The sequence below is a fragment of the Staurois parvus genome, unplaced genomic scaffold (assembly GCF_062004578.1).
Source record: "Staurois parvus isolate SC_StPar_1 unplaced genomic scaffold, SC_StPar_1.0 ptg000019l, whole genome shotgun sequence".
In the NCBI taxonomy this organism is placed as follows: Eukaryota; Metazoa; Chordata; class Amphibia; order Anura; family Ranidae; genus Staurois; species Staurois parvus.
The window spans coordinates 30061589-31083414 of NW_028317815.1; the positions used below are offsets into that span (position 1 = coordinate 30061589).

A 1021826-nucleotide genomic window follows, 5' to 3' on the forward strand; every position below is an offset into this window, starting at 1 on the left:
GACCCCTGCAGAAACAGGAAGTGGAGAGGAGGAGACAGAGTTATAGGTAACACTAAAGGAGTGCTGTGACAGGTAGGAGGAGAACCAGGATAGAGCTGAATCTCATAAACCAAGGCAGGGGAGTTTATTGAGAAGGTGGTCAACAGTATCAAAGGTTGCAGAGAGAGGTCTAGTAGTAAGAGTATAGAGTAGTGGCCATTGGTTTTAGCAGTTAGTAAATCGTTAGTGAGTTTTAGTAGTTTTAGTAGGTCAGTTTCTGTGGAGTGCTGTGAATGAAAGCCAGACTGTAGAGGTCAAGAAGGTTGTTTGAGGTGAGGTAGGAGCTAAGACAGTTGTAGACTAAGCATTCTAGAAGTTTAGAGGTGAATGGGAGCAAGGAGATGGGTCTTACGTTGTTCAGGTTGGTGGGGTCCAGTGAGGGCTTTTTAGGTATGGGAGTGATCTGTGCATGATTTAGGGGGGAGGAGAAGGTTCCAGTAGAGAGGGAGAGATTGAAGATGTGAGTGGGAGATCATAGGATAGAAGAAGAGGGTGACTGTAGTAGTTTTGAGGGAACAGGATCCAGAGCACAATTGGTTAGGTGGACATCTGCCCTGATTTTTGTGTCAGCATGTAGGTTCAGTATCTGAAAGAGGTGATGGGTGCAGTAAAAGGGAGAGGGTAGGAGTGAGGGTGATATGTATAAACTGTGGGGTGGAAATGAGGGGTAAAGTAAGGACAATGTGAGGACAGTGTCAGGGAGCAAGGAGCCAGACACACAAGGAGGTGCAAGTAAAGGTAGGTTTATTATACAAAAACAAGACAGTCTATGCAAGTTCAACAGCAACAGCGGATGACTTGATAGGACAGTAGCCAGGAAGGATGGTCGCCAGAGCCGGGGTCAGAAGCCAGGAAGGATGATCTCCAGAGCCGGGGTCAGAAGCCAGGAAGGATGGTCGCCAGAGCCGGGGTCAGAAGCCAGGAACGGTGGTCGCCAGAGCCAAGGTCAGAACCCATGAAGGAGTCTTGCCAAAGCCGAGTTGGTATCCAGGAGAGCAAAGAAACTAAACAGGAGCTTGCTGCTGTGCAATGGACAGCTACAAACAGCAGACTTATATGTAATAAGCCGCCACCTCCTGGGGGAGGAGCCACAGAGGGCTGAAAGCATAAAGGATCCCACAATGCTTTGCAGACACCTAAGATGGATGCCAGCGCATGGAGCAGCACAAGCCCTGAGGAAAGGTAGGACCTTGACAGACATAAAACACTAATGTGAGAAGGCAGAGTAGAGGGAGCATATTAGTGTGAATCAGACGTCATAAGAAAGGAAATATCAAATGTTGATTTGTTTGCTGTTCTTCCAGAGTGGAGCAGAGTTTTTGTTGTATCTTCATAAAACTTTCATTATCCTGCTTTTGTTAACCTGCAGCGGTAAAACTGCAACAACACTCGTGAAAGAGACACTGAGGCAGTAAAACTGCGACAACACTCATGAAAGAGACACTAACTGCGGCGGTAAAACTGAGACAACACTCATGAAAGAGACACTAAGGAAAGAGATATGTTGTCTGCAACTAACCCCTGTCTGCAACTTCCCCATAATTAGAACAAATTTATAGGGAGTTGGGGCTGGCAAAATTTGTCAATTGATGAAATTAGGATCTGATTACAGACACTTGAAGAGGAGGGGGAGGGGGAGGGGGAGGGAAAGGAAAAAAAAATACAGACACAGGCCAAAGTCATAAAAGGTGATTGATTCTTTGATTACCAAGGGAAAAATGAGGTAGGATTCAAATAACCAAGTACAGTACATGGTGAAAGCATGCAGATCAGAAGTTTCAGCTTCTTTCTTACTTTAAGGATCTGCTTACTTTTTCAGGACAATTACTTAGACTATTGAAATCAATGGAAAGAGGTCTCCAAGCTTTTTTAGTTCAGCTTATCTCTAAATAGTTCCACTGGATGCATTGTAAAGCTAGCCACAGATGGATCGAAATTCGTCCACTTCAGCAACGACATACCGAATTTTGATCCATCTATGCCCAGTCCTGTTCAAGAGCAGTCAATCTACTGCTTGACTGCTCATGAATGGTCTTACTGGAAAACTTTGATACAGATATGTCACTACACAGGAAGGGTCAGGGCATCCCCCGAAGTGCTATTTAATGGAATTTTGCATTTTCAATGTTTCATTTTAAGCATTAATAAAGTTGCTGCCCCCCTAGCAAACAGAATTAAAAAAAATTCTTGCTTTGATACATGTCTCCCAGGACAGTGCCCAGCCTCAGATGCCATTAGTTTGGCAATATTTTTCCTATTAGCCTAAGAAAGCCACTATTGTTTTTTAAACATTTGGCTATTATTTACTTCAATGGGGTTCGGATTTGGCACCAAATCCTTAGTAATGTTCACCAAATCTGCCTCAAATCAAACCCAAGTTTGTTTGGTTCAACACTAATTACTGCAATGGGATAATCCTTTCACTGTGTAGAGGAAGGGTTTTACATAATGACACACATCACGCACATATAAGGGAAGCACAGTGGCTAAATGGTTAGCACTTCTGCTTGGCAGTACTAGGGTCATTGGTTGGAATCCCAGCCACAGCACCACCTGCCTGGAGTTTGCATGTTCTCCCTGTACCTGCGTGGGTTTCCTACGGGTACTCCGGTTTCCTCCCACACTCCAAAGACTGCTGGTAGGTTAATTGGCTCCTGTCTAAATTGGCCCTAGTATGTGTATGTATGAATGTGAGTTAGGGACCTTAGATTGTACACCCCTTGAGGGTTAGGGACTGATGTGATTGTACAATATGTATATGTGTAAAGTACTGCATAAATGGACACATAAGTACCTGAAATAAATACATAATAAATAAATATAAGATGATGGTAAAATCCCTTTCACATTTTTAAAATTATTGTGACGTTGTTGAATAACCAGAAGTGGAAAGTCTATAGTTTTGCTGACTTTTGCAAGGGTTGTCTATGAGGCATTCTGTGCCTTGATGTTGCAAAGAATTATTCAATATGGCCTTGTTGACAGTGAATATTATGTGGAATCATAAATGACTCTAGACAGTGTCATACTCCTCAAAGAGATATTACTTTTATTTGTGATTTTATGCACGATGGTTTATTTTTGTAATGTCTGGAATGATTGAACCAAATCATATTGCTGCTATTAAAAGTTTGCTATTAATCTTAAATGACAAAGCAAATAAATGTGTGTTGTCATGGTTGCTTTCAAAGGGTCTGTTTTGCAGCTACTCTAAGCTTTGCCATTTTTGTATTTGTTGAAAATACGTGATTACATTTTCTAATACTTTGCAGCTAAAACTAGGACAGCATCACGTTTTTCTTTGTCCGTTTTTAAATCTTGCATTAATGAAAGTGGAAGCTAAGAACAGCCAAAAGAGAAGGATTTGTATAAAATTCTGGCTGCCAACTTCAAAGCTATTTCACTCTGACTGGTTTTGTTTAGAATATTTTGCAGATATGAAATACCAAAGCGCTATTCTATTTTACCCCGGTGGCTATAAATGACCTTCAACCAAAATACTGTGAAAAGTTTAAACATTCATGTTCAAAGTGAATGATGATTCATAGTAAAATATGCTATTTAAACTCATGTTAAAGTGCTACACCAAATTTTCTTATGATGTTACAGTGTATCACCTAGGAGGTGTGCAATTGCTCCTGCTATAAAGATAATACAGTATATAGAAAAAAAAGGCAAAATGAAATGTATGTTTACTTACCCAGTATGTATTTTTATTACATTTTAAAGACAGCCCCGCATTTCTAGAAGTGTATTAGTTGCCCCTGTGGCTATGCTGTTTTCCAGTATGAATACAGATGAATCAAATCAACCTTCATCTCATTTTAAAACCAAAAGTACATTTTATCTCATCGCTTGATGAAATAAACAAAAACATTTGGCACCAACCTTTAGGGAATTGTTTAGGCAGTCATAGTTTCACATTCGAGTCTAAATAATATCCTCCTCTGTAATTTACATAACTTGAATCCACAAGAGAACTTAAGAATTGACTTAAAGGAAAGCTTTAATAGTTATGGATTACATTTATTTTCAAAATGTATACATTTTTAGATTTTTCCTTACTATTTATAGAAAAAATCTTAATTTTACAAAAACCATTGAACAGAAATTTAACAGAGATTGTAGACAGTGTTACTTAACATTTTTTAAAGCTAGGTTCAGCTTTAGATATTTGCTTTCAGATTCTCTCTTTCTAATTGAATCTTAGTATGGCTGTCCACGCAGAGCAATCAGGAGAAATAATGAGTCACACCACTGATTCATTTGGTTGCATGTATACATTTTGGCTTGAGCTACTGGACTCTGTAAGCAACAGTATTTTTTTTTAAAGGTAGGTAAAAGCCTGAAAACAGAATGCAAAATATTCATGTGCAGTATTTTCAACTTACCTGACCTGATGAAATAATTTTTAGTCCTTACCATGATAAAGTATACAAAAATATGCAATACATTCTCTTTTGCAAAAATAAAACAAAGGGAATGCCATGGGAAACAATCAAGTTTTATTTCACATTGTTTAACTAGCTCTAGAATTATTGGTCTCACTCTCTCATGCGGGGGTGTCGCTGTTTACATACACATGTGGGCTTTACATGCTTGTTTTCATTTGGGTGTGTGCATGAGCCAACAGGGTTTATGGTTATACATTCTTTATTTAGGTAAGAAACTCACAATAACTGCATCAGGCAGCAAAGCATTATATACATCTGTGAAACAGGTGACAAAAGTATGTTAAACGGGTTGTAAACAATGTGTTCTTAAAATAATAAACACGTTATACTTATCTGCTCTGTCCAGTAGTGCTGCACAGAGTGGCCTTGAACCTCCTCTTCTGGGCTCCCCTGCTGGAGCTCTTGGCTCCTCCTCTTCTATGTGCACCTCCATAGAAAGCCAATTCCTATGGGGTCGCATATGCAGACAGTCTCCTGAGCATGGCTGTATGAATCTATTGCCATGTAGCACAACTCGACTCTGCCCCCCAGGGTTCCTTCCTCACAGGATTTGATTGACAGCAGCAGAAGCCAATAGAAAGAGAGAGAGGAGAGCGCAGCTGCAGACAGGCTCAGCGCTGGAACGAAATAGGACTCAGGTAAGGGTTTAGGGAGGTGAAAGGGCAATACGACAGCTGGGACATTAACAATTAAGGATGCAGGATATTCAGCAAACACAGACATCGTGGCTCACACTAAGGCTAGGTTTGCATTACAGCGGGTGCGTGAGTGAGTGCACCCCAGGGGCGGACTGACCATTTGGGAACTCGGGCACTGCCGAGGGCCCAGGGTCAGAAGGGGGCCCCCTGAGATGACCCTGGTACCTTTCATAGGCTTTTTTGGGTGTGGTTTGAGTGTGGGCAAGGACACAGGGGCCCCATGATCCCCGATTGCCCAGGGGCCCCATGAGTTGTCAGTCCGCCCTTGGTGCACCCGCATGCATTCCTGCACGCAAAATGCACTGCTTGGAAGAAAACACGCAGAGGTGGCATTAACTCCTATGTCTTTTCTTTAAAGGCCTCATTTCTTTTTCTGAAAACAGTAAAATGATGGGCTTTAACAAAAAGCTGTAATTTTGTTTAATCTGTCCACAGCACATTCTCCCAAAAGGATTTTGGCTTCCTCAGGTAAGTTTTGGAAAACTCCAATCTGGCTTTTTTATGTTTCTGTGTCAGCAGAGGGGTCCTACTGGGTCTCCTACCATAGCATCCCTTTTCATTCAGATGACGACGTATAGTGCAAGCTGACACAGTTGTACTCTGTGCCTGAAGGTTAGCTTAAATTTGTCTGGAAGTTTTTTGTGATAGAATTGAATAAAAAACTAATATTCAAATTAATATATCATATATACTCAATAATAATAATAATACACTCAAAACATATAAAAAATATATTCCAAAAAATTGAAAAGAAAAAAATGGTCCAATGAAAAACGGTGTCCCAATAAAAAAAACAGTGTCCAAAAAAAATGTCCCAAATTTTCAAACTTTATGATCCAATAGGAAGGAATCCGATTTCATCCCGTGATACCTCAAAGAAAAAATAAATAGATACTCTAGTGCATTACTTTAAAACAATATATATTCACTCAGTGAAGAACACAAAAAAATTGTGCAAAAACTATATATATATATATCTCGTGCACATATAAATTAGCTGTGACCACTCCGTGAACACTGCAACACTGTGAATCCACCGACACCAATAGTATTACATACTATTACCCTCTGTATTTATATAATCAGCATTCAATCAGAGATCTTCTATTTCCTCTCCAAAGAAATTTTCCAAGGTCCTCAAAAGACAAGAAGGGTCTCAAGACTCATGTTCAAGGTATAGGTAAAAGATTTAATAGCAACTTACATTAAAATTCCACATATCCAGCTCCAAACAACATGTTTGGAGCTGGATATGTGGAATTTTAATGTAAGTTGCTATTAAATCTTTTACCTATACCTTGAACATGAGTCTTGAGACCCTTCTTGTCTTTTGAGGACCTTGGAAAATTTCTTTGGAGAGGAAATAGAAGATCTCTGATTGAATGCTGATTATATAAATACAGAGGGTAATAGTATGTAATACTATTGGTGTCGGTGGATTCACAGTGTTGCAGTGTTCACGGAGTGGTCACAGCTAATTTATATGTGCACGAGATATATATATATATAGTTTTTGCACAATTTTTTTGTGTTCTTCACTGAGTGAATATATATTGTTTTAAAGTAATGCACTAGAGTATCTATTTATTTTTTCTTTGAGGTATTACGGGATGAAATAGGATTCCTTCCTATTGGATCATAAAGTTTGAAAATTTGGGACATTTTTTTTGGACACTTTTTTTTATTGGGACACCGTTTTTCATTGGACCATTTTTTTCTTTTCAATTTTTTGGAATATATTTTTTATGTTTTGAGTGTATTATTATTATTATTGAGTATATATGATATATTAATTTGAATATTAGTTTTTTATTCAATTCTATCACAAAAAGGTTATAATACAGGATTACTGCACTTTCTAGGGAGAAAGTATGACTTTTTGAGAAACTTTGGGGTGGAGGAGGTTATACACTGATTTATTTATTTGTCTGGAAGTTGATCGAGGCTCTTTAGCCACCATTCAAACAATCCTTTGTTGCAATCTTTGATCAATATTTTTCTCTTTGGTTCATGTCCAGGGAGATTAGCTACAGTAGCATGGGATGTCATTCTTGACAATGTTGCACACAGTGAACACAGGAACATCAAGATCTCTGGACATGGACTTTAATAAATGTTAGGAAAACATAGTGCATATCAGGGGCGGACTGACAACTCATGGGGCCCCCAGGCAATAGGGGATCATGGGACTCCTGTGTCCTTGCCCAAACTCAAAAAAGCCTATGAAAAAGGTACCAGGGGCATCTCATGGGGCCCCCTACTGACCCCGGGCCCTCGGGCAGTGCCCATGTTTCCAAATGGTCAGTCCGCCCCTGGTGCATATATGTCCTGCAGTTCATGAAAAATATTGAGGTTGATTTACTAGCAGCAAATAGACTAAAGTGAAGATGCACTCTGCAAATGCAGTTTCTCCAGAAATTAGTAAATGAGATGAAGCTTCACTTTGCAAAGAATATTCACTTACATGCAAGGTGTTTGCAAAAAAAGGGTTTTCCAGGAGTTCCACTTTAAAAAATCAATTACACTTCCAAAATACGTGATGCCAGAATATGGTGCCATTGATGCTGTCCGTAACAATTATACTGTTCTGTTTATGCCTGAACTGCCTGCTAACTGCCAACCCGGATTGTCTGACCTTGCCTTTATCCTTCTCCCTGCACCTGAACCATCTGTGCCATGCCTGTCTCCAGCTCCTGCTCTTCTGCCAGTGTGCCATCTGACATCTGCTCCTGCGTATCCAGATACAGTTCAACCAGCATGCTGGCAGATTGTCATGAGAACCCCAGTCCAGACGCACATTATCATCCATCAACAGAAGTCTTATCAGGCACTCCACTCGTACCATTCTGTACTTTGGTGCTCCCTTTTACTTTACCTGGGTTCCTGAGCCACAGCTGTAAGAGAGGCCTTCATCTGCACTTCAGGCTCCATCACCAGGTATGTTACAGTACCAACTGTATCCGGAAGGAGTCTGTTTGGTGTGCCATGACCTCCCATGTCGGGATCCATAAGACTACTGACTTAGTCCAACGTCTGTGCTGGTGGCCTGATCTGGTCAAGGACTGTAAGGCATATGCCAGTTTCTGTGTCAAATGTACCTGTAACAAAAGCAGCAGGAACAAGGCTTGGGGGTTGCTCAGGCCCCTACTGATCCCCAATAGACCATGGAAGATGATTGCTATAGACTTTATCATGGAATTCCCACCTTCTGAAGGATAATCTGCTATCTTTGTTGTGATCGACCGATTTTCCAAGATGGCTCACTTTCTGCCCATGAAGGGTACACCCTCTGCACTAGAAACAGCAATGGTCTTCGTTAAGGAGATGTGGCTTCATGTACTCCTACTAACATTGTCTCGGATCGTGGAGTCCAATTCACATCCAGTTTCTGCAAAGCGCTCTGTGGGACCCTAAAGATTTCTTCTGCGTACCACCCACAGACCAATGGGCAGACTGAGAAAGCAAATCAAACCCTGGAACAGTATATTTGCTGCTTTACATCTTTCTCTCAAGATGACTGGGTATCCTTATTGCCCATGGCTGAGTTTGCATATAACAATGCCATACATTCTGCAACCAAGCAGTCCCCATTCTTAGCAAATTATGGGTTTCATCCATCTTTCCTGTCCAATGAGTTCCACTTTAAAAAATCAATTACACTTCCAAAATACGTGATGCCAGAATATGGTACCATTGATGCTTTCTGTAAAAATTATACTGTTCTGTTTATGCCTGATCTGCCTGCTAGCTGCCAGTGCACACTGTCTGACCCTGCCTTTATCCTTCTCCCTGCACCTCAACCAGCTGAGCCCTGCCTGTCTCCAGCTCCTGCTCTTCTTCCAACGTGCCATCTGCCAGCTGCTCCTGCATACCCAGACACAATTCAACCAGCATGCTGGCAGATTGTCATGAGAACCCCAGTCCAGGTGGAGATCAAGATTACAAAAATACAAAAGGACATACAATTCATACAATTGCAATTCATTGTGATAAAAAGGGAAAAAATGCTGAAATAAACTTTTACCATTTTGGGCAGTATGGATTATCCTGCTGGTTGAACAGAACAGATTCTGTATGAAATACCAAGATCTTATCTTATGCTTCTCAATTTATTGATATATGGATGTGGGCTGGACTCTAACCCTTGACCATATACCCTTTTAAGGTTCTCTCCTTAGCCCTGAGAATGATTTTGTCACCTGAAGTGATCATGGGTTTTATGGACCTGCCAGTTCTGATGTTGGAGTCAGGCACTTGATTTCCGACATCTGAGCCTTAGCCCCATCACAACATGGCTGTCACAGGCGGTAAGTGCGGAGCCCAATATTGACACATCTAAAGATTTCCTTTGAGCCTCAGTGGGGTGACAGTTCATTTATCCCTATCGATGGCTGAAAGGATGTCCAAACATTATTAGCATCTAGGTGCTAATTTTCCTTTTTAGCATCTAGGTGTTAAAGACCTGTCTATTCAAATTTTTAGATTGTGACCATTTGTCTGCTACAGACCACTAAATTAAGAGACTTTTTTATCTTTAATAATACTGAATTAAAAAAAAAGGCCTCTATTTGCTTTTGAATTCTGTCATTAAATTTAGCTGTAATATTAGCTCGCTCCCATATTTTATTGTCACATCTTCAATATTTGTAATATTACCCCATGTGAATGTTTACATGAATTTGCAATACTCTTCCACTTTTACATCTCAACTACATACACACCTCAGCTATCTGTAATATCATCCCATTTTGATGCTGTAACAGCATTCTAGGATTTCTTTTTATTAAATAATTGAAAGTAGCATATAACAAGAAAATGCCATGAAAGATATACATTTGGCTTCTGTATACTATGAATATTATAGTAATTCCTTTAAGAAAAACAGACAACAAAGGCAGTCCTGAAGTCCTGAGGTCCTCTTTGTCTTAGCCAATTTAAACATAAATGTTGGGACTCCTCTCTCCAGGCATGAATCAAATATATTGCTGTTAAAGCGTTGATTAAACCAGCAGGGGCTTTCTTTTATATGCTCTGCTTTTGACATTTGTGATAAATTATAACTCCCTGGATACCCTTCTCTTGGAACAGAATTTGTAGATCAAATAGGTGAAGCAAGAACAAGAAGACTGAGACTTTATCTTTCAATATTTCAATATAAGATTTTGCACATACCTTCCAATATTTGAATTAGACACCTGTAAAATTCTAAATATATATATATATATATATACTGTATTACCAAAAGTATAGGGACACCCCTCCAAATAATTGGATTCAGGTGTTCCAATCACATCCATGGCCACAGGTGAAAAAAGTCAAGCACCTTGGCATACAGACTTCTTCTACAAACATTTGTGAAAGAATGGGTCACCCTCAGGAGCTCAGTGAATTCAAGCATGGTACCGTGACCACCTTTGCAATTAGTCCATCTGTGAAATTTTCTTACTACTAAATATTCCATGGCCAAATGTTAGTGGTATTGTAACAAAGTAGAAGCAACTGGGAACAACAGCAACTCAGCCGTGAAATGGTAGTCCAAATAATGACAGAGCGGGGTCAGAGCATGCTGAAGCACACAGTGCATGCTCTGACTGCAGAGTCAATAGCTAAAGACCTCCAAACTTCATGTGGCCTTCAGATTATCACAAAAACAGTGCGTAGAGAGCTTCATGGAATAGGTTTCTGTGGTCGTGCAGCTGCATCCAAGCCTTACATCACCAAATGGAATGCAAAGCATCAGATGCAGTGGTGTAAAGCACGCCATCCTTGGACTCCAGAGCAGTGGAGATGTGTTCTCTGGAGCGACCAATCATGCTTCTCTGTCTGGCAATCCAATGGACGTGTCTGAGTTTGACGGTTGCCAGTAGAACGGTACTTGCCTGACTGCATTGTGCCAAGTGTAAAGTTTGGTGGAGGGGGGATTATGGTGTGGTGCTTTTTTTCAGGGGTTGGGTTTGGCCGCTTAGTTCCAGTGAAGGGAACTCGTAAGGCATCATCATGCCAAGACATTTTGGACAATGTTATGCTCCTATCTTTGTTGGAACAGTTTCGGGATGGCCCCTTCCTGTTCAAACATGTGTGAGCACCAGTGCACAAAGCAAGGTCCATAAAGACATGGATGAGTGAATTTGGGGTGGAGGAACTTGATTGGCTTGCACAGAGTCCTAATCTCAACCCAAAAGAACACCTTTGGGATGAATTAGTGCGGAGACTGCGAGCCAGGCCTTCTTGTCCGACATTAGTGCCTGACCTCACAAATGCGCTTCTGTAAGAATGATCAAAAATTCACATAGACACACTCCTAAACCTTGTGGAGAGCCTTCCTAGAAGAGTTAAGTTTGTTATAGCTGCAAAGGGTGGGTAAACTCAATATTAAACCCTACGGACTAAGAGTGGGATGCCATTCAAGTTCATGTGTGTGTAAAGGCAAGGGTCCCCAATACTTCTGGCAATATAGTGTGTGTGTGTATATATATATATATATATATATATATATATATATATATATATATATATATATATATATACTAGTGTCATCCAGCCCAGGTGGTTGTTTTGCAGTGCTACAGGGGCTGGTGAGGTCTATTTCTGTGCCATACAACTTGTAGCTGATGATCCACTTTTTTACCTACAATACAAACTAACTTTTACCTGCAACTCTTCTACATTCCAGATCACACATAACAATGAGTACCCCACACTACAGCCAACTTCATACTTAATACATGTTGCATTTCCACATAACACACCATCCAGCTGCACTGGGAAGTGAAAGGCCTTTTTCAGTTGGGGAGGACCCGGCAGTGGATCTGCTTGCTCAGTGGGGGATCTCTCTGCTGATACATGCTGAGCAAGTGGATGACAGGTCTTTGTGTGCACTTTGTGTGACACCCCTTTATGACTAAGTCCTGTATGTGACGAAAGTCAAGGGAAGTGACGTCGGACGCACAGGAGAGGAACCGGAAGTGGCATATCAGCCATTTTGGATATTGGAATTTCACATGTCAAACAATCTTGGAGGCTTCCAACTTTATAGGAACTGGCCAGGGTACGTTTATCTAATCTTCCTGTATTTGATTATACCATCTAAGGTTGCTATACATAGATGAGCTTTTGCAATCTGCTCCTACAAATATAATCATATATACAGTACATGCTCCTATAATATATATATATATATATACCGTATATGGTTACAACATATAGACTGGTTCAACCTCTGAGTCCCAAAGAAAGAATCCACCCAATGTGCTCCATTGATTATGCACAAGGCTGCTGCTAAATGTCTATCACACTGGGAAATGCTGGCAAGGCAATTATCATATAATTTATAATAAACACTGCTAAGTTATAAACACTTAAGAAATCTTGGACAGAGACACATGGTACTGAAACCCAATGACAATGTTTGCTCAATAGTTGTCTTGGCTCTTAGCAAAATAAGAAAGGACATGTTCATGAGAAATGCAAACAATGACAAAATTGGTCCACGTTTCATCGAAACATTGGATGGAATAAACTCCACTTCTTTGAAACACTCCTGCTCAAGACTTGCTCAAGAGTTGTGAGTGCCTCTACTACTTTCTATATATCTACTAATGTTAGTTTGCTGCAATGCAGCTGGACAGATACTCCTTGGACAGTGTGCAGTGACTTCCAAAGGATTATTTGACACATGACCACCATATCTGGCCATAACCATACAATTGTGAGGCCAGTAAAGCAATCATGTATTAAGAACTTTAAGGGTTGAATGTGAACCCTCTGACTCACCAAGGGAAGGTGTTAGCTCCTCCAGTCAAGGAAGCTAAGGGATATTCAATCTTTACTAGGAACCTACCCATGGACAGATGCATTTTACCTCATTATGCTCATTGGTCTTTGGGCTTCATTAATAACTGCAAATATGCAGACAGACCAACATACCACTTATATAAATAGAGGTACCTTGTATATACATAAAGATGAAAGTACTTAAAAGTTGACAGTTATTGCCTGGAAATACCTCTGCACTCTGTAGTACTGGAAAAAAGTACCGGTAATTGTTAAATGAATAGATAAATAACAGTGTATTTTATAGGCAACCTATTTGCACTTTGGTTCAGTTTCTTGTTTTATGGCCAGAGAAATTCATTTTTACTTTAATGTGTGCATCTCCTAAATTAGACAAAGACCATAATATAACAGCAATAAGAGGATAATTGCATTTTAGTCAGGTAACAGACTAAGCCAGAGTTATGCTCTGCTCTAGTGGTTTATTAAAGTGCCTATTTCCTTGCTCCAAGTAATTGTCATGGGAAAATATTATGTCTCTACAAATTAAGGTTGTATTGTCATGTTATTCATCTCTTTATATTACATACTGAATTACAAATCGAATAGAACACACAATCAAATCACAATTTCTTACTTTTGTGGCATCATGAAAAACAATGCCATAAATTACATTTTTAAAGACCTGTGTGACTATTTAATAAAAAAAATGAAAAGTAAATGACTGTGTACACAGTTCAGTAAACAGTACTCACCAAGTAAGTTTCAGTTGACTATAGTCAGAGTATTAATATGTGACATTTTATAGGGGTCAATGGGTTAGAGAACAGCCATGCATAGTCATCTAACTTCCCTTGCCTCATTACATAAACCTGTTAGTCTACACCTATATGTGCGGCATTTATCGGAAGAATAGACCTTGACAGTTTGAAAAGTGTAACCTTTCACGTTCTCTGTAGATTCTGATATGAACATCCTTGCAAGTGATGTGTATGTAGAGCTTTGGTGATAAGCTGACCTACCAGTACACATCCAAATTCACAGCTGAAATACATATATGGGAAATATTTTACCTGTCAAAGGATTTGTATTTCAGTCCATCAAGTTCAGAGATAAGTATTATTGCAGACACCAGAACCAGGCTAGTGAACCAACCTTTCCCTACTTTTGTAAGCAATACATCTTAAACATCTTTGCCCTGCGGCCTGTTTTGTCTAGTCAACTGATGAAGTCATCCCTCTAGTCTCTCCTCTTGTGAGGATGGTCCTTATCAGCATATGTGAATGTAGCATACCTGACTGAAGCTGTTACCAAGTCAGTTTGTGGTAATTACACTACTTACATTACTCATACATGAGATGGACATCATTAGATACCTGCATATCTAGGAACATTTGAAAATTAGTGGGTCTGAGAATGGGCATACGACTCCTGTAAACTAGACATAGAAATCAGTCTAAGAGGGATGAAATGTATTTATTAGGGCCAGAGACAGATACAATACCATATATAGTACATAGAGTAAGTTCTGCAAAGGGCATTCTTTCGAAAATTTAAATAACGTGAATACAACATTCCCCGAATATACTCCAGTTGGGCACAGCCATGTTTATCTAACATCTTGTTTGCTAATACAATTTTACATCACCTGAATATAATAGCATAATTGCCTAATGGGGTTATATTATAATTTTGGTAATAATTCTTCTCAGGAATCCTTTTTAGACGATGGTCCCATCTTCTCAAGTTTCTTGTTTGTAAATGATTCCTAAGGTGGAACATCTCACAAAGTATGCAGAACATAAATTTTGTGTTTCAGCACTCTTGTTCTTACCACATAAAGAGATCTTGTACTGCTATAGATAGAATGAGCAGTGTAATAAATTGCTGTTTTGTTTTTAACCACCGTTTTCCTACAGGACCGAGTATGGAGCAGGGGCTTGCTCATAGTGGTGTATATAGCACCCTGCACTAAGGTGCATTTAAGGGTTGCAGAATGCTCCAAAAGTGGCATTGATTGTAAATGCTGCTTGTGCTGGTGTTGTTTGGAAGAAAAAATGCCTGTGTTTTGGTGGTGTCAGTCTAAGAAGGGCTGCCTTGTATAGAGTCATGAGCTGGCTGTGTTAGAAAAAGCTGGCTATAAAGGTCTGACCCTTTTACCAATGTACACAGTGAAAGACCTTAGGGGGATAAGCGTAAGACCTTGAGAGCACAGCCCATACTGTACATCACCCCCAATGCACATGGAGGTAGTAGGGGGAGGCAGGTTCTGCAAGACAAAGCTCTGGTAAGGCGAGGAGGTAGGTGAGTGGCTGTCAAAGATTTCCTCTTCTTCCTCCTCCCAGGGGCAAAGCAGCCAGTTATCTAGCCTGCCAAACCTGTTCACAATGCAGATTCTCCTATACCAGCTTGTGGAAACAGTTTATGGCCTTTGCTACACCACAGACCATCCCTACCCTTCACCTGCATATAGAGCAAAATGTGTCTTTACCGTTGGACCATGTCAGCAACAGATATGTGGTCAAGTAAATCTAAGCAGGGATGCTCTATCTCCATACACTCAGTCAATCCTCTGGTGGCTGTTAAAGCAGAGCTCCACCCAAAAGGGGAAGTTCTGCTTTAAGACTTCGTCCCCCGCTTAGATGTCAGTGGCCAAATGGGGAGCTCCAGGACAGCACATCGCAGGAATGGAGGGGAGTATAGTTTTTCTTTAAGGATGTGGCAGGTGCCAGCACCCAACATGTCATTAGCAACCAGTGACATCATCTAGTCCCATTCATTTACTAGCCAGAAATCCCAGGCCAGGAAACGCTGTGGGGTTCCCTTCACTTGCCACAGTAGTAAGTGGCAAGTGTGTCCTATTACTGATAGGCAGCGCACATGTCGAGGACCAGTACAGAGACTGTTAATCAAGATGGCAGACAACAGTGTTAGTGCGTGCATGGAACAGCGTGTGGTAAAGAAGTTTCTTGTGAACGAAGGCGTAAAACCCAAGGATATCTACAGAAGACTTCAAGGTCAATACGGTGATGAGACGCTCAGCCACAGTAAGACATTTGAATAGTGTAAACATTTCAAAGATGGCTGTATGTCCATCAGTGATGATCCCAGACGTGGTGGTTCCCAGCCCACAGCAGTCATTCCTGTGAAGATTCAGTGTGTGGAACACCTGATCCTGGATAATCGACACATCTTTCTATGATCAGAATTTCAGCACTTATGACAAAGTGATGCAGGCTGTCCTAGGATGGTTCAGGCGTACTGACAAATCTTTCTATGCCGAAGCTTCCTATGTTGAAATGTGTAAATGTAGCAGGGAATATGTCGAAAAATAAATGCAGTTTCCACTCCTTCAAATTTGTTCTTTTATTATATAAACTCAAAAGTCCCAGGTTGACTTGAACGCCCTTCTTAGATCTGTAAGTTTGGTGTGATAGCTTAATGTTTATTTGAATATCTGATCAAGCACTATAAATATATATAAACAGTATTTCCTCTCAGCTTCCATTCTAGCAGTTTGGCTGATAGCTTTGTAAAGCCCTGTTAGTAATATCTGGTCAGTTTTGTTCTGCATAATTCCCTGCAGGTGGCAGCAGCTTGTCAAGTATTAAGCCCTGTAGTCACTTATTGCCACATAGGACACTTGTGTTCTTTCCAAGTAGACATGGTCACTTTGTTTGAGAATCTGCTCCGTTATTTTCTAAATAAGATATATCCATTTTACCCACATTAAATTGCTATTTACATACAGTGGACCTCTTGTGTTAGTTTAATTTCTTCCTTTTAGAGTAAATTATATTTTAGTACAGCCTTTATCTTTATTTTTACCCTAGAGTAAGCCTTAAGCTACATAGTTAGTCTGGCTGAAAAAGACAAAAGTCCATCCAGTTCAAACATAAAAAAAAGTTATAATCCTACACCCACAGTTGATCCAGAGGAAGGCAAAATAACCAGCAAAGCATGATCCAATTTGCTCCTGCAGGGGAAAACTTTCCCTCCTGATCCTCCGAGAGGCAATCGGATATTCCCTGGATCAACTTTACCTATAAATGTTAGTAACCAGTTATATTTTGTGTATCCAAGAAAGAATCCAGGGCTTTTATAAAACAATCCACTGAGCTGGCCAGAACCAACTCTTGAGGGAGTCTATTCCACATTTTCATAGCTCTTACTGTTAAGAAACTTTTCCGAGTTTGGAGATTAAATTTCTTTTCCTCCAGACGTAAAGAGTGCCCCCTTGTCCTCTGTGATGACCTCAAGGTGAATAGCTCTACACCGAGTTCACTATATGAACCACTGATGTATTTATACATGTTGATCATATCCCCCCTTAATCTCTTCTCAAGAGAGAATAAATTCAGTTTCTCTAATCTTTCCTGATAGCTGAGCTCCTCCATGCCTCTTATCAGTTTGGTTGCCCTTCTCTGTACTTTCTCCAGTTCCCCGATGTTTTTTTTGTGTATTGGTGCCCAAAATTGAACTGCATATTCCAGATGAGGTCTTACTAATGCTTTGTACACGGGTAAAATGATATCTCTCTCTCTGGAGTCTATATCTCTTTTAATACAAGAGAGGATTTTGGTCGCTTTAGAAACCGCAGCTTGGCATTGCATGCCATTATTCAGCTTGTAATCTACTAGAACTCTCAGATCCTTCTCCACCATTGATTCCCCCAGTTGTACCCCCCCCCAGTATGTATGATGCATGCATATTCTTAGCCCCCAAGTGCATAACCTTACATTTATCAACATTAAACCACATTTGCCACATAGTTGCCTAATGAAACAGTGCATTGAGGTCAGCTTGTAATTTGGAGACATTCTGTAAAGATGGCATTCTATGGCACAGCTTGGTGTCATCTGCAACGATTGAAATTGTATTGTTAATCCCAGGACCTATATCCTTTATAAATAGGTTAAAAAGTAAGGGTCCCAACACTGAACATTGGTGTACACCACTGACAATCCTAGACCATTCAGAGTATGAATCATTAACCACTACTCTCTGAATACAATATTTTAGCCAGTTTTTAGACTTTACCTTACACATTAGCTGTGTGTGGAGAACTGTGTCAAATGCTTTTGCAAAATCCAAGTATACCACGTCCACTGCCACCGCTCTGTCCAAGGTTTTGCTCACCTCCTCATAAAAAGAACTCAGATTTGTTTGACAACTTCTGTCTTTCATGAATCCATGCTGCCTGTTGCTTAAAATATTTTTTTCCAGCAAGAACTCATCTATGTGTTCTTTTATTACACTCTAGAAAACTAAGGAAAAAAGAAAGAAGGCTACACACCTAAAAGGCTAACCTCAAAACATATTTATTCATAGAAAACATACAAAGTAAAATCACATTGCATTGGGGACCTGGTGCTCACTCCCAATAAAGACTCCCCACCCCTGGCATGGAGGGAACTTCCCTCAAAGGACGCTCACTGATGGTGCAAAGAGTATCCCCTGTGTGCATACCACACTCACACCTCCCCGATGGAGACCCAACTCACCCCCCCAATCACAAATACCCCCAAAAAGACCTTCCAGGTACCCCAACTGCCCTCAACAACCCTCCTACCCCCAAAAAAAACACAAAACAAAAACAAATCCCTGAGAACACCTCCCAAGGTACCCCAATGCTCCTCCCACAATGGCCCTCCCAAACACACCCAACCAGTCACCCCCTCCCTAAAAGGGACAGAAGGGAGCTGAGGTATAACACTAGCCCACTATCAAACCCCCCTACCCCCCAGACCCCGCTAGATCAAATGTCCCATCCTCCAAAACACCTGGCAAACCATGGGATATACCTATGGATAGTTACAAACTACAACAGAACACAACCTCAAAACATGAGCAATATAATAACCACTGAAAACCTGAAATATATATGAAAAGGTATGAAGGGCTATAGCCTCTGAAGTCCAATCAAACAATCAGGTAATTAGTGCACTAGAAGCTCCTGCTGATAGTCCAGAAGTACAGAAGTAACTGCTGGCCGTGCATTATGGACAGGATGCTATATCCATGCTGGTAAAGGTCTGTAGGGTCCAGTAAAGACACCATGCGGTGTGGAGGTGGTGAGCGGGGAATGGAGGGAGGGGGCGATTGACCACTCTGAAGTGTTTCATCCTGCCTTCTTCCAGGACTTCTTCAGAGCCATGGCTCATGTGGAACTGTGTCAATACCATGCCCATTATGGACAAGATCTCCCCTATGCTCCTTTGTATACACAGAGCTGAAGTAGGTATTTAATAAATTTGCCTTCTCTTTGTCCCCAGTCAACCATCTCTAGGATATAGGTTGCACCCAGGGGCAGATTGATCATTTGGAAACTTGGGCACTGCCCGAGGGTCCGGGGTCAGTAGGGGGCCCCATGAGATGCCCCTGGTACCTTTTTAATAGGCTTTTTTGAGTTTGGGCAAGGACACAGGGGCCCCATGATCCCTTATTGCCCGGGGGCCCCATAGGTTGTCAGTCCACCCATGGTTGCCTCCCAATGAAAAGTCATCCCAGTGCTCTAGAAACTCAAATCCTTCCCTCTTATACCAGATCTTTAGCCATGCATTTAGTTCTCTAATGTCCCCCTGTCTTTCCTGAGTTGCACATGGCACCGGTAATATTTCAGAGAATATCATCTTGGAGGTCCTTCCCTTCAACTTGCAGCCTAGTTCTTTAAATTGATTCTTAAGAAGCCCCCACCTTCCATGTATTCTGTCATTGGTTCCAATATGGACCAAGGCAGCTGGGTCATGCCCAACCCCTCCCAGTAATTTATCAACCCGGTCCACCACATGCTGAACCCTGGCACCAGGAAAACAGCAAACCATTCGGTTGAGGTGATCCTGGAGACAAATTATTCTATCGGTCCTTCTGATTATAGAACCTTTCAGATCTCAGGGAACCCCTGCAATGAATTACTATATCTACAACTCATGGCACGATAGCGTGGTGGTCAGTGGGAAAAATTCTCATTACATTGGTGGCCTTTGGGAAGAATGTTCTTCTTACAGATTTTTTAAAATTATCTCTGGTGACAGTGGTTATATATCCGAGAGGCAGAAATTGTTCATTGTTCAAGGAACCCAGCAACCTCTGAAGGAGCCCTACGGGTTCCACTGAACCCTGGTTGAGAAAGGCTGATATATTATCCTGGGTTGGGATCCTTTAGTGTCAAACTCCTAGACTGTTTGATTGGTGAGTTGGTGAGCTCCTGTTTAACATGTGTATGTCCCAGAAACCCACACAAGGATCAGATATTGATCACATCTTTTATGGGTTTGCAGCCAGGTAAATTTTAGAGAACAGGTTCATGCTTTTCCTTGGTACCCTGAATTCTCTTATGAACACTTTGTATCCTATATCATACCTGTCAACTTTCTGTGATTAGATTTATCTTTAACCATTGTCACCAATGAAGTGGAAGCACCAATGTAAGGGGACACTACACAAGTGAAACCAATGTAGGGGGCACTAGCCTGACCACCATTATAAGGAGTGCACTACACCACTGACCACCAAAGTATGGAGGATTTCTCTACTGTCCACCAACATAAAGGGACACATTTTCACTGGCTTCTATTGTGTGGGTCACTAAATCTGCACAAGGCTTTCTTCAGACACGCTACCAAGCTTGCACTCTGTGTGCTATGTTTTACATAACAAAATCCTGAATGCTGCGCTTGTAAAGTTGTTGTTCTGTACATTACATATTCCTGATCAAAGCATTCATTGTTTCAGGAATTGCTCGTTGCTGAGTAGTCTCCAGCAAGTTAAAGTGATACTAAAGGTTCAGTTTTTTTAAAAAAAATAACAAACATGTCATACCTATCTGCTCTATGCAATGGTTTTGCAAAGAGCAGCCCTGGTCCTGTTCTTCTCGGGTCCCCCGCCAGTGCTCCTGGTCCCTCTTCCCTGCTGAGTTCCCCCAGAGCAAGCACCCATGCATGTTCACTCCTGAGCAGCATTTGTGTGTTTATAAGCCTCTGATTGGCTATCACAGTGATCAGTCGCTGTGTTTCCACCCCTGAATGGAGGAGAGAAACATTTGTTTTCTCTGTCATGCAGGGAGAATGTAAACCAAAATGTGTAGTAAAACAAGGAAAAAATTAAGTAAAAATACCTAGATCAATGTTAGATGTAGGTCAGTACTAGAGTTAGTGTTAGGGTCAATTAAAGTTAAAGGTCATGATTAGTAAATTTTGGACAGGATTAAAAAATAAATAAAATAGTGTCAGTGTCAGTTAGCAGCAGTGTCAGGGTGTTTTAGATAGAATGCAAAAATAAATTGGGCACTATTGTTTGTGGGCCTTTCTATAGGTGGAATCAACAAATATATGGTGTCGCTGTGATTGTCAGGAGCAGGATAAATTGTTTAGGGTTGTTTTTTGGTGGTAGGTTATGGTAGTTGCAAGAAATATACAGCTCAATTAAAAAAAATATATATTTTTTTACTATTTTGGGCCAGTTTTGTATTGATAATATAAAAAAATCAGGAGATACCTGTTACCATTTACCACCAAAAGAAAGCCCAATTTGACCTGAAAAAACAATGCATAATCAACCTGGATACACAACATAGTTTTACTAAAACATGTCAAAGTTGCAAACTTGTGTTTAGGCGTTAAGATTTTTTTGTACCCTTAGTCATTAAGGTGTTAATCTCTCTCTCTCTTTTTTTTTTTTTTAAATTGTTCTCTATTCTCTTTCTAGATTCTGTATGCAGATAAGCATATTCAATGGAAGAGCTTCTATTTTTATTTCACAAAGGATTTATTGAATTCTTCAAAGAGTTACAAATGAACAGAAAATAAAGGTAAATGATAAAGGAGTAAAGATTCAGGATGAGGCATACAACACAGAAGCATTGCTATTATCACAGCAGAAACAGGGTCGAACTGACAACTCATGGGGCCCCCAGGCAATATGGAATCATGGGGCCCCTTTGTCCTTGCCCACACTCAAAACACACCCAAAAAAGCCTATAAAAAGGCATTTCATAGGGCCCCCTACTGACCCCGGGCCCTCAGGCAGTGCCCGAGTGCTCGAATGGTCAGTCCGCCCCTGAGCAGAAATGAGCTACATAGTTCACCAAAGTAGAAGTGATATTATTTGTAAGGGAAAGATCAAATGTAGCTCACTGGCCTATAGGGATTGCTCTTCACTGGCAACAATGGGAGCCTAAATGGGTGGGGGAAGGGGATGATCCAATGACACTTGCGGAAGGTCCAAAACGAAAAGAGAAGATGGAGAAAAAGAAAAAAAGAGAGGGATAGATGCAACTGAAGTTTACAGAGAGGGCCAGGAGAGTAACAGGAGAAAAAGAAGCGCATCTGAATATATGGTAAGACACCACATGGCGTTTTTCAAAAAGGTTCTTTAAATTCACAAAAAAATGCTACACATGAGTTATTTTGGTACACATGCAGTAATTTGACACCAGCGGTAGCCGGCGTATTTATTTACAGAAGTAACTACTGAAGCGCCCTTAACAACAGATGAGTCATCAACTGTCCGCTGAATGTAAACTAGACAATTGCCGGCAATTAAAATTATTGAAAAAAAAGTGTGGGGTTCCCTCCAATCTATACCAAGCCCTCTGGATCTGGTATGGATTTTAAGGGGAACCCCCATGCCAAAAAAAAATGGTGTTGTGACGGGAGTCACTTTGAGTGGGGGCTCATAGAACCCAAATTACTTTGTAGAGGTTGGGAGACCCCTGCCTCAGCTCCCCATATCCCTCTTATGTGCAAGTCACCCTGTGTCTCTTAGGGGCACAGGGTGACTAATGGACGCTGAGAATGCGGTTGGAATTACTTAGATGGGACAGTAATATTTATCAGCCAGATGAAGACTATTCCTGGTTGTTGATTCTGAACTAGACATGTGAATTGAAGGAGCAGAACCCTCTGCTCTGTAGTGAGATCCTAATTCATCAAACCATTGTCTAGGTGTGAATTCCCATTCACCTTTTGTTTTGGTCATCCAGAGAACTAACCTAATTAACTTACTGTTTAGAGTGTTAAGTCTATTTCTGTATATAGCTGAGTTTGCATATGATCATGTGATCAGTCTCACTGTTTATTGTATAAAAAGCCCGTTTGAGTTTAAAATAAAGAGTTCCATGTTCAGACAGACTGGTGTCGTTTAGTCTTGTATGGTCGGCTGTGATGTCTGTTGTCGGTGTTCGGACGGGGAAGCGGTATTCTAACGGAAGTACTCAAGTGCAGTCTGGGTCGGTTCCGTTACAGGTGTGGGTTCCCACCCCCTAATCCAAACCAGTCCCTTAGGTCTGGTATGGATTTTGAGGGCAACCCCATGCCAAAATTTTAAATAAAATGGCATGGGGTTCCCCCTCAAAATCCATACCAGGCCCTTATCTGAGCATACAGCCTGGCAGGCCAGGTAAGGGGGGGATGACTGAGCGCCGCCTTCTCCTGAACCATACCAGGCCACATGCCCTCAACATGGTACTCTTACTCATTCACCAAGAAATAGTAAATACAATGGTTTTGACAAGTCCTTTATTAAAACATAAAAAAAAAGAATTGTCCCCTGATGTAGATCCAAAGTCAATCACGACGAACGCCAGCTTCCGACCTGAAAAAAAAGATAAAAAAAGGTCCTCTCCCGATGAAGGCAAATGACAGCACTTCTGCCTCCCACCGCTAAATAAGCTAAAGAGCGGGGCCACCCAGTGATATTGCCAGTTGGCTCTGCCCTTTGTGAAGTCATTGACCCAGCATGCCCTGGTCGGTGATGTCAAAAGGGGCAAGGCCACCCGGTGTTTCCACTGGGTTGCTCTCCCCCTTAGTTTATTAAGCAATGGGAGGCAGCAGAGCTGTTATTCAGCGGGAGCCTTCATTGGGAGAGGACCTTTTTTTTTCTCCCCTTTTTGGGTCGGTGGCTGCTGTTCATCGTGATTGACATTGGATCTACACTGGGGGACCCTTTTTTTTTTTTTATTATTAATGGACTTGTCAAAATCCGTTATTGCGTTTTTACTCTTTTTTACCACTTTTTTGGTAAATTGTAAAGGGTACCTTTGTTCTCATAGACATATGGGCAAGGTGCTTTGGGGGGGAGCACCCCAGTTAAAGAGACATATAGGTCCGAAACTAAGATTTTCGTGTGGGGGTCTTTTCAGCATCGATTTTTTAGAGTGGGATAAAAATTGGGGTTGCCCATTATGGCATTGGAACAGACTGCAGACATGGTAGTTAACTTGTATATGTACTTCCATTTTCAAATATATACTGAAGGTTATATGTGTCTGTAAGATTTAAAGGGTAACTCCACTTTTGTGGAGAAAAAAATAGCAAAAAAATATATATATATAGCATATACAATTGCGACACAAGTCATATTGTAATTTAATGTTATGATACATTACCTTTTGTTTTCAATACATAACTCTGTAATATTCTGTAAAATGCAATGCAATATGGCTACATGGAGGTGTTCTGAAACATAATTTCTTGCTTGTGTGATTGGCTCACTGATTCTCCTGGAAGTCTGCACTAGTCTGATACAAGTCAGATGTCACTTTTGGTGAAATACTCCCAATAGGAAATCACACCTAAAGGGATGCAGACCCTGCAACTTTCCTCAATAGAGCCCTGCAGGTGCAGCAGCTGATTGATAATTAAACCACTACCATACAGATTCACTCTGCACAGGGGCAAAGGCAAACAAAGAGCCATTTCTTCTTAATAACAAAAGGTAGGTATGCTGTCCTACTAACGGTAAGCCGACAGCTAGCTAACAAAACTGATAGAATCGGCATTGTGTTACATTCCAAATCAGAATTTACTTCTGTGAATAATTCTGTAAAACTGCAATACAATCACATAAACTGATATTACAACATGTTTGTTACATGTGTCTCACAAATAGATACAATTATTACATTTCTTGCAAACAGCCACCTACAAATCACTTTGAATACATTTAAATGTGATTTAGCTATGTATGCGACTTGTGTGAAACACAATGAAAGAACTTACAGACTTGCCAAAAGTATTGAGACGCCTGCCTGTGTTTGAGCATTCTTCCAGAAGCACATTTGTGAGGTCAGGCACTGATGTCAGTCAAGAAGGCCTGGCTCGCAGTTTCTGCTCTAATTTATCCCAAAGGTGTTCTATCAGGTTGAGGTCAGGACTCAGTGCAGGCCAGTTCCTCCATCCCAAACTTGCTCATCCATGTCTTTATGGATCTTGATTTGTGCACTGGTGCACAGTCAAGTTGGAACAGGAAGCGGCCATCCCCAAACTGTTCCCACAAAGTTGGGAGCATGAAATTGTCCAAAATGTCTTGGTGTGCTGATGCCTTAAGAGTTCCCTTTACTGGAACTAAGGGGCCAAGCCCAACCCCAAAACCTTAAATACGACCCCGTATATAATCCCCCCTCCACCAAACTTTACACTTGGCACAATGCAGTCAAGGAAGCACCATTCACCTGGCAACTGCCAAACTCAGACACGTCGATCGGATTGCCAGACAGAGAAGCATGATTCGTCACTCAAGAGAACACGTTTCCACTGTTCAAAGTCCAGTGGCAGCATGCTTTACACCACTGCATCCGATGCTTTGCATTGCACTTAGAGATGTAAGCTTGGATTCAGCTGCTCGGCCATGGAAACCCTTTCCATGAAGCTCTCTACACACTGTTGTTGTGCACACTGAAGACCACACGAAGTTTGGAGGTCTTAAGCTATTGACTCTGCAGACAGTTGACAACTTCTGCGTACTGTGTGCTTCAGCATGCGCTGATCCACTCTGTCATTTTACATGGTCTACCACTTTGTGGCCGAGTTGCTGTTGTTCCTAGTTGCTTTAACTTTGTTGTAATACCACTAACAGTTGACCTTGGAATATTTAGTAGCAAGGAAATTTCACGGATGGACTTATTGCACAGGTGGTAACCTATTATGGTACCGTGTTTGAATTCCTGAGAGCAACCCATAATTTCACAAATGTTTGTAGAAGCAGTCTGCATACCTAGGTGCTTGATTTTATACACATGTGGCCATGGAGGTGATTGGAACACCTGAAAAAGTAGAAACTGTCTTTTAAGGAGCACTGATGTCCCCTTTGGTGTACCTCCTCAGACCCCAGATGAAACTCTCCTCATCCACCCGGGTGTCCTGAGAGTATCCCTGGGCAAGGGATTCCAAGATCTGCAATTAAGTAGTCTTGGATGAGAATTAGTTGGGTATTGCACCTAACTGCCCTCTCCCTTCTCTGGCCCAGGGGGCATAAAAGTACTAACACTGTCCAGTCCTGTAGTTTGGTGAGTTGCAGCTGCTTTCAGACCTTATGCTGGGCTGGCTTCTTTCCTGTTGACAAGTTTTCCTCCCTAGGAGACTTGTGGCACAGTGATCCTACTATCTACCCCCAGCCTGTAGGTAGACTGCTCTTCCTGGGGCCTCCTTCCAGGCTCCACACTCTAGCACCTTCTCTCACTCTATCTTCCACCTGAACACCACTCAAACTTCTGCTACTGCAAAGGCTCTCAACATTTAAGGGTTGCTTTTAGCCACCATGCTCCCTTAAACATACAAATGTATTCTTCTTCCTCTCTTCTGCTTCTATTCTAGAAAGTTCTCAAATTTCTAGAAGGGTGGGATGCTCCAGAAACCCTAACCTGTAGAGCCTCTCAGCCGGTCCTGAGGTGACCCCTCTACCTCATTCACAGGCTGACTCATCCCAGCTTTCGAAACAAGCCTCTGACTCAGAAAAAACCTATCTAGCCAAACTAGAGGGCGCTACATATATAACATAAAATTTTTCATATTCTGAACAAGCACTTTCTAATATAGTATAGTGTGCACGTGTGTACGTGTGTGTGAACGTGTGCGTGTGTGCATCCATTACACATATCAAAATTTATTAAATAAAACAAAAATACAAATTCATGGGATTTCACTGCATAATAAAGTAAGGAGTCAGACTTTCGATTACGCATGAAGGCAGTTACCTTAGTAACTCACTGTATTTGATTAACCCCCTGGCGGTATTCCCGAGCGTAGCTCGGGGTAGAGTTTCAGTACCAAAAGCGGTAACTCCGAGCTACACTCGGGCTTACCATGCAGCATTGCACAAGGATTCCCTGCAGCGCTTACCTTGTCCTTCGCTCCCGCGATGCGTGCCCTGCAGCGTCTCCGGCCATCTCCTCAGGCTGCTCCATCCGGCTTCCGTGTTCCGGTCCCTGTGACGTCGGGACGTACGGGGGCCAGAACCGGCAGCAAATTTGAAAATTTTAAAAAATGACATTTTTTTAAAAACGATTATTACATAGTAAAACATTGCTGTTTCAAAGCATTTCACATACATTTTGTCCCTACTGCTTTGTCCTGTGCCCTGCCTGCATTTTGAGTGTTCTTTCTGCCTGGAAACTTAGAAAAGTCCATGGCGTCCAAAAAGTGTCCCTTTATGTCAAAATCGGTTTTAGACCGGCTAGAGAACAGCGATAGTAAATCAGAACCACTTACAGAATTGAGTGATAATGATTCGTGGAGAAATTCGTCATCAGACACTGAAAACGATTCTGTGACTTTGCTCAGCGATGTGCGAACTTGGCGCTATATTTCAAATTTCAGTGTTTTTGGTTTGATTATATTATTGAATTAAATTTATTATTATTATATTATTATTTTTTATGAGTATTTATTAAATTATAATTTATGATTTCGTGTTTCAAGTTTTATCATATCCAGAATGTTTACTAGACTCTGGTTTGGACAGATTTCAGTGAGTTATTCCTAAATTACAGGCCTACAATAAAAAAACTACATATTTCCATGCAAAAAAATAGTACCGCTTTCAGCACCAAAAATCTGAAATAATCATACCGCTAGGGAGGTGAATGCTCAGGCATCTTTTTGTTTTTTGATTTATAAAGAAAACAGTATGTATCGCTAAGACCTGTTTTACTTTAATTTGTCACCAGTCTGGGGAATATTACACTTCATACAAAGTGATTTCATGTTGCTGTCAAATATGTCATAGCCTTTAATCTCCAGAGAACCTCATGTGTTCTTCCTGCATTTTACAAACAGTAATAATAAAACTCACTCAACCCAGCTAACAAGGTTAGTTCTATGGCAGGTGATTTATACTTGGGTGAATGTAAATGGACACACCTTTAACGTTTCATGTCCGATGGCGGCTGGAAGTATAATCAATAAAATGGTGATGATATTTCATGTCATGTTGAATGACTAACATGTTCATCCAGTGCTAGAGGAGTAGATAATACTGCTGAACCTTCTTTTTATATTGAGTATGTCATACCAATTTTTGTAGACTGTGGTAAGAGCAACAGCTTTAGATGTAAGCAAAAAGCAACGAGGATGCACAAGAGACATTAAAAGAACCAACCAGTAACCAGCCCTTAATTGATCTAGGGATAGTAAACTGAAATCTGATGTAGTCGCTATTGGTTTTGCTTTTTTTACTAGTTACACTAGTTTTTGTGTTCAGTCCATGCATTTGCAGAGGGTTATATTCTTTCTTTCACTAAATAAAAATATGGTAAATGTATACTGACGTATCGGTTGAAACCACAGTGGGAAGAAGAGTGCAGGCATCCATCTCTTCCAGAACTGTAGGATGCTGAAATCTCCAGCTGTGCCCATAGCAATATAAGAAAGGAAAAACTATATACATTTTTTGGTTGTGAAAGTAGTTCTAAATGCAAAAGTTCAATCAAATCCTGTAAGGAAGGAGCGGGGGTGGGGCCGACCACGCATTGTGTGTCTATGGACACACACAGCCCAACTTGGGAGCACAAGTGCCCCCACAGCACACAACTTGTTATGTTGACACTCAGAGAAGAGGAGCTTATGCTGGCCAATGCTGGCAGGGGACCCCAGAAGAGGTGGTTAGGAGCCTCTCTGTGCAATACCATTGCACAGAGCTGGTAAGTGTAACATGTTTATTTTTATAAAATCAAATATGCCTTTACAATCACGTTAAATATAACACATATGTGTTTTTACAGGCTATTTTTTTTTCGATGGAGTTAATTCAAAGTTGATAGCAGAAGCAAGGCCTTTAGGTATTTTATTCATTGTAATTTTTTCTCAACAGCTTCTAGAAGAGAGATCAGACAATATTTCAGTCTGCATTACACATTTTATTACTGTCCTATCGCATACACATTCCTATTACACATTATATCTTATTACCATGCATATTACTTACAATGTACTTATGCTGACCATTGTGACCATCTTACTCAGCAGCTGTTTGTTGTTATTTCCTTTTGTGTCAGCAAAATTATACCTGTATGTATGCCCTTTGAAACAGTTCATTGATACAGATTAGACCCAAAATTCTCACAGGTTACCTACTATATACAGTGCTCAGCATAAGTGAGTACACGCCAATCTTTTCTTTCCAGAAAACCTTGCAAACAAGATTTGTTAATTTGCACACACAAAAAAGGATTTTTCCTAACAAATTCATTCAAGACCATGTTGCAAAAATGAATACACCCCAATGAAAGTATTAGGAGCATAGATACATTTTAGACAACAAAATCCTAATTAACAAGAATTCAACAAACAATTCAAACAATAATTAGACAAGAGTCTAATTATTAATTAAACAGGTGTCCAGCAGACACTTGATTATAAAAGGGCATTACATAACAAAGAAAGCCCCTTCCCATTTCATGCTGTCAGCAATGGCACCACATGGAAGAAAAATTTCAATTCTACCAGGATTCCTATCGTCCTTTGCTGATAATACCTGTTTGTACATTGGATGTATGTATTATTATTAATCTCTTCTTATATGAAGCTTGTGTTATTTCTATACTGATGTGCATCTATATAATTATGGCTCATGTTATCTGCAGGTTGCAATAGTTCTTCTGCTCTCAATTACTTTGATTAGATTACTGATTCATTTCCCAGGAAGGGGATCCTGTCTGTGCAGAGGCCCTGTCCTGGGCGGAGGCACTGCCAGCTTTATTATCAAACCTAATCTTCCACTTAGCAAAGTTATGTTTCTCTTATTTACCTACAAGTTTAACGCAATATCCTTTTTGGAGGGCTTTTTGTTATATTTCCCCCTAAACAATAGCTGCACTTGCATCTAAAGTACTTTTATTATTTGCCAAGGATTGGGCATTTAATACAGCAATTAGATCCTATTCTCTAACTCCCCTTCTTTCCTGGCCTGTTTTACTAAATGCAGCTGAAAAATTACAACATTGTAGGGAGAAAACAGGGGAGAACTAGAAGTTGCATTGTTTTGTGCAGTATTGGGTTCTGCTCCCTGGAAGTAAATGCAAATGTAGGAAAGCTGTAGAAATCCCAGATCACTTCTGAGCTGTGCAGCTAGCAGAGTTCAAACCAAGAGGTTATACAAAATCCTAAATCCTGCTGCTATGCCTGAAGAGCAGCTGGGAACCTTATTAAGAAAGTTAAAATACAAAAAGGTTTTCAAGTATGAACTCATGCCATATTTTCACTTTGCAAGTTCTGAGTTTTCACATTAAAAACAAAAAAATTAACTATTTATCTGGTAGATCCAAAAGCGAACAGGCAACACTACAATGACGAACCAACCCTACATGGCCATGTCTGTTACCACTGCCTGCTGCCTATACTGCCCTATTATTTATCATATTTAAAAACAGTGATAAAAAGCCACATTTCTATATTTTTCTAATTGTCATTAGCAAAAGCAGTCTCAGATATAACTTACACTAATTCCCTTTAAAAATTCATACTTTTTATTAACAGAACTGCTATTTACATGTGTGTTTAAGCTGGACAAAAAGGCAATATGTATTAGAGGTCACTGTCAAGCATTTTGCTTTTAATTTTCCACATACAAAACATTTTAACCTACAGTAGACAAATGGGAAAATATATAACTTGAAGTAGATTTTCACACCACAAACTGCTGTATGGAGAGGAATCAGATGAATTGTGAAGTAGATATTAAGAAATTAGTTCTTCTCTTGTTGGCACATCAAACGTACTGTAGAAAATAGTTGCTATGCCAATGCAGTGTGTGTTACACAGGAGGTTTGCCAAACAGCAGCAGCTGGTATGTTGAAAAGGTTTTTGCCTGTGAAAGCAACGCTTTTAGGGAAAAAGATGAATAAGACATTTGTCTTCAAACCTTGGCGGCTATCTAAGTCACAGGAATGGAAGGCAAAGGCTGGTTCCCATAAGTCTTCCTTTGTGATGTAAAGTTAAGGTAGAGCTGTCTTTCTGTCTTTCTCATGAAATATGCAGCTGTTAAGTTCACCTAAAACATCTCCACCATGCTTCAGGTATCCAAGTTATTTAGTATTTTAAATTTCACCAGGGATTTATTTTTGGCACTGGTGGTCTAAATTTATGTTTTGTTGAATTGTTTTTCATTCCGAATATTTCAAGCTAACCATTTTGGTCAGTTTTATTGAATAATATTTTTAAAAGTCAACAAATGTATAAACTGATGATTATTTTTGTGTAGTTTGTTTAAAATGTATTTTCTAACTTTGCTACTTGTGCTCTTTTTGAAAAATATTCTTTTTATGCCGCTTTTCCAAGTAACACTTTTTAATGTGAGCTATTTGATCTCTTTTAATTTCTTTCATTATGTTTGTCCAATCTACTTTTTCCCTGAAAATGTGAAAATTCAAGAAAAAATGATTGAATGAAAATTTCTATGCTAACATTTAATCAAGAGTACTTCCATGGTGCTCTCTTTTCAGAGCATGATGGACTTTCCATAAAGGAAGCCAAGCACTGCCTGCGCAGTTGCTGTTTCTTAAAATTGGAAATCCAGACTGCTCTTGTCTAAGCCAAGTGTGATGGTGTGAGTTTCAGGTGTGTATATGTAGTTTGATCTCCTGTTACTTAAGCTGGCCATACATGAAATTCATTCAGTTCAACAGGGACTGGATGAATTTCGATCCATGTATGGGTAAATGGTTGTACAGAAGTTGGTCTACCAATAGGCTTCTGTACAACCACCCTGTCGGATTTTCCCTGCTTTATAGCCTGCAGCACTGATCAGTGCATTATAATGTTTGGGAAGTCTCCCTGCTGTCAGAATAAAATATATTGGTGGAGGTTTCCCCATTCACCTTGAATGTGTGGAAGGAGGAATCGGGTCAGTGTTTTTTGCTGAACCTGCTGGTTGAATCTATGGGCTGTCTTAGGTCTATCACAATACAAGCTATTCTCAGTGTGTAGAAAAAGTGGCTGTAAAGGCTCAAGGTTTTCTACCTTCATGCATTCAATGCATGAAGTTAAAAAACATTCTTTGTGCAGCAGCCCCCCCCCCAGCCCCCCAATACTTACCTGAGCCCCATCGCAATCCAACAAAGTGCACAAGAGCCTTGGCTCTCCGGGAACGCTCCCTCCTCATTGGCTGACACAGCAGCAGGAGTCATTGGCTATGGCTGTTGTCAATCACAACCAGTGAGCCAATGAGGTGAAAGAGAGAGTATTTAGTAGTATAGTGTCCCATAAAAAATGTTGATTCTGAAAGGAAAGTAAAGGTTTTCTGACAAATCTGTTGGGGTGTACTCATTTATGCTGAGCACTGTAAGTATGATGTGTGTGTTTTAAACTTGCCTTTAATATCACATTAAGCCAGTCTGGTGAATACAACCTTTTGCGTGCTAGCAACAGGATGTGCTTGGTACCAATACAAAACCAACATCCATTTTTGTAATAGGAAGAACATGCACATGCTTTATTTAGGAAGCCTATAAAGAATAAAATATTGAATGTAAATCTGTGATCATGTGAAAAGACATTTTCCTACACACAGGTTCCAGTGCAAGTATCTAAGTGGAAAACACAAATGTTTATTCTCAGCTAAAATAGCTGACAGCATAAATTATATTTAAGCTTAGCTATACAGAAAATGAATACAGCCTGGGCTGGGTTGTAAGCTCCTGGGTCCATAAAGTCAAGAGGTCCAACTATGACTTGCACTTCTCTCAAATTCCAGTTGTGTGGTATCATTACTTCCTGTACAGATGAAAGCAGTATTTTCTAAGACAACCAAATTGCCTTCAGTTACCTCTGAGCCTCTTGCAGAAAATTGTAGAAATATGGTTAAACATGATCACCTCCAGAACTGAACAGAGCAGCTGTAGTATGTAGCCATGAGAATGCCCCAGAATAAATTTTGCACCAAAGTTTATAATGTTTTTAATTAAGCCTATGAGCATGAGATGCAGTATATTGTTGTGTTGTGACACTGTAGAAAAGAATCTTTGAAAAAGGATACTTGGGAAGTATAAAATAGAGGTTTACAGACCTGACAACATACTATGATCACAGATATATCAGTTTATTTGTACAGAACTAAATTGTACAGAACTAAACATAACATTAGGGAAGCATAGTGGCTTAGTTGCTAGCACTTATGCCTTGCTGCATGGAGTTGCATGCCCTACATGTGCTTGTGTGGGTTTTCTCCAGGTAAAGCTGGCCATAGATGGATCGTTTTTTTTCCCAGCCAGTGGGCTGATCGACGTTTCTCGAACAGGTATGACCATATATGGATCGCAATGGATCTCAATTCAACTATAGCCAGCTTCAGTCTCCCTTTATGTACATATGTATTGGCATTTATTGTGACTGACACTCCAGTGCACATACAGTATACCTTAAAACAAGAAACATACTTGTGCTCAGGGGTGGACTGACCATTTAGAAACTCGGGCGCTGCCTGAGGGCCCGGGGTCAGTAGGAGGCTCCATGAGATGCCCCTGGTGCCTTTTTCATAGGCTTTTGAGTTTGGGACACAGGGTCCCCATGATCCCCTATTACCCGGGGGCCTCATGAGTTGTCAGTCCGCCCCTGCTTGTGCTATAGTGTTGAGTACACAAAGATCAAAATTTGTCCTGTCCCTGCTGAACTGGCTGAATTTTGATATTTGTGTACCTTCCAGCTTAGACAGAAGCCAATTGTTTGATTGGTTTCCATCAAACGAGACTGCTGGAAAACCTTGTTTTGATCAGTGGCTTGCAACCAGTCCACTGCAGTGCTGATCAGTGTATTTTGACAGTGGAAAGGCCGCGCTGTCAGAATACAATGTCCCAACGAAGGGGATTCCTGCATTGTTCCTGTGGGTAGAGAGAAATCTGAAAATGTGTTCCCAGCTTAGGAGTACCTGAAAATTCCCAGCATCTGGTTTGATGCAGGTGCTGTTCCCCTGACACTTTTCTGCCTGGTTCCTTAAAATTTTCCATTAAAGCAAGTTGGGTGGGATTGTTTCTGCTGGGCCACCCACTAACAGAACTTCATCCAGTTCATTAGGAACCAGCCAATGTATGGCCAGCCTTAGAGATGACACAATCCTGCAATTCTTAGTGCATGTGAAGTTCATGGCTATATTTGCAATTGTCTGACACTGTTCAGCCCAAGTATACTGTTGTTGCATATTGATGCAGGCATAAAGGCACTAAAAAATCCACTTTAAATACAGTACGTGTTTAATCTATTAAATATTTAAATTATATGTGAACCCTCATCTTGTAAAACAACCCATTCAGCTTAAAATATAAATGCAAGGCAAAACCTTTGTGTGTGTGTGTGTTTTGAGAGGTGTGGGTGGATACTGCAGGGGGGCATGTCAACAGGAGGCAGAGAAAGAGCTCTTCCCAATGAACAGCTATGTGTGTGTGTGTGTGTGTGGGGGGGGGGGGGGGGGCAGTGTCAGCACGTCTTGGCCGTTGGAGGACAGGCAAGCTGTGCTCCCCTCACAGCCAGAAAACATCTGTGTCTAGTGTGGTCAGTTCGATATATGAAAGCAGGGGGACTGGCAGGATCACCAGGTTTTTCATGCAAAAGAAGAAATACAAATGAGAGCAGGATACTTTTTAATAGAAGTACACTGTACAACAGATGAAATTTAGGAACATGAAATTTTGGGGTAACATACACTTTAAAGTGTTAATATTCCATGTATTTATGTACATCCTTGTGTGAAAGTTCCCAGCCTATTTTTTTATTTGTCACAATATGCACCTTTAGCTGTTTGACCAATATATCAGCATGAAACCACTGCCCCTATAAGAGGTTTAAGAAACTCTGACCTTTTTAAATGTATTTGTAATAATGTGATCCTTCCACTTTATATACATGACTTCCCTGTATTGAAGGGATGTGGGTACAAAATAAATGTCAGTTTATAAATACTAGATATTGTAGTGTAGGTTCTTCCGCAGTTGCTCTTTATACCTCTTAAAGGTCAATTTTTGATCAATATTACTTGCGTGGAAGGAAAATCAATAGGACTGCAGAGTATGAAAGCAATCAACACAAAACTGAACTTCTGGCATGGCTGATAGCTATTCTGCAAAATAAACATGACTACTAAATAACTTTTCAAAGTTCAGTTGTCATTTTACATCTAAAACTCATTTAATCATTCCAGAAGCTCCTTACTGATTCTCTTTCCTGTTTTTACCTTAATTTGTGAAGGTCTTTATTTGTGTCTTCAAAGACAATTTTCTTGCTCTGTCACTTAAGTTTGGCAAGAGCCAATCACAAACTTACCAACTTGAAAATTGATTTTATAGTGTGCCCACCGTGAACAAATAAGTCACTGTGCGTAGCATGCATTGAGCCGCAAAATTGATGTTTAAATTAGCGTGTGCTGCAGAAATGCCTAATTATCATGCCTGAGAGTAAATAGAATATATAGAGGGTGCAGAATACATATTATAAAAAAAACATATTTGGTTGCATATGTAAGTATTGATAGGTGTAGTATAGAAATTCTTTTCATGATAAACAGCCAAGGTAAAAGGAGACAATGGAATTGTGAACCTGAAGATCTACCAAATTTAGCATGCACGTTCATGTGATTTTAGCATTAACACTTAAGTAGGGTACATACTATGAGAAAATTGAAAAAAATTCTGTACAAGGAATGATCGTTCTATTTTCTTATAGTGCGTACACAACTTTTGACATCCGATTCAGATTTCCTGAATGACAATTTCTGAAGGGACAAACTCCACATTTTTTCTTGTATGTGAACAGAACTAAAGATTTCCATCTAATGTGTGCTGTTTTCCTATGAGAAAAATCTGACACGAAAGACTGCACATGACCAGAAACAATAAAGAACAATAATCTACACTACAATGTTTCTACGTCAAACAAAAAATGCCTTTGTCATTTGAGAATTTTCGCACAATTAGTAGCATCCTGGGGTTCAAATTGCTGTTAAACATCGAAGTAAACCGGATGATCATTCGCCCGATTTTCTTATAGTGTGTACCCAGCTCTATACAATACTGTCGTGGTTTTAGGTCATGTATCCTAATGATGCCTAATCTTAAGTGTCAGCACAGTGTGGTAAAAATGTTTAAAAAGGAGTATTAAATGAAGAAACAATTGGAAAAGGCCAGAGGAGCAAGTCAATCAGTTAATAGTAACAAATGATCCAATACTGCAACTGTCATGTAGTTGTTAACATAGAGTCAGATAAGAGTTATTTCCTTCTATGTTCACCTGTTCCTGTGTAAAATCCATAAAATAGTTCTTCTATACACTTTCAGCTGTTTCTTTTGTCTTGTTTTATCAGAATCCACATGCTCCAGAGCAGGGGCGGACTGAAAACTCATGGGGCCCCTGGGCAATAGGGGATCATGGGGCCCCTGTGTCCTTGCCAAAACTCAAAAAAGCCTATGAAAAAGGTACCGGGGGCATCTCATGGGGCCTCCTACTGACCCCAGGCCCTCGGGCAGTGCCCGAGTTTCCAAATGGTCAGTCTGCCCCTGCTCCAGAGGTCCTGCAAAGATTGTGATGAGGTGCTAAGGTCTCTGGAGAAAGACAAAACATGGTATCAGAGCACCTGTCAACCACTGTGGGTTTGTCATGTACACTATACATTGCCTAAAATCTTATGAGCCCCTTATACTACTACAGCATTGTCACGATCGTGGCGTCAGACCCCAGACCTTCTCACCAAACTCGTAACCGAAGGGCTAACCGATCTACAACCGCGATGTGACGTGCGTAACAATGCCACACCCAGCTGCACCCTGCACAACGATTTTCCAGCTAATGGATACCGATCGATGTGCCAGCAGCCTGAATCAATTGTTACTGGGTCAGGTTAATTACACAATTAACCCCTTCACACTGCCACCACCTCCTTTTTGATCAGAGAAAAAGGAAACTCGGTGCTCAGCTATAACACTATAATGGTTGATATAATTGACGGCATAGCCTGGTCATAATACAGGCCTGTTATACAGAGGGTTAAAACAAACAGTAGCATCTCTTGAAAGGCAGGGATTCGTAAATTGCAATTAAGAACTATAGAAACAGTTCAACACTTTCAGAAAGAAAGATTCACTTTCAGAAAGAAAGACTTTAAAGTTTCCCAGCAGGGGGTGGTTCTGAAGTAAGAGACCAATCCCCTGTTTAGGGAGGGATCGTCGGGCGGAACCCTAAACTGGAGCCCGCATCTTTCATAATTCATATTCTGGTTCATAACTTCCCATCTGCACAAGCGACAGTCCACCCGCGGGTATATTATTATGCAGACAAGCCTGGGGATTATTTAGATATGAATTATGAAATTGTATGATACACGGTTCACGAGATCTATTTCTCTGCCTTCCCGTGTGCCCGAGATAAGGTGAGTGACCCATCAGATTGTTCGCCTGCTCATCGTCCATGCGATGAGATGTCCGGCTTTTATGTCGGTCTCTCATATTCCAAGATATGAGACATAGGGGAAAAATTGATTTCTTAAAAATGTTATCTGGTGTGGGCTTCTTGGGAATGCCTTGAACTCCTGAGATGGCTCTGTTATCTTTTTACGAGGCGTGAAATTACACAGGTTCTTTGGACAGTGTGGCACCACTTGGCTCCTTGCTGGGATCTGACCTGGACACTTTTAACACGCACACATCTGTCACTGTGCCTCTCAGAAGGGGAAGGGGAAGGAGAATGAGGGAATAACATGCTACTCTTAACAAAAATGGCAGACTGCGTCAGTCTCTGGCGCACGCATTTGCGGCAAGCATTGTTTAGGGTACATACCTATAATAATCTCTCTGGATTTACAGTGTAGCCAATGTAGTGCACAGGCAAGTTTGTTCTGGAAGTTTGGTCCTGGGTTCCATTTCTTGATAGGCGCACAACAACCAGGTGAACAACATTACCCACATACTTGAGTCAGTAAATGGGCTATGCAGCTCTTTCATTGTTTTGCTTTTCTTTTTGGGGGTAGAACTTGGATAGGGTGAAGGTGAGCCTATGGATACTTCCAGTAACTGCAAACTTCAAAATGAGAACACTAACTCTGCACTAAGACTTCAGGATGAAGGCACCCCCTTTGAAGTATATACATGAACAGCAACAAACAGGAATCCCAAAACAGGAATGCAGTCCTGAATGTATAGCGTAGTAGCTAACGTTCTCCCAGGAGTGCTAAGGAAAGCCTTTAGAGCCAAAAGGCTGGTACTCACTGTTTCCTGATTTCCAGGCAGCCATGTGCAGGTCAGTGGGTCAGTCAATTTCAAATGGAACTCCAGTGCCCATAACTATTTTTTTTAAAAAGCTCACCCGTTATTATTTCATCTTTCCATTAATAATTGAATAAAGGTATATGGGATATCCTGCTCGTTAGTTGATAATAAGTAATATTTTACCTCGATCTAGGAAGCAGGCAGGTACCGTGAAGAATTTTGGGCATCTGAAGCCCACAGGTCTATATTTCTGGGATTAGGGGCTGCTGGCTATCCCATCATGCACCTCCCTATCTCGTGCCTGTGCAGCAATGACACTGCACGACGATCGTCTTTCCTAACTAGGATTTGAAAGGACTTCTGGAATAGAAGACCTGATATCCCAGGAGACCTTGCAAAGCGCCTTATTACACCATCGCCTAGACGGCAGGGACCGGAAGCACCACCTTTACCCACTCTTTAAAGGTATTTACTAACTTTAAAAAAAATAAATAAATATATATATATATATATATATATATATATACAGTCATGGCCGAAATTGTTGGCACCCTTGATATTTCTCCAGGAAATCATGTATTTCTCACGAAACGTATTGCATTAACACATGTTTTGCTATACACATGTTTATTCCCTTTGTGTGTATTGGGACAAAACAAAAAAAGGGAGGAAAGAAAGCAAATTCGACATAATGTCACACAAACCTCCAAAAATGGGCTGGACAAAAGTATTGGCACCCTTTCACAACTGCGGATAAATAAGAATGTTACAAGCATGTGATGCTCCTGTAAACTCACCTGGGGCAAGTAACAGGTGTGGGCAATATAGAAATCACACCTGAAAGCAGATAAAAAGGAGAGACGTTCACTTAACCTTTGCATTGTGTGTCTGTCTGTGCCACACTAAGCATGGACAACAGAAAGAGGAGACGAGAACTGTCTGAGGACCTGAGAACCAAAATTGTGGCAAAATATCAACAATCTCAAGGTTACAAGTCCATCTCCAGAGAACTAGATTTGCCTTTGTCCACAGTGCGCAACATTATCAAGAAGTTTGCAACCCATGGCACTGTAGCTAATCTCCCTGGTCGTGGACGGATGAGGAAAATTGATGAAAGATTGCAACGCAGAATAGTCCGGATGGTGGATAAGCAGCCCCAAACATGTTCCAAAGACATTCAAGCTGTCCTGCAGGCTCAGGGAGCATCAGTGTCAGCGCGAACTATCCGTCGACATTTAAATGAAATGAAACGCTATGGCAGGAGACCCAGGAGGACCCCACTGCTGACACAGAGACATAAAAAAGCAAGACTACAGTTTGCCAAAATGTACTTGAGTAAGCCAAAAGCCTTCTGGGAAAACGTCTTGTGGACAGATGAGACCAAGATAGAGCTTTTCGGTAAAGCACATCATTCTACTGTTTACCGAAAACGGAATGAGGCCTACAAAGAACAAAACACAGTACCTACGGTAAAATATGGTGGAGGTTCAATGATGTTTTGGGGTTGTTTTGCTGCCTCTGGCACTGGGTGCCTTGACTGTGTGCAAGGCATCATGAAATCTGAGGATTACCAAAGGATTTTGGGTCGCACTGTAGGGCCCAGTGTCAGAAAGCTGGGTTTGCGTCCAAGATCCTGGGTCTTCCAGCAGGACAATGACCCCAAACATACGTCAAAAAGCACTCAGAAATGGATGGCAAAGAAGCGCTGGAGAGTTCTGAAGTGGCCAGCAATGAGCCCAGATCTAAATCCCATTGAACACCTGTGGAGAGATCTTAAAATTGCTGTTGGGAAAAGGTGTCCTTCCAATAAGAGAGACCTGGAGCTGTTTGCAAAGGAAGAGTGGTCCAAAATTCCGGGTGAGAGGTGTCAGAAGCTTATTGATGGTTATAGGAAGCGACTGATTTCAGTTATGTTTTCCAAAGGGTGTGCAACCAAATATTAAGTTAAGGGTGCCAATACTTTTGTCCAGCCCATTTTTGGGGTTTTGTGTGACATTATGTCATATTTGCTTTTCTGCCTCTGTTTTATATTTGTTCCAATACATACAAAGGGAATAAACATGTGTATAGCAAAACATGTGTTAATGCAATACCTTTTTTGTGTGAAATACTTGATTTTCAGGAAAAATATCAAGGGTGCCAACAATTTCGGCCATGACTGTATATACAGTTCCAACAGTACAACAAAGGGGCATTGCTAATAGAGGAAAAATGGGTGACACTCTTCTTTCAGTACTCTAGCAGCCTGTGTCTTGGATCTGGAGGTTTATGGAGAATGCTGCAGGAGAATAGGACAGGGATCCCCCAGCCAGACTGTAGCTGGAACCCCACAAAGTTCTGGCAGCTGCATGCTGATATCCCAGGATGCCACAGCCCTCAGGCTGGGTCTTACTCCCCCAGGAACAAGAGCTCCTTCTGCTTTGGACTCTGGCCTATTTATATCTCCCCCAATCTCCTGCTGGGCACCTGCCATATTGACCAGGATTTGGTTGGGGAGATATTAACATGCAGGCTGGAGTCATTCTCCCACTCACCATATCCCAGGATCCGCTGGGGGACGAGGAAGTAATTGAGCCCATACCTATAGAGCCCAGAACAGACCTAACAAAGCGAATATAGCTTTCTCTAGTTACAGGGAAGCCAAAAAACTAGATTTGGTAAAACAGTAGCTCTATGGGGTATTATAATAGGACAAGTCAAGTTAAATCTAGTCTTGTTAAAAAAATAGTCCAGAACATGTAGGAAAAATACCCTCCAGTTCAGAGCTGTCTTCTGCAGCAAATCCTTTCTGCCACTAGATGGCACTAGTCTTCTGTACATCTGTCATTTAACTCACTTCATCTGAGTCCAGGCTATTATAGACCCACCCACTTGTGGGATGAAATCAAGCAAGCCTGGGCTTAGTGCTGAAGCACAGGATGTCTCTAACAAGTGATTACATGAGCGACATTTTGTGCTGCAGTTAGGACTGCCTTCCGACAGAGGGAAGGATGGACCGGTGACATCACTGGACTTGCCAAAAGTCCTTTGGAAGAAAGGCTATGAATGTTTTTTTTAAACAACAGGGGTCCTCTGGGGGTAGGGGGGTGGGTGAATGGTCTACTCTACCACATTGAATTTCAGCTTACAAACGGCAACATATGATGATGCTAGACATTTATCTAAGAAGCCACTGATGAAAGCATCCACTTTCTGACTCACAGATGGAATTCCAGTTCTGTATTACTGTACTTGTTCTACTTAACTGAATGTAAACTCAAAACCTTGGAACTAGCATGCCGAATGGGAATCAGGAAATTTATTCTTCCATCTGAGGTTTCTGAGGCAGGTAACAAATTTTCCTTTATAAAAAAAAAATTACATTCTATGTTTTGCATAGCTATAGTTTTGTTGGGTATATGCAACTATGTAACTATATCAAATATAATCCAAAAAGTCCATGAAATCAATATTAAACAGAATCTGATACATTGTTTGATGTAGATTTTCACAGATGAATGCCATCAAAGTACTATGACCTTAATAAACACCACAAGACGTTTTTTGTCCGTTTGAGCCTTCTAATATACCATCATCATACCATATCATTATTACAACATTAGATGTCTGCTTGCAGTCTTTCTCTACATCCTGTGTTTTCTCTTCATAGACTGGCTTTGAAATCTCAATCACTCTGTGGTTTGACATTGACCGTGCAATTCAAAGAAACATGCTGGTGTTTCATTATTCTTTAATGGGCCCACTTTTTTCCTCATGATGCCTTAAAAGTATGTCTTGACTACAGGCTTTATTATAGAAAATGATCCCATCGTGACATCTGTACAGAGCTTTCAAGATGTAAGTGTGAATAGTAGTAAATAATCAGATATTCTTCACATTCACCTCAGGATTTTCACCACAGGGTGCACACATAGACCCTATTAATACCCTGACTTTGGCCTTTGTCCAATAAAACACATAGGTTATATTGTTCACAAAGCTTTGACATGTTAGTGCTTAGAGTATTATCATTTGTCCTACCTGACGATTTAGAACAAGATAAATCCAAAGTGAATATTCCCATGGTGCCATTCAGTACCTGTTGGTAAAGGAAAAAAAGAAAATGGTGACTTTGTTAATCAGTATGTCTTAATCTTCATCATGAAAAAACTGTATATACAGTATATATACTGTATATATTTTATATATACAGTATATCTATCTATATACAGTGCACCCAGAAAGTATTCACAGCGCTTAACTTTTGCCACATTTTGTTGTTACAGCCTTATTGCAAAATGGATTAAATACATTTTTTTCTTCAACATTCTACAAACAATACCTTCATAATGACAACGTGAAAAAAGTTTGTTTTGAAATCTTTGCAATTTATTAAAAATAAAAAACGAAAATGTACATAAATATTCACAGCCTTTGCTTAATACTTTGTTGAAGAACCTTTAGCCCCAATTACAGCCTCAAGTCATTTTGAGTATGATGCTACAAGCTTGGCACACCTATTTTTGGGCAATTTCTCCCATTCTTCTTTGCAGTACCTCTCAAGCTCCATCAGGTTGGATGGGGAGCATCAGTGCACAGCCATTTTCAGATCTCTCCAGAGATGTTCAATCGGGTCTGAGCTCTGGCTGGGTCACTCCAGGACATTCACAGAGTTGGCCTGTAGCCACTCCTTTGTTATGTGGGCTGTGTGTTTAGGGTCATTGTCCTGTTGAAGATGAACTGTCACCCCAGTCTAAGGTCAAGAGCACTCTGGAACAGGTTTTCATCAAGGATGTCTCTGTACATTGCTGCATTCATCTTTCCTTCGATCCTGACTAGTCTCTCAGTTCCTGCCGCTGCAAAACATCCCAACAGCATGATGCTGCCAGCATAATGCTTCACTGTAGGGATGGTGTTGGCCAGGAGGTGAGCGGTGCCTGGTTTCCTCCAGACATGACGCTTGACATTCAGGCCAAAGAGTTCAATCTTTGTTTCATCAGACCAGAGAGTTTTGTTTCTCATGGGCAGACAGTCCCTCAGGTGCCTTTTGGCCATCTCCAGGTGGGCTGACATTTGCCTTTGACTGAGGAGTGGCTTCTGTCTGGCCACTCTACCATACAGGCCTGATTGGTTGCTGCAGAGATGGTTGTTCTTCTGGAAGGTTCTCCTCTCTCCACAGAGAAACGCTGAAGCTCTTTCAGAGTGACCATCGGGTGCTTGGTTACCTCCCTGGCTAAAGCCCTACTCTCTAGCTGAGCTTACCTGTTTAATAGGCAGAGCTGTAGCAGAAGCAAATTGACCCTCTCTGAGCCCTGCCTTAGGCTGACTCTTCACATATCTACGCCCCCCATCTCCCATTCTGGGGGTCTACACACCTCTGACAAATTATCAACAGACACAGAAAGGGCATCCACATTTTGATGCACTGTCCTAGGTCTCTGTACCATCTATATAAACTTGAAATCCTTGAGAGTGAGAATTTACCTGGTGATCCTGGAGTTCCTGTCAATATTCTGTGCCATCTAAGTAAGGTGGACATGACCTAACACCAGTTTGGAGTTCATTGTAAACTCATTCTTCTGTAGGGTAACCAGGACTAACTAGATGAATTAAATTCATTTTGTCTATCTTGGACACTGGATACGCATCCAGTTTGGAGACTTCATTTATATTTTGAAAATCATTACAGAACCATCAAGCTACATTTGGCTTGGGCACTAGGACTACAGGGCTTTACCAACCACTGGAGGACTCCTCCATGATCTCAAGGTCCAACATATTTGTAAGCTCCGTTAATACAATTCTATGGTTTTAAGAATGCAATATGGCTCAACTTTAGAAGGAGAGTGTGCACTGTGCAAATGTGCAGTTTAAATGGCCTGTCCTGTTTCTGACAGGTACATAAATCTGTTGCAGATATCGACATTTGTTGGGACTGTCTTCTGCTGTAAACCAGCCAGCTTCTTAAAGGATAAGTTCACCTTTTGCACAAAAATAATAAATGCAGATTTTTTTGCAGGTAAATCCTTTAATGTTTTTGTTGCTAGGGCAGGTTAAATGAATGAAAGAAGATAATTAGTTGATAAAGTACTTGAAAAATAGTTATTCTAGCCTCATATTATATAAGGCCGTTTGCATTTTACTGACCTAATATGGAATGGCCACTACAATATTTTGCAAATATAGGTCATACTGTACTTTAACACTTTTTGAAATCTATACTAATTAGTTTTAAAGCATTTTGGTTCCCTTCATTTGTTGGCTATTTATACAGCTACACAGAACTTCTGAATATTTTACAAAGTAAGGTCTTTCTCAGTGTTTTGTTGACACACAGATTTGGCTGAATTCTGAATGACGCCATTCGTTCCACTAATCCGATTACATTTGACATGTATTGTTCTGTTTATAATTTTCTGGTTTAAATATCTATTTATATCAGCTTTTCAGTCAGGGTAGTATTTCACCTTCATTAGCAAAGAGAAGTTTTCACCTTCTAGCGCCTCATGTAGTTCATGCAAATTAGGCAACCTTTCTTTTACTGCAAAGAAAAAAAAATCTGTTACAAGGACACTGCTGCAAGTAGCTGTTCTGAACATTCAGTATATAAACCTTTCTAATCAAAGCAAATGGCTTTTCTTTGGAAGCAAAATTCTAGGCAAATGACTGTTTCTGCATTTCCCAGCTCTGTGTTTATTGGTCACATAGTACAAACATAAGACACAAGGGACCTTTCTTCAATTATTTTATCATGGTGATTTATAGCATGATAGGATTCAGACAAATAATAAAAACCTTATGCTAGAATATATGTGCATTCATAGTAACTAAACCCCTACTTTTATGAAGACCAGTTCACTTTGTGATTCTGGATCTGGTAACGGCAAACAGGTCAGAACCCAGGAAACACTGCTTTTTAAAATGGTATCACCAAGGAGGCATCAAAAGCCTTTGCCATGGTGGAAAATATGGTGTTTGGTGCCTGACAAGACAGGAATAGGTTAGCTGTCATGGATCACTTTGTTAATGTCATCCTTATCCTTGCTTTACTAAGCAGTAACCAAATTAAAAGTCAATATGGCTCTCATCCCTGTGTCAGAAGGGTGAACCTCAATGATCAAAGTTGGTATATTTAACTTTATCAGAAATATATTTATAGCTTGTAGAGGCACATAGCCAGCACATTTCAAGCAATTACATTTTCCCCATCACCAAGGACCTTTGCTTACAACTGTAGCTGAAATACTGCTACAGGGCGTCAGGGCTGCGCAAAATCAAATATATATGTGATTTTGTATGTCCAGGTAGCTGATGACCTCAGCTGTCGACCACTAGGTCCCAGGCAGTGATTCCCAGCTGGCACCGTCGATTGGCGAGTATCACTGACGGGGGAGAGGTCTGTATGTAAACAATACAGGTCTCTCCCCTGTCAGCTCCTGCACACTGCTTTATATTGCTCTGCATAGCAGAGCAGTGCAAATCAATGTGTGTAAATATCCTGATGTCATCAAAGGTCATCCAGGTCTGGACAGGAATGAAGTGAAACCCCTCAATGTATAAGCCTGGGTCCTTAAGCATCTGGTGTGTAATGGAAGGATACCAGAGGTCCCTTTAAGGGATGGACAGGTCAGCTCACCAGGTGTATAGGGCTCCCTCTCTGGGTCCTGGGAATCTGTAACGTAATCCTCCCCAGGGGAGTTTAAGGCAGAGAGAACTCCATAGTGTAGTATGATTGTTTTATTTGGTGAAAAAACATCCAGAGAATGACAGGTATCCAGGTGAAAAAGTAAGCATCTGTGTAACATGGACTAGCCATCCTGGCATAAATATGGCCGCCGGAGCTCCACGTTGCTCTGGCGGTGTGACGTCACGGCGTTATTAGCTCCTCCTATGCGTTTCATGCAATACGCACGTTGTCTGGGGGGAAACATTTGATGTTTTTACTTGGGAACTTGATTGTGAACGGATCAGCTTTCTGGATTTGGATATTGAGATTAAACAAGGAAAGATCATCACCAAGACATTTTTTAAGAGTGTCGATAGGAATGGGTACATTCCACAAGATAGTTGCCATCTTCCGTCTTGGCTACTTAATGTACCGATGGGTCAAGTGATTAGACTCAGGAGGAACTGTACCACACAAGAAGATTTTTTTCACTAGGCAAAAGACCTAGGTCAAAGGTTCATTGACAAAGGTTACTCACAACATGAAATTAAGAAGGTGATTGATGAAATAGGAAGTACAGATAGGGATCGTTTTCTTAAAGATAAGGAAAAAAATAAGGAAGATCGAGTGGATCAGTTGGCCGTTTTTCTAGATTTTAATATTCATTTTAAGAAAGTGGAGACTATTGATCAATATTGAAAGCTGATCCAGTTTTAAAAATGTGATATCAGAATTCCCGATTTTTTGGTATAGAAAAGCCCCATCATTAAGGAATAAAATAGTAAAGAGTGTTCCTGACCCTCCTGGTAAAAATAAAAAAGTTACTTTTTTGGATTTAAAGGGCTTCTTTCCATGTAGAGTATGTCATGCTTGTAAAGCTACAAAAGGAAAGGTTTTAAAAAGGAATGGTTTTATGTCATTTGCAAATAAGCAAGAATATACTATTGATGAATTTATTTCGTGTAGGACTGAGGGTGTCGTATACGCACTGCAATGCAGTTGTGGTTTACAATATGTAGGGAGAACTAAAAGACCCCTCTGGATGGGATTACGGGAACATATACAGAAGATAAGAAAGGGGTTCCCGAAACATAGTGTGTCGAAGCATTTTGCCAAATATCATAATAAGGACCCTAAGGATCTAATATCTTGGGGTATTACTAAATATAGAAAACACTGGAGGGGGAGTCATAAGGTGCGGTCCCTAAGTAAACTTGAATCCAAGTGGATTTATAATATGCAAACTTATGCCCCCAAAGGACTCAATATAGAATTTGATCTAAATTGCTTCATCTCTGATTATTGATGTAGCTGGAGTATGGTAATCTGCATTATTAGAGTATTTTGTGATGAGTAGGGATTGTGTTTTGAGATAGGTACTGTGTCTGCCCTTTTGACTGTATAGGATATATTTATAGGTATTTTTTTAATTTATTGACTGTATATGTATTGACTGCTTACTTGTGTTTTTGGATGGGATTTATATATTTTTGAGTATGGGTGGAGCTGGTATTTATTCCCCTTTTTAAAAATGTAATTTTAATTATCCATAATTGATTTTTCCATCGATTTTAGTTTACGCTTTTAATATATAAATAAATTCAATAATATTTATCAATATTTTTATTAATTAATATTTTTTATTTATTGATTTTTTTCAGTGGTTCAAATAATATAGGTTATCCATTCCCTGAGTATTTATATATTTTTATATATTTTTTATTTTAGTCTATGGGGGTGTCCTATTAATAAAATTGTTATTACCCCAGCTATGTCCATTTTTTATTTTTATTTTTGTGTATTTTTATAATTGCCCTATGTTTTTTCCTCAGTAAGAACTGGCCATCTTACTATGTGGCAGTCCTATCTATCTATGTTTGGACTCCATTCATTAGTTCGTACTATCCATCCCCGCTGGCGATATCTCTGTGTTTATTTGCTGACTGGGCGGGTCATACGTTCCTTGTGGTCTACGAGGAAATGGCCGCGGGAGATGCAGATAGATTCGCAAATACGGATATTGATGCGCCCATAGGGAGGTTCGTTTTGCCAAACCCGGTTATTTAAGGGATATGCGCCACTATGTACGCTAGCCCTGAGGAAGTCACATGGTATTGCGACGCAACGCTTCAGCCTGACGTAGTGACGCATTTCCGGCGTGGCGGCCATCTTGGTACTCCTTGGTACACCCATGGTCACTTTCACATCCAAAAGCATGGGTCTGGAGCTGCAAATTTGTACCTACTAATGTGAGTGCGCTATCTACTATGTACTGTTTAAGTATTAGCAATAAACATACTGCACAATGGAAGCTTGTGTTTTATGTTTTTGAATGAGATAATAGCGCAGTATTTGACCCTGCCTGGAGAGGAGCCATTATTGGTGTGCAAACTGGTGAGCGGTGGGAGCTGATCCAGTGGGAGTGACAGCAGACTGGGAGGATCTGTGAGTGGGATCCAATCGAGCTTTTTGACCTAAAAGGGTCGAAGTTTTGAGGTGAGAGGCTGATCTAGCCGGTGGTCGAATTATCGTCTGTCAACCACTCACCCACGTGTTCACACAAATATCAGCACGAGTGTTTTATCCGAATGTGGTCATCCATGTGTGTTTTTTTTTTTGGACATTAAGAGCACAGTAATAGAGTTTTTTGTTGGGTGCAGTTGCACTTTTGTTTCTTCACTATTGTACACATTTTATGTATTCAATATTTGATCACTTAATGGGGTATTTGTAGTTATATATGCGTATTAATATACACGTTTGCTCACATTTTATAGATTGTTTCATTAGTCAATTATTATTTGAATGTGATTATATATATTCCTACAACTGGAATTCATTTTCACTTTCACTGTTGAGTGTTTTTGTGTCCATATAGAGGAGTGTCACGTGGTATTTGTTACTTATTATCATTTTTGATTATGTGGCATGTTTTCACTTAATATTTTCACTATAATACATATTATAGGAATTTGTTCCCCACTTATATATTATATATTATTTTAATTTATATTTTTTATTTAGTAGTTTATGGGAATAGCGCTACATTCCTCCATGCAATTGTTGTGCATGATCATTGTTATATGATTCAATGTTAGCAGCAGCTCCCAATTAGGTTGCTTACACAAGTGTTTGAGCGCAGGAGGTTCACACCATTATATGTAGTAGAATACATTTTGGCCTAAATGTATGACAAAACTTGACTTTTACATTTTTGTTACTGGACATGTTTAATAGTAAAAAGTCAAAAATATATATATTTTTTTACAAAATTGTTGGTCTTTTTTGTTTATAGTGCAAAAAATAAAAAATGCAGAACTGATCAAATACCACCGAAAGAAAGCTCCATTTTTGGCAAAAAAAGGACATAAATTTAATTTATAATCCAGTGTTGCATGACCGCGCAATTGTCAGTTAAAGTAACCCAGCGCCAGTAACTATATAACACCTAATTAGCCTTAAAACCTTTCAGGTCATTCAGGTCCAGTCACATTAATTAGCTGCCATGTGTCAGCACGACTGAAGGGGAGAGGAGGGAGCACCAACAATGGATGGGCCAATGAAGTCTATGGGTGACGCCACTGCTCCAGGCATTCCTAGATGTCATTGGAGCACTTTCTCCTCACCTCTGAAGCTTCCACTGGCTGGCACAGAGAAGATCATGTGATTGTATTGGAGTAGCCAGAGAAGTACATCTTTCTTACAGAGGTCAGTTAGAATAGGTGTTAGGAGGGGGGATAGGAATATACAGTTGTAGCTCTAGTTAGGTGTAAGCTGGTATTTGACTTTAATACGTTGGAAAACAACACTGATGTCCATATGATGCAACCGTTCAAAATCACTGCAGTTTTGGTGAAGAGAAAGGAAAACTGTGCAGCTGTTGCCAATTTTGTCACACAGGAGAAAACAATTCCTATCTGATATTTTTTTTCAATTTCCATTATTGTCTTTAGCCATTACTACCTAATTTGGTAAAACATTCTACAACTAAACTGATCTTCTTGCAAAAAACTTTCCCTGATGGAAAAATCTTTCTTCCGTGCACAGCTGATGTTCCTTTTATTCTTTGTTAGGGTCCTTTGGATAGTAAACACATTTGTCAAATCTTTATAATGGTCATCGATATATTTGAACATATTAATTAACTTGCCTTTAAGGTGTATTTTTCTAAAAATGCTTATTTTAAAATCTTTCTTTGTAAGATTTTCCATTCCTTTTATTAATTTACATGGCTTTTATTAATTTTGTTGCATGTTTCTAAACTCTCTTGAAAGCTCATAGTTCTTTTTCACAATGTGATGCCAAAGAACAGATCCTATATTCTAGACGAGGCCTTACAAGCAGGACTTTTTTCAGCTGGAACTTGGTGGAACTCAGTTCCACCACCTCTGGCTCAGGCCCTTTGCTCCCTGCTGATCACTGTCAGTTGTAAACAGAGAAGTCAAGCTTCTGTGTTTACAAGTGGCAGCTTGTCTCCCAACGACTTTTACAGATCCGATCTCCTGAGTGGCTCCCATTGAGTGCAGGATGAGGACAAGGGTGCAGTGTGGATGCTGACACCCCCACTGGATGATCTCCCTGCAGGTGAGAGAGGTGAAACCACATACAGCGTGCAGGAAGATACTAGAACCGGCTGGGTGCTTCAGCTTAATTCAGCAACAAAACTAAAACATGTGGAAGATGGTGGAGCTTTTAAGGTGGGGGGGAGAGGAGGGGGGTTGTATGGAGAGGTCAGAGCTATTTTTTACTTTTCTGTAGGGATGAGCAATTTGCAGAATTTGTGGGTCTGGTACGTTAGGGTTTTAGGTAGCTGATTTACTGCCATGCTGTGAATACAGACCAGAATAGCAGGATCTCAGGTTACACATGAGTCGATTGAATGCCATGAAACTCTCTACCCCAGGGGCAACTGACCATTTGAAAACTCGGGCACTGCCCGAGGGCCCGGGGTCAGTAGAGGGCCCCATGAGATGCCCCTGGTACCTTTTTCATAGGCTTTTTTGAGTTTGGGCAAGGACACAGGGGCCCCATGATCCCCTATTGCCCGGGGGCCCCATGAGTTGTCAGTCCGCCCCTGCTCTACCCCCTTACTCATCTTCAAGTAGTGGCTGTGTCATCTAGATTTTCAGTCTACAGAAGCAGTCAACAATTTCTAATTAGAAAACTCAGCATACTACATACTTAAGCATCATTTATTACATTTTAATTTGTAAAACAAGAATACAATAAGAATTAGAAGAATAAAAATATATTAGCTATCCATTTTTATACCTTAAGAAAAAGAAATTAAGAAGTACCAAATATTATTATAAGGGTTAACCCTGCTTGTTATGGAATGCAGCATCCCTAGCTGGCTGATTATTGTGCATATAAATGGTTAGGTCTCTTGTGGCTTTCAATGTTTGGTTTGCCCAACAGATGTTTATATTAAAACAGCAAATAATTTGTCCAGACTGATGACAGTGCACCCTTATTAGTAATTCATCAGAATCAGCTGAACAAACAAAATATGTGATCAGAATTCAAAGTGACATTATACATCTGGTTTATATCACATACAGGTGTTCAAAAAAAAGTGCTAGTGGAAATAAAATCTTATGTAATAATGTATGAATTGGGGTATGTCTGCACTAGTAATAATACATTTTTCTATAGGATCAACTGGACTATTTTTCAATCAAGTAGATTGCTTTTGCATCCATAAGTCAGTACAGATCTGCACATTTTTATAGTATGTTCAGTGTCGTATTCCCATTGTGTCAGTAGGTGCAAAGTATACAGGCCCCAGGATGCACAGTTGGTCCAGTATGCACTCACTGCACTCATTGGGAATCTGATTTAGAAAACAGTCCTCTGCAGTCCCTTCAGCTGCAGAAGCACCTGTCACTTGCAGCTGCAGCCCAAAGAAGATCTGTGGTTTGGAAGCCACTCAACCTTGACATAGTGGCTGAGATACTGGTCCCCCCCCCCCAATGCTTGATTAGATTGCAATGCCAAAGAGAGCAGAGTGGGGAGGAAGCTGCAGTGTGATTAGCCACAATGGTGGCTGGGGCATTTAGCCCTGTCCTCTGGACTATTGTGACCAAGGAAAGGAGAGACAGAGTGGCCATCAACTACCCCTTCTGTACTGCCTGTCCCAAAACATTAACTACCTTCACTATTTTGACCTTTTGCTGTAAAGCCAGGCAGATTACTCTTATGATATTGTTAATGGTTTCATATTGTTTATACTGTTTAAATATTAATTTAAATGAGCCTGGACAAAGGAGGGGGGAGGGGGCTCAACTTAGAATCTTACACACATGTCCACTGCATTCAAAACCACCCCTGAGCAAGTTGCATATTAACATAGCTGTAAAAAAACCATAATTTCATTATGTTTTGTTTGTAAGGAACATATTGTTACGCTAATTACATCAATGCATTTCTTGGTTGATATACTGTTATATTTCAAATGGGTGAGTCCATTATAAATGTGCATTTAAAAATTATAAATACCTTATAATAGTTAATTTAACAGAATATTTCAGTTACCTTTTATCAAGGCTTAGAATAGATTAACAGTTTAAGCAACTTTATTCAACAGCAATAATAATGTAATGCAGGAATACATTACAACTAATCTGAAGATTGTAGTTCACTAGACTAGATCGGTGAAAGATGAATTCTTAATGGTTACTGTGTTTTATAAATGATTCTTTGTCTGTATAATCCTTTCCTAATGCATTATGTGGAAGAAAGAAAAGAACGTGTTTCCTGTCTAACTGGGTCAAGAATTTGGGAAAAGTCTGTAGCCAGTTGGTTCCTATAGAGCAAAATGATGACCATGGGATCTGGATATCACTTAACACCCTCCCACTTCCACGTCCTACTGCAACCCCCGCAACTTAGTATCTGTCTCCCTGCTCCCTAAAATCTCCCCCCCGTTTTCATGTGCACTCCTGAACGCCCGTTCGGTGTGCAACAAGCTTACCGCCATCCACGACCTCTTTGTTTCCCGCTCCCTCAACCTCCTGGCGATCACGGAAACCTGGATCCAGCTCACTGACTCTACCTCCCCTGCTGCACTCTCCTATGGAGGTCTCACCTGGACCCACTCACCCAGGCCTAACGGTCGTAAAGGTGGTGGGGTTGGTCTGCTCCTGTCACCGCAGAGCACCTTCCGAGTCCTCCCAAACCCCCCCTCCCTATCCTTCTCCTCCTTCGAGGCCCACTGCGTCCGACTATTCTCCCCAACCCCCCTGAAGATTGCTGTGATATACCGGCCTCCTGGATCCATACCCCGCTTCCTGGATGACTTCTCCTCCTGGCTACCCTTCTTCCTCTCCTCTGAGCTACCCACCATAATTCTTGGGGATTTTAACATCCCTGTCAACCTCGACAACCCGGACACAGCCCGTCTCCTCCACCTAACCTCCTCCTTTGCACTTGCACAGTGCATACAATCCACCACCCACTCCGACGGAAATATCCTTGATCTTGTCTTCTCCAACCGATGCGCTCCCCACAACCTCACTAACACCCCCTTCCCTCTCTCTGACCACAACCTGATCACCTTCTCTATCTCCTCGTCCTCCAACGCCTACCCCTCCAAATGTCACACTACTACCAGCCGTAACCTCCGCAACCTTAACCCTGCCTCCCTCCACTCTGCAGCTGATCAACTCCACGACCGCATCCTCCCCCTGTCCTGCCCCGACTTGGCTTTGACCGCCTACAACAATGCGCTCTCAACAGCCCTTGACCCACTAGCGCCTTTAACCACACGCAACACCAGACCCCGACCGCTCCAGCCCTGGCAGACTGATCACACCAAAACCCTCAAACGACAAAGTCGTGCCCTAGAACGACTATGGCTCAAAACCAAATCCAAACAAGCCTTCACCCGCTACAAATCTGCCTTCCGCACCTACACCTCCTCCCTCCATGCTGCCAAACAGGCCTACTTCTTGACCCTCATCAAGGCCCTCTCCTCCAATCCTCGCCGACTCTTCTCTGCCTTCAACTCTCTACTCTCTCCACCCCCACCTCCACCCAGCACCTCACTCACTGCCCTTGAGATTGCCAATCACTTCAAAAACAAAATTGACACAATTCGCAAGGACATTGCCGCAACTCACACGCCCTCTCAACCTGTCCCCTCTCACACAGCTACCCCCTTATCCCCCCTCCCCCTCGACATAACCCGCAGGGACTTCGTCGCTGCTCAAACTCTCTCCAACCCCCTTCACCCTCACTCAGCTACCCCCTCATCACCCCTCTCCCACGGCCCCACCACTGCTCTGACCTCCTCTTCCACCCCACCCTACATTCCTCATACTGAAGCTCCCCCAACACTCCACACCTTTGACCTTACTACCATCGAGGAAGTCTCCAAGACCCTCTCTGATGCCCGCCTCACCACCTGCCCCCTCGACCCTATCCCCTCACAACTCCTACGACCTTCCTCCTCCTCCATCCTACGCTCCCTCACCCACATCTTCAATCTCTCCCTCTCCTCAGGCACTTTCCCCTCCCCTCTGAAACATGCACACATCACCCCCATACTTAAAAAGCCCTCCCTGGACCCCAATGACCCAAACAACCTCAGACCCATCTCCCTGCTCCCATTTACATCTAAACTCCTCGAGCGCCTAGTCTACACCCGCCTATGCTCTCACCTCAACGACAACAACCTCCTCGATCCCCTACAGTCCGGCTTCCGTCCCCTACACTCCACCGAAACTGCCTTACTCAAACTCTCCAACGACCTGCTAACCGCCAAAGCTAATGGACACTATTCAGTGCTCCTACTCCTTGACCTCTCTGCGGCCTTCGACACAGTCGACCACCCCCTCCTCCTCAAAAAACTACACTCCCTCGGCCTCAGAGATTCTGCTCTCTCCTGGATCTCATCCTACCTGTCACAACGCTCTTTCAGCGTTACCTATAATGCTACCACCTCCCCCTCACTCCCCCTCTCTGTTGGGGTCCCTCAAGGCTGTGTCCTCGGGCCCCTTCTCTTCTCCATCTATACCTCCTCCCTTGGCCAACTCATACACTCTCACGGCTTCAACTACCACCTCTATGCCGACGACACACAAATCTATCTCTCAACCCCCCACCTCACCCCCTTGGTCTCAGCCCGAATCACACACCTACTGAGCGACATATCAGACTGGATGTCGCTCCACTTCCTTAAATTGAACCTCTCCAAAACCGAGTTTCTTGTCTTCCCCCCAGCCCGGACACCACCCCCCATTGATTTCTCCGTCACATCCAACAACGCTACCATCAAACCCGCCCTGCAGGCCAGAGTACTGGGTGTCATTCTGGACTCCAACCTATCCTTCCAGCCCCAAGTCCAATCTTTAACAAACTCGTGCAGACTCCACCTCCGCAACATCGCCAAAATCCGCACGTTCCTAACCCCAGAAACCACTAAACAGCTCATCCACTCCCTCATCATATCACGACTCGACTACTGCAACTCCCTCCTCACTGGCCTGCCTCGCCGCTGGCTATCCCCTCTTCAGTCCATCCTGAACACGGCTGCCAGACTCATTCACCTTTCCAACCGCTCTGTCTCCGCCACCCCCCTCTGCCAATCCCTCCACTGGCTTCCGATTGCGCAACGGATCAAATTCAAAATCCTAACGCTGACGTACAAAGCTGTCCACCATACTGCCCCGAACTACATCACTGACCTAATATCCAAGTACCGCCCAGCACGCACACTCCGCTCCTCACAAGACCTCCTTCTCTCTAGTTCCCTGGTCTCCTCCTCCCATGCCCGCCTCCAGGACTTCTCCAGGGTGTCACCCATCCTCTGGAACTCCCTGCCCCAACCCATCAGATTATCACCTACTCTCCTCTCCTTTAGGCGCACCCTGAAAACCCATCTCTTCAGGGAAGCCTACCCCACCCCCTGCTAACTTGCCTCCCTCCTCCACTCTTCCTACCACTCCATCCCCCACAGCTATCTCCTCCTGTGCCACCACCCCCTCCCTCCTAGATTGTAAGCTCGAAAGAGCAGGGCCCTTGATCCCCTCATGTTTTGCATTGTATTGGTATTGTTCTGTCACATGTTCTGTCTCCCTTTGTAATGTACAGCGCTGAGCGAACTATTGGCGCTTTATAAATACTGTATAATAATAATAATAATAATAATAACATTTAATTCAACAATGAAGCTTAACAGTTAAGGCTGAGTTTTCAATGTTGCAGTGCATTAGCACATGCACATTACATATGTTTTGCCACATGCTAACAGGCATCGCATAAAAGCACCAAGATAGGTCAATTCAGAGACAGCATACAGCAGAAATATTGCAACGATTATATAAGCACATCACATAATACTGTTTTACTAGGCCACTATTAAAGAGGAAGAGATGAGGCAGGTTATCTAAGGAAATAAAATTTAGAGTATATTATTTCTGAGCAAAGACCAGAAATATTGCAAAAACCCTTTACTAGACTGCAATTTCAGAGATAGGGACTGGGCAAGTTTTATCATAAAATAAAATATAGTGTAATGTTTCAGTGACAACAGACAGCAGACAAAAAATTTACAGAGTCCATTAACAGTATGCAAGCAATTCATAGTTTTACGCAAAAAATGTACAATAAGACTTAGACACATTTAGTAGATTGCATTTTGACTGGGAGATACCAGACAGCTTTTATTCAAGTAATCAATAGTAGAGTCTAATTGTTTCCACTGAAAAAAAGAAGCAAATACACAGTATTTAAGCACTTTTAGCATGACCTATTTTGAAAATGAGAGACACTTGGCAATTCTTAATATCAAAATACAAATGGATAGCTAAAATCAATATTAGAGTGTATTATTTCACAGGACTCATTGGACAATGTTAAAAAGAGACCTACTGCATAAACCCTTTCATTTTATAGTATCGCCTATGTAATTAAAATACAAACAAATGTTATTTTTGACAACTCAAGCTTACTTGAAAAATGTTCTTTCATGTTGTGAGTGCTGGCTATCTGCTAGCCATCTCTTTCCACATTTTCCCTGCATGCTTTACAGCTTTTTATTTGCTCATTCCATAGGTTTACTTTCAATTTCTAAGGACTTCATATCCAATGGTACCTTCCACCTGCACTCAGGGTGTGGTGTGTTTCCTATACTAACTTTGCTCTTGAAACTCCACTTTTCAGCAGTTCAGACAGCAGGATCTGTGAAATGTGTGAGATAGAAGTGCATATTCATAGGGTATATTGAATATGTGATACATAATTCAAGGAAGTAAATCTGTGGGATTCTTCACAAAGTAAGTTTAAAAACTTTAGGGTTGTTCAGAATAATAGGTGCAGACTAGAAATTTTTTAAATTCATTATGAAAATTAATATATTTTTTAAAATTTTGACCACAGATACACTTAAGCACTTTCACACTTTCAGTAGGCTGCATTTTGAAAAAGAGAGATACCAGATAGCCTATAATCATGAAATCAACCCAATAGTGTAATGATTTCACAGAAAAACAGCAAAATATTCTACTGACTCCATACATATTATTTAAGAATGTTTTGTAGGCTTTGAAAAGGAGGGACATTAGGCAGCTTTTAATTTCAAGAGAGTGTAATTATCTTACAGAAAAAGCAGCAAAATATTGTACTAACTCTGTAGACAATAGTTAAGCACTTTTAGTATGCAGCATTTAAAAAAAAGAGACACTAGGCGCCATTTAATGAGAGAGAGAGAGAGAGAGAGAGAGAGAGAGAGAGAGAGAGAGAGAGAGAGAGAGAGAGAGAGAGAGAGAGAGAGAGAGAGAGAGAGAGAGAGAGAGAGAGAGAGAGAGAGAGAGAGAGAGAGAGGGGGAGAGAGAGAGAGGGAGAGAGAGGGAGGGAGAGAGAGGGAGAGGGAGAGGGAGAGGGAGAGAGAGAGAGAGAGGAGAGAGAGAGAGAGAGAGAGAGAGAGAGAGAGAGAGAATTATCACAATTAAAGTACACTATTTCAGAGAGACAAAAGACACACTAGTTTTGATTTCTATATGTGTAAAACACTAATATTCCCAACTATTTTATAAGCACACTTCACCTCTACCCTTAGAGGTGTACAATTATAAATACAAATATGCTCAGTGATCAACAATAAAGTACTTTTCCTTATATAATCCCAAAAATCCAAAATCTGTAAATAAAGTCCAATTTTAAATTAGAGTCCAATAAAGAAAATACGTGTAGTCCAAAAGTTACTTCCAGTGTAAAAAACGAAAAAAACGTACAAACGACCGAAAACTCTCCACTGCTTGTAAACCTTTGATTACCTCAAAAAAACAGAAAATTCACATAGTGCATTATCCTTTATAAAAATCTCATTAGCCTGTAAAATTAATTCAATCTTATTCACCCAAGTGAAAACAAGTGTATATATCAAAAACGCATACACATGTGATATACTGTGCAAAACCATGCATGTGAAACACTCTGCTGTGCTACAAACTCATAACACAGTGCACACTTCTATTAGGGTAAGGAATATATACCCTTACCAATGTTCAAAGCAATATATGTTTTAAGATCTTAATCCACAGAAAATTTCTCTGGTGGTATAAATCTTTGTATGGATATCCTCTGGATTAGCTTTATATGGATCCTTCCCCCTAGTAGCTTGGGAGTGCTTCCACCATATACCTCCCTTTAAAGGGAGGTGACGTCAGACGCATACGAGAATTCCGGAAGTAGAGTGGCGGCCATCTTGGAGAGGGCAAAATCTCGGCTGTGAGTTACGATTGGGACTCTCCTGGATTCCGGATGGCAGACAGGTCTTTTTATGCTATGTGCGATTAAAGATGTTTTAATGTAAGCAGGATAATTAAAAGCTTTTGTTTTAAGTATGTGGCAGTATTACGCTATGATTTCTTCCTTGTATATGGATATCGGGCTGACGTATATGGTGGAAGCACTCCCAAGCTACTAGGGGGAAGGATCCATATAAAGCTAATCCAGAGGATATCCATACAAAGATTTATACCACCAGAGAAATTTTCTGTGGATTAAGATCTTAAAACATATATTGCTTTGAACATTGGTAAGGGTATATATTCCTTACCCTAATAGAAGTGTGCACTGTGTTATGAGTTTGTAGCACAGCAGAGTGTTTCACATGCATGGTTTTGCACAGTATATCACATGTGTATGCGTTTTTGATATATACACTTGTTTTCACTTGGGTGAATAAGATTGAATTAATTTTACAGGCTAATGAGATTTTTATAAAGGATAATGCACTATGTGAATTTTCTGTTTTTTTGAGGTAATCAAAGGTTTACAAGCAGTGGAGAGTTTTCGGTCGTTTGTACGTTTTTTTCGTTTTTTACACTGGAAGTAACTTTTGGACTACATGTATTTTCTTTATTGGACTCTAATTTAAAATTGGACTTTATTTACAGATTTTGGATTTTTGGGATTATATAAGGAAAAGTACTTTATTGTTGATCACTGAGCATATTTGTATTTATAGTTTTGATTTCTGCAGCTTTAAAATAGGCCACTACTGTGCCAGGGATCATGTAGAATTGTCTCTTTTTCATGAAACTGCCCTCTGCACTAAATTAAATCTCTGAGAGCAGGACAAGCCAACAGTTGCATAGCTTTCTGTGCAAAGTCCAACCATTGGTCCAGGCTGCACATCCAAGGTCCATGGAAGTTTGTCTATAACCTAGGCAATCTGTGACCACAGGTTTAGGTGCTGTCTGTGACTGCTGTCACCAACCAGGCCTGCCCAATGTGTTCTGAAAAACAACCTAAAAGCTTTACTGAGGCAGCCACAGCCACTAATGATCCTCTTTTCAGTGATCTGAGGATTGTTGCCTATGACAGTCGAACCTGACACTCTCTGGAAACGAGCCCAAGGTTTTTTTATTTGCCGCACCTTGTCCAAATGGCATATGTTTTGCTTCCTCTGAGGTAACAGCATGAAATGTGCCATTTTCAATATGTATTGGGGATCCAAATATGTGGGCAGCAAGTAATGGTCCCTTTCCTTTATCGTCTGAATCCTAGAGTCCTTTCACAGGTGTTACAGCATGAATGAACCCGTTCACCAAAAAAAATGCTGGCAGCAAAGGAGTTAAAGATCTCAAGCCTTTCAAGTACAAATCCAGGGGTTTAGGAGGAGTGAAATGTACCTTTGAAAGCCTGCCCCATGTCCTCCTCCTCAACACAGTCACCCCAATCATTCTCCTCATATTCCACCTCTGCCTGATGATATATTTGCTTCACAGGGATAGGGTCATTTGTAAAAGGCTCATGCTGGCCTAGAGACAACAGGAAGTTATCCTCTTCCTTCAGCAGCTGTGCCCCCAGTGCCCAGTCTATTACATCATGTAGTGTGTGCTCTAGCAGAAACACTGGAGGGATTGTGTCAGTAATCCCTGTCTCTTCACGGTTCACCATTTTGGTTATCTCTTTGAATAGTGACAGGATGGCACATGTGTCCTGAGCCAGGATCTACTGTCATGGTAAAAATACCCCCATATCCTCAGAGCCTGTCCTCATCCTGTATTTGCATATATACCTGTAGCAAGCGTACGAAGAGAGATGGACACGGTTCAACCATTTTGTTAAGCATTCTCCATGTTGCCCCATCATCCTACCTCCCTCTCGTTCAGTGACATGTGGCCTGAGTGATGAAAAAGTGTTACAGGAGGCCAAAACACAGCAGGAAGCTCCGAGCTATAACACCCCCAAGGGAGCTGGGGCCTCGCTGTCTAAAGAAGCTGAGCAATTTGGCACTTCGTAAAAAGATAACCCAAGCCTTCCCCTGAGTTCAAAGACATTCCAGAAGAGTAAGAGACTAGATAACACTTTTAAAATCCATTTTTCCCCTATGTCTCATATCTTGGAATATGAGAGACTTACATAAAAACAAGGCCTATCTTCAGGTGGACCACGATCGTTTGATAGGTCACACTCCCTGACTAGAATACCTAGGAAAGCAGAAAATTACATCTCTTGAACCCTTCAAATATGTATTTCATATTTCATATGTAACCATTCCTCAGATGCATCTGCATACTAATCTACCCCCGGGTGGAAAGGTACTTGTGCTTAGGAAAAGTTATGAGCCAAAATATGAGTTAGGAGAGATTTTGGTTCTATTTTGGGTCTCCGCCCAGACAATCCCTCCCTAAATGAAGCCTTGGCTTCAGAGACACCGCCTGCTGGGGGACTACAAAATGGGCTTTCAGGCCTAAGAGAAGTAAGTTGAAGAATTCTCCCTTTTATCATCAGAACCACCTTGGGAGACGGTGCCCTTTCACTCTGAAATTTGATCTGCAAACCCAAGGCTGATTGGCAAGTACTTTAACCCTTTAACCTCCTTTCTGTTACCTCTTTGCTGTGCTATTGTTCTCTGTATATTTATATATATTTATTGGTTACATCTTTTTTCTGTAAATATTCTTATTGCACCCTTTTGACCTTTTAGTAATAAATCTTTCTTTGTGAAAGTGTTGAACTGTTTCTATAGCTCGTTAATGCAACTTACGAATTCCTGCCTCTAAAAGAGCGCTACTGTGTGTGTTTAACCCTCTGTATAACCTGTCTGCGGTGACAGTGCTATACGGATGATTATCCCAACCATTATAGTGTTATTTCTGATATTGCCAAGTTTCTTCTTTCTCTGTACAAAAAGGAGGTGGTGGCAATGTGAAGGGTTAATTGCGTAATTAACCTGACCCAGTAACAATCGCATTCAGACTGCCGGTACATCGATTGGTGGTCTATTAGCTGGAAAATCGTTGTGCAGGGTGCAGCTGGGCGTGGTATTGTTACGCACGTGACATCGTGGCTTCAGATCGGCTAGTCCTTCGGTCACGAGTTTGGTGAGAAGGTCAGGGGTCTGACGCTACGATCGTCACAATACCCACTGATGTCCCTCTTCTTCAAGTGCAGATGTTGCAGCATGTCTAAAGTCAGATTTTGGTTTAGGTAGTTGGCGGGTAGCTTGTGTTTCTGCCTAGTTTCATCCAGCTGAATACTCACTGGCCACTGAGAAGGAGGAGATAAAGATAACAAACCTTTCACCATCACCATCCTGCATCCTTCTCAGCTGTCAGTAAATTTACCCAGTACACCATCAAGGAGATATAACATCCCCTTGCTTGCTGTGCCACATGACCCAGGAATATGGAGGCAGGCCACAAAGTCACAGAAGGGGGCAAACTCAACAAGCTAGAATGGGAGCAGCTGTAAAATCAGCAATTTGGCCAGTGTTTACTAATACCTGCACGACTCACTTTAAGTATTCGCACATATCTCCTATTTCTTACCTGCAGTCTACTGCGTTATCAAGAGAAGTCTGCAATTGGTAGCAATCTCTTCCTATAAAAATTGCTCTAGAGTTCATAAATGAGTCTCTATCAGTAGAAAAGTGGTTCACTTTTTCACTTATTGAAATCTCTTATCGCAATCTCAATTTTTCTTGGTGATAAATGTCAGATTCACATTAGACTATGTACAGTAAATTCGCTTATATAAAATGGTCTATCCAGGTTCAGTTTGTGGAGCAGGACAGAAAATTTGTGCAATATAAAAGGCAGCATTTTGCAGTCATGCAGTTTTGTGAAATAACTACTGGAATGGTCTTACATTTGCCTTAACATACAGTTTAGATACTGATGGTTGTAAAGAATACTGAATGACAACAAAATTACTCTAGCCTAAATTGTGAGTAAATGTCTACACTGATGCCAAAAAGCTTATATCTGAACTGAATTACTATGGAATAGAACATTGATCAATTAATCCCCAAATGAGGAACTTGTTTTCCTGTAATCCTAACCACAGTACATGTGTGTTTTGAGCTGCATAGACTTTAAAATTACCTGTCCACTATGTCTTGATCAATAGTGGTTTATTGATTTCTTTTAAATAGCAGCACAAAATAAAATGAACATGTTCATTAATTCCACAAGATTTTTCCTTTTACATACAGTTTAGGGAACTTGCAGTGGACACAAAGTCATTAAGCTAATGGGTAGGAATATGGCTAATTTAACAACCAGTTGACATAAATATGCCAGACAAAAGCTAATGTAAAATGTTGTAAGAATACCGTCTTTAGAACACCTTTGCTATATACTGTCACACGCAAAGTGCGCCAACTCAAATAACTGAAATAACCTTTAAGGGCACAGAAAGAAAGTTGCTAACTGGGTATTATAGGTTACTAAAATGTGTACATTGCAGTTCACGATCTTAAAAAACTCACTATTCTTCAGTCTCTTCTATTGAGATATGTGTGCACTATGTAATAAAACCAAATTTAAAATACAGAGTAAAAAATAAAAGCTATGCTATAATGCTATGCAGCACCTTACACTTTCTCTCCAGAAAACAAGGATAACTACTATGAGCAATTGGGTTACAAAACAAAACATGTTAACAGTCATGGGGTTATAAATGCAAAAAAGAAAAAAATAAGCAAAACAATGAGAATACAACAGGCTGAAATGGTTAAGGTTAGAACTTGACAAGGATAGATTCAAAAACCCCCCAAGGTTATATGAATATCAGTAAAATGAATACTAAAAACAAGTACACTACTTCACCAAAAGTTAAAGAAATAAAGGAAGTCATAGCTTAGAAAAAGCAGAGCTGACAGTGGTAGTAACCATCACCCTGCACTATATACTAAATTATAAACACCAAGTAACCAGCCAATAGTAAGACAAATATGATTGTTATATTAATGCTTTAGTTAATAAATAAATAATAAAATATGTAAGAACAAATGTGGCATTGGATAGGCCACATCCCCTGGAAGGGCAAATGTGGCCCCACGAGGCACATGTTTAATTGGAACCTCCAAGTCAAACAGCACATAGAGGTTTGGTTTGCATAATGTTAAATGAAGAGAAGATATGAAAGGAAGTGAAGGCATTTGTAATGCCCAATGCAGCCCAACACATGTGGTGCGAACAAGCCCTTAATGAAAATTGAACATCAATAACATATACTGTCTGATACCATCTTAAAATATGTACCATGACAGTTGACATTTCTCCAGCAGAGATTCTTTACCAATGTAGAAAAGGCTTAACTTTGTTACCCATGCTACTTACTAATTGCAGTATAAATTTTATCCTGGTCAGTGCATGACTATGATGGATTTTCTTTGCCTTCACTTTTGTTTTGGATTCAAACCAGTAGAAATACTGATATATAGAAAATCTGTTATAAAAAATGGGCAATAATTACTGTAATAATGGGTGTTTCCTTTGACTGTGAGTAATACCATAACAACTTAGGAACAAGCTCTGAGTGTTTTTTAGTTTTTCTTTTAGTGGTTAAGATAATGCTGATAAAACAAGAATAATAATTATTTTTAAAGCTTTCGCTTATTCTTAAGTATCCCACAGAGACACATTAAAGTCACTATTAGAAAAGGATGTGTTTCTTTGATGTTTTCTAAAAGGAATAATCTCTCTGTAGGGGCCTGGAAAGCACTGGACACTGCTATTTGTCATTATTGCACTATATTACCCACAGTAGGCTGAATTCTTTGTAAAAGTCTTTAGAATTTAAATCAAATATTTTACTGCAGTTGTGAAATCAAATATTAATAAAAGCACATTGTTTATGGCATGCTTCTGTAATAGATAAGTAATTTATCATAGTTCCCTCAAAATATAACTAGGCAGGATAAAAAATAGATTATAAAGGAATTCTGGTCAGATTTTTGTTATGACACTACTGTTCAAAGCATTCTGCGATAGCGGTAGCGTTTGTCGAAGCATTTCTGAAGTACTCATAAAGGCTGAAGCTGCCCTAGGCACACCTTTAATGTCAATCATCATGTGCACTTTAAATCTTTTTAAAGCCTGTTCCCTGTAATAGTACATATTTGTAACTTAGTTCTGTGCTTCTTCTGAAGGACAAAGAACAGCCACAATATTAAATAAAGTATCCCTTTACTAATTTTGTTTATAAAATAAGCCAAGCAGGGATATAAATTATATGTTTTTTGGAAAGTTAACGTGAAATTCCAGTCATACCCTAACCAAGCCTAAATCTACTCCCCCATTCTAAGATTATTCTATCTACCCTGTAAAAGAAAAGATGCCTATACTTACCTATTCTGAAGTCACTCTGGTCCAGTCACATGACCGGCTTCTAGCCCCAGCTTCAGTGTAAAGGAGGGATAGCCAACAACGGCTGCCCTTTAGCAAGCCTATGGATGACATCATCGCCCAGGCTCTTCAGCTGTTGTCGCTCCCTCTCCTCTACACGGAAGCCGGTCATGTGACCCGATCAAAGCGGCTTTAGAATAAGTAAGTATACACATCTTTTCTGTTACATGGTATATAGAATAGTCTTGGAAGTGGATATAAACTTAGGGTTTGATTGGGATGCCACTTTACTTAAAACAAACTGTTCACAGTATGGGGGACCAAATGTAATGAGAAAGTTCTTCATCTAAAGTACTGTAAAGTATTGTCTTAAAGCAGCATTATACCTAAAGCAAACATTTACTATACTGCAGCTTGCAAATTATTAGATGTGATAGCTGCACTAGTTTTCTTCTTTAGGTTTTCTTTTTTCTTCACCTGGTGGTCTGGCCAGTAAGTCTGCTGTTTTTCAAAAGGACAAGCTCTGTTGCAGATGGAGCAGTTACAGAGATTAGATAATCCATTTAGCATTAGCAAGGGGGCTTATAATGATAAGCTTTTGTTTATTTATGTAAAACCTTTATCCCCCCCCACCCCAAAGAAAAATAGCTGTAAGTGCTTATAAAGTATAAGCTGGAGTTTGACTTCAATTTGTTATTAGAGTGTAGGCACTCTAATACAGAAAATGTGTTACTGGCCGGATCACCAGGTGAAATCAGAGGGAAAAAGGCTAAAAAAAGGAAACAAATGCTGGCTCCACATCTAATGATTGTTAAGATGCAATATATTACATTTTGGGTTTGGGTTTAATACGGCTTTAAAACAGAAGATATTTAAATGACATCACTTTTATGAAGCCAAACTGTGTATATCAATTTCAAGCAAATTGATAGCAAATTTTTTTTTACCATAATCAGTGCAATAAGGCAAGACTATATAATATATGACTGGATTCCTTTTGGCCCACTTTAGCATAAGCTAACTAACTGGCTACAAATGTTTCTTAGGCCTTGCAAAGAAGATGACCTAATAGCCAAAAACCACTGTATGTGAGTTGGAATACATTATTTTATATTGTATCTGTGACATAAACTAGACCTCATGGAAAAAAATTAATTCTAGATGTCTTATGCTGTAATTAGTCTTACTTTAGTAATTTATCCTGAAGGGTGATAATACCATTTGTCTGATGTTCAGATTGCTATTAGAGAGAGATTGTAAAATATGTACTGTATGTTCAGAGTTGGACAGATATAATGACCTAAACAATGCAATTGGTGCTTAACTTTTTGGAGCCCCTTGGTCAATTGACGTGCATGTTTTATTGACTCCTTAAAAGTTGTTGCTAACTCAACATTCAAGAGTCCAGCTTCTTAATTGTACATGAATTTGTACATGACATAAGGAAAAAACAAATAAAGCACACAAACCACACAAAATGTAAAAGTCATCTGATATTTATTTCTACGTATAAAATATATATATGAACTGAAAACGTGGTATAGTTTTCCTTTAAGGTATGCAGACTGTGCAAGAAAATATTACCCCTGATAATCCAAATAGTGTTATAGTTATCTCTACTCAGACATCTAATGTGAAATTTAATGTTATTCATCTCAGTTGAATTTAATAGCTATATTCATGTTATTTTATTTTCACCCCTTATTTACTGCAGGAGGTCCTCTCTTCATTAAAACCACACAACTGTACTTTAATTTTGAACAGCTTATTTCTACACATAAGGTTTTACATATTTATGAGTGTATAAAGCAAGTCAAGCAATTCCCTCCTCCACCTCCTTCTTTGTAAATCTTAAAAATATTCTCCATGTACCATGGTGTGAAGAAAATGTAATGAGTCCAATGGTGGTCCAGGATGTTCCTTTGAAACCATTTTGGCCTAAATTGCTATAGAAGGGGCTGGATTCTTTGCTTAGTCCAGTTCTCCATCTGACATTATCATGAAGGTGAAAATCTCAACAGAGATAATAAACCTGCTGGTACTGGAACATCAAGCTATGGCAGCTGGAAACAGTTTCCACGGAAACCATGCTATGTGCCATTTTGGCTACAATATAAAGAGAATAAGCCCAGGTTATAATCAGACTGAAATAAATACTTTGCTATAATGAAGTTTAAAGATGTTTAAATTTTAGAACAGTTATTTAACATGCCTATAAAGATAAATAAGTATTTTTATGCCTGAATGAAGTTTTTTTTTTATCATACTATAGCAAAATATAATATTATCATAGGTAGTTAAAAATACATTTTTCTAGTATCAGCTAGTTGGAGTAAATGTTTAGAATAAGCAGGTCTTTATTAGGCTGTTCTATATGGCTAGACATCTAAAGAAACGTCATCATTAAACAGGAAGATATAGGGGTGGCTGGGTAACATGCATGCATCATTAACATAAGAATAAAACTCCCAAATGCTGTAACTCAGAAATGAAAAAGATACTTTTCTTTTAGGATCAGCACTTTTTTTTGGAAAGCCGAATTATACTCGGCTGACAATATACACAGATGACCTAATTTTTCAATATGCTACATAAGAACTGCCTGTTATGCTCACAGCCACCAACCTTAGTAATGAAACACTCATAGAGAAAAACACAGTTAAATGTGTGTATAAAGTATATCCAAAACAAAACTTTTTTTTTTAGAATGGGGAGGGGTTTAAACCCCTGTTTTTGCCTTCTGTTCTCCATTGGGGACAATTACTTTAATTTTCTGTACTGTAAACACAACAAAAAAAAAATCTGAGCAAATCTCTCCAAAATAAAGGAATTCCACTCTTAGACTACATTCATAATAGCTTTGTCAGCCGGCATCAGACAGGCATTTAGGAAGCGTTTTTAACGCTTCTCAAATGCCTATGAAAATTCTGCACATGGCAGCACACAGTGCTGTTCACACTGAAGCGTTAGCGTCGCGTCACATCGCAGCAAAACTGACGCCTCATGTCAAGTCAGGAGGAGTTGAAGCCTCCCATTCAAGCCTATGGTGATGGTCCACAAACGCCTGGGAGGCGTTTGCGGGGCATTTGCGCGGCGGTTGTGAGGCGTTTGCGGAGCGTTAATACCATTTAACTTCATTATAGGCTTTTACGATGCGGTTTTAATGCTTGGCAAACACCTCTCAAACGCCTCAAAAACGCACATAGGGCGTTTGGGGAGAGTTTGGGGAGCATTAAAAACGCTTCCCAAACACCTGTCTAACGCCTGTCAAACGCTATAGGCGCGTTTGGCAAGAGTTAGAAATAAGTCAAGTGTAAACGAGCCCTTAGACACCAGAAAGAGTGTCCCAGTTGAAAAATGTCTCCTCTATTACTGTTCTGGAAAACTGAAAATTTAGGACTTTCCCTCATTTGCGTGGTGAGTGGTAACCAAGACACATAAAGATGGTGAAGTTTTCAAAAAACTCAAAAAACATCTGACAGCAGTTCCAATCCTTTCCTACTTTGTCCAGAACAAAAAAAAAGACTTCAGATACAGTTTAATGGGTGTTAATACTCTCTAAATGTCTGTTAAACTCAAAGTGATCAGTGGATGTTTGTCTAAAGAGTAAAAACAAATGTCACTAATAGAAAGCTCTGTTATCCCCCATCATGTAGACAAGGCAATCATGAACACCTCCATTTAAGCTGGGAGTATAACGTTATATACAACAATCGAAAATAAACAAAAACCTTTTTGCGCTCAGTGTGTTCCAAGGCAGTCAGGATGCTCGCTCAGTGTATTCCAAGGCATTCAGGATGCTCGCTCAGTGTATTCCAAGGCATTCAGGATGCTCGCTCAGTGTGTTCATAGGCATTCAGGATGCTCGCTCAGTGTATTCCAAGGCATTCAGGATGCTCGCTCAGTGTGTTCCAAGGCATTCAGGATGCTCGCTCAGTGTATTCCAAGGCATTCAGGATGCTCGCTCAGTGTGTTCCAAGGCATTCAGGATGCTGCACACTAAATTATCCATATATCAGATAATTGTGAATCTGTATAAACTCATAGATGTGCTTATAATTAATATGAATTAAATAAAAATGCACATAAAAACAAATAACTACAAAACATGCTCAAACAGTGCAAAACATGCTGTTCCAATGTATGCACAAATTGTGAATCATAAATGCCCATGTAAATTGTCAAGTGTGAAAGTGAAGCCAGCAGGTGAGTGTTCTGATCAGGAGTCCTCTACCACCATTCACAAAGCCTCTTACCAGATCCCCATGATCTCTAGGTGAACAGAGATCATGGAACACTTGTTTAGATCACTGGAAAGGCAGCCTGAATCAGCACCAATTTCCAGGTGGTAGATCGCCAAAAGCAGAGGGAACCAAAACAAGAAATACCTATTCGAATATTCCTCCAAAACATCAAAGAAGAGAAGGAGCCCACATATTTAGAAGCATCATACTTCAATCCTCTGGCAGTGTCCCATGTCAATGAAACATGTTGGGTGGGGCTTATTTAGTGACATCATTATGTCCGCAGACTTCATACTTTACTTTGTTATATAAAATAACATGATATAAAATAATTCAGATGACAGTTAATATTTTGTGGACTTTAAGTATAATTACTTGGATCAGTTTCTAAGTTGCTTGTGCCTTAAAGTGGTTGTAAACCAATATGAACCAACTGATATGAACAATGCATATCCCCCTATAGTGTGTACTTGTCTCAATTAAGAGAACTAAGTGTCATTTCTGTTTGCTACTTCCTTCCTCTGCTATCAGCATGAATCACTTCTGACATGTTTTCCCAACACCAAGAGAAAAATGGTGACGGGGAGGGAGGTCCACCAGATTGACTGCCTCGGCTCTATTCCTGTGAGCTGTGTGGAGGGGGTGTGTCCATTCCTGCCAATCAGCTCTCAGAGATCTTCGCACTTCTTCAGCTCTCAGTTCTTTTTTCTAAACTCTCATTCAAACTTTCAAATTTAAAATTTAGAGAGAACTGCAGATAGATAGGTACAACTTATGTAGGACAATTTGTTTCATCTGTGTATTACCTGAGGCCATTCACTTCACTGGGTAAATGTAAAGGTTTAAAGCCACTTTAAAGCTGAACTCCAGGGAACAGAAAAATCTTCCCTTGCAATGGAGCTTTCCGCACAGCAAGGAATAGATGCTCATTTATTCCTAGGGTACCAATTGAAAGAAATTTTACTTACCTAATCCCTAGCCATTCTTTTCTCCTTGACAAAATCCCTTCTCCAGGTTTGAAAAAGAAATGCAATTGCCTAGTAGCTGTTATATAATTACATATAGTTGTTAAGGTTGATAAAGACATCAGTCCATCCAGTGGAAGCACACACTAGAGATCTGCCTGGGTCCCAGCAAGCTTAAGAGGAGGCAAAGCTGAAGACTTTTTGATAAATTTGGAACTGGGCGGCTTTCTGGTATTTACCTCTTTTTCATTTTCAGAGTTTTGTGATTGGGCAAGATGAGCCCTGAGAAGCTAGCACCCAGCAGTGTTGGACTTGAGTGATCTTGATGGAGCTTGGAACAGCACTTTGGGTTTATTTGGTGCCAGTCTATCCAGGTTCAAATACAAAATGCAGAATTTGTTCCTGCATTGTCCCCCACAGAAACTCTGTTCTACCCTTTTCCTGACTATGCTTTTTCAGGTGGAATGACACCCCCTGTCATTCAACCCACTTCCTGTGAGCCTAGAATTTCATGGACCCCATAGACGTGCCTCAGAACATAAGCCAGGGCTCACAGTACTGCTGCAAAGAAAAGCTCTCAGACGTTACTAAGGAACTGAGGAGTAGGGGAGTCCATAGGTGAAGGGGCAGTTGGGCTTAAAATTGATAATATGTATGTATGGTACAGGCAGTTCCCAAGTTATAAACATTTGAGTTACAAACAACTCGTATTTACGAAAGGAGGGAGAAACAGGAAGTGAGAGGAAAACTACCCCTAGGAAGGGAAATTCACTCCTGTAAGAATTATCATGGAAAAAAAGGTGTCTCCACTGAAGGTTTATCATTAGAGATGAGCGAATCGAACCAGGCGAACCGGAATTCGATACGAATTTCAGGAAAAATTCGATTCGCGTCGAATCCGAATATTTGCCTACTTCGGGTGCGCGAATCGGATTTTTCCCGATCAGCCGGCAAAAGTGTCCCTGCAGAGAGCTCCGCTATTTCTGACAGTTCTCTGACAGAAGGAACACATGTACAGCGGTTGAAACATTGTATCTATTTGTTTCCATTTAGGATACAGATGTTTTTATTCGGAAACAGATGTTTCAACCGCTGTACATGTGAAGGAGCTGTCAGAGAACTGTCAGAAATAGAGGAACTCTGCAGATACACTTTTTGCCGGTTTGGAATTCTTATTTTCATCCTACTTCTTCTTCTTCTTCCTCTTCCTCTTCATCCTCATCCTCATCCTCTTCTTCTGAGGATGAGGATGAAGAAGAAGAAGTAGGATGAAAATAAGAATAATTCCAAGCCGGCAAAAAGTGTATCTGCAGAGCTCCTCTATTCTGCAGATACACTTAGAGGAGCTCTGCAGATACACTTTTTGCCGGCTTGGAATTATTCTTATTTTCATCCTACTTCTTCTTCTTCTTCTTCATCCTCATCCTCATCCTCAGAAGAAGAAGAAGAGGATGAGGATGAAGAAGAAGAAGAAGAAGAAGTAGGATGAAAATAAGAAGAATTCCAAGCCGGCAAAAAGTGTATCTGCAGAGCTCCTCTAAGTGTATCTGCAGAATAGAGGAGCTCTGCAGATACACTTTTTGCCGGCTTGGAATTATTCTTATTTTCATCCTACTTCTTCTTCTTCTTCCTCTTCATCCTCATCCTCATCCTCTTCTTCTTCTTCTGAGGATGAGGATGAAGAAGAAGAAGACGAAGTAGGATGAAAATAAGAATAATTCCAAGCCGGCAAAAAGTGTATCTGCAGAGCTCCTCTATTCTGCAGATACACTTAGAGGAGCTCTGCAGATACACTATTTGCCGGCTTGGAATTAATCTTATTTTCATCCTACTTCTTCTTCTTCTTCTTCATCCTCATCCTCATCCTCAGAAGAAGAAGAAGAGGATGAGGATGAAGAAGAAGAAGAAGAAGAATAAGAAGTAGGATGAAAATAAGAATAATTCCAAGCCGGCAAAAAGTGTATCTGCAGAGCTCCGCTAAGTGTATCTGCAGAGCTCCGCTATTTCTGACAGTTCTGTGACATTCACTCCATACAGCGGTTGAAACATTGTATCTATTTGTTTCCATAAATGGATCCATTTATGGAAACAAATAGATACAATGTTTCAACCGCTGTATGGAGTGAATGTCCCAGAACTGTCAGAAATAGCCTATTTCTGACAGTTCTGGGACATTCCCTCCATACAGCGGTTGAAACATTGTATCTATTTGTTTCCATAAATGGATCCATTTATGGAATCAAATAGATACAATGTTTCAACCGCTGTATGGAGTGAATGTCACAGAACTGTCAGAAATAGGCTATTTCTGACAGTTCTGGGACATTCCCTCCATACAGCGGTTGAAACCGCTGTATGGAGTGAATGTCCCAGAACTGTCAGAAATAGCCTATTTCTGACAGTTCTGGGACATTCACTCCATACAGCGGTTGAAACATTGTATCTATTTGTTTCCATAAATGGATCCATTTATGGAAACAAATAGATACAATGTTTCAACCGCTGTATGGAGTAAATGTCACAGAACTGTCAGAAATAGCCTAAGAAATAGCGGAGCTCTGCAGATACACTTTTTGCCGGCTTGGAATTCTCCTTCTTCTCATCCTTCTTCTTCTTCTCATCCTTCTTCTTCTTCTCATCCTTCTCCTTCTTCTCATCCTTCTCCTTCTTCTCATCCTTCTTCTTCTTCTTCTCATCCTTCTCCTTCTTCTCATCCTTCTTCTTCTCATCCTTCTCCTTCTTCTCATCCTTCTTCTCATCCTTCTCCTTCTTCTCATCCTTCTTCTCATCCTACTTCTCATCCTTCTTCTCATCCTTCTCCTTCTTCTCATCCTTCTCCTTCTCCTTCTTCTCATCCTTCTCCTTCTCCTTCTTCTCATCCTTCTCCTTCTTCTCATCCTTCTCCTTCTCCATCTTCTCATCCTTCTCCTTCTCCTTCTTCTCATCCTTCTCCTTCTCCTTCTTCTTCTCCTTCTCCTTCTCCTTCTTCTCATCCTTCTCCTTGTTCTCATCCTTCTCCTTCTTCTCATCCTTCTCCTTCTCCTTCTTCTCATACTTCTCCTTCTCCTTCTTCTCATCCTTCTCCTTCTTCTCATCCTTCTCCTTCTCCTTCTTCTCATCCTTCTCCTTCTCCTTCTTCTCATCCTTCTCCTTCTCCATCTTCTCATCCTTCTCCTTCTCCTTCTTCTCATCCTTCTCCTTCTTCTCATCCTTCTCCTTCTCCTTCTTCTCATCCTTCTCCTTCTCCTTCTTCTCATCCTTCTCCTTCTCCATCTTCTCATCCTTCTCCTTCTCCTTCTTCTCATCCTTCTCCTTCTCCTTCTCCTTCTCCTTCTCCTTCTTCTCATCCTTCTCCTTCTTCTCATCCTTCTCCTTCTCCTTCTTCTCATCCTTCTCCTTCTCCTTCTTCTCATCCTTCTCCTTCTTCTCATCCTTCTCCTTCTCCTTCTCCTTCCTCATCTCCAAGGGCATTTAAATTAAAGGTACAGTGTTCTGCACTAATTTAAAGGCTCTCTGAAGCCTAGAAACCCTTTTTATAAGTTAACTTCGTAGCGAATAAATTCGCATCGAATCAAATTTCTTCCTGAAATTCGGCGAATTAGCCGAAACGAATTTTTGAATAATTCGCTCATCTCTATTTATCATCAATCCCTGTTTCCACAACAACCCAAAATTTTCAAAATCCAATTTTCACAGGGACAGAAAGTGAGATGAAATCCTCTGAACAGGGGTACAAACAGCAAAACAAACATTACAGGGGTGTTACCTCTTCACTATGCTATCCAAAAAAAGTATTATTGGGCTGGAGCTATACTTAAAATTTGCACCTGTTCTAACTTGCATCAAATTCGACTTACTTACAAACCTACAGACCCTTTCTTGTTCATAATCCGGGGACCGCTTGTAATGAACAAAAGAAACTCAATTAACTTTTCAGAAGTGCCTGATAACACAACCAAGTGATAACCTGGACCCTGCAGTATTTATCATAAATGTTACTATATACTCAATCACGGCCAGATTTTGGATAAGACTATAGATGTACAGTATATGTTGTAGGGGAAGAAATCAGGCTAAATGGTAATTATAGTAAAAAGGATCAGAGTTCTTAAAGCAGCGAATCAAATGCAATTCGTTATAGAAGATCAATGCAGGGACAGGAAACTTTCGAGTAAATCAAAAAGACACAGTGGAAAATCCACATTTCTCTTAGTTTGCAGACCTATTTGTGGAAACAGGAGTTTCTCGCCTCTGCAATAAACCATCTTAAATGGATTGGTTTCAGAACTGCACTTTTCTTAAATCCGGATTTTCTGATGACAAGTAAAATGCAAAGAACTATTAAAAATCCTAACCTCTTTTTCTATATTAGAATATTTTATGTAAATATGAAAAAAGTGTTGAGTATCATACCTAAAGTGAAAAGATTTAGTATTTTTAGATTTCAGAAACAATAGATAACATCTTACATTAGCTTATAATGGGAAGATATATATTTATAATGATGAAAATTTGAAGAAACTGAAATTCCTGAAATTTACTGGCCGTATTGCACTCTTAGACTGAGGAATTGGTCAGCACTGTGCTTATCACAACTGCTTTCATCGTAAATATTTTCCAGCAAGAGGCAAGATACCCATATGAGATTATATGGATTCATGCTGTTTTCATGTTTTTTTTTCCTGTTCGTTAATTCATACATTATTATTATTATACAGGATTTATATAGTGCCAACAGTGCTTTACAAAATGATTACATAGTTATTGCATGTGATGCTCTAACTCGTTTCATTGCATCAGAGTATATAACCAGATTTAAAGGATGCCTAAGGGGAGATTCACACTAGTGTTGCCAGGTACTGGCAGTATGCACTGCCACATGTTTTGTATTTTTTTTTGTTATTAAATAAAAAGAACAAGGAGGTTACAAATACATAGAACTTTAAAGGTGCCATCCATTAGAACAACTATGTTTGCTCAAAAACATTCTTTTCTAGAGGAATATTGTATAACTAAAACAATGTCACCATGGACTTACAAGTATAGTATGAATACAGCTTTAGCATTGACACACCCTATTGCAGATCAATACCATCTTATACATCCATATTATAATACATATAGATGTTATAATTGAAAATTGGTTCCGATCAATCTTTAACAAACACACAATTTCCTTTAAATGTAGTATCGTGGAGATGGTATATTGACCTATATATTTGAACTTCATCTAGAAGATACAAGTAATAAATCTGTCATAAACATGAGTACCAAAAAATTATAAAGCTTTTCAATTTTCAATAATAAAATTTTTTAAATGCATTAGGATGTGGATACAATAGATGGTATCAATTTGTAATAGGATGTGGTTATGATGTTTATGCAAGCACTATACTGATTATACTATTCTTGAAGTGGTTGTAAAAGCTAAAGGTTTTTTACCTTCATGCATTCTGTGCATGAAGGTAAAAGACCTTCTGTGTGCTGCTCCCCCATCAGCCCCTCTATACCTACCTAAGTCAGATTTTGAACCAGCAATGTGCACGGGAGCTTCGGCTCTCATGGGTCTCTCTCTCCTCATTGGCTGAGACACAGCAGAGCGAGGCAGAGCGAGGCTCAGGAGAGAGCACACACGAGCACCAGCAGAGGCCCTGAGAAGAGGAGGATTAGGGCTGCTCTGTGCAAAAGCATTGTACAGAGCAGGTAAGCATGACTTTTTTTTTGTATTTTTTTAAACCTGAGCCTTTAATATCACTTTAAATCCATGGTGACTGTTTATTCAACAATATTTCTCTGATAAAGAAACATAACTGTTCTATTGGATGGCACCTTAAAAGTCCCATGCATTTGAACGCCCCCTCCCCCTCTTTTTTTTAGTTCACTTTCTAATTGTGGATGCGGTGCCATGTGATCTCCCATCACTCCTCTACTTTTGATGTATTTTTTTTAAGACACATTCGTTTCTTTTTACCTAATGAGCACTGCGGTATGATAAAATGGTGTGAAGTGTCACAATGCAAAACAAAGCTTTTTGTTTGTCCATTAGGCTGGCAATACACTATACAATTTTATGTCCAATTTCTACCCAATTTCCTTTAGATATACCTTCAACTATGTAGTGCAAGAGCCTGCCTAATTGGATACAATGGAAAGTGTTGTTAGTTTTGATCTCCTTTTATATGGCTTTTGGTGAATCTGAACCAAAAATCTCAAGAAAATTGTATAATGTATGGCCAGCTTTAGTTAGGACTGTGCTGACCAATGCAGGAGGACGAACAAGCCCTATAGAATAGCTTATTTATTCATTGCAGCTGTCAGGTTTGAATCATTAAGAATACGTTCATAAAAAATTTCTGTTTGTAGATTGTCCTCCTAGTGTCTATGATGAACATACTAGGCCTGCTCACCACTGTGAAGGGAACTCTATCTTTACCCAGGTATCTACAATATATTTTCTGGTTTTGTGATAATCATCGCACGTGTGACCAAATAGAAAGGAAGGCTATGGGCATTATAAAAACCACACTGTAAATTATGCAGAGGGGTAATATAACGCTTGCCGTGATAACCAGGAATAGTAGCAAAAATGTAAATGCACATTGCTGGCCCCTCCACAAAGGGTGCTTAAAAGTATTCTTAGGCATCATCTCTGTTGCCCTATTGTATTCAAATCCAGCCATTCATCATTTTAATGATACATTTATTGTTGTGGTTTATAGTCCCTGGCTTCTGCACTCCGCACATCTTTTGTGTGTGTTAAGTCCTCTTCTCCACAGGGAATCCCAGCATGCTGTATGGTGAAGGCAAGGAGGGAATGTCTGTCTGCTGGGTGCCTGTTATATAGTCAGTATTGCCACAACTTGCTGTGTAATTACATGTATCACATAAGTGTGCCATCCCCAGAGGAATTTCAGCTTTCGACTCTATTTGGAGAATTTATGTGGGGACGGGGCAAAAGGTCACAATTTATCCCAGTTCTTGTACTGTTAGGATTCAGGATAATTGCTGCAGTGTTACATTTGCATGAGGTATAGGAACTATATTTTAGATTGAGGTGTTTCAATACATTCTTGGCTGGGTAAAGAATTGAGTATATGCAGATGGTACTTGGTATATGAAGGACAGAGTGGTCTGCCATGTTTATTCATCAACTTGCAGCAGAAATAAGTGGAAGTGGAAGTAGATTAAATTATGATTAAAATGCGATTTTCACAGTAAAATGAGCAATTACATTACACAAGATGGAGAACGTGCACATTAATGTTCCATTAAATTAGTAAAATGTGCACACTCTTTGCTGTCAAGTGGAATAGCAAGAGTCTCCTGTGTTCTCTTTTATGACAGTAGATAATAATCAACAAATAAAATAAAAAAGAATGTTTGGTGTAAAATGATTAAAGAGAAATAGCTCATGTACCTTAATCACAAATGTCCACCGAACTTTAGCGGGGAACATATTCAGCTTAAAATACTTTTTCAGCCCTGGGTGATGGGAATGTCAAACCACTCTTTGGCATTGCAAATGACCTCCAAGAACACAATGTCTAAAGCACATATACAAGGTTTGAAATAATAGTATAGTAAATTCTCTATTTGTTTTTATTCTTCAATTACATGCAGAATCTCATTTTACATGAATGGATCTAGGTACTCTTAAAACTGCTAGGTAATATGTTGACACCTTTATAAATACAGGAAACAGAAAGGGCAGCATGAAATTACAGTTACGGCTCCCTGTCTAGTTTGAATGGCTTTTATTCTACATTCTGATTTTATGTCTTATGCTGTGTTTCCTTCCACTCCATTAACTTGCTGAAATATTTCTAAATTATAGATTATGCCACTGGTGGTGACAGTATTGGATCACTAGATAATATAGGCATTCAGACTGCTGTCTGGAAGAAGACCATTTCACTTTAGTGCACAGTTTTGGTGTACATTCCTTAGTCAATCTAGCTTCTTGTTGACAGCCACCAAATGTTTATAGTTTCATAGTACTTATATATAACAGAGAGCAGAAAACACTATGAGCTCTCCATAATACTCACACCACAACCCATTCATAAAATACCCATTCATAAAATTGAGGTCATGATGTGCAGCCAATGGTGACCCTCAGTACTCTCTTTGTAAATTCTGTGATTGGAGGAGAGCTAGGTGACAAATCACATGACTAGGCCCTCCAGCCAGGTTTTTTTCTGAATTCAGTCATTCATGCATTTCGTTTGTGCTCCACCTTCTTTGGTCTCCCAAAGGCTACAGAATTTATTGCACATTTAAAAAACTATTATTATCTTATAAATGTGTGTATTTTCTTTAAAGCAGAAGCATAACTGCGGTAAGGCAATACCCCTTCTTTTTAAATGGACCCCTATATTTTTGTCATGGTAGATTTTTACCACTGGTATCACTGTGTTACATTTTATTAGCACATTAGTATAACTTTTTAGCTGGATACACACAGGCCGCAAATCATCTGAAAACAGTCGGTTCAACAGGAACCAGCCTACTTTCATCCTATGTGTACAGCTGTCTGTTCTACAGAAGCCAGACAAACATCCATGCTGGAAAACCAGTATTTGACTGGCATCTGATCAGCTGTTCTGGTGTCAGTGTGTTTTGGTGAGTGGTCAGTCTGCCTATCAGAACACAAAGGCACAGCGGGGAAGATTGATGCACTAACATTGCTTGTATTAGTACGGCAATCTCTCAGTTTTTTTTTTTTCGCTCAGCCCGCTGGGTTGAACAAAAAAAGACTTCTAGTGTGTACCCAGGTTTAGGGCTTAGATTCAGGTAAAGGGTTAGGTTTAGGGCCCATTCACATTAAAGCCTTCCATTGTGGTGTAATGTACCTGTGTTACTGTGTTTTATGGCTCATTCTTTATGAGCAGGTATATTGCCATGCATTGTGGAAACACATATTAACACCCCAACACATAAGTGTGAAGGGACTTTTAGTGTTCAGGTTTACAGTGTACAGGACAACAATACTTTTGCTTCACTTCTTTCTATCTCTTTTAGTGGAAGATCTTGCCCAAGATCTTTCTTGGTGTCTAGTTAAGGTTACTTTGTGTTATAAGCAAGGAAGCTTGGAACTCTGTGGTATATTACTGTGCTTTTACTAAACAAAAATTCTGTACATACAAACAACTACAAATATAGGAAAAACAGTACAAGACTGACATGTATATATATATATATATATAGTGAGGGATTACCCCAGTAGCGGGTTGTGCTTGACCCCCTGGATGAGTCAGGGCACCGTGAAAGAGGCTCAGCATGACAGCAGGATCTTGGTGGATAAAGTGGTGCTTTATTTACAAGTCTGGTGAACACACGGTGCATATAGTCAAAACAGCAAAAAAAAATACAAATAGAAAATAAAGCCTTGCCACACTGGGCGTCTAACTGCAGACACAGGTTCCTATCTAGCTGTCTGAATACAGCCTATTGCTGCTCAGACACAGAGGGGTTTATTTACTAAAGCTGGAGAGTCCAAAATCAGACTCCCTTCTGCATAGAAACCAATCAGCTTCTAACCTCAGCTTGTTCAATGAAGCTTTGGCAATGAAACCTGTAAGCTGATTGGTTTCTATGCAGAAGTGAGTCTGATTTTGCACTCTCCAGCTTTAGTAAATAAACCCCAGAGTGTTCACACAGTCTAAGATCACACAGATTTTCTCCCACCACAGGATGGTTTGGTTGCTCCCCAGTCTGTCCTGCACAGCAAACTGGTTCCAGGTTGGAGCATTCTCTCTATGCAGCCTGGGAATTTTATAGAGCCCAGAACCCTTAACTCACTACACCTGAACTCATTAAATCATCAGTGAGCCAGACAGGCTCACTACACAGCACCAAAGGAGAAACAGGCAGTGTAAAGCATGAACCTGTGACAAACTTACCTCCCATCCTGGACATATCCTTTAGTTCTTCCTGACCTCCTGTCACAATATATAGGAAACACGCAAAATGCTACCTACTTCCTATCAAATAAGCAAGTCTGTATACAATTGAAATATGCTAAAAGGTTACTTAACTCAGGTTAGAGCGGGTTCACAGTCTCTGTAGGCAATGAGGACCTAGGCTTACTCTACAGCAGTTGCAGGAGATCGGGCAAAAAAAAATGTCTTTTCCTTCAAGTTAAGTTTCTGATTCCTCTGTCAGAGATCGTCCTTGGTGTTAAGTCAGCTTAGAGTCCTCCTGGCAGCTTAACTGCAGACTTTTTATTTGAAACGTTTTTGGTAACCAATACCACATGGGCGTATCCTTTTGCAAAACTGTGTTTCAGTGGGGGAAACATTCTCCAGTTCAGTCTCTAGATTGCACTGATTTATCATACATGCCATAGGTCACATATGTCAAAAGGTCAAACTATTGTTAGCCATTGATTAACTTTACTTGTTGATTTCAGTTACAATGGTAACTAATGGTATCTAAGTTCTCATTGTTGTAGAAGACAGCTTGTATAATTGTTACCAAGGCATTTGTTTGAGAAGTCCACTCAAACATTCAAAAGTAAATTTCTGTTTCTAAGACAAATGAACAAACAGATCCTTTTCTATAAGTCTGAGAAAAAAAAAATCGTTAAACAGACATATAATTATATCAAGTGCAACACAACAAACAAAGTCCAGCTTTTGCACAATAAAGGGCTGGCCATGCCCAAATCCTATGACACATGCATGACCCTCACTCCATTAATTTCTCTGGCTTAAGCCATACTCCATTAAATAGCTGAAGCCACTATTAGTACGGGAATAAATTAATTGAATGCAGCAAGACATGCAAAGACTGTGCAGCACTGGGCATAGGCACAAAGTAAAAATCTCCAGAGCTGGGCTGAAGGTATTGAACTATGTGGTCTACATTGAGTAGGATGGGGAGAGGATTTAGAGGAGAAACTTATTAAAAGTGACTACATTTCCAACCTAAAATCAACCTTCTGTTTTATTAGAAGCTGAATACTACAGTACAAACCTGGGCAAATGGCTGCCTACATATTATGTATCACACCCGTTGAGGTGTTACTACTAGTTTATTTGCTATATATGATGTATTTAGCAGAGCATAGCATGTACATCTCTATTTCCAAACACGTTTAGTCTCTATATGAATCACTTGCATTTATGTTTGAGAACAAAAGAATAGGCATATGGGAGACATGGTACAGAACAAAGCTATAAGACAATAGTCAGGCATGATCTAGAAAAAAGCCCCCATGGTCCATTATAATATGCATATAAATGGCACCATAATACCACATTGCAGTGATTCTTTCATTAACTAGAAACATTTGTTAGACTGTAATTTTCAGGTTGTATAATTATCAAATCACATGAGTATAAACTGTAATAGACAAATTAAATGTGAAAGTTAATTAAATTTTATAGTATGCAGGAATTTTGTGGTGTAGATGACTTGATACTGAGAAGCCTTGCCTACTACAACCTTTATATTTGATCTGTGTTGCTCTATGTAAAATTAATTACAGAAAAAAATTTATTATGGTGCAGCACTGCGATGACTGTTGTATGTCTTTATTAATCCAATTATAAACTTATTTATGGCCTATAATGTCAAATATTTATGGTGTTATTTGTGTTATGTACAGACAGAGGCAAGTGGTGATACCAATAACAACACTGAATTATGTGTTCGATGAAAATTATGATATAACCAAATATCAGGCTATTTAAAATTATTACTAGCTTAAACTTCTGATCTGAAGTAATAAGTAACATTGGGGTTGGTTTACTAAAACTGGAGAGTGCAAAAACTGGTGCAATTGTGCATGGTAGCTAACCAGCTTCTAAATGTAGCTTGTTCCTTTAGGCTTTGACAAACAAAACCTGGACGTTGATTGTTTTTTTATGCAAAGCTGCACTACGACACCATGAGGGTCACACTGCAGCTAGATGTCCCCATGTACAAGGGGCTTAAGTCTTGTATTCAGTGCCGGGACAAGGGGTGGGCAGGAGGGATGACTGCCCTGGGAACTGTGGTATAATGTGAGGTGGGGGAGCTGTGAGGAGGTTGGTGGGGAGAGGAATTGTGTTGGGAGGGACCATTTGGGGGGTGGCAGAGGATAAGAATTATTCTAGGAGGGATACTTTGGGGGAGTGCACTAGGAGTGGTGATATGGAGGGATTTATGTTGGGAGGGGGGATGGGGGAAGATGATTTGTGCTAGGAGGGAGGATTTGAGGGTTTGTGCTAGAAGAGGTGACAAAGTAGGAGGGGGGATGGGGGGCAAATATTTGTGTTGGGAGGGGGATTTTAGGAGGGGGGTGCATTTTCACTGAGGGATGGAGATGTATGCTTAGGGGATAAGCATGCAGATTTGTGCTTAATTTATTGAGGGTATTGGGTAGACACATAATGCTCATACTTCTTGGGGGGGGGGGGGATGTTGCAGTTTGGCATGGGCTTTGGATAACCTTGTCCCAGCACTGCTTGTATTTCTATTTAATATAATGTGCTTCTTTGGTTCATCATTCAAGATGCATACAGCAAAAAGAGGCTACCAAATGGTGGGCTTCAAAGAGACAATGGATCCAATCCCTCTTGTGTTCCTGCTGGAGCCCACACTCCATGGCCTGACAGACTGGACACTGAAGACAAAACAGCAGGAGAAAGAGAAGTATTTACCACTGTCTCAAGGCCATCAGAACCCTTTACCTACTGCTTCCATCCCTGTGAGTTGTGAGGCAAAGGCAATAGGAGGCCAAGGACGAATACTAGGAGTAGAAGGAGGGTTGGGGTGCTGGTGGCAAAGAGTAGAAGTGGGGCAAGTTTCAAGTGGGGAGTGTCTGATTGAGCAACAGAGGCATTGAAGTGGGGAGTCCATGATTGTTCAGGTTTCATAATCTCTTTTGTATTATTTTGCAGTGTATGCATACCTTTCCTCAACCTGAACTTATTTTGCATTACTGCTTTTACCTTTTCACCTGTTTAGTGATCTGCAAATTACAGTTACTCACCATCTGATCAGTCAGCTATTTAGCTATTTAGATTGCACACCACTTGAAGGTCAGGGACTGATGTGAATGTGCAATATATATATGTAAAAGCGCTGCATAAATTGACAGCGCTATAATATAGCGCTATATAAGTACCTGAAATAAATAAATCACTGCAGTGCAAGGAAACTTTGGCTATTGAATTAACTTACAAAAAATTGTGAAAAAATTGAAAAATTCCATAACTCACAGAAACCAAACAATTGTTCAATAATGAAATCTGGGAAAATAAAGGATATTATTTTTGTTTTATTATATAAAATTTCACATAAATTAAATATCTTTAATGCCATTAAAGCTGAAATATCAGTTATTGGCTGAACAAAGCAAAATCATCTATTTTTCTTTTATTTATAGACAACACATTAAGATGAAGCGCTTTAGCACTTTACCCGAGGACCTATGTTGCCCATGACTGGCAGCTTTTGCCTCTTTGTCACTGTTTTTATGACCTTTTTGGCTTGTGAGTATGCATTTTTATAATAAATTTCTTACTATCACAGTAATGCACGAGGAGAGTACTCCCTGTTTTGTTCTTTTCTGCTAGTATCAAGATTCCCTGATCTATCAAGGGGCAGCACCTCAGCAAGTGCTGGATTTCATATTTTTGAGTGCCGCAAGAAGGATTTGAGAGCTGGTTTCTGGTTACTGTTGACATTAAGATCACAAACACCTATATGAGAATAATACAGAGCCCTTCAATCATTGAGGTTTGAGGCTGAGGGCAGAGAAAAAAGAATATTAAAGTATATCTAAAGCAAAAACTTGTTATAAATATATTTCCACAACTGCAGCCAAATTGGGATAACACCTATTTACAGGGGGGTTGGGGAGCTGTGTTAGTCATAATGAACCATGTCTGTACTGTGCTGGCATATCTTGTTATCAGTTGTAAACTAGATTTAAACACTGTCCCATCAAATGGTAAATGTTTAGAAGCTGGATTTCCTGCACTGTATGTTAATGAGAGGAATTTCAGCCAGTCCTAAACCTTTCTATTGGGAGGAGCCTCACCCTGAACTTGTTCAGAAATGCTTGCAATCTTCCATAGCATCTTCTGCTAAAGAACTTCTAAAAGGAAATAAATAATTTAGCAAAAATATTTTTTTTTTAGGAATGCTTTGTGAATAGGAGCGCATTGTAAACTTATAGTAGGCTTTTCTCAAATTTGCACACAAAAGTGGAAATACACTTTAAGCTTCCTGCAAATTCTCTTAAGGACAGTGCAATGCTGCTAAGATATATGAAGAGCAGATACCCAGAAGTGCCTGAACATAATTGCAGCAGATTTTGAAACCTGAATAATGGGGAAAATGTTGCGAATCTGGATTACTTTGATAATTTTTGACAACCGATTTTCACCCAAATCACATGGGAAGCCCCCACAGCTGTAGGAGACCTTGGCTAATGTGATTGGCTAATGTTTCTTCATCAACTGGTACTAGGACTGCTTTGACCCACAGAGGTAGCTTCCGCAAAGTAAATTTTTCTTTCTTATTTTACTGTTTAAGGGAATGTGCATAACAGGCCAACAGAGCAAACCAGAGTTTGATGGTGGCACCAATTGGCCAACAGAGCAAACCAGAGTTTGATGGTGGCACCAATTGGCCTGAACAATGAGACATTAGCAGCAAGCAGCTGTCTTCCACCCACAAAATTAGAGCTACAGATTTGGCTGGGTAAAAACTTGAAGCTTGAAATCACAGAAAGGTGTTTTGTAGGCTTTTTTTGTCAAGGGAAGGAACAGAGGAAGAAGAGGTGCTAGAACTGGTGACTCTGCCTTTAGGCCTGTCTGCCATTTGTGTATTTTTGCAGGTATATCCCTAAATGTTATTGGTTACTATGAGGTTAAGGGGTGTGGAGAACATAGGGTAATGGTGTGAAGTGTTTTTTTAATGCACACAGCTTTTTCTTAATTTTAAAAAACAGCATTGGATAGTTAGCAACAAGTGTCTGTTGGCCCCTTATAGAAAATAAAATTAAAAACAGCAGCTAAGAGATTAAGAGCTAGCTTGTTTGCTGACAGATATTAGTCCCTAAAAGGATCATTGGGTTCGGTAAAGCTCTGTGGACAGAGGTAGGCACAAAGAAGAGTATACCTCACCACTGCAATACAGAGGACTCAAACACAGTTCACAAAATTACCTTCATTAACCACTTCCGATTTGCCCTATAGCAGAAATATTGCTACAGAGCTGCAGGGGTGTGCAAAATCACGTATATATATGTGATTTTGTATTTACAGGTAGGGGGGCACCGCCATTGGCGGCCTCTGCTGTCAATCTGGTCCCGTCCAGTAATTACTCGTTGACACCCGGTGATCGCTGAGTGTTACCGATGAGGGAGAGACCTGTGTATAAACAACACAGATCTCTCCCCTGTCAGCTCCTGAACACTGCTTTGTATTATCTATTATTATTATTATACAGGATTTATATAGCGCTAACAGTTTGCGCAGCGCTTTACAATATAAGGGAGACAGTACAATTACAATATATTTCAGTGCAGAAGGAATAGGAGGGCCCTGCTCGTGGAGCTTACCATCTAAAGGAAGGAGGAGGTGATACAAAGGGTGATAGCTGCGGGGATGATCTGGCGGAGGTGATTCAAGTACAGTTCTTAGGTGGAGGTGGGGTAGGCTTCCCTGAAGAAGTGAATTTTCAAAGATCGCCTAAAGGCAGACAGGGTGGGGGCTGACCGGACATGCTGTGGTAGGGAGTTCCAGAGGATGGGAGAGGCTCTGGAGAAGTCCTGGAGGCAAGCGTGGGAGGAGGTGATGAGGGAGCTAGAGAGGAGGATATCATGGGAGGAGCGGAGTGGGCGATTTGGGCGGTATCTGTGGATGAGGTTGGTGATGTAGCTAGAGGCAGTGTTGTGGATGGCTTTGTAAGCTGTGGTTAGTATTTTGAATTTTATACGTTGGGTTAGTGGAAGCCAGTGGAGGGATTGACAGAGAGGGGCAGCAGTCGCAGATCGGCTGGTAAGGTATATGAGTCTAGCAACATTATTCATAATAGACTGAAGGGAGGATAGCCTGTGTAACGGTAGACCAGTGAGGAGGGAGTTGCAGTAATCGAGGCGGGATATAACCAAGGCGTGGATAAGTTGTTTGTGGTGTCATTGGTCAGGAAGGGGTGGATTTTGGAAATGTTCCAGAGGTTGAGGCGGCAGGATTTAGCCAGTGAGTGGATGTGGGGCCCAAAGGAGAGGTCAGAGTCTAGGATTACGCCTAGCACCCTGGCATGAGGGGAAGGACCAATGAGTGGGGGATCAGGGAGGAGGAAATATTACAAGCTCAGTTTTTGAAAGATTGAGTTTAAGGTAGTGATGTGACATCCATGCTGATATGTCGCTTAGTAGATTTGTGATACGTGAGGAGATTTAGGGGGTGAGCTGGGGAGTGGAGAGATAGATTTGGGTGTCATCAGCATAGAGGTGGTATTGGAAGCCATGGGAGGTTATCAGTTGGCCCAGGGAGGAGGTATATAGAGAGAAAAGGATGGGCCCAAGAACAGAACCTTGGGGTACCCCAAAAGAAAGAGGAAGTGGAGCGGAGGAGGAGGAGTTGTATGTGACACTGAAAGTGCGCTGAGAAAGGTAAGAGGAGAATCAGGAGAGAGCAGAGTCACGGAGGCCGATGGAGTGGAGTTTACTGAGGAGCGGGTGGTCGACTGTGTCAAAGGCAGAGGAAAGGTCGAGGAGTATGAGTATGGTGTAATGCAGTTGGTTTTAGCAGTTAGTAGGTCATTATTGAGTTTTAATAGGGCAGTTTCTGTGGAATGTTGTGGGCGGAAGCCAGACTGTCGGGGATCAAGAAGGTTGTTGTCGGTGAGGTAGCAGTTCATACGGTTGTGAACAAGGCGCTTGAGAAGCTTGGAGGCAAACGGGAGCAGGGAGATGGGTCTTAAGTTATTCAAACAGCGAGGGTTTTTTAGGATGGGGGTAACCAGTGCATGTTTGAGTGGAGAGGGAAAGGTGCCCATGGAGAGTGAGAGGTTAAAGATGTGGGTTAGAGAGTTTACGATACAGCAGGAAGGAGGTTGCAACAGTCGTGAGGGGACAGGATCCAGGGGACAGGTGGTGAAGTGGGCCTTGGAAAGGAGTTCGGTAACTTCCTTGGTGGTAACAGGGTCGAAGGAGGAGAGTGTAGAGTTTGGTGTTGGGCTGGGTATGTTGGTTAGAGGAGGAAGCTTGACACTGGAGATCTCATCACGAATTGTGTCGATCTTCTTCTTGATGTAACTGGCAATCTCCTGTGCAGTAAGTAAGTTGGTGGGTGGAAGCAATGGGGGGGGGGGGGTGGAGTAAGGAATTAAGGGTCGAGAAGAGTTGACAAGGATTGGATGAGAGGGTCTTGATGAGAGTGTTATAGTAGGTTTGCTTAGCAGCGTGGAGGCTGGAGTTGTATTTGAGAAGAGCGGGTTTGTAGAGGGTAAAGTTTTTCAGGGATTTATTTTTACGCCATGCTCACTCAAGAGTGCGGATGCATCTCTTGAGACTTCTGGTGTCATCTGTTTGCCAGGGTTGTCACAGGCAAGGCCTGGTTCTGCGTGTAGAAAGAGGAGCAAGAGCGTCCAGGGAGGATGATAGATAGTTGTTGATGTGGCCAGCTCTGGGCAGCACTGGGGTGCAATTTCATCATAGAGTCGCTCAGTAGCGGAGTGGAAAAGGTCAGGGCTGAGGTGATGGAGGTTTCTACAGGTAACAGTTTGCTGGTTGGAAGCATGGGAGGTAGGAGGCAGGGAGAGTGTGAAGCTGATAAAATTGTGATCAGAGAGAGGAAAAGGGGTGTTAGAGAGGTTACAGAGCCATGCAAAGCAGTGTGCAGACAGTGAAGCACACACACAGTCCAAGTAGTAAAACAGCACACAGTTAACCCTTTGATCGCCCCAGATGATAACCCCTTACTGCCCAGTGCCATTAGTACAGTGTCAGTGCTTTTTATTAGCACTGATCACTGTATTGGTGTCACTGGGGATGTCAGTGACACCAAGTCAGTTCCCCCCAGTGTCAGAATTCTCGCTGCAGTCCCGCAGTCCCGCTATAAGTCGCTGATCGCTGCCTTTACTAGTAAAAAAAAAGTGAAAAAAAATTCCAGTATGTATAACGCCATTTGTAAACGCTATAACTTTCACGTAAACCAATTAATTTGCATGTATTGGGATTTTTTTTTTAGCAAAGGCATGTAGCAGAATACATTTTGGCCTAAAGTTATGATGAAATTTGATTTTTAAAAATTTTTTTACTGGACAATTTTTCACAAAAGTGTCAACTTTTTTTGTTTATAGCGCAAGAAATTAAAAACGCACAGGCAATCAAATACCACCAAAAGAAAGCTCTATTTGGGAAAAAAAGGATGTAAATTTAATTTGGGTGCAGCTTTGCAGGACTGCGCAATTGTCAGTTAAAGTAACGCAGCGCCGTATCGCAGAAAATGTCTTGGTCAGAAAGGGGGATAAATCCTCTGGAGGGCAAGTGCTTAATTCCCTGTATTGAATTAGCTCTCCCTGTCCAGTCAATATCACCAGCTATAACACATTGACACAATGCCACAAACCTAAAGGGTTGCACTAAAGCAATGTCCATTTATTCAAATCAGCTAGCAAGCAGCGAAGCTCTGCCTAAAGCAGCTACCCTATAATATGTTTCACCCAGAAGAGCTTCATCTTTGATTATGTGGAGTTATGCTGTTTACTATTTGCCTTGAATAAACGGGCATACTGTGCCATTGGCATTGCTGGAGTGGAACCCTTTTTTTTGGTGTACACATGGAGCATGGACAGGCTCCTGGGGCTTGGCATCCAGCGCTAGCAGAGAAGGGAACAGGGAGTTCTGAGTTAGCGGTGGTTTGCTATGAAATCTCTTAACATTGCCACTATGGCTATACTAGGGCTCCCCTTAGTGTGAAGGGCTGGGTTATCCTGCTCACACACGTTATAGGCTATTTGAGTTTGTTGACCAGAGTCGAAGACTCAAAATAGTCACCAAAATATAATGACCTTGATGAACATGTAAAGGTTCTATTAAATATGAATTCTGGAATTCCTGTTTGAATCTGTGTTCAACTTTAAAGTTCTTGTAAAGGCTCAAGGTTTTTTACCTTCATGTATTCTATACATGAAGGTAAAAAACCTTCTCTGTGCAGCATCCCTCCCAGCCCCCCCAATACTCACCTAAGCCCCCTCTCAATCCAATGATGTGCACTGGAGTCTTGGCTATCCCTGGACTCCCTCTCCTCATTGGCTGATCACAGCCAGTGAGCCAATGAGAAGAGAGAGGGGGCAAGGCCGAGTTGCAGCTCTGTGAGTGAATGGACACACAGAGCAGTGGCTGGGGAGTGCATATGTTCAGGTGCCCCCACAGGAGCACCAGCAGGGTACCCCAGAAGAGGTGGGTCTGCTCTGTGCAAAAAAACTACACAGAGCAGGTAAGCATAGACATGTTTGTTACTTAAAAACAAAACAAATAAGCCTTCAGAATCACTTTAATTAGAATCTCAACACTGCACCGGAATGTCAGGCCATGCTGACAATGCCCTTTAGATTGTAAGCTCCACGAGGGGGGCCCACCTATTCCTTCTGCACTGAAATGTATTGTAATTGTACTGTCTCCCTTTCTATTGTAAAGCACTGTGCAAACTGTTGGTGCTATATAAATCCTGTATAATAAGAATAATATAATAATAATTCCTGGGTAGTGCTGAAGTGTGCCCAATTCCTCCTGCTCCCACATAAAACTCATGTCAAAACAGCCTGAAATTATGGAACAGCAGTGGAAATAGAAAGCTGTCTTGGGTGTGTATAGGCAATTTTTTGGCAACAATTTGTTATTTATTGTGTCAGAGTTTCTTTAAACCTGCCTCACATCTTATTTGCCCCTGGGCAACAAAAACATATTTTTTACACTCTAGAGCACTGTCTCATTTAAGAAATAATTTAGCACAGTAGATTTATGATATAATTGTTTAGGAAGGTAAGAAGGAGCTGTATTTGGTATTCATTCTTCTTCAACTGGAAGCACAACTATTGATTCAGGATTTGTGGCTAGGATCAGGATGGTGTGAGAAATGAGCTTTGCTGACATGATGAGTTTATCAAAGGAGCCCTAAAGGATTATAGGTCACTGATGTCTTACATGGTTAGCAAAGGTCAATCAAACGGAGCTTCATTTTGTGTCTTAATGCCAGACACACAGACTCAAAGGAATTTACTCCAGCAAATTGCCAGTACATCCTAAATTTGCCTTTAACAACTGACATTATGTCATATTTCATGTGCCACATGCCTTTCATTCATCTAAACTTGGCTCGTTTTATTAGGTGTTGTCACATTTTAAGACAATACAGTATGTTATTGCAACTTTCCAGTGATTGCCAGAAATGTTTAGGTAGTATGTATAATAATACATTATTATATATACTATTATTATTATATAATATATATAATTTATATATAATAACTAAATTGTAGACTTTTAATAGGACATTGATAGCAGGAAAAAAAGCATTAGTGGTCCACCTCGTCGATGATTTCAGTTCTATAGCTGGGTCTGCCATGGGATATCATGAACACTGCATGTCGCATCACATACAAATCATAGCAAGTGTTCGAAGCGTATTTAGGAAAACATGGTGCTGGAATAAATGCTACTCTTACAGTATGTACATATGCAATCGATGTAGAGGAATGCCTATTTACCCACCATGCTCAGAAGCTATTTAATACGATTTCTCACAACTCCCTGGGTTCCTGGACATGCCCATGGAAGATAGGTTTCTCAGCTCCTTCCCCTCAGCAACTCAGAAAGACCACACATGATAGGGCAGAGACAGCTGGGAAAGTGATCTGCAGCCAGATGGAAGGCCTCCTTTCAGATAGATCTGCAGCCAGAACCTAATAGTATGCAGCTTCTCCAGAAGGCCCAGCTGCTGTGGGGAGCAACCCTCCAACCTCAATTGCCATCAAAGTACCGGAGTTCCATTGAAGTGGTCCTTTTGTCCCTGGGTCTCTCCAGCTGTTCACCTTTGTTACCAGGGATACCCTGGACTTCAATGTGAGGGATGCTGTTTATGGGCTCATGTACATGAGACGTTTGGAAAACACTTCTGAACGATGGAAACTGACTGCTGGAAAATGTAGGTTAAAAAACGTCTGTTTAACCACGTTTGCATATCGCGTTTATGCGCGTTTGCGTTTAGAAGCGTTTTTTAAAGATAACATCAGGAGACCTTCCGAAATGCCCAGAATGCTCTGAAAAACAGTAAACAAATTAACTATTTCAGACATTTTGAGAGAAATAGAGAGAGCAGATGCAGGGAGAGCAGTATGTGTTGAGATTACCTGTCTTTTCTGGTTGTATTCACTATGGATCCTAACATGAGCATAATACGGCACGTTCGACTATTTTTTCCTTCATGCGAAACCTGGAACTGACTGCGCTTGTGTGCTAGGTCCATTTGAATACACGGAAAATGCTTTGCATGCATTTCTGCTGATGAAAAAAGGCTCTGGACAGCATCTGAAAATGTAAGAGTAAAAAAAAATTTTCAAACGCAAATGCTTATAAACACGGTTAACTGCGTTCACATGCGTTTACAGGCATTTGGCATTTGAAATGCTGATAAAATCTACTCCTGAACGCAAGTTTGGTGCATTCCAAAAAACGACTCAACTGCCTGTAAACTACTATAAACGACTATATGTACATGGACACATAGGAAAACATTAGGGAGAATTCCGGGGCTGCTGAAAAAAACACAGAAAAGCTCCTGAACGTCAGTTTAGCAGCTGCAGTGTACATGGACCCTATGAGGATAATCTCACGTAGCTGTTTGTGTTTATTTAAGGTATGTTTATAGCACAAACAAACTACACAATTTGTAGCTTACAGTCTAAGGTTTCTACTTCACATGCATACAAAGACATACTAGGGCATAATTCATCAATTAACCTATCAGCACTTCTTTAGAGTGGGGATGAAAACACACATGGGCACAGGGGCACATGCAAACTTCATGGGGGTAGTGTCCTGCTTGGCACTCAAACAAACCCTAGTGATACAAGGCAGAAGTGCTAGACCCTAAGCCATGGTGCTCTGTGTTATAAACTTTACTGAAATGTGATGTGTGATCCCCAGCATAATTGTCGGTTGTTATAGAGTTTATAGACACTTTGCTAAGCAGCCACATATTACGCTGTAAAGAGTCCATGTTTGTGCAGCTTTCATTATTCTGCAGTGTATGTGTGCTTTTTGCCATTCTGACCCTGGTTTGCATTACTGCTTCCAATTTTGCACTTGTTTTGTAAACTGTCTGATCACTCAGCCTATTGCCTATTATGTTACATAACATGTTCTGTCCCGCTTATATGTATGTATTTTTGTGTTGTTTAAATGTATCAGGTTATTATTGTTCATCAGCATGTTGACATTTAGTTATGGGCCACTACAACTTGTTTACTATTCGTTCTGCACTTGTCTTCCTCTCCTGTTTAGTGCTAGTTAGTAGCTCTAACACCTGACACCATGCCACCACTTCCAGTCTAGGAATTGGCAGCCATCTTAGTAAATTCACTTTAACATTGGTCATAATTGCATCTGGATGCAATTCTTAATGTGAACGTCAAGTTTCTTTTAACCACCGGCCATCATTTGACTATAGGCCAGGTGGGACATTCTCCATTCTGGGTGGATGTCATAGGACGTCCTCCTGGAATTCACCTTGCGTGTGCCCCACAGGCCCATGCTGCAGTGAGATCTGCCACCGACCGATCAGTGTACCCATCACAGTAGGTCACATGATAATTGTACACAATAGATGGAGTTCATTCATGCCTTCCATTATGGACTATTGTGTTGATCTCTGGGATTGGTCTGAGTAATCACATGGTACAGAGAAGGCCAATCACAGCCTATCTGTACCATGTGATTAGCTGTGGCCAATCACAGCTAACCACAATTGTAAACACTGAATTAATCAATTTCATTCAGTAAAAATGGTTGCTTATACCAATGAAATTCACTGGTATATGCAATCATAAGGTGTAAAAAAAATAAATCTTGATCACTTTCCCAGAGTAGCACAATGTTACTATGATAACATCATATTGCTCTGGTTACAGTGTGCTAAAAATATTTGTTTTTTTACATACTGTCACCAGCAAGTGCCCCTGATCATTGCCACACCAGTTATATGGTGAAGCTGTACTGCATTGGTGACAGTATGTAAAAAAAAAATGTGAAAAAAAGTCTTCATTTTCCAAAAAAATTGACACAAAGGTTACAACTTCAAAAAACTCGCCATGCCTCTTACTAAATACTTTGGACTGTCTACTTTCTAAATTGCTTACTTTTCTCAGCAATGAGATTGCACAGCATAGCATTTTGGAATTCAGATTTATCAGCAGCTTTTTAGAAAGGGTCGATGGCATGAGTTAATTTAAAGTAGCCCTGTCATAAGATATCACTGTGAAATGCCTGGATTTGCATAGGTTGGTTTGCTCATTTTTAATGCTATGCAAAGAGAAATGAGTTCCTATTTCCACTTTGCAGCAAAGGAATGCCAATCAGTATTAAAATAAATGATGTTACGTATATTTCAACAGAATATACCCAGCTATCTGTCTGACCATCTGTCCATCAATCTGTTTATCTATATATTTATCTAACTGCATGAAAGGATACAGAAACCTGCCAAAGAATGAAAACTATCTAGTTATATCAATAAAAAAGGACATCTTTACAAACATGACATGTTGACAGAAGCAAAATTTCACTCAGTTTTCATAACACAATGATACCCATCAAACCAACTTATATAGTAATACACTTGTACATCCCTTTAGTGCAGCATCCTACACTGCAAATGACATTTGCTTAGTCCAAAGAATATAAAATATTAAACACTGTACAGAGTAATTATTATGTATTCAATTATCATGCTCAATGAATTAGCGTTAACAAGAAAATAAATCCGTACACATCAGATCTTACTAATTATGACAGCTGTGTCCCTAATTGGTAGCTTGGGATCAGTTGAGGTTTTGGGTTGAACATTAGTTTGAGATAAACCCAAGTTATTCGCAGTTTGGGAAAATGGCATATTAATGTGGTTGTTCACTGCTATAAAAACCAATTACCAATGAAGCACTTTCTGTTTTTTTGAACAGTGGTCAGTAGGGGACAAGCAGGTTCTGCATCCTCAGAACAAAATGGGGATGGGCATTTCTACCTTTTCTATCTGGCAGTGGGTGAGCAATACAGTAGATTCAAATCATTTGTAGGAGATCATGGAGTGGCTCATCAAGCCTTCCTCAACCTCCTCCTTCAAGGCGCAGAGCAGTCTATTTTCCCTTGCAGCTGACCATACTCCTTTTCCTCCTCCTCTACATCTAATCCTGCCATAGTCCAACAAACATACAAGAAGGAGCCAGCTGAATTATTTTGATGCAACACCAGTAACTTGCTGCATCAGGATTCAAAAAGAATTTGTATTATCCACAACTGAGGAAGAGAGTACCAGGAACATAGAGGGATAGTACATCAGCCTGGGAGCAGAAATTGGCTGTGATGTTCCTGCAGATACAGCTAACTGCCACGTTAGCTTAAGTGATGAGTAGGGTGGGGATAATGAGGTGGCAGCCCAACTTTGGGTGCCAGAAATTGTAAAGGGGGAACATGAAGCAGATACAGAAAAGCAGTGAAGCAGAATTTCATTCAGGGGTAGGAACAGCTTGCAGCGGTATCAAGGGAGAATTCTTTTCCACTAGCTATCCACAGGGCTTTCAACAGCACCATTGTGGTTTGCACCCTCTGTCTGCGACATTTCAATCATAGCAAATCTACCAGTAATTTCAGTAACCACATGCATGTGCATGCAGAGACACATTAATCACAGAGCTCTCAACTCTCTCTATTAAACTTGTGACCTAACAAAGCTGCCTACCTGCTGCACATCAACTGTAGAATATTTCTGGCTATTGTCTGTAAAATAATTCGCTCTAGTTTGTTTTTATTTTCTTGATAAAGCTGTTTACATACTGATCATCGACGACATAATTTTCCTAGTTAGTGTCTAAATTATTACCTTTAAATGTTCTTGTTAAAACTGTTAAAAGTTCTTGATATAACCTGCCATGTCTCTTTCTCCTAAATTGTGACCTACTAAAGCTGTTAAGTACTGTGCATCAACTGTACAGTATTTGTGGGTATTACTTGTGAAAGAATACATTCTTATTTGCATTCCTTGATAAAATGTGTCTCATCTCTCCCTCTTAAATTGTAGCCTACTAAACCTGCCTACCTATTTATCAGTAACTGTACAATATTTGCAACTTTTGTCTCTGAAATAATATGTTCTATTTTTTATTTCATGTTAAACATTGCCCCTTCACTTCTTCTAATCAAGCTGGTTACACGCTGTGCAAGGAGTGTAAAATATTTGTGTCAATTCTTCCTGAAAATCAAATCTAATTTTTATTTCAGTGTAAAAACTGCCTTGTCCCTCCTTCTTACATTGCAGCTTAACCACTTCCCGTCCGGCCATTGTATATATGTCTATATATAGATGGCGTCCGGAGCAGCCGCATGAGACCGCCAGCTCAGGCGCCCCCGCACTCCATCCGCTGCCATCCGCCACTGAAAGTAGGTAGGTGGTCTTTTTCCTTTTCCTTGGGGGCCCCCTCAAGATACCAACGGTCACACCTGGACACAGCTACGAGATCTCGGAAAGTGAATGCACTCAAATCACCTCAGTTGCGATTGCAAACACTTCAGTTTTATTGGCATAACATCAGGGTTATTATACTGTAGTCTTTAGGCAAACACACCCTCAGACCTTCCAGTCAAATACATGTACATTGTTTTACCTTAACTCAACAATTATTTGTATGAGGTTTGCATTTTCACTCTTCTGCTTTATCTATCATACCATATCTGCTCTAAAGCCCAGACCATGGCTCTAATCTGACCTAACACCCAATTTGTGGTTAAAACTTTTCAGAAGTGAGAGTAAACCTTATCTGCTTTTTTGTACGGTTTGCAAAAACACTCATTTCTACATGAAGCTGAGATAGACAGTTTTGTTAGTGTGCACATATCTCATATATGTATATTAAACTAGCATCTTGTATTAGTGTATACAAAATGGATTCAGCTATATTCCACTTAATCCTTTCAGTCCCCTCTTTTATCACATAGTGATAACACTTTTCATTGACTTACTCTCCCTATCGTCTCAATCCCATGCATTTCCTCATATTGTTGAAGCAAAAACATTTCCTCCCTTTCCTTCTCATTAATTCTCATTTTGATACACATGATCATTCAGTTGTGATGAGGTACAATCCCCCACCCATCCTGAACTCCCAGAGGGTTTTTGAACCACTGGCCCCTTTCTATCATATGAATTCTCCAATAGAAACCAGAGTGGGACGATGATAATAGTCACTATTGATAAGATAATAATCAGGTTCATCCAGTCCTCACGGGGATCCAATAGGTTGGGTAGCAAAGTTCTTGGCTCCTTCTTCTGTTGGTTGATCAGCTTGCTTGTGTCTCTCATCTTGGGAAATCCTTTTTACTCTTGATGCATGGATCCAGGTGCCTGATCCTTCAGTAAGAACAGCTGTACGTGTAATGGCCACGATCACTGTAGGTTCTCCAAACCGGGGTCTCACCCTTGGATCCAGTCTACGGATCACCACTTGATCACCTACCTCGAAGGGGTGGGTTGGTTGATCTGCGGATAAAAGAAAAAAACAGCAGCATCATTTTGTTTGCTATTCAACTTTTCACACAATGCTTTTACATATTCTGCCTGTATCACCTCTAAATCTCCTTTCTACCACAGAGGGGGTTGCTGTCTAGTCCAAGGGGTAGGGAATGGTCTGCCCATTAGTATCTCAAAGGGAGACAACTTACTCCGTTTATGAGGTGTCATCCTTATTTCAGCTAGTATAGCAGGTAACACAGCTGGCCAATTCTTCAGAGTCCCTCCCGTGGCTTTCACTAATTTATCCTTAATTGTTCTATTCATTCTTTCCACTACTCCAGAACTCTGAGGGTGATAAGGAATATGGAGCTTCCATTGAATACTCAAAGCCTTTGAGACTCCCTGAGTCACTGCTGCAGTAAAAGCTGGTCCCTGATCACTTTCTATGAACAAAGGACAACCGCATCTAGGGATGATTTCCTTACACAAAACCTTGACCACTGTCTCTGCTGTTTCATTCCTACATGGGAAAGCTTCCGGCCAACCTGAAAATCTGTCTACTACCACCAACAGCTTATCTCCTTCTTTTGATTTAGGGAGATGTGTAAAATCTATCTGTAGATGTGTGAATGGTTCCTCAGGGGGTGTTAAATGTTCATGTTTCCCATGCTGGCCATGCCCAGGGTTGTTTTGTAAACAAGTAAGGCACCTTCCCAATGTTTCCTCCACCAAATCATGGAGAAACCATACACAAAACTGTTTGCGCATCTCTTTCTCCACTAACTGTTTTCCCTTATGACCTACACCATGAAAATTTTGAATGAATAATACAGCAGCTGCCTGTGGAAGTCCTACAATCCCCTCTTTTGACATAAGACCATGTTTGTCTTGTGTCAAACCTCTGCTAGCCCAAAAATCAACTTCACTCTCAGAGGCTTGTGTCTGCAGTGTACCTAAAAGCTCATTTGACAGTAGGGATGGAGTGGACAACATTACCATAGATAGATATGCTCGATTATGCAGTTGCCCTGCAGTTTTTGCAGCTGCATCTGCCATAGCATTGCCTTTTGTGACTGGGTCTTTGGCATTAGTATGTGCCCGCACTTTAATGACCACTATCCTTCTTGGAAGTTGGAGTGCAGCAAGCAAATCCTGGATCAAAGAATGATGGGATATTGACTTGCCATCGGCCGTAGTGAAACCACGGCGTTGCCAAATACAGCCAAAATCATGTACAACCCCAAAGACATATTTAGAATCTGTGTATATGTTAACATCTCAATCTTGATAAAGAGTGCAAGCTCGTGTTAGGGCCACTAATTCAGCTGCTTGTGCACTGGGGTAGGGGATGGAACCTGTTTCAATAATAAGAGGTGGTTCTACTACTGCATAGCCTGTGATGTATGTAGCATCACTAGGGCGTGTACAAGATCCATCGACAAACACATCAGGGGCTCCAGGAATCGGAGTCTCCAACATATCTAGTCGCAGAGAAGTGTCAGCTTGGATAACATCCAGGCAATTGTGTTCCTCCTGCAATTCTGGTGACCTTGTGTTGTGAAGATTAAGCAGGGAGGACAATAAAAGAGATGGTCCTGATGTAGATGGGCTGTATTTCACTGTGAGATTATTGGTGGATGTCAAAATTACTTCACATCCCGCCAGGCGTTGTGCTGACATGTGTTGAGTGTTAATGTTTTTCAGTACATGTAGGACATGATGAGATGTGTGTAATATCAATGGGTTTCCCAAAACTATGATAGATGCCATTTCCACAGCCAAGGCACACACAGACAAAGCTTGGAGACACCCCGGCATGCCCTGGACCGGGATGGGCATTGTTTTTGATAAATATGCTACCGGCCTCATGGCACCTCCGTGCTCTTGAGCTAGTACTGCAGCCATGGTTTTACATGCAGATTGACAATACAAATGAAAAGATTTAGTATATTCCGGTAACCCTAATGCGGGAGACGAGACCAGTGCTGTCTTCAAATATTCAAATGCCTGCACCAATGGCAGCGTCCATTCAATACGGTCTGGTTGATCTTTCAGTGTTACTTGATGTAATACATTGTCATAATAAGAACAGTCAGGATCCACTGTCTACAATAGTTTACCATACCTAGGAAGGATTGCATCTGAACCTTAGTTTCTGGTTTTGTTTGTTGACATATTGCTGCCACTCTCCTTCGGCTCAGCCCCCTCTGGCCCTCAGACAATACAAATCCTAGGTACTCAACTTGTGGTGCCACAAACTGCATCTTTTTGCGAGAGACTTTCTGTCCCTGATCAGCCAGAAACCGTAACAATGATAATGAATCAGCCTGACACGCCGTCTCGCTCACAGAACTAATCAGTAAATCATCCACGTATTGGATAAGTACTGAACCATGGGTGGGTACCCAGTCATTGAGCATGGATCTACTGGCCATGGTATATGCTGCCGGCGAGTAGCCCTGAGAGAGATGGGTCCAGGTTAGCCTCTCCCCTTGAAAACAAAAAGTAAACAATACCTGTGTCTCCGGGTCAACTGGGACACTAAAAAATGCATTTGACAGATCAATTACTGTAAAATGTGTGGCGTTGGCAGGTATTGCATTTACCAAAGTTGTTATATCTGGGACTACAGCGGCAATGCAGGAGCACATGAAATTTATGATACCAGACCTGTCCATCTTTTGCTTGTACCGGGAGGGGAGGTGTAATGCAAGTAGGGATTTCCTTGGATTAGGGCATCCCTGTACTATAGCATCCAGCTCCTTGGGATCTATTGCCTTTAAAATCAGCTGCTCCCCAATCATCATGAATGGAAAGGCTGAATTCATCATATCTAGCTCAGCTGTCTCATCTTTAACTTCCCCCTTGTTACTTTCTGCTGACCTAAGAAGTCTATCACTCTTTTCTACCTTCTTTATCTTCCTCTTTACTTTCCCTTTACCCCTCTCAGTATCCCTTTGACTAACACTCCCAGTTTCCCCATCTGAGCTAGATTCTTCTGACTCCCCTGTATATATCTGGGAAGCAGCAATAAGAATCTCTTCATCTTCATCTACTTGTTTTACCTGTGGGAGTGCTGGGTATAATGTGGCTGCATGTGGAGCTGTAGGGGCAGGACGTGCCTTGCTGTGTTTGTATGGCGGTGGTGGTGTGAAATCATTTGCTACAATTAGAGTCTTATAGCCTGGAGCATACTTCAACCAATTCTTACCCCCTTCATACATATAATTCTTGTCCCAATCTGGATTTCCAGTCCCCCAGATACCTACCTGAGGCTGTTCATGCAAACACATTCCTCTAATCATATCCATACACATAGTGTCATTTCCCCCTTCACAAGGAAAACTAGCTCCACCCAGTCTTTTTGACCATCCCACTAAATTATCCACCCAGGGATTAACATAATAAATATCATAAGGGGATACCCTTGCTACATATTCTTTACAAGTTTCATTTAAGGTAGATGTGTTCTTTCCCCTCAGCTTTCTAGTTTTTCTAAACAACTTAATCAACTTTTGTGGCGGCACATGACGAGGTCCTTCCTCCTTACCTGAGGAATTACCCATAGCAGTAAATTAGTAAACTAACAAACAAGACAAAAAAACAACAATAACACACTTTTTACAAATAATACAAAGTGCTGTGCCAGGTGTGTCCTGGTATTATTCCCCGAGCCGAGAATCCCTTAGTCTCGCTCCTAAAACTCCAACCACCAAATTTCCCTGAAGTTCAGAATAATTACCTCGGTAAAGAAAGCATTAAAAAATAAAACGCTCACTTACCTTGGCAATTATCCCACTTCTGACACCACTGAAAGTAGGTAGGTGGTCTTTTTCCTTTTCCTTGGGGGCCCCCTCAAGATACCAACGGTCACACCTGGACACAGCTACGAGATCTCGGAAAGTGAATGCACTCAAATCACCTCAGTTGCGATTGCAAACACTTCAGTTTTATTGGCATAACATCAGGGTTATTATACTGTAGTCTTTAGGCAAACACACCCTCAGACCTTCCAATCAAATACATGTACATTGTTTTACCTTAACTCAACAATTATTTGTATGAGGTTTGCATTTTCACTCTTCTGCTTTATCTATCATACCATATCTGCTCTAAAGCCCAGACCATGGCTCTAATCTGACCTAACACCCAATTTGTGGTTAAAACTTTTCAGAAGTGAGAGTAAACCTTATCTGCTTTTTTGTACGGTTTGCAAAAACACTCATTTCTACATGAAGCTGAGATAGACAGTTTTGTTAGTGTACACATATCTCATATATGTATATTAAACTAGCATCTTGTATTAGTGTATACAAAATGGATTCAGCTATATTCCACTTAATCCTTTCAGCCACCACCTTGGCCCCTGAGCTGCCACCAAGGTCCCCATCAACACCCTGAAGGGGCCCTGGACACTCCGTCCCTCTGGCGGAGCTCCGGCGGGCCGAGGCGGCTTGAGGCCTACCACGGCACCCGAAGCCGCGGTGTTTCCTGTCGGCCGTGGCCGGAATCGCGGCGAGGATCGCGGCCACGCGGGACGCCTCCGCTCCTCTGAGGAAGCTGTCACCATCCCCACCGGTCCTATTGACACCCAGGAGGGGTCCGCTGCCATCCTGACGTTCCGGGACACCAGGTACTCTATCAGGGGTACCCACTACCCCTCACACCGCTAGCCACCAGGGACACAAACAGGGGCACCCACTACCCACCAGGGACTGCAAACCACCAGGGACCTTAGGCTACTATCCCACTAGGGATCGCAAGCCCACCATCCCACCAGGGATCGCTAACCCACCACCCTTACCTGGGATCGCACGCCCACCACCCTGCCCTCCGGCGTGCTGTCCCTCCTGCGGAGATCTGGCGACTCGTGGCCTACCACGACCCCTGAAGCCGAGGCCTTTCCTACCGGCCGCGGCAGACCACAGAGGACCACGAACTGCGGAGGGCCGAGGATCGTCACTGAGACGCCCCGCCCCGGGCTCCATAGATACAAGGAAGCAGCAACCACCCCCACTGGCACGGAGAGGTCAAGTCGCCATCGGCCCTGAGTGGGTAAGCCACCGCTGCCACATCTGCTCCCCACCGTGCTCCACTCAGCTGTGCCTCTGCCACCGCACAGCCCTGAGCCCCGTTCCATCCGGCAGAGGCGCCCACCAACGCCTAGCCCATTCCACCTCCGGACATCAGCCCACACCACCTCCAGACGTCGGCCTACACCACCTCCTGCCGTCGGACCTCTAGCACCTCCTGCCACTGGGCCTCTAGCACCTCCTGACGCCGGGCCTTCAGCACCCCTGACGCCGGGCCCTCAGCACCCCCTGACACCGGGCCATCAGCACCCCCTGACGCCGGTCCATCAGCACCTCCTGACGCAGGGCCCTCAACACCTCCCGACGCCGGGCCCTCAACACCTCCCGACGCCGGGCCTCCAGCACCCCCTTGACGCCGGGCCTACAACACCTCCAAACACCACACCCCACGGCTCGTCCAGTCGCCGAACCACTGTACCCACCGATGCTGTGGCCATAACACCCACGGACGCTGGCCTACAGCACCCACAGACTGCAACCAGCCAGCTGCGGCCCCAGCCGCCCACCACTCCCACTCCCCCTCCTACGATTGGACACTGATGAACACTGATGATCTCCGACATGGCATAGCAGACTCTCCCCATCCTCACGTCCTGACTGAAACCTCCCTCCCCCCTGACCCAACCAGCACTCCGCTCACCCTAGCATGCCACCTGCACTCCTCCTCCTCGTTCTCCTCTCCTTCATTCCCAAACTTGCCTCCCTCTACCCCCCTACTCCCCCAAAACAGCTCTACATTGCACCCTCACTTCTTCCTTCTCCCCTTTATGGCTCTCACCACCTCCTCCTGATACTCCACTCCCCCACCGACCCACGCGCTACCACCAACAGACCCACACGCTCCTGCACATCCCGTTCCCACGCCACCTTCCTCACCCTTCTCCTAACTGCTGGAGACATCTCCCCGAACCCTGGCCCCCCACCTCCCCACTCCCCCTCTCGGCACCCCCCTACTCCCACCAGCCACCGCAACCCCCTCAACCTCATATCTGTCCCCCTCCTCCCCGCATCCACCCCTCCTCTCTCGGTTGCACTCCTGAACGCCCGCTCGGTTTGCAACAAGCTCACCGTCATCCACGACCTCTTTGTCTCCCAGTCCCTCAACCTCCTAGCAGTCACTGAAACCTGGATCCAAGCCACTGACTCCACCTCCCCTGCAGCACTCTCCTATGGAGGTCTCATCTGGACCCACTCACCCAGACCGAGTGGCCGCAGAGGCGGTGGGGTCGGTATGATCCTGCCACCGCTGAGCACCTTCCAGGTCCTCCCTAACCCCCTCTCCCTATCCTTCTCCTCCTTTGAGGCCCACTGCATCCAGCTCTTCTCTCCCACCCCCCTGAGGATTGCGGTAATCTATCGGCCTCCTGGTTCTTCATCCCTCTGCCTAGACGACTTTGCCGCCTGGCTTCCCTTCTTCCTCTCCTCCGAGCTACCGACCATCATCCTAGGGGACTTCAGCATCCCCATCAACGCCAATAGCCCGGCTACTTGCCAACTCCTCCTCCTAACCTCCTCCTTCGCTGTCAGGAATGGACTTGCCAATAGTGGTGGGACTCACCTGCCTTGTGGGCTGCAGTACCAGGGCTGGCCAGCGGGTGCTCTCAACAACCAGAGGTTCACTTCGGCAATTAGCCATCACCTGGGGATGATTGCAGGTGTATTTAAGGGATGGCCAGACCTGCAGTCTGGGCCTTGGTGTGTGTTTTTCCATGGGCCCCTGTATCTTGTAACCTGCATTCCTGTTCCTGTTCCTGTTTCTGCCTGACTTGTTGCCGACCCTGCCTGATCCTGACCTCTGCTGACTTCTCCTGTATGATCCCTGGCTTGTGACCCTGACCATTCTCTGCCTGATCCCCTGTACCTACCTGTCCGATAGTTATCGACCCGGCCTGCCTGACTACGTTGTGCTCTATATGTGTATGTACCTGTGTATCTATATCAGTTTAGGTTTGGGTTTGTTTCACCTTGTATGTATTTGTGTTAGCTTGGGGTATGGTGCACTGCGTTTATATTTGTATTGTTAGTCTCAATAAATTATATTATTTACTATATCTGAAGCTTACGTTTCCCTGTGTCAGTCCACACACTTCTGGTCACACCAGCATCCCTGACATTACACCAAGGCCATCCTGACCAGAAGTGGCTGCACAGGGAAGCCATCTTGGCTTATTGTTGCTGGGAAGGATGGATCTTGATGAGGTTGTGTATTTATCTCTGCTAGTGTTTGATGACAGGGATTATGCTTATCAGACTCTGAAGGAGTATCCCAGGGATCAACTACTAGAGTGCATAAGGATCGCTCATTGCCTAGTAGATCAGGGCACAGAATTCTCTGAGGTGCAGCCATTGATTCAGGTTTGTGCTGAGTTGGTTTCATCTGGTACCCCCGAATGCAGGGATGAATTTTTGCCGCCATTTAGTGCCGACCAGGTAGAGTCCCTGGTATGGTTATTAGAGGATGATGTGGATTACTTTCTGGAGCGTTATTCTGCATGTTCACAACAGGTATTAAGAGATTATATAAACGCAGTGCAGTCTTTGACCAGACAGGCTTTGTGTAAGCTGAGCTTTGTTCAACCCATACTGCAGACATGGTCAGATTTGTTGCACCCAGCCTCAGTCAGCTTACAACGTCATTCCTCCGCTCAAGGCACTCTTCCTGCATCCCCGACAGCACCCCCAGTGACGGCCCAGTATACTCTGCTAACTACTACATATCAGTCCTCTGCTCCCACTCGCTGCACCTATCCTTTCTTTAACCCTGTAAAGATGTCCTCTGTAGCAACTGCTCCCTCCTCTGTTCCATCCTCCAGCTCTTCTCTGTCCTCAGCTGCTCCATTCGTTTACAAACCTGCGCTTACTTACAGTGCTCCGTTAACTAAAACCAGGAAAAGGCGAAAATTCTTTCCAACCAATACCATCCTGCCAGTATCCAAACCGGTCAGCCTGCCATCTGAGAACCCGCCTTCCATGGTGCAGCCTGGTGCATCGGCGCCCACAATTCAGCCTGATGTCTCTACCCAGCCTGATGTCTTTAGCCAGCCTGATGTCTTTACCCAGCATGATGTCTCTATTCAGCCTGATGTCTCTACCCAGCCTGATGTCCTTACCCAGCCTGATGTCCTTACCCAGCATGATGTCTCTACCCAGCCTGATGAACTGATCCAGCCTGATGATCTTATTATGCCAGATGACTCGGAGCCCACAGTCTTGCCAGACGACTCGGTGCCCGCAGTCTTGCCAGATGACTTGGTGCCCGCAATCTTGCCAGACGACCCGGTGCCCGCCGCCCTGCCTGGGGGCCCAGTGCCCACCGCTCCTCCTGGGGGCCCGGTGCCTGCCGCCCTGCCTGGTTGCTTGGTGCCTGCCGCCCTGCCTGGTTGCCCGGTGCCCGCCGCTCCGCCTGGGGGCCCAGTGCCCGCCGCCCTGCCTGGGGGCCCGGTGCCTGCTGCCCTGCCTGGTGGCCCTGTGCCCGCTGCTCCGCCTGGTGATCCGGCGTCCAGCCTGATGTGCCTCCTTCCGGTGCCCAGCCCGACGTGCCTCTGTCCGGTGTTCAGCCCGAAGTGTCTCCGTCCGGTGTCCAGCCCGAAGTGCCTCCGTCCGGTGTCCAGCCCGAAGTGCCTCCGTCCAGTGTCCAGCCCGATGTGCCTCCGTCCGGTGCCCAGCCCGAAGTGCCTCCATCCGATGTCCAGCCCGAAGTGCCTCCGTCCGGTGTCCAGCCCGATGTGCCTCCGTCCGGTGCCCAGCCCGAAGTGCCTCCGTCCGGTGCCCAGCCCGAAGTGCCTCCGTCCAGTTCCCAGCCTGAAGTGCCTCCTTCTGGTGCCCAGCCCGAAGTGCCTCTGTCCGGTTCCCAGCTCGAAGTGCCTCCGTCTGGTGCCCAGCCCAATGTGCCAGTCTTAGATATCCCGCCAGTCACCGGACCCGGGCGGTGGAACATTTTGCCCAGCTAGGACTGTTTGGAGCGTCCTGAGGCTGCTCCTAGAGGGGGGGGGGGTACTGTCAGGAATGGACTTGCCAATAGTGGTGGGACTCACCTGCCTTGTGGGCTGCAGTACCAGGGCTGGCCAGCGGGTGCTCTCAACAACCAGAGGTTCACTTCGGCAATTAGCCATCACCTGGGGCTGATTGCAGGTGTATTTAAGGGATGGCCAGACCTGCAGTCTGGGCCTTGGTATGTGTTTTTCCATGGGCCCCTGTATCTTGTAACCTGCATTCCTGTTCCTGTTCCTGTTTCTGCCTGACTTGTTGCCGACCCTGCCTGATCCTGACCTCTGCTGACTTTGATCCCTGGCTTGTGACCCTGACCATTCTCTGCCTGATCCCCTGTACCTACCTGTCCGATAGTTATCGACCCGGCCTGCCTGACTACGTTGTGCTCTATATGTGTATGTACCTGTGTATCTATATCAGTTTAGGTTTGGGTTTGTTTCACCTTGTATGTATTTGTGTTAGCTTGGGGTTTGGTGCACTGCGTTTATATTTGTATTGTTAGTCTCAATAAATTATATTATTTACTATATCTGAAGCCTACATTTCCCTGTGTCAGTCCACACACTTCTGGTCACACCCGCATCCCTGACATTCGCGCTCACACAGCACACACAGTCCTCCACCCACACCAATGGAAACACCCTGGACCTCGTCTTCTCCCACCTCTGCACCCCCCGCAACTTCACTAACACCCCCTTCCCCCTCTCTGACCACCACCTCCTCACATTCTCCATCTCCCCCTCCCTGAACTCCCCCCCCCAAAGCATCTAACCATCACCCGCAACCTCCGCAATCTGAACCCGACCCATCTCCACCCGGCAGCTGACCGTCTGTATGACAGTATCCTCCCTCAGCCATGCCCTGACCTGGCCACTACTGTGTACAACGACTCACTGTCGGCTGCCCTCGACTCCCTGGCACCCCTAACCACGCGTAACACTAGACCCTGACCGCTTCAACCCTGGCAAAATGACCATACGAAACGTCTCAAACGACGCTGGAGCGCTTATGGCGCAAAACCAGATCCCCTCGTGCGTTCTCCCTCTACAAAGTCGCCTTCCTCACCTACACCACCTCCCTCCACTCCGCCAAGCAAGCCTATTTCGTAACCCTTATCAACACCCTCTCCACCTGTCCTTGCCGGCTCTTCTCCACCTTCAAATCTCTGCTCTCTCCCCCCCACCTCCACTCAGCACCTCTCTCACCGCCCACGAGATTGCCAATCATTTCCAAAACAAGATTGATGCAATCCGTAAGGACATTGTCAACTCACAATCTATCTCTCCACCCATCCCCCTGCCCTCCATTATCCCCTCAACCCTCCCCTGACATCATAGCCACACTACCCCCCACTATGCCCAACGCCCCGCACACTATCACCTCCCCAACGCTCCGCTCTTTCAGCCCAGCTACCCCTGAGGAGGTCTCTAAGGTCTTCACCGAAGCCCGCCTCACCACCTGCCCCCTGGACCCTATCCCCTCACAGCTCCTCCAGTCACCCCCCCTCCATCATTCGCTCCCTCACCCACATCTTCAATCTCTCCCTCTTTACTGGCACTTTCCCCTCCCCTCTAAAGCACGCACACATCACCCCCATACTCAAAAAACCCTCCCTTGACCCCACTGACCTGAACAACCTTAGACCCATCTCCCTGCTACCATTCACTTCCAAGCTCCTTGAGCGCCTGGCCTACAATCGCCTAAGCGCCCACCTCACTGATAACAACCTCCTTGATCCTTTACAGTCTGGCTTCCATCCCCTACACTCCACCGAAAGCGCCCTACTTAAAATCACCAACGACCTGCTAACTGCCAAAGCTAATGGCCACTACTCTGTCCTCCTGCTCCTTGACCTCTCCGCGGCTTTCAACACTGTCGACCACCTTCTCCTCCTTACTAAACTGCACTCCCTTGGCATCAGGGATGCTGCTCTCTCCTGGTTCTCCTCCTACCTATCCCAACGCTCCCTCAGCATCACCTATAACACTGCCACCTCCCCCTCTCTGTCGGAGTCCCCCAAGGCTCTGTCCTCGGGCCCCTTCTCTTCTCCATCTACACCTCCTCCCTTGGCAAACTAATACACTCCCATGGCTTCAATTGCTTCATGGCTTCAATTAACACCTCTATGCTGACGACACACAAATTTACCTCTCCACCCCCCCATCTCACCCCCTCTCCGCCCGCATCGCCCACCTCCTGAACGACATATCAAACTGGATGTCGCTCCATTTCCTCAAATTAAACCTGTCCAAAACCGAGCTCCTGGTCTTCCCCCCACCCCGCGCCCCCCCCCCATCCTCTCCATCACTACTAACAACGCCACCCCAGACACTACTAAACAACTCGTACACTCCCTCATCATCTCACGCCTGGACTACTGCAACTCCCTTCTCACTGGCCTACCCAAACAAACGCTATCCCCACTCCAGTCTATCCTGAACTAAGCGGCTAGACTCATCCACCTCACCAACAGCTCCACATCTGCCACCCTCCTCTGCCAATCCCTTCACTGGCTCCCGATTGCCCAGCGCATCAAATTCAAACTGCTAACTCTGACCTACAAAGCCATTCACAACGCCGCCCCAAACTACCTAACCGACCTGATACCCAAATGCTACCCCACCCGTGCCCTTCGCTCCTCACAGGACCTCCTACTCTCTAGCTCCCTGATCTCCACCTCCCACGCCCGATTGCAGGATTTCCCCAGGACTTCCCCCATCCTCTGGAACTCCCTACCCCAATCCATCAGACTGTCACCTACCCTCCTCACCTTGAGGCGCACCCTGAAAACCCACCTCTTTAGGGAAGCCTACCCCACCCTCACCTAACAACTGACCTCCTCCACTCCTCCCACCACTCCATCCCCCACAGCCATTTCCTCCTGTACCACTTTCCCCTCCCTCCTAGATTGTAAGCTCGAAAGAGCAGGGCCCTCGAACCCCTTTTGTATTGTATTGTTTCTGTCTTGTCTCATGTTCTGTCCCCTTTGCTATTGTACAGCGCTGAGCAAACCCTTTGGTGCTATATAAATATTGTATAATAATAATAATAATAATAATAATATATGCCTTTAATAAATGGCCTCCCCACCCCCTGCTTGTTCGCACTCCCTTGGAATGCACAGCACCGTGATACGGTGCCTGCTGTGTCCTCTGGATACAGTGGAGCACCGATCATTGTACGAGACCTCTGTGCGAGGTCCCGATCATGTGATCACTGATTGGCCAATCAGTGATCACATGAAGAGTAGTAAGCTAGATGTCACTTCTGACATCATTGCTTACTAAGTGTGAAATCTGTGAACGATCACAGAGGTCACATGGTACAAGGCTATTTACAACAGCTTTGTACCATGTGACAAGCTGTGACCAACCACAGCTCACACAGTATTTCTCAATGGCTGCAAGTGTAAAAAAAAAAAAAAAATCTTCATAACCCCCCGCAAGTAGTACAGTGTCACCATGTACTGCTAGGGTGACAGTGTTGTAAAAAAAAAAAAAACATAAGTAATAATATAAAAAAATAAAATAAAAATGTGAAAAGTTTTTTTTTAAAAATTATAATTTTTGGTTATAAACTATTTTGGGTTATATTTTTTACTAAAAGATAACTGAATAAATTTTGGCCAAGATTTATGAAGAAAAATTATTTATTTGTAAAATTTTATAAGAAAAACACTTTTTAAAAAAAAAATTTTGGACTTTTCCATTTATAGAGCAAAAAAAAATAAAAAGCCCAGTGGTGAATAAATACCACCAAAATAAAGCTTTATCTGTCTCAAAAAAAATTCATATGGGTACAGTGTTGCATGACCGTGCAATTGTCATTCAACGTGTGATAGCACTGAAAGCTGAAAATTGGCCTGGACAGGCAGGGGGTAAAAGTGTCCAGACTTGAAGTGGTTAATCAACATGGTAACTTACTGTGCAGCGATTGTACAATATTTGTGGCTATGTCTCTCCCATTTACAGTGCAGCCTATGTGTTTTTGCACTCTATATTGACATTAAACCTTTATGACAATACAATGAGGTACATTGAAACTGTTTTGCAATTTATGGCCTGTTGTTATGAAGCTGAATGCTTTACCTTTTTTTTTTTAAAGAGTACACTTTCCTAAAGCTACTTCCACCATTCAAGTCAGGCCACTGGAAAAAAAAACAGGTGTTGCAGCTAAAACTACCTAAAAAAAGCCTGGACTTGAAATAAATCACAATCACTCTTCAATGCCTGCCATGAATATTACAATGGTAACACATAGTGCTGTACACACAGGAGCAGTAGAATTGTGCTGTGATGAAAATTAAGCAGCATGCTGCTTTCATTATGGCATCAACGCTTGTCAGCTGTTCCTATTGATTTCAATGGTAATGCTCTATAACAGCTTCTTAACCCCTTCACGCCTAAGGGTCAAACAAATCTTAAAGCCTAAGTAAAATTTTACAACTTTGACATGTGTTAGTAAAACCGTACATATCACAACTACTTTGTACATCCTGTTATACCTTGTTTTTTTCAGGACAAATTGGGCTTTCATTTTGTGGTAAATGATAATGGATATATCCTGATTTTTTTTATTATCAAAAGATAACTGGCCCAAAATAGTAAAAAAAATATATTTTTTACATTTAGCTGTGTTTTTCTTGTTACTACCATACCATCGACCAAAAAAACCCCTAAATACATATTTCAGCTCTTGATTGCAGCAATACCATATATGTGTTTGTTATTTGTTGTTTGAACCAAAGTACAGCCCAGAAACAATAGTGCGCATTTTGTTTTTCTGTTTTTTTTTTTTTTACCTAAAACACACTGACACTAACTGACACTGATACCAATAATTAAAAAAATCCTGACCTTTGACCCTGACCTTGACCCAAGCACTAACTCTGGCACTGAACTAGATCAAACCTTGATTTAGGTATTTTTTCTTTATTTTTATTTTTTAATCATTTATTTATTCATTCTTTTTATTTTTTATTTTTTTTACAAACAGTTGGGTCTTTTTCCTCTCTGGAAGAGGAAACAGAGATACAATGTATCTCTCTCCTCCATTCAGAGAGAAAAAAAACAAGGCGGGGTGGGCTTCACAGTGACTGATCACTTTGAAAGCCAATCAGAGACTATCACAGCGATCATGTGACCTGGAATCAGGAGTCCTGGGTCACGATTGTTAGAACAGGACCCGGGGCTCTCAGTGTCACCCAGGTCTTTGTGCTGGGAGTGCGCTGTGCAGTGCGCTCCCAGCACAAAGTCAGGTACGCAAATATGTGGCCCCACAGAAAAAGCCCAGTTCTGTGAGGCCGCATATTTGGGTTGCGTGAAGGGGTTAACAGCACCTATAGCATTTATGCCACGTTAGTGAAGCATTTATAAAGTACCGTGGCGCCGCCCCCCCTCCTCCTCCAACGGACACTAAGTACAGGGGTGGACACAGGGGCTGCTGTACCTTACCTGGCTCCGGTCCCACGACGATCCGGTCCAGGAAGCGCGGCTGCTCCTTCTTTCAGTTCGGCCGCTCGATGGTCAAGCGGCCGCTCGACTCCGCCTCCTCACCGGTGATTGGGCGCCAGCACTGGAAAGGCACACAGGCGACCAATCACCAGCGAGGAGGCGGAGCCGAGCGGCCTCGCGAAAATCGAGCGGCCGCACTGGAAGAAGGAGCAGCCGCTCCTCTCCCCCACTGACACTAACGATGGGGCACTATTCGTCCTCCACACTGACACCAACGATGAGGCACTGTTCCTCCCCCACTGACACCAACGATGAGGCACTGTTCTCCCCACTGATACCAATGATGGGGCACTATTCCTCCTCCCCACTGACACCAATGATGGGGCACTATTCTCCCCACTGATACCAACGATGGGGCACTATTCCTCCCCCACTGACACCAACGATGGGGCACTATTCTCCCCACTGACACCAACGATGGGGCACTATTCTCCCCACTTACACCAATGATGGGGCACTATTCTCCCCACTGATACCAATGATGGGGCGCAATTCCTCCCACTGACACCAATGATGGGGCGCAATTCCTCCCACTGACACCAATGATGGGGCGCAATTCTTGCCACTGATACCAATGATGGGGCGCTATTCCTCCCACTGACACCAATGATGGGGCGCAATTCCTGCCATGATACCAATGATGGGGCGCTATTCCTTCCACTGACACCAATGATGGGGTGCTATTACTCCCACTGATACCAATGATGGGGTGCTATTCCTCCCACTGATACCAATGATGGGGTGCTATTCCTCCCACTGATACCAATGATGGGCCGCTATTCCTCCCACTGACACCAATGATGGAGCACTATTCCTCCCACTGACACCAATGATGGGACACTATTCCTCCCACTGACACCAATGATGGAGCACTATTCCTCCCACTGACAGCAATGATGGGGCACTATTCCTCCCACTGACTAATGATGGGGCACTATTCCTCACACACTGACACTAATGATGGGGCACCATCATTGGTGTCAGTGGGAGGAATAGTGTCCCATCATTGGTATCAGCGGGAGGAATAGTGCCCCATCATTGGTGTCAGTGGATGAAATAGTGCCCCATCATTGGTGTCAGTGGGAGGAGTAGTGCCTCATCATTGGTGTCAGTGGGAGGAATAGCACCCCATCATTGGCATACCATACTGAAATACCATACCATATTGAAATCAAATCTGATGTTTTTTCAGTTTTATTTGGTGTGCGTTGGAAGAGGGGTAGTCTTATACGGCGAGTATAGCTCAAACCCTATATTTTAACAGGAAAAGTAGGGGGTCGTCTTATACGCCCAGTCGTCTTATACGCCGGAAAATACGGTATTAGCTGGGCATTAGGAGAGAGATAGTGGAGGTTCCTGTATCCCAGAATGCACGGGGAAATAATAGAGAACTAGGACAGAGCATCTCCAGATACTTTACCGTTTTTACTTTGTGGTAACACCATTTGCTTCTGCGTGCATGCACATCAATCCAGCCAGTAATACTGACAGTGCCAGGTAGGATCAGAAGCACTGAGCATTACTGCCAGTGGCAAAGCTTTTTGTTTCAGAAAAGTGGAGCTGGACCAAGCCAAGTGTCAAAGAGATCAAAGTATATGAATCCATCTTTCAGAGGATTCACAAAATTGTCTGTTATCAAACCACAACCTGACCATGTCTCAAAGCAGAACATTTCTTCTACATAATTTCCCCTCTAAGTATTTCCCACTAGAATAACAACATAAACACAAAGAAAACACATCATAAATGCTATAGGTGCATTATTGAATATTGCTTTGTTCTTCATCATCAACACACATGTGAATGAACGCTAAGGGAGATGATTCTGTCATTCATCTGCCTCTCTTCTATTCACAGAAATAAGTTAAATCAATTTGGTTATCTTCCTTCAGATGTGTTGAAAAGTGAAGAAAATTAATCAAATTTATGATTCGGCACTTATATTGATGGCAAGCTTGCAACATATTTGGTTTTTATGATTAATCATAATTAATATTAAATTGTTTGAATGTTCGCCTTAATATTATTTAATTCTTCAGTAAAATAAGCTGAGATATAAGTTATAGCTGAGACAGAAAAATATGAGTTAGTTAAGCTGAGACTAGCTGAACCAGCTGAGGTTGAGTATTCTATATTAAGGCATGGCTGGTTAGAAGACACTGGTAGTATATGTCAAGGGTATCAGTAGTGACTCATTATTACATAATGTATTTTAATAGTATCTGTGTGTATTTAGTATGATTTATAAGTTGCTAATATTGATACATATATAGATTAGTGATTATACATTGATATGTTGTAAAGACACGTTCTTAAGTTATATTATCATTTAAATATGATAGTTGAGGTTACATCATCAACATATGTACCTGTCCATCAAAAACATCATGTGTGTGGCGTCCCCTCCCTTCTATGAAAATTGCTCTGCTAAGCAGTACTTAAGTATCCCAAGCTATGACGCGTACTTGCCTCATAAAAGACCATGAGACAACGGACACAGGGACACATTCATACACAATCACACACATACACACACGTCTGAGAACATTCTGAGATGCTGGAACAGGTGCTACAAGACAAGAATAGTCACTTCCGTTTACTTCCGGCTTCTTCCCAAAGTCTCGAGAAGGACAAGGAGAACATGGAAGGTGCACATGGTCAGACAGCCATGACAATAATGGGGACTTATCTTTAAACTTCTGCTTGATATTTCTGGTTTTATCTACATGGAACTGTTCATGATATGCTTTACATTGTTATTTTAAGCCATTGTGTGATAAAATAAAATCACACTTTATTTTTTTTATTTCAACGGCTTTTTCATTCATAATCGCCTCAATACACTAAAAGAAGTATTATATGTGTCTAAAATCCAACAAGAAGATTAATTTTCCTAATAAGGAGTTTATTCTTAATGTTTTAAATGCTGATCATGCCAGTTAGTTACTCCTTGTCATAGGATGACAACACTCCCTTAGACTGCATCTTTGCAGTAACAATGTTGTCACCCTAGTATGCATGCCTGCTGTGAACTCAATTCAATGTGTAGATGTACAATAATCCAGCAGCCTGCTAATATGGTTTCATGGGTGTCACCACCTGGATTCATTTGCAAGTAAGTATGTTATTTTTACTTAACTTAGCAATCATACGCATCTATTAGAGCTGAACTACACATTATGTTTTTTCTTGGGAACTGGGAAAACATTAATTTATTCCACTCAAGATTCTGTTTAATTTGTATTGGATTGTCCTTTGGAGAACAATTAGAGATAAGTAAAGTTCATATTAGACCACTAATGGACATTTTAAACTGGTATTCAATATTTGCGCAGGATTAGACAGAGTAAATCATGATTTGACAGTCACAATCAGTCCAACCTGTTGTCATAAAAATCAAATCTTCAAATTGTAAATGACAGAAATAATTTTCTTTTGGATAGAAGCAGCCTGCCTAACATTTTGAGAAGTTAACCATTTTTGCAAGGATGCTTTATGTTAATTTGCTGTGACTGAACAGAAATGATTTAAGTAGAACTCCAGGTTAGCAGCTAAATACACAATTAAAGGCCCTATATGAGAACTGTTTTACCTGCCAAATAATTCATAGTTCTACCTTTAATTATATTTCAAAGATTTTATTCAGTAAAATAAGCCAAGAGTACAGACATGTACAATGAGATCGCATATCAACTCTTAATGGCATTATAAAAATAAACACACAAAAAAAGGTATTGTGGTCTCTCATAGTGACCATGAGTAAAAACAGAGGGGGGGGAATCACATAAGACCAATGTTCAGTGGAACAAACAATCAAAATGGATTACAGAACACTCAATAGAGAATAAAGAACAGACCCTGCAACAGGTAATGATATGACAAGACAAGCAAAGTATACATGAATAAACCAGTAAAACTCTTTTGCATGAGTGGGCCCCAAATAGGGGAACTGTAGAGGTGAGGGAAAAGAAAAAAAAAAGAATTGGGGGGGGGGGGATTTTCTGGAAAATGGGATGGGAAAAGACCAGGAAGAACCTCCGCTTTCCCTTGGGAGAGAGAGAGGTTTACGATCCGGGGTCCAGATTTACTAAGTGTACTAGGTGCGTGTAGACTTGTCGTTCAGATAATCCGCTGAGTCTAGATAGTGGAACCAACAGGTCCATGTATGGGTGAATTTAGTTGGGGTGTCATGTGCTATGTGTATAAGTTCCTCCATTTCGGCTGTATGACTGATAGGTTGAAACCATTCCGCTATAGTCGGGGGATGTGTGGAGTTCCATTTCAATGGTATGCACCGTCTGGCAGCATTCACAAGGTGCATAGCTAAGGATCTGTGGTAAACAGAGTGGGGCAGAGATGAATGATGCAGGAGATATTGGGCAGGTGTGTAATCCGGATTATATGTAGTGATTTCAGCAATGAGTGCATGTACCGTAGACCAATATCATCGTAATTTGGGACATTCCCACCAAAAGAAAGCCTGGAGCGGAGCCACACCGTGAACAGAGAGGTGAAAGAGAGCTAGAAATTTTGTGGAGGAGTTCAGGGGGTTCTAGCTTTAGTTAGTTGTGACATGTAGGAACTGTTGCCAAATAAGCATGGCCATGCTAAGCCCTCACTTTTCTTTACTACACTTAGGAAATACAGCTTGGTTCAGGCTTCATTCTGCATGTTTATTGGATGATAGAGGTTTATCAGCATATCTATGTAGTCAATACATCTCTCTCACAGTTTAGGTTCATTTGTTAAGAGAATTAGATGAAGCTAAAGACATATTTATGTATGTTTGCTATTAGTATTTTAGCCGCTTTCTGATTCGCCACAGTACATATACTGCGGCAGGGTGGCTCCTACAGGCACAAAAATATGCCTGTACATCGCTGCCTGTTTCCAGGTTTCATGGCCAGGACCTGCTGACCGGCTGTGTCGGATCACAGCCCAGAGTCCTGCACTGACAAACAACATAGGGCTCTATATAGAGGGAATGATTACTATGTTACTTTTCCCTGCAAGGCAGGGAAAAGAAACAAATCGATCTGTAATACAAAACAGCACATATTACACACATTACACATTGTTAGGCACACAATTAACTCCTTGATTGCCCCTAAATTTTAACCCCTTCCTAGCCAGTGTCATTGGTACAGTTGCAATGTATATTATTTGCACTGATCATTGTTTTAGTGTCAATTTCAGTTAGTCAGTTTCCACAAAATGTCAGTTAGTTTCAAATTGTACTACCACAGTCCCAATATAAGTAGCTGATCGCCGCCATTACTAGTATAAAAAGAATTCCAGTATCTATACCATTGTTTGTAGACATTATAACTTTCAAGCAAACCAATTAATATACACTTATTGGGGTTTTTTTTTACCAAAAACGTAGCAAAATAAATTTTGGCCAAAATTTATGAAGAAATTATTTTTTTTTTAATTTTTATTGAATATGTTTTACAGTTGAAAGTAAAAGATATAGTTGTTTTTTTCAAAATTTTCATGCTTTTTTCATTTATAAAATAAAAGCACAGTGGAGACCAAAAAACACCAGAAGAAAGCTCTTTTTGTGTGAAAAAAATGATATAAATTCAAATTGGGTACAGTGTTGCACGACCGCACAATTGCCAGTTAAAATAGCAGCGAGCTGAATAGTGAAAAATAGCCTGGTCATAAAGGGGGTAAAATCTTTCAGAGTTAAAGTGGTTCAAGTACATTTTTAATAACCTCAGAACTTTTTTTAATATCTATGTGTAAATCTGCTTCAAGCTGTATTAGTAAAGTAAAAAATATTGTTGTTTTTTTTTTTAATTTTCGGTATTTTTTCATTTATAGAGCAAAAACTAAAAAACATCTAGAAAACTAGAAAATCATTTTTTGTTCCCAAGCCTTCAAAATGTCTGAAAATGTTAAATATCTAGCTATGACACACAGTGCTCAATGTTTTTTTTATTTTTAATAACTTCAGAACTTTTTTTAAATATCTATGTGTAGTTCTGCTTTAAGCTGTAAAAGGAAAAACAGTAAATAAAACAATATATACAAACAATCACATGGGTTATTTAGGTGTTCTATCTTCAAGAAAATCACAGATTTACTGAGGGAAAATGTCTTACAAAAGTAATATACATCGAAAGCATAAGTCAAGTGAATGTAATGATGTCATGATTATACAGTGTAGTTAAACGTACAAAAAGTAATTAAATGACAAGTTATGTGTATATGTAAAATTTACAATATTTGTAACTTAGCTGAAAGGTCTGCACTGAAAGTATTATAGAACCTACCACTTTGCTAATTTCCACCTGAAACTGCTGTTTGCAGGCAATGATACTTATTCAGCAGCTTCAATACCTTTGAGTCACTGACCCAGAACACACATGCAAATCAACAAGTCTGATTGAAGTCAGAACCCCTGGTCTGGTTCAGTAGGTACTGAACGCATTAAATCATCATTATAGCCAAGCAACTACCGTTTTCAGAAGAAGAGGGCAGTAAAGGCAGCTTCCACAATTCAGTAAAGGGTTTCTTTAAATTGAGTCTTCCTCCTTTAAACAGACTGCCTCCCCACCGAACATATTGTTCATCATATCTGGACAATGGCTCAGTCCTGGGATCGGAAGAGCCAAGGAGATTTGTTTTCAAGCATATCATTTTTAGGTCACTACTGTTCCTTCTGGTTTAAAGCATATTTCCACTTTACCTGTAAACAAATCCAATACCTTGTATTGCGTTAGCTAAAATGTAACACTTCCACATTCTGCAAAATGCAGCTAATAATGATGCATTATAGCCAGGGAGCAAATAACGTGTAATGTAGTTTTTATATTGTTTCTGCACATACACTATATTGCCAAAAGTATTGGGATGCCTGCCTTTACACGCACATGAATTTTAATGGCATCCCAGGCTTAGTCCGTAGGGTTTGATATTGAGTTGGCCCACCCATTGCAGCTATAACAGCTTCAACTTTTCTGGGAAGGCTGTCACAAGGTTTAGGAGTGTGTTTATGGCTGTGCTTCTCAACCTTTTTTCAGTCAAGACACCCTTTGAAATGATGGACAGTCCTGAGGTACCATTTAAAATTATGGAAAGTCTTGAGGCACCCCATTCTAAAATAGGGTGCTTCTAGATTGCCCATAATTTTAAAAGGACACCCCATTCTAAAATGTGGAAAACAATTCTATTAGTTTTTATATAACACAGCAACATCCACACACGTAGGACACCCAACGTTGGAGGGGATTTATTTTTCCAAAGCAAATACACTTTTGCACACTGGTACTGACTATAGTCCAATGTTTCGATTCTCCCTCAGTTTTTCTCCATCACTGAGCTAATGTGACCCCAGCACTGATAGAGAGGAGCAGGGGAAGGTCAAACAAGGATGCTGTGCAGGCAACCAACATCCTCCTTATCGACTGATGATGCCATTGATTGTCAGGATGCCGGCACCTAGAAGGTCCTAATGGCGCACAACGAAAACCTGTGGCTTTGTGTAAATAAAAGGCAGGCTTGTTCCATCTGCTGGCTTGTATACAAGTTTTGGGCAATTTTTAGACATTTTGCCAAAGCACCCCTGAAGAAACCTTAAGGCACCCTGGTTGAGAAAGCCTGGTCTATGGGAATGTTTGACCATTCTTCCAGAAGCGCATTTGTAAGGTCAGGCACTGATGTCAGATGAGAAGGCCTGACTCGCAGTCTCCGCTCTAATTCATACCAAAGGTGTTCTATTGGGTTGAGGTCCGGACTCTGTGCAGGCCAGTCAAGTTCCTCCACCCCAAACTCGCTCATCCATGTCTTTATGGACCTTGCTTTGTGCACTGGTGCGCAGTCATGTTGGAACAGGAAGGGGCCATCCCCAATCTGTTCCCACAAAGTTGGGAGCATGGAATGGTCCAAAATGTCTTGTATGCTGATGTCTTAAGAGTTCCCTTCAATAGAACTAAGGGGCTAAGCCCAACCCCTGTAAAACAACCCTACAGCATAATCCCCCCTCCACTTGGCACAATGCAGTCAGGCAAGTACCATTACCCTGGCAACTGCCAAACCCAGACACATCCATTGGATTGCCAGACAGAGAAGCGTGATTCATCACTCCAGAGAACACATCTCCTCTGTTCTAGAGTCCAGTGGTGGAGTGCTTTAAACCACTTCATCCGATGCTTTGCATGTGCACTTTATGATGTAAGGCTTGGATGCAGCTGCTCGGCCATGCTAAACTATTCCATTAAGCTCTCTACGCACTGTTGTTGTGCTAATCTGAAGGCCACACAAAGTTTGGATATCTTTAACTATTGACTCTGCAGACAGATGGCGACTTCTACCTAATACAAATACCACTAACAGTTGACTGTGGAATATTTAGTAGCAAGACAATTTCACAGATGGACTTATTGCACAGGTAGTAACCTATAACGGTACCAAACTTGAATTCACTGAGCTCCTGAGAGCGACCCATTCTTTCACAAATGTTTGTAAAATCAGTCTTCGTGCCTAGGTGCTTGATTTTATACACCTGTGGCCATGGAGGTGATTGGAACACCTGAATCCAATAATTTGAAGGGGTGTCCTGAAACTTTTGGCAATATAGTGTAAATAGGCGGGCAGCTCTTGTTCCAAGAGTAAACCAGGAAAGACACCCGGCCATCATTACATTACCTGTGATTTATCAGAACATAAATCTGTCTGCTATATAAGTGACTCATAGCTATAGAAAGGCCCATAAACATGGACAGCAGGGGGAGGTATGAAGAACATTACAAATGTGTCCTGGTGAGTAATTCTTATGTAGTTACTTCTTTATTGCAGAATTTTTCTTTTGCCTAATTTATAAAGAATTTCAAAGACCTTAATTTACATGTTTCCCTACATGTATTTATGAATGCAGTTCATTTAGTATGCTAATTCTTTGTAAAAAAAAATTCCATAGGGTAAATGGGAATAACATGCCATTTATATTAATTACTTCTGCCTGTTAGATTGTTCCTATTAAAATTGTATAAAATAACCCAACAAGCCACCTAAATAACAGCTGTGGAACATAATGCCCCTAACATTTACTGATGCCATTGTATAGTTTTCTTGTCACAGTATATGAACAAATATACATGAATACCAATAGTATTACAGTGGTAAATATGAAGCAGCCAATGTCAGTGCTATCTCAGGTTATGTTTACTAACATGGACATCCACACTATGAAAACATTATATTTGAGGAAATTATTGGCAAAATTATCCAGTGGCAGCATTCTTTTACAACACAACTGCCTTTTTTCATTTTTTTTAATACCAGCCAAACAGCCATGAAATTTAAAATGTCATGTTAGTGTTTTTGATCCAGCATTTTTAGAAATATCATCCCCCCCAAAAAATGAGGTTCTGTACTTTGGGTCGTGTCCTGAAATCTGTTTTCACAGCAATAAAAATTATTTCAATTCAAATATAACATTGTTTTGTGCATATTAATTTCACAAACACTATACAGCTATTAAAAGAACTTTCACAATGCCACCATTAGTTTAATGGCCATGACGTGAAGAGGGTTAAGTGCATTATAGTAGGTGTATGATATAAGAGCCATCTGCCTGTGCTAGGCAGCAGATGTATAATTGATAGCAGCCGCTGAGCTTCTATTGCAGTGCTGCCAAGTCAGAATAACTGAATTGTTTGTGCCATGGAATTATTTGTCACTTTTTAATGTTGCTGATTACTGTAAGGCAGGGTGTTTTAGATGGCCTTGCAATTCTATAAAAGTTATAAACTTAGAAATGCACTTGTAAACTGTATTTTCCAATGAAATAATAATAAACTACCATTCACAAAAGAATCTTTATGACATATTTGAATATTTGGTATTTAATTAGATTAAATAATTAAATTAAAATAATAAACAATTAGATGAAATTAAAGCTCATCTCCAGGCAAATACTAGCTGCAGAGGTATTATATAGTAAGAACTATATCTGGAATCAATGAAAACACCTTATGAAGGGTAACTTTTTACAGTATAACACAACACATTTTAATAAAAACAACTTTCCTGGAGTTCTGCTTAAATATTCTTATTCATTTGATGGTTGACTGTGGGCATAACGAAGTTGATTTGCTAAAGACATTAATAATTTTTACATTGCAAAGTGAACATTCACGTATCTTGATAGCCAGAGAGTCTTCAAATATCCAATTCTGTTTTTTACCTCTTGAAACATGATTTCAAATTCAAAGTGAACATAGGATGCATTTCCCTAGAATTTAAGGTCCATGGTTATCGCATATGAAATATGACAAGCATAGTAAACAGATGAAAAACTATATATTTCACAGATGAAAACTATAATTGTCTTGCTGCTTTTCCCCCTGCCCAGGCCACTGTGGAGTTTACTGGTTTCTGCTCACCTGCAGTGAGAGGACTTATAGGGAGTATATACGAGCATTTGTTGTATTAGATATACAGCTATGACTAAGGCAACCTGTGACCAAAACGCGTAAAAACGGAACCTTGTTTTTATCCTGTTACGATAAATCAATAAAGTATTTTTAGCACATGCATTGTCTCTAGAGTGCTGGCATTTCTAGACTCTGCTACTAAGTGCTTCTAAGGAATTCTCCATAACAGAAGCCCAGGAACTGCTCAATTCATCTCCTTAGCTTAGTGCTGGACCATGGCAGCCACAGACAACCAATGGTTCCAAACACTAATGCCACCTGGAGCCACTGGAGCCACTGTCATTCAGTTTACAGGCCCCAGATCTATTTAATGGAGCACAGTGGACTGCTTGTTGGGCAAAACATTTGTAAGCCAAAACCCAATTTCAGAGTGTCTGTTGTGATCTTTGAGAATTATTTGTGTGGGTTAGACTAAAAAACAGTACCACTCTAATGCTCTAGAACACTGGTGTCAAACTGGCGGCCCTCCAGCTGTTGTGAAACTACAAGTCCCATCATGCCTCTGCCTTTGGGACTCATGCTTGTAACTGTCAATCTTGCAATGCCTCATGGGACTTGTAGTTTGGCAACAGCTGGAGGACCGCCAGTTTGACACCTGTACTCTAGAAGATGAGTCCTGTGACTGGTGACATTTTATGCTGGTGCTGGTTAGGGGTTATTCTATGAGTGGGGAACTGAGCTGAAGCCAATTTCATGATCATTTATTATCTCAGCTTTACAGTCTACTGATCCTGTCTGTGACTGGTTGCCATTTTCCCGTAGTTTGATAATTATTTACTTCACAGTACAAGCTCTTCTACAGCTTGTTACAAGTATGTAAATCAGAAGCCCCGCTGTGGGGGGGGGGGGTTGGTGAGATATCAGGGGTCTAAACAGACCTCTGGTGTTGCACCTTTGAGACAGAGAAAGGAGATTGAGCCCTCAATCTCCATCTCTGCAACCTCAACTGCACAGAATGAATGGATAGGCATAGCTCTGTACAGAGCTTCCTGTTCAATCACACACTTAAGCATAGCGAACTGTGTTTACCATACTTCAGTTATGAATTAACAGAGTTGGTGATCAGTACCAATTACTGGCAGGGGCATATCTACCTCGAGGCAAACAAGGCGTTTGCCTAGGGCAGCAATTTTTAGGGAGGCAGCACTGCCCCTCCCCCACCCCCCGGAAGACGGGGACCTTTTGAGCAGCGGCAGACAGCAGGTAGATCGATGTGGTGGGGTGTGGGGGAGGGCAGTTGCAGAGCGACGGTCGTGTATCTCTCCCTCCAGCAGCTGACGAGCCAGGACCAGGGGACAGCCTGGAGCAGAGAGAGGAGAAGTGTTGGAGAGGAAAGAGCCTGGAGAAGGTGAGGTGTATTGTGTTCTGTGGGCTCTCCCTCCTGTCATCCATCCAGTACATTGCACACTGACAGATCATATGGGACTGTACACACCTCCTCCCCCCCTTCCTGCTGCCTGGAGATCAGCAGCCATTGGAGGGGGGGTGTGTGTGGTCCCATACGATCTGAGGAAGGGGGGGGGGGAGAGAGGGAAGAGAAAGAAATGAAAGAAAGAGAGAAAGGGAAGAGAGAGAGAGGGAAGAAATAGAGAGGGAAGAGAGAGGGGGAAGAGAGAGAGAAAGGGAAGAGAAGGAGAGAGAGGGGGTAGAGAGAAGAGAGAAAGAGAGGGAAGAGAGCGAGAAAGAGAAGAGAGAGAGGGGGAAGAGAGAGAAAGAAAGAGAGAGAGGGAGAAGAGAGAGAGGGAAGAGAGAGGGGGGGAAAGAGAGAGGGGTAAAGAGAGAAGAAGAGAGAGAGGGGGAAGGGAGAAAAAGAGAGAGGGAGAGAGGGAGGAGAGAAGGAGAGAGGGAAAAAGAGAGGAAGAGAGAGAGGGAAGAAAGAAGAGAGAGAGGGAAGAAAGAAAGCGAGAGAAAGGGAAGAAAGAAGAGAGAGAGAAGAAAGCAAGAGAAAGGGAAGAAAGAAGAGAGAGAGGGAATAAAGAAAGAGAGAGAGGGAAGAAAGAAAGAGAGGGGGGAGAGGGGGGGAGAAAGAGAGAGAGGGAGAAAGAGAGAGAGAGGAAGAGAAGGAGAAAGGGAGAGAGAGGGAGAAAGAGAGGGAGGGAGAGAGAGAGGGGGAGAAAGAGAGGGAGAAAAGAGGGAAGAGAGAGAAAGTGAAGAGAGAGAAGGGGGGAAGAGAGAGAAAATAGAAAGAAAGGGAGAGAGAGAATCATATATACATACACACACTTATTGAACTCTCTTGCTCTCTCATTGGGGAGGGGGGGCAAAATTTTGTGTTGCCTAGGGCAGCACAAAATCTAAATACACTATTGATTACTGGCTCTTTCATTCAGGAAAGGAAGAGACCGGTAAATTAAATATTTACCCGCCCCTTCCCTGCTCTCCATCCTGAAAGCATCCTCAGCAGCAGTCGGTGGAAAAGGGGAATGGGGAATCCGGCAGAGCACCGAAGGATGAGGAGGGGGGCAGGAAAGTATACAGGGGTTCGGGGCAGGGGCGGACTGACCATTTGGAAACTCGGGCACTGCCTGAGGGCCCGGGGTCAGTAGGGGGCCCCATGAGATGCCCCTGGTACCTTTTTCATAGGCTTTTTTGAGTTTGGGCAAGGACACAGGGGCCCCATGATCCCCTATTGCCCGGGGCCCCATGAGTTGTCAGTCCACCCCTGGTTCGGGGCCAATCATCTCTATTTTCTTCCTGCATCCACTGACTGCCCAAGGTAGGGAAAAGAGGAGAAGCAGACTTTCAGTGGCAGCAGGAGGAAATGGAGGGGATCAGTCACAATTGCAACCCCTGCAATCTCTATAGTTACACCTCTGATGTAAATATTTTAATGTCCATAGTCTGGGCACAGGTGCATTTAAAAACTGTGTGAAAACACACAATGCAAATGAACTCTTCCACGTTCTTTACTGCGCACACTGCTACATATACAGTTGTGTCCAAAATTATTCAACCCCCAATGCTGTAAAGGGGTTTAGGGACTATAGTGTACATTTGGAATTGTATTCAGAATCAAATCCTACAAGGACGTTGTAACTACCCAAATGCAACTAAAATGACATCAATTGTTTATGTAATACAGTAGTAAATGGTTCTTATGTGGTTTCTTCATTGCCACAATTATTCAACCCCTTAAAGACTACCACTCTGAAGAACAGAGGTTCATACAGGTGCTTTCCATCAGGTATTGAAAACACCTGTGGATGTCACCGAGCAGCAATCAAGCATAATAAGCACCAATTAGGCAGCTTTAAAATGACTGTGATACTCAGCTCCTTCTAGACATTTACTGGTGTGGTTACAAACATGGTGAAGGCAAGAGAATGGTCCAGGAAGACAAGAGAAGAGGTGATTTCTCTTCACAGGAAGGGCAATGGCTATAAGAAGATTGCAAAGATGTTAAACATACCAAGAGACACCTTAGGAAGCATCATTCGCAAATTCAAGGCAAAGGGCACTGTTGAAACGCTACCTGGTCGTGGCAGAAAGAAGATGCTGACTTCGACTGCTGTGCGCTACCTGAAGCGTAGAGTGGAGAGAAGTCCCCGTGTGACTGCTGAGGAACTGAGAAAAGATTTGTCAGATGTGGGTACAGAAGTTTCAGCCCAGACAATAAGACGCACACTGCGTAATGAAGGCCTCCGTGCCAGAACTCCCAGGCGTACCCCCTTGCTGTCTCCAAAGAATAAGAAGAGTCGACTGCAGTATGCCAAAAGCCATGTGGACAAACCACAAAAGTTGTGGGATAGTGTTCTGTGGACTGATGAAACAAAATTAGAACTGTTTGGGCCCATGGATCAACGCTATGTTTGGAGGAGGAAGAACAAGGCCTATGATGAAAAGAACACCTTGCCTACTGTGAAGCATGGTGGAGGGTCAATCATGCTTTGGGGCTGTTTTGCTTCTGCAGGTACAGGGAAGCTTCAGCGTGTGCAAGGTACCATGAATTCTCTTCAGTACCAGGAGATATTGGATGGAAACGTGATGCAGTCCGTCACACACCTGAGGCTTGGGAGACGTTGGACCTTTCAACAGGACAATGATCCCAAGCATACCTCCAAGTCCACTAGAGCATGGTTGCAGAGGAAAGGCTGGAACATTTTGGAGTGGCCATCGCAGTCACCAGACTTAAATCCGATTGAGAACCTCTGGTGGGACTTAAAGAAAGCAGTTGCAGTGCGCAAGCCTAAGAATGTGACTGAACTGGAGGCCTTTGCCCATGAAGAATGGGCGAAGATACCCGTAGATCGCTGCAAGACACTTGTGTCAAGCTATGCTTCACGTTTAAAAGCTGTTATAACTGTAAAAGGATGCTGTACTAAGTACTAAGATTGAATGTCACTTGGGGGTTGAATAAAACTGATAATGCTGTGAGCACAGAAAAGACATTTGTGGTTATTTCATTATAACTGTTATGTTATATTTGTCTGACCTACAAGTGCCTCTTTAATGTAATGTAAGCAAGATGACTGAATGATCAAAAGCAATGTCAAACTGGCCAAAACACTCAATTTCAGTGGGGGTTGAATAATTTTGGACACAACTGTAGATAAAACTCTGCTTGAACTCTTCACAAAATATTACCATAATCATAAATTCTAAATTTTATTGTATTCAAAAATAAGTTACCATGCAACGGAACATCTGGAAATCTACAACACTGTGATTACAAAATGTGCTCTACTGATATTACCATTAAACTAAATGATTTTTCTTTATGCAGGGCATATGTGAAATACTATATCATTTGATGCATTTCTGTTTGGGGAATAAAAGCCTAATAGAGTTACAGTAAGAGGCTCTCCTGACATACATAGCTTTTTACCAGCCACATTATGATATGTTAATAGGTGCTATGAGACACACCATTATGGTGTAATGATGTGATTTAACAACTACAATGTCTAGAATACCTAATACGGGAAATATTTGTTGTACTATGTTTTATATATATTATAGCTCATAGTTTTTCAGTTGCATATTGTTTCAAGCTAGGCAGACATATGATTTCCAGTTTCACCAACATTAAAGACTAGTTCAGACTAATGTGCTGTGGTAACCCATGAGCATTATGTGTGTTGGTGCGATGTGGCGCCATTGATTCTGACTAGCGTGGCTGTGTGCTGTGCTGCCGAAAATTCTGAATACATATTTTGGTGTCTTTTTCTGCATGGTCTGCTTTAACCCAGTGCATGTTAATGTATAGCTTAACAAGTGTTAACACAGCGCAACAGTTTGAATGGGCCATTAAAGAGACTGGCAAGTAATTCACATCTTGTATAACCCTAGGTTCATACATAAGCCTTTTCTGCAGCGTTTTGCAGAAACGCAGTACAGTCCATTTAACATGATTTTCAATGGGACATGTTTATATCTGTGCATTTTCACCCAGTGCGTTTTTTGGAAAGGGTCAGGGACTTTTTTTAACACAAATAGTTGTGTTTTTGGTTCTATAGACTTCAATAGAAATGCTGCAGAAAAGCATGTATTGCGTTTTTGCTGCATTTTTGCAAAACGCATCAAAAACGCTGCAAAAACTCATAAAACGCAAGTGCAAAAACGCAACGCACAACGCAATGCAGAAATGGCTCAAACCTGCATGGGCGTGAACCTAGCCTTAAAGTGTATTTAAAGCCAAACTAGAGTTTGCTAAAACAGTATGTATCATAAACAACTGCCATTCATGTTTGAATCTTAGTACTCCTGATAAACGATGAGCCTAGGCATGTTCAGATACAAAACTGAACCCGGCTGAGCTATTCCACCAGGAAGGTGCAACTGCTAACTGCCAATCATAAGTGGCTGAAGCATTCCCCCACCCCATGTCACTGCCAGATGAGGATTGCCTCAGCAGCTTATGATTGGCAGTCCACAGTAACAGCTTTCTTGCGGGATGAGTTTGGACTAGTATCTGAACACCTGAGTTCATCATTACTCTTGATCTCCTGCAGCCTCTGTGGAGCCAATTCCTATGTGTTGAAACACCCATATGTAGACTCTGGAAGTGTGTGTAACAATGTAACAAATGTGGGAACTCGCTTCAACGTGGTAGAGCTTCTTCAAAGCACACAGCAACTCGCTTCTTTTAAGGGCTTTTTTTGCCCACTTTTATTTACAAGAAAGTTCAAGAAACACAAATGCTTCCCACGCAGGGGTATCCAACATCAAGCAAATCAATAGTATTCAGCCTCCTGGCTTGCACGCAGTTTTAAGTCTGCCTCCTGCAGACTCTTCCCAAAATATGGCACCAGCACACAGCTAGTCTGGCTTCCACCTGACTCCAAGGCAGAGACCTCCCGTCTGCCGGGGTGGAGCCCTCCTGACTCCGTTTGCCGGGGTGGAGCCCAGAACCATGGCTAGGCCTCTATAAAAGGCCCGCACACACCTGTGCAATCAGTGTGCTGGGGGTTCTCAAAACACGGACCCCGGATTGGAGATTTCATCCCTCCCAGATCTCTTTGAAATCTCCAGGCTCCAGATCCAAAAACAGACTTAATGAATATATGAGGAAACTGAAAAGCCAGTTTCCTCTGCAATACATCAACTCTCTGGAGCCCCTCAACCTGCCTGGTTGAGAATCCAGGGTTTTCAGCTTTATTTTGACCGTGGCAGGACACCGCACTGCCACATATCCCCCCCCTTTGTTTTGACCCCGTAGGGGGCAGAACACACAAACCTAAAACCCTTGCTTTAGACCTTCTGTGCAGGCTATCACCTGTAGAGGTCCAATCCTGGCTGACTTCATTTTCATCAAAGGGAGACACTACTCCCTGCCCCAAGAGGTGACTTCCCCTGTCTTTCCTTACTTGGGCTCTACGACATCCCCGTGCCTTTTTACGAGTGTGCTTCCAAAAGCGCGGTCTTTCTAATTTCCTTAAGACTATGCTAGTCCTTTTACCACTAGGGGGTTTGCAAATCTCAGTACCCTTTGTAACCTGGGGTTGACTCCTAAGCTTTAAGTGCCTGGTACCTGTATTATTACAACGTGCTCCCTCAAATTCCTCTAGACCATCCCTTTTTGCTTCATTTACTTTTACAGGGGATATATTTTTAAACCCTTTAGTAACAGACATGGGCTCTTTTATTGTGGCATCAAACTCTTTTAACATCCCCTTGTTAAGCTTTGGGCCAGTTCCCTTAGACCTTTCATTCTTACAACTTGGGCGTTTACTGGACCTTTGGAAAACGTTTCCAGAGTGACCTTCCTGAACATGTAGGGGGCCTATTACTATACTCTTAACCTCTGTTGTGTCTGTTAAGCACTCATTACCTTTTCCAGGATGACCAGCTACCATGTCAACTTGACCACCAGGTCTACCATTCTTTTTGTTATCACACATAGTAATCAGACAATCCAAATTCATCAACACATTTCCCTTTTTATCATTAGCCAAAATACTCTTGTCAGAACCCAGTTCACTAGTAGTTGGCAGGGCAGTTTCTGGAGAGGAATTACACACAGCGGAGTGGGCATCTCCCATGGAAACATCACTATCCACCGACTTCACTGTCACAAAAGACTCTGCCAGCAACTGTCCTGATGCCAAACCATCCTTACATAATTCTGCATTTGGGTAGACGACCCCAACCCCATCACATATACATGTGTCTTCTGTCCTGTCCAACAGTACTCTGGTGTGCCTCTCATACAGATCACTGCTATGAAGCAACCCAGCAACGCACTGAAAGACAATTTTCACCATTATCAACAAGGATGGTATCACAGAATTCCTATATTGACCATCTTTGTTTTGTATAGCCTGTAATACCCAGCTCCAATTAGCGGGACTCCACTGTACCAGCTCTCCCGAACATGGAAGAGACAGCAAGGTATACACCGGCTGTACACTCCAGAAGGCTAACATTTCCTTCAGCAGGTCTGTTATAAAAAGACAGCCTGATTCCACACATAAGTCCTTCCTAGAGACATGGAGACACTCATTTACTGATGCCTCAGAGGTGGTGCTTCTTAATGAGGCTTCCTCTTGGCTCAAGGTACCCAACACAATACCCTGGGGCTCTCCCAGAGCGTAACCAGGTGTGGGATTCACCCAAATACTCCGAGGCTCAGTGTCAATGAGCTTTTCCACATCTTCTCTATGGATATCAATTTGGTATACCACACCATTAACTCCTTTATGGGCTGTGGGCAAAACTTCTACTGAGCGTTTATCCTCAATGGTGCCTTTTACCAGCGGTGGGTTAATTTTGGCAGCGACAGGAGCGCCCTGGACTAATAGCTGCTCCACAGTCCCTCTATTCAGCATAGCAGAAACCATGTCCACCCCATTGTTACCCACAGAGGCATCTTTTATTATTGCCAACAAGCTTGTTGCCCATCTGTCCCAGTCCATCGTCCCTGTGATCCCATCAGAGGTACTACGCAGTACCACTCCAGCCACTGAAGGAGACACAGAGGGACAGAGTGGCTCTGTATCAGATCCATTATCTATATCTTCATTATCCATATCACAATGGGAGACTCCTTTTCTAGGCACAGCCGGTTGCAATTTCCTACTCTCACCACCGTGCACTAGGTGCTTGCCATTCAATACAAAAACTTTTGCATTAGTGGATTGCATTAACCCATCATTATGAATACGTTCATACCTTTTAGATTCACCATTGCTAGACTGAAATAACAAATTTTCATCACTCAATTCAGATACACTCTGGTCCACCAGAGCAACACCATAGTTATCCTGGGTTACCTTAACCACCGTTGCTAGGGGAGATAACACATCCTTAGTGGTCACCCCTACTGCATTTAATTCAGCATTCTCTTTAGAGGACATTGGTGCAACGCCAATATCAGTACTCTTCACATTGACATTTTTAACCGTTGCCTCCCCACTAAACAGAGCATTATACAGAGGCAAGTCTCTCTCATGATCACCAGCAGTGGGTTTCCCAACTGGGAGTATCCCAAATTTATAGCAGAGAGTCTCAAAGTCAGTCTCAATCAGTGCATTAGTATCGATCACATTTCTCTCAAAAGTACCAGTCTTACCCACCACTGTAACAGGCTTCACCTTCACTTGAGTGCGTGGGATCTGGATCCTTTCTGTCATCTCCTCCGCTTGGCTTTGGCCAGCTAGTTCATCCATGCAGCTATAGGATGATACTGTGGCAGGCACTTCTGACTCCTTGGCACCCTCTGCCGGCACAACAGGTACTTTTTCACTGTTGCTAGCGGTGGCTGTTAACATTTTAAAACACGAATCTGGGCTTGCAGATGAAGACTTTTGCCCAGTAGCACCCTCATCAGTGGTATTCCATAATCTGGGGCAGGTAAAGATACCATGCCCAAACTGACCACATTCCAGGCAGGGTATGGTTCCACAGATAGCCTTCTTGGGATACAGAACCACATCTCCCTTGTAGCCCCTTCTCCTGGTTGGCAGGCTTTCTCCTGTTGCTATGGGAGATGGCAATCTCCCAGCTGAACTTTGTGGGTTCCTCCAGTTGTGCTGAACTCTCATCTCTGTGTTGCCACAATCCTCTGCAGACGACACTTCTCTCACAGGGTCCGCAGGCCTGAAGTAACATGTGTTGCTATGGGCAACCACATTTTTCTGAAACTTTTGGGCAGCCTGCTGCTCCTTCCTGGAACTCCAAGCAGGCTTCCCAATTGCATACCCAGACCTTTGTCTGGTTCTGTCACCTTGCACTGGAAGCTGGGATAAAGGGCATTTGGAGACAGTGTGCCCCCATTCACTGCACCGCAAACAGCGCTCTTGCGGCAGTATCTTAGCCGAACTTCCAACACTGCATCCTCTTTCAGGCTTAGTACTCTGCACACAGAAAACTGGTTTCCTTTCAGCAGCATTGCCAGGGACAACAGCATGCACTTCCCACTGTGGCAAACTTTGTGCAGCCATGTATGGGGCTTGTTCTGGTGGTAACAACCCCTCCAGCCACAGGGCTCTGTCTCTCATTTCAGAAAATCTTGCTTCTTTTTTGAGTTTTGACCGCCCCATCTTTGCAGTCACTCCACAACACTTTTGCACAGTCCAGCAACACAATGGAGCACTGTCTCTTTAAGGCAAGTTCCTTTTCTCCTGCAGGATCTCCTCACCTGCACACACAGATAGTGCAGAGTCATGCACCAAACATAGTTCAACACATGAACTTACTTCATTGCTGGGATCTCCAGTTCTGCCCGCATCCTCCACCATATGTGGGAACTCGCTTCAACGTGGTAGAGCTTCTTCAAAGCACACAGCAACTCGCTTCTTTTAAGGGCTTTTTTTGCCCACTTTTATTTACAAGAAAGTTCAAGAAACACAAATGCTTCCCACGCAGGGGTATCCAACATCAAGCAAATCAATAGTATTCAGCCTCCTGGCTTGCACGCAGTTTTAAGTCTGCCTCCTGCAGACTCTTCCCAAAATATGGCACCAGCACACAGCTAGTCTGGCTTCCACCTGACTCCAAGGCAGAGACCTCCCGTCTGCCGGCGTGGAGCCCTCCTGACTCCGTTTGCCGGGGTGGAGCCCAGAACCATGGCTAGGCCTCTATAAAAGGCCCGCACACACCTGTGCAATCAGTGTGCTGGGGGTTCTCAAAACACGGACCCCGGATTGGAGATTTCATCCCTCCCAGATCTCTTTGAAATCTCCAGGCTCCAGATCCAAAAACAGACTTAATGAATATATGAGGAAACTGAAAAGCCAGTTTCCTCTGCAATACATCAACTCTCTGGAGCCCCTCAACCTGCCTGGTTGAGAATCCAGGGTTTTCAGCTTTATTTTGACCGTGGCAGGACACCGCACTGCCACATAAATCAAAAGCATAATTGGGAGACAAGGACAGGGAACTGTAATGCTATAACAGGAAGTGTTTGAAAAAAGACCTTCAAGGCAGGATCACTAGGTGTTTTATTTTATTTTAAAAATATTGCATATTTCAAGATGTTAAAGCTAATATGAAATGTTAGTGTTTGGTGTAGCAATGGTACGTACAAATATGGACGCGAACATCCATTTTGGTAAAGGCACTCCATCTTGTATCATTTCTCACTCCAAATCAGCTCCCCCCTCCCTCTCTGTTGCGTGACATGTGATCCTTGTGTGCTGGGTTCAGGAGTGCACAGGACACAGTTGGATATCCTTCATGGTTGTAAACCCAATTAGCTGATGCCAGGGTGTCTGGCAAACTCTTACTCTGAAGCTGATCATAAAGCTATAAACCCATCAGTCATTGGACTTCAAATGCATTCCGAAATAGCAGTAAGACCTGCATCCCATATGAAAACACTTTTTCATGCAATTTCGTAATTTCTCGTTGGTAATAAAACCAGAATACAAAACATATATTCAGAGAGGTCACTTTAATACCAGTCACCTGGTACCTTGCACTCCTAGTTAAAGTCTATAGGAGAGTAGGAAACCATATAGTTCTAGCTGAAATAGTAAGATATGGCATATTTGATGTCTAGATGTTCAGGATATCATTCTGCATATTAATCTACTAGTGACCAGGCTGCTACAGGTACCTAGGGAAGGTTATTGCCTATGATATAAACTGCAAGGGATTTGGTCACAGCCTGAGTTGCCCGCCTAAAACACCCCTCCCCAAATGAGGCAATTGGTTCTCTGCTTTAAGGAGACACCCTGCTGGGTTCCTAGAAAAAGGCTGTCATGCTTGGAGCAGTAAGTTGAAGAGATCTCCCTTTTAACATCAGGAACCAACTTTGGGAGAAAAGGCACCCTTTTGCTCAGGACCCTTGAATCTGCTTAAACCAAGTACTCTGGCAAGTATTCTACCTCTCTAAACTTCTTTCTGTTATCTCTCTGCTGTGTTATTGCTCTCTGTATTTATATATATATTGGCTACATCTTTTTCTATAAATATTTTTATTGCACCATTTTGACCTTTTTAGTAATAAATCCTATTATCTGAAAAGTCTTGAACTGTTTCTAAAGCTCTTTAATGCAAACTAAGAATTCCTGTTTCTGAAGAGTGCTACTGTGTGTTTTATAAAAAAATTTTGCATACATCTGCCTGCGGTGACAGTGTGTATACAGACGCTTATTCAAACATCATAGTATTACTGCTAAGATTGGTGAGTTTCCTCTTTCTCTGTACAAAAAGGAGGTGGTGGCAGTGTGAAGGGTTAATTGTGTAATTAACCTGACCCAGTAACAATCGCTCTTGGGCTGCGGTACATAGATTGTGGTCCATTAGCTGGAAAATCTTTGTGCAGGGTGCAGCTGAGGGTGGTATTGTTATGCACGTGACAGCGCAGTTTTAGATTGGCTAGTCCTTTGGTCACCAGTTGGTGAGAAGGGCTGGGGGTCTGACGCCGCGTCCATCACATTTGGGTTTACATCTACTTTCATGTTGATATTCTAATATCATGTTGCCTAGTGTTTAAAATGAGCCAATACATTGGGCATTTCTAGTAAATAACTACAAGACATTTTTAAGAACACTTTAAACCATTATTTTTGAAAAAATCTGCATGAATCAATGCCACTATAAACCATCAAAATCCATTGCTCTTTGTTTTTTTCTCTACTTTGTTCACTTCACATGTCTCTGTATTATATTTTATTTGCTTCTCCGAGCCAGTAGCCACAACTTCTTATATATGAATTTCAATGAGACATGCACAGCTGTGTAAAGTGGTCATTGGTATGCTCAATCCCTTGCTTGAAATGGGTGGTTATTTTAGGTTAACAATATACTGCAAGTCTTGCTTGAATCCAGACTTTAAATTTTGTAATTTTTCTTCTAGATTTTATTTTTTGGCACTATACAATTTAATTAAATTGAGTTACTTTTTGCCCTTGAATTATCTCTTTGGCAAATCTATTTTTGATGATGACGATATTTTATGGAGCTGCTAAATGAACCTCTACTACCCTCCTAACCAATCTCTCAACATGAAAAATATGAATAATTTAGTGATGTTTGGCTAATCTCATACAGCTGTAATGACATAGATAAGATATGATCAACCCAGTCCACCTGTCTCCTGTCATTCAGCTGTGTGTGATGTGCACAGGCTTCATTCCTCTTGATGTTTTCAGCCTTTTCCATTATCACTCAATTTTAGTCATAAAGCAACCTCTGCCTATATTGTGTGCAGGGTGCAAGTGAGTAGACATGAAGCAATCATTGCAAGGACAATGATTTTTCACATATGCATGAAAACAGCAGAAAATTGAGTTTTATTATGCCACATATCTGCAAGCAGCCTTTTTATTTCAGTTACTTGTAGCTAAAATTGGATGTTGTAGAAAATAAGAAAGGATATAATTGTAGCTAAAGAAAAAGAAAATTTGCTAGATAAACCCAACACCAATTTAAGGTTCAACAGGCCATCATTCAGACATGGATAGATAATTGAAACTAAACTCTGAAGAAATAAAAAAAAAGTTAAAAAAAAACCCTTGAATTTGCCCCCCCCCCTCTACTGCAAGGGTTAAATGCTTGTTTTTGCCTAGAATACCATTACAAAGCATTTTCTCTTACCATATCTTAATGATCTCCCAGCAGTTAGTGCTTTCCTCTTCCCTCTGACGCCCCAGTTGTGGGCTGGCCCTTGGCATCCTTACAATGCAGAACTGTGATGACAGACAGAGCGCCAAAGAGAAGTAAATTTTAATGGTACTCAAGGCAAAAATGAGCATTTCACCCTTTCAATGCAGGGGGGACCCTCTGCAAATAATTTTTTTTTTCATTTAATATAATTACAAATAACAATGATGAGATGTGCGTTCAGAGCACACAGAAAACCCAGAATTATCTTCCCAAGTTATAATTAGCAAAAAGCACATGGTAAAGGGTAATTCAGTGACAGCATACCAAAGAATAAAATTGTGGTATTTAGGTAAGAGGTCAACGTTAAAACACATTTAAAATCGAAATAAAAGTACATTAAGAATACACAGACACATTACATACTAAAAAGAGGTCAATGGTTTGTCTTACATGTTTCCCGGCCTGCATATTGTAAGAACACTAGAAGGCAAGTCAAAAACAAACAAACGAAACCAGCGCTCAAATTTTCATGCAGACTGAAAGGAATTCAGTGTGCCAAACGAGGAGGTGCTGCCCTTCAAACGCTGATGCGTTTCGGGAGACAACCCCCCTTCCTCAGAGCTCTGAGGAAGGGGTTCATCTCCCGAAACGTGTCAGTTTATCCCTATTGAGGGCATAGCATTGTATTGACTGTCATTGTGGGCTACATATTCTGCTTTTAATTTCCTTCGGTTTGTGAGTATACATCTATTTGTTTACTCAATAAATACGTGGTGTACCACGGTAATGCACGATGAAAGTGCGCCCTTGTCTGCTTTTGACTAGAAGGCAAGTGCTTATGGAACCTATAGGTAATAAATAGCCAACCTAGATATTTCAGTAATAGCAATTGTCCTTTAATTTCGACTAGTAAAGTATGTCCATTCATTGAAAGTCTAATTCAGAGAAGTGTGGTTTATAAGTCAGTACTTTTATTTGTAACATCTTGGCTGCAATCTCTTTGGTTAGTCATGTGACATGGGCCCTCAGGCAGCTTAAAGCAGCGTTCCACCCAAAAGGGGAGTTCCGCTTTAAAGATTGGTCCCCCGCTCCCCATTAAGATTGGCACCTTTTGGGAGCGGGGGGTTCAGGTCAGGTACCCGAAATTGACATGTACCCACTCCCACTTCCACTGCGATCACCTAGGCCAGGGGTAGGCAACCTGCGGCTCTTCAGCTGTTGCAGGACTACAAGTTCCATCTTGCCTCTGCAAGTCATAGCTGTAACTGTCAATTTTGCAATGTCTCATAGGAAATGTAGTTCCACAACAGCTAGAGAGTCGCAGGTTGCCTACCCCTGGCCTAGGTAATCGGAAGCAGAAGTTGCCCTCCTACCCTTCCTCCTCGTAGCCTTGTGGGACACGTAACAGGTCCAAGAAGATGATGGGGCCATACAGGAAGTGCAGCGCTACTTGCGCATGCACAGTGTGCACCCAGCTGTGAGGCCACAAACTGTCACAGCCGGGTGCCCACACTGAAGATGCCAGCGCCTGGAATACAGGACGGCTGGTGAAACGGGCTGCGGCTGGGGCACCGTGGTATTGGGGGACAAGTGAGTGGCTGTTTTTTAAACGTCAGCAGCTACAGCTTTTGTAGCTGCTGACTGTTATTTTTTTACAGAGTGAGCGGAACTCCACTTTAACAGACATAGGGGTTGATTTGCTAAAGGCAAATAGGCTGTGCACTACAAGTGCACTGAGAGTGCAGTTACTCTAGATCTGAGGGGCTGCCTCTTTAGCTGCTGACTTTTAACATAAGGACACTTACCTGTCCAGGGATCCAGCGATGTCCTCACTCGAGCAGACTCTTCAATTGGCTTTGGGTGCAGGAATTTTGGGTAAGGGAAACAGGCAGTGAAGCCTACTGCACATGTGCAAGCCACACTGCAGTGTGTGACTGGTCCCGCAGTCTTCTTGTCCCAGGAGAAGGGGCCAAAAGATAGCTGTGGTGATCTTACCTGATAGTGGGAGTGGGAACCTGTCAAAACCAGGTACCCATTCCCCCCTGCCACCCAAAAAGTGCCTAATGTAGCAGTGGGGGATGCAAGCAAGTGGGGCTTCCCCTTTTTGGGGATTTTTATACTGCTTTAAAGATTTTTGATGTTGAGGCTTTTTACTACATCTTGTATATCAAGCATCGCTAAATTACGGACCACGGTCTGGACCTAGACCAAGTGACAGTCTTGTCTTGACCAACATAAGTGCACCATTCAGATGCTTGCATGTCCTCTCCTTCCCCTGCCACTGGTGTCATCTTTACAGCATGGCAGAGCGTGGGAAATGTGACAGGTCTGGATGGAGGGTGGAAGCTACCCACTCTTTAAGTTAACAAGCAGGTTAATATCTGCTGTGATGCTGAGCAGTCCTAGCAACCAATCGCCCACTTGTTAACAGGAAACATTGGAAAGCACCAGCCCTCCATTCAAAATTGTCACAGCTCCTGCCCTTTGCTGGAAAGAGGGAGGCTAATGACACTGATATAAATGAAGAGGGCGCTGTGCTGTTAAGTGGGACTTCAACATACAGGAGGGGCTGTGATGTAAAGAGGGGTGCTGTGATGTAAAGGGGTGCTGCGATGTAAAGGTGGGGCCATGATTGACTGTAATGTAAAGGAGTGCAGTATTGTACAAGGGGTGAATGTATTGTAAAAGAGGGGACTGTGATGTAAAGGGGAATGGAATATAAAAGGAGGGACTGTATTGTAGAGGGAGATGCTGCAATGTAAAGGATACAGCTATTTAAAGGGGGGCTGTGATGCAAAAAGGGGAGAAGGGGGCTGTAAACAGGGACTGTGATGTAGAGGGGAGCAGTAATGTAAAGGGGGGGACTGTTATCTAGAGGGGGGCTGCAATGTAAAGGGGAGACTGTGATGTAATTGGAGGACTGTGATGTAAATGGAGGAACTGTGATGCAAAGGGGGGCTGTGATGCAAAGGGGTGGACTGTGATGTAAAGGAGGGCACTGTAAAGTAAAGTGGGACTGTTTTGTAAAGGTAGGCTGTGATGTGAAGGGGGCGCTGCTATATAAAAGGAGGGGACTGTAATATAAAGGGGAACTTAGTAATAGCACTAACTTGAGATTTGGACCTCTATTGAAAGAACATTTTAATGACTGGACCTACATGCTCCTGCTGTATATTGTTCGACTGCTATTCGTCTCCAGTCTATATATATTCATTTGACTTTTTCCTGCAAACATTATGAAGGCACCTTTACGTTATAAGTTCAAACGGAAATGTCTTAACCTGGCAGAGAAAAATACCACATAGCAGATGTCACTATAGAGATAAGAAGTTTGCCTGAATAACCCTAATACTGCTCAGTGCATGCTTGTGATGCCAGAGTTATATAGACAGTCAGTCACTCTCCAGCTGATGGGATATTTAAATATTCAGACCAGATGTGTCAGTGTACAATGTTTACTTAAAGCACTCATAACTGCTGAGGCACTACTGCTCCGCCAGTCTGCTCAATATGTGAATTCAAACTATCTCATTAAGGATACATTTGGACAGATGCTTGGACAAGGGCTGAGGTGAAGAAAAAGCAAGTAAAATCATATAATGCATTATCGCATTCTTAACCATCCAACAAAAGCAACTCAGGTAACCAAGCTATGAGCACAATGGCCATTGCTATATAATCTACAAATGTGCTGCTTAAATTAACCACATATCCTTTCTTACATTGAGCTCTGTGTGTCATTGTTAGATATGTAACATTTTCAGAAATTTTAAAGGCTTGGGAAAAAACCTGATTTTTCTAGATTTCTAGATGGTTTTTAGTTTTTGTGCTATAAATGAAAAAATACTGAAAATTAAAATAAAACTGTCTTTTTTACTTTACTGATACAACTTAAAGCAGAACTACGCATAGATATTAAAAAAATGAAGGAATTGTGTATTTTTGGGAGGCGGTGGTTTGCAACACTTCCTTGAAGATGCTGTTTGTGAAGAAATGCTTTGTGATGAAGCAGCAGAAAGAGTGAGAACTCTGGAGGTACTCATCATTTCATTTCATAAAGTATTTTTAATGTCTTTAGGGCACCTCTGGCATGCCAGGATGTTTTTTGTCATCCTTGTAGCATTTGGAAGAGAATATTTCTTCTCACAATATTTGCAAGTTGCAGCTTAGCTCTGTGATGGTCGAGAACAGTAATAGGAATTTAAAGGTTATAAAGATAAACTCATTTGTCAGACGAATGTACCCTCTTGTCAACAAAGGCTTGAGAGGACATAAACTATCATCTACAGTAACCCAACAATAACCCAACTGTAGGAGGTACAAGATGGAGCCCACAAGCAAACTAAACTGGAGCTTTTTTCCTGCAGTGCCCCCTAGTAGCATAAATGCATATTTATCTTGTCTGAGAACTGCATTGAGATGTACAGTGTTACTTTAATTGTATTCCAGGATTTGCTTGTTTTGAGCTGAGATAACTTGCAACAATTTAAGACTTTACATACAGTCTCAGAAATCTTTCATGAAGGTCTTCGTGTTATATAGTTTGAATTCCATGTCATAGATATATTATTTCTCATTGTAAAAGAACATATTCCACATTTCTTTCTTTTTTCCCAATTTATCTGCTTTTTTTTCCAGGCCTTCCCATCTCTAGCCATAATGCAATTTTTTCGTTTTTTAAAATAAAATATTTGCTATCACATTTTTTATATTTTGTTGCATCTTAGTGCCTCTGACGTCCTGCAGCCTCTTTTCACTTCCTGTTTATCTGCATGTGTTCCAGAAATGGCTGCATAGTTTTTCTAAGGGAGGGTTTCCTGTTGAATACAACAATGGATCATGTCTGTGTAAAGTGTGTTTAAATAGACACTTGAGGGGTTATTTACTAAAAGTGGACAGTGCAAAATCTGGTGCAGCTCTGCATCAAAACCAATCATCTCCCATGTTTTATTGCATAGGCTTAATTGAAGAAGCTGAAGTTAGAAGCTGATTGGCTACCATACACAGCTGCACCAGATTCTGTGTGCACAAGTCTTAGTAAATCTCCCCCTTGTAGTCTACTTCAGGAACTCATGTGACAGGATAACAACGTGTAGGACCCTTGTAGGTGCAGTTCTACCTATCTGGATGCAGTATAACAAGCTTGTCATTCTAGGCTGCTGAATATAGAATGTAAATAGACAGGTGGGTGCTAATAAAAAGAGAATCTGTACCAAGTAGTGAGCAGCGGTGAGATCCTGTTTAGTTGGCAGACGTTTGGACATTGGAACATTATGTGAGTAACTCAATTACAGTCCCCTCTGTGGGAGCAGATATTCTCCGCAGCAGAAGGACTATTAGGAGCAGTGTACCCATTATGGAAATGTACTCCTTTGGAACTATAGGAGCACCAGATTTACCCAGTAAAGAGGAAAATATTTGCCACACTGGATGAACCTTGAAAAATCCAGCCTAAGGACTATGGAGACTTTACCTGAAGGAAGCTCTGAATTCTCAGATACAGTATAAACATCAACATAAAACAAATAGTCTCAATGCATGCAAACTGACATTTCAACAAATGCAAAATGCATTAAGGTAAAAGACCTTCTGTGTACAGATCCTCCAGCCCCCCTTGTTTTTGCCTGAGCCTGATCTCAATCCAAGCAGCGGCTCTCTCTTCTCACTGGCCATGGAGGCAGCAGCAGGAGCCATTGGCTCCAGATGCTGTCAGTCAACCCCTCTGAGAAGAGAGTGAGGGTGGGGCCGAGCTGCACTGTGTGGGTCTATGGACACACACAGTATGGCTCAGGATCAAGCCTGCATGAGTGCACCCATAGTTAGTGGCTTGCTATAGGGGCACTTGGCAGGGGGAGGAGCCAGGAGCACTGGCGAAGAACCCCAAAAAATAAGGATCAGATGGCTTCCTCGTGCAAAACCATTGCGCAAAGCAGGTAAGTATAATTTGTTTGTTAGTTTTAAAAAATACTTTTCCAATCACTTTAGTTGAGAAAGGATCTTAATATATGCTGCATGTCCAAGATTTTAAAAGTTAGTTATAAACAATGGATATTAACAGCATTGATTTTTCCAGTGTAATCCCTAAAAGAAGGGAGGAATTGGAGACATGGTGAACTTTTTTGTTATATTCTTGAGCAAAAGAAAGGGAGAGGGAAGGAGGAAGAAATAAACAAACAACATCACTGTAACACACAAAAATGTACCTAATAATAAAGTATCAGTTGTGCTGCAAGAATAGGTGGCATTAAAAGTCACAAAAAGCAGGAATGAAAACTAAGACTAGAGAAGTTTAGTGGGATTATTTTGGGGAAGAGCTGGAGGGCCTTGATTCCCCTCATTGGCTGTAGAATTACTTTATGTAAACTCTCCATTTTAGCATAAAGCAAGAAGGTGCTAAATGTGAATTTAAGCGTTTCATTGGAGTAAACATACCGAATAGAGGCTTTGACAGGTAGCAGCCTGAGAAGAGTTCCCTGTGTTGGTGAAAGAGCGCCTGGCAGCTAATAAGTTGAGGTGTATCCATTCAGAGTTTGAAAGTCATGGATTTGGGCAAGTGTTCTTAGGTCAGTCTTCATAGCCAAATAGGAGGAGATGAGGATTGTGTGGTGGTATAGTATTTATTACAGAAGATATGTACACTCTCACTTGGTTCCAGGTGCTAATGATAAAATGGCAAGTCCAGAAACAGTAAGCCAGCAAACGTTTTAGTAGGCCACATTTAGGGCATGCAGAGTTGGTATCTTCTTTACCAGAGTCCTTGTTAGTTAAGTAATGAACATGTGCTTGATGGAGTATTTTAAATTGTGTTACCTTCCATGATTCATTTGTGACCACTGATACAGTAGTATGATAGTCAAGTACTAGCTTGCTCCTAGTATTGTCAGTAGGAAAGACTTTTGCTCATTTAGCAACATTAGACCCCTCAAGGTTTTTAGCAAATATGTAGAAAAGGGAGATATAAATGGCTAAGATGGAGGTGGTGTCTCATCCAAGCAAGGTGTCTAGGAGGTTTGGTTGCAAGTTATTCGTAATATTGTTGGTATGTGCTTTACAATAGCTGGTAACTTGATGGAGATGAAGAACATGAGAAGAAGGAAGGTCATATTCCTGAGTTAAGGATTGGTAAATCTTAGGGGAGAAAGAGAAAGTATGGAAAGGAGACCTGCTCTATGCCATATATGAGAGGCTTGATGCTCTAGACCAGGAAGAAACATTGTGTTTTGTTGTATTGGGGTGAAATGCAATATGAATAGGGGAGAGATCTATTGCCTTTCTGATATCTCTACATGAAATAATGGTATCCTTCAGAATAACATTGTTGTGTAGCTCAGGGGACAAGATGCTGAGTTTGCAATGTAGAATCCCTGTGAGTGCCCAAGGAGTAACCACCAAAGAGGTATTTGAGTCCTGTATTGGTGATCCAGTCCAATGCATGCCTTATCAAACAAGCTAGGTTACAGTATATACTCTAAGATCTGGGAGGTCCACGCCCTGACTCTGCGCCAGGCATAGTTTTGTTAATGATATACAAGTACATCTGCATTGCCTAAAAAGTGACAAAAGCCTTTTACAAAGTTAAAACATGTTTGTTTTTCAAGAGTAAGGGAATGGTTTGTAGAGGATATCGCAGCTGAGCAAAGCAGGTCATTTTAAAAAGGTGAAACCCACACAGACATGGGAGAAACATGATGCCTTTACATACACACACTTACACAGACGACTGGGGACTATTTGACATTTGCTGATGTGGTATAGAGCAAAGAATTACAATATATGGCTATTTCAATCTGCTTTTTTTAAATATTGTAAATGGTAAAATTTAGAGATAACTGGACAGACAACAGTTTGCACCATCTCATCATGAAAGTCAGTGGGATATGCTCACTACTGGTTAGTCAAGAATTATAGTCAGTAGGCTTGTTTTAATCTCTGCATTATCATCCAATAGATTATGGTGTTATGCATTTTGACAAAAACACACCTGTCCAAAGGTTAATAGACCTACGAGGTGGTATCAAAAAGTTTTGAGACTAGTTTTGTAACACACCAACAGATGGCAATACAAGGCTGCACGCACAGTCACAGGGAGCACCGACCTTCATAAGTCCAAAAGCACATTGTCCTGTGTACATCGGAGAGCTGTGCAGCTGGTACTATTCTGACCACGTGTGTTACCATGCCTGCAATTTTATTATGGACAGCAAATCAAAAAACAAACGTGAAATTCTGCATGAAACTGGGCAAATCGCTGGATCTCCACAATGTTGTAAAAACAGCGACCTTTGATCTGGATCTTCATCTTCAGGAAAGGGCATTTTCAGGGGTTGAGCCCATTAAAGGTCTTATTGATCTCTCATCTTCCAGTGATGCCCTTCCGCTCTTGAAGCACACGTGCCACTTAAAACACCTCGAGTTTCATTGCAGCATCGGTGTAAACTTGCCGAATCATGTCAAACATCTCCACTGCAGATTTGACCTCTTTCACGCAGAATTTCAAATTTGCTGTTTGTTCTAAATTGCTGTCCATGATGAAATAGCAGAAGTGGTAGTGCACATGGTCAGAATAGCACCAGTTGCACAGCTCCCAATGTACACAGGATGATATATTTTGGCTCACTGACTTATGAAGATCGGTGCTCCCTGTGAGTGTGCATACAGCCTTGTGTTGCCATCTGTTGGCGTGTCACAAAACTAGCCTTAAACCCTTTTGATACCACCCTGTATGTTCAGGGTGCATGAAAAATGCATAGTGCATGTATTTACATGCATTTTAATATAAGAGGTACTCTCTGTACTCTCCACTGTAGTGCATGCAAAATTGACTGAAAACCATTTTTTCCACATCTTGAAGATCTTGAAATGTGAAAATGCGAACCAACCCCTAGGGGAGCAGTAAAATATAAAGATTGAAATGTAGAGATCTAAAATATATAGATACTGTATTATTACTGTAACATTAGTCATCTATATGACAAATATACAAATATGATTTTACTTCCTTTGTGTGCAGTTGTCCCCAAAGAGGGCAAAGTTGAAAATGTCCTTCCATTTTATAGTCAGCAGATAAAGTGTGCTGTATTTTATATTAGGTATCAGGTATCCATCCTGCTGTGTCAGATCCATTATCCAATTTGCCCTTAATTTGTTGCATAGCACAGAGTGTAAATCTGCCTAATGCTCCTGAAAGTCGGGACAGTATCAAGATAGAACTACCTATTAGTTACACATGATGTAACTGAATCTGGTCATTAAGGAAAATGACATATCCAGCTCTTTACCAGTTATTTCATTCTGCTAATTCATTACTGATGGAAATAATCCTTTTGTTTAGCTTAAATGCTGCTTAAAACAAAAATTATGCCTCTCTGATGCTGAGCTACATTGTCTGGACAAAAGACTGGTTGTAAAAAGCACAAGATTTTGCATTAGATAGTATTGGTCTTCTATTCTCATTATACAGGATAGACTAGCTAGCTGTTACTATAGGTGTTGAGATCCACATAAATTATCAAATTAAGTAAAAAGCAAATCCATGTTTATTTATTTCATGTGAGTATGACTGGGTAAAGTGAACACAACTACAACTTATTGAGTGAAGATTCTTAAATCCCATAGTAAATATGATTCTCTGTGTTAAACAAAACTTTTTTCCAGGCATTGGGTTTAATATAGTAGAGGACTAGCAGTATTTCACATTTAATTTAGTATAATGAGAAGCCATGTTCACTTTGAATACCCAACCATGTGCTCAGGAGATTACATATTTTTGCACACCGTTGGATGATTGTCATGAACATAGCTTTATCTTTTTTACTGACCTAAGTGAACTTTGAATTTGGAAAGTGAAAATTCTCCACTCCCTTAGAATATCAAACCAATTGTGTACTAAGGTGTGCTATTGTGTACTAAGATGCTGCTCATGTTTCGGCTATCCAATGATAGCAGAGGCAAGCTAGTACGCTCAGTACTAGAAGTAGTCAAGAAAGTTTTCCATTCTAAATGCTTCTATCCATATCCCTTTACTGTCATTGGCAGACTTTCGCAACCACACCTCAGTGTTCAGCCTTCAAAGCAAACCCCATGATAAATATAGATTACTTTTGGTTTATGACTTGTACCATCTTATAAAACAAAAGACATCTTAAAGCAATGACCCATAATTAAATATATTATGTTGTACAATAAATATAGTTCAATGGTGAGGATACGTGGTCACTAATTTACAATACCTATATGTAAAATCTATTGTAAATAAACAACCAGGTCCAGAAACCAGCAAGCTTTTATTTAAAATATCTGCAGGAAAACAACAGTAAACTATATAGTGTCAAGCTATGCTGACACTGCATACTGAAGTTATTCTGTAGTCATGCAAAATCTGAGGCCCATAGCTACTACAGGAGAAGCGAGTGTATCTGGTTTCCTCATGTGGCATCAGCCTTTACTATTAAGGTATAGTTAAAATCTCTAAAGATTTGGGAAAAAAACATATTTTTAAGCTAGCAGATAACCCTATGTATATGAATTCCATGTGTCATTTGAATGCTAACAGTTGTATTGTCCACTCTTTGCTGCCATGGAAGGTATTTTAGCCCATTTAGTGGATGTTTTATTATGAATGTCTAGAATTTATTGAATTTATTATTCTAGATTTTACTGAAATGTATGTTGACAGTGATTACCCAACTTTTTTTTCCACCCAGTCCTTGGTTTTTACTGAAAAGTATATTGGCATGCATAGTTTGTCAGATAGAAATCACGTTATGCGGCTGTTTTGTCCTCTCTTTAGTGCCTAAACAGAAAGATGATTACTTTGGTAGCCAATAGCTTATAACAAAGTATAATTGAGTTATCCTTTATAAGTCCACTTCCTTAGCAACCCCATACTCATCACAAGTCTAAATCTTACCTGTCCCTGATCTTAACTGAGTGGCCTAATAGTTGCTACACATTTTCTTCTCCAAAGATCTCCAAGCATTCATCTTTTTTAGGATATGAAGCCTCAATCGCTATGCATGCATTGGGAAAAGCCATCCACCCGTAAGTTATAGATAGCCCCTCATAGGAATGAATAGACATGTGCGGAAGAAACAAGTAACTGCCAGTTGTGACCATACCATGCCTCAGGAACCCTACAGTAAATCAAGGTACCCAAAACAAAATGAAGAATCTGTTCCATTTCAGACACTCAGCACAGACCCAAAGAACCATGTTATCTCCATCTTCTGATCTGTGCAAATTCCCAGGTGCCCTGAACTCACTCTTGTGCAAGGTCTTGCAATTTACTATGGTGGTTGCAGTTTAGGGCTGCATGGTCTAACAGAATGCCTAAGACCCAGAGAACATGGTGGAGTTACTGTATATTCACACAACCAGGAGGGTGACACCATTCTCCAACCACCGCCACCGCACATAAAAATGTATTATGGTGGCTGTATACATACTCACCTTTGCCTTAGAGGTGCATTGTGGGGTTTCGTGCACACATCTCTTGACTTAAAATAAATATTTAGTCAATCAAGAAGTACTACAGTATCAAAATAGCTTACAAATAAATAGAAGTAATGTGCTTTATTTATTGTGATTGGCAATGAATTCCAGCACACATGGTTATTTCAGTCCTAACAGGACTATAAGAAGTATAAAAGCCCTACTAAGCTGCTCATGAGGGGTTGGTGCAGAGTTCCTCTATTTTCAGTCCAATGTTTTTCTCTTTAGACTTTGGGCCTAGTGGCATTCCTTTTCCTCAGAGGGGGACGTGTTACCTCTCTGTCCTCTCTTCATTAATACATATGCTGCACACAGACCCTGAACTGTTTATCCTCCCTGTTTTTATATTGACAGGACAGGACCATAAAAAACCACACATGCCTGGAGAGGATGTGATTCTACCCTAGTCCCACCTGGAAGACTTTTAGCCACACAGCCAAAATTTCAATGGAGGAGTGGACAGGTAAATATAATAAATGGGGGAGGAATAACTATTGAATGTACAGTTATCTTTTAAACAATCTATTTTATTGAGTGAGAAATATATTATCCAGTTATTGGTTGTTATTAATTAATTAACCTATTTTGAATGTGACTACAAGCCAGATAGAATGTTCATTGAAATACATTAAAATGGCTTATTTTGCTTCCTTACTTTAGTACTGTAGAACCATTGACACATGTGATTTTGAATTTAGAAATGTTATAATTATAAGTATATAACAAGCATGTCCCTGTATATGCAGGTCTGTATGCAATACCTCATCTTCCTGACTCTAACTTGTCATGTCTTTATTGCAGCACCAAACATTGTCATTAAGAAAGATAATGGATTGAATTGTTGAGCTTGTTTCCCGCAAATCACTCAGTAACTCATTGCATTTTAGTATTCACTTGTGAATCATGACATTTTCGCTTTTAATACAATGCACCTGAATAGCTCAGTGTTATTTTAGATTATGCAAGTTAAGTCTCCTTGGCATTTTGCTGGCAGAAAGAGGCCGCAACATTTACTTTGACACTATAAATGTCAGATTTATAGGTTTATATTTCCACAATGGCATGTTTTATTGGGTCATTGAAAAAGAATTATATATGAATAAATCTGACACTGTGCATGAGAATCCACATGAAAGCAACTTTAACCTTTAAAATACTTTTACACAAGAGCAGTATAGTTCACCTATTATCTTAAATGTACAATGATATTTTTTCATAGCATTAGTTTACAATACCTATAAAGGACCATCATGTATTTGTTATATTTTAATTCATAATTACAACATACTTTCTTTTATAAAGATTTTTATTAATGGTCAGAGCCAGCAATAGGACAGTTACATTCAATATAAAATTAATGTGGGCATAGAAAGCACACAAATCAGTATACATAGGCATGTTATGTAAGGATCCAAAGTATAAGTTAATGCACATGTTTTGAGAACAAAGTGGTACTGTACTGTATTTGTGATAGTACATATGCATAAACTGTGGATTATTATGCAAGAAGCATAAATCGCTATTATAAATAGGGATTATACATGCTGTAACTGTCTAGTCCAGGAGGACGCCCGGTAGTCAGGCTTGGCTCTCCTTGGCTGATCAAAAAATAAGGATGCAAAGAAGAAAAGAAAAACGAAAGCTGGAAAAAAGAAAGGGGAAGAAAATAAAGAAGAGAAGGAGTCCCAGGGTTTCACAGCATGGGGTATTTAGATCGACAAAAGAGTATTTTCAAAGAGGGATAGCTGGGCTTGGGCAATCCAGTGGATCTCTAATAGCAATCTTGTGGATGTCTAATACTATAGCTGTTAATTTTTCATTGATCATAATATTGTTCATGAATATAACAATCGTGGTACCTCCTAATGGCAAAACATAGAATAATAATAGTGACTATGCTAACCTACTATTAACATTGGCTAATCTACAGTACATAATAGCCAGGGCCGTCCTTTAACACAGGGCAAAAGGGGCAGCTGACCGGGGCTCTGTCATTGTTGTGGGGCCTAAAGCAGCTACCCTTTGATCCTGCACTGCCAGAAAATAATTTTCCTATGCAGCCGATCCCCTGCTTGCTCTTGCAGCCGGGTTAATAGATGTAGCCAAACTGTGACAGGGTAGAGGCACAGTTGTGGGCTGCATGTGCTGGAGTCCGCTCATCATGCTTCTTCCTCTGTCTGGACTGGAGCGGCTGTAACAGGATGTGAGGCAGAGCAACTCTCTGTGTGCCCCATCCCCCCTTTTCCAGCCAGCAGTGCAGAGATCCAATTAATGAGCGGTAATAATGTGCAGTAACATCTAGCAGCCAATCAGTGAGTGGTAATAATGTGCAGTAACCTCTAGCAACCAATGGATAAGTGGTAATGATGTGCAGTAACCTCCAGCAACCAATGGGTGAGTGGTAATGATGTACGGTAATCTCTAGAAACCAATGGGTCAGCGGTAATACTGTGCAGTAACCTCTAGCAACCAAAGGGTCAGCGGTAATAATGTGCAGTAACCTCTAGCAACCAATGAGTGAGCAGTAATAATGTGCAGTTACCTCTGGTAACCAATGGGTGATCGGTAATGATATGCAGTTACCTCTAGCAACCAATGGGTGAGCAGTAATAATGTGCAGTTACCTCCGGCAACCAATGGGTGATCGGTAACAATGTGCAGTTACCTCTAGCAACCAATGCGTGAGCAGTAATAATATGCAGTTACCTCTAGAAACCAATGGATGAATGGTAATAAAGTGCAGTAACCTCTAGCAACCAATGGGTCAGCGGTAATAATGTGCAGTAACCTCTAGCAACCAATGAGTGAGCAGTAATAATGTACAGTTACCTCTGGCAACCAGTGGGTGATCGACAATGATGTGCAGTAACCTCTAGCAACCAATGAGTGAGCAGTAATAATGTGCAGTAACCTCTAGCAACCAATGAATGAGCAGTAATAATGTGCAGTTACCTCTGGCAACCAGTGGGTGATTGGTAATGAAGTGCAGTAACCTCTAGCAACCAGTGCTTGAGCGGTAATAATATGCAGTAACCTCTAGAAACCAATGGATGAGTGGTAATTATATGAAGTAACTTCAGCAACCAATGGGGGAGTGATAATGATATGCAGTAACCTCTAGCAACCAACAGATGAGCGGTAATAATGTGCAGTAATCTCTAGCAACCAATGGGTGAGCAGTAAGGATGTGCAGTAACCACTAGCAACCATTGCGTGAGCATGGACCAGTTCTATATGTTTACATTATTAAAGTCTATATGTGCATTTGTTTGTTTTTTGGGATGTTGAGGTGGAAAGCAAAATTGCATGGTTGGGGGGGGCCCAAGAAAATGTTTGCCCATGGTCCAATCAATATTAAAGATGGCCTTTATAATAGCAGCTGCCCCTAATAAGTGTATACACACACATCTGATAATAAAGGATAATAAGATAGGAGGCGCTTGCTTAACAAAACAAAAGTGTCAAAAGAGAGTCTAATAGGGTACATTAAGCCCACACCATAAGAGCAAATGAAAGTTCTAAACTGAGGATGCTGGATAGTGCCTAATGTTCCATACCAAACTTCTATACCACTGGTATTAGGAGTTCCACACTCACTAGAACATTTTGGAAAATTAGGCACTATCCAGCATCCTCCTTTTAGGACTTTCATTTGCTCTTATGGTGTGGGGTTAATGCACTATATTGGACTCTCTTTTGACACTTTTATTATGTTAAGCAAGCTCCTCCTATCTTAGTATCCTTTATAATATCGTTCATACGGTTTTTTACTGCTTCAAAACCAAGGATTGGGGTTTTCCCCAATATAAATATATTCTTCAGATTTGTTTTAACATATAAAAAAGTAATTTTAACATATATTTTTACATATATTTGTAAATGCATTCCAAAAATGTAGATTTGTATTTTTAAAGACATACAGTATATTTGAAATGTATTTTTAAAAATATTTTTCAGATATTTTGTAATAAAAATGCATTTCAACATGCAGTATATTTATATACAGTGGGGCAAAAAAGTATTTAGTCAGCCACCAATTGTGCAAGTTCTCCCACTTACAAAGATGAGAGAGGCCTGTAATTGGCATCATAGGTAGACCTCAACTATGAGAGACAAAATGAGAAAAAAAATCCAGACAATCACATTGGCTGATTTGGAAAGAATTTATTTGCAAATTATGGTGGAAAATAAGTATTTGGTCAATATCAAAAGTTCATCTCAATACTTTGTTAGATATCCTTTGTTGGCAATGACAGAGGTCAAACGTTTCCTGTAAGTCTTCACAAGGTTGGCACACACTGTTGCTGGTATGTTGGCCCATTCCTCCATGCAGATCTCCTCTAGAGCAGTGATGTTTTGGGGCTGTCGCTGGGCAACACAGACTTTCAATTCCCTCCAAAGATTTTCTATGGGGTTGAGATCTCGAGACTGGCTAGGCCACTCCAGGACCTTGAAATGCTTCTTACGAAGCCACTCCTTCGTTGCCCGTGCGGTATGTTTGGGATCATTGTCATGTTGGAAGACCCAGCCACGTTTCATCTTCAATGCCCTTGCTGATGGAAGGAGGTTTGCACTCAAAATCTCACGATACATGGCCCCATTCATTCTGTCCTGTACATGGATCAGTCGTCCTGGTCCCTTTGCGGAGAAACAGCCCCAAAGCATGATGTTGCCACCCCCATGCTTCACAGTAGGTATGGTGTTCTTTGGATGCAACTCAGCATTCTCTCTCCTCCAAACATGACGAGTTGTGTTTCTACCAAACAGTTCTATTTTGGTTTCATCTGACCATATGACATTCTCCCAATCCTCTTCTGGATCATCCAAATGCTCTCTAGCAAACTTCAGACGGGCCCGGACATGTACTGGCTTAAGCAGGGGGACACGTCTGGCACTGCAGGATGAGTCCCTGGCGGCATAGTGTGTTACTGATGGTAGCCTTTGTTACGTTGGTCCCAGCTCTCTGCAGGTCATTCACTAGGTCCCCCCGTGTGGTCCTGGGATTTTTGCTCACCGTTCTTGTGATCATTTTGACCCCACGGGGTGAGATCTTGTGTGGAGCCCCAGATCGTGGGAGATTATCAGTGGTCTTGTATGTCTTCCATTTTCTAATTATTGCTCCCACAGTTGATTTGTCGACACCAAGCTGCTTGCCTATTGCAGATTCAGTCTTCCCAGCCTGGTGCAGGTCTACAATTTTGTTTCTGGTGTCCTTCGACAGCTCTTCGGTCTTCACCATAGTGGAGTTTGGAGTGTGACTGTTTGAGGTTGTGGACAGGTGTCTTTTATACTGATAACAAATTCAAACAGGTGCCATTGATACAGGTAATGAGTGCAGGACAGAGGAGCCTCTTAAAGAAGAAGGTACAGGTCTGTGAGAGCCAGAAATCTTGCTTGTTTGTAGGTGACCAAATACTTATTTTCCACCATAATTTGCAAATAAATTCTTTCCAAATCAGCCAATGTGATTGTCTGGATTTTTTTTCTCATTTTGTCTCTCATAGTTGAGGTCTACCTATGATGCCAATTACAGGCCTCTCTCATCTTTTTAAGTGGGAGAACTTGCACAATTGGTAGCTGATAGAGATGAGCGAAGTATTCAAAAATTCGATTCGACTGATTCGGCGAATTCGTAGAAAAAATTCGATTCGAGTCGAATATATTCGCTGTGAATTTAACTTAAAAAAGGGTGTTTCTAGGCTTCAGAGAGACTTAATATTAGTGCTGAACACTGTACCTTTAATTTAAATGCCCTTGGAGTCTGCTGGGGAAGAGAAATAATACTGTCAGGCAGTATGACATGCAGATGAGTGCCGTCGATCTTAGAATCACCGCACACTTCACTCATTTGGCCAGTCACGGGGCCAAAACCAGAGTGTGGAGCCACAGTGTGGCGGTGGAGGCAGCAGCAATGGGAGGCCATGCAGCACCCTATGACAAAAATGGAAACCACCAGCAGTGTGAGGAGACCTGAAAGTGGCACATGGCAGAGTGTGGCGATAGAGACAGCAGCAATGGGAGGCCGTACAGGGACCCATGACACACTCTGGACCTGGCAGCAGCATGAGGAGGCGGTACAGGGGCCCATGGCAGATTACGGGCCTGGCAGCAGCATGAGGAGTCGGTAGGGGGGCCCATGGCAGATTACAGGCCTGGCAGCAGCAATGGGAGGCCGTACAGGGACCCATGACACAATCTGGACCTGGCAGCAGCATGGGGAGGTGGTACAGGGGCCCATGACAGATTACGGGCCTGGCAGCAGCATTTGGAGTCGGTACGGGGGCCCATGACACACTCTGGACCTGGCAGCAGCATGAGGAGGCGGTACAGGGGCGCATGACAGATTACAAGCCTGGCAGCAGCAACTTGGACAGGAGGACGTTCAGTTTCTGCACCGTCTGGTGCGTGCTCGCAAACTGTTGTCTCTTGGAAACGGATTCCAAGAAAGACTGCTGACGGAATCCGTGAAGAGGAGTAGCAGGAGAAGGAGCATCTGAACGAGCGGAATATGCCAACAAGCGACAACAGGGGCCCATGACAGATTACGGGCCTGGCAGCAGCATGAGGAGTCGGTACGGGGGCCCATGGCAGATTAGGGGCCTGGCAGCAGCTATGGGAGGCCCGTAATCTGCCAGCACCCTATGACAAAAAATGGAACCCACCAGCAGTGTGAGGAGACCTGAAAGTGGCACATGGCAGAGTGTGGCGATGGAGACAGCAGCAATGGGAGGCCGTACAGGGACCCATGACACACTCTGGACCTGGCAGCAGCATGAGGAGGCGGTATAGGGGCCCATGGCAGATTAGGGGCCTGGCAGCAGCTATGGGAGGCCCGTAATCTGCCAGCACCCTATGACAAAAAATGGAATACACCAGCAGTGTGAGGAGACCTGAAAGTGGCACATGGCAGAGTGTGGCGATGGAGACAGCAGCAATGGGAGGCCGTACAGGGACCCATGAGAGACTCTGGACTTGGCAGCAGCATGAGGAGGCGGTATAGGGGCCCATGGCAGATTAGGGGCCTGGCAGCAGCTATGGGAGGCCCGTAATCTGCCAGCACCCTATGACAAAAAATGGAACACACCAGCAGTGTGAGGAGACCTGAAAGTGGCACATGTTTGGGGCATGATTCATGGCGGATTTAGTCAGTTGTGTCAGGAACTGGTGGTTTGAAATCCAGACTAATCCACGCCTGATTCATTTTCACAAACGTCAGTCTCTCCACACTTTGGGTGGACAGTCGTGTCCTCCGCGGAGTTGCAATACCTCCTGCCGCACTAAACACGCGCTCCGATGCCACGCTACTGGCCGGGCATGACAGCCTTTCAAGGGCAAATTCAGCTAGTTGGGGCCAAAGGTCAAGTTTCGTTGCCCAGTAGTCAAGGGGATTGTCTACCTCGGTTGGCAGGGTGCTGTCCAAGTAGGCCTAAGCCTGTTGTTTGAGGTCCTGCTCCAGGTCCACCTGATGCTGCTGCTGCTGCTGCTGCTGCGGCTGGTTAGTAGTTTCCTCACTGCGCTGGTGAAGAAAGCTACTCATCATCGACTGCAGACTGAGGCAGCCGCTGCTGGTGGAGCTGCCACTGCTCCTACCACCCCACCCCTCCCCTGCTGCCATGGCAGCGGAACGCGAGCGCACAGGGCCCACAGTGTCTGAGGATGGACGTTGGCGCACAAAGGCAGAGACCAGCTGACTACATAGGTGGTTTTTATAGTACGTTATTTTGGCCTCCCTCTCAGCAGGTGTGAAAAAGGCCACCATTTTTGAACGGTAGCGAGGGTCCAACAAGGTGGACAGCCAAAAGTCATCCCTCTGTCTGATGGTTATTATTCGGCTGTCGCTACGCAAGCAACCGAGCATGCTATGGGCCATTTGTGCCAAGGAATGCGAGGGACTCCCTGCCTCCATCTCCACAGCATACTGCCACGGTGCGTCTGGGTCCTCTGTCTCCTCCTCCTCCTCCTCTACCAGATGCTCCTGCTCCTCCACTCCTGTCCGCTGAGTGGAAAAACCACCCATTTCACTCAATAATTCCTGAGCACCAATGTCCTCCTCTACCTCCTCCTCTTCTTCCTGTCCTGCCCCCACAGGGGTCATGTGGCGTTGAGATCTGTGCGCCACGTCTACCGCACCCTGACCAGCCATTGTTAACAGCATTTGTTCCAGGACGTGCAACAGAGGAATGACGTCGTTCATCCCATAGTCCTGCCGACTCACGAATAGCGTGGCCTCCTCAAAGGGCCTGAGCAAGCGCAGGTGTCACGCATGAGCTGCCAATGGCTGACATCTAAGTTACACAGGGAATACCTTTATCCGCTTTTAACATCAGGAAATCTGTGATGGCCTTTTGCTGTTCGTAAAGGCGGTCTAACATATGTAGGGTTGAATTCCACCTTGTTGCAACGTCACAGCATGAGGAGTCGGTATAGGGGCCCATGGCAGATTAGGGGCCTGGCAGCAGCTATGGGAGGCCCGTAATCTGCCAGCACCCTATGTCAAAAAATTATACACACCAGCAGTGTGTGAGGAGACCTGAAAGTGGCACATGGCAGAGTGTGGCGATGGAGACAGCAGCAATGGGAGGCCGTACAGGGACCCATGACAGACTCTGGACCTGGCAGCAGCATGAGGAGGCGGTATATAGGGGCCTATGGCAGATTAGGGGCCTGGCAGCAGCTATAGGAGGCCCATAATCTGCCAGCACCCTATGTCAAAAAAATTCTACACACCAGCAGTGTGAGGAGACCTGAAAGTGGCACATGGCATGAGAGACTCTGGACCTGGCAGCAGCATGAGGAAGCGGTATATAGGGGCCTATGGCAGATTAGGGGCCTGGCAGCAGCTATAGGAGGCCCATAATCTGCCAGCACCCTATGTCAAAAAATTCAACACACCAGCAGTGTGAGGAGACCTGAAAGTGGCACATGGCAGAGTGTGGCGATGGAGACAGCAGCAATGGGAGGCCGTACAGGGACCCATGACAGACTCTGGACCTGGCAGCAGCATGAGGAGGCGGTATATAGGGGCCTATGGCAGATTAGGGGCCTGGCAGCAGCTATGGGAGGCCCTTAATCTGCCAGCACCCTATGTCAAAAAATTCAACACACCAGCAGTGTGAGGAGACCTGAAAGTGGCACATGGCAGAGTGTGGCGATGGAGACAGCAGCAATGGGAGGCCGTACAGGGACCCATGACAGACTCTGGACCTGGCAGCAGCATGAGGAGGCGGTATATAGGGGCCTATGGCAGATTAGGGGCCTGGCAGCAGCTATGGGAGGCCCTTAATCTGCCAGCACCCTATGTCAAAAAATTCTACACACCAGCAGTGTGAGGAGACCTGAAAGTGGCACATGGCATGAGAGACTCTGGACCTGGCAGCAGCATGAGGAAGCGGTATATAGGGGCCTATGGCAGATTAGGGGCCTGGCAGCAGCAATGGGAGGCCCATAATCTGCCAGCACCCTATGTCAAAAAATTCTACACACCAGCAGTGTGTGAGGAGACCTGAAAGTGGCACATGGCAGAGTGTGGCGATGGAGACAGCAGCAATGGGAGGCCGTACAGGGACCCATGAGAGACTCTGGACCTGGCAGCAGCATGAGGAAGCGGTATATAGGGGCTTATGGCAGATTAGGGGCCTGGCAGCAGCTATGGGAGGCCCATAATCTGCCAGCACCCTATGTCAAAAAATTCTACACACCAGCAGTGTGTGAGGAGACCTGAAAGTGGCACATGGCAGAGTGTGGCGATGGAGACAGCAGCAATGGGAGGCCGTACAGGGACCCATGAGAGACTCTGGACCTGGCAGCAGCATGAGGAGGCGGTATATAGGGGCCTATGGCAGATTAGGGGCCTGGCAGCAGCTATGGGAGGCCCTTAATCTGCCAGCACCCTATGTCAAAAAATTCTACACACCAGCAGTGTGAGGAGACCTGAAAGTGGCACATGGCATGAGAGACTCTGGACCTGGCAGCAGCATGAGGAAGCGGTATATAGGGGCCTATGGCAGATTAGGGGCCTGGCAGCAGCTATGGGAGGCCCATAATCTGCCAGCACCCTATGTTAAAAAATTCTACACACCAGCAGTGTGTGAGGAGACCTGAAAGTGGCACATGGCAGAGTGTGGCGATGGAGACAGCAGCAATGGGAGGCCGTACAGGGACCCATGAGAGACTCTGGACCTGGCAGCAGCATGAGGAAGCGGTATATAGGGGCCTATGGCAGATTAGGGGCCTGGCAGCAGCTATGGGAGGCCCATAATCTGCCAGCACCCTATGTCAAAAAATTCTACACACCAGCAGTGTGTGAGGAGACCTGAAAGTGGCACATGGCAGAGTGTGGCGATGGAGACAGCAGCAATGGGAGGCCGTACAGGGACCCATGAGAGACTCTGGACCTGGCAGCAGCATGAGGAAGCGGTATATAGGGGCCTATGGCAGATTAGGGGCCTGGCAGCAGCTATGGGAGGCCCTTAATCTGCCAGCACCCTATGTCAAAAAATTCAACACACCAGCAGTGTGAGGAGACCTGAAAGTGGCACATGGCAGAGTGTGGCGATGGAGACAGCAGCAATGGGAGGCCGTACAGGGACCCATGAGAGACTCTGGACCTGGCAGCAGCATGAGGAAGCGGTATATAGGGGCCTATGGCAGATTAGGGGCCTGGCAGCAGCTATGGGAGGCCCATAATCTGCCAGCACCCTATGTTAAAAAATTCTACACACCAGCAGTGTGTGAGGAGACCTGAAAGTGGCACATGGCAGAGTGTGGCGATGGAGACAGCAGCAATGGGAGGCCGTACAGGGACCCATGAGAGACTCTGGACCTGGCAGCAGCATGAGGAAGCGGTATATAGGGGCCTATGGCAGATTAGGGGCCTGGCAGCAGCTATGGGAGGCCCATAATCTGCCAGCACCCTATGTCAAAAAATTCTACACACCAGCAGTGTGTGAGGAGACCTGAAAGTGGCACATGGCAGAGTGTGGCGATGGAGACAGCAGCAATGGGAGGCCGTACAGGGACCCATGAGAGACTCTGGACCTGGCAGCAGCATGAGGAGGCGGTATATAGGGGCCTATGGCAGATTAGGGGCCTGGCAGCAGCTATGGGAGGCCCTTAATCTGCCAGCACCCTATGTCAAAAAATTCTACACACCAGCAGTGTGAGGAGACCTGAAAGTGGCACATGGCATGAGAGACTCTGGACCTGGCAGCAGCATGAGGAAGCGGTATATAGGGGCCTATGGCAGATTAGGGGCCTGGCAGCAGCAATGGGAGGCCCATAATCTGCCAGCACCCTATGTCAAAAAATTCTACACACCAGCAGTGTGTGAGGAGACCTGAAAGTGGCACATGGCAGAGTGTGGCGATGGAGACAGCAGCAATGGGAGGCCGTACAGGGACCCATGAGAGACTCTGGACCTGGCAGCAGCATGAGGAAGCGGTATATAGGGGCCTATGGCAGATTAGGGGCCTGGCAGCAGCTATAGGAGGCCCATAATCTGCCAGCACCCTATGTCAAAAAAATCTACACACCAGCAGTGTGTGAGGAGACCTCAAAGTGGCACATGTTTGAGGCATGATTCATGGCGGATTTAGTCAGTTGTGTCAGGAACTGGTGGTTTGAAATCCAGACTAATCCACGCCTGATTCATTTTCACAAACGTGAGTCTCTCCACACTTTGGGTGGACAGTCGTGTCCTCCGCGGAGTTACAATACCTCCTGCCGCACTAAACACGCGCTCCGATGCCACGCTACTGGCTGGGCATGACAGCCTTTCAAGGGCAAATTCAGCTAGTTGGGGCCAAAGGTCAAGTTTCGTTGCCCAGTAGTCAAGGGGATTGTCTACCTCGGTTGGCAGGGTGCTGTCCAAGTAGGCCCAAGCCTGTTGTTTGAGGTCCTGCTCCAGGTCCACCTGATGCTGCTGCTGCTGCTGCGGCTGGTTAGTAGTTTCCTCACTGCGCTGGTGAAGAAAGCTACTCATCATCGACTGCAGACTGAGGCAGCTGCTGCTGGTGGAGCTGCCACTGCTCCTACCACCCCACCCCTCCCCTGCTGCCATGGCAGCGGAACGCGAGCGCACAGGGCCCACAGTGTCTGAGGATGGACGTTGGCGCACAAAGGCAGAGACCAACTGACTACATAGGTGGTTTTTATAGTACGTTATTTTGGCCTCCCTCTCAGCAGGTGTGAAAAAGGCCACCATTTTGGAACGGTAGCGAGGGTCCAACAAGGTGGACAGCCAAAAGTCATCCCTCTGTCTGATGGTTATTATTCGGCTGTCGCTACGCAAGCAACCGAGCATGCTATGGGCCATTTGTGCCAAGGAATGCGAGGGACTCCCTGCCTCCATCTCCACAGCATACTGCCACGGTGCGTCTGGGTCCTCTGTCTCCTCCTCCTCCTCCTCTACCAGATGCTCCTGCTCCTCCACTCCTGTCCGCTGAGTGGAAAAACCACCCATTTCACTCAATAATTCCTGAGCACAAATGTCCTCCTCTACCTCCTCCTCTTCTTCCTGTCCTGCCCCCACAGGGGTCATGTGGCGTTGAGATCTGTGCGCCACGTCTACCGCACCCTGACCAGCCATTGTTAACAGCATTTGTTCAAGGACGTGCAACAGAGGAATGACGTCGTTCATCCCATAGTCCTGCCGACTCACGAATAGCGTGGCCTCCTCAAAGGGCCTGAGCAAGCGGCAGGTGTCACGCATGAGCTGCCAATGGCTGACATCTAAGTTACACAGGGGAGTACCTTTATCCGCTTGTAACATCAGGAAATCGGTGATGGCCTTTCGCTGTTCGTAAAGGCGGTCTAACATGTGTAGTGTTGAATTCCACCTTGTTGCAACGTCACAGATCAGGCGATGCTGTGGAATTCCGTTCTGCCGCTGCAGCTCAATGAGGGTGTTCTTTGCGGTGTAGGAATGGCTGAAATGCATGCACAGTTTACGTGACATTTTAAGGATGTCTTGCAGTGGGATGGTGGATTTTAAGAACCGCTTGACAACCAGATTGAACACGTGAGCCATGCATGGCGCATGGCACAACCTTCCTTGACGCAGAGCAGACACCATGTTCTTTCCGTTGTCGGTCAACATGGTTCCGATTTTCAGTTTGCGCGGAGACAGCCATCTGTCGATTTCTCTGTTCATTACACTCAGAAGTTCCTCCCCTGTGTGACTACGTTCGCCAAGGCATACCAGGTGCAGAACAGCGTGACACCGTTGCGCCCTGCACATGTGATATGCCGGTCGGGTAATGGGACTTGGCACGGGGGTGGCGGCTGAGGACACGGCGGAAGAAGAGGTGGTAGAGGCGGACATCTTTGCCGGACCAAGGACGTGCAAACGTGGAGGCAAAAGCGGCGTGACCTGTCCAAGTTGCTGGTGCGGCTGTGACGGCACCACGTTCACCCAGTGGGCCGTAAATGACATGTACTGTCCCTGACCGTAGTTACAGCTCCACACGTCGGCGCTGCCGTGCACTTTGGCAGAGACCGACATGCTCAAAGACTGGCCCACCATGTCTTCTACATGTGAATGCAGGGCTGGCACTGCCTTTTTGGCGAAGAAATGACGGCTTGGCACTCTCCACCGCGGCGCGGCACAAGCCATCATTTCTCTGAAAGGTGCTGAGTCCACCACTTGGAAAGGGAGGGACTGCAGCACCAGCAACTTGGACAGGAGGACGTTCAGCTTTTGCACCGTCGGGTGCGTGCTCGCAAACTGTTGTCTCTTGGAAACGGATTCCAAGAAAGACTGCTGACGGAATCCGTGAAGAGGAGTAGCAGGAGAAGGAGCATCTGAACGAGCGGAAGATGCCAACGAGCGACAACTCCCCTCAGCAGAGGTGTTGGAGCCTTGACTGGCTGATGGAGGGCGATTGACGTCGGGTGACGGAGCAAGTAACGGAGCGGGTGATGGAGCGGGGGCTGGGGCGGGCAGAACCGCCGTATCTTTATCACGGTTTTCCCAGGCCACCAAATGGCGACGCTGCATATGCTGCCGCAACGCTGTAGTCCCAACATGGGCCCCCTGGCCACGCTTGACTTTCTGGCCACATAGTCGACATACGGCTACGTTTACTTCCTCGGGCGGCTTGACAAAAAATTGCCACACCGCCGAGTAGGAAACTTTGCCCCCGATACTCCTCACTGGCTGACTGCTGCTTCCTCCGTGCACACCGGCACCACTACTGGCCGTGGTGGTAGGCTGCAGTGGAGCTGGTGCTCTACTCCGTGGCCGTTTGGCTCCACTGACACTGCTGCGACCCTGCTGCTGCCTCCTGGGCAACCCACCGACTGTTTTGCTCGCTGCCAAGCTGCCACCCTCTTCTCCTGATGATGCGGAAGAAATTGCCTGATGACGACGAGGCTGCCAAGTGCGATCAACCTCCTCATCATCAAGTAGGGTCTCCGCCTCACTACTAGCCCCCTCGGCTGCGTCTGGGTCAGGAGACAGACCTGTCTCTAGACCGGCTACCGAGCCACTCTCCTCGCCACTACTTCTTCGCCTGGCTGCTGAAAAGGCGGATGTCTCCCCCCGTTCCTGACCGCCCTCTGTTAGCTCTTCCTCACTGTACAGTGGGGCTGAGCCCACAGCATGCGATACTTCGCTTGGTGAGGGAACACCAAAGGACAGGGGCAGGTAGAGGACACGTGATTTCAGTGGGCTTGGTCCCGGGCCATGCTAACTAACGGTTGTGTCTGACGTACCCACCGACCGTTGGCTGTAGGTGTCAGAGGTGACCTGGGAAGAGGAAGACGACCGAGCCAACCAATCGACGACGGCAGGGTTGTCGGTGGAGACACGACCGCTGGATGACACCGGGAGCACTGGCCTCTGGCTGCGAATAGTGCTGCCTCGACCCCTTCCTCTGCTGCCACGTCTGCTCGCTCCTAAAACATTGCCTCCTCTGCCACTCCTCTGCATGTTGTCTGACATACTCTTTAATTAAACGATTATGTGTCCCTGAGTAACAATTCTGTGTCCCTGAGTAACAATTCTGTGTCTGTGCGAGTAACAATTCTGTGGCCCTAAGTAACAGTTCTGTGGCCCTCAGTAACAATTCTGTGTCCCTGATTAACGTTTCTGTGGCCCCAAGTAACAGTTCTGTGGCCCTCAGTAACAATTCTGTGTCTGTGCGAGTAACAATTCTGTGTCTGTGCGAGAAACAATTCTGTGGCCCTAAGTAAAGTTTCTGTGGCCCTAAGTAACAATTCTCTGGCACTCAGTAACAATTCTGTCTGTCCCTGAGTAACAATTCTCTGGCACTCAGTAACAATTCTGTCTGTCCCTGAGTAAAAATTCTGTGGCCCTAAGTAAAGTTTCTGGGGCCCTGAGTAACAATTATCTGGCACTCCGTAACAAATCTGTCTGTCCCTGAGTAACAATTCTCTGGCACTCAGTAACAATTCTGTCTGTCCCTGAGTAAAAATTCTCTGGCCCTAAGTAAAGTTTCTGTGGCCCTGAGTAACAATTCTCTGGCACTCCGTAACAATTCTGTCTGTCCCTGAGTAACAATTCTCTGGCACTCAGTAACAATTCTGTCTGTCCCTGAGTAAAAATTCTGTGGCCCTAATTAAAGTTTCTGTGGCCCTAAGTAACAATTCTCTGGCACTCCGTAACAATTCTGTCTGTCCCTGAGTAACAATTCTCTGGCACTCAGTAACAATTCTGTCTGTCCCTGAGTAAAAATTCTCTGGCCCTAAGTAAAGTTTCTGTGGCCCTGAGTAACAATTCTCTGGCACTCCGTAACAATTCTGTCTGTCCCTGAGTAACAATTCTCTGGCACTCCGTAACAATTCTGTCTGTCCCTGAGTAAAAATTCTGTGGCCCTAATTAAAGTTTCTGTGGCCCTAAGTAACAATTCTCTGGCACTCAGTAACAATTCTGTCTGTCCCTGAGTAACAATTCTCTGGCACTCGGTAACAATTCTGTCTGTCCCTGAGTAACAATTCTCTGGCACTCAGTAACAATTCTGTCTGTCCCTGAGTAAAAATTCTGTGGCCCTAATTAAAGTTTCTGTGGCCCTAAGTAACAATTCTCTGGCACTCAGTAACAATTCTGTCTGTCCCTGAGTAACAATTCTCTGGCACTCCGTAACAATTCTGTCTGTCCCTGAGTAACAATTCTCTGGCACTCAGTAACAATTCTGTCTGTCCCTGAGTAAAAATTCTGTGGCCCTAATTCAAGTTTCTGTGGCCCTAAGTAACAATTCTCTGGCACTCAGTAACAATTCTGTCTGTCCCTGAGTAACAATTCTCTGGCACTCAGTAACAATTCTGTCTGTCCCTGAGTAAAAATTCTGTGGCCCTAAGTAAAGTTTCTGGGGCCCTGAGTAACAATTATCTGGCACTCCGTAACAATTCTGTCTGTCCCTGAGTAACAATTCTCTGGCACTCAGTAACAATTCTGTCTGTCCCTGAGTAAAAATTCTCTGGCCCTAAGTAAAGTTTCTGGGGCCCTGAGTAACAATTCTCTGGCACTCCGTAACAATTCTGTCTGTCCCTGAGTAACAATTCTCTGGCACTCAGTAACAATTCTGTCTGTCCCTGAGTAAAAATTCTGTGGCCCTAATTAAAGTTTCTGTGGCCCTAAGTAACAATTCTCTGGCACTCAGTAACAATTCTGTCTGTCCCTGAGTAACAATTCTCTGGCACTCGGTAACAATTCTGTCTGTCCCTGAGTAACAATTCTCTGGCACTCAGTAACAATTCTGTCTGTCCCTGAGTAAAAATTCTGTGGCCCTAATTAAAGTTTCTGTGGCCCTAAGTAACAATTCTCTGGCACTCAGTAACAATTCTGTCTGTCCCTGAGTAACAATTCTCTGGCACTCCGTAACAATTCTGTCTGTCCCTGAGTAACAATTCTCTGGCACTCAGTAACAATTCTGTCTGTCCCTGAGTAAAAATTCTCTGGCCCTAAGTAAAGTTTCTGTGGCCCTGAGTAACAATTCTCTGGCACTCCGTAACAATTCTGTCTGTCCCTGAGTAACAATTCTCTGGCACTCCGTAACAATTCTGTCTGTCCCTGAGTAAAAATTCTGTGGCCCTAATTAAAGTTTCTGTGGCCCTAAGTAACAATTCTCTGGCACTCAGTAACAATTCTGTCTGTCCCTGAGTAACAATTCTCTGGCACTCGGTAACAATTCTGTCTGTCCCTGAGTAACAATTCTCTGGCACTCAGTAACAATTCTGTCTGTCCCTGAGTAAAAATTCTGTGGGCCTAATTAAAGTTTCTGTGGCCCTAAGTAACAATTCTCTGGCACTCAGTAACAATTCTCTCTGTCCCTGAGTAACAATTCTCTGGCACTCAGTAACAATTCTGTCTGTCCCTGAGTAAAAATTCTGTGGCCCTAATGAAAGTTTCTGTGGCCCTAAGTAACAATTCTCTGGCACTCAGTAACAATTCTGTCTGTCCCTGAGTAACAATTCTCTGGCACTCGGTAACAATTCTGTCTGTCCCTGAGTAACAATTCTCTGGCACTCAGTAACAATTCTGTCTGTCCGTGAGTAAAAATTCTGTGGCCCTAATTAAAGTTTCTGTGGCCCTAAGTAACAATTCTCTGGCACTCATTAACAATTCTGTCTGTCCCTGAGTAACAATTCTCTGGCACTCGGTAACAATTCTGTCTGTCCCTGAGTAACAATTCTCTGGCACTCAGTAACAATTCTGTCTGTCCCTGAGTAAAAATTCTGTGGCCCTAATTAAAGTTTCTGTGGCCCTAAGTAACAATTCTCTGGCACTCAGTAACAATTCTGTCTGTCCCTGAGTAACAATTCTCTGGCACTCCGTAACAATTCTGTCTGTCCCTGAGTAACAATTCTCTGGCACTCCGTAACAATTCTGTCTGTCCCTGAGTATGAATTCTGTGGCCCTAACTAGCGTTTCTTTGTCCCTAAGTAACAGTTCTGTGGCCCTCAGTAACAGTTCTGTGTCTGTGCGAGTAACAATTCTGTGTCTGTGCGAGTAACAATTCTGTGGCCCTAAGTAACAGTTCTGTGGCCTTCAGTAACAATTCTGTGTCTGTGCGAGTAACAATTCTGTGTCTGTGCGAGTAACAATTCTGTGGCCCTAAGTAAAGTTTCTGTGGCCCTAAGTAACAATTCTCTGGCACTCAGTAACAATTCTGTCTGTCCCTGAGTAACAATTCTCTGGCACTCAGTAACAATTCTGTCTGTCCCTGAGTAAAAATTCTGTGGCCCTAAGTAAAGTTTCTGTGGCCCTGAGTAACAATTCTCTGGCACTCAGTAACAATTCTGTCTGTCCCTGAGTAACAATTCTCTGGCACTGAGTAACAATTCTGTCTGTCCCTGAGTAAAAATTCTGTGGCCCTAATTAAAGTTTCTGTGGCCCTAAGTAACAATTCTCTGGCACTCAGTAACAATTCTGTCTGTCCCTGAGTAACAATTCTCTGGCACTCAGTAACAATTCTGTCTGTCCCTGAGTAACAATTCTGTGGCCCTAACTAGCGTTTCTTTGTCCCTAAATAACAGTTCTGTGGCCCTCAGTAACAGTTCTGTGTCTGTGCGAGTAACAATTCTGTGTCTGTGCGAGTAACAATTCTGTGGCCCTAAGTAAAGTTTCTGTGGCCCTAAGTAACAATTCTCTGGCACTCAGTAACAATTCTGTCTGTCCCTGAGTAACAATTCTCTGGCACTCAGTAACAATTCTGTCTGTCCCTGAGTAAAAATTCTGTGGCCCTAAGTAAAGTTTCTGTGGCCCTGAGTAACAATTCTCTGGCACTCAGTAACAATTCTGTCTGTCCCTGAGTAACAATTCTCTGGCACTGAGTAACAATTCTGTCTGTCCCTGAGTAAAAATTCTGTGGCCCTAATTAAAGTTTCTGTGGCCCTAAGTAACAATTCTCTGGCACTCAGTAACAATTCTGTCTGTCCCTGAGTAACAATTCTCTGGCACTCAGTAACAATTCTGTCTGTCCCTGAGTAAGAATTCTGTGGCCCTAATAACGTTTCTTTGTCCCTAAGTAACAGTTCTGTGGCCCTCAGTAACAGTTCTGTGTCTGTGCGAGTAACAATTCTGTGTCTGTGCGAGTAACAATTCTGTGGCCCTAAGTAACAGTTCTGTGGCCTTCAGTAACAATTCTGTGTCTGTGCGAGTAACAATTCTGTGTCTGTGCGAGTAACAATTCTGTGGCCCTAAGTAAAGTTTCTGTGGCCCTAAGTAACAATTCTCTGGCACTCAGTAACAATTCTGTCTGTCCCTGAGTAACAATTCTCTGGCACTCAGTAACAATTCTGTCTGTCCCTGAGTAAAAATTCTGTGGCCCTAAGTAAAGTTTCTGTGGCCCTGAGTAACAATTCTCTGGCACTCAGTAACAATTCTGTCTGTCCCTGAGTAACAATTCTCTGGCACTGAGTAACAATTCTGTCTGTCCCTGAGTAAAAATTCTGTGGCCCTAATTAAAGTTTCTGTGGCCCTAAGTAACAATTCTCTGGCACTCAGTAACAATTCTGTCTGTCCCTGAGTAACAATTCTCTGGCACTCAGTAACAATTCTGTCTGTCCCTGAGTAAGAATTCTGTGGCCCTAATAACGTTTCTGTGGCCCTAAGTAACAATTCTCTGGCACTGAGTAACAATTCTGTCTGTCCCTGATTATGAATTCTGTGGCCCTAACTAGCGTTTCTTTGTCCCTAAATAACGATTCTGTGGCCCTCATTAACAAGTCTGTGTCCCTGAGTAATGGTTCTCTGTCCCTAAGTAACTTTTCTCTGTCCCCAATTATCGTTTCTGTGGCCCTAACTCTGTCCCTGTCCCTAGTACAGAGCGGTCTGCCTCTGTTCAATAACTGCAGGCAAATGAAGAATTCCAAAATGGCCGCTATTTATAGCTCGACCATTACACAGTGCTGGCTGGCTGGCTGCTGATAGGCTGATGCGATCACATGTAGTTGAGGCATGCATTATGGGTCAGCGCGCCTTGTCTGCGCGCCTTCCCAGACATCCCCGCTCCGTCGCCGCACATGTCAGCCGCCATTTTCTGAAAAATTTCGATTCGCGCGTCCGAATTAGGCTATTTTTCGGATTCGGCACGAATCGAAATTTTTCAGATATTCGACTCGAATTCCACTTCGGATACTTCGATTCGCTCATCTCTAGTAGCTGACTAAATATTTTTTTGCCCCACTGTATTTATTGAAATATATTTTGAAATATATTGAATATGGCCAAAACTGTAGTATTTCAAATATATGGCAATATATTTGGGAAGAATATTTTTAAAATATATTTCAAATATATTTTTCATCCATATGGGTAAGCAGATGCCTAAATGTTATGTTACAATATATTTGCACTTATTGGGGTAATGTTTGTTAGCTCAGGGGTTAAAAGTGTGCTGTGGTGTGCTTTCTTCCTGCTTGTACCCTGTCCTGTTGTGAAAGAATATATGCAGGATGTGGTAAGGTCTCGGGGTTCTTGGGAGTCGGGAGTAAGACAAAGAACTTAATATTTGCTATCCACTTGTCAGGAAACAAGCACAACTAGAAGATATGCACACCATAGCCACAGCATTTGAAATAGACAATGGATAACTGCTCTGTGATTAACAAATAAGGAACTGTTTGCACAAATTATTTACTTCAGTAAAAGAAGCTCTGGTAAAGTAACAATGTCTAGTCTAATTTTCTTGGTGAATAGATAGGATCTGCTTCTACAGTGAACTGGGAAACAGAAGTCAATTTTCAGTGTACCCCCTGGGTGATGGAAAGTAAAAAGTAGAGATGGGTAGAAAGATCAACCAGCTCGGGAGAGGGAGCGGTGGTGGCCATTGATGGAGGTTTCGGCAGGTTAGGGTGGTCTAGCACGTGGTTCACCCTACCAAATTGGTGGGTCCCTATTTTAGGGATGTCTTCTGAACAGAACCCTCCTAGGGACCTGGCTTAGAACAACAGAGTGCAAGGCCTTGCAGAGTATGTGCTGTGGCTCCCCTCTATGCCTTTAATATGAACAGGACAAAGTGTAAAATATGAGCTGGTGGAAGGAAATCAGTACTTACTATTCCCCTCAAAATTACTTGGCCGGTGCTGGGACAGGTGTTACTGGCAAGTGTAAAGGTCATTATCTTTCTGTATTTGGGGCTCAGTAAAGTAGTTTGGCTTCCAACCATGAAGGGGCTCTGAACCCATATGTGTAATAGTACAATTCTATCAGCATGCAGCTCCCCCACACTAACAGGTCTGCCTGTTTATTACATAGAAATCTTACTGAAGGCTATACAATTCAATTGCTGTGCAGCACTGCCCAGGGATACCAACAGAAATCCATCCAACACTGCACATTCAATGTGTCTGTCAGGTGAAAAAGTCACCAAACAAGGGAATTGTTTGCTAGTTGTAATCAATGTCCCCTTTTTATGACCAGCTCAACAAATAGCTCAGTTTATAGAGGTTTTACAGTGTAAATATAATTGCTTTCGTCAAAGGAGACTCAGCTCACAATGCTTATCTTATTTCACCCTGAGCAGGGGCTGCAGCCTACAAAGGTTTCATATACAATGACCCCTAGGAGCACTATTATGACCAAAATTCTGGAATGTAAACCTGGCACCAGGACATTTTTGCACAAACATTTGTACAGAATCTTTACTCAAATTCTCAGTACATTTGGCGGTATAACGAATGTCATTCGAAAGCATTTAACATTTTTGTTTTTAACATTCAATTTTTGGAAAAAATGGGCGTTACTGAATGAAAACCACATACACTTTAGAAATTAGTTTATTCAAGAAAACTTTTTCATCATGCTCCTTCGAATTTTCTCATCACTGTAGTCTAAAAGAATGTTGATTTGACCCCACTAATGATTAAAAAATGGAATAAATGTTTTTAAAAAGAAAAACTTCAAACAAAATTTTACTAGTTTATAGCCAGCTTTAGGGATGACAGTGTGTAAATGGTATTAAAGAGCTGAGGTATAATTTATAACCATATTCTGGTTTGTTCCTACCATATTAGTACAGTGAATTGTACAGATGTATACCCTTATATTTCCTTTTTATTAGAAAATACACTTGCATAAAGATTCTTTTTTTCAATTTAATATTATCATTTACATATATCTAAAGAATATTCCAAAATATTTTTAATTTTGGGTAAACTATTGTAGAATGTTGTCATTCATTAAAAACAGCTGGCAGAAAAGCAAATGCGGACCTATCTGATTAAAGAAATCAATAATGGTATATGGCGTCCGGTGACAAGTGTAAAACTGCACAGTTTGGGGCTGATAATGAAAAAAGGTCAAGAAAACAAAGACAGGGTAAGCATTCTTCAACTGTGCCCACAGCTAGATGCAGGCAAAGTAATCAGGACATGCCTGTGCTTTCACAATAAGTGCAATAACTCTGCAAAATATTGCAATCCATAGTTCACTGACCCCTGACTCTGCAATGATTACTATGCACCCTTCCATGTGTACAGCAATCTTCTTTATTCAGCAGAGCTTATCTACTATCACTCAGAAGCAATGAATGAAAACAAGATGAACAATTATATTAGTTTATTTTGTTTTTTTATTATATTTATATATATATTGTGCAAGTATATATGAAATTGTCTGAATGTCATATTGTGTATGCTTTTCCTTATGAGTATTATTGAATGTATGTCTGATAGCTCCAACTATATGCAATTAATGTATATAACAAATCAACAGATAGATCTATTAGTAATAACATAGTGCACACTGGGGAAAAAGAAGCACTGAAAGAAGACAGCATCCATATGAAAAGGTTGGAAAGCAGTCAAGAACTGTCATTACAGCATATTGGCGTTCAAGGATGAAGAGTGCCTTTTGAGAAATCATGATGCTTTTAAAATTGTCACACTTCTGTTGATAGAGCTGGGGCAAATGTATTATTTTCATGTGTGATGTGCACGTGTAAAATAATTTAAAAATGAGAGATTTCAAAATGTGTTCATATTTAGTCTTGGGTTTATTGTGTATTCAAATTTCTTATTAGAAATACAAAATTTTGAATACAAAAGTAGCAATGTAGAGAACAGTTAAAGCTAACGATAATTAAATATTGTCTAAATACAAGGTGTGTATATACACTTATTAGAATCTTGGTGTGCTTTGTTTATTTTTCCAGATCTGTGCAGTAATTCAGCATAAAATGTTGCATCTGTCCAGGAGCTTACTGTAGACCAATCACTGGTGCTCTTTCTCTCCTTGTGCAGGATGACTATTTGGTATCTGTGCCTACTGTAGTCTTCTGTTATGGGAGGACCTGCTGGGTCCCACTCAGCTTTTCCCTCTGCATCGGCTGTGTGCAGTAAAGTTATAATGATTGCTACTTTTACAAGCTAATAAGTTGTTTTGCCTGTCCTAATCTAAATTTATAAAGGGCGGCCCATATAAGTGATAAGGCTGGGAGGGTAGAGCCCTGCATTGCCACGTTTTTTAAAAGTTTTCATAGCTAGTGGGGAAAGAAGATCCCCTGCTAGCTTTCAAAGTGGGGGAGAAGGGCCGGTCTATTCATAACATGTTACATTTTACACCCTGAATATGGATGAAAGGTGAACTTATCCTTTAAAGCTGAAGTTTCATCTGCTCATATTTATCCTTCACTGGTTCCTACTTTCTCCTCCTCATCGACATGTTAATAATATTATTCAAATTAAGTTTTCCATTTTCAGTATATCCTATTTTAGAACCACTGAGGTCATCATTATGTCTTTGTTCTTCTCTATGCAATGCATTCAGATCATGGATGGTAGGAGGGGCCAGTAGGGTGCTATACATAGTTTTCTGAACCTGTGGTAACACCCGCATGTGATGCTAAGCCTCCATGATTTTAAGAACTGAAATTCAGAAACAAAAGAGGTAGGCCTGAAACAGCAAGGCTGTCTTCTGGCTCGGAAATTATGTGGGTTTTATCTGAGTTGCTGCAGGTTCTAATGCACACTGTAAGAGCAGGGGCGGACTGACAACTCATGGGGCCCCCGGGCAATAGGGGATCATGGGGCCCCTGTGTCCTTGCCCAAAATCAAAAAAGCCTAGGAAAAAGGAACCAGAGGCATCTCATGGGGCCCCCTACTGACCCCGGGCCCTCGGGCAGTGCCCTAGTTTCCAAATGGTCAGTCCGCCCCTGTGTAAGAGTAAGCTATTTCAGTACAGAAGAGGAGCCTGTGCAATTGTACAAGTCTGAAGGTAAGGCTGGAGTTCACCTTAATTTACCAGTTATATAATCTGTTTGATTCAGGTGAACCAAGCTTGTTTTAACTGAGGTTAAAACTTAGTAACTAAAATTGCTGCAGTTTTTACACCAACACATAGCAAAACTATTGGTTTTTACCATTCTGAAAAATTTAGGCTCTTATTTTTGTTACGAATCGTGACTATGAGTATAATTTGCAGGTAGAATGCCTGCTCAAAAACCATCATTATACCAATAAATGCTCTACTAGTATATCAGAACAATATTTTAAAAGATTAATGGGAGAGCATCACATGGATGCTTTGAGATAAGGTGTAAAGTTGATGGCGATTAATTTCCTTTATTGCTGTAGATTTGATTTAAAAAAACCTGATAGCAAAAAATGAGGATAAACAATATGTGTTTTAGTTGGCATGGACTTTATATAAGTCAATACAATATGATTTGGAAGTATTGATTTAGGGTCAGAATGTAGCTGAATGTAACTACCAATAGTGCTTTGGTTCTCAAAGCTGTTTCCACATTCTTGAAACTCAGTTAGTTTACTGATTAAATTACTATTTTTCATCAATACACAGTTCATAATACGCTAATTGAAGCCTCACCTTGTGCATGCAGCTGGGATTCTGTTGAATTTTGAATTCATTTTGTTGTAGTTTCTGAAATTTAAAAGTTTCCTTAAAGAAAACCTGTCTCTGGAATATTTATTTTTAATGTTTTCATTTAGTTTCAAGTACAAGATTTTTTTTGTAATAAGTAATGTAGAGTTGCATGTTAAAACATTGCAAAGACAAAGGTAACATAATGAGGATGAAAACGAACATGTTTTGCAACAGATAAAAATTCAATGCGAGCCATACATATTTGTATGTAAATCCAGGTAAAGTCTAGAGAAAGGGGGAAAGAGCAAGGAGAAGAGCAATGAAGGGCTTGGGTGTAAGGATTAGATCATAGCCCTAGACATACGTGGCAACAGAGTCAAAATCAGGTGTCCTGAATAACAGTGACAGGTGCTTCAGAGGATGTGGTCAATGTGATGGCGTACTACACATTTTGTGGTCCTGCTTAAGACCAATTGCATTTTGGCTCAGAATATTTGTGCTTTCATTGCGGGCTGCATTAGCATTATGGTTCCCCTAAAGGACAAGTTGCATCTGCAAGACTATACAAATGGATCTACTCTTTATCATAATAAATAATTGCCTCTGCCTTCAATTATTACTGGTTTTAGTAATAACTTAAGACTTAAGCAGTGAAGGACAGGTGCAGACCAGCACAGAGCCCACTCACACGCCTGGAGTAGAAACGAATCCTCAGAAAACACTCCAGCACTCAATCCAAGGTACTTCAGATTGAATAATGGTGTGTAATGCTTACTCGGGTGTGGCCCTCCACAAATCGGGGAAATTCCAGTAAACTGTAAAAATACACAAGAGGGCGCAAGCTCCTCGTGCATTACTTCCATAAAGTATCATCAAATCCTAAGAGACAAATACATACTCACAAATGAATAAAAACAGCAGGCATATAACAAGATTAATTCAGCCTTGGAAATTATGTCCCATCTTGGAACTGTCGGTAGGGAAGCTAATTCGTTTCGGATTTCGGAGTCGAGCTCCCCTTCTTCAGAGCTCACAGTCTGTAGCAGATGCTGCAAATCTGAAAAGAAGGATCACACACTGCTGGTATCATCCACAAGAAACTGTATTGGAGCCTGCTCAGACAAAACATGTTCTGCCATAGTGTTCTATCTGAGCAGACTCCATGACATTTCTTGTGGATGATTCCATCGGTGTGCAACCCTTTTTTTCAAATGGCATAGAATTATAGTATTCTCATAATATTTATAGGCAGATGTCCAGAGCCCCCACCGTCCCTTACATCACAATGCACCCCCCTTACCTTGTGCTGCTTTCGGGAAGAAGCTGGGGGCAGAGCTGCAGGAGAGGTGTGAGGGCCACATGAAATAGTCTGGAGGGCTGCATTCAGTCTGCAGGCCTTTTGTTTGACATATGTGACATACAAATACCAAAGTACCCACAGGTGGCCCTCCTCCACCATACGATTCCAGGTCTCTATTCCTTTGCTACTTATTTGTTTTTGGGTGCCAAACATACAATAGCCAAAGCCTGGAAGGGGTCTTCGAGGGGTTAAGGAGCACATGAAAACAATGCTGGTTAATGAGAAACTATCGAATATTCTCAATGATGCACAAGGCAGGGTTCTTGAAATATGGCTTACCTATGTCTTTCCATCTTTGAACTCTTCTTGCCTGAGTTAAGATAGCCATACATGATAGAACTTTGGCTGTTTCAGCAGGGGCAAATTTCAATCCATGCATGCACAGGCTGGTTGTACAGAAGTCAATCTACTGATTAACTTCTTCTGTACAACCAACTTATCAGATTTTCCCTGCTCTACCAGCACTGCCAGCTCCTCGCTGTCAAAATACAAAGGGAGGAGTCCCCATTCACATTGAGTGTGTGGATGGGGTAATCGAGTCATTTTTTTTAATTCAAACCTCTGGTTGAAAAAAACAATTACTCATCTAGGGACTGCTTTATTTATAGCTTTTTATCTGCCCCTTGGGCCCAAGTCTATGGAGATCATTTTGTGTGCCTATTCTTCTTTACCTATCCCCTTGTTTTCCAACTCATATTATTGTCCCCTATAGGCTACACTCTGTTTTTCCCCTTCTTCCCTTGTGGCTGTCTCTAACTTTAACAATTTCAAGGTTACATGCATGTAGATTGGGAAAGTCAGGGAAAAGTCAGAAGTCCTTATTCTGTTCTTGTTCCAGGTCAGTAATTATTATTATTATTATTATTATTATACAGGATTTATATAGCGCCAACAGTTTGCTCAGCGCTTTACAATATAGCGGGAGACAATACAGCAACAATACAGTTCAATACAAGAGGGAAAGGAGGGCCCTGCTCCTTAATATTTCACATTTCAATTTTAGAAATAGATTATTGACATCTACACACATATACCAGTAAAATATCTATTACCAGGGCTAAATGCATGGGCATCAGACTTGTAAAGGTAAAGTGGATTTTTACACATAGCTTCACAGCTGCCATTTTTCTAAAGCTTGTCCACTACATGTTCCTTTTAGCCTTCATTATGGTGGGTTGCCTCACTGGAAAATAGGAATATGCATGAGACAGGCTGAAATTGGCAACCTTAGACACATCGGCAAGTCATGAAGCTTCACTTGTCAGAATAGCCCATAATTTGGTAGTAACAGTGGGGAATTAAATGTAGAAATTTGTAGGTTTACAGCTCCTTATTTCACTGCAATCATTCAGCCTCTTAAAGAAAATTTTTAATAAGGAAGTTTAGATATATATTCTATTTGCTGAATTCACTTTCTAAAAATGCTGGTTGCTTGTTTCATTTTGGTGCTCAGAGGATATTGCATGAGCACAACTGTCAGGCATTTTAAGAAGAAGGTCAACAATGGCAGCCTCCATATTTCCCTTGGCAAAAAATTCCTAGTCAGTTTGAATATGTTCAGCATGCTCGGGCAACTGGAGCTGCTGAGAGGGTAAAGTTTGGATACAAATTTATTAGATTTTGGTGTATACAAAATTAGATGACCAAAGGAAATTGAGGAAAGTAGGCAGATACAGCATGAGACACACTGATCAGAAGGGGAGGCATTGTAACATTGTAACTTTCTTAGGCCTTGCTGAAACAGGCTTACGTAAGCATATTGATAGCTACTGTGATAGTGCTTTGGGGCCACATGCAAAATCATTTCTAATAAACATAGAAAAGTCCTTATTTTCTTTAACCACTTGCCGTCCACCTGCTGTTTATAAACGTCAGGACGGTGGCACTCCAGGGGCGGGTTGCCGTTCATAAACGGCACCCGCCATTTCTAGCTGTGCGCGCTCCCTGGGAGCGTGCAGCACCACGATCCGGTGCCCGCTGTGTCACACCGATCGGATGATTGGCCAATCAGTGATCACATGCAAATTAGTAAGCAAGGTGTCACTTGCTCAATCACAGCTCACTCAGTATTTCTCAATGGCTGCAAGAATGCAGACAGAGAGAAGGAGAAATGATTGCTTTTACATCCTATATGGGTGTAAAAGCAATCACTGTAAAAAAAATAAATAAATAAATCTTCATCACCCCCCACAAGTAGTACAGTGTCATCATGGTGACACTGTACTGCTAGGGTGACAGTATGTAAAAAACAAAAAAAAACAAATAATAATATAAAAAAAAGTAAAAATGTAAAAAAAAGTTTAAAAATTATAATTTTTGGTTATAAACTAATTTGGCTTATTTTGTTTTTACTAAAAAGATAACGGAATATATTTCGGCCAAGATATATGATGAAAGATTATTTATTTGCAAAATTTTATAAGAAAAACACTTTTTTTCAAAATGTTTGGACATTTTCATTTACATAGCAAAAAAAATAAAAATCCCAGTGGTGAATAAATACCACCAAAATAAAGCTTTATCTGTCTCAAAAAAATGGTAAAAAATTCATATTGGTACAGTGTTGCATGATCGCGCAATTGTCATTCAAAGTGTGATAGCGCTGAAAGCTGAAAATTGCCCTGCACAGGAAGGGGGTAAAAGTGTTCGGACAGGAAGTGGTTAAGGCAGACAAAAACAGTGCTTTCTGCAGCAAATGTAAATTGCTAAAGCCAGCAACAAGGAAACAACAAAAAGTCCACTTTTCTTTAGCACAAATGAAACACAGCAAGGTATCAGGCGGATCATGGATTTACCCACCAGCAAGACAGTCCAGACTGAACTGTTTTCAGCAGTTTCAGGCAGCCATGCAGCACTTAGACAGGTGTCTCCTCTCCAAACTCTCCCAAATCCCCACCTGCACTAGGAGCTTCCTGTCTTTTAAGTACTGCCTCCTGAAGGTGAGGCTAATCCCTTTGGGACTAGAGTGCCTGTAATCAGGGGTGGAGATTCTTTCCCACCTAAATATCTTTCTGAATCTCCAAAATTCTTGGTCCCATATAGGAAGTTTTTAATATGGAGAGAACTGTAAGCCAGTCCTCTCCTTTATGATTGAACTGTCCTGCAATCTCTCATCCTGCATGGATGAGAACCTCTGAGTATGCCAAAGCAACCCCCTTAAAGGGACAACAACCCAAATATAGTTGAAACATAGCACTCGTTCAGGACCCATGCTGGGCATCCTGTACAATAGAAGTCCCCAACCCCCTGACCGCGGGGCGGTGCTTGTCTGTGGCCTGTGGGGGGCCAGGTCAGGTGACGGGGGGTGGGTGACATCAGAGCAAGCCAGCAAAACCTACACTGCCACCCTCCCACCACTAGAGGGCGCCCACTTCCATTCTCCCAGCACCACTACTCCCTTCCCTCTCTGTGGTCACATTTTTCAAGCAATGAGCTATAGAGAGGAAGGAGGATAAGAAGTGTGCTGTCACAGGTGAGAGACTGCACCCCCCTTGAATGTGATAGGCTGCACACCCCCCCTTCCCAGAGGTAACAGAGGTGACATGCTGAACATGCAAACAGAGGTGACAGGCTGCAAACACCCCTGCCCCCCGGTCTGTAGAGGGGTTTTCTTCTGCGAGGCTGGTCCTGTCCCTTAAGCGGGAATCGCTTCTGAAGACGTCTGCACTGATTGGCGGACGAAACACGTCAACGTATTGACGTCATCACACCTGGAAGCGGTGACCCACATGGTCGACATCCCGGACTGGTGAGATCCTTCTCAGATGCTGGGTTACTTGTTATGCTTCCCGGCATATCTGGAGAGCATTGCACACTTTCCATATGAGACCCAGATAATACCCCGCTGTGGATCATGAGGGACACTATCCTGAGTTTACCACATGGCCAAAAGAGATATTGTTTCAGGAGAATCTATGTAATTGTGCATTGCCTGCGCTTCGGTGATCTGGAGGCGGTGAGTGTGGAGAGCATCCATCCATCAATCTACGATCTCAAGCTGACATACACCCTACCAGAAGCTATATCCACTGCCTCTCCTCTTTCTATACACGCTCTACCTGGCCTGTTAACATCAGAGATTAACATACATGGGACACTATGACAAACTTCAACACTGTATAATTCCATGGTTATGCTCTTTCTGGATATATATCTGGCTTTGACTGGCCCAACACTGAAGATGTTCTCCATTATCATACATTGGACAGTATGACATATCTTCAACACTGTATAATTCCATGTATACATCTTTACTCCTTTGGATACATATCCGGCCTTCATTTGGGACTCATTAATTCCCCTATACTCTACAAAGGGTTAATTTTTTGCTCTTTGCTGATCCAGGACGATTTAGTCTTTACAAGTCATGATATATATTTAGCTGCAGATTACAATTGCTTCATAATGAGCTTTGATTCCAGATTACTTGATCCATCTTGATGGCTATATGTTATGACCTGGTTGTTTAGCAACTGTTCCTTATGGAACATACCAGTGCTGTATAATCTCATTATTGTCCAATGCAACATTTCTATGGTAAACGCATTGCAATCCGGATTGCTTGTTTTGTGCTGTTTTAAATTTTATGTTCAGTGGTTGTGTGTTTCCATGTCAACAGATATCACTCTTTTTCCTTGCAATGGGATTAGTAAATATGTGGTTTTACACATGAGCTTCATTGCCTGGGTAATTATTACCTACTTTGGTAGTATGTGCTGTGCAACTACTACTTTTTGTTTCCTGCATTATGCTAGGTTTACACCCACACCTTTATTATTAGGTGAGTCTTTGAGCTTAATATAAGGCTACCCTTCCTTCCTCTGGTGGTATTCCCTCCTTTTTTTTGCACTTGATTTTATACACCTGTGGCCATGGAGGTGATTGGAACACCTGAAACCAATGATGTGGAGGGGTGTCCCAATACTTTTGGCAATATAGTGTATATATATCTATATATATATATATATATATATATATATATATATATATATATATATATATAGATATAATATATACACTCACCATCCACTTTATTAGGCACACCTGTTCAATTGCTTGGTAACACAAATTGCTAATCAGCCAATCACATTGCAGCAACTCAATACATTTAGGCATCTAGATGTGGTGAAGACGACTTGCTAAAGTTCAAAGCAAGCATCAGTATAGGGAAGAAAGGGGATTTAAGTGACTTTGAACATGGCATGGTTGTTGGTGCCAGACAGGCTGGTCTGAGTATTTTAATAACTGCTGATCTACTGTGATTTTCATGTACAACCCTCTCTAGCGTTTACAGAGAATTGTCCGAAAAAGAGAAAATATCCAGTGAGCAGCAGGTGTGTGGACAAAAATGCTTTGCTGATGTCAGACGTCAGAAAAGAATGGACATTCGATTTCAGCTGCAACATTTAGATCGTAGGGCCAGAATTTGGTGTAAACAGCATGAAACCATGGATCCATCCTGCCTTGTATCAATGGTCCAGGCTGGTGGTGGTGGTGGTGTAATGCTGCGGGAATATTTTCTTGGCACTAGCAGGGTGTACCTAGTAAAGTGGCCGCTGAATGCATATATATACAGTGCTCAGCATAAATGAGTACACCTCAACAGATTTGTCAGAAAACCTTTACTTTCCTTTTAGAGTATTATCATTTGTCCTACCTGATGATTTAGAACAAGATAAATCCAAAGTGAATAGTCCGATGGTGCCATTCAGTACCTGTTGGTAAAGGAAAAAAAGAAAATGGTGACTTTGTTCATCGGTATGTATCAATTTGCATCTTCAAAATATATAAATAAATAGGACTTTTGACAGTTCTTTTCTGATCCCCATGGCTCAGTATCTAGCCTAGTCAGTGCTTTCACATAAGAGCTAACAAACTCATTGACTATTTATACACGGACACTAATTGCAATTTAAAAAGCCACAGATGAGGGACATTAACCTCTAATTGGAATTTTAACCCGTGTGTGTTACCTTGTGTGTCTGCACCAAGACCAAACATTCCAGGGTATGTAAACTTTTGATCATGGCCATTTGGGTGATTTCTGTTATCATTATGATTTAAAAAGGAACCAAACAACTCTTTAATAATAAATGGCTTCATATGATCATCATCCTTCAATAAAAGATTATTTTTTGGCATGATCAGTCAGATTTACAATATCAATGCCAAAATATCACAATTTCTGCTAGGGTATGCAAACTTTTGAGCACAACTGTGTATATATATATATATATATATATATATATTACAGTGCTCAGCATAAATGATTTGTCAGAAAACCGTTACTTTCCTTTCAAAATCAAAATTTTTTATGGGACACTATATTACAAGATACTACCACAAATGTGGGCCATTGGTTGCAAACAAGATTTGTTCATTTGTACACACAACCTTTGATTCACTGGCCAAGTATGTCTCTTGGCCTGATCTGAACCCACTCGAACACCCATGGGGAATTCTGAAGGGACAGGTTGAGCATCACTCTCCATCCAGCATCCAGGCTCTAAAAGATGTCCTTCTTCATGAATGGAAAAAGATAGATGTTGCAATATGTCGCCAACTTGTTCATTCCATGCCTAGAAGACTTGGTGCTGTCCTTACAAATCATGGAGGTCCTACGAAATACTAGATGGAGAAATTTTTGTTGTGGGGTGTATTCATTTTTGCATCAACTAATTTGAGTAAAATTTAACATTTTGCAATCTAAGTTATATTATTAACTTTACTTTCATGTAACGAGCTAAACAAATGTTCTATAAAACTCAATTTTGTAAAAATTGTTCTTTTCTTCTTTGAGATATTGATTAAAATCTCACTTTTCAAAAGGGGTGTACTCATTTATTTTGAGCACTATATATATATATATATATATATATATATATATATATATATATACATACACACACTATATTGCTAAAAGTATTGGGACACCTGCCTTTACACGAGCATGAATTTTAATGGCATCCCAGTCGTATACAAGCTTCAACTCTTCTGGGAAGGCTGTCCACAAGGTTTAGGAGTGTGTCCATGGGAATGTTTGACCTTCTTCCAGAAGCGCATTTGTGAGGTTAGGTAGTGATGTCAGACAAGAAGTCCTGGCTCGCAGTCTCTGCTCTAATTTATCCCAAAGATGTTATATTGGGTTGAGGTCAGGACTCTGTGCAGACCAGTCAAATTCCTCAACTCCAAACTCGCTCATCCATGTCTTTATGGACCTTGCTTTGTGCACTGGTGCGCAGTCATGTTGGAACAGGAAGGGCCATCCCCAAACTGTTCCCACAAAGTTGGAAGCATGAAATTGTCCAAAATGTCATGGTATGCTGACGCCTTAAGAGTTTCCTTCACTGGAACTAAGGAGCCAAGCCCAACCCCTGTAAAACAACCCCACACCATAATACCCCCTCCACAAAACTTTTCACTTGGCACAATGCAGTCAGGTAAGTACCGTTCTCCTGGCAACCACAAAACCCAGACACTTTCATCGGATTGGCAGACAAACATGATTTGTCACTCCAGAGAACACATCTCCACTGCTCTAGAGTCTAATGGCGGTGTGCTTCACATTACTGCATTAGACGCTTTGCATTGCACTTGGTGATGGAAGGCTTGGATGCAGCTGCTTAGCCAGGGAAACCCAATCCATAAAGCTCTCTACACACAGTTGTTGTGCTATTCTTGCTGTTGTTCCCAGTTGCTTCCACTTTGTTATAATACCAGTAATAACTGGAAAATTTAGTAGCAAGGAAATTTCACTTAGTGCACAGGTGGCAATCTATCACATTACCACACCTAACTTCACTGAGCTCTTTCACAAAAATTTGTAGCAGCAGTCTGCATGTCTAGGTGTTTGATTTTATACACATATGGCCATGGAAGCCAATACGTTTGGCCATATAGTGTGTGTGTGTGTGTATGTGTATATATATATATATATATATATATATATATACATATACACACACACACACACACTATATGGCCAAAGTATTGGGACACCCCTCCAAATCATTGGATTCATTGGCCACAGGTGTATAAAATCAAGCACTTAGGCATGCAGACTGCTTCTACAAACATTGTCATTTTTTTTTTTTAAATAAAAATGCTGGGGGCGGCACAGTGGCTTAGTGGTTAGCACTTCTGCCTTGCAGAAATTGGGTCATAGGTTCAATTCCCAACCATGGTGCCTCCTGCATGGAGTTTGCATGTTCTCCCTGTGTTTGCGTGGGTTTCCTCTGGGTACTCCAGTTTCCTCCAACACTCCAAAGACATGCTGGTAGGTTAATTGGCTCCTGTCTAAATTGTCCTAGTTTCATCCCTGGCAATGGTAGGGGTTGGGGAAAGACCTGGCAACCTACCCTGTAAAATAATTGCTAAGAGAATTCATGGAAAAAGTCGCAAGTGACGGTCCATGCAATCGCCAAGGTCGGATACGACTGAATGGATAGACAGATAGAAAAATGCTGGATTGTGGATAGTAGGTTAAAACTATTTTCAGACTTACTTATTCTTTAGCATGATTTCTATTATCACAGAAACAGTGCAAACATTTTGCAATGCTCTCAATTGTTCTAAACCTCTAAGCAGCACCATTTTTAACTATAACATACCATAATAATGATTCATGTTTGCAAACTGCTTTGAATGAAAAGTCAGGGCTGAAAGCTCTGCAGCTGTTTGATGTCCACTCTTTAAAGGACATTGATGGCTGGAGGTTGTAACCTGCATGCTTATTAAACTGAATGTCATTTCTAATAAGCACAGCTGCAGACTATCATATAAATATAAGTGTAGTGGACATCCCGGTTAACAGGTCTAGTACTCATGGGATTATAGATGTTGTGTCAGAGGTGATCACTGAATTTATGCCTGATATGTGAAGAAAGAAAGATCTCTCTTGTGTCTAACTTGCTTTTTGCCTGTCAGCATTGTCATGTCAGGAATTCTACACTTACACAGTCCTACTCCCTACAGATTTTATTCCTTTCATATTGCTTGTTTGTATCTGTTGATTCATTTAGATGCTTAAGGGCTTTTGGAATATTATGATCATGCTAGCAGCTTTCGACTACCTAAAACATTAACTAATTTTGCATAATAGAAATTCAATATGTAAAGCAGAAATAAAACGTGCACATCATTTTCTGTTATATACATTTTTGTATACAATATGCGTTATATAACAGAAATATATTGAACTGTATTTTGGTTGTGCCATGGAGTTCAGATCTGATGTACAGAGTTGGACGATTTTGCTTTCTTGTGCCAAGCAGCGACTCCCAAAAAGTAGATGGAACTAAGTCAATTCTGTCCTTTCAGTTCATTGACCTTTATGGGAAAAGCAGCAAAATAATTATACATTCCATATTAGAAAGCAATAGAAGGTGTTTATGTACTTTTCATTCAGCACCAATCCAACCCATACACCCATCCATAATGTACCTCAAAACATTCCCAATACACTCAAAAAATATTAGAGTTTTGTGTTTAAAGAGATGCCTAGAAAATATTTCTTTTTACAATCCTGGCATTGCTCATGTGATTAGAGAAGCTAGGCCACCCATTTTGGGTCCATGCTCAGTTAGTACATTGGTGTGGTATGGTATTTTATGGTATGGCATTATCTACAGAACAGGTTCAGGTTAGATTTTTCAATAAAGTTTGTTATATGCTTGGAATATATATTGTTGATCTGGGGGGAAATTGTTTTTTCCCAACAAATCCAGCATTTCACTTCACAAAAAAACTCTACGTTGGACCTAAAGCCACATATAAGATGTGTGCTCTCCAATCTTCATTTTCATTTTTAGTGTACGTTCATATTGGATTGACTATGAGGCTACATAACTTACTTAAGATAAATGAGAATGATTGCGTTTATTATCAGGTCACAAGCAGTTTGATCACATTCTTGACCATCTAATGTGCCAGTAGCTTCCAGGTAAGGTTTCTCAAGATTAGCTCTACTTGATTAAATTTTCCGTCATCTCTTGTAAATATCTCTTTTTATTCACAGGCATTCAGTGGCAGCAAGGAAATGTATGCAGTTGCTATAGCAACCCTTGTAAATGCTATTACTCACGCTCTTATCTCTGAGAGGCAGCAGTTTTCGTATGCACAGAGCATTACAGTACTATCTGTTGGACTGGAACCTTGTAATACAACATGACAGATCTAGATTTCTTTAACATGGCAGATATGCAAGCAAATATGCTAACCACCAATTGCAGCATAGCAAGTCATTGCAATAAAGCTATTGATTTATGTCACATGTAATGGAAATTATGGTAATACTCCATAGGTAAAGCAGTTATACATTTAAAAATATGGACAGTACTATGAGGCAAAGAGAAATGGATGGCCAAAGTACACAGAGCTTACACAAAGCTATCAATAGACATAGTTGTACAACCTAATTTCCACTTGGTTATCATAACAAAGTACTGAAAATGTAATGCAGCATGACAAAGAAGGACTAAGATCCATTTCTTACTTCTAGTGCTATGACTGCTGTAAAGTAACAAGGGCTTGTTTTGATAACTAGCCGAGTATAAGAAAATTGGGACATTTTACTCCCGAGGAGGGAGATGCATCACCGATGAGCAACCCACTAACTTTCTAAAAGTTAAAAGTGCCCCAGATGGATAGTCTACCTGAGGATTGCTGTTTCACATCCAAGTGAACGAACATATTGCACATAAGTTCCTAAAAAGTGGCATAATGTATGTTCGGTATTGGTTTAGCAGTGAGCCTGCGTGCTTACAAGCCCTTTAGCTGTAGTGATTTACACCATAATGATTGTTTTCCAGCATGATGTTTGTTAGGTGACACACCTTTATTTAAAAGAAAACAAAAGGCTTAAATCTTTACTCGGCACAAAAACTTTCACATAAATATATACCAATCACCCATAACTAACCACCACTCACCTAAAATTGAGTAGGTCTCCCTTGTGCTTCATAAACAACCCTGACCCTTCAAGGCATGCGTGCCTCTAGACCTCTAAAGGTATGCTGTGGTATCTGGTACCAAGCTGTCAGCAGCAGATCCTTTAGGTCCTGTAAATTGAGAGGTGGGGTCACTATGGATCGGACTTGTTTTTCCAGCACATCCCATAAACACTCAATCGATTGAGATCTGGAGTCAACGCTTCAAACCTGTTGTTGTGTTCCTCAAACCATTCTTGAGCCATTGTGGCAGGGTGAATTATCCTGCTGAAAGAGTCCACTTCCATCAGGAAATACCATTTCCATGAAGGGCTGTGCTTGGTCATCAAAAATGTTTAGGTAGGTGGTAAGTGCAGGGCCAGTGCTATACTATTTTGTGCCCCAGGCAAGACCAGCTACTTGCGCCAGCCCCCTTCCCTAAAAAAATTAAAAAACTGTAGAAAATATTAAATCAACAAAACATGAAATTGCTAAATTTCTTTTATTTGCAAAAATAAGTGTCATAGGATGCCAACAGCACCAATATTAAAGACAAAATCAGTGTCATGGACGGACTGTATCTGTGGCTGGCAGTGGCAGGGTGACAGTTGCAGTAAGTAGAGGATGATGGATCCACACTCTGACAGATCCCAGTCTGGAATTCTCCAGGTAATGAGGGGAGATAAAATGCTGTGACAGCAGGCAGCCCAGCACACACACAGAGAACACCTGAACTGAGCGATCCCACATGGTGAGAGATCCAACACAATACACCACCACCAACAATGACACAGATGAGCAGGCACTAGAAGAGCAGGCTGTGGGATTGTGATTAGAGATGAGCAAATCGAACCAGGTGAACCGGAATTCGATACGAATTTCAGGAACAATTCGATTCGCGTTGAATCCGAATATTTGCCTACTTCGGGTGCGCGAATCGGATTTTTCCCGATCAGCCGGCAAAAGTGTCCCTGCAGAGAGCTCCGCTATTTCTGACAGTTCTCTGACAGAAGGAACACATGTACAGCGGTTGAAACATTGTATCTATTTGTTTCCATTTAGGATACAGATGTTTTTATTCGGAAACAGATGTTTCAACCGCTGTACATGTGAAGGAGCTGTCAGAGAACTGTCAGAAATAGAGGAACTCTGCAGATACACTTTTTGCCGGCTTGGAATTATTATTTTCATCCTACTACTTCTTCTTCTTCTTCATCCTCATCCTCATCCTCAGAAGAAGAAGAAGAGGATGAGGATGAAGAAGAAGAAGAAGTAGGATGAAAATAAGAATAATTCCAAGCCGGCAAAAAGTGTATCTGCAGAGCTCCTCTAAGTGTATCTGCAGAATAGAGGAGCTCTGCAGATACACTTTTTGCCGGCTTGGAATTATTCTTATTTTCATCCTACTTCTTCTTCTTCTTCTTCTTCTTCCTCTTCATCCTCATCCTCATCCTCTTCTTCTTCTTCTGAGGATGAGGATGAAGAAGAAGAAGAAGAAGTAGGATGAAAATAAGAATAATTCCAAGCCGGCAAAAAGTGTATCTGCAGAGCTCCTCTATTCTGCAGATACACTTAGAGGAGCTCTGCAGATACACTTTTTGCCGGCTTGGAATTAATCTTATTTTCATTCTACTTCTTCTTCTTCTTCTTCTTCATCCTCATCCTCAGAAGAAGAAGAAGAGGATGAGGATGAAGAAGAAGAAGAAGTAGGATGAAAATAAGAATAATTCCAAGCCGGCAAAAAGTGTATCTGCAGAGCTCCGCTAAGTGTATCTGCAGAGCTCCGCTATTTCTGACAGTTCTGTGACATTCACTCCATACAGCGGTTGAAACATTGTATCTATTTGTTTCCATAAATGGATCCATTTATGGAAACAAATAGATACAATGTTTCAACCGCTGTATGGAGTGAATGTCACAGAACTGTCAGAAATAGGCTATTTCTGACAGTTCTGTGACATTCCCTACATACAGCGGTTGAAACCGCTGCATGGAGTGAATGTCACAGAACTGTCAGAAATAGGCTATTTCTGACAGTTCTGGGACATTCACTCCATACAGCGGTTGAAACATTGTATCTATTTGTTTCCATAAATGGATCCATTTATGGAAACAAATAGATACAATGTTTCAACCGCTGTATGGAGTGAATGTCCCAGAACTGTCAGAAATAGCCTATTTCTGACAGTTCTGGGACATTCCCTCCATACAGCGGTTGAAACATTGTATCTATTTGTTTCCATAAATGGATCCATTTATGGAAACAAATAGATACAATGTTTCAACCGCTGTATGGAGTGAATGTCACAGAACTGTCAGAAATAGGCTATTTCTGACAGTTCTGGGACATTCCCTCCATACAGCGGTTGAAACCGCTGTATGGAGGGAATGTCACAGAACTGTCAGAAATAGGCTATTTCTGACAGTTCTGGGACATTCCCTCCATACAGCGGTTGAAACCGCTGTATGGAGTGAATGTCCCAGAACTGTCAGAAATAGCCTATTTCTGACAGTTCTGTGACATTCCCTCCATACAGCGGTTGAAACCGCTGTATGGAGTGAATGTCACAGAACTGTCAGAAATAGCCTATTTCTGACAGTTCTGGGACATTCACTCCATACAGCGGTTGAAACATTGTATCTATTTGTTTCCATAAATGGATCCATTTATGGAAACAAATAGATACAATGTTTCAACCGCTGTATGGAGTGAATGTCACAGAACTGTCAGAAATAGGCTATTTCTGACAGTTCTATTTCTGACAGTTGAAACCGCTGTATGGAGTGAATGTCCCAGAACTGTCAGAAATAGCCTATTTCTGACAGTTCTGTGACATTCCCTCCATACAGCGGTTGAAACCGCTGTATGGAGTGAATGTCACAGAACTGTCAGAAATAGCCTATTTCTGACAGTTCTGGGACATTCACTCCATACAGCGGTTGAAACATTGTATCTATTTGTTTCCATAAATGGATCCATTTATGGAAACAAATAGATACAATGTTTCAACCGCTGTATGGAGTGAATGTCACAGAACTGTCAGAAATAGGCTATTTCTGACAGTTCTGGGACATTCCCTCCATACAGCGGTTGAAACCGCTGTATGGAGTGAATGTCACAGAACTGTCAGAAATAGCCTATTTCTGACAGTTCTGGGACATTCCCTCCATACAGCGGTTGAAACCGCTGTATGGAGTGAATGTCACAGAACTGTCAGAAATAGCCTATTTCTGACAGTTCTGGGACATTCCCTCCATACAGCGGTTGAAACCGCTGTATGGAGTGAATGTCACAGAACTGTCAGAAATAGCCTATTTCTGACAGTTCTGGGACATTCACTCCATACAGCGGTTGAAACATTGTATCTATTTGTTTACATAAATGGATCCATTTATGGAAACAAATAGATACAATGTTTCAACCGCTGTATGGAGTGAATGTCACAGAACTGTCAGAAATAGGCTATTTCTGACAGTTCTGGGACATTCCCTCCATACAGCGGTTGAAACCACTGTATGGAGTGAATGTCACAGAACTGTCAGAAATAGGCTATTTCTGACAGTTCTGTGACATTCCCTCCATACAGCGGTTGAAACCGCTGTATGGAGTGAATGTCACAGAACTGTCAGAAATAGCCTATTTCTGACAGTTCTGGGACATTCACTCCATACAGCGGTTGAAACATTGTATCTATTTGTTTCCATAAATGGATCCATTTATGGAAACAAATAGATACAATGTTTCAACCGCTGTATGGAGTGAATGTCACAGAACTGTCAGAAATAGCCTATTTCTGACAGTTCTGGGACATTCACTCCATACAGCGGTTGAAACATTGTATCTATTTGTTTCCATAAATGGATCCATTTATGGAAACAAATAGATACAATGTTTCAACCGCTGTATGGAGTGAATGTCACAGAACTGTCAGAAATAGCCTATTTCTGACAGTTCTGTGACATTCACTCCATACAGCGGTTTCAACCGCTGTATGGAGTGAATGTCACAGAACTGTCAGAAATAGCCTAAGAAATAGCGGAGCTCTGCAGATACACTTTTTGCCGGCTTGGAATTCTCCTTCTTCTCATCCTTCTTCTTCTTCTCATCCTTCCTCTTCTTCTCATCCTTCTTCTTCTTCTCATCCTTCTCCTTCTTCTCATCCTTCTCCTTCTTCTCATCCTTCTTCTTCTTCTCATCCTTCTCCTTCTTCTCATCCTTCTTCTTCTCATCCTTCTCCTTCTTCTCATCCTTCTTCTCATCCTTCTCCTTCTTCTCATCCTTCTTCTCATCCTTCTTCTCATCCTTCTCCTTCTTCTCATCCTTCTCCTTCTTCTCATCCTTCTCCTTCTCCATCTCCTCATCCTTCTCCTTCTCCTTCTTCTCATCCTTCTCCTTCTTCTCATCCTTCTCCTTCTTCTCATCCTTCTCCTTCTCCTTCTTCTCATCCTTCTCCTTCTCCTTCTTCTCATCCTTCTCCTTCTCCTTCTTCTCATCCTTCTCCTTCTCCATCTTCTCATCCTTGTCCTTCTCCTTCTTCTCATCCTTCTCCTTCTTCTCATCCTTCTCCTTCTCCTTCTTCTCATCCTTCTCCTTCTCCTTCTTCTCATCCTTCTCCTTCTTCTCATCCTTCTTCTCATCCTTCTCCTTCTTCTCATCCTTCTTCTCATCCTTCTCCTTCTTCTCATCCTTCTCCTTCTTGTCATCCTTCTTCTCATCCTTCTCCTTCTTCTCATCCTTCTCCTTCTTGTCATCCTTCTTCTCATCCTTCTCCTTCTTCTCATCCTTCTTCTCATCCTTCTCCTTCTTCTCATCCTTCTCCTTCTTCTCATCCTTCTCCTTCTCCTTCTTCTCATCCTTCTCCTTCTTCTCATCCTTCTCCTTCTCCTTCTTCTCATCCTTCTCCTTCTCCTTCTTCTCATCCTTCTCCTTCTCCATCTTCTCATCCTTCTCCTTCTCCTTCTTCTCGGCCTTCTCCTTCTCCTTCTTCTCATCCTTCTCCTTCTCCTTCTTCTCATCCTTCTCCTTCTTCTCATCCTTCTCCTTCTCCTTCTTCTCATCCTTCTCCTTCTCATCCTTCTCCTTCTCCTTCTTCTCATCCTTCTCCTTCTCCTTCTTCTCATCCTTCTCCATCTTCTCATCCTTCTCCTTCTCCTTCTTCTCATCCTTCTCCTTCTCCTTCTCCTCCTTCTCCTTCTCCTTCTTCTCATCCTTCTCCTTCTTCTCATCCTTCTCCTGCTCCTTCTTCTCATCCTTCTCCTTCTCCTTCTTCTCATCCTTCTCCTTCTTCTCATCCTTCTCCTTCTCCTTGTCCTTCCTCATCTCCAAGGGCATTTAAATTAAAGGTACAGTGTTCTGCACTAATTTAAAGGCTCTCTGAAGCCTAGAAACCCTTTTAATAAGTTAACTTCGTAGCGAATTAATTTGCATCGAATCGAATTTCTTCCTGAAATTCGGCGAATCAGCCGAATCGAATTTTTGAATAATTCGCTCATCTCTAATTGTGATGATGTCATCACTCATTGCCACATTGCACATGTGAAGGATTGCCGATCGGCCGTGTCACACTCATACAGACACGAGACATCAGAGTCAGACATTACCTTCCTCCGCAGGTGCAGCTCTGCCTCCACTGATGAATGGGAAGAGAAGGGCTGGAACTCCACAGTGATCAGCAGTCACCAACCAGCAGCCGGCTTGCAGTAAGGGACTGAGTCTAAGAGTAGTTTGCCTAGTGGAAGCACTGACCCTGGGTGCATGTCAAGTAACATCCACATGACTGGCAGGACCCAAAGTTGTGCAACAAAATATTGCCTGAAGGATCACACTGCCTCCGCAGGCTTGCCTTCTTCCCATACTGCATCCTTCCACATCTCTTCTCTGGGTAAGCGATGCACAAGCACAAAACCATCCACATGATGTAAAAGAGAATGTGATTTATTAGACTGCGCCACCTTCTTCCATTGCTCCGTGTTCCAGTTCTGATGCTCTTGTAGGCCGTGTACCGGGGTGGGCTCCCCAGGATACAGTGAAGTCACGAACGAGGAAAGCAACCCCAACACCAGCTTTTGCAACAACAGAATTTTACTTAGATGTGGCAAATAAACACAACCACAAATGCTGGGAACATACAATAAATTTACATACGCCCAGCCCAAAGGCTGAGACCCTTGTGCTGCACAGCACGGCGCCTTCTGATGATGAAGGTAGAAAACGTAGTAATTAACCTACTGGCACACACAACTAAGCTACCACACCTTACCCGTTATTACCCTAAGAGAGCAGGAATCAGTGTATGGGTGGTTGGTATGGGCTAGCCTGCGGTGCAGCACAACAGCTTACAAACTTACACAAATCTACAGTATTCCCTCTCCCATAACTGGTCCTGTAGCACGTGCCTGAGTATTCCTTCTGAGCAAAATGCCAGTCTGGCTTGAGTTTGTAGGATTTTATCAGCTCTCCAATGTGAAATGTCACTTTAAATTGTGGAGTCCTTCCAATGATCAGTAATAACACTTGTGGCCTGACACAAACAGAGACCCTAACTAACTAACTATAGGCCTGGACTCAGTCTCTAGGCACCAACACTGAAATGAGGTGCGTGCACGATCTTACCGACCCGGGTCTGTTTTTCATCCGCTGGTGACTCTGAACAAAACAAAATGTCTCTCCAACAAGCATGCGGTCTCGCCGTATATGTTGCTTAGTTCCTCTGCTCTCATCAGCATTCCTGGCAGCAATCTCATCAGCATTACTGGCAGCAATCTCATCAGCTTCCTGGCAGCAATCTCATCAGCTTCACTTAGCTGCAGCTCTGGTTACGGAGGGATGCTCTCACACCTGGATGTCATCAGATTCTCAGCTCACACGGCCCCCCTCATTCACCATTCTCCAGAACATGGCTGCTCTCTCTTCATCCTGTTCTCTCTCATCTCTGTGTGAAAACTCCACCTCTTCATGAATATAGAAATATCTATGCAGTCTGAGGCTGTGTTAGAGAAACAGTGACATCTTGTGGCTAAACTGCAGAATGTCAGTCAAAACATTTAATTTACTCCACACAAGCAGTATTCAAACAATGAGAGCTCTTTCCCCATCTCACACTCTTGTGCCCATTTCAGGTGCTTTTGGCTTTGGACACAGGTCAGCATGGGCACCCTGACTGATCTGTGGCTATGCAGCCCCATAAACAACAAACTAAGATACCTACTTTTTCTGCTTTCAACACATCAAATTCAGGGACAACATGTTTACTTGCTGCCTAATATAACCCACAAACTTTCATATGTCATTGTAATGAGAAAATAAGCATTGTTCTTTAGCCTGTCGCTAGTCATAAAGTTATGGTCGATTGGTGCATGCATATAAACCTCTTGCCCTCCAGAGGATTTACCCCCCTTCCTGACCAGGCCATTTTTGGTGATAAGGCGCTGCGTTATTTTAACTGAAAATTGTGCAGTCATGCAATTCTGCAACCAAATGAAATTTGTGTCTTTTTTTCCCACAAATGGAGCTTTCTTTTGGTGGTATTTGTTCACCTCTGCAGTTTTTATTTTTTGCACTATAAACAAAAGAAGACCAACAATTTTGAAAAAAACCCCAATATTTTTGACTTTTTGCTATAAAACATATCCAGTAAAAACATTTTTTAAATCTAATTTCATCATAAATGTAGGCCAAAATGTATTCTGCTACATGTCTTTGCTAAAAAAAAGTCCCAATACTTGTAAATGAATTGGTTTATGTGAAAGTTATAGTGTCTACAAACGGCGGTATATGAACTGCAATTTTTTTTTTACATACTAGTAATGGCAGCGATCAGCGACTTATAGCAGGACTGCGGGTCTGTGGCGGGCATTTTGACAATGGGGGGAAACTGACTGACAGTGCTAATAAAAAGTACTAATGACACGGGGCAGGAAGGGGTTAACATCTAGGGGCTGTGTTAACTCTGTGCTGTGTGCTGTTTTACTACGTTGTCTGTGTGTGCTTTACTATGTAAGCACGCTGCTTTGTATTGCCCTGCTATGCAGAGCAATGCAAAGCAGCATGCTGGTGCTGACAGGGGAGAGATCTGTATTGTTTACATACAGACCTCTCCCCTGTCAGTATTCCTCGGCAATTGCTGGGTGCTGGCAGGGAATCTCAGGCCGGAACCTGGTGATCAACAGCTGTAGCGCAGTGATTTTGCGCAGCCCTGCCGCCCTGTAGCAATAGTTCTGCTATAGGGCAGTCGGGAAGTGGTTAAGAAACAAAAGTAAACATTTAATACCTATGAAAGATACAAATCCGCTTTGTACGCACCAAATGCCTTTACAAACCCTAGTATTGTCTCAAAAAAGTATCAGCAGCATCACCACTGTGCTTTACATAGCCTGTGCAAAGAACAGAGCTGTGGGAGGGACCCCGTAGGTTCCTTTCAGCTGTCAGGGAGGATTTTTAAAGACTTGCTCATCACTACCTTTTTCTATAAGGTTTTTTTTTTAGTCAGACACATAATTCCATGTAGAATCTGTTTCCCCATAGCAACGGGAATTATTTACAAGTTCTCAGTGGGTACAATGGATACTTCAAATGCATGAGGAACAAGCCAGTTCTGCAACAGGAAGGTGAATTTGAAAATGAAAACCCATTTATACTGTACTGCAGATAAATCTCTGTACTTCAATATTGTTTTTCTTTCCCTATAAGCTTTTAAAAATGGAAGATCACCTTTGGCAGTATTAAGGCACGTCATTTGAATGCCACGATTTGACATATGCATATGCTTGTCGATTTCAAAATGATTACTTATATTTTGTTAATTAATAACTTCAAGTAGATGTTGTAATATTTTAAAAACTTACAACTGCAGCACAATCTCACAACATTAAATGAGCATTTAATTTCTGTGTAATAGCAGATTAATTATGCTTGGCTCTAACTAGCAGGAATAAGTGGAACTCTCCTTTCACAGTTCATAAAAATAGGATTTTAATTTACCCATCTTGGAATAGATTCATATTTCACAACTTGAAATGATTCCTGGTATAAAAAAAATAATTAATATCAAGGCTGACTGCAGGACAGATGGTCATATTTCTACCCCAAAGTGCGATTTAGACTTCCTTGTAAAATGGAAAAGTGATAACAAAAACCAAATGCCGCATTTAGGAAAGCCATTCGGTCTGTTGAATGGGAGGCATTGTGTAAACAAAGCTGGCACCCATTAAATGTTTGGAAAGGGACATTGACAGTGAGCTGAAAATCAAACTATTGCTGGAGTGGTTTTATCTGGTTCATGAGTATCAGTAACCATCTGCCAAGACTTCAATTGCTTCCAGTTGCTGCTGTGAAATCTTATATTGTTGTCGAGCGTAAGGGACATTTCTGAAAATGAATAAGGTCATCACCCTAATAAAGTATATATAAAGCAAATCGCTAAAATATACCCTAAAGTGTAAAGTATTTAATCTGTTAATGCAATTTCATATTTTTAAACTTGCAGATGGCAATACTCTGTCCCTGTCTACCATTTAATGGGTAACTTCAACCAACTACAACCAAATTGATTTGTTTTTGTTTTTTTAGAGTAGAGAAGGAGTAACTGTCAGAGTTTTATTTCCTTTTTTGTCCTGTGCCAGCAGGAGGTGAAGTCTCTCAATGAAGACAGAGGATTTAATTCTACTCCATTATTTCCAAATAAAAAGTTTTGGTTAGAGTGCTATTTAGAATATAACTTCCTAGGCATTAAAATAATTTATAAGGACTCATTAAAAGTTATTGATAGAAAAAATGTCTATGTTACCCATCATAACTTGCCATCTTCTCTTTTGATTTGCAATTTCCTTGGGAATATAAAAAGCAAAAGTTAGATATTGCCAACATAAGGTGTAATAGGTGTATGATTGTAATTGATAGGAGGTAGTAATGACATTTCCAGCATGTGCTTAAAGCCCAATTGAAGTCTTGCTTTTTTTTTTAACAGAACAGTTTATTGAATGTTTATCAAAGTGAAATATAGCTCACATCAAAGCAGACAAAATCCAAGAAAGATGGTACAGTGTATACCTGTATACCTTAGAGGACAGTGTCAAGTGTTACACAGTATACTGTATTATTATTATTATACAGTATTTATATAGCTCCAACAGTTTGTGCAGTGCATATAGAACATTATATATTCTTAAGTTGTATAAAGAAATTTGCTAGCATAATCAATAGCAAGTATCACAAACGTATATTGAGGGATAAACTATAAAGGATCACCCAGTGCCCCCCAGGACCAAAACTAAAGCAAAGCTTTCTCGTCAACCCCACTTGGCCTCCAAATATCTAGGTGTATTGAGTCCTCATGACAGATCTAGAGATATAGAAAAAAAAAAGGAAAGAGAAGGAGGGAGGTGGGGAGCAGAGAGAAGGGGAAGGAAGGAGCAGAGCAGGAGAGGTAAGGTGGAAGGAAGAAGCAAGAGATTAGGGGTGGAAGAAGGGAATGAAAGGAAGGGAGGGAAATGGAAGAGGGAAATCATCAGGTAACATCTAGTATATCTTCCCTGGGCATCCTTACGTCCTGGGCATCAAAACATACATTATCTTGTGTAAGGGTAGAATGGAATCAATAGCCTTCTGCCAAGTAGACACAGTCGGAGGTGTAGGAGACTTCCGGTGCAGCAAGATCTCCCACCTTGCATAAAAAGTCACATAGGTAAAGAATAGCATGGTGTGCCTACCCACCTCTACATACTTCATTATATCTAACAATAGAAGAAGTGGATCCAGTCACAAGGCCAGATCTTATATGTCGTTGAGAGCACCAAACACTGATTCCCAGAAGGAGTGAAGGATAGGGCAGGACCAAACTATATGTATAAAGGTGCATGAGGAGACACCGCATCTTGTACATACAGAACTCGTCTGAGGATAAATACTGGCCAGGCATTGGTGGGTATAGTATGCTCCATGGATGAACTTCAGTTGTATGAATCTATCTCTGGAAGAAGTCTTGCCTGTAACTGTTGTTATCCAGTCAGGCTACATTACAAGGAACAAATATGGCATTTTTTAAAATTCTGTGTTTGGACAGCACAGGTGAGAAGCTGTTCTGTGCTGACAGCATGTTGGAAAGCCAGACTGCTGCTCTTACACAAAATGCAGCATTCTTGGTCTCAAACACTCCAACATGCCCCTGTACTGTGCTCCAATCAACAATGCTTCTAGGGAACATGAGCGAGGTTGAGTGCAGTACTGTACAGGAGGCACCTGTTAGTTGCTTGGTTGTAAAGCTGGTTCTTATGCTTAAACTTTTAGTTACTTACCTGAAATCAATATGTAGATTAGATGTCTTTACCTTACGCAGCTAGCAATTGCCTAAAAGGGGCAGCCATGGCAGCCCCCTATTTTTCTATATACAGGTATACTTCAATGCTAAGTAAGCAGACCCAATTAAATGAATAGTAAATTCACAAAAACACACGTATCATTTTTTAGGGCATCTAGTCTGACTGAATACATCTACATGGGTTTAAATTGGCCTGTAGTAAACCCAACAATTCATGCTTGGAGTGCTTGCCTGTTACTTCAATAGAAGAATCAAATTAGGATATGCAGGAAACCATAGACTGTAACTACTGAAAATCTGAGTCTATTTAAGCCTTCCCATGCAGGGTCAAAAAATTAATCCCTGCATGTTTGTAACTTTCTGTATTTTTTTTTTTTAAATAAACATTAAATAACTGCGGATTATTTAAAATTTGGTACATTGACTAATCTTAAAAAAATGAATGAATATTGGTGCAGCGCTAGAATTCAATAAAAATTTCCTTCTTATAAATGCATGTATGAGATAAATGCGTTATAAATGTATTATGTAATAAACATCAATATAAACAGTGGTAATCTAGGAGTGAACAAATAAATTGAAATGTAAATATTTATGAAAAATGACTATTTCAGATGACTATTGTAGAGTCCCCAAGTGTTAAATCTCCGTAGGTTGATGTGTTTAAACATACAGAGTGCGCACTTACCAGATGCGCTAATAAAATGCGCGTTGTATAATGTACTCCTGGTATACACGGATCCCTCAGGTGTGGTCAGGTATGCAGCCTGGGGATAGATGGTCTTCCTGGAGATGCTGAGATGTATTGGTCCATATAAGTAGCTCAAAGTGCGGAGACACTCACTGGAAATGGTGATCTGTGTTTAAGACATTCTGAGATTTTTGTTCTACCAGGACAATATGAGGGTTCAAGTTCTCCGGGATGTAGGTCAGATCAAGTCTGTAATACTCGAATATTCTCCTCAGTGATGGATCATCATATGCAGACAGCTGGCAGCAGAAGCTCCTTCTGTTCTAGAGTCTCAGCTGCTAACAGAAGTGTCTGGGTCAGATTTTCCAATTTCCAAAATGGCCGATTTGCCACTCCCAGTTCCTCCGTTGTGTCTGCCGTTACTTCACGTTCACATTATACAACACGCTTTTTATTAGTGCATCTGGTAAGTGCGCACTCTGTATGTTTAAACACATCAACCTAAGGAGATATAACACTTGGGGACTCTACAATAGTCATGCTGATGTTTTTCTTCATAAGATAATTCTTCCGTCTTGCCACTCTACCCATAGCCCAGACATATGAAGAATACGGGAGATTATTGTCAAATGTACCACACAGCCAGTACTTGCCAGATATTCCTTAAGCACCTTTAATGTTGCTGTAGACCTCTTTGCAGCCTCCCAGACCAGTTTTCTTCTCGTCTTTTTATCAGTTTTGGAGGGACGTCTAGTTCTTGGTAATGTCACTGTTGCACTATATCTTCCCCACTTGATGATGACTGTCTTCACTGTATTTCACTGTATTTCTTGGTATATCTAATGCCTTGGAAATTCTTTTGTACCCTTCTCTTGACTGATACATCATACCGGCCATGCCCCCTGATGCATTTCAAACTAAAAGAAAGAATAAATAATCAAAAAATTTGAGAGAAGAAGCAAGGAAAAAAGAGAGAGAGAAAGAAACAGTAGATGAAAATAAAAATAAATTAAAGTGAACAAAATAACTGCCACAAAAAAGGGGAAAGAAAAAAATAAGAATACATTGTTATTAAGGAATCCATAATAAACAAGAAAAAGGGAAAAGAAAATACAGAAAAAGTGTGGAAAAAATAGAAAGTATATGTGAATGTGTAAGAGTGTATGAAGTGAATAAAATGTGAGAAATTAAAAACAGAAAACAGAAAGAAGTGTAGGTGCATGGATTGTATGTGAAAGCATTTAAATGTGAAAGATAAGAGGTAAAAAGTAAAAGATGTGAAAAAATAAGAATGAAAAATAAGAATAAAAAACGATTCAATCTGTAGATATAAGGATATATATGCTAAAGCCTGTAACATATTGTCCTAATCAGGGACATCATGTAGGACTAGGAAAAAACAACAAGAGACCAACGAAAGCCCTAAAAAATCAATTAAAGGCTCCTGAAGGCTCTTGAATTAAAGGCTCTGGAAACAACAAACCCCCCTTCCATTCTTTTGTAGTCACACATAGATTTATTTTTTGGCGTGTTGCATATATGGACATGTGAAGCTATGGATTTGTCACAGGTGTTTCCAATTACTGTCAGGCTGTTGCAATTGAGGGATCTTAATGGTCACACCTAATAGTTGACTCTTTATTCCTCAGTAACTTTCTACCAATTTTTCTGCCATTTAGTGATTTATTAGTTGTATATTGTGAACTCCTAGTTGTTTTGATAGAGACAAAAAGATCTATACTATCTGGGTTTATTTTTTCACCTAGTGATCTACTTAATATTCATAATGGAGATAGTATTTTCCATGGGACACACTTACTATCATATGTATTATGCCACTCTTCACCTTGAGTTTGAACACACAAGGTGATATTTGCATGTATACAACTCTCACTCTGTGTATGTGTACTTTTTATTAAGAGTTTAAATATACATAGTGATCTTGTGCACGCGGCGACTTTGCACTCACACACTCAGCAATATGAGTCTAAATGCACATAGTGATCTGTGAAGTTTAAACACACATAGTGATCTTTGAAGTATATACAGCAAACCTGGACTGCTTCATACTTATTCATTGTCAAAAACAATTACTGGTAATATATGAAGCTCATTTATTAGATGTTGCAATACAATTGATTTTTGCATACAATACATTTCTCTTTGATTATATCTTTTTTTTTTGACTGATTGAGGACTTGTGATCACACCAGTGCATATCTATATATATCCATGAATACACAAGTATACAATTCATGTGAGGTTTACCAATCAGATAGTAGGATTGGTTCATGGTCTCTGAGTTCACTTAATTATTAATACATACATCCCTCCCCTTTTTTCTTGTGATTACTTAGAGATTGTGAGATATCCAATCTTCCCTTTCTAAAACATAGCTTTTGCACAGGACTTTTTCATTGGAAGGATTAACATACAGGATTACTACCTCTGTACACTTAGTATGCAGTCCTTTACTGATAAACCTCCTGGAAAATACCTTTAGTCACTGGTTCTGTGATCCTTTAGGATTAATACTGTTTTCTATGCAGATACTGGCACAATTCCCACACCAGTCATTTTTTAAGTATACAGTATGTCTTTTCCCACCATTAAAACCACTAGAGTTTGTGTTAAATGTAATCCCTCTTTATAATAAAGTCTATAAGAAGTTTAAAAAGATCTACTTCTTACACACAGGATATGTGATCCTCTTCATGACCCTTGGATAGTATTTCTCTACCATCCATTACTTTATTGCACTCTTTCACTATAGCACCTTACCTTGTTCTTTGGCCTCAATAAGCCCATCTTCATTGTTAGCACAACTAGGGGGGTCTTTCTATATTAGATCCTTACTCTTTAGTTATCTTAACCAGTTTGTAAAACGTAAAATGCATATATAAAATGTTGATAACAGGCAAAATGGTAATAAATTAAGTGACAATGGTAACAATACACAATGAAAAATGTATGTGAGGCACTCTGAATGTGGCACTATAGTGAATAATAGTTCATATGTGTCACGCTGAAAGACAGCAAAAAAGTGATCAAAAACACTGTTATTAGTGACAGTAGTGAATAGTCCAACATATATGCTGAATAAAATCATCCAAGCACAAATCTCAAATAAAAGGTCCAGTATATATCCTTTATAGAAGGTGAAGAGTGACTCCGTGATAAATTACTTCTCATGAATGCACTCACCGGAAGAGCATATTAAATGCGTATTGAAATACGACAGAAACTCCTCCACAGGTAAGAATCGTCCAATGAAATGCTCACAGTATGGAAATGAATAACACTGGTCTCACACTGTATTAAGGGATGACTCCAGCAGACCTTTCTACCGTAGGCAAAAAACACCAAACACAGCCCACCTTAAAGGGAATAGCTCGCAAAACAAGCCACAGAAAAGGAGCGCTTATGGTGCAGTAATTAATGTATGAAATTCATAGAAAACATACACGTGGGAACAAAATGGCAAAATTACACTCACAAAGAGGGCCGCAGGACCTCCATGAGGATGCAGCGGCGTGACGTCAGTGCGACAGGCTCCTCTCCGACGCATTTTGTGCGCATGCACTTTATCAAAGGGTTATCTTAACCAGGGTTGGGAGATTCAATCATCCCAGCAGAGGTTTGTTAACCTTTGTGTCATTATCCATGTTTAAAAATAGCAACCTGATTGCTAACAGTGAAGGTTCTATTTCAACAACACTTTTCATGTCCTGCGGACCTTGCTAGTTTTAGAACCAATTATGGCACAATCTCCTCCGTCGCCACATTTCAGGGACATGGTCAACAGAACAATGGAATGGAGCATGAAGAGCAAATCAGTTTCTCTGCTGATAACATGAATGATGGGGAAACCTTTGAAATTATGTTTAGGAAGTTACAACGGTTGCTGTCCACTGAGACCCATCTATGTGGGATGTCGCATCCTTTGAGGAATACCTAAAGGAAAATAGAATTCCAAGGGGATATAAGGATTAAAATGTTCCCCTATTTTCAGATAGAAGACAAAGCTTTTCGATCTAGATGGACTCAAATTCTGGATGAGTCTTCCTTCAAACTGATGGGACTCATCATGGAACACAAGAAGCAACGTCTTAATGCTCTAGCGAAGGAGATAGCACGGTGCAAGCAGAACTTGGAAAAATTCTGTAATCAACCTGACTTTCAGACTAGAGAAAATAAAATGACAAAATCTTTGAATATTCTAGAAGAGGAAATAACGTACACCAAACGGACCACATTTCTCAGAGACAAAGTCAGATTATGAGGAAGGCATTGTTTATAAATGGGTGACACCTGGACCTCAGAATAGATCACATTTTTTTAGGAAAATCCACACATTCCATCTTAAGGATATCTTCCACACCACACTCCTAAGAGAGTCAGATTTTCAGACATTGAGGGAGAGGCTACTGCTGCTTCCTCTTCTCCTTGTCTGGTACTAAGGACAGAAAGAGAAAATTTAAAGACATTTTCAGAAGACAGCGACTCATCCCAGCAAAAGAAAAATTATTCCCCCTAAAACAAGAGCAAAGGAGGTCACAAACTCTCAACCAAAATAAAAGAATAAGAAAGAGAAAAAGATATCAGAGACCAAAAAAGCCCCATCATTCCCTGGTCGATCTAGTTCTTAACTATTCTGATTACAGGTTATCAGCAGAAGAAGAAACCATTCTATCAAGAGGATTAAACTTTGCACCCTCAGAGGATTTCAATTTGTTTTCCACGATATTAGATTTTTTACGGCGTCTCACTTTAAATAAACATTTTTTTCACACTGAATCATCAATTTTTTATACAGGTTGCACATCAATACACTACTCATCATAATGAATTTGATTTTCAAGACTTTTTGATATGAGTTCTCTTGATGACCAAGGTTTTACAGAGATTTTGGTCTCTAATAGGAAAAAGATTTCAGAATGCTTAAACATCACCTTAACGCAACGGTCTGATTTCTATCCTGTACAGTCTAGAGAAGAAAATTTGGATATTTTCCAAAAACTAGCTGAACAAGATCTAGTTGCCCTAGCACTGGAAGTTGAATCCAAATAAGCAAGAAAGAAAAGTCCCACAGTCCTTGAAGAACAATAGGAATATTACCATAAAAGAAGCGGATAAAGGGAGAGCAGTGGCAGTCTTGAATGTGGTTGATGATCATCAGGAGGCTCTGTGACAGCTTTCTGATATCTTGGTGTATGAATCCCTTGTGACAGATCCCACTCCTCATTACCAACACCAATTAGAATGCATCATAGAAGAGGCCACCAGTTTGAATATTCAAAAACCGGAGGAAGCAAAGAAATTGGTACCAGGATCCCCAGTTATACCAGTTTTTCATCACCTACCAAAGGTGCAAAAAAGTGAGTCACCAATAAAAAGTAGGCCTATTGTCGCTAGTATAGGTTCTCTTAGAAAACCTCTAGGAAATCTTATGGACAGCCTACCACAACCAATGGTGACATGTTTACCCTCCTATGTCCCAGACATAAAACATATAATTCAAGCCCTAGAGGATTTTCCTTGGATCCCCAGCCTCTAATGGTTAACCTGCGACATTAAGTCCTTATACTCCTGTATCCCAGACAACCTAGGCTTGCAAGACCTTAGATATGACATGGACTTGTACACTGAATATGACCCTGAGATGAAGTGGTTCATTTTAGAAAGTGTTTCTTGCTTGTTAAATCACAACTTATTCCTATTCGATCAGAAGTATTACCTTCAAAAACAAGGAGCCTCAGTGGGCGTTAGATTCGTGCCCACATATGCTAACCTTTATATGAGTAGCTGGGAGGAACAGTATATCTATGGAACATCAAATCCTCACAGACATTTAATCAAAGCATATTTTCACTACATCGATGACTTGATTTTTATAGTAGATAGGGACCTGTTGTTTGATGATTTTATGAAGTGCCTGAACACCAAAACACTGAACTTCACCGGAGAAGAACAGCTGGATACCATCAATTACTTAGATATCACTTTGGGAGGCCCCTGTGAGTCACAGAGGGTCATTGTTTCTGCCTTTCGAAAACCCACATCAAAAAATGTGATAATACATGCTTCTAGTTGCCACCCCCAACGTGATTCAAGCCATCCCTAAAGGCCAACTCATTTGTTTGAAAAGAAATTGCTCTCTTCCAGAGGATTTTGAAGTTGAAACCAAAAGGATGGAAAACATGTTCCTTGAACAAGGTTACAATAAGCATAAGGTTAGCCAAGCATATCAAATGGTGATGATCTCTTCTAACAAATAGGGGTACCTCCAATGGGTTAATGTTATAGCAACTAATATTGAGAGATTGTACATATAATCTCCCAATATTTACCACTGCTACATGGGAATCCAGATTAGAAATATGGGGCAGCACAGTGGCTAAATGGTTAGCACTTCTGCCTTGCAGTACTAGGGTCGTTGGTTCGAATCCCAACCACGGCACCACCTGTTGCATGTTCTCACCTGTGCCTGTGTGGGTTTCCTCCGGGCACTCCGGTTTCCTCCCACACTCCAAAGACATGCTGGTAGGTGAATTGGACCCTGTCTAAATTGGCCCTAGTATGTGTATGTATGAATGTGAGTTAGGGACCTTAGATTGTACGCCCCTTGAGGGTTAGGGACTGATGTGAATGTACAATATATATGTAAAGCGCTGCTTAAATTGATGGCGCTATATAAGTACCTGAAATAAATAAATAAAATATAAGATCATTCTGTCAGATAAAGTGCAGTGTGTGGCCAGGAGAGCAAAAACGATTGGGAACATGATCTCTCCTAGTCTGTTTCTATCCAATCAACCAAGACATACCTGGTTACATACCACAGGTTTTTTTTAAATGTAGTGCAACTCGCTGCTCCAGCTGTCGGTTATTTGGGAATTCCCATGTTATAACATCATGCACCAATGACAAAACCTATAATATATAAAAGCTTACCAATTGTCAAACTCAATATGTTATTTATGCCATCACTTGGCTTAGGTGTGATTTACAATATGTGGGCAGTACTACAAGACGTCTATGTGACAGGATGCAAGGTCTTTGTCAACATCTTGAGACACTTTAGATTAGACTCTGAAATCAGCTTTCTCAGGGTCCAAGTGATAGAGCGCATAGACCTTCCAAAGAGAGGTGGCGATCGTTTCTCTATTCTCTGTAAGAGACGTTTTCTGGATTTTCAAGCTTGAGACACGGATACCAAAAGGGTTAAACTTTGAATGGGACGTCACTCATTATTACGATTGAATAACATTAGTTTTCCCTGTTTTACTGTTCTACTGGCTTTTTGCTCCTTTTAAGCTCTTTTTGCTCTCTTTGCCGTTTTCCAGAGCCTTTAATTCAAGAGCCTTCAGTTGCTCTGTTGTTTTTTCCTAGTCCTACATGATGTCCCTGATTAGGACAATATGTTACAGTCTTTAGCATATATATATCTCTTTATGCAATAGATTGAATTGTTTTTTATTCTTATTTTTCATTCTTATTTTTTAACATCTTTTTACCTCTTAATGTTCACGTTTACATTTTTTCACATATACGCCATGCATCTACACTTATTTCTGTTTTCTATTTTTAATTTCTCATATTTTATTCACTTCATACACTCTTACACATTCACATATATTTTCTATTTTTTCACACATGCATTTTACACTTTTCTGTATTTTCTTTTCCCTTTTTCTTGTTTGATATGGATTCCCTAATAAAGATTTATTCTTATTTTTTTCTTTTTATATGGCAGTTATTTTGTTCACTTTAGTTTATATTCATTTTTTATTTTGTATTTGTATCTACTGTTTCTTTTTCTCTCTTTTTTCCTTCCTTCTTCTCTTAAATTTTTTGATTATTTATTTCTTTTAGTTTTTTTATATTTTATTTATATTTTATTTTTTTCATTTTTTATTTTTTGCTTATTTTTTTTCTACTGTTTTAATCTCACCTTCATCTCCTCTCTTCACTATTTTCTGTTTTTTTTTTTTTTTTATTTTATATTTTATTTTTTAATTTTTAGTCTGCTATTCTTTCAATTTTTTTTCACTTTTTGTTTTTGATTATATATTCTTATTTTCTTGTTATCTGCATCATTATTTCTTTATTTCCATTTTTTATTCATTTATTTTTCTTTTTACTGTATCCTTTATTTTTCACTTCCTCTAGTATTCTTTTATTGGTTTTTCACATTTCTCTTATCCCTTTTTATTCTCATGACACCCTTTTCCACGATATCCTTTCATTACACACCTGTTTGATTCATGGCTGATGATGCAGATATAAGCTCAGAGCACCTGTTGTCCTGCACTCCTCTGTGATTAAGAACCAGAGGGCGGGGTTAAACTCATCAGAGGGGAGGCTAGCATGACAGCTGAGGCCATCCTCATCCACAGGATTACACGGGTGGTCAGAGCAGTGTCCTTTCTCCTCTTCCTATCGCAAGTTACTGGACTGTGGACACCGTTCCCCTATTTATGCTGGTGAGGTGACTTTTATTGATAATTCAGCTTCTGACTGGCACCAAGACACTTCATACATCTGTTATGCACCTGGGGGTTAAAAATTTACACGTATCATAAATACTAGGGGGGGGGGGTACAGCTTGGCTAATGAATGGTGGAGAAGGATCTGGGAGTTCTGGTAGATCATAAGCTTAATGGCATGCAGTGCCAAGCTGCAGTTTCCAAAGTGAGCAAAATCCTCTCTAGGATTAATAGAGGTATCTGTCCAGAGACAGAGATATCATTTTACCCCTGTACAAATCATTAGGAAAACCTCATCTGGAATTATGCAGTTCAGTTTTGGGCACCAATTTACAAAAAGGATATCGGGGAACTGGGAGAAGTGTAACTAAACTGATAAGAGGCATGGATGAGTTCATCTATAAGCAAATATTAGAGGAACTGAATGTATTCTCTCTCAAGAAGAGGAGATTAAGGGGAGATATGATCAACATATATAAATACATAGGTGGTCCTTATAGTGAGCTTCGTGTAGAGCAGAGGTGTCATACTGGCGGCCCTCCAGCTGTTTCAAAACTACAAGTCCCATCATGCCTCTGCCTTTGGGAGTCATGCTTGTAACTGTCAATCTTGCAATGCCTCATGGGATTCGCAGTTTGGCAACAGCTGGAGGGCCGCCAGTTTGACACATGTGGTCTAAAGTTATTCACTTTAACGTCATCACAGAGGACCAAGGGACACTCTTTAAGTCTGGAGAAAATGAGATTTAATCTCCAAATACAGAAAGGTTTTTCCACAGTAAGGGTTGTGAAAATGTGGAATAGACTCCCTCAAGAGCTGATTCTGGCCAGTTCAGTAGATTGCGTTAAAAAAGCCCTGGATTCTTTCCTAAATGCACATAATATAACTGGATTCTAACATTTATTGGCAAAGTTGATCTGGGAAATATCCGATTGCCTCTTGGGGGGATCAGGAAGGAATTTTTTCCCCTGCTGGAGAAAATTGGATCATGCTTTCATGGGGGTTTTTTTTGCCTTCCTCTGGATCATTTGTGTATATAGGATTGTGTATATAGGAGTGTATAATTTGTTTAATTTTTATTGGTTGAACTAGATGGACTTATGACTATGTATGGTAGGAACGCATTAGGTGCAAGGTAAGTATATTTTACACTAGAATGCCTTGTTAGGCTGAAACAAGGTGGCTGCTCTTGTAGGACGCTGAACATAAAGTAAAATGTAAATTTTTATATTTGTGTCTTCAGCATAGGTATGGAATTTTTATTAAAACAGATATAAAAGAATGGAAAATATTATTTGCCCAGACTTTTACAGATATTTTAGATTTTCCATGTTTTCAATGTCTCTCTGTATATCAGCTTTGAGACACAAGTATAACTATAGAATGAGAATGTGTTTATTAGGGCATTAATTTGATTATGTTTAATATATTCCAAAGTGAAGATGAAATCAGGTAAACCAAAATGCTGTTTCAGTGCTCCTCTCCCTGGAGTTCACCTCTTATGATCTGAGTGTGCGAATGTGTCATCAAGATGTTCCAAACCGAGTGCTTTGCTGCGCAATTTAACATGCTTGTAATGAAGTAAATTAATATGATAACATTTGTAAATTTTATTGATGAATTCTATTTGGATTTCAATGAGATCATGTCACTGGGGAATTCTGCTTTTTTACTCTGAGCACGCCAGAAGAAAAGGTTATTTACTGCTGGAAGCTGTTTATGCACTGCACTTTCAAATTTTCTATGGAACACATCACATTATTATGGAAAAGGCAAATTCATTTCAGTTTTCCCATTACTCTGTGAGGGGAGAAATCATAAATATCAAAGTCACAAAGTAGTGAAAAACATTTTGTTATGCAGAGGTGAACATAAAAATATAGCAAAGTGGTCTTTAAAGCTGAACTCAAAGCAGAAATCAAGACTACCATTCAGTTATGTAACTATTTAAATCCTTATAGGAGAATTCTACCTTTTGCAAAAAAAGGATAAATGCACCAATTTTGCAAAAAAAGAAAAAATGTGCATTATGTTTTGCATTTGAACTCACAATCAACTCACAGACTCTAGCCCCCTCAATACTGACCTTCAGTGATGTAGCTGAAGAAAATATCAGTCAACTACTTGTGCAGTGACTTCATCACACTTGTGCTTCATTGAAAACTATAGGTTCCACTGCTGTGGTGGCAAATGGGACTAGTTTTATTTACAACTTTATACAATTGACGCTGATTTAACATTTGAAAGGATATTGCAGGGAAAAGAACCCCTCAATCCTGTGAATGGTGGTGCAGTTTAGGGGTAAGGGGCTGTGCATCTGGGTCCATGTTACACCCTAAATATGGTTGTATCATGAAACAATGTAAAAAAATGGAGTTATAGTTCCATTTTTGAAAGAGTAGGAAAGAATTAGAACTTCTGTTGGATCTTCACTGCTATCCCAAGGTCTGTTAGATTTCCTGCTCGAAGAGGTTTGCCTCACTTTCTGTCCTGCTGACAACTTCACTACACCAGAAATGAAGGAACATTTGCAGCAGACAGAAATAAAAATCCGACGGGGTTTGTATCCTTCACCTTCTCTACTGAAAAAAAACTGTAGGGGTATTACCCTCACTTTGTGGGTGGTAAAATGTTGTCAGTAAAACATGACGTGGGGGTCACTCTCTCTAACAGGAGTTAGAAAAAACAGTTCATAAGGGAACCTTTAATTAATAAGATCTACTTGTAATTTATATCAATAAAACTCAAATCAAACAATGATCTACGAAATGTAATCATGGCAGGCCAACAATATGAAAATAGCAGGGGTGGACTGACCATTCGAGCACTTGGGCACTGTCTGAGGGCCCGGGGTCAGTAGGGGGCCCCATGAAATGCCCCTGGTACCTTTTTTATAGGCTTTTTTGAGTGTGGGCAAGGACACAGGGGCCCCATGATCCCCTATTGCCCGGGGGCCCCATGAGTTGTCAGTCTGCCCCTGGAAAATAGCCAAGGGTTTTGATGTATTTTAGCTTCTGAGCAGGAAACAACATTTATCCTAATTCTTTCGCAGATGGCTTATAATGTAATTGCTTCTGTAAAGGATTAACTCTAGAGATGAGCGAATTTCTCAAAAATTCGATTCGGCTGATTCGGCGAATTCCAGTGTGAAATTCGATTCGATGCGAATTTCTTCGCTACGAAGATGACATATAAAAAGGGTTTCTAGGCTTCAGAGAGCCTTTAAATTAGTGCAGAACACTGTACCTTTAATTTAAATGCCCTTGGAGATGAGGAAAGAGAAGGAGAAGGAGAAGGAGAAGGATGAGAAGAAGGAGAAGGAGAAGGATGAGAAGAAGGAGAAGGAGAAGGATGAGAAGAAGGAGAAGGATGAGAAGAAGGAGAAGGAGAAGGATGAGAAGAAGGAGAAGGATGAGAAGAAGGAGAAGGAGAAGGATGAGAAGAAGGAGAAGGAGAAGGATGAGGAGAAGGAGAAGGATGAGAAGAAGGAGAAGGATGAGAAGAAGGAGAAGGAGAAGGATGAGAAGAAGGAGAAGGATGAGAAGAAGGAGAAGGAGAAGGATGAGAAGATGGAGAAGGAGAAGGATGAGAAGAAGGAGAAGGAGAAGGATGAGAAGAAGGAGAAGGAGAAGGATGAGAAGAAGGAGAAGGATGAGAAGAAGGAGAAGGATGAGAAGAAGGAGAAGGAGAAGGAGAAGCAGAAGGAGAAGGATGAGAAGAAGGAAAAGGAGAAGGATGAGAAGATGGAGAAGGAGAAGGATGAGAAGAAGGAGAAGGAGAAGGATGAGAAGAAGGAGAAGGAGAAGGATGAGAAGATGGAGAAGGAGAAGGATGAGAAGAAGGAGAAGGAGAAGGATGAGAAGAAGGAGAAGGAGAAGGATGAGAAGAAGGAGAAGGAGAAGGATGAGAAGAAGGAGAAGGAGAAGGATGAGAAGAAGGAGAAGGATGAGAAGAAGGAGAAGGAGAAGGATGAGAAGAAGGAGAAGGAGAAGGATGAGAAGAAGGAGAAGGAGAAGGATGAGAAGAAGGAGAAGGATGAGAAGAAGGAGAAGGATGAGAAGAAGGATGAGAAGAAGGATGAGAAGAAGGAGAAGGATGAGAAGAAGGACAGTTCTGTGACAGTTTCTGTCTATTTCTGACAGTTCTGGGACATTCACTCCATACAGCTGTTTCAACCGCTGTATGGAGGGAATGTCATGGAACTGTCAGAAATAGTCTATTTCTGACAGTTCTGGGACATTCACTCCATACAGCTTGTTCAACCGCTGTATGGAGGGAATGTCATGGAACTGTCAGAAATAGACTATTAATGACAGTTCTGGGACTCTGACAGTTCCATGACATTCCCTTCATACAGCGGTTGAAACAGCTGTATGGAGTGAATGTCCCAGAACTGTCATTAATAGTCTATTTCTGACAGTTCCATGACATTCCCTCCATACAGCGGTTGAAACAGCTGTATGGAGTGATTGTCCCAGAACTGTCAGAAATAGTCTATTTCTGACAGTTCTGGGACATTCACTCCATACAGCTGTTTCAACCGCTGTATGGAGGGAATGTCATGGAACTGTCAGAGTCCCAGAACTGTCATTTATAGTCTATTTCTGACAGTTCCATGACATTCCCTCCATACAGCGGTTGAAACAGCTGTATGGAGTGAATGTCCCAGAACTGTCAGAAATAGACTATTTATGACAGTTCTGGGACATTCACTCCATACAGCGGTTGAAACATTGTATCTATTTTTTTCCATAAATGACATTCTGCAGATACACTTAGAGGAGCGCTGCAGATACACTTTTTGCCGGCTTGGAATTATTCTTATTTTCATCCTACTTCTTCTTTTTCTTCTTATGAGGATGAGGATGAAGAAGAAGAAGTAGGATGAAAATAAGATTAATTCCAAGCCGGCAAAAAGTGTATCTGCAGCGCTCCTCTAAGTGTATTTGCAGAATGTCATTTATGGAAAAAAATAGATACAATGTTTCAACCGCTGTATGGAAGGACAGTCCCAGAACTGTCATAAATAGTCTATTTCTGACAGTTCTGGGACATTCACTCCATACAGCTGTTTCAACCGCTGTATGGAGGGAATGTCATAGAACTGTCAGAAATAGACTATTAATGACAGTTCTGGGACTGTCCTTCCATACAGCGGTTGAAACATTGTATGTATTTGTTTCCATAAATGGATCCATTTATGGAAACAAATACATACAATGTTTCAACCGCTGTATGGAAGGACAGTCCCAGAACTGTCATAAATAGTCTATTTCTGACAGTTCTGGGACATTCACTCCATACAGCTGTTTCAACCGCTGTATGGAGGGAATGTCATAGAACTGTCAGAAATAGACTATTAATGACAGTTCTGGGACTGTCCTTCCATACAGCGGTTGAAACATTGTATCTATTTGTTTCCATAAATGGATCCATTTATGGAAACAAATAGATACAATGTTTCAACCGCTGTATGGAAGGACAGTCCCAGAACTGTCATTAATAGTCTATTTCTGACAGTTCTATGACATTCCCTCCATACAGCGGTTGAAACAGCTGTATGGAGTGAATGTCCCAGAACTGTCAGAAATAGACTATTTATGACAGTTCTGGGACATTCACTCCATACAGCGGTTGAAACATTGTATCTATTTTTTTCCATAAATGACATTCTGCAGATACACTTAGAGGAGCGCTGCAGATACACTTTTTGCCGGCTTGGAATTATTCTTATTTTCATCCTACTTCTTCTTTTTCTTCTTATGAGGATGAGGATGAAGAAGAAGAAGTAGGATGAAAATAAGATTAATTCCAAGCCGGCAAAAAGTGTATCTGCAGCGCTCCTCTAAGTGTATTTGCAGAATGTCATTTATGGAAAAAAATAGATACAATGTTTCAACCGCTGTATGGAGTGAATGTCCCAGAACTGCCATAAATAGTCTATTTCTGACAGTTCTGGGACATTCACTCCATACAGCTGTTTCAACCGCTGTATGGAGGGAATGTCATAGAACTGTCAGAAATAGACTATTAATGACAGTTCTGGGACTGTCCTTCCATACAGCGGTTGAAACATTGTATCTATTTGTTTCCATAAATGGATCCATTTATGGAAACAAATAGATACAATGTTTCAACCGCTGTATGGAAGGACAGTCCCAGAACTGTCATTAATAGTCTATTTCTGACAGTTCTATGACATTCCCTCCATACAGCGGTTGAAACAGCTGTATGGAGTGAATGTCCCAGAACTGTCAGAAATAGACTATTTATGACAGTTCTGGGACTGTCCTTCCATACAGCGGTTGAAACATTGTATGTATTTGTTTCCATAAATGGATCCATTTATGGAAACAAATACATACAATGTTTCAACCGCTGTATGGAAGGACAGTCCCAGAACTGTCATTAATAGTCTATTTCTGACAGTTCCATGACATTCCCTCCATACAGCGGTTGAAACAGCTGTATGGAGTGATTGTCCCAGAACTGTCAGAAATAGTCTATTTCTGACAGTTCTGGGACATTCACTCCATACAGCTGTTTCAACCGCTGTATGGAGGGAATGTCATGGAACTGTCAGAAATAGACTATTAATGACAGTTCTGGGACTGTCCTTCCATACAGCGGTTGAAACATTGTATGTATTTGTTTCCATAAATGGATCCATTTATGGAAACAAATACATACAATGTTTCAACCGCTGTATGGAAGGACAGTCCCAGAACTGTCATTAATAGTCTATTTCTGACAGTTCTATGACATTCCCTCCATACAGCGGTTGAAACAGCTGTATGGAGTGAATGTCCCAGAACTGTCAGAAATAGACTATTTATGACAGTTCTGGGACTGTCCTTCCATACAGCGGTTGAAACATTGTATCTATTTTTTTCCATAAATGACATTCTGCAAATACACTTAGAGGAGCGCTGCAGATACACTTTTTGCCGGCTTGGAATTAATCTTATTTTCATCCTACTTCTTCTTCTTCATCCTCATCCTCATAAGAAGAAAAAGAAGAAGTAGGATGAAAATAAGAATAATTCCAAGCCGGCAAAAAGTGTATCTGCAGCGCTCCTCTAAGTGTATCTGCAGAATGTCATTTATGGAAAAAAATAGATACAATGTTTCAACCGCTGTATGGAGTGAATGTCCCAGAACTGTCATAAATAGTCTATTTCTGACAGTTCTGGGACATTCACTCCATACAGCTGTTTCAACCGCTGTATGGAGGGAATGTCATAGAACTGTCAGAAATAGACTATTAATGACAGTTCTGGGACTGTCCTTCCATACAGCGGTTGAAACATTGTATCTATTTGTTTCCATAAATGGATCCATTTATGGAAACAAATAGATACAATGTTTCAACCGCTGTATGGAAGGACAGTCCCAGAACTGTCATTAATAGTCTATTTCTGACAGTTCTATGACATTCCCTCCATACAGCGGTTGAAACAGCTGTATGGAGTGAATGTCCCAGAACTGTCAGAAATAGACTATTTATGACAGTTCTGGGACTGTCCTTCCATACAGCGGTTGAAACATTGTATGTATTTGTTTCCATAAATGGATCCATTTATGGAAACAAATACATACAATGTTTCAACCGCTGTATGGAAGGACAGTCCCAGAACTGTCATTAATAGTCTATTTCTGACAGTTCTATGACATTCCCTCCATACAGCGGTTGAAACAGCTGTATGGAGTGAATGTCCCAGAACTGTCAGAAATAGACTATTTATGACAGTTCTGGGACTGTCCTTCCATACAGCGGTTGAAACATTGTATCTATTTTTTTCCATAAATGACATTCTGCAAATACACTTAGAGGAGCGCTGCAGATACACTTTTTGCCGGCTTGGAATTAATCTTATTTTCATCCTACTTCTTCTTCTTCATCCTCATCCTCATAAGAAGAAAAAGAAGAAGTAGGATGAAAATAAGAATAATTCCAAGCCGGCAAAAAGTGTATCTGCAGCGCTCCTCTAAGTGTATCTGCAGAATGTCATTTATGGAAAAAAATAGATACAATGTTTCAACCGCTGTATGGAGTGAATGTCCCAGAACTGTCATAAATAGTCTATTTCTGACAGTTCTGGGACATTCACTCCATACAGCTGTTTCAACCGCTGTATGGAGGGAATGTCATAGAACTGTCAGAAATAGACTATTAATGACAGTTCTGGGACTGTCCTTCCATACAGCGGTTGAAACATTGTATCTATTTGTTTCCATAAATTGATCCATTTATGGAAACAAATAGATACAATGTTTCAACCGCTGTATGGAAGGACAGTCCCAGAACTGTCATTAATAGTCTATTTCTGACAGTTCTATGACATTCCCTCCATACAGCGGTTGAAACAGCTGTATGGAGTGAATGTCCCAGAACTGTCAGAAATAGACTATTTATGACAGTTCTGGGACTGTCCTTCCATACAGCGGTTGAAACATTGTATGTATTTGTTTCCATAAATGGATCCATTTATGGAAACAAATACATACAATGTTTCAACCGCTGTATGGAAGGACAGTCCCAGAACTGTCATTAATAGTCTATTTCTGACAGTTCCATGACATTCCCTCCATACAGCGGTTGAAACAGCTGTATGGAGTGATTGTCCCAGAACTGTCAGAAATAGTCTATTTCTGACAGTTCTGGGACATTCACTCCATACAGCTGTTTCAACCGCTGTATGGAGGGAATGTCATGGAACTGTCAGAAATAGACTATTAATGACAGTTCTGGGACTGTCCTTCCATACAGCGGTTGAAACATTGTATGTATTTGTTTCCATAAATGGATCCATTTATGGAAACAAATACATACAATGTTTCAACCGCTGTATGGAAGGACAGTCCCAGAACTGTCATTAATAGTCTATTTCTGACAGTTCTATGACATTCCCTCCATACAGCGGTTGAAACAGCTGTATGGAGTGAATGTCCCAGAACTGTCAGAAATAGACTATTTATGACAGTTCTGGGACTGTCCTTCCATACAGCGGTTGAAACATTGTATCTATTTTTTTCCATAAATGACATTCTGCAAATACACTTAGAGGAGCGCTGCAGATACACTTTTTGCCGGCTTGGAATTAATCTTATTTTCATCCTACTTCTTCTTCTTCATCCTCATCCTCATAAGAAGAAAAAGAAGAAGTAGGATGAAAATAAGAATAATTCCAAGCCGGCAAAAAGTGTATCTGCAGCGCTCCTCTAAGTGTATCTGCAGAATGTCATTTATGGAAAAAAATAGATACAATGTTTCAACCGCTGTATGGAGTGAATGTCCCAGAACTGTCATAAATAGTCTATTTCTGACAGTTCTGGGACATTCACTCCATACAGCTGTTTCAACCGCTGTATGGAGGGAATGTCATAGAACTGTCAGAAATAGAATGTTTCAACCGTTGTATGGAAGGACAGTCCCAGAACTGTCATTAATAGTCTATTTCTGACAGTTCTATGACATTCCCTCCATACAGCGGTTGAAACAGCTGTATGGAGTGAATGTCCCAGAACTGTCAGAAATAGACTATTTCTGACAGTTCTGGGACATTCCCTCCATACAGCGGTTTCCGGCAAAAAGTGTATGTGCAGAGTTCCTCTATTCTGCAGATACACTTAGAGGAGCTCTGCAGATACACTTAGAGGAGCTCTGCACATACACTTTTTGCCGGCTTGGAATTATTCTTATTTTCATCCTACTTCTTCTTCTTCTTCTTCTTCTTCTTCTTCTTCTTCTTCATCCTCATCCTCATCCTCTTCTTCTTCTTCTGAGGATGAGGATGAGGATGAAGAAGAAGAAGAAGAAGTAGGATGAAAATAAGATTAATTCCAAGCCGGCAAAAAGTGTATGTGCAGAGCTCCTCTAAGTGTATCTGCAGAATAGAGGAACTCTGCACATACACTTTTTGCCGGCTTGCAATTATTCTTATTTTCATCCTACTTCTTCTTCTTCTTCTTCTTCATCCTCTTCTTCTTCTTCTGAGGATGAGGATAAAGAAGAAGAAGAAGAAGAAGAAGTAGGATGAAAATAAGATTAATTCCAAACAGGCAAAAAGTGTATGTGCAGAGCTCCTCTAAGTGTATCTGCAGAATAGAGGAACTCTGCACATACACTTTTTGCCGGCTTGGAATTATTCTTATTTTCATCCTACTGCTTCTTCTTCTTCTTCATCCTCATCCTCATCCTCAGAAGAAGAGGATGAGGATGAGGATGAAGAAGAAGAAGAAGAAGAAGAAGTAGGATGAAAAGAAGAATAATTCCAAGCCGGCAAAAAGTGTATGTGTAGAGTTCCTCTATTTCTGACAGTTCTCTCACAGCTTCTTCACATGTACAGCGGTTGAAACATCTGTATCCTAAATGGAAACTAATAGATACAAATTGTATCTATTAGTTTCCATTTAGGATACAGATGTTTCAACCGCTGTACATGTGAAGAAGCTGTGAGAGAACTGTCAGAAATAGAGGAACTCTGCACATACACTTTTTGCCGGCTTGGAATTATTCTTCTTTTCATCCTACTTCTTCTTCTTCTTCTTCATCCTCATCCTCATCCTCTTCTTCTGAGGATGAAGAAGAAGAAGAAGTAGGATGAAAAGAAGAATAATTCCAAGCCGGCAAAAAGTGTATGTGCAGAGTTCCTCTATTTCTGACAGTTCTCTCACAGCTTCTTCACATGAACAGTGGTTGAAACATCTGTATCCTAAATGTAAACTAATAGATACAATGTTTCAACCGCTAAACATGTGTTCCTTCTGTCAGAGAACTGTCAGAAATAGCGGAGCTCACTGCAGGGACACTTTTGCCGGCTGATCGGGAAATGTTCGATTCGCGCACCCGAAGTAGGCAAAATTTCGGTTTCGCCGCGAATCGAATATTTCCTGAAATTCGACTCGAATTCCGGTTCGCCTGGTTCGATTCGCTCATCTCTAATTATCTCTGTTGTGTCCAAGATCTAAAGTGTATGTCAAGCCAAAAACTTTTTATTCTAATTTTTGACAGAGTAGGAAACAATTAGAACTTCTATTGGATTGTTATCAAACATGTGAAAAAATACCCACATCTGAAAAAATACCCAAAATACTCAGATATTAGGTGGACATCCCCATAACTCTAGTGATTAAATATAATCAAATGTATATGTAATATAATATAACATATATAACCAAAATTGACAAAAATAACAAAAAGAGTCCAAAAGATAACAAAAAGACAACAAAAATAACAAAAAGAGTCCCAAAAAAGTCCTCCATGTAAGTGTGCTATATCACCATTAGTGTCCATATATTAGCCAGAGAATATCCATATTCATGCAGTGCTTGTGACAACCACTCCCACTGTGCCAAGTTAAATGACTCACCAGAAATCAATGCCTCACATCAGTGATGATCGGCATGCAATGCTCAAATGGTTATTATTAACTCCCAATGTATCCTATGGTACTCCTGCTCCAGGAAATGGGATCTTCTTAGACACTTTATTTCCAAGAGCCAACTAGCGACAGTTTACTGATTGGACAGTGAATGAGAATCAGTCCACTGCTGATGAAGTCATCAATCTGTTGTGGCCTCCACTCCAAGTTCCCAGTATTAGATAGACAGCGATCATGCTGCTGGCATTGTCTCTCCCAGTCTTCCTCATTGCTGCAGTGGTTCTGCTAGATCTGTTTCCATTCACATATGTTGGCTTCTCTGTTCACCTCAGTGAAATAATGGGGTTGATTTACTAAAGGCAAATAAGCTATGCACTGCAAGTGCAATTGCTTTAGATCTGAGGGGAAGCTCTGAAATGAGGAGAAGCTCTTCTGATTTCTTTCTTTTCAATCATATGCAAGCAACAATGCTGTCTTTTTTTATTTTCCTTGCATGTTCTCCTCAGATCTAGAGCAACTGCACTTTCAGTGCACTTGAGTGTACTTCCAAGTGCACTTGGAGAGCATTTGTGTTGCACAACCTATTTGCCTTTAATAAACCCCATTGCCTCCTCATCATCTGCCAAATGCCTCTGCAAGCAATCTTGCAGAGGCATTTGGCGCAGAGGAGCTGCAGTCCATGCAATGAGTCCTTAGTGTTGGAGGATGGTCAGGAAGAAGTCAAATTACCTGGCTGGTTAGTAGGAATTGCCTCCACTATCACATAAAATACCAACCACCTCCAACAATGAGGCATTAGAGGCAGGGCCATCTTATTGATTGGACCCTGGGCAAACATTTTCCTGGACCCCCCATGCAATTTTGCGCTCCACCTGCTCTACAGCATACAATATATAGCAGCTAGACTCAAAATCAGTTTACATATCATCACCACTCACTGACTGATTGTTGGAGGTTACAGCACACCTTACAGCTCACTGATTAGTTGCTAAAGGCTACAGCACATGATTTCTGTTTGCTTATTGGTTGCTAGAAGTTACTGCACATCCTTACCACTGACTGATTGGTTGCTAGAAGTTACTGCACATCATTACTGGTCACTGATTTGTTGCTACAGGTTACTGCACATCATTACCACTCACCCATTGGTTGCCAGAGGTTACTGCACATCATTACTGCTAACTGATTGGTTACTAGAGGTTATTACACATCACTATTGCTCATTGATTGGTTGCTAAAGATTACAGCAGTTCACTGATTGGTGGCTAGGGGTTACTGCACATCATTACCACTCACGAATTGGTTGCTAAAGGTTACTGCACATTATTACTGCTCACTGAATGGTTGTTATTGGTTACTGTGCATCATTACCACTTATTGATTATTAGAGGTTACAGCTCACCATTGCAGCTCACTGATTGGTTGCTAGATGCTACAGCACTTAATTACATCCCACTGATTGGTTGCTGAAGGATACAGCACATAATTTCCTCACTGCCTGCACACCACAGACTGAGAAAATGAGGGGAGCCACCAATAGACAGAAAACTTGGGATCCTGGGACTCCTGGGATCAGTGGCAATGCAGGGGGGAGGGTTTGATCAGTGGCAGTGCTGAGGGGGTTAATGGAATCACTGGTAGTGGTGGGGGGATGGGATCAGTGACAGTGGTGGGGGAAAGGGATAAGTGGCAGTGCTGGGGGGAATGGGATGAGTGACAGTGCTGGTGGGGATGGGATGAGTGACAGTGCTGGTGGGGGGGGGGGGGCTGATACCCAGTGTAATGGGAAATTTGAACTGACAACCAATGTAATGGGGGATTTTACACCAACAACCAATACATTTCTACACTGGTCACCAATGTAAGATGGAATTTACACTGACCACCAGTTTAAGCGGAGCTTCTACATGGACCACCATTGTAAGGGAGGATTCGACACTGGCCATTAATGTAACAGGAGAATTCACAGTGACTACCGATGTAATTGAGATTGTTAGCCTATGTTCACATTTGTGCGTGTCGGGAATGCATGCAAAATCACTTTCCTGGAACCACAGAAACGTGCTGCCCTTTAGCAGATACACAACCATTAATTGCTAATGACACCCTCACACATCTGCTGTCTCTTTTTTTACATGCACCAAAATTCACGGTGCTGTGGCACTGTGTGGTGGTGTGATTTTGAAAAAGGGACAGGGACTTTTTTTCTGCATTTCCAGCACATACAGCAGCCCATTGAAATGAATGGGCTGCCCTACACATGACCTACATCTTTATCCACCCCATCAGTACACCTTTGCATCCTAAATTTCCCTGCTAACCTCTGCACCCCAAACCTCCACCCAGGGGTGACAACTCATGGGGCCCCCGGGCAATAGGGGATCATGGGGCCCCTGTGTCCTTGCCCAAACTCAAAAAAGCCTATGAAAAAGGTACCAGGGGCATCTCATGGGGCCCCTACTGACCCCAGGCCCTCGAGCAGTGCCCAAGTTTCCAAATGGTCAGTCCGCCCCCGCCACCACCATCCTCTTCACGCCAGCCTCCCTCCCCACCTTAGCTCCACATGCCTCCTCTTCTCATCTCTGCACCCACCTTCCTTACCTCTATATATCCCCTCCTTGATCACCTAATTCCTTTTCTGCCTACCTCTGCACACCCCTTCCCCCCTGTTTTTCTTATGTTTGCAGAACAGGCTGATGGTAGGCCCAGTGACTACAGTCACAGGCAGGACTCAAGCATGCCCCTGTTTACCTCCCCAGTGGTGGCTGGAACCTCAGGGGGGCATAATATACATATGAATGCCGCAACTATTTACATATGAATACCGGTTATTTACATGTGACTGCTGACATGGTTGGCATGGGTGAATCATCTGTACATGGCAGTAGGGCAGAGCTGGCTAGCATAAGTGACAGCACTTCACACTGAGATATCAGTCGTGTTGCATCACCCATGCTCTGCGGAGCTTCAGTTGGCGGACAGATGGTCGTACGTTTTCCTGCAAAATGTCTTGATAAACTCTGGAATTAATTTTCCCATCAATGACAACAATCCGTCCAGGCCCTGAGGCAGCAAAGCAGCCCCAAACCATGATGCTCCCTCCGCCATGTTTTACAGTGGGGATGAGGTTTTGATGTTGGTGTGCTGTACCTTTTTTTCTCCACACATAGTGTTGTGTGTTCTGCCCAAACAACTCAATCTTGGTTTCATCTGTCCACAGTATATTTTGCCAGTATTGCTGTGGAACATCCAGGTGCTCTTTTGCAAACTTCAAACGTGCTGCAATATTCTTTTTGGACAGCAATGGCTTCCTCCGTGGTGTCCTCCCATGTACTCCATTCTTGTTTAATGTTTTTCTTATTGTAGATGTGTCAACAAAAATGTTAGCATGTGCCAGAGATTTCTGTAAGTCTTTAGCTGACACTCTGGGATTCTTCTTTACCTCATGCAGCATTCTGCGCTGTGCTCTTGCAGTCATTTTTACAGGACGACCACACCTAGGGAGAGTAGCAACAGTGCTAAACTTTCTCCATTTGTAGACAGTCTGTCTTACCGTGGACACATGAACATCAAGGCTTTTGGAGATACTTTTGTAACCCTTTCCAGCTTCATGCAAGTCAACAATTCTTGATCGTAGGTCTTCTGAGAGCTCTTCTCTGCGAGGCATGGTTCACATCAGACAGTGCTTCTTGAAACCAGTAAACCCAAAACAGGTGTGTGTTTTTTAAGGGCAGGACAGCTGTCAGCAGCACATCCAATATCATCACACTGATTGGAGTCAAGGTTGGCTCACTCCTGGCTCCAATTAGCTCTGGGAGAAGTCATTAAGCTAGGGCCTCACATACTTTTTCCTCCCTGCACTGTGAATGTTTACATGTTATGTGCAATTAAACCATGGCACATCTAATGTTTATGTAGTATTATGTTCAGCAGACTGTGTTCTTCTATTGTTGTGACTTAGATGATGTTCAGAGCACATTTTATGCCCAATTCATGCAAAACTCCACGTAATCCCAAGGGGTTCACATACTTTATCTTGCAACTGTAACAGTAAAGACTAATGATAAACAAGTACAACCTATTTTCTTTTTCCATAAGCTGACAATATAAAAATAACAACATGCAGTTTTACAGTTATATGATAATACAGGGCTTAAAATTTCAAGTCCTGAGCTACTAGCCAGGCCTTAGAGTTACTCATCACCAACAAACACCCAAAAACAGAGACACCTGTACACACACACAGACATGTACATACACATACACACACAGAAACATGTACACACACGCACAGAGACACATGTACACATACACACATACAGGCACATGTATACACACACAGGCACATACAGACACGCATACACACAGATACATGTACATACACCGAAATACACACGCACGGACACATGTACATACACACAGACACATGTACATACATACACAGACACATGTACATACAAACAGACATGTACATACACACACATGTACATACACACACAGACACATGTACATACACACACAGACACATGTACACACACACACACAGATACACACATGTACACACACACAGACACATGTACAATTGTACATGCATACACAGACACACACAAACACACACACACATGTACAGAGACATGGCAGAGAGCACAGCACACACTCGTTGTTTTGTTTTCACTGCGCTCAGCTATTGAACAGTCTGACAGCTCCCAGTGCCAATGATTGATCCGACCTGACCTCTGAGCCTTTTCAGCAAGACGGCCCTAGGGGGACACAATAGCCCCCACCATAATTTCCACTCGCCATTGGCGAGCAGGCGAGTGGAAATTTCAAGCCCTGTGATAATATTTGCTATATGATAATCACACAAGAAGACAATCAAAGCAAAGTAAACCCATCCATGTAACTGTTTCCAAAACAGTTGCATTCAAGGCATGTCATGTATGATAAATGACACAGCTGCTTGAGCTCTCAACTGAGGTGTCAAACTATCAAATGGCTGGTGTCATAACTGATCACATGTGCAGCACCATGGCAACTGCAGGTCAAATTGAGGCTAATATGGCAGCTTTCCAGCTGTAAAGAATAGGATGGTTAAGTTACACTTTAAAAAGCAGCCTAACCTCTCCTCTTCCAGCTGCAATGTGTTGGTATGCCATGACCCAAGATAGTTGTTTATGTGTACACATGGGCGGAATATCGACCAGTATCAGCTGGTTCAATAGAAACATTCCGTGTGTATACATCCCTGTCTGAATGGCCGGCTTCTGTCGAACGGGCATACTGGAAAACCAGCATCTGAATGGCATCCGGTCGATGCTGGCAGCCAATGGCTGCAATCGCTGACCAGTGTGTGTTCTAGTGGCAGGGGCAGTCCCCCTGTCAGAACACAATAGCTCAGCGGGGAGATCATTGTACTAACCTTGGATAGCTCCTCCTGAGCTCTTCAGTTTTTTTTTTTGTTCAGCATGTATACTACTGTGTACCCAGCATAAGAGGTTCTAGAACATCTGTAACTGGTGGTGGATGGTGATTATCCACTTTATTATAAGAAGTAATAAATAATTAGGAACAATTTTTGGAACTTGTGCTGTTATTACATAAATTATTTGTAGACCCAGCGCTAGCAAAGACCTGACCCTTAACCTAAGTAGGGTAAACCATAACTGCAGGCCCCTAAAGGCTTATTTTTTTCTAAGCTCTTTTTCCTTAAGATGAAAAAGGCTTACCAGTTTGAATGTCAGATCATAACATATTGCTATCAAAGGCAAAGAATATCTCTGGAACCTATTTCTATTTCCACAGCACAGGCCTTTTATTACTAAGACCTACTTGTAATAAGTTTATATCAGCGCAACTCAATGCACAATGTTCTACAAAATATAATTCTGACAGGCCAACGATATGAGAATAATAAAAACAGAAAAGGATTTTGATGTATTTTAGCTTCTAGGCAGGAAACAACATTTATCGTCACGCTTTCAGCAGATGGTTTATAATTTGATTGCTTCTGTAAATGATTATCTCTGTTGTGTCTAAGATGTATGATTGAATCCCTTTATTATCCCTGCTCACAATGTGCGCATCTCTAGGAACTGTACTTATTAATTGCGTGTGGCAATAAATTTATTTTATAGCTGTTATAATTTGAGCTAAAGTGGATGTGTCTAATACAGTAGCAAAGTTGCACAGTAAAACACTTTAGCAATATATTCAATATCTGTTTCACTATAATAGCTCTTAAAGAGCTGAGTGCATTAATCAGATCTATAGTTGAGTTAACCAGGTAATGAGTATTAAGCATTTCAAAAACCTGCTCAAAAGATTTGTAACTTTCATAAATGAATACACATTATTGTCCAATTCAGTTTGTGCTGTATTAGGAACTTTCTGGTGTTAATAAAACTTGCCAACATAAGATGCCTAATACAGTCAGGTCCATAAATATTGGGACATTGACACAATTCTAACATTTTTGGCTCTATACGCCACCACAATGGATTTGAAATGAAACTACCAAGATGTGCTTTAACTGCAGACTGTCAGCTTTAATTTGAGGGTATTTACATCCAAATCAGGTGAACAGTGTAGGAATTACAACAGTTTGCATATGTGCCTCCCACTTGTTAAGGGACCAAAAGTAATGGGACAGAATAATCATAAATCAAACTTTCACTTTTTAATACTTGGTTGCAAATCCTTTGCAGTCAATTACAGCCTGAAGTCTGGAACGCATAGACATCAGCAGATGCTGGGTTTCATCCCTGGTGATGCTCTGCCAGGCCTCTACTGCAACTGTCTTCAGTTCCTGCTTGTTCTTGGGGCATTTTCCCTTCAGTTTTGTCTTCAGCAAGTGAAATGCATGCCCAATCGGATTCAGGTCAGGTGATTGACTTGGCCATTGCATAACATTCCACTTCTTTCCCTTAAAAAACTCTTTGGTTGCTTTTGCAGTATGCTTTGGGTCATTGTCCATCTGTACTGTGAAGCGACGTCCAATGAGTTCTGAAGCATTTGGCTGAATATGAGCAGATAATATTGCCTGAAACACTTCAGAATTCATCCTGCTGCTTTTGTCAGCAGTCACATCATCAATCAATACAAGAGAACCAGTTTCATTGGCAGCCATACATGCCCACGCCATGACGCTACCACCACCATGCTTTACTGATGAGGTGATATGCTTAAGATCATGAGCAGCTCCTTTCCTTCTCCATACTCTTCTCTTCCCATCACTCTGGTACAAGTTGATCTTGGTCTCATCTGTCCATAGGATGTTGTTCCAGAACTGTGAAGGCCTTTTTAGATTTCGTTTGGCAAACTCTAATCTGGCCTTCCTGTTTTTGAGGCTCACCAATGGTTTCCATCTTGTGGCGAACCCTCTGTATTCACTCTGGTGAAGTCTTCTCTTGAATTTTGCCTTTGACACACATACACCTACCTCCTGGAGAGCGTTCTTGATATGGCCAACTGTTGTGAAGGGTGTTTTCTTCACCAGGGAAAGAATTCTTCGGTCATCCACCACAGTTGTTTTTCGTGGTCTTCCGGGTCTTTTGGTGTTGCTGAGCTCACCGGTGCGTTCCTTCTTTTTAAGAATGTTCCAAACAGTTGTTTTGGCCACACCTAATGTTTTTGCTATCTCTCTGATGGGTTTGTTTTGTTTTTTCAGCCTAATGATGGCTTGCTTCACTGATAGTGACAGCTCTTTGGATCTCATCTTGAGAGTTGACAGCAACAGATTCCTAATACAAATAGCACACTTGAAATGAACTCTGGACCTTTTATCTGCTCATTGTAATTGGGATAATGAGGGAATAACACACACCTGGCCATGGAACAGCTGAGAAGCCAATTGTCCCATTACTTTTGGTCCCTTAACAAGTGGGAGGCACATATGCAAACTGTTGTAATTCCTACACCGTTCACCTGATTTGGATGTAAATACCCTCAGTTAAAGCTGACAGTCTGCAGTTAAAGCACATCTTGTTCGTTTCATTTCAAATCCATTCTGGTGGTGTATAGAGCCAAAAATGTTAGAATTGTGTTGATGTCGCAATATTTATGAACCTGACTGTAAGTAACAGGACAACAAGGTTATTTTGTTCCTATTTAAAGGCTTTTGACCCTTAAAACAACAGCAATGCAGTGAAATGCGGAAGTAAATCTAAAATGTGTATCCTTTATTGCTCTCTTTAATAATAATTAAAGAGATTTAATCCTCTCTTTAATAATAATACATCACAATCTCCGAATTTACCAATGCACATATTATATACTATAGATGCTCGTAACATCACAAACCATGAAAATTCCATTAAAGCTGGTGTCCTTGATACAATTCATATGGGACATTTACCATGACAAATCAAACATTTACACTTTCCTTAAAGGGTAAATTCACCTTTTGGACAAAAATAAATGCACATTTTTGCAGGTATTTTTGTCCAAAGAAGCCTGTAAAGCATTGCACCAGCGATCAGAAGATCACTGATGCCATGCAGGTCCCCTGCAGACCTGTCAGAATATGTTCTAGCTGTACGGGATGTATGGTCAAGCAGATCTTTTGACAGGAAGCTTGAATGAACTACCATGGCGCTCCACAGTGCTGTGGTAGTTCATTGAAAACTGCAAGCCGACAGTCGCTAAGACTGTCGGGACTTGTAGGCACTCATTCACAGAACTCTGTGAATGAGTGACGCGGCCCTATCTGACAGTATGGGGAGGAGTCTCCCCCTACTATCTGTCATAGGGAGGGGAGGTGGCGGGCGCAGCTGCAGCTATGGGAACATGTTACATGTTCCACCCTAAAAAGGGGTAGAACATGTAACATGTTCCCAAAGGAGAACTTATCCTTTAAAGAAAAAAATAGGGTTTATGCACCTGCCAACATAAGTGGACAACATGTTTACCTTGTTCCTATGCAAAGGAATTTGACCCTTATAACAAAAGCTGTAGAGCAGGCATGTCCAAAGTCCGGCCCGCGGGCCATTTACGGCCCGAGGGTCGGTTTAATACGGCCCTCCATGTCAGTGTGTCAGTGTGTCTTATGGAGCGAATATGGAGCGGCCGGTCCGGTATTTCCACCGCGGCCGTGTCAGAATACCGGGCCGGCCGCTCAGCTCTGCAGCGGGACCTTACCTGTTCCTCTATCCAGCGGCGCGCTGTCTTCCCGGCTTCTGTAGTGTGGGCGCTGGGCATGACAGCCAGGTGCCAAGTGCGCATGCGCAAGAAGCGGTGCTTTTTGTGAATGGTAAGGCGGTACCTGGGACACATGACAGATCCCAGAAGCCGCCGGACCAATCACAAAGCGCAAGTGCTTCTCGCTCATGCGCACTGGGCACCCGGCTGTCATGCCGAGCGCCATTACAGAAGCCGGGAAGACAGCGCGCGGCTGGATCGAGGAACAGGTAAGATCAAAGAACAACTGCGGAAGTAAGAGCGGGTACCTGTCAAATTCAGGTACCCGCTCCCCACCTCCCCAAAGGTCAGCAGTCATCTGTACTGTCCGCAGTCTCTGGTCATCCCTGTGCTGTCCGCAGTCTCTGGTCATCCCTGTGCTGTCCGCAGTCTCTGGTCATCCCTGTGCTGTCCGCAGTCTCTGGTCATCTCCTGTACTGTGTCTGCAGTCCATTACTTCAGAATTTTTTTTTCCTGTTTTCTGCCTCTAAAACCTAGGTGCGTCTTATGGTCAGGTGCGTCTTATACGGCGAAAAATACAGTAACTTGGCATAAAATAATTTATTTGCATTTAATTGTAATGGTTCAAAGAATGTTTGGAAAAATGTTCGGCCCTCCACCATGTTCACTTCATCCAATCTGGCCCTCTTTGAAAAAAGTTTGGACACCCCTGCTGTAGAGTGTAAAGTGGAAGTAAAGCTAAAATGTATATTCTTCATTGTTCTCTTTAGATAATAATACTTTCTGAATTTTTCCAATACACATAGCATATACTGTAAGTTGACCATAGCATCATAAAGCATGAAAATTCCATCAAAGCTGTTGTCCTTAATACAAACCTGATGGAACACTTAGCATGACAAACCAAGCATTTAGGCTTTCCTTAAAGAAGCATATAGGGTTTCTGCACCTAAAGCGGGCCGTACACTAGTAGATGTCCTAACAAACATTCGTTCAAATATTCTTTTGAATAGTCTCAGTCGACTTATGAATGTCATTTGAAAGTATTTGGTTGGCTTTTAACATTTAATTTTGAATTGAATGGACTTTCCTGAATGAACACCACATAGATTGCCAGATGTTTGTTCATTCAAGAAAACATTTCCAACCTGCTTCAGGTGATTGTAGCCGTATTAGTGCACTTGTGACAGAAACAATTGAGTACTGTCCGTGATACTTTTTTTATTTGCACTAACATACAATATGTATTGTATGTTTTGCATGTATTGTATTATTGTATGTTAGTGCAAATAAAAAAGTATCACGGACTGTACTCAATTGTTTCAACCTGCTTCAAATTTTTCTACAGTCAAAAAAAGAACGTCAATTTGATCCCATTAGAAAATCAAATGAATGTTTTTATGTTCCAATAGTTTCTATTGAACAATTTTCAAATAACAGATAGAACAAATGAACAATAGTCCTGTCACAGTGAGTATATCTTAACACACGCAAAAAACATGGTTTATCAGACATAAGACACGCAACAGGAGACTAGCGACTCTGTATAGTAGTAATTGGATAATCCAAACAAAGGTCCACATCATTTATCTGGCCATATATAGGGGACAGACACAGTGGTGGAGGAAGGAAGATGGGAGGGAATCTGGGAAGGAAACTGGGATGGGGGGAGTTAGAGGATGTAGTGGGAGGGGAATGGAAGGAACCACTGTTCATGGACCTGACTGTACACACATAGTAAGTGTCGTTTGAGACATGGCAAATGTAGAACATATAGGGATTAGCCATAACCCACCCCAGAGGAGAGAAAAGAGAATGATAAAGAATAAATAAAAGAGAATAGAAAAAGAGAAGGAGAGGGTCAAGTTGTGGGACATTAAGGCACGGAAATATATTGAATCCATGAGTCCCATGTTTTGTCAAATTTTCTAGTATTGTTGTATAGGATACAGGTGAGATTGTCATTAATCATAGTCCAATTCAGTTTATTCTTAACATAGTCAAGCAAGATTGTTGACTATGTCTAGCTATAGTGATTCTCGCTGCCAACAGCATATAGGTGATCAATTTAAGGGACTGTCTGGGAACGTTATCCGGGAATTTATGAAAGAGGGCCATCTCTGGGGATCTGTGAATATTCACCCCCATCACCAAACAAAATTAAATTAAACATGTGGATCCAAAATCTGGTTGCTATCGGATGTGATGCATAGAATCCACCTGGCAACAGCACCAGAAGCACATCGGTGAAGCAGATGGATGCATCTTTGCAGCCCGTGTAGGGACCAAGTACCATCTTAATAATGTTTTTTAGTTTGCTTCAGTCAGAGTAGTGTTGATGGAAGCTTTAGATAATACAAGGGCAATATCTTGCCAATCAGATAGGTCATAATTGACATTCAGATCCTGTTCTGATTGATCCAGTTTAGGGAAGCTTACAATTCGGATCAGTGAGGAGAGCATACACTGTGGAGACACGGCCTCTGGGGAAATCGGTATTCTGACAGGAAAGTTCAAAACTGGTAAGTATTGGTAGTTCATCCAATAAACAAATGAATGTTTTTAAAGCAAATTGCCAGCTTAAGTTTCCAGCTCTTCCTCTTTCCTGAAGACATTTACAAAGTTACTACTCTAACAGACATGCTTTCAATTACACACAAATAACTCTCAGACACAGCATTCACCTGAAACATTAGACCCACATTTCTGAAGGTCGATAAATGCTTGTTTTACAGCCTTCAATTCTCCAGGTAATCACCCATAGAAGCATAAATCATCCCATGTTCTTTCTCCATGATCTTTAGTCATTCTCTAGTTCCGCTGCAGCACAGCTAAACAAGGTTCAAATCAACTTGGACTTTCACTTCTTCTTTTATATATATGGCAAAAATAAAACTGGCATAGTGTAAGTCTGATTTATTTAAAACAAAGTAAAAACATTCACAAACACCCTTCTTAACATGCCTGACATGTTTTGTCCTTTGTCTTCAGCAAAGGTGTAGTGCTAGCTAAAAAAACTACTTCCCTAGAACAGTGGTCTCCAAACTGTGGTCTGGGGGGCGGATGTGGCCCTTTGCTTACCTTTATCTGGTCCTTGGGGCACTATTCCTCCCACTTGCACCAATGATGGGGCAATTTTCCTTCCACTTGCACCAACAGCGGGGCACTATTCCTCCCACTGATACCAATGATGGGGCACTATTCCTCCCACTTGCACCAATGATGGGGCAATATTCCTTCCACTTGCACCAACAATGGGGCATTATTCCTCACATTTGCACCAATGATGGGAGACTATTCCTCCCATTTACACCAATGATGGGGTATTATTCCTCCCAGTGCCACCAATGATAGGGCACTATTCCTCCCACTTGCACCAATGATTGGGCGCTATTACTCCCACTTGCACCAATGATGGAGCACTATTCCTCCCACTTGCACCAATGATGGGGCAGTATTCCTCCTACTTTCACCAATGATAAGGCACTCTTCCTCCCACTGACACCAATGATGGGGCACGATTTCTCCCATTGATACCAATGATGGGGTACTATTCCTCTCACTTGCACCAATGATGGGGAACTACTCCTTCCACTGACACCAATGATGGTGCACTATTTCTCCCACTAAAGAGTTGGTGTTGCTTACTCTCACTGACACTGGAACATTTTCTATTCTCACTGGCCACAGTCTGGCCCCCGTAAAGTCTGAAGGACAGTAAACTGGCCCTTTGTTTAGAACGTTTGGAGACTCTTGCCCTAGAACAACTAAAAAATTAACCTTTTCATTACCAGATCCATGTACACATAAAAAAAACTACATTTAACATAATATCTAAACCCATATCTAACAAACTTACATTAAAACATCATGCAATATACATTATAGATAATCCCACATATAATAAATTATACAGTATCTCACAGAAGTGAGTACACCCCTCACATTTTTGTAAATATTTTATTCTATCTTTTCATGTGACAATGCTGAAGAAATGACACTTTGCTACAATGTAAAGTAGTGAGTGTACAGCTTGTATAACAGTGTAAATTTGCAGTCCCCTTAAAATAACCCAACACACAGCCACTAATGTCTAAACCGCTGGCAACAAAAGTGAGTACACCCCTAAGTGAAAATGTCCAAATTGGGCCCAACTAGCCATTTTCTCTCCCCGGTGTAATGTGCCTTGTTAGTGTTACAAGGTCTCAGGTGTGAATGGGGAGCAGGTGTGTTAAATTTGGTGTTATCGCTCTCACTCTCTCATACTGGTCACTGGATGTTCAACATGGCACGTCATGGCAAATAACTCTCTAAGGATCTGAAAAAAAAGAATTGTTGCTCTACATAAAGATGGCCTAGGCTATAAGAAGATTGCCAAGACCCTGAAACTGAGCTGCAGCATGGTGGCCAAGACCATACAGTGGTTTAACAGAACAGGTTCCACTCAGAACAGGCCTCGCCATGGTCGACCAAAGAAGTTGAGTGCACGTGCTCGGCGTCATATCCAGAGGTTGTTTTTGGGAAATAGACGTATGAGTGCTGCCAGCATTTCTGCAGAGGTTGAAGGGGTGGGGGGTCAGCCTGTCAGTGCTCAAACCATACGCTGCACACTGCATCAAATTTGTCTGCATGGCTGATGTCCCAGAAGGAAGCCTCTTCTAAAGATGATGCACAAGAAAGCCTGCAAACAGTTTGCTGAAGACAAGCAGACTAAGGACATGGATTACTGGAACCATGTCCTGTGGTCTGATGAGACCAAGATAAACTGATTTGGTTCAGATGGTGCAAGTGTGTGTGGCGGCAACCAGGTGAGGAGTACAAAGACAAGTGTGTCTTGCCTACAGTCAAGCATGGTGGTGGGAGTGTCATGGTCTGGGGCTGCATGAGTGCTGCTGGCACTGGGGAGCTACAGTTCATTGAGGGAACCATGAATGCCAACATGTACTGTGACATACTGATGCAGAGCATGATCCCCTCCCTTCAGAGACTGGGCCACAGGGCAGCATTCCAACATGATAATGACCCCAAACACACCTCTAAAATGACCACTGCCTTGCTAAAGGAGCTGACGGTAAAGGTCATGGACTGGCCAAGCATGTCTCCAGACCTAAACCCTATTGAGCATCTGTGGTGTATCCTAAAATGGAAGGTGGAGGAGCGCAAGGTCTCTACCATCCACCAGCTCCGTGATGTCATCATGGAGGAGTGGAAGAGGACTTCTGTGGCAACCTGTGAAGCTCTGGCGAACTCCATGCCCAAGAGGGTTAAGGCAATGCTGGAAAAAAATGGTGGCCAAACCAAATTATTGACACTTTGGGCCCAATTTGGACATTTTCACTTAGAGGTGTACTCACTTTTGCTGCCAGCGGTTTAGACATTAATGGCTGTGTGTTGAGTTATTTTGAGGGGACAGCAAATTTACACTGTTATACAAGCTTTACACTCACTACTTTACATTGTAGCAAAGTGTCATTTCTTCAGTGTTGTCACATGAAAAGATATTCTAAAATATTTACAAAAATGTGAGGGGTATACTCACTTCTGTGAGATACTGTATAATAAAAAACATCAAACAGACACATTCTGCCACAAGTATCGTAAGAATTTCCTATGATAATTAGCACCACGGTTTAATGTGGTATTCATGGTTTTAAAACCATGAAAACATTTGACCAACACAGGAAGTAGCTTAAGAACATTTATTTTTTTTTTTTGTCCGATTTACACAGAATGAATGTATATGCTCTTTCACTGTATGGATTACTAAGCAATTTTTGTTATAAATACACCCCCTGGTATTTTCAAGCAGTCTCCCATACAGACCCAGCTCATTTAGCCTGTAAGATCAAATAGGATTGAAGAGTTCTCAGTCAAGCAATTCAAGTCTATATCTACTGTATATTCATTCTATACAGCTTCCATGGCTTTAATTTATGAATCCAGAATGTATCCCTTTTTGAGACTTCCCTCTTTAAATTTGTCCCTGGCCAGAATTTTTCTCTTTTATCCTAACCCCCATATTTTCATACCCTTATGGTCTAAATTCTGACAAATTTACAAACAGATTTTATGTTCGCTGTTAAATTATGCTTTTATTTATCCCTTTTACATTTTTACAAAAAACGGAATGAGACTTTGCTTTGCAACACAAAATAAATGATTGAGATAGAATTAGTAATCCCCCAGAGATTAAAGTGATATTCACCCCTCTGTTTTTTTAGCTTTCAGTAGCTGATTTGTTCACTTACTGAGTATGCAGCTTCTTTATCTTTTAATCCTTGCCTATGTTCCTGTTTAAGCTGGTGCCATGACTGCTGCTGCCCCAGGTTTCCTATTTCTGGGTGGCTCCTTTCTCTTGCAGCATCCTATGAAGTCACCCTTGCATGCAGGGACTGGAGTTGGTGGAGAGAGAGAGAGGTGCCCGACATCTGACATCCGAGCAAGTGGGTGAAGAGATGCAGGGTAAATATTGTATTGCCCCCACAATATAATATATTACAATATTTATAGTTGCCCACCATCATCCTGTCTCCTCTATTCACCCACACCTCAACACTACCTATATACCATACCATATCAGCTCTGCAGTTCAATAGTTTTATATTATCACCTCCTCAAAACGGCTAAAACCTCCAACTTCCACATTACTCCTGTTTTTCCATTATGATATCAACTCGTGTACCAACTTCAATTTAAGGAGACATGTGATGAGAAGACAAGCCATATGAGGTATATGAGACCCTTAGGAATCCCTTCAAGAGGACATTAGAGGACACAATTACAGAGGAGGAACGCTCCTGGAGTGGAGTTCCAGCGTGGAGGGTGAGTGATGACCGTGGGACTTCCTGCAGGTCCTCTTTAACACTCAATAGACATTGGACTTGTATATCAGACTTATATACACATTGAGTTTCCGCACTAGATTCCTATGTGCCTATAATAAGACTTTGCATTAAAAATTTAATCTGAAGAAATAGGAGATTCCTAGAGAGGGTCTGAAGAGTGGGAGGTGTAAGAAAACAGGAGTTCCTTGAAATAAGAGTAAAAAGTTCTAAAAACAACATGAAAGGTAAAAATACCAAAGGGAGCGGGCCTAAGAACACCCAAACTGGTACGATTAAGAAGTATGTGTCACAAGGAAATGTTACCCCAGAAAGATCTCAAGGAGTAAGTGAAAAAAGTGATTTGGAAATAAGCTTGGATAATAGCCCAAGACTCTCCCTGGGCCCGGTATATAATAGTCAATTGGAAGGCATTGAACCGAGAGATCTTGAAAGAGATATGCAAATACCTAATAAAAAAGAAATGGCGGAAATGTTTAAAGGCTTGGAAAAATCAATAAAGCAAGAGATGGGGATGATCCGAGAAGACTTGGGACAATTGTTAACTAGGGTGGAGGAAATAGAGGAGAAGGTTCATGCCCAAGACCAGGCCATCCCTAAATTAGAGAAGTGGATAATGGAAGATAGAAAAGAACAAAAGAAATTGCTTTATATGATGGAAGAACAACAAAATAGAGAAAGGAGAAATAATCTTAGAGTAAGAGGAGTCCCGGAACTGACACAGGGGGAAGATTTAAAAGAACTAACTGCCAAAATTTTGATCTCTATAATGGATAAATCGGATGAGGAGATGCTTAAATTGGACGAAGTATACAGGATTGGGAAGTATCAACAAGAAAAAGGGGTAGAAAAACCAAGGGATATAATTGTTAAACTTCATAACTACGGAGATAGAGAAGAAATATGGAAAAAGATTAAAGGAAGAACAAATATTACATACGAAGGAAAGAGTATCCAAATTTTTGCAGATTTAACAGCAGAGACTCTGAGAAGGAAGAGATCACTGAAACCCCTCCTAGAAGTAATGAAAAAACATAATGTGAAATACAGATGGGGCCGGGACATAAGTTTAATTGGGTGGAGAGATGGAACTACAGCTATATTGAGATTTCCGGAAGATATGGAAGAATTTTGTGATAAATTGGGACTGCAGAGACAAGAGATACCTGGATGGGATGTGGGGGAGGGAGTGCTGGACAGTGGTGGGTCAAGAAAGTGGCAGCTGGTTGAAAGAGGAAATAGAGAAACAATAGATAAGGGGATACCGGGGAGGAGGGGGGGAAGGTGAGCGGTCATTGTCAGAGTCGAACCCTTATAGAGGGATCAGAGGTGGAAAATGATCCGAGGGCATAGGAGGCCTGGGGGGGATGGGGAGAGGGGAGGTTGGGTGGGAGGGAGATTTCAGGGGGGGAGGGATAGGGAGGATGGGGTTTTTAGGGGTAACACTCTGTATAATGGGCGAGAGAGAGATAGGAAAAGAAAGAAAGGATAAGACATGAAAGATGGAAGAACTCCGATTTATAACTTATAATGTAAAGGGATTGAATTGCCCTGGGAAGAGATTTAAATTATTTAAGGAGCTACAGTATAGGGAGGCTTCGGTGGTATTCCTGCAGGAGACACACCTAGAGATTAAGTCAAATATAAAGTTGTACTCTAGAAGTCACCCTACATGGTTTTATGCGGATTCCCCAATCAAGAGAGCTAAGGGAGTAGCAATAGGGTTTGAAAAAAATGTAAGGCTGGAGATAGATGAGAGAGAGGTTGATCCTGAGGGAAGATTTCTGTATTTAAAGGGTAGATTACAAGAGCAAGAATGTACAATTGTAAATATCTACTGCCCAAATAAAAGACCAGAAGTTTTTCTGAAGGGAGTCCTGAGAAAACTGATGGCCTTTAAGAAAGGACGTTTGATAGTGGCAGGCGATCTGAATTTTTGTATGGACCCACAAATGGATACGACATCTTCTGTGCAAAGAGAGGGAGGTAGAACTCTGAGAATCCTGAAGAGGGTGATCCACGAGTGTCAACTGGTGGATATTTGGAGAGTGATTCATGGAAAAGAGAGATTATACCTTCTTCTCCAAAGCACACGAGATGTACTCCAGATTGGATTATATATTAGTAGATCATCAGCTTATAGATTTGGTGGATAAAGTAGAAATTGAGGCGATGTCTTTTTCGGATCATGCCCCTGTTTCATTGAAAATGAGGTGGAGAAGACGAGTGACAGGAGGGATAGGTTGGAAGTTGAACGAGGCTCTCCTCCTGGATCAGGAAGTGGATTGAAAAATCAGAGAAGAGATTGAAAGATATTTTCGAGAGAATGAGACAGGGGAGGTATCGATGGCTACAGTGTGGGAGTCCCATAAGAGGTATCCTGATTGCGTCTGGGGCAAAAAAGAAAAGGGAAAGAAGAGAAAAATTTACTGGGCTGTTAAAAGAAATAGCTGAGTTAGAGCAAATACATAAAAATAAAAGATCAGAAAAGATAAAACAGAAGGTGATAAAAAAGAAAGAAGAACTAGAGCTATTGCTGGAGGAGGAGAAGAGAAGAGTCTTTAATAAAGTTGCAAGTGAGAGATATAAATGGGGAGATAAACCAGGAAAATATTTAATGAGAGCTTTGAGGAAAAAAAAAAATAGAAATTATATTGAGAAATTAAAAAACTCCAAGGGGGAAATGGTTTACTCTACTAAAGAGATCATCGAGGTGTTTAAAGAATATTACAGCAAGCTATATAATATCGCCTCCCAAGACCCAGTAAATACAGTTGTGTCCAAAATTATTCAACCCCCAATGCTGTAAAGGGGTTTAGGGACTATAGTGTACATTTGGAATTGTATTCAGAATCAAACCCTACAAGGACGTTGTAACTACCCAAATGCAACTAAAATGACATCAATTGTTTATGTAATACAGTAGTAAATGGTTCTTATGTGGTTTCTTCATTGCCACAATTATTCAACCCCTTAAAGACTACCACTCTGAAGAACAGAGGTTCATACAGGTGCTTTCCATCAGGTATTGAAAACACCTGTGGATGTCACCGAGCAGCAATCAAGCATAATAAGCACCAATTAGGCAGCTTTAAAATGACTGTGATACTCAGCTCCTTCTAGACATTTACTGGTGTGGTTACAAACATGGTGAAGGCAAGAGAATGGTCCAGGAAGACAAGAGAAGAGGTGATTTCTCTTCACAGGAAGGGCAATGGCTATAAGAAGATTGCAAAGATGTTAAACATACCAAGAGACACCTTAGGAAGCATCATTCGCAAATTCAAGGCAAAGGGCACTGTTGAAACGCTACCTGGTCGTGGCAGAAAGAAGATGCTGACTTCGACTGCTGTGCGCTACCTGAAGCGTAGAGTGGAGAGAAGTCCCCGTGTGACTGCTGAGGAACTGAGAAAAGATTTGTCAGATGTGGGTACAGAAGTTTCAGCCCAGACAATAAGACGCACACTGCGTAATGAAGGCCTCCGTGCCAGAACTCCCAGGCGTACCCCCTTGCTGTCTCCAAAGAATAAGAAGAGTCGACTGCAGTATGCCAAAAGCCATGTGGACAAACCACAAAAGTTGTGGGATAGTGTTCTGTGGACTGATGAAACAAAATTAGAACTGTTTGGGCCCATGGATCAACGCTATGTTTGGAGGAGGAAGAACAAGGCCTATGATGAAAAGAACACCTTGCCTACTGTGAAGCATGGTGGAGGGTCAATCATGCTTTGGGGCTGTTTTGCTTCTGCAGGTACAGGGAAGCTTCAGCGTGTGCAAGGTACCATGAATTCTCTTCAGTACCAGGAGATATTGGATGGAAACGTGATGCAGTCCGTCACACACCTGAGGCTTGGGAGACGTTGGACCTTTCAACAGGACAATGATCCCAAGCATACCTCCAAGTCCACTAGAGCATGGTTGCAGAGGAAAGGCTGGAACATTTTGGAGTGGCCATCGCAGTCACCAGACTTAAATCCGATTGAGAACCTCTGGTGGGACTTAAAGAAAGCAGTTGCAGTGCGCAAGCCTAAGAATGTGACTGAACTGGAGGCCTTTGCCCATGAAGAATGGGCGAAGATACCCGTAGATCGCTGCAAGACACTTGTGTCAAGCTATGCTTCACGTTTAAAAGCTGTTATAACTGTAAAAGGATGCTGTACTAAGTACTAAGATTGAATGTCACTTGGGGGTTGAATAAAACTGATAATGCTGTGAGCACAGAAAAGACATTTGTGGTTATTTCATTATAACTGTTATGTTATATTTGTCTGACCTACAAGTGCCTCTTTAATGTAAATGTAAGCAAGATGACTGAATGATCAAAAGCAATGTCAAACTGGCCAAAACACTCAATTTCAGTGGGGGTTGAATAATTTTGGACACAACTGTATAAACGGAAATGAGAGAAGAGAGAAAAGAAGGGAATATTTAAAAAATGCAGGTTTACCTAAGTTAAATTATGATCAACTGAATTCCCTTGACTTGGAAATTAGACAGGAAGAAATAATAAGAGCATTACAGGACACTCCGACGGGGAAAAGTCCGGGCCCAGATGGATATACAGTGAGATACTATAAAAAATACAGTGACCTGTTAATACCCAAACTGAAGAGATATATGAACGCCCTGGGAGGAGAGATGGAGGTGAGAAGGGAATCTTTACAGACTGCACTGTCCACTGTTAACCCTTTCCTGCAAAAATCAAAAATTCAAGCACTGAGGGGGCAGGATCCAACAGAATTTAAAGTTGTAAACTGCAAGTGGTGGAGTAAAAATTGCAACACATAATTTACTGAAGAATGTTTAATTTATTGTGCTCAATGTGTGAAGCTAAAAAATGCTGAGGGTCTAAAGGGATTGTAAAGGCAGACGTTTTTTACCTTCATGCGTTCTGCATGCAGCTCCCCCTTATTCCCCCCTTATACTCACCTGAGCTTGATCCCTATCTCGGCTCTCTCTCTTCTCATTGGCTTAGAAAGAGCAGCTTCGGCCATTGGCTCCTCATGCTGTCAAGCACAGCCAATGAGGAGGTAATGGGGGGGGGGGCTGGGCATGTTCAAATGTCCCCATAGCAAGCAGCTTGCTATGGGGGGGGTTGAGTCCAGGAGCGCCAAGGGGGTACCTGTGAAGAGGAGGGCTGCTCTGTGCAAAACCCTTGCATAGAGCAGCTAAGTATGACATTTTTGTTATTTTAAAAAACCAAAAACATTTAGGGTCACTTTAATACTACTTTAAGTGCTTTGGAATCACCCCAAAAATTAAAATACCATTTAAATGACTATCTTACTATCTAAGGCATAATATAAGGTTTTATTATAGAGTTGTTTAGCATGTCTTTTATAACTTAATAAATTATGTTTTGAATTGTTCCTTCTCCAGCCGTCTGTCTGATCTGTTTTGTGGATACCAACATATCCTCTATTACCGACTGGGAATATTACATAGTTTGCATTGACAAGCAGATTAGTGAATATGTAAATCAAGATTAAATATACTGTATGCTTGTTTATGGCTAGTGTAATTAGCGTAATTTGTTTGCTTAAAAGTTTGGGCTTAACAAATAGAGATGAGTTAACTTTTTCTAGGTCATGCAAGTTTCTTGTGAATATAAACATATTTATATTAATCCCTTTGCATTCGTAGAGGAGGGTGATGCGCTACACAGTGATGCCTTGCAGGCCACTTTGGAAAAAGGTTCACATGATAAGGCTTGCTCTGATACTGCATATAGGCTCTCCAATTCTCTAGGTACTCCAGGGAGCAAGAGATCCTTTGATGTGCAAAACTCAATTCCTCATCAGTAATGAAGCATTTTAAGTGAAACTTGCACAGATTATTATCCTTATAATTATTCTGCTTTGCTGATAAAGAACCCTGACAGGCTTTACAATCCTGAATTTGCAAGCATGACATTTTATATGCCAGAAACAAAGGACTTTAGTTTGCAGCAAAGATGCCCAATTTAGGTATAGATGTAAAGTTTCTAAATGTACTAACAAAATATTCAGAATATTAAATACTGTATGTATCAAGCTATATCATGAAACAGAGAAAAAGAAACATTTGCAGCTTAAAGTTTATCTGATTAAAATGTAAGCCATTGGCACAATTCGGATATTTCTACTCCTGAAGTTTGTAAACTAACTTTGTAAAGTTCCCCACACATTTACTTCCTTGAATTCTGTAACATGTATTCACTATGCCCTGTTGACAGGCACTGCTGTGTCACACATTTCACAGAGCCTGCATTGTGAACTGCAGAGGTGCTGGGAGGAGCAGAACATGAGTCACTGTTTGCAGGCAGCAAGATACCATGGTATATTAGTACTTAGAAATTGAAACTAAACAGCAGAAGGGAAGCTGCAAATCATGCAGGAATCCAAGAGGTTGTAGAAAGTGATGGCCAGCAGAAAAGCAGAACATCCAACATTTAAAGTCTGGTTCACACCAGATGCATTGGGCTGTGCTGGGCAGCCTAGCCCAATGCAGTTCCAACACATAGACATGGCAAAAAGCATGTTCCTATCATGACAGCTCATACCACTGGACTGCACTGTACTTTTTTTTCAGAGCAGTATGGTGCAACACAATCCAAGGCATCACACTATCACACACCAAGAGAACTGAATGAAATGTCACAAAGCTTTAACAAAAGAAATGGTGCAATAAACTGGTTCCAACACATCTCCTCTGTGACCAGTGCAGTTTGCTGTAAAACGTTTATTCTCACATTACTTTTCACTGATGTAAACTTCACCTTTGTGGGAACACACAGGAAGCACTCTCCTATGCTCTACAAGTCCATAGTTATATACAGGCCCAGACTTGAACAAAAAATAGGCCCGGGCATTTATACTGAGCAGACAACTTCTCCAGGGACTGGGGGAGGGGGGAATAGTGGTCAGGCATTCGTGGGGGCAGTTGGTGATAGAAAATTCACTGAGTCGGTCATCCACACTGTAATGTAGAGGAGCACTGTGATATAAAGGGGACTGCACTGTATAGGGGTACTGCATTGATTACAATGCCCCTTTATGGTGCCGTTCCCTTTATATCACAGTGCCCCTTTACATTACAGTGCCCCTAGCAATCACAGCCCCCTATCACAGTGCCATCTGCAGTCATGCCCACCCCCTTTCTTTCTAATCCCAATGCCTCCAATATATTCAACATAGAGATGACCCAATCCAGCAATGAGACATCCTCAGGTGGCAAAGAGACATCCCCATCTGGCAAAGATAGATCCCCATATAGCACAGAGATATCCCCATATAGCACAGATACATCCCCATCCAGCAAACAGACATCCTCAACCAGCGAAGATACTTCACAATCCAGCAAAGAGACTGCCCAGTCCAGCAAAGAGACAACCCCATCCAGCAATGAGACATACCCAATCCAGCAAATAGACAGCCCAATCCAGAAAAGAGACATCTGCATCCAGCAAAGAGACATCCCCATATAGCAAAGAGACATCCCCATCCAGAAAAAAGACATCCCCATCCAGCAAAGAGACATCCCCATCCAGCAAAGAGACATTCCCATCCAGCAAAGAGACATCCCCTTCCAGCAAAGAGACAGCCCAGTCCAGCAAAGAGATAGCCCAGTCCAGCAAAGAGATAGCCCAGTCCAGCAAAGAGATCGTCCCATCCAGCAAAGAGACAAGCCCAATCCAGAAAAGAGACAAGCCCAATCCAGAAAAGAGACAACCCTATCCAGCAAAGAGACAAGCCCAATCCAGAAAAGAGACAGCCCTATCCAGCAAAGAGACAAGCCCAATCCAGCAAAGAGACATCCCCATATAGCAAAGAGACTTCCCAAACCAACAAAGTGACAGTTCCATACAACAAAGAGACAGCCCCATCCAGTAAAGAGACAAGCCCAAACCAGCAAAGAGACATACCCATCCAGCAAAGAGACATACCCATATAGCAAAGAGACTGCCCAGTCCAGCAAAGAGACAGCCCCATCCAGCAAAGAGATATGTCCAGTCCAGCAAAGAGACAGCGCAGCCCAGCAAAGAAACAGCATAAACCAGCAAGAAGAAATCCCAATCCAGCAAAGAGACAGCCCAGTCCAGCAAGGAGACAGTGCAAACCAGCAAAGAGACAGTCCAGCCCAGCAAACAGACAGCCCAATCCAGCAAAGAGACATCCCAGTCCAGCAAAAAGACAGCACAAATCAGCAAAGGGACAGTCCAATATAGCAAAGAGATAGCCCAGTTGAGCAGAGACAGCCCTGCCCAGCAAAGAGACATCCCAATCTAGCAAAGAGACAGCTGAGTCCAGCAAAGAGACATCCCAATCCAGCAAAGAGACAGAGCAAACTAGCAAAGAGACAGCCCAATCCAGCAAAGAGACAGATCAATCCAGCAAAGAGACATCCCGATAGAGAAAATAGACTGCCTAGTTCAGCAAAGAGACAGCCTAATCCAGCAAAGAGACAGTCCCATCCAGCAAAGAGACAGTCCCATCCAGCAAAGAGGCATGCCCAATCCAGCAAAGAGACAGCCCAGTTCAGCAAAGAGTCAGCCTAATCCAGCAAAGAGACATCTTCATCCAGCAAAGAGACAAGCCCAAACCAGCAAAGAGACATCCCCATCCAGCAAAGAGATATCCTCATATAGCAAAGAGACTGCCCAGTCCAACAAAGAGACAAACCCAAACCAACAAAGAGACATCCCCATTCAACAAAGAGACATCCCCATATAGCAAAGAAACTGCCCAGTCCAGCAAAGAGACAGCCTAGTCCAGCAAAAAGACAGCCCCATCCAGTAAAAAGATATCTCCAGTCCAGCAAAGAGACAGCCCAATCCAGCAAAGAGACAACCCAGTGCAACAAAGAGACAGCCTAGCCCAGCAAAGACACAGTCCAGTCAAGCAAAGACATCCCAATCCAGAAAAGAGACAGCCCAGACCAGCAAAAAGACAGCACAAATCAGCAAAGAGACAGACCAGTTGAGCAAAGAGACAGCCTCGTTCAGCAAAGAGACAGCCCATTCCAGCAAAAAGACAGCCCATTCCAGCAAAGAGACAGTGCAAACCAGTAAACAGACAGCTCAGTGCAGCAAAGAAACAGCCCAGTTGAGCAAAGAGACATCCCAATCCAGCAAAGAGCCCAGTCCAGCAAAAAGACAGCACAAATCAGCAGACAGTCAAATATAGCAAAGAGACAGCCCAGTTGAGCAAAGAGACAGCCTTGTCCAGCAAAGAGACATCCCAATCCAGCAAAGAGACATCCAAATCCAGTAAAGAGACAGCCCAGTCCAGCAAGGAGACAGCACAAACCAGCAAAGAGACAATCCAGTCAAGCAAAGAGACACCCCAATCCAGCAAAGAGACAGCCCAATCCAGCAAAGAGACATCCCAATTCAGCAAAGAGAAATCCCAAACCAGCAAAACGACAGTCCAGTAAAGAGACAACGCAAACCAGCAAAGAGACAGCCCAGTCCAGCAAAGAGAAGCACAAACCAGCAAAGAGACAGCCCAATCCAGCAAAGAGACAGCCCAGTCAAGCAAGTCTATACAAATTGTCTTATAATTTGTTCTAACAGTAAGTGTTCATTGGCAATGGCAGGCAGGTACTCGCTCACTTTTTCTTCAGTCCTGACCAGCTCCTTGTGGTGTCTGTGGTGAAGGGCATCTCAGCTGCCACCTCTGCTTTGCATTTTGCCCCACATTAAGTACATGCGGCCTGGCAGCCCCAACCCAAAGTCCATCCCGTTCAACCAACAGAAAAAAACACACACAAATAGAAAACCCTCCATATATACTATCCAATACCCACAATTGATCCAGTGGAAGGCAAAAAAACCCCCAACAAAGCATAATTCTATTTGCTACAGCAGGGGGAAAACAATCCTTCCTGATCCCCCAAAAGGCAGTTGGATATTCCCTGGATCAACTTTTTCTATACCTATTGCCTCCAATGCACCAGATTTTCACTCTTACCCTCTACCCTCTGTTCATCCCACCCACCTGTTAGCTAGCTAATTAGCAAAATTGTGTCTGCTTACTGTCAGTATTGTTAGCTTGACCCAAAGGCCAGAGATGGGTGTATCTCTCTTCTATGAAACACTGGCGATGTAAAATGGCAAATGTGTGAATTACATGGGGGGCACATTGAATTAGGGGCACAGTGGAGCACATTATGTGGGGGGCACACTGTGAGAGTAAATTCTGTTTACTGTATGCTGTCCTTGTCCTCGCTGCAATATATACAGTCATGGCCGAAATTGTTGGCACCCTTGATATTTTTCCTGAAAATCAAGTATTTCACACAAAAAAGGTATTGCATTAACACATGTTTTGCTATACACATGTTTATTCCCTTTGTATGTATTGGAACAAATATAAAACAGAGGCAGAAAAGCAAATATGACATAATGTCACACAAAACCCCAAAAATGGGCTGGACAAAAGTATTGGCACCCTTAACTTAATATTTGGTTGCACACCCTTTGGAAAACATAACTGAAATCAGTCGCTTCCTATAACCATCAATAAGCTTCTGACACCTCTCACCCGGAATTTTGGACCACTCTTCCTTTGCAAACAGCTCCAGGTCTCTCTTATTGGAAGGACACCTTTTCCCAACAGCAATTTTAAGATCTCTCCACAGGTGTTCAATGGGATTTAGATCTGGGCTCATTGCTGGCCACTTCAGAACTCTCCAGCGCTTCTTTGCCATCCATTTCTGAGTGCTTTTTGACGTATGTTTGGGGTCATTGTCCTGCTGGAAGACCCAGGATCTTGGACGCAAACCCAGCTTTCTGACACTGGGCCCTACAGTGCGACCCAAAATCCTTTGGTAATCCTCAGATTTCATGATGCCTTGCACACAGTCAAGGCACCCAGTGCCAGAGGCAGCAAAACAACCCCAAAACATCATTGAACCTCCACCATATTTTACCGTAGGTACTGTGTTTTGTTCTTTGTAGGCCTCATTCCGTTTTCGGTAAACAGTAGAATGATGTGCTTTACCGAAAAGCTCTATCTTGGTCTCATCTGTCCACAAGACGTTTTCCCAGAAGGCTTTTGGCTTACTCAAGTACATTTTGGCAAACTGTAGTCTTGCTTTTTTATGTCTCTGTGTCAGCAGTGGGGTCCTCCTGGGTCTCCTGCCATAGCGTTTCATTTCATTTAAATGTCGACGGATAGTTCGCGCTGACACTGATGCTCCCTGAGCCTGCAGGACAGCTTGAATGTCTTTGGAACATGTTTGGGGCTGCTTATCCACCATCCGGACTATTCTGCGTTGCAATCTTTCATCAATTTTCCTCATCCGTCCACGACCAGGGAGATTAGCTACAGTGCCATGGGTTGCAAACTTCTTGATAATGTTGCGCACTGTGGACAAAGGCAAATCTAGTTCTCTGGAGATGGACTTGTAACCTTGAGATTGTTGATATTTTGCCACAATTTTGGTTCTCAGGTCCTCAGACAGTTCTCGTCTCCTCTTTCTGTTGTCCATGCTTAGTGTGGCACAGACAGACACACAATGCAAAGGTTAAGTGAACGTCTCTCCTTTTTATCTGCTTTCAGGTGTGATTTCTATATTGCCCACACCTGTTACTTGCCCCAGGTGAGTTTACAGGAGCATCACATGCTTGTAACATTCTTATTTATCCGCAGTTGTGAAAGGGTGCCAATACTTTTGTCCAGCCCATTTTTGGAGGTTTGTGTGACATTATGTCGAATTTGCTTTCTTTCCTCCCTTTTTTTGTTTTGTCCCAATACACACAAAGGGAATAAACATGTGTATAGCAAAACATGTGTTAATGCAATACGTTTCGTGAGAAATACATGATTTCCTGGAGAAATATCAAGGGTGCCAACAATTTCGGCCATGACTGTATATACAGTGTGTGCATGCATATATATATATATATATATATATATATATATATATACACACACACACACACACAGTGCTCAGCATAAATGAGTACACCCCAACAGATTTGTCAGAAAACCTTTACTTTACTTTCAGAACAACATTTTCTATGGGACATTATACTACTAAATCCTTCCACAAATGCAGGCCATTAATTTCAAACAAGATTTGTTAATTTTCACACACACAAAAATATTTTTCCTAACCAATTCATTCAAGACAATGTTGCAATAATGAATACACCCCAATGAAAGTCTTAGGAGCAAAGCTACATTTTAGACAACACAATGAGTGAGTCTAATTATTCATTAACCATGTGTCCTTCAGAGAGTTGATTATAAAAGAGCATTACTTATCAAAGAAAACCCCTTCCCATTTCATGCTGTCAGCAATGGCAACACATGGATCAGAAATGTCAAAAGGCCTGTGAAAGAAAATAATTTGATTACACAAGAAAGGTGAAGGTTACAAGATCACCAGAGCTTTATTTATCAGTCAGAATGCTGTAGCAAAAGTAATAAAAAAAATTTAACAAAGATGGAACTGCAACCATCTCATAGAGACATCCAGGCCATCCACAGAAGTTAACACCTCGACAGGAGCGTCTTCTGATGTGAAGGGTTGAAGAAAATCACCATTCAAGTTTACTGCAGTTGCTAAAGAAGTAGAAAGCCACACTGGGGTGATTGTTTCACATGACACAATATGATACACACTGCAGAGGAATGGCATGTGTGGGTGTCGCCCACGAAAGAAGTCTCTCCTAAAGCCCATGCACAAAAAAGTCCACCTAGAATTTGCCAGGGCCCATGCTGAAAAAGAAAAAGACTACTGGGACTCTGTACTCAACGAAGCATGGTGGTGGCAGTGTCCTTCTGTGGGCTGCATGAGTGCTGCTGATGTCGGGGAGCTGCATTTCATTGATAGTATCATGAATTCACAGGTGTACTAGTCTATATTGACCTTGGTCATCATGCACTTTTCCAACACGACAATGATCCAAAACACACATCTCAGGCCACTGCTGCATTTTTGAAGAAAATAGGATGAAAGTGATTCAGTGGCCAAGTATGTCTCCTGATCTGAACCCAATCGAACACATATGGGCAATTCTGAAGAGACAAGTTGAGTATCACTCTCCATCCAGGATCCAAGCTCCAAAAGACGTTGTTCTTGAAGAATAGAAAAAGATAAATGTTGCAATAAGTCACCAACTTGTTCTTTCCAAGCCTAAAAGACTTGGTGCTGTCGTTACAAATCATGGAGGTCCTACAAAATACTAGATGGAGTAATTTTTTTGTTGTGGGGTGTGTTCATTTTTGCATCAACTAATTTGAGTAAAATTGAACATTTTGCAATCTAAGTTATATTATTGACTTTACTTTCATGTAATGAGCTAAACAAATGTTCTATAAAACTCAGTTTTGTCAAAATTTTGGAAATTGTTCTTGTGTTCATTGAGATATTGATTAAAATCCTACTTTTCAAAAGGGGTGTACTCATTTGTACTGAGAACTGTATATAATATAATATATATATATATATAAAATATATATGTGTGTGTGCCCCCTGTACCTTTATATACACTGTATATGATGGCTTCTGTACTATATATATATATATATATATATTGTGACAGTATGAACGGCAAAGTGATGGATGGACGATATGTGTCACCTCGCATGAGGTCATACTGTGAGGTGTAAGGTAGAGTCCACTCCGGGTTTTCGGGGCCACAATGGCAGAGGTGGTTCCGGACCGGAGTTTGTGTCTTACTGATGACCACCAACAGGAGGTATAAATAAGACAGGGCTGGAGCAAGGAGTTGCGTGTGGCCTGGGACTCAGAGAGGTATTCTGAGAGAGCTGTGTATGTGTACTATACCTACAAGAAAAGGTTTGCGTTTGTTTTGTTTTTGGGTGACAGGGAGAAGCCCTTCACCTCTGAGAGAGGAAAGTTTCATGTTTAGTTAGTGCCTGGATGGCAAGGGTTTATTTTACTGTTTTGTTTATTTTGACGTTTTTGGCAAACCTGTAAATAAAGCTGACAACCAGTCAGATTTTAAGAAAGCCTGCTGTGCGGTCTACCTTTTTCCCTAGTGGGTCCAGTAGTAAAGTCTGCCCGGGGCCATCAGCACATACTAGTGATACTTGACTATGCCACCCGGTATCCTGAAGCCATCCCCTTGCGTAATACCTCCGCTAAAAATATCGCCAAAGAGCTTGTCCGGGTGTTTAGTCGTGTAGGTATTCCAAAGGAGATATTGACGGATCAGGGTACGCCATTTATGTCTAGAGTTATGAAAGAGTTATGCAAATTGTTCAAAATTTCCCATCTCCGTACCTCGGTCTACCACCCCCAAACCGATGGGCTTGTGGAGAGGTTTAACAAGACCCTTAAGAATATGTTAAAAAAGGTGGTGGACAAAGATGGGAGAAATTGGGATTTTTTGCTACCATATCTCATGTTTGCTATAAGAGAGGTACCTCAGGCATCTACAGGATATTCACCTTTTGAACTACTGTATGGTAGACATCCCAGGGGATTGCTAGATGTTGCAAAAGAAACCTGGGAGGGAGAGTCCACTCCCTATAGAAGTGTCATTGAGCATATTACACAGATGCAGGATAGAATCGCAGCTGTCATGCCACTTGTACGGGAACACATGGAGCAAGCCCAGGAGGTCCAGAGAAGGGTTTACAACCGGGGTGCCAGGATCCGTACCTTCAACCCTGGGGATCAAGTGCTGGTGCTAGTCCCCACCGCAAAATGGCAAGGTCCCTTTGAAATTAGGGAGAAAGTGGGGGAAGTAAATTATAAAGTTTACCAGCCAGGGAAAAGGAAACCCGAACAAATCTATCATGTTAATCTCTTAAAACCTTGGAAAGACAGGGAAAGTTTGTTGGCAGTACCAAACCCCCAAAAGGACGTGACCCCTCAGGTGTAACTGAAACCTTGTCAGTAGCCCAACAAAATGATGTTAAAGAGTTTGTGAGGAAAAATGGAGATTTCTTCTCTCACCTACCTGGACTGACGACGGTCATACAGCATGACATAGTTACCCAGCCAGGGGTCCGCGTAAATGTCAAGCCCTATAGAATACCCGAGGCCAGGCGGGAAGCGGTGGCAAAGGAAAAAAAGGACATGTTAGAGTTGGGAGTGATTGAGGAATCTCACAGTGAGTGGTCGAGTCCCATAGTGTTGGTCCCAAAACCAGATGGGACAATTCGGTTCTGTAATGATTTCAGGAAACTGAACAGTGTGTCTAAATTTGATGCGTACCCGATGCCTCGGGTGGATGAGCTCATTGACAGGTTGGGAACGGCTCGGTACATAACCACCTTAGATTTAACCAAAGGCTATTGGCAGATTCCTTTAACGGAAGCTGCAAAAGAAAAGACGGCATTCTCTACCCCCGTTTGGTTTACATAGTGCTCCAGCATCATTCCAACGAATGATGGACAAAACGCTAAGACCACATCGCCAATATGCAGCTGCCTATTTGGACGATGTCGTCATCCACAGTCCAGACTGGGAGTCTCATTTGTCCCGCTTGCAAGCAGTAGTAGATTCACTGAGGGAAGCAGGTCTTACCGCCAACCCCAAAAAGTGTGCCATAGGCTTGGAGGAAGCCAAATATCTTGGCTACATTATTGGTCGAGGTCTCATTAGGCCTCAGATAAATAAAATCGAGGCAATTCAAAAGTGGCCCCAACCGGTAAATAAAAAGCAAGTCCGGGCATTTCTTGGGATCACAGGATACTACAGGCGGTTTATCCCCAATTTTGCCACCATTGCAGCCCCACTGACAGATCTGACAAAAGGTAGGGGGTCGGTCATGATTAAGTGGAATCCTGAAGCGGAAACCACATTTCAAAGGCTGAAACAAGCTCTCTGTGCCCAACCTGTGCTTGTGACCCCAGATTTCACAACAGAGTTTGTGGTACAGACTGATGCCTCTGACGTGGGACTAGGTGCTGTGCTGTCCCAAATCAGAGATGGGGAGGAGCACCCTGTGGTCTTCCTAAGTAGAAAGCTCAACAAACATGAGAGAAACTATGCCATTGTGGAGAAGGAAGGTTTGGCCATCAAATGGACCTTGGAGGCCCTGAAATATTACCTGTTAGGAAGACAGTTCAAGCTGGTTACTGAACATGCCCCGCTCAAATGGATGTGCGATAACCAGGAGAAAAATAGCCGAGTGACAAGGTGGTTTCTGGCGCTACAAGCGTTCAGATTTACAGTGGAACACAGAGTGGGGAAACTGCAAAGCAATGTAGATGCCCTCTCCCGGGTCCATTGCCTGGTTGGGACAGTTGCTCAGCCACAGGGGCTTGAGCAGAGGGGGGGGATATGTGACAGTATGAACGGTAAAGTGATGGATGGACGATATGTGTCACCTCGCATGAGGTCATACTGTGAGGTGTAAGGTGGAGTCCACTCCGGGTTTTCGGGGCCACAATGGCAGAGGTGGTTCCGGACCAAAGTTTGTGTCTTACTGATGACCACCAACAGGTGGTATAAATAAGACAGGGCTGGAGCAAGGAGTTGCTCGTGGCCTGGGACTCAGAGAGGTATTCTGAGAGAACTGTGTGTGTACTATACCTACAAGAAAAGGTTTGCGTTAGTTTTGTTTTTGGGTGACAGGGAGAAGCCCTTCACCTCTGAGAGAGGAAAGTTTCATGTTTAGTTAGTGCCTGGATGGCAAGGGTTTATTTTACTGTTTTGTTTATTTTGACATTTTTGGCAAACCTGTAAATAAAGCTGACAACCAGTCAGATTTTAAGAAAGCCTGCTGTGCGGTCTACCTTTTTCCCAGGGAAGGTGATCCCCCCACCTGAGCTAACCCCACAATATATATATATATATATTATATATACATTGTATAATCATTGTTATCCTAGTGTCCTCTCCTCTCTGGGTACTAACAGTAATTGCAGTGACCATGGGGAAGGCAGGTTCCACCCCGACCACCCTTCCTATTACTGTCTTACTCCTATTGGCCAACACTGCTGCTTCTCAGTCTTGTTACTGCTTTGATTGGTTAGAAGAGATGTGGCAGGCTGTGTCCAGGGCTGCTGTTACAAACCACAGGGCCCCATACAGCCAACCTGACAGGCCCCCCTCCAGCCCCAAAAAAAAAACAAAACACAAAACTATGCTTCAGTTATGAATGCACACAGTGAGTGATTGGTACTGATCACCAATTGTGTTCATTCAGGAAAGGAAGGTGTGTGACGGGCGCGGCGTCAGAACCCCAGCCCTTCTCACCAACTTGTGACCAAAGGACTAGCCAATCTAAAACCGCGCTGCCACTTGCATAACAATGCCACTCTCAGCTGCACCCTGCACAAAGATTTTCCAGCTCACTGGACCCCAATCTAGGTGCCAACAGCCTGAGAGCGATTGTTACTGGGTCAGGTTAATTACGCAATTAACCCTTCACACTGCCACCACCACCTTTTTACAGAGAAGGCAGAAACTCACAAATCTTAGCATTAACACTATGAGGTTTGAATAAGTGTCTGTATACACACTGTCACCGCAGACAGATGTATCCAGAGGTTTTAAAACACACAGTAGCACTCTTCAGAGACAGGGATTCTTAGTTTGCATTAAAGAGCTTTAGAAACAGTCAGACACCCGCTTGTGGACATAGATGTAGGCCAGGTCTGCTGCAGCTTTGGAAGATGCGGGTTCTCTCTCCAAGACGAACTGTCTGACATCTGCCGAACAGAGATGCAGTAGTTGATCTCGTATCATGAGATCCTCCAGGGACTCAGCTTTCAGTCCTCTGGTCCACTGCCAGAATGTGGTGCATAAGCGACTTACCACATTCATGTAAGAGTCCTCAGGTCCCTTTTGCAAGGACCTAAACTGCTTGCGTAACATTTCCGGGGTTAGCTGGTACTCCCAGACAATGGCTTCTTTTAGAGCTTTATAATTGTTGTCCTGCTCCGTTGGCAACTAGAGAAACGCATCCAGGGCCTTGCCTCGCAGCCCTTTTGTCAGGTAAGGAGCCCATTGTGCTTGGGGCAGATGGTGCTGACGGCAAGATTTTTCAAATGACAGTAAATACATGTTAATGTCACTATCTTTTTCCATTGCTGGAAATTTAGCTCCTGGGACCATGGCCAGAGAGGCGTCCCTGCGCTTTAGGGACCTGAGGTTCTGAGCCTGTCACTGCTGCTGGAGCCTAGCTATCTCCAGTTCGTGCCGATGATCAGCTTCCCTCTGCACTGCCTCTCTCTCAGCCTCTGCCTGGCGTTCCGCTCTGTCAGCCTGGTGTTCCGCTGCTTCTCTCTCAGCTGCTGCCTGGCGTTCCACAGCCTCTCTGTCAGCCGCTGCCTGGCGTTCCGCAGCTTCACTCTTATCACTTAAATCACTTTTGTTCATTCTCTTGTATTCTGTCAAACCAGGCATAATTGCAAGCAAAGGTACAATAGAAAGCATAAAAAGGAAGGGGCTGTTGCTGTATGTCTCTTTTTTATATATATATATATATATATATATATATATATATAAATATGCACCGCTTGTCTCTAAGGACTTTTCCACAAAGGTTACAATCCTTCAGTGCAGAGCTAATTCCTAACAATGCACTGAATGCTCTGCTGCAAACTATCCCACCGCTGCCACCAATATGTGACGGGCGCGGCATCAGACCCCCAGCCCTTCTCACCAACTTGCAACCGAAGGACTAGCCAATCTAAAACTGCGCTGCCACTTGCGTAACAATGCAACTCTCAGCTGCACCCTGCACAAAGATTTTCCATCTCACTGGACCCCAATCTAGGTCCCAACAGCCTGAGAGCGATTCTTACTGGGTCAGGTTAATTACGCAATTCACCCTTCACACTGCCACCACAGAGAAGGAGGAAACTCACAAATCTTAGCAGTAACACTATGAGGTTTGAATAAGCGTCTGTATACACACTGTCACCGCAGACAGATGTATCCAGAGGTTTTAAAACACACAGTAGCACTCTTCAGAGACAGGGATTCTTAGTTTGCATTAAAGAGCTTTAGAAACAGTTCAACACTTTTCAGAAAGTAGGATTTATTACTAAAAAGGTCAAAATGGTGCAATAAAAATATTTACAGAAAAGATGTAACCAATATATATATATAAATAGAGAGATCAATAACACAACAGAGAGATAACAGAAAGAAGTTTAAGAAGGTAGAATACTTGCAGAAGTCCTGGTTTAAGCAGAGTTCAAGTGTCCTGAACAAAAGTGTACCTTTTCTCACGAAGTTGGTTCCTGATGTTAAAAGAGAGAATCTCTTCATCTTTCTCTCCAGGCATGACAGCCTGTTTTCTAGGAACCCAGCAGGGTGTTTCCTTAAAGCAGAGAACCAATCGCCTCATTTGGGGAGGGGTGTTTAGACGGGGACCCTGGCTATGACCAAATCCCTCACTCATTTATACCATGGTCAATAACCTTCCATAGGTGCATGCAGCAGCCTAGCCACTGGCAGGTTAATATGCAGAACCATATTCTGATCGTCCAGACATCAAATATGACATATCGGGCTGTGACGGTTAAAGAGATAATGCTTTCTGCTCTCTGGTAGACATTATCTAGGGGTGTAAGGTATCAGGTGACTCGTATTAAACTGACCTCTCTGAATATATGCTTTGTTTTATTGTGCCTTGTTCCTGCCGGGATTTCTAAAATTGTATGAAAAAGTGGTTTCGAGTGGGATGTATGTTTTACTGCCCCTCTGGAATGCTTTCATGTCCAGTGACTGACTGGTTTATAGCTTTACGACCCGGCCAAGGCAAGGGTCTGTCAGACATCATGGAACCAGCTAATTGGGTTTACAACCATGAAGCGTATCCAGCTGTGCCCGATGCCCTTAAGACCCCAGCAAACACACACACCACATGCCATTCAAAAAAAAAAGGGAGGGGGACTGATTTGGAGTGAGAATGACATTTGCAGAGTATGATTCAAATTATGGCTGTCATTGTCCATATCTGTGTGCACAATTATCACAGAAGGGGCTGATAAATGTGATATTTTTACCGGATCCTTCCTCCACTTTCCATCCTAAAGAGATCCTATTGTCTGCTTGAAGCTGCCATTGGGAAGGAGAGGAGGGAAGCCTGCAGCAATGCAGGGTTGAGGACACACCAGTGGAAATGTATGGTCCACAGGGAGGGTGATGGGTGGGAGGGACAATTACTGGAACTGATCCCCTGTATGGCTCTCTCTGCAGCAGCTGAAAGCCAGCAGGAGGGAGAGGTGATGAAGCCAGCTTTCAGATGGTCCAGAGAAAACCATACAGGGGATTGATTCCAGTGATTGCCCCTGCTGTGCCAATCATCCTTCCTGCCCACATGTGATTCACCCAGCTGCCTGGGCCCCGTACAGGAGGACTGGTTGTACCCCCTTATCCACAGCCCTGGCTGTGTCTGCAGTGTTTACCGGCAGGGGAAGTGGGACCTGGAGTGGCTTTGTGTGCTATGTGTTGGGAATTGATATGATACTGAGCCGCCTCAACAGGACGCAGCAGGCAGTCATAGGTGCAGCTGCAGAGGCTCCGATTTGTCACAGACAACTTCATGTGTGCAGTGTGGCTCAGCCCCACACACACTTCACACATGAATGATACGCCACTTATTTCACCCCTCTGGAGGGTGTCACCTGGGTGTGGTGCGCACCTCCATAGTGATGCCACTGCTGACCCATGAAGCAGCCATGACACATTTGGGTTGATTTGTTAAAGGCAAATATACGGTGCACATTCCAAGTGCAGTTGCTCCAGTGCTTAGTGAATGAGGGGAATTTCTGCTGACTTCCATCATCCAATCATGTGCAAGCAAAAATGCAGTGGTTTTTTTTTTTTTATTTTCCTTGTATGTGATTGGGTATTCTTTGTAAAGTGAAGCTTTAGCCTCTTTACTAAGTTCTGGAGCAACTGCACTTGCAAAGTACACAGTCTACTTGCTTTTAGTAAATCAAGCTCACTGAGTGCCCTGGGTTTAGGGGCTTTGGGTGCACTCTAAAAGGATAAAGGCAAGCACAGGCAGCTTTTAGTGTCTGCATTTATCTCTCAGTGTCAACTTGTAGGTTTAGGTTCACTGTAGGATTGCTTCTGCCATTTTCATTATCAATGTTTTTAGTCTCCTAGGCATTTTAAACCGCAGTTTCACTTTTCTTAAAATGCCAGGAAATTCAAAATTTTCCCCTTTCCAACCACTGTAAAAGTATTCTGTATGTGATTACAATATTATATTATTTACCAGTGCCTTTAAGCAGGGGTCCAGTCAAAATAAACAAAAATTAAAAGTCAGCAGCTACAAAAACTGTAGCTGCTGACTTTTAAAAGACAGACACTCACCTGTACCTTGGTCCCTGGGTGTCCACACACCTTCAGTGTGGGCACCCGGTTGTGAAAGCTTGCGGCTTCCCAACTGAGTGCCCACTTTGCATGTCCGAGTAGCTCTGCACTGTGTTAATGGTCCAGCAGAGGGGGTAATCACAGCGGAAGTGAGAATGGGTACCTGTCAAATTCAAGTACCCCCTCCCCACTCTCCAAAGGTAACAATCCTTAACGGGGAGCGGGGGATGAAGCCTTAAAGCAGAACTTCCCATTTTGGGCAGAGCTCCGATTTAATGACTTCCCTCAGAAACATGAATAAATAGTAAACAACACCTTCACCATAATAGTTTTTGCCACTATAATACCCCCCATCTTCCTCTCCATAATATAAACCAACACACAATCTCCCAGCATGAAAAGGGTACTTGTAAATGAAATACATTGTAACATTTGAAGTGCTATTCTATAAGGATCATTATTTCTGCCAGTCCATTTCAGTATTTCCATTAATACCTGGTGGATGGAACCCAAAAATATCATGGATCTTTGTATTGATGACACAAAATTGTGTAGGAACATTAAAACTCGGGAGGAAAGTAGCATATTGCAGATGAACATTAACAGAATGGAATCAGGGATTGGTAATGGAATATAATATTGATAAATGTAAGGTTATGCACCTTACCTGTTGCTAACTGCCTTGTTCCCATACATGAAAGAGAATTCAGACCTGGAGAGGGATTTTGGACTATCAGCAGTAAATTGTATGAAAAGGGATATGAAAAGATGCAAGCATAGTATCTCTCCTGCGTAAATAATATGTAATGCCACATATTGAATATGGAGTACAATTTTAGGCACCATACTCTAAACACAACATTGAGGATCTGAAGAGTGTACAAAGTCGGGCAGCTAAAATATTAAAAGGGATGGTAGGTCTGACTTATATTCAAAGGTTAGAAACACTGATTTTTTTTAACTTGGCAAAAAGATAACTTAGAGATGATCTACTCACTATAGATAGATAAACCCAATGTCAGTACACAGACATTTCAGATGAATACGTCATCCAAAGGGCAGTGCAAAGTGCAAGAGGACATCAAGTGCAGACAGAGGAAAGAAGATTCTACAACAAATATAGAAATACGTTTTTCATTACAGAAGTGGTAAAATTGTGGAATTCCCTACCATGGGTTATGGTTATGTTAAATTCAATAGTGTCATTAAAAAAAAAAAGTATGACTGATTTTGGTAAACCTAGTAGTTTTGAAAATGATTAGGAATGGCGTGATATTTTTATTGATCTAAGTAATCCAACTAAAAGCCAGGAGGATTTTTTGTTTCCCTTCTAATGGCAAGTTTGAATTTTTCCAAGTTTTTTTCTCCTTCATCTGGACTAAAGCTGCTAACTGACAAGATAAAATCTGCTGGGAGTCCCCAGATTTACCTCCTAATCTGCCCTCCTCCAGCAATGCAGGGTCCCTGCCTCCCTCGTCACTCCATCACCATCGCTGCCATCTTCTCCTGGTCTTCTTTCGGCCCAGCGTATTATTGCCACTGATGACATAACTCATGTGCATGCTCACTGGAATTACATTGTTCCAGCACCCATTCTTCATGTCTCTTCTGCCATAAAACGCTTCCAGCTAGCAATTTTTACAAATGTAACTTTAGTTCCACTTTAATAACTATTTAATGTATGTCACAGCTGTAAAGACAAATTTAGCAACATTCAGAAATGTTATTGTGTTACTCTAATGAACAGTTATTTTCCAACTTACGATGATACATGCTTTGTAAGAAAGAAAATAAAAGAGTTCCACAGCTGTAATAAGCAAACCTATAGCCGAGGAAATAAGATGTTGCTGAAAGCTTCTACCTCACATCTAATAAAATGCTAAACATAATTGTGGATTTTCTTAACAATTGCTGCCATTATTAATTGTCTACTTGCTATGGCAACCAACATGCACTAAAGTATGAGAAGGTTTTCTTTGTAATTCAATTAAACGATAACTTTTTGCAGCAATATTTAGCAATCTATTATTGAACTCTTTATGTCATTCACAGTGTATGTTAAATAAAATTGATTTAGCTGTTTCAAAATTCAATTTGAAATGTGCAGCATTTAAGCAAATTAGGATGCATGGTTTGAGTATTATTTTTGTTGAGTAAATGACCTAAATATAAAATAAGAATGTAGACACATTTTATCATAGGTGTGCACAGCCTATTGCATTCGGGTGTGCACCCCAAAGCTCAAATACATATGCATGTGTGTGTATCTATACATGCAGTGTATATGAATGGGGTGCCTCCCAGCTCATTGACGCCCTGCTCAGTGCTCTCCATACCTACTAAATGACAAGTCCTGGCCCCACTCCTCCTCTCTCAATACACACAGAGTGACAGTGTCTGGACCAACCCCCTCCTCTCCCCTTACAGGGTGAGTGAAAGTTGCTGTCCCTGCCCCATGCTAGGATTAGCTGCACTCTCCTTTGCCTGGCTGTCCTATTTTTCAAATAAAAATGAGTTGTATGATTGGGGAGAGAGAAGAGGACAGGTCAGGCAGAGAACAGACGGATCAGTGTGTGGAGGCTCTGTGTGTGCCTGGCTGGCTTCTGCTCCTTCCCCCTGGAGGACTATCTTCGGATTATAGTAGAACGTCTAGCCCACCTCACTCCACTTATTGGTTCCCCGGCACTGCTCTGTGCATTGCTCTATACTATCAAGATAGAAACGATGCTAAACAACTTCAGTCCATTCAATGGTTAGGGTGTGCCCAGACACATCCGGAACACCCTGTGTGCACACCTATGCATTTTATACTTTTTCCTCAACATAGGTAACCTGATAGATTTGGTTTGTTATAACAACTAAAGCTGTACAGCATAATGCCATGCAATGATATACACAGCTTAATTTCTACAAGTGATGTGTCCAGCACAACTTAAAGCTAAACTAATCAGGTATGGAATGGGTGGTATAGGGCTTCCCCACTGTGTGGTTTTACAAATAAAATTGTTCACTATTGCACACTAGGATTTTCCAATTTGTAGGAAAATGTCTGTGTAAATGTACACTTATTGATCACTTTTCTACTTTTGCAACATATCAATAGGTGGGTATGAAACACGAAACAGGAGGAAATCTCTACAAAAGGAAAGGAGTTTCCCTTTTAGGCAGTTATTGTCAGATCTGATGTCCCTAGTAAAAATGGCAACTCTAAAATTTTGGATTTTCCATTTCTTTCTGTCCCAGTGACAATTAACATGATAAATAAAGGCCATAAAGACCATGGATTTCCTCTGCAAACACAAAGACAGCAATAAAAACTTAATATGAGGTCTAACCCTTGCACATTCTATCCAAAACAAAATAAACATTTTAGCTATGCCTGCACAGAGGACAGCAGGGTGAACTGAGCTGCTGAGAGAATACTTTGATTGACTTTTGGGGATTATTATCTCCACAGTACCTTCACAAGTCAACAAGAGCTTGTTTTAAAGCTCATTTACTGCTTGTAAAGAATACTTAAATGTCTATAGCCTGGCCATGGGTTAACTTTAAACTGGAAATAAGGTTGAGATAAATATCTTTCAATTCAGACTTTCCATCCAAAATGGCTGACCATCTTATGTCTCTGTATCTGTAAAAAAGATTATGTACATGGTAATAATGGAGTAGGAAGGTTTTATAAACTTTGTCCCCAGTTGTCAAGGATCCTACTAGCCATGTGCTTCAGCATGACTGTGATGATGAGAGTCTAGTACTTCTGTACAGGCATGTATATGCCAGGCATGCATCACCTACACAATGTGGGATAGTGGAACAGAACTGTTCTCCTCCTGGAAGTAAGCCCAATGCTGTCTTTTTTTTCAACTGTATATGGCTCATATCTTCTGTTGCTCCAGGTGCTTATACCCCTGGACTCTGGTTCAGTTGGTTCTTTGGACACTGTTACTGTGCTGCTGACCCAACCTGATCTCCATCCTATGACAACGAATACTAGAAATAGCAGATTGAAAGGTTTCCCTTTACCATGGGCAAAGGGAGGTTTTCCTTAATTGCTAACAGACCTTTACCAATGTGTATGAGGAAAATCTTTGAAAGTGAAAAATGGCCCAGTTATAAGATCACAATAGTGATTACATGTAAAATTTTTCCACAAATTGGATAAATAAAAAAACAATTTGTACTGTGTTATATAACAATATACCAACAAATACAATTAAATACATAATTTGCCCACAAAATGAGAAATAGTGTCACTACCACACTTGCTCTTCTGTTTTGGTGGATTTCCTTGTTTGTTAAATACATCTTTCACCACAAATCAGAAACACATACCTGTCAAAATCAACATTCAAAACCTGGCTGACACCAAATAAGTCTGAGTTACAATTTGCTATAACAACAAGGTTAGGAAAGCCAGTTCTTATATTGAAGATTAATGCACTAGTATTATGCAATATGCTATAATGAACACTATGAATATGTCATGAAATAATGTTAGATCAATAGCATCACCCTGTAATGTACACTGGTAACAAATCTTCTTTTGTATTCAAAGACTTATGTCTGCCAAGAGCAGTAAACAGCACAACAAGGATGAACTGCTGTTTTGTACAAAGAAGATGTAATAAATAGGGAATGAACATTACTTGAAACATTCAGAATAGAAAGGGTGATATAAAATGTCAAACTTGGAGATATGGGAAGCTGAAGTTTGCAAATCTCAAATTTACCTGTAAATGCTGAACTTGCCCATTTCTTCCTACCTCTCAAGGCTCCCTGCAGGTTATTTATTGAGATGGATGGTTGCAAACACCAGTAGGGGTGCAGGTGACAGTGGTGAATGGCATTAGGTGCAATTTTTACAGGAAAAGTTGGCATTTGCATTAAACGTCAGCTGTGTATATTTTTGTATATTTCAACATATGATTTGCAAGTCTCTCTAAATGTAACCTTAGCTTCTGCATTTCTTATCAGTTTAAGTTGTTCACATTTGTAACAGATGTACCTTGAATGAATAGATTTTTCATTATCCCTTTTTCTAGCCAAGTTAAATAAATACCTAAACAGAAATAAGTTAAAAACACAAATGAAAAAAAAGGAGGTCAGTTAGCTGTTGGACTAGAAGGTAAGTACAAGAACTTGCATGAAAATAAATTTGGAATGTATATATGAGTGACATCCCAAGATTAGCAAGGAAACATTTAGGAGTGACAGACCAGGAACAGTCACCTGGTGACCTGATTCATCTTATCAGAAAATGTATGTCTCCAGGGCTGGATTTATTTTTTCTTCATCGCTGGTGGACATAAATTTTCTCTGCACACATATTATAAAGGTTTTAAAGATCAATAAGAACTTTTCCCATGCGTATCCTGTCAAATTCCCCTTAGCCAAAGGGGAAAAGGTACCAGGTTTACCAGAAGATACCAGTGAATACACGATATGGTACAGACAAGGGCTACTGTTTGCTGCACAGTATTTGACCAGTTCAGCCTTAAGTTGTGAAGAATAAATTCACCCAAAAGGGGTATATCTTGCTAAAAAAGTTAGGCAGTAATACATATAAAGTGCAGCGCTTACCAAAGCGAAAAATATTTGGTGAAAAAAACTGTGAAAAATATATAAAAACTTTTTCATCAAAAATAATCGAAAATAATCAGATAAAGGAAAGTTCCCAGAGGCCGTGATGAAACCAAGGAAATCCAAGGACAGCTGTTGTGTCACCAACCATTCATATCAAAGGCTTACCAGAAAAGCATTACCCGATTTTGGAAGTTGGAAAAGTTTGAATTTTGCCTATTTATGCTCAGTGATGTCAGCTTTTATGTGAGTGTAACCGTACTTAAAATAAATGTTGTTTTAATGGTTTTACACTATATGAAGCACTCTTTATTTGCATGTTTCTTACCACGAGTCTGAATTCCATTCGGAGTGGTATAGTTACCTTAATTAGGATCTATTGCTTGGAGGATCTTTGTTTTCTCTCTTGGTGGTCTGGAGGAGGATCCGGTTGTCCAGCTTACTGGGTTGTTTACAACAAAGCGTGATTGACCACTCTTAATAGGGAGTCATGCTTTTTCTGGTAAGCCTTTCATATGAGTGGTTGGTGACACAACAGCTATCCTTGGATTTCCTTGGTTTCATCATGGCCTCTGTGAACTTTCCTTTTTCTGATTATTTTCAATTATTTTTGATGGACAATTTTTTATATGATATATTTTTCACAGGTTTTTTCACCAATTATTTGTCCCTTTGTTAAGCACTGCACATTATATGTATTATTGTTTTACTGCCTGGTATCAGGGTTTTGGTGTTCAGCTGCTATATATTTGCACTTTACCATATATTATAATTTCTTTAGCACAGGTTTATATATACAGTCATGGCCGAAATTGTTGGCACCCTTGATATTTTTCCTGAAAATCAAGTATTTCACACAAAAAAGGTATTGCATTAACACATGTTTTGCTATACACATGTTTATTCCCTTTGTATGTATTGGAACAAATATAAAACAGAGGCAGAAAAGCAAATATGACATAATGTCACACAAAACCCCAAAAATGGGCTGGACAAAAGTATTGGCACCCTTAACTTAATATTTGGTTGCACACCCTTTGGAAAACATAACTGAAATCAGTCGCTTCCTATAACCATCAATAAGCTTCTGACACCTCTCACCCGGAATTTTGGACCACTCTTCCTTTGCAAACAGCTCCAGGTCTCTCTTATTGGAAGGACACCTTTTCCCAACAGCAATTTTAAGATCTCTCCACAGGTGTTCAATGGGATTTAGATCTGGGCTCATTGCTGGCCACTTCAGAACTCTCCAGCGCTTCTTTGCCATCCATTTCTGAGTGCTTTTTGACGTATGTTTGGGGTCATTGTCCTGCTGGAAGACCCAGGATCTTGGACGCAAACCCAGCTTTCTGACACTGGGCCCTACAGTGCGACCCAAAATCCTTTGGTAATCCTCAGATTTCATGATGCCTTGCACACAGTCAAGGCACCCAGTGCCAGAGGCAGCAAAACAACCCCAAAACATCATTGAACCTCCACCATATTTTACCGTAGGTACTGTGTTTTGTTCTTTGTAGGCCTCATTCCGTTTTCGGTAAACAGTAGAATGATGTGCTTTACCGAAAAGCTCTATCTTGGTCTCATCTGTCCACAAGACGTTTTCCCAGAAGGCTTTTGGCTTACTCAAGTACATTTTGGCAAACTGTAGTCTTGCTTTTTTATGTCTCTGTGTCAGCAGTGGGGTCCTCCTGGGTCTCCTGCCATAGCGTTTCATTTCATTTAAATGTCGACGGATAGTTCGCGCTGACACTGATGCTCCCTGAGCCTGCAGGACAGCTTGAATGTCTTTGGAACATGTTTGGGGCTGCTTATCCACCATCCGGACTATTCTGCGTTGCAATCTTTCATCAATTTTCCTCATCCGTCCACGACCAGGGAGATTAGCTACAGTGCCATGGGTTGCAAACTTCTTGATAATGTTGCGCACTGTGGACAAAGGCAAATCTAGTTCTCTGGAGATGGACTTGTAACCTTGAGATTGTTGATATTTTGCCACAATTTTGGTTCTCAGGTCCTCAGACAGTTCTCGTCTCCTCTTTCTGTTGTCCATGCTTAGTGTGGCACAGACAGACACACAATGCAAAGGTTAAGTGAACGTCTCTCCTTTTTATCTGCTTTCAGGTGTGATTTCTATATTGCCCACACCTGTTACTTGCCCCAGGTGAGTTTACAGGAGCATCACATGCTTGTAACATTCTTATTTATCCGCAGTTGTGAAAGGGTGCCAATACTTTTGTCCAGCCCATTTTTGGAGGTTTGTGTGACATTATGTCGAATTTGCTTTCTTTCCTCCCTTTTTTTGTTTTGTCCCAATACACACAAAGGGAATAAACATGTGTATAGCAAAACATGTGTTAATGCAATACGTTTCGTGAGAAATACATGATTTCCTGGAGAAATATCAAGGGTGCCAACAATTTCGGCCATGACTGTATATATGTTTTGTAAAAAAGTTAGGCACCTTATATATTTTGCAGACTGCAGCAGCAACATTTTGACCCTGCATTCCAGGGGCCACCCACATGACAGGGAGTGGTGGTAGTGTCCTTGATTATTAATATACCATAAATATTGGATTTTTTCTACATATTTACCAGTATAATCCAATTCTTGGAGTACATCACCGGACACAGAGCAGGCTATTCATGACTATGTGGGTTATATGCCACCCATAGGTGAATGGACACTGGCCTACCAGTCAGAGAGAAGTCTCCCCCATATAACCCCTCCTACACAGAAAGTACTTCAGTTTTTGTAGTGAGCAATGAAATTCCAGAAACTGACCAGAATGACCTTATCCGAAACAGAAAGATGTCCAGACTTATGTCTAGTGCCTTGAGATATTAAGATAGATCTCATGTCCCTGTTTGGTTTTGGGCCTGCAAATGTGTCCAGTGTTTTGAATCACCTCAGAGACTGCCCTAGCATCCTCTGTCCAAGATACTCCTCCACACACAGCAGCCTCAGACTAGAGGGGAAAAGCTTAGTTTCTGAGTTCAGACAAGATCAGGCGCTTTCCGGGTAATGCAGCAGCACTTACCAGAAATAGCTACAATTCCAGACCTATGCAGTGGCCTAGATACACCTGACCCCACTGGTCTCCCAGGAAATGTCAGCATCAACAAATTACCCCCGAGTCCACTGGACCTGAGGGTGGTGCACCTGCCTCCCCTTCTGGGACCTTTTAATCGTATAACAGGTAAATAATGTAGAAACTATATTTGCCAAAACCTAATTATGTAGTCCCACAGGGATGCCAGTCCATAGCCATGATAGTCTACAGCTACTCAATCAAGCAGGTATGCAAACCTGCAGACCTGCTGAATTATGCAGTTTATGTAAGTATGTATGTAAGTATGAAGAGCATTCAAATCTGAAGTTCATGCAAGCCTCAAAATGCAGTTCATGCAAGCACAATAACAGTTCATGCAAGCACAAGAACGCAGTTCATGCAAGCACAAAAATGCAATTCATGCAAGTGCAAGAATCAGTTTATGCAAGTGCAAGAATACAGTTCATGAATGTATAAGTATGCAGTTCAAGCAAGTACAAGAATGCAATTCATGCAAACACAAGAATGTAGTTCATGCAAGTATAATAATGCAGTTCATGAATGTATAAGTATGCAGTTAATGCAAGTACAAGAATGTAGTTCATGCAAGTATAATAATACAGTTCATGCATGTATCAGTATGCAGTTCAAGCAAGTACAAGAATGCAATTCATGCAAGCACAAGAATGTAGTTCATGCAAGTATAATAATGCAGTTCATGCATGCACATGTATGCAGTTGATGCATGCACATGTATGCAGTTCATACATGTATAAGGATGCAGTTCATGGAAGTATAATAATGCAGTTCATGAGTGTATAATAATTCAGTTCATGCATGTATAAGTATGTAGTTCATGCAAGTACAAGAATGCAGTTTGTTCAAGTATAATAATGCAGTTCATGCATGTATAAGTATGTAGTTCACACAAGCACAAGAATTCAGTTCCTGCAAGTATAATAATGCGGTTCATGAATGTATAAGAATGCAGCTCATGCATGTATATGTATGCAGTTCATGCATGTACAGTATATGTATGCAGTTCATGCAAGTATAAATCCAATATTTACGCAGCTATGCATGCAATAATGTAATACTATGCTGCACCTGCCCCGCTCCACTTTCTAGAAGCGTATAGTTTCATCCAACTGCGTCAAAATCAACTGCACTTGGCCCCATACTAGCTTTGCAGGACTAGCCAAGAACCTATGCATCAAACGCAGTTTGAATGCAGCCCTTTTTCTGCTTCAGTGCAGTCTAAATATAAGCTCCTATAGATCAGATGCAAGCTATTTTGGAGACACAAGTCCTACAAGTGCACTGATACTCGAGCAGGGGTGTATCAGAAAACAGCTGTACAAGCCCACCGAGAATATGCAGACAAATGGATTAATGCAGCTTATAATCGTGTCCTGTCTGGTCATGCAGCTCCCCCATAGTTAGTACTCACACCTCACTATCCAGCCATAAACTGCTGTGAGTCTCAACCTTCTCACAGGAGCCACATCCTTCAGCTCATGTGTGACTTCAATCATAAACAAATGGCTGCCCTTCTACTTTCTGCCTCTACTGCACAAGAGTAGGCTATACATAGCAGCCCTGCACCCTCTAGAGGCTGGAGGAGAAAACTGCAGTCCTTCTGAAACTTACAGAGTACGTCCTGGAAAATCCAAACAGCAGACTGCCACCAGTGGCCACCGAAAGAAATGATCATACAGTCATACTTCATTTTAAAGAAACACTGAAAATGTAAACTTACCATTCCCACCACAGGATTCTGAATAAAAGGAGTCCAACTTTCACCCATCAAGGTGGGTCCTGTAATGCAGACCTTCAAGGACTCGGTCCCGATAATGTGGGGCCAGTGCCTTGGACCCATACAGCACTCTGCTGGAAAGCACCTTGATCAGAACAAACTACACAGGGTTCCTATACACAGGTCCCAGCATCATATGGCTGCATTACAGATTATCCCCCATAGCTATCACCTTTTGTATCACCTCCCCCTTCTTTTAGATTGTAAGCTCCACAAGCAGGGCCCTCAAATTCCTTCTGTATTGAAATGTATTGTAATTGTACTGTCTCCCTTATATTGTAAAGCGCTGTGCAAACTGTTGGCGCTATATAAATCCTGTATAATAATAATAATTAGAGGCAAAACCCCGAGGATTCTTCTCCTATCCAGTGAGGCTTGGGAACCATCCATTTTGGCTAATAGCTTTTCGATTGAAGTGCTTGATTCTCAGTAGAACCATTTCAGACCTCCAAGTATGCCACATGCAGCACATGTTCAGTGACCATCCACCTTACAGACATTGGTGAAAAAACTGAAGTACTTCCTGTGTAGGAGTTGTTGTATAGTGGAGGACTTCCTCTTTGATTGGTTGGCCAGTGTCCATTCAACTATAGGTGGCGTATAACCCACATACTCCTGAAAAGCTGCTTTGTGTCCCGTGATGTACAATAAAGAAAAACAATAACCAAAGGTAGGTGCTACTCCTAAAATATGTAATGCCTATACCTCATAAATAAATTTACAAATATCAACAAAATCTCAGTATATAGTATCCAACCCAGATAATCATAAACTGTCCATGCAAATATGTGGTATCTAATCCAGATAATCATAAAGTATCCATGCAACAAATCCACAGAGAACCCAAACACTGTGTTCTCAGAAAATGATGGTACGTGTTCATTCCATGGTCCTAATCCAGTGATCCACTACATCTGGTAAGATTAATAACTTACTAGACCTCTATAACCAGTAAGCATATCACACCTCTCAGTTGAGACCATCAGCAAGAAGAGGAAATGGAGCAGGTAACACCACAGTCTTCTAATGAGCAATCTCTCCTAAGTCCTGAACTGGAAGTGATGACAATTGCCAAGCCTCTGGAAGTGACAATAAAGGCCAAGCCTCTTGGCCATTCTCGTCACTTCCTGTTTCCATTGTAACTCCAGGTTAGGGTGTCTTCAACCAAGACTTTTTAGATCAGACGCCGAGTCCGAATTGGTAAAGAAAGGTGCACTTATTACACTGCAGTAGAGATAATACAGCATACAAAAGTTCACCTCATGTGAGATGAACTAAGGTAATACAAAATCTATATCTGTCTCTTTAAGCTTACACTATTACATATATAGACATAACGTATAGGCGTGATCATACTGAGTTTCAGGTGTGGTCTTATGGTTTTAATCCAATCAAATTTCATATGCTTAACAGCAAACTCAGAGTTAAATGTAAGTTAATAGTTCAAAATAAGTCCAAGATAGACGGTTGCTGGTTCAAGCTGGTCTGATTATAAGAAGCTTTTCTTAAACTTGAAAGAGGAAGTTAACCTTTAAATCCAGCCATCTCAGACATACTTCAGATCACATTTCCTGAGAAGAAAAAAAGGAACTGCAATAAAAACTCTTATACATATTGAACATTAATTATCAGACCCCTATATTTCTACTCACCATCCATGTCACTTCCGGTAAACTTGTTCCGGCCCGTGGAACGCACACCAACTCGGGGATTGTGAGTGGCGGTGCATGGTGTTTGATCCTACCCTATGCATTGTGTGTTAGTGCCAATCAAGCACAACAAAATGTGAGTGAGTAATTTGTTTTATTGGCTTCTCTTTACTAAACAATGGAAGTTTTTTTCTCTCTGTGTGTATGTGTGTCACTTCCATGTGTGAGAGATTACTCATTAAAAGACTGTGATGTTACCTGCTCCATTTCCTCTTCTTGCTGCTGGTCTCAGTTGAGAGGTGTGATAGGCTTACTGGTTATAGAAGTCTGGAAAGTTATTAATCTTAACACATGGTGGATCACTGGATTTGGACCATGGAATGAACATGTACTATCACTTTCTGTGAACGCAGTGTTTGGTTTCTCTGCAGAGTTGTTGCATGGACACTGTATGATTATCTGGATTAGATACTATATAATGATTATTGCTCACAAATTTTATTGATATTTGCAATTTATTTATGAAGTTATTGGTATTTCAGGAGTAGCGTCTATCTTTGGTTATTGCGTTTTATATATAGTGTTTGTTTGCACTGAAGGGGCAACTTCTCTGTATTATTCTATACATATTAGGTTGGCGCCTCTTTGACATACATTTTTTCTATTAATATATCATACTTGAGGGAGATTTCAGTGAGAAGGATAAGACTTCGAGATATTTAATGGAGAGAGTCCGAAAGTCAAGAGGGAAGATTTAATCTTTGATCATATATGAAGTGAAATGGTGTTTCAACCCTCTATGGTCCAGCCACACCTGAAATATTAGTTTTGGGCTGATCAAAATTTTAATGCATTTGATTTTATTAACTCAGGTTTAAGTTTTGGCCATACAGGTACAGGTGATATTACTATCACCTTCCTTTAAAAGTTCCCATCGTTAACCTAAAAACTGTACTTTCATACAGAGCTTAATCAATTGTGAAAGTGGTGGGGTGCACACAGGGCACAGGGTTTACAACAAACGTGATTGATTAAAGAAAAAGGGAATTTTCATTATATCATTTTGAAATGTTCCCATTTGATTCTTGTCCTTCTCCACCCCCTCACCCCACACAGATGCAATATTTTCCTACTAAAACTGATGAGAACTATAGGTAGCGCTGGTTTAAATAAAGAGCCTGAATGATCTTGGAAGCATATATGTTAATATATATTTGTTATATAATAATGGCTTTCTTTTTGACCAGCAATTTATTTTTAATAGAAAAGTGTCTCTAAGGGAAATTCTAGTAAATTAATCTGATTATTTTTCTATGTAAATATAATCAAAACTAACATTACTCGAACTCAAGTTGATTTATTAATGATGAAGAAACATGGCATCGCCTAACTGAATCATTTAAAATAATGTCAGTTTATAACATACAGTAGCTGTAAATTATGATTGCAAAAGACTTAACAGTGCTTGCATTTTATTAGCCAGAGTTAAGCTCTGCTGCCATTTCATAGTATCTTGTTCTTCTAGTGCAACAACTAAATAATATATTTTTATGTCCTTTAAAGCATTATTGTAATACAAATGAAGGGCTAATATATACCTTAAATAAAACACCTTTTTCAGAAATAATAAAATATTCTTAGGCATGTTGTTTAAAACGGAACTCTGGACATAGCCTCCTATCCTTTGACAACCCCTGCCCCACCCCAACTAATCCCTTAATTAAAAAAAAAATGAATACAAATGCCCAGAATATTCACATAGATCTGTAGTCAGGTGATTTGCTGCGTCCTAAGTGTTCTATCTTCTTCCATGATAAGGAAGAGTGTCTATTTGATTCAATTTGATTGTCTATGTCACTTTCTCTTGGCTGTCCAACGGCGCGTCCTGTCGGGATCCAGAAGCCTATAGACATCTAGATAAGGACACTGGTTAATGCAGGCATAGTTTGAAGCACTGGATCCACTGGTTGTTGCTCCCAGAAGTGGTGTGGGCAAGGGACACAGGCAGTAGATTTATATGAGTATAGACAAGGCCTCATATGGTATTTCTTTTATTAACAACTGCTGAATGGGTGGGGAAGGAAGTGGGAAGGAGAGATGGGATGGAGTAGGACTTTGTCCATAGATGGGCAATTTGTTTTTATTTTATAAACTATAATATTTTCTTTCAAAGTAACATTTATTTAACCTTTAGGACCAGTGATTCTGAAGGTTGGAAACCTTTATTTAGTAAATTGTTGAAGGACCATAATATGTCTTCTAAATTCAGATCACATGATCTTACTTTCCTACCCACTGTTTAAAAAGATGCAGTCTAGGTGGAGGGATCTCTGCAGTTGATTAAGTTTGTAGCATGTTATACAGTCATTTGATATGGTTAGGATATGTGCTCTGCAAAGCACTCAGTAGGCTTAGCACAGAAAAGTATTAGGTTGCCAATCTGCCTTTGTGCTTGGGACAAGAGGTGTTCATATCAATGGAGCACTCTGCTTCCAGCACTCACTGTCAGCACTGGTGACACAAGGTGTTGCTTAATCACTTCTGTTTTATTGTGTTACACCAGGAAATATCACCCTATATTGGGACTAGGGTTAATGTCTTATATATTTGGAATACTGGTTGTAAAAAAAAATAATGCTCAAAAGTATCTCTGGTCCCATTTCTTCTGCCTCATGTTGTTAGCAAAAAAGGGAGATTAATGGTTCATTCAAATATGGGCTGATACAAAACTACAATTCACTTCTGTATTGATGTGTGTTTCCTCCCACCATAGTCACTAATCTATGATCAGAGAGTGAATGTGGGAATGGTAATTCTATTAGTTTAAAGGATGGACAATAGGCATTTGCCTAATATATAAGAATATTGGTGCATATTCTTATGCAAATGCACCAATATGGATCATAATAAATCACATGGGCTTTGTTTTGTCCAAATAAGGACAATTTGTTTTGATCATGATGCCCACTGATAACCTTACATGTCAGTTGAATGTCTATTGGTCCTCTTACTCATTGATTAAAGGTTCACAAACCCACAGATACATTCTACAGTGTTCACCAGGTGGTGTTAGAAAGTACAAAAAAACAGGTCAGGGTGAAATATTCAACTTCAGTCTAAAGATGTCCCCTACAGTATCTCTTCTCAGCAACAAAATGAACTCTGTCCAGTGCCACTCAACTAGGAAGATTAAGAACATACTATGAGTGCAGGACGTCATGGGCCTGTCTCCTGTGTAATGGTGCAGAGGGGTATCATGTGAGAGCCACCTTCTGTATCAGAGAGGATAGCCCAGCCTAGAGAAAAGCTGTAGGGGAAGAGGGCACTGTAGCATTACATGACCAGTCTAACGAAACCTTAATAAGAGGTTTATGAGCCCCAAAAGGTGAACGCAAAGGTGCCCAAATATGAAGGAGAAACTGAGAAATGGAGTCTTCATTGATTCAATATTTATTGCTCACAGAATAATATAAAACACTATATAAAAGGTGCAGCGCTAATATACAAATGAATAAAAATGATTTTACATAAAAGTTCAAGGTGACATAGTGCATATAGATAATAAACACTAATGATGTGTCTGGTAGACGTGAGGAAAGGATAATATCCAAACAGGAGTTCAATGTGAGGATGTGACTAAACTTTCAAACGTTCTGATACTTTCCAGGCAACACCGACTGTGTGCACGGTGAAAAATGGGGGTACAAATTGCGCACTCACCAAATGCGCAACCTTTGTGCGCTTTTCTCTCATATATAAGATCTCCAATCCCTCCTCCAGGGTCTGGTCAGATCTGGTCAGGTCCCCTTCTTAGTCCAAAACCTTGTAATCAGCCTCCTCCTTTGATTATCACCACTCTCCAAGATACCTGGCTCCCTCAGGAGCTCAGAAGAAAGCAAAGGAGGCCAATAGTGCAGTATGTCTCAAAGGTACATTTATTCCCACATATAGCAGATACAGGTATGGAAGAAGCAAAAAAGAATACTGACCCTGTGTGTAGTAACCGCCGGGCCCCTCGTGGTGCCGGCGGTGCATGCGTCAATCAGCTGAAGCCTGACCCAGACGCGTTTCGAGCAATAGCTCTTTGTCAACGGGTATTTGGCTATCAGCTGCCGACACCACTGTGTTGTTTAAATAGGGGGAGTGATGCATGCATGATTAACATGCGCCATCTTCCCAAGGTGAAATGTCCTCAAAACAGACGCCATATTGGCGTAGTCTCTGTAACCGCGCATGCGCGAGCATAGCGTCGGGACAGAGCGGACATCTATCCACCACACGCCATTTTCCCAAAGAGAAGTGTCCTCAAAAGTAGGCACCATTTTGGCGTAGTCCCCGTAACCGCACATGCGCAAGCATAGCGTCGGAACAGGGCGGACATCTGAATACGATCACCGAGGGGAAATTGTTGCCATGGGGACACAGTACACTGAGTACCAATATAAAGGGCATCATACGTCAGCAGTATATTGCATTGCCTCAATATTAGTATATGCACCAAAAAGCGGACTTTAATAAGCAGGTCCTTAAATTTCTCAAGCCATATCTCAACACATGGCAACTTGCACCCTAGATGATCCTCTATGCCTGATCTGGCAGCAATATTACTATGATCACATGTACAACAATGATAAGTCATCATGGATACATCTAAAATGCAATCCCACTCATCAAATGCTGAATGTTTTACATCCAATTATGATGTTACCCTCCGGTGACACCATATATGTAGTCATATGTAAAATTACATGGTAAAAATACCTGATACATAAATTAAAATTAAAATTAAAAACAATGTCTCTCAAATAAATCTAAAAATATGAATAAAACATATGGGAGAATACCATACAGAAATGGGCATTATCCCAAAAACTAGCCTAAAATTCATGAATTCATAAAAATACTTAAAAGAAAAGACCATGGACTTCGCCACAACCAGAAATCAAAAGAAAAGTGCCAAAATTGGCATATACATAAATACAGAAAAAGCACGACATCTGATCAAAATATGAATACAATGAGGCTCTACTACCACCTACCAATTAACTATTATCTATAAAGCAGTTCAAATCTAGCTCTATATTAAGCCCCTTGGGTCGCATAGAGTCCATTTGGAAAATCCACTTGGTTTCCATCTGTGACACCGCTCTCTTCCTATTGGTGCCCCTCCAATGCGGTTGAACTACATCTATGCCTACAAACATCAAAGATGATGGATCCCTATTATGATATGTTCTATAGTGCATAGAAAGTGAATGATCCTTAAAACCTTTCCTCACATTATTAACATGCTCCCTAAGTCTATCTTTAAGTTTCCTAGTCGTGCGTCCAATATATTGTTTTTTACAGGGGCACTGTAAAAGATAAACAACGTACCTACTGTTACAGGAAATAAAATTCCTGATCTTAAAGGTTTTTCCTGTAATAGTAGAGGTGAAATCCTCAACTTTTCGTTTCCTTTTACCATTGCAAGTGCATATGATACACTTATTACATGGAAAAAAACCTATTATTTCACCAAATAAAGATACAGACTGCGGAGGATTGATAATATTTGGGGCAATAAGACTTCTCAAAGACTGTGCCTTTCTATATATTATTTCCGGTTTATCTGGCAGAATCTTGGTTAGAATTGGATCTGCTTTAAGGATTTTCCAGTTCTGGTTTATTATTTTAGAAATCATTTTGTATTGTCTGGAAAATGTAGTTATGAAAGGACAGACTTTCTGTGGCTTCTTTAGAGTATTACCCGCTAATAGTGCCTCTCTATCCATATCTGCTACATTATGGATAATCTGGGTAAGGTGCGTTTCTTCATATCCCTTTTCTAAAAATCTATTCTTCAAAATCTCAGCCTGGGATAGGAAAGTATCTACCGAGGTACAATTTCGCCTTATTCTAAGGAATTGTCCTTTTGGTATATTTGAAAGCCACAGAGGATGGTGACAACTGTTAACAGGAATATACCCATTCCTATCTACTGATTTGAAAAAAGATGAGGTTACAATCTTATTGTCCAAATTCATTAATGTCAAATCCAAAAAGTTGATGTTGGTCCTGCTGTATTCAAATGTTAATCTGATATTCAAGGTGTTATTATTAAGTGTCCCAAAAAAATTAATTAATGCTTGTTCGTCTCCTTTCCATACCAGGAGGATGTCGTCAATATATCGTTTGTAAAAATATAACTCCGGCCAATCTCTGGCATACACGACATCCTCCTCCCATCTGGCCATAAATAGATTGGCCAGACTTGGAGCGAACTTAGCTCCCATAGCGACACCCCTTGTTTGTAGATAAAAGGAACCATCGAACCAGAAATAATTTCTGGTCATGGCGAAGTCCAACAATGTCAAGATAAAATTCTGGTGTGAACCTGTTAAAACCGACTCATCAAGATAAAATTTGACAGCCTGCATGCCCTCTGAATGGTCAATGCTGGTGTAGAGAGACGTAACATCAGCAGTGACCAGAAATGTATCATCATCTACAGAAAGGTCTTTTAAATCTTGCAGGACCTGTTTAGTATCCCTCAGATATGAGGGAGTTTTCCGTACCAGCGGCTGTAAAAAATAATCGATGTATTCACCGACTTTTGAGCACAAAGACCCAATTCCACTGATAATAGGTCTACCCGGGGGATTCTCAGGATTTTTTGTGCACCTTTGGGAGAATGTACATTATCGGTAATCTTGGGGCTAAAGGACATAGGAACTCTTTTTCCTTCTTATTTACTATATTATCCCGATAACCCCTGTCTATAATGTCTTTTAGAACTTTCTTATATACTCTCAAAGGGTTTTTTGACAAAGGACAATACGTATCCCTGTCTTCAAGAATATTATAGACTTCCTTAATATAGTTATCCTTGCTCAGAATTACAACCCCCCCTCCCTTATCGGCGGGTCTTATAACCAAATCTTTCCGACTTAGTAAGGAATCCATAGCTTTACTTGACTCAAAATTATTATAATTTTTTACCTTAACTGCCGCTAAATCTTTCAATGTAGTTTCTTTGAAAGCATTTATATAATGTTGTGACTGTGGAGGAGGATTAAACAAAGATGCATTATGCAAATTGGAATACGTAGTTGTATTTGAAGTATTTCTTGATATGGGGTTTAAGGAAAAATGTTTCTTTAATGATATCGTTCTAACAAATTTATGTAGATCGATATATGTGCGAAATTTATCCAACTTATTATCTGGTGCATATTTTAATCCCTTATCAAGGAGGTCCAATTCCTGTGGGGTCAAAACCTTACCACTCAGATTAAAAATCCCTTTACCCTTCAGAATTTCCTCTTTTTTGGGTCTATTGACCCTCTTTCCTCCCCTTTTTCCTCTGCTCGAATGCTTCTTTTGCGTGAGCTCCCCTCTCCTAAAAAATGAACCGGGGCAATATTCCGGTTATCATTTTGATACGACACATTATTTACCATAGGGGGGTGGTATACATTATTCCTATGTGGTGAGGTGTATTGTTGCCATCCACCATTATTCCTAGGTGTCCTAGGACCCTGTGCCATCCTGTTTTCTTGTCCATACGTTCCTCCTTGATTATTCTTAGGAATTTTCTTATTATTATTATGAGGCGGTTTATTAGGTTTTTTAAATTGGTTATTTCTGTATCCCTGATTGGGATACCATTCATAACCCCTGGACCCAACATTATCGTCTGCTACATGTCTCAAAGGTTCGAAATAATTAGAGACAGGTACATTGGAGTTATAGTTAATTCGTGTGTTAACAGGTGGCTGATGTTGGTTATAAAGTGCTTGTTGCTGTTTTTTAGGGCCCTGCCATCCCTTTTGTTTCCTCTTAGGTTTAGGTGTATATGGAGTGGTGTCCATAGGTACTGGAAAACCACCTCCTAATTCCTCTGCACTTGTTTGCCATTTAAAGATTTTATTATCTGCATAGTCTCGATGGACACGTGTGTACTTCTTACGTTTTTTAAGTTTCTGTTCTTTTTCTATATGATCAAGAAAAAGTTTAAGCTTATTTGACTCTAATTTGTATTCTTCCTTTTCCCTAAATGGCACCAATCTTTCTCTTATCTTATTAATTTCTATATCCAAAAAATTCAACTTTTTCTTCTTTCGTAAAATTAGAAATTTAAGCATATCCAGGCCTGCTAGATTAAAGTACTGAGACCATTCCGATACATCATTCACATCTCCTACTTCAGGGGAGATATTCCATCTAAGGGAATGGGGAACCATCTGTTCCTTGATGTACCTATCTAGAAAGGATATGTCCCAGAGGGTTCTGACCTCCGCTGAGGTTAGATTACGAAGCTGCATAAACATCCCTTTTATGTCATCAGCTTCCTCATTAATAGTGAATACATCATCAGGTATACAAGGTCTCATCGACCTCATTTCAAAAATGTCTGCCATTATGACCAAAAGAAGGCTGCTCAGCTAAAAATAGGTAAAAACACAGACTTGAAATATATAAATAAGCGAGCGCCTCATGAAAAAACACAGCAGCTGTACACCAAAGGCACCATATAAGACCTCCCAATAGACAGTATATAAAAGGTGCAGCGCTAATATACAAATGAATAAAAATGATTTTACATAAAAGTTCAAGGTGACATAGTGCATATAGATAATAAACACTAATGATGTGTCTGGTAGACGTGAGGAAAGGATAATATCCAAACAGGAGTTCAATGTGAGGATGTGACTAAACTTTCAAACGTTCTGATACTTTCCAGGCAACACCGACTGTGTGCACGGTGAAAAATGGGGGTACAAATTGCGCACTCACCAAATGCGCAACCTTTGTGCGCTTTTCTCTCATATATAAGATCTCCAATCCCTCCTCCAGGGTCTGGTCAGATCTGGTCAGGTCCCCTTCTTAGTCCAAAACCTTGTAATCAGCCTCCTCCTTTGATTATCACCACTCTCCAAGATACCTGGCTCCCTCAGGAGCTCAGAAGAAAGCAAAGGAGGCCAATAGTGCAGTATGTCTCAAAGGTACATTTATTCCCACATATAGCAGATACAGGTATGGAAGAAGCAAAAAAGAATACTGACCCTGTGTGTAGTAACCGCCGGGCCCCTCGTGGTGCCGGCGGTGCATGCGTCAATCAGCTGAAGCCTGACCCAGACGCGTTTCGAGCAATAGCTCTTTGTCAACGGGTATTTGGCTATCAGCTGCCGACGCCACTGTGTTGTTTAAATAGGGGGAGTGATGCATGCATGATTAACATGCGCCATCTTCCCAAGGTGAAATGTCCTCAAAACAGACGCCATATTGGCGTAGTCTCTGTAACCGCGCATGCGCGAGCATAGCGTCGGGACAGAGCGGACATCTATCCACCACACGCCATTTTCCCAAAGAGAAGTGTCCTCAAAAGTAGGCACCATTTTGGCGTAGTCCCCGTAACCGCGCATGCGCAAGCATAGCGTCGGAACAGGGCGGACATCTGAATACGATCACCGAGGGGAAATTGTTGCCATGGGGACACAGTACACTGAGTACCAATATAAAGGGCATCATACGTCAGCAGTATATTGCATTGCCTCAATATTAGTATATGCACCAAAAAGCGGACTTTAATAAGCAGGTCCTTAAATTTCTCAAGCCATATCTCAACACATGGCAACTTGCACCCTAGATGATCCTCTATGCCTGATCTGGCAGCTATATTACTATGATCACATGTACAACAATGATAAGTCATCATGGATACATCTAAAATGCAATCCCACTCATCAAATGCTGAATGTTTTACATCCAATTATGATGTTACCCTCCGGTGACACCATATATGTAGTCATATGTAAAATTACATGGTAAAAATACCTGATACATAAATTAAAATTAAAATTAAAAACAATGTCTCTCAAATAAATCTAAAAATATGAATAAAACATATGGGAGAATACCATACAGAAATGGGCATTATCCCAAAAACTAGCCTAAAATTCATGAATTCATAAAAATACTTAAAAGAAAAGACCATGGACTTCGCCACAACCAGAAATCAAAAGAAAAGTGCCAAAATTGGCATATACATAAATACAGAAAAAGCACGACATCTGATCAAAATATGAATACAATGAGGCTCTACTACCACCTACCAATTAACTATTATCTATAAAGCAGTTCAAATCTAGCTCTATATTAAGCCCCTTGGGTCGCATAGAGTCCATTTGGAAAATCCACTTGGTTTCCATCTGTGACACCGCTCTCTCCCCACAGGAATTGGACCTCCTTGATAAGGGATTAAAATATGCACCAGATAATAAGTTGGATAAATTTCGCACATATATCGATCTACATAAATTTGTTAGAAAGATATCATTAAAGAAACATTTTTCCTTAAACCCCATATCAAGAAATACTTCAAATACAACTACGTATTCCAATTTGCATAATGCATCTTTGTTTAATCCTCCTCCGCAGTCACAACATTATATAAATGCTTTCAAAGAAACTACATTGAAAGATTTAGCGGCAGTTAAGGTAAAAAATTATAATAATTTTGAGTCAAGTAAAGCTATGGATTCCTTACTAAGTCGGAAAGATTTGGTTATAAGACCCGCCGATAAGGGAGGGGGGGTTGTAATTCTGAGCAAGGATAACTATATTAAGGAAGTCTATAATATTCTTGAAGACAGGGATACGTATTGTCCTTTGTCAAAAAACCCTTTGAGAGTATATAAGAAAGTTCTAAAAGACATTATAGACAGGGGTTATCGGGATAATATAGTAAATAAGAAGGAAAAAGAGTTCCTATGTCCTTTAGCCCCAAGATTACCGATAATGTACATTCTCCCAAAGGTGCACAAAAAATCCTGAGAATCCCCCGGGTAGACCTATTATCAGTGGAATTGGGTCTTTGTGCTCAAAAGTCGGTGAATACATCGATTATTTTTTACAGCCGCTGGTACGGAAAACTCCCTCATATCTGAGGGATACTAAACAGGTCCTGCAAGATTTAAAAGACCTTTCTGTAGATGATGATACATTTCTGGTCACTGCTGATGTTACGTCTCTCTACACCAGCATTGACCATTCAGAGGGCATGCAGGCTGTCAAATTTTATCTTGATGAGTCGGTTTTAACAGGTTCACACCAGAATTTTATCTTGACATTGTTGGACTTCGCCATGACCAGAAATTATTTCTGGTTCGATGGTTCCTTTTATCTACAAACAAGGGGTGTCGCTATGGGAGCTAAGTTCGCTCCAAGTCTGGCCAATCTATTTATGGCCAGATGGGAGGAGGATGTCGTGTATGCCAGAGATTGGCCGGAGTTATATTTTTACAAACGATATATTGACGACATCCTCCTGGTATGGAAAGGAGACGAACAAGCATTAATTAATTTTTTTGGGACACTTAATAATAACACCTTGAATATCAGATTAACATTTGAATACAGCAGGACCAACATCAACTTTTTGGATTTGACATTAATGAATTTGGACAATAAGATTGTAACCTCATCTTTTTTCAAATCAGTAGATAGGAATGGGTATATTCCTGTTAACAGTTGTCACCATCCTCTGTGGCTTTCAAATATACCAAAAGGACAATTCCTTAGAATAAGGCGAAATTGTACCTCGGTAGATACTTTCCTATCCCAGGCTGAGATTTTGAAGAATAGATTTTTAGAAAAGGGATATGAAGAAACGCACCTTACCCAGATTATCCATAATGTAGCAGATATGGATAGAGAGGCACTATTAGCGGGTAATACTCTAAAGAAGCCACAGAAAGTCTGTCCTTTCATAACTACATTTTCCAGACAATACAAAATGATTTCTAAAATAATAAACCAGAACTGGAAAATCCTTAAAGCAGATCCAATTCTAACCAAGATTCTGCCAGATAAACCGGAAATAATATATAGAAAGGCACAGTCTTTGAGAAGTCTTATTGCCCCAAATATTATCAATCCTCCGCAGTCTGTATCTTTATTTGGTGAAATAAAAGGTTTTTTTCCATGTAATAAGTGTATCATATGCACTTGCAATGGTAAAAGGAAACGAAAAGTTGAGGATTTCACCTCTACTATTACAGGAAAAACCTTTAAGATCAAGAATTTTATTTCCTGTAACAGTAGGTACGTTGTTTATCTTTTACAGTGCCCCTGTAAAAAACAATATATTGGACGCACGACTAGGAAACTTAAAGATAGACTTAGGGAGCATGTTAATAATGTGAGGAAAGGTTTTAAGGATCATTCACTTTCTATGCACTATAGAACATATCATAATAGGGATCCATCATCTTTGATGTTTGTAGGCATAGATGTAGTTCAACCGCATTGGAGGGGCACCAATAGGAAGAGAGCGGTGTCACAGATGGAAACCAAGTGGATTTTCCAAATGGACTCTATGCGACCCAAGGGGCTTAATATAGAGCTAGATTTGAACTGCTTTATAGATAATAGTTAATTGGTAGGTGGTAGTAGAGCCTCATTGTATTCATATTTTGATCAGATGTCGTGCTTTTTCTGTAATTATGTATATGCCAATTTTGGCACTTTTCTTTTGATTTCTGGTTGTGGCGAAGTCCATGGTCTTTTCTTTTAAGTATTTTTATGAATTCATGAATTTTAGGCTAGTTTTTGGGATAATGCCCATTTCTGTATGGTATTCTCCCATACAGTCATGGCCGAAATTGTTGGCACCCTTGATATTTTTCCTGAAAATCAAGTATTTCACACAAAAAAGGTATTGCATTAACACATGTTTTGCTATACACATGTTTATTCCCTTTGTATGTATTGGAACAAATATAAAACAGAGGCAGAAAAGCAAATATGACATAATGTCACACAAAACCCCAAAAATGGGCTGGACAAAAGTATTGGCACCCTTAACTTAATATTTGGTTGCACACCCTTTGGAAAACATAACTGAAATCAGTCGCTTCCTATAACCATCAATAAGCTTCTGACACCTCTCACCCGGAATTTTGGACCACTCTTCCTTTGCAAACAGCTCCAGGTCTCTCTTATTGGAAGGACACCTTTTCCCAACAGCAATTTTAAGATCTCTCCACAGGTGTTCAATGGGATTTAGATCTGGGCTCATTGCTGGCCACTTCAGAACTCTCCAGCGCTTCTTTGCCATCCATTTCTGAGTGCTTTTTGACGTATGTTTGGGGTCATTGTCCTGCTGGAAGACCCAGGATCTTGGACGCAAACCCAGCTTTCTGACACTGGGCCCTACAGTGCGACCCAAAATCCTTTGGTAATCCTCAGATTTCATGATGCCTTGCACACAGTCAAGGCACCCAGTGCCAGAGGCAGCAAAACAACCCCAAAACATCATTGAACCTCCACCATATTTTACCGTAGGTACTGTGTTTTGTTCTTTGTAGGCCTCATTCCGTTTTCGGTAAACAGTAGAATGATGTGCTTTACCGAAAAGCTCTATCTTGGTCTCATCTGTCCACAAGACGTTTTCCCAGAAGGCTTTTGGCTTACTCAAGTACATTTTGGCAAACTGTAGTCTTGCTTTTTTATGTCTCTGTGTCAGCAGTGGGGTCCTCCTGGGTCTCCTGCCATAGCGTTTCATTTCATTTAAATGTCGACGGATAGTTCGCGCTGACACTGATGCTCCCTGAGCCTGCAGGACAGCTTGAATGTCTTTGGAACATGTTTGGGGCTGCTTATCCACCATCCGGACTATTCTGCGTTGCAATCTTTCATCAATTTTCCTCATCCGTCCACGACCAGGGAGATTAGCTACAGTGCCATGGGTTGCAAACTTCTTGATAATGTTGCGCACTGTGGACAAAGGCAAATCTAGTTCTCTGGAGATGGACTTGTAACCTTGAGATTGTTGATATTTTGCCACAATTTTGGTTCTCAGGTCCTCAGACAGTTCTCGTCTCCTCTTTCTGTTGTCCATGCTTAGTGTGGCACAGACAGACACACAATGCAAAGGTTAAGTGAACGTCTCTCCTTTTTATCTGCTTTCAGGTGTGATTTCTATATTGCCCACACCTGTTACTTGCCCCAGGTGAGTTTACAGGAGCATCACATGCTTGTAACATTCTTATTTATCCGCAGTTGTGAAAGGGTGCCAATACTTTTGTCCAGCCCATTTTTGGAGGTTTGTGTGACATTATGTCGAATTTGCTTTCTTTCCTCCCTTTTTTTGTTTTGTCCCAATACACACAAAGGGAATAAACATGTGTATAGCAAAACATGTGTTAATGCAATACGTTTCGTGAGAAATACATGATTTCCTGGAGAAATATCAAGGGTGCCAACAATTTCGGCCATGACTGTATGTTTTATTCATATTTTTAGATTTATTTGAGAGACATTGTTTTTAATTTTAATTTTAATTTATGTATCAGGTATTTTTACCATGTAATTTTACATATGACTACATATATGGTGTCACCGGAGGGTAACATCATAATTGGATGTAAAACATTCAGCATTTGATGAGTGGGATTGCATTTTAGATGTATCCATGATGACTTATCATTGTTGTACATGTGATCATAGTAATATTGCTGCCAGATCAGGCATAGAGGATCATCTAGGGTGCAAGTTGCCATGTGTTGAGATATGGCTTGAGAAATTTAAGGACCTGCTTATTAAAGTCCGCTTTTTGGTGCATATACTAATATTGAGGCAATGCAATATACTGCTGACGTATGATGCCCTTTATATTGGTACTCAGTGTACTGTGTCCCCATGGCAACAATTTCCCCTCGGTGATCGTATTCAGATGTCCGCCCTGTTCCGACGCTATGCTTGCGCATGCGCGGTTACGGGGACTACGCCAAAATGGTGCCTACTTTTGAGGACACTTCTCTTTGGGAAAATGGCGTGTGGTGGATAGATGTCCGCTCTGTCCCGACGCTATGCTCGCGCATGCGCGGTTACAGAGACTACGCCAATATGGCGTCTGTTTTGAGGACATTTCACCTTGGGAAGATGGCGCATGTTAATCATGCATGCATCACTCCCCCTATTTAAACAACACAGTGGCGTCGGCAGCTGATAGCCAAATACCCGTTGACAAAGAGCTATTGCTCGAAACGCGTCTGGGTCAGGCTTCAGCTGATTGACGCATGCACCGCCGGCACCACGAGGGGCCCGGCGGTTACTACACACAGGGTCAGTATTCTTTTTTGCTTCTTCCATACCTGTATCTGCTATATGTGGGAATAAATGTACCTTTGAGACATACTGCACTATTGGCCTCCTTTGCTTTCTTCTGAGCTCCTGAGGGAGCCAGGTATCTTGGAGAGTGGTGATAATCAAAGGAGGAGGCTGATTACAAGGTTTTGGACTAAGAAGGGGACCTGACCAGATCTGACCAGACCCTGGAGGAGGGATTGGAGATCTTATATATGAGAGAAAAGCGCACAAAGGTTGCGCATTTGGTGAGTGCGCAATTTGTACCCCCATTTTTCACCGTGCACACAGTCGGTGTTGCCTGGAAAGTATCAGAACGTTTGAAAGTTTAGTCACATCCTCACATTGAACTCCTGTTTGGATATTATCCTTTCCTCACGTCTACCAGACACATCATTAGTGTTTATTATCTATATGCACTATGTCACCTTGAACTTTTATGTAAAATCATTTTTATTCATTTGTATATTAGCGCTGCACCTTTTATATACTGTCTATTGGGAGGTCTTATATGGTGCCTTTGGTGTACAGCTGCTGTGTTTTTTCATGAGGCGCTCGCTTATTTATATATTTCTAATATAAAACACCGTCAACGCGTTTCATTGCACTACACTGGCCACATCCTCAGGATGGTGCATAAACCACTTAAAAACAGCTGTGATCTGTCTCTTGTGCTGTTTGTAAGTTGACACTGTACCCTGCAGGCTTTCACTCAAGGTTGTCTGATCCCCCATTAGAGAGCTCAGCAACTTACAGATGTAAGTACACCATTGCAATTTACCTTTTCATTGTTTATTTTATCCAATTATCTGTCAAACTACTACACCATAAGGAACTCTCCCACGCCCTCTGTCTCTTTTTTCCTTTTTTTCTACTTTTCTTTGGAGGTACTACAGATATAAAGAAACCTTGGAAAGGGGAGCATAAAAAAAATTATAAATAACACTGGGGAGACAAGAAGGGGAGGGGGGCAATTTTGAGGGTGGGCCCAAAGTATAGAGTTCAGCTTTAAGCAGTACAAATTTGGTTAGAGGTTAGAGCAAGTCAAGCTGCTCTTTACTAAATATCAATTAACATTTACAAAAAAGGAATGGTTTCCCAGAAATGTTATATGAAAAACTTCAAGTTAGTATTCCTTTTTCTTAGTTTCACCTGCTTCTGAAGCCCTTACAGGGACAGCACTGATGTTTAATCACCTACTGAGGAACATGAAGGCATTGTGAGCATTGTCATTAGTGAATTGTTTTTTTCATGTCTTCTCTCAAACAATACTTAGATTAAACTATGACTTGTAATGAACTGTCCTCAAATGTCTTAATCCTGTCATGAATGGAAATGAGTTAAATAGAAGAGCCTCTAGTGATTTCAAGGAATTACTACAGGAGGCAAAGAAATAAAATGCTGTGACAAACGAATGCACTGTTCACCATAAGCTAAGTCAGTTCAATTTTATAGGTCTGGATTCCTGAAAAATTGTATGTAATTGAAGTCATTGTATAGGCTGCAAAATTGTTTATGGCGATAGGTAAAATTAGAGTTACCTATTTCCTATGAATAGGAATAGGGATACCTATGACAAAGAATGGTAACCAGTCAGAGTCCAGTACACTGGGTTCTGTGCTCTTACAGTTTGCTTGAGGTGATTGTAGCCGTATTAGTGCACTTGCGACAGAAATGATGGGTTGTAACTCTTTGTTTATTTTCTTATTATGGAAATATTATGGAATAAGAAAAATAATCAAAGATTTACAACCCATCATAACAGAGGATGGAACTCTGAAAGAAATATTCCAGCAACCCCCAATACTGGCTTTCAGACAACCCCCCAACCTCAGAAATAAACTAATCAGTAGGAAACTGATGTCACAAATAATGGAAGCAAACCCTGCAATAAAAAACGCTGCAAACTGTGCAACCAAATCAATAAATCAAAAAGTGTGAGACACTCAAAAGGGATCTTCAATATTTCTGGATCATACAGCTGCACCTCCAGTAATGTTGTGTACCTTATCCAGTGCAGAAAATGCAGCAAAGGATCTTATGTTGGCGAAACAGGACTGAAGTTGCAAACAAGGATGAATTTGCACAGACATACCATCAAGGAACATAAAGAAGATGACTTTTGCACACCTGTGGGACACCATTTCGCACAACCGGACCACACAATGGGAGACCTCAATATTTTAGTTCTTAAAGGAAATTTAAAAACTATTCAGAAAAGGAAAACTTTTGAACTAAGAATGATAATTCTATTTGATACAAGAGATAACGGCCTTAATTTGGACTTGGGATTCCTCACTCATTATCCAACAGTTTTACGACCCCCTCTGTGAGTGTTGTCCCCCCCCCCCAGTCTTTGCTTTTGCTGTGTCTTATCTCTAATCTAATCCTAGTCTTATAACCATTGCTGTGTACATTTGTTTGTGTCTGTTTCTTTCTGGGGTTTTTTTTTCTCCTCCGTTCAACATCTCTTCTAACATTCTGCTAAAACTTTGTGAAATAGTACGGCCTGGACCTTGAAGAAGGGGACACTCCCTGAAAGCTTGTCCTCAAAATTGTATGTTAGTGCAAATAAAAAAAGTATCACGTCAGTACTCAATTGTTTCTGTGTTCTTACAGGACATTTACAATGGCACCATGATACAGACACAGCTCTTATCTTTATTGAACTGTATTTTGCATCCTGACCAAATGGCAGTGGAACTACATAATATCAACAAACTCTATTGTCATGAAAGGTTACTATGCCTGTTTTAAGAAAACCACATGCAGGGCAAACAAAAAGTTTCCTTTAAAGTAGGTATAAACCAAGGAACAAAAATTATATATATTGCAGCTTACCAGTCCTTAGATGTGGAGGCTGCAATTTTTTTACAAGCTATGAACATTTTCTGCGAATCCTGTGTCTTTATCACTTCATGTGCACTGGATTGAAATCCTAAACAATGTTATCAGTTTTCCTAGCTGTCTTCTGTGAACTATAAACCAGCTTCCTCTATGTAGTGGAGATCAGGAGAACAGACTCTGTTTGTAGTCCAAATAGGGAAAGCCACCTAGGTGACAATGCTGCTCACCCAAGGATATGGTGCAATGAGACAGCATTTTCACTCTAGGACATGAAATGTGTTACTGACTGGATAAAAATAAAGGGGAAAGGGCCTGAAAACAGAAACTGAAGCAGATACCACATCTAAAGATTAAAACGCTGTAATGTATTATATTTTTACTTATGGGTTTATATATGCTTTAATTTCTGATCCCCCAGCAGCACATAACCATCTTTCCTTTACTCCCCCTCCACTTCATGGAGCTGCACTAGAAATATGATCTCTTTTCTAATAACAGGGGGAAAAATCTTTATAATAAAGAGGATAAGTATAAATAAGCGATGAGCACTAATTATGTGGGGGACCTTTGCTCATGCAATGAAAAACCTGTAGGAGGCAGGGTCTTTTATATGACTTCATGTGCAACATGGAACATACACATCCTTTTAATTAAATGTTTTTCGGGAACCAGCCATAAGCTGGGGTGTCTCCATTCCAAAATCCTCTCTTGTGGTGGGTTGGGTTATCTGGTTTCTACACCTTTCTGACTGTTGTGAAGCTCTAACCAGGTTTAAAGACAGAGCAGGGCATTTGCGGCCAGTGCCAAAATTTGCACATTCGCATCTGATTTGAACCCTAGAAATACACTCCTAGTTTCAAGCCAAAGTGAATCTTTCCCTTTATAGTGCTTTTCTGATTATGTTACTGCAATTTTTCCTAGGTTTTCATCATGCTTTTAGGCTGTCCAAAACATTTATTAATTGAATTTGTATAATGCGTCTGATTATTAAACCTTCTGAATCCTATAGTGTTTTTTCCTATAATGCCTTACCTTACCATGTACTTTTCCTAGGTGAACATTTGATAGAAGTAGAATAATTTTCTTTTTCCTCAAACTGGTTCATCATTTTTCCCAATCTCATGTCTAAATGTTATAGTTACACCTACTTGCAGTCGAACATGTTTGAACATTTTAAATGTAACTTTGTTTAAAGAGAGGAACTCAAGCCTAGCCAAATTATAGTTAAAAAAAGGAAATGTCAGTAGTTTTCATATTCTGCTGGTTTATACACTCACTGGCCACTTTATTAGGTACACCTGTTCATATGCTTGGTAACACAAATTGCTAGTCAGCCAATCACATGGCAGCACTGAATGCATTTAGGCATCTAAGCATGGTGAAGACAACTTGCTGAAGTTTAAACCGAGCATCAGAATGGAGAAGAAAGGGGATTTAAAAGACTGAGCGTGGCATGGTTGTTGGTGCCTGGCTGATCTGGCTGATCTGAGTATTTCAAAAACTGCTGATCTACTGTGATTTTCACACACAACCATCTCTAGGGTTTACAGAGAATGGTCTGAAAAATAGAAAATATCAAGTGAGTAGTGTAGCAATTGTGCATACAGAGATGGACGCAGTCATCCACCTTGCTAAGGATCCTCTATCTTGTACCATTTTTACTCCCAAATCAGCTTCCCTCCAATTTCCCCCCTCCCTCAGGAATGTGGTCTGTATGATGCCAGAGATCACAGGCACAGTGGGAGAGCTGCATGCTTATTAATCCCACACTAGCTGGTGCCCGGGTGTCTGTTAGCTTCTCAATCTGAGATATCGTAAAACCATAAACCAGTCCTTCACTGAGCTTCAAAGACATTCCAGCTAGCTGTAAAACAGACTCGCATTTAAAAATCTCCTTTTCCATATAATTTTATATCTGGAGATATGGAAGACTTACAAGGAAACCAGGCATATATTCAGATTGGTCACTTTAATACAAGTCAGCTGATATATTACACCCCCTAGCTGAAATCTACAGGAGACAGAACATAATATCTCCTTAACCGTCCCAAGCAGGTATGTCATATTTAATACCTAGGTGTTCAGCAGATGCTTCTGCATATTAATCTACTAGTGGCAAGGCTGCTACATGCACTGTGGGTAAGTTATGGATCATGATATAAACTGGGAGGGATTTTGGTTCTAGCTTGGGTCTCCACCTGCAACACCCTCCCCAAATGAGGCAATTGGTTCTCTGCTTCAAGGAGACACCCTGCTGAGTTCCTAGAAAGGCTGTTATGCTTGGAGCAGAGAGTTAGGTTAAGTTGAGTAGGTCGTGTTGAAGTTGAAGAATCCTCCCTTTTAACATCGAAACCAACTTTGGGAGATAAGGCTCCCTTTTGGCTCAGGAAACTTGATCTGCTTAACCCAGGACTTTTGGCAAGTACTCTATCTCTCTAAACTTCTTTCTGTTATCTCTTTGCTGTGTTATTGCTCTCTGTGTATTTATAGATAGATAGATAGATAGATAGATAGATAGATAGATAGATAGATAGATAGATTGGCTACATCTTTTCCTGTAAATACTTTTATTGCACCATTTTGACCTTTTTACTAATAAATCTTATTTTCTGAAAAGTGTTGAACTGTTTCTAAAGCTCTTTAATGCAAACTAAGAATCCCTGTCTCTGAAGAGCGCTACTGTGTGTTTTAAACATCTGCATACATCTTTCTGTGGTGACATTGTGTACAGAAATGATTATTCAAACATCATAGTGTTATTGCTAATATTGCCGAGTTTCCTCTTTCTCTGTACAAAATGGAGGTGGTGGCAGTGTGAAGGGTTAATTGTGTAATTAACCTGACCCAGTAACAATAACTCCCAGGCTGCAGGTACACAGATTGTGGTCCATTAGCTGGAAAATCTTTGTGAATGGTGCAGCTGGGCATGGCATTGTTACACACGTGACAGCGCAGTTTTAGATTGGCTAGTCCTTCGGTCACAAGTTTTGTGAGAAGGGCTGGGGTCTGACGCCGCGATCGTCACAAGTGGCAGTTGTGTGGATGAAAATGCCTTCTTGATGTCAGAGGTCAGAAGAGAATGGGCAGACTGGTTCGAGATGATAGAAAGGCAACAGTAATTCATGTCAATATGGACCAAAATCTCTGAGAAATGTTTCCAACACCTTGTTGAATCTATGCCTTGAAGAATTAAGGCAGTTCTGAAGGCAAAAGGGGGTCCACCCCAGTACTAGCAAGGTGTACCTAATAAAGTGGTCGGTGAGCATGTCTAAAAGAGCCAGTTTACAGGAAGAGAAATTGTACAGGATTAGAAGATTTTAGTCATGAAGCTGAAAAAATTACAGAATGAGTTACATTTCTATCAGAGTTTTATGTAATGAAGCCAGTTGGATTGTTCTTAGCTAGCTTGCCTTGGCAAATAAAGCTAAAATAAGAGGAATGCTCAAGGATGATTTTTTATTTTTGCCCAAGTATATTGATACTTAAAAAAAAATTAATTGGGCAGCCTGTTTTTTTTATTTGGAAAGTAAAAAACAAATGGGACTATAGTTAATGGAAAGGTGATATAGGATTAAGAAGGTGCAATAAAGACAAGTTCTACTTATTGCACACAACACATTAGTATGTATTTTGTTTATAGACCTTCTAACTAATAAAGTGTTTCCTTAAATTTTAGTTATTAGTTTGCTGTATGAAAGATGTTAATAATATACAGTATCCTTGCAGGAGACTCAAGGTTCAATTCACAAAGCTGTATTTTCCTCTTTAAAATTTGCAGTAAAATACTTCTAAGCGTTTTTCAAAAGATTTTTATGCAATTCACAAAAAAAAGTTACTAAAATAAGGTATGCGGTATTTCATCAAGATTTGCAGTATTTATCTCATAAATCCATGCGGTATTTTATCTCATGTGGAATGGATACAGTGGAGAAGGATTAGAATCCCTCTCAGTTATTGCTAATAAAGAGCTAAAATGGTTTAAACTGTAGACTCAGTGTGGTCCCTGCAGCATATGTATTAATTAGAGATGAGCGAATTATTCAAAAATTCGATTCAGCTGATTCGGCGAATTCGCGGAATAAATTCGATTCGAGTCGAATATATTCGCTGCGAATTTAACTTATAAAAAGGGTGTTTCTAGGCTTCAGAGAGCCTTTATATTAGTGCAGAACACTGTACCTTTAATTTAAATGCCCTTGGAGTCTGCTGGGGAAGAGAAATAATACTGTCAGTCAGTATGACATGCAGATGAGTGCCGTCGATCTTAGAATCACCGCACACTTCACTCATTTGGGCAGTCACGGGGCCAAAACCAGAGTGTGGAGCCACAGTGTGGCGGTGGAGGCAGCAGCAATGGGAGGCCATACAGCACCCTATGAAAAAATGGAACCCACCAGCAGTGTGAGGAGACCTGAAAGTGGCACATGGCAGAGTGTGGCGATGGAGACAGCAGCAATGGGAGGCCGTACAGGGACCCATGACACACTCTGGACCTGGCAGCAGCATGAGGAGGCGGTACAGGGGCCCATGACAGCTTACGGGCCTGGCAGCAGCATGAGGAGTTGGTACGGGGGCCCATGGCAGATTACGGGCCTGGCAGCAGCAATGGGAGGCCCGTAATCTGCCAGCACCCTATGACAAAATGGAACCCACCAGCAGTGTGAGGAGACCTGAAAGTGGCACATGGCAGAGTGTGGCGATGGAGACAGCAGCAATGGGAGGCCGTACAGGGACCCATGACACACTCTGGACCTGGCAGCAGCATGAGGAGGCGGTACAGGGGCCCATGACAGATTAGGGGCCTGGCAGCAGCATGAGGAGTCGGTACGGGGGCCCATGGCAGATTACGGGCCTGGCAGCAGCAATGGGAGGCCGTACAGGGACCCATGACACACTCTGGACCTGGCAGCAGCATGAGGAGGCGGTACAGGGGCCCATGACAGATTATGGGCCTGGCAGCAGCATGAGGAGTCGGTACGGGGGCCCATGGCAGATTACGGGCCTGGCAGCAGCAATGGGAGGCCCGTAATCTGCCAGCACCCTATGACAAAATGGAACCCACCAGCAGTGTGAGGAGACCTGAAAGTGGCACATGGCAGAGTGTGGCGATGGAGACAGCAGCAATGGGAGGCCGTACAGGGACCTATGACACACTCTGGACCTGGCAGCAGCATGAGGAGTCAGTACGGGGGCCCATGGCAGATTACGGGCCTGGCAGATGACGACAAGGCTGCCAGGTGCGATCAGCCTCATCATCATCAATTAGGGTCTCCGCCTCACTACTAGCCCCCTCGGCTGCGTGTGGGTCAGGAGACAGACCTGTCTCTAGACCGGCTACCGAGCCACTCTCCTCGCCAGTACTTCTTCGCCTGGCTGCTGAAGAGGCGGATGTCTCCCCCCGTTCCTGACCGCCCTCTGTTAGCTCTTCCTCACTGTACAGTGGGGCTGAGCCCACAGCATGCGATACTTCGCTTGGTGAGGGAACACCAAAGGACAGGGGCAGGTAGAGGACACGTGATTTCAGTGGGCTTGCTCCCGGGCCATGCCAACTAACGGTTGTGTCTGACGTACCCACCGACCGTTGGCTGTAGGTGTCAGAGGTGACCTGGGAAGAGGAAGACGACCGAGCCAACCAATCGATGACGGCAGGGTTTTCGGTGGAGACACGACCGCTGGATGACACCGGGAGCACTGGCCTCTGGCTGCGACTAGTGCTGCCTCGACCCCTTCCTCTGCTGCCACGTCTGCTCGCTCCTGAAACATTGCCTCCTCTGCCACTCCTCTGCGTGTTGTCTGACATACTCTTTAATTCAACGATTCTGTGTCCCTGAGTAACGATTCTGTGTCCCTGAGTAACGATTCTGTGTCCCTCAGTAACGATTCTGTGTCCCTGAGTAACAATTCTGTGTCCCTGAGTAACAATTCTGTGTCCCTGAGTAAGGATTCTGTGTCCCTCAGTAACAATTCTGTGTCCCTGAGTAACAATTCTGTGTCCCTGAGTAACAATTCTGTGTCCCTGAGTAACAATTCTGTGTCTGTCCCTGAGTAACAATTCTGTGTCCCTGAGTAACAATTTTGTGTCCCTGAGTAACAATTCTGTGTCCCTCAGTAAGGATTCTGTGTCCCTGAGTAACAATTCTGTGTCCCTGAGTAACAATTCTGTGTCCCTCAGTAACGATTTTGTGTCCCTCAGTAACAATTCTGTGTCCCTGAGTAACAATTCTGTGTCCCTGAGTAACGATTCTGTGTCCCTGAGTAACAATTCTGTGTCCCTGAGTAACGATTCTGTGTCCCTGAGTAACAATTCTGTGTCCCTGAGTAACGATTCTGTGTCCCTGAGTAACAATTCTGTGTCCCTGAGTAACAATTCTGTGTCCCTCAGTAACGATTCTGTGTCCCTCAGTAACAATTCTGTGTCCCTGAGTAACAATTCTGTGTCCCTGAGTAACGATTCTGTGTCCCTGAGTAACAATTCTGTGTCCCTGAGTAACAATTCTGTGTCCCTGAGTAACAATTCTGTGTCCCTGAGTAACGATTCTGTGTCCCTGAGTAACAATTCTGTGTCCCTGAGTAACAATTCTGTGTCCCTGAGTAACGATTCTGTGTCCCTCAGTAACAATTCTGTGTCCCTGAGTAACAATTCTGTGTCCCTGAGTAACAATTCTGTGTCCCTGAGTAACAATTCTGTGTCCCTGAGTAACGATTCTGTGTCCCTGAGTAACGATTCTGTGTCCCTGAGTAACGATTCTGTGTCCCTCAGTAACAATTCTGTGTCCCTGAGTAACAATTCTGTGTCTGTCCCTGAGTAACGAATCTGTGTCCCTGAGTAACAATTCTGTGTCCCTGAGTAACAATTCTGTGTCCCTGAGTAACGATTCTGTGTCCCTAAGTAACGATTCTGTGTCCCTAAGTAACGATTCTGTGGCCCTAAAGTCTCTCTGGCCCTAACTCTGTCCCTAATACAGACAGGTCTGTCTCTCTTGAATGACCGGAGGCTAATGGAGAATTGTAAGATGGCCGCAATTTATAGCTCCACCATTACACAGTGCTGGCTGGCTGGCTGCTGATTGGCTAATGCGATCACATGTCATGAATGAATGCATTATGGGTCAGCGCGCCTTGTCTGCGCGCCTTCCCAGAGATCCCCGCTCCGTCGCCACACATGTCGCCGCCATTTTTGGGAAAATTCGATTCGTGCATCCGAAGTTTGCTAATTTTCGGATTCGGCGCGAATCGAATTTTTCCTGATCTTCGAAACGAATTCCACTTCGCCATGTTCGATTCGCTCATCTCTAGTATTAATACAAAAGTAAAAAGGTGACTGGAATACCAGTCAAAGGGAAGCTGCTTTCACAGGACACACGTAGTGTATCAAAAACAACTAAGTTAAATTAAGTAAACACAAAATATCTTTATCAATGTCAAATAATGAATGAAAATATTATCAAAAATCATATATATATATATATATATATATGTATATATATATATATATATACAGTGGAACCTCAACTTACGAGTTTAATTCGTTCCGTGGCCGAGCTCGTAACTCAAAATGCTCGCTCGTTAAATCAATTTTCCCCATAAGAAATAATGGAAACGGCCGTAATCCGTTCCAACCCTCAAAATGGCACCTCATATTTTTCATTTTTCTTGTTATTTCATAAGGAAAAAAGCTTTTTACATAACTAATATTATATAAAAACAAAATAGAAAGAAAATATGAAGATATAATAAGGTTGTATACAATTTACTTACCTTGGAGATGATTTTTGTTTTCGCTTAATTCTCATCACTCTCTTCACTTTCACTAGTTCTTGGCCTTTTTGCCACACTTTGCTCACTTCGAGCTGAAGGCCTTTTCTTAAGAAACATGTCTAAGGAAGTCTGTTTCATTCTCCCTTTGAGAATGTTTCTGAAACGACGTAGGCACGTGTCGTTGAAAAGCTCTGTCGCACGACTCGTTGCAATTTTTTCAGGATGGTTCTTTTCAACAAAACCTGCCACCCTCTCCCACATTGCCAAAATATCCTTGAGGTCTTTTGTACTGATTATCTCTGGCTCTGTCTCCTCTCCCTCCGAAGTAGCTTCAGTTAATGCTTCTGTGTGCCGTTGCTCTTGTAATTCCTTTAACTCGTCAGTCGCAAGTTCCTCGGAGTGCTCCTCAACGAGTTCCTCGATGTCTCTTTCATCCACCTCCAGACCTATAGTCTTGCCAATGGACACGATCTCTTCCTCCACTGGCTCCTCTTCTTCCTCAATCTCAAACCCTTCAAAATCTCTTTCAGCCACATTTTCAGGCCACAGCTTCTTCCAAGCAGAGGTCAAGGTCCTTTTCGTAACCCCCTGCCAGGCAATATCGATGATTTTGAGGCCTATTGCTATGTTAAAATGCTCCTTCCAAAACTCTCGAAGGGTGAGGTTTGTGTTCTCCGTCACCTCAAAGCAACGGCGAAACAGGTGCCTGGTGTAGAGTTTCTTGAAATTTGATATTACCTGTTGGTCCATTGGCTGGAGAATAGGGGTGGTGTTTGGAGGAAGGTAGAGAACCTTCACAAAATTATACTCATCAAGTATTTCTTCCTCGATCTGTGGTGGATGTGCAGGAGCATTGTCGAGGACAAGAAGGGCTCGCAGGGGCAGGTTGTTGTTCTTCAAATATTTCTTCACCGAAGGACCAAACACAAGGTTTACCCAGTCGATAAAGAACTGCCTGGTGACCCACGCCTTAGGGTTTGCCCTCCACATAACATGGAGTTTCTTCTTTATTATCTTGTGTGCTTTAAAGGCTCTGGGGTTCTCCGAATGGTATACGAGTAGCGGCTTTATTTTGCAGTCACCACTCGCATTGGCACACAGGGCGAGGGTCAACCTGTCCTTCATAGGTTTGTGTCCTGGCATCCTCTTCTCCTCTTCGGTGATGTATGTTCTCCTCGGCATCTTCTTCCAGAACAGCCCTGTCTCGTCACAGTTGAAGATTTGCTGGGGGATGTATCCTTCTTCCTCGACGAATTCTGCGAAAGTTTTCACAAACTCCTCTGCTGCCTTTACATCAGCACTTGCTGCCTCACCATGCCTAACAACGGAGTGAATCCCCGTCCTTTTCTTAAAATTATCAAACCAGCCCCGACTGGCTTTAAAGGATTCCTCCTCCGTTGAAGTGCCTGGGGTTTGCTGTTGTAAATCTGAAAAAATACTGCGCGCCTTCTCGCAGATTATTCCCTCGGTGACGGTATCTCCGGCAAGTTGTTTTTCCGTCAGCCACACCAACAGCAGATTCTCCATCTTCTCATCCACATCTGTACGGCGCTTTGAAATAATCTTGACACCTTTGGCTGGCTTAATTTTCTTTAGGGACTCCTTCTGTTTTAAAATGGTGCAGATTGTTGACGTTGTACGGTCGTAGTGCTTGGCCAGTTCCTTTACTCGCATGCCTTGCTCATGCTTCTCGACGATTTCAAGCTTTATTTCGAGGGACATCATCCTCCTCTTCTCAGTACTCGCACTACCACTTGCTTTCTTTGGTGCCATGGTTACAACAAAGTTAGAAGTTGGGATTTCAATCACGTGTAGACAGCGAGAGAGAGAGAAAGGCTCGGAGATGGGATGCTGTGACTCATACCCTCTGAGCTGCGCGCGCCTTGAAAATATACACTTAGAGCTGCGCGCGCCTCGAACTCGTATCTTAAAATTCTGCTCGCGTGCCGAAGCAAAAAATCGTCCGAGCGACTGCTCGTATCTCGGAAAACTCGCACGTTAGTTCGCTCGTAGGTTGAGGTTCCACTGTATATATACATACATATACCCTTCTTCCACCAATACAAAAAAGACAACATTGTTGTAAAGGGGGCACAGACGGCAAAAAAACCTGACATGTTCTAATCCACCTCTACTCTATGCAAAATTAAAAATAAAAGTTTTACTTTAAGTAAATCAACCCCAATGATTCTGTGTTTTTCCATATTTAGGTTTCTATACATTACTGTTGAAAGAACTGATCCAAAAACGTAGAGACTACTCCAAATTGGTCATTTTATTTGTACTTTCCTTAAATATCACATGGCTGGACTGCTACCTATTTAACTCATGTATATATTTATTTCATTAAGTGAATTGACTTTTACGCTGTTGTATGAGGTATTTATCTTGCATTTTTGCTTTATGAGGCAAATACCACATAATGGTGACTGTGAATTGACATTTTCAGCATCGCATATAATATTTGGGAAAAATGTGCCAGATCACCTAAATACCACATTCACCCTTGTAGACCAGAGTAATTTTTACAATTTTTCTATGGACCTGTTTATTAATTGATATCTTTGTCATTACCAAAGATATCGAGGTAATACATATATTTTTTTAAGGACTTTAAGGCTTTCTTTTCATGATATTGTCTTGCATGAGTGATTGCATTTTGGCAATCCTTAGACAATAAAACAAAACAAAACTAAAAAAACACACTTTTTCTTCCTTTTTACCAGTGTCAGTTTAAAAATAGTGTTACTGCTGATAAAAAGTGTGCATTTTATATTGTAATTTGCCCTGCTTAAAAAGACACTAAAATTATGATTCTGATACAAAGCATTGCAAAGTAATTTAGAAATAAAATATGTTTATTTTTCAATTTTGCATTTTTAAAAATTGGGAAATGTGTAAATATACAGTAAATGTGCAAAAATATTAACAAATAAAGCAAAAACAAAAAAGGTTTAAATATTAATGGTTAATAAAATGTAAACAAAACAAAAAAATCAGCAAGAAAATATCATTTGAATGGAGAAGAAGAATAAGGAGTTAATTAGAGCTGATTAGAGTAAACTAAGGGTCAATAAGGAGTTGAACAAAGGAACATTTATAAAAGAAAAACACCTTGTCAGGATGCTTTAACTGACATCATCTGCAGATTGAAGTTCATCCCTTTGATCTGCAGATGAATTAACAAAATTATACAAAAGTAGCATTATGTCACTTTGTATCTTTATATATATGCATTTGGAGCAGTGTTATTTATCAATACTGATCCAGACTGCTTTTTTGACAGTTGCAGCTGCCCACATTTTCCCTGAGCATACAGCTATCCCAGCTTTGATTAATCAAAACTGACAATTGCTGTATACTGGAAGGGGGAGGGATCCCAGCAGCAGCGCAGATACACTGAATCTGCTACACATGTCCTGTGTATAAAGATGAAGTTTTTGTGGGACATGTCCAAAGTCTGGATCTAGTTAATATATTTATATCTGTTATTATCTGTTTATACATGTATGAATTAATCTTTAGTTTATTTCCTTTTGCTTGCCTAATGATATGTTTTCATTAATTTTTGTCTACTGTCTTACCTTATTTGGGTGAGTTGGAATACATTTAAATGAAATTTAGAAATTATTGTATATAAGATTTTGAACATGTTTTGGATGACAGAAAAAACTCACAGTGAATTAAATAATCCCCTGCTTTATATAAAAAAAAAGTTTTGGCATAGAAATACTTTAAAATGTTGCTAAACCCAGGACCCTGCATTCACTCTTTATGGTCTCCCACAGTACACAGAAAATGGAAGTGCAATTATTTTAGTAAATATAAACTGCTAAATACCTTTTTCTCATCAGCACTTAGAACAGTCTTGTGTCTTCAGCTGAGCACTGGTTAAAGCTTGTAGGAGGAGTTTTCTTGTTGCTCTAGGAGGATGCAAAACCCCTGACTTCTGTTCGGACAGTGCTGATTTGCCCTGTGCTGATCATATGCACTAAACAAAAAAAGAACAAAAAAAACTTCTCTAGCAATACACACTAAATTGAGCATGTGCATGTGGCTGCAGGTTCAGTCTGTTTTATCAGGAGATAAAATGTGGACATTTGATCAGGAGGAGGGGCAGAGAACAAAGGATTAAAGGGCCTTTTTTACACAATGCAGAGGATTAACCCTTAGGTTCCACAGTGAGTATAACAAGCATGCTTTACTGCATATACTGTACAAACTGATTTTACTGTTGTGGGTTTAGTAACACTTTAAAGGATAAGTTCACCTTTTTACAAAAATAGTAAATGCACATTTTTTTTCAGGTAAAAATATGTGCATTTAATATGCAATCAATGAAATATAAAGGCCCTCCACAGTTCTTGGGAGTTCATCAAGAAATACAAGCCAATGGGGAGCTGGGAGGAGCAGGGGCTGGTCTGTTCATAACATGTTGCATGTTACACCCTGAATATGGGTGTAACATGTAACATGTTACGAAAAGTCCTTTAAGGAATTTATTGGAATAAGTTACAAAGCAAACTAACTGCATGCTTAGGCTCTGATGAAAGCTTGAAGGAAAAACAGATTAGTGCTACGTGACCATTTTCTCAGACACATTTGGTGGCTGGCTTCTTCCATTACAGCCTAATGGCACAAGTGCTTAGCTTTGTGGAGCAGGTCCTTAAAAGTCTGGGGTTTTTGAGGACATCTCTAAATATATTCAATTTCCATTTGATGATCTAAAATAGGAGCAAATCTCCTGCGTTATTTTTTTTTTCAAAGCTCTTTTATTTCTGCAATTTTCCAGAGAGCTTGGAATATGCAAATCCGAGTGCATGCAGTACTCCCTGAATGTACTGCTTTATAAGGTTGTTTGAATATTTATTGAGCCGCTACGTTCTTTAGCCTCAAAAAGTTACTGATAAGTTAAAGCTTATATTTTGTTGTGTGCTCTTCTTAAAGTGGAGTCCCAGTGGAACTGTAAAAAAATAAAAGTTAGCAGCTACAAAAACTGTAGTTGCTGACTTTTAAAAAACAGCCATTTACCTGTCCCTCGGTCCCGCGGTGTCCCCTCCACAGCCCGGCATCTTCAGTGTGAGCACCTGGCTGTGACAGCTTGCGGCTTCACAGTCAGGTGCCCACTGCGCTTGTAGGAGGAAATCTGCACTTTCCAAAAGGTCCTGTAGTCTTCTGGGGCCTGTCGTGTCCTAGAAGACTACTGGGAGGGAGGGGGGAAGAACAACTTCCGATCACCTAGGTAATCGCAGGGGAAGTGGGAGTGGGAACCTGTCAATTTCGGTTACCCAAAGGTGCCAATCCTTAACGAGGAGTGGGGGATCGCATATTAAAGCAGAACTTTCCCTTTTGGGTGGAGCTCCACTTTAAGTCAGTAAGATGCCAACTGTATGTTTTCTTGGTAATACAAATATACACTAATATCCCAACCACGGCACCACCTGCCTAATGTTTGCATGTTCTCCCTGTGCCTGCGTGGGTTTACTCTGGGTGATCTGGTTTCCTCCAACACTCCAAAGACATGCTGGTAGGTTAATTGGTTCCTGTCTAAATTGGCCCTAGTATGTATGAATGTGAGTTAAGGACCTTAGATTGTACACCCCTTAAGGGTTATAAGGGTTAGGGACTGATGAGAATGTACAATATATATGTAAAGCACTGCGTAAACTGACGGCGCTATACAAGTACCCAAAATAAATAAATAAATAAATAAATAAATAAATTTAATATGTAGTATGTTTAAAGTGTTACTCAACCCAGGACCCTGCATTCACTATATCTGGTCTTCCATAGTACACAGAACATGGAAATGCAATTATTTTATGAAATATAAACTGCAAAATACCTTTTCTCATCAGCAGTATATAGCAGTCTTGTGACTTCTATCAGTGTCCAGCTGAGCACTGGTTAATCTTGTAGGAGGAGTTTTCATTCTGCTCTTACTGTCCTATGAGGCTGAATAACCTCTGACCCTCTGTTTGGACAGTGCTGATTGGCCCTGTGCTGATCACATGCACCCCCCCAAAGAAAAAAAAAATCTCTAGCAATACACACTAAACTGAGCATGTGCAGAGTGACTCCTAGAGCTGTGCATTATCAGCAGATGGATTGGGGGCAGTAGAAGAAGGGGAGGATCAGAGAAGAAAGGATCATACAGCCTTTTTAAATGATGGGGGGATTAACCCTTTAGGTTCCACAGTGAGTATAACAAGCATGCTTTACTGCATGTACAGACTGATCTTACTGATGTGGGTTTAGTAACGCTTTAAAAGATTATGGTAATAATTAATTCACATGTGTAGCTGGAATTCATAACATTTATGTACTGACAGTTATTTTAAGTGTGCTGCACTTTGCAATACTGCTACAGGGATAGTAAAACCCATAGCTAATATCGTTTTTTAACCTGTTTATCCTAATCACACTCCTGAGGCGGCCGGCTAATCTTGCCAAACCATACCTGAGCATGACCAGAAAATCAATTTCTTCCTGAGTGATGATAAGGTTTTTTCAGGCTTCCTATGGTAGGTTCTGGTTTTGGGAATTCTATTCAGATCTACATTCTCTAGTGTTTCCAGCACAATCTCCCAGAGAACACCCACATAAGTGCCCACTGTATCCCCACTGCTTTATCTTGATTGTTGTAGCAGCTAATCTGCTCCAAGGTTCATTCTAATTACTGAAGTCTTCATTTTACCAATGAGATCAAACCCAAAACTCCTTTTACTGCTTGAACTTGTGACTTCTATATTCGGTTATAATCCAATGCTCACGATTAAACTGGAAGCTGCTTCCTAAATTTGACCTATTCTTCATTATCAGCTATCTGTAAAATGTCAGGCTGATGCCCGATCCATCATGTTCATGCTTTCCTCAGACTTGTCCTGACTCACTTAGACTTCCAAACAGAAAGCATTATTTCCCTATAAAACAGAAGGTAGCATTAGTACATGGCTGATACATTTCAGTTCCTTTTGTTTCAGCAGGAAATGTCTGGCAAGCAGGATGAAATTCATAGATAGGACAATTCAGCGATGTTAGGGATGAGTAGAGTGATTTCAGCTAAATTAATTTTGCTGCAAAATTACCACTTTCATTATCTGCAAAATTTTGCTAAATCAGAAACTCTCAATTTCATTAAAGCAGTAATAAACCCAACAGCAAGCATTTATTATACTACAGCTTACTGATTCTTAGATGTGATGGCTGCATTAGTTTCCTTTTTTTAGGCTTTCTTTCTTCAGTTTTCCTCTGGTGATCCAGCCAGCAAGTCTGTTTACTTCTTAAAGGTGTCCTTTTATCATGCAGTGGTAAATTACCACTGTTCAGTTCTATGGCATTCTCAGAGGAGACAGTTCTCCCCTGAATGCCTTTTTATGAAGCGGTGTAGATCGCTTGTCCGAATGAAGAGAAAAGTGATCTACAAACGCTTTGAACGCTAGAAAACGACTGCTTTTACTGCAATCTTGCGAGATTACAATAAGAGATCAGTCAAACACCGTTTACTAAGCAGCGGTAAATTGCCGCTGCTTCATTTGCGGTTCCCCCAATTCTCCACCTCTGGGCTGAATAATCTGGAGGGAGAACACAGATCGCCAGTGAAGGGCTGACATCGCTCCTTCATACACTGGTCGTCTGTGTGCTGAGATGATCAGCGGAGAACATGTTCTCCTAAACCACTAATGATCTGAGACCAGCAACGATCCTTAGGATCGCCGCTGATCTCAGTTTCATAAAAGCACACCAAAAGCACAAGCTCTGCATCTCCCATTCTTTTTGATGAGATGTCTCGGGTGAACCAGAGGTTTTGTTGATGTGGGGTTTTTTATATTGTTTGAAGACATGTTTTGGGCTTTGTTCCTTTCCCCCAACTCTGTTTACATCTGGTCGGGAAGGAATAAGACGTAAAAAGGAAAAAGCAAGATATTCTCAAGAAAGTTTTGGATCCTTGTGGTCTCTGTTTTGTTTGATTACCATTTATGTTATTCTGTTTATTACGGGATCTGTGTATCCACTTGTTCTATTTATGTGTAATCCTGCTGTTGCAGTAATGTCATTCCATTTTCTTTATTTTCCTGGTGAAGAGGTGATATACTGAAAGGAATGTTAGTTCAGGAAACCAATGTTTACGTCAAATAGCCAACTACACTAAATGCAGAATATTTTTTTCCTTTTGCTTTTCTCCTTTTGTTTTTTTTTTCCCTCAAATTGTCTATCTTTTAAATACAAACACATAAAGTGTATCCCACTACACAGTTCCCATTCCAACTGTTTGATAAAGGGTCGAAAAGTATTTTAAAGAAACTCTGCTAAGTGACTTCTGAAATGAGATCAGTTAGCCTCATAAAAGGGTTGACTTACTAATGGAATAGAGACTGTTCAATTACTAAAATTAATGTTCAGGTATTTTAGTAAACATGTTGAAGCTTTGTTCACCTCAATTATCCAGTCACGTGCTAGCAGAATCCTTTTTATATTTATTTCCCTTGCATGTGATTGGGAAGTCAAATTAAACACAGTCTTACCTTACTTTACTTACCTTACTTACTGAGCAAACATTCATAATATAACTAAAATGTGCAGTGCTACAAAAAATTAATGTGAATAATCAATTATATACATTGATGTGCATAACCATCAGCAAATAATGAAGATATCAAAAGAGAAGTATAGGCTGTAGAAAAAAACCCACTCATACATACCTAGGTGGATGCAGCATTAATCCATTGCCGCTGATCGCTCAGCTCTTCCTCTCCATTCCGAGCAGAGAGCCATGACTGTCAGTCTCCGGCTCTCTGCTCTGCCCCTCCAGCACTCACTGGAGCACTGGTCTGTGGAGGGGTTGGAAAGACTGGTTCAGGCTTTCTGCGGATCACTGAGAGGCTGAGCCAGGTGCCAGTCCAGGCTTCTGGATAAATCATGATTTGGCCGGGATCTCTTCAGAGCCTGGATTCGTTCAGTAATGTCAGCTGACAGTGGGCTTCAGAAATAACAGGCAGGACCTGGGGGGGGGGGGTAGGTCTCTGCTGCTGCTTTCTCTTTCCTTTAGGATTTGAGATAGTGAATTTTCCTTCTAGTTCCGCAATTTCTGTAGCACCGCCACAGGTCCTTGGACATTGCTCTGTGAAGAGTCCAGTTCTCCCAGAGCTGTAGCATCTCTTTCCTGAGGTGGGTGTTGCAGTGCTGGACTTAACATCCTTTGATGCCTTCCTTTCTGAGATGAAAAAAACCCACTATCTGTTGCACATCAGTAAGGGATTTCTGCATCCCTCCCTTGAATTTCTAACACCTTACCAACTGTCTTCTGAACTTAAGAAAAGGCTTGCTGTAGAGTAAACTGTGACTGTGCCTGCATTAAGACATCAAGAATAGGAAGCAACCCACTCTCTTCTGGTGCACCCAGAACACCACTGCCGCCTTGCTAGTGGGCCTTGAGAGCATTGCGTTCCTGGGTCTTGGCTGCAATTTTGGCCTCTTTTTCTCAAACTGCCTGATCATCTTGGAATAGGTCAAATTGTCACTTTAGTCTCATGTCCAAAGCATTGTGAGGTCTAGAGGCTGCACTCCTTTAAAAACCTGGGTTGGCAGGCCTTCACTTTCTGCATCTGTCTCCACTCCATCCTTCAGTTTGACCTGGTGCAGGATCACATGCAGATGTGTGATGAAAACTGACAACTTCTCTCCTTCTGCTCGATAGGTTTGCTCAAAGAGAGAGATCAATTTTGCACAATTTTTCACTGTTCCCTAGACTTCTCAAATAGCTTCCAGATACTCCGCAGCAGTGTAGCCTGGCTTATCACACTTTAGGTTCTGAATGACACCCAAAGTTGGCGCTGCAGACCTTCAATTATACTCTGTCTTTTTTTGGCATCTGCAACCTGCTTGCACTGCTTGGTCTATCCAGGTGTTGAAGTCCTCGTCTTCTGAGGGTTGAGGGACCATCCCAGAGTAAAACTTTGGTCTTCTTTACCCACAGCTGATGGGTGAATTCTTCATGAAACTTTCTACCAGCCTCCCTACATCTGTGAAGAAAAATATATACAGTACGTGTAATTAAAGTATAGCATTAGGTCAATAATATACTGCTTGTAAAACCATGCCTGTTTTAAATGAATGCCCAGTCCCTAAATAAAGTATATTCTCTGTCTACAATGGTTTTCTGGATGCATAGCAAAAAAATATGACCCTGAAAATGTTTTTAAAATGTAGGCAACTATGCTGAACTCCTTCTCCCATTCCTGCAATGCACGGTAGAGCTCCTACTCCCCAAACACTACACCTAGCTGAAATCAGACTTCCTTATACATAGCCACAATCTGCATTTTGTGTAGTTAGCTGCTATGTTGCACTTCTGGTCTGTGAAATTCCCTGGTCACAATGGCAGCACAGCTGCAGTAGCTAGATTGTGCAGATCGTGGCTGTGCATGAGGTAATCCAATCTCAGCTATGTGTAGTGAGTGGGGAGATGATTTGCTGTCTGTGCCCAGGTGATGTGCAGTGCAGGGATCAGCGAAGAAGCTCTGCTGAGTGCTCTGCCAACAGTGACCACTGTCCTACCAGAATTGACTCCTGTCCTCAGCTCTACTAAACCCCTATTCTCAGATCTGCTGATTCCTGTTCTTTGCCCTGTGGACCCCTGTATACTGCCCTACAAATTGCTGACCCTATCCTCTGACCTGCTGGCCCCCTGTACACTGCCCTGGTGACCTCCCATCCTCTGCCCCCCTGACATTTTTAACATCACCCCCACATTAGATACGCTAGATCCGGCCCTGTTATGAACTTGGACTAGCTTGTGAGAAACAACATATGCTCATCCACTTCTCACACATGACACCATCTACTTTGACGATTTTCAGTGTTCCTTCCCTCCTTTTACCTCAACCTGTGGACAGTTCCTAGTGAAAAAAGAAGAACTTCATTAAACCAGCTACCAGGTAGAGGATCCTCCTAGACTTGTACCTCTAGCTGGTTGCTGGTTTTAATGAAGTTCTTTTTTTTAAGTTTGTCCCTCTTCACTAGGATCTGTCCACAGTTTGAGGTACATGGAGGAAAATGAACACTGAACATTTTCAAAGCAGATGCTGTCACATGGCTCTCTAGCCAAAGAGTCCGGAGGTCTCTTCAGGAACTGTAACAAATATTGATAGTATACCAGTTGGGCTTACATCCTTCAAGGCAGTTATTGTTTTTTTTGCCCTGGGTCCTGTTCTTTATTTATTATATCTTTTATTGAATTTTCCATTACAAAAGAAAACAAAACAACTTTATACCTTACAAATCACATATACACAAATTCCAGTTAAAATCTCCTAATCCCTAGCCCTCCCACCCCCACCCTCCACTCCCCCATCCAATTACCCCTGTCCATATCCTTACTCCATCCTTCCATAACCCTCCCATATTTTTCTATCTTGAGCCAAGTGCCTCCCCTCACTCCTCCACTCACCCCCCCCCCCCCCACAGATACTTAGTCATATATTCTCTAAATTTTACTCCTTATACTCCCACCTCTTCCAGATATCTTTTGGATATTTTAAAGTCTACCCAACTACTCAACATTTTTCTATATTTTATCATTTTATCCTCATCCATATGGTACAACTCCTCCATCCTGCTTCTATATTCAACTCTATTTAACCAGTCTTTTATTTTTGGGGGCTCAGAAGCTTGCCAGAACTTGAGAATAAGAACTTTAGCTGCACTAATTAGATGGTATAATACCCTATTTCTGTATAGTCTCACTGAAGACTCAAAGTTGTAAAATAAACACACACACGGGTCCTTCTCTATGGTGTTTCCTAGTATCTCCTGGATATATTGGATTATTTCCTGCCAGTACTCCTGTATTTTAGGACATTCCCACCATATATGTGCCATTGTTCCCTTTTTTCCGCAGCCTTTCCAACATAAAGGTGAAACTTCTAATTGTTTATTATGTGCCACACTCGGTGTGATATACCATCTCACCAGACATTTGTAATTCATTTCTACTGTGCTCATATTCATCGCCTTGTCAGCTAATTTGAATATTTTATTCCTTTGTTGCTCGCTCAATTATGTTCCCAGCTCCTTTTCCCATTTCTCTAAGAACAAGGGAGGATTAGCTCCCTCCATCTCAATAAGTATCTTATAAATCCTAGAGATAGCATGTTTACATTCAACAGTCTTTCAAATGGATACTGCTCCTCCGGAGTTCTCAGTGGTTGTGGGAGCATTGAAACAAAATGACCTAATTCATAATACCGCCACTCATCCAATGTGTAAAATACCGTATTTTCCGGCGTATAAGACGACTGGGCGTATAAGACGACCCCCTACTTTTCCTGTTTAAAATGTAGTGTTTGGGCTATACTCGCCGTATAAGACTACCCCTCTTCCAGTGCACACCAGTGGGAAGAATCATGCCCCATCATTGGTGTCAGTGGGAGGAATAGTGCCCCATCATTGGTATTAGTGGGAGGAATAGTGCCCCATCATTGGTATCAGTGGGAGGAATAGTGCCCCATCATTGGTGTCAGTGGGAGGAATAGTGCCCCATCATTGGTATCAGTAGGAGGAATAGTGCCCCATCATTGGTGTCAGGGGGAGGAAAAGTGCCCCATCATTGGTGTCAGTGGGAGGAATAGTGCCCCATCATTGGTGTCAGTGGGAGGAATAGTGCCCCATCATTGGTGTCAGTGGGAGGAATAGTGACCCATCATTGGTGTCAGTGGGAGGAATAGTGCCCCATCATTGGTGTCAGTGGGAGGAATAGTGCCCCATCATTGGTATCAGTGGCAGGAATAGTGTCCCATCATTAGTATCAGTGGCAGGAATAGTGCCCCATCATTGGTGTCAGTGGGAGGAATAGCACCCCATCATTAGTATCAGTGGCAGGAATAGTGCCCCATCATTGGTATCAGTGGGAGGAATAGTGCCCCATCATTGATATCAGTGGGAGGAATAGTGTCCCATCATTGGTGTCAGTGGGAGGAATAGTGCCCCATCCTTGGTGTCAGTGGGAGGAATAGTGCCCCATCATTGGTATCAGTGGCAGGAATAGTGCCCCATCATTAGTATCATTGGGGGGAATAGCACCCCATCATTGGTGTCAGTGGAATAGTGCCCCATCTTTGGTGTCAGTGGGAGGAATAGTATCCCATCATTGGTGTCAGTGGGGGGGGGGGGAATAGTGCCCCATCATTGGTGTCAGTGGGGGGGGGAATAGTATCCCATCATTGGTGTCAGTGGGGGGTGGAATAGTGCCCCATCATTGGTGTCAGTGGGGGGTGGAATAGTGCCCCATCATTGGTGTCAGTATGGGGGGGGAGGAAAAGTGCCCCATCGTTGGTGTCAGTGGGAGGAATAATGCCCCATCATTGGTATCAGTGACACCAACGATGGGGCACTATTCCTCCCACTGACACTTGCTGACCCCTGTTCCAGTACGGTGCTGCTGCAGCCAGCATATGTGGTTGCAGCAGCACCTAAGCACGGCACACTTACCTGCATCTCCACTCGATTTTCGCAGGGCCGCTCAGCTCCGCCTCCTCGCCGGTGATTGGCCGCCTGTGTGCCTTTCCTGAGCTACAGTTCTGGCGGCCAATCACCGGTGAGGAGGCGGAGCCGAGCAGCCGCGCGAACATCCAGTGGACGGACCGAAGGAAGGAGCAGCCGCACTTCCTGGACCGGATCGTCGTGGGACTGGAGCCAGGTAAGAGACAGCAGCCCCTGCCCACCCCTGTACTTAGTTTCCCTTCCGTTGGAAGGGGGGGCGGCGGCGGCACCGCGCCGCCCCCCTAAAAAGTGTCAGCATGCCGTTACCGGCGTATAAGACGACCCCCGACTTTTGAGAAGATTTTCAAGGGGTAAAAATTCGTCTTATACGCTGGAAAATAGGGTAAGTCTTTTTTCCTCTTTAATTCTTGAAAAGTTTGTAATTTCCCCTTTTCCATTATGTACTTCAATCGTGCGTTTTTATCTTTAAACCATTTCCCAGAGATATTGTCCTTCCCTGGATGGAAATATTCTGTTTCTACCAGGGGAATTAGTGTTGAATTATATTTCCATCCCTTTTGCTTGTGTATTATATCCCAGACTCTAAAAACTTTCCTTGACAAAGAACTAGTATTCACGTCCAGTACATGGAAACTACATGGTATCCAAATACTCTTCTCTAATTGTGCCTTACTCATATTCTCTTCCATATTTACCCAACACTTCCTCTGTGAATTATGTGTCCAATCTACAATATCCCCAATAAATAATATTTCCTAAAATTAGTCAGGTTTAACCCTCAACACCTTAGGACATGGACATACTCCCCCCTCTTTCTGGACCCTCCCCTCCCTTCCTCCCTCCTTCCTCTTGACTATCTTACTCCTAAAACACCCATGGCCTTAATATTGCCCTGGAATCTGTTGTGGTTTGTTTCCACTAGTGATTCCTATTTTGGGGTGAGACTCAGAACTTGCATGCCCTCCCAGAACCCAAGCTTGTAACATAGTTTAGTTCAGAGTTTAGCAGCATGCTTGGCCTCCGGACAACCTGCTGCTCCAAAATTCCCCCCGCCCTCGCAATGAGGGAGGAAGGGACAGAGGGCATGGGAGACATGGCACTACCACAAGAGAAGCGGCGGGAGAGAGAAAAAATGAGAAAAACAAACACCTGGGTCTAGGGATAGACTGAAGAAATCTCCTCTCCCTTCCCCATCCTCTCTCCTCCCAGCCCCCCTCTGCACCGCCTACCTCCTCCCCCTTGCTATCTGCTGCCATTTTTCTGTTCCATACCCTGCCCTCTCTTTTGACCCTTCTGACCACCCCTCTAGGTCCATTTTCTGTAAATCTAATTTTTCTCAATAGTCACTTAAGTCTTCTGGGAATCTCAGCATTGCCGATTTCCCATCTTTCCACCAGATCAAACATGCCAGAAAACCCCAGTTATATCGAACTTATTTCTCCCTCATTTGATCCAACAGAGGTTTTAATGATCTTCTTCTAGCTAGTGTCTCGAATGTGATGTCAGGAAAATTTTGCAGCTTTGCCTGCTCATATTTTATTTCGGCAGCATCACTCAGACTTTTCCATATTCTTTCTTTATCTCCATAATGATGAAATCGAAATATCACACTATTCTACCGATACTTCTTGCGACCGTCTAATCCTATGGACTCTCTCAATTTTCAGATGTTCTGTCACTGGTCTTCCCATTATTGGATTGAACACTTTCTTTATTTCATCATGTAAGTCCTTTCCTTGTATTTTCTCTGGTAGGCCCTGGGTCCTTAGGTTGTTCCTTCTGTCATGGTTCTCTTGGTCTTCCAGTTTGAATGAGAGCTTTTCTGTTCTCTTTGCATCTCCTCTACCTGTGTTTCTAATTTATTAATCATTTGAGCGCGCGTCTCCATTTTCATCTCAACTCCTTCCATTCAAGTTAATATTTGGCCCAAATCATTGCGTAATATCGCCATCTCATTTGTCCTGAACATCTCCAATTTCGCGAACATTTCCGCCATCTCAGTTTTTGTGGGTATTTGTGATATAACTCCCTGTTGTTCCGTGACACTTTGTTCCATTGTCGATTCATTAATCTGGTTTCCTTCCTGGATCCCAAATGACAAACTAGATTGATCTCCATCATACTTTCTAATTCCTTCTTGTTGCTTTTCCAATGTTCACTTCTCTGGGCTTTTCTCCTGTAGGGGCATATATTTTCTGATTGTATTGGTGTTTGTATTTGATTGAGGGTTTTTTGACCCCCCTCCTTTAGCTAATCTACTTTTCTTACCTAATGGCTCTCCCGCTGTTTCTCTATCAATGCTCAGGTAACCTAGATCTTGTCCCCAGGAGGGCTCCCCTTTTACTGTACAGTTCTGTGACCCCTGCTGTATTACCTTGGGGGCAAAGAGAAATTAGAAAGTTCCACCCCTCTCTGAAAATACCCAAATTGTGTTGTTGGCCTACATCCCCCCCCTTCCCCACTGCTCAGACTTTCAACATTTTGTGTGGGACTTTCAGCATTGGAAAAAGGTTTTAAAAGCCCTGCCGCATACCGTGGTGACTCACTGTCCCAGCCATACTCCGGGTATTGAAGACATCCATCACAGCACACTCTCCTGTCCTCACCAGGGTCTCGGGTCCAGGTTCATAATTATTCCTGTGGGGAGGGGCCGCCGATCTCTCTGAATTTTTTCCAGGATGTTTCAGGGTCCTCTGATCTTCCAAAGATGCTGCCCTGGGTTGGGGGGGGTAGGCTCTCCTCCAGGGCCCAAACCCCCTCCTTGTCCCCAGGACCCCACCGCTCCCCCGGTTCTCCCAGAGTTCCAGGAACCGTCAGGTCACGTGGCTGATCATCTGGGTACCCTGGCACACTCCACGTACCCCGCTGCTTCCTCCTCACAGTCCTACAGAGTCTTGGGGTTTCCGCCTCTTCCTTTGGCCACCTCCGGCTCTAGTCACCACCGGCCACAACGTGGGCCCACACTCTCAGGTGTCGCCGCAATGGGAGCTGTGAATGCCCTCCACCACACAGGGCACGGGCTGTCAGGTAAGGGTCAGGCCGTTCTCACAGCATGGGACCCAGCAGCAATCACTCCTCGTCAGGACGTCCGGAGTTCCCACTACAGCCCACTCACAGTGCCATGCGATCGGCTTTCATGTAAAAGCAATCCTAGTGGCTAATTAGCTGCAGGATTGCTTTTACAAGCAGTGGGACATGATGCCCCCCCTCCCCCGCTGCCTTCTGCGGCCTTCTCGGGCAGTCCCGTGCCATCAGGGGAATCTGAGAATGCAGCCGGTGTTTCTGCCAGCTAACCTTAGAGCTGATTGGAGACCAGAGTGGTGCCAATCATCTCTATAGTCTAAGAATTTGGAAGCTACGAGCATTTCATCACTTCAGTTTCGCAGGATATAAACAGCGCCATTTGTAAATTGGGAAAGCATCTGATCACACCGATCTTGGTTTGATTAGATAATGTAAGGGCAGAGGAGATATCCAGAGTCTGATAGACCCCAGATCTCTCAAAAAAGAATATATGACAATGCCCATTGAAGTTATAGGGGATATTTGCATTCCCTATGATAGCATTAAAAGTGATAAAAAAAAAAAATGAAAGGTAAAAAAAAAAAAAAAACTTGCCCCTCCCATGCATGCACACCTGTGTGCACAAGTGTTGACCCTGTGTCGGTATGTAAACAGCGGTATGTAAACAGCGGTTGCACCATACATGTGAGGTATCGCCGTAAACATCAGATCAAGGGCAGTAATTCTAACACTAGACCTCCTCTGTAAATCTAAAATGGTAGCTTTTAAAGGCTTTTCAAGTGTTGCCTATGGATATTAAAAATGTATGCAGTTTGTCGCCATTGCACGGGGCATGCGCAGTTTTAAAAGTAAAAAAAGTGTATTTTTTTTTAAATTGCTTTTGAAAAATCGCTGCGCGAGTACTATGTGCTATAAAAAAATGTAGTACCCACCATTTTATTTACTAGGGTGTCTGCTTTAAAAAAAATATAATGTTTGGGGGTTTAAATTAATTTCCTAGCAAAAAATACTGATTTTTTTCATGTGAACAAAAAAATTATTTACTGCTCTCACATGCCATGGGTATATGTGGAATTACTCCCCAAAATACATTCTGCTATCTCTCCCGAGTATGGTGGTACCACATGTGAGAGACGTTTTGGCAGTCTAGCCGAGTACAGGACCCCAAAATCCAATAAGCACCTTCAGGCTTTCAAAGGGCTTTATTTCCTCATTCCACTTCCAGACTACCTATCACAGTTTCGGAGGCCCTGAAATGCCAGGATAGCACCTAACCCCCCCCCCCCCAAATGACCCCTTTTTGGAAAGTAGACACCCCAAGGAATTTGATAAGAAGCATGGTAAGTATTTTGCAGATCTCATTTGTTGCCACAAGTTTTTGGAAAATTAAGAACAAAAACATATTTTTTCTTTTTTTTGTTTTATATTTCAAAACCTTGTGAGAAAAAATGAGATCTGCAAAATACTCACCATGCCTCTTTTAAAATTGCTTGGGGTGTCTACTTTCCAGAAAGGGGTCATTTGGGGGGGGGGGGGTTTGGGGCTATCCTGGCATGTCAGGGCCTTCGAAACTGTGATAGGTAGTGAGGAAGTGAAATGAGGAAGTTACGCACCTTCAGGCTTTCAAAGTGGTCATTGGATTTCAGGCTCCTGTATGTGGCTAGGCTCCCAAAAAGTCTCACACATGTGGTATCCCCATACTTGGTAGAAGTAGCAGAATGTATTTTGGGGTGTAATTCCACATATACCCATGGCTTGTGCGAGAAATAAATAATTAAAATGACAACTTTGTGTACAAAAAAAAATGTTTTTGTCATTTTCCAGAAACTTGTGGGAAAAAAATAAATCTTCCATGGACTCAATATGCCTCTCAGCAGATAGCTTAGGGTGTCTACTTTCCAAAAAGGGGTCATTTTAGGGTGTTTGTACTATCCTGGTATTTTAGCACCTCAAGAAATGTGATGAGCAGTCAGAAAGTAAAAGCTGTGTAAATTCCATTATCTATACCATAGTTTGTAGACGCTATAACTTTCACGCAAAGCAATAAATATACACTTACTGGGATTTGTTGATTGCACTAGTGGTCACTAAGGTTTCCTAAATAAACATGGCACATATTTTGGATTAATTTGCAGAAGTGCAGAGGTACTTATTAGTATTCAGGATTTATGTAGAACCAACAGTTTGCACATCACTTTACAATATAGAGGGAGACAGTATACAGTAGTTACAATACAATGAAATACAAGAAGGTCCTGTTCATAAGAGCTTACAATCTAATAGGGTGGGGCAAGTGGTACAAAAGGTAATAACTCTGAGGGATAAGCGTATGGAAAAATTTAAAGTTCAGTTGTTAGATGGAGATGGAATAGCTGAAATTAGTCTTCAGGGATCACTTAAAGGTGGCCAGAGTAGCAGACAGCCCTGACAGATGGAGGTATAGAGTTCCAGAGGATGGCAGAGACTTTGGAGAATTCCTAGAGATCAGCATGTGAGGAGGGGACAAGAGAGTTAGAGAGAAGGAGGTCTTGGGAGGAGTGTAGAGGACGGTTTGGGTGATATTTTGAGACAAGATTGGTGATGAACTGTAGCTCAGAGAAGAGTTGTGAATGGCTTTGTATGTTGTTGTTAGTACTTTGAATTTAATTTGCTGGACATTTGGAAGACAGTGGAGGGACTGGATGGCAGACACTGAGCAATTGGTAAGATGGATAAGTCTGGTAGCAGCATAATTGATGGACCTACTTAGAGGTAGGGCTATGAAAAGGGAGTTGCAATAGTCAAGGCAAAAGATAACAAGTGAGTGTCAGGGATGCGGGTGTGACCAGAAGTGTGTGGACTGACACAGGGAAACGTAGGCTTCAGATATAGTAAATAATATAATTTATTGAGACTAACAATACAAATATAAACGCAGTGCACCAAACCCCAAGCTAACACAAATACATACAACAAGGTGAAACAAACCCAAACCTAAACTGATATAGATACACAGGTACATACACATATAGAGCACAACGTAGTCAGGCAGGCCGGGTCGATAACTATCGGGCAGGTAGGTACAAGAGGAGCAGGCGGAGAGTAGTCAGGTCATGAGCTGGGTACAGCAACTAATGGACAGGTAGGTACAGGGGGTCAGGCAGAGAATGGTCAGGGTCACAAGCCAGGGATCAAACAGGAGAAGTCAGCAGAGGTCAGGATCAGGCAGGGTCGGCAACAAGTCAGGCAGAAACAGGAACAGGAATGCAGGTTACAAGATACAGGGGCCCATGGAAAAACACACACCAAGGCACAGACTGCAGGTCTGGCCATCCCTTAAATGCACCACCTGCAATCAGCCCCAGGTGATGGCTAATTGCCGAAGTGAACCTCTGGTTGTTGAGAGCACCCGCTGGCCAGCCCTGGTACTGCAGCCCACAAGGCAGGTGAGTCCCACCGTTATTGGCAAGTCCATTCCTGACAGTGAGTGAATAAGTAGCTTGGTGTTTTCATTGGTTAAAAATGGTGAATTGTAGAGATGCTATGGAGGTGAAATCTACATGCTTTTGACAGTGATTAGATTTGGGTCTGAATGGACAGGTCAGAGCCTAGGATTACACCGTGTACCCTGGCATGGGGGAATGCACTGATAGTTGTTTTACTGATCCTGATGGAAAATTCAGGGAGGAGGGCATGGGCGGGGGGGGGGGGTATATTACAAGCTCGGTTTTAGAAAGATTTAGTTTAAGGAAGTGGTGTGACATCCATGTTGATCTGTCAGTTTCTTGAGTGTTGCAAGCTTTGTGTATATTTATTTATTTGGGGTGTTAAAGTTTTTTCTATTAATATTATAATATTAATATTAAAAATATTTAATTTTATAAATAATATAATTGTTAGATGTGTTTTCAATCTACAGGATAGGTCCACCTAAAAGTGACCCTTACAATAAAATAGACCTAACCTCTACTTATTAACCTCATACCCACTCCCCCAATGAAAAAATGCTAGGTAAAAACAAAATTAGCAGTTAAAAGTGAAAGATACTTAAATAATCTCAGCTTCTGTCTAGTCAAGCTTAGCCCCATTCCTTGTGCCATTCCTTTTTTGTCTGAGGTAATTTTTTTTATAGGAGAGAATTTAAGATTTGATTCTGTAAGTTCAGCTGACCTGTATATAGTGATCAAGTGAAATTGTTTTTTTTTTTATGTAAGCAAAGTCTATGGGGTAGATTTACTAAGACTGAAGGATTCAGAATCTGGTGCAGCTATGCATGGTAGCCAGTCACCTTCTCACTTTAGCTTGTTCAATTAAGGTTTGACAATAAAACCTGAAAGCTGATTGGTGTCAGGGGAAAAGAAGAGGAAGCCCTGGCAAATGCGCCAATGCCCAATATGGCCACGATAATTCGAACAATAATGCGTGGCAGGGCACGATAAGTGCTGGATTATCGTCAGCCCCCTGTTCCCGTGTTCCTGTGTATATTCTCCTGCTGATTATCTGTTACCAACCCGGCTTGACCCTGACCTGCGTTGGCTCTCTTCCTGGCTCCCTACCTCGGCTTGTCTCTCGGATCTGCTCCTGCTCCTCCTGATCGATTACCTGTGTATGACCCTGGCTTGATCCTTACCTTGCTCCTGTCTGATGCTCTGTGTATGATTCCAGCTTGATCCTGACCTTGCTCCTGTCTGATGCTCTGTGTATGATCCCGGCTTGGTCCTGACCTTCCTCCTGCCTGATGTTCCGTGTTTGAACTTGGCTGTGGCTGCTGACTTTGCTTCCTGCTCTGCCCATCCACCTGGATCCACTAGTCTTCTGGAGGACCTCCTCCAGCATCTGGTCCACCCATGGGTATCATCTCATTAGGCATCACCAAGCATTTATACCACTGGCCACCCGTGCTTCTTTGGGCACTGCACCATCTGTTACCACCTTCAGGGCTGCATTGCACTCAGCCGTAAGGGGAGCCCTCTGTTGTCAGGTACCTGACAATTGGTTTCTATGCAGAGCTGTACCAGATATTGTACCATCCAGTTTTAGTAAATAACCCCCAATGCATATTTTTAGCATAAACTTAGTTTTACTTGCTCCTGTCATTGACTGATATACTTATAAAATATAATATAATGTACCTGTATAGACCAACAAAAAGTAACAGTAAAATACTACTGTAGTGTACATTTGAAATGGAAACAGGTATAAAGATAGAACATTGTTTGTATAATTAGCTATTCTCCTTTTGTTTAACATAGAGGTATGCAGTGGGAGCTAACACCTTCTCAATAACCCAAAAATAATCCATCCAATCAATTTGTTCAGACATGAGCACAGGCACAGGCTACTAACGTTTACATAAATATTCACACTGTGGCTCAACACAGGCTACAGAATGATCTTTGATCCAAAACACTAGCATTAAAATATCTTTATTTCATTTTTAATATGACAGTCCCATGACTCACAGCTAAAATTCTGCAGCAGTAAAAATGCTAGCTGGCAAGAAAAATGTTATTATATCTGATTCATGTGTTTGTATACTACAGACAAAGGGAATGAAATTATGAGGCAGCACGCACGTAATATCTGCTACTAAAATATGGCCTTATTTATCTCAAGCCTTTGCCATTTTCCAGTAGGGGACACATTTCAAGCAGCGCTATGGAACAAGAATGATTGGTTGACTTTTGTTATACTGTCTTGGTAATTTAGATATCTAAGTTACTGCCATGGTAACAGTGTGGACATATTTTTTGTTCAGCCCCAGGACATTGCTGTGCACGTGGAAAGGAACCGTATACAAACCCAACTTTACTTCATTTATTATGATTATTATTTTTTGCCAGCGTCTCAGAGGGGATTTCAAAGATCCCTCAGTAATGTATTGGCAAAGCTCTAGGATGAAAATAACATATTTTATGGAACAAAATAATGATCCTACAATGTAAAATGTACAGTCATCCACAATATTAACTGTTTTGTTGATTGTTTTAGTTGCTAGGGCAATATTTTTCATAGTTTACATTAACCCCTTGGCGCCGGCGCCTCAAGTCCCTTTAAGGGTTTCAGAAGCCGGGAGGCAGGGCAGGGTTTAGGGTCATGTGACCGTCATGACACGCCGTCACGGCGGTCACATGATCGGGAAAGGTCCCAATCGAAAGAGGAAATTAGGACCTTTCCGTGAGTACCGAACATGTGTGCTGGGAGCGTGCAGGGCATGCGCTCTGAGCACATATGTTTTTTTTTAATAGAACGCAAATGTGTGGCCACTCGGCATCTAGGCCCAGACACTGGAAGGCCGCACTTTTGTGTTCGACCGGCACCAAGAGGTTAAAAAGAGCTGCAAAAATTTCTATGTTAAGTAGACATAACACCACATACATAATGTTCTAAGCGATAGCTTTGATACCAGTGAGAAATGATGTTCAGGTTAGACATATGTGGTTCGTTTAGTTCCAAATCGAATTTCGGACAAATTTTTATGCAGGGAATCGGATGGATCAGAACTCCTAATTACAAAAATAATGAATTCCAACTAATCTGAAATAACAAAACGAAATTCAGCTAAAAATAAAATTTGATTGAAAAACAAATTTGAATTTGAAAAAATTTAAAACAAATTTGAATTCAAAAACAAAATCAAACAAACATTATATAACAAATTTTAAGCAGAGCTCCACGCAAAAGGATTGGTCCTCTGCTCCCTGTTAAGGATTGGCACCTTTGGCAAATGTGGGGGGAGCAGGTACCCAAAATTGACAGGTACCCGCTCTCACTTGTTCTGCGATCGCCTAGGGACCTCTCTCCTGTAGTCTTCTGGGATGTGTGACATGCTCAGTGAGCAGTCACAGCTGGGTGCCCACACTGAAGATGCTGGCGCCAGGAAGACAGTGTGGCTAGTGAAACAGGATGCAGGGGGGACACCACGGGACCGAGGGACAAGTGGGTGTCCGTTTTTTAAAATTCAGCAGCTACAGTTTTTGTAGCTGCTCACTTGTATTTATTTTTCCTAATTTTCATTGGAACTCCGCTATAAACTCAAATTTGAATACAAGAATACGATTAGAAAATCAAGCAAATATTCTTGAAACAAAAACTCTCAAATGAAAATCTATAAGTGTATGGCCAACTTAATGATTAGAAAATCAAATGAATCTTCTTGAAACTAATATTCTCCGAAAATTTACACATGTATGGCCATCCTTAAGCCGCATACACACGATGAGAATATCAGATGAACGACCATCCGTTGTTTTTCATTTGCTAGTCTCACATCGAAAGTGAAAAGGTAACTAAAGATACGAACATTCTCATATGAAAGAAAATAATTTAGAAAGTGTTGTCATGTATTTGTATTTTATTTTGGGACGACTACTGTACTGAATAAACTAAAATCATACGATCTGGTATCATATGAGAAAGATTTTTGCACTTGTCCCTTCGAATATTGTCACATGATTTGCCCTGATCAGCTCTCGAAAGCTGTGTACTAACGATCTGATTATCAGACGATCAATCCTCATACGAAAATTTTTGCATGATTTTCTTTTTGTGTGTACAAAGCATTAAGCTGGCCATACACGAGTAGATTTTTGGCCGAGAATATTCGTAGGAAAAGTCATACGAAAATTCTTTGCACATTTGATGAATGAATGAATGTCGTTCGAAAATTGTCTTTTGCTTTTAACATTCGGTTTTAAAATTAATGTAATTTCTGAACGAGAACCACACATTGGCCAAAAATGCTTTTGATCAAGAAATGTTTTCCTTCCTGGCCCTGGCAAATTTCTTTCCACATTTGATGGATGGACGAATGTCGTTCGAAAATTGTCTTTTGCTTTTAACATTCGATTTTAAAATGAATGTAATTTCTGAACAAGAACCACATACACTGGCCAAAAATTATTTTGATCAAGAAAAGTTTTCCTCCCTGGCCCTTCAAATTTTTACGTCATTGCCATTGAAAACAAACATCGATTTGACTCCATTAATGGTCAGAAAATCAAACGAATATTCTTGAAATTAATATTCTCAGACAAAAATCTATACATGTTTGGCCAGCTTAATTTTTCAATTCCGGTCAAATTAGGACCTTTCCGTGAGTACCGAACATGTGTGCTGGGAGTGTGCAGGGCATGCGCTCTGAGCACATATGTTTTTTTTTAATAGAACGCAAATGTGTGGCCACTCGGCATCTAGGCCCAGACACTGGAAGGCCGCACTTTTGTGTTCGACCGGCACCAAGAGGTTAAAAAGAGCTGCAAAAATTTCTATGTTAAGTAGACATAACACCACATACATAATGTTCTAAGCGATAGCTTTGATACCAGTGAGAAATGATGTTCAGGTTAGACATATGTGGTTCGTTTAGTTCCAAATCGAATTTCGGACAAATTTTTATGCAGGGAATCGGATGGATCAGAACTCCTAATTACAAAAATAATGAATTCCAACTAATCTGAAATAACAAAACGAAATTCAGCTAAAAATAAAATTTGATTGAAAAACAAATTTGAATTTGAAAAAATTGAAAACAAATTTGAATTCAAAAACAAAATCAAACAAACATTATATAACAAATTTTAAGCAGAGCTCCACCCAAAAGGATTGGTCCTCTGCTCCCTGTTAAGGATTGGCACCTTTGGCAAATGTGGGGGGAGCAGGTACCCAAAATTGACAGGTACCCGCTCTCACTTGTTCTGCGATCGCCTAGGGACCTCTCTCCTGTAGTCTTCTGGGATGTGTGACATGCTCAGTGAGCAGTCACAGCCGGGTGCCCACACTGAAGATGCTGGCGCCAGGAAGACAGTGTGGCTAGTGAAACAGGATGCAGGGGGGACACCACGGGACCGAGGGACAAGTGGGTGTCCGTTTTTTAAAATTCAGCAGCTACAGTTTTTGTAGCTGCTCACTTGTATTTATTTTTCCTAATTTTCATTGGAACTCCGCTATAAACTCAAATTTGAATACAAGAATACGATTAGAAAATCAAGCAAATATTCTTGAAACAAAAACTCTCAAATGAAAATCTATAAGTGTATGGCCAACTTAATGATTAGAAAATCAAATGAATCTTCTTGAAACTAATATTCTCCGAAAATTTACACATGTATGGCCATCCTTAAGCCGCATACACACGATGAGAATATCAGATGAACGACCATCCGTTGTTTTTCATTTGCTAGTCTCACATCGAAAGTGAAAAGGTAACTAAAGATACGAACATTCTCATATGAAAGAAAATAATTTAGAAAGTGTTGTCATGTATTTGTATTTTATTTTGGGACGACTACTGTACTGAATAAACTAAAATCATACGATCTGGTATCATATGAGAAAGATTTTTGCACTTGTCCCTTCGAATATTGTCACATGATTTGCCCTGATCAGCTCTCGAAAGCTGTGTACTAACGATCTGATTATCAGACGATCAATCCTCATACGAAAATTTTTGCATGATTTTCTTTTTGTGTGTACAAAGCATTAAGCTGGCCATACACGAGTAGATTTTTGGCCGAGAATATTCGTAGGAAAAGTCATACGAAAATTCTTTGCACATTTGATGAATGAATGAATGTCGTTCGAAAATTGTCTTTTGCTTTTAACATTCGGTTTTAAAATTAATGTAATTTCTGAACGAGAACCACACATTGGCCAAAAATGCTTTTGATCAAGAAAAGTTTTCCTTCCTGGCCCTGGCAAATTTCTTTCCACATTTGATGGATGGACGAATGTCGTTCGAAAATTGTCTTTTGCTTTTAACATTCGATTTTAAAATGAATGTAATTTCTGAACAAGAACCACATACACTGGCCAAAAATTATTTTGATCAAGAAAAGTTTTCCTTCCTGGCCCTTCAAATTTTTACGTCATTGCCATTGAAAACAAACATCGATTTGACTCCATTAATGGTCAGAAAATCAAACGAATATTCTTGAAATTAATATTCTCAGACAAAAATCTATACATGTTTGGCCAGCTTAATTTTTCAATTCCGGTCAAATTAGGACCTTTCCGTGAGTACCGAACATGTGTGCTGGGAGTGTGCAGGGCATGCGCTCTGAGCACATATGTTTTTTTTTAATAGAACGCAAATGTGTGGCCACTCGGCATCTAGGCCCAGACACTGGAAGGCCGCACTTTTGTGTTCGACCGGCACCAAGAGGTTAAAAAGAGCTGCAAAAATTTCTATGTTAAGTAGACATAACACCACATACATAATGTTCTAAGCGATAGCTTTGATACCAGTGAGAAATGATGTTCAGGTTAGACATATGTGGTTCGTTTAGTTCCAAATCGAATTTCGGACAAATTTTTATGCAGGGAATCGGATGGATCAGAACTCCTAATTACAAAAATAATGAATTCCAACTAATCTGAAATAACAAAACGAAATTCAGCTAAAAATAAAATTTGATTGAAAAACAAATTTGAATTTGAAAAAATTGAAAACAAATTTGAATTCAAAAACAAAATCAAACAAACATTATATAACAAATTTTAAGCAGAGCTCCACCCAAAAGGATTGGTCCTCTGCTCCCTGTTAAGGATTGGCACCTTTGGCAAATGTGGGGGGAGCAGGTACCCAAAATTGACAGGTACCCGCTCTCACTTGTTCTGCGATCGCCTAGGGACCTCTCTCCTGTAGTCTTCTGGGATGTGTGACATGCTCAGTGAGCAGTCACAGCCGGGTGCCCACACTGAAGATGCTGGCGCCAGGAAGACAGTGTGGCTAGTGAAACAGGATGTAGGGGGGACACCACGGGACCGAGGGACAAGTGGGTGTCCGTTTTTTAAAATTCAGCAGCTACAGTTTTTGTAGCTGCTCACTTGTATTTATTTTTCCTAATTTTCATTGGAACTCCGCTATAAACTCAAATTTGAATACAAGAATACGATTAGAAAATCAAGCAAATATTCTTGAAACAAAAACTCTCAAATGAAAATCTATAAGTGTATGGCCAACTTAATGATTAGAAAATCAAATGAATCTTCTTGAAACTAATATTCTCCGAAAATTTACACATGTATGGCCATCCTTAAGCCGCATACACACGATGAGAATATCAGATGAACGACCATCCGTTGTTTTTCATTTGCTAGTCTCACATCGAAAGTGAAAAGGTAACTAAAGATACGAACATTCTCATATGAAAGAAAATAATTTAGAAAGTGTTGTCATGTATTTGTATTTTATTTTGGGACGACTACTGTACTGAATAAACTAAAATCATACGATCTGGTATCATATGAGAAAGATTTTTGCACTTGTCCCTTCGAATATTGTCACATGATTTGCCCTGATCAGCTCTCGAAAGCTGTGTACTAACGATCTGATTATCAGACGATCAATCCTCATACGAAAATTTTTGCATGATTTTCTTTTTGTGTGTACAAAGCATTAAGCTGGCCATACACGAGTAGATTTTTGGCCGAGAATATTCGTAGGAAAAGTCATACGAAAATTCTTTGCACATTTGATGAATGAATGAATGTCGTTCGAAAATTGTCTTTTGCTTTTAACATTCGGTTTTAAAATTAATGTAATTTCTGAACGAGAACCTCACATTGGCCAAAAATGCTTTTGATCAAGAAAAGTTTTCCTTCCTGGCCCTGGCAAATTTCTTTCCACATTTGATGGATGGACGAATGTCGTTCGAAAATTGTCTTTTGCTTTTAACATTCGATTTTAAAATGAATGTAATTTCTGAACAAGAACCACATACACTGGCCAAAAATTATTTTGATCAAGAAAAGTTTTCCTTCCTGGCCCTTCAAATTTTTACGTCATTGCCATTGAAAACAAACATCGATTTGACTCCATTAATGGTCAGAAAATCAAACGAATATTCTTGAAATTATTATTCTCAGACAAAAATCTATACATGTTTGGCCAGCTTAATTTTTCAATTCCGGTCAAATTTTTTCGAAGTAGATTGAAATCTTTTCGATTTCGAACAACTTTTCGAATTTTGTTCAATCAATTTCAAATTTGGATGAAACAATTTCAAATGTGAACGACTTTTTGAATTTGGTTGAAATGTTTTCGAATCAAATTCGAATACGAATTACCGTAACGAATCCCGAAAACAAATCGAACGAATTTACTGAATCCAACCACACGAAATTGGTTAGATTTCGATTCAAAACAAAACAAATTTTTTGGTTTTGCACAAGTCTAGTTCAAGTTTTTGTTGCATAATACACAAACATGGGAAGTCATTTGCTGCCAAAAAAGTAAAAATAATTCTGGGGTGAATCGATGCACAGGGCTTTTTACTGGAGGGCTGTTGTTTTCCATGTAAATATATTGTGGAAAACAGTTTCAAACAGTAGAGCTTTAGAAACACAGATATTTACCATACTCCTGATGAAGTCACTTGTTGTGACGTAATGCAAGGGTGGGCTGATGATGTCAAGCTGCAAACTGGAAGTCTACGTGCCGCCATTTTGCAATAACAGCAACCAAATACGCTGAAGATTACCGTATCAGTGCGTTTTACACTGCGGTGTCCCAGGAGGGCACATTTTAATGTGAGTGCATTCTTTTATAATAAAGGCTGGTTTTGTTGGACATACTACACTATATGGCAAAGAGTGGGAAGTAGTTTTACTTTACATATTATTATTATTATTCTACAGTAGTTATAAAGTGCCAATAGTTCACTCAGCGCTGTACATTACAAAGGGGGACAGAACATGTGACAGAACAATACCAATACAATGCAAAACATGAGGGTATCGAGGGCCCTGCTCTTTCGAGCTTACAATCTATATACCTGCCCAGGTTTAAAGGGAAAAGCGTAGTTTGACCGGACATTCTGGGTCAAACGCTAAGGTGAGCACATAAGTGTGTTGGAAGGTTGAGGAGCACAAAGGGGTGTCACAGAAGCACTGTACACTAGAATATAGCGGTGTGAATACACTTGCTCACATAAAGTCATCGTGGATTATATGGGACTTCCATCATGTTTGATGTTATACAAAAGTGGTCACAAGCACTGTGGATTTACTTGGGAATACAGGCGTACCTCGTTTTACGAATTGAATGCATTCTGCAGGACTTTTTGTATTGTGAAAAATTGCATTGAAAACCAATCAATCCGTTCAGAGGTCAGAAAAAAGTAAAAAAAAAGTCTTTTATCTGTTCAAAACTCTTTATAAAGTGAACTTTAAAGGCATAAATACTGTACAGGGACATGATTAAAAATAAATTCGTAAATGCATTGAAAACCAATTAATCCATTCCGGAGGTCAGAAAAAAGTAAAAAAAAGTTGTATCTGTTCAAAACTCTTTATAAAGTGCACTTTAAAGGCATAAATACTGTACAGGGACATGATTAAAAAAAAATTTGTGAATGCACTGAAAACCAATAAATCCGTTCATATTGCAAAAACAATTTGTAAACCGAGCCATTATTTTCAATGGATCTTCATTCGTAAACCGAAAATTACGTTAGCTGAGGCGTTCGTAAACCGAGGTACGCCTGTATATCTGTCCATATACAGCCAGTGTGGAATATATGGGACTTTGCATTATGTTGATCATTATTAAGTGTTCACAAGCACTGTGGATCATTGTTTTATATTACACTATCACTTTTAAGGTCTGTAAGTGCACATTCAGTGGATTCGTGGATTATTGTTTTACATAACACTGTCACTGTTAAGTCATGTAAAGGCATATTCAGTGTATTCATGTATATATATGCATTATGCGCTGCATTTTCTATTTATAATTTTGATCTATGTGGGAACACATTGCATGCCAGCTGCATAACCTAGATTAAGAGTGTATTATGCTGAAGTTTTTTCACAATATTGGTACAAATACTTACCAAACCAACCTTTTCATTACATTTTTGTCCTCCTTTATTCAAAGAAAGTTCAGTTGCAATACAGAATGGGTTACTCTTGCAGGAGTTTTCAGCATTCCTCTTCTAATGCTGCAAAACACCTCAGCGTGTTTCATTCAGCCTCTTGGCTTACTCTAGCAGCACCATTACTTTGGTCTTCAAGGTTAGGTCCACTGGCTGTTTCACCATAGACTACTCAATCACTGTGCACACCTTTGGCTGCTCCTGTGCACCCACACAGACTCCTACAGAGGGTTGAATCCTGAACACTAGTCAGCATCCATACCATACAGACTTTGCACAGCTATACAATTAGCAGGTGCTGGTCACGACCAGAACATGGATCTAGGGTTGGAAGCTTCATCCCACCCAATACTCTGCAATGCTTACAAGCTCCAGGACCTTGACCAGACTTTACCAAAAGTGAATAAAACTGCTAGGCCAGATTTCTCCACTCAATATAAACACTCCAAAGCCCCTCAAGCGTAAGCATGGGTGACATCAAATCCTTTTTTATACATGCAAAACTACACTTAACAGGGAGAGTGGGTAAGTTGCATGACCTGTGAGATTACTATGCTGCTGCTCGCTATTCCTTAATTGCCCAGTCAGCAAGATGGGGTTCTTGACTTCATTTTGCTGCCACTGCAGTGGAGGTCAAGGATTTGACTGTGCTATCTGGCAGGGATGCCTGGATCACAAAACACAGAATTACAAATCCTTTGACAGGCAAAATAGGTCATATACTGTATATGTATTTTCACTATATATTTAACCATTTGTCCTGTATCCCAGTAAAATACAGGTGTTTGTGGTTTTCTGTTTATCCGCATGTCCAAATTAGAATAGAACTTTGGATTTCCAAGGGTTTACCATTTTATTTGTTCAGCTGTCTAGGATTAAAGGTGTAAATAGGAATTAATTCAACACAGAATTATGAACAGTGATCTGAAGACGTTATTTTCACTGCCTCCAGAAATGCATTAAAAAAAGTACAGAATGAAGGACCAGATGATTCTCCATATTTCAATTGCTACTCTATAGTATACTAAAAGCATGAAGAAGCATAAGAATGTCTTAAAAAATGTTTTCTTTTCACTCTGTCACTTGAAAATAAGGACAGACGCCTATGAAAATAAATTATACAATGTAACAGTTTAATAAAATGTGTTGTTGGTTAGTCTTCCTTTTCTCCTAAATACAGGTAGGACGTGGACTAGGTACTATATTTCTTCTGTGGTTTCATGAAAAATGTCCTTTCAAAGACTTATCTGTACTATAATTGCAGGTGCTAAAATAAAATAGCTGTTTTGGCAAGAACTGCTTAGTGGTGGCAATAACAATAGCAAGATAAGGTTTGTGTCTGTTGGCACATGAAATGGAAGTGTTGGGACATGAATTGGAAATTCTATAACCAAAGACCCGCTGGGGTTTCTACCACAAATGTAGTAGGAACAATGTAAATTGTCACTGTGGCTGACTGACCTCCTTTGTAATGGTGTCTACCTAATTCCAAGTCTGGCCATGTCTGTAGAGGTGGCATTTTGACCATCAATATAAGCAGCATGCTTCTTACTGACTACCACTAATGCAAGGGGCATTTTCCCAATAACATCTAATTTTATTCTTAGTAGGGGTTCCCTGAGGCTTAAAAAATTAATGGGTAAGGGTTTCTTTAGAGTAATAGGATTAATAGGTTGCTAGAGTTTAGGGTCTACTGTATGCTAGCTAATGTTTAATGTTCTAGTAACTTTTTGTTTACATTAAAATCCAACTTGAATGACCTTCTTTAAAGGTTATGTTCACCTTTTCTAACATGTTACATGTTATTCCCATATTCAGGGTGTAACATGTAACATGTTACGAACAAACCGGCCCCCGATCCCTCGTTGTGACAGCTAGCAGGGGATCGTCTCTCTGACAGTGCGCGGCGCCAGACCCTAGCCCTTCTCACCAACTCGTGACCGAAGGACCAGCCGATCTCACACCACGCTGTAGCTTGCGTAACAATGCCACTCTCAGCTGCGCCCTACACAAAGATTTTCCAGCTCGCGGGGCCACAATCTATGTGCCAGCAGCCTGAGAGCGATTGTTACTGGGTCAGGTTAATTACGCAATTAACTCTTCACACTGCCACCACCTCCTTTTTACAGAGAAGGAGGAAACTCACAAATCTTAGCAGTAACACTAAGATATTAGTATAAGCGTCTGTAATACACACTGTCACCACAGACAGATGTATTCAGAGGATTATTACATACAGTAGCACTCTTCAGAGACAGGGATTCTTTAGTTTACATTAAAAGCTTTAGAGACAGTTCAACACTTTTCAGAAAATAGGATGTATTACTAAAAAGGTCAAATGGTGCAATTAAAATATTTACAGAAAAAGATGTAACAAAGATATAAAGAGAACAATAAAACAACAGAGAAATAAAAGAAAGAAGTTCAGAAGGCAGAATACTTGCAAAAGTCGGTTTACTTGGTTTGAGCAGAGTCCAATCGTCTGAACAAAAGGCTGCTTTGGCTCTCAAGTCTCTTAGATGGTTCCTGATAGATGTTAAAGGAGAGCTCTTTTTTCTCCAGGCTGTCAGTCTTTTTCTATCATCTCAAAGGGGTATCTCCTGAGAACAAATGGCCAATCATCCCATTTGGGGATGGGTGTTAGGCGGTAACCAAGATTATGACCAAATCCCTTACAATTTCATACTAAGGTCAATAACCTTCAATAGGTACAGGTAGCATCCTAGCAACTAGCAGATTAATATTTAGAATTATATTCCAAACGAAAGATATCAAACATAGCATATCTTTGCCACTCCGGATAAAAGAAATTGCTTTCTACTCTATTGTAGGTGCTAACATAGGGATGTAAGGTGTTGTGTGACACGTATTAAAATGACCTATCCGAATATATACTTCATATTAATGTAACCAGTTCCTGCTGAAGTTTATGAATTTGTATGAAAAATGACTCATGTGGAATGTACGTTTTATGGCACACTCTAGCTATAATGGCCTAACAGGTCATGACTGACTGAGTTATTGTTTTACGATCAGGCAGAGGAAAGTGGATTTCAAGCAGAGCCCCTGGAACCAGACTAATTAGTGGTTTACAGCCATGGAGCTCATCTGTGTCTTATTTAGGATAAGAGGCACTTTTGACCTCCGTTCACTTACAGCCTCACATTCCATTCAAAAGGGAGGAGGGAGGACAGGAGAGACAACATGGCTGCGACCTAACAAGATAGCTTGTCATGTACAGCGTCCAAGCCTCTATTGCACACAATCATCACAGTCTCCTCCTCCTAGCTGTCACAATTTAAAAAAAACATGGCTGTTCGGGGCTCCACCCACCCACGTCACTCATTAGCAGTGTTCTGTGAACAGCAGTCCCAGCAGCTTTTGTTGCTCTCAGCTTTCAGTTCTCAATTAACTACCACAGAACTGTGAGCAGTCGGGCAGCTGCATCCAAGCCTTACATCACCAAGTGCAATGCAAAGCATCAGATGCAGTGGTGTAAAGCACGCCACCACTGGACTCTGGAGCAGTGGAGACGTGTTCTCTGGAGTGATGAATCACACTTCTCTGTCTTGCAATCCGATGGACGTGTCTGGGTTTGGTGGTTGCCAAGAGAACTGTACTTGCCTGATTGCATTGTGCCAAGTGTAAAGTTTGGTGGAGGGGGGATTATGGTGTGGGGTTGTTTTCCAGGGGTTGGGCTTGGCCCCTTAGGTCCAGTGAAATGAACTCTTAAGGTATCATCATACCAAGACATTATGGACAATTTCATGCTCCCACGTTTGTGGGAACAGTTTGGGGATGGCGCCAAAAGTGCACAAAGCAAGTTTGGGGTGAAGGAACTTGACTGGTCCTGACCTCAACCCGATAGAACACCTTTGAGATTATGTTACAAATGCCCTTCTGGAAGAATGGTCAAACATTCCCATAGACACACACCTAAACCTTGTGGACAGCCTTCCCAGAAGAGTTTAATCTGTTATATCTGCAAAGGGTGGGCCAACTCAATATTGAATTCTACGGACTAAGACTGGAATGCCAGTAAAGTCCATGTGCATGTAAAGGTAGATGTCCCAATACTTTTGGCAATATAGTGTATATTGCACATACTGAGGTGAAAAATCAACATATAATCTCTGATATGAACAGTGATATATTTTGGTTTTGTGCTGCCCTAGGCAAGACTAAAATTGGGTGCCCCCCCACAAGACTAAAATTGGGCACCCCCCCACCATCTGAATTTGTCCCACGCCAGCCACGGTATACCATTTAGTGCCAACTTGTGGTACCTAAAAATCTCCATAGGCAACATTTTAAAAGCCTTTACAAGTTACCAGTTTAGAGTTACACAGGAGGTCTGGTGCTAGAATTTTTACTCTCACTCTGACATTCATGGCAGTACCTCACATGTGTGGTGCGATCCCCATTTACACATGCGTGAGGGACCTATGTGTGAATTGCATGTGAACATGGGGGAATGGGGGTGCTTTAAAAATTTTTTGCTATTTTATTATTTCTTTATTTAAAAAAAAAATTTTAACAGAGAGAGAGAGAGAGAGAGAGAGAGAGAGAGTGACCAAAGCATCTCATGTATTTGACAAGCAAAGCAGCACTTATCTGGGGTCTGTGGTGTCTGTGGCTGAAGTGATACCTGGCATGCAGCGATGGGGTCTCCTCTTCTGCACCCCCTCTTCACGGTCAGCTGACCTCTAGGCTCCGCCCTGATGGCCATATGCAGTGAATGGAATAGACGGCTGGCTGGCTGGCTGCAGAGAGGCCGGGTGAGCGGAGCAGGTTGTCAAGGTCCTACCTTTTCCCTGAGGTTATGTTACTCCATGTGCTGGCGTCCATCTTGGATTCTGCTGTGCATGATGGGAATCCTTTTTATGCCTTCAGGTCTCTGAGGTCCACCCCCCAGAGGGGCGTGGCTGATGACATATAAGCCTGTGGCTCGCACATGCTCTTTGCACTTGTGTCTTGTGTCTTTGTGTTACTATTACTCTGTTCTGACTCTTGTGACTCTCCTGGTATTCTGATTCGGCTTGTGACTTGACTATTCTTTGTATTCTCCTTTGATCTGACCCTCTGTTGCTGAACCCGGCTTGTGACCTGTGATTCTCGTCTGCTGTCCTGTACTGTTTTGTCCTGTTGTTGTTGACCCCGGCTTGTCTGACTACTCTTTTGTTTCTTCCACCAGCTACACGCCATTGGCGGTGGCCATTACCGCAGCTGAGGTGTCTCGGGGGCCGCGACCTGGTTCCTGGCTGCGTCAAGTCCATCCCCACCATCAGGGGCCCTGGTGAAGGGCAGCCTGGGACTTAGACTCGGCGCCCTGAGGGACTTCGGTCTGTGGGTGGTGGTTGTCGTCAGCCAGTGCGTTACATTGTTAGGCCTGCCTGTCCGTTCCTCGGCTCCTGCCCTGACACAGGTTCAAAGAGCAGCCTACCTGCTGCAGCTGCGATGGTCAGGCTTGGGCTTCCTGCTGGATCTTAACAATGTCAGTAGGTGCAGCAGGGAATCAATGCTCCAGGAAGGCACAGAGAGGGTAAGATAGCTGTCTTGTCATGACCTCAGGATGGCATAAGCCGAGCCCACATTCCCCTGTTCAAGAATTGCTGAGCCCGCCCCCTGTCTAAACCCTGCCTTCCGCCTGAGCCTGCCTCCCGCCCAAGCCCTGCTGAGCTCTCCCTAGCCAAACCTTGGTCCCTTGTCCCTTCTGCCTGGGGGCGGTGCCGCCCCCTTGAAAATTGCTGCCCTAGGCAAACACCTCGTTTACCTCGCGGCAGATGCTCCCCTGGATATGAATAGCTATTTTTCTCTTTCTTTCTCTCCTTAAATGCATGGTTCAGAGTAAAAAAATATTGCATCAAAATGTTTTGAGCCTGAATCAGAAAACGAGTCCTATCTTAGATAATGCTCTGTTTCTGTCTACTTCAGATATTAATTAGTGAGTACACACAATCTAGTATGAAAAGCAACACAAATACTGTATGTGAGTTGTTTCTTTTAGGTCAGGTAATAAAATGCATGCATAACTTTAGATTGTTTACTGTAAATCTGTATCTTTACTTGGATAATCTTCAATAGTCTAGTGAACTGACATACAGTGTATAATGAGCAAGACCCTAGTAACCCTCTTTTATTGAATTATATTGTAACTGTACTGTCTTCTTCTATTTTGTAAAGCATAGCACAAATTGCTGACATTATATAAATCCTTTATAATAATAATAATAATAATGTCATAAATAATAATAAAAGTACATTTGTTTGAAACACAATAGGACCATACCCTCTGATGGTTACAAAGATATTGCAAGAAAAATTGTACCTGTAATTAGCAGGCCAATATTACAAAATAATTATATTCTCAGATGATTTACTGATGATTATCACTTTACCTCATACTTTGCTACCAAACGTATTCCACACTTTGGATCACTTTGCTTCATTCCCAGTCGTCAACAATAACACCAATAAATGTGTGTCTCTAAACATCGCTCTCCCTAATCCTACCAGCTCCCAAATCAAGTCCCATTTCTTATTTAGATGGACCCCAGTAGCCCTAGATTATTTGGAAATCATAATTGCTTCACATTACAACATCTTATTTTTGGAAAATTACCTCCCTTACTTTAGAACCCTAACTACCCTTAAAGCAGAACTTCACATACTAAACATGCTGGCATTGGGGACCTGAAGAGCCAGCTTGGGTGAGGGCCATGCTGGATCCTTGGAGAGGTAAGCATCCTATTAATAAAAATCAGCAGCTACAGTATTTGCCACTGCTGACTTGTTTTTTGTTTGTTTGTTTGTTTCTAGGGTGAAGAACCGCTTTAAGGATTAATGCAGAACTGGAATTGTCCTTTGCTTTCATTATAGGTCAGATCAATGCAGTAAAAATATTATTTCTGAACTTTACCCATCCATGCCACTTAGCATATACATTATACAAAAAAGATCCTCTTCTTTGTCTGTGTACAGAAAAGACAGCTTCAACATGTTCAGGCTCATAGGTTGTGGTTTCAAGTGTAACATGTTCCATAATTGGTGGAACTGTCCAAAACTGATCCCCTACTGGTCCAGAATTTATGGTTTATATCACATGTATTTTCACATAGTAAGGTGGTTCTAAAGGCTCAAGGTTTTTTACCTTCATGTATTCTATGCATGAAGGTAAAAAAACCTTCTGTATGCAGCTGCCCCCCTCAATCCTTACCTGAACCCCCTCCGATCCAGCTCTGCTGTCTGGGAACCTTTCCTCCTCATTAGCTGAAACAGCAGTGGGAGCCCGTTGGCTCCCACTGCTGTCAATCACAGCCAGTAAGTCAATGAAAGAGAGAGGGGGCGGGGCTGAGCCATGGCTCTATGTGTCTTATAGATTAATAGAGCAGTGGCTTGAGGACGAGCAAGCAGTGGTGTCCCCAGATTTCCCTGGGGACACTGCTGAAGGGGAGGAGCCAGGAGTGTCGGCGGGGACCCAAAAAGAAGACGATCAGGGCTACTCTGTGCAAAACCACTGCACAGAGCAGGTAAGCATAGACATGTTTGTTATAAAAAAAAAAAAACAAAAAAAAAAGCTTTAGTGTCACTTTAACCTCCTTAACGGTATTCCCGAGTGTAGCTCGGGGTAAAATTTGAGTACCAAGAGCGGTAACCCTGAGCTACACTCGGGCTTACCATGCGGCGTTGCTCAGGCAGTCCCTGCAGCACTTACCTTGTCCTTTGCTCCCACGATGCGTCCCCTGCAGCGTCCCCGGCCATCTCCTCCGGCCAATCCCAGCATCCGGCTTCCGTGTTCCGGTCCCTGTGACATCGGGACGTACGGGCGTCGGAACCGGCGGCAAATTTGAAATTTTTTTAAAAATGTCATTTTTTTTTAAATGATTATTACATAGTAAAACATTGCTGTTTCAATGCATTTCACATACATTTTGTCCCTACTGCTTTGTCCTGTGCCCTGCCTGCATTTTGACTGTTCTTTCTGCCTGGAAACTTAGAAAAAGTCCATGGCGTCCAAAAAGCGTCCCTTTAGGTCAAAAGCGGTTTTAGACCAGCTAGAGAACAGCGATAGTAAATCAGAACCACTTTCAGAATTGAGTGATAATGATTCGTGGGGAAATTCGTCATCAGACACTGAAAACGATTTTGCGACTTTGCTCAGCGATGTGCGAATTTGCCTCTGTATTTCAAATTTCAGTGTTTTTGGTTTGATTATATTATTGAATTAAATTTATTATTATTATTATTATTATATTATTATTTTTTATGATTATTTATTAAATTATAATTTATGATTTCGTGTTTCAAATTTTATCATACCCGGGATGTTTAATAGACTCTTGTTCGTACAGATTTCAGTGAGTTATTCCTAAAAATTACAGCCTACAATAAAAAACTACATATTTCCATGCAAAAAAATGGTACCGCTTTCAGCACAAAAAATCGGAAATAATCATACCGCCGAGGAGGTTAAAAAGCCATGAGTAGCCCTTTTCCACTACCCTGAATCCAAGCCAACAAAAGCAATCCACCTTTTTTGGCAGGTAAATCAAAAGTCATATTAATTCATAATAAAAAAAATTCATTAAAATCTGAGACCCCTGGTTTCCAAAAACTATACCTTCATTTAACTGCTCATACCGCAGCTACTTATGAAATCATTTGCCTATTACAACCTTAGCCCCCCCAAGGTATAACCCTACCTAATCACACCCTCCTCAATTTACCTTCCAAATCTCAAAACCCTCATTTCCCCACAACTTGTCTCTTCTTTCTTGTACTTCTCACCCTTTCCGTCTGTTCTCCTAGTTTCCTTAGACTCCAAGCCTACTTTATGTTGTATTGAATCAAGTCACCTGGCACTATGACATTTATTGCTGGGTTACAGGTCGGTGCAGCAAATCATGCAAGACCTGAAAAACAGATGTGCCTCATGGAACTCTTTTGTATCTTTCTTTTACGCTGTTATAGAATGTTGTGCAGATTTACCCCTGTGCAGTGTTTTCATCTTCAAATCCAAAGAAATTTTGTTACCAGGAAAATATTACCTACAGCTTTCTCTCTGCAATGTCCCTCCAGTAAATAAAACAGACTGACAAACAGCTTGTAAAGGTGCAAAGGAAAGTAACAGAAATAACAACATATTGTTATATCTTAGATTTCCCTGATTTAAATATGAAATATAGCAGACTTTCCCGTGGTGGTGTTAGTGGTGTTATTTAGAAAATAAACAGGTGCATTGAACAGGTGCTAAAGAGCCTTTGTGGCAACCTTTAAAAAGAAGTGGGTTAAAAAAAACTGTAAAAAGCTCATTGAACTGATAAATATTTACCTAAGTGCAGTTAATTATGACTATGGGAATGGGAAAACAAAATTTTACTCTATTTAATTTTTATTGTTGAAAATTATTTTTACATTTTTAAATTTAATTTTTAAATTACATTTTTTTTTCAATTTTGAAGGCAATTAGCAAAAGGATTGACTAAAAAAGGAAAACATTTTTTAAAAAATAAACTGTTTTGCAAGGAGCAGTGAATTTAATAATACTAAAAGTACAGCACTGAAAAAAATGGTGTTGTCCCATGTGATTCTGGTGGCCATCTTGGGTCAAGCAGAGTCTGTTTAGGACCATGACTCCTGGGCTTACAGAGCATTTTGCAAGTGAGCAGAGTAGGGACAGGTCACCCTTCTGTCAGGAAAAGTGAATAGTGGTAGGGAAAATTTCCAGACAAGTAGGAATGGGATAGGGGCATGCTATCCTTCCTAGTGTAGCACCATCTAGTGTGCTACTAGAATAGTGTAGTGTATTGCAGGTAAAACCATTGTGTATGACTTATGGTAACTGTGTGAGTGATTGTGTGTGGGATTGAGGTCGGGTTATTGCAGGTCAGCTGGATGAACCTTCCAGAAGCCAGTAAGCAGGAAAGGGTGGAGGCCTAATCTGCATTTTTATGGAAGTCTGGCCAATCCCAGTTTTGGAGGCCCTGGTAGAGTGGTGGATTGGCCCATAAATATGGGAGAGTCAGGGTAAAAGCAGAGTTAGGTGGAAGATGGAGTGCTGAGGAGACTGTCAGTGCCTGGGAGGGGTCCCCTAGGTCTGGGAGGGCCAGCCTCCAGGCTGGGTTCGGGCTGGCTCAGGAGAATACATTCAGCAGTGCAGCATTAATGGGATCGAGACCTGGAGCAATAGGAGCAAAGAGGACAGAGTGAGTACATCAGCATGCCCTGAGATCCACAAGGGAAAGACTACCACATGTAGCAAGCTTTTAAAGGACAGCACTGGGCCAGGGGCGAACTGACCATTGGGAAACTCGGGCACTGCCCGAGGGCCAAGGGTCAGTGGGGGCCCCATGAGATGCCCCTGGTACCTTTTTTGGTAACTTTTTTGAGTTTGGGCAAGGACACAGGGGCCGCATGATCCCCTATTGCCCGGGGGCCCTATGAGTTGTCAGTCCGCCCCTGCGCTGGGCTCAATCCTTTAACCTTGTCTCGGGAGATCTTCAGAGAAGCTAGGAGAGCTGGTAGTGTCTGCAGGCTGTGGAGCTGGGAGCAGTTCCACAGGGGGAGAGAAGATATCTCTGCATGCAGTTACAAGAAGCTAAGCTGATTTTTGAGGGGCTGCTAGTTCCTTGCCCATAAAGGACTGTTGCTACTGATCCACAAAGACTGATGGCTTTCACGGAAAAGAACAGTCCAGGATCTATTTTTTTTACATAGAAAGGACATTGTCCCTCCTTCATTGATTCAAACCAAACTGGGCATCTCATTATCCCTATTTCCCTATCCAAGTTATTTCCCCTAATAAAATAACAAAACCAAGCTCACGGACTGGTTACTGTCTCCTGGGGGCAAGTCTGTGTGAAAAACTCCTGTTGCCTGGCCATGCAGAGTTTAGGGGTACCCACAACACAGTGGCCCTCACAAGGGTATCGTTATAGTAGGAATCTTCCTCATTGAGCTCAGACTGGCCAGGCTGCATCCCACCCTCAGAGACAGAGGTCAGTATATCAGAACCTGCTCCACTCTACATCATTGCAAAGAACTGTGAATGTTCCTGAATGGGTGTCTTCCCTCTGGGCTTTTTGTGTCTGTAAGCCATTTCTTCAATACAAGTTTTTTCAACTGCAACCAGACTCAGTGTAACTACTGACGCCAGACCATGCTGCAGCCACTCACAACTAACATAATCAACTCTTCAAATGAATGTGCATATCAAAATGACAAAAGAATCCACTGTGAAAACATTATTCCAAAAATTCAACAAATGTCCAAAGCAATACAAAGTCCAATGAAGTGTGCTCTAAAATGTTCCTCCAATAAGTATTTCTTCCCAGGTGCTTAAAAAAGTTACATCAAAAAGTGCTCTGTCCACCACATTCAAGAGTTGCACTTACCAGACCCATACAGTGTATGCCTATCAAGGAAAATGTTAGGCAAACAAGGCTCATGTCGGGTACTTAGACTATTCTCCACCACTTACTCTGCTCTCCCCTGTAAAATCCCCCAAATAGATACACAAAAAGAGCACAGAACTCCAATGGTGTGATAACGTCAGGATAATTTTCTAAAAGATGCTAAAAAAACTACTCATATAGACTGCAAGTAAACAAGCACATCAAAACAAGATTTCCTGCTGAGAATACAGTATATGCAACAACAGGGTGCAGCAATCAGCAAGACAGCCGCTCAAATCCTGCTCAAATACTGCTCACAACCCTTCGACTGCTCAAGAGACACAGCTCCAAAGTTCTCCCCAGCATCAGGCTCCACTCCCAAAGTTTCGACTGTAAAGGCTTTTTTAGCTCAGTTCACACTAGCCCACAGGCAGCAGGCTGGTTGCAGGTGCAGAAATCACTCCTGTTCCTGCACCCGCATCCAAATTGCATTCTGAATGGCACCCCCATGCATCTCAGCTTGCAGCGTGATTGTGGGTGTTGGAACCGTAGGGAAACCGCATAACCAAAAATGCGGTTTCCCTGTGGCCATGTTTTCAGATGCATGCACCTTTTTCTTGCAGGAAACGTGGCACAGCAGCCCATTCAGAAGAATGGGCTGCCATGCCCGAGCAATACAGGCCACACAAGTGTAACACGAGGATAAGGGGAATCTGTTCCTAGGTGGGCATATGGGTCTGGTAAGTGCAACCCCTGATTAAGGTGGAGGGAGCACTTTTTGATGTAACTTACTCAAGCACCTGAGAAGAAATACTTGGTGGAAGAAAATTTTAGACCTCACTCCACTGGACTTTGTATTGCTTTGGATATTTGTTGAATTTTTATTTTATTTTTTTCACGGTGGATTCTTATGATACGCACATTGATTTGGATTATGTTAGAAATGGTTTATTTATTATTTGTTTTCAGTGCTGCATTTTGTGCAGTTGGTTTACATTCACTTTGTGGGCTGTTTATATACATACAACAGCTGTGTCGTTTCTACATTTTTGGGGGGTTTAATTTGATTGTCTTATTATTATGTTTTGTTCTTAGCACGGAAGGGTAAATTGAATTCAGAATGCTAAAAGTACAATATAAAAAATGCATAATAAATACATAAAAAAAACCCTTCTTGGGTGGCAAGACCAGTCTGTGAAGTAGCACATCACGTAAACAATAACCCTGCCTATGAAGTAGCACACCATGTAAACAATGTAGTATAGCAAAAGTGACATTTACAAAGAAAAAAAGCCATTTAAACTGAATGTCATTTTTTTTTTCATTTATGGCAAAAGTATAGAAAGGTCAATCCTTCTAATGAGGCAGCACACTGTTTTCATATAAATTGTATTGGAGCTCCAAAATGTTCACAGCCCCTGTGTTCTACCTTGGCAAAGCCAACTGCAACATTGATTGTCACTTTTCCCAGTGGACTCTCAAGTATAAGATATGCATAAATAAATTGTGTCTAGCTGGACCAATCTAAGCATCCAATAAAAATCACACCTGAAGTTCAGCTTGACCTTTCTTAGAAGAAGAATGAAAACACGAATTGCCTGGCTGCTATGCTGACAATCTGGCTTAAAGAGTTACTAAACCCAGGACCCTGCATTCACTATATCTGGTCTTCCACAGTACAAACAACATGGAAATGTAGTCATGTTAGTAAATATAAACTGATAATACCTTTTCTCATCATTGGTATATAACAGTCTTGTGACTTGTACGAGTTTGCATTCTCCTTTGATTGTCCTATGAGTCTGCATGACCCTTGAGACTCTGTCTGGACAGTGCTGATTGGCCCTGTGCTGATCACATGCACCCTACCGAGAAAAAAAACACAGAAAACTTTCTAGAGCTCTAGCAATACAAACCAAACTGAGCATGTGCAGAGTGCCCCCTAAGGCTCTGTACTATCAGCAGATGGATTAGGGAGTGTGGAAGAAGGGGAGGATCAGAGAAGTCAGTATCAAACAGCCTTTTTACACAATGTGAAGGATTAACCCCTTAGGCTTCCCAAGTGAGTATAAAAAGCATGCTTTATTGCATATACAGACTGATTTTACTGTTGTGGATTTATTAACACTTTAAGTGCTTTTTAAGTCCCCAACTGAGAACCACTCAAGAAACTCAACATAAAAATTAGTAAGTCTGCATCCTTGTTTTGGGATAGTAGTTCAAAGTCTTAAAGCCAGAAGGCCAGTATAACAGCCAAGCAGCTAGCATTTTCAGAAGAATTCAACAATGGCAGTATTTGTGTTTGTTCCAGGAAAAGTTTCCCATTAAAAAATAGCAAATCAGTCCATGAGGAAATAAGCTCTAGCAATCCAATTATCAGTTATATAATCTAAGTATAAGGATTTTGTTTTTATACAGCTTTTTTTTTGGTTATTGTACTATATCATTATTTATGTTCACATTTTTACCTTACGTGTCCATTAGAACTTTTATATGTGCTCTGATTCTGGGGAAAAACACGTCTAATTATCTGACCTAGAATTGATAATATCACCATTATGTTTCATGTAAAGTGTTATAGAAATGGAAAATATGTTAGAAATGTGTTGAAATATTCCAGTTTATCTTTTCTAGGAGGTCATGCATTTATCATTTCCATGCTATTTTATTTACTCACACTAATGAAAAATGCTCCTTAAGAAATCATTACGAGCGCTGTTACTGTTTTGAGATGAATATTAATGGCACTGAGATCTGTAAGGAGCTGTATTCCCCTGAGTGTGAAAAAAGAGCATGTGGGGGGAAGAGAGGCATGTCACATAGACGTGTGCTGTGTGCTGGAGGGCAGGAGAATGAGTTAATAATGCAGAAGGAAAAAGGGGACCTTTACCATCGATTGGAGGCAGGCCAATGAGGTCTGCTTTATTAGTCTGAGCAGGGAATGACTTGGTCATTATCTCACTAGTGGGCTGTTAGGAAACACACTCGCTTTAGGAAGATTCATATGACAAAGAAATCAAAGTGCCAGTAATGTGTGTGTCTGTGAATGTATATATGCATTTAAATGATATACAAGCTAAAGTTCTGCTGTACTACACAGGCATTAACAAACCAACTATTGCTTTATATGGGCCACAACAAGCTACTCCAACTCCAGAATTGGTTGTATACGCCAACAGAGGCTTTCCAACACCACTTGGCTAATCCTTAGTGCAATGTTTATCAACCATGGCCTTGACACCCTGGGGAGCCAAAAGCACAGGACCCAGTTTGCCCTGGATCAGCATCATGATGTGATGGAGGACCTCTGACATGATGGGGGCCTCCAACTTGAAGAGAGGCTCTGATGCGAAGGGAGGTACCTCTGATGTGATGAGGGAACCTCTGATGTGAAGGGAGCTTCTGATGTGAACTTGATTTCACCAAGGCCATTGTGTGCATTGTCCCACTAAGGTTTCTTTACTTTTTTTTTTAGATTTTAGAATGGGGTGCCTCAAGATTTTACATACTTTTAAAGGGCGCTACGACTGAAAAAGGTTGAGAAAAGCTGCTTTAGTGAACGTGTTTGCATGGGTTCTTCACATTGGGGTAACCCAGGATAATCAGATGCCATCTTGCCCAATATTTGTGAGAAGATATCTGCCTGTCTCTGGCCAATCTTAGGATGATGGCACCTCCAATCTAATATGTTTTTTTTTTATAATAGAAAATCACAGTGTGTCTGCCTCCATGTGTGCAGTTATCAAAAGATGTGAATCACACCATAATGAAAAATAGAGACTGCTTGTAACACAGGGTTGCCCTCTGCAAAGTAGTTGCAGAAGACTCAAGTAGAACTAAAGCTTTGCGTTAATATTGCTAGGGCTCCCCAAGTTTTCATCACAGAGAACTAAACTCCCAAAACTTTGAAAGGGTAACAGTGAGTGTGAAGAATATCACCCACACCATGGCCCACTCGGGAACATTGGGGAGCATCCAGACTGACAGAGCCAGATTAATCAGGACCACTACAGAGCCCCAAAACTCATTTTTGGTGACTATACACAAGTTCTTCCATTAAGAGAACACCCCAGTAAATGAACACATGTCCAGACAGGATTGTAATTTCTTGAATGGAAGGTTACTCTACTTGTAATATTAAAGGAACATTATAAGGTTCCGTCAACAGTCAGTCAAAGTCTCCTCACAGACAACACTGCATATATTCTATAAAAATGCAACTCCAAATGGGGAGACGCAGTGTTCACACAGTTCCATAGAATGAATCCAGTGAAGGGGCTATGCTTTCCCTCTTGCTCATCTCCAGCAGGGAGCAGTTCTGATGCTCCCCTAAAGGGGAGAGTACAGGCTACTATCTTAGGTATTCAAATTCTGAATCTATCAGTGTGCTCAGAACAAGTGGAATGGCTCCTTCTCACCTTCTATGCAGAACCAACCAATTGAGCCATCTGACTACATCCGCCAGTCCCTAAATATCCCCATAAATGCCCCCAAGTAAATAAGGAAGACTGACAGGTTATGCTGCCCAACAACCATAGAGTGACAACACTCTGTCCCTGTCCCCCAATTGTGTTCACAAAGTTTTCTCTTTGTTGTTGTCACTCTATTGTACAGACTTCCAATGGACACTGAAAAATGGATGTTCCATCATAAAGGGAAACAGGACAAGCACACCAACACATTAACGAAAGTGGATATGTACACAATACCTAACACCGAGCAGCAAGCACATACAATGTACAGTGTGCAATAATGTAGCACAATACACATTTGTGTACATGAATAAAGTATACATATATACATACATTAAGTTATAGAGGTACTTCATAAAATGGCACAAAAGTAGGAAGGAGTGAGACTTCAAGAAGCAACATTTCAGGGATGTCCTATTACTCAGGTGAGACCCCAGGAAGGGGACATTCCTGAAACTTTGTTGTCGTACCTGTATACTTTGATGTAGGTATGTATTGCATGTATACTTTGTACATGTATCCAACTGTGTAGTGTGCTGCATTATTGTTCATTGTGCATTGGATATATGGTATATTGGTACACTGGTATACAGATATGGTATATGGTTGTATACTGTACATTGGATATATGATGTATTTTGCTACACTAGTATACAGATATAGTATATGGTTGTATACTGTGCATTGGATATTTGGTGTATTGGCCCACTGGTATACAATTATGTATGCTATGCATTGGATATATAGTATATAGGTACACTGGTATACATATACAGTGTATACCATATGGTATATGGTTGCATCCTGTGCAATGTATATATGGTATATTGGTATACAGATATGGTATATGGTTGTACGCTGTGCAATGGATATATGGTATATTGGTACACTGGAATACAGATATGGTATATGGTTGTATACTGTGCATTGGATATATGGTGTATTGGTACACTGGAATACAGATATGGTATATGGTTGTATACTGTGCATTGGATATATGGTGTATTGGTACGCTGGAATACAGATATGGTATATGGTTGTATACTGTGCATTGGGTATATGGTATATTGGTATACAATTATGTATGCTATGCATTGGATATATAGTATATAGGTACAGTGTATACCATATGGTATATGGTTGCATGTTGTGCAATGTATATATTGTATATTGGTATACAGATATGGTATATGGTTGCATACTGTGCAATGGATATACGGTATATTGGTACACTGGTATACAGATATGGTATAAGGTTGTACACTGTGCATTGGACATAGGGTATACATTGGTATACATATACAGTATATGGTTCCATGCTGTGCAATGTATATATGGTATATTGGTATACAGATATGGCATATGGTTGTACATTGTGCATTGGATATATGGTATATGGGTATACCGGTATACATATACAGAATATGGTTGTATGTCATGCATTGGATATATGGTATATTGGTACACTGGTATACAGATATGGTATATACAGTAATTGTACACACTGCATTGCATATATGGTATATTGGTACACTGGTATACAGATATGGTATATAATTGTACACTCTGCATTGCATATATGGTATATTGGTATACTGGTATACATATACGGAATATGTTTGCACACTATGCATTGGACATATGATATACTGGTGCACTAGTATACATATGCAGTATATGATTGTACACTGTACAATGGATATATGGTATATCAGTACACTGGTAAACATACAGTATATGGTTGTACTCTGTACATTGGATATATAGTATATTGGTATGCTGGTATACATATATGGTTGTACACAGTGTATTGGATATACGGTATATTGGTACACTGGTATACATATTTGGAATATGTTTGTATGCTGTGCATTGGATATATGGTATATTGGTACACTGGTATACCTATACGGTATATGGTTGTACACTGTGCAATGGATATATGGTATATTAGTACACTGGTAAACATATACAGTATATGGCTGTACGTTGTGCGTTGGATATATAGTTGGATATATAGTTGGATATATTGGTATGCTGGTATACATATATGGTTGTAGACTGTGTATTGGATATACGGTATATTGGTACACTGGTATACATATTTGGAATATGTTTGTATGCTGTGCATTAAATATATGGTATATTGGTACACTGGCATACCTATACGGTATATGGTTTTACACTGTGCAATGGATATATGGTATATTAGTTGTCGTACCTGTATACTGTGATGTAGGTATGTACTGTATATATACTTTGTACATGTATCTAACTGTGTAGTGTGCTGCATTATTGTTCATTGTGCATTGGATACATGGTATCTTGGTACACTGGTATACAGATATAGTATATGGTTGTATACTGTGCATTAAATATATGGTATATTGGTACATTGGTATAGCTATACAGTATATGGTTGCACACTGTGCAATGGATATATGGTATATAGGTACACTGGTATACATATGAGGAAAGAACAAACAGAGGGCGCACAGGCCTAGTGCATTACCATAAAAAATGTTTAATAAGAAATAAAGTAGGTGTGTACTCACAAATGAGAATAAAGTCAAGGCACGTCATAAAAGAACAGCTGGGTCAACACCGCACCGAGTAATAATCCGCAATAAGGAGTGTAGACATCCAATAGGCTGACGCGTTTCGAGGACTTGCCTCTTCCTCAGAGCCACTGGTATACCTATACAGTATATGGTTGTACACTGTGCAATGGACATATGGTATATCGGTACACCTATACGATATATGGCTGTACACTATGCAATGGATATATGGTATATTGGTACACTGGTATACCTATACAGTATATGGTTGTACACTGTGCAATGGACATATGGTATATTGGTACGCTGGTAAACCTATACGATATATGGTTGTACACTATGCAATGGATATATGGTATATTGGTACACTGGTATACCTATACAGTATATGGTTGTACACTGTGCAATGGACATATGGTATATTGGTACGCTGGTATACCTATATGGTATATGGTTGTACACTGTGCAATGGATATATAGTATATTGGTACACTGGTATACCTATATGGTATATGGTTGTACACTGTGCAATGGATATATAGTATATTGGTACACTGGTATACCTATATGGTATATGGTTGTACACTGTGCAATGGATATATGGTATATCGGTACACTGGTATACCTATACAGTATATGGTTGTACACTGTGCAATGGACATATGGTATATCGGTACACTGGTATACCTATACGATATATGGTTGTACACTATGCAATGGATATATGGTATATTGGTACACTGGTATACCTATATGGTATATGGTTGCATATTGTGCGATGGATATATGGTATATCAGTACACTGGTAAACATATACAGTATATGGATGTACTTTGAGCATTGGATATATAGTATATTGGTATGCTAGTATACATATTTGTTTATACACTATGCACAGTAAATCGGTACACTGGTTTACATACTGTATATGGTATATGGTTGTACACTGTGCCTTTGGTACAGTACATGATATATTGCTACAGTGGTATACTGATATGTTGTACATTGTGCATTAGATATATAGTCAGTTTGTCTATCTGCTCTGTATAGTTTGCCTGCAGACTGAGCGAAAAAAAAAATCTACTAGTGTATGGCCAATCAGGCAGCCGCAATCCACTGATCACAGTTGCAATGCTTTACAGGCTCAAATGCAAAAATAAAAATGAACATTTTTTTTCGTTTTTCAGTCTGTGCATTCTTCTTATTTGGACTATGCCTTTAACAAATGAAAAGTCGTTCAGATGGGGGTTACATCTACTGTAGATGTTTTGATTGAACAATGTGTTTGTTTTGTATGGAATCTCAGCCACAAGTCAGATGGCAGCTTTGTGCTGACTTGTGACAAGTGTCATGTTAGTAAATAGTGGGGTGGTCTCAGGGGTTAGTGGTCTTTTTGTGTTTAGTGTGGATTTGCATGTATGAGAGGGAAGCCTGGAGAAGGTGGAGCTCTTCCTATCCTGAGCTGAGCCTAGCACAGGACAATGAGCACACCTTCCTCCCTTGTCGTCCTGTGTGACCTGATCTCAGTGCTGGGATCACTTTCCTTGTTCTCTGTGCATTACGTAAGGCTGGGATCGTCTGTCAGTGGAAGCAGCATAGCTGCAGGCAGCTGGAGCAGAGAGTGAGAGGCAGGCTGGCTGAGCAGGAGGCTAATGACTGGGGAGACTCTAGGCTGACACTCACTCCACGTCTGCTGCTCCATCTACTTGGACTCTTGGCTTGTATCTGTGCTCCTGGGATGGTTCAATAAGGAACAAAGCTGACCCAACTGGAGGAATAGGATTGGTATGAGGATTAGATCAAAATGGAAGGACTACTATCTCCAATGAGAGCTAAGGTAAGACTCCTCTGGATCCAATGATCCCTTATTTCAGGAATGACTTCTCTCTGAAGGATAGTGGGTATCGGTTTAATGACTGTGTGTACCAGTGGTCCTGATGCTGCACAGGTGTGTGATGTAGTTCTAGCCTTCTCCAGTCTAGAAAGTCTTGATGGATGAATTAGATGTACAGGGGTGCTCTGTAGCTGAGGTGTTTCTAACATCCCAAAACACCAAGGGCACCTCTGGGCACACATTAAAATGTTGAGGGGCTGGTAGGACACCACGATGACCATGAATCAAATCTAAGGCTAAAGGTCTCTATCTGGTCAGTTGATCAAGGGATCTATGAACAGATCCCTGCTGAATCAGAGCAGAGCGGGACAGATGGCAATTTTGTGACACCCATGCCCATTCAGATTTTTCCTGCATTTTGATAGCATTTTTAGATCTGCATCTTATCTATGGTGTCCAGATGAAAATGTATTTATTACAGGTACATTTATAGCACTGTCAATTTATGCAGCACTTTACATACATATTGTACATTCACATCAGTCCCTAACTCTCCAGGGGTGTACAATCTAAGGTTTCTAACTCACATTCATACATACACATACTAGGGTCAATTTAGACAGGAGCCAGTTAACCTACCAGCATGTCTTTGGAATGTGGGAGGAAACAGGAGTACCCGGAGGAAACCCATGCAGGCACAGGGAGAACATGCAAACTCCAGGCAGGTGTTGCCGTGGTTGGGATTCAAACCAATTACCCTGGTACTGCCAGTCAGAAGTGCTAACCATTTAGTCACTGTGCTGCCCAAATGGACTTGCATCTGGTTAAATTTGGCTACCCAAATCTATCATGTGTAGGTTTGGAAAAACAGAAAAGGACGCCATTGCTTTCCTTTTCTGGATAGACTCAGAGGTAAGCTTCTGTAAACAGACATACGTCCATTTACTTCCACTTGCCCATGGATTTACGTGGAACTTCTGATCAAGTCTGCCTGAAAAACTGATAAGTGGACCTGATCAGAAAGCCCAAAGGAAAGGACCCTTAGACATACAGAGGTGTTTTGTAGCAGGGGCATTTCTAGGGTCCTATTAGACCAGGGGCACCATATTAAAATGTTGAGGAGCTGGTAGGATATAATATTTTTTAACTGAAAAAAAATGAATTGGTTTCTAAGCTGTAATGTAACTTGATGATTAAATAAATATTAGGATTGCAAAGTAGATAAATTATACAGTGTTCCAAAACTGTATAATGTATAGAGTGTATCATCTTCATATCTCAAAGGAGACCTGGGGTGCTCAGTAGAAGACCCAGGGCACTCAGTAGAAGACCCAAGGCACTCAGTAAAACCCAGGGCATTCAGGAAAAGACTCAGTGCAGGCAGTAAAAGAACCAGGGCACAAAGTAAAAGACCTGGGGCAAGCAGTAAAACACCCAGGGCACTAAGTGGAAGACCCAAGGTACTCAGTAAAACTCCCAGGGCACTCAGTAGAAGACCCAAGGCACTCAGTAAAAGACCAGGGGCACTTAGCAGAAGACCACAGGCACTCAGTAGAAGACCCAAGGCACTCAGTAAAAGACCAGGGGCACTCAGTAGAAGACCCAAGGCATTCAGTTAAAGTCCTAGGGCACTCTGTAGAAGACCTGGGGCACCTTGTAGAAAACCCACGGCACTCAGAAGAAGACCTGGGTACATGCTCTGGGTCTAGCAACGCTTTATAGCCTGAAGTTTGGAAAGAGCACTCTGAATACAACCTTTAAGGCACAATTAGAATTGTATATTTGTCATCTTGTTCATCCTATTTTACTAGCCTGATGTTATGTGCTGCGGAATGATGATAAGAAAACTGAACAGTATAGGAAGGATTCTCTGTTGTTCTAACATATATTCACGCTATGCATTGCCAGTGTTAATTTACAGGAAGCTGTTTTCATTTAAACAGAATGTAATTGTTACAACAAGAAATCAATAATGTGAAATGCTTCTACAAACCAGTGATTGTGACTGTGTTCCTTTCTGTAAGCAAGTATTGGTTTTTGCCATAGAGTAATTGGAATTCTTTTTACTGGAGTGAACCTGATGAGGGTTTATGGATCAAGCCAGGAGCATGAATAGTATTCTAGTGTGACCAAATGAACAAGATTTTTTTAAGGAGTTTGGGGGGTTTATGTAGCTTTGCCATTAAAAGCCTATTATAGATGAACTATTGATATCTTTATTGAACATGGTACCTTGGAACATTGGTTTCACATTGTATTGTTTATATGGTTGGCAAACACGCACTTGGGTTGTAGCAATTATTTTGTTCAAAAAATATACAGTATTAGTCCACATTCACACCTGTGTGATTTTACGCACATTGCACTGCACTTGACATTGCATGACAAGAGGATTTTCCATGCGTCTTGGAAAAAAGTATATGTGTTTCTTTTTGGGCATCAATGTGTGTTTTTGGCCCTATAGACATCAGAAAAACAAAATGCATGAAAATGCAAGCGCACATGTGGGAGCCTATTGACAGGTTGTCACAAAACTATATTGCTTTCTTACAAGTTAGAAATAACAGATTATCTATTGTTCACACTATAGGACATTTGTCACCAAAAAAACCCTTTATAAGTTCTCTGACTGTTGGATAGCTCCCTCATCCAAGCTAATATTGGCTGGTGCACTTTAAGGACTAGGCTACATCATAGCGTACACTGTCACTTTCTACATATGGATCTTACACTTCTGCAGAGAACAAGACATTACTAAGTTACCCCAACAGACAAGATATTAGGTTGATATTGTTATCAAATGCGGTGAATTATTCTTGTTTCCTGTGAAGATTCCTACCTAATATGAACTGACCTAGTTCTATCTTTGTGCTGACATGACTGATGGTGGTTTGCTCCTGTCAATCACGGTGATATTAAATAAGTTCTCTGTAACCTAGGGCAGTTGGTCAATTTCTCTTTTACAGTCTCTTATCAGATCAGAGAAATGTGCCAAACTGTAAAAATCCATGATGTGTCTACACTACACATAGTCAATCTGTGTTTTTCAAAGCTTGTGTGCGAAAAAAAAAAATTAATTGTAGTCTTTTCAGCTCACTGAGTTCCTGAATCATTTTTAAGAAGCTAGCTCCTGATTTATCATTCATGTACTGTAATCAATCATTATGTTTCATCTAGCTGTCATCAGCTTATCTTTATGTTAGCAGTTCAAGATTGTGACTGTCACTAAGATCTGAATGTGTAATGCTGCAATTTCATGGGTAGGAAGACTAGGAGTCCGTAATGAATATCATAGACATGCTTGTCACCATCTTGGTTCTCAACTGATAAAGTGTGATGGAAGTTGACACACTGGACCATTCCTAGGTCAGATATTACCAGTGAAACATGGGGTATACAAAACCATCAGATACGTTTCTAGCTTGAAAATTGACACAAGTAGAGCTAGTCAAACCAGAGAAAACATGTACTATGTGGTAAACCTATCATTTTCGAAATATGGGAGCTGCCAATGCTAGACTCTTTCTAAAAATGTTAGTGGCTTGGCTGTTGATGCCCTTGGATCTGGCTTATTTTCTTAGTCATTGATGCAGAACAAGTAGACAGATCAGGAAAGTCAGAGAAAAGTGAAAATTGCTTATTTGCATCCTTTTCCAGTCGATTAATTCAAAGTATCGATGCCATAGCTCTCAACTGCGCCTTCATTTGGAGAGACTGTCCTTCTTTTGAGAGCATATCCGTCTGTCCCTCGTGCAACCTCAGTTGTCCCTCTTTTTGGTCCAATGTGTACATTTCTATACTAAATGTACTATTTTACTGCTATAATTCTTAGGCTGCACTAAACTTTTCTATTCATCCTCTACAATACTTCATTTGCTATTATGAAAACCTAATATTAGGGGAAAATAAAGGTAAAACAAGCACAAAAGCACTTGTTTGATTTGGCCAATCATTTTCTGCATATCAGGTCTTTGTGGTCTATGTAGCTGGGGATGTGACTGGGATGTGTCCTTTGCATACATACTGTCCTTCTGTGTGTTTTTAGGGGACTGGCTCGGAGGTAAGCAGTTATAAACAGACACAAGTTTATGCCCGACAATCCATAGGGGTGGGGTGAATCCACCATCTGATGATGTCTGGCTGAATAACTGACAAGCAAACCGGATCCAAATGGTCATGTGACAGGGGCCTAAGGGTATCCAGTGGTAAATTTCCCTGCATAGATAATGATACTGTTCCTACCCACTTCTGAGTTGTTGCACTATCCATGATAGAAACGCTATTATAAATCTATTAGAGAGCATAGGACATCCTTCCAGCAAGTGTGTAGGATGGGAAACTCAAGCACAAAGATGATATACCAAACTAAGTAAAATGTACTATAATTCAGTGATAGCTCATTAGGTAGAAAATTGCAAGCAAGATGATGTACCAAGTGCAGTTGAAATAATCCTTTTAGCTGACATGACCACAACATGAGATCGCTATGTGTAGCTGCATTTTGCATGACTTCAGGCATAGTATGAATGAAACATAAGGCTAGAGCTGATTACAAACAGCCAGATTTTAGCTTTCATTGACTAATTGCACTGAAAAATAGAGCTTGAAAGTTGGTTGCTTGAAGCAGTTTACCCAAATGTTCATGATTCAGTGCCACTCCAGTTTGGCAGTTGCCTTCTTCATAATCTCAAAATAAACAACTCTAAACAAATCCAAGACAGTTGATGATGGTGGAAACCTAATATTCTATTTGGGTAATATATAAGATGTATGATTTTTAAAAAGATGTATGATATTTAAAAATGGCTCACTTAGGCTTAGTTCACACTAGCTTTGGAAGCAAGAAAATGATATGACACAGTGCCGTTCACATTAGCAAAACACCTATGTCGACACCCCATGTCGAGTCAGGAGGAGTTGAAGCCTTTCAATGCCTCCCATTCAAGTCTATGGTGAAGCTCCTCAAACGCCTGGCAGGCATTTGTGGGGCATTAATACCATTAGAATTTATTATAGGCTTTTTCTTCAACATCACGCATAGGAAGTTTGGTAAGCGTTTTTAACGCTTGTAGAACGCCCATACTAAAGCTCATTAACACCTGTCTAATGCTATAAGGGCGTTTTTGAAGAGTTAGAAATTTAGTCAAGTGTGAACCAGCCCTTAAAGGAGAAGTAGGGGTTTATGTAGAAAAACCCTACATACTCACCTCCATGCTGAAGCATCTGTGTGATGCTGCAGTGGTCCCACATCAGCTCTGAGACTGAGAACTGAGCGGTCACATGGCCACTACTCACTCAGGTTTCAATCTGCATCACGGGGCCAGCTGTGTATCAGGTAACAGGGTAGATGCCAACAATATTGGAGCTTGGAGTGGCTCTGCCGCATCAGCAATTAGCAGGCAGTAGGCTGCTGTCAGCTGACTCTGAGTCACAGGAGAAGAAAAGTAAGAGTACTTCCTTGACCCACAAGAGAAATATGGTCAGAAGGTTTAGTCATGCTGTACTTTTCTTTTAATGTACTATTATTCTTAGACTGCCTAAGTCCCACCTGCAGAGTCAAATGTAGATGGGATCTGGCCAGATCTAACATTTCCAGTGTCCAATGGACTGCATAATCATAAATTCATTTTTGTCATTTTCCAAAGGATTACAACCTCTGTCAGGTGTCTGTTAGAGAGATTTACCCTCACTTAATGTCATGGTGACGACGGTTTCAGCAAGTAGGAAGCGGTATCTGCTACAGGTATACAGACAGCATTAAAATTCTTAGAAGGGTGCTAGCATTACCCAAATTAAAGAGACCCTGTCACAATTTCTACTCTCTGGTCCTTTTTATGGGATACATTTACATGAAGCATATTGTGGTAGAATTGGGGCCCTGGGCCTATGGTATTTACCCCAATTTTTTAGTTCCTTTGGGAAGTTTGTTTATAGACCCATATTGTCTACATACAAGTGTAAAATTAGAATATTGTGCAAAAGTTCATTTATTTCAGTAATGCAACTTAAAAGGTGAAACTAATATATGAGATAGACTCATTACATGCAAAACAAGATCGTTCAAGCCGTGATTTGTCATAATTGTGATGATTATGGCTTACAGCTCATGAAAACCCCAAATCCACAATCTCAGAAAATTAGAATATTACATGCAATCAATAAAACAAGGATTGTACATAGAACAATATCAGACCTCTGAAAAGTAAAAGCATGCATATGTACTCAGTACTTGGTTTGGGCCCCTTTTGCAGCAATTACTGCCTCAATGCGGCGTGGCATGGAAGCTATCAGCCTGTGGCACTGCTGAGGTGTTATGGAAGACCAGGATGCTTCAGTAGCGGCCTTCAGCTCCTCTGCATTGTTCGGTCTCATATCTCTCATCTTTCTCTTGGCAATGCCCCATAGATTCTCTATGGGGTTCAGGTCAGGCGAGTTTGCTGGCCAGTCAAGCACAGTAATCCCACGGTCATTGAACCAGGTTTTGGTGGTTTTGGCAGTGTGGGCAGGAACCAAGTCCTGCTGGAAAATGAAGTCAGCATCCCCATAAAGCTCGTCTGTGGAAGGAAGCATGAAGTTCTCCAAAATCTCCTAGTAGACGGCTGCGTTGACCCTGGACTTAATGAAGCACAGTGGACCAACACCAGCAGATGACATGGCTCCCCAAATCAACACAGACTGTGGAAACTTCACACTGGACTTTAAGCATCTTGCAGTGTGTGCCTCTTCATTCTTCCTTCATACTCTGGGTCCTTGGTTTCCAAATGAGATGCAAAAGTTTCTCTCATCAGAAAAGAGGACTTTGGACCACTGAGCAACAGACCAGGTCTGTTTTTCTTTAGCCCAGGTAAGACGCTTCTGATGTTGTTTGTTGTTCAGGAGCAGCTTGACAAGAGGAATACGACATTTGAAGCCCATGTCCAGGATCCGTCTGTGTGTGGTGGCTCTTGATGCACTGACTCCAGCCTCAGTCCACTCCATGTGAAATTCCCCAACACTTTTTAATGGCCTTTTCCTGCCAATCCTATCCCTGCTGCTTGTGCACCTTTTTCTTCCACACTTTTCCCTTTCACATAACTTTCTATTAATGTGCTTTGAACATCCTACTTCTTTTGCAATTACCTTTGAAGGCTTTCCCTCCTTATGGAGGGTGTCAATGATGGTTTTCTGCACAACTGTCAGGTCAGCAGTCTTTCCCATGATTGTGATTCCTACTGAACCAGACTGAGAGACCATTTAAAGACTCAGGAACCCTTTGCAGGTGTTATGGCTTAATTAGCTGATTAGAATGGGACACTTTGAGCCTAGAATATTGCACCTTTTCACAATATTCTAATTTTCTGAGATTGTGGATTTGGGGTTTTCATGAGCTGTAAGCCATAATCATCACAATTATGACAAATCACAGCTTCAACTATCTTGCTTTGCATGTAATGAGTCTATCGCATATATTAGTTTCACCTTTTAAGTTGCATTACTGAAATAAATGAACTTTTGCACGATATTCAAATTTTTCAAGTTTCACCTGTATGTCTATTCCAGCAAAGGCCAGGTTAGGATCCTGGTGTGTAGATACATATCGTATCTTTGTTGGATTTCGGTGTAATTCTTATACAAATGTACAAGTAACTGACTTGCCTTTGTACTGTTTTAATATTTTGAAAAACTAATAAAAAGATATTTGACTATAAAGAGACCCTGTCACCAGACCGTTTCTTTTAACAATAATCTTCCTAATAATAATTGCTCATTTTACTTTTTTATGCCTCTCTTGTGTAGAAATACAAAGGTCTGTGGCTGCCGTTTGGCCCTGCCATCTTCAATATGATGTCAGTAGACTCAAGTGATGCTCTATAGCAGTGGTCACTAAATGGTGGACCTGTCCGGACTGCAGTCACATCACCGCCGGGTGCCCTCCCTCAGGCTGCCGGGCTTAAGATGACCAGGCTGTACAGCGGAAGGTAAGTAGCGAACGTGGTCTGGACAGGGCTAATACAGACCGTGGCTGGCGCTCACCTCCCGCTGTGTGGCTATGGCTAAAGCAGGGCAGACAGGAGGAGCGGAAGTGACGTCTCCAGTGACAAGCAGAAAGCGCTACTGTCACAGGGACACCTCTGTGGCTGGGTGCTGCACTGAAGGGCCTTTCTTCTGCACCCACTGGCACACTGTGACAGGTCTGTAACGGCAGTGGATGGGACTGTCTCTGCTGGATGGGCTGTCTCTTTGCTGGATGAGCTGTCTCTGCTGGAAGGGCTGTCTCTTTGCTGGATGGGCTGTCTCTTTGCTGGATGGGCTGTCTCGATGCTGGGCAGGCTGTCTCTTTGCTGGATGAACTGTCTCATTGCTGGATGAACTGTCTCTTTGCTGGGTGGGCTGTCTCTTTGCTAGACTGGACTGTCTCTTTGCCCAATCCCAATCCAGCAAAGAGACAGCCCAGTCCAAGAAGGGACATCCCGATACAGCAAAGAGACATCCCTGTCCCATCTTAGCTATATATTTGCTGTGTTGTTAGGGGCACTGTGTTGTGTTAGGGGTGCTGTGTTTTGTTAGGGGTGCTGTGTTATGTGAAGGGGTGCTGTGTTATGTTAAGGGGCATTGTGTTGTGTTAGGGGCACTGTGTTGTGTTAAGGAGTGCTGTGTTGTGTTAGGGGACGCTGTGTTTTTTTAAGGGGTGCTGTGGTGTAAAAGGGGGCAGTGATGTGAAGGGAAAAGAGGACTGTGGGACTTCTTTAAAGAGGGGACTGTGATGTAGAGGGGACTACAGAGTGAAAGCTATGCTAAAGATCATAATGTACCAGGGGACTGTGATGTGTTCTATCACTAACGAGGTTCGGACCTCTGCTGGAAGGAAATTTTGCTGACCGGACCTCCATAAATTTTAATTCAAGACCCCCTTCTCTATAGTATTCCCTTTTGTTCCTCCCCAGGCAGCTACAAAAAAAGTTTACATAGGTAGGTGAGGGGCAGAGGAGCTGGGCCAGCATAGGCAGTATGGACACTACCAGAAGGGATGAGGGCCAAAAAAATGTCAGCAGAAGGGGCCATGCTATAAAATTGAAACTTTATAGCATACAAAGGCACATTGCACATGGATAAAAAATATGTACAGAAAGAAAAAGACAGGAAAATTTTGCAATACAATATTTTTCTGCTCTTTAAAAAAAGTGTTTAGTTTTCCACTGGGGTTGGTGTTGGAGATTCCCCACACTTCTTGTCTTTTAAAACCATTGTCAGACAGCAATTGAGAGAGAATCTCTCAAATGGAACACAGGAGAGCAGTAAAACCGATTGGGGTCCTAATTCTTCCCCACTCTAACCCAATAATGCAAAAAAAAATTTTTGTTGGACATACACTTTAAGTAAAATACTTTTTTTCTCAGGTATCATTATACAAAGCAATAGAAGAAAGGTAATTTTTATTATATAAACCTGGACTGCATTGCGTTGTGTTGTATTGCTGAGTTACAGGGACCTTTGGTCTAAAATGACTCTATGGTTTTTTGATGGTTCACTACACAAAATCTTAATCACGGTGCAGGCAGCTTAGGAAGCTTTCTTACTGGGCCACGTGTTTGCAAGAGCTGCACTCTATAATTTCAGCCTTGGAGAACTGTGGGGTGTTTCTGTTAAATGGTAACACAATTCATTATCAAGCCATGTTTAGACACCAACTCGCTCTCCATCTGAATAAGGGTGCCTATAAATTGCATATAAAATGGTAATTACCTTATTCCATCTCACATACTTAACCCAACTGAATCATTGCACTCAATGCATTTCTATTTTGGGATTTGCATAAAAGTCACATAAATATTCATGAGATTGTACAAGCTCTGCAAACAAAATAATCAGTAATATTATATAGAAAAGACTTAGCTTTTTTTTTTTCTTTTATCCAAAACCATATATGTAGTTTCGGCTGACACTGGTCAATGTGTATTAGCACTTAGTGTTGCTGGAATTGCTTTTATGTGGTCAGGGCATAGTTAAATACAGTCACTAATAAACATGTCAAAGGAAATTGATGCTCTTGTGTAATAATGCTTGGTGGAGTTTATTGTAGTAAACCATATAATGACTGATGATGTATTCCTCCTACAAATGCTACTTCCACATTTCCTTTATGCTTGCCCAACTGTCTCTCTCTCTCTCTTTCTCTCTCTCTCTTTCTTTATTTCTTTGAAGTACCTAATTATATTTTCCTATTTAAGGTGTCATTTGTAGTTGACTGCCTTTCATATTTTACAAGAATCCTCTCAGCATTGCCAGCAGGATTTTGAGGTGTCAAAGGAATTCTAATAATTTAAACCCCCACCCAACCTAATACTCAAAGTGTTGATACGGCTACACATTATCATGTACAGGTGCCTTATTGGCTTGAGGGAAATGATTGATTTGACTGTTTTGTAGAAATGTGTTTTCAGGTTCACAAATAGTATTATTTGAACATTTAGCTCCTGGAAAGAATAAGCTCAGGACATAAACTGATTTCCTTGGATGGGAAGGAATCGTTGCTAAATAATTTACAAGGTGTGAGGAAATTACATACTAAGTGTTGTAGGTCTTACAAAAGGTTTCAGTGTTGTCGAATAATAACCATTTCTTTGTATCTAGTTGGCTGGTGAATTCTCCAGGAAACATTTTTGAAAGAATAACAGTTTTTGTTTTTAAAAAAAGGTCTGCTAGACCAGCCAAGTAGTATTTTAATGGGCCGATGATTCTAATAAAATGTATTTCTTCATCAGTGATAGAGAAAAGTGATTTTACTACACATAAGGGTGTAACTGTAACATGCAGCTGCAATGGGCCCAGCAGCACAGGTGGCCACAGCAATTGTACACTAATGTTTCAAAGCAATAACATATTAAGCAACGAATCAATATATTTGCTTCAGTTTTTCTAATTTTTAGAATGCAAGTCTCAGTAGGGCTACTTGTGATAAGATCTGCCTGTCATTTTTTCTACCAGATCAGAGCAGATTTTCAATTTTAGTTATGGGCAGGCAGATGTAACCAGACCTCCAAGTTTGCCAAAAGAAAAAAACTGAAAAAGTGTACACCATTTTCTGGATTTTGGACATAAATGTGACAGATTTGAGGAAAAAGAATGTAAACGGGTTTACATCCACCTGCCCATAGACCTAACATGGATTCATTAAGCTCCATAAGGAAAAAACTGAACAGATACAGGTATCACAACAGTAACATCCAGTCCATTGAGGTGCCGAATCAGAGCTCAATTGAATGATGTTACTTTTCTGACACCTGTGGCCATTTAGTTCTCTCCTCATGGGGCTACTCAGAAAGCACACTGCCCCTTTGAAAGAGCCCAAGTGAGATTGCTGTAAAGTCGAAGGTTGGGAAGTCTAACGCCCTGTATGCACGTTTAGAATATCAGTTGAATTATTGAATTATTTTTTTCTGCATGCTAGTCTCATATCAAAAGTGAAGAGGTTACTAAAGTAAATCATACGATCCTGTATCGTAAAATAATTTTTTTTGTGCTTGTCCCTTCTATTTGTTTTATATTCTCAGATCTTTCAGATTATCATACGATCGCTTTAAAAGCGACATTTTTCGTACGATATTCTGATTGTGTATATGGGGATTCAGGGACTTTGTTATGTATGCTGGAGAAGTAAGGACAAATAATAGTTTGATTTTGGGAAGATTTAGTTTATTCCTACACAGAAGAAAAGAAACAGTAGGATGACGGTGTAAAAAGACCAAGTGGTCTGTTGAGTCTGTCCTTGTGGGTATTCATTTTATTATATATTTTCTATATCCGTATTTGATGATATTAGGAGCCTTCGTTTCTTGGCTAATATCTTACTTTTTACAAACCCGGAGTGGACAAACTTACTTTGTAGTCATGAAATATTATTTTATATGGTGTCATATAGTATTCTGTAGAAATGCAGCTTCCTAGGTAGTATGTCCAGATTTTCCAAAGAACCTTGCTGGTGGTTTATTTTTTTCTACAGTCTCTACTAACTCTCAGGCTGCTCGTGAAATTGGCTTTAGTTTCCTTACGAATGTTGGTGGGATTAAAAATCTGGCCGTAGATAGGTAGAAAATTGTTAGAGAAATGTTCAAAGCACTCGATCATTGACTTTCTAAGTGTTAGTGGGCTCATTTTGATTCTGGAAATGCAAAGATTTATGGCAAAAAAACCAAACCGGCATGTCGGAAAGACTTTCAAAGTGTAAGTAGTAAAATCGATCGGAAATAACACGAAAAATTGTACTGCACATGAGCATGTGAAATTGATCAACAAAAAATGTACCTGTTATGTTGTAAATGAATGACAATATGTCATCAAGTGAGAGATAAAAAGTTGTATCAATGATGGTGTAATCGCATGCTCATTCGACAGGTCTTTATCAAATGTGAATACATTTTTCAAGTGATTTCTACCCATCTATGGCCAGCTTAAGCCATCATCATATCAACTGAATTGAAGTTTAAGGTGCTATACATGAGAAGGTCTATTACTGCTGCGGGTGGCCATAAACAAGCCTAAAGATTTCAGGCCTTGGTCCATACTCACCATGGTGTATTTTCTAGCCAACTGCTCTATCCACAGAAATTGACTGGCCTACTGAAAGAGTTCTGTGAGGGTTTTTGAATGCCGTGTTTTTCATGGTATGTCATTCATACATTTCTCGCGTCATTGAACATATGAGTAGTTTGAGACAGTTTAGTTATATGTTTTGCCACCTAGCAACGTGTGCCAGGAACGTTTTGTAATCCATTACTGAACAAAATATTTGTTTATATTGTGCATGAGTTAAATATTCCACTCATCATTAGAACCACTTAGGTATATTTGCTGCTATGGTTGCCTGTAAGTGGCTAGAGTAGGGTTTATAGTCCCTTTAAATCACATTACTGACAAAGGCTTTTATTGGCCTCAGTAAACATTCCATGTATTGTCTCCTTTTGTTTTCTCATTCTTATTATGTTCTTTCACTATCATCCACTTTCACTTGTGAATCAGTTCAGGTTTCTTAGACACCATGTACTGAATAAGCTCTGGAGGTAAACACGTCTTTGTTCAAGCAATGTTTGAGTACTGCCTAAACCAGAATTACTGTACTTTAAACAGACCGGGTCAGGGTGGCTGGTATGTGTTACAGCTGTGGCTCTCTTCCAGAACTGGAGCCTGCCATTGTCTAACTCCGGGAGGTGATGTTCTTCCCAGAGCAAGGCAGATATATAAAGAAAAACTGAACTGAGAGAAATATGGAAGCTTCCACTCTTGCCTTTTCTCTCTGAAAATGGCAGTTGCCTGGATGGCATGGTAATCAAAGAGCCTCTCTACCTGCTGAGCCACTGACTCAGAATGAGTATGCAAATAAGTTGGAGGTTTAGTATGACAGCCAGGGAAGCATTTTCAGAAATTGCTCAGCTATGGCTACCTCTTCATTTTGTACTGCAAAAGCTTCCTTTAAGGCAACATTCGGATGCGGTATAGCTCTTGCATATACAGTACATAGATAGGTTATACTTGTGTTATATAACGTGGATTAGGAATTAAAGGGTTAGGAGGCGGGGAAGGTGTCCAGTGTTAGTTCACCTTTGCATTTTTCCTTTAAAGGTAAAGTAACATTTTACATTTATCACAAGATACAGTAATCCATTTTCTCTTTTATACCAGAGTCAGGCACAAGTGCACTTGAGTGCCCCTGATGCTCATTCTGGCACTCATCTTATCCCCCTGGCTGGCCTGCTTTTGGTTAATTCCAGTAGTCAGGTCTTCTCACCTTTTGTTTGCCTCTTTAAAGCTCATCTCCAGGCAGATATAAAAGGCACAGTTGAATGAGGCCCTGTATTTATTAATATATAATTACATTTTTTCATGCAAACAGTGTAAATACTCAAATGTAACTTGGGTTCAGTTTCATGCAGTTTCTGTACAGCAGAACTCCGACTAGGAGAGGGGACAGCAGTACAAGAAGCCAGTTATTTGTCCTACAGTGTTCATGTGCTAACAAGTGACATTCTAATAGGAGGAGAGAGAACAGAGGGATGAACTCTGCAGTCTGCTGTTTTTCGTTTTACTGTCCAGTCGCAGGCTGGGGAAGGAACAAGTCCTGCAAGTGTTACTGAACTACAACAGAGAAAATCCAACATCTTGTCCAGTTGGATAGAGCTGTGCTGTGTGGCAGAGCTGTGTAAATCACAGAACTGGATAGAAGCAAATACACATCCTTTAGCAGGTAATACACCTGCCTTATATGAATGTCACTTGTGAATGTATCTGTGGTTCAGCTTTAATCCAATCCTAGCAAGGTGCAAGCCAATGTTTTACTTGGTCCCTACACCTTCTCCTAGCCCAATGAAACTACTCTCACACACCTTGGAATATGAAAGGGAGGCAAAGTACATCAATATGCTAATAAAGTATGCATTCCACCTAGAAACAATGTAAATAGCTTGCTGAATATAGAAACACTTGTATTCATGTAAATTTAGAAGTCTTTATGCCGTTGTATAGGTTGCTGGTTAGCATTAGCTGGTTGATATTACTTGTTGCCAGGGACGGACTGACCATTTGGAAACTCGGGCACTGCCCGAGGGCCCAGGATCAGTAGGGGAGCCCATGAGATGCCCCTGGTACCTTTTTCATAGGTTTTTTTGAATTTGGGCAAGGACACAGGGGCCCCATGATCCCCTATTGCCAGGGGGCCCCATGAGTTGTCAGTCTGCCCCTGCTTGTTGCTCTGGGATACTCTATTGTTTTTTAACACTTTGTCACATTTAACTATTGTATGCAGTTTTTCCAACCTATTTTTATTGTTGCGTTTGTTCCATCAATCATTTGTTAAATTTTGACTGCATAGACTTTTTAATACTGTATCTGTTGAAATTCTACGATAAACCTCATACAAGACTGTGCTGAGACATAAATAAAACATTCAGCCACTGGTGAAGAAACTGCTCAGGGACCTAGTGATACTGATGTTACGACCCAGCCGCAAAACTCCTCTAAAGTTATTAGAAAGACATGCCCCAAGAGCCTCTGTCCAATAACACATGACAGCAGGTGTTACTGCATATGAAGATGTCATGCTACCTCTATAAATAATAGGTTCCATGAAGCCTCTTCTCCTGTTCTGATCTCTGTTATTGGATATGTGCATTAGAAGAGAGAGAAACAGCACCAGACACGATAAGCAGGATTATATGAAAACACGTTGTATTTGTATTTTAGCTTTATTGTGCAGTTAGAGTTTAGTAAGAGTTCACAAACTGTTAATAAGAAATGAGTGAAATGATCTGTTGAGATTAAGAGTGCACTCACATTAGGGTGTATATTCTGTGCCTGAGCACATTTGACCTCCATACCATGCTTGGACAAAGTTCAGCTTATCTTGACCTGGCCCATTTGAAAGAGATGATCTGGAGTGCAGTTCAGTTGGAATTGTGTTTGGTATACATCTTTGTGGCTACTAAATATGCTCAAGCACGGAACTCGAAAACTGGAGCAGATTAGATCTATTTCTGTTCATTCCGGTAATATTAGTGTGAGCACAGGAAGCATGTTTGGGCCCAAAACAATGGGTGGCTAGTGTAAGTAAACCCTAAGATGTGGGATCTGGTTTGTTCATCTAATCTACATTCACTGCCCAACAGGTTTTTCCTTTGTTTTTTCGTAAAATTTAGAGGACGGGTGTGCTCATGTGCTATAGTATGTAGAACATTACCTGCTGCAGAGAAAAATTCAACAGGGCTGTCTTAAGAAACTGCACAGAAAGTCTAGACTAAATGCCTAGACATTAAGGTGGGGAGGACTTTTCCTTTCTTTTTCTATGAGTCCTGTACAATCTCTCCCCCGTCCTCCACCAGCAATATACCAGGGTGTCTAGTTGCCTAATGCTTCCTTACAGTACCCAATAATTTCCTTCAGTGCGCCAAAAAAATTGAAGTGGAGATTTTTTTCTATTGCAGTTCAGTACTGCTTTTTTGCCTGACATCTGAATACAAGCTCTCTTCTGTTCCAGGTGTAGCATTACCCTAGCAAGGACTGCTGGATTTGTAGTGAGTCCCCCTACGCTCTGCACAGCCAGGCAATACACATTTTCCACACTTGTACCCTCCGAGTCAGTAAACAGTTCTTGAGCTGTCTTTTTGAGTTGTTTTTGTTTATTAAGGGGCTACCCACTTGGATGGGGTCTTGTGGTATATGGGATGCCCAAGGAACTGTGAAACTTTGAGGACAAATGTCTTAGCAACTATGTACAAAATGTGGAATAGAAAAAAAATAGTAACAGTCTCTGTTAAGGAACTCTACAGTCATTCTTGGTGTACCTCCTCAGACTCTGGATGAATCCTCCTGTTCAACCAGCTATACTGAGGGTATCCCTGAGCAAGAGCTTGCAGTTAAGCAGTACCAGATAAGAACTAGTTGGGTGTTACACGTGACTGCCCTCTCCTCTTATCTAGCCCAGGGGGTGTAGGAGTACTCACACTGTCCGTTCCTGTTAGCATGGTGGGTTGGTGGCTGCTTTCAGGCCTTATGCTAGGCTAGCTCCTTCCCTGCTACACAGGCTGTCCTCCCAAAGAGACGGTGGGATGAAGGAGATCCTCCCTTCCAGTGACCTACCTGTAGGTAGGCTTCCCTCCCTGGGGCCCCCTCCCAGGCTCCTCACTCCAGCCTTCATCTCAATCCATCCTCCACCCGACACTGCACATGGTTCCCAGACTCTGTGATATCTGAGGTTTGCCCTGATCACCATCCTGCCAGTTGATTGGCCAAGGTCCCTCAAACATGCAGATCTGGGCCTCCTCCTCCTCCTGCCAGTTTATGGAAGGATGGGAGGGGTCCAAAAGCCCTGACCTGTAGAATCTCCCCAGCCGGTACTGAGGTGAATGCCTGCCTCACTACCAGGCTGACTCATCCTAGGCTGCTACTCAGCTTTTATCTAAAAAAAACAACAAACATACCTAGCTAACCTAGAGGACATTACTGTCAGTGGTGATATTGCAGTACATATGTGCTCTATTTATCCTTTAAAAACTTTAGGTTGACTTCTTGACTAAATAATAAAAGCCCACTATGAGAGGACTACAAGCTGCTATGCCCATAATGAGGGATCTGCAAGTCCTTGGTTAAAATAATTCATAAGAGTGTGTTCTATATATAGAGTTTGATCCTCCATTCTTTGAAAATTCCAGTCTATGGTTCACTTTGGAGTAGCAAAGCTCCCCTGCGTCTTTACTCTTACTCTCCTACCACCCAGCCCCAGTGTTATAGAATTTCATAGAGATTCATTGTAGTACTCAAGCCTGGAATTCTTGGCAATGCCCCCGTGTTGTCGCACAATCAATAGATCATTCATTGGGAAACATTGTAACCTTTATCATATCTGGACTTGGATCAGATCTTGGAGGCAGATTGGGTGATATTCTTCTATGCTGGTCTTAAAGCAATTTTAACAGTTTAAAGCAAAAACTCAAACCTAGATAGATTATTCAGTCAGTTTTAGTCTGTTGTAGTTACCAAGTTTTGCTTTGCATTAGCAAAAGTTATCAACTGACTAATGAGAAATGGCCAAGTATATTAGCAATTGAAGGAAACCCAAGGTCACAGTTTATGCACTGACTTCTTAGCTAGGTTCACATCTATGCACTGCAGTAATTCACACTCACTGATGCGCATTTTTACATGAATTTGTTACAATGGGCTGCATACTGCACCAAATCACACCAAAAAGGTGTATGTACTTTTTTTTTTTAATGCAGCACGCCTGATCCCGTGGTAGTGCATATACTACATGCGCTCCTGCAACACACAAATGTGAACAGAGCCTTAAGCTGGTCACACACTGTGGGATTTATATTGACCTACCCATCCACACTAGCAATAAAGGAGGAATCTTCTTCCTATTGTGTTTTGACAGCCAGCAGCAGAACACCCAAATAATGGCTACATTTGGTTGAATGTAACTGCTGTTTGCCCCACAATTTTCTGCCTAGCACCTTTCATTTTCAGAAAGATGTCAGGCAGGAGGATGACAACAGGTCCATCCATGGCTCACATTTTGATGGTTCATCAGGGACTGGATGAAGTTCACTCAGTGTATGGCCAGCTTAACATAGGGGAATGTTTACTAAAACTGGAGCATTGAGAATCTGGTGCAGCTGTGCATGGAAGCCAATAAACTTCTAACTTCAGCTTGTTCAGTTAAGCTTTGACAATGAAACCTGGAAGCTAATTGGTTTCTGTGCAGAGCTATACCAGATTTTGCACTCTCCAGTTTTAGTAAATCTCCCCCATAGTGTGTTAGTGAATTATATACTAAAGATGCCCAGAAACAAATCTTTCACCAGTTAAACTAATTACTGAATTCCAAATAAAATCTCTTTGCAAGTGGCACTGGCGGTGGGAGGAATTGTCAATATATAGGTTGGTTTATAATTATATGTTGGCATAAACAAACACATTGACCATTTTACTTTGGGCATCAAATTCTACTGTCCTGTGTTTTTTTTTTCAAAGTTATTAAATAATAGATATGTAACTATTTTTTAAAACTGTACATCATATGACCAATGTCAGAACATACAGTAGCTTGGTCTTTTCTGAGATGTATGATGATGATTATTATAATAGCTTCTCCCAGGTTCTTTAGGAAAAATTTATATAGTGTATATCAAGAATTATTTTAATATGAATCCATTTCATATTGTGGTTCTAAGCCCTGGTTTCATTTCATGGTTCAAAATTAGTTCCAGGTTATTTACTATCTAAAATAAATGAGGTTTAGAAAAATAAAATTAATGGAGCAATACAACTGCTTTCCGGAATAGCGAGTAAAGCAATCAAGCATCAAACTGTGTGGTTGCTGAGGTTGTTGCCATGACAATGAGAAGAAGCACTTTCAATGATCTGAGCCAGTGGAAATATCCCTGTTACTGATTGATAGTTTGTTGCTGCTCTACTCTTGTACGCAAATGTGATGACAGCATACAGCAATTACTGGTAATGTCTAACAGCTGCTTCTTAGCTTCAAGAACTATATTATTACAGACAAGATAAACCAGCCACATGTACATTAAGATAGCTAACCTTGATATTGCTTACCCCAGCGCCCCTTGTATTCCTTTAATTCACAATTTGTAATTTTTCATCTCCTTTTTTCAGAAAGGGGGAAACAAGACTCCTCAAAGGGCATTAGGTGATGCCAGGTTTGTGAGAGGTTCAAGTCTTCATTTTTAGTAAAATTTTAAATACTTACTGTATGTACATATCTAATATAGTAACATTTCCTAAAAATATCCAACCACTTGACCATATCCCTGAATTTCTGATGTATGGAAACCTTGTTAAAGTTGTATGCTAATGAGTAGGGTGCATTGGCTGTGAAGTTCTGAACAATACATACATGTATTTGTTTATGCCAAAAATCATTTCTTTTTTCTCCTACCACCATCATTAGTCTTGTGCCTGAAAACATAATGGATCCTTAGAGCCATGTCATGTCTTGAGGTCAAACCTATATGATCCCTATAAGGATTATTTCCCATGCTGGCCAAAACCTTACAGAACCTGGCCAGTTGGTGGGGAAGCTAGTGACAGGACTGGCATTTAAGGCATTCCAGACCATGCTTGTGAAAGACAGAAGGTTTTATAAGCTCACTGCTACAGCCGTAATTATGCCTTCCACCACTAACATAAAACCTTTGTGGATTGAGAAAAAGATCTCTAAGGTTGCATTTTCCTGTGTCACTAAAATGAATCTGTTTGGGGTTCCTTTGCTGACTGGACTTCATTGCAAGGAGGCATAATCAACACTGGCCAGTTCCGCTTCACCAATGGGGTTATTTACTAAAACTGGAGAGTGCAAAATCTGGTGCAGCTCTGCACAGAAACCAATCAGATTTCAGGTTTTATTGTCAAATAATTGAACAAGCTGAACATAGAAGCTGATTGGCTACCATGCACAACTGCACCTAATTCTGAGTGCACCAGTTTCAGTAAATTTTCCCCCAAGTCTTCTTTGAATATGGCCAGTTTTCAGTTTTTTTATAAGCAAAATGAAACTGCCTTAAGGGCCAGTTCACATCGCAATTTCTGCATTCCTGAATGCATTTCTGAAATCATGTTTTTTTATGCATCTTTTATGAGTTCTAGTGTTTTTTCTCCCTCCTCATCTGAATTGAGGACATGTGCATTTCAATGCATTTTTTATGTGTTTTTCTATATTCCAGATGTGTTCCATACAGAAAAAAGCAACATGTTCTACTTTTGTTGACTGCGCTAGAACACGCTGCACTAGTGTGAACTAGGGCCATTAGAATTCATGTTAGACACTGTCCATGTGTTTTTGATGCAGAATAGAAACACACTGAACTGCATCTGCTGTGAACCAGCCCTATAGACAGTGGAAAAGTTGGTTAGTTATATTTTTTGTTACTGTTTTGAGCATTTGTTAATGTATTTTGTTGTTTTTTATTTAGTTATTTTTTAGGTGCCTAAAGGCAACAGAAAAAAACTTGAATAACAACTTAGTGTATATTTTTGTCTTTGTTTTTTGTGTATTTTTTGGGTATTTGACTTGTTCTAAAATAGGGAAATAAAATATACCACAAAAACCTATTCACGTGCACTGTCTTTTTTTTTCATCACATTGCCTAAAAAACAGAAAGTATGTCAACCATTGAATGGGAAGCAGTATAAAATTGTGGTCATTTTTACTTCTTATATGTTTGCTTTTATTTACCTATTTTAATGCATTAATCGGTAAACCCAATCATTGTAATAAGTGAAAAAAGGTGAAACACCACTGTCCTCAGTTTACCTTCTCACAGTGTAAACAATTGGCTGTGTTTTTAAGACAGCTCATTGGTAAAATAGTCCATTGATAAAAATGATTTTATGAATAGATTTCTCTATCAATATTAAAAAACACTTCTAAATGCAAATGCTTATAAACGCGGTTAACCACGTTTACAAGTGTTTGAGATGCCCATAAAATCTACTCCTGAACACAAGTTTGGTGTGTTCAAAAAATGACTGTAAACTCAACTGCCTGTAAATGACTAAATGACCATGTGTACATGGACACATAGGAAAACATTACTATAGGGAGAGTTCAGGGGCTGCTGAAAAAAACACTGAACAGCTCCTGAACGTTAGTTTAGGAGCTGCAGTGTACATGAGCCCTTACACAGAAAAAAAAGCTATAGACAAGGAGCAGCAGAAACGGTATACTACAAATATGTATTGTTTGGACATCATTCATGTAGACATCAAATTATACTATAGGGACACTATTTCTGGATTCAAGTATTGGACTTCTGTGACCTCCTAGCAGGTGTAACTTGTGGAATTATATTCCTAGAAAAAGCCTGAAGGATAGTCAAGGCTATTCTAAGCCAGCAAACGTCTTCTGGGACTTGTACTGTATAATGTGACATTGTGACAATATGTTTGTACCATACCTGTTCAGTGTGCTGAAATGTTACAGTTTACTGAAATGAACAATGATCAGAAAGCTGCAGCTTTATAACAGAAATTGTCTGGTCTGCCATTATGTTGCCCACAACAATTGATTATCAGTATGAGTTATGACAGTCAATATATATCCTCTTTCCTCTGCCTGCATGTGACATAAGCTACTAAACATTTCCATTTTATTTACAGTATCATTTTATAATTTTTGTATAGGTCATATGTTAAAGCTAATAAGTATACAACATGTATAGCTACCATTTCATTTCATTTAATTTGAAATCAAATCCATCTGTCTCGCTTCTCTTCTCAATGTCCCTCTTTTTTTTATCTCACATGTAGATCTCTGCAAATAAATGTTCTGTTTATCTACCCAAAGTATTATCCTGTACTTCATTAAACCTTTTACTGAACCATAAAATGATTGCATATGTTATTTTGAAAAACCAGCCTAAAGGAAAAATAGAAAAACTACTAGAGAAACAAAAAAGTATGAGTTTAACCAATGCTTTAACTGAAACTTTGCATATGAATTCTTTGTGGTGTGCATAACTGTGGGTGTCCTTTGCCTATATACGTTATGCTAACTAGATGTCTCTCTTTATTAATTTAGAAGTTATATGTGGTATGTATTTGTAATATTGCTTACAGTATATTGTTGTGCTAAAATATATTGACATCTAAAATTTAAATTTGTAGTTCTCTGTATGCAAACTAGGAAAAACATACATAGAGCAACCATTAACCACTTCCCGTCCGGCCGCTGTTTATAAACGGCAGGACGGGACACCTACAGGAGCGGGTTGCCGTCTCTAAACGGCACCTTGTATCTGAGGCTCGTGCGCAGCTCCTAGAGCGCGCACCCGCGAGCCCGATGATCGCCGAGTCCGACGGACACGGTGGATTACGTGACATGGTATGGGACCAATGAAATCGGTCCCATACCATGTGATCAGCTGTGTCCAATAAGGACACAGCTTAAGTGTAAACAAAAGCCGCATGGTGCGGCTTCCGCCTCCTTCTCCTCGCACGGAGTTGTCTGTGAGAGGAGAAACAGCGAAGAAGAGGGTTGTAGCTAACTGCCCTCCACCTCAGTGACACCTGATCGCCCCTAAAGTGTCCCTGATCGCCCCTAAAGTGGCCCTGATCGCCCCTAAAGTGGCCCTGATTACCCCACGTGTCCCTGATCACCCCAATAAGTGGCCCTGATTGCCCCAACAAGTGGCCCTGATCGCCCCCACAAGTGTCCCTGATTGCCCCCACAAGTGTCCCTGATTGCCCCAAGTGGCCCTGATTGCCCCAAGTGGCCCTGATCGCCCACAAGTGGCCCTGATCGCCCAACAAGTGGCCCAGCAGTGCCCCTGATTGTCAGTGTCCCTGATCACCACATAGTGGCCCAGCAGTGTTCCTGATCGCCACAGTGTCCCTGATCGTCACAGTATCCCTGATCGCCGCAGTGGCCAAGCAGTGTCCCTGATCGTCACACAAGTGGCCCAGCAGTATCGCCGCAGTGGCCAAGCAGTGTCCCTGATTGCCACACAAGTGGCCCAGAAGTGTCCCTGATTGCCGCAGTGGCCCAGCAGTGTCCCTGATCACCGCAGTGTCCCTGATTGCCGCACAAGTGGTCCAGCAGTGTCCCTGATCGCCGCAGTGGCCCAGCAGTGTCCCTGATCACCGCAGTGTCCCTGATTGCCGCACAAGTGGTCCAGCAGTGTTCCTGATCGCCACAGTGTCCCTGATTGCCGCACAAGTGGTCCAGCAGTGTCCCTGATTGCCGCAGTGTCCCTGATTGCCGCAGTGGCCCAGCAGTGTCCCTGATCGCCACACAAGTGGCCCAGCAGTGTCCCTGATCGCCGCACAAGTAACCCAGCATTGTCCCCGATTGCCGCACAAGTGGTCCAGCAGTGTCCCTGATCACCACAGTGGCCCAGCAGTGTCCCTGATCACCGCAGTGTCCCTGATTGCCGCACAAGTGGTCCAGCAGTGTCCCTGATCGCCGCAGTGGCCCTGATTGCCGCAGTGGCCCAGCAGTGTCCCTGACCACCACACAAGTGGCCCAGCAGTGTCCCTGATCACCGCATTGGCCCAGCAGTGTTCCTGATCACCACACAAGTGGCCCAGCAGTGTCCCTGATCACCGCATTGGCCCAGCAGTGTTCCTGATCACCACACAATTGGCCCAGCAGTGTCCCTGATCCCCACATTGGCCCAGCAGTGTTCCTGATCACCACACAAGTGGCCCAGCAGTGTCCCTGATCGCTGGATAAGTGGTCCAGCAGTGCCCCTGATCACTGAAGTGTCCCTGATCACCGCAGTAGTCCAGCAGTGTTTCTGATTGCCACACAAGTGGCCCAGCAGTGTCCTGATCATCGCAGTGGCCCAGCAGTGTCCCTGATCGCCGCAGAAGTGGTCCAGCAGTGTCCCTGATCGCCGCAGTGTCCCAGCAGTGTCCCTGATCACCGCAGTGTCCCCGATTGCTGCACAAGTGGTCCAGCAGTGTCCCTGATCACCGCAGTGTCCCTGATTGCCGCAGTGGCCCAGATCACCACACAAGTGGCCCAGCAGTGTCCCTGATCACCACACAAGTGGCCAGCAGTGTCCCTGATCGCCGGACAAGTGGTCCAGCAGTGCCCCTGATCACCGCAGTGTCCCTGATCACCGCAGTTGCCCAGCAGTGTTTCTGATCGCCACACAAGTGGCCCAGCAGTGTCCCTGATCACCACAGTGGCTCAGCAGTGTCCCTGATCACCGCAGTGTCCCTGATTGCCACACAAGTGGTCCAGCAGTGTCCCTGATCGCCGCAGTGGCCCTGATTGCCGCAGTGGCCCAGCAGTGTCGCTGACCACCACACAAGTGGCCCAGCAGTGTCCCTGATCACCGCATTGGCCCAGCAGTGTTCCTGATCACCACACAAGTGGCCCAGCAGTGTCCCTGATCACCGCATTGGCCCAGCAGTGTTCCTGATCACCACACAATTGGCCCAGCAGTGTCCCTGATCCCCACATTGGCCCAGCAGTGTTCCTGATCACCACACAAGTGGCCCAGCAGTGTCCCTGATCGCTGGATAAGTGGTCCAGCAGTGCCCCTGATCACTGAAGTGTCCCTGATCACCGCAGTAGTCCAGCAGTGTTTCTGATTGCCACACAAGTGGCCCAGCAGTGTCCTGATCATCGCAGTGGCCCAGCAGTGTCCCTGATCGCCGCAGAAGTGGTCCAGCAGTGTCCCTGATCGCCGCAGTGTCCCAGCAGTGTCCCTGATCACCGCAGTGTCCCCGATTGCTGCACAAGTGGTCCAGCAGTGTCCCTGATCACCGCAGTGTCCCTGATTGCCGCAGTGGCCCAGATCACCACACAAGTGGCCCAGCAGTGTCCCTGATCACCACACAAGTGGCCAGCAGTGTCCCTGATCGCCGGACAAGTGGTCCAGCAGTGCCCCTGATCACCGCAGTGTCCCTGATCACCGCAGTTGCCCAGCAGTGTTTCTGATCGCCACACAAGTGGCCCAGCAGTGTCCTGATCATCGCAGTGGCCCAGCAGTGTCTATGGTCGCCGCACAAGTGGTCCAGCAGTGTCCCTGATTGCCACAGTGTCCCTGATCGCCACACAAGTGGCCCAGCAGTGTCCCTGATCACCGCAGTGGCCCAGCAGTGTCCCTGATCACCATACAGTGGCCCAATCAGTGTCCCTGATCACCTTACAGTGTGCCTGTTCATAAAGTGTCCCTGATCTCTGCCACACCAGTGGATCCTGTTCACTGCCATCGTCTGTGAGGAGAGAGATCCAGTACAGCTAACTGTGAGTAATTTTCAGCCTTTGCACAGAGTTTACACACACTCACAAAACATTGCCAGCCACCTCACTGTATCTCTGATTTTTGCCCAACAGTGACTAGTGTGAACCAACTGCAGCCAGATATCTTTCCCTCACTGCAACACCATCCTGATCACTGCCATACCAGTGGGTCCTGGTCAGTGTCAAAAATATGGCCAAAAGATCATATAGGAGGCATTTCAAATTCTGAGTATGACAGATGAGAGTGACGGAGAACTTAAAACATACCTTGGGGTGTTTGCTTTCCAAAATGGGGTCTTTTTATGGATAATTCCATTGTCCTGATGCTCCAGGACCTCCAAAACAGCAATAGGTAGTTAAGAAATTAGATGTGCGATCTTTGCCCTTAGAACGCTAACAGGTGCTTATTGGATGTGGAACCCCTCTATGTGGCCAGACTGTGAAAAAGTCTCACACATTTGGTATCACCATATTCAGGAAGAGTTAGAGAATGTGTTTTGGGGTGTAATTTTAAGTATGCCTATGCAGTGTATTAGAAATATCTCATAGATTGACAACTTTGTGTAGAAAAAAATACATTTTCATTTTCTTTTCGCATTTTCCAAAAACTTGTGGAAAAAAATGAAGTCTTCAGAAGACTCTGCATGCCTCTTAAAACATACCTTGGGGTGTTTGCTTTCCAAAATGGGGTCATTTTGTGGATAATTCCATTGCCCTGATGCTCCAGGACCTCCAAAACGGCAATAGGTAGTCAAGAAATTAGATGTGTAATTTTTGCCCTTAGAACGCTAACAGGTGCTTATTGGATGTGGAACCCCTCTATGTGGCCAGACTGTGAAAAAGTCTCACACATTTGGTATCGCCATATTCAGCAGGAGTTAAAAAATGCGTTTTGAGGTATCATTTTAAGTATGCCTATGCTGTGTAATAGAAATATCTCATAGATTGACAACTTTGCGTAAAAAAAAATACATTTTCATTTTCTTTTCACATTTTCCAAAAACATGTGGCAAAAAATGAAGTCTTCAGAGGACTCCCCATGCCTCTTAAAACATACCTTGAGGTGTTTTCTTTTGAAAATGGGGTCATTTTGTGGGTAATTCAATTGTCCTGGTGCTCCAGGACCTCCAAAACTGTGATAGACAGTCAAGAAATTAGATGTGTAATTTTTGCCCCTAGAACGCCTAAGGGTGCTTATTGGATGTGGGGCCCTTCTATGTGGTTAGGCTGTGAAAAAGTTTTACACATGTGGTATCGCCATACTCAGGATGAGTAGCAGAATGTGTTTTGGGGTGTGTTTGTGGGGAAAAAAAAAAAATTTTTTTTACTTTCATCATGTGCTTAAAAAATTGGCAAAAAATGACAACTTCAAAAAACTCCCCATGCCTCTCATTAAATACCTCAGACTGTCTACTTTCCAAAAAGGGGTCGTTTGGGGGGTATTTGTACTGTCCTGGCATTTTAGGGCCCCAAGAAATTATATAGGTAGTCCGTGCATCAGGATTGATACATTTTCAAATATATCAAATATATATACCGTGGTCTGTGGACTCTATAACTTTCACAAAGACTAAATAATACACACTGATTTGGGTTATGTCTACCAACAAAATGTAGCACAATGGATTTTGGCCTAAATTTATGAAGAAAGTATATTTATTTGCAAAATTTTGTATCAAATACTAAGAAAAACATGTTTTTTTTCAAAATGTTCAGTCTTTTTTCTAGCAAAAAATAAAAACCCCAGTGATGATTAAATACCACCAAATTAAAGCTCTATTTGTTTGAAAAAAATGATAATAATTTCATTTAGATACAGTGTTGTATGTCTGAGTAATTGTCATTCACAATGTGAGAGCGCCGAAAGCTGAAAATTGGCCTGGACAGGAAGGGGTAAAAGTGTCCGGACAGGAAGTGGTTAAAGTGTTAATAAACCTAAGCATTCACTATATCTAGTCTCCCGCAGCACACACAACATAAAAATGCAAATATTTTAGTAAATATAAACTGTTAAATACCTTTTTTCATCAGAAGTATATAGCAATCTTGTTATTTCTATCAGTGTCCAGCAGGACACTGGTTAAAGCTTGTAAGATGAGTTTTTATTCTCCCCTGATTGTCCTATGAGGCTGCATAACCCCTGACCCTCTATCTGGACAGTGCTGATTGGCCCTGTTCTGATCACATGCATCTTCCCAAAGAAGAAAAAATAATTCTCTAGCCATACACACTAAACTGAGCATGTGCAGAGTGCCTTCTAGAGCTCTGTACTGTCATCAAGTGGATTGTGGACAGGGGAAGAAGGGGAGGATCAGAGAAGACAGGACCAAACAGCCTTTTTAAACAATGCGACAGATTAACCCCTTAGGTTCCACAATGAGTATAATAAGAATGATTTACTGCATATACAGGTTGATTTTACTATTGTGGGTTTACTGACACTTTAAACAATTTAGGGAAGTGTTGCTTATGCGTAATCTAAACACCAAAGAAAGTGTTTCCTTGAACCAAAGCAAATGATTTTTAGGCCTCATGTACACAGGACGTTTTTCTAACTCTCCTAAAAGCCTTTCCTCCTGGCAGCAGCGTTTTGGCAGTGTTTAAACATGTTTAGAAGAATCAAGCATTTTTTCTGCCAAAACTCTGCTGCTCCTAGATGCACTGGCAGTGGTTTTATCCTGCGTCTCTAAATGCCTATGCTTTTTAACACCTCTAAAAATGTATGTGTAGGCTAACATACAGGGAGTTTCAAGGCAGGAAAAATAAAATCCCAAAAGCCCCTAGAAGCTGCTGTAAAAGCCTCTAGTGTGCATGATGTGGGCAGCACAGTGGCTAAATGGTTAGCACTTCCACCTGGCTGTACTAGGGTTGTTGGTTCAAATCCCAACCACAGCACCACCTGCCTGGAGTATGCATGTTCTACCTGTGCCTGTGTGGGTTTCCTCCAGGTACTCCAGTTTCCTCCCACCCTCCAAATACATGCTGGTAGGTTAGTTGGATCCTGTCTAAATTGGCCCTAGTATGTGTATGTATGAATGTACGTTAGGGACATTAAATTGTACACCCCTTGAGGGTTAGGGACTGATGTAAATGTACAATATATATGTAAATTTGACAGCACTATATAAGTATCGGAAATAAATAAAGCTTCTTCACATGTGCTTTGAACTCTAAAGAGCAATCTGCATTCAGATTACTCCTTAGAGAACATTTGATATAGGGTGAAAAGTCGTTGTATCACCTCTGCACTGCCTGCTTTAACTTCTGGAACCTCGCACTAGTACGTCACAACTGCATTGTATTGCAAGAGGTTGCAGGACACTTGTAGGACTGCGCCAGTCACTTAAATTGATTGGAGCTATGCCAGTCAAAAGTGTCCGGGGATATAAATCCTTTAACGGCCACAAAGCATCATGGCCTTGGCATTTGTACACCTCCAGCTGCTGCCTCTATGGCTAAAGGGGGAGCAGTTGGGGTGGTGAAAACGTGACTCCATACACACCACCGAAGGGTTTTACCATCTCTCAGCCACTGGTGCGAGCAAGTCCTCGCTTCACTATCTATTTCCAGTGGAGTGGTTACTGTTCCAGTATAAATAAATAAGTGCAGCGCTAAAATGGTAATGACAGTAAATCTTTAAAATCAGTAGATAATAACCAATACATATAAATAGTAATATAAATAGTTCCAATGAGGATAAAATTAAGTAAAGTGAAGTAAAAGTGACTCTTGTGCTCTGGTAACTCTGGATCCAGTACTGGTGCAGTAATGGTGAAAGTAATGCGCACTCACCGGACGCGCATATTAAATGCGCCTTATGTTATTAATCCAGATGTCATCAGCACGGAGAAGGTCAGGAACTATGAGGTATTCCCTCTAAGGGATGGTAGGTCGTCAGACAGGATCCTTTTAAGATTAATACAGGTGATACTCATCCTTCAGGGTTCCCCTTTAGGTACCTGGTATTGCTCCCTGGGTTTGCAGGTGTCCACTGCAGGTATGGTGATCCCTCCTGAAGCAGTGTGTCTGAAAATTCAGAGAGCTCCCCCGGGGGATAGGAACAAGAACACGCCCATAGTGTAGTAAATGTGAACAGTTTTATTTAAAAGTAGTGAACAGATGCCTCAAAAATTATTTAAAATAGCAGACAGTGAACAATCAAGACTGACCATCCGGTTTTTAAAGATGGCCGCTGGAGCTCCACGTTGCTCTGGTGGCGTGATGTTACTGTTACAGAACTTTTTGAGCAATAACCCATACTTCAGTGTTGCAGTGGTTTGAATGCTTGATCAAGCAGTTTAACTATTTTAGTATGATGGAGGTACTAACAATACAATCTGCTCTTGAAGCAAGACATGATCCCGTACTGACACACAAAAGTAGTGCATGAATAATCTGCCATATGTACAGTGCTAATTAAATCTTTGGTGCCTCCATATGAGGCCCTAGAGACAGAGGCGTCCCTAGGGTTGGTGTCACCCGGTGCGGTAACACGTGGTATCACCCCTCCAGAGAGGAAGGAGCGGTGCTGGTGTAGCGGTAAAATTAGTATCCTGACCCGTGAAGATATGTATCCCCAGAAGCAACTGCGCATGTTCCTGTCTCAGGCTGAAGAAGCTGATTTCCGACTTTAGCACAGAGCTGCCACAGTTAACCCCTTACAGGCTGCAAACCGCTGAAGCTGATCCCGCAGATCACTACGGGTTGCAAGATCAGTTAACCCCATATAGGTTAAACCTATGAACCTATACGGGGTTAACTGATCTTGCAACCCATAGTGATCCGCGGGATCAGCTTCAGCAGTTTGCAGCCTCTAAGGGGTTAACTGTAGCAACTCTGTGCTAAAGTCGGAAATCGGCTTCTTCGGCCTGAAACCAGCACATGCGCAGTTGCTTAAGGGGATACATATCTTCATGGGTCAGGAGGCAGCTCTCACTGTGCCAAGAATCTGGGATCACCCCAATAACTGGCCAGGACCTTCACAGAGCCCAGAAGCTCTGCTGGCATCCTGCTCCTGCATCCCCTGTGATGGTGTCACCCGTTGCGGCCTGCACTCCCCGCACCCCCCTAGGGATGCCACTGTCTAGAGAAGAGTCCTTATACATACAGTAAAACGTAACATGCTTTGACCAGAATTCGAAGGAAAGGAAATGTGTGTGGCCAGTCTGAGTAGTTATTTATCACATGTATTTATATAGTGCAGTGCTTTACATATATATTGGACTTTTACATCAGATCCTAATCCTCAAAGAGCATACAATCTAAGGTCCCTAGTTCACATTCATACATACACATACTAGGACTGATTTAGACAGAATCCAGCATGTCTTTGGAGTGTGGGAAGAAACCTATGCAGGCACAGGGAGAACATGCAAAGTCCAGGCAGGTGGTGCCGTGGTTGGGATTTGAATCAACAACCCTAAAGCTGCCAGAGAGAAGGGTTAACCATGTAACCACTGTGCTGCCTGTTAGTTTTCAGCTTCCATTAGCACATGGTAGAAAAGATAGTCCTCTAAAAAAAGTATTTAATTTTGATTCTTATGGGTTTTTGTACTTTCTGTATTGCTTATTGCCTTATTAAACACAGATCCACATGTGCAGATTGCTTTCATTCAATTGTGTATTCAACATTAAGTGTACTTATATATTTTTCTTATTTTTAACCATACAGTTTCCACTAAGCATTATTGTGTAATTTACATTCTTCAAGATCTGCAAATGGCATATGAGGTTAGGCTCATATATTGGTCTTACATGACTTAGTATGGGAAAATTAAGTGCTGTGTCTTTGTGTAGTTTTGGAGTGAATTTCGCCTACTCTTGTTCTGTTTGACTTTTCATTCTGATTGTGGAAACTTAAATCTTTAGGCGGCCTGTGTTGAACAGTTACCATGGTGATTCCATTTTCTCCATTTTATTTTGAGGCATCCCAGAAAGCTTGCTGTGTCATGCCAAGCTGTTACACACATTTTCTCTGCAGTCTGTCTTCTCTCCTTTTGAGGTTTGACCTACAAATAAGGTGATGGCAGACAATAGTGTCAGACACGTAAATCAGACACTTACAATTTAGTAAAATAATAATGAGTAGGCTAGATCAATTAAGTTTACACCTGTGAACTTTAGTTTTGAAACAGATAAAAAAAATAGTATACATATGGGGATTTTAAATGTCTTTGAATGCTAATTAGATTGGTGCATTCAGGCATGATTTTCATAATGATTTGTGCAGAACATTTATATAGAGGTTCTATACTTTGTTTGTTCTCCCTGTGTTTGCATTGTTCCTTCAAAACACGCTGGAAAGTTACGTTTTCATGCCAAAATTAGGCCAAGTGTATATGATTTTGGTAGGAGCATTAGACTGTGTCAATTCCTGTGAGGGGCAAGGACTATTCACATGGTTCAGTTTTTTCTGTAAAGCATATTTAGCAATTTCTATGGAATTTGTACATTCTCCATGTTTTAGCACTTCTCCTTGCACAACCCAAAACAACCATCAGGTCATCTGGTTCTCATTCCTTGTGTGTATGGTTATGGAAGAGGCATTAGATTGTGAGATCCCATGAGGGGCAAGGACTGATTTAAATGGTTCACTTTTTTCTGTATAGCATATTTAGCAACTTCTATGGAACTTGTATGTTCTCCGTGTTTTTGCATTTGTCCTTCTTCTCCTTCTCCTTCTCCTTTTGCATTGCACCCTAAACATCCATCAGGTCATGTGGTTCCCATTCCTTGTGTGTATGGTTATGGTAGAAGCATTAGATTGTGAGCTTCCATAAGGGGCAAGGGCTGATTTAAATGGTTCCATCTTTTTTGTAAAGCATATTTAGCAAATTCTATGGAACCTGTATGTTCTCCATGTGTTTACACTTCTCCTATCACTACCCAAAACCTTGCCATCAGGACATCTGGTTCCCATTCCAAAACTGTATCTTGGGTGTATGGTTATGGTAGGGGCATTAGATTGTGAGCTTCTTCGAGCTTGGGGGGATGTTAACAGTTCAATATTCTCTGTGAATCAACTCAAACTGTTGATGCCATATAGATGCATGAGATAATACAAGTTTATCGATGCTTGGATATTTTCCAGGTTGCTGTCTAAACACATTAGACTCCCAAAGCATTTTCTTTTACCAAAAATGTTCTGCAGCTGAAACAGGATGTTAGGAAATGTAGGTTCAAAAAGTGCCAGAGAAACCTAACTTCAGAAGATGTTTTCATGCTGGAAGAGATTTCCTTGAAAACAGATTTGGCGGAATAAGGTTCTTTATTAGAACAATGTACAGCATTATAATCACATCAGATCAAACAATGAGCACTGCTGTGTCTGGGAATAATGTAGATGTGAACCACTTTTTCTAAAATGTAAGAAGTAAAAGGAAGGCGCAGATGCATTGTTGTCTCTCAAGACATTATTTTCTGCTTCAGAAACACATAAACAGAAACATGTATAAACCAGACTGACCTTTACATTCTCTAACATCATACAATACATTCTTGTTTCAATCAGCCCATGAGATGACTTTGTCGGTAAGTTTTCTTGCTCTTGCAGAAAAAAAAAGGCTATGTAGGTAATCACAGGAATCATTTCAATACACAGATGTAAATATTGTTGCATGGTGAACAGTACCTTGTCCAGGGCATTTGCAATTTAGAGCTATTAAAGTTGTTTGTAGGGAAGAGCTGACAGTTATAAATTGCACATAGGTGGTCTACATAGCCTTTGCCATTCCTAAATATTTAGAGGTGGAAATCATTAATCAGGTACAATATTTAAATGTTACAAAAGACAGATAGATTAAAAATGCAGAAATTCTATAATCTCTAAAACACAACATGATGGCTTTTTGTGCTAAATGCATATATAATTTGTTTCATCTCATTGTGGAAATGATATAGTTTTAGGAGATTCAGCATGGTATGTTCTTTGGTGTTCTTTGTTATTCCAGTATATGTTAAAGAGGAATTTTACTCATGCACCTAAAAAATCATCCTCAGTTACCACTTACCTTTTAATGTTCTTTTATACATCTTTTATGCTCTTATGCTATTATTTTCTTTAATACAAAAACATACAAGTCTTGCGAATCCTAGATTGTCCTATTCTCCCCATCTGGTCTTCCTATACACATATGGTCCTTTGGACATTTGGATACATTTTTCAAAGTGATCACTTACAGAGTATATACATATGGTCCTGCGCCCCCATATTCATTGCCGCCATCATTGAGAGCTGTCTCTTGAAGGTTCTTGTCACTAGCCCTCTGATGATGTGCCAATAAGTGCTTCCTTCTCCAGTGATGACTGTAAACCCACAACCTCCTGGAATATGTGTAAATTAGATAATCCAAGAGGCTGTAGGAGGAGGCTTTACATCATTCTCGCTTGGTGCACTTTTTGGATTGAGGAGAGAGAGTTAGACTACAGCAAAGTTTTAATTTGGTGTGAAGATCCACTTTAACATACATACACTCAGGCATAAATGGCATCTATTGCTAAAATGTCATTTTTCTATTAGATAGTGTGAGATCCTGTCAAATTTTACTGCCATTGGAAAGATTCCATAATTTCCTGACTGATTAAAGGATTTGCCCAGAATGGGATGTGAAGGGAAATATCTATAACAATCTGATCAGATGATTCTTCACAGAATAGGATAATGTGATGGAATCTTTGAATTGAGGAGTGGGAGTTTTCATTCATGCACCATTCATAGACCATTTTTCATTCTAATAAGCTATAGTACAGCTTTTATGACCAGAGGAGGGAATTAAGGGCAAAAATAGTCTTGATCAGTGCATATGACAAGTCCCTTGGCTCTCTTAACCCCCACTGCACCAGAAGATGATGGGAATGGAGTTCGGAGAATGAAAGATTTCAGCTGATTATGCAGCCATCAGCATAAGGGACATGACATGATGACTGTAAGTAATGTCCCTTTTGTTGTTTTTTTTTTTTTATCACAAGCCTTAGGCCTTAATGTGAATACATTCATATATGTATTTGTACATAGAAATACAAAGAAAATGTACAAATGACAGTAGAAAATGCAAATTGCTTAATTTGTACCAAAAATCAAGTACATACAATACTAGTATACTGTATATCATTATATAGATATAATTTTAATAAAGTTTTGTGTACTTTATAGATTACAGTACAGCACATACAAGTATGTTATATTGGATAGGATTAGGTTAATATTATGCTTTTTTTTACGATTTAGAGTCCAATTACATTGAACAATTTGAATTAGTGAGTTGTGCCCTATAAAAATTTTCTCCCGAATAGTAATCGGTCAACAATATGTTTGTCTATAGAATTGTTCTATGTATGGCCACTATAATAACAACACATATAAAGTAAGTTTTTTTTTCAGTCAGTAGAGGAATTCTAGAACCTCTGTAAATTATTTTATTGTTGTCTATTTCCCTTTTGCATAATTTTCCTCACTTCCTGTCTGATAAAATGTTTTCCTCAGAACAGAAAGTGAGGGAAAATCTCTTTAATTGAGCCCCAGATATCAATAAAATCTTACAGGGGCTCTAATCATACCCATTCTATTGAAACCTAAAAAAAATGAGTTATAGATATACTTCAATCAGTTTTCTCTCCTCTGTGTATGTAGCACTGGTAACTGAAAAACAAAACATATACATTAAAAAAAATGCATAGCAAAAAAATACATTCCTTTAATTATGTTAAAATTACAAAGTGTTTTCCATTATTATGACACCAGTTTAGAAGTGCTGGCAATGCAGAAAATACTTAGTCATGTTCGGAGCAGCTCCTATTTACGAATAGAGAAAATTACTTCAATTTAGGTTTTACATGGAGAAATGTGTTGCATAGCTCTACTCTTGTATTCCAATATGATGTTCCAAAAGTTCCATGTCGAGTAGTTTTTAGGCCATCTATCTACTCACAGTGTTTGTCTGGACATAGACTGCAATGGTCCCAACATTAGCACACTCTATCTCTTTAAATCTGGTGTTCCACAAGAAGTAATAGACACACATCCTATATTTCTTGATTTTGGAACAGACGATCAAGCAAATTGAGGCACAGATGTGGGTGATATTAATATGACATATATTTATATTAAAGTGATTATTTTGCATTCTATGCATAAAGTTAAAAAAAACCCTTCTATATGTTGCCCCCCCAATACTTAACTGTGCTGTGCATGGGAGCCTTGGCATTCCCGGGTCTCTCTCTCCTCATTGGCTGAGACATAGAAGCAGGAGCCATTGGCTTCTACTGCTGTCAACCACAGCCAATGAGGAATGAGTGGGGAACAAGGCTGAGCCGCGCTTTGTGTGGCTTGCTCTGGAGGCACTCAGCAGAGGGGAGAGGTCAGGAGCACCAGCAGGAGAACCAACAAGACCATTGCACAGAGCAGGTAAATATAACATGTTTTTTTTAAAGCAGAGCCTTTAATATCACTTTAAATCCTGTCACTTAATGTTGAAATAGTCCCACTAGTGTTGGAAATAAATGTGAAATGATGTAGCACTCTCATGTTGCAGCATTTGGGTCCTACCACAGAATGTTATTCCTACCATAGACTCTGCAGAAAGTATATACAATGTATTCTCACTGCGTTTGTATGGACTTCCTCCAGGTATTTCAGCTGATCTAAGCTGAAAGATCCAGTTGTCTAAAAAATGTATACACAGCTTTATACATCTTGTTGCAATTAGACAGACTTATATTTGGTGAAAATAAGTAAGTTTTAGCATCTTTCTGCTTTTAACTGTCCTAAGAACAGGTCACAACTGTGCCCCATGCTTGACTCATCCGAAATGAATGGCATGAAATCCATTATTACCATTATTGAATGTGTTAGTGTATGTTTGGTTCATATACCAAACTGCTTGATGTGGCAGATTTGCCCATGTCTGTGAAACATGTTTAACCTCTAAAAGATAGCATGGCAGATCTATGGCTAGTATGGTGGTTTTTCAGTTCCAAGATCCTGGGTTCCATCCCACAAAGTACCAAGTCTCCTAAGGGTTCATTCACATGGGCATATGCGTATTTACTCCATGAACACAGGTCCTTGCTGGATGGAGCTAGCAAAAAATCCTGCATAAAATACGTGCCTAAAGTACTTACGTATATACAGTACATGTTTAGATGCGTACAATTCTTTTATTCAAATGAATAACTACACTTGTAAGCACTTATGTGCTTGGGTGCATTTAGACGCATTTACTGTATGTGAGTGCGTGTGTAAAATCTTCAAATCTGTTTGGCCCTGGACGCAGAGCTGTCCTGCTTTTTTGTGTGTGGCTAAATGTGGCTAAACATGTAGATGCAGCTGTGTGTATGGACTCACTGATTACCATATTGCTGCATTTAGATGCTCACAAAACCATGCACTGCACTCATCTAAGCACAGCGTTCCAGCAACCTAAAATGTATCCATCAAGGTTAACAGACTAGGTCCAAAACTGAGTGTGTATGGCTTGGACAGCCCGCATCCATAAAGGAGTCATTAATGTAGCATTGATCAAAGCGGGCTACAAGGTGCATACTAGAAGGTACCTGGTAAAAGAATGCCTTGCTAAAATGTATCTGGACTCCTCGCCCTCCTGCTTAAGGGGTTGTGACCAGGTGGGACCAGCTCTCCATATGAGGTGAACCTGTCCTAAGGTACGTCGCTGGTGGATAAGAGTCCACTCTCTTATGCATTCAGTTACCATGGTCAACATCCTCAAGGATGCTTGGACAGTGCTACTGAATGCCCCAGTGGATGATACCCACAGACACTCACAGTCTTTGATCCGTTTTATGTTCCTAGCGGCTAAGATCGCCAGAACAACAGCCTTGAAAAGGAGATTGGTCAGGCCTCAATGAAGCGTAAATTGACATAGAGCATGCTTAATAAAAATAATGTGAGTGTCCTACGGGATAAACAAACAATCTTTGAAAAAGTGTGGTACCCCTGGCTCTCTTATCTACAGGTTCTGGATGTTTAGAGGTGGCTCTGAGACCTGTTGGCGTTGAATCCCAAGATGGATGTACCTTTACTCTCTTCTCTTTTTCTTCTTTCTCAACATTTCTTTCTTTTCCATTCCTTACAAACGTTTCCTACTTTTAAAGTATGTTAGTTGGATTGTTGAGACTCTGGTCTCTTCTACTGTTCACATATTGGTCCAAGACAAGTGATACCTTTATACCATGAGGATGGGGTGATCCCGCGACCTTTTAGATATTATTGAGTGAGATGGTTGTTTCTATGTAGGCTTATTGTGACTGATCATGACTTATTTAAAAGAGCTTAGAATTACACCTATGGGTTAACACGCCTTGACACCTATGCTTACCCTATGGTTAATGCTCTGGGATCTTCCTGCCAATGTTATCAGCAACTGTAACTGCAGTTTATATCTTCTGTACCGAATGTACTGTAATACATATCTCCATTCTGGTATGCATCACTTGCTTTTCAATGGAAAACCAAATAAATGACTGAAACAAAACTGAGTGTGTGCTTGTATGATTGTAGCCTGGACAAAATGTGAATTGCTCTGGAGCAGGGGTTAATATAAATTACTATAGGTACACTGTGTAATATGCAATTACTAGCATAATTACTACAGTATACAGTATATGGTAAATAAGGTAAAATTAATAAAATAATTCTTGATGTAGGCCAGCAATGTACTTTCGCTCTCTTAGTTTCAGTAAACATCTGCTACTTGCACACTGGTGGGTGTCTTTAATGCAAATGATTCTGGGTGCCATTATCAGGTAATTATCCCCCACAGCAGACACTACACTACAAATGTTATTCTCTGAGTAGTTAAATATAGGAGCACCGTGGGTATGAAAATAGTTCCACTTTATCATTAAAAACACAGGCGAATTTCTGTGCTTGGTACTGCTGAAGATCACAAATTTTAATTAGGCCAACATTCCACTACTTTGTTCCTTGTGAGCTGCAACACTCAGTCTTTCTAAGCAATTGGCTATGTTAAACCATTTTCTTATATCACCCCAAATTATTTATCTTTTTTATTTTCTGTACAATTAGCCTGTAAACAACAGTTAAGAGTCCATTTGCTAGCAGTAATTACAATTCCTCCAATGCACAATGCATTCATGTAAAATTCCACAATACCATTAAATAGTAATATAAATGTTACATTAGTTGCATGGCTTATTAAAGTACTAGCATGCATTATTAATTTATTTTTTTATAGGAAAGTCTCAGTTTTTATTTCCAGATGGTAACAATTTTAAATCTTGTAACGTCTCCCTTCCGTCTCAGTCCCTTAGGCAATGCGCAGTTTCCAATATTGTCTTTTACGAGTATTGATAGGAGATTATTTGCATTAGGTAGAAGGATGCTAAGGTCAAGTAATTTAAAATCTTATTTATTTCGGAATGTACTTAACCTTATTATTTTTCTATTGAAATGAGACTATGTCTTTGTTTATTATTCTGAATTGATAAATAGACTTCTGTGTTAAATCTATATGAAATAAACCTAATAAAACAGTTTAGCAGGGTTATTTATAAAAACATAATGAAAATAATAGTATAATTTTATTATATCACCAAAAGATAATGCTGACAGTTATTTTCTGAGTTCCTGCTATAACACCACATTTATTTGACCTCCTTGTGGCTTGCACCTTCAAAAACAAGTCAGCATTTATAATTATGCCTCATCTTCATGGGCTTGCTTTAATGTTGATGGTATCATGATGGGTTTGTTTTAACAGTTAGCCATAGACCTATAGGCAGAAAACCTCTGTGCTTAGAGCTCTGCATTGAGTTTAGAGTGACAAAGTCTAAAGCTGGCCATAGATGGGGCTTTTTTTTCAATCAGCCTTAGGCTGATCCACAAGAAGCAAGGTGGATGATGGAATCCTACCCACTGTGCCATTGTACCCTGACAGTGGGTGGCAGAATACACAGATCAGCTCTGTAGCCAATTGGCTGCATCTCACTGATCAAATTAAAATTTTGCAACTTCCCATTCTACAAAAGTCAATCTTTAGATCAACTCCTGTTAAGCGGGAATGGCCATAGATGGATTGAAGTTTGGCAAGTTCATTAGGGACTGGCCAAGCTTCAATCCATCTATGGGCAGGTTTACAAAACTCATCTAGCAGAAAAATAAACAGGAAAAAAAAGAGTGTTTCCAGTTTTTCAGTGGTCTTTTTATTCACCAATTCTAATCCAGCTACCTGGAGCAGCTCTGTGTATTAGCATTAAAGGACAAGTTCACCTTTGGGAACATGTTACATGTTCCACCCGTTTGTAAGGCGGAATATGTAACATGTTCCTGATCCTGCAGCCACAGGTCCCTTCCCCCCTCCCTGTTACAGAAGTACAGGTAGAGGCTCCCTGTACTAGCTGCCAGTTTTCAAAAACAGCGCAGCCAGGCTCCGCCCACATGGCCACGTCATTCACAGTATTCTGAATGAATGACTACAAGTCCCAGCAGCCTTAGCCGATGTTGGCTTATAGCCCTCAATAAACTACCACAGCACTGCGAGGTACATTGACAGTGTGAAGGAGATCTGCATGGCACCAGCAATCTGCTAATCACTGGTGCAATGCTTATAGGTTCCTAACACAAAAAATAATAAATGCACTTTTTTGTACCTGCAAAAAAAAGGTGCATTTAGTATTTTTTGTGGAAAGGTGAACTTATCGTTAATATATGCATATTAATGGTAAGGGGGCAGAATCATCTCTGTTGCAAAATTAATTTCCAGTACTCATTGCACAAGCTCCTCTTATATTTACAGTGAACCTTCCAAACTACCACCAGTCGATTCCCAATATAGTTTTCTTGCACTAACTGGACCACAGAGTTCTTGGAGATTCTCCTACCACCCAGTCCAGTTCCCATGCTATGCATCAAAATGACTGAAAGGCATATTAAACTCCAAAACAAAAATATAATATTTTGCAGCTCATGAATTCTTGGATGTAGTGGATGCATTTGTTTTCTTTTTTGAGACTTTTTTTCTCTTATTTTCACCCAGTGATGTGGACAATAAAGCATTCCCTCTTTTAGGGTGTCTCCACTCTGAATGGAGACGCAATGCAGACACCTTTAAAACAGCAGCACTGCCAATCTGGGGAGAAAGTAGCGTTAGATGCAATAGCAGATTTAGATAGATCTGAATGACAAATTAAAGCCCAACTCCAGCTAAAAATGTGTTTAGTATTTTCCACACAAATAGAGCTTTCTTTCGATCACCACTGGGATTTTTATTTTTTATTATATAAACAAAAAAAGAACAAAAATTTTGAGAAAAAAATATTTTTTACTTTCTGCTATAAAATATATGCAAAAGAAAATTAAAAAAAAAATAAATTTCTTCAGAAATTTAGGCTAAAGTGTATTTGCTATATATTTTTGGTTAAAAAAAAAACAATGAGCGTATTTTAATTGGTTTGTGTGGAAGTGTGCGATAAAGTCTACAAACTATGGGATATTTACTGGAATTTGTATTTTGTTTACTTACTATGGGACTGTGATAGTAAGGCAGGCAATCTGACACTCACTGATGCTGTGTGGCTCTAATACAGTGATCAGTGCTAATAATATACACTGACACTACAGTAATAACACTGGCTGGGAAGGGGTTAATGTCTAGGGTCAATCAAAGGGTTAAATGTTTGTCTAACAAGTGTAAAGTGTTACTGTGTGCTGAATTTACTAAGAGATGTGCTTTGCAGGGAAACACAAAACAGCACATCACCACTGTCAGGACAAAGCTCTGTGTTGGTTGCAATCACAGAGCTCTCTCCTGTCATCCGCTCCTCCGATCGGTGGGTCCCAACCATAATCATTGCCCAGGACCTGCTGATTGGCTTGTGCTGTAACGAATCACAGCACAGCAGGGGCAGCTGGCGCACAAGCACCCCCTACCCGGAACAGCCAGATCACATATCAGATACATGATCCAGCACAGAGCAGCCACCCTGCAGCAGTACATCTGCCTGGGGCAGTCCGCAACTGGTTAATTCAATAGAAAATGTAGTAGCAGTTCTCCCTCCCTTTAGATTGTAAGCTCCATGAGCAGGGCCCTCCTATTCCTTCTGTACTGAACTGTATTGAAAGTGTACTGTCTCCATACTTTCCATTGCCGGTTATGTAGAAACTATGCTCAGTGTTTGTCTCATTTATGTTATTATATAAAAAGTAGACTCTGCTGAAGGTCAAGTACTACTTGTAATTTTCATTCCGCAAAGTTTAATTTCCAGCTTTATAAAGACTCAAGTGCTACAGTTACAAGTGTGAATACAGCAATCGTTCTATTATATTATTTCCAAGCCTTGCGGTAAAACTGTATAGAATTAAACATGGGGAGACATGTTCAATAAATAAGACTGGCCAGTAAAACAAGTACTTAAAGTGATACTAAACACTCACTGTTTCGTTTACATGAGCCCTTCTCTTTATACATATGGATGATGGCACAGTATTTATTTTACCTTTTTTCATAATTGATATACAGCTGTCATGTGGCCCAGCTCATTCCCAGCCCATCTGCAGGGAAACAGCTTCTAGTCCTCTGCTGCCAGTCACATGATCAATAAAAGAAAAAAAAATCAAAATACATAATTAATATGAAAGGATATGTTTACCTTTTGTAACATGTTACATGTTACACCCATATTTGGGGTGTAAAATGTTTTGTTGCAGCAGCCCCTGCACTCCCCTCCCTTCCTGATCCCTTGTTTTGACAGCGAGCCGGGGATCCTCTCTCCACACCCACTATCACAATTTTATTTAAAAACATACCATGGTGGAGCTTTGCCCACCCAGTTGCAAATACCTGGTGTGGTTCTGCTAATCACAGTCTGTTTCACAGCCCTTCAGCCTGTGTCTATTGTTTGTATGTGCTTAGAATTACAGAATTATCAATCCACAGTTAATATCCTACCCCCATAGTGTTTACCTGTTTAGTGTATATGCCCGCATGTGTGATTCTTTAGTCATGTAGGCTGCACAGATAGGAAAAAGAAGGACATTAACAGCTTTGAAGGGAACTGAAACTGGAGCATGCTCAGTAGATGTGGCAACAGCTGGTTCACATAATTTCAGTTCACACAAACTCAGGCTGTAGCGAGGACACAGATAAGGGAGGGACAGTGAACAGGATCAACTAGGTTTTTTGTAGAATACAGAAAACAAATCCCATAGTGGCTGAGTGAGTATGAACAGTATATAATATGGCAGGTACTGACAGTTTTTAATGATGTAAGTTTAATGACACTGTAAATGCATTTACAGGCGTACTTTGGTTTACGAACGCCTCGGTTAACATAATATTCAGTTTACGAATGAAAATCCATTGAAAATAATGCCTCGGTTTACAATTTTTTTCCCCAGGATGCATTGTGCCTGGGAGGTTTATAGCGATAGCCCCGTGCCTTTAAAGTGCGCTTTGTAAAGAGTTTTAAACAGATAAGACTTTTTTTACCTTTTTCTGATCTGGTTTTCAGTGCATGTAGGAATTCATTTTTAATCATGTCTCTGTACAGTATTTATGCCTTTAAAGTGCACTTTATAAAGAGTTTTAAACAGATAAAAGACTTTTTTTTAACTTTTTTCTGACCTCTGGAACAGATTAATTGGTTTTCAATGCATTCCTATGGGAAACCATGTTTTGTTTTATGAATTTTTCGCAATATGAAATTATCATTATACAGGATTTATATAGCGCCAACAGTTTGCTCAGCGCTTTACAATATAACAGGAGACAATACAGCAACAATACAGTTCAATATAAGAGGGATGTGGGGGCATTAAATTCGTAACTGAGGTATGCCTGTACTCCAAAACATACCACCATTCAATAAAGTGTTCTTCTGCTTATGATCAGATTGGAAAAATCACAGAAAGTATCGACAGTATAATTTTTTGTTTTTAGTGTAAAAGCATTGTTCATATGTCTTTATAATATCTGTTTGCAATGGCTATCTATACAAATTAATACAATTGACACATTTTTATAACACCCCATTGTAGGACATTGTGAATTAAAAAATCATCCCTATTTCATTGGATTTGAACACATTTGGCAGCTGATATAAAATTGTTTTATTGGAAAGTGTTCAGAAGGAGGTAGTGTGTGCACCCAGAAAAGTCATGATATATTCTGTATTCCAAAAATGTAGGACACAATAAAACAGAGTTTCTTGGCATCTTGCAATCATCATACAGTGTTCTGTTTGGGATAATTGATTATTTGGAAACATTGCAGGGGCATGGTGAGGAACGAGTAGCAATCTGGCAAAAGGTGATGCTGAGAGATTACAACCGTTTCTAGCTGAACAGTGATGGCACATTTCTCCCATTAAAAATAATAGGCTTCGTAAACTGCAAGGTGCTGGAGCAATTTCCACACAATCATTGTTTAAAGAGTTGTGCTGCTTTATAAAGGGGAAAATTCACACATTAAAACAGACCAAACACTGCAATCTACTACCAGCAATGTTTTTATAACAAAGAAGTAAGAAGGGATTTAAAAACAACAGATATTAGTAATAATGAAGAGTTTGGTGGTAAATTTGCTAAAAATGTAATAGTTCACCATGCCACAGTTATCAATAAACACCTTATGGAAATGGTATTTGACTAGCTTTTATTTGCATTATTGCAGGGTCCTCCCTTTTATTAAATACTAGAGATAGTTGACTGGTGGATTTTTCTATTTATTGTGATACTAAAGGATAATTTTTTTTTGGCTAAAATATAAAAAGATTTTATACTTACCTCTCTGTGCAATGATATTGCACAGAAAGGTCCCTTACCTCCTCTTCTGGAAGGTCTACATTGGCCCAGTTTACTCCTCCTTCCTCTGGGTGTTTCCATGATATGTGCACACACTCCTGAGTCAAGCTGTGTGCAACCATAGCCAAACACAGCACCAGTAAGCCACACTCCTGCACCCTCCTCACTGGTTTGTTCAGTGTCTCCTGTCCTGTAGGACCAAGAAGTGAGAGGAGTAGTACTCCAGACAGTGCTGGAGTGGTGACAGGAGTCAAGTAAGTGTTTAGGAATGCGCGGGGGTAAAACAGATAGTGGGGTGTGTTTATCTTGATACAGAGAATGCATTAAGATAAAACAAAAACTTTAGAACCACTTTAAACACTGTAGGTGATATGACAGAATGTATAGAAGTAGTGGTTCACAGGAAACCAACTAGTAAAAGCTTAGGGGTTGATATAGTTAGGCAAAATAGACTGTTCACTTTACAAGGGAAGTTGCACTTTGCATTGACATATTCCCCAAAGTTTAGTAAATCAGGTAAAGTTCTGATGATTTCCATCATCCAATCTTGTTCAAGCAAAAAGTATGTTCTTTTTATCCTTGGGCATGACTGTGTTTTCTTTGCAAAGTGAAATTTCTCCACATTCATTAAACTCTGGGGCACATTCCCTTACACAGTTCAACTTCCTTTGCAAAGGGAACACCCTTTTTGTAAATCAAACCCTTATTGTACAAAATGCAATTGCATGAAACATAGAAACGTGATGGCAGAAAAAGACCGAGCGGTCCATCGAGTCTGCCCTATTTTGTTTTTTTTGGGGGGGGGGGTTTGTTTTTTTATTATCTTTTTTTGTTTTTTGGGGGGATTTTTTTAAAATAAAAAAATAATTGCACATAGCACTTGCAAACCTTATTTTCTCAGTAGTAAATATTAGTAAATATCCACATTTTTCCTTTCTTAAGGGTGCATTGTGTATAATTGGACTGCCCGGTGACATTTTTCATTGCTAAGGGCATTGTATAATAATTGTTTAAATTGCTTTAACAGGATTTTTTATTAATGCTCAGTGCAGCCAGGGCACATTAACCTTTTTTTTTGCTGAAATATAGATATGCAGATATCACAATGTCTCTACTAGAACTGTTGTAGCATAAGAAAATGGAACAAAGAACAAAGGAGACAGTTAGGCTTCCTTCTAATTCATTTTATTTTACTGTAAGATTTGCAAGCTCTTCTCTTCCCTCCAAAGCCAAAGAATTTGCAGTCGCTGATCCCAGTAGCCACTGAGACAGCATCCAGTGTCTGGAAAGCCCAGAGGAATCCCACAGCTAACAGCACTTTGATGAATGTGTCATCTGTAATGGATGAAGCTAGGTGTGATGAAAGCTATCCTGCTCAGTGGAAAATGACTTCTGACTTTTTAACCCTTTCCTTAGCTATTATAAATGAATCAATGGGTTCTTCTACTTCGTTGGGACGTAAACGAAGTTGTCTTGGGAGAGCTGCAAAGCATTTGCCAATATAGACCTTCTAATTCATGCTAATGAGATTACCATAGCTGGTTAACTGCAATGTTAAGCCTATGAGACAGTATTTTTTTTGTCAGAAACAGTGAAAAATATTTTATCTGTTATCTATGCAAATTATTATAGAATGCTTTTTTTCCCTAAAGTTAAAATGGTTAAAATTGTTGCATTTCAGGAGAATGAGGTTTCAATGGGTTTTGAAACTTATCGTGTTTGTTGTTAAACTGCTGTTAAAATGTGATCTCTCTGGCAGGATATTTTTTAGCACTCATGCCTTATAATCCAAGGTTCAACTTCCACCAGAGAAAATCTCTGTGTGGTCGTATGTTCTCTCCATGTTTGTACTGGTCTCTGTGCTTCAATTTCCTCACAATGTCCAATACAATCCAGTGAATAGCAATCAACCAAATTTGCCCTAAATTATTATTATTATACAGGATTTATATAGCACCAACAGTTTGCGCAGTATGTGTATATTTGTATACACTGTAAGCTTCTCAAAGTCAGAAATGTATGTAAGTGTTTCTGTGTAATTAGTGAAGTGTTGAAAAATTATGGTATTATATTAGCCTGTTAAAGATGTAAACTGACAAATAAAAAATTGTTGTGACTATGGATACTGTACAAATACCTATACTTGGTAAGAAATGTTGAACAGTTTAATTATGGTTCATGATGCAACATTTTCCTAGTATGTGGGTTTAGAAATAGAAGGAACAAAAAGGGTCTTGTTCTGCTTCCGCAATCTAAGCATTGAGAGTGGGATCTCTATAACTAATCCAGTTGTGGTGAGATAGCTTAACTTCTCAGTAGCTTGGTATAAAGTGACTCGATCCAAATGACATCTTGCAGATAGTATAAAGCTTTATTCCAAAACCTCGTGCAGAGCATAACTGATGAACAGCAGATAGGTAAAATAAAATCATAGTGTGTCTAGTCCCAACAGAATGCAGTACATGTGGTAAATGGAGGCTAAAGCAAGAAGAAATAGGGTGGGACTAATTACATAGAGCATCCTATAGCTATGGTGTAATTAATTATTAAAGGCAAATAAACAACATTGCATGTGTAACATGAGAGGTATATACATTCAGACTCACATCTCAGATCACGTGACTTGGAAATTTGCATTTGATTTCCCTGCTTTATTCTGCTAAAAGCACAAACATATGCAGATTATCTGCTTATGGTACTAAAGAGTGTATGAGCATGTTGTAAGAGAGAATGTCTGATTATTTACAAATGTCTAGACCACAGGTGTCAAACTGGCAGCCCTCCAGCTGTTGCCAAACTACAAGTCCCATGAGGCATAGCAAGATTGACAGTTACAAGCATGACTCCCAAAGGCTGAGGCATGATGGGACTTGTAGTTTCGCAACAGCTGGAGGGCCACCAGTTTGACACCCCTGGTCTAGACTAAAGTTAAACCAACAATAAAACAAAAAATTAAAGTGTAATATATTTCAGCTCACTAGCTCTTTGAAGTAGTGGCTACATTGGTTTTCTTTTTTTACTTTTTTCCAGTTATTTTCAGCTGGTTATCTGCCAGTAATACACTTCTTGTCTTAGGAGGAGCAATGGAAACACCATTGGACAGCAGCATTCCAATATGGGGAAAGGGTAGTGCTAGATGCAAAAGCAGATTGCATTGTCAAGTAGTGTTAGAAATACTGGCATATTTAGAAGGGCTTGGTTAACAAATTAAAGCAGAACTCCATCTACCACGCTTTCAGCAGTTACAGCAACAGTTTTGTTTTCCTTTTGGGATAAAGGTTTTTTCATAAATAATTAAAAGCTGATGATTGTGAGCACCTTTGTCAGTGGTAAATGGTTTGTCTCCACCCACTAAGTTCCGCTTTTGCTGGATAGCTTAGTCTGTTTAAAGGAAGTTGAAAAATAACAGACTTACTGGCTAGATCATCAGGAGAAAACAAAGGAACAAAAAGCCTAAAAAAATAAAACAAATGCAGCCACCACATCTAAAAAATGTGTAAGCTGCAATATAACTGAAAATTGTATCAAATACTTACAGTAATTTTCCTTTCCTGCGCCAATCTGTGGCAGCATACTACCACATGTATGCTGCCATGTTGACACCAGGAAAATACATTTTTGATTTTGGGTTTAATACCACTTTACCCTGTTCCCGCCCAGCCTATAAGCAAATGATGGCCAGGTGGAACATGTGCCGTTCTAGGTGGACATCATATGACGTTCTCCTCAGAACGCACCTCACGCGTGCCCCACAGCCCACACTGCAGCGTGATCTGTTACCTGAAATATCATTAGAGATCATGTACCTAATGAATATATTGGACCATATCACAAAGAATACCAACAATAAGTTTCCCGCTACTCCCCTCCCCAAGGGGGTTGGGTAAGGCAGGAGGGGAACATATAATTGAAATCCCAGGCAACAACCCTTCATCAATTTCCCACCATGTAGGGATATTTAGGTAGGGTTGAACAGATTAAGCAGAAACGATACGCTCTTCAGCATTGTCAGTAGAGGAGGATTCCAACCAGATATTGCAAACGTTATGAAATTTATTTGGGCAACCTCGGGAATGGTATGTCATTTTAAATAGGGAATCACTGCGTTGGCCATCTTCTTCCAATGGCCTAAGGTAGGGGGGCTATCGGATGTCCAGGTCAACACAATGGCCTTTCTAGCATAAAAAAGGAGTAGACTTACTAATATTCTGGAGGTCCTAGAAAAAGCCAGCTGGTTAATCAGACTCAGTAGGCAAACTGACACCATTGAGGGGACTGAAATTGTGGTGACTGAGCAGATGAAGCTGAGGACATCCATCCAATATGTTTGTATATGGGGGCAGGGCCAAAAAATGTGGAAAAAGTCTGCAGGGACATCTCCACATCTCGGCTCTACGGTAGGATAAATTCTATAGAGGCGCTTCAGGGTGAAATATGCCATATGAAGTATTTTGAGGACTGCACGACTCTGTGCATTGCAGGAACATGCATGAGTTTACACATGTTCTCCCAGCACACAAATGTGAACCTAGCCCTAGGTTTAGGAAGTTAGGTTTAGTTATAGCGTTTTTGTAGGAGTGCAGTTATTTTAAGGTTGTATGGATAAGTTCACAATAAACACTAGGGATTGAAACGTTTATCTAGGTTTGATAACTTTCTTTGGTGTGGGGGAGAGCCTATGTCCAAAAATAGCTCCAAAAATACATCTAATTGATTAGCAAATAATAATGCACTGTGTTTTTATTATTATTTTAAAGATAATAATTGTGTGGTTGTTGTACATAGTTTCAATATATGTCACACTGTGTGGAAGTAGGATAACATGTTCAGTATATGACAGTGTGCAATCCAGTGTACACAAGGGCATCCTTTTGTTGTTATAGAAACACAGACAATGATGTCATATATAAACCACTTGGCCTAGCTCCACTGCCCTTCTCTTCCATGTTTTATTTTAGGGTAGGTCACCTTTTGTGCTCCAGTTGGCTTTATGTTGGCTGCAGGTGTGTCTGAGATTACTGATGGAATAGGCTGGCTTAACTCTGTGTCCTCATATATCTTTTTTATTCCCTTTGTAGTATCTGTTGTCACTGCTGCATCTCATTTATTTCAGGGGCTATAAAGAAGCTGCTGTTGTCAGCATGCAGTAGAAAGGGACAGACAGGCCTGAATGATTCCAGAGTGTCGGAGCCACGCAGCCTCCAGCACACATACACAGACAGCTGTGAAATCTCTTCAATTCTATATAATAGCTATTTGTGCATTATTTCTGTGTACATTTGGGATTACCTACTACAGTGTGAACTAATGCTATGGATACATCCTTATTATTTTTAAAGGGGCAAGTCTGTTCAATGTAGTAGACCAAGTACTGCTTAGAAATGCTTATTAACAAGAAAGAAATGATAACAGACATATCTCGTTTTTTTTTACATAAGCTATAAAAATGTGATTTGAATAAAATAATCCTACTGTTTGTTAGGGTCAAGAAAGGTGTTTTTGAAATTCCAATTTTGCCATTTATCAAAACAAAAAAATGTGCATACAATGCATGGTCTAAAAATACCCTTCCACAGATTAAAGTTGTTCTAAAGGCAAAAAGGTTATAATTTACCTTAATGCGTTCTCTACATTAAGGTAAAAAACCTTATAATAGGAAATCCCCCCCAGCCCTGCATTAAACACTTATGTTGCCCTACTCCCGATCCAGCGATTTCCCATCTGGAGCAGTTTCTCTTCTCTCTTTTACAGGCTTGGCTGAGAGCAGTGGGAGCCATTGCCTGCCTATAGATGCACAGAGCCCGGCTTGGGAGGGAGCTCACATGTCTGCCCCCATTGCATAGCATAGTTATGGGGGTGAACACAAAAGAGCAATTGAGGAGAGCATCAGTGGTGAACCCCAGAAGAAGAGGTTCAGAGTCGCTCTGTGCAATATCATTACACAGAGCAGACGAGTATGACGTTTGTTATTTTATTTTTTAAAAAAGCTTTAAATCAGTTTAAGAAAAAACATGGCCTTATCTTATCACTTTTTTTAAAGAATTAGTGCACCTTGACCAAAAAAACTGCCTATTTAGGTATGGGGTGCCTGTAAGAAAAAAAATTGTGTAGCTTTGACCAAAGTTAAAAAATGCCTTTGCTATAGGTGTAGGTCATCTCCATACCTCATGAAGTCTATCCAAAAAACTCGCCAAAATAGCATAATACTGCCCTGCTTTGTTGCTAGGCTGTTGCTAAGATACTTCTATCCAATTCAAACCCTTGTCACAGCAGTTCTGAGCTCAGCGATGCTGTGACAAAGGAGATAGTGGACTACACATGTGCGGGGGTTTGAGAGCTCACTCCTGTGATGATGTGCATGAGCAGTAGAGGCTGAGAGTGGTTTAGCAACATCCTAGCAACAAGGTAGGGCAGGAGAATGCCATTTCTGGGAGTTTTCCAGCCAGGCTTTGAGAAGTACATAGATGGCCTACACCTATAGCAAGGGCATTATACAACTTAAGTCAAAGATGCACACCTTGTTTTTATCTACAGACACCCTTTTTGGTAAAGGTGAACAAACCCTTTAAATCTCTATAATTGGCCTATAATATGCAAGTATATGGGAATGTGCACCCACAAAGACCTAAGTAAGCACATACTTTAAAATCCAGTATCAAACACTATATATTTATATAAATATATCAGAATATATATGACTGGCTCTTGGGAACATTAACTCAATGGGCGAGTTTGACAAGCGGTACCACCTATCAAACTCTGAACCACAAGCAAAGTCAAGCATCGCAGCTGCAGTATCTCTACAGCCCCGTCCAGCTGTATTGGGACAGTTTGGATGGTTGGTCTGGTGGCAGTAAAGCCACAGCTCAACCAACCATTTGTGGAAAAGACTGATCAGAGCATTTGTTCTGGTTCTGTGACTCGCAAAGTTACAGAATGCCCGTTAACTAGCATTTTTAAGAGGAAGATCAGCCGTTGGCCTATAATATACTTTAAAATCCAGTCCAGCAAACACTATATATTTATATACATCTATCAGAATATATATGACTGGCTCTTGGGAACATTAACTCAATTGGCGAGTTTGACAAGCAGTACCACCTATCAAACTCTGAACCCCAAGCAAAGTCAAGCATTGCAGCTGCGGTATCTCTACAGCCCCATCCAGCTGTATTGGGACAGTTTGGATGGTTGGTCTGGTGGCAGTAAAGCCACAGCTCAACCAACCATTTGTGGAAAAGACTGATCAGAGCATTTGTTTTGGTTCTGTGACTCGCAAAGTTACAGACTGCCAGTTAACTAGCATTTTGAAGAGGAAGATCAGCCGTTGGCCTATAATATGAAAGTATATGGGAATGTGCACCCATAAAGACCTAAGTAAGCACATACTTTAAAATCCAGTCCAGCAAACACTATATATTTATATAAATATATCAGAATATATATGACTGGCTCTTGGGAACAGTAGCTCAATGGGCGAGTTTTACAGGTGGCACCACCTGTCAAACTCTGAACCTTGAGCAAAGTCAAGCATCGCAGCTGCGGCATCTCTACAGCCCCATACAGCTGTATTGGGACAGTTTTGAAGGTTGGTCTGGTGGTAGTAAAGCCACAGCTCAACCACCCATTTGTGCAAAAGACTGATGAGTGCATTTGTTCTGGTTCTGTGATTTGCAAAGTTACAGACTGCAAGTTAACTAGCAGTTTTAAGAGGAAGATCAACAGTGGCAGCTTTCTCTCAGGAGAGATTTCCCTTTACAAATTGCTGACAAATAGAGGCTTGTTAATCTATATGGTAACTATATTGACTGCTACTTAGAAAATTACAGACATCCACCTGCTATCTTCATTATACTGTAACATACTGTACATATTCTTACTATTTAAAAAATTCAAATAAATGTAAAAAATGTGATGGTCAAAAGCTGTAGAAAAGCAAAATTAAAAACTGTTCCTTATCATAGTAATATGTCATATGCTTATTTCATTCTATGCAGACACTAGAAAAATGTCAAGTGGAATCTGGTTGCTCTGGGGATTGCATCTGCACTGTTTTACCTTGCACCTATAAATAGCTTTTAGAATAATTTAAACTTCAGAGCTTCTTGTTCATTTATATGCCAGTTTACTCAAGCTGCTGGATTTTCTATGGTAGAAGCACACACAGTCAACACTGCTGGTATTATTCACATAAGAACAATCAAAAATACGGAAATAGCCAACTAAAAAAATCATTTAAAAGTAGAAGTCTAATTCCTTTCATAATTGTAGATGTATCCGCTTATAGCGTAATTCAAATGATTTGCGCATTGTACATTATGATATTAAAGCACTCTGGCTGGTTTTCCTGGGGATTATTTGTTCTTCCAGGCTAATAGTGTAACAAAGATTTTCAGTATATTTTCAACACAGTCACCTTACTTGAGCCACATAGATACCTTGCATGAGTTATTTTCTATAAAACTCCCATAAGAGATCATTCTTCAAATATTGGAACCTTTCCTAACACAACAAAAAGGCCATCCATAAGAACATTTAAAAAATAATTTATCTTCACCAAGGGAATAATAATCCACACTTACATAGATGTTGCACTCACTTTTGGACAGCAGCAGTTCATCAAGTCTACATCCATCAGAAGCATACTGAACGTTTTGCCAAAGAAGTACTCCATCTTCTGTCCTGTATGACTTGGCCATTGCTGTTTGCCCTACATTATCTCTTGACCTCATACAAAAAGGAAGTGCTTTCAGCATTCTCAGAGTCACTCTTCAAGGATGTTTTCTTATATAACTGCTCAGTGAAGTGTAGAGCAGTGTAACAAGCATCACCAGATCTATATTTCTATGTCTATAGATCTATACTTCCAGAATTACACCACTAGACCCACTAGACTGATAATTCTCAATGGTTAATCATGTCAGTTACAGTTCTTCAACATACCCAGAGCTTCAACATACCCAGAGCTAAATATTCCTCCCATTTTGCTATTTTAAGGCACAATCATAAATATTTTAAGATAACCACTCTTATTGCTTTACTATTTAAAGTGTATCTAAACCCAAACACATAGATATAATACACTGCTCAAAAAAATTAAAGGAACACTTTGAAAACACATCAGATGTCAATGGGGAAAAATATCATGCTGGATATCTACTCTGATATGGACTGTAAGGATGCCCCATCATTTGATGGAAATTAAAATTAACAACCTACAGAGGACTGAATTCAAAGACACCCTGAAAATCAAAGTGAAAAATTGATGCAGCAGGCTAGTCCATTTTGCTGAAATTTAATTGCAGCAACACAAAATGGTACTCAGTAGTTTGTATTGCCCCCACATGCTTATATGCATTCCTGACAACGTCGGGGCATGCTCCTAATGAGATGATGGATGGTGTCCTGGGGTATTTCCTCCTAGATCTGGACCAAGGTATCACTGAGCTCCTGAACAGTCTAAGGTGCAACCTGGTGGTGTCAGATGCACTGAAATATGATATCCCAGAGGTGTTCTATTGGATTTAGGTCAGGTGAGTGTGGAGGCCATTCAATGGTATCAATTCCTTCATCCTCCAGGAACTGCCTGCTTACTCTAACCACTTGAGACTGGGCAATGTTGTGCACCAGGAGGAACTCAGGACCAACTGCACCAGTGTAGGGTCTCACGGTGGGTCGGAGGATTTCATCCCATACCTAATGGCAGTCAGGGTGCCATTGTCTAGCCTTTAGAGGTCTGTGCATCCCTCCATGGATATGCCTCCCCAGACCATCACTGACTCACCACCAAAACGGTCATACTGAACGATGTTACAGGCAGCATAACATTCTTCATGGGTTCTCCAGACCCTTTCACATCTGTCATATGTGCTCAGGGTGAACCTTCTCTCATCTCTGAAAAGCACAGGGCGCCAGTGGTGGACCTGCCAATTCTGGTGTTCAATGGCAAATGTCAATCAAGCTCTATGGTGCCGGCCAGTGAGCACAGGGCCCACTAGAGGAGGTCAGCCCTCAGGCCATCCTCATGAAGTCTTTTTCTGACTGTTTGGTCAGAGGCATTCACACTAGTGGCGTGCTGGAGGTAATTTTGTAGGGCTCTGGCAGTGGTCGTCCTTTTCCTCCTTGCACAAAGGAGCAGATACCGGTCCTGCTGATGGGTTAAGGACCTTCTATGACCCTGTCCAACTCTCCAAGAGTAACTTCCTGTCTCCTGGAATCTGCTCCATGCTTTTGAGACTGTACTCGGAAATACAGCAAACCTTCTGGCAATGGCACATATTGTTGTGCCATCCTTGAGGAGTTGGACTGCCTATGCAACCTCTGTAGGGTCCAGGTATCGCCTCATGCTACCAGTAGTGACACTGACCCAAGCCAAATGCAAAACCAGTGAAAAACAGAAAAGAGGAGTAGGGAACAAAATGTCAGTGGTCTCCACCTGTAAAACCATTCTTGTTTTGTAGGGCATCACGTTGTTGCCCATCTAGTGCACCTGTTGTTAATTTCATTAACACCAAAGCAGCTGAAACTGATTAACAACCCCCTCTGCTACTTAACTGACCAAATCTATATCCCAGGAGTTTAATTAACTTGCTGCTATACTCTGTTTAAAAAGTATTCCTTTAATTTTTCTGAGCAGTGTATATTGCAACGTACCAGCCCCTATATGTGATGGTTGCATTAGCTTTCTTTGTTCAGGCTAAAAACATTTTTACCAATTAACTGTCAATCTTTTAATCTGTTAATCGTTCACTTCCTGTGAATTTAAAATACAGCATAAACCATGTTATCTGTCTTTTGTAAACTACTAGTCTCATTGATCTATCATATAATGGAAGAGAATAAAGGCAGACATGTTTGAAGTCCAGCCTCTGTGACACCATGCTATGTTAGAATCTAAAAATTGAAGCACCACACTGGAATTTTAAAGTCTAAAAGGTAGAAAGAGATGGTGTGGACTCTGGGTAGTGATATGTAAGTACTGTGAAGCTACAGGGGGGTCAGTCACATGCAACAACTGGCTGGGGCTACCTGTGTAACAACCATGGTTCCTTCCATAGATACCATGCATTTAGAAGTGACCTTTCTGATGCTGCGGGGAGAGCCAAACAGGATGATTGGTTCCAGAAAATGCCTCCCTGCCACACCAATCACCTGCCACACCAATCACCCCCTCCTGTCCCTCCATGATCCAACTCCCCCTTCTTCCCAGGCCCCTTGTGTGCCCCTGCCCCCCACAGCACTTCTGGTTTCCCCCCCTCTCACTCCCGCTGGCACTCAGCTGCTACAGAGGGGTACTACAGGGGATTGTTTCCAACAAATGCCTCCACCCACCATACATCCCCATCCCCTTCCCTCTGCTGCCCAGGCCGCCCAGGTGTGCCACTTTCTGCCGCATTGCCCAACTCCCTCCTCTCCCTCCGGCCGGCTGTTGGATGGATAACGGGGAGGGGGACTGTAAATTATATCATATTTACCAGCCCCTTCCTTTTCTGTATGAACAATTTGTTTACTGTGATTCAGTTTATCAATTAACAGGATCCTCTGCACAGGGCACTCCCTGTTCATTCATCTGCAGTGAGGGTGCAGAGAAAGGATAGGAGATCTATGGCCTCACTTATTTTATCTCAAAAGCTAGACATCAGGGGTGTCACCCAAACCCAGCAGACCTTCCCCTCCCCTTCCCCCCCCCCCCCCCCCCACAGCTTTGTGGAAAAAAATTAAAATGAGTGGTTTGTTCATGCAGCTGGAGCCACCTATTACTCTATGGAGAGTCAGTGGCTGTATGAACACAGCCGCAGGTCCTAATTTAATAGGTGTGCTGGTGTGCATGAGTGGCTCCAAATGCACACTGTCTGTGTTTGGGGCTGCACAGCTCCAGCCTCATTAAAAAAAAATCACTGAGTCACACCGTGCAGACCATAGTGCCCATGTAAATGTGCCCCAAGACCTTTTTCACGAACGGAACTTTTCCAATAATTCAGTAGAGTTAGATCGTTTATATTTAGAAGGATTTTTGTAAGTTATGTTGTGTTTGTGTCCACTAATAATGATTTTAGTGGATTTTTAGCAAAAATATCTTTTCAACATTTTTTGGGGGTGTGTGTGTGGGGGGGGGAGCATCAGGTAAACTATATAGGGCCCCATGATTTCTAACAGCAGCCCTGGATGTAGTATTGGTGCAGCTGCAAGCCCGTATTAGCCATATACGATATCTTTTACAACTATTACACGTGATGTTTGGCTAATGGGCAATGTTTTTGCATAAGTACTCACAGTATAATTTTGTTAGCATAGTTTATTTGGGAACCACATGCAGTATTGAAGGATCCCAAACATAGCGCAAGTTATGTCTGCATTTATTAGTTCTATTGTATCACAAATGCTTTGCCTTCATTGCCCTTGTAAATTGTTTAAATAATTATGTAAGTTTTAAAGGCTGTGGCTGTATCATTAGGCTATAAGTCTGGGTCACTTACAATGCCCTTGTACTGTGCGTTACATAATTATGGCCAACTTAAAAAGATCTAATCTTTAATAACTCCTCTGAGTGTTTCACATGGCTGTGATAATTACACGCACTGAGTGAACATACAGGGCCTGTGTAGAATTGGTTGTCCTTGGCACATAAAATAGAGCAGATTTTAATAACGTTAGTAATTATTTCTCCATATAATCCAGCAGTGATAAACTTGCAGTGAAATGACAAGCGTAAGCTGTCATGGTATTCATCTGATAATCTTTTTGGGATCTGTTGGGAAATTATTCATGAAAAGGCAATATAAACAAGGACAACATGCATAAAATTCATAATTGAACTGGCCTTGGCCTGTTTTCTATCGCTCTGCTTCACAAACCCAGATAATTAATATTAGTTCATATCACTAATTTTCAGAAAAATTAATGATATTAACTTTTCTAATCAGGGCATCAGAAAGGGTTTTCTTTAGGAGAGAGTCATATTTGTCAAATTGCCCAAGTAATAACATAGTGGTATTACCCTGTATTGAAAGTCCAGACTGCTATCGTCCATTTTCGTCTATTTTCCTTGTTCAGTTCCAGCTAGCACATGTTCCCATGAGTTTAAAGTGGAAGTAAACTGCTTTTTGCATATTTTACCTACAGGTAAGTCTTTAATAAGGCTTACCTGTAGGTTCTGTACATATCTTCTAAACATGCATCATTTATGACATTTACTCTAGAAGTGCCAGTGATGTCACCGACACATGCACACTGCACTCTCAATGGACAGCGTGCCGTCCACTAAGAGAGCCGTGCCATGGCCAAAACACGGGAGTGACGACATCGCAGCCCGGCCCTTCAGATGGCCGCGGCTTGCGAACCCAGAAGGAAGACTGGGTTAAGACCAGGTGGAGATGGAAGCCTCAGGAAGACATGACAGCGCTCCACTGGAGGAGCGCTCTCATGACTTCCTATGCTAGTATGTGATACATACTAGCAAATTATGATCTTAATTTGCAGGGAGAAGAGTTTTTAGAATTTTTTTTGTAGTTTACTACCGCTTTAATGACCTAAAAATACAGAAGACATAAATGTCAGTATATAGGTGCTAGAATAAACTTAAAGGGGAACTAAACTATCCTATCCTTTACAGCCAAGGAAGGTGCCATCTTTGCCTTTGTTTGATCTGCAGATGACATGGTGCTGCATATGGGATCAGTTATGGCACCAGCTATTATGGCTTGACAGTTCTGCTGAGAGTCCAGGCAAAGGTGAGAAGAGTTACCATTCACAGCATGCCTTGAATGTAACTTTTTTGGAAAGCAGTTACAAGATTTTATTTTTTTTCAAAATCATACTCACCTAGGTGGATCGATCCAATGATGCATATGTCCCCCACCGGGTCTAAGAGAGAGAACTGAGCGATCAGATACTTCTAATTGCTCAGTTCTCACCACCATTCTGAGCAGAGAGCGGTGAATGTCAGTCACCGCTGTCTGATTTCCCCCAGCACTCCATAGCCCTCTTTCAGTTTCCTCCTCCAGTCTGGAAGCAAGACCCCCCTTCTCCGGGGCCCCCTTCCAGGCTACACAACAGCACCTCTCAGCACTCCATCTTCCCCCCGACTCCCCTGCTGGCCAGGCTCTTTCATATTTAAAGGCTGATCTGCCACACTACCAAGCCTTCTGTCTGGGATTAGTCAGACTCCCATAAATATGCAGATCAGCTCCTCCTCACCTCTGCCTACTGACTTCTAGAAGCTTCTAGTGCAGGGGGAGGTACCAGAGGACTGACCTGTAGAGCCATCCAGCCCTGACCTGAAGTAAACCCTCTTACTAAACCCAGGCTTCTAGCAAGCCTCTAACTACTCTCAACAACTATGTACACCAGAGGGCACTACATAAGAATGTGGGGGTGTAAGTGATGTGGGGGCTTGAACCCCCCCCCAACCCCTTAAAACCCACACATACATAGCATGGAATAAGCCATCTTTCTACAGTGAAATAGAGAATAGAAGCTTCCCATGGTGAGTGATATTGCTGTGTTCTGGCTTATCTGCTACAAACTTCTCACTAAGTAATACAGGAAGTCTGACTCTGTGCAATTTCCAGACTAACGCACAAGGCATTCTCTGTAGCACACAATAGGAGAAAAATTGCTATTCGGGTGCTCAATAGCTTTTAGTGACATATACCCAGCTGTCTATTGTCTCCAAACTTTGTACGTCATATTATCTTTGTATCACTCCTTTCGAACACAATAGAAAATAGGACCTGCTGACATGAAAGCCCTGCGTAGTTTAGCAAGCACATGAAGAATGATTTATCCTGACTGCTGCAGCATGCAATTTATTTGTTGAAAAATAGAAAACGCATTCTATGGAGAATCCCGGGAAACTTCTAATATAAATATAAAGGCAGCTGAAGATGTCTCCTGTCAGTTACATGTTAATAAGTATAGATAAATGTTACCTACTGCAAGATCCATTTCACATACATATTATTCAGCCTATTGCATTATAATATTCTATTCATACAAATAGCAGTTTAACACCATGAATGGGGCACCTTCTTTCTTGGAAAAGTTCTAAATCTACCAAAGTACTATATATATGAGGCAGTCATGTATTCTTTAAGCAGAGGTAGTAGTAAATAAAACTCATTTTCAGATTCTTTCCATCATTTTTAAAGGAATTGTCCTGTGGGCAGGTTTGTTGAACTCATTTAGAGGTAAAGCTTTGGATAAGTTGAATCAGTGCTATGGATGGTTACACATATGAAATATACACACAAAGCACATTATTTATGTCTGTCCCCCATATAGTGTTTTTGATGGCTTAATAATTTACTCTTGAAGTGAACATGACCAGTCATAAAAAGTGCCTAAGATAGACATAGCGCTGAAGTACAGCCTCCAGAAGGTTCCTAAAAGTACCTATCTTAGTTTAGATCAGCCTTTGTCAACCTTCTCAACACAGAAACCCTTGAAACAACTTTCTGGTCTTAGTAAACGTCTGCTAAAATTTTCTATATCTACAACTCATGATACATTAGTGTGATGGTCAATGGGAAGCATGCTCCGTACACTTGTGGACATTGAGAAGAATTACCCTCTTACTGAAAAGATCAATGGTGTCAGTGACAACTTATCTAAGAGGCAGAAATTGCTTATTGCTCAAGGAACCCCTAGCAACCTTTGGTTGAGAAACCCTGGTTTAGATCAATCAATATGCCATTTAAGTAGCCTTCAAAGTCACCATACACCCTCCCCACCCCCTGGTTCCCACTGTATTTACATCTGTGGGTGATGAGCTGTCAGTGCCCATGCAGCTGCTGCAGCAGTCCAGGAATTTGAAATCCCCACTCTTCTCCCCCTTCCTTCTACAGCTTCCATGACTAATCAGACCGAAGCTCTGTGCTGGCGCTGACCAATCAGAATTACTTGATTTGTCCTGAAAGCACTGCAGAAGAGAGGAATATAGCACTATCTCCTTAGGAGTCGCTAAAGATTTGGGTCCCCCTGTAATCCTGCACAGCCAGGCAACACACACTTTTCACAGACTTGCATTCCAGAAAAAGTAAACAGTCCTTGAACTTGTTTTTTGGGGATTTTATTAGGGGTATGAACAGTCTCGGGAGCTAATCAGGTTTCTCACTAGAGTGCTCTTTTCCCTTTTATCTGGCCCAGGGGTTGTAGGATTACTCCCTCAATCTCATACTCTGGTTTCTCTTCAGATCGTATAAATCTTTCGCCTTTTACTCCCTCAATCTCTTTCCTCTGGGCTGGTTAAGATAGGTGGCTGCCTTCAAGCCTTCTTCAGGGCTGGCTCCTTCCCTGTCTCCACAGGTAGTCCTCCCTGTGGGGACTAGTGAGGCTAAGCAATCTTCCTGTCCAGGTCCCAACCTGTAGGTAGGCCCCTTTGCACTGGGCCCTCTCCCAGGCTCCTGCATCTCTTCCTCTCTCCCATCTTCCACCTGAACTCTCCTTCCTCTCAGTAGGCTCAGTCACTCTTAAGGGCTATCCTGACCCCTTGCCAAGTCTCCTGCCTGGGGATTGGCCAGGATTCCTCAAGTGTGCAGACCAGCTCCTCCTCACCCCAGCCCACTGAGTTCTAGAGACTTCTCCAAGTCTGTAGATCAGGGGGAGATGTCAAGGAACTGATCTGCAGAGCTTCTCAGCCCTGACCTGAATTTGACCTCTCTGACTATTTTCTCAGGCTGCTTCTCAGCCCTTCTAACTAAAAAAAATAATTACATAATGACATAAGTGGCGTAAGCGGAGGCAGATTAAGGAAGTACAAGGAGTGATTTATTATCTGTAAAGCGCATCTATTTTAATTGAATGTAAGTGTGATTTTAATAAATATTGGAGGTTTTATTAATCCACTACACTATATGTGGTGTATTTTCTTTTGGGTGAGGCTACTGGTACCCAGTGAAATGGAGGATCTCTATGGCTACCTTAAATATACATTGCATGGGAAGAGGAGTGGACAGCCCCTAGTGGCTAAAGGAGATAGTGATCTACTGTGGAGATGTCTTATTAAACACGCAGTTTTTACATGTGTTGGAGGTGAGAGTTCTGAGAGCACACAAGTGGCACTAATTAATGCATGAAATTCACCTTAAGCACGGATTGGCATCTATGGTGTTATATTGCATTATATCTGGAAATATATGAACTTTATACACATTTTTGGAGCACTTTAATATTTATCTACATCTTTTTTTGTGTGTTAATGAATGACATTTGTATCAATTTATATACATTATCATTATGAGCACTGTATTCACCTTGGTTGTCTATCATGATGGATTGATGTTCATTTAATATTTATAAGCAGCGCTGCATCATTTTATTTATGTCATTTTGTTTATATTGTGGGAACACAATTGATGTTAGCATCAGCATTCACGGAAAGTGGTTATTGTATTTATTATTTTGCATATCACCTAGTAGGTACAGAAGTTCACTTCACTTACTGATAAAAAAAATAATTGACTAGCTCCCCCTAGCTAATTATGTGGGTGCTACAGGGAGAAGAACGGGAATTTCAAATCACTGGACCGCTGCACCGGCTGCATGAGCACTGGCAGCTCATCACCCACAGAGGAAAGTATAGCTGGGACAGGGGGACTGGGGAAGGTGTACAGTGTTAGTTCACCTTTTCATTTTTTCCTAAAAAGGTGAACTAATTGTTTAAAAAGATATAATTTGCTTTCATAGATATTTTGTAAATGTAGTTTTTCATCTGCCAGATCCAGTTTTGAATTGAATGTTGGTCAGCTAAAAATACCCATTGAACCAAGCAACGGATTCTACTAAGCAGTGGTTGAGAAACATGGCCATAGACCATGACAATGCACCATAGCTGGTTTTGCTATAAATCTCATTCTTTTAAGAGCCCAAATAAAGACAAGAAATGCACAGATAATCATTCACATTTGGTAGTGCCATGCCATATTGATTGATTGGAGTGTGAATTTTAGTGATGGCTCCAGAATAAATTGAGTACCGTCCATGATAGTTTTTATTTGCACTAACATACACTTTTTCAGGACAAGCTTTATGGGTGTACCTCCTTCTTCCAGGCCTGAGCAGTCAAAAGTGCACTACTACAGCTACAGTCACCTCAAGCAATAGGTCCACAGTTTCTTATAAGTTCATATCTATCCCACATTATTGTTTTCTTGGTCTGACAGTAGTATAGCTAGAATCTGGAATATTTTGTATTAATTAATTTATTTATGTACAGAAGAATACGTTTTTTCTGAAGATCTCCTGTGTGTTAGAAAAATACAAAATACCAAAAAATAAAATTAAGGTAACAGAATGTGATCATGTTATCAATGCAATCATACACTTTCTAAAATGACAATTTACCGTACTTGTAAAAATTCCATATGATTATATATGTCTCGTTTTAACGGGCTTTGTTGCAGTACATTTTGATGTTTTATTGAATTATAGACAGCAATCCAATTTATATGTCTGTACCTGCAATTACTGATTATTTGTCATATGAAAGCCAGCCAGAAGGGGCCTCAATTATCCATTGGAACAGCAATCATTTATGGTTCAGGGACTCGAACATCTAATTCACTGAGCACAAACGCTGAGCTCCCTGATCTTCTGCTAAAGATAAATAATAGCATGGAAGGAAATGTGAACAGGTCTAATATTTTTTCAGACTATGCTCGCTGGAAGTATACCATTTTGCAGCTGTCCTCTAAGATACATTTTAAAGGACCACTATGATGAAAAATATTGTATTCTGATAATATTTAATGTATGTGTATAGGTAGTGCTTTTGACAGTGGAATTCCGTAAATGTTTTTTTTTGTTACATGCTTTTATTTATATTTTACTCCAGGGAGTGTCAGAGTAAGGGCACTAAGTTTAGGAATTGGTTGCCAGTGCTGGAAGATCTGTACCAAAAAACACCTCAGGCTTCTGCTTAAGGTAGCTAATGTGTTGGGTTATTCTAGAACACATCTTGCTGCTGAAGAGTGTGAGTCACTAGTGTTGGAAAGCTTTTGCAGATATGACTCCTACCAGTCAAGGACATTTAGCTGAGCCCTTCTTGCTTTATCGGAAAACCAAATACAGGGACAGGAAGTTACATCTTTGACCACAAAGTACCATAAGAAAGAACATTACATTATGCAAACATTAAACTAATCAGCAGTATAATATATGATGATGGCTACTGCACCTATGCCTATATGGACAGCATGCTAACACCCCCACTGAACAAAGTCTTCTATAAGTCCCATCTTTGTTCTCCATACTTTGTTTTTGGTATTGGTTTTGTCATAGCATCCACTATCACCTTATCAGTTTTACAGTATTAGTGCACAATCACGTTTACTGTATAACTCTTAATTACAGCCTAGTCCCTTAATGGGGATTTACTTTCACATCTTCAAAGAAGTGACAAGAACTTCAAAGAACTGACATGGCAGCTCCTCTATCTGGACATGTTGTGGTTACAGTTTAAAAGTGCCCCCACTCCTTGTCTGCATTGTCCATTGTTGGGTAAGTCTTTAAGTTCCCAAGCTTGGAGGAGAATGAGAGAGAACATTTGCTTCTCATTAACCGCTAGCTTTAGCATTGTTGCCCATGATGCTGGATCATGCTGTGGCACTGAGAAAAACATATATGACAAGTGTCAACCTTCTCAAAGGTTGCAGGCTGATCATCTTCATTGATGTTCAGTTCCTTTTTCCTGCAGTTCTTGTGGGGCTTCTTGCTCAGGTTTTTTTTTTCAGACAGTGCTGACTCAGTCATTTAATGAGGCTTTTGACACATAGGCGTTTCATTATTAATGACACTTGTGCTGATTGTTGCCTTACTAGTATCTGGATGCAAAATTCTGTAACCCTGTTGAGACTCATCGTGGCTATCAAAGATATCTCCCTTAGTACAACGTTAACATGTTATATGCTTTTCTTTGGAATCGTAGCTTTTTTCAAAGATTTTAATGTGTTTCAAGTCAGGCTTCTTTCCTTTCCATAGGTCATATGGAGTTTTCTGTTTCTTTCCCAGGTAAGTGGTTTCGGAGATAGCAGGCTGTCATAATTGCCTCTCCGCAGTGTTTTCTTGGCATACCCACATCAAAAAGCACGATTCCGCCACTTACACATAATGTGCAGTTCCAACTCTCTAACATCATTTTGTTCTGGTTTGTATGGTATAATAGTCTTGAACATAAGTCAGGGCTTTTCAGAATGGCTTGTGTTTTACCACTTATGTACTTGTGCCATTATCAGAGCCAACTATTTTAGGCATCTTGCCAAATTTGTTGCCTAATTGGGCAAGATAGTAGTCAATGAATGTCAATGAATATTCAATGAATATGAGAAAATATTGTATCTTTTCTGTCCGGTGGCTGAGCCTTTATAGGAAACACATAGATTTAAAGTGAAATTTCTGCCTAACCATAACTTCTCTGGAAAATGTCCCCTCCTCCCTCCAGCTTCCTATCCTGTAAAAAGATGACCTTTTGTTAGCCCATGCTGGTCTAGTAACATGATCCCCTGTGTCAGTGAGCAACCAGCTGCAAGGGAGAGGAGTGAGTACTCAACAACAGCTAAGAATTTCAGGAGCAATGATGTCACCAATAGGCTCCCATAGCCCAGCTATCATCAGTGCTTCCTCTGTTCTGGCTAGGCAAGAATTCCACTATAAATCCAGCGGCTAGCTGGCTCTGCTGTTCCTAATTTTGGTAAAAGATTTCCTGGTCATTTTTCTCTTTATGCAATTGGTTGCGAAATTTGACTGCATGGGTCAATTTTACTATTGGCATGCTGCTCTTCAGCTAGTTTCTTTACAGTTCCAGGATTCCTGTGCCCAAGATGACAGTGCCAGATGTGAAGACTTGGTTTTCCATTTTAAGTAATAAACATTGCTAAGTAGCATCAGAACTATTAATCAAAAGTATAAAATATGAGAACGGTTGCTGTACCTGTCTGTATAACCAGCAAGCTAACAACTAGCCTTAAAGCTTTATTTTTTACTTTAATTAAAATAACAAACATGGTATGCTTGCCTGCTCTGTGCAATGGTTTTCCACAGAGCAGCCCCACACTTCCTCTTTTGGAGTCCTCCACCGCTGTGACATTCTGAATGCTCCCATAGCAAGCCTCTTGCTATGGAGGCACTCATGTGGTGCACTCCCAAGCTGAGCTGTGTGTGTCTATTGACACAGAGTGTGGCATGGCCCCACCCCTGCCTCACAGGATCTGATTGACAGCAGCTGAGCCAATAGCTCCCTCTGCTGTCTCTGAGCCAGTGAGGAGAAAACTGCTGCTCTTGTTCACAGTGCGAATTTAGATCGAGCTCAGGTAAGTATCTGGGGGGAGGGAGCTGAACATGGAAGGTTTTTTACCTTAATGCAGAGAATGCATTAAGGGAAAAAAAAACTGCCTTTACAACAACTTTAACCATAAATTTCAGTTTGGTCTGGACTTTTTGTTTAGTAATATATATGTTATAGTCAATTAATATGCAATTTTATAATAATGATGCCAAATTTAAACATCTAAAATACACAATCAATGTTAATAAACATAATAATGCTGCAAATGGTTGAACCTTGCTGAACAGGCATCAACATTGCCTCTATTGAAGTATGTGGCACCAAATCTAGCTTAGCTTCACTGCCAGTAATGAGGTCAATGTGGATCAGGAATATCCCCATCTATAACATGATGAGGCTGAGACCATTGCACTTGTTCATTGTTTCTGTCTCCAGTGAACGGTGCTCTTTGTTCCACATGCTCTCTCATTCTGTCTTCCTCTCTCAGGTTTTCATTACCGTGTCAGGGAGGTTAAACTCATCGGTGCCCATACTATGAGTTGTGCAAGTGTGTTGTTGTACCAGGGAATGTGCACGACTGCAATGAAAATGAACAGCTTGTTCTTAGTCCCAGAGAGCAAATAAAACAAGAGTATGTGTGAAGCCACAGGAGCAGGATGCACTGGAGCATCCCTGGTGACACATAGGACAGGCTCCTCTACGTTTCATCATTGCTTAAGAACATTAGGGAATAACGTTGTACAATTAGCACTGAATTATGATCATCCTGAGTGTGTGGCTGCAGAGCCTATCATTAACTCTTGGCCATTGTTCACATGCTACATGCTAATTACATAACCATAATGGGGCTGTGTGTTGTATACACGTGGTGTCTTGTTTCAGACAGGAAATATTTTTTATGTGTCCCAGTACATAAGGTAACAAAGTACAACAGAAAATTCAGTTCAATTTGGTTTATACACTATATGCATATATTAGTTTTATTATTATTAGTATTGTTATTATTAATAATAATAATAATAAAAAATTTATATTTAATTATTATAATTTTACTGTTTTTAAGTTACTAATTAACCTCTTTGCGCCGGTCGCACGCAAATGTGCAGGGGCGGACTGACCATTTGGAAACCCGGGCACTGCGCGAGGGCCTTGGGTCAGTAGGGGGCCCCATGAGATGCCCCTGGTACCTTTTTCATAGGCTTTTTTGAGTTTGGGCAAGGACACAGGGGCTCCATGATCCCCTATTGCCCGGGGGCCCCATGAGTCGTCATTCCGCCCCTGCTATGGAGCGACGTGTGTAAACGGACATGTGTCCATTTACACCCACCTGCATCCAATCTGATCCTGTCTGCTAAGAGCAGACAGATGGGAATCCGTTTCCAACCACAGCCCATAGAGGACAGTCTGCTGTGTCCATGTCCCCTCTGCATAAGAGGAGCAGACACAGACATGTCATCCGCTTGTTCAGTGGAGACCAGCTGGCAGATCCCCCACTGAGCAAGCGGATCCGTTGACAGGTCAGCCCTGTATGAAAGGGCCTAATTCTTACAGATTGGTGTCCTGCAAGCAGCTGTATTAACACTGCCATATTTCTTGTTTTTGTAGAACTACATGTCACAGCATACATCACTCTGATTTCTCCTCTTCTGTCAAATTACAGTCCCAGCATACTTCATTCCAGTCACCCTAAGCATCAGTGACACTTTCCCTGCCTCTTTAGAACTAGTCCCAGGACAGCTACTCCCCACATTGACATACCCATTCCTTTTTTTCCCCCAAGCCGGTGGCCACATGCATTAATGGTTAGCCCTCATGCACACTGGACATTTTGATAATGCTGGTAATGTTAGCTTTGTAGTCACATTAAGGTGAGTTTTTCTGCTTTTTTTAGTGTTTTTGCTTTAGAGTTTTTCTGCATTTTGGCGCGTTTTTCCACGCTTGTGTTTTTTTACCAAAAGAATGCCCGCATTTACCGCATTTTGCCACATTTTTCAGCATTAGAGAGTTTGATGTTAATTACAGTCTATGTGTGCATGGACAAATAGGATAATGTGCTGGGGGTTTTACTAGCTGTAGAAAGAAATGTCAAAAGCCAAAAACAGCCGCTGTAAAAACGTCAAGTGTGCATGAGGACTAATTCTGATGCACCTAAACAGAAGAGGAAGGATCAGCTTCATTTCTTTTTTAGCAGACCAGATCAGACCCAGAGGTAGGCGGGTGTAAATGGACACAAGTCCGTTTATACCTGCCTTTCCATAGAGGAGAATGGACCATCTAATCACATCCTCCTGAAAAACTGACAGTTGGACCTAATCAGACTCGCCATGTGAAAGAGGCCATAGGCAGCTTGTGAACTTTATCATTCCTCTCTATCTGAGACAAGACATACGATCAAGGCTGGAAATGTATATATTTTCATTACAGAAAGTGACATATAGTTTTTGAGACCAAAGAGAGGGGGAGAGTTTCTAATAAGGAAGTGAAAGCTCTGGGCTTCAACAAAATGGCAGCCTCCAGCAAGAAGAAATAGAACCAATGCTGGAGGCAATTTACAGAACACATTAATTTTGGCAGCATAATTGTTAATGGATGTTGGTTTGTTAAAGAACATTAAAGCAGAACTCAAGTCTAAACTTTTATTTTCCCATTCAGTGGGGCTGTGTCTGCACTGCATAGGTTAACTACCAGCGCTCCCCCACGTCCAGCGCTGGACTGTTCCTGCCATCCTCACGTCCGAGGCCGAACTATGGGCATGATGACGTCAGGAACAGCCCATTCACAAGACCGCTAGCGTGCTGGTGGGGGCAGGAGTGGCATGCACCAGTTTTGCACTCAGAGAATAGGTGGATTAGGTATGTATATCTCTGCTTTCTGAACCCCTAAATAAAAACAAACATTTAACCCATGCAGTGCTGACACAGCCCCACTGCTTTGGAAAATACCAATTTTGTTTGGAATTCTTCTTTAACTGTTATTAAACTGTTAGGCCCCTTTCACACAAGATGACCGATCAAGGCTGCCTGTCTGTTTTTTAGGCGAACCAGATTGGACCACCCATTATTCTCTATGGGAGAGGCAAATGAAATGGACATGTGTCTGGTTACATCCACCTGCATCTGATCCAGCCCACAAAAATCAGATGGATGGGATATTTCACCATCCGACTAGCATATCGGATCAGATGACAATCGGATGTAAAAGGACAGATGGCCATTTACATCTGACCGCCCCAAAGACAACAGCGGACTGTGTCCATGTTCACTCTGCACAAACTGAGCAGACACAGACCTGTCATCCTCTTGCTGAGCAGGGATCAGTGGACAGATCCCCTACTGTAACTAATATATATATATATATAAATATACAGAGACCAACAGGCACAGCAAAGAGATATCGGAGAGAGGTGAAAGGGTTAAGGTACTTGCCAAAGTCCTGGGTTAGCAGATACAAGTTTCAGAGCGAAAGGGCACGGGTCTCCCCAGGTGGTACTGATGTTAAAATGGGAGACGTCTTCAACTTACTCTCTTAGGCCTGACAGCCCAATTTGTAGTTCCCTAGCAGGGGGTGTCTCTGAAGTCAAGGACCAATACCCCGTTTAGGGTGTGGAGGTCTGGGCGTAGCCCTAAACTAGAACCTAAATCTTGTTTAGTTCATATTTTGGCTCATAACTTTTCCTATGCACATGTGACACTCCACCCGCAGGTAAATTATTATGCAGACACGTCTGAGGATTGATTAGATATGAATTATGAAATTATACACTGAATGGTTCACGAGATCTACTTTTCTGCTTCCCTATGTATTCGAGACAAGGTGAGTGACCTGCCAAACTGTTTGCCTCCTCTTGACCAATCTGACGGTATGCCTGGTTTTTATGTAAGCCTCTCATATTCCAAGATAGGAGACATAGGGGAAAAATGGATTTTTAAGAAGGTTATCTGGTTCAATGCCTTTTGAACTCCTGGGAAGGCTGCGTTATCTTTTTACGAGGTGTTAAATTGCACAGGTTCTTTGGACAGAGAGGCCCCAGCTCCCTTGGGGACTTTATAGCTCCTAGCCCCCTGCTGGGCCCTGGCCTCCTGTGACACTCCTGTGACACTCCTAACACACACACACACTGGCCAAATGTCGCTGTGACTCTCAGAGAGGGAGGGGGAGAATGAAGGGGAAATATGTTTGTCAGGATGGTTAACCCCTTTGCCAAGATGGAGGTTGAAATGGTTGAACCGCTTCCATCTCTGTGTGTACGCTTGCTACAATGCTCCCTATTTATTAGTGTGGATCCCTTTAAAAAATAAGATAGCCAACGCTTTTTTGGTTATACTTCTCCTGTGGGCCACAGGAGTGCACTTAGTTTTGCTCTCTTTTCATCCCGAATCAGCCCAGAGTGGGCAGAGCCAGCCCAGACTCTGCAAGGATCCCAGCCATTTTTTGGGGATCCACCCAGCTGCCCGATTGGCAGCTGGTTCCAGCTCTTAGCATGTGGCTAAGAACTATATCCAGCTGCACCCGCCCCTTCCCCAGTCTGGCACTCCAACGAGCACTGGAGGAGCAAAGCTGAGAGCAGTGACTGACAGTCACTGCTCTCCGCTCTGAACAGACCGAGAACTGAGCAATCAGGGGTCATGTAGCCAACATGGGACAGCTGCAGCATCACAGCCAGTGGTGTATTTAAGTTTTGTGCTGCCCTAGGCAACACAAAAATCGGACCCCCCCCCATGGAGATAGCCTGATATTTACCAACAACACCCCTGCCCCCTTCCACGTGGAGAGAAAGTCACTCACCTTCGCAACTCCAGACATCCATGGGAACAAGAGTCGGGCTCTGCATACATCATCAACCTGCAGCATAGACATGATCATATATGTTTGGTTTTTTTGCAATCCTAAAGTTCTCCTTTAAATTGACCTGATATCATTCTTTGAAATCTCCAGTACAGCAGAGCTCAGACTGGGAAGGGTGATACAAGGAATCAATTAGTTGTGCTATCAAGGGACATGCTGACAGAGGAGAAAGCAGTGTGACAGAGAGATGAGCTCATTAGTCTGTTGCTTCTCCTTCACTGACCATTCACATAGTGGAAGAAGGACAAGACCTAGCTGTATTACTTAACTGTAGTAAAAATATAAAACAGATCCCTAGGCTGTAGTGCTGTGTGATAGAGCTGTTTAAATTTCATAAATGACAACACAAAAATAATAATCCTTTGTAAGGTAAAACAGCTATATAGAGGAGACATACATCATAATCCTATGTCAGTAGTTCATATATATCCAATATGCTGTATAGATATGCAATAATAACTATTATTATTATTATACAGGATTTATATAGCGCCAACAGTTTGCTCAGCGCTTTACAATATAACGGGAGACAATACAGCAACAATACAGTTCAATACAAGAGGGATAGGAGGGCCCTGCTCCTTGGATCTTACAATCTAGGAGAACTACAGACATTGTTTTATTTTTATTATTTTACTATGTCTAAGTAGTATACATATGTACAGCATTGCATGGACATCAGTTAATACAAGTTTGTGATTGTGAAATTTCAGTGTTGCGCATCCATTCAGTGAATTGATGCAGATTGTATTGAAAGCTGAAGCATGTGTTCCTTTTGAGATAAGAACATTGCCTTGGTCACACATCTATCAGCCGCAGACACAAAGTGAATGATGTCAATGTTTACACTTTGCAAATGTCACATTTATGACAAGAAAAAATCTCTACATAATTTTTGCTATATACTCCTACCATGCTTCATTGTACCAGCAATGCCACTGCCTTCTGCATTTCTATGAAACTCGTATAAAGAGAAGACAGTAATATAGGTAATGATTACAATTCTGGACATTTGGTCATACTACAAAAATGGCTGGGTGACCATTATAACAGAATCCACGCCGAAACCTCTGATTTACACTGAAACTAAATACGATGGTAAAGAAATTCAATACCAGAATGGAACACTGACCCCAATACAGATATACTATTGTCATTCGGCAGGGTAATTAGGTCAGCTTAGGCACAAAACTACACTCAAAGGAACAGGCCTGTTGCGGCGGGAATAAAAAAACGCCACAGTTTTTTGCACATGGATGTAATAGTTTACTGATGTTTATACTCAGGATATTGCTGACAGAAAGAATCCTGAGTACATTTTTTTGTAAAGACCTTGCATAAACGCATGTACGCATATACAGGTATAACATGTTTCTTCATTGCTAGGGATGCAATATACATGTGTGTACACACATACAGATGCATAAACACACTTATACGAGTAAATTGCTGCACTCAAAATTTTCCATAGACAACAATGTATCTATATTCAGATCAGTAAAAAAGTGGCTTTTTTACTTCCATTTGCAAAAGGCCATATTTTTTACTGATCTGGATATACCCCACTGATCACTTTATTTGGTACACCTGTCCAATCCTTGATAACTCAAATTGCTAATCAGCCAATCACATGGCAGTAACTCAATGCATTTTGTATGTAGACGTGGTGAAGATGACTTGCTGAAGTTCAAATTGAGTATCAAAATAGGGAAGAAAGGGGATTGAAGTGACTTTGATCATGGCATGGTTGTTGGTGCCAGACTGGCTGGTCTTAGTATTTCAAAAACTGGTGATCTACTGGGATTTTCAGACACAAGCATCTCTAGGGTTTACAAAGAATGGTCCAAAAAAGATAAAATATCCAGTAATTGACAGTTGTGTGGACAAAAATGCCTTGTTGATGTCAGAGGTCAGAAGAGAATTGGCAGACTGGTTGCTGTAACATTCAGATGGTAGGGTCAGAATTTGCCATAAGCAACAGGAAAGCATGGATCCATCCTGCCTTGTATCAACAGGCTGGTGGTGGTGGTGTAATGTTGTGGGGGATATTTTCTTGGCACTAGCACGGTGTACCTAAAAAGTGGCCAATGAGTGTAGATACATTGTTGTCTATGGAACCATACACACAGCTATGTAAAGATAGAGTAATGAGTACAGAGCCTTAAAAATAGAAATGATTACATTTGAGTGCAGTAATTTACACGCGTATGCATGTTTACATGCCTATACATGTGTTTACTCATATATGCGCATATTGAAAAACGGACAATGAAGATCAATTTTACGCTTGTAATTGCTTATATGTCTTTGCACTAAATTTTGTGCTTTTACACATTTACGGAACATTTTACTCCAAATTTTTTGCCACAAGATCCTGTGTATAAACATCAGTAAATTATTATGTCCATGTGCAAGAGGCCATATAGCAAGCAGTATAGAGGCGTAAAATAAAACTGAAATTTCTACATTCAAGTGTAGTAATTTAAACATATTAAATGCTTGTGTATATGTGCATATATTGCAACACTAGAAACAACTAGAAAAGGATGAAGTAGAATTTTACCAATATATATATAAACACAGGCATATTTAACAGGTCTTTACGAAACATCTAATTCAAGATCTTTCTGTCAACAGGATCTGGAGTAAAAACATTAGTAAATGATTAGGCTTCATTCACACAGCCATACAATTTTTACTGATGCTATTATACATGTGTTCTAGGAGAAAAGTTCTTGTGTAATAATCAGTAAAATACTTGCGTATAGAGTTGTGTTCAAAAGTTTGCATACCATGGCCTAAATCAAGAAAATTTGGGCATTTATATTGAAAATATGAGTGATCATGCCAAAAAACTCTTTTATTTATGGATAGTGATCATATGAAGCCATTTATTATAATATAGTTGTTTGGCTCCTTTTTAAATCATAATAATAACAGAAATCACCCAAATGACTCTGATCAAAAGTTTACATACCCTGGAATGTTTGGCCTTGGTACAGACACACACTAAGTGACACACACAGGTTAAAATGGCAATGAAAGGTTAATTTCCCACGTGTGGCTTTTTAAATTGCAATTCATGTCTGTGCATAAATAGCTTGTTAGCTCTCACGTAGATACGTAGATGCACTGAGCAGGCTAGATGCTGAGCCATGGGGAGCAGAAAAGAACTGTCAAAAGGCCTGCGTAACAAGGTAATGGAACTTTATAAAGATGGAAAAGCATATTAAAAAGATATCCAAATCCTTGAATATGACAGTCAGTACTGTTCTTTGGCATGATCAGTGATATTTTCAATATAAATGCCAAAATGTAATGATTTCTGCGAGGGTATGCAAACATTTAAGCACAACTGTAGAGGCGTATAAAAGTGTAAAAATTTGTACATAATGATAATGTTAATTTTTCTCCTGGGCCCAGACTTCATTTACACGCTCACAAATGTGTATACATTTGCGTTTATATGCATAAGAACAGATTTTTGTGATGGAGGCCATTTTGGTGCTGGAATTGAATATAACACCAATTATTACCAATTTGGCACCCTATCATATTGGGACTGTTAGACATTCACAGTATATTTGTCAACTCCAGATTTACTACCTTGGAGCTATTCGGCACCAGTAGTTGTGGTGTGAAAGAATTCAGTCAAAGTGTAATTACACACCTTATGGTATTTTGTACATTCTCAACACGACCACTGGTTTACCGACTGGACATCCAGACATTGAAGGGGTGTTGTTTTTAGATGATTTTATTAGATTAAAGGGTGCTGCGTGTTGGGTCTTAGAATATAGGTTGGTATATCTATAACTATTAATAAAGAATATTTTATTTTGGAAATAAGTTGTCTTTAATTATTATCTCCATTAAGCCACAAGAGCCTCTTTAAGTGATCACTTTTATAACCCTGGAACTGTCCAGTGGCTGTGTATCCATTAAAAACAATGCAGCTGCTTTCAGATTCATAATTAGAAAACACTTGAATATGCATTTTTTACAGCCTTATGAATGAAGCCTTATGTCTGTGTGCAAAAGGTCTAATAATATGTGAAGGCCCCATATCACTTATGATGAAGACAACATCTGGAACACCACCAAAATGTACAATGGGAAACCTTACTGTCCTGAGTCTTGGACGGGGCCACAGCTTGTGCATGTAGTACTTAGCTAAGTAAAAAGACTCAAATCGAAACTAATTGTTCTATAAAATATTAGATTAAAAAAAAAGAAATTGTGCTTGGAGAACATGAATAACAGCTGACACAGCAATCAATACAAATTGATAAATACATATAAACAAAAGTGCAGTATCACTGCTATTGACGTCATCACGTACATTGATACCCGGAAATGACTCGTCTGACCAGTTGGATTCTGTTTAGTGCATATGCAATTTATCATTGTGAGTGTTTTACCTTGTTAATAAATATGCTATGTTACGGTTGTACACTATGTGGCCTCTTTGGCTCTCCTGTATGGTTTGGCCGAGCATTGCAAGTCAGGTTTGAGCTGCTACATGATATCCTCTTTGGAGGAGGAAGTGCATGATATCTCATGTGGTGATCATTTGGAGACAAAAAGCGCATTTAGACTCTTTCTTGTAAAAGTCCATTTGCTCCGGTAAGTGTATCTGTATGGCACATGGTGGTGGATCACAATGCTATATGTGAAAGCATAATTGAAAAATTCAGCTGATCACTTTGAGACTGTCACTACTATTTATTAATTTTGGAATCACCTTTTATTAACTATATATTTTGTATCTTTTTGTCATTTTATTAGCCCTGCACTTTTGTTTATACATAAAATATTAGAGTAAGTACAGTTGTATATAAATGAACCAAATGGAAGTTCTGTTTTTGTATTTCTAGTGCCCATAGAGACCTCTGCACAGGCCATGTTGGTTATTATACATTTCCTATGTTATTCCATTCCAAAATGAACAAATTGATGTGTGTAGATTTCAGTGGTTTAGTTCTTCCGGCACTTTAGTGGAGCTATTAACTAATTAGGCCAGTTATTTTACTAAGATTTATATGTACTGATTCAGGTAGTATACCCCATGCAGGGGATGCCTAAGGGTCTAAAGAATGAAATTGTACTCCAATAAGTCCAGCTGCCTGCAGACTCTGCTTGGAATTTTAACATGAATTCATTTATTATGTATAGATAGGGTAGCCGTTGTAAAATTTTCTGTGTGTAGCTCATTATAAAATTCATCTCCATAAGAAAGAAAGTGTTCTTCTGAGTGACAAAATGCTCCTTGGTAAGGAAATGAGTTTGTAGGTTGTACATTTCCATAGCACTGTACATAATTTATGTTTGTTACAAATTAAACTAAAGACTAATAAGTGGGGCTTATTTACCATAGCAGACACATGCATTTTGTATCATTGGGTGACTATATAAATAATTCAGTCTTTTCAAAGATAAAGCAAACTAATTGGTGCTCTGAACGCAATATGTCATGTGCTTTTTCAGATAATTCTCTAAGTCAATATATGTCAGTTTCTTTTTGGTTACATTTTCTTAGCAGTTATCAATTCCCATAGGAGATAATTTACCTGAAGTAACAGTCTGCGTCTGGAATCTTGACTAATCCTAGTACTGACCTATTTTCATTCTGCAGTCTTCAGCCTTTTTCTCAAGGTTCTGTACATCCTAAACTCAGCGAGGAACACTATTAGGTACGTTAATTCACCTCCACCTGTGCAGCTCATATAAAAAAGGCAAATTCTTTAATGCAGACGAACATGTTTTTAACTGCTTCCTGTCTGCCCTTAGCCTATAAACTGCAGACGGGAGGCTGTGTCAATGCGGGCTAATGTACCTGTATGTCAGCACGCAATGGCAGCTCTTGTGCAGTTCACAGAGTGTGCACCCGGGAGCCTGGCAATTTGGATTGAATTCCCACTGTGTCTGGGTGATCACATGGTGTTTTACCACATTATATCACGTAGTGCAGCGCTATAATAAGTAAAAGCAATACGAATGTAAAAAACGCATATAGCTAAAATGTCATAATTAAATCACCAGTAAAGTAACATAAATCTGCATATAAAAAATGTTCATTTAAATTGCAGATAAATATTAAGATTCTAGATATCCTAAAAAGGACTGCACACAATACTAAAATAGTAAATAATGATAAATAGTTCAATGTAGATGCAGGTAAATATTCCAAATAGGTAACTCTAATTATCCCAGTAGAAACAGGTAATCCAGTGACGTGCGGTGAACAGTAAACTTGCACACTCACCAGAAGTGTATTTTACATGTGCATTTTATATATTTATGACATGGCAACCCCCCTCCAGAAGCTGGGACGTGGGGCACTAAAGTGCCAGATACCAGTGTGAAACAACTTGTTGACTCCAAAGTGCAAAAGTCGGGGTGTCGGTCCAGTCGGGGCCTTGAGCGGAGGAGGCCGGAGTCCTCAGTAGTAAAGAAGCCCCGGCTGTAGGCCTCAGGCCAGCGTGTGTCTCCCTCAGTGGTGGGGTTCGGTGTGCAGGGGGAGTCCCCGCTCTGCCCTGAGAGGGGGAAGGGCCCTCTGGCCGGGTATGCGGGTATACACAGGGCAGGGGGAGGGGGATCAACTCATCAGATCAGCTGCAGCCATGTCTGAGGGGGAGGAGGAGGGGGACATGGCTGCAGCTGATCCTTCTGGTGAGTGTACAATTTTACTATTCACCGCACATCACTGGATTACCTGTTTCTACTGGGATAATTAGAGTCACCTATTTGGATATTTACCTGCACCTACATTGAACTATTTATCATTATTTACTATTTTAGTATTGTGTGCAGTCCTTTTTGGGATATTTAGAATCTTAATATTTATCCGCATTTTAATTAGACATTTTTAATATGCAGATTTATGTATCTTTACTGGTGATTTTATTATGACATTTTAGCTATATGCGTTTTTTACATTCATATTGCTTTTACTTATTTTAGCGCTGCACTATGTGATATACTTTGATTTTAGAAGGTTTATGGTTTTCCTTTTTAGTGTATCAGCTTCTTTTTATATAAGTGCTCACTGAGTCCCATTTTTTTACTGTTTTACCACATGATTGCTGTGTCCAATCACAGAATTCACATAGTAAACAATGAAAAGTAAAGATAGGTTCTCTCTGCTCTCACTGAGAGTAGAGAGAACCTATGCTGCAGCCTGTGAGTGGACAGCAGCCTGTCAGGCTTCATGTAAGGCTGCATGTACATTTACAGAATGCAGTGCCAGCCACTCCAGTGTCCCTGATTACTGCCCCAGTGTCAGAACAATAAAATGTGCAGCCAGCCATAGGAGAGCCCTGATCACCACCATACTCCATACCAGCATCCTGATCACCACCATATTCCATACCAGCATCCTGATCACCACCATAACCCATACCAACATCTTGATCAACACCATATCCCACACAAGCATTCTGATCACCCCATATGCCATACTAGCATCCTGATCACCCCCATACCAGCATTCATACCACCCCATATGTCATACCAGAAGCCTGTCAGGTTGTATATATACTCATAGAATGCAGTGCCAGTCAGCCCCTGTGTCCCTGATTACTGCCTCAGTATCAGAACAATAAAATGTGCATCCAGTCCTGTCCTCTGTCACCTTGATCACCATCATACTCCATACCAACACCCTGATCATTGCCATACACCACAGCATAGCCCTGATCACCGCTATACCCAGTGGTGTATTTAGGTTTTGTGCTGCCCTAGGCAACACACAAATCGGCGAGCCTAACATTGACCAGCAACACCCTTGACTCCCACCCGAGTCAAAGGCAGACGAGTCAAGCAGACGCCTACAGTTGCAAGAAAAAGTATGTGAACCCCTTGGGATTATGTGGAGTTTTGCATGAATTGGGCATAAAATGTGCTCTGAACATCATCTAAGTCACAACAATAGAAGAACACAGTCTGCTGAACATAATACTACACAAACATTAGATGTTGCCATGGTTTCATTGCACATAACATGTAAACATTCACAGTGCAGGGAGGAAAAAGTATGTGAACCTTTGGACTTAATAACTGGTTGACCCTCCTTTGGCAGCAATAACCTCAACCAAACGTTTCCTGTAGTTGCAGATCAGACCTGCACAACGATCTGGAGTCATTTTGGACCACTCCTCTTCACAAAACTGTTTCAGTGTAGCAATATTCTTGGGATGTTTGGTGTGAATCGCTCTCTTAAGGTCATGCCACAGCATTTCAATCGGGTTGAGGTCAGGACTCTGACTGGGCCACTCCAGAAGGCGTATTCTGTGCTGTTGCAGCCATTGTTTTGTTGAATTACTTGTATGCTTTGGGTCATTGTCCTGTTGCATCACCCATCCTCTGCGGAGCTTCAGTTGGCGGACAGATGGTCGTACGTTTTCCTGCAAAATGTCTTGATAAACTCTGGAATTCATTTTCCCATCGATGACAACAATCCGTCCAGGCCCTGAGGCAGCAAAGCAGCCCCAAACCATGATGCTCCCTCCGCCATGTTTCACAGTGGGGATGAGGTTTTGATGTTGGTGTGCTGTGCCTTTTTTTCTCCACACATAGTGTTGTGTGTTCTTCCCAAACAACTCAATCTTGGTGTCATCTGTCCACAGTATATTTTGCCAGTAGTGCTGTGGAACATCCAGGTGCTCTTTTGCAAACTTCAAACGTGCTGCAATCTTCTTTTTGGACAGCAATGGCTTCCTCCGTGGTGTCCTCCCATGTACTCCATTCTTGTTTAATGTTTTCCTTATTGTAGATGTGTCAACAAAAATGTTAGCATGTGCCAGAGATTTCTGTAGGTCTTTAGCTGACACTCTGGGATTCTTCTTTACCTCATGCAGCATTCTGCGCTGTGCTCTTGCAGTCATTTTTACAGGACGACCACGCCTAGGGAGAGTAGCAACAGTGCTAAACTTTCTCCATTTGTAGACAGTCTGTCTTACCGTGGACACATGAACATCAAGGCTTTTGGAGATACTTTTGTAACCCTTTCCAGCTTCATGCAAGTCAACAATTCTTGATCGTAGGTCTTCTGAGAGCTCTTTTCTGCGAGGCATGGTTCACATCAGACAGTGCTTCTTGAAACCAGTAAACCCAAAACAGGTGTGTGTTTTTTAAGGGCAGGACAGCTGTCAGCAACACATCCAATATCATCACACTGATTGGAGTCAAGGTTGGCTCACTCCTGGCTCCAATTAGCTCTGGGAGAAGTCATTAAGCTAGGGCCTCACATACTTTTTCCTCCCTGCACTGTGAATGTTTCCATGTTATGTGCAATTAAACCATGGCAACATCTAATGTTTGTGTAGTATTATGTTCAGCAGACTGTGTTCTTCTATTGTTGTGACTTAGATGACGTTCAGAGCACATTTTATGCCCAATTCATGCAAAACTCCACGTAATCCCAAGGGGTTCACATACTTTTTCTTGCCACTGTATATGGTCGGCATCTTTTCATAGCCTGGATGACTCTGTGACGTCAGCCGACAGTGAGCTTTAGCCAGTTATAGGTTGAAAACAGGTCACAGGAGTGCCGATCGAATTCCTGTGATCCATAGGGGAAGTATAGTCAGAAAAGCTTTGGCTATACTTCTCCTTTAACCTATCAGCATGCCTTCAGAGTTTGGGAGGAAACACAAGCACAGAAAGAACATACGGGGTATATTAACAAGGTAGTGCATACCTAATACTTGCACCATCCTAATAAACGTAGGAAACAGAGCAGATCCTGCCCCTTAATAAAAATAAGGGTGCAAGCCCCTTTGTTAATTAAGAGCTGTCAGTTCTCTGTTTTATGCTGTGTCTGTCACAGACACAGCACAGAGAGCAGTACAGCATGCTTCAGATTTCTTTGGCTGATCACCCCCTCCCACCCCCACAACTGAGTACAGGAGGGAAGAGAGCTGTGCAGGCTTAGCTTGTGTGAGTAGATGTGACAGTTCACATCCAATATGACAGTTTCAACCTTGCAGAATCTGCAACAGTTTTCTATAATGAAAACAGCTGCATTTCCTTTGTTAATTTGGAGAAGACCCTGCACCCATTTCTGTTTCACTCTGAAATAGAATCTGTTTAATTTCTGTGTGTGTAAGGGAGAGATCAGTGTTCAGCTGGTAGTGTACTAAGAGGGAAGGACACCTTAGTTTGGGGGACAAATCCTGTCTCCTTATTGGTTGGCTCTGTGTATCAGGCATAGCTTGCATGTTATCTAGCATCACAAGAAAATGTTCAGAAAATAGACCACACAAGAGTGGAGAAACCTGCATGGCAGCTAAGTGCACTTTTGTAGATCATCTACAGCACGTGTCAAACACAAGGCCCACAGGCCGAATCCGGACCACCAGGCCATTTCATGTGGATTTCGCACCTCTCCTGCAGCTGCGTCACCCCTGTTGTCTCCACTCCCACCTTGTCTCAGCAGTCAACAGCAGAGAGAAGAACGGAACTCCTCCGCCAGATCCAGCGTTTCTTCGTGCAGCTGCGAAGAGGCCCGTCTCTGCCTATCCCCCCCATTTCAGCAGTTGGCAACAGAGAGCTGGACAGAATTACAGATCCTGCACCTCTCCATGCAATCACAGCACTCCTCGTCTCTGCTTCCTCTGGTCTCAGTATTCAGCAGACTTCAGCAGCTGACTCCAGCCCTCCTCCAGTCCTCCACCAGACCCTGCACTTTCTGCTTCCCAGCTCTGCCCCCAGGTTCTTCCCGGCAGTAGCAAAAGGTAAAGGGGGTGCACTGTGATGAAAGGGAGGGTGGGGGACTCTTGACATCTGATGGTAAGGGGGAAGGGCTTTTGACATCATGTAAGAGGGGGTGGGGTGCTCTGGACATCTAGTCTTACAGATACAACTGGCCCTTTGAGAGCAACCGTAATGCTGATGTGATACTTCTGATCTAGAGGAACTTGAGGTAGACTTAGTCTGATGGCTGTCATAGCCCTGCTCCAGCAATGTTGTTGTACTGTGGCTGAATTTTGTCTGCGTATGCCGAAATGAGAAATGCTTACAACATTTTAGCCTGTCATCTTGTGTCCGTTATGCTTGCATAACAAAGAGCCGTGTCTGCATTTTGCCTGTGTGGTTCATATGCAGCATTTGTTAATGACCCTCGAAGAGGTGTAGAAATATATGCACACTCCAGGTGAGTGAATGAAAATATTGAAGCAATCAAGCATAACAGCCAGGCAACTAGCATTTTCAGAAGAAAGTAAATCAATATCTGCCTCTATATTTCCTTCATGACAGGTTTGTGTTAATAAGACTTTGAGGAAATCAATAATGCAGTTGCTACATGTACTCCAATAGTGTATACAGGGCATCGTTACCAGTATATGATGTATTCTATGAAAGCATTATGAGTTTTATAACCACAATGTAAGATACTAGGCAGGTTTCATATAGGCCTTCAATAGGTAGAAATAAATTTGATTCACAGTCTCTGTCCCCATTCTGTCATCTCTGTGTCACTTAATATTCTCATTGTTTTTGGTTTAATCCACTTTCAGGCTTGTTACTATCCCTTTGTGTATTGATCCAAACAATATAAGTGCTCCTGCTGATCCCTTAGGTACCCTTAGGTTTCGCCCAAGCATGTGATTATGCACCTATAAGAGAAGGTTCCAGTATAATTACATGTTGGTGGAATGACTTAGGGTTAGGTTATGACCTAATATTCTGATAACAAAGGCATATGTTGCAGTACACAACTGAAATGCTAGAATGTCTACAAGTTTTTATGATCATCTATTCCCGCACTATATACATTCATTCCCTTGATGCCTAAAGACAAAAAGCTATGATAGAAAAATCCACGTTTGAAAAATATTTCAGTGCTTGACTTTCATTTCCTATAGAAAACAGTCACATTCCTGAGATGTGGACCAGTAAAAATGAATATCATGCTGAATTATTAATTGTCCAACAGTTTGGAATCATTTACAGAATAACCGGGAATAACAATGGTCCTCCTTTTGTTATAAAATCAGTGATGTTGAAAGCATGGGCTCAGGAGCCATCACATCAGTTTTATACTGTAGTCACAAACAGTATATAACATTCATATCTGTGCATAGTGGTCAGTCCAGCTCTTCGATATTGGTTGTGTGGGTGACTGTAGAGGAAGTCTAGCCAAAACTGGACGGCACCAAAAAAAAAATCAGATGTCATCTTTCATCAGCACAGTCATGTCAAAACAATGAAAGATGATATTTGATCTGCTATTTTAATGTGAAACTGAAGTTGAAAAAAAAATTTGCTAGGGTGTGGAGTTTGTTTTTTGTTTTCTTTTTAGAAAAAAAAATGCCTCCCAAAAAAAGATTTTCCCTAGCAAATCTCAAATCTTTCAATACATGCTGCCTGACTCTTCTATATGTATGGTTCCACAATGCACCTAGTAGCAAAAGATGGTATCATCTAACCTCTGAATACAAAAAGACGTTCTCACACTTAGAGCTGTGCAAAATGTGGAATAGACTTCATCAGGAGATAATTCTAGCCAACTCTGTAGATTGTTTAAAAAATACTAGATGTGTTTCTAAATGCACAGAATATAACTGGCTATTAATATTTATAAGTAATAACCAGGGGCGGACTGACCATTTGGAAACTTGGGCACTGCCCGAGGGCCCGGGGTCAGTAGGGGGCCCCATGAGATGCCCCTGGTACCTTTTTCATAGGCTTTTTTGAGTTTGGGCAACGATACAGGGACTCCATGATCCCCCATTTCCTGGGGGCCCCATGAGTTGTCAGTCCGCCCTTGGTAATAACACTGCAGATTGTTGATCCAGGGAACTTACATTTACTTTAGAGGATGAAAAAGGATTTCTTTTCTCCCTGTCAGGGCAAATTGGACCATAAACTCTAGGAGAAAAAAAAGTTTTCCCCTGCAAGACAAAGGCATCGTATACTAGCACATTATGTGAAACTTACTGTAAGGCTTGGTTCACACTGGATGCGATTTAAAATCGCACGCTTTGTTTGCCGTGTTTTCTGAAGATTTCCCAACTAATTCTTGCATTTTCCATTGCGTTTTGTAGAGCAATTTCTATTGTAGTCTATGTGAAATTGCAACAAACTGCAGAAAAATTAATACAAGAACTACTTTTGAAATCATGCTGCAGCTAATCGCGACATTCACATTCATTAGATCCGATTTCAGGTACGATTTAAATTCCCAAATTGCACCTAAAATCGCGACAGTGTTAACCTGCCCTAAAACAAAGCCCTCCAGCAGCACGCTGTCACCACTGATAGGACTTCCATCTTCACTTGGTCCTTCTTCCAGGTTCGTGGGCTCCAGCAGCTTGAATGGCCGAGCTGCAATGATGTAACTTTGTATGGCACACAGCTCTGAAGGAACAGCATGGGCATGCACTTTTATGAGATATTTACAGTACCTACAGTACCTATACGCTTACCTGTAGGTACAAGTAAAAAAACAGACTTTACTACCACTTTAAGGCTTTTTACTTTCTTCTGGATCAACTGTGGGTTTAGTAGATGCAGTGTTTTAATTAAATTGGTTATTTATTTTTCTAATGGTGTACTTGATTTTGTAACTTTTGAACTAGATTAACTGTTTAACTATGACGTACCTTGTCTGTAAGTTGCTCAGAGCAGCATTTTTAATGTATAACAAAATGTGCTGTCGGCTACTGTTGATACATTATGTGCCTATTGATTTGTGCCAAGTGATAGGTTCACGTTAAAGTTTTTTTCCACTTTTGTAGCAAAATTAGGATACTTTATATTTGTTACATGTTCCCATTAACATAGCATAACTTTTAAAAAAATTACAATATCTGTTTACCTTTTTATGTGCTTAAAAATCCTACCTAGCTTTCCCCTTCTATGTAATTTTAATGAGGGTGTCATGCCTACTCTTAGAGTTGATGGTCAGGCCCTATAACTGACTTCTGTGGTTTTTGCCTAAAGCAGCCCCCTTTATCATAAGGCCACCGGTACTTGGTTACCCCCAGGTCTTATAAACTAGAGTGCCTGGCTACCACACCGGGGCAGGCGCAAACTTAGTACAGTAAACATGTACTTGCAGTTGGCAGACAGGCAGAGTGGTCCAGAGGCAGTCCAGGTTCAGGGAAGGTGGCATTCCGAGAGTAGTCAGGGTCAAATTTGTGGTCAAAAGGTAGGCTGAGATCAGAGCATAGTCAAAAGTCCAATCTGAGGTCAATAACAAGGAAATCCCAACTAGCTGGCAGGGCAGGGTTCTGGCGAAGGTCATGGCATGAGAACAAGGCAGGAGAACAGGGAGCTTGAATCAGGTTGCAACCACTATGACACCGAGGGCTTGGAAGGCTTAAAACAGGGTTGAACACCAACCAGAGGCTGTGTCTACATCAATTAGACACATAAGGTGGACAGTCAGACAGGGAGAGTGCAGCTCGGCAAAACCCAGGATGCTAGAATGAGACCGGCAGCTACCATGGGTCAGGGTTCATTGCACACTCCTGACAGAGGGACTAGAAAATTATGTTTAACAAAATGAACACTGTGCTGATAGACGTCATTATCCATAAATTAGATGTGCACACTGTCTCTTCTAACAAAGGGCTAAAGTTTTCCTTGTCTGGATGGTACATTGGATATTAATGCCCTTTTTTTAAAAAAAATGTCCAGCAGTCTGTCCCCTAATTGCAAATTGGAAGCTTTCCAGGTACTGTATGTTGTGTGAATGGGAACACATAACAAACATATAGTAGGGGTTTCTCAAATTTGACAGCAAAAGTGGAAATACCTCTTAAGTCCTGTAGTATTATGTTGTTTTGTTACTAAATTTGTTTTCAGAAAGCCATTTAATAATTAGTAAAAATTAATAATACGCCATTTTTAAACTTTAACATAAGAAAATGTGTTCCAAGTATTGTTAAAAATCTTCTCATTTCCTAGTAACTATTACATTTCTGTCATGACAGCTTCAATTTAGTGAAATTCATGCCTCTCCTGACACAGGTATGCCAAAGAGTTTTATAGTCATGACCTTACTCACCCCTTGCAGTATTTCCCAGTAAACTAAAGATTAGTGCTAAGACCACTGCAGCTTGTGATAAGGCAGGACGAAGCAGGTAGGATAATATGAAGAGCTAAGCCTATATATCTAGCAATATACCAGCTTTCATGCCTCAAGGCTTTCAATATTTTAGGGTAGCCAGTTGGCCAGAAAGAAACATCTTGCGAGCATGGCCAACAGTGTAGATCACATCTCTATATATCTAGGAGCGTTGTGTCATCTTTAATAATCCTTGGTTTGAATCAGCCCAGTAGCAGCTGAATGGATGCTGATTGTATTTCATAGTATACTGTGTGGGTTGGTTCTGTGATCCGTGAAAGTGCTTTTGCTTGTTGTTTTTAGCCAGAAAACATAACCTGGCCTTTTACACCATGTGATAGAGACATGAACTTGTTTTTAACCTTTGTGCATTTTATTATGTTTTCATCATGCTTACAACTTTTTTCTTTTGGAAGATATCCTCATGCTTTCTTTTCTTTCACATAGTCCTTTGTCTGACGCAGTAAAATACGGCGAAAAGTGTTTTCTTAATTACGATACTAGTTCCGACACATTAGCATTGCAGCACACCAAAAGCATTATGGTGCGCCATGTCAGACAAAACGCTACTTACCTGTTTTTTGAGGAGGTTTTGGGCCATTCTATTGCATTGGCACCAGCAAAGTTGCTGCTTTCCTGTGAGATCCTGGAATAGCTAAGAATTCCCAATCTTGTGAGAATATGCTGCTGGTCTATGCAGGATAGTGCTAGGGGAAGGGTTGCAAATAGATAGGGGTTAGGTTATATTTTTATTAAATGAACTGCTTAAAATGTATGTAAAGCCAGAACTTTTTTTTGTCTTGGATAGAGTGGTGGCTGGTTAGAACCCCTGTCAGGTTTTTATTGTAGTCTTTCGTCCTGCTGTGGAGATACACTCTCCCTGTTTGTCATCAGGACTGAAAGTGAGGCAAAAAACGAACAGAGATTTTGACCCATAAGAGTCAGAATACAGATAGTCCATGTCTACATATTTGTACTGAGTTAAGCCTAGTACACACAGGCTGAAGTTCAGGCAGCATAAGCCCATTCAACAGCCAATGGCTGAGAGCGCTGGCTAGATGGCTCTTGGGAAGGTTTAGAACACAATAGCACAGCAGGGGAGATCGTTATACTAACATTGGATAGTTGGTACAGGGCTCCTCCTGAGCTGTTTTCAGTGTTTTTTGGTTTAGCCCACTGGGTTGAACTTTAAAAGAAAATAGTAGTGTGTACTAGGTTTTAGTGTCTAATTTCATGACAAGTATACTGTAGCCTCCCTGGCAGTATTCCCGAGTGTAAAGTTTCAGTACCACAAGCGGTAACCCCGAGCTACACTCGGGCTTACCATGCGACGCTGCTCCGGGATCTGTTCTTCTCTTACCTTGTCCTGCGCTCCCGCAATGTCCCTCCGGCAATGTCCTCCAGCGGATGCCGGCATCTGTCATCTGGGTTCCGTCCCCTGCGAGCGTCAGGACGTACGGGGACGGAACGGCAGGAAATTTGAAAATGACAAAAAGTGCTATTCACTAAATTCACTAAAATCACATAGTAAAACATTACTGTATCAAAGCATTTCACATACATTTTATCCCTAGTGCTTTGTCCTGTGCCCTGCCTACATTTTTATTGTTCTTTCTGCCTGGAAACTGAGAAAAGTCCATGGCGTCCAAAAAGCGTCCCTTTAGGTCAAAAGCGGGTTTAGACCAGCTAGAGAACAGCGATAGTAAATTAGAACCACTTACAGAATTGAGTGATAATGATTCGTGGGGAAATTTGTCATCAGACACTGAAAACGTTTTTGCGACTTTGCTCAGTGATGTGCGAACTTGGAGCTATATTTCAAATCTCAGTGTTTTTGGTTTGATTATATTATTGAATTAAATTTATTATTATTATGTTAATATTTTTATGATTATTTATTAAATTATAATTTATGATTTCGTGTTTCAAATTTTAACATACCCGGGATGTTTACTAGACTCTTGTTCGGACAGATTTCAGTGAGTTATTCCTAAAAATTACAGGCCTACAATAAAAAAAATACATATTTCCAGGCAAAAAAATGTACCGCTTTGAGCACAGAAATATGGACATAATCAGACCGCTAGGGAGGCTACGACTACAGCCTTTCCAGAAATCTCTGGATCTATTTTATACTTTTATGGTACATAATGATCATTGGAAATAAGAATATATGGTGTACAAACACATAATGTTACACCAGTGTAGTTGAGTTCTCTGCAGGCTTTTCTAATAATGGTCTACATTTGATACACTGAAAAAATGGCTTCTAATGGCCTGGAGGGTTATGGGAAAATTGCAGAAGTATAGGCCAAATTTCTTTGATAAATATATATTTCAGTGGGATGATCATTTTGTAATGCTTTCATCTCTTTAACTATAACAAGAACAAGTCTAACAACAGGGCTTGTACAGCACTTTAGTGTGTTTTTATATACTGTACATATTTATTTATTTCAGGTACTTATATAGCGCTGTCAATTTACACAGCACTTTACATATATATTGTACATTCACATCAGTCCCTAACCCTTAAGGAGCCTACAATCAAAGGTCCCTAACTTACATTCATACAAACACATACTAGGGCCAATTTAGACAGGAACCAAATAACCTCTCAGCATGTCTTTGGAGTGTGGGAGGAAACCGAAGTACCTGGAGAAAACTCACGCAGGCACAGGGAGAACATGCAAACTCCAGGCAGGTGGTGCCATTGTTGGGATTCTAACCAATTACCCTGGTACTGCCAGGTGGAAGTGCTAACCATGTAGCCACTGTGCTGCCCCTATATATATATATTTTTTTCTTTTTGTTCAGGAGTGAAAATTTAACTCAAAATTCTTAAAATTGTCTTTTTAGGTAAATATTAAGTATTGCATATGAATATTTCATACTTGCAACCAGCAGGTGATGCACTTGAGTTATCCTCCATCTTTGCTGAGTCATTTTACTACCTCGCTGTGAATAAGCTGCATCCTAAGCTGCTACTCGAGGTACACCTACTGTATAGTTGATTGAGTGTGAGAAGAAACACATGGATCTTACATGTCTTTGTATCTCTTTACAGTAGCCTCACATTAGATCAGGAAATTAGGACCAGCTCTGTGCTGACATACAGAGAGACTGGGAAGTTGTCAGGAATGTAACAGCTTCCAGAACAGGACTTGTGGTTGCTAGGATGCCAGTGGCTGCCGGTTTCCTAGCAACCGATGACTTATTTTTAGTCCCATTTAGCTGCAGACTGGGAGATTCCATGGTCCAATGCTGAATATAAACAAAAGGGTGGAGCTAATAGCTGACATGATCAAATTAAAATTATTTACCTGTATGTGGTGCTGTGTATTTATCTGACAAACAGCTAGATACTGGATAATTGTATTATTGACTTAAAGCAGTATTAAACCCAAAAGCAACATTTATTTTATTGCAGCTTACCAATTCATAGATGTGATGGTTGCATTTGTTTTCTTTTTTAGGCTTTTTTCACTTATTTTCACCTGATCATCAGCCCAGTAAGTCTGCTTTTCAACAGAACAAGCTCTCCTGCAGATATATCAGCTAGAGTGTTGAGACAAACCACTGACAGTGGTGTTTACAGTGATTAGCTTTTGTTTATTCATTTAAAACATTTTTCCAAAGGAAAAAAAAGAAAAAAGAAAACGAATGCAGCTACCACAACTGATTGGTAATCTGTGGTTTAATACTGCTTTAAAATTGTCCCAGATCTCTGTGTGAGCTGTTCTTTGTATTACTTGCCATCAAATATTAGTTGTATAGTAAACCCTAAGAACAAAAGTGATGTATATTTTCCTTGATTTGCTTGTAATCCGCTAACAGTGAAAAGCTGTTTTGCAAAGAACCTGGCAAAGCTGCCAAGAGAAATTATTTACATTATTTACGTAGATAATTTCTTCCTAAGAACACATGGGGAGCTCAGGGGTGACATTTAAAACATTTTCATCAAAATGTCACCTGTGCTTGTTGATTGGAAAATATCAATTCTGAATTTAATGGCATTTCTATTACCTTAATCAGTTAGTTTTTTAATTTTTAGGCCTTCTGAAATGTAAGCAAGAGCTTTTATGTCTCAAATGAAACATTTGTTAACAAAGGTATTACGTTCAGTGGCCTAAAATCAATACAAAATTTAAACTGTAACATTACTCTTGGTTTTGGCTGGTTTTCATAGATCTTAGTGTTTGTTTCAGTCCCACCAAGATGCAACTAACTTACATGAAATTCATGAAATATGTTACTTTCCATATTGTGGTTAACATCAATACAAGTACAAATCATAAAATCTACATTTTGAAAATAATTAGTATGTTTTTGACCTACAAAGCAAAATGTATTTTTCTTTTTTATTTCGATTCCCATCTAAGTACTTTACAGATTTTACACATTGGCACCTAATTAAAATTAGCAACCCTCTGCTCTAGGTTGGATTTGCCCAATCTGTCTCAGTTTGTAAGCTGCATTCATTTGTGGTTTAGGGCGATATCATTTATTGGCTAGCTAAATTGATTGTACATTTGTCAATGGCTAATGATGCAACACTGCTGCTCTTAAAATAAATTGATATACTTGACTGATAAATGCAGATTTAAATGCATTAAAATAAACCTCTTACTAACTTGGACAATGCAAACTCAGCATCTAAAGAACCCTCAATAAAACTGTTTGTCAACACATTCAATAAAGCCAGAAATAGAAGCAGATCAAATTATCAACACTTTAGCTATAAAAGTTAAGCGGCTCTCGAGTCTGCATTTCAGTCAATGACTACAAGGACAACCATTGAAGCAGAACTAAAGTTAAAAAAAAATAAAAATTGCTACATTCAGGGTCTTTATTGTAGAAGAGACGTGCAATGTCTCTTCTGCAAAAAATACACTTACTTGCCTCTTCAGTCTTCCTTAGAATGTGCAACTCCACTTACTTTCCAGCACATTACCTGTGTGCTGTAATGACTGCACTCCTGTTTGCCAGTGATGTTACATAGTTACATAGTGAGTCTGGCTGAAAAAGACAAAAGTCCATCCAGTTCAACCATTAAAAAAAAAAAGTTATAATCCTACACCCACAGTTGATACAAAGGAAGGCAAAAAAAAAAAACAGCAAAGCATGATCCAATTTTCTCCTGCTGGGAAAAAAATTCCTTCCTGATCTCCTGAGAAGAAATCGAATATTCCCTGGATCAACTTTACCTATAAATGTTAGTATCTAGTTATATTCTTTGTATCTAGGAAAGAATCCAGGCCTTTTTTGAAGCAATCCACTGAGCTGGCCAGAACCAACTCTTGAGGAAGTCTATTCCACATTTTCAAAGCTCTCACTGTGAAGAAACCTTTCTGTGTTTGAAGATTAAATTCCTTTTCCTCCAGACATAAAGAGTGCCCCCTTGTCCTCTGTGATGACCTCAGGGTGAATAACTCTACACCGAGTTCACTATATGAACCACTGATGTATTTATACATGTTGATCATATCCCCCTTAATCTCCTCTTCTCAGGAGAGAATAAATTCAGTTCCTCTAATGTTTCCTCATAGAGGAGCTCCTCCATGGCTCTTATCAGTTTGGTTGCCCTTCTCTGCACTTTCTCCAGTTCCCCAATGTTCTTTATGTGAATTGGTGCCCAAAACTGAACTGCATATTCCAGATGAGGTATTGCTAATGATTTGTACAGGGGTAATATGATATCTCTCTCTCTCTGGAGTCTATACCTCTTTTAATACAAGAGAGGATTTTGTCGTCTCACACCACCCAATCAAGGCACCCAGAAGGTGCTGGAATGAAGTTACCATTGCTGGTGATGGACTCCACAGGCTTTTGACCATTGGAACCAAGGTAATTATGTATACCTTTAGTTCCCCTTTTAGAGGCTTGGGATAGAGAAATGGACAGAGACAAGATTGACTTCTAGTGTAAAATGTATTCTTTAAATTCTTTGTTTAGAAATAAGAGCAACTCCATGATATTGAGGTTATAAAAAAATTGTTGTTATGAAAGCACCATACTTTCTATATAACAATCTGTAGACAATAGTATGAATGGTTGTAAATCACTGAACTAGTGCAATGTCAGTTTTGCCAATTTTTTAAAGAAATTACTGACCTGTTTACTAATTCGGGGGGGCGGGGGTCGGGGCTTGGGGTAAATGAGGGAAGGGGTGGGGATCAAACCAAAGAGGAATCATACCAGAATTTATGAGTAGTCTCAATCCCATGGCACTGCTATACATGAGGTGTGTTCCTCTGAATGTAAATTAATTTCAATAAAGCCACCTTTTATGAAAGGCTTTCTCTGTGCCCTTGATGGTGGACATACTGGTTGTGCCAGGGTCAGGGGGGCCATCCGATGCCAGATTTCAGGGATGCAGGATCAGGCCATGTTGATTAGATAGATGAGCATCGATCTCTTATAAGCCTTCCTTAGAACTGAGGTTGTGTTGGAGAATAAAGAAGGTTGAGTTGTGATGGACAGTAAAGTCTGAAACTCGTAATGTAGATCGGACTGAGTGCCAAAAGGGTTGAAGCCTAATGTATTTCCAAATTGTGTGGAGTATAGTACTTCCAGCTTTCCCACATCTTCGGCTCACATCTGGAACCATGGGAGGTCAAATTTTAATTTACATAGAAATTCAGTTGTCTGCTTATCTTGATCTATTGTTTTTTATGTCATTTTTAATGATGGTTACCAGTTTATGACAGGTTTACTTTGCTTAGGTACGCCATAAAAAACAGTTTGAATTCAGTAAACTGTCAAAATGCTGCTGAAAGCCATGTGTGATACCAAATCCACTCTTTAGGAACATTAGGTTAAGTTAGCCCATGTCATAATAAACTTTTTGATTTTTTTATATTGGAATCCTGAAATGTATTTTGGAATACAAAGTATTGGAATCTGTTTTTATATCAACAAGGTTGGTACTCTAAACATTGTTCAATGCTTATAAGGTGCTCATACACACAAACTCAGAAATGAGTATCATTTTTGCTATATGCACATGTAAAATACACATGAGATGCTTACTGGAAACAAAGATTCTATTCATAGATCCTTGAATGTAGCCAGAAAAGCCTTCAATGACACAAGAACAGGTCAACTGAATTAGCAGTTATTGTCACCGCCAGACCAGACATACAATATTAACATCTGACACTAGTCTGTGCTGTTTCCCCAAAAGACATTGCTGGAGATCCAAGGATTAGCTGGAACGTTTATGTCTCTCCATTTTTGAGATCACACAGGGTCAGGACAGGAGGATGCTGTGCCTCTCATCTGCACACCATCACAAATTTTACCAGTGACCTATTATGTCTCTGTACTAAACACTCAGACATATTGACAACACAGCTGTTTGTTTTGTTTATCAGGATGCCCCGCAGACGGTGATCAAGGGATGTAATGCTGGGTTAATTGATAAATATTATGTGATTTGTGACAAATGTACTGCTGTTTACACTGGTTGGTTTTCTCCCGCTTTGTGCATCCAGAGTTTACTTCCATTTTAATTAGCGTGCAGAAAATAAAAAAAAATTAAACAAAAACAGTTTTTTTTTAAACTGTTGAACAGTTACACTAAGGCCCTGATTTAAAATGGCCCTGCTTTTTTTAACAGTATTTCTGGCAAAGAGTGCATCACAGTGTAAATTCATATACCAGAAACAGCTTAGTAACACAAGTTAAATAAGTCATTTATTACCTGTGTGTTAACATCTAAAATCTCTTTTGCCAACAAATATAGCCCCAACAGTTTACGCAGCACTTTACAACATAAGGGCTGACAGAACAATTTTGTTAAATAAAATATTGCGCTTTGTAAAGCAGTAAACTTCATTCAACATGCATGTGCACTATGAAGGCCCTCACACCTATGAAACGCAATCAAATCAGTGAAAACAAATAAACAAATAAATAATAATGTATAAACTTCACTGGTCATATACATACACTATGAAGACACTCATGCCTATGAAAAGTGATCAAATCAGCAAAAACCAGTGACATGTTATCCATGCAAACACACAGTAAAGTCCATATGAAAATAAAGTTCCGCAACCAGTAATAACGCTGTATTTCAATGCCGTAAATGTGGTGTTGATATCGTGGGTAGTATTCCTTTAGGTATTCACCAACATGTGCACCACCACCAAATAATAAAATGCAGGCTTACAAGAAGCAGAGACCCCTTAATTATAGGGGGTCTCAACCAGCATTGCAATGTGGAATATTATCCAATTCTCCTTGTCCTGCCCGGATCAGGGATTTTCCAAACCTCTAAGACCCAAAATGTGAACTCCAGAACGGTGCCAAATGATGTCATAAAAGAAAAAACATGCCTCTCATAGTGCAATACGTATAACTATCCTTTATTTGCTCAAGTATAAAATCCTACTTACAGGCTGTATAATAATATAAAACATTCAAAAAGACTGCTTCCAAGATGACCGACAGTGCAATGACGTCAGAGGGAGGCTCCTCTCAACGCGTTTCGTCATCAAAAGGCGTCTTCTAGGGGCTATTACAATTACAATACAATTCAATGCAGTGTTTTGCTTTGGTGTCTAGCAAGGTTACTTTGCGTTATAAGCAAGAAGCTTGAACCTTTCTAGTATATTAATGTGCTTTTACTAAAGGAAAATACTGTACATACAAACAATTGCAATTATAGGAATTTATACAAAACCGCAAAATGCTACCTACATCCTAGCAAATAAGCAAGTCTGTATACAATGGAGGTATGCTAAAAGGCTACTTAACTCAGGTTAGAGCAGATTCACAATCTCAACAAGGACCCAGGCTTACTCTACAGTAGTTGCAGGAGATTGGGCGAAACACATCTTTCTCTTCAGGTTAAGTTTCTGATTCTTCTGTCAGAAATCTTCTTTGGTGTTAAGTTATATTAGAATCCTCCTTTTCAGTCTCTGTTGTTGGGTTTTTATTTGGAAAGTTTTACCATCCCACATGGGTGTGCCTCTTTTCCCAATGCTGTGTTTCAATGGGAGAAATATTCTCTAATTCAACCTCTAGATGGCACTGTTGTATCATACATGCCATAGGTCATATATGTCAGAAGGTAAAGCTATTGTAAACAATTGGTTAACTTGACTTGTTGATTTCAGTTACATAATTAAATGTAGAGCAATAGAAGAGCCCAACATATTACAAGTTCTCATTGTTGTAGAAGATTTCTTGAGTAATTGTTACCAAGGCATTTGTTTGAGAAGTCCAAAAATAACCTGATTTCTGTTTCTAAGACAAATTAACAAACAGATCCAGGGGCAGACTGGGTCCCTGGGCAATAGGGGATCATGGGGCCCCTGTGTCCTTGCCCAAACTCAAAAAAGCCTATGAAAAAGGTACCAGGGGCATCTCATGGGGCCCCCTACTGACCCCGAGCCCTCGGACAGTGCCCGAGTTTCCAAATGGTCAGTCCGCCCCTGAACAGATCCTTTCCTGTAAGTCTTAGAAAAAAATCATAAAACATACATGTATTAAATGCAACACATACAGTAGAAATCAGAGGGACCTGCTCATTAGAGCTTACAATCTAAGAGTGAGGGTCAAGAGATACAAAATATAATAACTGTGGGGGGTGAGCTGATGGAGAAAACAAAAGTATGATTTTCATGTGGGGGCAGAGTAAGCTTCTCTTAAATGAGGGTTTTTCAGGGATTGTCTAAAAGTGGACAGAGCAGGAGATAGCCGGACAGATTGAGGTAGGGAGTTTCAGAGGATGGGAGAGGCCCGAGAGAAGTCCTGGAGGCAGGTATGGGAGGAGATGACAAGGGAGCTAGAGAGCAGGAGATCTTGGGAGGAATGAATAGAACAATTAGTTTGGTATTTCGAGACTAGGTTAGTGATGTAGCCGGCCGAGACCTGCTGATCAGCTTCGCAAATCACTGCACAGAGCCCTGTGTGCTGCCTCTGTTTCCTAGAATGCACAAAGGTAAAAAACCTAGACCCTTTACAACCATTATAAGGTGGGTGTAAACCCTTACATATATTCAGTGAAGTGACTGGCTTTAGGTGATACACAGAGATGAAACAAATCCTCCTACATGAGTTTTACCTGTTTATCTGCAGTCTTTTCTTCTCTACATCCGTTCAAATTCCAGAATTTATAAAGCTTGTCTGAGCTGTCAAAAAAGACAGTTGGAGAGCTTAAATTACACTCTGCAGAGCTCAGTGAGGAGAGGTCTGAGAGCTGATTGAAGGGAAGAGACCCCCCTTCACACAGGAACAGATCTGAGGCTGTCAATCACAGACTGTGCCCTCCCCTATCGCAATTTTTCTCTTGGTGTCAGGAAAACTTGTTAGACATAACTCATGCAGAAATCAGAGGAATAAAGCAGCAGAGAGAAATCACACTTAGTGCTCTTAACCACTTCATATCCGGACACTTTTACCCCTTCCTGTCCAGACCAATTTTCAGCTTTCAGTGCTGGCATACTTTCAATGACAATTGTGCGGTCATGCAGCACTGTACCCATAAGAATTTTTTAGAATTTTTTTGAGACATAAAACTTTATTTTGGTGGTATTTATTCACCACTGGGATTTCTATTTTTTTTGCTATATAAAGGAAAAAGTCCAAAAATAAATAATCTTTCTTCATAAATCTTGGCCAAAATGTATTCAGTTATCTTTTTAGTAAAAAAAAAATAACCCAAATTAATTTATAACCAAAAGTTGTAATTTTTCAAAAAAAATTTTTTTACATTTTTTTTATTTTTTTTATATTATTATTTATGTTTTTGGTTTTTGTTTTTTTTAACATACTGTCACCCTAGCAGTACAATGTCACCATAGTGACACTGTACTACTTGTGGGGGCTGATGAAAATTTTTTTTTATACACTGCTTTTACACCCATAAAGGCTGTAAAAGCAACCATTTCTCCTTCTCTCTGGCTGCATTCTTGCAGCTATTGAGAAATACTGTGTGAGCTGTGATTGGTCACAGTTTGTCACATGGTACAAGGCTGTTGTGAATAGCCTTGTACACCACTATGTGACCTCTGTGACCATTCACAGATTTCCCACGTAGTAAGCAATCTTCATTGGCCAATCAGTGATCACATGATCGGCAACTCACACAGAGGTCCCGTACAGCGATCGGTGTTCCACTGTGTCCGTCACCGGATTGCGGTGCCACGCGCTCCCAGGGAGCACGCACAGTCCAAAATGGCGGGCGCCGTTATGAACGGCAACCCGCCCCTGCACTGCTCCCGTCTGGCCGTTTATATACATGGGCCAGATGGGAAGTGGTTAATTGAGACAAGTACACACCATAGAGGGATGTGCTTTGTTTATATTTCATGTCTGAGGTTTACAACCACTTTAATATTAATAAATGTAAAAGAAACAAATGTTCATTAAAGTGGAAGTAAACTCTCTGGACACTTGTGCCTACAGGTAACCTATAATAAAGATTACCTATAGGTACAAGGAATACCTCCTAAACATGCATTGTTTAGGAGATATTCAGTATCCCTGCAGCCGATGACATCACCAGCGCATGCGTGGGAGTGATGTCATTGTGGCTGAGGCCAATCAAGCGGCCAGAGCCCGCAAACCCAGAAGGAAGACCGGGTGAAGATGGACGCCCTGTCAGCAGTGACAACGCACCGCTGGAGGGCTTTGTTCTAAGGTAAGTCTTTCATAATGTGCTAGTATGCAATGTATAATAGCACGTTATGACATTCTTTTGCAGGGGAATTTATTTTTTTGGTGGTTTACTACCGCTTTGAAGGGTAACTCCACTTTTGCTTCACTTGTGTGGAAAAAAAATTATCAAATTAAAAAAATAATGTAGAGTTTACAATTGCGAATCAAGTCATATTGTAATTGAATATTATAAAAAAATTACCTTCCTTTTTATCCTGCAAAGCTGCAATTTTCTGTAAAATGCAATGCAATATGGCTACCTGGAGGCGCCTTGTATACAGATGGTGTACAGAACACCCCTTGAATATGTAATTTCCTGCTTGTGTGATTGGCTCACTGATTTTCCTGGAAGTATGCACTAAGATACAAGTCAGATTTGTGGCACCCCCTGCAACAAAAATATGATTTTTGGTGAGATATTCCCAAAGGGAAATCACATCTAAAGAGATGTAAACCCTGCCAAATTCCTCATTGGAGCCCTGCAATGTAATATGGCTACCTGGAGGCGTCTTGTATACAGATGGTGAACAGAACACCCCTTGAATATGTCATTTCAATTTCCTCATTGGAGCCCTGCAAGTACAGCAGCTGATTGATCATTATAAAACCACTCCCATACAGATTCACTCTGCATATGGACACAGCCAAACAAACAGCTATTTCTTCAGAATAACAAATGGTAGGAATCTGCAACAAAGTTTATTAAAATTCTTGCAATGTACATACTGTAGATCACCCTAAGGGGAGAGTTTTTTTCTCAACAAAAGTGGAGGTACTCTTTAAGGGCTCAAGTAGCACATAAACTCTTATCCATGTGAAAAAATGACAAATATATATGTAAACAGAAGTATGAATACAATAAAAAATAGTAAACGATAAAAAGATATATAAAAAAGAAATGAGGTGTATAGTTCCAAAAAAAGTCCAAATGATATTAATTTAGCCACCAAAAACTTCTTCAAAAACTTCTTAAAAGATGACCACCACATGAGAAAATATATTGTGAAAAATATGGTGTTCCCCGCTCTCAGGTGTGGATAAATTAATATAATTTGGACTTTTTTTGGAACTATACACCTCATTTGTTTTTTATATATCTTTTTATTGTTTACTATTTTTTATTTTATTAATTTTTCTGTTTACATATATATTTGTCTTTTTTTTCACACGGACAAGAGTTTATGCACTACTTGATCACTTGTTAAGTGTTCTTTTATGTGTTTCATTTATTTATTATTTAGAGTGGCAACATTTTGTTTATGTGTTTATACACAGTTATTATTTGTTTAATAGTGGTGTTTATCACTTTTTCATGCATTTAGCGCAGTTTTTCATTATTTATCATCACTTAAACACTTTAAGGGCTGTTTGACATCAGATGCCTCAGGACTGTGCACCATTGTTCCAACAAGAGACAAGCAAAAAGCCTTGCTCCATACAACAATAAAACAATAAAACAAAAATACAAACACTGTAATGGTTATATGTTTGAAGTCATAATTTAGGATACTGATGATGGTGTATAAGGCTAGGACTACAAAGAGATGCACGCTGATATGAAATTTAGAGAAAGGAGGGAAATGTCAACTTCAGTTTGATTCAGGCCTGAGTAATATGTGATCCTCAAAGCAACAGTCATTGACGACATAAAACGTAGCAGTTCTGTGTCATGTGAATCTAAAAAATATGTTTCCAATTCCGTTTAGATCCAATATGCTTCCTATTCATAGACATGTAAGGGCTCAGCTGGCAGTGAAACCGTTACAGTGAAATATTCCGGACCAATGAGATGATCCTCGCTGGAGATGCCGTAACCTTTTCATGAGGATACAGACTGGCTTTATGTTGCCAAGACAGCAATGTACAATGTGCTGCATCCTCAGTCCCTACTGCTCCAGTGCCTCTCCTATAAGGATGGAGGAGACATGTTGGTACATTGAATTTAAAGGAAAATGAATGATAACAAATAGGATTGAGTCCCAGACAATACAAATACTGAACACTGGGAGTGTAGAGATAAAATGGTGCATGTAAAATGTAATCTAGACATTATTTGCTGATAATATAGAGGTACATTGTGGTGCTACAGTGTGAACATTACATCAAAACAACATGCTACTATAGATTTTGCATGATTATGTTTTGCTTTGAAACGTTAAAGCCATATTAAACTCAAAGCCATAAATGTTATATATTGCAGCTTACCAGTAATAGATGCACTTTTTTTTAAAGTGTTACTAAACCCACAACAGTAAAATCAGTCTGTATATGCAGTAAAGCATGCTTGTTATATTCACTATGGTACCTAAGGGGTTAATCCTCTGCATTATGTAAAAAGGGTGTTTGATCCTGTCTTCTCTAATCCTCCCCTTATTTTACTGTCCCCAATCCATCTTCTGATAGTACAGAGCTCTTTTTTTCTTTGGGAGGGTGCATGTGATCAGCACAGTGCCAATCAGCGCTGTCCAGACAGAGGGTCAGGGGCCATGCAACCTGATAGGACAGTCAGAGCAGAATGAAAACTCCTTCTAGAAGCTTTAACCAGTGCCCAGCTGGACACTGATAGAAGTCATAATACTTCTCTAACTTTTGATGAGAAAAGGTATTTAGCAGTTTATAATTACTACAATAATTTCATTTACATGTTCTGTGTACTGTGGGAGACCAGATATAGTGAATGCAGGGTCATGGGTTTAGTCACACTTTAAGCTCCCACCCTCTGTTTTCATCTGGTTATCAGGCCATTAATACACTTCCTGCATTAGATGCCCCCACTCTGGATGAAGGAGCACATGAGGCACCATTGGACAGCACCATTGTCAGTCTGGGGGATGGCAGTGTTAGATGTACTAGCAAATTTAGATACACTGACAAATTGAAGGCAGACTTCAGCTCACACTATATAAGCAGTTACAGCAAACATTTTTCTAACTTTTGGGATAAAGCTTTAACATAAATAAATAAAAGCTGATCACTGTAAGCAACCCTGCCATTGTGAAATAGTTTGTCTCATCCATGTAAACTGACACATCTGGAAGACAGCTTGTTCTTTGGAAAAACAACAGACATACTGGTTGAATCAAACGATGAAAAGAAGAATGAGAGTCTAAAAAAAGGAACTAATGCAACCATCACATTTAAGAATTTGAAAGTTGCAATATAATAATTACTGTTTTAATACAGACATCTGATATGTTTAAGCATAAGTCCCTTTTCACACCTGAGTGTTTCCCTATGCATGACTACACAGAATCCCATTCTTTCTAATTGTCCCTGTTCACACTTGTAAGCTCAGTCGCCATATGCTCTACTCCCTACACTCCAGAAAGTACATGAGGTTCAGTGACTTCAATGGGAAATGCCAGTAAATCCGCAATACATGCCATTAGGTTCATTTCTGCACACATTTCTACACCTGAAGAATTCCTCTCCTATAGATCTACTCTCCCTTCCTTGTCCAGCCCAGGCAGCAAACTCCTGAAGTGCAAAAATTCCTGTATTATGCCTGCAAAACCCCAGGAAAAATACATTAAAATTGCTCTGCACGGGTGTAAATGTAGCCTTAAATTTGAATGGGCAGTGTACAGATTGTCAGAAGGGTAGTGCACAAGGTGTCAGCAGGGCAGTGTACAGAGGGTGTGCAGGGCAATGTACTAGGGTCATCAGGGAAGTGTACAGGGGTCATCAGGGCAGAGGACTGGGTTCAGCAGGGCAGTGTACAGTGGGTGTGCAGGGCAGTGTACTAGGGTCATCAGGGCAGTGTACAGGGGTCATCAGGGCAGAGGACAAGGTTCAGCAGGGCAGAGGACAGGGTTCAGCAGGGCAGTGTACAGATTGTCAGAAGGGTAGTGCACAAGGTGTCAGCAGGGCAGTGTACAGTGGGTGTGCAGGGCAGTGTACAGTGGGTCATCAGGGCAGTGTACAGGGGTCATCAGGGCAGAGGATAGGGTTCAGCAGGGCAGTGTACAGATTGTCAGAAGGGTAGTGCAAAAGGTATCAGCACAGCAGTGTTCAGTGGGTGTGCAGGGCAGTGTACAGTGGGTCATCAGGGCAGTGTACAGGGGTCATCAGGGCAGAGGATAGGGTTCAGCAGGGCAGTGTACAGATTGTCAGAAGGGTAGTGCAAAAGGTATCAGCACAGCAGTGTTCAGTGGGTGTGCAGGGCAGTGTACAGTGGGTCAGCAGGAAAGGGAGGGGGGGGGGAGACAAACAAGTGGGACTTCCCTTTTTAGGTGACGTTCCGCTTGAAATATGCATTTACTATGATTGCCAGCTCTATCTAGTGGCCATAATGCAGTATTTCCTGATTTAGGCTCCGCTCTCACCTTTGCAGTTTGTTTTTTGTGCGTTGTGCAGTGCTTTTCGCATTTTGTTTTGCATTTATCTACATGCGTTTTTGACATGATTTTGAAGCTATTTTGCCTCAATTTGCGTTTTGTTCAGCTTTTTAAAAACATTTTTTGCTGGGCAGAATAAAAATGCAAAATGCGTCAAAATCGCGGCAAAAACACACTACCATGCATTTCAGCAGATTCTCCATTGAACTGTATTGTAGCAAAAATGCTGCTTTTTGCTTTTAACCACTAGCCTACAGGGCACTTATACCCCCTTTCAGCGCTGTCACACTTTGAATGACAATTGCACGGTCATGCAACACTGTACCCATATGACATTTTTATCATTTTTTTGTGACAGACAGAGCTTTATTTTGGTGGTACTTAATCACCTCTGGGTTTTTTATTTTTTCTTAAACAAACCAAAAGCCACTGAAAATTTTGAAAAAAAAATGTTTTTTCTTAGTTTTTGTTATAAAATTTTGTAAATAAGTGATTTTTCTCCTTCACTGATGTGCGCTAATGAGGCTGACTGATGGGCACTGATAGGCTGCACTGATGGACACTGATAGGTGGCACTGATGGGCACTGATGAGGAGGCACTGGTAGGTGGCACTAATGGGCATTGACAGGCATCACTGATGGGCACTGAAAGGTGGCACTGATACATGGCACTGATATATGGCACTGACTGGCACTGATATGTGGCACTGACTGGCACTGATAGGCGGCACTGACTGGCACTGTTAGGTGGCACTGACAGGCACTAATAGGCGGCACTGATGCACACTGATATGCGGCACTGACTGGCACTGATTGGCAGCACTAAAAGGTGGCACTGATTGGCATTGATAGGTGGCACTGACTGGCACTGATGGGTGACACTGAAAGGCAGCTCAGATGGGCACTATGTGGCGTTGATGTGCACTGATAGGCACTGATATGTGGCACTGATGTGGTACTGATGAGCACTGGCATAAGGCACTGATGGACACTGACAGGTGGCACGGCTGGGGCTACACTGATCATCAGGGCACACTGATCATCAGTGCTCTGATGATCTGTGTAGCTGTCCCCTCGCGGAAAGCCGATTACCGGCTCTCCTCTCGAGCTGTCAGCGTGACAGCTCGAGAGGAGAGAAATGCAGATAACCGGCATTTCCCTGTTTACATGTGATCAGCTGTGATTAGACACAGCTGATCACATGACTGAGCCGACATCTTCGGCTCTTTCCGTGATCGGTGATCCGCTGTGTCCGAGGGACACAGCGCATCGCCGATCGCCACGCTGCGCGCTCCCTGAGCCGCGCATGCGCAGTGAGACTGGGAGGACGTCATATGACATCCTCCCAGAACGAGAGAACCACCTTGCGCCCATCATATTACTATACGGCAGGCGGGAGGTGGTTAAAAAAGTCCCTGATCCTTTCCAAAAACCCAGTGGCTCAAAAAAGCATAGATGTGAACATGTTCCACAGGAAACTATGTTAAATGGACTGTAGTGAGTTTCTGCAAAAAACACTAAAAAACGCATTGGTGTGAACAGAGCCATACACATTTGACCTGCAGAGAAAATATCCTAATAATACTTGTTTTAGCCCCCATTCACAAAGAACAAATATACATGCAGTTTTACACAATGAATAGCTCTGAAATGTTTTTATGAACAACCCCTATACTAATTAACGACATTTAAGCTAGCACAAGGATGCTTTCTGTGAATATTGCAAAACCATACAATTAACATAGAGTGACATAAAATACAGGTTATCAGTTTATTTAAATGAGGTCATATTAATATTCTCTAAACGTACCTCTAATGATAATTTCAGAACCAAAATTGTTTCAAAGAATTGTGTTTTACTTGAAGATATTATATTACACTATTCTGTTGCTTGGATGCATAACCCCATTACAAATTAGGGCATCTGCTGTGGTTTCACCTTTTTAAAATAAACGGCACAAGCCGGAGCTATTTGATTTGAGCAGTAAATCCAGAGATGTAGATAGATGTAATTATACAAGATGCAAATTTCAACTGTTCCTGTTAAAAATGTACCAGCAGCTCCCTAGTATTCTGTGTTACAAGCTTTTATAAATTTTAAGGAGCTCTGAAACAATGGCTACGTACAAATGTAACAGAATATTCTTTTATTTGCTATTTATTTTATTATTTGGCAATATATCTTCTAATTGCCTTGGGTTGTAATCCTGGATAGTTATTTTATACATTTTCTATGCACACTTAGAGCGAATTTTGTCCATTGTGTTTGTTTGCTATGCTGGAAATCAGATACATGGAATATTTGATCATGTCAACTGGACATTCATAATAACGAAGTTGACTTTTATTCTATATTATCATTATAAGCGGCAGAGGCATTGATGTGTGCATGGATCAAAGAGTGACATGAAGTGCACTCTGGTGAGTGATGGCCTTGCCGCCTAAAATGAATTACAGTGAACACAAAGAACGTAGTGCACGGCCATTACAGCAATTTGCAATCTGAGCTGAACAGAAACAGCCAACATCTCTTGCTGTTTCATTTATCATGTTTCCATCTCAGTACTTTTCTTACAACTTGTTTAGCATTATTATTTGATATAGCAGTATACCAATGAAATACATGTGTGAAATCTGATTTCCTTGTAACAGGGCCGGATCTAGCTTGCCTGATGTTGGGGTACAGTAAAAATATAGGGGGGCAGAGGATGGAAAGTGGATGGAGTAAGCAGGGCAGAAGATATGGTCAGCAGTTTGTAGAGCAGTATACAGACGCCATTAGAGTTTGTAGGGCAGTGTACAGGGGTCATCAGGGCAGTGTACAGGGATCATCAGGGCAGAGGACAAGGGGTCACCAAGGCAGTGTACAGGGGTCATCAAGGCAGTGTATAGGCTGTCAGCAGGGCAGTGTACAGGGGTCATCAAGGCAGTGTACAGGTTGTCAGTAGGGCAGTGTACAGGGGTCGTCAGGCAGAGAACAGGGATCAGCAAGGCAGTGTACAGGTTGTCAGCAGGACAGTGTACTAGGGTCATCAGGACAGAGGACAGGGTTCAGCAGGGCAGTGTACAGATTGTGAGAAGGGTAGTGATCAAGGTATTATTATACAGGCTTTATATAGCGCCAACAGTTTGCTCAGCGCTTTACAATATAATGGGAGACAATACAGCAACAATGCAGTTCAATACAAGAGGGATAGGAGGGCCCTGCTCCTACCAGCAGGGCAGTGTACAGTGGGTCATCAGGGTAGTGTACACGGGTCATCAGGCAGGGTACAGGGTTCAGCAGGGCAGAGGACAGATTGTCAGAAGGATAGTGCACAAGGTGTAAGCAGGGCAGTGTACAGTGGATCATCAGGGCAGTGTACTAGGGTCATCAGGGCAGTGTACAGTGGATCATCAGGGCAGTGTACTAGGGTCATCAGGGCAGTGTACAGGGGTCATCAGGGCAGAGGACAGGGTTCAGCAGGGCAGTGTACAGATTGTCAGAAAGAAAATGCACAAGGTGTAAGCAGGGCAGTGTACAGTGGATCATCAGGGCAGTGTACAGGGGTCATCAGGGCAGTGTACAGGGGTCATCAGGGCAGTGTACAGGGGTCATCAGGGCAGAGGACAGGGTTCAGCAGGGCAGTGTACAGATTGTCAGAAAGAAAATGCACAAGGTGTAAGCAGGGCAGTGTACAGTGGATCATCAGGGCAGTGTACAGGGGTCATCAGGGCAGTGTACAGGGGTCATCAGGGCAGAGGACAGGGTTCAGCAGGGCAGTGTACAGATTGTCAGAAGGATCGTGCACAAGGTGTATGCAGGGCAGTGTACAGTGGATCATCAGGGCAGTGTACTAGGGTTATCAGGGCAGTGTACTAGGGTGATCAGGGCAGTGTACAGGGGTCATCAGGGCAGAGGACAGGGTTCAGCAGGGCAGTGTACAGATTGTCAGAAGGGTAGTGCACAAGGTATCAGCAGGGCAGTGTACAGTGGGTGTGCAGGGCAGTGTATAGTGGGTCAGCAAGGCAGAGGGTGGGAGTTCAGCAGGGCAGTGTACAGGAATTGGTAGAGCAGTGTACAAGGAGTCAGTAGAGCAGAGGACAGGGGCTTTGAGAGTGGGGGGGGGGGGCAAACTGAAATCCAGGAGTTGCAGTCCACACCAGCACACCCCTAAATCCAGTCATGCTTTGAAATCACCTTGATTAGGTCAGAATCTTATCCTATGAGACAACTGTTTTAGTGCATGTGGGCTTTTCAAACACATATTTCACTCACTATGTGCCTGAAATTTTACATATTTCAATGTTACCCTGTTTTCTTTTATTTCCTCATGAACAATTCATTTTATTTCTAGTTAATTGACAAGGTAACCTAAGTTTAAAAGGAATCACTAGAAGCTGTTATTGCTACTCTATAGCTGGAATGCGATATGACGGTGGTTGCTGCACCTGTTCTGCCCCACTTTTATGTAATTTTTCTTTGTTGTATTGAACTGCATGAAGTTTTTATTGTTGTGTAGTATGCTGACATCTAGTGGCAGTTTAGGGCCAATACAGCCTGTTTGCTTTTATAGTTTGGTGTCTCCCTCTGTCCTCCCCTCGTGTTTGGTGCTTGTTAGTTTAGTCCTAGTTAGACTCTCCCTGTTCTTCATGTTAGTATTTTGCAGTGACAGGGTTTAGGAAAGCCATTGTCTTCTTACATTTCAAAAGATTGAAAAAACATCCACTGTACCACATTTTGGATTGGATTCATGCTCTGGACTGAAGAGTTAAGTTGCCTGTGGATGGTGCCAGGTTAGTAGGTGACGATACTATGCAAACAGACTGGGTCTGAGGAGGATTAGCAATGCATATAGCTGCATAGCAGCACTCATATGAACAATACATGAACAGAAATAAAATAGCATTCTAAGAGTAATGATATGTTAATATATATACTACAGTAGAAGTTCATGCAACCCAGCTAGTGTTAAAAATGTTATTTCCCCCCTCCTAACACCTATGCAGGAAAACCTGTATAAAAAAGATGTATATTCTTACCTATTTTCAGCCCGATCTGGTCCAGTCATGTCATCCGGCTCCCTGTGTCAGCCAGCAGTGGCTGCAAGGGAGAGGAGGGAGTGCCGACAGTGGATGGGACATGGGAGCTCAAGGGTGATGTCACCACTCCTATCATTCCCAGCCATTGTTGAACACTCTCTTCTCTCCCCTACATCCACCAGTTGACACCGGGAAGATAACATGACCAGAGCAGGCAGAGAACAGAGGCCATGTGATCACTTTTTTTAGACAGGTAAGCATGGGTGTTTGGAGGGGACATTTTTAAGACTAGTTAGTTTTCGGCTGGAATTGTACTAGTTGTATACACACTAATTGCATAGCCTGACTTTAATTCCATTTGCTGCTAAATGTTCTGTAGACCAATGTTTCTCAACCTTTTTTTAATCAGGGCACCCTTTAAAATTATGGACAGTCCGAGACACCCTTTAAAACTATGGACAGTCTTAAGGCAACCCATTCTAAAATGTGAAAAACTATTCTGATAGTTTCATATAACGCAGCAACATCCACACATGTAGGACACCCAACATTAGAGGTGAGTTATTCTTCCAAAGCAAATACAAATTTGCACAATTGTACTGAGTAGTATTCCAGTGTTTCTCTTCTCCCTCAGTTTTTCTCCATCACTGAGCTAATGTGACCCCAGCAATGATGGAGAGGGGCAGGTGAAGGTCAAACTAGGATGCTGTGCAGGCAACTGACATCCTCCTTATCAACTGATGATGTCATTGGTTGTCAGGACGCCGGCGGCTAGAAGGTCGTAATGGAGCACAATGAAAACCTGTGACTTTGTGTAACTAAAAGGCATGCTTGTTCCACCCACTGGCTTGTATACAAGTTTTGGGCAATTTTTAGACATTTTGCCAAGGCACCCTTGAATAAACCTCAAGGCACACTGGTTGAGAAAGGCTGCTGGAGACACCAATATACGCAGATGCTATGCATCAAAATAATTAATCAAAACACAAAATTATCAAACATGATCTTGATAATGAACCTGTCTCAATATTTTTGAATGAACCACATTGAAACATGCAGTTTTCTTTAAGTAGATCATTGGGTATGCAAGTAATAATGAAAGAACCATACTTTGATTACACCAGCATAGATATGACCTGTGGAGCACATCCGTTATCCACTTCTACCTGAAGTGGTTCAAATCCCACAAAGCAGAAGATGATGTCATGGAAACAGCAGAAAAGTACCAAACCATTACAGTGCGTTGCAGATAAAGGGAGATTCAGGTCTAATGTATTGGTCTAGCACAATGGCTAGACAGGTTTGAAAGCTTCAATAAAACCATGAAGCAAACCACGTCATAACCATGCATTTAAACTATAAGCCTTTCCTTTCTGACCACCCTGGGAAGTTACATACCATTAGAATTCATCATCCTCATCCTGTTGTGATTCACTCCTGTGTTTATGGAAGGTAAATGTTAGTCACCAAGATTTAATATTGATCAGAATGTACCTTTTATATGTGAAAATGCCAGCTGAGCCAGATGCTGTATCATACAAAAACAGAATGTCAGTGATGGAGTTACAAGCTGCAGAGCAAAATGGCTTCATGCATACTGTATTCGATTGATGCTTTTTTTTATCCTACAGGAGTTAAGCAGCAGCAAGAACACTGTAAAAAGCTGCATTTATGCATGTGCGTTTATGTGCGTTTTCGCATCTGCCATTAATGAATTCTATTGGCCAGAATGCACCTAGGGTTAATGCGCGTTTAGGTGCTTTTCAGCATTTTTTATATTCAAAAGCTCCTCTCCTGAATGCACAATTTATGTTTGTTTTCTGCCTTAAATACCTCTGCCTCTAAGCCCCTTTGTGTGCATGGACATGGAGGGACAATTATAAGTAGTGAAAAAAAAAAAAAAGTTCAAACATCTGCAACGATTTTTTTGAGCTCAAGCATGCATGCGTTCTAAGTCTTTTAATGCTGGCCATACACTAGTTAAAAAATCGTTCAAACTTGTTTTCGAATATTGAACACTCGTGAGAGCAAATGATATTGCCATCATGACCGAATTTCAAGCGATAAATCATTCATTGAACATAATCGAATCAGTCTTTGTTTGTTTTGACACATAGGCGCAGTATGAATTGCTTAATTTTTAACGGGCGAGAAACACATTAAAAGAGCATTATGGGTTTAGTTTTCTTTCCCCCTTTATACTTACCTAGGTGGATACAGCCTCGGTCCAATGTTGCATCTGTCCACCGCTGGCTCTAAGGCGGAGAATTGAGCGATCAAACACCGCTGATCGCTCAGTTCTTCCTGTACTTTGGCTGTACTTCTCCTTTAACCTTTCAATTTATCATCCATTGAGCAGAAGTTTTCCAAGCCTTTCCTTGGATTTTTTTGGCTCAAAAAAGTCAAAAACTATTTAAATTTGTGCCCAATAACTAAATGAAAAACAAACAAAACTGTCCAATAGATGGATTTTTGAATGATTTTTTGTCTAGTGTATGGCCACCATAAGACTATTGATGGGATATTCTGTGCAGACTGAATATAGGGCTCAGTTTCAGTTTCAGTTACCTTACTTAGGCTATTTACATAAGGAATGCACTCACATACAAAGGTCATCAGGTTCACAATGCTTCTAGATATCAGAAAGTTTGGTAGTGGGGAACAGCTAACTACCCTTATACTGCCTATATAATGTGGCATTTAAGGTAAATAACGTCATGCAACAGACTTACTGATTTTCAATTCTACAGATAGGGTAGACTTGGTTTGCACATGCAAACTTCAAAAGTTAAAATTCTCTAAAGTAAGCTTTTTATTAAACTGTATCTCAAATCAAAATCCTTTTTTTTTAAATTTTGGATAGGAAAGGGAAGAGTAAAGCTGGCCATAGATGGATCAAAATTCAGCACGGACCAGCCAAATTTCGATCCACCTATGGCCATTCCTTTTTGTGAGAAGTTGATCTAATGATCAATTTCTCACAATAGGGCTTGTTGGAAAATGTTTGTTCAATCAGCGTTGCAGCCAATCAGAGGAGTCCCTGCTGTCAGAATACAAAAGCACAGTGGGGAGGATTCCTCCATCCACCTGGCTTATGTGGATGGGGAAATCCATTATTTTTTTTAAATCTGCCCTTTGGCAGTAAAATAAAAAAAAAAAAGATCCACCTATGGCCAGCCTTTTTATTGCTGTCTGTACCCCAATTGGAGAGATTCATCCTGTTGACCATTATCAACAAGGCAAAAAGTGAAGAGCTGGTCTCAGGGCGGTGGCAGCCATCTTAACCACAATTGCTGTATGTACCTGGTGCCGGCCCTTAAGCTCATATACATGTGAGTGTGATGTTATTGTTAGGTTTTATATGATTTCATAAAGTCAACTGCTTTGCGCACTGAACCTTTTCCCTGATACTGTTTTTTGAGTGGCGGTGTATTGCATGGGAAAGAATTGCATTTCTGGTACATATGAATGGTCAAGTTGGTGACAAGACTCACAGTGCATCCAAATAAAAAAAGCACAGTAAGACCTATCTGGTAATAGAAGGTCCATCCATTGTGGTGAGTGCAAATCCATATGGGGTCACCTAGAGCACTTGGAAGTGGTCACCTGTTTTTTCTGTTACTAATGGCACCAGCACCTGTTCAGTTATATTTTGGTTTTCAAGCAATTATCATTGGAATGGGACTTACTGATGCATCGGACATTATTTGTATTTTCTGTTGTTGTTCATTTATTTAATTTATTTTTTGCATTTTCACAGGTGGCAAATTGTTTAGTAATTTTGATTCACATTTTTTGGCTGCTCGGTCTATATACACTTGTAAGGGCAAATCTTCCAATGGGGACACCTGCTCCAGGGACAGCTAAGAGGGGAATTCTCTTAACTTTTTGAGATTTCTTTTCACTTTCTATTGCATCTCTCGGGGAAGTGAAGGGAAATTTCCCCAAAGGTACAAAGAAAGCAAATGATAAACTGGCAGGGGTTTTAAACCTTCACTACTTTATCTAAAACAAAAAAAGTTTTGTTTTTTTTTGTTAGTAACTATACATACACTTTAATCTCTAATGTCATATGCGTACATCTATCTATCTATCTATCTATCTGTCTGTCTGTCTGTCTGTCTATCTATCTATCTATCTGTCTGTCTGTACAATCTATTGAGAGAATTACCAGTACCATATATGCTTATATTATATAGTTACATTCCTGATCTACAGCTATATTCCTAATTTTTTCTATTGAAATTATTTTAAGCAAACTTTATATGTATATTTTTACTTTTTGATTGCAGGCTTTCATGGCATAACATTTTTTTCTATTGTGGAATGTGGTTTCCAAATATTTATAACACTTGGACAACATAATTACTTCCTCTGCAGCTCACTAGTGTCACCGCCTAGTTTTGTTTAGACTTCTAACCGAAAGGATTTATAGGTGCCTGCTTTGAATCAGCAGTAAACTCTGCTGCCATGTCTTCCCGGGTTTAATATAGTGGTGTACAGGAAATGGGAAATGGGCTTTATTTAAAGGCATGTTCCAAAGAGAAAACAAACTTTAGAAACAATTATCCAAAAACAGTCATTTATTACGGAGTCGGTTGACCCAAGCTTTATATTTCAGTAGTGGATGCTAAAGACTAAACCACCTAATGATTTCTTAGACCTCTCCCAGATTCCTATATCTCCCAGGTCGGCACAATTCTAACCATCAAAGAGACTCCAAGCTCCAGCTAGGCTGGTAAATTATAATATGAACAATGGAGTTGGAGTTAGGAAGGCTATAGATTATGTAATTTTCTTTTCTTCCATCACAGGTGGAAAGAAAGAAGTTTGCTGGATTTCCCCATCAACACTTGGGGAGGATGGTTGACTTTGTTGATGGAGGAATCCCTCTCACTATTGTATTCTGCTGGCGGAGAGCATGAGCAACATTCCCTGCCAACAGAACACTATTATTAGTGTTGTCAGCTATAGCCAGCAGCACTAATCATTAGGGAACAACCCTACATGCTGGTTGTACACAAGTTGATCATTAGACTGACTTGTGCTCAACCACGGTGTCCATACATGAATTGAAATTTTGTCAGTCGCTGCTGAACCAGAGAAGTTTCAATCCATGTATGGCCAGCTTTAGATTATGAAGCCAGCAAGTGATTTGCTCTACCACTCACCATCTGTAACTAAAATATTACTTTTGGTTGGAAAGATACCATAGTTAAAGTGTAATATTTATTGGTATAAATGCCAACAGAGTTGCAATACACTACAGACATTAAAAGTGTTTTGTTATATCTATTTTATAAGTTTAAAAAAACCTAATGATTCTTTCAGAAATCCAGTGACCTTCTACCTTCTTGTAATGAGCTGACAATGCTGCACTGAAATCTTGAACAATTTTATCAGCCCTGTTTGATGTTTCGCTGTGAACTACAGAACACCTCCCTTAATGCTCTGGATAGGAGGAGAGGGAGAGGTGTTCTGTAGTCCTAAGGCCCCATTCACATCTGAGCGTAGCATTTTTGTGCATTTTTTGTGTGTTTTTTTGTGCAGTTTTATGCACATTTGCAAACGTTTATACACGATCTGTTCAGGCATTTTCAGGCTTTTTGAGTTCTTGCATTTTTGTATTAGCCAATAGAGAAAAATTTCATCTGTGACATCAATTGATGGCATGCTTTATCATGCCAGAAAACCGATCTTGGTCACGTGACAAAACGCACTAAAGCACATGAAAACGCACAGTTTGCGAGTTTCCATGTATTTTTATGGGAATGAAAATGTGCCAAAATGCATTGTACTGCCCAAATGGAGCTATAAAAGCAGCTCCAAAACTTTTTTGAGCTTCAGGCATTCTGCATCAGGTGACTTGGAGTGGAGATGTGAGCCATCTCCATAGAGTAATATTGATTTTTTTTTCTCCCTGAGCGTTTCAGAGCTTCGAGCTTCATGCTACAAAATGCTCAGGTGTGAATGGGGCCTTATACTTGCCCTGGGGTGACAATGCTGGAATACTTTGATCTGGGAGGTATATAACCCTAATCGAATGTGTGCATATAAGCCCTGCACCCAGTGGTGTATCTAGGTTTGTGCTGGCCTAGGCAACACAAGCATTGGCCACCCCAACCTTCCCCGCGGAGAGAGCCTGACACCGACCAACATCCCCCCCCCACTGTGGAGAGAGCATAACACCGACCAACAACCCCCCAAAGGAGAGAGCCTGACACTGGCCAACACCCCCCCAACTGCGGAGAGAGCATAACACCAACCAGCAACCCACCCCCCCAAAGGAGAGAGCATGACACCTACCAACACCCCCCCCCCCGGCCAATAAAGCCTTCCACTACCACCGCCTCCCCTATACACCCGCCGTCACCCCCTCCCATTCCTGGGAAGAGAGAGAAAGAAACTCAAAGACACTCACCTTCACAGCTCCGGACATCCCCGGGAACGAGAGTCAGGCTCTGCATACATCAAGAAGCCCGCAGGCTCTCTTGGCTCCCACCTGGTCCCCATGCAGGGTGCGTACCTTTTTCCAGGGGGCAGCGCTGCCTCCTTGAAAAATGCCACCCTAGGCAAATGCCTTGTTTTCCTTGTGGTAAATACACCCCTGCCTGCACCATGTGTATTACATGGTTTAAGCAGCGCTCTTTCTGAGCTCACTGTAATTACACTGACAAATTATAGGGGAATTGCATGAAATCATGTGCCCAGAGTCTTCAGCCCTACCAGGAAGAACAGTGGAAAGCTACAGTGTATGTAAATTCTGACAATAAATGTATCTTATTTGCTCTCTTTTGTCCTTTAAAACTACCATTGATAGCATTTTATTATATCTGTTTGACAAGTGCAAAAATAGTTGTTCATCCAGGCAGAAATTTTGTGAGCTGATAACTTTCAATTTTCTGGATAGCATTAGCAGTTTACAGTCATAGTGTTACAAAGTATGTGAAGGGTGTATGGATGGCCTTCAAGGAACTGTGAAATAAGGTCTGCCAAACGGATACTATCTATGCAATGAATTACTTAAAATACAACCTGTGATTTTAACAATAAATAAACATGGTATATTTACCTGCTTTGTCCCTGACCCTCATCTTCTGGGGTCCCCCGCTGGCCCCTGGCAAGTGCTGATTACTATGGGGGATTTATAGGTGCCTGCTTTGAATCAGCAGTAAACTCTGCCATGTCTTCCAGAGTTTAATATAGTGGTGTACAGGAAATGGGAAATGGGCTTTATTTAAAGGCATATTCCAAAGAGAAAACAAACTTTAGAAACAATTATCCAAAAACAGTCATTTATTACGGAGTTAGTTTACCCAAGCTTTATATTTCAGTAGTGGATGCTAAAGACTAAACCACCTAATGATTTTTTAGACCTCTCTGGGATTCTAATATCTCCCAGGTCGGCACAGTTGTAACCATCAAAGAGGCTCCAAGCTCCAGCTAGGCTGGTAAATTATAATATGAACAATGGAGTTGGAGTTAGGAAGGCTATAGATTATGTAAATTTATTTCCTTCCATCACAGGTGGAAAGAAAGAAAATTGATTGATTCCCCCACCAACACTAACTGCGTTGATGGAGGAATCCCTCTCACTTTTGTATTCTGCTGGCGGAGAGTGAGGGGAACATTCCCTGCCAGCAGAACACTATTATTAGTGTTGTCAGCTATAGCCAGCAGCACTAATCATTAGGGAACAACCCTACATGCTGGTTGTACACAAGTTGATCGTTAGACTGACTTGTGCACAACCACTGTGTCCATACATGAATTGAAATTTGGTCATTCGCTGCTGAATCGGAGAAGTTTCAATCCATGTATGGCCAGCTTTAGATTATGAAGCCAGCAAGCAACTTGTTCTACCACTCACCATCTGTAACTAATATATGATAAAATAGAATATAAAACAATATTATGTAAATATATATATATAGAAAATATAAAAATAGTTGTTCATCCAGACAGAAAAATCTGTGGGCTGATAACTTTTAATTTTCTTGATAGCATAGGCAGTTTACAGTCATAGCATTACAAAGTATATTATGGGTGTATGGATGGCCTTCAAGGAACTGTGTAAGCTCTGCCAAGTGGATGCCATCTATGCAATGAATTACTGTAAATACAACCAGTGATTTTAGACAATAAATATATGTAGTATATTTACCTGCTCTGTACAATTGTCATCCCTGATTCTGGCCTTCTAGGGTCCCCCGCTGGCCCCAGCTAAGTGCTGATTGCTTTGGGGGCACACATGCAGCTCAACACTGTCCCCTGCACTCTCCCCTTTCAGGCTGTGATGGACAGCAGTAGGAGCCAATGGCTCCCACTACTGCCTCCATGGCCAGTGAAGAAAGATAGAGACGAAACTGCCTCGGGCACATTGCTGGATCGAGATCGGGCTCAGGTAAGTATTTAGGGGGCTGGAGGGAGGGGGAGTTGAACACAGAAGGTTTTTTACCTTATTGCACATAGGATGCATTAAGGTAAACAAAAACGTTCTACCTTTACAACCCGTTTAAATGGTTTAAAACTGTAGTAGAGAGACAACATTTTCGGTATAGTAAATATGTTTTACAGCATTTTCGGTTTATTAAATATTGGATGCACTGAGAAAATGGGCAAACATGGCCTTACTCCGTGTTTTGTTTGCGTGGTTCAGAGAAGGATAAGAAATATGAGTTCTTCTGCAAGAATATATGCATGTCAACCGTCACAAAGATGCCTCACATTACTACTTGTCATGTTAAAATTCAACCTCAAGATAAAGTAATATCAACAGTTTTGCTAGGAACATGGATCTCTCTTTTTCTTTTAGTGTCTCTCACATAACTGCCTGCTTAACAAAATAAAACTGAAAGGTGTAAAAGAAAACCAGAGCATTTATTTTTCCAACTCAGTTCAAAGGTTTATTATGACCAATACAAAACATGCTTAATGGTGTCATCCATTTGGCATTATACGCGGTATTAATAAACAGTGCTGTTATGCACAAGCTTTCAATGTGCTACAGTATATACAGTCATTTATTCTGATCCTTTCTTGGTTGGTACAGAAAATGATACAAATCTCGTCAGGCATAGTTCTGTATTCATGGATAATCTAAAGACCATTCAAAGTAATGAATGGACATTTTTAGTCTTTTGTCAGACAGTTATCTTTAAACAGAAGATTCTTTTATAACACATTTTTTTCTTATATTGGGCACATAAACACAGATACTTCTTGTTATTTTCAGTATTCCCCCATACACAGAAAATAATTCACTAAAGATTAGTCATATACTATCCGTACACATAGGCATCAAAATTGGGTATGGCACACATGTTGCCCCCGATTTACTGGACTGAATATTTATTCGTAAAAATACTCAGCATCTGCTTCACGTCACACTGTGCTGTCAGAATGAATGTAGACCACAGTCTGTTCACATTTGATGGCACCATTCCATTAGTCTTTTTGGCTCCCACTCTTAGGAAACCCTACCCAGAGCTCTAGGACGGGGATAAGTAAATGCTGGGATTTTATCTTAGGTAGTGGTTTACTTGTACATCCAGTGCCTGTGTACAAGGCCTTATTAGTGTATTATAACACAGAGATGCCTGTTCCAATGGTTTTTATTGTTATTAAGTTGATAACATTAAGAGACATTTTAAATAGATTTTTTTTTGGGGGGGAGCGGGTACCAGGTTTTGATAGGTACCCTGCTCCCACTTCATATTGGACCACCCTGGTGAATCCACTGGAAGTTCTCCTTCCCCTTCTCTGCCCACAACCTTCTGGGGCACGTTACCGGTCCCAGAAGGCTGTGGTATCATTCAAAAAGCACAGCGCAGCTCAAGGCATGCTCAGTGGAAAGCTGGCTGTGAGGCCACAAGAAGTCACAGCCAGATGCATACAGTTAACATGCAAGCACTGGGGACTCGAAGACTGGTGAAGAAACGACCTAGGTGAGATAGGCGCTGGATCCTTGGACAAGGGAGATATTTTTGTAGTTGCTGACTTTTTATTTTGGCAGAACTGACTAAAGTTCCTCTTTAAGAACAATTGCCAACATAATAATTGTCATTAGCAAAAAAATACTCGTATATGGAAGGATGCATGTTATAATGTCCCAAACAGTTTCTCCTTACTAGAAAACAAGGTCATGTCTTCTGAGGCACATCACATGTTGTCAACATTAAACATTGCTTAATGATCTCTATAAAGTAATGTGAAGGTGAAGAAAAAAAAGAAAGTTTATGAAAAATAAGGGGGAAAAAAAGTAAAGAAAGAAGAGGAAAAGACAAGAGATGCACCAGGACCCAACATTCTGAGTAGAGATGAGCGAATCGAAGCATCCGAAGTGGAATTCGAGTCGAATATCGGAAAAATTTCGATTCGTGCCGAATCCGAAAAACAGCCTAATTCGGACGCGCGAATCGAAATTTTTCCGAAAATGGCGGCTGACATGTGCGGCGACGGAGCGGGGATGTCGGGGAAGGCGCGCAGACAAGGCGCGCTGCCCCATAATGCATTCCTCAACGACATGTGATCGCATCAGCCAATCAGCAGCCAGCCAGCCAGCACTGTGTAATGGTCGAGGTATATATAGCGGCCATTTTGGAAATCTTCATTTGCCTGCAGTCATTGAACAGAGGCAGACCGCTCTGTACTAGGGACAGGGACAGAGTTAGGGCCACAGAAACGAGAATTGGGGACAGAGAGAAGTTACTTAGGGACAGAGAACCATTACTCAGGGACACAGACTTGTTAATGAGGGCCACAGAATCGTTATTTAGGGACAAAGAAACGCTAGTTAGGGCCACAGAATTCATACTCAGGGACAGACAGAATTGTTACTCAGTGCCAGAGAATTGTTACTTAGGGCCACAGAAACGTTATTAGGGCCACAGAATTTTTACTCAGGGACAGACAGAATTGTTACTGAGTGCCAGAGAATTGTTACTCAGGGACAGACAGAATTGTTACTGAGTGCCAGAGAATTCTTAGGGCCACAGAATTCATTCTCAGGGACAGACAGAATTGTTACTCAGGGACAGACAGAATTGTTACTGAGTGCCAGAGAATTGTTACTCAGGGACAGACAGAATTGTTACTGAGTGCCAGAGAATTGTTACTCAGGGACAGACAGAATTGTTACTGAGTGCCAGAGAATTGTTACTCAGGGACAGACAGAATTGTTACTGAGTGCCAGAGAATTGTTACTCAGGGACAGACAGAATTGTTACTGAGTGCCAGAGAATTGTTACTCGCACAGACACAAAATTGTTACTTGCACAGACACAGAATTGTTACTCGCACAGACACAGAATTGTTACTCAGGGCCACAGAATTCATACTCAGGGATAGACAGAATTGTTACTGAGTGCCAGAGAATTGTTACTCAGGGACAGACAGAATTGTTACTGAGTGCCAGAGAATTGTTACTCAGGGACAGACAGAATTGTTACTGAGTGCCAGAGAATTGTTACTCGCACAGACACAAAATTGTTACTTGCACAGACACAGAATTGTTACTCGCACAGACACAGAATTGTTACTCAGGGCCACAGAATTCATACTCAGGGACAGACAGAATTGTTACTGAGTGCCAGAGAATTGTTACTCAGGGACAGACAGAATTGTTACTGAGTGCCAGAGAATTGTTACTCAGGGACAGACAGAATTGTTACTGAGTGCCAGAGAATTGTTACTCGCACAGACACAAAATTGTTACTTGCACAGACACAGAATTGTTACTCGCACAGACACAGAATTGTTACTCAGGGCCACAGAATTCATACTCAGGGACAGACAGAATTGTTACTGAGTGCCAGAGAATTGTTACTCAGGGACAGACAGAATTGTTACTGAGTGCCAGAGAATTGTTACTCAGGGACAGACAGAATTGTTACTGAGTGCCAGAGAATTGTTACTCAGGGACAGACAGAATTGTTACTGAGTGCCAGAGAATTGTTACTCAGGGACAGACAGAATTGTTACTGAGTGCCAGAGAATTGTTACTCGCACAGACACAAAATTGTTACTTGCACAGACACAGAATTGTTACTCGCACAGACACAGAATTGTTACTCAGGGCCACAGAATTCATACTCAGGGACAGACAGAATTGTTACTGAGTGCCAGAGAATTGTTACTCAGGGACAGACAGAATTGTTACTGAGTGCCAGAGAATTGTTACTCAGGGACAGACAGAATTGTTACTGAGTGCCAGAGATTTGTTACTCGCACAGACACAAAATTGTTACTTGCACAGACACAGAATTGTTACTCGCACAGACACAGAATTGTTACTCAGGGCCACAGAATTCATACTCAGGGACAGACAGAATTGTTACTGAGTGCCAGAGAATTGTTACTCAGGGACAGACAGAATTGTTACTGAGTGCCAGAGAATTGTTACTCAGGGACAGACAGAATTGTTACTGAGTGCCAGAGAATTGTTACTCAGGGACAGACAGAATTGTTACTGAGTGCCAGAGAATTGTTACTCAGGGACAGACAGAATTGTTACTGAGTGCCAGAGAATTGTTACTCGCACAGACACAAAATTGTTACTTGCACAGACACAGAATTGTTACTCGCACAGACACAGAATTGTTACTCAGGGCCACAGAATTCATACTCAGGGACAGACAGAATTGTTACTGAGTGCCAGAGAATTGTTACTCAGGGACAGACAGAATTGTTACTGAGTGCCAGAGAATTGTTACTCAGGGACAGACAGAATTGTTACTGAGTGCCAGAGAATTGTTACTCGCACAGACACAAAATTGTTACTTGCACAGACACAGAATTGTTACTCGCACAGACACAGAATTGTTACTCAGGGCCACAGAATTCATACTCAGGGATAGACAGAATTGTTACTGAGTGCCAGAGAATTGTTACTCAGGGACAGACAGAATTGTTACTGAGTGCCAGAGAATTGTTACTCAGGGACAGACAGAATTGTTACTGAGTGCCAGAGAATTGTTACTCGCACAGACACAAAATTGTTACTTGCACAGACACAGAATTGTTACTCGCACAGACACAGAATTGTTACTCAGGGCCACAGAATTCATACTCAGGGACAGACAGAATTGTTACTGAGTGCCAGAGAATTGTTACTCAGGGACAGACAGAATTGTTACTGAGTGCCAGAGAATTGTTACTCGCACAGACACAAAATTGTTACTTGCACAGACACAGAATTGTTACTCGCACAGACACAGAATTGTTACTCAGGGCCACAGAATTCATACTCAGGGACAGACAGAATTGTTACTGAGTGCCAGAGAATTGTTACTCAGGGACAGACAGAATTGTTACTGAGTGCCAGAGAATTGTTACTCAGGGACAGACAGAATTGTTACTGAGTGCCAGAGATTTGTTACTCGCACAGACACAAAATTGTTACTTGCACAGACACAGAATTGTTACTCGCACAGACACAGAATTGTTACTCAGGGCCACAGAATTCATACTCAGGGACAGACAGAATTGTTACTGAGTGCCAGAGAATTGTTACTCAGGGACAGACAGAATTGTTACTGAGTGCCAGAGAATTGTTACTCAGGGACAGACAGAATTGTTACTGAGTGCCAGAGATTTGTTACTCGCACAGACACAAAATTGTTACTTGCACAGACACAGAATTGTTACTCGCACAGACACAGAATTGTTACTCAGGGCCACAGAATTCATACTCAGGGACAGACAGAATTGTTACTGAGTGCCAGAGAATTGTTACTCAGGGACAGACAGAATTGTTACTGAGTGCCAGAGAATTGTTACTCGCACAGACACAAAATTGTTACTTGCACAGACACAGAATTGTTACTCGCACAGACACAGAATTGTTACTCAGGGCCACAGAATTCATACTCAGGGACAGACAGAATTGTTACTGAGTGCCAGAGAATTGTTACTCAGGGACAGACAGAATTGTTACTGAGTGCCAGAGAATTGTTACTCAGGGACAGACAGAATTGTTACTGAGTGCCAGAGATTTGTTACTCGCACAGACACAAAATTGTTACTTGCACAGACACAGAATTGTTACTCGCACAGACACAGAATTGTTACTCAGGGCCACAGAATTCATACTCAGGGACAGACAGAATTGTTACTGAGTGCCAGAGAATTGTTACTCAGGGACACCTAATCGTTGAATTAAATAGTATGTCAGACAACATGCAGAGGAGTGGCAGAGGAGGCAATGTTTTAGGAGCGAGCAGACGTGGCAGCAGAGGAAGGGGTCGAGGCAGCAGTATTCGCAGCCAGAGGCCAGTGCTCCCGGTGTCATCCAGCGGTCGTGTCTCCACCGACAACCCTGCCGTCATTGATTGGTTGGCTCGGTCGTCTTCCTCTTCCCAGGTCACCTCTGACACCTACAGCCAACGGTCGGTGGGTACGTCAGACACAACCGTTAGTTGGCATGGCCCGGGACCAAGCCCACTGAAATCACGTGTCCTCTACCTGCCCCTGTCCTTTGCTGTTCCCTCACCAAGCGAAGTATCGCATGCTGTGGGCTCAGCCCCACTGTACAGTGAGGAAGAGCTAACAGAGGGCGGTCAGGAACGGGGGGAGACATCGGCCTTTTCAGCAGCCAAGCGAACAAGTACTGGCGAGGAGAGTGGCTCGGTAGCCGGTCTAGAGACAGGTCTGTCTCCTGACCCAGACGCAGCCGAGGGGGCTAGTAGTGAGGCGGAGACCCTACTTGATGATGAGGAGGTTGATCGCACTTGGCAGCCTCGTCGTCATCAGGCAATTTCTTCCGCATCATCAGGAGAAGAGGGTGGCAGCTTGGCAGCGAGCAAAACAGTCGGTGGGTTGCCCAGGAGACAGCAGCAGGGTCGCATCAGTGTCAGTGGAGCCAAACGTCCACGGAGTAGAGCACCAGCTCCACTGCAGCCTACCACCACGGCCAGTAGTGGTGCCGTTGCGCACGGAGGAAGTAGCAGTCAGCCAGTGAAGAGTAGCGGGGGCAAAGTTTCCTACTCGGTGGTGTGGCAATTTTTCCTCAAGCCGCCCGAGGAAGTAAACGTAGCCGTATGTCGACTATGTGGCCAGAAATGCAAGCGTGGCCAGGGGGCCCATGTTGGGACTACAGCGTTGCGTCAGCATATGCAGCGTCACCATTCGGTGGCCTGGGAAAACCGTGATAAACATACGGCGGTTCTGCCTGCCCCAGCCCCCGCTCCATCACCCGCTCCGTTACTTGCTCCGTCACCCGACGTCGTCAATCGCCCTCTATCAGCCAGTCAAGGCTCCAACACCTCTGCTGAGGGGAGTTGTCGCTCATTGGCATCTTCCGCTCGTTCAGATGCTCCTTCTCCTGCTACTCCTCTTCTCGGATTCCGTCAACAGTCTTTCTTGGAATCCGTATCCAAGAGACAACAGTTTGCGAGCACGCACCCGACGGTGCAAAAGCTGAACGTCCTCCTGTCCAAGTTGCTGGTGCTGCAGTCCCTCCCTTTCCAACTGGTGGACTCAGCACCTTTCCGAGAAATGATGGCTTGTGCCGCGCCGCGGTGGAGAGTGCCAAGCCGTCATTTCTTTGCCCAAAAGGCAGTGCCAGCCCTGCATTCACATGTAGAAGAGATGGTGGGCCAGTCTTTGAGCATGTCGGTCTCTGCCAAAGTGCACGGCAGCGCCGACGTGTGGAGCTGTAACTACGGTCAGGGACAGTACATGTCATTTACGGCCCACTGGGTGAACGTGGTGCCGGCACAGCCGCACCAGCAACTTGGACAGGTCACGACGCTTTTGCCTCCACGTTTGCACGTCCTTGGTCCAGCAAGCATGTCCGCCTCTACCACCTCTTTTTCCGCCGTGTCCTCAGCCGCCACCCCCGTGCCAAGTCCCATTACCCGACCGGCATATCACATGTGCAGGGCGCAACGGTGTCACGCTGTGCTGCACCTGGTATGCCTTGGCGAACGTAGTCACACAGGGGAGGAACTGCTGAGTGTAATGAACAGAGAAATCGACAGATGGCTGTCTCCGCGCAAACTAAAAATCGGAACCATGTTGACTGACAACGGAAAGAACATGGTGTCTGCTCTGCGTCAAGGAAGGTTGTGCCATGCGCCATGCATGGCTCACGTGTTCAATCTGGTTGTCAAGCGGTTCCTAAAATCCACCATCCCACTGCAAGACATCCTTAAAATGTCACGTAAACTGTGCATGCATTTCAGCCATTCCTACACCGCAAAGAACACCCTCATTGAGCTGCAGCGGCAGAACGGAATTCCACAGCATCGCCTGATCTGCGACGTTGCAACAAGGTGGAATTCAACCCTACACATGTTAGACCGCCTTTACGAGCAGCGAAAGGCCATCACCGATTTCCTGATGTTACAAGCGGATAAAGGTACTCCCCTGTGTAACTTAGATGTCAGCCATTGGCAGCTCATGCGTGACACCTGCCGCTTGCTCAGGCCCTTTGAGGAGGCCACGCTATTCGTGAGTCGGCAGGACTATGGGATGAACGACGTCATTCCTCTGTTGCACGTCCTGGAACAAATGCTGTTAACAATGGCTGGTCAGGGTGCGGTAGACGTGGCGCACAGATCTCAACGCCACATGACCCCTGTGGGGGCAGGACAGGAAGAAGAGGAGGAGGTAGAGGAGGACATTTGTGCTCAGGAATTATTGAGTAAAATGGGTGGTTTTTCCACTCAGCGGACAGGAGTGGAGGAGCAGGAGCATCTGGTAGAGGAGGAGGAGGAGACAGAGGACCCAGACGCACCGTGGCAGTATGCTGTGGAGATGGAGGCAGGGAGTCCCTCGCATTCCTTGGCACAAATGGCCCATAGCATGCTCGGTTGCTTGCGTAGCGACAGCCGAATAATAACCATCAGACAGAGGGATGACTTTTGGCTGTCCACCTTGTTGGACCCTCGCTACCGGTCCAAAATGGTGGCCTTTTTCACACCTGCTGAGAGGGAGGCCAAAATTACGTACTATAAAAACCACCTATGTAGTCAGTTGGTCTCTGCCTTTGTGCGCCAACGTCCATCCTCAGACACTGTGGGCCCTGTGCGCTCGCGTTCCGCTGGCATGGCAGCAGGGGAGGGGTGGGGTGGTAGGAGCAGTGGCAGCTCCACCAGCAGCGGCTGCCTCAGTCTGCAGTCGATGATGAGTAGCTTTCTTCACCAGCGCAGTGAGGAAACTACTAACCAGCCGCAGCAGCAGCAGCAGCATCAGGTGGACCTGGAGCAGGAGCTCAAACAACAGGCTTGGGCCTACTTGGACAGCACCCTGCCAACCGAGGTAGACAATCCCCTTGACTACTGGGCAACGAAACTTGACCTTTGGCCCCAACTAGCTGAATTTGCCCTTGAAAGGCTGTCATGCCCGGCCAGTAGCGTGGCATCGGAGCGCGTGTTTAGTGCGGCAGGAGGTATTGTAACTCCGCGGAGGACACGACTGTCCACCCAAAGTGTGGAGAGACTCACGTTTGTGAAAATGAATCAGGCGTGGATTAGTCTGGATTTCAAACCACCAGTTCCTGACACAACTGACTAAATCCGCCATGAATCATGCCTCAAACATGTGCCACTTTCAGGTCTCCTCACACTGCTGGTGTGTTTAATTTTTTGACATAGGGTGCTGGCAGATTACGGGCCTCCTATAGCTGCTGCCAGGCCCCTAATCTGCCATAGGCCCCTATATACCGCCTCCTCATGCTGCTGCCAAGTCCAGAGTCTGTCATGGGTCCCTGTATGGCCTCCCATTGCTGCTGTCTCCATCGCCACACTCTGCTGCCATGTGCCACTTTCAGGTCTCTTCACACTGCTGGTGTGTTAAATTTTTTGACATAGGGTGCAGGCAGATTACGGGCCTCACATAGCTGCTGCCAGGCCCCTAATCTGCCATGGGCCCCTATATACCGCCTCCTCATGCTGCTGCCAAGTCCAGAGTCTCTCATGGGTCCCTGTACGGCCTCCCATTGCTGCTGTCTCCATCGCCACACTCTGCTGCCATGTGCCACTTTCAGGTCTCCTCACACTGCTGGTGTGTAGAATTTTTTGACATAGGGTGCTGGCAGATTATGGGCCTCCTATAGCTGCTGCCAGGCCCCTAATCTGCCATAGGCCCCTATATACCGCCTCCTCATGCTGCTGCCAGGTCCAGAGTCTCTCATGGGTCCCTGTACGGCCTCCCATTGCTGCTGTCTCCATCGCCACACTCTGCCATGTGCCACTTTCAGGTCTCCTCACACACTGCTGGTGTGTTACATTTTTTGACATAGGGTGCAGGCAGATTACGGGCCTCACATAGCTGCTGCCAGGCCCCTAATCTGCCATGGGCCCCTATATACCGCCTCCTCATGCTGCTGCCAAGTCCAGAGTCTGTCATGGGTCCCTGTATGGCCTCCCATTGCTGCTGTCTCCATCGCCACACTCTGCTGCCATGTGCCACTTTCAGGTCTCTTCACACTGCTGGTGTGTTAAATTTTTTGACATAGGGTGCAGGCAGATTACGGGCCTCACATAGCTGCTGCCAGGCCCCTAATCTGCCATGGGCCCCTATATACCGCCTCCTCATGCTGCTGCCAAGTCCAGAGTCTCTCATGGGTCCCTGTACGGCCTCCCATTGCTGCTGTCTCCATCGCCACACTCTGCTGCCATGTGCCACTTTCAGGTCTCTTCACACTGCTGGTGTGTTAAATTTTTTGACATAGGGTGCAGGCAGATTACGGGCCTCACATAGCTGCTGCCAGGCCCCTAATCTGCCATGGGCCCCTATATACCGCCTCCTCATGCTGCTGCCAAGTCCAGAGTCTGTCATGGGTCCCTGTATGGCCTCCCATTGCTGCTGTCTCCATCGCCACACTCTGCTGCCATGTGCCACTTTCAGGTCTCTTCACACTGCTGGTGTGTTAAATTTTTTGACATAGGGTGCAGGCAGATTACGGGCCTCACATAGCTGCTGCCAGGCCCCTAATCTGCCATGGGCCCCTATATACCGCCTCCTCATGCTGCTGCCAAGTCTAGAGTCTGTCATGGGTCCCTGTACGGCCTCCCATTGCTGCTGTCTCCATCGCCACACTCTGCTGCCATGTGCCACTTTCAGGTCTCCTCACACTGCTGGTGTGTAGAATTTTTTGACATAGGGTGCTGGCAGATTATGGGCCTCCTATAGCTGCTGCCAGGCCCCTAATCTGCCATAGGCCCCTATATACCGCCTCCTCATGCTGCTGCCAGGTCCAGAGTCTCTCATGGGTCCCTGTACGGCCTCCCATTGCTGCTGTCTCCATCGCCACACTCTGCCATGTGCCACTTTCAGGTCTCCTCACACACTGCTGGTGTGTAGAATTTTTTGACATAGGGTGCTGGCAGATTATGGGCCTCCTATAGCTGCTGCCAGGCCCCTAATCTGCCATAGGCCCCTATATACCGCTTCCTCATGCTGCTGCCAGGTCCAGAGTCTCTCATGGGTCCCTGTACGGCCTCCCATTGCTGCTGTCTCCATCGCCACACTCTGCCATGTGCCACTTTCAGGTCTCCTCACACACTGCTGGTGTGTTACATTTTTTGACATAGGGTGCAGGCAGATTACGGGCCTCACATAGCTGCTGCCAGGCCCCTAATCTGCCATGGGCCCCTATATACCGCCTCCTCATGCTGCTGCCAAGTCCAGAGTCTGTCATGGGTCCCTGTATGGCCTCCCATTGCTGCTGTCTCCATCGCCACACTCTGCTGCCATGTGCCACTTTCAGGTCTCTTCACACTGCTGGTGTGTTAAATTTTTTGACATAGGGTGCAGGCAGATTACGGGCCTCACATAGCTGCTGCCAGGCCCCTAATCTGCCATGGGCCCCTATATACCGCCTCCTCATGCTGCTGCCAAGTCCAGAGTCTCTCATGGGTCCCTGTACGGCCTCCCATTGCTGCTGTCTCCATCGCCACACTCTGCTGCCATGTGCCACTTTCAGGTCTCCTCACACTGCTGGTGTGTAGAATTTTTTGACATAGGGTGCTGGCAGATTATGGGCCTCCTATAGCTGCTGCCAGGCCCCTAATCTGCCATAGGCCCCTATATACCGCCTCCTCATGCTGCTGCCAGGTCCAGAGTCTCTCATGGGTCCCTGTACGGCCTCCCATTGCTGCTGTCTCCATCGCCACACTCTGCCATGTGCCACTTTCAGGTCTCCTCACACACTGCTGGTGTGTTACATTTTTTGACATAGGGTGCAGGCAGATTACGGGCCTCACATAGCTGCTGCCAGGCCCCTAATCTGCCATGGGCCCCTATATACCGCCTCCTCATGCTGCTGCCAAGTCCAGAGTCTGTCATGGGTCCCTGTATGGCCTCCCATTGCTGCTGTCTCCATCGCCACACTCTGCTGCCATGTGCCACTTTCAGGTCTCTTCACACTGCTGGTGTGTTAAATTTTTTGACATAGGGTGCAGGCAGATTACGGGCCTCACATAGCTGCTGCCAGGCCCCTAATCTGCCATGGGCCCCTATATACCGCCTCCTCATGCTGCTGCCAAGTCCAGAGTCTCTCATGGGTCCCTGTACGGCCTCCCATTGCTGCTGTCTCCATCGCCACACTCTGCTGCCATGTGCCACTTTCAGGTCTCTTCACACTGCTGGTGTGTTAAATTTTTTGACATAGGGTGCAGGCAGATTACGGGCCTCACATAGCTGCTGCCAGGCCCCTAATCTGCCATGGGCCCCTATATACCGCCTCCTCATGCTGCTGCCAAGTCCAGAGTCTGTCATGGGTCCCTGTATGGCCTCCCATTGCTGCTGTCTCCATCGCCACACTCTGCTGCCATGTGCCACTTTCAGGTCTCTTCACACTGCTGGTGTGTTAAATTTTTTGACATAGGGTGCAGGCAGATTACGGGCCTCACATAGCTGCTGCCAGGCCCCTAATCTGCCATGGGCCCCTATATACCGCCTCCTCATGCTGCTGCCAAGTCTAGAGTCTGTCATGGGTCCCTGTACGGCCTCCCATTGCTGCTGTCTCCATCGCCACACTCTGCTGCCATGTGCCACTTTCAGGTCTCCTCACACTGCTGGTGTGTAGAATTTTTTGACATAGGGTGCTGGCAGATTATGGGCCTCCTATAGCTGCTGCCAGGCCCCTAATCTGCCATAGGCCCCTATATACCGCCTCCTCATGCTGCTGCCAGGTCCAGAGTCTCTCATGGGTCCCTGTACGGCCTCCCATTGCTGCTGTCTCCATCGCCACACTCTGCCATGTGCCACTTTCAGGTCTCCTCACACACTGCTGGTGTGTAGAATTTTTTGACATAGGGTGCTGGCAGATTATGGGCCTCCTATAGCTGCTGCCAGGCCCCTAATCTGCCATAGGCCCCTATATACCGCTTCCTCATGCTGCTGCCAGGTCCAGAGTCTCTCATGGGTCCCTGTACGGCCTCCCATTGCTGCTGTCTCCATCGCCACACTCTGCCATGTGCCACTTTCAGGTCTCCTCACACACTGCTGGTGTGTTACATTTTTTGACATAGGGTGCAGGCAGATTACGGGCCTCACATAGCTGCTGCCAGGCCCCTAATCTGCCATGGGCCCCTATATACCGCCTCCTCATGCTGCTGCCAAGTCCAGAGTCTGTCATGGGTCCCTGTATGGCCTCCCATTGCTGCTGTCTCCATCGCCACACTCTGCTGCCATGTGCCACTTTCAGGTCTCTTCACACTGCTGGTGTGTTAAATTTTTTGACATAGGGTGCAGGCAGATTACGGGCCTCACATAGCTGCTGCCAGGCCCCTAATCTGCCATGGGCCCCTATATACCGCCTCCTCATGCTGCTGCCAAGTCCAGAGTCTCTCATGGGTCCCTGTACGGCCTCCCATTGCTGCTGTCTCCATCGCCACACTCTGCTGCCATGTGCCACTTTCAGGTCTCTTCACACTGCTGGTGTGTTAAATTTTTTGACATAGGGTGCAGGCAGATTACGGGCCTCACATAGCTGCTGCCAGGCCCCTAATCTGCCATGGGCCCCTATATACCGCCTCCTCATGCTGCTGCCAAGTCCAGAGTCTGTCATGGGTCCCTGTATGGCCTCCCATTGCTGCTGTCTCCATCGCCACACTCTGCTGCCATGTGCCACTTTCAGGTCTCTTCACACTGCTGGTGTGTTAAATTTTTTGACATAGGGTGCAGGCAGATTACGGGCCTCACATAGCTGCTGCCAGGCCCCTAATCTGCCATGGGCCCCTATATACCGCCTCCTCATGCTGCTGCCAAGTCCAGAGTCTCTCATGGGTCCCTGTACGGCCTCCCATTGCTGCTGTCTCCATCGCCACACTCTGCTGCCATGTGCCACTTTCAGGTCTCTTCACACTGCTGGTGTGTTAAATTTTTTGACATAGGGTGCAGGCAGATTACGGGCCTCACATAGCTGCTGCCAGGCCCCTAATCTGCCATGGGCCCCTATATACCGCCTCCTCATGCTGCTGCCAAGTCCAGAGTCTCTCATGGGTCCCTGTACGGCCTCCCATTGCTGCTGTCTCCATCGCCACACTCTGCTGCCATGTGCCACTTTCAGGTCTCTTCACACTGCTGGTGTGTTAAATTTTTTGACATAGGGTGCAGGCAGATTACGGGCCTCACATAGCTGCTGCCAGGCCCCTAATCTGCCATGGGCCCCTATATACCGCCTCCTCATGCTGCTGCCAAGTCCAGAGTCTGTCATGGGTCCCTGTATGGCCTCCCATTGCTGCTGTCTCCATCGCCACACTCTGCTGCCATGTGCCACTTTCAGGTCTCTTCACACTGCTGGTGTGTTAAATTTTTTGACATAGGGTGCAGGCAGATTACGGGCCTCACATAGCTGCTGCCAGGCCCCTAATCTGCCATGGGCCCCTATATACCGCCTCCTCATGCTGCTGCCAAGTCTAGAGTCTGTCATGGGTCCCTGTACGGCCTCCCATTGCTGCTGTCTCCATCGCCACACTCTGCTGCCATGTGCCACTTTCAGGTCTCCTCACACTGCTGGTGTGTAGAATTTTTTGACATAGGGTGCTGGCAGATTATGGGCCTCCTATAGCTGCTGCCAGGCCCCTAATCTGCCATAGGCCCCTATATACCGCCTCCTCATGCTGCTGCCAGGTCCAGAGTCTCTCATGGGTCCCTGTACGGCCTCCCATTGCTGCTGTCTCCATCGCCACACTCTGCCATGTGCCACTTTCAGGTCTCCTCACACACTGCTGGTGTGTAGAATTTTTTGACATAGGGTGCTGGCAGATTATGGGCCTCCTATAGCTGCTGCCAGGCCCCTAATCTGCCATAGGCCCCTATATACCGCTTCCTCATGCTGCTGCCAGGTCCAGAGTCTCTCATGGGTCCCTGTACGGCCTCCCATTGCTGCTGTCTCCATCGCCACACTCTGCCATGTGCCACTTTCAGGTCTCCTCACACACTGCTGGTGTGTTACATTTTTTGACATAGGGTGCAGGCAGATTACGGGCCTCACATAGCTGCTGCCAGGCCCCTAATCTGCCATGGGCCCCTATATACCGCCTCCTCATGCTGCTGCCAAGTCCAGAGTCTGTCATGGGTCCCTGTATGGCCTCCCATTGCTGCTGTCTCCATCGCCACACTCTGCTGCCATGTGCCACTTTCAGGTCTCTTCACACTGCTGGTGTGTTAAATTTTTTGACATAGGGTGCAGGCAGATTACGGGCCTCACATAGCTGCTGCCAGGCCCCTAATCTGCCATGGGCCCCTATATACCGCCTCCTCATGCTGCTGCCAAGTCCAGAGTCTCTCATGGGTCCCTGTACGGCCTCCCATTGCTGCTGTCTCCATCGCCACACTCTGCTGCCATGTGCCACTTTCAGGTCTCCTCACACTGCTGGTGTGTAGAATTTTTTGACATAGGGTGCTGGCAGATTATGGGCCTCCTATAGCTGCTGCCAGGCCCCTAATCTGCCATAGGCCCCTATATACCGCCTCCTCATGCTGCTGCCAGGTCCAGAGTCTCTCATGGGTCCCTGTACGGCCTCCCATTGCTGCTGTCTCCATCGCCACACTCTGCCATGTGCCACTTTCAGGTCTCCTCACACACTGCTGGTGTGTTACATTTTTTGACATAGGGTGCAGGCAGATTACGGGCCTCACATAGCTGCTGCCAGGCCCCTAATCTGCCATGGGCCCCTATATACCGCCTCCTCATGCTGCTGCCAAGTCCAGAGTCTGTCATGGGTCCCTGTATGGCCTCCCATTGCTGCTGTCTCCATCGCCACACTCTGCTGCCATGTGCCACTTTCAGGTCTCTTCACACTGCTGGTGTGTTAAATTTTTTGACATAGGGTGCAGGCAGATTACGGGCCTCACATAGCTGCTGCCAGGCCCCTAATCTGCCATGGGCCCCTATATACCGCCTCCTCATGCTGCTGCCAAGTCCAGAGTCTCTCATGGGTCCCTGTACGGCCTCCCATTGCTGCTGTCTCCATCGCCACACTCTGCTGCCATGTGCCACTTTCAGGTCTCTTCACACTGCTGGTGTGTTAAATTTTTTGACATAGGGTGCAGGCAGATTACGGGCCTCACATAGCTGCTGCCAGGCCCCTAATCTGCCATGGGCCCCTATATACCGCCTCCTCATGCTGCTGCCAAGTCCAGAGTCTGTCATGGGTCCCTGTATGGCCTCCCATTGCTGCTGTCTCCATCGCCACACTCTGCTGCCATGTGCCACTTTCAGGTCTCTTCACACTGCTGGTGTGTTAAATTTTTTGACATAGGGTGCAGGCAGATTACGGGCCTCACATAGCTGCTGCCAGGCCCCTAATCTGCCATGGGCCCCTATATACCGCCTCCTCATGCTGCTGCCAAGTCTAGAGTCTGTCATGGGTCCCTGTACGGCCTCCCATTGCTGCTGTCTCCATCGCCACACTCTGCTGCCATGTGCCACTTTCAGGTCTCCTCACACTGCTGGTGTGTAGAATTTTTTGACATAGGGTGCTGGCAGATTATGGGCCTCCTATAGCTGCTGCCAGGCCCCTAATCTGCCATAGGCCCCTATATACCGCCTCCTCATGCTGCTGCCAGGTCCAGAGTCTCTCATGGGTCCCTGTACGGCCTCCCATTGCTGCTGTCTCCATCGCCACACTCTGCCATGTGCCACTTTCAGGTCTCCTCACACACTGCTGGTGTGTAGAATTTTTTGACATAGGGTGCTGGCAGATTATGGGCCTCCTATAGCTGCTGCCAGGCCCCTAATCTGCCATAGGCCCCTATATACCGCTTCCTCATGCTGCTGCCAGGTCCAGAGTCTCTCATGGGTCCCTGTACGGCCTCCCATTGCTGCTGTCTCCATCGCCACACTCTGCCATGTGCCACTTTCAGGTCTCCTCACACACTGCTGGTGTGTTACATTTTTTGACATAGGGTGCAGGCAGATTACGGGCCTCACATAGCTGCTGCCAGGCCCCTAATCTGCCATGGGCCCCTATATACCGCCTCCTCATGCTGCTGCCAAGTCCAGAGTCTGTCATGGGTCCCTGTATGGCCTCCCATTGCTGCTGTCTCCATCGCCACACTCTGCTGCCATGTGCCACTTTCAGGTCTCTTCACACTGCTGGTGTGTTAAATTTTTTGACATAGGGTGCAGGCAGATTACGGGCCTCACATAGCTGCTGCCAGGCCCCTAATCTGCCATGGGCCCCTATATACCGCCTCCTCATGCTGCTGCCAAGTCCAGAGTCTCTCATGGGTCCCTGTACGGCCTCCCATTGCTGCTGTCTCCATCGCCACACTCTGCTGCCATGTGCCACTTTCAGGTCTCTTCACACTGCTGGTGTGTTAAATTTTTTGACATAGGGTGCAGGCAGATTACGGGCCTCACATAGCTGCTGCCAGGCCCCTAATCTGCCATGGGCCCCTATATACCGCCTCCTCATGCTGCTGCCAAGTCCAGAGTCTGTCATGGGTCCCTGTATGGCCTCCCATTGCTGCTGTCTCCATCGCCACACTCTGCTGCCATGTGCCACTTTCAGGTCTCTTCACACTGCTGGTGTGTTAAATTTTTTGACATAGGGTGCAGGCAGATTACGGGCCTCACATAGCTGCTGCCAGGCCCCTAATCTGCCATGGGCCCCTATATACCGCCTCCTCATGCTGCTGCCAAGTCCAGAGTCTCTCATGGGTCCCTGTACGGCCTCCCATTGCTGCTGTCTCCATCGCCACACTCTGCTGCCATGTGCCACTTTCAGGTCTCTTCACACTGCTGGTGTGTTAAATTTTTTGACATAGGGTGCAGGCAGATTACGGGCCTCACATAGCTGCTGCCAGGCCCCTAATCTGCCATGGGCCCCTATATACCGCCTCCTCATGCTGCTGCCAAGTCCAGAGTCTGTCATGGGTCCCTGTATGGCCTCCCATTGCTGCTGTCTCCATCGCCACACTCTGCTGCCATGTGCCACTTTCAGGTCTCTTCACACTGCTGGTGTGTTAAATTTTTTGACATAGGGTGCAGGCAGATTACGGGCCTCACATAGCTGCTGCCAGGCCCCTAATCTGCCATGGGCCCCTATATACCGCCTCCTCATGCTGCTGCCAAGTCTAGAGTCTGTCATGGGTCCCTGTACGGCCTCCCATTGCTGCTGTCTCCATCGCCACACTCTGCTGCCATGTGCCACTTTCAGGTCTCCTCACACTGCTGGTGTGTAGAATTTTTTGACATAGGGTGCTGGCAGATTATGGGCCTCCAAAAGCTGCTGCCAGGCCCCTAATCTGCCATAGGCCCCTATATACCGCCTCCTCATGCTGCTGCCAGGTCCAGAGTCTCTCATGGGTCCCTGTACGGCCTCCCATTGCTGCTGTCTCCATCGCCACACTCTGCCATGTGCCACTTTCAGGTCTCCTCACACACTGCTGGTGTATAGAATTTTTTGACATAGGGTGCTGGCAGATTATGGGCCTCCTATAGCTGCTGCCAGGCCCCTAATCTGCCATAGGCCCCTATATACCGCTTCCTCATGCTGCTGCCAGGTCCAGAGTCTCTCATGGGTCCCTGTACGGCCTCCCATTGCTGCTGTCTCCATCGCCACACTCTGCCATGTGCCACTTTCAGGTCTCCTCACACACTGCTGGTGTGTTACATTTTTTGACATAGGGTGCAGGCAGATTACGGGCCTCACATAGCTGCTGCCAGGCCCCTAATCTGCCATGGGCCCCTATATACCGCCTCCTCATGCTGCTGCCAAGTCCAGAGTCTGTCATGGGTCCCTGTATGGCCTCCCATTGCTGCTGTCTCCATCGCCACACTCTGCTGCCATGTGCCACTTTCAGGTCTCTTCACACTGCTGGTGTGTTAAATTTTTTGACATAGGGTGCAGGCAGATTACGGGCCTCACATAGCTGCTGCCAGGCCCCTAATCTGCCATGGGCCCCTATATACCGCCTCCTCATGCTGCTGCCAAGTCCAGAGTCTCTCATGGGTCCCTGTACGGCCTCCCATTGCTGCTGTCTCCATCGCCACACTCTGCTGCCATGTGCCACTTTCAGGTCTCTTCACACTGCTGGTGTGTTAAATTTTTTGACATAGGGTGCAGGCAGATTACGGGCCTCACATAGCTGCTGCCAGGCCCCTAATCTGCCATGGGCCCCTATATACCGCCTCCTCATGCTGCTGCCAAGTCCAGAGTCTGTCATGGGTCCCTGTATGGCCTCCCATTGCTGCTGTCTCCATCGCCACACTCTGCTGCCATGTGCCACTTTCAGGTCTCTTCACACTGCTGGTGTGTTAAATTTTTTGACATAGGGTGCAGGCAGATTACGGGCCTCACATAGCTGCTGCCAGGCCCCTAATCTGCCATGGGCCCCTATATACCGCCTCCTCATGCTGCTGCCAAGTCCAGAGTCTCTCATGGGTCCCTGTACGGCCTCCCATTGCTGCTGTCTCCATCGCCACACTCTGCTGCCATGTGCCACTTTCAGGTCTCTTCACACTGCTGGTGTGTTAAATTTTTTGACATAGGGTGCAGGCAGATTACGGGCCTCACATAGCTGCTGCCAGGCCCCTAATCTGCCATGGGCCCCTATATACCGCCTCCTCATGCTGCTGCCAAGTCCAGAGTCTGTCATGGGTCCCTGTATGGCCTCCCATTGCTGCTGTCTCCATCGCCACACTCTGCTGCCATGTGCCACTTTCAGGTCTCTTCACACTGCTGGTGTGTTAAATTTTTTGACATAGGGTGCAGGCAGATTACGGGCCTCACATAGCTGCTGCCAGGCCCCTAATCTGCCATGGGCCCCTATATACCGCCTCCTCATGCTGCTGCCAAGTCTAGAGTCTGTCATGGGTCCCTGTACGGCCTCCCATTGCTGCTGTCTCCATCGCCACACTCTGCTGCCATGTGCCACTTTCAGGTCTCCTCACACTGCTGGTGTGTAGAATTTTTTGACATAGGGTGCTGGCAGATTATGGGCCTCCTATAGCTGCTGCCAGGCCCCTAATCTGCCATAGGCCCCTATATACCGCCTCCTCATGCTGCTGCCAGGTCCAGAGTCTCTCATGGGTCCCTGTACGGCCTCCCATTGCTGCTGTCTCCATCGCCACACTCTGCCATGTGCCACTTTCAGGTCTCCTCACACACTGCTGGTGTGTAGAATTTTTTGACATAGGGTGCTGGCAGATTATGGGCCTCCTATAGCTGCTGCCAGGCCCCTAATCTGCCATAGGCCCCTATATACCGCTTCCTCATGCTGCTGCCAGGTCCAGAGTCTCTCATGGGTCCCTGTACGGCCTCCCATTGCTGCTGTCTCCATCGCCACACTCTGCCATGTGCCACTTTCAGGTCTCCTCACACACTGCTGGTGTGTTACATTTTTTGACATAGGGTGCAGGCAGATTACGGGCCTCACATAGCTGCTGCCAGGCCCCTAATCTGCCATGGGCCCCTATATACCGCCTCCTCATGCTGCTGCCAAGTCCAGAGTCTGTCATGGGTCCCTGTATGGCCTCCCATTGCTGCTGTCTCCATCGCCACACTCTGCTGCCATGTGCCACTTTCAGGTCTCTTCACACTGCTGGTGTGTTAAATTTTTTGACATAGGGTGCAGGCAGATTACGGGCCTCACATAGCTGCTGCCAGGCCCCTAATCTGCCATGGGCCCCTATATACCGCCTCCTCATGCTGCTGCCAAGTCCAGAGTCTCTCATGGGTCCCTGTACGGCCTCCCATTGCTGCTGTCTCCATCGCCACACTCTGCTGCCATGTGCCACTTTCAGGTCTCTTCACACTGCTGGTGTGTTAAATTTTTTGACATAGGGTGCAGGCAGATTACGGGCCTCACATAGCTGCTGCCAGGCCCCTAATCTGCCATGGGCCCCTATATACCGCCTCCTCATGCTGCTGCCAAGTCCAGAGTCTGTCATGGGTCCCTGTATGGCCTCCCATTGCTGCTGTCTCCATCGCCACACTCTGCTGCCATGTGCCACTTTCAGGTCTCTTCACACTGCTGGTGTGTTAAATTTTTTGACATAGGGTGCAGGCAGATTACGGGCCTCACATAGCTGCTGCCAGGCCCCTAATCTGCCATGGGCCCCTATATACCGCCTCCTCATGCTGCTGCCAAGTCCAGAGTCTCTCATGGGTCCCTGTACGGCCTCCCATTGCTGCTGTCTCCATCGCCACACTCTGCTGCCATGTGCCACTTTCAGGTCTCTTCACACTGCTGGTGTGTTAAATTTTTTGACATAGGGTGCAGGCAGATTACGGGCCTCACATAGCTGCTGCCAGGCCCCTAATCTGCCATGGGCCCCTATATACCGCCTCCTCATGCTGCTGCCAAGTCCAGAGTCTGTCATGGGTCCCTGTATGGCCTCCCATTGCTGCTGTCTCCATCGCCACACTCTGCTGCCATGTGCCACTTTCAGGTCTCTTCACACTGCTGGTGTGTTAAATTTTTTGACATAGGGTGCAGGCAGATTACGGGCCTCACATAGCTGCTGCCAGGCCCCTAATCTGCCATGGGCCCCTATATACCGCCTCCTCATGCTGCTGCCAAGTCTAGAGTCTGTCATGGGTCCCTGTACGGCCTCCCATTGCTGCTGTCTCCATCGCCACACTCTGCTGCCATGTGCCACTTTCAGGTCTCCTCACACTGCTGGTGTGTAGAATTTTTTGACATAGGGTGCTGGCAGATTATGGGCCTCCTATAGCTGCTGCCAGGCCCCTAATCTGCCATAGGCCCCTATATACCGCCTCCTCATGCTGCTGCCAGGTCCAGAGTCTCTCATGGGTCCCTGTACGGCCTCCCATTGCTGCTGTCTCCATCGCCACACTCTGCCATGTGCCACTTTCAGGTCTCCTCACACACTGCTGGTGTGTAGAATTTTTTGACATAGGGTGCTGGCAGATTATGGGCCTCCTATAGCTGCTGCCAGGCCCCTAATCTGCCATAGGCCCCTATATACCGCTTCCTCATGCTGCTGCCAGGTCCAGAGTCTGTCATGGGTCCCTGTATGGCCTCCCATTGCTGCTGTCTCCATCGCCACACTCTGCTGCCATGTGCCACTTTCAGGTCTCTTCACACTGCTGGTGTGTTAAATTTTTTGACATAGGGTGCAGGCAGATTACGGGCCTCACATAGCTGCTGCCAGGCCCCTAATCTGCCATGGGCCCCTATATACCGCCTCCTCATGCTGCTGCCAAGTCTAGAGTCTGTCATGGGTCCCTGTACGGCCTCCCATTGCTGCTGTCTCCATCGCCACACTCTGCTGCCATGTGCCACTTTCAGGTCTCCTCACACTGCTGGTGTGTAGAATTTTTTGACATAGGGTGCTGGCAGATTATGGGCCTCCTATAGCTGCTGCCAGGCCCCTAATCTGCCATAGGCCCCTATATACCGCCTCCTCATGCTGCTGCCAGGTCCAGAGTCTCTCATGGGTCCCTGTACGGCCTCCCATTGCTGCTGTCTCCATCGCCACACTCTGCCATGTGCCACTTTCAGGTCTCCTCACACACTGCTGGTGTGTAGAATTTTTTGACATAGGGTGCTGGCAGATTATGGGCCTCCTATAGCTGCTGCCAGGCCCCTAATCTGCCATAGGCCCCTATATACCGCTTCCTCATGCTGCTGCCAGGTCCAGAGTCTCTCATGGGTCCCTGTACGGCCTCCCATTGCTGCTGTCTCCATCGCCACACTCTGCCATGTGCCACTTTCAGGTCTCCTCACACACTGCTGGTGTGTTACATTTTTTGACATAGGGTGCAGGCAGATTACGGGCCTCACATAGCTGCTGCCAGGCCCCTAATCTGCCATGGGCCCCTATATACCGCCTCCTCATGCTGCTGCCAAGTCCAGAGTCTGTCATGGGTCCCTGTATGGCCTCCCATTGCTGCTGTCTCCATCGCCACACTCTGCTGCCATGTGCCACTTTCAGGTCTCTTCACACTGCTGGTGTGTTAAATTTTTTGACATAGGGTGCAGGCAGATTACGGGCCTCACATAGCTGCTGCCAGGCCCCTAATCTGCCATGGGCCCCTATATACCGCCTCCTCATGCTGCTGCCAAGTCCAGAGTCTCTCATGGGTCCCTGTACGGCCTCCCATTGCTGCTGTCTCCATCGCCACACTCTGCTGCCATGTGCCACTTTCAGGTCTCTTCACACTGCTGGTGTGTTAAATTTTTTGACATAGGGTGCAGGCAGATTACGGGCCTCACATAGCTGCTGCCAGACATGTAATCTGCCATGGGCCCCCGTACCGACTCCTCATGCTGTGACGTTGCAACAAGGTGGAATTCAACCCTACATATGTTAGACCGCCTTTACGAACAGCTAAAGGCCATCACAGATTTCCTGATGTTAAAAGCGGATAAAGGTACTCCCTGTGTAACTTAGATGTCAGCCATTGGCAGCTCATGTGTGACACCTGCGCTTGCTCAGGCCCTTTGAGGAGGCCACGCTATTCGTGAGTCGGCAGGACTATGGGATGAATGAGGTCAAATCGGCCATGGGCCCCCGTACCGCCTGTTCACGCTGATGCTGGTCCCACAGTGTGACCTGGGTCCCTGTACGGCCTTCCATTGCTTCCACTCTGCCATGTGCCACTTTGAAATCTCCTCACACTCCTGCGGTTGTCCATTTTGTCATAGGTTGCTGGCAGATTACAGGCCTTCCATAGGTGCCACCAAGCCCCATATCGGCCATGGGCCCCCGTACCGCCTGGTCACGCTGCTGCTGGGCCCATAGTGTGACCTGGGTCCCTGTACCGCCTCCCATTGCTCCCACTCTTCCATGTGCCACTTTCAGGTCTCCTCACGCTCCTGCTGGTTTCCATTTTGTCATAGGTTGCTGTATGGCCTCCCATTGCTGCTGCCTCCACCGCCACACTGTGGCTCCAAACACTGGTTTTGGCCCCGTGACTGGCCAAAGGAGTGAAGTGTGCAGTGATTCTAAGATCGACGGCACTCATCTGCATGTCATACTGACAGACAGTATTATTTCTCTTCCCCAGCAGACTCCAAGGGCATTTAAATTAAAGGTACAGTGTTCTGCACTAATATTAAGTCTCTCTGAAGCCTAGAAACACCCTTTTTTAAGTTAAATTCACAGCGAATTTATTCGACTCGAATCGAATATTGTCCACGAATTCGCCGAATCAGTCGAATCGAATTTTTCATTTCTTCGCTCATCTCTAATTCTGAGTCATTCACTGTTCATCTGAAAGATCCATGGTTGCCACATTTTATCAAATAAAGGTATTTTATGTATCAAAATGGCTGCTAGTTTTTCATTCACCATTATCCATGACAATTTAGCTTTCATCAATGGAAACGATGTGGATGAGGATTTCAAAGTCTTAGTAATTGCTACCCTTGCTGCTAGGAGAAGAAACAAAATCAATTTTTTTTGTATGTTTTGGTGTCTCTACTATGGGTTGGTACAGAAAGCCTTGCCAGGGAGATTTTTCCAAATAAACCTGTGTTATAGAATAGATGAAATTACATACTCATATCTAACATTCTTAATCTTTGGACATGTCCAGCAAATATGATGAGCAGACTATTCTTGTCCACACCCTTTGAAACGGGAAGTGCCTGAGACATAAGAAGTTATTTTCATGGGAAAAATGTACCATCTTAGTAACGCTTTATATTTTGCTTCTATGTTTGAAGTGTTTATGTAGAGCTTAAAAACCAAGAGAGCTAGAGCTAGCTTGTGCCATTCAGTGGGACCTAGGTTATCATCCAGGTCTTGTTCCCATCTAAACATACAGTATAAGGCATTTTGTCAAATTTTGAATTGAGTGATTCATAAATTTCAGAGATGTGACCTGGTATCAGGGGTGGTGTGTGTGTGTGGGGGGGGGAAGTGTTTAAAAATGCAGTTCAACCACATGTTTTTACTGCTCCCCTCCCAATTGCTAGGGTAAATGATTGCAGAAGCACCATCCCTAGGCTCCCAACAAGTTGAAGTAAACATACAATTTGTTGCGAGTCTAAGGATCAATTCACCTACCACAATGCATGGGTTTGTAAACCTCACTTGGGAGGGGACCCCCAAGAGCAAGAGCAAAGAGTTTGGAGTCTCATAATGTTAGCTGCTTTGAGGAACCTCAATTGTTTCTTTAATCATTAAGAAAGTTCCACCACTGAAATGCATATATAGTACATATGAGAACCTAATGTAGTTCTTGTTGACTGTGCGACATATCCACATGGAACCAAACCTTAGTGTGATGACAGTTACTGAGCAGTAGAATGCAAAGACTAAAACAAGATTAAAGGCCAACAATGTGAGCCACATGGGTTAGATGGGTTTAGGAGACCATGAAAGTCTTTGGCTGATTGATAGCTACTAGTGGATCACCTGGTTGGCTTGTGCAAGGGTGTAACTACCACAATAATTGCCTGTGACCTTCCTGTAAGCAAATTTCCAGTAAGTTTGGTATTTTCCTGATTGGTGTATTTCAACTAGATGAAGCTTACAATCATGGAAAATAAACATATTAGACACATTAAGAGAATTATTTGCAACTAGAAAAGCTACAATTTCTGGGAAATTGTGTGAAGTGTTCTTGCCTCCACCAGTAGTCTACAACTGGAGTGGGCGGAGTAACTGGGTGGAGTGGCTTGAGTAACTGTTGTGTGGTTGGAGTGGCTGGAGTAACTGTGAAAAGGTTTTGTCAGCTCCCACTCTAGTTTTGAACATTCCGCCATTCATTCCTATGGGAACAATTTCACCACAAAAGCGCCAATATTTCGTGAACCATTTGGCGAAATGTTCCACAAAGTAATAGCAAACCAATCGGGAACAATCCGCACGTTTCGGTATATTACTGTCTATGTAGTGTAAAAACTGTGGGAGGAGTTAGGGTGGTAATTTTGGCTATAATAATAAGAATATATATGTGAGATAACAGTAAGTGGTCTTGCCATGCAAGAACACTTAATGACTGTTTGGCTGTTGCTTGTGACATTTGTACAGCATTTTTTCTATGAATAGACCTCTACGTATGAGCATGAGGGCCTGCCCAATATAACACAAATTGAAAAAAAAAACTTAGGTTGATCCTTCCTCCAATTACATAGTTTCGGTAAACCTAAAGGAGATTGTAAATAGATTGTATAGTCAGATTGTAATATAGTCAGATTTCAGTGTGTGATGAGCTTTAGGGAAGCTATTATAGAGATTTATGAAAATGCAATTTGCAACATTAAAGACACAAATATATGTTTCTTCAAGTGGATTAAAGTTTTATTTTTTGTTTAGATTTTCTTTTTTGCATTTGCCTGAAGTTTACAATTAAAGCGGTGTTCTACTCAAAAGCGGAAGCTCCACTTATTTGCCCCCCCTCCACTGCCATATTTGGCAACTTTTGGGGGGGAGCGGATACTTGTTTTTGACAGGTACCCGCTCCCACTTCCGTCTCAGTTCAGCCCCCTCCTCCCTCCCACAGTCTCTTGAGAACTTTCACAGGTCCCAGAGGACTGCCAGACAAATTAGGAAGCGCAGCACGACTCGCGCATGCGCAGTGGGCACCAGAATGTGAAGCCACAAGCTGTCACAGCCTGTTGCCCACAGTAAAGATGCCGGATAGAGGAGAGAAGGGGAGAAGGGATGCCGCGGGTGAGAACATTGCTGGACTCCAAGACAGTTAAGTGTGTGTTCATTAAAAGTCAACAGCTACAGTTTTTCTAGCTGCTGACTTTTAATAAAACAAAAACTGCTGGAATTTTGAAGTTGTTTTTGTTCATGTCTGTACAGTCAGGCCTGGGGATACCTTGGAGGGTACTTAATTTGTTACAGTAAATTCATCATAAATTAGAAAAAAAAATTGGTTTAGTTATATAAGTCAGTGTTTTTCAACCTTTTTTGTGCAAAGGCACACTTTTTTCATGAAAAAAATCACGAGGCACACCACCATTAGAAAATGTTAAAAAAATTTACCTCTGTGCCTATATTGACTATATATAAAGTAATTCTCTTGAATAGGAATCAAACACAAAGAAATTATTTTATAATTACTTTATTATGAAATAATAAAGTATTTTATAATTGGACCCGGGGGCCGGACCAAGAGTAGATGAATGATGTGTATGTGTCATCCATAGTAAGTATAGTAATATTCCCCCATAGTAAGCATAGTAATTAATCCCCCATATAGTAATTCATCCCCCATAGTAATTAATCCCCCATATAGTAATTCATCCCCCATAGTAATTCATCCTCCATATAGTAATTCATCCCCCATAGTAATTCATCCCCCATAGTAATTAATCCCCCATATAGTAATTCATCCCCCATAGTAATTCATCCCCCATAGTAATTAATCCCCCATATAGTAATTCATCCCCCATAGTAATTAATCCCCCATATAGTAATTCATCCCCCATATAGTAATTCATCCCCCATAGTAATTCATCCCCCATATAGTAATTCATCCCCCATAGTGTAATTCATCCCCCATAGTGTAATTCATCCCCCATAGTAATTCATCCCCCATAGTAATTCATCCCCCATATAGTAATTCATCCCCCATATAGTAATTCATCCTCCATATAGTAATTCATCCCCCATAGTAATTCATCCCCCATATAGTAATTCATCCCCCATAGCAATTCATCCCCCGTATAGTATTTCATCCCTCGTATAGTATTTCATCCCCCGTATAGTATTTCATCCCCCGTATAGTATTTCATCCCCCATATAGTATTTCATCCCCCATATAGTATTTCATCCCTCATATAGTATTTCATCCCCCATATAGTAATTCATCCCTCATATAGTATTTCATCCCTCATATAGTATTTCATCCCCCCATATAGTATTTCATCCCTCATATAGTATTTCATCCCCCCATATAGTATTTCATCCCTCATATAGTATTTCATCCCTCATATAGTAATTCATCCCTCATATAGTATTTCATCCCCCCATATAGTAATTCATCCCTCATATAGTATTTCATCCCCCCATATAGTATTTCATCCCCCCATATAGTATTTCATCCCTCATATAGTAATTCATCCCTCATATAGTATTTCATCCCCCCATATAGTATTTCATCCCCCCATATAGTATTTCATCCCTCATATAGTAATTCATCCCTCATATAGTATTTCATCCCTCATATAGTATTTCATCCCTCATATAGTATTTCATCCCCCATATAGTATTTCATCCCCCCATATAGTATTTCATCCCCTCATATAGTATTTCATCCCTCATATAGTATTTCATCCCCCCATATAGTATTTCATCCCTCATACAGTAATTCATCCCTCATATAGTAATTCATCCCCCATATAGTATTTCATCCCTCATATAGTATTTCATCCCCCCATATAGTATTTCATCCCTCATATAGTAATTCATCCCCCCATATAGTATTTCATCCCCCCATATAGTATTTCATCCCCCCATATAGTATTTCATCCCTCATATAGTAATTCATCCCTGATATAGTAATTCATCCCCCATATAGTATTTCATCCCCCCATATAGTATTTCATCCCTCATAAAGTAATTCATCCCTCATATAGTATTTCATCCCCCACAGTACTATTCCCCCCCCCCCCCCTTCTAGTAAGCCAAGTCCCCCGTGTCAATTCACTTACCTTTTGCGTTCCTCTCGCTGTCTTCCCGCGCCGTTCGGGTCTTCAGGGCGGACTGTGAGAGGAGCCTAGCTCCCCTCCCCTCACGTTCGGCACGCTGCCCCGCCTACACACATCCTGACAGCCACATCCGCAAGCCGGATTAAAAGGTCCGCGCGGACTTTTGGGGCTGCCAACCGAGAGGAGGCAGGGGAGCGGCCGACCGAGAGGAGGGAGGGGAGCAGGCGCCCGGCACACAGAAGAGCCGCATTAGACTGGGTAAAGAGCCGCATGTGGCTCGCGAGCCGCGGCTTGCCGACCACTGAATCATTAGATTCTAATGATTGGTCTATTTGTGAGCCGAAGCCACATGTTACAGATGAAATTGGAATTTTTCCCACGGCACACCAGACAATATCTCACGGCACACTAGTGTGCCGCGGCACAGTGGTTGAAAAACGCTGATATAAGTACATAAAGTTCTTCGAAGAAATTTTATTTGATTAGGAACACTAGTAATAACGTGCACAAGTCAAGGGATACCGGAGATTGCGTGCTTTCTCTTGTACACTTAAAAAAAAAAAGGGGCAAAAAAAGAGGCAAAGCTTACTGTAATGACGAAGGCTAACCATACACATACAGTATATATTTATTTTGTTTAGCCCTTGGGCCAAAGAAGAGACATCCAATACATTCCTCCATCCACACTAAACAGTGTGGATGGAGAAATCTCCCCTGCTATCTGTTGTATTCAGAACAACATACTTAAAGAGGATCAGGGAACTTTTAGGCATGCACATGTAGTCAGATAAAGGAAAACCTTAAAAAAGCCCAATAGCTCGGGCATGGGGCTCCCACACAGCAAGGCACCCAACATTAGGTCAAACCATAGAAATACAGAAAGAAGCGCAGACCAAAACTAGATAAAAGAGCCAAGATAACTTTAGTTGATGTTAAAAAAAAGTCATATAAAAATATCCATTGGGTTTTGAGGGCAAATTCACTCCTGATTCATGAAGGCTCAAGATCCTTCAAAGTTGCTCAGCATCTGCTGTCAAATTGTTACTCCATGAGCAGAGTTCAATACCATAAGTCACTGTTTTCTCCTAGTCCACACAAGTTTTATCCTCTGTTTAGCCCTGATGAAAGGGGAGTGGTGTTGCCCCCAAAATGCGTTGGTTGGTTTTTAATGACTTTTCCTTTTACCAGCAATTAAAATGATCTTGGATGCTTTTATCTGGCTTTGATCTTGTGAATCTTTTTTGCATTTCTATGGTTGGAGCCTGTTGTATTCAGAGAGTTGACAGAAAAACAAAACAGTGACTTAATCTGATTAGATTCAGTCACTCTTCGACCCATCATTTTCCTCCCAGCTCCTTCAACTTTTCATTTGAAGTTTGTAGAGACGGGTGGTACTTAAGTGCCTCAAGCAAAATGAAGTTCTTACGGTTTTAAAAAACTCACTGCAGTCACCTGATATACTGTTCTCTCTCTAACCTATAGACGATTAAAGAATAGTTTTTTTGGTAAGCCAAGAGATCACTGAATTATATTATACCATTTTATTGATCTGTTTTATGTGACATTTGTAGAATAAAGAAAGCTCAGCCAAGTTCCAGACATGCCATGAACTGAGCAATCGTTGTCACTTGTTTTCATGTACATCTGCACATCAAAATGAGGCACATGCTGTACCAGTTTCCTCATGGCATGAATCAAGCAACTAAGAAGGCTGAAGGCCAAAGCTTGCTTTGATGAATTCCAAGGAAAACCCTATTTTGGGAATTTTGAGCTCTAATCTAATAATATAACTGGAGGAAAATGAGGGTGTAAATTTCCCTTATCCAAAACACTATTCTTTTTTTCTGTTAGTAGCTTTACAAGGAAGTTTCAATCAGTACACAAAGGATCATTCATGATGCTGCTATGTGAATTGGCCTAGCGCTGGTCACAGCCAAATTCTGTTCTGTTCTACAATACTTTCCAGTGTGCGTGAGCATTAATGAAAGGTCAGGACCATGCAGTAAAAGCGCAAAAATGGAAACAGATAAATATCAGTCACATAGGAGCGTGTCTCATTCTGTTCCAATCCATGGTCCCAGCTGTGTCACTGTACAGCTGCAAAGTTCTCAGATCACATCCATACTTGGAACAATCACTGGGAGCAGCCAAGGAGCACAGGACAAATATCATCCCAAACAAAGCTCTGATGACTGCAAAAGGAAGCCCAGAACTTTCTTCAAGCTGCAGCTTATTTTTGCTGTGTTGTCCACCCTGAAATTAGAGTCATTGTTCATTTTACTGATGATATATTTTTGAACGGACAAACCTTCTGGAACAGGGTTTATAAGAAAAATTGACATTTCTTCTGCTGCCCATTGACATTGCAAACATGACTCTGGCAGCTAAACTTGAAGATATTGAGGTCACGCTTGAGCACCTGCTGATGGATATGTTTGTAAGTATTTTTATTATATATGAAGCTGTTTATGGAGCACTAACTACTGTCAGTTATAAACATAGTGAAGTTGATTTACTAAAGGCAAATAGGCTGTGCACTGCAAGTGCAGTTGCTATAGATCCGAGGGGAAGCTCTGAAATGAGGCGAAGCTCTGCAGATTTCTTTTATCCAATCATGTGCAAGAAAAAATTCTGTTTTTAATTTTCCTTGCATGTTCCCCTCAGATCAACAGCAACTGCACTTTCAGTGCACTTCCACGTGCACAGCCTATTTGCCTTTAGTAAATCAAAAGGTATAATTATTGGCGATGGAGCGGAGGTGTTAAAACTTTAAAGTCCCAGTAATAGTAGGGAGATAGTCAGTTTGTAATCAGCACCATCATGAGGCAGCGCCTTAAGAATTAAGCTGGACTCTGTAGTAGAATATAAAAGGAGAGAGGGGCGCCAGACTAAGTGCAGTATTAGCAATGGTTTAATAGCACACAATGATTTGTAACTCACTAGATACAAATGGGTCAGAGGCATGTCTAACTTGAGTTAGGCATGAGTAACTTGAGTCAGGAGACCTGGCCTCTTCCACAGCCTTGGCCCCCAGATGTCCATCTATCCTCTTCTTCCTGCCTCCGGAACTCCACCAGGATGACGTTCACCTGTTACACATGCCTCTGACCTACTTGTATCTAGTGGGTTACAAATCATTGTGTGCTATTAAACCATTGCTAATAGTGCACTTAGTCTGGCGCCCCTCTCTCCTTTTATCTTTATTAAATCAACCCCACTGTGTGGGTAGCATTTCCACTAGTAAGTGGGTGGGTGTGTGCGTAACTTTTTCCACATTTACAAAAGAGTCCAATGAGTGTTAAAGTAGTACTAAATTCAAAAATGTATTATACTGCAGTTTACCAATTCTTCGATGTGGTGGCTGGATTAGTTATTTAGGCTTTTTTTATATTTTCACCTGTTGATCCAGCTAGTAAGTCTGTTATATTTCAACTTTCTTTAACGGACCAAACTGTCCAGCAAAAGTGGCAGTTAGAGAGTTAAGAATAACACTGACAGGGGGGGCTGTCAATGGCCAGTGTATATTTATTTGTATAAAACTTTCATCCCATAAGGAAAAAAAAATATTGCTGTAAAGACTGGAGTTCAGCTTTAATGACAATGCTGCTGTTCAAAGGTGTGTCCACTGCTGCTCCATCCAGAGTGGAGACACCCTAAGATAGGAAGTCTTACTGGCTTGATCACCAGCATAAAATAATGGAAAAAAGCCTAACAATAGATAATAATGCAGTTGCAATATTTAAAGTGGTTCTAAAGGCTGATGGTTTTCTACCTTCGTGCATTCTATGCACAAAGGTAAAAAACCTTCGGTGTGCAGCTCCCCCCTGAGCCCCCCATCCCCCTTAATACTTACATGAGCCCAATCTTGATCCAGCAATGTGCACAAGAGCATTGGCTCTCTCAGGTTTCACCCTTCTCACTGGCTCCTGCTGCTGTCAGTCACAGCCAATGAGGAGGGAGCAGGAGACAGGGCCAAGCCATACTCTGTGTGTCTTATGAACATGCAAGGATGGCTTGGGAGCAAGTATGCACAAGTGCCCCCAGAGCAAGCCGCTTGCTCTGGGGGCACTCAGCAGGGGGCAGGGTCAAGGAGCGCCGGTGAGGGACCTGAGAAGAGCAGGTAAGTATATCATGTTTGGTATTTTTTTTCTAAATGTTGTAACTTTACAATCACTTTAAGGATTGGTAAACTGCAATAAATTACACTTTTGTTTTGGGATTTAATACCGTCTCAACTGAATGTGTCTCTAAGCTTCCTTTTATGTTGCTTGTAATATCCCCTGAGCAGGTGCTTCAATGTAAAGTGTCTATGTCCAAATACCTGCTGTGGTCTTATGTTCACATCAAATTGTTATTACTCATTTAATACTTTTAACATTGTTGACAATGATAGCTATGATGCAGATGCAGCATTATAATTAGGAGCATGTTCATCTTCCCGTGAATACAAGAATGCATTTCTCAAACATCAACATGTACATTGTTAAATACTGCTTCTCACTCATACTATCCTTTTATTGCTAGAGATTACACTTTTCAACAAAATAATATTTTACATGTGAGTCAGATTTAATAAAAGCTGCTTAAAGTGTATGCATATTTTAGATACTCTTTCTTTAGACAAGAGAAACATACATATGGGATGCTATGGACAGTTGATAATATGAGTAAGCATTACACAACAATACATTAGTTCGAATACATTGGCTACTTATCTAAGTGCACTAGGGTTACTATGCATCTAGTTCAGAAAAAATGTACCAGTGGGAAATGAATAGGGATTACCTTTGTATTCTATTAGCCCTAGACTGAACCCCAACAGTTGCAGTCACCGGTCGGGGGCTGAATAATTCTAGGATTGTAGAGGGATGCTAACCAGTGTATAAATTGTGGGTAATTTTAAGGATCTGCGTGGAGGGGATGCAATTTAATAACTGCAGAGAGCAACAAAAATAGTAGGAAGAGGGGCAGCAGTGGGATGGGGTGTAGGAGAAAATGTCTGCTGGAGGGTATGGTAGAAGGGTAAGTAAATACAGTGCAGAAGGAAGAAGTATACTGATGGATAGAGAGAAGTGAATAAAGATGTGGAGATGGGAAATTCCTTCCCTCCAACTCTGTGTGGTCACCCGAACCTAGCCATCCGGTATATTCCAAGTGTTGGGCTGAGATCATGTGGAATCAGTGCACAAGAAAGCTTCATATTCAGGAATGGAGGAAAACTCTATCTAATAATATATTTTCCAGTATCCAGCTCACCATACATTTTTAGAGACACTCCACTGCTTAGGATAGATATGCTAACAGTAGAACTGTGTAAAACTAGCCACACACAGTGAAATTTGATTAGTCAGTTTAACGCATACACTATATTGTCAAAAGTATTGGGACGCCTGCCTTTACACGCACATGAACTTTAATGGCATCCCAGTCTTACTTCGTAGGGTTCAATATTGAGTTGCTCCCCCCCCCCCCCCTTTGCAGCTATAACAGCTTCAACTCTTCTGGGAAGGCTCTCCACAAAGTTTAGGAGTGTGTCTATGGGAATGTTAAACTTTCTTCCAGAAGCGCATTTGTGAGGTCAGGCACTGATGTCAGACGAGATTGCCTAGCTCGCAGCCTCTACCCGATTGCATCGCAAAGGTGTTCTTTTGGGTTAAGGTCAGGTAGGTCAAGTTCCTCCACCCCAAACTCTCTCATCCATGTCTATATGGACTTTGCTTGTGCACTGGTGCTCATTCATGTTGGAACAGGAAGGGGCCATCCCCAGACTGTTTCAACAAAGTTGGTAGCATGAAATTGTCCAAAATGTCTTTTATGCTGACACCTTAAGAGTTTCCTTCACTGGAACTAAGGAGCCAAGCCCAACCCCTGAAAAACAGCCCCACACCATAATCCCCCCCCCCCACCAAATTTTACACTTGTTACAATGCAGTCAGGCAAGTACTGTTCTCCTGGCAACTGCCAAGCCGAGACATGTCCATCGCATTGCCAGACAGAGAAGCATGATTGGCCACTCCAGAGAACATGTCTCCACTGCTCTAGAGTCCAGTGGCGGTGTGCTTTACACCATTGTATCCGACGCTTTGCATTGCATTTGTTGATCTAAGGCTTGGATGCAGCTGCTCAGCCATGGAAACCCATTCCATGAAGCTCTCTATGCAATGTTGTTGTGCTAATATGAAGGCCATATGTAGTTTGGAGGTTGTTAGCTATTTACTCTGCAAACAGTTGGCGACTTCTGCACACTGTGCGCTTCAGCATGCATTGACCCCGCTCTGTCATTTTACATGGCCTATCACTTCATGGCTGAGTTACTGTTTTTTCCAGTTGCTTCCGCTTTGTTATAATACCACTAACAGTTGACCGTGGAATATATAGTAGAAAGGAAATGTCACGGATGGACTTTTTGCACAGGTGGTAACCTATCACAGTAGCATGCTTGAATTCACTGAGCTTCTGAGAGCGACCCATTCTTTCACAAATGTTTGTAGAATCCGTCTGCATGCCTAGATGCTTGATTTTTACACCTGTGACCATGGAGGTGATTGGAACACTTGAATCCAATGATTTGGAAGGGTGTCCCAATACTTTTGACAATATAGTGTATATTATGAGGTCCATACTCTTGGGTAAAGCTAATTGGTTTCTTTAAGACTGGTTGACCTATTCCATAGTGTTGGTTTTTTGTGCAATAGTTCAGTCAAAATCTTATGCAGAAATCATCATCATAGGACAAATTGGAGCATAGGTGGCATTTAATTGAAGTACATCAGTCCCCCAACTAAGGAAGAAAGATGACAAAACACTGCAGGTGGGATGCTCACTTTAGAACAGCATTCTCACCTTTTTCAACATGAGGGAACCCTTGAAATATCTTTTTAGACTCAGAGAAACCACACCAATAATCTACTACTATTGCTATTAATCTACCACTATATCTACAGCTCCCAGTACAATGGAGTGATGGTCAATGAGAAGAATGTTTCTTAAATCTGTGGTCATTGGGAAGAATCCCTTCCTTCTGACTAAAGATAACTAGGGGAATATGTGACAAGGTGACAACACCTGAGAGTATTTGGGAGATAGAGACAGAGTGTTGTCACCCTAAAAAATAAGTGCTTAAATAAGAACTTTCTTGCCAGACCTTCTAAGGATCTTATAATGAAAGCTACAGATGAAAAATACTTAATATTACTAATGAAATAATTTTCAGGCTTATACGAGATTAAGAAATCTTAAATGAGGTTACAGTGATTGGATTTACATTTACTTTAACAAGAACTGTCCACTTTAAAAACTATATTGGCATTCGTTTATTAGAATTTATATGCCAGACCTAGGAAAACAACTATTAACAGCAGAAGTAGAATTTATGAATCAAGCTGTGATCTTCCAGCAAACTTGTCTCCAAAAAATGTCTCTCTGTTTCTGTTTTGCACTGCTTTATATTTTGGTAAAGTTGATAAGTCTCACCCAACGTCACATTTTAAATGGCACTTTTTTATTTGCACTACAATGTTCTATTACTGTTTCTCAACAGCTAACAATTTAACAGAACCTTCTAAACAAATGCTTAGACAGTGCAACAAATCATTTTCCCATCAGACCCTGAGCTATACATCATACGCGGCGGCATCCTGTGCGTTGACTGTAAAAAGTAGAGCGTATCAAAGCACCTGCTGCTATACTGATAGCTCCTTCTCTCCAGTGTGGATGAGCAGGACACGGCTCTGCTGGCTGCCCCAGCATTCTTGTAATGATATATAAGTCAGAGGATCAGGTATGACATTTCTAATTACTTGTACTCCGCTGTGGTCTGTTTTGGAAGCCTTTGTAGAACAGCATTCCTCAATCCCCAGGAGTGAGACTACTAATACATGTAACTAGTCAGATCTGAAATGCCTTACTTATGCAGAGTAGACAACTTAGTAGCTGGAAATAGCCAAATCCATGCTTATTTAATAATGAAGTACAAATGGCAATAATAAGGTGTGAAATGCAGTAACTCTACCAAACAATTCTCACCTAACAGTTCAAGGGTATCACAACAATGAAAGGCAGCTTTTGAAAAATTTTGCTGGACGGTTCAGTCTTTCAATTGTACTGTTCAGGGAAAGTTGGCAGGGTGTCCTGAGATCCGACTGTTGGTTCTTTCTGCCAGACGGGGGCTATAATGACTTTTAAAGAAAAGCCATGGTTATTTTTTCATGAAGTACAAATTTTACAATTTTAAAAGTTTTAGGCCCTTAAAATACCTTTTAATGTGATTTTCTTATTTCTATTTGCAAGTTATTACATATTTTTATGATTTTATTCCTATGCAGATTTGTTAAAAAAAGGTGCAAATACCAAGCTCAATGAGGTTTCAGGGGATAAGCAGATAACTACAGTATGGGCAGCTCCAACAACTCATCTAACAAGCAATGAAATATGAGCACAAAACAACAAATAAAGGAGTGTTCCCTACTCTGTGCAAGTCAATAAAATTACAAGCCCAAGAATAGTTAAAATAGAAATTCACTTTAATGTTGGGTTAAAAAGCATGACATGTGGAAGCACCCAAATTGATACATCACCAAGCCAGTAGAGAGGAGTGACACATATTCCCAAAAGCTGGAGGATGACACATTGTCCTGGATCCAACAGTAGGTTGTTCAGCCAGGGAGCCTCAGGAGAGTGGGAAGGGTGTGTAGATGGCAGCCGCTGGGATCACTGAGATGGCGCATCCACCAGAGGTCACATGTCCCAGATCCGGTTATTATGTCATACACCTGGCGAGAGACCGCCTGAACAGGGGCTGGTGAGAGCAAACTGAAAGCCTAGGGGAGCACTCAAACCATGTCAAACCAAAGGAGAGAAGCCGGTCATCATGATAACATGTTTCAGGAACTTGCCCCTTCCTCAGATCATGTGATATATACAGATTTGTATATTCTTTCTCTATTGGCTATCTGTATATCAAGGATTGTGGTCAGCATTCCTGCTGAGCAGCTGCTAAGACAGAAATCATTTGGTCACATAGATTTGTTAGTTTAAGTTAAACAAACTAATAGACTTGCATTGACACTTAAAGTATATGTGAACCCCTACCTTGTAAAACCCATTCAGTTTAACCACTTGCCGCCTGCCCACAATAGTTGTACTGCGAGCGGGTGTCAGCTGCAGGCCAGGCGACGTCTTGGTTCGTCATGGCCTTTCTTCCGGGTTTCAAATTTTTTTGGCTGAAGTCAGTTGATCAGCTGTGGCCAATCACACAGAGTTCTGTGTTTACAAAACACAGAACTCTGTGTACAGGATACAGAGATCTGGCTGCTTATTCTCCCTGAAAAGCAGGGAGAATAAACAGCCATACAGTACAGTAAAAGCAGCACATATTACACACATAATACATTGTTAGGCACACAGGTAACCCTTTGTTTGCCCCTAGTTAACCCCTTCCCAGCCAGTGTCATTAGTACAGTGACAGTGTATAGTATTAGCACTGATCACTGTATTATTGTCACTATTGATGTCAGTCAGTTAGTGTACCTCCCAGCCAGGGTCAGTAAGAGCCAGACTGCCCACCACACTATCACAGTCCCGCTATAAGTTGCTGATCACCGCCATTACTAGTATAGTGTCATAACTGCGTAAATTCCAGTATATATACAGTACCATAGTTTGTAGAACGTACAACTTTCGCACAAACCAATAAATATACACTTATTGAGAGTGTTTATTGACCAAAGACATGTAGCAGGATACATTTTGGGCAAAATTTATGAAGACATTTTATTTTTTTGGATATGCTTTATAACAGAAACAGAAAAAATAAGTTTTTTTTCTTCAAAATCTCTGGTCTTATTTTGCAGCAAATGAAAAACCCAGTGGAGATCAAAAACCACCAAAAGAAAGTTCTATTTGTGTGAAGAAAAAAAAATACAAATTTAAGTTTTGTACAGTGTTGCATGACTATGTAATTGACAGTTAAATTTGTGCAGTGCTGAACAGCAAAAAAAAAAATGCTCTGGTCATGAAGGGGGTAAAACTCTCCAGAGCTCAAGTGGTTAAAATAGAAATGAAAGGTAACTATGTGTATACATATAAAACGTTATAAATACATTTTACCCTTTATTTGTTATAAGTGATCACATGCCCTCTGTTTTCACCTGCATAAGGAGCTAGGAGAGGAGAAACAGCAGTACACTGATATTCCCAATGAATGGCTGTGCAGGGAGGCAATCCAGCACAATTCTGATTATTGGAGGACAGCAGGCTGAGCTCCCAGCACAGCTAGAGAACTGGCCACGCTGTGCTCTCATGCCTAGTTGGGTCAGTTTTTAACAGGAAAGCAGAGAGACTAGCAATAACACTAGCTATTTAAGACAAAGGAAGCAATACAAAGAGAACAGGAGACTTTTCATACAAGTACATGGTACAGCAGACACATATCAGGAATATGAGATGTTGAGTTTACATATACTTTAACAACATCCTTTTTGCTCCAAAAAAAAATCCATGCACATCCACCACAAAAACCACATACACACCTAGTATTTTATTTTAAACGTTCATTCTGCCTCATTTTTCAATGTACTAACAAGGCATAACTTCAGTTTATAGTTGACATAGTTTTAGATTGTAGAATAAGTGGACACTAGCACTTTAGGTTTTCCCAAGCATTCTATGTAACATCTGTGATTAATTGTGACCAGGCAAAGTGACAGTCAGACAAAATATGCATGTTGTATAAATGATGCAAACTAAATAAACAGAGGCAATCAGTGCATATAATAAAAGCAGGATAATGAGAAGCAGGTGGGGTGGAACATATGAAGCGGATCATTGCGAGCGGTCATTGTGAGTCTATGAGTACCTTGGGGCAGGAACATTCTAAGAAAGCAAGGGTGTGGAACGGTTACAGGGGACAGTTAGATCTAAGAACAGAAATGTATCTTTTATGTCTTGGCAAATGACTCTATATTGTATTCCACTGCATGAGCTTTCATTTTTTTTGTGCTTTCTTATGAAACTTTACTTTGCATTATGTAAGTGCACAGCTTTGTGTGTTTTGAAAAAAAAACTCATACTGTTATTTTTTGTTTTCATGTTATAACAACTTGTGTATTCCCCAATTTGTGGCCACAGAATTGGACCACTTGTGGTCTCTTGAGGCCTTGTGGTTGTCCTCAGTTTTATTTCAGGGTTTAACATGTTTTTTAAAGCTATTTTGTTTAACAAAATGGGAAAGGGTAGGAACCTCTCTTTTGCTGCCTGTCCTGCTGGGAATATCCTCCCTCACTGTTTGCCCTCATTACTATTGTCGCTGGTCAAAGGGAGCCCACAATTGTACTGCTGTCCCTAGAAGAGGAAGGGGAAATCTTCTAATAGGAACACTTGTTCCTGTGAAAACTGACTAAGAGAGAGGACAATCTGCTGATTTTTTTTTTTTAGTTCTATTTTTAAATTGCTGAACAGCAATTTCTTATATTGCCACAACTGCAAGCCAAGCGTTTAGCTCGCAGTTGCAGTGCAGCCCCATTTAACTCAATGGATGCGTTTGACATGTGCTGTCAAACTCTGGATCCTGGTTTAAAAATGTTACAGTTCAGGTGGGGACATTAAAACCTGTTTTTAACATGCCCCCAGCTGTGTATCTGAAAGAGCCCTAAAGAAATTCTGAAAGGAACACTAATCATCCCTTACTATAGTCCAGGGGTCTCCAACCTGTAGCCCAGGGGATGGATGTGGCCCTTTGCTTGCCTTTATCTGGCCCTTGGGGCACCATTCCCACTTACACTAACAGTGGGGCATTATTTCCACCAGTGATACCAATGATGGGGCACCATTCCTCCCACCAAACACCAATGATGAAGCCTTATTCCTTCCACTGATACCAATGATAGGGACCTATTCCTTCCACTGACACCAATGATGGGACACCATTCTTCCCACTGACACTAATGATGGGGCACTTCTCCCTTTACTGACAGCAATGATTGTGCACCATTCCTCTCATAGATACCAATGATGGGTCATCATTCTTCCCACTAAAACCAATAATGGGGCGTACTTTACACCCACTGATGTTGTGGCATTTTCTACTCCCAGTGGCCACAGTCTGGCCCCCCTAAAGCCTAAAGGACAGTTAATTGGTCCTTTGTTTAGAATGTTTTCAGGCACTTGCTCTATTCAAAAGAGACATATTTTAGCCATGGGTATATTTTAAGCCCTTCCTGTTGGCCACAGGAATATATGTAACAGCATGCACATGGGCCATATTCTGTTCTGCCCCATACTGTATATGCATATGGCTAGCATTGCCATTAGTTTTGCGAGCTGTCACTGGCGGCTACTGGTTGCACAGTGATAATCAGGAGCTGGTAGGATGGACCCCTGATCACATGATCACTGTGAAAGCCAATCACAGTGACCACATAATCAGTGAGCTCAGCAAATGATTCTGTCATTTAGACGTCTATAAAAGCCAGCAGGAAAAGGGGTTACAAATTACTTATAGTACCATATTTTTTGCTGCATAAGACACACCTGACCATAAGACACACCTAGATTTTAGAGGAGGAGAACAAGAAAAAAATAATTCTGACCAATGGACTGCAGACATAGTACAGGAGATGACCATAGACTGCAGGCATAGTACAGGAGATGACCAGAGATTGCAGACACAGTACAGGAGATGACCAGAGACTGCAGACATAGTACAGGAGATGACCAGAGACTGCAGACACAGTACATGAGATGACCAGAGACTGCAGATATAGTACAGGAGATGATCAAAGACTGCAGATATAGTACAGGAGATGATCAGAGACTGCAGATATAGTACAGGAGATGATCAGAGACTGTGGATATAGTACAGATGACCAGAGACTGCGGACACAGTGCAGGAGATGACCAGAGACTGCGGACATACTACAGATGACCAGAGACTGCGGACATAGTACAGGAGATGACTAAAGACTGCAGACATAATACAGAAGATGACCAGAGACTGCATCCTTTGGGTGGGGGGGGTTTGGTACCCGAATTTGACAGGTACCTGCTCCCACTTCCATGGAGTGGTCCTCCCCCCTCCCTCCCCATAGTCTTGTGGGACACGTGATAGGTCCCACAAGACTACGGGGCCATTGACAAAGTGCAGCGTTTCTCGTGCATGCGCAGTGGGCACCCGGCTGTGAAGCCGCAAGCTGCCACAGCTGGGTGCCCACACTGAAGATGCCGGTGCCAGGGAGAGAAGACGGCCAGTGAAAGCAGAACACCGCTGGACCGTGGAACAGGTAGGACCGAGAAGCAGGTTCTTCTGCACAGTAGAGCCGAGCGGCTGGCCCAGTATTCTGACACAGCAGCGGCGAAGGCTCCATATTCGCTCCATAAGATGCACAAACATTTCTCCCCATTTTTTGGAGGAAAAAAGTGTGTTTTATGGAGCAAAAAATATGGTATTTGTAAGCCCTTGCTTTGTAAAACAACCTATTCAGTTTAAAATAGAAATGAAAGACAAACTGTTTGTGAATATATATAAAAACACATTATAAATACCTTTTATATTTATTTTTTTACAAGTGATCGCATAATCCCTGCTCTCAGCTGCTTGGAGAGCTGGGGGCGAGAAGCAACAGTACATTGATCTTCCCAGTGAATGCCTGTGCAAGGGACATGTCAGCACAAGTCTGATCATTGGAGGACAGGCAGGATGTGCTCTCATGCCTGGCATGATCAGTTTGAAATAGGAAAGCAGGGGGACTGGCAGGAACACCAGGGATCTCACACAAAGGAAGCAATACAAAGGGAACAGGATACTTTTTAACAAGTACATGGTACAGCAGGCATATACCTGGGATGTGAAATGTTGAGGGTAACATATTCTTTAAATATTTATTTGTAATTTTAGGTAGTGGCCTAAGTTGTGGTAAAGTATAAATATATCCTCCATTAGTTTATGATGACCATACACACAGGATCACAGTTCCCTTATGTGGTTCTTTAATCCATACCTATTGGGTCGCCTTCTATGACAAAAACATAAACTGTCTGATTTCCTAAAGTGACAATGTAAAAAAAAAATTTAAATGGACATACCTGCAAAACAAGAGTCTTGTTACTAAACCCAGGACCCTGCATTCACTATATTTGGTCCCTACAATACATGGAAATACAATTATTTTAGTAAATATAAACTGCCAAATACCTTTTCTCATCAGCAGTTAGAGCAGTCTTCTGACTTCTATCAGTGTCCAGTTGAGCACTAGTTAAAGCTTGTAGAAGTTTTCATTCTCCCCTGATTGCCCTATGAGACTGCAGGACCCCTGACCCTCTTTCTGGACGGTGCTGATTGGCCCTGTGCTGATCACATGCACTCTCTCAAGAAAAAAAAAACACTATCTAGCAATACACACCAAACTGAATATGTGCAAATTGCCCCCAAGGATCTGTTCTATCAGGAGATGAATTGGGGACAGTAGAAAAAGGGGAGTGACAGAGAAGACAGGATCAAACATCTTTGTTACACAACGTGGAGGATTAACCCCTTAGGATCCACAGTGAGTATAACAAGCATGATTTACTGCATATACAGCCTGATTTTACTGTTGTGCATTTAGTGACACTTTAAAACTCACTGAAGATTTCCAGCTGCCCACACCTCCGGAACGTTACTGTATTCGAGGTCATCCACAACACAAAGTTCAATGGTTCCTCTCACTGATTTTAGTGGAAAACGTCTTTTGAATGGTGTTCCTGTTTTTTTTAATATATATATATGTATATATATATATATATTTAGTTAAAAAAAAAAAAGAATGGCCCTGAAATTTAGTGCATGTGATGCAGAATGTTTGTCTATCACCATGTATATTAAGTACTGATTAAATTCCTTATATTTGTCAAAACTTCATCCCCCTCACCTTTCCTGCTTAGTCCTTAGCTTGTTTGCACAGTTTTTTTCCTTTCACGGAATATAAAGTAAATGTGATGAATGTGCCATTTTCCTGCGACCTTCCTGCTTGCTGGTCTTTTTAATTCATTCTGTTCCATTGACTAATGATGTAATTAGACATGGGAAATAGCACTGGTTAATATAATGTAATTAACACCTACAGGGGGGCTGAAGTATCATATTTCTCATCTGTTATTAGATATAGTTATTGAACAAATGTCGCAAATGGCACTCTACGTACATTTTCTATTTAACTTGGCAAATTTCATTACCGCTGGTATTTGTTCAGCGACACAGGAAACAAAGTTTTGTCACACTAAAGCGTGTTGTTGAACCAGAGAGCAAAAATAATTAGGTTTAGCATATTAAATAAGCATGTACATGGTCATTTGTGAAAATGAGTATGAATTGTTTTCAGTTCTTTACTTTTTCTCTCCGGCTAGTATATATTGTATGCTAATAATCCGATAATGTAGTGTGGAGATCCAGCTGATTAAAAGAAACCTGTAGTGAGATAATATGTAGGCTGTCATCATTGAGCTGTACTTCTGAAAATGTTCATTGCCTGGCTGTCACAGGGAAGCCCTCTTGTTGGTGGGACTTTTAAGGCACACATTAGACAAAAACGTTTTCTAACAAATGACAATTTAAAAGAGAGCCTTATTTTATTTATACTATCTTATAAGAGACATATAGTTACAAAGTATGGTGGTATCACCAGACGTGATTATACAATGAATATGCAGACATGAGCCCTGCATGTATTTGCACTTGCCTGGCTGTCATGCTGGTTTCATAGCTTCCATGCTACTAAGCCACTGACATGGAACAAATATATCAGTCAGACATTACGACTCCACTGCGATCTTAGTTGCGTCATGATTGTCCTAGGTTAGTGATCCAGTAAGTAGTATAGACGTTGGAATAAGCATTTTTAAATGCAATTACATCCTGCGTATGTCTCTAACCCAGGAGCGGACTGACCATTTGGGAACTCGGGCAGAGCCCGAGGGCCCGGGGTCAGTAGGGGGCCCCATGAGATGCCCCTGGTACCTTTCATAGGCTTTTTTGGGTGTGGTTTGAGTGTGGGTGAGGACACAGGGGCCCCATGATCCCCTATTGCCCAGGGGCCCCATAAGTTGTCAGTCCGCCCCTGCTCTTACCTCACAATTCCTTTATAATTATGTAGCACCCCCTGATCCTTAGAGGCATTTGTGGTACCCCAGAAACAGGGTGGGATAGCATGGCTGTAAGGTGGGGGATATGTTACAATTGGGCATCCGTTTTTGTAAAGACTTTAATCCTCACAGGGATACGTGGGAAAGAGAGGTAGTGATTGAAAACACCCTTATTGAATTGCAAGCTCAACTCCATCTACAGACCTCAGGACAAGCAAAAAAGGGCCTTTAAGCTGGAAGCAGCAGAGTGCACCTTTTTTTAAAAAAAACTGTATCTTGATTACAAACAGCAGGCTCAGTGAAACTCCTGATGCTCTCCTAGGCTCTCTGTGAATTCCTTGTCCTCAGGATCTCCAGCCACAGAGTCATTTCTAGAACTCCATTCTAGGCATTACTTCTCCTTCAAGACTTCTGTCCTCTTCAAAAGTCCCTGACCCCAAGGCACTTCTAAGTGCAGTAGTAATCAGCAATCAACAATTTGTTAAAAACACTCACAAGATAGTAGGGGACATTAGGCTCATCATCAATCTTTCCTGTCACTGCTCCTGTCACTGTCTCTCCTCTCACATGCCAACAGGTTGGAGCGCAGTCAAGATGGCCACCACTATTCCAGAACGACCATAGATCTTGAAGAAGGAGCTGCTCGCACATTCTCCTAGATAGTAAGCTCCAAGGAGCAGGGCCTTCCTATCCCTCTTGTATTGAACTGTATTGTTGCTGTATTGTCTCCCGTTATATTGTAAAGAGCTGAGCAAACTGTTGGCGCTACATAAATCCTGTATAATAATAATAATGTCCTGAATTGCGTCACTGCCCCTTTCCTGACTTAATTTCCAGTACATACCCTACCCGCGCACAGAGTGCGTTCCACGTGGGTTTCCGGAATAGTGGCAGCCATCTTGACCTGTGCTCCAACCTCACCCTGCAGCTGCTGGTCAGCAGTCAAGAGGAGAGACCCTGACAGGAAAGATTGATAATGAGTCTACTATCTTGTGAGTGTTTTTAACCGTATAATATAACAAATTGCTGATTACTACTGCACTTAGAAGTACCTTCTTGCCTTCTTCTTTACCAGAGCCTTCTTCTACTCTCAGAAGTGCTGATCTAGTGCTTTCTTCTCAGCACAAAGACCACCATCCTCAGCCGAAGAAGGTCCCATCACACAGATGTGCCCTATGACCCTGTACCTCTAGTAGCAGGACCACACTGGACAAGCAGGCTTCTTCTGCTCATGGGCATTTACATCTAGCACATGCAAAGGCCTCCTAGGCCTCGGGCCCTAATCAATCAGCTGCACATTGCATACCCTCTCCAGACCACAGCCAGTGGGAAGAAAGAGATTACAAGGCCCACCACAAATATTGATGCTCTTCCCCAGCCTGCATCAGCAAAATTAAACCTCCTACTGCTTGTCCAGAGTTGCTCTGGACAAGCAGTAGGAGGTTTAATTTTGCTGATGCAGGCTGAGGGGAGTATTACTGTGGCATCTCACACTATTGCCAGTATTACTCTGTCGTCTCACACTATTGCCAGTATTACTGTGGCATCACACACTATTGCCAGTATTACTGTGGCATCACACACTATTGCCAGTATTACTGTGGCATCTCACACTACTGCCAGTATTACTGTGGCATCTCACACTATTGCCAGTATTACTGTGGCATCACACACTATTGCCAGTATTACTGTGGCATCTCACACTATTGCCAGTATTACTGTGGCATCTCACACTATTGCCAGTATTACTGTGGCATCTCACACTATTGCCAGTATTACTGTGGCATCTCACACTATTGCCAGTATTACTGTGGCATCTCACACTATTGCCAGTATTACTGTGGCATCTCACACTATTGCCAGTATTACTCTGTCATCTCACACTATTGTCAGTATTACTGTGGCATCACACACTATTACCAGTATTACTGTGGCATCTCACACTATTGCTAGTATTACTGTGGCATCTCACACTATTGCTAGTATTACTGTGGCATCTCACACTATTGCTAGTATTACTGTGGCATCTCACACTATTGCTAGTATTACTGTGGCATCTCACACTATTGCTAGTATTACTGTGGCATCTCACACTATTGCTAGTATTACTGTGGCATCTCACACTATTGTCAGTATTACTGTGGCATCTCACACTATTGCTAGTATTACTGTGGCATCTCACACTATTGCTAGTATTACTGTTGCATCTCACACTATTGCTAGTATTACTGTTGCATCTCACACTATTGCCAGTATTACTGTGGCATCTCACACTATTGCTAGTATTACTGTGGCATCTCACACTATTGCTAGTATTACTGTGGCATCTCACACTATTGTCAGTATTACTGTGGCATCTCACACTATTGTCAGTATTACTGTGGCATCTCACACTATTGCTAGTATTACTGTGGCATCTCACACTATTGCTAGTATTACTGTGGCATCTCACACTATTGCTAGTATTACTGTGGCATCTCACACTATTGCTAGTATTACTGTGGCATCTCACACTATTGCTAGTATTACTGTGGCATCTCACACTATTGCTAGTATTACTGTGGCATCTCACACTATTGCTAGTATTACTGTTGCATCTCACACTATTGCTAGTATTACTGTTGCATCTCACACTATTGCCAGTATTACTGTGGCATCTCACACTATTGCTAGTATTACTGTGGCATCTCACACTATTGCTAGTATTACTGTGGCATCTCACACTATTGTCAGTATTACTGTGGCATCTCACACTATTGCTAGTATTACTGTGGCATCTCACACTATTGCTAGTATTACTGTTGCATCTCACACTATTGCTAGTATTACTGTTGCATCTCACACTATTGCCAGTATTACTGTGGCATCTCACACTATTGCTAGTATTACTGTGGCATCTCACACTATTGCTAGTATTACTGTGGCATCTCACACTATTGTCAGTATTACTGTGGCATCTCACACTATTGTCAGTATTACTGTGGCATCTCACACTATTGCTAGTATTACTGTGGCATCTCACACTATTGCTAGTATTACTGTTGCATCTCACACTATTGCTAGTATTACTGTGGCATCTCACACTATTGCTAGTATTACTGTGGCATCTCACACTATTGCTAGTATTACTGTTGCATCTCACACTATTGCTAGTATTACTGTGGCATCTCACACTATTGCTAGTATTACTGTGGCATCTCACACTATTGCTAGTATTACTGTGGCATCTCACACTATTGCTAGTATTACTGTTGCATCTCACACTATTGCTAGTATTACTGTGGCATCTCACACTATTGCTAGTATTACTGTTGCATCTCACACTATTGTCAGTATTACTCTGGCATCTCGCACTATTGCCAGAGCTTCCAGTGACACTTACAGGCAGCAACAGAGAAACAACAGCAACACTGAGCTTAGGGGGAAAATCAAATAAGCAAAACCCCCAGTAAATCAGCTTGAGTTGTTTGCCACCCACCATTTAGATGGCCAAAATGAAATATTTCTGTTAAGTATTGTCTTGATAGACACCTTTACCCCTCACTGGTACTGGTCTTTCCTGAGCTACCCTGCTACCATTTTGTTTGTTGTAGCCTGAATTTAAATCTTCCATGCAGGGGCAGACTGACAACTCATGGGGCCCCCGGGCAATAAGAGATCGTGGGGCCCCTGTGTCTTCGCTCACACTCAAACCACACCCAAAAAAGCCTTTGAAAGGTACCAGGGGCATCTCATGGGGCCCCCTACTGACCCAGGGCCCACGGGCAGTGCCCGAGTGCTCAAATGGTCAGTCCGCCCCTGCTTCCATGTAAGCTCCATGACAATCAGTAAACAAGGGGTGGAGAAGCATAGCAAAAATAAGGATAGGTGGTGGGGGAAATAGCTATCAAGGGAAATGACAGGTGTACTTTCCGATTATAACTGATTATGTAAAATTCAGATTACTAATAAACTGAGTGGATTGCCTGTTTTTCCATTAAAATTTGTAAAAAAAAATGTGCAGCTTTGTTATAGATAGGCTATATCACAATATCCAGTGTCTTTGTTTTGTTAAAGTACATCTGACGTTTAGCCAGGGGCAGACTAACCATTTGGAAACTCGGGCACTGCCCGAGGGCCCAGGGTCAGTAGGGGGCCCCATGAGATGCCCCTGGTACCTTTTTCATAGGCTTTTTTGAGTTTGGGCAAGGACACAGGGGCCCCATGATCCCCTATTGCCCGGGGGCCCCATGAGTTGTCAGTCCGCCCCTGCGTTTAGCCATAACAAAACGCTCTCTATAGCTTTAATGAGCAAACCTATCTGTAATGAAGGATGCCCCATGTTGTTTAGGCAGCTAGATCCTCTGTGCAGGAATGCCTGGTCCTCTTCCTGTTTCAAAACTTTTGTTGCTGGAGGGGTTAATAGCTTTGGGTCCTCTGTGAAGCTGCTGCTGTGAAAAAAGCTTCTGTTGAGTACCTACCCTCTCCTGCCCTGCAGCACCGGAAGTTCAGCAGCAGGAAGAGAACCAGACATTTCCTGCACCAAAGATTTCTCCAGGATCCAGCTGCCTACACAACATTGAAATTCTTTTATTACAGGTAAGTTAGTTAACTGAAGCTATAGAGAATTTTTTTTATCTCATCTTGAGCTTGAGACATACATAATAAATTCATCATTGTATGTTACAACATACATCCAGTCCATGCAATACAATTCAGTATGTAATGAGCTGCATTCTAGCTCTTAGCAGATCTCATTTTTCACCTGTGAAGAAGACCCTAATGGTATGCCATTAAGATTTATAGCATTGGAAACATATTCTCTTTCATGTTGCTTTATGTTTAACATTGGCAGGAAAAGTAAGCTTTCTAACCACTTCAGCAGGCAGCAAAGTCGTCTGTATACTAATGAAGTGCTCCATCAGCTTGTGGATCACCTCGGAGTTTGCGGCCTCATGACCTCTCCAGGTAGAGAGATTCATTACCTCTCAAGGCTTGACGCTTGTCATAATAGCCTGTCAGGTGCTCAGGGATGCAGATGAAGTCTTACTATGATTAAGACTCCTAGGGTTAAGAATTCAGAAATCACAGTATTTTATAAATCAGGGGCCATGCACAGTAAAGTAACTGCTGTGGAATAGTTTATTAAGACATTCTTAAAGACTTCTGAGGTTTTAAATGGAATACTGCACAAAGGATGAGTACATAAAGTACATGGAAAATGTAATGAGGCTTGGGGAATGCTATGTTGCTGCTGGCTACTTTAACTGTGGCACTTAATACAGATGTAATACAGTTATTCCTAGAGGTTGCACAATTGCATTTTACAAGTGCACATCTTGCCTGAGCCACTTTACAACTTACCAAAGATAGCATTTCCATCTTTTGATTTCATGTAAGCTATTCTGAACCTTCCTTTTCAGCACTCAGAAATGTGGTTTTGAAAATGTCGAATAAACATGAATGCCTTTATTTGTATGCGTATTCTTTTTGCTCTGTGGTTAATATGAATAGTTTAAAGGTGTGTGATTATTCTGAAGGTTGTCTTCCTTATAAGTTGCTGAACTGGAATTTTCAACCATAGATACTTTGACTTGTTCTGTATATTTTCCTGTGAATAAATCTATACCATTTAAAGTAGTCAGTACAATACAAAACAGTGGGAAAGGGCAATCATGAAATATCATCAATGAAAAGAAAGCTTCTAATAAAAAGATGGTGCACAAAGCAATAGCAGGGGCGGAAAAGAAAACAACATGCCTAGAAGCTATTTAAAAAAATAGCCAATAAATGACTCATTTTAACATAAACATATTTATACAGTTGTGCTCAAAAGTTTGCATACCCTGGTGGAAATGGTGAAATTTTGACATTGTTATTGAAAATATGACTGATCATGCCAAAAAACTGTGTTTTATTTAAGGATAGTGATCATATGAAGCCATTTATTATAGCATAGTTGTTTGGTTCCTTTTTAAATCATAATGATAACAGAAATCACCCAAATGGCCATGATCAAAAGTTTACATACCCTGAAATGTTTGGCCTTGGTACAGACATACAAGGTGACACACGGGTTAAAATGCCAATTAAAGGTTAATTTCCCACATCTGTGGATTTTTAAACTTCAGTTAGTGTCTGAGTTTGTTAGCTCTCATGTGGATGCACTGAGCAGGCTAGATACTGAGCCATGATGAGCAAAAAAGAACTGTCAAAAGACCTGCGTAACAAGATAGTAGAACTTTATAAAGATGGAAAGTTATATAAAAAGATATCCAAAGCCTTGAATATGCCAGTCAGTACAGTTCACCCTCTTAATAAGAAGTAGAAAATTCGGGCATCTCTTGATACCAAGCCAAGGTCAGGTAGACCAAGGAAGATTGCAGCCATAACTGACAGAAGAATTGTCCGGGATTCAAAGAAAAATCTACAGATAACCTCAAGAGAAATACAGGCTGCTCTGGAGTGCTTGTTTCAAGGAGCACAATACGACAATACTTATGAGCTGCATGGTTGAGTTGCCAGAAAGAAGCCTTTACTGTGCCAATGTCACAAAATGTAATTTTTTTATTAGCACAGGACTAACATAGCAGGTGGTATCTAGGTTATCAAAGCCATTTTTTACATACTAGCCTATCATAAGTTAGGATATAAAGAATGTAATCTATTAAGCTTCTTTCCCATAGGGTGGCCAGACAAATGCAAGACATAATATGGATTTAAAACCTAACTTCTGATCCAATGATACCACAAAGCTATTAATTCACTCACTGGTTATCTCTTGCCTTGACTATTGCAACTTCCTCTGGATTGGCCTACCTTTTCTTAGGCTATCCCCCTTCAGCCCATCATGAATGCTACTGCCAGACTCATCCATCATATCAACTATTCAGTGTCCACTACCCCTCTCTGCCTCCATTGGCTTCTGCTCACTGCCAACAAATACAATTCAAAATACTACAACCTACAAAACCATCCACAAAGCAACTCTAAACTACATCACCATCCTTGTCTCAAAATACCAACCAAACTATCTTCTTTGCTTCTCCCAAGACCTTCTGTCTGGTTTACCTTGTCACCTCCTCCTAATTTCATCTCCGGGACTTCTTTAGACTCCCACCTTCTGGAACTCGTTACCCCAGTTTATCCAACTGTCTTCTACCATGTGTACCTTTAGGGGATCTCTGAAAATCCATGTCTTCAGGGAGGCCTGCCCTGTCTTTAACAAATACACTGTACATTTACTGTCTCCATCAGCTCATCCCTAACAGTTATTATCTTTTGTATCACTTCCTTTTTAGCTCTGATCCCTCTTGTACCGAGTTGTATTGTAACTGTACTGTCTCCCTCCATTTTGTTAAGTTTTGCAAAAACTGATGTTACTTTATACATCCTATATTAGTATAATAACTGCTGCAGCCAAAATGTTTTCCTGATTTTGAATATTATTTTTGCTTTTTTTTAGCACTGATCACTGTATTGGTGTCACTGGGGATGTCAGTGACACCAAGTCAGTTCTCCCCTAGTGTCAGAATGCCCACCGCAGTCACGCTATAAGTCGCTGATCGCTGCCATTACTAGTAAAAAAAAATATTTAAAAATCCTAGTATATATATGCCGCCATTTATAAACGCTATAACTTTCACATAAACCCATTAATTTACACGTATTGGGATTTTTTTTTAGCAAAGACGTAGCAGAATACATTTTGGCCTAAATTTATGATGAAATTGAATTTTTTACATTTTTTTTACTGGACATGTTTAATAGCAGAAAGCAAAAAATATTGTACTTTTCTCAAAATTGACGTTTTCTTTTATAACGTAAAAAAAAAAAAAAAAATAGGCGATCAAATACCACTGAAAGAAAGCTTTATTCGTGGGAAAAAAGAATGTAAATTTCATTTGGGTGCAGCATTGCATGACAGTGCAATTGTCAGTTAAAGTAACTAGCGCCATAACGCAAAAAATAGCCTGGTCAGGAAGGGGGTAAATCCTCTGGAGGGCAAGTGGTTATATCATTTTTTTTTGTTGTCTCTATGACCCTACTGTGAGATTATCTCTGACTGATTGATTATGTGATGCCCATACAAGAAATGGGGAAGCTTCTGTCACCAGGACGGTAGATAGCAATAACAGTGTTGTCAGATGCTCTATCATTTCCCCCAAAAATGTGCTCTCCCCAGTAGGGAAACTAATATCAACAAAAACCCTTACAGAAGCTCCAAACCTTTCCTGCTCTACTAAAAAAAATAATTCATGTTTTGGCTGGAGTTTGGCCTTAAAGTGTTACTAAACCCACAACAGTAAAATCAGTCTGTATATGCAGTAAAGCATGCTTGTTATACTCACTGTGGAACCTAAGGGGTTAATCCTCCACATTGTGCAAAAAAGCTGTTTGATCCTGTCTTCTATGATCCTCCCCTTCTTCTTCTATCCCCGATCCATTTGCTGATAGTACAGCTCTAGGAGTCAATCAGCACATGTTCAGTTTGGTGTGTATTGCTAGAGTGGTTTCTTTTTCGTGAGGGTGCATGTGATCAGCATCGGCACTGTCCAGACAGAGGGTCAGGGGTTATACAGCCTCATAGGATAGTCAGAGCAGAATGAAAATTCCTCCTACAAGCTTTAACCAGTGCTCAGCTGGACACTGATAGAAGTCACCAGACTGCTATATACTGCTGATGAGAAAAGGTATTTAGCAGTTTATATTTGCTAACATAATTGCATTTCCATGTTCTGTGTACTGTGGGAGACCAGATATAGTCAATGCAGGGTCCTGGGTTTAGTAACACTTTAAATAGGACTTCCAATAATTTCTCTGTGTAAAATCTAACTACAGATCAATAGAAAAAAACTCTGAAACAGATGCTAATAGAAATTTAATCAGTCCTTCCTGTGAGTGTGCAACATGTTAGCCAGGTCTAGAGAAAAGACTCTGGCAGCTTGAAATTCCATTAAGGATGGACTCAATATTATTATTAATCTTAATATTCTTAGCGAGCAATCTGCTACATGTTGCCATCCATAACTAAAGCTGAACTTCAGGTAGATATAAAAGACATAAATGAATGCAACTCTGCATTTTTTTAATTTTTTTTAATGCAAGCAGCGTAAATGATTTTGACCTGGTATTAACGTTTTGCAATCCCTGTACAGGGGGCCTGGAGTGTTAGAGGAAAAAGCAGCACAAAAAGCCAATTATTTCATGTGCTTACAAGAAGCATGCTGGTTGGAGGGGAAAGCAGAGTGACCGACAAAGGATCTCATCACTGTATTCCTTCTCCCTATACTGTCCAGTCATAGGACAGTGGGTAGAATGATGCTGACCTTTCACTGAGGACATCCAGTGGCAGAAGAAAGTACTGTGGGGGGATATTTAATATTGTATATGTTGGTTTATTTTTCTTTTTATTGGTTATTTGCTTCTATCTTTCTATTTTTGACTGGAGTTCTGATTCAACAAAATATCCTGGCTCATCGAAACCATAACAATTGTTAGGGCCCATTCGAACCATCTGCATGCTGAAGGCTCCTTTTTAAACACTTGACCTCTGGAAGGTTTTACCCCCTTCATAACCAGAGTATTTTTTTTGCTATTCAGCACTGTACTACTTTAACTGGCAATTGCCATGCAACACTGTATGCAAATTAAATTTATCTCTTTTTTCACACAAATCAAGCTTTCTTTTGGTGGAATTTGATTACCACTGTTTTTTTCAATATATACATTTAAAAAAAAACAAAATTTTGGAAAAAGAAAATATTTTCTACTTTCTATTATAAAACATATCCAATAAAAAAAATAAAAAATAAAATTTCTTCATAAATTTAGGCCAACATTTGGGCCTGCTACATGTCTTTGATAAAAAAAAAATCCCAATAAGTGTATATTAATTGTTTTGTGGAAACGTTATTGCATCTACAAACTATGGTATAGATACAGGATTTATGCATCTATGATACTATACTGGTAATAGTGGTGATCAGAGACTTATAGTGGGACCGTGATAGTGTGACGGGCAATCTGGCACTAGCTGACGCTGGCTAGGAGGTACACTAACTGAGCCTGACATCAATAGTGACACTAATTCAGGGATAAGTGCTAATACTCTAGACCTGTGTTTCTCAACCTTTTTTCAGTCAAGGCACCCTTTGAAATTATGGACAGTCCTGAGGCACCATTTGAAATTATGGAAAGTCTTGAGGCACCCCATTCTAAAATGGGGTGCCTCTAGACTGTCCATAATTTTAAAAGGACATGCCATTCTAAAATTCTAAAATGTGGAAAACTATTCTAATAGTTTTTATATAACGCAGCAACATCCACACACGTAGGACATCCATCGTTGGAGGGGATTTATTCTTCCAAAGCAAATACACTTTTGCACACTGGTACTGACTAGTATTCCAATGTTTCTCTTCTCCCTCAATTTTTCTCCATCACTGAGCTAATGTGACCCCAACACTGATATCCAGGGGCAGGGAAAGGTCAAACAAGGATGCTGTGCAGGCAACCAACATCCTTCTTATCAACTGATGATGCCATTGGTTGTCAGGGTCCCGGAGGCTAGAAGGTCCTAATGGAGCACAATGAAAACCTGTGGCTTTGTGTAACTAAGAGGCAGGCTTGTTCCACCCACTGGCTTGTATACAAGTTTTGGGCAATTTTTAGACATTTTGCCAAGGCACCCCTGAAGAAACCTTAAGGCACTCCAGGGTGCCTGGGCACCCTGGTTGAGAAAGGCTGCTCTAGACTGTCACTGTACCCTGAATAAGGGATTCACGTATATTATACGTGACTGTGCTAGCACCTGCCACCCCGCCAGGGGTGTATTTAACACAAGGCAAACAAGGCATTTGCCTTGGGCAGCATTTTTCAGGGGGGGCAGCACTTCCCCTCAAAAGAAGGGACGGAAGAAGGGACACTCCCGACATGGGGACCTGGTAGGTTCTGAGAGAGGCTGCGGGTTTCATGACGGTGTATGCACAGCCCGACTCTCCTTCCCGGGGATGTCTGGAGATGTGAAGGGGTCTTTCTCTCTGTCACCATGGAGGATGGTGGCTGGTGTATGGGGGGCAGTGGTAGTGGAAGGCTCTCTAGGGTGGGAGGCAGGGGTGTTGTTGGTCAATGTCAGGCTCTCTGTGGGGGGGGGGGGGGCGCTGGTTTTTGCATTGCCTAGGGTAGCACACAACCTAAATACACCCCTGCACCCAACCACAGTAAATGTACAGTGCTGGGGTGACAAGTGGTTAATACGTGGGTGCTGTCAGTTTCAGCTGCAGCTAGGGGGTGGTTTCATATGTGTTTCCTTTATTTTCTTTTGTTTGTTAACTTTATTTTACACCAGCCTTCTAGACCACACCAGCAGACTGCACTGCAGTGCGAATGGGGCACTCTGTGCTGTCTAATGCAGAAAAATGCCACTGTGCGAATGAGTCCCTAATGTGCAGTAGTGGTAAATAGATGAATATTCCGTTTTGTTTCTAGACTGGCTGTTGTTACAGAAAAATACCTGTTTCCAGCCAATATGGCCCTGAATATGCCCTGAATATGCCTTTATCTGATTCCTTTCAAATTGTCACCACTCACTATCTTCAAATACAGTATAAAAGAACAGAAGACTCACGTATGTTGTAATATATGTTTTTGCTCAAGCTTGTTATCTGAATACTTTCTGAGGACATTATGGGAAAGTGAAAAACAAAATGAAAACTTAATAGACAACCTAAGAATGTGTAAAGTTCTGTTTGACAAGGGGGTGTGGCTAGATAAAGAATTTTTACATCTATAACAGCAATCACAGATACCTTCCCAGCACCCCAGATCTCACGTAATACCTGCTGAAAAAATGTGTTTGAACTGAATCCACTACATCCTGAAGGCATGTCACCCTAATAAAAGATATGTGCGTGTTCATAGGCAGCTGTATGTAAATCATCAGTGACATATGGTGCTTGACAGTTCTCAGTCTTTATCTAACTATGTTTTTTGTTACATTAGACTTTTCACTTCCTTCATATGATGGGAACTGAACTCACACTAAGTCATGTGTTACCTGATGGCAGTTAAGGTTTTTGGAGTAATAGTTATACAGTAAATAAAAAATGTGTCTGTCCAACCGGGCTCTTCCTCAATCCAATTCTCAGGCTAGGACTGGAGAGGAGGTTTCCCAAGTTGTCAGTTGGATGATGAAGTTAATTGGGTGCCTGCGTTACGCAGCACTTTTGCACACTGTATATTCACATAAGTCCCTGTACCCAAGGAGCTTACAATCTAAGGCCCCTGTCTCACATGTTTAATTACCAGGGGCGGACTGACCATTTGGAAACTTGGGCACTGCCCGAGGGCCCGGGGTCAGTAGGGGGCCCCATGAGATGTCCCTGGTACCTTTTTCATAGGCTTTTTTGAGTTTGGGCAAGGACACATGGGCCCTATGATTCCCTATTGCCCGGGGGCCCCATGAGTCTGCCCCTGTTAATTACTGTAAATACACACCGACAAAGGCCAATTTAGAAAGGAGCAAATTAACCTACCAGTATGTTTTAGGAGTGTGGTAGAACACCAGCGTACCTGGAGGAAACCCACTCAAGCACAGGGAGAACATGCAAACTCCATGCAGGTAGTATCCTAAGCAGGATTTGAAATGGAGACCTCAGTGCTGCAAGGCAGAAGTGTAAAGCTGGCCATACATGGGTCAAAATGTGGCTGGTTCTGCAGGGATCGGCCAAATTTCGATCCATGTATGGGCAGGCTGAGTGTACCCAAGTCTATCCATGAATTGACTCGGGTACAAACAGCCTATCTGATTTTCTACATGCCGGTGGCTAAAGCCGTTAGCAGCAGGGCTGTGAATAAGGGGGTACCACAATAGGTACACAATAGGGTCCTTCAGAATGTAGAGTGGTGGAAGGGTCCTTTAACTACTTCCCATCTCGCCCATGTACAAAAAAACGGCCAGATGGGAGCAGTGCAGGAGCGGGTGGCTGTTTATAAAAGGCCTCCGCATTCCCTGCCTGTGCGTGCTCCCTGGGAGTGCGTGGCACCGCAATCTGCTGCTCGCTGTGTCCGGAGGGCACAGTGGAACACCGATCGCTGTACGGGACCTCTGTGTGAGGTCCCAATTCATGTGATCACTGATTGGCCAATCAGTGATTGCAGGCACAGTAGTAAACAAGATGTCACTTCTGACATCATTGCTTACTACGTGTGAAATCTGTGAATGATCACAGAGGTCACATGGTACAAGGCTATTCACAACAGCCTTGTACCATGTGACAAGCTATGATCAATCACAGCTCACACAGTATTTCTCAATGGCTGCAAGAATGCAGCCAGAGAGAAGGAGAAATGATTGCTTTTACAGCCTTTATGGGCGTAAAAGCAATCAGTGTAAAAAAAGAAAAAAAAAACTTCATCACACCCCACAAGTAGTACAGTGTCACTATGGTGACACTGTACTGCTAAGGTGACGGTATGTTAAAAAATAAATAAATAAATTATAACATAAAAAATAAAATGTAAAAAAAAGTTTTGAAAAATTATAATTTTTGGTTATAAACTAATTTGGTTTTTTTTTTACTAAAAATGATAGATGAATACATTTTGGCCAAGATTTATGAAGAAAGATTATTTATTTGCAAAATTTTATAAGAAAAACATTTTTTTTTTCAAAATGTTTGGACTTTTTCATTTATATAGCAAAAAAATAAAAATCCCAGTGGTGAATAAATACCACCAAAATAAAGTTTTATCTGTCTCAAAAAAATTATAAAAAATTCATGTGGGTACAGTGTTTCATGAAAGTGTCCGGACTTGAAGTGGTTAAATATGTCACATTTTACCAGCCCCTTTCTTTTCTGGATGAACACAATGAATGCTCGGTATCAATCACTCACTGTGTTCATTCATAACTGAAGCATAATAAACTGTGTTATTTTGGGGGCGGCTGTCAGGTTGGCTGTATGGGGTCCCGTGGTTTATAACAGCAGCCCCAGATAGCAGTAATCATTGTGATCTATAGCCAGGAAAGAACCTTTCCCCCCTTGCACCGGCAGAACACCATAGTGTTACGAGAGGCATTCCCCCATCAACACTGACTGTGGTGGAAGGAAAGAAAATCAAATCATCTGTGGGCTGCCTTAAGCCACTGTGCTGCTGATTTTAGTCTGGAAATAGTGGTAGGCCCAGGTACTACATCATATGGGCAATTGTTTGTCCATCCATTGTTCTCAGGAAAACCTTTGCTCATGTATGGCAAGTCTAAAGTGCTCATAGCACACAATCCTTTTGTCCAATAGCTTGGATTCTGACATGTTTGATAAGTGAATAGGGCATGTGCTGTTTAACTGACCTTATCAAATAAGACCAAGCCAGGATTAGCTTGATGGCTAGATTGCCCCTTAGCCAACTTTATGTTTGCAAACTTGCAAAACTGAAAAAATACAAGGTAAAGTCTATGTTGCAATTTTTATATAATAAATATTAATTATATTTAAATAATTTTTATATTTAATTTGATAGCATCTGTGTTCATGTCCACATAGCCCCATGAAACCTTATCTGAAAGTCTTGTTTTGAGTAAACTGTCCATGTAACACATTGAGCACTTTAGATGCCATTTAATACATACTCACTTTTCAAGTCTTCCAACCAAGATAAAAACACTATGAGGTTGATTTACTAAAAGTGAAGAGTGCAAAATCTGGTGCAGCTGTGCATGGTAGCCAATCAGCTTCTAACGGCAACTTGCTCAATTAAGCTGTGGCAATAAAACCTGCAAGCTGATTGGTTTCTATGTAGAGTTGCACCAGACTTTGCACTCTCCAGTTGTAGTAAACGAACCCCAATGATTTTACTTTATCTTATTTAATGTAAGAGGAGAGAAAGAGGTACAACCTTCTTTGTGAGTCAGAATTTCAGATTTTTATTTTCTTCAAACCTCTTGTTCCGTGCACATTGCACATGGTAGCAATTATTGTACAGATTGGTTCATTGAACACAGATTGTAGGTTACATAAGCTCTTTTTCCAGGTGTATAGCATTATGTAGGGATGTTAGTAAAAATGTAAGAAAGATCACATTACTATTAAAAAAAATTAACAAACTTACATACTTTGTTGAAATCCTATTAAAATATGTATTAATATATATTTATCATGTTGAATATTATGTTAAAAATAGCATGTGTTTATTTTAAATACCTCTTTTAGTATTATCATTTTCATGAATTACAATATTCCTTTAATGTATTACAATCAATAATCTGTCATAAATAATATGTAGTATTTCTCACTTTAGGCCCCTTTCACACTGATGTTCTGAAACACAGCCAAAAATGCAATAAAGATATTTCCCACTAAATCCTATGGAACTCCTCACATTAGTGTATGCCCCTTGAGGGTTAGGGACTGATGTGAATGTACAATATATATGTAAAGCACTGCGTAAATTTATGGCACTATATAAGTATCTGAAATAAATAGTGTATTGCTGTGCATTTTGAAAAGTTCTGCATGCTGCATCTTTGGTGCTCTATTTCAAAAACACATAAAAAATGCAACTCCCATTGATTACTATAGGTACCAAAAACGCATCAAAAACCTACCAGTGGTGCATTTTTTGAGTCACATGTTCAAATTTTACAGGTGCATGCTGGGAGTCAGGAATCTAGAAAATACACCAAAAATGCATTGTAAACACGCTAAAAACACAATATGCATTTTTGCAAAACATGTAATGCATTTCTAAGTACACCAGTGTGAAAGGACCCTAAATATTGATCTCTGAGTACTTCTGTGTCCTACTTAACCATTCATGGAAAAGCACTAAGCTACCTGGAAATGGAGACAGAAACTCCTAACAATATAGATGGTCTAGGTTTAACTACATCTTTTCATATTGTATATAGTGCATGTCATTACCTACGGACATTATGTTGTATGTAGTAATTAATAATACATCATTAAGTGTGTTTTATGAATGGCTGATTTTGCCTGGTATTAGCCTCTTGCAGTCTTTGCAGAGCAGCGCTGGAGTGTAAGTGGAAGAAGCAGCACAACCCACATAGAAGGAAAATATATTTTTAAAATATTCTTCCCAAATATATTGCCATATATTTAAAATACTACAATTTTGTCCATATTATATTATATATATATACTGCATGTTGAAATGCGTTTTTATTACAAAATATGAAAAATATTTTTAAAGATACATTTTAAATATACTGTATTTCTGGAAAAAAAATACAAATCTACATTTTTGGAATGCATTTACAAATATATGTTAAAATTACTTTTTTATATGTTAAAATAATCTGATATATATATTTAAAAAATATATATTTTTAAAAATATATATTTTTTAAATATATTCTTCAGATTTTTTTTAAAATATGAAAAAGTAATTTTAACATATATTTTTTTCATATATTTATAAAGACCTGATTTACTCTAGTTGAGCTGACACTGCCAGTAATGGGGAACATTATTAATTCTTACGTGCCGTTTTACCAATACCAGCTTGTTTATTCATCACTGTACATGTGTATAAGAAAACATGGTAGTGCTTGTTGAACGATGTAGGGTAGCTTAGGTTGCCTATGAAGTGCAGGGGAAAGTCATAGAGCACCATCTTATAGCTGTCAGTTCCCACTGCTAGATGCATTAACACAAACACTTGATTTGCTCGAGGATATGTGTTTATACTAATGAAAAGGGCCAGGAAAGTATGTAGAGATGCCCTTGGAGGCTGTTTATCTTAGGAGAACTAGTAATGATTATACAATTTATACAATTTTTTGTAACTTGGTCAGTCACTTAGAGAACTGTTTAGAAATCATTTTCTGCGCGAACACCTAAGCATTCTCACAGCCTTCATGAATAATCTTCATTATGTGTCTAATATGTTTTTTTCTTATGACCTTCAGCTCCATCTAGTGGCCATAATGTGCTATTTTCATGATTGGGATATTTCAGGAGAAAACTGCATAATGACCATTAGATGAAGCTGGCCATCATAGGAAAACAACATCTTAGACACATTATGGGGAATATTCATGATGGTTGTTTGATTGCTTTTTTTTAGAAATAGACCCCTAAAATGTGCCAAGAGAGCACCCACGGAGATAATGTAATTAAAATACGGAAAGGCTGTGTGTGAGTGTGGAGGAAGGCAGCTTGTGCGCACTGAGCAATCAGGACAAGTGACTTCCCTTCCACCTGTACCCGGATGATACAGCAGGATTAACCCCTTGACTGCCGCTGCACCCCCAGATGTGACATGATGTGACACATGCCTTACATTATATACCTTCGGGTGAGTGTACATCCATTCCAGGTGGTGGATTCCATATATGAATATTCACACATTCACGCTCTGCACTTGGCGATTTTGCACAATATCAACATAAGGACGTTTTTATGAATTACGTATGCTGGATGAATATTATTTATCATTTTGATATATACAGTCATGTACATTATTTATTCACCATTTTGCACTTTATTGCACTGATCAGCACTTTCTATTTGCGGACTATATTTATTGTTGCTACTTGGCTTTTATATACGCAATACTATATATTCATCTATTTATATATGCTGCACTTTATTGTTCCACCTCATATGTATTTTATGTGATTTTAGCGCTGTACTTCTATATTCATACCCACGGAGATAAAGTTGTCATTCCATACCACACCTGTAAATATTAATTCTGAATCATTTCAAACATGAGAGCAGGGGCGGACTGACCATTTGGAAACTCAGGCACTGCCCGAGGGCCCGGGGACAGTAGGCGGCCCCATGAGATGCCCCTGGTACCTTTTTCATAGGCTTTTTTGAGTTTGGGCAAGGACACAGGGGCCCCATGATCCCCTATTGCCCGGGGGCCCCATGAGTTGTCATTCCGCCCCTGCATGAGAGTGTCTAAAAATTGTATAAATATAGTTTTGGTGAAGACAGTTGAGCAGTGTCAATTAAAATCACTTTCAGAGCAATTGTTCTGCCTTTGTGCATAACGACATCAAACTTTTCTGTAAAAATTGTAGCCAGAAATGGCTGGTGGACAAGTTTGTTTTTCAGCAAAGTGGAGTGCACACACGTGCACTTATTGACAGAATATTTTCAAGGTACATGGCTCTGAGTTCCTCCTAATTATATACATGTACAAGCGTGTGGGAAGAATGCGACCTCATAAATATTAATGAGTTTTCTGCTTATTAGATGTGTTTACTGCTTTATAGTGTATTTTAGGTAGGAAAATATGTATTATGAAATGTGGGTGGCCTTTACTGTGTGCATAGATTTAGGTACAAAACAGAAAAAGAGTTTGTATGATTACATTATATTTATACAATATGTACAGTATCATAAAGTACTAATAAGGTTTCCTATTAAAATGGTAGTGAAGTCTTTAAAAAAAAAAAAAAAGGGGGGTCCCTCTGCAAGTTGATCAAGTTGATAGCATTATATGCAAGTGTGGACCACATACTAGCACATTATGACACAGTTACCTGTGAAAGGTGCACTGTCACCACTGACAGGGCTTCCATCTTCACCTGGTCTTCTATCCAGGTTTGTGGGCCCCTGCCATTTGAATGGCCCAGCCATGATGACGTCATCCCTGCACAAGGGCAGCAATTGTGGCACAGCGCTTTTGATTGATGACACATTCAGATGTGCTGGCAACATCACCAACTGAAGAAATAATAAATATCTCCTCAATGGTGCAAATTTAGGAGATATTCATTGTACCTACAGGCAAGCTGTAAATAGTAAGTAAATAAGGGATGTCAATAATATTTGTTTTTTACTCATTGTGGTATGTTTGTGAACATACATGTCCACAAAAAATAGCTTGGCACATTATAAGTACAGTATGTATATTTCATACCTGAGGGGCCACTGGGGAAGGTGACAACATCCATGATTGGCTCTGAGGAACACGCGATTGCCTCATTTGGAGGGTCTTCATGAGTTTGGAAGCTGTCTTGGTGACCAAGTCGCTTTGGAGTTTGATTGGACATTGTAGTATGTTTGTGGACATGCATGTCCACAAAAAAATAGCTTAGCACATTGTAAGTATGTATATTTCATACCTGAGGGACCACTGTGGAAGGTGACAACATCCATGATTGGCTCTGAGCAACAAGGGATTGCCCAATTTGGAGGGTCCTCGTGCATTTGGGAGCTGTCTCGGTGACCAAGTCGCTTTGGACTTTGATTGGACATTGCAGTATGTTTGTGGACATGCATGTCCACAAAAAAATAGCTTTGGACTTTGATGTACTTTTGTTACTGAAGGTGTTTGTGAGGGTACATCTATTCTATTAAATCAATAAAGCTACCACCCAGGTAATGCACTAGGCTGGTGCACCATTTCTTCCTTGTTTTACAGTTTCGTCTGGGTTTTCCCCCAACCCTTACAGAGCAGCAAAGCCTGTGCTGACATTGAAACTGTTAAGGACCTGAGATCCATCCATCACCAGTTCACCACTCTTGAGCACAGGGGATGTTTGTTGTTTCTGCTATTCACTGATTGGACAAGGTGGAGAGGAGGGACAGTGATGTCACCCTCTCCACCTCATGATGTTCTGTGAAAAGCAGCAGTGCAAAGTGAGCGACCCAATGTGGTGAGCATGTAGAGGGGGGAAGGCGTCCAGCACAGGAGTTGGAAGATAACAGTAGTCACTGTAGTAGTGCAGATTACTACAGTAATTATCAGCTTCCCCAGCGGCCCCTCAGATACGAGATATTGGTATTACTATACAGAATTTATATCCGAAAGCAATAAAACCTGATAGGAATTGTAATATTTACCCACTCTATCCAAAATCAGAAAATGTTTTGGCTATAGATACACTTGAATGTGTGATCCCCAATAAGCACATAAACTCTCTTCATTTGTCATGGTGACCATTGTCACTGGGACTGGAAGTAAAGAAGAACCCAACATTTGAGTCAAAAGAACAGGAATAGAATGGAAATCTTCCAACTGGCTTTGGAATCAGTTGTTTAAAAGAGTAATTTCCTCATCATGAAGAGATTCTTCTCCATTGGGGAAATTGTACCCAGTAAGGGAAAATCCATCCAATTGTGCACAGATGCCAAAAAAATCTGACATGAGGTTTATTACGCTTTCTATCCAAAAAAAAATGGCTTTAATTGGGAATACCAAAGCTTACATTTAGTCAAAACAGTAAAAAATAAAAAAACAGCACAAGGGAAAGTACGACAATCAATGTTAAGTGTCCCTTGTGCTGATGACTGTGATTTTAGATCAAATCTGCTGTCCTATGATTCCCCCTACCCCGCAGCCATAATCTTATGGGGCTGTGGGGTAAGAGAAGGGACTTTTTTCAAGAGTGCTAACTATGCCTACCTTCCCCCCCCCCCCTCTTCCTTTGATAGAAGCTGTACTATAGCAGCCGTCAAGGTAAAGAAATCTATGAATGGAGGAGGCAGAAATTGTATTAATCCACCCATCCTCTATTCATAGATAACAGCATTAGCACAATTTTTATGACTGAAGGAGGGGGGTGGCAAAAAGTGCAGGGATAGTTGATACTCTTGATGAGTGCTTGTGATAGGTCCCTGGGCTTTATTAACCCCCGCTACACCAAACGATTATGGCTGGGGAGTATTGAAGGGGGGGGTGAGGACAGAAGACTTCAACTCAAACCACAACCATCAGCACAAGGGATGCTTTGTATTATTTGTAAGTACCATCCCTTGTGCTGATTTAAAAAAAAAGGTTTTGTCTAAACTTAGATTGTAAGATAAAAGAGAATTTCTCTAGGAAAATTCACATTGCAGGGGCGTGGACACAACTTTAGATTTATAGATTTCTACCGTAGCGTGTAGCCGTTTTCCATCATGTGAACTTTGTATGAGGTTAGAAGCATGCAATTCTCTTTGTAACCAATAAGAAACATTCATGTGGTTGGAGAACGACCATCAGAAAAGAATATTTCACTTTTCTAACAGTGCAGTCAGTGTGTGTGGCCTTTTCTTTTTTTCCTCCAACAAATCATTACACCTAAAATGTATTTTAAAACATTTACATGAGGGAATTTGAAAGAGACCTATTTGGATATCCGTATGGTCCAGAAATGTAACATGAAACCAGATCTTCATAAGGCAGCTTTGTAAGTCAGATTTAAAAAGCGCTTACGTCTTTTCCTGTCTTTTTGGGGAACTGCTCACATATGGAACCACTTATGAACAAGGAATGATTGTTTTATTCAAACCGTTCTCACATCAAGCTAATGTGTCCGCAACCCTTTCACTGCTGGAGGCTGGGAACATTTTGGTAGAGAATTCACAAAGTAAAAATGGACTTTTTATGTCCTCTCGCAGTACATGGGCCTCCCTAGCAAAGTTTAAGATGAGCTTGGAAAGTTTCCTTTAAGTGCAGACTAAGAACTGGAACTTCTGCTTCCCCGGGGATTGCAACTTCCTATGTTAAACATGCTGGTGGCAACAGGATAAGAATCAATGCGGCAGAATAATAGAGTACATGGTCGAAAGTAAAAGTTTAGCCGCTTTCATTGTAATAGCTTTAGGAAGAGGAATGCAGTCTTTTTCTTTTATTCCAGAAAGTTCAAGTGACAGAAATAAAACCATAAATGAGCTTCAGTTTTTAACCACTTGCCCTCCAGAGAATTTACCCCCCTTACTGACCGGGCCATTTTTTGTGATACGGCGCTGCGTTACTTTAACTGACAATTGCGCAGTCTTGCAACTCTGCACCCAAATGAAATGTATGTCCTTTTTCCCACGAATAGTTTCTTTCGGGGGTATTTGATTGCCTGTGCGTTTTTATTTTTTTGTGCTATAAAAAAAAGACCAATAATTTTGAGAAATAAACAATATTTTTGACTTTTACTATTAAACATGTCCAATAAAAAAATTTTAAAAATCAAATTTCATTATAAACTTAGGACAAAATGTATTCTGCTACATGTCTTTGCTAAAAAAAATCCCAATACATGCAAATTAATTGGTTTATAGCGTTTACAAATGGCGGTATGTTTATACAAGAAAACTTAATCCTGCGCCAAGACTTTCCAAATAACACTCTAAAAATGCTGCTGTGCCAATCGTGAAAACACAAACAATATAAATATAAATAAACAGCGCAAATTTAGATAATTAATCAATATAATAAATCATATAAAATAGGTGCATAAATTATTCGTGTTTGCCCTTAATCTTAAACAAAAACACCCAAAAGTCCATGTGCTGAAAACATAATTAAATTGTAGAAATAAAAGTGCCAACTTCTTTTCTTCAGAAAATACTTTCACCTTCCACCAGTGCACAAACCAACATCGAATACACTCACCAGAACTTGGTGAGTAAAGGACCTTTAAGGAATTTTTAGGGATCCTAAACCCTCTTTGGTGCCACGCTAGGGAAAATCTTCACCCTCCGAATAGACTCCACCATCCAACCAAAAGAAAAAAACTCACATAGCATAATATTGTCACACAATAGTAACTTTTTCCAAATGGAGATTAAGGCCACTCACATGTTAAACACTTGCTAAAGACATGTTTATTATGTATAAAAGGCTTCAGTTCCAGCAGATATACAAACTTTTCCTTCCAGGACTCTCACATCCACAGTGGAACAAAGACAGGACTCCTCTTAGACCAAACAGTGAACCAAGATGGCCGCTGGAACGCACCGCTCAGCGTGCGCTCCACTCACCGGAAATGACGTCAGGCGCATGAAGTGTGGACCGGAAATGCGTCAACGCGTTTCGCCCCTCCCATAGGGCGTTATCAAGACACCCATCTCCCGTCCTCACTCACTTAAATATCAATAGAATACCCTCCCCTCCGATTTGATTGGTCAGACCACCTCCCAGGATAATTTCAGAGGCTGCTCCTCCCACTTCAAGACGTGAGAGACCTTTACAAAATGCCAATCCACATAACAACATCATGAATTCTAACAATTGATATAAACAATTCAATTAAAAACAATATCTTTATAGTTTAATATAATTCATATTAACAAATGTATATCTATCTAAAAACAGATTGCAAAATAAAAAATGAAATATAAAAATAAAAATAGATATAAATAAAAATAAAATTAAAAATAAAATAAAAATGAAAATAAAAATAAAAATAAAATATAAATAATAAAAAATAATAAAAATAAAAATAAAAAAATAAAAAAATAAAAAATTATAAAAAATATAAATAAAAATAATAATAAAAATAAATAAATAAAAAAATAAAAAATAAAAAAATATATAAAAAAATATATAAAAATATATAAAAATATATAAAAAAATATAAAAAAATAAAAAAATATATAAAAATATATAAAAAAATATAAAAAAAATATAATAAAATAATATAATATAAAAATTTTCTAAATAAACCTATCACGAGTGTAGCATCCAATGTGAGTAAGTCCCATTTATGTCTATTGGAACTCAGCGGCCGTATGAACACAGCTGCTGGTCCCAGTTTGACAGCTGTGCAGGTGCATGTCCTCGAATGCAGACAGTGTGCATTGAGGGACTTGCACCCACATCCACACGCTGTCAATTTTGCAGCAGCAGCTGTGTCTGTGTAGCCACTGCGTCCTAATAGACATGACCGGGACAGCTGTTGAATAAACTGCAGCGGTTTATCTCTCCAGAAGCTGCATGTTCCAACTGTGATAGGGGGTGGTGTAGTGCACAATTTATTTTTGTAAAAATTTTATTTGAAGTACACAAAAGTGACATTTCGTTCATGTAGCTGAACAGGAGCGTGCTCTACAGAGACATGCGATCCTGTACGATGCACTGCAATAAAATGCAGTATGTCTGCATTTTTATCTCAGCATGCTGAAGCTCAGTTCTGAGCTATATTGCAGTGTGAATAGGGCACATAGAAAACTATTTTTTAACTATTTGTTTCTATGTGTCCTATTGGTGACCAGCGTTTGACAGTGCCGTATAACACCGGTCACCTCCCATAAAGGTTGATTTACTAAGTCCTAGTTCACATATATGCGGCTGTGCGGGCCGCGTTTTGTGCGGGCACGAGAACCCATTCATTTGAATGGACTCCTGTGCCCCATGACACACAGAGAAGAAGTCCCTGCACTTCTTATGAAAACGTAGCCCGCACGAGAACCTGTGTTCCTAGTATAGTTGCATTTTTCAGTGTGAGCAGCGTGCCATTAGAATTAATGGCACCCGCCCGCGGGTCTGCATTTCTCTGTGCGAGTGGAGCGGCTGCACGGATTTTCGTGTAGATTCACAGCAGCACCACCCGCACAGATGTGAACCTAGCCTACCACCAGAGAGTGCAAAATCTGGAGCAGCTGTGCATTGTAGCCAATCAGCTTCTAACTTCAGCTTGTTCAATTAAGCTTTGACAATAAATAAAGTTGATTGGTTTCTATGCAGAGCTGCACCAGAATTTGCACTCTCTGGTGTTAGTACATCAACCCCATTGTGTGAATTAGCCCTAAGGCAATGCACGTGCTTTGCAGCATGTTGCAATGCAAGACAACGCAGCATAGTGCATTGTGGTTTGTTGCTGCATACATTTTGTGATATGGGTTCCATGCACACTAGTGTTTTTTTAAGTTCCTAGAAGCTGTTATTAGCATTTTTTCTGCTCCTAGAAGCTAAATATTGTTATCCTATGTGTCCATGGACACTACTTTAGGCTATTAGCATTTTTTGAGCTTCAGCTTCTAGGAACAGAAAAAAAATAGTAGAGTTTTTTGGAGCATTTTTACAGCAAAAAAAAAAAATGCTAAGCACTCCTAAACACTACTAAAACGCCCCTAACAGTTGTTTTCTAGCTTTTTTCTACATGCACTGTAAAAACACTAATAAACCGCTAACGTTCCTAAATCCTACTAAAAAACACTATTACCAGCGTTTTTTCCTGCATTTTTTGAGCTTAAAAAAGTGCAAGTGTACATGGAGCCTTATAATTGGGAAGTTTTTATGCATCAGAAGCTCATTGATTGCAAAGGGCCTCCTTAATGCACTGCATGTTAACATACGTTAAGGCTCCATTCACACATATCCGATTTGTCATGTGACTTTGGGGCTCAATGTCGCTCCCCCATGTTTCCCAATGGGTACCATTCATATCTGTGCGACTTCAAAGTAGTTCCTGCACTACTTTGGGCCGACTTTCGTGCGATTTGATGGCCATAAACTTCAATGTAAACCCTCTGTACTGTAAAAACACTAATAAACCGCTAATGCTCCTAAATGCTACTAAAACGCTACTAAAAAACACTATTACCAGCGTTTTTTCCAGCATTTTGTGAGCTTAAAACAGTGCAAGTGTGCGTGGAGCCTTATAATTGGAAAGTTTTTATGCATCATAAGCTCATTGATTGCAAAGGGACCCCTTAATGCACCGCGTTTTAACTTGTGACATAACATGCGTCAAGGCTCCATTCACACTTATCCAATTTGGGGCCCAAAGTCACATGACAAGTCGCCCCCCTTGTTTCCCAATGGGTACCATTCATATCTGTGCGACTTCAAAGTAGTTCCTGCACTACTTTGGTCCAACTTTCGTGCGACTTGAGGGCCATAGACTTCAATGTAAACCCTCTATACTGTAAAAACACTAATAAACCGCTAATGCTCCTAAATACCTACTAAAACGCTGCAAAAAATACTATTACCAGCGTTTTTTCCAGCATTTTTTGAGCTTAAAAAAGTGCAAGTGTATCAGACCAATGAATATTTATGATTTAATTGATTGTGTTTCTCTGTTGGTAGCCTTATTGCTCAGCTTACCTTCCTCATGTACCTAACTTTTCAGCTTTACATGATTGTACCTTATTGGAATGAATATTACAGATGTGCCTTTTTTCTGTTGTATATTATACTTATTTATTTATTTCAGGTACTTATGCTGTTATGCTGTTTTCACAGCCTATTCCTTAATAAATAAAAACGTTTGTAAACAAAAAAAAGTGCATGGAGCCTTATAATTGGGAAGTTTTTATGCATACCATTCATATCTGTACGACTTCAAAGTAGTTTCTGCACTACCTTGGTCTGACTTTCGTGCGACTTGAGAGCCATAGACTTCAATGTAAACCCTCCAAAGTTGCATGAAAGTTGTGACTGAATGTTGTACGGGCGATTTGTGTGCGACTTTGTACAGCAGAAACAATTATCCTTGGTCAAAGCCAAAGTCGCAACAACGTTGCACTCATCCAAAGTCACGCCAAGGTAGCATCAAAGTTTCATTAAAGTCGCATCGAGTCGCACTGTAAAGTCGCAATGAAATGATTTGAAGTCGCACAAGTGTGAATGGAGCCTAACACATTACACAAATATAAAGGGTCCTTTAATATGTATTTTTCGGCAAGTTGGCTTCAGCACATGGAATTTCGGTATGATTGGTTGCCAGGAGTTACTGCACTCAGCACTTCATCTTTTTACTGTCTATGAATAAGTGCATTAGGCTGAAAAGCTGTTCTATTTTTGTCATCACTTTATATTACTATGAATAAACAGCCTGATTATTTATAGCATCTTTCACTGTTCATAAATCCTATGATTGTAATAAAAGATGGACTATTGCGACTTGGCAGTTCCACATATGTAATGTTCCGCTATATAGAGAGGCTTTGTTTCATGTCCCCAACTCAGGGAAAGCTGGATGTGGGATTTAACATTAATCACAGCACCAGATGGTGATACGCCAGATATTCTTTTCAGGTGGTCATGTGATTTACTGTATCCAGCAAATGAATGGGGAGTAGGGAGCATGATCACATGACAGATGTGTAATAAGTCTGTTAGAGCTCTGATTAGACAAGTGACCTGGTTCCATCTGTGGCTACAAGGAGTGACTTTGACATTTTTGCATCACACTCCCTGGAAGCATTTACTCCATCAATGCAGCGCTGGAGTGCAAAGTAGGCAAGGGTGGGGTGGGGGGGGACTGGAGGAAGTCAGAGATTTGCTACTTAAAACATGCTTTTAGGCAATGTGTTTTTATTCCCCCTCCCACCCTACAGACAAGCCACATCTTGATTCAGAAAAGGTCTCCAAAGTAAAAGCAGCTCAGTCATTTGATATATGAGAAATCTGGAGGAGTCTGCTAGCTGTTGCAGAGGAAGGCTTGCTCCAGCCTTTGTGCAGAGCTCCTGTGTCCAGGACCCAGAGATGGTGCTCCAGACAGCTGTGACCCCGGGCAGGGCCCGCAGACTTTTGTTCAAAATACCATATGGATCATTGAGAAGGCGCAGCGGCGAGAGGGTAAGTCAACTTTTCTGCGTTCACAGCATGTACACCAGACGCTTTACCTTTCATCTGCCTGTGTCACTCTACAACATTCTGCACATTGCCATAATAACCCTTTATTGGCATTTGTTCAATTACAAAATTGCTAGACAAAGAAAGGTGATTTTATCGCACTGTTGCAGTGTACTAAGTCATCAGCTGATTGTGAATACTCAGCTTGCAAACTTTTTAGTAATGCGCAATCTTAGAAAAATCTTTACTATTGTGATGTGTGGTTTTTAATTGTCTTCTGCACACTGAAATAGAAGGAATTGTGAATTTGATATTTCTAATTGCAGTTTTTTTGTCTCTTTGACTTGCACAGCTATGCAGGCAGTTCTGCATAGGATCATGATCAAAGCAGAGAGGAATGAACAAGACTTGTAGGTAGAATAGGGAACAATGTGAGTGTACAGAACAACCACCAAGGCTATTAGAAAATTTAGGAAACTTTTAAATATGTTTATAAATGGAAATATACCCAATCGGAAATATTATTTTATGCTTGAAAGAGGTGTTAAGATTGCTGAACATAAAAGGATGATGCACTAAGTACACTAACCCACCATCACATTAATACTTGAGCTGTCAAAACAAGAATGTTTGTGTGGTTGCTCTGGGTTACTGCATTGCCTTGTATTGTTAGATTTTGTCTTTTTAAAATAATCTTTAAGGGCTCATTCACGTGATGTGCAGTGATTTTCTCCTGCGCTTGATCACTGCTAGGGCACATGGAAAAAAAGTTTTCTATGTGCCCTGTTTAGACTGCAGCATAGCCAGGAGGTGCAGTGCGGTGAGCTGCAGTAAAATACAGGTATGTAGCATTTTTACTGCAGGCACCACTTGTCATCGCACTGTGTTGCTGCGTGAAGACATGAATGAAGTGTGCACTTCAAATAAAGTTTAAAAAAAATAGTAAACAGTGTGATGTAGTGAAATGCACATTGCACAACCCCCTCACTGCATGCAGAAACAGGCAGCTCCTTTCACACCATACTGCACAAAAAAAACTCTTTGCAATGCAATAAAAATGCATAACTGTTGATGTGCATTTAGCATGCATTTTTTGCATGTTGCATTACATTGCATTTGTATGCATGTTTCTTAAGTTTTATGGCATCCGTTGTAAATGTCAGGTCCCTAGAGGGGTGAAAATGCTAACAACATTTTATTTTTAATATCTTTACTTTCAGTTGCATTACATTGTGTTTATATACATTTATGTGCATTGTGTTAAAATTCAGACAACTCGCATTTTAATTCAACAGATGTGTAGACAACATTGTGGTGTGAACAAGACACATTTTTTGTGTATGTTGCATTACATTGCAGTTTTATGCACGTTGGCTTACGTTTTTATGTCATCCATTGTAAATGTCAGGTGCCTAGAGGGGTGAAAATGCTAACAACATTTTATTTTTAATATCTTTACTTTCAGTTGCAGTACATTGTGTTTATATACATTTATGTGCGTTGTGTTAAAATTCAGACAACTCGCATTTTAATTCAGCAGACGTTTAGACAACATTGTGGTGTGAACAAGACACATTTTTTGTGCATTTTGCATTACATTGCAGTTTTATGCACGTTGGCTTACGTTTTTATGTCATCCGTTGTAAATGTCAGGTGCCTAGAGGGGTGAAAATGCTAACAACAATTTATTTTTAATATCTTTACTTTCAGTTGCATTTCATTGTGTTTATATACATTTATGAGCGTTGTGTTAAAATCCAGACATCTCATATTTTAATTCAACAGACGTACACAACCTTGTGCTATGAACAAGGCACATAGAAAACAATAGTTTTCTATGTGCCTTGTTCACACTGCAATGCTTTGTAGATGTCTTTTGCAGTAAAATACACATAGAAAACGGTTGTTTTCTATGTGCCCCTGAAGTGACCTGTGTCAGTCCAGTGCAGAAAAATGCAAGTCACCGCAGTGTGAACAAGCCATTAAACATACACACCATGTACGTACAAAGGACCGTGATTTGTGTTTTTTACAGTAAAAAAATAATTATCAGTTGAGTGGGATGACGGTAGACGCCCTGGGATAAAAATGAAGAGGAGGCAAAGTTGTAATGTTTTGATGTTATAAGTGTTTGTTTTCTTTTTTTTTGCTGGCAGCAACAATTGATATGTACGTCTTTGCTGACTTTCATCCGGTTTCTTTTGATATCGTTTCAATCTTTTTGTGTACGACTTACCTGGTCTGTGATATGTTACTAATATTGGCATCCCCGTATTGTATTACATAAAAGACATGTTCGGTTTGCCGGAAGACATATACAGTGTTTTCTACCTTTCCTAAGATAACAAAGTTACAACCAGCTACCAGCAGTAATTGTTTGATGTGGTGATGTTATATGACACCTGCCCGACCCACACAGATGTCTGCGGAGAGAATGAATAGAAGAGCCCCATAGTTAACTATCACTTCATTAAATAACAGTTGTACACAAAGTTTGCACTTTAAAATTAATAATAATAAAAAATAAATAAAATTAAATTTGACCGTACAAAACTGCGGAGATTGTTTCAGTCTGCTCCTGGTTAACTAAAATGACTCCATGGTGAATGAGGCACTTAGTTGAATATTATTAAAACCTTGTTCTCTTGGTACCAGTAATCATCAATCAAGCTGCAATACAAGCGCTGATTGCAAAAAAATAAGTGTAGTGCAACAAGTATGCATAATTTACCATGGACGGTTTATAAAAATTACCTTTACATCACATGCAAGAATCAAAGGAAGGACCTGCTGATATTATGCTGATGATGATGATTGCAGCTTTAATATATTCTTAACAGAGACGAACCATATTCCTTGATTAACACATAATGCTAAAGGTGTCATTGTACTATATTCTGTGCCTTTGTCACAGCGAATCAATGTACACAGATTTGGATTTACCTTTGGCATCATCTGTCAGTATGATATGCAAAGATGAAGAATGCACTGGAAGTTTTTGATTTGACTCACTTTCTCTATTATCAGTGATAAAACAACTACATAAGGCCTCATGCACATGGACAGTATGACCCATCAGCATCAAATCCAAGCATTTTGGGGTGCCCAGGAGACACGGGTGCAGCATCCAGCCCTGCTGCCAGCAGCCAATCAAAATCTATCACAGGTTGAAATACATGGTAGCTGTTTATGACCCTATATGTACAGGGGCGTATACCCCAACCACAGGAAATCTTCTTTTAGGGCTTGTGTCCCTGAACGTTTACCATATTCGGTGCCTCCCAGGTGCCCCAAAAAGCTGGGATTTGATGTCGGCTGGCCAAACCACACGTTTGCATGTAGGATACGTAATGTTTATTATCCCTTACTTTGCAGTTGGAGAATTGGAGTATTGATGAGGTGACTCTGTAAAAGTCATACACAGTCATTATCTAAAGATGTGACTTGCCAGGAAAATCTAAAGTATTGTTACTTGTCATGAAATTCATCACATATTGTTAGAGATTGAGATCAATATGACTTGTGAGGGGTGTTTGAAGGTCTACATTTAAAGTAAAACCTATGTATAGCTCTGTTATGCAAACATCAACTTTAGCTTCCATGTTGAATTCTTGGCTTACTTCCACCAGCTAACCTCGTTTTCCTTTTGGCCACCAAATAGTTGGCTTCCAAGCCGATAGAAAGACAATGAAGGCTAGACAGCGCATGCAAATAATCAGCCAAAGACGTTGTGTCTGCTATCCTCAAAATTCAGGCAACATAAAAATTAACCTGCATGTGCCTTCTCCTTGAACTTTGGGCCACCATAGAAGGTTTGGTGCCCTGCAGATTTCCTTTAAAGTGGAAATTGCCATATGAATATGAAACAGCCATATAACACATACACCTTGATATATATAAAGCATTATACTAGACTTCTGTCCATGTTCTGACTGTCATGACTATGACTGGTATCATTCAGCCGCCCCCTTGTGCAATGTATGTCTTTGGCAACACCACAGAAGAAGCAATTCACAGTCAGGCTTTACAATCAGAATTTGTAAGACAAGGGGGCTGAGCAATACCATGAGTTGCATGATGTTGCTGGTAAATGGCAGACAGTTTCAAATGCTGATGGCAGGACAACTGGACCACAGCTAGAAGTTAAACATGCTGCTATGCAGTCATCAAGGTACAGGTATTATTATATGGTTGTTTAATGATCATACAGTAATGCTAGGGTGAACTTCCACTTCAAACTAAAGCCCTAGACATTCAGTCTACTCCGACCTAAACTTTTTATTTTTACTTTTGGATAGAGTCGGGAAACTATAGAACAATTGCTGGGAGTGTTTTCATGGTCTGTCCACCCTGATGAGTGAGATTTCTCCACACGTCCTGTCACCAAAGTAGAAATGTCTCCAGTGGAGACCAAAACAACAATAGAGTGAAGAAGGTTTCTTTATTATCTGTGTCCCCATTTTAAAGATTTACCCTTAATTCCTGTTCCGGAAACACCCTGTAAGTGGATGTAAAGTCTGGTACACATGATGAGAATATTGTACAAATGATTGTCCATTTTTTGCATGCTAGTCTCATATTGAAAATGAGTAGGTTACTAGATTTACAAAAATTCTCGTAAGACAGAATACAACTTCCTGCGATGATGTAGTGTATAGTAATGTATTCTTTCTTTTCCAAGCATGAGCTGTCTTGGTCACTCGATTTTTTTACGGACAAATACTGTACTGAATTAACGAAAATTGTTAATTCTGTTATCTTACGAGAAACATTTTTGTGCTTGTCCCTTCGGATAATTTCACATTAAGTGTTGTGATTGGCTGTCGACAGCTGTGTATTAATGATTAGATTATCAATAGCTCCGAAAACTTTTTTTTTTCATAGAAATAAGGGGATACTGTAGACACTGCAATAAAACCCTGTTTTACCTGCCTTTAAAATAAATAAGCACCATGTGGACGAAACCCAATATATTGTATGTATATGTTTTTTTCTTGAAACTGAAGTTCTTTACTTGAGACTTGTTAAAATAGACATTGGGGGCTTTATGCATTACAGAGATTCTAAAAATGACATATTCCAGGTACTCTCTTCTCCCAGGAGTTAACATAAAAGTGCTGAGACCAGAGCTAGTTGAATTTCAAAATCAGGCAAAACACCAATGTGCCAACTTTTTATATGCTTCCACATTTGCCCAGTCTTTGGAGAAAACAATTACATGATTGTGTGAGCTCCTGAGATGTATGACTATCTGCAAATCAGACAGATCTGCCTGGAAATATTCAGGTACATAAAAAACATGTAGGATATAAAACATGTAGGATATCTGAAGAGCGTGAGATGATGTAGCCATGCTGGGAACTTTTGATGTTCTGGTGAGGCAGAAAGGAAATTCCGTAAACTTTACCACTGCCAAAATCTCTTATTTCCAGGATAAATTTAAACATATAAACAGATGATCTAGGACGTTTCCTCCTGGCAGTGCTTGTCCCTTGCAGTATGATTTTTTTTTTTTTACCACTTTACATCTCTTAAAGTAAACTTGTCACAAGAAAAATAGGGGGGTGCCCTTGCTGACCAGCTTCTGAAATGTTGGTTTCCTGGTTGTAATATGACAAATGTGGCTTCAATACTTTCAGAGTCATTGACCTAGAACAAGTTTGTAGATCAGGAAGGTCAGAAGTCCTTATGTATACAATATACTTGATTTGGGTTAGGGAGTCAAAGTGTTGGGGGTCAGAGTGACAGCCAGGTGATTATTCAGGACAGAAGTCAGCAATGGCAGCATCCATGTTTTTTTTTCATTACAGGTTTCTTTTGTATTCTGCAAACATTTTTTGTAATAGGTATATCTTTGCTATCATGTATGGATTCTATCAGCACTTTCAGAAGACTTAAAAAAAGTGTAACTGCACTTTTGGGGGTCCATCTTGCCCCCAGCCCTTTCTTGACAGTCCTATAATCACTTGTTCCCAACCCAACTTGATAGCAATAACTAGATTGCACAGCTACTTGTCAAAACTCTTTACCTCTGGGCCCAACTCCTATGGTCTACTCTCTCATTGAATCCTATTGTGGAGCCAAGTACAAGCTCGTACTCTTAGTTAACACTCCATAAGAAGGCTTTGACAAGTAGCTGTGCGATCTAATCAGCGTTATTTTAAGTATAAGACTGGAAACTTGGGCTAAGAGCGAGGGGGGCAACAATATATGTGTAACTGCACCTATGGTTTACAGTAGTGCTAGCCTTTAGGCATAGGCTGGCATAACGCAACACTCATTAAAGTGGTAGTAAACATTTGTTTATTTTTTTTTACCTACAGGTAAGCTTATAATGAAGCTTACCTATAGGTAAAATTATTCCAAAATATGCACCGTTTAGGAGATATTCTAGCGAGCTGCAGCCAGCGATATCATCAGCGCATGCGCTCTGAAAGAATGGCATACCCGTGCCGTTCCTTCCGGGCTGTGTGCCATGGCGGAGACTCCCATACGCATGAGCAGGAGTGACATCATTGTAGCTTGGCCAATCATTGGCCGCAGTCCGTGAACCCGGAAGGAACACCGGGTAAGATGGAAGCCTCTGCAGCAGTGACAACGCGCTGCTGGAGGGCTTTGTGCAATGCTTACTAGCACATCATGCCTTTGCCTTGCAGGAGAAAAAGTTTTTTTTTTTTTTTTGGTTAGAGTTTACTACTGCTTTAATGTGCAACATAATACACATTACCACAGTACCTAGAAATAAATGGGCCCTCAATAAATATTCTTAAGCCAGCCATAGACAGTTCGAATCTCTGCCAGTTCAGTAGGGACTAGCTGAGATTTAGACCATGTATGGGCAGGCTGAATGTACCCAAGTTGATCAATCAACTTGGGTACAACCAGCCGGTAGGATTTTACATGTGATTATTGGTAGTGGCTTTTATAGAACACAATAGCTCTGCGAGAAGGATTCCCCCATCAGCACTGTGTTGATGGGGGAATCAAGCGAAAATTGCTCTGTCTATGGCCGGCTATAGGCTCACCACAGAAGTTATAATCTGATTGTACAATCTCCTTTAGATCTACTAACAACTATGTGTACAAGGGTCTTCCTGATTGGATACAAATTTAGATTTGGAAGGTCCTCATAGCACATAGTTTTTGTAAATCATAAGTTGATTGTGCAAAGATTGTAGTCAGACTGTATAGTGTATGGTGACCCTTAAAGTGATTTTAAGAGATCATTTTTTTAAAATAACAAACATGTTATAGTTACCTGCTTTGTGAAATGGTTTTGTACAGAGCAGCCCCAGCCCTTCTCTCTGGTCCAATGCCGGCACTTCTCCTCCCTGCTCAGTGCCCCCATAGCAAGTTGCTTGCTTTGAGGGCACTTGTGCATGCTCGTTCCCAAGCCAGCTCCATTGGCACACTAAAGCGCAGCTTTACCCCTCCTTCCGCACTAGCTTTGATTGACAGCAGATGTCTCTGAGCCAATGAGGAAGGAGAGAGCCAAGAGAGCCTCTGCTTTCATACACATCACTGGAAAGAAATCGGGTTCATGTAAGAATTTAGGGGGGGCAGAGAGGGGGAAAGTTTTTTACCTTAATGCATAGAATGCATTAAGATTAAAAAGAAAACCTGCCTTTAGAACCACTTTAACCACCTCCCGCCCACCATATAGTCCAATGACGGGCACAAGGTGGTTCTCTCTTTCTGGGAGGATGTCATATGACGTCCTCCCATTCTCACCGCGCATGCGCGGCTCAGGGAGCACGCAGCGCAGCGATCAGCGGTGCGCTGTGTCCCTCGGACACAGAGGATCACCGATCATGAAAAGAGCCGAAGATGTCGGCTCGGTCATGTGATCAGCTGTGTCCAATCACAGCTGATCACATGTAAACCGGGAAATGTCGGTTATCGGCATTTCTCTCTTCTCGAGCTGTCACGCTGACAGCTCGAGAGGAGAGGAGAGCCAGTAATCGGCTTCCCGCAGAGGGGACTTCTACACTGATCATCAGGGCACTGATGATCAGTGTGCCCTGGTGATCAGTGTGCCCTGATGATCAGTGTAGCCCCAGCAGTGCCATCTGTCGGTGTCCATAAGTGCCATGTGTCAGTGCTCATCAGTGCCTTGTGCCAGTGCCCATCAGTGCCACATCAATGCCACATATCAGTGCCTACCAGTGCACATCAATACCACATATCAGTGCATATCTGAGCTGCCTTTCAGTGCCAGTCAGTGACACCTATCAATGCCAATCAGTGCCACCTATCAGCGCTGCCAATCAGTGCCACCGATCAGTGCCAGTCAGTGCCACCTATCAGTGCCAGTCAGTGCAGCCTAACAGTGCCAGTCAGTGCTGCCTATCAGTGCCATGTATCAGTGCTGCCTTTCAGTGCCCATCAGTGATGCCTGTCAATGCCCATCAGTGCCATCTATCAGTGCCTCCTCATCAGTGCCACCTATCAGTGTCCATCAGTGCAGCCTATCAGTGCCCACCACTGCAGCCTCATTAGCGCATATCAGTGAAGGAGAAAAATCACTTATTTACACAATTTTATAACACAAACTAAGAAAAACCTTTTTTTTTTTTCAAAATTTTCAGTGGTTTTTGGTTTGTTTAAGAAAAAAGAAAAAACCCAGAGGTGATTAAGTACCACCAAAAGAAAGCTCTATTCGTCACAAAAAAGTGATAAAAATTTCATATGGGTACAGTGTTGTATGACCGCGCAATTTTCATTCAAAGTGCGACAGCGCTGAAAGCTGGAAATTGGCCTGGGCAGGAAGGGGGTATAAGTGCCCTGTAGGCTAGTGGTTAATGTGTAACTGCACCTGTAAGCCAAAGGTGCAGTTACCCCCTAGATTCCGTTTTTGCAGTGCATTAACATGCAATAAGTTGTGCGTTGTGTTAAGGCAGTCCATTGTAATAAATGGCTTGCAAATGCACCCTAACATGGTAAAAATCAGACATGAGCCTTTTCTTTGTACTACTGTGCAATGCAGTGCACTGAAACACAGGCACATTGCCTTGATGCATTTGGGTACCATTCAGAATGAATGGCACTGTATGTTATGTATATTACCACGCTTTGCAATGTGTTAGTGTGAATGAGTCCTTAGAGAATTAGTGTAGAGACAAAGTGAACATGTGTGCATGGAAATGAGATTTCAGCTTATTTCTGCAGCGTTCATTCCATTGAACAATGATCCCTAATTTATTACAGCACTGTGCATGAAGCCATACACTTTATTACAGAGCCCTGAATTGGTAGATTAGACCTACTTGTCCATATGATCATCTTTCTGGCAATAAATGCATTGCCCTTTTACAGCTCAGCCGAATCATGGAGCATATTTAGCATGACAGCTGCCACACTTTCCCTCTTTATAGGCAATGGAATATCCTCATTTCACCTATTATGTTATATTTATGCTTGGGTGTGTTTTTTACATGGATCGTATCGGCTACAAATAGATGTGACTCCAACTGTAACTGCTTGTATAGTGTAGAACAAAGCCGTATGACCGTCATCCATCATATATTACACTATGTGTATTTGTTATATTTGCATTATCAACAAAAATATAGTATACAATTCTATCTCTGGAAAGTGCAGGGTACTTTTGGTAGGAAGCAGATACTAATTGGCTTGTCAATAAAGAAATGGCCAATGTGAATAGCGAATGAGGGGAAGTACTGTTGTGTGTTAAAATAACAAAAGAAATTGAGGGAAGTATATTAAATGGCTCAATGTGGTGGAAGTCATAGCAGGCTTTAAATGCACATGGTTCAATTAGCTGACACCCCAGGATAAGGATACCTATTTAAAAACATGACAGTTACTTTCAGTTAGAGTCCATTAACAGTTGAAAATGGCAGTCACAAAAATAAACATCCTTATCCTTGCTTTGTGAATTGATCCTTTTGTCAGAGGCCTTGGGCCTTAAAAGCTTGCCATGCTTTACACTACTAGCCTTTAGGGTTCATTAATTAGACCCATTAGTACCTTGAATCACCAAGAATCTGCATATTTCTACTTCCAGCACTTGTGATCATCAGTGGTTACATGTGCCTAGGTGGAGATGGGCATCCCTTGACACAACCTGAATGTGCCCTGGGCCACTCATGTTCCTCATGTGTAGATTTGTAGTTACATTCAATCCGTCTCGACATCTGTCAGCCTGTCATTGATCCTGGCTGTAGCTGATCCCAAACATCTGTGAATACCTGTCACAGAATCACCCTGAATCCTGTAGGTGTATGACTCTTATCAGCCTTATGGCCCTCAGGCGGGGGTCAGCAACCAGTAGATCTCAGCCAGGTGACTGGTAGATCTCGGTCTGGGCTTGCTGATCCGACATCCCAGAGCATCAATGTACAATGCAGAGGGACTACTTGTAAAGGTGGAGCTGTAGTAGGGAGCAAGAGCCGCATAAGTTGATGCCTCTGTAGTGCTGCTCCTATGCCATGTCATGGTTGGTGGGTATAGCACCTGCCAAACAAGGCCCATTCATGTGAATGAGGCCACTCTGCAAGTACCGTGCAATCATGTGCAATACTGCAAACAAGGAAAACAAGGGGTTAAACAGGCAGCAGTGTGTTGCTTTTGCACCACATGCTTTAACACCTTGGACCCTCAAGAAGCACGCAGTTGTGGGGCGCTTGCAGAGTGGCCCCATTTACTTGAATGGGTCTCGACTGACAGGCGGTAGTACCTACCAAAAGCAATAAGGGGTGTAATTCCTACTGCAGTAGGTGTATCCATTTGGCTGCTTCCTCAGCAGCTAAAGGCGGTAGGAATTGGGGACAGTAAAACCATGACTCAGTTGCAGGGTTTTACCACCCACAACCTTACATGTGAATGAGCCCTAAGAGTGCCACTGCCGTATACAAATAAAAGCTCATTCACAAGTGAAGCAGACACTACTGCTCCTCTGCAAAGCGATCCGAGTGTGTTTGACAAGTGGCGAGGAGGCGATATGTTGCTTTCTCAACACCTGATTTTAACCCATGATTGCTGTGCAAAGCACACGATTGTAACACAGTAGTACTGCAATTAGAGATTTAAATCAGGTGTGAGGAGGTTACCCTGGCTGACACTGTGCCTGGTGATCTTTGACTTCTCTCATGTTGTTCAGGTAGATCTCCACCTCTTTAAAGTTGCCTACCCCTGCCCTCATTTACTTCTTACCCCCCAAAATACTCATCCTAAAATATTCAGGGCTATCACTGTCACCTCCTCATCTAGTAGAAAGTGAAGTAACTCCATCAGTCTCTTCTGTCCTAAATGCTTCCTCCTGCCTGTCAACCATCATATTCACTGAGCCGTGCATGAGCAGCTCAGCGTACATTTACAGCTTCAGATCTGTATGTGCGATGTGACTCCCGTGCGCATGTGTGGGGTGACATTATTCTGGCCCGGCCATACGGAACCCAGAAGGAAGACTTGGCAAAGATAGAAGTGCCAGTGGCCTGCAGGATCGATCACACCGCATCGCTGGAGGGCACCGTTTGACAAGTGAGTCTGCCATAATGCATTACCATAAATGATTGGCTTTTATTTATTTATGTAAACCATTTATCCCAAAAGAAAAGAAACTGTTGTAACCTCTTATAAAGTGTTAGCTGGAGTTTGGCATCAATTTAGTGTATCTAAAACTGCTAGTACATCTAAGGCTCCATGTAAACGAACATACTCTGACCACCGGCCGCGGGAAAATGCAAATCGTGGCAAAACTGCGGTAACCGCAGTTTTGACGTATTTTGCGTTTTCCTGTGGCAGGAGGTCAAAACGATCCTATCCTGAACACGATTCTTTTGCGCTCAGGAGAGGGATGTTTAGCCTCACCTAAATGCAGAAGCTCCTAAACTCCCCTAAAAGCCTATGTGTACATGGACACATAGGCTTTCATGGAGTTGAGTTTAGGAACTTTGGCAGAAAAATGCCAAAAGCTCCTAAACTCGAGTTTAGGAGCAGCAGTGTACTTGGAGCCTAAGGCTTCATGTTCACGGAACACTTCTGAACGATGGAAACTGACTGCTGGAAAACATAGGTTAAAAAAACGTCTGTTTAGCCGCGTTTGCATACCGGGTATATGCACGTTTATGAGCGTTTGCGTTTAGAACCATTTTTTAAAGATAACCTCAGGAGACCTTCCAAAATGCCCAGAATGCACTGAAACAGTAAAACTAACTATTTCAGACATTTTGAGAGAAAATTTTGAGCAGAAGCAGAGAGAGCAGTATTTGTTGAGATTAGCTGTCTTTTTTTTTTGTGGTGTTTGGATGTGTTGTAGCTCATTTCTGTGCAGACATTATTGCAGCAGTGTCTAACATATTTTCTTTCATGTGAAACCTCAATGTATGGTGTACCAGGTTCATTTGAGTAGCGGGAAAATGCTTTGCATGCTTTTTTCATGATGAAAAAGGCTCTGGACAGCATCTGGAAATGGAAGAGTTAAAAAATTTTTACAAACGCTTATAAACGCGGTTAGCCGCGTTTACAAGCATTTGGCATTTGAAATTCTGATAAAATCTACTCCTGAACACAAGTTTGGTGCGTTCAAAAAAAGCTACTGTAAACTCAACTGCCTGTAAACGATGATGTGTACATGGACACATAGGAAAACATTAGGGAGAGTTTAGGGGCTGCTGAAAAAAAGCAGAAAAGTTCCTAAATGTGAGTTTATCAGCTGCAGTGTACATGGTGCCTAACATCCCCCCCCTCTCCCCACTGACAATTCTGCTGTCTTCTGTGCCCCCTGTGCTCTTTCATCCAGAGTGGGAGCACTCTACTACAGAAGGTGTGTTACTGGCCAGATCACCAGGTAAAAATAGAGGCAAAAACACCATAAAAAGAAAACTAATGCAGCCACCACATCTAATGATGGGTAAGCTGCAATATATAAAATGTTTGGTTTTAAGTTTAATACATTTAAACATTGTTTTAAAATAGTGGCAAAGAAGGGTGCTGCTTGATCAAATTAGCTAGTGCAATAGAATGCTTCGATTAATATTTTTTTTTGATAGATGGTCATTTATTTGAGCAACCATTATGTCACTTGTCATACATTTCTGTTGCCTGATTATATATATTTATCTCGCTCTGCCAGAGGACATATATTAATGCCACGACCAAAAATTGAATTCTATCTTTACATAAATCCCTCTCCTGAAACTGGAAAATAGGTCACAAACTGTCTGGGTTTGCTATAGACTGATGAGACAATGACCCAGCTGAAACCAAAGTCATGTGACCGTCCGGCTGTTGTGTTGCGCACACAGACAAATGAAGAGGAGGATTACTCTGTATGCAGCTGATGAAAAGCAGGGATGGACATGCACTATTCATTTCAAGGCTCCTCTTTTCACATTTCACCTTGTTATATCAAAGCTTTATCCCCCACCATACATATACATTGATGACACACTACAGGTTGGCCGAAGCCCAGCACCAATTTGGCCATCTGAAATTACCAAAAGGAAAATCCCAGCTGGATCCCAATGTACTCTTATGTGTTGGTGAGAAAAACATATTAAAAGCAGCACGAATCAATCTTCGCAGACATAGGTGAAGGTTCCTTCAACAATACATGATATTATATTCTCTGCTTCTGTTAATGCTCCAGCAGAGACACGATTGCCATGCCTTCACAACACGACTGTGTACATATCTGCTATGATATCAAATACCATCATTTACAGCCGGCATGACACAGATCGCTTTTCCTACGCCTCTTAGAGAGTATCAAGTCTTGCATTTTAGCCAAAATTAATATTTTATTATTTAAGTAAATCATTTAAGTATTTTACTTATTTATGTTGAGATTCTGACATATTCCTCAGCACTTTATACAGAGCAGTGAATCTAATAATCTGTTTCTGACCCTAGAGTTTGCAAACTTACAAATTCATTGGTTGGGACAGCAAATTCAGGAAAATGCATCAGGGCTTCTTCTGTTATGCTCCACCAATTAGATGAAGCCATTTCAGCAGATTGGTTAAAGCTGATCTCTGATCTCCGATCTCAGGCACAACAAACATTTAAAACAGAACTCCAGGCAAGAACTTCTTTACATATCCTTGTTGCTGATTTCCTACCTTCACTGAATATGTCCTCCATCTTCTGGTTCATGGTTCAGTAGTTGCTTTGAAATAGCTTATTCATTTTCAAATTAAACCATTAATTCTCTCTGGTTTCCTGTTTGCAAGACCAGTGGCTGCTATGCTTCCTATTCCCCCAGCCACTGGTCTTGGCACATCCCTTCTGTAGTTCTTTCTCCAGGAAGCAGTGATGTCATTCAGCAACACTTGTAGTGGTTTGCAGAACAGATGCTATTTATCTTTTGAATTAACCACTTGCCCTCCTGAGGATTTACCCCCCTTCCTGACCAGGCCATTTTTTGTGTTACAACGCTGCGTTATTTTAACTGACAATTGCGCGGTCATGCAATGCTGCACCCAAATGAAATTTACATCTTTTTTTTCCCCACAAATTGAGCTTTCTTTCGGTGGCATTTGATCGCCTGTGTGTTTTTTATTTTAAGCACTATAAAAAAGAAAGACAATTTTGAGAAAAAAACACAATATTTCTGACTTTTTACTATTAAACATGTCCAGTAAAAAAAAATAAAAAAATAAAATTTTGTCTTAAATTTAGGCCAAAATGTATTCTGCTACATGTCTTTGCTAAATAAAATCCCAATACATGTAAATTAATTGGTTTATGTGAAAGTTATAGCGTTTACAAATGGCGGTATAGATACTGGAATCTTTTTTTTTTTAATTTTTACTAGTAATGGTGGCGATCAGCAACTTATAGCGGGACTGCAGTGGGACTTCTGACACTGGCGGGAACTGACTTGGTGTCACTGACATCCCCAGTGACACCAATACAGTGATCAGTGCTAAAATAAAGCACTTGCACTGTACTAATGGCACCGGGCAGGAAGGGGTTAACATGAGGGGTGATCAAAGGGTTAACTGTGTGCAGGGTGTGTTTTACTATGCTGTGTGCTTGTGCTTCACTGTAATCACACTGCTTTGCATGGCTATGCACAAGCTGACAGGGAGGAGAACTGTTTAGTTTACAAACAGTTCTTATCCCGTCGGTGATGCTTGGCAATCACTGGGCGCCGGGACCTAGTGATTGACAGCCACTGCCCCTACCTATACGTGCTTTTGCAGTATATCTGCTATAGGGCGGTCGGCTAGTGGCTAAAGAGATGAGGTCATGAAAATTCAATTAGGCGTTTCTCCTAAATGGTAAGGATTTTTAAAATTGTATTAACTGTTTAGTATTTTGTGTCGGGGGGTGTACTAATGGGGGATTTTGTTGCCTATACCAGAGTTCATCTTTAAATATTTTTTTCAACATCCTCAAAGGATAAAAATCAACTTTGTGTACACCAAATACCTTGGCAAACCTGGTTATTACCTAGTAAAAGTAGCAGTGACATCATCACTGTAATGCATATAGCCTGTGCAGAAAGCAGAGCTGTGGGAGGGACCCTGTAGGCTCCACCCACTACAGGTTGCCTGTAGAAAACTATGGGAGGGGGTCGGATACAAGACCAGTCACCCTACACAAGGAGAGAGAGCAGCAGTGACTGCTGTTTATTACAGGAAGCTCCTGCACAAAAGCAAAGTTTCACACTGGATTACTGCACAGATTTGTAAGAAACATACAAAGTGCACCAAAATTCAAGGGAGAATACACATGGCTCTTGTATTTAGTGCCAGTTCACACCTGAATCACACAACACACTCCACATTCCTGTGCAATTCATCGCTGTGCGACTTTCAGCCTACTCATTTGAACGGGCTGAAATCACACTGGATCGCACCAAACCGAGTGCATGCACTACTTGTAAAAACGCACTGCAACCGGACCGGTACCGTGCGATCAGGTGCAGGCAAATACTCTGAGTATCGAGTGTCGTTAGGAATACGCACACCCAGTGCATTTCAAATGCAGTGTGGGAAACACACATGGAACGCAGGTTTCCCGGACCACCTACTGTATTGGTGTAGCCTGACCCTTTAGATAATATTTTCTTATCCCAGAGTTCAGCTTTAAACCTTTACTACATAATTCCTGCAGGCATAACACAACCTAGATTTGCTGGTTATGCATACTGCGACTTCTAGATGGGCTAACCAATCAACAGATAGACAGGCTGCCTAACAGAGATCAGCAAATAGGAGGCTAAATGGCAGACAATGTAAAAGCAATATTTTGATTAGTCTTGGATTAGTGAAATAATGAATAGGCCTCTGCCTAGATTGGGATGGGGGCAGATCACGCTTTATTAGTATAATAACATTCATTTCTGTGTAATTAAGCATGAATTGAACATAATGAATTATTCAAGGTGCATACCTAGATACAGTGCTTTGTGGCTTAAAGTGTATATCAAGGCAATGTTTAATAGAGGGGTTAGAAATCCTGATGGATTTTACTGCTATCCAGAGCTCCCTTAGCGACTGCGTTTTACTAGACAGGAAATGAGGGAGTCATTGTGACAGCACCATATGTGCTTTGAATTGCACTTGTTAGGCCCCATGCACACGGGACACTTCTGAACAATGGAAAGTGACTGCTGGAGCACGTAGGTTAAAAAACGTCTGTTTAGCCACGTTTGCATAACGCGTTTATGTGCGTTTGCGTTTAGAAGCGTTTTTAAAGATAAGCACAGGAGAACCTCCCAAATGCCCAGAATGCACTGAAAAGTGTTAAATTATTAACTATTTCTGACTGTTTCAGAGAAATACAGAGAGTAGAAGCAGAGAGAGCAGTATGTGTTGAGATTAGTTTAGGTGTGAGTTGCTCATTAACATTTCTTTTGTTTCCAAGGTTGGGAAAGATGTCTGGTGGAGTGAGTCATTAAGGTCACCTGGCAGGGGGTCTTCAGGAGGAATTTGAGGTGTGAATGGTCATTAACATATCTTTTGTTTCCAAGGGTGGGAGGGGTCTGAGGTGTGAATTGGTCATTACAATGTGTGACAAGCTTGGTGAGAACATCCTGTTTTCATTGTTTTGTCCATCTGAGTACCTTGAAAATGCTTTGCATGCATTTTTCATGATGAATAAAGGCTCTGGAAAGCATTGGGAACTGGAAGAGTTAAAAAAAAATTTCAGACGCAAACGCTTATAAATGCGATTTGCCGCGTTTAGCCGCACTTACAAGCTGTTTGAGTTTGAAATACTGATAAAATCGACTGCTGAACACAAGTTTTTTGTGTTCAAAAAAACAACTGTAAATTCAAATACCTGTAAACACCTATAAACGACAATGTGTACATGGACACATAGGAAAACATTAGGGTGAGTTCAGGGGCTGCAGAAAAAAACGCTGAACACCTCCTAAACGTGAGTTTAGGCTGCAGTGTACACGAGCCCTTAAGGCTATGGATGAAATCCTCAGATTCCCCCATTCAGGCTAAGCAGTGTGGATAATGGAACATCACTTACCACTCGTTGTTTGCAGCTCCATCTGTTGAATACCTGAACAATGCTTGCATCTGATTTGATTATATTGTTGTTCAGCTGAGGATTTTGAAACCGAATCCTTCGACAAAAGTCGATTGAAAAGTCAGCTTTTGTGAAGTTGGGGCTATGCAGACAGGGCCCCCCACAGCTTGAATTTTGACCGATTTTTTTTGGAAGGAATCTGCTGAAATTTGAGCAGTATACAACCAGCTATACAGCTGCCCAGACTCTAATAATTTTTATATACAGAATATATATATTTTTATCTGTGTCACTTGTAGATTTTCCTTCCCTTTCTGCCTGGTAAATATGTTGTCACTGGGACATCACCGGGAAACATTTCTCTTAGGCTTAGTTCCCATATATGCATTTTGCATTTGATGCTTTCTCCGGTGCTTTTTGCAGTTTGTTTTGTGTTTTTCTACATGCATTTTTGACGTGTTTTTACCACACTTTGTGTTTTGTTCAGCTCTTTTTTTTTTTGTTAAAGTGGACTTTTTTTTCTCACTGCTCAGAATAAAAATGCAAAACACGGCAAAAACACATTTCAGCAACTTTTCTATTAAACCCTTTTGCAGCAAAACTGCTGCTTTTTGCTTTTAATAAAGTCCCTGACCCTTTCCAAAAAGGCAGCAGCTCAAAAAAGCATAGATGTGAACATGTTCCATAGGAAACCATGTTAAATGGACTGTAGTGCGTTTCTGCAAAAAACACAAAAAAAACGCATTGGTGTGAACAGAGCCTAAAACTATAAAAAGGGTAGTTTTTAGCCTGACATGAGCTCACGTGGTCTGTCCATGTGGCCATAAATTAATGAAGTGTTTATAAAGGATCTTGTTGGCAGAGACTGGCAGGAACATCCTGCGTAAAATAAAAAACGTAAATGTTTTTGTTTACATGCGTAAAGTGCTTTCATATCCATATGAGTTAACATTTGTAAAATGTTTCTTCCATTCATTATTTTAGAAAGTATATAAATGTATGCATGAATGTTAGTAGATGCGTTTATACACTTATAGATGTGTACATTTGTAAATTGCCAACCACAGACACAAGTTTTTCTGCGTAAGGTCTACGGAACTGAACCCAGTACAATTTCACTGATCTTTTTGAATTGACTAATAGAAAAAAAAAATATGTATTTATTTCAGGTACTATATAGCGCCCAGGGGCGAACTGACAACTCATGGGGTCCCTGGGCAATAGGGGATCATGGGGCCCCTGTGTCCTTGCCCAAACTCAAAAAAGCCTATGAAAAAGGTACCAGGGGCATCTCATGGGGCCTCCAACTGACCCCAGGCCCTCGGGCACTGCCCGAGTTTCCAAATGGTCAGTCCGCCCCTGATAGCGCCATCAATTTATGCAGTGCTTCACATATATACAGTATTGTACATTCACATCAGTCCCTAACCCTCCAGGTGTGTACAATCTACGGTCCCTAACTCACATTCATACATACACATACTAGGGCCAATTTAGACAGGATCCAATTCACCTACCAGCATGTCTTTAGAGTGTGGGAGGAAAGCGGAGTACCCGGAAGAAACCCACGCAGACACAGGGAGAGCATGCAAACTCCAGGCAGGTGGTGCCGTGGTTGAGATGCATTTGTTAAGATCCATAAAAAAAAAAACTTACTTATAAAAACATTGCTTTTTTTATTTTTTCTCTGCTCTTTTGAAAAACTCAGATTTTTTTATTTCAGATACTTATATAGCGCCATCAGTTTACACAGCACTTTACATACATATATTGTACATTCACATCAGTCCCTAACAGGGGCGGACTGACAACTCATGGGGCCCCCGGGCAATAGGGGATTATGGGGCCCCTGTGTCCTTGCCCACACTCAAACCACACCAAAAAAAGCCTAAGAAAGGTACCAGGGGCATCTCATGAGGCCCCCTTCTGACCCTGGGCCCTCCGGCAGTGCCCGAGTTCCCAAATGGTCAGTCCGCCCCAGGTCCCTAACCCTCAAGGGGTGTACAATCTAAGGTCCCTAACTCACATTCATACATACACATACTAGGGCCAATTTAGACAGGATCCAATTGCCCTACCAGCATGTCTTTGGAGTGTGGGAGGAAACTGAAGAACCCAGAGGAAACCCATGCAGTCACAGGGAGAACATGCAAACTCCAGGCAGGTAGCGCCGTGGTTGGGGTTCGAACCAGCAACCCTAGTACTGCCAGGTGGAAGTGCTAACCACTTAGCCACTGTGCTGCCCATAGATTTCTCCAAGTATCTGTTTGTGTACTATTGCATATAGAATACCATTAAGAACTCCCTAACAACAATAACAGGTAATAATGGTACAATAATAACAACATTTAAAGTTTTTATTTGTGTAATTAGCACATTAAATGAACCCTACAATATTGTAATCTAGAGATTAGGGTTACTAAGCACTTGCACTTGTACTTGTACTCATGCAAATGCTCTAATACCTGAAACCGATATCTTTGTGGTGCAATTTGTGCCCATAAAAAATAAATGGGCTCAAATTGCACTGCAAATAATCACATGTGATTTGAACAGGAATGCAGCGCATTCATTTTGTATTGCTCAAATCGCAGTGCAAATCGCACCGCATCCACAGGGTAATCGCATGTGATGTGGACAGGAATCAGACAAAATTCCTATTCAAATCACATTCATTTTGTATGGGCTCAAATCACACTGCAAAGGTATTGGTAATCGGCATCGGCGAGTACTTGAACACAAGTATCAGTACTCGTCCTCTCCGATAAGAAAAAACGGTATCTGTGCAACCCTACTAGAGAGATTTTATGTGAGGAAGACTGATAAATACCTGCACTACACCAAGCAAGTCACTGGAGTGCATCCAGCTAGAACAGGTGCACGTAATGGGGTGTATCATGGCTGCTGCTTTGTGCATATTGTTTGAGAAGAATCGTCATTAGCATCTCTTGTGTCCTGTACCGTATGATCCTGGATCCTTTATATGTTTAATCCTGCCTTTTGTGCGTGCAGAACAATCCTAAGTACAGATAGCAATAGTTTCATGGGAACAATTTGCAGCTGCAGGCCACAGCATATCTTCTCCGAATATACGACAAAAATAGAATCCATTATTCTATAGGCTCATTCATAGAAGTTGGCTCGGAATGGACTAATGCACTATAAGAACCTCAGGACTTCCCAACTCAAGAACACCACATAATGGTGTATGTTTGTGTACCTCATTGTGTTGTAGTGTTCACTTAATACATCTAAGTACCGAAACATTTGACTTCTTCTTTTACTAGAGCTGAATAGAAAAGAAAGGAACTTTTTTTATCATGTAAGAGCTGCACTGCCTTGCGGGCAACTAAATGATATAAAAGTTCATCTAAAACTGCTTTTTAGAAGAAATGTGCTCCAGGTTCATTTAGAGCTGGTATTGGGTTAGTAATGGTATTCTCTGAAAAGTGAGTCTGTTTGCGTTGTACATTAGTCTATCCTTATAATCCAGTGATGCTCGGCTTGGCATAAAAATTGTCAAAAACCACTTCTATTCTATTCCCATTGTCCGTTAAAGAAAAGGTATAGTGAAACTTCATCGAGCACATACCTTAAAGCTGAACTCCAGGAATTCTGTTTTTGCATAGTTACATTGGTCCAACTTGGCTTAATGTAAGTATGCTTATCTGATATTGGAAGGGCTGGTGATGACCCTTTAAATCACTGTAATATTTGGTGCTACATACAGTGATAGCTGTGATTGGCTTCTTAGGGGGTCACTTGCTTGACACCTCTAGCATTCATTGAACACCCTGCTCCCTACCTCCTTCAGTCAGAGAATGTTTTGTATTCGGTGAAAAAATACATTCAGTGGCTTCTTCTGTCCTAGAAGAAAGAAGCGCTTCTCATTGGTCAGCACAGTCATGTGGTCACATGTACCAATGAGCACTTACCATTGCGGAAATTATGATGAATACTTACTCCAGGCTGTGTATTCTGGTATACAGACTACTACAGAGAAAGTATAAGGTATCATGACCGCTGTGCAGCGGGGTCCAGGACATTTGGAGTTGGTTCACCTTTTTTTTTTTGTAAAAAGATGAACTTTCGGTTTAGCATTTATTATGCTACAAAAAGGGGGATTTCTGACCATCTATATCAGCCTTTCTCAACATTTTACCCAAGAGGAACCCTTAAAATTATTTTTAGGGCTCAGGGAACCACTGCTAAAAATAGTCCATCGGGGGTCATTAGGAAAATACTCCTTACAGCAAGCTAAAAGGATCACTGGTATCATACTACTGGCTGTGGTAAGTGAGGATGGACCTTGAACTATGCAGGCACCATCAGATGAGAGGTCAAACAGCCACAGCTCAAGGAACCACTAGCAACCTCAGGAAGAATTCTAGGGTTCCATGGATCCTTGGTTGAGAATGGCTGCTCTATACTGAAGCAAATCTATGACCATATGAAATTACAATGAACAGACTGTAAAGACATAAAGCAGCTGGCACCTCCAGGTGCCCATATGTGCTTCCATACATGATAAGGTTATGCCATCAGTTTCCGTGTTTATTGGCTATGACCTGTCCCATCCTGCTATAATCTGCACTGTCCTGTAATTGCAAACCTCACCACTGGCCTATTAGTAGGAAGGATAAATTAATTAGCCAGCAGTAATAAGCTGACGGTAGTGGGATATAGGCAGTGAGCTCACTAGATCGCACCAGATATAGACAGCCCCAAATAGATGTAAAAGACTCTTCGCAATAGTGCTATCTTAAGAACCGTGTATGAGCGTCGTGTCATCATCCAATCCCCATGCCAACGTGTTTCGCCACAGCGCACATGACTTCCTGGGGAATTCCCCCGGAAGAAGTCATGTGCACTGTGACGAAACGTATTGGGGTGGGCTTGGATGATGTCACAACGCTCATGCACGGTTCTTAACATAGCACTATTGCGAAGCGTCTTTCTGTTTAGGGATGTTTTTATCTGGTGCCATCTAGCACCTGCACTGTTGGAAGCAGCAAGAGAAGGAAATTCCATCACAGCTGGTATGGTTACCGTCAGAGAAGAGGCTGTAGTCCACATGGCTGGACAAAAGTGCTTTATGACCAAACACATATGTGGGAGGTCATAGTGATAAGGTGAGCGCACACCTGGTGATGGTTCACAGAGAGCTGTGGTTTCTGGATCATGATAGTGAAATCTGATGTATATTACCACTGTATAGTCATAAGAATTGATTATTACCTGCAACTCTATATCACCTTCATGCAGTTTATTTTTTTTTATAATAGTGATTATATATATTTTTTTGGTATTGATTCATGTTATTTTGGATAAATTCTTTAATTATTTTTTGCATATGAGTGATTAGAGATATTGTAGTTTATTAACTAGCACAGCACTATTGTTTGTTTTTCAAAGAGTACAAACCCACCAGAGAAGGATTTATAAATATCCTAGTCTGATATGGTTTGGTTTGACATTTTTCAGTGTGACATGGCCATGTTTGCTGTGGTTTGTTATAGATTAAATCTTGTGCCAGCAATCTATTCTAGGTTCCTGATGTGCATAAATTTAGGTCTTGGTATTAGTGTGTAATCCTGGCTTTGAGTCCATCTCAGTGTGACGTTGAATCTCCTGGGTTACTTTAGTATTACTGGATAAGAGTATTACTCTGCATTTCAGCTGCTGCAAGAAAGCTGTTTTCGCATACAAAGACAAACTCAATTTTTATAACATCTGTTACAAAATATATGAAAAATGCAGATTTGTAAAAGTGCATATAATGAAGCTGGCCTTCTACAAAGATCCAATATGATATTGTTTTCTTTGCGTGTTTAGTTACAGTCAGGGACGTATTTACTACAAGGCATACAAGGCATTTGCCTAGGGCGGCATTTTTCAGGGGGGCAGAACTCCCCCCAGAAGAAGGGACATTTGGCATTGGGACCAGGTGGGATCCGAGACAGGCTGCGTGCTGGTGTATGCAGAGCCCCGACTCTCGTTCTCGGGGATGTCCGGAGCTGTGCAGATCAGTGTCTTTCTCTCTCTCCAGGGGGTTCGGTGGCCAGTGTATGGGGGGTGGTAGTGGAAGGCTCTCTCTTAGGGGTGTTGTTGGTGAATGTCAGGCGCACTCTGAGGGGGGAGGGGGGTGGTGTTCGCTGGTGTCAGGCTCTCTCTGGGGATGGGGGGGGCGCCGATTTTTGTGTTGCCTGGGGCAGCACAAAACCTAAATACCCCCCTGGTTACAGTATGTACACACATGTTCCATTTCTTTTTGTGGATTGTAACATCGACTCATACATGGCCTGAGTCCCATACTAGCTTTGCTTGTTTAGACCTAATATATGTTAAAGCCCCAGTCCAGGTACATTTGAAATAAACTCCCACCGCTCCTGCAAGTTTTTATGTTTTTTCTCACCCAGTGAAGCAAGTAATACTTATCTAAGTCCGTTGTTCAAGTCCCTTGTCACCTTAGTTTCCAGGTGCAGGGGGACCGCTAATCCAGCACTGCAAATGCACCTCAGACCACTAGTCCCCTTAACTCCAAAAACAACCTCCTGCGCTTAAATGGAATCCTATCCTTCAAAAGCTGCCAACACCAAACTTATACCCAAGTAAGTGAATGATCAATTAAAATAAATAGTGTAGCGCTAATAATACTAACAAATTACGTGTTAAAATGCACAAACTCTATATACATCCCCTACATATATCTATCCAAGGTGATAAATCAATACATAAATAATAAAATAGTTGTGTCATAAGTGAATTCCCTCACGGGGAATATTTAGTGAAAAAAGTGACAAACACACTCCTATTTGCACATTCTGAAACAATATGTATAATGGTGCACAAAATTAGTGAACAAATAATCAATTCAAAAAGTCCAAAATGATATAATAATAGTAATACGATGCCCGCCTCACCACCTGCCCCCTCGACCCTATCCCCTCACAATTCCTACGACCTCCCTCCCCCTCCATCCTATGCTCCCTCACCCACATCTTTAATCTCTCCCTCTCCTCCGGCACTTTCCCCTCCCCACTGAAGCATGCACACATCACCCCCATACTTAAAAAGCCCTCCCTGGACCCCAATGACCCGAACAACCTCAGACCCATCTCCCTGCTCCCATTTACATCTAAACTCCTCGAGCGCCTCGTCTACACCCGCCTATGCTCTCACCTCAACGACAACAACCTCCTCGATCCCCTACAGTCTGGCTTCCGTCCCCTACACTCCACTGAAACCGCCTTACTCAAACTCTCCAACGACCTTATAACCGCCAAAGCTAATGGCCACTATTCAGTGCTCCTACTCCTTGACCTCTCTGCGGCCTTCGACACAGTTGACCACCCCCTCCTCCTCAAAATACTACACTCCCTCGGCCTCAGAGATTCTGCTCTCTCCTGGCTCTCATCCTACCTGTCACACCTTTCAGCATTACCTATAATGCTACCACCTCCCCCTCACTCCCCCTCTCTGTTGGGGTCCCTCAAGGCTCTGTCCTTGGGCCCCTTCTCTTCTCCATCTACACCTCCTCCCTTGGCCAACTCATACACTCTCACGGCTTCAACTACCACCTCTATGCCGACGACACACAAATCTATCTCTCAACCCCCCACCTCACCCCCTCGGTCTCTGCCCGAATCACACACCTACTGAGCGACATATCAGATTGGATGTCGCTCCACTTCCTTAAACTGAATCTCTCCAAAACCGAGTTTCTTGTCTTCCCCCCCAGCCCGAACCCCACCCCCCATTGACTTCTCCATCACATCCAACAACGCCAATATCAAACCCGCCCTGCAGGCCAGAGTACTTGGTGTCATTCTGGACTCCAACCTATCCTTCCAGCCCCAAGTCCAATCTTTAACAAACTCGTGCAGACTCCACCTCCGCAACATCGCCAAAATCCGCACGTTCCTAACCCCAGAAACCACTAAACAGCTCATCCACTCCCTCATCATATCACGACTCGACTACTGCAACTACCTCCTCACTGGCCTGCCTTGCCGCTGGCTATCCCTGCTTCAGTCGATCCTGAATACGGCTGCCAGACTCATTCACCTTTCCAACCGCTCCGTTTCCGCCACCCCCCTCTGCCAATCCCTCCACTGGCTTCCGATTGCGCAACGGATCAAATTTAAAATCCTAACACTGACGTACAAAGCTGTCCACCATACTGCCCCGAACTACATCACCGACCTAATACCCAAGTACCACCCAGCACGCACACTCCGCTCCTCACAAGACCTCCTTCTCTCTAGTTCTCTGGTCTCCTCCTCCCATGCCCGCCTCCAGGACTTCTCCAGGGTGTCACCCATCCTCTGGAACTCCCTTCCCCAACCCATCAGATTATCACCTACTCTCCTCTCCTTTAGGCGCACCCTGAAAACCCATCTCTTCAGGGAAGCCTACCCCCTGCTAACTTGCCGACCTCCTCCACTCTTCCTACCACTTCACCCCCCACAGCTATCTCCTCCTGTACCACTATCCCGTCCCTTCTAGATTGTAAGCTCGAAAGAGCAGGGCCCTCGATCCCATCATGTTTTTCATTGTATTGGTATTGTTCTGTCACATGTTCTGTCCCCCTTTGTAATGTACAGCGCTGAGTGAACTATTGGCGCTTTATAAATACTGTATAATAATAATAATAATAATCCTCACACTTCACTCTTCATGCAAGAATATATAATGTGCCGTATACATCTTCTGGATCCTGAGAAAACCCCACCACTGGACAGGCAATAGGAAGTGTCCACTTCATGCAGTCAGTGACATGGACCAGCAAGAAAGGACTCCACCATAAGTAAGCAAAGAAAGAAGGAAGATTTGGGACCAGAACATAAAGTGACCATTGTCTTTGGATAGTAAAAAGCTAATTTTGATCCTGATTTTCTAGCCAGTGTTCAGTGAGAGGGAGGTTATCATTATCTTGGACAGGGGTCTTAGGCCTCGTTTACACCAGTGTGCAGAGACGTCAGTTTTTCTGCACGTGTTCTGCCATGGCACGATGAAATCAATTGTACTCTATGTGTCCTGTTCATACCACAACTCTAGTATCGCACACAGATTTTTTCTGAGCAGCAATCTGCAACGTGTTTAAAACTCATTGAAGTGAGCATGGAAACTGATGGAAACTGATGTCTCTGCAAGGAAAATATGTGGCTCAGTTTCCATCAGTTTTTCTGCACATATTGTGTGAACAAGGCCTTAAAGTGGAACTCCAGGCAAACAGCAAAATACAAGGTTAAAATTATTGAAAATTGTATGAAATGCTTACCATAACTTTCCTTCTCTGGTGCTAATCCATGGCTGCATACATGTTTTACCTGCCAAAAAATCGTGGTTTTGGGCAGCCTTTCGTGTGATGCACAGACCTCTGCTATCTAGTCAGGTCACTCTACTTTATCCCAGATTAGAAATATTAATCACTAGGTCAGTTCATACATTGGAGGCGGTGATGCAGACTCAGTTTTGAATGAGGAGTTTGATGGCAGAGAAATCACATATAAAACTGATTTCCTGAACCAGGAAAATGAATTGTTAAATCAGAGTCTACATATGTCCACTATCTGGGTGTGCAATGTGGAAAATGTGTGAAAATCACAACATTGACTGTACAGAAATATAAACCCTTTGACAAGTAACACAGTAAGAACATATGTATTTTAGGTTTGTATCTTTAATTGACTTATACGTTCACAACTCTACAGTCTGAGTGCTCAAGATTGCGTTTGCCCATACACTGTATAAAAGGGTGTATTTGAGTACCCAGGTGTCACTGGTGATGTGTACAGCCTGCTGCCAACAGCCCATCAAAATCAATGACAGGCTGAAATTCACAGCAGCTGTACACACCATTGTATGTGTCCCTGTATGCATATGGCACTGTATGTGAGTACCACTCGGATGTGCATGGCACCGCTGTAGTAGTGCTGCTGGCGCTGGGCTGGACACACCACCTATGACTTCCAGGTGCTGAAACTTACCTGGTTTATACTCTGAATGGGCAATGGGCGCCCATGTGCCTGAGCCCAAAAGAACACCAACAGTTTACAGGACAGGAGTTCTTAGTGCATGCACAGCCAGACAGCTTAAAAAGGAACTTCACCCCTGCCCCATCTTCCCTTATGTCCGTTTTTTACCCTCGTATTTTTTGGCTGTGTTATCCAGATAAAAACATACACACCTAATGAATCCAACAAAGTTCAGCAGGGATCTGCTGCACACCCCTAACCAATACCATCATCTTCCTCTCGAATGTCATCAGGATCCAGTTGAGTTTTAAGAACAGACATATGCCCCCCCCTTCAGTGATACGCTGAGGCACTTACACTGTAGAGTAACCCAATGTCCTCAGGGATGCATCACATGTATTCCAGGAGGTTGCAGAGACAGTATAGGAAGTTTGGGGAGGTTTCCCCAAAAATGGTATTAAAAAAAAGTCCAATTGGGAGAGAGGAGAGTGGTTAGAGTGAAAAGATGGAAAATGGGTGGGGAGGGTGAAGGTCCACAATAACTACCTAAATGGCAAAAAGATCATCTTAAATTGATGACACAGGACAACTTTAGGCATTAAGCTATAACAACCAAGACATTCCTGTTCATTTTGATTCTTGTCTGCTTGCTTGGAATCAGTGATATCTGACAGTGATTGATTGTCTGCTTTACATATATGTTAGTAAGTACAATCTTTGCTACTAAAATCTATACTACTCTGAGTACCATGTGCTGTTAGACTATTCATGCGTTTAATTAAATTTGTTTTAAGCTTTACTGTAACTAGGCAGTTGTACATTAAATTGTTGTTTAATACAATCCTCGGTGACTCAGGCGTATATTTCGGTTAGTTAGGTGGCAGCCTTGCTGGCTCTACTAAACGGATGAACACAATATTGCGTTTAACATGCATTACTCCTTATAAGTAAATTATTGGACACATCAGTGAAACTAGATATGCGTCATCAGGTATTGGAGAATGTTTTATAGAGTATTTTACACTCCTGCCTTGCGGCTCTGGGTCTTGGGTTCATATTTCCACCAGGAATTCAAACTGCATCTGGAGATTACTTTTTATTCTATTTGTTTACTCAACCATTTTTTTCAATACTTTGATTAAATCTGGCAAATATTAAACATTTTTCACCGTTTCAACCAATTTTGTGGCATTGAATCAAAGATGAAAGTGACTGGATGCATTGGTTTATTCCTATTGTTTTAGAAAATGATCACACAAGATCTTTTTTTTGCAATTTATGTCCATAAATCTTTACTCAAAGTTTTTTTGTCATTTTTGTTCAAAAACAATGGATCAGTTGGCTTTTGATGAACCCTTTGTTCTGAAAAATAATTGAATTGATGCAGGTACATTTTCTTTTAATGATGTACTAATAATTGGTCTACATCAGTTTTAAAACTGATTTCCAGGTATGAAGTTAAATCCCCTGTGTACAGGTGCTTGTCCGACACGGGTCAATCTTATGACTCATTTCTGTTGAACTTGCATGTTTGAAAACCTGAAGCTAATCGGCATCCGATCAGCCCTTGCAGCTAAAGATGGGGGGGGGAGTGTTCCACCTGTCAGAACACAGTAGCACAGCAGGGGAGATCGCTGCACTAATATTATTTGTGTTAATGTAGCAATTTGTCAAGTTTTTTCATTCAGCCCACAGGAATGAACGTAAAAAAAACTTCCTGCGTGTACCAGGCTTAAGACTGGTCCAGCTTGGTACAATGTAATTATGCTTACAGTATTTCATACCTGAGGGACTGATGTGAATGCTGACAATCAGTGAAGTTGTCAGCATTTCCGAGTCCTGTGTCTCGAGCGGCTGCCCTACTGAACTCTCACTACAGCCCCCATTAATAGAATGCCTTGATTTTTTTTTCAATACCCTGATTTTTTTTCAATGCCTTGATTTTTTTTCAGTGAATACAAGACATTCCCTAATTAGATGAGATGGAGAGGAGAAATGCGATGTAAAAATCTCCACCTTGACCAATCAGGCTGTACCAATATAAATATGCAATTAAGATCATACCTGGAGTTCTGGTTTTAATCAATGAAGCCAAATGGTACACTATATGGCAAAATTATGTGTATGCTACTCCAGTTATTAAGTCGAGGTGTTTCCAGTGAAGGGTAGTGTTAAAGTTAAAGCATACAAAGGTATTTGAGACAGTGGTACATTTCCAAACTTGTGACAACAGTTTGGGGAAAACTCTTCTCTTCCAGCATGACTGACTCTGTACAAGTTGGGAGTGGAGAAACCTGAATAGCCTGCACAGAGTCTTGACGTCAACCCAATTAAACACCTTTGGGATCAGTTGGAAATATGGCAAGCCAGGTCTTCTCTCCTAATATTAGTACCTGACCTCTCAAATGCTCTTTTGGCAAAATGGACAAAAATTTCCTCAGATATGCTCCAAAATCTTGTGGGTAGTCTTCCCGTAATAGTGAAGGCTGTAATAGCTGCAAAAGGGTGAAGACTCAATAGTAATGCCTACAGTTTTGGAATGGAATGTCCAAAAAGCTCATATAGGTGTAGTTGTCAGGCAATCCAAATGTATGACCATGTGGTGTAGATTAGTTAATAAACTGATGCATTTGTGACCATCATTAAAGAACTACATTCTTATCAAATTTATCTGAAATTAGTCCAAAAAATGTGTAGGGGGAAATGGTTGATTAATTACTTACCTTTCCTCAACGTCCTCCAATGGTGCCTAGGAGAGGGTGGTGTCATCCTTCTGGCCAGATCTTGGAGAACGTTGAAGAGCTGATCCCACAAGCAGAGCATCCTGTACTGTGATACAGGATCTCCTCACACGATTTGGGCTACATCCTGTGCTAAAGGTAAGTATATTATCTAACTATTTTTTCACCCACAGGTTCTTTTCTGCACTTTTACATAGCATTTAAGGAAGGGGATGGGGACCACATTGAATAAGCAGACCTTGCCTAAAATCCAAGGTCAACTTTAGTGTATTTCAAATAACAAGTTTCTAAAGCTGGTAGGGTAACTAATAAGCAAAAGAGCTATTCTCCTAAAAGAAGCCTACAAATCTGCAAATGTCAAATAATCTCTTATAATGGCATGTGAGCATAAACAATGCATGATATTCTCTAGAGAATGGGATTATCATTTTTTGATAGGACTTCACCAAAGTATTTTAGGATATACTTTATATATCAAAAGTAAATCTGTCTATGCACATTGAATCGTATCGTACAATCTCTGTATAATCTTATTTAGTTTTGCCAACAACTGTAATTCAATGGCCATCCCAAATAATCAATTTAATGTTGTATCCATTCAGTGAGGCCCTTGCACCATATAGTTCATGGGTGGAGTAAAAGAAATCAACGTAAATGGTACAATTAGATTGTAATGTCAATGGCAATCTTTACTCTTTTCTTTGCCATTTTATACAGTACTTTAGAGTAGTATTCTAAAGTGGAACTACAGTCCACTGTACTCACCTTCCCTCCTCATGTTTTAAAGAGGATCTCCACCCCTCCTCGTGCTTTTTTTTTCAGTCCCCTCTTACCTTTTTAGCAGAGTTATCCTCAAAAACTATACTCACATGCCCAGTAAATCTAGTGTTGACCTGCTGCAATACAACACTGCTTCTGTTCCCTTCCAACTCCATCAGAAGCTGAATTTCTCCAGAGTCCTTCAAGCCGGCCCCCACTGATGTGTTGCCAGTTCTCCCCTCCAGTCACTGTGTCCCTGATCTAGTAGGCTCCTGAGATGTGGATATCCCAGGAGGCTTCAGGAGCAAGGCCACGTCATCCTTTCCTAGGTGGGAATAGAAGCAGGCAGCAGGCCAGAGTAGAAAAATTAAAACATATAAAGAAACACAAAAATGTTGCCGTTTTTAAATAGCAGGGTGTAAGGTTGCAGTGGGGAATATTCATTTTTTGCAGTGTAGATCCAGTTTAGAAGGACAGTGCTGTACTTCACAGGATGTACTATAGAAGGATTGTTTGGATTAAGACATTTAAAGCATACACATATATCTATTATTTATACTGTGTGAAGGTTTCTTGGGCCATCCTCTGTCTCAGTTAACTGTTTATGTTAAACATATGCAGCTTTGGTCTGGCTGATGATGTCATATGTTGTATATCTTGAGACTCTCTTGGTTTTTACGCTGTGGGTTCAGGATGGACTGGGAATCCTATTATATTGAAGATATTACTATAAATCTTGTCATAATGTCATAATGATAAGAGATTTAGATATATGGTTAAATAAAGTACAGTACATTAGTGAGAAAAACTGTAGTGCTTTTTTCTAAGTGAAATAAAAAAGACAGCTTAATATTGAACTTTATTTATAGCTGTGCTTTTTAGCTTATGGTTCTATGCTGTTTGAATAAGGTGTGTGCTTTTCATGGTTTAAATCAAAGTCAGTAAATGGAGTACATTCCTGAAATCTAGACACCCCAGAGAGACATAATCCATATAAGGCAGAGGAGTTGTACAGAGGCCAATGCAATACTGTTCCAGACATTGCAGTTTGGCAAGACAAAAATCAAATACTCTAGCTGCATGGTCACTGCAGTAGTTTCAGATGCCCCTATAGTAGTATCATACAATACTTAAACCACACCTGTGCCCAGACTATGGACATTAAAGTGTTTAAATATTTATAACAAGCCATGAAAGTAATTTAAAACAAGCCATCCCTGACCTCTATAGCTGCAGGTACTGTGAAGTAACCCATCCTCAATGATCACAAAAGAGACTCTAGACTAGAGTCAAGTTTCAGTCTGTTTTTTAGAGCTTACAGAGGGAAGGAAAATTGCTAAATTTCTGCTGCCAGAGAAAATAACGGCGGAAGACCTGTGCTTTCAGGGCCTGTGTTTTTTTGTGAATGAGAGCTTGTTATAAGAGTTTTTTGGCTGCTACTTCACAATAGATTAAAACTTCAGTGTGCATATTCTGGATAAAGGATTACATTAAAGTATAACCCAAGCCTCAATAAAAAAGCTTTGTTATGGTTTCTTGAAGAAGATGCATATATTTCAATATAACCTTTTTATCTGATGTGTTGTCACTGTCATGGTTCTAATATGTGAATGATCTGATTAACTAAACCAGTAAACTAGAATAATTTGTTACTTGGGCATACCCTGCGTTAAAATCAGTGAACGTCATTGAGAGATATGTTGTGTTTGTGCCACCTCTTCTATGATAGGTATGATATGCTGCGGTGGAGCAGTTTGCACTCCAAGTTTTAAAAACTTTCCATATTTGTATAATTGTTGTGATCATGGAGATCCCATAAATAACTGATTTTTTTAGCATAAGGTACTGTTGTCCTCAAATTACATTAGATGTATGGCATGTTACTGATTTAGGTGTGAAGGATGTTACACCTAAAGTACAGTTCTTCTTTTATAGTATACTATAAGATTTGGGATTAAAGGCTTCTGATTTGTAAAAGATGTGCCGCTTCAAAAATGTTATGAGTACAGTTGATAAAATACTTGGTCTGGTTTACTCACTCAGTAATGTCAAATGGCATGAATCGTAAGACCCATGTCACACCAACAATCCTGTCATTAGTGGTAGCTCTCCAGCAGCAGGATCACTAAGAGAGGAAAGAAACCACTTGCTTGCTATATAGCTGCTCCCTTGCTGATTGTAAAGCAAGATGCTCCACTGCTGCTCCCTTGCTGTTAAGCGGGATTTTGCAGTTTTTCAGCCAGGATGGGAGTCAAGCCTTATAAGCAGGTAAATGTTCTGTTTTGTGATCTTGTTGCTGGTGAATTGCTTCCAGCAACAGAATCAGTAGTCTGAATTGGGCCTAAAATGGCTTTCTTTGTGTTTTTGAAAGGGAAAATAGGATAAACTGCAAAACGAATATATTTGAAACTCAACTGAATGTTGTTAATTCAGCACATGCATGAATCATATTTAAAAATAGTAGCTAATTTGTACTTTTTTTGGGTGTTCAATGTGACCACAGGTTCAAATTTTGAAAATAAAAGACTTCCATATACCCAGTTAAAGATATTTAGTGAAAATCAGGACAGTCTTAGGATAATTGGAAACTCTATATTCTTTGGCTGAACCTAAGCTTTGAATCCTATCTCCTTATAAACAACAGATAACCACATAAGAGTTCAATGAGAACATATTGTCTGCATGTGCAGAACATTTCTGTTACGTGTCCAGATTCCTGCTTGTCATGAGAGTGAAGAGTTTGTTTAAAATCTGTCATGTCCTACAGCTGCAGGTCCTACAGCTGCATCAGGATGGAGATATTACTGGCGTAGTGCAGATAAAGTCTCCCCACAGCTGCAGTCATTTTAATTACAAGCAGGAAACAAGTCTCAAACATTCATGTATACAAATGAGGTTCAGAACCATTGTGTGTTGTGCCTGGTTTCAGGAAGTAGGGTTCAGAAAGTTTAGTGTCTTTGTGTGTGAAGATATTGTCCAGGGAATGGTTCATTTTATGTGATAGAGGGAACCCAGCTATTTCAACCCCCCCGGCAAATAATTCATTATGGCCTAAATCTGGACACATCCCTCCTGCGTGCTGGCAGCCGATTTGGCATGTCTAGGAATCTGCAGCTTGGTCACCAGTTGAAATCCCCCCCAAACCTTCACTGTAGTTCCTATTATTTCTAGAAAAAGAGGGCAATAATTCAGATCCAGTTGGAAGCACTGACTGTTCACAACATATTTACTCTCAGTTGTGTTTGTTCTTAAAGATGTTCCCAGCCGTTTCTGCAAAGATGACTTGAATTAAGAATAAGGTCTAAATTCACGTATAAATATCACATATAATGTACATTCTGAATAATTTTATCACATTTTAAGCTATGTGGGCTGGATGAAAAAAAAAATCAAAGGCCTAATTCAAAGGAAACTCTCACTGGATGATATTCATTTCTATAAGCTCTTAGAGTCTCTTTAATGACATCAGTAACTTCATGTTCACATGATCCAGCCAGACAACAAAGCAAAAATACATTTAACCTCATTTTACCTCTTCATAATTCTGTAATTTTATACAAACATCAATTCCCTCCAATCATTTTTTAATCATGTCTGAACATCTGATCTGTTGGGGAAGTCTGATATATAGACTAAATATTAAATGTACCAAAGTCAATAAAAAATACTGGTGCAAACGTAATTTAAGAGTATTATTTGTAATCGTAGTCAAGTCAGCCAGTCTTCAATTTTCTGTGAGTGGGTCATATCTGTATCCTCAAAGAGTATATATTGCAGGGGTCTCCAAACTTTCCAAAGAAAGGGCCAGTATACTGTCCTTCAGACTTTAGGGGGGCCAGCTGCACCCAGAGGGAGTAAACAATGCCTGATCTTTGGTATTAGGGGGAGAAATAGTTGGTGCCAGTGGAAAGAATAGTGCCCGATTGTTGGTGTTGGTGGCAGGAATAAAGCCTTAAGGGCTGGATAAAGACAAGCAGAGGGCTGCATATGGCCCCAGGACTGCAGTTTGGAGACCACTTATATATTGTTTTGTTATTATTTCTGTGTGTAAAGATAGCAAATTGTCACTTTGTTTACATAAGTTGCTGCTTTTATTTTGAATTATTCAGGTTAGTTAGTTGGTTATACCCTTGATCTGAGCATTACCGAGTCCATGTATTTGCTAGTTCTCTCTTAGGATATCAGACAGATGTATTTACTTTCAGCAAGTTGGTCAGGCAGAAGGAGATAAAGGATAAAGTGTTGGGGTGGTGGACTAGCTAAATCCAGGGGGCAGAAATTATTGACATCAACACCTGACATGCTTTTCTCTCACCCTCATGAAGATTTTTGAGAATGTTTTTAATATTTTGTTTTGATAGAGGAGGCAGGGATACCTACCTGTGTGCTTGGGTCCATATTCTGGGTCCTACCACCCTGCTTTCCTGTTGACAGCACAAGACTATACTTTCAATATTTGTTTTAGATTATAAAATATCTCTGCCCAGTAAATCATCTCTACCACTTTTTTTTGCAAAAAAATGTATGATGTTGTGCCCTTATATGACTTAATTACATTTAAATTTTAAACATTTTTTGCTCTTTAAAGTTGGGAAAGAAAGTACTTTGTAGTAAACAATGAATAAACTAGTGTTACGCATGCTTTCCCAGAGCAGCAGAGGGCTATATCCCATGTTTTATCACCCAATGGAAGAGCAAACTGGGAAATCGTTTCTCCAAGGATCAAATAGACTACATTCATTGGTGTGTTCAGCCTATAACATTAGGGTGTGTACACCAAAACTCAAACAAACATGCATGTATACTGTGTGTGTGCGTGTGTGCGTGTGTATATACACAGTCTTTCTTGTGACCCTGTGCCTGGCCAGCACATGATGATGCCTGCAGATTCAGAGAGAGAGAAATTCTTCCACGCTTCTCTTATAAGCAGAGCTGCTCAGTGGGAGATTTTTACCATCTCCCCACCAGCAGACACAGTGGTAATGCTAATGCCAAGGGAGTGATTAGGGTGTGCCCAAGCCCCCCCCAGCACACTCTGTGCACACTCCTATGACTACATCATATATTTTGCTCACAAAGCCTCCATAGCTAACAAAACCCAAGAAATGGAATATACAATTCTCACTAAGTGGTAACCCATCTATATTACATAATTGTTTCTCACATAATCACCCAACTGCTAGAGATGTCATGGTGAACAAGGCACTATGTTACATACAATTTGGTCCTGCCCAGTTTTATGCCCTTTTTGGAACAAGGTTAGGGATGTTATCAAAGCACTCACAGATGTTAATTTGGACCAGGAGCCATTCCCATATCTTACATTTACAAGACTTTACAAGACAAGTGAAGAGACATGTTGCATGGAAGACCTTACTCTCTCCTTAAAGGAGACAGGAGAACAGTTCAGAAAGACCTGGTAGTACTGGTTCATCTTTACTGCTTCTGAGGAGTATGTGGCTCTAATGCCAGACAACTGAGGAACAATGATCAAGTTGGTAGCCTCCTCTCTACAACTCTTTTTACAATTCTGGCAGCTGGAAGGTTATGGGGGTGCTTCAGGGAGACAAGGTCATCTCCGTTATTCTTTTGCCCCATCTTCTCATTCTCCATGCTCTTGTCTTCCCTCTCAGTCTTTTACCATCAACTTTTTCAGTTTCCATTCCTTGTTTCCTTTTCTTTCCATAGCTTCTCTTCTTACTCCTAATTTCCCATCTGTTGAACCTTGGGATCACAGTGCGGGCTTATAGGTAACCAGTCAAGGGACGTACATGTGATTCCAATCATAAACCTCACAATGTTGCAAGCTGCACAAGTGAATATGACAAATTCTACTGCTTTCTCTTATGGCTGGTATTAATGCATCCATAATGAACCTGCAGGCTTGACATACTGTACCTTGGTACAATATACACATTATTACAACTCTGTACCTGATATCTGTACTTTTTGTATTTCTGTATTTTTGCAAACTTTGTACAATGACTGAAACAATGAAAATAAAGAATTTACAAAAAAATAAACAAAGTAGCGTTAAGGCCCAAAGACATGCTATGTATCACAGTCAAAATGATGAGCACAAGGCAGTACATAGAAAATGTGCAGAAAAAGAAACATTGTCTCCTTACAGGAAATATGTAATTAAAGTTAGTCACATGAATCACATGAAAAATGAATTATCTATTTAAAGCTGTATTCAAACAAAAATGTAACATGTACAGTATTGCAGCTTACCAATCATTAAATGTTGTGGCTGTATTCATTTCATTTTTTTTAGGCCTTTTCCCTCTATTTTGACCTGGTGATCTGGCCAGTAACACACCTTATGTATTGAACAGCCAACACTCTGGGTGAATGAGAACAGGGGGCAAATTTGAACAGCAGCATTGTCAGTGGGGGGGAGTTAGAAGTACAAGCAGATTTAAATACATTAACAAATTGAAGCTGAACTCCAGCTAATACTTTAATTTCTTTTGCCCCAAGTCCACAGTGGATATCAGTGTAGAGAAGAAAAGAGAAGAGAAAATACAAAAAGGGCTGCAGAGATCTACTGTATGGATGGAGAAGGGTGCAAGGAGTTGCAGAAGTAGAAAGAGGGGTGTAGAAAGGTAGAGGAAATATAATGGAAATAAAGGACTATTATGTAGATGCAGCGATGGAGTGAGAAGATGAACCAAGTCAAAAAAGGCAATCCAGACTTATCGATATCCCCAATACCGACAGGCTTCAAAATATCTTGATGTGAAGTTACTTCCAGCAGTCAAAGGTGCTTGTTACTGCAGCTCTTCAAAGCAATGCTCAGATAGGTCACATTTTATGCTTTTACCAAGCCATGTATAGCCGACCTAATATTATCTATATTACTAACAAGTTGTGGAGAGGAAGACAGGTTGCTTGCAGGCTACATAACAATGGAAAAGTGATACAGTACTTTTCCTTGTTTTCATTACTAGTACATGAAGTACTGCATTTCCGACTTTCCTTCAACATTTAATTAGTGAACAATAGATAGGTTTGTATCATGTCTGCTCTATGGCAAACTAAAGTACATAGACATGTACAAGAAATAATGCAGGGTTGAAAGGAAATTTCAATAATAATGGTTATACTGTATTACTTTGCACTGGGTCGAGGTTAAAGGAACACTGTAACGACAAATAATATATTCTTATAACTATTAGTAAATACATGTAATGATAGTGCTCAGAACATGAATTTTAGTTTATTTCTTTTTATCCCCCTATTCATATTTTCTCCATATCAGCATATAGTATTTAGTTTGACCTGCAACTCACATTTTGCTGGTTAGATTGGCATGAAGAAGATACTAGATTGTAAGCTCAAAAGAGCTTGAATCCCTCGTGTTTTGTTTTGTTACTGTATTGTCTCATGTTCTGTCCCCCACTATAATGTACAGCTCTGAGCAAACCTTTTAGCGCTATATAAATACTGTATAATAATAATATAATAATATTTAGAATAGGTTAGTCATACTCAATTCTCTATCCTATACCATCTACCATACGGCAATGGTTCAACAGAATTAAAACCATCAAATACGTTAAATATTTCACCAGCATGTTTAAAGGAACTGATAAAACGTTCTGTAATGTGTTTTTTTTTCTCCTGGCACCTTCTTCCCCTTGCCCTCCCCTCACATCCCTTTCCACCAAATTACTTCCCTTCCCACCCCACCCCACCTGCCCTTCTCTCTCCCTCCCATTTTTTCTACACTCCCTCTATTTGCTTCCCTACCTGTGGCCCTGACTACCACCCCACCTCTCTCCTCCCAACATGAGCAAGCACCCACACACACACACACGGTCTACCTGCTTTCTCTATTGCCTCCAATATACAACTTGACAGTACCCTCCTTCTCCAATATTCTGTGACCCTACAATGAAGAAGTCAGTTTCTTGTTTCTTCACCCATCTCCCCCACAATCTCCCTTGTTATATTACCTCCCTCTGTTGAATTCTGTACAGGCACCAACAAGCTCACAATGCACTAAAGCTTGACATACACTGTTAGCTTTCTTTTCCATTCAGCCAGCCAGTGGATGAAAGAATCCATCGCAAACAAGATGGCTGGAGGGATTCCCCCTGCTCGGACCTTCTGTTCTGACAGCCGCACCTGTCCCATCAGTGTGTAGCCAGCTTATGATCCACAATGATTTATCACAACTTATAGGTTATGAGATAATTTAAAGGAGAAGTATAACCACAGTCTTTTTTGGCTATACTTCTCCTATGGATAACAGGAGGCCAGTTCGTTCTGAACTCCTGTGATCCGTTTTCACTTGCCAGTGGGCTGAGTCCTGACCATATGGTTGGGATGCACCCAGAAGCCTGGACCGGACCTTGGCTGAGCCTCCCAGCAATAGGCTGAGAGCCTGAGCCAACCATCCCCTCCACAGCTTAGTGCACCAGTGAGCGCTAGAGGGGCAGAGCAGATAGCCAGTGAATGACAGTCAGTGAACTGACAATAAAATCTCAAAACTCTTAGAAAACTGTCATTCTGCTAATTGTTTTCTGTACATTTAGTAATAGCTACAAGGATCCTGTAGGCCCTGATGTGGCATGTTGTGATCATGTTGATGAAGAAAATATCACAGTATAATGTATAATACCAGGGACTTCTGGGGTATTGTGCATGGGGAGGCATCTATTGATTATCTACTCACTTCACTGAAAACCTGCCAATGTCAACAGCATACCTCCCAACATTATGGAATGAGAAAGAGGAACATGTTTTAGCATGAAGAATATAGGGCAAAGGACATGCACCCGCCTTTCTCACAGTTAAAAAGGCCACAAAAATAATGGTCTAACCCAGGAGTGCTTTTTTCACTGCTACTTCATACTGGATTTTCAGAATATCAAATCCAACTATTTAGCAATTGGATGAAATATTTTGTGCAGTATAAGATCTATAGTAGTTAAATTTTACTTTTTTTCTAGACATCTATACATCAGACCGAAAATAGATTAGGTTCCAAGAAATGAGGGATAGTTGGGACCTATAGTACAAAAATACACCTCCTGCTTTCTTAATCTACATTATTTTTTATTATAATCCCCTTTATTTATTTATTTTTAATTATTTATTTAATTCTTTTTTATAGAGGTATCGTTAACGTCTTTATAGGATACTCAATAATTTAAAGGAAATATTCAGTATAAATAGTGATATTCCTACTGGCTACATTATTTGACTTTTATTTAGAATTTAAGCTGTTTGCAGCTTAGATAAATCATTACTTAAATGAGAAGTTTTATGACCGCTGGGTCAGTTTGATCATGACTTTTAAGATCTTTGGGAAGGTTTCTAAAAAAGGTTTCTTTGCCTGTTGCACTGGAAAGATTAATCAAGAGGTCAGCCTCAGTCTTGCACTTTCCCAGGCTTTGGAGAGGGACTCCAGTACATGGCTTTAGGGAACAATTCCAAATGTTTGTGTCACTGCAGATATAAAGCTAAGGTTTTTTGTCATCATTTCCTGTGTAGCCAATGTGATCATGAAAAAAAGAAGAGTTTTGGAGCTAGTTATTAAAAAATATTCCCAGCACACCAGAAGATGCAGCTGTACAATTTATAGAATCTGACCTAAGACTTTGCCATAGGCAATACCACAATTCCATTCACCCCATAAAAAATATTTCCTGTTTGCAGTTAATGTCCCACTGTAGGGTACAATGTGAATGCTTTAATAAATAAATATATTCTCTAGTCATAGTACTATATATCTGACAAAATATATCACATATTGTATATTGTATATTACACGTAAATAATGTAACATTCTATAGCAATCATATTACAGTTATTCCATGGCAACTTATATAACAAGATATATTATACATACATACAAATACATATGAGTATATTAGGAAAAAGAAAGCCATACATCATAGTGTTCAACAAACAGTTTCCGGCTATTATGTTAACGCCCCTCTTCAGATCGGAACACACATCTCAATATCAGAACACATATTGAGATGTGTGTTCCGATCTGAAGAAGGGCGTTAATATAATAACCCGAAACTGTTTGTTGAACACTATGATGTATGGCTTTGTCCATTTTTTGGATTACCCTTTTGTATGGTGATTTTTCAACAATAAAAGTTTTTATGTGCAGCAATCCAACTTTCTTTCCTCTATATATGGCCTTTGGGAGGGCCTGATTGCTATGCACTGTGATTGATCATCGTTGTGCACTCCACCCACATTACTGCTATGAATATATTAGGAATATTTCTGGATATATTACAAGTACTTACAAATACTTACTAATATATATATATACATTGTATATATGCATGCAAGCTGTTTGGATCTGAACTTCAACTAAGGGCCCAGTTCAGTATTGGTATAAAATTGGAGTAAGGTTGATCTCAGGCCATAATCCTACAAACCCCAAACCTGATCCACAAAAATACATCCAATATTTTGACAAAATAGTGCATTTTAAAAAAGCAGCATCCCTTTGGTATTTCATAAAACAACTATTTAGGAAATAAAGGTATAAAATAAAGGAAAATCATGGTTTGAATGTGCTAGGTAGCTGTACTATGAAATAGTATTCGTATTTTTTCACTGTGCATGTGCCCATTCAACACATAAACCAATTAAAACAGTTTGCAGAGCTATTAATATAAATCAGTTTCTCAAAGTATATTGTACAAGGATTTTGTTCTTTGCTTTCTAGGCCAAAGATACATTTCTACAAAGCTAATGGACTGCCCATCATCATATTTATATAGTAAATTACCCTCATAGATTACATTTAAATTCAATTTGTGGCTTATATTTAATGGCTGTTGGCATATTCCTTAGTGGGAAAATCTGAATAGTGATTACGCTTTTATTTGGGATTTGGTGGAGTTTAAATGTGCATTGATGTAACCCCAGGCAAACATCTATGACTGAAAAAACATGTAACCTGTTAAACTAACTGGATTACTATGTGGAATCATCACATACTTGCCTAAGGAGCTTTTTGGCACATGTTCTATGCATAGTGGCTTCAGAGTCCCCGGCAGGCTACTCAGCCTTGGATGCTCAGTGACTTAAGGACTTCAAGCCTCCAGCTGCCATTCCAAATATAAGGAAGGTGGGCAGGATGGGCTTTTTTTTTTATTTGCTCTTTCTGTCCTAAAAATTCAACTCATACTGATTGTATAATGTAGTCACTCCTTAACTCCAGAGTTTACTGGCAAACAGTGAGCAAAAATTGTATAAAACTATTTTTGTCCTGAAATGATCACTGTGCAGTATAAAGCTTTAAAAATTCTAGTAGGTTTAACTTCAGTATAAAAATAAAGGTGGAGACATCTGTACTCCAGTTTTTCATATCAGACCAACAGTGCTCTGTTTCATTGTTTAGCAATATAGCTTTCATTTCATTATTCTCAGATTTGGAGTTTTCAGAAAATGTGTTATCTATTTGAGCACAAAGATTGGCTCTCAAAAAAAGGAAGGAGACCTACAAATGAACAGGCCCTCTTTTCCCATGTGTGTGCCAGACACAGGATGTGCCTACTAATGAGCTGGATGCGAACTAAAGCAATGGGCTACATCCAGTTTCTTAGTTTCTTATTTTAACAAAAGTTATACAAGAGTAGTTCCAGGCTAGACAACATGGCATTTAATTTGTTTGTTATGTGAAACCTATGTAACATAAGATTGATTAGGTTGGAGCCTTGTTCATCACAAACACATTGATGGGTTGCTATTCCATTTGTTTTTCTTTTCTTCTTTTAAGTTGAAAAAAAAAAAACTAAAAACAAAATCTAAACAGAATTAAAAAAAAAGTTATAGTAATAAAATAAGTAATATAGGTATAAAGGTTGGCACAGCACATGATGTTTTTTATTTTTAGCCAAGCAATAGAATAAAGTCCATCTCCAGGTGAATACTCATGACATTCATATTTTTTGAATCACCCTTCTACTCTTAAAGGTAGCAGAAGGCAATAAATCACAATGCCAGTGCCTCCGAACTCCACTCTAATTACTGGTCCCTCGAAGTCTGTGAAGTATCAATCTCCATGGTCCCCATGGTTCTCACTGCTTCCTCCCTCAGACCTTATGCAACCTACTGTGTGACGTGAGGTCAGCAGGAGGAACTGACAAGAACTGCAGAGGATTATGGAGACTGACATTTCTGGATGTGTCAGTTTTCTGGCAGACTTGGGGCTACCAGTTCTAATGATCACAATGGAGTTCAGTGCTGTGCACCCCAATAAAAGTGAGTATTTACAGTTTTCCTTTGCAGGTAAGAGGATTTTTTAAACAGATTTACAACAGAATATTTTTAAGATTCACACTTTGCCTGTGTTTGTGCACTGTTATCTTTAAAGGTATTTAAAGTGGACCTGAACGCCAAAAGTAAACTTTTGCTGTGTTTTAGGGAACATCTAGAACTGCTAATTCTGCCCTTTGTCTTGAATAATAGTAGTCTGCTTCCTGGTATGAAAGTGAGTCTGGACCCTCCCGTACCTCCAGCCTTATGGTTGTATTTCTGCAGTAGGAGATGTAAGGTCTTGCTGCCTCTGACTTCTAGTTTCAGGAGATTTGGAGTGAGATTTGGTAATTTGACTACTATGCTACTCACTGTTCTTCTTACTGGAGGTTCTGAAATAAGGAAGCAAAGCCCTTCCTCTACCAAGATAACCATCTCCATACAAAAGCATACCTCTCAATGTTTTGAGATGGGAACGAGGGACAACTATTAGCAAATGTATGTAGGCATAGGACACAAACCTTGCTACACCCCCTTAAAGGAGAATTATACAAAAAACATTAGTTAAACCCACAAGTGCTTTTTTTACCACTACTATTCCTTTACACTGGCTTTTGGAATTTACAAATGCAACAATTTAGAAACTGGATGAAAGGTTTAGCACAGTGAAATGCTTTTTGAAAGATAAATAGTGCATTTTATATACAACTATATAGAGCAGACCAAAATGAGGGACAATTAAGGAGTAAAGTGGGACAGAGGGACTTTGTTCCAAATCAGGGACAGTCCCTCAAAATCAGGGAAAGTTGGGAGCTATGAAAAAGCACAGTTCAGAACAAGGCATGGAAAGTCAGTAAAGGGGAAAACTTCAGTTGTATGGAGACCACAGGCAATTTTGGTGACTAGCCCTTTGCCTTCTGCCTGCCTTTTTTGTCACAGCCTCCATAGGGTTCATGTTTAGATCAAAGATCAGTTTCAGGCATATTGTTTTTGTATGTGTATACATACAGTACCTTGGATTGTACAGTGTCTTTTAATTTGTGACAAAGCTCATCAGCTTCTACGTAGAGCAGGAATGTTGCTGACAGAGCATGTGTTATCTGTGATCTCTAGCACAACTGTACCTTGTTAGTTTTATTTATGAAGTTATCAGAGAACTTAATGGGCATCAGGTTTCCATGTAGTCAGGATTCAGAAAACACTCAGAAACTAAGAACATCACTATTATTTGACTGGGCAACAAAATATGTCTTGGGAATTGTAAGTGTACTTTCAAAGTATACTAACCCACCCTTCCGAGGTACGCTACACTATACGCCCTTATTCCGTAAGTTTAATTAACTCAATAGGAGAGCCACAACATGCTCAGAGCCACAGCTTTTTTTTTTTTTTTTTTTTATTTTGTCCAGCTGAAATCACTTTCATTGCTAAAGATTTATTGTCTATGTGGTGTGCTCTTATAGGTCTTTTCTCCACCCCTTCAGTTTCAGTAGAGTTACCTGAGCGGGTCTCCTGGTCAGTTTATATACATGCAGCCTAATATGGACTTTGATGTGGCAACTTTTGCAACATGCCCCTGAAATGTATTTTAATGTCTTCTAAACTTTTGTCTGCAATTTCCTTAGATACTGAATACCTTTTCATTAACAGCAAATATCATTGCCTTCTCCTAGTGTTGTTTTCTAGGTATTTGTCTAAGTGCTACCTATTGGTGTGACAATGCCTTGAGGCAATGTTATCAGTTCTGAAAGAAAAACAGGTTTAACAGGATTATGTATAGAAGCTGGAGGAAAGAAAATGTTTGTTGTTGCCCATAGTGTTCAGTAGATTCCAGCTATCACATTTTCATGCAGATTTAGAACTGAAAGCTAATCCTGATTGGCTGCTACAGGAAAGACAGACGCATGTCCCATTTTTCTACAGAATTCATGGAGAACAGGGTCCTTTGTATAATTTAGGAGTTTGGGTTTGGGTTACAGTCGAGATCAAAAGATAATTGTTTTTTAGATAAGAGCCTGCACTTTAGTCACAATGAGTACAATGGGACTGTAAGGAGATGGTCTTGTTTAACTTTATATATACACCCACTGGCCATTTTATTAGGTACACCTTGCTGTTGCCAAGAAAATATCCCCCACACCATTATACCACCAGCATTAACTGTTGATACAAGACAAGATGGATCCATGCTTTCATGTTTACTTCAAATTCTGACCCTACCATCTGAATGTCGCCCGTTCTCTTCTGACCCCTGACATCTACAAGGCATTTTCATCCACACAACTGTCACTCCCTGGATATTTTCTCTTTTTTGGGCCTTTCTCTGTAAACTCTAGAGATGATTGTGTGTGAAAATCCCAGATGATCAACAGTTTTTGAAATAGTCAGACCAGCCCATTCAGTACCAACCATGCCACAAAAATCACTGAAATCCCCTTTCTTCCCCATTCTGATGCTCAGTTTGAACTTCAGCAAGTCGTCCTCACCACATCTACAGGCCTAAATGCATTGAGTTGCTACCATGTAATTGGCTGATAAACAATTTGTGTTACCAAGAAATTGAACAGGTGTACCTAATGAAGTGGTCAGTGAGTATACAAGATGTGCATCTTTTTTGCTTTATAACTATTACCCTAGTAGAGGTATACATTTTATTTTAAAGTAATTTTTCTGTTCTGTAATTCTATAATTCATAGTCTTGTACTTAATCTTTTCCCAGGTTTTCCTGTACAGGGAAGGTCTGGAAAAAACTGCAGTTCTCTAGCCTGCTTAGCACTGTGTTTGTGACATCTGTTGAACTTCAATAGAGCTTGTAAAAGTGTCAAGTCCTTTAAAGAGAAATATATTGAGAAAAACCAATGGAATGTCCCTTGTCCAATAGCCCTGAGTTTTTTTAAAGTTCTGTTGGTAACTGCGTAATTCAGCACAGCGTGAAAGGTGATTTATGAAAGTCGGAACAAAGAAAAATTGGACAGTTTCCCATAGCAACCAATCAAGTTTTAAATTCCTTTCTCATATTTCTTCTGGAACATTGTAATGCTGAAATAAACTGGTTGCTATGAGTACTAGATATTTTTTTTAATCACTCCTATAGGGTGTATAAAATGTGTAAAGAGCTGCACATTGCCTAGCCTTGCTCTTCGATTGGTTTGTACTCTGAAGTATTGCTGTAAATTTATCTGCCACATGGTGGGAAAACCTTTCCCTCACGAGTCTGATGTTTTTCTTTTTCTGTTTTGGCTGGGTGTTGTGGCTGTTTTATTTAAGTTAGAAACAGTTAAGCAGAACTGTGGACCGTCCCAGGAATGTTGGCAGTGGAACAACACTTCATTTCCCTGGATTCTCTCCCAGCAGTATGAAGTGATGACTTTGGATGTAAGTATATTCCTTAGTATCGCAGCAGACAGCTGAGAAGTCACAGAATCTGAGCTGAGGTCCCCATGAGAAGTGCTCAAAAGATCACAGAGGGATGTCTTACCCATTGTCTAGGGAACAGTGGGGATGAAGAAGTTTGTTTTTTTCTTTAAGACACAAAGCTATCTCCTGGGACACATTTCTGGAACAGAAGTAAGGAAAAAAAACTGAAGTGACTTTTTCATCCTGTGCAGTAAATTCCATGTAACACTTTGAACTTGGTGGTATCAAAGGAAGCTTCACCAGTCACCTGCACTGCACATCTTCTGCTGCTTCTGGATGTGATCAACATGGCTGCTGTTCTATTAACCTTTGAGGATTTAATGTATACCTGGGATAGCCTAGTATGGAACCTTACATCACGAGCACTGCGTGCCTGCCGGCATAGAAACCTTGGGGTTCTGCAGATGGCACTGAAACCTTGGTGTATTTCAAGGGCAGTTTACCAGGTGGGATGCCAAGATCATTTTGTCTGTATTCAAACACATTGTAATAAGGAACATTACATTATTAATAGGGAATATTTAGACTGTATTCATGTTTTATGGCACGTATAGAGAGATACCTAGTATGGCATTGTGTCATATTGGAACTTTTTTCCATTCTTGGCAGGAGGCATAGGGTTCTGCTGGTGTTGCTAATAGTAGCCACTGAACCTAAAAGGAAGCACACCTGTTCGTGCTTGAAAGCTTTATATTTTTTTAACATGGAGTATATCAGAGAAAGCAGAAAAACTTGACTTACTTTAAAACTCAAGGTATTGATAAAGAAATGATTGTTAACAAGTGGTTAAATCACTCATAAGCAAAAGATTAACATTGCCAGTGTAGCCCTATCCTTTCTCTTCTTTACTAATTAAAGTGCTTGCTAAGCTATGCAACTTTTTTAGGGGAAAACCATCTATAGGAGTATTATTCAGGGGGATTATGCATTTATTTTATATGGAGAGGGAAGGGTGATTTCACATTCCTCAGTGTTATATCTTATTCTTAAAGCTAAGCAAATATCTGTTGCGCTGTCACGTATAGAGTGCCTTTTGACGAGCAGTATAATTATGATATAGCTTGATATATGTTATCTATCCACGCTGTGTATACATAAGGTATAAAATATCAATTGCCTAAAGCCTATCAAACTCGCCTTGCTTTCCTTTAAATCATTTTGCTTGCATCTGAATAAAGGCATTCATTCCATACGATTATCTGATAAGGAACGAAGTAGACTGTTCTATGCTGAGGGTGTGGTGTATATTGAATAGGGAAAGATGTTTTTAGACCCCCATATACTCTGATGGGTTGTCACCAATTTCTTTATTTTCATCACCACCCATGTGTATACTCCCACAGTAATTAAAATGAAGCATACCTCCCTGCTCTGTAGTGGTATGATCTGCAGTACTCCTGTCCTAATATACCCTCTCTCTTCAGCTGATAGCCCAAGCCCTGATTATGAGACAACAACCCACAGCAACAGCATGACATGTGTCTGCTTCAGGTTGTATCATAACCTGTATATACTGTATAGTATATTTTGTAGCTGAAAATTAGCAGAGCATGACCTACATACAGAGCAGGGATGGACTGACAACTCATGGGGCCCCCGGGCAATAGGGGATCATGGGGCTCCTGTGTCCTTGCCCAAACTCAAAAAAGCCTATGAAAAAGGTACCAGGGGCATCTCATGAGGCCCCCTACTGACCCCTGGCCCTCGGGCACTGCCCGAGTTTCCAAATGGTCAGCCTGCCCCTGATACAGAGTATATTAAGTTACTGGTGTACAATGAGTTCCAGTAGGCTCTGTATTTAGTATGTTCATGGCCTTGATGATATGAGGACTATAATCCCTAGCTTCCAGCATGATCTCTACACCTTATGTCATATACTCACCTGCAACCAAGATCTACAGCCACTCTATGAGACTTCAGGTCTGAGTTTCATCTGTATATTTTTGGACTAGGTGACTACATCATAAACTATATATCATGGAACTTGGGTACTACAAATCACAGCATAACCTGTATACACTGCATTTTATATGAATGGTGACTACAAGCTCCAGTATAGTCTGTATACACTATAGGGGAGATTTACTAAAACTGGTGCACTCAGAATCTATTGCAGCTGTGCATGGTAGCCAATCAGCATCTAATTTCAGCTTGTTCAGTTAAGCTTTGACAATAAAACCTGGAAGCTGGTTGGTTATCATGCACAGCTGCGCCAGATTTTGCACTTTGCAGTTTTGGAAAATCAACCCCTATGTGTTATTGACTTTGAAGATGGGGGCTATGGGTTTCAGCACAAACTGTATAAATTGTGTATTGTACCATAAAGACAACTTTCAGCATTGAAGGACCTCAAGTGTTTTCCTACTCTGAATATTATGTGAATACAAGACCCAGAATGATCTGTATAATATAAAATGTATTTTATAGCACGTGATTGGACATTTACATTTCCCAATATGACCAATATGTAGGCCTGATAGCCTTTCATCTGCATGCCCCTCATAACTGACAGCCTCCTGCCAGAAATCTCACAACAAGGTGTAGGTCCCCCCCTCCCTTTCTCATCAAACCTATTTTTTCCATGCCACTGCTTTTCCTTTCTGCTCCCAGCAAAGTGTTGGTATTTGGGGAGATTTATTTACAAATAAAAGGGACTAGAAATATAGCATGATAAAGTATGATGGGGTATGAGGATGTATTTCTGTCACTTGTAATAAGAATTTAATAATAATACATTATTAGTAATAAACAAATAATAATACTGTATACTGATATAAACACAGTTTTAATACACAGTTAGAGTTTTTTTTACCCCTCTTTATACTTACCTAGGTGGATGCAGCATCAGTCCTATGCTGCATCTGTCATCTGCCGGCTCAAAGTGTGAGAACGCAGAGATCACATGACTGTTGATCATTGAGTTCTCACAGCCACTCTGAGCAGAGAGCAGGACTGTCAGTCACCGCTCTCTGCTCAGTCCACCCAGCACTCACTGGAGCACTGGGCTGGGGAGGGGGAGGGAGTGGCTGGCTCAGGTACCGTTCCAGATTCCAGTGTGGATCCTGACTTTGAAGTCGGAATCTTTCCCCAAGCTGGACCGGCTGAGTGACGTTAACAGAAGGAACTGCACTCCTGTGATCCACAACTGAAGTACAGCCAAAAAAGCTTTGGCTGTACTTCTCCTTTAATCATATCCAATATGTCATAATATGATGCCGACCCACACCCCATCTGGAACTGATGACAGTTCATCCACACAAATATAGGATGGTTGGGAGGGGGTTGCATTCCACACATGGTATTGGGGCCATGCAGTTGCTGTGAAAAGCTGGGTAGTAACTTTTACTTTTCCTTCAGTAATTAGCCCTTCCCAGAAACAAATATTGCTTAAACTGACAACCACCCACCAAAATCTCCTATACTGATGGGCACTCACAGCTGTTCCAGACTGATAGCGACATTATATGCGATCTCCAACACTGGCAATGAACTTTGGGCTGTCACATTTTTCTTCCCCTATAATAATGGCCACCTGCATCCCTCCCTTCCAGATTGTCAATCACGCCTTCCAACGCCCACAGACAGACGTCATCCCCACCAAGAATGAGCCTCCTAGACTGACAATTCTATCCCACAAATCCCTGGAATAATGGAAAACCACAAAGATCATCCAATATTATCCAATTAATTAATATATTCCAAATGTATTCAATGCACTAATACACAAAAACTTTTCTTTTCTATAATATTTATGAACAGGCACACATCTGCGTCAGGCTTTATAATTTTTTTGATTACTGTTTGGACTTTATTAAACACCTAATTGCCCCATTCATATAACAACAAATGGGATCCAATAAAAAGAGAATGAGGGTACCAAATAACTGATTTGAAGTCCATTAGCTGAAAATGCCTAGAGCAGCAGCTGACATACAGCCAAAATAATGAACCTGGCTTATCAATTATGAGATAATAATTTGCATGCACCTTTTGCTGGAAGCATATTCCTGACATCATGACTATTCTCCTTGCATATTTTGTACAATAATGTTTTTCTGCAAACAGACGCATTGAAGATCTTTTAAATGCCATATATTCATTTTAACTTCTTCTACAATCTGTTCCCTGCAAAGTGTAAAAGCTGCATTTCTAGACGCCATCCATGATTAATAGTAAGATTAATATTTGGGTAATAAAAATTGCCTATTTGTATTGTGTACCAAGAGAGATACAGGAGTTTATTTAATAAAGAAATGTAGACTTTATTTAGCAATATAAATGTTCACTTAGATAAGTAAATGAGGTGAAGCTGTGTTTACACTGAATATTTAATTATGTGCAAGGAAAATTAATAAATAAGGATTTTTGCTGGAACCTGAGTGGATGATTTAATACCGTAGTCATTAAGCTAAGTGAACATTCACATAAATTAACCCCAAAGGCTGTCTTGTCACTAGCTAGTGATGTGTATGTGGCATGATGCCAATTTCAAAAAGCAAAGATGCCACTGGATGTCTTGATGGACTGGGTATAATTTTAGCCGGTAAAATGGCTGCTGTAAACCAATTCATAAAATATGTAAAGTGGATGCAGAAATTCTTGGACTGTATGATAAAAAATCACGTTTTCCATATCTGTTCTACACATATTGTTATGATATATAAACTGCTAAATGACTTGCATTTGTATGCCTGGTGTTTATGCTGGTCAGGCAGTTTTACTTTTACCAAAGGCCAATATTTCTTTAAACTCTCAAAATGAGAATGCACAATTTTGTGATTTGCCAATATATGTGGAATTAATTAGGAGCCACTGAGCTGTAATGCTCCAGTTTCAAGCCGCAAATAAAATTTGCCCCAGAATTACTGGCTTTCCTTCCCAGAAAAGGATTATAGTTTACTTGTATTACCCTATAAGCCTCCCTAATAGATACATTGGGGCTCAATAAGTATGATTCTTTTGACTTGCTTTCCTGGAATGCATGTATGTACAGCATACAAATCACATATTACAGATATATTTGAAGTTTACAAAATAAATTTGCCTTCAGAATTATGGAAAAAGCAGTAATAAATTAAAAGCTGTAAAAGTTTGCTTTTACATGTAAGCATTACAAGAATGTATTATAACTCTGGAAGCTGTACCCAAAATAGGCAAGCAGAGGGAAAAAACTAGTTGCCAGCATTGTCTCTTGGCTGTCTGCAGCAGATCATTTTGCTATCAGCTTCCCATCCGCCCTATAGCAGAAGTACTGCTACAGGGTGGTACGGTGCGCAAAATCACGTATATATATGTCCTTATGCATTTCGAGGCTTCAGCTGTCAATTGCCGGGTCCCAGCCGGTAATTACTCGCCAGCGCCAGGTGATTGCCACGTATCTCCAATGGGGAGAGAACTGTTTGTAAACAAAACAGTTCTCTCCCCTGTCAGCTCCTGCACACTGCTTTGCATGGCTGTGCATAGCACAGCCATGCAGAGCAGTGTGCTTACAGTGAAGCAGAAACAGCCCAGTAGGCAAAACAGCACACAGCACACAGTTAACCCTTTGATCGCTCCACATGTTAACTCCTTCCTGCCTAGTGCCTTTAGTACAGTGTCAGTGCTTTTTTTTAGCACTGATCACAATACAGTGATCAATGCTAATAAAAAGCACTGACACTGTACTAAAGGCACAGGAAGGGGTTAACATCTGGGGCTCTCAAAGGGTTAGCTGTGTGCTGTTTTACTATGAGGCTGTGTGCTGTGTTTCACTATGCAGAGCCATACAAAGCAGTGTGCAGGAGCTGACAGGGGAGAGATCTGTGTTGTTTATACACAGGTCTCTCCCCCGTCAGTGATACTCAGCAGAGAACGGCAACGCGGGTAGGGCAAGCACGGCCCCCCTACCCAGAAATGCGAAATCATGTATATATATATACGTGATTTTGTGCACCCATGCCACCTTGTAGCAGTATTTCTGCTATAGGGTGGCATGGAAACAGTAACAAAAACTGTGGGAGACTATGGCGATTGCTAATAGTCAAAGTATTTGCCATGTACAAAAGTATACCGTACATCAGCGTGTCATTCAGCTATTGCTAAGCAGCAGCTAGTTAGTGATGAAAAGTAAGAGGAGCCAGAAGAAAAACTCATTGGTTATGTAACAGCACAGACACAGCAAAGAGTCACAGTTTCCCTGCCAACATAAACATTTTTTACAGGTGAAACATTATGTCATATTATGGTCCTCTTGTGATGTGCTTGAATGTTTAAATACTTAATTAAGTGAATGTGCTAGTCTGCAAGGGTCATGCTATCTTAAAATTCCTTAGCAATTATAATAGGAAAGCTAGTACCATATAACTGAAATACTGCAAAATATGTTTGGTAACGTGTTCATGTTACGGCAATACAATTTAAAGATGAAGAATCAAATCCTGTATATATAGAGCCTGAACTATGATTGGTTGCTAGACGCTGTACCGAGTGATACTCACGTTTAGAGCCATATGTGATCAGGGATGTATGCCCCAAATGCAGAATTCAGAGGGGTTGGGTACAACACCTATGCCTCTGGAGTGGCTGAAAATGACAAGATTGAGGATTCACACCACTGTGTGCATGTAGTCTTACAGTAGCCTTCTCTGGGAGCAACTAAGTAGATTTTCATATGGTGTATTTCATGATAAAATATATTGGTGCTGCTCATTTTCTCAGTTGCTTATTTGAAGTGTCAGCATTGATCAAATTTATTACTAGTAATTTCAGAATGAAGCTTTCTGAGCAAAGATGGGACATAGCTGAGTCCATAACTCAAACGTGATCTCACAGTTCAGCATATGTTCCAGCTGCCACGGTGTTATTTTCTTTGTTACTTTGCCTATTTTATGCTATTTTCTGAAATAGTAAGATTATGCTAGTCAGCGAGTCATTCATTTGCAGCTTCCTGTCCATAGGGTCCATTGTTTTGCTTCCTTTACCATTACAGATTAGCTAGGAGTCAGCAGGGCATTCCATGCATGCATCCACATCACCATTTACTAAAATCTTCAACTATTTGCCCTTCCATTTTAATTAATTTGGGACTACTAAAGCATTTATCTCTAGATGGTAATCTGTGGCCAATTTACACAGTGACATCTGAACAAGTGTACTTTCTTTGCAAGGTTTCAACTTTTGCTGGTCCAGCTGTTTCAATTATGTGAGGCTACAGAAAGTTTCCTTCCAGCAAATCATAATACCTCTGTCAGGAGAGAAGTATGGGGACTGCCATTGCAGGCCTCCGTCTAAAAATCATAGATGCCTGGTAGTGACTGACTTCACTATGTTTCAGTCAGAGTTCCTAAACAAGCTTGCTGTTGTAAATGACCTTCCCTGATGCCGTCCAATTGATAAAACGCGTAGGGCGGAGCATCTTACATCACTTCAGCTTTGTCATTTCCGGTGGAAGGAATGCAGGAAGCATTTCACAAGCTGCTAGTACTTCTTCATTGCTCGAGCATTGTGATTTTTATGTGAATGTAAGTGCAATGCTATTTGTTATGATATTTTAATTATGCAGTATTACATTATACTTTGCCACCTTTCCTAATCCTGTCTGAGCACTACTCCCTGGAGAGGAGAAAGAGGGGGTATGCTAACCTGGTGTGTACAGCGGCTGGAGATCCAACATTAAAGGAGCTTATTAGAGGAAAAGGACCCACTTAATAGCTTAAGGGGTCACATATTTTCAGTAAGTGAGTGTGATACTGGGGAAGCTCAATTGTGATCACCAATGATATAAGAATTACCACTTACACTTTTTTGGACTTTAATATATGGAACTTTTTTGCACATATGTTTATCTTGTTATATACTGTATAAGGACTTCACTTAATAAGGATGTGTACATACTGGATTTTATCTAAAAAGGGATAGGTTTTAAGATACTAAAATGACAGCCAGGGAACTAGCCTTCTCCAAGCACGGCAGCCTCCATTAATGTCACAATCACTTTGGCATAAATCTTCCCATAAGATTATATGTAATTTTAATGTATTTTACATATGTTATTTTCTCATGAAAGCCTTTCTTATGTAGACATCCAAAAGTCCTGAGACTACTGCTGTGTCCTGCCATTTTGAACATGATGTCAACAGCCCCAGTAGATTTAGAGCTGTCACTCAAATATTCCCTTTCGCTTCTTTCCCGGCACTTAGTACCATATTTTGCGCTCCATAAGACACACCTGACCATAAGATGGTTTTAGAGGAGGAAAACAATAAAAAAAAATTCTGAACCAATTGACTGCAGACATAGTACAGGAAATGACCAGAGACTACGAACATAGTACAGGAGATGACCAGAGACTGCAGACATAGTACAGGAGATGACCAGAGACTGCAGACACAGTACAGGAGATGACCAGAGACTGCGGACACAGTACAGGAGATGACCAGAGACTGCAGACATAGTACAGGAGATGACCAGAGACTGCGGACATAGTACAGGAGATGACCAGAGACTGCGGACACAGTACAGGAGAAGACCAGAGACTGCGGACATAGTACAGGAAATGACCAGAGACTACGAACATAGTACAGGAGATGACCAGAGACTGCAGACATAGTACAGGAGATGACCAGAGACTGCGGACATAGTACAGGAGATGACCAGAGACTGCGGACATAGTACAGGAGATGACCAGAGACTGCGGACATAGTACAGGAGATGACCAGAGACTGCGGACACAGTACAGGAGAAGACCAGAGACTGCGGACATAGTACAGGAGATGACCAGAGACTGCAGACCTTTGGGGAGCGGAAGGGGGAGGAGCAGGTTCTGCTGCACAGAAGAGCCAAGCGGCGAGCCCAGTATTCTAACACGGTGGCAACGGGAATACCGGGCCGGTCGCTCCATATTCGCTCCATAAGACACACAGAAATTTTCCCCAAAAAAATATGGTAAATGGTTATGTAGAGAGGTGAATGGCTGGAGGAGCCTAGCCAGCACAGAGAGTATTAAAAAACTAGTAGAAGAGACGAGGATTATGATGTGCAAGGAGGGAAGTAGCTGTGATAGGGAAGTGACTCCTCCTCTCAACATTAACAATTATTAATCCTTATGCTGCTAGCATTAGTAAATTGATAGAAAGGTATATTATATATACAGTTGTGGCCAAAATTATTCAACCCCCAATGCTGTAAAGGGGTTTAGGGACTATAGTGTACATTTGGAATTGTATTCAGAATCAAATCCTACAAGGACGTTGTAACTACCCAAATGCAACTAAAATGACATCAATTGTTTATGTAATACAGTAGTAAATGGTTCTTATGTGGTTTCTTCATTGCCACAATTATTCAACCCCTTAAAGACTACCACTCTGAAGAACAGAGGTTCATACAGGTGCTTTCCATCAGGTATTGAAAACACCTGTGGATGTCACCGAGCAGCAATCAAGCATAATAAGCACCAATTAGGCAGCTTTAAAATGACTGTGATACTCAGCTCCTTCTAGACATTTACTGGTGTGGTTACAAACATGGTGAAGGCAAGAGAATGGTCCAGGAAGACAAGAGAAGAGGTGATTTCTCTTCACAGGAAGGGCAATGGCTATAAGAAGATTGCAAAGATGTTAAACATACCAAGAGACACCTTAGGAAGCATCATTCGCAAATTCAAGGCAAAGGGCACTGTTGAAACGCTACCTGGTCGTGGCAGAAAGAAGATGCTGACTTCGACTGCTGTGCGCTACCTGAAGCGTAGAGTGGAGAGAAGTCCCCGTGTGACTGCTGAGGAACTGAGAAAAGATTTGTCAGATGTGGGTACAGAAGTTTCAGCCCAGACAATAAGACGCACACTGCGTAATGAAGGCCTCCGTGCCAGAACTCCCAGGCGTACCCCCTTGCTGTCTCCAAAGAATAAGAAGAGTCGACTGCAGTATGCCAAAAGCCATGTGGACAAACCACAAAAGTTGTGGGATAGTGTTCTGTGGACTGATGAAACAAAATTAGAACTGTTTGGGCCCATGGATCAACGCTATGTTTGGAGGAGGAAGAACAAGGCCTATGATGAAAAGAACACCTTGCCTACTGTGAAGCATGGTGGAGGGTCAATCATGCTTTGGGGCTGTTTTGCTTCTGCAGGTACAGGGAAGCTTCAGCGTGTGCAAGGTACCATGAATTCTCTTCAGTACCAGGAGATATTGGATGGAAACGTGATGCAGTCCGTCACACACCTGAGGCTTGGGAGACGTTGGACCTTTCAACAGGACAATGATCCCAAGCATACCTCCAAGTCCACTAGAGCATGGTTGCAGAGGAAAGGCTGGAACATTTTGGAGTGGCCATCGCAGTCACCAGACTTAAATCCGATTGAGAACCTCTGGTGGGACTTAAAGAAAGCAGTTGCAGTGCGCAAGCCTAAGAATGTGACTGAACTGGAGGCCTTTGCCCATGAAGAATGGGCGAAGATACCCGTAGATCGCTGCAAGACACTTGTGTCAAGCTATGCTTCACGTTTAAAAGCTGTTATAACTGTAAAAGGATGCTGTACTAAGTACTAAGATTGAATGTCACTTGGGGGTTGAATAAAACTGATAATGCTGTGAGCACAGAAAAGACATTTGTGGTTATTTCATTATAACTGTTATGTTATATTTGTCTGACCTACAAGTGCCTCTTTAATGTAAATGTAAGCAAGATGACTGAATGATCAAAAGCAATGTCAAACTGGCCAAAACACTCAATTTCAGTGGGGGTTGAATAATTTTGGCCACAACTGTATTATATAATTTATATAATGATGTATATTATACATATGATACTTGTTTTAAACTTTATTGTTTTATTATTTTAGTTGCCTCCTGGTTTTTGGCCTAGGCCAAAATAATGTCATACATCCAGGGGGTCTTCATGGGCATTTTTTTTTCATCTGGAGGAGGGGAGTTCGGGCTTTCTCAGCTAAGCACACCCTCCTGCCTGCATGCCTGAGCTAACAGCAGATGGATTCAAGGAAATAAATGTTACACAAAGCATCTGCCCTTACTCAAGCTGGCCGCAGCTAAAAATGCTGGGGGTATGTTTTCAAAGTGATTCCTCAATGGCTTTGTGAATTTGTTGTGAACAATAAAAATAAAATAGTGTTTTCAGTTTGTGGTGCTCAGCTAGTTAAGTTTTGCTTTACCTTACTTCAAAATGTTAGCAAAACATTCCATTTTTAGGTTTTATAAATGCAGTATAATGCAGCCTGAACATAAGGAACAGAAAATTAAAATCTCTATAGCCAAAGCAATGCTTTTATAAATGTCAACAAAATTTGCAGTAGTCTAAATAGAAGTGGAAAAGAACATGGCATTTGAGGATGTGGACCTGATCTTGCTGTATGTTCATTCTTGCAGCTCATTGTAATGTAAAAAAAGAACTGACAGTTTTACCTTTCAAGATCTGAAGTTGTCTGTTGGAGACACAATACAGACAGAAAATTGAAAAATCCCAGAATCAGATTGTAAGCCACTTTACCAGACGAAGTATTGAAGGAGGAACCCTGAACATCTCCTTAGAAAGTAAAGATATGCAAGGATACGCAGAATCACTTTAGTACAGGCTGAACATTGATCAAGCATACAAGCCATCTGAATTTTGTTTCCTGCAGTCAAGGACAACAAGGCATTATTCTAAATAGGCAGTTAAATGTACTGTATAGCAATAGTACGAATGCTAAGACGTGTCTCCCCTAAGCCTGGACTCACATATATGCGGTGCGGCAAATCGCATGTGATTCGTACAGGAACCGCACCACATTCCTGTGCAAATCACATGCGATTTGTGTACGGTGCAATTGGAGCCATACATTTTGTATGGCTCTAATCGCACCTGCGCCAAAAATGTGCAGAACCCTTTTTTCGGTCCGCACTAGAATCGGATCGCATGGGTATTCACACATATGTGATCCAATTCTGCACATCACATTGCATTTTCCGGTCCGCTTTCAGGGTGTTGTTAACTTAACACACACACCCGCAGCGGTTCGCATAAACAAGGTGCGATTCTAATGCGGTGTGAAATTCGTACTGAAAATGCTGCAAATTCCGCACCGCATCAGTGTGAACCAGGACTTAGAATACTATTTGCTCTAGACAGATATTCTTTCTGTATTGTGTGTCAGATTTGCCAGGATATTCGATTTACCTACACATAAAATCCATTTTATATATCACTGCAGCAATACTGCATATTTTAAATCACTGAGATCCAGCTTTTGTGTTTTTGCCAGCTTCAAAATCTTTCTCACAATTAAATCCATGGTTTTGCCCAGGGGAAATCTGGAAAGGATTGAACCTCCTCTATCTGTTAGAAAGGAAAGGAGTTAAAACCGTGCTCCACATTCTTGGCTCCAGTGATAATTATTCTGCATTGCCCTGACAATAGTCATAGTTCTGTCCTCATGCCTAGGGTAGGTAGATATCAGTCCTCCAGCTGTTGTGAAACCACAAGTCCTACCATACCTCTGCCTCTGGGGGTCATGCTTGTGGCTATTACGGTCTTGCAGTGCCTCATAAGACTTGTAGTTCCACTACATTTAGAGGGCTGATGTTTGCCTACTTCTGCTCTAGAGATAAGTGTGCTCCTCTATATATTTATTTCCTCTTAGTCGTACAACTTTAGGCTCGACTTCTCTTACTCCACCACATATCACTTTTTCTGAGATGTGATCACAGTCACTGAGTTCTCTACAATAGTAAAAGTTACTTATTTTAAGCTAGTCAGACAAGTTACCAAAAAAACATCTACCGTGCCCTCCCATTGATAAATGGCAGGAATTTCCTACACAGCAATTTTGAACATAGTCACCAAGCAGTTCCAAGGCTACCACTAGTCAGCACTAATAGTTTCTTCATTTGTCCCCAATTATCGCAAGCATTCATTTGCCCCCAGGCGCTGATCGCTTTTTTGCTTGCATAGCTCAGCCTGCTATGGAGACCAGTTGGTTTTGGATGGCAGGCTGTGATGAAAACCAAGCTTTAGTTGCCTTGGAGTTTCTAGCTAAACCGTTTCACACAACTGTAAATTAGGCTAGATGAGATGTTCTTTTTTAACGGACTGATCAAAAAAAAAAATGAACAAATTCCCCCATCCACACAAAGGAAGTGCATGGAAGAATCCTCCCGCTGTACTGTTGCCTTCTGAAATTCTTCAATATTTTGTTGGTCCCTACTGAACCAGCCCAAATTTGATCCATCTATGGCCAGCTTTAGTGCTGCGTAACCATCTCACCTCTTTGTTCCAGTAGGCATTGTTGGATTCATAGGCACCAGCTCTCCACGAGTAGCTTCACAATCTCCAAAAACCATAACTCACCATCATTGTTCAAAGTAGAAAACAGTTTTTTTTAAATATCCAGGAATATACAGAACAAAGGAAAATCTGGCTGAAATGTTTCGGCCATAACTGGTGTTAGTTATGATGGTTATGACCAAGGCTGGGTACAGATGTAAAGCATCAACCAGACTTTTTGTACTGTATGTTCCTGGATATTTAAAGCGGTAGTAAACTGCCCAAAATAATTCTAAAAAATATTCTTCCTGCAAGTTAAGAGCTTAATGTGCTAGTATGCATCGCATACTAGCACATTATGAAAGACTTACCTGAAAACAAACTCTTCCAGTGGAGCACTGTCACGGCTCCCCGAGGCTTCCATCTTCACCTGGTCTTCCTTCTAAGTTTGCGAGCTGCGGCCATCTGATTGGCCGAGCTACAATGTTGTCACGTCATCCATTGAGAGCGCAGTGCGCATGCACCGGTGACATCCCCGATGCTTAAAAACCTCCTAAATGGTGCATGTAACTCCCACATGGTATGATGTATGGCAGAAAGCTTATGTAAAGGTACAGCTTCCTCCTCCTTCCTAAAAGGTGATAAATGACTATTGGTTTGTAAGCTGAATTGTAAAAAAACAATTACTGACATCTTGCGGCAGCCGCTAATAGTATGATGTGTCATTGAACCTTGTAGAACTCCCACTAGTGACCCACTACTAACCTCTAATGCACTGTGGGCAAAATTGCTTTGTACTAATTCTGAGCAACAAAACCCATCCTTTCACTTTGGACAGTAGAATGATCAGGCTAATTAAAGCGGAACTTCACTCTCTCAATCAACAAGGACTATTGTTATGCTGCTAGTATTACTAAATACATAGGAAGGAATATTATATTTACTTGTTTTAAACTTTTTTTTACATTGCTGTAGCTATGTCCTGGTTTCCATGCCTATTAAAATGATGTCATACATCCCAGTAGTCTTCAGGAGGGGAAGGAGTGTTCTCAGCTCAGCCTATGTCTGATGGATTCCAGGAAGTAAATGATACATGAATCATCTGCCCTTACTCAAGATGGCCACTTCTAGAATTGCTAGGGGGTGTTTTTCAAAGTGATTTCTCAGCAAAACAAAGCACGTAGACATGGATGGATGGATGGAGGGGGGTGCTGCTTTGAATATTAAAAATGAATTAAATAGCATTTTTGGTTTGTGATGCTCAGATACAGTGCAGTTCTGCTTTAAGAACCAAGTTCCTGTCCTGAAGTTTGATGTCATGTACTATGTCATGTGATCTGAGCCACAAATGTGCAGATCAGATCTCATTTACAGCCTGCTCTGTGTGCCATGGCGATGTGATCCCTGTGCTCATGCGCGGGAATGACATCACCTAGCCCGGTCATTCAAGTGGCCGAAGATACAAAATCCGGAAGTTACACCAGGCGAAGATGGAAGTGCCAGGGGAGCTATGACAGTGCTGCGCTGGAGGGCTTTGTTTGCAGGTAAGTCTGTCATAATACACTAGTATGCAATGCATACTAGTACATTATGACTTAAACCTCAGGGGGACCAGCTCTTTTATTTTAAAGACACGACTTTACTACCACTTTAAAAAGCCTGATGCCATACAAAAACATTTAAGACCAGTCAAATTCAGGAAAAAAATCAAGCATCAGTACAGAGTAAACCGTACATTGACTCTCAAGCCATACAGAGGGCAAATCATTATTTTCTTGAATTGTGAGCTTATCACCTTTTGCTGCCTTTGGCCCAAAACAAAGATGCCATCATCACAGTTCTTGTGTGATCACAACACTAGTGTGCTGACATTTTTTTGGCAATGAATCTATCATTAATTTGTGCACAGCAGGCAACCAAACCAACAATATGATGATTAACATGACCTCAGAGCCATGTTTAAGCATAGGCGTGAATGTTTTGTCTCAGAAGGCACTGTTTCACTAGTGGATCCAAACACTGGATTCTGCCTCATATCATGTATGGTTATTCTACTACACCACAAAGACAATAGAGCCTATCATAGGACAGTGCATGTATCATTGACAATGATTTCCATGGTGCATTGGCCCAAAGTCATCAGTCCTCAGCAGGGGCGGACTGACCATTTGGAAACTCGGGCACTGCCTGAGGGCCCAGGGTCAGTAGGGGGCCCCATGAGATGCCCCTGGTACCTTTTTCATAGGCTTTTTTGAGTTTGGGCAAGGACACAGAGGCCCCATGATCCCCTATTGCCCAGGGGCCCCATGCGTTGTCAGTCCACCCCTGGTCTTCAGAGTTCAGTTTAACTGTAAGCAAATCAGTGAAGGATGAATTCTGATTGATTACTATACTTTGTGCATACTTCTTTGCCTTGTTAATATGTAAGTCTTAGATTATATCTAAACGTTAACATTTTTTTTTGATAGAGAGGGAAATGTTTAAATTCCTGTTCAATATTTTTTACCATATTTTTTAGCTTTTTGTGTCCTATTGGAAGGATTTCCATTTACTTCCTGTCTCCTAGACACAACCAAAATGAGAGAAAGCCTCTTTTGGACAGTTGTCTCCCCAACAAATGTCCCCTCTTTTCCTGTTTTAGAGGGAACAAAAAATTTGAATTTTCCCGCATTTCAGGCCTGGTGGCAATAATCACTGGAACAGAGTGTATAAATCTCCCCAACAGGGACACAGGTAGCAATAAAAACCTGGCAGGGTTGATAAGCCTTCCCTACTCTATTCAAAAGTAAGAATAAAGTTTTGAGACACGGGTTTTTGATGCACTTTAAATAATTTGAACCTAATACTTGGTTCTCATGTGTTATATGATAGAATTTAAAGAGAGAATTAGAAAATGGTTAAAGTGTTACTAAACCCGGACCCTGCATGCACTGTATCTGGTCTCCCACAGTACACAGAACAGGGAAACCAATTATTTTAGTAAATATAAGCTGCTAAATACCTTTTCTCATCAGCAGTTAAAGCAGTCTTGTGACTTCAGCAGAGCCCTGGTTAAAGCTTGTAGGAAGAGTTTTCTCTAGGAGGATGGAAATCACCTGACCTCTGTCTGGACAGTGCTAACTGGCCCTGATCACATGCACTCTCCCAAGAAAAAAAAACCTCTCTAGCAATACACACTAAACCGAGCATGTGCATGTGACTACGGATTCAGTCTGTATCAGGTGGTCATTTGTGCAAGGAGGGGCAGAGAAGAAAGGATCAAACAGCCTTCTTACACTATGCAGAGTATTAACCCCTTAGGTTCCACAGTGTGTATAACAAGCATGCTTTACTGCATATACAAACTGATTTTACTCTTGTGGATTTAGTAACACTTTAAAATGTCCAGTCTTGCAGATCAGTATTCTGTATTTGTAAATGTCTATGACTGTTTTTTATGTACACTCTGCATCTATCATAAGACGTTATTATACCTGGGCTAGTATTCCAGTGATTGCTTTATTTATTGTTGGTCACAGTATTTCTATGTTCTCAGTTGAAGGACGTGCACAGCATTTCCATCACTGACACATGGAAAAAATAGCATTGTGATTAAAATTTAAATGGATTAGCTTGTACACAACAAATCAATAAAACTTCACACATGAATACACTGGGTTAATTCCCATGCTGATTCTCTTAATAAGCACATCCAGTAGAGAAAATTATCTTCAAGAAGTCCTTATACACGATTGAGTACAATGTCTTAAGTATAATAATTGTAGATGCATTAGGCATGTTAACAATAAGAGTTTATGTTTATAACGTGCTTATTTATTGTGAGAAGTGGAGTGCCATAAATTACACATCAACTTATTTTGGCTGCCAATGCTGATTTCCACATTGCTGTGTGCAATTACATTTTGTCATGGAAAGCACAATATTAGATAAAAGAGGATTGTATTCAGCTGAGCTAATGAAAGAGTTGGGATTCGGAGGATTATAACCTCATGTTTATTTTAGCCTTAAGTGAAATTGTGCATTCTGGCAGTGTGTGTTACAAGGGCAGATTTGTTGCGATGTAAGGGCTGTCGTCATAGGACATTGGGGTCTTTAGCAAGAGGAAAAGCTCAGTTCTCATAACAATACAACATGTGAAAGAATGTTAATGAAATCATAGAAGCCTCACACTAGCACTATGTCCATAACTGGATCAAGAAGTCCCACACTTATTTGACCTTGTTGTTTTCATACTGTAATAGAGTAAAATGTAAATGACCATCCATAAGAGGGAAATGTGTCCTTTTCCATAAATAATAGAATTAATGTAATCAAAAGAAGATACTTCACATTTTCTTTATGTCTTTTCTTGGAATACAGAGCCTTAAATGGTCAGGTCACATCACTGTCTTATAGTATAAGCGTAACTTTCACTCGGCACGCCAAGTATTTTCATGTAAGTCAGAAGAAGCCAGGCATTTGTGAGGATCTAGCTGGATACTTGGTTTGATTGTAGTTCCCAAGTTGCCCAGCCTGTCAGATATAGACAGTTTTGTAATGTCAATGTGAAATGAGTCTACATGCGGAGATTTTCTTAAGATGTGCTGAAGAAAGCTTTCCCCATGATAATTTAAACATCAAAATATTAGCTCATTTATGGCTCAGACCCTGCCATGCCAATCAAAGTGAGAACATGAAAAAAAATGAAAAATATGGTAAACAATTTCGTCAAGTGCTTTAGGTACAGTTTTTACATGTGAAAAATTAAACTCAACAAGTTTGAATAGAACTTCTAAGTGTACTGTTGGGAGTTCCCTCAAGTGTACCACCTTTCATGAACTTCAGTCCAGTCAGTGATGTACATATCAGGGCTTTCTGGCCACTTTTATTTGTTCAAAAACACACAACGAAGGCTACCCTTGCAGGGGTTTTCATCGTCACAAGGGAACAGGCATTTTCCAGCCTCCTGACTATCTGGACATGGGTGGAACGCACACCGGAGTGCGGGGTTCCCTGGGGCCATCTTGCTTGTGGGTGGTTCTTGTGCTGTCATCTGTTGCTGACTGTGAGATCTCAGAAATACCTCGGTGATGTGGCGTTTTGGCTCCATTTGAAATACAATAAATGCTGATTACACTTTTTAAGAATGTGAGTGGTTTGGTAAATGGAAATTGATTCTGCCTGAGTATTGCAGTATTACATTATATATTAGTTTTTTTCCCTGCATTATTCAAAACGTTTTGTTGGAGAGTGGTGTCTGGTGATCCTGGAGGTTGGAGGCTAATTATATTTCTGTCTGGAGTAGGGGAAATCCAAAAATATCTGGTGATTGGAGGCTTATTGACTGGGTCTAGGAGCCCAAAAAAACCCTAAAAAGGCGTTTTTTTCACCATTATCTGGTGAGTGCGGTGTGGTATTTGAGCACTATTACGGTGGCAACACGGGTCAAAAGTTTTTTTGGAAAAGGAATTTCATGAATTTATTTTTTTTATTTCTATTTTTATTTTCCACTTTATTTGATTGCAGTGGGACTTATTAATTTTCATTTTCTATATATATATTTTTTATTAATTATCATTTATTTAATTTTTCACTGGAGTGTATATTTATTAATTATTATATATTTGCACTGTTTTGATGTTTTATATTTTTTTGGTGTTTACACTAATGAGCAGCAGCATTTAATTATTTATTTAGCATATAATTTAAGTTTTTGGCGCTGGTGATTTTTTTATATATAATATAGTATAGGCTCCTGCCTGTTTGCACAGTCTCTTAATACCTCTCTCCGGTGATGGCCTGGTCTGATCGCCTCTCCTTGAGGCCAGGATAGATACTCTCTCAGTGCCTGTTCAGAATGTGATGTGCCACTGCAACAGGAAAATGTTTTAGTTCAGAAATCTCCAGGTTGAAATAGGGAAGATTTTCCCTAACTTTCAAGAGATGTTGTCTTACTTTGTGTCTTGCCTTTAAGAGAAGAAGTGAGTTAATATCTCATCACCGTGAGCACATACAACAGTAAAAGTCTGACAGGCATTCTAACTTCCCCATCTATCAAAAATAAAGTTTTGTTGGAGTTCCACTATATTGTCTTCACATCACAGTTTACCCGCTAAAGCTAATAAAGTGAATTTCACCAAAGAGCCAATTGCAATTGAGAAATAGCAAATAAAACTGCACAGAAGCTAAGTTTAAAAGCTACTTTATTCTCCATAGGACCTCTGAACTGATGTGCGTTATTGGCCTAAGAGCAGATTCAGCTTGTTCTAGATGTGGTAATTCAGGGTCTTTGATACAAGTATTATGGCGTTGTCCTAAACTCCAAACATACTGGGTGGAAGTTGTTGGCATACTTAATGGGCTTTTAGATGTGAACCTACCAGTTGACCCACTTGCGTTCTTTATTGGGCTGTGTTGATTTTTCGGTGCTCAAGCCTCCTGTGTGGATTACGGTTGTACGAGCTCTGTTTGTAGCCTGGAGACAAATTGCCTTTAAGTTGATTTCCCCACATCCTCCGACCCTGTCCAACTTGACTTCTGATATGAATAGATGTATCTCTTATGAAAGACCTTCTGTTTTTTTCTTGGAAACTCATTAAAAAGGTTTGATGCAAACTGGTCACTTTGGCTAGATCATATGATTCCGGTGTTGAGTTATGTTCCAATCCCTTTTTTATTTTTTTTGTGGCACATATGTGTGGTTTTGGTAATAAAAGTGGGGTCTTAATGTAAAGTCTGGTTTTTGTAGGTTGATATAATACATGTAATTATTTAGGGTCAAAGCGATTTTAAGGTAAGCTGCAAGGTTATGTATTATGGCGTGATTTGTTTGTATTGGTTGTCTCTGTATGTTTTAGAATTTGTTAAATGAAATAAAATCTGACTAAATAAAACTTTAAAAGCAAGCCATGGGGCCTATTCTTCTGTGGTTTTCACATACAGTATCTGTGCTGCATTGCACATGGTACCTTATAAGTTTACCACACCTCAAAGGTTGTTCACACAGGAAGATCAAGGCAAGTTTAAGGTGCTGAAAGTTGACCTTGTTTACTGCAAAGTTTAGCAGGTATGGTTTGGGGGTCTTATTGTGTTATAATCAGCAGCACAGCCTCAGGTAAAGAAACTTTTGTGGACTTGTAGAACTGTTTTTATGTATATTTATAACGAAAACATATAAAACCATTTATAACTCTGCCCCAAATTACATCACCGATCTTGTCTCCAAATATCACCCACACCATACTCTCCGCTCCTCGTACGACCTCCTGCTCTGTAGCTCCCTTGTCTCCTCCTCCCATGCTCGTCTCCAGAGCTTCCCCCATCCTCTGGAACTCTCTACCCCAATTTATCAGACTATCGCTTAGTCTGCTTACTTTTAGGCGATCTCTGAAAACCTATCTCTTCAGGGAAGCCTATCCTGCCCTCAGCTAATAATGGAATCTTCTACTCTTCCAACCAGTCTATCCCCCACAGTTATTACCTTTTGTACCACTAGCCCCTCCATTCTAGATTGTAAGCTCCAAGGAGCAGGGCCCTCCTTTCCCTCTTATATTGAATTCTATTGTTGCTGTATTGTCTCCCATTATATTGTAAAGCGCTGAGCAAACTGTTGGCGCTATATAAATCCTGTATAATAATAATAATATTTAGAGCCAATATTGTTTTAAGTTTTATATAGAGTAAACAACGGTCAGATTTTCATTGCTGTATGCAGGCTTGGACTAGCTTGCTGGAGAAAGGGGGATTCCCCTGTTGGCATTCACAAGCCACAATACTGCATTGGTGGCCTGGAGAACAACCGTGCATATGGCCAAACTGCACCTGCACAGTTGTCATTGTATGGGGGCGCTACAGCACAGTTTAGGAAGTGACATACAGGCAGTATATGAGAAGCTGTATAAGCGGGAGCACCCTCCCAAAAACTTTTAAAGGGAAAGCAGGCCAATGACACTGCACAGTGGAGCAGCAACATGCAGAAGGAAGCTGTAAACAACACCTTTTATTTTTCTTATTTGTGACTGAAAAGCAGGATCACTAGCAGTGCTGTGAGCATATGAAGCAGACTCCCCACGAGGAGCTAACAAGTCATTTGACTGTGCACTGATCCTGTGACAGAGAGGCTGTAGGGCTGCTTGGAGGAGGCTTGAATGGGGTGGTATATTTCCACTCAAGCGCGAAGACTGTGGCTCACTGTGTGGATTTCAGACTGTATATTGCTGTGGAGTTTGCCTTAGTATTGTTTAAAATACAGTTTTTGGGTCAGGCATAGTGGTCATGGAAGTGTTACTGCTGACTTGGGCTGTGTGTTGGTGAGACTCTAGCTGTGGCACAGTAATTTAGGAGTATTTAGGAGTAGGAACAAGGTATGTGTGTTATGCAAGTAGCCTCAGACACTATGGGGTTGATTACTATAGTCAAATAGAATGTACACTTTGCAAGAGAAGTTGCACTTTGAATGGAAATTTTCCCCGGAGCTTAGTGAATGATCTGATGCTCTGTTTTCCTCCATCATCCAATCAAGTGCAAGCACAAATGCTGTTTTTTATTTTCTTTGCTGATGATTGGGTATTCTTTGCTATGTGAAATTTCACCTCATCTGGGAAAAATTCCCACGCAAATTAAACAGCCTATTTGCCTTTAGTAAACCAACCTCTATATAACCAAAGCCCTTTAAGCCATGTGAAGGATTGAATAATGGCACAGCTACCGAATGTGTATATTCCTCTTCATATGTTCTAGTGACCACTGTCTCCATTAGAGAAAATGGGAATTGTGAAATCCCCAATTTTAGCGATATCTCAGAACAGAGAGAAATCTTTCAATAGGGACACTTTCTGCCATGCTGGCAGCTGTCTATGATGCTCTTACCCCATGAATAACAGTGATCACCTATCAGTTCTTGTGTCTTGGGAACAGGAAATAAAGAGAAATCTCCCAAGTGGAGCAAAAAAAAAAACTGACCGGGTTCAACCTCTCCCTACTCTATCAAAAACTAAAAAAGTTTTGTCTTTACATACACTTTAAAATAGGTCCTATTAAATGACAAACTCTTAATGGCTGACAGCATGTGAACTGATATCTTTTAACAGGTGTTGTCATCAAACTGCTTATTGGTAACAGTGTCATCTGTTAATTGTACATTATAGCCCCTGTAGCTGCTGTACTTTAATCTTATTAAGAGGCTTCAACTCCTCAGATGTTTTTTTTTTTATTTGATTAATGTTTCAATATCAAAACTGACATTATAGTCTTTAAAACCTACTATAATTTGTGTTAGTGAAATAAAAAGTACCATATTTTACTCTTAATCAAATAATTTAGCTTCACTTAGCCCATCATACATTTCATCAGAAAAGCTCTTATTACAGGTATTTTAAAGTTGCGTTAGGAGGTTAATTACAAATTTATACTCAGACAGACTCAAAGATCTAAACACACATTTAAGATTAAAACTGTGCTATAACCCAGACTAACAATGTCCACGCTCTATATTGTTCCTAGTAAAATAAAGAATCCATGTAAAATGGAAAGCTGCTCCACTGCTATACCATAAGAATGCTGACTGAAAGCCATTTAGAATGTAATTTCAAAAGGGTTCTCTGTCAGAAGGATTAGAATTGTGTCACTTAAAACAAAATAAGCCCTAAGGAATTTAGGTAAATGCCAAGCCCTATTGCTGTTCATTATGGGCCACTAATAAAATAGGGCAAGACACCTGGATGACATTGTTTTACCTTTTTCACATGGTACTGATCTTTTGTTGTTCCTCAAGGCTCTCCAATTTGCTGTTAACCTGCTTCGTCTTTTAATAATCGCTTGTGGTGATGTTTTAGTCTGTCACCTTCTGGGTTGTCCATCTGTCAGTTTTAACTCAACGTGGTTGCATTTAAGTAATAATCTCTTTACCTTCGGCGCATGCCAAAGGGCATTAGGGCCAGATGGCACCAGCACCAATTGTGTTTGTCATTGCGTCTCCATTGATGTTCTTCTATATGCCTTGCAATTTTTATTATTGTTTTTTTTTGTTTTATCCAAGTAGATATATTTTAAAATGCACCTGTACTCTGAGACCTGCAATAATCAATGAGCATATAGATGATAAATAAGGAATAATATTACCTCCATGGCTGAAAAACATATATGTAACTCTTGTGTTGCCAAAGCATTTGTACTTTGCTTTAACTAGTCGTATAATCCAGGCACCCCTGATAGACAGGACAGACAGATCTTTTGCTGTCCTCAATGGAGACTGTACTGCACTTGAGCAATACAGACTATAGACATAGACCTGCCTTAAGCTGTTGTGTTGATAGGTTCAGTATACAACACTGCTTACTGCATTAAAAGACAACACTGCAAAACAAGGTTGGTTGCTGCAGGTTTCCTGGTCTACTTCCAGACAATCCATAAACACCATACCCTTTAGTTCTGAAGCTGGACTTAGCCTATGTATCCAGAAAAGATTCCAATGTACAAAATATTTTAACCTCTGGCTTTGTGATAAGACTGTGTGAAGTTGGTTGTGCTTCAACCACAGCATGATGGTCATAAATAGGCAGACATTTCTCCCAGAAAGACAGGTAAGGAAGTATATGCCTGTCCTTAAATGTCCTGTCCTGTTCTAACACTGGGACCCTTCACAATACTAACTTAATGATAATGGCCTTTCTTATGGGGTGGGTGATTATGATCCTTTACCCTTCTATATAAAATATCCAGAGATTCGGCCTGCTCAAATTGGACCACACTGAGAATTTATAACCAGTGTCTCCAATTACAATTACAAGGGAGGGAAAAGGCCAAATAATGGCGGAGGGATGCTTGAAATTGGTAACATTGCTTGTTTTTCTAGGATGTTACAGTCCAGCCTAAGTGGTTAGCACAATTTCCTTACAGGGCCTCGGTTAACCAAGGACACCATTTGCCTGGAGTGTATTCATTCTGTGTTTTATGACTTTTACTGTGGTCACTATGGCTTTCTTCTGAAAAAAAAACCATACTGATAGGTTCATTAGCCTTCACCTAAAAAAACTGACCTGTAATTCAGTGATATTAGGTAAATATGTTATATAAAGAAAATGACTGAAATTTAATGGTGTATTTTAAAGCCCAAGTCCAGACTAAATGTTTGTTTTTTCAAAAGGGTCCACCAGGTGTTGGAAAAAAAGCAATACTCACCTTTAATGCAGAGCTGTCCTCTGCAGTACCTCTAGCTGCCAACAAAAATGTACTTGGTCTTCCACTCTAGGGTAGAATAATGACCATCGTATCTCAATCCAGAAGACTAAGCGCATGCTGTGAGTCTAGAACATTGAGGGGGTGTCACCATGGTGCTCTTCATTTGTAGGGGATTGATGCACTGTATACACAATTACTGAAATCTGAGTTATGAGTAAACACACCAGAAGTTAATACATCCGAAAAATATTGTTTCAGACCACTGTGAAGCATTTTTTGCCAGGAACACTGTTCTTCATCAGTCATATATCTAAAAATAAGGAGCCATATTGTTTGTATTGAGGATAGGACTTGCTCTATTGAAAAGAACAGAACATGTTAATATAAGGATGAATTTAGCAATCTTTTTTTATTATTATAATTAGAAACTGATATACGGTACATTGTGCTGTATAAAGGAACAATAAATTATTTTTTAAATTGTTAACAAACTTTGACATCAGTTAAAGTAGAACTTTAAAAATGATTCCTCCCTCCTCCTAAAACCTATGCTAACTAACCTGTGTAAAAAGATGTATATACAAGATACTTACCTATTTTCAGCCTGTTCTAGTGCGGTCACATAATCACCTGTGTCAATCAGCGGTGGCTGCAGGGGAGAGGAAAGAGCGCCCAACAAAGGCTAGAAAAGCTGGGAGTGATGACATCACCCACAGACTCCCATGGGGCAGCCATTGTCGGTGGTCTCTCCTGTCCCCTGCAACCATCACTGGCTGTCACAGGAAGCAAGACCATATGACCAACCTGGGGCAAGCTGAAAATAGGTAAGTATTTCCATCCTTTTTACACGGGTTAGTTAGTATAGGTGTTAGAAATGGGGATGGAGTATTTTTAAAACTAGTTAGGCTTCCCCTGGAATTCTACTTAAAAAAACAAAATCTCAGAAACACCAGTCAGTCATTGTTGTATCATAGTAACTGAACTATAATGTGTTAAAATGTTGTGTTTCACTTCTTCCCATAGTCACCATCTTTGCAATCTTCTCTATTTTTGTTGACTTTTGTTCAATTTTAGGAAACGTTTCCTGCGTTGAGGGCATAATTACACTATTCTAGTTTTATTCTGGGAATGCAGTCTCCAAAGACATTTTCTTGTTTCCCTTTGTAGGATCCTTCATAATCCTCAATCTTGTCACTGACATGCTGCACATTAGATGTAGATATATTCTAATTTAAAGAGAAAGCAGTTATTTCTTTTCATTTAATGCTTATTTCTCCAATCAACCTAATACCTCTATATAATTGCTCATGCTGGTACACATAATAGGATTACTGGGTTTGACCACATGCATTTTTCTTAATCCTATTCTTTCTTACTTACGCTACAGTGGTTTAACTAAGTAGCATGTTCCACCACATATTTTCAAAATTGCTAATTTTTTCTTAAAGGAAAAGTTGGATCATTACATGCGTCCAGTACGATAATACTGAATAGCCATTGTTATACCGTCATTCACACAAAGCACATATTTGAAGCCAATATGTAATACTGACCCATGGGACCTCCAATGGTGAGTCATTCCAGACCAATAAATGATCTGTAAATGAATGACTTATGTCAACCTCTAGAGTCCTGGTGCAATAGATAAGAGTATATGGCAATAGAGATTACAGTTGACTCGCCCTGCCTAGTATATTTCTTCTTTGTTCTATGTTAACTGCCAATATGCTGCAGCTTTATGATGTGCAAAGAAAACTTTAATTCGGTCATGTTGTCTTTAAAGTGGAACTTGCAGTGTCTTTAAAAGTCTGCACGAATAAAATCTTGACATGTCACAATTCGGCAGCAGTATAATTTTTCATATAAGCTGAACTCTTAATCAATAAACATTATTCAAGTGACTATATTAGGCTGAAATTATGTCATCAGTTTGCTGAAGCATCTCCTTGATTGCCTTCCCCCCTTGTGATCAGACTGTACAATTATAACTTTGTAGCAAGTCTTAGCATATTTGTTCAGGAGGTAGATGCTGAGCCTGGGTAATGCCTAAACAAAGATGGCTACATCCTTCTGGAGTGAAAATCAGATAAAGGTGTTGTCAGGGGCAGTAATGTCATCTATGGGGTTGATAAAAAAGCATCCAAGAGGCGCTGGGACTTTGATGTTAATTCACACAAAGTAGTGAAAGGACAAAAATATCGAGAGAGCTCACTGGATGGGCTGCTCACAACAGACAGGGCTACCTTCCAGTGGGTACCCAGCAGGTTACCTGAAAACCCAATCACCAATGGAAAAAGCACTAGACCAAAAAATAGGAGTCCAAATTTGTTTGTTGGTTTACACCTAAAAACAGGCAATGCTTTTCTGGGGCCAGAAAAACCTCCCCCTGAAGATTGGTCATGCAAATGCTGCTTGCTGGTAACTCTCCTAGTCCATCAATAAGCTTCCCTACATAGATCTATACAGGCAAGCCCTATTTTGAGGCCACTCAAATTTAGTTTTTTGATTGAAACCCTGATGAAGGGGTAGGTTTTTTTTGGCCCCAAAACACATTGGCTGTTGTTTTAGTGGAAAACATTAAATTAACTTGGACTTTTTTTTGGTCTGGCGCTCCTTATGTTGGTGCATGTTTTTCCTGATATCTCTTATGCTTGATCCATGTTAACCAGCTGTCATATGGAATGGCTAATGTGATTTCTCATCTATAGCCACAAAAATACCTCTTCGGCTCTGTGCACACTTGCATTTTATTAAGCTCCTACAAGCTGGTATTAGCATTTTTCTGCTCCTAGAAGCTAACTAGTGTTATCCTATGTGTCCATGCACACTTCTTTTGGCTATTAGCGTTTTTTGAGCTTCACCGTCTAAGAGCAGAAAAAAAATAGTTTTGTAGAGTTTTTTGGAGTGTTTTCCCAGCAGAAAAAATGCTAAGCGCACCTAAACGCTAACAGCTTTTTTTTATAGCTTTCTTTTTTCTACATGTACTGTAAATACGCTAATAAACCACTAACGTTTCGAAACTCTTCTAAACACTACTAAAATGCTACTAAAAATATTATTGCCTACATTTTTTATCCAGCATTTTTTGAGCTTAAACAAATGCTAGTGTGCACGGAGCCTAAAGTAATCAAAGTCAGATCAACTTGAAGATTCAGTCATACTTTTATATTCACTAAAATTATTCTTTTCATGACTAGGCCACCTTCTATACTTGCAAAATATTGTATGAGCACTTATTTAGGTACACCTGTTCAATTGCTTGGTAACACAACTTGCTAATCAGCCAATCATGTGGCAGCAACTCAATGCATTTAGGCATGTATACATGGTGAAGATGACTTGCTGACGTTCAAACCGAGCATTAGAATGGGGAAGAAAGGGGATTTAAGTGACTTGGAACGTGGCATGGTTGATGGTACAAGACGAGCTGGAATGAGTAATTCAAAAACTGCTGATCTTTATGGGATTTTCATGCACAACCATCTCTAGGGTTTATAGAGAATGGTCCGAAAAAGAGAAAATATTCAGTGAGCGGCAGTGAGCGGTTGCTGCAACATTCAGATATTAGGGTCAGAATTTGGCTTAAAAAAACATGAAAGCATGGATCCATCCTGCCTTGTATCAATGGCTCAGGCTGGTGGAAGTGTAATGGTGTGAGGGATATTTTCTTGGCACTAGCAAGGTGTACCTAATAAAGTGGATGGTGAGTGCATGCTTTCAACGATGCTTGAAGTTTATGTGCCCAGAACTATTAACTCTTAAATGTTGTTGGATTACCCAGAAAGTGGCATATATCACTATCATTTGCTGTTTTTGGGGTTTTTTTTCTTTCTTTATGTGCAGCTATTCATTTGCAAAATAATTGCAAATGCTTTATTATTTTCTTCTTCTAATATTGTCTTATATTGTCAATCAAGGAGAATTAGTTTCAGGTCATTATTTACAGACAAGCAATGTAAATGATAGCTATTCTTATCATTTTTGTCTTGTGATTGTCTGGTAATGAGGATTACTCCATGCAGGTCGTGTATTTTGACTTACGAGGCTTTTATAGTCCCTAAATGTAGACTAAGTTTAGGCTTAACCAGTAAAGGAAGTAACTTCTTATTTTAGACATGGTGTGTTATTTTTATGCTTTCTAGTCACAGGATATGCTCATATGGACCCAGGGGACGGTGCTCAAGCATGATTAAATTGAGCTGATTTGCCTGTGTAATGTAATTTGTTTATTGAGATTTGCATTTGATCATCAGATGATAAAACGTATTTAATTAGTTTCCTCATTTTTGCCTGGTATACCATTATAGTTGCAACCAAATAATGAAAAACAGGATATTGAAAAATATCCATATGGACATACCCATTTCCCTAGATTTTTCAAGCTTGTGCATGGCCTTGTAGAAAAACTGCTTATTTTGAGAGCATTGAGGCTTGAGTGGATGACTTTGTAGTTTATTTGTCTCAAACCTTTATCGAAAATACTGATGCTTATGCAAAAAATGTTTACAGTTTCTCATACAATTAAAGATAAAGGTAGCTCTAAGGTTTAAAAGAGTTAAGTGCCTTCATATTTAGTAATTATATTACAATATAAAACACTAAAGGCATAAAATGTAGTGCTACTCAAAGCATTGTTTTTTATTTTGGGTTGAGTAGAACGAGATAGGATCCATGTCATGTTATTGCTGTCTGCATCTTCCACATATAGACGTCCTGTAATTTTTTATCCTTTCCTGTCCTAGTGTCCACACAAAATGTAATGGGAGTCTTACTAATAGGATCACAGGCAGAGGTTTGAACTCTAACTCACTGTACCTAAACCCTCCAGGAATGACAATAAAATCTGCTCTTGCAGTCGGGCCCCTCTGCATTGTGAAGGTTAAATGCTCATTATCTCTAAGGAATATGGAATAAGATGTAATGCTGACCTCACCTTTCACTCCTCGCAATCTCCAGAGCTCTTCTCTGCTCTGACACATTGGCAGTCCCTCGCTGTCCTTGCTTTCAATGCTGGGCTATTGGCCCTTGTGCTTAATGATTTCATCATGTGACTCATAGAAGAAACTTTGGGGGACCAGTTGCACAGATCGAGGAACCTGTTGCAAGGAGTGCAGTAAATTATACACCTTAGTCCTCATCCCCTAGAGTTAATGAACATTTAATCTTCACAGTACAAGAGGCCCCACTGCAAGAGTAGATTTTTGTAATTCTTGGAGTTTACTTTGACCACGTAATACCCACCTATCCAGTGGTTTTCACTACTGATCCCAGTAGCAGCATGGAACCCCACCGCGCACTTAATGCAGGCTTCAACATGCACTTGTCTTTAACTCTTGAACTTCCACACCTCTGTACAGGAATAGGACCTCTGCAGTGTAGTTCCATTTTGGTTTCTTTGGGAGATGGAGTGTGGCATAGGGAGTATTGACATCATCTCCCTTGTGGCAGGAGGCCATTTCTCCTTATAACAGATACATGTTTACGACGGGCTGCTTGCTGACTGTACCTTCGTTGCTCATGGCAACTACATATATACTTGCACTAGAATGTGTTAGTGAGGAAGAGACAAGTCCTCGAAACGCGTTAGCCTGTTGGAGGTCCAGTACTCCCATGTGGATAGCCACACCATACAGACTGGGCAGTGCTGTTCTTCATGATGAGCTTATATACGTTTGTCTTTAGTGAGAATATTACCTATCATTTTTATCAATAAATGTTATTTAAAGTAATGCACTAGGCTAGTGTGCCCTCTCTTTGTTTTCTTTGTATCATATATTTTATCTAGGTTGAGGTTATTGAACAGCCATCGATTTATAAGGCACAGTTCATATCCCTATTGAGGGGAACAAATGAATAAATCAGTGTATGTTGATTTTTTGGTTTCTAATAACTGTATCTCCCGTAAGGAATATTGATATTGGTAGCACTTGTAAAACACATGTAAAATGTATAAAGAATAAAAAGCAACAAATAAAAATATAGAAATATGAATGGACCTCAACAATGTTTGTAATATAATGTATAATATTGTGTGATTATGATAAACAGTAAGCCCTATCATTATTATGCTAATTACACTCATTTTAGAAATAGCTTTTCCCCATAACATCTGAGGAAATATGATTAGTAGTGTGTTCTCTTGGAATACACATACTTTGCTCATATGAACCGTTGCCAAGTGTCCTCCTAGAGCATGCTCTCCCAGGATGATTGGCAGCATGGTGATTGAGTACTGCACTTCAAACACTGTGTAGTGGGAAATGTGTTTATTTTGGAAAGAGCCTTGCCTTTGTCAACACAGATTTCATTTTGATCGCCCACACATAATCTCTTATATGAGGCTATTCTCAGTAGGCAGTGGTTTGATAAGTGGAAGGTGGGAGTTACGAGCAAAACAATTTGCTTTGCAGTTGAGTGTCCTGTTAAATCTGCTAGGGACCAGGTTCTTTTATTGCTCTGTGGGTAATGACAGTGGAAAGAAGAGCCAGGATATTTAAGATTTTATTCTACTGAATGAAGGTAGGGGAAATGGGAATTGCTATCTGAAAATAGATGACTTCCCTTTTGCAGTTTTGCAGTGTGGCCAGCAACCATGTATTGTACAGGAAGGTGGCCAATGAAGGTGGTCACCTGAGGTCATGTACATTTTAGATAGATGAGTTCCTGCTTCTAATATACTATTAAAGTTTGGGAACTATTCTTTAAAACACGTATACACTAAAACACATGTAGCCCTAAAGGAAACATGAGAGAAAAAGAGAAGCTGGCATTGCTGACTTTCTGCTAAAAATGCTATCTGCCTGAATTTCTTTGGATGTAGTACTTTAAGACACTCACCTGGAAGAAGCATGCAGCTCAGGAAAGTTATTCTGGCCAAACAGTTAAGATTTCTCTCATAAAGCCCGTAGTCCATTAGGGATTATCTTGTTCAACATAGCTGGATAGATCTGCAGCTATTTTTTGACAGCCTGCATTCGCAATTATCATTATACCCAAACAGTGCCTGCCTGATTGAATGCAGACACTGTTTGGCCAAGGATTTTCTGCCCCCACTCTTTTGAATGAAAAATCTATTGTTTTTTCAAGCCAAGAGGTGCCAAAAGGGCAACCCATTGAACAAGTTTGGCATATTTAGCAATCAGTTAAAATTCGATCCCTGTATGGCCAGCTTTAGACTGGACTCACTCAGAACTTTAAGATGATAGCTTTTCACAAGTCAGTAATTTAAAAAGTGCTGATCAACATAATAGCCAGAAAACTAGTAATTTTTGGTGAGGCTCACAAATGGCAGCCTCCATACTTCTTTACTATAATTTTCCTTTATCTTTTACTGACTGCAAACACTGGTAACTGATAAACAGTAGAGTAGCATTAGTGGAAAAGACCCTTAATGTTTAAACTTGAGAGGCTGGTGGATTTTATCATACTGCTAATTGGGATATTAAAAAGAAAAAGATATTTGATCTCATTCCAAAAGGCTGTTTGAAGTGAGCAGTATGTCTCTAATCATGTTGCTGGATCTTGTTTGCTTTTCATGAGAAGGTTTTTGAAAGTCAATATATGCGTAAGATCTATGAGGGGCTCCAAAGGCATACTTGGGCAGCATGCACTTAATCTAAGGTAACATGTGGCACCTTAGATAAACTTGCCTTCACTACGACTTTAATCTAATTTTCCTGAGTTAAAACAGCATGAAGACTAAACAATCACCGATGGACATATTGTATGTAAATCTTTATAGTATATGTACTGTACAGTATATAAAATATATTTATATATATTTATATATACTGTGTATAATTTATATATTCTGTTTAGGACTGCCTGCTATTGATTTTCTCACCTGCATTAGCTCTACAGTATACCATGTTATGGAATTCAGTGTTTTAGATTGGATAGACAATTTGACATTGGGGCTATACAGACTGATCAAGCGTGTAGCGCTACCCCCACAGGAGCCGCTGGTTATATTGGGTCCTCTGTTCTTACCTTGACCTCATCTCTGACCTGAACACCACTGACACCTTAGGTTGGCAAGTTAATGGGCAAAAATGGCTACTTTTCTGTTACTACTTTAGGGTCGGCCTGAAATGAGACTTGTGACTTTGGAGTAGGATAACAGAGTCTATTGAAAGGAGTTACACTCAAATATACAGAAAATTTCAATTGAAAACACTTTGTGGTATATGCAATTTCAAACATCAAACGATAAAGTGGGAGCGCTACCTTAAGTTCTGGTAAAGGCAGTATAAGCTATAGCTTCCCCCTCTAAAATGAGCAGACTAAGGCAACTGTGATTCCATATCAAAGAATAGTGACTACAATGCCTTATAATGAGGAAGCTAGGTCTAGGTCATAATTTGATCACTGCAAGGTCTTAAGAAACTCTTAACTATGCAGGATAACAAATATATTAACACAGTCCTAGAGGTAAGTCTTCAGCTGGCTACTTGGGGCTCTTGAAGACCTTGGCGTACTAAAGGCATATTTCTGCAAGCGGATAAATAGTCCACAGAGCACTGATTCCTAGGAACACTGAAAGAGGGGGTGATTAGTCATTCAGGAGTATAGTGGTAGATATTTCTCAATATTAAAATGCACAACTCTGAACAGCAAGACTGTCAATGATTGTTAATGTTCAACAGGTGGTGCCCTTAACCGTGATAAGACAGTATTGCTCTCTGGTTGATATTAAACAAAGCCAGTCCATATGTCACAGATTGTTACTATTCCACACAATGACTCTGCTATTACTGTAGAAGAATGTCTCCTTTGGTAAAAAACAGGGGCCCTCTTTAAGATGTGGAAGACTCAGGTAAACTTCTGCACTGATCAGACAAGAGGCGGCTCTGCGATGCAGCTGCAATCTTTAACTAGGCTTGGTACCATCACAGCAGAGATCAGCAGGTCTGGGTCTCCAGCAACTCTGATGATAGGCCGCAGAACAATCCCTTCCTTCGGCAGTCAGCGACAATGATTCACACTGGACCAATGGGAACTGTCCCTGATTTGATGCACAGTCTCTCTCACTTCTCTTCCTCCATGTGTCTTGCTGACACAGGACCTGCTCTTCTGCATACACCTACATCTCTCTCTCTCTCAATTGCCCTGCTCTTTCCTGGGCCCTTTAATTTATATGACCCCTTCTGCATTCAGGCACACTGTCTCCTGTGACTGTAGTAATAATGTAATTTCGTCTGGCTGGAACCACATTTCCCAGGGTTCAGTGCTCTAGCTGAGAGTATATCACAAAGATCCATCTTGTGACAGAAAAGGGGAACTTTGTGCAAAAATGTTAATTATGACAATGCATTAATAAACATGCACATTTCAGTTACAATGGGTCTTGTTATGCTTGTATTATTATTAATTATAATTATACAGGAATTATATAGTGCCAACAGTTTGCGCAGCACTTTACAACATGAAGGCAAACAATACAGTTACAATTCAATACAGGAGGAATCAGAGGGCCCCACTAGTTATAGCTTACAATCTAAAAGAGGAGGGTCAAGTGATACAGTGAGTAATAACTGTGTGGGATGAGCTAATGAAGAAAACAGAGGTACAGTTGTTAGGTGGAGGCAGGATAGGCTTATCTGAAGAGATACATTTTCAGGGTTTGCCTAAAAGTAGACAGAGTAGGAGACAGCAGGACAGATTGGGGTAGGGAGTTCCAGAGGATGGTACAGGCTCAGAAGAAGTACTGGAGGCGAGCATGGGAGGAGGTGACAGGGGAACAAGAAAGCAGGAAGTCTTGGGAGGAACAAAGAGAATGATTTGGTTGGTATTTTGAGACTAGGTTGGTGATGTAGATGTTGGGCAAGTTCTAGATGGCTTTATAAGTTATTGTTAGTATTTTGAACATAATTCATTAGGTGAGTGGCAGCCAATGGAGAGATTGGCAGAGAGGGGTGGCAGACACTTAATGTTTGGTAAGGTGGATGAGTCTGTCAACAGCATTCATGATGGACTGAAGATGGGTAGCCTATGTAAAGCTAATCCAATGAGGAGGGAGTTGGAGTAGTCGAGGTGAGAGATGACTAGGGAGTGGACTAGGAGCTTTGTGGTGTCATTGGATAGGAAGGGGTGTATTTTGGGGATGTTGCAGAGGTTGAAGTGGTAAGCTTTGGAAATTGATTGGATGTGGGGCCAAGTGGAGAGTTTAGAGCCCAGGATTACACCTAGCACCCTGGCATACAGGGATGGGATGGGTTGTGCCATTGATATTGAAAGTCAGGGAAAAGGGGCATGTGGGGGAAGAAATATTAAGAGCTCAGATTTGGATAGATTGAGTTTAAGGAAGTGGTGTGACATTCAGACTGATATGCGGTCAGTAAGTTAGTGATGCATGAGGAGACTGATGTTGTGAGCTGAGGAATAGAGAGATAGGTTTGGGCGAAATCCGAAATTATATTGAAAGCCTCAGGAGGCTATCAGCTGACTCAGGTAGGAGATGTAGATTAAGAATAGGAGAGTTCCAAGAACAGAACCTTGGGGGACCCCAAAAGAGAAAGGAAGAGTGGAGGTGGAAGTAGAGTCATAAGTAACATTGAAGGTGCAGTAAGATAGGTAGGATGAAATCCAATGAAAAGCAAAGTCACAGAGACCAAAGGAGTAAAGTTTTTTGAGGAGGAGGGGGTGGTCAACCATATCAAGGCAGCTCATGTAACTCATTTGTCTCTCAATGAATGAAAGCCATTCAGCTCTAAAACAGTTAAGCATTCCCTCATCATTGTTCTCCTGCCACTTTGCTTCACAATTGAGATGGTATGTAGTGTTTTTGTTTTCTCCAAAAATTATGCTATTTAAAGTTATGGAAAAACTTGTGTTGCACCTGTCCACCAAAATATTAGTGTTATGTTTGCCAGTTTATCTATTCTTTTTATTTTTTTTTTGTTTTGGGGGCATTGCTTTCCTTAATAGTAACCTGTTGGAAACACTACTTTTTTTCAGTGCTTTTCATACAGTTGGCTCAAAAGCACAGATGGTATCAGGGGCGGACTGGCCATTTGAGCAGTCGGGCACTCCCCGAGGGCCTGGGGTCAGTAGGGGGCCCCATGAAATGCCCCTAGTAGGCTTTTTTGGGTGTGCTTTGAGTGTGGGCAAGGACACAGGGGCCCCAAGATCCCCTATTGCCCGGGGGCATGCGCTGTCAGTCCACCCCTGCATGGTATCCAGTGCAAGCGGTTTCATAGTTTTCCTACTTCTAGAGGAGTCTAGCTACAGTGCTGTTTAATATATACAGATCAGACAGGGAGCTTAGCAATGGTGAGCCTTAGAGTCTTATCAGGCTCAGTATTACTGAGTTGCACTGAGGACAAAGTGTCTGCTAGTATGACAGACCACAGTGATCCATGAAAATTCCATACTTGGGCATGGTTAGCGATAACACCTAAGTCTATCATGCCAACCAAGTCCAACTGAATCATGCTTCAGACCACCCCTTCCAAACGGTCCAGGGCACAATTTAGCATACCATGCCAAAGAGATCACACTACATAAACAAGCTGGATTTTGGGGGTGAACCAAGCTCGAGCACAGTTCATACGCCTAATGCGAATACTTCCTTTGTTATGATCTTTGAGGATATTTGAGAATGAATAACTTCACACTAAAAGCAACTAGAGAGGATGGAGATAGCTTGCTTTGAAGCTCTTTTACTGTTTGTTAAGAATGTGCAGATAATTTAACTCCATAGTCTAAGCACAATTGCACTTTAATGGCTAGGAGCCTTTTATACAAAAATTCTGAAAATTCTTAGAGATTTGCAAGCTTTTTCCCATAAATGTGTGGGGAAGGGATAATAAATCACAATGCACCATGCATTTTGCATAATCTGGTATTTGTGATTCACTGCAGGTTACAATTTTGTACTAAATACACATAAACTGATTTGTGTTCTCCGCACTTGTTCTTCTGAAGATTTGCATATAAACAGCACAATAAGGACTCACTAAAGTCAATCCACATTTGGTAATTAGCAGAATTAATGTCTTCCCTACAATGACCGCAGCTTTTAGCTACTTGAACTCTACATGCCCGGGAGTGTGGTGAAAGTCATTGGAAATAGTTCATGATATTGAAAGGACTCAGTCGTAGGTGCACACAGCAGAGAAACAAATCTGAGTACAGTACCTTATGATTATAAGCGTATATGGGAAGATTTAATTGGAAGAATTAACAAGGGGAAATACTTATGTGTGCCAAATGAACAAGTTTAAAAGAAAAATACTATGTGATTTTGCATAAACTGCAGCAAATCATGGTAAAAGTTTCAATAGATATCTGATTTCATGCACCAGAAAAATAAAGCACGTTTGCCTATGCTATAATTTAAAAGAGTTCTAAAATGTAGTATACACCACTACCAAAATATCATATATACTGTAGTGGAGAGGGGTAGACAGCAATGCAGGAAGAAAAGGAGAAAAAGAAAAATTAGGAAGATCCAAGTTGAGGATTACCTTGGATTTGAGCCAAAATTTTGGAGCATGTTGGAGTAAGGTGATGCCTTTTTAATCATACAGCAGTCTTTGTTAATCCCCCAATGTGTTTATGTCTTCTTTTTCTTACATGATAACTGATCTTTATAAGAAATGAACCTTTGAAGCGAACCAACAAACAGCTAGTCTATTAAAAAAACAGGCATTTTTACCAGTCCAGCAAAGCAGTGTTATCTCCAATTTCCTGCTGGTAGAATGTGCCATTTATTAATGCATCTACACCATGTATGATGAAGTCTTTGATGCTGGTAAGTGAATCCTGACATTTCTACAGGACCATGCTTCCCCTCTGTGCTGCCTGATCCAGCTGTCATTGTTCCATCCTATATTTAAGGAAGAATACCAGGATTTTTTTTCCCTTATGCAGTGGGACTGTGCTCACACTGCATGGGTTAACTGCTCATTTTTGTCTAGGGGTGAGAAGAGTGGAGATATACTTACCTAATCATCCGATCCTCCGAGCAAAAGACCGGTCCCTGCCACTCCCGCTAGCAGTCTTGTGCATGGACTGTTTCTGATGTCGTTAAGCCCATAGACCGGCTCTGGATGTGAGGACAGCAGGAACAGTCCACCACTGGATGTGGGGGAGCACTGTTTTCCAGAGGACCGAAGGATCAGGTAAGTATGGCATTTCTGTGTACCTCTGGACCAGCAGTGCAGGCCACTGCATGAGGACAAAGAATTTCATGGAATAATGCTTTATGCCATTTCTCAAGATGGTCCTTTTGCTTTACTTGATCAGTGCAGTATACCTACTGTATACCTGTACATGATTGAGCAGCAATACTATTTCTTTAATTATTACAGATATTTTATATAGTCTCATCAATTTACGCAGCACTTTCCATATATATTGTACATTCACATCAGTCCCTGACCCCAAGGAGCTTACAATCTAAGGTCCCTAACTCACACATTCACATACTAAGGCCAGTATAGACAGTTGGTTAATCCTATATCAGTGCTGGATCTTCACAGTTTATACAGGAGCAGAAGGCAAGGATAAAATCATGTTTGCTGACATTCCTGGAACTATCCCAGTTGAGAAAAACTGTTCCTAAAAAGAGGCAAGGTGAGAAATTAAAGGGCAGCTTTATTTCTATAGAGAGAGCGGCTCTCCACAGGACTGCTGGTGGGCGCCATGAGTATGGCTCCTCATAAAATTGAAGAGGGCTGTAGCATTCATGCATGGATGCTTTCAGAATAAAAGCTGTTTGGTTCCGGACAGGGCTGCACAGTGAAGATTGCTAGACCGAAGCCAAAGTATTTATATGTCTCTCCATTCTCCATCCAGTTCTGCCACACCTGAAAGAGAATCATACCTGATTTTTCTTTGATTCTATATTCCTTACAGGTCTCCACTACCAAGAAGCAGCGGGCTGATGAGCTCATTTCTCTTTTACCCTGACTACTAGGCACTGCTGATCCTGGGCACCCAGGCAAGGTGTTACTTAATTGAAAACCTGACGGCATAGCGAAACACAAATTCAAAATGTTGACTGATTGCCACAAAGCAAACTATAGTGACAGCTTGGCTGTCTGATGCACTTTAATTGAACAAAGTTAAAACCAAACTTCAGAGAGAGTTATTACTCCAGTTCAGTGGACTTGGGTCATCTTCCTATGAGCTACATGCAACACATTAATAATGTAATGATTTCCCGATTTTAATCGCCATTAACAGTATTTCTTCTGAATGGGACTAGGACCTGCATCCAAGCTCTGTGGAAGCAGCCAGTTTTTCACCCAGTCTCTGTGTGGCTAGCCAGAATTGGTGTTATTTGAAACATGGAAAGTTTCTCAGAATCTCTATATCATAGGGAAGAAAAGTTTTGAATTTTGGTGCGCATTAGGCACCGAAGATCTTTACCATATTCTTGTTAGGACCTCAAACTCACGGTTGCTGAATGCATCTTCACTTGCATAATCTGGATCTTCTTTTACCGTTATCTAATTACATTATTGTTGCAGATGCAATTTTTGTTCTTTTTTTTTTCTTAAGCAAGAGATTTTATTGAGAATATCTCAACAACTACAGCAAATCTGCAGCACAGACACAGAACAGGCACAGTGACCAGCATCAGTTTTATATAATGGAGTGCAAAGAAAGGATCACAGGCAACACAATGCAATAATAACAAGACAAAAAATGATGTACAGGAGAACATTAGTACAGTAGGTCGAAAAGTAATAGTATTCACCAGAGGGATCATTAAGACCAAAAGCGTGACAGCAACAGGGAGCCAATCAGAACTACAGGGGATTCTCACAGTGGTTCCACAATTTCCTAAAAAGGAAATGAATGCCTAAACAACCCAAACTTGGGGGAGGAGGAGGGGAAGGAAGTGAAAGGAAAAAAAGGAAGGGAGTGAGAGAAAAAGAAAGAGTTGAACAGGCACTAGAACCACTGACTCGAGAACCCACATACATCCAGAGATGGAGAGAGCCACTATCAAATCCCCAACTGACCCCAAGAATCTATCCATGCAGTCCAAACCTTGTCAAATTTCTTAGGACAATTGTGATTTATATATGTGAGTTTATATAACGACAGAACCACATTCAAACTAGTACACCAGAAGGCTACCATAGGAGGGTTAAGTGATTTCCATTTAGGCAGTATCTCCCTACCAGCATAATGGGTGGCATTACAGATAAGTAAGTGCAAAATGTTTAGAACACTCGACTGTCATTCTGTTTTGTGATTATCATTGTATACCTCTGTCTTTTCTTAATTAAAGAATAAAAAAAAAACAACTTCACTGGACATTTTCCGGCTCTCTGATAGCAACTTATAGCAAAACTTTCAGGATATTATGCTTAGGTGTAAGAAGACCTAGGACCCGTGGGTCTCACACTACCTAACAGCAGACTTTGGTCACCTGATAGACTTCTGACTATTTACTTTAGTTTGACTTATAGTTTATAGGACAGTCCTGCCTGGATCCAAGACATTCACCTCAAATACCCCCTATGATTGCCACTACAATTTCTTTCCTCCCAACCATGTGAATCTGAACACCAAAAGATTGGAGGTCTACAATGATTACCTAATCTAATTGATTATTCATTGTTATCTGGTGTTTATAACTGTTTACCTCAAAAAGGTCCCATGCTAGGTTAAGACTTCATATGTAGTAGAACCAGAAAAGTGGCTGTTTGCCTTTATATGTGCTTTAACCTTCAATAAAAACTATTGAACAGAAATACAGCTGACAGTCTCTGATTTTCTGTTGCTAGGGGCATTGGCACAAATGTGTCAGTTTTCATAAACATTTCCCGCTATAGTCTTTTATTTATGCTGACCAAATTCTTTGGTAATTGTACTGGAAGCAATAAAAAGAAAAGAAAGTGTCCTGGCGTGTAATGTACTCAATTACCAAGTAACTGTGTCTGGAAAAAGTCACTTATTGACACAGAAAATAAATCATATTAGCCATAATGGATATTGGGCATTACAGTTGAGCAAATGATTTCTTATATAAGTTTTTCTGGTCCCTAGTCAACCATTTCAATCGTTCACCAATCATCCCTTAGTCATATCTTGAGCTGCTCTCTAACCTTTGACTTTCAAAGCTGTTGATTTGTAATCACTAACTCAAGCCACGTGTGACAAATGGGGTCAGAGGCTTTAAATCATTTGTCCCTCTGCTGGGAAAAAGCTGTTGGAAAAATAATTATGATCCTTGGGTCAACATTTGTTAAAATTAGTGTCTGTGTTAATGATAATTTTATTGGGAGATATATTGTATTGTACGTGTACTATAACTATATTTAAAACAAATACCTACACTAATAGGCACATTCGTAATTACAGGTTTGCATAAAACATTCAGTGTGGGTACATGCAGGTGGCTTGGATCACAAAGCAGCTTTGTGTTTCGTATTTATTTAAAATGTATGTAAAGCCAACATTTTTGGGGGGTTTTGGTTGGTATAGAAACAGGGTCAAAGTAGAACCATAGGCATTTTTTTATAGAGTAAAGGAGGCTTATAATCCCTGTCAGGTATTGTTTTTTTTTTGCCATTGGGGAGATTCACTTCACTTCCCAACCTACAGCCAAAACAGGAAGTGAGAGGAAATCCTTGCAATTCAGAGTCCACTGGGGACCCCCAGGTCACCAGAACTAGTGTCCCCATTTTAAGATTTCCCTTCTATTAATGTTCTGGGGACAACCCAAAATTTGGGATTTTCTTTTACTTTCACTTTTGATGATAATGGTAAACAAGACAAATAGAGAGGGTGTATTTCCCTAACAGAGTCAGGTGTAGCAATAAAAATCTAACAGGTGTTCTAATCCCTCTCCACTCCATCAAAAAAAAGTTTTGCCTTTAGTTATAATTTAACAAAATTAACTTTTTTTGCTGCCTGTATTCTGCTAGGGAGTGTTTCCTTCACTTCCTGTGCTTACAGTGTCATTATACCCACATGATAAAAAAAACTATCAATAAATACTGTAGTAAATGCTGTTTTTGTATTGTATTCTACAAAAAGCCTGATTGGTCCTGCGGTTCTCTATCCCCCTTACTGTCTTTGTCCCCAATACAGTTGGGGATTTTTCAGAGCTGTGTTGGCAGCTACTACACATGCTCAGTTTTCAGTGAGTTCCTTTGCTGAACATTTCCTCTCTATCACATCTGAACATTCCATGTGACTATAGAGTCACATATGTGGGCTTATACACAGTGGTAAATAACAGCCTTCTCCCTCCCTCCTCTTCAGGATTTTCTCAGGTGTTCAAATACTTATGTTCAGCAGTGCAAGACAAATAAATTCTTTAAAAATCATACAATGTGATTTCCTGAATTTTTTTTTTCATTCTGTCTCTCAGAGTGGGAATGCACCTACAATGTGAATTTCAGACCCCTCCATGATTTCTAAGTGGGAGAACTTGCAAAATCGCAGGGTGTTCAAATACTTCTGTTCCTCACTGTATTTAGGTATTCCATCTTCGAAACTACTTTAACCTGTACAGCGAGCATACACAGCTTGCATTAAGGTACTTACACATGGTACTGTTGTTTGACTATACATTTATTTTACACGTATTTCTGCGTGTATTTGAGTGTATGCACTTACATGTGTAAAATAAATTCTAGCTCTCAAAATTAAATTTTAACCTGCTCAAATGAACATTTTACATGCATATGAGCGTGTTTGCGCTCATATGTGCGTACGAATGTAAATAACTGAGTGGCAACTTAGATTTTTGGTTCTTCTTTCTACTCATCTATACGCAGCACATGATTACCCTCTTGTAGGTAGAAGCATATTGAAAACAATGGGCTGCATTTAGATCAATAAGAAAACTCCCGTATGCCTAAAACCACTGTATTTTAGGCAGCAGTGTGCAAGAGGCCTTAAAAAACTTTTGGAGTTGCTGGCTGTCATGTTGACATGGCCATCCCGGGAGTGGATGCCACTTAAGGCCAAATTTTTTTGCTGCCCTCTGCAGCAGTGATGGCAGTTTTGGGTGGTAAATGTGTGTGTGTATGTGTGTGCACAATCATACACACACACACACAGGCAGTCAGCTTAGTGATGCTGAGCCTGTAAAAATTCAGGCTCCATGTCACTGGGCAAAGTTTCCTGCCTAGCCACTGCTTATTGACACTGATCCTACACTTTTTACAGGCTCTGAATCACTGAAGGTGCTCAATCGCTGTGCGTCTCTGTATGACAAATATAGCAACAAGGCAAGAAACTCAGTACCACTAAGTCTTTGATTTTACCAGGCTCAGCATTACTGAGCTGCACTGAGGACAGAATGTCCAGTATGGATACCTTGGGCTCAGCATAAACTTTACCATGCTTCCCTGATTGCCACCTAAGGCAATTGACCTCATGGAGGGCATTGCCCCATATGCTGATCCTCCATAATTCTTGTCATTACAAATATGCAGATCACGAATTCTGACCTTCATCGGATTTCACCAGCTGCATGGGCAGTGACTCATAAAATATTGAGGCCAAAACAGCCAGGCAAGTTGCATTTTTAAAGAGAATTCCATGTATGTATTTCTCTTGGTGACCACATGTAAAAAATAGCGTGGCTCACATACCTCGTACTTCCGTCGTTTCTCCTCCCACGGTGAGCGAGGAAAACGTCTCACTCCACACAATAACTACAATAGCAAAATTAGGAAGTGCCCACATAGATCAACCACATCTGAAATAGAGACTTCAGCTACAGTCCCCTCATCTTGGCCAAGCCAATTGGGCAAGCCTGATTGGGCTTAATCATCTACATATATGGTGTGCACCCCCTAATTTTGCTATTAGATATTTCTATCAACACAAATTTCCTTTGAATCAGGCCATTCTGCGGGCATTGATCTAGCACTTTTTTGGAGAGAGAGAGGAACAGTAAAGATTAAAGAGGAACAAACTCTGGAAGCTGTGTGCAAAAAAAAAAAAAAGGCAGCCAGAGAGCAAAGGACCCCTGTGGTCTTCTAATATTTTACCAATTACTGATTTACCATGTCTTGTTTCACACTGTGTCCTGTGGTGGAGGCAGTCATCTTGGTAAAGGCAGGGATTTGCTTCCCAATTGCAGAGCTGCTTCCCAATTTCAGAGCTGCTCCCCAATTACTGGTCATATGATGACTGATGGAGAAATAGTGAATGCAGATGTAGCAGGAGTAGGACTTCAGTGTTCTCTCCAGCAAGGAAAACAGTGAGCAGCACAGTAGAGACATCACCCAACTGAGACTGGCAGTGAGAGACAGCAGTGCCTTAGATCTCACACTACAGATATATAACTATGAGGCTGTATGTGAACTGCTACATTTCATGAGGAATTCAAGACAAAAAGTAGGCACAATTAACATTTCCCGATGTTCTATAATCACTATAGAGTACTATTAAGCATGATCTGGAATGACAAGACTGTCAAACTGTAATGTTGTGGATGTCTGTTTACCAAGAAATAGTCTATTATTTTTCAGAAACAAACTTATGTCATGTAAGGTCTTTGTCACACCTTTTCCCTTTTCCTGTTGTTAAAGCTTAGAAGCAATATGTAACCTTGCAATAATTTTTCCTGAATGTGTTGAGGTCAGCTGACCCTCCGGTGTATACAGGAAAGCAAATGGATTCAGCCAACCATGTGTAAGGTTCATCTGATCTTCAGCATAACCTGATTCTTTTGCAAACATGACACTTTTTTTTCGGTATTCAGCTGCAACATGCTTTGAAATGTAGATAAATGTGTTGCCGTATTTTCTATCTTCTTTATTGAAGCTGACAGAAATGTAATCATTTCCAGTACTGCAGAGTGAACGTAGCATGATCAGATTTGTCATTTATTTCTGTCATCTGGTGTTTGACCTGTTGGTGGTGCTCTTAATAAGAATTAAAAGACTGCTGCTTTTACCATATGTTAATAAAAACCTAGCTCTTCACACATACAAACCTTTGCATGGATTAAATCAAGTGTATTTCCATTTTGTTCTGAAAAATGTCTTTCACCCTTAAATAAATAACTATAGCAATGTCATATCATTCAGCTATGCTGTTGCTGTGTTTCTAGAAAAAGCATTTGCACAGGCTCATGCTGGTTTGTATTGATATTCAGGGCATCTCACATGTATATTGTTTACAGTGCATGTTATATTGTGGAGGTAATATGTAAATATCTGACAAATGCTTACAGTTTCACCTACAACATTTGCCTAAACAAATGTATATATATAGATAAGTGTCTATATTTTGACCTTTTCAAATACATACATAAGTGCTTAGATTTACATATACCTACATGTGTGCATAGTGCATATGGTCTTACACACATACAGTATATTTATACAATATTCTTGAAAACTTTTCCCATTTCACGCAGATATTTATTATTTTATTTGTTATTGCAGGCACTTATATCACACTGTCAATGCTATACATATATCGTACATTAAAATGAATCCCTGCCCTCAAGAAGCTTACAATCTAAGTTCCCTAACTTACATATATATACGTACACAGATATTACAACCAATGTATTCATGAGCCAATTTATATAGTAACCAATAGCATTGTATTTTTTTGCAGCAACAGTTATTTTGCTGATTGCAGTATTGCTTGGACCCACAATGGCTCATCCACTTTCATAGTGGTTAGCATGGAAAAGTTACAGGGCAAAGATCTTAGGTTCCCTTCCAATTGTCTGCATAGAGTGTTTTGGTGGTTCTACAGTACAAAGACTGACAATTGAAGGCTTTTTCTTCCCAAACTGGCTCATTCTGTTCTGTTATATATTATTATGGTAGAGACATTTTATTATGTGGTTACACATCATGAATTATGTGGTTACCAAGGTTATTCTGACTGACCCCAGTTAGTAAATATTAATGACAGATTATTTTTATTATTTTTTTTAAGTGTAACTCCTGCCAGACTTATTTTCTGGACATAATGGTGAAGGTTAAATTATAATTGAAGACAAAACCCTTTTTTTTTTAGTTTTGGAAAGAGTAGAGAGCAATTACACCTTTCAGGTTTTTATTGCCATCTGTGTCCCCGTTAGGGATATTTACCCTTTCTGTTTGTCCTGTTTACCATTTACCACTTCCTGTTTTGGCTATGGGACGTGAAGTGAAGGTAAATCTCTTCAACGGTACACAGATGGCAAAAAAAAAATCTGACAGGGGTTACAACCCTCCCTTACTCTATCCAAAATGAAAAAAAGTTTTGCTTCTACTTTAAGTGTGACTGTCAAGCTATATTCTTGCTGCTTGTCTTCCCTTTGGGAAGCATTAAAAAATGGGATTTAACCTCCCCAACCTTGGAAGAAACCTTAGAAGGTAACAGTCAAGCGTGGGATTGTCCTTCAGTTCTGAACTAGTGACAGACAGGTGGACCCCTGTGGCAACACATATAGCAATAAAATCTATTCTAAATGAGGTTCCAAACCCATTCCACCATGGAAAGCCTACAAAAAGTTTAGGTTGGAAGTTTATTTTAAATTACAATCTAAATTAAGCTAACTAGAATGGAAGCAACATTTTGTACTTATGAACTTTAGACCATCAAATTGCCATACCTCCGTACTAATCTCTGGCCTCCATATTCCCAGGACTGCACATCAATATAGTGACCCACAAAACAAATGATCACAAAATGGCTTTTGCTGGCTCTCCACTCATCAGGAAAACCCCTCTAAAATGTTTTATCTGTGTAGGGCTTAGTGGTTGGCATAGGTGTGCTGTCATGAGAAACATTTGAGATTATAATATATGTATATACCACAACTAGACGATGCCCCTGGAAACTGAATATCACTGAAGTAGACTCCCCTACTCCAGTGATCTCCACTTGCTTCTGGGTCAGCACTGAGCAGCCTGCCTAATGCATTGTGAACACGCTATTCAGAGAATGCTTCTCATTTTCTGAAGGAATGCAAAGCGTTTTCTGAGCAGATGAGTTGGGGAGGTGGAGCAGTGACCTCACGCTCTCTACTTCATCAAATCAGGGAATGCTTTGTATTTATTTAGAAGGCACAAGCACAACAATGGTGTGTAGAGAGCTTAATGGAATGGATTTCCATAGCTGAGCAGTGGCATCCAGGCCTTACATCACCAAGTGCAATGCAAAGCGTTGGATGCAGTGGTGTAAAGGATGCCGCCACTGGACTCTAGAGCAGTGGAGACATGTTCTCTGGAGTGACAAATCACGCTTCTCTGTCTGAAAATCTGATGGACATGTCTGGGTTTGGCAGTTGCCAGGAGAATGGTACTTACCTGACTGCATTGTGCCAAGCGTAAAGATTCGTGGACGGGGATTATGGTGTTGGGATGTTGTGCAGGGATTGGGCTTGGCCCCTTAGTTCCAGTGAAAGGAACTCTTAAGGCATCAGCATACCAAGACATTTTGTACAATTACATGCTCCCAACTTTGTGGGAACAGTTTGGGGATGGCCCCTTCTTGTTCCAACGTGACTGAGCACCAGTGCACAAAGCAAGGTCCATAAAGACATGGATGAGTGAGTTTGGAGTAGAGGAACTTGACTGGGCTGCACACAGTCCTAACCCTTTGGGATAAATTAGAGCGAAGACTGCAAGCCAGGCCTTCTCGTCCAACATCAGTGCCTGACCTCACAAATGCACTTCTGGAAGAATGGTCAAACATTCCCATAGACACACTGCTAAACCTTGTGGACAGAATTCCCAGAAGAGTTGAAGCTGTTATAGCTGTAAAGGGTAGGCCAACTCAATATTGAACCCTGTGGACTAAGACTGGAATGCCATTAAAGTTAATGTACGTGCAAAGGTAGGCGTCCCAATACTTTTGGAAATATAGTGTATATATATACCATACCTGACTGATGCCCCTAGAAGCTGAAACTCACTGAAGTAGACTCCCCTACTCCAGTGATCTCCACTTGCTTCTGGGTCCCACACCGAGTTGCCTGCCTGATGCATTGTGTACACACTATTCAGAGAATGCTTCACATTTTCTGAATTAATGCAAAGCTTTCTCTGAGCAGATGAGGTGGGAAGGTGGGACAGTGACCTCACACTTTCCACTTCATCCAGTCAGGGAATGCTTTGCATCTATTCACAAGACACAAACATTCTTTGAATGGTACCCATACTGAGCGACCGACCTCCTGTGTTCACAGTGAATCTGGCTTGCTGCTCAGCACGGGACCCGGAAGCAAGGGGAGATCACTGGAGTAGCAGAGTCTACCAGGCATGGTATATACAGTACGTTTTTAATGACCCCAGTATAGGACAATGATAGTGAATTTCCTGTAGTAGATAGAAGATATAGGTCCCACATTATCTTAATACACACATGGAAAATAAAAAAAAGGCATGATTTACATGTTAAATATAAAATAATGGTACTTTTACGGTTTGTGAACTCAGTGTCCAGGGCAAAGTGATATTTGAGGTTACTGCTGGGTATTTTTCAAGTGAAAGAAATATTGCTGAAAGTTGTTACGTTAGGTTTGGCACAATCATCATCTTTGAAGAGAGGTCAGACAATGGACGTTCTGGGAGAGAATGGTACACGGGGCAGCTGCATATCGATCAGTTTCCTTTCTAGAGTTGTTTTTTTCTTGGATTTTCACTGACTCAGCATCCAGCTGCCAGCTCCTTTTCCTGCTGCCAGCATAATTGAGGACATAACTTTGTCATCACTGTATATCCTGTTAAGAAAATAAACTATGTGTTACTCACAGCTTTAATAGAATACCGCACATATTATATATCCATAGTACATATCTGTACTTTGCCTATTTTTACTTTTATAGTAAAATGAAACAAAAAATGTATTTTCAAAGTGCCCCAAAGAACATTCACCTATTCCGACTCCTGCCTGTTTAGAGGATGGTAGTGGCCAGAATTTCAGATGTGCATTATGCAGCTTTCAGATTTAAATTTTGATCCCAGCCTTAACTTTATATGAGTTTTGACCCCAGCCATAACCTCTCACAGGTTTGAAATGCTGTGTCCCAGTTGAAGAGGTGTTCCCACCCCTTACATAGGGAGTGAGGCAGTGATACAGCAATACAATCCAGACAGAGGTTCTAGCCTTTCCTTTCTCTACTAGGCTTAATTCTCCCTATATCCCCTCACTTCCCCTTTCTGCCTGATACCCATCAAACAGGAAGGAATGGAGGAAATGTTCCCTCACTTCCTGTTCTGTCTGACATCCATCAAATAGGAAGTAAGGAGACATTCCCTAAATGAGGACACAAGACAGCAATAAAAAATGAACAGAGGTTCTAACCCTTTTCTCCTCTTTTATCTCATCCATTTACATGTAGTCACACTTGGTGGTGCTGAAATTGACATTGAGTGAGATGCATTCTGTCACAAGATTAGGGCGTAGAACTGTAAAGTCCTTCAGGCATTCTCTGCAGTCAGGGCCTGAGACATTTATATGACTTTTATCCATTTTTCCTACTCACTTCATTGTGCTTTATTACTATGGCTAATCAGCCAATCACATGGCAACAACTCAATGCATTTAGGCATCTAGACATGGTGAAGAAAACTTGCTGAAGTTCAAATTGAGCATCAGAATGGGGAAGGAAGGGGATTTAAGTGACTTTAAATGTGAGCACATCCAAAGGAAACAAATGCCAGCACTCTAATCATCATGCTCCACATGTAAAATGGTATCTGTCACTTGGTGAGGTGCAGCCCTCTAAAGATGGGGGAGTCTTAATACTAGAAAACGAAAAAACACAAAAGCGCGCACTCTAGTTGTGCATTAACGTGGTTACAAATGAATTTATTAAAAACGTAACAAATGGATACTCACAAAACGAATGTAAAAAACTAACATGAAGCCAAATGGGTCAATTCAGTCATGTGACATTGACCTATTTGGCTTCATGTTCATTTTTTACATTCGTTTTGTGAGTATCCATTTGTTAAGTTTTTAATTAACTCATTAGTAACCACATTAATGCACGAGGAGAGTGCGCCCTTTTGTGTTTTTCGTTGACTTTGAATGTGGTCTGGTTATTGGTGCCAGGTGGGCTGGCCTGAGTATTTCAAAAACTGCTAATCTACTGGGATTTTATGAATCATTCAAATTGTTTGTTTTTCACATCATTAGTGTGCTAGCTGCAACACACAAGTTTCGTGCCGCAATCAAAAGGGCCTGATCCAACATGCTGGGTGTTTTTTTAGAAAATTGACAACAAACAAACAATTGATGGCAGAATTATACGTATGAGCTTTTTTCGTTTTTCAACTCATCTATGTCCTGCTTAAATGTAGTGTGTATCATTACTAGGCTGTAACAAGCCTGAGCTGTTGTTTGATAGCTTCTGCCTGGTACTGTGGAGTTGGTTTCCGTATGCTGATTTGGAAGGACAGTCACTGAGCTCCTAATATTTATTTGGACCAACCAATCCTTGTTCATGTTTAGAGGTATGGTTTGAGAAAGTGATAAATATTTGGGTCACCTTTCCAGAGTGTTCTCTCTCCTCCTGCACTCTGCCTGGTGCATGATGTGTATTTAGAGCATTTTTGTACTTGGGTCTTGCCTCAGCCTAGAACATGTGCTAGGGGCCCAATACTTTGACAGCTGCAGTAGATATTTGGAGAAAACTGGCCTGGAAAAGGATCTTCTTGCTGAAGAGTGCTGCAGAGGAACTGGGTAGAAGCTATTGATGGACAATGTAAAAAGGGTTCATAGTCCACAGATAAAGGTATCTTTGACTGCTATCAGAGGGTCAAGTGACACAGCAATTAGCAAGAGAGAGACTGGAACTTAAAGCAGAGCTCCACCCAAAAGGGGAAGTTCCACTTTAAGGCTTTGTCCCCCGCTCCCCATTAAAGATTGGCACTTTTGGGGAGCGGGTACCCAAATTTGACAGGTACCAGCTCCCAGTTCTGGTGCGCTTGCCTAAGGCAATCGGAAGCAGAAATTTTCCTCCCCCCTCCCTCCCTGTCTTCTGGGACATGTGACAGGTCCCAGAAGACCATGTGACCATTCACAAAGCACAGCACTACTCGTGCATGCGCAGTGGGCACCCGGCTGTGAAGCTGCAAGCCGGCACCGGGGAGAGAAGACAGTGAAATCAGTCATGGTGAGGACACTAATGGACCGAGGGACAGGTAAGTGTTTGTATTTTAAAAGTCAGCAGCTACAGTTTTTGTAGCTGCTGACTTTTATTTATTTTTTTTTACTACAACTGGAACTCTGCTTTAAGAAAGATTGTGACTGATTCTACAGGGTCATAGGCTGGCTCTCAGCCATCCAGCAATTGAACAGTTACCAAGAGGCTTCTCTTAAAGCACATTTTTGCTACTATCACTACTTCAGAATACCTGTCCTCTTTTTTGTTATTTTTGGTTGTTCTGCAACCCAAAAAAAACTATTTTTCTGTTATTGAGTTTAGCAATTACATAGTTATATGCAGGGCTTTTTTTCTCAGCGAACAGGTGAAGGAATTCCCCCTCTGAATCACCCCTTGTCTCCACCCCCTACTCACCTCCCAGTATCACCCTTTTTAGAGAATACAGAGCAAAGTATCATTTAGTGGTAAGTAATTTGCATGGAATTTGTTCATGATAATAAGAAAAATAGTACATTTTTACTATCTCCTCTACAACAATAGACCCCCCCTCCAGCAACAATAGACCCCCCCCCCACAACAATAGACTCCCTCCCACAACAATAGATCCCCTCTACAACAATAACCCCCCCGCAACAATGGACCCTCCCACAACAAAATACCACCCCAGCGATAGACCCCCAGTAGCAACAACAGATCTCCCAGCAACAATCATTAATAGACCTCACCCTCAACAGTAAAACCTTCCCAGCAACAATTGAACCCCCAGCAACATAAAACCCCCCAAGCAACAGTAGATTCCCCACCAGCAACAGTAGACCCCCACAGAAACAATAGACCCCACTCAAAAATAGATCCCCTCCACCGACAATAGATGCCCCAGCAGCCAGAATCAATAGACCATCCAGCACACTCCAGCACCCTTTGCCATTACATACATTCAGTGCTGGAGGTGTTGGAACTGCATTCCCCCACATTCCAGCTGAGAAAAGCTCTGGTTATATGATTGGTATAGTTGAACAACGACACCAGTCCATCCAGTTCTTCCTGTGTGGGTGTGCATATTTACAGTATGTCTCTGCCATTTCCCATATCTAGGTATATTGCGTTCATTAAGATGCCCATCTAAAAGTTTTTTTAAATTTTCAACACTTCCTGCTGACACCACCAATTGTGGAAAGGAGTCCCATAGCCGTACCGCTCTAACAGTAAAAACCCCTTACGCAGTGTAAGGTTAAACTGCTTCTCATCCAACTTCATTGAGTGGCCTCCTGTCTTAAGCAACTTGAGACTGAATAGCTTTCTCCAACAAACACCATTTCAATATTTGTGTATTGATATCATATCTCCTCTTAAGTATCTCTTCTCCAAGGAGAATAAGTTTAATGTTTGTAGTTGTTCCTCATAACTGAGCAATGGATTGTAAAAAGTGACTTGTGCCCAGCTTATTTTCTACACCACCATATACCAATGATCAAACCCTGGGACTGAGATGTTAACCCACCAAGCCACCGGGGGTACCTCATTCACCACCCAGGAGGACTATTAACAAAAACTGTTTTATATAAAGGCCTTGGGTGGGCCTTATTTTGATGGGTGTCAGTTGGAACTGACAAGGACACAGAAAGCCAAAAACTAAATGTTTCAACTACAGCTGGGAAGGATTAGAACCTCCCTCAGGTTTTTATTGCTGCCTTTTTCACTTTTGAGGAGATTTGCCCATTCTTTCTAATCTGCCTAACACCTGTCAATAGGAATTGAGGGGAAATCTATTCAAACGTTTAAAGAATGGTTCCTTCTCTGAACAAGTACTGTAGTCTACATAGACAATTATAGAGCTGGCAGACAAATGCCTTTTGAGGACCATAGGTAAGTATTTGGAGAATTCACTGCACAGTTGTTGCAGAGGTGCAGAAGATTTTGGCCACAGTCTCAGAGGGTTTCCTGAAGCATGTCCACAGTGCAGAGTCTCTGACCATCTCTTGTATTAGATCCACAGTCTCTGACCATCTCTTTTGACATGTCTGCAGCCTCTGACCATTTTCTGTATTATGTCCACACTCTCTGACCATCTCCTGTATTATGTCCATAGTCTCTGACCATCTTTTGTATTATATCCGCAGTTTCTGACCATCTCTTGTAATATTTCCATAGTCTCTGACCATCTCTTTTGTCATGTCTGCAGCCTCTGACCATTTCCTGTATTATGTCCACACTCTCTGATCATCTCCTGTACTATGTCTGTAGTCTCTTACCATCTCCTGTATTAAGTCCACAGTCTCTGACCATCTCTTGTATTATAACTGCAGTTTCTGACCATGTCTTGTAATATTTCCATAGTCTCTGACCATCTCTTTTGTCATGTCTGCAGCCTCTGACCATTTCCTGTATTATGTCCACACTCTCTGACCATCTCCTGTATTATATCCATAATCTCTGACCATCTCTTGTATTATATCCACAGTTTCTGACCATCTCTTGTAATATTTCCATAGTCTCTGACCATCTCTTTTGTCATGTCTGCAGCCTCTGACCATTTCCTGTATTATGTCCACACTCTCTGACCATTTATTGTATCTTGTCTGCAGTCTCTAACCATCTCCTGTATAACGTCCACAGTCTCTTACAATCTCTTGTGTCTTTGACTTTATCCTGTCTGCTGTCTCTGATAATGAATGTTAACTGAATTTTATGTGTGGCCCTTTGTCAGAGACTGCACTTAAGGCCCCCCATATCACAAAAGTTGACCACCACTGTTCTATGCGATTGAAATGGGCCAGGGGTGGACTGACCATTTGGAAACTCGGGCACTGCCCGAGGGCCCAGGGTCAGTAGAGGGCCCCATGAGATGCCACTAGTACCTTTTTCATAGGCTTTTTTGAGTTTGGGCAAGGACACAGGGGCCCCATGATCCCCTATTGCCCGGGGGCCCCATGAGTTGTCAGTCCGCCCCTGAAATGGGCTTAAAAAGATGCTTGGTATGAATGAGCCCTAATAGATCGAATGCAGAACAATTGAATACATTATGTGACCTATTGAAGGAAATTGATTTTTTTGAAAGCTTGTCATAAAAAATGAACTGCGAGTGCAAATTAAAAAGTATTATGTCCAGGGTATCAATATGGATAGAATCACCCTATCCATAGAATGTAAACATGTTTTATGCTTTATAGAATCATTTTTTGTTGTTTGCACCCTGACCTTAAAGGACTCAGGACAATTAGATGTGAAGTGATCGTGCCTTGCATAGCAACCCCAGCAAAGAGTCCTTGTGAACAGGATTGCTGTTGCCATTCCAGGCCAGATGTTGCTATGCAGTGTGTAATGCAGGGCCCCAGTCTGAATAGGTGCCTGCCTGCTGGGGTGCTTGCTTTACACATCACCCGGCATCTAGGATAAGCAGCTCCTTTTTATTCTTTTGCTGCCCATCCCCCCACCTCTAGCCAGCCTCTTTTCATTTAAAGTGTGTTTTTGTCTGCACGTGAGTCATTAAAAAAAAAAAAAAGGAGGAATGCACCAGCAGGAACAACCAAGGGAAAAGCATTGGAGCTGAAGCAGCTTTCCCACCCCTCCTTCTTCCCAATGGCATGTTCTGTGCCTGTGTGTGAAATCTCCTTGTAGTGTAACGAGCACTCTCTGAAATGTCTTTCTTTTTTTTTTTCCTGAAGATGAACATTTGTGTGGTGCACCCTGGACCGCCGCCAGTGTCTATGTGAGAGACCGTTAGCAGGGCAATGGGATGTGGTAGCACTGTGCAGAGAGGATAGAATCACAGACACACATCCACACACACTCACACACTCACAGGAGGAAACCAAGCAAGAGGGGCTGTGTCTGTATATTCCAGCAAAGCCACAGAGGAGGTACTGGAGATGGAAATGGATGCTGCTTGTTAGGCCATGAGCCTGTTTAACCAGGATTTAATGTGATGCTTTTTCTGGGGTTGACATCTGCAGAGCGTCTGATCCGGCCAAGGTGAAGAGAAGGTAATGTGTGAACATTAGGTCTTCCTTTTTTCAGGCAGGGAAGTTTCCCGTAATCCTGCAAACAAATAATCAATGCAAGGGGATTGGATGGGAGACATATTATTTTTTAAATGTATGGACAGTTGACCTATAATACTCAATGTAGCCTATGGCCATTCAAAAAATATCAATATTTTAAACTATGTATTATATTACTGGCTTATGGACTTTTTTTTTTAGAAATCTGCCTATAAAATATATAGATAAAGTTGTATGCTATGTAAGATGAGTGGGTCAGCACATTCATGTATATTGTAGACACACCGTTATTATATTTATATAAATAGATTACAAAGTACAACTTCAAAATGTAGGGATGACCTGTTCAAAAAAAAACCAAACTATGGAATATGTGCACCATCCATCTTGCCTAATGTATGGAAGAAGAGGTGGACCGTTTACGGGCAGAGCACCTTGATGCATTGGTACTATGCACGATTTATATTGGAAGGTGTAAGTAGTAAAGCAGCCATTAGTGGCTTGGAAGTAGTGCTGATGGATGATGAAAAAGAACACCATGACATGGGAAGGGAAGATGAAATCTAATGTATCTGGTTACATAGGTGATCATTGCACTTTGAGAAGATGCAATGAGTATAGACCAAAGAGATGTGCTTTCGGGGGGGTGATAGCTGACAGTATAGGATGTTTTTCATTCATTGAGATACAAGCAGACATGTAAATGGAATGGTGATGAAGACAGCGTTGATTTGTCCAACAGGGACATATAAAATTGTCAGGATGAATGCTGGAAAGAACGAAATATAACCGGTTTCAGCCTTTCCATGGTCCCGGTGTTTTAGGAGGTGTTTAGGTCTAAAAATAGCCTTGGCAGATTGAGTGCTATACACACATGATGTGGGCAGCCTACCCAGACAGAGCATGCAGCTAGGAAACGTGAGACATTAGAAAGCTTTCATTCCCCATGATAGTAAAAATGCTGCTTTTTTATTATGAAAGGGGGGATGGTTGCCACTGCGATTTGCTGAAAAGCCCATATCATATGGCAGAGGCTCTGTTTCTTGTAAAGGTTTTAACATGTTCCATGCCTGATTATAAAACAGGAGATTACTTCTTTTCAGGAGGAAATGTTAACCTCCGTTGATGTTTCAGACCTTATCCTGGTGTCTCTTTTTGTACAATTAAATAGACATTGCCTACGTAGTTTGTTGTAGAGGTGGCGTGAACAGGCTGGTTTTGCATATCGTACTAGTAAACAAGTCCTGAATTTTATTTGCACATGCTTTGCATGCAGACTGTCATGGTGGGTGTTAGTCACCTGACATGGAGTTTTGATGTTCTTCCATATAATCTATGCCACCGAATGCAGAGATAGAATTACAAGAATGAGAGTTAAGCCTTGAAACATTACTCATGTGAATATTCAGGACATGATCATTGTTGGCTGACCCACTTATTCAGTCCCTTGAAGCCAAGTACCAATAGGTACTTGTAGTTGAGGCCACAGCAAATATTATATGTTTCTGTGATGTCATGATTGCTATGGAGGCCACCTTCTTCTTTTAAGCAGTGGACTTATGGAGCAGTCCATGAAATCCCTCCTGCATTCCAGCATAGGGTACAGGGAGCAGTATAAAATATATATATATTATTTATTTAAGCCGGCAACATTTCATTGAGATCATTTAGTAACATAATGCTAAATGTTTCAGTTTATGAAGAAATGGAAGACATATCTTTCCCTCTTATTAGCTTTGGGAGGCCATATTGTATTTGCAGACAAATATTGTACTATAGTTTGTAAAACCAAATGACATTTTTTGCAAAGGGGGATTATGTTTCGATGTTAAGGATAACAAATAAACATACAGTATATCATATGATCATAGAAATGATAGATTTCTTTCTTTTATTTGCCTCGCTAATGGCTATCTACTGTGACAGCTCTGATAGGAATCTTCTATATTTAGATTGTTTGGAGAAGAATTGTGGGAAATGTGTTTCAGCAATAGCTGGAGCTCCATTGGGAGCTTGTGTTGGCTGTAGATATTGAACAGTCAGTAAGGGAGAGTATTGTGCTGCTCAAGTGAGGATGACACCTGTGTCAGGATAAAGTTGGGATCTTGTGTTCTGGGGATTACGTGTGTTACTTGAGGATGTGCTGTTTATTACAGCTGTGAACCTTTTGACAGGAGGTTTGACTTGTTGACTGCTAGTATGTAGAAGGGAGGGTTGTCTCTGAAAAGCTGCGTTCTGTCATTTAAGGTAAAGTTGTCAATCCAGGTCTATCACTTACATGGTGTAACTGAATGCTAGCTATATAGAAATATAATCATATATAATTTGTATCCTTTATGATATCTTATGCATATGTGTGCACACAGGGTGTGCTGGGTGTGCCTGAGCACATCCTTATCACTCCATGCGGCGCAGATTACCCCAATTGAACCATCCACTGCCCCAGTGACACCAACCTCTGCCCTACTGACACCAACCACTGCACTGCTGACACCATCCACTGCCCTACTGACACCATCCTCGGCCCTACTGACACCATTCATTGCCCTATTCACACCGTCCATGGCCCTACTGAAACCATCCATTGTCCTACTGACACTGTCCACTGCCCTACTGACACTGACCACTGCTCTACTGACCCTGTCCACTGCCCTACTGACACCAACCACTGCTCTATGGACACATCCATGTTTAAATACACTCACATACACACACAAATGTGTGTTTGAGTTAATGCAATAGGCTGTGCACAACTATGATCTAGCCAGTGGCGGACTGACAACACATGGGGCCCCCAGGCAATAGGGGATCATGGGGCCCCTGTATCTTTGCCCAAAATTAAAAAAAGTCTATGAAAAAGGTACCAGGGGCATCTCATGGGGCCCCCTACTGACCCTGAGCCCTCGGGCAGTGCCCGAGTTTCAAAATGGTCAGTCCGCCCCTGGATCTAGCTATCAATAATTAAAAGTGTAGGGATTGATTTGTTATAAGCAAGTAGGCTGTTTACTTTGAAAGGGAATTTTACCCAGAGCTTAGTGAATGTGGTGAAGTTTCACTTTGCAAGGAATACCTATTCATGTGCAATTAAAAAAAACAGCATTTTGTTTTTGCACGATTGGATGATGGAAGTCAGCAGATCTTCTCCTCCTTCACTAAGCTCTGAGGCAAATTCCCTTGCAAAGGGAAGGGAACACAGTTGAGCATGCAAGTGATAATTTCTGTAATTTGCACTAATGGTTCATTTTTAAGGACACATTTTTGAGAGGTTTGCTTCTTTCTAGTACTAAATGAACTGCAAGTTCAAAAAATAAGTAATGTACAATACTCAACTAAAACAAGTGCATTAACACTGCTATAATCAGTGTGTACATTAGCAATATGCAGTCATCATTCCATTGATGTCTTTCTAAGTTTTTGTGTGGTTAGCAGGCCTGCCTTGCAGATCCCAGGTTCAAATCTCAGCAAGGACACTACCTACATGGAGTGTGCCTGTTCTTCCTGTGCTTGTATGGGTTACCTTTGGGTACTCCGGTTTCCTTCCACACTCCAACGACATGCTGGTAGCTTAATGGGATCCTGTCTAAAGCTTGTCATACATATTAAAATCTGAGTGTACAATTTAGCTCTACCAACAAGTGTGTAGTACAAGAACCTGCCTGACTGGATAGTAGGTCCTCATATTGCATTGCAATGTGTATGGTGAGCCTACATTGGCTCTAGTATGTGTATGTATGCATTTGCGTTAGAGACCTTAGCTCCTTGAGGGCAGGGACTGACGTGAATGTACACTATGTTAAGAGCTGTGTAAATTGTTGAGAATAAATAACAAAATATTTAATTGCATTCAAAAACTGAATGATCTGTATGTAAAAGTAGATCCAGCATATGTAATTTGAAAGATATAGACATTAGGCAAACAAGCCAGTATCTAGATTATGCTATAAACTCCTTGCCTGTACTGTGCTTGTATATATGGGAACATAAATGTGTTTTCCATTGCTGCTGTATATCAGATCAGGTAGATCAGATAACAAGAGTTGTCTGACTGCAGGTACAGTTTAAACTCTTCACTGTACATTGCTTTCAAAGTTTTTCATCTAAAGAAAGTTTACTTTCAAGTCCTCTACAAAATAATAATATCAAATAACATACACAACATAATTGCATTGTCAGATGGATTTGTGGTATACCACATGTGCGCACCCCATGTTTCAGTTGCTTCAATTGTCTGTATATTTGTTGTTGTGCACCTCATGCCAACAAATTTTTCTTTTTATATGCTTTATCCTGTTTTGTTTATATATGCAAAAATGTTAATAAAACATATTAAACATAATAATAAAAAAACAAGATTTTGAAGGCGGTGTATCCTGGCATATAGTACATAAAAAGGATACACTGGGGTTCGAAGTTTAATTTATCAAAAGGCACGTGTGCCTAGGGCAGTGGAGTTAGAAGGAGGAGAACCAAGTCATCAAATGTACAAATTTGGATAATATGTTCCTTGTTTTGTGCTGTCCTCCTTCGGACATTTCTTGCTATATTCAACAGTATCATATTGGTAAAGGGGTGCAGAAGGAAAGGAGTAAAAGGATTCTTTATAGTTTAGGAAACACCCAAGCTGGACTTCAAACATGTCTGTCTATATTTGTTTAATTCAATTAAATGCAGTTATATGGGATTAGTAGTTTAGAGAAAAAAGTTTACAATTCCTGCTATGGCTATATTATACATAGTTACTGTACATTGATCCAGCTTGGACCAATGTAACTATGTACATTATATACCATACGTGGCCGATGCCCCTGGAAACTGAACATAAATGAAGCAGACATCACTACTCCAGTGATCTCCACTTGCTTCCAGGTCCCATTCTGAACAGCTGGCCTGATGTATTGTGAACACAGGAGGTCGGCCGCTCAGCATGGGCACCAATCAGTACTTTGCATTGCATTTTCTGAATTAATATAAAGTGTTCTCTGGTTGAATGAGGCAGAGAGTGTGACACCATGGCGTACCACTCCACCTTGTCCATTCAAGGAATACTTTGAATTCCTTTAGAAAATGCAAAGCATTCTCTGAATTGCTAAAGAGTTTTTTTCCTTTGAGAGGGTACATGTGATCAGCACAGGGCCAATCAGCACTGTCCAGAAAGAGGGTCAGGGGTCATGCTGCCTAGTAGGATAGTCAGAGCAGAATGAAAACTCCTCCTACAAGCTTTAACCAGTGCTCATCCGGGCACTGATAGAAATCACAAGACTGTTATAGACTGCTAATGAGAAAAGGTATTTAGCATTTTATATTTACTAAACAAATTGTATTTCCATGTTGTGTGTACTGTGGGAGACCAGATATAGTGAATGCAGGGTCCTGGGTTTAGTAACACTTGAAATGTAGCAGAGAAAACACAGGTCTTATGAACCTTCCCTGATGGGCATGGCTGAACTATGTAAATCCCAGGAGTGAACAGACAAACATACAAATCCTTTCACAGGTAAAACATGTACATATTTAGCTGTCTGCCTGGAGTTCATCTTTGAGCTCTTGGTTGGCACTTACATATCTACAAACATCTACTAGAGAAGTATATTTTCCAACTGAACTCAGGATTCTGTCACTGAATAGTGGTTGGAGTGATAGGAGCCTTCCAAGATCATATTAGATTTCACTGTCTGAATATCAGTATATCTTAAGTGTTATCTACTGAATGACATCATGTCTACATGAGACAGGAAGCAAAGGGCATAATCCCATTGGCAGAAGAGCTCAAGGTCACTAGGGAAATTGTCAGTTGCAGCCTGAATAGTGTAAGCTTTCAGGGATATGCATTTCATGTATGCAAACCTTTCACATTATAGAAGTGTCAAGCAAGGTAAAAATTCGAGCTTTTGTCCTTTCAGATGAGAACAATTAGAAATGGGAGAGATCTAAAGTCTGAGTGCTTCCCTGCAGTGTTTGGTCTTCATATTTCAGTGCAAGGGTGTTGTTAGATGCATGATTTATGATTGGTGTACTTAGCCTGAGATGACATTTTTCTACGAGCTAAAAGGCCAAGCAAGAGACGCAATGGCGATCAAGAGATAATATACTGCAGTGTGTCCCTGTCTGGTCACTATACTTGAATCAGATGAAGCAGACTGTTGCTGGCAAGACCAGTGTAATGTATGAAAAATGCTTTAATTTCTCCCATTTATAACTAGTAATGAGGTCCGAGGCTTTAACCCTGTCATTGGATGCAATGATAGGTTTTAATCTCATCATGTTTCCAAGTGGCTCCATTGGGTGGCAAATCAAGGTATTCCCAGTAGGGTAGCTGAAGCTTTTTATGAACTAAGTAGTTATTGCAGTTGGAGCTGGCCCACCAATTCACTTCAGAACTCGCGCACTAATATCTTCTTAGCATTTTAAGTTCAACCAGCTGTATACATACACATGATGTTGTCCTCAACAATACTTCCAGCAGCTGATGCGAAATAAAATGTAATTACATCTGCATATTTTGGTGGCTGTTCTGGATTGAATGCACTCTTTTCAATTTTATTTTATTTGATATCTTGTGGATTGCTGTAAACTCCACTGAATACTGTAGTACTAAATAACTAGACATTCAAAATAAACTACCAATAACAGCATCTGTATTCTCTAGATGACTTTGTTGGTTTGTATCAGCAGTGCTGCTGTTATATGCTTTCATTGCTTTCATGGAGTATAGCTTTTAAGTAAACTTTTCCAAAGAGAATTATTAAGGCTGCTATGGCTGTCCTTGCCTTGCTGTTATGCTAACCAATTGGCTTCAGTACATTTTGAGTAAAAAGCTGGCTATACATTGTTAGGTTTGTTTTTTTTTCTCTTTCAGCCAGGGGGCTGTAAAGAAAAATAAAATGTGGATGGGGGACTCCCCTTCTGCTAGCACACTGCATTCTGACAGTGGATCCCTCTGGTATTAGAATACACTGATCAGCATCTTCAGCTGATTGCTGCAACCACTGATCAAGGAAATTTTTTGATATGTCCCTTTGAGAGAAGTTGATCAAATGATTAAGCAGGAACAGCCATACACTTATGGAGATTTGACTGGCCATATTTCAGTCAGTGCATGGCCAGCTTAAAGTGGATCTAAAAGCTGAAGGCTTTTTACCTTCATTCATTCTATGCATGAAGGTAAAAAACCTTCTACGTGCTGCTCCCCCCACAGCCCCCCTTACCTGAGCCCCCTCTAGATCCAGCGATGTGCACAGGAGCCTCGGGTCTCCCTCTCCACATTGGTTGAGACTTAGCAGTGGGAGCCATTGACTCCCACTGCTATCAATTTCAGCCAGCGAGGAGAAAGTGGGGGCAGGGCCAAGGCTGTAGGTGTCTTTTGGATGCATAGAGTAGGGCTCGGGAGCGAGTATGCACCAGTGCCCCCATAGCAAGCGGCCTGCTATTGGGGGCATTGGTCAAGGGGTAGGAGCCAGGAACTCCTGCAGGGGACCAAAAAAGAGGAGGATCAGGGCTGCTCTGTGCAAAACCATTGTTTGTTTGTTTTTTAATGAATTTTTGGAATCACTTTAACTCTGAGCAAGGAAAGTTAGAATAAAGTCTATAGTCCTTACTTCTCAGTGACCAAGAAGTACTGAAGCAAGAGGATCAGCATGGCAGGCAGGCAATTGTCATTTGCAAAACTACATGGCAGCCTCAATGTTTCTCTTTCGAAATGGTTAAAACCCCTACCAGATTATTTTTTACTGTCTGCAACCTGTTAGGGAGATTTTACTTCACTTTCTGTCTTGAATATGCAGCAAGAAGGAAATGGAAATCTCCCCAAAATTAAGGAATTCCCATCTTACACATATGTCCCTATTGGAAAATGTCCCCTCACCTTGCTCCTTCCTGTCTCAGTGAAAATGGTCACCAGAACAAGTAGAAGGGTGAATCATTGCAATAAAACATTGGCAGAGGGTCAAACCCTTCCCTACATCATCCAAAACTGAAATTTGCCTTTACATATACTTTAGGCTGTAATGTAGTCAAATCAGAAAGCATGGCTTTTGACGTCTCTGGAATTCAAGCTAAGTCTGACTCTGCAAATCTGAACTACAGTTGTGCTAACTCCCAGGACTTTTACTAAAGATCCCACTAGTCAGTCTGGTGAATGGCATTGTCTACTGTAACACAAGTATTAATACACAATGCAATGCAACAGCATATTTGTTCTGTGTTTATTTTGTCCAGTGGCATTGACTTCATCCTGTTTATTGGCTTGTTTAAAAACAAAAAATACTTAGAAATTTATTAGGCTGTCATTGTACGAAAGCCCTTACTAGTAATTCTCATATAGAGACAAACATAATTATTTATTTATTTCAGGTACTTATATAGCGCCATCAATTTACACAGTGCTTTACATATATATTGTACATTCACATCAGTCCCTAACCCTCAAGGACCGTACAATCTAAAATCAGTAGAACTTTTTGAATTTATGTTTTTAATCACATATAGCATGAGACGATACATGTTAAATGTAGTTACAGTATCTTGGCTGTAGACTACAACTGATGATTTATTTTCTATTTGCTTGAGAAGCTGAAGACAAACATATTCTTTTATACTCCCAGGGTTTGTTGATGAGGGCAGTAACTGGAGTATATACAGATATCTTGTTCACTGAATGGATGACTTTTTCCTGTCTTTGAGGTCGAATGGTCTGGAGATCACATTCCCAAGTGCTGAGTCAGATCAAGACACAATCAAGTAGTTAGTCTGTGGAAGGAAACGTTGTCCAGATTTTTTTAAATGTTTAGTAATATACTTGTCATCCAGGAAATCCCACCTTTATATTGTGGAATTATTTTGTTTAATTAACATTACTCAGAAGGGTGGTGTGATTTTAAGCGCACCACTGCCCAAACGTTAACTTATAGTATCTAAACCCAAAAAAAACAACATTTAATATATTACAGCTTATCAGTCCTCAGATGTGGTGGCTGCATTAGTTGCCAGTAACACACTTCTTGTCCTACCATAACACTCACTCGGCATACTGGGAGAGATTTACTAAAAAGGGGTTACTCAGAATCTGGTGCAGCTGTGCATGATAGCCAATCAGATTCTAACATCGGCTTGTTCAATGAAGCTTTGGCAATAAAACCTGGAAGCTGATTGGTTTCTATGCAAAGCTGCACCAGATTTTGCACTCTCCAGTTTTAGTAAATAACCCCCACTTTGTCTATGGAGAAGCAGCATTATCATCCTAGGACAGGAAATGTGTTAAGACTACAGAACATCTCCCCCCGCCTCCTCTTGATAATATAGAAAGGAGGTAATTCATAGTTCACAGAAAGATATGGAAACAATGTAACCGGTTACCCCTGGTTCACACCAATACGTTATTTAATGCTTTTTGCAGAAATGCACTACAGTCCAATTAACATGGTTTCCTATGGGACATGTTTAAATGCAAAAAGCAGCAATTTGCTACAATAGAGTAGCTGCTGAAGAAGCTGCTGAAACGCATTTAGTGCGTTTGTGCCACGTTTTTACCATATTTTGCATATTTTTTCTGCCAGCAACAAAAACAATTCCACTTTAACATACGGAAAAAAAAAAAGCTGAAAAAAACTGCAAAACGTGGCAAAAACGTGTGTGTAAAAATGCAATGCACAATGCAAAAAGCATTATAAAACAGATCAAAAGCAAAAAGCTCAGGTGTGAACCAAGCCTTAGAGTGTAGCAAAAGCCAACAGTGCTGAAATGATCAGCTCACTCAATTTCTGTCAGAACCAGCTGATATTTTTTAGTACTTACACACACATCGAACACATATAAAAAATGGCATATTTAACAGACTAAAAAGAAGCAGATAAGAAAACCTCATTGTTAGGTTTCACATAGATGTTAAAGCAAACATACTTTTCTCATGGATTACAATGAAAGAGGTTCACTTTAATGCCCCTTTTCCAGTAGCATATACTTAACTTTCCTTAGCTTTCCTTCTGCTCCTCTGAATAAAATATCCAATACTTACTTCCATGTGTGTAGGAGCATGTGACTCACTATCTAACACTACAACTTCCCAGTTCCTCCTTTCAAGGCATCTCTCACGCACATTGTATATTGACACTTTCTGAGAAGTGTAAAAATTAGAACAGCCTTTGTCAACTTTTTAACATGAATGAACCCTTGAAATGACTTTCAGGTCTCAGGGAATCCCTACTAATAGCAACGCTATATCTACAGATCACAATGCATTAGTATAAATAACAGAATAAGGAATGTGGCATAATTAGTGTATTTTACACCCAAAATGATTTGCTGTTGGTGGTCAATGAAATGCTCCCATAGATCGGTAGTCAGTTAGAAGAATGTTCCTTACGTTGGTGGTCATTGGGAAGATTGCTCCTCACAATAGTGGTCAGTGGGAAGAATGCCCCTCTTACATATAGCTATAGTGACTGATGTCAGTAGGAACTTATCTGAGAAGGAGAAATAGCTCAAGGAACTTCTATCACTCACTGGAGGAATCCTGGTGTTCCAGAGAACACTGGTTGATAAAGGCTGAATTGGAGGCAGCACCAAGGAGCTGAATTCCCATAGATTTTATATACACACATTACAGAACACTATACAGACACCATGCTTATGTTACTGTCTCATCTTTGGAGCAGAATCTAAGTGCAGGAATAATTGCTGACCATTGATGATATCCAAACTAAAACGTGGTGGCCTTCTAGGGAGAAAGGGAGATAAAGGCATTGTCAGGAGTAGTGCAGTGATTTCTATGAGTGGTATAATATACCTTTTAAATGTATCACTTATATGTTATCACTTATGCATGCACTTGACAGGAAAAATAGATCTACCTCTGCTTTAAGGTATTTAAAATTCTGGACATGATGAAATTACTGTTATGGTAAAGTATACTCTGTTCATGAGCGCTATCTAATGTAAAATGAACCTTCACCATTAGGGATCATTGCTTATATGATTTCTATCTGCTTCTGTAACTCACATCTTTGTGAATATATAATACTTGGTTCCATATTTATTATAAAAGTTCTAATACATGGTCATTCTGGAGATGATCAAATAGCAAACTAGAGACAATAATGTGTTTCTGTCTCACTGAACAGGGGCACAGGCAGGCCATTCATCTGTATGGCCAGCCCCCACATATGCACCCTAGTGCAGAGGTTGAAGACTTTCTAGAGGGCATACTGCCTGGTCACGGTCAGGCCACAACCACAGCCAGAGATCTGCACCTAAGGTCTGTTTTAGGCATTTGTTGAGGGGATGAGTATATTTGAAGCTAAATATATTCTTTAAGTGTATCACATTTTTATGCATAGAAATAGAATTGTTAGTTTAATGCATGGGACAGTGAGCAGTACCATGAATCCAAAATTTTATTTGTTTTAGGTTCTCAAAAAAGAATGTGTGTTGAGCAGCTATTTCTTTATCAGAAGCCTGAATTACTGGCAAATAAACTGATTTATAAATATTTCATGTGAGTTGAGTTTTCACTCTTTTATGGGACACTGCTTCTTTAAATCAAACTGTTAAGAAAACGTGTCTATGTGTCACACGTGACATCACATGAGCCTGGTAACTAATCCACAAAACAGCACTTTTAGTTTACCTTTGAAAATGCAAAATTAACAATTGAGGTATTCCTGTACTGCTCAGCACAGAACGCAGCAGAACAATGTGTTGACCTGACACGTGAGCAGATAAAGGCGACAGCTGCCTTGTTATAGCATACAATGCCAATCCAGGGCTACAATACAGCAACTGACCAGTGCCATGTCCATAGTTTGCAAACACTTTTACATAGAAGGGGTAACTATCATTGTATATTTTTTATCTTTTATTGCACAAGTGAGATTTTAGTTTTTACTTAAAACTAAAGTCAAATCACAATGTTAGCAAAGGTTTACACCTTGTTCTGGAGCAGACAGGGAGATCCTGGCCGTCACATGTGGAGGCAGCAGTATCTGGGCACCCAGATCTTTAAGATCGCCAACACCTGGTGTGTCAAAGGTTGACCATGCTTGTTCTCAGCACAAAAACATTCAAGATGTTTCTAAGTTCTTTGCTCAGTTGCTCTATCAGGCTATACCTAACATTATCTAAAATGCATCATGAACACCTTCAAGTCTCATAGCATGTTTGAAACACATGTACATATATGAATGGTTCTCAACCACCAGGCTAAGGCTTACTGCTAGGCAGTAGCCACCCTCCTGGGCCTCCAACTAGCTGCATATCCCTTAACCACCCACTGTACCTACCAGTCCCTATACTGCCACCCAACCTCCCATTGTGGCCTACAGTGCTGCTTAACCTCTCACAGTGCCCCCAGCATCCCTAAGTCCCCACAGTGGCTGCCATTTTCCTACAGTACTTCCAAAACCCCTGCATTGTCTCCAGCCCCCCCCCCCATAATGCCCCCAAGAGTCTTCTCCACAATGCCCTACAGTCTACAGTTTTGTCCCTGAAAAACCCCTCAGGCTCCTGGAGAATCCCCACAGCTTCCTCCGGAAACCTCCAGGGCCACCAAGTCTGTTGCAGAGTCCCTTCATCCCCCAGAGTGAAGCCCAGCCCCAACCAGAGCCTTCTAGAATTTCAAAACATATTTTGTATTCACAAACTCCTATTGTGTGAGTATAAACTTCTTGTTTTCTACTGTTGTGTCACAAAAGGTTTTGGAAAATTGTATGCTTAGAGGTTTAATAGTAGCATAATTTGAATAATTTCAGATCTTTATCTTTCATTGTTATAGATGCTTGGGAGTTGATTTACTAAAACTAGAGAGTGCTAAATCTGGTGCAGCTCTGCATGGTAGTCAATCAGCTTCTAATTTTAGCTTGCTCAATTAAACTTTGACAAACAAATGGAAGCTGCTTGGTTTCTATGCAGAACAGCACCAGATTTTGCACTCTCCAGTTTTAGTAAATCAACCCCCTGGAGTCCTTAAAGGCACAAATACCCAATACCCAATATCCTGGCTATACATCTGATCAAACCTTTCTGTCCAAGCCCATCTTTTATTGATGTTTAATGTCACATAGCTGTACCTTTATCAAGGTCCTAGAGACATCTGAATATGAATAGACCTCTTTAAAAGACACATAATTGTGAAATATTAAAGTTTCTTATCAAGCATAAAATGAACACTTGTGACAATGACACCTATAACTATAAATGCAGCAGCTCTTGCATCTTGCCAAAAGAGGAGGTACTTTCACAATGATAAAAACAAAGGAAATAAACAATCATCAAACAGTAGATTAAATTGTATTTACTGCGTATTTGCTAGGCAGCTAAAAGAAATTGTTCCACTTTCTATTATTGTCCAGCTGCCTATGTCAGCAATCTTGATTCCACTCAATTCCAATGGATAAGAATAAACTGCAAAGATTAAATTGACATTGCATGTTCATCATTTATTTTCAAAGCATTTTACTTTTCATAGTCTAGGGTTACCATTAACCATAAACACAAGCATGTACAAAGCATAACTTTAAGACAGAATTTATTTAACTTCACAATGTTCCTTTATAAGTGTAGGACATATGTTGAACATATGTCTCATCGTAGGTCTTTTTTACAAGAATAAAAATTCCCTGTACATCATGTTGTACAGATGTACAGTATGCTATATACATAGGTCCCACTGTATACAGTCTGTGCTTTTTGTATTGACTGTATCTGAAAATTATTTGCATCCAGTCTACAAGTTTCTGTATCTGAGCAGATATTGTCCCTCAGTTATATAGATTTTTAATACAGTCATGCGGTAATCTACCCAGGCATGGAGTATGCACCTGATGGTGCACATCACTGCTGGTAGTGCCTTGAAATTGAGAAAGCTTTGTCTGATTTCCAGTAAATTTCATCTGCTAAGGGTTGGATCACCCAGAAAATTATCTAGATGGGTGCCTAGGGCCCGGTGGTAAATTTGGAGATTATGTTTTGTTTTTGTGCACCAAAAAAGTGTACTTTTCAATAAAAATGTATGTTTGATAAATATTACAACATACACAATTGGAACTGTCATATTTTTATTCTATAGATCCTCTGCTTTCGAAAAATAGTTCAGTAGTTTAATAAATCTCCAAGCCCACAATGTTAGGTTTCTGGAAGGTGGTTTGGGGAGGAGGGTAGGCCAAAGCTGTTAACCTGTCTAGGGCCTTGTATGGTCATAATCCAGCTCAGCCTGAATTCGCAAAATTTAGAAGGGGCATAGATACAAGGATAATGCATCCTGCTTCAGATTTTGGACTAGGACCTTTTGCCTTACTTTGTTGATCATATATCACAGTGAACAAGTACAATGGATGTATGTGAAAGTTTCACTGTTCCCTGTGCCAGACCTGAAGCTTCCCAGCACAGCCCTTCAGTAGGGCACCCAGTGCTCTGTATTAGTTACAACTAATATGCAGTATGTGTTTATATATTTGTTTAAATCACCACACAACATTTTCTTTGGAATTGGATCCAGCACCTATGCAGATGTGATCGCATGCCCACGTTTTTTCATGTTCACATGCAGTGTGCTCAGGGTAGCTCATTAATTTCAGTGGGCTAATCTACATGTGAAAATCACACAAAAGTAATACTTTGGCAATGTACGTTGGGATGCTATTAAAAGTTAGCGGCACTGCAGCCAACATTCATGATTATATTTGCATTCCAGCAGTACACAAGACTGAACAGAGCCTTCATCAGGTATGTTATCCACAGTACCACATGTGTTGTGAAATCCACATCTTGGGAGTGAGCCTCTCTGAAGGTTGGGTGGATAACACAGTTGGAGTGCATTTCATGTGAATTTCAGAACACTTGGTGGTGGATCTATTTACAAGGACTTTTTTTTTGTGTGGTGAATGAAGCAATTTTACAAAGAAAGATAGTGGGCTTTGCAACATTGTATGTTATTTGTAGGACATATTTGTGTTTTAACAGTGATTGTGTATGTGTTTATATTATATTTATTTAATCACAGCTGCTTTTCTCATTATAAGGTTTTGTAAAAATTGTTGATTTATTGTACGGCGCAGTTGTAGGATATATCATACTCTATATTAGTGTAAGCAAACTGTAGGGCAATAAAAGGGTGGCCATGGTACAGAATGTGGACTAGGGCTTGGTTACAGCTCCCAGTGATGGGAGCTTTATACATAACTGTAGTCTGTTACTGCCCTGGTAGAGATGTATCAATATTGTTGGCAGATCATGCCACTAGGCTGTGTGTTTACGTTAGCTATACTGGATAAGACCGATTTTACTTGCCATGGTCTAAAGAAAATCTTGCACATTGGCTGGTAAATAATTACTTTTATCTAAATTTTGGTAATTCTTGGTCATTTTGATTGAGTCTTTACAGGGCTGACATTGGTGCCCATAGCAGACGCCAGTGTTAGTTCTGTCAGCTTCTCTTCGGTAGGCTCAATAAAAAAGGAAGAGATTATACCCCTTGAAACGCATCATTCTTGTCATCTGTTGTGGAGGTCTTTCCTACGGGCTATTCTAGCCAGAGAGCTGTGTAGAGTCCCTGTCTAGACTTGATTTTTACTTGTGTTTTTAATGGATTTCTAAGTATATTTTAGCAATAAATGTTGCCTGGGATAATGTGCTAGGCTGGAGTACCCTTCTTACCCTTCTTTGTTTTTGTATGCAATAGAGAGAGCTCAACAGTCAAGGAAATTAGTCATACTTTAAAGCCTGCCATACATATTGGCCATGGTAGAATGTTTTGAAGCTCTCCTTGGTATTAAGAATGCCCACTTTTTATATATTTAGATATATTTAAAGTACATTTATAAAGAATATATATTTACACTGTATCGTTTATTTTATATCAGCAGCTAACTATCCTTCCTGAATTCTCAATTACTTGTCAGTACTAAAGGAAACATAGATAGATAGATATGCTAACTTAGAATATTGTCTACTGATAATCTAATTGACTTATAAAGTGTGCTCTGAATAATTTACATTTTATTGAACAGCTTTTAAGTAAACATATCTCTGATACACTTTTTTCTGCACACGCAAAATTGCTGACTTCAAGGTTAGCCAAAGGCATTGCTACTACACTGGCAGATGCAGTTGAAAGCAAGACATTGTATGCCACTGTTTCTCAACCGCAAGAGTGTAAACCCCTTTTTAAATTTTACAGATATACCTTTAGGTTGAGTAATGTACAGTGAATGAAGTTTACTGTCATGATACAGAATGTGGATCAAAAGATAATAGTCTACTATTCAACCTGTATCTGTTGTGATAGATTTCCAACTGATATTACAAAGATATTATCTGTTGTGATAGATTTCCAACTGATATTACAAAGATATTATCTGTTGTGGTAGATTTTCAACTGATATTAGAAAGATATTATCACAGGAACATGATAATAAAGCAGTGAATGTGACATTCAACCAAACATTCACCGAAGGTTAATGGATCACTGTAATTTAAACCCCATGTAACAGGAGGATACACCTGCAGTGAATGTTTGGTACCAAGAAAAAAAAACAAACAAAACCAAGGGAAGCTCAACCCTAGCACAATAAACCTTTAATAATTGTAAACAACAAGTATTATAAATGCAATCACATGATCCCAAGAGCCACAGACATAAACATAAGACAGAAGCCTTTAGATGTGTCTCTCCCTCACTAATTTTCTAAATGTTTGGTGCATGTCATGTTCTTTACTTTTTAAATACATTGCATCCTTTAGTTTACATAATTCTACGGATCTAGGCATGATATTGTAAGTTTAGTTTTTAATATTATTGTATTTATGCGTAAAATACCGTAACATATTTTAATTAGCTATATTGAATTGTTTTGTTGAAATGATTATACATTTTCTCATTAGACCTGTCATGTGATAATAGATGAATTACCTTCATTTGTAAATTAGATTAGGCTAAGAGTGTGTCAGGCCAATTATGCCTCTGTCTCCTAGATTCTGTTGGTGCACTGTCACACATTTAGTGTTTTCCTTGAATGGCTTACACTAACAATGGCTTTTCATTATTATTATACAACTACATATATTTTTATATTTATATTTTTATATTTGTATTTTAAATATTTTTATAAGCAATAAAACCTTTTTTAATGAGCGATAGATGGCTAGATAGATTATAATACTGGCATGTAAAGTATACTCATCCTGAATTTCCAGCTAGAAAGAAAATAAGTAAAGCTGCCCATACATGGATCTAAATTCATCCAGTTCTTGCTGAACCGGCCAAATTTTGATCCATGTATGGGCACTGTGGTTGAATAGAAGTCGATCTTCCTATTGACTTCTGTACAACCACTCTGATGGAAAATGTTCTCTCGATCAGCACTCCACTACAGTCTCTCCGTTGTCAGTATACAATTACATTGCAGGGAGGACTCCCCCAACCACCTCAAATGTGTGTACGGGGGAATCGGTGGTTGAACAAAATAAATTGACTCATCCATAGCCAGCTTAAGTGTAATCTTGATCTCTGTTCCTGGCATGCAGTAGTGGTCACTTATTTCACTGTTATGACTAATTGAAAAGTATGAGGGAAGCTTATTAATAAATAGAAATCAAAAGATAAAAAATAACACACGTGTCTCTTATTTATTAATAAAAGTTTACAAGGAAACATCAACCCATAGGATAGATCAGTCACATTATTTAGGGTTACAATACAGCTTGGGTAAGTCTAGTGATTGGTGGGGATTGGCTGGAAAGAACATTTATCTGGCAGCATAAAAAATCAGGTTAAGAGTCTTAAATATGCACATATTAACATATACAGTATGTAAAGATAAAACCTTTTTCCCTTGTTTTGGATAGAGTTGGAAGGGTAAAGCCCCTAGCAGGTTATTTTTTGCTTTCTGGGTCCTGCTAGGGAGTTTTACCTTTACTTCCTGTCTTGGAGATACAGCAGGAAGAGAAAGGAAATCACTCAAAGGGAAATTACCATCATGGAGAGGACACAGAACATGCTCTCATGACAACTCTATAATGTTGGATTTCCACTCTCACTTTCTTACTCTCTAAGTTACAACAGTCATTGGGACCAATAGAGGGGTAAATTTCCACAGTAGGGGACAGTGACAGCTATAAAAACTTGGGTATGACCCCTCACCTCATTATACAAAACTAAAAAATAAAGTTTTACATATACATTATACATACATAATATAAAAAATAGCTAAGCAGATGTTGGGTCATTTTATTTTATTTGCACTTTCTAGGAGAACAAATAATCTTACTTATTACTTATTACACTGTCATGAAAAATGTGATTTACAGATCATATCTTTTAGATTAGGGGAATGTTATTTATAGTAAAACTGAAGCAGCATTGAGGAGTAAAAATTACCCTGATTCAATCTTTAGTTATCAAAGTTTTTGATCACACAATAAAAGAGGAGACTTCTTTCTCAGTGCTTAGTCCAGCTCTCTCTATTTTTTTAATAATACATGGAGGTCCCAAAAAATGAAACTTTTTTTTTTAATGACAGACCCTTTCATTGCCATTTCATCTCCCTTTATTGCACTTTATGTGACCTCATCATTGGTTTGTCTACTATGTCTTTCTAGTCATATAATCTATTTTTTTGTTTAAAAGTCACAGTTCTTTTAGTGGTTATTGTATACATAACACATTCTATATTTTTTTTCTTGATAATATTATTACTATGCATATAGCACAAACATCTGCACAAGGTGAGGACACAGACAGGCTAAAAAATTGCATTTTCACATATGCAAACCAAAACAATAGGAGTAAAAATTTAGTTTTTTAATAATGTATTGTAGAGGTCATATATCCTTAAATTAGACAAACTAGAAGGCAGTTCTTTTCCAGAATGATTTACCTGAGGGAAAACTAGCTTCATTGTATTATATGCAGAAAATTTAGCAAACGTACAATTTACAAAGCAGGTATGTGAGTAAAGAGGTCTAGATGTGACTGCTTGAAGTTGGTACTTTAGGGGGAATATTGTGGGTTTTGTAAAGTTACAATCTACCAATCATAATAAGAATTAATACTGCCTATGTGTTTCGTAGTATCCAATCAGAATCAAAGATACCCAGGAAAATGCTTTGGAATTTTACTAGCTGTTATGATGAGGTAATACAATGTTCTTATTCAAACACTCCAATAAATAGGACCTTATGAGTCAGTGATTGTGTCATTCTCTGTATTGTTCTATTCACAAAGAACAATAGGTCTTATTTGTCAAATTCACAGGGGGCTATGTTGCTCTCACCAGCCAATCAGATATCAGCTGTTCTTTTCCTAAAACGTCAAGAAAGGAAATCTCACTTTTAAGCAGTCACATTTCTATACAGACAGTTATGATGAATGAGGGAAAATGAAAGGTCATGAAACTCAATGACAAAGCATGAGCACCAAGTCTAGAATGCATGAGGTAATTCCACATTGTATCTGTTATGAATTCCACATTGCATCTGTTAGCTATCATCAAATCAAAATTCACATATCTTCAAATGTCTGGGACACATAATGCCTGGTTGGCTTGCAAATCAAAAATACATAATATCCCTTAATTGACTAATTTTTGTCTTTGGTTGATATTTTTGAATTTGAAGTTAATTAGATCAGTTGGCTTGTTTTGTAGTGTATATTCAACTGTCACCATTTACTCCTCAAAGTAAATGTAGGTCCTTTTGTATGTTCCCTAAATACAATGTTAAAGAGATGTGATTAATATGAGTAAGATCACTGTGCATTAGTTAGTTTAATCTGGATTTCTAGTTTCATTACATTTGCAAGTTCTGCTTCCTGGTTGTGCCTTGCAGATTCTCTTTCTACCAGGTCTGTCTGAATAAAACCAGGGCTTTTTTTTCAGCTGGAACGTGGCGTAACTGAGTTGTGCCGCACCTGACGCTCGTCCTGTGCTTGCTGCTTACTACTGTCATTTGTAAACATAGAAACCCAGCTCCATTGTTTACATGTGACATCTCTCTCCTCCTGAGAGCTGGCACAGAGCCCTCCCTACCCTACATATCCCTAGGGGAAGGAAACACAAAGAGAGCAGCTCTAAACAGACCACTACTGTAGTATGCTAAAATACCAATTTACTATAGGGGTTAAAATGTAACTATAAGTATTGCATTCACAAAAGTGGGGAAACTCAGGAAAGCAGCAACAACAATAGACTCCCTCAAGAGTTGGTTCTGGCCAGTTCAGTGGATTGTGTATATGAGACTTTTATGCCCAGGGGGGTTTGGACTTCAACACACATTTTTGTGAGTGCAATACCTATAGTTATTTTTTACTCCTATGATAAATTGGCATTTTAACATGCTACACTATTAGTCTGCTTTGCACTGCTTTCTTAATGTTTCCTTTACATGTCTATGGAGCCCTCTACTCTCAAATCAAGCTAGCGGCATGTGGATCAACTCATAGTGTTAGTTGTTCTTATTTAGAGATTGGATTTACCTGAACTTTTCACTCTGTATGTAGTGTACTCTGGAACTCTGCACTCTATACATAGCACACTTCTGAACCCTGCATTGTATACATACCACACTCCTGAACCCTGCACTCTATACAATGCCCACTCCTGAACCCTGCAATCTGTGTAATGTGCACTCCTGAACCCTGCACTCTGTACATAGTGCACCTATGAACCCTGCACTCTGTATAATGCACATGCCTGAACCCTGCACTTGGTTCATAGCTCACCTCTGAACCCTGCACTTTACATAGCACACTCCTGAACCCTGCACTCTCTACATAGCTCACCTCTGAACCCTGCACTCTGTACATAGCACACTCCTGTACCCTGCACTCTGTACATAGCACACTCCTGAACCCTGCACTCTATACATAGCTCACCTCTGAACCCTGCACTCTGTACATAGCTCACCTCTGAACCCTGCACTCTGTACATAGCACACTCCAGTACCCTGCACTCTGTACATAGCACACTCCTGAACCCTGCACTCTATACATAGCTCACCTCTGAACCTTGCAATCTGTACATAGCACACTTCTGAACCCTGCACTCTGTACAAAGCACACTTCTGAACCCTGCACATTGGTTGGGTGGGGGTGGGGGTGGAGGTGGTGGTGATTGAGTTTCTGCACCTATTCTCTGAGGTAAAAAGCCATGATTTAAACCAGTATACTCTGTCTTATCCAATGATATATGAAACATACACAATTTGACCATGTGAGCTTTGCTTGAATTTTAGGGAAATAGAAATGTTTTTTCTATTTGTTGCTTCTAAAGTGTACTTATATGTCATTGTCATTTTGTGGCCATGTCTGTATGGAATGGATCAATGCAAGCACTCATGCCATTTACAGCAGACATAAATATGATCTGTTCATTCAATTGTGTGATAAAAAAGCAGGGTAAAAGTGTTTAAAAGTGCTGGAAAATATATATATGTTCAGCATTTTAGATAACTTTAGAGAGAATTTGAGATGCATTCATATTGACCTGTTTGGAGAAATAATAAGTAAGCAACATCGTGCTTTGTAAAAGCATTGTAAATTGAAGCAAGTGAACACTACTCTATTTGTTCCTATTGATAATCTAATCATCACCTTCTGCACATCAGAGGCACAGGTGTATGCTTTTCAAAGGCTTCTACATCTGATGCAGGTCTGGTCATGGGAAAGTGCAGGGCCATGTTTTCAATAAGTAATGCACAAAGTGTGAAAAAAGTAAAGAAAAAAGTAAAGAAAGTAAACACTGCTACAGTATGTTACAGTTGCTGACACTTTTTCTGTTATTGCAGTCACTAAGAAATGCAAGATCTATGACAGTGTTATTTCTTAGTGAATAAATAATGCAGTTTGTACACATGTTGTAGTTATGCTGAAAAATGTGTTCATTGCTCTCTGTTTGATTTGATAAGCATTTTTTTGCTTATATTTTAACCATGCCTGTGTTTTTTATTTTTGTTTTTTTTTTAAATAGATGACGGAGGGTCGGCGATGTCAAGTCCACCTGCTAGATGATAGGAAGTTGGAACTTCTTGTACAGGTAAAAAAACTTCTCATACACCAGAATTTATAATAAAATAAACTTGCTAAGACTTTAAAGTGGAATTAAACCCATCCATCTAACTGTTTCACAGGCCAGTTACATTTAGGCCATGTCGTGAATGATAACTGTCACAGTTGTTTCTGCTCCCAACCAAGCTGTCAAGCCATCAAATGGCCGGGGTCATAACTAATTACCTGTGCAGCTCCATGAGAAGGAAGCAAGAAGCTTCCTTGGCTGTCAAAGATAGGAGGGTTTAGTTCCGCTTTAAGCATTCACATCTACACTGTTACACCACAGTAGAGCCCAGGGGCGGACTGACCATTTGGAAACTCGGGCACTGCCCGAGGGCCCAGGGTCAGTAGGGGGCCCCATGAGATGCCCCTGGTACCTTTTTCATAGGCTTTTTTGAGTTTGGGCAAGGACACAGGGGCCCCATGATCCCCTATTGCCCGGGGGCCCCATGAGTTGTCAGTCCGCCCCGGTAGAGCCTTACAATCTTCAAGCTTTTTCAGGACATGTACAGAAAGGGATATGGTCATTTCAACTTTCTACCTAATTGGCATTTCCTGAACAGTCCCTTCTTTTTGTCGGACAGTGATTAAATAGCATTCCTTGCATAAACGTGAACTGGGTGGATAGGAAAAATAATGCCTGGAAGAAGGAAGGCTGGCTTAAGACATGAATGGATACACATGAGACAGAATTGAATTCCAGGAAGTGTGCACTCATAGTGACTTTTACACATGGTGTGAAATATTTTCAGAATCCATTTTACAAAGGACAGAGTTATATATGGCTGATTGAGCACATGCATTCATGTAATTGTTGTTCAGTATTTCTTACGAATTGTCATTACTATATATCGATTTAATGTTGTCATGGAATGCACTTATCAAGTGTAAATAATCAAGTACACAATTACAATTTGAACAAGTAAATGTATCTGTTTTTTTGTATGATACAAATAGTGTATTTCTTCACCATAAAATATCAATGTAATGTTAAACCCTAAGGCAATTAGAGCCATTAATGACAGGTCGCCGGTGGCCGCATCTGTTTGCGGCTCTCTGCGCAGTCAGCTATTACCTGTGGTGATCACTGCTGGAGGCACACAACGTGTCCAGCAGCAAACTCCTAGCTAATCAGTGGCTGTGCCGACAGCAGCAAATAGCTGCGGCTGCTGGAGACCTGTCAATATTGTGAATGAGGCACCTACCTGTTGAGAGCCGCAGTAGGAATCTCTGATTCCTACCGCTACTATTCACACCGGCTCTAATTGCCGCTGTGAATGTAGCATTGGATCACTTTCACATGGGGTGGATTCTGTTCCAATCAGTAGGGGGATCATTTCACAGATCCACTTCTGATCAGGACGGAGTAGGCGTATGACGCTTTGCAGAAACTGAGTGGACACAGACCAGGAGTAGATGGACTCTGCTGTCCATGTTCACCCGACTAACCATCTAAACAGAAGAGGATGGATCTCATTCTGTTCTTTGTTTCTTTTAGTGGACTGGATCGGACCCTGATGTAGGTGGGTGTAAACAGACACAAGTCCATTTACATCTGCCTGTCCATAGGAATAGCAAGAACCTTCTGATCAGGTCCACCTGAAAAACTGACAGGCGGACCTGATCAGATACTGTAGCCCATTTGAAAGGGGCCAAAATGCACAAAAAATACAGTGGAGCTTGAGCTAAATTTGGCCTGTGCAGCATGTAGAGGTTTTTTGTGTCTGAACATATGAGGACTGCACCTGAGAAAACACTCGTACAATGTAGTTGCTAGTATAGGGCATGGTGGATCATTTGTGTCACTAGACAGTGAGTGCCAGCTAGTTCAGGCAAGGGAAGACACAATATAGAATTGAAAAGCAGGAACTGAGCCAGACAGACTGGAGGTCAAGGCAAGCAGGTGTGATAAGGGAACAAGTAGAAACTCTGGCAAAAGGCAAAAGCAGTGACGTAGGTTAGCCTGAGTTTAAACTGGAAATAGACTAGAAACAGCAGAGCAGCCAGACAGATAGTTATTTAATCAGACACTGGGTGTTAATGTTCTTAAGGTCATTTAGGTTCTCCTGTTTGAGGCCAAGTGTGCAGTTGCACATGTCTACATGTATAGTTACTGTAATATAAATGTCTTTTTTTCACATTTTCATCTATTTTTCATATATTTTTCTATGTACTTTATGTTCCAGATAGAGTGTGCACTTCCTGTGTTAAATGTATGTACTATGTGTTTTTCATGCAACTCCAATCATCTCTAGGACACGTTTTTGTAAAATTCAATACAAATGCTGTTTTTAGGACAAACTGGGAAAAAATCTCAGTAGATGAAAATGCAAAAAGTTAAACAGTCCCATTGACTATAATAACCTGGTCATTTAATTGCACACAAAATGCTCAAGTATGACTGGTACCTTTTAGATGCAACCAACTCTGGGTTCAGATAAGACATGAAGTTCTTATGGATTAGTTTTGGGGGACTGCATGCATTAAATTTATGCTTGGAGAGATCAGTTGGTCCTTGTGCTGAACAGATTATCAGAAGCTAACCCACTTATGAGAACACACATTGAAGCTCACACTCCACTCATCTGTTTATTTTACTCATCTTGTGATGGTTTGTTAAAGCGGAACTTCTCTGTGCACCACAAACCAAAAACACTATTTAATTCATTTTAAATATTCAATGCAAATTAACCCATTTATCCTTTTCTCCATGCTTTATTTTACTGAGAAATCCCTTTAAAAAAGACCCATTGCTAATTGTGGCCATCTTGAGTAAGGGCAGATGATTCATGTAGCATTTACTTCCTGGAGTACATCTGCTTTTAGCATCCTAGGCATAAAGGCAGGAGGGTGTGCTTAGCCGAGAAAGACCCTCCTCCTGATCAAAGGAAACAAAATGCCAATGAAGACTCCTGAGATGTATGACATCATTTTGGCTTAGGCCAGAATCCAGGATGCAACTGAAGAAATGTAAAAAAAAAGTTTTAAACAATTAAATATAATATAATATAATTAACATTTAATAGAAATATCCATTTACTAAGAAGTACAATTCTTTAATGTTGATTGAGAGAATGAAACTCTGCTTTAATTAATAGACCAAAGATGTAAGATGCAGTGTTGACCGAATTCTAAGTCCTGTTTTATTTTGGGATCTAGAATAAAATTGATCTCGAAACCATCATATGGTGAATGGACTGACTTTTATGCACCTCTCCATTTAATGCTAAACCCTCACAATATATTTCGTTGTAATTTTTTTCAAGATTCTTTACTTTGTTTTGTACTGCTGGCCCCTCCAGCTTTTTCAGTTTTATTGGTTGTTGAGGCTAATCCATACAGAGAAGATCCTCTACATATACAGAAAAGCTGTGTTCTAAAAACACGCTAAGCTGGTTTAAACGGCTTGTTATTCATCATGCAACTTGCCTCAACTTCAGCTCTATGCATGTGTGCAAGTTAAAAGAAAACCAGAACACATCAGTAAATGGGTGCATAACATTCTTTAAAGCAAAAAAAAGCAAAAGCTCATTTTTCTACGGAAATGTCCACATGCCATTGTCATAATAACATAATCTGAGACTAGAATTTGAAAATATTCTATGGACATGGAAGAGTATGTTTGTCCAATACATATGAGTTCAGTAGTGGTAACTAAAGCCTAATTCTAGCCAAATATTTTTTTTTATTTGACAGAAGGGTTTTATTGCCCTCTATGTGCCTGTTGGGGAGATTTTCCCTCCATTTTCATTCTTGTGACCAAACAAGAACCTAAACTTCCTCAATGGCAAAAGAGGGACAACTGAAAACCTGATGGAGGTTCTTACTCTTTCCTACTCTATATCTATTTTCAGTTCTAAGTACTACCCTTTCACTTGCTGGAGAGAGTCTGCTCACATTCTGTCTTGGTGACCACACAGGAAGTAGGGAAAATATCCCAAACAGCTACAGACATTTCAATTAAAACCAGCAGAGTTACTTACTGCAATAATAGTAAGTTCTGATGAACCCCAAACTGTGTGGAGGTAATGGGGGATTAATACTGAATAATGTGCTACCCTCATGTGCAGGTCAGTAACAAAAAGATCTGATTTAGATCACTCTGTTAGACATTCATGGAACTCTGTTACATTCCTGCCTGAGTGTGGCAGCAAGTGATACATACATTTTTAAAGATCACAATTACAGCTACATATATTGTGAATTGTATGTGTTTAAAACATGTGGTGGCAGCTACTGAGTGTGTGTATTTGCTTCCATAACAATAGCAGGGTGGGGAACTAATGATATCTTTTCTAAAAGGTAAGTGCTATTAAAAACATTTCTTGTTGCTGATAGCAGTCACTTTATATTCATGTTTAAATCTCATCTGTGCATTGCTATTTGAAAAGCTAATCAGCTGCTAAGGGCAACCAGATATGCTTTTATAGGACATTTTATGTGCATAAGATCCTAAGAACCTTAAAGTGGCATTGAACGCAAAAGCAAACATTTGTTATATTGGACCTTACCAATTCTTAGATGTGATGGCTGCATTTGTTTTCTTTTTTTACACTTTCTTTCCTTGTGATCTGGTAAGTCTGATGTTTTTCTAAAGAGAGCAAACTCTCTTGCAGATTGTAGCAGTTACAAGGATGAGACAAACTATTTACCACTGGCAGGGATGCTTACAATGGCCATCTTTTATTTCTGTAGTATCTTTATCCCAAAAGAAAAAGTTTTCTGTAACTGCTTATAAAGTATTAGCTGGAGTTTGGCTTCAGTTTGTTAGTGTATCTAAATCTGATAGTACATCTAACACTCCCCACCCCCCAGACTGACAATGCTGCTGTCCCAGGGTGCTTCTTTGTCCAGTGTAGAAGCACTCTAATACAGGAAATGTGTTACTGACCAGATCACCAGGTGAAAACAGAGGGGGAAAAAAGAGAATGAATGCAGCCACCACATCTACAAATTGGTAAGCTGCAATGTGTTACATTTTGTTTTTGGGTTTAATACCGCTTTAAAATTAAAATCTGTTCATACGACATTTGTAAGCTCTTGGTTTACAACAAAGCTGTGCATCTGTTTGTAGCTCCAGCCAAACACAGAAGAGGATCATGTTTGCAAATCTTTCCTGTTTAAAAGAAGAGTAGTGATGTTTACTGCATACTTTCTGCACCCATTTCCTCTTACAAACAGATGCCCTCTTACTCTTCTGTACAAATGTAAACTATCCTTAGTGGTAAATCCTCTATGCAGGTGTTAATATAGAAAAACAGTTAAACATAATGAATCAAACTTTCCTTATATCTTTTTAGGTATTTAAAACAAACAACGATAAATGTGACATTATTTGTCAATTGTGTGTAGGATTTTATGAGCGGATAAAAGGTTCAACATACAGTATATGTGGGATCAATATAATTCTAGTAGATGAGATACTATCAGGACTTTTTTCAGCAGGAACATGGGGGAACGCAGTTCGGGCACCTCCAGCACCTCTAGCACTGAATGTATATAATGTCAAGGGGTGCTAGGGTGTGCTGGAGGGTCTATTGATGCTGGCTGCTGAGGGATCTATTTTAACTGGAGGGGATCTTTTTTTGTGTGGGGGTCTATTGTTGTGGGGGAAGTTTAGTATTTCCCACCCCCCTCTCTCCACCCATCCCCTCATCTTTCCATACCCCTCCTCCCACCGTCCCAATCCTCCTCTATTTTCTCTTTTTATTAACTGGCTGCCATTTCTCTTTTCTCAGCCTTACACTTTTGTTCGGCCCCTCTGACCATCCCTCAATGTCCACATTCTGCAATTCCAGTTTTTCACAAAAGTCCCTGAGTTCTTCCAGAAATCTTAGCCTTGCCAACTTCCCAACCTTCCATCCAATGAGACATGCCAGGAACCTCCAGTTATATTGAATTCTTTTCTTCTTCATCTGGTCCAGTAAGGGTTTCAACGATCTTCTTGCTAACGTCTTAAATACAATGTCCACAAAGACCTGCGGGTTCGCTTCTTAAAATTGTATTTCAGGGTTCTTCCGCAGTTTTTTCCATATTATCTCTCTGTCCTCATAATGATGAAAGCGGATGATCACATCTCTAGGGATGTCTGATGTTCTTCTTGGTGGGCGCCTTAACCTGTGCACTCTCTCAATCGTCAAAGGGTCTAAGACTGATCTGCACATTATTGGGTTAAACACTGTCCTTATTTTTTCCCTTGGGTCCTCCTCATGCGCATCTTCTGGTAATCCTCGGATCCTTAGATTATTTCTTCTCTCTATATTTTCTTGATCCTCCAGCTTAAAAGAGAGCTTCCTCTGTTCCCTTCTCATCTCCTCTAACTGTTTCTCCAAGTTAATAATCCACTGGGCTTGTATCTCCGTTTTCTCCTCTACTCCTTCTACCCTTGTGAGCAATAGTCCCAGATCCTTATGAAATATCGCCATTTCATTTGTCATGGAGAATCCTAATTTTGCAAACGTTTCTGCCATTTCTGGTCTTGTAGGTATTTGTGATTTTGTTCTTTATTGTTCCAAAACTTTTTGATCGTTTACATTATCAACAGTTATAGATTAATTGATCTCATTTCCTTCCCTTGCTCCAGATGACAATCTAGACTGCTCACCATCATATTTTCTACTTCCTTCCTGTTGTTTCTCTATACTTTGTAGCTCTTGGCTTTTTTCTTGTAATGGCATATATTTCTTTATTGTACTAGTATTTGCGTTTTGTTGCAGGGTTTTTACTACCCCCCCCCCCTTTGACAGGTCTGTTCTTCATATTAACTGTTTGCAGATTATTTATTACAGGTACTTATATAGCACCATCAATTTTTTGTGAGAGGAAACCCATGCAGACAAAGGGAGGACATGCAAACTGCATGCAGTGAATGCGGAGTCAAGCCAATGACCCTAGTGCAGATAGGTGGAAGTGCTAACCACTTTGCCACTTTGCCATTACTAAAATTTTCTAAAGGTTTTTTGTTGTAATTTTTATCATAAGGGTATAGCTCCCCTTTAAGTACATTTTATTGAGGAATTACAACACAGAATGCATATACCACCTCAGGAATGACATACCAATAAAGAATAGGAGTAGAAAGGTACAGATGAATTTCACGGCATGAGCAAAATGTTAGTCTTGTGAATGGCACAGGCTTGGATTCTTTAATTAGATCATTTAAAAACTGAGTACTATGTATGCACTGGTAGATGAATTATATTCCTGAAATCATTTTTCAATTGCAGTAATAATTTACTTAGTCTTCTTAACATTGCCAAATATCTCCATCCCGGTTTCATACGGTACATTTAGCTCTGGAAGGAAATATGTCAGCCAGATGTTTGAACGTGGAACTTGGCTTTAAAATAGTATTTAATAATAGCACTGTCTCGTCTTCATATTGTGTACACTCACAGTAAATAATGTGGAAGGAAGCTAAAACACCATATTTATATTTTCAGTAATGAACCATAAAGGTAATACAGCTGTATATAACCTTTCAGTGGTCATTTTCTGAACATATTTCAACAGATTTAACTCAGACTACTCCACATAGATCTGCACGTCCTAAATCCAGTATTTTAGACACTAGAGACTCTGTCAGGGCATTGCATGTGTGGGAACAGTTATTGTAGCTGTGAAGCTAAATAATGTCACGCTTATCGCTGTTGGTAAGCTGTGTCATGTTCAGCAATATCTAATTGCTTTCAGTTGTGGGTGCTACCCAATGACTTATCACAACCTATTATTAGAGAAAATGTAAAAGAACCCCTGTACTGCTCAGGTCTCCCTAAATCCCAATACTTAAAAAGCTGTCCCCAGCCTTGTTAAACCATCAATTCAAAATGTGACTAAATAAATAAATATTGTGAACCACCTTCTCTGATAAAAAATAAAGTTACTCAAAACCAAATATTAGCAAAAGATTTATATAGCAATATCCTTATCTATGCAAATAAAACAACTGTGCACATAATTCAGCATAACTCCAAAATGATCTCCAAGTGATTTTCATATGAGCAATCATGCAAATATCGTACATCTATATAAAGTCCTGTTTCCAAGGAAAATTCCCCATGTGTAAAGTTCATATAAATGCTCAAATCCTTCCAATCTTCACCAACGTGCAAATTCAAAATTTCAAATGCCACTGACTGCTCAAACTTACTCCCCAGACACCATGTGTAATTGGGTGTACCCTCACCTCCTAGGGTTGATCTCTCAGGTTGCAAGAGGTCTTTTGGTGCTTTAAATCATCAAAGCAGCTCCAGTGCTCCTCCACATATATACCTGATCTTCTCCTCCACTTCTCTGCAATGTAAATGCTCATCAATGATATAAATACATAGCCCCAATAGTATACTATGTAAACATTTTTGGCAGCACACAACGGGTTAGAATCACTTTGCAGGAAACATGTATCGGCTTCTCCGCACAAGGTGTAACAGCGGCTCCTCACATCTCCCTCTCCTGTCACTCGTGGGATCTCAGGGAGTACTGCCAAGCATGGTGACATCACAGCCCTGCCTGCTGATGCGTTGTGTCCAATTCTTTCGAAAAAGTCCTGATTGGAAACAAATCCAAACTCATTTTCTTTTCTCTACATTTTAAGATTCAGCCCCATTGTGGGAAGCCAGGTGTGTTGTAGAGTGTTGTGTTTGAACAGTGAAAACTGTTGAGATATTTAATTTGATAGTAAGAGAAAAACCACGTTAAAACAGACAAGGCCAGACTCGCATAGGCATGAACTTTTTCTGTTTTTCTATTTCTTTTCTATTCGTGTGTGTGGTTGTTTTTATTTTTGGGGGTTTTTAATGTTGGTTGAACTGGATGGACTAGTGTCTTTTTACAACCAGATTAACAATGTAACTTTAAGGACATTACAATAATCTTAAAAGATGCTGAAGTCACAAGAGTGTACCAAGCATAAGTGTATGCCTGAACATTTATCCCACAGGTGCCCATGGCAATTCTTGGAAGCACATTGAGAACTGTCACAATGTTTTAGGACCAGAGTGATCTGATTTATACATTTCAAGGGCAGAGCTGACAGCTTGTAGAGGGGAAAAGAGGACATATGAATATTCACATGAATATTCTAGTCATTGCCTCTTCTACACAATCAGTTTATTTTATACTATTCAATAAATAAATTCTATTAATGCACCAAACTAAGCCCATACTGTATATTTACCCATAAATAAATTACTACAACCCATTTTGCCACTTGCTCAATATGGATCAAAAATACACTATATTGCCAAAAGTATCGGGACACCCCTCCAAATCATTGGATTCGGGTGTTCCAATCCCCTCCATGGCCACAGGTGTATAAAATCAAGTACCTAGGCATGCAGACTGATTCTACAGACATTTGTGAAAGAATGGGTCACTCTCAGGAGCTCAGTGAATTCAAACATGGTACCTTGATAGGTAGCCACCTGTGCAATAAGTCCATCCGTGAAATTTCCTTGCTACTAAATATTCTACGGTTAACTGTTAGTGGTTCTATAACAAAGTGGAAGCAACTGGGAACAACAGCAACTCAGCCACGAAGTGGTAGGTCACAAAAAATGACAGAGCGGGGTCAGCACATGCTGAAGCGCACATTGCACATAAGTCACCAACTGTCTGCAGAGTCATTAGCTAAAGACCTCCAAACTTCATGTGGCCTTCAGATTAGCACAACAACAGTGCATAGAGAGTTTCATGGAATGGGTTTCCATGGCTGACCAGCTTCATCCAAGCCTTACATCACCAAGGGCAATGCAAAGCGTTGGATGCAGTGGTGTAAAGCACGCTGCCACTAGACTCTAGAGCAGTGGAGACGTGTTCTCTGGAGTGTCGAATTATGCTTCCCTGTCTGGCAATCCAATGGACGTGTCTGAGTTTGGCAGTTGCCAGGAGAACGGTACTTGACTGACTGCATTGTGCCAAGTGTAAAGTTTGGTGGAGGGGGATTATGGTTTGGGGTTGTTTTTCAGGTGTTGGGCTTGGCCCATTAGTTCCAATGAAGGGAACACTTAAGGCATCAGCATACCAAGACATTTTGGACAATTTCATGCTCTCAACTTTGTGGGAACAGTTTGGGGATGGCCCCTTCCTGTTCCAACATGACTGCGCACCAGTGCACAAAGCAAGGTCCATAAAGACATGGATGAGTGAGTTTGGGGTGGAGGAACTTGACTGGCCCAACAGAACACCTTTGGGATGAATTTGAACGGATACTGCAAGCCAGGCCTTCTTGTACGACATCAGTGTCTGACCTCACAAATGCGCTTCTGGAAGAATGGTTTAACATTCTCATAGACACACTGCTAAACCATGTGGACAGCCTTTCCAGAAGAGCTGATGCTGTTATAGCTGCAAAGGGCAGGCCAACTCAATATTGAACCCTACAGACTAAGACTAGGATGCCATTAGTTCATGTGTGTGTAAAGGCAGGCGTCCCAATACTTTTGGAAATATAGTGTAGGTTAAGATTAGTTCTCCAGGTCTTGTTCAGTTACAAACTGTTAAATCACAAAACAATTTTGAATTTAAAAAAGGGGGCTTTATATAAAAATATTTTTGTGCCTCACTGGCTTGTAAAATAGGCTTCACAGATGTGGCCTACTTGACAGTCTGAAAATCACTACTATGTATTCCTATAAAGAATTGCAAATGAGTCCCGAAAGAAAGAATGTGATGCTATTAGTCTACTGGATTAATTCAGTTACCAATAGACCAATATCAGATTAATATAATCCAATCTACTGCTTGCTTGAGAAAGACCAGAAGCCATGACATCACCTGCTAGACATATTATGGATGAGATGGACTACAGCGGGCAAATGAGTGAGTGGTGCTGTGCATTACTACACTTTTCACCTTGCTTTTTTCTATATTAACTTAGCTCTTACATGACTTTCCTAAGACACACAAGCTTACTTAGTCTTTCCGCAATGTTTTTTTCTGTTTGCAAAGCCTGTACAAAGCTGTGTTCCATATGCAGACATGGAGTAAAAAAAAAGAAAGAAGATGCTGAACTATTTTGAAAATTTGTTTTCAGATGTATATGTGTAAAATCATGTCTCAAAAGAGGAAAGATTTGCCATTTGGAATAAAATACAAATATATAGGCCAAGCAGGCTATGTGCTAGGGGGATTCAGATTTGTAGTAGAGCAATAAGAGGCCAAATACTTTGATTTCCTTTTTGGCTTTCTGACTTTTTTAAATTCCATTACAACATTGCTGTACATAGAGGACTTTAGATCAACTTGGAACAATAATATGGAAGAATCTTACTACAGTACCAAAATTCTGTAGTTCAACAGAAGAGCTGATATACCTTTGGGCTTCTAAATATGTAGCACAAATCTTGAGTTTAGTTTGGATTTATGCATTTCATCAGATGTAAGCCAATTCCATAGTCAGCTCCAAAACCTCAAGCTGCAAACATTGATTTTCCCTAATAGCTACCATTTTGTTTTTCTAACATTGTTTACTTTGTAGTAGAATGGATACAAATCAATTTGCTTATAGTAACTGTAACATTATATCCACTTAGGCCAGACAAGCATTCCTTATAGTTATAGTAAAACGTATACTAGAGATAATAAATAATAAATTCAGCAATTCTAAACACCCCTCAAAGTGCACCTGTCTTTAGACATCTGAGTATGTTTTCATTGCATTTTGTTTTAAATCTCGAGCAATGAGTGTATTGGTCATTATGATTTATTCATATGCAAAACTTATCTTTAAAGAGCACTTGAAAGCTGTTCCCAAGAAAAGACAGGCAAAGTCACCAGCATTGCCTGCGGCCTTCATGCAGCTCATGTTTCTCCATCTACTTACTTACCATGCCTAGTTCTGCACTGTGTCTGGATGAAGTTGACCATCTTGATAGAAGAAAAATTGGGATTCCTCAGGCCAGAGCCTCCAGCAAGGAGAACAATGAGCAGCAAATCATCAAATTTCACTCCAAATCCCCTGAAACAGTCAGAGGCACAGTATATTAGATCTTGCAGATATACAGCTATGTGTCTAAGCACAGTCCCATACTGGGAAGTAAACTGTTGTTTTTCAGGAGCATTTCAAGACAAAAAGTACATTTTCAGGGTACTTCTGCCAAAAATAACATTTATAGATGTTATTCTAGATTCAAATCTTAACTTTTTAATTTCAGGTCTACCCAATTCACCCCCATTTTTTATATACATACCGTATTTTTCGCTGCATAAGATGCACCTGACCATAAGACGCGCCTAGGTTTTAGAGGAGAAAAACAAGAAGAAAAAAAATTCTGAACCAATGGACTGCAGACACAGTACAGGGGATGACCAGAGACTGCGGACACAGTACAGGGGATGACCAGAGACTGCGGACACAGTACAGGAGATGACCAGAGTCTGCGGACACAGTACAGGGGATGACCAGAGACTGTGAACATAGTACAGGGGATGACCAGAGACTGCGGACATAGTACAGGAAATGACCAGAGACTGCGAACATAGTACAGGGAATGACCAGAGACTGCGGACACAGTACAGGGGATGACCAGAGACTGCGGACATAGTACAGGAGATGACCAGAGACTGCGGACACAGTACAGGAGATGACCAGAAACTGCAGACACAGTACAGGAGATTACCAGAGACTGTGGACCTTTGGGGAGGGAGGGGGAGCGGGTACCTGAATTTGACAGGTACCCGCTCCCACTTCTGCGGAGTTGTCATTCTTTTTCTTCCCACGGCGGCTTCTTTGACAGCCGGGTGCCCACTGCGCATGTGTGAGAAGCGCTGCACTTTGTGAATGGCCCGCAGCCTTCCGGGACCTGTCATGTGTCCCAGAAGACTCCGGACCATTCACAAAGCGCAGCGCTTCTCGCACATGCGCAGTGGGCACCCGGCTGTCAAAGAAGCCGCCGTGGGAAGAAGAAGGAACGACAACTCCGCAGAAGTGGGAGCGCATGTGCAGTGGGCACCCGGCTGTCACAGAAGCCGCCGCGGGAAGACTGCAGCACTGGAGTGAGGAACAGGTAAGGTCCTGCAGGAGATAAGAGCTGAGCGGCCCGATATTCCGACATGGTGGCGGCAGAAATACTGGACCAGCCGCTTTACATTCGCTCCATAAGACGCACTGACATTTCCCCCCCTTTTTTTTGGGGGGGGGGGAAGTGCGTCTTATGGACCAAAAAATACGGGTAGTTTTTTTTTTATATGTTTTGACATCACATGATTCACACAATCCTCTTCCTCTTTGCCTTTTCTCAGTGATGTGGAGAGTCAGTGGCCTGAATGTGTCCATGGCACTGTGCCCTCTAAGAAAGGGAGTTGAATGACTCATAGGGGTTGATTTACTAAAGGCAAATAGACTGTTCACTTTGCGAAGTGCAGTTGCACTCTGCAAGAGCAGTTGCTCCAGAGCTTAGGAAATTAGATAAAGATTCACTTTGCAAAGAAACCTAATGATGTGCAAGGAAAATGAAAAAAAAAAAACAGCATTTTTGCTTGGACATGATTGGATGATGGAAGTCAGCAGAGCTTCTGCTCATTTACTAAGCTCTGGAGCAACTGCACTTGCAGAATGCAACTGCACTTTGTAAAGTGTATAGTCTATTCTGTTTTAGTAAATCAATCCTAGGGTGTCCCCAGAAGAGGACTGGCATTAAAACCTCAAGTTGGTAAATGTTTGGGAGATAGCAGGAGAGGAGTAATGCGCTAAAAGCTTATTTTTTTAGTCTTTTTATAATTGCTAGGCACTAAAGAAAATAAAAACTGGAATTGGGCTTTAAGACTTGGCTGTTCAAGGATATGCCAGGGAAAACAGCCAAATAATATGGTGTATGCCTTATTTGTTACATTGTAGCCTCCAAAGAAGCATAGTCTTAGCAATGACAAGGAAAAGGTAAAGTGGACAGCACCACTAATATAAAAATCCTATAAACAATATATTAAAGTGCAATATATCAAATAAATACTGTGTTAAAATACAAAAAACAATCTTGTATAAATAGTATATCAAAAGTGCCACATATCCAGTAAGTAATCATTTAAAGTGCAATGTGCATAATATCCAAAAAAACCTCTAGTAATTAAAATGTGGTTTAGTCCCGTGGAATACAACTTCAGAACACAGAATTAAAAAAACTCTGTGCAAAAAAAACAATGGACTCATTCATTTTGATGGTGGCGCAGTTCTAAATATTTCTGAAATGGTCTCAGCAATGACTCCTGTTTGCGCTGAAATTATTCAGTGTAGCAGTTGAGGAGGCAGATACCAAATACAAATGGGAACTATGTTGGATCTCAGACTACTCCTTGAATACACATGCCATTGCAGGATTGCCTATTTCCAGCTAACACGTGCATGAGGCTTTTGACAAGGTAAAAATAATTCATCTTACTCCCTACAGCCACACACTGCTCCAGTTCTGTTGCCCAGAAATATTTCATGATATAATAATGTAAACCAACTCTGCCACATGGATGATTGCCTTAGCACCTCTCTATGAGAAGCCATTTTGCTCATGTTTGTATATGTGGAGAGGAATTAACATTTTGATTTGATAGTAATCCAGCTAATTCCAGTTAATTACTTGGTTGGTAGACCCCCCAAAGGACACCATTGTTTACTGAATACCAGGTTCTGCTGAAATGACAAGTGCTTTTGACATTATCATATGTGTTGTGCATGTGCCACTTGTAAGAGAATGAGAGAGCAGAAATGTCAAACGATTCACCTTTAGTTTTAAGCAGCTTGAAACACCACAGTACTACCACCCATGAGGATCCATAGCCTGTTTCAGAATGTGCACCCATAATTGGTAACTCTTTGTTCCTTTCTTGAACCACAAATTTACATATATTTAAATTTTCCTCAGTGTCTTCTATGTATCTTTTGGCCTACTGATGCCTTTTCTGTCTTCTGGCTTTCCTTTATAAATTATTTTAATGTGCCCTTTCTTCCATTCTCTCTGTACTCACTATATATGTCTGCTTCTGAAAAAACGTTTATGGTTGTATCATCTTTTTATCTTTTCCTTTCTCACAAAATGTGCTATAAATTGTCCTCCGCACATTCTCTACACATATTTGAAGCCCTTTTTTAGACATAAGGAGGGACTTACTAAACCTGGTGCAAATAGAATCTGGTGCAGCTGTGCATAATAATCAATTATCTTCTGGGTTTCATGGAAAATGCCTAATTGAACAAGATGAAGATAGAAGCTGATTGGTTACTATGCATAGTTGCACTAGATTTTGAGTGCACCAGGTTTAGTCAATCCCCAATGTTTTAGATCCATATGTTGCAGCTGGTTTGCTTATACAGGGTGACCGACAGGAGTCAGATGGTTTTGAAAAAAACAGTACTCCGAACTCGAAATGTATTTATTTTTACAAAAACAGAGGTCAAGACATGCCAGTTGAGTTACTTATTCAGTTATGAAAAATGATGTAATTTAGATGATGACCATCCTCTTGAATGTAACTTTCAATTCTTCACTTGAAATTGTCCATCACTCAACAGCTGTTGATCAATCATGAGCACTTCTTGTCAGATGGCATCCTTCAATTCATTCAAATTATGGGGTTTATGAGTGTACACACGGCTCTTTAGGTTCCCCATAGGAAGAAATCACATGATGACAAGTCAGGAGACCTTGGGGGCCATGGCACATCATTGAAACTTGAAATGAGGTGCCCAGGGACCATGGTTTGAAGAACTTCCATTGGTGCATTGGCAGTATGCGCTGTGGCACCATCCTGCCGAAATAGCTGCCTCATTGCTGTGATAGACTCACAACTTCAAACAAAGCTGTTGTAAGCAAAAAAACGATGTAGTATACACTGCTTCATTGTGACTGCACTGGCACTCCAGTCCCCCTCTCATCACCACTTACCTTGTACTACCTGTTCTAAGAAAAAGTCCAACTCCTGTCGGTTACCCTGTACCTTTATGTAGTTTTATTTTCAAAGTTTTGGCCACTGTTTAAATTTATATTGAGTACATTGCAAAGAAACATTTAATTTTCTGCTCTTATTCTAGCTGCATTGGTATTTCTTGCTTGCTTCCTTATTAGTAATAGACCTAAATATTTAAAATCGTTATTTCTGAAATTTTAACGATTCTAAGCTATTTTCCGAATTTCCCATTATTACTTTATATGTGATGTTTAACGAAGAGATACCACAGACATTTTTAAATATTGTTTCTTATTCCATTATATGACAAATTTACACTTTCCAGTTAGCCCTTCTTATTTTATAAACTCTGAACTCCTTTTATTCTCTATCTTTAGTTTATCCCTTAGTTTGCTGGCTGTTTTACTATATATGATGGTGTTTTCAATTCTATTTCGGGCTCATAAAATATTACTTTTTAATTACCATTTACTGTTTCTTCATATATTTGTTATTTTATTGGTTCTTTAAACTATTCCACACAGCATTCTAAAATTTTTTCTTCTTTCCCAAGTTAATTTCCATTTATACGTCGTCATTCTCAGTTGAAACTCTTCTTTTCTGCATTAAACTGTTTGAACGGATTAATAATTCTTTTCATTTGAATATGCTTTCCTGTTGTCTAGAGCTTTTCTTTTCTCTTCCCCTTGTCTATTTTACTTACTGTTTCTTGTTTCGGAGAATTCAATGATATTGCTGTTGTTTTTCTTGCTACTATTTTAAACTTGGCTTTATTCATTTCTTCTGTTGTCTTTTTATAGCAGTCAGCAAACCAGCTTTCCTTATTTTGTAAAGTGTTTAGAGAGTTAGTCAAAGCTGAATCACTTTCTTATTATAACTTTTGAGTTTGCTCTCCCCATTGAAGCCAGCTTACTAACACAGCCATGAAGTGTTAGCAAGAAGAGCACATTCTGTCTATCACTTACTTTGTAAGGTAAAAGTAAGAAAAATCAGCAGTATGTGTGGAATCTCTAAAGTGTATGTAGTGCCTAAATGTTTGAGGATAGAGTGTGGAAGGGCTAGAACCCCTTTCAGATTTTTTATTGCTGTGTTCTCTCTGGGAAGATTAAAGACCATTATTGGTTCTAGTAACCATTTTTTTTTGGTACAGAAAAGGATGGGAAAGCCAAATGTGTGGTGTCTCAGAAACAAGAAATGAACAGAGCAGAAATGTTCCAAATGGTAAACTTGACAACTGTTTACTTTCACTTGTCTATGTGACAGAAAGTAAAGGGAGAAAGACAGGAAAAAAAAATACCTAACAGCAGTCCTAACCCTTTCCTACTCTATCTAAAACTAAAAAAGTTTTGCCTTTCTATAAACTTTATTGGTCAAGGAAGGAGCATTAGCCTAAAAACATAGGTACTACAATTTTACCTCCAGAGTACGCAAGATGTATCTTTTTTAGGTAGACTGAATAGCTTTGCATATGTAAAATTAAATACAGCAGAATCTCAGTGATCCAAAGATCTGAACATAACATAACAAAAGTCCTTTTAGAAAACACAGTAGAAAAGATACAGACCTTCCCCCAGGTTGTCTGCCTTTTATTCTCTACCCTTTGCTTGAATTCATGCCATTACTCATAGTTCAGTTGTTGATTTTTCAAGAAAGAAGTCAATTACCAGTCAAAACCCTGAGAGTTTGCTGATGGCAAGTCTTCTCATTTTATTATGTTAATCAAGGACATTCGTTGTACAGAAAATATAGGCTCTCAAAATGCACATAAAGTACAGACATGAATAATGTTTTTGTTAGTGGCCTATTTCAACATCTTTTCATATTTCTGACAAGGGAAGACTGCTACTGAGGTCATTGGTAATTTTCCTTGCCAGGCATTTAAGATAACTTATGTGAACAGTCTGCAGACTAGACTACAGAAATGTTTATTCTCTGCTGGTATGGTCTTTAGGCATTGCAATAAATTAAATGATGGTGACTATGCACTCTTTAGTATGGACTAACAAAAAGGAACTTCAAGAAATGTTTTGGCTATTTGCATTTGAAATCCAAACTTTCTTTCTACTCTGTTATCAGGCAGGTCAGCAAAGCAAAGTTTGGTATAGTATTTATTCTTTTATGCTTGTATAGCAATGAACCCAGCAGAAAGTTCCTAGATTATTATTATACAGGTTTTATATAGCGCAAATAGTTTGCATAGTGCTTAACAAAATGAAGGCAGACAGTATAGTTACAATATGATTCAATATAAGAGGACTCAGAGGGCCATGCTCATTATCTAAAAGGAAGGGTCAATTGATACAAAAGTAAAAGTTTAGTTTACTAGTTAAAGGCAGGATAGGTCCTCTGAAGAGATGGGTTTTCAGGGATCACCAAAAGGTGGATATAGTAGGAGATATTTGGACACATTGGGTTAAGTTCCAGAGGATGGAAGGAGGGAGGCTCTGGAGAAGTCCTTGAGGCAAGCATGGGAGTCAATGATGGAGCTAGAGAGCAAGAGGTTTTTCAAGGAGCGAAGAGAATGTGTGGTTGATATTTTGAGACAAGGTTAGTGATGTAGTGGAGGTCAGAGTTGTGGATGACTTTGCAGGTTGTTGTTAGTGTAGCACCCTCTCAAATAGGTGTTTGGTGATTAGGTAAATTTAGTTCTGGATCACTGTATTCAGCTGAGCTACATTCTTGTTGTTAGGTAAATTTAGCTCACTCACTGTGTCCAGTAGTGCTACATTTGTGTTAGGCAAATCTAGTTTTGGCTCACTGTAATCATTGTGGCTGTTTGTGATTGTTTAGGTCTATTCAGTGTTTCACAGGCTGATGATTACTCCTCCTGCCTTCTAGAATCTACATGATGATACTAGAACATAGGTGTGGAGTAGGCAAATGAGCAGCATGAATATTTATACTGTCTCAGCCAATCCCTTTGGGAAGATTTCACAGACGGGTGCTGGGAAACTATATAAATAGTTTGAGACCTAGCGCAGACATATTTTGTCCCTGAGGAAGAAGAGATCACAGCCTGGGTGGGCTGATTGCCCCCCAGGACCTGCCAAATGTTTCCTGATCATCATGGTTCCCGCTGAGCAAGCTGGGGGGCCAGGTTTTGTGGGAAGTTGCTGGAAGCTGACTGAGGGGCTGCCATCTGAGGATCTAGTCTGGTGTCACAAGAATAAAGTGCCTGGAAGGAGGCAGCCAATCATCTGAAGGCATTGTGAGTACAGACAGTTGTGAGAGATTCTAGGTACTGTGTGCTGTTGCCACCTCTCTGGTGCTAGAAAGTCAGCTATGTGTCTAAAGGGAACAAAGTGTTCAGTGTCCTGAAGAACTCAATCTATTTAATTCTCAGTGAAAGGACTTTGCTTGGACTGTCCAAAGAGGAAGATTAACCTCTTTAAGTTACAACAACAATATCTACAACACTAGTCCGCTCTTTTACTGGTGCAATGACTTGGCTCATAGTTCTACACAAGTGTCCTCCTATAACACATAGTTCTGGAGTACCCCACTCAATTCCCCATCCCTATCCAAGTAACCCAAAAATAAAAACACCAAAAAGAAAACCCCTGGACTGTTTATTGAGCCACAGAGTGACTGTTACCATGTGCCTGACTGCGGGGCAACTACTGGGAAAATAGCCCTGTGCATCTTTCAAGTGGCAGAAGAAAGGTAGCAAAAACTGCTTCTAGACTTACCTTGCAGTATCAGATATTACAAAATGGCAGATTAGATGTGGAGTAGCAAAGTGACCTCAGAATAACAACTTACAATGTCCAAGCATGGGATTTAACAAAACATATTATAGCAATAACATAAAAGGTAGCACTTGTCCTTTCACATGTCCATCCACCCAAATGTCATTTATATACTTAGTTACACCAAAAAGGTCATACTTGGCAGTTCTACCTGCATATTTTGGGCACCAGTCAGTATTTTATACCAGCTAAATTAAAACCAATTCAGCAAAATATTATATACTTGGCTACCATCTTTTGGCTTATCTGACCTATAATTAATAATTTACCATTTTAAGAGTTTGCATAATATTCATTTTAGTAAGCGTATTTTTATTATGGCATGTTTCATTTCAGGCTTGTATTTTATAATTCACCATGTTTTGAGCTTTATTTGTGGTGCTAAGAGTCAAATTGTATTAGTGGAGATTCTTTAAAATCTGTTTAAGGACATTTTTTTTCCTCCCCTGAACATCTTTGCTTCTGGCAGGAAAAAAGCTCGACTGAAGCTGTGTTTTGCACCCATGTTTAGATGTGTTTGGGCGCATCAAAAGTTTGAGCATTCATGGATTTCATTGAGCAGAATAATAATTTATTCTGGCTTTTGGAATGAATGAACGCTCAAATGCTAGTATTTAGGTGCTTTTGCATGCACTTAGACTTATTTAGGTGCCTCAAGCATTTTTCTGCCTGAAAGCTCCTCTCCAGATTTTTTTTGTTTTTCAGCCTATAAACCCTGCTCTTCTAATATGCCTGTATACACCTACTGTATGTGGATAACATAGAGGTGCATTTACTGTCTGAAAAAAAAGTAAAACACCTTTAAAAGCAGAATAATTTTTTAAGGCCTAAAAATGTCTACATCTATATGGATTCAGGAACAGAGATCAGAGAATTTCTTCCTAAAGTTTTATGACTTCATAAAAAAAAGTGTGTGGGGATTCTTGTGTTCTGAAAAACCTAGCCCTGCTTTTTTCAGACAGTCAGTGTGAGAATGTATCAGTTGCTATGACATACTGGCCTGGGAATCCCTAATTTAATAGCAGGATGTGCTCATACGAATATTATCCAGTTTACAAGGCACACAACAGCTTCTGTTCTTCCCATACATTTCCAAATACAGAATTGGCTGCATAAAAGGGGAATTCAAGCACACAGAAGCCTGTTGCTTCCAACTAAAAATGTTTCTCATTTGCAAAAGGATCCCATACATTAGAACTGCACTTTTTAGGAGTCTATAACCATAAATCATTATTGGAAATTTCTTTGTAATCCCTTTGTAGTCCTATATTAACATGTCCGTTTCAGTGAGATGGGAGGTCACAGAACCACATGTCAACATCTTCTCGGCCAGTATCATGCATGCACCTGTCAATCTTCATTGAATCCTATAGAGAACTTGTGCTCTGGACTACATTCTGATTGTGAGCTCTCACTGGATTTAATAGGCTGCATTTTAAAACTTACACCCATCCCACTTGTAAAGAAGAGGGAATATACGTACCTTTCCTTTAGACCATGTGTTGAAAAGACAGTGCTTCTCTGCTCCCCAGCCACTGCATGTACTCTACACTTTCAGGTGTCTAGAATACCTGCTTCCCTGCTGTGACTTCTACTGCTGGCTCCTATGTCACTACTGAATGTACGAGCTACTGGAAGGACCCACAGTGAACAAGTGTATTGAAAAGCCAGCACTTCTATGCTTCCAAACCTCAAGTATTCGATTGGTAGGGTAGGTTTGAATAGTAGAGAAGCATACCTGCTGTTCGATACATGGGTCACCAGAAAGGTAAGTATATATATCTCTCTTATTTTATAGGTGGGCTGATGAGTATATTTTGATCTAGCTGCCATAAGATCACTTTAACCACATAGATGTAAACTTTGCAGCCTACACACTTTTTATTTGACACAAACAATTGTGCTGTGTCAGCACAGGTGCCAACATATAAAAAAAACCTTTGCTTCAATGAGCTTTTCAGACTCCTAATGGCCAGCCCAGTACCAGTGGACACACAACATATTAGTAAAATCATTGCAATACCTGTTATAAAATGCTGCCTTTAGCTTTTTCTACATTAACTAAAACATGATATACATATGTTGATATTTGAAATATAACCATAACTATAGAGGACAAGGATAATAAAGGCTGTGTGTGTGTTCGCTGCGTGAACGGCCGGTGAGGGTTTGTGTGGGCCGGAAATCCGTGAGGGGAGGACCTGTCAGCAGACGAGTGTCCGAACTACGAGAGGCGGGCGGAAGAGGCCGTGCTCGGTGCTGTGTGAGGAGACAGGGCCGGTGGGCCCGGAGGATGGATCCCGAGAGACACTGAGGAGACACGGACAGGAGCTTCTTCCATCCTTGCAGCCCTAGTGATCCCTGTGTCAGCTCCTGTGGAGGCTTTTCCAGATTGATACTGCTCTGACCTGCTGGACCACCTTTTCACCACATGAGGGCGTAGGATTTCCATCTTTCCCAGCTATTTCCCTGACCAGACCTGAGAGGAGAGGGGAGTCTTCAGGATATATATATATACACATGCGTATTACTTATGCGCTTTCTGGTTAGTGTGAATTTCTACCATTTGCACTGGGAATCAAGGAGCACTGTTTTTCACCGGACTGTGTTTATCATTACTTTTCTCTAAGAGCGCTGCATTCTTTTTATATATAGAGGACAAGGCTCCACTGATATCATAACATATTCATTCTGGTAGAATTGGCACTTTTGCCTATTATATTTGCTGTTATTTGCTTCCCAGATAGAAAAATATTTTATGTGGTAACATTAGTAATGCAATGGGCGAGACGTTTCTTCCAGTACAGACTCATTGTTCCATGGAAAAAGTAATGTGTGGTAATAAGTACCAACCAGTGTCAGCTACTGCCATGTCATAGAGATGTTTACACATTACATAGACAATGGATGTATGCCTTCATAAATACACAGATATCTCATTGTAAGAACAAACACTGATTTGTTTGTATCAAACATCAATAGCAATCTCAGCCTGTATGTTTTCGAATTACAATATTGGAGAATATACAGTATTGCTGAACAGTACAGAAATGCTGTGTGTATTTGCATATACAGTATATAATATATACAAGGTGACCCATATTTATGTTCAATTTTTTATTTTGCTTTTGTAATTGAAGAAACTAGGTGAGATATTGAACTTCATTGCTATATGGCATGGTCATTCATGTCCTTTAGTACTTTCCTTATTTCATTCCGCCTTCTACTGTGTGTGGAAGCATTTTCCCTTGCGAGTCAGAAATGGCGCCCAGCGGGCTGTCAGTGAATGACCGTGCTTGAATTGCTGTGCAAATGGAGGTGTGACAATCCCTAATTCTCATGCAGAGATGGTGGAAGACAGTGAAAGGTAAACATGAGATGTTGGATTACAAAACCATAAAGAGGCTGCACAAGAACTTGATGGCTAGCGGTTCAGTGAATCAGCAGAAGGACGCCAAGCGGCAACACAGGCCTGGCTATCTGATTCTTTTCCAGGTTGAGTCATTGGGCATTGTAGGAATGTTGAGTGGCCACCAAGATGTCCAGATTTTCTTTTGGGGGTACCTTAAAGAGATAGTGTATGCCAGGAAGCCTGGGAATGTAATCAGATTAGAAAAGGTAATTCAAGGGGAGTATGGGAGAGCGCCAAGTGAAGAATTGCAAAGGCCTGTGCAGAACATTAAGCCCTGCCTGGAGAAATGTGTTGTTAATGCGGGCAAATTTTAACAAAAGCCCATGACCCGACTACCTTGTTATACCACTTACATCACTCTCAGTTAATGTCACAGTTCTTATAATAAGCAAAAAAAGTTGGAAATAATTAACTATGGATAGCCCATGCATATATATATATCCACAACAGGTGAGGTGAGCAGCACTATGGTACTCTTCTTGTGCAGTGCAATCAGACCATCCCACAGGTCACATATAAAAAAAAGTTCAAAATGATTGCTGCACAAACTATTTATTTAGAGAGCAAACATTCCACAAACCATTAGGTATTCTATAGCATAACAGTTTTGGGCTAGCATGATCACGCCCTTGGAATACAACCAAATAACAAATCACATACAAATATTTAAATACCTGTTATAACATTTGGAATCAATTAACCAATTTGATGATAACATGATAACATTTAATCAAAAGGCAAGGATATGTTTATCGTAATATATATACAGTATATACCGTATTTGCCGGCGTATAAGACGACTTTTTGACCCTTGAAAATCTTCTCAAAAGTCGGGGGTCGTCTTATACGCCGGTACACATGTTAGGGGGGCTGCGGCATTAAGTACAGGGGTTTGCAGGGGCTGACGTCTCTTACCTGGATCCAGTCCCACGACGATCCGGTCCAGGAAGCGCGGCGTCTCCTTCAGTTCGGCCACTGGATGTTCGTGCGGCTGCGCGGCTCCGCCTCCTCACCGGTGATTGGCCGCTCAGGAAAGGCACACAGGCGGCCAATCACCGGCGAGGGGGCGGAGCCGAGCGGCCCCGCGAAAATTGAGTGCCGGAGCAGCAGGTAAGTGCTCTGTGTAGAGGTGCTGCTGCAACCACATATGCTGGCTGCAGCAGCACCATATGAGAACAGGGTCAGCAAGTCTCAGTGGGAGGAATAGTGCCCCATCATTGGTGTCACTGATACCAATGATGGGGCACTATTCCTCCCACTGATACCAACGATGGGGCACTATTCATCCCACTGACACCAACGATGGGGCACTATTCCTCCCCCCCACTGACACCAACGATGGGGCACTATTCCCCCCCCCACTGACACCAACGATGGGGCACTATTCCTCCCCCCACTGACACCAATGATGGGGCACTATTCCACCCCTCACTGACACCAATGATGGGACACCATTCCTCCCACTGACACCAATGATGGGGCACTATTCCTGCCACTGATACCAATGATGGGGCACTATTCCCCCCACTGATACCAATGATGGGGCACTATTCCTGCCACTGATACCAATGATGGGGCACTATTCCTGCCACTGATACCAATGATGGGGCACCTATTCCCCCCACTGATACCAATGATGGGGCACTATTCCTCCCACTGATGCCAATGATGGGGCACCATTCCTGCCACTGATACCAATGATGGGGCACCTATTCCCCCCACTGATACCAATGATGGGGCACTATTCCTCCCACTGATACCAATGATGGGGCACTATTCCTCCCACTGACATCAATGATGGGGCACTATTCCTCCCACTGGTGTGCATTGGAAGAGGGGTAGTCTTATACGGCGAGTATAGCCCAAACACTACATTTTAGCAGGAAAAGTAGGGGGGTCGTCTTATACGCCCAGTCGTCTTATACGCCGGCAAATACGGTATATACCAAATGTAAGTGTAAATAGACACATATCACATATACAACCAAGCAGCTTCTCTAACAAAATAGGCAAACTGGTTGATAAAGTAGCACTGACATGTCTTCTTTCAAACACTTTTACTCACGAGGCACTTATGAATATTGGAAAGTATAGCATGAAGTAGAAGTTGACGAGCTAAAAGAGACAGTGATGGCAGTGACTGACCTACATATCTACTAAATACTAGAGCAATTTGTGCAACCACTGCAAGAACATTTTGATAGCATTTTTAGTAGTAACAATATAGCAGTCATTTAGTATTCTACAAAAAAGAAAATGCAAACTTTGGTTTTATGTGTGTGCTAGGTGTTGAAAGAATAGAGGCTGTCCACGTAGCACAGTGACTGGTCACTTTTGTATATTCATTTAGCAAAGTGAACAGTAGTAAATAACATGGTTATGTGTTTGGTTTGAATACTCAGTGGTGTGTGGGAAGTGAAAAAAAGTTTTTTTCTTTTATAGCACACAACTGGTTGATTGAATGGACCACAACATTATCTTATTAACAAATTTCACTTCACTGAGTGAATATTCTCAATTCAGACTAGGTGCTCTTGACACATATGTACGTGTGTTGTGGCATGGGTAAATTTTTCACCTATAGTGAGGACACTCACACAAACAGGGTTGGATTTAGCAGGGCAGGGACAGATCTTTGTAGCTTACATACCTGCCCCAAACTGTATATTAATATGGCAACTTTTTCAGAAATACGTCAGTTTTCATCAGGAAAGAGGAATATAAACATGTATTTGTTTAGTTAAGTGTTCTTGCATGGCAAGACCACTTACTGTTATCTCACATATATATTCTTATTATTATAGCCAAATTTACCACCCTAACTCCTCCCACAGTTTTTACACTACATAGACAGTAATAAACCGAAACGTGCGGATTGTTGCCGATTGGTGTGCTATTACTTTGTGGAACGTTTCGCCGAATAGTTCACGAAATATCGGCATTTTTGTGGTGAAATTGGTCCCATAGGAATGAATGGCGGAATGTTCAAAACTAGAGTGGGAGCTGACAAAAGCTAGAGCGGGAGCTGAAAAATCAGGACATGATTTCTAAATTGCCATCACTCCCTCATTTTCAAGCCCACCTACACAAATCTTATATCAAAACATCCCTGCTGCCACTAAAAATGTCCACGGCTAAGCCATAGTCCTGATAGTTTTCACAATATGACCATTTGTTTGCAACTCATGCCGCCCATTGACATTCGTTGAAACTCCACTCTAGCCACCTCAAATTTGAATGGCAATTTCTAAACTGGGATTGTGCCTTCATTTTTAATATTTCAGAGACAAACTATGCATCAAAATGTAGGTCTGGGTCTTGTGATTCTCACAATATAAAGCTTTTCAGTGTAGGATTTATACTTTTTAAACTACAACCGTTTGAAGATGGCAACCACCAGTGAATTGAGCAAGTTAAAGCAGTTTGTTTTTAACCGCTCTTCTCTGCCCTTGCTGTAGAGTGAGTTGCCATAGGAACCCAGGTATGTGAGCAGGCAGCAGAGTGACAAAAGCTAATTAAAAGTTGAAATGCATTTCTCACTCTATCAAGCTTGCCATGTGCACTTTTTAAATTTGATCAATCAATTGGTTAGTGTAATGTTTACTATCTTTACTGACTCCAAACACTCCACACAGTTACTCTGCCCACTCCATAAAGTTACTCTACTCTGCCCAGTCCAACCTTTTCACAGTTACTCCAGCCACTCCAACCACACAACAGTTACTGAAGCCACTCTACCCAGTTACTCCGCCCACTCCAGTTGTAGACTACTGGTGGAGGCAAGAACACTTCACACAATTTCCCCAGAAATTGTAGCTTTTCTAGTTATATATGTAATCCACAGTAGGAGTTTTAATCTACTGTATCTTTCAGGTTGCAAAACAAAATAACAGTACTTGTGTCTGTGTAATGCATCGATGGTATGTATATGGTATATACATATGGATTTACTTTTTAAAGTGGTTCTAAAGGCTGAAGGTTTTTTTTAGCTTCACACATTTTGTACATCAAGGTAAAAAACCTTCTATGAGCTGTTCCCCTCACAGCCACCCCCCCCCCCAGTACTCACCTGAACCCCCTCTTGATTCAGCAATTTGCACAGGGTCCTTGGCTGTCCCAGATCTCTCTCTGCTCATTAGCTGAGACACAGCAGCGAGAGCCATTGGCTCCCACTGCTGTTAATCACTGCCAGTGAGCCAATAAGTAGAGAGTGTGGGGTCTCTATTGGGGGCACTTGTCAAGAAGGAGGAGCCAAGAGTGCCGGCAGGGGATGATGATACATATTTTTAATACTGTTCAGTACATAAGAAATGAGTGATATACAAAGATTACAAAGAAAGATTGTTCACATGAGAGAGTGTGCGTAATCAACTGTAGCATTACCGCTGGACTTTGTAGCTGCATTGCACAGCAGGGGTCTATTTTTATATTTATATTGGTATATCAGTGGGAGAACTTAAAGGGGAACTTCTACAGCTGCAAATATTGTAATTGCTGACTTTAATAATAATAAAAGGACACTTACCTTTCGCTCCAGCGCCATTCTCACCCGAGCCAGGTCCTTCGCTGGTCTTTTGGTCCCTGGTACCGGCATGTTTACTAAGGGAAGCTGACTGTGACTCGTTGGGGCTTCACAACCTGTTTCTCATTGCGAATGCATGATCTGCGCTTTTTGAATGGCCCGCAGCCATCACAGGTCCCAGAAGGCTTTGGTCAAAGGTGGGGGGTGAACTTCTCCTCCGGCAATACAGACAGAAGTGGTTACTGTCAATACTGGGTATCCGCTCCCCAACAAAAAATAAAAGTGTCCAAAAGTGATAAGAGGAGGAAGAGAGGAGGTGGAAAAGCAGAACTTCCCCTTTTGGGTGAAGTTCTACTTTAAGGCGATAATATATATTGTCTCTAAGAGGTTTATTGTGTCTCTGAAGTTAACATTTGTTTGTATAGGTGTATACTTTAAAAAGCAATAAATTGAGAAAACAGTCCTCAAGGTGTTTTAGAGGGTGTTAAGATTACATTAGTTCATTTCATAGTCAGAAATCTAAAATGCAAAATGTTATTTGCCATTTTAATGTCTAATTGTATATGGTATCATGGATTGTATCCTAATGTGTGTTTCTTTTCATTTTGTAGCCAAAACTACTGGCCAAGGAGCTCCTTGATCTAGTGGCATCACACTTCAATCTAAAAGAGAAAGAATATTTTGGAATAGCATTCACAGATGAAACGTAAGTTTAAATTGCAAAAATCTGAAACTCTTATGGTTTTTGACATGTTACATCACATATCATATGAGGAAAATGAGTGTCATTGGGACAGCAAGGTACAGCCAGTGGTAAAAAGCCTATCCCCAGTGTGACAAAAGACATTCTGCCCTTTCCCTCTTTATCAAAAATTATTTGAATTACTCAAAAATATTTTGGCTAGGGTTTGGCTCTCAGTGATAGCTGACATATGAAAGTGCAAAATATTCCTTTTATTTTGACATAAATGTAGACATTTGTTGGATGTTAGATTAAGTGTATCTAAGCTAGTAACTCACTTCTTCTCTTAGAGTGTCTCCTTTATCTATGGAGAGGAACAGAGACACTCTTGGACAGCAGCACTGTCTGGAGAGGGTAGTGTTAGATGGACTAGTACAGTGGTGGGCAACCTTTTTTTTCAACTGAGCCAAATCTCGCCAAAACCACGATTGAAATTTATTTTGAGAGCCACATTTTTAAAACTGAAAATACATCCCCCATATAGTAATTCATCCCCCATAGTAATTCATCCCCCATATAGTAATTCATCCCCCATAGTAATTCATCCCCCATATAGTAATTCATCCCCCATATAGTAATTCATCCCCCATAGTAATTCATCCCCCATAGTAATTCATCCCCCATAGTAATTCATCCCCCATATAGTAATTCATCCCCCATAGTAATTCATCCCCCATAGTAATTCATCCCCCATATAGTAATTCATCCCCCCCTATAGTAATTCATCCCCCATAGTAATTCACCCCCCATAGTAATTCATCCCCCATATAGTAATTCATCCCCCATATAGTAATTCATCCCCCATAGTAATTCACCCCCCCCATAGTAATTCATCCCCCATATAGTAATTCATCCCCCCTATAGTAATTCATCCCCCATAGTAATTCACCCCCCATAGTAATTCATCCCCCATAGTAATTCATCCCCCATATAGTAATTCATTCCCCATATAGTAATTCATCCCCCATATAGTAATTCATCCCCCATATAGTAATTCATCCCCCATAGTAATTCATCCCCCCCCCATAGTAATTCATCCCCCATATAGTAATTCATCCCCCATATAGTAATTCATCCCCCATATAGTAATACATCCCCCATATAGTAATTCATCCCCCATATAGTAATTCATCCCCCATAGTAATTCATCCCCCATATAGTAATTCATCCCCCCTATAGTAATTCATCCCCCATATAGTAATTCATTCCCCATATCAATTCACTTACCTTTGCTCCGCGCGTTCTTCTCGACGTGTTCCCGCGCCGTTCTGGACTTCAGGGCGGACTGTGAGAGGAGACGAGTTCATCACGCTGCCCCGCCTACATCCTGGCTGCCCCGCCTACATCCTGACAGCTGCAGAGTCCTGACTTTTGGGGCGGCCGCCCGAGAGGAGGGAGGGGAGCGGCCGCCCGAGAGGAGGGAGGGGAGCGGGCGCCCGAGAGGAGGGAGGGGGGCGGGCGCCCGGCACACAGAAGAGCCGCATTTAAGTTTGTAAAGAGCCGCATGTGTCTCGCGAGCTGCGGCTTGCCGACCACTGGACTAGTAGATATAGATCATAGTAAAACATATTAAAATCTAACACCAGCTAACACTTTTTAAGCAGTTACAGAAAGTTTTTCCTTGCGTGATAAAGAGTAAGTAAATGAATGAAAGCTGATCATTATAAGCAACATTAACCACTTCCCGACCGGCCGTTGTATATAAACGGCCGGACGGTGGCACTGCAGGGTCGGGTGGCCGTCTATAAACGGCCTCCCCGCACCCTGCTTGTGCGCACTCCCTGGGAGCGCGCAGCACCGCGATCCGGTGCCCGCTGTGTCCTCCGGACACAGTGAAACACCGATCGTCGGACGGGACCTCTGTACGAGGTCCCGATCATGTGATCACTGATTGGCCAATCAGTGATCACATGCAAAGTAGTAAGCAAGATGTCACTTGTGACATCATTGCTTACTATGTGTGAAATCTGTGAATGATCACAGAGGTCACATGGTACAAGGCTATTCACAAAAGCCTTGTACCATGTGACAAGCTGTGACCAATCACAGCTCACTCTGTATTTCTCAATGAGTGAAGGAATGCACACAGAGAGAAAGAGAAATGATTGCTTTTACATCCTATATGGGTGTAAAAGCAATCAGTGTAAAAAAAAAAAAAAAAATCTTTACTGTACACTGTACTGCTAGGGTGACAGTATGTAAAAATAAATAAATAAATAAAAAATAATAATATAAAAAAATAAAATAAAAATGTAAAAAAAAATGTTTAAAAATTATAATTTATGCTTATAAACTAATTTGGATTTTTTTTTTTTTACTAAAAAGATAACGGAATAAATTTTGGCTAAGATTTATGATGAAATATTATTTATTTGCAAAATTTTATAAAAAAAACACTTTTTTAAAAATTTTTTGGACATTTCATTTACATAGGAAAAAAAATACAAATCCCAGTGGTGAATAAATACCACCTAAATAAAGCTTTATCTATCTAAAAAAAATGGTAAAAATTCATTTGGGTACAGTGTTGCATGACCGCGCAATTGTCATTCAAAGTGTGATAGCGCTAAATGCTGAAAATTGCCCTGGTCAGGAAGGGGGTAAAAGTGTCCGGTCTGGAAGTGGTTAAATGGCTTGTTCCAAACTTTTAGGTTCCATACACACTGGGTGTTTTAATAACGTTGGTAACATTAGCTGTGTAAAGTCACGTTAAAAATGTGTGTTTTTCAGCGTTTTTGTATTAGTGCTTAGTGGCATTTTGCCGCATTTTTTTCGGGTTTGCATTTTTTTGGTCAAAAAAAGTCCAAAAATGCTGGTTTGCCGTGATTTACCGCATTTTACAGCATTTTGCTACGTTTTTCAGCAGCTCACCTAGAAACCCACTAGTTCTGGGGGGTTTTTCCAGCCAAAAAACTCCCCTGCCAAAAAACATTGATTCCAGTCTATGTGTGCATGGACACATAGGATAACATGCTGGGGAGTTTACTGGCTGTAGAGAAAACGGTCAAAAGCCAAAAACAGCCGCTGTAAAAACATCCAGTGTGCACGAGGACTCAACTTCTACTTTTGATGTAAAGCTTGGCCTGTAAAAGAAAGCTGGAAAATAACCACAGAAGCACCAAGTTAAAGTGATTGTAAAGCTTTATTTTTGTTTTTTTTAATACTAAACATGTCATGCTTACCTGCTCTGTGCACTGCTATTGCACAGAGCAGCCCTGATCCTCCTCTTCTCAATTTCCCAGCTGGTGCTAATGCCCCCCCCCCCCCGCCAAGTGCCCCCATAAAGAGCCACTTTCTACACAGGTATAGCCAATTTCTATACGGGCACTCATGCAAGCTCACACCTGAGCTGCGCTGTCTGCATCTAATGACACAGACGGGGCATTTCAGCCACGCCCCCCGATCCCTTGTCACAGAATTTGATTGACAGCTATCAGTCTGCACTGTGAGGAAAAAGAGAATGGAGAGAGCTACTGGTCTCATGCACCACTCTGTATTAAGAATGGGCTCGGTAAGTATAAGGGGATGAGGGGTGTGGATATTCTGTGACACAAATGCATTAAAGTAAAAAAATCTTTAGGCCTTAGAACCACTTAAAAAAAACTAAGTTACAGGGAGGGTTCAGACAACTGTTTTGTTAATGCTAATGACAGGCCGTATCATATATGTCATTTTTTTTATTTTGCCTTTATTACCACTTTAATGCTTAGTATCACCTTTTGATGCATTTATAGCTGTATTTCTTTTGGGGTAAGTCATTGCCAGCTGTGCCCACGTGGATACTCTACATTGTTTCCTCTTTTTTGTTTGAAAATACACTCACTGTGTTAGGTATAAATGGGACAGTTAGTGAACACACATTTTTTTTTTATGTTTTGCTACAGATTATTAATAAAATTGAGGTCTGAGCTTTGACTAGTCCACTCTAAAACATTCAAATTCTTTGCATTAACAATGCAGTTGCTTGGGTTTTGTGCTCAAAAGCATTTTCCTGCAGGAAGGTACATTTTTGCCACATTTTCAGGTCTTTTGCAGTCTAAAACTAGTTTTCCTTTCGAATTACCCCATATTTGGCTCCACCCTTCTTTTCTCCGTGCTGACCAGTTTCTCTCTCTCTGCTAATGAAAAGCATCTTCACAACATGATCCTGCCACCACGATGCTCTGGAGTGGCGATGATGTTCTCATGATGATGAGCAATGTTGGATTTTTGCCACATGTATGAGTTATTCCCTGCTGAGGATAGCAATTTTTATGTTAATGTTTACATAATCAGCAAAAACATAATCTTTATGCTCAGCAAAATATGGGAATCACCGATGCTTATTTGATTGATCTACATCTATAACTTAGATGTAATGTTTTCTTAGACCACTTCTGATATCTTTACACTGCCAAAACTGTCACACAGAAAGTATTCAGACTTTACAAACACTGGGGGAGATTTACTAAAATCGGTGCACTTAGAATCTGGTGCAGCTCTGAATGGTAGCCAATCAGATTGTAACTTCAGCTTGTTCAATGAAGCTTTGACAAAAACATGGAAGCTGATTGGTTTCTAAACAGAGCTGCACCAGATTTTGCACTTTCCAGTTTTAGTAAATCTCCCCCACTGTGTAATTGCTACTTATTTCAGGTAAGTCAAGTGGGCGACATAAACAGTACCATTGCTTTGGTTGGTTTTTTTCAGTTTCCCACTTTTATAAAAATTAACATAAGCTAAGATCTCCATTTTGGAGCATGTTCTGATGTTTCTAATGTTTATTTCTCTTTATTATAGATATATTTACCTATCACTGGACAAAATATTAGTGCAAATACCAAGTTTACTGTTGTGGTGTCTGAGAATTAGAAACCATCTTTTTGAATGACCTTATGTGAGAACATAATGGAGCTGATTTACTACAGGCAAATAGGGTACTCATATTGCAAGGGAATTTTCCCTTAGTTCAGGGAATGTGATGAAAATTCCCTTTGCAAATAATAACTTATCATGTGCAAGAGCAGTATTTTTCTAAGTATATTGAGGAGCTTCACTCTATATAAATATACTGTGTATATACAGTGGGGATCGAAAGTTTGGGCACCCCAGCTAAAAATTTGTATTAATGTGCATAAAGAAGCCAAGGAGAGATGGAAAAATCTCCAAAAGGCATCAAATTACAGATTAGACATTCTTATAATATGTCAACAAAAGTTAGATTTTATTTCCATCATTTACACTTTCAAAATAACAGAAAACAAAAAAATGGCGTCTGCAAAAGTTTGGGCACCCTGCAGAGTTAATATCTTGTACTGCCCCCTTTGGCAAGTATCACAGCTTGTAAACACTTTTTGTAGCCAGCCAAGAGTCTTTCAATTCTTGTTTGAGGTATCTTTGCCCATTCTTCCTTACAAAAGTCTTTCAGTTCTTTGAGATTTCTGGGCTGTCTGTCACGCACTGCTCTTTTAAGGTTTAGCCATAGATTTTCAATTATGTTGAGGTCAGGAGATTGTGAAGGCCATGGCAAAACCTTCAGTTTACGCCTCTTCATGTAATCCCCCGTGGATTTCGAGGTGTGTTTAGGATCATTATCTATTTGTTGAAGCCATCCTCTCTTTAACTTCAGCTTTTTCACAGATGGCATCAAGTTACCATCCAAAATTTGCTGAAATTTTATTGAATCCATTTTTCCTTCTACTCGTGAGATGTTCCCTGTGCCACTGGCTGCAACACAACCCCAAAGCATGATTGATCCAACCCCATGCTTAACAGTTGGACAGAGGTTCTTTTCACTAAATTCTGTGCCCCTTCTTCTCCAAACGTACCTTTGCTCATTCCGGCCAAAAAGTTCAATTTTAACCTCATCGGTCCACAGAACTTGTTTCCAAAATGCATCAGGCTTGTCTATATGTTCATTTGCAAAGTTCAAACGATGATTTTTGTGGTGAGGACGTAGAAGAGGTTTTCCTCTGATGACTCTTCCATGAAGACCATATTTGTACAAGTATCTCTTTATAGTGGAATAGTGTGCCACAACTCCAGTGTCTGCCAGATCTTTCTGGAGGGATCGTGCAGTCAAACGTGGGTTTTGAATTGTTTTTCTCACAATCCTGCGAGCTGTTCTGTCTGATATTTTTCTTGGTCTTCCAGATCTTGCTTTAACTTCCACTGTTCCTGATGACTGCCATTTCTTAATTACATTCCGAACAGAGGATATTGACATCTGAAAACGCTTTGCTATCTTCTTATAGCCTTCTCCAGCTTTGTGAGCGTCAACTATTTTCAGTTTCAGTTTTCTAGACAACTGCTTAGAAGAACCCATGGTGCTGATTGTTGCTGGTGCTTATATTATAAGAATGTCTAATCTGTAATTTGATGCCTTTTGGAGATTTTTCCACCTTTCCTTGGCTTCTATATGCACATTAATACAAATTTTTGGGGTGCCCAAACATTCGATCCCCACTGTATATATATATATATATATATATATATATATATGTATATATATTTATATATATATAGTTAATATAAAAGGTCTACACACCCCTGTTAAAATGTCAGAGATGTAAAAAAATGAGACAAAGATAAATCATTTCAGGACGTTTTCCACCTTTAGCGTGACCTATAAACTGTACAACAAAATTGAAAATCAAACTGAAATCTTTTAGGGGGGGTGGAATAAACATAAAAAACTAAAATAATGTGGTTGCATAAGTGTGCACATCCTCTGATAACTGGGGATGTAGCTGTGTTCAGAATTAAGCAATCACATTAAAAATCATGTTAAATAGGAGTCAGTGCACTCCGGCCATCATTTAAAGTGCCTCTGATTAACCCCAAATAAAGTTCATCTGCTCTAGTAGGTCTTTCCTGAGATTTTCTTAGTCACATCCTACAGCAAAAGCCATGGTCTGCAGAGAGCTTCCAAAGCATCAGAGGGATCTCATTGTTAAAAGGCATCAGTCAGGAGAAGGGTACAAAAGAATTTCTAAGGCATAATATATAGCATGGAACACAGTGAAGACAGTCATCATTAAGTGGAGAAAATATGGTGCAACAGTTACATCACCAAGAACTGGATGTCCCTCCAAAATTGATGAAAAGATGAGAAGAAAACTGGTCTGGGAGCTTTCCAAGAGGCCTACAGCAACATTAAAGGAGCTGCAGGAATATCTGCCAAGTACTGGCTGTGTGGTACATGTGACAACAATCTCCCGTATTCTTCATATGTCTGGGCTATGGGTTAGAGTGGCAAAACGGAAGCCTTTTCTTATGAAGAAAAACATCCAAGCCTGGCTAAATTTGCAAAATCACATCTGACATTTCCCAAAAGCATGTGGGAAAATGTGTTATGGTCTGATGAAACCAATTTATAACTTTTGGCCATAATTCCAAAAGATATGTTTGGCGCAAAAACAACACTGCACATCACCAAAAGAACACCATACTCACAGTGAAGCATGGCGGTGGCAGCAACATGCTTTTGGGTCTGTTTTTCTTCAGCTGGAACTGGGGCCTTAGTCAAGGTAGAGGAATTTTGAACAGTTCCAAATACCAGTCAATATTAGCACAAAACCTTCAAGCTTCTGCTAGAAAGCTGAAAATGTTTCAGCATGACAAAGACCAAAGCATACATCCAAATCAACAAAGGAATGGCTTCACAAGCAGCTTAAAGTTTTGAAATGGCCTAGCCAGAGCCCAGACCTGAATCCGATTGAAAATCTGTGGGGTGATCTGAAGAGGGCTTGAACAGGAGGTGCAATCTGACAGATTTGGAGTGTTTTTGCAAGGAAGAATGGGCAAATATTGCCAAGTCATGATGTGCCATGCTGATAGACTCCAACCCAAAAAGACTGAGTGCTGTAATGAAATCAAAAGGTACTTCAAAAAAGTGTATGTACACACTATGTTTCCAAAAGTATTGGGACGCCTTCCTTTACACGCACATGAACTTTAATGGCATCCCAGTCTTAGTCTGTAGGGTTCAATCTTGAGTTGGCCTACCCTTTGCAGCTATAACAGCTTCAACTCTTCTGGGAAGGCTGTCCACAAGGTTGAGCAGTGTGTCTATGGAAATGTTTGACCATTCTTCCAAAAGCACGTTTGTGAGGTCAGGCACAAGAAGGCCTGGCTCTCAGTCTCCACTCTAATTAATCCAAAAGGTGTTTTATCTGGTTGAGGTCAGGACTCTGTTCAGGCCAGTCAAGTTCCTCCACCCCAAATCCGCTCATCCATGTCGTTATGGATCTTGCTTTGTGCAGTGGTGTGCAGTCATGTTGGAAGGGGCCATCCAAACTGTTCCCACAAAGTTGCGAATATGAAATTGTCCAAAATGTCTTGGCACACTGACGCCTTAAGAGTTCCACTTTGTTATAATACAACTAACAGTTTATCATGGAATATTTATTAGCAAGGAAATTTCACGGATGGACTTATTGCACAGGTGGCAACCTATCATGGTACCACGCTTGAATTCACTGAGCTCCTGAGAGCAACCCATTCTTTCACAAATGTTTGTAGAAGCAGTCTGCATGCCTAGATGCTTGATTTTATACACCTGTGGCCATGCAGGTGATTGGAACACCTGAATCCAATGATTTGGAGGGGTGTCCCAATACTTTTGGCAATATAGTGTATATATGTATATAGAGATAAAGTGGAAGATTGAGATAGGGAGGAATTTTTTCCTAGCTTAGTGAATGAGGTGAAGCTTTGCTGACTTTCATCATCCAATCATGTGCTAACAAAAGTGATGTTCTATTTTAATTTCTTTCTTGCAAATGATTGGCTTTAATTTGCAAAAGTTAATTTTTACCATGTTCTCTAAGCTAAGGGACAATTCCCTGCAAACAAAACAGCCTATTTGCTTTTGTTTAAGCAACCCCAATACAACAAAGAGATTTTTTTTAAAATACTGTATTTTCCGGCGCATAAGACGACTTTTTACCCCTTGAAAATCTTCTCAAAAGTCGGGGGTCGTCTTATACGCCGGTAACGGCATGCTGACACTTTTTAGGGGGGCGGCGCGGTGCCGCCACCACCCCCCCCTTCCAGCAGAAGGGACACTAAGTACAGGGGTGGGCAGGGGCTGCTGTCTCTTACCTGGCTCCGGTCCCACGACGATCCGGTCCAGGAAGCGCGCTGCTCCTTCCTTCGGTTCGTCCACTGGATGTTCGCGCGGCTGCTTGGCTCCGCCTCCTCACCGGTGATTGTCCGCCAGAACTGTAGCTCAGGAAAGGCACACAGGCGGCCAATCACCGGCGAGGAGTGGAGATGCAGGTAAGTGTGCCGTGCTTAGGTGCTGCTGCAACCACATATGCTGGCTGCAGCAGCACCGTACTGGAACAGGGGTCAGCAAGTGTCAGTGGGAGGAATAGTGCCCCATCGTTGGTGTCACTGATACCAATGATGGGGCATTATTCCTCCCACTGACACCAACGATGGGGCACTTTTCCTCCCCCCCACTGACACCAACGATTGGGCACTATTCCTCCCCCCCCCACTGACACCAATGATGGGGCACTATTCCACCCCCCACTGACACCAATGATGGGATACTATTCCTCCCCCCCCCACTGACACCAACGATGGGGCACTATTCCTCCCCCCCCACTGACACCAATGATGGGATACTATTCCTCCCACTGACACCAAAGATGGGGCACTATTCCACTGACACCAATGATGGGGTGCTATTCCCCCCAATGATATTAATGATGGGGCACTATTCCTGCCACTGATACCAATGATGGGGCACTATTCCTCCCACTGACACCAATGATGGGACACTATTCCTTCCACTGACACCAATGATGGGGCACTATTCCTCCCACTGACAGCAATGATGGGGCACTATTCCTGCCACTGATACTAATGATGGGGCACTATTCCTGCCACTGATACCAATGATGGGGCACTATTCCTCCCACTGACACCAATGATGGGGCACTATTCCTCCCACTGATACCAATGATGGGGCACTATTCCTCCCACTGATACCAATGATGGGGCACTATTCCTCCCACTGACACCAATGATGGGGCACGATTCTTCCCACTGATACCAATGATGGGGCACTATTCCTCCCACTGACACCAATGATGGGGCACTATTCCTCCCACTGATACCAATGATGGGACACTATTCCTCCCACTGACACCAATGATGGGGCACTATTCCTCCCACTGACACCAATGATGGGGCACGATTCTTCCCACTGATACCAATGATGGGGCACTATTCCTCCCACTGACACCAATGATGGGGCACTATTCCTCCCACTGATACCAATGATGGGACACTATTCCTCCCACTGACACCAATGATGGGGCACTATTCCTCCCACTGACACCAATGATGGGGCACGATTCTTCCCACTGGTGTGCACTAGAAGAGGGGTAGTCTTATACGGCGAGTATAGCCCAAACACTACATTTTAAACAGGAAAAGTAGGGGGTCGTCTTATACGCCCAGTCGTCTTATACGCCGGAAAATACGGTACCTAATTATATTTAAACATTCATTTTTTAAATATAATGTAATTGTGTGGCACATTTCACAATGCAGAATTACATATCTGATCAGACCTGCAGTTAATTACTGTATGTGATTTTCTACTTTGCAATGTCCTCTCCTCTCCTTTTTGTTGTTTACGCTAGAAGGCAAACATTATTCAAATCAATAGATTCATTTTATCCCTAGGTTAGTGGGTTAGAACTCTATTGAATCATGGGGTACATGCCCTCTCTACCAGTCAGCTGTGATGTAATGCTGGACACTTCTCAGAAATGTAAATTGCATTTGATAGTATCTGTAATCTTTAAATGTGTCCTCTATGTAGAGTCACTTTCACTGGATACTGGTCTGATTTTAAACAAAATAAAATACAGGGCAAAGACAAAGGATGGGGGCGTGATTACAAAGGAACAGAGAAAAATAATCTGTCGATTAGAGTTCATAAATCAAGTTAATTGTTCAGTTTTATAATATTATTGTGACAGTTATTGCCCATATGGTATTTCCGTAGTTAGGGCTTATATAAGTACAGACAACAAACAAGCCTATTTATTAGCGTCCCCCTTAACTCATGCAAGCAGGTTTCTTCATCTCAACTGCTGTCTCAAGGGGTCTGCATGGATTTTCCCTCCACACAATACAATTGAGTGTGGCCAACCTGATGACCTTTAGGTCGGTGAATAAGAATCTACCACATGCAGACCCCAAGAGGGTTGAGAACATCATGGGGCACATGTTTAAAACAGACATGTTTCTGGTATGAAATCACTGTGCATTCTAAAAGTTCACATATGTATAATTTTACTTTTCTTTCTAATTATTTCCATACATTATTCTAGTCTCCGTTAGCCAACACCATCAGTTATCAGTCTGTAGATAAATCAACAATTTTAGAAATAAAGGTTGACTTTTTCTGGAAAAGTAGTGCATTCTGTCTGAAGAGAATTTAAGAAAAAAAGTCAATATACAATTGTCAGTAAAGCAATCCTTACATCTTTAGGTTACTCATATTGGTAAAATATATACCATTTTATGATGAAGTGTCACTTTTGGTAACTGACACTGCCTGATAGGCTTGTAGAGGGTGTGTATGTGTCACCTAGGTTTCTCACATACACATAATGAGAGGCTACACAGTTTTTGTCTGATTTGGAGAAAAAAAAAGTTGTTTTTTTCTCAGAATAGTTATTGCCCTGGGCCCTGGAGCCCGTAGCCTTACATAGTTACATAGTTAGTCTGGCTGAAAAAAGACAAAAGTCCATCCAGGTGAACCATAGGAAAAAAAAAAGTTATATTCTTATACCCACAGTTGATCCAGAGGAAGGCAAAAAAAAACCAGAAAAGCACGTTCCAATTTGCTCCTGCTGGGAACAAAATTCCTTCCTGATCCCCCAAGAGGCAATTGGATATTTCCTGGATCAACTTTACCTATAAATGTTAGTATCCAGTTATATTCTGTGTATCTAAGAAAGAATCCAGGCCTTTTTTGAAGCAATCCACTGAGCTGGCCAGAACGTCTTGAAGGAGTCTATTCCACATTTTCACAGCTCTAACTGTGAAGAAACCTTTCCTTGTTTGGAGATTAAATTTATTTTCCTCCAGATGTAAAGAGTGCCCCCTTGTCCTCTGTGATGACCTCAGGGTGAGGCCTTGGTAGAGCTTTACATGGGAAAAGCTTTTATTCGTAAGTCCACATCTTACTTCGTAGCCATATCTTATTAGTTAATCTCAGCCATACACAGACCTTTTTATATGTGACCAGTGCTCAGGGCTCTCTCTCACAATATCTGCTGTGAGAGGTTGCTGCTGTGGGAAAGGCTGAGTGCTTACAGAACACTAAAAAGGTACAAGTGCTTTTGTTTTGAGAAATCCATTATGAGGTGCCCTGTTAGAAATTGACCTGAGTTTAGTTAGTGGCTAGGACGAGCAGATGTTTTGATTATTTTATGATATGGGTTTTTATGATGAGCCCTTTTGCACTGAACCCATGATTGTTTGCTAACTTGCTGAATAAAATTGAAGGTCCAACCTGCTTGGACTGTTTGTGGGTGCCCATGTCTTGTGCATGGATTACCACTGCCCATACCAGTTGAGAATTCTCCCGTACAATGTGTTACTGGCTCAGTGTAGCCATTCATGTCATGTGATTTAACCTCCCTGGCGGTATTCCCGAGTGTAGCTCGGGGTAACATTTCAGTACCAAAAGTGGTAACCCCGAGCTACACTCGGGAATACCATGCGGCGCTGCTCCGGCATGTGTTCTTCACTTACCTTACCCTGCGCTCCCACGATGTGTCCCCTGCAGCGTCCCCGGCCATCTCCTCCGGCCGATGCTGGCATCCGGGTTCTGTGTCCTGTCCCTGTGACGTCGGGACGTACGGGCGCCGCCGGCGGCGGGAAATTTAAAAATTTTAAAAAATGTCATTTTTTTTTTTTTTCATTTTACACAGTAAAACATTGCTGTTTCAACCTATTTCACATACATATTGTCCCTAGTGCTTTGTCCTGCGCCCTGCCTGCATTTTGTCTGTTCTTTCTGCCTGGAAACTGAGAAATGTCCATGGCGTCCAAAAAGTGTCCCTTTAGGTCAAAAGCGGTTTAGATCAGCTAGAGAACAGCGATAGTAAATCAGAACCACTTACAGAATTGAGTGATAATGATTCGTGGGGGAAATTCGTCATCAGAAACTGAAAACGATTTTGCGACTGAGCTCAGCAATGTGCGAACTTGGCGCTCTATTTCACATTTCAGTGTTTTTGGTTTGATTATATTATTGAATTAAATTTTTTATTATTTTTATATTATTTTTATGATTATTTATTAAATTATAATTTATGATTTTGTGTTTCAAATTTTATCATACCCGGGATGTTTACTAGACTCTTGTTCGGACAGATTTCAGTGAGTTTTTCCTAAAAATTACAGCCTACAATAAAAAAAATACATATTTCCATGCAAAAAAATGGTACCGCTTTCAGCACCAAAAATCTGAAATAATCATACCGCCAGGGAGGTTAATTTATTAATGCAATATTACTATTCCTTCTCCTGTTCTGTTTTAATTGAAAATAATTTAAATCCTGTTGTCATTGTTTTTGACAGGGGGCATTTGAACTGGTTACAGCTGGACCGCAGAGTACTTGAACATGACTTCCCCAAAAAGTCTGGCCCAATTGTTCTGTATTTCTGTGTAAGGTGAGTTGTTCTGCGTTTTCTTAAATTGCTGTTGTTGATTCTTTTTTTATCTTTATTTTACAGCATAATGCCATTCAAAATTGCAATAGAGTGTGTTACAAATATTGGGAAAAACATAAAAAAGAAAGCAAACACTTATTGTTAACATCTAAAGCAAGGCATACATTATTCTTATTGTATGGGCATTCTTACCTTTTAGATATTTCTTAGGAGAAGGTGTCATGGCTGATTGCAAACATTTCTGAATAAATTTAGTGTGCGTTTTCCCCAATAGAAAGCCTTTGAACAGGATACAATGAATAAGGCACGTTTCCAAATCTTGAACCAATTGATAGGACAGATACTGTCTAAATCTATATCAGCTTGTACATCTGTCTAATCTGATCAGCCATAACTTGATGACCACTCACCTAATATTGAGTAGGTCCCCTTTTGCCTCCAAAACAGCCCTAACCTGTCTAGGCATGGATGCCACTAGATCTCTGTAGGCATGCTGTGGTATCTGGCACTAAGCTGTCAGTAGCAGATCCTTTAAGTCCTGTAAGTTATGAGGTGGGACCACCATGGATCTAACATGTTTTTCCAGCACATTCCACAGATGCTCGATTGGATTGAGATTGGGAGAATTTGGAGGCCAAGTCAACACCAGAAAGTTATTGTTGCGTTCGTCAAACCATTCTTGAACCGATTTGTAGTGCTATTATCCAGCTGAAAAAGGCCACTGCCATTAGGGAATACAGTTTCCATGAAGGGATGTGCTTAGTCATAACTAGTGGGGTTGATTTACCAAAACTGGAGAGTGCAAAATCTGGTACAGCTGTGCATTGTAGCAAATCAGCTTCCAACTTCAGCTTGTTCGATTAAGCTTTGACAAAAAAAAGCTGGAAAATGGTTGGTTTTATGCAGAGCTGCACCAGATTTTGTACTCTCTAGCTTTATTAAATCAACCCCAATGTTTAGGGTAGATGGTACATGACATAGAAACATCAACATAAATGGCAGGACCCAAGGTATCTCAGGAGAGCCTTGTCCAAAGTATCACACTGCTTCTGCTGGCTTGCCATCTTTCCATAATGCATCCTAGTGCCATCTAATTCCCCCGTGATGCACATGCACCCAGGCATCCACATGATGTAAAAGAAAACATTATTCATCAGACCAGGCCACCTTTTTCCAGTGCTCCATGGTCCATATTTCTAATGCTCACAGGCCCATTGTAGACACACTTGGCTGTAGACATGGGTCAGCATGGGAACCCTGACTGGTCTGCTGCTATGCAGCCCCATACGTAACAAACTGCGATGCCCATTCTTTCTGTTTTTAACACAGCAACTTCAGGAACAACACGTTTACTTTCTGCCTAATACTGTACAGACTTTCAGATGCCGTAGTAACGAGTTAATCAACGTCATTCACTTCTCTGCTAGCACAGTACAGACAGGGTTGGCAAACTTCCTCAAAAACAAAGATAACTAAGTAGGATTTTTCAGTGTTGGAAAAATTACATCTGAAAAGGTAAGCAGGTAAATATTGTGGTATCCTGCATTCACCTGATCAGAGTGTATTCCTGGTGAATTAAAAGCATTTTTCCAGTGTTTTTCAGGTGCTTAAAAAGCATTTTTGTAAGAGTTTTTGCATGTGTATTAAGTTTTAGGTGCTTGAATCTGCTCCAGTATAGGGTGACTGAATGTACATGTGTGAACAGGGAAATTTAGAAAGAATGGGATTCTACTTCTTGAGGATAGTCAGGTGTAGTGAAATAAGCTGAAAATGCTCACGTGTGATTGGGGTCTTATACAGTAGTTATGCTATGTGAATGGGAACATATAACATATATAAAGTAGGCATTATTATTCATTTGACTGCAAAATTGGAAAACACTATACTATATACTGTATGTTGTACATATTCTCACCTTTCTAAATATATATTTTGTAATATTCTCATCTTTTCATACTGGATTTAGTGTTAACTTGAAATGTTCATGAGCTAGCTGGGGAAGGCTAATCTCCAAGGCAGGGAAGTGGTAAGGCAGGTAGCACTGCAAGGCAAGATGTGGTGGAACAATGTAGGAATTTTCCTGATAAACTTTATTTACCAGTAAGTATAACATGCAGTTCTCATCTACCTCTACCGGTAATTACCATTGTTGTACCAGCATCTCTGAACAGACATTAATATGACTTTAAAGTGTGAGCATTGGTTGTTTTTGAATGTCTCTTTATCAGATTTTAACAGTTAATTTGCCAAGAAACCAGCCTCTCCCAGTCCCCAGCATCTTGAGAAACCAGAGATACACATTTGCTATATCAAAAAGCTATAGCCAGGGAGAAATGAACTATAAATATAGCTAAAAATCTTCACTGATGTGAGGTTTTGTTAAAGATCTATTATCCACACATCTGGTATTGTGAAGTTTTTGCTCTTAATGAAAAGGTTTGGGAATTCTTAGGAAAGCTTTGCTGTTGTGAAATTAGGAATAACATGTGTTGAGTTATATGCTTTCTCTTCCAATAGCCGGATGTGCTGTTATGGGAGCTCAGAGGCAGTAATGGTCATCAATGGGGGGGCTGGGGCTAAAGAACTCATAGAAAGAACTTGGGTTCTTTGTGATTCCATTATAAATGAAACCACAGTCATTTAATTAACCTGCACTTTTTAGATTTCTTTTTGAAAGATGCTTAGTTTTGCAAATTAGTTTGTTACCATGCTGTTTCATAATCAGAGCGTGTATATTAGCATGTAGCTTTTTAAGACATATTTCATATTCTATGATATAGAAACCTTGGGAACTTGCCCCTAGCTGAGCTAAAAAATATATATATAGCAATTAAATAAAGTGACCAAGTGTTCCCCATTATAACTAGTCATTCAATTTATTTTCAGTTGCATAAGTAAAAAAAACTATCTTATCTGCACATCCATTTTTACAATCTAGCTCATCAGGTTCAAAACCACAGGTACATCAAATCTTGTAGGTTTTATGTTTTAAATTTTAAACTAGTTTTAAATAAAACATTTTGAATGATAACAGCTAGGGCCTCAGAACCGTGAATATGCAAACAGAATCCCTTATGTTCATCATCATCAGAAGTTTGGTTCAAGAGGTGAGTTTATAAATGGATGCTCCTTCTCAAGCTACACCAGTCTGGCTCTGAGGGACACCCTCGGCGAGAACAAGTAAGTTGCTGTCAGTGTCCTAAGAACCATTGGAACCCTTGCTGTCCCAACAGTACACAAAGTTAAAAAGAAGCAACCACCAGAAAAAAAATTATCTACCTTCACCCGCTTTAATAAGACATTAAAATAATTCCAATTAACTTCTTGTCTTCTTTGTTCTGCTATAATTTTTCCGTTCACTGAAAAAGTATTTAGGGTTGCATTTTGGTAGTTTTCCTATTTGTTCCTCAGCCAAAATGAATCATTCTCTTATTATTATAGATATTAATATAGAGCTGTCAATTTAAACAGTACTTTACATATACAGTATATTGTACATTCGTATCAATCCCAGCCCTCAAGGAGCTTACAATTTAAGGTCCCTAACTCACATTCATACACATACTAGGGCCAATATAGCCAGAAGCCAATTAACCTACCAGCATGTCTTTGGAGTGTGGGAGGAAACCCACTCAGGAACAGGGAGGATATGCAAACTCCAGGCAGGTAGAATCATGGTTGGGATTGGTAGAATCATAGATGGAACTGATGACCCTAGTGCTGCTAGGCGGAAGTGCTAACCACTTACCCACTGTGCTGCCCTATAGAGGTTCAGTGAGATTCCCACACTCCTGTTCCTATGGTCTCAGTAGTTAACAGATTTATGCTTTTATTCATTTATTACCAAATATTATTTTAGGTATCATAATGTTTCTTAAAGAATTAATTGGGTTTAACCAATGACAGAATTTAAATTGGAGACGTTTCTGACATCCACTGTGGGCAGCACAGTGGCCTAGTGGTAAATACTTCTGACTTTCAGCACTGGAGTCACTGGTTGGTATTCATGCTGGAACTTTTTTGCATATTCTGCACTTCCTTGTGTGGATTTTCTCCCACACTCCAAAGATGTGCTGGTTGATTAATTGGCTCCTGACCAAACTAGCCCTAGTATGTGAATGCATCTGAGATAGGGACCTTACATTGTAAGCTTGATGGCAGGGATGGATATGAATGTACACTAATTGTTGGAACTATATAAATAGCAAAAATAAATAAACCCACAGTAAAAATGTGTAGGAGTTTTGATGCTCCAAATTGAAATCTACATTTTTTTTTTTGATGGAGCAGAGGTGAATATGCGTGAAATAAAGAAGATATAAGACTCTTATGGATTATTGCACTCTTTGCTTAAAGGGTGTTTTTTTTGCAGGTAAAAAAATGAGCATTTATTATTTTTTGTTGCAGGAGCCTGTAAAGCATTGCACCAGCGATCAGCAGATCGCTGATGCCATGCAGGTCTCCTGCAGACCTGTCAGTATATTTGCATGCCCTTAATGGATGTACAAGCAAGCAGATATACTGATAGGAAGAATCAATGAACTATCACACTTTTAGTTTTCTCATTCACAGAGAACTGGTGGTGAAGCCCCGCATGGCCAAATTTCTTTAAACTTTTTACAACTAGTGGAAGCAGAAGATCTCCCGCTAGCTGTCAAAGTAGGAGAGTGGGGAGGAGCGGGAGCATGTCCATGCATAACATGTTACACCATGAATATGGGTGTAACATGTAACATGTTATGAAAGGTGAACTTGTCCTTTAAAACAAAAGTGAGTTCAATTAAAATTAATATTGAACCAGAACAAACAAGAACATATGTGCTGTGTCATTGCAAATCCCTTCAAAAGTACCAATTTAACAGGTATCAGTAAGTTGGCCATAAATTTCACCAACTTCCTACAGCAGATTTTTGGGGCACTGGTGGTGCTGAGGAAGCAATAGGCTTTGACATTGATGCGGAGGAGGCAATTTTGGAATGTATTTTTCTTGAAGTGCCCATACAATGTAGAAGAGCAGCCAGCTGTAATTAACAAAGTAGAAAACCTGTGTGATAGTGGACCTCTTGCTATGGGTATACAATCCCGTAAGTCTAGTATGTTGGTATCTTTCATGGAATTTTTGTTTTGGACCTTTGTTTGTTATAAAAAGTTTCAAATAAACTAAACATCTGGCAAAGCGGATCTAATCTACTGGACTGGTTGAAAGTTAAGGATATCACGATTAAAACTTAAAAATATAGGATAAAGTATCATTCCAGTTTCTATTTCCAACATCTGTCAGACACTTAAATATGTGAGGACAGTGAGTGATAATGTAACTCTGAACTTTGACACATATGACCACATGGTCAAAAAACAACCCATGTATCAAATTATCAGAAATTAATAGAACTTGAAGTTATACAGTTGTGACCAAAATTATTCAACCCCCAATGCTGTAAAGGGGTTTAGGGACTATAGTGTACATTTGGAATTGTATTCAGAATCAAATCCTACAAGGACGTTGTAACTACCCAAATGCAACTAAAATGACATCAATTGTTTATGTAATACAGTAGTAAATGGTTCTTATGTGGTTTCTTCATTGCCACAATTATTCAACCCCTTAAAGACTACCACTCTGAAGAACAGAGGTTCATACAGGTGCTTTCCATCAGGTATTGAAAACACCTGTGGATGTCACCGAGCAGCAATCAAGCATAATAAGCACCAATTAGGCAGCTTTAAAATGACTGTGATACTCAGCTCCTTCTAGACATTTACTGGTGTGGTTACAAACATGGTGAAGGCAAGAGAATGGTCCAGGAAGACAAGAGAAGAGGTGATTTCTCTTCACAGGAAGGGCAATGGCTATAAGAAGATTGCAAAGATGTTAAACATACCAAGAGACACCTTAGGAAGCATCATTCGCAAATTCAAGGCAAAGGGCACTGTTGAAACGCTACCTGGTCGTGGCAGAAAGAAGATGCTGACTTCGACTGCTGTGCGCTACCTGAAGCGTAGAGTGGAGAGAAGTCCCCGTGTGACTGCTGAGGAACTGAGAAAAGATTTGTCAGATGTGGGTACAGAAGTTTCAGCCCAGACAATAAGACGCACACTGCGTAATGAAGGCCTCCGTGCCAGAACTCCCAGGCGTACCCCCTTGCTGTCTCCAAAGAATAAGAAGAGTATGCCAAAAGCCATGTGGACAAACCACAAAAGTTGTGGGATAGTGTTCTGTGGACTGATGAAACAAAATTAGAACTGTTTGGGCCCATGGATCAACGCTATGTTTGGAGGAGGAAGAACAAGGCCTTTGATGAAAAGAACACCTTGCCTACTGTGAAGCATGGTGGAGGGTCAATCATGCTTTGGGGCTGTTTTGCTTCTGCAGGTACAGGGAAGCTTCAGCGTGTGCAAGGTACCATGAATTCTCTTCAGTACCAGGAGATATTGGATGGAAACGTGATGCAGTCCGTCACACACCTGAGGCTTGGGAGACGTTGGACCTTTCAACAGGACAATGATCCCAAGCATACCTCCAAGTCCACTAGAGCATGGTTGCAGAGGAAAGGCTGGAACATTTTGGAGTGGCCATCGCAGTCACCAGACTTAAATCCGATTGAGAACCTCTGGTGGGACTTAAAGAAAGCAGTTGCAGTGCGCAAGCCTAAGAATGTGACTGAACTGGAGGCCTTTGCCCATGAAGAATGGGCGAAGATACCCGTAGATCGCTGCAAGACACTTGTGTCAAGCTATGCTTCACGTTTAAAAGCTGTTATAACTGTAAAAGGATGCTGTACTAAGTACTAAGATTGAATGTCACTTGGGGGTTGAATAAAACTGATAATGCTGTGAGCACAGAAAAGACATTTGTGGTTATTTCATTATAACTGTTATGTTATATTTGTCTGACCTACAAGTGCCTCTTTAATGTAAATGTAAGCAAGATGACTGAATGATCAAAAGCAATGTCAAACTGGCCAAAACACTCAATTTCAGTGGGGGTTGAATAATTTTGGTCACAACTGTAGATCTGTGTAGTTCCCAAAAGTAAAATTTAACATGTGAAATATAAAAATTCAAATTCCAGAAATGTTTTTTTTTTTTCACAATATAACACTAGCCTAAATTTCAAGGAAACAAATATTCCATCCCTACTAACTCCCAGCCTGCGGATCAAGCACAGATCAGTCTTCATTTTATGCACCGTTGACAGTGATTGGATTCAACATACTTGTTCTATTTGTACCATGCTATTAAACAAAGGTGAGCATTTTATGTAATAGTGGAAAGCCATAGTCCATTCAGCAAAAAAAACAAAAGAAGATAATTATTGTGCTCTACCTTGTAAAGTGGGATCTAGTGTCTGTAGAATAATTTAGATGGGTGCATGATGCAGTAACCTGTACAATTCTATTGCAAAGCTCAAATAAAGGAAAGTATTCAGAACCACTGATTTAAAACTGTTTTAATCAAGATATATGGTGGGCTCAGCTAGACATCAGTGTAATCCTATTGGATAAATAAGATCCCATTTTTGTAAATTAGCTTCTTAATCTCTTTGCATGGTGGGCAGACCTGTAGATTGCTTTTATACACAAATCCCTTTAAAACAGGTAGAAATAAGCTGGATTGAAAGGTCGTGCCAGGACATGGGGGAAGTCACGCCTGACTGTCAAAGGCAATCAGGGAATCTGACAAAGCAGAGGAAACTTTCAAGCAATGTTTTATGGCAATAACATGACTTTATACAACAGGATACAGTGATTACTGCTACTATATTTCATTTTAATGAGAGAATGCCAATAAAAGCAAAACACAAGAAAAATCAGGAAACAAATCACTACTTTGAATAGACTGATTAGCAGCATCCTGGACTGCCATGGGTAAATCCGGGAAGCTAAGTTCTCAGTGAGATACAATATTGGCTGAAAATACCAAGACATACTAGAGATGTTATATCTGACTGCCATGTTTCATTATTGTCATTTTATAATGCTAAATGCCTACATTTGCAGTTTTTTTGGTATTTACATAAAACACAGCATCTGTCCAAAAGCAGATCTAAAGTTAAATCTAAGCAGTTGTGAAAATAATGTCTGCATTTTACAACTTTTCCTTTCCTGCATAAGGCTGAACTTTGAGATCCCTCCAGTCATGCGGCCAGTTGTGGACCTAGCTTTCATTACTGAAATCCAGATGGAGCTAGCCAATCTATCCTTAAATAAATGTTAATATATGACAGAGCTACCTAAGGAGGTACTGACCTACATATGTTCTGCAGGAAATTTATCATTCCTAACAGATGCAATTTCAAGGATTATTTGTGTAATTGGACACTAGGTCATGATTTCTACTCTTAGGTAAAGGTCCCTTTTGAAGAGCAAAGGCTGGCATTCAGAGATAATGAGGTTGACTTAATAAAAGCAAATACACCAGTTACTTTGGAAATGAAATTGCACTTAGTCAATGTTGTGTAACGTTTTTGCAAAGAATATTTATTTTTTATTACAGGTACTAGAAAAGTCAGTGCTTTACATATATATTGTTCATTAACATCAGTCCCTAACCGTCAAGGGGCATACAATCTAAAGTCCCTAACCTACATTCATACATACACATACTAGGGCCAATTTAGACAGGATCCAATTAACCTACCAGCATTTCTTTGGAGTGTGGGAGGAAACCAGAGTACCCGGAGGAAACCCACACAAGCACAGGGAGAACATGCAAACTCCAGGCAGGTGGTGACATGGTTAGGATTTGAACCAACAACCCTAGTACTGCCAGGTGAAGGTGCTAGCCATTTAGCCACTGTGCTGCCAATCATACCAAATCATTTTTGCTTGCACATGATTGAAAGAGGGAAGTTAACAGAAAGTCACCTCATTCACTAAGCTCTGGGGAAAATTTGCTTGCAGAGTGCAACTGTTCATTTGCAAACTGAACAGCTGATGTGCCTTCACTCAACCAACCCCAATGTAACAAAATCTATTAAAATGTGGATGCAGTAAGGTGTAGTTATATTATTATGTCCTGTTGGAGCAAAAGTCTATATAAACAGCAGTAGAGAGAGTCTCCTACAGTGTCTTCCTCCCCATTTGTCAGTGGAGCTTCAGAAAAACAAACTTCAAAGAAGATACCTGTATAGGCTTTCTCATAACTAAGTGGGACATTAGACTGTGTGGCCTTTTGGTTCCTTCCTGCCCTGTCCCTAGGGGGTTTTCTCTCCGGGAGAGCCCCCTGACCAAGTACTGGGTGTCTGGCTTCGGCTGGACACAAGGAACGATGGTCCACCAGGCCTTTTGGCCAGGAGGACCAAATGGGAACCGTGTCCCTGTCAGGAGCTTCGTGCCCCGGGGGATCAGGATAGTGGTCCAGCCCCTTTAGGGGTAGGACAAAGCACACCCCTAAGTGCACTTTTTCATGTGGTGTTTTACACTTGCACTTTTTTTGTGATTCACTTACGGGTTTTTCGTTATAGTTGCACGTTTGCGGACTTTAAAAAAAAAAATTAGACTGTTGTACTGCTCTGAGGTTCTTTGGTTTGATTGTAATCTCTGTAAGTACTTCACTGAGCAGACGCATACAGCTTTTTTTTATAGCTTTTGTTGTTGTTATATCATTGATGGCACCTTAAAAATCCCGTTATCTCCCCTGAATTTGAGGAGGTTCTCCTTCTTCCCCCCTTTTCCTTTTTCATGTAATTGTTTAACCTCTTGGTGCCGGCCGAACTCAAATGTGCAGCCTCTTGGCATCTGGGCCTAGACGCTGAGTGGCCACACATTTGCGTTCTATTGGAAAAAAACATATGCGCTGAGAGTGCGCACCCTGCATGCTCCCAGCACACATGTTCGGTGCTCACTGAAAGGTCCCAATCTTCTCTTTCGATCGGAACCTTTCCCGATCACGTGACCATCGTGACAGCGAATCATGTTGGTCACATGACCCTAAAACTCCGCCCCGCCTCCAAGCTTCTGAAACCCTTAAAGGGCTGGGAGGCGCTGGTGCCAAGGGGTTAAAATTGGGATGTGGTGCCGTAGAGCTCCTCTTTGAACTTTATTCTAACCTCCCACAGTGTTTACAGTTTACAGTGTTTATTGGTCATTCTTTAGGTTTTACACGCATAAAACCCCTCTGATCATGATGTTCTCTTTCTTCTACCAGCAGCATATTTTGATAATTCAGAATTTGATCTGTGTGCAACATTTGAAACTTTCAATTGTTTTATGCTGAAGGGCAAAAAAAAAATTACTGTCATTTTCTAAGCAACATATCGTAAAGTATCTTGTGTAGGGGGAACTCTTAATTTACTACAGTACTACAGGCAAACCTTTTTTTTTTTTCATTTTGGATAGAGCATTGGAGGTTTATAAATCTTGTCAGATTTATTTTCACCACCTGTTTTCCATTGCAGAGATTAACCTTCACTTCCTGTCCCATAGCCAAATAGGAAGTAAGAGGAAATCTCTGCAAATTAAGGGAATTTCTTGGGGACCCCCAGGTCACTAGAACTATTGTCCCCATTGGAATATTTCCCCTCTATTTTCTGGGGACAACCCAAAATTTGGGATTTTGTTTTACTTTTACTTTCAATGATATTGGTAAACAGGACACATAGAGAGGATGAATCTCCTTAACAGGAATTGAGACAACAATAAAAATTGACAGGTGTTCTAATCCTTCTCACTCTATCCAAAACTGAAAAAGAAAAAGTTTTGCCTTTAGTTTTACTTTAATGGTAAAGGAGTAAAATAGGTTTGGTTAATCACACTCTGATATTTATTTTCTGACCAATTATAACAGCATCAGTGAATAGCAAAACTTCGCGAATGCACTATTGTGGGCTTTAGTGCATATGAGCCAAATTGAATATCATCTTTTCATAAATACAACATATGTGGCCATAAAGAAAGTTGGGGAAATAGTTTTATTTTGGTTGTGGACTTGAAAAAAGTGCTACATTTTCTTTTACTTCAATACACATTTAAACCTGTTTTTATCCATAACATATAGACATACAGAAAACATATATATAATATATAGAAAACATCATTCACATGGTTCATTGCCAAGACCAAGAAAACGATCATGGTTGAATAAAAGAAAAATACTGCCAGGATCTAGTATGCTTTTTTCTCTGAAATCAGCATGTGCACTTTTGAACATGTGCCATGTTTTATTGCACTGTCAGGCATCTTTAATAGCTTTAGACAAGAGGATACTGGGTTGTAATTCCCTGGAGTTGGCAGCCTTACAGTAAGAGATTCGTGGCAAAAGCTTTTTATCTTATGTTAAAATAACCATTGATTTTTTCTTTATTTATTGTGTCTAGGTCAGTATCAAATTAGCCAAATGCTATGGTATAATGTTTTGTCAGCTTTCTAGGCTTGCTGAGCTTTTGACAAAGTACTCGGATTTTCTAACGTTGAATCATTGCAAACCAAGGTTATTTGTCTATTCTACTACAGGTTTTGTTTAGCATGCACAACACTGACAGTCATTTTCTTTTAATGGATAGCATAGGCTATCCAAGTATTACAAAAGAAGATTTTGGGATTTTTTCATTGAGAAAATGCTTCTAGACATCTATGCAAATCAGAATAAGCATGTATGATAAATATACTTCCTGGTTAAATTTTGTAGGTGATTGTGTTGATTCTTATTCATTGTCCAATGGGTGGGATGATTCTGTCCAGAATTGCTCAAAACAAATCAACTTTTTATTGAGAGCAATAAAGACAGCCGTGATTATTTTTAGATGTTTCCTTATCGATCTAACAAGCACAGTCTAAATGACAGCTTTAAATATTTTTCAAGTAGCAGAAAGCACCTCGTTGGTGATTATTTAATTATGTTACATGATAGAAACTTCTCATATGCTTCAAAAATATGCATTTAAGCAGATGGTACCCTTTGAAAAACAAATATATCTCCCCAGAATTATATCTGGTTTGTTAGCAGCAGACTAACACAGAGTTTAAAGGTACATTAATCCACATGAACTCTGGAAGATTTTACCCCTTTCATGACCAGGCCATTTTTTACTATTCGACACTGGCGATTGTGTGGTCATGCAACACTGTGCCCACATGAAATTTATGTATTTTTTTTCCACATAAATACACCTTTCTTTTGGTGGTATTTGATCACTACTGGATTTTTACAAAAGGTAAATATATTATGCACTGCAAGTGCAATGAAAGTGCAGTTGCTTTATATCCGAAGGTTAGCTCTGAAATGAGGTGAAGCTCTGCTGATTTCTTTCATCCAATCATGTGCAAACAAAATAGCTGTTTTTTTATTTTCTTTGCATGTTCCCCTCAGATCTAGAGCAACTGCACTTTCAGTGCACTTGGAGTGCATGCGCAATGCACAGCCTATTTGCCTTTCGTAAATCAACCCCCAATATGATAACATGATAAATACCATAGACAGATAATTCCTCCATGTCATTTCAAAGATGGATTCATGATTCAGGCAGCTGTAAAGCTAAACCAAGAAATAGGGGTGTCGGGCAGTGCATTGTGGCTATAGATCTCAACTGTCCCTTATTTGGAGGGACTGTCCCTCTATTGAAACTCAATCCCTTTGTCGTTTGGCAAGTCTGATATGTACTCTATAACTACCAAAAGTGTTACTTTTTTTTTAACCACCATATTACTGCATTTGTTATTTAGGGAAGCCAATATAAAGGAAAAACAGATGTCAAAAAAGCACTTGTGTGGTTTAGGCCTGGTTCACACTAGTTCAATTTCAGGTACGACCTGAGTCACACAGCATTGCATGACAATGGAAATCCAATTATTCTCTATGGTGCCCATTCACATCAATGCAGCACATCACGGTGTGTTTGTGGAAAAATGTCCTATGCTAATTTGGTGCGATGCAGCTGCGATTTTGGCTTCACAAACTTCAATTCAAACACACCAAAATGCATGTGCATGCATTTTTGATGAATTAAAGAAAAGAAAATACTGCCCATGGCCCACATACCTCTTAAAGTCCCTAAGAAAGAACTGACCAGGTGGAAGATAACCAGAAATAATAATTAAAAAAAGTCACAGAGCTCAAAAAAGAGGGGTTATAGGCGTTACCGCCATAAGCATCAATAATAACAGCAATTTGATTGAAAAAAGTCTCTGAATAAAGTCCAACACAACACCGTGCGTTAAATCTTCTATGTCTCTATCCATAAATTTCGTAACAGTGCCACCACGATTCCCCACCACTGTGAGAAGTGCACACGCACTGAAACTCCAGTGACCTCTGTTTTACTACCTGTCAAAAAACACTGGATAATTGTCATCTACTTTACTTCCTACATAATTTATTTACAGTGCTTATAGTGTAGTATTTTATTTTTATAAAAGGTATAAAAAGGTAAAAACATTTGCACTCATGTGAACTTGTGCTCAAGATCAGCTAAGAGGTAAACAGCCTATTGTGAACCACAATCCCCCTCGGGATCAGCATGCGTTCCACGCAGAGATGAAGTGGTTAGTTGCTAGAATGCTAATGGGTTCCGGCTCCTTAATAACCAGCATCTTTGTACTGAGAATTCTCCTTCCACTACATAAAAATACAGCAGCATGAAAATTGCATCAAAATGCACTGGTGTTGCTCCACAAAATGGCACTGAAAATTGGATCAAGTCGCAGCTGCACTAGTGTGAACCCCATCGTAGCCAATCACTTGCTGCATATTTGATCTTTGTGATCTGTGTAACCAGGGCTGTGGCAGAGACGTGTCATTTGCCTACATACAGTGTGCTAAAATGTGTCCCTCTTTATCATTTCAGAAAGTTGGGAGCAAGGTGTGACTGTGGTGAAGAGATAGGTGAAACAAAATACCTGGCTGAATGTTATTCCTATGCAGATTTTGAGAAATAGGTGGAAACATCAGATTAGCCCCCCCCCCCCCCCCCCAGGGTTAAAGGGTTGAAAAATACTATTATTTTTTTGTTAAAGATATAAGGGGAAGGTCTATTAGGGTTTCGCACCTTTCTGCTAGACACATTAATAAAATAATCTATAATATACTTTCTCAGTTTTATCAAACGATATGAAAATACAAGCAATTATATCTTCCCTATCTTATTCTCTGTATACTACAAATCTTATGTCCACCCATGTAACAGAAAAAAGGAAAGGAGTAGTGTTTGTAGACCAAATCAGAGCAGTCTTGGGTGGCAACAATGCTTTTCCACAGATACTGTACATAGCATTGTGAGTATTGTCACCCTGGGACAGAAAGTGTGTTATCTGCAAGATCACCAGTTGAAAATAAAAGGAAAAAGTCTAAACAAAAGTAATGCAGCCACCTTATTTAGGGACCGTAAAGCTGCAATATATTACATTTTTGTTTTTGAGTTAGTTGTGATGTAGATGTTTAGATGTATAAAATATTTGTTTTTCAATGTTTAGATGTTTAAAATAGTCTGTATTAAAGTTGAATTCCAGGATAAGGCTCCATGCACACTGGGCTTTTGAATAAAGCTGGTAACGTTAGTTTTTCAGCATTTTTTAGCATTTGTGAATTAACGTTTTGCGGTAATTTTTGTGTTTGCGTTTTTTCGCTTTTTTTTTTTTACCAAGGAAAAAAAAATATTTTTGCTAAAAAAAAGTCTAAAAACACCGGTTTGCTGTGTTTTACCATCTTTTACCGAGTTTTGCCATGTTTTCTTTGTTAGAGCGTTTTTACTGCTAAAAAACTCCTCTAGAAACCCACTAATTCTGGGAGGTTTTCCCAGCCAAAAGCGTCCCTGCCAAAAAACGCTGATTACAGTCTATGTGTGCATGGACACATAGGATAACATGCTGGGGAGTTTACTGTCTGTAGAAAAAAGTGCCAAAAGCCAAAAACAGCAGCTGTAAAAACATCCAGTGTACATGAGAACTAAAGCTAACTAATCCGACCAACAACTATTTTGACTAACCTGTGGGGGGGAGAGGAGTGATCAATAATGGCTGGCAATGCCTAGGAGCAGTGACATCACCCTTAGGCTTACTATGGCCCACCCGCTGTCAGCGCTCCTTCCTCTCCCCTGCAGCCGCCGCTGGCTGACACTGGAGAGCTGAACGGGACCAGAGCAGCCTGAAAATAGGTAAGTATATATATACTTGCACAGATTAGTCAGAATAAGTGTTCAGAGGGAATATGGAGCCTTTTTAAGATTTTTTAGCTTTATCTTGAAATTCTATTGTAAATTTCTCAATTGTATCAAAGCTAGTGTTTACCGAATATCCCCAATTTAGGTCACTGAAATTATCTCTTGAGCTGCATAGTTATCAAACATAGTCTGCTGTTGTGTAACAATCAACTATGTTTTTTATTATTTAAAATTTCTTACATTTACTTTTTTCTGTGTCATGTATTATGCTAAAACTCATATTTGTTATGATAAATAGAAGTACCCCTGGGTTATAACTACCTTTGGTGGTTTATTTTATGCTTTTAGATTTTGATGGGATGAGCCTATGATGTTTCCTCCATCCTCTAATGTTTGCACTTATTATGCACTCAACCCATGTGGTGATCATCTGTATGCACAGAAATGATTACCATCCTGAGGACTGCAGAGCTTGTTAACCTAGCCAATCCAAACCAAGATGTTGCTTACCCACAAAAAAAAAAAAATCTAGGACTGATTAAACAAGTTTGTAGCGTGTTATGCATCTCTCCACAGACTTCTTCTTAACAGTTAACAGACAAGTGATTTGCATGTTTGGAATTAAAAGAAAAAGATCGTCAAAAATGCAGACAAGCAATTATTTTTCCGCAACATCTGTTTCCTTTTGCACATGTCTAATTGCATGCTGTTTGAAGGCTGCCATAGAGAAATTTTGCCGAGTCTGGTTTATGCAGTGTAAGCTGCGATCAATAGGATGGAGAAATTGTAAGGCTGGTGCCTCGCCATTGATTACAGTTACTGCAGAATATTCTATTTTAGGTGGTTTTGAATCTGAGAGCCAGAGAGCGTCATTAACTGTAAATGTCACTGTGTTTCTGGTGTCAAGACACATTAACACTGCAGTTGTGAGTATAATAGAGCTAGAAGACAGAGAGCTGCCATCAAACTTTTTTTTTTATCTGTAAGAGTTTTTTAACCATAATCTTAGTTTAGATTTTAACTTTGGCATAATACAAAGGTTTAAACATAATGAGGATGAAAGAAATTAGGAGGAACTGTATTGTTTGACATTTTAACTGGAGTTCTATTATCTCTACTTGTTATTAAATAGAAATACTCTAATTTTCAGAACATTTGTTCACAGAAAACCAGCTGTGGAGAATTCTAAAAAAAAATAGGGAAAATAAGGTATTGAATCCAATTTCTATATTCAGTATGTGACTTGAGTTTATGGTGGCTAACTAGGCTACTCCAGTACATGTCTATAATTCACTCTTTCAGGCTAGGTTCACACTAATGCGGTGCAGTATATTGCATCTGATTTGCACAGGAACCACACTGCATTCCTGTGCAAATTGCATGCGATTTGTGTGCGGTGCGATTGGAGCCATACATTTTGTATGACTCAAATCGCACCGTGCCCGCACCAAAAAGACGCAGGACAATTTTTGGGTCCACATTAGAATCGGATCGTGTCGGTATTCACACTTATGTGATCCAATTCTGCACATCGCACCGCGTTTTGCAGACCGATTTCGGGGTGTTGTTAACTTAAAATACGCACCTGCATTGGTTCGCATGAACGGGGTGTGATCTGATGTGGTGCGGAATTTGCACAGAAAACGCTGCAAATTCCGCACCGCATCAGTGTGAACCCAGCCTCAATGCAGTTAGATACCTGTTCCAAGCTGTGTGTATAAATCAGTCAGTGGGTCTGGTAATGCTGCCCTGAAACCACTGAAAATGTGCTTATATCACAAAGCCTATCTTTGATTTGATCGTGTTGCAGAGTGCTCAGAGAAAGAATGCTGCTGGATCCATGGGTCATTCAGTTTATGGCAGATACTGGCTAGTTAAAGTGTATTTAAACTGAAAAGAAAAAAATAATATTGTAGTTTTCCAGTCCTTAGATGGGGTGGCTGCCTAAGTATTCTTTTTTGAAGCTTTCTCCCATTTATTCTCAAATAGTAATCCTGCGCATAACATATTTTCTGTCTGGGTGGATTCACCCACACTCCTACACTCTGTCTGTGCAGAGAACCGTGATTGTTACCCAGGTTGGACATTAGTAGTATGTCAGAAGGTAGATTACAACACTTCTTATTTGACAAGGAAACTATTTCTGGCTAGGCCAACAGGTATTATCTGTACTTGCTTAAAATGTTCTTAGGTTGAAAAAAAATTCAAACAAATGCAACCACCAAACCAAGGGACTGGAAAGCTGCACTGTATTACATTTTTGTTCTTGTGTTTGGTTTTATGTTAACTTCCACTTAGGCTGGGTTCACACTTGGAATAAGGAGGAAAAAAGAGCCTATAAGTGCAATATGTAACAGTATTTATTGGGAAACAATGTAAAAGCACTCACATTGTAGTAAAATTAGGAAGGCTCAAGTGAATAGAATGATAGCAGATTCCTCGCTGCACTGGCCACGTTTGCACTACTGGAGACTATGGATGTCACAGAAAAGTTGGCTGGCATGTGATATCTCTGAAGATGGCATCTGGAGTACACCTTGGAGTGCAACGTCAGCGTGATGACATATGGGAGACCAGCATGCAATGCGACACGTTTCGCAGCATATGCTAAACCACTGAGGGCGGAAGCGCACTCCCTTCTCAAGCTGAAAACGGTGGCTGTAGCCACATGTATATATATAGAAGGGCACCAATTGCAATAAGGGCAATTAAAAGACAATTAGAAAAGCAATTAAAAATGGCAATTATAATTGGCGGTTTTACATAATGCATCATGGATTAAGGGTGCACAGAATATAAAGTGAAAAATAAATAGAAAAATAATTGATAAATTAAATGGAAAAAAATGGAAGAAATAATGGAGAAAATAAATGGAAAAATTATGAAAGATAATGAAAAATGATAAATAAATAAAAAAAAAATAAAAATAAATAAAAATTATTGAAAAATTATTAAAAAAAATAAATGAATAAATAAAAATATAATAAAATAAAAATGTAAAAAATTAAATAATATAAAATTGAAATGAAATAATAATGAAATAATAAATAAAAATGAAATATTAAAAAAAATAAAAAATATACTGAAAAATACATAAGAGAATAAAATAAAAAGATATAAATTAAGTAATAAGAAATTGAAAATAGTAAGAAAACCTAAAATATAAAAAAAAAAAATGACTGATAAATTCATACCGTTACATATTGCACTTAGAGGCGCTTTTTTCCTCCTTATTTCTACACAGAGCTTGCTGCAGCTAGAAGAGCTTGCCCTAGTGCTATATGGACTCTTTTATGACATTTAAGACATTGGACTTTTTAATATTGTGCCCCTTGCTAATAGGATTTGGGGATCTGTATGCGCTGATTTTCTCTGCTTTGAGTGGTTTTGTGTTTTTGTAGGTTCACACTTGAGTGGGTTTGCTGCCCCGCACTTGTTTGGACGCGGAAGCTTATTCATTTAAATTGGCTGTTGTGCCTGCGTTTCCTGCAAAAAAAGTACCTGCACCAATTTAAAAATGCAGCTGCAGGGAAATTACATAGTACTTTTGCACAATGTGATTTCCCTATGTTCCCATACCCACAAACGCACTCCGGGTTGAGATGCATGGGGGTGCCATTAAGAATGAATGGCAGCCCTGCATGTCTCTACAGAGCAGCACATTTGGCTATGGGTGGTTGTAGGTGCAGGAACAGCTGTGATTCCCATCTCCACCCACTTAAGAGTGAACCTTGCCTTACACCTGTAATGATCCCAGTGGTAGGACTGCTGCACTTTGGTTGCCACCTTTTTCTATTTTTTAAATACCCTTGGTCATTGGCAACAGAACCAGGAGCTAAAGAGATTTTGCTGTTAAAGTATGAAAAAAAAACACTTTTGGGTGGACTAGCCACTTGATCTAGTTGGGGGGAGGTAGCTGAATAGGACCAATACTCAGATTGAAAGTACAGCTATTTGACTAGTAAAATGTATTTCTTTAGTTACAGTGAATGCAAAAGCTTTTAGGTTTAAATTCATATAGGTATATAGTAAAAACTAAGTGCACCACAGATACTTATATGACAATCTGACAGATGATGCTGAAGATAAACCCTTGAAGACTCGACACTAGGGATAATGCTTGGGTTCAGTTTTGCTTGGTTTCGGTTTTGCAAATCTTGCTTGAAGTTTGTGAACTTTACGGAGAACCCTGTTAAAGCTATGGGGGGAATGAATCTTATTACTCAATTCTGGCCATTTGTAGGGCTAATGAGCAAGCCAGTGTCAAACAAAAGGAATTAGAAGCTAGGCACTGCCACAGGAGACACATATCAGTGCCAAAATATTAAAATAAATAAATAACAGCATCTCTCTTTACAGAGAATTGTCAGCTCTCCCTAACAGGCACAACACATTGACAATATGGCTGTGAGCCCACACTCCTAAAGAAAGGAAACCAGATTATCCATTCCCTAATATTATTGGTTCTTGTGAGTCAGGTGACCATGGGCAAAGGCTATGCATTGATGCATTGTATCATAGGCTAATCTTTATCTCTTGCTGCAAACCTGCAAACTTCTTGATTCCTGAGGGTTTGCCACAAATCCAAACCCCATGCTTGCCATAGAAATCATCCTACATCAGTCTTTATACGTTAAACTGCTAGAATCTGACTTGTGACTATTGTAATGGGTTTTTGTATTAAGTTATGAGTCTTATAATATGAAACGTGATTGTCTGGGACCAAAAAGGTTTGTGAATTTTAGTGTTTTTCAGAAATAAATAACGTAAGCGCTTGAGTTTTTGGGTCTAATTGGTAGGGAAGGTGGGGAGGTAAGAAGTGTGTGAGATCATGAGTGGGTTGGAGGGGGGTTAATGGGGATGCAAAACTGGAATGTGAAGAGGACACTATCTGGTGTACAGCTTTCCTGTCTGAGATAGGTCTTTATATTGAATGTATAGAAAAACCCACAAAATTGGTCTCGGGGAACACTGCTAGAGCCAACACCCTAATCAGGGGAGATGCAGGTCTGTATATTGGCTGCAAAGGATTGGTGCGCAAGTGGGATTCAGGGAAGTAGATAAGAATGTATTCCAGTAAAGCTACGTCCTTCAAAAAATTAATCAGGTGTGGGAGGACTTGTCATTTATAGGTTTTCCCATGTGTGGTTTGATGGTGCAGAAGGAAGAAGGCTGTGTTGGTTAATATCACAAAGCCTGGGAATTTTGGGGAGATGCACCAAACCCCTTCCCAGAGTGATTTGAGGGTATTGCAAGTCCAAAAGATATGTAGAAAATCTCTAGTGGATATTTCACATCCCCAGCATGTGTCCAGGGTTGCTGGAAACGTGGTGGAATTGTGGTGGTCTGTACCATTGAATAAATATCTTAGAGCCAAATTCCTGTTTTTGTGCAAGTCAAGCTTTTGTAATAGATAATTTTTTTCTCTTTTTTTATCTTTTTGTTTAAGGGTAATTTGTAGTTGTAGGTCTTGTCCCCATGTTGTTATTTATGTATGAGTAAAGTGTTAGTAAATCAATTCCAGTGTGTCTGAAGCTGTTTTCATATTCTCTTTTGGATCTTGTGTGAGGTTGAATGAATTCACGCAGAGGTGACAGAGACTGTATACATTGGGAAAGTCGGGATGTTCCCCAGGATCACAAGAATTCTAGGCAAGAATAATTTGCCAGCTGTTCTTGCACTGGTCATTGTTATTTATGAATAAATTGGTTTGTTTGGAGGTGAACAAGCTCCTGGAAACAGGGGTCATTCATCCCTGATAGGAAGGCTGGAGAGAAGAGGGCGATGGAGAAGTGCCCCATGTCTTCTGAAAGAATTTTCTGTATATAGTCCCAAGTGGTGCTGAAGGTAGGCTGAAATTTAATTGAGGGAACATTGCTGGGGCTAGTAGCTGCCTGTTCTTCTGCCACCCATGGTTTAATGGGTGCATGACAACACACATCTATTTCTATAGTCAAGTGACAGGATTAATGATGAAAGATGTCCAGCAGCTTGATATCACCATGGTCCTTTATAGACTTAAGACAGCACGCTTGTGTCTCAGTGATTTGTGATCTCATAGAACTTGAAGAAACCTGTGTTCAAGGTTTTAATATATTTGAATGGGATGTGTATGGAAAGAGTCTCTATTAAGTACAGAATATAGGGAAGAATGGTCATGTTCAAATTAATTGACCTCCCAAATCATGAAAAAGATCCCTGTTCCAGTAAGTGAGGTCTTGTTTCATTTTGTGGAGGAAGAGGTGGAAGATTTTGTGGAGGAAGAGGGGGAAATTAACTAAATAGGTATTCTGGTGCCCAGGTATTTAGTAGAGTCTTATTGTTTGAAGGGAAATTTGGCACACAAACCTTGGAATACCCTGGATGGGACTGATAGGTTAAGGCGTCATATTTTTGATAATTAAAGGATAATTTCACCTTTAAAAAAAAAATAAATGCACATTTTTTTGCAGGTAAAAATGTGCATTTATAATATTTTGTCTAAGGAGCCTGAAGACTATTGCACCCATGATCAGCAGATCATGGGTGCAGTCTCAGGCTCCTGCAGACTCTCAGCATATCTGTCTGCCTGTACCTCGTATGGGCAGGCAGTTACCTGGGAGCAGGAAGATCAATGAACTACCAGAGCACTCACCAGTGCCCTCGCAGATCATTGAGAACTAAAAGCTGTCAGCTGCAATGGCTGATGGTACTTGTAGGCTGCACTGTTTTCAAATAGTGACAGTAGGTACAGGGAGAGGCTGCAGATGCTGAAACATGTTACATGTTTCACCATAAAAAATATGTTCCAAATGTGAAAGGCTCTATTTTGTGTGTAGATTAGGTAGAAAATAGTAGGCTTTGTAAAAATAAGCAGATCATCCACATATGCTGTGATTTTCTGAGATGCTGTTGCTGAGGTGCTGGTGAGATGATTGCTGGGCCAGAAATGTCTGGGTTCACTCTGATTGTGCATAGGACAGGCTCTAGCAAGAGAATAAAATTAAGGGGGGACAGTGGGTATCCTTATCATGTGCCATTTGATATGGTTAGGAAGGGTGTAGAGATTGCAATTGATCTTGACCTCGGAGGAAGGGTGTAAATAATCCTTGATTCAGGACATCATAATTTCTCCCATTCAAGTACGCATTAGTTTCATGAACATCCAATCCAACCAGTCAAATACCATTTTGACATGAATATCAGAAGCTTTGGGATATACGTGAACTGGGCCCTAACGATATTGTTTCTGGCTTCTCTTTTTCACCACCTCTTGGTGAACATGTGTCATAAATCTCATTGCTAGGATTTTAGTAAATAGTTTCACATCTGCATGTAGCAACAAAATCGATCATTAATAAAATGCAAAACCACACTAACCCAAACCCAACTAAAAAAAACTATATATATCCAAATAAAAACATATTTTATTAATTATCAATAGTACATGCAATGAATTAAAAACACCAAAATATATGTACAAACCAACTCATCCTTAGACAAATATAGTGAATTGGTTTAACGTGGAAGAAAAAATGTATGACATAACAGGTATTCAGGAAAAAGCCACCACTTTGCCTGTGTTCTCCCAAGCTCAAGACTACAATTTCCAAGAGTAAGTTGCAGGCTTAGTCAGATGGGCTGAATAAGTAATAAAAATAAGCAATCTATAGCATGTACTGTACCTGAACAAACCTTGCCAGTCTCAGTGGAGAAATAATGTTTATGTCTTGACAACACTGTGGTCTCAGTACAGTACGAGGGTAAACATGCCTTATGTATGGCTCCAGTGAGTTTTGAGTTTTATTTAAACAGGACCAACTAAGACTAGGCAGCCTTTAAGTCAACAAATCACTGTATATGCTCTTGTTGCTAGGCCTGGGAGACAGATAAAGCTAAGCACTTTGACTATCAGCAGTACATAATAATATATAATGTATCTTGTGTTAAATTATTACCCCGATTGTATTACCTAGTGTGTTTCTTAATAGCTCAGATTTGGCGTTCACATACAATAAACATCTGAACTTAGTAGGCTGTTTGACTAATATAGCAGTGCAACTCTGCTTTTATCTTTCTCACCTGTTTCATCATTTCACTTTCTTCCCCCTTCTTCCCTGACTGGACAATTTTTCCACCACTTGACATATCTGATTATTCACTCTTTCTTTTCTGCTAGCCGTCCTTGTCTTTACAAATCTGCTTTTATTATCCCATCATAACACCTGACACCACTTAAATACCTTTCTGATGTTATCCTTTTAACTGTTATAATTTTCCTTCTTTCCTATAATAAGCTGCTCAGAAGCTAGTTCAATGGAGGTCGATAAGAATTAGTTCCTGTTTTATATCTATTTATTTGACATATTGTTATCTCTCCAATTCCTTACTATATAAAATTCTTCTTGGAAATCATAAATGTAATTTATGAAATGTAAAATATACAGTATCTAGAGCTAAACCTTTTTTTATATTGGATAGGGTAGATGAGGGTTCAACCGCTGTCATCCTTTTAGTTTTGCAATCTGTGTTTCATTAGGGAGATTTTCCATCATTTACTGTCCTGTAGACTCAACAGGAAGCAAGAGGATATGTTTCCAATGTGAAGAAAATTTATTCTCAGACAATCATCAAAAAGACAAGTGTCCTGATTGGAGTATTTCCCCTATATTTTAGTTTTGGTGGCAACTCAAAATTTTGTATTTACTTCCCTCTGACATTGGTGATTAGGGTAATTAGAGAGAGTGAATCTCCATGACAGGGAAAAAACCTGAAAGTGGTTTCAACCATTCCATCCAAATTTAATTTTTTTTTTAAAATTGACTTTGAATTGTGAACAACATTATGTCATCTATTTCACACTGGTAAAGTGTCTCCTTTATCTGGTCAGTCTGGTGCAGAGAGATTTTGAAAAAGTGTCACTCATATATTCTAAAACCTGTACTTGAATTCGATGTGCTGTGCCACTTTTAGAACGCACATAAGACACTCTGGAAAAGTTGGTCTGCGCCAGTTTCTCTCTGCACGCCAAAAGAGATCTTAATTAACTCCACTTTCATAAGATACAAACTGTCCGCATTTAATATTGAATTTGGTGCATTGAATGCAACACAATTGATTTTGATGCATTTAATGTGATACAATGGAAAAGTGTTGCATTTAGGAATTTGACGCTGTTGGAGCCAACAGTGTTGCAGATACTGCATGAATTTGGAGCTAAGGCTTAACAAGAGGGATCAACATTAGAAAAGTGGCACAGCAGCTGTATTGAATTCTGACCAGTATGTTCAATGCAATAAAGATATGATATGTGGATCTAAGCATTTGTCAAGGAACACATAGGATTTGATTTATTAAAGATAAATAGGCTGTGCACTGCAAGTGCAGTCCAAGTGCACTGAAAGTGCAGTTGCCCTAGATCTACACCGTGTTCCAAATTATTATGCAAATTATATTTTTCTCATTTACCTAAATAATTGATGTAAATAACAGTCAGCATAATTCTCATGTTATCAACTATTAAGAGTACAATTCAAACTTTATTGAACAAACCTCCTAATGATAACAGTATTTTTTTTAAACATAAAAAACTTACAATGCTCTGTTCCAAATTATTACACACAGTAAGTTTCAAAACACTTTATAGGTTGTAAAGAACTGAAAATTGTCATTTGTTGTGTTTGCAGCATATTTACTGAAATCAAAAGCTATTTCAATCAAACTTTTAACAACATTTTAACTTTTTAAACATTTTAACAGGTCACGTTACATTGTAACATAGGACCCCTTATTTGATAGCAGCTTCACAAGTCTTGCATCCATTGAACTTGTGAGTTTTTGGACAGTTTCTGCTTGAATTTGTTTGCAAGATGACAGAATAGCCTCCCAAAGCTGCTGTTTGGATGTAAACTGCTTCCCACCCTCATAGATCTTTTTCTTGAGGATGATCCAAAGGTTCTCAATAGGATTGAGGTCAGGGGAGGATGGCGGCCACACCATGACTTTCTCTCCTTTTATCCCCATAACAGCCATTGATGCAGAGGTATTCTTTGCAGCATGAGATGGTGCATTGTCATGCATGAAGATGATTTTATTACAGAAAGCATAGTTCTTCCTTCTGTACCAGGAAAGAAAGTGGTCAGTCATAAACTCCACATACTTTGCAGAGGTCATCTTTACACCTTTGGGGCCCCTAAAGGGGCTGACCAGCTCTGTTCCCATGATTCCGGCCCAAAACATGACTCCACCACCACCTTGCTGACGTTGCAGCCTTGTTGGAACAGGGTGGCAGTCCACCAACCATCCACTAATCTATCCATCTGGACCATCCAGGGTTGCACGACACTCATCAGTGAACAGGACTGTTTGAAAATTAGTCTTCATGTATTTTGCTGCCCAATGCAGCCGTTTCTGCTTGTGAGCATTGGTTATTGGTGGCCGAACAGAAGGTTTATGCACAGTTGCAAGACTCTGGAGGACTCTACACCTTGATGTCCGTGGGACTCCAGAGGCACCAGCATCTTCAAATATCTGTTTGCTGCTATGTAATGGTATTTTAGCAGCTGCTCTCTTGATCCGATGTATGGATCTGGCAGAAATCTTCCTCAATGTGCCTTTTTCTGCACAAACCCATCTGTGCTCTGAATCAGCCACAAATCTCTTAACAGTGCGATGATCACGCTTACGTTTTCATGAAATATCTAATGTTTTCATACCTCGTCCAAGGCATTGAACTATTTCACTCTTTTCAGCAGCAGAGAGATCCTTTTTCTTCCCCTTATTGCTTGAAAATGGTGCTCTGCTTAATAATGTGGAACACCGTCCTTTAGTAGCTTTTCCTTAAATTGGGCTCGCCGGCCAATCTAATTATCACAGGTGTCCGAGATTGTTTTCAGTGATTAAAGGAGCCCTGACACACAATGACATCCATGAGTTAAACTGAAAAACAAAATATTTAATCTTTGTGACACTTAAATAGAATTTGCATAATAATTTGGAACACAGTGTAAAGGGAACTTGCAAAGAAAATAGAAAAATAGCATTTTTGCTTGCACATTATTGGATGAAAGAAATCAGCAGAGCTTCCCCTCGGATCTAAAGCAACTGCTCTTGCAGGTGCACTTTAACCTATTTACCTTTAGTAAATCAACCCCACTGACACAGAGGGGTTGATTTACTAAAGGTAGATATACTGTGCACTGCAAGTGCACCGCAAGCACAGCTTCCGAGGGGAAGCTCTGAAATGAAAAAAAAGAGATGCTAATTTCTTTCATCCAATTATGTGCAAGCAAAAATGCTGTTTTTTTATTACCTTTGCTTGTTCTCCTGAGATCTTGCACTTGCGGTGCACAGCCTATTTGCCTTTAGTAAATCAACCCCAATGATGTCTCAAAAGCTCTCTTTCTACTCACATTGCTTTATGAATTAACCTCTTGGCGCCGGTCAAATGCAAATGTGCGGCCTCCCGGCGTCTGAGCTTAGACACCGAATGGCCGCATATTTGCATTCTATTAAAAAACATATGTGCTGAGAGCGCATGCCCTGCGTGCTCCCAGCACACACATTCGTTACTAACGAAAAGGTCCCGATCTCCTCTTGCGATCAGGACCTTTACCGATCATGTGACCACCGTAACAGTGAATCATGGCGATCACATGACCCTAAAACCCTGCCCCGCCTCCTGACTTCTGAAACCCTTAAACCCGGGAGGCGCCGGCGCCAAGGGGTTAAAAAGAAAACTGCACAATTAAAGCTGAACTCCGGGCAGAACATACAAGACACAATGCACTGCTGTATTAAAAAAATATACTGTATCATTATATGCATTTTTTAACTGCAAGCAACGTAAGTACCTGAAATTAACTTGGCACCTGTCTCTTGCAATCCTCTGCCTGGCAGAGATTAGACTGGGGGAGGGAGAAGCAGCAGGGGGAATGAGCCAATAAGTTGTGCTTCAGTATTAGTAACGTGCTAACAAGGAACCGGCTGATAGGTGAAGAGATTGACAAACTGTCTGCTGCTTCTTCTTTCATTGTCCAATTAAAGCCTGTAGGGGAAATAAGACCTGTTTTGTGTTACTATAGCAGCCCATAGATTACCCAATTTTCTTTTCTTCTGCCATTGGTGGAAAGAAGGAAAATTGCTTGATTCCCCAAATGACACAGTTGGTGTTGAAATGGGGGAATGCCCCCTGCAGTGCTATTGTGTTTTGCCAGCGGGGGGGAGTAACAGGGCATCTTCCAGGAGGGTAGAACACACTGGTTACTACTAGCAGCTACAGACACTGACAGTAATTGAATGTCAAAAAATCCAACAGTCTGGTTGTACCCAAGTTGATCAATGGATTGACTTTGTTACAATCAACTTGCCCATACATGGATTCAATCTCGGCCTGTCCCTGCTAAAATTTAGATCCTCATGCAGCTAGCTTTAACTGAAAAAGAGAAAAACCAAGTCTCCCTCCTTGCCAGACAAAATTGTGCTGTGCGATAGAGCTGTTTAAGTCTCATAGATGTACAGAAATACAAATCCTCTGATAGATAAACCAGCTTCAATATATGTATTTTATCAGAATATTTTGTTGTTTGCCTGAAGCTCATAAATGTTACAGGGCAGTTAAAGGTGCAGACAGTCTGCCTCCATTCAGACTGAACTCTTAAACATTTATGTCATTTATCATCAGATGTTACCAGTTCATATCTGTTATGATCAGATGCTTGTAGTGTTTATCTCAGGATATGGGGGTACATTAGAAATTGTATAAGGTTTTCTTAGCTGTCTAAACTTTTCTTCTGTGGTTTTACCAGATAAAGTGATTTTGAGGGTGGATTTTAGCAAACATCCACTGTAACACGTCTCGGAAAGGTAAGGTAAATATCCCCAGAGGGAAGCTGATTTCACTTTTTGCATATTTTCACTTTTTCAAATGCCTTTGTTGTGAAACAGTCTTTCCACTTACTCTCTATAGTAACAGTACTGTGACATGTACATGAGCAGTTTTATTGGCTTCTTGAAGTTCTTGAAAGACAGAGGAAACAGAATTTTACTCAACGATTGGTACAGTTCAGAAAAAACACCTTTGTAGTTACTAATGCATGCTATAATAATTAAATAAAATAACTTTCTGCTGGATCAGATTAAAAATGATTATACCAGAGACACCTTAATGTCATAATGTCAGTTTTATGAATGTTTGAATGCCTTTGCTGTGAAACAATCATTTCACCAACTCACTAAAGTAACAGTACTGTGACATGTACATGAGCAGTTTAATTGGCTTCAAGTTCTTGAAAGACAGAAAAAACATGGAATTTTATTCAACCGTTGGTGCAGTTCAGAAAAAACACCTTTGTGGTTACTAATATGTGCTGTAATAATTAAACAAAATGATAACTTTCTGTTGGGTTATAATAAAAATGATTATACCAGGGGCACTTTAATGTCATAATGTCAGTTAGATGAATGTTTGGGGTTGATTTACTAAAAGCTGATAGGCTGTCCACTTTCCAGTTGACTTTTCAATTAGCTTGGACAATGTGGTGAAAATTGCATATAAAAAAATTTGCAAATAAAGCCTGACCACATAGATACAAAATGAAAAAAAACTGTATTTTTATTTTTCAAATGTTGGATGATGGAAGTCAGCAGAGCTTCACCTCATTCACTAAGCTAAGGGAAAATTCCAAAAGTGAACAGCTTATTTGCCCTTAGTTAATCAACTCCTTAGTGTCTGATTTACTTAGGTTGTGTATAACAATGTTTTGTAAAATACACATAAAAAACTTTAGGCAACTGTAACTGTCAGTTTCTCAGGAGGAAGAATATTTCACTCAGATAAGTTCCCACAGCTTAACTATTTTCACAATAAAGATCCCTTTCGTAAACTCATGGTAGATTTGTGTTTAATCCCTACATAACATATGTCTTCTTATCCCCTGTACAGTACGTGTAATAAAAAGCTTGTTTGCCAGATCTTTATATTGACCTTTAATATGGTTATGCATATTAGTTCACCTCTAAAGCATCTGTTTAGCATACTAAACAAGTCAATTTTCTTTTTTTTTCTTTTTTTTATGATTGTAAAGACCTTGCATCAATTTTAATAATTTAATTGCCTATTTTAAACCCTCTGCAAACCTTCTCCTTACAGTGGACTATAAAGCTTTACTAGTACTTCAAACATAAGCAATATAGTTGTTTTAGTATGATATTTTATCTCATTATTTATATTTGCAGCGCCTGCTTGGTATTAAATACATATAGCTGCCTAGCTTCCTCTTAGCCAGTTTTCTGGTGCTACATTCTCCCACTGTATTCCATTTAATTAATAGAGGCCCCTGTTACTACCATGGCCTGTTAAATTGCATCAGCTGTTTTGTCTACAACATTTTACCTTGTTAGCAAAAATAACCACATGACTTATTATCCCATCCTCCAGATGATTCATAAGAAGCCTGAAATGGGCTTAGTAGCGAATGCTCATGTGTACCACTGCTAACATTTATCATGTATTTTATATAATGTTCACTACTGCTATTTGTCTTCTATCTTTTAACCAGTTAATTCCTCATGTAAATTCATTAATATTAATAAAATTTTAAAAAATCTAAATTGTCTAGAGATACAGCTATTTCATTACCTTTTCATAAAATGGTTATCGGTTAAATCTTAAAGCAGTAGTAAACTTAAGAAAAAGAAACATAAAATCTCCCTGCAAGGCAGTATCACTGGCAGGGCTTCCACCTTCACCAAGTCTTCCTTTCAGGTTCACGTACTCCGGCAGCTTGAATAGTAGAACCACTATAACGCAGGAGTTACGGCTGCAACTTAGAGCTCTTAAGGAGCAGCATGATCATGTGACATCACTGGCTGCCAAACAAGCAAATATCTCCTAAACGGCACATGTTTACGAGATATTCATTTTACCTACAGGTAAGCTTTATTATCAACTTACCTGCAGGTGAAAATTACAACGCTGAGTTTACTACCGCTTTAAATAATTTTGTAGTAATATTTTCTACTAATATTTCTACTAATAGATTTTCACCATATATGTAAACTCATTATTCCATTATGCAAAAGATCTGTTATCTGTGATCTCCAATATATTCAAGTAAAGAATAGCAAACAACCAGAATCCAGTGATTGCAGACACAGATTATTCTTGCTTTCATCTGTCCACATTCACTTGCATCTCATTTCTGCTCTATTCTTCCATTTTCACAATATTATTAATAGAGAGATTATAAGGTATGAAGATAAAAAAATGAAAAGTTTTCTGTTTTATCTGCTAGCAATCTTTTTTTAACAGTATTTAATAAAATAAATACCTGCTAGGCTTTCTGCTACTGTATATGCATATCTCCTGAAGCCAAGCGCTGGTTTAAGACGTTTTGGAATATCTAAAATACAGATGATAATCAGTCAAAAATGTTAAAAGATCAGGTAACTCCAGCCACAGTTTACAGTAACTCCAGTAATATTTTAAACTGATTTCTATGAACTGGTGGTTTGGAAAGCAATATTACCTCTGGTTCCATAGGTGTTGCTTTCAGCAGGTTGCATGATTGATAATCCCCCTTTAGGCCAACCAGAGTGAGCCTAACTTACATGATCTCACTAAATATTTATTTTGTTGTTTGCTTTTTTTTTTTTGTAAAGTTTACTACAGCTTTCGATTATCCCTATTTGATTGTGTCTAAGGAGTTAGCACAGGTTGGGAACATGTGTGCTAAGCTATCAACATAATTGGCTATATATCAAGACATTGGAGTCAAAACATTGTAGGTGCACATGCATATAAAGTATAATGGCCATATAAGCCAAGGTTAAGTTTAGTTTGCTGAATGTTTGGGAAATAATGGAGTGGTAATCAATATCTAATCAATAATTCTCAGATATGAAATGCCAGGAGGATGTAAGCAATCAAATCATTAAATTAATATAGGTTCCTATGTGTGCAGTCACTGTACGATCCACAAAAATCTAGGTAGTACTCAAATGGTGATACTTGAAAACTCATAAACTTCTTGGTCCAACTGTAGTTTGTCCAGCTCAAGGTTATTATATAACACAAGCCATGTGTTCTGATTATTGCACTGTTAAAGTGTCTAGTTTTATTAATTCTTCTATATAAAACCGTTACTCACTGGCTAGCAATGACCTGTTTGTTTCATTTATTTCATTATCCTCTTGGCTATGCTTTAATTAGCCACAACATTTTAATTACAAGTCCTGTGGGAATATGGGTCAAAGCCATGAATCATCTCTCGCTGAATGGCTGTGTTTCGGCAAGCATAGAAACCAGTATTTGTTTGTGCCTTGAGTAATCCAGATAATGTTCTGGAGCAAATGATGCCTGCAATAACTGCCATTAAGAATGTTCCTGCTTCTTTTATTTTCATACTGGAATAATTGCTATGGTGCTTTATTCTTGTAGTGTAAAACAGAGAAAAGTTTTATTAGATGAATTTATTTTAAGATATATATTTATTGAATGGTTAGTGTAAGGAAAATAGTAATACAGATATAATGAAAATAAACATTTTAATATACAAGTTGAAGTACAATTAAAACAAAAAGTCAATAATTATCCACACTATTTCTATAATTTATAAGAACAGTAGAGAAGTACATCATTTTTCAACATGGTCCCCTTGCTTTCCAATGCATATGTTCCAGTGAAAAAAATATTTTTGGTTTGTCCATTTAGCCATGTGTGCACTGTTTCCTGCAAATGCTGGTCTGTGCCAAACTGACAACCTTTTGAATCATCTTCTTCAAAATTAATTCATATACAATTTTGCTGTCGTAAAACTGTCCCCATATTGTGAAACCTTCAATGGATATCAGCTCCTGGTACATCTTCAGATGACAAAAAAATGGATCACTGTTTGCTGTTCTACTTTGGTGAAAATGGAGAATGTCATAGCCATGTTAAGTGATGCAGGTCAAAGATTCAGTTAAATAATGAAAAAGGCACCATTTTCAACATGCACACACAGAAATCAGTACAGCCAGCCTAAAGAATGTTCCCACATGGAAGAAAAATATATTTGAAAGATATTTTAAAAATATTCTTCCCAAATATATTGACATATATTTGAAATGCTACAATTTTGGCCATATTCAATATATTTAAAAATATATTTCAATAAATATATATATATATATATATATATATATATGTATATATATATGTATACTGTTGAAATCTGAAATTAAAAAATGAATTTCAAATATACTATATGTCTTTAAAAATACAAATCTACATTTTTGGAATGCATTTACAAATATATGTAAAAATATATGTTAAAATTACTTTTTTATATGTTTTTTAAATATGTTCTTCAGATTTTTTTTCAAGAACCAAAGCAACACTGTAGAAATAGGAAGAGAGAGCCCGACTGCTGCATACCAGCATGAGTGGTTAGCAGGTAAAAGCAGCCTCAGCTTGATTCATCCAAGCCATGACCCCCAACATATTTCATCTCGCCCCCAACCTCCATGATTAGGCTCAGGGGTGGGGAAAAACATGTTGGGGGCTTGGCTTGGATTAATAGAGCTGAGGCTGCTTTTACCTGCTAACCACTCGGGTTGGGCGAGGTGTGCTGTGGTCGGGCTACCTATTCCTATTTCTACAGCATAAACTGACAACAGTTAGATCATCCATCTTAGGATATAGTCCACTTTGTAAAAGTTCCTTTTGTGCATAAATTGATGTGGATGTTCATTTCAGAGTGCTAGGCCTCTAAGCAGTAGGGAAATAGAATATTTAGAAATAGTACTCATCAGAATTTTGTATGATTTTTTACAAAATAGATGTTTAGATGTAGGCTAATACAATTTAATGGCTAACTAAATAGATTGTATGGCAATTTTTTTTGATAAAGCCTGAAGGGGAGGCCAGCATGCTTCAAAAACTTGCACTACAATCTATACTAATAAATAGTATCATCCTAACTCCAAACTTCTGAAGATGGTACTGAATAATTATTTTTAAATTGGGGAAACTGGATATGCTTGAAATAATAAATAATAAAAATTATTTGTGTAATTTTATACCCTTACTAGTAGAAATGAAAGGTTGTAAACCTCAGACATGAAATATGAACAAATCATATCCCTCTACAGTGTTTGCGTGTCTCAATCCAGGGCACTAAGTGTCGTTTCTGTCTGCTGCCTTGTTCCTCTCCTATAAGCATGAGTCACTTGTGACAAGTTTTCCTGACACCAAGAGAAAAATGGTGACAGGGGATGGCATAGTCTGTGATTGACAGCTCAGCTCTGTTCCAGTGTGCTGTTTGAAGGGGGGGTCCCCTCCTTCCAATCAACTCTCAGAGCTGTCTTCACCGATATAACGTCAGCTCCCTGCCCCCCTGCTTTTCAGACCTGAGCGATCCTGTGTAAATTCTGCATTTTGAATGGATGAAGCAGACAGATTCCTGTAGATAAACAGATACAACTTATGTAGGAGAATTTGTTTCATCTCTATTTATCACCTGAGGCTAGCCATTTCACTGGGTATATGTAAGGGTTTACAACCATCTTAAGACTAGTGGTAGGTTACATAAACATATATACTGTATATATGTATAGTAGTGCAGGAAAGATAACCACTGGCTGAAAATTTTGAACCTGTTAGTTTGCCCAGTATAGGTAAAATATAGATTAACATTCAACCTATATTTAAAAATATTTAGTAAACATGTTTTATATTATTATGTTTTTTATCTATATAGCATCGTCATCCCCATAGTGTAAACTGGCAAACAGCTTAGTGACTATTGAGGGGAAGAGCAGACAAGCCTGGTATGGATCTGCTGCCTGAATGTTATTTTAGCTTTGGACCATGCCTTTTCAACATTTTGGTCAATGGAACATGTGTAAATCCAATGTAAAGGGGACTAGATGGAAAAGGGTTACTTTTTTAACCTTTTTTTTAACCCAGGTCCAGTAGAACTGATAGGAAGACCAATGGCCAACTGCAGGCTAAAACCAATGCTGCTAACTGAAACTGGAAGTGCTGTTACTGGCAGGATTTCTACATTAAAAACTTTGCAACGGGTTCACAAAATATGATTTACATAACAAAACTGTGTTCTCTGAGACATGATGTCAAACATGCTGAAAAATAGGTTTTGGGAATACACTAATTTTTTTATAAATGTATTCACTTTAAATATTCTGATTCCTGAAATAGTTACATATTTTCTTTGATAATTTGCAAATAAAGACATATTTGCATTTATCTGTATCTTTGCCAAGTATATTAATTGCTGCATGGAGTTTGAGTATTTTAAGTGTGCCGTTTTTATTTGCTCCTTGAAAAAATGGCCTGAATAGCAAAGCAGTATAGTCCTGGCTTGTGGCAGATGTTTGCTGCTCTGTGAAAACAGCAGGTTTTTGGCTTTCACACAAACAGAATATCATCAGAAAAAGATTACGTATTCTGAATTAGCACATGCATTTTTAAAGAAAAAAAATGGCCTTTCTTCTTGGAGGCAGAACTGATTCTGTAGAATATATGTATCATGTCTGCCAGCCATAGAAAACTTCACTCATTTCACAGCAGCACATTCACTGATTCATTTAATTAGTTCTCGGAAAACTAATTTCTTAAAAAAAAATGATAGTAGAGAAGTGAAGTACTTAAATGAAGCCTCATTTTATCATGCAGCCAAGTATGACCACAGCCAGAATATTAAGTGGATACATTTGAAACATGTTCACTGTATAAATAAGGGGCTGCAGGTGTAATTCCCTGAGTGATGCTAGTGATCATTTTGCATCTTCACAAATTTTATCAGGGAATGTCTCCTGACCCAACTTTTGAGCTAGAGAGGAGACTATATAAAAATAGAGTGTAAAATGTACCTCGGGGCATTGCTTTGTGATTGGTGTGCATACTGGGGCTGACTGCAAAAAAAGAAAAAAAAAGCTAACCTGAAAAGGTGTCAGCAGCAGCAGTTGGTCTTTTGGTTCTATTATTGTTTCAATTTATTGAAGACTTTATATGGGAAAACAAAAGAATGATAGCAAATATCCTCAGTCAAGCAGGGGAACCAAGCAGATCTCCAGAGCATACAGTATCTCTGGAAAGACAGTGTTTGGTTGGTAAGTGTAATGCGTTAATTAATTGCTGCAAATGATGCAAAAGTGCACAGACTGGACAAAAGCATTGAACTAATGGTACCTCTGCATCTCGTTTGCAAAGCTAAGGGAAAATTCCCTTGCAAAGTGAACAACATATTTGCCTTTATCAAATCAACCCAATATGTAACTATAACTGGATACTAATATTTCAGGGCAAAGAGAGTTAAGCTGGCCATTCATGCATTGATCTGGCCAAAATTCAATCCATATATGGACACTGTGGTTTTACAGAAGTCAATGTACCATTTGACTTCTGTACAAGGGCCCCACTTTGTAACTATAACTGGATACTAATATTTATAGGTAAAGTTGATCCAGGGTATTTCCAATTGCCTCTTGGGGTATCAGGAAGGAATTTTTTCTCCTGCTGGGCAAATTGGATCATGCTTTATTTGGGTTTTTTGCCTTCCTCTGGATCAACTATGGGTATAGGATTGTGTATATCTGAATGTATAACTTCTATTGGTTGAACTGTATAGACTTGTGTCTTTTTTTCAACCAGACTATGTAGCTAACTATGTCCAAGGTATACATAAAATAACTATGTGACGAGGTATTTTAATAAACTAAGCTAGAAATTTGAATATTGAGTTGGGGAGTTCATGGCTCAAGCAGATGTGGACATCTGCAGAATAAGTTCCCAAATATCTGTAATCATTAGATGCTTCATATGAGTAATGAAAGTCAGCGCTGTAATCATAAATTTGTCCAAGCCACCTCCATTCAACACATTATGGACTATATTTTCTGAGGCATTATGTTCTAGGTCACCGATACAAGTCAGCACAGTTATTTAGATGCTCATTAGCTGGTGTGGAATAAACTGGTCTTTCCATGTGTTAAATATATTTAGCTTGTAATTTGTATGTTTATGTCTACAAAATTGATAACATAAATCTTCCTGCATTGTGAAAGTGGAACTCCTGGAAAACAGCCAATTACACGGTTGAAATACATATATGTGATATATGTAACCACCCTGTGCTCTCCTCCACGTGCAAGCAGTCTAAACACATGCTTTTCCAGCCTGTCACATTGGCTGTGTTGAGAATAACATCTGATTGGAAGCTACAGTATATGCATGTTACATCTTTCCAATGTAGATTTCAATCTGATTACAATATGATTATCTGTTTATAGAATATTTAAATATATACTTGTCTTAAGACAAACAGTGCTTCATTTAAAGCAGTGGTTCTCAACCTTTCTAATGCCGCGACCCCTTAATACAGTTCCTCATGTTGTGGTGACCCCCAACCATAAAATTATTTTCATTGCTACTTCATAACTGTAATTTTGCAGTGGGAGGAGTAGTGCCATGTCATTGGTGTCAGTGGAAGGAGTAGTGCCCCATCACTGATGTCAGTGGGATGAATAGTGCCCCATTGTTGGTATCAGTGGGAGGAATAGTGCCCCATCGTTGGTATCAGTGGGAGGAATAGTGCCCCATCACTGATGTCAGTGGGATGAATAGTGCCCCATCACTGGTGTCAGTGGGAGGAATAGTGCCCCATCACTGATGTCAGTGGGATGCATAGTGCCCCATCGTTGGTATCAGTGGGAAGAATAGTGCCCCATCACTGATGTCAGTGGGATGAATAGTGCCCCATCACTGCTGTCAGTGGGAGGAATAGTGCCCCATCACTGGTGTCAGTGGGAGGAATAGTGCCCCATCGTTGGTGTCAGTGGGAGGAATAGTGCCCCATCGTTGGTGTCAGTGGGAGGAATAGTGCCCCATCGTTGGTGTCAGTGGGAGGAATAGTGCCCCATCGTTGGTGTCAGTGGGAGGAATAGTGCCCCATCGTTGGTGTCAGTGGGAGGAATAGTGCCCCATCGTTGGTGTCAGTGGGAGGAATAGTGCCCCATCGTTGGTGTCAGTGGGAGGAATAGTGCCCCATCGTTGGTGTCAGTGGGAGGAATAGTGCCCCATCGTTGGTGTCAGTGGGAGGAATAGTGCCCCATCGTTGGTGTCAGTGGGAGGAATAGTGCCCCATCGTTGGAGTCAGTGGGAGGAATAGTGCCCCATCATTGGTGTCAGTGGGAGGAATAGTGCCCCATCATTGGTGTCAGTGGGAGGAGTAGTGCCCCATCATTGGTGTCAGTGGGGGGAGTAATGCCCCATCATTGGTGTCAGTGGGGGGAGTAGTGCTCCATCACTGGTGTCAGTGGGGGGAGTAGTGCCCCATCACTGGTGTCAGTGGGAGGAGTAGTGCTCCATCACTGGTGTCAGTGGGAGGAATAGTGCCACATCATTGGTGTCAGTGGGAGGAATAGTGCCCCATCATTGGTGTCAGTGGGAGGAGTAGTGCCCCATCATTGGTGTCAGTGGGAGGAGTAGTGCCCCATCATTGGTGTCAGTGGGAGGAGTAGTGCCCCATCATTGGTGTCAGTGGGGGGAGTAGTGCCCCATCATTGGTGTCAGTGGGGGGAGTAGTGCTCCATCACTGGTGTCAGTGGGGGGAGTAGTGCCCCATCACTGGTGTCAGTGGGAGGAGTAGTGCTCCATCACTGGTGTCAGTGGGAGGAATAGTGCCACATCATTGGTGTCAGTGGGAGGAATAGTGCCCCATCATTGGTGTCAGTGGGGGGAGTAGTGCCCCATCATTGGTGTCAGTGGGGGGAGTAGTGCCCCATCATTGGTGTCAGTGGGAGGAATAGTGCCCCATCACTGGTGTCAGTGGGGGGAGTAGTGCCCCATCACTGGTGTCAGTGGGAGTAGTGCCCCATCACTGGTGTCAGTGGGAGGAATAGTGCCACATCATTGGTGTCAGTGGGAGGAATAGTGCCCCATCATTGGTGTCAGTGGGAGGAATAGTGCCCCATCATTGATGTCAGTGTGGTGGAGGGGAGAATAGTGCCCCATCATTGGGGTCGGGGGGGGGAAATAGTGCCCCATCGTTGGTGTCAGTGGGGGGAGGAATAGTGCCCCATCGTTGGTGTCAGTGGGGGGAGGAATAGTGCCCCATCGTTGGTGTCAGTGGGGGGAGGAATACTGCCCCATCGTTGGTGTCAGTGGGGGGAGGAATAGTGCCCCATCGTTGGTGTCAGTGGGGGGAGGAATAGTGCCCCATCGTTGGTGTCAGTGGGGGGAGGAATAGTGCCACATCGTTGGTGTCAGTGGGGGGAGGAATAGTGCCACATCGTTGGTGTCAGTGGGGGGAGGAATAGTGCCCCATCGTTGGTGTCAGTTGGGGGAGGAATAGTGCCCCATCGTTGGTGTCAGTGGGGGGAGGAATAGTGCCCCATCGTTGGTGTCAGTAGGGGGAGGAATAGTGCCCCATCGTTGGTGTCAGTGGGGGGAGGAATAGTGCCCCATCGTTGGTGTCAGTGGGGGGAGGAATAGTGCCCCATCGTTGGTATTAGTGACACAAATGATGGGGCACTATTCCTCCCACTGACACCAATGATACTTACTTTGCTGACCCCTGCTCCAGCCTGGGCTCGCTCTCTCACTTACCTGTCAGCTGTCTTCCTTCTCTGGCCGCTCTCCTCTTCACTCGCTCCGGCAGCTCCCTCGGTCTTCTTTGATGTACGTGCGCTGCCGCTCGGCTCCTCCTCTCCAAGCTCCACCTCCTCGCCGGTGATTGGCCGCCTGTGTGCCTCTCCTGAGCTACAGTTCCGGTGGCCAATCAGCGGCGAGGAGGCGGAGCTGCTGAGCGATCCCGGAGGTGTGGCCAGGTGACAGCAGCGTATCATCCCGCCCACACATCGCCGGAGACTGCAGCGGTGTCTCGGTTCCTAAGACCATCGGAAATATGTGTTTTCCGATGGTCTTAGGCGACCCCTGGGAAATGGTCGTTCGACCCCCAAAGGGGTCGCGACCCCCAGGTTGAGAACCGCTGATTTAAAGGATATCTAAACCCAAAAGCAAATTGCAGCTTGCCAATTCTTAGATGTGGTGGCTACATTAGTTTTCTTTCTCTAGGCTACATTTTAGACCAATATAACAGAATAACTATTTATCTTGGCAAACTACCAGTGTAAGGCAGCCTATAGATGAGTAAGGTTTTATTTGTTCAGCCAGCAGGTTGAACCATAAAAACTGACTTGATTCCCCCAACCATGCATTCGATGTGGATGTGAGAATCCTTCCTCCTGAGCTATTGTATTCTGACAGCGGGGAGATTTCCCCACTGTCAAAATACACTTATCAGTATTATAGCTTGCAGTGCTGATTGAGCGGTGAGGATCTGACAGGGCAGTTTATGGAAGTCAAATGATAGATTGACTTCTGTGCAACCACAGTGCCCATGCATGGATTCAAAATTTGTGTGGTTCGATCCATTTATGGCAAGCTTAACTCTATTTGCCCTGAACCAATATCTCAAACAAGAGTTTTCCCAGCTATCTTCTATGAGCTACAAAAAATTCCCCCTATGTAAAGGAGATGGAAAGTGGAGGGGGGGTTAGTAATCCAAACCAGGAGTGTAGGGTAGTGACAATGATGGCTCCCTCCACAGATACAGTGGGATGAGTGAGTGTAGTCATCCTAGGACAGAAAGTGTAGTATTCGTAGATTTGCCAGGTAAATATAAAGTTAAAAAAAGCCTGAAAAAGGAAACTAATGCAGCCAATACATCTAAGAACTTGTAATCTGCAATATATTACATTTTTGTTTTTGATACACTTTAATGCTTTGGGAATGGTACTGAATGCAGAAACCCTGCAGCTTGAACTACATTGTTTGAGAAAAAAACATGCACTATAGGTGGGTTGGTCCTGTGTGTGATCTTCTTAATCCAGTATTAATCCAGTGATGCTAATTGCACTGTCTAACTGATTGCACTGTCTAGGATATGTCTTGTGGCCATATCTAGGTATATATAGATATACAAAGCATAGTCAAAATTAGGACACAGCCATTCTGGAATACTGTAACAGATACGTTCAAGCAGTTGACCATGGTAGACCTGGGTCAAAACACAGTGGCTTGCCGACTCTGCTTGACAAACAGACCTTATAATTATAAGGCATCTTTAATGGTCCACTTACTGAAAGCAGAAAACGACTGCCTCTCCCTTGGGGAAGCAGAATTCCCCACCCACCAAAAACAAGTGCTACTCAAAAATGAATTACATCTTCCAAATGGAAGCTCTTACATCTACATTGTACAACAAGAAAAAATTCAGAATGACATAGAGACCTTGGATACATGTCAAATGATAGAAGACCCCTATCTACAGATAATAATGCTAAATCTCCTCCTCCAGATTTAGAGGACACAGTCAAACAGCCTAATTGAACCCTTTGGACGATCTGGAGACTTTCCTTCTAATGAGTGACCCCTTCTGGGAGATGTATTCTCCCTACCCCTCATTTCCAAAAGAGCAAATTCCTACCTCTCCCCCCCCCCCCCCTTCCTTCCTGGGTTCCCTTTGTACCCAGGTAAACTTCAACCATCCACACTAACACTTCTGGGCCTGCAAACCAGTGCAAGATACGTTAACATTCTTGCAATGGTTTGTGCAATGTTGCTAAGGTCTTCCCAGGCCATAGAGGTCCAAAAGACTGTTGTATCTACCACCTTTGTGAGTATCCTTTCACGTATTTATTAATAAATGGTGCTTATGATCATGCATTAGGTTGCTGTGCCCTCCTTTTTTGCTTTTCTTTATTATTATTATTATTATTATTATTATTATTATTATTATTAATAATAATAAAACTTTATTTCATATAGCGCGTTTAAAGGTAGCTTCTCAAAGCACTTTACAAGGAAAACACAAGAAATACATAGGATAAAACAAAGGAAAAAAGGGAGAATTACGTGAAAGCTTGTCTAAAAAAAAAAGGTTTTTAGATTTGATTTGAATGAGTTTATAGAAGATGGCTCTTTGATGTTCTTTGGAAACTAATTCCAGAGTTTTGGGGCATAGCAGAAGAAGGCTCTATCTCTCATCGAGTATAAGTGAGTAGGGGACACACACAGAAGACCAGAATTTGAGCAGTAGAGTGTACGAGGAGGATGGTAAGTTGATAAATGTTCAGACAGATCATGGGGTGACAAACCATGAAGAGCCTTTAGGTGTGCAAGAGGATCTTAAAGTCTATGCGAAACCTGATGGGTAGCAAGTGCAAGAGCTCCACGATAGGGGTAATATGGTCAATTGTACCAGACCTAGGCAGGATTCTGGCTGCAGAATGTTGTACATATTGTAGCCGATTATTAGCGTATTTAGGTACACCAACGAGTAGAGCATTGCAGTAATCATGTTGGGAGAACACAAATATATGGATCAGCTTTTCAGCTACAGTGTATGATAGCATAGGACGCAGCCTAGCAATGTTTCTCAAGTGGAAAAAAGATGTTCTTACAACATTTTGTACTTAGACTGAAGCTCAAGTACAATGCCAACTATAGATAGACTATTAGGACTGGCCTTACATAATTGACGGGGAGTGCCAATAAGCATGACTTCGGTCTTGTCACAGTTTACATGAAGGAGATTGTAGTCCATCCAAGTTCATTTAGAAATATAGATTTCCCCAGTCTAAGGAGGGTATCAAGTGCATGAGTGGATTATTGGTACACTATGGATTGGATGCGCCTCCTTATATTCTTCAGGATCTCATGTCATGTTTTTTACACTGAAGGGCAGATAAGGTTTTTCTTTTTCATGCATGTTGATGTTTGTGATTCAACATTTGATTGCACACATTTTCATTTTTTTTAATGTGGCACTGAAAAATATGTCTATTTTTAAAAACAGAAAGGAAACAAGCTCTTGTAGTTTAATGATCATGCCAGTAAATTCATCCGAATACAATTCAGACCTTCAAGCTGTAAAACAGCCTTCTGTCTGATGCCTCAATTTTTTTGGTGTACTGATGTCAAGATATTGTGAAAGTGCAGTCAAATCACATCTGTGATTGTGTCTTCATAACAAGGCCTCCTTCATTCTCTTGGGAACTCCTTATCTCCTTGACTCCCGCTTTCCCGACACTGGCAAACTTAGTCTGCAGTCTGGTGTCAGCTCCCAACAGATGATAATTGTGTCTGCACTGGGGCCCTGCTTGCCTCCCTCCCCTGCTGTCTCTGGATGTGCCTGGTAAACACTCTCTAGTCGCTCTATAATCATCTTCCTCCTTCTATTACACTCTGCTAATTAAGCACAGCCTATATATAGTTCTGTAATAATAGTAACACGTCTAACAAAGGCACATGCATCACTACTTAGTGTAAAAATACAGCTTTGATTTTTTAATGATTATCTGCTTGCTATTGAGAACAATTAACAGAGAAAACTGAGATGCAAAAGTCTTTACACAAGCATAAACAATAACAGAGAATGCAAATCCCACATGATATGACTTTTGTTTTCTGTTACCAGCACATTTTTTTGATTAAAAATTAATATCAAAATTGAAGTTTTTATATATAAACTAACTGGGCACATATAATTGGTTGCAAATTACAATATTGTGCAAAGCGTTTTAACCCTTTGCAGCCAGAGTTCAGTTTATAATGCAGGAAAGATGAGTCCTAATTGTTATGGGACCTTTTTGCATTTTATTCATAAGCTCAGCTGTGTACCTTTAAATTAGCTTAATTGGGTGTGTTTCAGATGCATGTACAGTTCAAATCTTGTCACAAAGTATCAGCTATTTTAGTATGCTCATTTTGTTTTCGTCAGTGTGTTTAACAGACCCGTGAGCTTATTTTTCCCATTCTTAAAGAAAGAGAGCGCATTTTGCTTTTTTTTTTTTTTTTTTTGCATCAGTAGAGATCATCTCATCTTTTAACATGAAGTGTGTCAGCTCCATCTAGCGTTGAAATTATGGAAGACAAAATGAAGGAAATTGTTTTAGGTCAATATGGTTAACAGGCCTTTGTGCAAGTCTCTGAACCTAGTCTACAGTTGTTGTTTTAGTAAACCTGTTCAGAATAAAAGCGTATACAAAGCAAAAGAAAATGCTATTTCTTCAGGAAAGTTTTATAGTCCATTTTCACTTTAGAAGAATATTAAGCAAAGTGAATGCTGTGTTTAATGCCTTTGTGTATCAGTATATTGTGGTACTGCTTTAAAAGAATATTGAATTCTGATACCAGTATGGGGTGAATACATATATTGATTGCATTCACTGTAGGAATTCATATTTAATTTCATGTTAGCAAAAGTGAATTCCAAAGGTTAGGGATAAATATAATACTGATGTTTTGGGGGGTTTTTTACAAAAAGAAGATTTAAACCATGACAATAAAAGGTGACTGTTGAAAGGATGTAGACTGTTGGATCCCAGGCTGAGGCTGTCATTTATACCCTCTCGTAGGGTTTTGAGATGTTTGACTCGCAGGACTTTTTAGATGTCTAGAGCTGGGGCGAGCCCTGTTCTTGTCTGCACTCCAGGCAGTTTGTCAGGGAAGGGGCCGAGGAACGGACAGGCAGGCCTAACAATGTAACGCACTGGCTGACGACAACCACCACCCACAGACCGAAGTCCCTCAGGGCGCGGAGTCTAAGTCCCAGGCTGCCCTTCACCAGGGCCCCTGATGGTGGGGATGGACTTGACGCAGCCAGGAACCAGGTCGTGGCCCCGAGACACCTCAGCTGCGGTAATGGCCGCCGCCAATGGCGTGTAGCTGGTGGAAGAGACAAAAGAGTAGTCAGACAAGCCGGGTCAACAACAACAGGACAAAACAGTACAGGACAGAAGACGAGAATCACAGGTCACGAGCCGGGTTCAGCAACAGAGGGTCAGATCAAAGGAGAATACAAAGAATAGTCGAGTCACAAGCCGAATCAGATACCAGGAGAGTCACGAGAGTCAGAACAGAGTAATAGCGACACAAAGACACAAGACACAAGTGCAAAGAGCATGTGCGGGCCACACGCTTATATGTCATCAGCCACACCCCTCTGGGGGATGGACCACAGAGACCTGAAGGCATAAAAGGATTCCCACCATGCACAGCAGAATCCAAGATGGACGCCAGCACATGGAGTAACATAACCTCAGGGAAAAGGTAGGACCTTGACACAGTTGCTGTAAAAGAGGACCTGGTGGAGCCTTGATCAGCTTGATAAAGCGCATGCGTGCAAAACGCGTTGTCACAGTTACCAACTTAGCTTGTGTTCCAAGGTCAGAATCCAGCTTCCGCCCTCTCTGTGGTTGTGGTGATGTCACTTTCGGATCATTGCGATCCCCGGCAGGTCCATCTGCTTACCACAACTGAGTTTTCTCCAGGCTTGAGATCCTGAGGAGCGGATGATTCCATTGCTTCATCCTGGCTACCATATTCTTTGATGTTACTTATCATTATATATTGCTCCAATTAAAGGTATACCTCCTTGGAATCCAACTGCCAACCCATCTCAAAGAACTCTACGCCAAAAACTTTCTACCCATCTTACGTAACATTACCAAAGATCTGCAAACATGGGATAAACCGTCTTTTTCTTGGTTTGGCAGAGCAGCTATCATTAAGATGAATGTGCTCCCAAGACTTTTATATCTATTACAAACCATTCCAATTAAATTGCCCAACTCCTTTTTCAAGTCCGGCAAAACATTATGTACCTCGTTTCTATGGAGTAATAAACGCCCTAGAATTGGCTTTGACCAACTAACCATGCCCAAAACATGTGGAGGTATAGGGTTACCTGACATCTCCCGCTATTACAAAGCTTGTCAAATGGCAAGAATAGTCGATTGGTCCGCGAACCATACTCACAAGGCCTGGGTTGAATTGGAAACTGCTTTTTCGGAGACCCCGCTCGCCACCTCCCCTTGGCTGCCAAATTCTCACATTCCATCGCAATTCAAGGAACACATTCTGATAGGCCCTTTTTTGTCCTGTTACCAGCAGATCAGTAAGCATACAGCGTTCTCATCCACCCCTGGTCCACTCACTCCTATCGGATTGAACCCAGACTTCCCCCTGGTATGTCGTGTGACTTTCTTGCGGGAGTTGGCCTCACAGACGGCGTGAGTCTGCATCACTTCTTCAAAGACGGCTGGCTCTTATCCAGAGACCTCCTTATGAATAAATGGCCTACCCGGACCTTAACACCTTGGATGTATAGACAACTCCACCACTTTATCCACAGCTCACCCCACCTAAAAGAACATAATAGACATCTTACCCCCTTTGAGAAACTTTGCTCAACAGACTCTCCCCAGAGACATGTTATATCCCTGCTTAATACATGTCTCGAACACACCAATGACCTCTCAACTAGGAAAGCTTGCAAGGCCTGGAGCGCTGACCTACAAATCCAACTGTCACCTGAAGACTGGGACCACATATATGAACACATACACAAAGGGTCTATATGTGTATCCACACAAGAAAATAACTTTAAAATTTACTCTAGATGGTAAAGGGTTCCATCCCTGCTTCACCGCTTCAACCCCAACATTTCTGATTTGTGTTGGAGATGCCATCAAACTACGGGTACACTCCTGCACTTTTGGTGGGATTGCCCATTGTTACAACTCTTCTGGGGGAAAGTTCGATCTACAATCACACAAGTTACTACGTATGCCCTAGACCTTTCTCCCGCACAATTTTTGCTTCACCATACCACACTTCCATTTCGGACATACCGCAAGTCACTCGCTATGCACATGGTGAATGCTGCAAAGCAATGTATTCCAGTACACTGGCGCTCCACACATGTTCCTACTGTACGAGAATGGTTTGCTAGGATCGACAAAACTGAGGAAATGAAGGAACTGTTCTCTATAGCTAAGGAACATCCCGAGAGATTTTGGAAAACATGGGCATGCTGGAGTCATTTCAAATCCACTTCTACCTATCACCTAATAGTAAATAATCAATCTATATCCCCGGATTAAATGTCCTAATACAATGCTGTATCGGGGAATACCCGGTTCACCGAAGACACTTTTATCACACGTAAAGATAGGCTGTAGAGCTATATCTTGATATGCTTTATGGGGTTTCTGATCCACGTGTTACCCCACTGTCTGATCTTGCACGTAACATATTCTAAGCTTTAATATTACCCTTCCGGCTCGGCTAATACTTGGGGAGGTGATCCATTTTAACTTTTTATTGCCTATATGCGCTACTGTCACTCAACCCATTACTCCCCCCCCCCCCCCCCCCCATATTACATTTTTTTTTTTTTTTTTTTATATCCCACCTACCATCTCATCCTACATCTCTTTTTCTTGCTGTTCTTCTTTCTGACCTCTCTCTTTTTTCACACCTGTTATACCACCTTATCAGTCATTCTTCACCAACCAAATAGTGCATTCACCTTCACGCAGATATGACTAACTTCAGCTATATTATACACTTAAGCTATAAACACATAAACCATGACTTTAACAACATCTAATGCCTTCCATGCTCTAATCTTCATATCACCTCATCATTAAGAATTGCTGATACTCAAGACGAGACGACATACACCTTCAGTGATGTACCTACTTTCCTCTACGTATCCAATGGTTTGAATTGTATGCTTGATGTATTGTTCTACACCACATTGCTTTGTATTACAGTTCACACTAAGTCCCGTCTGCGAAACGGGAAGCAATATGTCATGTCTGTGTTCTGACTGTGCTTTATAGCTGTATATGCTCTATATGCTATCTTGTCTATTCTTATATTAATAAAATATTTTTTGAAAAAAAAAAAGGTATACCTCCTTGGGAGGTAAACATTATTTAGCATACTCTTACAGTGCTGATGTTTGGATCAAAATGCTTCACTTTCTTTAGTGCTCATACAGCGGCAGTGAGTAATGACCTCATAAGGTGGATTTTATTGCACTTGACTCTTTGACTTGCGAGCCATGAGCAGCACCTGTCATTTCAGTTTGAGTCACATTGTTGAAAGGACATTTGATTGTTTTACCTAGCATTTCCACAATGCGCACTAATACATAATTCACTGTGTTATGGCGACCTAACACACAAGGACTGTAGGTGCCATAGGGTCCACTTTGCAGCACATCAAAATGCTAATGGATTACACTGTGGTGCACTGCTTTAAAAAAAAAGTGAATGTTCCATTTTCCTTCCAGTGTCATGCATCAATGATTATTATAGTAAAGAGAAAGTACACTATGCTATCTAGGATATATATGGTCATCATAAATAAAGTTATACACAATATACAAAATATATGATACTGTTACAAATCTGCTATTTTCCAGGTGAAAACAATCCCCCAAAAATGATTGATGCTTGATGCTAAAAATGATTGAGATTGATGCTATAAATAAAACAAAAATGCACCTATTTATAAACAACATGCCAATACATCCATGAAGAAATCTACATCAAATTACCACATAATGCAAATGCAAATGTGATTTTTTTTTTGTGTCTATAATATAACATTCCTTGAGTATTCCATAATAAATAGTGTAGCACTCCCTCCTTAGGAGTTGCTGAAGTTTGGGTCTCCCTATAGCACAGCCAGGCAACACGCATTTCCTTCACTCAGACTTGCATCAGGAGACAGTAACCAGTCCTTGAGCTTGTTTTCTGAAGTTTTATTAGGCACATTTAATTTGGATAGGGTAAGGGGTATATGGGATGCCCAAGGGTAATGGCAACAGAGGACAAACTCCATAGAAACTATGTTCAAGTCTTTACAGCAAAAAGTCCCTCTTCTGAAGAGCTTGCCAGCATCTCCTAAAGTACAGACCCCAAATGAATCCTTTCCTCATCCAGCTGTACTGGGTGTTTCCCTTGACAGGGGATCCTGTGCCTGCCACTACAGTGTGAACAGACCCTGGTGATAAGCTAATCTGATTTTCCACCAGAGTACCTCTGTCCTCTTACTGGCCCAGAGGGATGTAGGTCCTTCTCCTGTGCTGCTGCTGCTGGTGGGTTGGTGGCTGCTACCAGACCTTCTAGCTGGGCCACTCTTTCCCTGCTGCACAGGTGGTTCTTGCTCTGGGGGCCAGTGAAGTCCTAAGCTTTCCTCCTTCCTAGGTCCCTTCTCCCATCTGGGCCCCTCCCAGGCTCCTGCTCTCCAGCCTCACTTCCTTTACATCTTCCACCTGAACTCTCCTCCAACTCTCTCCTGCTGAGCAGGCTCAGTTACTCTTAAAGGCTGTCCTGACCCCTTGCCAAGCCTCCTGTTGGGGATTGGCCAAGATCCTCAAAGAGTACAGACCAGCCACTCCTCACATCCACCCACTGCTTCTAGATCATTCTCCAAAGTCCTAGAGCATGGGGAAATTCCAGAGAGCTGGTCTGCAGAACCTCTCAGCTCTGATCCACATTTGACCTTGCTAGCTATCACACCTAGGCTGCTACTCGGCCTCTAACTAATAATCAGAACTAGAGCTCTCCCTTGCTAACTAGGAGGGTGCTACAATAGTATGACAACTAAGCAGTGTACAGTACATGTGTATCCTAGTATGTCCCTCGGTACATAAAGTCCATATTAAGTAGTAGGAAGCACACAATGATCCTGCAGCTCATCCAACACCTGATGGTTAGAGAAGAAGTTCCAGGGACTGTCTGCCCTGCTACATCTAGGACCCTTTAGAGCAGCTACTTGTGCTTTGCTTTACTGTAACTGAGAGAATGTCTTTTCCCCCAATAAACCACAGTTTTAGCACAATGCCTGCATCTTCCAGTTTGTCTTCTGCATCGTTATGTATTGTACCCAGTGAAAAACCACAAAAAGATCCATCATCTGATAGTGGGATCAACTTTCCAGAATTCTTTAACCTTTTAGTTAGAGCAGGCCAAACAACACAGTATTGTACCCTTAGAATCCAGATACAGTCCCCTGGTATTTAGAACATCAAGCTTCATATCCCAGATAACAGCATATTGTTGCACGTAATGTACATAGTTAATAAATGAATTAAATTAGACATGAAACAAGAGCAGAGTATATTTCTTTTTATTAAACTAAAATTCAAAAAGCAGAACCACTCACATGTGGCAAATGCACCAAGCACTAAGTATACTGAGATGCACTACAAAACTGGTTAACATTCCCGCTGCTAGTGCTGTACCCACTCAAAGCTTATACTCCCATAGCCCTGATCCTTGGGCTCATTGAGTAAAAGCAGTAACTATAAGCCGGTCTGTAGATTGACTGTGTTTGCTAGGATATGTGATACAGAGGGATACTTGGAGGAATTCAATACAGCCCTAGGGATGCTTTCCTGGCAGTGTGGCCTTTTAAAATGGCTTGCACCAGATTAAAAAGACCCTGCTTGCCAGTTTCTGTAGCTTTACTGACACTAGGTGCAGTCATTTAAAAAAAAATTAATTCCACTTCCTAGATAACAAAACTGGAGGTAATGCAAGACCAACTGTAAATTGTCATACAGAGAGTGGCAGAGTGCCTGTCTCTGTATGCTATGTAGCAGAGTGGCATGTTTCTGCTGATACCCACTACCCTCCTTACCTGTCACTGATTGGATGCTGTCTGCTTCACAGCCAACAGTCTCCTAGCAACCAGTGATGCTGACAATGGTTGGAGCCTGATAGGGAAACTGAGATACTGAGGTCCACTCTCTCCTTGTGATTTATATCAGGCAATAGGTGGACTCTGTAACCAATAGCAGATTCTCAATTGATTATGAATTGCCCCACTGTCTGCTGTTAATCAGATGGGCAGCAGACCTGATGGGGAACTAGGGCCTCTGAAACCATATCAGGCTCTGCCCACCCAGCTAGATACTCCTTGCCCACTGTGCTATCTTCATGACAGCTGCAGTGGTGGGGAAGGAACTCAGCTGTATCCTCATGGACATCCCGGCCTCCATATACCTCCGCATGTGCTGCTTGCCCCAAAGTCATATACTTTTTTTCAACAGGTCCACGAATCTGTCACCTGCACCACCACATGTCATGTGGCGGCACATTGAAAAACTTTAAAAACAACTATCACACTTCTCCAAACACCACAGCATATCAAACTTTGTACTCCAATTACTAAACTTTGCATCTGTTATACTTAGTAGCAGTAGCTGGCAGTTTTGTTTACTGGAGATATACTGCAGGGTTTCTATTGTGTCCATGATACAGGATGTAGGGTTATATAATTGTAGAGAACTCTACAACTAAGCCAAAAGGGGTGAAACACGTTAGAGGGATGACCCATCAGATGGAGGCAAGCACAATTTATGGTTTGTGCAGTAAAATGCTGAGTGATACTACCAGCGTTCAGCCCTTTAGTTCTTACCTTGTGTTTATATAGAGCCTGAAGGGGTTCCATGAAGCAGCACCCAGTGTGTCTACAACAATAGAAGACAGTTCAGAGCTTAAGAGAGCTGTGATTTTTACACAAGAATATCTAGTTAAACAAAAGTGTTGAAGTGCCAAACAAAGGTGCTGACTGTGTAGACCAGGGCTGGGGGGGATTGCAATGAGACATCATTGTTTAATTTTTTGTGATTATGGCTGTGTGCTTCAGATCTGCATAGATAACATGTTTTTTAGTGGTCAACCTGGTTTGCGGTGCCAAGTCTGGTACCCCAATCACATTCTGGCCCATTACCACTCATCCATACTACTGTACTCTTCCACTACAATAACATTTTCTGGCCCAGTACCGCTCACCCATACTTCTGTACTCTTCCACTACAATAACATTTTCTGGCCCAGTACCGCTCACCCATACTTCTGTACTCTTCCACTACAATAACATTTTCTGGCCCAGTACCGCTCACCCATACTTCTGTACTCTTCCACTACAATAACATTTTCTGGCCCAGTACCGCTCACCCATACTTCTGTACTCTTCCACTACAATAACATTTTCTGGCCCAGTACCGCTCACCCATACTTCTGTACTCTTCCACTACAATAACATTTTCTGGCCCAGTACCGCTCACCCATGCTTCTGTACTCTTCCACTACAATAACGTTTTCTGGTCCAGTACCACTCATCCATGCTTCTGTACTCTTCCACTACAATAACATTTTCTGGCCCAGTACCACTCATCCATAGTACTGTACTCTTCCACTACAATAACATTTTTGGCCCATTACAACTCATCCATACTTCTGTACTCTTCCACTACAATAACGTTTTCTGGCCCAGTACCACTCATTCATACTTCTGTACTCTTCCACTACAATAACATAAACTCTTTTTTAGCTTTTCACATGCTCTGGAGCATAATAAGTGAAATGTGAAAGTGCCTGTATAGATTATTTAAAAAGTTGTACCAACTGGATTAAACGATCATGTATTCCTTCACATTTCTGATTTGTTTGATTTGATTGTTTTACATTCATCTCTTTTCTCTTGCAGGTTTTATATTGAAAGTATATCTTACCTAAAGGATAATGCTACAATTGAACTATTCTTCCTGAATGCCAAGTCCTGTATATATAAGGTAATATATTATTTAAATAACTAAATCCACTCAAACGGATATTTTAATGTAGGGGGTATGACATTTGCAATCCTTAGGAAATGTTCACACCTGCCACAACCCTTGTAGCTCCTGCTGATGGTGGAGCAGTGGCTGCCATGCATTCAGGAGGCTATAATACAGTCTCCCAAATGCTTACTTTATTTGGACAGTTGATCTGGAATTTTGCATGTAAATACTGTGCTGCAACCATAGTCCAAGCATTTGACTCGTGGTTATGCTGGGATCCTATTCATTTGAAGGGGTCATGTTTGATTGTGGTATTGCTGACGAACATGACAGGTGATATAAGTGTGTTTCTGCAGCATGTGTACAAATATGCTATCTTTTAGGTGGGTGGTCAGGGGGCGATGAAAGCACTTGCTCACCTGTTTTTAACCCCCCCCTTCCCCAGCTGTCTGTGTGAATGAGACTTTAAAGTGAAACACTAGATGTTGTAAAACAGCAACAATGATGGAAATCAAACACTCATAGGTGCTTTCACATACTTTTCAGTATGTTCTTGAGTAATCCAGAACTGTCAAGACCAGATGTGAATAATTACTTTTCTTCTCAATGTGTAAATTGGTCTGTCCCATCCCACTTCTGTCACCGAGCTGTTGGTTCTTAAGTATGGTGGATGGACTCAATCATACCTCCCAATAGCCCCACATTTTGGCAAGAATCACAAAGTTCTGCACAGCTAAGTATTATCCTGCATCACCTCCACTGCCCTGCTAACTGTTCTCCTGACACAAGGCAGGCTAGATAACAGCCAGTGTGTTTTGCAGCCAGTCTTGCACTTCAATAAGTTTAGGCTCTGACTGTAACTTGTAGAATACAGGGGGAATTGTGGGAAGGCCAACTAGGTACTATATCTCTAATACCAGAACCATTCAAAAACAAAAAAACTGAGTTAGTGCAGCTTTAGAAGTGCCAAAATAACTGACATACATAAAATTAAAATGTAATATTTTATTGATACATAACTTGTTTTTTTAAGAAGGTCTCTTAACCTCATGACCTCCAGAAAGTTTTACCCCCTTCATGACCAGGGCATTTTTTGCTTTTCAGCTCTGCTACTTTAACTGGCAATTGCTCAGTGAAGCAACACTGTACCCAAATTAAATATATTATTTTTTTCACACAAATAGAGCTTTCTTTTGGTGATATTTGATCACCACTGGGAGTTTTATTTACTATTATTATATAAACAAAAAAAAAATGAAATTTGAAAAAAACAACAACAATATTTTCTACTTTCTACTGTTATAAAGCATATCCAGTAAAATCAAATTTCTTCATAAATTTAGGCCAAAATGTATTCTACTACATGTCTTTAGCAAAAACAAATTGTGTTTTTGGGAACACTATACTATTGGGGACACTAGTATAGTTCTGTTCTTGATCAAAATACTGCTCTGTATAGTCATTATACTAGTAATGGCAGTGATCAGCAACTTATAGTGCAATGTGGCGCTAATGACACTGTCTGGGAGGGAAATTTATTAACTAACTGCCACTGACAAACACTGTACTAATGACACTGGCTGGGTGACAGGAGTGATCAGGAGGGTAATCAAGGGGTTAACTGTGTGCCTAACAAGTGTATGCAAGCATGCTGCTTTTACTTACAGATCTGGCTGGGTCTCTCTTTCCTTTCACTTCTGTACAGTTACTGAAAGCAGGGAAAGGTTCAGACAGAATCTGTGTTGCTGTGTGCTGTGATTGGCCACAATTGATCAGCAGGTGTACAGCCAAAATCATTGGCTGTAACCTGCTGAAAAACTTGTGATGTGTCGATTCACAGCACAGATCAACAGGGGGTGTGCACCTCTAAACCAAGAAGTTCACTGCGATGCATGGGTACATCATGGTGCCTGAGGGAGCCGTCTGCCAGCAGTAAATGTACTGCTGGCAGTCTAGAAGCGGTTAAAAACAGGTGGAAACATCCAATCTGTGCTGTGATTGGCCACAGCCATTCATCAGGTATACAGTCAAAATCATATGTTGTAACCTGCTGACAAACGTGTGCTGTGTCGAGTCATAGCACAGGTCAGCAGGATATGTGCCTTTAAACCAAGAAGTTCACTGTGATGCATGGGTACGTCATGGTGCGCAGGGGGGGGGGGACCACCAGCCAGCCAGCAGTAAATGTACTGCTGGCAGTCTACAAGCTGTTAAAAACATCCACAAATGTCAGCACAAAATAGTAAAGTAGTAAAGATACATTTGCAAGACTCATTACCAAATGTCTTCATTTTCTGGTGAGCAAGTAGTTAGTTTAATATGTTTCACAAAAAGCTTCATAGGGAAGGAAAACTACTTGAGGAGATGCACTTATTCAAGGTAGATCATCAGATGCACTATTGCTCCCATAGGCAGGTCCCCTCAACCCAGATCCAGCAAAAGGCAGCAAAAATAAGAAAAATTAATAATAGCGCCTATGGTCAAAATTGTATAACTTACTAATAGTGTACCAGCTGCAAAAAAACCACCATATATAAAGTGTACCAATTAATAAATAATTTGCGCTAGTAAATATATATAAATATATGTAAAGAAATCATCAAATCATAAGTCCAGAAAAATATATATATACCAATACCACAGAAAAATATAAAAAACTTTTTAGGTGCAAAAAAACAAAACAAAACTTTTGTGCAAAAGGAGTGTCTCAATATAAAAAAAGTGTCTCAATATAAAAAAAATTTCACCAAAAAACCTTGATAATATAATGGCAGATCATCCATAAAAATATCTTCAGAAACGGAAGCTCTCCAACACACCGATCCTCATCGATCGAAATAACAGGACGAAAAACTTTGTAGTTAATCGAAAATCCACTTCTCCAATAGAAAAAGGACCACCTTCAAACGTATCCATGGGGGGAAATGCCAAGCACTCAAGAGAAACAGAAAGACTTCATGGTGCAATATTATAAAAACCAATTCCTTTATTAGATACTCATTGCACTTACTCAAGAGGTGTCCCAGCCGACACCAGCATCAACAGCATCAACAGCAATCACATAAACGAGCCTGACTACTCAGCACATGTGCAATAGCTGGCAGTCAAAAACGTAATGACATCACATCAATCAAGCTCCACCCTACGCGTTTCGTCATCAACGTCCTCACATCCGCTCCGTGAGGACGTCGATGACGAAACGCGTAGGGCGGAGCTTGATTGATGTGATGTCATTACGTTTTTGACTGCCAGCTATTGCACATGTGCTGAGTAGTCAGGCTCGTTTATGTGATTGTTGTTGATGCTGTTGATGCTGGTGTCGGCTGGGACACCTCTTGAGTAAGTGCAATGAGTATCTAATAAAGGAATTGGTTTTTATAATATTGCACCATGAAGTCTTTCTGTTTCTCTCGAGTGCTTGGCATTTCCCCCCATGGATACGTTTGAAGGTGGTCCTTTTTCTATTGGAGAAGTGGATTTTCGATTAACTACAAAGTTTTTCGTCCTGTTATTTCGATCGATGAGGATCGGTGTGTTGGAGAGCTTCCGTTTCTGAAGATATTTTTATGGATGATCTGCCATTATATTATCAAGGTTTTTTGGTGAAATTTTTTTTATATTGAGACACTTTTTTTATATTGAGACACTCCTTTTGCACAAAAGTTTTTTTTTTTTTTTTTTTTGTTTTTTTTTTGCACCTAAAAAGTTTTTTATATTTTTCTGTGGTATTGGTATATATATATTTTTCTGGACTTATGATTTGATGATTTCTTTACATATATTTATATATATTTACTAGCGCAAATTATTTATTAAAAGGCAGCAAAGCATAGACCTCAGGAGGGGAAACAAGGGAACAATGCCACTGACTATTGATAAAATCAATAAGTATAAGTGGACACAAGGGGGCGCCCAAGCATTGCAACCATGTAACATTGAAGGCTGAGTCACTTGCCCAGGACACAACTCAACCAAGGATTTATTTATTTATTTCAGGTGCTTATATAGCGCTGTCAATTTACACAGCACTTTACATATATATTGTACATTCACATCAGTCCCTAACTCTCAAGGGGTGTACAATCTAAAGTACTAGACATGGGGTGGGGACTCTGATATAATAGGGGTCCAAATGTACAGTACTTTGTTTAGTACTGGCAACAAAGTATTCCATAGCCCCTGAGTGTACACATGGAAGGATTTTTTAATTACTAAAGTATTTTGTAGGTATGAGGACTGCAGACTGTGCACAGAATATACCATATGTAGCCTTATTCTTTATTTACCCATGCTCTTTTAAGCCACCTCAATATTCAGCACATGCTAGAGAAAACATTGGAAAGTATGTGCATGTACTATTCTGAGAGCAGATTTACATGAATTCAGTCGATTTACATAATTTGGTGCGTGGAAAGATTAATTTTATACCAGTAGTGGTATGAAGGAAAGTAGTATAACATCATCCTTAACTTAAACTAAAGCTCACTATGTACTATATATTTATTTATTTATGACAGGTACTTATATAGCGCTGTCAATTTATGCAGCACTTTACATATATATTGTACATTCCCATCAGTCCCTAACCCTCAAGGGGCGTACAGTCTAAGGTCCCTACCTTACATTCATACATACTAGGACCAGTTTTAGACAGGAACCAATTAACCGACCTGTCAGGCTCCGCCCAACGGGATCTCTAGTGGTCCACGGGGTTTCCCAGGACGCGGAGTCTAAGTCCCAGTCTGCCTTTTCACTAGAGCCCCTGATGGTGGGGATGGACTTGGTGCAAGACTGGAACCAGGTCGCGCCCCTGGGCACCCCCGGCGGTGGTAGAGGGGTCCCGCTGAGGGTGTGTGCCCGGGATGAGCCTGCTGTGAAGGGGATCACAGGTCCCGATCCGAGCGGGATGGATGGATGACTGCTAGGAGTGAGCGAGGTCAGACTAGCTGGGTCGGTAACAGTGGGGACAGGTGCGGTACCAAGCAGCAGGCAAAGAGTAGTCAGGTCACACGCCGGGTTCAGTAACAGAGGGTCCAAAATAACAGAAACTACAGGCAGAAGAATGGTCAGGGACGAGCCGGGGTCAGAGCAGGAGAGGGTCAGCATAAATCAGAACAGGCAGAGTTTGGCAACAAGGAAACATACTAACAGGAACACAGGAACAGGGACAAGACCTTGCGGAAATTTGGAGATGCACAGGGCAGGTTTAAATAGAGCGCCCTGTTCTCCCATTGGTGCGGCCGCGATCGCTAGTGGACTCTGAGCTCGCCGGCTCGGACGGATCGGCAATCTGCACATGCGTGCACCGCCGAGCGCCCGGGATCCCTGACACTACCAGCATGTCTTAGGAGTGTGGGAGGAAACCGGAGTACCCACAGGAAACCCACGCAGGCATAGGGAGAACATGCAAACTCCAGGCAGGTGGTGCCGTGGTTGGGATTTGCAACAATGACCCTAGTACTGCCAGGCGGAAGTGCTAACCATTTAGCCACTGTGCTGTTCAATGAAAAAAATGAATACTGCTCATCTGCAGTGTTCTCTCAAACAACTGGGCAGCAGGCTCAGTCAGTGTATATATATTATTACTATTATACAGGATTTATATAGCGCGAACAGTTTGCTCAGCACTTTACAATATAAAGGGAGACAATACAGCAACTATACAGTTAAATACAAGAGGGATAGGAGGGCCCTGCTCCTTGGAGTTTACAATCTAAATCTACTGTATGTGGTTGTCATTTGGTTAGGTTTTATTATTTTGCTTTGACTTTTTTTTTCTTTTTTTTTTTTTGAGCTCTTAAAATGCTAACTTTGTAGACTTATGTATGAGACAAATATGTATATGATAATGTATTTTGTGTTTTTACAACTAAATAATAGTTTCATCTGTTGTGTGTTTACTAGCAACAGACAATTAACACTTGCAATATATCACTTGTTCCTCTGGGTGGCAGCATTTCCACATATAACATCAACCATTTTTGATACAGTTAACAATCTCAGTGACAACCTGATAAAAATCACAGGATTGTAATAAACATAGAAAGGCATTACACCAAGAATTGTATTGTAGTAGCATGTCATTTATACTTCACATAGCAAATACAGAAACCAGTGATTTGAAGAAGTTTGGTTCTTTTACTGTTGTATTCAGTAGCAGAAAAATATATTAAAGCAAATTGTGTTTTTTTTATACATGCAAACAAGGACTTCCCTAGGGTTGGTGTCACCCAGTGCTATAACACTTGGTGACACCCCCTCCGACGATCCCCGCAGGATGGATCGGATCTGCGGATTGTCCATAATGGATCGGAGTCTGATCCATTATCCTCCCCCATCCGTCGGCTTGCAACCTATACAGGGTCAGCCGATCTCCCCATGAGCTCCACGAAAAGGTAAGATTGGGGAGCATAATGGATCGGACTCCGATCCATTATGCTCAATCCGCAGATCCGATCCATCTTGCGAGGATCGTCGGCTTGCTTTAAAACTTACCTTTTCGTGGAGCGGGTCCGGTGTCACCCCGTGCAATAGGTAGCAGGCGGGGTGGCGCACACCTGCCTAGGGACGCCCCTGCACGCAAAGCTGTGTTATATCAGGGTTTTTTTTCTGGATGCTTTTCATTGACAAATGGCAAGGTCAATATATTGCACAGTCTCAGCCAGGTGCATGCGTACATTTGGGGTACTTTAAATAGGTCCAGGAGTTTAATATTGTTAAAGATTCAAGCAACATTCTCATTTGGTGTTTTGTGAATGTGAGTATGTGCACGTTTTTAAGCCTAGGGTAGCCTATTCATCGCAGTGGGCTGCCCTACATGTGACAAATGTGGCAAAATAGCTCACACACCTTTTTGGACTTCTAGCTTCATGGTAGCACAAGCGTGGCTTGCGTTTTTAGTGCGTGATTTTGTTTTTAGTGCGTGATTTTGTACGCACTTACAAAGCTCTAAAGTGAGACTGCAACCTCAGTAGATATATTGTTATTATTTAAAGACTATGTGGTACTTGAGAAATACCTAATTCACCTTTATTTGAACTAAATTATACATGTGAATGTGCCTTTCCTATGGCGTCTGTGAAAAAACTGTCCAACCAAAGTCTCTTTGATTCATGTAAATGCCTTTAAAATTAATTTCGCTCAGTATAGTTAGATATTGAAAATAATACGTTTCCTACAAGCACATCAACTTTTGTTGTACCACCCTCCTTAATGAACATGTTTCTTTCATGAGTTTAAAGCTGAGCTCCAGTAGAAGTAAAAATGCTCCCTTTTAGTAGGGCTGCACTCTCTCTGAAAGGAGTAACTACTATTTTTTGTGTAGGGGACTTGGTAAAGCAGTTTTACCTCCCTGATTCTCTGTGCCAGCGGCTGCTAGACCCATCCCTACAGTTCCTTCTCCCCTATGCTCTGGTGGGCAAAGGCCCATAGCCCTGCATTGGATGTAGGGACACTGAGGAATGGTCCACCACCACAGCACAGGGGAGCACCATCTGCTAGGGGAGTGTTGGATTAGGTAAATAAAACTTCTTTTCTAGATAGAGTCAAGCAGCAAACCCTTGCAGTGCTGCTGCAGCTGGTGCAGGCCCACTGCAAGGGAGGACTTAGTTTTCCCAGAGTTGGGCTTTAACAAGATGTTATGTTGTGTTTTCCTATCAAACAGTGTACTGGGATTTATTTACATTGTAGATCAGGAAGAAAGAGGTGGCGCCCTCTAAGTGCAGTAGGAAAGCATTTTAATGGATAAGAAGTGTAGTAATACAGGCCACTCACAAAGCATAAGTAGGTTTGTGCTTGTAAATGAATACGCATCCACTGTAGTGAAGGAGTGTGAAGCCTCTAGATGGATGGTGGTCACCGGCATCTGGCAGTGGTGCTGGTGGCATCCAGCACGTCCTCCTAGTTCCGTGATTCCCTCAGTTGAGACATCACTTTTGGTCATGTGATGGTGGGGGTTGGCGTGCGTTCGGAGCATGCATGCTCCTTCATCAGGCCATAAGGATGCCATCTTGATGTGGGGCATCTATACTCTCAGCTAGGTGACCACCATCCATCCAGAGGCTTCACACTCTTCACACTTAATTTTCAAGCGCAAACCTACTTATGCTTTGTGAGTGGCCTGTATTACTACACTTTTTATCCATTAAAAAGCTTTCCTACTGCACTTAGAGGGTGCCGCCTCTTTCTTCCTGATCTTCCACAGGGCCCCTCTAGCTCGTTATTGGCTGGCTGCCTCCACTCCATGGTGCATCAGAATTACCTATAGGACTCTTTTTAAGGACATTTTATTTGTATATTTATTACAGTATATTGTTCATGATTTATTTTCCCTAAATTCATCACCATTGATTATATTACTATTATATGCCCCATCTACTGCCTTATTCAGTCTTGAAGTGCGCCAAATATCCTACTTGCCTAATTTACATTTTAGAAACTACCACCAGTTGAAATGGATGCTCCCTAGCCAGAGTACCAATTGTAATATGGAATATTGGCATTTTCACACTGTGCATAGGGAAGCTTTCAGTGATTCTTGTTTTGAGCAAAAGCCAGCTGAAGGTTAATATTTGGATGCTTCCAGTGCTTTAGAATAAACAATGTCCCGTTTTTTCACACCACGTAATGGGTTATCATAGGTCTAGTGGGAAGTCTCCAGCACCATAACAACTAATGACACTAGAGTCTAGGGCAGGGGTGGGCAAACTTTTTGACTTGAGGGCTGCAATGGGTTCATATATTGGACCCGGGGGCCGGACCAAGAGTAGATGAATGATGTGTATGTGTGAATTAATATAAATTAAATTTAAATTTGTAACATTAAATGTTTAGATTAATTTAAGGTAAAAAAGCATAAAAAGAGTTATTTTACAAAACTTTTATGCCCCCCACTAGCTGCTGGCCGGCCCAGCCACTACCATGCCATCCATAGTAAGTATAGTAATATTCCCCCATAGTAAGCATAGTAATTAATCCCCCATATAGTAATTCATCCCCCATAGTAATTCATCCCCCATAGTAATTCATCCCCCATATAGTAATTCATCCCCCCTATAGTAATTCATCCCCCCTATAGTAATTCATTCCCCATATTAATTCATCCCCCATATTAATTCATCCCTCATATAGTATTTCATCCCCCATAGTACTATTCCCCCCCAAGTAGTAAGCCAAGTCCCCCCTGTGTCAATTTACTTACCTTTGCTCGTTCCTCTCGCCGTGTTCCCGCGCCGTTCCGGTCTTCAGGGCGGACTGTGAGAGGAGCCTAGCTCCCCTCACGTTGTCACGCTGCCCCGCCTACACACATCCTGACAGCCACTGTTTGCCTGCCCTGGCTGTTTTTTTTTTTATCACGCTCCGCGGGCCGGATTAAAAGGTCCGCCGGGCCGTATACGGCCCGCGGGCCGTAGTTTGCCCATTGCTGGTCTAGGGCCAGGACAAATTGTCATTCAATGGTATGGTGCTGGCAACCAACCCCACTATGGCAACAAAATGATGCAGATCTGGAGTGAGGGACATGAATTGCCACCTCTAAAATCTGGGAGGGGACAGAATTGCTCTTCCATCCAGACCTGCTCTATCATGCTGCAACAGCCATAAGGGAACTTTTGATGGGGGACTCTGTTCTGATGCGAAGAGTCTGATGAGATGGGGGGCAATCATTTATATGGGGGCTCTGATGTGATATGGTGGCCTCTGATGTGATGTAGGGGGTCCTCTGATATAATGTGGGGCTGTGTGAAGCTAATTTCATTGACACAGTTGTGTGCATTGTCCAGGCTCAGGTTTACCATTGGTGGTAGGTAACTTTTAGGTTTTTTCTGTTTTACATTTTTGATTCTATATACTTTTAAAGGGTGCCATGACTAAAAAGGTTTGGGAAATGCTAGTGTAAACAGTAAGTTGAGACATAAGAATAAATAAACAAATAAGGAATGTGGCATACTTAGTGTTTTTGACACTCAGGGTTGCCCATATGACAAAACTATTTTCTGTTGTTGGTCAGTGAAATGCTCCCTTAGATTGATGGATAATGGGACAATGGGGAGAATGTTCCTTAGATTGGAGGTCTTTGGGAAAATGCCCCTCTTGCAGATCGCTAAAAAGAGCATTGGTGTCACTTCTAATGCCCCGTACACACTATAAGAAAATTGCACGAAAATTTTCGTACGAGGACCGATCGTCCGATAATCGGATCGTTAGTACACAGCTTTCGAGAGCTGATCATGACAGTTCGTACGACAATATCTGAAGGGACAAGAGCAAAAATTTTTCTCGTATGATACCAGATTGTACGATTTTCGTTTAATCAGTACAGTAGTCGTCTGAAAATACAATACAAATACAACGCAATACATGACATCACTTTCGAAATTCTTTTCTTTCATAGGAGAATTTTCGTATCTTTAGTAACCTTTTCACTTTCGATGTGAGACTAGCAGGCGTAAAAATGGTTGATCGTTCGCCCGATATTCTCATCGTGTGTACGAGGCATTCTAGCTAGAAATTACTCATCAGAACCCACACAAATCCTCACTGGAACCCATGGAACAACCCTAGAGCTCCATGAAACCTTGGTTTTGAAAGGTTAATTTTATCCTAAAGCTGGCAGCCAAGCAGAAAAATATTAATTTGCAGAGGTTTGTGACATAAAAGCTGTCTTTGCTGCAATCTTAGCATTCTAAAGAAAGGTGCTGGCTACTAAAGGCAACCCATTCTTTTTTTCATTCTCTGATAAATGAGGGGCACTGTTCATAAAAGTGTGCAGAACTACAAGTCTTCATTTGACCATTGCCATTATTGGGCCATTAGTACACCAGAGGTATTTGTGGGTAGCTCATAGACAATAGATTGCTGACTTAATCAGATCATTCCTTTAGTCAAAAAAGCAGTACAAAGGGCAACAATGATGCACAGAGTGCAGAAACCCATTGCAACCAATGTAGCTGTTTACACCTAGTTTTCAGGTGAGTGAAAGATTATCTGGGTGGTTCCAGTAGACATTTCAACATTGCTCTTTGCCTTTATAAATAAAAGTGTAAGTCTCTCTTGTTCATTAAACTGCCAGTTCATAGACAGGATATAGATGGAATGTGAAGCAATTAGAATATGATAATGGAATGTCTCCAAAGCATGCTACCAAACTTTCCTCTAGTTAAGGGAGGGGGAATTTTGTGTTTTAATAAAAAGAAGTGCTAGTATAACATACACTCTAAAAATTAAGGATCTTCCTGTATTTGTTCTCCTAAAAATTCTTTTGGCCCCAGTGCAATATAAATGAGCGGAAGATGAAAAGAGCCGCTGAGATTTCTGCATAGCACATATCACAGGAGGGTATTCAGGGTAGGGTGTTCCTTGGGGAACCGCAATGTACTTTTTTAACACAAAGAAGACAAGGTCACAGCAGAGTCCCAGCAGTTGCTTATAACAATTCTCAATACGCCAGAATGCTTTCTTGCCAAGAAGTTAGAGCTCACTGCAGTCTATAGAAAATGACATTCCTGTTGACTAAACACTATTGTCCCAGAACAAAATGTTGCTTGGTAGAGATAAGCAGTTTCCTGACTGAAAACTGTCAATATGGCATATTATTAAGAGCCATGCATTGTCCCTCTCTTGTTCATACTCTGATCCCAGTTTCTGAGGATTTAATTCATGTTACACGCTCCACAGTTCACATTTTCACTTCTTAAATTATATGTTTCCAAAGAGCCCAACCTATTAATTCACTAATGAGCCACTACCATTGAAAATCTAAGTCTTATTGCCAGGAACTGTCCTTTCTTTACCTTCTGGCTATGAATTCCTTTAACTGTCTCCCCACCAATAACTGACATAAACGGATTTAGTATAAAGAAAACAGGCATGGATTGCTTGAATACCTCTGAGATATTCATATTCAGTTTGTACTCACACCAGCAGGGTGTTTTATAGGAAATAGGATTGGAAGCCTATGACAATTGACCAGTTTTAGCTGTCATTTTTCCAGTGCTAGTTACAGTCTGAAAATCAATGTAAGGCAAGTTACAATAAAATAGGAACAGAGATGCATAGTCTTTATGTTCAGCTCAAAATAACATCATGTTTAGAAAACCTCACAAGGCCATCATTCAACATAACGAGACAAGTTATTAGTGTGTTTCAGCATTCAGGCACAAGAAAAAATCACAGGGAACCTGAAACTGGGGGTCAGGGACAAGCTTACATCAGAGAGGTATAGCCTCTGTGGTGGGCAACCAGAAAGCTGGAGGACAGTAGAGAATAAATATCAACAGAGCAAATGAAGCAGAAGCCAGAACGGGAAAAATGATTGGTAGAGGAAGGGAAAGAGGATGAGAGAGAGAGGAAACATGCTTAACTTTTTAATGTGAGTGAAATATTCATGTACTGAGTATGAATGTGGATATCTTGTGGTTATTTAATTTGCCTCTATGTCCTATTTCAATGACTTCCATATTTAAAACTGAAGCAGGTCTTCCTGTCAGGTAGTCACAATCCTTGAAACAAGGTAAACATCAACCTATATTGCTGCCGGCTTCTCACCCAAGACATCCAGCCTGATATTAACAAAAGCACTGGAGAAGTAAAAAAACATGACCCTCACAGTGCTTGCTGGTTTATCCAGTTGTGCATACATACGATTTAGCATGCAGATGATAGCATCCTCAACACCCAGTATCAACTGGTAGGCAAACTGAAATTAGTCTAATTAATTACTAACCATGAGCCTTAACTGATGTAAAACAAGTCTCTCCAAGGTCTGCATAATGTGGGAGGCCAAAGCCACTAGTCTGTAATCCTTGGAACCACAAAGATGTGGTATCTTCAGCACAGGAACAAGGCAGAATGTCTTCCACAACACAAGGACCTTTTGTAGACTCAGGCTCAGGTTAAAGACCCATTGAAGGACACCCCCCAGCTGGTCTGCACATGCCCTGAGCACACTGGGGCTACCGCCATCAGGGCCTGTTGATTTTCCCACTTAAAGTCTCCTCAACTGTTTACTCACTTGATCAGCTGTAAAAAAAACATTGATGCACTTTCCCATGAAGGAGGAATTGAGTTATTCTTATAAAATGAAGAACTGGTGAAAGTTTATACACAGTATAGAGCAGGGTTTCTTAACCAGGGTTCCTCCAGAGGTTGCTAGGGGTTCCTTGAGGAATGAGCAATTTCTCCCTTTCAGATATTTTTGCACTGACACATTGATCTATTTAGCTATCTGTAAGGGGGAATTCTTCCCAGTGACCACAAGTCTAAGGAGCATTCTTACCACTGACCATCACACTAATGTGTCATGAGTTGTAGATATAGTAATTTTTAGCAGGGGTTTCCTAAGACTGGAAAGTTATTTAAAGGGTTCCTCTGTGTTCAAAAGGTTGAGATAGGCTGGTATAGAGCAATGAACAATTTTGTAAGTTGAAACAATTGTCATGAGAATGTTCTGTATACACACTATGAATTCATTCTTGACATTTAGGCTCTCAGGATCTTTTATGTGTCCTAGATCAGACAGTTCCTAGTAAATGAGTTATATGCTATGTTATTTTGAATTGTCTCTACACTCACAGAGTTGCTTATTAATTTACATGCATATAATGGTGTGACAGACTTTCTCACCCTCCTGTGCTTTGAGATACAGTATGTACTAAAAGCTAAGCAGTAATCCTCTGTGTGTGATACAGGAATTCATAATGGAAGGTGTCTGAGATTTCCAGCCAATTATCTTCTCCCTTTCATTCACTACACTGCACTAAGATATTGAAAGAGCAAATCAAATGTCCTCCTTTCAACACTTTTTTTAACCTTGATGCCTGAAATTCTTATGTTATAAAAATTATATGGGAATAATACATAAATTGATGACACAAAAAGAATAAAAAATACAAATGCTTGTAATTAATAAATTAACAATAAAACATATTTTAATATAAACATATCATATAATAAAATTCTTCTAATTAGAGCATGTTTTCTATTTTGAGTTTAACCGTAGTCCACTAGATTGAGTAGCCAGGAAGCCTGCATGTTGCCATTATGCCATGATTTATTCCATGCTAGCAAGTGATGTAGGTCCACACGTTCCTTGTTTTTTTCACATTGAGCCCACGCCTGGTCAGAAAATTAAGTACTGTCACAATGCCTCATAGAATCCCCCTGGTTACCAGTGTCAGTGACCTTGATGAGAAGGTGTAATTTCAAATGTGGGATGTTTAAATAAGGGGCTTACAATACCTCAAGAGGTTGTTAATTAAAACAGAACCATAGAAGAACAGAGCCCTGATTGTCTTTCTTTGAGAAGCAGCCTCAGCTGTGCAGACCTGTTGAGAGAAAAAGGAGAAGGGATTCTGGGAGGGAAAAGCAAATGAATGTCATTCAAAGCTGCTTGGAACTTTTCATGGGAATGTGGCATCCTGTATACTGCAACATTCACTGTTTGTGTTTTCAGAGTTCACTGATCAACCTTTATGGCAGGATCAATGCACTGGCTGGCTGGTCTACATGGGACCAACAAAGTAGTGAGTGCTACTGACTTCTGTGTGGGAAACTTAAAACAATATGACCTTTTATATATATTGTTATATAATTATGTTTTAAGAGATTATTCATGATTTTCAGTTCTGACTGTTCAGAGGTAACTGCATTTGTTATTTATACAAGTTTTCCAAGACAAGTCTTTATTTTTTTAAACAGTACATTGTTACTTATTTCCCACATTTTAATCTTGTCAGAGCACTTTTTTGTTATGCTTTTCTTCCTAGGCACATCATCTTCTATTCTTTATTATTGACTTTCCACTTACCTCACTGCCCTGGTGCACTTCTCTTTTGAGCACCACTAAACCTACCCACTTCTCCACTGACCACCATTGCACTAGTATACTTCTCTTTTGAGCACCACTAAACCTACCCTCTTCTCCACTCTTCTCCACTGACCACAACGGCAATGGCACTCTTATTTTCTGAGCACCACTAAACCTACCCACTTCTCCATTGACCAACACTGCGCTAGCGCACTTCTCTTTTGAGCACCACCAAACCTACCCACTTCTCCACTGACCACCACTGCACTGGCGCTCTTCCTATGAGCACCACTAAACCTACCCAATTCTCCACTGACCTACACTGCACTGGTGCACTTATCCTTTGAGCATCACTAAGCCTACCCATTTCTCCACTGCATTGGCGCTCTTGTTATTTGAGCACCACTAAACCTACCCATTTCTCCACTGACCACCACTGCATTGGCGCTCTTCCTATTTTAGCACCACTAAATCTACCCATTTCTCTACTGACCACCACTGCATTGGCGCTCTTCTTATTTGAGCACCACTAAACCTACCTATTTCTCCACTGACCGTCAGTGCACTGATGCTCTTCTTATTTGAGCACCACTAAACCTACCCACTTCTCCACTGACCACCACTGCTCTGGCGTACTTCTCTTCTAAGCATCCCTGTGCCCACTCACTTCTCCAATGACCACCACTGCACTGGCACACTTCTTTATGGGCACCACTGCATCCACCAACTGCACTCCACCAATTAAAACAACAACCTCACACTTGTTTTCAGCTAGTACAATAAATATATATAAACCAAAAATATTTGTATTCTAAATGTTCAAGTTCAACATTTCTCTGTCAAATTTGACCACCCCTGATTGTGGCAATCTTCCCTCAGAGCTATATATGACAGTGTATGCTCATATATAGTACAGCATCTCACTACTACAGCAATATCATGTACTTTGTATATGTAGAAAGATGATGCCCCCTTGTATGTATCTAGGAAATAGCTTGCTCAGCTTCATAGCTGTGCTTTGTTCTACATATCTTCCCATCATAGCTGAAAACTAGCTTTATAATATTGCCCTATGTTTTATTTATCAGTCGTCTCTCTGCTTTCATACCATTGTTAACCCTGTTCATTATTCATATACATACATACATAAATAATCCATTTGGCTCTCACAGCAGATTAGATATGAAGGCCTATATTTCTGAAGTGCCAAGAATACCTTTTTGCTGGTCCAGTCTCCGGAAATCCTTTTCTTCTGCCAGCAAACATTTCAGTTCCTCGTGGTACATTTGAAAACTACATATAGTACTACTGACAGCTCAGTGAACAAGGGGAATTCATCACACTTGACAGATTCATATTTTGCCTCTTCCTGAATATAGATATTTAGAGTACTGTATGGCTTTTCTTTGTGTTTACATAGATGAATGAGATATGCTCGTAATACATGGTCAGATCTTTCAGTGATAATGATGAAAGATTCATTTATAGATGTCTTCAGTTGAACATTAGACATACCTAGCAGTAACATTTTCTTTTTACTTAAGTAATGTTTTTATGTAAAAAGAGCATTTATTTTTCCCTATTGCTATCAAACTTCTGGAACTGTTTTTTGTATAACCAGATTTCAACAGTAATCAACAGGATCTATGCAATTTGAAATCACACATTTTTATTATTTCTGAATGCTTGCTCTCATTTTCCGGTTGTATAATACCTGGTCATCAGACAGTATGTCAAGATTTTTAACTGTTTAGTACAAAATGTTATAAGCCATTATAAGGCAAGACTGTGTTGAATGACAGACGTCTCTGGCATTCAACGATGCTTGAAAACTAAATAAAGTCAGGCAAACAGCTAAATACATAGTGGGAATACATATATTTACAATTTTACCACCCAAACATTGTAATTCTTCTCAGCTAAACCTGTGGTTTATGCACCTCTTGTACACCACACAACCAGACGACTGACATATTTCTAGGTTCAGCAATTCAGATTTGTGGCTTCCTATGTTATATCTAAAGGTCAGTCTGATCATTGGACAGAACCACCATCATCACCTCTATCTAATGAGCAGGGAACTTAACTGAGCTATGTACTATCACATATAAGAATGAATAGTCAAAATTTCATATTATTTGTCAGGTAAAACAGTTCACATATACAGTATGTATTTCAAATGTGTTTTAAGATATTCACTTGAATTTTAATTTCTCTAAAAAAAGGCAGTGACCATTTTGCATAAAATCACCTGATGTGGGGAAGAAGTTGCAGAGAATTTGTGTGAATGGCAGTTGTTGTGGCCTCATATTCTGCCAAAAAAGACATTTTCATAGTTAGGTGCAAACATAGAATTTGGTAATAAAAAAGTCAAGAAAAGTTCTTGTTTAATCTGTTTTTATTAAGGATCGGTGTTGTAACAATGGCAAACATCACATCCCATTGTTCTAATGTTGTAGAAGTAAAGTATATATGGGAAAACATTTCCTGGTTGGTTTTTTTTCTGAAATATATAGAACAAAAAAACCTACAAGTTAAACATGTATTAAACATCGGAAAAGTAAAGTATAACCAGTATAGAACAGTAATAGAACATGGGGATGGGGGGAAGGGTGGAGAGTAGGTAGGGGAAAACATGTGTGAGATGGCAATAGGCACACCCTAAGGGTTTATTTCACAATAAATACACAAATTATGTGGAAGCAGGAGGTCTAAACTGAAATAGAATTGCTGTCATGGTCAGGGTCAGGCTCGAGGAACCAGTAGCCATAGCTGCACAGAGGCTCCCACCAACCAGCAGGATATGTAAACAAGCAGCTCACACTGACAAATGATGTGAGCTCACCAGTACTTTGGGGTCTAAGCACTAACCGATATTCACTAGAGCTCCTGATGGTAGATATGGGTTTTGTTGTGTGTTAGTACCAGACCACCCCACCAGATAGTGAGCAAGCCAGGGTCCAGTAGCAGATATAGCAGGTAGGGATCAAGCAAAACCGTAATCAGTAAACAAGCCAAAGGTCGGCAACAAGTGGTTGCAGGTTGGGATCAAGTGGAAGCGCAGCTGAGGAACAAGCCAAAGGTCAATAATGAGTGGCAGAGGAAATGGAGATAAGGACAACTGCAGGTACACAAAGGATCAGGATATCGGCTTCAGAGAGCACGATAATCTGGCAAACAGGAAGTGCAGAGACATGGCTTAAATTAAGAAGTTCATGGGCAGAACAAAGCATTAAAGGTTCCCCAGAAACAAAAAACAAGGCAAGAAAGTACAAAGGATCACACAATGAGCTATCCATCATCTCAGGTGGCTCAGAAAGAAGAGCCACTACCAGACGCAGCAGAGGTTGTAGGTTTAGATCCCACACCTGACAATGGCATATGTCTGTGAGGACTAGTTGGGGATAAAGGTATAATTTTAAAACATTCCAGTATCAAAAAGGTGTCTTATGTTATTATTGAGGTAAGTGTTTAAATACAGGCTAGTCCACAAGGACCAACCAGCAGGATCATATCTCAAGGGATTGGAGATGTTGAGAACAGTTCAATTAGCTCTAATTCAAATGCTCATCTGATACTGTTGATTCAAAAGAAGGAAGATCGGTGTGATACTTACATACAGTGTATGAGTATGTAAGTATTCAGAATGGAAATTAATGGTATGTGGGATGTTCTGGCTGGCAGATTACACGTTAAAAACTAAAGTTTATTGTAACCCCCCCTTTTTGAGTCTGGGCAGAGTAGCTTTCCATGTCACAGTATAACAGAGGCCTTTGAAGTGCAGCCACAGGAGGAGCCCTGCACGCTACGTTATACAGCTTGGAGCAGCTGGAACTCTGCATAACTCTCACAACATCTTTTTCTCTTTGTGTTTTACAGGAATTGATAGATGTTGACAGTGAGGTTGTTTTTGAACTGGCAGCATACATCCTGCAGGTAACAAACTTTTCTTTACACTCTCTTACATGTTATTAATATTCAGTCATTGGAGCAGATAATCAGATCAAAATCTTTGTCCTTTAAGTCATACATACAAGAAATGCATTCAAAGTTTGACATTAACTAGAGGCAAGGTAACATTTCCTTTTCCTCCAATATCCAGATGGTGTGTCAGGTACCTAGGCTGTGCTAATCTCTGCTTGTATATTTATGCATCATTTATTTTACTTGGATATTTGAAATGCTTAGGGTTGATTTACTAAACAGGTCTGATGAAAATTACCGGTATAACTGTACCCTTAAAGAATGGAAGCTACAAAAAGCAGTGGGCATGCTTTCAGAGTGTAAATCAGTATGTATATCTGTAACCAGTAGAAAGCATCTTCATAACTTCTTATATGGAATTAGCATTGTATTTACATCCTCCATCCTACAATTTACCTCCACCGCCCCTGCTGGTTTTGCAGGAAGCACTGGAGGATGTAAATAAGCCATGGAAGCAGCACTGGAAGGTGTAAATTACCCTTGAAGAAGCACTGGAAGGTTTAAATTAGCACTGGAAGCAGCACTGGAAGGTGTAAATTACCCTTGAAGAAGCACTGGAAGGTTTAAATTAGCACTGGAAGAACCACTGGCTGGTGTAAATTAGCCTTGAAGAAGCACTGGAAGGTTTAAATTAGCACTGGAAGAACCACTGGATGGTGTAAAATAGCCTTGAAGAAGCATTGAAAGGTTTAAATTAGCACTGGAAGCAGCACTGGGTGGTGTAAAATAGCATTGAAGAAGCACTGGAAGGTTTAATCCGGCCCTGGTAGATGCACTCATGGGTGTAAATTAGCCCAGGAAGATGCACTCAAGGGTGTAATTACCACATTGGCCCCATTATGTCAGGCAGTTGAGTGCTTTCAGTCAAATACAGATAAATGTACAGTATATGGTAATACTATTGGAGCATCACAGTCAACGATTGCTTCCCTGCCTTTTAAGGTGTATTTTAAAGCTTATTAAATTAATGAAAAAATCCATAGAAAGTCCAGTTGTCATATTTTTTTCAGCCTGCAGCTACCCAGTGTTCTCCTGATACCAACATATTTCAACAAACTGTAGTTATTGGTATTATGTTAAAAAAGGAAAAAACTTTTTTGCTACTTTTTATGGAATACAAAAGGCAACATTGGCAAGATAATTACAGCACAGACTGATACATGTTAAATTGCAACAAGGTTTGGCATTTTGCTGGCACTAACGTAGGGGATTCCTTTCACTCATAATTCAGCTTTTGAACATTCTGTTTATTTTTGCTTAAAAAAAATATTTGAGTAGCTAAAACTATAGCCAATTTAGACTAGAAGAAAGTTCCTGTGCAAGCACCCTCCTGTTTTCCCTGTGACAAGTTAGGGCTCGTTCTCCCTAGCCCCATTGAGCTGCATTGGGCATCGCTGCCCAATGCAGTCCCAACACAAAGACAACGCAAATGCGCTGTGCTGATGTGAGGTGCGATAAAATGATTCAGGCATACATTTTACTTGAATGCATTCATACATTTTATCACAGCACGCATGATACATAGCAATGTACTGCCACACATAGGGGTTGTTTTACTAAAGTCAAATAGTTTGTTCACTTTGCAAGTAAAGTTGCACTTTGCAAGGGAATTTTCCCCAGACCTTAGTAAATGCCATTAAGTTTCACTTTGCAAAGCATAACTCTATTACATGCAAGGAAAGAAGAAGCATTTTTTGTTTGCACGTTTCTGGATGATGGAAGTCAACAGAGCATCACCTCATCCAATAAGCTCTGGTGATAAATCCCATGCAGAGTGCAACTGCACTTGCAAAGTGCGTAGTCTATTTGCCTTCAGTAAATCAACCGGAGAGAGTTGAATGAATGTAATAAAAATTAAAATGGAGTTCCACCCAAAAGTGGAAGCTCCACTTGTTTGCCTCCTCCCCTCTCCACTGCCATATATGGCACTTTTTCGAGGGGAGGGAGCAGATACCTGTTTATGATAGGTACCCGCTCCCACTTCCGGCTCAGTTTGCCGCGGCGAAGTGAGCCAGAAGTTCAGCCCCCCTCCTTCCTCCTGCAGTCTTCTGTGACACTTCACAGGTCCCAGAAGACTGCCGAACCAATCAGGATGTGCAGCGCGACTCACGCATGCGCAGTGGGCACCCAGCTGTGAAGTTGCAAGCTATCACAGCCTAGTGTCCACAGTTAAGATGCCAGTGCTAGGGAGAGAAGAAGGAGAGAAGGGATGGAGCAGCTGAGCACATCGCTGGACCCTGGGACAGGTGAGTGTGTGTTTATTAAAAGTCAGCAGCTACAGGTTTTGTAGCTGCTGACTTTTAATAAACACAAAAACGGCTAGAACTCCGCTTTAAGTTAGAAAAAATGCAAGCTTTGTAGTAGGGCAGCGCATGTGCACAACACACTAGCACGTTCCTTCTGTGCGCATGATTAAAAGGGCCCACTAGTGCGAACAGCCTTAAAGCAGTAGTAAGCACTGTTGGTACACTTGTACCTACAGTACAGGTAAACGTATAATAAAGTTTATCTGTAGGTACAAGGAATATCTCCTAAACATGCACCATTTAGGAGATATTCACTGTTTCTACAGCTGGTGACATCACCGGCACATGTGCTCTGAAGGGACAGCATACTCATGCCATCCATTTGAGGCTCTGTGCCTCGGCCCTGACTCCTGTGCACCTGAGCGAGAGTGGCATCATCGCGGCTTGGCCATTTAAATGACCAGAGCCCACAAACCCAGAAGGAAGACTGGGTGTAGATGGAAGCCTTGTCCACAGTGCCAGCTCACCGCTGGAGGCCTTCGCTTTAAAGTAAGTCTTTCATAATGTGCTAGTATGATATTACCTTGCAGGAGGCATTTATTTTGTTGCTTTTTTCTTTAAAGTTTACTACCGCTTTAAAGTACTTTGTGAAGTGGATGTGAAGATAAATGTTTCTGTAAATTAATTATATTTATATGTTAATGAATTATATTATATACTAAACAGATGATAAACAGAATATATAGATTTTTTTAATACATTTTCCTAACCATGTTCAGAATTAAATGAAGCACATAAACACAGCTGAATCGGAGGAAGAAAAGCCCAGCTCCATGCCTATTCTCCTTACAGCTCCATTTGAGGTTTCAGTTAAAGTGATTCTAAAGGATTTTTTTTTTTAAGAAAAAATAACAAACATGTCTATACTTACCTGCTATGTGCAGTGGTTTTGCACAGAGCAGCCCGGATCCTCCTCTTCCTCCCCACAGGCTCTTCTGGCCCCTCCCTCCTGTTCGGTGCCCCCACAGCAAGCAGCTTACTATGGGGGCATCCACTGCTCTGTGTGTCCATTCACACACAGAGATGCGGTTCAACCCCACTCCCTCTCACTTCTCATCGGCCCACTGGCTGTGATTGACAGCAGTGGGAGCCAATGGCTTCCGCTTCTGTCTCCGTCCATGAAGAGAGGGAGTCCCGGGATAGCCGAGACTCCAGTGCTGGATCAAGAGGGGGCTTAGGTGAGTATTGGGGGGGGGGGGCTGGGGGGATGCTGCACACAGAAGGTTTTTTTACCTACATGAATAGAATGCATGAAGGTAAAAAACCTTAAGCCTTTAGAACCATTTTAATCAAAGACAGTCAGAAAGTGTGCAACAACTGCTAGGCTTTCTTAATAGAAAGCCCAGTATGCTATTCAAAAAGCTAGTAGTAGTTAGTCACATTCAAGTCACATTCAAGTGGACTTCTTCTGTAATGTTGAAGACATTTCACAACTCGTCTACTACTCATCAATAAGTGATGACACATGTTCAACATTTGAGAACAAGTCTGCGTAAATGTGACTACCTACTTCTAGCTATCTCTTCATAGACATAATAAATTTACAAAAACTGTATTGTGGAATCATCATACATTAAATGTTTACCATAAGCATAAAGGCTTTGTAAATGGAATGGAAGAAATAAAATGTAAAAGACCAGTTTAGAAACTTTCAGTCATGACCTAATCCAAGCTATAATGGAGTAAACTAGAAGAAGGTGGACCTGGGCCCACATTCTCATCTCAATCATCTCTAGCAACCTCTAAATAACTATACTCTTATCTTATATGGAAGTGAGTGTCTGCTTTAATTAGCTTTGCTTGTAAGTGGCTCTGAATAAATTCAACAAGTCAGGAAAGAGCCATGCAGCAAGATTACTATTGTTGAAGAGACATACAAAGTATCAGTAGACATCGGGTGTTGCTAGGTGACTTTTTTTTATTTTTTGATTGCCAGAGGGAGACATTGTAATTAAATACAAACAGATCAGGGTTGAAAGCATCCTAGCAACCCACTAAGCATTAAGTGCCAATACATGGGAATATAAAGTAAGGCTGAATAGCCTTTGGAATGCATGGATTTTCTGCATCATTAAATATAGAGTCTTCCATTTAACCATGATCCTGTCCCTTCCCCCACACTCTGAATTGTTAATGTTTCAGCAATATTAGCACAGGGCAACTAGGACTAATTCTCCAGACCTCTAATAGGTTCGGTGGACTCCTTAACCACTATTTCATAAGACTTTCAAACAATTTCTTGGCAAGGCCTTGGGAAAGTTGTATGTGTCAAAAACTGACTTAACAGGAAATCTTCCTGAATAACAAAGCAAAAAGTCTTGTCTGAGCGGAATTTTCTCTTGTTTGTTAGAAATGACACAGTACAGCGTATTGCATTACTTAATTGTACAGTATCTTCATGTTATTGATGGCATTATTAGTATTTAGCTACTTTATTTTTATAACATGCCTTGTCACCACTTGTAAAGTAATTCTCTTTAAAATGAATTTATAGCCCAAACCTTTTTGTTTTTCATTTTGGATAAAGTAGGGAAGGGTGTCCCATTAGGAAGGTTTCCCTTCACTTCCTCCCCCCCGAGACGCAACTGGAACTGAAAGTAACAAGGTAGAGGAACCAGCTCGTCACTGGGACAGGTTTCCCTATTGGAATTTTTACCCTGACCTCTTGTTCTAGTGACAGCTCTAACATTTTGAATCTACCGTAACGTTTTATGGTCGTAACAATGATCACCAGAACAAATAAAGAAGGTGAATCTGCCTAGAGGGGACACAGACAGCAACAAGAACTTGATAGGGTTTTTAATAATTTCCTACTCTTAAAAAAGATACACTTAAAGCGGAGCTCCACCCAAAAGGGGAAGTTCCGCTTTAAGTCTTTGTCCCCCGCTCCCCATTAAAGATTGGCAGCTTTGGGAAGCAGGGGGGGAAGCGGGTACCCGAATTTGACAGGTACCCGATCCTACTTCCACTGTGATCACCTAAGGCGATCGGAAGTGGAAGTTGTCCTCCCTCCCCGTAGGTCCCAGAAGACTACGGGGCCATTCACAAAGTGCAGCGCTTCTCGTATATGCGCAGTGGGCACCCGGTTATGAAGCCACAAGCTGTCACAGCTGAGAGCCCACACTGCAGATGCCAGCGCCGGGGAGAGAAGACGGCCGGTGAAACCAGCCATGGTGAGGACACCGCTGGACCGAGGGACAACTAAGTGGCTGTATATTAAAAGTCAGCTGGAACTCCGCTTTAAAGATACACTTAAAATAAATATGCTTTACATGCAAACTAAAGCTGATTTCCAGGATAAGCAAATGTTGTCTACATACAAGAGTCATGTGTATTCTTACTTGAATCTTGGTGTGCTTTGTGTATTTCTTCCAGATATGTGCAGAAATCCATTGTGAAATTTTGCAAGAGCTTCCTGCAATAAGGCTGCATTCACACTTGAACGTTTTGTAGCTTGAAACTCCAAAAAAGCTCAAACTTAAAAAATCAATTGTTATCCATAGTGCCTGTTCACACCTGATCGCGCGAACAGGCACCATAGAGAACACTTAATTTTTAAGTTTGAGCTTTTTTGGAGCTTCGAGCTTCAAGCTACAAAATGCTCAAGTGTGATTGCAGCCTAAGGAAGGTTCCTGCAATAAAGACCAGTCACTGCTGGTCTCATTCCTTGTGCAGGGTGACCGGTCTTGTCTCTGCCCTCTCCTGTAGTTTTCTGCAGGCAGCCTGTAGTGGGTGGGATTGCTGGGCCCCTCCCACAGCTCTGTTCTCTGTTTAGGCTATGTGCAGCATAGTAATGATGTCTCTGCCACTTTTACATGGTGATATCTGAGTTCGCAAAGGCATTTGGTGCACACAAAGTGCATTTATATCCTTCATGGCTATCGAAGAATATATTTAATTATATTTTAATAAAAGTTTTGTACCTGGGGTTCAACTTTAATATTTAACCTCTGGCTCTAATTATCCCATGCAGTACTGCCTTTCCAGGACAGAGAGCAGAGCAGCTGTGTAACAGACCATTCAGATAACTGTTCTTCTAGAACTACAGCATTTAAAAATCACCCAGACAAATGTGAACTGTTGGATTAGACAACTGGAATGACTGTTTTACTGTATAGGAGATCAGTAGCCTAAAGATGGTTAAACATACTCAACATTTTTATTTCAGTTATGTTGGTATAAATGTGCGCTGGTTTCCAAATGCAGAAATACAAGTTTTGTAATGATTTTGCTGGAAATTTGTACTCCACTTACACCGATAGATCAAACTCACTTTATTTTTGTCTTCTGCCAACTGCCACTGCATGCAGATAAATGAAGCTCTGTGATATTTGACAGTGCTACTACTTCTGCTCATTATGGGCCAAATATATGCTTCCTATAGCTGCCTATGGAGCAAATTAAGCCCTGGGAAGAAATTCCGCCATTGAAAGACTGCCAATTAATTGAAGCCAGGCAGAAACTTTAACATTGTGAAATGGCAAACTACTGTCAATTTAAAAATGTGTCTCAGCACAAACAAGTGAATTCACATTTCTCTTTCAGTTATTTTGCTATTCTTTAGAAGCCACAGAGCAGACAACAAACAATTGCTTCCCTAAGAAAACATCGCAGTGGCTATACAAACGGCCAAAAGAAATAAAGGCAACAATTGACTGTGCAGCAGGAAGACAACAAAGGAAATAGTGACTGTTGGCAGGGTTCACAGCTCTGTTGATCAAGATTATTATGTACTATGGGATTTAATAAAATCATATATAAGTATTTCTATGCAAACTATTCTTAACCATATGTAAAAGTCAGTGTGGTTGATGCAAGATTGTTATCCAATCATCAATCATCTTACAATAAAGACTGAGAAATGACCTATCTATGTCTACTAAAACCCCAAAGTACGGACCATGATTGGATAGTGCCATTCTCATTTTAAAAATCCCAATTTCTTTAGGGACTGAGATGTTTTACTTTCCAACAAAAATGTAGACAATAAAAGTCATTCTTTTCTAGTTTAGTGGCTTAAAGCTAAAGTTTAGCTTAAAAAAAAATCCCTACAGCTTTAGTCATATCACTGTAATGAAGTATGTCCCCTGTTGTGCAGGCACCTGGATTCCAAAGAAATCTTCACTGTAGGAATGCCTGTCCTCTTCCTGTCTCTGAACTTCCACTGCTGCTGTGTTTAATGGCTGCAGGTCTTCAGGCAGAACAGAAGTACAGATGGTCCAACAGGGACATGCTTCCTCCTTCCCCCTTCTATATTAACAAAATATGTGACTGAGGGAGAGTCTGATCAGTCACAGAATTCTCTCCCTACTCACAGATGAGGTTATAGGCAGTGTAATCAGTGAAATAACCTTTTTCAATGTAGAAAGAGGAAGGAGAAGACATTTCCCTGTCAGACCATATATACTGCTGTTCTGTCTGAGAACCCAAAACTGTTAACCACTGCAGCCCTGGAGGTTCAGAGCTAGGAAGAGGATGGGGCATCTCTACAGTGAAGATTTATCCAGGATCCAGGTGCCTGCACAATGTAGGATATTACAGGTAAGTTATATGACTAAAGCTGCAGGGAATTTTTTTTTTTTTGCTAAATTCAAGCTTTAAACAAACCTGTTGCTTCTTTACCTAACTAAAATACAGGAAATACTCACCTTCCAGTAGGTGACCTGTTCATATGTTACTCTCTTGTGGAGCTCAGTGCACTGCCACATCTAGGTGTCCCAGATAGTATTTCCCCTGCTGTGGGTCCTCCTACTGACCCCTACATCACTACGGTTTTCTGTTGAAATATTACATTTTAATAAATCCAAAGTACTTTTAAAGATCATTTTTTAATGGTTAGACAGGTAAAAGAGGAAGAGGGAACTTTTTGGGCAGGTCTAGATTGATGGAATAGCCACATATGCCAAGGACTAAAGTAGAAGATTTAATTTGTTACTTTATCATGTTTCTCTCTTATGTTAGCCTGGGAAATTGACATAATCAGAAATTATCATTTAAATTACTTGCAGGCTTTATTTAATGAGATGCAAGGAACTGTATAGCCACAAAGCTGTATAATAATAGGGATGGTAAATATAACCTTAGTACTGCTAAGAATCAAGCCTTGCATAATGGAATAGTAGCTCTTCATGACTCCTTTAAATGTTTAATGTGATTATATATATATTATATATTTTATATATGTATATATATATATATATATATATATAAAATCATATATAAAGGACAATAAACTATCTACAGAACAGTATAAATTATATTGTTGCAAATTACTAAATTGTTTTTGTTCTCTTTTAGGAGGCAAAGGGGGATTTTTCAAGGTATGGTTACCATCTTACAATTATTGCATAAATAATTATATTTGCATTATGATGTGATGTTTTGCATGACGTTGCTATGTAAGGTTAAGGATGGTCCAAACTGTGCAGTTAAAAACAAAAATTACTTCAATCCTGCACAAATAAATACAACTACTTATGATACCTGAGAAATGATATTGAATTGTATCACGCAGTATGTTACAGGGGAATCATAAGTAAGTTACAGTCGGGGCCTTTGGTAAAAATAGTAACAGGTCATTCGATATGTATAAGGTATTTAACCACAGTTGGTTCTGCAACCAAAGGCATACCACACATCTGACAGGTGCCAGGATCTCAGCCAGATATTTGGCAATGCTCATAAATGGTTCCATATGTATACTGTCACTGAGCTTATTGGCAGAATATGTCCAGACACTTTTTTTGAGCAGTGACTGACTGTCACTGATATCTAATCCATGTTTATCAGATGATGATCACAAAATACCTTTGCCCAAATGGAATTCAAATATTCTGAATTTATTATGTACTTTTTTGGAGAGTTAGGCTTGTTAGGAAAGTTAGACATAAAATAGTGCAGGTAGATTTGTGAAAATTTATTCCTACAAATGACCCTTTATGCAGAAGATCTTTAGAAAGATACAAAAAAATACATATATGTTGGAACCAAATAACAATGTTCTTGCAGTCTCCAGATCCCACATGACCATACTGATGGCTGTACTTCGCGCATGCACATGGGACTAAATTAGCTCCTATAGCTTAGTGAGTTTGACCAAAAATTGATGTGTGTAATCCAATCCCTCCATTTATATGATGTCAAAGAAAAACAAGAACAGGATAAATAAGGGAATTATACAATTCACATAGAAATAAAAGGAGATCTGAATTAATAGATTAATATTAAACTTTTAATAGAATTGTCTTTGGGCTTCAGAGTATTCAGTGATGCAATAGGGATGATTTACTAAAACTAGAGAGTGCAAAATCTGGTGCAGCTGTGCATGGTAGCCAATCAGCTTCTAACATCAGCTGTTCTTTTAAGCTTTGACAAAAACACTGGAAGCTGATTGGTTTCTAAGCAGAGTTGCACTCTCAAGCTTTACTAAATCAACCTCAATATTTCTGCATTGGTGGAAGCAACCTTTGAATGGTCACTAGGCAATGAGCTCTTTATACATTTGGATAGATTTACAAATTTTTAAGTGGAGTTTTACTAACATTCCTATTGCTTATTAACCTAAGTGAATATCCAAAAGTAATTGAGATCACCTTTTTGTGAGATATCCTGAATGTTTGGGGGCTTTTCTGGCAATTTCAGGGTCATTTATTTGTTCATTCCTATTGATCATGAAGGGTAACCCTAGATTTGAGCTGGGCTTACTGTATACAATCTTGCCATGATGTATGACCTGTGACATGAAACTGTCTTCCACAACCTCACCTTAGTAAAAGAGTTTGGCTGTTCCTCACCCAGTTTAAAACCTCCTACACAACTGTTTCTGTTTCAGACAATGACTGTGTTTCAACCTACATATGAAATTGATGATCATTAGTGCCTGTTTGGTGTAACAGGTTAACCGGTTCTGTGACACCCTATAGCAGAAATACTGCAACTGGGTGGCACGGGTGCGCAGAATCACATATATATATATATGTGATTTTGCAGTTCCAGGTAGCTTAGCACAGTCATACAAAGCAGTGTTCTTACAGTGCAGCACACACACAGCCAACATAGTGAAACAGCACACAGTTAACCCTTTAGCCCCAGATGTTAATTATACACCTGATATTAATCCTACAAAATCTCTGAATTTGTGCAGGTGTATAAAGTGTGCAAATGTAAGAATTGATGCTGATTTGAAGCCAAAGGGTAGTCACAATAAATATTACTTTGATTTAGATATTTCTAAGGGGACAATGGAGATAATGGAAGTAACACAGCTCTGGATTCTACTGATCTGAATATAGTAGTGATTGATCTCTATTGTAACATAGCTATCAAATATTGTTAGATTTCTCAAAAACTTTAGATCATAATTAAATTCTTATGTGTAGTTTCCAATTATTTACCCGAGCTAGAGTTGGTTTCAACAGACACATATCTTTCCAACCAGCCTTGTGTGTGGAGGAGATGGTAGCATATAGCTGGAGAGTAAACAGTACAGCAAACATTTCTAAATTGTGTATAATAATATATAATTATCATCAGATGCCTTCCACGTAATAACCAATCTTGCCTGTTTTCAATCATGGCTTATTTAGAAAGATCTGTTGTTTCTCCCTTATGTGAACTGCAGTATTCAGAGGGAGCTCAGGAATATCATATGTTACAGAAATTTTTTTTCATCATTTAACCTTTTCATTTCTGACAAGTCCTGGGAAAGATGTGGCTGAAGGATACCCAGCTGGTAACAATTTGAATAGAAAAACCATCCATGGGTCCTATTTCCTGCTTTCTTAAAAAGAAAAATCCATGGGGTCCGACCTTACGTTTCCCTTTTATTGTCATGGGATCATATTTCATGCTGAAGCCAACGGGATCTCCCATTTATAAAAATTATATTTCTAAATCTACCCCTTTCATGGACTGAAATAGCAATAGCAGGCATAGTAGATGCTTTAGGAACATGTTAAGCACTGGTCTACTTTACTTTCCATAAAGACTTTTTAACCAGTTTTATTTTCAGGTGATAGTCCTTATACTTTGAGGACTATTAAGTCTGGGTTCACACATATGCGGTGCGGTATATTGCATGTGATTTGCACAGGAACCGCACTGCATTCCTGTGCAAATCACATGAAAATTGTATGCGGTGCGATTGGAGTCATACATTTTGTATGGCTCCAATCGCACCGCATCCGCACCGAAAAGGTGCAGGACCCTTTTTTGGTCCGCACTAGAATCTAATCCGATTCTGCACATCGCATCGTGTTTTGCAGACCGATCTCAGGGTATTGTTAACTTAACATACACACCCTCAGCAGTTCATGCAGTACGATTCTGATGCGGTGCGGAATTCGCACTGAAAACACTGCGAATTCCGCACCGCATCAGTGTGAACCCAGGCCAAAGGTATGGTTGTGCTTGTCTGATAAGCCTAATGTAGTAGATAGATTATTTTTGGTACTAAAAAAAATAAGTGGTTATAATAAAGTCTGGTCATAATTGGGACCTAATGTACTATTGGCTTAGATAGATCTGTGCTTATAGGTGGCAAAGGAAAATCAAGGTAGCTATACCCCCTATAGGTATTGTCCACCCCTTTATTTCCAATCATCTGAATAGAGTCCCTTTTCTCATATAAGATAACGTATATATTTTCACAATCATCTAAACTGGTAAAAGAAGTCAAGAGCTTAGGAGTGTTGTGTTCAGCCTAATGTACGTACAGGCTTTAGTAGGGAAATCCAGCCCTGGATATAACAAGCATATATAACCATTAAACCCCAGCTCATTTGGATTTATTGAGTAAAGATCTCTGCATGGGCACTAGCATATAGTGGGCGTAAAACCAAAGACACAACTACAACTAGAACACAACAGAGCTAAATATTATGGCATCTACATGTTATGCTCTCGTACATAGCTGGGACTAAATTAAATGCAGTTCAGGCATAAAGCTCAGAAGCCTGCTTTTTCTATATGATCTAAGTTTGCATAGTTAAATTAAAGAAAATAAATGATATGCTGTTTTTGGTATCACAATTGAATGTATACGTACTGTATATGTAAAATGTAGCAAATCTTGTTATTTTGTTATGATTCTACAGATAAAGGTGACAGAGCATGCAGGGGTGTAAATATAAATTCAAGCTAAGTACATTCAGTTGTAACTGGTGAACGGTATACACAAAAATGATTATTATTATTCAGGATTTATATAGCATCAACAGTTTTTACAGAACCAGGGGCGGACTGACCATTCGAGCACTCGAGCACTGCCCAAGGGCCCGGGGTCAGTACGGGGGCCCATGAAATGCCCCTGGTACCTTTTATAGGCTTTTTTTGAGTGTGGGCAAGGACATAGGGGCCCCATGATTCCCTATTGCCCGGGAGCCCCATGAGTTGTCAGTCCGCCCCTGTACAGCACTTTAAAAAATGAAGGCAGACTGTACAGTAACAATACAATTCAATACAAGAGGAATCAGAGGGCCCTGCTCATTAGAGCTTACAATCTAAGAGTGCAGGAATAGAATACTGATGGCAAACTTTCATTTGTACCACCAAAATGGTATATATTATCATACTTCCCCATTTACAACCATCAGGAATTTACAATTCACCAATACTGTGGAACAGCCAATTGTCGGTATTGCTATATTACCAGACTAAGCCCACCAGTCCCCTCTCTCTACAATTGGTTTGATAAGTTCAGTATTAGAATGTCATTTTTTTTTTATTTCTAATAACATATTGGACTAAAGTAAAAATAGAAAGTAAAGTAAAACCAACACAGCTTAAAAAACAAGTTGTGCAATGTCATAACTCGGAAACGATACCATGCAAGAGCATTGCGGGGGGGATGCTAAATCATTTAAAGTGATGTGATTTGGCTGGGCAGCACTCATTATTGCTCTGTTACCTTACTTAGCAATTAGCTTCATTTTTACTGTCTGTGAAGGGTTAAGAAAATCAGTTCAGCAGGCCAGGAAACATAATATGGCTTTAATCTTTCTGTTACATCTCATGCCATATGGGGTGGGGGATTTTTATGTTTCCCATAAGCAGGCACACAAAAAGCCTTTTAAGGAAAGCTGTGACTGTGTTTATTAAGCAGTGGAGATACCTGATTTGCTGAATTAATTGAATGGTGAAATAGGATCTAGCAAAATAAATTACAGAGAGTGGTCGTCTAAAGAAACAATAGCATACACAATGTGGACACACTGTTTATGTAACCTGCATTTTTTTGTACTCCTAATGCTAATGCATTGAAATAAAATATATGTACTTCTGCCGTTTATCATGAAAACTAATAGGGCCAGCAGTCAATGGTTTAGACTGACAACTCACCGGCTGATATTAGTAATGCAACCAGTTCAGGCAATGTTAGCAGTGATTGCCCTGTATATGGTAAATGTCCAAAAAATACTGAGCTCTTGTAAGCATAAAATGGCCTGTTATCACAGATCAAGCTTTTCCTGTATCTTGCATAGCCTCTATCTGACCGTCTTTTGAACCTATATCACTCTGTCTCTTTGATCCTTAGTTTTCTCTTATTTAGGTCCTCTGTGGATGTTGCATACAGTTGGGAAAATAAGTATTTGATTACCTGCAGATTTTGTACGTTTGCCCACTTACAAAGAAATGAAGGGTCTATAATTGTTATCATAGGTGTATTTTAAATGATAGAGACAAAATATCAACCAAAAATCCAGAAAAAAACACATACTACAAATGTTAGAAATTAAGTTGCAATTAAGTGAGTAAAATAAGTATTTGATCCCCTACCAACCAACAATAATTCTGGCTCCCACAGACTGGCTATGTGCTCATGTGGTATACAGATTAGTCTTGTCAATTTAAAAAGTTGCTCCTAGCAACAACTCGTTATGTGTATAAAATACACCTGTCCATAGAATCTTTTTCTTCCATTCAAATGCCCATTCCATCATGGCCAAGACCAAGGAGCTGTCAAAGGATGTCAGAGATAAGACTGTAGACCTGCACAAGGCTGGAATGGGATACAAGACCATTAGCAAGAAGCTTGGTGAAAAGGAGACAAATTTTGGAGCAATTATTTGCAAATGGAAGAAATACAAGATAACCATCATTCGCTCTCGGTCTGGAGCTCCATGCAAGATTTTGCCTTCTGGGGTAAGGATGATCATGAGAATAGTGAGAGATCAGCCCAGAACTACATGGGAGGAGCTTGTGAATGATCTCAAGGCAGTTAGGACCACAGTCACCAAACAAACCATTGGTAACACAATATGCCACCATGGACTGAAATCCTGCAGCACCTGCAAGGTCCCCCTCTTCAAGGAGACACATGTACGGGTCTGTCTGAAGTTTGCCAGTGAACATCAAAATAATTCAGAGAAGGATTGGGAGAAAGTGTTGTGGTTAGATGAGACCAAAATTGATCTCTGTGGCATTAACTCAACTCGCCGTGTTTGGAGAAAGAAAAATGCTGACATTTGTATCGTGTTTTTTTCCGGATTTTTGGTTGATTTTCTGTCTCTATCATTTAAAATACACCTATGATAAAAATTATAGACCCTTCATTTCTTTGTAAGTGGGCAAACATACAAAATCTGCAAGTCACCAAATAATTATTTTCCCCACTGTATAGAAGAACTACTCAACTGACAAATGTTATCATACTATTCTTTTGGTAAACCGATAAATCGTCCGCTCTTCCCAAGACATCTTGTTCTCTAGCTCCTTTGTCACCTCCTTACATGCTGGTTTCCAGGACTTCTCCAGACTACTCTCCCATCCTCTGGAACTCCCTACCCCAGTATGTCTGGTCAGCCTTTAGGCGATCTTTGAAACTTATTCAGGGAAGCCTACCCCACCTCCATCCCTTCCTAAGAACTGTACTTGAGTCATCTACATCAGATCATCCCCTGCAGCCATCACCTTTTGTACCACCTCCCCCTTCCTTTGGACTGTAAGCTCCATGAGCAGGGACCTTCTATTCTTTCTGTATTGAACTGTATTGTAATTGTACTGTTCCCCTTTATATTGTAAGGACTGTGCAAACTTCTGGCACTATATAAATCCTGTATAATAACAATAATCATGTTATCAAATATTAGTATAAAGATAAGGTAGGGATGTTGTCCATATCAGCTGGTCAAAATTTTTTTATTATTAACAGACTCCACAAACATAGTGGAATTTGGTCCCTCTGTGCTTTCTAAAATGATGATAAAGTGAAAGGTGGGGGGCATTAGTTTAGGATTTTTTAGTGCTGGAAGTTTCCATCTTTTCTATGTATGATATTGGAAAACCTGTGCAGTCACTCAGCAATGTTTACATTTTCTCCATAAAAAGGGTAATAAACATTGCACTGTCCATATGCCCTATTCGTCAGGCATGTGATACACTCGATCACATGCTTGATATAGGGGTCCTGCATGGCCTCAAAATGTTGCACTCCTCTGCTATGATATAATAACTCCGAATAAAAGCTTTTGGACATTAATGAAGAGCAATGTTAAACTGGCAAATATGTCCATTGATCTGTGATGTTGCCAATTTCAAGCTGGTTGCTGCTGCAGCACTTGTTTTTCCCCCAGCTTATTCCTGAAACATGTGTAATGGGAATATTTGTAGGTGTTTTAACCGCTTCCGTGCCGTCCCGTAGCAGAGATACTGCTACAGGGCGGCACAGGTGTGCAAAATCACTTATATATACCTGATTTTGCAGTTCCAGGTAGGGAACCCGGCTATTAATCGACTGTCAATCACCGGATCAATTGGCCTCGGCTGTCAATCTCCAGATCCCGGCCAGTGATTCCCCGCTGGCACCCGGTGATCTCTGAGGATTTCTGATGGGGGAGAGACCTGTATGTAAACAATACAGATCTCTATCCAGTCAGCTCCTGCACACTGCTTTGTATGGCTCTGCATAGCAGAGCCATACAAAGCAGTGTGCTTACAGTGAAACACACACACAGCTCCATAGTAAAACAGCATACAGTTAACCCTTTGATCGCCTCACATGTTAACCCCTTCCTGCTCAGTGCCATTAGTACAGTGTCAGTGCTTTTTATTAGCATGGATCACTGTATTGGTGTCACTGGGGATGTCAGTGACACCAAGTCAGTTCCCCACAGTGTCAGAATGCCGACTGCAGTCCCACTATAAGTCGCTGATCACCGCCATTACTAGTAAAACAAAAAAATCCAGTATATTTACTGCCATTTGTAAAAGCTATAACTTTCACATAAACCAATTAATTTACATTTATTTGGATTTTGTTTTAGCAAAGACATGTAGCAGAATACATTTTGGCCTAAATTTATGATGAAATTTTATTTTTTTATTTTTTTACTGGACATGTTTAATAGCAAAAAATAACAAATATAGGTTTTTTTCAGAATTTTCAGTCTTTTTTTGCATATAGCACAAAAAATAAAAAACACACAGGCAATCAAATACCACCAAAAGAAAGCTCTATTTGTGGGGAAAAGGGGACCTAAATTTCATTTGGGTGCAGTGTTGCATGACCGCACAATTGTCAGTTAAATAATACAGCACTGTAACACAAACAAATGGCCTGGTCAGGAAGGGGGGTAAATCCTCTGGAGGGCAAGTGGTTAAAGTTTAGATAAACTCATGTTATCATAAAAGTAGTCGATATCCAAAATACTGTATCAAATATATATTGAGACTTTGCAGATCTAATTATCCATCCAACACATTTCCTGGAGAACATCCACTGTATCAAGGATGTGTGTGCTTCTATTAGTGTGTCCATCTTGATTCCCCATCTTCAGGTGTGAATAAAAGTGTCAGAGGTCCATAGTGGGCTATGTCTACAGTGGACTCATGCTAGGGAACAAACCAGTCATTCAGCCTGGTCATATTTATAGATTTATATTTTACTACAATAGCAAACATATGCTACAGCAAGCATGTGATAATGTGAGTCACATCAAACATTACTTCCATGGATACTCTAAAATGATTATTTCGTGGAACTAGTAGGATTGTTGGGAATTATTCAATATTTCCTTTTTTTTCTTTGTTAAACTTTAACGTAGCACCTATACTGTGATATTGTGTAGCTTTTCACTGTCCTATTTTTGTTTTTTTGTTGTTGTAACTATATTTGTAAAACCAAATAAAAATTTATTATGGAAAATAAAAATGACTTCCAGTTAAACTCTGCAAAAACAGCTCAAAATATTTGCTCCGAGAAAATCCATTATTCTTTCCATGTAATACAGACCTCAGCATTCTCCGTACTGCAGTTTGTGTCCTTGACCAGCAAACAAACAAGAGTGGCAACAACTGCAGTGATTTTCTGCATTCTAAATTAGTAGGAGAAAGACTGAAATGTGAGACATTCCAGATATATGTTTACATAGCAAAGATTAGCCCAGAGCATGTGCCATTAAGTGATATGCTCAAGTTATATTAACACAAGACTTGTTTGGGCTATAAACAAAACCAAATCCTTTTCTTAAGTGTTTCTTTCTTGTGTAGACCCAATGAATTTTGCAACCTATGTATAATAAATAAACATTAAATAAACATGTTCCAAGGCTAACTTTATACATTCTTAGGCCTAGCCATTCTTTTGGGCCAGGATACCAGCAGTTTGCATGAGATGGATCAGTGAAATTTAACATGTGGAACTACTCCCCTCTACATACTGTTTATTCGTATTGGGAAAATGTAGCAGGTATCCTAATAAAACTGTTTTACATTTTTTAAAAGTAGAGAAAGAAAGTGATTCTTGTTCTAAAAAGAAAAATGTGTATATACAGTATATCACATCAATGTCTGTTCTGCATAGCCACACAGGCATGTTTATCTTTCTTTCTAATGCATATTAATGTACAGAACATGGAATATTAATTAAAATGAACTGCTTCCTACAGAGCTTATAACTACATAAAAGTTGTCATTTGGTCTGTACGTCCACAAGTCTATTTAGTCTTTAAATGGTATCTCCACTTTCGTGGAAAAAAATAGAGCAAATAAAAAACAATATTATAGCATATACAACTGCTAGACAAGACATATTGTATTTGAAGTGTTAATAAACCCACAACAGTAACATCAATCTTTATATGCAGTAAATCATGCTTGTTATACTCTCTGTGGAACCTAAGGGGTTCCACTAATGCTAATGCTATGCTAATCTTCTGCATTGTGTAATAAGAATGTTTGATTCTGTCTCCTCTGATCCTTTCCTTCTTCCACAGTTCCCATTTCATCTCCTGATAGAACAGAGCCTTAGGGGCAAGCTGCACATGCTCAGTTTAGTGTGTATTGTTAGAGAGTTATTTTCTTTTTCTTGGGTGGGTGCATGTGATCAGCACAAGACCAATCAGCACTGTCCAGACAGAGGGTCAAGGGTCTTGCAGCCTCTTAGGACAGTAAAAGGAGAATGAAAACTCCTCCTGCAAGCTTTAACCAGTGCTCTGCTGGACACTGATAGAAGTAAAAAAACTGCTATATACTGCTGACGAGAAAAGGTATTTAGCAGTTTATATTTACTAAAATAATTGTATTTCCATGTTGTGTGTACTGTTGAAGACCAGATATAATGATTGCCAGGTCCTGGGTTTAGTAACACTTTAAAGTTATTGAGTATTGCCTTTCCTTTGCAATCTTCAGCCGCTGTAATTTTCTGTAAAATTGAATGAAATATAGCAACCTGGAGACATTATATGTACCATCTGTACATGGAACACCTCCAGAAATGTAATTTCCTGCTTGTGTGATTGGCTCACTGATCTTTCCAAAAATCTGCCTAAGATACAAGTCAAATTTTAGGTACCCCCCCCCCACACACACACACACACACACACACACCCACACTAGATGTTTCAGTTTTAGTGATATACCCACCAAGGATTAAGTACTTCTAAAGAGATGCTGACTGCATCTTTTCTAATTAAAACACCAAGAGGGCATCAGGTGTTTACAATGAAACCAGACCCTCCCATTCAGAATCAGTCTGCAAAGGACATGGTGAAACAAACAGCTATTTATTCCGAGCAGAAAAAAAGTAAGAATCTGCCACAAAACATGTTTAAGTCCTTCCTATTAGCATAAATAATGCTGAGGAGATTGTTTTTTTCCCAACAAAAGTGTTAATATACTTTTAAGTCCAGCCACTGTAGCCAAAAACTTTATACTAGTAAAAGGATCTATGGAGATGTAAACAGTTCCGTGCAATGACAAAATGCCACGGTTCCTCAATATGACCTTGATAATATACACTGCTCAAAAAAATTAAAGGAACACATTTTAATCAGAGTATACTGCGATATTGATCTGGTCAGTTAAGTAGCAGAAGGGGTTGTTAATCAGTTTCAGCTGCTTTGGTGTTAATTAAATTAACAACAGATGGGCAACAATGAGACGACCCCCAAAACAAGAATGGTTTTACATGTGGAGGCCAATGACATTTTTTTCCCTACTCATCTTTTCTGACTGTTTTTCACTAGTTTGCATTTGGCTAGGGTCGTGTCACTACTGGTAGCATGAGGCAATACTTGGACCCTACAGAGGTAGTCCAACTCCTCCATGATGGCACATCCATACGTGCCATTGCCAGAGTTTTGCTGTGTCTCCAAGCACAGTCTCAAGAGCATGGAGGAGATTCCAGGAGACAGGCAGTTACTCTAGGAGAGCTGGACAGGGCCATAGAAGGTCCGTAACCCATCAGCAGGACTGGTATCTGCTCCTTTCTGCAAGGAGGAACAGGATGAGCACTGCTAGAGCCCTAAAAAATGACCTCCAGCAGGCTACTGTGAATGTCTCTGACCAAACAATCAGAAACAGACTTCTGAGCCTGAGGGCCCGACGTCCTCTAGTGGGCCCTGTGCTCACTGCCCGGCACCATAGAGCTTGTTTGTCATTTGCTATTGAACAGCAGAATTGGTGGGTCTGCCACTGGCGCCCTGTGCTTTTCACAGATGAGAGCAGGTTCACTCTGAGCACATGTGACAGGCGTGAAAGGGTCTGGAGAAGCTGTGGAGAATGTTATGCTGCCTGTAACATTGTTCAACATGACCATTTTGGTGGTGGGTCAGTGATGGTCTGGGGAGGCATATCCATGGAGGGACACACAGACCTCTACAGACTAGACAATGGCACCCTGACTGCCATTAGGTATCAGGATGAAATCCTTGGACCCATTGTCAGACCCTACACTAGAGCAGTGGGTCATGGGTTCCTCCTGGTGCATGACAATGCCTGGTCTCATGTGGTGAGAGTATGCAGGCAGTTCCTGGAGGATTAAGGAATTGATACCACTGAATGGCCCCCATGCTTGTCTGACCTAAATCCAAAAAAACAACTCCAGAATATCATGTTTTGGTCCATCCGCCGCCAGGTTGCACCTCAGACTGTCCAGGAGCTCAGTGATGCCTTGGTCCAGAACTGGGATTAAATACCCCAGGACACCATCCGTCCTCTCATTAGGAACTTGCCCTGATGTTGTCAGGCATGCATACAAGCATGTGGGGGCCATACAAACTACGGAGTACCATTTTGAGTTGCTGCAATTAAATTTCAGCAAAGTGGACTAGCCTGCTGCATCATTTTTTCACTTTGATTTTTGTGGTGACTTTGCATTCAGTCCTCTGTAGGTTGATAATTTTCATTTCCATCAAACAATGGGGCATCCTTACATTACTAACACATTACCCAGTCCATATCAGTATAGATATCCGACATGATATTTTTCCCCATTGAGATCTGATGTGTTTTCAAAGTGTTCCCTTAATTTTGTGAGCAGTGTATTTAAGGCTATATATGTTGAACAGCTAGTGGATTTTCCTAATAGCATATGTGACATTTTAACAATACAGTGACTGTTTATGCTCATGTCATACAGGAAGCATGTAAAGTCACCAGACAGCGGAAGCTTGTATTGGAGAGCGAGTCCTCGTAGCAGCTGACATAGACGTACTAGAACAATGGACAGCAGCTGTCAGTTGATCATTTACAATGCACAGAACTGACCACATCTACGATCCCTTTTCTTCATATGAAATTTATGTTTTACTTTTTCAAGTATTTTTATAGGAAACACCCCCTTCCTGTGAAATACGCCTGTCATAAAAGAAATATGGGGACTTGTTGCTGAGCTCTTTTTTGAAAAATTAGTAGTTGCCTTCCTCTTACACTGATCCTCTGGTTTCAGTCCTTCCTGAGTCACTGACCCAAAGTAAGTTTGAAGCAAACTTGGAGAAAAGTCAACCCTTATCTTCATGCATGTTTCAGTTCACTGATTTAGTATTAAAGGAGTGGGCCATCATGACAGGCCATTAGCACATTCAGAAAGAGAGGTCAACAATGGCAGCTCCTATGATTCTGTCATGACATGTTTCCTTTAAAATACAGTTGTATTATTAGGCTCTATGTACACTGCAGCTCATAAACTTACATTTAGGAGCTTTTATGATTTTTTTTCAGCAGCCCCTGAACTCTCCCTAATGTTTTCCTATGTGTCCATGTACACATCGTTGTTTACAGTCATTTACAGGCAGTTTACAGTTGTTTTTTTGGACACACCAAACTTGCGTTCAGGAGTAGATTTTATCAGCGTTTCAAACGCCAAATGCTTGCATACATGTGTAAACATGGCCAACTGCGTTTATAAGCGTTTGCATTTGGACATTTTTTTAACTCTTCCATTTCCAGATGCTGTCCAGAGCCTTTTTTTCATTAAAAATGTGGTTCTAAACGTAAACGCTCATAAAAGTGCATAAATGCGGTATGCAAACACGGCTAAACAGATGTCTTTTAACCTACATTTTCCAGCAGTCAGTTTCCATCGTTCAGAAGTGTCCCGTGTACATGGAGCCTTAGAACAGGGGGTTACAAGCTGGCTATTGCAGAAAGCAGTTTTTCTAAAACATTTAACAACCCTTTTTTATTTTCAAACAATAAATGTTTTTAATTTCCTTTTTGTCCCCATGGAGAACTTAGAACAAACTCCATATTTTGGGCTAATTTTCATTTAAAAAAAGATAACACTTTCAAAATGCTTCTGAGATCTAGCTCAGAGGAAAGTAATCTCAAAGGTAGTTCTTAAATGACTGGTACTTTTCCCAGCGCTGTTTTTACTAGGAGACCCCATCACAGTGATTTAATGATAGTTGTTTTTGACAGCATTGCCATTACCAACAGAACATAGTTCAAACACTTGACAGCTGGCTGAATCCAGGCTCTCAATTTACTTTGTACTCCATACCAAGAACTGACAGAAATGTGAGGAAAGAAAGTATAGCCCAAGTAGTGAGTACTTGGAGCATTCACAGCAGAGTTCTCGTAGTTCTCTTGTGTTCTGAGGGCATTTTTAGGGTCTATTAACACTGTGTTCTTCAGACTCTGCAGTTGCTAGATGGTACAGTTCAATCCAAGACACCTAAAGCACCAAGTTAGTCAGGAAGACTATAACTGTTTTTGCTTAAATTGAAATTAAAGGCAAGACTTTTTTTTTCTCATTTTGGATAAAGTAAAGTAGGGTTATGACCTCTATCAGGTTTTTTGTTCCATTGGGGAAATTTCTCTTCACTTACTATCTTGTAGTCACAACAAGAAGTTAGAGGAAGTCCCTCCAAAGTGAGGAAAATACCTGGTTGTCACCAGAACTAGTAATCAAATTGGAAGATTTACCCTCTATGCCTTTTTTTTTCCTTTCCGTCTTGGTGATAATGGCCACCAGAAAAAATGGAGAGGGTGAATCTCTCTCACAGGGACACATACAGCAATAAAAACCTGATACTGTTCTAATCCCTCTCCACTCTATTTAAAACAAAAAAAAAAGTTTTGCCTTCAGCTATAGTTTAATATGAATACTAATAAATTGAACCTAGCATCAGGTGTATTTTTCATGTTAAGGTAGACTTTTCCCCTTTTTCCTAACATTACTTTCCTTTTTTATTTTCCACTTTCTGGTGTCCCTGAAGGTAGTGGAGATGTAGCCCCGGCCGCACAGATGCCTCCTGGAAAGGCCACATCACCATTGCCTTCAGGGAAATTTCATACGTAAACTGCGAGATCTTGTGGTATTGTCATACTGCTCATAAGCGAGATGAAGCACATGATGATGCTTCCCAAAGATTTTGGAAGATCACATTGGAAGGGTCTTTTGTTATTGCAAAAGATGCATACAGTGTCGTATGGCATATGTGCAACATGATCTTCATCTCACAGCATGAAGTATATTTTTCAAAATAGCAACACAGGAGCTAGGACCCAAGCAGCACCAAGGCAGTACAAAAACAGGTAAAAATTAGGAAAAAGTCACAAGGACATAGGTACGTATACTTGTTTATTTCCCCTGTATACATTATTGCCATGTTTAAACAATGGGTAAGGGCAGGGGCAGACTGACCATTTGGAAACTCGGGCACTGCCCGAGGGCCCGGGGTCAGTAGGGGGCCCCATGAGATGCCCCTGGTACCTTTTTCATAGGCTTTTTTGAGTTTGGGCAAGGACACAGGGGCCCCATGATCCCCTATTGCCTGGGGGCCCCATGAGTTGTCAGTCCTCCCCTGGGTAAGGAGGGTCTTCTTTAAGCACTGTGTAAGTATGACACTTACTGATGACCTATGGTTTTCGTACCGGAACAGTCTGTCTGCAATCATCTGTCCCTATCCACTGGCAATTGGTGGTCACCAACAGCAGCAGCTGCCATCAGCCTGTCATTGGTTTGTATACAGTGACCCGCTGCATCTGTATGCAAACATTTGTCATTCTGGCTTCTTGAAATCTTGGAATCTTTCCACCAGGATTCACACCATAGCCCTAATCGCAAGTGTGAGTGGAGCCTTAAACCTGAGCTCTGGGATAAGCAAATATTGTCTAAATACAAGAGGCATGTCAATTCTTACTTAGATCTTGATGTGCTTTGTGTATTTCTTCCAGATCTTTACATCTGTTCAGGAGGTACCTATAATAACGATCGGTCACTGCTGATCTTTCTTCTTGTGCAGGGTGACCGATCTTGTCTCTGCCCCCTTCTATAATTTTCTGCAGGCAGCCTGTAGTAGGCTCTCAGTATGTCTATGCTGTGCATAAAGCAAAAACCAGGCCTATAACATGGTGAAAATTGCAATGAGGATGTGTAAAGTCTGGAAACTTTCAGAAACAATCCATGAAAGGGTTAGGATGCACCAAACTGAGATTTGTTGCTGTCTATAACTGCATTTTACATCTCATCTCATTCTCAATGCAATTGAATGTTAAAGTGGTGTTAAAGCCTGAAGGTTTTTACCTTAATGCATTTTAATGCATTCACTCAATCCAGTGATGTACACGAGTGTAGAGGCTCTTCATCTCTCTCTATTTAATTGGTTCAGACACAGCAGCAGGATCCATTGGCTTCTGCTGCTGTCAAACACAGCTAGTGAGAAGGGGGCCAAGCTGCACTCTGTGTGTCTATGAGCACACAGAGCGGGGCTCGGGAGTGAGCATGCAGAAGTTCCTCCAAAGCAAGCAAATTGCTGTGAGGGCACTCAATGGGGATAGGTGCAAGGTTGGGGGCCTGAGATGAGGAGGAGGATCAGGGCTCCTCTATGAAAACCGGCAAGTAAGTATAACATATTTGTTTTTGTAATTTTAAATAAAACGAACAGTTACAACCACTTTAAGTCATTACCATAAAATAAATTGTACAAACTAAGTTTTCAGGGCAAAATGCAGCTCGTAGCACAGAAAAAGAGCAAGTAACTTAGTGAATGGCATGATATTATCTGCCAAGTCATGTGCAGCAGGCAGGGAGAATTGTGATAAGCATAGGCTGGATTTAAACCTAAAATACCACTTTGACTGTCACGCACAGTTACAGAAAAAAAAATCAGTAAATACATTGAACTTGTTTAAGGTACATGTCCAAACCTGACTACAGAGATTACTTAGCAGGAATCCACCTTCTCTGTACGGCATATCTTATTATACACATTTCATCTTGTGAATTAAATAACAAAGAAAAGCATACCATGCTTTGAAAAGTCATGGAAATATGTATGCACAGTCAGTTACTTGTTCTTAATGGTAAAGCGCTATGATTATAAAGTTTGTATGGTGTTTGCCCAGACTGGGCTTCGTATCAAGATACAATATGCATTTATCTTTCTGGTTATACAATCCACAGTGCAACATATTCAGAATTTCATCTTGTCACTTTGACAAAGTCTGTCAAAAGACTTGGTTTTCTCTGTGTGGGATGTTAATTGTTAAGGTGATGATAAATCCACAAATTTCCAGTTGTCACTAGTTTTAGTCAAAGCAGAGTGGGAATTGCCTTTAACTTTGTAGATATTTCTTATTCCGGTTGCATTTTCAAGACGGGAAGTGACTGAACATTTCCCCACAAGACAAAAACAACAAAAAAAAACTACTTTTTTAAATCCTTCCTTGCACTATTAAAAACTATAAAGAAAAGTTTAAGCTATGCATATGATATAATTCATATTTTAAGAGCCAAGTCTGTTATAGCTCCTTTAAAACAAAACACCATGGGGGACATTTACTAAACCTGGAGCGTGCAAAATCTGGTGCAGCTCTTCCTGGAAACCAATCAGGTTTTATTGTTAAAGCTTAATTGAATAGGCTGAAGTTACAAGCTGATTGGCTACCATGCACAGCTGCTCCAGATTTTGAGTGCTCCAGTTTTAGTAAATCTCCCCCTTGTGTGAATAGACTTTGATGGAAGCAGGGGCAGACTGACAGCTCATGGGGCCCCCGGGCAATAGGGGATCATGGGGCCCCTGTGTCCTTGCCCAAACTCAAAAAAGCCTATGAAAAAGGTACCAGGGGCATCTCATGGGGCCCCCTACTGACCCCGGGCCCTCAGGCCGTGCCCGATTTTCCAAATGGTCAGTCCGCCCCTGGATGGAAGCAGCCATTTCTGGACTTATGCAGCACATACTAGTTCCAGAGCAATGGGATGATAGTGAATGGACTCACCACTTTGTAGCACAAGTCTGGGAGTAGCTGCTTCTATCAGAGCTTGTTCCATCAAACCTTGTTACATATTGTTTATTATGTTTTTTTCAAACTTTAGGAAATCCCAGTCTGGCTTATTATATTCCATTTTAGAAGATGAGGTACATTTATATTTTACCTGTGTAGCTTCAGTGTATTCCTCAAAGGTTTACTAAGACACATAAACATTTAATATTCATATTAAGGAGGTTAATTATCCTTCCAGCATGGTTCTAGACTGGGGGAAAATACTCACAAGAATGTAGACAGAACATACAGACTGTATGTCTGTTGTGCCTCTGGTGGGTGATAACCAATAAACCACCAGTACCGGGACAAGATCAACCGGTACCCAGGGTGAAGATGAGAAACTGCAACACCCCCTTCCTCGGGTGGATGTAGAGCTGCCACTTCTTCCACCCCCGTACACAAAGCTCACCTCTCCTTCCACACCTCCCCCACTACAGAGATCCCCCCACCTCTAGCCCTTCCCCTACGGACAGAGGCCTCCCTCCTCCCCAGTACAGAGTTCCCCCACCCTGTAGCACTTCCCATTATACAGAACTCCCCACTCCTCCTAGCACCCCCCAATACACAGAGCTCCCTCACCTCCCATCATCCCCATTACACAGATCCCCCCTTCTAGCACCATCAAAATACACAGATCTCTCCCTCTCCTCTCAGCACTCCTAATACACAGATCTCTCCCCACCTTCTAGCACCTCCCAATACACAGAGCTCCCCCAACCTCCTAGCACCCCCTAAAACACAGAGCTCTCCCCACCTCCTAGCACTCCCAGTACACAGAGTCCCCCCCACCTCCTAGCTCCCTCAATGCACAGAGCTTCCCCCACCTCCCAGCACTCCTCAGTACACAGAGCTCCCCCCACCTCCTAGCACTCCCCAATATACAGAGCTCCCACACCTCCTAGCCCCCCCCCCAATACACAGATCTCCCATCTCCTAGGTCTCCCCAATACACAGAGTACCCCCCACCTCCTAGCACCCCCCCCAGCCCCCCAATACACAGATCTCCCGCCTCCTCCTGAGGCTACTCAGTACACAGAGCTCCCCCCCATCCAGTACAGCGTTACTGAATAGCGCTCCATGCCTAGCCTCCTGGCAGCTGCTCTTCTTGAACTAGGCAGGTGCTGTCACACTTGAGGCACGCTGTGTTATATTTAAACAGAGAATCAGCACAGGAAGCTGCTTCTCTGTTTACAAGTGACAGAGGCTGGCAGGGAGCAGAGGATTAGTGCCAAAGGTAGTGGCACAGAGCATCACCACGGTCCAGACAAAACAAATCTGCAGCCAGCTCCCAGGGCAAGTGCCCCTTCTGCCCCTGCTTTGTCCCGACCCTGCAAACCATTATGCCTAGCATGCTAGTCATCTTAGCATACATGCAAGAACATTGAAGACATTTTTTACATTACAATGAAGATTTTTAAAAAAGGTTTTTGCATGTGTATTGGCAGTCACTAGTCACCAGCGCTAGGGTGACCGTGGCTTGGAATGATGATGAATAGTAACCTGGGTGGAGCCTTCATGTCACTGACAGCTCTATTGGCAAGTCACTGGAAGACTCCTAGTTGCATAACTTGACAAAGCACATGTGTGCGAAACGCTTTCTCCTGGTTACCAGCTCCAGCTTACGGTCCACGTCCAGTGCCTGACTTCAGCTTCCACACTTGTGGTATGATGTCCCTTCCGGTGCGCCGTCGTCCCTGGCCAGGTTAGCCATCTGAGTCCACACCGCTCCCAGCCTGGGGACGCAGGTGAGCAGACATTCTTTCAGCCGTGCCTGGCCCACACAGCTGCATCCGGAACTATACTGGTTACATTGTACCCAATTTGAACGTAATAAAGCATACCTTTTATGGAATTGAAATAGGGTTATCATTAAGTATACCCTTTATGGAATTGAATTATGGTTACTATTCATCATCATTCCAAACCACGGTTACCCTAGCGCTGGTTTTCTGGCATTCCATTATCACTTTTTACAGTGTGACTTTAGCAGCTGTGTGCAAGTGGCCCCCCCAATCCTGGTTTTCAGAGCTTGGATCTTGTATGTTACTAGTATGAACCCTAATGCCTATATTCATGCATTGCTTTTTGGGGTCTATACATTGCAGGGGTAAGCAAATGGGTGTGTGCTTAATGTTTTCTTTGATTATTTCTTTCATTATATTATCCAAAAAATTTCTTTGTGTCATTTAACAGTGGAATAAATGTCATTGTTGGTGACCTGGGGACAGTATTTACTGTCCACACCCATTAGTAACCATGTAATGGATCAAAATTACCAAAATGTCTCCAAAAACAAATCCCCTGCTGTCCTAAGCATTGCTATAATGCCCTGGGGCAAATAAATGTCTTGTGACAGTAATAGCCCTTAGTAATGTAGGTCAACACTCTAAACCACAAAGACACTCAATGTGGTTGATTCAATAAAGGCAAAAAGACTCTTCACACTTTGCATGGGATTTTTAGTGCATGAGGTGAAGCTCTGCTGACTGCCATCGTTCAGTCATATGCAAGCAAAAATACAGTTTTTTTTTTATTATTTTCCTTGCAAGTTACTGGGTATTGTTTGAAAACTAAATGTGACCACATTTACAAAGCTCTGGGGAAAACTCCCTTGTAACTGCAACTTCCCTTGCAAAGTAAACAGCCTATTTGAATTTTGGAAGTCAACCCCATTGTGAGAGTTACTAAAAACATAAAATTTGTCTCAATAAAATTCCCCTTCTGAACTAACTTTACACAGTGCACTCTACAGACTGGTGTTTGTACACTGCTCTGATATGTAAGAAAGAAAGAATATTTCTTTAGTGCAATGCTGCTATACTAAGTACCCCGCCATTCATGTAGATTTACATACAGTCCTTTTAGAAAACAGCATGTTCGAGGACCTTTGAGCAATTGTCAACAAAACAGCCAACATTGCCCATTTCACACCTCGGAAACTTTGGGGTGCCAATTTAACAGCTTATTTTCAGTTTTCCAAAAATTCTCTAGTGTTTACCAACCTTTATAAAAGTGACAGATTCTACTCACTGGCTCCACAAATCTGGAAAACAATGCAAAAGATTGTGAAGTGGGAGGTGATGCATGAGGGATGAAAAAGGATTTACACTTAGAGAAAATAGACAGCTCACTTGTGTCCACAAAGAAGCCAAGCAAAAGCATTTGGCAAGATCAAGCTGCGTTGATGTCTAAAAGGATGCATTCACCTGCATTTTGGTAGGGTGCTATATTCATACAAGACACTTTGGGGTTGATTTACTAAAAGAAAATATACTGTGCACACTGCAAGTGCAGTATCTCCAGAGTTTAGTAAATGAGGTGAAGCTTCACTTGCAAAGAATATCCAGGAAAGTAAAAAAAAAACAGCATTTTTGTTTGCACATGATTGTGTACCACTACCCCCTTAGGAGTTGCTGAGTTATTTTCGGGCTCCCTGTTGCTCTTGACCCCATACTGAGAGTCCAACCCCTGCTGACACCACCGTACACTTCTGGCCAGAGTAAACTCTCTCAATATTACCAGAAAATAGATTCACACACAAGTTAGAGTGAACTGGCATTTTGTTTTTTATTATGGTTGAATATGAGCACGGTAAGGCAGCACAAAACAATAGGCATGCATATAATAACAGTTATCTCTTAGTAACTTTGAGGTAAAGTCAACACATACAGCACAAATCTCAGTCAGTTCTGGATGTCCTGCAATTCAGAATTTAACCAAGGGCCTCAGCTCTGAGATGTTTTTCGTGCCCAATGAGCAAAGGAAAACTACTAAAAAAGTAAGGTTAGCTCACTTTGGGTCCTGAGAAGCTGATGACAAGGTTCAAGCCTAAGGTAAAGGAAGAGCTCTTTAATTAGTCAGGGTAATTTGCCTTTAACTGCAGTGGAAAATCTTCTGCACGCTCGTTGGGGCCCAGTTGGTGCACTACAAGAATTCAAATCTCTCAAAACTATTTATGCAAGCACAGGCACTACCCTTTTAATACACAAGAGGAGATGTCAGTTTTAAGCAAGAGGTTTAAGGGATGGAAAAAAACACTTATTGGTGAAGGGTTAATTTCTCTCTAGGCCACATCAGCAAATTGCAACAATGACAAGTGCCCCTTGAGGAATCTGAGCCAATTGCGAAAGAAGTGGTGGTGTGGCTTGGCCCACAGAGGGCGGACACTGCAGTAGGCTCTGATGACTGAACTATGCTGGAGATGTGTTTGCTAATAGGCCGGGTGAACTAGGCCTCAACTTGTGTAACCTGTGAACAATGTCAGTAATTAGATAAAAAATGGCAGATTTTAGAGAATGTCAAAGACAACTTAATTGGCTGGAGTATGGGATTCCATCACCCAAGCTGTGGCATCATCCCAGTCACTGGTGGTCTCTCTGTAGATGGGGGCCCCCGGTAGTCCTATGGTCCCTTCCACAGTTTGTTTGTGACTGCAGTGCTCCAGGTCACCTGCCAACAGGGTAGTTCTCCAGACTCTTTGGCAATGTCAGCGGTCAGATATTCCTCCCTTTCCCTCCACTCTCTCGCTCTTTGCAGCCTGGCCTGGTCCTCCGGTGTTCAGCACAGCCTTCTGCTCACACTCTCCTTCCAGCTCTTTCCCAGCTTACTTCCTGCCTTAGGTTCTTTATTTGTATGCCTCTGCCCACATGCCAGCTCCTGTTTGAGGTGTAGTCCCCTAATTCGCTGTCTTCCAACAAAGTCCCGTGGTTCAGCCTACAAAATCCATAAAACTTTTCACCAGAGTGTGTGCCACTGAATTGCTGTACACTGACATCTTATGTCTCTTTTGAAATCTTGCAGTCTGAATAATAGCAGGGTGTTACAATTGGATGATGGAAGGCAGCAGAGCTTCCCCTCATTTACTAAGCTCTGGAGCAACTATACTTGCTAAGTGCTCACTCTATTTGCCTTAGTAAATCAAACCCACTAAGTAGTGCTAATGGGGAATCAATATTGTATTCATTGCAGACACAACTCAAAAGCGACCTCTCTTCTAGGTCTAAATTTCCAAAGAAACAGCTATGTCCTTTGAGTTAAATGCCATGCACACTGAAGGCTCACACAAGCATTAAGATTGGCCTTTCTTCATTTAAAAAACTTCTGAATGGACAAGCAATGATCCAGTGTTACTCAATGAACACATTTGTTTATAGCTCCATTGTGGTCTGTGTCCATAGACCTGCAGTACAGGAGGATCTGTATATTGTATAATATCTATATACTGTATAATATGTAGAAAGACAAACCCCATGTATACGAGCTTTCTTTTACAATACATAGGACTGGGTTTACCATTAGACACTGTAGGCCTGTCAGCAACTCATAGGGGTTGATTTACTAAAACTGGAGAGTGTAAAATCTGGTGCAACTCTTCAATCATCTTCCAGTTTTACTGCAAAAGTTTAATCAAACAAGCTGCTTTAATTATTCATTAATTACAGGTAATTATATAGCGCTCTCAATTTACGCAGCGCTTTACATATATATTGTACATTCACATCAGTCCCTAACCCTCAAAGGCCGTACAATCTAAGGTCCCTAACTTACATTCATACATACACATACAGTACTAGGGCCAATTTAAACAGGATCCAATTAACCTACCAGCATGTCTTTGGGGTGTGGGAGGAAACCTGAGTACCTGGAGGAAACCCATGCAGGCACAGGGAGAACATGTTTTAAAGAAGCTGACTGGCTACTATGCACACCTGCACCAGATTCTGAGTTCGCCAGTTTTAGTAAATCTACCCCATAATATATACTTTGGCTTCAAGCTTGCAGAGTGGACCATAGTGGATTTATATTTAAAGCAATTATTCTGGAAACAGCCATTTTTAAAACTTAAGCCTGGTACACACAATGTGAATATCAGACAAATGATTTTCCGTTTGCTTTTTTGCATGCTAGTCTCATATAAAAATGAAGAGGTTACTAGAGTTACAAAAATTCTTCTAAGACAACTTCCTACAATGATGTATTGTATTGTAGTGTATTCTTTTGTTTCCGAGCATGCGTGATCTTGGTCATTTGATTTTTTTTACAGACGAATACTGTACTGTTTAAACAAAAATAGTTTCTTCTGTTATTTTATAAGAAAAAATGTTGTGCTTGTCTCTTTGGATAATTTCACATGAACTGTCGTGATAGGCTTTTAGGAAGCTGTGTACTAATGTTCAGGCTATCAGAAGATCACTCCAAAAACTGTTTACTCTGTACAATTTTCTCATCGTGTGAACTAGGCTTGAGCTATTATTTCTTCATTAAAAGAGACATTGCTCTACTTTTTTCCCATCAGCAGCATAAATACAGTAATGTTATATATGTTTATTTTAGGTTTATTAGCAAAAAATTGTAAACCAGATTAGGACCAGTATGATAAAACAGTGTGTGTAATAGATGTGATTCCAGCAGAGGCATATTAGGTGCCCAAGGTTGTACCTACAGGCTCCAGAGGTGGAACTCAAGCCTAGCCAATATTCATACTTTAACCTGGTTTCTCTGTTTTGAGTAAATGTTACAAAGAAATTTGAAAAGGTTTGGAGCTTTAGCAAATAGATCTTCCAAATAGAACTCTTAGTTTCTCCTCCCTTTAATGGCTATTACTCTCTCACTTGTATGTACTTTTGGCAAGACAGTCAAGCCACCTGCTAAAAGCTCCATTGGTTTCCTATATCTAAAGCCAAAGGGAGATAAAAATTGTGGCAGCAGAGGCAGAGGCAGCTGTGCGATTTATACTTTGGTCTCCTTGAAAGTTACAGGCAGAAGTCAATATAAGGTAGATTTAGCTTTTAATGCTTCAAAAGCAATATAAAAAGCAGAACTAAAATCATATAAAAGCCAACCTTAAGACGGAAAGTCACAGATGGTTCAGAGGTATAAAGAGGGAACACTAGCACTGAAAAAAGTCTCTTCATATACTCAGCCACTAAGCTCCATAAACTACTACTTCTCATGTGCTCATTCTAATCTGAAGATGCTTCATGGATAAAACAGTTGTGGGGAGAAATTAGTTGTACACTGAGGCATAACAGATAGATACTCATCAAAGGAAACCAGCTTCAACCGTAATACAAGTCAAACAGGTTCTTTGAGCTTTCCAGTGAAAAAACATCTATAAACTTGGGAAACGAGTATACTTCATGTTTTATTATGTGTAGCAGACACACAGAATAGGTGAAGTATGATCCTTTAATATCAGCTCTCTAATAACAGGGCTACTTTTATAAGGAAACAATAGAGATGGTAAAAAGGGGCCTGGCTTCTTTAAGCCACAGAGAACATGACTGTGACTACACAAAGCTGTCTTTTGTTTTCCTTTTTTTCTCATCCTTACCAATTTACGCTTTGAGCTTTTTTGCTTCAACTGGTAATAGGTCTGTGTGATATACATAAGTAACAAAATGAGAACTCCATTTGAATGCAGTGTGCTGGAAATCACACACTCTGTTAAAATGAGCATTTATTGGTTTTCAGTTTTTATGATCTCTGTGTTATTTCTGGCTCCTCTAATAGGTTTGAAAAATGGTTCAAATACGTTACTAAGGACATTCACACTTACTCAGCAGTTTTAGGCATGCTGCAGAGCACATTTGGTGGAATTCCCATTCCACTGAGCCTGGCTGTGGAGTGGCTGACTTCACATGTAGAAATGTTAATCCCTTCCTTGCCAAAGCAATCACAAGTCCGCTACAGTTTACATTCTTTAGCTTAAAAAGCATTGTGGGTAGCTCTTGGAAACTTAATACAACTTTTACAGACTTGGAACTAGATGCATACCCACGCATACACATAAATAGAGAGATAAAGAGAAAGAAAGGATATTTAGATAGATAGATAGATAGATAGATAGATAGATAGATAGATAGATAGATAAATAGATAGATAGATAGATAGATAGATAGATAGATAGATAGATAGATAGATAGATAGATAGATAGACAAAGAGATAAAGCATTTGATTAAGCTGTTAAACTACCTTGTTTCATATGATTATTTATTATTATTATTATTATTATTATTTTTATTACTCTTGTTATTATTTGTTGTCTTATTAGTGGTTAGGCAGTTTCCCAACCAGTTCAAATAAGTTTCCTTCCAGTTTCGATAAAAAGTTTGATTCAGTTGTTAAAATAACTTGTTTCATATGATTATTCTTTTTTTTTTTATTATTATTATTATTATTATTTGTTGTCTTCTTATTATTACTGTTATTATTATTTGTTGTTGTCTTATTAGTGGTTAGGCAGTTTCCTAACCAGTTCAGATAAGTTTCCTTCCAGTTTAGATAAAAAGTTTGATTCAGTTGTTAAACTAATTTGTTTCATATGATTATTATTTTTTTTTTATTATTATTATTTGTTGTTGTCTTATTAGTGGTTAGACAATTTCCTACGAGGCATGCACTGGCCATATTACATGTTAAAGGTCTGTTCTGACATAAACCAGTAACATTCAACAGATACAGACACTTTGTTAGCTAACTAATGTTCATTCTAGTGATTACTTAGGAAATAGTACATTTACTGAAGCTGGAGACTGTCGGACACACAAACATGTACATAATTTGATTGACTTACATTTGTGTAGGTGATGGCTTCCTCTGATAGGAAAGATACTGTACATCCAGGAATAAAATCCAACTCATTCTTTTCTAATTTTCAATAGAGAAATAAGAGTCAGAATTTTATTGCATTTTATTGTTGTCTGTTTCCTCAACAGAAATATTTTCCCTCACTTTCAGTCCCAGCAACACAGGGACAAAAAAAAATGAGAGGATGTTAATGTCACCTGGGCAGGAAGACACAGAGAACAATAAAAACCTGGCAGATGTTATAGTTACTCCACTCTACCATATAAATGTGCTTTTGTTACTGCTTCCATCGTTAAAGTGGTTGTGAACCGTAGACATGAAAAAAAGATGTCTCTCTATAGTGTGTACTTGTCTCTATCCAGAGCAATATGTGTGATTTCTGTCTGCTGTCTCTTTCCTCTGCCATCTGCATGAGTCACTTGTGACGAGTTTTCCTGACTCCAAGAGAAAAAAAGGTGACAGGGAGGGAGCTCTAGCACACAGCCTGTACTTGACAGACTCAGCTCTGTACCTGTGTGCTGTGTGAAGGGAGGGGTGTATCCCTTCCCTCCAATTAGCTCTCAGAGTTCTTTTCACTGAGATCAGCTACCCTCCCCCTGCTTTCTAGAAGCTCAGACAAGCTGTATAAATTCTACGCTTTTAATTGCTGTAGAGGAGAGAGGGCCACAGATAAACAGGTAAAACTTATTTAGGAGGATTTGTTTTATCCCTGTGTCTCACCTGGGACTAGTTACTTCTCTGGGTATACATAAGGGTTTACAACCAATTTAACAGAGATATCCTTTTGGTTCCTGTCCATGTTACCAGCTTGCTACCAGGGTAACCAAGTTATGAGGGTGGACAGCGACAGTAATAAAAACATGACTGTGACCCTGTAGTGTGACGGTGACCCCCCCTTCCCCCTTGACCTCCAAAGAGAACCTTTTTATGATTCCTCAACCCTGTAGAGAAACCCCATCTTTCAATGTATTGGAGAGGAAGCAAAGTCTCTCCACCACTTGCGCATGTCATAGTTCAATAATAAATTGCCAGTTCCAAGTTCCGTTAAGCACGGGGGGGGGGGGTAGTTGCCCAAACCTCTGCAATTAACAACTTTGACATAGTTTATTTGTTTAGGATTTCTGTGGGCTTCAGTGATGTTGCCAAGAAGGACTATATATCATTAATATATTTAGGGATAATTTATTACTGTCTCTGCTCAGCTTGGGAAAGTGATCCCACTTTTTCCCAGTGTCACCCTAAAAAAAGGCAAGCTGTCACAACTGGAATTCAGGAAAATCATCCCAAGGGGGATGCAGACAGAGACAGAATCTGGCAGAGGCTCTAATGCCTCATTACTTTACTACAAAAAGTTGCTTTACTGCTGTTGATGTCTCAGCTGCTTGCTGACAACAAGGGAAAGAAAAACTTTCATAGACTATCCTCCAGCACTGAGCAAGGAGGTTGTACTTAGCACAGATGTCATATTAATCATCATGGAGTAGGTATGGGACAGCTGGTTACAGGTTGGCAAGGCTTTGCCAATGTCAGCAGCCTGTATAGCCAAAACATGTTTTTTAGTTATGGGGTAGCATAGGGAAGGGTTAAAACCTCTATCAGGTTTTTGGTTTTTTTTTGCTGTCTACGTACTCTTGGAGAAATTTCCCCTTACTTTCTGTTCCTAAGACACAACAGGAATTTTGCACAGAAAAATTTTTTCCAAAACAAAGGAAATTCCTCTGTGAAACAGTTGTCCCCAACAGATGTCCCAACTGAAAAATGTCCTCTTGTTCTAGGGACAAATTTAAAATATTCGATTTCCCCCTCACTTTCTGTTTTGGTGGTTCCCATGGTCATCATGTCCCCCAATGGGGGAGACAGCAATGAAAACTTGAGAGAAGTTCTAAACCCTTCCTACTCTATCCAAAATGTAAAGGGTTTCCTATTAGATAGATTTACTCTCTTCTTGATTTCTCTCCTTAACAGTGATGAACTTACAAGATTAGATTTAAAGAAGCTGCCAGCACTTCCAACTCAGGCCCTAAAGGAACACCCTTCGCTTGCTTACTGGTAATAATACTAGTTACTTAATAATGTTCAAGCATCTAAATACACTGTCCTGTTTTTTCTTTGCTTAAATTTATGTGTGCTACATTTCTGAGATATTAAAAATAATTCCACTCTGCAGTGTTACATCTAACATACACCTAAATTAACTCAAATGCAATATTAGAAAAACACTAATTGGAATTCATTATACAATAAGTGTATTTGTGCACCTAATAACAGCTGTACTATATGAATTATCAATATTAAAAAAAATAGTATGAAACCCAAAAGATTTGGGTGGTTTATTAAATTCACCTTTTATAGACATAATGTACATAACATAACTGACTGCATGTGTATGCACAGCAATCATCATTGATCCAAACTTTGTATTATTTTCCAGTGAGGACAGAGTTATAGAACATTACAAGAAGTTAAATGGACAGACCAGAGGACAAGCTATTGTTAAGTAAGTTTTCTGTTACCAATAAGTGCTATTGTCTATATCATGTATACAGGGCTACACAATTGGGTACAGTAGGCAAAGGCAAGAAGGTAGTTTTTCTCTGTAGTCTCGCTTTTTTCCATCATTGCTGGAAATACAGTTATCTCATATCAAAGTATTACACATTGTCCCAGAATTTTAAAACAGGTTCAGACCAGTAAATCAAGGAAATGTTATACAAGGTGATGACAGAAGAGCAGTATTTGTTGGGTACCAAAGCTCATTTGCCTACAGGTTCCATTGATAGAAATCCAGTCCTGTGTATATAAGAACACATGGCAAAATCTAATAAAAGGGTAACGTTACGGAGCCATAGGACACTACATGATAGTATATGAAGATTACTTCCCTAAAAGCGATATAGAAAGACAAGGGTCTCTACCTTGTCACTGGATTTTACTGGTACCACACCCCTTATTATAAAGATAATGAAAAATGCAAAAACCCTAACTAGAAAAGCTACTGGGACTTTTTTTTTATTATTATTATAGTTTGCTCAGCGCTTTACAATATAACATTTTAGGTACCATACCAACAACCAATCATACAAATATTTAAAAAAAATAACTTTATTGTACAGTATTAAAAAATATGATTGTAGTACAAAAACTGAACATAAACGTGCTGTCTAAAATATATGCCATTACATATTGTAACAGAAGGAGTATCAGGCTTAATGTAAATAGCTCCAAGATTGCATATAAAGTAAATAAGGAGAATGTATGTATAAAACTCCTTGATGGATATAACTCCAACGCGTTTCACAAGTCAAAGCCTACTTCCTCAGGGAAATCTGGTATATATCTCTGGAATCATAAGCAGAGCCATAATGAACAAACAGAAAAAATCAAGAACAAGATGCATTTTACATTTTTAGATGATACATCTATATATACCAAAAGGCGATATCTGTTTATTCAAAATTTAGACATAACCACAGTCGCAGCGATGGAGAACTGCAGTCACCCATTTGGGGGGAGGACCAATTAATTCAGCAGATTTTAAAATATGTCATATATGGGCAGAAAAAATGTCAATCCTATATAAAGGTAAAGAAAAGAAAAAATGGAAAGAGGAGTGAGAAAAAAGGAAAAGAAGAAAGTAAATAGTAAACTTACTAACCCAATATAATATTATACTAATGCTTAAAATAAAAGGAGGAACAAGGGATCACTTTTTAAACTGAGCCAATAATCTAACTATATTACTCATTTCATCAATAATAACGTGGGGCCCAGATAGCTCCATATATACGTAAATGTGAACAAAAGCAGACCATTGACCAGATGTCCCGATCTTTGAAGGGCAGCACCTCTTCGTTTGGCATTCCGAATTTCCTTTGGTCTGCATGAGGATTTGAGCGCTGGTTTTGTTTGTTTGTCTATATATATATCTATATACACAAATATACACACACACAGGTCAACATATAACAGAGTTCTTGGTAAAAGTTGTAGGCATCAGCGCTTTTTAACGTACTGGAATGACAGGAGTTGATGTATGCTGAACCAATGAAAGTGTGGTTTAATAACTAACATATGATTTTTATCTTTCAGTTACATGAGCATTGTAGAATCCCTTCCCACGTATGGAGTGCATTATTATGCAGTTAAGGTAAGCTAAACACTTGTAAATTTGAGCTTCTGCCTGAAATTTAAAAAAGAGTGGGTTTATCAAAGTGAGCAAGTGAATACATTCTCGTCTGATCAAAGAATTATTCTGTATAAAATATTTGGTCACACAGAGACAAACACATGGAGCTATGGACAGCTTTGTTTAAATACATAGAGATCTAGGTTTTAAGGCTTCATTCAGACCTGTGAGAGTATGTTTTCATGAAAATGTCCAGGTAATTTCAATTTGCTGCCCTATTAAAAAAAACTCAGGGAAAGAAGTCCCCACCCCTTTTTTAATATTACGCCACACTGAGCCACATAATACTTTCACGCACAAAAACACCACAGATGCCAATGTGTGGGGATGCCACTAAGAATTAATGGCACCCCTATGTATTGTTTCTCTTTGGGTCGGGAACACATGCGGTTTTGCGCATGCTCCCCAACAGCAGAGCTGTGAACCTAAAGGCTTTTTTTAATTAAAATAATAAACATGTTATACTTACCTGTTCTGTGCAATAGTATTGAATAGTGTGGCCCTGAACCTCCTCTTCTGTGTATCAAGGTCCTACCTTTCCTCAGGGCTTGTGCTGCTGTATGTGCTGGCATCCATCTTAGGTCTGCAAAGCATTGTGGGATCCTTTATGCTTTCAGCCCTCTGCGGCTCCTCACATTTAAGTCTGCTGGTTGCAGCTGTCCATTGCATTCGTGTCCTGTCTGTTGCACAGAAGCAAGCTCCTGTTTAGTTAACTCTTTGCTCTCCTGGATACCGACTTGGCTTTGGCTAAGACTCCTCCTGGCTTCTGACCCCGCTCTGGCGACTATTCTTTCTGGCTTCTGACCCCAGCTCTGGCGACCATTCTTCCTGGCTTCTGACCCCGGCTCTGACGACCATTCTTCCTGGCTTCTGACCCCGGCTTTGGCTACGATTCCCGCTGGTTATCGACTTGATTATCCCGGAAGACGACCTCGGCAGGAGATCTTCTGTCCTACCAAGTCATCCGCTGTTGCTGTCGGACTTGCATAGACTCTTGCCTTGTTTCTGTGTAAATAAACCTACCCTTAATTGCACCTCCTTATGTGTCTGGCTCCTCGCTCCCTGACACTGTGCTCCCCCACCTGGCACTCTAGACTCCTCCAGGCTGATCCCAGTTGTGTGTGTCCATAGACTCACATGGCGCAGCTTGACCCCGCTCCCTCCTCACAGGATTTGACTGAAAGCCAAAGCCATTGACATGAAAGCCTGGAAATCTAGGAAGAGAGCAGAGCTGGGCTGCTGGCGGGGATACTGCTGGATTGAGAGTGGGGTCACGTAAGTGTTTTGGGGGGGGGGTTAGGCAAAGACAGTGGAAGGTTTTTTAACTTATTGCCTTTAGAATTTTGTCAAGGCCTGTTTTTTTATACAGTGACATCTTATAATAGTACATTACGATGGTAAAATTTAGGGATCTACACAATTATGTGGATTTGGTTACTTGAACAACTCATTAGAGAACATTACAGTATACACTATAACACTGTGGTGTGAAGAATCCATTCAGATGTTGCATTACTTTCTAGTACTTTAATAATGATAACTAAATATACTAAATAACATAACACCAGGGGCGGACTGACCATTTGGAAACTCGGGCACTGCCCGAGGGCCCAGGGTCAGAAGGGGGCCCATGAGATGCCCCTAGTACCGTTTTCATAGGCTTTTTTAAGTTTGGGCAAGGACACAGGGGCCCAATGATCCCCTATTGCCCGGGGGCCCCATGAGTTGTCAGTCCACCCCTGCATAACGCTTAACTGTTTTACAAAACCATAAATTATCAGAGAATGTTAGTTACCTGGACTGTTAAGCCTACACAATGAGGTCGATTTAAAGGCAAATAGGTTGTTCTCTTTGCATAGTGAATGGGGTGACTCTGATTACTTCCATCATCCAATCACATGTAGACAAAGATATTTTTTTTCATTAACTTTGCCGTGAATTGTAACCACATTCACTATGCTATGGGAAATTTTCTTTGCAAAATAAACAGCCTACATGCCCTTAGTAAATCAACCCCTATGATGTCCAAATTTTCTGATCAAGAACAAGTACATAGTTTAGGAAAGTCATAAAAAAATTCCTTCTTTGCATACTTACTCCCTCATTATAAGTGGCTAGACCCCCTTCATAGTTTACATTCTAATAGCAGAAATCTGCCTCTGCAGGCCACTATTGGGTAGAGAGCCCTGTACAATGGAATGGGCTATACCTTGAGACAAAAGAAGCCTGGAGGACAGCAACCCAAAAGTATCATGTATCTTGTTCATTCACTATTGATTCCCTCTGCGAAAGGAGTCACTGGAAACATAAAGTGAACCTGTCGGCTATTTTGAAATTATAACAGTAAGAGTTAGAGTAAGAGCAGACATCACAATGGGGTTGATTTATTAAAGACAAATAGGCTGTTCATTTTGCAAGGCAATATTTCAATAGCTTCGTGAATGAGGTGAAGCTCTGCTAACCTCTATAGTCCAATCATAAGCAAGCAATAATACTGTTTATTTTCCTTTCCATGTAAGTGATTGGGTATTCTTTACAGAGTGAATTTCCAACACGTTTACTAAGTTAAAGGAAAAATCCCTTGGAAAGTAAACAGTCTGTTTGCCTTTAGCAAATCACCCCTGATGTCTCTGTACAAAAAAAAACCTATATGCACCTTTCTGATTTAGTTTTAATTTAGTAGGCTCTTGACTTCCCTGACTTCCAGACAAAGCCTCACACACCTACCAGCACATATATAATGAGAGTGCACTTATTGGACACTGAAATGCTCTCACTGGGTGGGGTGTAACAGTTGAGTAGTCCTTGCCCACAAATGTGGAATGATAGCCCCAAGGAAAAAAGTAAAACAAAATCAGAGGGCTGAATGGGTAATTAATGTAATAGCAGATGCCTTCTAGTAGGTAGCCTTTTTAATTTGAATTTTTTAAACAGCTAATAAGGTAGTAATATGTGATAGCAATACATTGATGCATCAACTCAAACAGGCAATAGGCAGAACTTTTACTCAGTGCCTCAATACAACATAATGTTTTATATCCTATAAGTTTTTGTGATGCGCTTGACAAGATCTGTATAGACCCAAGCAATGGTTCTCTATTGCACTAGGAAAAGGTTTTCAATATGACCTGTTCTGTACCAACACTCTTCATAGTGTGTACGGCAACATTTTGCTTTTGCAAAGTCTTATGAATAGTTGCTGTATGCCCCAGTACAATGACATGGGAATTTGTCCAGATTTACATTTCCTAATCACCAGCACAAATCACAGGCGAATGACTAAGGGTTATGACGACCTTTGCTCTCCACATTTTCACCCCTTGTATTTTCTCACTCCTTACTCCTCAGACTGACTATCACCATCTGTAAAGAAAAGAATGCTGTTGAAATATTGAGAAGGAAATAGTAGGGACCCCAGTTGGGATTTACATTAGTCATTTCTAGCATTATGTGGTGTGAATAATATTCCATAGTCTGACAGGGACACTTTCCTAATCATAGCAGTCCACTTCCTGCTGATAAAGTCTGCAATTAGCCTTTGTTCTATGAGGCATAACATATACTATATGCGAGTAAGTCATTGCCACAGTATTTTGAATGTGCTCTATAAATTACTATTGGGTGGATGACTTTGTATGAATGGAGGAAAGAGCCTTGCACCCTGACTTTGTAGACCTTGGCCTTTCAATATTCATTCTGAAGCTTGAATGCACACTAGAGCTGTATGAAACATTTTACAAGCTGCCCAGCTGGTTTTGAAAACTGGAGAAAAGAAAATGAGTGCAGCACCTTGTTTTTTACCAAAAGCAATTCATCTGGCCCTAGCTTTTTTTTATACAAAAATTAAATCATTGTCTTTGGTATCTACAGGCAACAATTCAAATCTTGTTATTTTTTCTTCAGTTTTCTGAAGAAAACTGAACCAGCTCCACATCTACATTTAGATCCTAGTGTGCTCCACACAATGGTTAATGCATTATTTTGAACTTATCCCCTTTTGTATAGACTAATCATCAGTACCTTATCTGCATAGGGTAAAGTGTGCAAATATTTGGCTGTCAAAGAGAAATGTAAATGTTAATATGTGAATAAAGTACAAGACGCAACTGTGTAATATTACATGTAGGATGCTTTAGAGCAGTTCTGGTTTGCCTGTGAATTGTGTTTTGTACTGGAATCCATATAGAAATTGATCAGAGAATCACACTCTTTAATAGGAACTATATCGTTTTGTAGAGTTTTACATCTACAAATAAAAAATGGTTAATGTAAAAATCTTATCAATGTGCTAGAGCCCACTTACACATTTTCTTATGGTAAATAATTGGAACATTTGTTTAAGTAGAAGTAGTTTATTACTACGCTGCTAATTCACAAATGTATACTGCAGCTTGGCATATTTTTTTAAATGTTACCTTTTTTTCTTAAAGTATATAAGTATGCTTACCAAAATGGATGGTAGATGTACAAAAACAGGTACAAGTGCCTGAGAAAATGTATGTATACCAATAGGTGTAAAAGGGCCCTCATTGTTATATACATACTGTATGTACATGGGGACATACTTGGCTCATATTTGCCCTTTATACGGTATGATTTCTTGTTGTACTTCCTGTTCTTCTTAATTTACTGAGAGAATGGCAGAAAGCTTCTGTCTCATTGAAATCAAAAGATTCCTCTGTCTATAATGTTATGAAATACACACAATGCTGATTAAAGCAACAAATTTTGCAATTTTTAAAAGGTTTCAGGCCATATGAGAGAGCTAAGGAAAGAAGTTGGTAATTTGTGGAAAGAAAGAAGTAATTTTGATAGTCATAACATGTATGTGATTTGCGGTGCTGACATGCCCTACTGATTGGTGTAAAGTATAAATTAATCAAAGTTCCACTTTAAGAAGCCATCATCAGGGAAATGGCTGTCAAGAGCGCTGAGATACAGCTCACAGTAGGAGCCAAGTGTGCAGAGACATTATTGAATGAAAAGGAGTATAATCACATAATAACCATCTGATTTCTACAGCTAGTTTTGGATGGCAACAAATCAGAACTGTCACTTTTTTGTTGTTGTCTGTGTCCTCCTTGGAAAGATTCACCCTATCTTTTTGTTCTGGCCCACCAAAGCAATGACATTCTAAAATGTTAATTTGTCCCCAGATAATGGTGAGGGGAAAGCTTCTAACTACTGTGACAGCTGTCTGAGGGGGGATTTCCCCTGATTTTGGAGCAGTTTTCTCACACTTCATACTATGTCTCTAGAACAGGAAGTGAAGGGAAATCCCAGACAGACAGAAACTAAAAGGGTTTTATCCTTTCTAAACCTAAAGTGTTACTAAACCCAGGACTCTGCATCCACTATATCTGGTCTCCCACTAAACCTAAGTGTTACTAAACCCAGGACTCTGCATCCACTATATCTGGTCTCCCACTAAACCTAAGTGTTACTAAACCCAGGACTCTGCATCCACTATATCTGGTCTCCCACTAAACCTAAGTGTTACTAAACCCAGGACTCTGCATCCACTATATCTGGTCTCCCACTAAACCTAAGTGTTACTAAACCCAGGACTCTGCATCCACTATATCTGGACTCCCACTAAATCTAAAGTGTTACTAAACCCAGGACTCTGCATCCACTATATCTGGACTCCTGCTAAATCTAAAGTGTTACTAAACCCAGGACTCTGCATTCACTATATCTGCACCCCCGCTAAACCTAAAGTGTTACTAAACCCAGGACTCTGCCTCCACTATATCTGGACTCCCACTAAACCTAAAGTGTTACTAAACCCAGGACTCTGCATTCACTATATCTGGTCTCCCGCTAAACCTAAAGTGTTACTAAACCCAGGACTCTGCATCCACTATATCTGGACTCCCACTAAATCTAAAGTGTTACTAAACCCAGGACTCTGCATCCACTATATCTGGACTCCTGCTAAATCTAAAGTGTTACTAAACCCAGGACTCTGCATCCACTATATCTGGACTCCCACTAAACGTAAAGTGTTACTAAACCCAGGACTCTGCATTCACTATATCTGGTCCCCCACTAAACTTAAAGTGTTACTAAACCCAGGACTCTGCATTCACTATATCTGGACTCCCACTAAACCTAAAATGTTACTAAACCCAGGACTCTGCATTCACTATATCTGGACTCCCACTAAACCTAAAGTGTTACTAAACCCAGGACTCTGCATTCACTATATCTGGTCTCCCACTAAACCTAAAGTGTTACTACACCCAGGACTCTGCATTTGCTATATCTGGACTTCCACTAAACCTAAACCCAGGACTCTGCATTCACTATATCTGGACTCCCACTGAACCTAAATTGTTACTAAACCCAGGACTCTGTATTCACTATATCTGGCCTCCCACAGTACACAGAACATGGAAATGCAATTGTTTTAGTAAATATAAACTACTAAATACCTTTTCTCATCAGCAGTATATAGCAACCTTGTGACCAGTGTCCAGCTGAGAACTGGTTAAAGCATGTAGGAGGTGTTTTAATCCTGCTCTGACTGTCCTATGAGGCTGCATAACCCCTGACACTCTGTCTGAACAGTGCTGATTGGCCATATGCTAATCGCATGCACCCTCCCAAAGCAAAAAAACCCTTTCTAGCAATACACACTAAACTGAGCATGTGCAGAGTGATTCCTGGAGCTCTGTACTGCCAGCAGATTGATTGGGAACAGTAGAAAAAGGGGGGGGGGGCAGAGAAAACAGCTTTTTTTTTTTTTACACAATGTGGTGGATTAACCCCTTAGGTTCCACAGTGAGTACAAGCATGCTTTACTGCATATACAGACTGATTGATTTTACTGTTGTGGGTTTAGTAACACTTTAAATACAACATGGCTTGTCTAGCAGTTATATATGCTATAATATTGTTTTTTATTTGCTATATTGTTTTCCAAGAAAGTGGAGTTACCATTATAAGACTAAATAGACTTGTACTCTTATAGACCAAATGACAACTTGTATGCAGTGATGAGCTCTGCAGGAAGTAGTTAACTATAATTAATATTCCATGTTCTGTTTTGGCTATGCTAACACTTTAACAGACTGTACAATGTCAAAAAATTGCTTTGACATAGCTTCTTAAATTCACTGTATATTTAGGTAAGCTACTTTTACTTTACACACTCTTTTATCAGTATACCTACAACTATCTAACTGCACTTATGAAACAGTGATCAATTTGTGTGCAGCAGCAGTTGGTAGCACTCATCATTGTAACAAAGGAATATAGGTGATGTGCTGTCACATGCTGTCTGTCTTCACTATTCCAGGTCCAGGCTTTCCTTTCATAAAGCATTGTCTATAAGTGTTCATGACACACTACCCTGCTAACAGCTATGCTGACAGCTGTCTTAATCTTTGTAGCAATAATGGAACCAGCAATCCTGGGACTATATTTATCATGTATGAGAGCCATGCACAAGTCTAGAATAATCATTTTACAATGTAAGCGCAGACATGGTTTTCCTAACATCATTTCCTTTTTACACTGTGTTTAATTTAAATAGACAATTTGCTTTAAAGTTGTAAAGTTGAACTCCAGGCAGAACAAATGCTAAATATTTCCTATGACAATGCCTTCTTTACCAGAGTTTCTAACATCTTCCTGTATTGATGCAGCAAGTCCATGAATTCTTATTAGCATGTTGTCAAATCTAGTAGCAGAGTGATGATTTCTGTTTTGTAAGACTGCTTCATAAGCAGGAGGCCAACCATGCAACAGCCCTACTGTAGTTTGGATTTGTGCAAAGGCATCAGCGCTGTCTTTAGTGGGTTGAGCTGGTCTCTCCATTCACTGTCCATGCATGCCTTTCCTTACCCATCCACAACTTTGTTCCCATGCATCCACGTCTTCACTCATATGGAAGTGAAATATATTTGAAATATATTTTAAAAATATTCTTCCCAAATATATTGACATACATTTGAAATATATATATATATATACAGTTGTGTCCAAAATTATTCAACCCCCAATGCTGTAAAGGGGTTTAGGGACTATAGTGTACATTTGGAATTGTATTCAGAATCAAATCCTACAAGGACGTTGTAACTACCCAAATGCAACTAAAATGACATCAATTGTTTATGTAATACAGTAGTAAATGGTTCTTATGTGGTTTCTTCATTGCCACAATTATTCAACCCCTTAAAGACTACCACTCTGAAGAACAGAGGTTCATACAGGTGCTTTCCATCAGGTATTGAAAACACCTGTGGATGTCACCGAGCAGCAATCAAGCATAATAAGCACCAATTAGGCAGCTTTAAAATGACTGTGATACTCAGCTCCTTCTAGACATTTACTGGTGTGGTTACAAACATGGTGAAGGCAAGAGAATGGTCCAGGAAGACAAGAGAAGAGGTGATTTCTCTTCACAGGAAGGGCAATGGCTATAAGAAGATTGCAAAGATGTTAAACATACCAAGAGACACCTTAGGAAGCATCATTCGCAAATTCAAGGCAAAGGGCACTGTTGAAACGCTACCTGGTCGTGGCAGAAAGAAGATGCTGACTTCGACTGCTGTGCGCTACCTGAAGCGTAGAGTGGAGAGAAGTCCCCGTGTGACTGCTGAGGAACTGAGAAAAGATTTGTCAGATGTGGGTACAGAAGTTTCAGCCCAGACAATAAGACGCACACTGCGTAATGAAGGCCTCCGTGCCAGAACTCCCAGGCGTACCCCCTTGCTGTCTCCAAAGAATAAGAAGAGTCGACTGCAGTATGCCAAAAGCCATGTGGACAAACCACAAAAGTTGTGGGATAGTGTTCTGTGGACTGATGAAACAAAATTAGAACTGTTTGGGCCCATGGATCAACGCTATGTTTGGAGGAGGAAGAACAAGGCCTATGATGAAAAGAACACCTTGCCTACTGTGAAGCATGGTGGAGGGTCAATCATGCTTTGGGGCTGTTTTGCTTCTGCAGGTACAGGGAAGCTTCAGCGTGTGCAAGGTACCATGAATTCTCTTCAGTACCAGGAGATATTGGATGGAAACGTGATGCAGTCCGTCACACACCTGAGGCTTGGGAGACGTTGGACCTTTCAACAGGACAATGATCCCAAGCATACCTCCAAGTCCACTAGAGCATGGTTGCAGAGGAAAGGCTGGAACATTTTGGAGTGGCCATCGCAGTCACCAGACTTAAATCCGATTGAGAACCTCTGGTGGGACTTAAAGAAAGCAGTTGCAGTGCGCAAGCCTAAGAATGTGACTGAACTGGAGGCCTTTGCCCATGAAGAATGGGCGAAGATACCCGTAGATCGCTGCAAGACACTTGTGTCAAGCTATGCTTCACGTTTAAAAGCTGTTATAACTGTAAAAGGATGCTGTACTAAGTACTAAGATTGAATGTCACTTGGGGGTTGAATAAAACTGATAATGCTGTGAGCACAGAAAAGACATTTGTGGTTATTTCATTATAACTGTTATGTTATATTTGTCTGACCTACAAGTGCCTCTTTAATGTAAATGTAAGCAAGATGACTGAATGATCAAAAGCAATGTCAAACTGGCCAAAACACTTAATTTCAGTGGGGGTTGAATAATTTTGGACACAACTGTATATATATATATATACAGTCAGGTCCATAAATATTGGGACATCGACACAATTCTAAAATTTTTGGCTCTATACACCACCACAATGGATTTGAAATGAAACGAACAAGATGTGCTTTAACTGCAGACTGCTAGCTTTAATTTGAGGGTATTTACATTCAAATCAGGTGAACGGTGTAGGAATTACAACAGTTTGCATATGTGCCTCCCACTTATTAAGGGACCAAAAGTAATGGGACAGAATAATAATCATAAATCAAACTTTCACTTTTTAATACTTGGTTGCAAATCCTTTGCAGCCAATTACAGCCTGAAGTCTGGAACGCATAGACATCACCAGACGTTGGGTTTCATCCCTGGTGATGCTCTGCCAGGCCTCTACTGCAACTGTCTTCAGTTCCTGCTTGTTCTTGGGGCATTTTCCCTTCAGTTTTGTCTTCAGCAAGTGAAATGCATGCTCAATCGGATTCAGGTCAGGTGATTGACTTGGCCATTGCATAACATTCCACTTCTTTCACTTAAAAACTCTTTGGTTGCTTTTGCAGCATGCTTTGGGTCATTGTCCATCTGCACTGTGAAGCAGCGTCCAATGAGTTCTGAAGCATTTGGCTGAATATGAGCAGATAATATTGCCCGAAACACTTCAGAATTCATCCTGCTGCTTTTGTCAGCAGTCACATCATCAATAAATACAAGAGAACCAGTTCCATTGGCAGCCATACATGCCCACGCCATGACACTACCACCACCATGCTTCACTGATGAGGTGGTATGCTTAGGATCATGAGCAGTTCCTTTCCTTCTCCATACTCTTCTCTTCCCATCACTCTGGTACAAGTTGATATTGGTCTCATCTGTCCATAGGATGTTGTTCCAGAACTTTGAAGGCTTTTTTAGATGTCGTTTGACAAACTCTAATCTGGCCTTCCTGTTTTTGAGGCTCACCAATGGTTTACATCTTGTGGTGAACCCTCTGTATTCACTCTGGTGAAGTCTTCTCTTGATTATTGACTTTGACACACATACACCTACCTCCTGGAGAGTGTTCTTGATCTGGCCAACTGTTGTGAAGGGTGTTTTCTTCACCAGGGAAAGAATTCTTCGGTCATCCACCACAGTTGTTTTCCGTGGTCTTCCGGGTCTTTTGGTGTTGCTGAGCTCACCAGTGCGTTCCTTCTTTTTAAGAATGTTCCAAAAAGTTGTTTTGGCCACGCCTAATGTTTTTGCTATCTCTCTGATGGGTTTGTTTTGTTTTTTTAGCCTAATGATGGCTGGCTTCACTGATAGTGACAGCTCTTTGGATCTCATCTTGAGAGTTGACAGCAACAGATTCCAAATGCAAATAGCACACTTGAAATGAACTCTGGACCTTTTATCTGCTCTTTGTAATTGGGATAATGAGGGAATAACACACACCTGGCCATGGAACAGCTCAGAAGCCAATTGTCCCATTACTTTTGGTCCCTTAATAAGTGGGAGGCACATATGCAAACTGTTGTAATTTCTACACCGTTCACCTGATTTGGATGTAAATACCCTCAAATTAAAGCTGACAGTCTGCAGTTAAAGCACATCTTGTTCGTTTCATTTCAAATCCATTGTGGTGGTGTATAGAGCCAAAAATTTTAGAATTGTGTCGATGTCCCAATATTTATGGACCTGACTGTATATATATATATACAGTCATGGCCGAAATTGTTGGCACCCTTGATATTTTTCCTGAAAATCAAGTATTTCACACAAAAAAGGTATTGCATTAACACATGTTTTGCTATACACATGTTTATTCCCTTTGTATGTATTGGAACAAATATAAAACAGAGGCAGAAAAGCAAATATGACATAATGTCACACAAAACCCCAAAAATGGGCTGGACAAAAGTATTGGCACCCTTAACTTAATATTTGGTTGCACACCCTTTGGAAAACATAACTGAAATCAGTCGCTTCCTATAACCATCAATAAGCTTCTGACACCTCTCACCCGGAATTTTGGACCACTCTTCCTTTGCAAACAGCTCCAGGTCTCTCTTATTGGAAGGACACCTTTTCCCAACAGCAATTTTAAGATCTCTCCACAGGTGTTCAATGGGATTTAGATCTGGGCTCATTGCTGGCCACTTCAGAACTCTCCAGCGCTTCTTTGCCATCCATTTCTGAGTGCTTTTTGACGTATGTTTGGGGTCATTGTCCTGCTGGAAGACCCAGGATCTTGGACGCAAACCCAGCTTTCTGACACTGGGCCCTACAGTGCGACCCAAAATCCTTTGGTAATCCTCAGATTTCATGATGCCTTGCACACAGTCAAGGCACCCAGTGCCAGAGGCAGCAAAACAACCCCAAAACATCATTGAACCTCCACCATATTTTACCGTAGGTACTGTGTTTTGTTCTTTGTAGGCCTCATTCCGTTTTCGGTAAACAGTAGAATGATGTGCTTTACCGAAAAGCTCTATCTTGGTCTCATCTGTCCACAAGACGTTTTCCCAGAAGGCTTTTGGCTTACTCAAGTACATTTTGGCAAACTGTAGTCTTGCTTTTTTATGTCTCTGTGTCAGCAGTGGGGTCCTCCTGGGTCTCCTGCCATAGCGTTTCATTTCATTTAAATGTCGACGGATAGTTCGCGCTGACACTGATGCTCCCTGAGCCTGCAGGACAGCTTGAATGTCTTTGGAACATGTTTGGGGCTGCTTATCCACCATCCGGACTATTCTGCGTTGCAATCTTTCATCAATTTTCCTCATCCGTCCACGACCAGGGAGATTAGCTACAGTGCCATGGGTTGCAAACTTCTTGATAATGTTGCGCACTGTGGACAAAGGCAAATCTAGTTCTCTGGAGATGGACTTGTAACCTTGAGATTGTTGATATTTTGCCACAATTTTGGTTCTCAGGTCCTCAGACAGTTCTCGTCTCCTCTTTCTGTTGTCCATGCTTAGTGTGGCACAGACAGACACACAATGCAAAGGTTAAGTGAACGTCTCTCCTTTTTATCTGCTTTCAGGTGTGATTTCTATATTGCCCACACCTGTTACTTGCCCCAGGTGAGTTTACAGGAGCATCACATGCTTGTAACATTCTTATTTATCCGCAGTTGTGAAAGGGTGCCAATACTTTTGTCCAGCCCATTTTTGGAGGTTTGTGTGACATTATGTCGAATTTGCTTTCTTTCCTCCCTTTTTTTGTTTTGTCCCAATACACACAAAGGGAATAAACATGTGTATAGCAAAACATGTGTTAATGCAATACGTTTCGTGAGAAATACATGATTTCCTGGAGAAATATCAAGGGTGCCAACAATTTCGGCCATGACTGTATATATATATATATATATATATATATATATATATATATACCGTATGTTGATTTCCTGGAGAAATATCAAGGGTGCCAACAATTTCGGCCATGACTGTATATATATATATATATATATATATATATATATACCGTATGTTGAAATGCATTTTTATTGCAAAATATATGAAAAATATTTTTATTCACACATTTCAAATATACTGTATGTCTTTAAAAATACAAATCGACATTTTTGGAATGCATTTACAAATACATGTAAAAATATATGTTAAAATTACTTTTTTATATGTTAAATAAATCTGAAGAATATATTTAAAAAAATATATTTTTAAAAATATTTTCATATATTTTGTAATATATAAAAAACACATTTCAACATGCAGTAAATATTTGGAAATGCATTCCAAAAATGTAGATTCGTATTTTTAAAGACATACAGTATATTTGAAAATTTATTTTTAAAAATACACAGGCAAAAATAAAGCAATCGCTGCAATAAACTAGTATGTTTTGTAATTTATAAATCTTTTATTATATGGTGCTTCTACCGTTTGATTCTTATGAACATTCTCCTTTTTTTACAGGATAAACAGGGAATTCCCTGGTGGCTGGGACTTAGCTACAAAGGCATTTTCCAATATGATCATCATGATAAAGTGAAACCACGAAAGGTATGTGTATTATCATGAAAACCCTTACAGAGCTCAGTATTGTTCAGGATGTTTTGCTTTGTTATTTGAGAGTATTTCTTTCAAGGAAATGTGTACTGAGAAAAAGACCAAAAGCTAAATTTCTTCTGGAGTTTTAGTTGGCTGTCTGTGGCTTCAATGCACAATCACCCACTGGCTGCCTATTTCTAGAACAATTGGCAATTGGCCTGGAACAAGCATTCTGCAAAGAAAGTCAAAGTAAACTTAGAATGCCTGATCTGCATACTTGCTCTAGGCCTGTGACTCAACATATTGAGTCCCTGGAATCATTTTGTTTTCAAAGAAACTTGCTAAAGGAGCTACTGCTTCTTCTCAGACTATTTGCTGTATGTGGCCTATTTTTCCTAGAACATTCCTGGAGTGTGTAGCTATAAATATCACACTGAGATGACTTGCAGAAGTTCACAGAGAAGGATTATGGAGAACAGACCTACGAATACTAAACTGGCACCTAAAAAAGGAACGGGATGCACAATAATGATGCACAGCTGTTTCTTACATGAATAAAATGAGACTCTAATCAGTGGCTACACTCATAGCGATTTGTGATCTATATAGGTACTAGCGATTGCATTAGGTGCAACACACAGTATTGTTCTGCACTGTGATGATTGACTGAAATTATCAAAAGAAAATACAATCTATCAGCTAAAAATCTAAATGTTTAAAAACAATGGGAGGCTGACAGACCCGACAACTTGCTCATGGAGCGATTACCTGCTTACAGGACCCCTCATTCGCAAGTTATCGCTCCATGAGTGATTATATGTGAGCGCCCATGAATAGCTGCAGGAGCTGTCAGCCTCCAATTGTTTTCAGTGGGGCTTCTGCCTGCAGCTAATTGGAAGGAACCCTCACTGGTTCTCCCATGTCTAATCGGAAAGAGCCCCATTTGCAGGAGTGGGGCCATAAATGTTACAATATGATGGCCTCTAGACTTTTGAAGAGTACAGACTTACAGATACTTGGGTGATGCCGAACAAACGAAAAAGATGCAGTAGAAATGTTGCAATTTCTATCAATTCAGCTTTTGATCCTTATGTGTGGCTTAAGGCAACCTACTACCATCTCTGGCAAATATAAATATATCAAGTTTTGATGGTAGGTTTCCTTGTTCCAGTCACCAGAAAACTGGTTTGAAATGCTCGAAAAATGCCCTGTTTTTAGTCTATATACCCAAAGTCTGTAGAATATCTATTACTGCTCTTTTGCTCTCTTGCTCTTTTCTGTCTCTTTAAATCAAGCTGTTTGTTCAATATAAATAAGATTGCGATGGGGCACTACCATCTGAAATATACTGCTACAATCACCTTTTTGGTCAGTTTTGATTAACAGTCAAAAGGAAAAGGAAAATGTACCTTTTGGTGCTGCTTATCCCACCTAAATACATGCATTATTATCAGGGGTGGACTGACAACTCATGGGGCCCCTGGGCAATAGGGGATCATGGGGCCCCTGTGTCTATGCCCAAACTCAAAAAAGCCTATGAAAAAGGTACCAGGGGCATCTCATGGGGCCCCCTACTGACCCCGGGCCCTCGGGCAGTGCCCGAGTTTCCAAATGGTCAGTCCACCCCTGCTTATTATGCATGTCCATTTGAACTGATTTGAATGGAAAACTGCAGATCAAAGTAGCATACAGGGTTTATTTTTACAATGTATTGAAATGTAGTGTGTTGGTGGGAACAGACTACTGAAAACAACAGATTTGTTTAAGTCCATGTATTATGCCTGAGGTGGGGAATATGCAAACCGCATAACAATGCACCTGCTGGAACAAGGTCAAAAAAGCCCATGTATTCTCATAAGACACAATAGTGCTAACACATTTGTACATGGGCAATGTGGGAAAAAGATCAGCAGTCTCGTGATTTATTTGAAATGACTAGCAGGGTACAGTTACCAAAAAAATTGAGTGGACTTCAACCTAATACAAAATGTAGGCATTACATTATGAAATAGGCAGATCTAGTATCTTCCAGCCAACTCTCTATTATTATGATGATCTGCCATATTTTGTTACATTCACCTTTATTCATAGCAGTACTATGGGTGAGGTTAAGGGGTTTTAGCATAAAGTTGATTCTCTGGCAACTGTGGGTTAGTTTAAGTCTAAGATGCTCTCAGAGATACATAAAGTGATTATGACTGTTAGCTGGTTAAAGGGTACCTATTTATTTATTTCTAATAAATTAATGTAAACTAAAAGATAACACTTGTTGTCAACTTTTCACATGCACAGTAGATAGTGTAATTTACATTTAACAGAAGTGCCATGCACAAAGAAGGTGTCAGTGTTGGTCTAGACCCCTGCAGATAAATTAGTGTCCACCTCTTAGGTTTATGGTCTGTAAATACCCACATCCAAGCTGTAAATTGTTTCGGGCAATAAATGTCAGAATTTGTAAGTTCCACAAGATCTCACATAGCTGACACTGCATGGCAAAAATAATATGCAGAATAACAAGTAAATTAAATAACTATAATACAGCTGCTGTAGATCCTTTTTATAATACAGCTGCTGTAGACTGGCACACTAAAACTAACAGATTGCTTTAATCACATGTAAATGTTTGTCAAATTATTTAAAAAGTAGTTAAACATGTTTTTTTGACTGGTAAAAAAAAAACACAGGACTTGGTAGATTGTGATGTAATTTCCAATAAACTGTTTTTGTGTCGTTTAAATAGAACACGGGTCTCCAAACTATATAAGCAAAGGGCCAGTTTACTGCACTTCAGACTTTAGGGGGGCAGAATTGTGGCCGAGTGGGTGGGCGGAGAAAATGTCAGTGGGAGGAATAGTGCCCCATCATTGGGTTCAGTGGGAGAAATAGTGCCCCATCATTGGGGTCAGTGGGAGGAATAGTGCCCCATCATTGGGGTCAGTGGGAGGAATAGTGCTTCATGCCTGGTCACTTGGAGTAAAACAGTTACATAGTACCTGTGGTTAGTGGGAGGAGGAATATCACCCCCTCATGGGTATCAGTGGGCGGAATAGTGCCCCATCATTGGTATCCGTGGGAGGAATAATGCTCCATCATGGTGTCAGGGGGAGGAATAGTGCCCCATCATTGGTATCCGTGGGAGGAATAGTGCTCCATCATTGGGGTCAGTGGAAGGAATAGTGCTTCATGCCTAGTCACTTGAAGTAAAACAATTACATAGTGCCTGTGGTTAGTGAGAGGAGGAAATGCACCACCTCATTGGTATCAGTGGGAAGAATAGTGCCCCATCATTATTATCCGTGGGAGGAATAGTGCCCCATCATTGGTATCAGTGGGAGGAATAGTACCCCATCATTGGGGTCAGGGGGAGGACTAGTGCTCCATCATTGGGGTCAGTGGGAGAATTAGTGCCCCATCATTCATATCAGTTGGAGGAATAGTGTCCCATCATTGAAGTCAGTGGGAGCAATAGTGCCCATCGTAGGTGTCAGTGGGAGGAATAGTGCTCCATCATTGGTGTCAGTGGGAGTAATATTGCTCCAACATTGGGGTCAGTGGGTGAATTAGTGCCCCATCATTGGTATCAGTTGGAGGAATAGTGTCCCATCATTGGAGTCAGTGGGAGGAATAGTGCCCCATCGTAGGTGTCAGTGAAAGGAATAGTTCCCCATCATTGGAATCAGTGGGAGGAATAGTGCCCCATCATTGGAGTCAGTGGGAGGAAAAGTGCCCCATCGTTGGTGTCAGTGACAGGAATTATGCCCCAAATACCCAATAAAAGTTAGCAAAGGGCCGCAGCTTGGAGACCAATGGAACTCAATGTAGAATACTAGTACTATGGTGAGAATGGATGGAATCTAACGCAGCATAATACAAACATGCTAGACATTTAGGGAATAAAAATAAAGCAGTAACTGATTAACATTGAAGTAATATATTGTATCACTATATATATTCACTTGCATTTTTTCTGGGTTCAGGTATTGATGTAACAAAATGCAAAATGTAGGGAAGGTAATATTGTTCATACAGGCAGAGATTGTTATAATCTTGGAATTAAAATAACTGTTGCTTAAAAGAAGTATTCCAAAGGAAACAATTCCTGTCCTGCTGCCCTTGCTGCTGAACTTCGTTGTGCAGAGGAAAGAAGCAAGCTGGAAAATATTCTGAATTTCACACAATGAGTGTTTTGAAAGCTAGTGTCCCAAGCTGCGCTCTGTTTTTTTTATTGCCATCCCCTATGTAACTACAGGACACAGTAGTGACATAGAGGACTGCACTGATCTTCTGAATAATAGTTCAGCAGCACAGACAGCAGGACAAGTACATTTTAATGGTTTTCTTTGCAGGGTGTGCTTCTTTTCAGCTGTTTTAAATTAGCATAAGAGTTACTTTCAGGGTTTGTTCACACTTAGTACAGTGGCCTGCCTTTTTCCACACTGGATCAATGTGGTCACTGGTAAGGCAGATAGAAAACAATTGTTTTCTGAGTGCCTTGTTCACACCACAACACTGATGTGATGTACATTGGGTGAAAATGCAGACTGGACCACAGCATGGTACCAAATGTCACAGTACTGCAGCGCAGGAATGAAGTGGCACCACATGACAGTTCAAATAAAGTTACAGAAAAAGTAAACAGTGTGATGAGCTGAAACACGCATCTCACTGCTTAATGCCAGACCTCACACTGGCAGGTGCCTACATGGTAAAGTGCTATGTTTTACTGTGGGAGCAAGTGTGAACCAACCCTCAAGTTGAATTGTGAAGTATACAAAAAAAACAAACACCCATACTCACCTTCATGTGACACTGCAGCTGCACCAAGATGATTCTAAGACCAACAGCCGAGCCGTCATATGACCGCTGATCAGTCAGCTCTCAGTCTGGGCAGATCAGAGAGCAGTGATCGTCGGTCTCTGTCCCCTACTCTGCTCTTCCTCCACTCAATGTAGCACCAGGGGAGGTGGCTGGCACAGCTTGCTCCTGCTCTCAGTTGCATGCTGAAATTGGAGCCAGCTATCTTGAAGGCAGAGGGGTGGATTCCGGCAATATTGTCAGAATACTTTCTGAACTCTGCCCCGCCATGCAATAATCTACTGTCAGCTGGCTCAGGGTCACAGGAGAACACTAATAAATGTAATCCTGTGACCATAAGGAAGAGTATGGCCAAAAAAAGATTTGTCCATACTTCTCTTTTATGGCTGAACTGCGGGCAGTTGTTAAAAAAATATGAATTCAGTTATTTAACCACTTGCCTACCGGGCACTTATACCCCCTTCTTTACCAGGCCAATTTTCAACTTTCAGCGCTGTCACACTTTGATTGACAATTGCGCAGTCATGCAAGATTGTACCCATATGAAAGTTTTATAATTTTTTTCCCACAAATAGAGCTTTCTTTTGGTGGTATTTAATCGCCGCTGGGCACTTTACTTTTTGCGCTATAAACAAAAAAATTGCAACAAATTTGAAAAATTAAAAGTTTCTTTGTTTCTATTATAAAATTTTTCAAACAGGTAATTTTTCTCCTTCACTGATGTGCGTTGATGAGGCAGCACTGATGGGCACTGATAGGCGGCACTGATGGGCAATGATAGGCAGCACAGATGGGCAATGATAGGCAGCACTGATAGGTGGCACTGAAAGGCAGCACTAATGAGGTGGCACGGATAGGCGGCACTGATAGGCGGCACTAATGAGGTGTCACGGATAGGCGGCACTGATAGGTGGCACTGATAGACAGCATTGATAGGTGGCACTGACTGGCATCACTGCTGGGCACTGACTGGCGGCACTGCTAGGCATTGACTGGCGCAACTGCTGGGCACTGACTGGCACAACCACTGGGCAATGACTGGTGGCACTGACTGGCAGCACTGCTGGGCTGCACTAATGGACACTGGTGGGCACAGGTGGGTGGGCACAGGTGGGTGGCACTGCTGAGCACAGGTAGGTGACACTTCTGGGCACAGGTGTGTGACACTACTGGGTGGCACAGGTGGGTGCACTGCTGGACACAGGAGGGTGCACTGATGGGCACAGGTGGGCGCACTGCTGGGCACAGGTGGGTGCACTGCTGGGCACAGGTGGGCGGAACTGGTGGGTGGCACTGCTGGGCACCGATCATCAGGGCACTGATCAGCAGTGCCCTTATGATCGGTGCCAATCCCTAGTCTGACAACTGCCGGTTCTCGGCAGTACTTTCCTCACGCTCTGACAGTGTGAGGAAAGTGCAGCCAAGAACCGGCAATTGCATTTCCCGGTGATCAGCGTGTCATTGGACACGGCTGATCACGTGGTAAAAGGCCGCTGTGATTGGCCTTTTACCACATCATATGATCAGCTGTGTCCGTAGGACACAGCGATCACGGAGATTGCCGGGTGCGCACCCCCGGGGGCGCGCAGGAGAGCGCGTTCTGGGAGGACGTCATATGACACCCTCCCAGAACTGGCCGGCCGCAGTGTAGCTGTTATTCGGCTATCTGCGGTCGGCAAGTAGTTACTTGTGAAAAAATAACCTGGCATACGTATCCACTAAAAGCCTCTTGTAATCTACCTGTAAAAGGAAGGGACCGAAGACAAGCAGGCCTCTACTATTTTGCACAGTGCTGTCAGTCAACAGCTTGAGCAAGATTACCGGAAGAGAAAGCAGAATGATGAACACATTTGTCAGTGTGATGCTTTCCTTTCATTGTTCAGACACAAGCTGGGGTCAGGTTTGTGTCCAGCTGTAATACCTAACTGGAGAATACGAAATTGAAGTCACTGACCTGGGTATGCCATTATGGAAGGGGGCCTGTATCACAAGACAGGCAGAACTTGCTGTGTTCTATCTGTGTATTTAGCTGCTTGTCTGGAATTCAGCTTTAAGCATGTGGGCAGTGACCAGGAAGGTATCTTGGTCTTATTGAATTCAAGATACATCAAACATTCTTCAATTACAAGCAGACTCCGGAAAGCACTTACTAGTAATCCCATTTCTATCTGCTATTTATCTTTCTAATTGATTAACTAAGAAATCTGCATTAATGTTAAGTTATTGAAGCTAAATATATACTCAAAAATTATGTTACTGTTTCCAGATACCTAGATTGTGTGCAAAGGAGCAATAAGCCTTATTGCATTTGTCTAAATACACCTACATACTTCCCAACCATTCCTTACTTGGTACCATATCCTATGTCTTTATGTTCACTTATAATGTACCTGTTTGTACTGTAAATAAATTCAATATCATGATTCAAAATGTGTATTATATCTTCCAAATATTTATTACAGGTACTTATATAACGCTGTCAATTTTACACAGCGCTTTACATATATATTTTATATTCACATCAGTCCCTAACCCTCAAGGGACTTATAATCTAAAGTCCCTACTTTACATTCATACATATACATACTAGGGCCAATTTAGACAAGATCCAATTAGCCTACCAGCGTGTCTTTGGAGTGTGGAAGGAAGCCAGAGTACCCAGAGGAAACCTACGCAGGCACAGGGAGAACATGCAAACTCCAGGCAGGTAGTGTCATGGTTGGGATTTGAACCAACGACCCTAGTACTGCCAGGCAGAAGTGCTAACCATTTAGCCACTGTGCTGCCTGTTTTAGTTTTTTTCCCTTTGTTTTCATCTGGTGGTCTAACCATAAGGGCTCTTTAACAGGGGCATTGAAAATTGATGTTTGGGTCACGTTTTTCTGCTTCAAAAAAATTGATTTATGATCTATTGGTTGTTGTAACACTTTTGGTTATGAGCATATGATACGTTTTCCTTGGATTAGTTCATTTGTTCTTTGGCATATATAAGTGTGCTCTTTAAGCCTTGCATCTTAAGTACACTACTTACTTTGACCACTTTGCTTGGTGGGAAGATTGTGTGTTTGGGACATATTATTCACATGATTTTTAGCTTTTAAATATGTCAATCACCTGCCATCAGGGCCAGTCTGATGCTTAGATAGAAGAGGCACCCATCTTGCCCACTGCAGCTAGGGAGGTACAAACTGGGGTGGACTGTTGTCCAACAAACGTGACAGTTGTCAGGACAAATAGAATACAATCACCCACACAAAAACAGTTCCTGCCACTAGGATTGTCAAAACCCCTATCACTGTCAATTTTGTTGGACAAGCACCTGAATTAAAAAATTGAATTCACATGCTGATTAATAATATTGTATGTTTAACAGCATACAATTATTGAATAAAGATTTTTTTGCTTTGCAATAGTGGCCCTTTAACAACAGGTATCTATCACCCCGTCATTTGTAAGATTGTAAGAAGCCAAGCAGTTTTCGTGTTGTTTCCTCTTCAAGATTTGTTCCTTAGCTCAGAATTAAAAGTGTGGGCGGTGTGTCCGCCACTGGCCAAACTGAATTGTACAACTTGTACTATGATAAACAGTTATTCCTACAGCAGCTCTTAATTATTTGGTAGAATAAACAAACTCAGCTCTAGACTTCCATGTTGGGTGCTAGAAGAGGAGCCAGACAGCCACAGACAACTAACATGCATACAGCAAAAGAAGGGAAATCTGCTCTTATATCAAAAACTTTCATCACTTTTAGAAGCCCTTGAGAAAAATAAAAGGAGAGAGCTGGCTACAACTGTGTTTACTTAAGCTTTGTTTAACTATGTTATAGAATAAGATTGGTTTTTGTGGCCTTGTGACAAAACTTGGCAATTCAGTATGAGGAACAGACATAAGCAGTGGTATCTTTTTCAGGAAAAATTGCACGTCAAAGTGATCAAATACATCCAGAGATAAAGACAACTGAATATGTATGCATATCTTGTAAAAGTCAGGTTTGGCTTACCTTTTTAGCCTCCGTGTTATTGTTTTAATGTGATAGGCAGTTTCACCGATTAAATATGAGGCATGGGAGCTAGAATGGGGCAGTATGAAGCTTGAATTTTACAAAAAGGTCAAGATTTACTTATACCATAAGCTGTCTATGTCCATAGACCTTCAGGCATGCAGTTGTTACTGCTTGTGCATGTTTTACATCATATACTCTAGCTTCTTCACTAGCTTTGTAACTATGTTTATGCTACATTATTTCTTTTAAGTCTATATTTTTGTTATTGATTGTAATGTACACTATATTGCCAAACATATTGGGACACCTACCTTTACACACACATGAATTTTAATGGCATCCCAGTCTTAGTCCTTAGGGTTCAATATTGAGTTGGCCCACCCTTTGCAGCTATAACAACTTCAACTCTTCTGGGAAGGTTTAGGAGTGTATCAATGGGAATGTTTGAGCATTCTTCCAGAAGTGCATTTGTGAGTTCAGGCACTGATGTGGGATGAGAAAGCATGGCTCGCAGTCTCTGCTCTAATTCATCCTAAAGGTGTTCTATTGGGTTGAGGTCAGGACTCCTCCACAAATTCGCTCATCCATGTCTTTATGGATCTTGCTTTGTGCACTGGTGCTCAGTCATGTTGGAACAGGAAGGGGCCATCCCCAAACTGTTCCCAAAAGGTTGGGAGCATGAAATTGGCCAAAATGTCTTGGTGTGATGACACCTTAAGAGTTCCCTTCACTGGAACCAAGTCCAACCCCTGAAAAACAGCTCCACATCATAATATCCCCTCTACCAAACTTTACACTTGGCACAATGCAGTCAGGCAAGTACCGTTCTCCTGGCAACCACCAATACCAGACATGTCCATTGGATTGCCAGACAGAGAAACGTAATTCGACACTCCAGAGAACATGTCTCCACTGCTCTAGAGTTGAGTGGCGGCTTGATTTACACCACTACATCCGACTCTTTGCATTCCACTTGGTGATGTAAAGCTTGGATGCAGCTGCTTGGCCATGGAAACCCATTCCATGAAGCTCTCTATGCACTGTTGTTGTGCTAATCTGAAGGCCACACAAACTTTGGAGGTCTTTAACTATTGAGTCTGCAGACAGTTGGCCACTTCTGCGCACTGTGCGCTTCAGTATGCACTGACCCCACTCTGTCATTTTACGTGGCCTACCACTTCATGGCTGAGTTGCTGTTGTTCCCAGTTGCTTCCACCTTATTATAATACCACTAACAGTTGACCGTGGAATATTTAGTAGCAATTAAATTTCACGGATGAACTTATTGCACAGGTAGCAACCTATCACGATACCATGCTTGAATTCACTGAGCTCCTGAGAGCAACCATTATTTCACAAATGTTTGTAGAAGCAGTCTGCATGCCTAGGTGCTTGTTTTATACACGTGTGGCCATGAAGGTGATTGGAACATCTGAATCCAATGATTTGGAGGGGTGTCCCAATATTTTTGGCAATATAATGTCAATGTAAAAGTAGATAATCTCAGCAATGTGTGATCCGATTGCAATCAAATATACACATGGGGTCAGCAATATTTAATGAATACATATTAAGACTCATTTTAATACTTAGGTTGTGCAGTTACATAGTTGCATTGCTCCCTTATCTCTGAAAAAGTCTAAGGGTAGCTATTAACAGCCCAATAGTTGCAGGTATTGCTCCCAGTTTCAAGCATCACTTATGGTTATTGAGCCATTTGTGAACTTCTACCAGAAGGTAAAGACAGCGTCTGTTCCAGGAGGTGTACCAGCATGTTAAAAACATATCTCTGCAAGTAGACCTAATCCCTTAGACCACTTTGGTTTAGAATGATGGATCATGTTGCTGCTGTTGCTGTTAGGTTTAAATTTGATTGGTTCCCAATTTTTGTGACTAGTTCGAGGACAGGAAGACAGCTCGTTTCTCATTTTTTTCAGAGATATCTGCCCATTTATGGCACTCTATGGTACAAGTCTGACTGACTGAAAACAATAAACTAAACTGAACTCTTAAGAGTCACCAATAGACAGGGAACAATAATTATATTCCCTTATGTACAGTAAATGGGGCATTACCGACTCTATATATAAAATATGCTCCTCTATGATGGGATCTAAAATTAGTCTCTAGGCTGGGTGTCTTTGAGGTATACAATTGGTTTGCCAGGCTTGGTTATGTCAACCAGCTGATTTTGTTTTAATCCAAGAAAATGCAAGTCTGGGATATCTTCCTACTCTTCTCCCTTTCTCCTCTGTAAGCATAAGTGTGCACTCTCAGGTGAACTAAGGGTGCATGTTTGCAGAAGGGACTTATGTAAGACAATTTCATGTGTCCAACTGCCATCTGATGTCATAGGAACCATCCCACAAGTCAGTGTCTAAACAACTAGTTATTTGCTGCCCAGCCTAAATGATCTGATTACATGGGACATATTTAGCTATAACTTTTACATTCAGGTTACAAAGTCAAAAAAGCACTCTAATATCAGAATAAACATGACAGGATCACCAGAGCAACCTCATGGTGACAAGGCCAAAAGAGGCTGATATATATTGCCAGGTTTATTTCAGCATTTTCTCACTCATATTGTTTTTAAACCCACTTTTCATAACTGTTAGTAGAGAAGAAAAATCTGGTCCGCTGCACATCTGACAAAATCACTTTTATTTGGACATATTCAAATTATACACTCCACATTGTAGAAAAGAGGGAACATACCATTCCAGCTAACACATTTCTCGCCACCGTCAGAGCTTAATGGTGGTGTGAAATGCATTAGCTGGAGTGCTATATTATCTCTTTTCTACATTGTGGAGTATCTAATTTGAATATGTCCAAAAAAAGGGGATTTTATCGGATGTGCGGCTGACTGGATTTTTTTTCTCTACAATGATGACTGTAATGACCAGGGCCTGCACCTGCTAGTGTGCAGTGGAGGTGATACAGGTGGAGACCAACCTTGAGTGGTGATTTCTTTTCATTTATAACTGTTATTTATTTGCTCTACATTTTTTATAATTCCTTAAATACATGGGCATATACTTTATGAATACTCTTCTATGGTTAGGAGACCCATAAATGCTTTCATTAGTCAAAATTTTTAAAAATTAGCACAAGGAACACTACTTACTATTAATCTGATGTGTCCCTTGTGCTACTGGTTTCTGCATTCATTGTACTCTTCCTCCTCTGATTCTCCCCCTACCCCCACCACCATAATCTTGGTCTAACAGAGCCAATGGACCTGTCATATGCTCACCCTTTATTCTCCTCTCCTCTATTCATAGAAGCTATACTATATCTTCCTTAAATAAAAAACTGTCTATGAATGGAGGAGACAGATCTTTCATTCATCAACTCATCCTCCATTTATTAGCGTCCACGAAATTTACTTTATGAGTTTTTATTTATGTGAGTAAAGTATTACACTAGAATAATTTATTAATGATAATAATGCTATACATGGTGTACCGTATATGTTTCTGTTACATAAGGTTTAGTTTGTCTCACTTTGAGTGGTTAATACAAAGTTCATTGACATGTGGAACTTTAATGGTATTACATGGTGACTAAAGGACAGTAAACTATATGCTGTGTTGTAACGGTTAAATGGGGCAATGGCCTAGCAAGCAATTGGTTCATTTGGTGAGAAAAAGGTCTGAGTAGATAGCAGCATCATCCTGATATATTACTTGCATAGCTCTAGTCTTAATATAGCATGAGGTTACTTTGTTAATGGATTCCAATAAGGAGAGTAAAACATCCCTGCCTAAAACAAGCTAAAAGCACAGTATTGCTTTTATGAATGAGAAGGTCATATCGATGTCAGGCTTACATCTGCCACTGAATTAAGAGGATTGGTTTGGGATCTCAGACAGTATGTGGTTTGATGGATGAGGAATTCATTTAAGGGAACATCTTGGATACATTAGCAGGTCATATTAGAAAGGGAAACCAGCTTTTGTTTCTAAAGCAGGATGTCAACAGCTCACCGGAAAAAGATTAGGTCTGTCCTTTTTTTATCATCATTCCCAAACATTTGCACAATTCGGATGGAATTTAATAAGCAGTGGGCTGAGACCACAACATTTATTGTAGGTCTGTATGGGATAGCAACAGAGAGATTAATGTCTGGAGATGAGCGGAAGGCTGGACCACCAGGAAATAAAACCGTTGAAAAAAAAGAACAAATCAGGCTGGGATTTGAACAATGTTCCTGACATTTCTTTAGCTGGGTTGAAATGCAGAATGGTATTTTCCAGAGTAAATGAGTATTTGTCTATAGAGCATGGCTCAGAGGATTGTATTGCTGACTGATGTTATACACAACTGTTTACAGATTTAGTTTTATTATCCTGGCATTTATTCATCCTAAAATGAATTAAAATAGCTAATATTTGGTTTTGCTTCAATCACTAGCAGGGCAGTCCTTTTTTTTTCAATTCCAGTATGTTTCCTTTGTGCGATTTTTGTTATTTTTTTTTTTTTTTTTACTTTTAACAAAAACTGATCTTCCTAGCAATAGCTGTATGATACATTCAATGCTTTGTTAAAATCTACAGACCTACACTTTACTTTTGTTTCCTGGAATAAAAGAAACCTCCCATAAGGAAAATATGGGGACTGTCTTTGATAATCCCCTCCTGAACATGCTGTTTGGCTGGTTCTCCTACCCATCCTTTCTCTTCAACATGTTGAGTTGCTGTCCTGAAACAAGTGGGCAGCCAGTGAGGTCAGAATGCATGTATACTTGTTCCAGGTTGAATGTTTTGAAGCTGTTGAATCACCATAACAGTGAGCTGGACAGGTGTAGTAACTAGACAAGGAGTTAAGTAAAGCTCCACCGTGAGTGCCACTCACACCTTGCCACTATGAGTCGCACTCGAGGTGTCCACCTTAATTGGCCTCATCGGCAGCATAGAACTGGCCGTGGGGCAACCAACATTTTCAGTAGGAAATCAACAATTGCAATCTATTATGTGTCTTTCATGACAGGTTTGAGTTCCAAGAATTCAGCCACTTTCTAAAAATGTTCAGGATTACTAGGGGTGAAGTCAAATGAGGTGTATACCACCTTGTGGAGTTATCTCTATAATGCCTATTTTTTTTACTGAGCACTGGGAACATAGCTATTGCTGGACTTCTGGTGCTCCAGAGCTGGACCTTCTGTTCTCTGCTCCTGGAGCTGTAGAGTCCTATGCAACCACTCTACCCACCCCTTCCATCCTTTTGCCCAGTCACAGAGCACTTTGTATTATGTGAACCCATTCACAAAATACAAAGCCTTCTGTGAAGGGGCAGCAGAAGACTGGGAGTATAGTGATAACTGCACTCCCTACGCTCAGTAAAACTGTTAGTTGTAAATAGAAGGGATAAGTCCATGAGGTGGACTTGGATTTAACTCATAGTAATTCAGCACATTTTAGACAATAGCTGAATTCCTGGAATTCGGCTTTAGGCCTCATGCACATGGTAACACTCCGAACATGGTAGATTTTTTCTGCCAGAAATTGCCAGAAAAAATACCTCTAATGTTGCTTATGTATGCCATATTGCATTCAGAGTAAATGCATTCAACTAGTCAGAATATTATTTTATTCTAGCCATTGGAATAATTTGCTCACATATGCATGCTTGTTTGCATTTAGACATATTTACGCATGTACACACTTAAAAACCATTGATAACCTGCGCACGTGCATTTTTTTTCTGCCCCCGAACACTGCAGACAAATAAACATCCGCGTGTGCATAGCCACATAAAATGACATGCAGCTGCATTCATAAATTTAACAAAAAATGCCAGACGCCCTTAGCAGTGACATTTCTTATGAAACTGAAAGAAAGTTGCTGATCAACGATATTTATTCTGGCCATTGAAATTAATTAACACTCAAGTGCTAACTGCGCCTAGTGGTAATATATGTTTTGATGCGTTTACATGCATCAAGAGTTTTTTCTGCCAAAATGCCACTTCTTCTGGACGCGCTTGCAGTGGGTTTTTCTTTCTACCTGTATACTCCTCTAAAAGCTTATGTGTGCATGGACACATATGCCAACATTCAAGGATGTTTAGAGACAGAAAATTGAAATGTTGGATGCCCCTAGGAGGAGCTGAAAGAATGTCCAGGTTCATGAGGCCTAAGTGGGACTTTAACTTGGAACAAATATGTGCTTATTAGGTGTCTGACACCAGAATCTTTGTTCTGGCTTACTGTACCAACATGTAGTAAAAAAAAACAATAGGGATGACAGGCCTGAAGAAAGCTCAGCAGTGGCAGCTCTTATATATCTGTCATAGCACAATCATTACAAGGTTCCCAAACAGCATAGTGACTATTTGTGAGAATGGTGTCATAGATGTGACGCATCCTGTTTTCCTGTGGAGTTTTATTGTCCTGTTATTGGGTATCTTCATCCCACTAAGTAGTAAAGCACTGACAACTGTGCACTGACTGAGTCAGAGGGCCATAAAGAGATCTAGAAGGCTATTGTATGTTCTCCCTCAAAACTTTGCAGGGTCATTGCTAAACTGAATTATGCTCTTTCCCTTTATACTTTGATTGGTAAATTAGGAATATATTCAGAGCTTGCGTTCATAATTTATTTATTTCAGGTACTTATGTAGTACCCTCAATTTACGCAGCGCTTTACATGCATATATTGTACATTCACATCAGTCCCTAACCCTCAAGGAGCATACAATCTGAAGTCCCCAACTCACATTCATACATACACATACTAGGGACAATTTAGACAGGAGCCAATTAACCTACCAACATGTCTTTGGAGTGTGGGAGGAAACCACAGTACCTGGAGGAAACCCACGCAGTCTCAGGGAGAACATGCAAACTCCAGGCAGGTGGTGCCGGGGTTGGGAAATGAACCAGCGACCCTAGTACTGCCAGGCAGAAGTGCTAACCATTTAGCCACTGTGCTGCCCAATATTTCACAGCTGATTATAAATGTAGCTTAAACAGTTAAAGTTGTATTAAAGCCAAAACAAAAAATGTAATATATTTCAACTTACAAAGCCTTAGATGTGGTGGCTGCATTAGTTTTCATTTTTGAGGCTTTTTTCTCTCTCTTTCCCCCTGGCCATTAACACATCTCCTGCATTAGCATGCCCCCACTCTGTCCTGTATTAGCATGCCCCCACTAGGGGACAGCTTTGGACAGCAACATTGTCAGTCTGGTGGGGCGAGGGGAGTGTTAGATGTGCTGTCAAAGTGGTCTCCAAACTACGGCCCGGGGGCCAGATGTGGCCCTTGGCTTGCTTTTATCTGACCCTTGGGGCACTATTTTATCCACTGATACCAACAATGGGGCATAATTCGCTCCACTGACACCAATCATGTGCCACTATTCCTCACAATGACACCAACAATGGAGCCAGTGACACAAATGATGGGGCACAATTCCTCACAATGACACCAACGAAGGGGCATGGTTTACTCCCACTGACATCTGGACCTTTTCTACTCAAACTGGCCATAGTCCGCCCCCCCCCCCCCTCAAAGTCTAGAGGACAGTAAACTGACCCTTTGGGCTTTCAGATTGAAATACCCTACACAAATTGCAACAAAAAGCCAAACTCCAGCTAACACTTTATAAGCAGTTCCAACAGTTTTCTTTCTTTTGGGATTAAGGTTTTACATAAATAAAGAAAAGGTGGTCATTGTAAGCACTCTTGCTGTGGTGGCTGTATTAGTTCTCTTTTTTTCAGGTGTTTTTTCTCTCTGTTTTAACCTGGTGATATAGCCAATATTAGAATGCCTACACTCTGAATGAAGGACCAACACTTTGGAGAGACAACTTTGGACAGCAGTTTTGTCAGTTTGGTGGACAGTTAGTGTTAGGCTCCATTTACTTCTGAGCGTAGCATTTTTGAGTATTTTGTAGCACGCGTTTATGCATGGTTGTGTGTGATTTGCTCTTGCGATTTCTGACTTTTTGAGTTCTGGCATTTTTGTATTAGCCAGTAGAGAAAATTTTAATCTGTGACATCAATTGTTGCCATGTTTTGCCAAGCCAGAAAAACGCTCTTGGTCTTGGCGAAAGCACATGAAAACTCATGATTTGCGTTTTTCCATGTATTTCTATGGGAATTAAAAAGGAACCAAAAATGCATCAATCTGCCTGAATGGAGCTACAAAAGTAGCTCCAAGACTTTTTTGAGCTTCAAGCATTCTGCTTCAGGGGGACTTGGAGTGGAGTTGTGAACCATCTCCATAGAGTAATATTCATTTTTTTTCCCTGAGCATTTTGGAGCTTTGAGCTTTGCACTACAAAATGCTCAGGTGTGAAAAGGGACTTACATACACTAGCAGATTTAGATACACTAATCAACAAAAGCCAAAATCCAGCTAACACTTTATAAGCAGTTCCGGCAACAGTTTTTTTTTCTTCATTTCATTTTACATAAATGAATAAAAGCTGTAAGCTCCCTTGTCAGTGTTAAATGGTTTGTCTCAGCCCCCTAACTGCCACATCTGCAGGACAGCTTGTTCTGTTGAAAAAAAAATTACAAACTCGCTGGCAGGATCACCAAGTGAAAATAAAAGAAAGAAAGCCAAAAAAAATAATGAAACCGTCACACCTAGGAACTGGTAAGCTGTAATAATAATAAATGTTTGAATTTGGATTTAATATCACTTTAAGGCTGGACAGCTAAATGCTTGTTCTGCACAGACAACATCAAAGAGATGTATACACAAAGTGTAACCAAAGAGCAATTGGAATGATAAATGTACACAATCTGATCTATAGCAGGACCTTCTCATCTTGTTCAGGGCTGTAAATCAGACTCAACAGCCCTTATCCTGGCATCTAGGCAGTGCTGTATCTGGATATTTGAAGGCTAATGGCTAGTAATGTTTTCTTTCCTTGCTTCCTGCCCCACACTGTACTTTCTCATATATGGGCATTGTGTTGGTTCCTCATATATACACCAGCGTTATGTATGCTTCTCCATATATACACAGCCTAGTGGTATATTTTATACTTCCGTACTACATGAGCCAAATAATACATGCTAAGAAAAACGTTTTAATATGACAAGACAAATATTATGAAAAGAAATTGTCATACTCATCCAGATAATTGATTGCGGATTAGTCTATAGCTACAGAATACCATCCAATAATACTATACCTTGAGTAAATAGATATGTTGTGTATATTCACTTTCACTTATGCATACTATACACTGGCAATGATTTTTATTTGTGTCTACAACAGCCATGGTAAGAGATAGGTTCACAACTGAGCGGGTGTTACATAGTTAGTCTGGCTAAAAAAAGACAAAAGTCCATCAAGTTAAAAAAAAAAAAAGTTATATTCCTACACCCACAGTTGATCCAGAGGAAGATATGGGAAGGTGTATATCACATACCATCCTGCAAAGCAAAAAAAAGCACACTGCTGTTTAGCAGATGCGTGGGAGTGCCATTAATATTAATGGCACCCGCACACACTGCATTTTTGGAAAAGGCGCAGGGACCATTTCCTAATGGGATTTGTAGTTCCGCAACACCTGGAGGGCCGCAGGCTGAGCACCCATGATCCTAGGCAATGCCTCATGGGATTTGTAGTTCCGTAACACCTGGAGGGCCGCAGGTTGAGCACCCATGATCCTAGGCAATGCCTCATGGGATTTGTAGTTCCGCAACACCTGGATGGCCGCAGGTTGAGCACCCATGATCCTAGGCTATGCCTCATGGGATTTGTAGTTCCTCAACACCTGGAGGGCCGCAGGTTGAGCACCCATGATCCTAAGTATGCCTCATGGGATTTGTAGTTCCGCAACACCTGGATGGCCGCAGGTTGAGACCCATGGTCCTAGGCAATGCCTCATGGGATTTGTAGTTCCGCAACACCTGGAGGGCCGCAGATTGAGCACCCATGATCCTAGGCAGTGCCTCATGGGATTTATAGTTCCGCAACACCTGGATGGCCGCAGGTTGAGACCCATGGTCCTAGGCAATGCCTCATGGGATTTGTAGTTCTGCAACACCTGGAGGGCCGCAGGTTGAGCACCCATGATCCTAGCCTAACACCATGTGTGTAAATCAGAGCCAGTCAGATATCTATGATGTGTGCTGAGAATTGTTATATAGTAAATAAGATAGTGAACATGCTCTGTGGAAGTATACCTTATGGCACCACTCCATGCTGTGGATGGAAGGGCAAAGATCACCCCACTAGCAAGTGAAAAGAGGGGAGCATGAGTCCAAGCGATTCCAGTGTCAGCCAATACTAGTGAAGGGATGGACACTGCTCAACCGACCCCAGGAGTCCAATGTTTAGGAATGGCCTTACCCACTGACACGTTTCGCCCCACCCACCGGGGGTTGGTCACAGAGGTCTGTGGGCAGGACGAAACGTGCTAGAGGGCCCAGAATGGCGGCTGAGGCCATTCCTTAACATTGGACTCCTGGGGTAGGTTGAGCAGCATCCATCCCTTCACATGCTGTGTGGCAGGAAATAAACTTTCAACATTCTCATATCTAGCAGATAATAGCAGGTATTTTCAGATTTGAAATAAAAACATGATTTATAACATGTAGTCAATGCAACAATGTGGGTTTAGTTATACTGTTTATTGTGTACAGCTGTATGGATAACATGTCTGCTTAAACTGTTGCAAAATGAGCAACTGTTTGTAGCAGCAAAAACTGGCACAGAAGCTGAAATAGATAATAAACAATTATTAGGACCCCATTAATGGCTCCCTCACTTTACTATCTACCTACAGACTACAAACATATAACGCTGCCTTAGATTAGGAAACCTCCTGAAAGCATCCAGTACAAAAAAAAAAACTCCCTCACCCTGGGGTGACAATGCATTATCTATGTGTGGAACAGGACACAGCACAATGATGTGGTATTATTGTAAACCTGAGATGAAGTGCCCTAATTACTCCCAGAGGTATAAATCACTGCTAGGAAAAAAGGACTGGTTTTTTTCTGATCCTCATACACTAGTCATGCTCTTTTACACTGATTTTGCATTTATATAAACAGATACAAATGGAAATGTACTACTTTTTTTTTTCATTTCTATTGATGCAATGTGATGATTCACTAAAACAGGAGAGAAGAATGGATTGGATGCCAATAGCAACCAATTGTGTTCCAGCTTTATTTGATGCACACATTAAGTACAAATCCTGATTAGTTACTATGGGCAACAACGTTTCTTATTTGTTAAATTTTCTTTTATCTATTTTTTATGAATGAGCCTCACTATATATAAATTTTAAGAAAATAGGTGTAATTTGCTGTCTGATTGAAGTTATTTCCCTCACACAAAGTACTATTATACATCTGCCTAATACAGTAGGACATGCTAAAATACACAGTTTACAATGCCTTTTTTGTATATAAACCCTAGTAATAAACTTCTCTTATATCCACTTCATCTCTCACACCTGTTCACCCCCTATGGACCAGAGCAATTTTTACATTTCTGCTACGGACCTGTTTATTTGGCGATAACTTTTTTCATTACTTAAGATAAAAATGTACTACATATATTTTATATCTTAAGTAATTTATAAGGACAAACAAGACTTTCTTTTCATGAATATTGTCTTGCAACAATTATTTTTTTTCGCAATCCTTAAACAATTAAACTTAACAAAATGTTTTTGTTTTTTGAGCAGTGTTAGTTTAAAAATAAATTGTGTTACTGCACATAAAAGTGTAGATTTTATTCTGTAATTGGTCCTGTTGTAAAATGATACTAAAATTATGAGTCTGGTGCAAAGCATTGCAAAGTTATTTACAAATGAAATAAAGTGCGTTTTTTTTTTTTAATTTTGTGCTTTTTTTTTTCAATGTGTATAAAGTATGTTAAAGGTGTAAAAACATTAACAAACAAAACAAACAAAAGCAAAATAAAGTTTAAATATTATTAGTTAATTAAATAGAAACTAAGAAAAAAAAACAGCAGGAAAATACCAGTTGAATGGAGAAGGGAAATAAGGAGGTAATTAGGGCTGATTAGAGTAAGCTAAGGGTTAATAAGGGGTTAAACAGAGGAATATTTAATGAAAAAAAAACTTTTTTTTTTACTTGTCAGTTTGCTTTAACTGCCAGATGGAAGTTCATCCCTTTACTCTGTAGATGAATAAACAGATACAAAATGAAACAATGTTTCTTGTGAGCAATGTTGTTGATAAACAGTGCCAGACTGATTTTCTTTGACAGTTTAAGCTGTCAGAACTTTCTGTGTGCTCAGCAATATTCTTTGACTAATCAGAGCTGAATTGCCCAGTACTGTGACAGGGAAGGTCCTGGAAGCAAGGCAGAAGGACTGGACATGTTACACATGCCCTCTGTACAATGATGACATTTTTCTTGGGTGTGTCTAATACATCCAGAGTCTGCAGCTGGTTACCCTCCATTTTTGGTTTAATATACAATTGAACATGTTTTATGTGTTCAATAAGCGCTAATAAAAAACCTGATTATCCTGCCAGACATTTAGTGAGTTGATAACCTCCTATAAATTCATCCTCCATTGACTATATAAGTTAGCTCTGCTCCCAGCTCTCTCTGTGGTCTATAGAATGCCCCTTATGTTTTGGAGAATAGAAGGTGGGAGGTATTATATAGTCCTAAATGTGTTCTGTCCTGTGCTGCTCCATCATAGGTACAGTACAGCGAGTGAGCATTGTCATCCTAGGACAGGAAGTAATTATTATGCAGGGTCACCTGGTGGAAAAAAAATGAAAAATAGAAAAAAAAATGAAAAAAGAAAACTAATTCAGCCACTACATCTAAGGATTGATCAGCCAGAATATATTACATTTTTGTTCTTGGGTTTAGGTACACTTTAATAACTCACATCTATTCATGTCATCCAATAAAAAAAGACTATATTTAAAATGTTAGTTTGCCTTTTCAGAAGTAATGAAAAGATGAACTAACACCCTACACTCTCCTCACCCACTGTTCTGCAGTCACCTCTGTGGGTGGTTCAGTTTCACCATCCATGCACCCTGGTGCAGCAGTCCTGGGGTTGGAAAAATGTGCTGTTCTTCCTCTTCTTTCCTAGGGATGGCAGGATGAATCTGAATTCTTCTCAAATTTGCTCTCATCCATCCTGGTATCCTTTAGAAAAGAAGAAGAAGAACAGTACCATTTTAAAATCTCAGGACTGCTGCACTGGGCTGCATGGATAGTGAAACTGTATCACCCACAGAGGTGAGTGCAGCAGAGACTGGATTGGTGGGGAGGATGTAAGGTGTTTAGTTAAAATTTTTCTGAAAAGGTGAACTAACACTTTAAACAACTCAAGCTTTGGTTACCTCTGTCTGTTAAAAAAAAACAAAAAACATATTGAACCACTTGTATTATAACGGAAGTCTACAATACACAATCAAAATTGCTAGAAGTACATGTAAACACTCACTTTGTAAAACTTCCCATTCAGTTTATAATATAAATTAAAGGCAAAACATTACATATTAAAAAAAGCATTATAAATACATGTTTTCCCTTTTATATAAATGATCACATACCAACTGTTCTCAGTTGCATAAGGAGTTCAGAGAGCTGTGGGAGGAGAAACAGCAGCACACCTGTCTTCCCAGTGAATGACTGGGGGGGGGGGGCGTGTCAGCTCATGTCCAATCATTGGAGGAGAGCAGACTGAGTTCTCAGCACAGCTAGAGAATTGACCATGTTGTGTTTTCCTGCCTAGTGTGGTCAGTTTTTTTTTATTAGGAAATCAGAGGGGCGAGCAGGATCACCAGGTATTTCACAAAAAGGCAGCAACACAAAGAGAACAGAATACTTTTTCATACAAGCACATGGTACAGCAGGCACATATCAGGAATATGAAATGTTGGATTTACATATTCCTTAAATCCAGAAGTGCTTTGAACAAGGCTTTTAAACAGAAGCTGAAAATATGGGACATACTGCTGGACACTGGCCATAGAAAATGATCAAAAGATTAGACCCATGCATAATATGTAAGGATGGCAGGCAACTCTGCGGTCTCTTTTTTCCAATTTTACCCAGATTTATTTGTAGGTGCCTTCCTTACAGATTAGGTAGATGGATTGGGACATAACCTTGGCAGTTTGCAGGAAGAATTGAATCAATGCTGCCAAACTACATCTAATATATTCAAGAGGTAAAACAATTCCACAAATAGGCATGTTTGGTGCTGACATAAGCCGAGGCGCTGTTTATAAAAGTCTTCCATGTAGCAACAAATGCAAACGTTTGTATATTATAGCTTTTATTCCCTTGAATCTGGGCGCGTGTAAAGTCATTGTATTATGCTACGGATAAGGTCCAAGTTAGAAGACTTTGGGTGGTATGTTTTGAGTTTGTTGGCAGAGTCTAGGTAGATATTTTTCTCTTGTGCACATAACAAATATCTCGTGTTTCATATAAATTAATATTTTGGCATGAGTTTTAGTGAGTCAATGTTTTACATTTCAGAATATATTTTATGGAGCCATTTGTGAGGGTTTTTTTTTTTGATACATTGAGCTTTAATTTTAAGTTTCACATTACAAAGTGTTGTAAGCTACGCCAAAATGTAAACCCATATTTTGAAAGTGAAAGACAAACAACAAACTGGTAAAAGGGCACATTAAGCTCTTTGTATTGTGATCTATGTGGCATTTCAAGAACACCGAGTCTGACTTCATGCCTATTGTAAAAGTCATGCTGCTGATCTAGTGATTGGAAGAATCTGAATTCCTTCCAGAATCCTACACGTCTGTCTCCCATTGTCATGCTTTCTCAGAAATGCAGTAAATGGACTAAACCAGGCTGCAACTGCAAATATTGCAACATTCTAGTTCTATGGGGAAAAGGTCATTAGACATGTACCAGAATATTGCAGCCTTATAATATATAATGGCAAGATGACAAGGAAAACATGGCAATTGTTACAGTCAGGAAGAATCATGGCTTGGGTAGGACTGTTTGCATGAGATGTGTATGATTCCTTACCTATGCATGTAAGCCTAAACATGTAATGATGGGGTCACTCTCTCATTAAAAAAATTGACTGTAATGTGTGACTGCAGATACAGACTCATTGACAAGAAGGAGTAGTAAGCATTTGTATTTAATGAAATGGTATACATACTGGACATTTTTTATCTGCAGCCTGAGCCTGGGTTCACATGTGGTGCGGTATATTTCATGTGATTCGCACAGGAACCACACTACATTCCTGTGCAAATCACATGCGAATTGTGTGCGGTGCAATTGAAGCCATACATTATTATTATTATACAGGATTTATATAGCGCCAACAGTTTGCTCAGCGCTTTACAATATAACGGGAGACAATACAACAACAATACAAGAGGGTTAGGAGGGCACTGCTCCTTGGAGCTTACAATCTAGGAACATTTTGTATGGCTCTAATCGCACTGCACCCGCACGGAAAAGGTGCAGAACCCTTTTTTTGGTCCGCACTAGAATCAAATTGCATGGGTATTCACACTTATGCAATCCAATTCTGCACATCGCACCGCGTTTTGTGGACCGATTTTGGGGTGTTGTTAACTTAACATACACACCTGCAGTAGTTCGCATGAACGGGGTGCAATGCTGATGCGGTTCGGAATTTGCACAGAAAATGTTGCAAATTCCACACCGCTTCAGTGTGAACCAGGGATAAAGATTGTGTGATAGCCAAATAGACATTAGACAATGATCAAGGGGTGAAGACACACTGGGCTTAAAATCTTACAATCTAGGAACATTTTGTATGGCTCTAATCGCACTGCACCCGCTTCGAAAAAGTGAAGAACCCTTTTTTTGGTCCGTACTAGAATCGGATCACATGGGTATTCACACCTATGCGATCCAATTCTGCACATCGCACTGCGTTTTGCGGATCATTAGACAATTATCAAGGGGTGAAGACACACTGGGCTTAAAGCGGAGCTGCACCCAAAAGGGGAAGTTCTGCTTTAAGCCTTTGTCCCCCTGCCTACGCGATCTAAATGGAAGTTGTTTCCCCACCTCCCTCTCCGTAGTCTTCTGGGACACGTGACAGGTCTCAGAAGACTACGGGGCCATTCACAAAGCGCAGCGCTTCTCGTGCATGTGCAGTGGGCACCCGGCTGTGAAGCCACAAGCTGTCACAACTGGGTGCCCACACTGAAGATGCCGGCGCCAGGGGAGAAGACAGCTGGTGACACCACCGCTGGACCAAGGGACAGGAAAATGTCTGTATTTTAAGAGTCAGCAACTACAGGTTTTGTAACTGTTGACTTTTTTTTTTTTCAGGTGGAACTCCACTTTAAGTTCATTAGTCTAAAAAGATGGTGTCACTTCAAGAAAAACAAACATTGCTGGCAGGTATGAAGTATGGCACCCAGTGGTACCTTCACATACCTGCAGCAGCTTTCAGTCCCCCTGCTATGCCCCAATCACAGACCAAGCAAAGCTTCTGGCATTTCCTGATGTTATCTAGTGTTGTAACCCATATATCTTAGACCTATATTGGCTATAATAATGGCAGTTTATACATTTCAACCACTTTCATCTAGCTGCCCATTACAAAAATGACTTAAAATTGTTTGCAATAGCTTGCCTTAAAGTGTTTGTATAGCCCAACGTTTTCTTTTTTTGGGGAGCGAAATAGGATTACCCATGTCAAGTTTTTATTGTCTGTGCCCGGAATGGGTAGATCCACTCTCTACTTATCTTGGTAACTCTGGTAATTGTCACTGAGACAGAATGTGATGGGAGATACAAGATGCCACAGTGGTCTGCAGAACAAGGGCTGAGGGTTAATCCAATTTGGGCACCTGTAGATATCCCACTATCTAAGGGGGGTTATCATGCTTTGTAGAGAATCATGTTCTTCCTGTTGTGTCTCTGGTAGGGGAAGTGAAGGGAAATCTTCCAATGGGACACAAACTTTGTCCCTAATATATCCAAAACCTAAAGTAGAGTTACAGTCATTTTTGTGTTTATTAAAAGTCAGCAGCTACAAAAACTGTAGCTGCTGACCTTTAACCACTTGCTCTCCAGAGGATTTACCCCCCTTACTGACCAGGCCATTGTTTGCTATACAGAACTGCGTTACTTTAACTGACAATTGCGCAGTCATGCCACGCTGCACCCAAATGAATCTTACATGCTATGCAGCGCCATACAAAGCAGTGTGCAGGAGTTGACAGGGGAGAGATCTGTATTGTCTACATACAGATCTCTCCCCCGTCAGTGATGCTCAACGATCACCATGTGCCGGCGGGGAATCACGGGCCAGGACCCAGTGATTGACAGCTGAGGCCACCAATGGCAGCACGGGTAGGGTGCACACGCGCCCCTACCCGGAAATGAAAAATCTTGTATATATACATGATTTTGCCTAGCCCTGCTGCCCTGTAGCAGTATTTCTGTTATAGGGTGACAGGAAAGCAGTTAATAAACACATACTTACCTGTCCCAGAGCTCACCCACGCCATCCCTTTTCTCCCTCTTCTCTCCCTGGTGCCAGCATCTCAGCTGTAGATACTAGGCTGTGACAGCTTGTGGCTTCACAGCTGGCTGCCCACTTCACATGCACTGCGCTGCGCATCATGATTGGACTGGCAGTCTTCTGGGACCTGTGAAGAGGGAGGAAGGAGGGGGTCAAACGTCCGGCTCACTTCGCCGCGGTGAACTGAGCCGGAAGTGGGAGCGGGTACCTGTTAAAACCAGGTATCCACCCCTCCCCCCCCAAAAACAAAATGCCAAATGTGACAGTAGAGGGGGGGAGGAGGCAAACAAGTGGAGCTTCCACTTTTTGGCATTAAAAACAAAAACGTGGTCTATTCATACTTTTTAATCTGTTTGAATCTCATGTGATTAAAAGTTTGTCAGAATAGCTTTAAAACTTCCATGTGTATGGCCAATATTAGGCTGGCCATGGACAGCACAGTTTTTTTGTTCAATTTGACCAGAATTTGAGGAATGGAGTGAGGATTCCAAGCAAAAAGCCAGGGAAACTACCATTAGTTGTAGAATAAACAAACTGATGTATGGTACTGGTTTACTTATTCTGTGAAGTTGTTAGTAAACCATCATCTGCAGAGGGGTTATACTGATAACCAAATTAGCAAAAGCATTTCATTTTTTTTCAACCATGGAGATCAGCTTTTGCTTACATCTATTAAAAAAAATGGAATTTTACACAACATATATGATTATATGGATGACCAATTTACCAATCATATAATCATATAGGTGTTTTTAAGCATTAATATTTGTAGTACATCATTGTTGTAATAGCTGCAGTGATATCGATATCTGATCAAAAAAAATTTTCGACAAAAAAAATTACCTGCAGGGGCGGACTGACAACTCATGGGGCCCCCGGGCAATAGGGGATCATGGGGCCCCTGTGTCTATTCCCAAACTCAAAAAAGCCTATGAAAAAGGTACCAGGGGCATCTCATGGGGCCCCTACTGACCCCGGGCCCTCGGGCAGTGCCCGAGTTTCCAAATGGTCAGTCCGCCCCTGTACCTGTCTTATTGAAGTTCCCTAACCAAGCTGAGTGTGATTCAGTTTTAGTATGTAAGTCAGTTATCCTTTCTAACGTGTTTGGTACTATATTGACACAGTACATTATGTAGATAAAATAGAGCATAGACACAGTTTGTCATATGAGGCCATTGTAATCATTACTTTCCCTTATATATGCATTGAAATCCTCTTTATAGGCACAAACGGCATGGCATTATAGAGAGCATGTGTAATGTTAGTAAAACTAATGATCCTGTGGTAGTCATGCTTAGTAAACAAAGACCATTGTGGATTTAGTAAAGGTATCACCTTTTGTCTCATAATCAAAGTATCTTTAGCTTTTCCATTTTATTCTTTAAACATGTTGACTAAACAGGAAATTGACTGACCATCTTCCTCTGAAAAGTGGATCCATTGCCTCGGGTTTCTCCTTTTACTGCTGAGACAATAACAGGAAAAGATTGAGAGATATTTACTGCAATAACAATTCTGTGTGTTCGCACAAACATCGCGCATCTGTTTATGGTCTATGTGCACAATCTGTAGTGGGAAATAGATGGTATCTTGATACTTCTCTGAATATTCCAACATTCACTGGCTGTAATGTATTGTATTATTGGTGCACTTTTATGGTCTATGTGCACAATCTGGAGTGGGATATAGACGGTATCTTGATACTTCTCTAGATATTCCAACATTCACTGGCTGTAATGTATTGTATTATTGGTGCACTTTTATGGTCTATGTGCACAGTCTAGAGTGGGATATAGATGGTATCTTGATACTTCTCTGAATATTCCAACATTCACTGGCTGTAATGTATTGTATTATTGGTGCACGTTTATGGTCTATGTGAACAATCTGGAGTGGGATATAGACAGTATCTTGATACTTCTCGAAATATTGCACCATTCACTGGCTGTAATGTATTGTATTATTGGTGCACTTTTATGGTCTATGTGCACAATCTAGAGTGGGATATAGACAGTATCTTGATACTTCTCGAAATATTCCAACATTCGCTGGCTGTAATGTATTGTATTATTGGTGCACGTTTATGGTCTATGTGAAGAATCTGGAGTGGGATATAGACGGTATGGACTGTGGGGCAGCACAGTGGCTAAATGGTTAGCACTTCTGCCTGGCAGTACTTGGGTTGTTGGTTTGAATCCCAGCCCCAGCACTACATGGCTGGAGTTTGCATGTTCTCCCTGTGCCTGCGTGGGTGTCCTCCAGGTACTCCGGTTTCATCCCACACTCCAAAGACATGCTGGTAGGTTAATTGGTTCCTATCCAAATTGGCCCAAGTATGTGTATGAATGTAAGTTAGGGACCTTAGATTGTATGCCCCTTGAGGGTTAGGGACTGATGTGAATGTACAGTATATATGTAAATGCTGTGTAAATTGACAGCACTATAGAAGTACCTGAAATAAATAAATATCTTGGTACTTCTCTAAATATTCTAACATTCACTGCCATGTACCTAGTGGAGATGGAGCTGAAGAGGGGGCTTCTCTTGCACCTCTCGTCCAACAACCCTGGTAGTGATGATAGAGTGGCATCAGAGGCTGGAGTAGCAGGTAGCGCCAGCTGGGGTTTGCAGGAAGCAGATGACAGTAGATCACCAGGCAGGAACCAGGAACTGGAACACAGTGACACTTGCTTGGCAGAGAAGTGTAGCCAGGTCGCAACCCAAAAGTTCTCAACAGCTGGCCAGCGAGGTACAGGAACATCAGACAGAGACAGAGTCAGGCTATGTACAAAGCCAGGCAGCGAGGTGCAAGAATGCAAGGAGCCAGAGAGTCAGAATACAAGCCAAGTCACAGTAGGCAGGCAGAAATCCAAGGACAGGTCAGGGGAAAGCTGAGATGTACACAGGTAATCAAGTATGGCAGATCAAAGCTCAAGTGATGAAGGAACTAGCTGAAGACCATTCAGCAATCCATACATGTCAGAGTCCAGATAAATACCGTTTTTTCCGGCGTATAAGACGACTTTTTAACCCATGAAAATCTTCTGAAAAGTCGGGGGTCGTCTTATACGCCGGTATACGGTGAGCCGGTGTCAGGGCGGCACTTTTTTGCGCCTCCCCCCCCTACCAACGGGAGAGACACTAAGTACAGGGGCGGGCAGGGGGCTGCTGTTTCTTACCTGGATCCGGTCCCGGTCCCACGACGATCCGGTCCAGGAAGCGCAGCTTCATTCTGTTCGGCCGCTCAATGTCCGCGCGGCCACTCGGCTACGCCTCCTCACCGGTGATTGGGCGCCAGAACTGTAGCTCAGGAAAGGCACACAGGCGGCCAATCACCGGCAAGGAGGTGGAGCCGAGCCGCCCCGCGAAAATCGAGTGAGAGAGCGGCCGGTAAGTGTGCAGCAGCACCATGCTGGAACACTATTGGCACTATTCCTCCCCCCACTGACACCAACGATGGGGCACCATTCCTCCCCCCCCACTGACACCAATGATGGGGCACTAGTCCTCCCCCCACTGACACCAATGATGGGGCACTATTCCACCCCCACTGACACCAGTGATGGGGCACTATTCCACCCCCCACTGACACCAATGATGGAACACTATTCCTTCCTCCACTGACACCAATGATGGGGTACTATTCCTCCCACTGACACCAATGATGGGGCACTATTCCTCCCACTGACACCAAAGATGGGGCACTATTCCCCCCACTGACACCAATGATGGGGCACTTTTCCTGCCATTGATACCAATGATGGGGCGCTATTCCTGCCACTGATACCAATGATGGGGCGCTATTCCTCCCACTGACACCTATGATGGGGCACTATTCCTCCCACTGACACCTATGATGGGGCACTATTCCTCCCACTGACACCAATGATGGGCACTATTCCTCCCACTGACACAAATGATGGGGCACTATTCCTCCCACTGACACCACTGGTGTCAGTGGGAGGAATAGTGTCCCATCATTGGTATTAGTGGGAGGAATAATGCCCCATCATTGGTGTCAGAGCGAGGAATCGTGCCCCATCATTGGTGTCAGTGGGAGGAATAGCACCCCATCATTGGCATACCACACTGAAATACCATACCATATTGAAATCAAATCTGATGTTTTTTAATTTTTATTTGGTGTATGTTGGAAGAGGGGTAGTCTTATACGGCGAGTATAGCCCAAACCCTATATTTTAACAGGAAAAGTAGGGGGTCGTCTTATATGCCCAGTCATCTTATACGCCGGAAAATACGGTAGGTCATTTGGCGCCAGTGCTGATACGTGTGCGCCTGCACATGTTTTCTGCACGTGCTAATACGTTTGCGCAGGCGTGACAATGCCTGTTTTGCATTGAACTTTTGCTCAGAATTATGAGCATGCACAAAAGTATGAGCATGTGCCAACCTTCCCGTTCCAACATGTACTGAGGTTCTCTTACATTCACTGGCTGTAATGTGTTGCATTATTAGTGCACTTTGAAGTGGATGGGAATACATAGACAAAATCAGTGTCATGAAAAAGTGTACTTATATTCCACATACCAGATACAGTATGTGACGGAATGAGACAAGTAAATACTTTCTGTTCTAAGAAGGCTATGCTGTGCAATGCACTGGCTCAACTAGAGGGCTTTTTGATTCCTTTAGTTCCTTCTCACCGTGATCTTCACAGTTATACTTTCTCTATGCAACATGCTGAGATTAAAACCTACATTTATATAAAACTTAAAAAAAATAGCACAAGGGATAGTAGTGACATTTAATATGAAGTGTTCCTTGTCCTCACCCCCAAACCCCACAGCCCAATCCCTGCTGCCATAATCTTCCATTCCTTTAGGGGTTAATGGAGCCAAAGAACCTGTCATCAAGAGTGCTGACTATGCTACCTTTCCCCCCTCCTCCATTTATAGAAGCTGTACTATAACTTCCATCATTGAGAAGTGTTCTATGAATGTTCTTTCATTTATCCATCTGTCCCCCATTCACAGATCGCTTTTCATTCATGGAAGCTATAGCACAACTTCTATGAATGGAGGAGGGGGGAGCATAAAGGGTGGTTATGGAGTATGGGGGTTGAGGCAAAGGACAGAGGATATCAACTATGACAGCTGACATCAGCACAAGGGACATTTTGGATTAAATGTAAGTACCATTCTTTGTGCTGTTCTTTGTTAGTTTTTTGGGGGGGGGTTAAGTTTGACTTAATCCTAGAATTTAAAGTGTATGTGTAGGCAACACTTATGTTTTTGATTTTGGATAGAGTAGACAAGGGTATATGTCAGTTTATTTTTTGCTGTCGATGTCCAGTTAGGGAGATTTCTCTTCACTTTCTGTTCCAGAGATGCAGCAGGAAGTTAGAGGAAATCTCTATAAAATGAGGGCAATTCCCTTTTAGTCAGTTGTCACCAGAAAAGTGCCCCCATTAAAAGATTTCCTCTCACTGATACAGAATAAGCATGAAACAAGTATATTCAGAACTCTTGCTTTACATTCTTGTTCCAGATCAGCGCCTCAGAAAGTATAGAAGCCATACAACTAGCACTTTTAGACATAGGGGTTTAAAGTCACAGCTAGACAGTTCCCACAGTATATGTTTATTTTTTAAAGCTGGACTCTGGGAAAAACAAAAATCCTCCCTTGCAGTGGGGTTGCTTACACACTGCAAACGTTAAATGCTTGCTTAGGTCAGGGTACTGGAAAAAACAGTTAACCCTTTGATCGCCCCAGATGTTAACCCCTTCCTGCCCAGTGCCATTAGTACAGTGTCAGTGCTTTTTATTAGCACTGATCACTGTATTGGTGTCACTGAGGATGTCATTGACATCAAGTCAGTTCCCCCCAGTGTCAGAATGCCCACCGCAGTTCTGCTATAAGTTGCTGATCGCTGCCATTACTAAAAAAAAAACAAATTCCAGTATATATACTGCAATTTGTAGATGCTAAACCTTTCACATAAACCAATTAATTTACACATATTGGGATTTTTTTGTATTAAAGACATGTTGCAGAATACATTTTTTAATTTTTTAATTTTGTTATTGAACATGTTTAATAGCAAAAAGTCAAAAATATCATTTTTTTCCCAAATTTGTCAGCCTTTTTTGTTTATAGCGCAAATATTAAACACTGCACAGGTGATCAAATACCACCAAAAGAATGCTTGATTTGTGGGGAAATAAGGACGTAAATTTCATGTGGGTGCAGCGTTGCATGACCACGCAATTGTCAGTTAAAGTAACGCAGCGCCGTAACGCAAAAAATGGCTTGGTCAGGAAGGGGGGTAAATCCTTTGGAAGGCAAGTGGTTAACAGACCAAAAGGGAACAAATAAGAGACATACTGTATATCGTTGGGATTTAAACACGGGTTGTGTTAATCTACACCCATCAAACTTCCCCCCATGCTTTCTTTGAATTAAAGCTGAAGCTGCCTGCTTTGTAGTGATGTCTTGAGAAGAGGTAGAAAGTCTGAATATTTGGAGGGGCTTTCACAGGCTCACATTGTTATCTCATGTTGCTTTGCCTTGAATTAAGGTCAGCCCTCGGCCCCCGCCCTCTCCTAGTTTTTTCGAAGCTCTAGTGCTTGTCAGGGACTATTACACATTAGTGGGCAGGAAGTGGCTGTTCCAATAGGAGGCAAGGGAATATGAATTCCTGGCCATTCCAGCACACTGAAAGGAGGAAGCCGCATTTACACATAGCTACTGCTTGCTGCTGCTGCTCAGAGGGTTTCTTTTCTCTGACTTGCTGGAGTCTTACAGGAAAAAGGAATTTGTGATCTGCAAATAAACCAAAAGGCGGCCAGTGCAGATCTAACAGGCTTGTACTTTCCTTCCCCGAAAAGTGAGACACACTGAGACTGTATAGAGGAATATTGAAGGATCTGTTGGGATGGTTGTTAGAACAGTGATTGTGGTTCTGGAGATGGAAGCTAACTGCTGTTATGCTCTTGTCTAGATCTTTCAGTGGAGACAGCTGGAAAATCTTTATTTCAGAGAAAAGAAGTTCTCAGTGGAAGTTCATGATCCTCGCAGGTAAGTGCCCTGATCCCTCTGCTATGATGTGATTTTTGTTAGCAGCCTGACCAGTGACACCTAATGCTATATGATTCTCAAAAATGTTTCCTGAGATAAAGCCGGGTGGCAGAATCTCATGTGCTTTCAGCAATAAGATTTTCCCTGACATAGCTAAGTATGGCAAACAAAGTGGCGTGACTTTTCAGATCACCCGTATCCTTTGGACTCCATTAGCAGAGAGATATGACCTCTGCCCTCGTACACACCTCCAGTAAAAGTTCATTCATATTCTGTAAGATTCACCCCACCATCCTAACCATTGACAATCCAGATCTATAGCACAAGAGTCACTCTGATTTATTGGGAAGAAATTATCAGCTTGATAGGAAAGAAGGGGATGCAGTATCCTATGGCAGCCATTGTTCTTATAAAGCAAATTGCATAGTAGATTAATTTTTCTTGTGTGCTATAGGTTGCTGCACATCCCTGGCATGCGTTATAGAATTTCCAACATATAATATAGTATGCTGTTCTGTATCTGTATGCAGACTTAGCGGCATGAAACATGACATTACTTCTTGTATTGTAAAAACTGGAGCAAAGAAAGATAAAGCAGTGTACCCCTACTTACCATTTCATTTCATGTATCCTTTTGCCTTCCAGATAGAGAAGAAAAAGATTAAGGACCCATTTGCTCTGTTGCATTTTACCACATATCTTGCAATGCACTAAAATATTTGTAATAAGAATTTCCCCTTGAGATTAATAAAGTATTCTTAAAAATTTCCCTTTGGTATTAATAAAGTATTCTGAATCTAAGTTCCCCATAATAGAAAATGTTCTGTCCTCATCCCAGCACCTTGTGCATTTTTTATGAATACGGCATATCCATTTTCTTCTAAATTTCAGTGCCAATAGAAGTCAGTATAACATGCACTTTGATGTTTTGGCAACAGGTACTAACAAGCCTTGGCCAATGGCTGTTAACATGAATTTAAACCCTAACAATGAACTTCTCATTATTGCTTCCTTTAAGTCTGTCAGTTATGCCATTGAAAGCATTCTGTTCTATCTGTTTTATACGTGCAAAAAATTAACTGTTGATCCTGCCAGTAATTTGGTGTTGTTCTGTGTCCTCTGCTGCCCTATCTCAATATTAACTGAGTAAAGTTAACTAAAAAAGTAAATTAATGCAGCCACTAAATCTAATGACTGATGAGCTGCAAAATATTACATTTTTGCTATTGGGTTTAAATATACTTTAACCCTATTCACATAAAATGCATCAATGCACACAGGAAAAATGCATGTTGACGCGTGACAACCCTACTGCTACAAGACAATGCACCTCTATGCACATGTGTAGATCTAAATGGGCCTCTAATCTGTTTGATAATTTCCATCTTTCATAGAACAGTCCTACTGTAGCCATGCTCATTGATTACAATGAATATAGATTAGTGAATTTCAAAGAACATTGGCAAACGCTGTCTATTGTGTTCTGTATTCTGTATTCATAAAGTCAGTTATGCATACTGCAGACAGTATATAGAGTAGATTGTAGAGATGTACAGTATGTATATGTGTTACTACTTTAAAGCACACAAGCTATGAAGTCTTTAGCACTTTTCTCACCAGAGATTTGAATGCTTGATAGTTTAATGTAAATGACTAAAGCATTGTGTGAATGTGAATATAGTAAACAAGCAGTTGTAAAGGTGTTTTACTGTTACTTAGGTGGGGCTATACAGGGGCTCTCCTTGTCATCACTGTACAAAGGATACTAAGAAGACTTGATCTGACAATGCCTACAAACCTGTTCCACTGACTTCTGGTAGTTCTGGTAATCCCAAGTCACATCAAGTCCCACACATTCAAAGACTGGAGGGCTGTGTGGTGTTAAGTTTCAGAAGAGCTTTATTTCCCTTCCAAACAAGTCCTGCACCCAGATTCATTTCACCCCTAGGCCCGTGTCTTCATGAATCTCTTCCCTTTCCCAGCTGAAGGGTCAAACTTTTGTCACATCTCCATGCCATCTAATATAACAGGTTCCATATTTAAAATAAGGATGCCTAATAGCATGATGGTTTCCATGGTATGTCAGTTATACGGCTAATGAGGTTTCCTGTTCGACTAGAATAATTGCCTAATAACTGCACGTGCCTATGGTAGGAATGTTTGGAGAGGGAAACGTGTGCCATTTATATGTATAGAGTTCACGTGCTCCTCACAGACCTTCTGAATGAGTTCTTCATGGTCCAACACACTTATCAGGAGATTCAATTCAGATTAGGAGTGGACAACCCATGGCCTTCCAGCTGCTGTTGAACTACAAATCCCAGCATGATCTGTCAAAGACTGACCTGATTTTATAGTGTATATTTACCGTAGGAGGCTAGTGAGCACAAGATGTAACAGAACACAAGACCAGCTGATAGACACAACACTGATCATGTGTTCTGACACCCAATATTATCGCAATGAGCAAACCATGTGAAGTATGATAGGAGTGTGTAAACAATAAAAGGCATCCAGGCGTTTACTGCGGCACGGATTGTTTTACAGAGTAGGGGGCAATGTGGGAAGTTCAGTAAACCATAGCAGATGTATATTTCACCACCTTGGCTGTGGTACGTTGGTTTCTGTGGTTATTGCACTTTACCTGTAATCAGTATTCTTCACATTATTCAGAGCAATATCTGGTGTAGATCTGTTTTATTTTCTCTGATCAGTACCGTGTGATGGGGAAACACCCAGTTTCATATTAACAAATTTGGGTTAACCAGTGACCAATTCGATTATCTGCCTGCTCTGGCCATGGCAGGATGTAAGCCATTTCTGCTCAGCACAGTTGTAAACTGATTTATACTTCCTGCCCTTGTGTCTGTGTTATGTGTCCAGAGGAAATCACAGCTCATTTCTCTGCATACAGGGCATCTGTTACCAGGAGGACATTTGGTCATGGAGGGATCGCTGTGCACACGTGGTACGCGTGTCCCGCTCTCATAAAGTCCATCTGGGCTATGGCCATTAGCCAACACCAATTCTATCTGGATAGGAAACAAAGCAAGGTAAGGCATTCATGAAATACTGTATATATTCCGGCTGATTACATTTTCCTGTAGATTCAGGCTAGAAGTCCTTAGACAATAATAAAGAGATCACAAGGTCAAACATGTGACAACTGAGAGATAGAAGTTCCCTTTTTTTTTCCTGTGTCAGTCCATTTCATTAACTTCTGCTATGACTATTTCTCATATTTCTTCCTTTTTATCAGATTACTGTCCATGCCTGTATGCATGTTTCTGCATCAACCCAACACAATGGGGTTGATTTACTAAAGGCAAATAGGCTGTTTACTTTGCAAGGGAATTTGTATTTTTCTTATTGAATGAGGTCAAGCTCTGCTGAATTCTATCATCCGATCATGTGCACCCAAAAATGCTATTTTTATTTTCCTTGCTCAGGACTGGGGATTCTTTTCAAAGTAGATTTTCACCATATTCCCTAAGCTAAGAGAAAATTCTATTGCAAAGTGAACAGTCTGTTTTACTTTAGTAAATCAACCCTACAGTTTCAATAACAATTATTTAACAAAAGTATTGCTGTCAAAAAATGTGTTGAATAATTATGATGCACATGAAATAATACACAATATGTTAGTATTCAAAGCAATGCCATCAGTGCATACCACAAGAATGAAGTCTACATGTATTTATTATTATTATTATTATTATTATACAGTATTTATATAGCACCAAAGGGTTTGCTCAGCACTGTATGTATTTCCTCATAAACACATAGAATTACCAAGAGCTATAACTGACATTCGAACCAAAAATCTCAGTGATGTCAAGCGACAGCGTAAATCAAATGACACATTAACTTCTGAGAATTCCAAATAAGTGGCCTCACCTTGCTATTACAGGAATGGGAACGTCAAACTTTACTTCAGACCTTGATAATCAGTTTTAAAAGGCTTTTGGTCACACAATCATGCCTATATTTGCATTTGTAGCTGCTGACTTTTTTTATTTTTTTTTTCTCCAAAATGACTGGAGTCCCTCTTTAAATAGGAGCTTCAGTCTCCCCCCAAAAAATTAGGTCAGCAGCTACAAATACTGTGGCTGCTGACTTTTACTAAAAGGACACTTACCTGTCCAGGGATTCAGCACCGTATTCATCCGGGCCGTTTTTTCCCCAGTCTTCAGGTCCCCAGCACTGGCATGTTTACTAAGGGAAACTGGCTGTCAAACCACAAAGTAGCTCTGCGCTTTGTGAATGGAACCACAGTTTTCTGGGACCTGTGACATGTCCCAGAAGGTTGCAGACAAAGAGGGGAGGGGGGTGATCATCTGCTCGGATCACCTAGGCGATCCAGGCAGAAGTGGGAGCAGGTACCTGTCAAAACTGGGTACCTTCTCCCCTGAAAAAATTAAGTTTCCAAAAGTGGGAGAGGATGGAGGGAGGAGGTGGATAGCAGAAATTCCCCTATACACAAACTGGGGATAAATGTTGAATCCATATTAGGGTGCAAAATGCAAAACAAAGACATCCAAATATTAATTTTTTTACCCATTGGAATCAAATGTTGTATATAAAACACTGAACTTTTCCACATACTTCTTCAACCATTACACAGCAAAGCCCTTCAGTAGTTGATTTGAAATGTGACAATTGATAAATCATAGCTATGCTTATATATTTATTCATTTCAGGTACTTATATAGTGCTGTCAATTTACGCAGCACTTTACATTTATCTATTGTACATTTACATCAGTCCCTAACCCTCAAGGGGCATACAATCAAAGGTTCCTAACTCACATTCTAGGGTCAATTTAGACAGGAATCAATTCACCTACCAGTATGTCTTTGGAGTGTGGGAAGAAACTGGAGTACCCAGAGGAAACCCACGCAGGCACAGAGAGAACATGCAAACTCCAGGCAGGTGGTGCTGTGGCTGGGATTTGAACCAACTACCCTAGTACTGCCTAGGCGGAAGTGCTAACCATTTAGCCACTGTGCTGCTGATAATATACATAGCATGTGTTTAGTTTCTGTATACAATAGCAGCAGAGATAATGAGGCAGTCAACAGTAAACGGATTTGAACATGATTGAGACAAACATAGATATATGCTCAGACAAAAAAAGAAAAACTAAATAAATACAGGGAAGACCTGATGGACCACTTGGTTTTGGTGATGGACTCTTTCTGCCGTCACTCTTCTATGTTTTTAATATAGTGTAGTTTCCTTTGGCATGTTTGAAGCAAGTTCAGCTGTGGGTTCCAATATGTTTGAAAAGTCTCATTGATTGATATCTTTCATATATAGTTGGCCTGTACTTTGAAGGCAGGCCTATGATCAGAAACTTCATCAAAGTTTTCAATGCTGCTTACAGGCATTTCTTTGAAGAGGCCCTAGAAATATGTGACAGATCCATCTTTGTACTATCAATCAAACTGATAGCATGTGGGTGTACGATTCATGACAATGGTGTCGGAAGGCTACATTCTCATAGTTACTGTACTTCCTCATGCTTCGCTCATGTCAGTTCATGAACCCAAACTATATATTTCTTCATTTTCTTCAGTATAGTAAATGCTGAGTAGATTTTTTTTTCCTTTACACGGTCCCTGCCCACATATTTCTCCCACTGACTCTCTTGATGTCATCAAGGCTTTTAATAAAAAAAAGGGTTTTTTTTGTCATTTGAATTAAAAATCACAGGGCTTGTCCTGAGCTGCTGAAACAGATACCATAGATATCTACCTGTTTTCTGTATATATTGTATTTATTTGTATACCTCTCCCCTTAGACTATTAGCTCCTTCAAGGACAGGGACTGTTTTAAATCTCCTTATCTTTTCATCCAATATTCTCATCGTGTGTACAGGGCTTTAAAGAGGACCTGAATGTTTGGTTTTTTATAATGCAAACCTTGTTTTTATGCTCAGTTTGTATATAAATGGAGGCAGCCATATTTGCTGTTTACATAAGCAAGCTGCATTTTGCTGGTTATCCCCTCATTTGACTAATCAGATAAAGGACAGGATCTCTGCATTCAATAATGATGTCTTACAACTGAACAAGATAGTTTATTGTCAAAAAATGTAATGTAATGTAACAATGCTGACATTTTGACCTATGGATTTATAGCAAATGTGTTAATGATCTGTCTACGTTAAGGCTTCCTATAATAGAAAGCAATAAACCCTTCCAACTTGAAGCAACTTTGGGGATGATAATGAATGCCTTTGGCAGTCTAAGTTCCTTCCCTCCCCTTTTTTTGTTGGAAAATCTCCCTAAATGTAGCAATAGAGAAGAGTGTAGAATCTCAGTACTGTTTGGTTAACCATTCAAGCTGGACAGGGTTAATGGCTTTTTTTTTAGATGTTTGGTTAGGTTTAGATGGATATGCACTTGTACGTGTGCTAAAGGGGAAGAAATGGAAGATAGTCGTAAAGCTTTATGTCTGTTTATAGGATCACTGTGCCTGGATTCCAAAATTGTTCTGTTCTCCTCAATTCAGACAGATCCACTTGAAGTCAAAAACTGATTTCTAGACACAAACTGTGGGTTTAAACCAATTATTCTATCAGCATATTTTTTGATTGTATGAGGAATTTCACATTAAATCATGGAAACTACAAAACCCATACAGATAGTAATTATGCAAAATAGTTTTTGAACGTATAATAATATAAAATATTGCTAATAAAGATTTTCTACTTTTTCAACCAACAGTCTAAAATACATGCTGCCAGAAGCCTGAGTGAGATTGCCATAGACTTAACAGAGACGGGAACTTTAAAAACTTCAAAACTTGCCAATATGGGAAGCAAAGGGAAAATCATCAGCGGAAGCAGTGGTAGCCTGTTGTCATCAGGTAAGACTCAAATTATTGTTTTAGGAGTATCTAAGAGCACTGTCCTGGATTTGGGTGGTTTACCATAGGGTTCTCTGGGGAGCTACATTACTGCTTCAACATTTATAGCTGCGTGAAAATCAAATCTCTTTTAACATGTTGATTTCATTTTGCATTTGTGTTAAGAACTTTCTGATTTTAAAGTGAGGCCTGGAGGGTTGTAGTAAAGGATATGACATTGCCCACTTTTTTCTAAGGGGTACAGCTCTCCTCTTTTTGCAGGGCTCACTACCCAGTGAGTCATTGACCTGGAAAGCAGGCAGCCAGTAAAGTTTCTACCCTTTATGCTTAATATTGGTTTGCTAAGTAGTGCAGTCAGGATCACAATGACACTTTTGGATTCTGCAGCTTCAAATAAAAGTTACCAGTGGTAACTCCAATATTTCTAACACAAGTTTCATTTAAGTTTTTCATGTTTTGTATGGGTGCCATTAAGTTATACACATTGCTGTTTGTGCTATTAACTAGATGCTAGAGCTGATGAGAAACTATACATACCACACTACTTCCATATGTCCAGCTGCACAATGGCAGTTGAGGCATGGTATACAAAGATGCCAAAGAACTGCAGTTTGATCAATACAGACCTGTTTTGGCCTGCCTTGTGTTTGGTCTACATAGTGATATAGCAGGTCCTTTAGAACAATATACGTAAAATAAAATAGAAGTACAAACATTTTTTGGGTTGATGAAGTTGCAACAAAAGCCATCACAGTCCATACAGCTGCTATGGGGTCTGGGGTAGGTGGGGCGCACCAATAGGGAGGCTGTTAAGGAAAACTAAACTGTTAGGTTTCCAGTATAGAAAGATTGAAGTCAGACCTCTAGATGGTTGGTAGTGATGAATCCTCCTCTGTTCAATAATAAGCCTTTCAAAATCAGCCCAAACGTTAAAGGTCAGCTGATATCCTTGTTGTTGTTACAACTATCATTTTTATCCACAGCATTGGTCTCCGGTAGTGTACTGACTAAGCTAACAACTCTCCTGCTGCCTGTCTTTGATTGAGAATTTGTTTACATCAGTAGGCATGTGTTATGGCCCATAAAATGCCCATGTGCTGATGTGCATTGTGAGTGGGATGTGTTGTAACAATTCATTGCAGTGTTTACATTTTTCTTTTTTACTCTATTGCATTTAATGAACATTTCATTCAACTCTTTGCACAACTGTCTTCTATGTGCTGTGCATTGAGCCTGTTTTGATCGCTTATCAGCAGAGCTCATGCACCTGGTGTGAAATAACCCTTAGGCATACTTTAAGTTAAGTTTAATTACATATATTGTCACAACTGACACTGCAGGCTTTTACAGAGAGTTAGATGGGAAGGGAGGAGGGTATCAAACTTAGTTACGGGACCCCATGATTAATAGTTACACCCCTAAGCAAAAGCTTATCATAGAGCGTAACTTAGCTGACTTATATATACTCGATTTTTGTCTAGCCAGAACTGCTTCTGTTTGAAATTTTTGGAATACTTAAACTGTACATGACATTGCTCATGATCACGAAGGAAGTACTATAAGGACATTTGTATCCTAATGGTGTTTTACTAATCCCATATTCTAAGTTCAATAGTTCATGTGTATTCTTTCTCAGAATAGAACTGTCAGTCTGTAAGGTCCCCTATAGAGACTCTCCTACCTGAGCACAGATCAATTAAATATCACAATCTCTGGGCTGATAGTGGAGAGAAAACTGTTAAGTAAAGCCTTTAGTTTTCTTAATAGTACCTTTTATGTGGCAGTCTTTAGAGTCTGCTGTCTGCTCTAATCAGGAGTTACGACAGCCTTACAACCAGAAATTTCTGCTCTGACAGGGATTACAAAAATGTAATAAATGACAGGTAAGGTTACAATATTTTAACAGTTTAAAGAGACCCTGTCACCACATTTGGAAAGGTTTAGTACTTGCATATGCATACCCCATGTAGGAGCTCTTTCCCCAGTATTCCCCCACAGCCAGGCACACAGTCACTCTTTGGCTCATTAATCAGTCTAGAACTATGTACAAAGCGAGGACACTAAACTTCAATCTGTAGAACTGTAAGCAAAGTCCTTGTAAAAGCAGTCAGTGGAGTTGGCTTTGTAGTAGCAGCTAAAGGCAGAAAAGCTTCCTCTTTTGAGCAATTTGTGCAGAGTCCCTCCACAAAGCATTAGATAGACTGAGCTCTTCAGGACACCAGCCGATGTCACCTTCACACAGCCAACTTTCTAGCACCAGAAGAGTGGCAGCAGCCCACAATCTCTAGGATCTCTCACACGAAGCTGTACTTCACAAATGTCCTCAGATGATGGTTGCATGTGGCCAGAATCTTCCAGACACCTCCACCAATGACCTCAGACAAGATCTTTAGATGGCAGCCCCTCAGTCAGCTGCCAGCTACCTTTAGTGTCCAGGCCCCTCAGCTAGACCAGCTGAGGTCTCACAAACAGCAAGCATATGGCAGAGTTGCCTAAGAGGAAACCAACCCCTCGTAGGCTGTGATCCTCTCCTGCAGGATAAGACACTTCTGCTCCAGGTCTCAAACTATTTGTACCCATTTCCCAGCAGCCACCTGTGCAGGGCTCACAAAGATCGACAGGGACAGTATAAATATTAATGCTACCCATTTTACATTACTCCACACCTATGTTCCAGAACTAACAGAGGGTTCTGAAAAGACAGCGAGAGTGCAATGAAACCTGCAGCTTGTGAGACCCAGAACAGACCTAACCAATCACATACACCTGCACTGCGATGAGACAACTAAATTTACATAACACAAAAATACAGCTTCACTGGACACAGTGAGCCATAACTAAATCCCTATATACCTAAACCTAGCACCTATCTAGGAGGGTGCTACATGTAAAATATCTACTTAAACGTAAGAAAGTGACTAATTTCTGAGATTAATATGATCTCTTCTAGGCTCCAGAAATTGCTGTAGAAAAGAGGTCACTGTAAGATATATTTTCAGGTTGGACATATTTAATGACTTTATTTACTAGTGAAAAGAAACACCACATCAGTGCTTAAGGATGTGGGAAAGGATCTGGAAGACGAGAAGGCTTGCTAACTAGTCAAATCTGTACAGTTCCCAGAATCCCATCTCAGCAATGCAGCCCTTTTCAGATTGGGGAAATTGATAATACTAAGCAAAAAAACAACAAGGATGCACCAGCCTAGTGCATTATCATAAGCACTATTTATTAATAAACGTGTATAAAAAATACTCACAAAAGCTGTAAGAACAGAAGCATGTTGTAAATCCTATGACGGAGTCTCTTGGGCCTCCAGGACCTGGTTAACCTGTATGGAAGACCTCAGAGCTGAGGAAGAGGGTGTATCTTTTGAAAATCATCAGAATTATTGGATTGTTTTATCATGCAGTGCTGAAAATCTCTCACATACTGGTTATCCAGGTCCTGGAGGCCCAAGAGACCCTGTCATAGGATTATTAAGTACTTGTGTACTTACAGCTTTTGTGAGTATTTTTATGTTTTGGGGGTTTTGTTTTTTTTTATAAATGGTGCTTGAGATTATGCACTAGGCTGGTGTGTACTTTTTGTTGTTTTTAATTTTTAAATAATTACTAGCCTTTGCCAAATGTGGTGACAGTCTCTTAAATAGTGAATATTCAGATTATTACAGATTCCCCTTGGAGGCTGGTTATCTTTAAAGACTACCCATGTTGCTCATATACTCCAAATAGGTGTTTTCAAGGACCGCTGCTGCAGAACTGATAGCTAGCATGTTTTTGGTTGTGTTGGGTACCCCTTTTCTCTTGTTTTTACATGAAATGTATTGGAGTGTTGCAATTTACTAACAAAAAACAACTATAGTTACAAATAGCAACCAACTAGATTTCACCATTCATTTCACTGAAGAATTCCACAGAGTGAAAATATACATATGAATCTTACATGGTCATATATATCATATTTCTTGAAGAAAAAACATGACTTGTCTTAGAATCTGATGAATATTTTTAGACATAAAGCTGCTATTGTGATCAACGCTTCAGCTTCACAAACGGACAAAATCAAAAGCACCAGTACCTGGGTTTAAATAGCTGAAAAAAGCCGGGTTTGTTTTGCTCTGCTTTAGTCTGGCGAGCAGAACCTCTGTGCACTTTGGGAAGGCCTTATCAGCCAGTCCAGTGCCATGGCTTCCATTTTTATCATTCACCTGCCTTTTCCTGGATTGCAACGCTTTTTATAGTAAACAAAGGCGTGTGTTTTGTTTTCATTTGAAAGTTCATTGCTATTTATCTGCCAAGGAAAACATTTCCACCCATTGTTATTAAGGCATTACAGCAACACAACATATTTTCCCTGCCACCAAGCTGAAATCTGTGCTGCAATTGTAAAAATAGGAATTGTGAGTTACACATGATTTGCCCATATATCTTTCAGCTGCAAACATTTGTGTTTGACACACAGATGTTTCCCTTCTAACCTTAAGCCAATGTGTAACTAATGTGTGACCTATCCAAGCTAAAGCCAAATGGCTCAGCAGCAACATAACAATTAGAACCTGATCCAAGTCAACAATCTATAAATTTAGCTAGTTATACATGATGGGTTATCTTTCTGTCATGTTAGTAACTGGGTTCAATCTTTTCACGTACAATAAAATTTTGTTAAAGGGAACCTGTTATGAGCAAAACGTGAAGGCTGCCATTGATGAGCTCTGCCTTAGAATATGCTAGTTGCCTGACAGTTATGCATGACCCTCTTGCTTTAATAATTTTGAGAAACTGACCTAAATAAATGATACAGATAAGGACCTCTATTCTATTATTTTCCTGATCTGCATACTTGTGCTGGGTTAGTGACTTTAAAAGTGTTGAATTCAACAGGCATCTCAGCCAAGTGTATAGTTTTTATCAGAATGTATTATTATTATTACTATTATACAAGATTTATATAGCACCAACAGTTTGCACAGTGCTTTACAGCATGAAAGTAGACAGTACAGTTACAATACAATTCAATACAGGAGGAATCAGAGGGCCCTGCTCATTAGAGCTTACAATCTAGGAATTAAGCCTGCATTGTCATCATCCATGTTACTCTCATTAAGAGTTTACATTAAATGATTTATTTATTTCAGGTACTTATATATAGCGCTATCCATTTACGCAGCACTTTACACATATATATATTGTACATTCACATCATTCCCTAACCCTCAAGGGGTGTATAATCTAAGGTCCCTAACTCACATTCATACATACACATACTAGGGCCAATTTAGACAGGAGCCAATTAACCCACCAGCATATCTTTGGAGGATAATGATCTTTTTTTTCTTGTCCTACTACACATAGCAAAAAGTAGGTGTATGATAATGACACATACAGTATGTATGTTGTAAGTCAGTCCAATATAACCCTACCACAAAAAAACACACATAGACCTTAATTGCACAAACACATGAAAAAATACAGTCAAACCATATAGTTATTATATTTGTTTACTGAATTGTTTTTTAATACAAGCATATATAGATTTGTTTTTTATTTAGATGTATCGTACAGTATGTGTCTCTGTACATGCTGAGGTTTAAATTACATTCTAAATACATTTAGTAAACTAGTGAAGATATTTTGTTATTGGCTTCTCACAGTATTGGCTATAAGCGACCATATAGCCATTACTTATGAACCACCTGGGTTCTGCGTTCCAGTGTGGCCAAGGTGCTATATGGATAAACTTTATATGTTCTCCTAGTAGGCTCCCGGTAGTTTTTATTTTTTTTTATCTTTTACTAAAAACTACCCCTGAGAGAGTTTATGTGACTACAGTAGAAACTTTAAGGCTGGGTTCACATGGTCACGCATGGAAGTGTGAATGGACCCATAAACTTTCCCTTTCACAGTAAACTGCATCATGGTAATATAAACCAGCCACATAGGAAAGGATGGGATTCCTATTTGTCCATTTTCATTCAAGACACTTTCTGCATTTTACTGTATGAAAATGCTTTACAAGTGACAGTAGGCACTTTAACATGCATTGTATGAATTGTGATAGGATCTAAACTGATATGATGTTGTTTGACAATATGACTGTGTGGAATACCCTTTGAACGAATCATTGGGAAGTTGATCCAACAAATTGCAAAGGTGTTGGGTAATCTCTGATGTTATCTGCTGAGTAAGCAAACATACGCAAACACTCCCTGCATTCCACTATATAGAGTTCATCTAATGGGTGCTATTCAACAAATATGCACAATGGACAAAAAAAGTCCACTATCCTCTGAGGTCCTTCAATTCAGTAGGTCAGGACTGTGGCAGAGTTCCACTGAGCTCTGTTGAAGCTATGAAGCTTGAGAAAGGGCAGGGATGTCTGAAACTGCTGTGATTTATTGATGCGTGAGAAATAAACTGAGGTCTTGTGTTTTATACACTGTATGTATGTTTATAGTGTGCGTGTGTGTATATGTGTGTGTGTGTGTGTGTGTGTGTGTGTATATATATATTATTCATTTTAATGCCATGCTATGTTTCAAATACCAGCGGGAACTGCATTATGTCGGTGTATAGTTGGATTAGTGTATATCCTTATGTCATTAGACTCTCCATCAGATAGCAGCAAAAGTCTCTAGAGAACATTATGAATCTGCTTGCTTTAATGCTTTTCATTGGAAATAGAGTGTATCTCTGTCAGTGGGAATAGCTCATCAAGACGGATGTGAGCGCGTGTGTATCCTGTGATGAGCTCCCAAGGGTCCTGTGGATGAGAGAGTCCATTGTCTGCTCTGGTCTATTAGGATATCCTATTTGTTGTTCAGGAATATTGGATCATGTCTGCGGCATTCTTATTTTTTCAGCTTGGGTTGTTGTCCAAGGCATTGCTAATGCATTCATAATTCCACACCTGCAGTATGACTTTTATTTACAGCATATCTATGGAAAAGGTTGACATAACTACAAGCACTGTGTTAAAGCAAAGGCGACTGGCTTCCTTATTTACATAGTAGATATAGTGAATATTTTTATACTCTAAAAGATATTTTGCCCAGGGTTAAACCAGATATTTTGATTCCAGTGAGTTCTGTGAACTAAACTATTGTTCTCTCTTGATAGGGTTTCTATTCACTGCAAGGCTCTTAAATCAATGCTTTCTCTTGTTAATTGTTAATATGAAGAGATCACCACAACAGTCAAAGTATAAGAATACTACTTTCATAATTAACTGTTGTTGATCACCCGTATTTTGCAAGATCTGGGGAAGACTGGATTGTAGAACCTGTACATTGTCCAATCAACAAAAAACAAAAGCTCTTGCTGAAAGCTTGACTGTTTATGGGATGCTAGATCTGTGGATTTGTTGGTCTATATGTAGAGGAAGATTAACTTTCATGCAAATGCTTACTTTTTTAACAGTTTTATCTTCTGAGCCAGATCTTCCAAAAGGATTTCAGTTCATAGTATCTTCAACAATTTTAGGTCTTTCAACAGTCAATATAGCATATAAAACTGTAATCCATTACCTTGATGACCATTTTACATGGCATACATGGATCTACAGATGACCTCTGTTCAAAAGAAAAATGAGTTTAATACTTTTTAATCATAATCTGAAAAGTCAGAAGGACTGAACGTTTTTTTTAAAATGATGCCTAATTACAGATATAGTCCCGGGGGTTTGAAGCCCATGAATGTCCTAACATATAAACAATAACACCTCTGTTAGTACTTTTACTTTTTCCTAATACCTATTGTCTAGTGTCTACAAATGACAGCAGCCATTCTCAACCAGGGTTCCCCCAGAAGACGATGGGGGTTCTTTAGGCTGTGGCTGATTGACTTCCTAGTTGATGCCATCTGCATAACTCTGGGTCCAACTCTGCTTGGCAGAGCCAGCGGCATGACGTCACTAATATTATTTTGCTGTCTATAAGATCCTTCTCACACAAGTGGTTTGATCAAGTCTGCCTGTCCAGTTTTCAGGCAGACCCAATCAGACCTTCCCTTGTCGTCTATGGAGCTGCAAGTGTAAATGGACTTGTCTGTTTACACCTGCCTACCTCCAATCCAATCCGGTAAAAAAAACAAACAAGAGGGAATCTGTCCCCCTCCATCTGGTTGAATTGGAGGACAGTCAGGTGTAGACAGACAGACAGCCAGTCTGTTACATTCTACTGCCCATAGAGCAGAGCGGGCTGTGGCCGTGTCTGCTGTACATTAGGATGGTATTCTGACCACCACTTTAAGGGGGAATTCTTCCCTTTCACCCCAATGAATTAGTTTAGCAGGGGTTACCTAAGATCTTTTAAAATTATTTTAAGTATTCCCATGGGGTAAAAAGGTTGAAAAAGTCTGTCTAGTGTCTTCTAATATGTTTGACCTTTTTAGGATTTATTCAAGTGTGCTATCCTTTACCACTGAGATAACATGTTGCTGAATGTTTTGTGTGTGTTATCTGTGATTTGATATCTTGTTATAACTGTTGTGCTGTTTATATTGTTTTGTAATCCTATTGAGGTGATGAGCAGATTGTTATGAAAGATCTGTTCTTGCTTTCTTCATCTTCTGAAGATAATCTCAATCGTGCAATGTCTCCACTCCATTTGTCCAAACCTCCTCTGCTGATAGATTACTAAGCAATAAATAGCACATTCTGGCACCAGCTTGAGTTGTAGCACTTGTGTATCTGCAAGCAATGATATGGTGGTGTGGAAGTAACAGATGTCTGGAGCACTTGGCAGAAGACCAGGTGAAGGTTATGAACCAGTGGGAACCAACACGTTTTTTATAGTTCTGTAATTAATATATAAATGATTGGCCTTTTGGACAGGTGGGTTAGCAGGAAGTATGCTCATTTATTTGTTAATCTTAAGGGGCTTTTACCAAATGTTTCATTCTGTGTGTGGTAATTCTCCTCTATTATGTAATGCTAAAGAATACTTCAGCTATATGGAAGGTTGAGTTATGAGGGTTGCAAGAGATTTCCTGTTATAGAGATAGTGTAGTATATGTGAACATAAATCCTGGTGTGTGTACCTAAAGGCATTCTGATAATATAATTTTTAACTGGGAAATTGATCTCGACTTTTGATGAACCTGTAGACTTTTTCCATCCATTATGTCACATTTCCCTATTTACTGTGCACTAGTTTTTTACTTTCTGGTGTCATATTGTGTTTTATCTTTTAAAGTACCTTGAAAATCTATTATAAAAATTAGGCTATAGTTATGTATCAAGAATCTAAACAATTAAAGCTTCACACGTGCCTTAAATAGTGACTCATGTATTTGACTGTATAATAAACAGATAGGCATGATTAGATAAAGTGATAGGGGTTTCTAATTGTACTAAGAAAGGCGTGGGCAGGAGTAATGTAAGTGAACAGGCTGTTCCTATGGCCTGGGGCTCTTGCACGTTACAACATGATACCAGTTCAGTTAATATGAAGTAAGCATGGGCACTTTGTCATGACCCTTCAGTATAATGTTTCAAACTCAAAAAATGTTATGTTCAGCTAATGCTTTAGTGTGGTTACTCTGAAGGTTGGTATCCATATTGATTGACATGTAAAGACATGCTATGTATGGATGTACACAGCTGGTGCTATTTATTTTTGTTTGATCATTTGAACATTTCATAACTTATACAGACTTATTTATTAAGCTATGTTAACTCACAGCAAACAGATTTGAGGCTGCCATAGTCAGGGGACCCCAACGCTCAAATCTGATTTCTAGGTGCTACAATTCCCCGTCACACAGTTTTATAAATAGTTTTACGAATATCTTGAATTTTTGCAAACTAGCAAGGTACATTGCTTTATATAAGCCCAAACCTAGACAATCAAAAATATTGTATAGATACAAAGGTGCTATATGTGAGTGAGCTATTACTAGACATCATAATTTTAAGCATGATTTGGAGGGGGGGGGATTAAAATGAATATTGCCATATGCTTTAATTACTAAAACTTGTGATGTAATGGCTCTTTTTTTCAAAAGCTCAGCAGAGCTCATCATGCTGACTCAATTGGGTGAATTTGCTAAAGGCAAATGAACTCTGCACTTTGCAAGTGCAATAGCACTCAGTTTTCTTAATAAATGTAAATGTGGCAAAACTTCACTTTGTAAAGAATACCCAATCGGGTCTAAGGGAAATTTAAGAAAAAACATTTTTGCATGCACAATTGGATGATGGAAACCAGCAGAACTTTACCAAATTTACTAAGCTCTGGGGAAAATGAGAGCAAGCGCACAGACGATTTGCCTTTTGTAAATCAACACCAAAATGTTCTGATGTAGCATCTACAGCTAGTATTAAAAAATTATCATGTCAGGAAAAAATATAGGTTCTGAATCAAAAATGCTTTATAATTTACAATGTAAGTGTTCAGACTTGACCAGTAAACTGCTAAGTGGCGTTATATTAACCACATTTTATAGTTGAGTGGTTCATAAAGAAAGTGACTTTTAGAGACTGATCCATATAACAGAATTTCATCTCCTCCTTATTTGTTTTGGTTTTGAATCATAGTAGTAAATAATTGGTGTTAAACATGTCATGGATAAGTAACCAGGTGCTGTGTGCTAATCAATCGGAAATGAGCATATAATTGTGTAAGAAGGACCATGTCAGCTATGGTATGTCACATGCTGCTACATATGGGAGGCTGCAGGTTTCTCAATGAAATTGTTGTATGGAGGCTCCAGATGTACAGGCTGTAGTCAGCTGGCTATAGTGTAATTATTTGTTTGTTGACAGGTTCCCAAGAGTCGGACAGCTCACAGTCTGCCAAGAAAGACATGCTGGCTGCACTGAAATCCAGGCAGGAAGCTCTGGAGGAGACACTACGCCAGCGGCTGGAGGAGCTGAAGAAACTTTGTCTACGCGAAGCGGTAAAGATAGGACTTTTTCTTCCGGATTTCTGTGCTGTAGACAGAGCATGAATGTGAATATATCAGGCTGTTGGGCATAAAGTAATATGTGTAATAAAATGTACTTTAAATATTAATCACACACCAGACTCATGGCCTTGTCCTACATTTTCAGCATGATGCTCTTGAATCCATGTATTTACAGTATAAAACTGCCCATGGATAAAGTTTTTTGATTGGTAAGAATATCTTACACCTAGCATTTACCAGTAGATACTCAACACCCCATTTTGCAGTATACCTTCCTGGTGCACACTTCAAGGCAGTAACATCTACCATACTCAAGAAAAGAAAATCATGCCATATGAATAATGGTAGAGACAGATTGGGCAAACATAGCAATCTGATAGCTTGTCATTTTGTCATGTGAAAACTCTCACTATATTTTCTATAGAAATCTATTCCAGAGCATAGGTGTGACGAATCCTCAGTAGGATTGAGAGTACCCAATTACTCGGGGTTTGCAAAACTGTGAAAATCTTTTGCAATCACATTTCTCCCTGCTAGGAATCTTAGGAATCACAATCATTTCCTGTAAGGAGCACTTTGGAAGCAAGGATTAAGGTGTGGGAGGAAAGCTGAACACAAGCAGTCAATGAAGAGTGACAAAACCATGACGAAAAGAAGAATTTTGCTTACTAAGTAGAACTGCTATGGCAAATATGCTCTCATGTCACTAATAATTTTTGAATGTATACAGATTTTACCAGTGGTGGAGAGCTGCCAGTCTCCTATGCTACTAAAACCATGCATTGTACCTGTGAAAAAAACAGGTACTAACCTTGCCAAGTTAAATATTTTAATCAGGAAGATATTAAAAAAAAAAAAAGAAAAAAGAAGAAGAGGACTTTCCCTAGGGATTTATTATGGTATAAAAATATTTATACAGAGAAAATATTGACATCAGTGTATTAATATCCAGCAAACCTATTATTTGGTTACCTGAGATAAAAATAAATATGTTACCACAACATTTCATATTCCTGATGTGCCTGTTGTACTATGTACTTGTGTTAAAAAGTATCCTGTTCTCTCTGTATTGCTGCCTTTTGAGCACATTGATCCTGCCAGTCTCTCTGCTTTCCTATTAAAAACTGACCACATTAAGCATGAGAGCACATTCATCTTAGCATCGTCAGTTTTCTGGCTGTTCTGGGAGTGCAGACTGCCTGTCCTCCAGTGATAAGACTTGTGCTGACTTTTTTATATTGATACATGAACCTTTTGCCTTTCATATTGACATATAGAGACATGCTACCTTGTAAAACAATCCATTAAAATAAATTCACATATACTTTAAAACGGACCTCCAGTCTTCTGTGAAAAAAATTAGTCAGCAGCTACAAAAACTGTAGCGAAACAGCCACTCACCTGTCCCATGATCCAGCAGTGTGCTCACTGCAGCCAGGTTCACCGGCTGTCCTCTGTCCACGGTGCTGGCATTTTAATCCAGTTAGGTAATCATTAAAGATACTATACTTAAAAATGCAGTGAATCTCTAAAGTGTTACTAAACCTACAATAGTAAAATCAGTCTGTATATGCAGTAAAGCATTCTTGATATATTTACTGTGGAGCCTAAGGGGTTAATCCTCTGCATTCTGTAAAAAGGCCATTTGATCCTGACTTCTCTGGTCCTCTCCTTCTTCCAGTGTCCCCCTCTTATCTCTTGATAAGACATATCATGTGGAGACACTCTGCACATGCTCAGTTTGGTGTGTATTGGTAGAGAGGTTTTTTTTTCTTGGGAGGGTGCATGTGATCAGCACAGGGCCAATCAGCACTGTCCAGACAAAGGGTCAGGGGTCCTGCATCCTCCTAGAGCAGAAAGAAAACTCCAAGCTTTAACCAGTGCTCTGCTACACACTGATAAAAGTCACAAGACTGCTCTAACTGCTGATGAGAAAAGGTATTGTCATTTTTATTTACTAAAATAATTGCATTTCCATGTTGTGTGTGTACTGTGGGAACCATATAGAGTAAATGCAGGGTCCTGGGTTTAGTAGCACTTTAAACTGCACTTCAATCAGTCTTTATACTAGCATATCAGAACTTGAACTAAGAGATGAAAATTGTTACATAGTTAGTCTGGCTGAAAAAAGACAAAAGTCCATCCAGTTCGACCATTAAAAAGTTGTAATCCTATACCCACAGTTGATCCACAGGAAGGCAAAAAAACCCAGCAAAACATGAGCCAATTTGCTCCTGCTGGGAAAAAAAATGAAGGGGCAGCATAGTGATACAACCAGGCTTTACTTGTATTGCACAGTTCCATGCATTTACTAAATACAGCTTGATTGGATCAGAAATGAACAAGAAGACTTCATCTATAAGCTACCATTCCTCACTGTCCTATCACAGTCTTCATCGGACTGTACCGCTTCAATAGCAGACATGAAAAGTAAACGATGAAGGCCTTGTACATTGTCTGGCAGGAGCATCTGGATTAGAAAACTATAGGAGATTTAGTTTTTTTGGCAGGTAACACAGTTCACATATGTATTCCACCTGTGTATTTAGCAGTCTTCCTTCTTTTACACTTTAAAATGGTTCTAGATCTCCTGCATTTAGAACTCCAAACATTCTCCATGTCATGGCTTGGATAAACACATGCTGAACCATACTGAATTTACATAAAGTACAGCATTCAAAGGGAACAAATGGAGGCCGCCATTTATTGCCTCTTTCTGAAATTGCCAGAAGCTTAGCTGTGTTTCTACTTGTTACAGGTCATTGACTCAAGCCAACACATCAGTATGACACCCATGCAGTTAGCATTACAGAAGCAAATCTCAGAAATGGCACACTATGTGTTTTTTTTATAATAGGTTTCCTTTAATTGCCTTTTAAAATGATCAGACATGGCAAAAGAAATCTCCTTTCTGATACCATCCTTATGTAAACACACATTTTAGCTCCAATTTAGGTAGAGGTCAATTATGTTTTCTGGGAATTGTGGGAGGATAGCAGGACATCTGGTGAAATGACACAAACTCAGTACAATTAGATTCCCCTATAAGCACTTGCACTTTGTTCATATGGTAAATTTAAACTATGTAAAACATTTGCTAAGTAAGCTTAACTAGGGCAGCCATCATTATATATTACTTTAAAGAATCGCGCGGTAGCAAAACAAATAGCTTACGAAGCAAAATGCTTGTTATTGTGTTTTGCAGGAACTTACAGGCAAACTGCCAAGAGAATATCCATTAGATCCAGGAGAAGAGCCGCCTACTGTTCGAAGGCGGATCGGAACATCATTTAAATTGGATGAAGACAAACTTCTAGGAAAAGGAGAGGTGAGCAATCTCCATGACGCCTGTGTAGCTACCGGAGATAGCGGAACTTTTTGGTTTAATTGTTTTACTTGCACAGTACTGAAATCTTGCATGTAACGTATGCTACAAAAATTATATTTATTGTAATTTATAATTAAATTCTAAATGGTGCTCAAGGCAAGGTTGACACATGCACAATAGCTCATTTAGTAAGAGAATTAAAAACAATTTTTTGGATGTTTATTTGAGGTTAAATATAAAGGGGTCTATTTAACAAGCACAATTTATTTAAAGAATGTAGAACATGTAAGAACTAAAGGATGAGACTTTCTGCAGCTTGAGAATCTCTCACACAATGTATATTTATCCATGTCCCGGGTGTGCTTTACATTAAATCTGTGACACCCAGTGCCCGGCCATGGTATGCAATACCACAGCTGTGAGGGTCTCGTATTACCAGATACGGCGACACAGTGTTATCTTAACCAGAAATATGTCTTGTAAACACCATCTTCTAGGTCAAATTTTCTCCTCCATGTTCTGAGAGATGAGTCAGTGAGAAGCAATGCTGGATCAATAACTGCCTCTGATTCAGAACAGGAGCTCTAGACTTTGCTTTTGTTTTGCAGAATCAAAGCTGAATAAACATGAAAGGGATGTCTGATTAAGAACATACTAATGCTATGGTTTGGAGTTGTGCTTGTATGTCCTATTAAGTAAGCACTGCTCTCTCATTCTTCCACCCATCTCTTGGTCAGAGCACTGAACCATGGCTGTAAAAACAGCTTAAGCAGCTCTTAGGACAGGAATATGCCAAAAGTCCATTGTCTAGGTGACTTATGAGCCTCCAGACATCTCTGCCATTGTTTGGTTTCCTGTGTCTCCTACCAGTTAATCAGGTTTAGTCATGTCATATGGGCAAGAGATGTGCTGACACAGCCAGGTTTTACCAACATTCTCACACACTTTTGTTGATTATAAGAGCAATTAAAATGTTAAACATCTAAAAGTGTGGTGCTTAATTCCTAAAGCCAGTAAAAATGCACTTAAATTTCAACAAATTCTACATAAGTAATCTTCACTAGTTTTAATTAGTTAAATTGAATGAGCTAATTATCTTTTTTTAAGTGTAATGTATAATTAAAACTAAATACAATGATATTTAGAAGAAAGATTGTGGCTCTGTGCAGATGACCTGCATATAATTTGTCAGTGAAAGCATAACGTGTTGTCAAATTCTTCAATACTCCTTTGAATTTGCCAAAAGAAAGCTGTGATCCCTCCATGCACACGTAGATGTCGTCCGTTGAGGAGTAAAGCCGGCAATAGACTATGCAATTTTCTTTCCTGCAACCTGTCACTGGTGCAGTGATTATTAACACAGTGATTATTGCCAGCAGCTATAGCTGGCAATAATCACGTGCAAAATCTGACAGGCGGGTTGTACCCAAGTTGTACAACAATTGAATTGGCTACAACCAGCCTGCCCATAGATGGTTCAAATCTTGGCTGGTGTCTGTTGAACTAGCCAAGATTTGAACCACTTATGGCCGGCTTTAGTTCACCTTTACCAAAAGAAAATGAAAAACAAACACCTATGCAGGTTACGGGTGTCTGTAAATACAAACAAACTGTGCAACTTTGATCAAAGTTGAATAATGCCCTTCCAATGGGTGTAAGCAATATAAACACAAATGGTGCTAATAATATAAACGTGCATATATGAAAAGTGATAACAGAAATAGCGTTTGTGACAATAAATATGAGCTACACCAAATATCTTCTTAACACATACACATAGATACCCATAGAACTGCACATAACCATGCTGAAATGAATAGTGCATACAAATACCAAATGAAATGTTCTAAATGGTGAACTGTCCCTTTAAATCTCAGATATCTTCACATATGCTTGTGCGTTATATTTCCTATATATCGTGATCCAAATACACCGGCAACAAGTGTCTAATAAATAAATAAGATCTCAAATCAATGGTGAACCGTCCCTTTAAATCCGCTATACTCCAAGTGGATAAGTGTAATCACACTACTACATACATGTGTGTGGTGCTCCTGTGTCACCCCTTAGTACTCATCCACCTCCAACACACTATTGCGCTTACCTCCAGGTTTGACCCTTAATGTAACTCCTGAAGCCTTACTGAAAAACTCCCATCCATCTTCCCATCCTGCCTTGTTTGCTAGGATGCCTCTAGGAAACTCCCAATCGATACAAACCTCTTTGCATGTGATTTCTGTCCCCTGATGCAGCGCTCACGCCTGCGATGGTGGGTGGGAATAGTAAGTGCTAGTAGTCTCTTTGCAACAATGCAGAATGGGATGATGCCATCTCTGGAAGCTTTTTCAGTAGGGCTTTTGGAGGTATGTAAATGGCCTACACCTATAGCAAGGGCATTATTCAACTTTGGTCAAAGCTGCACAGTTTGTTTTTATCTACAGACACATAGGCAGTTTTTTATGTAAAGGTGAATAATACCTTTTAATGAAAAGCTTTCATACTCAAAAAATTCCTACTTCAAATCCTATTATTTATTAAGAAGAAATTAGACTTACTGAAGAGGTGTACAGCTGTCTTGTCTATATGCTAAAACATACTCAAGGCAAAGGACCTAAAAGGACGTTGTTCCTTCTCCATTTATATTATGAGTAATGTAAAATAAGTGGCAATATCAAAATCCAGCTGGTGGGATTCAAGTCTTTCATAATGGCCATAGTGTGCAATGTTAGGTTCAAAGATCTCTCCGTGGGTGTCTGAGAAGCTAATGCTGGCTATACGCTAGTCAAATTTCTTTTGAAAATTTTCATTTTCAGAACATTTGTATAATTTTCTAATTGTTAATGGGGTCATATCGATGTTTGTTTTTGACCATAGTTATAAGAAAATTTGAAAGCGTGAGATTGATGTTTTTCTCAAACTGTGGTTTTTGTTTGGGAAATTGGAATGTTAAAAACATTTGTGAGTACTTTCCAACAAGTTCATCATCTTTGTTTCTGTAGGCCTTATTGAATGTGCTGGCGAGCTGTCCAAATGTTTCTATAAAAATCAACCAGTTTATGGCCAGCTTAAGAATCAACTAGGTGATTCAAACCGCCAATGTTCAATATAAGTTTTAGTAGACTTTACCTATTAGCTGCATGGTAATTCATATTTATGTATAATTAAACAGCTTGTTGTTAACCTAGCACATTATTAGTGTGTTCATAAACGGTTTAAGGAGTAAAAAAGCAGCTTAAGTTATTGAAGATCTGTCTGTTCAGCACTTTGAACATAACCTGAAATTAAAAGAGCTTTTAGCCCTATTTCAGAAAGGAGATGAAGGAAACCATTAGTAAGTCATGACAGAGTTGTGGTTAAACAAAACTTGGAGGGATGCAGCATCATCATCATCCTAGCAGTCCAAGAATACTTTAAAGTTCTACTTCTGGGTGGTACTCTCACTAAGTAAAATACCAAGACACGGAGATTTTACAAATCACGCATTTATAAAGTGGCACGGCATTTGCTTCCTTTACATTGTAAGTTAACTGAAGTTGTTCAGTGTCATGGCCTTGGTTCAGTTGTCAATGCTCTGTATGTGGGCTGAGCAGTTAGTAAAATCTGGAATCTTTACAGGAAGAGGAGCTGGAACGCCTCGAGAGAGAGTTTGCCATTCAGTCACAGATTACAGAGGCAGCTCGGCGCTTAGCCAGTGACCCTCATGTAAGCAAAAAGCTGAAGAAGCAGAGAAAAACCTCATACCTCAATGCTCTGAAGAAACTACAGGAAATAGAGAACTCCATTAATGAGTACCGCATCAAGTCTGGCAAAAAGCCTACACAGAGAGCATCTTTAATCATAGATGGTGAGTGCTCAGAAATATATACTGTTTTTTCTTCTATTTCTAGTGTGCCATGATAAAATGAGTTACGTTTTGCCTTTTATACATATCCAGAAATAAAAAAAATGTTTGGTGTGTTGCTTTGGTTACAGAACACGTAATAAATGCTTGGCACGAGGTTTTTGGGCATGTGTGGACAGTAAAAATATGCAGACTTTTTCAAACTACTTTTATGTATGCAGCAGGTATAAAGCGGAAAAAATGTACATGTCCTTAAACTATGCACTTCTTTATTCACAGAAGCAAACCTGGGCAGTGAAGACAGCTCACTTTCCGATGCACTGGTACTAGAAGATGGTAAGCATTAATGACATTTTGATTCAACATCTGCTTTTCGGTCACATTCATACAAAGTTCACTGTGTATACTGCACATCTTAAAAGTTAGGCTTTATATGCTATAAACGTTTTTGACTAGTTAATCCAATTTTGGTTTACTGTTCCTTTCCATACATAGTTTCATTTCACTTTATGCACCTAAAAACTGATCACATTCAACTAGGCATATGACTTAATGGTATGTACGGTGCAGTTGCACCATGGTCATATTCACCATGGTCATATTCACAGTAACACCCCATCATTACCATCATTAACCCATAGACACAGATCTATTTAAAGAATAAAATGAGATCACACACTTTTTTTTAGGACTTTTTTATATTTTAGGTTTGAATAATATTTGAACTTTTTTTTCATATTATATGCATTTTTAGCCTTTGGATTTTCTGTTCCTGATAACATTTGATACTATTATTTTCATAGTTTAGGGTAATATGAAATGTTTTCAATTATTCAATTTTTTTTTTTTTTATTAATTAGATGATTCCCAGGCACCTAGCATTCTGTCACCTATGCAGTCTCCTCATAAAGGCCTGCCACCAAGACCTCCCTCCCATGCCAGACCCCACCCTCCTCAATCATTGGATGGACTAAGGCAGTTGCACTACCAGCGAAATGACTATGACAAGTCACCAATAAAACCCAAAATGTGGAGTGAATCTTCTTTAGATGAACCTTATGAAAAAGTGAAGAAACGGTCATCACACAGTCATTCCAGGTATCCACTAGTCTATTAACATACTACTACATTTGTGTACTACTACATTGCTGTAGACTGCAAGAGTACCAGATGCTTTACTCAGACTTTGGTGTTAACATTATACAGGCTGTACACTTTGCAGGGGACTTTTCCTTTAGCTTCATGAATGTGGTGAAAATTCTCTTTGGAAGCAAATATTCAACCAGGTGCAAGGAAAATTATATTAAAAAAAAACCCACAGTATTTTGTGTGTACATAATTGGATGATGGAAATCAGCAGAGCTTCAGCTTGTTTACTAAGCTAAAGGCAAATTCTCTTGCGAGGGAATTTTGGCTTTAGTAAATTAACCCCTTGGTGCCTAGCTTTTAGATGGCAATACTCTTGTGATTATCGCCATTGTTAAACCCTTTATTACTGACTAACACATATACAGTACATATGTGAGGCGACAAAGGAGTGGACTTTTGATGCCCACACAATGCACATATGTGTCTCTGGGTAGCTGATGTCTCCGTGCTGAGAGTGTGCTCACTGTGTGCTCCCAACACAGAGACTGAGCTGTAAAAGACAGCTCTTGATCCTTGCTAATGACCAATGTCCGATCATGTGAGCATTGTGACAGCCAATAACAGTGATCATGTGATCGGACAATCTTTCCCTACCCCCCACGTTGTTCAGAACTTTTTAAAGGGACACCGGGGCAGGCAGGAAAGGATTAAAGAGCTGTTTATTATTTATAGCATATATGATTTTGTGCCCTAATGTCCACTAGGCTGTTTTATTTGCACAATTTCATACTAAATATACTAAATATGCTCCCTTTTATTGTTTAAATTGATTTATTCCTATTTTTAATTTCAGTAACCACAAACGGTTCCCCAGTACAAGCAGCTGCTCAGAAGCTGTTGGGAGTAACTCTCTACAGAACAGTCCCATTCGGAACCTTCCTCACTGGAACTCCCAGTCCAGCATGCCATCTACACCAGATCTGCGAATACGAAGTCCTCATTATGTCCATTCAACCAGGTAAAATATATTTTTCAAATATTTAATCTCTTTCACACTTTATTGTGGTAATAATAGTCCTATTGTTATTTGTTAAGTGTTCCATTATATTTCCAAAAAAAATTTAGTTGATCAAACATATCGACACCTGTATGTTAAAATTTATAGTGCATTAGTTTTTTTATAATGACAATGAAATAATCTTTATTTACTGTATAGATCAAATACATACTGCATATACTATGTTTTCTTCCATGTCAAGAGAAAGCTGCTCTGGAATATATTTCCAGTACAGTGAAGCAAAAAATGCAAAGGTTACACCATTAATTTTGTATCAAATTAAGTTGCCAGCATATATGGCCATGCTGATGTCAGTAGACCATTTTTAATTAAAATATAAAGTTTAATATTTGGGATTTACTTCTGAATTTGTTTTGTTAAAAGATGTTATTTTTTCTATCAGTTAATTATGTTTGCTAAATTTACAGATCGGTGGATATCAGTCCTACTAGACTTCACAGCTTAGCACAGCACTTTAGGCACCGCAGTTCCAGTTTGGAGTCGCAAGGAAAACTGTTGGGCTCTGAAAATGACACTGGAAGTCCTGACTTCTACACTCCAAGGACTCGTAGCAGTAATGGCTCTGACCCTATGGATGATTGTTCCTCTTGTACTAGCCATTCCAGTTCTGAACACTATTACCCAGCCCAGATTAATCCTAATTATTCAACATTGGCTGAGGACTCTCCTTCCAAAGCCAGGGAACGTCAGAGACACAGACACAAGTCTAATGGGAACCTTGTATCCTCCAATTCAGGGAGCATGCCCAACCTGGCTGCCAGGAATGGAACTGGACACCATGGTGTATATTTGCATAGCCAGAGCCAACCTTCATCACAATACAGGATCAAAGAGTATCCTTTATACATTGAAGGAAGTTCCTCCCCTGTTGTTGTACGGAGTTTAGAAAATGATCAAGAGGGACATTACAGCGTCAAAGCACAATTCAAAACATCAAACTCTTACACTGCAGGAGGCATGTATAAGGAGAACTGGCATGGGGATGACAATGCAGACTCTGTTAGGCTTACACCCTCTCGTTCTCAGATTGTAAGGACTCCATCACTTGGGAGAGAAGGCCATGAGAAGGGTTCAGGCAGAACTGTGGTGTCTGATGAGTTGCGGCAGTGGTTCCACAGGTCCTCCTCATCTCATAAGGAGCACAACAGACTTTCACATACTAGTTCCAACTCTTCAGACAGTGGCTCTCAATATAGCACATCTCAAAGCACCTACGTGGCACATAGCAGGGTAACAAGGATGCCTCCAATGTGTAAAGCAACAACAGGTAAGACAATTTTACAAATCTTTAGATTTTTTTGTATTGCTGAACTGCATTTTCATGGCAATGTCCATTATGTATGAAATGCAGGTCAGTTTTACAGCTGACCTGTGTAGTATTTACATTAAATGATGTGTCATCTGCAAATCAAGATCATCTGAAATCTACTGACATAGTTAATTTCTTTGGTAATGGTTATAGAAGTAGCAGCACCACCAGATATTATTTATCTAGTGTCTTTTATTTCATAAGGTATAAGAAGTATGTTTTGCTCAGACTTTGGTTGTTTTAGTTTGAGGGAAAGTCTGAAAAAGCTTTGCTGATGGCTAAGGAACCAGATAGTTTCTATCTGCAGTAAATTCTGTTTACTGTTTTTAGTTACATAATGGTTAATTTTCAGTGGTGTTTAAAAAATGCTAGTCAAATGTCATAGTTTAAGATGTGTATATAAACTCCAGCAATGAACTCAGATTTGCACCCTTTTGGTTAAATATACCATTTAGTCAACTGTTGGGCAATTACAAGAAGATAACTTGATCTGCCAGAAATCCAGTGTTGTCCTGTGTACTCTGCAGTGATATCTGTAAACTACAGAACATGTCACCCTATGATATGGGGAAATAATGCATTTGAGGTGTTTGTAGTCCTTACACACTTCCTATCTTAGAGTGGTAACCCTGTACATAGATACAGTACAGTGACTGCTGTCACCCTAAAGACTCCTTCACATGGGTGTACTACAGTGTACTCCCATGTGAGACCCATGTTTACCCGCATAGGGATGCACAAGTGTTCCTTGCATCCCCATTCATGTCATTTGGAACACAGCATCTGCTCAGACACAGCCACTGCTCCCAATTTGACATTGGTGCAGGTGCATGGTACCGAACACACACTATCTGCATTTGGGGCCATGCACCCACACAGATGTCAAATTGGTCCTTGCAGCCACTATATCCCAAATGACATGGATGGGACTGCCTGCATGGGGATGCACGAACCACCTGTGCACTGCTCTGTGGATAAACATGGCATTCGCATGGGTATACGCTGTAGTACACTCGTGTGAATGAGGCCTAAGACAGGAAATGTCACTGGCAGGATCACCAGGTGAAAGTAATCAAAAAAATTAATTTGGAAACTATTCTGCGCCACCACACATAAGGACTGGAACTCTGCAATTTATTGCAGTTTTGGTTTTAATTTACTTTAACATTTTGGTGAAATCTTGTTCTTGATAAAATTTTATACAAAAGGAAAATTTATTATAAGAACTTTCATACTGAGTCATTCCCTGCCATGCTTTGTTCAAAGATGTCACTAATATGTAATTGAAACCACAATTCCAAAACCTTATTATTATTACTATTATTATTATAATACAGGGTTTAATGTACTGACAGTTTGTTCAGCGCTTTACAATATAAAGGGAGGCAGTAAAATGGTGTAAATCTTACATCCACGTACTATAGTTTTGCCATGTCAATAGGCAGTGCTCTGGTATGCACCAATATTTATTTATCAGTCATATATATATACAATCTTGTTTTATTGGCATGTTTTCTTGTTAGTACAGCCAAGTATTGTGAGAAACCCCAAAAGGTTTTCCCTCCCTGGGTCTGCCTCTTATTTTCACCAGCTTTCCTAAGTGGGTGGTCTATTTCTTGCAGGGTGGTGAACAGGAGGTTGTTCTAGTGAGACAAATCTCATTGCACTCTATACAATGTATAACGGGTAGACAGGATGTTCTCATCCTGCTGGCTCATAATCATACAGATGTTCATGTAATCTTTGTACTTTGTATAAAATATTGCTCCTTAGATTCGTTATTTTGATCGCTAAGGCCTCATTTTGTGAAGATATGGCTTATGTAATAGTTTATTCCAGATCTATTATCTTATAACATATTTTTGGTTGCTTATTAATGAAATAAAATGTTGATCCAATGAAATTGTGATTAATACAAATAATCTGATCTCAGAAGATGCATGGCCATTGCAAGCCATAATATTTGCCAAAACATCTTTGCTTGCCTTCTGTGTATAGACTGCATACAGCCTTGCAACGTCTATAGCCAGCATCCATATCTTGTGTATTTGGAGATCAGAATATTAGACCCTGGCAGATTGTCCAGTCGAGCTGGTGGCCACCTGCCACACTTGGCTGATCTAACATAATTACAGGCTTGGATGGATAATTACTGCCATTTTATAATGGATTATACATAAAGAGAAGTCGGGGCCAGAGATGTGTGTCACACCCATCTCTCCCACTTTAGAGGTGTCAGCAAGCACTTGGGCAATTTGTGCATGTTTATGTATATACTTGGAAAAAGAAAATGCCATGGAAAAAGAAAATTGCCATGTAGAGCAATGCCAACATGTCCATTTAGCATTTACTGTAGCTATCGTGTGTGAATCAAGGTGTACATTATTTCGGAGCAATGCAAATCAGCTATCAGACGCTCTTGGTTTGCTCTGGAAGACAAGCATCTAAATTAACCGGCCACCTACTGCAAAGAAGTGAAACAAATGAAAATGATAAATAATTCATTTTGCTTAGAGGATCTTCACCCTGTAAACAAAAATGTAAAAGTCAGCAGCTACACATAATGTAGCTGCTGACTTTTGAGAAACACACACTTACCTGTCTCAAGATCCAGCGATGTCCTCACCTGACTCTTTGTCCTGTCTTCGGGTCCAGGTGGTGGCATCTCAACTGTGGGCAGCCCACTTCATTTGCCTGGGCAGCCAGAGCAGAAATGGGAGAGGGTACCTGTTAAAATCAAATACCCACTCTCCCCCCTTCCCCCACCCCTACAAAAAACATTCCAGACATGGGAGAGAAGGGTGGGAAGAGGAGGAAAAGCAGAATTTCCTCTTTTGGGTGACGTTTTGCTTTACCCTTATTATTATTATTATACAGGATTTATATAGCGCCAACAGTTTGCTCAGCCTTTACAATATAACGGGAGACAATACAGCAACAATACAGTTCAATACAAGAGGGTTAGGAGGGCCCTGCTCCTTGGAGCTTACAATCTAAGACCTTATGGGTTTTTGTCTTCATTTTCAGCATAACATCAGCAGAAATGTTTTGTTTTTTTTGGTATAGTATGATGATATTTGTATTGCTGTTGATGCTGTCTATGGCCCCTTTGAGGAAATATCTATCCATCTCCTGTACTGGTGGCACACCTAGGGCAGGAAGCAAGGGAAATCTAAAACAGCAATTCAGATAGCAATAAAAGATGGGGGTGGGGGATCAAGTCAGCATTACAACACATGATAAAAGACTGTTATTGCTCTTATAACTCTTCTAGAGAGATTTCCCCTTATTTGCTGCATCAGTGAAAATGTTGTCACTTGGACAGAAAGTATAATGAAATCTTCCCAACAGTAAAGACCCTTTCCTTACCCAATCCAAGACTAAACATTTTTGCTGGGATTCTACTTAGGTAGTATTATTATTATTATACAGGATTTATATAGTTTGCACAACACTTTACAATATAAAGGGAGACAGTACAGTTACAATACAGTAAAATAAAAGAGAGTTAAGAGGGCCCTGCTCATAAGAGCTTACAATCTAATACAGTGGGGCAACTGGTAATAAAAGGAAATAACTGCAGTAGCAATGTGTAGTGTGCAAGTAAATAAAATATATTTTTCTGCCTAAACTTGCTACTGTTAGGACATTTAAAATTCCCACCATAATATACATTTACAAGCCAGTGAAGTGCAAATTGTCTGGCAGTCCGATTGTTCTGTAGTAAACAGTCAGATTATGTCTAATGGTAATGTGAGGTTTAGGGGTGCTACAAAAATGATTAGTTTTTACTACAGTCGTTATATTATTAAAACAAAAATACAACTGAAACACATTACTTCTGTTATCATTTTAAACCAGGCCTAGATGTTGTATGATATTTTCTACCATTTAAAAAGAATTTCATCAGCATATTATATTTCTCCAAAATGAAGGCTCCTGTGGTGCTTTTTCTTTCTGTGGCCTTTCAAAGATTGCCTAGAGGCAGCACATGAATGTTAACGAAGTCTGAATTGTAACACAAAACTTTATAAGTATTGTCTCCATGGCAACTCTTGTGTCAGGTCATTCCTGTGCTTCGCCTGGCTGAATGACTCCAGGGGTGCGTTAGACAGAATGTGTAGAATGTGGTAGTCATGTGATAAGCATGGTGTGAGCTCATTAAATGTTGGTGAGGAACTCCTCTCTTCTTTGCACCGTGTGATACTTCATTGTAGTAAATTTACCATCTTTGTTCAATATTTAATTTATACAGTACCTGTTAGTTTGTCTTTGGTTTTCTAGCCAGGTTTGCATTGTACAAGGGGGATTCTTCATTTTCTTTGCCCAGGTATACAAAGCATAATCTCAGTCTTGATATAATCTCTCATTCACAGAGCTGATTTGTTCAGAGGTAACCTAGTTTTACAAGTTTTCCCCATGTACTCTTTCTCATGTAGGTAAGTGGTTCTAGTTCTAAAGTCTGACCTGCCCCCCTCCCCACACGGTCTGAAAATGTCTTGGAAGGAGATGGATCCATCATAACTGCAGCTTGTCTTGGCTCAGAGCACTATCCCGACGGAAATGCGGGATGGGGGGTGTCAGCCTCTTCATTCCTCATGCCACAGCTTGTCTCAGAAAAGTCCTCTGACCTGAGACAAGCTGCAGTTACAAGTCCAAGTCCATCTCCTTTGAGCAAATTATTGGATTTGCCGTGCAGGGAGGGGGACAAGTCAGACTTAACTAAACGTAAGCGCCTAGCTACATAGGACAAAGTACTGCATATACTTTGTCCCAAGGGGGAGTGCAGAACAATATAAAAAAAATTGTAATGATAATTCTTTAATATAATGAATGCTTGGACAGTGTGTATAGATGTATGTCAACATTTGTTTCATCTTTATTACAAATAATTAGCCTGTGCAATTGTTGCCTACAGTACATATGGCCTAAAAACCATATAGATCAGGTTTGCCCTTCACCATGGATTGGCTAAGATTGCAAACTGGGTCTCTTAGGACCAAATAGTTAAGTTTTGCAGAGCACAATCTACTTCTGTATTGTCAGATTGAGCTAGAAGGATAACAGATGGAGCAGGCAGCTGATAATTATGCCTCCTTTTTTCTTGAACTGAAAAAAAAACAAAATTTGGTTGGAGCCGTAAGTGCAGTAATATTAAATTATAACTAAAGGCAAAACTTTGTTTTAGTTTTGGATAGAATGGAGAGGGATTAAAACTTCTGTCAGTGTGTATTTGTCCTGTTTACCATTATCATTGAAAGTAAAAGTAAAACAAAATCCAAGATTTTGGGTTGTCCCCAGTAAAGTAATAAAGGGGAAATCTTTCAATGGGGACAATAGTTTTGCTGGCCTGGGGGTTCCCATGGAATTCCTTTAATTTTCAGGGATTTCCTCTCACTTCCTGTTTGGCTGTGACAGAAAGTGAAGGGAAATCTCCACAATGGGACACAGATGGTGGAAAAAAAATCTGACAGTGGTTATAACCATCCCTTTTTCTATCCAAAATGAAAAAAAGTGTTGCCTATAGTTCTACTTTAAAGTGGTTCTAAAGTCTAAAGGTTTTTTAACCTTAATGCAATATCTGCATTAGGGTAGAAAACCTTCCTGTGTTCTCCCTGATCCCCTCCCTGACACTTACCTTACTCCCGTATCAATCCAGCACTGTGCCAGATGGAAGTCTTCTCAACTTCTCTTCCTGGTCTCACAAGCTTTGCTAAGAACAGCGGGGACCATTGTCTCTGCTGCTATCAGTCAAATCGAGTGAACAAAGAGTGGGGGGCAGGTCAGAGCCGCACCGTGTGTGTGTATGGACACACCCAGCCCGATTCGGGATTGAGCTCCTGCATCTGTCCCCATAACAAGTGGCTTGCTAGAGGGGCAGATACAAAGGAGGAGGAGCCAAGATCACCATGGGGACCCAAGAAGAGGAGAGAGAAAAAAAATCGCAATAAAATAATACAATCACAAAACAAAATAAATGTTGTTAGAACGTTTTTCGCCATTGGATGCCTATTCTCAAACTCCTTCCCATCTTTTTCTGAATTTAGGAAAGGCTAAGCAGCAGAATGAAGTTATGAGAATGTGCCCTGTGACATAATGTTCATAGTACACTACAAATCCCAGCAATGTTTGTAGTCTGAAGTTAGCTGGATATTTGTCTCACGTGTGGCCCCTCTCCAGAATGCACTCTATAGTCCCACCACAGTCTACTCCCTTGGTGACTGCACTGTACTTGAACAATGAAGCAGTTAGTCCAGCAACAAGTAGTTAACCAAATACTGTAGTTATCATTTAATGAATGAGGTGAAACTAATCTCTGTATTTAAACCTATGATGGATAATTTTCAATCTATCCATTAAGATATTTTATGCTCGATGCTAGCATTCCAGATGTGCCCCTTTACCTTAAAGAGAGCATATGTTTCCTGTAAGGAAATTGGTCTTTGAGATCACTGGTAAAAAAGTGCAGGCTATGTGTAAAGTTAGACATATGGGTTTTAGGAGAATGAATTGTAAATTAGATATTAATTGGCTTGAAATTTCCAGTTAAAATTCTATATATCAAAATGTAGCAAAGTGACCTTTGTTTTGTTTTCCGTCTTTACACCAACAGCTTAATAATCTTATGACAGGATATATTACTTTTGTAGAGTGCTGCGCAAACTGTTGGCACTATATAAATCTTGTATAATATCAGAATAGATAATCTTGCATGAGTATTTTAACAGAAGAGCAATGAAAAATCATATTTGGGAATGGAAAGGCCACCATGTAGAACATCAATGCACCATACAAAGCCTTAAATAGAAAAATCAACCACGGCACTACCTACCTGGAGTTTGCATGTTCTCCCTGTGCCTGAATGGGTTTCCTATGGGTCAGGGGCAGACTGACCATTTGGAAACTCGGGCACTGCCCGAGGTCCGTAGGGGGCCCCATGAGATGCCCCTGGTACCTTTTTCATAGTTTTTTTTAGTTTAGGCAAGGACACAGGGGCCCCATGAGTTGTCAGTCCGCCTCTGCTACAGGTACCCCGGTTTCCTCCCACACTCCAAAGATATGCTGGTAGGTTAATTGGCTCCGGTCTAAATTGAACCTAGTTTGTGTATTTATGAATGTAAGTTAGAAACCTTAGATTGTACACCCCTTGAAAGTTAGGAACTAATGTGAATGTACAATATATGTAAAGCACTGCATAAGTTGACGACGCTCTATAAGTAACTGTAATAAATAAAGCAAATAAAAACCAGGGAAAAGGAAATGTGAGAAGGTGACATGAAGAATGAGGTGTGTTCCTAGTTGTACACTGTGGCCTGAGGAAGCACTGAACTGGCGTGGCAGACTATCAGTGTTATGCTTTACCTTCTCCTAATTCTTGCTGTTCTAGAATTCTGAGTTGCATATTATACATCCCTGCAATGCTTGTTTAATGGACAAGGCTGGTGAAAGTAGCTGTGTGACTTTGCAGTACATTGCAGAACTTGGAGTACCACAAAAATGCATTCTTGGTCTGCAGATCTGTGGATCTGGGCTGACATGGTATATCCTTCATAAACACCAAAGAGATGAATAAGGCCTCGTTCACACCACACGTGCAGAAAAACTGATGGAAACTGACATGCAGTTTTCACTTGCAGAGACATCAGTTTTCATGCGTGCCTCAATGAGTTTTATACACGTTGCAAAAAACATCTGCATGATACCAGTGTTGTGGTGTGAAAAGGGCACATAGGGAACAATTGATTTTGTGCCCATGCAGAACGTGTGTAGAAAAACTGACTTTTCTGCTCCATGGTGTGAACAAGCCCTAAGGTTTTACTGGCAGCCTCCAACACGGATACAGACAGCACAGAGTAGGCATGAAGTTGTTGCTCCTTTCTAAGGGCACACATAGAACACTCCCCCCCCCCCCCACTAACCATTTATAACAGTTTACCCCACATTGCACTTGCTATCTTATTCAATTCATAAAATGCAGGTCACTTGTTGGAGCTTTTATTGTCCCGGGCATAATCTCTGCAAAACGTTGAAGAGAACACTGTGTGATTGGTGGTGTGGCCAATCACTTTTTTCAGCACCATTATGACGGATGTCGTAGGATGGCCATATCACTGCTTTATAGCTGGGCACCTTAGGGTTTATTTGTAAAAGCTACAGAAAATGTTGGTGTCATAGTTATAAAGATTGTAAAAACAGTTTATTGGAAGGAGTTTAAAAAATACAATCACGTTATACTATTTTTTTTTCTCTCAATCCATATAAATGTAGAATTTACTATACAGGTATGTATGAGCAATGTATATTTATAGTGTTCTATCTTATACTCCAGCCAAAAGTGTCATTGTGTTCTTAAGTGGCTGAGCAATCCTTATTTGACTGTTTCTGCACTAACCCTGGATTTGCTTCCCAGATCAAAGCTTTCCTTAATGTGACTTATGTTGAATGGAATGTGATTGTTAGACTATATCTGCTTTCATTAGCTGCATAGTCTGACCTCCTCTAACTTTTGTTTGTGCTTCTATCCCAGCTGCCTTACCCCATGGTCAAAGAAGTTCAACGCCTTGTAGTGATCTAACAGCCACACCTCCTAGCAGCCCTCACCACATTTTAACCTGGCAGACTGGGTAAGTCTTTTTGCCTAATAGATCATTAGCATTCATTTTTAACTACCTGCCCTTTCATTAAAAGGAATTGCTGGAGCATTCCATACCATTCTTATTTGTCAGACAATGACATCATGGGGTGTGTAAACAGACCTCCTAAAAGCCTGGAATGAAAGGAATGTGGATAGGGGATTCTTATTAAAGTAATTGCAGGAGGTAAGAATTGCAGCAGCTGCCATATCAGACTTGTTTTTTAAAGGTGCAAGCTCAAAATTTCATGCTGATCATGGCTTCATTACCTAGTAAGTCACTGGACTGGCAACTCTGAAAACTCCTACCTCGTTAAGAGATTTACATGTATGCTTTCAATTTAACATTTCGTCCATGTAATGCTAGCCAACACTTCAAATGGCTTGGCCTGAGTACCTGTATATCCATTCACTTATTTTCTAGAGTACCCTGGTGATATAGCTCAGGGCTCTCTGTTATGCGAATAGTGAATAATGCCTGTGGTCAAGTCTTGCCTCTCTCTTATCACTGTTGGCCATTAAAGCCCCTCATTATATTGATGAGTGAGGCGTGGGAAGAGGACAGGGCTGGGCTCTGTACAATGATAACTGGTAGCTATTTGCATATAGAGCACCCTGTGTTTTGGGACTCCTGGGGTGATCTTCAAGACAAATGAACCAATGTAAAGACAGTTGATTATGCTTACTATCATGGAAGTGGCCATAATGAAGGACATTTATAGAATCTGTGGCACAGCATGGTACTGCTAAACAGGAGCAGTGAGGCAGATTCTGCAACAGATTTACTCCAAGAATTCAATTTCAATTATTTCCTCCTTTTCTGCTCTAAAGCAACTCACCAATAGAAATAAAGTGGTTCTAAAGGCTGAAGGTTTCTTTTTTACCTTCATCCAGGGACGGACTGACCATTTGGAAACTCAGGCACTGCCCGAGGGCCCAGGGTCAGTAGGGGGCCCCATGAGATGCCTCTGGTACCTTTTTGATAGGTTTTTTTAAGTTTGGGCAAGGACACAGGGGCCCCATGATCCCCTATTGCCCGGGGGCCCCATGAGTTGTCAGTCCGACCCTGCCTTCATCCATTATATGCATGAAAATTAAAACCTTCTGTGTGCTGCTCCCTCCAATACTGACCTGAGCCCAATCACGATCCAGCGCTGTGCACAAAAGCAGCGGCTTTCCTGGGTCTCTTCCCTCCTCACTGGCTGAGACACAGCAGTGGCAGCAGTTGGCTGCTGTCAGTCACAGCCAGTGAGGAGGGAGAGGGGGCAGGACTGAGCTGCGCCCTGTGTGTCTTATAGACATACAGAGGCAGCTATGGAGCAAGCGCACAAGAGTGCCTGCCGTGGAGCTTGCTCTGGGGGGCACTCAGCCCTCGGGGGGGGGGGGAGCCAGGAGCTCCAGCGGGGGACTCCAGAAAAGGAGGATCAGAGCAAGTAAATATAACATGTCTGTTTTTTGCATTTTTTTTAAATCTGGACCTTTAGTAACACTTTAACCTGCCCCTTAACACTTCGTACTTTTGCATCTGTCTGGACAGGATATCTCTTTGCTAAATCTGTCACAGACCTGTATAAATTTTTTGGAGTTTAATGCTCAGGATTCCAGGTGCAGGACATGCAAACATGCATTAAACTGGTTGCATATACTTTACTAAATAAGAGGCAGCCTGATTAGCACCTAATTGTGTCCCTAATTTAGTTGATAAACACCCCCTAATTAATTTTGCCTATCTTTTGAAGCACTTGGTGGTCTGTTTTTTCCTTCCAACACACTAAAGTAAATGGTCAGCTAGAATGTATTCCATTGCCCTGAGAAGCTATGATGTGTTCTTTAGCATATAAGAGAAGCTTCTGTGTATCAGTAGACATCGCTGCAGATATAAGTGCATTGTTTAACCCCTTCACGCTGACGACGGGAGGCGGGGGCAGGTTTTAGGGTCATGTGACTGCCGTGATTGGCTGTCATGATAGTCACATGATTGGAAAAGGTCCCATTCACAAGAAGAGATTGGGACCTTTCTGTGGGACGCTGAGACCTGTGCTGGGAGCGTGCAGGGCACGTACTCTCAGCACGTTTGTTTACAAACGGTACGCAAATATGCAGTCGCTCAGCATCAAAGCCCAGCCACAAAGAGGCCGCATATTTGTGTACTGTCAGCGTGAAGGGGTTAAAGGAGAAGTTTGGGGTACATAAACAAAAATACCCACCTCTATGCTGCAGCATCGGTCTGATGCTGCAGTTATGCCACGGCGGCTTTAGGAATGAGTTATCACATGACTGCTGATTACTCGGCTCTTAATCCGCTCAGAGAAGAGAGCAGTGACTGTCAGGCATCGCTCTCTGCTCTGCCTCTCCAGCACTAACTGGAGTGCCAGGCAAGGGAGAGGGCAGGCGCAGTTGGCTTCAGTGCTTAGTCACATTCTGAGAGCCAGCTGTCAATCAGACATCCGGATTGATTCCGACACTATGGTTGGGATCGTTTTAGAGCTTGGACAGGCTCTGTGACATCAGTTGATAGTGGGCAGTAGCCCATTATCAGCTGACTGTGGGTCACAGGAGAGCAAAAGTAAGTGCACTCATGTGACCCACAAGGGAAGTATGGCCAAAAAAAAGCATTTGCCATACTTCTCTTAGGAAGAAGGAAGCTAAAAAATTATTTAAAGACTACTGAATTTTGAAAGCCAAAAAAGTAATCTGAAACTGGAAAACCACAGGAAAAGGGTAGTTAAAGCACACTAAATTCTGCAGTAGTCAAAAGTCCATCAGAATGTTGATAGCACTACCCTGGTAGCACTTCTTAAGCTGGTCATACATTTTTCAATTTATTTGCTTAATTTCCTTTAGGTTTACCTTCAGCTATGCAGTAGATGGGCCTGCCTGATTGCATACAAATTGAAAGTGTTTAGGTTTGACCTCCATATTATATGGTTTGGTAAATCTAAAGGAAAATTGTATAATTGTATGGCCAGCCTTAGGGCAGGTACCTGATAACTTGCCATCTGTTTAATGCCATGATTTGGAATTGCCATGCCTCCTAAGAAATCATAGGATCAGATTGTGGTGTGTAATGGCCTTGCATGTGATCTCTGTCCACTACTTTGCTTATACTTAACCACTGTATAGAAGGTTGGATAATTCTTCGTCTTTAATCTTGGAGTCCCTTCCATTAAATTTCACTAAATACTAACTTATGTGCAATTCTGCTGTTGATCTTCTTTTCCAAGCTGTACTAACTTGTCACTAATTAACATCTGCCTCACTGTATCTCTACTTTTCCTCCCACTGCGCTCCTCTGCTCAGAGATGAAACAGAAAACTCACCCACTTTGGATGGGTCTGAGTCTTCAAGTCACCAAAGTACTGATGAATAGAGGTATTGTATAATGCTTATGACACATCCAAGTGACCCAGTCACACTGTGCATGGAAATTCATCGTCTATATCATTTATACCTCATTTGTGCTGGATAACATCCATTTGTGGTTCAATGGACAATCTTGATGTCATAGTGCAGATTTTACTGCAAAATTAGACATTCTTGTTTGTTATTCACGGAATGGTAAAATTACAGCTCGCTGTAAATATTTACAGGCGTTCCTTTGTTAAAGGAAGTGTGTGGTCCTTTTTATCGGCTTGTTGTAAATCTTAGTGGTGGGTAATAATGCTTTGAAAACCTTTCTGTATATAGTTTGTGATTTACATATGTACATGGGGTAGCCTTATTTGCTCATTACATATGCAGGCTCTGCTTGCTGCTTTGCAGGGCTACACTAAGGTCGCACTTCACATTGTAAGTATGCGAATGAGCCAACACACTGGAAACAATGCACTTTGTGTGCAGCTTATATCTTATTGTTAAAACGTACTGTATGTTTCGGCTGAATTGAAATCCTATGTAGTACATCTGTGCAATAAATACAAATTCCCCCTCATGTTGTAGTCCAGCAAGGCTGAAAATGCTACCTTTTTGTTCTTTAACTTTTTTCCCTTATACTACAGGGATTAAGTGTGGGAAATTGTAGTGTAAATCTATGGCGCAACCCTAAGACAGAAATGTTAGAACTACAGAACACCTCTCCCTCTCCTACTCTCCATAACATAAGAGGAGGTTTCTTTAGTTCAGAGGTAACCTGTGCGGAGACTGCTCAAGATAATGCTGCACAGGAAATTACAAAGTCCTTGAGGTTTTTGGAACAATATATACTTATCTATTCTCAGGGTGCTCTGGTTCAGTTTTAAAAGGCCCAACGGCTGCCGTCATGGGAAAGGAGAGAGCAGCAGCAGCAATGGGCAGGGTTGCTACCCATAGGCTTACTATAGGGCATCTGTTGTCAGTTGTCCCTCTTCTCCCCTGAATCTGCTGCTGGGATTACATGACCAGACTAGGAATAGGTAATTATAGGCATCTTCCTTCTACAGGATCGTTCGTATAGAAGTTAGAAGGGAGAGGGAGCAGTTCTAGACATAGTTTGTTCTAGCACTGACTTCTAGTTTAAGCAACACTAACAAGTCTCCTCCCTCCTCCAGTCTTTGACTGGACAGTGAAAGGAGAAGCAGCAGCCTAATGAGCTCACCTCACTGTTCTCTCCTACCACAATATTACTGACTGGCTCTGTGCACTGCTTCTCCCATGCCCAATCTGAGCTCTACTGGATAGTAGTTTATCTATGGTATTTCTTTGATTCATTCTCCATATACATCAACATCCAATCAGCTGTTTGGACAAATAAATTGCTGAATAAACAGAACAGAGAGCAGTAATTTATTTAACTTACAGTACAGCCTAGGAAATGTGACATTTTATTTCTAGCTGCTATATATACATTGTATTCATTAATGAAAACACTTTATTGAACCATTTCAAGCCAAAGTAAACATTTATAGTTTCCAATGTAATCTGACAACTAGCTAAAAGAGGAAAAAAAGAAATGGGTAATCAGCAAAGTCCATTTATAACTGTCGAGGGAGGTGCAGGTCATTACAAGTACATGCAGAATATCCCAGCAGTCAGATGTTGTAAGATTTTAATAAAACCAGGCGGTCCAATTGCACACAACTGTAAATAAATGTGAAAGCCACACACCTGCTCGTGGTGCCTGCAAGCACACCAACATTGGGACATACACACACCAGCCACTTTATTATGTACATCTGCTCAAGTGCTTGGTGAGACATATTGCTAATTAGCCAATCACATGGCAGCAACTCAATGCATTTAAGCATCTAGATGTGGTGAAGACGACTTGCTGAAGATCAAACTGAACATCAGAATGGGGAAGAAAGAGGATTTGAGTGACGTTGAATGTGGCATGGTTGCTGGTGCCAGACGAGTTGGTCTGAGTATTTAAAAAACTGGTGATCTGCTGGGATTTTCATACACAACCATCTCTAGGGTTTACAGAGAATGGTCTGAAAATTCGAATCCCAAGCACGGCACCACCTGCCTGGAATTTGCATGTTCTCCAGGTGCCTGCGTGGGTTTCCTCCGTGTACTCCGGTTTCCTCCCACACTCCAAAGACATGCTGGTAGGTGAACTGGATCCTGTCTAAGTTGGCCCTATTATGTATGAATGTGAGTTAGGGAGTTCAGATTGTACGTCCCTTGTGGGTTAGGGACTGATGTGAATGTTGTGTGTCTGTGTGTGTGTGTGTAAAGTGCTGCGTAAATTGACAGCGCTATATAAGTACCTGAAATAAATAAATGTGCAGTAGTTCCATCATCAGTGTCTGCAGAGGATGCCTGAAAATCTGGAAGTAGCAACAGAGGAAATGGAGATGACTGGGTCAGAGTGGAAACCGGACTTGCACAGCACTGAAATAGGGCACATATGTAAGGCATACAGTATGTGCCATAAAATGCACAATATGACAGGAGCCCTCCAAGCAAATAGCAGTTTATTTCAGGGTGCATTTGAATTGCAGACCAGTAAGGTTAAATATAGCCTTTCCTTGTCTTGCGATGTTCTTCATTTGAACACATTTGGGCAGTGCTGTGTTAAAATGAAAGAGACAGATTTTGACAAGAACACTTATTTACTTGAAAACTAAGACTACTGTTCATTATATATATATATATATATATATATATATATATATATATATATATATAATTATTATTACACAGTATTTATATAGCGCCAACAGTTTGCTCAGCGCTGTACATTACAATGGGAGACAATACATGAGACAGTACAGTAACAATACAATAAAATACACGAGGGGTTCAAGGGCCCTGCTCCTTGGAGCTTACAATCTAGGAGGGAGGGGAGAGTGGTACAGGAGGAAATAGCTGTGGGGGATGGAGTGGTGGGGAGAGCGGAGATCAGCAGTTAGGTGAGGGCGGGGTAGGCTTTTCTGAGCAGATGGGTTTTCAGGGTGTGCCTAAAGGTGAGGAGGGTAGGTGACAGTCTGATGGATTGGGTTAGTGAGTTCCAGAGGATGGGGGAAGCTCATTTACATATATAATTCCATCATGAGAAATTATATTAATTATTAAAAAATAAATTTTTTCCATACTAGTATAAATGACAGAATCTGTCTTGAATTCTGTGTCCCTTGCATACTATGGGTCAATGCTCTGTAGCATTGCATGCTGCTATTTGTCACAGTGTTCCTTAGCAGCAGTGAAGTAAAATGGGACCATATGACTGATTAGACTTGCAAATCCTTCCAGAGCTAACTGTTCCTATGTATATATTTTAGCTGTTCATTTAGGTGTTTACCTAAAGTGCAGCTTTATTTGAATAGGCTGCTGTAGCTGCATTTCCTGCTAGGAAAAAGTCCACGACTCTTTTTTTTTAAATTTGACTACAAGGCATTTTAGCACCATTCGGTTTCATTGACCTAAAAACGCACCACGTTTTCGGATGCATGGGGGTGCCATCACCCCTGCACATCTGCAAAGGCATTTTGCCTTTAGGAGTAAGTGTGATTTACATTTTTTTTACCTGCAATTGTGTGAAGCTAGGCTTACATTATAGATATTTCCCCTCGCTGGATACAATGTTTTACCAAACAGGAAGTGAAGAAAAAAATCTGTAACAGGGAAACGGACAACAATAAAAAAAAAGCTGACAGAGGTTCAGGCATTTGCTTACTGTGCTTAAAAAATGAACATTGTGACTATTTTTTTTAATTTATTTTGACAGCCTAGCTGTGCATATGGCATTTGATAGAACTGGGATGAGTAGAGAAAAACAAACAGAGGGCACATCGGCCTAGTGCATTACCTTAAAAAATTGTAATTAATAAATGATAAAAGTAGGTAATATACTCACAAAATCACAATACAGTCACATCATGAAAGAACAGCTCTTGTCCAATCCACACTATGTGTGTGTCCGTAATGGAAACTCTGGACCTCCAACAGGCTAACGTGTTTCAAGGACTTGCCTCTTCCTCAGTGCCAAAACTTGAGTTGGCTCTGAGGAAGAGGCAAGTCCTCGAAATGCGTTAGCCTGTTGGAGGTCCAGAGTTCCCATTATGGACAGACACGTAGTGCGGATTGGACAAGAGCTGTTCTTTTATGATGTGCCTTTGACTGTATTGTCACTTTGTGAGTAAAATACCTACTTTTATCATTTAGTAAATACATTTTTTTAAGGTAATGCACTAGGCCGGTGCGCCCTCTGTTTGTTTTTCTCTACTCAATACATTTTGACTTTCCCGGTCCTTTTGAGGACAGCAAGGCGTGCATATCCAAAGAATTTCTTGATGTGGTCCTATCCATACAGAGTCCATCCCTAAGCGCAGGAGTATCTGGGTTTGCCGTTTCTACACGATAGAAGTCTGTGATATGTTTGTTTGTATACTTGCCTTTGTACAATATAATCACAGCCATTTTGTATTATTTCTTCCAGGACCTTTGATAATTACTACCTAGATTCTGCTCTGTATTCTGAATTACCTGATGTCCAGTGGTACGGACAAGAAAAAGCCAAGCCTGGGACTTTAGTGTGACCCCTTTACCACAACGCCATTTGGAGATCACCTCACTGCCTCTCATTTGCCTTACCCAGATGCACTATCATCCCACACCAGCTTCAGCTACAAGCACTTTTCATTTTGAAACCTGCGAGCGAGGAAACCTGTTCAAGCCCCATGTCTAAACGTACAGCTGTTCCCGGAGAACCACGTTGCTACTACTGACTATCACGTGCCTCCTGCTTTATGTATATTGAGAAACTGTGAAAGACTCTTTCATACTCCACCGGAGTCCTTTTCTATTAGTCGGGAATAAGATCATCACTGTTTAATCACTAATAATATCTTTGTAAGGAAGTGAAACTAAATAACAATATCAAAGAACTGATGTATAGGCCAACAGAGAACTAGTAAAAACAAATTTTTTCTTTTAGTTGTTTGTTTTATTTTCAGGGGAATCTAGTGATCTATATTTCCTAATTCACTTTTTATTTTTTAGGTATTAAAAACTGGCTAATTGTCTATGAGTTGTGATCGGTTCAGTTCTAACCAAAGATAAATCAGGACGTTTGCAAATTGCTTGGTACCAAGATGTGACTCTTTAGAATCCGACATAACGTAAAGTGAAATAATTGTTGTGCCAATCCTATGGTGATCTTTATTGACAATGGGTGGTGTTTTGGCAATGCTGAGATACCCTAAACGGGCCTATGGCTGTTATAATTCAGAAAGTCCGGGGTAACTGATGTCACTAACAGAGCTGCCTCTAGCATCCATATTCAACAGTACACAAGGCAGCAGGGGATTTGGCCTGCAGATGTTTGTAGATCATCTTAAACCACTTATTTGCCACAGTTGCTGCTATTGATAAGATGTTAAACCTCTGTAGGTGTAAATCTAGTGTTTGTAAGTCCTCTGCATTCTGATGTTCAGACCAACAGCTTAAATATGAAAAAAAAAACATCCACTGTATAACAAGAATGGAGATAACAAATTTTAAAATCTAAGTTCCAATGCATAGCACTTGTTCAGTAGCAACCTTACCTTATACAGGGAGCTGCCAATGTACATTCTTTCAAAACAATTCTCTTATACAAATCCCTTTCAACTAAAGTCTAAACCACAAACTATATAGAATGTCCTGAGAGATTGTTTTTTTTTTTACTGTAAGATTGCCTTGGTCTTCACTTATGTATTGATTGCTAGACCACAAACACAACAACGTCCGGTCCAGTTTCATCCACTACGTAGGTCAAGCTTGAGCAATCTGGAGCAATTTGTCTCGGGAATGCAGGATCAATCGGGACAATCTTTAGTCTTGTTCATTTTGCAGAAAATTGCTGTCGAATGGTTTAACCTGTGTTGTAATGATGATTACACAAAACCACTATATTACAACTACTCTTACCCGGATATACTGAATCTAAATATAAGAACTGCATGCCTGTAAAAAGCTCCTGCTGACAAATTAAGACAAACGGTTGTTCTGGTAAATTTGTAATACTTGACTCATTGCATAGCAGTTTGGTTAGAGCAAGCACTTTGGATTTTCAAAAGACTATCGACAGAATCACATGCAATGCACGACAAGGCCATTACCCTAAAAAGGAAAAACAACAACTTTTTTTTCTTGTAAACCTAAAGAATGCACTAGAATACCAGGCAACTATAATCCTTCTGTAGGCCAAATGTATCAGTCTCCAAAGCACTTATGTTAAACTAGTGTATTCAAAATACTACTCTAGTTTTTTGCTACGTGTGGACTTTTACCCTCAAAATATTCTACAGCCAATAAACTATTAGTCAGTGAAATGTGGAAAAATTTAAATATCATGAATATTCGCAATGTACTACACTGAAGTATTTTACTGATCTGAGATTTTATACTCCAATACATATTGGTGCTGCCTTGTTCTTGCAAAAAAAAAAAAACTTTTTTACAGTGCTATCTACAACTTTGCACAGTATTTTATTAGGAGTAAGACAGCAGAATTTTTGTTTTACACAGCAAATTCTATGGTGTAGATGCTGCCTTGTAAAGTCAAGGTTGACTTTAGTTAGAAACTAAAACAAGACCCAATAGGCTACTCATCAAGATATATAAGGGCATATAAAGCCTTGCTACAAGAGGGTCTTACTATCCATTTCAAATAAGAAAAACTGAAAGATATCACAACTGGAGCATCCAAAATATTGAGCAGCTGTACATGACAACCAATCAGCTTCTATCTTTAATTTTCAAAGCTTAAAGGGGAACTAAAGCCATCAATATAACAGTTTCAAAAAACAGTTACATTCCCAGCCTTTGCTGATGCCCTCAACCAAACTGTCAAATCATCAAATGACTGGTGTCATAAATGCTTACATATGCAGCATCATGGCAGTTGAAGATCAAACAAGGGCTAAGATGGCAGCTTCCTTGCCTAAAAAATATAGAAGGGTTTAGTTCCGCTTTTATTGAACAAGTGGAGCATAGAAGCTGTTTGCCATGCACAAGGTGTTCTAGTTTTGATCAATTCCTGCCCCCCTCCCCTTATCTTGTGGTCTAATAAAGCAAGAAATAATGTCTTTACCTTAAAACATTTCCTGAAATACCTTAAAAACTGTACATTTGTTATACATTTCAGTCTGAATTTAGGCAAGGTCCAAAATTGATTGTAAATTTCTAAATTAATAAATAAAGGAATTGTTGTGCAAAGAAAACAATATGAACGTTTAAGTGTAACTAAAAGGTAAAAACTTTTTTTTTAGCTTTGGATAGAATGTAGAAGGATTAGAACACCTTTCAGGTTTTTAATTGCGGTTTGTGCCACCGTAGGGAGATTCACCCACTCTATTTATACTGTTTACCACTAACATCAAAAGTAAAGAAAATCTCAATTTTTGGATTGTCCCTACAAAAATAATGGAGGTGAAATTTTCCAATGGGAACACTAGTTCTGATGACCTGGGGGCCCAAGGGAATCCCTTAATTTGCAGGGATTTCCTCTTCCTTCCTGTTTTGGCTATTGGATAGGAAATAGGTGGCAAAAAAAAGATTGCATAGGGCTTATCACCCTTCCTTAGCCTATCCAAAATGAAAAAAAAAAAAAAATGTTTTGCCTATAGTTCTACACTAATCACAGAGGTCAATAACACACCATGTCTTCAGCAGACCAAAGACTTATAAAAGGAGATTGATGTCCCTAATCAAACTTTCTTTGGCCAGTTTTAGGGCCCGTGTCAATGGGATTTTGGTCATGGTCAAATGCACCTGTCATTGAAATCTGAGGGATTTCATTGGCACAAGTCCAAAACCCATTGACACAAGCCCCTACCTGAACACAAATGTGATGTAATTAACCCATTTCATCTTACCTTAAAGTGGTTCTAAACGTTCATGTTTTTTTAACTTAGGTAGAAGGTAAAACACATTCTGGGTGCAGCTGCCCCCCCCCCTCCAATACTTATCTGAGTTCCATCTTGATCCAGTGATGTGCATGATAGCAGTGTCTCTCTGGGCTCTCTCTCTCCTCATTGGCTCGCACAGCAGTGAGAGCCATTGGCTCCTGCTGCTGTCAATCACACCCAGCAAGCGAGCCAATAAGGAGAGAGTGGGGGGGGGGGCAGGACTGAGCCACACTCTGTGTGTGTGTGAATGGTTACACAGAGCCGGCTGGGGATTGAGCCTGCTAGAGTACCCCCATAGCAGGAGGCTTGCTACTGGGGGCACTCAGAAAGGGGGAGGAGCCAGGACCACCAGCAGGGTATCCCAAAAGAAGAGAATCAGGGCTGCTTTGTGCAAACCTATACTTATTATACTACACTGCATGTGACCATTTGGACACAGGAATGTGTGGTGTACTTCAGGTACTTCTGCAGCTCCAACACCTTTTTTTTTTAACCAAATTATCCTTACCAGTAAACAAGTTGTTTCTACTTTCTGGAATATTTGTGAATTTGTATATCTGCATAGATGATGGCAACATCACACACATATGAAAAGATAAATATACAAAAAATGCCATGCAGCTCTAAGAACACATATTAAATACTGCTATTTTTCAGGTAAAGTTTTATTGTGCTAATTTTGCAGCTAATAGGTCTGCTTTAATTTAAGTAATGCTGAATAACTGCCAATCAGCCTCTGTAATTACACATGTGGGAAAATGTGGCCATACAATAAAAAAAACTTGAGAAATCTGAAATTATGCACATTTATGAAGTACTGTAAAACAGGTACTGTATCTCTATAATCAGTTAAATAATTTAGCTTAATATTTTCAGCAGAATTTCCTGCATTGGAAGCGGTATCTTAGATTAACTAAATTCATTTACTTGAAAACTGCCTTCTAGATCAGAAACTTCAAATACAGATTTAACTGATACGAAAATATCTGGATATTTCAGATATGTTTTACTTAGGGTAGTGATAGTTAGGGGAAACATTTCACCCATATAGTGACCACTGATGAAGCTGTTTTAGATTAGGGGTCATAGTAGCTGGGCAAGGAACAATGCCTATATTTGGGGCTCGTAAAATCTCATGGCATTAACATTGTCTTTATATTAAAAGCTTAGGATTCATATTAAAATTATTTTTTTCAACACATAATAGCAAGCACTTAAATGTTATATAATTGTATAGAACTACTAGTGTTTCATAACAGTGCCCAAAACATCATGCAGGCTTGTTATTAAAGCACCACAAAGAGCATGGGTCTTGTGCAAAGGATAGTAGTCTATGCCAATCAAATAGATTTCAGTTTCTTGAAGTCTAATTAGCGATTGAGTCTGATTGAATTGTACAACTACCTGCAGTTTGGACATTGCTCTTTGTCCTACTAAGCAAGTCCTTATGTCCACATAAATTAGGTCAGCCATCAAACAAATTGCCGGGTTACCTTGTTACAGTTTCCAACAGGAATTGATAAATCCCAAATTAACAAACAAAAACTGCAAGTAGCAATTATGCATCCCTCTTGCTGTTCCTATAACACTTTAACATACTACTGGTTTATTAGATTGGGACACTTTTGTTTTTATATAGCCAGACTACCTGGTGTATAAATACTGTAAGGCAAGTTATTTTCTTACAAGCAGTTGAGAGAAACTGGGAAGTTAAACACGGTTTTACTTCACCCAGTATTAGTTTTAGTTGGGGAAATAGCAAACCTCTTTTTTCAGGTGCTATCAAGATGACCAGTTACTGCTTAGATAACTAGGTGTAAAGTTTTAAATATATTAATGTTGATAGTTTTAATACAAGTTGTGAAAAAAGGCGGAAAAAAAGAAAAAAAAAAAAGATTTAGCTTCACCTATTAGGAGACAATTGGGCCAGCAGTACAGCTTGCTTCTTTGTCTTCTAAAGGGTTAAATAATTTAGGTTGCGCCTAAACAAGACTATAGAGCATGTAAAGTTACTTTTTTTTATTCTGTTCATCTGTAATCAATGAAAAAAATATGTATGTTGTAGAAAAGTAGCAGAATTTTTCAAAAGAATTCTGCCATTAATTTATTCTTTTTGTATTAAGAATTTGTATAGTACCTTTACATTTTGCAAAACAGTGTTGTTGACACTTCCTTAATAAAGCATTTTTAAAATCAAAGCCTGGTGTTCTCTTTATTGATTTATTTTATATTTCATAACACAAGGTACCCCCAGGGGTAGTTAACCAACTTCAGATAAAACACACAGAACAGAAAAAAAAACACCTACTGTATACCAGAGGCATACTCTGTGGGGAAGGGACTACTGACCCCCTTAGTAAATAAGCCCCTTTCACTATACTATGCCTTTCCAATGCCCACTTTTGTGCTAGCCAGTGTAGTAAAAGCCAGCCCATACTTGGCCAGTCTTTCCACATTACACTAATCTACAACCCCACCATGAATAGACCTTTACATATATTGTATGTATGATCACCTACAACAGAAGACCTTAAACCTTTTCTACTAAGTCCTACTCACTTACCCCAGAGGATTCTCAGACCTTACCTGCATAAAACATCACTGGAAACCAATATGAGGAAATTTAGATTTAAAGGATATGCTCACCTTTGACAACATGTTGCATGTTCCACCCATTTTTAGCATGTTCCCGCTCCTGCAGCCTCCCCCCAATCTGTCTGCTAATTGTGACAGCAGGCCAAGGATTTTCTTTGTGCACCCGCCATCACAATTTGAAAAGAACACGGTCGTGCAGGGCTCCCCCCACATGGTTGCATCTTTCACTGAGTTCTGTGAATGAATGAACTACAAGTACTGACAGCCTTTTCAGCCGATGGCTTGTATTTCGCAATGAACTACCAGGGAGCTAGTGAGCACTCTAGGTAGTTCATTGAGTCTTCCTGTCATTGTGTAACCACCTGCCTGTACAAGGTACAAAGCAGACAGATATACTGACAGTCTGCAGTAGCCATGCATTGCACCCACAATCCACTGATTGTGGGTATATTGCTTTACAGACAGTGGGTGTTGTGTGGAGTGGGAGAATCATGTATTTCTGTCTGGCAATCCAATGGACGTGTCTGGGTTTGGTGGTTGCCAGGAGAACGGTACTTTCAGGACTGCATTGTGCCGAGTGTATAGGGGGATTATGGTGTGTGGTTGTACTTCAGGGGTTGGGCTTGGCCCCTTAGTTCTAGTGAAGGGAACTCTTAAGGCGTCAGCACACCAAGACATTTTGGACAATTTCATGCTCCTAACTTTGTGGGAACAGTTTTGAGCATGGCCCCTTCCTGTTCCAATATGACCGCACACCAGTGCACAAAGCAAGGTCCATAACGACATGGATGAGCAAATTTGGAGTGGAGGACCTTGACTGGTCTGCACAGAGTCCCGACCTCAACCCAATAGAACACGTTTGGGATGAATTAGAGTGGAGACTGCAAGCCAGGCCTTCTCATCTTACATCAGTGACTGACCCCACAAATGCGCTTCTGGAAGAATGATCAAACATTCCCATAGACACACTCCTAAACCTTGAGAACAGCCTTCCCAGAAAATTTGAAGATTTTATAGCTGCAAAGGGTGGGCCAACTCAATATTGAACCCTACAAGCTAAGACTGGGATGCCATTAAAGTTCATGTGCGTGTAAAGACAGGCGTCCCAATACGTTTGGTAATATAGTGTAGATAGATAGAAAGATAGCATTATGACCAAGTGACTTGGATTATTTTATATACAGTTACTTGAGCACTCCCTCTCTGTTGCAGAAATTATTTGGGTGCATAAATAGGTTACAATAAAATGTTTAAGGATTTTTAGAATGTCAAAATGCATAGAACTGTGCTGGTACCTCATTGTTGTGATTTTCTCCAGTGTGGTAAGGGTACTTGAAACGATGCATGTCAGTGTTGTGTATGAATACAGCCTCATAATGGCTAATGGCTTTTCTAGAAGTCACTTTCTTATAGAAGCTTCATTTTTTTTTTGCAATATACTGTATTAACTTTCCCCCATGATGAGAAAAGAGACTTATATCGAGTTTTTAAAAGACAAAACAATTGCAGGTTGTCAGACAAACAGCTTGTTTGAGTTTTCCTATATTTGGAACTTTAACAATATTCTTGTTCCTTGAAAACTGGCCTCTTGTCTAGGTTACACCTCCAAACTGTTATTGGGTTATACTGTATGAAATTTTATATAATCAATACTTTAGGTATTGATTAGGTATTTATAATCAATGCTATAGGTACGTCAAAACCTTTTAAGAACCAAAGTAGTTAATGCGTCATTGACCTCTGCAACAAGTTAAAAACAGTGTCCTGAAACAGCCTTTAAGTGATACTAAAGCCTTGGGGTTTTTATTTTAAATAACAAACATGTCATACTTACCATTGCACAGAGCAGCCCCGATCCTCCTCTTCTTGGGTCCCCAGCTGGTGATTATGGCTCCTCCCCCCTCAGTAGTGTCCCCGTTGCAAGCCATTTGCTATTGGGGCACTGGTACATGCTCGTCCTTGAGCCCCACTCACTGCGCCCATAAGACACAGCAGAGCAGGACTCAGCTCCACCCCCTGCCCCTAGCTCCCTCTACACAGGATGTTTGACAGTAGTGGGAGCCAAAGGCTCCTGCTGCTGTGTCTCAGCCAATGAGGAGGGAGAGACCTGGGTCTCCTATGTACATTGCTGGACCAAGATTGGGCTTAGGTGAGTATTGGGGGGGGGGGGCTGGGGGCACTGCACGAAGGTAAAAAAAAACCTTAAGCCTTTAGAACCACTTTAACTTCTACCTTCCCCTTACAGTTAAGGTGTTATTAAACCCATAACAGTAAAATCAGTCTGTATATGCAGTAAAGCATGCTTGATATACTCACTGAGGAACCTAAAGGGTTAATCCTCTGCATTGTGTAAATAGACTCTTTGATCCTGAATTCTCTGATCTCCCCCTTATTCCAGTGTCAGTGTCATATCATGTGGAGGCACTCTGCACATGCTCAATTTGGTGTGTATTGCTAGAGAGGTATTTTTTTCTTGGGAGGGTGCATGTGATCAGCACAGGGCCAATCAGCAACGTCCAGATAGAGGTCAGGGGTTCTGCATCCTCCTAGAGCAGAAATAAAATTCCTACAAGCTTTAACCAGTGCTCTGCTGGATACTGATAGAAGTCACAAGACTGTTATTTACTGCTGATGAGAAAAGGTATTTAGCAGTTTATATTTACTAATATAATTGAATTTCCATGTTCTGTGTACTGTGAGAGACCAGATAGAATGATTGCAGGGTCCTGGGTTTAGTAACACTTTAACATCACCCTAAGGCAGCCCATAAGTGCATAATTTTTTTTGTTCAACTAGCAGGCTGAATGAGAAAAAATGATCAAATTCAAATGTGGACAGGGGAATCCTCCTGCTCTGCTATTGTGTTCTGACGGTGGGGAGCGTTCCCTGCCATCTGGCTATAGCCAGCAGCACTGATCAATCAGAAAAAATCTGACAGACTGGTTGTACAGAAATCAATTGGTAGATCAACTTCTTCACAACCAGGGAGCACAAACATGGATTGAAATTTAGCTGGTCCCTGATGAACCAACTGAATTTCAGTCCATGTATGGCAGCTTAACAGTCAGGACTCGTTGACACCAGCTTTGCCCAGCGCAGGCCAAATGCAAGACAAGGCAAAAAGCTCTGTTTCATACTAGACCAGTTTTGCATGTAGTACTTTTGTTTTCAGCGGAGCGTGCTGTGACACAATTCACTGCATCGCACTACTTCAAATGATACTTATGACATTTCAATACAGGTCTAAAAAAAGAAAAAAAACTGTGATGCATGGAAATCAGCACAGATGTGCATCGGTTTATATCAATTTACATCCACTCCGGTCTGCAAAATCAGACCTGGTCACAAATGAATTATGTCTGACAGATCTAAATGGACCAGTATGTAAACTGATGCACATTCGTTTACATCTGGCCACCTATTGGTATACATCACAGTCCAACCATTCTGGGTACCTGACTTGCAAAAGGACCTGACATGTAGATGACTGTGCTGGATTAGACAATAACATACTTTAGGGGTTCTTTAACCTAACACTTTATATGAAATGTTGGTTTGTTCCATTTAACATTTAAGTAGATGTAAACACTAACTGCATAACATTTAGCATTGTGTATTATATATCCTAAAAAAAAAAAAAAAAAAAAAAAAAAAAAAAAAGGCCACAGATAGATGTATTTTGATAAGATCGCTGTGATGCATATAGACCGGCGTTGTGCGGAAAAAATGAATAAATTGCGCACTCACCGGAAGCACAATTTAATTGTGCGTTTATATCTCATACACCAAGGATCACTCCAGCTGTAGATGGAAAGAAGCTCTGAACAGGTGATTCCGTGATGGGGGGTGCCACATCTGGGGGTCCCTTATGGTAGACCTGGCTCCAAACAGGATCAGCTGAATGTTACTCTGGGCCCTGGGGTAGTCACCTTGTGGTCCTGAGGGATTAAATGCTCGATGTAGAGCAAAAAGGAATACCCATAGTGTAGTATTTAGGTCAAATTTAAAACTAATTTATTGAGGATTAGAGCAAGAAACACTTAACATGAGTATGAAAGTAAAATCAATCCTTGTGCACAAAGGATGTCATGAAATACACACTGACCAGCTGGTATAGGAGAGTGGCCGCCGGACCTCCTTGATCCGGCGGCTTGACGTCACGGCTAGCAGGGGCTCCTCCTTGACGCGCGTTTCGTATCACACGTACATCATCAGAAGGGATAAGAGCCATTTTTTGATTACTAGACTATTATTGGACTATCTTTTTACTGTGCATTCTTATTGTGCGTTTCTATTGTGAAGTGAAGCCGTGTGGGGTACACGTCATTACTTCATTTCTTCACTTTTTGGGAAGGTCACATATAATATATGTGGCCTATACTATTTGATATTAATTCCAGGGATTTTGCACCACTTTATAAATACTGGTGCAGTCATATATCATCTAGCGCTGCACTATTTATGTTATATTGTCAATGTGAAGGTTTATGGTTTTTCCTTTTTAGTGTATCAGCTGCTGTATCAGTTAGCGCTCACTGAACCCCTTATTATTATATATCCTGTCTGCATGTTCTCTCTCCAGCATTGGCTGCACATCATTGCTTTGAACCAGTTTACTGATAGCAGCAACTGCAGTTCATGCTTGCACAATGTGTGTTGGCAGGACAAATTGAAGTTCCTACCAGGGCCATTCATAGAAAGGTAAAAACATAGGAGCACAATTAGTAGACAGTTGAGATGTCTAAGAAGTGTCTGAATGGGGACCACCAAGATCACCAAGTATTAAATTGCTGAAAGCTGCTCCCTAAATCTTAACCCTAACACATAATCTGAACCTGCTAAAAAGTCTCACTCTGAGACTAACCAACCGCCTACCCTAATGCCTAAAACTGGCCATACATGTAAAGATCGCCCCTATTTATGCTAAACAGCATGAATGGACAAATCCCCGACTTCCAGCTATTGTATACTGACAGCCAGCACTCGTGGCTGTCAGAAGACTTGAACACTGACTGAAGCTAACTGGCTGCCATCAGTGTTTAGCCAACTTTTTCCTATCTCTGCACCACAGGCAAAGCCTAAGACTTTTTTCTGTTCTCATTCATAGTTTGTTATGCCGAATGGTGTCAGGAGGGCCACCCATGGCTCAAAATTTTGGACAGTTTCTGTGAAACTGAAGTTGTGTATGGCCACCTTAACTATAAGTAACTCCTGGAATGCTAAACTTATTTGGAGTGCTAGAGCTCCCTGTTCTTACGGTGCTAAGATCTCAGGACCAAAACCACTGACACGTGGTGTACAGTAAGCTAAAATGATAGTGGTTTTGGCATTACATTTAGCAGGTCATATAGTGCATAGTGAGGCAATTTAGGCAAAGCAGACAATATGGTGGGATAACTAACCTTACACAGGTACACTGGCATACCAAATATAAAGCTCCTTATAGAAGATACAGCTCCAAGTCTTGTCAATCTTTGTGTAACCCTCTGTCTGCAAGAGAAAATAAAATCTATAAACACAGAAGGCAAATTTGTCCAAAGTTAGCAAGAAAAAAACGCATAGTAACCCAGCGAATTCAGCTGTCAACAGCTTAGTAAGAAACTTAATTAAAGAAGAGTTTCAGTTGGTTGGCACGGGTCACTGCACACCAATGTTTGTTGACAGCATACTGACCCACAAAACGTTTATGCATTAGGAAGACAAAAACCAGGCAATAAAGAACACATTCTAAAATGCTCTCATATCTTACATGACCTCAGAAAAGTATTTCTAAATGTAAATGATTTTGAGCAACTAAAGAAGATGTTATGCCGAACACACTGTGGTCAATTGTCGTCCACTCTAATGAAAGCTTTAAACTGGCCAATTCTATGCAGACAGAAAAGGTTGCAACCTCAGGCCATTGCTTTTCAGTGCTGCCATTGAACATTACACCTCTATAACCTTCTATTGAATTGCTTGGCCCATGCATAAGCAGTTCAAGAGGCCTCAGTTCACATACTTATACTAAATATTGGTTTTATCCATTCAACAAATTGTATTTTTTCTGTCTATAGCTGTTCTCTCCCCATACTTGCAAGATAGCTTGGAGAAAAACAAAAAAAAAAGCTTCATAATGCTGGCCAAAAATATTACAGCTATAAAAAGTTACCAAGTGACTCACCCATCCCCCTTCCTCATCCAGTTTCAGTAGTATAAGATGGTTCCAAGTCCAAAAGACTTATTGTAGAGAGAAGACCATGGTGACCAACTATGCTCAAAACTGGCATTTCAAGGTGGGTGAGGTTAACTCAATCACAGACTTCTATTTTCTCTTACTAACTCCAGTGCTAAGGATTTTCCACACTAATTCCCTTTCAAGCATGTCACTCTCTCAGGTGAATTGCCAAATATTTGTTTATTCTGTATTAAGGAGAAACCATCGGGAGCATATTATACCATCAACTGGACTTATCAGGCCTGGCTCACACCTTTGTGTTTTTTTGTGCATTTTAGAACACACAAAAATTAATGTGTCATATAAATACACTGAATCCAATTAGGCTGTTCTGACAGCTGCAAAGCAAAACTGATATTTTTGGGTTTTTGGCAGAACTAGCTTTTCATGAATCTTAAAAATAAGGACACAGCCTAGTTTCCAGGTTCCAGTTGTGCTTGCAGAAATGGCATAGTTTCTGTACACACAAAATGGCTTATATGAATTACTTTTAAGGCCTGGTTCACACTAGTGTGATTTCAGATGCAACTTGAGCTGCACAGAATCACATGTAAGGGGAGATCACTTTCAATGGTGTCCATTCACATCAATACAACTCAGCATGGAGCAATTTTGGAAAAAGGTTCCTGTGCTACTTTGGTGCGATTCTAGCCCCATAGAATATACAAACTTTATTAAAGTTGCATCAAAGTCACATTCAGGTAGCACTAAATAATCACACTGAAAGTCGGATCAAAATCGTATCACGGCAGTGTGAACCTATCCTTAGAATGTCAATATGCATTGTAGAACAGCTACACATTACATATATAGCTTTTTAAGACACAAAACAATCAAAACAAAGCATTCATAATTTTGCACATAAAGCCACAAAACTGTGCACACCCAAATAGAGATAAGCAGCTGCAATCACAATTTACTTTGATGCTACAGGAAACCATGGGCACATAAACAAAGTAGAGCAGAACTTATTGTAATGCTGTTAGGAAGTAGACAGGTTTTATTGGTACACCATTTGTGGTAGACAAAAACAGACAATACAGCACATTCATAAAGCATTCCGACCCCCTTCACTCTTTTTGTTATGTTGAAGCCTGTCTGATACTACAATTGTTAAATTCATTTTTTTCATATTAATCTACACTCAGTACTCAATAATGTATGAAAAAGGAAAAACTGAAATATCATACTGACATAAGCATTCAGACCCTTTGTAACACTTGAAATTTAGCTCAGGGACCTCCCACTTCTCTTTATCATTGCTGAGATGTTTCTACATCTTGATTGGAGTCCACCTGTGATAAAGTAAATTGGTTGGACATGATTTGGAAAGGCACACAACTCTCTATAAAAAGACTCACAGCTGACATGCATATTGTATCAGAGCAAAAGCCATAAGGTCCATGAAACTGCCTGAAGAACTCAGAGACAGGATTATTGCAAGGCACAGATCTGGGGAAGGCTACTAAAAATTTCTGCTGCACTTAAGGTTTCCAAGAGCACAGTGGTCTCCATAATTCTCAAATGGAAGAAGTTTGGCAGAACTAGGACTCTTCCAAGAGCTGGGCGCGCAGGAAAACTGAGCAATTAGGGGAGAAGGGCCTTAGTAAGAGAGCTGACTAAGAACCCAATGGTGACTCTGACTGAGCTCCAGAGATCCTATGTGGAGATGGAACAACGTTCCAGAAGGAAAACCATAACTGCAGCCCTCCACCAATCTAGGCTTTACGCCAACGTGGCTAGACAGATGCCTCTCCTCAGTGTAAAACATGAAAGCCCACTTGCAGTTTGTATAAAAGCATATGAAGGACTCTCAGAATGAGGAACAAGATTCTCTGGTTTGATGAAACCAATACTGAACTGTTTCGCTCATCACCTGCCCGAAATCATTCCAACAGTGAAACATGGTGGTGGCAGCATCATGCTGTGGGGGTTTTCACCAGCAGGGACTGGGAGACTGGTCAGGGTTGAGGGAAAGCTGAATGGAGCAATGTACAGTGATATCTTCAATGAAAACCTGTTCCCACAGCTCTCAGGACCTCAGACTGGGCTAAAGGTTCACCTTCCAACATGACAACGATCCTAAGCACACAGCCAAGACAGCACAGGAGTGGCTTAGGGACAGCTCGGTGAATGTCCTAGAGTGGCCAAGACAGAGTCCTGACTTGAACCCTACTGAACATCTCTGGCGCGACCTAAAAATGGCTGTCCATGAACATTCCCCGTCCAACCTGACTGAGCTTGAGAGGATTTGCAAAGAAGAATGGCAGAAAATCCCCCAATCAAGTTTTCCAAAGTTTGTCATGTCATGCCCAAAAAAACTTGTGGCTGTAATTGCTGCCAAAGATGCTTCAACAAAGTACTGGATACTTCACAACACGTGATATTTCAGTTTATTCACAGGCATTTCTAAAATTCTGTTTCACTTTGTTATTATGGGGTACTGAGTGTAGATTAATGAGAAAAAAAAATGAATTTAAGCAACTGTAGTATCAGGCTGCAACATAACAAATTTGAAAAAAAATGAAGGGGGTCTGAATACTTTATGCATGCACCGTACATCTACAGGCTGCATCTCCACCTATTGTGTCCTTCTACTTCATATCACATCAAACAAAGTAACATATACAAAGAGCAAAGGCATCAGCTATGACAGAAACAATGATGTAAGCTTAATTGGAGGATAAAAGAATAAAAGAACGATTCCTGCAAGAGACTCTTATAGGGAACATACTTTGCTTGCCCAAAGCATAGTTTACAGAGCCCATTTATTTCATATTGATCTTAAAGTAAGTGGTCAATTAAGAGGATGATGATAGAGCAGCAATTGCTTTGTAGACAAAAGAAGGCCAAAGGATATGTCTGTGCAGGATTAAACTGAATAAGACTTTTTGATATTGCATAGTCAAAGCGATCAATTTAGCAGTTTTTCTTCTAAGACCAGTATTTTACCATTGATCAGTTGTTTTAGAAGTGTTCGTTTTAGTGGTTTTTAAAGGTTAAAAACAATTTTATATATTTTTTTCTTGCCTCTGTTTACAAGGACGAGGAATATTCCATCTTAAAGCAAATCTAAACCTAAAACAAAAATGTAATATATTACAGCATACCAGTCCTTAATTGTGATGGCTGCATTCATTTTCATTCTTCAGATTAGGAACATTTTCATCAAGTACAGAAAATACCTGTTGATCTTACCAGAATTGCAGTGTATTTGTCACTTCCCGTGAGCTAAAAAAAAAAAAAAAAAGCACAGACAGCTTTATCATCGTTGTGTAAACTACTAGTCCCATCAATCCACCATGCAATGGAGATAAACATGGACAAGTTCGGATTCTGTGTGACAAACATGCCCCCCTCCATAAACACAATGAAGAAATGACTGTAGTCACCAAGAGAGGAGGTAGTCTGTTGTTTGCAGGATCACCAAGTGAAAACAATAGGAAACAAAAACTGCAAAAAAGAAAATTATTGTATCCCCTAAATCTAAGGACTGGGAAGCTGCAAATTACATTTTTGTTTTTGGGTTTAGATTCACTTTAAGACACAGTACCCCGCATTCTTGAAAATATACGCAAGAAATGCAACGGTGTGTAGGCACCATTAAAGGGAAAATACATTAAGCACTTAAACAATTTTCCTGGAACCAACATGGCAGCGTACATATAGTAAAAAGATCACTACATAGAAGGGAAATAGATACAATATATTAATGTTGATTTTAATGCAATATTTTAAAACTTTGAGCCAAAGTAGATAGAGGTTAAAGCTGTTAGATTGACACTGTAATGTGCTATAAATGTGTTGAAGGTAAACCAGATGGCCTCCTTACAGATGGATACAGGAGAACAATAGTAAAATTAAAGAGAAAGCTGTCACTGCAATGCTTGCAAACTTGGTCTGCTACACATAGTGCCGCATGTAGTAAACTAAGGTAATGGATGATGGCACACTGAGAAATGTCTTTGGCATAACAAGACATAAACCCTTACGCATTTCACACACAGGCACTTAAAGCGGAACTAAACTGTATCTGAGCACCACAAACCAAAGCGCTATTTAATTCATTTTTAATATTCACAGAAACAATTGAGTACTGTTCATGATACCTTTTTTATTTGCACTAACATTAAAATTTTCAGGACAAGCTTTTGTGGTGTACGCCCTTCTTCAAGGTCCAAGCAGTACTAATGCACAAAGTTTTAGTAGAATGTTAAAATAAGACAATCTCTGAGTGAAAAAAAAAATCAACAAAAAAAAACAAACAAATGTACACAGCAATGGTAATTAAACTAGCAGAGTTAGTGAGATAAGACAGAGAAAGAGCTATAGTGTGAGTGTGGGAGGGGTCCCATCTATCTATGTCTCTATGGTTTATTTTGCTGAGAAATCACTTATAAAAACTCCACCTAGCATTTCTGGTGGGCGGTGTCCATCTTGAGTAAGGGAAGATGATTCATTTGGCAATTACAGTACTTCCTGGAATCCATCTGCCCTTAGTTCAGGCATACAAGCTAGAGGGTGTGCTTAGCTGAGAAAACCCTCTCCTGAAGACTCCTGGGATGTAGGACATCATTTGCCTAGGCATGGAAACCAGGAAGTAACCGAAGAAATGTAAAGCCTAAGGGCTCGGTGCAGAGACATGAGTTTTTATTTATTTATTTCAGGTCCTTCTATAGCGCTGTCAATTTCCGCAGCACTTTACATATATATTGTACACTCACATCAGTCCCTAACCCTCAAGGGGTGTACAATCTATGGACCCTAACTTACATTCATACATACACATACTAGGTCCAATTTGGACAGGATCCAATTCACCTACCAGCATGTCTTTGGAATGTGGGAGGAAACCAGAGTACGCGGAGGAAACCCATGCAGACACAGGGAGAACATGCAAACTCCAGGCAGGTGGTACGGTGGTTGGGATTCGAAACAACGACCCTAGTGCTGCCAGATGGAAGTGCTAACCATTTTCTGCACGCGTCCTGCAAGGGCACAACAGAATCAATTGCTATCTATATGTCGTGTTCACACCATAACACTGGTATCGTGCAGATTTCACGTGCATGAAAACTGATGTAAACTGATGTCTTTGCAAGTGAAATCTGCACGTCTGTTTTCATCAGTTTTTCTGCATGTATCATGTGAACGAGGCCTTAGAGTGGTATTACACTTACATTTTGCCCTACAGGCAAGATTATAGTGTTTTACCTGTAGGTACTGTAAATATCTACTAAAAGTGCACAGTTTAGTAGATATTCACAATGCCTCCAGCCAATGACATCACTGTGCATGTGCAGTACACTCTGCATTCAGGGCATATTGAGTGTGCCCTGAATGCAGAGAGGGCATGCCACGCTAGCGACTCTTGTGCACATGTCCAGAAGGAAGACTGGACAAAGATGGTAGAGCTAGGAATGGTGACAGTTCAGCGCTGGAGGGCTCAGTTTGAAGTTACAGTGACACTAAAGCTTCTTCTTTTTTCTACATAACAAACATGCCTATACTTACCTGCTCTGTGCAGTGATTTTGCACAGAGCAGCTCTGATCCTCTTCTTTTCAGGTCTCCGTCGGTGCCCGTCTCCTCCCCATCAAGCAGTGCCCCAAGAGAAAGCCGGTCGCCCTGGGGGCACCTCTGCATTCTCATCCCCAAGCTGCTGTGTTATGTGTCCATAAGACACATAGAGCCACGGCTTGACCCCCCCCCCCCCGCGCTCTCTTCATTGGCTCACTGCCTGTGATTGACAGTAGTGGGAGCCAATGGGCGCCTGCTGCTGTCTGAGCCAATGAGGAGGAAAAGTCCCCCGACAGCAGAGGCTGTCGAGAACAATGCTGGAATGGTGGGGGCTTAGAAAAGGATTGGGGAGGCCGCTGCACACAGAAGGTTTTTTACCTTCATGCATAGAATACATGAAGGTAAAAAAACTTGAGCTTTTTGAACCACTTGAAGTCTGTCAAAATGTGCAGGCATGCGGTGCATACTTGCACATTTTGTCATTAACCTGCAGAAGGCCCATTTTTAAAAGTGGATTTACTGCGCTACAGCTATGCCTGGATGAAAAATTGAACATAACTGAAGACCAGCATAAGGAAGTTGTGCTACTTGGATGCATTTGAAGGCTTGTTTTTAGGTTTTGATATATATAAAACCCAATTCTACCTTCCAAATAGAAAAATAATCAACTCATTTAACTAATATAAACTAAAATCTGATCTTTTTTTTTTTTAAAGAACAAGTGAATTGGTTTGTCTAAAAAAACTCACTGCAAATCTGGCTGATTTGCAGCCACCAGAAACCCCTGTTTCTCCAATGGCAAAAATCCCCTGACAGCAGAGAATATGACATAAGTCGAAAAATGAAATCCCAGCCCACACTCACAGACTGAAGGTTAGTATCATGTGAAGCATACAATAGATTCCACATGGGATCTAACTGGCTAAAACTTTGCTGGAGTGGACTTGGGCATGCCCGCGAGTTGCTATGATCTCTACTCATGAGTCATTGCACGCTGCATTTCATTGTTAAATAAACATTTGCATTCAAAACAGTTGTACAAACCAGACGCAAAACCTTATTCTTAAAAAAAAAAAAATACCAATTTTAATATAGAATACCCTTTATTCAGGACCCCATGAATATTTTGTTATAACAAAAACTATAGATTGATGATATGCTCTGAAATATACAGTTATCAAAGGCATAACAGGATTAAACAGCAGAACATTCAGAACATATGTACAAATTTATATTTTAACATTTCAAAGAGGTGGAAATCCTGCTGTTTTAAAAAGGCTAGTCTCATTTTCCATTTTGTGAGCTCCCAAATTAATACCTTATTCTAATGCCAACAATCGCTATGCATGATTATTTAATAAAACAGTATACTCTTCAATATTATGCATCACAGTCATTCTAGGATAAACCACCTTAAAATGTAATATTTTTTGTTGTTTGCTTTCATACTGCTACGATTACGAGCCAGCCAGCGTCAACTACCAGCTTCTGCTGGCAAGTATACAGGATGTATCCTACAGGAATAGTCCTGGAACAACTATTCTACCATGTCGGTCCAATCCACACCTTCCTGGTTTGTAATAGATTTCTGAAAAGACTGCACCTCTGATCAGTAGATGTCACCAGATTCTACACACCATCATAGACCTCTATCATGGACATCTAGGCAGACTCAGGTTTACTCTAATTTGGCATATTCCAAAAAAATGATCACAGGCGATTCATCTTTGTAAAAATATACTTCATCTTGATTCCTATGAGATGATCTATGCAGACAATCTTCAATTGCACAAATACACAAAGGCCACAACTAATTGCACAATGTACAAAGGTACAAAGTAATTGACCTGTATAAACATCCAATGATCGAGTATGTCCATTAACTTGAAGAAAAAAAAAAAAAACTTGTTGTATGATAAATTGTTCCTATTCACTCTTCACTGCTATATTCACAAGAAATGGGTCATTTGCCCTTGAATTATCTGAAATTAACACAAGGGATCAGAATTGAACAGTGGAGCTTAGTCCCGAGTAAGCTCTTAAATAATATTATTATAATAATAACTAGAAAAGCTACAATTTCTGGGGAAATTGTGTGAAGTATTCTTGCCTCCACCAGTAGTCTACAACTGGAGTGGGCAAAGTAACTGGGTGGAGTGGCTTGTCACTCTGCTGCCTGCTCGCACACCTAGGTTCCTATGGCAACTCACTCTACAGCAAGGGCAGAGAAGAGTGGTTAAAAAAAAACTGCACCGAAGAGCTTTATATTGCGAGAATCACAAGACCCAGACCTATATTTTGATGCATAGTATGTCTCTGAAATATTAAAAATGAAGGCACAGTCGCAGTTTAGAAATTGCCCTTCAAATTTGAGGTGGCTAGAGTGGAGTTTCAATGAATGTCAATGGGCGTCGTGAGTTGCAAACAAATGGTCATATTGTGAAAACTATCAGGACTATGGCTTAGCCGTGAACATTTTTAGTGGCAACAGGGATAGCTAAACATTTTGATATTAGATTTGTGTAGGTGGGCTTGAAAATGAGGGAGTGATGGCAGTTTAGAAATCATGTCCTGATTTTTCAGCTCACACTCTAGCTTTTGTCAGCTCCCACTCTAGTTTTGAACATTCCGCCATTCATTCCTATGGGACGAATTTCACCACAAAAACGTCAATATTTCGTGAACCATTCGGCGAAACGTAACAGCACACCAATCAGGAACAATCCGCATGTTTCGGTATATTACTGTCTATGTAGTGTAAAAACTGTGGGAGGAGTTAGGGTGGTAAATTTGGCTATAATAAGAATATATATGTGAGATAACAGTAAATGGTCTTGCCATGCAAGAACACTTAATGAAGTGGTACTCCGGGTAAATAGCTAAATACCCAGTTCAGAAACATATATGTTTATGGCATTACCTTACCAAAGGGGGTGTAATTTTGTCCAGCCATGAAACATACATCACTGGCAGGTGACAAAGGAACTCAAAAACCTAAATCAGGAAAAAAGCTGATACCGGTCTGCCCCTGAGGTGTGCAAGACATGCATAAATCACACGACTGGATGCCTGTAATTATACAGTAAATAAATATATCATATATATATATATTGTGACAGGATGAACGGCAAACTGATGGATGGACGGTATGTGTCACCTCGCATGAGATCATACTGTGAGGTGTAAGGTGGAGTCCACTCCGGGTTTTCGGGGCCACAATGGCAGAGGTGGTTCCGGACCAGAGTTTGGGCTCCACTGATGACCACCAGCAGGTGATACAAAAAGGGCAGAGCTGGAGCAAGGAGTTGCTCGTGGCCTGGGACTCAGAGAGGTATTCTGAGAGAGCTGTGTGTATGGACTATACCTACAAGAAAAGGTTTGCTGTTATTTTGTTTTGGTGACCGGGAGAAGCCCTTCACCGCTGAGAGAGGAATCATCTTCTGTTTAATTAGTGCCTGGATGGCAAGGGTTTATTTTTGACGTTTTGTTTTTTTTTGATATTTCTTGCAAACCTTTTAATAAAACTGACAACCAGTCAGATTTTGACGAAAGCCTGCTGTGCGGTCTACCTTTGTCCCAGGGAAGGAGATCCCCCACCTGAGCTAACCCCACATATGGTGGAGGATGCGGGCAAATTCCTGAGCAAGTGGGAAGATGGAGGAAATAATAAGAGCCTTACTGCAGGCCAATGCAGTACAACGGGAGACAAATCGCCAGTTTGCGGAGGCCCAACAGGCACAACATGAGGCCCAACAGACACAACATGAGGCCCAACAGGCACAACATGAAGCCCAACAGGCACAACATGAAGCCCAACAAGCAGACCAACAAGCAAGGGGAGGAGGTGGTAGAACAGTTAGTGGTCCCCAAACCCTTTCGCCGGATGGTACTAGATTTAGCCCATGGGCATATAATGGGTGGACACCTGGGTGTACAGAAAACAAAGGAGAGAATAACCCAGAGATTCTTCTGGCCAGGCTTACATGGAGACGTCAAAGCGCATTGTGAGTCATGCCCGGAATGTCAATATTCTGCGCCCTCACCCCATTTTCGTAGTCCGCTAGTACCTCTACCCATAATTGAAGTACCGTTTGAAAGAGTGGGCATGGACCTAGTGGGTCCAGTAGTAAAGTCTGCCCGGGGCCATCAGCACATACTGGTGATACTTGACTATGCCACCCGGTATCCTGAAGCCATTCCCTTGCGTAATACCTCAGCTAAAAATATCGCCAAAGAGCTTGTCCGGGTGTTTAGTCATGTAGGTATTCCAAAGGAGATATTAACGGATCAGGGCACGCCATTTATGTCTAGAGTTATGAAAGAGTTATGCAAACTGTTCAAAATCTCCCATCTCCGTACCTCGGTCTACCACCCGCAAACCGATGGGCTTGTGGAAAGGTTTAACAAGACCCTTAAGAATATGTTAAAAAAGGTGGTGGACAAAGATGGGAGAAATTGGGATTTTTTGCTACCATATCTCATGTTGTTGTGGGCTTTTGAATTATGTCTCAAAAACATGATTTATCAAGACATAATCCTATATAACATCAAGTCAGCATAGCCGGATGTTAAGGGGTTAATTTGTCTTGGTTGGAAAGTCAATGACCATCTAGCTAGAGAAATGTAATGGGTGAAGGGATTGTTTTTCTTTCCTCCTAGAGACAATACTATTTTGAAGTTCTACAGGTGATCAAACACCATTATTCAGACTTCAATAAGCAGGTAAACATATACAAGGTCTGGACATGACAATAGAGGAACCAAACTGATTGTCTGAGAGCTTACCCAAACCTTGTAGAGTGTGATGAACTAACAGACCTCTGAAACTATTACCATATACTATTGTTCACCAAGGGTGAAAGCATTAACAATTGTTTACCATGAGCCCAATACAAGGGCCATGCAAATAGAGAGTTTTTTTTCCCTACACAGAGAAAATGTTGATTCTGAAACAAAGGGGTGAAATTCAGGACATTTAAGTTTAAAAGTTCACTGTATATCATGACAAAAATATACTACAAAAACATATCATAAATAAGATGTTATAGATTTTAAACACCACTAAATACTCAGCAATGGGAACTATATATCACTAATTTGAGTATTGAGATGATGGGAAGTAAGATGTATTATAGACTAGCATTAGTTACATGTCTTATCAGGAAACAAACAGGATGGTACTTCAAGGAGGAATAACCGAATATACACTTATATTCCATGGTCCCTATTTAGAATAATATAGGTATCACTGCTATATCTGGATAGAGCCGTATATTTTATTCCTGAAATTACCTGAAGATTCCACCCAAGGTATGAGTCATCTCAAATGCTCACATTGTTCTGTGATACATGACCGCCACCTGGCGGGCAGGTGAGAAATAGCTTATGTACACACATTTCTCAACTAGCCAATCAGGAAGCCTGGTGGGAAGGTATCTTAGAACAATGGACTAGTGGATATAAAAGCCCATGTGCTTTAAGGAAAAGGGATCCCTCATAAAAACCTCATGGAAAGACCTGACATCTGAAGAAGATCTGCTGAATAACTACTCTTCCATCTTTTCAAACTTCCTAAAACTTTAAACCTCTAATCTTATAACTCCCTACATTCTCCCCTACTGAGAATCTTTCACTTGCCCTATATATCAGTCTAAAGGCGTTCCACTGCCAGCTAAATCCACGGGAGAGTTGCCTAGTCTGAATTCCGGGTGTGGTGAGATATTTATTTGATTTTTGTATTAATTATTTTCTCTGTTGTGTGGAATCATAAAATTACCTCAGTGTATCATAACAATATTGGGTAGTTAGATATATGTAGAAAGATACTGTGTTACTGTTAAAAATTGTTTATTGCCATATTATAAATTTTTTCATATTTCATAATTTATTGAATATTAATAACCAGAGTATCATATATCAAGGGCTTCCTTCTTGCAATCCTATGGCCACGGCTTGTAAGAATATAACCTTTGAGATATTCGAAATTATTAATTATTAATAAATTTAATAAATATCATATCATTTAAAATTTGTGATTGATGTAATTAGTTAGAGACCTTATTAGTGTGTCTTACATTGGTAGGATATATTTTTGATTGTGTGTACCAATATTCATTTATCACCAGTCTTTTGCGTTTTGTGTTAATATATATATAATTTTTGTACATAAATAAATTTTTATATTTATCTATTATAAGGCAAATTTTGTGTGTATGGTACGAAATCATATTGGCTAAAAGAATTCAAGGTATAATAATAATAAGTGGTCAAATTATCAAAGTGTCCAAATTATTGGTTTACTAAATATTTGCCGTATTTTAACGGCTGGAGGCACTGTAATATTTCATCTAAGGGAAAGGGACACGCCCTTTATAAATAATATATATCCTTACATAAACCACCACAACATAAATTTGGAGGCACTGCTGAGATTCATAGAAATCGTACCATAACACAAAACGCACTGGTGATTGTATATTTGTACACTTTATCAAACATATATTTTGTATCAAAATGGCATCCAGTAATCACGGATCCACCTCTTCCAAGCATAACGAGGAAAATATGGCGGCTCAAGGCATTGAGCAAGAAGCTATGAAGCCAGCTCGGAAAGCTGCCGGTGCTTGGCAGAAGTATGTTGAAAATGAAGTAATAGATTATCTCCGCAAGAGATTAAGTTTGGGGAATAGCAATAAGGAATTTGTGGATGAAGAGAAAAAGCAGGCTATTAGCACTTTTGAGGACCTGTTCAACCAAAAGGGCCAGGTTGTTGGGTTTTTAATAGCATTTGCTGGAGCAGAAAGTGATAGAAGCCGTGACAGACTTCTCCTAGAAGCTTGGCCCATGTTATGGTTCATGACCGCTGGAGCTGCCCAGCAGACCATGACTCTAAGGGAAGAGTTGTCAGAGGCCCGCCTCTTGTTAGAAAGCAAAAATCAGGACATTGAATCTTTGAAAGGGAAGCTTGGTCATGCCGGTGTTCGTTTAGACGAATCCGAGAAACATTATGATAGATTGGTCGGAGACTTTCGAAGTGCTCAAGACCTATATGAAAGAAACTTTCAGGAATTAAAACAACTTCAAAAGAAGTATCAGGACTTAAAAGATGAGGTGGAGTACTTCAGATCAGAGAGGTTATCTCCTGTCAAAATTAAAGTTCACCCAGGGGATAAGCATGACCAGTCAGAACTTACCTTGATAAAATCTGAGCAGAAAACTCTGGAGGAGCAGATTATAAGGTTGACGGCCCAAATAAATTCTGGGGTCCAAAGACGGACCAACCCAGTCAAGCCAGAGGCTGATGAGCGGAGATACCCGCATCACAGCGAAGTATCTGATAGTGAGTCAGGGTCAGAATATAGGTCACCTCCTAGGCTTTCAAGATACACTCCAGAGCGCTCTGAAGAAAAATATGAGGTTTCATATAGGCAGGAAGGGAAATCCCAGGGGTCATTCAGGAGATATGACACCCCAAAGGTTATTAAGTTCCTGAAGGACACTGTTCCTATGTTTTCTAAGAAAGGGTCCCTTGAGATCACCGAACACATGAGAACATATGAACAGACGTTAGAGATTATGGGCATTAGAGATGACCACACCAAAATAGAATTGCTGCCATGGGTGTTTGAAGAGAAATACCGGCAATTCTTTGAGACCTTGAGGGCCTATTCTAATCAGTCCTGGAGAGAGGTTCAACATAAGTGCCACATGGAATTTGGGCCTTATAAAACTGTAACCTCTGCCAAGGCTGCGGCCTACAATTTAAAGTGTGGTCCTCACCAAAGCCCTGCAGAATTTCTGGCTGTCCTCAGAAATGCCTATTTCCTGGCTGAAAAGGATCCCAATCCTAACCAGCCAGAATTCAAGACACTATTCTATGAAGCATTACCTGCTTACATAAAATTGGGACTTGCAAAGGATTACAGAAAGGGATGCTCTCTTGATTGGTTGGTGAGAGAGAGTGACTATTTATTCTCGATCCAACAGTCCAGTGAGGGCGGGATAAAAAGAGAACCTAAAAATAGCCCCAAGATAGTAGCAGCCACTACCGTCTCCCCTCCAAATCCAAATTTGCAGGCAGAGAAGAAATCATATGCGGAAGTAGTCCGTGGGGGTAAAACCAATGGTTCCCCTAGATTTGTACCTCAAACCCAGCAAGTGAAGGAGGTCCAAAACTTTGCACCCCAAAACCAGTGGGTGAGAAAGGATAGACAAAAGCCAGGGAACTACGGTAGTGGAAGTGAGAAGAATAAAAAGTATGGTAAGGGCCAGTATAGTGAGGAGAATCAAAGGAGTCAATGGTATCCTCAGAGGTTCTATTATCCTCGCCAAAACCAACATGGGAATTTTTATGGGAACCCCAATTTCAACAGGCCCCATAATTACAATAAGAATCCCAATTTTAATAAAAACTCCGACTTCCAAAGATTTCCTCCACGCCAAGAACACCCTCAAGCTCAAAGGGGGGATACAGTACCCCAGGCTCCCTTTAATAACAGGGAGACCCCAAAACCTCAGAGAGAACAATGGCGTCGGGACCAGAGCAGTAGTTCTGACTCTGAGTCTCATTACCAGTCCCGTCCAAAATACAAGCGTAAGTATAGGAAGAGGGAGAATCAACAGAATGACTCCTCTGAGCGTATTGGACAAATAGAGGCACAGGTTAGCAAAATGGCTGAACAAATGGACAGGCTTGTCACTCAATTTCCATCCAATCCTTTTTTAGGAGCAGCTCCTGTGACCAACCAAGGGTCACAGAATTAACAGGCAACCAAGCCTTAAACCAACAGGGGAGGACACTGAGTCAAATGACAGGAGATGTGTGCCCCGTCCCTGACACGCCTACTAATAGAGAATCTAGTTCTCAGGCAAAGGGGGACCAGTTGTTGGTTATTAATGATTCTCCTGTTTTTCAGTGTCCATCTATTGCCCCTAATATAGTCGTGGCATCGGAAGTCGTCGGGATTGACAAGCCAGACGGAGCACCAACTTCTAGTTGTGCTTCTGTCTTGAGACAGTCCAAGAATCCCACCAGGGAGGATAAGGGTAATGTGTCCACCACATGCGGTGAGATAAGAGCCAGTCATATGTTATTGAAGGGCCCACAGATCTTCAACCACACTAATTTCATGTGTGAGTTGACTGAATCTGATGGGAGATATTATGCCACAGTACAGGTGCAGGATGCCAGTGATCTTTCGATTGTCGGCTTAATAGACACTGGATCCCAAGCAACCATCATGTCACAGGAACATTTTGACAAAGTGGCGAATGTCATGCCCACCAAGCCGAGACTTAAAAGTTTTGACAGCTCATTGATTGGTGTAGGTGGAGACCCGTTACAAGTCATGGGTACCGCCTGGCTTAAATTGAAACTGGGTAATAAGGAACTGAGACACCCCATCATCATTGCCAGTATCTCCCAGCACCACATGATAATTGGGATGGACTTCCTAAAAAGGCTGAACACCATAGTTGACTGTGTGAACCAAGTCCTGTGGTCACAGGTAAATACCCCAATTAAATATGGGAAACTTAAAACTCCCCATTCCCGACAACACTGCCACCTGGTGGAAGAAAGGCCTGGATCATTAGAAATCCATTTCAGGAACAGCCAACTTCCTGATGTAACGGTTATCAAACCTGATGACCATAACCCTATCAGAAGAGATGAGGAACACATTTTTAGAATTCCCCAAGAGAAAATAAAAGAGATCTCCCTCCAAGATGACATCCTTACGATATCTTTTCATCAGGAGGATAAACCAAGAAAAGGGGGAGATCATACCCAATTCTTGACAGGTATTGAAAGGGTTAACAGCGACTTGTTTATCCCCATCCGGATAAATGGTCTTAATAGGTCAAAATATGCCAAACTAGATTTGAGACAGGAACACAGCTTTGTAAGCCATGGGTTGATAAAACACCTGACCGAAATGGAAATGATCCGTTTCTCCACACCTCAGCGTCATTGGATTTCAGACTCCCTTGATGACTCTGATGATCACAATTCAATGGCTAGGTGTCTCTTAAACGTCACTGTAGGAAACAAAACAGCCACCCATGTGTTCCTAGTCTTGGATAATCCCCAAACTAAAATTTATTTTGGCAACGATATATTACATCGCTTTGCAATGCAAGTCGACCTAATTAATGACTGTTTATGGAGTCGACTAAAGGGGGACCCCGAAAAATACCAAAATCTGGACTTAGCTTTAAAATCCCAGCAACAGATGCCTTATGCTGTTGAAGTCCAGGTAGCCCAAAAGATTACAATTCCTAAGGGCATAAATAATTTCATACTCCCCATCCAAGTTAAAAAGGGACATAGACTGAAGGGGTCAGATGCATTAGTATGCCTCTCCCATAAAATGCAGGGGGAGGGACTGAACATTACACACACGCCCCTAGTCAACATACATCAATCCCCGATGTACATTTACATACATAATCTGTCCAATCAGGACATCGTCTTACCCAAAGAGACCCTTATTGGTCTAGCGGTAGAGACTGAATATTACACTTTTGGGGTCACTAACCAGGTGATTGGACTCATCCCCGATGAATATTTGTCGGAGGAACAATTAATTGAACAAACATTCCATTCACTACCAGAGGGTATTTTCACCATAGAGTCCATTTATCCATTCGATTCTAAAGATGGCACCTGTCGAATCGAAGAGACATCAATTGTCTTTGATCACCCAATCAAAGAACAAGAGTACCCCAAAGAACCTGGATGGCAGGAGAACACACACACACATCACATACCCAATGACCTCACCACAAAACTTGAAGAGGCATATGAGATAGGTCAGCCGGAAAGCTTTCCTGGATTCAAGGAGTTGGTGGAAGAGATGGTGGCCCTCGCCGACGCGTGTGCCAGTGATCTCGACCGACAATTGCTCCGAGAGCTTCTCCTTGAATTCCAAGAGATCTTTGCCAAGGATTCTTACGATTGTGGGACTACTGACCTACACATCGCTAGGATCCAAACAGATCCAGATGCCCCACCAGTATTCGTAAGACAGTATAGGTTACCATTAGCTTCCTATGAATCTCTAGCTGAGATTATCAGGAAGTTACATGAAAGGGGTATAATTCGGCCCATCCACAGCTCCTATAACCACCCGATCCTGGGTATTTTAAAACCCAATGGACAATGGCGTTTGTGCGCTGACCTCCGTCAGCTGAACAAACGTGTGTACATGTCAGGATGGCCTGTCCCATACATAGACCAGTGTCTAGCCCAGCTCCAAGGATCCCAAGTTTTCACAGCCTTGGATTGTGCACAGGGGTATTGGACCATAAAGGTGAGTGAGGAAGACCAATACAAACTGGCTTTTAGTTTTGGGAATCGACAATATTGTTGGGTACGAATGCCTTTCGGATTCATAAATTCCGGACATGAATTTGCTGTGTTCATGCACAAGGCCATGCCAGACGCCTTCGAAAGGGGGACGTTGGCATATGTGGACGATATCCTGATCAAAAGTACAGATATGGCCAAACACATTACAGAACTTCGGCATGTCCTGGGCCAATTAAAAGCAGCAGGAGTAAAACTGTCCTTACAAAAAGCCCAGTGGTGTCGCACGAAGGTAAACTTCCTAGGCCATGAAGTTACTGCTGAAGGTTTGAACCCACAAAAGAAGAAAGTTGAGGCGGTTATGAACTGTAAAGTCCCTACTAACCTTAAAGAATTGAGATCATTCCTAGGTATGGTAAACTACTCGCGTAAGTTTATTGATAATTACGCCGAGATAAGCAAGCCACTGCTTCACCTACTGAAGAAGGATGTCGAATGGTCGTGGGGTAAGAAACAGGAGGACGCCATGAAGGAATTAAAGGAACGTCTCACACAAGCTCCGTGTCTCGGATATCCCGAAGGGGGTAAAAATTTCTATCTAGAGACAGGGTTTACGCAGGTAAGTATGAGTTCTGTTCTTTACCAGAAACGTGATGATGTCAGTAAGGTGATTGCCTATGCCAGTAAAACTTTGTCCCCGGTTGAAGTAAAGTTCAGTGACTGTGAAAAAGCTCTATTGTCCACCGTGTGGGCATTACAGAATTTTCGCAGTTACATTCAGGGAGAGAGAATCATTGTTGAAACGGCACACCAGCCTTTACAGTATTTAAAGAGTGAACGTATCAAGGGAGGAAATGTGTCTAATAGCCGCATCACTGCTTGGACTTTGTCTTTGCAAGGGTGGCCTCTTGAAATTCGGTACAAACAGAACAAGGAAAGTCCAGTAGCCCAGGGCCTAGCCGAGCTCCATGATTGTTCCGCAACTACGCCTACTATGGAGGGCCCGGACACTGACTTTCTGGAAGAACAACTGTTCTCTCCCTACAAGGTTTACGATGAAGAATACTGTAAACAGCTGCCGTGTGTATATGTGGATGGTTGTGCTTTTCATCACAAGGATGGGGAACAGCTCCAACTAGTGGCAGGGATTGGAATCGTTTGGACCCAAGGTGTCACCCCAATTTCTGTGGGATACAAACTTGGACCAAAAAGCAGTCAGGTTGCTGAACTTACTGCAATTCTTAGAGCAGTTGAGATGGCTATAGAGTTCAACATCAGAGAGTGTGCCATCATAACCGATTCCAATTATGTCAGGAATAGTTTTGTGGAGTATTTCCCTAGGTGGAAGCGGAACAACATGAACAAGAGTAATCACAAACCCGTGAAACATGGTAAGCTCTTTTGTCACATCGATGAACTGGTAAGGTCCAATGATCTCACCCTGCACTTCAAGAAGACCAAAGGCCACTCCAAGGTTCTAGGTGCCGAGAAAGAAGGGAACGATCTGGCCGATTCTCTAGCCAAGGAAGGGGCAATCACCGGTGAACTGTTAGACATTGACCAATTTTTAGGTACCGTACAGGTTGAAGCTGTCACCAGGCAACAGGCCAGAACAGCTGGTGATCCGAATGCATTACAGTGGAGTCACGATTCTCCTAGTGAGGATTTAATTACTGCCCAAAAAGAAGACCCAATAATTGGCTTGTTTTATAGTCATATAGAAGATCCCAACCAAAATCCCATAAATAAGGAAGTATGTGGGAAGGAGGATTTACGTATCTTAATGAAATCCAAATCCCAATTCTCTTTATACCAGGGATTGTTGATACGAACCTCAAAGGGTGGCGTACAACAATGGGTCGTCCCACTTAAATTTAGAGGTTTGATGCTACAGCATGCCCATGATGCTCCCACTTCCGGTCATCGTGGAGAGAAGATCACGTATGAGATCCTGCGGGATTATGCCTACTGGCCTCATATGTTACGTGATGTGAAGGAATACTGCCAAGGTTGCCTAATATGTCCCCAATTTCAACCTACCAAGCCAACTCACAGAGCACCTCTCCAGAAGAGGGGGATATGTATGCCTTGGTCAGACCTTCAAATGGATTTTATTGGGCCCGTAACAAAATCTTCACGAGGAAATCGGTATATGTTAACAGTTACATGTTTATTCACCAAGTATGTCGAATGTATACCAGCACCAAATAATAGCTCCGAGACATGTGCTGCATTGCTAATAAATCATGTATTTTCTCGTTTTGGTTTACCTCAGAGGATAGAGTCTGATAGAGGATCGCACTTCACTAGCGAAGTGATGGCCAAATTGTGGGAAATTTTGGGGGTTAAAAGGAAATTGCATATCGCCTATCGGCCAGCCTCTAGTGGTGGTGTAGAACGATACAATCAGACCATTGTTAATGTCCTTAAGAAATTTGTTAAGGAAACAGGCAAAGATTGGGATGTCAAGCTCCCGCTGGTCCTGATGGCGTTGAGGGCTACTCCGAATACAGTTACAAAAATGTCATCTTTTGAACTGATGACAGGTAGACGGATGGTACTGCCCCAGCACTTATTGTATCGCACTACAGATCAAAATTTGATCAATGCTACCACCACACACCAGTACATAGAGGATTTACGTAAACATCTGCAATATGCTTTTGCCTTTGCCCAGCGAAATTTGGAAAGAGCTGCAACTAGTGCTAAGACATACTATGATCTCAAAACCTCCAAGAAGGAATATGAGATTGGTGACAAGGTCTATCTATACAACTTTGCAAGAGACCAGATCAAGGAACGGAAATTCCTTCCATCTTGGAAAGGTCCGTTCTCTATCATTGATAAAATCTCTCCGGTCGCATATAAATTGCAGGTTACCCGGTATGGTGAAATCAGTGATAGATGGGTGCACATCAACCAATTACGTGCTTGCCATCCGAAGTCTCAATTGCAGTTGTTGGAAGACTAACCCACCAGTTCCTATCTGGAGATATTGAGATCATCATTAAATTTCCTTTAAACATATAATTCATCTTTTGCCTTACAGGATCCAGTAATATAATTTTATGTATATCCATTACTCAAACTGTTCATTTTAATAATTTAGAAAGGAAGGCCCAGACTGTGATCAGACCGGCGATCGGAGGTGTCAATGACCAGACCCTAGAAGGAAGCTATAATGTCCTGTGGGAAAGACCAGATGCCAGAGATCGATCCGGAGACGATAACCTGATGTCCCAGGCCACCAAGGGCCAGTCCAGAGGAAAAGACCCGCCTAGGAGACCGTCTAAGAGACCTGTCGTGCGGAGGACCCATGGACCCCAAGGTGGATGTGCCAGGCCGGCCTCATCACAAGACCAGGATCGTCATCAGAAGTGTCCATCTAAAGACGCCGAGTCAAGTTGAGGACCAACCAGCATCACCGCTGCCATTTTATTATAAAAAAAAAAAAAAAAAAAAAAAATTATTATTTTTTTTTTTTATTTCATTCACTTCACCGGAGAAGACGAACAATCACTCTAGCCAAAAGCCCCACTCATGTTTTGCGACACAGACACCCCTATACACGTGCCTGTACCCCAAACAAAGGGGGATTTGTTGTGGGCTTTTGAATTATGTCTCAAAAACATGATTTATCAAGACATAATCCTATATAACATCAAGTCAGCATAGCCGGATGTTAAGGGGTTAATTTGTCTTGGTTGGAAAGTCAATGACCATCTAGCTAGAGAAATGTAATGGGTGAAGGGATTGTTTTTCTTTCCTCCTAGAGACAATACTATTTTGAAGTTCTACAGGTGATCAAACACCATTATTCAGACTTCAATAAGCAGGTAAACATATACAAGGTCTGGACATGACAATAGAGGAACCAAACTGATTGTCTGAGAGCTTACCCAAACCTTGTAGAGTGTGATGAACTAACAGACCTCTGAAACTATTACCATATACTATTGTTCACCAAGGGTGAAAGCATTAACAATTGTTTACCATGAGCCCAATACAAGGGCCATGCAAATAGAGAGTTTTTTTTCCCTACACAGAGAAAATGTTGATTCTGAAACAAAGGGGTGAAATTCAGGACATTTAAGTTTAAAAGTTCACTGTATATCATGACAAAAATATACTACAAAAACATATCATAAATAAGATGTTATAGATTTTAAACACCACTAAATACTCAGCAATGGGAACTATATATCACTAATTTGAGTATTGAGATGATGGGAAGTAAGATGTATTATAGACTAGCATTAGTTACATGTCTTATCAGGAAACAAACAGGATGGTACTTCAAGGAGGAATAACCGAATATACACCTATATTCCATGGTCCCTATTTAGAATAATATAGGTATCACTGCTATATCTGGATAGAGCCGTATATTTTATTCCTGAAATTACCTGAAGATTCCACCCAAGGTATGAGTCATCTCAAATGCTCACATTGTTCTGTGATACATGACCGCCACCTGGCGGGCAGGTGAGAAATAGCTTATGTACACACATTTCTCAACTAGCCAATCAGGAAGCCTGGTGGGAAGGTATCTTAGAACAATGGACTAGTGGATATAAAAGCCCATGTGCTTTAAGGAAAAGGGATCCCTCATAAAAACCTCATGGAAAGACCTGACATCTGAAGAAGATCTGCTGAATAACTACTCTTCCATCTTTTCAAACTTCCTAAAACTTTAAACCTCTAATCTTATAACTCCCTACATTCTCCCCTACTGAGAATCTTTCACTTGCCCTATATATCAGTCTAAAGGCGTTCCACTGCCAGCTAAATCCACGGGAGAGTTGCCTAGTCTGAATTCCGGGTGTGGTGAGATATTTATTTGATTTTTGTATTAATTATTTTCTCTGTTGTGTGGAATCATAAAATTACCTCAGTGTATCATAACAATATTGGGTAGTTAGATATATGTAGAAAGATACTGTGTTACTGTTAAAAATTGTTTATTGCCATATTATAAATTTTTTCATATTTCATAATTTATTGAATATTAATAACCAGAGTATCATATATCAAGGGCTTCCTTCTTGCAATCCTATGGCCACGGCTTGTAAGAATATAACCTTTGAGATATTCGAAATTATTAATTATTAATAAATTTAATAAATATCATATCATTTAAAATTTGTGATTGATGTAATTAGTTAGAGACCTTATTAGTGTGTCTTACATTGGTAGGATATATTTTTGATTGTGTGTACCAATATTCATTTATCACCAGTCTTTTGCGTTTTGTGTTAATATATATATAATTTTTGTACATAAATAAATTTTTATATTTATCTATTATAAGGCAAATTTTGTGTGTATGGTACGAAATCATATTGGCTAAAAGAATTCAAGGTATAATAATAATAAGTGGTCAAATTATCAAAGTGTCCAAATTATTGGTTTACTAAATATTTGCCGTATTTTAACGGCTGGAGGCACTGTAATATTTCATCTAAGGGAAAGGGACACGCCCTTTATAAATAATATATATCCTTACATAAACCACCACAACAATGTTTGCTATACGGGAAGTACCTCAGGCATCTACAGGATATTCACCTTTTGAATTACTGTATGGTAGACATCCCAGGGGATTGCTAGATGTTGCAAAAGAAACCTGGGAGACAGAGTCCACGCCCTATAGAAGTGTCATCGAGCATATCTCACAGATGCAGGATAGAATCGCAGCTGTCATGCCACTTGTTCGGGAACACATGGAGCAAGCCCAGGAGGTCCAGAGAAGGGTTTATAACCGGGGTGCCAGGATCCGTACCTTCAACCCTGGGGATAGAGTGCTGGTGCTAGTCCCCACCGTGGAAAGTAAATTCCTCGCCAAGTGGCAAGGTCCCTTTGAAATTAGGGAGAAAGTGGGGGAAGTAAATTATAAAGTTTACCAGCCAGGGAAAAGGAAACCCGAACAGATATATCATGTTAATCTCTTAAAACCTTGGAAAGACAGGGAAAGTTTGTTGGCAGTACCAAGCCCCCAAAAGGACGTGATTCCCGTGGCCCCTCAGGTACCTATAACGGAAACCTTGTCAGTAGCCCAACAAAATGATGTTCAGGTAGGTGAGAGAAGAAATCTCCATTTTTCCTCACAAACTCCTTGACTGACGACGGTCATACAGCATGACATAGTTACCCAGGCCGGGGTCCGCGTAAATGTCAAGCCCTATAGAATACCCGAGGCCAGGCGGGAAGCGGTGGCAAAGGAAATAAAGGACATGTTAGAGTTGGGAGTGATTGAGGAATCTCACAGTGAGTGGTCGAGTCCCATAGTGTTGGTCCCAAAACCAGATGGAACCATTCGTTTCTGTAATGATTTCAGGAAACTGAACAGTGTGTCTAAGTTTGATGCGTATCCGATGCCTCGGGTGGATGAGCTCATTGACAGGTTGGGAACGGCTCGGTACATAACCACCTTAGATTTAACCAAAGGCTATTGGCAGATTCCTTTAACGGAAGCTGCAAAAGAAAAGACGGCATTCTCTACCCCGAGGGGTCCTTTCAGTATAAGCGGATGCCGTTTGGTCTACATGGTGCTCCGGCATCATTCCAACGAATGATGGACAAAACGTTAAGACCACATCGCCAATATGCAGCTGCCTATTTGGACGATGTCGTCATCCACAGTCCAGACTGGGAGTCTCATTTGTCCTGCCTGCAAGCGGTAGTAGATTCGCTGAGGGAAGCAGGTCTTACCGCCAACCCCAGAAAGTGTGCCATAGGCTTAGAGGAGGCCAAATATCTTGGCTACATCATTGGTCGAGGTCTCATTAGGCCTCAGATCAATAAAATTGAGGCGATTCAAAAGTGGCCCCAACCTGTAAATAAAAAGCAAGTCCGGGCGTTTCTTGGGATCACAGGATACTACAGGCGGTTTATCCCCAATTTTGCCACCATTGCAGCCCCACTGACAGATCTGACAAAAGGTAGGGGGTCGGTCATGATTAAGTGGAATCCCGAGGCGGAGACCGCATTTCAAAGGCTAAAACAAGCACTCTGTGCTCAACCTGTGCTTGTGACGCCCGAGTTCACAACAGAGTTTGTGGTACAGACGGATGCCTCTGACGTGGGACTAGGTGCGGTACTGTCCCAAATCAGAGATGGGGAGGAGCACCCTGTGGTCTTTCTAAGTAGAAAGCTCAACAAACATGAGAGAAATTATGCCATTGTGGAGAAGGAATGTTTGGCCATCAAATGGGCCTTGGAGGCCCTGAAATATTACCTTTTAGGAAGACCGTTCAAGTTGGTTACTGATCATGCCCCGCTCAAATGGATGTGTGATAATAAGGAGAAAAACAGTCGAGTGACAAGGTGGTTTCTCGCGCTACAAGTGTTCAAATTCACAGTGGAACACAGAGCGGGGAAACTGCAAAGTAATGTAGATGCCCTTTCCCGGGTCCATTGCCTGGTTGGGACAGTTGCTCAGCCGCAGGGGCTTGAGCAGAGGGGGGGATATGTGACAGGATGAACGGCAAACTGATGGATGGACGGTATGTGCCACCTCGCATGAGATCATACTGTGAGGTGTAGGGTGGAGTCCACTCCGGGTTTTCGGGGCCACAATGGCAGAGGTGGTTCCGGACCAGAGTTTGGGCTCCACTGATGACCACCAGCAGGTGATACAAAAAGGGCAGAGCTGGAGCAAGGAGTTGCTCGTGGCCTGGGACTCAGAGAGGTATTCTGAGAGAGCTGTGTGTATGGACTATACCTACAAGAAAAGGTTTGCTGTTATTTTGTTTTGGTGACCGGGAGAAGCCCTTCACCGCTGAGAGAGGAATCATCTTCTGTTTAGTTAGTGCCTGGATGGCAAGGGTTTATTTTTGATGTTTTGTTTTATTTTGATATTTCTTGCAAACCTTTTAATAAAACTGACAACCAGTCAGATTTTGACGAAAGCCTGCTGTGCGGTCTACCTTTGTCCCAGGGAAGGAGATCCCCCACCTGAGCTAACCCCACAATATATATATATATATATATATATATAAAACATTCCTTCATTGCTATAAAAACTGCAAGTAATATGTGTACAGCTGTAAGATAGCCCTTAACACCTTGGCGCCAGCGCTTCCTGGCCTTTCAAGGGGTTTCAGATACTAGGAGGCAGAACAGGGTTTACAATCATGTGACCACCATGATTGGCTGTCACAGTGGTCACACGATTGGAAAGCTCCTTACAAGTAGTGATCGAGAGCTTTCTGTTAGCTGTTGGTAACTGTACTGGGACCACGCAGGGTGCAAGCTTTCGGCATACTGTAACTGTGCTTACATTTTGGTGCGCAGGTCTGCTGCCTCATGGCATTAAGGCCCACTCACCGAGAGGCAGCATATATGCATACTCTTGGCGCCAAGGAGTTAAAGTGAACCATTTTCAGGAACAAATTAAAAAAACATAGAAATTCCCCATGTAGTCATACATTTCTTCGATAGATTCTGGTTCCAGGCTAAACAGTTTTCAGACTTGCATTTCTTTATTGCAGTGGTGCTGTTCCATATATATTACTAGCAGTTACAGTTAGGGCAGGTTACTGACAGATATAAGACAACAGACTGTACAAATAGGTAGAGAAATGCACGTTTTTGTGGGATAGTCTTTAAGGAGAAAAATCCACCACAATCTGCCAAGCAATGTCTTATATCTATAACAACCTATACATGATTCCAGTGACTATTTTATTCTGTAATTATTATTATACAGGATTTATATAGCGCCAATAGTTTGCTCAGCGCTGTACATTATAATGAGAGACAGTACAGTACCAATACAATTCAATACACGAGGGGTTCGAGGGCCCTGAGCTTACAATCTAGGAGGGAGGGGATTGTGGTACAGGAGGAAATAGCTGTGGAGGATGGAGTGGTAGGAAGAGTGGAGGAGATAGGCAATTAGCTGAGGGCGGGGTAGGCTTCCCTGAAGAGATGGGTTTTCAGGGTGCGCCTAAAGGTGAGGAGAGTAGGTGATAGTCTGATGGATTGGGGTAGGGAGTTCCAGAGGATGGGGGAAGTCCTGGAGATGGGCATGGGAGGAGGAGACCAGGGAACTAGAGAGTAGGAGGTCTTGTGAGGAGCGAAGAGTACGTTTAGGGTGGTATTTGGATTCAGATCAGTGATGTAGTTTGCGGCAGTGTTGTGAACAGCTTTGTACATCAATGTTAGCATTTTGAATTTTATCCGTTGGCCAATCGGAATCCAGTGGAGGGATTGGCAGAGGGGGGTGGCGGTTGGTAAGGTGGATGAGTCTGGCCGCAGTATGCAGGATAGACTGAAGCGGGGATAGCCTGTGGTGAGGTAAGCCAGTGAGGAGGGAGTTATAGTAGTCAAGTCGTGATATAATAAGGGAGTGAATGAGTTGTTTAGTAGTTTCCGGGGTTAGGAACGGTTGTATTTTGGAGATGTTGCGGAGGTGGAGTCTACATGAGTTTGTCAGCGATTGGACCTGGGGCTGGAAAGACAGATTGGAGTCTAGGATGTCACCTAGTACTCTGGCTTGCAGGGTGGGACTGATGGTGACGTTGTTGGTCGTGATGGAGAAGTCGGGGGGGTGGGGGCGCAGGCTGGGGGTTAAACTAGGAGCTTAGTTTTGGAAAGATTTAGTTTGTCGATATGTCGTTCAGTAGGCTTGTGATATGGGCGGAGACTGAAGGGGTGAGGCGAGGGGTAGAGAGATAGATTTGCGTGTCGTCGGCATAGAGATGATAGTTGAAGCCGTGGGAGTAGGAAGGAGGAGTAGGAAGGAGGTGTAGATGGAGAAGGGACCCGAGGACAGAACCTTGAGGGACCCCAACAGAGAGGGGGAGCTAGCAGCGTTATAGTTAACACTGAAGGAGCGCTGTGATAGATAGGAAGAGAGCTAGGAGAGAGCAGAGTCTTTAATGCCAAGAGAGTATAGTTATTTGAGGAGGAGGAGGGGGTGGTCAACCGTGTCGAAAGCCGCAGAGAGGTCGAGGAGTAGGAGCACTGAATAGTGGCCATTAGCTTTGGCGGTTAGCAGGTCGTTGGTGAGTTTGAGTAGGGCAGTTTCGGTGGAGTGTAGGGGACGGAAGCCAGACTGTAGGGAAACAAGGAGGTTGTTGCCGTTGAGGTGGGAACTCAGGCAATTATAGACTAAGCACTCAAGGAGTTTGGATGTAAATGGCAGCAGGGAGATGAGTCTAAGGTTGTTCAGGTCGGTGGGATCCAGGGAGGGTTTTTTAAGTATGGGAGTGATGTGCGCGTGCTTCAGAGGGGAGGGGAATGCGCCAGTAGAGAGGGAGAGATTAAAGATGTGAGGGAGGGAGCGTAGGATGGAGGAGGAGGGTGATCGTAGGAGTTGTGAGGGGACAGGGTCAAGGGGGCAGGTGGTGAGGTGGGTTTCAGAGAAGACCTTAGTGACCTCTTCAGTGGTAGCAAGGTCAAAGGAGTGGAGTGTTGAGGGGGTTTTAGTGTGAGGAATGCTAGGTGGGGTGGAAGTCAGGGCAGTGGCAGGGTCGAAGGAGAGGAGTGTTGGGGTTTTCACGTGAGGAATGCTAGGTGGGGTGGAAGTCTGGGCAGTGGCGAGGTCGGAGGTGTGGAATGTTGAGGGGGTTTTAGTGTGAGGGATGCTACGTGGGGTGGAAGTCTGAGCAGTGGCAATGTCCATACGAATTGCGTCGATCTTGTTTTTGAAGTGGTTAGCAATCTCGTGGGCATTGAGTGAGGTACTGGGTGGAGGTGGGGGTGGAGAGAGTAGAGAGGTAAAAGTAGAGAAGAGCCGGCGAGGACTGGAGGAGAGGGTATTATTGAGGGTAACAAAGTAGGCTTGCTTGGCAGCGTGAAGGGAGGAAGTGTAGGTGAGGAAGGCAGATTTATATCGGGTGAACGCTTGTTGGGATCTGGTTTTGCGCCATAGTCGCTCCAGCGCACGACTGCGTCGTTTGAGATTTTTGGTATGGTCAGTCTGTCAGGGTTGAAGCAGTTGGGGTCTAATGCTTCATGTAGTTAGGGGTGCGAACGAATCTAGAGCGGCTGGCAGCGAATTGTTATAAACAGTAGTGGCCAGATCAGGGCAGGACAGGAGCAGGTTGCTGTTGTAAAGTTGGTCAGCTGCAGAGTGGAAAGGGGCAGGGTTCCAGTTGCGGAGGTTTCGGCTGTTGATAGTTTGACGTTTGGAGGGGGAGGTGTTTGAGGATGAGGAGACGGAGAAGGTAATGAGGTTGTGATCAGAGAGAGGAAAGGGGGTGTTTGTGAGGTTGTGGGGAGTGCGGAGATGAGAGAAAACAAGGTCCAAAGTGTTCCCGTTGGAGTGGGTGGTGGACTGTATACACTGTGTGAGTGCAAAAGAAGAGGTTAGGTGGAGGAGTTGGGATGTAGCCGGGTTATTGATGTTGATAGGGATGTTGATGTCTCCAAGGATGATGGTGGGTAGCTCGGAGGAGAGAAAGAATGGTAGCCAGGCGGAGAAGTCATCGAGGAAGCGGGACACTGGTCCTGGAGGCCGATAGATTACGGCAATCCTTAGGGGGATTGGAGAGAATAGTCAGATGCAGTGGGCCTAAAAGAAGGAGAAGGATAGAGAGGGAGGGTTTGGGAGGACTTGGAAGGTGCTCAGCGGTGACAGGAGCATGCCAACCCCACCACCTTTTTGACCGCTGGGTCTGAGTGAGTGGGTCCAGATTAGACCTCTATAGGAGAGTGCCGCAGGTGAGGTAGTCAGTGGCTTGGATCCAGGTTTCGGTGATCACTAGGAGGTTGAGGGAGTGGGAGACAAAGAGGTCGTGGATGGCGATGAGTTTGTTGCAAACCGATCAGGCGTTCAAGAGTGCACACGAAAACGGGGGGGGGGTGGTTTTGGGGAGCAGAGGAACAGGTATTAGATTGAGGGGGCTGCGGCGGTTTGTGGAAGTAGGAGGGTGCCTTGTGGGTGAATGAGGTGGTGGAGGACCAGGGTTCGGGGGAGATGTCCCCAGCAGTTAGGAGAAGAAGAAGGGTGAGAAAGGTGGCATGGGAGTGGGATGTACAAGAGTGCGTAAGTCTACCAGTGATGGCGTTCAGGTCAGTGGGAGAGTGGAGTATCAGGAGGAGGTGGTGAGAGCCGTAGTAGGGAGAAGGAAGCAGTGAGGGTGCGATGTACAGTTGTTTGGGAGGAGCAGAGGGATATAGAGAAGATATTTTGGGAATGGAGGAGAGGAGTATGAGGAAGAAGAGTAAAGGAGGCATTTTGCATTTTAGGAAGGTAAACGGAGTGGCGGACAAGTGTGGTGGAAAGTTTATCAGGGTGCTTGGTTGCAGATAGTCTAGTGTGCAGTAGCGTATCTCGTTGTATTTTCCTGTAGCTAGAGTTCTCGTGCTTAGGAAAGTACACAGATTGTACAGTGCAACCAAAAAGTATTCACAGCGCTTAACTTTTGCCACATTTTGTTATTTTACAGCCTTATTCCAATATGGATGAAATAAATTTTTTTCCTCAAAATTCTACAAACAATACCCCATAAAGACAATATGAAAGAAGTTAGTTTTGAAATCTTTGCAATTTATTAAAAATAAAAAACATGTACATAAGTATTCACAGCCTTTGCCATGACACTCCAAATTGAACTCTGGTGCATCTTGTTCCCACTGATCATCCTTGAGATGTTTCCACAACTTGATTGGAGTCCACCTGTGGGAAATTCAGTTGACTGGACATGATTAAGAAAGGCATAAACCTGTCTATACTGTATAAGGTCCCACAGTTAACAGTACATGTCAGAGCACAAACCAAGCCATGAAGTCCAAGGAATTGTACCCTAAGTACACAGCTCACAAAACAAAGGAGTGGCTACGGGCCAACACTGTGAATGTCCTGTATTGGCCTATCCAGAGCCCAGACTTGAACCCAATTGAACATCTCTGGGGAGATCTGAAAATGGCTGTGCACCGATGTTCCCCATCCAACCTGATGGAGCTTGAGATGTAGTGTAAAGAAGAATGGGAAAATTGCCCAAAAATAGGTGTGCCAAGCTTGTAGCATCATACTCAAAACGACTGGTGCTAAAGGTGCTTCAACAAAGTATTGAGCAAAGGCTGTGAATACGTATGCACATGTGGGTTTTTTTGTTTTTTATTTTTAAGGAATTGCAAAGATTTCAAAACAAACTTCTTTCACATTACCATTATGGGGTATTGTTTGTAGAATGTTGACGAAAAAAATGAATTAATTCCATTTTGGAATAAGGCTGTAACATAACAAAATGTGGGCAAAAGTTAAGCGCTGTGAATACTTTCTGGATGCACTGTACATAAGAGTTAATGACCGACCAAGTGAGTTGAGCCAGAAGAATCAACAAAACAGGGATAGATGTAATTAACTATAAACTAAGAAAAAACTGACTGCACAGGATTTAGGAGGGGTGGGAAAATACATTTTACATATTATTATACATTTATAGAGTAAACACTCAAGTGTTTTAAGCTTGTATTATGGATTGGCTAAATCCTATGATACTAGTTAACCCTAAAGCTATAAATCAGTTAAAGTTTCCATTCATAGCGCCTACAATACATAAATGCACTGTTGCTTGCTCAAAATTTCACCGTGCTTCTGGTCTTGCATACCTATAAGAAAAATGTAGCAACTGGCTTTTTCATACATGGAAACACAAGTTCATACATGGGACCCAAAATTAGTTATTTTAGTTTTTAACACACTAGCCTTTGGGGACCACTATGTGTGTAGAATCACAGATGGATATACACGATAGCCATGCATTTTCAAGGCAGCCTACATTTTCTCACAGTACATTTTCCATTAAACACATATACCTATGCATGTAACTTTACCTTCAGTATGTGATTTTTAAATAAAAAAAAAATGTAAAAAATAATACACATTTAATTAAAAAGGAGTGACACCATCTGCACAAGGACAAATGTGCTCACAAGAGCAGCCTTGATGTAAATGCTTGTTACACAGCAGATGACTTTGCTGAAGTCTTACTCGACACTGGGAAAAAAAACCCCAACACACTCAAATATAGCAGGGCAACCTGCAGTTTTCCGCTTTGTATTTGATAGAAATAGCAAGTATTGTAAAGTAATAACAGAGCACTATTTGTTGAAAGATTTGAAACACATGTGCTATAAATTTAGAGATTTTTTTTGTACTCTATCCCATAGGAACTTTAATTTGGAGAGTGAAATAGTCTTATATTCTGCACACACATATATTTGTAGGTGGACACCAATTCCCTGTAAAGGAAATACCTAAAATATGTTTAATGCTCTCTGGAAACATCTCACAAGATTCTCCAGATGAAAACAGCTCAACTTAACACCAATCACCAGTGACACCATGAAAATCTAAGGAAAACAACAAAAGCACTGGGAAAAATGATCATACTCCCTAATGAAAAAAATACCATAAAAAAAAGGAAAAAATGATAGATAGTAATTATTCCATACCATGTACACCATTTTTAAATACTGCTGACCTAATCAAGCTGCCACATTGCTTATGTAAGAAAAGAAAATGAGAACTTATTAATTTATTGCATATTTTTTAAGTGTGTAAAAATATGCCTTCCCAGTGCAGAACTGTGCACGTTTCACAGCCCTGCAAACATACACTATATTGCCAAATGTATTGTGCCACCCATTCAAGTCATTGAATTCAGGTGTTCCAATCACCTCCATGGTGTATAAAATCAAGTACCTAGGCATGCAGACTGCTTCTACAGACATTTGTGAAACAATGGGTCGCTCTCAGGAGCTTAGGGAATTCAAGAGTGGTACCTTGAAATTTACTGTTTTTCCATCCGTGAAATTTCCTTGCTACTAAATATTCCACGGTCAACTGTTAGTGGTATTATAACAAAGTGGAAGCAACTGGGAACAACAGCAACTAAGCCGTGAAATGGTAGGCCACATAAAATGACAGAGCGGGGTCAGCGTATGCTGAAGCGCACAGTGCACAGATGTTGCCAACTGTCTGCAGAGTCAATAGCTAAAGACCTCCAAACTTCATGTGACCTTCAGATTAGCACAACAGTGCATAGAGAGCTTCACAGAATGGGTTTCCATGGCCGAGCAGCTGCATCCAAACCTTACATCACCAAGTGCAATGCAAAGCATTGGATGCAGTGGTATAAAGCACGTTAACACTGGACTCTAAAGCAGTGGAGACATGTTCTCTGGAGTGACAAATCACACTTATCTGTCTGGCAATCTGATGGCTGTGTCTAGGTTTGGCAGTTGCCAGGAGAACAGTACTTGTCTGACTGCACTGTGCCAAGTGTAAAGTTTGGTGGAGGGGGGATTATGGAGTGGGGTTGTTTTTCAGGGGTTGGGATTGGTCCTTTAGTTTCAGTGAAGGAAACTCTTAAGACATCAGCATACCAAGACATTTTGGACAATTTCATGCTCCCAACTTTGTGGGAACAGTTTGGGGGATGGCCCCTTCCTGTTCCAACATGACTGTGCACCAGTGCACAAAGCAAGGTCCATAAAGACATGGATGAATGAGTTTGGGGTGGAGGAACTTGACTGGCCTGCACAGAGTCTTGCCCTCAACCCAACAGAACATCTTTGGGATGAATTAGAGAAGAGACTGCGAGCCAGGCCCTCTCGTCTGACATCAGTGCCTGACCTTACAAATGCACTTCTGGAAGAATGGTCAAACATTCCCATAGACACACTTCTAAATCTTGTGGATAGCCTTCCCAGAACAGTTGAAGCTGTTATAACTGCAAATGGTGGGCCAACTCAATATTGAACCCTACAGACAAAAACTGTGATGCCACTAAATTTAATGGGCGTGTTAAGGCAAACGTCCCAATACTTTTGGCAATATAGTTTATGTACCTTAAGCTACACATACTGTTATGAAGACTGTCAGATGGGTATGCATGATCCAACCACCCTTAGACAACATGAACAGGCAGTGGCTAAACAAAGGTAACAGCTAGGGTAAGCTAATGGTGGCGTTTATTATGAACAGAGGAAAAGACAAGATGTCAGCATCAAACTAGTGAGATTGGGAGGCTCCTATAGACACAAAACTGTCAATATTGCTGAAAATGACTGTATTGAGAAGCAGTCATTCTATGTTTATGGTACCCCTTACGTCAACATACTTTGCACACCTAATAATTATACAGTTTTACATGAAATGAGAAATTTGTTATGAATTCACTTCACCCAGTGGACTACAGAATCATAAAAAAAACTATGTTTAGCCCAGAGCAACAAGATGAATTATTGTAATAATAGGGGAAATGAGAAATATACACCCAGCAATGCTGGGACAAGGTCATCTAGAGCCCAGGACGACGACCTCCCCCTCTCCAAAATCTATGAACATTGTCAGCAAAAATTCTCTACCCCCCAAAAAAAAAAAATCTTCACACCCCCAAGCATAAATTCCCTTTGCAAGCCAAAATTCTTCCAAGACAAACATTCCCCCTCTTCCAGTACAAATTCTCCCTCCCAGCTCAAATCCTCTACCCCTCAAATTTCCCCTCTGAGCATAAATCATCTCTCCCTCCTCCAAATTCCCCCCTCCCAACCAATGTATCTGGACCTCTTAGCGGTGGTGTGGCACGTCAATTTCAACTCTTCTTAAATTACACTACAAGCCAGGGTGACTGTGGAGATCCTCTGGGATGTAGAAGCTGCTTGCCCAGGAACCAGATAATTTACACCAACATTAATACCTTAAGATAACAATACCTTTAAAAATAAACCTGCGAGTCCAGCACTCTCTTTCTACTTTCCTCCACATGCTTTTAGGAGGTCAGTCAAGTTTCATAAAATGGTAACTTCTTTGAGTCTGCGCTTAAGAAAACAAGGTACCATCAGCTGAGGAGCCTACAGTAAGAGATTCACAAGTATAAAGTCTAATGAAAGTGCCAGATTAGTGATCCAAGATCCAAAAATATTTTATCGTTAAAAGCTCACAACAGGGTAACTTAGAACAGGGGCATCCCTAGGCAGGTGGGGGGGTGACACATATCGCACGGGGTGACATTGGACCCGTGCCACCAAAAGGTACGTTTTAAAGCAAGCCGATGATCCCTGCAGCATGGATAGGATCTGTGGATTGAGTATAATGGATCAGAGTCTGATCCATTATGCTCCCCAATCCGCAGATCCGATCCATCCTGCAGGGATCGTCAGAGGGGATGTCACCAAGTGTTACTGCACCGGGTGACACCAACCCTAGGGACTCCCCTGACTTAGAACAGTCAATGCGCTTAGGGGAACTAGAACGTCCTCTTTTTCCGGTCTAATATAAAAGCAGAAATACAAAGATTCATATGATGGAATTGGTTTCAACAGGTCATGCTAGATGAAAAATTGCAGAGTATAATGTGACATACTGTAATAGAATACAAACATACAGTTAAAAATACAACATCATATGGCAAGACTGATCAAGAAAGGTAGAGTTGCAAAACAGGCAATGGAAAATGATCACACAATTCATCAATTGTAAAAAAATATTCATATACATATCTGAAATGATATTTGGTGGTTGCTATAAAAGATACATTTTAAAAACAACAAGTTAATGCCATACGCTTTCAAATAAAAAAAGAAACCAGAAAGTCTGCTGACACCATCAGCAAGATGACAGCATTGACTATTAGGTACAAATAAAAGTAAATGGATCAAAATAAAGGATAAAAGTTAAAAACAGTAGTGGCTGGATAAAGGTTACAAAGAAATTATCGAAAGGTTCAGACATTATAACCAACAGATGATTAAATCACTGATGCCCCAACATATGTTATTTTATCCTTATAACACGTCAAGATGAAATAAAATGTACTAATGCATTAAACATGAAATATATTCACATGTGCATTGGCTGTTTTATGTTACCTTGTTATGAGCTAATGCTAATAAAATATTCTGAATGCTAGGATCTTAGGTCTGGTGCTCTCATTTGACTTTTTTACTTGAGGATTTCATCTTCAGAATCGTCTTAATGTGAGCCTACAAATATGCAGACTAAGTTTCTGATTAGAGCATGAAAGAGCTAGCAAAGCACAATTCCATCACAGAGGAGGTTGAAGGCCTATCCAGAAGCATTGTAAACCTTGGGATGAATCTGACTGAAAGAGATAATATAAAATCCATTATAGAAAAGCTGATTGCTAGCTTTAAACACATTTGCCATGTTTTCCTGGATATATATATATATATTTTTTAAACAGCTCACTGAATGATTGTCCTTGTTACCATGTTATTTTATTTTAATTTGCTGAAAAAGAAAAACATTTACATTAATATGGTTGTAAACCCTTACATATAGTGAAGTGACTGCCCTCGGGTGATACACAAAGATGAAACAAAGCCACCTACATAAGTTGTAAATGTTTATCTGCAGCCATTTCTTCTCCACATCCGTTCAAAGCACAGAATTTATAAAGCTCAAAAAGCAGGGGGCGGAGAGCTGAAATTACACACTGCAGAGCTCAGTGAGAAGAGCTCTGAGATCTGAATGGATGAAAGGGACACACCCCCTTCACACAGCACACATGAACAGAGCAAGGCTGTCAATCACAGGCTGTGAGGCCTTCTCCTGTCAACCTTTTTCACTTGATGTCAGGTAAACGTGTAGGAAGGGATTCATGCTGATAGGAGAGGAAAGAAGCAGCAGACAGAAATTACACTAAGTGCTCTTAATTGAGACAAGTACACACAACAGAGGGATATGCTATGTTCATATTTCATGTCTCAGGTATACAATGACTTTACTACAGTGACCACTATGCACAATTATGAGCTATAGAATATGGCATGATTTCTGTGAGCATGTAAATGTTATCTAAAACACAAAAGAAGATGTGTCATGCCATGACAATGACAAAACACAAGAGTAAATAAGCAAATGGCTCAGAAGAAGTTCGGTATTTGAGAATAGTCAAGTGAGATTCCTTAACTCAATCCTATTGAAATGCTGTGGGGACATCTAAAGCAAGACAATTGAAACACACAGGGATGGTTGAAAGTAGTAGTAAAAATAGAAAAATCAAGGGGCTTATAAAATAACACATATCGCTAAACGTACATTATCTGCCCAGTAACCAAAACACCATGCAGAAAAAGAGGAGCGTGAAAAGAGTTTCACAGAAAAGCGGTTACATTATGGACAGAATGCGATACTCAAAAGTAATTAAAAAAATTATGACTTATTACACAATTGGACATACGTATAAAGGTAAATACCTCAGTTCACCATCACCTCAGTATGAGATAATACATCAAAATAGACCTAAAATCACTTAAAACCAGACGTCATGACCGGTCAAAGTAATGGAGTGCTGCAGATATAGTGACAATATGTCTAATACAAATGCAGCACTGACACAATGGTTACATTGGTCCTGATGAAGCTGAGTGAGATATGCCCGTCGGCAAAACACGTTGACGTCATACGTCACTTCTGGTCGGATGCATTGGCGCCACACACGCAGTCCTCCAGGGGAGGAGGCAATACACGCTGGCCACGAGCGGTGCAAAGCTGTGCAAGTACCAGGATGGGAGCAGAGCCCGTTTACTTGTAGTTCCAATGGTGGCAGCTGCTTCTGGGACCATGGGCGGTTATCCCTGTGAAGGAAATTCTGCAAGAGTATCACCTAAGGCACGGGTGGTGAGTGATGTGCAGCACACATAAATGGGAATACGGCGCATGCACGCCATTGCTTATCCAGTTTAAGTGACTCACCCATTGACATATCACCTATTTATTTCAGGATGGGGACATCATGTCAAATTATCTGAAGGTGCATCGCACCCTATGTTTATTACAAGGCACGGATGATCCTGTATTTCATTTTACAATATTATCATTAAGGAGGTGTGCAGCCCTCATGTTGCGGTGAAGAACCCCCTTATGGCAGGGCCCTGCCATTTCTACAATACTATGGAAGTCATACAGTGACAGAACTACGGCTATCAAGTTCATTTTATCCAGTATCATGGACATGACTTCTGCGGTTTGATATCTCACCATCTACTCTTGTTATATTAACCTACCGTAACTACTATCTGTTCTGGTTATTACCCAGTTAGTGGTTGTGGAGGCAGATTGTCTCTATATTTATATTTTCTACTGTCTACATACACCTGCAAAGGTTTACTGGGCTACAGTATCCGCAACCTGGTACATATGATCAGCCATATACTGCATTGTTTGCTATGCCATTTTGTACAATTTTTTGAAACACCCCCTGCTTGGTGGTGTAACCATTGTGTCAGTGCTGCATTTGTTTTAGACATATTGTTACTATATCTGCAGCACTCAATTACTTTGACCGGTCATGACGTCTGGTTTTAAGTGATTTTAGGTCTATTTTTATGTATTATCTCATACTGAGGTGATGGTGAACTGAGGTATTTATCTTATATGTCCAATTGTGTATTGTGTAAAAAAGCATCATTTTTTGAATTACTTTTGAGTATCGCATTCTGTCCATATTGTAACTGCTTTTCTGTGAATCTCTTTTCACGCTCCTTTTTTACTGCGTGGTTGAAAGTACCTTGAAGATGCTGTTCAAATCTGATCAGCACCTACATAGGGCACTTGTCTGAGGTTATTACTATAAATAGAGACACAAATTGTTTCCATCATTAACATTTATTAAATCCTTCTGGGCAATACAGATATAACAATGGTGTAGCACTACCCCCTTAGGGGTTGCCATTGAATTGGGTCCCCCTGTAGTCCTGTACAGCTAGTCATTTATCATTTCTTCACACAAGCTCTCATCTTTAGATAGAAATCAGTCCTTGAGCGTTTGTTTTGTTATTTTATTGAGGGGATTAGAACTTGGATAGGGTAAGGGGTGTATAGGATGCCCAAGGGAACCACTAGGCCTCCTGGCAGTCTTCTTCCTCCAGCCTCACACTCCTCTTCCACCACCACACTCCTGCTACTGGACAGGCTCTTCCACTTTTAAGGGAGCCAAGCCTCCTGTTGGGGATTGTCTGAGGTCCCTCAAGAGTGTAACCAGCCACTCTTCAGATTCACTCACTGTCTCCAAAGTCTTCCTCTGAAAACCTCAGAGCAGGGAGAGTTCCAGTGGGGTTGGCCTGCAGAGACTCTCAATCCTGACCAGAATTTGACCCCTCTGACCACCTTAACTGAGCCGCTCTGTAACTGTTACAGGAACAATTATTTCCTTTTGAGATAAAGGTTTTACATTAATAAATAGAAGCTGATCATTCTAAGCATCCCTACCAACGGTAAAGGGTTTGTCTCAATACTCTGATACATTTGCAGGAGAGCTTGTTCGGTAAAAAAAAAATAAAAAAATAGGCTAATACCCAGTACACACGATAAGAAAATTGGACTAAAAATACCACTTTCCCAGAAATTGTACAATAATCTGATCAGCAACACACAGCGTTCAAGAGCTGATCATGACCGTTCATGCAAAATTATCTGAAGGGACAAACATGGAAATTTTTCCCAAAAGAGAACACAACAAATGATTTTCATGTAATCATGATGGACTTTGTCCTTAAAAAATAGAGTGACCAAGACTGTACATTCTTGGAAATGAAAGAACACAATACATTACATCATCGCGGGATGTTGTATTCGGTCTTACGAAAATTTTCATAAATTTAGTAACCTATTCATATGGGACTAGCATAAAAATTTTTTAAAAACGATCATTCGTCTGATATTCTCATTGTGTGTAGGAGGCATTACTGGCTGGATCACAAGATAAAAATAAAGAAAAGAAAGCATAAACAATAAAACTAAAATCTAAGAATTGGTAAGCTGCAATATATTAAATGATTGCTTTTGGGTATATTACCAGAAACCATGAAAACTTCTATGAGTAAAAATGTTCATGTACATCTTGCTACATAAAAAACACAAAGGCACAAAATGATTGCCTTTGTGTTGGGGCTATGCTTTCAAGAATATACTATATAACAAACTGAAATTATCAATTGTCCACTATAAGGTCAAGCGAGTTGTTATCAAGTGACTTCTCTGAATGGATAGTGTATGTGATGAAATCCAGTTGCCACAACAGTTTCAAGCTCTACTCTCATGGGATAAGTGCTGGCTCTCACACACAGCAGCTGCAAACAATTACGTACAGATGCCGTGAGAAACAGCGCTTTCTCCGCCCTTCTTTCTACAAGCACAACATGAAGTCCTCCTGTGAATTCATACACTATAGGGATACTCAACAGCACAACATAATGGATTTCAACTTAATGTCTACACGGCAAGAAAAATATTTTCTGAGCTATTTTAATGCACCGGACTACGCAAGGCTGTTAAGTCTAGAAGATTATTTATCTATAAAACAGAGGCCTGTGTTATCTCAAAGCCATAGCAAAGTTGACAAGCTTCTTTATAGAAATGGGGATTTATAATCTAACATAGGCAGAGGATTCTGCTGTTAGTTTGTTTGGAACCAGAATGGTACAGTAACATGAAAAGAAAACTTACTCATGCCCAAACGATATAGAGGCTGTATATCAGAAAAGTGGTAATATCTCCCTGGACAGGCTGGAAGTAATGAGACAATAGAAGGAGACTGGATAATATCAGCATGTAAAATTTGAATTAGTAGTGCAACAGCTTGAACTTGAATGTGGACTGGCACTTGATCTTCCATCTGTTTATTAACATTAGATCACCAAAATGTATGCTAGAAGGACAAAAACTTGCGACCAAGGCTTTTTTTTCTCAGAGAATAGGTGCAGGAACTCACCCATTTGAGTCACCCCTTATCTCTTCCCCCCCACCCACCTCCAAGCAGAACCAAGTATCATATTGTTGTGCTAAGTAATTTGGAATTTGTTAAAAGGTAAAGCAGTAAAATAGATCCCCTGCAACCAGCAATAGATCCCCCCGGCAACAACAGATCACGCCCAGCAGCAATAGACCCCCGGCGGCAACATCAAATCTCACAAGCCTCCAACAGCCAGCATTATGAGATTCCTCCCTCAACAGTAGATCCATCCCAGCAACAAAAGAATCCCCAGAAAGATAAGACCCCCCTAACAACAGATCTGCCACCAGCAACAATAAACCCCCAATTCAAAAATAAATCCCCAACAAGTATCATTAGACCCTCCAGCACACCTTGCCATTATATACATCCAGTGCTGGAAGTGCTGGAACTACAGTATGTTCTCCCATGTTCCCGCTGAAAAAAAGCCCTGCTTGTGACCATTAGGTCACAAAGCATAAGTTTACATTGTTTGAATACACTGCTTAAATTAAGAATTTGTTAACAAGAATAATATTATTACAAACATTTCGAGAAATAATCATTGCAATCAATTTTTAATGAATACGGTATGGCGGCGTACCGATGTTTCCAACACACTACTGCCCAGCTAAACTATAAAAAAATAAACAATTTTTGTTGCTTCTTTTGCCTGAACTTTTAGACAACCAGGTTTTAGAGGTCCTTTGTTGAATCACATTTTACACTTCGTTCTGTAAAGCATGCACTTTAAAGGTAAAACTGTGGCAAATAGCCCAAAACACAGCTTAAAAATATGCTCGTACATTTTACCTGCCAAAGGGTTTGAAATTCTGTGCAGCAAGAACCACCCAGAAAATGGCCTCAGGAACCCTTGCTAGAAGGTTCAAATAGAGAGGAGAGTGAATCATGTCCTGGTCAAGCCCATGAAAGGAAGAAAGAAAGCTCTGGGCTCAACACAACTGTATCCCCATATAGGAATGCATAGAGTTCTCAACAGGACAAGCCATCAGTGCAAAAATGCCATAAGTGATGGCAACCAGAAAAGTGATGGAGTGATAAGAATACAGTATGTCAAACAGGAAACCCCATAGTGTTCACAGTGTCCAATAGACCTCAGGTGTCAAACTGCAGCCCTCCAGCTGTTGAGGAACTACAAGTGCCTCTGCCCTAGGAAGTAATGCTTGTAACTGTCAGCCTTGCAATGCCTGATGGGGTTTGTAGTTCTGCAACAGCTGGAGGACTGCAGTTTGACACCCCTGCACTAGACCATTACTTTATGTCCAAACTCAAAGTACCAAAGTGTTAGTGAAAGTCCCAAATTATTCATCACATCAGTAGCCATGTTTCAATTATGCTCACAGGATAATTCGTGTGAATATCACATTCCACTCCACCACCACTGACAGTGTTAATCTCACTCACCAAATAGCTATGCCTCACATATAAAATGATCAGCATAAAATGCTTTAAATGAATCACTTCCTCCAATGGTCCTCCATACGCAGTTCCACTCAGCTTCAATCCATCCAATGGTCCCTCAAATGTTAGGCAGAAAAAAGCTTCAATAGTGTATTACCATAAAATCAGTTAAAATGTATTCACCTTCATTTAAATCTACTCAAATAGCTGTAACGTATGTCCATCAAATCACATAGCCATTAAAATGCTGCAAAATTACGCCACCCTTTTGCTTTCCATAAGTGTAAGGCCCTACACTTGTTTCATCTGTACAACGGACATCTTCAGGGGATTAAAAAAAAAGGGTAGTGTTGTTGACACAAAGTAATGGTCTAGCGCAGTGTTTAACCTTTTTTAAGTCAAGGCACCCTTTAAAATCCTGCACAATCCCGAGGCACCCTTTAAAATTCTGCACAATCGTGAGGCACCCAATACAAATGTAAAAAACAAAAACTAATAGTTTTACAAAACGTAGCAACATTTGCATATGTTGGACACTCAATGTTAGACGTGATTTATTCTTTGCACATTGGTACTGACTAGTATTCCAATGTTTCTCTTCTCCCTCTGTTTCTCCCTCTCACTCAGCTAATGTGACCCCAGAGCTGATGGAGAGGGGCTGACATCAGAGGGGTTGAGTGGTGACATTGGTTGTTATGTCGCCAGCTGCTAGAAAGTTGTAATGGTGCACAATGAAAACATATGGCTTTCTGTAGCTTAAAGGAAGGTTTGATCCACCTGCTGGCTTGTATACAATTTTTGGGCAATTTGCCAAGGCACCCCTGAAGAAACCTGAAGGCAACTCCAGGATGCCTGGGCACCCTGGTTGAAAAAGGCTGGTCTAGCACCTCCTGGAGTCTGTGGACACCTGTTTAACATATCTATTTTAATATTAAGGAGGCTGAAGCAAAATAGTTTTTTTTTTAATTTACACTATTATTGTTATATGGTGCTATATTTTTACACTGTTTTCACCTTATTATATTAGATTGCCTCTTAGGAGCAGTGTAGATTGGTGTATAGTGATGAGAATATGTCTGAAAAGGTCTAAAGGAGTTCAAACATAAGTTTAACTGCACCCAAATTCCAGGAGACACTGGAGGTTGAACAGGACACACTACAAAGAGACCCAATATACCAATATTAAGGAAGGAGTCTAGTGGGCCTGTATAACATGAAAACAATGTAATGTATCTGTGTACTAAATGCAACTGTGGAAATAGACCGTTTAGTAAACAGGTCAGCATACTTCCCACAGCATACCCTGTGTTGAAGCTGCTCTCCTTCCAGCAGATAAAAGTAGGCCAACTCTATGTAATGGCAGACCCAGCAGACGTAGAGCCCCCAATGATCTCAACATTGGAAGCACAGAGTTAGGGAGACTCCGGCTAGATAAGACCTGGGCCTCATCAGCCATGTCGATAAAATTGGCAACCATGAGCAAGACAGTACAACAGTCCATGTACTGAAGAATTAAACTGGGAGATACCAAGGAGCATCTGCTAGTAGTACTAGAGTCATCTCAGCCAAGCTGGACCTAGAGAGGAACACCAGAAAGCCCTCCCTTCTTTCTACAGGCTAGGAAGACTTAAAACACCAGGGATTGTGTTGACGTGGACCTCAGAGGATGAAATCTGGGAGAAACTGAGAAATTCTCCTTTGCCTCAAGAAAGAGGTGGTCATGCCATCTAGAGGCCCAGGCTTCTTCAGCTGGGTTAGACAAGTAAACATACCCACAGAGACCTTGTAAAGGCATGTATGCAAGGCCGCTCTAAAGAGGTGTCACCCCTCAGAGGGCATGTGCAAAAATGGTCATTCATACCTGCCCCATGGGGCAACACTGTAACAAAGCGTACTTTGCCTGTTCAATGAGAAATACTCAGGAGCAAGATGAAAGGCATCAACTCAATGCAAAAATGCAGAGCAGCGAGCATGTGTTCCAAGTATTCTATATAAAGGGTCTAAATTGAGAAAGGTTGAATCCCCACTTATGAGTCTAGTCTATACCTTTATATTCAAGAGAATAGTATCATGGTTATGGCAGGTTTTAAGACAGGTCCTGCCAGAAAAAACAAGGGATTGAAAAGAGCCCAGCAAGATCCAAAGCACTGGTGCATCCACCACAGGAATTGCTGAGTCTACTACGTTGGACCACCTAAACAACAGCAGGGACAACCCTTAACCCACAAGGGACTCCCTCACGGGTACAGGGCAGTGAAACATTGAAATAAAAAGTTTTCAGGAATGTCCAGTCTTCACATAGGGGTAGCACTAATAGAACTACAGGTTGCTCTATCAATGTGAAGATGAACATACTGCAGCAGAATAGAAATCATTCCAAGACTGGGAGCTATGGCAACTACCTGCAACCTTTTAGGATCAACATCAGATGACAAGGAGCGGAGAGACCTTTCCACAGTCTCTGCAGCCAGAGACCGCTAGGGCTACCAGCCAGTCAACCGAACCAGTAGTGGAAGATGATAAGTACGATATGCCACAGTAAAGACACTCCAAAATTCAAGGGAAGGGGGGGGGGGGTGAGGCACATGCTCCATACAGGGATATATGGGGATAAAAACGCATAGCCAAGAGTGCCCAGACGGGGAGACTTTGACTACAAAGAGCAAAAGCATGAGTATCAGCATAGTAATGAACTGCACTATGCCAATGTTCCATGAGCCATGCTCCAATATACTAGGGCACTTGCACTCTGCATACAAGTGTTAATATACTTTTAATAATCATCCTTAGTATCTTCAGCAGAATCAACCAGCTTTACCAGGGACTCCCACCCTGTAGCATGTTTCCAGAAGAGTAAACCAGCATTACCTGGGACTCCAATCCTGGCCTACACATTCTTCAGGAACAGCTTTAAGATCCCTTAACATGCAGGGGTTCCATTCCATACAGGACTTTCCAGGCAGACAGGCCTGGATCAGCATTTCTACAGAGTGCATCCTCCGCAGGCCAGAGCCTGGTAAAAGAGAGCTGGTATGATGAGAACTTCCCAATGGGGGAGAGGTGAACTGGAGAATGGGCTACCCAGAGATTGGGGGTTATTTAGTAAAACTGCATGGTGCAAAATGTGGTGCAGCCCTGCAAAGAAATCAGTCAGCTTCCATGTTTTATTGTCAAAGCTTAATTGAACAAGCTGAAGTTAGAAGATGATTAGCTACCATGCACAGCTGCACCAGTTTCTGAGCGCGCCAGTTTTAGTAAACCTCTCCCATTGGGCTGGTCATCTGTGATGCCCTGCAATACACAACATACGTGGTTTACAAATAGCTGTACTGGTATTCATACAGCCATGACAGCTCCAGAGTTTCTTTGGAGATGTCAGGGCAGTATGAATATCAGCACTTTCATTAGAGCTATCTGCAAACCACTCCAATTGACAGTACCAGGAGGCTTTGCCCTAACATAGCAGCTGGGAGAGTCACCATTTAAAAGGACCTGACACTCTCAGAAGTGTCAGATTCTTGCAAGAATGCAATTGAAAAGGAAAAAGCTGATTAAAGAAAAAAATAGCACACACATATACACAATAGTCCACTTTTTCTTTATTAAAAAAAAAGGTGCTTTTAAACAAAATTAAAATCAGAACTGGTAACAGGTTCTCTTTCAGCAGATAGCACACTGATGTTCCCTACTCTCATATAATTATATTAGTGGAATACGATATTGATGTTCCCTACTCTCATATAATTATATTAGTGGAATACGATATTCATTTTTTTGTAAGAATGCATAACTGGATTAAAGGGTGGATTTTACATTTCCTTGGAGCCATAAGAGGCTCGAACTCAAATATCTACTAGCACAAGATAAAAGCAGACTTTCCATCAAAAAATTTAAAGTTCATTGCACTTACAGCCCCTTGCACCCTAAAAGACTTTAAAAAGCCATACAAAAATAAAGTCTCACCCACAAAAAAAGCAGGGTGAAGGCAAGTGTTTATTTTCTCTCTTTTGTCAAACCATTTGCATTAAAAGTGACACCACAAGTCTAGGCCATTGGAAGACAACCAGGCTTTGCTCCCAAGCACGGCCAGCAAACTGACCACAATGAGATGGATGTGCTCCCATGCCTAGTGTGGTCAGTCTAAAATAGGAGAGCAGGGGGACTGGCAGGATCACCAGGTATTTCACACAAAGGCAGCAATACCAAGAGAGCAGGATACATTTTAACACAAGTACATGATAAAATAGACACATATCAAAAACATGAAACATTGGGGTAACATATTCTTTAAGCTGTAAGCAGACTAGACATTCTGTCTGCATGGAAGGTCCACTTTAAGAGAATTACATAGTAAAGTTTAACTGCTGAGTCAGAACCAAAATCCTGAACTAAATATAAATCACAGCAACTGTTCTATTTAAACAATATACTTACATGTGTCTGCCGTCATGAAAATTAAAACATACAAGAGATTTATTTTGTGCGTAAGGGATGGTGGGCAGACATTGAAATTATTCTTTGATGTTTAGAATGATTTCCGCACTTAGAAAAATTCTTATAACAGAGCTAAATAAAACCATGCAAATGGTTAGGCTTACAGTGATATGCCCAGCTTATAGTATATGTGAACCCACTCTTTGAAAAACAACCCATTCCTTTTAAAATAGAAATGCAAGGCAAAATATTTGGGTATAGCACAAGTCTTGGCCATTGGAAGACAGGCAGGATGTGCTCCCAAGCACAGCCAGAAAACTGACCATGGAGGGAAGGATGTGCTTTTATGTCTAGTGCGGTCAGCTGGCAGGATCACCAAGTATTTCATATAAAGGAACAAATACAAAGAGAACAGGATAATTGTTAATACAAGTACATGGTACAACATACACATATCTGTAATATGAAATATTGGGATAACATAAACTTTAAAGAAACACTCCCACCTTGTACAGATCACTCACCCTACCAGTGATCCCTCATTGCCCTTTCCTCCTCCACCGCCTGCTCTAAAATAGCTGGTATCGGCAATTTAGTGAAGTGGTTGTGTCATGCCTTGTCACGTGACAGCGCTAAGATTTAACAATTGGCTACTAGACTTGAGCACTCTTACAGTGGGAAGGAGGCCATGTTCCTTCATACTCTGACGTGTGTCATATTTTTGATGGCTGCAGAGGAAGAAGGGGTGGTGGAAGAGCGCTGGTGAGTATAAAGTGTGTGTTTGTTGGAGTGGGGGTCGTGGTGGTGGGGGGGGGGGGGTACAGAGGCACTGTTACTTTGCCCTGAACACAACTGTTTCTAGTTTACACAGATTCACATAGGGAATTATTTTGCATGTTTGTAACACAATTCCTTAAATGAGGAATAAAAACTTTGTGGGGGAGTGGGGGGGGAATATACAAAGGAAACAATGGAGGTCATATTACAGTTTATGAAAGAAGACAAAAAAAACATACAAAAATGAATTTCAAGCCCGATAGCAATATTTTGGCATCACTGATACACACCTGCCAGTGGACATTAATTCTAAAATACCTTTCTTGCCTTTTCTGTAAAAGCTGGCAGTCTATGTTGCAGCATAAAATATCACTGGAAACACAAGCAAATTCTTAAAATATGTTATGTACATATGCAAGGTTGCATATAAGCAAACAGCATTCTATAGTGATTTGTATTAAAGCAGAGCCTTCTTAAAACACAGGAATTTGGGGAATAAAGCTGCTGCACCACTCTTCTGGCATTAATCCCTTTTGTTAATGTATTGCACCAAATTCATGAAGCATCCATGACACTTTTAGTTCTGACTGCGTCTTGTGCACCAAATTCAGGTAGTTATAAAATGAGCCACTTTTACATTTTGGTGCAATGAATGCGTCAAATGAAAAAATAAACTACAGACAGTTCGCATATTAGTAAAGTTGAATTAAGACCAATTCTCTTTTGCTGTACAGAGAGAGAAACTGGCGCAGATAAATTTTACCTAAAGTGCCTCATGTGCATTCTAACGGACCGACATATCAGTCTGAATAGGACACCACTTCCTCAAACTCAATCTATCCAAAAACTGAACACATAATATTTCCTCCCGCACATCCCCTTCTCTGTCAAGATCAATGGAAAAACTATCAACCCGTTCCTGAATACCAGGGTCCTTGGTGTAATCCTGCACTCTGAACTGTCCTTTCGGCCCAACATCCAATCGCTTTCCAAAGCTTGCTGTCTCAACCTCCACAGCATCTCCAAAATACACCCCTTCCTAACTAGTGACACTACAAAACTTCTAATTCACTCACTGGTTCTCTCTTGCCTCCTCTACAGCAATAACTCCCTCCTCATTGGAGTACCTTTACATAGGCTATACCCCCTTTAGTCCATCATCCATCTTACCACCATTTAGTGTCTGCTACACCTCTCTGCCAATCCCTCCACTGGCTGCCGCTCACCCAACAAATTCAATTCAAAATACTAACAATAACTTACAATGTGATACACTTGGCCCCCAGCTACATCACTAACCTAGTCTCAAAATACCAATAACGTCTTCTCTTCGTTCCTCGCAAGACCTGTTGTTCTCTAGCTTCCTTGTCACCTCCTCCCATGCTTGCCTCCAGGACTTTTCCCGAGCCTCTCCCATCTTAAGGAACCCCCTACCCCAATTTGTCCGACTCTCACCTACTCTCTCCACTTTTAGGCAATCCCTGAAAACCCTTCACTTCAGAGAAGCCCATCCCGCCCCCCACCTAACATCTGTATCTCCACTTTCTCCATCAGCTCTCCCCCACAGTTATGACCTTTTGTATCACTTGACCCTCCCTTTTAGATTGTAAGAGCTAACGAGCAGTGCCGTGTTTACTCCTGTATTAAATTGTATTGTAACTGTAATATCTGTCCTAATGTTGTAAAATGCTGTTCAAACTGTTGGTGCTATATAAATTCTGTAGAATATTAAAAATTGTAAAAGTGGTGCAGCATGCGCCAAATTCAAGTAAAAGTTCAAGACAGGTACATGAATTTGGTGCATGCTGCCCCACTTTTAAAACACCAGTCTTTATGAATTCTATGGAATGTATTTATATGGCATTATTTTCATATCAAATGCAACAGTAAGTCTGGAGTCATTTCTGTTAAACATTGCCTGAAGATTTGTTATAGGGAACATAAAAAAAAATAAAAATGAATTTTGAGCTGTAAATTCCAAATCCTAGATTACAGTACAGGTTACAGGCTTAATATTCATAGACCCTGGGTTATGGACTCATACCTTCAGACGATTAGATATTGGCAAAACTTCCCTGGATGTATCCCTATAACTCAGCCCCACACTGAGAGAACTCAGTTTTTAGCAAGCAATACAGAGTAACACAACAGTGGAGAGGGTGTACTGCATTATACTCCAAGATATGAGAAATCAGCAAACAAAAAGGAAGGGTGGGCAGCAACAACAAGGCAAAAAGAACTGTACCAATTGGCCCAACAATAACAAGGCTCAACTCAGAGTGCTGCTGCAAGAACCTTGTGGCCTAAAGCTGCATCCACAGAAATGTGGATATCGGCTTGGTAGAATTTGGAGACAGTATGAACCAAGGACCAAGCCTTGCAAAACTGGGCAAGAGAGGCTTGATGCCAAAATGCCCATGAAATACCCACCGATCCGGAGTTTTTTTGTTTGTAGTAGGGAAGGGTGGGACCTGATATGAAGTTTGTCTTTTTGTCTGTTTATCTGCTAGGGAGATTCCAAACTCTGTATTTTTAAAATGGCCACTATCACTGAAACAGAAAGTAAGAAGAAATCATAAAACCTTGAAATGTCATCAGAGCTAAAGGGGGGATACATCCTTCAAATGGAACACTTGCTCCTTTAGCAACTCTCTAAACTAGAAATTCCATTCACTTAGGAGAATTTTTTCTCTAAGTTTCTGTTGGGTCTCCATAACAGGAAATCGGGTAAATTCCCCCAGTTGGACACAGACAGCAAAAAAAAAAAAAAAAAGTGATAGTGGTTGTAACACTTCCCTACTTCCTCTAAGACAAACAAGTAAGGCTTTGACTTAACACTTTAAAACATATCTAAGCCCCAGAACAAAAATGTAATATGCTCCAGCTTGAAATATGGTGGCTGCATTTGTTTTCTTTTTTTAGGCACTATTTTACATTTATCTTCACCTGGTGAATTTGCCAATGACACACTTCCTATCCTGTAGTGACAAAGCTCAAAGCTTTAGTCCTTTGGAATTAACAAGGACGCAAGATTCCATACAGGATAAAACAGATATCGTTCCAAACTTGAAGACACCGTACTATTCCTTAACCACTTGCCGTCCAGAGGATTTACCCCCTTCCTGACCAGGCCATTTTTTGCGTTAAGGCACTGTGTTACTTTAACTCACAATTGCGTGGTCATGCAACGCTGCACCCAAATGAAATTTATATCCCTTTTCCCCCGCAAATAGAGATTTCTTTTGGTGGTATTTGCTCGCCTGTGCGGTTTTTATTTTTTGCTCTATAAAAAGAAAGACAGTCAATTTTGAGAAAAAAAAAAACAATATTTTTGAGTTTTTGCTATTTGCTTACAAAGCCATTCACAACACTGGCCCTAGCTACATTGCCAACCTCATCCACAGATATTGCCCAAAACGCCCACTCAGCTCCTCCCAAGATATCTTCCTCTGTAGCTTCCTCATCACCTCCTCCCACGCTCGCCTCCAGGACTTCTGCAGAGCCTCTCCCATCCTCTGGAACTCCCTACCACAGTATGTCCGGTCAGCCCCCACCCTGTCTGCCTTTAGGTGATCTTTGAAAACTCACTTATTCAGGGAAGCCTACCCCACCTCCACCTAAGAACTGTACTTGAATCACCTCCTCCAGATCATCCCCCGCAGCTATCACCTTTTGTATCACCTCCCCCTTCCTTTAGATTGTAAGCTCCACAAGTAGGGCCCTCATACTCCTGTACTGAAATGTATTGTAATTGTACTGTCTCCCTTATATTGTAAAGCGCTGCGCAAATTGTTGGTGCTATATAAATCCTGTATAATAATAATAATATTAAACATGTACAGTAAAAAAAATGTAAAAATCAAACTTTGTCATAAATTTAGGCCAAAATGTATTCTGCTACATGTCTTTATTAAAAAAAAATCCAAATACGTGTTAATTGGTTTACGTGAAAGTTATAGCGTTTACAAATGGAGGTATATATACACTGGGATTTTTTTTTTTTTTTTTTTACTAGTAATGGCGGCGATCAGCAACTTATAGCGGGACTGTGGCGTGCATTCTGACACTGGGGAAAACTGATGATGTCACTGACATCCTCAGTGACACCAATCAGTGCTGATATAGCACTGACACTTTGCTAATGGCATTGGGCAGGAAGGTGTTAACATGTGGGGCGATCAAAGGTTTAACTGTGTGCCATTTTACATTGTGTCCTGTCTGTGCTTCACTGTAAGCATACTGCTTTGCATGGCTGTGCTATGTACAGCCATGCAAAGCAGTGTGCTGCAGCTGACAGGGGAGAGAACTGTATTATTTCCAAACAGTTCTCCCCCCCATCAGAGATGCTCAGCAAGCAGCAGCGAGTAATCACTGGCCGGGACCCGGTGATTGACAGCCGAGGCTGTGAATGGCAGCGCGGGTAGGGCACGCCTGGTACCCGGAACTGCAAAATTGCGTATATGTATACACATGATTTTGCGCACCTGTGCCGCCCTGTAGCAGTACTTCTGCTATAGGGCGGATGGGAAGCGGTTAAAAAGACTAAACTAATGCAGCCACGCCATTTAAGGCCATTAAATCTGCAATATATGAAATGTTTGTTTTTAGGGCTAGATATATTTTATACAATATGTGCATCTTGACAAAAACTCTCTATGTAGTATTTTGGAATATCTTCCCCCTGTCCTGTAATAAAGGGCATTCTGAACAATACAGTAATGTATAATAAACCACCATTCTCCAGCCTAACCATTAAAAGAAATAAATATTTGAGTTGAATACTTGTGTTTATTGTATATACAAACTTCACAAAGTAAAAGCAAATACATACATGACATAACTGTTATTATATTAATAATAGCAGGACATTAAGGTGTGTTACTGAATAATTATCTCAAGACTTAAGATAGGAGGCATCTCTATAAAACAGAAATCCATCCATCAGAGCTGGTTAGGCAGTTGCTGTATCTGAAAACCTGAATACGTGGTAAAAACTGAGAAATCAATGTCTCTATAATGCGTTGTATTCCACACACTTTGAAGGATCAGTTGAAAAATGCTTCTGGCAAATTGTCATTAGTCTTTTCAAGCCCTGAAAAAGACATAAAAAGGGAAACAAATCATAAATATAATAAAGGAAACAGAAAGAAAAAAAAATGTCCACAACTTTGAGCAGTAAATACAGTCAGGTCCATAAATATTGGGACAATTCTAACATTTTTGGCTCTATACACCACCACAATGGATTTGAAATGAAACAAACAAGATGTGCTTTAACTGCAGACTGTCAGCTTTAATTTGAGGGTATTTACATCCAAATCAGGTGAACGGTGTAGGAATTACAACTGTTTGCATATGTGCCTCCCACTTGTTAAGGGACCAAAAGTAATGGGACAGAATAATAATCATAAATCAAACTTTCACTTTTTAATACTTGGTTGCAAATCCTTTGCAGTCGATTACAGCCTGAAGTCTGGAACACATAGACATCACCAGACGCTGGGTTTCATCCCTGGTGATGCTCTGCCAGGCCTCTACTGCAACTGTCTTCAGTTCCTGCTTGTTCTTGGGGCATTTTCCCTTCAGTTTTGTCTTCAGCAAGTGAAATGCATGCTCAATCGGATTCAGGTCAGGTGATTGCCTTGGCCATTACATAACATTCCACTTCTTTCCCTTAAACTCTTTGGTTGCTTTTGCAGTATGCTTTGGGTCATTGTCCATCTGCACTGTGAAGCGGCGTCCAATGAGTTCTGAAGCATTTGGCTGAATATGAGCAGATAATATTGCCTGAAACACTTCAGAATTCATCCTGCTGCTTTTGTCAGCAGTCACATCATCAATAAATACAAGAGAACCAGTTCCGTTGGCAGCCATACATGCCCACGCCATGACACTACCACCACCATGCTTCACTGATGAGGTGGTATGCTTAGGATCATGAGCAGTTCCTTTCCTTCTCCATACTCTTCTCTTCCCATCACTCTGGTACAAGTTGATCTTGGTCTCATCTGTCCATAGGATGTTGTTCCAGAACTGTGAAGGCTTTTTTAGATGTCGTTTGGCAAACTCTAATCTGGCCTTCCTGTTTTTGAGGCTCACCAATGGTTTACATTGTGGTGAACCCTCTGTATTCACTCTGGTGAAGTCTTCTCTTGATTGTTGACTTTGACACACATACACCTACCTCCTGGAGAGTGTTCTTGACCCGGCCAACTGTTGTGAAGGGTGTTTTCTTCACCAGGGAAAGAATTCTTCGGTCATCCACCACAGTTGTATTCCGTGGTCTTCCGGGTCTTTTGGTGTTGCTGAGCTCACCGGTGCGTTCCTTCTTTTTAAGAATGTTCCAAACAGTTGTTTTGGCCACGCCTAATGTTTTTGCTATCTCTCTGATGGGTTTTTTTGTTTTTTCAGCCTAATGATGGCTTGCTTCACTGATAGTGACAGCTCTTTGGATCTCATCTTGAGAGTTGACAGCAACAGACTCCAAATGCAAATAGTACACTTGAAATGAACTCTGGACCTTTTATCTGCTCATTGTAATTGGGATAATGAGGGAATAACACACACCTGGCCATGGAACAGCTGAGAAGCCAATTGTCCCATTATTTTTGGTCCCTTAACAAGTGGGAGGCACATATGCAAACAGTTGTAATTCCTACACCGTTCACCTGATTTGGATGTAAATACCCTCAAATTAAAGCTGACAGTCTGCAGTTAAAGCACATCTTGTTTGTTTCATTTCGAATCCATTGTGGTGGTGTATAGAGCTAAAAATGTTAGAATTGTGTCGATGTCCCAATATTTATGGACCTGACTGTATGACATGAAATACAGTGTGTTGTTCTTTTTAAACAAATGAACTGGTCAATAAAATGGCAACTATAGAGATAAAAAAAAAAAAAGTTCCTAAGCTAGAACATAAAACCAGGAAATTCCTTCACTACAGATATTTTCTGGTCTCTGAGAGTGTCTATGGTCTGATTTTGCAAGTAATGTAAAAATTTCTAAAATAGTTTGGGACTATTGCTCTGTTATTGGTTTATATCACAGAGACAGCAATAGTTCCTAAGCATGGGAAACAATGATTAAAGTATGCAGCTGAACCCTGATCTTTCCCTTTTCTATGGAGAATGGGGAACAAGCCATCCACCACATGTGCAGTATACACATTACTGCTGGATGAGTTAACCCAGGGGTCTGCAACCTTTAAGACATAAAGAGCCACTTGGACCCGTTTCCGAGAGGGAAAAAAAAGACTGGGAGCCGCAAAACCATTGCAACATTTAAAACAAATCCGACACTGCATATATTGCAAAAAACGCTCTGGTCATGAAGGGGGTTTAAGGGCCCAGTAAGCAAAGGGTTAATCAGGGCCACAGTGTATCGTCATAATCACAATCATAGCCTTAGGTCAGTGGTGGGCAACCTTTTTTTTCGACTGAGCCAAATCTCGCCAAAACCACGATTGAAATTTATTTTGAGAGAAACATTTTTAAAACTGAAAATACATCCCCCATATAGTAATTCATCCCCCATATAGTAATTCATCCCCCATAGTAATTCATCCCCCATATAGTAATTCATCCCCCATATAGTAATTCATCCCCCCTATAGTAATTCATCCCCCCTATAGTAATTCATCCCCCCTATAGTAATTCATCCCCCCTATAGTAATTCATCCCCCCTATAGTAATTCATCCCCCCTATAGTAATTCATCCCCCCTATAGTAATTCATTCCCCATATTGTGTGAATTCACTTACCTTTGCTCCGCGCGTTCCTCTCGCTGGGTTCCCGCGCCGTTCTGGTCTTCAGGGCGGACTGTGAGAGGAGAGGAGTTCGTCACGCTGCCCCGCCTACATCCGGGCTGCCCCGCCTACATCCTGACAGCCAATGTTTGCCAGCGGGCGCCCGGCACACAGAAGAGCTGCATTAAAAGAGCCGCGGCTTGCCGACCCTATTGCCTGTCACCTGGTGGGCAGTGTGCTCCGGAGCCGCAGGAAAGGTGAAAAAGAGCCCCATGCGGCTCCGGAGCCGCGGGTTGCCGACACCCGAGTTAACCTAACCATGTCCTGGAGTGAAAATAGTTTGTCAGGACAACTGACTCCAATCAGTTCCAGACATTAAAGCAACTAAAGCTGTATGCAAATTATGTCTTGTCCTACTAATGGTTTCAACTGCCTTCTACCTTCCTTTAAGTCAATGGTGTGGTCCATTATATTTAGGAACATTGAGACTGAAAAAGGTTCTGAGCTCAGCATATCACTTCAGCAGCCTATGTCTCTAGATCTACTCATTTTTGCAACATGGTTCTTACTTAAGGGAATTCATTTGTCATTATACGCAGAGTAAAACCCATCCAGGTTTGTGACAGGTTTTACTTTAGTGAGGTTTAAAGATAAAACAAAACAAAGAGCAGATCTTTAATTGCCAAAGAATATTAAAGCATGACATCTCTTAGATTGTAAGCTCCAAGACCTCCCAACCCTCTTGTATTGAACTGTATTGTTCCTGTATTATATCTCCCTCTATATTGTAAAGCGCTGAGCAAACTGTTAGCACTATATAAATCCTGTATAATAATAATAATGTTTGGTATCTATTTACTTGGCATAACATCATCTTTTATATTCTACCAAACAATTGGATGTTATATTGTGTTTCTGTGCAATAAAATCCATCAAAGTGTATTTAATGCTAAAAAATATAAATAATGTTTGGGGGTTTAAGTCATTTTCTAGCAAAAAAAATTATTTTATTTTTTTACATGTAGGAAAGGAATGCCAGAATTGGCCCGAACTGGAAGTGTTTTAACACCTTCACGCCTAAGGATAAAACAAAATCTAAATGCCTAAGCACAATTTTGCAATGTTGACATGCGTTAGTGAAACCGTACATATCATCACAACTACTATGTGCATCCAGGTGAATTATACCTTGTTTTTTCAGGACAAATTTCATTTGGCTTTCATTTGGTGGTAAATGGTAATAGATATCTCCTGATTTTGTTTTATTATCAAAGGAAAACTGGCCCAAAATAGTAAAAAAAAAAAAAAAAAAAAAAAAAACCTTTTTTTTTTTTTAAATTTAGCTGTGCGTTTGTTACTACCATAACCTACCACCAAAAAACAACCCAAAATAAATTCTCCAGCTCTTGACGATCACAGCGATACCATATATGCATATGTTAATATATTATTTGTACCCGTAGTACAGCCCAGAAATAATAGTGCACATTTTGTTTTTGTCTTTTTTTTACCTAAAACACACTGACACCAAATTTGTTTTAAATCCTGACCTTTTGATCCTGACCCAAACACTAACCCTGGCACTTAACTAGATCAAACCTTGATCTAGGTATTTTTTCTGTAAATTTTTAATATATAATTTTTTTTTTTACAAACATTTTTTTCCCCCTGTATGCCAGGAGTTAGAAAGATACAATGTATCTATCTCCTCCATTCATAGAGAGAAAGAAACAAGGGGGCCGGGCTGTACAGTGACTGATCACTGTGATAGCAAATCAGAGGCTATCACAGCAATCATGTGACCCAGAATCAGGAGTCTCGGGTCCCGATCGTTATAACAGGACCCCGGTGCTCTCAGTGACATCACAGTCCTTGTGCTGAGAGCGCGCCGTGCAGCTTGCACCCAGCAGAAAGATAGGTACACAAATATGCAGCCCCGCGGAAAAAAGCCCAGTTCTGTGAGGGGGTTAAGTAAAATGAGATACAGTGAAGTTTTATTGAGTTTATTGTCACATTACATGCGTTGCAGTGTGTCATTTTTTGTTTTATGTTAGCGGTTTGTGGTGAATACACAATCAGTGTCAGCAGCAAGCAGCCTGTCTTACATCTGAAGGTAGCGCAGAGGACCTTTCATGTGTTGGACAGATTAAGTCTTGTTTAACATTTCTGTTTCTGTCATGTGAAAAATATAATGAGAGCTTACAAAATGCTCATATCCCAAAGAGCTGTGCAAGTAAGCACATGTCTGAGATCTGTGTAATAACATAATTCTGTGTATAATCTACAGGAGGGACTTTACAAGGCACATGACCACAGAAAACATACAGGACCCCCCTAAACCCAGCACCTGCAAGGGGTTGAGCACAATTTACGATTTTATTACATTTTTAACATGCCGGAAACAGAAATGTTACAGAAGACTAACTCATTCAGGACTTATTTTAAAGCAGTCACAACGTGAATGAACTGGAATTATAGCTCCTGTACATCAAAGACAGGATAATATATCTAGATTCTACCTCCAAACCTGATCTGCAGCTCCTAACTGGGAAAATAAGGATGGAAATAAGGTAACCAGGAGAATGGGATTTAAACTGGTGATAATGGGGACTGCTGGTCTGCAGTAAAAGTGATTGGATGCATAGACCCTTTGTAGAATAGCATTATGTATGAGATTTTCTGAAGGTACATCCAAAGGCTCCTTTTTGTCAATCTAAATCACTATTCCAGTTACTATGTGATGCACACACCTCTGAGCCAGATCCTCCTTCATTCTGTGTCTCACATACTCCCCCTTCCAGGCATTGGAGCTCACAATGGGAGGGTTTCAGCAACAGACGGAGTGGTGTTGTCAGGGCTCGTTCACATTGGAACACGGTGCGGGAAACCCACATTACATGCTTGTTTCCTGCACTGTGTCCAAAACGCACTGGGTGTACAATCTGCTGCAGGTGTCAATATTATCCTAACGACACTCCAAATGCAGTGTGTTTGCCTGCACTGGATTGCATGGTACCTACATGCATTCATTTTGGTGCAGTCCAGTGTGGTTTCAGCTCATTCAAATGAATGGGCTGAAAATCACACTGCATCGAGTCATACAGAAATGTGAACCACATTCCTATGTGATTCAGGTGTTAACTGGACCTCAATCCAGAAGGCAGTGTGCAGGACTGGTTGTGGTCAGGTGCTGATTGACAAGCTTGGGAATCAGCAGTAACAATGCTAATAACCATATTCCCCTGCATCATAATTTCATTACACTGTAGTTTAAGAAGGCACAGCCTACATGAGGATGACAACACTGCTCTAATATCAGAAGCAGTGCAGCATTGCTGCCGAATCATCACAGGAAGCCACTTATAATTAGGTGCTACAACACACATTTGTTTTAATGGGAGGCTATAGTTCTACTTTAAAATGATATTAAAAGCAGGGCTCAAAATTTCCAATCGCCTGCTAGCATTTGGATAGTGGAAATAACGTGGGGGCGATTGTGTCTAAGACACATTGCACTGATGGAGGAACACTCTATCCCCCAAGTCAGCGGGATCTCTGCAGACTGTCCCCTACACACAATCAAAAGTGGCCAGATCCTCCAGTTCCCTCCCTGAATGCCTGGCAGAGAGAAGTTGAGCAGAGCTCAGGGCACACATGACATACTCCGGACTGTCAGTCTCTCCAGGGCCCCTGATCCTCCTCCTCCCCCCGGCCCTATGTGTGTTCACTTTGTGTGCCGGGGCAGAGCCTGGAGTGGAGCTTGGTGTGGGCTGGATGCCTCCATTAGACTCCCGTCAGATACTTCTACATACAGGCAGTCAGGGCTGCTGTTGAAAAACACGGGGCCCCCTACAGCCAACCTGACGGCCCCCCCCCCCAAAAAAAAAAAAATGATGGGTGCAGTGGGAAACAAATACTGGAACCGATCCCCTGTATTGCTCTCTCTTCAGAAACTGAAAGCCAGTGAGAGTGAGAGGAGAAGAAGCCAGCTTTCAGCTGCTGCAGAGAGAGCCATACAGGGTATCAGGTCCAGTAATGCCTCCTTGCCCCCCCCACCACCATCATCCTCTCTGCCCACATCAGATTCACCCAGCTGCCTGGGACCCCCTGCTGGCCTGGGCCCCTTATAGGAGGACAAGTGGAACCCCCTTATCCACGGCCCTGCAGGCAGTGGACAGTACAGGATTGCCGCTCGCCTTCTCCCCAGGTAACAGTGGCATCGCTACAGGGGGGCAATAGCCCCCCTAGGTTGTTCCCTGCCCCCTGTATCATGTCTGGAGTCTCTGACCGTCTCCTGTATCAGACCTGCAGTCCCAGACCGTCTCCTGTATCAGGTCTGCAGTCCCAGACCGTCTCCTGTATCAGGTCTGCAGTCCCAGACCGTCTCCTGTATCAGGTCTGCAGTCCCAGACCGTCTCCTGTATCAGGTCTGCAGTCCCAGACCGTCTCCTGTATCAGGTCTGCAGTCCCAGACCGCCTCCTTTATCTGGTCTGCAGTCCCTGACCGTCTCCTTTATCAGGTTTGCAGTCCCTGACTGTCTCCTTTATCAGGTCTGCAGTCCCTGACCGTCTCCTGTATCAGGTCTGCAGTCTCTGACCGTCTCCTGTATCAGGTCTGCAGTCTTTGACCGTCTCCTGTATCATGTCTGCAGTCTGACAGTCTCCTGTATCATGTCTGCAGTCTCTGACCATCTCCTGTATCATGTCTGCAGTCTCTGACCATCTCCTGTATCATGTCTGCAGTCTCTGACCATCTCCTGTATCATGTCTGCAGTCTCTGACCATCTCCTGTATCATGTCTGCAGTCTCTGACCATCTCCTGTATCATGTCTGCAGTCTATGACCTTCTACTGTTGTACATATGCAGTCTCTGACTATCTCCTATATGTCTGACTGTTTACGGGTGGGGCAGGGTAGGGGGTGAGAGGGGCAACTGGTGGCGAGTAACTCTTAAGGCTACTAAAGCTCAGGACTTTAAATTTTGAGCCCTGCTAAAGGCATTTTTTTAAGTAAAAAAAATTACACTTACCTGCTCCAGACAACGATACTTCAAAGAAAGTTAGCTTACCTCCTCTTCTGGAAGTTTCTACTAACGCTGTTGGCTCCTCCCTCCTTGAGGTGCCTCCTATAACAAACCTGATTCTAAGGAGGCACCCATGCATGCGCACTCTCACTGGATCCTGAGCCAGGCTGTGCACATCTATAGACACACACAGCACTGGTAAGCCACGCCTTTGCTCTATCCTTACAGGAGTTTGACTGATGGCAGCAAGAGCTATGGCTTCACTGTCCTCAAATTCTCCTATGAAAGCAGGATCTGATAGGATCAGGGGGGTAGGTCTAGACGTGAAAATAAGTGTAAAAATAAGTTTACACTTTAGAACCAACTTAAAGTAGTGGGAAAGGATAACTGCAATCTGGCATTTAATCATTTCCTATTTTGGCCCCTCATCACAAATCATTGTGTACATTTTTTTTCCTGTAGTGGGCTTTACATGCGTTCCTCTGCCTGGAAAGCTTTGGGTCCTCACTGTAATGCGGAGGGCCAACAAGGATAAAATGAATAAAGCAGTGAAGTCACCCACCAGCATCCACGACTCTTTCATTGAGGGGAAGAAGAGTCTCCTACCACCAGCCACACCACTAAAAAAAAGTACTTGCACAGTGATTTGCAAAGAACATGAAGGGATATGTGGAGAAAATGGGAGGGAATATTTAAATGTCATATTGTTAGTTAGCCTTTCCTTCTACTTTAATAACATAGTTAAAAGAGAGTAATAGTCAGATTCCAGTTTAATCATACTAATGAAACAGGATTCTTGATTATTTGGTACAGTCATTTGTGCCAACATAGCATTAAGCTACACCTCTAAGTACTGTATTACGGTTACTGGTTAAGAGCAGATTATGAATGTATGGGAAGAGAATAACTTCACCACCTGAGACTTTTTATTTCAGTTACAGCTATAAAAATCTAATGATTCTTGTTCCTGAAGTCCTGAAGCGTTTAATGTCTCAACAATTAAACTAGGTTTACGCCAGTGGAATTTTTTATTAGCACTTTTGATATGTGCTTGTTTTGGCATGGTATCTTTGCATGGGCTTGGAGTTTTATATTAAATAGTAAAAGCCTGAAAATCATGGTGGTTGCACGAATAAAGAAAAGCATTTAATTTAGTCTCCATTTGATGTGTTACAGAAGAAAAGAGCCAAACACTGTTATTAAGAAATGATTGCATATTATTAACGAATACATGTAGCTACATTCCCAGGATATCACAAGGTTTATAATGTTGGATTAAGTATGGCAGACACAAATTAATAAGTAAATGGCTGCCACAGAAGATGAATAAACGCTTAGATTATCCATAAGTGTGCTAAACTGTGAAGTATTTGTATCATTGGTGTTCAAAGTTCTACTTTGCAGCCTTAGCAGCTTCATGTTCTGTAACTACAGCTCAGAGGAGGTGATGGGGTCTGCACAATACACCATAGGGATTAATGTGGGCGATGGGATCTGCACAATACAGTATACTGGCAAGTAATAGCTTTGTGATGGTCACCCTGAGACAGGTTACTTCTCACCATTACAAGCAATTCTCATTTTATACATGTACGCAACCGAGAAATTCTTCATCCGTCAAAAGCACTCTTAAAAACTATACAGAAGGTTAATTTTTTTTATTATCTTGTGAGGTTGATTTACTAAAGTGGTGCAGCTCTGCATGGTAGCCAATCAGCTTCTAAAGGGCCCTTTGACACTTATCAGTTCTTTCTTCCAAATTTGTCTTACCAAAAGCAGAAGAAAAATGCATGACCATTAAATCCTATGGATTTTCACACCAGTCAGTTGCAGATCAGTTGCATTTTTGTTGTGTGTTTGGTGTGGTAAATAAAATGCAATAAAAACGCACCTCCCAACTGAAATGAATGGAAAACGCATCAAAAAGCACCTGAAGTTGCATTTTTTTGTGTGTTCTTTAGTCATATGTCTTTTTTTTTTTTTTTAAAGTGCAATACGCACTGAAAACACAGCAAAAACACATATGCTTTTTAGTCGTGTTTTTACAGCACAGTAGTCTAAAATCAGCCTGTTCCGTTAAGTTTTGACAAAAAAAGCCTGGAAGCAGATTAGTTTCTCTGCAGAGCTTCACCAGATTTTGCACTCTCCAGAGTGGGAATATTTTAGCATCCAGTTTAGAAGTCACAGAAGCCAAACATTATAAACATCCCCAAGAGATAAATAGGTCCCAAAGAGCGTGACTATGGTGCACATTTAAGGCAAGAGGTTCTTGCACATTATAACACCAAAATAGCGGAGGTCAACTTAAGTCTTCATGTATAATTCAAAATAGCTTTTCCTGCGTGTATACAAAAAGAAACCCATAGCACTTTTAATATAGATTGTGTTTTTGGAGGTAATTGAACAATAATGGCATGAATAAGGTTTAGAACCACACAGCAAGACGACTTTGACACGGTACTCCAAGCAATTATATACCAACAATGTCTTGCACTATAAAACACAATAAGCAAAAAACCTCAAATGAAAAAGGTTAATCACTTCTTTTTTCTGTCAGTGGAAATTAGTTTAGATGTCTTAAACGTGTAATAGAAATTAATTGTTCACAAAACAAGGGATGTTTGGCTCACACATCGTATTATTATTCAAGCCTTCATCGGATGTGCAGATCAGGCATATATTTTATTCAAGCCTTTTAGGATCAGTCTGCTAAGCAAACTGATTTTAAAGGGCTTGCGTAAATGTTACGTTTTGGGTTTGGGATTAATGTGTGAACTGCACATCACATGGCAGGAGAAAACAAATATACATTACCTGAATGTATTTTCTTTGTGTTTCATCGTTCAAAACATGGGCTACATGTTTGGAGAAAATCTTTTCACGTCCAGTACGAGCGTGGATACCAACCATAGTTACACCAATAGGCCAAGGAGCATTGCCAATAGCCATCTGAAGATAGGCATCATTTGCCTGTGATTAAGCAAACAAAAGAACTGGAAACATCAGACTGCTCAACATTTAAGTATCTAAAACAAAAGGTTGAAATCACCATAAACTGGTTTTATTAACTAGCCAGGTAAGTTAAATTTAGGGGCCACATATACGCACACACACAAGCACTCAAAGCAGGTACTAAACTGATTGATAACTTTCAGAGCACCTCAGTTGTGAACCATCCCATGAAACCTATTTTTGGCATTTTCCCCAGACAGTTACTACAAGGTCTTGTTCATTGTTACTCTTGTGGTTTCACTTGGGCACAAAGGCCAAGCTTAAGCTGATAAACTGATACAAAAGAAAATACAGTTTACGGTTATCAAAACACCTGATGACTAAATATAGTTGTTATTCCAAAACTGCTAAACTCATATGGAGCTCACCACAAAGAGCTATAGTACACTTCTGATGTAGAGTGCACTATGACTGCAGGTATTGTGTTATTTCAGTTTATCTGCTACATTGTATTAAAAGTATATCACACCTGTCTGAAAGAGCAATTAAAAAGGCTCCAAATGCTGCATGATGAGCAGTCAAATATCACTGCAGTAAAAAAAACAGTAACAGTTCTTTCTTTCACATTTGGGTCTACAACATATTGGGTCTATACAATTTTTTGCTAATACAGCTCAAGTAAGGAGAGATACTGATATGTTGCTACATTACTATGCTGCTGTTAACCAACACAGACAATGAAGTCAAAGCACACCACTTACCTTTACGTATTCTCTTTGTAACATGTATTTTATTATATCTGTTATTGATTCTTTTATATCCGCAGGAAGGTTCTGTGTTGAAAGAAAATAAATTGCATACAATTAAAAATAAATATTGTATGCATTTTCAGTTTGCTGATTCATTATCAGATAAGAGCCATCGCATCATATGTGGTCAGGATTGCTCATCTTTCTCTAATTTTTTGCCCGCTTGTTTCAACAATGGATACATAAATAATACAGAATATAAAAGGCTTGGTTCCCTTTTATCCTGGACTGTTCTGTTCCTTGGTTAATCAAGCCAACACTACAGCACAGTTTCCAGCTGTGGAGATAAGCCCTACCCATCTATGAAGCACTGGTAATAAACAGGTAATCAGACTTGTAAAGTGGGTTCCCCATCTATTTCTGTTCTGAGGACATTACATTTTGGATTTCCCATCATATTCTGAGGTACAGTGGTCATCAAACTAAATAAAGGGATAACACTTCCACACTATATTGAAAAGGAAAAAATAGATCCTTCTGTATAATAGCATCTCAAAATCTGCTATAGACATTTAACAGCTGTTGGACAATAGCAATACTTTTCTAATAGGCCATCACACAGCTCCACATAGTTGCATTGTACGAGCATGCATAGATAACTGTGCAGCTGATGTTGTTACAGGGGAACAACAAGTCAAATTAGTGATCAGCAATTCTAGGCTGTGCAGCTGCCTGCAACTGCAAGGCCCAACATGCCATGAAAACCAAAGACCATCCATACGAATGGAAAAAGTGAACAATTTATGTTGATTATAGGAAGTGCACAAGAGATGGCAAGGCCCTGGCTGAATGTTTACAGGCCAAGTTGACCAGAGGCATCTGCTATTATCAAAAACAAATTGAAGAGATCTAGTGATGAACTCAAATGGCAAGGTGTCCTAAAACTGATACACATAAAAACTAGTGCAGCTGTGCATAGTAACCAATGAGCTTCCAGATTTTATTGCCAAAGCTTAAATGAACAGGCTGAAGTTAGAAACAGATTGGTTTGCACAGCTGCACCAATTTTAGTAAATCTTCCCCCAAATGTCTTTAGATACCTTTATTGAAGTAGTAATGCAGGCATAAACCTAACAGATTATGACACAATTAACTTTGTGTTTGAGTTTTAGCTCCAAATAAGTTTTAATACCCGCTGCCAACACACTAGATACATGCTTCTACCTGCACAGAAATTGTTTCCCGATAAAATACCTGCTAGTTGCCAAAAACTAGTTTCCTGTGGAAATCACCTTCAAATGATTCATTCCCTTTCACTGAGCATTATATATTTTCAATTAATATCATTCCTTTGGCTTTGGTACTGCACATCCTAAAACCGAAAACAATCCTAGCTACATAGAATTGGAGTCATCATTTAGATACGATTAACCCCTCTGGTGCTGAATGACTACACACGCTACCTATATGGAAAATGTGCAATCCCCATAGTACATTTTTATAACCCTAGTGTATATACTGCACATTAGTAATAATACTAATGAAAATAATAAATTAATTTTGATGTTTGACATGTAGATAAAGAAACACACAATACAGTAGATACTAAGAAAAATATATTTAAACAGGTGAAGTGGTCTACATAGCACAGCTATCAACATCTCTGCTGAGTTTCACCTTCTGTCAGCACAATGAATTGCGCCTTGTAAACCACCCTTAAGTGTGGGTTCACACTTGTGCGGTATGGTATACCACATGTGATTCGCACAGGAACCGTGCAAATCACATGCGAATTGTGTGCGGTGCGACTGGAGACACACATTTTGCATGGCTCAAATCGCACCGCATCAAAAAGGTGCAGGACCCTTTTTTTTGGTCCGCACTAGAATCCGATTGCATGGGTATTCACACCTATGCGATCCGGTTCTGCACATCGCAATGCGTTTTGCGGACCAATTTCTTGGTGTTAACATACACACCCACAGTGGTTCGCATGAACGGGGTGTGATTGTGATGCGGTACGGAATTCACACAGAAAACGCTGTGAATTTCGCACCGCGTTAGTGTGAACCCAGGCTAAAGGTGGAAAAGCTGGACTCTGACTGCCAGTGATCTTCAAGCTTTACTTCAATCAGTGTTAAAAAGAAAGATTACCTGAAATATAAACATCAAGTTATACTGGGGGAAGCTGAAGAATGAAAATGCAGGTGTAAAGTGGTGTCATTTTGTAAAGCGCTGCGCAAACTGTTGGCGCTATATAAATCTTGTATAATAATACTAATTCCATAATGATAAAAGCTGTCAGTACGAAAACATTTGTAAGATAACAAGATAGCACACAACCAGCTAATACAAATCCATCAACCTGTGCTGGTCTGTCTTCTAATTAGACTAAAGAAGCCCTGCAATAAGAGCAATGCTGAGGCTGCCACTGCTGACTTCTTTCTGAAAATGCTTAGTAGTCTGTGGTGTCAACAATTTCTGACACCTTACTGGTGAATTCTCAGAAGAATGGAGAACTGCGGGAGTGCTTTATTGCTCTGGCAAATGTCTAGTGACAGACAGATTACCAAGAAAAGCATTTTGTAACCTGCAGGGGTTTTATACACAAATGAGGCTTTAGATGGGCTTTAAACAGTGATCAAGAGGGAGAACAGTACTTGCATAATTGTGTGCATCAGCATATACACTGCTCAAAAAAATTAAAGGGATACTTTGAAAACACATTAGATATCATTGGGGAAAAATATCATGCTGGATATCTATACTGATATGGACTGGATGATGTGTTAGGAACATAAGGATATCATATTGTTTGATGGAAATGAAAATTATCAAGCTACAGAGGACTGAATTCAAAGCCACCCCGTAAATGAAAGTGGAAAGATTATACAGCAGGCTAGTCCATTTTGCTGAAATTTCATTGCAGCAACTCAAAATGGTACTCAGTAGTTTGTATGGCCCCACATGCTTGTATGTATACCTGACAACATCGTGGCATGCTCCCATTGAGATGGCAGATGGTGTCCTGGGGTATTTCCTCCCAGATCTGGACCAGGGAATCACTGAGCTCCTGGACAGTCTGAGGTGCAACCTGGTGGCAGCGGATGGACCGAAATATGATGATATCCCAGAGGTGTTCTGTTGGATTTAGGTCAGGACAGCATGGGGGCCATTCATTGGTATCAATTCCTTCATCCTCCAGGAACTGCCTGCATATTCTTGACACATAAGGTCGGGCATTGTTGTGCACCAGGAGGAACCCAGGACCCACTGCTCCAGCGTAGGGTCTGACAATGGGTCCAAGGATTTCATCCCGATACCTAATGGAAGTCAGGGTGCCATTGTCTAGCCTGTAGAGGTCTGTGCATCCCTCCATGGATATGCCTCCCCAGACCATCACTGATCCACCACCAAAACAGTCATGTTGAACGATGTTACAGGCAGCATAATGTTATCCACGGCGTCTCCAGACCCTTTCAAGTCTGTCACTAGTGCTCAGGGTGAACCTGCTCTCATCTGTGAAAAGCACACGGTGCCAGTGGCGGGCCTGCCAATTATGGTGTTCAATGGCAAATGTCAATCGAGCTCTATGGTGCCAGGTAGTGAGCTCAGGGACCACTAGAGGACGTCAAGAACTCAGGCCACATTCATGAAGTCTATTTCTGATTGTTGGGTATAGACATTCACACTAGTAGCCTGCTGGAGGTCATTTTATAGGGCAGTGCTCATCCTGTTCCTCCTTGCACAAAGGCGCAGATACCGGTCCTACTGATGAGTTAAGGACCTTCTGCAGCCCTGTCCAGCAAACCTTCTGGCAATGGAATGTATTGATGTGTCATCCTGGAGGAGTTGGACTGCCTGTGCAACCTCTGTAGGGTCCAGGTATTGCTTCATGCTACCAGTAATGACACTGACCCTATCCAATTGCAAAACTAGTGAAAAATAGTCAGAAAAGATGAGTAGGGAAAAAATGTCAGTAGCCTCTACCTGTAAAATTATTCCTGTTTTGGGGGTCATCTCATTGTTGCCCATCTAGTGCACCTGTTGTTAAATTCATTCTTATTAACAACTTTAACAACCCCCTCTGCAACTTATCTTACCATATCAATATCCCTGGAGTTTAACTGACTTGATTCTATACTCTGATAAAAAAAAAATACACAAATACACACACACTATATTGTCAAAAGTCTTGTGACGCCTGCCTTTACACGCACATGAACCTTAATGGCATCCCAGTCTTATTCAATAGGGTTCAATATTGAGTTGGCCCAACCTTTGCAGCTATAAAAGCTTCAACTCTTTTGGGAAGGCTGTCCACAAGGTTTAGGAGTGTGTCTATGGGAATGTTTGACCATTCTTCCAGAAGCACATTTGTGAGGTCAGGCACTGATGTCGGACAAGATATTCTAATTCATTCCAAAGGTGTTCTGTCGGGTTGATGTCAGGACTCTGTGCAGGCCAGTTACGTTCCTCCACCCCAAACTCGCTCATCCATGTCTTTATGGACCTTACTTTGTGCAGTGGTGTGCAGTCATGTTGGAACTGGAAGGGGCCATCCCCAAACTGTTCCCACAAAGTTGGGAGCATGAAATTGTCCAAAATGTCTTGGTATGCTGACGCCTTAAGCGTTCCCTTCACTGGAAGTAATGGGGCCAAGATCAACCCCTGAAAAACAACCCCACACCATAATCCCTCCTCCGCCAAACTTTACACTTGGCACAATGCAGTCAGGCAAGTACCATTCTCCTGGCAACCGTCAAACCGACTCTTTGCATTGTACCTGGTGATGTAAGGCTTAGATGCAGCTGCACAGCCATTGAAACTGAAGGCCACATGGAGTTTGGAGGTCTTTAGTTATTGACTCTGCAGACAGTTGGTGACTTCTGCGCACTGCGCGCTTCAGCATGTTCTGACCTGCTCTGTCATTTTACATGGTTTACCATTTCGTGGCTGAGTTGCTGTTGTTCCCAGTTGCTTCCACTTGTATAAAACCACTAACAGTTGACCGTGGAATATTTAGTGGCAAGGAAATTTCATGGATGGACCTATTGTACAGGAGGCAACCTAACATGGTATCTTGCTTGAAGTCATTGGATTCCTGAAAGCGACCCATTATATATGTGTATATGTATGTGTGTGTGTGTGTATATATATATATATACACAAATATACATATACACACACACACACACATACATACATATATATATATATACACACACACACACACACACACACACTTTTTTTTCTTTACCTTGTGACCCAGCTCTTCCATCTCAATCAAACCTGTCAAATCCTTCTGTAATTTACTGAGCAACATTACAAAAAAAAGTGTAAATAATAATGTTTGTTTGAAATGGTAGCGTAAACCATGAGAAGGTATTATTGGGCAGAACAACTCCAACATTTTATTCCTCACCTTTTTGCGCAATTTTCTAAAAAGTGGTTTCAAGTATGATTCCGTTTGCTTCTGTGTGGCACTTGCCAGTTTACCATGCACACTGCGTTTTACATAGTCCTCTCTTGCATTCAACTCCTTTGCCCAAACACCTAGAAGGAACTAAACAAGGATTCTGTTTACTCCACATCACCATCTAGAGGGCAACTGAAAGCATGCAATCATATTTTAAGTGAAAGAAAAAAAAAAATCACACAGCTAGAAGATACTGAACCTAAAAACAAGAATATAAGTTTGGAGGTATCCAAAAAATCTGAGATGAGTAGGTAATACTAAAATAATTTTATTGAGCTAATAAAAAGGTAAAGAAAATACACATCAGCAGTGTTTACAGAGAAATGTAAACATCATTGATTTTTTCAGTTTAGTAAAGTATATTCCCTATACATTCTGTAGTAAGCACCCCCCTGGTAGTGTCAGTTATTTATTTATTTCAAAGTATAGCTACCCCCTCCCCACACACAGTTTTTTTTTTTTTGGGAACGCTACCTCCTTGCAGGCTTGCGAGCAGACAGCATTTCTACTAGGACTATGGGAGGGTGTCAGTTAGGATTATGTGAGAATATGATTACCTTTAAAGTCCCATAACATTTTTCAAGTAATAAAACTAAATCATATATTCATTGAGCAGAATAAGGACTGCACTACAATTGGACTACACTTTAAAAAGATCAGTGACACCTGCTCAGTTGAGCCCCTATGAACATCATCCCAACATGCCAAGCTAAACAAGAGTCAGCCATGTCAGCTGTCACTTAATAATATAAGGATGCAGGAAAAGGAAAGCACCTATTAGGCTGGCCATACATTATACAATTATCTGCAGATTTTCTGCCCAATTTCCTTTAGATTTACCTTCAACTATGTAGTGCAAGGGCCTGCCTAATTGGATACAACTGAAAGTGTTGTTTAGGTTTGTCCTCCTATTATATGGTTTTTGGTAAATCTAAACCAAAAATCTGCAGATAATTGTATAATGTATGGCCAGCCTTAGTTCTGGCAAATAGCATATGCCAACGAGCAGTTCTGAAGTCAGAAACTTATTATAACTGCAAAGTGTGGGCTCTCCTACACACACCTGTCCAAATTTGAGTTGTAAGAAGCAGTCTGCACAGCTGAGTATCATATATCACATTCATACTCTAATGAGTAAGCCTTTAATAAAAAGTCAATCACGCATGATCAGGCAGACATCCTCTAGCTATATTTACCTTTAAGACTTTATTAATGATATCCATATCTTTGTTGTCATTTCCTTGTCCAAGACACTCTCCCAAAGCCTGCATCACAAAGACAACAATTAATATTTTTACAGCAGTAAACCAAAATGCTATACAATAAATCTGCCATTTTGGTGAAGGTAAGAGACTGGGTTTTCTGTACTAATGCAGAGACGTGCTAAAAGAGTTAAATATCAAAATTAGTTCCAGCTGATACAAAGACTGCTTCCCATCGCATAATGTAGTTAAAGCACTATTCATTTCAAACACCTGTTGTAGCTATTCTGGACGTCATTCAAATCCCACTTTCCAGATGTTTGTATAAAATATGTGCAGTTCTCCACTGTGAGAAGCCTGACGCCTTCTGGAAGGGTTTAAACCTTTCACTCAGAGCAGAATGTCTTCAGAGGTGTGTTAAAATAAAAAAAAAAGATACCCTTGTGGATTTAAATGCCTTTTTTACAGTGAAACAAGGACAGAAAAAAAGGGGAAAGCTTGAAACTAGTGCATTCAATCTTAAACTGAAGTATGTCTTATTCCTGGCAACATTGGTATTATTAGTTACAACACAGTCCACATTTTATACATTGTTTATTTGTAAAGTCACAACTTTTTTTTTAGTTTTCAATACACTTTGGAAGGGTTAGAACCTCCTTCTGTATATTTTTGCTGTCTGTGTCCCCCCTGTTGAGACTTAACCCCTCTATTCTAGTCACCATTTTCTCTGGTACAGAGCGTGATAGGAAATCTATTTCTGAGAAGGAGAAGGAAAAATGTCCCACCAGGTAAACCTGTTCTGGCGACAACTGAATATTCCCTCATGTTGGAGATCTTCTCTAACTTTCTGCTGTGTCTTCTATGGGAAGTAAAGGCAAATCTCACAGATGTTACATGAACAGAATTAAAAACTGATCACAAACTTTACTATTCCCAGCTATTTTCAAAACTACAAAAGTTTAGGTAAAACTTGTATCCCAAAAGGAAAAAAAAATGCTGCTGTAAATGCTTTAAAAAATGATAGTTCGATTTAATTTGTTAGTGCTTCTATCGCTACCCTCTTTCCAGACTGGCAATGCTGCTGTCTGAACATGTCTTATCCTCTATTCATTAGAGTGGATACACTCTAAGGCTGGCCATACATTATACAATTTTTTTGTACAATTTTCCTTTAGATTTACCAAAACCATATAATATGAGGTCAAACTTAAATGCTTTCAATTTGCATGCTATCAGGCCGGCCCTTGCACTACATAGTTGAAGGCAAATCTAAAGGAAATCGAATAAGAAAATTGTATAATGTGTAGCCAGCTTAAGACAAGAAGTGTGTACTGTCTGGATTCTCAATAAACAGAAGTTGCACTATAGCTCCTATTAATGCAATGTGATCAATAAAAGAAAGGTCTGCCTCCTCCACTTATAATTTTTCATGAAAAGCTATAGCACAGACTCTATGATTAAAGAACGTGAGCGGAAAGAGTGGGCATAGTTGGCACTCTTGATGAATGCACACGACAGGTCTCGTAGCAGGGCTGGGGAGGATCAGAGGAAGAATATTTCAACTATAGCAGGAGTCAGCAGCACAAGGAACACATGGCATTTATTGTAAGCAATGTCCAGTGCTGATACATATTTTTTTTTACTAAAAAGTAGGTAATAATACTACTTTAATGTTAGTGATAGACTCCCTCATACATGTAATCATGTGTCATACATAGTAAAAAAGTATACCTTATGGTGCCACTCCAAGTTTTGGATGGAAGGAAAAGGATCGCCCCACCAGGAAGTGAGAAGAGGGGTGCATGAGTTTGAGTGATTCCAGTGTCAGCCTATACAAATGAAGGGATGGACACTGCTCAACCAACCCCAGGAGTCCTATGTTGAGGAATGGACTCAGCTGCCAATCTGGCCACACCCTCTGAAGTGGTTTGCCCCGTCCACCTCTGTGACCAAGCCCCCCGTTGGGTGGGGTGAAACTCATCAGAGGGTGTGGCGAGAACAGCAGCTGAGGCCATTCCTCAACACTGGTGTAGGTTGAGCAGTGTCCATCCCTTCATTTGCATGTGTCATACATAGTTTCACTTTAAGCTTTACATACATTTAACTTTCCTAATGTTCAGAATCCAGTTTAATTCATTTATTTTTCAAACAAGAGAGTTAAACTGAAGAAAATAAATGAACAGGCCACTATGGGAAATACAATTTTTCTTAACGTTTTAAAGAACAAATCACCCAGTTTGAGCTGCATTTAGGCTGCATTGCACACTTAGTTATTTTTAAGCTTCCAGCAGCTAGTTATGAGCATTTTTTTCTACGCCTAGAAGCAAATAGTGTTATCCTATGTGTCTATGCACACTATTGTAGGCTAAAAGCATTTTTCAAGCTTCAGCTTAAAGAAGCAAAAAAAACAACTCTTTTTGGGGAGCAATTTTCCAACAGAAAAAAATGCTGAACACTCCTAAATGCTCATAACAGCTTTTTTCCCCTTACACTGTACTGTAAAAATGCTAATGCCCCTAAACGCTTCCAAAAAAAATGCTCTCACCTGTGTTTTTTATCCAGCATTTTTTTTAGCTTAAGCATAGAGCCTTAAGCTTTAAATTTACAGATAGAATTTCTTCTTTAGAGACCACTGGAAAAATATATCTAATTTAATGTTTACTTTCACTGTTTACAACTTTATAGAGACTCTTGGAATATGCTTCCTCTTATGTATTTAGGGGAAATCTACATGTCTTATGCCATTACACAAAACCATTATATCAATATCTTCAGTCTTTAGAATACATAAGAAAAACACTCCTCAGCAATTCTCCAGTACAGAAGTCATTCAACATCCTAAATGGCAACAAAGCTGTGAACAGCAAAGTGTATGTATGAACTTTTATGGGAGAAATCTCCATATTCTGTTCCAATATTTGGGTGAGAAATAAGTTAAAGATAATGTGTCCTAATATCATTGTTGGCAGTCAGTTTCCTCAGCAGGGCCTTATTTCACCTCTGTGTAATCATCCATAAAACAGTCCAGAGACCATCATGAATCAAGAGAAGAGACGAATATGGAACTTTACTGATGTAATGGTTCTTGGAAGGGGTTAGTCCTCATAAAAATTAAACATCTGTTTCAGCTAAAACAAGAGGTGTAGTGAATAGCAATTGTCACCCAAAAAAAGCATCAGAGCAACATCAACCCTGTAAAGGTATGTACGCAAGAAGCTACATCAGTCTTGGTATGGTGTACCTAATTTGACTGCATACATTTACATGGAATAGGAAAAAGATCAGTAAAACAGCACATGAATAAATGTCATGAGACAGGAAGCCAACATGCCTAAAATACAACCAGTACCTAACTTTTTAAACATACCAGGCTTTGGATTTTCTTTTCAAGTAATTTTTATTAGAAACTTTAGACAAAAAAAAGATATTATGGTATAATCAGAGATTTTACAAAAGGAAAGCTTAGTAGTGCAATAGCAGACAGGTAAAATATTAAGTGGGTGGTGGCGAGGAAGTGGGGGGGGGGGGGTTTAGAACAGAAAAGCATCAAAGTCTTTTCATCTGATGATTTAAAAAGTCAATCAACAATTTCCAGCATGGAAGAATACTTTATAATTAATATATGATATCACTGAGATGGCAGAGAGCAATCTTGAAACAACAGCCATTGGGTAACAATAAACAGCAATAAAGGTCTCCCCCTGTTGCAGTTTTACTATCTAATGTATCTAAATGGGCAAGACTGCCTGGATACCAAAAGAGAGCTTGGGTATTTGGGAATCTAGGAGGGAAGGTAAAAAGAAAGGATTGAAGGGACAGTAAAAGGAAAATAAAGGGAGGGGGATGGTAGGCAGATGCTAAAATAAATGCAGGCCCAGGGGATCCCTGCAGCACAACCTCAAAATCCTGTTGTATTAAATCTGCATGCTGAACGGACAAGAAAGTCTTGTAGGTATGGACATCACTACGTGGAAGAGGAATATACAGTATGTACCCATAGGCTGTAGAAGATTTGCATATGTAGGAGTGTATGTAAACAGGAGATAACTGGTCCAGGTGTACAGATTTAGGGACAAATTGTCCTGACATATGAGAAACAGTTCATCCATTTAAGCTAAAAAGCTGATACATGGGAACAATTCTTGTGTGGTTGGTGGGTGGGAGTATTAGTAGAGCATTTGATCTGCTCTACATGATGGTCAGTACAATGGATAAAGATTTGCGCTGGGTGCAAAACGTAAGGTGCAAGCAGTGATATCAGCAATAGGAGTGTGCATTGCTGACCAGACTAGTTAAATCTAGGAACAGGACCACCAGATATGCAAGAAGGTGCAACGAACCTCTAGGACATCTCCAACAGTTGTTGAGTATCTTTTGGGAGATATGGTGGAGCAGTACAGGGGTAGAATGGGGCAAATGGAATCTGCAATCTGTTTCTTAAAAGTTAACATCAACAGATCCTTTAAGCATGTATTTATGTGTTCCCATTCATCATTGAGAATTGTTGGGCTACATCTGTACTAGAAATTCCATGTCTTCTACGGGTGGTGTGAAAGGTCTTTAAAGTTGAATTCTGGGGAAAGCAAAAATCCTGCCTTGCAGTGGGGCTGCGCCTACACTGTAGGGTTAAATGCTTGTTTATGCCTAGGGTACCAGAAAAAGCACTTTTCGTATCTAGTCCCCACTTCCACATTCTACCCCCATGCTGTAAGACCAACACCTACAATCTCCTTTTCCCTATGCTCCAGCTGTAGCATTCCCTCTGGTGTAATCAATTGCATGCAGACCCCATAGCCCTGCTTAGGATGTGAGGATGCTAAAAGGACAGTCCACAAGTCGGAGAGTAGGTAGAAATAGGAGAGTGCTGTCTGCTGGTGGAGTGGGTTATCAGGTAGATAAAACTGCTTTTTCCAGTACCTAGACATTTAACCCTTGCAGTGCAGGGGGACCCCCCTCTCAGAAAGGAATTTGTTTTCCCCAGAGATAGGCTTTAAAGTTGTTCTTATGGTTGGGTGGGTGACAGCGCTAGGGCAGAGGTAATGTTTCCTAATCCATGGTGCATATTTGATCTGAGGTTCAGAGAATAGTTGTTCTATATGGATCCAATCTTTATTGTGCTTGTGGTAGGTCATTTATTTTTAAAAATGGCTACCTGTCCAAACCAGCGGAATGCTTAGGTCCAGTTAAAGATGAGTGAGGACCTTGGGGTGAATAATGTCAGGTGGTTGTATTTCAACAGAAACATGAAGATTTTCACTTGCCTCTGGGAAAAGGCTGAGGGAATCAGAGGTTGCAGATTGAGGTTGTAGAACTGTTCATAGCAGGTCTTGAATTAGGAGGCTAAGCTTTCTGATGCAGAATGCATTTCTATTATTTTATATGGTTCACAGAACACTTTTCTGTTTAGTGGCTCTAGCCAGGCTTACAAATGTTATTTGTCCATCCTCGAGTATAAACTGGATTAGTGTTCAAAGACATAGTAATTGCCGACATAAAGCAGATGCAGTGACATTATGAAACCTATAGCATCTAGTACAAAGCAATAATTTATTAGCTAACTATTGCTAAGATAAGAGTAGACAAATTCAGTAACATTTTAGCAGAGTCAGGGCAAATGAGATCCTGTGGGGTTATCAAAAGGAATAATAAAAGGTTCTGCTTTTTTAAAAATAAAAATAACAAACATATCTTACTTACCTGCTCTGTGCAGTGTTTTGCACAGAGCAGCCCCGATCCTCTTCTTCTCGGGTTCCCTGTCGGCACTACTGACTTCTCTTCCTTGACCAGTGCCCCCAACAAGCGGCTTCCTATGGGGGCACTATTGCATGCTCACTCCTGATCCCTGCTCTATGCACCCATAAGACACAGTGCCGTGGCTTGGCTCCATCCCCGCTCTCTCCTCATAGGCGCAGTGGCTGTGACTGACAGAAGGGAGAGCCAATAGCTCCCACTGCTGTCTCAGCCAAAGAGGAGAGGGATTCCTGGGATAGCCAAGGCTCCCGTGCACACCTCTGGATTGAGAGGGTCCTCAGGTGAGTATTGGGGGGACTGTGGGTATTGAGCAGCACATAGATGGTCTTTTACCTTCATGCATAGTATGCATGAAGGTAAAAAAAAAAAAATCAGCCTTTACAATCACTTTAAGTAGCCAGAGATTGCATTTTTATCAATAGAAGTAATTCAGACTTTAGAAGCTCTAAACATGGCTGGCAATTATGTATTACTGCACACCACTGCTCTCTGTGCTTGGTCGGTAGATATAACAGAGCCCAACAACCAATAATTTTTTTTAAGAGGAATAAGCATCATGGCTCCCTATGATCATTACTTTTCAACACCAACTTTAAAGGAGGGGATGGATCAAATGTTGAGAATTAACATTATGTAAATGTATTGATTGCAATGCAGAGTATAATACACACCTCCAGCTCCTCAATTGTGGTATTTTCCTCATGGACTTTCAGGTCATTCTGTGTATCTTCTTCTGTCTGTTCTTGACCAGCTACAATCTCATTAAGATACTGCTGATCGATCTTATCCAGAGCAGCCTTTAAGTCATTTCGTAAGCCCTAGCACACAAGATCCACACAAGAGAAACAATTTAGGCACTGCTCAACAATAAACATTTAAATGAGTTTAGTGCTAAATACACTGAGTTGTCATATTTAGAAAACGGATGATAAAAAGTGAGAAAACAGCACCCTCTGGTGTTTATAGCATATATGTCAGTAGGTATAAATCACAGGCACCCAGAGGTGCTTCCATGTAACTATAGCAATTCCCACCCCAAAATATAGGGCATTTAACAGTAACAAGCCTGTCAGGCTGAGGTCAGATCTACTCCTTGTCACCTCATGAGCTTCTCCATTTAATAGGGAGACTGCTGATCATAGTCATGGACCAATTAAAAAAAAAAAATGTGTAAAGCACTATAAACTAAAGTCAGTGTCTGCATATACCATACAGCCCAGGTTTAATTGCTTCATTGCGTCAATTGTTCATGGATAAAATTAAGCTCACTTGAGTCTAGTAGTTGCCACCAAATAATAATTCTGAAATGCTCTGCCAGAACTGGCTAGAGCAAAAATGATTTTATAAGCAGATATACAGTGAAGGAAAGAAGTATTTGATCTCCTGCTGATTTATGAATGTTTGCCCATTCACAAAGAAATGATCAGTCTAAAATTCGAATGGTAGGCTATTCCCTATAGCCAGTGTTTGGGGACCAGATGAAATTGCTCCAGTGATGCACTTTTCCAAACAGAGGCGGATGTTCTTCTGTTCACCCATTGTCAGGTTAAAAAGGATGACACCACCAGGGCTATTACTAAATATTCTACATAGCACAAGCAAGTGAAGCGTATTATACAAAAAGTACTGGCACCGAGTTGCCAAACGTCAGCCACCTAACCTTAATGACTTGGAGAGGATCTACCAAGAGGAGTGGGCCAAAATCCCTCCTGAGATGTGTGCAAACCTGGTGGCCAACTACAGGAAACGCCTGACTTCTGCGATTGCCAACAAAGGATTTGCCACCAAGTACTAAGTCATGTTTTGTGAAGGGGATCAAATACTTATTTCCCTCATGAACATGCAAATCAGTGCATAATTTGTTAGACATGCATTTCTCTTGAATTTTTTGTTGTTATTCTGACTCTCAGTGTTACAATACACCTATCATTCGATTTTTAGACTGATCATTTCTTTGTAAGTGGGCAAATATTCAAAATCAGCAGGGGATCAAATACTTATTTCCTACACTGTATGCCCTCCAGAATTCCAAAAATACACTACCTGCATAATATTAACAGAACATTTCTAATGCTTATGACAAATGCTGCGTCTATGGTCCTGTCTGAGAGACTGACAAGATGCAGCTACTCATCTAGCATTACAAAACCACAAAGATCACCTTCATACCATGTTGTTGAAAAATAATTTATACTTTGATCCAATTTTTTCTACAGCTATAGAAATGTGAGCAGCTCCAGCTTCCCCAGTGTTGGTTCTTACCATTTAACATGCCTTTCATTACTATACTTTGATTGAAGAGGGTTTCCACTTTTAAATAACATTAGTCTTTAAAGGAAACCTGTAGTAAGAGAATGTTGAGGCTGGCATCCTTCACCACTCTTTCTGAAAATGCCAGCTGTGATGTTGTTCCAATAGCTCAATTACTTTTTAGGGCTTCAACATGGTATATGCTGGCTGATCGGGAGATCCAGATAAGGTCAGTAATTCAAAGCACTGAACACAGAGACAGCCAGACAACTAGTATTGATAAAAGTAGGTTAGCATTGGCAGCTTCTGCATTTTTCTTGTCTACAGGTTACTTAAAATTCAAACATCTTTCTAAAAACTGACAATTTGGTGAAAGGAAAGAAAAAATGGGGAATTTGATTGGATATCCTTATTTTATGCTTCAGTCTTGCTAATACTATTAATTTAGCAATCGCCTTGACTTTATAGCAATCGCCTTGACTTTAAAGATCCACTTTCCAAAAGGTTTTAGTGCTCTTAAATTAAAATTTTTTTTAATTCGGAACATAATGTATATAACCAAAAGAGAAATGCATTAAAGTAATACATGAATGAACAAAAAATTAAAATAATACATAACAAAGAATGCTGTGCAAGTCAATAAAGGTGAATCAAATCAAAACATCATTAGTCCATATAACAATTTATTAATTCAATATTACTGGAAGTGCTGGCATGAAAAATTATATACAAAAAAACGAAACAGTACCTTGTTCACTTCTGGAGCGAGAATTTCAATCTTCCTCAAGCGCTGGAAGGTATCATAATCAGTTTCCCCAAAAAGTCGAATAGGTTCACCTCTTTCTCGTAGCCTTCGTATCACCTAGAATGGGAAAACATATACTATTTTGAGGGAACTCCACTTATAAAATCCTGACAATAACTAGACACGAAATCTGAAGGAACGCACAACACTGACTTTTATCCCTTTGAATAATATGTTATGCTTACATTTTCCCTTGCCATATCAAAAGGTTTGATTTTTTTTAAATTCTGTTTTTGGATTTTTTTTCAAAGTACTTCAAGACACAGGTTCACCAACCTGAGAAAATATTGATCAGCACATAGAAGAATGATGAGAAGGTACAAATAACAAAAGATTTAAAAGTCAGCAGGCAAGAAAGCTGACAGATAAATCTATAGTAATACACTTTTATTTACTGCACAAAAGCCCTATGTTATAGACTGTAATTCCCAAAACAAAAGACAAACCTAGCCCTGAGAACAGTTTATGGCTATCTTCAAAAGGGTTCACAATCTTTATTTCCAACCAAACATTGTGGGGGCGGGGGGAAATCACTTTATCTGTAGATGTATCCTGCATTCAAAGAAAAACTACATCTGTATAATGAGAGTGAACTTGTACTTCACAATACACTTTTAAAAGAAAATGTCATGACACACTTGTATTATCTTTATCAGTCAGATAAGCGTCTTCTGTGCCCCTCTTACTATCACATGGGAGCACCCCTGCAGGGAAAAGAAACACTATTAATGTTCAGAAACCTGTACTGTATTGAAGTGTGTTTTAAAAAGTTGTTCATGCAGGTTTTTGGACACAATGATGTGCGCTAAAGGCCCACTAAAATGAATGGACAAAAATGTAAAAAGTACAATAAATTGCATAACATCGTTGCATCGATGTGATAAAGTGACCCTGTCAGCACAAGATCAGTACTGCATAAGGAGACTGCATACATTTGCCTGTCCAGCTGCCAATTTCTCGAAAAGCCGCCACTTGACTGACCACCATCCTCTGCATATGTTCACACACTTCCAAATGTGTGAATAACATATATTTGAATCACTCACTGTGGCTTTTCACACCAGCTCATACATCACTACAAGAAATACAAACTGTCAGTATCAACCTCAGCAGGGAGAGTAGGTATGCAATCCATTCAACAAGGCAAACACTTGCATAGCAGTAAGCAGTTAAGTAGCATCTATTCAGGAAAGGGGCTGTTAAAAAGAATAGTAAAAGTATATCTAGCTTTCTTTTTGCAGGTATGTTTTACATACAAGTGGCCCTTTGCTGCCAGGTAACTTTAAAGGTTTTGTAAAGGCTCAAGGTACAAAGCTTTCTGTGTGCAGCAGCCCCCTAAAACTTACCCGAGTCCCATCTCAATCTAACAATGTGCATGACAGCATCGGCTCTACTGGATCTCTGTCTTCTCAATGGCTTAGACAGCAGTGGTAGCCATTGGCTCTTGCTACTGTCAATCACAGCCAGTGAGCTAATGGAGAGAGAATAGGGGTGGGGCGAACCATGCTCCATGTGTGAATAGAGACACAGAGCAGCAGCTTGGGAAGGAGCCTACTCTGATGCCCCCCAGCATGTCGCTTGCTACGGGGGCACTAGGCAGGAGGGAGGTGCCTGGAGCACTGGCGGGGAACTCTAAAAAAGGAGAATCGTTGCTGCTCTGTGCAAAACCATTGCACATAGCAGGTAAGTATAACAGGTTTAAAAAAAAAAAGCAAACAAAAAAACCTTTAATATCACTTTAAGCTGCTCTAGCCAATAGCCAAAAAGCCAATTTTGCTAGGTAGTAATGATATACAGAAGTGAGACAAGTAGGAAATACATATAACAATAAATAAAACAAAAATATACACTTTATTGCCAAAAGTATTGGGACACCCCTCCAAATCATTGGATTCAGGTGTTCCAATTACCTCCATGGCCGCAGGTGTATAAAATTAAGCACCTGGGCATGCAGACTGATTCTGCAAACATTTGTGAAAGAATGGGTCGCTCTCAAGAGCTCAGTGAATTCAAAGTGTGATACTGTGCAATATGTCCATCAGTGAAATTTCCTTGCTACTAAATATTCTATGGTCAACTGTCAGTGGTATTATAACTAACTGGAAGCAACTGGGAACAGCAACTCAGCCATGAAGTGGTAGGCCACGTAAAATGACAGAGCAGGGCCAGCGCATGCTGAAGTGCACATTGCACAGAAGTCACCAACTGTCTGCAAAGTCAATAGCTAAAGATCTCCAAACTCCGTGTGGCATTCAGATTAGCACAACAGTACATAGAGTTTCCCATGGCCGACTGCCGCATCCAAGCCTTACATCACCAAGTGCAATGCAAAGCGTCGGATGCAGTGGTGTAAAGCACGCCGCCACTGGACTCTAAAGCAGTGGAGATGTGTTCTCTGAAGTGCCAAATCATGCTTCTCTGTCTGGCAATCCAATGGATGTGACTGGGTTTGGTGGTTGCCAGGTGAATGGTTCTTGCCTGACTGCATTGTGCCAAGTGTAAAGTTTGGTGGAGGGGGGGATTATGGTGTGGGGTTGGTTTTCAGGGGTTGGGCTTGACCCCTAAGTTCCAGTGAAGGGAACTCTTAAGGCGTCAGCATACCAATACATTTTGGACAACTTCATGCTCCCAACTTTGTGGGAACAGTTAGAAGATGGCCCCTTCCTGAACGCGCACCAGTGTACAAAGCAAGGTCCATAAATATGGATGATCGAGTATGGAGTAGAGGAACATAACTGGCCTGCACAGAGTCCTGATGTCAACCAGATAGAATACCTTTGGGATGAATTAGAGCAGAGACTGTGAGACAGGCCTTCTTGTCCAACATCAGTAACTGACCTTACAAATGCGCTTCTGGAAGAATGGTCAAACATTTCCATAGACAAACTCCTAAACCTTGTGGACAGCCTTCCAAGGAGAGTTGAAGAGGTTATAGCTGCCAAGGGTGGGCCAACTCAATATTGAACCCTATGGACTAAGACTGGGATGCCATTAAAGTTCATGTATGTGTAAAGGCAGGAGTCCCAATACATTTGGCAATATAATGTATACAATGTTTTCCATTATCTATTCATTTTTCTAGCAAATTTTTGTCCACCATCTACTTTGAGAGCCCACCATTAAAGGGAGGTATTGTTCAGTATGCAATGTGCATATAACGGAAATAAGGGGGCTAAGAATGCCAATCATGGGAAAGTTTATAGAATTCACAGGAAGTAGTAGGTAGGTGTTACTATTTTACAATCTATAACCCACAGGCTGTGGGCTAAACTAGAATAAAAAAATAACAAAATTATCATATTTCTTGTACCATGTTCCCTTTGCATGACATTTAACTACTAATAAGCGCAGAATGTTATTAATGTGAATTACCATGATCCTTTTTCTTCACTCTGACTATGGAAATGTGGCTTTTGCTGAACCAAGCCACCACAAAAAGAAAACCAACATCACGCAGGGCCAGCTGTGCATTCAGGCACATTAAAGATTATTTGTCAAGAATAACAATGAGAGCTGAAATGCAACCAAGACCAATAACTGAAGATTTACCTACATATTTCACAATATGCCAGTCCATAGTAACAAGGCAAATAAGCAAAAAATCCAACCTTGTCTTCACATACACAATACGTACAGCTTATGTCTACAGATCGTCTCGGCAAATTCTCTCAAAGTGCATGTCAAGGCAAAATAATTATGAAAAAAAAAAACAACCAAACATATTTAGTACGTCTCTGGAATACATGCACATTTTCCCATGTTTTCTCCTTTTACACATGCAGTACTAAAAAATCACCGTCGACAACACCCAAATTCTATTTCTCTATTTAGCTCACCCCTCTAGTCTCTTAATGCATCTAGCTTACAAATTGAAAGTTTGGATGTCACACCACTTATTCAACCTTTCTAAAACTGAGCTCATTATTTTTCCTCCCTCTTATCCTATGTCCCCTACCCTAACTTTTCCATCCAGATCAATAGCACATCTATCAGCCGGTAGCCAGGGTGCTAGGGGTAAATCCGAGCTCTAACACTTATTCTCAACCTAACACAGGCCAAATCTAGCTGCCTTGACTGCCGTAACATTTTAAAAACTCGCCTGTTCTTCACCAATGAAACAACCAAGCTACTAATTTACTCCCTTATTATCTCTTGCCTCAACTACTGCAACTCCCTTCTTGCTGGCCTATCTCTACACAGACTCTTACCTCTTTAATCATGAAAGCTGTGGCCAGGATCATCCATCTTATTGCTCAGTATCTACCACTCCTCTCTGCCAATTCCTCCACTAGGTTCAGCTCTCTCAACTAATAATATTCATAATACAACATGCAAAGCCATTCACTATACCTACTGCTACATCACCAATCTCATCTGAAAATATAGTTCAAACTGTCTTCCTGGGAAGGTTCACTACTGTTCCAAGTTTTCCCCTATTTGCAGATAATGACTCTCCCCGTGGCTTGCTGCAGTCTCAAAGCCTTAGAAATGGCTTTGTAACCCTTTCCATACTGATATATGTCAATTACTTTCTCATCTGTTCTTGAATTTCTTTAGACCATGGCCAGATATGTTGCTTTTTTAGATCTGTTAGCGTGCTTCACTTTTTTCAGAAAACTTCTATTTAAGTGATTTCTTGATTCAACAGGTCCTGCAGTAATCAGCCCTGTGCATGACAACTGAAATTTAACTCCACTTTCTCAAAAAATTAGGTTAATTACAGTTCATTTATGATCTGGGAAAAGGGGGGGGGGTTATGTTTTCATGCAGGGCCAGGCAGGTTTGGACAGCTTTTTCCTTTAATAAATGAAATCATCATTTAAAAGCTGCATCTTGTATTTACTTGGGTTATCTTTGAGTAACATTAAAATTTGTTTGGTGAACTGCATCATTTTAAGTGTGATATAACAGAAAAAAAAAATCAGAAAGAGGGCAAATACTTTCACAGCACTGTAAACACTGCATATTTATGTGGAACATTCAATGTTATCCTAGGTTTAAAACCATTGCTATATGCTTGTATCACATACATTTTAAATTTTTAAATAAGTTTTATTGCACAATTTTTGGGTACACCCCAATTACAAAAAAGTTGGAGTAAAAGCTACATAAAAACAGAATGCATTGATTTGCAAATCATATAAACCCATATTTTTTCTCAACAGATATAGTATACATATCAAATGTTTAAACTGAGGAAATGTATCATTTTACAAAAAAAATAAGGTAATTTTAAAAGTGACGGCAGCAACATGTCTCAATAATGTTGGGAAAGAGACATGTTTACCACGATGTAGCATCCCCTCTTCTTTTTAAGACCACTCTGGAAAACATCTGGAAACTGAGACCAGTTGCTGGAGTTTCGGGAGATGAATGGTATCCTATTCTTGCCAGATATAGCACTAAAATTCTTAAGGAAAAAAGTGCCACATCCCTATAGAAATGTCAACATACAAGAATATTATGGAATGGGACTTTTGGGGCACAACATATTTTGTATTGTAATAAACATTACAATATTAGTTTTCTTACAAAAAATATCATGACTACATTACAAAATATTACAACACCAGAATACAAAATCATTTTAATAATACAGTGCATCGTGTCCAAAGACGATGGGTCTTTGTGGCCCTACGCTTTTTTTGGACTAAGTCCACTTCTTCAGGAACAATCAATACGTTTATGCACAAAACATTCCTATTAAGTACAATAATTCCCTTTCAGTAGTCGGCAAACAAAAAAAAACTTCTCAAAATGGTCCAAAAAAGAGAACATCAAGTATGCCCTGGAGACAACATCCTCATAGTCCTGAATAAAAGAAGGACTGCCACTATAATGTGTGGGTATCCTCACATAGAAACAAGGGATCCAGTGGCTTTTATCTCAGGTAATAATTCTTACCTCCAAAGGTCTCTAGCACACAGCATAGAATAAGACCTGCACCATCCAGGCCAATATAATCCATAACCAGATTTCCAAATATTATTATACACAAACTTCTAGGAGGCCATACTCCTTGTATGCTTGGTATGTGTACTTCAAACAAAGTTGCAGCATAACTGCCATAATGCACCAGAGGAGAAGGAAAACGCATTAAGCTACAATGAACTATTGTCTTGGGATATGATGCGCCGTGCTGTTAAAATGATTTCGTATTCTGTTGCTGTAATGTTTTATATGTAATAATGCTATTTTTTGTACCAAAACTAATATTTTAATGATTGTTTATTGCAATTAAAAAAGTGTTTTCATGTAAAATGTTGTGCCTAAAAAAAGTCCCATTCCACAATATTCTTGTATTTTGACTTGCCTGATACAGAATTCTAACAGCTCAACAGTCCTGGGTCTTTGTCATATTTTTCATTTCAGCATTGGCCAAATATTTTCACCAGGTAAAAGGTCTGGATTGCAGGCAGGCCATTTAAGCACCCAAACTCTTCCACTAGTAAGCTATGCGGTTTAACATTGTCCTGAAGAAATATGCAAAGTCTTCCATGAAGAAGACATTGGATGGGAACATACATTGCTCTAAAACTCGGATATAAAACTTTCAGCATTGATGGCGCCTTTCCAGATGTGCAAGCTGCCCATTCCATATGCACTAATGCACCCCAATACCATCAGAGATGCAGGCTCCTGAACTGAGGACCAACAACAAGTTGGATGGCCCCCCTCTCCTCTTTAGTCCAGAGGACAAGGCACCTATGGTTGTAAAAAAAGAATGATAAATTGCAATTTGTCTAACCACAGAATAAAAATGTTCAGTGAAAATTATTTTAATGTTAGTCATTGATAATTGTGTGAGTGGCACTAAAAAAGTACCAGTAATGTTGCTTTTTTTATTTGGTACACAAGGATATTAATGTCTGGTTACATTAAATACAAGTAAAACATTACATTTTTAACATCCTTTCACCTATGTAACCTTCCACAGAAAGCAAGATGTATTTAGGTTAGCAGACTTTAGCCTCTTGACTAGCACTGATTTTAGTCGTGAACTGGGTACATTAACAATTAAATAAACACTAGCTGTGTAAGCCTGGAACTCTTATTTCAACAATATATTTTAAACCTATCATTACTATAGGAAATAAAAATCACAGAAGTACTGGCAGCAAAGTGATTATATGAGGCCAAGTCCAAATAAAGCTCTCATGGGTGACTTGTAAAAACCAGTAGAGTGCTATTATATACTGCTTAAATTGAACTGTAAAGTCTGTAATGAATTTGGATACCTACCCATTAAAAATGTATTCATTTTACTATTTTAGATGGAAAGGCCAATCAGTCCAACAGTTTAATATTTCACTCAATGTAACTGCCTTTAACACTGTGTTCAGCCCATATAAAGCTGTAAGAAATGGGCAAGTGACCTTGAAATGTTCAGATTCTGGTAGATGTTATGATGCTACACAGACTGATGCTCTGGTTTTGGGAAACGCTGAATCGTATTATAAGCGGAGGAGTTTTCTTCCTATGTCTTGGTAAATTCAACCAGATGACAAAGTAACCACACTGTTATTGTTGGCGCGCTTTCTCGCTCCAGAGCAGAACCACAATCAACATACATGCAGAAATTGGTTTGCATATGCCAAGCTTAATCCCTTAAGGCAACATTGTGGATATGAATATTCTTATAAAATGTTCAAAAGGTAAAACTTCAAAATATCAGGAATCTTTGCAAGTGGCCAAAAGTATATATTCCATGCCCTATTTATTTTCACCCACCCTAATTATACTGTTTAGATGCAGGTGGTTTAAAAGACAACGCCAACTAAATAAGACTGCTGAAGAGAGAAAGATATAGACATCTAACTATAAGGAGACTACTACACTAGACAGGTTTTTATTTTTAAGACCCAAATATCACTATTCATGGAAGACAACTGGAGAATAAAAACTTCTCCAAAAACTGAAATGTCTCATTATACAGTGCTGCTTTATTTATACTGGCAAATGCTCAGGAAATGACAAATTAATAAAAATGGAAGAAAACACACTAACAAGGCATCTTGTATGGTGTTTAAGTACAGTCTAAAGGCAAAATTAACTCAGCCAAAATAAAACTCAAATAACAAATATACAACAATGTGCACTGTTGTCACACCGATACTTCCCACAAAAGATGACAGCTGCAGCTCCCTTCCACCTTTCCCTGTTGCAATACGGCTATGTATTATTTCCTGATCTGCTTGTGACTATTCAGAGCTAAAATCAGTATTTTTCATGTCAGCCTTGATTCTTAAAATCCCAACAGACAGGTTCTCCAGCAATAAATCAGAAAATCCACACCCTCATAATACTCAAATACTTTCATACTTCCAGGTGATATGAAATTAATGGACAGGTGTCTGCCTGAAGCCAAAATAAGTTTTGTAGAGTACTGCATGTGGTCTGGGGATGTTTAGGATTATAAAACAAAAGGTTGAAACTGCTGTATTGTGTAGATAAGTGAGCGCAGAAGCCAATAAAGTTAAAGCAGAACTCAGGGCAGAAATTATTTTGTCTTTTATTTAAGGATAGTGATCACATGAAGCCATTTTATTATCAAATAGTTTGCATGGCCCCTTTTTTTAAATCATAATGATAGCAGAAATCACCCAAATGGCCCTAATCAAAAGTTTGCATGACCTGGAATGTTTGGCCTTGGTACAGGCACACAAGGTGACACACACACACAGGTTAAAATAGAAATTAAAGGTTAATTTTAAATTGCAATTAGTATATGTGTATGAATAGTCAAAGAGTTTGTTAGCTCTCACTTGGAAGCACTGAGAAGGCTAGATACTGAGCCATGAGGGGCAGAAAAGACCTGTGTAAAAAGGTAATGGAACTTTATAAAGATGGAAAAGGATATAAAATTATATCCAAAGCCTTGAATATGCCAGTCAGTACTGTTTAAATCACTTATTAAGAAGTGGAAAATTCCAGGATCTCTTGATACCAAGCCAAGGTCAGGTAAACCAAGAAAGATTGCAGCGACAACTGCCAGAAGAATTGTTCGGGATAGAAACAAAAACCCACAGGTAACCTCAGGAGAAATATGGGCTACTCTGGAACAAGATGGTGTGGTTGCTACAAGGAACACAACACGATGATATCTGAACAAAAATAAGCTACATGGTCGAGTTGCCAGAAAGAAACCTTTACTGCACCAATGCCACAAAAAAGCCCAGTTACAATATACTTGACAACACCTTGACTTGCTTCACAGCTTCTGGTACACTGTAATCTGTAGTGCAGAGTCCAAAATAGAGCTTTATGGTCACAACTATAAGGGCTAAGTTTGGAAAGGGGTCAAGAAGGCTTATAGCAGCAAGAATACCATTCCCAATGTGAAACATGGTGGTGGCACACTGATATTTGTTTGAAATGTGTAAGCTGTAAAGGCATGGGGATCTTGTGAAAATGAATGGCAAAATGAAAGAGGCATGTTATCAGAAAACACTGGCAGAAAATTGCATTCTTCTGCACAAAAATCTGAGCATGGGGTGTTCTTGGACTTTCCAGCATGATAATGACTCTAAGCACAAGGCCAAGTTGACCCTCCAGTGGTTACAGCAAGAAAAGTTGAAGATTCTGGAGGGACATCACAGTCTTATGACCATGAATATCATCAAGCCACTCTGGAGAGATCTCAAACATGCAGTTCATACAAGAGAACCAAAGACTTGGAGGCATTTTGCCAAGATGAATGGGAAGTTATATCACCTGCATGAATTCGGGGCCTCATAGGCACCTATTACAAAAGACTGCATGCTGTCATTGATGCCATGTTTTATGATTGTGCAATTCTGTTATGACCTACAGGACTCCCATAAGAAATAAATGTGTTTTATCCTCTCACTCATATTTTCTTTAAAAATGGTACATACTGTATATTACCAATTCTCTAAAAGGTATGCAAACCTTTGAGCACAAATATATATATGTGCGTCCATACTTTTAAATAACTTTTGTAGTTATAATGCACAGGGCAAGTCAGAAATCCAGCCTGGTTTGTGCTGTGATGAGCCCTCTCCTCCCCTTACATACTGTTCATAAGATCGATGGCCGTTGTGTCCTCTATCACCTTGGCCACTGGTCTTGTACATTCCCTTCTGTAGTCCTCAGTAAGTGAGCAGTGATGCGATTACATCACTGCTCGCTGCAGTGGGTGGATTGAAGAGTATCAGACTCCCAGTCTGATTTGCCCACTGTGCAGCATAGATTGACAGGCCAGGAGTCTGAACCATCTCATTTACACCCACAGCCCCACCCATGTAGACTGTAGTTATTAGTAATGTGAGCAGTGATGTGAATGGGTAGCACTGTGGGTGGGACTGTGGGCATGAATGAGATGGATCAGACACCTTGTCTGTCAATTTATGTTGCACAGTGGGATGATCAGACCAGGAGTCTGAGATGTGAATACATTGCTGCAGTGGGCGGATCCCAGAGTCTCAGATTTCCAGTCTGATCCACTTACTGTGCAGCGAGGAGTCTGATCCATTCCATTCCCACAGTCCTACCCATTCAGACTCCAAATCTCAAGGCATGATGATATTTGTAGTCCTAAGAGGCAATAACAAGCAATAACAGGAAGTGATATCACCGCATCAAAATATACCTCCTGCAAGAGCCCAGTAATAAAGATTCTGTGAAAAGAGAGGACATCAGAGCTTTTTAAAGACGTGTTTTTCATACAAAGTGTGCAGTTTTATTCAAAATCACATTAGTCGGGTTGCTTATGTAATTACACAGGACTAATCTGCAGATTTTATCACCATCCCAAAAGTTCTTCTTTAAGGCAGTTTGTGATGTAGTTATAATCTGCAAATGTAAATAACAAGAGTCCAGAGGATGTCATGCACCTCCTTGGACTTAACTTATAGTGTGCCTTCACTTTTTACAAAGTGGCTGAATTCCTGCAGTTCAGCTAGAAAGAAAAAAAAAATACTCCAATAGTGTGATACAATTTTTTACTATTTTGTAAAAACTATATTAAAAGCCCAGAAACAAATATAAATGCTGTATCCCCAAATGAAGAAGCAGCATGTATTGTCAGTGCATGTAGCTCTATCCAGCGCATTTCGTCCAAGAGGACCTGATCAGGGGCTAACACTGCACAGGGAGTTTACATCTTTATCATCCAGTGGAGTTGGTGTGCCTACCATGTTTTTAGTGTTGCTATCATGTTTATTTTAATATCTTTTGAGTCAAGTAAAAATATACAATAATGTACATTATTTCAAATCTACCACTTAATGACGAAAAAAATGTTCAGATGCATTTTACATGTGTCACTATTTATAAGGGAGGTACGGCTTGTTGGAAATGCTACCAAAGATACAGCAAGCAGCATGATAAAACACAAACTTGTGAATGTAGCCTTACTGAGATGCTGTAAATAGATTAAAAATCAAAATATCAGATCTCACTAAAAAGCTGAATGAAACAAATGAGGTACACATCAGATCTGTCTCTGTAAGTAAATACTGTATGTGCCTATATAGATTTTCAGTTAACAAGAAATAGTTATCAAATAGGCAGACAGGGCTGGGCTTTCTTAATAGCAAGCCAAGCTAATTAAATGTCAGCAAATTTAGCTGTTGAGCCAGCTGCATCAGGGAAACAACGTGCTCTCATCTGTTGCAATCAGTGTACTAACAAAACATCTGACACACACACACACACACACACATACACACACACTTGGTTGTGTGTCTTACACAATCTCTAACTTACTAGAAAACATTCTTTGAAGATTCTGGTGGTCTTTCAAACATAATCAGAAAAACGGTTTTCAGAATTATGATTGTTAAGGCTCTGTCTGATATCATTAGCCTATCTCTATGAGTTAATGTGACAAATTACTCAAAAATAATTTATCTACAGAACTAAATGCTATCTTAATTGCAGTACAGCCACATTTTTATTTATTTTTTTATTTGAAATAGAGCAAGGGAGAGTGAGTTTACGTGTTTGTCCAAGTGTGGATGTTTTCGGATCCCATCGGGGTTTTAGACATGGTGATACAGATCTCCTGTCCATTTTCTAAAACTTAATTATAGTTGAGAAAGGTTACAATGTATTTCTGGTTTTCATTGAGGGCTCTCTCCCTATTGGAGTGTATTTCCTTTAACTCCTGTCTCTGTGAATGTGATCAGTGTTGCATGAGAGCTTTCCATTTGGGAAATAAACAGCAGTAAAAGCTCTATTTTATTATAATGAGGAAATTTAGAAACTAAGGTTTTCTTTGTGTCAGTGTTCTTCGTCTCAGTTTTCAGTGTGTGTTCCTACTGGGAAAAGTCAATGTCTAACCCATCCTTACTGGATTGGTATGCGCATACATCCATTCCAGCTTTAGGAATACAGTCAGGGAGATTTTCTTGCTTGCCTTACACTGTGTGCACAATTATTAGGCAAGTGAGTATTTTGAACAAATCATTATTTTTATGCATATTTTCCACCTCCAAACTGTATAAACTTGATGGCTCATTGGATATAAGCATATCAGGTGATGCGTATTTGTGTAATGAGGGAGGATGCAGCACTCTTGAAATTTCAAAGATATTGGGGCGTGATCACAGAACCATCAAACGTTTTGCTGCAAAATGGTCAACAGGGTCACAAGAAACATGTTTAGAAAAAAAGGCGCAAATTAACTGCCAACGATATGAGAAGAATCAAACATGAAGCTACCAGGAACCCATTATCCTCCAATGCTGTCATATTCCAGAACTGCAACATTCCTGGAGTGCCCAGAAGTACAAGGTGTTCAGTGCTCAGAGACACGGCCAAGGTAAAGAAGGCTGAAACCCGACCACCACTGAACAAGACACATAAGTTGAAACATCAAGACTGGGCCAAGAAATATCTAAAGACAGATTTTTCAAAGGTTTTATGGCCTGATGAGATGAGAGTGACTTTTGACCAGATGGATGGGCCCATGGCTGGAGCAGTGATGGGCACAGAGCTCCACTTCAACACAGATGCCAACAAGGTGGAGGTGGGGTACTGGTATGGACTGGTATTATGAAAGATGAGCTAGTTGGACCTTTTCAAGTTGAAGATGGACTCAAAATCAACTCCCAAACATACTGCCAGTTTTTAGAAGACAATTTCTTCAAGCAGTGGTACAGGAAAAAGTCTGCATCTTTCAAGAAGACTGTGATATTTATGCAGGACAATGCTCCATCGCATGCATCGAAGTACTCCACTGCATGGCTAGCCAGTAAAGGCCTTAAAGATGAAAGAATAATGACATGCCCCCTTCCTCACCAGACTTAAACCCTATTGAAAACTTGTGGGCCCTTCTTAAACTGAAGACTTACGGTGAAAGAAAAAAGTACACCGCTCTGAACAGTGTCAGGGAGGCTATGGTTGCTGCCGCACAAAAAGTTGATAGTCAACAGATTAAGAAGCTAAGACTCAACGAATGGAAGGGCTATGAATGTTATTGATAAGAAGGGTGGCTATATTGGTCACTGATTTTTTTTAAATATGTTTAGTTGTAACTTTTGAGTTGCTTGTGTAATATTCTCACTTAAACAGATGAAAATAAACAAGTGATATGGGAACCTTTTTGTTTTTTTATTTAGTTGCATAATAATTGTGCACACCAATAGTTGCCCAATAATTGTGCAGACATAGAAATTCTCCTAAGAAAGCCAAAACTTCACTTTTAAATACTTAAATATTCAGGCTTGAGGTTAACATCTTGGATTGACCGAGAGCACTGTAGTTGTTCAATGATGAGATTAATCCTCAAAAATACAACTTGCCTAATAACTGTGCGCAGAGTGTAGTGAAACTACACCAGATCAAAGTTCCTGCCCTTCTAATAAGTATGGGATAACAGTTTGTGATATAGTTCAAACGCTGATAATGTGGAAAAAAAACCTGTCATGGTAATATTCATCTGAAAAAGACATAGGGGAAATACAACATTGGAAAAAAAAGCAATAGAACAATTTCGGTACTCACCTCCTGCCTTGACAGTGTCATAGGCAACTTCTCTTCTGCCAGCTCTAGCTCCAATACAGGATTGCTTGATGAGGAAGGCTGCTCTTCCTCTTCTTGGTTTTGTAGCTAGTTGTTCAAAAAAGGAATATATAAGTATGCAATAGAAATTTAGTGTTGTAAATTAAGTACAAATTCCACAAAATGTTTGCTCTAATATGCATATGATGTATGGCTAATCAAGTATAACCCTCCTCCCAAGAACTGGTGCTTCGTGTATACTGTATATTTTACTTGAAAAAGACTTATAAAATAATATAGATTCACCAGCTGCATCACTTCACCCTTTGCTGACTGTTCCCATCATTCTCCTTTCCCTTTTTCCATATGCATATGATTTGCAGGTTATGTAAGCAGGGCTGGAATTAGACAGTCAAATATCCTTGCTTCTACACACCATCTAACAGTGTATAAGGGTCTTACAAGTAATATTATGGCACCCAGTAAAGATGGTAAGAAACCAACTAGGCAGAAGATAGATACTACAACTAGTAAAGCGGTCCGTTGCACTGCAATTACTTATATTCACAAAAGAACACTACTTTTTTCACTTATTTTCTTTTTTAAAAGATATGACAAACTGCACAAAATTCAAAAATAAAATACAATTGCCTGATTAAATCTGGTTTAAAAACCACTTGCCCTCCAGAGAATTTACCCCCCTTCCTGACCAGGCTGTTTTTTGCGATACGGCACTGCGCTATTTTAACTGACAATCAGACGGTCATGCAACACTGTACATAAATTAAATGTATGTAATTTCTTTTCCCACAAATAGAGCTTTCTTTCAGTGGTATTTGATCACCTCTGCATTTTTATATTTTTAAGCTATAAAAAAAAAAACCCTACAACTTTGAAAAAAAAAAATATTTTTGAATTTTTGCTATAAAACATATCCAATAAAAAAATTTTGAAATAAAATTTCTTCATAAATTTAGGCCAAAATGTATTCTGCTAAATGTCTTCACTAAATAAAATCCCAATAGGTGTATAGTAATTGGTTTACGTGAAAGTTATAGTGTTTACAAATGGCAGCATATATCCTGGAATTTTATTTATACTAGTAATCGCAGTGATCAGCGACTTATAGCGGGACTGCAGTGGGCATTCTGACACTGGGTGGGAACTGACTGTCACTGACATCCCCAGTGACACTAATACAGTGATCAGTGCTAAGAAAAAGCACTGACACTGTACTAATGACACTGGGCATAAAGGGGTTAACATCTAAGGCGATCAAAGAGTTAAAAGTGTGCTGTATGTTTTACATTGTGTACTGCTTTCACTTTGGAGACATGCTGTTTTGTATCTTTCTGTTGTGCAGAAAGTGCTTCCTGATGTTTACACACAGGTCTCTCCCATCAGCTTTGCTGACGATCACCCGAGTTCTGGCCAGGAATCGCCAGCTGCGACCCGGTGACTGACATCCCTACTAGGCGTGGGTAGGGCGGTGCGCAAGCCCCCTACCTGGAAATGCAAATCACATATTTTACACACACACACACACACACACACACACGATTTTGCACAGCCATGCCACCCTGTAGCAGTATCTCTGCTATAGGGTGGCAAGCAATGACAGAACACTAAAAAACAGTGTGCCTTGTATTATCCTATTTAAATTTTCTGCAAGAAAATATTCATAACAAAAATGTTACATATGCTGTCGAATAAGGAAATTTTCACTTTTTTTTGTTTTGTTTTTTTACATACTTTTTAAGTTAACTTTATAGCTTACAATGAAAAGTATACATACACTCACCAGACACTTTATTAGGTACACCTTTCAAGTGCCAAGAAAATATCTGCCACCACACCATTACACCACTACCAGCCTGAACCGTTGATACAAGGCAGGATGGATCCATGCTTTCATGTTGTTTTTACACCAAATTTTGACCCTACCATCTGGATGTCGCAGCAACCTATCTGACCATTCTCCTCCGACATCCAGGCATTTTCGTCCACACAACTGCCGCTCACTGGATATTTTTTCTTTAAACCCTGGAGACGGTTGTGCGTGAAAATCCCAGTAGATCAGCAGTTTTTTTAAATAGTCAGACCAGCCGTCTGGCACCAACAGCCATGCCACGTTCAAAGTCACTTAAATCTACTTTCTCCCACATTCTGATGCTCAGTTTGAACCTCAGCAAGTCGTCTTTACCACATCTAAATGCCTAAATGCACTGAATTGCTGCCATGCGGTTGGCTGATTAGCAATTTCTGTTACCTTGCAATTGAACAGGTGTACCTAATAAAAGTAGCCGGTGAGTGTAATTTAAACTGATGCAAATATACTGTATATATTTACCAATTAAGTTTCGTAAGTCAATCCATCATTTATGTACCTGTCCCACAACAGGTGGGAGGTTTGTTACATATGTTCTTATGTTTTAAATAAACTGGCTTTACAAAAAAGAATTTGTTGCGACCCCCAACAAAGTAAACTGGCATTGCCTGCATTACAATCAATTATCATATAGCATGTCCAAGAACACCAAAGCTAGAAAGTCAACACTTTATTCAGTTCTTTCCCTCTACTGCTTCACTAGCAAGAGTGATATAAGGGCAAGTCAATGTGTCAGATTATTAGCTGAGATATGCATTTATAAAACAGAATTCTGCATTCTTTACTACTTCTGGGGCGCTCTAGAAGATAACTGAACTCAACATGCATTACCATTCTTCTGCAAGTTAAACATTAATTCAAATACACTTTAACCTGCATTTATTTCATTAACACAAGTAAAATAATAATGAAATTGCACATTTAGTTCACTATTTTAGAAAAGCAGTGAGTGTGACTGATATAAATGTAAATTTGGTTGTATAGACCCTTCTTTTCCATTAAATAATACTAATCAGCCTTTATCAAACTGGCATATCCATTACTAGCTGCTCTTCATCAAATTTAAAGTAAAAAATGACAACTGAAAGAGTAAAGTCTGAATCCGACAGGCTCATAAGGAAACAGAGATCGCACTTTTTCCAGATCCTTTGATAAAGTAGGTTATTTCTTCTAAAGATGAGTACAAATTAAGCTGGACATAAGCCTGTATGATTCGGCACGGCATAACTGATATGAATGGTACTTAGTATAAAAATGTCTACAGTTCATGGCCTAAAGAACTAAAGGAAAAGCTGTATGCCTTGCCCTTTGCTACCATGCTACAACTTTCATGGTTCATCCCTGGAGACAGAACAGAGAAGAGATCCTAACTTCACAGAAAAACCATTATGGAAGGATTGCAAATTTAAAAGCATGCAATCATTTACTGTAAACATCACAGTGCATCAATGAGAACATTGCATTCAGTGCTATGATTAGAGCACCCCAAAGAACAGATGGCTTGTTACCCATATCATAGATTACTACAATAATGATTCTGGTGCAAGAAAAGGGAAAAGAAGATTGCTTGCAAAGGCCATCACAGACAGTTCTATCAGACATGTTCAATCATAAGGCCCACTGTGTTTGAATATCAGTTCAGAATCTGATCAAAGAAAGTATTCTTCTATTTATGAGCCAATAAAAAGTCTAGATTAATGCTGCTTTAAAGCTTGTATATTCAAACAGCAGTTATTAGGTTTACTTTGTTTTGGCTAAAAATAAAATGCACTTCACTTGAAGGCACTGGATCTTAATCCGTAAAATAAGTACAATAGAAGAGAACCGTGACACTAACAAGTGATCTAAAGTAACAGTATGTAAGATGTTTGGAGTGGAGTTTGCAATCATTTGGGGACATGCACAGGGTTTGTGAACGGTGGATCCTGGACAGGTGTAATGGGACATACTGTACACTGACCCTATTGTGGACCACATCATGCTATGATGTGTTAAATCACATTTTATTCATATACTACAAAAAAATACATAGTAAGTGTGTAAACATACAGTAAAAGTGGTACTATACTAATTTCCACTAAATGCATCATCATGTATTTTGCTGAATTTTCCACTTCAAGTAAAATGCCCAAACATTAAGAACTGGTCATTTTCAAAAGCGTGTTCATACCAATGCATTACATTTAAGTGTGTAGGAAAAAAAATAAACCCAGCATGCTACATTTCAGCTGGTTTTACCAGGTGTTTGCCACTCAAGTGCATTCAGAGCATTTAAAAAATGCATGCCAAAAGCACTGCCATACACATCAAGGCAATACACTTTAATGTATGCATTCTAGTGTGAAAGGCCCCTTTTAGAAACCTGTAATGAAGCAAGATGCTTCAGGAAGAAGCCTCAAAATAGAAGATGTAAAGCTCTGACTCCCAAGTAAGATACTGGGTTGTGGGACAGCAACATCCCACTCAGTAAAGATGAACAGATCCATTTTCACTATCTCCATAATAGTATATTTATGACGAGTCACAGAAGGGCAACTTTTATCTATGTTTTCCCACACACCAGTTTGTTTAAATTAATTTTCCTCTAAGAGGGCTTGGCTTATAAGAAAAGTAAAAATGCTGATTACGAACACTCTGCACATTAACAGAGAAATACCCTCTATTCTCATTCATTCTCCTCTATTCTCATATATAAACATCAGGGCTTGCTTACCAACACCAACCATGTTAAATTTGCTTTCCATGGTCAATGTTTGGATTATTCCTCAACAGCAACTGGTCTTAAAGTGAATGCAAAGGCTTCAGGTTTTTTTTCACCTTAATGCATTCTCTGCATTATGGTAAAAAACCTTTTATGTGCAGCTCCCCTCCTTAAATAGTTCTTGATCCAGCACTGCTCTCGCTCTCCCTCCGCACTAGGCTCATAAAAGCAGTGGGAACCGTTGGCTCCTGCTGCTGTCAATCAAATCCAGTGACGAATGTGCAGAGCTAGGGCCAAACTGTACCATGTGTGTCAATAGCCACATGTGTAACAGATGAAACAGCTTACTAAGGTGTCACAGTGAGAAGAGGAGGAGCCCAGAGCACCAGCAGGGAATCAGTGCAAAATCAGTGCACAGAGCAGGCAATTACAATGTGTTTATTATTTAAAAAAAAAAGAACCTTTACAATCATGTTAATCAATGGACTTAAGCTTTCCCTGATGTATCCATGAACACCCTCCTTACCTCCCTATGACTGACTATCTTGGAGAATGATCAAAGCCACAATGTATTGTGAAATGTTGTTTTTCTCACTCTTACATATCCCTGCATCAAACTTATCTCATGGGCTTAAGCCCCCTGTTCTTGCGGTCCAAAATGCAGACAATTATACGCAGACTATGTCCTAGCATGCATTCTGGGCCTGTTCCAAGATTAATTAATTTTGGGCTGCAAAAGTACAATTCATACCTGGATTATTCTAACTCCAGAATTAGTACTTTTGTGGCATAACAGATATCCCCAGCACCAGGGTTGCTAAAGGCTGCAAACAACACTTTGATATTATTTCTCTTAGACAAAAAGACAATTCTGCATAAGTGGGTTTGTTCTGCTGATCCTGCATCTATTTTCTTGTTTACAGACGATAACTTTATTCCAACCGGAGTATGTGGAGGCCCCTCTAAATACTGAAAACCAGCTTTAAATATATCTTTGACATTTAGGATTCACCTATCCAAACCCTATCTACTGATGCCTAACAATCAAACACAATGTATCTAACGTTGCTAATCAGAAATCATCCCACAAATAAAGTGTGTGTGTGTTTTTAGTAGAAGACCAACCACCACTCAATAACTACTAAATTTCCTATTTGTTTAGTAGATCCCATATTCTTAAGTGGACATTAAAATAATATTGTCTTCTACATTATACAATTAAAACAGTGCCGTGTCCGTTCATTGTAAACTACAAGGCAACAGCCGCTAAGGCTGCCGGGACTTGTAGACACTCATTCTCAGAACTCTGTAAATAAGTGATGCAGCCGCGTGGTCCAAAAAATTTCCTCGTACTATCTGTCAGAGGGAGGAGGGGCGGCAGCTGCAGCTATAGGAACATGCCACATGTTCCAAAGGTGAACTTACCCTTTAAAGCATAAATGGAAAAAATCCAACAAAAAATTTCCCAAAAGAGAATCACTGTGTTTGAAGCATGTCACCCCAAGTAAAGGAAGAAATTTCCATGATGTTATTACAGAGAACGGTCCCCTTTCTTTCCTGGAACCCCCCTTTAACTGGATAAGGAGATAATTATAATGTGAAAACTGGTAACATTTTAATTACAAACATTTTAAATTTATTGCTAACCTTCTGTGACCTAGCTGTAAACATCCCCACATTTATCAATTTAAACCCTACTGATCTCACATGTCATTATTGGTCTCACATATAAGAAAAAGTTTATGTAAAATGTGGATTTCCTTAAGGGTGTTTAGAAAACACTATAAAAAGGTGACTGGAGATATACTGCACAAAAAATACATCTTCAATTACATCTAAAGCAATCAGAAATTTTTTTAAAAATCCAGATTAGAGTGTGCTTACTATTGATGCATTACAATCATATAAAAAGATCCAGTGTCCAAGTAAATGAATGCCAGACATATCAAGCCATTACATGCTCAGCATCTCAAGCCAAATGACAGCACACTAGTGACAGCAGCTGACATTTCCAAAATGGTCTCCATCAAAATGCCATTTGGAAAATGTGCCTGGAGGCAAAACATGCATTCCTATTTTATTAGCATTCCTACCTTTTGTGTTGGCTTCTCACTTATAGGCTAACATTTGTGACAGATTAAACAAAGAGAGAGGGTTAGATAAACATTATAGGAAAACCTTGTAAAAATGGGAGCTTTTTGTAGAAAGAAATCCAGTACCTTATATCCACATCTTTCTAAGTATGCTTCCTTTTCTTTTTCAGCAAGTTCACTACGCTTAAAGAACTTCTTATTTTCCTGAAATATTAAAAATAATTGAATTTGAAAAATGAATCTACATGTTAAAACATTTGTAATAGTCAACAAAGGGGAAGCAATTGATTATACCAAGCCACAGACACCAACAGCAGCGTCCTAAGGTCATCTGATATAATTTTTTGTCTGATACATTACCTGACATCTGCAAGGTTCTGACTGTTCTGTGATTGCAAAGAGCAAAGTTTAAAAAAAAAACAACCCACAAGCATCCTGCTATGAACTTTAGGAGACAACATAAGTTATAATTAGTAAACTGTACAATTTACTTTGGGGCTTGTACACAGATGTCAAGAATGCTGCTTTCAAAGGCACCCCGTGTTTTTATTTATGGTGCTTTTACAGGCAACGTATCTACGCATATTGTGGTATTTAGATCTGTAATTTTAGAGCAGTAGGAGAAGCATATCTGAGTCATTTACATGCATATACAAATGTACATGTAAATTCATTCTAGTGTCTAGAATAAATTATTCCAGCCATTAAAAATGAATTTCCACATGTACGCCTCTAAACATTACTGTATATGCACATAAACACAAGTATATCATTCACCATTACAAGTATATATACACTGAAGTGTGTACGGGCCTTAGATTTACTAACAGCAATGTGGTGTTAAGCTCTGTGAGTATAAATATGATTGGGAATGATTTACTAAAACTGGACAGTGCAAAATCTGATGCAGTTCTGCATTGAAACCAATCAGCTTAAAGGTTTTATTGTTAAAGCTTAATTGAACAGGTTGAAGGCTAGGTTTACATCTGTGCAGGTGCTGCCGCTGCAGACCCGCACAAAAATCCATGCAGCCGCACCACCCGCACAGAGAAATATGGACCCACGGGAGGGTATTATTAGTTCTAATGGCACGCCACCCGCACTGGAAAACACAACTGTACTGGGAACCAAGGTTCCTGTGTGGACTGCGTTTTCGAAAGAAGTGCAGGGACTTCTTCCCTGCGTGCCACGGGCACGGGAGTCCATTCAAATGAATGGGCTCTCGTGCCCATACAAAACGCGGCCTGAACGGCCACTTATATGTGAACCGGGGGGAAGAGAGAAGTTGATTGGCTACAATGCACAGCTACGTCAGATTCTGAGTGCTTCAGTTTTAGTAAGGCCTCATGCACACTAAACATGGAAAAACGTGTTTTTTCATTAATATTCTGGGAAATTAAATCAATGAACACCTAAGCATTTGAAAAAAAAAGAACAAAAAAAAACATAGCTTAGAAGCGTTTTTGCAGCTGCTTTTCTCCTGCTAGAAGAAATGTCTTTAGAAAAGCCCCAGTGTGCATGAAGCCTAAATCTCCCCCAATGTATTGTTCAAGTAGCCCTAACACTAAGGGTTTATTCTCACGGGCGCAAAGTCCTGTACAGCGTGAAACATTCTTACGTTTAGGCATCTAGAGCTGTGTGTAGGCAGCCTATGTTAGCCAATGGAGGCACAGGAGCTGTACAGACGTCCAAGTTTCACAGATTCGCAGGGACAGGTGCACAACCACAAAATCAGACAAGGGGGAAGATTTACTAAAACTGGTGCACACAGAATATGGTGCAGTTGTGCATAGTGACCAATCAACGTCTAACTTCAGCTTGTTCAATTAAGCTTTGACAAAGAAACCTGGAAGTTGATTGGTTTCTATGCACAGCTGCACCAGATTCTGTGTGCACCAATTTTAGTAAATCTCCCCTTTGTGTGTCCCTGCGTACCTATCAAACTTGGACGCCCATACTGCTGCTGCACCTCCACTGATCAACATAGGCTGCCTTCCGTCAGCTCCACACTGCTCCCCAACACATAAACAGCTTTTGCAGGCTGTATGGGCCTGTGCACCCATGTGTACAATCCTTAAAAAGCTGTTGTGAAATCTAAAGAAAACTGTATTGAGAACATACAATTATATTATAAAGCTGTTGCTTTAGGTTACAATCCAGTTAATTGTCTCTGGATTTACCAAAACCATCCAATTGTAAAAGTAAAGCGATACATTCCATTTGATTTGTATCCAGACAGGCCCTGGTACTTACTGACAGAAGGAGATTGTACAATTACACTGTAACTTGTATTGTTAGTTTTATGTGTGTGAACAGTTTTGAAATGAACAAATGAAAAACAAAATGAACTTTCCTGAAAAGGTAATCTTTTAGCCCCATCAGGCTTTGGTTGTAATGAAAGTTTCACTTACCCAATTATATTTAAAGTGGAGCTCCAGGCAAATAACTAAACGTTTGGTACAGACAAAATTACTCTCCACAGCTTGCATTTTGCCTTTCTTGCTCCTATCATTTTTCCAGACAAACAGCTTTCAGATTAAACATTATCTGCCTATCGGAATATTCTAACCTGATTTTTTCACTGCAGTCAAGCTATGGTTTGTATCCCCATAGGAAAAATAAATGTACTGTTATAGTTACAAAATGTATTACTTTGAGTAAGGGCAATAGTAAACACAAAAACACATTCATAAAAACCTGGCTTATGCTGGCCATACACGTATAGATTTTTGCTCGACAATGTTTGTTTAAGAACATTCGTGTGATTTTTCAATCATTAGTGGAGTCAAATCGATGTTCATTTTCGATCACAGTGTGACGAGTAAAAAAGGAAGGAGCTGAATAAAAAATATTTCTATATTTAACACATTTTTGGATAGTGTATATGGCTTTCGTTCAGAAATTATATTCCTTTTAAAATTGAATGTGAAAAGCAAGAAAAATTTTCAGAAGACATTTGTACTTTCATTGAATATTCTCATACAAAAATCTATATGTGTATGGCTAGCATTAGACTCTATACTCCACTGACAAAGGCAAAAGTGTATCTAAACCCAAAAACAAAAAAATGTATATATTGCAGGTTACCAGCCCTTCAATATGGCAGCTGCATTAGTTTTCCTTTGTCAGACTTTTTTTTCACCTTGTGATCCAACCAGAAACACACTTTCTATCCTAGGGTAACAACCCTCATACTTTGGAGGGGTAACATTGTCATCCTAAACTACTCAAGCATAATTTGGACCACAGAACACCTCCTCCTGTGTTTAACTATAGTATGGTCTTGTAGTCCACAGTGCTAACTTAGGGAGGGCTCATAAGATTCCTTAAAATGGAAATTTACCCATAACCTGATAAAAAATAAATATTTTTAGCAAGTAACATACATTCCACATGAATAATTATGCTACCAAAATGTGTGTGTGCTGTAAATTGCCTCCAGCATTGTTCTTTTTTCATTCTTGCTGGAGGCTGCCATTTTGCTGAAGTCCAGAGACCTCATCAGCAGTAAATCATAAATTGGAACTAAACCCATCAATTTAAAGGTTTAAAAACAGTTACATTCCTGGAATTCAGGGTTTCTAACTGAAACATTTGCTTGTGTCCTCAACCAAACTGTCAAAACTATCAAATGGCTGAAGTGATAACTGATCACATGTGCAGTTGTAGATCAGACAGAAGCAGCTTCCTTGGCTGTAAAGGGAAGGAGGGTTCACTTCCGCTTTAAGGCTGTCAGCAGATCAACCTCTACAAATTCGGCACAGTGCGTAAATATAGAGCGCAACACAGCATGTGCAAAGTAGGGTGAGACCGTGTATTACTGGACTTTAAACAGTATAAGCACTTATTTTGTAATGTTTTACATAGCTATACCTGCAAAAGGGGCCAACATCAAGTGATCTAGCAGGACTTCATTTTCTCACTTTAAGATTTCAATGCAGAGGAAAAAATGGGTTGCCAGCTCACTACAGGAATTTTTCATCAGGTCTCTGTATTTCTGCCAGGGTCAACTGGTATTTTTTGCATTTGTCTAAATTATATAACAACATGCTTTTAATATTTTGTTTACCAGAGCAAATATGAAAAATCCATTGTGAGAGTTTTATACATACACCTGATGATCACTAGCACCCCTCCTCTGGTCTTCTACATGATTAGGAAGATTTTTTTTCCTCTTTATTGATTTTTTTTTTTATAATTAAGAAATTGTCTAGCCCGGCCACCCCTTGCTTCGGTGAATGACATACACTGTGCTCATTTTGCCTCTTGGGATATGCACATCACATATCCCAGGAGGCATAGCCTCTCATTCAGTAAACATGGAGAGGGTGGGCCTATCTGTGCATCATAAGGAAGTGCGTCGTCTGAACCCGGAACAGCCAGCAGTCCATCGATGATGTCTCAGCAAGACATGGCGGCGCAGGACCTGAGCGCTGCCAGTGAAGATGACTATCGGAAATGTGCTGAACACACCATCAGCTAAGCAGGGGTTTACGGAAAATTAATGGGGGGGTGGGGGGGGTGAAAATCCACTTTGAATGAAGTTCAAATCATTCCGTATGTAAGTATACAAGTCTAGATGCAGACCCTTCCAATCAAATTCCAGGAACGTGTAACAATGGGAAGATGCAGCTCACATTACACTATAATGGTGTATCAGAGGTGCAGGCAGGACACGCGATATACTAGAATGGTGTATTAGAGGTGCAGGCAGGATCTACAATATACTAGAATGGTGTATTAGAGGTGCAGGCAGGATCTACAATATACTAGAATGGTGTATCAGAGGTGCAGGCAGGATACACAATATACTAGAATGGTGTATCAGAGGTGCAGGCAGGATACACAATATACTAGAATGGTGTATCAGAGGTGCAGGCAGGATCTACAATATACTAGAATGGTGTATCAGAGGTGCAGGCAGGATACACAATATACTAGAATGGTGTATCAGAGGTGCAGGCAGGATACACAATATACTAGAATGGTGTATCAGAGGTGCAGGCAGGACACACAATATACTAGAATGGTGTATCGGAGGGGCAGGCAGGACACACAATATACTAGAATGGTGTATCGGAGGTGCAGGCAGGACACACAATATACTAGAATGGTGTATCGGAGGTGCAGGCAGGATACCGGATATACTAGAATGGTGTATCGGAGGTGCAGGCAGGACTCACAATATACTAGAATGGTGTATCGGAGGTGCAGGCAGGACTCACAATATACTAGAATGGTGTATCGGAGGTGCAGGCAGGATACCGGATATACTAGAATGGTGTATCGGAGGTGCAGGCAGGACTCACAATATACTAGAATGGTGTATCGGAGGTGCAGGCAGGATACCGGATATACTAGAATGGTGTATCGGAGGTGCAGGCAGGACATACAATATACTAGAATGGTGTATTGGAGGTGCAGGCAGGACACACAATATACTAGAATGGTGTATCGGAGGTGCAGGCAGGACACACAATATACTAGAATGGTGTATTGGAGGTGCAGGCAGGACTCACAATATACTAGAATGGTGTATCGGAGGTGCAGGCAGGATACCGGATATACTAGAATGGTGTATCGGAGGTGCAGGCAGGATACACAATATACTAGAATGGTGTATCGGAGGTGCAGGCAGGATACCGGATATACTAGAATGGTGTATCGGAGGTGCAGGCAGGACACACAATATACTAGAATGGTGTATTGGAGGTGCAGGCAGGACTCACAATATACTAGAATGGTGTATCGGAGGTGCAGGCAGGACTCACAATATACTAGAATGGTGTATCGGAGGTGCAGGCAGGATACCGGATATACTAGAATGGTGTATCAGAGGTGCAGGCAGGACACACAATATACTAGAATGGTGTATCGGAGGTGCAGGCAGGATACACAATATACTAGAATGGTGTATCGGAGGTGCAGGCAGGATACCGGATATACTAGAATGGTGTATCGGAGGTGCAGGCAGGATACCGGATATACTAGAATGGTGTATCGGAGGTGCAGGCAGGACACACAATATACTAGAATGGTGTATTGGAGGTGCAGGCAGGACACACAATATACTAGAATGGTGTATTGGAGGTGCAGGCAGGACACACAATATACTAGAATGGTGTATCGGAGGTGCAGGCAGGATACCGGATATACTAGAATGGTGTATCGGAGGTGCAGGCAGGATACCGGATATACTAGAATGGTGTATCGGAGGTGCAGGCAGGATACCGGATATACTAGAATGGTGTATTAGTGGTGCAGGCAGGATACCGGATATACTAGAATGGTGTATCGGAGGTGCAGGCAGGATACCGGATATACTAGAATGGTGTATCGGAGGTGCAGGCAGGACATACAATATACTAGAATGGTGTATTGGAGGTGCAGGCAGGACACACAATATACTAGAATGGTGTATTGGAGGTGCAGGCAGGATACACAATATACTAGAATGGTGTATCGGAGGTGCAGGCAGGACACACAATATACTAGAATGGTGTATCAGAGGTGCAGGCAGGACACACAATATACTAGAATGGTGTATCGGAGGTGCAGGCAGGACACACAATATACTAGAATGGTGTATTGGAGGTGCAGGCAGGACACACAATATACTAGAATGGTGTATCGGAGGTGCAGGCAGGATACACAATATACTAGAATGGTGTATCAGAGGTGCAGGCAGGACACACAATATACTAGAATGGTGTATTGGAGGTGCAGGCAGGACACACAATATACTAGAATGGTGTATTAGTGGTGCAGGCAGGACACACAATATACTAGAATGGTGTATTAGTGGTGCAGGCAGGACTCACAATATACTAGAATGGTGTATCGGAGGTGCAGGCAGGATACCGGATATACTAGAATGGTGTATCGGAGGTGCAGGCAGGACTCACAATATACTAGAATGGTGTATCGGAGGTGCAGGCAGGATACCGGATATACTAGAATGGTGTATCAGAGGTGCAGGCAGGACACACAATATACTAGAATGGTGTATCGGAGGTGCAGGCAGGATACACAATATACTAGAATGGTGTATCGGAGGTGCAGGCAGGATACCGGATATACTAGAATGGTGTATCGGAGGTGCAGGCAGGACACACAATATACTAGAATGGTGTATTGGAGGTGCAGGCAGGACACACAATATACTAGAATGGTGTATTGGAGGTGCAGGCAGGACACACAATATACTAGAATGGTGTATCGGAGGTGCAGGCAGGATACCGGATATACTAGAATGGTGTATCGGAGGTGCAGGCAGGATACCGGATATACTAGAATGGTGTATCGGAGGTGCAGGCAGGATACCGGATATACTAGAATGGTGTATTAGTGGTGCAGGCAGGATACCGGATATACTAGAATGGTGTATCGGAGGTGCAGGCAGGATACCGGATTATACTAGAATGGTGTATCGGAGGTGCAGGCAGGACATACAATATACTAGAATGGTGTATTGGAGGTGCAGGCAGGACACACAATATACTAGAATGGTGTATTGGAGGTGCAGGCAGGATACACAATATACTAGAATGGTGTATCGGAGGTGCAGGCAGGACACACAATATACTAGAATGGTGTATCAGAGGTGCAGGCAGGACACACAATATACTAGAATGGTGTATTGGAGGTGCAGGCAGGACACACAATATACTAGAATGGTGTATTGGAGGTGCAGGCAGGACACACAATATACTAGAATGGTGTATCGGAGGTGCAGGCAGGATACACAATATACTAGAATGGTGTATCAGAGGTGCAGGCAGGACACACAATATACTAGAATGGTGTATTGGAGGTGCAGGCAGGACACACAATATACTAGAATGGTGTATCGGAGGTGCAGGCAGGATACACAATATACTAGAATGGTGTATCAGAGGTGCAGGCAGGACACACAATATACTAGAATGGTGTATTGGAGGTGCAGGCAGGACACACAATATACTAGAATGGTGTATTAGTGGTGCAGGCAGGACACACAATATACTAGAATGGTGTATTAGTGGTGCAGGCAGGACACACAATATACTAGAATGGTGTATCAGAGGTGCAGGCAGGATACACAATATACTAGAATGGTGTATTAGTGGTGCAGGCAGGACATACAATATACTAGAATGGTGTATTAGTGGTGCAGGCAGGACACACAATATACTAGAATGGTGTATTAGTGGTGCAGGCAGGACACACAATATACTAGAATGGTGTATTAGTGGTGCAGGCAGGACACACAATATACTAGAATGGTGTATCGGAGGTGCAGGCAGGACACACAATATACTAGAATGGTGTATCGGAGGTGCAGGCAGGACACACAATATACTAGAATGGTGTATTAGTGGTGCAGGCAGGACACACAATATATTCCTTGGAGGGTGACACAACTATGTACTCACCCCCAGCAGCTCCTTCTCCTCCAGCAGCTTCCTCTTCCTCGCTATCTCAGCTTTCAGAATGTCCATAACTATCAGAGAACTAGGTAAGTCCTGTGCTTGCTCTCCCTCATTCCGTTTTCTTCCTGTTTACACAGGAAAGGCATGTGCCGATTACCCATTAACCTCTGCGGGTCTACTTCCGGGTCTTGGGAAGGCCGTGGAACGCACGGATTTCCCGTTTCTTCAGTCCCTGTTCCCATGGTAACTCTGCAACGCCTTACATATTAGATTGCGCACAGATCTTGCTTGCTTAAAAAAAAAAGTCGTCTTCCTCTTCCAGGCATCCTGCGTGACGTGTTTTCTGATTACTAGAAACCATGTTTTATTTCACATTATTAGAGACTGCAGACTGACGGGTTGAGCTCCAGCCAAGCAGATACATGTGCAGTGTGCATAGTTCCGCAGTGCATTAGATGACTGAGCAATACAATGTGCTGCATTGGGAATCCACCTCCGAGCTCCATACAAAGCAGCCCAGAGAAGTGGATGTAGTTGTAGTGTAGCAGCTGCACAGACACAATCTTATGTCAAAATGTGCAGGAGTGGGAACATAGATGCAATCACTGATACTGTGCAACCCTGGACTCCGCGTTACTTATTCCTGACCCCTGGACTCCGCGTTACTTATTCCTGACCCCTGGACTCCGCGTTACTTATTCCTGACCCCTGGACTCCGCGTTACTTATTCCTGACCCCTGGACTCCGCGTTACTTATTCCTGACCCCTGGACTCCGCGTTACTTATTCCTGACCCCTGGATTCCGCGTTACTTATTCCTGACCCCTGGACTCCGCGTTACTTATTGCTGACCCCTGGACTCCGCGTTACTTATTTCTGACCCCTGGACTCCGCGTTACTTATTCCTGACCCCTGGACTCCGCGTTACTTATTCCTGACCCCTTGACTCTGTGTGTTATTTAACCCTGACCCTTGAAGGCTGTGCTTTACTTAATCATGACCCCTGAACTCTATGCGTTATGTAACCCTGACCCCTGAACTCTGTGCCATGCAGAATCCTGATCCCTGAACTCTGTGCAATACAGAATCCTGACCCGTGAACTCTGTGTTACTTAATCCTGATCCTCAAACTATATCCATTACTTAAACCTGACCCCTGAACCCTGTGTTTTACTTAATCCTGACACCTGAACTCTGTGCTTTACTTAATCTTGACCCCTGAACTGTGTGTGTTTTTAACCCTGACCCCTGAACTCTGCATTACTTAATCCTGACCCTAGAACTCTGTGTTACTTATTCCTGACCCTTGAACTCTGCATTACTTAATCCTGACCCTAGAACTCTGTGTTACTTATTCCTGACCCTAGAACTCTGTGTTACTTATTCCTGACCCTTGAACTCTGTAAATTACTTAATCCTGACCCTTAACTCTGTATTAATTAATCCTTACCCCTGAACACAGTGTTACATATTTCTGACCCCTGAACTCTGTGTTATACATAATCCTGACTCCTGAATTCTGTGCTTTACTTAATCCTTACCCCTGAACTTTGAATTTTACAAAATCCTGATCCCTGAACTCTGTGCTTTACTTAATTCTAACCCCTGAACCATATTCATTACTTAATCCTTATCCCTGAATTACAGTCAGGTCCATAAATATTGGGACATCGACACAATTCTAACATTTTTGGCTCTATACACCACCACAATGGATTTGAAATGAAGCGAACAAGATGTGCTTTAACTGCAGACTGTCAGCTTTAATGTGAGGGTATTTACATCCAAATCAGGTGAACGGTGTAGGAATTACAACAGTTTGCATATGTGCTTCCCACTTGTTAAGGGACCAAAAGTAATGGAACAATTGGCTTCTCAGCTGTTCCATGGCCAGGTGTGTGTTATTCCCTCATTATCCCAATTACAATGAGCAGATAAAAGGTCCATAGGTAATTTCAAGTGTGCTATTTGCATTTGGAATCTGTTGCTATCAACTCTCAAGATGAGATCCAAAGAGCTGTCACTATCAGTGAAGCAAGCCATCATTAGGCTGAAAAAACAAAACAAATCCATCAGAGAGATAGCAAAAACATTAGGCGTGGCCAAAACAACTGTTTGCAACATTCTTAAAAAGAAGGAACGCACCGGTGAGCTCAGCAACACCAAAAGACCCGGAAGACCACGGAATACAACTGTGGTGGATGACCGAAGAATTCTTTCCCTGGTGAAGAAAACACCCTTCACAACAGTTGGCCGGGTCAAGAACACTCTCCAGGAGGTAGGTGTATGTGTGTCAAAGTCAACAATCAAGAGAAGACTTCACCAGAGTGAATACAGAGGGTTCACCACAAGATGGAAACCATTGGTGAGCCTCAAAAACAGGACGCCGCTTCACAGTTCTGGAACAACATCCTATGGACAGATGAGACCAAGATCAACTTGTACCAGAGTGATGGGTAGAGAAGAGTATGGAGAAGGAAAGGAACTGCTCATGATCCTAAGCATACCACCTCATCAGTGAAGCATGGTGGTGGTAGTGTCATGGCGTGGGCATGTATGGCTGCCAATGGAACTGGTTCTCTTGTATTTATTGATGATGTGACTGCTGACAAAAGCAGCAGGATGAATTCTGAAATGTTTCGGGCAATATTATCTGCTCATATTCAGCCAAATGCTTCAGAACTCATTGGATGCCGCTTCACAGTGCAGATGGACAATGACCCGAAGCAGACTGCAAAAGCAACCAAAGAGTTTAAGGGAAAGAAGTGGAATGTTATGCAATGGCCAAGTCAATCACCTGACCTGAATCCGATTGAGCATGCATTTCACTTGCTGAAGACAAAACTGAAGGGAAAATGCCCCAAGAACAAGCAGGAACTAAAGACAGTTGCAGTAGAGGCCTGGCAGAGCATCACCAGGGATGAAACCCAGCGTCTGGTGATGTCTATGCGTTCCAGACTTCAGGCTGTAATTGACTGCAAAGGATTTGCAACCAAGAATTAAAAAGTGAAAGTTTGATTTATGATTATTATTCTGTCCCATTACTTTTGGTCCCTTAACAAGTGGGAGGCACATATGCAAACTGTTGTAATTCCTACACCGTTCACCTGATTTGGATGTAAATACCCTCAAATTAAAGCTGACAGTCTGCAGTTAAAGCACATCTTGTTTGTTTCATTTTAAATCCATTGTGGTGGTGTATAGAGCTAAAAATGTTAGAATTGTGTTGATGTCCCAATATTTATGGACCTGATTGTATGTGCTTTACTTAATCCTGACCCCTGAACTCTATGCTTTGCTTCATGGGTGCTCAACTTGTGGCCCTCCATTTGTTGAAGAACTACAAGTGTCGTGAGGCATTGCAATGCTGACAGTTACAAGCCTGACTCCCAAAGACAGAGGCATGATGGGACTTGTAGTTCCACAACAGCTGGAGAGCCACAGGTTGAGCATCCATGCTTTGCCTAATCCTGATGCCTGAACTCTGTGTGTTACTTAATTCTGACCCCTGCATTCTATGCTTTACACTTCTTGACCCATAGAAGTATAGGTTCTGGGGGTCATTTCACTAAAGGCTTTTGCATGCAATATGGTAAAATGACTATATTTCAGAAATATTGCATGAGATAATAAGAGTCAATTTATCAAAGTAAAATATTGAACGTGAGGTCAATACCACAAAAAATGGAATAACTCGTTAATATCAATTCGTTAAGGCTAAGTTCACACTAGCTTTGTTAGCAGGCGTTAGACAGTTGTTTGGGAAGCACTTTTAACACTTCTAAAATGCCTATGAAAATTCTACACATGGCAGCACACAGTGCTGTTCACACTAAAGAGTTAGCGTCGCAGCAAAATTGATGCCTTATGTCGAGTCAGGAGGAGTTGAAGCCTCCCATTCAAGTCTATGGTGATGCTCCTGAAACACCTGGCAGGCGTTTGTGAGGCATTTGCTGAGCATTAATACCATTAAACGTCATTATAGGCAATTGTGGTGTGTTTTTAACGCTTGGCAAATACCTATCAAACGCCTCAAAAACGTGCATAGGGTGTTTGGGGAGCGTTTGAGGAGCATTAAAAACACTTCCCAAATGCCTGTCTAATGCCTGGCAAACGCTATAAGGGCGTTTGGCAAGAGTTACAAATTAGTCAAGTGTGAACGAGCCCTAAAGAACAGACACATTCGATATTTATCACCTGGCAGTAAGCAGTCGGTATTTTAGCAATGTACAAAATAGAAATGAGGGGAACTCTGCACTGGCCTGGAATGGAAAAGCATACAATGTATCAGTGTAGAAATGTTTCATCCTGAGCTCAGGAATGAAAATACATTGTAACATTTGAGGGAGATCATTCTGTGAGTTAAATCACTCTAGAAAGTTTTCAGTTTCATAATATTTGTGTGTGCATTTATTTGCAGAATTATCTTGCAGTGTTAGCATTTAACAAAAAAAATTTAGCAAAAAACCATCGTGACAGAAATATTTAACAATCTCCCTTAATAAATCTATGAAAATAGATGAATTCCACTTTTTCAGACTGTTGGAATATTGTATGAGTTTTGTCTTATGATGGACAGAATATACAAGTGAAAGCAAACACCTGAAAGACAGCATGTACTTTGTGTATTCAGAGTTGGGGGTGCCGGGCTGTCTGGGGTGGGTCCCTGGCTTGTTTGGGTGCTTGGCTGTTCAATAGCTTACTGTTAATGAGATCACTGTTGTTGGCTGTACTGTTTACCGTTTGCACAGGATAATGTGATCAAGCTCTTACCTACTCATTGTGGGATGTTTATCACAATGTGTAATATTTGTTTTATTGTTCATGTGGGGACTGCCCCTGTTTTTGAAGTCTATAGAAATCTGTATTTCTGTTCAATAAAGAGTTCCAATTTTGCACCTAAGATAGTGACGCCTAGTCTTGGGTGCGATGGCCAACTATAATTCTCTGTTCCCGTGTCCCAGCAGTGAGGAAGCAGTTTTGTGATGAAATCACCTAATTGGGGGGATAGGCGTTCCGTCACAACTGCTAAAAATAACACTAAATTTAAGTGATAAATATAGCAGAACTTAAATATTTAATGCATTTGGTAAATAGCACTTTTTTTTGTGAATTGACTACTTATGAGACAAATATAATTATTTTAATAAAAAAAAATGCATGCAGTATTTATCTCTTAGTGAATTGATCCCAAGGTTTAAAGTGTTACTAAACCCAGGACCCTGCACTCACTATATCTGGTCTCCCACAGTACACACAACATGGAAATGCAATTATTTTAGTAACTATAAATGGCAAAATACCTTTTCTTATCAGCAGTTAGAGCAGTCTCGTGACTTCTATCAGTGTTCAGCCATGCACTAGCTAAACCTTGTATGAGGAGTTTTCTTTCTTTTCTAGGAGGATGTAAAACCCCTGACCTCTGTCTGACCAGTGCTGATTGGCCCTATGCTGATCACATGCACTCTCCCAAGGAAAAAAAAACTCTCTAGCAATACACACCAAACTGAGCATGTGCAAAATGCTTACGGTTCAGTCTGCCTTATCAGGAGATAAGAGGTAGTCGCTTAAACAAGGGGAGTGACAGAGCAATCAGGATCAAATGGCCTTTTTAGACAGTGCAGAGGATTAACCCCTTAGGTTCCACAGTGAGTATAACAAGCATGCTTTACTGCATATACAGACTGATTTTACTGTTGTGGGTTTAGTAACACTTTAACTTTACCTCTTTAAGCCCTGCCCACTGTTACTGCAATTAGGCCACACCAACAAATCACCTTCTGGCCATTTTTTTTTGTTTAACAAATGGGGGCATGGCTTTGTGGGTGTGGCTACAAATGAAGGTGTGGTTTTTTTGGGCATGGTCAGTAGGATGTCCCTGGATTTAATTTTTAAAATCTGGTAACTTTAACCACCTTCCGCCCGCCATATAGTACAATGACGGGCGCAAGGTGGTTCTCTCGTTCTGATAGGATGTCATATGATGTCCTTCCATTCTCACTGCGCATGCGCGGCTCAGGGAGCGCACAGCCCGGCGATCACCGGTGCGCTGTGTCCCTCAGACACAGTGGATCATGGAAAGAGCCGAAGATGTCGGCTCAGTCATGCGATCAGCTGTGTCCAATCACAGCTGATCACATGTAAACACGGAAATGCAGGCATTTCTCTCCTCTCGAGCTATCATGCTGACAGCTCGAGTGGAGAGCGGTAATCGGCTTTCCGAGGAGGGGACATGTACACAGATCATCAGGGCACTGATGATCAGTGTGCCCTGATGATCAGTGTGGCCCCAGAAGTGCCACCTGCCAGTGTCCATCAGTGCCAGCAGTCAATGCTCATCAGTGCCACGTGCCAGTGCCCATCAGTGCCACATCAATGCCACATATCAGTGCATACCAGTGCACATCAATGCCACATATCAGTGCCCATCTGAGCTGCCTTTCAGTGTCACCCATCAGTGCCAGTCAGTGCCACCTATCATTGCCAATCAGTGCCACCTATCAGTGCTGCCAGTCAGTGCCACCTATCATTGTCAGTCAGTGTCGCCTATCAGTGCGCATCAGTGCCGCCTATCAGTGCCAGTCAGTGCCCATCCAACCTACCAGTGCCACCTATCAGTGTCCATCAGTGTAGCCTATCAGTGCCCATCACTGCAGCCTCATTAGCGCACATCAGTGAAGGAGAAAAATTACTTATTTACAAAATTGTATAACAAAAACTAAGAAAAAACTTTTTTTTTTCAAAATTTTCAGTGGTTTTTGGTTTGTTTAAGAAAAAATAAAAATCCCAGAGGTGATTAAATACCACCAAAAGAAAGCTCTATTTTTATAAAAAAAAATGCTAAAAATTTCATATGGGTACACTGTTGCATGACCGTGCAATTGCCATTCAAAGTGTGACAGCACTGAAAGCTGGAAATTGGCCTGGGCAGGAAGGGGGTTTAAGTGCCCTGTAGGCTAGTGGTTACAGTTACTAAACCCAGGACCATGCATTCACTATATCTGGTCTCCCACAGTCAGGGGCGGACTGACAACTCATGGGGCCCCGGGCAATAGGGGATCATGGGGCCCCTGTGTCCTTGCCCAAACTCAAAAAAGCCTATGAAAAAGGTACCAGGGGCATCTCATGGGGCCCCCTAATGATCCTGGGCCCTGGGGCAGTGCCCGAGTTTCCAATTGGTCAGTTCGCCCCTGCCCACAGTACATAGAACAGTGCAATGCAATTATTTAATAAATATAAATAGCTAAATACCTTTTCTCATCAGCAGTTAGAGCAATCTTATGACTTCAGTAGAGCACTGGTTAAAGCTTGTGGGAGTTTTCATTCTGCTCTAGGAGAATGTGAAACCTCTGACCCTCTGTCTGGACAGTGCTGATTGCCCCTGTGCTGATCACATGTACCCTCCCAAGAAAAGAAAAAAACCTCTCTAGCAATACACACCAATCTGAGCATGTGCATGTGACCACGGGTTCAGTCTGTATCTGGTGCACTACAAGTTTTCTGTAATTATAGACCAAGGTGATGTGCAAAGTGGGGGTCATCAACAGACAGCACAAGATTAGCACTGGTGTTCACAATCATTTCTTTTTACAGGGGCTTTATGGACATGATTTAACTATACAGTGAAGAGAAAGGAGATCAAATCACTTCAAGCACCCAATCACGTGAAAAGGCTTTGCTTATTAAAGTGGTTCTAAAGGCTCAAGGTTTTTTACCTTCATGCATTTTATGCATAAA

The 1021826-nt window shown here is 41.0% G+C and overlaps 2 protein-coding genes across 10 annotated transcripts; one reads left to right on the forward strand and one right to left on the reverse strand.

Annotated features, from left to right (window-relative positions):
- Positions 1 to 341406: 341406 nt before the first annotated feature.
- On the forward strand, positions 341407 to 900304 carry FRMD4A (FERM domain containing 4A). 6 transcript variants are annotated; one of them, XM_089686115.1, is made up of 24 exons: positions 527686 to 528400; positions 651383 to 651448; positions 679648 to 679742; positions 693378 to 693470; positions 744908 to 744992; positions 763663 to 763719; positions 772371 to 772393; positions 800617 to 800700; positions 801083 to 801148; positions 802741 to 802798; positions 816331 to 816417; positions 849661 to 849737; positions 852652 to 852790; positions 856469 to 856610; positions 867375 to 867508; positions 870723 to 870845; positions 874461 to 874689; positions 874966 to 875022; positions 875547 to 875784; positions 876629 to 876793; positions 877261 to 878120; positions 886690 to 886786; positions 890095 to 890166; positions 894653 to 900304. In XM_089686115.1, exons 1-23 carry the CDS (start codon positions 528221 to 528223, stop codon positions 890162 to 890164), a joined length of 3225 nt encoding a protein of 1074 aa, XP_089542241.1. In that variant the 5' UTR covers positions 527686 to 528220; the 3' UTR covers positions 890165 to 890166; positions 894653 to 900304. The 6 variants fall into 6 exon arrangements, with proteins under 6 accessions (XP_089542243.1, XP_089542242.1, XP_089542244.1 ...); XM_089686117.1 differs by lacking the exons at positions 527686 to 528400; positions 890095 to 890166 and adding an exon at positions 341407 to 341755; XM_089686116.1 differs by lacking the exons at positions 527686 to 528400; positions 890095 to 890166 and adding an exon at positions 487107 to 487481.
- Positions 900305 to 957839: 57535 nt separating this feature from the next.
- Positions 957840 to 1014261, reverse strand: PRPF18 (pre-mRNA processing factor 18). Of its 4 annotated transcripts, XM_089686120.1 has the most exons (11): positions 1014094 to 1014259; positions 1005806 to 1005883; positions 1005680 to 1005706; positions 999001 to 999105; positions 984973 to 985086; positions 982646 to 982792; positions 976218 to 976286; positions 974968 to 975108; positions 969555 to 969626; positions 968656 to 968811; positions 957840 to 958163 (listed from the first exon to the last, which is right to left on the reverse strand). In XM_089686120.1, exons 1-11 carry the CDS (start codon positions 1014157 to 1014159, stop codon positions 958083 to 958085), a joined length of 1056 nt encoding a protein of 351 aa, XP_089542246.1. In that variant the 5' UTR covers positions 1014160 to 1014259; the 3' UTR covers positions 957840 to 958082. The 4 variants fall into 4 exon arrangements, with proteins under 4 accessions (XP_089542246.1, XP_089542251.1, XP_089542247.1 ...); XM_089686125.1 differs by lacking the exon at positions 974968 to 975108 and having other exon boundaries at positions 1014094 to 1014261; XM_089686121.1 differs by lacking the exon at positions 1005680 to 1005706 and having other exon boundaries at positions 1014094 to 1014258.
- Positions 1014262 to 1021826: the final 7565 nt, after the last annotated feature.

Bases quoted from the DNA above. Each gene is read 5' to 3' on its own strand.
- FRMD4A (XM_089686114.1), top strand. From the start codon at position 528,221: ATGAGAAATCTGGAGGAGTCTGCTAGCTGTTGCAGAGGAAGGCTTGCT. The intron at 679,743-693,377 runs GTAAGTTTAAAT...TGTTTTTGACAG, and splicing joins ATAGCATTCACAGATGAAAC to GGGGCATTTGAACTGGTTAC. The intron at 852,791-856,468 runs GTAAGGCATTCA...TTCAACCAACAG, and splicing joins TGGATAGGAAACAAAGCAAG to TCTAAAATACATGCTGCCAG.
- PRPF18 (XM_089686120.1), bottom strand. From the start codon at position 1,014,159: ATGGACATTCTGAAAGCTGAGATAGCGAGGAAGAGGAAGCTGCTGGAG. The intron at 999,106-1,005,679 runs GTAGGAATGCTA...TTGAACAACTAG, and splicing joins GTGAGAAGCCAACACAAAAG to CTACAAAACCAAGAAGAGGA. The intron at 976,287-982,645 runs GTGTGTATTATA...TTTGTGATGCAG, and splicing joins CCACAATTGAGGAGCTGGAG to GCTTTGGGAGAGTGTCTTGG.